Source organism: Phalacrocorax carbo, chromosome 2 (genome assembly GCF_963921805.1).
Source record: "Phalacrocorax carbo chromosome 2, bPhaCar2.1, whole genome shotgun sequence".
Lineage (NCBI taxonomy): Eukaryota > Metazoa > Chordata > Aves > Suliformes > Phalacrocoracidae > Phalacrocorax > Phalacrocorax carbo.
In genome coordinates this window covers 55911384-57039648 of record NC_087514.1, presented here as the reverse complement: position 1 = coordinate 57039648, position 1128265 = coordinate 55911384, and the positions used below count along the sequence as shown (strand labels likewise).

Sequence of the window (1128265 nt, the reverse complement as noted above, 5' to 3'; positions counted from 1 at the left end):
GCGGGTCCCTGAGGGGCGACTGGGAGAGGGAGAGGGGCAACGTCGGTCAAATTAGCCGCGAACAACCCACGGCCACTGGCGGCTCTGGCTTGGGTCCGGGCTGATCCTGGGTGAGGCTTGGGTGGGAGCCCGCTCCCAACCGCTCTTAGAACCAGGTCGGGACGGCCGCAGCCCGGCCTAAAGGCAGCTGTGCCACCCTGCCAGGCAGCACCTGAGCGCTGAGGTGGATGGGCCTGGCTCTCAAACAGGCCTGGAAAATGTCCAAAACCTCTCTTCGACTCAGAAAGTTGTCTCGAGGTGAAGGCTCAGGAGTATTAATGGGGCTGTCAATCTTGAGAGAGGTTGAGCTCTCACAAAACCCGAATGAGAAATAAAAGCCATTATTTATTAGTAGGGAAGAATACGGGGTATTTGCCATCCTTCTCACTTCCACTTTCTATCAGAGACAGTGTTTTCACGGTAGGCTTTTTCATTAATACTATACTTTCAAGCGGATGGTGCATCTTGGGTCATTTGAATACACTGGTGACAACCAAACAAGAAAAAACATAGACAGCCAAAGCCATCAGAACGTGGATGATCCCTATGTCCTAAATATAATTCTGAAGAATCTAGCTGTAAGATATTTAAGTTTGTACTCATGCAAGGTTGGAGTATGGGTGTTGGAAATGAAGTCAGAAGGATTAAGACATTTATTTTTCCTCTCTTGCAATCTGGTGTAGGTATGCTAAGACCATGTATAGGGACATAATAACCCATTTGAAAAAATATGTCCTGGTAATAAGTACATTGAAATTACTTAAAAATCAGCTCATCATAGTAAGACTTGAAGATCACATAATTTCTTTGGTGAATACCTCTACCTCAGTCCCAACATGAAGGAAGGGTCTTGAGGCCATTTGGCAGGGGAGACCCTCTAAGTAATTTAGGTTCAGGCTCTGCTTTGGCTCCAGCAGAGCCTTCACCCTCCATTTCAACAGCCTGCCACCATCATGCCTTTCTTGCCAACAACAAATACCTGGGTGACTTTTAATACTATCAATGACTGAAGAAGATATAAGTGAGAAGTGCTGTAGAAAAGTACTTCAGATCAGTTTTACCTGATTAGAATTGGCTTCAATAGGTGGAGTGACATGGCGTATATGTGAAAATGTTGCTAGAGGTTTGCAGCTATTCTGGCTGCAGTTTTCCTTATGATGAGCATAAAACATCATCTTAAATTACATCCTTTATTTACAGTGCAATATTTAAAGTTATTGTCTGGTGGTCTGCTGGGCTTTGTTAGCAAAACCAGTGTTCCACTCTGTTTATGCATTCTTACCTTTGGGATCTGGAAGATAATCTGGAAGATAGAGGTTTGGTTTTTTTTCTGTCCTGGTATGTCTTTTTTCTTCTTCTTCTATTTACAGTGCAATATTTAAAGTTATTGTCTGGTAGTCTGCTGGGCTTTGTTAGCGAAACCAATGTTCCACTCTGTTTATGCATTCTTACCCTTGGGATCTGGAAGATAATCTGGAAGATAGAGGGGGTTTTTTTTCTGTCCTAGTGTATTTTTTTCTTCTTCTGTTAGCATGGACACAGCCTATTACCACCAGTCTTTCTCTGTTCCTGTTCATGAATCCACCAAAGATTATGCTACTGTACACATTCAGAAATGATAATTCAGTTCCAGAGTTACTGCTGGTTATGTACCAGGAGAACGTCCAGGTCTTGGCTTACAAAGAATCAAGCATCAGGAACTGCTGCAAAATACTAAATGCCACAAAAGGTTCTGTCTTTTCTCCTTTAAATGTCATTTAAAATGTAACAGTAAAGAGTACAAATTCAAAAGAAGCATCCTCTAGGCAGATTTAGAAGACAGAAATTCCTCTGTTTTCTAATTATTTTATACATCTCTTGTATAAGAAAATCTCAGGCAAATCAGAAGTTAAATTCCTGCCTTAACATGACAACAGGTCTTACAGGTTTTGCCATGTACAGTTTTCAGTGCAAACACCTTGTTAGACATGGTTGCATGGTAGATATACCTGCCATAAGGCGACATGCATGGGCTGGGGGAGGACTGGGTTAATCCATATCAAGAGGCAGTGAATGAAGACAGGGCACAGCCTGAAGTACCTGTGGCTCACAGAGGGAGCACCACAGCATCGCTGAGGCTGGAGGGGACCCCAGGAGGGCCATAGTTCAATTTCCAACTCAAAGCAGGGTCAAAGCTGAATTCAGGCCAGGTGACTCAGGGCTTTGTCCTGTGGTGTCATTAAAACCTGCGTGGACAGAGATTTCACAGTCTCCCTAGAGCAGCCCAGCTTGGTGCTTGCTTGTCCAGCTTCAATCTCATTTTGTGTTTCAGTAATGGCAAAGTTAGTGTATAAACACTGAGTGGGTGGATTAATGGTAATTATGTACAAACATGTTTTTTTAATGTAGTCTTTGTTGTTGTTTGAAAACATTGAGAACCTTAATAATGCATTAATCTGTTTTGTTGCATTTAGTATCATTTCTGATCTAATGCTTTTATTTCATCCAGACTGATGTAATTTTTTTATATTAAACAACACCTGTGCTGTTGATCAGCAATATCTGGCAACCTCCTCCACCATCTGATTCATTTCAGTTTAGCACCTCATGGCACAGTTCAGGGATGAAATCTTTGATCTCTTGCTGTCAATAGAAATCCTCTCACTGCTTTCGGTGAGATCATGATGTCATTCTGTAAGTGTCTTCAGTATATTCATCACTGCTTGCAGAAGGCTAACATTTGCTTATTGTGAGGTCAACATTTGTCCTGTGTGTTTGTAGATCTTAATGTTTTTCACACTGTGAATTCAGTGTCGTTGTTACCTCAGTTTGGAGGTGGCTTGACATTTTTCAAAACTGTTTGCTATTAAGTATTAAGTAAGCTCTCTCTATACCTGAGAAGTAGCAGTGTAGATTCACTTTTGTAATACTGTTTTCCACTGTTTATTATGCAGGTAGTTTATTCAGTCCCACCAATTCTGAACTTGAAAATGTCTTGCAATAAAACAACATCAGGACCTTCTTTGCAATTTCTTGTTGTTATTAAGACTGTCAAAAAAAGCAACCAAGTGCCACATTATGTGTCACGTTAATGGGAAAATTCTAGATCTCACTCAGTGAAGTATCCCATGCATCCCACACTGCTAAGTCAGTGAATATTGCAAAACCCAAAGGTATAAAGGTAAGAGTATGTTTTAATTTCTCCTTAAGGAGATTCCTGGCCCTTCGGTGCTGCAATTTATCTTCTGAAATACAAAACTGTTCATACAGCAGGCTCTAGTCATAATTTACTTGAGTGTTTAGGAGTTCCATATGTAATTTTAGGCCTACTTATTTTGTAAATCAAGGTAAAATTGCAGTCCACACTTATTTTTGAAGATTTATGGCATTATTCAAATGTTGCCACAGGCTGGAAAAGTAGATCTTAGTTTAATATTTTCAAGTTTGTTCAACTACACTCTATTTCTTTACCTAGGGACATTATTATAAAAACATTTAATGCTGTTGAATATTCAAGTAGAGGTAAGCTAATAACATATAATGGCATTCTGATAAATAGCTATAGTGTAAAATTTTATGTACTTTTCATATTTTTGACCTGATTCTGTTGTGCTGAACACAAAAATGCCCTACGCCATTAGCTTATGTAGGACCAAGACAAAAATTGTGTCTTGTCTTTGTGGTTTAAAGTAGCTTTTAAAGAACTGAATGATTCCTGAGCCAATTTCAAATATGCCAAAAAACATTAGTCCTCTGATAAAGGACAAAGTTATTATGGAAATGGATTTTTGAATACTGTTTTCAAGAACTGGTCCTTAAAATTCATATACATTCATGAGGGATGCAATGAGACAATTCAATATACAAAACATGGAATGTGTATGCGTTGGTTGTTGTTTGCTGGTGTTGCATTTCTAAAAATGTACAAACGCTTTGCTAAAAAGTAACCAAAAACCCAGTGTGTGTAGCTAAGTATACAAACATAAGTACTAATTGAAACTCACCTCCAGAAGAGAAAAACAGTCTTAAATAACGTCCTTAACCTGAGAAGTATTTCTGCAGAAAGAGCATGGTGATGCCTGTGGTCACCGTATTTCTTTTCCGGTTTGATATTCTTGCAAACAACGTCATGGTCTTTCACAGTCTCCGTTTGGAGAACTCAGCTTGCAACTGGGAATCAAATTTCCCCTTTCATTTGCTCTGTTAATGCACATAGCAGCTCTGCAATGCTAATTCTGCCCTCAGCATCTCCTGAGTGGTCCCAGGAAGCTCTCAAATTATATTTTCACATTCTGCCTAGGTTCAGTTCTAAAGGGTCACAAGATAAATAGAGGCAGCTAATGTCATATCAGTGTGCGAAAGACAAGCATTGTACTGGGACTGTGCATGACGCATTAAGTGCTTTCCCTCTACTAGGCACTGATAAGATGTGCGCTGAAGTTCTGTGTCCACTTTTGGGCTCTATCCTTCAGGAAAAATGTGGGATGATTGAAGGGAGTCTGGAAGAGAGGACCTGTAATGGCTAAGGTCCAGAAAACAGATTAAAAAGTGAGCACAGATTGAAAAGCTGAGGTTGTTTAGCCTAAGAAAGACAAGATCGGCTCACGTGTTTGGTAATAGTCTTCAAATACCTTAAAAACTATTGCAAGGAGAAAGAGAATAGTCTGCTCTCACTTATTTGAACAGGACAGGAAGTAATGGGCGTAGATCGGAGCAAGAACTGATTTAGAGCAGATATTAAGAACTTTTTAAGAGTAAGGATAATTAACAAAAAAGATTGCCTGGAAGTGCAATCCATGGAGTCCCAGTCACTGACCTTTAAGAACAGGTTAAACATCTGCTGGGAGATACAAATTTAGCTGATCCTGCCTCAGGATGTCACCTCTGAAGTCCTTTCCGGCCCTATGAGTCTATCACTGTGTATATTCCAGCGTGCTCAAAGATTAAACTGATGATCCGCAGTGGAAATGTCCATTCCCTAAGGTCTGAGCTACAGTCCATTAAAATTAGGGGGAATTTTTCTAGTGATTTTAATAAGCATTGGATCAGGCCCTAATTGTGTAATTTGGAGCTGCGTATGGAATGTGGTCCACAATTCTGGTAATGGTATTTGCAAATGAGAAGAATCCAACTCCTTTTCCCAGGGTACATTAGTTTGCAGTGGTTAGAAGAGAAAGTAAACACACGCTGAAGAAGCAGTGCTACGTTTTTGTTACAAAATTGAGTAGAATTAACTGAAGACCAACACAAGGAGAAGACTTCTGGGGAAAAATTAGCAACTTTTCTTAAGGGAGAACATTTTAGACAGCTATTTTTTACACTGATTAAGCAGGGCCAGACAGAAAGAGACAGCAAAAACTATGTTAGAAACACTTTAAAAATAAATAGGCATCATGAGCATGAGAATGAAATGTTTGTGTCTGCTGAAAGGTCAAATTAGCTGAGAATCTGAAAGTGGGCAGAGCAAAAGAAGGGGAGACATGGGGAATTCAGTCTGTCAGTGGATTCGATCAGCTGCATAGTGACTGACGAGGAAAGATCCATGCCCCCATAGTCTGTTACCACATAACATAAAGATTTTCCTCCACTCTGAATGATCAATTAAATCACAAGCACTTATGCCAGCTAAAGCTCTGCCTCTGCAATTGCACATGTTTACGCGATCTGGAGGAACACTAATATGCATAATGTTAAGAGTCTGCAGATTTGCAAAATCACAGCTCCCGTGGGCAGCCGCAGCCACTCTGCTTTCGTGGGCTGTGCGCATCTCCTGGAAATTCTTTCTCTGTTACCCCTGTGTTGTGGCAGGAAACAGGCAAGTGCTCAAAATGCTCCTCTAACAGATGCAGGAAGCTAAGGTTACTAAAATGGTGCTAATACACACATGAAAGATCTTCGCTCTTGATTAATTCATTATCTCTAGGACTAAAGGCACAAGATTTCTAGAATCATCTCCCCACTCCAGTTTGTTTATTGCAGATGTGTTCTATGTCTGGACACAAGCTTGAACACTCTACCTGAGAGATCATTTATGAAATATTTATTTACTTTGCATTCAGGGAAGGAAAAAAGAAAAAAGCCTGCATAATATTATTGATGGAATCTTTGCCAAATACTGAATTATTTATAGCTTAATTGTACAAATGATACCCATGATGACCTGTTAGATTGCAATATGCAATTGATACACTGCGCAAAACCAGGGACATATCTTTCAGACTTTGTTCTGGCACTTCGGTGGGTCACTCTAAAACAGGTATGAACACTTTGAAGAGGCAAAGCTGGAATACCCAACAGCGTTTTTGAAGCTGCAAGTGCTAAAAAGGCCTGCAGAAAGCCCCATGTAGCAAAAGATTACCCCGGGTGGGACCTTTCCACTCCCAACCCATGCATGCCCATCAGCCAGTGCTCTATGACCCTGGGCACAATTCCCTGATCTCCCCTTTCTTGTGGGCAGCCTAGTCCCTTCTGCCCTTCAGCAGGTCCCACCTACACTATGGGCACTGCCACCCTGTGCACGGCTCTCCACCCACAACCATGAATATTCACCATTTTCCTCCCCCAACACCAAGCACTAACAGGGAAGGTTTGGAGAGTGCACCCACTCACCCACTGCTTTGGTCCTGTGCCTGCATACCTGTTGCAGAGAAATACAGAAATAGATGTCTTACTGTTAAATTCATAAAGTGAAATGCTTGTAAATATTTTGTGAGCATGCCTTTTAATATAGACTTTAACTGTGCAATCACTATATTAATTCCACAAGTTTCCTGGCTTTGACTCTGCTTTTCAGAGAGAAACATACTATAGTACATTGAGACCCTTCTGCTGCCACTCCACCACCCCAGGACTACATCTGTCCTGTTTTGCTGTTGGTTTTTTTTTTCCCCTTCCCTCTCTCCTAATCCACATTGCTCCTGCCCTTCTCTTCCCGCTGGGTAGCAGACAGAAGACAGATGGGCCAGCAAGCTTCCCCTGCTTTCACCTTTTTTTCTCCTCCTTTGCCCCGACTATGAGAAAAATCAGTTTAATAGAAATTAATAGCTATTTAATAGAAAACCAGAGTCAGTCACTGCAAACCTGGAATGAGATTTTTCCTGTGCCTGGTCATTCCTTGCATTTTTTTCCTTCCCAGAGTAGGGCAAATAATAGAAATGAGGAAAATGGGAATCTGTAGTGGGTCAGAGAGTAGTCTCCATTCACCACCCCTCCCTCTGTGGGCCAGCACCAAAGACTTCAGAGTCCCACCACAGACAGATAGAGGGTAGTATCTCTTCCACATTGAGACTCATCCTATTTTTAAATACTGGCTTAAGGCTTAAGATCTGAAGCACCATGTTAACTATCCTTATGTCGTTTTGTTCTTCTCATTCTTTCCTTTCCAGCAATTTTGGTGTCATTTGCAAAGTTATCAGCAAAGAGTTTATCTTTTCTTGCAGATCACTAATAAAAACCTTGAACTGCATGGGCTCCTTTGAAGCCATTAAACAACCCATTAGAAGAGAGTGGAAACATGCTGATGTAGCTGCTAATTGGTTTCCAGAGCATTTGATACAGGTAAATTGATTTTGTATAGTGCTGGGTTTTTTTTTACCAGATTATCATGCAGGTCTACATCAAATGACTTAAAGTAATCCGTGTGTATTACGTCAATACATCTACCTTAAGCAACTGCATTTTAGTCTCATCTTATTGCTTGAATGCACCTATTTTCCATTAAAAATATATTGATTAACATTACATAAGCTACCACTTATGAATTAATTTCTATTTGTTTCCCATCTTTGTCTTTGTTAGTATTTTGCCCAGGGTCTATATAATGCTTGTAATTATCCAAATCCATCACATTTTTTCTTGTGTGCCACGTTCACTTTTTCCTAGTCATCTGAAATTTCCCCTGTGTACCAATATTTGTTGAGAATGAATATGAATGGCTCCAAGAGTATCTCCACCAATTTTTGTCGTACTCTTGGGAGCATTCAACCCTGACGATTTAAATGTGTTTTGCTTTCACTGATGAACATTCTCTCATGCATATAGTGAAAGGGAAAGAATTTCATATCACTTCATTACTATAACTGAAAAAATTCAGCTTTTCAAAGTAGCTTAGTAAAAACTGTGCTTTCTTATCCAGAAACTAGTCCCCAGGTGAATTCCATTTCACTCACACCAAAGGCAAAAAAGAAACTGTTGCATTTTGCTCTTGTTAGCTATTCAGAGACAATACGATTGTGACAGAAACAGCTGAGCTAGATTTTGGCTTATGCATCAATAACAAAACTTTTAACCAAGTTAAAATATTGGATGTTCAGTCTTAGGGGTGGCTAAGCCAAAAAGATCACTCTTTAGGCAATTTTCACATTCTAAGTTGAGTTTCCAAATCAGGCATGTAATCTTTAGCAAATCTTAGGAGGCTTGATCTGGATAGCTTTGATGGACAGCAAAGCAAGGAACTACATCATTACGTTTTTACTCAGTCACATTTTAGATCTGAGAATTAGACTCTTCCTTAAAAACTGTCATGCATTTGGGAAAGCTTGTGTATTCCAGTGACATCACGCATGGTATTTCTTCACAATTTTTTTCCTTTATAATTATTGAAAAGTGAAATGAGTTTTTAAATCTTATGTTTGTCTCTTAGAGGGTGAACTGGATAGAGGTTTCTGACTGACTCATTTGGGCCACTTACTCAGTTCTAACAAATTTCAGTAACAACTTGTTATGAAAGACAGGACAGGATGGGAGGGCTTCTGGCCACTTTATGACCCGACTTCTGATTGTTCCAGCCTGGATAACATAGATGGATTCATTCTTAAACACAAGCAGAAGTAATTCGCTTGATGGGTTGACCATAGCGACATTTATCAATTATCTGACTACTTTTCTAGAAACTAGAACAGTAAATTTTATCCAAGATGAGCTTAAACAGACTTTTGCACATTTTCAGTTTTCACTGTTGCCTTGATGTGAGTTGAGTAGCGAATAAAACTCAACACTTCCTTCACTGTGTTATCAGCAGGCATCAGATGACATCATAAGGAAATGAAATATTTGCAGTTGCCTCACAGGAAAACTTAGAAAGGCACAAAATCACCCATGAAGCCTATTCTTATATGACTGATGACAGTGATGGAGTTGCCATGGAGGCCTGACATTGTGGTAATTCAACATATGCCAAGGTAACCTCAAGCCTCAAGCCTCAAGGCCTCAAAGCGCTGATCCGAAATTGCTCTTATTAATGGTCTCATAGAAGGATGGCAGTTGAAGAGAGGACAGATACCTAAACTGGAGAGATTTACCCTGGTGGGAGGAGGGAGATGATTTATACTCAGTTATAAACAGTCAAAATCTCACTCTCTGAAGACCAGCTCTGAGTATAAAAGATGTAGGTAAATGACAACTGTGACATTGTAGTAACGGTTCTGTTTAAAATTGCAGATGTCTGTGAAATTTGACAGAGAATCTTTGATGCACCTCATCACACATTTTCAACATCCAGGATTTAGTTATGCCTTCGAGCTCCCACTAAGTGGAAGGAAAATTTCCAATGCTGGTTGAAAATGGCAGGGGACACAACACCTCTCCTTGAACATCTCAGGAAATGGGAAACTCTCATGGGAATTCTGGCACATTTCACCAAAAAAAGCTAGCTTTCTTGAAAAGCAGACCTGTCAGAAGACAGCCTCAATAACTTCAGGCTCTCCTGAAGTACCAGAGACATGGGCTGAGTCATCTTGCCAAAAAGCTAAGTAACCACTTTCCCAGAGCTTTGAAACCTGTAGCTCCCAGACATCCTTACCTCGCTGTCACTGATGTGATGCGAAACAGGCTACTCAGATGGAGGCTCTCCTTCTAATCTGGCAGTTGCTTCAGGCCTTGTAATTTTTTAAGCCATGTCTATCACACAAGGAAGGGTGCAATTTTCTGCCATGGTATGCATCTTTCACTAGTGTGTGATTCGCAGTGAGATGAGGCGAGGTGTCTGAAAGACATGCCCGCTGACAGTGATGACTGGATGACTCAAGTCTTGTGGATTTTCTAAGGCATCGCTTTCCTCCAGGGAAAAATAAAATAAAAATCCCTCCATTTTATTTTTCAGTGATGGATGTTGTGTTATGATAAAGCCTTTATACTCCTGGCAGCAAGTACTTAAGTACATACTACATGCTGCGGTTAAATAGGTCAATGCAAATCTATGTGGATACATTTATCACCACCTCATCCTTTCTTTCTTAGTCTTCTCTGGAACAATTTATCCTTTTTGTGCAAAACCACCCATCAATCCAAGACATCATTCAGCCAGAATCAAGCTTCCTGAAAAGCTAAACCATGCAGGCAGGGTGGCTACATAAGTGCACTGGAATGTATTAGTCAAAGCCCTTTGTTCAGGGCTCCAACTCAGTAACTGGTGTGTCATGAACTGCATGAATGTATATAATCTTTTATTCAGTGGATTTTGTACTATGTAAATTCAGGCATACCTACAGGTAAAGGTATAACATAACTTTTTACAGGTGGAGTCTAGGCACCTGATGCATTCTGAGTCTCGTATTTGTTTATGCTCATTTTTTATCTAGGGTTCTCAAGTAACAACGGTGTTAATGTGGCTGTGCCATGAAATGCATGTATATGCACTCTTTGACCTATGATCTGCACTATTTTTAATGTGATATCCTTTTTATCTTAAATCCAAATTTCCTGTTTCAGATGTAGCTTTTGTTCCTCCTCTATCACCTTGATGGGGCTGTGACCCACCACAAAGAATATCTTCTAGGGTAGGACATCATTGTGTCATTTGCCCCTTCTTTTCAGTTCTAAACATTATTTTCTGTCTTTAGAATTTTGTAATCAACATGACATTCTGGCTTTGTTCTCATTTCAAGAAACCTATGTCCCCCACAGAAATTCCACCTCTGAAACATTAAAAACAACAACAGGAAGAAAAAGACCTTGGTAAAAAACTTGTCAAAAACCCCACGTTTCATTTTCTGGTATCTTTGTAATGAGGAAACAAGTTTCTCTGTTGAAATCCCTTTCCTAGATCATTATGAGTTCATATTTCCAGCATAGCTCAAAAGCCTCGTTTGTGTTCAAAAGTGCCAAGAAACTGAGTCACCTCCATTAGAAACGTCAGCTGCTAGTAAGACTTCTGTCCCTCCTTACTGTGACTATCGGGAGAACCGTTCTGATGTTAAAGGCTGTGCTGTAGGAGGAGAGCTGGTTAGGTGCCAGCAGGCAGTTCAGGTTGCCACCTTGAAAGCAAATTTTCCCTGAGAACCAGGAGTGACCTACAGAGTGCGGTAAAACTCAGAGGACAAATGCTATCTCTAAAGGGAATGGTGCCAGGAAAGCTATTTCATTTTCATTTGGGTTCCTGACTGTCTCAAGAAATAGGACAGAAAAATGTAAGTCTTTATTTTGAACACTCTTCTTTCTGAGGGCTCTTATTAGATTCCTACTACACATTTTATGCTTTTTTGGTAAATATCTCCAGGGCAAAATTGTCCCATGAGACAACTGATGAATACAGACAGGAACTTGGTTATTTGGTAGTGATTCTATGTTTGCCGATGACTTCATTTTTTGCAGAGCTAGAATATTGGAAAGGGATTTTGAAGTGCACTGTCATCCAGGTTGCATCCATTGCTCTTTCTTCCTAAACCTCTGTGAAAACTCCCGACATATTTGTCAGAAAAGCAGCCAGATTCTTTGAAGATGACAAGAAGCAGGCATTTCTTTTATAAGGTGCTTAACCTACAGTTCAACTCTATTAAAAAGCAGAGAGAAACTGTTACTATCCTCTTATCCATTTTTTATTTATTTTAAATCAGCAACAGCAATGCTATCACTTGCACCCCAAGTTAGGTTATACTGACAAAGAGGAAGGAATGTGATGTTCATTTTCCTCAAGGGCATCTCTTAGACATGTAAGCTGACTTCCTTATTGATTGGTACTTGTCAATAAGTAATCAGAAGCCTAGGGACTGTCTCTCTCTCAGTATGTAACAGATCATTTCCCCAGAGTACTCTACTTGCTGTAGGGGAACAGGCATTTAGTTGTTAGGTATTTATCTTCTTATTTAAACATGTATTTTACTGTCTTGGAGAGAGCAGGCATGGCAGTGACTAGGTAAAATAAATGTGAATTAAATGGACTTTGGGGAAAATGCATTTTTGTTTTCTAAAATTCTCAAAGTGTAGCAATCAGAAAGGTTGAGTGTTTCATCATAAATAAGGTGAGTCTCAAAGAACTCTTGGCAGATGATGGGAAGGATAAAACTTGGGTTCTCAGGGAGGTTTTGAGAAAATAAGGTCAGTGCTTTTCAAAGAAAGCTATGGGGTTTTTTTAAATACTTCAGGGAGTCTCAGGGATAAAAATGATTTTTGGCTGGAGTAATTTAGCAGCCAGAAAAAAGAAATCCTTCTCAAGCTGATAAATGTTTAATACCTAACCAGAAGCCTCAAAGTTCTTTTCCACCCTAGTGCTAGACTCTCCTGCACTGAATAATGACATCTTATTAGAAACTTGTTGATTAGTGTGACACTAAATGCAAAGTACAAGTCTCTTACACTTTCAGTTCTGCCCGTGTACTATCTTCAAGTTCTCCCAACAACTGTGTTACAAAACAGTTTCAGTAACACTTCTACACCATAACTGTTGAAAACACAGTGATTATGAATGCTAGTATCATGACACTGTGCTCATATACCTACAAAATACACAGCAGTGATAAGCGATAATGCAAACTAATCTGCACCAAGACCCACTTGGTAGTATCAGAGGTGTAAAAATACAGGCACTTTGCAATTAGGAGTCTTCTTACCGAGCTTAATCAAGAGCGAAGAAACCCATCTGAAATCAATTTCTCAGACATGAAAAGGGCTGTATTATGCTGTATTATGCTACATTATGCTATTTACTTATTCCTTCTCATCTTAACCTGCTAAATGCAGTCAACCATTGATTTTACAGTTTCTAGTGAAGAGTCTTACTTTTGGACAGTAAGAGCGCATTTATATCAAGCAATGGATTTAGCACTAGTCCAGCTGTTAAAAAATGGATGTAATCAAAAGCAGATCTTATTAATGGTCAAGAACCCCATTACACATGAATGCATCCTATCGTTGACACTGTGTCCTTAGGGAGTGACCTGCACCAATTAACAGAGGCATTTTGTACAAATACTTTTAGCTGCTCTACCCTCCCATGAGTGTTTTAATGCTTTTAAGAAAATTACTACGTAAATTTGTGTAAAACAATATTGAGGAGGAAAAAAAAAGAAAAAAAAAGAAGAAAATCCTGCAGCTTACTGTTTTCCTTCCATGGAAGAGAGGCATTTCACAAACCTGGTAGTAGCCTAAACACTTTTACAGATTGGTGAGGGGGTGGAGGTATGAAGTAGATATGCAGTCTATTTCATCAGCCTGGCTGTTCTGATTTCACAACAGTGCTCAGGAGATCACAGCAGGGTGTCCTTTGTTGCTGTCTGCAGAAAGACTGAAGCCACTGTGGTGAAGATTTTGAAGGCTAAAATGTCAAATACTTTTCCTTAAGTACCCTGAGACACAGCCTTCACTCATCAAAAGGAAAGCAGAGGAGGTTTATTTTCCAGCCAATTGTATCAGCTCCCCTCTCATTGCTAAATTCAGCTCTAAACTAACCTAAAGCGCTACAGGAACATGCTTCCAAGCCATGTAAAACATCCCATGGACAATGCAAGGACCGATCCGTTGAGGGGCACGACTGTCTTTCCATACTGGAAGGAAAAACAGCTTTGGCTTCTGATTTTCCAACACACTGATAATCATTAAAAGGGGCTTAATTAGGCTTTCCTTGAATTAAGTGCATCACCTTTCACAGTTTATGGTCATGTACTTGGGTTCATTTTTATTTACGCATAGCTGGTGATAAGATATATAATTTTTTCAATGTGATTATAAATGCTTCAAAGCAGGGAACAGATTCTGTCAGGAATCTTCAAGCAGTAATGAAACTCACAACGTAAGTAATACCCTTTGAAATACTGGTTTCTCCTTACAGAGAGAAATGGTGTTCTGTGCTGTTATTTGAGTTACTGTGCTTGTTGGGTACTGCTGTGCGTGGAATTTATCATGGTAGTTACAAAAGCCTTACTCCAAAAACCTGTTTTTCTTTAAAAAAAATCCCCAACCGTTTATTCATAGTCCTCATAGTTGTGGTAACAACTTTGAAAATATGAACCAGACAGTGCAAAAATACTTCTGGTGAGTTTAAAGTTGAAACAATAGCACTAAGAGGTATGAAATACTACATACTTCTTAAGGGTGTGTTAATTCTTGACTCCTGAAGACAAGTTGAAGGGATGTAAAGTAGGGAAGAAAATTAAATGTACCACCAAAATAAACACACACAAAAGAGAAAGTGTCTTATGAGCCATAAGTAGTCATGGTTGCTATTCAAAGCAAGTGCCTGTAAGCTCACTTTCTACTGACAGCTACTATTCTAAATTTCCAAGCTGATACTGGCCACTGAGGTACCTCTCTTCTAATGGATAAACCAAGTAACTTAGCAAAGAGATTTTCAGATATATTTTTCTGGTTTTTGAAAGTTCACCAGCACTGCAGAATCCCCCAGGAATGCATTCAGTTTCTGCTACACGGCCAGCCACCCACGTTTCAAGCAGCATTTAAATCCCAGGTAATGAATCCAGACTGCAGACAGCCCTTTTTCAAGAGCAAGTGATGTGAAAAATGGGCCCTATTTGGTTCTGCTTTATTGAAACCAGAGACATCCCCAAATCAGAGGTATTTAAAACATTTATTAGCGTTAATTGTTGTAGGTTAAATAAAACACCAAAACTACATTTTAGGGCAAAAAATATTATTAGGTATTATACAATTAATATGTAAAACAGAAGGAAAAGTATTAACGGATTGCAGCATCCCATACATGAAGCGAGTGGGTCCAGCCCAGTCAAAGCCCTTATATAAACAAAACAGAGGACAAGTACTTAGAAGGTGATTTTAAACTTACAATTTATCACTGACTGATTTAAATAATTGAGGGTAGGATAGTAAAATATATCATCACTGTACTGAAAAGGTCTGATTATAGTCAGAGTGCTTGCATGTATCATCTATCTAGTAGCACTTATTACCACGTGCCATGAAGGATTAGTGAAGAGGAGGGATGATAGGTAACTTTTCTAGGTATTGATACAAACCCATGTTACACTGTAGCACTTTAGAGAGACTCCTGTACCATGAACAAAAATAACCAATTTTGGCGTTTTTGTTTTGCTTCGTGTGTTTTGGGGTGGTTTTTTGGGGTTTTTTTGAGCGTAACTTTATTACTCCAGAGTCCCAATTCTTGGATAATAATGGCCTTTTTTCGATTTCTCAGTCCGTAAGCCATACTTTTTCTATAATATACCATTTTCATGCATAAGAATGGCAAGTCAACAATTGTACCTACGTGTATCTCCATCTTCTTGCTACCTTTGATCTGTAACTTCAAGTTCATAAGGGTGAAATGACCATTAACAAAAAAAAATGTACTTACAGAATACAATGTGCAGTATATGAGAACCAGACATAGTGAAAAAACACTACACGTCAGCATAACAATATAAAACTGTACTTATATACACACACATATGCAGAGCATATATGAAAACTAGTTCCTTCATAATCTTGTTTTTAAACTAGTTCATGACAAGCCAGAAAAGCAAGTCACCCACAACTGGACAGTCACAGTCTTGAGTCACGGTGCAAACCAGCTCCGCCAAACATCCTTGGAACCGCACTTCAGTCCTGCTGCGAGCTCTCTTGAGAAAACCAGTCTCGGACAAATCCAGCACCAGCTGGCCAACCTAGAACTGCAGCTTTATTGTTATTATTACTATTAGAGCAGAACAGCTACAGAGTCAGGTGCTCCTGTACAGTAATTTAGCTTTCCACCAGCCGTTAACTACTAAGAGGAGTTCTGGCTGCTGCTGAAACTTTTTATTCCAAGTTTGGGGTTTTTTGTATGTCATTTTTGTGGCCCTTTATGAAGGGTGGTGGTACTTTCCAAGCAACACAGGCAACAAAAGGAAGCAGTAATCATGAATTTTACATTTGAAAATCAAAATTTTTAAATCCAACCATTCCCTCATTTGAAGAGGCAGGTTAAAGCTGCACTTTAGCTTTGACAAACAGCAGAGGCAACATCATCGTCAAAGGCGAGCCCTGTCTTCCAGAAAAATGTGAGCTGCTCTGCACAGCACAGTAGCCTGTTGTTTTTTCACCTGTGACTTCAGAGTTTCCTGCTGAAGCTCACCGTAACCCAGATCTCAAGAACTTACACAATCAGAATCCTTATTCATTTAAATCTTTTTCTTCCCTAAAAGCAGAATAAGGTGATTTAGATTTGGCCCACTAAATGCAAAAATACCTTTGAGCCTACTTAGCCAGCATTTGAATTTTAAAATCTGCCAGAGATTCACTGTAACAACTTGCAATTTTAAACTTATTATTTTAATACCTAACTCATAAACCTGTTCTGATTCACATACTGGCAGCTGTGAGAGCTGGTTGTTCAAGTCTATTCCGTACAGATCAGCATCAATTGCCAGTTCTACCATAAATTAGAGTATACAAGGTACTCGCAGAATTATCTTACAAAACTTTCAGACATCTCACTTAAGGTTTGATAAGTTTGGAGATGTCACATTAAAAAAAAAAAAGAAATATGCCACAAAGATTTATGAAAGCTTAAAACTCAGTTATGCAAAGCTACTATATGTTGAACTAAAATTTATGACACCTTTAACAACGTGGGTTTGATCTGACCTGTTTTGTTGGTAACAGGTCTAGCCTTTTACTGAGTTTTATTTAGGAAGAACCAGATCTCTTGCAGCATTGGGTCATAGATCCCATAAATTATATGAATATGTGATGTTTATAAGTTTGATGTTTCTTTAGCACTGAAGGCCAGGTTAACCTCGCCCTCCACAGCCAGTTGAAAGAGCCAGGCACCCATGGCAGACCTGCTTGTACTAGGATGGGATGAAATATTCCTTAAAGGAGCCTGTCTCCCTCCCCAGCTATCAACAATGACGACTGCTGAATTTTCACTAAAATAACCCTGGATTATCTGTAAAATAGTTGCTGCAATGAAGCAGCGATGTGGATCATATATCAGCACAGGTGACAATTGGAAGTTTACCTGAAATACCCTTTTCTCATGGTAGCTGTCTATGTATTATCTAAGGGCATATTTTCAAGTATGAGTGCTTTCAAAGGAGTCTAAAACATCTGCGGAATGGATTAGATGTGAAAAACCAATGCAGCTTAGATTCTTAGGTAAAAATCCAGTGGGACATTTCCCGCCTATAACTACTTCAAACCCTCTGAAGACAAAGAAACATTCCTGTTGATTTCAGCTGGCTCTGTTTCAAGCCCTAATATTTAGTGACATTTTATCAAAGCAATCTCACAACCAAGCAATAAGGTCTGTTTTTAATGTATAAACACGGAAACCCAGCTCTAGCCTGCCTGTTCATGATTTATTTTGGAAAGATGTTTTTCCCTTTTGTTGGCTTTTCATAAGTCCCCCAACAAATGCGCAGTGAGGTTAATTTTCCTCATAAGAGAACAAATTTATGTTGTGGAATGCAGGCTGGGCTTTGGTTTCAAAGCCTGCATTCTTACCCTAATTCCAATGAAATTGATGAAGATAAATTCGTATTTTATCATCTCAGTCACACACATTCATAAAAGGTGGGAGTGGAGAATGCATAGTTTGACATTTTTTCTAGTTCATAACCACCTATTAGATTTTTTTTTTTTTTTTTTTTTACAATGTATTTTCAAGTGCATCAAGCTTCAAAGGTATCACGCAGTGGGTCTTCCATACTGCATCCCCATGTGGGTGAGGAGACTACTCCACAAATTCACAGAATTGCATCGTAAAGAAACACTCTGTTTTATTAGATTCCATCCTTTAACTCCAAATTATATTGTGCTCTCTTAAGCTGTTTTTGAACAGAAATACCATTCTTCCGCCTTGAGGACTCCTTGGAGCACTGCAGTGAGACCACAAAGGAGTGGGGCACTCACTCTCTTTTAGAAACCAGGGAAGTGGCATCTTTAAACAGAGACAGCCATGGTCTGGGGCACAGATTTGAAAGAAACTTGGTAAGTAGTGGAGAGTAGGCTGGCATTTTAGATTCTTTTTACATTTTCAGTGATTAATGAAGCCTATGCCCTGGAAAGGGAATCAATCCAGCACAGTGGCTGCCTCTTCACTTCTTTTCAGAGCAGACTGGGAACTGCATGGGGTCCAGCAGTCTCCATCATGACAACTCCTTCTTTCACATACACAGCACCTCCTGACACAGATTTTGACTTCTAGCCTGTAAAAATTGCACTTGCTCATCCTTTGGATCCACTTTTTTTTCTAGTTAGCAGTGTCAGACCATTTCTTGCTGATGTGTACTGAAAGTAGGAGATGAAGCTACAGATTTAGAAAAACACTTAAGCAGAGTCCAGCTAGAAAGATGGCAGAGAAACTATAATCCAAAATTCAGGTTTTATGGGTTTTTTCCCCCCTATTATTACAGAGAAAACTCTAAAAACATGCCAAGTCCACTTTACAATGTAAGAAGAGAAGTTTTTGCAGCAAATCTAAAATTTTATATAAAAGGATCATCTTCTTATAAAAAAACCCCACACAGTCATTGGCTTAAACAGAGAATCGTAGTACTTTGACATTGTAATTTTGACAGGATATTAGAGAGGATTTTCCAACTCAGTTTTGCAAAATCCCTTTGAAGTAAAGCTTTCTGCTTCTGGTCCTCGCATTATTGCTCATGGGAAGTATTGAAATTGCTGCTTTCAAGATAAGGAGCCAAATCACTGAGATCACAAAGTCCTTCCTCAGTGAAAAAGCAAATGGTGCTGTTTTTCAAGTAAATCTAAAAAGATCAGGTTGGGTCAGCAGCACCGCCTACCCGTCTGTGAAGTCTGCTTTCCGAGTTTGATTGCTCCATTGTTACCATTTTCGTGAGGATCTAAGGGTGGAATTTGCCGACCTGAAACACATGAGGAGACAGCGAATTCAATTCTCCCGATGTAGTAACAACACATGCAGATAACAATTAGGATGATTTAGCGTGTGTAAAGAATTACATCTGTGAAACTTCACCAGAAAACAACCACCTCTTGTGTACCTTCAATCTTTTTCCTTGCATCCTGCTTACAGAAGAAGATTTTCACACTTAAAAAGAAAAAAAAATGAAATATGGCTATTGAGAATGCATGAAGAACACTGAAATTATGTTACCCATGTATTTTTTTTAAATAGTCATCTCACTGAGCACCCTACAACTAAGAAAGAGAAAATTCTCAGCTTTCTCCTAATTCCACTTAAATGGGAATGGTGCTAGTTTAACAAGATCTTGCCTGCCCTAAATCTGCATGGCATTTAATCCTTGTATACTGGAGTTTTACAAAGCACTAAGTAAACACATGCTGCCTATACTTGAAAAAAGAAAAAAAGTGTTCTTTTCATTTAATCCCTCCCTCCTTTGAGGGGTACCCATGTCTTTCAAGTTGACAGCTTTGATTACTTAAAAACACCACCCCCTGCAAACTTTCCCGACATTTTAATCATCTTACGGAGTGATTATTTTAAGTGCTTGAAAGAATTTCAGCCATCACAGTAGAGCTAGAGATCTCTCTCAGGGCAGAAGGCACTGCTCCAACTCCCTCGTCTATGTGCCCTTTTAGTACTGCTACATCTTTTGTCTAACTGGTTGCCTACTCATGACAACATACAATATGCTTAATAATTAATATTATAAATGGAAAACCAAGATCCTCCCAGGTCCAATCTATCCTCTGTCTCTGGTGTGGGCCTGGCTTTTCCATTAAACCCACTGACTGATCTCTCCATCAATATCTTGGAGAGTTTATGGTCATGGTAACATATCACAGAATCACAGGCTGGAAGGGATCTCAGGGATCATCTAGTCCAACCTTTCTAGGAAGAACACAGTCTAGACAAGATGGCCCAGCACCCTGTCCAGACGACTCTTGAAGGTGTCCAACGTGGCCAAGTCAACCACTTCCCTGAGATTATTCCAATGGGTGACTGTCCCCACTGTGAAAAATTTTCCTCTTGTGTCCAATCAGAATCTCCCCAAGAGCAACTTGTGTCCATTCCCCCTTGTCCTCTCCACGTGACTCCTTGTAAAAAGGGAGTCTCCATCTTCTTTGTAGCTACGCCTTAAGTACTGGTACACGGTGATGAGATCCCCTCTAAGCCTCCTTTTCTCAAGGCTGAACAAACCCAGTTCTCCCAGCCTACCCTCGTATGGCAGGCCTCCCAGTCCTTTGGTCATCTTGGTGGCCCTTCTCTGGACCCCCTCCAGCCTGTCCATATCTTTTTTTCTCCTTACCTTGTGATTTGCTGGGACTTTTTTCTAAAGTTAAATCTACTTTCTGTGAATTAATTTCATCTGTAAAACTTGTCCCTAAATTACCTTTGGTCAAGCCCATCAAAATTTCACCTCTCTTAGTCAATCAGTTTTGAACACGCATGCTATACAACAGAAGTGTGACTTTTGAAGCAGACAGTCTTGGGTGTTTGTACAACTGAATGAGAGAGGGAAAATTCCTCACATTACTAAGCTAAAGATACTGTATTTCGTCCAATAGAGTGAGAAAGAGGTATCTTGAGGGCTGAAGCATGTAAAAGCACTGACATTACAATGCTGCGCTCTATTTAGGTCACTAAAATATCAACTTCACACCCTGCTTACATTATGTTTGGACTTCATGTTTGTAAGTGCCCTTCCAAAGTAAAATAAAAAGCAGAAGGGGTGGTTATAGACACAGTTATTACATGCATCAGTTCTGTTGGCTTTGTTTGGAGACAAAGAGAATCCACTAATTCTTAAAACTCTAGAGAACATGAAGAACATAGTATCTGTGAGAGGATTTCCAAGAAGGTAACACTGTCACTGTAGAGACCTGGAGAGAACTTCTGCATTATGTACCTACTATTTCCAAAGTGCTTTCACCTCAATCCCAGCTAAACTAAAACCCTATCAATCCAACTCAGAGCACAATGCAGCTAAAAAAGTTGGAATCTACAGACATGATTTACATTACATACCATTAAGCAAATACTTGTAAACATTTGGTTCTTCTAACACTAAGTTTGGAAGAGGAGAGCGTTTAAGCTAGCCTAACTTTCATTTTAGAAGTCCACATTAAACAACCATGTTACCTCTATTTGTTTTTCATCCAGTGTTCCATATTTCTGAGGAGTTTCAGATCTTTTCTACAATGCTCTTAAAGTGTATGCAAAGAGCAGGCAAGCTTATCTTGGGAGCAAAACCGTAGCAGGCTTCAAGGTCAGCGAGCACTTTATCCAGTTCAGACCAGGACACAACATATGTCGCTAAGAATCACCTTGATTTATTTCATTTCTCAAAACGATAAAAACCACACAGATAACAACTACAAATAATAAAGAGAAAAAAACCTTTAGACATAATACTTGCTGATTAGTTATTCTGGCCTTTGATCTTAAGTACTGTTTGTCATTAACTAGCCATGTTTTCTGCTGTTTGGACACCCCCCTTGAATTCAATACAAGCAAATAAAGCTTTAAACAGTCTAAAAGTTTTTCAAGGTTGAGAGTATTTTTTTCAGTAGGTGCGTTTTCTCTCACTTGTTATTTCTCTTATTACCAGATTTATTAAACCGTCAAGTTAAATCGTTTTAGTAACAAGACTTATCCCTGCCCAGGCAACTTTTACCATCTGACGTGCAGTTGACAGGAGTAATTTTCTTGGAGCGCAAAACTCAGTTGAACACCTGAGAACCAGCTCCACAGCAGGTAATAGAGAGATTTTTCACCAAGGGTCGGGGGAAGTGGATAAAAATATGCAGTCAGAAATCTGTTTGACCAACTGTCTCTCCCTGGGCCTCCTTGACAGCTAGTCTCACAGCAGTCACTGTAGCAGAGAAGGGTTTAAGCAGCAGAACACTACTAAGGATGAGCAGTGAAATGCTAAGCCTGCATCTACCCTTCTTCTAAACCAGCTTAATCGCTACTGCTACCTAAAAGCACCATGATCATTGTATCTGGTCATTCAGCTCTTGACAAATATGGCATCGATATTGCTGACACCAACTCAAATATAGCTAGTACTGAGCCAGGATCAACAGAGGTCATAAACAAAATTAATTTCAGAAAGTATATACTAATTTAAAATGTGTATCTCACTGGCATACATAGTCTCTATTCCAAAGCGATAAAAAATATCCCTGTATTAGATAACCTACAGCATTGTTAATTTATGCTATTTCTTTCATGCAGTTGATGTCAGAAAGGAGCAGTAGTGCCCTGACATCCAGCCCAGGAGTTCTCCTGCTGAAGAAATAAATACATTAAGGCAATTCCTCTTCAAAATGACGACTGCTCTGTTAAGACAGAGTCAGCTCAAAAGGTCCATGAGAGACTGGAATCTTCTGTTGCTTAACTTAAAGATGACAAACTAGACCACAAAGAGAGTCTTTTCTCCATTTTGCAGGACACAACTAGCCAGCTTGCCAAAGACCACCAACAGCACATCTTAGGATTCCAGATGAAACGGTCAATCGCACAGAGAAAACCAGATGCACATACATTTATCTAAGAACCCTGCAGCTGAACTGGTGAAGTGAGGAACTTAGGGATACGCCGTTACTTGAGACAGTATAAAGTTCCACATGGTTCCCACTGCTGATATTTCTACAGAGTGAGGTCAATTGATTGAAATTTAAAAATTAGGTTTTGCACTTGTATTAATTAAATATCTGATCATATATTTTGGTTTCATTTCACTAATGATTAGACCATGTTTCACAGATTTTGTACAACAAAACTGTTTGTAAACATGCACCTCTACACATTCCAACAGAGGTCTTGGTGTCCTCCATGATCTCAGTCCAGTAAATACACCATGGTTTGTAAAATATTAAGTGTCACAAGAGACTGATCAAATGCAGGGTTACGGAAATTGTCATGGTTCTGAAGTGAACCATCCAGGTTAACAGGTGGGAAGCACTAAATCAATTGCATCTCCTCCTATCTGGCACGTTTGAGTTGGGCTGAGGTAGTCCAGGACGAAGGTCAGAGTCTTCTCCAAGGCCTGGCAGAGTTCCTACTCCTGCTATTGAATCTGAGACTTGTTAATGTAAAGAGATTAATCAGCACTCTGAGAGCTGTGGTTCTGAGAATGCCAGAGGCAAAGCGACTGGGAAATGCGAGGGTGGGACAAGAGGTAAACAAAATGGGAAGGGAGGAAAAGAATGGAGCAGGGAAGCATGAGAGACAACAGGGGCTGGGTGACACCTCTGCAAGCAGAACTTGAAGGCAGGCAGATGGGGATTGCTCTGCTGCAGCTGGAAGCAGGATGCATCATCACAGTAATAAAATCTGCTGTCTTTGTTCCTTTTTGAACGCAATGCTCTGGTTATAAGCTGTGACATCCATTAGCTCAGAAAAATCAGCCTTGGAGTTGGGCTTTTTGGTTTTGTTTTTTTTTTTTTTTTTTTTAACATTAAACTGTTTTCATTACTGACCTGTATAAGACTGCCTGAAAGGCTGAAAATAGCCTTGAAGTTGAGCGTAAGGAAACTCAACTGGTTACCATGCTGACAAAGGGACAAACACAACAGTGCACTGAACAGATACTCATTCAGTGTGTAATGGAAAAGAAAACAGATATGATGTGATCAACCTGAGCTGGCATATCCAGATGATTAAGTCCAAGTCCAAAAGAAGCACAGTCCTAATATGTAACACAACTACAACAATTCTGCTAATGGTAAGAGGCAAGACATCATAGCACTGCACAGTGGCTTTCTGTGCCTTTATCCCGTCTGTTCATTGTCTGAAAATCATGTACGACTTAATTTTTTTCAGGGGACTGAAGGAAGGGGAGATTTTTGTTAGTGCAGGATGTGAAATCCATTTCACTTAGCTCCAGAGAGAGCAGCGGCCTGACAGCCGCCGCAGCAGCCTGATGATGGGACTGCTGTGGCTCACCTGAGAAAAGGCAGACTTTTTCGAGTAGTGGCACAACAGCTATACAATGGCCAGAACCTCAGCCTAAAATTGGTGGCTGTATCGCAGCAAGGTGAGCTGCTGCAAAACATTGCTCTCTATAAACCTCATTAATAAAGCACAGAGCACAACCATCTGTGAAGATATGGCAGAATGAAGCAGGCACATCTTATCCAACAGTTCTGGCATTTGCATACAAGATTCTTCCTGTACCTGTAGGACTTAGAACAGTCACACTTCTTATCTCCCCAAAATTCTTTTATCCTTTGAAACCAGTTTCACTGGTATTTTAGAAGTTCCCTATATCTCTCACATGGTTTCTAAAGCTTGGCCCACTAGTCAGTCTCTAGCTTCTCTTTCTTCCCCATACTTGGAATAAAGAAGGATTTCCCCAACTGACAGAGACGACTGTTTGTTTACTTCATGTTTTAAGTTTCCATGCAAGGTAGCATATACTTACAATAAAGGATATTCCATAACTAAACATAGTTAAGTTGCAATTATTTGAGTATTTCTAATAGCATAGCTAATAGCATCTCCCTGCAAGAAAAAAGAGTGGGTTTTTTTTAAAGCAAAAGCATAGATTGCTGACACAAGTTCTTGCTGGGGAAGCAGCAATACAAGTGAGTTTTGCCCATTTCATTAAAATCTGCAGGGGGAAAAAAAAACCCACCAAGATTTAAATCTCACATGCATCAAAGTAAACAACAGAATTCTAATGACTTTAATTACTAAGAGATCCAACCTTGATCTGAGGTCCTGCTGTAATTAACTTTGGGCTGCTTTGATTTATTTACTAGTTTATGTTGAAGAGCTCTCCTATGATTGGAGAGAAATCCAGGACCTCACAAATTTAACTCTAACAGCAGTCCAAAGGCCAGGAAGTTTTAGAAAAGCTTAGAGAAGAACTAATCCTAGAAATACAGGGAGCATAAACTGTAAAGAAGATAATCTCAAATACTTGTAGGTTTGGGCAATGTTCTTCCATCCTTTCACAGCAGGTGAACATGCCCTACAAAAATTCAGTTATTAACTTGGGCTGCCTTAAAAATGGCATGTGTTGAATTGCTTTGCAACATAAATGTACTTGCTTTTCTTAAAATGTCTTTCATAGACCTTTTTACAGTAGTTCACAGATATCCACACATCAGCAGGTAACAGGATGAAAAACACCAAACCCGTCTTCCACAAAGCTCAAAAACAGTCCATCTGCAATTCCACCCATCCAAGTCCATTCGAGTCAGCACAAACATCGAATGTCCACTGGAAAGGATCCCTCCCCCTTCCAGCGACAGACATTTCACACATTCCTCTCTAGTTTGTCCATTATACAGCTGGTTAAACTGTAAACTCTAGAGGTTGGGTCTGGTTTTTTTTTTTTCATCTCCCGGTATTTCTAGGAAACAAGTATTTGGGTTACATTAAATATTCAATATATGAACTGCTGGCAGGGCACCAGGAAATCAATAGCTTCATACATTTAAAACTGAGCATTTACCACATGAAAGGTTGTATACCGAGACAGAAACTCTCTGCTCTAATTAGGATGCCTCATCTAGGAAGAACATCCTTATCTGGGTTTTTAAACATCAGCCTGTCTCTCCTTCTCATAGTACTAGCATCAGTGAGACCGAGCGTGCTAACAACTCTTTACACACTTTCTGTAGAGACTCTGATAATTCCTCACCTCCCTCTCACCCTTGACAGAAGATGCTGAAATGCTTCAATCTTGCCCCCTTTGGTAGCACGCCAATCTCCAACATTTGCCAGACTTCAAAAAAAAAAAAATCCATGCTTGTCATTTACTTTTTTATTTAAGCACAAGTTTATTTCATATTTCACTTGACTCAGTATTCTTTAGCAGCTTACTTGTCCCAGTGCCTGTTTACCTTTGGACCTACTGATGCAGACTGGTATTATCCTGGGAGGTACAGTCTCAGCTCTATCATTCACAGAGGATGGCTTTTATGTAATAATCTCTTTCCTATCTGGGGCACCTTCACAGTAAGGTAACAGGCAATACACACGCTGAAGAGAAACAGCTGGGCGTGTACTAGATTTGAATAAGTTAACTAAGGCTTATTTCAGTTGTTAAATGATCAGGTGTCTGAAAATTGCAGGGGTGTGATTGCTACTAAATGACAGTACACTTGGGGCAGCTTGTTTAGTCATTGAAAACCAGCCAGTTTTAATGGGTAAGCTGCCTTCCCAGGCACAAGCAGTGGTCAGTGGACTAAAGCCCCACAATGAAGGGGCAATACAGAACTGGTATGACCCCCTGCATAGGCACAACTTTATACTGTATTATACTGCTATCGTATAATACATTCCTGGCATATTTGCTGCTGCTGAAGTATAAACCAGCAACAAGGAGCTGCTGTGCCTATGATTCTTCTAAGGCTGGGAATAAAATATCATTAACATTTGGTCCTATAAACACTCAGCTATTAAAAAAGAACTACTGGAACTTATGAAAAACTTACGCCCTTTTTATGTCAAAAACCTTTCAAGAAAGACATTGGGAAAATTTTAGCCCAAGTGGGGAATATACAACTGTACTGAAAATATTATTTTGTTGTTTACAGAGAAAAAAAAATAACCACATGATGTTTTACAATCACAGCAAGCCTTCAGTCGGCTGCTGCTAAATGTAACCAGGGTAAGTGTAGTGGCTTGCCACCTGAAATCACAGGGGTACAGCAGACAGCCAGGAGCTGTATCCCGTTACGCAGCTCAGTGAAAACTCTCCAGCACAGAGGACACCAACTTCACTGACTCTTGTGCTCAGTCTGCCGCTTCAGCCTTATTTACCTGAGTACACTGACTGCAGAATCCCCCTCCTGCCAGATTTGCCCCATCTTCAAAAAATCAGAAACTTTGACCGATGCTAGACTTTCACTTCTTGTATTTTCTTGAGAAGAATTAAGGACAACGGATTTGTGTTGAGACTGTTATTAAGAGATTCCTCAAAGCAGTCAAACCCTCAAATCCTGAGAGAAACTAATTTTAAAAAATGTTTTAAAAATAGTGTAATATAATAACCTTAGAAATGAAGTGGTCTGTCTATAATCTCTACAATTTTTCCAAGATTTATCTGGTTGTCAGCAAAACATCCCAGTTCCCCTTTTATTTTCCACCTTCTTTGTATCATTATGTTGAGTAATTTTTTCCCATTATACTATTTCACTCTGTTCACAACATTTTCCCTGGAAAAGAGACAGTTTATAGACACCTTAAGAAGGAAAAATTATTATGTTAAAATACCCCTGGGAAATGAAAAGCATAAGCAAGCAGGAGGTAAAATTTTAATTAAATTAAAATCTAGTCTACCCTTTACAGTTTGGGGTATCAATTTCAAGAAGGTTTTTAATGAAGAAATTGTCCACACATGTTGGAACATCCTTTCAAATGCAGGCTGTAAAATAGGCAATACATACAGTCTACCTTCAAGATCCAAGGTAAACAAAAGCTGCTGTCTCCCTATTCAGAGGCTGGGGAATTGCACCATGCCCTTCTACAGCAGCACAAAGGGCACGAACTCTCAGGCAGCGTGAAAGCAAAACTAAAGCTGCAGCGTGACTTCTAGGGCAAATAAAATTAGTCAACAGGGTAGAAGGCACGGCTACACAGCGACTTCATACACTGAAATGGCAAAAATGCTGCTGTGCAACTTGGGCATAAACAAACTTCTTTGGAAACTGCACAACGACTGAAGTGGTGTAAAACATCAGAAAGTTATCCATACCCTCTGCGCAGTCACAATCTTATTAATTAATTCTCCTGCTAATTAAGCATTTTTCACTTGGTTTCCATTATATTTCTATAAACACACACTACCAATTCTCTCCTTTCTCTCTGCTGAGTACTTGATAAGGTCACGAGTACATCCAGTGAGACCAAATATTTCTATATATAGAAATAATTGCCTGTGGAATTAAGTGCACTTGCCTGGGTATCTAGTTCATACTAAACTTAATTTAGTTGATTTTCCTCGTCTATTATAACCATTATTAGGGACAGCGTATGCTGCCAGCTGCAGCATTGCCTATCAAAAACGGAAACTAATTATCTAATTACGTGGCAAGGATGAGTTCCTCTGCGAGAACATTCACAACCATCAGATGCAGACAATGTAGTAAACTATCACGAGGAAGAACTGGTTCCTCCAGACAGCCATGTTACACATTCCTCCTTTTTTAAAGGAGGTAAAATAAAGGTAGCGTCTTCTAGGAATCTCGGTTCTCACTAACCATTTCAAACACAGCCCATGCAAGCAAAGTAAACACCTGAGCAGGCCCCATCTCAGGCAAAGTGTGGTAGATAATATGAGCTGATTATGAATATGTGAAATAAAATAAAGACTTAAGGGAAACAAAGTTGAGTTTCTGGGCATGCTGTCTCCTAGACCTCTGTACCCCAAAACATGATTTTGGGAGAGGAGGAACCACCAGTAGTGGAAGAAGATCAAGTCATAAAGCTCTTAAGAAATCTCAACCCACACAAGCATGAGAATGCTGAGGGACCAAGCCAATGTCACTGCAAGGCCATTCTTTACCATCCCTATTGTTTTTGAAAGGTTGTGGAGAATGAGGGCCGTCTGCTACAACTGAAGAAAGGTGAATGTTATACCTGTCTTCAGAAAAGGCAATAACAAGCCATGGATCTACAGGCTGGTTAGCCATACTCTGCTTCCTGGGAAACCATATAGCCAATCCTCTCAGAAGCCACTTCTGAGCACATGAAGGTGAAGAAGTTGACTGGGACCAGTCAGCATGAACTTACCAAGGATAAACCATGCCCGTCCAACCTGGTTGCCCTAAATGATAGTATGATGGATCTGTGATTGAGGGAGAGCATTGGATGTCATCTACCTTGACTTTAGCAAGGCTTTTGATACTTTCTCCTACAGCACCCTGGTATATCCAAGTTGTGCTGTTATAGTCTAGATAGGCACACTGTTAGCTGTGTGAAAAAAATTGACTGGATCATCAGACTTAAAAGGTCAGTGGTTATCATTATGTATGTACCTGTAGGCCAGTTACAAGTGGAGTAACCTTGCTTACTACCTTTCATCAGTGGCCTGGAGGAGGAAAAAACATGCACCCACTTCAGCCCTCAGATGATCCCCAACTCAGTGGTGCATTCAATACCCTTGAGGGCAAAGCTGCTGTTCAGAGGGCCTTAGGCTGGAGGGACAAATGGGCCAACAGGAACCTCAAGTGGTTCACAAAGGACAAATGCCAGCTTGTGGGAAGGAAGGGCCCCTGGTTATGAGACAGGCTGATGACTGGCTGCCTGGGAAGCAGCTCTGCCAAAAAGGACCTGAGGGCAGTAAGCTGAGCATAAGCAAGCAGCGCACCCTGGCAGCAAAGATGGCCAACAGCACCCTAAGTCACACCAACAAAAGCCAAGCCAGTAGATCAGGTGAAGTGGTTAGCCTCTTCTAGATAGGGTCTAACACAAGCTGGGTAATGCATCCAGCTTTGTGCCCCACAATACAAGAAAAATGTTGACAAACTGGTGCAAGTTCAGAGAAGGGCTACCAAGACAGTCAGAGGGCTGGAGCACTTGCCCTGTGAGGAAGGGCTGAGGAAATGGGGCCTGTTCAGCCTGGAGATGAGATGGCTTTGTGGGGACTGCAAAGCTGCCTGTCAGTACCTATGGCGAAGGATGCTAAGAAGACAGAGCCAGGCTTTTTACTGAGGTGCATCCAGGACAACAAGCAATGGTGGCCATGAACTGATCAGGAGAGGTTCTGATTTGATACTCTGAGGGGGATGTCACTGTGAGGACTATTTAAACACTGGGCCTGGCTGCCCAAGAAAGGTTGTGGGACCTCTGCTCTTGGGCCCAGCCAGACAATGGCCCGAGCAACCTGGTCTGAATTCACTATTAAGTCCGCTTTGAGCACGAAGTGGGACTGAAGGTCTCCTGAGGTCCCTTCCAGCCCCCAATTTTCTTCCCACTTGTAATCAGAGACCAAAACTGGAACACCTAGAAGGCAAACTGAACAAGACTTTTTTCCTTCTCCTCATGACGAATGTTAGTCTCATCTTGTTTAAAAGACCTGGAGAGAAAATATGGGGTTTTTTTAAAGCGGATTCCACTGCAACGACTATTTTCTGCTTATCATAGCACTCCAGGCACATTTCTCAACGTTTAAGTTTCTATCAACATGATGATAAGATCAACAGTATTGCCTCTACAGCAGGCTTGGTCTGAAACAGTTGATGTGACCCAGGTCACGATTTATATACTGATTTAGAAGGAACAGGCTTACCCCATATCTACTATCTACTATGTTTTGCTATGGTGTATTCAAAGTTATTCTTAGTTTACATCTGCATAAACAGCAGCCATACTACTGGCCCAGTGGATTTCTTGATGTCCTTGGGAAAGAAGTTTTTAGACCTGAAACAGACAGCTATTTTCAGAAGAACTCCAAACAATCACAAATAAATAAGTAAATAAATAGAGAGCGAGCACATTTACTTACTTATTCCTTGAAAAAGTTCTTCAATGTTAACAGCATTCTTTGCACTGGTTTCAACAACAATTGCACCTATAGATTCTGCATATTCTTTGGCATCCTTCATAGGAACCTCCCTAAAAAAAAAAATATTTTTTTTTTAAATTTAATTTTAGGGGAAAAAAAAAGACGATGACCTCAAACACACAGCCTAATCAGATCGATCTGCAGATTTCTTGGAATTGCTGATGAATCCATGCCTTGAAAAAATGAAGACAATTTAACTGACAATCCCATTTGGTTTTTAAACTTGACTCCAATAAGAAAAGCCTTAAAACACTAGAGAAAAGTCATACAACCCTGCTGATCCAAGCAGCAACCAGCACTGCCCACACCAAGTGTTCAAACAAGATAGGGTACAACTGTTGTGGAAGAAAACGCTAACAGCATCACATGCCTAAATGTTTGTAAGCAGCAAGAAAACAAGAGATTCTGAAAGAAATATGAAAGCCACTGACTCCGAGCACATTGGCAGGAGCAATCTGGGAGTGCCAGATTCACTGGAGGAAGGCCACCGTTCTGTGCCATGTCACCAAAGTGACACCATCTTAAAATCACTGGTAGAACATCCTAATTTTGTAGCCAACACTTCATATGCGAAAAGCTGGTAAATGCAGTTTACAACACGCAAAAGACCTCTGCTTCAGACACAAAGCAAGCCCCACACTGCCTGAGCCAGGTGGCAAAGCTGAATCTGCCCATGTCCACCGCTGTCTGTAACCACTGCTATTCCTGATTTTTGAGCAACAGCTCAGAATCAGAGACTGAAAGTGCTAACAGGCACCCGAGGTGCACCCGGTCAGAGGAGCGCATGTTGAAACACCAGACTGCCAGCACTATTTTTCTTCCATTTTGTTCAAGACATCAACTGGTGTGTTTTGTGTGGCTTTATAGCTGTCTGTTGCACATGCAGAATTTGAACCAACTCCTTCACCCCACAGCTCCGATGTACCAATCTAGAGACTCCTAGTCCATTACTTCCTTCTTTGTGTTACATGTCTTTTTATTGCAGAAGGCACAGGGAAGGCAGCATTCCCCTTACTATTTCTGAAATGGCACCTTGGCCTTTATTATGAAAGGTACCACCATCTGCAGATGGCCCTGAAGATAAGAAAAAAGGAACTTAACTGTGTAACATAATATTCAAACAACAGTAAAGGAAGACATTTGAGACCATACCGTTATGTAATGAAGACTTCCAACTTGCTGTAATTTAGTTGAGAAAGCAAACTTCAGGAATCAAGGAAAAGGTAAAACAGTAGCAAGTGACAATATTCCAAGGAAGCGTCACAGAACTTCTTAGCCTTCTCTGATAATGTTTCTAAAGGAAGCCTATAAATGTCCACAGCATGTGGGCAATAAGCATCATGGCGTCCAGCGCTATTGACACTAGGAAGGCTGCATACATCAAGTAGAGTTATCATAATCTGGACGTCAAGATTGCTAAGATGTGACCTTGTCAAAAGGAAAAAAAAGCACAAATGCTTGAACTCTAAACTGAGACATGAATATACGCAAGATGGGGTGAAGAGGGAAGAAGGCAAGAACCATCAGTGGAGTGCTGACAAGGTGTTATTCCAGGGCTATGGGGAAAGTTAGAGGAATACCTCATCTGAAAGATGTCAATTATTTAGTTTTATCCTTTCTAAATCATTCTATTGATTTAATCTCCCTTGAGATTTTCTGAATAATTACTGAATAAAAAAAAATATCCTGGATGCACAGAGGGAAGATCTGAGCAGGAAATCCTGCTGACTTCTCTTAATCGAGGATCTGGCAATTTCCAGTGAACACAACTTGTAAAGAAGGTGCACCATATTTTTAGGGAGGAAAACACTTCTTAGTTGCTGTTATGACCACTGACTTCTATAATGCTCAAAAGATATTTTGGACACTTATAACATCTTAATATTGAAACCTCAGCTTGTGTCTTTGAAACTACTTTTTAATGACCTGTCAGAAGGAAAAGTTTATTACTATTAAAAGTATGCCAAACACTCAACAGTACTAGAGTTGACAGTACTATAACAGAGATGAGGATTTACACTAAACAAAATTGCCTGTCTACCTGTAGAAATTCCTTCGAAGTGGAAAAGAAATTTCTTTCAAATGCCAAAAACTGCCTATTAACGACACTGAGAAAAGCAGCATGACCCCCGAGTGTCCCAAATCCATCTTGGCAGCTCAAAACCAAATTTTAGATACTAAATGAGGAGGGTAACATAGTCAGTGACTATGAGAGGTAGTGGCAGTCTTTTCCCAGAGGAAAATAATAAGTTCATATTGCTTCCATTCATTCCTCTTTACATTCTCTCCTACAGTCACAGAGGTGGTAGAATCAAATCAACTTGGACCTGGTCAGCTTGTCTTCTTTTGCTTCTATTCACATAGGTCTTAAAAGCAGCTGTCTCTAATACCCAGCAAAACATCTGCCAGTAGTTCTTCAAAACCAAAGAGAGATGCCAAAAATGCATCAGACAGCAACTTGCTCCCATGTGCTCACATAATCTTATTTTTTAATTCTCTGTGCCCAAAGGCATATGTATTTTCTACTCACTGGAAACAATCTGATAAACTGGTGACACATTTCACCTAAAATCATTTTTACTGAAGTCAGTCTGAAGACATAAAGCAGCCAGAGAACAGATACAGCTGCATGTATTGCATAAACAATCAGATTGCTGGAAGAACTGTGAAAACATATCATGTACAATATAGTCTACTCTCTATTTGTCCACCAAAATCTCTTTAACTGGACATCACTGAATGACTTCAGAAAGAGAAAAGGCTGGAGCATGTCAAAATCATAACAGCATTTAAAAAAATAAAAAACAAACTCGAAATTGTTCACAATTAAAAAAATAATAAGATGCATTAGATCACTGAGGACAATGAGCACCATGCAAACACCACAACATTTTGTGCACGGAAGAGCTGTACTTGCTGAATAGCAGAAAGAAACAGATGATCAGGAATCAGTAAACAACAGGTAGCATTTGAGAAGAATGTGGTGGGAAGATCACAGTCACTCTGTGAGGAACCCCAGTATTCTCCCAGCACTTCTGTGGTGCAGGTTTTCTTTCATCCCCGAGTTAACCTGCCTCCGCTCCGGTGGAACAGTACTTAAAATCTTGCTGCCACGGCAAATGCTACCAAAAGCAGGGGGAGGGCTGGTTATGAATTCATCTGCTATTAGTGTCACTTGTCACAATGTCCAAAGTTATTACCCTTGATTTAATCAGGTAGCTGTATTGCTGGGAAAAAAGTTTCAATTTAAAGTGACTCTCAGGGGAACTGAAAACTCCAGTCTGTGCTGTTTTTTTGATTTATTTTTTATAATTTTCCTTTCCTCTGTTTTTTTCTACCTCACATTTGGAAACCTTTGGTTTTGTATTATAGGACTCATCTTCACCATGTTGACAAGCATATCGCAATATCGAGTAGGAGATGCCAATATACTATCTGTGTCCCTGATTCTTAGCCCAACAGAAACCAGCAGTCTTCTAGCATCAGGGCTTGTCCAGGTCTTACAGAAGGAAGTGACTCACAGTTTTGTGTTGGTTAATGGCTGACAGGGGCAGGGGGAGACAAAAATCTGCCAAACAAAACCAAACCAAAACAAACCCAACACAGTTTGGTTTTGGAAGTACTGCATTGCTTAAGTAAGTTATACATGTGCTTCAGGGCTTTGGTGAACCTGGGCCGAAGTAATGGTTATAAAACAACAGGGGGATATATTTGGACAATCGTGAGAGCCTGTGAGGTCCTAAAAGGAAAGCACCAAATACGGCCATGGTGTCTATACTCATCTTTGACACAAGAAGTAACAGAGAGTCATGGACTGACACGTAAGATCACTACCGTACAGCAGAATGTGCTTCCACTTCCAGAAAGAATGTGAACCCATACTAGAGCTAACAAGCAGAAGAGTGACTGTAGCTTCACTCTCATCCCAAATAGCATCATCTTGGCTCTTCTCAAGGAGGGCACATTCAACCCTCCCCTCTTTTACCCACGAAGTCCTTTGCTTCACACGGGTGGCATAAATTTTACTTGAGGTTACAGTCCTAAAAACAACAAAAATACACCTTCTACATCCAGTATTATGGGACAGTTTCAGTTGTTGCAAAGCACAAAGTACAAGTTCTCAAAGCTGCTCTGTGAATAACATTATTCTACCTCAGGCCTACCCTTCTAGCTTTACATTGCTGGTTTTGCTCATCACTTAATACATCTGCACCTTTAACATGAATGGAAGGAGGAAAAAAAAAAAGTAATACCTTTCCATTCCAGTGATTTAGCAGCTAAAGGGTCTAGACTGTACAAATACACAGAAGGGCAGTAAAAGAAAGGTTAAAAAAAAGGAGTATATAATTCAAGTTGTGCTGCCGCTGGTAACGTTATACACTGGCAAGACCACTGGTGTTAGGGAAGACTCAAGACAGCTGACCAAAATGATATACTATTATAACAACAACAAATTAGTTACCTGAAGGAAGAAAACAGTATAGTTACTGCGATCAAAGCAACAATAAAAATGGATGTCTTACCTGATATCAGAAAGATCACATTTGTTTCCAGCGATGGCCATTACAATGTTTTCAGGACCGTGTTCTTTTAGTTCTTTCACCCATTTCTTCAAAGTATGAAATGAATCCTAAGTCAGAGAAATCACAAATAAGCTAGCAGCCTACTCTCCATTGGTATACTTACTTATTTTTCTAAAGTTAGAGGAAGACAATATTAACAGTATGAATGCAATAATAATTTTATAGATCACAAGACCAGAAGACGACCACTGTATCTATGTAATCTGCTTTTCAAGCTTTAGGTCATAAGACTTCCTCAAATTAAATCTTGCTTGAACTTGGACACTTCTCCCTTTGTCCACCCTCAAAGCAGCACCAAATATTTATCTTAAATTTTCCAGTGATGAAGAAATTACCACGGCTATTTTAAGTTTGGCTAGTAGCTAGTTTCCTTCACTTTTAATGTGAGCTTTATTTGTCTAATTTCAACTTCTGCCTGGTGAATTACTATCTCAACCACCATCATATTTTCAGTAACATCCAAGAGGTTTCAGTGACGCCCTCGGCCCTGCATTTCTGTATCTGTGACCTGGTAAACCTCAACTTACTCATAAAACCAAAGAGAGAGGTGACTGTTCACTTGCTTTTTTCCCTCCAAGTACAAAATTCAGTAACTTTTTGATGCTACATACCTTTTAAGAGTAAATTTCCTATTTCTTCACACTAATGAACTGAGAGCATTAAAATCACTTGTGTTCCTAGAGATTCTAATTATAATGCATCATTGGAATTACTACTGAAACTCAAAGTGAGCTCCCAAATATATTATAAATCACTTTTTCCCCTTCAGAAATGCACATAAGAGCTGTGTCTAAATCAGTGATGGCTGTATCGGTATCACTGAAGGGAGAGCACTATCAGTCATTTGGGAAAAAACATCTGTTCTGCTCTGATGGTCAACACTGAATATTAAGCATCAGAAAGTGGAATACACATTCACCTTCCTCTCCTATTTTCCCCTCTTTATAATATTTCCTTATTAGCCCCTTGAGCTGTTCCACATAAGCTTAGAAAAAGGCTGCCAAAACAAAATTCCATTCTTACAATGCACTACAAGATCAACTGTAAGACATTTAAATTAAAACTAAGTGTCAGTCTAGCAGGATTCACTCTTCCTCATCTCTTCTTGGGAAATTAGCAAAGGAGAAGAATACCGCTGTGCAACAGTGGCCACCATCATCAGCCACAGATCATTACACTAATGCGCTGGAGAATCAGTCCAGCCCTCTTGACCTAGTAGTAAATAATTCAATTGGCAGGAAAGGAATAAAATGTAAGTGAACTGTCATGACCATCCACCCATTGACGCTGCCTCTAACTCAGCTTTATCAGCGGGGGTTTCTTTCAAAAGCAGTGGATTCAGCTAGAACTTCCTGACCTCCTCTGCCTGAGGAACGAGCAAGAGTGGTTTAGGACCTGAAAATGCCATTTTCATTACAAATGAATAATGATGAGACAAAGGTCAGAGACTTATTATTTCATTACTGGTTTCAAAGTTAAGACTTGAGCCCCGCAATGCAAACATGAGATGATATGCTTAGTTAAAAAGAATTAGTTTTAAAATCAGTAATATGCAAACAATTCAACATCTCTTCAGTTGATAAAGCAGCTAGCTCCTTTTTGTATTAAAAATTCAATCCATACAGAGAACATAGGTGGTGATGGGAAGGGGTGTTGCAGGATGTCATCCTGTCTACTTAGCCAGAGGAAAGCCAAATAAACTTCTACAAAATGCTGTCTTTGACATTTTGTCTGGACAAGGTTTAAACAACACAGAAGCCGGACTTCAGATTTAGGTTTTTAGTTGGACTCCTCCATACAAATCTACCCGAACTACCAAAGCATATAAACCCCACTGATGTGAACAGGAATTAACATACAAATACTTCTGCAGCTGTGGGTTTTACTCTGGCCCAAGCAGAGGAGTTAACACAGTTGAAAAGTGAACAGAAGTCTTTTACCTGTTTGGTGATATCATAAACTATCACAGCTGCTGCTGAACCTCGGTAGTACATTGGAGCCAAGGAATGAAACTGTTAAAACATAACACACACACCCCAACAAAAATATCATTAATACATCCGAGTTATCACACTTTGTCAGGTCACAAAGACTTGCCATGGCAGGACCACCAGCTTTCTTTCATCCCATAGAGAACAGACATCTTTGGTAGTTGTCCATCTCTTATTTTCCTTAAATCCCAAGGAAGCAGAGCTCCCTTATCTCCTGCTGTGCTTCATCCTGCTGGATTTATGCCGTGAGCACTTACTGGTTCAATGCATCTTTTCCATTACAGGGCATGGACTCTGAGGATAAGTTTTGACATGAAGATCACCCACACTTGGAGGCCTAGCCTGACGGCATATACATCCCGTCCCCTGGCAAACAGCAATATTCTGTGTGGTAGTTGTAACAGACTGGATTCAGCTTGGGGTCAACTTTTGTAAAACTTTGCAAATCACTTGGATAAAAGTAACTTGTCAGAAAACTCTGTACACCTGTCATGTTTAGTTACCCTATACTATGACAGATATTTTGGAAAAAGTGGATTCTTGCAGTTTAAGTTACTCTTTACCTTTTTGTTTCAAGGGAAACATCCTTTAAGGAAAAAAAATCAAGCAGGAAATATGTTTAGTATAACAACAGCTTGCCAATGAACAGCATAATTTTCATAATTTACCATGACTAAGCAGCTGATTTAGAATTTCAGCTTATAATTACACAGAGAACGGAAGTCAAAAAGTCTTTCTGCTGATTCAACTAAACTTAGTCTTAAGCAAAGCAAAATTAATCTTTCTTGGAAAATACATTTAGTCTCACTGTACTCGCACAGCCATTTTACAAATTTTTATTTGTAAAGTCATCTGCAAAAGCTTCATGTAAAGCTGCAGCTAGTAGCTGAGGTCAACTCCTAAATCAAATGCATTATTAGGACAAGGTATCTGTCTCACTGCCCTGTGTGTGTGCATGGATCCATGTGTTACATTGCAAACCTCTGGAGATTTACTGGACGCATCTTTTGCTCAGAACTGTAATTACGAACTGAGCATTTAGACCTAGCAGCCTCCATACTTCATGCTGCTTCATGTGTGAGGTATAAAGTGAGTTATTTGTAATACTGGTTCATTTGCCAGTTTGTAAGCTATTTATCACAGATCACACACTCCAGCTCAAGGTCAATACTTTCTCTTAGAACAGTAAGGATGCACAGCAGCGGTGACAGATGGTCGAGTGCTGAAGTGTTTTGGGGAGCGAGGCAGGTGGAAGAGCTCATTAATAGGAGAAAACAGCAGGAAGGAGGATGAGAAAAAGAGGAATCAGTCAAGAAGTAAGGTCTGAAGAAAAAGAATCAGCCAAGATCCTGAGGGAGTTGATTAGACGCGTGCCTTCTGGGCTTTTAGAGTGTGGCTTTATTACTTGCATGTTTAATGCAATAAACACTTTCCAGAATTTTTAGGCTTCCAGACCATGACAGAAGCTTCCAGCGTGTTGTGTTAAAGTACCCTGGAAATCAGGGACCTTAACTGTGGAAGGTAGATCTGACTTCTCATGGTGTCTGTACACCCCTCCCAGTCTGTAAACTCCTGGAAAAAACACACCCTACACACATGCTGATTTGGCTTTAATCTAGATTACAAGGTATTCATGAATCTACAAAGAGCTCTCAGACAACAGTAATCACATTTCACAGGAGCCATGCAGTTAAACACACATGCTTCAAATTCCTTCAATACTGGCCCAGAAAGCACACTGAGAACCTGTATGACATCTTGGGAATTTCTCTCCCTTCTCTTTTGACCAGGTGACAAGAACACTTTCTTTAACAGCTGTTTCAATGAAGAATATCGGCAGTGCTAGGGCCAGAAAGTAAAAACAAAAATTAATAATTTTTAAAAAGCAAACAGAAAAGCTGACCTCTCTCACTGGATCCTGGACAAGTAGATTTTAATGGAACCAGGATGCAAACTACCATTTTCTGGATAGGATTAATTTTTGGCTGGATTCCCAAATCAGCTTGTGCATCAGATATGCCCCAGGCTCAGCCAAAAGGAAGGGGTGGGAAAGCGTGGCTGAGAAAAAGGAGGAAGGACAGGACCACTGGAAGCCAGATTCACATCACTTTATTCCACACTCAAATAGCTCTGCACTTGCAGAACTACTTTGTACACTTCCCTCCTGGTACAGTGTACTGCCACTGTCAGTTTTACTCTTTTTTTCCCTACAATGAAAGCAATAATCCTTTTAAATCAGTGCAGGTAAAATGCAGAAACAAAGAAAATATCTTTTGAAACCTTTGGGGAGACTAATTAGTCACTTCAACAGCATGTTGCATCTCTGTAACAGAAACGCCAAACTATGTCAAACTGTGTTTGACCTGCTGCTTGTATCAAGAAACATAAAAAGTGGCAACCAGAGGCACAGCATGCAGGAGGAATGTAGTTCCTCTGCTACTTAAGACAAAATAATCTACTTAAATATTCCAATTCCTCACAAGCTTGGAAAGAAGGAGGGCAAGATCACAGCAAGCTAGGCTCAGGAAGACAATTGCCTTTGAAAGACACTCAGGTTCAATAGGTGTTGTTAACGCATAGGTATTACCTCCCTACTCTATTGAAAATCTACTTACTTGCTCAGCTGACAGGACAGTTATTTCTTCTTTCATGATCCTATAGCAATATTTTAGCTATAAGGCATTTTAAAAGGAGAAAACATCCATATTTGGCCATGTAGTTTCAAAATTTGTTTTTTTTTTTAATTTCAAGTGATAGATTTCATTTGGCATCTAAGTTTATATTCCCATTCGGATAAACCTGACACAGAAGAGTTCATATTATACATTTGACAAAGTGACTAAAATGGGATTACAATGCATCTTAATGCAATTTCGTATGGTCTATGATGAAGAAAAAGCACACTGAAATTGTTTAGTAACAACTGAAAGTACACTAGTAACAACTATTATCAGTTATTACAGTACAGAATATCAAATAAAACCAGAATGAAATCCCCTTCGTCATTCTTTTGCACAGTCTAATAAACAACTAGGATGATACACTATGGCCCAGTCATAAGAAATCACTGTTATCCACAAGAAAACAGGAAAAGACTCTCTGCAATGCTGAATGAATCAAGAGGGGCTGAAAAATTGTAACTCTGAGTAAGTTTCATGATCTAATAGACTCTTAACAAATGTGTTTTATGAGCATGGATTTTTCAATGTCACAAACATACTAGTAAAAATATTATCCAAATAATTATGTTTATTTGATTCTCCCTTTTTTTGGCGCTTTTTTCTTCTTTTTTTCTTTTAAATCAGTGCCCAAAAGCAAAGTCCTCTTGAACCTTTTTCTGGCCTAATTACCTGGAAAAAGTGTGTCATGCAAAATTAATTAAAGGGATACAAAATACTAACATGCACATTTTTCACCTGCCAAGGACCAAATGTGGGACAGACACCCAAAACAACCGACAAACAGAAAAGCAGTTCACAAAATTAAATCTCACAGGACTACCTTCTGCATTATGAATTACAATATCTATAACCTTGATTTCATAGCTCAGTATTTCTGTATGCAGTAATTCTCAAGAAAATTAGGAGAAACAGGAGCAGTTGGAGATTTGGCACGAGAGCAGCTCCTCTTCTTCTCCAGAAGGGCCACCTAAAATGCTTAGGCAGCCACCCAGACACCAGGGCGCAATCCCCAGCTTGCCAGGGAGTCAGCCCCTCCATAACCCACAGCCGACACCAGCGCTCTGACAGGTGTCACCCCCACCTGCAGCCAGGAGCAGCTCAGGCTACCTCGGGTGAACAGGGAAACACGGACCCAAACCAGTTGTCTATCAGCTCCAACCATCACAAGTAACCACACTCATAACCTGTTTCAAAAGCTGATCAAGACCCAGCCTAAAATCACCCAATTTTTTCCCATGTGACTCCTACAGGGATCATATTATTTTGACAATTAATAGAATTCTGAATTCCTAATTACTAAACTATTTGTAATTTACTTGCACCTTGAGTTACTAAAATTCAAGCATCAATGCCTGCCTTTAGCTGAAATATGAATACAGAGCAGTCTTTCAGTCTTAACTTTGCCAATCTGCTAAACTGGGCTCTTCCAGTCTGAAGATAAGGTAGTAGGGAGAAGGTGGGGTCTAATCACCTTTCTCTGCACCTGGCCCAGTTTCAGTTCATGGTTCCTGACTGCCAGTGGCCAGGTTTGTAGGCAGTGCTCTAGACATAAAACAGTATTAAATGCACACACCCCCCCCCAACACCTATCACATTTCTCATGGCTGCATCATACACACATGATCATCCTTTAACCAGTAAATACAATCACAGATGGCTTTCCTTCTCTGTTTCCAAAAAATCTCCTACAACTTTACAGCATACATCTTTGTTGCGCGTCAAAAGGTACAGGGACTTGCTGCTTACACTACTAAATTTCATCCCGACCATTTCCTTCTATTGTCCTACCATTTCCACATATCCTTCTAGGCACCGGGAATACTTCCCATGTTTGTATAATGAGTAAACTGTCACCAGCAGCTCATCTATTTCATTTAGAATAAATTTAAGAATTTGTTTAGATTATTGTAAATTATTATATATTGGAATTATTTAAATTATTATCACATAATTTTAAATTATTCTAAATTTAGAAACCCTGTGCCTCTCAATCAGTATCCACAGGAAGTGTGGCTATTTGTAAATACTGACCCACTTCCACCACCCATTAGCGTGTTCTGCTTTTGTAGGGGTTGATAACAACTTGTGAGGCTGAGGTCACTAACCCATGCAATGTAATAGTTAAGGGGCACATTTTCCAATTCAACAGCTATAGCCAGGCCAAAAGGGTCATTCAAAATATAAATAAGAAACTTATCTCACCAAAAACCCAAAATTAATGACTTGGGTAGCTTCATGCAGACTTTTAAGACTCTCTTCCTTAGAGGACGCCACACAGCACGCTGTATCCCTTCACAGTCGCATAAGTACTGGTGCAATGCTAAGTGGGTACAGAGCACCTTCGTACTCATGCTCCTCTACCAACACGTCCACTTCGCACTTGTGGTTCATCATCTCTGCCACTAAGGAAGAAGCAGTGAGGCCACATGCATGTTAAGAAATTTCCTCTGAAAGCAGGTCCCCCTTTTCTCTCAGGATCTGACTAGAAACCACCCAACTTTGCAGCTGTACAGCCCTGCAACGTAGAGGACAAGTTCAGTTGTAAGTGGTGCAAATGCAAGTTCAGCATAACCAGAGTTGCTCTTGCTGATTCTAGGAGCACTGCGGGATTCCACACCCCCAATCTTCCCACCTCACTGAAGTCGACAGAAGCTTTGCCCTTGCAAAGGGCAGAAAAATGGAACCAACCAGCCATTAAGGAATTTACCACTGATTTAAATGCTCTCTAACATTTTGCTTTCTGTTTCATGGGCATCTCATCTTGGAGGGGTATATTTGGTCACGGGTAATGCTTTTCCCATTTCCTCTGTACTAACAGTACAGAATGGAGAAGAAGAAAAACCCAGAGAGTAGCTATATTACCACACTTAAAAGTAAAAAACAAATTCAAGGGAACACAGCACAAATCACACCCAAGCTGTGGTAGTGAAAGTCTCTTAACCATGTTTGATGTAATACTGGTTTAAAAAGCAAAACAGAGGCCAAATAAATATGGAAATAAAAAACAACATACTACCCCTGCCTATCTATATAGAGGCTGACAAATGCTGGTGAAGACAGCCTGCATTCATTCAATCTGCCAGGCACACCAGGGAACACTAATTCATGCCTGCAGTTCTTTGCACTATCCTGTAGTGCTACACCCCAGTGCTGGCTTACTGCCACAGCAGGGCTGTCTCTTCCAAGCTCTGCAGCCAAGAGGAAAAAAAAAAAATCAAAACCAACAACAAAAAAAACCCCACAACCCCTCTATTGGGTTGCTTTTATCATTCTAGACTGTGAATAACATTATTTTTCTTGCTGCAAAAGGATTATAATTCTGCCTACAAGCATGGCTGGAAAGGGTAAGGATGCACAGCGTATGCAGAACCAGGCCAGTGCTCAGCAACTGTTACACACCTTCTCACATCAATGGCTGAATTCAGCTAAGATTTTTCCTTTTGGTGCCTTTTCAAGCATCTGCAGGTGCATAGCAGCACAAGATTTGCTTCCTGACAGCTGTAATCGTTTGACTAGATTTCATTCTCATTCTTGAGAAGCTGCTCTCTGACTACATACCTTGCATCTGAGTGGCCAAGACCAAACCACTTGGCTCCTCTCAGTGTTAGAGATCCTTACCCCTTCTTTATCTGGGTGCCATTAATGGTAAGGGCAGCCACAGCTTCTGGCTCTCTGCTAGCCGCTTATGTGCGCAAGCAGCGACATAGCTCTGCAACTTCCTTCCCCTTCCTTTACACGCACTCACCTTTCTAGACTAGGACCTTCATGCACCTCAGTCCCCTCGCTCAGGCGTCCATTCCCAGCCCCTCTGCAGGTGATTTTGTCCCATTTCTCCTGTCTTTGGCCCTTTCTGCCATGCTACCCCCACAAACCCCTTCATTCTTATCCGCAAACCCACCTGAAGCAGATTCCTCCTCACACTTCGGCTTCTGTTACTACAACCTGAACTGCTGGGGTTCTTGTGATGAAGAGCATGGTAGACCAGTGCCAGAAACACGTTACTACCAGCCTGTTTAGGAGAGCTGCCTTAACTGCATCTGTGGATCAGGTAAGCTCCCACACGGGAAGAGCCAAAGGTTGCCACCACTGCATCTGCATTGCACAAGCTCATTGAAGCAGTCCGTGCACCAAGAACAGTACCTATTTTACAGCTTGGCAGCCTCTACTTGCCCAAGTCTGGGCATTTACATGCCCTGTTCCTGTCACCTTCAAGGCAGCAGCTGCCAAAAACCAGAAAATTGGGGTGTGGAGAGAAGCAAAGGTGAAAAAACGTAAGTGTCAAACATATTATCCTGACATATAAGCTTCTTGCACAAGAAGCGGCACAGGGAGGGATACAAAATTCCTGACATTCTCAGCTGGCAAAGAGCAAATGGAAAAATGTTATGCATGAAAGCCACTATCAGATACCATTTAGCGTTTTATAGCCTTGAGTAGTTTTCCTTACATGATTGAAGGCTGAGATGCCAGTTCTCAGGATTTGCAAGCCGAATAAATCAGGAAAGATCTGTCTGGCTCCAACCTACAGGTATTTTTTGCTAGTTAAATCGAAGAAGATACATATATAAGAATGAGCATTTTTCTCAAATATTTAAGAATTCTTAAAGTGAAGAGGGAAAAACTCCAACATTTTAGGACAATCTTTTGAAGATATTTTAAATAAGCAGAAAACGTACATAATTAGAAAACTTTTGCAATATCACAGAAGTGACCTGTGCTTAGCCCTTCTGAAGTTTAAAGTCATTAAACAAAGGATGCAAAAGACACTACACCTAAACCATGGCTCACTGTCAAGCTACACATGCTACAAGTTTGTTGAAGCTTAAGAAAAAACACATTCACATGCATCTCCTAAATTATTTACCATACTTTACGCTCAATCTAAAAATAGTAAAAATAACATATTCGCTTACTAGCTCTAACTCCACTTGTGCTCTCCCAAATGCACAAACTACCAAATCCCTTTGCAGCATGCGAGCAGTAGCTCCCTACACCACATACAAGGAACCACCTCCACACTGAGCGAGCTGTGGGCTACCGTCAGAGTCACCTATACAAAACTGTAGAGCAAAATTTAGGCCGTGTCTTGACTACAGAAGTAATTCAAATCTTTGATGGTTGATGTTAACTCTTCTCAGGACAGTCTGGTTTCAGAGGAAGCATCCATAAGCTCAGCGATTATGTTGCTCAGCTTAGGGAAAACATCCTAGTCAAGACTGTAGCAAGGACAAGTCCTCCTCTCAAGGAGGATTTTCACTCCTTTCCTTGTGACACTGTCTCTGATCACCAGGACAACTATTGTCACTCAGAGGAGATGGGGCTATAAAGCGCTGTAGATATCTCATCAGTCAGCCTTTTCCTGGAAATGGAGCACGTTTTTAAAAAAAAAAAAAAAAAAAAGCCCACAACTCAGGGTAATTCCTATCAAGGTTTAAATTGGGCTCAAGTAATTGAGGCTCCTTCTATTAAACAAAATTAAAAATCCCAGAGTTCACCACAGTAAATTTAAAAGGGACAGAGATAAATTATCCTGCCCTAGAAACATTGCCCTCAGGCTCCCTAACTATTTCCTCCAATATTCCTCAGCTGGCAAAATGGAGAGCTGGCAGCCACCCAAGGTATTCAGACAAAGCATTGTAATTAGAAGCTACTTAGGGCACCATGAACCAAAATATATGCTAATAAAAACATCATTAACTAACTTGTGAATAGACTCTTCTTAGAGCAGGGAAACAATAACATAATTGTCATGCATTTAAGTCCTGAAGTTCACACAGCAACAATTTAAAGTTGATGGGGGAAAAGTGGGATAGGGAAAACAGTGACATTTGGAAAATAGTTGGGTGGAGGGAAAGTGACTCTGAGAAACAGAATAAAGTGAGCTTGTCTGATAGCAACTGGGTCTGCAGAGACCAGTAATTAAGCACAGAAAGCAGGGGGATTTTGTTAAGTGTGCTGCCAGTTTAAGGTTCTCCCTACCCAAAAAGGGGAGAAAAAAAAAACCACAAGATAAAAGGATTAAGAAGATACCTCCTTTTGTAATCAAGTACAATGTGCATTTTCCACAGTGAGAGCTGCTGGAAAGCTACATCCCCCTCTCCAAGAAGCACGCTGAGCATTCACTCCCACCATGGCTATGACAGAAACGCTTTTGATCTCCATTTTCTGCTGCATTATTGTCATTCTGCAGGAGTGACGTTTGCTCGTTATTTCCCACAAAATGGCAATTCTGGTTCCCTCTCTACTCTGCCTACAATTCCAAGTTTCCTGACACAAAAGAAATAAAATATTATATCTATTATCCATATGAATCAGAACTTATCTGTTCACCATGACCAACCTCAGACGGGCTGGCCTGTACATTAAAAGTTCTTCAGCTAACTCGGGTGTTCCCACAAGCTTCCAAACGCAACAATGACCAGCATTTCTGAAGGCTTGCAACGTTACAAGTGGCTATCTGAAAGTTGATTTAATGCCTCAAGGGGGTGCTGAGCGCTTCCAGCTGACTTCTCTGAGCACCCAGGACACAGCTCCTTTTCAGAAGTAGCCACATGAATTTACAGTTTCTCCCAGCTGACCAGAGGCAGACAGAAGGCACAGTGGATCTCACAGAGCATTGCATAAATAAGCGCTTGTGACTAACATATTTAAGAGTGGTTTCTCTACACTCTCCAAACTGGCAGTTTCCCAGTTCATTGCCCAGAGAAACCCCTCGAAAAACGAAAAGAACACTCATGAAACTCATGAGCAAGGAGCACAGAAGTGCTGCTGCTGTTGTTTCGCCTGCCTCCTCTACCATGGGCAAAGTTTGAGCTTAACTTTCATGGCATAAGAAGGCTTCAGTTAAATTTCACCCAGGGCTCTTCTGCTGTGAAGGTGCCACATCGCACATAGACACCAACACCTGGCACAGCTGGGGAAGCAGAGTGCCCCGACTCCAGAATAAGCACATGCAAGTCCTATACTTGGCCTTGCGTTTAGGAGAAAAAACAAAACGAAGGCAATGGTGAAAGAGCAGGAAGTCCTGAACACTGCTATCAGCAGTATAGACAATAGGGGTATTAACAAAACTTCCAGACTTTAACAGTGGAACATAAAGCCTCAGCGAAAATCACAAAGAACAAGGGAAGGACAAAAGCTCTCAAAGCTGAAACACCACTCAGAAGACATTTATGAAACACTATGAAAAATAGCAATAGGCCCAGAGGTTGAGGTAGGCTGGAAGCTTTGGGTCATCACTGTTGTTCAGAGAGTAACATGAAAGAAATTAACAGGGGGAGATATTTGTTCTTGAACAGCAGGTCAGAAGGAACAACACAAGCCAAAGTAACCAAAATTCCAGACACAAATTAAAGTGAATAAGCTATTGAGAAGCATCATGTGTTTAGCAGTAAAACGGGGATGTTCTAGGACAGAGAACAATCTGGAACAGTATGGACCTCACTTTGGGAAACTTGTATGCCTCGGTAGCTAGCACTCAACAGCCACCAACTTTGTTTACTGTATCACCCCAGGTTTCCTAGAGTCCTAGTGAAGGAATAGGAATAGACTGTGCAAACACAGAAGAAAAAGATAGTCCCTGGCCTAAAGAGGTTACCAGTCATGTTTACACATGAAAACCTGTAATATAACTTATCTGTAATAGATTCTGAGCTATTTAAGAAGGTTTGTGGTGGTCACTGCTCATCATTGTTGGACACACACACAAGAAACAAAAAGGAAAGCAGATGTTTGAAAAATGACAAGCTTAAAAATAATTGAGAGGAAACGTAAGGGACTAGATGGGAAGGATGGATTTTGTGTCTAAGAGTCAGAGCTCAGTCACTGCCTTCCTGCCTCAAGTGAGGCATCATTTAGTTCAGTAAATACAACTTTATTAATATTCACCTACTTTAAAAAAAAAAAAAAGCTTTGAGAATCTTAAGACTACATGGAAAAATAGGTTAATGCGTATACCTAAATGTCCAGAACTGAATTTTGTGTGCTAAAGAGCTAAAAGGATTAAAAACAAAAGAACACTGAGCAGGGCAGCAGAGGGAAGAGAGAATAAGCAAGGAAACTCAAACTATGGGAAAGAAAACTAAACCTTTGCTACCTCTCCCAATAATTAGTCAGTTAACAGTTCCAGACTATGCAGAAATGGAACAAACAAGATTCAAGGGAAAGAATGCTACACTTCAAATATCTTTTTCAAGATCAGTTTTCCCATCATAAATAACATACTGAATTGCTAAGAGTCAACAGATTTTGTCAGGGCCAATTTATGTCATGCTGAGCATTGTAAATAAAAGCACAAGCATTTCCTGCACTGAACAGCAAAAATCTTCATCGCCCGCAATTGACATACAAGGTATGGAGAATCCGGTGGGATGTATCAGTACTTGACAATACAGCCTGTATAAGCGTCTCAGTTTACCCCAACTTAACATGAGCATAGCTACACTTTTCTATGATCAGGAACAGTGCAATTTCACAAGAAAGTTTGAAGATATTTTAAAATGTGTGCATGTTTCCATTTCTTTCAAACTTCTCAAGATAAATGTGGGCATACATTAAGAGAACTCTACAGTTTTACAGCCTATTACTGTCTACTACTGTCACTGAGGCTACTAAAAGAAATAGATGACCAACCAGGCTTACCTACAGTCCATATGAACTAATGCCCATAAATTCCATTATGGCTTTTTTGAAAAGACAAAGGAAAAGCTACTTAGTTTGAGCAATTCACTTCACACATTCAAAAAATTAAGACAAAACCACTAAGTGGTTCAGGTTGCTGGTGCTAATTTCCAATATAAATACAGCAGACATAACCCATGCCCATATTCAATGTCCCAACTCGGGACAACCCCGGAGTCATCAGCTAAGCTCAGACCACCGCCAGCCCATGTGCTGGAAGTCAAGTATTTTTCCAACACCAACAAGAGCTGCCACATAAACCTGATGAAACCAGAGGGGAGCTGGAGACCGCCTGAGCACTGCTCGAGCTGTCTTGAGGAAAGTGGCTGACAATTCACACCAGGATTTTTTAATTTTTTTTTTTAAAGGCAAGTAGTATGGTCAGCCTGCCTTTGTATTTTCCCCACCTGTGAAATGGGAATCTATATACTCAGTGACTGCTGACCACCTGCTTTGCAGAGCCTTGCAAAGATTCAGTAAGTTTATACTTAAAAGTCTTCTGAAGATGAAAGGTTTAGAAAAAGTATCCCAAGACATTAAAAGAGACGGGAATAACAAAAGACGTACTGAGAAGTAATACTCACCCGTTCCTGACCAGCTGTGTCCCAGATCAGAAATTTATGAAGCTCATTCCCACAAGGCACAGTTTTAGTCATGAAGGATGCTCTGAAAAGAAGGAAGCAGCAGAAGTTTACAACATGACTGATACTCTCAATATACAACCTATAGACTTTAGCCAGTTCTGCTGGGTCAGGCTGCATATGGGGAAACTCCAAAACCTTGATAAAATGCTGACAGAAGTGAAAGTCTCCACTTTCTCAGGTAAAATATATGGTACCTATAAATGAATTTTTAAAAAAGGGAAAAGCCTCTGAGGACATTTGTGCATGGCCCCAGGACCACAAATGCTCCTGCCACTCACATGTAGCTTTCTGCTGTTAGCTAGCTCCATCTTCTCGGTGATATGGACCTGAGCAAAAGGCATCAGCCAGCATCATACCAGGTGACAAATGTGCAACTCTTCAGTTAAACCTAAGACAAGGGATCACCAGGGAACAGAAGAGTCACCTGCTGGAATGCATGTGGTGAACAAAAAGTTCTTCCCTCTCTCAACTCAGATGAATAAATCTTTGTGGCTTCTTGTATTTTTTGTAGGAAATACTATTTGTCTGTGTTTTCACAGTGTGATTTTTCTTTTAAGAAAGAGGGTTACAAGTTTATAGCCTTCTTCTATATTACAGCATTTCAACCAAAAACTGGCTAGGAGAGACTGACAAACTCTGGTAGATTCCCTGCCCCCTCCCCCCATCCTATCTGGACACTGCTGGACAATTTCTGTTGTGGTAACTTTTTTCCTGGCTCAGAAAGGCATGTGATAAAATGCACTGTTATTACAAAAGCACTGAATGACATAAAATGACATATCACTGATCAAAATATTTCCTGAGAAAGATATAGCAGAGTTCTCCTCTATAGCCATTTTCAGATTACTCGAATTTAACAATGCTGCATTCCTTATAAAAATATTAAGTAAGGCAAAAAAAAGTACACCCTTTTCTTTGGTTATTTTCAGGATATGTGCTTTCAGCTGTCACTCTCCTTCTCAAAGCATTAAGCAAAACTTTACAACTTCAAAAGCAGGAACTTTAGAGCTGCAGTAGCTACTGTAGATTGCAAGGATTGTATACTTAAAACATTTGATTAATTTGAAGAAAGTAAAAATAAAAACCTTATCTACATAGACAAGTAATATCACCTGCATGCAAACCAGCCTTCACATTTTAATCTTCAAACAGAAAAATAATTTCCCTCTGTTATCATGATTATGAAAATTAAAGGGATTTTTTTTTCCATTTGAGCAGAAGACATTTACTTAGCAACAACAACTACTCGGGGAAAAAGGCTGATGATGATTTAGAAGTAAAGAACTACTCAAGTTCCCACAAATTCTTTCACTGCAAAGTGTCCTTCAGTCGGTAATGTTATTCATTACACGCTTCCTTTATCTCTGTCCATTTTTCTCTATTCATTACACTCAGGAGTCCAAAATTGTTCTGAACTTCAACGTGCAACTTCCAGCTGAGAGTCCTTCATGCATCAAAAGGCAGAGCTTTGGAAGATACCGTCCAACCCTCTGAACAACACACAGCAATCAATACCAATCCTTCACTGGTGATTTAAAACAGCTCTAACACACAAGCCAGATCAGCCCTTACCACCAAAATTACTCCTTTGTGAACACTACATATGAGCTTCCTTTTCCGTAAGGGATCAAAAATTTTCAAAGTTCTCCAGGTAACGCTGGACTTAGTAGATTTGTCCCTAAGATGTGAAAAGAAAAACATTTTGGAATTGTAACCACCTGCAGGACTAATCAGCTTCTTACGGTCTGACACATGGAAGCTTGGCAGTTTTTAAAGAAGAACAGGTATGAATTAATTCTACCTAGTTCAAATTGCATTGTCCCTGTTTTGAGAAAGACAGGATAATGTAACATGTCTTAAGCCTAGATGGAAGGATGTCCATACCTGGGAACAGACACTGTCCATGTTCCAGCCCAGCCTGCCAGGACACACAACATATGTACATTAAAGGGCTCCCCACAGTACTCAGCCATGGGGTGTCCTGGTCATTGTGCAGATCAGTGTGCCTCTTTGGGTTGTGGGGTTTTGGTTGTTTAAGCTCCAAGGATCAGGTTCGACACCTCATTGACCAGCCGGAACTAAAGCGATTTTAATCCTAAGGTCCAATGACCAAAACCACAATATAAAGTGGGAAGCTCTTGACAAGACGAAAAGAAGAGGACACCAGCCAAGTGTAAGGTGGGTGAAGAAAATCAAAACAGAACAGCTGGAAGTCATGGCTATGCCCAACACAAGTCGATACAGTGTGGTTCTGGACAGCCCCAGAGGAAGATGTGATTACAAGAGACACCAATGGCAGGAGGAGAATGGCAGAGCTCTGTCAGCCTCTCCATTACAGATGATGCTGCAGTATAGCTAAGCTGAGGCCCCCTCTGTATTCCCAGAACAGGAAGAGCAGAGCAGACCTGGTTCAGGGCAGACAGACTCTCTAAACAGGTAGCATGAGCTGAAAGCCATCAAAGGAGACTAAGGGGTTCAGTGAGTTTGATAAAGTGGAGAAAAAAAAGACATACAGTATTCAGAGACTTGAAAGTAAGGAAAAGAAACAAGCTCAGCAGAGAGCAGTGAGTTAAAAATATATAGAAGAAAAAAAGATATTATGTGTGGTACTTACCCAATAGTAGGACTAATATTGTGATCAAAGTGGTCCTGGACAAATCGACAAACAATGCTTGATTTCCCAACCCCAGTATCCTGAAAATAAAGGAAAGCATGACAGTGAGTTCAAGAGACTCTAGATATCAATACTTCACCTGAAGAAACAGTCAAACATTTATTTGTGAAATTACATCCTCTCTAGTGGGAAGTGGGGCAGATTAAACATTTCAAAAGAAAAGTGAGCACGTGGATTATCCTTTTCAAATGTCAGCATTGTGAATGGTGCTCCCTGGTCCCCTTCCCAACATTCCCTTCTCTCCAAGCTGTTTGGTTTTTTGAGGGGATTTTATATTCCTCTTTCAAGGACTGCAGTACTTCAAGCATAACCATTTACTTGTACAAGAAAATCCTGTGCTTGCAAACACATGGTACATTACCCAGCAAAAGCAGGGCAGCCCAAGCATGCTTCCAGTCTTCCATTAGATTACTAAAACCAACCTTTTAGTACTCTGACAGCACTAACTTAGTAGAACTAACCTTTCCACAGCAAGACAAACAAGGCTGCTTGGTGGAAACTTTGCAGAGGCTTCAGGTGGTTTTGAAAAGGCAGGAATCCTACGAGTTGCATCCCCAGAGATGTGCAACTATCCCTGTGCAGGTTGTGTTACTGGACTGCAGTGAAACAGCATTACTTTAAAAGCAACACAACTTGCTCTTTACACTGCAGCATGGCATGCTGCTTCCATTTGCAGGAACAGTCTTTTTTTACCCACCCCCCAAAAAGCTGCATTTTTCAGTTTGTCTCTGCTGTTCCATGAAGCCTTGGATGATAGGTAGAACAACATAAATTATATAGACAATTATCAAGGAAGAAGAATAGCAATATCACGATGTCTCCCATAGAATTGCAAAGAGTCTCCTTAGAGACAAAAAGGATGCCAGGAAATCGATCCTGACCTTTCCAAGACATTAACAATGACAGCCCAGGGTCCAATCTGACTCATTAAAAAGTCAATGGAAAGTTTTCTATTAATTTCATTTGAAGTGATTGCAGAACTACTAGATTGCACTTGGTAGTTCCATTTGTATCCACATTTTAAGACACTTGACTAATTTACATACATTTCTTTAAAAATGCCAGGACAAGAGAATGCAGTTTGTTGAGAGAACCACACACATCACCACTTATTTAAAAAAAAAAAAAAAAAGCGCCTTTGCCTTTCCTGTAACGTTTTGCAATATTTTCTCTTATTTTTGAATACAAAAGAAAAAGAATGCCCGTAAAGATTTCCTTTCACCATGTTTAAATGAAACTCTATCGCCACTGCAAGCAAAGCCTTTATAGACAGCACTTATTAGAAAACCATCATTTAAACTCTCATATTTAATTCAAAGCTGTCCTTAGTCAGCTTAAAAGCCATAACAAATGCTCATGCTACACAGATGGTTGTTTATCTACTGTGTTCAATCAATAAGAAAAAAGATCAAAGAGAGGAGCAGTGTTTAAAACCAGCCCCGTAGCCTTTGATCAATAGCAGCAACACATCCTGTTGTTATTGCCAAATTTTGCCTTCATTATCAATTCCAGCTGACATCTCTGCACAATTACTAGACCAGGATGGCAGCACATATTAAACAAAACAAAACAAACAAAAAAAAAGGTCCTCTGTGCTGAAACTGAGGATCTAATTTTCATTCCAGATTTTAAACGTTGTGGAGAAACCAGAACTACCACCCGCTGGGTGCGAGGAATTACATTTCCCCCTTGTGGGGACACAGTTTCTGCCACCATGCTTGAAACTCAACATTGACGCCCATGACCCAGTGATGCTTTAGATTCATGTATTTCCTTCAGCTCCCTTGACAGGTCACTCAGAACAACTGCGATTACAGCTCCCGAGCAAGAGGATCCTGGTCTCTGGCAGAGATGTGACATCCACAAGCATGGATTAAAGCTTAGCTCATTTTCCTGGAAGCTCCCTACCTCTTCATCCTGCAGTTTGTGGATCTTACATTTCATGCTAACATTAAATGAACTTTAAAAGTTTCTATCACCCTTGCATCTCTCACAGCAAGCATAGCTGAACTTAAGCCTGTGCCAGGTACAGTGATAGCCCTCAAATAGCTTCAAAACCCTCTTACACTTTGCTCCTAGGTTGCTTGGGCTACCAAGAGAGCTAAATTTACCCCTGGTGTAACTCCAGTGAAACCAATGGACTTGGACCACAAATTAACCTGCCTTTGAATGACCATGGTTGCAGCCAGTGGCCACCGCTCTGCAGGAGCCAGGCAATTTATTGCACCAAGGAGTTCAGTTGAAACAAGCACTCCCAGCTTCTGTTTTGTTGCCTGGAGGGTGGAAACGGCTGGCTACCGGGAGTATAATTAGAACACAGAGGGGAAGGAAATAAAGAAAAAGCTTCCTACTTAAGGCAGTGATTGTCACTCCATCGCGGGATTTAAAACTGCTTAGACAGTTTCCTGTCCATGTTACCGTACTCGCATCCATCAAACAAGATGCTCACCTGCCTGAAAGCAAAGCAAATCATGGTGCATGAACATTATACAACTTGAAAACTTAGTAGAAATCTTTTACTGCTAATCAGACCTTATCTTTTACTGACAACAGGGAACTGTGTGTCAGGTCAATCTCACAGAAGTGAAGGAAAGCATGGTTGCTTTAAAGACATTGAAAAGACATTCACTTCTCAGCAATGCATTGAAATTAAACCTCCATGCTAAGGCTGTACAAAGCTTTCCTGCTACCACCTACTTTTCCTTTACTATATGGTCTTCCTCTACACACATCCATTTTTCTAACATCTGATGGGGTTGATCATCCTTGGATTTTTTTTTTTCCCTTTTTCTTCAAAATGTTTATAACAGACTTGTCAAGCCACATGCCTGCGTAACACTCAGGCATGCAGGTGAGTTATGTTTTCAGTTCTCAGAGTTCTGCTTTTTGCCAGCTTTTTACACTCTCTAATCCGTTTTTCTTTTTTGTTTTACTCCACGTTGGTGTACATATAACATCAAACATACAGCAAGGAATAACATTTCAGTTTATGTAGAAGGTCACAGCGGAATTGAGCTGAGTGGATTGGACAAGTTTCAGAAACTGAGAATATCCTCAGGAGTTACATCGTACTTCAAGGAACGGATCCTGCAATCCTTCAGAAAAATCCTTATCCATGGGAAATCCAAAGGTTTCAGCACTACACTAATTGATCAAGAGCATACCACTCCACGAAAGGAGTAAATATAAAATAATTATTCTGAATCAAGGTGTTCATGGTGCATTTGATGAGTCACTCACAGGACCAACTGCATGTTTTGCTTTTAATATCAGTTATAAACTGCATTGTACCAAGATAAGCAAAAACTGTGGAGTGGGGTGGGGAGGAAGGAAAGGAGTAGAAATGTAATCCAGAGTAAATTATTTGCTATCAGTTCACCAGAAGAAATAGCTACAACTTCAGAATCTCCCACTGGACATCCAAAACAGATATGGAAATTTGAAGCCATATCAGATGTCTCTGATAAATACAAGGAATCAATGCAAGCACGACCAATTCCTGATTTTTAACCCTTAACCCTGAAAAGACGTTCTCTATTCCTCTAAAATCCTCTACCCACAGATTTAAGCATGAGGATTTTAAGAGCATCAGAATGGAGAGCAGCATGCCACAAAAAACAATGCATCCACCCACACTCCTGCTCGCAGAGAACCACCCCACTTGGCTCTCCTTGGTTCACTTTACTGTAAAGGAGGTGAGATGGTATTTCAAGCTAGCAGAATTACAGGATGCTGGCAACTAATTTGTAGGCGAACAACTGAGCTGCTGATTTCTGGCTGATTAGCAGCAGCATAGAGGAAGATTTTTTAAAAAAAAAAAGCAGAGGTTCAATATGAGCAATATATTAAGAAAGAAAACCATTTTCCCATTACAAACAGGCAGCACATCCACTGTTCCAGATGTGTGCATCCTGCAGAAAAAACTGATGCAGAAAAATTTAGCTCTTTAATTTAAATCTGGATGTCTCATTTATACCTTTGCACAACCATAGGGCTCAGGCTTCCAAGCACTTCTCCCACACTACTCTGTAAACACATCCCTGACTAGGACTTTAGTCTTGATATTTTAATATTTTTAATAGATTCAGATGGGTCAAGTACAGTTGTGCTGAGGAAACTAAACTCTTCATGTAAATTCTTTTTACATCTAAAATGGAATAAATGTTGAATTCACAAAAAAATCCACACATATGACTGATGACTAAACAGCAGCCCTATAATTATGCACACTGCTGCAACAGCTATTTTATTCTTGACTACTCAGAATCTTCCTGTGCTATGTTATCACAGAGGGCTTTTTAAATATATGTAAAATTAGATAAACCATGCAAAAATCCTCTTATGACTCTAGGATTTTGGAAACGCAAATAAAACAAGCATACTAGATAGCATTTCACATGAGGAAATGGCACACCAAGAACAAACATACTGAATGAAAATGCTTTCTGTCCTCCCATTTGCAAAGTAAGAAAAAAAAAAAGAACATCTAGCTTGTAACCACCAAAGATCTCATGACTTACTTCCCATTTCAGCTTTAAAAGAAGGTTGAGATACCCTGGGGATGGTGCCACAAAAATCTGCATTGAGGAGTAAAGGAGAACTCATCTCTACAAAACAGGGATACAACACATGGCTCCTTCAGAAGGATGGAAGTTTTCCCATCAGCTTAGACAAAGCCAAGATTCAATCCACGGTATTTCAATTTGTATAAAGTTTTAAAAATTAAAAATGTCTGTTCCTCCAAAGCATTTCTGGTAATAACAAAGATTCACTGAGAGATGACCTACAGCCAAAGGTCTCATTAAAACTGACTGGGTTTAACATGTGTTTGTCTTGCATATTGGAAGAAGAAAACTCATACTCTAGCAGCCTGGAAGGTATTAATACCACATGCTCCAGAAAAGCAGGTAAAGCCAATATTATTTCAACAATATATGAGAAACATTTGGAAGTCACAACCCTCTATCCTTTCACACAAGCAAGAAACTGATCCCATGGCTCACACGGCTTCCACCAAACTCGGCAGGACTCCCCTGCACCTTACAGCAGGAATGCATCTGTCCCTCAAGAGCCTCTTTGTGCTGAGCCTCCCCAAAAGCTTACCTGCTAACCACCCTAAGTGCAAAGGCACGATGAGCCTTTGACAGCTCAGCCCTTCATCTAAGGATCCCTCATCAGGATAAAAAGAGTGCAACCAATGCAGTCAGGGCTGATTTAGTGTAACCCCCAGGCAGCCTCCTATGGCGTCGCTTCTTCATCATGCATATAGCTGGAATTACAAAGCTGCTCATACCAACAAAAACCTAGGTTGTAGGCAGAAGGCAATACTGGAACCTGCCACAGCAAGCTAATCTGAAGCTTTCTCAAGACAGATTCGCATCAAGAGGTGCAATAAGTACACGCACCAGAAACAACCGTGGTCAAATTTGGCCCACCAGTTATCGTCTCAGTGCACCTTGCAGTGACATAACTTTGCCTTGTGTCATCTTTCAGACACAGGGGGCGCGAGGGAGGCTTGCTCAAACATACAGAACAAGGTTACAGCCAAAAAGCTGTCCCACTATCCTGGAAGAGGATCTGCTCAGAGACGAAGCTGGCTGCTCCTGATTATTGAGAGAAACAGCAATTCCTGTCTCCCTGTCACATATTTATGCCAACTGACAAACTTCTTGGCTGGTTCATTACTAACTGGAATGAAAAAAAAACCAAAGCAGAGGAGCCAGTTTATGCTCAAGACTTCCCCAGCTAAATTCTCCTTTGTTACACTGATTCGACTCCTGCCAGCACTACAGCAGATAGGAAGGAGAGGTCCTTGCCTTGCCCAGTGCAGAACTTTCATGCTGAAGTAATTAAGACATACAGATGAAAACATTTGAGTTGGTATGAAGTTGCCAAAAAAGAGAAAATTGTCCTTTATCATCAATACATTTAATATCTTAAATACACACACACACACACACAAAAAAATCTCTGCAACTCAAAATCTCTGCAACTGTCCAGGCAAATCTGAGGTAGAAAGACATGGTTTAAAATTTAGGGGAAGAAAAATAATGAGTCTCACAAAAAATGCAGATGCAGAGAGACCTTTCATTCTAGTAGCTCTGTAAAGCGCAGCTGGTTTTCACTTGGCAGTTGAGCTCCTGCACATTAAAATAGCCATTCTTTCCACTGTCAGAACTGGCCACACTTCAGTTTTTGATTTACAGCTGAGTCCCTCTGGCCCATTCCCGATACCCTCAGCAGGACTCTGATGGAATTTGAAAATTCACAGCAGTGTAATCACATCACAGCGCTGCTAGATGGCTAGCATTTTATTAGCTATCATCAAACAAATTGCTGGGCCTGCACTGTAAAGCATCACTGGGCTTTGCAGAAATGTACGCTCAGCTCTGGTCAAGCCTGGTATCTAGGAGGAATGTGACCCCTTGGGCAAGGTCTGGCACACAGCACCTTTGACGCTTTTGGAGGTGCCAGTCCTTAACCCAAAGGCACGTGCTGTGGTAAGGCTGAGTATAGGATTACAGCTCTTTTAAATTTCATTTGGCAGTAAAAAAGCAACGAGCTGAACAACAAAATAAATCTTTGCAATTTGCAGCCTGCTTTAGTCCACTATGTCTGCCATTAACATTTTAATCATTACTCAGACGATCAGATGCAGGCAGCATTGCAATACTTTCCATGTCTTACTAATCCAGTTACAGCTGCTCTGGAAGTCTGCGGCAGGCGGCTCGAAGAGCATGTGAAACTGGCTTTGGATTTTTATCAACCATATGAACATACAAGGAAGAGTTATGCATGACAGACTCCTGATAACAGTTTCCAAGGGCAGTATTTTAATTGAAGAATCACTCTACCCAATAAACTTTTGCTACCCTTAAACACATCCTTCATCCTCCCCTCTATTTGGGTATCACTTACTTGTCTGAAGACACTGCTGTAAGGAGAAATACCTTTCAGGAGAGCTGGGTTCAGAGACACCCCTGGAACTGAACTGAATCTGCCAAGTGTCAGGCTTGTCCCAGCGAAAATGCAGCCACGCACTGCTGAGTGGTGTCTAGGAAGAAGTGCAAATAGCTTCTCGCTGTATTCAGTTTTTCCATCTGCAAGACGTATCAAGTGAGCAAATCCCACCACTGCACAAGCACAAATGAAAATACAAGAGCAACCCTTAGACTGACACATTGGCTCTCAGCTGCCTCACCAACACAAAACCACCTGAGGCTTCAGCCTGAACCAGAGGGATGCAGGCTGAGGTGCTCTGAACCCTCGCTTCTGCGGTCAAAAGGATACACGTCTCATTCAGGACAATTTTTGTAAATTCTAATCTTCGCTACAGCCCTGTACAATGAGAAATAGATTATTTCCCCTGTGAGCAACACGACTCTTCTAAAAGATCCTTTTCCTGTTGGTTTGCCGGGATCCGCACTTCCAGAGCTACAGAACTGGCCCAGGGGCATGCCTGCTTCCCAAAGCGACAGCACCATTTTTCAGCTCCTAGCCAAGCCCTCTACCAAATGAGAGGTCTGCTGTGTTTTTCCTCCCTACCCCATCACCACCGCCTTTAACTGTTGACTTTATTCATTATCTCTGGTACTCTGAAAAAATTATACAAGCCTGGCAACGTACTTCTGCAACAAGAGCTCCAAACGACAACAGACATGGCCTTATGCCACCAGTGATGTACAAGGAATTTCTGCAAAGGTCTGGGGTGTACTCAGTTGCAATGCAAATTTCTGAAGGGGAAGAACTAGAATCAGAGCTGGCCTCCAGGTCCGTCCATGCGCTATCATGCACGTTCCTGAGCGAAGGGTACTTGCGGGATGAACAATACCACTCGCAATGAAGAGTGGAACTGAGTTCCCCAAGATCGCAGCACAAGCACACAGATCTCTATGATGCAACTGTGTTTTTAGGGGGAGGATTATTCTGCAGTGTCTCACTTCTTCAGTAGGAACCACCACAGTTCTTTTGGTCACCTCTCCATGTGTGAACCTTACAAGACCATCCCTGTCTGTATTTCTGTTTGTCGCATGCCCTTCTTAAAATATTGCCATGTATTGTGAGTTTAAAATCCATCAGTATATTACTCCCATAAAATTAGGATGGTCTGTGTCAACTCTCCCACAGTAAAACACCCTACACATAATTTCTAATTGCTAGCGCAATTTCAGGCCAACACTGGTGTTGTGGAGCACGAATTAGGTACAGAATAAGGCTTTTTCCTCTGGTATGCATTAGAATTAGATTAACTCTAATTCCCTCTACACATAGGAAGTGCACCACTTGTTCTCAGAGATATTTTACTGCTCCCAACCAGGTCAGTCCTGTTATATTAGAATACAATCCTTCCTCCTAGTGTTGCAAGGACTGCATTTGGCACAGGAATTCTTGGCTCTATCATTCTCAGCTCACTAGCTGCTAAATGAAAACAACAGTTACTTGATTTTACCTTGTAACAGCATTATGAGGATTTAAATCAGTGATAGTTGTAAAGTGTTCAGACAATACAGTGACAAAGAACCACTGAGGTGCCTTGAGAGACAGTCAGGTGTCAAAGTTCATTTGGTATTTATATGCATCTTCAATAGCACTGGTATATTCCTAATGGCTATTTTAAAATAGAAAAATATCTGCTGGCCAGGGCTTAATGCTATCTGGCCTCTGAATGTATAATGTATCATCTGATCTCTTCTTTCAGTTTGTTTTCATTTTGTCTACAGTGGATAGCAAAACCCATACAGTGCCTATCTGCTTTGCCTCAGAGCTGGATGCATCCACAGCCCTGTCCACCTCTCCCATTCCCAAACAGCCACCAAAACCAAACGCCTGTTGTCGGGTTTTGGCTCCCTTACCCGTTGTGATTATCCAGCACGTGTCTTCCTCTCACATTCATCCTGCACACATCCTCCTGTAGAATTAGGCACACATAGCTGCTCTGCTATCTGCCATACTTGGAGCCAGGGAACACAGCCCTACTTGTCCTGCCATTTCGTAGGCTTCTCTGGAGTTAGTAAGTCTGTCCGTATTCACTGTGACAGGTCCATTGCTCTCGGCCAGATCCCAGCCCACTAATCTTTTAGAGGCAAAAATCCCTAATGCCCGAGTTTCAAATATACATTCTTTAATACTTTGCTGCATCCTTTCCACTTTCATAGATAAAAAAGACTGTTTCCAGCCCTCCCCCACACCAGGTCTGTGAGTATTAGTTACAATCTCTCCATCTATCTACTTATGTCAGAGATATGCCCAGAGACCCCAAGTAACACCATGGCCTCACCAAACTAAAGTACAACAGCAAGCACAGATGGCCAAAGGCATTTTATCATCCTATCAAAGCAATGTGCCTGGCCAGAGATGAGAGAGGCTGAAGTGCATCTAATGCCTGTATAGTAGCTAATGTTAATAAAATCACTTTCCTAGAGACGTTCGTATCTTTGTATATGTAATATTATATGAAACCAAAGTCTCTCCTAAAGTGTTTCCAAGATACTTGGCATTATCCTGCTATCATAACTAGGGCTCCAATCTCAAGCTCTTCATGCTGAGTTGAAGGCATGGAGAATTACAGCTGCAGCCTGAATAACTTCAAGATGAGTGGACCGGCCATATCTTTCCATGCAAACACTTGGTTTTCAAATGGATTTGCCCAAAGTGCTCTCTCTCATCTGGCAGCAAATAGGCACTCCACTGACTTCAGCTGAAGATTTGACTCTGAAAGGAAAGGTTTCTCCAAATGTGGGGACTCAAGAGAATGAACATTATCACCTTGACAGAAGGCAAGACAGTGCTGGAAAGATGACCTAGTCAGAAAGGAAGCTACCTTTGTACATAATCCAGTGACTGACATGGCATTAGATCAGTAGTAAAGAACAAATCCTTATTTTACACGGCACTAGCAGTGGGTGGCAGGATTAGCAGTCAGTTAAACTATCTGCTACCCAAGAAATCACAAAGTGGCCCACATGGCTGCTGTACATTTACTCACCCAGCACTTAGAAACCATGCTGCTCTTCTGCAACCTGCCAACTCTTTTTTGTGTGTAAAGTTGGGGGGGGGTATCATAAAGTGATTTTTATTTATGAGACAGGGGGCTGTGGAGGGAAAGGGAGAAAACAAATAAGCTTCCTTCAAAGCTTTCTTTAAAATAACTCCAATAGAATTTAAAAAAAATAAATAAAACCATAAGGCAAACAGAAAGGCGACTGATGTAGAAAACAGCCTGTGGGTCAGTACTCCAGCTGCCTCAGTTCCTTTCTCTCCAACATGACTCAAGAACAGCAACACTGTAGCATATATTAAAAAATAATAACAACAAATTATCACTGCAGCCAACCCAGCCCAACTCAGCAACTTTTAAAGCTCATCTACTTCGGTCAAAAAAAAAAACAAACAAACAAACCCCAAACCCATACTCTAATTCAAATACATATGTTTAATCACTGCATCTTACCATACAAAATGCAAGCTAACCACACTGCCATGCCAGCATAAGTGTGACAGCAAAGGTAACAGCCTTCAATCATTATTAATTTTTTTTTAGAAACTGCTTCCAACATCAAATTTCCAGCTAACTCTCTATGTCTTTTTTTTAAGCATTTCCTTCCCCTCTCCACACAAGTTATCAAATTCAGAGCAGTAGCTAAACTGCCGAGAGAAATACAGGATTTTAAATTGAAATCAAAGAGCAGAATCTCAATCAATCAATTTTTTATGCCCTTCACAGTATGTGGTATGGATGGCTGTGGAGGAAGAAGTGCTCAGCCTGGTGAAAAGGAAGACAGGAACTTGGCGTTTATTTGCATTCCTCCATTTTAAATTGTGGGTTTTGGGGGCACTGGCTATTTGTTTAAGATGCTGAACTCCTTGTTTTGAACATCCTCTACAGTTTCAAGAAAGAGCATGATCTCTATAAAAAGCAGCTGCAAATAAGGTGGTATCAATCTAGCTAATAAGATGAGAGGACGAAAGGAGAAACAAGAGGAGCACCTTTCAGGGAGCAGTCTTACACACACACAGAGAAATCTCCTTTGGAGCAGCAGCACATGACAACAAATGAGTAAAAAACCTTCCCAGTGGATGGGGGGGACCTAACAGCGCAAAGCCTGAGGACATCCTTAGTGAGACTTGCTTGCACTTTATACTACAGTAAAGCGGCTTTTGAGAATAACATTGTGGTCACAAACTGTGTAGAAGCAGTCCAGCCTTTTTGGGACCTCAACGCTGAACAAGGCACTGGCTGATTAACTCACAGGGAACAACTTCGCTTCAAAAAAACTGACTCAGGACTGAACAGATGGTGAGAAGCAAGACCCCTCGCTACCTGACACAGCTGCTCACCAAAGAAAGCTCCATCACAAAACCAAACACCATAAATCCCTTCTACAAGGGCTGGGCTGCGCTGCAATGCAAAGGAGGGCATTTAATTGGGAAATAGCACCACCTGGTGACTCCTGGTACTAAGAGAGAAAGAAATGGTCAACTTGGCCATATTGGGACAGGAGGAATGGAGAAAGGAGCACTGGCAAAATTGTTCAAGTGAGCTGGGAGCCAAGAGCCTGGGTAAGGAGGGAAAGAGGAATGCATGATCGAGTTACAAGAACAAGACAAGTGCGACAGATGGAGGTGGAAAGAAGGAGAGTGCTTGAGCACCTTCTTGGAAACATGGGCATCTCCCACTGCTGTCACCACCTCAGCAGCCCTGCGTGACAGTAAGTGGTGTGAACATAGCAAAGGCATCTGCAAAGGGATGCCTATATCCAACACATAAATCACTGCATTAATGGACCATGAAAGGTAAAAACTACCCAAGTTTGCAAAGTATCAACAATGTTGTATGCCTCAGAGGGACTTTTTTTGTTGTTGTCATTCATTTTTTGGAGATCTATAGCCATGGGACTTCATAGAGTCACTACTGCCCAAACAAGAACCATGCCACTATTTGCTCTCTACTGATCATTGAATCATAGGATCCTCCTGACCGATATAACACAGACCAGAAGGTAAACCTACACTGCCAGGTGCCCTGTAAGTGATATTATCTCACACTCCATGGTATATTCTCATCTCTTCACTCCCACCACCCCACTTCACCCTTAAAACTTCTCCCTGTTACTGGCTTACCGATTCCCAGCTGAGCACCACACGTATACTTAGCTATGATCACTTCCATGTTCACTTCATTTTTCAGGTGAGGAGGAGAAACGAGAGCCCCGATTTACCATGGGAAAATTCCTACTGTGGTGCCACAGAGAGGTGGTGGTCACCATTCATCGTGTCTGTCCCCCCACCCACGCCCCCAGCCGACCAAGACCAAACTTAGCAGATCTCTCCAGCATGTGAAACCTCAACAGGGATGAGCTAAGTAAAGCCAAAGTAAGACAAAGGAGCTAAATAAAGCCAAAGGAAAACAAAGAAAAATTGCAAGTCCTGCTTTAATGCCCATGGAACTTTACCAAGAGAAACAGCTGATTTTGGTAACTCAGATGGTCAGAGTATATTTTCTAGACAAACTTAGGAGACCTTTTGATATCTGCACACTGCCATCCTTCTCCTACCCACTCTACCTCAAAATATACATGCAGTCACAAAAATCCACTTGACATGCTACTCTTCACACAGATAAATTCCTATTTAAAACACAGTAAAAATCTGTGTGAATACTATCTGCTTAGGAATCCTGATAATTTTTCAAGTTCAGGGCCAATTAAGTAAGGGATAGTGTTAAGGAAGTAACTTACAAGTCAGTGTACCTCACACTGTCAATGATAATGAGTATTGATTGCAGGGGCTGTTATCTCTATAGGCCATATGCACACACACCAGCATAACAGTCTGGTTAAATATCATTCATCATCACTGTGCAATGCAGTGATCAGAGAAACTAAATTCAATTTTCAGACTAAATACATAAATAACCTGAGGCTTTCCTAGTTCAGTAAACACATTAGGCAACAGCATCCTGACAAATGATTTTTTTAGTACAGTTTGGCAGCAAAAAAATTGGATAAACAAATCTGTGTTATTCTTTCCAAACCAAGTTCTTTTTCTAAGTGAACCTTCCCCACATATATTTGTAGAAGCTAAAACTTTCAAGGCAAGGACCTTTGACCTGAATTGCTGTTTGACACAAGTTTCTGTTCATATTCCATCACCCTGTCTCTTCTGATGTTAAATCCTATCATTAGGGGCCATAACTTCTAAACAGAGACTTGTTAGTGTCACTTACTAAATAGGAAGAAGAAAAGATTTGATTTACCTGTCCCCAAATAGAAGATATTCAAAATCTTCCAGACAGTCTAGAATTGATAATCCAATCCAAACATTACAGTCTGATATTACAGATTGGCTACAAATCCCAACAAAGTAATTTTCTTTTATTAAATGAAGGCAGAAGCTCTTATGCAATGAACTATATGAACATCAACTAGGTAGAGCATTTCAGGAAATGGCTCTTGGTGTTCAGTTTACTATTTTGGTAACATAAAAACTGTCCAGCAGTTGCCTGAAAAATTTCTAAGAGGGCTGAATTACCTTCTTATTTGCCTGTCCAAGCTCAGCAAGGAACTAAATTCTACGTTCAGACATTCCCCTCCCAATTTGTAACTACCTCACCTGCAATTTGTTATTGCATGTCATACCAAAGAGGAAGGAAAAAGCCACATAAATTACGAATGCCAGCTGAAACATCAGTTGAAAACTTCAGTCCTAGAGAAAAGAAAGCCTGATCCCTTTTCTCTGGCAGCAACAGGAGACAGAGAGGAAGGAGGCAAAGTTTCAGGGGCAGCTATATAAAGACATTTCCCCTAACAAATGGGAAGCAGCCTCATAGCCCCTGACCTTTGCTCCAAATTAGCGGAGCCCTAGTACAGGGTATATCACCTACCAACAACCAGAAGCAAACAACTCTTCCTCGCCTCTCCACTGGCCAAAGGCAGCCAGACACCAGCATCCTCACGTGGTTCAGGAAACACCACATGGGTGGGGCAGCAGCTAAGGATTTCGTTAGTGGTTTTATCACCAAAAACTCTGCCTCTGCGTATCAGTTCCATTTTAGCTGATACAACATGTAAAATCAGCAGTCATTGATGGCCACTGAAGGTCTGAGGCAGTCTCCTTTTATCAGCAGCCTAAAGGTTAGCCAGCTGCTCACAGTGTCTTCTTTACTCGGGCTGGCCTTACAATTTGCCAGTCCACCAGTGGACTGTGGAAACCTGCCTTCATTAGAAGAGCAGCTGATTTCATCTTTCCATCCAAAGCAGGAAGAGAGTGCCACACTAAGGGTACCGAGAGGAGTCCCTCTCAGGTCAGGCTGTTTAGGTGATAAATATGCTTTTTGTGTTGCAGCCTGAGTGCTTGGGACCGTGTGGGACTGAGTCCAAAGCTCCTGCAGACCCCAAACACGGCAGAACAACAGGCACAGAGATTTTGGACAACATCTCAAGTGGCCCATGAGATCCTACAAGACCTTCCCTTTCATTTACCACCTCTGCAACAGTGTTTGTGACTGGTCAAAAGATACAGCTTAATTTAACGCAATGTAACCAACAATTCTACAAGTTCAGCTGGACAGGTGTTTTGAAACATAAATGAAACCACATTAAGACAAAGCTACAGCTTTAAAAGGAAAAAAAAAAGGAAACAAGGCTAAAACCAAGGGAGAGGTGGTGTTTTTTCACCCCACCTTATTATTTTGTATGTATTACTCCCTTTGCTGTTTTGCTCTATGTGGTTTTCTGTTTCCTTATTCTCAGCTTCTCTTTCCCTCGCTCCTGCTCTGACTTTACCCGCCGTGTTCCTCATTCGCTCCCACCAGTCCCCCACAATGTTCCTCTAATGCTTTCCCTCAGTCTCTCAGTTTCAGTCCTTCACTTCCTCTGCCTTCATTAGTCTCTATCACTTTGTTCCTCCAAATCTCCTCTACACTGACTTTTACACCCCTTTTTCTACTGGTCATCACTTAAACTATTCCCGAAAAACATTTTAGGCTGTAGGATTGCCACTCTCCTTCAGGCAAGCTCTCTTAATTTGGACTTATTCTACAGGTGTCAAAGGACTGTTCTCTCTCTCTCTCTCTCTTTTTCCACACCAGCCTAAAGGAGAAGGGAAAGCTGGCCATGAAACCCTGGATCAGCTTTGCTACCTGGTCAAATAAAGCGCCATCTCCATAGAGCCTACTGGAGGCTGAAAACCAAACAGAGGTAAAACTGAGCCACTTTATCTGCTTCTAACGTTAAATGACAGGAATCACTCAAGAGCTGTGTTACCTCAAGTACTTAATTTACATAAACTTTTTATCTTTGTCCTCCACACAGCACTGCATTCAGCTGTGTATTAAAGTATAGGTTGAGCTTTAAGCTTGGGGTTCAATTTAGCCCGCTCAGCAGAGGCTGAACAATGTAGCCTGATACACTGCTGAAGTGGGATTAATCCAATGTTTAGAATTAAACACGTGCTTAAGGACACTACTCAAATTCAGTAACATAATCCTAAACCAGCATTTATGTTATCTGGTTTTATACAACTGCCATTTTTGTCACATAAAACGTGCTCCAACTGTCTGTCTAATGCCTAGGCATGCATTTATTCTTTTCAAGTACATCCTGCAGGAAAAAAAATAAAGAAAAATATCCAAAGTGGGTGGAGGGGGAATCAAAGGACAGAACAATTGACTCTGAAGACTACTGACACAAACTACACATTGCTGCTGGAGTCATAACAGTTGAACACATTAAATGTGAGGGACAATGTTCAATTCCTTCATTGACATTCAAGCAAACTAAAACAAAAACAAAGTCCAACTTTCCTTGAATTTTCCACATGAACGATATCGTCCAAAAAAGAAAAATGCTGACTTTAAGGCATAATGTAAGAAAAAACCTTGTTTGTAGCACACTCAAGAACTGAATATCCTAAAACTAAGACTGTCTGCATAGTATTGCAAAGGCTGAAATCAGCATGGACTATGCATCACGAAGGACTTCTGGCCTAAATGTGGTTGGAAGCTTCCTGTTCATACCAGCTTTAACAAGATATATTGTAAGTGTTGATTTTATGACTCTTAAAATAGGCCCACTTATATTTAGTACACTAAGGGAAAAAAAAGAGGGGAAAAAAAAAAAGAGCTCATGGGCTTCCAATCCAATAAAGGGTACCTGTTCTTTTTCACTTCCCAAATCCCTCCAAGAATTAACCAACGATCCAATTTATCCAGCCACAGTGTGGAAGTACGCCTTTACAGACTGGTAGTGGTGTGGATCAGTCAGAGGTATTTTTTTTTAATTAACAAAGACTGTCTTAAGCAAACAAACACAGTATTTTCTTCCACAGATGGCAGAAGCTGCTTGAGGTTAAAATTGTGACTGTGCATGGACAAGCGCCTCAAATTTTTCAGTTGTAATATGCTTCTAAATCCTAAACTACTAACCATAGCAATAATGTACTTTCTCACCCTTAAATCAAATAGTTAAAAATTAATTAAATTCCCAAAAGCCAAACTAAGCCTTTGGTGTGACTCCACACTGCATTCAAGGGAGTCCACTCAGGGATGCTTTTCACAGCCTTTGGGAAGCCCAGTGATCCCTACTACAGCTTCTCCGCATTGGCACACACCAGATGTTGACCAAATACCTAAGGATTCCTCCTCTGTCACTGAAATCCCAGCATCGGCCTCACAAGCAAGAAATGGGCACATCTGGAGAATGCACGCAATGGCAATCCTGGAGACAAGGTACCAGCTACTGATCACAAGCATAAGATAGAGAAGGTTAAAGCTATTCCAATGCCCACTGTATATCACGGGTATCAGTGAGCATGAGAAGACATGCAAATGTCTTCAGACAAACCCCACTGGTCAGAAGCACAGCTTTGCTAATGAACCGTTAGATCCTATCGACACTTACTAAGTTTTGTTTCCTGCAGAATCAAATGGGCCAAAAATTTTAATTTTTCAAAATTAAACCTACTTTAGGAGCCTCTTTAACTCACTTTGGTTCTGTAGACAGGCTTTAAAGCAAAGGAAAATCTGCCTCAGAGAGTCCCTAACTGTAGGTGAATTCCTGCAAGAGGCCGATACAGATAATTTTAAAAGATTGCCCTTACAGTTTTTTTTATAGTTCTGCCCGGCAGAGGCTGACCGGTCCAACCGGGACACCCGATGACGTCTGCAGCATCCTGTCACTCTGCTGACAAAGGAGGAAACAATAACTTGGGGACACAAAGTATTTAGTAGCTGGATTTCATGCACATGTACTTCCACATGTTCCCCAAATAAGAACTTACTCTGTCCAAAACAAAAAGTGCAAAACCATAACTGTTCTACCCTCTCCTCCAAGAAATACAAAAACCACTCAGTAACTAGCATTTATGTTTAAAAATAGCCGGGCAAAAATAAAAAGCGTTTGTTCCACTGTCTGTTGTTCAGCTTTCACAAGCAGCCCTGCAAGGCTGGAGACCGTAAATCAAACCACTGGCATTTGCCTACCCAAGGCTGTGCTCCCAGCCGGCCTCCCATCCACCTCCGCTGGCAGCTTTCTAAAGCTTGGATTTGTCTTATTGTGGCAGTGTTCAAAACTGCAAGCATTCACAGGAAGGCTGTATAAGGTGTTTCAGAAGAAAACTGAAATGTCTGCCTTTTCTGGCGTATTACAAGTTAAGTTGAGATGGAATTTAAGAAATTTCCATTCAACCTGACCCTTATACCATTACCCAGTCTCTACAAGATAGGCACAGAGAAGAAAAACACCTCTGTGAAAATAAAAACCTCTTTTATTCTCATTTATTTCAGAAGTACATGCCCCATGGCAGCTCTCGTGCACCTTCTGGCGGGGGGCTGCAGAGTTTTATTTGCACGAGCCTGTAGGCATGACAAGCCCCAACACTGAGCAGAGCACTGAAGGCTTGCCCTGCCCCATCCAAAAAGTGTGGGATGATCTAACCCATTGGTGTGATTAGCACTGGATGGAAGTAGGATTTTTCTTTTTTAATATTTTATAAAGCAGCCAATTATCCAAAGGAAGTGGAGGGGAAAAAAAAAACCAGCTTAAATATGCTGCAAATGGTAGTAGGCTAAGCATTTATAAATACCAGGCCATATAAACTAGAAAGAAAAGACCAGGCTGAACACTAGCTCATAGTGGCTTTAAAGGGGAAAGCCCGTCAGAGCAAGAAACTCCAGGAGAGAGAGGAAGTGTCAAGCACTCCTCTTCCTCTGACCCCAGCAGGCAGGGCCAATGCTCAGATAGCCCAAGGATGAGCTGTTCCCATCTGTGTCCTCATGCCGCCCCTGCAGAAAGCCCCAGGGACACCAGAGTGACCCACAGACAGGAGCTTCAGCCATGCCCGGAGGGTTGTGTGCTACCCTACAGCCCTCTGTGCCAGCTGCTGTGGGTCTGGTTCGCCCATAGGGCTGCAGGGCTCATGGGGAGCAGCTGAAACCACGACCCAGAGTAGGAGGAAGCACTCGGCTATTAGCCTGCGTGCCAGCAACCGTGGCACGGGTGAGGAAACCGAGGAGCAGAAGAGGGAATAGATAGTTATTGCACTGACACACACTGCCAGCTCTGGAGTCAGCAAATGATTGTTGCCCTGAAAATGAGATCTTTGGTGCTCTCAGCTTTACAAATTTGCTCCGTAGAAGAATGAGACCAAGCCTGAGAAAGACTGAAATGCCCTACGCTACCCAGTTTAGCCAGGTCAAACGTATTTGCTCCCTTCAATGTCAAGATCCCGCAGACCAGACCAGATGAACCCACCCAGTTTACCACCACCTTTCCCAACCCTTTTGGAGCGTACCTTTGGGCATCCACCCATGCCTTGGGCATGCAGCTGGCCCCAGAAGCAGTTTGAAAAGAACATGAGCAAAGGAAGCCCCAGACCTCCAGATGGAGGTGGAGATGATGGCAAGGCAGTCAAACCGCAACTCCAAACTAGAGCCCTCCATCAACAGAGGTTGATGAGCCACTGAAGCTGAGGAGAAACAAGTTGCCCTGCACTGAACAGCTTGTTTGCTGAGGCAGCACCTGTGGGGAAGCTGGGGTCAACAGTGCAAACCTGCTAAAGCCAGCTGTGCATCCTTCTGTCTTCCCCCTCAAAACCAAGGTATAGGAAATGAAGAAAATGATGCCTGCCACGATCTCATCTGAACAGGGACACAGCCAGGAAGTACGTGATCAACAACAGTCCCTGGAGGGTCTAACAGCCTTGAAGACTGGGCAAATGGCATTTGGAAGAAGCAGAAGGGAGGCAAAAGAAAAGGTCAGTGTTTGAGAACCGGAGCAGAGCTGTGGCTCCAGCCTCCTTGTAAATACTTCTCTCAGCAAGGAGTTAGCTTGAGAAATTTTAGAAAGAATATGTCTATCCATCCCGCATCCACTCACTGTCTGCAGCATCCACATACCCAGCTCAGACACAACCCAACACTACCAAAATTTACCAGCACTGTGATTTATAAACACTACCATATGCAAAAGCCCTGCAGGTTCAGAGGCCAGAGACCAGCTCAGCTAACGCCTATTTTGCCACTTCCTTAAACTGCACTCTAACTGCAACACACCCTATCAATAAGGCAAATTATCACCTTAGAAACAAGTCATACCATCAACCGCAGCCTCGGAGAACATACTTTAAATGTAAATAAAAAATGGCCTTTTACTATGGCTTGACTTAAGCCAGTTAAAAAGAATTGCCTGATGAGAATGACAGGGTTTTTCTTTTCCCCACGCAATTCTTGAATGCAGAGTTCCTGGCTGCTTCACATAGTCAGCCTCAGCACTGCTTCACTGAATAGGGCTAACTGCACTCATCCATGTTAAAGAAAACCCTGAGTTTATTACCAATTCAACTTCCTTATTTTGGTAGAAAGAAAAAATTTACTTTTTTCGCAGAACAACTGTAAAACAAGAAGTTTCACAATTTTTCAGCCAACAGTAAGAAACCAAAAGGAGGGACTGAAGCAAAGGGCTGGGGAAACCTGGAAAAAAAGACCAAACAGTTGGAAACACTATAAACAAAAGAAGTACATACAGTCTGGGAGACAGTAAAACTACAGCCTGCATATGACTTCTGGGTGATAGCCACAGCAGTCTCATTCTACAGGCAAGTCACAAGCAGTGGCTGGGACCTGAGAGCTGATTACCGGCAGATCGGAGCCCATCACGTGCAGCAACAGGCACCAGCCATGGGTGCCCAGTTGATTAGTAGTAACAAGCTTCCCCTTCAGAGGCTTTGCAGCTACTGAAAGCAAAACCTGCTTCAAGTCCTGCCTTCTGCTGCTGCAGAAATCCAGTTTGGTTGTGCTGCTGGAAATGAAAGCAGAACGTGGCCTCTGGACTCATCTTTCCTAGAAGGATGTTCTGGTCATAACCCAGCCTACTTGCTTTTCTAAGCGATCCCACCCAAAACTTCTGGAAGATACAAGTAAATAAAAAAGTTTTGTAGATACGCCAGGAAAGCAGTAAGGTCAAGGCCAATATAAAATCCTGAATTCTGTTAAATTCTGATAAATTGTTTACCTACATATTTAACATCTACATTGCAAAAATCTGATTTAGCCATTTAAACATTTTATAAATTAATAGAAAAAGGGTATATTCTGAATATACTGACTAATTAACATAAGAGAAAAGGCATTTCTCCCGTGCTATATAACTGGATTTTTATGCAATACTTTTTCCCCCAAAAACAAAATGACCACAGTACCAGTCTTCTTCAGTATCCTGGTAGGCTGTTCCTTTGAACAGCAAAGCAAGGCAATGGAGTATGGAAATACGCACATGTAAGTGCAACCTTCAGAATATTCTTCACCAAGAATACCATTTCCCAAGGAAATGAGGCATATGTAGTCATGCTAACCGTGTGTCTGGCTGTCTGCCTTTCAGTTCCCTGTGGACTTAAAATCACTGTCCAGTTTTACACGTGATTTGATGTTTCACTACAATGCAAAGAAACAAGTGGCTAGGAGAGAGACACAGAAGAGGGCTCCTTTGATGGAAAGGCTGTGATGATGGACATTTCACACCACTGACTCCACAAGACAGAGAGCCATGCAAAGTTACGATTCAAAAGTTTCTCTCATGATAGAGCTACTTGTTTACATAAAACATGAATGAATAAGTAGACGATGATTAATCATTACCATGGGGGGGGAGAATCGCTTGTCAGTCTGTGGTCTTCTCTCAGATGGATATTTTGTGGACAAATTTTTAGAAGGCATACATTTACTTCACCAGTACAATTTTCTTCTTTCAATACCACCTTTATCGGCGGCAGTACTTTGGACCCTCTTGTTCTGTTTTAGGCTACAGCACTGCAGCTGTTGATGCGTGCACAGCTTCTGCACCTGTGTAGCACCACTGTCTTCAGTAGGATGTTCATCTTAACATGTAGACCCCCTTTTCACATATCCAGTGAGAAAAAAGGTCCTTAACTGGTACAACCCAATTAGGGGTGCATTTTTGGTTTTAACAGCAGCGGTCCTATTTGGGTTGGGACGTCTAGGCCCTAAAAGTATTAATAATGACAAACATTTTAGAGTCGAAAGAGAAATAAAATTGTTGTCTTTTATAAACACCAACACAAACTAAAAAATTTGCAGTCATACGTGTTCAGTATAATAGCTGAGAGACGAAGAGTGGGTACTTAAGCTTTGCACTGAAAGGTCTGGCACATGCATGCATATGCTCTGCTACAGGAATTTGTCCTCCATCCAGCAAAATCCAGAGCCTTACATTATAATGACACACAGGTAAGAAAACCAGAGAGATTTTCTCCTTAAGAAAACTATTATCATACTCCCACTTACTTTGAATATCAAACAATTCCGAGCTCAGTTCCACAGCCTGCACACGGAGGTACATGACATCAACTGTTCTCCATACCTAGCAGTTGGGCTTCAGTTGTGGAGAAACTCCTGAGGAAACCTCATTCTCCTCCACAGAAGAAACGTTGCTCCTTTTACAAATGTAGGCTTACCAACTTCAGACAGTATTTTCAGACTACACGCTAGCAGAATGCATGCCAGCAAGCGACTTCTCATGAGCAAGAAAATGGAAACACAAACAGAGGGGTGAAGAAATGAAGTCTCAGGCAAGGAAGATGTAGGCACTATATTTGGGAAAAACTTTCTACAGTAAGAGCAGTTAAGCTCTGGGACATAATCCTGAGGAGAAGATAAACTTTCATCACAAGCTTTTTAGGAACAGGTGAGACAAACTTACATGAGGAAAATTGTAAGAGGAGCTTTAGGGCCACGGGGTGACCTCTGAGCCTCTTCCAAAGCTAACTCCTTTGGTCCTATGATGAACAGTCACAACATAAAAATGTAATAAACAAAAACACAAGGAAAGGAGTAATGGAGGTCACTTCATATGGTAGTTAGCAAGCCACCTCCCAAAGTCTCTCTGAAGGGCTGTCAAAGTTTCCTCAGGAAGTGACAAAGACAAGAAACTTTGCCTTAGTCCTAAACCTGGCAATCTCTTCTGTGGTTGCCACACACAATTAGGTCAGGACTTGGCAGAAAGTTTTAAATCACTCCTCCAGCCCGCATAAAGAAAATATTGGGAGCCAAGGCACATGGCACTCAGCAGCCACGGCCAGATTAGGAAACCTGGCAGCTGCGTGCCCAGCTTTATTTCAGCACTGAAGCACTGCTCAGGAACACACTGGGCCCCCTCTGCCCCTCTCTCCTTCACCCCCTCAAGAGGGTGCCCAGTCAGCACAGAAACATTGCGCAAGTCAAATGGGAGCTGCACGAACTGAGCTGCAGCTAAAACTTGCTCAGTCCCAGAAGGAGGTGGCGTCTAACACAGGGACAACTGCTGTGAACAGACTACAGACTGGACTAAGAGACCAGGAAGGGTTTGAGATGTCAAGAGACGACTTGGAGCAGATGCTCAAGTGTTTGCACTTACGAAGACAAACACCTTCCACATGCAGATACCTCCCTGCACAGCAGCCATAATTTACTGAGGGAAGCAGTTTAGGAGCAGACTTGAGGCCACTTGCACGGCAACATATTCAAGAGAGCTATTAAAATTGTACCTCCACAGCTCTTACACCTAAGGCTATGAGGCACTAAACAATTAGGCAGGCATCCCCCACCTGCCAGCCCACCAGGGCACTGCCTTCTCAAACTCATGAATAACAAAGCTCTGCCATCAGCAATGCCTGCCTTCCAAACTGACTCACGCCTAGCCTGGAGCTGCCCCAGATATCCTCTCTGCTGTTCTCTTATTGGTGTCTCCTTCAACATCTACAAACCCCACGACCATCCCCTTGTACTCTACTCCAGGCTGCTCCAAGTCACTCCCATTACACCCGCAGAGTTTTAAAAACCCCAAGATACTCTGGAGGAGGAGGAAGTGAAATGCAGATACCCACATCCCAGTTTTGTTAGATTTATGCTAAAAATTACAGGCCAGGTTCCCTCCTGACAATGTGGGATTACATCCAGGAGCCGGTAACTTATTCCCCATCTCTACTGCAATGGCTCCGGGTGAAACACTGGCGCTGGAGAACCGTGCTAGCTTATAGGGCTGCCAGCATGGAGCACAGCTCTGGTTTCTCTATTCCCCTCTCTCCTTGCCTTCCCACCTAAATCCTCTACAGCCGAATGGGGCTTCAGGGTTTGTGGAGAGGCTGGCTTTGCAAACATTGCACCAGCTGCAATTTTTCCTCGTTGGAGAATTCTGAGCTGACAGAAACAGCCCAAGCCCAGACTCTTTGCACAGCTGAGGGCCATAGATCATCAGTGATCCTCCTGTCTGATTTAGAGGTGCAGCCCAAGCCTTTGTTCAGAAGTGGAGAGGGATACAGGTTTACAAACTGATTTAATCCCTATTTCTAACAAGGATAGGAACTCATCTTGGGACTTGAACATACCCAGACTTGACTGATTATCAGGGAACCTACTAGATACAATACCGACCAACCTACCAGGTCCAGGACCTACTGAAAAGACAACTGTCAAGATTCCCTATGGTAGATTGGAAAACATATTTTTGAGCCACCATCTAGCTTACACGCAGTTCAGAAGATTAATGCCTGCATGTGTTCACAAGGACAGGTATGGAGACTTCCTGTTCTGAAAATCTGTCTGAACTTCCTGAGGGGATTCATCCTCTTTTGGGAAAACAGTGTGTCAACCTTCACGGTAAATGACATGTCTATGATCAAGAAGTAAATGGTTTTCTAGGATTATAACCTCTTAAAACTCAGGAAGGAACACCTCACTAAGTAACTATAACAACAGACACATTGTCCTAAGTGTTCCCACTGCCACCCTATCATTTTAATCAATCTACAGAGTAATTGCATACTTGGAGAAACAGAGAGCTGCTTAGTAGGTTTCTCTTCCTGTCTTAAAAGAAGTAAACAATTGCCTTGCAAAACCTCCAGTACATTTTAATGTTACAAAATAGCAATAAATAATGGGCAAGAGGAATGTCATTCCACAAGACACTTCATCTCTGTAAAATCACAAGATTTTCTGCTGGGGAAGATAAAATAAAGACACATCCGCATATTCTACCACAGACTCCTCACGTTTGTATAAACCACATTTATTTTGTCTCTCTGCCATTTTAAAAGTTTAAGGCAGTAATTCTAACTGAGAAAGGAGGAGTGGTCACCGCCAAATACTTTGGGTTGAGCTCTCCAGTGCCCTGGCACCACGTCCTGGCACTTACTCCAGGGCAAGGTACCCACTCCTGCTGGGGTACGTGTCAACACAAATCAGAGACAACTGAAGCATCTGTATTTGTTTGGGCTTTTTAAAAATGTTCAGCTCACTTGTAAAGCATGAAGGAGAATTCACTCTAAAACATCTTTGCTTATGCAGCTTTTCTGAATGTTTACGGAGATACAGACCTAAAAGCAGCCTAACTCCCACCGGGTAATTTGAGATGTTTGATTTTAATTTAAAAAACCCAAACAATTTAAAAAGAGAAAGAAACAACAAAAAAAAAAAAAACCAACCCAAAACCCAACACTAAGTAGTGATGCTCCGCTAGTAACCCTCAGAAGACGTGGTTCTGTTCTCCCAGTGGTGTTTGTAGCAACTCGCTGAGCGCATTTTGCTGCGAGGTTCCCTGCGTGCCGGGCAGAGGGGGGGCTGGTGGAGCCAAACTGCAAAGCTAAGCACATTGCTGCTCCAGATGTGAAACGCACACACGGGTTCGCCAAAACGCAAAAGCAGAAAGGACTTTCCTGTAAGGAGCCGACCGAAAGAAGCTCTGAATTAACCCAGGCAAGTAATTAAACAAAGCACCGAGACAGCACGTAGATGACGGGGCCGGGGCGCCTGGGAGAGAAGGGGCCACCCGAAACGACGTCTCCGGGGGGGGGGGAGGGGGGGGCAGCTCCCTGCCGCTCCCCTCCCCTGCGCTTCCCACCATTGTTGCAGGGGCTCGGGGAAGCCAAGGCGGCGAGTGACGAGACCTGCAAGCCTGCCGCGGGGATGGCGGGCAGCAAAACCCTCCCGGGCGCCTTTCGGGTCTCCGGCACCGGAGGGGGACCCGCCACGGGGCCACCACCGCCTCCCGCGGCCGGGGAGACCCGGGGAGCGCCGGCGCTCCGGCGGCGACACCCCCCTCTCGGGAAGGGCTGAGGGGAGGCGCACCGCCCCCCCCCCCCCCCCCAAAGAGAGCCCCTCACTCTTCCCTCCCCAACCCATTACGCCCTTCTCAGTTTTTATTAAAAAGTTCAGAAACAAAACAAAAACAAAACAAAAAAGCCACCAAAGCCTCCCCCGCTCCCACGGGGGCCGGTGCGTGGCTGCCAAATCTCGGCTTGGAGGAATTCACCGCGGCCGAGCCCCGTCCCCGTCGTCCCCCCCCCACGGCCCGGGACGAGGAGACGCAGCGCCCTCCGGGGGGAAGGGGGTGGGTGGAAGTGTTCCCCTTTTTAGCGAGCACCCCACCTCCCTCAGCCCCCACCTGCGGGGTGGGAAAGAAAGGGGGAGAAGCACCACACCACCCCCCGCTCTCCCGTCCCCTCTACTCACTCCAAGCAGACACACTTTCAGCTCGCGTATCGCCATCATCTGCCCGGGGCCCGGCCGCTCCGCATCCCCCGCCGCGCCGCCGCCGCCGCCGCCGCCGCCGCCGCTCGGTACTGCCCCGCCGCGGCGCGCCACAGCCCCCCCCGGGGCCGCCCCCGCCGCCGCCGGCCGCCGCCGGTCACATGCGCCCGGCCCCGGCCCCGCCTCGCCGCGGCCCGCAGCTCCCCCTCCCCGCCTCCCCAGGGTCGCACGTCCCCTCTGCGAGAGTCCTGCGGCGGGCAGGGGTCCTCTCTTGGGCCGGAGAGGAGGGAAATCTGCTCGGTGCTGCAAAGCGCGGCTCAGCCCTGCGTAAAGATTTGCTGTTGTGAGAAGAATAATCGGTGAGAGCCTGCACCCTGCGTGGGGCTGCCCTGTGCCTGGTCCTGCACGCCATGTGCTGGTCTAGGTCCAGGATTTGACTAGGTCAAGGATTTGGACTAGGTCCAGGATTTGGGCTGCTTCGGTTATGACCGATCTGAATCCATCTACCTTTTTTTTGTTTGTTTGTTTGACTTACGAAATGTGGAAAACATTTTAAAAAGTGACTCTGTTTTTACCCAATCCTAGTTATACATACCCGTTTTTGAGTAAAACAGCCTCGGGTTGATAGTAGGGCTGCACCCCACACATCAAAAAGTTATGCTAAATGCAGCTAATGTTAGGACCAGTCCACCAAAATCGATGAGGGGGTTTGTAACCACTCTTCTCTGCTCTCAGCAGCCGAAGTCCCAGAATTTCTGGAGAAGAGTTGCATGCTGTCACCCCAGGAAAGCAGAAGAGCGTCATCTGTCAACTACTTTAAGTGATAATCTCTGTCCTACTTACAGTTTTATTTTCATTTTTTCACTAATTTATCAGGTAGGCTTGCTAAAGGGAAATGAAGAAAATCTTGATTAGTCATTGTGAGATTACTGCCACGTCATTAGGATCATCCTGGCAACAACCCGTTGTGGTGCTCCTTATGTCACTAATTAGTTCCACATTGGGTCCTACACTCGCACTGATAGGCTGGAAGGAGATGCTTGCACTCTTCCAGAGCTCCCAAATCCTAGGCTAAGGAAACTCTTGGAACAAAGCTGCTGTTATCCCCGAGGAGGAAAACACAAAGCATTTGTAGAGGAGTATCACAGCCTGTCAAGAAAGAGACTATCAAAAGAGAGATATCAAAGGAGAGGCTCGTCAGAGAGATGCTTGTGGTTTAATTAATTTTTTTTAGGAGAATTTAGCAATGAGAAACAAAACACAGCAGGTTTTCAGACAACCAACACAGAATATTGCTAGGATTCTGTCTGCTCGTTGTCTTTCCACAAGAATGCATTATACAATGAAGTCTTTCAATAAACAAATAGAATACACTTGCTAACATAGAACAATTAGAGTTTGCACTCATAGCACAACTAATTTAAAGCAGACTGGCATTTCAGCCAGTAGTTAATTCTACAAATTGACAAGAGATATTAATTTTTAAGGTTTTACACCATCTCATGCCACCCTTTCCTTCAATTTGAAGTCTGAGTTAAATGTTGCCCCTCTAACTTTGATTCCGACTTTTCCACTGGTGAGGGACTGAGATTCACAGACAGTGTTATGGTTCAGGATCACCCTTCCATAAATTCCTCTCTTTTTCTGTCACATCTTTAGACATTTCCGTGTCATTCATGTATCCCATTGGTCATCTGTCCCTTTTCTTTGGTCCAGATTTTGTGATGCTTCAAAGGCATGCAGGTACATGCCTAATTGCTGCCTTGCCTCCGTACCACCATAATACAAAACAGTGCCTGAGAAATCTGCCCAGGAAAGCAAGTCAGGTTCCCATCTTTCTCCTTAACTGTGGAAGCTTCTTAAACACATACCGGTGAAACAGGAGCCCTCACTGAAAAAGGTTAAAGCCCAGACCTCAAAAGCTTACTTCTGAAGATAGCAAATAACTAATTAGTTGCTTACAAACAAGCAAATTGTTTAAAATGGCAGCATGAAGGTGACCCAGTGGAAGCCATTTGGGCTGAAACAGCAGGAGAGAACATGTTAAGGAAGAGCAATTTTACTTGCACAGGCAAGTCTGAAGAGCCAAACAAAAAAGAACAACCAGAGGATGAAAAAACAAAAACAAAAGAAAAAAAAACACTGTAGTCATTTAAACAAAGAGTCTAGAAACAAAAAAAAAAAAAAGAAAAGAAAAATAGCCCCAGAAATTCGGGAGATAAGCAGAGGGAAAAATAACAACACAAACAGACGTGCTCCACTATGAAAAAAAGCTAATGACGTTCATTCTTCCAGGAACTGGCATAATCTGTGTGTTTGTCTGCATTCAAGATGCTGTGGTCAGGAAAACATTTTTGAGGAATTGGTCATGTTACAGTGTTTTCAAATAGCTGGTTAAAAGTAAAGGAAAACAAATCTTTGCATCCTAAATGTTTTCTTTTTTTTCCCTTTTGTAGCGTCTTATTCAATGAATAATTGTAAGTTTTGAAGCAATTATTTACTTCGTTTCTTTCTAACCAACTGTATTTTGCTTTTGAAAAATACAAAGCCCAGCAGCTTTTGTTTTTCAGCAGCCTCCCCTTTGAGTTTCAAGTAAGCTGTTCTCTCCTCAGAAATAATTTCCTTCAGTTTGCAGAAATTAGAGGAGCCAGAGTGTCCTTTAGTCTATTTTAATTTTATAACAGTGCAATTGCACTGATCTCAAGTGAATTACTCCTTAGTATGAGAGATTTAGGTCCTCAGAGCTGGGCTTAAGCCAGCAAGATGCGATCTGGCTCAAGGTGTTTCTGAGTGTGATAATTGGAAAGTTTGTCCAGGCCTGTCTCCGTCTGGAAATCCGAGGTAGTATGAATTCCCTTGGGAGGGTAGGACTGATTCATCCTTCACTTTGGTTTTATTTTTAATTTCTGCTTAGGCAGCTAAAGCAGGACTATCCTGTCACTCACCCTAGTGTTTTCAGTGTAACACCACTGATTTCATGTGAACAGGCCTATGAAGGGGAGAAAGGAAGGCAGCCTCCTGCTTGCTTTCACACAAGACCAGGGGTCAGGCAGACTGGGTTATTCTCCTGCCTGCAGAGTTGCCTTGCTGTGAGACCTGGGGCTGCGTACCTAACAGCACTCTGTCCTAGCGTGTGGCCCTCCAGCAGCCTGGGGAATTGGTAGCTGGGGCTGCTGCTGCCCTCCTCTTTGCGCCTACTCACATATTCCTCTGCCTCTGTGGCTTGTGCTGCTAGAAAACTAGTCCTACCTTCAAAAGTTTTCTACAGCCTCAATCTATTCCTCTCTAGAAGTGGTGTAGTGGTATTTATCTAGCCTGTATTGGTAGGAAACTGGATGCTTGTGAGGTGCTGGCAATGTTCCCAGGTTTATGAAGGCATCTGCCTTCCTCCTCCTGCTTTCTCTCTCTGGTGAGTGACCTACGCGGAGAAAGATCCCTCCAAGACCCTAATGTGTACCCAGCTCCCAAAACTGCTGTTGTCCGTCCTGAGCACCTGATGAGTTACTTCCTTTCTCCCACTGTTGCTTTCCCTCTTGATTTCTTGGCAAGCATCTTCCTCGTACAAAAATGTTATCCCTCCTCCTCACTGGCGAATTCAATCCAGGCCCTCCTACTATGGGCTGCCATCCCAGCTCTTTTTCCCAAGGCACAGATCAGGATGCAAATTAACTCCATGCTGCCCGGGAAGAAATGCCTCTGCGTCCCATGGATGACATGAATGTGCAGTACAGTAATGACTGCCACCACAGAAATGTCGCTGGTGTTTGCTCAAGGAACTGCCAGAATCTCTTAAAAGGAAAGCAGCTGAAGGAAAGCAGCTGCTGCTGAGCAAGCAGTTCTTTGAGCAGGAGGAGCAGCTTCCAGCTCAGACCCTAGTTACCATGCAAAATCCAGTGGTTATGAAATGGCTAGAAGTCTGGAAGATGCTAATTTTTTGTTTGTTTGTTTACTTAGAAGGCTTTGGGAAGACCTTATTAGCAGCCTTCCAGTACTTAAGGGGGGGCCTACAGGAAAGATGGGGAGGGACCCTTTATCAGGGAGAGTAGTGATAGGATGAGGGGTAATGGTTTTAAACTGAAAGAGGATAGATTTAGATCAGATATTAGGAAGAAATTCTTTACTGTGAGGGTGGTGAGACACTGGGGCAGGTTGCCCAGAGAAGCTGTGGATGCCCCATCCCTGGAAGTGTTCAAAGCCAGGCTGGATGGGGCCTTGAGCAACCTGATCTAGTTGAAGGTGTCCCTGCCCATGGCAGGGGGTTGGATCTAGGTGGTCTTTAAGGTCCCTTCCAACCCAAACCATTCTTTGGTTCTATGATTAATCACCACAAAGGTTAGAAAAGGGCTGCCCTTGGAAGGCATCATGAGACTCCTGAGATATGAAAACTAGAGAAGTACTAAAATGACCTGGTAGAGATTAAGGGCCTGATTCAGACTTCAGTCACATAGGTCTTAAGCCACTAAAATTTTTTAACTTCAGTAGGGTTATTTGACTTCAATTCACATGCAAGAAGTGAATTAGGCCCTTCATAGCCCACTGGTTCCAGCATTAATGCCAGAAGAATCTGCAGCTGCCTGACACTTCTTTCATTGTAGTGTTTCTTCATATTTTAACATCTCTTGTTTGTGGTATTTATACAGTCCAGTCACTCCCTCCTGAAGAGAAAATCTGCTGGAAAAGGTTAGAGGGGATTAAACCTCTGCAAGACCCTACTTGCAGCTTCACTGCCAAGTACTTTGAAAAGCAGCATTATTGCTGTTGAAAAAAACCCGGGTGTTGTTTGTATAAAGCTTACTGGCATGCTCCTTGATAGACCTTGAAACAGATGAAATGTTCCTGAAGTGCTTGGGAAAGACTTTTGACAGCAAAAATGTATGTTTGTCAAGAGGGTCAATTTTACTCTACTGGTTTGTGGATAATCCCCAGTGCAATCTCCTATCGCAGGAGAATGCTAGAGAAAAGTAACGCAAGTTTTCTCATTCTTTGCAAGTGGTGTGCCATAGCCCAAAGCTGGTGACAGCACATTTCTCCACTGAGACTGTTTGATGGGAAAAGAACCAAAATGGTCTTTTGTTATACCTGAAAAACAGAAGCCAAGGTACAACCTGTGAACACTACAAATACTATAGGCAATTAAGCACCAAGAAAGGACAAGAACTAGCTAAAGCAAAATATCATCTCAATTAAGAAATAGACAGAAATTGGCCTTAAATGGATTTGGACTGGAAGTTAGGAGTAGGGCTTTCCAAGGCTTTAGAAAATTTTTCTAATAGTAGCTGTCAGAGCAAAAAATGGAAAGTAAAATAATTTAAAGGGAAAGCTAGATATATGTAAAAAGAAATTTCTGAAATGACGTCAGAAATCAAGACCTCAAGACTCAGTGATCCAATAGATCATTTGTCTATATCACTAAGTAAATTTGCCAGTCAACACCAACTGTTGAGGTTGGACATCAGGCTTGACGTGTCACAAATGAATCAAGTTAGAGTTCTTTCTACTAAGATTGAAGTCACCAGTGTATTTAATTTAGTCCAGCAAAACCCGTGCAGCTGCTTCAGCCTGTATATGACTTTCATACAATCAATTCCTGATGAAAGCTCCATATCTTACTATCAATCTCCTTTTTCCATATGAACCTCATGAAAATACTTATGTGAGCCCATGATGCTGGGTGAGTCCTTTCTCATGTTATATTCCGTACAAAAATATCACAGAATCATTTAGGTTTGAAAAGACCTTTAAGATCATCAAGTCCAACCATTAACCTAATGCTGCCAAGTCCACCACTAAACCATGTCCCTAAGAGCCGCATCTACATGCATTTTAAATACTGCCAGGGATGGTGACTCAACCACTTCCCTGGGTGGCCTGTTCCAATGCTTGACAGCCCTATTAGCAAAGCCATTTTTCCTATTATCCAGTCTAAACCTCTCCTGGTGCAACTTGAGGCCATTTCCTCTTGTCCTATCATTTGTTACTTGCCTGAGCACGCCTGAGCATGCATGTGTTTGCAGTGTAAACAGCAATCCAAGAAAAATGTTGTTGTGATTTCATGTACCAAGGCACAGTTCAAAACAGGGGGCTTACTCGCTCTGGGCATTCCAGATTGCAATTTGGTAGTGTCTGTAGCTATTGTAGCATGTTTCGTTTTGCAGGTCCTCTCCTCAGACTGCCAATTTTTAGCACAGTTTGAAAAGACAGTGTGGTGATTATTGTGAGTGACTCCATGGAGGTGACATGAACAGTCTCAATTTGCTTTCTGTGGTGCCAACATTGGTTTGCTCCATTCTTTTCATGCTTCTGATATAGCTGATACCTGCTAGTTACTGCCTGAAAAGCAGCTTCACCCAACTAGAAGTTGTCTGATTGGAGCGATAACCAGAGAGAGGGATCTCTACTTCAGGCTCAAAGCCTTTCCAAATGCAGGGAGGCTTTGCAGCAGGACAGCCATACCTTCTTGCCTTCCAGCTCACTGCAAGAGCAGCTCAGTCAGGGTCTCATTATAAATTACAACTGAATTTACTGAATAGTAACCCTGTTTCCTTCTAGCAGTATATTCCACAGTACACTATTCTCATACAGAATAGCCTAGTATCTAGTGGTTAACTTTGCTCAGTTTACCAGCATTAGCTTTGTATGGGGTGAAGGAGTCTGTGTTTACTACCAAATGAAAGGGGGGCATCCACAATTCTCCTTTTAATTAAGCTTAGCCTTGTAAACTATGAAAAGAGTATTACATTAATGCCAACATTTTATTGTCAAGCAAGCAGGCTCCTATTGTACATATTGCCAAGGAGAGATAACAGGGCTCTTATACTGTCAGAAATTTGTCCTGCCAAGTGGGCATCAGGTTTGTCTAAAACATGCCCAGTGTGTATGTGCTGCCAGCCAGAGAATGTTTGAACTTCACATTGAGTTTTCTCATTAAATCCTCAGGCAGTGAATGCATATTGGTAGGTGCTTCCTGTGGTTACATAAGACCCAAACAGGGATCTTCCAAACAAGCCTCAAATGAAATTTTTCAAATGAAAATGCATCTATCCATCCTGGCCTTACAGTAGGTTCGCTGGTGAGTAGGGTAGGCAGCTTGTGGTGTCACTCCTATCTTTTTGTCTGCATCAGTGGAAGTGGGTGTTCATTATAAACAATCATGAGGCAACTGAAAAGGAGAAATTAAAAATCAGTCATAAGCCAGATGGTGACTGAGGAGACTTATCTTATGGGCTAAAGTTGATTCATTTGTTTAGGTTTAACAGTGAGACGGTTCTTCGCAGTCCAAACAGTAAACAGGAAAACAATCTGAGAAAGAAATCTGAGGGAGAAAAATCTGATCAAGAAATTCTTATCAATCAAAAAAATGTCCCACAGCATGAAAGATAGAGTTCCTAGCTTTTTTTTTTTCCCCTTGTTTCTGCGATATATAAAATTTTTGTGTTTGAATGGGTTTAAGTCTGAGTTTGGGAGTGTGACCTCTCCTCTTCCCTCCACCAGTCTAAACAGTCCCAAAATGTGGAGGCTGTTTGATGTAAACTCCAAATCCCCTTTTGCGTCTATGTCCTTTATGAGGACAAATTAATCCTTAAAGAAACCTGCAGTTTTGCAAAGTTTTGACAACACAAACTATAATTATCGCTGTTATGAAGTCTGTATTTTTTTTTCAGAAAGATATTATTTATTCCAATTTCTGTGTACATCAGTGGTAGTACTGCCTGTTTATGGACTTCAGAATTTGCCTCCAAAACAGATAATCTGAGTTTGTTCAAACCTAAAAGTGAGAAGTCTATATGTTTTGTTTTGTAGGTTTTTGAATATTTAGTAATAAAATAATCTACAAGAGGGAAAAGAATGCACCTCTTGATCAACAGCTTTATTTTTCTAATGAGGAGAAATAATATAGTAATCTTTTCAAATAAGCAATAACTTGTCAGGGCCCTGAGTGCACCAACAGATGCTGATTACCCTGACATAACTAATAGCTAAGAGACTATCCTGAAGAGCAGAAATTGAAAATATGCACAATGCAGCGTATTTTATCAGTCCAGATTTTTTAACCTCCCCTTCAGTTATTTCTCGTGGTTTTCTTAAAGATTATTGAATGGTGATCGGTGCATCAGGTCCAAAGATCCTGGAATACACTAGGAGGCTCTAAATGTTATTTTTAGGGCAGTTAAATGCCAAGCAAAGTTCTATACTAAGCCTGCTTTCTAAGGGTATGCAGCCATACCTTCACCAAGTAGCAGGTAGATCAGGAAATCACATCTCTCACCTTCAGAGTTAGAAAAGTTTTAAGAACTGATGAGAATAAAAATAATAGAGCAATAGTTGGAAAGGTCAGTTGTGAAGGTATAGTTTAAAGAGAACTGGCACTAGTTATCTGCGGTAATGGAGTCAGCAAAGTGAAGATCTATCTGCAGGACAGCCTTAGTGAGAAGCTATCACAGTCATAATCTTCTAATAATATCAGGATGGTGATAAAATGGATTAGAAAATAATTAAATCTGACGCTCTGACAGAGACAAAGTATCATTCAGTCAAAACCCAGAAAGAGTCAAAAGTCTCATTTTGGTGTTAGGACATATTAAAAAAAATAAATCTCTTGGTTGAACTCTTCAACTCTGAGTTGAAGTCCAAGTTCAAGAATAGTCCTATTGAAGCCAAATAAATCCTTTCATTAAGACAGGTGGCTGGAACGGAGATGTGGTCCCCAGCCCCCTGGTCCAGGTGTTCATGCAGCCATCGCAAGGGAGGAGCTTAGCCTGTGAACAATTTGGACTTTATTAGAGCTACTACCGTTCACTGAATTTCTGGGCATGTGTCTTGACTGTAATCCCTCTTCTGAAAAAGCTCAGATGACCTCCACCTCCCTGGGACTATCTCCTTTGGCTCCTACATAGAGAATGGGAGCAGTTGGGCATCTGGGTGACCTAGGTCATAGCGCTTGCTTGTGGCTGCAAAACAAACAGCAACCTGGAAAGTAAGGAAATCAGATGTCGGGATATAATGGAGGATTTGGGGAGCTGGGTCCCAAATGTTCTGCACGGAGGATGGGGAAAAATTGAACTCCCAGTTGGCTCTATCCTGCAGGAAGGGAAGGTAAACGACACCGGGTGAGTTCAAAGACTTCTATCTAAATGCAGAGCTGCCTGGCTGTGTCATCCCACAGCAATAGCAAGCTCATGAAGTCTTATTTATTCCAACAGAGGAGTGAGAACATAAACATCCCTTTGAGGGGACACCTATTCTACACCTATTTTTGGACCGGTCACCCAAAAATAAGCTCAAATTGAGGGCTGGTTGGTTTGTTTATCTAGCCCAAGGGAAGAAGTAAAATAGGCAAGTAATCAGGCTCAATGTACATATGCTTTGCTAGTGGCATCTAAGGAACGAAATGTGGAAGAAAAAAGGATGCAGAGATTTTTGAGGATAAAGCCTATCTTAAAGCAAGACATGCAGCTCCCAACTCTATCTTTATGAAAGCTCTATGGCTGGATCAAAGAAACAAAATTGCTCTAACAGCTTGTGTTTTTCAAGATAAGCCAAATTTTCACTGCCTCTCCTCTAACTTGCTCTGGCATGCTGTACACTGCATGCATTTCTGTTTGCTTACCAAAAGGTATCATGAGATAAGTAATGCATGTAAACTAGAGCTTTCCAAGAGAAAGAACTTTTCCTTTATTCTCGAGTTCCTAATATCCTGAAGATTTGTTCCCTGATAATTTTAAGAACTCTAAAGATTAACTTTTAATGGGTAGATGTAGGACACCACAGCAAGCACAGCCTTCTAATTAGTCTATGTCTTGCTGAGGCAAATTACAAACTAAAATCTTCCCTGTATATTTAATCTAATTTAAATCTTAAAGTACATTTGAGAGAAAGGATGTAATAATATATTATTTAAAGCTGATCCATTAACCTATGGGTTAATAGCATTCATACCCTTAAAAAAACACAGTTGACAGGGAATTTTAAGAGCTAAATAGCACCTGTGGAATATTAATTCTTTATCCACAAGTCTTGAAAAAGAGCATACTGCCTTTCAAAGGTAGAAAGCCCTCTGAAAACATTATATCTGTGCTGTTTCCTATACTTTGCAGAATCATAGAATCACAGAATCACAGAATCACAGAATCACAGGTTGGAAGGGACCTCAGGGGACATCTAGTCCAACCTTTCTAGGAAGAGCACAGGCTAGACAAGATGGCCCAGCACCCTGTCCAGACGACTCTTGAAGGTGTCCAACGTGGCCGAGTCAACCACTTCCCTGAGATTATTCCAATGGGTGACTGTCCCCACTGTGAAAAATTTTCCTCTTGTGTCCAATCAGAATCTCCCCAAGAGCAACTTGTGTCCATTCCCCCTTGTCCTCTCCACGTGACTCCTTGTAAAAAGGGAGTCTCCATCTTCCTTGTAGCTACCCCTTAAGTACTGGTACATGGTGTGAGATCCCCTCTAAGCCTCCTTTTCTCAAGGTTGAACAAACCCAGTTCTCCCAGCCTATCCTCATATGGCAGCTTCCCAGTCCTTTGATCATCTTGGCGGCCCTTCTCTGGACCCCTTCCAGCCTGTCCACATCCTTTCTGTATAGCGGGGACCAGAACTGTACACAGTACCCCAGGTGTGGCCTGAAAAGTGCTGAGTAGAGCAGGATAATGACTTCTTTATCTCTGCTGGTGATGCCCTTTTTGATGCAACCCAGTATCCTGTTGGTCTTCTTGGCTGCAGCAGCACACTGTTCGCTCATGTTGAGCTTTCTGTCCACCAGGACCCCCAGGTCCCTTTCCATAGAGCTGCTCTCCAGTCAGGTGGACCCCAGGCTGTGCTGCACTCCCGGATTATGTTTTCCCACGTGCATGATCTTACATTTCTCCTTGTTGAACTTCATAAAGTTCTTGCTGGCCCACTCCTCCAGCCTATCCAGATCTTCCTGCAAAGCAGCTCTCCATTCTGAAGTGTCTGCTTCCCCACTCAACTTGGTGTCATCAGCAAACTTCATCAGGCTACACTTGATGCCGTTATCCAGATCGCTTATAAAGATATTGAATAACATTGGGCCCAATATCGATCCCTGCGGGACTCCACTAGTGACAGGTTGCCACTTGGAAAAGGAGCTATTTATCACCACCCTTTGGGTATGGCCTGTCAGCCAGTTCCCCACCCACTGCACGGACCACTTGTCTAGGCCATAACGCAGTAATTTATCCAGGAGGAGACTGTGGGGGACCATATCAAAGGCCTTGGAGAAGTCCAGATAGACAATGTCCACCGCCCACCCCATGTCAACCAGGCAAGTCACTTTGTCATAGAAGGCCACCAGGTTTGTCAAACACGATCTGCTTTTAGTGAAGCCATGTTGGCTTTTCCCAATCACGTGCTTCATTTGACTTGTGATGGCCCCAGGAGGATTTGTTCCATAACTTTCCCAGGGATTGAAGTAAGGCTGATGGGCCTGTAGTTACCCAGATCCTCCCTCGAGCCTTTCTTGTAGATAGGGGTAACATTTGCCTTCCTCCAGTCCTCTGGGACATCCCCTGTTCTCCACAACTTCTTGAAGATTATGGAGAGTGGCCTTGCAATGATGTCAGCCAGGTCTCTCAACACCCTTGGGTGGATGGCATCAGGGCCCATCCATTTGTAGGGGTCAAGCTCCTGTAGTAATTCATATACTAACTCTTCCTTCACTGATGGCGGGTTGGTGTTTGGATCAACCAGGAATTTTGTTCCCAAAGCCTGGGACCTGGCAGTGCTGGTAAAGACAGAGGTGGAAGTGTTGAGGACCTCTGCCTTTTCAGCATCATTGGTGGTTGACTCTCCTTTTCTGTTTAACAGTGGGCCTGTTTCCTTCTTTTTCTGCTTATGGTTGACATACCTAAAGAACCCTTTCTTGTTATTTTTGACATCTACAGCCAGTTTCAATTCGAGCTGGGCTTTTGCTTTTCTAACTGCATCTCCGCATGCTCTGGCAATGCCCTTGTAGCTCTCAATGGATAATCCTCCACTTCTCCATCTCTGGTATGCTTCCCTTTTGGATTTGAGTAGACCCAGGAGGTCATGGTTGAGCCAAGGGGGCCTCTTGCTCTGCTTACTTCCCTTTCTTTTGGAGGGGATAAACTGGTGTTGTGCTTCCAATAGAGAGTTCTTGAAGAACTCCCAGCTCTCACTAGCTCCTTTGTCTTCCAAGGAAGCTTCCCATCGAATCCCTCCCAACTGAGCCCTGAGTGAACTGAAGTTTGCTCTTCTAAAATCCAGAATCCTTGTCTTAGAGATGATCTTCAGCACACTCAGCAGGATCCTGAACCCCACAATATTGTGGTCACTGCAGCCAAGGCTATCACTAACCGAGATATTACAAAGCAGGTTTTCTCGGTTTGCAAATAGCAAGTCCAGCAGTGCCTCATTCCTGGTTGGCACATCTAACATTTGTATCAGGGAACCGTCCTCTATGCATTCCAGGAACTTGGTGGATGACATGCAAGCTGCGTATTGTTCTTCCAGCAGATGTCTGGGTAGTTGAAGTCACCCATCAGAATCAGGCTCTCTTGGCCAGAAGCTTGCTTTAGTGCCACAAGTATTGCTTCATCAGCATCATCACTGTGGTTAGGTAGATTGATAGCAGATGCCCACTGTGAGGTCCTGCTTGGAGATGACCCCTTTGACTTTAACCCAGAGGCATTCGACAAAGCAGTCGCAATCACCACAGTTGACCTCGATACATTCAAGGTTTTCCTTAATGTAGAGTGCAACTCCTTCATCTCTTCTACCCTGCCTGTCCTTATGAAAGAGCCTGTAACCGTCCATTGTGATCCCCCAGTCATTTGAGGTGTCCCACCATGTTTCAGTCACTCCTATGATATCATACCCTTCTGAGTGGGCACGGAGCTCCAGTTCCTCCTGTTTGTTACCTAGACTGTGTGCATTTCTGTACATACACTTGAGGTGATTACTCTTCTGTTTCACCTCTGGGAGACAGCTATGGAACCTTTATCACCACACTGCTTGGCCTGACTTACTCCCCCGTTGGACGTGCTGGTGTAAGCATTTTCGCAACGGATCCCACCCCCAGGTCCTTCAGTTTAAAGCCAAGTTAGCCAGCCTACTTAATCCTTTCCAGCACTAGGCTCAGAGCTACAGTCTTTCTTTTAGCAGCTGTTAGCAGGAGAGTTCACCTTGTCCCATTCTGCCCCTGTTTTGTAGGACAATGAGCCTTGCAAGCTCCCTCTCCTCCATAAAACTCTTCCTCATGAAACAGGGTATCCATAGCCTTCCTTTTGCTAGTTTTCTTTTTATTCCAGTAAGCTGTCCTACCTCACAAATGCATAGATTTTGCCAAGTAAGCTGTTAGGACCAGTGTAATATCATTTAGCCACTGAACCATACTGAGGCATTGAAAAATGGCACTGGTACTGTTAAGACAATGAGAAAGCCTGTCTTCTCTGGCTCCCTGATGTACAGTGCATGTACACTGCAAAGCATGTGCCACACCATCCTCTGGGTATGCACAAGAGTGGAGGTCATCTGATGATTGGACCACAATATCCCTCAGCCCCACAGGGCTGAGGGAAAGCGTGGCCAGGCTTCCAAGGTGGCCACACCCTCCGAGTGCATCAAAGTGGAGAGAGCAGGGATAAGGGAAGACTACTCTGTTCTTCCTGTTTAGCAAGCAGTATGAAGAAAGACAGACATAATTCTCAATCAGGAGCCAAATAGAAATTAATATATTTAAACAGATGTTTTATAAATGTAACAGCTTGCTTTTTGATAATTGAACTCAGGACAACATTCTCACTCACACCAGTATGAAACCCTCTAAGCAAGGCTCAGTTTCCCAGTGTTAGAGCTCCTTGTTCTCAGTACGAGTGGCTCCTTAGTCTCAGAAACAAAATCAACGCTGTGGTTTTCAAAATGCTGCCTGGAAAGAGATGTGAACAGGAAGAGTGCAGAGAGAGTGAGGTATATGCATGCAAATGTACAATCACAACAAACCCAGCTCAGCAGGCTTATGGATGCTCCATTAATAGCAAAAGAGTATTTAAATAAAAATGTTGCAGCCACCCTGTTAGAGAACAGATAGAATTTTTTTCTGTGCTGGAACTGCAGGCAGCATCCCTTTAAATCAATGTTATTTTAATTAATTTTATTCATTTTCCTGCCCTTTACTCCCACCAGGTCTGACTGTAGTCTCATTGCCAATGGAATATCTGAGGGTGAACGATTCAGCTTTCTCGTTTTACTTTGATATTTTTGCTGGGGTTCACTGGAATAAATGACACTTGGAAATACACTGAGGTTCTCATGGGCTAAATCCATCTCTATTCAGAAAGAAGATTTCCTGTATGCTGTGTTTGACAAACATATTCCACTAAATCATTACTTTGATCCCACCCACATTCCAATACCACTGTGGATACTTTGTCTGACTTTCTTTATGAATCACCCAATAAAACACACCCAGTTCAAGATATTATTGGCAACTCTACAGTCTACGTACATTAAATCTCATTTTAAACAAAAACCTTTGAACCTGAAATGTTGCCAGTGCTCAAATCCAAGAATAAGTTGCAATGCAGTAGTGTAAAGCTTCTTAATATACCTGACACCCTTTAACTGTTCCCATAGTTAAAAAATATTACAGCTTACATTTGTGCCACAACTGGGCACCCAGTGGTCCCAGCCCTGCACTAGGATAAAAAAAAATATGAAATGGTCATTTTTATATCAAGTGAGCAAAGTTCATCTGGAAATTATTGAGACAATGAGCCTAGCTAGGAATTGCTTTAGGACTATAATTGCCCTTTCACATCTTAGATAATTTAATTAAACAAAGGAACTATTTTTTTTGACCAGACAGCTCTTTTAACTTTTGATACTTGCTATTACAAACCATCTGGCCCTGTATATTGTCAGGTTTCATAACTCATACTGTATCACCATCTTCCTCAGAGATTATAGATGGGGTTTTATGGTTTTATGCCCTCTAGTTTTGTGTACATTTATTTCAGATAAAGCACTTCAATTCTTTGGATTCCCTCCCAGTTCAATGGCTGAAAAGTTCTGTGTAGAAACCATCACTCAGTTCTCCTCCTTACTTTGGGTAGCTTTTTGGTGCTTGTTTCCTCTGTCCTTGCTCATAGTCTGTAGATAATTTTCTAACACTGTAAATCAGATAAATATTGAGTGTTTTAGAATAATCTCAACCTCCACTTTTAGAGGAACAAGAATTTTGATTTCAATTATTTCTTCAGCGAATAGACCTCTGCTATATTTTGCATATATTTGACTGGTTTCCAAATGTCATGACACTGTCTATCCATATGTCTGTCTGGGCTCAGTGCTACATGAACTGTAATTACACAGTTGCTGACTGAGTTGGAGCACAAGCAGGATGAGTTCACATCTGCCCTCAAATGACTGTACAAATACATGCATCTAAAGACTGACTCCTCCAAAGGTCTAAAACACATGTGTGTAACTGACCCTGAAATTCAGTGTGCTTCCTACAAGAGCCAGGGTTATCTAAACAAAGAGTTATTAGGATGTAACCCCTTGACTTCTCTACCCCTCACATTTTTTAGGATTGACAGATCCTAGGAATTGCACAGACCAGGATAACAAGCCATGTCCCAAAGCAATCATTCTCCTGACGTGCATCCCACTGGCACCTACTACCCTTCAGATCAGCAAAAAAAGAGCTTAGCTGCCTGCATAGGCATGTACCCAATTCTCCCTGACTAAATGGATTACATTGTTCTTGGCTGAATAGGGTGGCCAAGAAGACTTCCAGCCAGCTAGTATTCACATTGGTTGTGAAACAGTGTCACTCTCGAACCTGACCTAAACCCAGTTCAAATCTGAAAAAGGTCTGCAGAAAGGGTGCCAGACTCCACTTCTGCCAGGATTTTGGTTTTGTTTCTATTTTACTTTGGAAAAATGCAATGTGAGTATAAGAAAACAGTAAGAATGTTCAAAAACTGTTGATGAAATCAGAATTAAAAGAGCTGTACCCAGCAGCTTGCTGAGAGGAGTTCAGGGTGGAGGAGCAGGAGGGTGGGGAGAGCTGGTTCTGTAGTAAGAAAAGAAAGGATCATAGGAAGGGACCAGCTGGAAGGATGTGAAACTGATGTTGGAGAACAACCACCAAAAGGAAAAGCAGGTTTGGTGGTAGTGGTGATTCAGTCCCATTTGTCCCTCTGAGATGTGTTCTGAGATCTGAATGACTCTGATTCAGATGAAGAGTGTGAGCTGATTGTATGTACCAATATCTAAGCAGACCTAGATAATTGCAAATTTAAACTCAGTAGACCAGGAAATGAAGGAGTGAATAAATGCAAACATATTAATCTGAAAGTCAGGTTAGATATTGCCAGGTAGGGACTGGTCGGGTGGGGAAGGGAGATTGCGTGGGCTGAGGAAAGGCTGGAAAGCCTGGCTGACTCTAGGGCAAGTCGAACAGGGAGGCAAGGTCTGGCCTGGCATACAACTCAGAGCTGGCACATTAGGAACCACACACTAGATTGCTACTTGTCATACATGTAATGGCATCAGATAACAAAAACTAGCACAGAAGATTTTTTGGGGTATGTTTTACTTTATTCACTGTTTTCCGTCTCAGGCCTCAAGCAGTATCAGGCACAACACTTTGCTTCTTTTGTTCTGTTTCTTTACCTGTAAGACAAGAATAGTGATGTTTATTTCCTTTCAAAATTATTTAGAGATCCAGGATGAAGGGTTGGGGGATATCGGCATCTACTACAATAGTATCCCAGCCGCACTTATATATGGTTGCTGTAATCTCTTGGAATAGCCCAGTCTTGTTTCCTACCAGTAAGCCGGTGAGACACAAACCTCTGAGAACCAGGAAATCCAGAGCTAAGGTACATCGGTACAACCTGAACTCTGCCTTGTTTGATCAGTGATTCAGTCTTCCTGTAGCATACATATGCATGACACATGATTCCTGAAACAGAGCATCTCAGACCTGTAGCACAGCTCTCAAAGGAAAACCTGTCTCCAGGGGAGTGCTACTAAACAAGGAATCCTGTGTGTACACTGCACTCAAACCCTGAGACCCAGGTTCCTGAAACAGCCTCTGGTACATTAATTATTTGTCCTCTTTAACAGTGAGCTTGAGCAACTATAGGATCAGATACAGACATAGACTTTCACTTGCCTGCTATAAAGACCACAGACCACCCTCATGCAGTGTCTGTAGCCAAAGGAGTTGGGGATACCACCACTGCTTGTGGCTTTAACTGCAAAATGAGGCATCAAGACTTGTCTCCTGACTTACATGCCTCTTCCCTGTTGCACGCACAGCAATTTTGCACACACACACACATTTTCGTGCCACTGGTGCAAGAGATTTGCTAGCAGATTAATGCCAAGAGGCATTGCGAGCTCCAGGTGCAGCCTTAATGTTGCATCAGGATGTACCTCAGGTGGGTATTTCCTAGTTTTCAGAGGTTTGATCATTGCTTGAACTTGCCACTGAATTTGTTGCTGTCCTGGAATGACATGAGGAACCCACAAGGCAAATTTAACTTTGTATTAACCGAGCTCTTTGTCAGCAAATTTAGGTGTTAATTTATTCATGGCTGGCATACTAATGTGTTTATAATACTCCTGGGAGGCCCTCGCTGGGAGAAGTGGCAGCTGGACTCTGATGTTAAGGTTCACAGATAGTCATCAGCTCAAGCTCTCACGCAGGAAACAGGGAAGATTAAATAAAACTGAGTGGTGCACAGTCAAAAACTTTCACAACCACAAGAGATGTATCAAAAAAAACCTCCAATATTTTTATTGGAGGTGGAAAAAAAGAACAGGAATAGGGAAGGGAAAGAGAGAAGGAAGGAAAAGTAAAAGGAGAGGACAGGAAAGGTTTTATGAGAAGCACCTCTTTTTATTATAAATGCTTTACTATATTTTCAAATGCAAATCGACTGTGTCCCAGGCTTCAGCCCTCAGGTTTTCATGCCTATCTATACGTACTATAGATACCCCTGTGCTTATGTGTGTATATGTATCCCAATCCATATATTGAGTCATGGGACAATTTTGGCTAAGCACTCTATAAAGAACAAAAAGCTGGTCTAAAAAGCAAAGAGTATCTAGTTTAACCATAAAGCACAACATATGCGTGCAGACAGAATACTGGGGGTGGACAAGAAAACCATGAGTCAGTATTACTCAAGAGGATAAGCAGTTGCCTGGGTGCACCAGCAGTCTAACTCGGATAGATTTTCTGGTAGGCTTTACAGGAAAGAGGCTTTTGCAGAGGAATCTGAAGGAGGATAGCGAGATGGCTGCGCATTTATTTATGGGAAGCTCTTCCCACACACGAAGGGTAGCCTGGGAGAAATGCAAAGCTAGTTAATACGTGGACATTGAAAGCTGGCATTGTTGTCTCATCAGACTTGCTTCTTCACAGCAAATAAGAGAAAATAGATAATAATATGCTAATAATAAGATAATACGGGTGAGATCTTGGGGCTGCAGGCTTTTTGAGCCTGAGGTCCTTATACCCGGAGTGGTTTGGACTGAAGAAATGTCATTAATCCAACTAGAGAATAACATGTAGCAAATGTCTAGACAGTTGTTGGGTATCTTGCGCCTAACTTGGTCACTTGTGTAGGTTTGAAAGGATTTATGTAGTAATTTATGCAAATACTATAATGTCTTGCTGATTGCTATGGACTTTTTTGAGGTACATCATGTAGGTATGTGTCTTTTATCACATGCAAAGGATCTTGCCAAGGAGTCTTCCATTTCTATCCTTCCATCCATAGCCTTGGCTTCCACCCTTTGTAGTGTGTTTTGCCATGAGATAGAGAGTGCAGACATGCATTTATCTATTTCTTAGGTTTTTTCTTCCTGGTGCCTGTAAGGGTACTCAAATTGACTATGAGAACTCCAGCACAAAACCTGCTAGAACAGTTTGGCAGGTGCTATATTGCTTGCTCCTTAACATGTCTTGTCTAATAAAACAAGTCTGTTACGAAAATTTTCTTTCATAATTAGGTATGTTATTTTAGAATTACAGTTTATCACATTGTTTGAAAGAGTCAGCGTCTGTCCTACACTTTCAGAGTCTCTGTCTGCCTTGCTCGTGACCAGTGGCAGGGAATCTTGCCATCAACTTGAACTTTGGATCAGGCCCTTAAGGAGTATCTGGGGATTTACTGAGGCCGAGAAGTTTAGAAATATCTGATTACATATTCATTAAGTGAGATTTTGCATTGTATGTTGGCACAAAGCCAAATAATTTTTTAAATTATTTTTTTGCCCTCTGTGTGTGTCACTGTATGAGCCAAAGGTTTTGCCACAGAGTTTCTACTCACAGAGGAAAAGACCTTTCCCCATGGCTGTCAGTGATGGTGCTGGGACCAACTTGCGTCGGAGGAACACAGTCTGATGTTCTATGGGTAATACGTAGCAAAAAAAATTGCAATTCCCGAACAATTATAATTTGTCTTGCAAGGCTAAATCACAATGATCCTTGTTATCTGTGCTATTTAAATCCCACACAGTCCTGCCTACGGGGAAAGAACTAACCACCACTTAAGAAGATCACATGCACATAGGAAGATCCCAAATTCATTTATATAAATTTATGTTAAGTATGATCTCTTGCAATCACAATTTTACCATGTTTTATTGCATAAATTTTACTTCCTTTCTTTAAACAAATACGTACATAGAAATAAAAAAAATCCTAAATACTCTAGAGACCATTACCTATGAGGCAATAACTAACTGATGATAATTAACACTATTAATGCACTTGTAAGAGCAGTAGTTCTGGTGCATTCCAAATTATAAACCCAGTTGTCGTAGACATATCTCATTAAGTTCCATTTCTCATTCTGATGATAATAATAATGGTCAAGGTATCTTTGATGCTCTCAGACCCCAGTAATCCATGGTTAGTGCGTGTTAGTGCCTCTTCCTAAAGAGCTGGAAAAAGGAACCACACCCCTCAATTCTTTCGGTAAAGCAAATCACATTGCATTTCAGACTGTTGCTATTGTATTCAGAGGAAGAAAAAGTGGGCCTTGATTGTGGTGAAGGAAATAACTTCCTGGAAATAAGTTGCAGTAATAGAGATAATAAAAATGGGATCTTCAAGTGCACTTTATTTTTCTGCTCTGGGTCTGTTGCTATTACATCCAGCATTTCCAGAGATTTGTGATGTCAAACATTTCCTCTGAATCTCCTCTTAAGTTACACTGGCAGAGAACAGCATGGTTTATATGTTAGTCGTGGTGAATTTATTTGATTTACTCAGATTTTGAGGTTATAAATATGAATGAAAGCAACTACTGGATGATCAGTATCCAGTAGGCCCTAGCGACTCATCTAAAGCTTGAACCGGTATGAAACAGGGCAAGCTTGTTCTATAGGACTGTAAGGAAAGGGATGTATGCATTTTAAAAGATTACACATTTTCAGCCACTGCTGCAAAGAGAATGGATAACTATAAGGATTTAATCCTTGTCCAATTTACAAAATAAAACCAACCATATGATGTTAAAAATCAACTTACAAGGCATGCAGTCAAACATTCAATTAAAAACCAGAACTACTGAAACTGCATCTTTTTTTGAGAAACTGAGCAAAAATAACTTATTTTGCTTTTCTGTGTGTTAACAATTTAATCAATTATTACTGAGGGGAAAATTATCTGTGGAAGACACAGATAAGACCCCCAGATTGCACCGGTAATGGTCCTTTCCTTTATCGGGTGCTCTGGGTATCGACTAATTAGAGCATTTGTTTTATCTGACACTTTTAATCTTCCAATTTATAGTGGAAAATCCATCAAAACAGTTAAAATGACAACAACCGTCAGCACTGACCATAAGGTACAGCCAACAAACGCAGAAAACGAGGGATAACTTTGCATATACATGCAACGAGATTGCGTATTTTTAAAACAAAAGTTAGAAGGCACAGCAGCAAAACAGGGAGTATCTCGTGTTTTCAAGCCACAGGCTCCCCACTGCCAAAGCCTGGCAGTTCATGCGGGGAGGGTGCTCGTGGGTGGGGATCCTTCTCTCCAGGTGACCCCACAGCTCCCGAAGCTGTGGGCTCCTCGCCTGAAGCCGAAGGACTTCTGCGGCCCCCCTGCCTCGCCCTTTCCTGTGGAAGCCACCCCACGCAGCCCGGGGTGAGGAGGACCTGTACGGCCCCGCGACACCCAAGCGGGGCTCTGCAGGGTGGGGCTCTGCCTCAGCCCCGCGGCGGGAGGAGCCCCAGCCCCGAGATGGCGGCGGGGCAGGGCGAGGCAGGGAGGGGGGAGCGGCGAGGCCAGGTGAGCGGGCCGGGGCGTGGGACCGTGCCCTCCGGCTACCGGCCTCGCCCCCCACGGGCAGGGCCAGGCCGGGCGGCTCCGGGCGTGAGTCAGAGCGAGGGGCGGGGAGGTGCGGCCGCCCTGCGAGCGAGGGAGTGAGCACAGCTCCACCGGGCGGAGGCGGGGGCAGCGTGTCCGGCCCAGACCCCTCCTCCCGCCTTCCTCCGCCCTCCCGCCTCTCTCCGCGACTCTCCCGGGGACGTGGGGAGACGCCGCCGGGCCCGCACCGCGCGGGGCCTGCCCCCTCCCGCTACCTGCGCCGCCGCCCCCTTCGTCGCTCGGCCGCGGGTTAAATGTAGCCCGGCGCCCCGCGGGGGCTGCAGCAAGATGGCGGGTAGGTAGCACCCCCCTCCCCCTTCCCGCACACGCCGCCTCCCCGGTGAGGCGCCAGCCCTCCTCTTCCCCCCCAGCCCCCCCCCCCCCCCCTCCTTCTCCCCCGCCCCGGCTTCGGAAGCGCTTCCCACTGCTGTCCGGCTCGGAGCGTGGGGGGCCGCGGGGTGGGGTCGGGTCGGGGGCGCACCGGGGTGCGGCGGGAGCCGGGGGTGGCGGCCCCACGGGTGGGTAGGCCGGGTCACGCGTGGCGTGGGTTGGGCGGCGGGCCGGGCGCGTTGGCACATGGTGTGTCTCCCACAGATCTGTCGCTGCTCCAGGAGGACCTGCAGGAGGAGATCGACGGATGTGAGTGGGGCCGGGGGGCCGGCGGCGGCGCGGGGCGGCTTGCGGGCTAGGAAGTGGCTTCCGTGGGGGAGCGCCCACGGTGCATTGTGGGAGGTAGGGAGGTCGTGCTCCGCGCTTCCCGGTGTACATGACACACACCCGGGCGCGCGTGGGACAGGCCGGGCTCCGCCGGGCTTTCCCGCGGGGGAGCGGCGGCGGGGTGCGTTGGCCGCGGGAAGCGCGCGGGGGTTCCGTTAACGGCCGCCAAGGGCGGGCGGGAGGCAGGCCGCCCCGCCGGGAGGTGTGGCAGCCTGCGGGGCCGCCGAGGGGAGCCGTCCCCTCATGGCCCGGGGACGGGGGGACGTCCCCGGGGAGGAGAAACCTGCCGGGTCGGAGGAGGCTGCAGCGTGTGGGTTGCTCGTTCCTTTTATATCTGTATATTTTTATATTTTTTTTGTTTTGTGTTCCCCCCCCATCCCTCCCTCCCCCCCTCAGGCCCCCTCTTCCTGACCCTGCTGGAGAGATGTGTGGAAAAGAGTTAATGTCAGGGTGCAAATTGCAGAATGTGGCTCTGGTGCAAAATTACTAACTCAGGGGTATGAAGCCTGGCTGGGCAGACTGTAAAATGTTACTCAGGTGAGAAGGCATCTGTTGGTAATGTCAATACCGAGGGAGCTTCTTGGAAGCAGAGGAGGATAAATTTTGGGCGGAAAGTGAAAATGGAGGCGGAGGCAGCTGGTAAGGCAGGCGTCTGCCTCGCAGTCTGCTGTGGGTGCACGGACCCTTGTTGCTGTCTGAAGGTATTTTGTCTGGCGTGCAGTCTGCACAGCGATCCGCTCACCAGGACTCAGCTGCAGGAGAAAAAGCTTTCATTTTGTGTCTTACATTTTTTAGGGGATTGTGATTTTTAATTTTTCAGAATTTAACTGTGTTTTACATCTTTTTCAGTTTTGTGATCTGACGTTTAAAAGGCTTTTACTGTGTGTTGCCTTGCACAAAGAGGGAGCCTTTCTCTAAGGCTTTATTTATTTTTTTAATTCCACTTGCTTGAAATTCAGATTGATAACATAGGTGTTTGAAAAGTTTGTGTGATTACAAGAGGACTTTCTCAGAAGTGACACACTTTTTCTTTTTAAAGCTGTGGTCTTAAATATCCCCTTAGATTTTAATTTTTCTTTTCAGGAGTTGAAGTAAGATATGAATGTAGTCATTGGAGAGATGCTCCTGAACTGTGGGTTTCTGGTGATGGTTTGAATGTTATGGTCTTGTCCTTAAAAACATAATATATGTGTAGAGATAGACTCAATCCAGATGAGAGCATCCTTCAGGCAGGAGCCATGGAAATCTAAAAATTTGAAACCTCATTAAAAATTGCTGAGGTTTTGATGGAAGTAGATAAAAGTGAATAGCTCAATACTTACACATATTATTTTAAGAGGAAAAACAGGAATCTGTATGAATCAATGTGTGTTGTCTGGACGTAGTTCAGTCATGTGATGTCTTTCATGGTTCTAGATTTTATGTGGTTTTGTTCTTGTGAGGTGGGTTTGAGCTAAAGAAAAATAATACAGACCAGGGAGACTGTACATATCTAGTCAAAGTGCTGTTTCTTGTGCAGTGGTATTTCTTTGAAATAACTGGTTTGTACCCATGTACAACAGGTCTTTTGCAATTTATGAAAGCATTCCCAGTTGATGCATTATTTGGAATTACATTTCACCCTTGCACATGTGAAACAGACCATGTCAAAAAAGACAAAGCTGCAATTTTTGCCTGGCTGTGCCAAGCCTTAACCCCAACCTGCAGTACCTCTCTACTGTAAATATTTGAAATATTTACAGATCTTTGGAGCTGTAGAGTTAGACACTGGTTTAGAGGTGTAATTCTGAAGTAGTGATGCAACTGTGAGAAAACTGGAAGTGCTGGCAGCTTTTATGCATGTGTGATTCTGCCAGCTGCAGTCTTGCTGTTAAAATGTGCTAAGCTATAGTTAAGGACAAATAAGGAAAAAAGTGTGTGGGCGTACCTGTAGTCCTGGTAGTGTAATTTAGAAGGAGAAGTTAGGTAAAATTAAAATAATATGAATTATAAGACAAGACTGAGATGGGATCAATTGTTTAGCTATTTTGAAAAGTGGACTGTAGTTTTCAATAGATCTTTTTGGCTTTTAATTGATCTGATATCAAGCAATAACAAAACATATATGAGGCACACTGGAGAAACCAGGAGCGATTAAGGTTAGAGGCATGTGTACAGATCTGGATTGGACATTGGAAGCTTGGTCTCTGATTAGGCATATGGTTTTGGACACTTTAAATTAGGTGTTCCTTTGTACCTCATCAGTGAGTCTAGGTTTGAGTCTGAATCACAAAATTGTTTTGCCTTTTTTATAAGGACAATATACAATGTGATTCACCATTTTATAATACAATAAATTACAAAAGTAAATGAAAGAATCATTAAGGTGACTACTAGATACCTTTTTATTTGTCATGTTTTAAAGCAGTAGAAGAAAGTCCTGGAGTCGAGCAAACAGTGCACAGTTGCTGTTAAAAGTAATGAACCAAGCATCTGTATATCTTTTTAGATGTGCAGGGTTAAGAACAGCTGTTTTATGATTGTTGGCTTTAAGGTCTCTGGAATTATGTATTTTTCTGGAAAGTTGGAGTTTAATCAACAACCTGTACAGCTGTACAGTTTGTGCCTCTGCTCATTGTGCCAACTCATTGGATGCTAATTAACCTGAAATATGAAACACTAAATTATTATATCTTTGGAGTACCATTTTATGAGTTGCTTGTAAAAGAAACTTTACCTTTTTTCCGAAGAGAACTTGATAAATAATTAGGTTAAATGAAACATTCCTAGATTTCAACAGAGAGTAGTAAATCTGCTTTTGGAGTAATGGGAGATGTTTAGAATATATGCTGTAGAAGGCATCTATTTAAAAATTGCCATTTGTTTAAGGGGTCAGAGATTAAACAGGAGCTTTTATAAGAAAGGCTTTTAGAGAGTGGTTGATAAACCAGCTGGATTGACCTTTAAATAATTAATTTCAGCTTTGGTTTGCATTTCTATTTTGAAAGCTTCACATTATTTTCTGCTCTTGGTTGCTTGGTAACCACTGGAAAGCTCTGATTTCTGCCCTCCCCGTGAATGCACACTTTACACCTGATGGTACATTATAGAGATGATTGCTTTAAGTAGCTACATAGCTTGGCACTTGATATTTCAGTACTTTCATTTTAGCTAATATTTTGCTTCTGTAAGGGTACTGATGTCAGAGGCTATGATAATAGATAAATAAATAAATAAATTTTGGTTCTCCCCTATTTAGCCAGTTACTTCCCCTTGTTTGGTAGTTTGAAGGAGGGGGAAAAAAAAATCTATGAATGTATTCTGGCTAGACATACAGGAGGTTATAAAAGAAATTGAGTTCCTAAATATAAGTTCTTATTGTGAAATGTGACTTTATTATTGACTTTAACACCCCAAATAAGTAACATAACGCATTGCATTTCATGTATGTGAAGGTAAACCGAACAAGAACCCTTGCATGACATCCATTAAGGCTAAAAAACCCCACCCTAAAGGCAACAGGGTGAAAATTCAAAGTGGAAACCTGCAGAAGACTCCCCATCCCATCTGGCCGCTATAAGGTGGCAAAATTAAGCAGTGGTTCAGTGTCAGCTGGACAGGTACCCATATCGCTACTTGGACTATTGGCTTCCTTAATCTTTTGTCTAAAATCTTGCACAGCATATGAAAAGAAGTCAGGGAAAATTTGGATTTTGTTCAGATTTTTTTTGTGCATACAAAATCAAAATAGTAATGGAACTGCAGAAGCTAAGTATAGAACAGAAAAGAAAATAAGCAACAAAAATGGTTGAAAACCATGGTAGAATTATATGTCTGATGATAAATAAAATGTTCTTTATGAGTCTTCCTAGATAGTTTGTGTTCCACACCTGCTTTGCCCCCAGATGTTTCTGAAGGTTGAACTGATCAGTACAGATAGATGAAATCAAGCGTACCGTGATGCTGACTTCTCTCTGCCCATTGATGTGCACAGGATGTGTATTCTGAAAAATAGAGCCATCTGTAATTAGAAGTCAGACTGTGAAAGAGGATAGCTTTATTTAACTTGGGATTTTAATTGTGATTTATACCAGGAGAGAAAAGAATTTTTTGATCTAATAACTGGTTTTAATACTATTTTGTATTTGTGGCTTTTTTTTTTTAAAAATGTTTATTATTGATACCTGGCATCTGCATTTACATACAACGTTTGGACTTTTGATAGTTGGATGTACTGTGTATGTGCTTTGGTGGTAGCTTAACATTCAGATTCTGAAGCTTTACCTTTTATCTTGTTAAAAAATGGTGAGTGATAAGTTACCTTTTTCTGTACACTTAGTGTTCAGAATTTTAAATTAAAAATGCAGAAAGTAGTATTTAATATCTAAGCATAGTTTAGACAGTTCTAGTTTAGAACTGTTAAATGAGTTTTTATAGATATTATATACACCTGTGTGTAAACTACTTTAGCAAAAGAGTTTAACAATAAGATAGATTTAAAAATTAACAGTAAAATTGTTTTTACAATTAACAACTCTAGCTTTACTGGTTGGATTTTACCAGTGGATTAAACAGTTCTAAGGTTTAAAAAAATAAAGTAGTTCTAATATACCTCTGGTTTTAGTATGGAGTTCTTTTTCATTGATTGGAAAGGGAAGACGGGTCTTCCTAGCCCCTCCTCCCAGCAGGCTTCTCTAGCTGAGCTGAAGAAAATACTCTCTGGGCAGCTGCAGGTGTCAAAAGCTGGTTTATCTTTGATGGTGTGTTCTTGTTCCAGGTGATCAGCGAATCACCTGGCATTAGCAGTGAGCTTGTGCTGGTTGAACGCTTTTAATTAAATTATTGTATTAGACTTTGGGTGGCACACAAGTCTTTTCCTAAATAAAAGCTAATTTCAATTTAATATTTTTCTTTTCTCATAATACTTAAAGTCAAAAGGTTGGGGTTTTTTGGGGGGAAGCTGGGGGGTTGGGGAGGACTTAATTGTTTGTTTTAAAATAAAACTGGCCTGTGTTTCCCTGTGGTGTCAAATCACAATCACAGCTTGATGCTGTGTTGTAATTCCTATTCCCTTGCAGTGAATTATGCTGGGATAGCATGCATTCAGTATGTTAAAATTCACCTTACCTTTCCGGCAACTCTACATATTAATATCAGAAGCTTTTCTCTTGTGGTTCCTTTGTTCCTTTACCACAGAACAAGAATTAGTAGATTTTATTATGCTGTTAGCTGTTATGTATAGACTGCAAGTCAGGTCACTTCTTAGACTTAATCCTAGCTTTGAGTATAGCTAAATTTCCAACATAATGTTCAAATGCCATGTTGCAATACTGACCTTTTGGTCCCATCAGAGACTTCGCTCTGGTGAGAGAGTGCTGAGATAGTTTGAGTTACTGGGTTGGCATTTCAGTAGTCTGCAGACTTTAATGTCTGTGTTGCAAAAAATAACAGAAACTAATGGCAGACTTTCTGTTTTTGTTCACTGGTGTGACTGAGATTCTGTTCAGCTGGGAATCTAATAACTGTGTTTTAATGTTAATGAAGCATACTTGTTAAGTCTGTTGTACCCCTGGAGATCAGGTTTTAATTCTCCTGACTCTTCGGTTCATTTTTGTCTTTTAATGTGGTGATTGACCCTTACAGAAACTGGGAGACTCAGGTGGATGGCTGTGTCCCCAGGCAATTCTGATTTTAGCGGTCTCAGGTGGGTAATGGTTAGTGTCTTTTTCTTGAGCAGCCTCTTAGGATCTTAGAGAGAAGGAGATGATGTGAGGAAAGGGTTGTGCTTGATTTGATACTGGCTAATGAACCTTCCTCATGCAGCTGCATGTTCTCTCCATTACACCTAGCAGAGGATTGAAGAAGAGGTAATTCTCTAGGCTTTCAGCTTCCCAAGGCCAGTAGCATCGCTTCTGATGTGGAAATGTGCTTTTCACCAGCCACTCCTTATCACAGAATCATTGAGGTTGGAAAAGACTTAAAATCAGCAAGTCCAACTGTTAACCTAGCCCTGACAGGAATCCTCAAATAAGGACTTTTTTTTCCTCTGTCTCCTGATTTATCTCCTAGGGTGTTCTCCATCTTCCTTTCTCTTCCACTTAGAGGAAAAACCCAAAAATGGGAAGGCATGAATGAGACAGGAAGGAGATGGAAATTTTCAAAGTCTTAAGCTTAAGATACAGAAGCCTTGGTGTTTGTGCAGTTGTTTCTGACTGCTGACCTATTGTGGAGGTGGCAGACTGCAGTGTGTTGAAGATAAAATGCCTCTCTTTCCTGTGTGTGTCTTTTGCTGCTAAGGCTTTCCCTCTGTGTGGGCAGGAAGTTTTCATTGTAAGAGTAGTAGCTGCAAGAGATGACTTGCAACAGTAGCAGAACTGGATGAAAGGATAGCTTCTGCTTTGAGAGCTGGTGTTAACAACTGTCTTTGGAAGAGTGAGGCTGGGATAGCTGCCCCTAAAGGAACGTGGAACATCGGGGCTTCTCTGTCTGCTTTAGAAGGTATAGCATAAGAAAAATTATGTGGCTTTTTCTTGTTTTGGGTGGGACACTGTGGTTCTTTCTGGCAATAGGGTGTTAAAATCTCGTCTAATGTATAGGTTAAGCAAAGTGTCAAAATATGTTTGTGAAGGGTGTTCATTTGTGACAGCAGAACTACTGCACCGAGAGTTGAGAGTACTGGCTTTGTGGTTTTTTTTTTTTAAATTCTTTTTAAAGGTAAAGAAAAATGAAAGGCAAATAGTACAATAAATACGCATTATTCTGAGATACAATTTCCATAAAAGCTAAATATGTTAATGCGTACAAGTGACATTCTATATGAGCAATAATGCAGACTGTTGGAGTATTTTTCTCTGATAAACAAAACTGCTTAGGTATTTTTTTGTCTTGTTGCCATAGTGCCTGAACAGTTCCCAAATATTTGAATAGAAGAGAGACCACCTTTTCCTTCCTCTCTAGCCTGCAGGAGGAATAGCTTGATTGGTCTGTAGGGATACTTGTTTGTGCAAGTTTGCTTGCATGTACATTTTATTAGAGGAAACTCTATTTTAAATAACATTGAAATTAACATCCATGAATGTGCTTACTTTTTCTAAGAGTGAATCCACTGCATTCTGCACTGCTCAATCTTCTCCTGTATAGACCAGTTATATACTTTATACTGAGCACAGACAGGAAAAGTGTGGAGAGTTGCAGAAGGAGGGAAAATGTGAAGGGTTGCAGAAAGAATTTCCACCTCTGAATACTCAGGAAACACGAAGGCTTATCCCACCAAGACTTTGGTATGCTGTCAGACAACATCTCAAGAGTTGTCTAGGGTTTAAATGGAGAGAAGTACAGTTAGGAAGTTCAAAATGATTTAAGTTGCAAAGCCATGTTTTATAGACAGTGGATCTACCAGTCATAGAACTTGCCTTCTCTGCAGTATTTAGCCCGAGTAAGTGTGTTTCAGTTACTGTGATTGAACCAGTCTAAGTAACTGCCCATTGGAGCAACACTTGATTCATCTGAAGTAGTTGGGTTATTGACTGATGTGTTATACCTCATGGTGTCACTTCGGTGTTGCAACGCTAGCACAAGCCTTTGGAGCATTTGAGCTTCAACTGCTTGCTTCATAATGCTCTCCCTTCCAGTTAGTCCGAGGTTAAAGCATATGTAGTTTGAACTCAAGCTGAACTTGAGGATAGTTCCAAGTGCAGTGAACATGTGTGCTGTCACAGTAGGACCAGGGAGAACATCTTGGTTGAAGATGGAAGTGGGATGCTCTTAGCAGTGCTACAAAATTATCAGTCATGGAGGCAATAAAAAAACCCCACAAGCAGCAGCGCTCTGCAGAGAAAGGGTGGATACCTTTCATTGACTGTAAGGAACTTGTAGAGGAGAAAAAAGTACCTTAGAGGAACTTCCTGCTTGCACTAGCTGACTTTTGCTTCGCTCCAGCCTCATTCCACGATTCTTAATTGTATGCAGTTGTTTGGAAGGGGTAAAAGGGACTTAAATAGCAGGGGACTGGAGTACCATGGTGATGGGCGTGACATGCTCCCAACAGGAAATTGGCAGACAAAATATAAACTGTTGATTGTTTTAACTGGTAGCTTGTATGTCCTCTTTGTTTCGGTTTCCTTTGGACCAGCTTTTGTTGCAGGTCAAACTGTTAACCAGTAGAAGGTACATTCCGTTGTGCAAATAAATGACTAGTGAGCAATATGAGACAGAACTGTTCATTTGTTTCAAGGCAAATCGGGCTGTTCAGTGCTGCTTGTATATGCCTGGAAGAGACAAACTTGTCTGTAGCTGTGCCTGTCCTCATTGCTTAAAGAATTTTGTCACCTCTTGTTTCCTCTGATGCTTGGTGAGAAATGCAACTCCTTTGGCACACTTGATAATTCTATCTTCTTTTGAAGGCCTTTGCTGAATGAAAATGTTCTATCAGTCTGTTAAGTTTAGTGTAGTGGGTCTTTTAAATTTACTGTGCCATACTTGTCTAAGTCCTGTGTGTAAACAGCTGCTGATTTTGATTCCTGTGTCTGTCTTTCATCTGCTAAATGCTCCCCCCACCAAGTCTGTACTGAAGTTTTATTTTAAAGGGTTTGCTCTGTCTGTGCTTCAAGCTGTTAGCAAGCTCTGCTATGAAAGTGCTACACAGGGGTTGACGTGGTAAGCCTTGCTGTTAGTGCAGCAGCTTTGCATCAGAGCTGCTTTGCATTTCCCCCTTATCTTCTTTGCTCCTACCTCTCTCCTCCTTCTCCCGTACGCCCAAACCCAGTGCCACTGGACTTGGAGTGCGGACAATGGTCCATGCATTCAGGTGTGGTGATTTCACCACATTCATAAGAGGCTCAAGGTGGATAGTGCTCCATATATGTCCTTCAAGGGGAAATTTGGGGGAGATCTGACAGAGAAGGGGAAGTGTGGTTTTTATTTCTGCTAATATGGTGGAAGGACTGAAATCTAAGATTATCATAGGCTTGTAGGACTACTATTTTTGCTTTCATAATTAAACAGAAAAATTACTTGCTTGAACAGCAGAGCAGAACAGAACTAAGTCCTTTCTGCATATAAGTGCTGTATTAACCTGAACATGCTTATGGTAACAATCGGAGTAGACTGTAGCAAATAGCCTGTACTACAGTTGAGTAAAAATTAGACCATTTTTCTAGATATCTGTAGTGACTGCCATAGAGACCTCTTACAGATCTTGAGACCATTTTGGGAATGCAGAAGATAAAATGTGGCAACTGTAATATTAGTTGGAAATCTTGAATATTAAATTTGTTGCACATGTTTGAGAAGTGAAAATTGCTCGTTTTTAGAATACCTGTCACCTTTTTGAGTTTCTGTGCTAAAATGAGGGAGGATATGTTTCTGCCATGGACCCCATAGCAGATACAGAAGAACAAAAAGAATACATGTAGATGGTGCTACTGAACAGTCTATGGCAAAGAATTCATGCATTATTAAATAAAAGAAAAATAGTAATTATTTTTTCAAACATTATCGTGTGCATCTCTCTGTAAAAGACACAATATGATCAAGATCTTTGTGAAAAATACTATGAAGATATTTACTAGAAAAATCAGCTCACTTGAAAATTGGTGTATAGCCTATGGTTTTATAGGGGACTGAGTTTTAAAGGGACTTCTGTTTTGTTGTATGCTCAACCAAGCTTCTCAGTGGTTGACTAAGCACCTCTAAATATAGTCCGTCTCAGCAAGATTGGTGTATGGTCCATGTTGGTTAATAATTGTGGCAAGCAGTTGTTGTATCCTTGCCATAAAACAGAGGAGAACTTAAGGGAAACCGGAGGACTTAAAGCTGGGGGTATTTGTGGTACAGTATGGACCAGATGCAAGATAGATGGACAAGCCTGAAGAACTTCTATAAAAAAAAAAAAGCCAAACAAATGATTGGACAGGAAAATGAAGGTACAAAGAGGAGGAGTTACTTGGCCTGTGTCATACAACAGGCTAGTGATAGATATTGAAACAAAAATCCAGTGCTTATCCTGTTATGCGATGCTGCCTTGTGTTTGGTGGTGGTAGTGTAGAGTTTTGAAGAGAAGTTTGCAAACTTAGTCTAGATAAATTAATGCTTTTATTAATTTTTCTCTGCTTTGGTGCTTATGTGGACAGAAAATAGGGGCACTGTGATGCTTTTCACACTATTGCCCAATTATTGTTCCTCCCCCCATCACCTTTACTTTAAACTGCTGGGATAGGGTGTTTTTATAGAACCTTTTTACTCTACATATAGAAATTTCTTAGCTCTACTTCTTTTGCATGTTGGTGTGAATGTATAAGACCAGTTTAAAAGGTACTTAGGTTCTGAACTTGCATTAGGTTTCACTGATGTCTTGTAGCTCAGATGCTTTCTGAGCATTTGGTCTGCACTTATTTGTACTGGTTTGAAAAATGGAGGAAACAAAAGTGATGTACAGTTTTTTCTGTAGCGTGAAAGTAACATGTGACCCTGTTGCCTGGTCTACATTCTTAAGTGGGAATGAATCTGGACATTCTGCATTTGAACTAACCAAGACTTGTTGTACTGCTTTTGGCTGGGATAGAGTTAAATTTCTTTATAGTAGCTTGTATGGGGCTGTGTTTTGGATTTGTGCTGAAACTATTGTTGATAACACAGGGGTGTTCTGGTTACTGCTGAACAGGGCTTACACTGTCTGGAGGCCTCTTCTACTCCTCACATTGCCCTGCCAGGGAGTAGGCTGAAGGTTTGCAAAATAGCCCCATGCAAGCTACTATGAAGAATTTTAACTCTATGCTAGCCAAAACCAGTAGACTTGTGTTCAAGGGTGGTGTTTGCATTTGTAAAATTTACAAAAGGTCCTGTGGTACTTGGGCAAGTGCTCAAAGTTGGGTGGAAAGCAGGGGTTGGCTGAAGAGGCAATATTCAGTTAAAAGCCTTTTTGAGAGCTTTTTATTGAAAAACCTTCCAGGTGTAGGGAATATCAAAATGACTTGGTTTATTGAATAATGCAGAGTATGCTTTTTATGCATTTTAGATGAGGAGTGGTTAGATTGTTGCTGAATCATATTTGGGGCAAGTTAAAGCAAACATCCACTTGAGGGGCTTTGTTAGAATGGGAATTCTACTGGAATGATGACTCTTCACTTGGATCGGTGTGTGGATGTTGAAAGTGAAAATGAATATGTAAGATAACTGTAACGGTACTTTAAAAGAACTGTGACTGTTCATGTAGTGATTATTTTTATTGTCCCATCTTCCCTGTTAGTTTTAGTGTTGTGTTTATCGGGATGCTGCCATTTGAATGATCTCTCTTGTGACTATGAGCTCAGATGCTGGAATTATCTAAATAATAAATGTTGCTCGTCATCAGTAGCAGAGGCACATCAAGCCCAGTGTAGTGCTAAACTTGCTTTTACCTTGCACAAACACAGCAGAGTCAAATCCACACACCTCACTTTCTGTTTGAACTAGTAGGAGATATCAAACAGATAAATGGCAAGCAGCTGCTTGTATTTTTATCAGGGATATTTACATCTGATATAGAGTGGATTTTATGGGTCTGGTTGATTTAACTGGTTTCACAAGGCAAAAATTATCAGAATGTTCAGTTCACTAAATCAAAGGCATGAGACATCTGGTCAACTTTGGTGCATGTTTGTGTTAAGACATATAGCGTGAGCAGTTGCCATGTTCTGCACCATCTAAGATGTCGTCTACATTGGACCACTCGCTGTAGGAGTATTGGGGGAGAATAAACGTAGAGGGGAAAGAGAAACATGGAATGTAAAGTTGAGGTTGAGAGGAGAGAAATGGAGGAAGTAAAACTGGTGGTGGTAGATATTATGGTCAGCATTTATTTATTTATTCATACATTTGATAGCTAAATAAAAGTATTGGTTACTGATTGTGTTGGAATTTTGACAGTTTCTTCAATTTATGCTTTTAAATTTATAGTATGATCAACAGACTTTAAAATAGGACCCTGTCATAGGATTAATTTCACTGAATATTAGAGTGATGTTTTCTCTGCAGCTGGGTATGTCATAACTTAACTGTATTATTTTAAATTCTGTAGTTTAGAAATCTGAGTGCAGTGGTTTAGCTCCCTAGTGAAGGGCACAATTCTAATGATACAGAAAAACTTAATGAAATTAATTTTCTGGAACAGGGAGTATCTATAACCTATTTCATGTGTGGATGCTGCAGAATGTGTTTGTTGCTTCAAAGTGTGTCTTGAGTCAGCCCTCTGGCATAGGATCTCACATATGATAATATGTCATATGAGGAGCTCCTATGAGGAGCAGCTGAGGGCTCTGAGTTTGTCTTGTTTGCAGAAGAGGAGGCTGAGAATGACCTCATTGCACTCTACAGCTTCCTGAGGAGGGGATGTGGAGAGGGACGTGCTGAGCCCTTCTCCCTGGTATCCCGTGATAGGATGTGTAGGAATGGTTCAAAGCTGCACCAGGGGAGGTTTAGACTGGACATTAGGAAGCATTTCTTTATCAAGAGGGCGGTGAAACATTGGAACAGGTTTCCTAGAGGGAGGTAGTCGATGCCCCAAGCCTGTCAGCGTTTGAGTCATTTGGACTATGCCCTTCATAATTTGTTTTAGTTTTTGGTCAGCCCTGAATTGTTCAGGGAGTTGGACTGGATGATTGGTGTAGATCCCTTCAGCTAAAGTATCATATTCTAAAAAGCCTAGACTGTGTGAGAAAGGTGCATGTCATAACTATAAACACAAGAAAACTTCTGGCTTCAGTTGGATTGATGGGTTGAATTAAAGGCCTACGAACCTGCCAAAGGATGTAGCCTGTTCCTCAATAACTTAACCTGGCATAAAATCCTAACTTGCATTATGAATGTATTTTTACCTTGCCCTACCTTCCCTGTGAAAATAAACCTGATTCTTACAAAAAGCCAAAACAAACAAACAAACCCCCAACCAAACCCACAAACCCAAACACAGGTTCAAACAGTTGTGTAAACTTAGGGGTTGCTAAATTTGTGCTGCAATAGCTTTCCGCAGCTGACTTTTTGAGCCTTCCTTTCCTCACCCCTGCAGTTTGTAATCTGCTACCTTTTAGGCATATCCAAGAGCACTAGTTTCCTCTCCTCAAGCTGCTCTTCCATCATCTTTGTCTCGCAGATCCAAGCACACTTTCTTCCTTGCCCTTATCTCCCAGATTCTTCTTATGCCATTGCTCTTTTCCCATCACTTCATTTTATTTCTGGCAAGGATTTCATGTCCTTAGTAGCAGCTGCAGAATTTGGACCCTCCTCCCAGGATAGGATTTATTTATAACCAATTAAACAATGTCAATAGATTCTCTACCTAGAAAATGGAAGAACTAGTTTCTTGGTAAAGGGGTGCTATTAACTCAGCTTAGGTCTAAAAATATTACTTTTATGGAGAGTTTGGTGTTAGATCTTTTGACATTTGAAATACATCAAGGAAGATGTTCAGAAAATGGCAGCTGCTTGTGTGTTCTGAGTGTTGAAGATAACAACACAAAGTCTGATAACTGATTTACGTAACATGGTATACTTATATGGAAGGTAAGAGGACAAGAATATTTTTTTTCTTTCCTCTATAGAGTTCACTTTTAAGAAGATTGTTGGACATCTAGATCTGTCTATCTTTGTCTTCTATACATCTATATTTGCCAGCTTTCAAAAGGCTTTTCAGAGAAACTTGGCTAGACTTAAGAATAGTTGTAGTGTACTGTCGTGTTGTATTTTCAGGAGTAAAGTAGGGGACCTGGGGTAGTTCTTGCAAATAAGTGATTGCATTTGCAGGCTAAGGTGTTTGTTATGGGTCTGAGTTTTTGAGCAGTACAGAGGGCATAAGGAAGCCAGAAAAGCTGGTAGTTCACGTCCTAATTCTTCAGGCAGCTCTGCAGAGCAGGGATGGACTTCTTTTCTATTTCATTGTGGTTCCATGTTGATAAAGGTGTCTGTTTGTATGATGTTCCCTATTGATGTGCTGCTTAATAATTATGCAGTAGGTGAATTGTGCCTATTTTAACAGGTAGCCGGCTATAGCAGCACACACCTGAACATTTTAACATGCTTAATTTAGATTTTTCTTTTGTAAAAAAAGCTTTTTTTTTTTGTTAGATGATATTGTATTAACTCTTTATCTCTGGACTAATTGCTATAATTTAGTCTATGCTTCTTCGAAAAGCTGACTTTAGAATTAGCTAAAAGTAATTTCCTTAATAAAAATATAAGGTGTAAAAATACTGTTTGGTAGCTAAAAATATCATGAACCTTGGATGTTTAGTGAAACATCATTTTTGGGAATTTAGAGAAAATGGCTCAAACACCATTTTGTCCAATTTATACATAATCGATCAGTCCTGTGTAGAAAAGGCTTTATTGGGGTTGGGTAAAGCTAGGGGATATTATATGGTGCAGTTAGTAAATATGTTGTCAGTGGGACCTTGCCTAGATTTCTGTATTGCAGACCAAAACCAGACATCATTTTAGTGTTAAACTACTGTGATTATAAGGAATATTTCTGATGTCTCTGATAGTTGGTGTGGATGACTACAGCTCAGAGTCTGATGTGATTATTATACCTTCAGCCCTGGACTTTGTCTCACAAGATGAAATGTTGACGCCTTTGGGAAGACTGGACAAGTACGCTGCAAGTGAGAACATATTCAACAGGTATGCTTTTTAAATGTCCTGTCTGGCTAACGGTATGCAAACTATGCATCTGACTCAGATCTGGCTGAAGTTAATTTGCATGAAATACAAATAATTTAAAAACCCCAACAGCTTTTCAAAAATCTTCAGTTTCCACTCCTTCTGTTTGCTGATACTCCTACTTACAGAGAGCAAAATATTAATGATAACAGAAAAACGCTTGCTTACCTTTTAAGAAGTCCTGAACTACAGTTGCTTGAACTTTTTAATTAATTAGACCACATTCTTTTAGGTTTTTTGTGCATGCTAACATTCCTGTTGACACAGGACTAGAAGATAATAGCAAACAGTATCTATAACTCTTACTCTTTGTGGAAGGTGACTTCAAGAAAACACTTCATGAAGGGTCAGGAGAGGATAATGAACAGCACTGTAGATTACCAGAGGAACCCAAGAAGTGTTCTGCAGGATCATCTTCACCCAGATTTTACTTTGAGTATTGTTGCTTCTGGTTATTGAAAATGAAAAAACTGCTGAAAAGAAAGTCTTTCTGTACCTAGTTAATACTGTGGTCTGCATTTTGCCATTTTTATTTCTGTAATGCCACTGAGCTAGTTGCTCCATTTAAAAGCACAGGTATTGTAGAATACTTCAGGCAGACACACTCTCTACCCCATCCCCTGCACGCAGACACTCTGCAATGGAATGGAGAAATTCAAAACCAACATTTATTTTAATTGTAACTGCAAATGGTTACAAGATCACAGAAATGTATAAAATATGCTAAGGTTGAGGTTTTCTGGTGTTTTATTTTAACATAGTTTAGTTTGGGCTCCAAGTGAGTCTTTAATAAAGCATGTTCGTTTTTATGTTGAATTCTTAGTTCAGTAGAATGTGGACGATAATCTATATCTAAGTCTATGATCAATCACCCTGTAGGTTAGCCTCTATTTTGTTGTTCATGGCCCGAGTTCTGTAAGGATTTAGCCCTATGCTTAACTTCAGTCATGTGAAGTATACTTAGAATTCCATACTACGTGTATGAACATCCCCCATATAGAAGGTTTTCATTCTGATTGAACTGAAGCTAACAATTACAGAATGGTTTCTCTTATTATAACCTTCATAAATCTGTACACATAAATTAGTCCTGAAAGGCCTGATTTTAAAGTTTACTGTTTTCCTGAAATCCAAAGCTTGTGGTATTTTACAATTTGAGATGGAATCAGCAATTTGCCAGTCAGGATAGAGTTTTTGTGTTTGACTTTTTTCATGGGGAGGGAGGGAAGAAAAGCCTTTACGTAGGTGACAATTTTGTAGTAAAAGCCAGTAGGGAGGAGAACAAACTCGGAAACTCAAGTTGTGTGACTTGAATTTTAAACAAGAATAGCGGTTCTAAAATTTTACTTGCCTGTTCAAGAAAAAACTGTCTCTCTGAGTCTCTCGGTATGGATTGCATGGGGTGTGGGGCATGCATAAGCTTGAAATATTTTTGATGATGCTGTCCAGCTTTACATGTCCTGTGCTTGCCTGTGCTTTTCTACAGGGGAAGATGGGTGGAGTAACTATAGTTTTCCCTGGGGTTTTTTGTGTGCTTGTTTGGGTTTTTTTGCTGGTATAAGCATGTTTAAGCCTCACTCTTTGTAGGCCTACTGTGGTATGTAGCATAAGAAAATATAGGAAATAACATATGATAGTCCTTAGTGATATAACTGAGTAGCAGTTATATCACATGTAAGTGATAGCGAGTAACTATTGCAGGCAGTTTATGATGATTCAGCATTATTCAGTCTCAGGAATAGTTGGAGAGATTTTTGCTAGACAGATGAACTGGAGCATTTCATAGGGGAAAAAGATAAGAATAAACAACTTAAATGTAATTTGTCTCTTAGTGTATGGTATAATCACATCCACTTACTTATGTGTAGTTTAACATTATTTTATATTTTGATTGAGTTAATAATGTTTCGGTTGCTTCTGTGACCTTCAACCTGCATTTATGTGGAAGCTTCAAAATATAGATGCCCAAACCCTTGAAACATAACCACTGAGCCTGGGTAACTTAGGGTAAGATTGTCTACTTTTTTTTAAATGGATGAATTTGCTTTTAGTTTAGGTGGGTTTTTTTAAAAAAATCTTTAAATATAATTTTAAGTACTATTTATCTTTGCATTTGTTTTTGTTATAATTTTCTATCTACATATGTGTCATATTTGCAGTGTATGATTATATTGAAAGATTCAAGTGAAGTGATTTTTAACAATTACTACAAAAGCCCAGTCTACTTTGAGTGGATTACTTGAGCACTCAGGATTTCTCAGCTGGTGTCTGAAGGCCAAAACCAGTTTCTCTGAGATGAAAATGGATCTAAGTCTGCATCCTGAGAAATTTTAGCAGATCAGACTTGAAACTTGTAAATAGGAATTGCTTCTTCGTTTACATATGTATGATTTTCTGACAGGATGAACTGAAAAAAAAGTGTGTGGGGTAGGGAATCCTTTAACAGCTTCCCAAATGGTGGAAGGAGTTGATGTGTGACAATTTTTGGCATGTTATGGTCTACATCCTCACTGGTTTAAGTGTTGCTGATCAGCACCACAGATGTTGTTTTAGTCTATGAGAATGGAGGGAAACTTGGCCAATATTACAATAAATGACCCTTCTTGTATCTGAAAACCAAGGTAAGCGGGACTCTGGTTATATGAAGAGGCAGCCTCCAGACCAGATCTGAGAAGCATGTCTAGCATACCCCTTAATAATCTGATATATTGCAGCAAGAGTAGATGCTGAGCAGAAAGCTAAGACCATTACCCTGAAATACAAGGTCTCCTTGTGGCTGGTAGCACTGGTGTGTGTGCATAGATGAGGATTCCTTTTGCTATTTGCTTTAAAAAACAACTGCTGGTGCAGATTAGAGTGTAGTCTTTGTCTCTTCTCATTTTAAAAATCCTTTGTGGGTATTCCTAAGCTTTATTGCCATTAACTTGCTTCCATTCCTTATTAAGAAGGCTCAGAAGTATCCAACACTCTCTGATCTTTTGAATAGTGAGGCAGTTCCTGAACCACAGACCCTTCCTTTGATTAGCCAAAGTTTTGAGGAATTGTGGTTGCCCTTTCTCTTTCAAACCAAAGCAGATCGTGGCAGCAGACTCTCATTCATCAGTATGATCAATCTTGGCTATCAAGACTATATCTACATGTCAATGTAGATACTTTTAAGCTATCCTCTTGCCTTGCTGCTTTGTGTTCTGAAGTACTACTTTCCTTTTCCCTTGGGAGGATACCTGGTACCTTTTGAAATAGTTTTTCTTTTTAAATAGTTTAACTTAAAAATACTCATAGAGCAGCACTCAGCAGTAACTGATGATATATTGGATCTCAAAGGAGGATTAAGCATAGGTGTGTGTACTCATACAGCTTATCAGTAGCACCTTTGCTGTCTACAGTGTAGGTGAAGATTTGGCTTACAGCATTCTGGGTAACTTGTCTTTTTCAGCTGAAAGATCTGCTTCTCTGACTATATGGCACAGACGTGGTTTCTGATATTGTTGGTGGAAGGTAGCCTTCTGGCTTTCTAGACTCTAGTTGAAGGGAGATTGACATTAGAGAGGAGGCTGTACCACGTGTGGCAATGCATTATTTTAATGTCGTTATCTGATTCCTGACTCCAACAGTCATAATATAAACCTTGGTTTTAAATGTCTGTAATCCTGGAAAACCAGGAAGTTCTTAGAATATATGCTCTGTTTCAGGAACTAAGAAATCAATTTATTTCCAAAGAATTAAGGGTAACAATAAATTTTTATATGTATTAGGGCTGTATCATAGGCCTTTCCAGTTCTCGACTCCATTTGCAGAGTCAAGAATGTCATTTTACTGTGTTTTTAAAAACTAGGACTTGTATGCAGTAGGTACCTCTGCTAAAACAGAGGAATGCTGTTCTCATCCCTCCGCTGTAATGCATATCAAAAACCTTTCTGAGACAGTATGTTTGGTGGGATGTCAAGAATCTGATAAAGACCTTCCTTAAGTGTGAGAAATTACCTTGCCTTATTTTCATTTAGGTATGATCAGATTATAACCAACAAGTTAACTGAGAATTTGGTTATCCACGGTTTTTTCCCCCACTCACTTTGTCTGTGCAGCCTAGCCCAGTGCAAACACTTTTTGGGGTATTTGTTGAGTACTGACAATAAAGAAATGCCAAACTCATACCAAAGCCATGCAGGTGAAACTATAGTGGCATTCATTCTGAGTAGGACACTTCTCATCATTTTAGGGTAAATTATTTTTCCTAATCCCTAACTCCCCTTTCCTCTGTTTTGATGTTTCAGTCTTTGAGCCCACTGTATGTCAAAGAATAAAATTTAGTAAAAATGAAACAAACCTCAAAACACTTTTTTTGCACACAAATTTAGATATACATGCATACCAAGTAAATTACTTAAACTTAACTTTCACTGCGTAGACTGAGAAAGTTTACCTTGTAAGTGTACATTAAGATGATGTAATTGTAACTAGCAAAGGACAGAATTTTCCCAAAGCACTAAGAGAAGTCTTAATTACTTCAACAATACTGAATGTACCTCTGTGTATTTAGCCATTCTTAAGAAAGGTACAAAGACGTTGATTTCAGAATTGAGTTTATTCAGAATGTCTTCTGAGATTGTTTGGGGAAAACAGTGCTAAGCTAAGTTACTACTACCAATATTCACTTAAACATAAAATGTCATCAAATCTTGATTCAGAAGTTTTGCAAAAATGGATGAAGAAAAGTTATCTTCTTTCCTTTTCTTTCTCTTTTTTTCTTTTAACATATGCTTACTAGCTCCTTGTACAGATGAACTAATTTATATTCTATAGTAGAAATTTATTAAAAGGCTAATGATGGTAATTGGTACACAGTAATTTTACCACTTGGAACTCCCAGTATTGATTCCAAATAAGGTCAAAGGAGTGTATAAAAGGAGTTTGAATGAGCCAGGAAAAGATATTTATAGCTCTTCTCGGAGTACATTGTCACAAATACTAATTATGCCTGTGCATGCAGAGTCTTCAAAATATCTGTCCCCTTCAAAATATCTGTCACCTCATGTGGACTGCTAATTGCAGTGAAGTGTGCCTACAAGTTATCCTATCAGTTTTTCTACTATTGGACAAACTCTCCCCATGCATGCTCATGAAAACTTGAACTTTGCTAATTATCTTCCACTTCTGCACATCACTCAAGTGCTTGTACTGCATGCTACGTTCCAGCCTTTGACGTCTGCCCTTTCTTTGGCCTGTAAGCTGTTTAATGGATAAATAGATGCATTGCTGCTTCGGTGGCAGTCTATACCAAAGGCACCTACTGTGAATAAATATCTTTCTTAGAGTTCACAGCTGTAGGGTTACTGATTTGGAGCCTCACTTGCCCAGAGCAGCTATTGAAAGCCCCTTTGGACCTGGAGGAGTCAAATACGAGATCTGACTGAATGGGCAAGAAGAAGCAATTCTATTAGTTAGTGCCAGCAGAGTAGTCTTCATTGCAACGAGAATGTGTGGAGGTAAAAGTTCTTAGTGGAGCTTCGTATCTCATTAGAGGCAAGCACTGCACAAACCCAAGCCAGTGGCAGGAGGGAAATGGCAGGAAACCATTAATCCTAGTCCCAAATTGTGCCCTGATAACCAGGAGTAATGTATAGTAACAGAATGTATGCCATTGAAATCACTTACATTGTCATCATTAATGTTGGAGGAGTAATTTCTGTCACATATGTACTTGAAGGGGTCTGATTCCCTGTCAGAACACAGTTTATGGGGACATGTTGTCGTTATCCTTAGAGGAAACCTGCTCCTCCTCTTTTTCCCTGTCACAGGAGGTTATCTCCTTGCCTCTTGAGCATGAAACATGTCTGCTGATGTTTGTTTTGTTTGTCTAGACCAGACAGGTCATCCTTCAGAGCTCTTGTTACAATTTCACAGATGCTCACCTGGTACTCACCTGGCAAGTTGCTGGGCAAGCTACTGCTTGCCTTACGTTGTGCTACTATGCATTGATAGTTCATTTTAGTCCTCTTTTGTAGGCTTTTTGTAGTTTGACTGCCAGTGCTTGCATGAGAAGGAAGATCAAGCTGCTAGGCACCAGGGACCCTTGCTTACTCTCTACTCTCCAGTAGTGGAGCATGTTAAAGTGTGAGCTTGCAGGGTCAAGTCATTCAGCATTAGTTGCCTACATGCTAGCTCTCAGCCTGTGACAAATGTGAGGTAGGTTTAGCTCTGTGTCTTATGTTTGTGCCTTGGAGGCACAAGAATAATTTTGGCAGATTGTTGGGTATAGTGGCAGAACTAGGTCAGAGCCTGTAATGTTTGGAGGACGTGAGTGGACATCATCTCCCAGAACACTGGATGGGTGGAGTTAAGAGATTACCTTTACATTACTGGCTGCCTACGCAGTTAGGTTTCCTAAAGTTAGTTTAGCTTGCCCTGTTGCCTCTTGTTGTAATGATTTTTACCAGAATTTGCTAAATATAAAAGTAGATCCGTTGATTACTTTACAAGCCAAAGAGGGAAATACCGCCTGGACGCAGGTGGGGGCTGTCTTCTACCTTCAGTCCAGGGAAAAAGTTGGATGTCCTTTCTTAGCTTTGAGTGGATTTAGTAAATAAGTCATATCTACTTCAGGGTAGGATTTGTTTTCATCTCTTCCTCCTGAGCAGAAGGTTTGTGGCTTTCAGCTTCTAGGGTGGCTACTTCTGCATAGCCATCTGTCTAGCTCACAGGAACTGTCAAAGACTCGCTGTGGGATCCAGCCACCACAGTTCAGGATAGTGCTAACAAAGCTCTATGAGGAGATGAGTGTTCTTAAAACTCCCAGTATAGTAGGGGGCCATTCCATAGTTCCCAGGAGCCAGATGGGCTATAGTGCTGGTTATTGTGGTTCCTTACTTGCTCAGACCAACTCAATGGGTCAGTTGACTTGCCTCTTGCTTTCCAAGATTACACTTAATGTAGGAGGCACATGCATCCAGGCAGGCTGGTTTATGAAATATGCTTCATCTGTTCCTGTTCTCTTTTCAGGGGTGTCCAGCCCTTTAAAAGACCAACTCAACTCTGCTTCTAGGTTAGTGTATCACATAGTCTGTTTCCCTCCATTAGGATTTTGATAGTTGAACTTCCAACTGCATCTCTGCTGAGAGATGCTGCATTTTACCAAGTTGAAAAGAGTGAGTGAGAGGAAATTTGTTAAAGGCAATCAGTTTTTTGCAGTTTGTTTTTTTAGAGGATCTTGTTCATCTGTACCTCAAAACAGTTTAGTTCAAGACAGTTTTGCAAGTGGCCAATGTTATTGATTTTCAGTTTGAGAAAATGGAAATGTCTGCTTAGCTTTGAGTGGCTTAGCCTGAAAACCTACTGCATTTGTCTGATTTCTTGGAACTGTAAAATTCTCAAGCTTCCTCTGTACATGAGGGATATAACCACCTATTTCTTACCAGTTTGTGACTGTCACCGACATTCACTGTTTGTAGTGAACATGATCAAGTTTAGCTGTGCTTCTGCCCTTGTCTATAGCACTACTATTTGAAAACAGTGCTTATATTATGCTACATCCTATCAGTGTTTCTGTCAGTCAGTTCTGGAAATATCTGGCACTTTACCCTTGCTGCTTCAGCATTTTGATCCATTGCTCCTGGGCAGTATAAGAGCTAGCAGCGTGTTGGACACTGTTCTTGACCCATTCCACTCTTGAGATAATCCTGCTAGCTCTCTGAACTGATGGTCAAGCTGTGTTGTCCAAAAGAGTGAGAAAAAAGTTATGCCATTACAGGCTGCTGTTGAAGAGAAAGGTTGATTGTCACACATCGCTGGCTGTCTTGTTAAAAAACTTAATGTTTAGGGCTCTCTGGGTAACTGACGGGTATGATTTTGTAACATAGGCTGCGGCAGAACCTTAGAGGACAAAAACCCAAATCTGACTATATCTTGTCACTGACAAGTTAATCCTTAGAAAAATTTCTCATGCATTAGAAGCAGTAACTGAGTTGATTCTGACTTGTTTCATGTTTTCTTAATGTTTCACTTTCTACTTTGCTTCATGTATGTCCCAGACACACATGGGCCAATAAATTTTATTTTCACAGTATAGACCCACTGCTCTACACAGCATTTGAATGAAGTTTAGCTTCTAAATGTCACTGTCAGTATGGAAATATTTTGCTTGAGTGTTCATGCTTTTGTTTGTGAAATAAGTTCATAATTCTGTTTAAAACTGTTCTGACAGTAGTGGTGTTGTCTTGCTTTGTATGGAACAAGTTAGGGAATTCAGAGGTGAGGATGGAAGGCCCACACTGAATTCCTAACATTCAGCTCCTGTTTGCCCACTTGGCAGATGATTACTATTTTTCCTTTGTGGCTGGTTTCCCTTCTCCATGTAAACTAAAGGGACACTTTTAATGTTACATTTAAAGTTAACAGTTCTCTAGGATTATGCCAGGTATCAGAATTAAGGATTTCCAAAGCAGGACTAACTAAATTTACTGAGTTAAAAGTGAATATATGTAAAATTTTACCGTTTGGTTTAAGTAACATGTATGATTGCACAACTTTTTGATTTGGCTGTATTTCTGGACACAAATAATCCTAATTTTTAATCTTTCTTGTAAACTAGGCAAATGGTGGCTCGAAGTTTGCTGGACACTTTGAAGGAAGTCAGTGATGATGAGAGAGATTGTATTGCTGTGTTGGAGAGAATCAGCAGATTAGCTGATGATTCAGGTAGGTAGCGTTAAACATTTTACTGGGTTAATGAGGGAAAGTCAGAATTGCTGAACCTGGGTTCAGCACAGGACCAATATGTTCTTTCTCGTCATCAATATTCAAGCTAGGCTTCTGCAAATGCAATAAAATACTGTAAAACTTCATTTTGCTAATCATTCCCCCAAAGATGACTTTTTTCCATATTATTTTCCTCAATAAAATTAAGCCTCTTCAGAATGTAGGATTACGACTTTCCATCAGTACATTTTTAATAACGTCTATTCTGTACTTCAGCTACTCAGCAGATCTACGTGATCATTTTAGATTTGTAGATAAAGATTAATCATCTTGCCTTGAAAAGAATCTTGAAAAATATCTGTGCAAAGGTTCTATTAGTTTTGATAGAATTTAAATGCTGAAGTTGTTCCCTGGTCCCTTTTGGGCAACCAGTTGTGAAGGTATTGGTAAGCAAGATGCAGATATAATTAATGAGTAGGAGGGCTTTGTAGATATAGAGGGGCTTTTGCTCATGAATATATTGAGGTTGCTGAGTGTTTGGAATAAAAGGCAAAAGCAGGAGAAAAATGAAAAACAAATGGGAAAGAGAGAGTGCTTAAAAAGTGGTGGGGGAGCGGATGAAGGGAAAAATGGTGTGGACAGAGCTGCAACAAAATTCCAGGTTGAATATGCTCTTGAATGTATATACAGTCCTTGTTTTTGTGATCGTGTTAACAGTTTTGAGCTTCAGAAAGTTTCTGAAGCTTTGAGTTTGGAAAAAATATCACGGATGTGTCCAGGGCAAAAAGGGCCTTGTGCACCAACTTTGTAGCCTTAGGCTTTTCATTGGTGACCAACTAAGTGTGTCAAATTGAAGTTTGTTTAGGTAGAAATGTAATGGAAGCCAAGAGTTGAGCTCAAATCAATTTGTTTCCTTTAACAAGGGTGGAGTACATTTTTAGTCAGGGTTGATATTTTCTCAGCGTCAGTAAAAGCAGCATTTCAGGCTTTTCCTGCGTTGAAGTTGTCTTAGATCTGCCAAACTAGTAGCACTGGATTCTGCAGCTGCCCCACAAATTAAATTTCTGCAAACTTAACTGTGGCTTTTGTGCCTCGAGCAGTTGCAGTATTGGACTTAGCCTGTTTTTGTAAGACAGGTTCTTGTGTCTTAAATCAAGTGAAAATTCAGCAGGGACCTAGATCTTCTTTGTATCTTATTATATATGTGCTTGGCTTGACTTATTCAAACTGCAGCACAGTGGGTTTTGTTCATTTTTTGTGTTTTTTTTTTAAGGTTTTAGACATTGCTATTAGACATATTTTTAATTTTTCTTATTGGATGATTTTTTTCCCATGTACGATATTTTTTTCTAGCTTGTTCTGTAAGAGGAAAAAACCACCACCCCAAAATTGGAATAAGAAAACATAAAATATCTGTGCATTTTGACTTTCTGTGTTAGAGCCAGATATCTGTGTGGTTAGAGCCATCCTGGAGTCAAGCCTTCATGTTTAAATGCATAAATAAAATCAAACTTTGGGAAGTCAAACTAAAATATGTACAGGTCTTCTAATTTCTAACAGGTGACACTCATTAGTCTTATGCCTTTTTTAACAATTGGAGGTATTTGTCTTCTCTTGTCAAATCAAGTCACAGAAAATGAGATACTGGGTTTTTTGTTTGTGTTTTTTTGGGGGGGGGGTGTGTGTGTTTGCCTTTTTTTAGATAAGCTAGAGCTACAGTGAGACAGCCATTTCTGTGTGTGAGAGCAAGAGACTTTCAAAACTAATTTATATTTTTCATGTACTGTGATAACACTTTAAGAAGCTAAATGTCATCTCTGTTATGCTAAACACTGCATTAATGTGAAATAAAAATTAATCTTTACTAGAAAAAGATCTGGGTCCAAATAGATGATTGTAGGATGGAAGGCACAAAAAATCATGAGGCTATGGTTTGGTATGATTGACACAGATCTTGACATACCAACTCGCTAGCCAGATATAAATTTTTTGATGCATTATGGCAAAAGCAAGTATCAGCTCTAAAACTACCTTTAAAAAAACTGTTGACAAAAATTGCTCAAAGAAATAGATTTTGGTGGGAACTCATTTGGACTCTACTCAGTCTTATTAATATCACTAATTTATGAAGGTTTCTTTGGGGGGCAAGAATTAGGTACTGCTAAAGAATGCTAAGTGATGTTTTAACATCTGCCTGTTAAGAGCTGGTGTGCGGGTTGCAGGTGGACAGACAGCGAGTTGAAGAGGAATGTATTTTGTTAAGGAGAGTTCTGACTTCTGTTGTGTAACTGCATGTACAAATGATATAAAGTAGGTCTTCTCCTGACAGGGCAGTTTGGACTCTAATTAATTAGTTACAGGTTAGATGTGGTTTTGCTGCCTTAAGATCACTTGTGTGTTTCTACTGGGATAAATATCTACTTCAGGTGATATTGGAAATGAGCTGCTCCCAGTGCTGATGGAACATAGGAATTGTTGTGCCCTGGTATCATTTCCTTCTGTATGTGAGTGGCAGCACAGAATAGCTGTTCCAATGGAGGAAATCAATCAGTAGCAGCTGGGAAACAATCTGCTGCCTCCAACCCCCTTACTTGCCAAAGAAACTTTTTCTCCAAATCTCAGTTGTTAGGAAGGCTTATTTTATTCAGTGTTTGTCTTTATTGCTGTAGCTGGGTGTAACTGCTAAATCTGGGATTTTGCTGTGGGGTTTGGGTCCTTCTGAACTCTGGACTTTCCTGCTGTCTCTGGCAGTGAGTTCCCTAGAATTGTTACAGCCTTGGTAAGAAAGGTGTTACCTTGTATTGCTTTTGAATCTTCTGTTGGTTATGGCTTCCCACTTACATGTTTTTATGGTGTTTATGAACCTAAAGAAGCCAAGAAGCAGCTTGGCATAGAAGCTCAGTGCCTGGCAAATGTTAATTTATCCCCTATAAACCCTTCTTAGTGATAAAGCGCTTATCTGTGTGTTAAAACAGCTGGGCCTTCTTCATTCTCAAATGTAGACTAGCCACAGACTTATGTGAACTTGAACAAGGCCCATATGTCTGCCTTTTTCACTTGAGTAAATTAGTACTATTCCAACTTTTTTTTTTGGTAACAGCTTGTGAATGGCTTATCTGATACAAGGCTTCATTACTGTGCAACAAGTACAACTAACTGGCTTTGAAAGTCAGCCTCAGCCAGAATTATTGCATTATTGGCATTTTGCTCATTGTGCTAGCAAAACTGGGCACTAGAAGCTTTAAATCTTATTTTTCTGAGGGTTCTTTCAGAGGGAGAGTCTGTATCTTCATTTCTAAAATATTTGTGGTGTATTAGTGTACTAATAGATGCATATAGGTATCTTTATACAGAAATGATGGGGAAAAAGAAAGTGACTTCCTGGAGGACTGGTGCTTATTTGCTTGAATATAACCAACTCAAATTTTTTTTTCCTCCTGAACAAAAAGCAGCCTCTTTGCTGCATAGAGTCAGTTGTGAACGCAGTTTGCAAAACAAACTGATTTTGAAAAGCAATTATTAGACTAATTGGTCATTAAGTTCTGAAGCTGTGTAATCAAGCTTAATGCGGATGCCCTCACAACATTAATTACTTAATAGTGTGCTTAACCTATGCCAGTAAGACCATTTAAATACCTGCTGTTGGTATAGTGAGAGATACCAACAATGCCTGTCGAATAGCACATATTACAGCATTTCATTTAACACAATCTTCACATGTAAGCAATATTAATGGGAATGCCTCTCCCAGCTGTCAATAGCTCCACCTGTTTTTTCTCCTCTTCATCTTCCTGTTTCTGGGTTTTCCATACCTCTTCTCCCATCTCCTGCTCCACTAAGAATTTTTTCCTTTACTTGATGTGATCCTATTTTGTGTCTTCATGCATCTGGTGGATGAATAATGGTGATTTTACCCTTTAGTCTGTATTTCACTCCTTGCTCTGCCAGTCAGTAATGAAATCCATTTCTAGTTAGTAAGAGAAGCAGCACATGTCAGGCACGTCAGTCTTTCTGATGGACTACTAAGCTAAAAGAGACGGGCTCTGGTTACAGTATATTTTCACTTATCTACATTTTCTTTTGTCTTCAAAAAAGGTAGGAAAGTTGGAGGGACAGATGAAACAGGAGACGAGGAATCGAAAGGGAAAATATGGATGATACTAGAAGGAAAAAAAAAGAGGGGAAGAGAAAATTATATTTGGGAAAGAAGGGCATAGATAAAGTTTGAATTAATAAACTCTAGAATTTATTTAAACTTTGTCCTTGATCATGCAAATGATGTTCAGTTTGAGAATAGACATGTATACAAATTGAGTACTATTGCCATGCCATTGGCAGATTGGCATCTTAATATAAGGTCCACAGCACACTTGGGCTGAGTACAGAAATGGGAATCTATACAGGGGGAGGGGCACGAAGGTGTTTTCTGCGCTGCTTGTTTCTCTCTAGTGCATATAAATCAAGATTCTCATTTGCCTTTCACAAAAATACTTTAAAATAATGAAAGTGTAAATGCAAAGCTCTGCACTTACACCTTTAATTCTTACAACAATTAATAAGAACAAATACTAATATTAATGTTCAGGAGTATGTAAAGCATTCGTCAAAATTGCCAGTTAATAGCAGCATTAATACTACCAATATTTTTCTTCATATACACTTTTATAACACAAAACCTTACAGCCCCTCACAAACGTAGGGGAAATTGCTGCTTGTATTACAGAATGGTCATTTTGGGATAAGGAGAGCTTTGCAGAATTCGTTCTAAATTTATTCTAAATACTGTACATTGTTGCAGAATAAGCTATTGTGAAATGAATTTAGTTGTGAGCTGGCTCTGGAATAGTTGACTTCGTTTAGAAATAACTGTTCTGGAGCAATTAGTTGGTATTATACTGAGCAGCTCTGCAATAATGCCCTTTTAATTTCCAGTATACATCTAACCATGGTGGTGTATAACTCCAGCCATCTCTGGAGGTATTTAAAAGGTGTGTAAATGTGGCACTTCAGGGCATGGTTTAGGAGACATGGTAGTGTTGGGTTGACGGTTGGACTTGATGATCCTGGAGGTCTTTTCCAACCTCAATGATTCTATGATTTTATGGTGCTTTACTTCCTCACAGCCGAAGTGGAATACAGAGTCAACTGAAGCCTCAGCAGGGGTGAAATAAACATTACACATTTATATAGGAAAACTAAGTGTATGCACTAGGAGTAGGTAGATGAGTATGTTGGCACTTTGCTTACATGAGAGATGGTGTCAAACTGTAGGGAAAACTTAAATGTTTTTTCATGGGTGAGGAAGGAACAGTTATTACTTCTATGATTTTGGAGTCAGTTTGGGATGTTGATTTAAATGGTGATTTGTGAAATAGCTAAAACTGAAGGTTGGTGCGTGCAGATAGAATTCTACTCAGATTCTGGAGATGTTGGAATATATTGCTGGTTTCATGGTCTGGAAATTGGGGGAGGTAGAACTCTGTCATTTTTATTACGGCAAGTTCTTTTCAAAGTTATTTCACAAACAGAAGAAATGGAAGTCTATTTTAACTTTCTGTCACTCTTTTATTTCTGCTTAATTTCTAAAACTCAATTCAGTATAATTCTGTATAAATGAAAGAAATTAATAATGAAATGTGCTAATGAATGAGAAACAAGTATGAGTTTCCTGAGATCTTAATTTTTTATATTAATATTTGTTTTCAAACTTTTTTGTTTTGACAAGTTGCAGCTTTTTCTCTAGTGGCCTGCTACTTTAAGGCATTGACTTGTACCTTCAGGAGATAATTTGAAAAAGCAGCATCTAAAAAGACTTCCTTTGCCAAACAGAAAAAAATATACTGTTCCAAGCAAATGTTATGGAGAACCTAATTGTACACAGTGATTTTCCAGAGTGCCTAAAATAGAAATTTTCAGTCTTGATGTGAAGCAAAATTCTCCACCCAGCTTTTCTTTATACTGTGTGAAAGCCTGGTACTAACTGTATTGCATAGTGCAAAAAATATATAATACAGATGTATTCCCCAGCTGGATGAGCTTATGCTTTAAGAAGCTGCGTGTAATAATTTTAACTGATACTGCCATGCTCTGTTCACTGTGTTGATGACCAAACCATAAATTTGGTTGAAACAACAGAAAAGTTTAAACTGAAATGGCAGACAGCCATGTATTGAAGTCTGCTGGAATCTGTATTTGGAGCTGCCACCTGTCTAAGCTAAAGAGAAAGCTGAGGAATAGATGAAGGGAATGAGAAAGTACTGCATCTTTAGTGCAAATTTTTGGTGTTATTGCTTGGGTCTTTAGGAAACATAATAATTAAAAAAAATTTGTAACCCTATCAGACTGCAAAATTAGGCTCTATTCAGTATAGACTAGAACATATGCTTCAGCATTTGGAATAATTGAGCTCTTATCTAATAGGTAAGCTTAAGGTTTGGGTTCTTTCATAGCAGCAGTAATTCCCCAGAACAGCACAAATGTTTTTGGTAGTGAATTACAGTGTCACATTACACAGCCAGTTGCATACACAGTGCTGGTTTGCTTGTTTAGTTTGACTTGACCTTACTAAGGTTGCAGAGCCATGTACTTAAAAGTTAGGGAGTGTAAAGAACTAAGGTGACTTTACAGTTCTAATTCATTCCTAGGCATGAATTTTTCAAATCTTTAATTGCATTATCTCATCTGTTTGTGATCTTCGCAAAGCCAGAGCTTGCTTAATAGCTCAGGAAGAAGGGGGCACACTTTAAGCTCTTCAATATTGTCATGTGGTGTGGCCACTCTTTCAGTGCTGCATAATAGATGAAACCTATTCTGAAGAAAAAGATCTTATGGTTTTGGTAATCATTGCTCTCTTACTGGATTGCTTCATAAAGAAATTGATGAATTCAGTTTCACAGCAAACTTAGTCAATTTGGGGAAAGGGAGTGTTGCCATTACTTTACCAGCAGGTTGACAAACTGTAGAGGTATTGAAATCAAAACAGTCTGCCCATTTTGAGTGCCTAGTGTCTGAAGCTTTATACATAGCTCTTGATATGCTTAATAGAGAGCTCTTGTTGGCTTTGATTGCAGTGGTGGTAGTATGCAGTTACTCTGTGAAGGGTTTGGCTTGAGCGTTTTGCACAGCTTCATACTAGGCAAAGGAACGAATCAGGTGTCTCAGTGTTTTACTTCTTTCACTCTGTTTTGGTGGTAATTTCACAGTAAGCAGTTCCTGACCCTCTTACCATCACTTGCTTGCTTTGATCATCAGATAGCTCTGCTACTTGAGGGAAATGTTTGGTCCCCCTGTGCAATCAATGTAAGTGCCAGTTCTTGCTGTTCAGTCATGCGGCTGTGGTGGGGCAAAAGCTGCGTCAGCCAGATCAGTTCTTTGATATGGTTTCTAGTCTGGCTGCACGAACAATTGCATTGGCATAATGGAAAGGCCAGCAGCAAGTTTTGGATTTGGGAGGGTGGGAACTGCCTGAAGCATATTTGGAAACAATTTAAGAAGCACTGCTGCCAAATATGCAGCCTCAGCCAAATTTCTTTTCCCCTCTCCCCCTCCCATCTGCCCTCCCCACATCAGTCATCTTCTGTCTGCTGTGAGGAATGAGGCAGGGGTCCTAACAAGTGAGAACGAGATCCTAGTGAAAAGTGTTGTGACACAGCCTCCTGTATGCTTAGATTATGGCCAGGGCATGTTTTGAAAAAGCAGCCTTATGGGAAAGGTGGGAGTGAGTCCCTCCAGTGCTGACATTGGCCCCTGGTTCCACTTTCTGGTCCAGCAAGTTTTAGTCTCCCTTCCCTTTAGTTGCTAGTTTTATCTCTTTGTCACTCACCTCTCGGTCTCTATCCTTCCTTACCCAGCCTGGTGGTTCCTCATTCCGCTGTTTCCCATCTGCAGCCTTTTCAAAAGAGTTGGTCTTAGGAGAGGGACTGTGTACAGTCTGTCTGTAGTGATGATTGCTTTCTCCATCTCAGAATGCGCTCAACAAGAGAGGGTTCTTCAATTTGTAGTTGCTGTGTTCTTGGTCAGCTACTGGGCAGGTGCAAATGGAGGGTATTTTCAAGGCCTCTTAGCTCAGCCACCTTTGGTGCAGGCTTTCACACAGATGGAAGAAACATGTTGCGATATAAAAGTACTCCTTTCTCTGGCACATTTCAAGCCCCTCTTCCTGAAGTGAAAAAGCTAGGCCTTGTAAGATAAGAGGACCAGAATTCAATGCAGGAAGAAAATAGATGGTTTTGCCAACTTGAGTCGTGAAAACAGCTGATCTACTTTAGTTGATTCCCCCCAAGAAGCCTCATCCTACTGAAGAATTGCAGCTTATACTATCTTGTCTTCTAAGGACCGTTCTGGCAAATTTTTGTGAGTGGAAAGACAAGTTACCATGATAGGAAGTATGAGGCAACTTTAATAGTAGGAGGTGCTGCAAGATCCCAGTAGGAAGTTAGACTGAAATTAGAAACCTAGACTGAGGATGGTGAATTTTTATTCTCTGACTACATTTTCTAAAAAACCTGCAAGAAGTATTTCCTTTTTTAGCATTAATATGATACGTAGAATTTAGCTTTCAGAATTAATGATCTCATTAACTATTACATTTGTCCTATTTACAGGTGCTTATTTTGGTCAACTGTCATGTTTGGTGCTACAAACATCGTGTACGCCGAACTAGAATTTAGCCTGTTGTTATCTGTTCATTTTCCTTAATTCAAGTCTGCTAAAACTTGCAGATAGTTTGAGTAGCCTTCTTCAGGATCTGACTTCTTCAATACAAACTTCAGGATGTGTGTATTGCTTCTGGAGTTCAACCTGTGCATATTTCACAACATCTGCAGTTTAAAGAAAAAGTCTGTCCTGTGTGTTTCTGTCAATGTTCTGGGAAGAGAAACAGAGCAGATGGAAAGACTTTTTTTCTATATTGACATGAACAGCAAACCTATTAAGTATTGATTTATCTGGGATTTCATTTTGTAGTTTGAAACTGTCAGCAATTCATAAACTTTACAGAGAATTTGGTTATGTTTTTCTATAGGAAAAGTCATTTAAGTCTATAGCCAAAGAAATAGAGCCCATAGGAATCTGATTACTTTGTGTGCTATGATCTGTTCTGTTCTCATTGTCCTCAGTGAAGAAGAGACTGCACACAGAATGGTACTTGCTTATCTTTGTTTTATTCAGGCCTAAGTTGCCACTTATAACCAGTGTTTGAGAAAGCCAAGTGCTACATGCATTGGCCATGTTAAATACAAATGCAAGTTACATGCTTCTATCTGTTGTCTTTTTAGAGTATCATGTTAATTCTGAGTATTCCAAGGAAGATGGTTCTGGTCATACCATTAAGCTTTGCCTGAATAATTCATATGTAAAAACTTAGTAAGGCACGTGTATCTTGTGTCCAGTGTACATCTTATTTAAAATATTGTAAACCAAATGACTGTAACTTGAGAATAATTGATGAGTTTTCATTATGTGTTTTTATAGATAATCAGTTCTCTAACAGTAACTACAGATGTCAGCAAACTTGGAAAGGACAGAAATACTTAGTACTTCGGTCTGAAATTAATTTTTTTTTTCCTGTGGACAAGTGGACTATAAGGCATGTGATAATGACCTACTTAAATTGAAGCTGTTTTTTTAATAGTTGGAATTTAATCCACATATGTATTTCTTCTCTTGTTTCTCCTCTCATCCCTCAAATAGACATGCATGTTCTGCAGGGATTGGAATTCATTCAAGCAGTGTGCTGTTTTTTGAATCCAAAATAAGAATAAAATATTTATTTTTAAATAATCACCAACTTTGATGAAAAACATACCTGAAAGGTTTCACAGAAGCAACTGGAAAGATGCAGCGAATGTATCAATAGCCTTAAAAAGCAAAGGCTGAAAAAGAGCATCGGTGGCTGTGGCTGGTTGTCATGCTCAATGGGATCTTTCCCACATGAGAGTCTGTGCCCAGGAGCACCCCTCAGTTTGTTTCTTCTCATAGTGGTTCTCATAGTGGTACCAGTGTTGGGTTGACTTTCTGCTTAGCAGCTGTCTTGGATGGAGTTGATGTTCATAGGGAGTTCAGATAGATTCTGATACTGATGTTCGGTGGCTTGCTCTCTTACACCTCTTCTTGGGTGTGTTTTTTCTTTACCGAGAATGTGGGATCTATCTTTTTAGTAGTTTAGCAGTTCTACCTGGTTTTGCAAAAAGATGGTGCTTGTCAAAATGAAGCCTGATATAAACATGCTGACCTGAACACTTGAAGGCATAATTTGTATGTACAGGACTGGAAAAAGCTTATTCTGTCAACATGCTTGTAAACACATATTTTGCCTTGTTTGGTTTTATTTTGACCCTGACAGAGCCAACAGTGCGGGCAGAACTGATGGAACAGGTGCCTCATATTGCTATGTTCTGTCAAGAAAACAGACCTTCAATCCCGTGTGCTTTTTCCAAATACTTACTGCCTATTGTGGTACGATACCTCGCAGACCAGAATAACCAGGTAACTGTCTTTTACAAATAGTTTGTTAGCTACTCGAATATACCTGGTGTAGGTTTTTAAATTTAAATAATTTAGCATCATACAAGTGTGTAATATTTCAGGGTAAAAAGGTTTTGAATGTTATGAAATACATGGCACGCTGAACTTCAAAGAAAATTTCCAACATTTTTTCATCTAATGTGATCCGCTCTGATTTGAGGCCTTTTATTTGGTATTGTATTCTTATGGACAAAATGAACTAGTAATTTTGATAAGCTTGCGTAATTTAAATTCTGGCAAAAAGGAACAGTAGCTGTGAAAAATTGACTGATATAAATTCAATTTTGATGTAAATTCAATTTTTAACATCATTATATACCTTCATAACCATTTATTTGTATATCGATCCAATAAAGCTTTTGGATTGAACTTCTGTGGTTTGTTTCTCTGCATGTATGAGTTAGCTTGTCTACAGCTTTCTCTAGGCTTCTTCATGTCATTTCAGAGTAGACTAATCCTAGGTGATACATTTTTTTAAAATATTTTAGGCCTCTGAGCCACTTTTTTCTTGCGCTTTCCAGATTTTCTGTAATTAAAAATAGGTAGCAAACCCTATTTTTCTTAATAGTTGGTTTGCTAATTCATGTATAATACAACCACCATACTTCTGCTTGATATTCTTTTGCTAGCAGATCAGTGATTCTTTTCATCCTGTTAACCTCTCTTGATACAGAGGTTTGCTGGTTTGCTCTGAAACAAAGACCTTGAAGGCGTTTTCAGAGTTGCTGCATTGCAGTATGTAGTCTCTTATTTTATGTAATGCTTTCTCTTCCAATGAACTTACTTTTTGAGAGGCAAGGGTAGCCACATATGAAGTCAATTATTAATGGTTATCTTATTTTTGTACAGTCTTTTTTGTTAGATAGGACTAAGCAAAAGTGTGTCTCGGAATTTAAAATACATTAGAAATAAACACAGTTTTTCATTGTCAGCCAAATGTGCTAATCTCAGAGAGAAGATTTGTTTAATAAAATTCACATTCCTTAGAACTTTGTTACACTCAATTAGTTCTGCTGCTTCTCTTGCATGAGCTTTGCCATGACTACTGTTTTTAACATTGCTGTCCTGTGTTTTGGGAAGTATGTAGGTGGACACTTTTTTATAATAGCATTGCCTTAATTTACAGTATGTAGGTGTTCTTGGGTTCAAACATAGTTTGTTTCAAACATGAAGTGTTTGCAGAAGTGGTTTTGGAGCGCTTGTCAGGGGGACAAGTGATATAGGTGTGTGGTGGTATATAGGTACGGCTTCCAAAATACAGGACACATATTTAAACAAACAAAAAAAAGCCCAAACCAACTGTCTTCACATCCCTTGGTTCAATTTTTGTCTTTTTATGATAGGTAAGAAAAACAAGCCAAGCAGCGTTGTTAGTTCTGTTGGAGCAAGAACTCATAGAGAGAGATGATGTGGAGACCAAAGTGTGCCCTGTTCTGATAGATTTGACGGCTCCAGACAGCAATGATGATGTGAAGACGGAAGCCGTGGCTGTGAGTAACAGCAATACCAAATCACACAGTATAAATTTGCTTGAATGATTGATGTTGCAGTGATGGTAGTGTGTTTCCAAGATGCACATCCATGTAGTATTAAGGAGAAAAAATTATATTGCTATCCATAACTAATGTTAATGTTTTCCATGCTCTGTTACACTCAAGTCAAGGATAGATTTAAATTCAGTAGCTTATACATGCTGTAAAGAAAAATGGAGCTGGACAAGACAGTGGGGGGGATTAATTTTATTGACTCCTAAAGCATCTGCTATTGTTGGCTTTTTAGTTTTTTCAGGTTGGTTTGTTTTATGGGAATTTAAATTGCATATGTTGAAAATTTCCATCAGTGGAAAATCTTTAATGCTTGAATTCTGTTGGTCTCTGCTGTGTATCTCTTGTATTTATTGATTTGTTTTTTTTTTTAACTGGATGAAATAATAAGTGTCTGAGTTGATTGACTCATGGTTGGTTGGTGGGGTTTTTTTTGCATTAGGCACAACTTGAATAATTAAATTATTATGTGTCTAAAATAGTAAGCAAATGAATAATTTGTAAAGGAGAAATTGCAGAAAATGTATGGCCTTATGTTTCCCTTGAATTTTTGCAATTTATGTTGGTGCTTTTTGCTGGGTGATTTTTTTCCCTTTATTATTTTTGGTTGATACAGACCTCGTTAATATTCTATTTATATAACGTGACTGGACTTGTAAACCGTAAGTGGGCTGGGCATTATTGTATTTGGCACCAAATTCATGGTACTTTCTTGAAGAAACTTACAAATATGTAAAGGAATAAAACTTAAAGCAGAATTGTTTTACCCATCTTCATTGTTTTGAAGATATTGAAGCTTGAGAAGGGTTTCTGTAGCTCACGGATCCCCTAGAGGTTAGAAAAATACTAATTTGTTATTATAGGAAAATGCATTTGAGTAGTTCTACTGATGTGATTAGGAAAGGTAAACATAAAATTCTTTTAGATTACCTTCTTTAAACATTGTACTAAAAATCAGAATGAAAAAGCAGTCAGAGGGAAAAGCTGTCACTTTCTTTAGTATGATGTGATTTTTCAGTAATTTGATGTTAGGGGTGTGCATATGCACAGTATGGAGTATTGTAATTTTTAAATAATACAGAAGTTGTAGAAGTTGCTTAAGCATATTAATTGTCGATAACTTTCTGTTAATTATACATATTCGTTGTATATTTTTTTTATGTTTAAGTCTGGTGAGATATGAGAGTAATTTTTGAGAGTTCCGTTATCTCCATTACTTAGGAATTTGATTTACTTTGAAAGACCAATGTCTTTTACAGCTGTGTTACGTCATGACAGGGGAGGGTAAGAAGAAATGCCTTTTGCAGAAGTGGTCAAACCTTTTCAGTTCAAAAATATGTGTTTTTTTCAATATTTTCCACAATTTTCAATAAAATTATATGGATCAGAATGAAAAGTAAATGTAAAAAGCCTCTGCTTAACTGACACGGAATTGTGTGTTGTGCAAGCATCCCTGATTATTGTCTGTCTTGCCATTAGATAATGTGCAAAATGGCCTCCATGGTGGGAAAGGACATCACGGAAAGACTTGTTCTTCCTAGGTTTTGTGAGATGTGCTGTGACTGCAGAATGTTTCATGTTCGTAAGGTATGAACTATCAGCAACTGATCTGGGTATCCATGAAAGGAGTGTCATCAACTTGGAACTTGTATTTGTCTAAATAACTCTTTCCTGCTACATCTCATCTATAATATGTATAAGTGAAAGCTATGGGGTTTCTTTTGTAGCTCTCATTTCAACAGATTTTATTTGACACCGAGTTTTTTCCAGAGTCCCTACCTTTATTATCAGAAACAAAGAATAAATCTGCTTGTCCTTACAACTGCGTAGGTAGCCACGAAAATGGGAACCAACTGTAACTGGTACAGCATCAGCTGCCTGAGCTCATATATCTGTGCATAGATGGAATTAAAGATGCTTATTAAGATGAAATAAGCCAGTACTCCATCATGGTATTTAGGTGCTGAGGCTCTGCTTTGGTTTCACTGTGCCATTGCATACCTTATTTTCCTTGATAACTGCTTGCATTCTTTCATTTGACAGCACTTTGAATATGTTTTATCCTCCTTCCCTTTCCCTTAAGTTCTGGGGTAGTTATTTTGTGATTAAAAAAAGCTGATTAAGCTTGAAATGGGGGGGGGAACACAAACCGCCCAGTTTTTAATTTTTTTTCTCTTTTAAACCATGGGAACTGATGGAATAGGGAAGTGACTGATTAAGTGTGTACTGAAACTTGTTTTTATTGTTTTAAAAGCTGTTTACGATTTCCCTTTGATTTTCTTTTTTTTTTTTTCCCCTGTTTTAAAACTATGGTCTTAGTGGTTATTTCTTGCATTTTGTCTGCAAGGTATGTGCAGCCAATTTCGGAGATATCTGCAGTGTTGTTGGGCAGCAAGCCACTGAAGAAATGCTGGTAAGCCATTTCTTAATGGGTTTTTCTTTTTAATATGAGTCAGTAGTGGAGTTAGACATGGTACAGAGAAGGGCAGCTAAAATGATTAGGTGACTACTACGTTCCCTTAGTAAGGAGAGACTAAAAAAGCTGTGGCTCTTCAGTTTTGCTGAGGTGCGGTTATGACTGATATTTATAAAATCTTGAAGACAGTTACTATGAATACAGAACCCTCTACTTGTCAAGTCACACAGTCTAGGGCTAAGGGGTACTCAATTCTCAACTCAAGGAGGGTTTAAACCGGACTGAAGAAAATACCTCGGCTTATGGAGGCAGAGAGTATTTACAAATTCAAAAATACATTGGGCAAGAAGTAGGCAGGAATATGTATTCTAAAGTCTATAAATGCAATGAGAGATTGCAGATACAGGAGGAGTGTGTGGGGTATAGACTGCTAGAAGTGGTGAGGCTTATGTGGTCTTTTTAAATAGCAACGCTTAATGCTGCTTTTCATTGATTTAATCTTTTAAAGTCAGTTTTCCTGATTCTAACAAAGCCCCACAACCTTCCTGGGAAGGAACAAAAGAGAAAGAAAGGCAGGGAAATTAATCTGGGCAATAGCAAATGAAGTAAAGGGAAGAGATGATAATTCAAAGTAGAAAAGCAGGGAACTGGACACAGCAGTGAGCAGAGGATCCTTAACAGTGCTCCCCATTTCCCTGGCAGGTCCAAGGAGCTGGTGGATGTTGCTAGGTTTGGAGACATGACAGGGCTAGGGAGCAGAAATCGGCCTGACAGTCTCTGGGATCCTGCTTCAAGCTTTCTCCTTTTGGGGACATGGACAGTGAGCTTGTGAGGGTCAGAGGAGGTTGATGAGTCAGTACCATGAATTAGCAAGGGACTTATATGGAGAGTGTAAATGCAGGCATGACTTCAACAAGAGGCTCTGCTGCCTTTTGCAGATGTGGTATTGGAACAGGTATGCCTAGTGTGATCCTCAGGGCATTTCTTATGTTCATACAGCACTTGCTGCATTTTTTTTCCCCTAGGTACTGTGTGATTCAAGCTATTTGATAATGAAGTTTTGTTGCACAGATCTACATTCTATATGTTTCTTGATTGGAGATGGAAATTGATTTCTCTCACACAAATGCCCTCTTAGTGATACATGTTATAAATTTGGATTAAAACTTTCTAGAGGATGCAATTAGACTATGAACTGAAAAAAGTGGTGATTATTTTGTGTGAAAGCAATAACATATGGCTCGACAGTTGGGGATTTCTCTCCAGAGCACAAAATACCATTTTCTGCTCTTTTTGGATTATTGGTGGGGTAAAGGCAAAAAGCTGAATGGGTTTAGAAAAAAACTTTTTTTGGTAACATAAATGCTTTTTTAAATCAGAAGCAAAGTCCAGAAAACTTCATTGCAGAAAGCAGGAACAGCTGAACATCAGTAATTGAGAACAGAGCTGTAGCAGCAGTCATTGTATTACTTGAATCTTATCACCCTGCCCTTTGCAAGTGAAGGCAGCCATGTGATGACCTGTGTGCCTTTGAGTGCCTCGCCTGCACGCTGTCCACTGCTTCATCCTTGCCGTTACTGTTTCCAAAAAACCTGAGCACCTACGCAACTTCAGAATGCTTCAGTTTTATTAGTAAAACCACTGCGCTGTTCAAACCTGTTTTCTCTTGCATGAAATGCAGTGTGTCTGTCATGTCCCTATTCCTCTATGCAGTTCAGGTCCTGCTTTATAGGGTAGGTGGTGACAGAGATTGGTAAATCTAACAATGACAAGTTTAGGTGGAAAAGAAAGGTTTTCTTTATGAAGATGCTCTTCCTTTGGATTTCCATCAGAATCAGAAAAATCTGTAGTGGTCTCTGATAGGTGAAACATTAATGCACAAGTATTCTTTGTGTGTTTTAGTTTTTTTCTTTTTTTTTTCTTCTTTCGATGTTACCTGCTTTAAAAGAATGGTGTGGAGACGAGGTTTTGTCTTATGACAGGTTTTCTGGGCTTGGGGATATTTTTGGAGTTGGTTTTTTTGGGTTTGTTTGTGTTTTTCTGATATAAATCAGGTTAGGAAGTTAGTACTTTCCTGCTATTCTTCAGACAAGTGAATTTTCCTTATCTGTATCCATAAGTAACATGAGAGCAACTGATTAGAAGGGTGGTGCTACTGAATGTGTGTTCTTTGTCATGTAAATGTTAAACTAATGCATCTGAGTATGAGGGCAGAGAATCGGATGAAGAAAATGAATGTGAAAAAAGAACTTGCTCTGAAACAAGTACTACCTGTTAAGACTTGCAAACTCACTCACTATGTTCCTAACAGCTACCGAGGTTTTTCCAGCTCTGCTCTGATAATGTGTGGGGAGTAAGGAAAGCATGTGCTGAATGCTTCATGGCAGTTTCTTGTGCAACATCACAGGAAGTCCGGAGGACAAAATTGTCAACCCTTTTTATTAATTTGATTAGTGATCCTTCACGATGGGTAAGAATTGCATTTTATTTCTTGAATAGCTGTCATATTTAAAGGATTTTACTGCTATGCTCCACATAGAATTTCTCACCATAGGTGTGGATAGCATAACTTGTTTCACGTACCTCAAGCAAAATTCGTCTTAAACTGCTTAGTTTGTCAATGGATGGGGAGTCCCTCATGTTTTCACTACAGCATGTAAGAAACTGTGTCAGTGGGATAGCTTTTATTAGCTACAGAAGTGCCTGTGACTTAACATTGCTGAAAATCATTAACAAAACTGGAAAAATTAGTTGTGGCTTATTTGTATTTCTTCAGGCTCCCTACCATCACCTCCTTTTTTTGGGGGGTGGGGTGGTAGTGTTGTTGGTTTGGGGTTTTTCGGGTGTCTTTTTTTTGTGCTGTGTGTTGTTTGGGGTTTTTTGTTGTTTTTTTTTTTTTTTCTCCTTTTTTCCCCCCCTTGAAAAATCTACTCTTCAAAACTTTAAGTTTGTTATTGAGCAGACTATTTCCAAGAGCCAGAAGTGGGTCTTTTGCACAGCAGCTTGAGCTCTTGGATCCTGGAAAGTTGTGAAAGTAGTAGCCCAGCAGAATTAATCAAATAATAAAAATGGAGGTAGGTAATTGTTGAGAAGGGGAAAATAAATAGTAGGAGAAAGGAGGAGCAAATGAACAACACAGCCAAGTAGGAAAGGGAAAGAAATGCAGAGGAGGTTATCAGCCAAACTTACAGCAGTGAAATATCTGTTCACCGCACATAATTTTTTCCTTTCAGGTTGTTAAAATTCTCAACTGAGCTTTCAAATATACCTGCTTCTACTGTAGAAATAATTCTAATTTCTTTGGTTGTGGGGAATGGGCCTGTCAACTTAGTTACCTGTGATTCAACTGGTTTTACCCTGCTTTTTCTTAACTTTTTTACTTAGCACTTTATGTATACATAACTGGCTGACTCTTTCCAGACAAGGGCTGTTGCTGTTGCTTTCCTCAGGAGGCTTACAACTCTTCCTATTCCTAGTAGCAGGTGTTTATATAAAGCCTGTTGTGCTATAAAATATATATTTAAATTATTTTTTTTTCACCTTGGACCCTTTCCACTAGGTCCGTCAAGCTGCTTTTCAGTCTTTGGGGCCTTTCATATCAACTTTTGCTAATCCATCCAGCAGTGGCCAGTACTTTAAAGAAGAAGATGGTAAAAACCCAGAAGACTGCAGTTCTGCACAGGAAAACAGGTAAAGAATTTGCTAAATCGAGAAATTATTTTTTCCTCCTTGCTTTTCTTCTGTATGAACTGCAAGTTAAGAAAATGAACTTTCCTGTATAAGCGGAGTATTTATCATGGTAAATGGAAAGATATAGAACTTCTTGTCTTACTTAACTGTAAATTCTGGTAGTCTGTTATTTAATAAAAATACATGACTTCAGTATCTTAGGATACCGTAGGATATACCTTCTGTGATGACATGACTGACTTGATAGACAAGGGAGAGCAGTGGATATAGTCTACCTAGATTTCAGTAAGTCTTTGACATGTCTCCCATAAGATCCTCATAGAGAAGCTGATGAAGTGTGGGCTGAATGAGCAGACAGTAAGGTGGATTGACAGCTGGCTGAATGGCCAGGCCCAGAGAGTGCTGATCAGCAATAACTGGTTGTGTACCCCAGGGTTCAGTATTGGATCTGGTCCTGTTTAACATCTTTGTTAATGATTTGGATGGATGGTGGAGCAGGCTGTACCCTTGGCAAGTTTGCCAATGACACAAAACTGGGAGGAGTGGGTGATGTGCCAGAGGGTCATGGTGCCATCCCAAGGGGCCTCAACAGGCTGGAGAAACAGGCTGGCAGGAACTCCTTGAAGTTCAACAAGAAGTGCAAAGTCTTGTACCTGGGGAGGAACAACTCCAGGCATGAGTGCATGCAGGGGTCTGACCAGATGGAGAGTGGCTTTGCAGAAAAGGCCCTAAGGGTCATGGTGAACACCAGGTTGACGATGAGTCATCAGTGTGCCCTTGCAGTAAAGGCCAACAGTATCCTGGGCTGCATTATGAGGAGTATTGTCAGCAGCTGAGATTGAGGGAGGTGACCCTTCTCCTCTGCTAAGCACTGGTGAGGCCACAGCTGGAGTGCTGTCTTGTACAGTCTCAGTACAAAAGAGTCATGGACATACTGGAAAGAGTCCAGGAATGGCCACAAAGATGGTGAAGGGATGGAGTATCTCTCCTATGAGCAAAGGCTGGGAGAGCTGGGACTGCTTAGCCTGGAGGAGTGAAGGCTCAGTGGGGATCTTACCAATGTATACAAATACCTGAAGGGAGGGTGGAAAGAGGAGAGAGCCAGGCTCTTTTCAGTGGTGCCCAGTGACAGGACCAGAGGCAATGGGCACAACCCGAAACATGGGGTTCCCTCTGAACAGCAGGATTCACTTTTCTCACTTTGAGGGTGACCGAGCACTGGCACAGGTTGTCCAGGTTGGCTGTGGAGTCTTCATCCTCCTAAGTATTCAAAAGCCATCTGGACACAGTCCTAGGCAGCTGTTGATGGGTGGCCCTGCTTGAACATGGGATTTGGCCCAGATGGCCTCCAGAGGTTCCATCCAACCTAAACCATTCTATGATTTATTTTGCTATGCTCCAAGTAAATCTAGTTTGATAACTAAGAAGCTGATAGCACATGTGTGAATTTTCAAGAGCATGTTTGCAACAAGTGTATTTTGGCTTTTATATGTTCATTTGCTTTGGTACTCAACAGTGAACAAGTCAGGACTACAGAAGATGGCACAACAGAGGAAGAGCACAACAGGACAGAGGATCTGTCTTCACATGTTGATAATGACGATTTTGCAACAAAACTTGAAAATGCCATGGAAGATCAAAACACAGTGTCAAATAACTCCCAGAGGGAAAGTGATTTCCAGACTGAGTCATCCTTCCATTGCACTTTGTCTTCAGAATCCTGTGGGGAAATGGCTGACGAGAATGAGCGAAGTTCTCATTGCTGTACAGCAGGTCTGCGGGAGGCTGGGGTGAATTCACGGGAAACCTCTCTTTCAGAGCAGGAATTGTACAACTCTTTCCATTTCTGGAGGACTCCACTTCCTGAAATAGATATTGACTTTGAGCTTCAGCAGACTTCTGAGATAATACTTGATAGAGAAATTCAGGAACTCACTATTCCAGTGTCTCCAAACATTCCTATGGCAACAAGGAAAGAATTGGAAGAAATGATAGAAAATTTGGAACCCCATATAGATGATCCAGATGTTAAAGGTATAGTAAAGATACTGAAGCATCTTTAGTGTTTGGAGGTACGCATATGTTGCTTTAGCAGTTTGAGCTTTAACCTTTCTGTTGTTTTAAAAAGTGAGAAGTACTACTTTCTCCTGGTCCTCAAAGAGATTGTGTCTATTTTGACTTCATAGTGAAAAGTGATGATAAATGAAAAAGGAACTTGCATTTGTGTGAAGTTGTTTAAAGGCAGTATGATTTCTTCCATAAACTGAATACGCATACAGTTAGCAGTATAAACTCCTGACTGCCTGTTTTGACAGTATAAGCAAATAGATGGTTCAGTGGTATAAGCTGTTGATCAGGAAATTAGTTTGTAATTGACATAAGTGCAAAATAAGGGCAGATTAGTTTTTTTTTAGTATCGGAAGTGTGATAAATGGTTTTTATTTTATGCGTTATCCATTTTATTTTTAATGAATTAGTCTTCATGTTTCTGCAAGGTCTTTGTTATTGCAGTCTCATGTTGTTTACTTAAGTGTGCCAAATTTGTTGGGTCAAACTGAGAATTGATCCAAATTGAATTCTTGAAGTAAATGCACATCCTCCATTTTAAAAGCTCTTGAAGGGTAGAGAAGGGCTTCATAAATATGAGCAGCTGGTGGAGCAGCACCTCAGAGAGCCATGTTATTTTAGCCCAGCAGTTATTTCACACATACTTACTGGAGATACGTTTTTCTTGGTGTTGGTATGCTGAATAAATTTGAAGGCACATCAAGTTTGAGTGTCACAGTCAGAAAGTCCAGAGGTATTGCCGAGGAAGAAGCCATGTTATTCTGGAACTGAAGAATGCCTAGGGGGAAAGCATGCCTCTATGCCAAAAAAAGTAGGAAGGAAAAAGAGGGGCAAGTTGGGAGTGGAGAAAATGTTTTAGAATAAACTGATACTGCTTTCAACTTCTTTATGTTGTTAGGAGGTTGATATGCTAATAACTTTTCTTAAATACATTTTGGGCTGCTTCTATTTAATCTGTTAGTTAGCAGATTAAACTTTGTTGCTTTAAGAGTGCTTTGGGCACTCTCTCAGAGAAAAGAAGAAAATTCAGCCTTGCTAATGATCTAAGTCTTCACATAACAGTGGGCTTCAGAGGTAGGTTAAAACTTGCACTTCTGTTCAGGTTTGTTTTATAAAACCTTGTTCTGTCCAGTTACAGAACATATCTTAAACACTTTTAATGAATATTTATGTAGGCATATATTTGTACATCCAGAACTGTCCTGTATTACAGGGTTGTTTGTCGTGTGTGTTCATGTCTTTTGTTTCACAGCAGGAGTTTTTTTTGTAGCTCTCTTGACTGGGTGTCAAAGAGGGTTCCTGTGCAGTTGTTGACTAGCAGTTGTGCATTTCAGTAGAAGAAAACTCTTACTAGGTTGTCAACACCTGGGCTTCCAGTGCCCACAAGTTAGGAAGGATTTCAATTAGGGTTACCAGTGCCATTTATTCTAATTTGGGGGAGGGTGGGAGGTCTTAATTACTCAGTTACCTTTGTATTCCATTCAGTACCTCTGACTTGGTCACGGCTGTGTAGTGAAGCCCCATGAAACACACCTTCTAAACCTTGTACTTTTTTTCTTTTCCTCCTCTTGCCTGTACTTTCATTATTCAGACTAAATACTTCAGAAGCGGGAATTTAACAACATGCCTGTTTTGATTTGGTAGTATGGCTATTTTGATTTTACACAAAGTGCATTGAGGCATAAGGAAATTGAGACCAAAACTGATAGAATAGTATTCGTTTTTCATGCTTGTCTCAAACACTAAAGCACACATAGAAGTAGTAGGTATCCAGACTTGAGTCTCTGAGTAGCTGACTTAATGTCGATGTTTTAGACCTTATGCTTCGTAAAGCATGACAAGTGGGAGCTGGACTCCCTTTGGTGGTGATCCAGAAGATCAGAGCCCAGACTGCCTCTTAGCTCATGGCAATACCAGGAATAATGCTTCCATCTTTACTATCTGAAACTGTTGTGGCAAACTGATGGTATAAATATTCAGTCCAAAGGTTGCCTTAATTTGTTATTTTCTGAGAAATTCTATGAACATTCTTAATTTCACAGATAATATTGTCTCCAGTATGTGTGGCTTACAAGTGTTTGCTGAACAGCCCTGGTCCCAAGCAGTGCTTAGTCTTTCCCTGTCCGCCCCACCGTAAAAGTAGCCATTACATTTTTGAGTATTGTACTGTGAGTGGGCTGGGTCTTGACAGCAAAGACTGAGCAAGCTAGGAATTATTACTTCCCTCCCCCTTCTCTTTCTCTGTCTCTTCCTTTCTTTTTACGTCCCTGTGACCTTTTTCTTGCACTTACTTTCTTCATTGGTTTGCTGTCAGGCAAGTCCTGAATTCCTGCTTCCATGCTGTGCTCCTGTCTTTATTGCTGCATTCCCAGCCAAGGGATGGGAGCAGAAGATGCTGTGTTCTCTGTGGTGGGTAAGTGGAGGCCTGCCATACTGGCGAGCTCCCATAGGTACACATCATCTGGTTTCTATGGCGAATGGGGCAAGCATCCTAGAGACATCACAAGATGAAGCGGGGATGAGTTAACAAAAGTGTAGTTTGGGAATGAGGCTGTAGTATGTGATGTCATACATGTGTCAATAAGGTTAAGTTGTTCAGACAACCCTAACCCTGGCTGTACCTCACCTCTCAGTGCTTGACTGGGCAACTTCAGCATCCTTCTCTTAAAATATTTTGTTTTGGAGAATATTTCCTAAACTTAAAAAGAGATGAAAACTAATACCTCTTGCATGGAATCATATTGGCCAGGGTTATGGGCACAGGGGTTTTGAAGGTTCTTAAGATCACACTGACTTTTCATTGTTTGACTCTGCAGAATAACTGCTGATGGTAATAAGATCATGTCCTTCATGGTACAATCAGCAGAGGTCGATTTCCATTTTGCTAGTTGGTTGTCCCTGACAGCTGAGGCAGGTGTGGAGATTCTGTACTGGAGTTCAACTGGCAATGGTTCTGAGTCAGAGAAGTACAGTTTTACGTGTGTTTTGGGTTTTGGTTTTTTTTCCCCCTCTCCTTCCCCCCCCGCCATCCTTGTGATGTATATGGATCCATAGCAACTACTATACCTTTGTAACCCCTATCCCCTCCCTCTGTATGTATTTCCCTCCCTATTTCCTTTTATTTTCATTTCTCTTCCTTTCTGAATTCTGCATTCCTCTACTTCACGCGTTTCACCTCACCCTTCTATGTTGTGCAGGGTGGTGCTTCCATCACCTGCTTGCATCATTATCAGAAGCATGGAGAACAGGATAACTGAGTTTTTTATTTAAGGGGTACCTCAGCATGCCGTGACAAGGGGAGGGGTCAGTTGAAAGAATGGCACTGCCAGCTTGTGCAGCCCAGAGTACAGTATGTTGAGAGCATACCCCAATCTTCCAGATGTCTTGGCTGCCAAGACCTAGTGGGTTACTGTTTACATATACAGAACAAACTGTGGTTGTCTGGGTTTTTTGGGTGTTCTTTGTTTTGGGGGTTTTTAGGTTTGAAATGTGTCTGTGTTTCTGTAGTGCACCTCCCTATCATCAGAGCAGTTTCCATTTCAAACTTCAAATCCCTGCTCCAAGACATGGAGACTAATGAGATCTCTAGCAAATATAGTTTTTTAACAGTGACCAGCAACTGCCGTAGAACATCTTCCCCCCCCCCCCCCCCCCCGCCCCCGTAATCTCATTCTCAGAAAGCAGTGAACTGCTTTAACTGAATCTCACTCCCAAAAATCTTTACCTTGAGGCTTTCTTTCCAGAATTAGCTTGTTGCCAAAGTGATAAATCTGAGTAATAGGTAGTTGAGCAGTCAGCAACCAATATAAGGACAGCCTGTCGTATTACAGACAGACTCTACTGGCTAGCAGAGCTACGCAAGCTATACAAAGTTAAACAGTGGTATGTAATCCCTGTTAATAGGACCTTTCCAATCCACCAGCCAGACATCCTGACGGTCTCAAACTGGGAGATGGAAACCTGCACATTCCTCTGAAGTATGCTAGCTCTTTTAAAATTATCATAGAGCCTTTCTCGGGTCACCTTTTTCCAGTTCCCTGAGGCTGCTGCTCTCTTTCCTTACTTCAGAAGTTGCTTTTCTTTCCCCAGATGTTTTTGTTTATTTTTCTTTCCAGGGAGACTTTCTTCAGCTTCATTTTTCTCCTTACGTTCTGCATAGAAAGTGCTAAATCATGTAATGTCAGCTTTTCTTGATATTAGTTTTGGGGAAGAGAAAGCCTGACTTGCAGGTTACTGTGGCTAACTGTGGCGTACGCCTGTTACAGGCTGCTTTGCTAAGTGGAGACCCCTCCCAAACATGTAAATTGATCCCATTCCCTTATAAACACAGTTTTTATAAGTTAGACTACTAGCGCTGCCTACAGTAGAAGTCTAAAATATATTGTTAATGGACTAGTAGGTGAGGAGGAAGTGGAGAAGAAACTCCTCTTATTTTTGTTTTAATTACATGCATCTTTGTACCCATTAATGCAGCCATAGCTTCTGCCTCTGAGTAAGAAGTGAGGGTATGGAAGGTAGATCCTTCTGAAAAAAGGGAGCGTGCCACTTAGAAATATCAGTGTCTTCTAGTGAAACATCAGGAGAAATGGAAAACATCAATAAAGTACGTTGAAAGGACAAAGTCCTGAGGACCAGGAAATTCAATAAGGCCAGGTAAAATGTGGTTTTGAATTTAAAGGTTGTGCCAGTTATTTTAGAATGCAGGTATAGTAGCCAAGAGTAAATAATTCCTTGCTGAAAAATACTTCTCACCTGAAGCAAAAGTCAAAGGAAGAAAGAATTAATTAGCAGATGGCTTAAGGTCCAGTGAACATTGACTTTATCTTACCATTGCAATACACGAGTTCTGTTATGCACAAAACTGACCTTTACACTCCAGTTTTTATGGAAGGTAGTTGTGAAAGCTAGTTAGCAAGCAGATTCTTTTCCAGTCTTCCTCCCAATACCTTGCTTCTCAAGAGCTCTGAAGCATTTGTGTCATGCGTGAGAGGGGAGCCTTACTCTTTGCTTGTACTTCTAATGGTTTTCTGGAAAACACTGTGTGTCTTATGGCTGTAGGAAATATCTTTGTGGGAGATGAGGGGGAGCAGCAGCAGCTGCCTCAGGAGAGTGTCAGCACAGGTCTTGGAGTGTGTCTGTGTAACTTCCGAGGGGAAGTGCCCTGGCACCTGAGCCTGGGGTGGTAAAGGCGGCTCATTAGGACGCTGTCTCAAGTTTCAGTATCTTCAAGGCAGCCACCTAGAGCTGTGCATGTATATGCACATACTCACACATGCACTCTGTTCCTCCTTTACTAAGCACTGCACTATTCTGGAGCCTTCCATAGTGACTGTTTCGCTGGTTTTTTTGGCTAGGACCTTAAGATGTGTATGGATTTTTGCCATTCAGCTTTCAGTGAATGACAGCACTGGAGTCACCCTTGGTGACAGGACCTATGGACAAGCACTCAAAGAAGAAAGGCAGCACTTGCCAATCAATTAAATCCTCAGGTGTTTGGCCGCTCCTGTCCTTCATCCCCATGTCTTGAGATTGTAGAATTGACAAGAACCTGAGGAGATGCAAGTTGCTGTCATATCTCCTCTAGGGCAGGCAGAGGAAATCAGGGTATGTGTGGTCTCCACCCCGTTAAGCCCCTAAGCAAGGGTGGTCCAGGCATGCAGGCTGACAGTGGGGCATGAGTGGGAAATATGTCTTGAAAAATTCCCAATTACTGCTGTAGATGGATTCACTTTTGTTAAGAGAAGTAATCTTTGAAACATCCACACAGAGCTCTAGTGAGTGTACATATTCAGTGTTGAAGCAGTATGTGTTACCTAGTCATGGTAAGCTTTCCTGATTTTTAAGTGGAAATGAGATGAGTGTACATTTTAAATGAAGTCCTTCATGAAAGAAGTTTTCATGAAAAATGTCTCCTTGATGTGCAGCAGAATATAATACCTTTTAATTTTCTTGTTTGATTTCTCTAAATGGCAGATTTCCAGTTTATTCTCAGGCATTTCTTGCCCTTGCAGGTGCCCACCTATTTTGCCTGTGTTTTGGGTGTTTTATTTAACTTTTAAGTTTTGGAGGCATTTACTAGCCTTCATCTTGTTTATTCTAGTGGGCCTTTTAAAGTACAGAGGTTTATTGTCAGTGAAGTAACACTTGAATAGTTAAGTCATAGCAAGCTTTTGTTAATTTTACAAATTGTACTGCAAAATTCCTTTTTTATGTATTTATGTATAAATTATATATTATAGATACATAGTGAAACTATGCTTTTCTAATATGCGTTTTATAGTGGAAGTATTAGTATGATGTTGGTTTTAAGTTTCTAACTTGCTGTGATTTCTCCTGTTGGGGTGAATTACAGTAATACAGCAAGAATATCTTTTATGTTGTTCTATCAGAAACCTGATGCTGTTACAGAGCTAGCATTGCAATATTGAAAAGAATTACCTTTACTCCTGCTCATCAGACTCCATCTAGGAAACAGTGTATCTGTAGTGGTTTTTTTTCAATTTTTTGCTAGTTAAGATTATAACTTGGCACAATTTTGCTTCTTTTAACATATGTATTGCAAATCTGTTTCTTCTGTCTATAATTCCAACTTTCTTCGTCTAATTATTGTTAATAACGCCATCAAAGCTAGAGGGAGAAGTTCAGATTTTGTAACTTAGTGTGACAACATGGGATTGAAAACAAGCATGTGGTTTCGTGTTTAATTTTACAATAAGCATTTAAAAAACCTTGGAAAAGCCTAAGTCTATGAGGAGCAGAGCTTCTGGATGGCTGGGTAAATTTAATGGGTCAGGAAATTATTCCTCCTTACCTTCTTGGGAAGAAGTGGAGAAGGAGGGATGCAGGGGTAGGTCAGTGTTGTGGTTTAACCCCAGCTGGCAACTAAGCACCCCACAGCTGCTTGCTCAATTCCCCCCACCCCCCACCGCCCGGTGGGATGGGGGAGAGAATCGGAAGAGTAAAAGTGAGAAAACTCGTGGGTTGAGATAAAGACACTTTAATAGGTAAAGCAAAAGCTGTGCACACAAGCAAAGCAAAACAAGGAATTCATTCGCTACTTCCCATGAGTAGGCAGGTGTTCAGCCATCTCCAGGAAAGCAGGGCTTCATCACATGTAACAGTTGCTTGGGAAGACAAAACACCATCACTCCAAATGTTGTCCCCTCCTCTTCCTCCTTTTCCCAGCTTTATATGCGGAGCATGACGTATGGTATGGAATATCCCTTTGGTCAGTTGGGGTCAGCTGTCTCAGCTGTGTTCCCTCCCAGCTTCTTGTGCACCCCCAGCTCACTCGCTGGTGGGGTGAGGGGCAGAAAAGGCCTTGACTGTGTAAGCACCGCTTAGTGGTACAAAACCATCCTCGTGTTAAGCACGGTTTCCAACAGAAATCCAAAACACAGCCACATACTAGCTACTATGAAGAAAATTAACTATCCTAGCCAAAACCAGCACAATCAGTCTGCACAGAATTCTCTGTTGCTTGCAGCTAAGATTGCCTCTGATACCCGATCTGCTTAGGTGAGACTATATCTAAGGAACATTGCTCAACAAAGCTTTTTTTAATTAGCAGTAAGCAGAGGGATGGAAAGCTGAGCAGCCTCAGAACTGCTGGATCTATTTCAAAAGAGTGTATGGCAGTGTGAAGTGCTAATGCTTTCTTTTGATGAATAAGAGGACATCAAACAGTGCAACCTTCGTTATTCGTTTGGAGGATGCAAGGAGTCTGAAGTATCCTGTGCAGAAAAAAGTTGCTGGGGTCTAGGATCTTCCTATATAGATCTTGCTTTAGAGTTGCTATAAAAACTTAAGAATCTGATGGCTGTATACAGAGACAGACACAGCCTCTCAGAACATAAATCCCTTCAGTATGAATAAACCCTGATCTCAAGCTTTATTTGAATTACTCTTCCCTTCTGACTCTTTTTCCCACCTCCCACAAAAGGCTCAGTCAGTAAATTATCATTCATGTGCTCTTCTGCCCCAAAGACTATTTGCACCATTAATATATACTGGGATTCTTAAAGAATGGATCCTGCCATGAGACCAGTCTTACTTGGGTGTTTTTTTGCTTTGCGGATGAATTTCACTGGACTATAGTGTGGTTGAGCACCCTACAAAAAGAGTAAAGTGTTAATCTGCCTTACATTTTATGCTAGTTATCCCTGGTTTGGGATTTACTAACAGTCAATCTTAACCTGCCCCGTAGTTCTTACACCATCTTTCAGTTAATTAGTTACTGTCTAAAAGTTGATTTGTGGACTTGCTAAAAGTTTATCGCAGTTCAGTCTCTCTCATGTATTTCTCTTTCATATGCTGCAGCACAAGTGGAGGTGTTGTCTGCTGCACTCAGAGCATCCAGTTTGGATCCTCAAGAAGAGACAATGGCCAGTGTCGGGAAGGAAACAGACTCGCAGACTGAACTAACCATCAGTGACCAACAGAATCTTAAACCTATACTGGGTGATATTGTGCCTTTAATTGGTGATACTGTTGAGGTAAGAGAGATTTGCACTCTGCCACACTAGGATTTCCAGGGCTCCACTAATAGAGTGGTATTTTGTGTTTGTGCGGTAATTGCAGCCAAATGCTTCCTACTTTTGGCAAGTGTGACACTCGGTTTTGTTGCCTGGTATTGAAGTGCTAGCTACTAAAATAAAAATGGGTTGTGTTGGGTGCCATTTGTTTTTGCCAGCTCTGTGCTTGTCCATGTAAATTCTTGAAATTGTTTCTCTTAAAATCTCAGTTGTGACTAACACGTTTTAAGATGTTTTAATGCTACTGCAGTTCATTACTGTATATTGCCTCGCTTAAAACAGACCCCTACTGATAATACATTAATCCCCTTCTCCAGTGCCCTCCCTACCTTGCTGCCTTCCTCCCACCCAGAGAAAGAGGTACTTTGTTCCCTGTGCTCCCTGTCAAAATGTGTTACACTAGTTTACTGGCCTGCATAAGAGAAGTTTAGGACCTGCAATCTAGGATGTTGTGAGGATTGCTGAAAGAGGAAGTTAATTCCAGTAATCAGTAACATTTTAAAGATTTTTGCACTCATTTCTTCAGCACCCCACCACTGCCCCCTGGCCGACTGAAGTCTGTGGCATTTGATATCATTTTCTGTTCTGTACTGTGTATTAGGCCAAACCCAGTGTGTTCACTGCATGTAGTGCCACGAGCTTTGGTGGTATTAAAAGCTATAGCTATGTAGAAAGCAATGGTTCCCAAATATGCTCTATAAAATTACAGCAAGTGATTTGTTGAATCATATCGCCTAAATGATATTTTCAGATGAAATTTTGATAAATGTCTTTGAAAAGTCTAGGAGGTGACATCAGTCCAGTGCAGACATTTTTAGCCGCCTTTAACCAGAACAGATGACACATAATTAACTTTTCACCTAAGCACTTGGACTACCATGTAGCCCAAAAATATTTGGGAGTGGAGGAATGTGACATTCACTCTGATACTGCTGTTTATACACAATTGTAATTGAACACTACAAATGTGGTTTGTTTGCTTGTTTGTTTAAAAAAAAAAAAGAAACCTGTCCCCAATTCCTGATGTCAGGTTCAATATATTTATCATAGGATCTGTTGTAGTCACTTCTTTCTAATCCTAACCTGTAAAATAAGAGTGTAAATATAGCCTTGTTCCTTCGAATTTTTGGAGGTGATGGTGGTGTTTGTTCAGAGAGACGTGTCCTCCATTTTATTTCTTTAAAGTATCATGCTGAGGGAAAGTTTAAGAACCTGTCAGATTGCTGGTATCTGTTGTTTTTTATAGGTTTTGGTTTTACTCTTTAAAAGGATGCTCTTAATCGGTCAGTTCCTTGTTTGTTACTGGCACTGAATCAAGTCCTCATTTTAAAAGTGAAAGGATGTTATAGAGGTGACCTAGAATTTGGCAATCAAGCTGTGATCTGTTAAGCAAGTTGCCCCTAGCAGTGAATAGAGCCCTGATTTTCCACAGGTGGCTTTTTTGTGGGTTTTTGGGGTTGTTTTTTTATTGGGTGGGTTTTTTTAAAAGTCAGCATAGCAAAGTGTCAGTAGGGTACTGGACACTAGAAAAATCACGCGACAGCATTTTATATTTGAAAGCAGCCTTCACAGTTCTGCACTCATATCACAAAGCAAAATCACCCTTTGCTTGTCTTTCTGCAGCTGTATAGGCTCCTGAAGGAGTTAATGCTACATATTAAAGAGAGGTTCTCTATTCAAATGAAATGTAATAAAGTGAACAGATAAGGTTTTGGGACACAGATGAAGCTTGATTGTTGAGGTTGAGGCTAGCTGTTTCCGTTTTTCCTCAAGAGCCACCATTTTAATTTTCTTTAGGTTGTATGCTCTGTAGAAGGTTTGATAACTGAATGTAAGCCTTAAGAAATCCCTGAAGTTGTATTCCTCGTGAGTGAGTGCAAAAGCCCTCTTTTCTTTTTTTTTCTTTTTTCTTTTTTTTTTTTTTTGGAGGGAGAGGGAAGGAAAACAAAGGAAAATGGACTAAAATCAGCCCATCCCTGTCTGGCACAAGCACCTCTGTTTAAGAAGAGGGCGGATGCCAGGAGGAGACTGGACCCCTGAGACTGGCCTCGTCTGTCTGCATTTGGGACAGCTGCTCTGTCAGGAAATAGCACCACTTGTCCTGGTGCTGTGGGCTTTGTGTGCAAACCAGCTCACAGAGCAAGGGTCCATGGAGCACAACCAGGGAACTCTTGTTACACTGTAGCTAAAGGAAACCTCACAAAAGAGATTTGTAAGGCCAAGACAAAGATTTTTCATCTCGGAGCTGGTGGTTCACCAGTTTGTACACAAGAAGCCTTTGGGCTTAAACCTGCTGAATTTTTATGTCCTGGTTCTCTGCAGTGCTCAGTTCAGTGTGTGCATGTTACATGATAAAACTACAGATGGAACTTCATTTGCAGAAATAGATACTGCATTGACTTAAATACTGGCTGATGCTGTGGTTCTTTTGTACTGAAGCTCTTCCTTTCTAGAAAGCATATTTGACTTTAAAAGTGGCTGGGTAAAAATGTTCCCATCTGTGACACTTCTCTGTAGTTAGTCATTCAGCTTAGTTCAGTCAATGAAGTTTTGGGGTGTGTGGTTTTTTGTTTTGTTTTTTAAACTTAGCCTTTTAGAGCCAATATAGCAGAGATTGTGAGATGGAGTCTTCACTTTTATTGTAGCAGAATGAATGACTAGCCTCCGGTCCCATGTACCCAGGCAACTCATGGAAAGCACTATGGCTGTGTCGTGCTGGCTGCCTCATAATTTCTTGATCTGAAAGCTGGTGACTTTCTGGCAGTGCTGAAAATTATTTAATCTCTTTTTCTGGAGAGGAAAAAAAGGCTAAAGGAGTGGAGAATTGCTGAACTAAAATCCTGCAGAGATGGTTTTCAGAGCCTCTGGAGGTTTTAATGTTGGAGTTATGTGCTGCTGGACACAGTTACAGAGTCACTTGCAGATCTGTTCTTTCCTTGGCACTTTGACACCTTGCTGCTGCTTGATAAGCCTGACAGGTGATTTGGGCCACTGTGCCAGCAATATGCACTTGCCTCATAGCTCTGCCTGTTCTTTATCACCTGTAATTATACCTCAGTGACTAAAGTTACAACCCAATGCTTAGATGAAAGCAGATCATGGAAGAGGAAAAAGCAACTGTCTGAAGTCAAACCAAGGCAGACAGATGGTATCCTGGAGGCTTTCTTGAAGTTTTTAGTTAGCTTGAAAATTAACATTGTCAAACTGGTCTGAACAGCTGGTAGAGTAGGCATATTCTTGGTGCTTGTGTTGACCCTGAGAGCTTACCCTGCAGCATCTGTGAATAGATACCTTGGCTCATGTCTAGCGAAAGTGCCTTTGTCTCGTTCTACCAGACAGCAGCCCGATATAGTTTCCAAATATTCGTCACATACCTCTTGAAATTCTTGAATATGCAAAGTCCCATTGTATTTGGGGAACTCCACTGGTATAGAAGATGACAGTGCATCCACTCAGCAGCACAGTGTATCATAGTGTATCAAACCTCTGCTGCTCAGTAGAGTTCTGAAACAGAGTCTCAGTCCTTATCTTCAAGGCCCAGATGTGCAGCCAGGGTGCTGGAATGATTGCTAAAAATTATTTTAATAGAACTGCTGAGAGGCCCGAGGACTCTGTATTATAAGGTGAAGCTCATCTGTAGAGAAGATTATAGAAGAAGCAGCATCTCTAGGAAAGGAGCAACAGCATAAATCTCATAAGTTTCCACTCTTAAGTGTGAGGGTGGCTTTGTTTTGACCTTTTTCTAGCACAAATCCAAAGCAACAAATCCAGCAAAATCTGCTGCAGATGTTTGCTCATTTTCCCTTTGGGTAGAAGCAGTGTGACCCATATGTTAGTTGCATTTTCCTTAATGCAGTCTCAAAGGTGGTACTCTCCTATGATTTTCATTCCATTAGAACCAAAATGGAGCAGAATAAGAGGAGCCTGTGTTTGAAATTTAAAGCAGAAAGATTTCTCTTACAGGCCTTTTGATTTTGGGTTGTAGCAAAATTGTATTTGACATTAAAACATGTATTCCTTTAATCTAAGAAAGACCCTGAGGTGAGGACAGCGCTTCCTGATGCTGACATTTGTTTTGTTTAATGCTTGAGTGTATTTTGTGTGACCTTTTTCTTTTTTTTTTGCTTTTTCCATAGAATATGGATTCTACACTTCACTATATTCATAATGATTCAGATTTGAGCACCAACAGTAGTTTCAGCCCTGAAGAAGAAAGAAAATCCAAAGTACAGGTAAATGACAGTGGCTTCTGTTTTTCCTACGTGTATCAGATAAGTGGGATTTTTTTATGTATATGGGGATTTCTTCTATGTGTTTCATCCAGTCCTTTCTGATGTTATGTATTTTCTATAAAATAAAACCTCATAAAATAAGTAATTTAAAAATAATCTGTGTTTCCAGAGATAATGGCTTAATTCAGCAGTTGCTTCTGTTTTAATTATGTATAAGAGATGACAGTATTTTTTGACATGAGAACAGTTATCGTAGACTTACAGGCTCTGGTTTCATTTGCTATGGAAACTATCCTGTAATGGAAATTAAGTTATTGAGGAAACAAGGGTTTTTTTGTCAAATGTTTTGAGTGGAACCATCCACACCCCATGACAGCTTTTTGAAGAAGAGGTGTGAAGGTGATTCATTAATCTCACTGTCTCTTATTTTTTTCCCAAAAGGAATGATATGCATGTTGTTACATAGTTTGGCATTATGTGTCCCACCTTGTACCTGCATGATTCCTTGAGTGGGAACCTCAGTCCCTCTTGTTCCTTATGAGAGCTGAGCTATTCGGCAGCTGTGTGTTAGGGAAATGCTCTTGTGCATCCCTTTGGGTAGAGTCAGTGCCTGAGATAAACTAGCAACAAAGGAAGCAAGGACAGTGAAGTCAACACAAAGGTTTTCACAAAACTTCAGTTCAGGTGCTTTAATTTCTCAGTGGATAGAAAGATTGGTCTTCACCAGAGATCAGTGTCTTTGAAGAAGTGTTGTTCCTTCCTGGTGACTCTTCAGGGAGTTTGGAAGCAATACTGAACACACTGTACTCTGCCCACTCCCCTTCCCCCCTTGTCAAAGCATTTGAATTTAGTTTTCTTCCCCCCACTTCCCCAAGATTGAGAGGAATAGGAAAATTACTTTTGAGTCTCATCACTTGCTGTTCTGCCTCTTTATGGGTGAGTTAAAATGTCCAATTTGCACAACCTGCAAGCCTGAATGTTTGTAGAAAGGCAGAATGTAGCCTCTTGATTTCCTGGTCTGCGTAAGTAGACAGTGATCCACCCTCTCATCTTATTACATTGGCCTGTGTATTGTCAAACAGCCCCCAGTCATGTAATAATTTCTTTGGAACTTTTTGGTGGACTTACGAAATACAAAATCTTTGCATTCTTATTAAGAGATTGTAATTAAATAATACTCTGTGGGGGGGAAAAATGTTCTTCTGACAGCGTGCCCTGGAATTTTAGTAAGCCTTATGAGGATTTACTGAAAATTCTGTAAACACTCTACCCTTTTCTTGCTGTAGGATGTTGTACCTCAAGCCTTGCTGGATCAGTATTTATCAATGACTGATCCATCTCGTGCACAAACAGTTGATACTGAGATTGCCAAACACTGTGCCTACAGCCTGCCAGGTGTGGCACTTACGTTAGGCAGACAGAATTGGCACTGTTTGAAAGATACCTATGAGACGCTGGCATCTGACATGCAGGTAAGCTCAAGAAGCTCTGGCAGTGAGTGATCTGAACCTTTATGATGATTTCGTGTGTTTACTGGGTGTTGGGTTGCCCTGCTTTTTACATAGCTTTCCGTTGTTGATATTAGTTCTTCATTTATTGAATGAAAGTATAACTGTTGTCTCGGAGGAAGCTGTGTGTGTGGTGCTCAGGTAGTAAGGAAATGGGGCAGTTTGAGTGGGAGGTGTATCTCCAGTGGGAATGTGAGGGGGGTCTCAGATTTCCTCTGCCTGCTCAAGATCTTATGGCAGTGCTTGGGGTTCTCATAGGTATGAGAATTTGGGCTGTGCTGCTGTGCGTCAGCAGACGTGTGTCCCTGCAGGCATGTCTGGAGCTCAGTGAGTCAGCCTCACGCCAGGCCTTTTGGTGTCCTGATGGTGCTGCATCCAGTTAGTCATAAGGGAATAACATCACTATCATCATGCAGCATTGCTGTTTAAAAAAAAAAATACTGCAAATAGCAGGATTTTCCTTGTTGTCAGGTGGTAAGGAGGTGGCTTTGTGTATTTTACTGTTGGTTTACAGTTGTTTCCCAGTCCTCCCGTTTTTCCTTTTTTGGAGATGCTCTTTTTGTTTCTTTAAACATTATCAGACTACTTAATCTCTCATGAACGTGTTGCTTGCTATGTCAGAACAGCAGTTCTCAGTGATATGTAGTGAGTAATTTTATACATGGCTATTGCTCATATTTTCCAAACTCTTTTGCAGCCCTTAAAAATAACTGGCTAATAAATTTAAAACATACGCAAAAACAAATTACCCTATGTTCAAAACTGTCCTGAGCATACTGCCAGTCTAATCTGAATTAAGATTGAATTGCCAAACCAGGGCCAAAGAACAGTACCCATGCTAACTGGAAAGTGCTGGCTAAAGAATAGATGCTCTTTTATTTAAAAAGACTTCCTTGAAGTAACTACTCCATTAAAACAGTGCCCCCTCAATTTAGGGTAAGTTCTTATCTAGGAAAGCTCTACTGGTCCTTGGACTGCTGGGCACTCAGTGTGGGTGAGACTTTACCTAATATGGAGGGTAAAATATGCCAGCTGAAATATTTTGGGTTCTTATTCTGTTTTATAAATTAAACAATTGAGAGTAGTAAAGTGGAGCTAATTTACCTAGAAGAATTTAAAGCAGTGTGTGATGTGTACTGATGTCAGGAATACTGTTTTCCTTCCCTAGAAGGACCTGGAAAATTAAAATATTTTCATTACTTTCATTTGCATAGTTCCTTGATATTCAGGTGGAAGAAATGATACCTTGTCATTTGTCTTCTCTTCCCTCCTCTTTAATTTTTAAATTTCATTTGCAGTTGTTACATGAGACACTGTTGAATGTATTTCTAAATACTGTAGCTTGCTGGGAGTCCAGCTTGGATACTGACCTGTAGGGGAATAGACAGGGATCGGCGACCGGAAGATCACGGCATGTGACGGAAAGATAGACTCCTCCCATAGGAGTGGCAGGAACAGGAAGCGCAAGAGCTATATAAGTGTGTGACGCAGCTAAATAAACGGACATTTTGTATCCATCATATTGATGTCTGTGCATCACTGTCCCCAGGGTGGGTAGAGCCCTGTGTCCCGGAGATATGCGGCCCAAGATAAGTTCTCCCAGAGAAGCGTACAGCAACACTGACCCTCAAGTTAAAATAGCGCACTTCAGATGATACATCAATAAAATTTATGTATGTATATATTTATTTTACAGTGGAAGGTTCGGCGGACGCTAGCATTTTCTATACATGAACTCGCCGTCATCCTTGGAGATCAGCTTACAGCTGGAGATTTAGTCCCTGTCTTCAATGGCTTTTTAAAAGATCTAGATGAAGTCAGGATAGGTGTGCTTAAACACTTACATGACTTCCTGAAGGTATGTCTGTGTTCAGCTCTGGTCAAGTGGAATTATGTATTTTGCTTCATTTCTTTGTAAGCACTTTGTTTTTAACTTAACACCGGAATAACTCTTTCTGGGAATCCCTACAAATCTGGATGGAATCTGGATGTCTGTTGAATACTGGAGTATAATTTGCAGGGCATCTGTGTTGATAGTTTCTTTTATCTGAAGAGCCTGGTTTGTTTATTCAATAAATAGGTGCTAGTGGATGGTATTAAGTTTTATTTTTTGATGGCTCTAATCTCTCTGTGCAACTTCTCAAACTTCTTCAGGAGCTTTTCTGCAACTGTCTCATTTTTGGAGCTGAAAGACGCAGATCATAAAACCTTTAAAATCCAATACTGCCTTTACTGCTTACCCTTCTTGTTTCCTAGAGTAAAAGCAGAGATTAGATCAGATTTTGCTTTCAGTGGTGCCCCGTGTGATTCTATAGACTTAAGCATGGTAGGGTTTAGCCCAGAAAAGCAACACTATTGTTAAAGATTACTTTTTTGAATAAAAGCAAGTGTTTTATTAGCTGTGTTTTAAAGCTCTTGTTCTATCTGCTGATCATAGCCTACATTTCTTTATGTAAGTTTATATTTATTGTTACAGCTTCTTCATCTTGACAAAAGACGAGAATATCTTTATCAGCTCCAGGAATTCCTAGTGACTGATAACAGCAGGAACTGGCGTTTCCGTGCAGAGCTGGCCGAGTACGTAGTTTTCTGGGTGCTTGTTTTTATTGTTGTGAATATTTAAAGATGTTAAAATCATAGAATAAACATCTTACAGTGCATCTTAAAAATGAATTTCATTTTTAATTAGTGGATAGTCCTTATCCTCTTCTACTTGTCCCCCTTGCTTAAAAATTCCCAGTAATTGTATAGCACTGTAAGTGCTCAAGTTGGAACTTGGACATCTTTTCCATCACCACATGTTGACAAAAATTAGCCTTCCATAAAAAACAGAAGCTGCCGAAAGAGAAGACCACATCTGCTTGCTCTTGAAGTCAATAGAAGTGTTCTAGCAATTTGACTTCAAGTTGCTGTGTCTGATTAGTAGCCTGAATTCATGAGCATGAAATAGAGGAGATCAACATCTTGATGGGAGTAAAGAAAGCAAGCAGCAGAGCGGTGACCTTGGACTTCATGTGAGCAGACTGGCCTTTTTGTGGAATGGTATGTGGGCCTCTATGGCAGGAAGCTCTGGAAGCTCAAGTTGCTCAGAAAAGCCAGCAGATTTTCACGGACAGCATCCTTCAAGAGAATGCATAGTCCATCTTGATACTCAGAAAAAACAAGATGTATTAAGGGCCTGGTTTGGCTAGGAAGGAAACTCATGACTGAGCTTGAATGCAAAAAAGAATTGGACGGGAGGTGAAAGCAGGGACAGGGTGCACAGAAGGAAGTTAGAAACATTGCCCAGGCATATAGGGTTATATTAGCAAAGTCAAAGCTCGGCTAGAGCTGAGACTTGCAAGGGGTCTTATGTCAGCAAAAAAAGAATAAACAGGGAAAATATGGAACCATTGCTGAATGGGGTGGATGATTTTGGTGTGCCATCAGGTGGGCACAAAGAAGGCTAAGGTACTGATTGAGGTACTTGCAAGATATCCTAGGGCTCTATGCTGAGAGTCGGTTTCAGTAGTGGTTGAGGATCAACCGAGGGAATACTCAACCGATGTATATCCATCAGACCAGACAGGCTGCAACTGAGGGTGTTTACAGAGCTGGCACGTGTCATAGCAAGGCCATTAGCCATCACCTTTGAAATGATGTGAAGATGAAGGCAGGTCACCAGGAACTCGAGAGAAGCCGATGATGTGCTTTTGGGCTTTTAGAAGATGGGTACTGTCAGGGGAGTTAAAACTTCGTCAGCCTCACATCAGGCCCTGGGATACATGGAGCCAGTCCTCTTGGAAACCATTTCTGGGCATGTGAAGGACAACTCCATGAAAACAGTCAGCATGCATTTGCAAGAGTAAATCACGTCAACCTGCCTTCTGTGGTTAAATGACTGAATCTGTGGATGAGAAGGCGGTGAATATCATTTACCTGTGCTTTAGCAATGCTTTTAATGCCATGTCTCACAATATTCTTGTAGCTGGGTTTAGGACGTAATGATCTGGATGGTTGGAGGCTAGATGAGTAGAAGTAATTGAATGGTTGGGTTCAGGAGATTGTGGGTAATAGGTTGTACTTTGCATGGAGTATAGCTATAGGTGCTGCAGGAGTGCAGTCTGGGACCTTTCCTCTTCAACATCTTTACCAATTATTCTGGAGGGGGTGAGAGTGTGCATTCTCATCAGGTTGCTGGCAACAGCAGAATGGGATCACTAGTCAATGTGCTTTAAGGGGAGGGCTGCCAGACAGGCTGGAGGAGGGGGGCTGACAGGAGCCTTATGAAATTCAACAAGGGACAGATGTCAGATGTTGAGTCCTTTGCATGGGAAGGAAGAACCTCTGACAGTGAGACAGACTGAGGACTGGCTGCTCTCAGAGCAGCTCTGCTGAAAAGGCCCAGGGTGTCATGGAGGACAGCCTCCTGAGCTGAACATGAGCTAGCAGTGTGTCACGGTGACATAATCCTGGTTGTATCAACAGGAGCGAGGTCAGTATGTCAAGGGAATAGATTAGCCCCCTCTAGTCAGCCCTCACCAGATCTTATCTGGAGTAATGAATCTATATCAATACAAAAGCTGACTAACTGGAACAAATTTAGCAGAGGGCCACCAGGATAATCAAGGCTGCAGCATATGCCTTGTGAGGAGAGACTGTGGGACCAGGGCTTCTCTAGCAGGAATGAAGAAGTGAGCACATTGTAATGACTAACTACAGTGTGTCTTTTGAATTAAATTTTAAGGGACCTAGTTCAAAAACTGATCATGATGTCATGTTTTTGCTACATTTAAGTGTTTTTTTGATTTAGTAACTACAAATCACTTACCTGTTATTGTTGGTATGGAGATGTTCAGTTGGCCCTTGTAATGAGTCATGCCACTTCTTTTGACATGCCTTTCTACCATTCATGACACATACTTGTGTCTGGAGCCTGCTGAAATCTTAATCAACTCATTACTAATTGAAGACTGATAATTTCTCTAGTTGTCCAGTATACTCTGAAGTAGTAGTTGTTTATTGATTTGATAAATCAATGTACATAAATGACCAAGGATGTTTATCAAACTAAGTCAGAGCAGCACTTTGTAGCTGTACATATGTTATATGTGTAAGATGTCTTTACCAGGTATCCATATGTATGTGCACACTGCAGTGCCATTCACATCTTGATTGCTGTGCTGCATGTACAGTGTAGCCAGTGTCAGGATCCCTGCCTTGTATATGCAACCTCGGTTCCCTTGCCTCTCCCCTAGTTTTTTTCACTCTTTTTGCTGATGCAGCATTTTGCCTTTATTGTGAATAAGTGACAATTGAAAATTTGCAAGTGACCCATAGTCACACTGGTGACATTGAAAAACAGATTTTACTTTTCAGTAACTCTATTATGGTCGTATTTCATATTTGGCAAGTGTTGTCATATAAATGAACATATTGTCTATCAAAGCTACCTTTCTGCTTATTATAACGTACTCTAGTTGTTCTTCTATCTTGTAGGCAACTGATCTTGCTTCTAGATCTGTACAGTGCCAGAGACATTTATGACTACTTGCGACCTATCGCTTTCAGCCTCTGTGCAGACAAAGTGTCTTCTGTCCGTTGGATTTCTTACAAGCTGGTAAAGCAATTTAAGTAAATTCAGGATTTTGAACTTCTGAGGGTTGGTGGTCAGGAGTAACTCTTGTATTTTTTTTTTCTTCTCATTTCTTCAAGGTTAGTGAAATGGTAAAAAAGCTGTACATGGCTTCAACATCAACCTTTGTGGTAGACCTCATGAATGAACTTGTTGAAAAGTTCTGTAGATGCCGCAAATGGTCTGGTCGGCAAACTTTTGTCTTTATTTGCCAGGTAAAATGTCTTTTTTGTTCATCTTCTTGGTTTTGGCAGGAGGTGGGGGTGGTAAGAGTGAAAGGGGGGATACGTGGCTGGAACTCTTTAGCTGTCTATTGACACTATTTTAATGAATGTTTTGAGAACTTTGTTTCCAAGGGAATAGATTTCATGGCTGCTTTCTTCAGTGTTGCTCCATAGATGAGCTTGAATGCATCTTTAGCTTAGCATATTAACATCAGCTTGTCAAATCTGATGTTGAATATGAAACAAATGCATAGGAAAATAATCCCTGAGTTGGAAAGCTGCTTTGTTACTCAGCATGAAGTGAGATTTTTATAATATGCTGCAGCAGTCTGCTACTTTGTTGGCTTACCCTTTAGAAATCGGGCACTAGGAGTTGCCTATACCCCCTTAGCCAGCTAGTGCAGCTTGGTCAAAAATGAATTATTCTCCGTAAAATAAGCGGGACCCCCACTAGTTGCAACTCTTCCAAAGAAACGGTCATATTTGGAGACCGTAGCAGAGGTGCAGACTGGGAGCCAACATGACTGCTGCCCAGGTGGGACAGTTCTTTGAAGTAGCTGGGGAAATGTGAGCTTCAGGCTTCTTTAGAGAAATGAGTTTGGGTACAACAGATATATATTGAGATGAACCATCCTTGTCTTAATAGTACCTAGTTAAAACAAAGACTAAATAAATCTTAAAAGGATTGGGTAGGCCTTTTACGTCTCTTCCGTGCTTTCAACTGAAACAGTGATTAAAAAAAAAAAAACAACAACAACAAACTCCCAAACCAAACCCAATAAAAATAAGGAAGCTGCCAGACTTTATACAAAATGAAAGTGGACTTCTAACTGAGCTTGGATTTCCTCAACTGAAACTTGCTTCGCTCTGTACTTTGTGCTAGAAAGTATTGCAACGTCTTTTAAAACTTTGTGGATACTACCTACTGTATTCATGCTATGAAGGTAATAAGATCCGTCAGCTCTGATGTGTTGGGATTTTTATCCTCACTGTGCTGAAATCTAATGAAATTGCTTCTGTTGTCTTGCCAGACTATCAGTGAAGATGACTGCCTGCCCATGGACCAGTTTGCTGTGCATCTGTTGCCACACTTACTGCACTTGGCATCTGACAGGGTTCCAAATGTTCGAGTCCTGCTTGCAAAAACATTAAAGCAAACTCTTCTAGAGAAAGGTTAGTGGTCAGAAGGAGTTGCTGACTGTACATCTTTTTGTCACTCCACTTTCCTATAGTCAGCTGGGAGAGAAGAAACAATATCAGATGTGGGTTGCTCTTGCTTTTACAGTCTCCTTGGTGTGGAATGTTACCTTGGCTGAGATAAAACCATGAACCTTGTTGCATCAGAGCCACTGTTGTGTAATGCTGGGGAAATAAGAGTTCTTGTTCATATGCCAGCCTGCTCTTTTTGCACTGTTTTCCCTGAATGAGCTAGTTTGTAGAGGTATCATCAGGGTACAGAAAGCATGAATGAACAGCTAGCAACTGTGAAGTTGTTGAACAGTACCTTTTCATTTGCTTAAAAAAATTCTGATGTTCTGTGTAGTAAGGATTAAAAAAAAAATCCTTTCGTACAAATCCACCATCTGTTTTCTCACTGGGGGAGAAGAGATAGCTGCTGTTTGTTTCTTATATTTTGTGGTAGTAGTGGGAAGAAAGTTGCTCTGGAGTCTCTTCAGGGAAATTAGACATGCAACTTTCAGATTGCAGACTTTGCTTAGGAAAGCATCCCCAGTGCATAGCAGATGCCAGAAGAGTTATCAGTGCTCAGATTCCAAAGCATTGTAAAGGAAAATAGCATTAAAAATGTTATGCTATTTTGTAAACCAGTAGTGTCCACACTTGGAATACTTCATCCAGTTCTAGTCACTTTCTTCCTCAAAACCATACACTGGCTTGAGGACTCCTGTTTTTAGTGTAGCAAGTGTGAAGAAAACGCAAAATGTTCAAAACACTGGACAACACAAAGGATGCCAACACAGTGAGAACCAGGCTACCGCTAGCTGTCTTGTGTATGCTGGAGACTCTGAGTAAGCATATGTAGACAGTTAAGATGGATCAGCTAATGTGCAGTAATTTATCCTCTGTTAACTGTGCCAAGACTGTCACCATTCTTCCTGTTGTTACGTGGTGCTGGTATTTTTGTTGTTGTCCTTGTCATTTTTGTGTTCCTCACCTGGATAGTACACCTGCATTCTGCATTGCCAGTGTGTAAGCTTATAATACAGGTAGCCCCTGCCTCAAAGATGTTGTGTGTGTGATTAGGGATGATGGATAGATTACAAAAAACAGAAAAAATAAGTTCAGAAGTTTTTAAACCTCAGATCTGAATCGCCCTTCCTGTGAGCTGTTTGTAGTTACACTGCTTTTGCACAACTTGTGTTGTGTAGTTCATGAAAACTGCCAGATGTTGGAACTTCCTCCACTTTTATTTCATGTTAGCTTAGTTTTATTGTTTGAGAATTACTTGGCAAGGCTGCCAGTGAAACGGAGTGGCATGGCCATGGGTTTGTGATACCTTCCCTCCATTGCAAATATACGCACATTCCTGAGTCTCTTGCGGGTTTTTTCTTCCCTTTTGCTCAAGGAGCCTGTCACACTGACATTTATGCTGAACGACCACAGAAATCTGGTACTCTAACAGCCCTGTGTAGAGCAACTGTGTTCTGAAGCATAGAACGAGTTTTGGTTTGGTTTTTTTTCAGGTGAATTCATAAGCGTATTCAGAAGTGTATTGTGTGCCAGCTCAGATGTTCCACTTTGACTATACATGTGCACTGCCTCCTGAGATTTTGAACATCATGATAGTATGCCGAGGTTTGCGTTGGAAGTATCTGCCGTCTTTTCCTCTGATAAGCCTTGTGCATTTTCTCTTACAGAATATTTTCTAAATTCTGCCAACTCCCATCAAGAAGCTGTGGAGCAAACAATTATGGCGCTTCAAATGGATGATGACAGTGATGTCAAATATTTTGCAAGCATACACCCTGCCAGTACCAAAATTGCAGATGATGCCATGAGCACTGCTTCGTCAACCTACTAAAAAGTTCTGAATGTTGCTATAATTAAAAATTTAAACTATCCTCAAATGCTTCTAAAATGGTTGATCTAGGACAGCCTCTTTGGAAGGAGAGATTTCTTGCCAGACTTCACAGGTGGATGTTATCTAAACCTGATACCAGGGATTTTAAGTCAAGAAAAAGTAAACATACCTGTGTCAGCTCGACTTTAGAAAAACTGCTCAGAGGATTATTTTTGCCACCGAAGCCTTAAATCTTCTGTCTTCCTGAACAAATGAAACTTGAATTGGCAGATCATTTTCATTGTAGAAAGGATGTGATTTCCAGAGACCTGCGTTGTTTCTCCTGAGGAGTTAACTTAGCAAGTATTTTCTGTAGCAACTGATAGATGAAATGGCCAGAAAGGCAAATTTATACCGGGATGTAAGACCTCCAGTATTAGCGCTCAAAGTTTTTATCATTCAAGGACTTGATTTCTGTGCAGCTGGGCACACCCTTAAGTGGGAATAGCTTTGATGTTTGTAAATGGGGAAAAGTAGAAATTTGGATTTCTCTTAAGGGCTCAGTGCTAACACTAAACTAGAATTTGATTTTAATCCTTAAATGCAGCATATTGCTGTACCCATTAGCAGAAAACTTTGCTGAGTACCTGTGTCCTAATTATTTTCATGCTGGTCATGACCTAAAGGAAATTTATTAGCACATGTACTTTTAAGTCAGGTATTTTTAACTTGATCATGATCAGCTCTGAGGTGCAACTTTTTTCTTCAAATACTGTACATATCTGTGAGCCTCCTTGGAGTGCCACAGTCTTTAATCATGTTGTTTAAAGCTGTTGTGATACAAGTTGTTCTCTACTTGTCCAAATAAAATTTATTAATAAGATTGAAAACAATCTTGTGACCTTTTTAAGACATTAAAGAATAAGTTTGACATTTAAGTGGCCCTTTTTTATTTTTTCTGGTTCTTTACACATTGATGGCTATTGCAGGGGAAAGGGTTTGCTTAATGGTTGTGAAGAATTTTGCATTTTGAGATGGAATATACTACAGCACAGATGTACTTTGGCTGTGTAATTGAGGTTTTGCTAGATTCTCTTTCAAGCATCCCTCTTGTGCTGGGGAAATTGTCACTCCAGCATGAAACGGCATCTTTGCTGAAGCAAGTCTGAATATCCACCTCAGTCCAGATTTACAGGAAACTGTGAGCTCAAACTGGCCTTTATCTACCTTCAGTCTGTTGACTGCTTTCGTTTCCTCTCTCTTAAAATGACTGATACAGTATCTCCTATGTCTTCCAGGGGCAACTTGCTTAAATCACCTTTCTTCCAGCCTGCCGAACCTGAAATGTGTGAAGCTTATTTTCCTGAGGAGGTAGAAATGGCTATGGCAGCTTATCTTTGATGTACTTTAGCAGAACATTTTCATTTATCAGTCAAGTACCTGGTACCCTGGCAGTTCAGCCTCAGGCAGGTTTCTCTTTTTTTTTAATTTCCCATTTTCTTGGGAAAACAGGTTCTTTTGTAGTTAATCTTCTCTAGTAAACAGAAAGTTGCTATTTACTTCCCCACGGCCTGCTTTTTTAATCCTGAGCATGGCCATAGAGGTGGTTAAGGTTCAGACTCATCTGTCTGCCTTGAAGCTTGGCAGGTTTGGGGGTATTTTGGGGTTCTGTTTGACTTTTATTACATGCCCAGGTCAGAAGTTCCTGCAACGTAGATAATTCTCATCAGGTTTTCTGTTTCTCCTGTTCTCTGATAATTGTTCAGAAATCATATGCATGTAACCCCAGCAGACTAGGCAGTGTGACAGCACTCGGTCTGGGTGACGGCAGATTGCCGAAAAGCAGTGAGCTCTTCAGGCAGGAGGATTTCGGAGCTCTCCCTGCTGCCATACAGACAACAATTAAAAGTAACTAGTCTTCTCCTGGGCCAGATGATTCCTGCTTTAGAAATATGCATTGAAATCCAGTGGATTTGTGGATTTTGTTCAGGGTATGTAGATCCCTTTGTTTTTTTGCCTCAGTGTAATGGCAATTGAATTGTTGTTAGGTCATGTGTGTGGTTACTGAGGTGAATGGGATCACCTCTTTGTTCAGACCAGAGCCCGCTTCAGGTCATCTTCTAACTGTGAATGAAGTGCAGCATTCACTGGAGGAGCATTGAGGCTAAAAGGAAATCCTAGTGTTTGGAGTCTGTGATTCTGAGAGTCCAGAATGAACATGCCCCAACCTGATTCTGTTACTCTACTAAGGTACTGTTCCACTAGTCCAGTAGAATATGAAGCATTATATCTGATCCCTTTAGGTATTTTCTAGTTATTTAAGGGTAAGACACCTTTAAGTTGAAAAACGAGACAGATCTTCCAGATGCTTCATTTCTGTTATGTATTTCTTCAATACTGGTGCAGGCCTGTGAATTTGAGGGAGAGTTTGAGGCTTTTCCTAAGGAAGACTGAGTGTTTTTGGTTGCGAAGTGCCTGAATTCCCCTGACATGTAATGAATAAAGATCATCTTCAAGGAACAGGAGAAATAGCTATCTTTCTCCTTTTTTCTTCACCCAACATGTCATGGATCTGTCTGCCTCTTTTCTGCTTAATTTGGTGATTCCCAAGAAGTGAAAGGGAAGAAAAGACTTGCTTAATTCTCAGTGTGGCCCAAGAGCATTTGATGTACAGCCTGAGGGATGTGGTCTCTATTGCTTAACTCTGACAGGGAATTTTCTCATGCCGGCAGTGTTAGCAATGTCAGTAATTCAAGCTTCAGCTTGTCCCTAAGGATATGGGGTTTGGGGAAATCCGCATCTCGGTTCTGAGCAGCAGAAAAAAGATGTGGTTTTTATTGTGGGGCAGTGTCTGGGAGTGCTGCCAAAGATCCTGGTAAATTCCTTCGTGTGTGTCTTCCCTGAAGAAAGATGTGAGCTTTGCATCTCAATTTCTTTCTTGGTCAGGATTTCTTGCGCAGAAAGTGAGGGGGCTCCCAAGTAGCCATCTTTTGGTCCGCAGTCTCCCAAAAGCAGTATCATAGCTCTGCCCCTGCTTTCTTGGTAGAATACCAAATTTGTTCTTCACAAGCAGTTTGTGCTGTTTTCCATTTATCTCTTGGCTTACTCATCTCAGCTTCTTCACGGGAAGTCCCTTTTTTCCCAGGTCCTGGTTATAGCACTGTCTGCCTGTCTCCTGCTTGCTGTTTTCCACAGCAGGTTCTCTGCCTTCGGTTGCTTCTCCCCAGAGACCTGTCAGGATGTGGTAGGGCTGTTTGCTCACCACGCTTTCTTGCAGATTTCATGCCAATAAAACTGTCAGATGCCTGGAACCCCCTAGAGGGCCATTTGTTTTTAACCAAAGCATGGCTGACACTTGGAAATCAGATTTTGCTGCTTTGAGTGTCCCAGGTAGCTGTTGCACAAATTCTTAGCCCTGTGTGGACAAGATCCTGCGTTCATTAGGGCTGCAGAACAGCAGGCTAATTTCAGCCCAGCTGAAATAAATGCCTGCATGGGCTCAGCAAGAGAAGAGACAACCCTCCTGTGCAGGTCTGGCTGCGACAGTTTTTTGCATCCAGCCAATGTTAGCGCTTGCCCCCTTTTTCCCTGTGCTGTCAGAGGTTGGGGGTTCAGAGATGGCTGATTTGAACTGGTAGTGGGTGGGCAGGGAGGGGAGGACGGTGAGGTCTGTCCTGTGGCTCAGGCACGCTCTTATGCTTTGATCGGTCTCCTTTTTTTGTTCCGTTGTCCTTTGGTGTGGGAACTTGCGTGCAGTGCTCGTGCTTTCTGACCTGGTTTCAGCCTGGGGACCTCTCTGTTGTTAGGATGGGAGGAGGAGTCGGAGACAAAAAGGTGATTCTATATTCCACTTACTCTCTCATGTCAGTTCTTCCCTCTCTGATACTGACGGGAAAGGATCATCCTCCTATCTGTGCTGGCATTCGGACAACATGGAAAGCACATTTAAAGTGATTAATCTTTTGTTTATATGCAGAGTTAGGACATACTGATAGAGTGCCTTAAAAATATAAGACTGATGGGAAAGCTTATTTAAAATGTGTGTGAGCTTCTCCCTCCCTGCCCCCGAGTGCTTCCAGGCTCTGCCTTTTCATTTACTTAACTTTTACTTTACTTTTTACTTAGATTAGAAAAATAAATAAGGAGCCCAAGGTAATGGGAATGCTTTAGGGTTCAGTTGCTGCTGAGGTTGAACTACATCTAGCGGATTAAAATGCACTGTGACTTAGCTGAGACAACTAAACAGATTTTTTTTTAAACATCTTACAGCTCTCCGGTCATGGTCTGCTTGAAATACTGTGACCTGTTTCTCCAGAGGTGTAGTAATGTTTCTGTACGGGAAATGTTTTAAAAGGATTGCCTGCAGGCGGTTTTGAATCATGACTCTGAAAAGTGAAGGTACTGAGCATGCTTCTCTGCATGGTTTTTAACAAGGCTGCTGAGAGGAGAGGTGCATTGTTTGAACATCAGAAGAAATTTCAGTTATTTTTCAGTCAATCTAGGTTTCCTGTGTAAGTAAGAACCCAGATAAACTTGGTTTGAATAAGGTGAGAACAAAGACTCAAATGGGGGCTGGGCTGTTATGGTCATTTATTTCACCATTGTTTCTTCTGGTCTCTTGATTGAGGGGTTTTGTGTTTTCTTTGCTTTTCTTTCTGTTTTTTTTGGTCACCACCTGGATCTTTGTGCCTGACGATGTTGTTTCCTCTAAGCAGTACTGTCGGCAGAGATGTCCTCCCCTGGTGTACCTCGAGGCCTCTGCATGGCATTAAACAGGCAGTGGCTCACAGTACCGGGGTGAGGCTCTGTTTCAGGGAGGGTGCAGCAACAGGAGCTGATCGGGACTCCCAGGCTCGCCTCTTGCTTGTCGGCGAGTGGCGTTCCTTGGTGCAGAAATCTTGGATGCAGCGTTCCCATCTGTCAAATCAAGCAGACTGCTGATTTCCCTGATCGTCTCCTGAGCTGTGGCTAAGCAAGGCTGTGCTGCCGGCTCCCTTCCCCCTCTGAAGGGAGCCCTAGGCTGTGGGTGAGGCGGGCAGCGCTGTGGTTCCTCTCCTGGACCCGGGAGTCCAGCAGAGAAGAGGGATTTGGGAAGGGGAAGGCCCACGCTGACGAGCCCCAGTTTGTAGTGGGTTGGTCTCTCTCCCATGGCTTCAGTGCGTTCCTGCTTTGGAGGATGGAGCGGCCCTGATGGGAAGATGTCAAGGAGCATCTTGGGAGGAGTCAGCTGACAAGTCAAAATGACTTGAGGAACAGCCTTAGAAGTTTTAGGATGCAGCAACCTTTGGTCTTGGCCTTTTTCCTGCTGTCTGACCTCCTCTTCCCCAAGAGGCGACCCTATCAGATACAGTTCATAGAAGTTGTAAAAGGGCCGTCAGCTACTGTCATTTGCTCTCGTATAGTCAGTGGGTACGGCCAGGGCAGGCTGTGGGGCGTGCTAGCAGGCAGCACGGGCTGCTCTCACTGCCCTGAGCTGTGCTCCACTGTGCTGAGAACTCGTGTTTTGCAGTTCAGGTGGGGAATTCTTCCAGCGTGTGAGAGGGGGAACGGCCGGTTAAAATCATACACTTTGCAACATAATCCTTTGGCAGACCTTCATGCTTGTGTTGTTAAGATAGTCAGCAACACAAGAAATTCCTGAAGAAACTCGGTACCAGCCCGTTGTGTCGGAGTGGGTGAGCAGCAAAAGTGCCTGTGCTGCGCCGGAGGCACGGAGCACCCCAGGGGTCTGCTCTGACAGGCCTTGCCTCGGGTACCTGCATCTGTGAGGGGACAGGGGAGCAGCCGGGGGCTTGGCCTGAGGCTGCGCCTCGTCCCCCCGGGACAGTAAGGACTGACAGCCGTTCCCTGGTGCTCAGCATGGTGCTGCTGGCTTCTGCTGTTGCAGCGTGTCTTAAAGAACACTGTAGAGACCTTGCGCTGTTGGATATAAGCCACGTTTGGTCTGGATGAGGCATTTTTTTCCCTCTGCAATGAAGCACTATCAGTTGGAGGTGCATGCTGAAAAATGAAAACCCTGACAGATTAAGCTTGGTCCAAACTCTTTTTGGTAGAGCTTCAGCTTGATGCTTTAATTTTTTCATTTTAAATTTTATTTTTGTTTAAAGAGAATAGCCTTACATGGTCAGCTGTAAAATTCTTGGCTTCAGTACAAAAGACTTGAAAAATTAGACTTAGCTCATGAATCTGAAGAGACAGAGGTAAAAATGAATCCCCTCCAGCGCTAGTATTGGAATGAGTGGAGGTGGAAGCTTCCTGTACAGTGGGCCTTTGTCTTTCACCATAAAGGACAATGAGTTTCTGGAACCCCTGCTGGTTCCTTGTAGGCCCGTGCCCCACAGCGGTGCCTTCAACGTACCTCCCTACACCAGAGAGAAAACCTCTTGGAACCACACCAGCACCGGGGGCTTCTGCTGCAGTGAGAATGAAGCTGGAAACCTGGTGTGGGCAACGCAGAGCCCAGGAAAGCGGGAGGGATGGCTGGAGCCCTGCGAGGTGTTGGAGACAAGCTGGAGTTCTTAAGCTTGTGGTAGGGATGTGCTCTGAGAGGAACACTGCTCATGGTTTGGTTTGGGTTGGTTTTTTCTTTCAATAAATAAAACGCCCCACTCTGTTCAACTGGTCAGGCAAGTGACAATTCACTTCAGGCTGCTATTTTTCAGGGTAAAAAGACTATTGGGAGAAAAAAAAACCTGCTAGGTGTGCAAGATGTCCAAAGTTGGCTCATGGTACAGTTGCAGTGTTTCAGTAAGTTATAAAAGCTGTCAGTTAGATGCAAGTGACCTGCTGCTGGCAAAAACAAGGTTTGTGTCCTGGTTCGTAGTGGTGTTGCGGTCCCAGTGGCTTGTTCCATACGGTGCTGCTTTGGGTTTCTGAATGACCGATTGGACAAAAGTCCGTTCCGGGCTTGTGTTGGAAAGGACTATAAAAACAGGTAAGGAATGTAGATGTCCCTGCCCCATCATCATCCCCTTCTCTGAGGTACCGCGCTGTGGTGGAAACACTTCATTTTTTCAAGAGGAAAGCAGGGGGGCCACATCAAACCACCACAAAAGTGTCGTTAAGCCCACACCGCTAGAATTCATGTTGCAGGCCTGTTTCTTCAGTTCAGGCAAGGTAAGCAAGCCCGGTATTCTGTCCAAAGGGTCTGCCAGCGGTTCTGTTGCTGCACTGAGCACACACAAGCTGTACATTTTGGGGAAAAAGTCTTATTTTAAGTCAATTTGAATGTGGCTAAAATACTTTGATTCAGATAAATTGGTTATTCAAGGCATGTGGGGACTGCGCGAAGGGGCCTGCTGTGCAGGCATTGTTGGTGCCATGGGAGGCACTCGCCTGAGCGCTGCGGCTCACGGATGCCATTGGAAGGCACTTCAGATAGATTGAGAAGGCAGCTTATAGAGTGCTCTGTGTTTTAATTACTTTCCACTTTATTTGAAATTAGCTTTGGCTTTTTCATCAGATTACTTGCAACTGCTGCATGCAGTCTTTGAGCGCAGTGCTGCCAGGGTGGCGGTCTCACCGCAAGCGCAGGCCTCGGGGCGGCCAAACCCTGCTGTGGAGGTTATGCGGGGGACAGGAAGAGCTGCCCTGGGCAGGGCTGGGGCAGCGGCGAGGGGCTGAGGCACAGCCACCCCCAAGCTCTCACAAGGGGCTGGTTTCACCCAGGGTGCCCCTGGGGCTGTCAATGTGTTTGAGTTGGCCTGTGCTGACCTGCACTTGCGATTTAAACTACAGGCTTTACAGCAGCTTTATCAGTAAATATCGTTGGCCATACCATTTGAAAGAATGTTGAGAGAAAATTTCAAAGAAACATCTTTCAGGCATTTTGAAACTAGATTTCTGGTTAGAGTTGCTCTACTGCTGCAGGAGCAGCGATTCCACCTCCATTTAAGACTTCAGTGGTGACACCCTCAAGTGCAGGGTGAGGTTGCAGGAGAAAACCCTGTGATTGTGCTGGAAGTAACGATGCGACAACTAGGGTGGTTTTTACCTTCACAGCTGAAACCCTGAATAGTAAGAGAGAAGCAAAGTTTTAATTTGATCAAATTAATGATTTTAAGCTTGATCTTCAGCTGAGTTACAGAAGCTCTATGACACCCAATTGCTGACAGCGGTCTTTCAGAGGAGAGCGAGGAAGGCACCTGGAGCCATGTGTCATATAAACTTCTCAACTGCAGGCAGCTACCCAGGAAGACTAAGTATCGTTTGCGTTATGAAGTAGATAAATTAGAAACTACTTTCAAATGGCTGTTTGAATTTATTTGCTTGATAAATACAATCCTAACAAAATAAAAGTTAACCAATATTAAGAGATTTGTCTGAAGAACATTAGAAAAATCCATGACAGTTCAATAGGAATTAGTGTGAATTGAATTAAACAAACAGAAAGTTTAAATATTGCCAGCAAATATAAAATGTACGTAACGAAGGCAAGGGAGAATGCTTCAGTTTACATTTGTCATATGACCACATTTTCTGTGTTTATAAACTTTTTTCCCAAATTTTAAAAAAATACTATGCTGTTTTCTATAACATATCAAAGCATTATTTGTACAAAATCAAATCATGGCCAATGATTCACAACAGTGCAATAGATAAAGACTACAACCACATCCAACAGGTGCTGAAAATAAATATCCAGATTAAAAAATAAGATAGCCTATATGCACTCTGTGGAGTTTGCTGTTGATGTGTGAACTGATGGATGAGTCTCATGAGTGTATCTGGAACATTAAATGGCCCTTAAACGCCAGTGTGGCTGGAGGCTTTCGACAGGCAGAAGCCATAAGCCAGGCAAACCAAGAGCAAGTCCCAGGTGGTGGCTGTTGGTTTTCACGCACCACCGCAAAAATGAGGCTATGGCTGCTGAACCCCCGGTGCCCTTCTTCAGGCTTAAGTGGAAAGCGCAGGTGCCCTGCAGTGCTGCAGGGGGAAACGCTATATTGCTTGGTCAGGCAGAGCTGGCGGAAGTGACATAACCCATCCCTGCCGCTGCCTGAAGCGGCCGTCAGCAGCTTCCTCCAAGGGACTGAAACATTTAAAATGGATGACAAAGAAAGGCCTTGGCTATATGGCAGCAGTGTGAGCTCGGCCTGTCTTACACAGGTATGACAGCGGCAGTTTTTAAATGAGTAAATGGGTTACCTACATGGCTAAAGGACATGAACGGCTCTCGATGAACATTTCCATCATACAGGGACATAAATAACATCTCTCCAGTTTTTACATTTATTCAGTACATCTCAGAACAAAAATGAAGCTTAAGGGCGTGTTAGGTAAACATGATACCCCGCAGCCCCCCAACTTTTCAGCCAACCCAGAATAAATTTAAAGCTCCCATGTATATAATCTGCATCAGAAAGGTATCAAAGGCACAAGCAAGAAGTGACTAGCTTAATAAGCAGAAATAATGGTGAATGAGGATGAACAGATTCACAAGGCAAATCATTAGTAAGTGTGGGTGGGGTTTTGTTTATTTACTGAAAATGAGACCTTCCAATTCTGCTGCAATGAATGTAAATAATGATTCTGGTTTAAAATAAAACCGTTACGGAATTATTTTAAATCACCTGAAGGAAACCAGTCTTGAAATAATCTGATACTAACCGGAAAACTCTTCTGGCCTCTCCAAACTCACCTGAGTCTGATGAGCAGAAGCCACAAGTATTAGAGACAAAAGTCTCCAGGGCTTAAAAGAAAAGTTTCTTTACAGAATGTACACAGCCAGCAATAATTTGTGCAGTGTGACTCAAATTACAGTAATTTGCACAGTTCAGTTGATTTTATGCATATCCAAGGAGCCGGATCAAATGGGAGTTTCTTTCCTGTCTTTACTTGGCGATGGCTTGACTGGCTGCTCCTTGCTTGCTTTTGGCTGCTCTTTGGCTGCTTTTGTCTCCAGGACAGTGTCTCTCTGCGGCTGACAAACACTCCCGCGCTTTTCTGGCTCCTCTTCTTCCTGCACCTGCTGCTCCGATTTAGCTCGCTGCAGCAGTCGAAGCTGTACTCGCAGTTCTATGATGGCCTCTCGCTCCTCGTGAATTGCTTGGTTCAGGTGATTGTTCTTTATCTTTCAAGGAAGGAAAACAAGCGTCAGGGCTCCTTGTGACAAAGAATTGCTGTAGCAAGTGTGTGTGTGGGGCAGCGTTAGCGCTGCACAATGAAGCTTTGCTGCTAACCCAGACAGCACCGTGGACTTGCACACAACAGTGACTTAAAACCAGAGCGCGTGGGCCTCATGCCTAGGCAAAATAGATGCAAACCCACCAGTCTGCACATGCGCAAACCTCTCTACGCAGACTAAATCAAGCAACCGCTACGGCGTGCCAATTAATGCTGACTCAAATCTTACCTCCAGTTCCTCATTCTGCCTCTGCAGATCTTCCAGAATGACCTGCAGTTCCTCCTCATCTTCACTCTCACTTTCACTCTCAGACGAATATTCCTCAGTTTCACTTCGGCCATGCTGCTGGCGACTGAAAGAGCCACGACAAACGCACATGTAAACACTTCCTCAAGTTTGCCAGACCAGCAGCAGCATAAAGAGTTAACTAATGGCTACTGAATCATCTGCAAGGGTTTTAAAAGCAAAATCAATTTCCTTTCAAAGCTGAATTTAATAAACCAGTGACTTCCTAGAAGGATTATTTTAGTGCACGGGATTTTGCTTCCTTTGGATCGTAATTCCATCGTAATACTAACAGAAAATACCCTGAAAGGTCCGAAAGTGCTGAGATTTCAATAAAAAGAAGAGGCTTTCACATGTCATGTTCACAGGGTAAGCTTTAAGTGTAGTTTGGAGCACTGTTTCAGAAAAGCATATATGTACTCAAAGAGAGCATATGTGTCTGTGTGTATATATATATGTATATACATAACCAAAGATCGCTCTCTCCCCCGGTGGGAGATCTGATGTAAGCAGTCTCCCTTTTACCTTTGTATTTCAGCTATTTCTGCTCGAAGGCGATCTATTTCTTCCTTCTCCGAGGCAATCTGTCTCCGCAGAAACTGCTCCATGGCCAACAGTTCTTCTTGTTCTGTTAAAATCTCGTTCTCCTGCAATCACCAATTAGTTCACTTAAAGCCTTGACTAAAGTCAAGGACATAAATGTGCTAAGGAACATACGGTAAGCGTGCCCTGGGAAGTGATGGGATGATGCCGTTCTCTGAAATGCTTTCAGCAGAAGCGGTTAGCACGCCTCTGAGCTCTGATTCATCAAGGCCTCAAAGCAAATATAAGTTCAAAACCAACAATGTCTGTTCTGAATCCTCAAGACAATCGCTGTACTGAATAGTTGTGGAGATGACACACCAAATCCTGGCGTGTTTGGCTGCCTCGTTCCTCAAATAGCAGCAGAAAGTTCTGGATAACCCGTAAAATAACTGGAAAAACTGAATTGTAAAATACATCTTAGAAGGTGAATGTAAGGAGGAAAGTACAGCAGATGGAAGATCAAAGGAAGGCAGAAAAGCCAGAAGAGTTGCCTCACCTCCTTTGATCAGTGGGAAAGCAGTTAGCGGAATTAAAACTGGTTAGATTGGGAAGTGCTTTCTAAGTACATTAACAACACTTTTTTTTAAGGCTACTTTTTGCTGTTACTGCTGCACAGCATCTCCTTTCTGCTGCTAACAAGAGTCTGCTCAGTTTTGGGTTCACTCCTGCAGCCAGCATTCCTTCCCTACTTTTTTTGCCATGAAAACAAAGCCTTGTATCTTAATCGACAGAGAGACCCTTTTAAGCTTTCAATTTCTCATTGCATTAGAAGGAACAGCAGAGTTTTTACTATTTCTGAAAGATAGGGAACAAGAAAATGCCAGCAGACAAACAGGTAAGTGCCTGCCACCTACCTGTGAAAGCAGAATATTTATAACTTCTTCGTTCTCATTCATTTCTTCTTTGGAGACATCCTCCTTTGAAAGGCTAGCAATTTCTTGTGCAATCTTTGTTTCACACTCCTGCCAGAGAAAGAGAACAACTTGTGGAAGGACAGCTTCCCCAGACACTCTATTTGCTGTAAAAAATAGGGGTTTTGATGTATAATTTTCCAGATTTAGAATCACCATAAAAGCTTCTGAAGTTTGTTAACCTGGAGTGTTCCAGTAATTCTTCTTGGTATTCCAGGACACGCTGTTTTAAGCATGTAACAAATATGTGCCCTGTCAAACACCGAGTTTTTAGTAATACTTTTTACAAAAAAAAAAAACCAAACAAAACCACAAAAGAAAACCCCCAAACACAAATCACCCAAGCAAAAACCACAACAAAACCCAACCCAACCCAGCTGAGAAGGGGTGTGAAATCTTGCTGTCCCCAGGGAGAGCCAGCTAACCAGAAAATTGCTCCTCAGCCACATGAAGTCAAGGTGAAATAATCTACAGTAAAAAGATTGAAATGTGGTTTGATCTGCCTGGGTGCCTTTGCATTGTCACAAATGGGGGGATGCTCAGATACTTTGTTCCAAGCTGCCTGAATGGTAAGAATAAAGCTCTCCACCCAGAGACCACCATCCTGGGTAGAAGCGTAACAGCCTAAACTTCAAAAAAGTAGTGGTCAAATGATCCTTTTCCTACTGAACCCACAGAAGCGTTCAAAGCACTGTTAAATATCTACACCCCGTCCCCCATCCGTCTGTCTCTCTCTCTAAACGTATCTCAGAAACACATGGAAGAGCAAAACTGAAGCATTTCCCGTTGCCACAGCTCTACGAATGAACTCATTAATTGCCCGATTTTCCCTAAAAATGCATTTCCATTCTCATGCTTTCAGAGCTCTGTAACTGGAGTTACTTAAAATAATACCAGAAGTTATGCAAAGCTGATTCTAGAAAGTAGCTTTTATGTCTCTCATTAGGGTTTCCAGGCTAAAACTCACAGAGCAGAATGAGAACTTGAATGCACAGACAGGAATTCATAATAAAATTCCTCAGTGCCCCCCATCCCTTCTAAATCTGACTTATAACCCAGAGAACACTGACCCTCTACACCTGTCACAGCCTCTGAATGGCACAAGAACCCCCCAGTCCACGGTTGCAGACCCACCGCGTATTTATGGTATTTTCAACTATAAGATTAAACAATAAGGCTGAACGATGCTCCCCAAGAAACAGGTAAATAGTGAAAAAACCCACTAGTCATGAAACTTTAGGAAGAACTGCCATAGTTAAGAACACCCCACATAAGATTCATCCATGATTGACATGTTTGGCCAATAAACAGAAAAGGTACCCACCTGTCTCTTAGCTTCTCTTAGTTTCCTCTTAAGCGCTGTTAAAATTCTTTGCACTTCCCAGAGTCTCTCTTCTTTGGATAAGTCTTTTATCCCTGCCTGCAAGTCTCTGTGTAAACAGTTCAGTAGGAACTCCTAGAAATATTGCCAAAGAAATTAGCGTCTTTAATATATCATAGCAGGGCAGACTGAAAAGAAGAATCTTTAGCTTCGTGGCAACAGGCCTGGAGTTGAGGCTTTCAGAGCCTGGCATGTCGACCAACACCAAGCGTTAACATACTTTCAGCCCGTGATCTAGAACTAGTTAAAGTGTGTGGTTTCTTTAATGTTGCTCTTCAGCATGCTCTCCCAACCTGCCTCCCACCACAAAAGTACTGAACTACTTAGCAAAGCAATCCACAGAAGGCATGGCTACGGTCACTGCACGACCGTAGAAACTTTCCACGCGTGAAATGGGCGGGATTATCACCCACCTCTTTCCAGTGGTGTCCAGTGACAGGACAATTGTGATACAACTGAAGAGGATGTTACAAGCCTATGATGATTTACTACCAAATGTGTAGTAAAAAGCCAGGGCAGAGATAAACAGAAAAACACCAAAGTAACTGCCAACCTGTCGCCTGATTTCTTCTTTGATGCTGTCTTGTGTTTCTGGAAGCGCCGGCATTGTCGCCATATTTGACCAGCGAAGAGGTTTTGTCACCTGCTTTAGGGTCACATTCCCAAAGAACTCTTGAACGTGTGTAAAAAATACATACAGGACACGGTTGCTGATCTGCAAGGAAAGGAGAGACAAAATACGGGTTAAGATGATTTATTCACATGATCTCTATCTGTGAAACACAGTATCCTCCTCCAGAAACAGGACAGCCTTTAGTATGCCTTTTTGTGAGTCGTAGTCGTGTTAGTTTGTCCTAAGAGATTAAAATCTGGATTAAAAACGGTACTTTAAATGACTCAGCGCTGCCCTCAAGGACTCGCCTCACTGCCTCTCTTACCTGGGTATCCGAGGCATTTTCACGCTAAACTCAGAATTTTCACATGCCTTAACCTACCACCATTGTTCCAATCACCAGTAGATTCAGAAATGTATTAAATCTTTCTTTTTACTCCGGTAAAGGTAGCGATAGCAGTAGGTAAGAGGGAACACCGACCATACTGCACTATGGCTGGCTGCTGGCTACCTTTTCTCCCCTTCCCCAGCCTGTATTCTCTACAACTTCTCTCTCAGATGATTTAATATAGTAGAAAAAGTAGTTTGAAAGCAGCTGCTACTGTATTCCTTCTTTTAACATGAGACAGAAGCAAGTGTTTATTTTGATACTGTATCTTCCATTAAAATTCAAAAATTTATCCTGAAAGAAAGATTGAAGTTCTGTCACCACCCACATTTTAATTGCTGAAATCTACTTAACAACAAAACAGGATTGGGCCTGCATTGATTTACATTAATTGTTACTTCCTTTGTTAGCTAAAAAGTGCCTGGCACAGCAAAATAGCCAGAACAACAGCCAGCCCTTCTGCTACTGGGCCTCCACCTAATTATAAAGTCAAGCTCTTCTGAAGTGTGGGTTTTCTTCTAGAAGACCCACACCCAATAATGCCACATTTCCACGAGGCACAGGACTAATTCTGAGTTGTATTCTAAATTGAATACTTCCAAGGTGTTTATTAAGGAATTAATCTTACTGGAAAACCAAGTCAGTTGTTTTCCCCAGCAATTTGACTGCAGACACCAAAGCCATTATACCCAAGTCCTTACTGCACCAGGAAGATCTATTTGCAGGAAGGGTTCCTGGGCTTGATATTAAAATTAAGCAACAATTTAGTTGTCACAACCCCACAGAAATCGTGTATCTGCAGGAATTACTGGATGAATTCAACATTAAACTACTTCTGTTCACAATGGAATTAAAGCCCTGACAGCAGTCTTTGTAATACTCTCATAATAACCCAAATATCAGACCCGTACTATGCAAGCTCACACTCGGAAAGTCTTGTTCCCCACCCTTTCCCAGCATTTTAGGTTCCCGAGGTATAAAGAGAAGCTGTAGTTTAGCTTAACTGTATCAGACAATACCCGATTCCCACCTGCAAGAGAATCCCTACAAAGAAGTCCTTCTCAGGCTGAAGTTCTGCTCTGACTCGTGCTGTGTGGTGCACGTACCTGGACAGTAGGGCTGAGCACTATAGAAATGTTCTGGATGTTCATTTTTGTTTCCAGTTCCTTTGCAATAACATGGTCCATATGCACGATCAGCCAAGAAATGAGGAGATGGTTACACTCGGGCAACTCCTTCAGCAACCTCTGGCACTCCTGGACTTTCTCAGCTTCTGAGCTCTTTCCACAAGCATCTTCAAAGCGGGGCATTAGCTCTTTGGTAAGCAAATTTTCAGGCAGTTCTCGTAGGTACTGCTTCAGCAAGCTGGCTACCGTATTGGGCTCGTACTCTTCCAAGTTGGGAGATTCTTCTCGATCGTAGGCTGCTTTTAGCTCATCAACTTTTGATTTTATTCCTTAAAATATTTAGATCAAGAATTAAGAGAAGTCTTCAACTGTAAACATGTAATAGTGATATTTAAACTTATTTTTTTTAGATGCATTTATTTCACCTCTCCTTATAACTTATGTTAATTAAGGGATACCTTTTGAAAGTTATCCACATGTAACAAAGTTAAAATTGTGACTCAAAATTATGTGATCACTGATCACTGCTTCTAAAAGCACTGCCTACTACTGTGAAGCAAAACCACAGCACGGCTGAAGCTCTGAATCAGAACTGGCGCCAGCATTCCCTCGCGTCAAGGAACATAAAACAGGGTGAGGGAGGGTAGGGGAGCATAAGATCAATTGTGCATTTGCATTCAGTGTCTTTCAGGCTGTTCAGTTACACAGCCCTAAGCCAAGCAGCAAATATGTTATCAACTCAAATATTGTGCAACAAGTTCTACCTATAACAGCTTTCTTCTGTCAAAACAAAACCCACACTTTTTAGTTTCCAGATTTCCAGCTGGCCCTCCTCAGCAGAGGAATCTCACACAGGATTCTTGATTTGAGGCACTGCATGAATAAAAGTGCATTCCCATAATTATTCAACCCAGCCAAGACTTTCTGTAAGGTGTTTTTATAACTCAGCGACATTCCAATCTTCCCAAACTTGGGGAAATTTCATTCTTAAAGCTCAAACGCCCACTTGAGTCACACCAACTTAATGCGCTGCCATGGCTTGGCTCACACGCAATAAGCGAAACTGGGTGCACTCAGCCCATGGTAAATGCCAGGTAAAATATACTCAGTTTCACGTCCAAGTAAGTTGGTCATCAAAACGGCTCGTAGGTTGTTAAGCCTCTGCAACTGTCTCTCTGAGCTCTCAATTTAAACAATCTTATACACACAAGAGGGTGCTATTGTACTGGAGAACACCTAGAAAGTACAAACATCAAAAATGATTTACGGAAAACACACCTTCTGTGAAAACTCTCAACACATCATGTCTTGAAAAAACATGCAACCAGAATGTTCTAGTAGGCAAGACAAAGAAAGTGCTTAAGCTGCCGTGGTATCTATGCATGCCTACCAAATACCATGCAGATCGACAGCATGAAAACCGCGTAATGAAGCATTTAAAATCGTTTGATTACTGTTTTACACAGTGCTAGGCAACTTGTTTCAAATACTTTTCCTCCAATTCCTTTTCTCACTTGTTCTTGCTCCCTTAAACATACCCGCAGAAGTACTGACACGAGTGATATTGCAGATACAGTTCACAAATACAGGGACTGTTTTGTTTAACGGGACTAAACCAGCTATTTCATTTATGTTATGCAACTACCACGGTTAATTAGCCTGCTGTTGCTAAGCTTAAATAGTGAAAGTGTATTTTCTGCTTATTAGGGTATTTACTCAAAGAAAAGAAGTTTTTTACAAAAAAAAAAATCACGCACTGAAAGTAGCTGGAAAAAACAATTAGTGGGAAGCTTAAGTAATAAAATGGTTATATCTCATCTTTGTTTTTGCAATCACCTAGTACTGTATCTCCAATGCAGAAGTAAAAACAAGCTGGCCACACCAGCACATTTTATTCATCGTTCCCATCTTATCGCAAAAGGCCAAAACAAGTGTATTTTTACTGCCACTAAGCAGCACCACCGTATTAGCAACTTTTCTGGTACTTCAGACCTACGGGTTTGCTTAACTTTAGCTACCTGATTATCTTTTGGATAATTAAAATTCATGCAGCTATAAACAGAGTTCTAGGTGTTGAAAACAGTAAAATAGTAAGAAAATTGCAAGTAAAGACCTTAGAAACCTGCACGTCAGTGTGCCCAGAGTACCTGAAACTCTGTAGATGCCTTCACATTTCATGCCATACTTCTCTACGTAATCTATACATTCACGGAAAACTGCTGGCAGGCGGATGCCATCATACATCATGGTCCTGTCTACCGCATCAGACAAAGGAATGCCAAACACGGGCCTGTGACTTGGAACATCCACTTGAGGTATCTCTGTCTCCTGAATTGGCTTTTTCTTTTTCTTCTTCTCTTTCCACTGTTTTACAACATCTGCTGCAGTTAAGTCTTTTGACTTCTTCTCTTTATGTTTGTCTTCCTTGTGTTTGTCTTCCTTGTGTTTTTCATCTTTGGGTTTCTCTTTTATTTTAAAATCCTTTTCCTTCTTTTTGGAAAAGCTGGGTTTCTTGAAGACATGTATTCCCTTGGACCGCTTCAACTTTGAAGGACTTTCAGCTTCATCACCGGAACTGTCCTCTTGAAATGCCGCATAACCTTCCGCTATTAGGCAAAGGAGGAGAAGGCAAGAGGACAGCTGTAAATCTGTTTAGTTTCTAGACAGCATATTATAACAGGGAGAGAACAAGAAGTAATATGTAAGGAGGAGAGAGAAGCAGCAACGTGAATTAAAAAATAGTGCCTGCCTGACTCTTCAGAAGGTTGTCTTTAGTTGTTACACAATTAAGTGGACAAGGATTAAATCAAGGTTGCATAAACACATCAAAGAGAAGCCACACAGTTCCTGAACAATCTAAACAATTAATACTTCACATACTTACTCATAATGGCAATGTCCATCTTATGGGCTAGTTTCCCATCTAATAGTCAAGGAAATGCAAAATAAAAACAACTGTCTGGCAACTTCTCTATGTTCCTGTAATCAACAGTATAAGAGTTACTGTTAAGGATCATCTGCTACATACACATTAAGTCTAATAAACTTCTATTAAGAACAAACTGAACTTCAGCCATTTAAGTCCCTGATCCCTTTCCAGAGTATTATGAATTTTTAGATAAGTATGAAGTTAAAGTTTCAGCCTCATATAAAATACCAAAAATAATAAAAAACAACAAAAAACCCCACCAAAACCCAAGCACGTTTACTTTCCCACTAGACGAATAAAATAATCCCAGTAACACTAGACAATACCTGTCAATGAGGTTGCGTATTTGCCTTAAAAAGCACATGCAAGAGCTTCAGACAAGTCCATGGGCAAAGTACACTGGTTCAGCAGCAGAACACCAAGTGCCGTCTAAAACATGCACCAGTGCTTTTACTAGCTACGCCTCTGCGGCTAACCCTGCCTATCCTTCAGGCAAGAACAAGGAAATCTTTGAAGGTGGATTACAGAAAAAAAGTCCAACAAAGAACCAGCCCACAGCCAAACCCAACAGTGTACAAACCAACAGAACTTGCAAGTCGATTAATTGTGATTTTACATACGCAGTACCCCATAAAAGAAAAGTACGCCTGAAACCTGGTCAACAAAGCAGACATTTTACATGCCATTTGCACCAGCCAGGTCCCCCACGGCAGCGGGCTCTTGCTTCAACGTGAAGCCCCCGTTATACAGATCCTTTGAGGCTCTTCCACTACCCACAGGCAGTGCCTCTGCCCAAGCGAGGAAGCACACCGACAGCCAAGTGCTCTTCCTGTGTGAATAATTTTGGGTGGCGGAAGATTACCCCCTGAGATTATGAGAGAGCATCACGGATGAGATTATAGGCTGTGATTTTGACAGGTGAAAGGTCTTATGCAAAAGAACCAGGGGGCATTTCAGTCTTTTCTTCTTCCAATTCTACACTATACTAAGCTGCAGAGTTTCTCAGCATTGTTTCAGCACATCCAAGGAGCTGTCTGTATTTTGAAGCCTCCTTGGCTGCGCTGTAGAAGGTAGCTTTTGATAGTCAAATAAATACAAGAACTGTATTAAAACTTGGAACTGCCATAAAATAATTACAATTGTTTGACCAGCTCACCCTTTCCATCCTGGACCCTTCCCTAGGACTACTAAACAGGCACTTCCATAGAAGACTGTAGCACTGTTCCTATCCAAGTGAATTTTAATACGAAAATGTAAATGTTAAACAGAGGACAACTAGCAACCAGGTCTCATCCTCCCAGTTTACTGGCTATACCATCATTCACTCTTTTTGTAAAATAAAACCAGAAATGAGTAAGGAAAGCTGTAGCCCATAAGCTAAGGACTCAGATCTCACTCCGATACAGAAAGAACTGCTGATGCACCAGCTATGGGACACAAGAGGAGCACATGTGTGGGAATGAGATGGGGCTGGCAGGCATGGAGTTTCAAGATGGGGTTGACAGGTGTGATTTCCAAACAGAAAGCCAGATCTTCACCAGACAGAGCCCAGAACAATCTGCCCTCAGTCCTTCCTGCTGGGTAGCTGTAACAGCTCCTAGTCGAACAACGCAGGGTTCCCACACGCGCTAGGAACAGCGTCAGCACATACTGTGGGTCAGCACCAGGGACCCAAGCTTCGAGGTAGGTGTCACCAGCAGAGCACCCGCCTTACATGTCTCAACATTCCATGTTGCAACACAAACCTTGGTGCTTTTCTAGACCTGTAGTAATGTAACACCAGCAATAGCACACTACTGAAACTGGTATTTCTTGACTTCATGAGAAGACGTGAAGGAGCAAGTGAAATACTAGACCAGCCTGTTTTAATTTGTCACAGTAATGTAAGTCAACAAAGTTTAGAAATATATACTAGTTACAGAATCACAGAGAATCTCCTACCCATACCGAGAGGGGGTTTGTATGTCTTTCAGAGTAGCCCAATTTTCTTTACCGTACTTCTGGTAATAAAATACACTGAAACATAAACAACCTAAATTTACACAGAAGAAAAATTATTGAAAGCTCTTGACAAATCAGGTAATTTTAAACATGGAAAGAAGTATTGCCTACTGTTAGGAGACTGGTATTTCTGTTCACTGTTTCCTCAAGACTTCTAGTACTAATAGTCTGCATTTTCCCATCACTCTAATGTATGTCAATGACATTTTTCTGCACCAGACCAGTACTAAGTTAATAAATACCCCAATTCCACCGGCATAACAACTGGACTATCTGCCAGTTCCTTGCTCCGGCTTCATTAGACCTTCCGCAAGCATGCTTCCACTGCAGTTATTTTAAATGTGACGCTGCAAGTACAGCCCTTATCTTACTGAACATTATGAAAACCTCTTTTAAAAATAATAATAAAATAAATTCCAGTGTTACTCTGGAAAATTCTAACTTACAGGCTTGAAAGCTTTGTAATGCAGTGAGGGTGCTGTTTCTATCGCCTGTATGCTTGCAAATACTTCTCCTGCACTCTTACAATGAAGCTATAAATTCATGATACAGTATTTATTGTTAACATAAAGGGCCGCATTATACAGAACTGCCACTTATCAAACGTACCACAAGACACATTTTTGTGCATCAGGTCTCTGATGAGGTTTTAAGTCATTTATACCTCTACATCTGATTTTCGGCTCCCTGGGGAAATCTGCATACAGCTGTAATTAATTCGCTGAAAGAAAACACAGATCCCTTTTACGTACGGAAGAATTAGTAGGTCAAATCTGACTATACAGACTGACGTGCAATGCTAGGATTAGTTACCTAATTTCAATTTGTCAGAGGGGTTGCCATCAACTTGTATACAATTTCTAAATAAAACAGTAAGACACAAACAGATGCATAATGAGCTTGGGTAGATGGCTTCTAGTTCCTTTCCTCACCTACAAGATGTATTGTTATTATTAATAGAAACTTCAAATGTACAGATACTACCAACACTTACTATCCAGCTTCCACTTAGATCAGTTTGCTTTCAATAGATTCAACTCACTGATGTGAGCACAGCACTCCCAAATAGATTCTGCATTCAAGACTACTGCACAGCACTACGCAAGGAGAGCAAAGTTGAAATATGAAGTTTGCCTTACTTTATTCTGACTTAAAATATTTAAACTGTTTGCAAATGGTACTTTGCTAAACAAATACACAGTGGTATATAGACATACACAGTAATTTGTCAGAATAGGATGCAGCAACACAGAAAGATAAACAACAGTTCTAACTCTATCAATATGAAGAGCCTCTGATGTTTATCACGGGTAGAAAATTCTAGTAACTTCTTATTCTGTAGATGATAAAGGTTAACACCCAACTTGGACCAAAGATTGTTCGGAGCAGGTCCCCAGTTAACAGAGGATTATTTCACCCCTCATTTACAGCCCAAAAGAACATATAGGACCCCAGCCCAACACGTTAGGGATTTAGTCTGCAAAAATATTTCCTGAAAATTTCAGAAAAGTTCATACCAACGATACTACTATCCTTTCACAAGATAGTTTACAATTCAACCAATTTTCCATTTACCCAAGAATTATATGAAGAAAATTAAAATTATTCTAATAAAAAAAATCCTAGCTGCATATTGAACCCATCCTGTCCAGCAGTACCAACCTCAGAATTAAAACAAATAAGCAGAGTCAAGATCTACTACATATAGACTATCTACAGAAATTCTAAAGGGTAGATTAGCTTTTTCTTAAGTATTATTTATAACATTTTTCTTTTGCATGGAATCACATATTTTATTGCTTTATCAATACATGATTACTGACAGAAGGTTAAAAATTTTTCTAAAAATCAATTACTCTGGTCACTGTCTCATGTAAAACATTACTGCTTTAAAAAAAAAAAGTGTTTTTGCTCACACGCTGCCACAGCACTAGTTCTTGCATGGACAAAGGTTGTTTTGAGTCAGGAATCAGATCAGAGTTAAAACTACCCCAGTAAAAAGAAAACTAAATTTAACCCCTAAGAAGTCCCCTAATCTAACTCACTCTGCAGCTAACCAACACTCAGGCTCCCACAGAGGCCTGGAGATTAGAAATCAGTGGCTGACACTTTTTTCCAGTAGTTGTCATTCCACATAAAAACCCCAATATTCCATTTAATTTTCTATCACCTTCAAAGAATTTTTAGAATTTTTCCCCCAGTATAAACTGCTGTGTCTTATTAGGTTATTGTCATTAACATGAAAAATATCAAATTGTTATATTATCCACATAGGAAAAATGATCCCTTGCTAGCATACAAAAATGCTTTTTTGAAATTGGCAATAATGTTAAGAGTACGTTACTCCAGCAAAAAGGATCTACCTGAAAAACTAAAATGAGTAACCTTGCGATATTTATCCTTCCCTCTCCACATGCCCTCCTGCTCTTCAAGCATTTCTGAAGTTAACATTTAGAGTATTACTAAAATAACCCCAAACCTTTGTAGGACTAAAGTTAACTACAGTTTCAGGTGTTTGGATGACCTTGTCATTAATTTGCTAATACTGTAAGTTCAACTAGCATCCACTCTGTCATAATTTGATATTAACATTCGTCTTTTTCTCATTGAAATGTTGAATTATATTTCCTTAAACCCCAAATTACATAACCATAGCGGGTTGTATATTGTCCAGAATCAAAGCAGCTGGCCAGAAAAGTGAGAAAAAACAACCTGAACACATGCAATAGAATTAAAAAGGTAGAAGAAACGGAAGAATCGGAAATATGGAAGGCATAAAAGGCAAAGCTCGAAGGGGAAGTCTTAAAATCAACCATGTTAAGCAACTGTAAAAAGCTGTTGTCATTTACAGAAGTAAAATGTCTGTTCAGGGTATATTTACAATAACGACCATTTTTGGCTATATGAGAGATACTGAAAGCTTTGGGTGTAACTTACCCTTATACCTGGCTGGCATTATAGGACATACTTGTATTAGGGCTAAGAAATGCTGAATGCTTTTTGTATTACAGCTGAAAAGAAAATGTGATTCTTCCTATGTTTTGCATTTTTGAGCATTTTTTTGTTCCTTTAAAGCTTCTTTCAATAACAAAAATTGCCTTACATCAGCTATAAAATGTGCTGCAACCACTTGTGGAAGAAAGCTGTTACAGTGCTAATGTGCACAGACCTGCATGCATTTGCTGAAGAAGCATTTTTTCTCTTCAGCCTTCAGTTAGACTATCACCACAAGACTTACAGAATTGCACCGCAAAGAAACCCACACTATGTATAACGCTGACCTCTAACAATTCCAAATTTAGACGTGTCAGAAAACTGATTTGCAAAGAAGAAAACACCAGCTACTGATAGCTTGAATTTAGACCCATCCAATCAACGCTGAATTTTCATCACCAATCCAATACTGTTAGGCTAATGTTGTTTACATTAGGAAAAAACCTAAATAATCAGTTTGCTTAAAACCTGCAAGAACTTAAACTGTTGGTTTTAACTGGAAGATAATATATTTTTGAGTTACAGTATCCTTTATGCACACAGTCTTCAGTTAATAACAAAACTAAACTGCAGTAGAAACAAATCCTGCATCCAGGAAACAGGTTTGATGAAAAGCAGTGCAGTGACAGCAAATTTTTAAGGAGTAACTATTTAAATATGCACATGCATATTACAAATAGTCACCATATTAATCCTAACATGCCAGAATATTGTGTGCTGTCTCATTGGTTTTGATCTTCCAAATTTCACATATAAGAAGTGGCAAGGTACACTGGCATCCAGAACTTCCAGGCATCAGAGATACAGGCATTGTAGAAGACAAACACTGTTTTGAAATTTTGCTAAATTAAATGTTGGTTTAAAAAGTACTAACATTTGGGCTGTGATATTTAGGTTCCGGAGACCTGGACAGTAAGGATCTTTCTGGTACTGAGAGTACTCAGTATCAGCTTAGTATTTCCAAATGCTTTGTTCTTTCAAAATATGTAGAAAAACTCTAGTGAATAAAACTATTTCACATTTCCAATATTTTCTGCACAAGTCTAAAGGCGGGAAGTAAGATTTCTCTTTTGTTGTTTTGGAGAAGGGATACGCTTTTTAAATGAAAGCTTCTATTCTGAACACTGATACACTGACAAAGAGTGGATTCTATAGTCAAAGCTTTACTTTCTTCTAACTTTTACTCTGACAGTTTTGGTAAATTCATATCCTAATGTTGGCTTGCACGTTTTTGAACTCTGCAATAATACTTAGGCACTGCTGGAGGAAACTGCAGGATCAGACTAAACTAAGAAGCTAGAGGAAAAAAAAGGACACAGATTTTCTTACTCCTCAAACAATGGTGCAGTGTACACATGGAAACTTGAGATGGTACACAACAGCCAACTCTGAATACAGGAGACATAAGGGAAATTGGTCAAAGTTGTTGAAACTGACTCTTCCAAATGTAAAAGTAAAAAAGTCAGGTCAAACTTACAGTTTTATTTTAGCTAGCACCTCAGCGACAACTTTAAAAAGCATCTCTTTGGAAATACACTTGGAAACCTCAACTTAGAATGTGAACAGATAACGAGATCAGTGGAACCCCATGCCAGGCAATTACCAATGCATCGTTAAAGGTTTTGGATAAACATGTTTATTACTAATTCTGGGCACATGATTGGCACCTGTATCTGTGCAACAACAAAAAAAAAAACAAATCCAATTTTTGGTTAAGGTGTGGGATTTTTTGGAAGAGAAACAGGTATTGCACAAAGCCTGTTTGTACATGTTAACTTCCTTCACACCTGAACAAGTTCCATTGGGAATATTAAGCAATTTTGAGAGAGAAAGAAAGAGAGAAAGTGAAATTGTAAGCATGAAGTAAGACAAGTTGCCTACTCACTTCTTTTTTCTTTCTTCTTAAACTTTCCTTTCTTCTTCCCATGCTCCTTTTCATCATCAGATACTATATCTGGAGGCTCATGTAAGCTGTCATGAGGTGGTGAAGGCTCACCAGTGCGGTACAATCCAGGGAATTTTGTAGGACTGATTTCTTCAGAGCTGGGAGTACGAGCAAGACCCCCACTGTGCTCTACCCGGCGGTGTTCACTGGGGCTGCTAGTGGGAGGCAGGAAGCACTCGGTCATTCTGATTCCCTGATATCAAAGTGAAATCTTCTGCTACCTGTCCATCACACCTGCAGTAGGGAAAAACAAAAAGAAACCCCCCACGCTTTAAGCAATGGGTTTCAGAACACCTTGTTTAGAGCTCTATCCTGAAAACACAACAAGCAGCAATACCTTCTACAACAAATGCTCCAACTTATGTCAAGACACTGTAATATAACATCAGGTCCTAAGCTCAGTGCTTGCAGAATGTGATCATTAACTTCTAAGCCATAATAACATATTAAGAAAGCTGCTATTTTAGCCATCTCTACTTTATCCTATATAAGATATTATATATGAAGTATCAGAATATTTCAACATTTGAAATAATTCTTACAAAATTCATAGGCAGCTTGCATACTGATTGGTAATATTTATTAATAAATAGTTACCTAACTTTAAATTTTTTTACATAAAATAGGTCTGCCTGATACCCAGAGCATTTGTGAGCACAGCACTTAAGGCAAGGATCACTTTCATCTTTCCCAAGCATATTTTACAGATGCAAATAAGAACTTGCCTAGCCAGTTGCAATAAGGGAAAAAAAAGTCCTAAAGTCAAATCCATCTTCTAATTATGCCAATGCAAATTAAAGAAGGTAGAAAAAGAATGATTAAGTTTTTCTGGGATACAACAACAACTGCACATTTGCAAAGGCTATATCAGACCATCTACACCCAGATGCTGGCATGTTGTTTGCTTGAGATTTATGACCAAATAAAAGCTAAGATGAAAATTGATGAAGGAAGTCAATACATAAATTCTTAGCAACGGAACTTGTAAGCAAAACACTCTTCCTAGCACAGATAAATTGCAGAAATTCTACAGAACAGATATGCTGTATAGGACATCACAACTCCGGAGCCTGCTTTGCCGAATTTGGCCCTTTATGTATAAATGATCACCCTCAGATACAAGCCCTTCTTTCCAAGGGATGAAAGAAAAACAGAAATAGAGCAAACCCCAGGAAGGAAAAAAAGATATTTCCCACACCTCCTGGTATACTTGGATGAGAGATCATGTCATGGTTACATGCTAACTGTAATCCAACGTCAATCTGTGCTGCTGTGCTGCTGCTGAAAGAAAACTGATCTACTGGAAGACAAACAGAAGATTATTGGTTGTTTTTTTTTAGGCTACATCAGTTCCATAGCCTGACCCTCTATGCAGCATCAGGGCAAGCACAAAGAAGGCTGAGAGAGTTGGGGGAAGGTGCCCAGCACTGCAGACTTAAAGCAGTGACTACGCAGCCATGGCCTCAAAAACCAGAATTAAAACACGTTATAAGATTACACACAAAAGCCATATGAAACCTATTTCCTTAAATATTTTAGTTATGACAAGAGTATACCCAGATTAATAGCTGTGGCTTCTGCCCTAGCCTTTGGGCCCTGCAGTCACCTCTGGTACTCCTGCTATTTAATGTTGATATATAGATTAAAATTAAGAAGAAAGTAGTCAACCCTTTGCTAAGTTAGGCAAACAATCATGGATACCCAGTATTTTATAAAACCCTTATTCAGAGAAATAAATGATACATACTTGCTAAGCAGGAACTCCTGACACATCATACAGACCAGACTATAATTTGCTATGCAAAAGCAGAAAGCCTCTTTTAAAGAGAATAGCATTAACACGAGGCACAGCCTGTTTTTTTTTTTTTTTGTCATGCTTGTTGGGTTTTGTTACATTTTTAATGGATTTCAAGTACTTCACTGCTATGCTAATTTGATATTGTGTTTAAACAAGTAAATAGAGTGCTCCAATAAGACGTTTTAGGAGAATGTCCAGATATCTAAAGCTTCAATCCTACAGATTTCAAAAAAGGTCAAAACTTCCGATTATACAAGCATTTTCAATATTACCAATGACACAGACTGGCAATACTACTGCATCTCACCTGGGTATCAGAATGATCTGTAAAATTTGTGCACAGCACCTGTTTGCATTTCAACCACCAAAAAAACCCAGCCCTACCCCAAAAGACAGAACCCAAAATACCCCACCAAAATCTACCAAAAGTTGTTGAACAACCGACAGTATTTCAACAGTAACTGATAGAATGAAATTAGAAATATTGCCTATAGTTTTTGTAAGTGAACAGGATGGACCACACCTACAAATCAGTCCACATCTACAGTGGGCATGATGGGCAAGTGCCCAGAGGGAAAGGACAATGTCGTTGCAAAGGCACATGAACACCACCCTGGAAAATAAGGACACACATGCTTTGCCTCTAGACCCTGGCAGAGCTCTTGGGATGAAGCCAGACCTAGCCCATATGTTCCACAACATTCTTCAGCAGGGTTTTACCTAGCTACTCAACTCCTAGGGTCTTATTTACAGATTGGTATGGAAAAACATAATATGGAATTGTGTTTTGCCAGGTTAAATGCGTCCAGCTAAGCGGGTGTGTGACTGGGGGGCGATGGGACTGTTGTTTTTTGGTTGTTGGGGTTTTTATTTTTTTGAACTCTCATCATTCGATTCCCTGTATGCAGGACAGACTGAAAATTTAGTGTTTGTATGAAACAAAGTATCTTACTACAGGAAATCATTCACAGAGTGCTTATGGAAATTAACAGTTACTCAGATCAGGATTTGAATAGGGCATAGTAAGACACAGAATTATGATGAGAAACAACATGCTCATGAGGCCTTTTAATACTGTTCATTCTTTAGTCTGGGTAAAGTAGAGACACTAAAGATAATGGCGCATCCCTGAAGCACAACAAATTAAGACTGCACTTAAGTTTCATATTTTTATTTTACAACTTTAAGGAAGCATTACTTTCCTATAACCATAATTTCCTAGGCCTTCAAATAAGGGAGAAATTCCACCATGTTCAAATTATATCAAAACTTATCAGCAGAATCAGAGCATTTAGGTCTACCGCAAAAACCTCTTCCACTTTTGCTAATGGATGTTAATGCCCTGTTGCCATACAAATCTGCACCTTTCCACCAGCTTTTACAAGTTTTTGCTGACAGCAAAAATGGTGACACTGAAAAAATCATGGGTTCTCTCAGCATTTTGTGAAGGAACATTTCACATTTCTAACAGGCTGATTCTTCTGCCAACTTCTCCCTCTCAGATTGACCCTTTCTTTCCAACCTGTTACTGCTTCAGTCCTGCCTCTTCTCTGCAACGGGCTCCTTGCTTCAAATTGCTTCTCCTCACCTATGCAGCATTCATCTGTCATGAGATTTAACAGCTCACTACGGCCATGTGGGGAAGGTCATGCTACTCTCCCCACTAACACAGCCCCTCAGTTCCAGTAGTTTGCTCTCCCAAGACCCCTTTGTGAGATGATTCAATTTGCAAGCTGCTCCAACAGGCTTCTGCTGCTGAGCTTGCTCATGGAAGAGCTCAACAAGCACTAAAGGTGGAAAGCAGAAGAGTGGCAGAACCATGATGACAGGATTGCAGCCTCCCTCTCTGGGCAGATGTTTTGTGATACTACACACACAGTTTCATCTCTCCAGATTTTACTTCATTCTTAGTATTTGTCCCATAACTTCAAGGTTTGATTTCTTTACCACTCAGTGCCAGTACTCCCACAGTTCCTGTCTTGACTCCTTTTGTCACCCTCAGTATATCACACACAATGTGTTCTTTGTCTGCTTTGGTCTCTGTGACCCAGGCTCCTCGCTCAGCCTCCCACTTTCCCCCCTCCTTGTTCTTTATTCAGCTGATTCCTACTCTCCTGCTGCACACCGCTTCCTTGCCAATAAAGTTCTCCCTCTTCTTCCTGTTTCTTCTATCTGATTAGATATCAGTTCCTGTTTCTTCCTGGATGTTGTTTTCTGCTGAAGTCTTTTGTTTCCTCATGATTATCTTCTCACCTTGTCCCCATTTCTCCCACTGGCTCTCAGTCTCTCCCTAGTATTACAAGAAGTCATCTTCTTCCTTACCTCCCCACCAACAGCAGGCTCTTTGACTCCCACCAGTTCTTGTTCACTTGACATTTGATTCTTCTTCCACAGGAGCTATTACACGCTATTAAATGACAGCATCAGAGAGCTTCTCGCAGTTCAAGCGCCTCCTCAGACATAGCTACTCTTTTCAGTACTCCTGAAATGCAGTGTTTTGAACCATCTTCCTGCTCAACATGGAGCTGAGCCTTCAGAATAACTGAGTGTGAAAAATACACAGCCTCCACTGAACATATGCAGAAGTGTGACCTTTCCTCTATCCCCCAAGGAAAGACTAAATTAAAAGAGATTTTAAACATGGAAAGCAGAAGGTTTGTCCTTAACACAAAAACTCCTCGCCATCATGGCACTATGATTTTTCAAGACCATACATCAAGCACAGCATTGTGGGTTGGGGAGAGGAAGGAAGATGCCTGCATGGGCAAAATAATGTGCTTTTCCTAGCCTCACTTTAGAAAATAGCTAAACTCTTTCCTAAAAAAAGAATCAGTCTAAGCTACTTATCTAGTAAGTAAAAATTAATACTAAACAGCTGAGATTTGGAAAAACCATAGAACAGTGAAGACAGAGAGACACAACAGCCAGCTTTAATAGATCTCACTTATTACAGTGTGTCATCTAAAATGAACACGTTAAAAAAAGGCGCAGTTTGAAAGACCAAACTCACAGCTCTTTCATTCAGTACAGAATGCTCTATTATTTCTATTTTGCGCTGAGTCTGTATTTTGACTTTGTGGTTCGTAACCAATTGCAACAGCAGAAGCAAATGAGGGCAGGTGATGGCATGCACAGATATTATTTTGTAAAGCTGCTGGGCAGAATGAAGGACACAGAGCATTTTTCTGCAACAAACATTATGCAAGATCACATCTGAAGCATGGCGGATGTCCCCAGTTCATCCCATTTTGCCACAAAGAGGCATACTCTCAAAATCTGGGTGTTACATTGAAAATAATCCCAAGAAGTCAGTAATCAAAGGATGGAGGCAGAGTGGGAACACTTACTCAGCTACCAGAGTCTGCTTTATTGCAACTACCCAAAACCAAGGCCCAGAACACAGCAGTGCCTCATCATGGTATGTCTCAGTCCAAAAGATCTGGAAGATCTGTGAAGAAACTGATGTTACTCAAAGAAATGAGGCACACTGCTTTTGGACAAAAACTATCCTAGTAATAAGCATAGCTCTATTTTGGAAAGTAACAAACCAGAAGAGGAAAGAAAAAAAAAAATCTATCGCTTGTGGTCTAAGCATGTCGCAGCACTTCAGAAACTATGAGTGGTACTCATACAACTGCTGAGGTAGGTGAAAAAGATGACTTGGAGATGAGAAGACAGTTAGCATTAAGTTATTTATCAAGACTATGCAATGTCTGAGACACATCTAAGTTCTGTGTCTGGCTCAGACTATTGCAAAGTGTGGGAGGCCATTAAAACCATGGCCCTTCCAAGAGTAGAGGATATCGTTAAGTATGCCCCAAATTAATCATCTTATAACTACTGATGGTTGTCAGCTACAGCAAGAGCTTAGTCAAAGAACAAAGTTTTTACTAGCTTAAAGCTAATAAACCATTTATGTTTTACTCAAATTGTTCTGAGCTTTTATTACTGCAATAAAACACAATAGTTTAAGCTGTGTTTTGAAATAAAAAGATACATACAGAAAAGCTTAATACAAAACATGGCTTTCACTCAAACATTTCTTAGACTGAAATATTGCCATGCTGTCAAGTAGCAAAATGACATCAGAGATCATCTATTTTATTTAACAAGCAATACCCAGTTACATACACAGTGCCCTTTCCTTTCTTTAATAAGAATGGCCATGAAATGAGAAAGAAAAGGGAAGTACTTCATGTAGACAGGTAAAGCAAGTTTAAAATTTCACAAGCCTCAAGTAATCATATAAACGTGGCATTAAGTAACTCCCTTGTGAGTCACGCATTCTTCATAACTGGCGATAATTAAAGCCTTAAGAAGGGCCTTCAGAAGACTTTTTGGAGAAAGAGAACAAAATGCAAACTGCATAGCAGCATTCAGCTCCTAAACCTGATTACTTTCCAGGATATGTGATGCTATGAGAATGTTAGAAACCTTACTTTAAAGGAGAGTGTGTACTCACACAACTCAAGTCACACAGGAGCAAGCTGTACATTTTTCAAACATAATGCCGGCATCAGAGCAGCTCTAAAAGTAACGAACAAGCTTGTGTGTTCTCTCATTTACCTGTAGGTGGATAAAGTCTGCTGCAATTACAGCACCATCCAAAGTATTTCAAGTTCTGCTCTAAGAGTCCATACCAACTCAGAAGTAGCAATATACAAATACACAAAACTCCTTAGCTGTCAACAATCAGAGAGCTACAGACCACATCCATATTTGAGTGGACTCTTGCAGGAGCCAGCTCACATTCAGAATATGTAGCAGTATTGAGGTTATTCCCTATTATTGAGGGTACTCCAGCTCTTCATTAATCCATTCAGTAGACAGCCAACCTTAAAATAAATAATTAAATAATGCCATAGACATTTTAGAAATATTAGAAACCTTGTTAAACATTATGATAAAGTCTTATAATCACAAGAAGATAAAATCTCCGGATATGTGGTAGCATATGCCTTCCAATTTGGTTCACTTCAGGGAAAGTATCACAGCCTCAAGCCTACAAATTCTGTAGATCTCCATCAGGATGCAATGCACAGGCTGCTTCCAACAGACGTCTTGGGGAAAACAAAACTCGTACCCCGTGGAGACTTAAATGCTTTGCTCCAGAGACAGCACACCTGAAAAGAGACTGACCATAACCACATAGGAAAAGACCCTGTCCCACGACTCTGCCTCCTGTGCTGGCTATGCTGTCACACTGCCAGTTTTGCCATAACATCGTACTTCCCTGCTGATGCTTGCTGTCACAGTTTACATCCTGCTGTCTGCTCCAGAGCAAGCTAAAGCAGGTAGTCTAGGAGAATAGCCTAGGCACAAATCTTTGTTACACGGTAACAAACAAAGCCATATACAGAGGTTACATGAACTATGCCACACACGGCTCCCATGCTTATTCCCATCCAGGAATATCTCAGCAAGCCCCGCCACACATCTTTCCCCAGCTGAATCAACTGCCATGGAAGCAGCTTCAAAGCTGTGCATTACATTATGATCACAACCACACATACAATGGCATTCTTGGAAATAACTGGCCAGCTAACAACTGGAAAGACTGCTGTTTAATTGCTTTACATTGCATGTTTCTGGAGTAACAAGCAGAAGGTCTCCACTCTGCATCATGAGGCAGATGGGCACTGTAACCAGGCCAGACTTTTGCAGGAATACCTTGACTAATCAGCTACCTGCGTCACAACTGCTACTGCCTACCTGAAGAATAACTTCCAGTTCCTCAAACTTCTTGGGACAATGCTGGTCCACTGTTCATGATTCTCTAGTCTTACTCCCTGTGAATCCTGCTCCTGGTCCCTGTGCTCTTGGTGCCACAAACACCAACTCCTTTCCTAATCATACTTAAGCCCAGTACACTAGTTTCTTATTCAGTGGTCTAGTCCCACTGCTTCCCAGGCTCAGTCCCTCTCCATCAGATTCTTCATTCCCCGCTCCTGCAGTCCAATTCCTCCACCATCAGGACTGTACCTCTTCTCTCTCACAACCTCCTCCTCATCACGCAGGTGTTCAGCACCTAGACATGTGCAACTTCAGTCTCACCATTTCTCTCCTCCACACCCAGTGCCTCATCTAATCTCTCCGCTTGGCTGCTCACAGCTTCCCAGGTTTTTCCCTTGCTACCTTCTATTTCTCCCACATTCAGTTTTAATAAATGCTTCTGAAAACTATGGTCCACAGATAAGCAAGGGAACTCGGAAGGTCATCTCCAGCCAAACTTAGGTTTCCACTCTAAAATGCAAATAGCATTAAAAGATTTGCCTGATTACCAAAATATTTTTAATTCAAGAGATTTTATTTCCTGCTAGCTTAATTCTCAGAAATAGTTTGAAAGAATTTGGTGAGAGTGTTTTGTTTAAATTTTTAAATACCAGCCCAAGAAACCCAACCGAGCAATTTTCAGCCCAAATGAAAATGTGGTAACTATTGATAAGGGCTAAACTATTGAGAGCTGAATTGAATAATATGAACTGTCCTGCAAATGTATCAAACCCTCCTATACTTCTGAAAAATGCCACAATGTACAACATATATAATACCCGCTATTGCTTAGATTGGCCTTAGAATTATTCCTGGCATGACAACCCTGCCCCTTTTTCTCCTGTCTACCTCTCCAAATCCCCACTTGTGCCAGCACTAATGTTTTTAAAACAGAACAGAAAGTTTTACTTTCACCACTTAACAGAGGAGGGAGGAAATGCAATAAAAGGTGTGCAGTTTACTTTTCCAACAGTCACTATAAACATAGCATCACCTCAGGTTTTGTTTGCCCTCAGGACTTTTTAACAAGTTTTACAAAATTCACATTTTCTAACAGGTATTTTGAAGAGTTATCTAATCCCTAGTCACCAAAGGTCTGCAGCAAGTCATACAAAAATTATGATCAAGCAAATTAAGACTAATTTTTATACTTTTATCAGTTCATGGGATACATTTATTTAATAGCAAATTCCCCATATCAGGGATTTAAACTACAGCATCCTTCAGTCACACTCCAGTACCTGAACTCAGCCAACCTGAGAACAGCAGTCCATTTAGTGGAGTCAGTTAAAAAAAAAAAAAACAACACAAAACGCTGACTGGTTGAGCTGAAGGTACTACAAATGCTGTTAAAAAAGCAAGTGCTGATCACCAGAGTGAAAAAGCACATTAAAAAAATTAAGCAGAAGAGAAGTCAATGGATTTGGCATAAAATATTTTACTGGAGGTTTAAGCATTTCTGCTATTCTTTGAAAAGCATCTACAGACTGACCATGACAGATCACACTCCAGGGAACAGAGTCTAGTTTTCCAGAGAGGCCAGAGCTCTGCACACTCAGTTCCACTGTGCAATTTTAAAAAAAATAAAAATCTAAGACTATATATAGCCTAGTTTTAGTTTTTGTGTTTGTTTTGGGTTTTGGTTTGTTGTTTTTTGGTTGGTGTGTTGTTTTTTTTTAAGAGTGCATTAGCTAAATACTAGAAATTATAGGGATAAACAGCAGATATTAAAGACACTTAACTTTGGATTCAACATTGGCAACAAATTTGGGACACATCTACACACCAGAAACATGTAATGTAACACACTGGCATTTCTGTAACAGCAATAATTCACCTGGCAAAAGCAACGGCAGCAGCAGAGATGCAGTAACACATCACAAGGCTCCTGCCAGCAGGTAGAGTTCAAGCTCTATGGAACTTTTGGGAAAATACTCAGCTGACATGTACAGGCAGATGCCAATGCCACTGCATCATCATCATCTTTTTTATCCATTCCAATTACAAGAAAACCACAACAGGCATGCTCCCCTACAAAGGCTGCTTAACTTGTGTCTGCTGGTTTGTCCTCTAAAAGCCACTTGGCACCACCTACCAGCACACTGAGTTTGGTACAGATCAAGTCTCACTACGCTTGGTCAGCTGCATAAACCTGCTTAATACGTAGAGGAAACTACAAAGAGCGCACATGCTGCATGAGGTACTTCATGCTGAATCCAGACAGTGTCACTTTTTAATCCATTATTGAGATATTATTTTTCAGGCTGAATGTAGAAAAATCAATTAGAAGTACCCTACTTCTTCAGTGAATTGGCTGAATTGTGACCATTATTTTATTCATAGAATTTTCAAACAGCATTAAGTTCATTTTACAGAAGTCACTTCATAATCCTTTAACTGGGAGGTCAGTATGACTAGTCTAGTTTACCTTACCAAAGGGAAAGAATATTCCATTCTAAGGCCTTATTGTTCTCGGACATAAGCATTTTCTGAAAGTATATTAATGACACACAAACCTTTAGGGTTAAAACTGTGATAATTAAGTTTCTTGTGCTTTACATTGAATTTTTGCCACCATGTATTGAACACAGGCAAAGAGATCTATAATTACAGGCTGTCACTTGAACTGACAACTCTATAACATAAGGAGAAACTAAGAACAGCTTTGCTTGGATCTCTTCATAGTGTGATACACGACACAGATGATCAGTTTCCATGTACGATTTTTTTTCTTGTTTAAAACCCTGCATGTTCCAATGTAACACAGGCAAATCATATCCAACTTTTAGTGAATATTAAATTAAAACAGAACTATGGTGGTTGAGATAAAACCCATTCTACTGTAACAGCAGAAAGGAAAAGACAGACTTTGATCTAGAAAAATTGTTTTCAAAACAGCTTCTCTGATTATTTTCAGTGATTATTTAATAACTGTGTCTATCTGCTGACTATTTGACAACTCTGTCTATCTGCAGCACATTTGGTTTTGGCTTAAACAGTCCTGTATATTATCACTCTAACATCAGTGGCTACTGACCTAGAAAGCAAAGTGAAAGCAAAGTCTCCCCTTCTGCCTTCACCAGCTGTTCTATTAGGCCCATATTGAGTAAAAACTGGATATTGGGTTGCATGCAAATGTTTTCCCAACTTAACTATAATGGATAGGAGTATAATGTTTCTGTGCTCCCAGCACAGCAGTTTTTAGCAAAGCCTCATTGTAGATGCAGTTTTACCACTGAAAGATTTTTTTCTGATGTAGCTTATTTCATTTGGAGATCTGTTCTGAGCCATGACAACAAAATAATAGTTTTATTGATCGACATTACGTCTATAGCAGTGCAACCTGCTGGAATAGATGCTGATGTCTGTCAAACTCATGCTATATGTAAAAGAAAATAATCTTTTTTTTTTTTACCATGGTATATTAGTTTCCACACAAGGAGAGGACTATATCATCTCCTCTTTTCAGACATATTCCCATCAATGCCAATGCCAACACTTCATCAAGACCACATTAATTGTTTAGCCCTTCTGCAATTTTCTAAATTTTTGGGTTGGTTTTTTTTTTTCAGTACCATATGTAGAGCTGGGATTAACAAATTCTGTTTTCCACCTCTGCCCCAGATTCACACAATACCCAAGGGGAAAGTAAATTTAAATATTTATAAGCTCAGTAGATTATTAATTATGATTAGCATCACCACCTCCAGGGCTGAGATGTTGCAAAACGTCATGCATGTGAACACTGAAAACACTCCCAAATACATTCAAGGCAAGGTGCGGCACCACCCAGCCTGAGGCAGCAGCTGGTCGCCAGGGTTCCTCTCTGCAGTGAACAGCTGGGAAGCAGGAACCTGCCTCTGCAGCCAGCAAAGGCTTCTTCAGAGGCGACTATGGAGAAGACTGACGAGTTAAATTACCGATTACTGAAACAGTAGCAGGACCCACAAGTTCACAATATTTGTCTTTTATGCCAATTTACATAGCCAAAGAGCCTTACAAAAAAACATACATGGAAACGCCAGCTTTATAGAAAAATGTATAAACATCCTTAGAATTTAAAATTAAATTCACATATATTTTCTAAAACAAAATTGAGCTCAGTCTGTAGCACCTATATGCAGTAATTTTCGGCAATCCTATGGCTTCAGAGTATCATAAAAACGCCATACCTTATGAAACACACAGTGATTGTTGTTTTCAATTTACTTGCCAAATACAATAAAAATCAAATGAATAACAAGTCAAATAGACAATAAAAGTATGTATCCTTCACAGCTGGCAAAAGAGTTCAATATCTGATAGCACTGGACCAAAGAAGTGCTGCCTGCCACTCCCAAATCTGTTGCGTAGCCTTGTCTACACAAGAAAACTCATGCTGCTTTAAATAAAATTAGTGTAGGTAGTTTAATGGAAACCCTGGTGTATATATAAGACCAAATAGTGCCATTGTCCTCTCCTGCCCCCCCAAAAAATAAACTGCCTCTGTCACTATAAGACATTTTCAAGAGTGGTGAAACCCTTGCTCGTAAGTACTAAAACACACCAAATGTTATTACCTGTCAAAAATATGCATCTGTAACTGACTGTTCTAATGATACGCACTAACTGCAAACTTTGGTGACATACATTTGTGTATCTTTTAGATGTCTTCGAGGTCTGACTGAAATAGGATATTAAAAACTTACAAAAGAAGGATTTACAAAGAACTGGCAACCAAAAGCAGCCAAACCATAATAGAAAACTGTAAGCCAGCTTTACCATAAAATAAATAAAATATCACAAAATTGTAGCACACAAAAGGAATGTTGCAGGTAACAACCGATGCAACTTCTTCATTGTTTTTTGGTTGAGTATACAGATTTTGGCATATTCCAAGAAACGTTTGTAATAGTCATTGCCAGAATATTAGTTCTTCTGAATGATCTTTATCAAGGAACTTGGATTTGAGTCTACATCTTAGTATGTCAGTCACATTAATTTACTGAACCACTGAGACAACAAAGTAGGAACTCCACATATTCATCGCTTCCTCTTTCAGCTGCAAAGTTGCATTTCATTTCCTCCAACAACTTTTAAAATAATTTTCAAAAGACAACTGATAAAAACACGCTTTATCACCAGTGGTATGAGTCGTACAAATTTGAGAACTGCACCTCCAAATTTCAAGATTAAAAGTTCAGAAGCGTGACCTGTGAAAGATCTCTGCATTTAAGGTTAGTTTGCAAGTGGCCATCACAAAGAAAAACTTACAGAATTTGTAAAAATTAAAACATCTGGAGAACAAGAAAAACTAAATCCACTAGACTGAAATAAAGCAAGGAGTTTCTGGGTAAATCTATTCAATCAGTTAATTTTTTTCTCCCCTCAAGCTCTTACATTTTTAGTCCAGTCAATCAATTAAAAAAATCCGATCAAATATGAAAAGCTCTTTAGGCTATCTTAAAAGAACAGCATCTCCTTTGAAGCCACCACAACTGAAAATTAAAAGGAGGGTGTCAGATGATACTCTTCTTTGAATCCAATTAAAAAAAAAAAGGATTTTAGGTTTTGTACAGATTAGCATTATGCTTTTATATAGCATGTGGTTCACAATATTAAAATCTACGGAGTTAGATAATTACAAATATAGTAAAATATCTGCCAATTTAATTATCTTACATGAGGCAATATTAAATTAATACACTCAATATTAAGTACGTGAAAGTAGTGTATTGAACAGAGGAAAACAATAACTAAGAAGTATGGATTTCCATACTAACGTGATAGGAAAAACACTACTAATACCATTAAATGAGAGTTTCATTGTTGGCATATCTAGCATTAGAATTTACATTTAGCATTCAATGTAATCAATGCTAAGAAAAATCAGTGAAAATTTATTTTCACTGCAATATTCGAAAGAATTCTGCACTTTGACTGGGGATGCTTATATTTTAACACACATACCTGGACAGGCTAGAAATACTAAAGTAGCAATAAGTCTAATTACTAGGGTAAGTTAAATGTTATATTTCACAGTAGTTAATATAGAAAAAAACATTAAAATTATAGCTTCTAACTCTTAAGTGTACCTTCTGTTTTAAAAAGTTAGGTATGGTTTTAAAGTGAAGTGATATCCTTGCAGAATTTTTACTAATTTTTTTGTGAACAAGAGAAGCTGCAGTTTTTGGCACTGTGATAGCTCTTTTTCCACAAGCACCAAGTTAACACTATTATTATCATTTTGTTTTTAAAACCCATGTGTCCAGCTCAAGCTCTGGTAGTACCAGAGATCTATGTTCAGTCCCAAGAGTTCCTTCCTGCCAGATGTCTGCCTTCTAGCACAAGGCTCAGACACCTGTAATACAGAAGCCCAGGGATCCTACTGAAACTGTGAAACAGGAAGTCGACTTCATGCACTGACTTAAGCTAGATCATAGGAATGTGAAATTTTCATACTAGAGAGGACAAAATGAAACAAAAATACATTCTATCTCTGCATAACTACATGAATTGACTCGAGTGAAGAGTTGTTCACTGCTAGCAAATCTACAAAACAGCCAACCTGAAACTAAATTTATTTTCCGTAAAATAATTTTCATTTTTGTCCAAATTTGCATTCTGTCTGATTTGGAATGCCAAACCTTACCACTCCTCACTCTTCCTCTACAGCAGCAGCCATCTGGCCCCTTCCCACCTGACGCAAGCAGCCATCACTCATCCCTTTCTTTCCTTGTGTGCCTCCAGAGACCGAAATAGCCAGTTTAAAAAAGCTCAGTTCCTTGTGAGCAAGAAGGAGAATAAAGAAGGCCGCGTGCAAATGAGAAATCTGTTCCTACTCGTTGCAAAGCTGCCTCTTCCATCACACTGAAGTAGAGGGCAGCCAACTACTCCTATGAAAAAGTGTATCCCCCAGAAGGTAAAACAGTGCATCTCTGCACACTTCCGCAAGGTCTTCCCCAGCACTGTGCTTCGTGTTGGCTGTAGCTGGCAAGAATCATTAAGCCGTTCCCTGCTTCCTCCAGGAAAGACAGTAGCCCAGATGGAAGCAAGCCAGGGATTGCCTACAAGGTCATACCATAAATTCATCTCTAACACCAAGGATCGTAAACCTTCTCTTAAAGAAATTTTATAGTTGCATTGATTGCTTAAGGTTTGTATTTCTACATATCTCCCCAGCACTTAAAACAAATGGATAGATAACAAGCTATTAACAATTAAGAGCACACCAATGAGGATGAAGCGACTTATATAATGCCCTTCAATTACTACTATATCAGAACAACTGCATGATTTAATGTTGCACATAGATAACAATATTAAATTTGATTATTTAAACCTAAACATAACATTTTCTCCACTTTTTTTTTTAAACTGGGCTCCACACCACATTAATTCATGCTACTAAACATCTCACTATACTTATTCAGATTCATATTATTACTGTTTTAGCAACTCGTGAGCACTTTTTCTTTCTTATTATAAAATTCTGTGTTTATTAAATAATTAGTTGTTATTTTTCAGTCAAGATGTTATGCCAAGCTGCTTCTGGGAGAAACTGGGAAATGTTTATTATCTGTGCTTTTGTTTACTTAGTATTAAAGAAGCTATACAAGGAGAAAAATACCAAACCATGTCTCTATTTAAATAGATCTTTCTTATTTACAAAAAGAAATACTACTTGTAGGTAGTGAACAGATCACTCCTAAACAATGAAATCTCCTTTTTTTTAATTGGTAGATCTCAGTCTCACACGCATACTTGGAATTCATAGATTAGACAAGAAAAAAAGATGCCTTCTGCTTTTTCAATACACAACTAATAATAAATGACACTAAGAACCCCAGTTGTATCTCCCAAATACTTCTGGTCAGACATATTTTGTTTAGGTATTAACTTTGGTTTTTACCTTCTTAATAAATTATTTAATCCACTGAAGCCACTGTATTTTGTATTTATCTTTTTCACAAATTCTTCCCTACTAGTTCAAAAGTGCCACAGCACTTTACTGATGAAACCTAAATATAATAATTTTTCCTAGCACACTGTTTTCTAGAAACAGGACAGAATAAACTATAATCTCTCTGGATAAATTTGAGCTGAGTGTTGTGTGAGCCTCTGTACAGGATCACCACTCCTTACTCGGACAATTATATATAACCCTCCCCACCCCACTTCCCAGCAGCTGCCCCAAATAAGCAGTCATCCCCCTCTTTCTACTGCAGCCTAAAGAAAAACTGGAAGCAGGGAGCTCAGGATCCCTGCTGTTACTCAGCTTCAGAAACAAAGGCTTGCTGTTGCTACCACCAACATCGACGGCTCTGTCACTCTACGACACCTCCACAGCTTCAACCAAGTTTGTATTCGCTGACGTCAAGCCCAAAAGGTGAGAGATGGCTGGGATGGGAAGTAGTATGGAGAGGAAAGGAGTCATACCTTTCCTTGTCCTAAAATCAACCCACATCCTTACCTTTCCAGTTTCTGCCATGGCAGGCAGAAGATGTAATTGTTATTTGGACAGCAATCACCTCTCCTCTCAACACCACATGTCTGGGGATGCAGCCTAAGTACAAGCCTCCCGCAGGCTACTTCCAGCCCAACCATGGGCTCATTTGAGTTGGTTTTTTTTTTTTTTGAGCAACAGTTTGAAAACTATGGTCTATGAGGCTCAGGTGAACAGCAGGAATAGCTGATAAATTCTTTAGGTGAAAATCTGAAGCAGGCATATGGCAAACCATGACTGGTTTTAAGGGTAGCAAATCAGTGAAGGATTCAAAATAATCAGGTGCATTAGTTCAGAGAAAAGCTTAGTAGATTATACTAGACATACAATAAGCTGAAGATAAATGTCATACTATACTATATTTTGGCATTTTGAGGCCGGGTACATGACATCAAGCTTCACAGAAGGAAAGCAGATTTGCATTTGTTGGTATTTATTGCTGAACAGCAGCATCTTCCATATTAGTCTAAAAACAGCTTATAAGAAACAGCAGTGTTTACTCAGAAAACATTCAAACCTTTTCTGTAAGAAAATACAGCTAAAACATATTAGGGAAGTGCCTAAAGGGTACAACTGAGATCAGAATCCCGAAGTGTTAGATACAGTGCATATAGACATCAGTTTTGCTTTAACTACAGGTGCAGAATTAAGCCATGCAGCCCTGAAACAAGAATGCAGTTTTTGCAATACTGAGACAATATATTCTGGCATAGCCCTCCCATCCCTAAATACACCTTAACTAAGAGAGAATAATGCCAGAGTTACACCTGGAGTATTAAAATTTTGATTCCTATCTTCTATTTCAGATGTGGGAAGACTAAAGAACACCACTTATTTTCTGAAAGCTAGAATCGAGATCCCTACAACAGGGAAGTTCCCTGCTTCTCCAGAATAAACACCCCATTTCTGATCTAGCTACCTAGAACATTACAGCAGGGGGTTAGTAAATTTCAAACACTTAGAAATAGTAAACACTCAAAACCAGAACAGTTTGGAAGCTGCTTTTTTTTTATTTCTATTTTACTGCTCTGTAGAAAAGAGCCCCTCAAGAGTATGTGTCACACTGACTGCATAATGATACTATCTATGGACTGTACTACAATGAATTGAAGCCGCCGTATGGCATCATTCATCAGAAGCTGTATGCAACACCTCAAATGACATAAAAACCCAAACCTCAGGGATCTCTCTCTCATTTTTCTTTAAGCTTGCTAATAAATTCACATCTATTACAATCCTGCATCATATCCAACAGAGCCTTAACATCACACTCGAATGGGTGCATTATAGCAATGCTGAACATGCATGGTTAGTGCTTCAAGTGCTTTCCGTGTGAGAAATAGGTATAAGAACGTAATGATGGTTGTTTTGCAGTGCTGGAAAAAAAACCAAACTTACACAAATCCATCTGGTTTATATAACTGGTAAAAAGGACTCAGCCTATTATGTTTTATAATTAGCGGTTGGACTCGATGATCTTAACTGTCTTTTCCAACCTTAACGATTCGATGATTCTATAATTATTCCTCACTGAGGATGACCATTAACCTCAGGGACGCCAGGGTGCGGGGGGAAAATCCAAACCGCACCATTCTCACAAATAGATACCTTCAAATTATCAGTGTGGATTGCTGCCATTTTCTTTGTGGTTTATTTTAACATATATAAGCACTTAAAAGCAAAATCTGCTTATTTACTCATACATTACACACTGACACACGATGCATGGCAAGATACGCTTTCTAAACAATATTATTAGGTAAAAAACACAGCACCCTTAGAACCTGTTAAACATGCTAGATGCAGAAAAATGACAGCAATGGTACGAGTTTTCTGTTTTTTTAAGATATGACTTCTAGGCGAACGTAAATGCACAAAAACTCCGGCTTCTCCCTCCCCCCCCAAAAAAACAGCCCCAAAGCAACCTGCCAGGCAGCTCGCCCGTAGCCCAGCAGACCCCCTCACCCGAGCCTGAGCTACAGCGAACCCAGCACGATTCGGAGCGCATAAACACTTCAGAAAACCGGGCGGAGCGGACGAGGAGCCCAGCCGAGGGGCACGGTGCCCCTTCCCGCAGGGACCGGCGGGACAACAAGGCCAGCAAGCAAAGGAGAAGGGCCGGGTCCCCCGCCCGGGCCTCCCGGCGGAGGAGTCGCCGCTGGGGCACACGGCCTGTCCCCAGCGCGGCGCCTCCGCCGCCGGGACACGCAGGCTGGGCCGAGCCACCTCGGGGCACGGCAGCGCCCCGGGCCCGTGGAGCCGCCACCAGCGGCCCCGGGCCGACTGAGGGGGAGAAGGGGGGCGGAGCCCCCAACGGCCCCTCCCCTCCCCCACCCGGTAGCTGCGCGGAGGGGGGGGGGGCGGCTCCCCGCCGCCCGTTATTCGCCACCCCCACTCCCCCCATGCCTCCCTCCTGTCCCGTCCCGCCCCGCCAGCCCGGCTCCCGCGCCGCTCACCGGTGACGGCGGGAGGCCGGGCCGGGCCAGGCCGGAGACCCCCGTCTGCCCCCTCACCCGCGGCAACTAACCGTTGGGGTCCCGGTCGCCGGCGCAGCGGCTCCGCCTCGGCCTCACGCGCGGGGCCCCGCCTCACGCCCCATCCCGCCGTCTCCGCCGCCCGCCCGCCCGGCTGGCAAGGACGGCCGGGGAGCCGCGCGAGAGGCCACCACGCAAGCGCCGCCGCCTCGCCCCGCCCTCCCCGGGGAGGCGTCCTGCGCAGGCGCAGAGCCGTGCCTCGCCCGCTGCCGCGCGCGGGGCACGACGGGCGCTGTAGTCCCCCCGGGGAGGTCCGCCGGCAGGGGCGGCGGCCGCCCCCGCCCGCCCGACTACAGCTCCCAGCCGCGAGCGCCCCGCGCGCGTGCCCTCGCTCCCCCCGTCATATTTAAAGTCCGTTCACCGCCCCCCAGGCCCGCGGTGGCAGCGGTAATCGCTAGTTGGAGGGGACGAGGAGAGTCCAGCTTCAGTGAGGGTAACAGCCCGGTAACGCACCGTCCTAACGTTCCCTGAAGCGGCTGAGGGCAGGCGGGCAGCGACCCGGCGGCTCTGCTGGGCACGTTGACAAGGAAGCGTCAGCGCTAGCAGTGATTAAAGCAGCGTACGGTTAAAGCCGTTGTGAGGTAAAACCTGTAACCGTAGGAAGTCAGCAGACATCAAAAGCCTTTAATACAAATTTAAGAGCTGACACAGCTCTATAGGCGTTTACTTCTAGCCTGCCTTCCCAATAACGTTGCTACTGACTTCCACGTTTGCAGTCCAGACAGGGAATGGAGCAGCCTTCGGCTTCATCTTGTGTAACGAATCTGACCTTGACTCGTTACCCGCTCCTCTCTGCCACTCTCCGGAATACAAGAAAATGGAGAAACACTCTGGATGCGACTTTTGAGATGACCTGTGCCAAGAAACACATCTCCATCTCAACATGCATCCTGTTTATAGTGATGTTAAAAGGAATTTTGTATTCTCTGTCCCTTACAATGCAAGTTTCTGTTATGGTAAGCACCTGCAAAATTTGAATCCTTTTCAGGATTCCTCATCAACAAGGGAATTTGTTTCAGTAAGAAGCAGGCCGATTCATTCCCACAGCCTCAGACATAATCCCTGGGCTATTGGACACATTAATACTGTGGCAGCCTGCCACCTGCTTCATTTAGTCACTTGAGATTCAATGCTGCTTAGTCCCTGTCAAATGGGCTCTTTGTGCAACCTCCTGCGGTAATGTAAAAGGTCCCCCACAGGAATTTGTGCTATTGAGTAGAAAATACAAAAGGGAGGGTTGTAAACACTCCGATTAGTGTTGGAGCACAGAGAGATTGTCTCCACAACATATTACATAACCATGCAACTTCCAATTTACTGTCTCCCCTCCGGAAGAAACAGCTTAGCAGCAAGGGCTCACTCGTGTATTTAACTTAACATCACAGCTAATGTTTCTTTTTTTGTTATACACAGGCTGTGTTACTTCTGGCAAAAGAAGAGAGAAAGGTTACTTCAGAAACATCCCGTAGTAATTTGAGATGATTGCCTGTGAGGATCTCCACTTGAAGTGACAGTCGCCAGAGGCTCTCAGCTCTGAAAAATAAGTATTATCAGAGGCTGTTGCCAACAGGAGTTCACCCACAATGGGCCCATCAGCTAATGAACCCAGAATGAATCTTCTCCCATTTTTTGAAGACAAACAAATGATTGTGTGCAGTGCCAAGGATACCAATTTACTGCCATGTGAAACACATTTGGATGACTTCTGACTTAGAAAACTCATTGTGGTCTGAGGCCCACTTACACAGAGCAAGGCACTTTCTTACACCCTCCCTGTCCCACGTTCACTCTGTAAATTATTACTGCTTTAAGGACAAAGTCAGGCAAGGATTCTGGGGTGGCAAATTCTCTGCTTTGAAATTCAGCCTTGCTGATGTACCTGAGCCCTCATAAATGTAATAAAATAATGGAGGAGAGATTTAGAAACCATTTTGTCAGGGGAAAAAAAAAAAGAAGGGAAAAAGACAAAGCTGTGTTAATGAATAATTCCTTCCTCTTCCTTCTCAGTTACACTGCTACTTCAGGAAAGCCTGTTCTGGGGGCGAGTTTATCATGGAGAGATGGTAGTCTACGTGGGCTGCGCTACTCTGGGATAGCTTTAGATACACTATGTAATTCTCATTAGCAATAAAGGAATACACAGCAGTCATAACGAGGTGTAGCTTATGAAAGAAACTGATTGGCCACGTGCAGAAACACACGTGAAACCATGAGAGCCTGAACATATGTAGAAAAAGCTGGAAGACACAGTTTTGGGTAAAAAACTATCAGTTACCCGTAAGTACGACCGCACAGCAGGAGAAAAAGAGAGCCAAGAGAGCTGTATGACACTGAACTATGCCTTCAGGCCTCCCATGAGCTCTTTGGAGTCACACCATTCTAAGATCTTTGCAATAAGAAGGAAATGTAAAAATACTTTAGCAATGAAGAATAAATTAAGAACTTGGGTTTTGGCAGCCTTAAATCTTAGATGTGTTCGAAAGGGATCTGCTTTGTTCCTTGCAACGTCTTGTACCTAAGTACGTTTTGCTACATACTTAGAGAAGATTCGTAGCTAGAAAAGTTTTTAAAGCATGCTCTTAAGTATTCTAAAGCACTCAGGCAGGTAATGGTTTGCTGGTATCCAGACCTAGCTGAAAAAAGAGACCCCAGAATAAATTATTTTTTTTCTTGCAAAATGGAGTAAGTCTAAACAAACAACCTTCCAACATGGTCAGATTTCTGTGAGAAAGAATATTTTGACTATTTTGACTATTTTGTAAAGAAAAATCTTAAAAGGCAACTACAATTTTAATTTTGGAAAAAACTGCTGGAGATTTAATAATTCTCTGTATTGTTCCATCCATCTAAGATCAGGTTTTTTATACTATGCTTCCTGGTAACATTTGCCCTAAGAAAATCATGAGAAAGAAAACACAGGAACCAGTATTGTCTTTTTATTAAAATACCTCTTAAAACACTCATCATAATAAAATACACTGGCTGTTGCTGTATGACATTTGCATACACACAACGCTTATTACAGCAAACTCTAGACAGCATCAGGAATTATAAAAAATAAGGCAAGCCCCAGAAAGTTGTGCATCCTTACCACCTACCCTCAGGTTGTTAGAACAACAACTGTATTTACATGTTTATGCCATTCCCCTTCCCCAGAGTGTTCCCTGGACACCTGTTAGGCCAGTCCTCCCTCCCCACCCCTGCTGCTCCCTTGACTTGACCTCACAGTGAAATTCTGATGATGTAAATGGAGACGGTGTCACAGATCCATGAGGCAGGAGGTGCCTGACCAGAAACATCAGCCCTGTTTTTCCCCCTCCAAGAAGATTCTGAACTACCATAATGTTTCCAATAATTTAACACTGCAAGAATCCAAAGCATGCTCATGACCTGTAGTGACGCTTACTGTACGTCTCCTATCTTGGTCAAGAACGATGATGCATTACCCTCCAGCTAAAATGAGTCACTGCTACTTCAACACATTCTTTCTCTCTGTTAATTCTAAGAAACTCATGCAGTAGAAAAGATAACGTGAATTGTCAGACGTAGGAAGTACAACTCCTTCTTGATATGTTAAGTTTTTCTATTCACATCTATGATTCTTTTACCACTTAATTGTGAGCTTAAAGTATGAAGGTATTCCATTATCCACTAGTTCAAAACAATAAACATTAACCTTTCAAGTACTTAGCTGAAAGAGACTGAAGAAAGTAATATCATTTCACAAGACTAGATTTTTTTTAAATTATTATTCATCATATTGAAAGAACTGTATCATGAGAAAAAAAACATTTAGGCAAACTTTTCAACAAAATAAATTTAAAAAGACGTCTTTCATTTGTACATGGTACAGATAAACAGGTGCAATAGAAAACAGTTTAATCCCTCTAGACCGAGGTTAGTGAGAGAAACATGAATAGTCAAATTCTGTTTTGTGTGTGCATATGCATATATGCATTAAATAAAATTCCAAGGAGTTAAAACCCACATCGTTATAAATACCAAAAGCTGATCATTGACTACTCATGCACTTTATTCTTGTACTTAGTACCATTATCAATGGAGACCTAACTGGGTCATAGCAACTGCTATGTAACTGTCACCATATTAAAACCCTTACTTAGAAAAATGGACAGAATGTTCTAAAAATCAGACCATCCTAATTTTGCCTTTGCAGACTCATCTTCCCTCTTCAGTGACAACATTTCATGGGGGGGAAAAAAAAATTATATTTTAGAATTCACAGCAAACTACTAAATGGGGCCATGCCTACCGCCAACTGCTCAACTGGTAACCCCGTACCACTTGCTAGTTCATGTCATTTCATTCTTTATTCATTTAGTCATTAAATCCGTAATAACTTTTCATGTTTCCTTTACTGGACTGAACGTTCAGGGAGTAAGGGACCCGAGAGAACAGTGCAAAAGGAGGAAGATGCAACTGCACTTAACAGCTTTATTTTGGTATCTTAGAGAAGACTGAAAAGATTTTTTTTTTTTTTAATATATACATATATAGGTATATACATAAATTTCACAACACACGCCCCAATGTACTTACGAGAGTAGGGCAAATGAAAAGTGGAAGAAGAGTGTCCCGTACATAATGTTTTGTTGGGCAGTCCTTCTAAGAAGTTAGGATTTTATCCATGACAGCCCATGTGTGGAACTTAAAGAGAAAGCATGAATTTTTCTTTTTCCCCAAATACCATTTTTGCAATAGAAGGCTAAGCTCAAAAACTGCAAGGTAATAAAGTTACAAAAACCCCCCCCAGAAACTAAAACAAAAACCCCGTCCCCTAAAGAACCACCCCCGCCTCCAACCTCGCAGCCATTCAGTTATTTATTGAACTTAGATGAAGGGAATCTCATTACCATATTCTTAAGGTTTCCCTGCTCTAAACTACTAGATATAGTACTAAATTCTGAAAACCGGTATAGTCAATAGTTTCAAATCAAAGGAAAACAATCAGAACAGCAAGGATGAGCATGGCTGTACCATTTGAGCAGAAATAAAGGAAAATAAACTTAAAACATAGAGTTGAAACTTGTACTAGTTAGCCTTGCTTACATGAATTAAAAAAAAGTTTTCAGATTCTATACATCTTTTTTTAATCCAGTACATTTAATTGCAACCAGCAGGCACTCCACCAAAACAAGTATTTGCAATCCCCATCTCTTTAACTGAGAGAGATTACTTTGGCCTCAGTAATGCTACATTACAACCTTCCTGCTTCAGAACATGCAGTTCATACATTTTACAGTTTTACTGCCATAGTCGATGCACTCTGGCCCAATACACTCACAGCAGGCGTTGTGAAACCATCGGTATTTGGATGCTCCCATGGACTCGCAAGAGATCTTGCACTGATGTATTGACATGCAGTCATCAAAATACACCACAGTACACATGTGTTCTAAACCAAGAGGGGGGAAAAAAACTTGGTTTAAAAGGTCTTAAAATATTTTTAAAGGTTAGTTAAAAATTAGTTAAATGCGCAGCTTTTGAAGTAGGATTGCAAATCATGATGACGATGAGACAAAGAAAAAACAGGTGACAGTGAAAGCAGAGAGAAGAGAGACCCAAGGTGCGATCTGTCAACTTCAAGTTTTCAGTGCCTACAGCTCAACCTGTTGCCTGCTCTGCCTCTGGATTAACTTGTTTCTACAGTCACGGGCAAGAATATTTTGTTTTTTGCTTTTTTTCTTTTTAATGTCCCATGGTTATGAGGGATACCTTTTAAAGTGTAAGGATGGGCTATGCCAAAATAAGCAGCAAGCACGTGTCCTCTGAAGGTAATATCTTTATCTACTTTCACAGTTGCCAGCAGTAACTATATGCTACCATTAAGAAGTTCAGTTTTAGAGAAGTTACTTAAAAAAGCACCAAAGCCCTCTTATTTAAGTGTAAACATCTCCTCCCCCCAACTCAACAATATTCTTAAACTACACTAAATAACAGAGCTAGAGAATCCCATTTTCCTCAGCTTGAAACTGCACACTTTCTTCTTCTTTTTATAGCAAAAACCCCCTTCTGCCTAAGCGTTGACTTTATTCTTGTAACATCCATGCAATTACTTGATATGCCATGAAACTTGGTGTTGCAACCTCAAACTGGAGCTGAAGCATTCACCACAACTATAAAACAAAAACTTCCCTCCCCAGTCTACTCCCAATTCTCCAAGCTGACAGAGTCTACCATCTTTCTTCTGTGCTGTCCAGGTGATTACACCATATCTTTGTTCATCCTCCAAAGGATCTTGATCGCATCACATTCACCCCCAAGGTAACTTGGCACATTGTGTGGAAAAGCCCAACCGAAAGCTGCCTGCAAACATAAATGTCTCACTTGCATGCATCAGACAGATTTGTGAGTGGGAGATGTCAAGGGGCTTTCTAGCCTATTACTGCTTGTGGTGCGTGGATGCAGGAAAAACATACTGACCTACATTCCAACGTGGGTTAGAAAAATGTAATCCAAATGTAAATGGTAAACCAAGAGTGAGGGTTTTTTTTGAACAATTACAGAGATATGGAGAAGGGTGAGTAAACAAAAGACTCTTGGAGCAATATAGTTGTTAACCATGGCATTTATTCAGTCTCTTATGTGTAAGTCTTGGGAGGCTGAAGTGCACCAGAACCTCCCCTTCAAACTATTGGTGCCCCACAGATTAGCAACCTCAGTAGTACGCATATTCATGGCAAGCTCCGTAGGTAAGGTCCAAAGGTGAGCTGAGGCTAGCAAGGGTCTCTCACCCTACCAACCATCAGATCTACGCTGTCAGTTTCCCTGGCACTAACAATGGATGATATCTGTGGGCATGGGGCAAGAAACAGCACAACACAGAGGAGAGCACAATGTACCTGCCAACTTGTCTGTGGACATGTCCTCCTCCGTGATATCTGGAAAGAATGCCTACCCTTTTAAGAATTATCATTTGTCAAAACATATATGAGCAAATCCTGATCCCTGTCAAACTATTTTACTACTACTTGAACAGCAAGAGGGTCACAGGGCATGCAGCCAGCCCACTGAAAGCAAGAGAGAATTGACAGCCTTGTTCAGGCTCTGAACTGATGTGCACTTCTTGCAGACACCACACACAGTGCACCAGGCAATAAGGATCTTGGGGAGGAGGTGCAGACCCATAGCTGAAGCAGTTTTCTGCTCCCCAGAAAGCTGTGCTGTGAGTAAAGCTGCACCTGTCCAAGAGATCTTGGAATACCTGAAGTACTGCTGGGAATGTCAACAAAATACACTGTGGCAGTGTGACTCCTGTCCCGTTCTTGGCAATTCTATTTCTATGTCCCTTTATAATAAAGCCTGAGGTACAGCAACCAGAGGAAGAGTTAGAGAACAAAACCTCTGCCTAAACCCAACCAACGTATCTACAGCTTCACTAAGGTTACTTTATTCACACATACTCTTTTTAACCTCGTGCTTAATCCCAGTTCACTCCTTTGATCCCTTTTTAGTAGTTTTCTTCTCAAGTTTGACCTCAAATGCCATAAGTAAGTTCAGACTTAGAAGGTGTCAGCTGAAGGCACACAGCCTCTGCCCCAAAACAGGAAATCCTGGCTAATCCAGAAAGAATTTTTTGCTGCAAAATGAGCTTTTGAGATGCAATCTCCTCCTGACTGACCTAATCTCTGGATCAGCTTGAGAAGGCAAAATGACTCATGGCTCTCTCTAGATAGTAGCGGAACAACTCTTTGAAGAAACCAGAGTCCTCCCCAAAGGGTGGCTAGAAGTGCTCACTGCTATCACGGTGATCACTGCACTCCTACTTGCAACATGCAAAGGAAAGCCACTGAGTCAAGAAAGATTGTCAGGAAGGTTGTGCATGCTCTGAGGTGGGTTAGCTGCTCACATCACTTGCAGTTCGTCTTCATACCAGAGAACTAGTCCTATCTGCATCGGGGGACGCTTGCGTTCATCTTCGTGTTAGCCTCATCTGTGACAGTACCAGTTCAGAAGTTCTGGAGAAGCTCAATTCATCAGCTTATGCCTGCTTAACTTGAAATAAACCTCTTGTGGATGAGCAGTGTGTGATTTCTAGGATGCAAAGATCAAGGACACTGAACTACCTATGCCTGAAGCTTCTGTCTGCTGCTCAGTGGAATCCAGCCAACATACGCACTACATTGGCGGCTCAGGACACAGGCACAGCCTCTGGAAAAGCAGGCTGTAGCACAAAGAGCGGAGCACTTGTACAGCAGCAGATGGGCACAACTGACAGTACCATCCCTAGAAAACCAAGCACTGCTCCTCTTCCAGCAGCAGGATGTATAAAGCAGCTGGTGGCTCTTACGGGCATCCCCTCCCAGCAGTCTCGCCTCTGCTATTCCTCTGACAGCATGGCTTATTGTCCAGGCTTGGTCTACCTGAAAGCTGTCCTTCCCCTTTTACCCCTCCTCACTGCAGAAGATGGCTAGTCACAGTGGTTCCTCATTTTCAGAGCAGCAGTATCCAGTTTTTAATGCACTGCTGAGAATCCCCATGGTAGTTCTGATCCACACAGAGGCACCATCTAGCTCTTCACTACAAAGACAACTCCTGTTTGGCCCTCTTTTCAAGCACCATCTCTGCAGAGGACTGAAATGCCCAGAGTGGCTTCCTCCCCATGAGGACCCACTCGGCCTGGCATGTTCTCTCTGTGCATCATGCCCCAGCTGGAGGCACGTAAGCCTTTCTTCAGCAGTAATGCTGAGGTGCGCTTTTGCACAAGTGAAAATATCTCCAGAAGGAAGGAGGCTGGAAGATGGGCAGCACCAGGCACATAACCCTGCCAGAGCCAGAAGAGAGCAGTCAGGCCGTGTGAGACTGGAGAGACTGGTCTCCTCGACCACTCTCCCAGGACCAAAACGTGAACCAAAGCCAGACCTCAACTGCATTAAGGTGCTGGCAACAACCATGGACATTAATCTTGACTGGCTAGAGAGTGGAGAAGAAAGTTTATTTCCACCTGCACACAAGCCAAGAGGATTAGGCCCTAGAGGACCAGTCCAAAAATACTGCGAAGGGGAGAGGACAGACTGTACACGGCAGGCCAGAGCCAGCAGTAGACCTGGCTGGTTCCCAGTAGCTCTCGTAAGCAGCTGGAGGACACGCTCCATTGTATACGCTACCAAACCATTTCTGAAGTCTCGCTCACTCAGAGACTTGCCAGGTCTGAATGAGTCAGACTGGCCAGAGAGCACTTCGTTCGTCATGGGACACTCCTGGTCCCCTCCTCAGCAGCGTCTCCATGCCCATGTAGATGCTGAATTACTGAGACCACAAGAGTTCCTCCCGTCAAGCACTATATCCCTCTTTATAGGCTGCAGAAACAGAGTTACACAGGGGAAAAAAATACATGCCTACAGGCTCAGCTGGGATCCGGGAGAGGATTTAAATTGTTTCACAAACCTAATTACATAGTCATCACTTGGCTCCCTCAGTGGAGATAAAAAGGACGTTACTTAGCGCAGTAACAGCTCTTTCATTTGCATTTTGCCAATTCTCACACAGCAAGGACTACAGACTACAGGTGCAGGGAGGGAGAAGGATGTAGCAGCATTCTTTTTTTCCAGAACATGAGCTTCTCACCCTTTTTTCCCCCCCAGTTCATACTCAGCAAATGCTGTCTAGGAGAAACAACAATCCAGTCTAAATTAAAAGTGACCAGAAGAAATGGACTCACATTTCTATCAGGCTTTGCTATGAAACTGCCTGTGCTGCAAGTAAGAGCTGTATTGGTGCACTACAGAGGAATTTAGCAACTAAAACAATTCCATTCTTGTAAGTTAAGGAAAAATGCCTATCTACAAGATGAAAAAACCTTCCCAGTTAATGACAATTCCCTGTATGCCACCTCTGAAGTTAAAGGTGCTATGTAAGTTTAGTTGTCTGCTGGTCTGTTTATAAGTAGCTCTAAAAGTACTTTAAAAATGTAACTCTCCAGCCAGCAGCCATACCATTTATACCAATCAGAACTTATAAAAAGAAACATCTAAAAAAAAAATATTCCTAGATTACCTACAGAGGTAGATGCAACTTCACTGGATTTCTAGCTCTCCTCTACCTGGGTAGCACTGGAGGGGAGTGGAAGCACAGAGCAGACACCATCCCTTGCGTCACCAAGCAGTGTAAGTCAGAAACCCTTAAATACAACACAGATTTTGTTTCATCAGTTGCCAAAAGATTGTCTAGTTCCCCTCTCTCTCTCTCTCTCGCCAACATCCTGTCATCAACTGAAACAATTAAGCATATTTAAACATCTGAACTCACAGTTCAGAGCTCTGAGGGTATCAGCTAAAAGTAAAGTAAAAAGAATGAAGTACAAATATAGCTGTAGATTAATAATCATCACAATCCTCTCTGCAGTAGTGGCTCAAATGCCAGAAATTACTGATATGAAGAACTACAGCAGCTCCAGCAGCACACACATACTTTGGCAGCTAAAATGTTAAAAGTCAATTCACAGGAGGAAAGGGAAGACACTCATTAAGATAATAACGGGGAAGTTCATGGTCTGGTGGCTGGGGTGAGAAAGGAATGCTTTATATCCCACCGCACTCCGCCTCCTCCCAGATGTACTGCTGCCCTCCCAGGGCCGGTGGCTTCACGCCACTCAGGCACAAAGCTTGCGGGTTCCCGTGGCTAGTGCTGCTTTTCCTGGCACTCACCCAGAACTGCATCAAGCAAGTCTGACACCCCGGACCAGCTTAATGGCAATCCCTGCATGAACGCATGTTGAAATTAAAATCAGAACTGTATTACATGACATGACAAGGGGTATTTGTAGGCAGAGCATTTCCAAATTTTGGGATGCACTCCAGGAGACAGCACAGAGACGACTGTCCCCTTACCAAAAATCCACCTCTCATTAGCCCCTTTCCCTTTACACGCAACCCAACAGGATGCTGCCAGCACACCATGCTGGAGTGAAGCATGCAAGGAGCCACAGAAGAACCACAAAATGGAGGAGGCACAGCACTGTCAAGAAAACATAAAGCATCTGTGTTCCTGCTCACAGGAATATTCTTTCAAATGCCTGAATGTCACAGCCTTGAAGACAACTGCTTAGTGGGTCACCTTAAGGACACCTCCATTTGTAAGATCTGCCCTTAAGCCTAGCAGCCCAGCTGGGGAGAAGGAAAGGAGAGAGTCTTCAGTTTCTTCCACTGCAGGCTATGCTTGTATTTACTGCAACTGAGGATGCAGACATACACATGTGCAGACCCACCCTCTGCTACAGTGGTTCTTCTAACACATGCTACCTTGTTAAACTACAGCGGCTCAGTTGTGTGACTGAACTTTGCATGGGCAGGAGCCATCAAACTCCAGCAACTTTCTGGGCTCCCCTTCTGTGCCCCCTTTCTGTGCTCATGCTCACTAGGCTCTTTGGCACTTGACCTACTACCCCTCCACCTTTTGGTCACTGCGTCCCCAATGAACTCAAGAAAAGTAGTAAAAAAATGCCACCCCATAGGTCACACAACACCCAATACACGAGGTATAATTCTCCAGCTGTACTTGCTTCCACTATAATAAACATCAACTAACCAAGGCCAGCAGCCAACTTTTCTTTCCACCTTCTCCTGTTCTCACTGCTTGAATCATCTGTGGTTTTATAAGCAAACTTCAGTTCGGCTTCTGAAAAGTTACCTACATTGTGACCAAGAAATGACAGACTCCTCAACACGCTTACATACCTAGACACTTAAAGTTTAGGATGTTGAAAGCCATTTTCAACCTTCTCCAGTTCTTCAGTGATCACTAAGATGGAGGAGGCATAGCCAATGATCACAAGAACAGCTCTGACATTTATTTCTGTTCTAAGCGTCTACTAAAGCCTGAAAACCAGTGGCATTTGGTAATTATTTTCAAATATAACTGTTGGTTTTGGACTGTCATCATTCCAGTGAAAGCTCTCTCAACCTGATCTCTAATACTTTCTTAGAAAATGAAACGGATACTTTTGACTAAGAGAAAATTGCAGTGTTATGTACTTGTATGTGTTGTTAAAATCAAAACTCCTCCACACCCTTGAGATGCAAGGCAAATTCCAAGTTTAATCCAAAACTATCATTAGCCCATCCTGTTGGTACAGTAGTAAAGGACTGTCAGGGAACAGCCATCTGGGCTGCAGTACCTAAGTACAGTGGGATATGTTCAAGATTGTTCCAAGCGTAATTTTTTTTTCCAAGTATAATTTACATCTTTAAATACTGTAGCATTTGCACACAGGGCTTTTTGTGGCTTGCCATTTAACATGGCTTTCTGCATCATTCTCATAATGGCGAGCAAGTGGTTTAATAATGTCAGAGACACACGAATGAGATGCTTTCTGACCATCTGGTTTCCCAGTTCTGGAATTAATTTATTTTTCTAACGTGCCTTAACCAGAGGAAATTAGAAAAGTTGCCATTACAGTCCCATTTAATCAACAGCAGTCCTACTCAGAAACTTAACTAGGTCGAAGGTTCACAGTGGTATGGAAAAGCAGTGTGGTCATCAATTAGGGTATCTCTCATTGATAAGATAAAAGAGCCATCACAACAGCAACATATGGGGTTATGAATATTTAAAGTGTGTGCTGGGAAGGAAGCAAAGCATTAATTACACTAATAAAACAAGCCTCCTTTTTCCCCTGTTAAGCAGCAACTTCACTATGAACTGTTTATGAGATTCTTTCACAACTGATGTAATGATTTGCAGGGAAAAGTATTTCAGGTTTAGTATGAGAGTATTTTCCTTATGTCACCATTGTCACTACCTCAAACTTCTCATTTCCCCCCACCCCAACAATATTCTTAAGTCTGTCCTCTAAACTGAAGGTGCGAATATAAAAAACTTAATACAAGAGGAATAAGTCCATAAGTTGAACCCCTGCCCCCAAATTGCTTACTTTTAAAGATTGTCTGTCACATACCCCTCCTCAACATAAACAGCAATCTTGCTAACCTCACTCAGGTTCGCTATTAATCCTGGATTTCTTACAAATATCCATATAAAGAGTTAAAGTTATGCCAGCTCATATGAAAGAAACAAACATCTGCTCCAGATACAATGTTTTATGCATGTGAAGCCTTTGAAGCCATGCATTTCAGTTGCCTACCTCTGCACTGATACGTGATTTGGACTCAGTTTTTGGTCTGTCCTGTCTCCTAAGCTACAGATACTTGCTTTAAAGTCAAAGTAGTATGTTCATCCCAGGACACATGAAATAACATGAACATGTGCCTCATGCCACAGGAGGGATTATAGAGATAAACTGATGTGGTTCAGCATCTCCTAAGATCATCAGACACTTTATCACCATCTTCCACATTCCTCAGTACTTTTGCCTCATTCCTTTTGTTATGTCATGCTCCGAATTAGACTGAACTTTTCAGACTTTTTTTACAGGAAAAGAGGAAGCGAGTACAGACAAGCACAGAAGATGCACCAAGAAGGCCTCTGGAAGAGACGAGAGGAAGTGCTAGGAATTTAGACACTATACTCATTACCTTTGTCACTAGAGTAAGGTGCGTGGACATTGTTGCTTGGAACAGAGACATTCTGATGCTGTGGCTGGTTCACTGTTTCTAAAAAGGAAACGAGGTTCTCATGGTGTGACAGTTCTTCTGCCACAGGGAAGGAAACGATATTCCAGTTCAGCTGAGTATCCCCTTCTGTCAACGCCCGGAAAAGGGAAGGAATTGGTTCATGCAACTCCTCAACAGTGCTCTTGGATGTTGGAGGGGTGTCACTGTAATTGCGAGGATTGCACATACCTGCAGAGGAGTGAAAGAATAAGTTAAATGAAACTCCCTAAACTTTTCTCCTTGAAACAGGTGGGAACATTTAGAAAATTTAAATTGGCTTTTTTTTTTTGGCTAAGCAGAACAGAGCCCTTTCATATATATCCCACTCTTAGCTCAACAGCAGAAGTGCCACCAAATACAGCGGGACGAGCTTTCCATAATGGCAGGTTTCAGGTCTCTGCAGACTTCCACAAAACACACCTGTGACTTATGAGATCCAAGTGAAAAGAAAAACCTCATCAAAATAGCACTTTGCTTCCCTTTTTATCCTAGCATCACAGTTTAGAATATGAAGAGTTCAACGAAGGGCTTGTTTCCCCTGGGAAAAGAGACAAAGCACAGTATAATCAATACTAGCATAAATCCAGAATGAAAGCTTAAGACTGAACGAAGATAATATCTTGACAAGTCCCGAGGTACATGAAACTTTTGATCACAATTCAAGTATTCAGACTCATCTGCTGCAGCAGTGTGCTACATCTTTTTAGTTGTCTGCCAGAGATGCAAAGATGACTATCAGAAGGGAGCAAAAGTCTGAATTCCTTTACCTGCTTAGAGAAATGAAATAAACCTCATTTTGCTACATAGTTGGAGGAGTCTCAATAGGCAAAATGCTTATTTCCAGGTTACCTCTTCCTTATTTTTCAATGTCTTCTGTGGTATCTTTTTTGAAACCTTGTAATGTTTTTTCTCTTTGCCACTTCCTACAAAATATTTTTGTGATATGCAATGCAGGTGCCAGTTTTTCATTAACCACTTAAACACTAACATTTATTACTAGCAATGAAACTGAAGGGTATCTTGGTTTAATCCAAACACTGAAAAAAATGAGATTTAAAAGAAAAGTTGTATCTACAGAGATCTTTAAACTCAGAAGCCATAAAACATCATTAGAAGTCACCTGGCAAGAGACAGAGAAACCCATTTTCCTTGTGTACATCTGGATATCATTTTGGGTAGTTTCACAGACAGTTTTAGTCAGCTACAGCTGCAAAGCACACCAACCCTTAAAGTATCAAAGCGATATGGGACATAAATGTTCAAAGTCTACCTGCCCCACACAACCAGAGAAGCAACTGCTGCCCTGCAGATGCATTAGAACTCCAGCTTCAGAAATCGTGTTTAACTAGAACTTTGTACAAAACCACAGTCTTTTCAATCTAAGCAGATGGATTTCCATAATGAACAAAACAGAGTGAAGTTTGCCCATGATGATTAGCATAAGATCTGGCAAATCTTGAGCAAGCGGTTAGCATTCACAGCATTTAATAGGAACAACACAAGATAGTATATTCCTATAAAAAGGTGAGCCAAGTACTAGGTAGGAAAAAAAAGGCCTCTCCTCCAAACAACATCAGGTCACACTAAGAAATAATTCCACTTACACAGACTTCCTACTGTAAACAGTTATTTTGCTGCTCCTCTCAACTACATCTGTCTTTACAGACGTTCCTGGACTCGCTGCTTTAATCAAAAACTTCTATCACTGCATTATCACCTTTTAGTAAGCACTTGGAATATTCGCCATGCAGTTTTAATAAAGGATGCCCATCTAAAATTTAATTAGGAAGATATCAACCAGGTATGAGTTTCATACAGATACATCAAGACGTAGACATGAAGAACTAGAAAAGCTTAACCCACAAAGCTTAGAAAAAAACAGAGGAAAGAGGAACCGGTTGTTGTTCTCCCTCCTCTACTGTCTCTGTCAGAGAAGGGAGAGAAGATCCACACAAAACACAGGACAACAACTGACCAGAAGTAAAATTAATGCTGGATGGTAGGAGGTAATTCCTGACCTGAAATTGCGTGAAAGACACGACAACCTATCTGCTTTTACATTAAATGTGACCATCTTAGAGAGACTTAAATATCAGCTCACGTATCACCAAAGAACTGTGTCCAGGAAGCTAGGTATGGCATGCACTCCTGTTTCCTCATTTGAATAGGCTACAGAAAAGATGACCCTACACCAAAGAGAAGAATAGGACCATACCATAGAACCTACAAGGTCTGAAGCACCCACAGAACCATCAGGAGATGTTTTAGTCTACTCAGTACTGGGAAACTGGACCTAACACCTTGTTAACTTCTGTCCTGGATAACACCATAGGAAAGAGCAGTAGAACAACGAGCAATTGGCAGATTTAGAAAAAAAAAATGGGTGTGTGGACTCAGCTCTTTTTCTTCACAAGCCCAAGGGGTAGGTTCTTCCTCTCCCTAGAGAAGACTGGCACACTAAGTCTTGCTTTCTACTGCAGATAACGGTTCTGAACTGGGTAAAACCTACTATCCTATTCCCCGCCCCATGACCGAACATGACAACACCACACTTCAGTGTTACATTATAAAAATCAAGTAGACATTGGAAGGGAAAAGGGATGGGGAAAAAATTTTTATATATATATATATATATGTTTATTTCCCCACTTTTCAAGGAGCTCACTGAAAGATATCAGATCAAATAGGAAAAACAAACTCTAAGGCCTATTTCTAAATGTTTATCCTCCAAAAGTGCAGGGACTGAAAATACTTTATGCCATTGGGAAGAATCGCACATGCACAGGATCATGCCACTCCACTGCTTACTGAAAGACAGTACAGCAAAGGTAAGCTAGTCAGGACCAAGCAAAAGGCAGGATGTCAGAAAGAATATTCACATCATGATGGAGCAGGAGAAGCAATGGACTGCACTGAAAAGGAACATTTTGAAGCTAATCATCTTCTTGAATTCAGAAAAGACCCACCCAGCCAGAGGAGCTGAGAGCAGGTACAACGTTTGAGACACATCCCTTTCATGGAAGCCAGGTGGATTTTGAATGGCAGAGACTTACAGCAACCACAGGAGGATGAAGCTTTCAACACATTTAAACCAAGAGACAGAACTAGAATATACCCTCCTTAAGCAGGGACAGCATTCACTTGCACAGATCTGGAATCTCAACTACTACTACTAACATGTAGTGTTCAAAGACCGTCATCTAATCCTACAGTAAGAACTTGTATGACTCTTTTTTACCTTCCACAAAGAGCTCTTTTTGCAAATAAAAGAACGATGAAAACATTGGGCCATGCACATTTACTACTAGTCCCAAGGATTCACAAGGGAACTCAAACCTAAAATCCTCCCTGTGTGGCATCTGTCAAACCACTGTACAGCTAGAAACCTCCATACTGCATCCAATACCATGAAGCAGGAGTTGCGTAGTTTCCTCAAGATGACAATTCAAAAAGGAGTTTATGTTTAGAGACAAAATTAAGAGTCGGTTACGATGACATTATCCAAGCAAAATCTGGACTACGGCCACCCCCCACTCCATAGAGCAGATGCAGCCTTCAAATGTTTGGTTCCCCCCAGTAATTTATTCAGTACCCACAGAATGAGCTGTAAGATGTTTAAAGCACAGATTCTGTCCCAATGTTTTACTTCTATTATAAGACTGTGAGCTCAGCACGCGGCAGGAGGAAGCAATTTAAAAAAAGAAGAAAATCCCAAACAAATGCAAACTTACCAACGCAGTCACAGCACTCATCCCAAAGTGTGCCCAGGCAGAGCATGCACTCCTTACAGCAGGAACAGTTCCCTTCTCCAGGGCGGCACTGACACAGCTCCTGAAAACAACAGAAACTCATTGCACCACAGCAACCCGAGATGTAAAATGCTAACACAGCACAGCATTTCTTCCTCAAGCCGCAACTCAAATTATGGCATTAAAAAAAAAACTTAGTACACTAATACAGTTAGTAAATGGTAAAATAGCTCCAGCTGAAGAACTGATCTCAGTATACAAAAGGGTCTCTTCTGCAAGTTGTTTTTTTTTTTTAAAGGTGAAATTCTAAAGACAAATCTGAAGTCAGCATTTAAAAGAGAAAAAAGTCCTATTCATGGGAAAGGTGTGTGCACTTTTATGTGTGCCTGAATCTACAAGTTCTTTGAATGTTTCTGGCATCACAACAGGAAATTCAAAGAAGGATGTTTCTTTATATATAAATAGTGCGCACAAGTTATAATTTAGTTTGAAAAGGAGGTTACTATAAGCAGCATGCTCATACTCCAGAAGATTCATGATGTCCACCATGACACCTATTCGTGGATTCTAAAAGGAACTTTTTTGGCTAAGCCGTCTGACCACAGGATTTTGTGCGTCTCTGAATGCTTGTTACACATTGCTCTCCATTTGCAATATTAGTGACCAGATTATTTGTGTCTTCCAGGTCCAGCTGATTAATTTTTGCTAACAGTCCTCTCCCTCCTCCCCTGCCAATCAACACCTTGGATGCTTCCAACACTTCTGAAGCCTCTAGAAAGTGAAATGGTATGCACACACATTTTTCTTCAACCATTTTTAAGCTAGAAAAACGGAAAAGGCACGGAAGAGGACAAACCTTTCTCTTCACGCACCTAAACCTGAAGGCACCGGTTTAGCAGTCCTGCTGAAGTCACCACACTTGGGGACCTCAAAGCATGGATATAGTCTACATGGATGAAGGAAATCTAGAAACGAGGCGGTCTCCTTCCCTCTAGCTGAAATCTGTCCTAGTAATTCCAGTTCAGCCAAAAGACTGTGGCTACACGATGATAATATACGGGCTTCAATTACGCCGTAGTGCAAAACATGGACAGTCAAGAAGTCACATTTGGTTGTCCTGTCTAAGAATTTGGTTTTGATGACGTCTGTATAACTATCACATTACACCCTACTGGTGAGAAAATAAAATGCCCGTTACTGGAAACACTGACCACGGGATCCTTCCCACCCCCAGCTTTACTGGAATAGTCATCGGCAAATCTCTGCCATGCACTGGACCAGAGAGAAGATGACGTCCATCCCTGCTCTTTGATCCCATTCTCCAGAGGCAGGGGAGGGACACGCCACAGCATGGTTGGGAGACACACACGGTCAGGAGGGAAGGGCAAGAAAATGGTTTGGCATGAAATTCTCCTAACCTGGAGTTGCCACTCGAGGCTCCACCCTAGGTAACCACAGCTGGGTCAGGGACACCACTCCTTACAGGCAGACACAAACGTCACCTCAGTCTCATTTTAGGAAAAAGCCGAGGGGGCAAAACTCCACTTTTTGAGTAACTCTTTGCTTGCTATTGTTAAGAAGCATCAGGTGGGGAAGAAAGGAGGCATTTGTACACCAAACATCAGGAGTATATTTGCAAGGCAAGGCAAGGTGCAGAGATGCACCCGATCGCATACAACCCCCATTCTCTCTTTATTCTGCAACACCGGCAACTGCAAATGCCCACAGCCTGGTGAGATGCACAGGGATCGGCCTCCTCCCGCACCAACTTGCGCGGGCCCATAGAAGACCGAAGGGTGCGCTTCAGAGGGCAAGGCCAGGGCCACGTCTGGCTTAAGAATACAGCAGATGAAGCTGGAGGGCTCCCAGTTCTGGACAAAAACTTAACAAACCCCCAAGCCTGCTGCAGACATGCTGCAATGTATTAAAGCATCATAAATGCATTGATCTGTTATGTTTCCATTCCCTTCACCCCAGATCACAAATCTTCTTGAAGACAGCAAAGAAACAAAATTCACAAACTACTGCATGTTCTACGTAATGCTGAGAAATGCTGTCACCTGCACAGTTTAATGTGAACTGTTTGCCCTGCTGATTGAGCATGAACCCCGGCTCCACATGCAATTTTGCAATATGCAGCCTTAGTAAGTCTTGAATTTTTATTTACAGAGTGGAAAACTACCAAGATTTTTTAACAAACTTTGAGGATGAAAAAGTAATATCACCTATTACTATGCCATTTCCAAATGAAAGATAAAAACAGGCTCTTTAACAAAATATACAATTTTTTCCACAAGAGGAGACACCACAAACTTGGAAAGATGACTTATGTGAATGAATGACACATTTCTAAAATATTTATCTTACCGTTTGATAAACAGATTGTGTCAGCCTTGAGAATAAAAAGGCTGAATAAAACAACTTTAAAAACAACCATAAGTAAAACACACTTACCCTGGCCAGAGAAGAATATTCATACATATTAGTATTAAAAATATCCTGTATATTGGTTCTTCAACAGTAAAATTGGGCAAACAATTTATAGTTATTAAAGACACTGCAACACCAACAAGCCAGTATGTGGGAGGAGGCAATCCTCTGTAAACTATTAAATCTAATATATGAATCAAAACCAGAAAATTCACTAAATTTAAGTTGTTTTGGTTTTATAGATTGCACTATGGGAGTCTAAGAAGAGTATTCTCACTTAACTAAATGTAACTTTGAATAACAGATTTGCAACATAATTAAAAAAAATCAGTTTAGCTTTAATATGTGTAAGCACTAGCTTGGAATAGCATCACTATACATACCAGTATTTTAAGAACTATTTTTATAGGAAGGTCTTATGAACAGTGTAATCTTTAATTTTATTTTCTTTTTTCTTTTTTTTTTTTTTTTTTTAAACCTGGAGGGGGAGGAAGGAAGGAGGAACAACCTAATTAGTCTTCTGCACAATTCTCCAGCTCCCCCCTTCTCACAGTTCTGCCTCTTCAGGGCAATAACTATGTTTTTCCATATATGTGTTTGCATGTACATGGTTTCCTTAACCACTTTTGAGTCCTTCTGCCTGACTCATCCATATTGGATACTTGTACAGGATACATCTTTTTAAAAGAATGCTTACATGAGACGTGGGTGAAGCAAGGCAGAATGAGGAACGTTCCTTGTTGATAGCTGGGGGTGGTGAGGCGTCAGTGGAAGAAAATATTACTCATAAGTTGACTTGGCCACTTCCCAAGCTGAACTACTGAAGGTGCATCGGAGAATGTATTTTGCTAGGCAAGAAATCAGCCTCTCTCTCCAAAAATACAGCATTAAATAGGAAGCAGGCATGTTTGTACAATAAAGATACTTCTGCTCCAGAGAGCAAATAAAGTTTTTTACAAGGTATTTAACATCTGCATTTTTTCCAAGATTTCTTTAAACTGCAGAGACTATTTTCTTGGTGCAGTGAGAAACAGGACCTGATGGTACTGGCAACATCTCTGCAAACTGGAAGGGGGAGTGAAAGAAAAAGAGCTAATGTTTTTTCCTAGAACAGTTTAATAACAGAAAATCTCCTGGAAGCAAACCAGCCAGAACTGTTTTGTTAACCCAACCGCGTTACGTACTACAGCCACTGCATACACACTAAAAGTAATTTTTAGATGCCTAGGCCCTGAAGTTAAGGAGTGGTGTTTATTTCATACCACAGGGCTAAAAAGTCTTGGAAATCCTTTCAAGCTAAGAAGTTTGTACACAAGATTAACAGGAGGTAAAGACAAAGATGAAGAGAGATTTTAATCAGAATGATACTGCACCAGCCAAGGTGACTGCAGGCACACAGTGTTTTGGAGAGAAAATCCTGTATTCTCCGGAAAACAACCCCTCTTTAGAATGATCTGAAATCTATCCTCTACCTATAGCACCATTTGTTTCCTACAACCAGCAGTAGTTTAAAGAGCTGTTGCAGATGAGACAGCAAAGCTTGGCTTCCAGCCAACACAGACATACCGCCCAAGCTGGACTACCGCAGGTAGCTCTGCACCGCAAGAGCCAGCCTGGGACTCGCCTCAAACCCGTTTGCTATGAACAATTGTGAGAACGTCCCATCCTAGAAGTTTCTGCCTTCAAGGATTCCTCCATGTTGCAAGGACACAATATACGCCTCTGCTCCACCCAGCGAACGTAACAGGCTTTCTCATCTCCTCCACACATGGAAACATCAAAACAACCCATGTGTCCAAGGCAACAACAGATGTGCTAGAATAAACACTGCAATACGCATGTCGTGTGCAACCAGGGCTCGGTGGCCTACCTGAAAAGCAAGATAACAGTAAGTTTTTGACTTCAGTCCCCCAATCCCAGAGACATGGGAAGGTGCCACATCCAAAGCCTTCAAGGGAACTAATTTTGTGGTCCCACTCCACCTGCACTCCCAAGTCTTATCTGCAACTCCTTCAACAACTACAGGAAGCCACAAAGTTTTGTTTGTGAAGGGTTAGCCTATGCGGAGAGATGCCTGAAGCTATTTTCTTATAGGCCTTTGCTTACAGAAAAATAAGTAGACGACTACGAGAGCATGAATAAAGCTAGAGCCTCAAGATGTAGAGGGAAAGCTGAACGCATGCAAGCTGTTGATCTCAGGCTCTGTTCTGGAGCTAACAAAATAAATATTTATGTAGGGACCACCCTTAAGCAGGGCAGCTCCTAAGGAGTGGTAGTAATGACTGTACTGACTTCTAGCCACGCTGGTGAAAATATTTATGTTAACTGTATGCTTTTTGAGAGCGCGGGTCTTTTGTCTCATTATGCCTCTAAGACAGGCAGCATCACTTTCTGCACGCAGATGCAGATGACAAACATTCACATTCTGTTTGCTTCCCCCAGTTGTCTCTGAGTGACATTATCTTGGTTTCAAGCCACCGATTTTGCCAAACTAGAACAGTTATAAAAATAGGTTAGGGAAAAATGTCATGCAACAGTCAAGCAAACTCACTCAACACAGTAATTTATGTTTAAGTCTGGATTTCTCCAGAAGGAAGAGTTTAGAGGGGTAAAAAAAAAACAACAACCATGGTTATATTCTACTTGTATACCTACCTGAGAAGTAACACACACCTCACATAGCTGTGCAGTGTTTCTGCCACAGCAACACTGAAGATTTTAAAAAAAAAAAAGCCACAAACAAAAAAGGCAAGAAGAAAGATGACAATTGCTTTAAGTCAAAGCTTTAGGAGTCTTCACATCCACAATCAGAATAGTCTGACCTGATCTGTTCTTCTACAAAGAATGAATGCTGACTGGTATGTCAGGCCTGTTTGCAAGAAGAGAGCAGCCAGACGGTGAAAATGAACAGCGGCATTCCCCCGCAACTGCGCACAGTTCACACGGCCTGGGCTACTTCAGGCTCGGAGAATTACCTACCTTTTCAGTTTTTGCAGAATGCTTTAAAAAAGGATTTCACATCACCTGTACAAAGTAAAGGGAGAACACACCTGCAACAAGTAAAGCAGTACAGGGGTCTCTCTGCGTGCACAGGGCTGTGTCGCTACAGAGAGGCCAACATAATACAAGTGAAGCACAGTGATGTGAGCCACCTCCGTGCAGTGCTCAACCTCAGACGTCTTACTCCCAGCTGAGGAAGGATTCCAGTAGCATTAGCTCCACTTCTCATGGGCTATACTCTATTCAGAGTAGCTCATAAAAATAAAGTTTAAATGCTGGGTGTCTCAGGCTTGACTCCGATATAAGTGAGAAGGAGATGTCTGTACTTTTATGGATGGTGGAATCCCTTAGCTGCAGCCAAAAAGGAAGCAATAAGTATTCCACTTTTTCCCCTTCATCCCCGTTTGTCTGGACCAACTGCTTTCTCCTGAATATGTATCAACATATCTGCACCACTGTGCTTGCTGTTTAAGTGCCTCGTACATCCAGTGTCACAACTGGCATTTACTTTTTAAAGGTTTCAAGCCCAGATGTAAAAATGCATAAGAAGGAACTTCTAAGTGCATCAGTTTGTCACAGTGTACAATGCCCAACATACCAGCAAAAACATTGACATTGTCTTTGGAAACGTAAAAGTCAAAAGCCTCTCGCTCCCATATTTAACAATTCTACAGACCACGGCTGAGTTAAAGGCAACACCAATTTCTACCTTTTTTTTTTTTTTTTGTAATTGAAGCAATGGCAGTGCAGAAGCCAGAAAGATGCCAGTTGAGCCTGCAGTCAGTCTTCATTCTACAGGATGGATCCAGACAAATTTTATACGGAAGTCAATGGAATGAAGTAAACAGGGAAACGCTTCATGCCACTTCTGCATCCCTCTTCAGACTGTGATCATACATTTGCAGTAAACATACTAGCACATTACTGGCACACGGTTTTTGTGCTTTTGCATTTCCAATCTACAAAGAGGCAGTAAAAACCAGTTTATTTTAAAGAAAATGCAAGTGACCTCACAGCTTAAGAAGGATGTGAAGGCCACTGAATGCGTCCAGAGGAGGGCAACACAGCTGGTGACAGGGCTGGAAGGCATGTGCTATGAGGAGCAACTGAGGGCTCTGAGTTTGTCTAGTTTGGAGAAGAGGAGGCTGAGGAGCAATCTCATTGCGCTGTACAGCTTCCTGAGGAGGGGACGTGGAGAGGGAGGTGCTGGTCTCTTCTCCCTGGTATGCAGTGGTAGGATGTGTGGGAATGGTTCAAAGCTGCACCTGGGGAGGTTTAGACTGGACATTAGGAAGCATTTTTTTACCAAGAGGGTGGTAAAGCACTGGAACACGCTTTTGAGAGGTAGTCGATGCCCCAAGCCTGTCAGCGTTTAAGAGTCATTTGGACTATGCCCTTCATAATTTGTTTTAGCTTTTGGTCAGCCCTGAATTGGTCTGACTAGACCAATTGGTCTGGACTAGACGATTGTTGCGGGTCCTTCCCAGCTGAAATAGTCTATTCTATTCTGTTCTGACTACACGATGGCTCCTTTTTTCCCAATATGTCGTCAAAAAGCATGCTTAAAGCTGCACTCCATGCCTCTTAGCTACTGCTATAAGGAGAGCAACCTGGTCTCAATCTGTTTATTTCACTGTGTGAACATTTCACATAGTGAGTCAAAAGCGGCAGCTGGATTTGAATTTAACATCCATTGCCTACAAGTAAGTGTTTTGTTCGGGGTTTTTTGGGTTTGTCTGTTGGGGTTTTTTTTAACTTTTAAGATAGAACAGCATGCTTTCAGAGCTTGCACATTACCATTAGTAGCCACAGGTCCCTACTGATCAAAAAGCTCTTCCAGATGCGCCTCAGGACTCTAAGACAAGTGAGGTCCCTACTCGTGTTAATTCTCTCATCTGAGTTTTTAGGCATCTTTTCATCAGCTGTACAAAACTGATGTTATGGAGAACATCAGGCGTCAACTACTGACGCTCTGCCTGTACTGGGAAAGTTAAGAAAGTGGGCAGTTTGCAAGTGAAGGGGAACATCTCAGACAGATATGGGAACATTTGAACTGCTGGTATTGCAGATATCTTCAAAAAACCCAACTGTTGCCCACAGAAACCTTTCTAAGAGTCTGGTTTAAATTGTTGCTTTTTCATAATATCACTAATAAAGAAGAAAGAGAATGAAAACTAACAGCGTGGGTGGTAGCAGCTTCTAACAGTAACCCAGCAGTCATAATCCTCGACTCAAAAATGTTACCATTAAAAGAAGAAACATGCCCATATACACGTGCACTTACCTATAAAACGGTTGTTAATCTGTATTTACATGTGCAGGAGACCATCATTAACTTCCTTAAAAAAACCCCACTATTTAACATAAAATACTTGTTATTTTTATCACTGGACCTTTCCAAGACACAGCTTCAGAACTGTTTCTCAAACGCTTAAAAGCAAATAAAGGAAACACGACTCGTACCTGTATCAGGCATTTGCTGACGTCGCTAGCACAGAGCGCCTTATTGCAGCCTGTTGACGACTGGATCCACAGCAGGAACAGAAGGAGAGTGACTGTGGGCGCCGTGACGTACTGCGACCTCATGTTTCCTGCAGGTGAGCAATTTTCACAAGTACTTAAACCAGCACCGAAATAAAAGCCAGAAACTGAAAAGGCTACTGGAATACAAGTTAAATCCTACCTCCCTTACCCCTTGCAACTCATTCAAAAAAGAGTAATAACTTTTGTGGGGAAAAAAAGTCAAACTGGGGTGCTTAACAACAAACCTAACCCCTCTGCCCCTGGCTAACTTGTTTATTTGAAACTTTCTCCTATTGCGCCTTTGGATTAAAACTGCAATGAACTTAAGGTGAACAATCTCGAGTTTACAATATCAAATACGATACCCTGTAAGCAGTGACGACAAATATTGCCTCAGAAGGGAAAACCCACCAACGAAGACCTAATTCTGTAAATGCCTAAAGCAGACAGATAGGTTTCATGTAGCATCTCCTCAGGCTAAAGGCACGCATAGGTGTCTAGCACCAAAGCTATACAGCAACCTTTTACAACGTGGAAGGTAAGTTGCTGTGTCATCTTTAATATAGACAGACAGTTGTTTTCACACCGACAGTTAGATGTCACGTAGGCTTTCAAGTCAATCACAAAGTTGTTCACTTCTTTTTTTAAAAATACAGGCATAAAAAAGTAAAGTAGCGAAGACTTTGAACTACGAACTTTCAAGAGCCGCCACGCAAGTGACTGAAGTCAACCGGAGACAAGCATCTGCTACTTCAAACAGACAAAACTGGGTTTGTTCAAAGCATTCCACCTTTCTGCCTTTGTGGAAACCCAGCTTCCCAGCAGGTGGTATTTGTTACAAATACAGCACGATTACCAGCGTGCCAGTGAGCTCCTTGCTTGTGCTTAGCATGTGAACCCAGCCAAAAGAGGACCCTATTGCACTAGGCACCGTACCAATATGTAATAAAAGGCAGCCCATGTTTGGGCAAGCTTACAGTGAGCCTGTATTGTTCTCATAAGAGGGGAAAAAATGTTAATGAGGCATTGGATTTCTTTCTTTCAGTACCTAGAAATGTTTTTCTGCTTTATGAACTAAAAAAACCCAAAAACCCCAACAAAACAAAAAACACTCTCAATGAACAATATCCAAACATAAAAAAAGTAGAAAGACAAGCCAATGTGCAAAAAACCCAACTCAGTCTGGACTTTCAAAGCCTGTGTCAGATTAGTCTTTCTTATAATGGCTATCAAGTGCTTCCGACCCTCCCCGTGCTGGGCGCCCCGCCGTCGGCACCCGTGCAGTGCTGGGAGGGAGGGAGGCAGGGAACCCCTGCAACTCAACCCGGGAGCTCTCCCCGCTACCCACTGCCAAAAAAGTTTCCCTGCAGCTGGGAGCGCTCCAAACCCGAACCCACCGGGCGCGGCGGGCCCGGCGCAGGGGCCAGGGCACGCACGATGCTCGCCCGGACGAGCCATCCACGCGTGTTTTCACGCCGCTCCGAAAGCGGCCCGCGCCCCGCCGCTGCACAAAGGGCTGCGGCGAAGCGGGGCCGGCGCGGTGCCGACCCCAGGAGCGCCCGGCGGCTCGATGGGCCGGGCTCACCCACCCCCTCCCCAGGCTCCCCCCGGCGCCCTGTTATCCCTTCTGCTGCTTCCCGACACTTTTATCCGGTATCTCCCCAGTTGTCGTGTTTCCCTCCCCCCCCCCCCCCAACAGCATCGCTCTCCCTCGCTGGCGGGATCGCACCCGGGGCGGAAAAAACCCTAATAAAGCCCCTCCGGCTCCCCCTCCCCGCCGCCTGCCGGGAGGCCCCGGCCCCGAAGATGCCATTGCCCGCGCCCGGGAGGCCGGTGACAGGGAACGCACCCCCCGGCCGAAGCGGCCCGGGGCAGGCAGGGCCCCGCACGGGGAGCGCCGCCGAAAGCCGCCCCTCCCGGCGGCGGGGGGCCCGGACGCCGCCTCCTCCTCCTCCTCCCCCCCTCTCCTCCGGCGGGCAGGCAGCGGGGCGGCTGCGCTGAGCCGCACCGAAACTTTCCTTCCACAAAGAAGCAGCCACGGCCCCACCGTCGCCGCCTCCCGGGCCACCGGCTCCATCCCGCCGCCGCCCGCTCCGCTCCCCCCCACCCTGCTCTCCCTCACCGGCGGCTGGCTCACCGGACGGCGCCGCGGGCCGGGCACCTCCCGCTCCGCTCCGCTGGCGGCTCTCGCTGCTCCGGAGGCGGCGTCGGCAGCAGCAACCCCGCGGCTCGGCTCGGCTCGGCGCGGCCCGCTGCTCCCCCCTCGGCCGCAGGCAGCGCGGAGGCGGCGGCGCGGCCTCGCACCGCCCCGCCTCGGGGCACCGTCAGGCGCCAGGACCCGCCCTCCGCCGCCGGCAGCGCGCCCCGGGACCCTCCGCCCCGGCCGGCGGCGGCTGCGCGGAGCGGGAGCGCCGTGCTCGCCCCTGCTGAGCGGGAGGGGCAGCAGGAGGCGAGGCACGGCGGGGGAGGCTGCCTCTGAGGGGCTGCAGGGCGGCGCGGGGGCGCTCCTTCCGGGGCGAACGGCCCCCCGGGCCCCCTTCCCACCCGAGTGCCGGCAGGGAAGGAGAAACGCGGGGGTCGTGTGAGGAGAAAAGTGAGCCCGGGGGCGCTGGGAAGGGAGCTTCCCCCTCCCCGCCGAGCAGGTGGCGCAGGGGAAGGCAGCGGCAGACCCCGGCGAGGAGGGGACCCTGGGCTTCGGGACGGCCTCGCTCAGGATCCCCAAACCCCGCTGTGGGGGTGTTTTGCCCCGCTACGTGCCGGGCTGCGAGGGACCGAGGCAACGAGCGCGGTGCTTAGGAGGACAACGCGGGCGGCAGCTGCGTGGGCGACCCTGGAACCCCGAGCAGCCCTCGGGCCCCCCGCAGGCGGCGGGGGGAGCCCAGCCCGCCCCTCGACGCGTTCGTACTCTCTTGCGCCTGATCCCGCCGCCTGCCCGCCCAGCTCGCACCGCTTTGGGGAGGGAAATGCACAGCAGGGCGTCCTTAAGCAACGCGCGAGGTATCAGCCCACGGGGTAAGCTCGGGGAAAGAAAACCAACCCACGACTGGAACAAGCCCAGGACTGCAAGCAGAGGAGCCAGGAGATCATTCTCTAAGGGACTGAAACATTTGGACAGTCTTCTCTCTTTGAGCAACTAAATTTTTACTAAATTTCAACTGGGAAAAAAAAACACCCACCCCAAATCAGTTTCACAGGCCCTGACAATAGGAAATCGTCTGTCCTTCTAAAGAAAACACAGGCTAATCATAAGAAACATCTGCCATTAGATCTCCTTTTAAGGGAGGATACTGCCAAAATATTTTAAAATTACTACAAAAATGTTTCTACTGATGCTTCCAGAGGACAAACTTGGTTTGTTTTACAGTAAACACACTGGACGCCCCTGCTGCTCCCAGCCCTGCGGGGCTGCCCAGAGCTGCTGGGTGCAGAGCTGCCGGGGCACCCCAACGCCCGGGCCCCTCTCCGAGGGTGCAGCGAGGTACCTACCGCTGCCCAGCTGCGCCGGGCTCCAGCGATAAACCTGCCCCACCTCCACCGTCCCAAGGACTGCTGCCACCCGCTTCTCACCCGGCAACCCCAACGCTCCTGCAGCCTGGTTCATCTTTTCTGTTCTTTTGAAATACTATTCATTCATATCCCATGCCTCAAAAAGTCTGTAATAGGTTCACCCACTTCCAGCTACCTATGCTGCTTTTTATTACCCTAAGTAGCTGATGGAAGTAAGCTCATACCTGCTTACTAGTTGTTAACACCTTGCAGCTTTATTTTTTCCCCCTTGTCTTTTTAAACAGATAATAGAGATGTCTCTATTATTTTAAAATTTTACAGCTACTTTCAGAAGAATATTTTACTTTCAGAAAAATATCACGTTTGCATTTTCCTCAGTACATCATCAGTTCTAAGCGATGTTAGGAAGATATTCCTATATAAAAAAGCAGGAACAACTTCTCCTTCCACAGGTACCCAACAAAAGTGGGGGGCGGGGGAAGTTACAGGGCAGGAACTACATATTAATTGGTTTTACCACGCCATGAGTTACGGTTACTTTATTCTTGATGGGAACCAGCACTGACGTGCACACGGGAAGGAGCCGACTGTCCGTACAGTCTCTTGGTCGATGCCTGTTTGCTCTCCGTCGCAAGAAAGGTACCCTGGGCATCCACACAAGCTGAAGGAATAAGGACTCTGCAGTAGTTCACCTAGTAATTAAAAATCAGTTCAAACCAAGTACTTTAAGTATCTTTTCCAGGTAACCAGGTCTCCAGCTTAAGCCCCATTTTTTCCAGAAGTAGTTTCACTGACATTGGATCCCACGCATTCTTGAATAATTTACGGGCCAGAGGGTAACAAATCTGCTCTGTGAATATCTGTAACCTCCTACTAATCAATAATTAACTGCTCATTAACAGTACTAAGAACACACAAAAACCCTATTAAATTTCACAACACGGGAATTTTTTAGTTTCATTAAGCCTCCTGACATATTTCAGGAATGCCAAGATTTGATATAGCAAGTGTTACAACATTAAGAAATTCCAACTAATAACATGACCAATAAAATTTATTAAACATTATATTTACAACTATTTACATATCCTTCCATAGATTAATATTAAAATAGACAATATACAATTTAAGAATTTTCATTCAAAGGCATTTTGAAAAATAGGCTCTGTTACGAGACCACCATATAAGAGCAAAAGGGATTTTTTGTTTTACACAAAAATATTTTCAGTATAGTAAGTCATAGGTATGGCATTACAACAGCAGACTAATATGAAATATGATTTTGTAAATATTACAATCGTTTAGGTATCAGTTACTGAAATAAAGGAGTTAAGAGTTCTGTGAAGCATGCAGTACAGTTCAGGTTCAATTCTTTTACAGTTATGGTGATGAAACAAGCAGCTAAATCAAACACATTCCATACAAAAAAGAACTGCCAACCAGGAACACACTACACTTAATAAAAACGACAACTTTGGTCCAATAAAACATTAGACAAAACCAGTTTTACAGTTAAAATATCTATTTTATACAGGTTTGAACATTAATTACAAGGCTATTTACATTTGCACAATATGTATAAAATAAATTATTTAAAAATGAAGACAATATTACATCTTTTTCCAAAAAGAAAACTGTACAGGAATTTACAAAATACAATAAGATTAAGGGACTCTTTTCCTCCAAGTCTTATATTTTCTTCCACAGGCTTTTTCATCGTTTTTTCTGTGGGAGTTCAACTGTTACTGAAGTTTCATAATACAAAGCTTTATAGCAGATTGTAAGTGTCACTTGTTTTTTGGTGGCTGGTTTAGTTATTAACAGCTTCCAGCGCTGTTCACTCACCATGTTTTCAACAATAAGCTCTAAAGCTATAGGCAATTTTAAAACACAGATAATGGCATTTACTGGGAAACTGACTTTAAAATTAGCATCCGCCCACTGTGTTTGAGCAAGAGCCCACGCCACACTTCTCTGAAGGAACACCTGAATTACTGAGAAACGTAGTGTTCCGCAGAATTAAGTGCTCTGTCTTAAAAGAAAATTACCTTCATGTATCGCTGCACCTCAGTTTTGAGTTGTCCAAGGGAAAGGGTGAGCCAGAAGATACTACTTGTCATATTGGCGTCAATTCAAAGTCATCGTTAACATCAACAAGAGGAACGTAAAACTCCTGAATTTCATAAATGCTGATAGATTTGTATGTAGCAGGATCAAGTTCTTGTAGTTTGAGCTGCCACTCCAGTCTCTGTACCGCATTTAAAGCCGCTGCTTCATGCTGCTGCCTCATCAAAAGGCACGTCTATTTTAAAATTGAGAAAAAAGTTACTTCAGTGTTTGAAAAAATATTGCAATAGGTTTGAAAATAGAAAAAAAAAATACCGAGGAGCCTCTCTGGTAGTAGAAATTTCCCCACTCTGAATTTAGAAATTTGCAGTTTATTCCATTAAGCTATATAGCACCAAAGGTTAGTTTTTCATACCGCTCGACCCTCCTTTATGTTGCCCTTGCGCCCTCTACAACAGCCTGTGATTTGCATACGAATCTACTGTTCATCCCACCTTCCTAGTGACATTAGAGGTTTGGGTTTGGTTTTTTCTTTTTTTTTGAAGTGGAAAAACAAAGAAGCGTACCTTTAATTTGTCAAACTTATCATCAACGTCCTGTAACCACGACATAAACTGTCTTGCATTAAATCGATCCCTCACTGATGTTTTGCTGTCATCAGTCTGCAGAAAAATAATTTGATTCAAATGGTAAGTTATGTGATGATTCAATCTTAAGCATACTTTAAAGCATAAAACCTACTTTGTGGGACTGTCATAAACAATGCTTCAGATGGAAAAAACTCTGAGCCAAAGGATCAAGGTATATATAAGCACCTATGTTGACCAACACTTTCCCTGTGAGCCTGAAAATGGGTATTTTCAGGTTCCATCAACCTATTTACTGTACTCTATTTTTGAAATTTGAAGTAGGAGGCTTAAAGATTTATGCCTTAAAGTCTTAACAGTACAAGGCAGATCCGTCCACAAAACTGGTATCTTGTTGTTCTCTGTAAAATTCAGTAACAAATTAAACAAATATTCCCTCAGGAAAAGCAAAAACATTAATAAAAGAAAACATAAGCAGCCTGGCTTAACTGGCTACACAAGTATTCAAAAGCAGTAATAATAAAAAAAAATTTACCATTGAAATCCCCAAAAGGAGATTAAAATAAATAAGCAGACATGTCTTAATGTCCTGCTCAATTAAATAATTACTAAAAAAAAACAACCCCAACCAACTATTTAATAAGAATCTGGAATGTCTCATCTGCTCATCGAGAGAAACTAGATACTCTACAGATAGTTCTAAAGCCAGACTATCCCAATCTAACATTTAAATAATAATCACTAAACAGAACAAGTTGTTGTTACTTTCTAGTGGAAAAAAAAAAAACCAACAACCAAAACAAGGACCCTGTAGGAATTTGGACACTGTAGCAATGGGCAAGAACAGGAAAAAAACCTGCAAAGACTGAAATCTCTAGAAAGCACCTGAGATTTCAGATACCAAGGGGAGCTTAACAGATTGGTTCTAGAAAGAGCCCTCAACAACACTGATCTTGTAACCCGGAACCGTAGGCGTTTAGGTGAGCTGTGACCCACTAACAGCCTGTTCACCAAAAACTGGGCCTTTTTCCTCCCCCAGCTTTGGTTTGGCCCGTATGACTGCAAAGTACGGTTCTCAAGGTCTGCCCAACACGCGCAGCCGTAAAGGCAAGCCTCCGACGACTCAAAAACCCCATAAAACCAGTTCTGAGGTGGTCATTTTCTTGCAAAATAAACCAGATCTTTGCTTACAAATCTTTCCCAGCTATTTACTCAAATACAAGAAAAAAATTCACCAGAAATGTTTCTTTATTGTAGAGCAAAAATTAAGAGGGTACCCAAGAGGGTAACAGGGCAGTGGCAGAGTGCATTACAAGAGAATCGTTTCTTATGCATCTGCATTCTTCCCATGAAGCAAATTTAAATCAAAGCATCGAGTTGGTAGTTTAGAACACTGATTTCATTATATTTTTAATTAAAAAAATCTATATTTCATACTTTGTTGAACATTATGTGCAGTATTATCATTTTATAAGAAAAATTACCACAGACTGAAACCAAAACTGTTGATGCAGTGAGGGGGAAGGAGAGGTATTTTGCTACTATTATTGTTATTACATAGATGGTCAAAAAAGCTGCAATACTTGGGGGGTGGGAGGGAACCACAACAACTTCTCCCCCACTGAAGACTCCTTTTGTTTCACAGAATTAAAATATAAAATCCAAATACAGAATGAGCTTATTTAAAATAAATTGCAAAATGTTAACTGTAAAAATGCAGTAATACACATAACTCAGATGTATCTCAAATTTCTAAAAAGCTCAGGGCCTCTAAATTGGGGCAGAAAAAAAGCAAAGGATGTTCTGAACTTCAGAACTAACAATGATGATATTTGGACTGTTATCAGAAGAGAGGGGGGAAAAAAAAAAAATCTCACTTTTGCCCTATCAGTTAGACCTACTAAGGAAACGATGATTTAAAAATTCGTTGGTATAAAGCTTAAAATGGGAGAACAACATAGACTCCATAAAACTGCTACCTCCTGCTGAATCACCTCGTTGTGCATAGCTCTAGCTCTTTAAAGATGGTGAAAAAATGTAACAACAGACTAAGGAAAGGAAACCCTGGAAGCTGCAATAACTCCATAAGGGGCTCCAGGACTAAAGTAGAATTCCACGCATGTCGGAAATGTAGGTGTTTCATTTTAAAATGCCCAACATCCAATGCATCAACACTTTTATTACATCCATAACATCAGATTTCTTCCTTGCATTATGTGCTCCTCACAGTCACTGAAATAGGTTCTGAATGCTGTTTCGATTTTTGTTAGTTAGCAGACCTGTTCACAAAATACCGACACCATGGAATTGTATTCTCTTAGAGACAGGGCTGCAGCAAACCTCTGAGCAGTAGCCCATAAAAGGTATGCAGATTATAAAGTATACTGCTCTTTTTCATGGTTTTATTGGGAACTAAATAACATCATCGAACGCACAAATAACATGGCGCACGTAAACAATATGGAGCTTGAGGCGGTTTTGAAAAAAATAATTTCATCTGGTAGCGTTCAACATCTCACGGTTGGTCATCTGTTTTTTATGGAACAGTTCTAACGATTGCCTTATAGAGAGGAGAAAAGTATTATGTTAATATCTCTACAAAACATTTCCAAATTTCTCGAACCAATCGTATCACTTCACACACTACTGCATTCTGATTCTCTGGACTAGTGACAAAAATGATCCTTTTGTTGTTGTCGTTGTTCTTTAAGCTAGATTTGTAAGCTTCCAAAGTATGTTCTGATTGAAATTTGATTTCATAAAAACCAGCAGAGTAATGCTCTCATTCCATCCGTCTCATAATTTCTGGGGGTGAAAGAAAACCAGACATGGTACAAAACAGAAAACCAGCATACGTATACCCATATCCTCTTGCTATTGTGCACCCAAATGAGGCTTAATCAAAGTGACGATCTATAACGTGCAAAATATGAATTCCAGACAAATCAGTGACAATTTCAGTATGGGAACAGAATTCTCTCCAAAGCACTCCTTTTGAGTCAGGCTAGAAAGACCTTTCTGTCTGAAATACATCTCTTTACCTGAGCGTCCAGAGGCACATTATAAACCTCGGCATCCAGCAGAACAGTGCAGGCACTGAACGGTAGTGTCTGATTAGCTAGCGTTCTTGCTGCTCGATAATGAACACGTAGAACTTCTTGTTCGTTAGAAACAATAAGCTTTTCCTAATTGAATAAGATATTGACATATGAATATACATTTGGTAAATAAAGCATTTCAGTTTGATTCATAAAAATGTCCATTCATTTAAACATTTCTTTTTTAGGGCTTCCACTTTTGAATGATATGGGAAATGGGCTGGTGGAGGGAGGAGCGGTTGTTCATCTAATCAAATCCAAAATTTCAATTTCATGATGCAAAGAGTGTTCCCTGAACGTCAGAACTGAAAACACCTTCTCCCCTACCACCACGGCTGGCTGAATATCATGCCCAGATTTTCCACTTAGTGCTACTGAGGCAAGTTCTAGTTAATGAAGGTGGAGAAAGACCAAAGGTATCAGGAGTGTAGGGTTGGGATATAGGTTTGTGAATCTCGACTGTGTTAAGATTTTTGTCCCATGCTTGTCATGCCAGGCACAATGGCCAAGCAAACTGACCCAGAAATATAAATTGCAGGATAGTTTAGATAATTTTTAATTTAAAAAATTTATTTTCTCTTAAAAAAAACATGCAGAAATGCCATAAATCCATGTCTGGGCAAAAATTCTTCCCTGAACTGAGACAAGAAAACATAGCTCACTTGGCCAAACTTGACTTACAGTTGTAAAGAGCAGATCTGATTTGAAGAAGTCTGTTTGAGCAAAATAACTAAAAATATGCAGAATTTTATATGACATACAAGAACTATGTGTTCGTTTACTGTTTTTCAACAGAATGGCTCTAATTTTTATGAAAAGAAAAGAAGGTGGATTATAAAAAGCTTGAAAAACAGAAAAAGCAGCATCTTTCCTTTGGTTACAACTAATTTCTTTTCAGTCAGAACTTGAATCGTGTTTACATTCTCTGTGCTTGTGATTTTACACCTAGCTTTATTCTGAAATACTGAATTCAAGTACAACCCCTCCATCGTCTGGGTTTGTTAAGCCACACTGAAATCGACTTTAAAACAAAACAAAACAACACAACCACATCGAGTTTTACTGAGCCAGCTGCTTGTATAACTGTGTGGAAACCCTTAAGATACAGTCTTCGTGAGAAAGGGTCCTGCCTGTGTCCACACGCAATCTGGCTCACAATACTGATGAGACATTTAAATCTCAGCTGCCAAGGAAAAAGGTTTGGGCAACCTAAAATACTCTTAAACCAGGAATATTTTCTCAATTTCTGTGTTCAAATTCAGTGAAGCCTACAGATGTAGTTCTAACATAATTTTAGGCAGTTTTTGCAAGCAGACTATTGCAAATAACATTTTGGTCTTAGAGCCACATGTGTTTTCTACCAATACAGAATTTACTCTTGCTTTAATTCTTTTAACTCAGTCAATTTGGTTCTGAAGCCTACAACCATTATTAGCTTTCAAAACTAGAGTCTGCAGCTTTCTTCCCACTCCCCACTGCCCCTGGGAAAAACTGTGGGCCACATCTTAGAGCAATTAACAGGAAAAAGCTGCTATCCTACTGACTTAAGTATTCTCCTAACAGCTGTCCAAACCATTTTTCTTTGTATTTATAAGTTTCTCCAATTCATTAATTTGGATTGAAGGCAGATCACTTCCAAAGCATTGTTAAATTGGCAAAAATACAGTCTATCCACTGAAAAAGAAAAAAAAACCATAAGGCTTAAAGTTGGGAAACAAAAAAATAAATTACTTCAGCCTTACCCTCTCAATACTGTGCTGTAAACGTAGTTTCATCCTTACAACCTCCTGTTGTTTAAATAGTTCCTTAAGTGGGTCTGACAGTGAGGGAGGTGGTGTGATCTGTGGAAAAAGTTTTATAAATAGTAGAGTGAAAATGTTTTTGACATATGTTTAACATTGCTTGTATGATTTGAGCATTTATTAAAAACAAAACAAAACAAACCACAAACATAAGCAAGGTATTTTTTTGGGAAAATACCAGAGTTTTGTACACTCCATTAATTATGTGACTTCAATCCATTTGCAATAGAAGGTTTTAAGGATTCTTTACCATTAAGCTAATAAACCCAACTGAAATGGCATTGCAAACTGTTTAGTGCTTTTAACCAGTCACTGTCAGCATGCCATAGCTGTTCTTTAAAAGGGCTACACATTAGAAGACAGTAAAAATACAACTTGCTTTCAATTTTAAAGACTCTTTAAAGCACAACTGTTTATTTTGATAAGTTAAAAGCTGCCTAGCCAAATACAAGACCAAAGTAAGAAAAAGAAAAATGTTGCTAAAAAAAAAAAGTAACTTGATATATCTATAAAGTGTCACTAGCATTTTATATGGCACAAAAGATAACCAACCATATTCCTAATCTTACAGTCATGCAGAACACAGGCATGTGTAAACAAAGCACACTGGAGCCCCAGGCAGCGGCTTGGAAAAGTGCTTCCTCCTGACAGTTATTCAAGTAAGTTTTTTTAAAAGCTTATGCCTAAAAAAAAACCCAACTGAAAAAACAGACTTGAGTGAGCTATCAACACTGTTATTGATTGGCTGTACTCTAAACATTTTGCATTTTTAGTCAATTACAGTAAACAACTGGTATTACTGTCCTGACTGAGTTGTATGACAAACAGTGAAAAGGCACCTGGAGCCCTCACGGCAACTGCAGAAATCAGATGTTTCTTCAGAAGTAACTAATAAAGGTCTTGAGAGTTCTAAGGCTCCACCCAAAGTTTAGTCTTCTCTGTGTAAGTTCTGTCTGACAGTTCAGCATGGTGTTTAACAACTGCTAGATGTAAGAGCATCGATACTGCTTTGGAAAGACTCATTAAAACGAAATAAAATACTGCTTACTACCCTGATACTCAGAAATCACAGCTGAAATACATACCTCCAGGTATTATACTCTACCTTGTACCTAACACAAACACATAGAGATAAATAATTCTATTCAATAATGAGGAACCTAAAACTGTCAAAAAATAATAAATCCATTACGAAAATATGGACACATTGTGTTACTAGTATCATACACCTATACACTCCAGTAACAAAGTGATTTATCTTCCAAAAGTTACTAAATTACTATTATCTTGGAAAATCATTTCGGGACAATTTTTACCGCAACTGGAAGTTAGCCAGTGTCTTTGGAATTAAAGAACATATTGAATAACTGATTGTGGTTCATTCCTTAAGTTGTTATTTGGTATGAAATGACATTCAACTCCTCCACATTTCAAACTACAAAGCAAGATACGCTTTACTTCTCTCAGTGAAAACGGTTTGGCTCCCAAACCAGCGAGTAACGTTTACGGCATACACCGCTTTGTGCAAGTCCTCAGCATGCAAAACACACACAACAAAAAAAAGCCCAGACCACAAACACCTACTGGAATAGACTGTCTCAATCATAATGGATTTCAGTGTGTTTAAGTTTGGTCTGAGGTATACTGCACTGTAGCTTTGCCTGGAAACATTGCATTTGGGGGAGAGTACAACAGCGCTGTCATAGTCTTTCGATAAAGCAAGACAAGACGCTTGTTGTACCAACAGGGTTTTGTTTAATTAATTTTACTAAACCCCAAAAGATATCTCGAAAATCTCAGTGCTTTTGTTAATAGAGAAGGGCACAGCATAAGAAGCAAGATAAACAATCTGTCTATAGATGTTCTTTGAGTTTATGCAGCTATGTTATCCAGAAATAAAAATTTCAGAGCTGGTGCACATCTGTATCACCTGAAGGATTTCAAATGTTATTATAAAGCATTATTCCTTTACGTGTATAGGCCATTTAATTTTGCAAGAGAGATAAGACTCAACACCATAGGAAATAACTGGCAAGGACTTAATTATCTCGGCAGCGAACTTGCTTGGGTTTTGATCTGGCTGTACAAGAGAACTCTGCCTCCGTGCAGCTATCACACGGCGGCTTTTAGTAACAGCCTTTTTCAGGCCCCAGCGCCGTTTCATCACCTGCCGGCTGCCGCCGAGCCGCCTCTGGGGCACGTTGTCACCGAGCCCCCGCAAGGGCGCGGGGTGCTGTGACCCCGGCGGCCGCCCGCCACCGGGGCGCGGCGCGGCGCCTCCCGGGCAGCAGGGGGCGCCCGAGCGCTGCGGGCGGGCGGCCGGGAGCGGCCCCCGCGGCCGGGGACAGCCCTGCGGCGGCGGGGGGGAAGGGGGGGCGAGGCCTCACTTCCCCTTCCCCTTCCCCTTCCCCTTCCCCTTCCCCTTCCCCTAGGCGGCGCCCGCGGGGCCAGCGCAGCTGCGGGCGGGCGTGATCCCAGAGAGCGCCCCTGCCCCTCCGTCAGTGTGTGTAAACGCTTCGCTCCAGCCGGCCCTATGCTGTCTTCCGACACATAACGCTAAATACAGGGCCGAATGCGTTTACGTTAATCTATGAAATGACGAATTTTTTCCTCGCTTCTTAGAAACATCGGAGGAAAGAGCCTTCACGTCCTTGAAGCTCGCACGCAGGACTGGAGTCGTCACCCAGCACCTGCTGGAAATCCCAGCTCATGAACCTGCGTCAGGTTTAGGCACATGAAATGCACTGTCTGGTCTCACAGGAAACTGAAGTTCAAGGTTTCAAGGTAAGGAGAGCCAGAGGAGCCTCTCAGATCTTCTAGTCAAAGAGATGGTCAATAAAGAGACCATTAAAAGCGTATAGGGAAAATACAAACACGTATGTTGGACTTGCAGGAACAAAGCGTGAAACCGAATGCCACAAGGAAAAAGTGACCTCAGTTTCTTGTATAACCAAAGTCAGTCATCAAACTAGTTTCTTAAGGGCCCAGACTCCATACGGAAAAGAGTGAAACTAAGGAGCCCTGCCTTCTCAAGTGGTCTCTAACCCTGCTCTGAGAAACTACCCACAAAAGCTAGACAGAACTCAGCCTTTCACCTCTTTGCTCCGCTTCACTAGAAGGCAGCCATCGGAATGGGTTTGTTCGGTAACAGCTAAGGTTCAAGACATACCCTCACCATCTCCAACATGTGAAAATCAATTAAGACAGTTTCTCCCATACCTTACATCCCTCATAACAACTGCGAAAAGAACACCAACTCTTCACTCTGTAAACCTTCAGTCTTCATTTGCACCCATTACAAAAAAGAGCGATACTTAATGTAACTCAGACTCACATGTACACAAAATTTCTGCAATTATTTTCACACATCCCTATCTATCTTCCCTCACCCATGCCACCCAAGTCGACTCGCCCGTTCTATTACTATAATATTTCATGCACTTGGGAAGCAAGTTTCTGGTAGCACCACTAAAATAAGCTTTTGCCACTGAAGTTTCTGCAGCAATGCCAGAGAGACTGGACAAAATCCCTTTTACTAGAAACACATCTGCTAGATGGCCATAGCAAGCTGGAAATGAATCATCTTGCTATCTCTTCTCAGGAGGCGGTACAGATAAAGATGACTGAGCCCCGCAGATCTATCAATCTAGCTAACATAGCTAAATACAATCTAATTTTACTCTGTTAGAAGATTCCGATTTGTTTCCTTCTGTTTTGAACTGACCCGATGTCTCTCTCCTATCTTATGTTTTGTGTTTACATTGGCGAGAGGGAAGCCACAGTTCATACGTGACTATCCTTACAGCCTTTGGTGATAACAGGTCATAAATTACAGCATATAAACAAGGCTGTGGAAATCAAACTTAAGCACACCATCTCCTGGTTCCCACCTACAGGATGTTTGAAGTTCATCAGATAAGCTATAGTGCAGCATGAAAAATCCAACGCAGAGAACAAACTATTCTAAGTTGCAGAGTGTCAGAGCTAAATACATTGTCTTCACGTAGCCCTTCACACAGTGGTATCTAAAATATAGGAATAATTTAAGAAAGAGTATCTACTTTCACGTAGCCTATGTAAATTAATGAGGCAAAAATCAGGTTAACAGAATCATAAAAGAACGACCTAAGGAAAAGTTTATAAAACCAATTGCAAGAGAGGTCATTTTACGGTTGCATATTAAATTATGCATTATATGCATAACAACATGTACATGTTATTAATATTCCACAATTCTAGAGAGACTAGGCATAGGCCTTATTTTCACATTGTTGGACAATGTGTGTAATATATAACAAACATTCATTTCTGGGTATTAAATTATCTTTCTGGTTTAGCAATATTCCTTTTAATGGGATTTGTGAATGTGACTTTTAGTGGTGACAAAATTATTAATTTGTATACACAGGCAAGCTCTGCAAAAAATTTAAATCTACACTGCTAGTAATATTTTAAGTGGTATCCTTTTTCTGGAAAGAAACATGAGAAATCTTATCAAAATTTATATTTACACAAATGACAGTAATTAAGCAAAGCATTTAGCTGCACTGTAGATTATTTTTTAAGACAAACAAAACTAAAATGCTTAAAATATCTCCCTCTTTAGATTACAATTCATGCTGCTTTCTTACACTTTTACTCCTCGTGGAAATAAATGCCAATCTCCTGAGCATTTATTTTAGCTTCTTAGCATTTTTTCCCTTCCTTTTTGCTCCTACCTGCATGGAATAACAAGCTTCACCTGTTTTTTCTACAACTCTAGATTAACAGTACCATGAAAGCATATACAAAACAAACAACAGTGTAAAACATCAGTATCACCAGGACATGCACATGTAGGGAAGCAACTCAGAAATCTAAGTGAGATAAAAATCAATAACTGTGATCCTTCAAGCATGTATTCACATTTTGAGAGTCTTTTTTTTTCCCCAACAAGTAAAAGCCATGAGACTGGGGAGTACACATTCATCTCTGATATTTACTGGACATGTTGCCCAAGAATTTGCACTACCCGGCTACCTATATTTATTCTCATGAACTGCAGAGTCCCTATTATACACAGTGAGAGAGACAGGAATGAAGTATGAGGCAACACTTTAAAACTAAGTCAATAACCCTCCCTTTCTTATAGCGCCTACACACATTGCCATTTACGACAGGGAAATGAACCCTACTGCCCAGGTAGAAGATGGCCTAGGGAAAAATATATGCTGTGCTTTTCCACTTATTCCAAATTAAACACTGAAGCGTGATGCCAAATCAGTAAGTTGTAGCTTGGAAACAGTAGCTAGCAGCTGCTATAAAAAACAAAAATCTCTCTGCTTCCGGTGATAAAGATATATTATAGAAGCTGCAACAGCTACTGAGAGAGATTTCTAGGCTGGGGAAGGCTGACAGCCTGGTACATTGTAGCGAAGCTTACTACACATCCTAATTCACTTACAGACCAAATAAGAGAGTCATCTTACCCACATCTTTCCTCAGCCTATAACTGATGAACTAATTTCAAAGAACTGTGGTCACCAAACATGAGAGAACTTACTTAACGTTAGAGGATACACTTATTAATTCTCTTGGGCAGAGAGAGAGGCCATAGTGAAAAAATGAGAGGAAACAGGGATATACAGGGATTATGACTACCTCTGGAATGAAGTAAACACAAATTTTTAAATTTAGTTTTATATATTAAATTTGTGTTCACTGCTTAATAAAAAAAAAAATAATCTTCAAACTCTGCTGGAAAGAGCTAAGGCAGCATCTCAAGTAGGGGCAAGTTATCTTAAATGAGTCAACATAACTAGTCCATTCAGAAACAGAGGCTGAAGACTGGATGCTTGGCTTGTGCATATGAGACTTCATACACCCCAACCGTTCAGTTTAGTAGGCATTTTTGCCGTTCAAGGATAAGATATTCTCCCCATTCCTCCTAAACTCAGACTCTTCCTTAACTTGACACATCTTAAGTAATGGGAATACAATAAAATACTACTGAATTCTGACATTATCAGGCTACTGTATGTGAGCCAAACAACTGCTTTAGGAAATGAAATACACGGTCTCAGCCTATTCCAGCTATTAGGTGTGTTAACTCAAACCATTCAAACAGGTTTAAGCTGATATGTTTTATCTCAGAACTCGAGCGATTTAAGTGGATCAGATAAGTGGTGGAAAAATATAAAATCCCCTTCTGCTCCCAGGAGTAACAGTACTTCCAGGTGGCTAGCAGAAAGTCCTCAATGCACAATGTTTTGGGTCTCCCCTCTCCCCCCGTGTAGAACACAATAAGCACAAAATCAGGTGTGCTGAGGAGCAAAGAAAGGAAGTATGACTCGGGTGATACCGCGATTCTGCTGACATCAAAACAGAGACCAGCGCCACCATGTTACTGTGACACACCTGGAGGGGCACCTCCACAGCAGAGTAATATTAACTGCACTTGAACCAATTACGTTCTGCATTGCACAGGCCTCCCTCACAGCTGTCATCAGGAATATGCCCATGTCAGAACTACAGAGAGCTTAGAACTAAACAAGCATCCTTGAACTATGGATGTTCTTCAGTGAAAAGAAAAAAGAATTTCACATTATTAAATAAAAGCCAGAACACTTTAAACTGGTGGATTACAAGAGCCAGGACGCAGAAGATTATGTCTGCCGCTCTTAGGATTGTTAAAGAGAAACCGACATAGCTGGCAGGCATTCTCCTGCTTAAAACTTCTGGTGATGGACTTAATATTTTTAAGCAGTCCACCTTCACCCCCTCTCCAAATGAGACAGCTTCGAATAATTAGTTTTAGCCAAATTATCACCAGCAAGAATTCAGAGGAGTTCTGAACAACTGACTTAACTTTTGAAAATCTAGGCTTTACAGTAGTAAATACTTGGAAATATATCTGACTGTGTGTCTTTTACAGGTGATATACACAGTAATGACTGTGAAACTGCTGTTTATATTTCCACTGAATGGGGCTTTTAAATAGGACATTACTGGTCAGTATTAATTTGACATATGTCAACTTGACTATTTTCAGCACAAGTATTCAGAAGCAAGTTAGGAAGAATATGGAAGTTACAGAAACAAAACTAAAACATGCCTTTCATAGTACTGTATATTTAAAGACCATGTTACTTACAGTTGGGATGCATATCTTGCTCAAGGGATTGCCATCCAGTAGGTAGGAGCCATTGAAGGTCACGTATTCATCATAATATTGAGGTGCCTGAGGAATAACGCTGCACAGTAATTTACGCTTCTCTTCTATTTTTTTTCTTATGTGCAAGTATTCAAAATACGGGTTTGCCCGCTCAGAACTGTATGGCTGAATCTCTTCAAGTTTCAAAGAATCCACAATAGCTGCCAGCGACTGCTGGGTTTTCTCCTTAGCCTGCAGTAAAGAAGGGTTCACTTGCACAGGCTGAGGCACACGCGAGACCTTCCTTTTACGTGGATGATGTACCTGAGCATCATCCTCTTCAGTTAATCTAATCTTTGCTTTCATAGATGCTGATGATTCAGACTCTTTTTCTGATGTCTGCGTGCAGCCAACAGGATTCTGCTTACCCTGGTTAGCGAGCATATTTGCTCTGTTCCTCGTGATTCTTTGAGGTACGTCTTGCTGTTCCACCTTCTGATCCTCAGCAATTTCTTCTTCTAGTTTAACTATTTGGCTGTATTTATGCACCTCTTCCTGCGTAATCTGTTGTGAACTATTTTCCAAATGAGATAAAGAGGAGTACTGTGGTGGATCATCTGTCAACACATTTTCTCTGTCTGCAGTGCAGGGTTTTTTATTAGCTGATTCGTTCGTAATTCCCTTTGACATTCCTGAACTTAGCTCACACAGATCAGTGTCGGCTTTACTATCAACATGCACTGAAACCAACTTTTCTTGTTGACCTTTTTCATTTCTAATGTCTGAAGCATCTGCTGTGTTACTCTCCACTTCACTCTGAGCATTCTTACAAGCAAGTTTATTTAATGTGTACGAATTTGCATTTAATTGTGAACTGCTATCACTTTCAGGAATATCTTTTTCTAATGGTACTGTAGGTAAATCATTCACCCTTTCATAGCTCTGTGCAATATCCTTCACAGAGCTCTCAGAACACACAGCAATGGGTGCATCAGCCTTCTTAATGTTGGAAGGGAAGACAGCATTTTCCATCTCTCTGGTACTAGTAGCATCTGTATCCAAAGTCGAAGTTGTAGCTTGAACAAGATTTTGTTGTTGTACAAACGATGAATCTTGACTGCTAATGCCTGGTAAAGCAATGTGTTTAGACACATCTGGGAGTGGCTGGATAGGTAAAGAACAAGGCAACTGTGAAGGCAAAACCGACGCAGATTCTAGAGAACTGGAATTTCCCTTGACTTCAGCATGCTGAGGCAAAAATTCAGATACTTGTTGCTCTTTTAGTGTCCGGTTTTCAGAATTATGCATTGCTATAACACTGTTAGTATCCTGCTCTGATACACCATAACCTGAGCTGTTAAACTCATTGTTTAATGAATTAAGTCTGTCAAAAGGCACATCCCACTGTTTGGTTTGCTGAGTCACGCCACTTTGACTACACGGCTCTAAATGCATATTATAGTCTTCTGAAGGGCTCATCTGAGCAGTATTTTTAATGGTACCCATACCTGTTGTTGCCTGCTTGCTGCTAGCAGCTCCAGTCAGAGATGATGTAAAGTTTGACTGCAAACCAGACGTACTATGAAAATCTCTTTCAAGCATGCTACATGGTAGTTCTGGTTTAGGAGAAGTGCTAACGTAAGTCTGAACTGATGGCAGAGCATTCTGATTATTTTCTTCTGGTATTTGAGGCTGTTTGCTGTGCTCAGAAACGGCAGCAGGCATGCTGCATCTTCGAACCTCTACAACAGGTCTACACTCATTTAAAACCAGTTTAACATCTTCAACAGATGCTGACCTAATGTACGCTGGTGGAAGCCTGCTTGTGAAAGGTGGCTTAATGCGATCTGGCAACTCAGCAAGACCATCGGTCTCTTTTTCAAGAAGGGCTGGTGATTTGGCACTTGCCAAAAACGGTGATTGTGAAAAAGACATTTGGGAATCAGAACCTTCTAGCGTAAAGTCTGAGTCATATTCAATTACAGGCCTTGGAGTAGTTACTGTGGTATGGCAAGAATCCTCAGAGCTTGCAACTGAAACCATGGACACTGATCTGGAGCTCAGACCCGTCTTTTCACTTTCTGATTTGGGGGATCTATTTAAATTATCTAAACCCAAGGAAGACTTTATAACATTGATGCTTCTTGTATCTACTGATTGCGATCTATTACTCGTAGCATCTTTCTGCTGTTTTTCCTTCATGCAAGCATCTGGCAGCTCTGAGCTTTTTGAACGAATCAGTTCTTTGCTTTTTACTTCAGCTAACGAGTGTTTTGGGTTTTCTTTCATCTTGTTAAGTTCTAAACAAGTGCGGTTTCTTAAACGTTCCTTCTCTTTCTGTTTTATTTTTTCTTTATGTTTTCTATGCCACTGCTCTATTTCCAGATCTTTCAAACTAAGCATTCTTTCAAAACTAGTTTGCATTAAATCATCATTGACTAATCTTTTTTCTTTAGGTCGAGCATCCTTTGCTGCAGGAGCTGGCTTAGGCTTAAGTTTCTCATGTTCGAGTTTTAGTTTAAGTAAACTACTTTGATGCAATTTATCTTTATGCTTGTCTCTCTCTTTGTATCGGTCTATATCTTTATCTTTTTTATCTTTCTCTCTACCATCTGGAGTTTTCAACAAATCATCTTTTGGTTTTTCTTTCAAAGATGACAGTTTGTCATGCACAGTTTTATTACTTTCTGTAATACTGCATCTCCTTTCCTCTTGCATGTGTTTTGAGTTTCCTACTGTTGAAGTCTCCTTGTCTTTGGATTTGTCTTTTTTTTCAAGTTCCTTTTCTTTGTCTTTAGTTCTGTTTTTTTCTGATTTAGTATGTTCAGATTCTTTTTCAGACTGTTTGGCTTTTCTTTCAGTACAGTGTTTTTCTTTGCTTTCAGCCCAATGTCTGTCTTTATCAGCCTTTTCTTTATCATGCTTCTTATCAGTTTTTTCTTTATTTCTTTCTTTGTCATCAAGTTTTTTAAGAGTATTCATGCTTTTTATTTTATCATTTTCCTTATGGCATCTTTCTGCTTGCTGGAAACTGGGCTTCTCCTTTACTTTCTCTGTATTTTCAGCTAATTTTGCTTTTTCTTTCTCTGTCTTATATTCATGTTTTACCTTTTTCTCTTTTTCCCCATTTTTTCTTTCTATCTTGTCAACATCTTTTTCTTTGGCTGAGGTTCGCTTTTCAGCCTTTTCTTTGTTTTCCTTTAAATTCTTTTCCTGCTTTTCAGAATCTGTTTCTTTTTCTATTAAATGCATGCTGGCTGCCTCATCTTTAACACCAAAGCAGAACAACTCAATTTCTTTATCTGCAAGCATAACTTCTTTTTCTTCTTTTGTATCTTTTATTTTTTCATTCTTGAGAAACTTCTCATTTTCCTTTTTGTTCTTCTCTTTCTCTCTCTCCTCTTTAGCATTTCTCTCTTTTTGGAACTGTCTCTCCTTAACTGACTTATCTTCTTTTGCCACAGCTTTTTCTAGCTTTGATTTTCTGTCTGAAGAAAGAGATTCATGTTCTATATTTAATAACATATCTTCATTTTCATCACTTTTAAAAAAGTTCTCTTTCCAAAATTCTCTGTCAAACTCAATACTTCTTTGAACCTCTTTATCTTTATGTTTATGTTTTTCCTTTTCCCCATCCTGTTCCTTTTTGTGCTTGTCCTTTTCTCTTTCTTTGTGCCTTAATTTATGCTTTTTAAGTGTTTTACCTTCCTTGTCAATCTTTCTCAGAGCATACTCTGAATTCTCAAACGTTGAGCTATTATCTTCCTCTTTAATTTTAGGACTAGATTTTTCACCAAATTCTAAGTTAAAATCTTTCTGATGATGCTTGCTTTTTTCTTTGTGCTTGCAAGATTTGCCGCTAGAACTTTCTATTAGATATTCAGAATCAGTGTTGTGATCATACCGAACTAATTCAGATTGCAATGTTATTTCAGAACCTCCTGGTGATAAGCAAGTTTTGGTGTTCTCTTGCTTTAATGGTGTTGACTGCTTTTCACTTAGTCCACAGGGATGCTTTGGAGATTTGCCAGCAGTGATATGAAATAGATGTAAAGAAGAATCTTCTTTTGGGGTGAAGGACTTCTTAAAAGTTTCCTCCTCTCTAGTTTTATCTAAAGAATCTAACCCAGAAGTAGCTATATTTGTTACTCTAGCATTTTCTTTCTCTTGCTTTAGTTCTTGATTCTCTTTATTTTTGCTCTGATTTTTTACTTTCCTTTTAACTTTGCCTTTTTGCTTGTGTTCATTTGTAACCATATATTCTTTCTTCACTCTTACATCAGAATTTGATGTTTCTGAAATAGAGCAGGGAGAGACTATCTTCTTGTCTTGAAGTGTTTCTTCATCTGAACTTTCAGAACTTGAATACAGAACTCTAGATGGTTTCTGCTTTTTGCTTTTAAAGGATTTTGGGTAGACAACTTTCTCTTGTTTCACAAATAAGCTGTTCTTTTCAATTTCAGTCTCATCCTCTTTCCTTAGGTCTTTTCTAAGAATATGTCTGTCATCAATCATTTTTTTCATTTCATCTTCATCATCATCTTTAAACTCATACTCATCAAGAGCAGATGGAAGTGGTGCCTTACTAGGTACCATATGTTTGTTGTCATTGGCTACAGAATCCTTTTCTGCTTCTGAATCAACATTCCCTTCTACACTGGAAGGATTTACAGATGGAGCTTCTTCAGAATCTAGAGTAAGAAAACTGAAAATTAGTTGAATACTGATGGGACATTCTTCACACTTTATTTCAGGACAAAACAGTTCAGTTTGGCAGTCATACTGCTATACAATTGGAAAAAATCAAAAAACACTCATAATTCTAGCGAGAAGTTTTATTGTGTTAAGCTTAAGAGAAGACAAAAGGTCAAGAAGCCAAAGTGCTCCCCAGGCTTTACAGCTGTCACTCAGGTATGTAAAAATATTAATTAGCATTTATATCCCAATCTAATAAAAGCAGTGCACTTTAAATTTTGTAAACCTCATCTATTATGCATAATTCCTGCACAACCTGACTCTTTCTGAAGGACATCTTGCTATGATGACAAATTCCTCTAAGAATTCATCAACTCTTATGCTAACAACTCAACTATGTTCCTCCACATGAACTATTTAGTTATGTTTCAATGGCAGATGAACTTTCGTTCTTAAAGAGCTGCTCGTGTAAAGAAATTCCCTCATGAACCTTTATACACCTGATATGGACAGACTCAAGTAGGCTATGCTGTAATTCATTGCAACTGGTCTCTGCTATAAGAGTGCACAGCATAGAGCAGATATGTTGTACTGGATGTCTTGGTCGTGCAAGTCCAACATGTAAACCTCTCAACTCTTCCTAAAATTAAATTTTAGGAAATATATGCAGTGTTATCACCTCATCATCATGTGAAAATCTAGAATTCAAAAATCTTTAAAAAGCATTTCTGGATGTATTGTTCCCTCCAAATACGGTTCTAAGTCAAGCCTCTTCAGCTGAATCTATCAGTTTGCTTTTTAAAAAGAACTGAGTATTGTCATATTCAGTACCATGGACTAGAGATTTGACATAATAAAAAGTTAACAGAATAGTTTGAAATAACAGTATAAGGAAAGTGATGAAGCCATTTCAATGCATTAGAAGTTTGAATGAGGGAAAAAAAACCTATAAAGTTCTGTGGCAAGATTCACCCTCATTTCCAGTAGGATCCTCTGTGGACCAACTGCTGGTACACAATGGTTATGACACATACCTTGCCAGCAGGCTTCTCGGCTACTTTGTATTCAACAACAAATAAAATAGATCCCAGAAGTCCCTATTATCTTCTATATTATCTGTAGCACCCAGAACATATTACTAGTTCTGTGCTATTAGTTTTTAATATATTCCACCATGCCACCCCTCCTTCTCCCCCCTCCACCCATATATACATGCTACTGTCTTACTGCCTTAACTCTAACCACTCACTGTAGCTTGTCTGTGCCTTCCCTTCACCATTTTCCTACAAGGTAGTTGCTGCTTCTCCCTTCCATGTTCCTATTTGCTTTGCTCTTAAGTCTTTCCCCATTCCAAACACATCAGACAGCTTACTCCTTAATGACCAAAAGTAAAGCAATGGGAGTACAGGAGACAGATCACCTATCCTTGAGAAACTGCAGAGAACATTCTGCTCCTCTTGGAAACCAGCCAATGGAAACTGAGCAATACTCTGCACAGACATACAAGTGCTGAGGAATCAATTGCTAAATAGTAACATGTTGCTATTATGCATATGTAAAAATATTTTTCTTAAGATTAAGTAGATTATGTGGAACAATGCCTTAAAACAGAACGACTATGCACTGTATTTAAGGTGGTTCTCCTAATGCAAAAATAGTTAACACTATGCCAGAGTATTTATTAGCTCTACATAGGTCAATATGACTTCTATGTTCCTTGAAGTATAGTGAAACCTTGAACAGAAAACACTCCTAGGGGTTTGGGTTTTGGTTTTTGTTTTGTGGGTTTTTTTTGTTTGGTTGGTTTGGGGTTTTTTTTGTTGTTCGTTTCTTTAGTTGGTTTGTTTTTTGGGTTGGTTTTTTTTTTTATTGTCAGGGAAAAAGAAACTGACTTTAACAATCACATAACACAATGCTCTCCCTCATATAATTTTCAGAGAATCGCAGAATGGTCGAGGTTGAAAGGAACCTCTAGATCTCATCTCATCCAACCCTCCCTGCTCAAGCAGGGACACCCAGAGCCAGTTGCCCAGGACCAAGTCCAGATGGCTTTTGAAAATCTCCAAGGATGGAGACTCCACAGCCTCCCTGGACAACCTGTGCCAGTGCTTGGTTACCCTCGACATTGAAAAAGTGTTTCCTGCTGTTCAGAGGGAACCACGTGTTTCAGGTTGCGCCGATTGCCTCTGGACCCGTCACTGGGCACCACTGAAAGGAGCCTGGCTCTGTTCCCTTTCCACCCTCCCTTCAGGTATTTGTACACATTCATAAGATCTCCTTGAGCCTTCTCCAGGCTGAACAGTCCCCACTCTCTCAGCCTTTCCTCAATGGAGACATGCTCCACTCCCTTCATCATCTTCCTGGCCCTCCACTGGACTCTCTCCAGTATGTCTGTGTCTCTCTTGTACTGGGGAGCCCAGAACTGGACCCAGCACTCCAGCTGTGGCCTCACCAGTGCTGAGCAGGGCAGAAGGATCACCTCCCTCAACCTGCTAGCAACGCTCCTCCTACTGCAGCCCAGGATATCACTGGCCTTTTCTGCTGGGTCATGGTCAACCTGGTGTCCACCAGGACCCCAAGGGCCTTTTCCGCAAAGCTGCTTTCCAGCTGGGCAGCCCCCAGCCTGTACTGGTGCATGGGGCAGGATTGTTCCTCCCCAGGTGCAGAACTTCACACTTCCCCTTGTTGAACTACACGGGGTTCCTGTCAGCCCATTTCTCCAACATGTCGAGGTCCCTCTGGATGTCAGCATGACCCTCTGGTACATCAGCCACTCCTCTCACTTTTGTCACCAGCAAATTTCCTGACAGTACACTCTACCCCAGTCATTAGTGAAGATGTTAAACAGGACCAAACCCAGTATTGACCCCTGAGGTGCTGGCCTCCAACCAAAGTTTGTACTACTGATGACCACCTTCTGGGCCTGGCCATTCAGCTAGTTTTCAATCCACCTTCTTTCTTTTGAGTAAAAGGATCTGAATTCCTGAAGATTCTGTGAAAGCAGAATGAAAAGTTCCTGCCTGGCACTCAAGCAAGTTACTCATGGTCAAGAATCTTTTGCTTCCAAGAAGACAGTAGTTCTTTCTGTGCCCGAAGAGGTGATAGCCACTCCTTAATCTGCAGAAATACAGTAGGGGCCAAGAATTACTGCTTCCATGTAAGATAGCTACTATCTGGTCGCCTTTACAAACCAGTGATTCCCCCACTGGCAGGGTATTTACTGAGTAAGGGTAACTAAGTTATAATCATGAGACACTACCTCCTTATTCATCTACTAAGGATGTAAAATAAGTGACTTTGGGGATATTTCCCCCTAAGAAAACCTCTCAGAAACCACTTTGTATTATAATAAATATGTTCTTTTTCTCTGCATCTTTCTCTGGTAAAACCACCATTCTGAGGTAGGGTTTATTAGGAGAGTGGGGAGGGCTTATTAAAGAGAGAGGGAGAGAAGAAAAAAAGCCAGAATAAACATTTTAAATAATTCAGTTGAAAGATTTGAAAACTAGCTCTACAAGTGGAAAACAACCTTAGCAATAGCAATTGCTACCCACAGCAACTCTTAATAGCTAACACTATGCAAAAGATAAAAACCAGCTAACTTCAGGTGAACTGATGCACTTGAAGGATGCAATTAAGTGGGTACTTTTACCTGAGCAACTGTCCTCATCATCAGAGATGGGCACCTCCCTTTTCAGTAGCATTTCCAGCTCTTCAGTTTCAGCAACATCAACAGGTCTCTCCCCATGCTTATTGGCTTGAAATGGATTTCCACCATGTCGAAGCAACAGCTTCACAATCTGCAGCATTAAATAAATTAACTTTCAGGTTTTCCACAGCACGTTACTTGACCAGCATAAAAATCTTCCATTGCACACAAGATGTGGATAATGTGATACATAACTCTAAACTCCTACCTATGAAACTCAGACTGGAAAGCAAAACTTCAGCAACTAGAATGCAAAGTCCAGGTATTCGTACTCTGCTCATTAAAAGAGGTAGCGGGGAAGACTAAAGAAAGTTGTCCTCTGTTACACAGACACAGTGTCATCGTAAAGAAAAGCAATGGTGGACTTTTGTTCTTGTTGTTCTAGCATTTCCTCACACAATTCACATGGTTCTTTACCTACCAAGATCTCTACTCCCCTGCACTCAATTGAACTCTTTTCTCCAAATTTTATAGCACTTAAGTCTAAGGTACAGGAAAAGTTTTTGAAGTGGCAGCACTATTGGTTTCCACAGCACTCCAGAAAAGCCCTGACAGATATCCAAGTATCTCACTGGAGGAACAAACTACCCTCATCTCCAACTGAATACAACACAGCAAAATCATAAATTTCTCTAGCATTAAGGGCAAAAAAAATTGTTAAAGTCACAATGATACCAATGCCACTGCATTTTCAACACAGTATCCAGTATTGGTTACTTTTTTTTTTGTCCTACATGCTAAGAGTGTCACCAGCAGACAGTGATATGGTAACATGAAACTTCAGAATTTTTCTGATACATAATGTCAGTGAGATGGTCACTGATACATATGCTGAGACAAGCAAGAGGTCCTGTTCTCCAAATCTCTACTACAGTTTTATGCAAGTTCAATTTAAAGACACACTTTTGTTTAGATACCCATTAGAAACAGTTATGAAGCAGTTAATAAAAATTTCACAATCAGATTATCATGATTCTCTTCACTAGCCTTTCCAGAATATCCTTTCAAACGGAACGCCTTTTTTGGAAAGTATACTTGATTTAAGGATATTTTCTATTCTTTGCTTTATATATCAGATCACACGTAGTAATGGAATAAGACAGACATAAAAGGAAAGCAGAGACATTTCTGCATCTAGTTTGTAGAAAAAGTGAAACTTTTAAATATTTGAGAAAACAGATACTGGTAGAAAGTACCTGGCAACAGAAGAAGGATGAAAAGCAAGATGAAACAAAGAAAACCAAAACAACTTTAAGATGCCCCCAGAACAGCAGAAGCAGAATTATAAAACCATATGAGAGTAATCAGGACGGTTAGGATTTGTTCTAAAGACTGAGCATTTCAAACCACTCGCTTATTCCCCTCCCACTCTCCACCAAACTCACATTTCTATGTCCACTACTAGCAGAATCGTGAAGTGGCGTGTCATCATCCAAGCCCTGTGTGTTCACATCGGCTCCTGCTGCTATCAGGACTTTAGCAACGTCGTAGTAACCAACATTACAAGCTTCATGCAGTGGTGTCCAACCTATAGAGAAGAGTGGTAAGTTTGAAAGGTCAAAGATTTAAGTTTGGTATCGCCTTGAAACATTTAAAAATACAATCACACGCAGTAGTCGGCAGGAAGGTAATGACATCCATCTGATGAACAACACATGCTTTATCAACTTTAAACCTCATGCCAACAAATTCCAATTTTTACTGTCATTGAATTTAACACAGGAATCACTAATCAAACAGTGAAAGTCAAAACCCACCAAAAAATCCCTAGGTTAAACATGTACAAATTCTTCGACTAGTGAGCATTTGAACACAGTGTTAGGTATATATAAACAGTGTTATTCTATAAGGAAACAGTTTGAAAACCACACTATCGGAAAGAACAAGTATGGCAAATTATCATAACCAGTGCTCCTTCAGAGCCACTGACCATGTACCAGGCATCACTAATACCATTCAGCAGCTATTAGTCTAGATAGCAAGCTAATAATATAGATTGGCAGAGAACTTATTCCTGATATTTCCTAGACAATTAGTCATTTTTAGCAATTTCGATTTCCAAATTGATAACTCCAAAATCAAAGTTCACTGTTCATTTTTTTGTAGCAGAGCCTCAACTGAAGATGACGCAACCCACACACATTATATTCCTTACATCAATTTCGTGTCTCCAGTTTGATGCCTTCCACTTCAGAGCTGCCCTGAACTTCCAGCCTGCTGTTGATGCCTTCTCAAAGCCCAGTTCTGGGAAGGCATTCAACTTTTGTTTCCAACATAACCAGTGAAAGAAGAGTTTATTCACTTGAACTCTGCATCTAATCAGTACCTCCATGAAGAGGAGGTACAAGAAGAAACCCCTGACTTATCTAATCCATCAGTAAGGTAATTTCTCATCATCATCTCTCACTCAACTTCTCACCTGCCACTCAATTAAATAAAAATAAAAAAAACAACAAACAAGACAAAAAATGTGCGCTAAATTTCCTCTCCAATCATCCCTTTGATCACTCACTTTCAGTACTGCTTGTCTACCACCTCCTTCCTTCCATTTTCTTGTCATTTGCCTTTTTCCAACTCACCCACAATGATGTGGGATGACTCTTCTGCTCTTAGCCCTCTGATCCCTATCGTTTTCCCCTCATATTAATTGTCTCTGTAATTCATTCTCCTCCATGTTTTACTGCTTTGCCTTTCTATCCCATCACAATGTCCAGCCTGCCAACTCTAGTCCTGGCTTGCTCTCATAACATCTGTTTCCTTTACTCTTGTTCTCACACAGCAGTATCGTTCTGGCAGATATCCCATGAGCAGGTTTACTTCCTCCATTACTAATTCATTTTCTGCTCCTTTAGTTCTGCCAAATTCTTAGATAAAAAACTCTAATTCTCTGAACTTCACTGCATCCTAAATTCTTGCTTTGCCTCCACCCGTGACTCACTGCTCAAATCCTCCTCCTCTTCTTGACTTTTTCCTCTGCACAGGATTTTGAGGCTCAGCCACCTCTGCTTCTCCCTTTGGATTACCAATGGAAAAGTATCTCACTTGATCCCAAACACCTCCTCCAGAATTCTGAGTGAAGTCTCTACAGACTTGCTCCCAATCGATTCTCAGAACCAACTCTCAACCATTCTCCTCAACCTTTCATTGGCCTTTAAAATTAAATAACAGTAGCAGGTCAGGCTGGGATTAAGTGATGAAGTTAACTTCCTTCATAGCAGCCCATATAGTGCTGTGCATTGCATTTGGGGTTAAAACAGTGTTCGTAACACACCAGTGTTTTGGCTACTGCTGAACAGGGCTTGTACAGTGTCAAGGCTTTCTCTCTCCCTCCCACCGCCCCAGAGGCTGGACAGCCAGGACAGCTGACCCAAACTGACCAAAGGGATATTCCATACCATGGAACGTCATGGTCAGCCATAAAAGCTGAGAGAATGGGGAAGGACGGGGGGATGTTCTTAGTTATGGCATTTTCTTCCCAAGCAACTGTTAGACCTGCTGAGGCCCTGCTTCCTGGGAATTGGCTGGACATCTGCCTGCCAATGGGAAGCAGTGAATGAACTCTTCTTTTTCCTTTGCTTACACGTGCAGCTTTTGCTTTTCTTATTAAACAGTCTTCAACTCAATCCATGAGGGCTTTTTTCCATCTTATGTTCTCCCTCTGCCCTGTTGAGGAGGGGGAGTGAGAGAGCAGCTGGGTGGGTGTCTGGCTGGCCAAGGTTAACCCACCACAACATGCCTTCTTGAAGTGTTTCCATTCTCCCTGTGATTTCTATGGGTCTGTCTTCCCCTGACTTCCCCCATGTTTTCTAAAATTGCTCTTTCAACAAGTTCTTCTCATCATCCCCCCTCAACTTCTCTGAAGATCCCACTGCATTCTACTTCTGCTTCCTTTCTCCCTCTACAAATGAGTCCTGGGCAGCCTCATCTTCAAACATAAATTCAGCTATGCTCTGTACACCAAGAAATCACTGCTCTGTTTCTTACCTAAACTCAAGATTTTAGTCCATCTCATAATATTTTCTCTCAATATCAAGTTTGAGCTGACAACTAATTGTACCATATAGTTCTTAATTTCTCTCACTGGGGCGTGCTACCTCAGCTCATTTCACCATTCTAATTTATAAGGAGAATTATACTCTCACTTTTCAGACCCATAATCTGAGCATCTTTAGCAGGCTTCACTGTAGGTCTAGTCAAAACTCTCAGTCAGACCTTCATTACGTTTTTGCTTCTGCTATGCAATGTGTGAAACTGCTCGTGCTGCCAGTTAATTATACCAACAAGTATTCTTGATATTTTCTTTATTCCCCTGGGTTGCCAGCAGCTCCCCACACATTTTGCCATGTTTCTTCAGCATTACCTTTTACATTGAGAGCACAGCCTTTTTGAACAAACCAAAAGCAACACAGCTTGCTCTTATATTTATTTCCTCACTTTCCCATGACCCACTTCTACTGTGGATGCAAAAAGAACAGTCTTTAATGACTAATGCTGAGAGGTAGAGTATTAGGAGCAGTTCGTTATGCTGTTTATATAACATACAGTTGAGACTTATATTATTTTTTAGAGTTGTCCTTGCATTTAAGAGAGAAACATCTATCGAATCCTATATTTTTATAGACGTCTCTTAGACCCCAACCCCACAACAACCTCTGCACCAACCCTTTATCATCTGATTTAGCCTTCCTTTCATTCTGTTCCATCCCTTCTCATTACCCCAATCACCTTCTATGCCCTAAATGTCTACCCAATACTCCAGGCTCCTAAGTCTTATGCCCCTTTACACTGGTTGAGAAAAATGCAGCAGGTACTTTGGCTTATCTCAGTATATAAATGCATTTAATTTGGTGCCTGGATAATCAACAGCTGGCAACTACCGAACTCAAAACTGCAGAGTCTGTCTTCTGTGGAAGCATTACTTCAGGGGTCTCATATTTACTCTGCTGGAGATTTTTTTTCTAAAACATGTAGAAACTTAACTACTATAAGAGTATCAAAAGCAAAATAGGCAAAAGTTTGCCAGCAGGTTCCAAAAAATTATTTAGGAGGTCTTTCAGACAGACAGGCAGGCAGCAAAGACATTTCCTTATAGAAAGGTTACTAAATAGATACTAAGAAAAGTAATGATACCAAATAAAGGATACTAAAAATGTGGTACAAATTACAACTTAACTTAAAGTTTATCAATCAGTGCTGAAATCACAGCAGATACTGACATACCAAAACTAGTACTGATCTAGCAGGACTAGACAACAAGTGCAAGCTATACCACACCCATCTGCTTTGGTGCGTATTAGCTGTCACAGTAAGAAGACAATGTACATGACAGAGCTACCACCTTCACTGTTACCAAACGTTGCATCTCCTCACATAGCCTACAATCCCATTATCAGTTACTGACTTTGTCTAGTATAATACTACAAAGTTCAGCAAGTGTGCACATGTATTTTTATATATGCCTAGTGTGCAAAGGCCCTGGCCACAGCTGAAATGTCCAGGTATTATTATACCATTCTAATAATATACTCTGTACTACAGTGTTCCAGTATTACCACTGCCATCAGAAATAAAAACGTGATTCGAAAATTTCCAACCAATTTTGTTATATTTTTCATTTGCATACAGCATAAACCAGAATTAAACCTCTGACAGCAACTTCAGCAGTAACATTTAATTTGTGCAGTTAAGAGAATATGTATCAACTTACCCGCAAAATCTTTTACATTTACATTTGCACCTAAACTGATTAGCTCCTTAACCTGTTTAACATCCCCTCGAATTGCTGCCATATGTAGAGGAGTTTCCCCTCGTTCATTTCTCTTGTTAACTTTGTCTTTTTGTCTTGAAGAGGAAGTTGGAGTTTTCTTCTGTGTTGGTGTTGTTTGTATGGGATGATTTAAGGTGGAATCTACAAAATAAGTTTTTAAATGGTCACTAAGTTATTTAACACTATTTTTACTTCATATCATTTTAATAATTATATTCAGAAGACTACAATTACTGGTGAATATTTAAATAAAGGATGTATTTGACCCTTCACATGTATCAACACAATGCCCATTTGCAATGTGCATAAGAGTGTTTTGCAAAGTCTCACTATTTTTAAAGTAGGTTTCAAGGACAGATGAGGTCTATCCAAAACACAATGTTCACATACTCTGGTATAAATTCTGGTAAAACAACACAAAGCATCACCATGCACATCTGTGTCTGCTCTGCTTCCCCTTCCTCCAGCACACTTCTGCTGTATTTTTGTGTAGCAGAATGAGTTTAAGGAATTATTGGTGATGCATTGTACTCCCTGCACTTTCTCAGTTGCGTCACCACAAATGTTTTTGAGTGGACTGGACAGTAAACTACTATTACTAAAGTTTCTCAAAGTTTTCTCAAAAATAAGGGACACCACAAAGCCAGATTTACACAGAAGGACAAACTGCAGTAAGAAAGCCTGTATGGTATTTTTCTGGCAGTCTTTGGTTACAGGGAGTCGGTTAAAATATTATCTTCTGTAATTAAAGTTATTAATATATATGATAGAAAATATGCTTCTGACAAAATAGTATTTTATGCATATAAATATATACTGAAATAACAGAATTCTAGCTAAAATATTTTCCTTCCAACGTTTGAGCACATAAATACAGAAGGTCAGAATTTTTCATCAAATTACTCATCAAGGCACAATACAGTTTTTACCAGAATTATGAATAGTTTTTTAAATTCTCAATAAAAAGCAAGGATTATTGAAAACCAGCAGGGTCCAGAATGTTCTGATTGGGACAGAATTAAACAGGCAGGAGGAAGAAAACTGTTAACTTTGTAAGATCACCTGGACTGTTGTCTCTTGCTGTCATCTGCATGAGAAGTGCCATCTGTTTGCGCTCCGAGAGAGGATAACCAAAAAGAATGCTAACTGGTGTTGATTTCTTATTTCCAGCATCCTTCTTCATTTTCTTTTTCTCCGGACCTTCCTTCTCTGGAAATATTAACATTTAAAAACTCAAGCTGCTGTTCCGTTAGAACATTTTTCTAGAAATAAGAACATCCTTTTAAGGTACGTGAATCCGTGATTGGTGGCAGGTGATGAAAAACAGAAATTACATTGTTAATTTGCTGCATTTGCATTAGTTTTGTTTTAGGTTTTTAGCACCTGTTCTTATTATATCAGGATAATAAGCTACTGAGTTAAAGCACTTAAAGCTGTAAGGAGGATTACTAAAGACTAAAAACCCGTTTCACAGCAGGAAGACTGTGTATGTCACAACTTTAATTTTCAGGTAATCAAGTCAGGCGCTTAAAAAATTCTGTAAGATCAGCTAGTCAACTTTCAGCCCTGAATACAGATCCAAGACTGTACTCTATTCTACTTCTCTCAAGACATCATGTTAAAAATTAGGAATAAACTTTTTAAACTGGTATTTGTCAGGTAACTGGATAAAAGACTGTTTCTCTCAAACTCATCCTGTTACTTCACCTTAGAGTAACTTCTCCAAAATGAATATCCTTCAAAAACATACAGCTATTTTATATACATAACTTCTTTTATTAATATTTGTGGTAATTGCTTAATATTTCATGTCCGTGTTTTAAACCAGGAGCTAAAATTATACATCTGAATAAACAGATAATTTCTAAAGCTATTCAGTACCTACAAACTCTCACAGATCTTCAGATTGGTTAAGTGTGCTCTGAAACCAGACAACTTCTTAATACCTAATGAATTTCAAACCGAGAATTTTATTTGTGTGATTTGGAAACTTTGGTCTATGTCTTCCATCCTTTTCAAAAGTTCTTCCTTCAATTTTCAGTATAAAGGTGACCTAAACCAAGCACAGGCATTTAGGTTAAAGTATGATGGAAAACAACTGAATTGTGATCAAGTGACTTTGACTAAATGACTTAACTGGAGCAGTATTTAACAATCTTAACATCAAACAAGTACAAACTCTCATTGCATCAAATTTCTTTTGGTACAACTATTTTTCACAGATCTCCTTACCTGGACATTATTGTTTAACTGTATTTTCTAGAGACATATTACTTTGCATTTACGTGTAGTGAAGACCGTTAATTTTCTGTAGTTATCTCATCTTTCCAGGCAATTGCTCTTTTTCACTCTTAACAAGTTCTTAGCAAATTCAACGTTTTGTATTTTGTACACAGCTTATATTACTTACATGTTAGATCTACAATGTCTACCTTTTTCTACAGAGCCCCTAAGATTATTAATTGAATATAAAGGCACTGGATGTAAAAGATGGCTTAAGGAACCTTAGTCACGTATTTGGTGACTTGGAATTAAAATTTTTGAAAGAGTTAAAAAATATTTCTAACCGCCAGTGTCAAGAAGGAATGGTCTGAAGAGTACTCTAACAGAGTCAACCAACAAAAATGACATCTCCAAAATCTGAGCAAATAATTCCCTTGGCTGTCTCCTTAGAAGCCCAGGTTCAGTCTTAGCTTTTCCAGACATCCTGCTCACTTTACCACACCCTCTCCTTTTGGAAGCTTCCCCACCGACCACCTTCCCAAAAAGCCTTTAAGCAGCCAGACAGGACTCTAAACCCTACAGTCACAAGTAAACTCAACCCACCCTCCAGGCTGGACAACTAACGACAAAGATAGGGACAGAATTAATTAATGATGTCTATTGCCTGCTTTCTCGTCTGTGGCTGGCTGCTGATGTGCTAACCCCCATAAAGCAAGCGAGAACATGAAACAAAGCTAAGATCTAAAAATTACAATGGAGATTATGTAACAAGGATATCGAGGTGCTGGAGCATGTCCAGAGAAGGGCAACAAAGTTGGTGAAGGGTCTAGAGAACAACTATTGTGAGGAGCAGCTGAGGGAATTGGGGTGGTTTAGTCTGGAGGAGAAGAGGCTGAGGGGAGACCTTATCACTCTCTACAACTACCTGAAAGGAGGTTGTAGCGAAGCGGAGGTTGGTCTCTTCTCCCTAGTAACAAGCGATAGGATGAGAGGAAATGGCCTCAAGCTGCGCCAGGGGAAGTTTAGGTTGGATATTAGGAAAAACTTCTTCACCGAAAGGGTTGTCAGGCATTGGAACAGGCTGCCCAGGGAGGTGGTGGAGTCTCCATCCCTGGAGGTGTTTAAAAGAAGGGTAGATGTGGTGCTTGAGGATATGGTTTTGGGGTGGACTTGGCAGTGATAGGTTAGCGGTTGGACTCAATGATCTTAAGGGTCTTTTCCAACCTTAACAATTCTATGATTCTTTGAAATGAAAGCAGGGCAGGGGGGAAAGATGTTGGACTGATTAATAAGACTTGGCCATTTTAGTATGCTACAATTTGGCTAGAAATTGGTTGAGGCTTGGTTTGGGGATTGTTACTATTAGTAAAATAAGCCTCATTGCTCCACTGATCTTTTTACCTCATTGTGTAATAAGTTATCCTTAATGTGACTGATTACCATCTGATGAGGCAGTGTTCATCCGGTTTTAGTTAACCTTAGTGTTTTGGCCCGTACTAAAAAAGATGTGGAAATGTAATTAAGCTACAGCCAAGGATGAGGATTTTATTTTTATTTTTATTACTGTCCCTATGATTATACCAGTTTTCTTTTCTAAATCTCAACCGTAAACACCTATATCAAAACTTCATTTAAAAAAAAAAAATCTGCCATCTGCAAAAGGATCAAATCTTTAAAAAGAAGACTCCACTGCAGCAAACTTTACTACCCTACTGCAGAGTGTCAAAAATTAATAAAAACTACAAATTAGAAGCTTAAGTCCCTTTGAGGTTCCTAACAGTGTACCATTCTCCATTTCATTAAGCCTCACACTGACCCTTTTCTACTTTTTTATTTTCTCCACTTCTGCCTCAGGCCATCTCTGTGGCCCTCCTATCATTCATTTCCTCTCAACTCATTTTCTGCCTTCCTAGCCTTCTCTAAATCTCATCTTCTAGGTTGCTTACATGCACAGGCTCTAGTAACACAATGCTGTTGAGGCAGAGGGACACACGTAAATAGTGCACATCTTGAATTCTACAGTGACCAAATAAGAAGTAAATGATTTTGCAGACTAAATAATTATGAGCAAGACCATTTTAAGACAGGAAAGCTACAGACCTATGTACCTATTCTAAAAACCCTACAAATTTATCCATCATGTTTAAAAAGGAAACAAGATCCCTTTTACAGAGTAATTAATGAGATTTTTCTAAACTGAAGGCATCTCATACTCCTGAATATATAAAAAAATCAGTTCAATATCCAAATCAACACTACTGCCCGATTGGTCTGCACAGGAAAATTTACAGAAAGCCTACAATGGAATTGTATTTTCAACTTTTCACTGCAAGTATCCTCTCCAAGGATGATGTACAGCATACCCTTCATTGACTAATTTAGTACTTCCATCAAAACACCACATTTCAGTTTGGCATGATCTGCTGTTTCTTAGCTTATGCTATTTACTGCTCATGATTCTTTGCCTGAAAAGCACATTCCCATTCAGAATTATTCCTTATAATTTTATAGCTATATTCAGCTTGAGAAAATAATACGTCAAAGTAAGTGAAATAAATCTTTTGATGATCTAGCTTTTACTTTTTTACTATACAGGGTGCTTTGCCAGGTATTTTTATCTGATCAAGAACAAAAACAAAAAAATGTCTCAGGACTACAGCAGGTGCATCTGATAATCCATTTACTGGAATATGTTCTGTAAGAAGCTAATGCTTTTCCTACCACAAGGTCACATGCGTATGCCCTAGGTCTGAATGTATAAAATAAAACAACATAGGACAAAAGGTGTGGAATCAAGCAAAAGGAAGGGAGTAGGGCATATAAGAGAGACATTTTTATACATCAATCAATCAATCAGGTAGGAAAAAACTACCTTTTTTTAATACAGGGAAAACAACAATGCAACTGTTGATAAAGAAGCTACACAAATCCAACAAAAAAATCTTATAAATTACTGGGAACCCCCATTATGCTTATGGCAGAATATATTAGAAGTTTTGTTTTCACTGCTCCAGGAATATCCTCATGCAGTACACTATACTTTATTTAGCACGAGAAGACCAATTTAACATTCAGGAACTTTGACCTTTTAGATATTCTTTATCTTGTGGTAACAGAAAACTTCCCACAGCTGTGTACTTAATGTTTATAAAATCTGAACAGAAATAACTTCCCTAATAGAGGAATAATATCAGTTTAAGAAATTAAGTTTAGGTAGAGTTTCATGTATAAAATTGACTGTTAAAGTCAATTTGGGTTGTTGTTGGTGTGGTTTTTTTTGGTTTTGTTTTTTTTTTTTAGATTTTGAGCATTTTGTTTTCAAAGTCTCTGTGGTACAAATATCTTCTTTTACGTTCACTTTCTTGTCACTTTTTGGTGTTCTTCAGCAGTTAGAAACAGAACAACAGGAAATTTCTGACTTGTTATTAAAAAATTAAAAAAATAAAATCAAAACTCTTCAAGTGGCTTCGTGTTCAATTATATTTATTAAAATACCTTCATAATCATCTAAATCTATCTGGACAACATTCCTTCTAAAATTTTCCTTTTGCAATGTAAGCTTTTCACCTAACACTTCAAAAAAGGATTTTAGAATAGCCAAGATACGTGAAACAGTGATTTAGGTGCATTTGAGCACTAATTTGTAGAGGAGCGTCACAAAATTCACTCATAGTACTTAAATGTACTGGCACAAAAAGATCAGAATCACCAGCAATTATTTTAGGAGAATTTATGCATGACAGATTATGTCCCAAGGCAAGCAATGTGTCAGGGTTTTTTGGTTGTGGGTTTGTTTTGTTTTGTTTTTGTTTGATTTTTGTTTGTTTGTTTTAATTTGGATAAATTACAAAATCTCACTCAAGTAATTTCTAAATGTTTTAGGAAAATAAATTATTAAATAATCTTACATATGGATTTCTCAAATCATGCCAATCTAACACACTATTCAATCTGGCGAAATAACCACTGCAGTGGACAAAGGAAATAAAGCAAAAAGACCAAATTCAAGCTTCAGGGCCCATGACAGTCTCATTTAATGTAAAACTGCTATCATAGTGCAAATTGTAAGGAAAAACAGGATTAAGAAATAGGACCATGAGAAGCTAAATAGGAACTGGTTGAAACAAATGCTTCTAAGGAACTTGTAAGATTGAGCAATATACAACAAGAGACTAAAACGCTCATTACCAACAACTGTAGAAGACAGGTGAAGATGATCAATTCTGCAGATGATGAAATTAAGAGAGACAGACTTTCTGATATCTGTGTTATTGTGGTAATCTGACAAGTTATTTTGAAGAGAAACGCATCACAATTGACTGCTACTTCCTATCCTCAGTGAAAGAGAAAGATTAGAATGTGATGAAGAGACCTCACAGCATACTGTACACTGTAAGAGATATCAAGGTACTATTGTGATAACTAATCAATCGGGTTTATGGCATATTTATTTAACCAAACCAATACACACATACAGACAGATACAAAAAACCACACCCACTTTCCTGCCTCTAGCCCAAACAACAGTTAAAGAAACTTGTACTAGTTGAACAGTAAATCCAAATCCAGCAAGCAGTAACACAGTGTATAAACAGTCCCTTTAACAGCCCCGCTAACCTCCCTAACTATGGGAAGCACAAGTGTAGAAATTGTGTTACTATGATATACGCATGGAACATGAAGAGGTCAGTTATTTTGCTTTTTTGAATGTCAGTTAAATGCTAAAAGAAATATGACTCCGTCATGTTTGAACTACTTCAAAGACAGAAAAGAAAACCGAGATGGTACCATAAACACAAAATCTGGAGAACGTAATTTCCAAGGAAAGTTCAACAAATTAGCACGTTCAGTATAACTGTAACTCCTGTTGTTCTTCCCAAATAGTCAACTATGTAACAAGACTACAAAAAAAAGGCCAATGCTTATCTTCACAGACAAGATTTTTTTCCCACCCGCAGTTATGTTTAATTATTATGAAAAATTCAAATTTCTCTATTCAGACTAATAGGGTAGAGAAAGCAAACAAACTTGTTCTTTGCAAATGCAGCATTTGCTTGCTATTCTTGTTCTGACAACCACATCAGAGGTTACTTTAAAATAACCAGGTTAATTATATAAATTAACAAAATTTAAATAACGCTATTTAAGTAGTCTAAATAAGTGATGGTGTTTCTGGACTGGAAGACTTCAAATCAGAGAACTTATTAAAAAAGGTATGAAAATGCTTCTCCTTCCACCATCAACTCTACCAGTCTTAATCAAAGCTTGTGTGTAGAAACCTTCATAAGATTAACTTAAATAAAGGTTAACACCAAAATTCTGAACTCTGGGAAAAATGCCAAGTGTCTTGCCAAAAATGCCTGGGTGTAAGTCAAGTATAGTTTTGTCAGAATCAATTTTTTAAAATTTCCAAATTAAGTTAACATTCAATTTGGCCATCCTTGTTCATTATCACTTACAGTTTCTAGACAATACATGAACCAAAAAAATGCCACCATGAAAAGGAGGAAAAGGTGGAATTGCAATTTTTACAAAAAATAAAGCAAAAAAGACAAAATATTAGTTCATGAATGAATGCTGTGGAGATAGAACCAAGAAGCTCTAATGATATAAAGCTCTAACAATTAGGTATTCCCATTCTTTGACTGATTTACCTGCCTAAACAAGATGAAGCCCAATTATCATGAGATTTCTAAAATCGGCTAGAAAGCCTAGCATGTATCTTGGAGATAAACCATTCATTAAACCATTAAATTAAATTTTTAATGCTAGCGCACCCAGACACACTTTCAGAAGACCCTAGATCTTTAAAAACATTTGAACAGCAATTTCAATGGTCTTATCTGTTACAGAGAAACTATTTAGCAAAACAGTAAGAACATTTTTGCCAATTCTGAACTCTGGGAAAAAAACCCAACACCCATATTGGAAGACTTAAAAATAAAACTATAGGGAAAGGATAAAATACATCCTGGAACTGAAACAGGCAATGGGAAGAATGGAGCGGTACCACATATTTTTTCAGAATCATTCCAATTATGAATTGTATATGCAACCTTTCACCATTTCTCTGGAATACCACTACAGATTGTCACAAAGTATCAGAAGAAAACCAGGATTTTTATTTATTTATTTATTTTTAAACACTAGCACTACTAGCTGATAAACAGCTTTTCATCACCTCTTCTTCTCCCACTGTCTCTGGTTACACTCTCATCTCCAAAAACTAACTTACTTCCTTATCAAATAACACTTGCAATTCTCTGTATGTAGTTAGCAGCGAGACACTTCAGTCAGAGGTAACAGTTTAGCCCAGTGATGGCAAACCTCTTCAACATCTAATGCCAAGTTTGCGTCAGAAGCAGCATTGCATTTCACAATCACTGATGTCAGTCCTAATCCAAGTCAGTGCCAAACTTGGCACCAATGTAACTGGTTAATTCCCAGCGGTCTATTCTAATTGGTTAGGTACAGATTCAGCATTATAAGGACTGTTTTTTCATCCTAGTCATGCTCCTGCCTCTAAAGTTTCTGGAAAGCTTATGTACCAAGTTCCTCATCTGTAAGACGGCATAGTTGCTCTTACCTACTTACCTCAGCAGTAATAAAATGGACAACAAGCTATGATGTTTGCTGCACAGTAGTTAAAAGCTACGTGCCTCCTATTGTTACGTTAAGTATTTCTTGACCCTACTTGAACTGTTTATTTCATCTCCCTGCTACAACTTGTAACAAAAAGATTTTGTAGAGCACCCATTGTCTTTTTGTGCATGTCTCAGTGCCTAGAGTAATCCATCTTGTTTGTGGCAACTGTGACAATAGATGCTATAGCAAAAGAAACACAAAAAATTACATTACCTTATGAGATGCTGTGACAATGAATTATTTAAAATTGATGGGGGGCAGGGGGAGGTGACAAAAGATTTCCGACAGAGAAAACATTAGATAAGTGCTAGATATTACTTCTAAATATATTTAACTTCCATTATGAAAAATAGTTAGGGTCTAATACTAAGCAATAAATTAATGAAGCAGATGCTGGGAGCATACTTCTAATTTATACATGGTCTTTTCAGAATCAAGTCGTATCAGGAATAGTGTAGAACTCTAGAATTCTGTAAAACCACTGAAAACAGAGCTCTAAAGCCAAGAGTATTATTTTGTACTGTGACTATTTCAAATTTGGATTTCATACCAAATTCTCTTTAGAGTAACAAAAATACATATGTAATATCTAGGAGCCAAATCTTGTGCATTAAATCAATCCTGGACAAAAATTAAACAGGTACTGAGGTATATACTTCTATCTTGTATTTAAATCCAAGCATATTAAGGGAATTACCTATTTTTGAAAACATTCAAATGTACGATGAACACTGTATGAGAAACTGTAGTATTCAGTCTCTGACAAATTTGCAGAATATGCATTCTGGGGGCCTTCCAGAGGGCACAGATACTGTCTCGCTACCAAGAGAACTATTACTGAACTATGATATAGATAACTAATTACCTAAACTCAGAGATAACTGTACTCTTGGAATACATGCAGACTCCTCCATCTTGATTTGAAAAGAGCCATGTTAAGAATGGTATTTTGAAGTTTTGAAATCAGTTCTAATAGAATATGCTTAAGTTACGAAGAACTACCAGCCTGTGTAGAAAAGGTATTCTGAGCAGATTATAGGAGCTTAGACTGAAAGAAAAGTTTGCTCTCCACGGCTAGTTTAGTTAGTTCCATAACCTTAGCAACCTTATATGGAGGACAGTACATCTACCAATCTTTCGCACTCTCCCTCCCCAAAAAAGGCTATGAAAGGCTGACAGCTGTCTCTCAAATCAAGGCACTTACATGTTTTTTCATCAGTTTACTTGTTTAAACAAATGGACCTCCAGAGTCAACAATGAAAAGAAAGATTTATTACTAAAATACAAGCAAAAGAATCAGGTTAGGAAACAACTGGAAAATGTAGATAAACTATGCCGGCATGCTAGCTCTTGCTAATGATAGGATGAAAGCCTCTCAGGCTGAGATGCAACAATCAGAAGCAAGCAAGCAATTTTTATACTTAGCACCTTTTTTTATAGGGAAAAAATAATATTAAAAACATAATACACAATTAATTAAATTAGGATGTATTTTACCAAGAAATAATTAGTTAAGGAAATAAAAAGGTTCTACCTGTGTCTGAATTGCGATCTTCATTTCTGGATGGACTAATAGTAAAAGGAAGTTTACGTTTCATGGAAGACTTTTCTTTCATCTCCTTCCCCACATCACTCCTATCCACTTTTGGAGTTTTGCTGTAGGATGCAATCTTGTCCTTGCTCTAATATAAATAAAAAGTATACTAAGTAATTTTTGCATAAAGCAGAATAGTCTTATAACGTATACAGACTGAAAAGACTGCTATGTGAGAATGTATGTGCATGTGTTTATGTACATGTATCACGTAGTTTATTCAAAAACTTTTAGAGTAGCCTTACTAAAAATAATCAATGGCATTTCTTTTTAAAATTAGTATCGCTGTGTTATTTCTATTTCCAGATACATCACTGTAGAACTGCTGTTCACTACTACAGCCTTGATCAATAGGCAAAGGAACAACACAAACTGGAGAAGAATTTGCTAAGTCTTAATGACCATGTCCCAATTTCCTTCCCTAACCATAGCATAATCATCACATTAAAAGAACATTAAAAGCCCACACTGCAATTCAGACTGTGAATAGTAACACAGTAACAATAAAAATCCTCTAACCACCATCCCTTGCCCCTGCCCCTCCACCCCCACCCCAGAATCCATCCATACAGAACTCCCTTTCTATTTCAACAAGAATAATACCGTAGCGTTTAATGTTCTAAAGCAAAATTTACTAAGAACTTAGAAAATCTATGAAGAAACTTTTAAAACTGGTATCGAATTTAGGAAATAATAGGCACAAGCTCTTTGGAATTATTAGTTGCATAAATCTGCGATATTTGGCCTATAAAATGTATTTCAATATAAACAAAGAAGAACCTGGATGGGCACAATATTAACTTACTTTTGATTACTTTGATAACATAGGAGGTCAAAGTATTTAAAGGATTGCAGGTTACTGAGAAGACTTGAGAGAACCCTCTGCAAACGCCAACATTTTGTGCTACTGATCAAGATGCAATGTAGAGATATAATATCTGTTCATTACTCGCTGCAGAAACACATTATCCAGCTATGTCAGCTATCACAACTCCACAGCTTTATATCGTTCTTAACAGATGATCAGATGAAACCACAAGCAGTTTAATTTTCTAAAGGTAGAAGAGGGACATTGGTGCTTACTAGCCAATCAGAAAAACAAAAGGCTGCTCCTTGGTACTTTTGATGCAGGAAGTTAAAAGATTTATTCTGATTAAAGGAAAACTAGAAAGTAACTCCAAGAAATAGTACTACTCTCCAGAGCACCCTTCCTTTATTTAAAAAACAAACACAGTTAAGAAGAGTAGTTTGGTTACATCAACTGACACTGAGTTTAAACTGTTTCCAAAGAGGAAGGCAGAAGTGATTACAGAAAGAACCTGCAAACAAACTCTACAGTCTTCAGATGACAAATGACTGTACCAGGGATATAACAAAGAAGGGATCAGACTATGTCAGGAGAATTTCTGAAGTAAAAGGTTGATGCCCCCAGAGGAAAAAACCTATCTTTGCTTTGTGTTTGGAAACCTGAAAAAAAACCAAAACCCCAAACAAACCAAAGCGCAGAACAACACACACACCCCAAAACCAGCCCCCCTCCAAAACACCAAAGGAAACAGCAAACACCCCCCAGCCTGTTTTCTTACATAATAGAACAAGAAAATCTAAAACCCCTTAAGACTCCCCTAAACCCTTGAGCAATAAAGTGCCTGTGCTACTACTTTTGAAAGAAGCTAATCAATCTAACAGAATTGATCATTTGCAAATACATCTGTAAATTGACAAGAGAAGATCCAAACTCCATTAAGCCCATTCCAATCTCTTCCACTACACATAAGTTTCCCCGCTTCAGCCCAATCTCACCAAGAGCTCTCCCATCCCTTCTTCCAAACATTCCCATTATTTCTCACATGCACATACGTAAACTTCCCACAATATGATAAAGCGGTATTAAAATTCTATTGCTTTCTCTAGATTATCTTACGTTAGGTACTATGCAACAAAAAGGATCAATTAAAACTAATTTAGATTTCCTAAACAGGAAACAACCTTTTGCGGTTGGTAATTCTTAAAAAGAATCCCTTTTTTGGGTACTAATCAGTAAAATACATTAGTAGGTTCTCACAAAGAGACACAAGCTGCTTAGAAAATTTAATAGCTTTACCTTTATTCTTAAATTGTATATATATGCATTATGTTAAATATTATGACTGATGCACTTTTTGATAATCACTGAATATTAATTTTGTGATGATCTAATTAGGAGGAAACACAGTTCAAAATGTATACTTTCAGACAAATAAAGATACATTGAAAATTAAAGAACAGGCTATACACAGAAACTGAAAAATGAGAGTATTTTGTTCCTTAGCTATTGTGGAAATAAACATTTAGCCACCACCAGTAGTGGACTTTCCAACCCAAAAGATGCAATGAATGGGGTGTTTAAGAAGTCTGTACAAAGTCACTGCTATTTCATATTTTCAGTGACAATGCTGAAATAGAGATGCAATTAGATATGCGTACACCATCACAACCAGGAGAGAAGCAGAGGCAAAGAGTACTGGCAAAGGGAAAATAAAATGATTAGTGAATTTGAAAAACAGTCTAAATACAAAACAAAATGGGAAAGGACAGGATAAAGCCACGGTTCTACAAATTGATAAAAATAATTAACTGCGCAAGCACATGGCACCACATTAAAAGCCACAAAACTCTTAACAGCCTCCTGGATTCAACTTCAAGTAAAGGAAGGCAAGAGGAGGTAGCAAGCCCTGTAGGTTAGAACTGGCATTTCAGTTTAAAGCGTGAGCATTCACTGCTCCAACTACTCCTTGTCACTGCAACAGCATGGACATCTCTTGTTCAGGGTCCAAGGCAAGGTTCAAAATTCACCATGAATAGGTCTATGTATTAGTTTAATGGGATCCATGGAATCAACCCAAAATGAAGTTGACATCTTTTACAACGCAACCTTTAACTCAGTGTATCTGTGGACTTTCTAAAGAGGTTCATTAATCTGAAGTGAAAACTGCTGATCAAATAGAACACTGAAGACATGATGATGCTCAGACACATAATCTATTGCTGCAAAAAGAAAGGCATTACATACCCTCCAGGTCCACTACAGTTAGAAAACATCTAATGGCTTTAGACTGCAACAGGAGACAAGCAAAGGTTAGTTATCCTTCCTTCTACTAAGTATCTAACTCTATGCCAGCCAGCGTAATTAAGTATTGGAATAAACTGCCCAAAGAGACTGGAATTTCCATCACTCAACATTTTAAAGAAAAGGTCTGGCAAACATCTGTCAGAACCGAGCGCAGCTTATTCTACTTAGGGGCAAATGGATGAACTGGATCTGCATGTCTCAACATTTAATGCATTCCTCACTGGAGGATGTAGTAACAAGGAAGAATTTTCCCTGTCAACAAAACCATACTAGTGTGCTATGATGAGGAACACATTTTTAATCTGTTCAACAGAAACCGTCTCAGAAGGCTAACAAACAGCAGTCTGGACAATCTCTTGATACCCCATTCCAGCTCTATTGTCTGGTATCGCTACAATCAATGGCAACACACAAAAGGAGACAAGAGTGCCATATAATCTAGCAGATGTACTAAGCCCCGGGAGAATAAGTGTTCTTTTTCTGCCTATCAAAGATAATTACATACTGAAGCATGTTCTGCACGGTATTACAATGGCTTTGGGCAGTATTGTTGGACTTTTCTAAGAAGAGAGTTAATTCTTACAAACGCCAAACGTGTTTCTCCTTTGGACCACATATGTATCGTTTACTTCCTGGGTTTTGACCATGCAAGTTCTAAAGTATAAATTCAGATACATGAAAATTTCATAATGTTCTTATCTTTATAAAATATCTCATACAAACACTACGTGGTCTATTCGCTGTACACACTCTTACAATTTTTTTTATTTATTGTATGCTCCCAAGATGAGCAACTGAAATGAAAATACATGTACCCTAAAGCATGTATGATACAAACTCAGCTTATTAACAGGAATGTTATTCCTAATGATTTTTAAGCTCTCAGAAGACCTGAACACATAGCTGATTCACATAGCTATTTACTGGTTGCTAGAACAGCATAGTAAGCATTAACTTCCACTGGACAAATATGAAAGGTTAAGTCTTAGAACAAAAGTAACTTTACTACATTGGTCAGTCAACAGCTAGGAGGGCACAACCAGCAAGAGCTAAACATCGTAGCAACTAGGAAAAAACGTTTTGTGTGAACATTACTTCACATCAGGCCTCCTCTGCCTGCAATGCAGCTCTGAACATAAAAGGGAACACCAATAATCAAACTGCCTATCTGCTGTTCCTTTACAGTCATAGAGATTAAGCTCCACGAGCAGTTAACAGACATTTCTGTTTCAATAACAAAGGGGACACAGAAGCAAGTAAGAGCAAGTTTACATAGCAAAGTGCAGAAGTGGTTTGACTGTACTATACTACAGAAAAAATAAAAAGCCAAAGCTACATGAAAAATACAATTAGAATGCCTTTTTTTTTTTTAAACTAAGGACCACTGCAGTTATCTGAATGTTGAAGACCTCAGGGTCTTTTCACGCTGCTGCAAGACACAGGCATCTCTGATGGCACAGTGATTAGTCACTCACTGGTCGCACAATGCCAATAAAAGTGTGTGGACAAGAGGTTTTTTCCTCTTTTTTTTTCTCCCAGATTTTCCAGATTAATCAAGACACTTCCATATCAAAATCCCAGTAAAGCAAAAATTCTACTTTAGTATCCCTTTCACCTGCAGCATCAGTACTTCTTCACATCAATTCCATTAGGTTAACGAATCCATAACTTTTTCATAAGAAGTTCTAATGCTTCAAAGACTCTTGTTTTTAAATTCCTGGTTGCAGATATTTACATGTTGAGAAAAATCCTTATTTGCCTTACAGAAATTTCCACTACTTCCTGAAGATACTTCATTTAAAGTTATCACTGTTGACTCGGCCTGGTTGACCTTCATTTCAGAGTTTTATGCCTGTGAGGAATACAGATTTGCCTTCATGATTTTATGTTGTTCAAATGCCAATTTTATTCTTACCATATTGTCTGTTGAATTTTAAATAATTTTCTAGGCTGAATTAAAATTATTACATTTTGAAAATATGTTATTTTTTCTAATACAGGGGAAAAGGTTGCAGATTATTCAAAGGCCAGCTAAACACTGCTGACAATTACTTGTCCATGTGTCAGAGAACAGTTCATGTGACTGTTTAAGTTATACTGAACATCTTAACCATGTATTGAATTTTCGCAAAATATGACAAAAGCAACCAAACTATTTATTATGCTAAAAACCTGAATACAGAAATATTAACTGCAACACTATTGCAACAACTGCAATAATTCTGTAATTTTATTTAGGATCTCACTTCTTCAATATTACATATATCAATTTATACCATACAATCCCCAAACTAAACCCTACATTAATGTAATCTCATGTTATAAGTTGTGCCAAGGTGGATAGCGAGCAAGACTGAACATAACATGGCAAGCTATTTATCAGTTTACTGTTTGGTATGAATCTAGGTAGTTCACCATTCTGTTTCCATATAAACGTCCTTGGTCAAATTTTCTAAGTAAACCTACCTTCACTGGCATCTTAATCTCAAACACCAGGCAAAGCAGAATCTGAACCTAGCACATTTGTTGCTACTTCTAATACCTGTACTGGTGATCGGCCTCAGCAACAAGCATTTCCTTGTTAGAGCAGCCAGCTAAGGAGAAACCTTCACCCAAACCAATATGACAATGGAAGGGTTTTATGCGACCATTAAAAACAGAATGTTAATTTACTCCTTTCTAAATTAAATCAAAAGTTGCCATGTTTCCTGATGGTTAAGTAAATGACACCACATTCATTGTTGTGCTTATTGGAAAAAATTATTCATGTTTTCATATGGATTCATATCTTCTGGCAAAAGAGAGCTACACATGCCTATTTCAAAAGATGACCTAACTTTGCAGAAATTGCAGGGTAGGGGGGTTAAATGGCTCAGCAGACACAACTGCTCCTGTAATTTGTAGATCAGAGGCAGGAGATTATTGGAGAGGAAGGTGTCAAGACAACCAGCAAATACCAAACTGGGCACAAGGATCACTGCTAAGGCAGTTCCTTTGGCAGTGGCTGCAGATTCAACAGCCACTCTTGAAACTAGCACCATTTTTCTATTATAGCAGAAAGCAACAGGGAGAGGAGGTGAGGGGGAGTGGGAGTCACAGGTGGAAAGTGGAGGAGGAAAAGGGACCTCAGAAGTAAACTCTTTATTTTGATTTAAAAAAAAAAACTCAGATTGCAGAGAAATTTTTGTGTAAAATTAAAAGCCTATGAAGAAAAAAAGTCATCTGCACTATAAAAATATGTTAATCTGTTTCTATATGTTCAAACCTACAAACAAATGCATTCCAAGCATTTCAAGCCATACCTGTAGCAGAGAAGCAGGGAAAAGGAAAACTTAACACTGACACATTCCAGCAAACCCACTATTTTTTCTTTGCTAAAAGTGAACAAAAGATCAAAAGTAATTTTAACCTCTGTGTTAAAGGTTGTTTTTTTTAAAATTAAAAACACAAATAAAGCTTGAAAAAAAATTACATAAGTCATTTTTCCTAGCATGAGCAGCTGTTGACTGTCTTCAAGATCTTCCTCTGTCAGAAGCTTTTTTTGGAAATACTGAAGTGTCAAGAGTTTATAAAGCCAGAAAATATTTTTAGTTAAATAATAAAAAGTCTTTACAAGATGTAGCTTATTTACAACTGTATGAATGAAAAGGCAGTACCTGAATACCACAAAATTTCATTGCAATAGCCTTCCTATAGTTGCTCCTTGTACTCTCCAGAGTTTCCCCCCTTATCCTCAGTGTTGAATGACACTTCAGTTAACTTGACCATATCCCAAACAAGGACCAGAACAAAACAACAACGAAAAACTCCAATATTTTTTCATCCCTTTACTAGTAAGACAATTTCCTTTCCCCATTTTACTCTGTTGTCTTCTGCCTCTTATTGAAGTAGTTCAACACAGCTAGCAGAAGCGACTACAATTGCATCACTTTACTGTGACCCATAAAACAAACTGGAAAGAGACTAAAACTCTAATGTTTTCTATTAATATTTTCAGAAGATGAAGAGTTTGAAGCAGATGCTGGATCTCTCACCTTTTCCTATTTTTTCATCTCTCCCTGTCTTATATCCATTAAGTGGTCTTACACATAATGCAGACTTCAAAATATTAACAGTAAGTATGACCACAAACACACACAATCTCCTGTTCTAGAAAGAACAGTTTTAAACATCATTTGGGAGACAAATGGATTCTCTCTCTTTAGGGCAATATACAACTCATCATTCACAATACAGACTATTATTCTATATTTTGTTATTTATTAGTACTACAGATAAATTTGTCTGTTGTACAAGTGTACTAGGCAGACAAAAGAGAGAACTGGGTTTTTTGCAGCTCGGCCCCAGAAGTTTGACAATGATAAGATACTTCACATTTATAAACAAAAAACCACCCTTCAGTATAACTGGAGGTTGCATACTCTCTCACTCTGCAACACTTGAAAACGGAGCGTACAGTTTTTAAAGTGGACTCCCTTGCACAGGAGTTGCTCTTAACCCTTCTGCAGCATGTGGCTTTCAATTCCTCCTAACAGAGGGAACAAGTTGCTGTGTTACAAAGGAATATAAGAAACTTCTGTTTGTTCATTGGTCCATCCACTGTCACAGGCCTTCAGAAATGTTTCATGTGTTTGTTACAGAGGGTAAGACACTGTAAAAGCAAATAAAATATGAATCATTGCTTTTGTGAGTGTATAAAGACTTCATATGATGGAAACTACGCACCAACTTAAATCAAATAAACCCAGCGTAGTCCAGCTTCCTTTTGAATTAAGTTGCAAGTTACAATAAAAGACAAATTCTGTTCGCTGTTTTAATTTACAGTTTAAAGCCATGTAAAAATTTTTTCTGCACTCAAGATATCAGAATACAGATTCATATTTATTTCTTCCCACAAACAAAAATCGTGATAGAACACATGCTCCTTGTTTCACTGAAATTAAATGGACATGAATATCATTTTGTTACCTTTCTTGCAGTTGTTTTTTCCACCATGGTACTATCGCTGTCAGAATTTTCAACTTGAACTGCTTTTGTAGACCCAAATTTGGGCATTTTATAGCTGTTTAGCTAGCTGTATCTTGTATCAGTGGGTTCATCGTGTGTCTGAAAAATAAACAACCAACATCATATAAATATACATACTATAGTGTTACTTCAGGACAAATACTGCAGCAGATGGTAGCGAAGCTGAGCAGTACATCAAAAAAGGACTAACAATGACACTTGACCTCAAGCATCCCACTCGTCTTCAGCTCAAACCTCAGGGTGAAAACCCAAAAGGTCTAACACTGCTACTACGGGGAAAAGTACCATCAGAAAACCTCAAAGTCAGGTGCTGAACTGCCTCATTCCTCTAACTTACCTCTTTGGCAGACTTAACACTTTTGGGGATTTGATGGTTAACTGGTTCAGTATCTCACTTAATTTTATAGGTAATAAGACTGGAAGGATGCAGAAGATTCATTTCTAGCAACAGTGTGAAGATAAATTAATCTTTCTAGCCTGAGAAACTGAAATATTGTCTACCCAAAATATTATGGAAAGGTCAAATCTTGGTGATTTGCTATCCTATTTGTTGGAACAACAGATATGTTAGAAGAAAAATCTTCTAACTGGAACGAGAAACCTTGATTTCCACTGTCTAGCAAATTAATTATATAAGCCATTGCTATGTATATAAAACTCTAAGAGGCCTGTGGTGTTTCATCTCCAGGGTACACCAAGTAAGTGTCATTACACATTCACATAATGGAATTTTAATTTTTCCATGTTAGTTTTGATTTTACTTCTCTACTTCTAGAGAAGCAAAATACTTTTAATACCTAGGATCATTTGGGTTGGGAAAGGCCTTTAAGATGAAGTCCGACTGCAAAATCTACCAGGGAAAGTCAGGTTGTCCTAAAAACTTACATCAGGAGCATAGTAGAATACTGCTCTACAACTTCAACACTGCCTTAATGATTCTATGATTATGGAGGTCACCTCCAGGCATGTAGAGGAAAAGAAGATTATCAGAAGTAGTCAACGTGGATTCACCAAGGGGAGATCCTGCTTGACTAGCCTGCTAGCTTTCTATGATGGCATGACTGGCTGGGCAGATGGACAGAGAGCAGTGGATGTTGTTTACCCCGACTTCAGCAAGACTTTTAACACTGTCTCCCATAACATCTTCATAGGCAAGCTTAGGAAGTGTGGGTTAGATGAGTGGACAATGAGGTGGATTGAAAACTGGCTGAATGGCAGAGCTCATAGAATCATTAAGGTTGGAAAAGACCTCTAGGATCAAGTCCAACAATCAACCCAGCACTACCATGTCTCCTAAACCATGCCCTGAAGTGCCACAACTACACATTTTCTTAACACCTCCAGGGATGGCAACTCTACCACCTCTCTGGGCAGCCTGTTCCAATGCCTGACCACTCTTTCAGCTTGGAGGGTTGCTATGAATGTTGCAGTCTGGTTAGAGGCTTGTACCTAGCAGTGTTCCCCAGGGGTCTGTGCTGGGTCCAGTCCTGTTCAACATATTCATCAATGACCTGGCCAAAGGAACAGAGCATACCCTCGGCAAGTTTGCTGATGATACAAAACTGGGAGGAGTGGCTGATACACCAGAAGGCTGTGCTGCCATTCAGCGAGACCTGGACAGGCTGGAGACCTGGGCCGAGGGGAACCTCATGAAATTCAACAAAGGCAAGTGGAAGGTCCTGCACCTGTGGAGGAACAACCCCATGCACCAGTACAGGTTGGGGGCTGACCTGCTGGAAAGCAGCTCCACTGGGAAGGACCTGGGAGTGCTGGTGGACAGCAGGTTGACCATTAGCCAGCAATGTGCCCTTGTGGCCAAGAAGGCCAATGGTATCCTGGGGTGATACTGCTGCAGAGAGTCCAGAGGTGAGCTACAGAGATGATCAGGGGACTGGAGCATCTCTCTTATTGAGGAAAGGCTGAGAGACCTGGGATTGTTTAGCCTGGAGAAGAGAAGATTGAAGGGGGATCTCATCAATGCTTATAAATATCTAAAGGATGGGTGTTGCGAGGATGGGGCCAGACTCTTTTCAGTGGTGCCCAACAACAGGACAGGGGGCAATGGGCACAAGTTGGAACACAGGAAGTTCCACCTGAACATGAGGAAAAACTTCTTTACTGTGAGGGTGACAAGTAGTGGAACAGGCTGCCCACAGACGCTGTGGAGTCTCCTTCTCTTGAGACATTCAAAACCCACCTGGATGTGTTCCTGTGCCCCCTGCTCTAGGTGTCCCTGCCCAAGCAGGGGGGTAGGATGAGATGATCTCCAGAGGTCCCTTCCATCCCCTGCCGTTCTGTGATTCTGTGCCTGAGAGGTACGTGAGAAGTAAAATTGCATTTGACAGCACTTTAAGGCTGGTTACATTTTATGGGTCTTTTTGAACTGATGTGATAATAGTTTTAGTGAGTCTTGTAGTAATTTTATGTCTCAGCTAGACATTGTTTTAGGTGTGACATTTCTATTTCTGCTTTACAGTTAAGATTTTGGGATCACCACATAGTAAATCTGTTGCTCTTGTAGGACCAGGGTCACTGTTTTGGTTTGACACAGGTAACTGCCAACAGAGACTGGTGTTTTCTCTTTGGAAGATGACAGAGAAAACTGTTTTGCACGCTAGATCTGACACACAAGACTTTCATTTTCAAACACGTTTCTACACACCACCTCACCACCCATCCATCCATCCATCCCCCACAAGGCCTAAACTATGGGAAATTATCTTACAGAATACTTGGCTAAGGTTAATACCATGATATACAACAAAGTAACATCTTTCTTTTTCTTCCAGAACAGGATGGGAAGAACAAGTGGGTAAGGGAAGTTCGAAATACTCAATCTTAAAGTCAGAAAACTAAGAAATGCTGCACTAAGATCTGCTCTTTTCCTCCCTTAAAAAAATTCACACCTGAATTCTTTAATTTTTTTAATGTTAACCACAAGGAAGAGCTTAATTAGAAACCACCTCGCATAAAATAACCTGAATCTTGTCTCTACTAAGATACAATATACATTGTGAAATTCCTATGGTTCTACTCTTACACAAGACAAAGAAACATTAGAGTATTCCCTTCATTATGTAGTCTCAATAGGATTTATGCAGCCCTACTGATACGGCGAGTAATTGTTCATTTTTAATGGACATCAATGCACATGGTTATTTGCCTTTTTATTTGCTTTTCATAACAGTTGAGGAAGAAAAAAAAGGTTATTGGTGCAATGGAGAGTACTCTAGAATAAGAGCTTCCTGTAGTTTACAAAAACATTTCTCAACCCTAAAAGCAGCAATGAGTTAGTATCTTCACAGATGACTACTGTGCTGATTACACCGTACATGGAGTATTACCATAGCAGCAAATAACCCTGTTTTCATGGGTTTAAAAAGAAAATACAAGTCATAAATCTGTTTTTACTCAGACTCTCAAATCTTCTAAGTTTCACATTCGCAATTCCCATTGTATGTATCATCATGATTACAACTACTTTAAAACAAATCAACGTGTGAAAGTTATCTTTATCTTTTTAATCAAAACATTTCTCATTGCTGTTCTTCCCTTCCTTTTTTGTTGCTACTTGAGTCCCTGAAACTATCTCCATTCCTGCTTTGCTTCTCTTCTTTTCCTGGTTCGGTATGCCATTTCCTATACTCTTCTGGAACTGACAGTAATGAGCACAGCTTCACGAACATAGTAAAATTTATTAGCTTAGGCTTTGCTCCATTCCTCTTATTTGCCCCACCAGTAAGGGCTAAACCACATTAACTGAACAAGACTTCCTCCTTCAGAAAAGGCCCAGCATCCCTACACGTCCTTTCAAGTCTTACTGAACAGAAATAGTTTTAAAATGGTAGACAAAAAAGTATTTCAAGCTACAGGTATTGTATAGGGGCAAGAGGACAATGAAAACATTTTCAAAATAAATTAAAGGTATTTTTAAATAACAGCACAAAATACTCAAATGTAAGTAAATGAAAGCATAGGATGTTTCCATTTTCTTTACCACATGATCAAAAGTAGATGTGAATTTATTTAATTCTTGACCCCAAGCCAATTATGTTTTGAAGAGACAACTGCTTTGGAAGTTCACTCAGCTGAATATGACATACTGGACTATTAAAACAGAACCATCCCAACTATACACTGACACATGGCAGTATTTGCATTCTATGTTTCATGTGCAGGCTGCTATTTCACAATCCCTGTGTGAAATACTTTTCAGAGACATAAATGATTCAAATATTTGAGAAAAAAAAATCTTGTTATAAAGGGTAGGGTTTTTTAATTTCATAAGACATCACTATGGTCCAGAAACGTAAGCAAACTATTCAACCATGATCACATATTTTACTCTAATATATAATTCTGACCTGAAGACATGATTTTACTGACATTTTAACTTTATTTCCATTTGCCTGAAGTTCAGTGTCATTTCAACTCATGTTCCAAACACAGTCGTCAAACATTTGCATTCAAAGTGAAAACACAGAACAGTAGCAGGTTCTTCCAGGGAAACCTAGATCTGTCTGTTTTCAGTTTCCTTCAGGGCTGTTTCTTAATGCAATTACTGGTTTATCAGGCAGTCTTGATGGCATATTTTTGAATCACCAGAACCCTAAATTAAAAGTTAAACCCTTTACATTTAAATTATCCTTCTCTGTCACAACAAGCAGTGCCATCACTTTTCATCTGACAAACAGGAACAGCTGTGCTTTTTCTCAAACTGATCTATTTCATGCTTTTCAAGAAAACACAGAATCTGCTTCCTACTAAAGAAAATTCTCTGCATGTAACAAAACCAGATATTCTGATTTTATGTTTGGATATCTTTTCTGCACATTTAATATCAGTTATCAATGTCCTATTATTTGAAATACTGTTAAACTTTTCTCTCGATCATTTTTCACCTACGTAATTCTATTTTCTCCCTAAAGTTACAAAGGTAGGCTTTTCACATGTCTACAGGCAGTGATATAAAAAGTTAGGATTATTTAATAAAAAAAACCACCCCAAAAACCAAGTACCAACAAGTTACTTTATTAATTTGTATAACTTTACATCTAGCACTAATGAATGGGCATGCCTTCACCTATGTAAAAAAACCCAGAGAATTCACGCAGTACTCCAACAGCACCACTGCCACTGTCATTCAATCCCTTTATACGAGTTTTTGCTTTCAGCCCAGACTACTGAGAAACTGAGGCCCATGTACTTGTCTTAAATACATATGTACGATTCACCAATGACTTTCAAGCCTGCGGATGGATTTTCCTTAAATTTGACAGCAGAGGAAAGTTTTCAAATATATTGAGCACTCACAAAGTTCATGGAGAAAGGGAGCTGATAGATAATAATAATAAATAACTAATAATAACAACAACAACCTGTCACTGTTTTCCCCAAGGGAGACTTTCAACATGAGCTTCACGGCATATTGCATGTAAGAAAATTCCAGATAAGACTGCCTTTATAAACCACCTTCCTTCTTTTCCCCTATGCTAGTCACAGGGGAAGTTTCAGTTGAGTTCTTCATGTTGCCAGAGTCAATGAACCACAAGACATAAATCTATAAGAAATTAAGCAACACTAGTTCTAGTGCTTACTACTAGCTTCTTTTCTGGTTTACAACACATGCTTACGTTCTTTATTCCTGCATCTCTTCCCCATAACACACACAGCAAAAAGTTACACAATGCTTAGGGAAGCTTTTCTTTGGTAGCCCTGTTGTACAGCTGATCTTGAAGGTTAGCTGATTGCTATTATAGCAAATCAATTGGGCACATGGTTGAAAGTTTATGAGAATATTAGTAGTAAATGGGTTCATTTCCAAGATATTGCATTTACCCTTGAGCTGTAGAATGCATTTCCTTTAAAAAGTAGGGAATCTAACATAAGGCAATCTTCTCAACTATCTCTGTTCTTCTATATTTCCCATATATTATTGCATCTGCGGGGGGGGGGGGGGGGGAGGAAATGAAGAAAAATATCCCTCTCTTGCAGTAGGGATTTACTCCATACTGAGAAACAGCAAATTGACTGTACTAAATTTCTGCTATAAATATTTGACAGGAGTGCTTCAGAATGTTTTGCTAAAATTAAACTTATGAAAATGACAGCTAAGGCTACATCTACATTAGCAAGAAGCATAGAATTATCCAGAGGAGATCTTCAGAGTGGAACAGCTGGTAACAAAGATTCAGAATTTACACTAGTCACATTTAGCAGTTTTGCTCTGGACTAGTTCTAGTGCAGTCCCATGTACTAAACACACATTAAATGTTGGAACACATTCAGCACATTCCTGAACACATATCTCAGCTTAAACCAGGAGGAATCAAGCTCTGAAACCACTGCATAGAGCAAACTGAACTACAGTGAGGAGAGATAAGGATAGTCACTCTAAAGGTGTATTCCTGATTCAAACTAAGATACTGATACAGATTTCCTCTTAGTGATCTCCTCCTTCCCACCCCCAAGACTTTCTCTCTTCCAAGTTTATTTAGAAATGACTGGTATGATGTAGATCTCAAAGCTATTAAGAGTCTGTTATGGAAAGGAAAAAAAAAGGTTGGTGGACGAGTATTAGAGAGATGTCTAAGAACAGCTGAACTGAGGAAAAGGCAGGCAAAATCCAACATTATATATTCTGTTCAGAGAAAGCCAGCTGGCCAACCCATATGTACATACTCGCTAATTAAGAAGTATGTAGGTAGCTCCCACTTAGCCATGCCAAATGTTATCTGTATTCTGGTAGGAGCAAAGGCAGCTGAGGTTAATAGACTGGGAGAAAGGGAATGGGTATAGTACAATGGACCAAAATCCACAAAAAATTGGGTTTTTTAAATACTGTCAGGAGCGTTGTTTAAGCAAAAAGATATCAGCAAAAAGATGTTCATTTAATTAAGTTTAACACTCTTTGAGTTCTTTTTTCTTCTTATCAGAAAACTGCAAATTACTTCAGTATTTTATTTCACAATAAAAGCACCCTTCAGCAAACAACTTGAAGTGATTTCTTCCCAAAAGAGAGGTTAACAAACTTCAGCATTACTAATGATACATGAAACGCTGTGGTGAGAGATGTAGCAGCACTGTCAACTTTTGTTTTCTTACAGAACTCAGTACTTCTATACAGACCGATACTCAACCATAACCTACTGCTATAAAATGAAACAGCTCCCTTCAGACTGCAACGCATATGTTATCAGATCAGCATCTACCTTTTGACCTCCAGCGTCCAGTAAGAAAAAAGGGCTCAAGACATCACGAAAGATTATTTAGGATATTTTGGTTAGAGGCTGGGGACATGCTAAGGCACAACACCAGGAATTTGGGACTGTGAGGAAAGAGACCATTCAGGTACAACACACAGTAGGAGGGTAGTAAAGTCCAGTGGTACAAAGATGGGCTTTTCTGGCTTTAGAATTTAAACGCCAAGTGTATGAAAAGAACATCTATGTTTTTACCCGATATTTCCCTCACAGAAGTATGCCTGTGAGGAGTAAAGTTTCAGATTAGCTAAATGAGAGAATGTGGCTGGGATGAGGAAGCAGCAGAGAGAGAAACTTGAGGGGACAGGTAAGAAGGGAATGTGCCTGGGAGGAAAGCAGAGAAGACTCCATGATCAACACAAGGATTTTTTTTCCCCAGAACATGGAACACAAGCCAAAATTCTTTAGCCTTGCCACTCCTGTGGCCCTGTAAAAAAAGCACAAGTGTCCCATATCCTTTTAGTATTAACGGAGAACGACAAGCTTACTGCTGTGGTCAGTTTTCCATTACCTCCTTGGACAGATGTACTTGTAAAACCAAAGTCTTAAACACTGCTGATGTCTCATGAGAATGTCAAAATAACGGTAAAGGATGGGACATTGCCCAGGGCATGCACTTAAAAATCTCATTACAACATTACACAACGCACCATTCTGAAGTATTCTGAAATTTCAGAATGACTGTAGCCACAAAAGTATTAGTCTTTGTACCAAGGTCTTCACTCCAGAGGACTATATAAACACAGCGATTCTATCATTGCAGATTGCAAATCATTGCAGCAGTGTATTTGATCTTTACAATGAAGACAGACAATGAAAGGGCTATCAAAGGCTTCATCTGAGCAAAAATAGTTCTAGGTTTCTCGTGCAGAACCCTACAAAAACAGTGTTACATGGGTCCCAAAAAAAGACTTCCTCCCAATCGTTTAGCAACCAAGGATGCTGCTGGAGTCCAACATGCATGTTACTGCTAAGTAGGATTACCAAACAACTTCACTCCCAGGGTGCTAAAGTCAAAGTTGAATAGGTATGCGATCTATATAGTAAAACATTTTTTCCAAAAGCTGATAATACACTAGACATATGCAGCTATAATGGACTAAACATACACTGCAGTACACCCCTACTGGCAAGCCTGCCTCCTGCTGCAGGCTGCAAGCATATTGTCCTTTACAAGCTTAAAGGAAAACACATTTTGCATAAGAAAGGATTAAATAAGAAGCTATTTGCATACATTATACTATTTAAGACTGAATTTTTATCATCACCACTTCCTGTATGTGGTATGTACTAGAATACCATCAAACACAATGAACAGAACAATTTACCAGGCACTTTTTGCCCTGCACTCCATGGTGTCTCATTGTACTTGCAATTCAGTTCTCCAACAGTAACCAGCAAACAAATTACTAAATACTACTGGCTTTAGGTAGCACACCAATATGTTGGAGAGAACAGTGCCCAAATGATACATGCAGTGGTTTTTACAGATGAAAGGTGACAAGAACATTTTTATTTGGAAAATATTCACAAGCTCTTTTTGCACGATTGCGACAGTTCATTCCATGCAGAGTCCAGTGTCAGAGTTATGATGAAAGAACTAAGCTCCAACACAGTCTCAAACTAACAGTGCCTAAGGCAACAGTCTTGTTGTGGTATTAAGTGCAAATGCAGTAGCCAGCATGGACATGAGTCACAAATTTGGCAGATTTTACAGCACTTGATGGTAAAATATGACAAAACACTTTTGGTCCAGAAGTGAGGAATTCTTTTTTATTACAATTTTCCTTTAAGATTTGCACAATACTTGAGATAACTTTGTGGCTAGAACATGCAATGCTGAGATCAGTTCTACTCCTTTCTTAGCTATATCTATTGTGCAACCTCAGGAAGAGTAACTTACCTCTCCCCTGCCACCATTCTCTCTACCAGATTTTACATTATATACTAAAAATCAAGGAAAACAAAACAACAGGCTAACATAAACACACCTTTCAGAAACATATGCCATGAGATAACTTGGATGTGTGTGTTTTGGAGACTCCTCAGTCTCCAAATAATAAAAGGAATGGGCTACTTGTCCCACTGTCCTATCACAGAGTATTTCTGCATTTTATTTTGAGATCCAAACATATAAGGATTGCACAAATCTTTCTGTAATAAGAAAAATAAATATTTGAACCCCATTTTATAAAGGTGACCTTCAACAGTGAAATATGAATGGGCAGTGACTACTCATAATCTCCAGAACAGCTTCTAATATAATCTGAAGTACCTACTCACCACATGCCAGACTATACTACACAAGGCCAGGATGAAGTCCCTAAAAAACAGCCGACGCAGGCAGCAAGAAAGATTTTCCAATACTTCAGCTGGAACTCACTACTACTTCCTACCAAAAATAAAGAACATCTCATAGTCTAGGAATTTCTACTAGGAAGAGCAAAAAATGAGAAGACATAAAACTCTTTCCTATGCAGAAAACAAACAAGACTCTTTGCACGGGTTTCGTTGCACTTGCCTATATCAGACCTTGGGCTCCTACCCAGAATACCCTCCAATCTGTATTTTAAGAGCCTGAGTTTACCTGTGCATGATTTCAAGTGTCAAGTTCCACAATTTCAGAATACTTTTCAATTTATTTGCCATGCTACTAGTAGCAACTAGACTTGTCGACCTCTTTCTAACAAACAATCTATTAAAGAACATGACTGAATCTGGAGTTTTCTGACCGAGTTTTAGTAAGGTGTTTTGTTTGATTGTTTTTTAAACTAAACACATGCTTATCAAAGAACACAAGAACTTCATTGCTCATAGAACTAAAGAATAGTTGAGGTTAAGGGACATCTGGAGGTCATCTAAGTCCCTCAGTTATCTAGTCAGTCAGACATTTTCAGTTGTCTTGTTATCTTACGCAGACCAGGTTGCATTTGTTACTTGAGCAGGGCAGGGGGGGAAGGTAAAATACAAACCTTCCTATTCTTCACTAACTGTTGGCATCTATAAATCATGCAGCAGAGTTTTACAATCAGCACACTGTACAATAAGAAAAAATTTTGGCCCAAATTTTAATTTACAAAATCTTATTCACCCATTGAAAATACCACACCCCAATATGCCTTTAAGATCTGTTGTATAGATTGACTTGAATTTTAAAGGTACTACTGGTTTACAAACTACCAGTAGATCATGCTTCAATAACAGCTGAATCAGAGCAAGAGATTGCTCCTCTGTCATGTCACAGCTCATCATTAGAAATACACCTGCATTTCTTTCTGTAATGTTTTCTTTCAACTACACTTACAATAAATGTTAACCAAGTAAGGACTGAAACTCCTACTGGAGTGGCATTGGACATCTCTCGCCTTACATGCTTTTAACTAAAACTCGAAAATCTACCTATCAGAATGAAACCAACACACTGGCACTGATTCGCTTCTGAAAGTAAAAACAAAACATGACAAAACAAATGAGATTTGTAGGTTATCTTACACCTCTGATTTTATTTATACCTCATTGGACATGATCAAGCAATATATTCATCTGCCTAACTTCCATTTTAAGCTAGTTTAGCCCTTAACGCTCCTGCTGAAATGTTTAAGTAGCACTCAACACAAAAAGTGGACTTCAACTTTGTGATCATTCTTACTGCTGGCAAATTCCCATAGCAATTGATGAAACTTGCTTCTGTTGCTGTGTGAAAATTTTTGACAACCTGGTGAAGTTCTGAGGAACCACTGACCAGAAACACAAGTAGCAAGTGGCTTTACTTGCTTCCAGAGTCTATTTGCCACTCATACCACGATTCCTTATTATTTCAGCATGCTTTGCTTCCACCTTCTTAAAGAGAAGGAAATGTCTACAGCACTTTTTTTGATTTTAAAAAACATCCTAAATAAAAAGGAGGACCTATCCTGGACAACACCACAGAACTTACTATCCATAAATCAAAACTGGGAATACGAAGGGCTAGGTTTCCCCTTCTTTCACAGACAATTTATTTTCACAATATTGCATGAAGATGAGAAGTCATTATTTCCTTCATTTTACAGATGGCGACTTAAGTTCACAGAAATAATGAGGTCAAGAGTTTGACCAATTTGCCATATCATAATACATTACGGACTTTATTTCTCAAATTATTTCACATTAGATAGTACTTTTTACTTGGTGAGACCCTAGCTACTAGTGACTTCAGTTTCAACTTCTGCAAGCACTCCTCTTCCCTACCACTGCAGATGAAAAAGGTAAAACAGTCTCAAAGCAGTTATCCACAAGTGAAGAAAACACTTGGCAAATGTTCATGAAAAGCCTGTATCTTACACAAATTCCAAAACAGACTGAAATTGGTAATTTTCAGGGTCAGTACTCAACTTTCTTCAACATGGAACCCTCTCTTCTCTTCCTGTAACCTCCTCCTAAGTTAGAGAATGTATTTCAACTTCCGCAATAGGACTCCTTGGAGCAGTATCCTGGACTGTACAACTGGAATTTATCCCCAGAGATCCACCTTGTTCATTATTTAAAGTGGAGTCCCAACCAAAAACCATCAACTTGTGACCCCATTCTTCTATCTGCAGAAGGACAAATGAACAGTGCTACTCTAATACATGGCAGACAGCATTTCTGACACAGCAGAACATAAAGGTTAGTGACATTGTAGTATACAGCAAGAAGGTGCACAAATATAGACGAGAACTTGCTTCACTTCTTTTGCAACACACTCCCATTTCCTTCCTTTACTTTCTCTAAAGTTTCCAGTCTAAAATAGATTCTGAGATCCTCCCACTGCAAATGTCACTCTGCACATCATGATTATGAAAAAATAAAAGCAGCTTGTTGATATCAACCTTCTAAACTCATATGGAATTAATTACTGTTTATGCTTGCCAAGGCACTGAAAAACCATAAAAACTAACATTTTGTCAAAATATCCTTGCAGGTGCTATGCCAAACAATCTAGTCTTGATTGGCAGCATATAAGAGCTAAAAATTATTAACAGAACATGACAGAGGAAAACAAAAGGATCCCAGCTATCTATAAATGACCTACAACATTCTTCCACATAGATAACTGAACATGGAGGAATTAATGAAAATGAGTGTGCTAGGCTCTACTTCTAGTTCAACACCTCACAGTAATCCAAAAAGGTGTCATTTTCAAAGGACAGGACACTCTCAAAGAATTAGTTAGATTCATGGACCCAAAACCTGAGTAAACCCATCTGCATCAAGCAAGAAGATACCAAGAGACTGCCTCCAGAGACCCTGTAAGATGCTGAGAAAAGGTATGAAACAAAGATGTAAGGAGGAGATTAATTCCTTCCCACTTGACTCTTGAATGTCTCCTAGCACACTGAATTCCTTCCTGACTTTAAAAAAAAAAGCCTATGGAAATTAGTTTTTGCCCAGAGCACACATATCATGCCCCTACTTTCAGATTAACTCTTGTTTTTTTTCATGGAAGATACCAGCATTATTGTTTTTACATATGTCTGGCTGTTCTGCAAGGAAGCACTGGAAAGAAACAAACAGAATTATGAGAGTACAAATACAACTGGTTGAATAAATAATTGGTTTTCTTCTTGAAAGGAGTTCTGCAAGATCATAAATATCCCAAGTTTCTTTTCAGATGTTATCAATATTTAAGTGATAATTTCTGAAGAAATGCTCTTATTAATACTTATGTTTTAGCTACTTTTCATATTTCTCCTTCGGCAGTAGAAAATAAGGTTGTTTCACTTTCAGTTTCTCACTCACAAGCTGAGTTGCAGGCACTGGAAGATACTTCCTTCAATTAAATTCCAGTACAAACAACGTAGAAAAGATGTTCACATATTTGTCTTGTCTTTCTTAAAATAAATATCAGAAACTGCATTTTCAATAAGTGAGGTGAAGTGCAAAGAAGTCTCCAGTTTATGTCACCAGTTAGTCATTTAAATAAACCCTCAAAAACAAATAAAAAACTTCATTAAGAATCTGCACAGTAGAACTTAGTAGACTGCACTACAGCTTTACAAGACTACCACACACAGGCAGTACAAGAAGAATGCATCCTTTGACTACTAAAAATGAAATTAGTCAGGAAAAACACATTACCTACAACAGTTGAAAACCATTTCTATTCCACATTTGAAAGAAAAAAAAGTTTGACAGCTTTACAATTTATCAAGCCTTCAGTAACACGCTCAGCACAGAATCCAAACAGACTAACTAAAACTAGAACTTTGTAACATTTTACTCACACCACCGGGGTGAATTCCAGGTTCAACTGGTTATGCCTATAAGCAATCTGCCCCAGCTGACCCTGCTCTGAGCGGGGGGGTGGACTAGATGACCTCCACAGGTGCCTTCTCATCTCAACTAGTCCATGATTCTGTTCCATGAATTAAAATTGCAGATGTTCTTTACCTCAGTGGCAGCATGTCTACTGGCAGTTCTCTCCTCCTGCTGATACATTTGGCATATGAAAAGGTTTAAGTCTTCTATATTCTCCAGCAACTTATGCTATGTAGTCAGAACAGCATTTATTCCAATGAAGGCTTACACAGGTGGCTAGAAGAACCTGTGTAGCTTGAGAGTACTGATGTTGTACTCAAGTTAAATTATATCATTAAGACAGCTGCGTAAACTACAAACATCATATTTGTACTGAGGGGCACAGCTGTTGCAATGAACATTTACATGGAAAAACAACTTCCCCTCTTTACTTTGAGAATCATACATCCATAAGGCTCCAGAGTGCCCTTTATTGTGGATAGCCTCTCAAAATGAAGGAGATTGTTTTATTTGCAGAATAGATTTCCCCTTTATAGGATCAAGAAAAAGTCACACTTGCCCAAGCACTCTGGCTCTCAGGAGTCAAAGACACTTATTGCAAAATCCATTAGCCCTCCCTTTTAATTTACAGGTCTAAAAAACTTGTATGTTCACAGGTGCTTCCTCTTGAGTCTTTTTTAGGATGACCTAAAGATTCAAAGGAAGCACCTGCACAGATATTTAACATAACATGACACTCCCATTAAGCTAAATGGAGAAGTGGAGTTGTAAGCTTCAGTTTTGATCTACTGGTTATTCCTTAAAGATGTAACTAAGTAGATCTTTGCCAACTAAGAAAGACCATTAGCACAGTGCCTATCAAAGAGAAACTTAAAAGCTTTTCTGTCAGTACTTTGCCAAACTTAAGCAAGCCCATCGCCAATTAAGTTCTTTCTACAGGAACCTACAACCCCTCTGGAAACCTTCTTAAGATCTCCAGGACAAGAGATTTCAGATCTACTCTGTATATTATTACTAGAAACTCTGTAATTTCTATTTAAATCTTCACAAGCTAATGATAATTTGCCAACCTAAAACTAAGAAAACCCACAGCTTACCTACAGCACTGACAGAAGGAACATAACCTAAAAACATGCAAGGGCCCTTCACAGGCTAAAAGCAGATGAACTGCCAACACCTACTCACAGTCCTCCAACTTCAGCAGGATTCACCAAGGGTAAAACAGTGTGCTTGAGTGCCACTGCTCACAAGTAAGTCCTGAAACAGTAAATGCAGGGGGTAAAAAAAAAAATAAAAAAAAAAAAAATCAAGCTTCTGACTCTGACTAGAGTCCTACTTACAGGTCCCCAACTGGATAAATGAGGTTTTTGTCCCGGCTAAATTGTGAAGTCATGCAAAATATTCAATGATCTTTGTTGCCACCTCTTGGCCATCACTACATATCACAAAAGTAACAGAATAAAATCATATACCAGTTTCTTTACGGAAATAATTTTTCTTTGGGGGAAAAGAGATAGTGAGGTAACAGATGGAGTGGAAACAGAGAACAGAGAATAACTAGAATTCTGTTTGCAGACATGTATAACTATTTAGAGCTGTAAAACTACTGTGAGTACTGCAATTAACCTTCATTAATGTTTTACTATGTCGTCTGGAGAATCAAAGGGATTGGAAAGCAAAGAACTAGTTATTTTCAAGACAAAAGGCAATTTTTTTCTTTATTTAAAAAGGTAATACAGCTGTCAAGACACCTGTCCCTTTTTGAAGTCAGGAGACAAACAGATTAGCATTGCTCACTCTAGAAAGAGAATATCAACTAAATGAATATCATGAACATCCATTTCCCTTTATCAGTAAACTAGTAGTAAGAACTCAGATCAGTAGGTTGCTGAACAGCATAGAGCACCACAGAAAGCTGATTTCTCTCAGTTAGCACTCTTTGTTGCACACAACCTTGAAGTGAGCATGAAGATATTTCCACAAACCCATCTGTCTATCAGAGCTTGAAGGGTTTGAAAAGCCAGACACCTATTAAGTAGGACTAACATAAAAGGCTTTGAAAGAGAAGGGTAACTATAGAAAATGTCTTCATGTAAGTAAGCTCATTTTTACTGCCATGCAGCGATGGAACTTTCTAATATTTCTACCACAACAATACTCTTGGAAGTGCAAAGTGTTATTTGGTTTCTGTTGCATTTAATACATTCCGAAGCTCAGAGAGGGGGGAAAAAAGCACTTTATACCTCTGATGTTTTCCAGCTTCATGAATGCAAGACATAGAACAAGAAGAAAGGTGTTCCAGCACCCTTCATCTCCACCAGGCTACTGGCAAGTAAAAAGCACATGACAGGGCAGGGAAGAAAATATCTCAAGTCTTTCTCATCAGCTTGCCTCTAATATATATCATAGTTGCATCTCTAACATTGCTAATGGCTTTTCTTAGCATAAACCAGTGTGAAACCAATCCTCTTGTGACACAATCACTACCTAGAGCACTAAGTAGCAGCCACAAAACTGAGGAGAGTTTATTCATTTGTTGCTTGCTAAAGATAAAAGCAGATATAAGGATGCTTCATCACACCCAGGGAGATAATCCAAAATAAGCCAAGCCAAAGTCATACTCTCAAGGGCTTCAAGTCTCTCCTTAAATGAATATTTAGGTTTTATGCAAGGCGGCAATAAAGGTCCTCAAGCGCATAGGCAAGATACAAAGTATAGCTCCATAAGCTTATGGAGGAACTTTCTAAGACATCTCTAGGTTCTGGAATAATAATGAACTGGTAAGAAAAAAACCCTTAAACTTGTTAGTAGGGCTCTGACTTCTGTTATTCTGTTAATAAAACTATTCAGTGTCATAACATGAAAAGCAAGATAAAGTTTGTGCTAATATTTATTTCATACCATCTGTCGCTAGAGTTTAAGTAGAGTCTAATGATGTAGTTAAAAAAAAAATAGTCTGATCTGGAGACTAAATGACCAATCAACATTTATGCTTCTCCATCTGCAACAGAACATGGAAGAGAAGAAACACCAGCCCACCTCTTCTTAAGATCAAATTTGTCAAAAGTAAGTTGTCTGAGCGTACATATCAACAGTGCGGTGTCAGGTTAATCATTACATGTTTTGTGATCAATAGTTTTTTCCAGTTTTAAAGAGGACCAACTGCAATAGTCTTCCAGACAATTTCACCAGCCTAAGATCATCTGAACCCAGCAAATTAGTTCAACAAATAGAATTTGTTTTCATATATCTGTATGCCCAATATTGAGGAAGAAATTCTAGCTCAGCTGTTTCTAGGTGCCAATATTTCCACTGAAATGACATCTAGGACTTTTCCATCTAGTTAAGTTAAATCTGGGACAGTTTATGGGTTTTGTAGCAATTTAAATGGACACCTAATAGTGCAAAGAAGCTGCTGCGTGAGACTATGATTGATGACAGCTAATTTAATAAACACAGGTATTTGATTTTGAGTTTGTGCTTTTAATCCTAAGGTAAGTGGTAGCATAGTACCCCCTGCAACCAATGCCAAACAAACATTGAAGCTTCATACAAGCACTCATTCAGGCTGCTTATTAAAAGACCTTTTCCTCAAAGAAGTTACCTATTGTGCAACCCTGCTGGAAGAAACCGTAAATGAACTTAAGTTTGTTCCACAGAGCTTACTTTCTTACACAACATCTGCACTAAACTTTGCTGCCTGTAGTATTCATAGTTCACAAATAATTTTGAAAAATCCTCTGAGTGCGAGAAGAACACATAAAAAGATGGCAAAGGCAAGGCAGAAATCCTTATGTCCAAAAGACTGAGCTGTCATCTTTGAGAAAGAACTAAAGGCTCTCTGATCAACTGCCTGTACTCAGTGATTACTAGAGAAAAGCCAGGAGATCAGAAAATGGACTCACGTACCATACACCAAAAAAAATGACATCACCACAAGAATGCCACCACAGTTCTCTGGGTGCCAAGAAAAACACTGGCACACCTTGACGTTTTTAGCTTATAAGACACATACAGGAAAGTAGAAGTATTAAGGGGAGGGTGGGGGGAAGACACAGATAAATCAATGGGTTTATCACTACCTTCCCAATGAAGTATTCTGCTATATCTCAAACCCTGCAATTTTATTTGAACAGACAGCTTCTCAAGCTTGCATAGCAACCTACTGAATTCACACAGGGTGAGATTAAGGTCCCCAGCTCATCAAGTCACAAGGTTTGCTAAAGAGTCTGAGTTTCCATCTAAAGAATGAACAAAAGCAAATGACACCCAACATCTGCACAAGCCTAAAATAATAACAACAGGACGGATGCCCTGATCTCTCACATCATTCTGAAGACTTATTATTCTGGGGGCTCTTACCCACCGAACTACAGCAGAAGATTACAATGGAAGAAGGACAGAAAGCACAGGATGCTTAGCTCTTTGCAGCTGCACAGCACCTGTGGGTAGCTCACCATGTCCCTAGAGTAACCTAGATATGTGACTTAGAGTGACTAGGATGTGAAGACGACCGAGCTGCCACCAACTTGCTTAATGAAAAACACCCAAACCCTTGCTGCTTCAAAACTAGAGAACAGAAGTGACCCCCGCCTCCAAATCATGACATGTCAATAACACTGAATTATTTTAATAAAGGTTAATGATTTCCTATAGACATGATGATCTCACCCTTCCCTAGTGATCCAAGATTGAACATTTCTTTCCTGGAACATAAGTGCAGTTGGACTGTTCCACATCAGTCTGATAGCTTTTTGTTCCTACAAGCATCACAACTTAGAATCTCAGAATCATTAAGGTTGGAAAAGACCTCTAAGATCATCAAGTCCAACTGTCCAACTTACTTGTCTTCATTAAAGTGCTGTTTTATCCCATAAACTATCTTGTAATTTGGAGGTATAAAATTCAGATTTTCCTCAGCATCACATGGCTGGCAGAAGAAAGGCATGGAACATGGTGACAGCATCCAGGCAATTTCCACGAGACCTCTAGTTGATAATACTGATATTAAACTGATTTTATTTGGGAGTTTAAATTAAAAAAAAAAAATCATTTAATGTCTTATCAGCTACCCAGTCTTAAAAAAAAAAAAAAAAAAGGCCGATTATTAGCAACGGTACGGAGAGAGCCAGGCTAGAACTAGCAGGAAGAACTGTGCGGCTGAGCCTGGCATTCCCTCATTTCTCGTCCTTCCTTTGTTGCCTGGTGTCACCTGCGCCGCGCGGGCTCCTGCGCTCCACCTCGGCGGCGGCTGCCTTCTACTGGCAGCCCAGCCGGCTGAGCCTATTATTCTGCGAAACCAGCGGGCTCCCTTCAGCGCTTAACGGAAGACGCCAGAACCGCCTCACCCGCCCGCCCGCCCCGGGTCTCCGTTCGAGGAGGAGGAGGGCAGGTTGCCCCGGCAGGGCAGCACGGCCGAAACCGGCAGAGCAACTCCCGCGGCTGCAGGGAGCTGCCGAAATTCCCGAAACGGAGGCGGGGCGGGCGGGCGGGTGTGTGTGTGTGTGTGTGTGTGTGTGCGTGTGCCCACACCGCCATCCCGCGCTCGGCACCCGCGCCCCGGCCGCCCCCGCCACCTCCCCACGGCCCCGACCCTGCTCCCGCAGGAGCCGCCGCCCCGGCCCCCTGCGCCCGCCGCCCCCCGGCGGGCCGGACAGCGGGGCAGGGGCTGGGCTGGGCTCGGCGGGCGGGAGGCGCGGCCGACAGACGGTGACAGCGGCGGCCATGGCTCCCGCCGCGGCGCTGACAGGCTGACAGCGGAGAGCCGCTGCCCGCCGCCGCCGCGCAGGGCAGCGCGGGGGTCGGTCCGCCGGGCCGGCTCGGGCAGGGAAAGCGCGGAGCCCGCTGCCGGGCAGGGGCAGGGCAGCGGTTACACCCCCCGAGGCGGGCATCGGGTGCGGGCTCCCCGGGCGCGCCGCTGCCCGAGCGTCCGCCCACCCTCCGGAGGCACGGGGACTGCACCCCGCAGGCGGCGAGTGGGAGCGGGGGTGCCCGCCGCGCACCGGGAAGGGGCAGGGAGGTGCGCTCCGGTTCCCTTACCTTCTCCCGGGAGCCGGCGCCGGGACGCGTCCGCCTCCTCTCTCCACGGCGGCGGGGGTCCGGCAGGGAGCGGGTACCGCCCGCCGCCGGCGGTGCCCAGGGGCTCAGGCCCGGCTGCGGCCGCTCCGGCTGTCGGGTTTGAAAACACCCCTCCCCGCCCGCTCTCACCCCCCCCTCCCCTCAGCCTGCGCCGCCGCTCCCCGCCCCCCCCTCCCTTCCCCGACGTTGCCGCTGGAGTCGGGCTCGGCGGAGCTGCCATTGGCTGCGCCCCACCCACGTGGCCCTCGCACGGGGCACGGGCGGGCGCTGCTGCTAACGTTACGCTGCTCGGGCGGCGGTTCGGGAGGGAAAGGTGGGGAGTAACGTCATTGCACCGCACACGGTCGCCGTCCCGGGGCACAGGGGCATCCCGCTGGGGTCCCGGCGGCTGTGCAGGCGGAGCGCCTTCCCCCCCTGCCCGCGCGCGCGCAGGCAGGCGGCGGGGAATAACGGGCTCCCACAGTGACGGAGGGCGTGAGGGGAGAGGGTGGCGACGAGAGGGCGCGAGTAGTGCGCACGCGCTGGGGCCACCGCGCTCCTCTTGGCCCACGGCCGTTGGAACCTTCTGGAAACGGCGGCAGCCGGCTCTGCGGGGCAGGGACGGGACGAGGGAACGGGAGCTTTCCGGTCCTCTATGGGACGGGGGCCCGCGTAGAGCTACCAGCGCTACCTCCCACCCCACCGCGCCCACAGCGGCTGCTCCCTCCCTGGGGAGGGGTTTTCCGGCAGCGATGGCGCAGTGAGTTTTAACGGCCGGCGCCGTGCGCGTGCGCGGCGCGGGCGGTAACGGTCGAGGAGGGGCCGCCGTCCCCGGCGGGTAGCGGTCCCTTTACGGCCCGGCGTGCGCTTTGGCCGGGAGGGGAGCGGAGCCTGCGTGCTGGCAGGTTGTAGGCAGAGGGCCGGTAGCTTACGGGAGAAGCCCCTGGAGGCAGGTGCGTGTGGCGTGGTGCCGGAGGGCCCGGGGGGGCCGGTGGCATTCGGGGTACCTGCGTAGAGTGGCCGTGGATGAGGAGGAGGAGCCTGCCGCGCCTGATGGCCCGGTCAGTGATTCCTCCCGTGCCTGGCTTTGTCCGCGGGCAGAGCCCCCGTCCGCACCGCCCGCCGCTCCCCGTCCTGGCAGGTGTTGGCAGAGACCCGCAGGAGCTTCTGAGGTGGGGCGTGCGGCCCCTCGCCACGCAGGCGGGTAGTGCCTGAAAAGCTTCCAGTTTTCAAACCAAAAAAGACCCTTTTTGGGTTTTTTTGTGTCTTGCTCGTGCCCATAAGCCAGATGTCATATAAATGCATCAAAAGGGGTTGTAGAAATAGACTGACGTAAGCCCTTGCTGCAACTGTAAAAACAGGTCATTCATCTGCACTTGTGAAAGGTTTTGCATCTGCTTGGTAAAATGGTATTATGTGGTAAGACTTAAAGAATCTGTGTGGTTCTGTACTCATGGGTTCTTGAATAAGGCTCTCCAGACTGCTTCTGGAACATACTAAAGATAGGTGAGCTCTCCAGTGTCATATTTTGGGAAGGCAGCTAAACAAAGCCCTTCCATTTGATGTAGTCTTAATTGCTGTGGTCAGCCTGCTGTTGGCATACCTCGAGTGCTGTCAGTTTGACAAGGAGCAGGTGTGGCAGCACCTGTGCCCATGTAACAAAGGGAGTTGTGTTCACTTTGTGTTCTTTCATGCCAGGTTGATTACAGAGGCCATCACTTGAGGGGGCAAGCAGATAGAAGAGTAGGCAGGCTACTGACTGCCAGTGTAAGTGGAGTTAAGAACTAATTCCTAAGGCAGACTATGTTTTCTTCTGAGTACTATATAGGGATGATACTGATGATTCACCTTCTAAAAAATGACAGGCTTCAGGTGTAGCATGGTGGTGTAACACAGCATTCTGATCCTCGTGCAGCAGCAGCATGCGGTTCCAGCATTTCAGTATGTTGGTAGGTGTTCACACCTAGCAGCTGAGGCAACAGGGAAGGAGTCTCATGAGCAACACCTGCAGCAGATGTTAAGATTTTAGTATCTATCAGTATCTTAAAAATGTGGTTCCTTAAGCCTTTTATAAGAACTGCTGTTCGGACTAACAGAAAGCATCAATCAGTTAATTGCTAATTGCTGTCCCTACATTAGTTTCTTCCCTGTGTTTCCAGAAGCCCCTTCCTTCTACATAGCACAGCTGCAAAATGCCTTTGTAGCCATGCTGTGTTGGCATGTGTAATGCAAGATGTTTCACAAGGGAAGTGCTATCAGCTGTGTGAGCTACTGCTCTTCAGACAAATGTGCACGGCCTCTGGTTGAACTGTCATTGCAGAATTCCTTCTAGTGATTAAGTGACTAACAGACTGCAGTACAAAAACCTAAAAATAAGAACTTCATCATAAGAACATGCGAAATGACACACTGGTGAAAGCACACGCACCAGCCTCGGGCAGGTAACCACCAGTCAGCCCTTGAGCCTAGCTGATGCACTGCACAGATGGAACTGAATTTTGTTGCTTCTTTCCCTGTTGTGACAGACACAGTTCCAGATAACATTTTTCTAGCAGTATGTGGAGGTCACAGGAATCCTTTCCATTATCCAACATCGACTGCATCATTGAGTATCTAGTGGAGTTTCCAATTCCTCCAAACCTCCTTCTGTCCTTTACCAAAGGAAAGAACCACCACGACCCGCTCTCAGTCCAATGGATTCTTTGTGTGTCTTCCACTTCCATTTTCTAAATCTCATTTCCTTTCCCAAGACCACACCTATTTTTCTTAAAATTTTCTCTAGGTATTATTTTTTTTTCCTTCTCAGTTAAAGGGCTTTCTCTTACTTTTTTCCTTCCACTTTTACATTTGGAGAATTAATACAGCATGTAAATTCTTTCATTTTTTCCTCACACAAGTAGGGGGGCAAACAAGACCACCAAAACCACAGAATTGGTTCTGTAACTGCTGTGTTACCAGTTCCAGGACTGTATTGGCTGTTGCTGTAGTTAGCTCATTTTTCATTTAACTCATCACCCAGTGCTCTCACAGCTCAAGATATTAACTGGTAGATCAAAACTGCAGAATTGTGTTTAATTATTTGACAAATAAGCATCAGCTGCCCAGAATTACTATTAGTAATTCTCTGCTATTGAGTATTGAAAATAATGGAAACTATGACCTGTTACCTAAAATATTTAATTCTACTAATAAAAGCAAGCACAGGGTACTATCTGCAGCTAGTCAATAACAGAAGATAGAATTTGGACGTATTAATTCCTTACACTATTCTAGAACTCCTCCATAATGATCACCTAGTTAATCCTCATCACTGTCCTGCAGAAGTTACAATTGTGAGAATAATTTTGTGTAAACAACTACATGTAACAACTATTGCAGAATCTGTATCTCTAGTTGAGGTGTTTGAAATACTCAAATGTCAACAAAACAGAAATAATGCAAGATATCCATTTTCCCTTTACTAATTTATCTTACTACAGCGATGGCCAAACTATTTTGCTGTAGAAATCAGCACCATAAAGCCTCATGTAACTGATGAATGAAGTGGGTGAATTGAGAGACGAGTAACAGTTATTTGCCCTTTTCTCTTCAAATAATAGCTGCCCTACAATATTCAGTTTCATTTTGAGCAGAGGTGTACCAGATCTGTAACACACAATAAGGATAATGTAAATTACCCTTTTCTGGTTAACTGATTGGCAGCCGGTTACATGTTCCATCAAAATGACTGACATACTTGTCTGTGGAACATCTAGACTAACATGATCTCCAACAAATGAGAAACGGTTATGGTTCACATTCTGCTCAAAAGACAGACATCGAGATTTGATGAACAGGGAGAAAAGTGGGACAAGGCAACAAATTCTGTCCAGCTTTACCAAGGGGAGGAGTCTGGCATTTTAGAGCTTTGGTTGTATAGGCTTGAAAGTTTCAAATTTGGCAGGTCTGTAACTGTGTTTCCCTTCAAGACAACGATGCACTCACCTCAGTTTCATGGTTACATATAAAAACATGAATAATTGTACCAGACTTTAGCTCCATAATGCATGCCAATTCCTCATTCATGTTCAATGTTACTTTAAAAATAGTTGCCTGTTTTCATACTAGGCGAGAATAAGGTAATCCTATACAAAGTCGAATGCACTTTTCTATTATAGTCAAGCAAACAGCTTAGTTGCATAAGTCTGTCTTTGTATCAAGATGTAATATGCTTTCACACTTTATGTCCATAGAGAAGTGCACATAGTGCCAGGTGCCTGGCTTGCTACAAGGCACGTGGCGATTACAGACACCGGAGTGACCTTTCAAAAGGGCAGTCAGCAGCTTTAAATTAGATTATCTTTCAATCCATGTACTCTATTTTCTTATATGCAGTGTTCTATACCACCTGTATACAAGATTTTTTTCGTGCTTATTGGGTGACTCTTTTCACTCAGTCACTCATTTACCAAATTTACTTTTCCATTAGTATGCAATACAATGATTCTGATTTATAAATTTAGCTTCATAATGTAGAAGGAGAGCATGTTTTACATACAAGTTATACACATACCTATTTTGCTTTCAGAACTACGAACAGCAACACTGCTTGTTAAACAATACATTGAGGAACTGCACAGGCCCTACTGAAGTAAAGGTGGGCACAAACAGACTGTGTGAGATAACCATGATGCAGGGAAACCTGCAGATACAAAATTTGACTCAGAAGAGGGAGAATGGTTTAGGGAAGCACTGTTAATCAGAATATAAAAACAAACTAAATATAGAATAAAATAGAAATAACACAATTAAGCCCCATCACATTAATTTCAATAAGAATGTAAGTTCCACAGCAGATTTTAGATGAGGCAGACAATATGGTCTCAGGTGACTGACACGTTCACATTTCCTAATTTACATCAAAATATGTATATGCATGTATGTATATATATAAAGCATTTGCCAGATTTTACAAGCATATGTAGGGTCAATATGCAATCAATTAAAATATATCTTCAACTTTTTTAATACCAGGAGAAATACCTCAATTTCACACACATTTGTTTTTAGTAGTTGATACACAGCCACAAGGTCAAAGAAGGATCTGTGAATCAAGTAAGTCATTTCATATATTATACTTAGCCATGTATTAAACTGTTCTGATATATTCTGTCTTCCCCCAACTGCATACCTTGGCTGTATTGAATAAATTTGTACAGGAAGTGGTTTCTTGTTGCTGTTCATTCTTTCAGTAGAGTATGACTGGTATTTAGGGGTTTTTTTGTAAAATGATAAAAAGATAGTTTTCATATGTTTCCTGGTTGCCTAACAGTAGTAAGAAGAATTAGACTCAGGAAGAACCACTTATTGAACCTATGAAATTTTTTCTTTTTTCCCGTTTTTTTTTAAACACAAGACAGCTTGGATCACCTTTCCTGGGTTTTTTTTGTTTGCAATTAAAAGTACCACATGATGAAGTTTTATCAGACAGTCTCCTTTTGGTTTGTCTCCTTGTGCATTTGCCAGACTTGTAATTTAGTCAGTTTTGTTGCTTCTTCAAAGAACCTTAGAAAAAGTTGAAATAATTTTCAATGACAGATCAAAAGATGCAACTTTTACCTCTCAGTGATCAGAAGTGGACTCTTTCAGAGAGTCACCTTACAGTCTACAGAACCACTTTTCTTAAAATCTAGAATTATGATTATGCTTTGCAGTAGTTAAAACCTTGGTAAGTTATAGAGATTCTAATTGCTGTTGCTTTCTTCATTTCTTAAAAAAATTACTAGAACATACATCATTTTGGTGAGATTAAAGTTACTTTATTATTTTCAGACAGTTCATCTTATATTACAAAAATCCTTAGAGGTCAGCTCGAACTCCAAAACCTGGTCCTTTGGGTGGTTCAGTCAGAGAGGTAAGGCCACCAGCCGGCTCACAAGAAAAACGTCCACTCCTGAAAAATGAAAGCAGTTTTACTCATTGCTGGTGTGTTACAACCTCAGGTACTGTTTAACCACTGGATAGAAGACAGTTACAAATCTGACTTAAGGCTGAAGCCACTTTTTTTCTTTCGTTCTTCCTATTCATCTGTCAGAAGTATGTGATGCTACTCTTAAATCAAAAGGATTCCAAAGTCAAATATGACAGTTTCATAACTGAAATGCAATAGTTTTTTCCTCTTCATTTATAGGCTGGCTGGACAAAAGTGACGTTGATCCCAGTAATACCAAAGGCAGTATCCAATTTTATCAGTCATATTTTTGTTAAAGATGCTTCCTTGTGTCTGGAAATTGACTGTTTTAAGATCGTTGTTCTTGTATTAAAAAAATCATTATAGAAACAATAGGACTAGGTAGCACATCCAAGTCAAATTCATTCCTCAATTCTCACAAACACGTAGTTGGGCTAACAAGGAACAACAGGAAATAATAAGAAAAGTTCAGAAATAATAACCTTTGCACAAAATTGTCATCTTTCTGGGTTTTTTCAGAAATAAAACAACTCAACCAAACAAAACAACAGGCATTTGTTGATTTACATGAGCTGGACAAAAAAAATACAACAGGTGAGGTGATATCATTCCCCTGTTAGGTGCTAAACCAAATCAGAATTCACATTCTCACTTCTATGCTCCCTTAGTCAGTCATCAAGAATATGAAAAATTCCCTTCTCAGTTCTTTCCAGTTCTTTTTGGCTTTGAATAGATAGAAAGGCACTGAATGCATGCCATTCTGTTCAGTAAATTAATTACTGCTTTGTAGCTGTAGGTTATGAACACAAATCACTGGAACAGGAATTCAGTTTCTCTAAAGGATCAGTGTTCAAACAGTTGGCTATTATTATGCAAATATAGCATACCTTGGGCCAGGTTTGGGAACTTTGCCAGCCTTTAGCTCATCAATTATGTCTTCAATATCTTTGGGTGTCAAATCTTCCTGTAAAAAAGAAAATCAGATCATCAACAAAACAGAAAAAGTCAGCAATTATGCTAATTGCAGCATTCAAAATTCATCAGATCATGGCTCTCCTAGGTGCGATCATAGCATAGGTAGTTTTGATCCTGTCCATTAATGCACATACTGGTTCAAAGAATTAGGAAAATTAAAAAGCCTACTGTTATTTTAATGTTAAAAAATTTGTTTTACATACAGTTGCAGGATTATGTTAAAACTAACAACGTTGATGCACATCATCTGTAACACTGGTTTGTGTTTCCAGCTTCCTTGGTGCATTAGTGCCAGATCTCTGCCTACCTGCTATACACGTGCCATTGCCCGGACTACAGAATGGTGTCAGCTCTGACAAAAAAAATTGTGGGTACAATTCAAGAGAACAGTTTTTAAAAATTAATCAGACTGTGATAGCAAAATATTTTAAAAATAAGGGTTTTCTAAAAAAGCTGGATTCAGGCAATACTTTAATTCCTTTGGTCTGATGGCATTCAAGTAAGCCATAATTCAGAAGCCTAGAAGTTCAAAAATAGTGTTAAAACAGTCCATACTTTCCAACAGACTACTTTAAAGTGCTTTTCAAAGCTTATCGAATACCTATTTAAAAACTCCAGATTTATGGGCATAGCACTATCACAAAAATGCATCACCCCACTTGTATAAATCAAGACAGTAACTGAAAGGAAAGATACATGGATATGCTGTGACGAATGCACTGTGACGTTCTAGGAAGAGGCCTGGAAACTAAAATATGCTCTAGGTTACAAGTTGACCCTGCCAACAGGAATTTGCAGCAGCCAACCAAAACTTCAGAATCTGAAACAAGTGAAAATACAGGTAACCCAGCAAAGCAGTTTAATCTTTTAAAAGGGAACGTAATACTTACATAGTAATTGTCATTTATTTGAACCATCGGTGCATTTACACAAGCACCTAAACATTCCACTTCTATCAGCGTGAAGAGTTTATCAGGTGTTGTTTCCCCAACTTTTATACCTAAACCAATAAAGAATATTAGGTTCAGCAGTGGTTACTGAACAAGATTAATAAGCATGAGTTTAAGTGCTCCATAGTCGTCTCCTTGTATTTTGGCCATAAAAACATTTGCACAATTAAATCCTCTTAGATGAGTCCAAAATGTTTGCATTCAACAAAAGATTCCAATGAACTGTGAAGTCAGTCTTTGGATACATTTTTGAGACCTCATTTACAGGTTTACAGGTGTGATTTATTGAAAAACAACCATGAAATGACAGTTCTAAGAAACTGAACAGCTCTACACAGGAACATTTTGAGTAATCAACACAACAGAAAGGAAAAATAGGGAGAACATAGCTTTCATGTGCTGATAGGAAATGCATTAATATACAGCACTGAGTACTGACTTCCCAAATTAACCAAGATCCAAGCATTAACATCGTCAGCTACAAATTCATAAGCAACTTCCAAGTTTATACACAAAGGCTTATTTCCTGAGCAACTCTGTACACATACTTAGCTTCCATGACACATTATTGTTCTAGTGCTATAGATACAGACCTTCCCCAGGGGGCAGGTTAGCCAAAATAACATCTCAGAGTCTGATCTTGGCAAAATACTCCATGGAAGGAAGAATGCTGAAAAGCAGTTTTCCTCCATAGTTATTAAAAGGTGGGAAGAAAAAAAACCTAATAAAAGTCTAAGTAAGGCCTGTGTCTCAGTAAGAGTTACACAATCATCCTTAATGCTTTGCCTTCTCAAGCTAAGAATTTCAGTAACCAAGATAAGTTTCATCTAACTATGCCTTTTCCATATAAATATATGAAATGCAAGACAGTAAGCAGCTGTTCTGCAGCTCTTATCACAGTGGTTCTTGGGAAATGTTAGCACAGCTTGCAACCTTCATAGAAGGGGAAGAGTTGTTAGTTGCTGATCTTAACCCCTTCTCTCCCCATAAGCACCCAACAAGGAAGGGGAAAAAAACCAAACACCCTAAACCCACACGCAAAACCCATGGGCTCTCCTCACGTCTCATGTGATGCAGTGCTCTCAATTGACTTTGCTCATGGAGAATTCATAAGTCATGTTAACATGTTTGCCGTCTGCAGGGACCTTGACAGGCTGGAAAGGTGGGCGCCTGTGAACTTCATGAAGTCCAACAAGGCCAAATGCAGGGTCCCACACCTGGGTCAGGGCAATCCCAAATACAGATACAGGCTGGGTAATGAGCAAACTGAGAGCAGCCCTGCAGAGGACTTGGGGGTACTGGTGGATGAAACACTGGACATGAGCCAGCAATGTGTGCTTGCAGCCCAGAAAACCAATCGCATCCTGAGCTGCATCAAAAGCAGCGTGGCCAGCAGGTCGAGGGAGGTGATTCTGCCCCTCTAGTTGGGTCTTGTGAGACCCCACCTGGAGTGCTGGGTCCTGCTCTGGGGCCCCCAGCATAAGACAGACATGGACCTGCTCAAACAGATCCAGGGAAGGGCCATGAAGATGATCAGGGAGCTGGAGCACCTCCCCTATGAGGACAGGCTGAGAGAGCTGGGGTTGTTCAGCCTGGAGAAGAGAAGGCTGTGGGGAGACCATACTGCAGCCAACTGGTACTTAAAGGGGGCCTACAGGAAAGATGGGGAGGGATTCTTTATCAGGGAGTGTAGTGATGCTATGAGGGTTAATGGTTTCAAACTGGAAAAGGGTAGATTTAGATTAGATATTAGCAAGAAATTCTTCACTGTGAGGGTGGTAAAACACTGGGACAGATCACCCAGACAAGCTGTGGATGCCCCATCCCTGGAAGTGTTCAAGGCTAGACTGGATGGGGCTTTGGGCAACCTGAGCTAGTTGAAGACATCCCTGCCCATGGCAGTGGGGTTGGAACTACATGATCTTTAAGGTTCCTTCCAACCCAAAGCATTCTGTGACTCTATCATCTTAAGTAAAAAAAACCCTCACAGACAACTTTCATGTAGCACATACCTTAAAAAATTTATTTTGCATATAAAAAAGGGCCACAGCATTCAAGAATCCTCTCCTATATATAGGATAGGGCTTACTTTCTCAGTCCAACGGTCATATTAGAATACTGCATTTCCTGACAAATTGCCTTTAAAACCACTCCAAGGCCACTAAATGGCGCTCCAGACAATGGCCTTTTTCGCTCTACTTTCCTGAAACCTTTAAGAATAAATGCCATATCTGAAGTTTGAAGTATTTAGTGCCTATTCTCCAATGATTTCACTCTACATTTTCAATACTATTGCTCTATCCCCATCATATGAAAAATTTTACTTCAGTATCATTAAGCAAAGGTAAAAAGAATTACAAAAAGCGTATTACAAATTTGTGTCATACCAAGTTTCTTCTTAATGGCTTCTAAAATACTATCAGAGTCTCGCAGCATGCAAGGTGTGGTAGTGCAGACCTGAATATGGTATTTCCCAACAGGTTTGCGATTATACATTGTATAGAAGGTTGCTACTTCATACACTCTCATGGGAGGCATTTCTAAAATTTCAGCAACCTGTAACAAGGGGAAAACAGACACTATATTGAATTCTCCCAGGGCATCAGTAAAGGCATTTAAGAATGCATTTCAATAGTCACCTGTACTCTCTCTGCAGTAATGGATAAATAATAAGAGGGCGGGGATGGGTATGAAAGCACAGCTGTATTCAAGTGCCAAGAAAAGACACCTGAGTTACTCTGACTGGAGTCACCCTGCTCGAGCACAAACTCCACTAAGCCATGGATTAGCACAGCACTGAGCTCAGGTAAGTTCCCTCCAGCACCTAGCATTGTACACAGGCTAGATGCGGAGCCAGCTGGGTTCCAGCTTTGTCAGCTCCAACTCAGGCTGTGCTTCTGCTCTTTTGCTGTATGAATGAACGAACTTGCAAACATCTGCCTACGCTAACCCACGTAAGCCCTTTGGTAAGGGGATCAGGCTGGTACCATGCTCACCTAATTCAGATACAGCAGGTGTGTCTCGGGCTCTGTGACACGCCAGGGCTGACCTTAGAAACACCACTGCTACCTCTGCAGAGTGGCATCACAGCTAATGACTAGGGAGTGAGGCACAACCTCCACGGAGCCAGGTCTGGAGTAAGTATCCCTGACCTCATTAACCTGGAACCCTGGCAAACTGCTCAGGTTGGGAACTGGCTCTGTTTTCAAAAGTGTAACTGTTTTATGTTCCAGTCTCTATAGCAGGCAAATAGCAAACCAGAGAAAATACTTTTTCACTTAAAAATTTTAAGATTATTTTAAACACAGTATCAATCCAGAACTTAAACAAAAATACTCTTCCCATTCAGTATTAACGGCAACTTGAGGCATTATGCTACACTGTAGAAACGGTAGCAGACATAAGTTGCCCTTATTTAAGTGTCCACTTAACTCCTTCAGTAATTTCTGTACGCTCACAATCCTCACTTAGCATATCTTGATTGAATTTAAAACTTTTCGCATTAAAACTGATGATATGCCAGACTATAAGATAAAATATGATATATTTATTCATATGAATATAAACCAGAATTTTTTATTTCTTGGCATTTGATTACTATCACGCAACCTATCATGTTGGATCAGTGTAGTTGCTTACTTGCTTATTTCAAAACAATTTTAATAAATAATTTGATAAGACTTCTGGGCACTTGCTGTGAGGTGTTACAGGACACTCATGACCCATACCACACTAACGCTGCTTTGCAGAAGTCTGTACAGACCTAGAGATTAAGTACAATCCTGGCAATGTGTGTAGTGCCGCTAACCAGAGAGGAGAAAAATCCCACCATCATTACCTTGTTCCTTCCCTGAATTCAGCAGCAAGCAAAAAGTTTTTCAAGTTTCTGTTCCTACTTCAAGGATGATTCTGGGAAAAGAGCTTAACTAAATAAGGCTCATGTAACTTTTGTTTCATTCTGTCTGTAGTTTCTAGCAACATTATGCAACAACAGAGCCCAGAGCTCCCTGGGCTAGTTTTCCCTTTTGTTTTTTAAAATGTGGGCTCCTGGGGAATTCTCACAATTCTGTGCTACATGTACGCTTTGATAAATAAATACTAATACTGTAGACATATTTAAAGAAAACAGTGAAATTATGCTTGAAAGATAATTAAGTACTAAATACCTTGTTCATAGCCGATATGGGCAACCATCCATGCTGTCTTTGGGCCAAATCTAGTACTGCCATAACAGCTGCAGACTTGTGTCCCCCTGGGTAGCTGCTTATGATTGCTTCTATTCGCTTTTTAACGGGAAAGAGTGGGAAAAACACATCAGTACTGATCTAAAGACAAAATCTGTGTATTTAACTCTTTTTGTCTGCATACCTTTTGGTTTTCCGGTGTGAACTCAAATGGAGTATCTGGATTATTTTCAGGACTATCTCTATGCTTCAGGAAAAGAAAAAGAAAACGTGTAAAAATAGGGTTGTCAGGAAATTTACTGTTGTAAAATATCTTCTCATTGGACAGTTACAGTTGAGTTGCTTGAATAAAATCAATAAACTCCAGATAAAAATTTCATAGTACTCAATCATAAATTAAGTATCTCTGGGAAAGTTATCAAAAATATTGGTAATTATTTCATCACTCTTAAAAATACTTAGTCCTGTTATTTCATATTCAAAAAATGTTACTTCTTAATGACATGGTGTTGTTATCAAAATATACATTTTTAAACACTCTTAATACGGTTTGGCAATTATGTTCAGACTCATCACAGGCAGATTAAGAGTCCTCTGGTTACTACCTTACAAACAAAAAGGGACTAAACCAACAGCCCATTTTTTTCTTTTCCAATGAGACACTAACTATAAAAACTTGAAAATTCATCAAGAAGCTTGCTATATAACAAAAATGTTTGTGTATTGAAACAAATTATTAACCCATTTTAACATATTCTTTGATTTGTAATGGATTTCAACATTTTAATTTTAGATACAATTCTGAATCAGAGCAGAAGGAGCAGAATTGTGAATATTTCCAAAATAAGGTATTCTATAATATTATTTTTAAGACATCTTCTAGGGAAACCTCAAGTTGAAATTAGTTCTTGTATTTTCAGAAAATAGAAATTTAGAAGTCTTGAAAAAAGTGACATTTTCCTATAATAAAAATGTTAGTTCTGACAAAGATTTTTATCCACCAGAAAAACTTCCTGCACAAAATTCTCACTATCTCTAAGCAGCTCACTTATGGTATCCTTGAAATACTCATAGCTAAGTTTCATTCCAAACTTTATACGTTTTTTAAATTGAGAATTTTTCAAATTAAATGGAAAGTTTGGGGAAGAATGCAAGCTATACTCAAGGCTTGATGTCAAAAGTAATCCACAACCAGCTAATAATAAAAGCTTTAAAAGTATATTTAGGAGAAAGAAACCCACTCCGTTGACTTTCGCTTTGATCATTTCTCAAGTAACCTAAGGCGATTTTGCAGTTTCCACACTGCAAAAGCAGCAAAAAATTTAATGAAAAATCTTAACACTGCAAGATACATACATACTGAAAGATTGTAATCAGTGCAGAACTTAAAATATGTATGGTCCATAGCTATTCCTGGATTTAGAAATTTTGATATGGAAATGTCAGAAGGCCAAATACTTAACTTCAATTACATCTGTCGGTCTAGCGAAAGATTCCCTTTGCTTATCCTGTCCGTATCCTGGAGCGACACTATTACTGCCACCATCCACCTGAAAGCACATACCCCTACCACACTTCAAGTCAAATATGAAAGTACAGTCAATATCTACTTCTCCACCAAGAACTACTTTCCCCCTAGTAACAGGAATTACAGAAAGAGAACTGATTCCCTTTGAACATACTAATATTTTATTAATTATTAATTTATTGCTTATTGGGTGGTCTACAAGATAATGTAAAGCAGCTTTTCGGAACACAATTGCCACTATTATAGACTGACCCTTCCAGATAAAGGATTTGACTCCTCATATGTAGTGCCAGTGAGGGATTTTAATGAAAGTTCTCAGGAGGAGACTAACGGAGGAAAATCTGATTGGAAATACTGTGCAACTTTTAATTTTTTTCCCCCCTTACAGGACCTGTTCTGTGTCTTAGCTGTACAGACCAAATCCATGGTTCATGATAAGTATTCTTTTCCATCTCAAATCTGCACGCATGTTTTATTTCAAGCTGCTCTTTTGCCTTCCATAGCTATCTGACACAGTTACAATTGTACTTGATCCCAATTTCTTTTGCAAATAAGTATATTTGATCTATTAAAATTTCCCTCTTTGCCTAGAACAGCTGTTCTTTTCTGTGTATCATCTCTCAACCAGTATCCTTAAATACCCTACACGTGAAGGAGGAATAATAATTTCCTTATACCTGAAGCTACAGTTTGCCACACAGTCAGTTCTTTGCACCAAGGCTCCAAGATTTTACATTTACATTGTAAAGGCTACAGCACAGATAAACACCAAATGAGACCCTGCCACCTTTTTTTCTTTTCCATCTTCCTAAAAGGGCTTCATCTAATTTTGTGCTGTGAGAGTTTGATGGTTTTCATTGAGAGCTTACAGAGCTCTAGGCCTACTGAGCTGTTAGGATTTTGGCAATGACATGTTCTCTAGTATTCCATTTGTCTGACGATACACCATTTATCTGAGACTTAGGTGAGCTGATTTTCTCCTAAATGATAATCAGTGCATTTCTGCCTTTTTAAGGATACAGATTCTGCAGAACAAGATCAGAATGAAGGACACAAGTATTGGAATGAATACTATGTTAAAAATCCCAGAATGGTTGAGGTTGGGAGGGACCTCTGGAGGTCATCTGGGCCAAACCCCCTGCTCAAGTAGGACCACCCAGAGCTGCGTGCCCAGGACTGGGTCCAGACAGCTTCTTCTGAATATCTCCAAGGATGGAGAAATCCACAGCCTCTCTGGGTAACATGTGTGAGTGCCTGGTCATCCTCACATGTAAAAACAGGTTTCATGATGTTCTCTAAGGCCATTCCCTCTGGTCCTGTCACTGGGCACCACTAAAAAGAGCCTGACTCCATCCTCTGCACCTTCCCTTCAGGTATTTATACATATTGATAAGATCCCCAGCCTTCTCTTCTCTAACAGTCCCAGCTCTCTCAGCCTTCCCTCACATAAGAGATGCTCATAAAAAGACAGCAGTATATTAAGGTTTCCTCCATACACAAACTAAGTACCAACAATTATGTCTGTACCAACTACTGCAATTTGTTGAAAAGCAAAATCAAACTCCACCCATTTTTCCCCAGTTTCCTCTCATGCTCCCCAATTTCCTCAAGTCTTACACAACACATTTTCATTCCAAGCATAGCTTGACTGTATCACGTTTGTATTGCAGCACTCAGCCTAACCTCCTTACAAGTGTGAGCAGCTGCACTGCAACGGCCTACCCAAGCCACACTGACCCCACAGACAATGGTACTCTCCCATGGAAGGTACTAAGGCTGCTGAGCGTTCATCTCGCATTCTTTTTGCTACACCAACCTGGGACATTTTATTATTCTTTTTCAGTAATCTAATCATCTTTCTTGACACAGAGAATTACGAAAGACCACTGAATAATTACAATATAGCAACTAGAATAATTTAGCTTTCATGTATACTGCAAAAAAGTTGACCTGAAACTTGACCTGTGCCCTGCGGTAAACAACGGATCAAAACACTGTAAACCAAAATGAGAGAACTGTGTGGTCTGCAGGGGAAAAGATGTTTAGAGTGACAACCTGTTAAGAGCTGATACCAAATTGGCAATGAAAAGAAATTTATTACTTCTCCTCCATGGGGAAAGTACCCTACATTGACTACTCCAGCAGAACTCAAGGTAAAAACCTCTCTTAAATTAAGAATGGTGGAAGTGCTTTCCGACCCAAGTATTTCACAGACCATCATCACAAGTAACTAAAAGTATAATCTAGCAATTATCTAACTTCCTGTACTGAACCTCTGCACAGCCTTATGACAAAACTCACATTAGGGCAGTTTATGTGTGAAGTAAACTCAGTCCACGTGTGAAAACCACAAGAAAGAAGAGTTAAGATTTTGCTGTTGAGGAGGCTAAACACAGGTAAAAGTCAAAGACAGAAGGCACATTGAAAGAAAGGTAACTACTGTAAACAAAAAGTATCTTTGAAATGAGGCCTTCCCTAGCCATCAGAAATAATAGATTTGGAGCAGCTTTCTTACATTGCTACGGACAAAGAACCTACCTAGTTGTAAACTTGATATACTCATTCTGGAAGTGTGATCTATCTGCCCATCATGGCACCAAACTGAGTTTAATGGTGGAGAGAAAGCCTCTTCCTGGGTGTTTCAAAAATAAAAAGCAGTTTCAGTACAAGTTCTCTCATTTCTTTGTGTCTCTGATAACACGTAAGGAAAAAAACTTGCATGAAAAAAAGTTTGCAAAGGGATGCATAGGCATGCAAATCAGAATTGCTTTTTAACACTAGATTTTATGACCATCAGGTCCCCTGCTAGCCTGTCCCCTACGGTTACAAAACAAATATGCTGTATGCATTTCCCTCCATCCTCACATATAGATTTCATGTCTGGAAGGTGCAACAAGAAGCACCAATGTACTTTACATGACAAAACCAAGGCACTTGTGTGTAAACTGACATACAAAGAGGGCCACCACAACAGGTGAGAACTACTCCCAGGTAAGCACGCTGTTACTCCACAAGCAGTTTTTAACAACCTTTGACACTTCACCTGCTTGTAGTATTCCAGAAAACTAAGTCTTTTTTTAATGTTGTCTTTTTTTCTTCTAGAGAAATCGGGGTGGGGGGGAAGTCCCATTCTCTGATTGTATACAAACACCTAGTATTAATTAAAACAACACCTTCAGCTCAAATCAGCAGGACAAATTTCTCTTGAAGTTTACTGTGTTAAACAACATCTGAAATTTGCTCTGGTTTTAACTGTAGTTAGGGCAAACAATTACACAGGCATACAATGATGTCAAGCTGTCTTCTTCCCATAGCCTTTCACTTCATGGTAGAATATTATCCTTTAAAAAAAAAACCAGACACAAACCACTACCAAACCCCCACAGAAACAATCTCCTATGCTTTTCTAGCAAAAATTCTATTGCAGAATAAAAATAAAAGTCTTCAATGATGCTATTAAATAAACAGCTGCAAATCACACTTTCTCTGTTTTCAGGCTCCTCCCTCCAGCAAATAATTTAGTTACATAGATCTTGAAAAATGCCCGGAGAATATACAAAGCTATCTAGCTTCATATGCGAGGCACCAACATCCATTAGGGTAGCAAAGACACCTTTTGCCTGTCTTCACCAACCTCAAACTACACTTGAAGCTTCCTAAGTCAGCTGCCTGCACTGTTTCCTGTATTCCTTGAATACAGCTCTCACTCTGTAAATCATCAATGCCTGCTCAGGTTTCTGGAAAAGTATACGAAGCACGTACCATGATCCCGTTAACTTCATCTTATGGGAAAAGCTGTAGAGACAGCTGCAGAAAGGCAACACCCACAAAAAAAATCTGTCCAAACATGCTGAGTGCCTGATATGAACAAAGTGGTCAATTCTCTACTAAAGCGTTGATTTCTACCAAATGTTGGAAAAATGCCAAATTATTCAGCTGTTAAACTGCAAACTAGATAAAGATGGGAATGGAGCAGAATGGGACAGAATACACTTCTTGGAGATGCTTCAGGTTCTCTTCAGAGGTACACAGACAACACATCTGCTTTACATATTTAAATTCGAGGGCTTTTGCAATCACTATTAGTATTTATACACATTATGATAATGCCTAATGGCCTCAATTATGAATCATTATGCAACATACTATATTACATATAATATGAACAAGAACTGCACTTTTCAACTCCTAGTAAACAGGGCTAGACCTGGACCTAAGGATAATTCTGCAGCAAATTTTAGAAATCAAGAAATTGCACCTGCAAAAAGTTTCATGAGCTTCAACTACAAACTCAACCCCATAACAAAAAGGAAACAAGAACTGTTTTATAATGAAATAACAGTTAAGCGAAGCCTGCAATCAAACACAAATGCTGCTAGTGCCACCATTACATAGTGAAAACTCATTATTAATAAGGGAAGAAACACAAGGCCAAAAACTAAAAGCATTTTGATCGCAACTCTAAAAAAGTTCTACTGAAAAAAACACTTCTTCGTAAATTCCAGCAGGCTTCTATAGCAAAGTTTTGCCCATCAGAAGCTTTTAGGCAGATTAAAAATTTGCCAAACTCTTCTTACACATCCCCCTTACAGTAAGGCAGAAAACTACTTACCACAAATAAGGCTCCCCCACTGCTATTGCGCACTGCTGTTCTATGTAAGTATCGGATTTGTCTTACCTACAAAGAAAATAAAGTAGATAGCATTAATAGTTAATGATTTACATACTGCTAGTGGCTGCTTTCAGAACCAGCTTGATTTCTATTCTAACTGTAAGGCATTAATTGTACTGCCATCACAAATAATTTAAATTAAGTGAAGAAGAGACTATTAAGAGTTCTCCTGTTCTATTCGGAGAGCAAATCTCTTAACTCACCTTGACCATTTCAGACACTGTAGAAGTTAAATCCTTTAACTTCAAACAGATAATAATCTGCCGCAGCTTAATTTAAGTGCCTTGAATACAAATTCTCAAAGATTTAGTGAAGAATTTTCCAATGTGTTACTTTATATCATATGTGCTTTAAATTTAAAGTTTGCAGAAACTACCATTACTACTAAGGTTCTTCTCTAGTATGCATTTCTGTGCTTCTTCAACTTTTCTCTAACTGAACAGCAAGATAAGGCATAAGAGGACACGTGTAAAGTAAACACAAACCTGAAACATCAACACAACACAGACCCATATGCAAGTTCTGTTCAGGTATTCTCTCTACTCTCTGTCTGGATCTGTCACGCCAAAACAGATCAAGATTTCTAGATTCTGGACAGTATTACTAAGACAGTATTACTTATACTAATATAAGAAGTATTACTTCTCATAAGTAATCATTCTATAACAAATTTAATTTGAATTTTGTATTTTTATATTGAATTCTAGATAAATTTTGATATTTCTTAAATTAGAAGTACACCATATTAAAAGAAAAATCCCTCAACTATCTGATTTCTGTTACTGTATAAAATTTGTGGGACTTCAAGTGGATCAATATCAAACTAGCAAAAATACAGCCACAGAGTCAGATCTGAAATCCAAGCCTAAGTACCAGGGAACTACAGTACCTGCTCTTCTGTAAGCGCCGAGTCTTTTCAGCAGCAGATCATGTAGTTTCACATGCTATGTGCTTCCACACAATGGCTGTAGTCTTTCCCTGTCATATGATCAGTCCTTCCAGGAAGCATTGGATTTACTATGCAGTTGTTTATTATTTTGTATGCATCCATTTCCTTTTTGCTCTCTACTTCTGGCTCATCTGAAAGCAGCCAGGAAAGCAATTCATCTGCCATTCTGCATCTTGGGCCAAAATGAACTCTGGGATACACTGATAACTCTGTGAACTGCAGATAGCTCCCGAGTTCTACATTTTCCAGGAGATTCTCAGCCTATTTATCAACTGACATGAAGCACATCAAATGAACTGCACTGGCATGCCAATTTGAGTGCTCTCAGGCAAAAGACTTAAAGTTTAAGCAGAGCATGCAAATACAACTGCAATTCTGCAGACGATGCTGAAAGGAGCATATAAATCAGGATGCAACGCTCTGGTATAAATCATACTAAATGCAAAGTAAATATAGCACATATGCAGCACTCCTTCAAAAGGAAGCACTTCAGATGAAAACCCTTTATTCTATCCAAAGATACTGTTCTGTTTCCAAGAACTACACCTGTAAATTCCAGACCTGAAGTAGTCATGGGACAAGCCCCCATTTTATGCACTGGCCTGAAGGGTCGCTATTGGCATGAAGAGTTGATTCAGGACTGAAAAAAGCAAACTAACTGTTCCATTACAGACCGAACGCCCCAATGGTTAGTCTTATATACCATCGGCAAGCCGCAAATTTCATTTCCATTTGGGAAGCTTCCGACAACCTACAATCAGCACCAAGCAGTTCCTGCTGGGGCCTGTTGCGCTTGACGCGGGCAGTGCAACTCTAGAGCCGGTCAGAGAACCCCGGCAAGCGCCGGGGCCCCCCAGGCGAGGGAGACACCCGGCAGCGACGCCCTTCCCCAGGCCTCTTTTCCCCGAGGCCATGCCCCGCTGCAGGCCCCAGCCGCCCGCAGCACCGGCCTCCCCGCGGCCTCCCGCCACCCGGCCGCGGCCTCCCTCCTCTCCCGCGGCCTCCTCCAGCCCAGCGGGCGCCCTGCCCCGGCCGGCGGGGACAGACATGTCGCCGCCGCCGCAGCAGCCGGAGCCACCTCCCCCTTACCGAGCGTGCGGCGGCGGCCCGCAGGGGAGCGCAGAGAAACATGGCGCCGGCGGCAGAAGCAGCAACGACCCCCCGACACCTCCCCTCCCCCCTTTCCCTCTCCTTGAGGCCCGTGCGCGCCCTCCGCCCAGCGTCAAGGAGACGCGTCCCGCGCATGCGCCGGCCACGCCCGGCTGCGCGCGGCCCCGCCCGCCGGGCGCCTGAGCATGAGCGCGCAGGCTGAGCTCGCGCGGACGCTGGCGAGCAGCGGCGGCGGCCGTTGGGCGAAGGCGGTTTGTGCCGTCCCTTGTGACGGCCGCTTGCTCCAAACGAGTGGGCTGCCGCACGCTGCACTCCGCCGGCAGGTACCGCGACTGCCTGCTGTGGAAGGGGAAGGCATCCGGGAGGCCCCTCCTCCTGCGGGGGTTGAACCCGTCAGGCGTGGAGGGTCTGTGTTCGGTAACGGAAGCAAACCGCAAGGTCTGTGTGAGAACTTTCAGTGAGTTTTAACCTTTCGTGACACACACCAGTGTGAAGAAAACGAATCCCTTTGGAAGCAGGTGCCTGTAATAAACGGGGAAATTGCGGGACCTGCTGCGGCTTTTTTGGTCCTCCATTTCCTCCTTTCTACCTGGTTCTGTTGATCAGGGTATTCAATGTTTGAACTGTTTGCATCTATGTTTTGACCTCCCTTGATCAGAAAAAACAAGACTAAACATTTGGTTGTCTTCTTGGCCTGTGATAAATATTCTCAATTTACAGGATAATTGAGTCAATCCAGTACAGGTATTGGAACTGAAGGAAATCTAAGTAACATGCTGTTAGAAATGGGTCACAGGTCGAACCTTGTGTAGACCCATTATTGTTCAGGTTTTGCGATGAGGAATGCAAATCTATCTTTTTCACTGTAAAACAAATTCACATTTTTTCAAAAAACAGTGAAGAGGGCAGTATTTTATACCGATGAGTACTCAGCATTGCAGGTTTGCAAAGTATCAGCTGATGTTCCAACACCTCCTACCATATCCTCCTCCTCTCTGAGGAGGAATCTCCCTTGCACTCCCCACCCTCTCCTCTACCCCGGCTTTCAGTGATGCAGCCTTATTGAATTCATGCTGTGCACAGTGGAAGTCTACCCACATATATTTTACTTCTGCAAAAATTGTGTTGATCTGCTAATTGACGCTATGAGTATCAAGTACTTTTACTAAATACGTGATAAAACAAAAATTCAGCCATCCTTACAACATTTTCCTTAATCCAAGACATTATCTTATTTTTCATCTGCTTATTTGTGTTGAAAGACCCTTTTTTAACTCCATATAAACATTCAAAAGGCAGGATAAACTACACTAGAGCAAACTGATTTTTTTTAAAAAAAAACAAGATTTCATGACTGCATTATGGACTTGTACTGATAAAATGATCCATGAGGGTACTTGTTGGGCAAAAGGCCGGGTTAGACAGAGCCACAGTGGCTCTGTCTGTATAGTTGGACCTGGAGGGCTCCTGGAAAGAAGCCTGTGTGTATGGCGAGACAAAAGCCTCACTGCATCTCAACAGATAGCTCTAGACAAAACTCAAAATGCTAAGCAATGCACATGTTTGAACAATTTAAGATACTTAGTTTATTACTCTTTCAGCTAATTGCATGTATACATACTCACAGATGTACACATATATGTATGTATTTGCACATACATATTTGGCAACTGTTACTATAATTAACATCCTGTTAATAGAATACTTTCCATTTGCACCAGTCAGGTAGGATGTGATGCTAGCTCTCTGCTTAGATTATGGCCTTTTACATTTGGGTTTACCATAGTCAGCGGTTGTCTTCCTGCTCCTTACTCTTAATTTCCTCAGTGCTGAAAGCTACTATCAGCATTTGTAATTTAAGTGCTGCTACAAGTGTTTGATATTTTCATTGATTTGTTTTCACTAATTATTTAGTTGCTTTTAAACCTCATTTCTGTACTTGTATACTACCCTGAGATGAATTCTTAACATGCTTGAAAGACTGACTAAAGCAGAGCAAGTATGATGGTGCAGCAATGTTCAAGCACAAATTACAGATACATTGCTAAGCCAAATTTTTATATCCTGTTGAGAATCTGCCCTAGGCACACAGGCTAAGAATAGCAAAGGCCACATATTATTAGATTCATGGACTGTTCCTTCGCATATACATTCATAAAGATTAATTTGTGTGCTATAAAATATATAATCAGGGTAATTTATTAATTATATAAGTTAGCCCAATACACATTTTTCAGTTAGACTTCATAAATGTGTCACTAGACAAGGGAAAAAAAGCATTTGCAAACATTTGTGATTTAAAGTCAGTTTATTTATCAGATGACGATGCTAAAAAAATAAATCGGGAACAGCATGGCCTTGAATTGGAGCCCAGTATCCGCAGTGACCTGCAGACTTGCCCATGGGCTTCGTGCATTCTGCCTTCTGCGGGCACCCAACTGAAGTGCCAAAGTCCTGCCTAGGTGGGGCCTGATGCAGCACCGCAAAGCACGTGCATACAAGTGCTCCAACTGCCAGTGATTCCTAAGAGGGTCCTTTACAGACCACAGGGATTTCCAACAACTCATTTTCTGATGTGACACAGCAATTAGGGAAGCTGCATTAAGGAGAACGAGACTCCCTGGGTGTACTCTTTTGATGAGGGTCTGGAAATGCAGCAGGTGATGTATTTGTGCCTGTGTCTGCAATAGGGCAGGTGTGTGGGATGGGTGAGAAATGGCCAGACCACCTCTTTCCCGAACCTCACACCCTGTCCCTGCAGCCTCACAAGCTCTAATTGCATGGGCTGGTAAGGGAGAGAGGGAGAATGCTATCGTTTTCTGCAAGTGTAGGCTAGAGGATTATTCTTGCAATCAAATAATTATTCCCTGTGTCATTGGATTTCTTCGTTACTATGCATTATGCCAAATAATAGCTTTCAGACTTTTGTTTTAAATGGAAATATATTAGGGATATTTAATGACTGTTACATTACTCTCCATCCTGAAATACAAAAATAAACAAATCACTTTCATTAATCTTCAACCCATTATTCATGTATAGGCATTCGCCGTATATTTTCTGACATTCAAAAGTAGTGCTATTAGCCATAGCAGTACAAGTAATATCATACTTGAAAACATTCAATTTTAATTGTTTTATGATACATGCTCTAACCTCAAGTAATATAAATAGTAAGTAATTTGCAGTGTAGGGACTGTGAATGCCAGTAAGCCATTTGAAGAGATTCTTCTGAAAACAGGTCATCTGGAGAAAACATAAATACTATCAAATGTTATCACAGGCTTATCACATTAAACCACCTTCAATCAGTTCTGCTACCAACTATGTAAAAAAGAAAAAGCTATTAAGGTCTTTCTGAAACCTCAGCATTATACATTAGTACCTTCATATTTACACCAGCACAGTGATCTATTTTAGGAAGTGTGAAAACACGGGACAAACAGAAGAGATCATATTAAATAATGAAGACCTGAAAAAATTGGAAAACAAAACATTCTCAGTTGCAGTCTTCACATTGCAACACTGTAAAAAAACTGGCTAATAAACCCAGGAGTGTTTCAGATGAAAAAGTGCTGCTGTCCTTGTGATAGATCAGATTTAAGTAGTTAAAAATTTCTATGTACTACAGGGCAGAATTAGTGTAAAGCAGGATCTGAGACCCATTTCTATAAGCAGAGACAAAACAGACAATGAACTGCCTGCTCATTTAACACGCTCACCTGTGAAAGGTAAATTTTAGAATGGATATTTATTAGCATCATAGAAGAAACTCTTCCACAAAAGATGACTGTATGGGTAGTGTTGAGGTTGTACATGGAACCACTTCTGCAGAATATTTTTCTTCAGAGAAATAACTGCAGAAGGATAGAGACTGGAAAGAAGATGAGAAGGCACATGGAACATGGAGAAAAAACCAACCCGCAATTACTTAACCGCAGTGCTGAATAACAAATGAGAACCTAACTGGAAGTGAACACCAGGGAATACTGCTGTAGGGGGAGGCTGGCTAGGAAGATAACAATCTTTACTGCACCAGAGAAACCTGGAAGGTGTAGAAGGTGCTACCGCATCTGAAAAGATATTTCTAAAGAAGGAGCATAACACTGCCATGGGTAACCGGCCATATCTTCTGTGCTGGTGGAAAGTGGCATAGCTCCACTGAAGGAGAGAGAACTGAACTGGTTTTCTGCATCCGAGGACCAGGCCTGCTGGTTTGTGAAATATGAGCTTTTAGAGCCCACTGTATACAACAAACAGATTTTGGTTCTTTTGTTGATCACTTTGCCCCCATGGCTTGAGTACTAGACATGATACATTTGCATCTCTGTACTACAGTTTGCTTAAAGCAAACGGTAGCGGTAGCGGTACCAGTAGATGATGGAGAATGACAATGAAAATAGGCTCAAGCAGTATTGTGTACCTAACGAGGATAAAATGCATGTAACCTTGGCATCCTTTATACAACACCTACTGAATGAATAATTGGAAGGTTTGCATTAGCTGTGGAGACATGAACTCAGTAAAATATTGATACATGGTTTAGCCAGTTATTTTGTTTTATATCATGAAGGTTGATATATATATTTAAATATGGAATTAATCTGTGCTTAAATTCAAAGATGACTTGTTGGCATTCCTTCATGATACAGTCTGTTCTGTATACAGATGGCATTCCAGATTAGCAACACACGATATGTTTTTTCTCTACAATGTACTTCTTTTACAACACACCACACTTTATTCAACATGCCTACACATCGCTTATGTTCCTAGATGTCGCTTTAGTGTTACTGAGGTCTAACGAGCAAGCCTATACAGTAATATGCAACATTTTTACACTGATAGAATAAGGGACGATGAAAAACATCTTAATGGCATTTATTATTTGCACAAAGGCATTGTACAGTTTTATAAGTCCCTTGATTAGATTTGCACTTTCTACAAATGCAGTTGTTTAAAAATGCTTTGGCAGTTTAAATTTCACCTTTGTGTGGAAGTACATTTCGTATTATGTATGAAAGTGGAAATGCACTTGAAGTTTAGAAGGAATATTAATTTAAACTGTCCTTTATTTCTACTACTCACATTATTTAGAAGTACGTAATAATAACTTAAATGTGCCCATACAGATAGATATTTGTGCTGGGAATGAAATAATCGTAGTTGATGTATAACTAAGACTTGGTTATCCAAAGACAAAGACCTCTTTTAGAATGTGATTAGGAATTATTATATTTATTTTACAGACAGAAAAATGTGAGGTAAATGTGTACTGATCACCAGTCAGTCACAAGAAATCACTGAGAGCTGGAAAAGAACACAAGTCTACTGACCTATAACCCAACCTCCGATTCCATGGACCATGTTTCTCCCCTAGTCTGAGAGAGGTTCAGTTCCCAGTGATCAGGCATTCATAATCCCTGGTTCGCAGCATGGGAAGGGCACTAGGAACAAATTCTTCTCCACTAAATTATTAACAGAGAGGGATGAGGAGGTAAATGCATTCACACACTTAGCACTAGACACGTAAATGCCCACAGTAGGAACTTGCACTCCTCCTGTAGTTAGCTGACTCTCTCTTGACCACATACAGAGCCTGAAGAGCTACTTTCCTAAGTCAGTCTCCCAAGTCAGGTGCCAAAAGCTATAAGGAAGAACAGCTTCCAAATAGTCTATGCAATTTAATTTGATTTCTTACATTGCTTCTGTATTGAGACTAAATATTAATTTAAGCTTAAGAATGTTTTGATGTGTAAATAAATTCTGTAAGAGACACTGCTGCTCTCCTCAACAAGGTGATGAAAGGCTGGTGTGACTTCCACTGGCATCTCCTGACTTTCCCATGTTAATTCCTGAAGTTCAAACACCATTCAAAAAAGGGATCAGCATCTTTTTGCAGCAGCTTTGAACTTTCTTTATTCAAAAGGGCAGCTAGAACTATAATTAGGTACAGCTAGTCTTCATTATTTAACTCATTTATTATTTATGTCTTCCTCCCACAGTGCCTGTGAACCTCACATCTTGTGTTGGCAGAGGTGGGAGTCCAAATGTTGCTCTACTTGCTTTCACAAGCTCCAAATAACACAGCACTCCCTGGGGCATGGCCCTTGATTCCTAAGCTGGGCTTCAAGGTGCTGACCAAATGCTCTAGCATCCCAAGCAAAAATTCTGCCAATGCTCTCTCTCCACCTCTCAGGCAAGCAATCAGAGATGAACCCCCCTCTACACAGTTACTACCTGAATGTACTGTAATTCTTGTCACTCCCTCACCACAGTCTCTTCCCACCTCATGCTGGGAAAATTATTATTTTGATGTTTTTGTAGGTTATTGTATTACCAAGTTCTGCAGGTCTTCTGGGGTGTTGGAAGAGAGACAACTGTAATTTTCAATGGAGATAAATGCAGGAAGGACATAATGGGATGGGGTTTTAGGCTGTTTTCTTTTTAGCTCCTAACAGTCAGTGTGTTACTGGCTTTTTACAAAGATCACACATGACCAAAATGGTGACAGGTTTAGTAACAATTTGCGTTGCCTTGTCATAGTCTTTAAGAACAAGTTTCTTTTTTTCTGCAGTATGCAGCTTTCATCTTTCTGGGATGCCTTTCTCCCTGAATCCTTATCTGTGAAGGACTAGCAGATGGAAAGGCAAGAACTTGCAAACAGCCTGGTGGGTATTGAGTGGGTGAGGTTAAAGTGAAATACAGTAGAATTGCTAAAGTAGATTCAAAATTCCTGCAGAATTTTTTTTGTTCTATCCTAAAGAGAATAAATAAAGGTTTAGACTACAGGTTGTTTCAGAAGGAGGGCAGTGCAGAAAAGGAAAACCAGTGACCTACTTAAAAAGAAATTAGAATGCATTAAACCTCTTGGGGTTGAGGTTACAAAAAAAGACCCAAAAAGCACAACACAATGCATGTGTGCATGAAAGGAGACATCTTCATTTCTTCCCTACAGGCAGCAAAAGTCTACCAGGAAAGAGTTTGACTTCTGGTCAATTTATTATTATTATGTAGTTGTTACCATTATGCAGTTTAAAGGGATATTTTTACTTTGCCTAGTAAGACTTTGAGGGCGTTGACTTTCTAATGTGTTTGTATCTTGTCTGAAAACAAAAGCTTCTCATTGTCAGGCATCCTAGGGCACAAATACATTTCTGCCATTCTTGTCTGTTATTCTGTTTATTATAACTGTTATAGTGTATTTCAGTGACTTTTTTTCCCCCCTGACTACATCATCCTTGATGACCAGAAGCTGTTTTTTATTTGTCTATTAGTCTTTGATCTGTTCACCTTGGATGGTCCTTCCAGGACTTAATACTTCTGTTGACATAGCTCTCACTATCACCAGGTCATATCAGCTTCTCCCATGCATCAAAGTGGGTCCCCAGGGAAGGTGGAGTCGGTTTTACCTAATGTAAATCAAAACACGCAGACTTAGTCAGAGCTACCTCCACAGCTCTATGGATAATAATTACAAGCACAGGAATTATATTTGTCTTATATCCAAAGCCTTGAGAGTAACTAAGTCTGTTAGGAACAGACAGGCTGATTTGAGATCTTTGTGGTTTATTAGGATCCAGCTGTTCCACACTTGGATACCAAGTGAAACAAATTGCTGCCAAGATGGCAGGGGCATCCTGGTGCACGGGTCCTGCTTACAGCATGAGAGCCTCCCACAGTGAGTCCCGTGCACACTCACACCTTTCCAGGGCCCAGCACCAAGCCTGACTGCGCCAGAGTCTGGGGCCAGTCTTGCACCACCAGAGCTGGCACAATGATTCATGATCACCACACTGGAACAGGAGACAGAGGAGCCATGTACCAGACCCAAAACCATATATGCCCTTACCAGTCTGCAACTTGCTATTTCTGCCATGAGAAATGCTGCGGTTTCAAATTTCTTATTTGTTTTCCTCTTGTGACCATGTTCTATGGCCTAAGGACTTAATCTCATCCTCTCTTTTAGTTTCTGATGCCCACTCACCACACTGTCTTTAATCATTTTCAGTCTTCTCCTCACTCTTCCTTCTTTGGTTTATCCTCTTCACAGATCCAAGCGTGATTTAACCTCTCCCATCTTAATCAAAATAATGCCCTTGAACTCATCTGCCCTTCCTACTTATTGCCTCATCATCCTTTCTCTTTTCATCTCTCAGCATAATTAACAGTTTACAATTGCTATCTGGGGTTTCATAAAAAAAAACACTTTACTGCAGCTTCTGCCCTTGTACTTTGCTGACACCTAGGTCTATTATTTATTTCAGTAACTATCACATTATTTTCTCTCTCCTGAGTAAATGTCCTAGTGATTTCAATCTTTCCCCATTCACAGCAATTCAGAATATTTCCACAAATACTGTTTCCCCAAATTTGGCCACAAAATAAGGGAAAGTTCTGACTTTCCTTCATTCTCCAAAGGCTTGCTTTCACCTCCAAGGCCTCTCCCCCTATATAAGGCTACATTATTATAATTTTTTGTTTCCTCTATTCAGTCCCCATAATTATTTTGGTTCAATTCTACAATAGCTTTTCTGTGACAGAAACTGGGTGACAACAGGAACTATGAGTCCAACAAATGCACCAGGTATCATCTTGCAGTGTAGACCTTGCCTGACAAAATCCATTGTCCAATCTGCACTACACGGCTAACTGTCACTCCTCAAAGGTAAACAAGGACATACCTTGATCAAGGACATACATCAGCAGAAATGCCTGTCTCCACTGCAGGTGCTGTTGTACAGAAGAACACTCTCCATCCTGGATGCTGTCCTCATACAGAGTGACAAGAGCTTGCTTGGCTCGGAATTGCCACCTCAGGTTTGGAATGAATTCAGCCACCTGAGCTGCAGGATGGTGAACTATGCACCAAATCCAAACCTGTGGGAGCTCCTGGGCAGGCCCATGTGCAGGTCTGGTGCCGTCAAGGTGGTGGTTCTGTGGAAAACCTCCTATTGCACTATGATGCCGGTCTGCATTGCCCCGTTGTTTCATGCTTTCCCTGTGCTGCCCATTGGGGAGAAATTTCCTATATGTATGAATATCAAAAATAACCTTTCAATTCCTTGTTAAAGTTCTTCTTTGCTCTGATATCTAAAAAATCCTTGATAACAGTTAAGAGTGCTGGAACTGATACCAGTCACAGTGATGAATACTGTTGTGTAATTTCCTTGCGCTTTCCCATCTGGACCGTAAGTACTTCTGTCCTCTCCTGTTTAATGTTTTGATTTAACCTCCTGGATACAGGGATAGGACATAAGCTGGGCTTTACTCAGAGGAACTGCTCCAGTGACAAGACTGGTTCTAACATGGGTCCTTGCATAAAGAGAGCTTTATTGGAAATTACTGTAAAGGCTTGAATGGAAGAGTGGTGTAAAGGAAAGGGGAACCAAATCCCAGTCCTACTGCAGATTCATTCTCCTCTCTCACAGTTTCTCATCCATTTGTGGTGTGGATGATTCTAAACTGCCAAATGTAATATTTATAATCTCAAAATCTGTTCAATCAATAGATGTTCAGTGCTTAGAATGCTGTCTTTCCTATTTTGCATGATCGAACTGTAATTGGTGTCAAGTTATTCCTATTTATTCTGGAAATACAAAATGTGTTACTTTGCTCTTAATCTGCATAGACTGAAACCATCTGCTGTGGTTCACAGTTGAAGAACAAGAGATTATAAATTCCATCTAGTATTTATATCCAGCCCTCATGAAACAAGTAATGTATAATGCTACCAAGTTGTAAGTCAGAGAAGTGCACAATTATAATCTTACATTTAGGCCCGTGAATGACCCATTCCCTTTTTTAAAAAGAAAACCAGAGATTTAAATACACATTTATCTTTTGCTTCTACCTGCTGGTAGAAGTGGCTTGGGTAGAGGAGTGGAAACTGTTCTCAGGTGAGTCAGTGACTCAAACTCCATGCTGAGTAAAAGGTGATTTGACAAAAGAAGGAAAACCATGCTGTACTCAGTGGTGGGAACAGCTAATTTGCCTCCAGAATGGCAGGAAGCAAGAGTCAGCAGGGATAGCTGTGCACTGAGAAGACCTATTTGTGAAATATATTTTGTTTGCATTGTACCCAGATATACTACAAGCCTGCTTAAGTTAAAGCAGAAACATGAGGCATCCTGTTTGCCTTGCACCCAGACATACCACAAGACAAGATTTAGGGTAGGAAGTGAAATATTGTGTAATATTTGTTTGCTTGGCATAGTTACACAAAAATAGTAAAGCTAAGATAACCATACCCAGTCTGCAAAAACTTGGAGGAACCAGATGGGCAGCATGCAGTCTGCAAAAAGGTAACACCCACCTGCAGAGGCTGGACTGGACCTGCCACAGAAGAGTGTGAAATCTGTCTGACAAGCCAGAACAGACTGGTTCTGACCTAGGGAAAGAGGAAGGAAATCTTTGGACCAGACTGGTCTTGATCCATGGGAAAGCTGTATGTAAACATGAGTGATAAACAGTGGAGCTTCAGGAAGGGAGAATATGTCCCCTTTGGTTGTGGTTTCCCCTGCTGGAGAGCTCTCAAACTCAGCCAATGCAGCCTTGGAGGCTAAGAATCGTCAAATGACATAACCATCAGAAATCGCAACGCAGCATTGGTGTCACAGTATTGTAGATGCAAGGCTTCATGTTTAGGTCTGTCTGCTTAATTCATATTTGATTTTTGGTTGTTAACAGATGGATTGCCTAATAACTGAGCATAAATAGATGCCTGCTCGAATTATTGACTGGCTAATTCCCTCAGAACTCTCCCATTATGGTGGTCCCCAGGTCCCAGCTGTGACAGTTGGCAAAAAGCAGTTTCTGCTACCAACCACACCAGCTTACCAGGCTTTGCAGGGCCTGAAAAGAAACTCCTGCTGGGAGGAATAATACCACATAGAAGCTGAGAAGAGAAACAGGATATCTGTGAGTCCAATGGACCAGGTTTCCTGTGCAGGTAGATAGTGGAGTGCTTTTAACCCATGCGTTGGACACTAAGTATTCACATTGGTTTTGGCTATTCAATGTATGTAGATAGAATTGTATCCTGCACTTTGCCCATACCCACTGTCTGTCAATCAAAATACTGATTCAGTCTTGGTCTTAAATCCAGCTAAATTACAGCAGAGGTGAATTTGGTCCTGTCTGATTGGTAAGCAGATTTTGCTTCTGTCCTAAATAAACTAGGGAAAAAAATAAGAGCAGCAAGGCTCGATGTGTTAGAGCGGATTTGAATCCTTAAAAAGCTTTTTTCCCATGATGCTAGTCTTCAGCTCGCTATCTACCCTTATGTCTCCTAGGACGTATTTTGCACGATTCTGCTGCACTCTTTCTGGAACTGTTTACTCAATTTATTTGTTATATTTGCGCAACATTTTACAAACAAGATAGGTCAAATTTTTTCCTATTGACATAATTCAACAGACTTCGCTTAGGTTTGGCTAGAAGGAATTTGGTCTAGTTAGTTTTGTTTACAGATTTATTCAAAATTAGGAAATGCTTTTAAACTCTAGGTCTGTACCTAACTTTCTGGCTGACCTTAGGACTGGAAAATGCCAAGACCCTTCTTTTGCTTGTGAAAAATGCCACTGATGAATAAATATAAGAAACTTTCAGCTCCTTATCTTGAGATTTTTATTGTATTTTCTGCAAAAAAATCTTTCAGCCGCCAATCTTAAGACTGTTTTCCAAGAAGTTCTTTTTGCCATCCTTTTAAGAGAGCATATTTCCCCATAATTGCACTGCTTTGACTTCTAGAGGAAGCAATACACCAAGTTCTAAACTGTTGAAAGGAGGAACCACAGACCTTCTTGATGGATTTATTCTACAGTCAGTTTAAAGAGACTGAACCTTTTGCTGTCTTTAAATATACGATATGTATTTTGTGTCATAGAAAAGGTTTTAGGAGAAGGGGATGATACAAGGCAGTGTTGTGACCCTCTAAGGCCCCAGAGAGATTTAAACAGTGTAAGTTACAGGCAGAGCTCCTCAGTCAGACATCCTCAGAACCGGGTAGGTGTAAAACTATCTTAACATCTAAAGATATTGTAAGATGATTCAAGCACAGCACAGAATCTCACCTCGGTGCTTTATATCACTCTACTTCCCATATGTCATTATGAATATAACACTTTTCCCTCAATCTGGAAAGGCTTGAGATAACGAGATTTATCCTCACAGCATTTTTATGCCTGGATAAACATTATGCCCGTTTGGTTCTAAGGGTCTTAGCCTTTATAGCTGAGCCTTATAGCTGCTGTAATCACCTGACTTCAGAGAAGATATAAAATATAATTTCAGCTCCTTTTAACATATATGGTGCAAATAGTGTACGTAAGTCTGGTTAGGCAGTCCTCCTAACTGATTTGAAAGCGTAGAACTTCTCTTCTTGTGTGTAATCCTGCAGCACCACACTTGCATCTAGCAGTACTCTTCTGGTTAAAAAAAACCACCCAGCAATACTTTTTTGGTTCAAAACAAACAAAACATAGCCTTTCAAGCAACGCATACTTAAATATGGAACTTCCTGCTATGTGGAGTGATCAATGCCAAAACATACACAAGTTGAGAAAATGTAAAAAACACAAAATCTTAAAAAAAAAGTTAAAAGTCAAAACCACCCAACCAACCAAACACCAAAGGCTATTAAGCACAGATATCACCTCTGGGCTGGTAAGTGCCTGAGCTTCAGGCTGTTAGGAACTGGAATAATTTGCCATCAGTATTTGCGCTATTACAGTGTGCCCCATGCTTTACTATTTGCCCCTGCTGGACTGGGTGGGTCTTCAGTGTGACCTCCTGCAGCCATTTCCATTTTCATATATTACATTTTTTAAAAAGTGCAAAACAGAAGCCTATGCTGATACTATGTTTTAGGAAGCAAAATCGTAAACACTATGTCCCAGTGATAATTTTTTTCAATCAGTTCACATCAAACAACACAAGAGGGAATCTTTTTAAAGCCTTAAGGTTAGTGTTCGTTAAAAGACTAGGTTTAAGTTTTGAAGAATGCGCATATGTTTGAAAGGTTGGCATTTGTGAGGCTGCACTATTATCTGCTAACAGATACCGTTCTTACAAGCCTTGCCTTTCTTTGTTTCTTTATGGTAAACATTGTAGTAAAACAAGGTTTAATCAACACCTACATTAGAGCTTCTTTGCAAAGTTTGGCTACTCAATTTAGTCTGACTTGTTATCATGAAACAAAAGGATGAAGTAAAGGGCAGGCTTTAATCTAAGAGATCGAGAGTCGCCAACTGCTCATCTCTGTTAGAGGCAATACCTTGTTTTGCCACAGCTTATGTCTCCATCCTGTGATTCTTTTGCCTTGCAGCAAAAGAATTACAGTGCCGCACTTGTGAATTTTAAAGGCCAACAAGATAGAAAGCATGCAGCTAAAATTCAGAATATTCCGGGGGCTATGCACAACTATACCAGTAGCATCCCGTAACCTTTCAGATTAACACAGCTGGTTACAATGCCGACAGAGGATGCAGGGCTATACCACTCCACAGTCCGGTTATTTAGTGCCACCCCGTGGACGCTGGTGCCCATTGCTCACGTCTGTGGTTATCTGGGCAAGATGCCGCATTTGAACACACTGGACAAGACCCGAGCTGGTGCCTTAGCTGAAAACCATATGCAGCATTAGTTTAACTCTGTACTGAGGGTGAGGAACGAGCACCGGTTTTATTTAGCTGTCGGGTAACAACTTTTCCAGCTACTGCTGTTTTCTAAGTAAATGTGAGCCTTTATGCTTCAGAGGTGTAGAGAAAGAACCAGCCCTACATAAATACCTATAGAATCAAAATATATTGGGTTGGTAGAGCCAACTTCAGTGAGTGATACTTGGATAGTTGGATTTTTCATGAGATTGGCAATCAGGTGGCAGACACTACCAGGTTTGTTATATAAACATGCAAAATTTTAGGAAATAAATGGCAGCATGAAGTACCCTACAAAGGGTTCATCAACAGGAATCTGGGAAGACTGCTTTACTCACAGTAAGTGTGTGAATTATGCCCATCATCTTAAATGAATGTCATGGGATGTTGCATGGTATTCATGCATATAATAGGCATGAATATATCATGCAACATAGCACGTTATGTATGTGCTATACACATACTACAAGAAGAAAAATTTCTATAATTTTGTAAATGTCCTAGTTAAACAACAGAGGACTACTTATTTTAACCTGAAATATATTGTATAGAGTGTCTGTTAGCTGGTACTATGCAAAAATTCTGTTTGCATTAATCTATTATTTTTTTCACTGATTTCTACTTTTGGGTTCATCGTGGCCTTGTATACACCCATTTTAGACTAATGGTAATAAAGTATTTCCACTTTAATGTTGGTAGCATAAAGCGTCCAGACATGTGTAAGAGATATTGTTTGTATATTCTTAATAAATAAAGCGTGGTGGAGTAGATAATTCTGTTGTGTAGTATGCCATTTATTATATACGTCTACAGTTTCATTAGATACCTGCTAAGTTAAATACTGGAGAGAATCTAAGTCAAACATTAGGAAGAAAGCACTGTACAGCCTTTTTTCCTTAACTGCCATATTCTAGATCTCGCTGCTTAATAGCTAACAGAATCACACTTTTGAGCTGTGGAGTTTAGGTCTTTTCCTTCTCAAGAATGTCTCACTGAAGGTGTTCTGAAGAAGGCCCTTAAACTCCCAAACTCCAAAAGCATTTTGAATGTCAGACGGGAGACGTTATTTTACCACCCATCAATAGATGGCACTGCTCTCTCCTGCTCGGAGAGGTGCTCTGAGAAGGGCCTCCTTGGCAAGAGGTGGGAATTGTCCCAGTGCAAAAATCCACTTCTGTGAATTGTAGATCATGTCCTGAATATGCAAAACACATGCCTGCGGTAGACACTGTACAATATTTCCAAGCTACAGAACATATGACACAGAAGGAGGATGGCGACTAGGGAGATAATGTCCTTTGCAAATCTGAAATACTTCCTGGAAAAATATGTGTTTATAAAATTATCCTCTGATGACAATATGCAAGATAAAATGGAGCAGGCACCAGATACTCTTCACCTGATCCTGCGGCTCCCTTCTTTGTCAGAATAATTTGCATTATTTTGAATGGTTCCTTTCATAAAAAATATTAGAAAAAAACTACTGTAAAAATGAAGGGCTATTCACACAAATTAAATTTAGCCAGGGAAGTTCTTCTTTTGCTTATCCTATAGCCAATGGGATGAGACAACTTCTTCTACAGTCCAGAACAGCTGAAACATTGTGTAAAGGAACTGACTATAAAAGAAGGTCTGGGAAATTAGTGCCTTAGGAAAGAGATAAGAATATCACTGACTATTATGACCAAACTTCATAACTGTAGAGAAAAATATGTGCACATTGCTCTGACCCTGCAAAGTTCTGGCAAGAGATTTTATGTTCAGGAAGAACTTTAAGCAAAGTGTAACCTTGTATGCAAACTTGTCTGCTTAAGGAAGTGCTGTGCTTCAAATACATGCTTATTTGCAAAGCATATTTTTTTCCTATTGCTGCCTTGTGGCCAGGAAGATAATTTACAGTAGTTCTTCTTGAAGAGTGTGCGCTTCTTTACACTGCTTTGCCAACAAATTGGCTATCTGAGATTTTATGGGACAATTCTGCTTTAGCTGAAGGGTCCCTGCAGCAAATGCTGCCTGAAACAATCCAACATGCAGGTGATATATTACTCGTATTTATATTAATTCATATGCTCAGATCTTTCCAGGAAACTGAAGCCTATAATTAGACACAAAACACACGTTTTTACCCTTAGTGACAACATCATTCATGCAAATAACAGATACCAAAACATTCAGCTGCAAGCGCAGCTTTGGGGTGCGCACATGGAAGCACAGATGTACGCATATGGAGCTCCACTTGCTGAAAATGTGGCCCAGATAATGCTTTGGTTCATATCGGAAGAAGAATTAAGAGGCACTGACTGGCATGTGTGCTGGTTTTGGCTGAGGAGGGGTTAATTCTCTTCACTGTAGTGCCTGTGGTGGTCAGGGACCTGTCCAGCTTCCCGCGCTCTGCCACGTGGGCAGGAGGCTGGGAGGCAGGGGCCACAGCCGGGGCAGCTGACCCTGACTGGCCAATGGCATGTTCATTCCATACTGTGTGATGCCATGACCAGTATATTAATGGGGGTGGTTATGGCTTGGGGGGTGGTGGCATCGGGTTGGTGGGTGGTGAGTGGCCGTGTCATGTGCGGTTTGTTTCAGTGGTTCATTCCCCACCCCACCCCTCGGGTTTTGTGGCTCTCGTCGTTTCCCTTTCCATTGCATTTTTATTGTTTTTTTTAATTATTATTTTAATTATTAAACTGTTCTTACCTCAACCCACAAACTTTACCCTTCTGATTCTCTCCCCCATCGCACTAGTGGGGGAGTGAGCGAGCAACTTTGTGGGGCTGAGTCGCCAGCTAAACCACAACAGCAGGTAAAATCTTAGGGATCTGCAGCTCCACATAATAAAATTTTGAAGCAAACTAAATAACAGGAACATATTGCCATCATTTTTAAGTCCCGTATCACCAGAAGAACCCTTAGACATTTTGTTGTTGTAACATGTTAATGACTCCCATAACATCTGAATGCATCCAAGAGACTTCAGACCACTTAATAATTTATACATGTTCTTTTCTACGTGGTTTTATGTTTTGAAAACTAAAGTGTTGTCAGAAAGCTGTAAAATCTGGTGCAGCAAGGACCTCAATGTTAGGTCTTCTCAGCTTGCTTTTCTTCCTTCTATTCTGTAGGTAAGCAAATGGATGCCTACTGTTGGAGGTTGAATACAGAGCTCCAGCACTGCTTTTACTTGCTAAGCTCATGAAACTCTGGGACCCTGCTACCACAGTCCTTAATCACGCTTAGTCCAAGGAAGAACAGTCATTGACAGGCCAAGCTCTCTACATAGATGTTGGGTACCTGATTTTTCCAAAATACCTTGAGTTTGTCAACCAAGAACTGGCACTTCACTCCTTTGTTCAGTGCTGCGTCCTTACTACCCTTGGAAGATGCCTTTGAAGAAGTACTGGCTGTGTACCTCACTGCCCACTGAAAAATGACTTTTCTTAAGACAAATGGAAGTATTTTAAGCAATTTTTCTGTCTTCACAGCCCTTAGAGTTTCCTAAAAATCTTCAAGCAAAGCTAAGTGATTTATTTTCAGAGCTCAGCAGTTCCTCTCATTTATACATGTGGGAGGACACTCCTGGATGTGTAAGAAATCTTAATATAACCAAATCTTCATCCCCAAAATGGCAATGTAGAACACTGCCTAAGTCAGCACACATTTTTATAAGCTAACCTTTGCAAGGCAGTAGCTTGTGAACAGCAATTTCTCATCTCCCTTGCTATGCTGCAATTTAGTCCTCTAGAAAGACATTTTAGGTAAATTTACCAAAGGCAAATGTAATGATGATATATTAAAAGTTCCAAAGCTGGTTACTCTTCAGAGGCAATGGAAATTTATTGACAGCAATACGACAGCCTGTGCTAGCCTCCGGTCACAAGATAAAAAGGTGATTATTTTTGAAAACCTGAGCGAGGGTTGAGCTTCACCATCTATTTTCCACACTATTGCACTGAGGTCAAGGAACCTTTAGTGCTAGACAGGGAGAGCGCAGCAGCCTGGTTACCCAGTGCGCTCCCTGAACATCAACAGAGTTTCTGTCAGAACTGAAATACAAATCCCCAATAAGGTGAGCTAGGGGTGACTGTTCCTCTGAGATAACACACATAGGTGCAACACCCACTGTCTAGCAGTCTCATTCTGTGGGGTACCGTGAGATACAGCTTATGTGATAGTGAGTTTGTGGTTTACATACTTTTTTATTAATGGGGGAGAAAGAACATATCATGCAGAACTGAAGAGCTGATTTCATAGAATCATAGAACGGTTTGGGTTGGGAGGGACCTTTAGAGGTCATCTAGTCCAACCCCCCTGCAGTGAGCAGGGACATCTTCAGCTAGATCAGGGTGCTCAGAGCCCCGTCCAACCTGACCTTGAATGTTTCCAGAGATGGGGCCTCTACCACCTCTCTGGGCAACCTGTGCCAGTGTTTCACCACACTCATTGTAAATTTTTTTCCTTATATCCAGTCTAAATCTACCCTCCTTTAGTTTAAAACCATTACCCTTTGTCCTGTCACAATAGGCTTTGCTAAAGAGGTTGCCCTCATTCTTCCTATAGTCCCCCTTTAAGTACTGAAAGGCTTCAATAAGGTCTCCCCGCAGCCTTCTCTTCTCCAGGCTGAACAACCCCAACTTTCTCAGCCTGTCCTTGTAGGAGAGGTGCTCCAGCCCTCGGATCATTTTTGTGGTCCTCCTCTGGACCCGCTCCAACAGTTCCATGTCCTTCTTGTGCTGAGGGCTCTAGAGCTGGATGCAGCGCTCCAGGTGGGGTCTCACCAGAGCAGAGTAGAGGGGCATTTAAGGATGTTTTTCTCTGGGGGAGTTTATAATCTCTATTGGTTTAATTATATCACTGAGAGTATGTTCATTTTAGTCTCCTTGTGAATCTCTATGTGATTTTAAGCTTGTTTTCATTTTGGCTTAAAGTGCTTTTGAAGAGACATATATTAAACTGACAAGAGACATTCCAAGTCCTGAGAGAAATGACCTACAGAAGTTGTTGCACTGTCTCAGTAGTAGCAGCATAACTATATTCCTATAGGTGTATGGATAAGTTCCCTTCACAGGCAAGTTTCTGCTTTGTAGCAGAGGCTCTAATATCCAAAAATACTCCCATTTTATTTCCCTGGGGCAGCAGTGGTCAGAAGCTCTGCTATGACTTGTGAGCCAGTTATGAGGCAGGGAGGGAGAGGAATGTTGATCCCACACTTAGTAGATAGTTATGTTGGCTATATAACTAATTTCACTAATGGAAATTTCACTAATGGAACATAAATTTTCACTAATGGATTCCCAACAGAAATATTTTAATAGGTAGCAGGTCTTTCATAGTACACCATTTCTGACTGTGAACAACTGCAAATTACAGAAGGGCTAGAAAATACACCAAAACACCTGATTCTCTTTCATCTTGAAGATACCTGATACAATTACTGTATATAAAAAGAACTAAAAACAGATGAAAATATAATCGACCTTTAGATAGAGCCTTTACTCCACCAGAGTGTCATAAGTGGCCTGAGAGCAGGAAGAGCCAAGTTTAGAGTAGCAACAGCTGTAGATAAATAAAGAAAATATGGTATTACTTGGGAAAGTACTACCAGTTGAGACATGATGTAAACCAGAAGCTGTACCCAGTACATTAAAAGGATTCAAAATCAATATCTGTTCTTCATATTGTTGTACTAGTATTTGTTCATTAAATTGGTAACTGAAATTGCTGTAAAAAAGCATATGAAAAAGATCAGGGTTTGAAAAAGATAATTAAGGCTTTAAGTGTGAAAAAAATTGAGCATCTGAAGTGTGATATTGCAAAAACTAGTTTAATGCTGGAAAAGGCAGAAATTTAAAATATCTTATCTATAAGCTTTCAGACATTACAGTTTCTAAGCTGAAAGGCAATCTCCTAAACCAGACCTCTGCCAAGCCCAGGAAGAAAAGAAGTATCAGAAGTATGTGTCTGGCACAAGGTTTATTTTACTGCCCCTAGTTTGTGATTGAGGGTGCAATATATACATATAAATATATAAAATAAGATGCAAATACGTGTATACCTTTATTTATAAGTCTGGTGATTAAACTTTACAATCAAATAATAGCAACAGCAAGATAATATTACTATTGAAATGTCCAACTAGGTGTACAAATACAGACAAGTACACTGAGCTCTATCTTCTGAAAATCTGGTGCTGAAAAAATTCTTGGTCAGGTGGGAGGAAGGACTACGGAAGCATCAGTCTGCATGTAAAATCCTAGTGAAATACAGCCCCTAATAACAAAAATATGGACCATACTTGAGACAACTGTAGTTGCAAAAATTACAGTGGCTGCAGGCTAGTGATACAGCTGTTTTCTATCACAACAGGGAGTTTAACTGCAGTGGTTTCAAATTCAAACAATCCAGAGATATTGTTGCTATGGCAGCATCAGCCCTCCACTGCAGAAGTCCAAGTGCATGTGATACCATTCAAGCCCTTGTACATGCACCCATTTTATTCCATAATAAAACCTTGGAGAGCCAGCATTTAACCATGCTAACACAACCACTGTGTTGAGTAAAGTTAAGGGTATTGCTTTTAGGAAATGCATTTCACAGCATTTAGCTTGATGACAAGAACCATGACTCATAACACCAAAGAATATTTTCATGGCTAATAATAGGCAGCAATTAGTATTTTTCCTGAAAACCAGTTTATACTGTTACATAAGTCTGCAGGTGATGATCTCAGGGACCTCATGATATTTTTATTTCAATCAGTCAGATGGTAGAATATTCTATAAAAATTGAATCAGGTTTTATTTATACTTACTGAGTCCTATTACTAGAGGAAGACCTTACACCTTCAGTGTATTCATCCTTTCACTGTCACTGTGAGGCAGGACAATGTTAACTAAAAGCTCTTTTAAACCTGAGGATCTTGCTTGCCAGCATTTGAAATATTTCTGCAAAGCATGGCATTGATACATGTGACATACATGGATGTATGTTGGCTTAGCCAAGAAAAATAGCCCTTCTTTTTTCAGCTTGCCACCCTGTTAACCTGTTTCCTGCATCAGAGAACTCAGAGATAGAGATTAAAAGAGATTTTTACTTGGTCATGGAGGACTGAGAGCAGGAAAAATTCTTCCCCGGTTTCTCAGTTTCCCATTTAGTTCCGTAACGCAAGGCTGCTCTGTGCAAAGACTGCAGCTGGGTGCTGCTGCGCTGTCCTTCCACTTCACAAGAAAACTGGTGGGGCTACATCACTTTCTTGCCATGCAGAACTCCCTGCAACTTCAGAAAGCCATTTGCAGCTAGCTGATTTGTTTTGCTTGGTGGACTGAACATTACCACTGCGAGCTCTAGGCTTTCCTGTACCCACTCGAGTACAAAATCAAAAGGCTTCTGCATGAAAACATCTCACTTTTGACAGATTTCTCAAGATACTGTCTGAACTGTGAGAGCTTGGGCTGGAAGCAAAGCACTGCACCTGCATATGGGTGAAGAGACTTTCAGAATAATGTATGGAAAATTCTGTGAGATCTCTCAAGCTTAGAGACTCCTGTGTATGTTTTTATCTGAATAAGGACTACAGGGTAGCAATAAAAACTTTGTGCATACTTACAGGTAGCCTGGAAACATCTCTTAATTCCTTGATAAATAAGTCACCAGATCCTGGTGCTAGGACTTGGCTGGTCTTTATAAATTCAGCAATGAAGACATGGGCGCCTCAGTACATCCACATTAAGACTGCACCACACTCTATTCCTGTCAATTTCCATAAGAGAAAAATGGCAATTACCTTCAGGCTCTGGTGGAAAGGACAGTTTGCCACCCTCCCTCCAAGACTGGCATTACTCAGGCTAAAGGGAAAAAGAATCTCCGTATGCACTTTACTGAATTATTGTTCTGGAGATAGTGTTTTTCTATCAAGTACAAGGTCTGTGATCTAAGAGAAAGGGAAGTAAGTGAAGGTGGAAGAACTGCCAGATGACTGAAAATTACTGCTTAGAAAGTGTCCATTTGAAATTTTTTTCCAGTCATGAAGTATATATCCTTAAACCTAGACATTTATTTAAATGAATCCAAAGGTTGAGACAGTTGCAGCCAGAATACTGAAGGACTTTTTATACATTAAAAATAAAAGCAGATGCTGCATCTGTCTTTAAAAGAGCTACAGAGGTTGTTCTGAGGGCAGTAAATCTGACTTTTGTACCAAGCAAATTTGTAGAAACTGTAAGAGAGAAAAAAAAAAACGGTCAGTGGGTGAAGTGTAAATATGAGATAAAGAGGAAAAATCAGCTCAGATTTTTTTTTTTTTGCAAGTCTATTACAGTCTTTTGATGGTGTCAATGAGTGGATATTACAGTTGTTCATACATATGGATTTTCAAAAATCTTTCGAAACAATTTCTTACCAAAAGCATGTAAAGCTATCATGATCTAAAACAGATGATCTCTTGGGGATTAATATTGTGTTGAAAAATAGGGAAGAAATGGTAGGAGATAGCGTTCTGTTTTCACAAATACATTTCACATTTAATGAAATTCTTGCCATTCATCTCCAAAGGGCTGTACTTGAGCTGGGAAGAATGCCGAGAAGAATGGCAACATTCATCTGCAAAATGGACCAACTTCCACAGAAAAAGAATAAGTAATCTAGAGCCCTTCAACTCAGAAAACAAACAGTGGGAGGGAAGGGGGGGGATGCGACAAATTTTATAATACCATCAGTGGTACAGAGAAGGTGATTAAGGAGTGGCTGTTCATTATTTCTCACAGTATGAAAGCTACAGAATACTCAGTGAAATTATGTGGTATCAGGTTTAAGAGCAAACAAAAGCAAGTTCTCTTTCCATAGGGTGCATGAGTAAATCATTAAACTCAATGCCATTGAGTCCCGTGTATAAGGGTCCTCAAAAAGGATATAGAAACACGCACTGGAGACCCTCTAACTCATGACATCCTAAATCAGGTGGCTGCAAAATGAAGCAGGTAATTAATGACTTTGAAGAAATTGTAAGTTGAGGATTTTACCTCTGATATTATGTCCTGGTAGTCAATAATTTTGATCTAAATCTGACATATTAATCCTGTAATTGTTTCCCAGGTAGGTTTTTTAAGTGTTGTGGGTAAAAAACAACAGCAGTAAGACACTGTCACCTTAGTGAGCGAGCAGACTCCAGAGAACTGCATTGCTTTAGAAATATGAATGCCCTTATGGGCATTATGAGTCATTATTTGTGTTTTAGTGCTGTGAATAAATAAATGCATGCTTCTTGCCTAGCTCAATTCTGCAAAGACATCTTTCCACACAACTACATATGAGGTGGATGGTTTCCTGCTTTTGTTTTGTTGCGTGCATGAGACACTACATACCATCCTAATCTCCTTTGGAAGAGGCCGGCTCCTTTGCCACTCCTTTGTCTAAGATATGATGCCAGGAAGTTTTAGAGTCAGTCTCTACAGTGTCTTTTTTAGGTAGATTAGTAACAGTCGCCTTTTAGAGACTCATAGCAGATGTTTTGATACTGCTGGAGAACAAAATGGAGTGCAAAATATCACTCTGAAAGGCTGAAGCTAGAAATGTGGGTGAAAAGAAATATAGGCTTCTTTCTTCCACTCTAGCTCTGCACTCTTCTCTTCCCTAATCTGGTCCAGAAAGATACTTTTTCAGTTTATTCATTTGCAAGAACTATTAGTTCCTATGTGGAAAAAAGCTGCCTGTTTGAAGGCATTTAGATTCCTGATGCATCCAGCTGAGCTGCTAATGCGATGAATCACCTGCAGTATACAGTGCTGGGCTCAGCATCGCTTTGCATTCAGCCTTATCAGCCTGTTGAAGTTTGGTCCCTCATGCAAACCCACAGGGTACAGGTATCACCTTATGTGGGCAACACTCCCTCCTGTGAAGTGGGTCATGTCTAACTAAATCCAAATGCACCATCTGGCGTTTGAGTTAGCAGCAGGTATTGGCTTCCTCTGAAGAGAAAGAATTCAGTTTAAAAACAGCAAGCACTTCTTTGTTTTGGGGTAAAACTGAGGGAATGTACAGATTTGTTAAGGACTTAATGACCAAATTAGCTTTGGCAAATGAAAGCAAAAGAGAACAATGCTTACACTAGCATTAATCTATCATGTGCAGGATATACATTAGGACTCTAGAATGATCTTTTCACAGGCTATTTTTCTTATACCTATGTGAAAAGCAGATAGCTCACCGGTTTTGACTGTTTTCCTGAACTCAGGCTTTCTTACTCTTCTCCCTACTTTTTGGTTCAGTCTGGCTTTTCTCTCTAAAATCATGTTTTACTCTTTCCCATCTCAAACATCTATTCTTGACCTTATTTGTTTCTCCAACCCCTTCCCCATCTTATTTCACCTCACTACAAGTGATTCCACATTCTAGATCTTATTTATTATTTTCAATCTCATTTTCAACTCCTGGCTCATGGAGGTTTTGTCCAGCCCACTGCCTTCCTTCCTCCAAGTCACATCTCAGAACCAGTGCTCCTTCATTTTCCTCAGCCTGGTCTAGGGAGGTAGACTAAATTTCTTAATGGTTGGGATGTACACATGTACAGGGGAAGGAGAAAGAGGGAAACACCCACATTCCAACTGTGGAGCCTGCTTCCAGAACCAGACACTGTTGATTATAACAACTATTAATTAAATTTGGGTTTGGGGTTTCTGTGGGGTTTTTTTTGTTGTTGTTGTTGTTTTTAAGTCACCAGTGTATTTTTAAAATGCATTCAAGAACTCATCACTCTATAGATGTTTTTTTCTTCCTGCAGAATGAGAGCATATGCAGACACAAGCAGAAATATCCTGAGCTCCCTGGCGAAGAAGTGGCCATACCTGTTTATCACTGGCAACTAGAGAGAAGCCTGCCTTCTGCATAGTTTGAATCAATGACAGAACTGGTCCCTGAGTGATTAGCAAATGTAGCTGTAACACACTGCTGCAGTGCAGAGTTTACCGTCTTGCAGCCTGAATAACCGTCATCACATGAGACCTGGCAGAGGAGGAAGAGGGCAGGTGGTGTCCTTTTTCAGGGGCAAAAATGGGATCCTAGTCCCCCCCAACCCCTTCCATGCTTTTCTCCTCAAGGGGTTTTAAATGTGGAACATGTATTTGATGTTGTTAGTGCTGAGAAATTAGCAAAAGTGGTTGAACAAGCATGCTGTTCTGTTATGTATTAGCTTAATTCACCTGGAAGATTTTAAAGCAAAATTCCTTAGGTTTTCATCTTGAATAAAGGTTACTCAGATGAGATCTTTACCCTTGGGCTGCAGATTACAATTCAGGCTGTCAGCATGCAGGGAACATAAGAACTGATTATTTTTCCTGCCTGGTCAATTAAGACTAATGTGCAAGGCAAGAGCTGAAATGCCATCCTAAAACAAGGCTAAGAGCTGTAACAGTTCCTCCCCCTTGAGTTATTAACCCACAAGGTAGATGCCCAGATAATCCCTTGGTCAAGTATGGTAATCTCAGACAGGAGATGTCTGATTAGCCACCTATTTCTTCTGCTATGATAGTAAAAGACTACCAAATGACACAGGTATAAAATGGTATATATGAGAGGAAAAGTTAGGATGTAAGTATGCAAAACAAAAAGGAAGTGTTCTGGCTCACCTTGGAAATAGGTACATGGAAAAAATAGTGACCAAGGGGATGAATGAATGAATTGCTTCCATGGCTCTTAGAACTGATTTTCCTAATTCATTTGAAAATAATTCTCTTTGACCTGTGGTGAACAAATCTTACAGGACTACCACAGAAGTGTTGCTCCCAGATCCTCTCCGTCTTCTTTTGATTCTTTGCTGCTTTATTCAGAAATTAGTTTGGAAGTTATTTGAGCATGAATCCTGGCCTCAGAGACATCCAGAGTGCTTTCTGAGCCCCTTGAAACTTAAGTAAAACACCTAACACCCTAGACTTGACTTAAACCTGCTATTATCAAGAAACAACCCTGCTTATGGTAACATAAAGGTGAAAAGATGAACTGAGTGTAATGGATGAGATCTTGCTCTTAGTTTCTTCTGTGTGACCTCTTTGCTTCATTGAAAAACCATGGATGTACCTTGGGGTCAAACTTGCCTCACTGTAAGGAAAGAAGAGGAGCAGGAATGCTAAAGGCCGTTGGGAGTTAATGAAGTCCTGGAGAGATGGGTGATAGATGGGTATCCACTCTATAGCTTGCTGTGCTGATAGCAGGCTACGATCAGTTTTTTTTCAGCTAGTCTACACCTTGTTCTTCAACAAGCATACTCTGATGCCTTACACACCGAGCCCTTGAAGGAATTTAGATAAGGGAACTTCTTTTTTTTCAGTTCTTTATTTGACTTGACCTTGAGCTGTGTATAGAGACATAGAGAGATTTCTCATGGATGCTTCTTTCCAACTTTCTAGGAGGTGTCCATGAAAAATCAGGTACCTGACATTAACCTTCCCTGTTCTGGATGCCTTGTTGGGCTTTTGCGACGTGTCACAAAAACTTGGCAGATATCACTACATGCAGTCTTGTCTGTTCCGTGTGTCGAAGTGATCACTCACTAGCTTGCCATTACGTCTCAGCCTTCACATTACTTTTTCGCTTTAAAAGCAGTTCTGAGTGAAGAATTTGGTGTCTACTAATAGTCACATTTATTAATAGTCAGTCACATTCCTGCACTTTGAAATCCTCTGTCTACCAGGACAAAGGCAGTACAAGTAAAATGTCCACAACTGCTCTACCAATTACTTTTTTTCCCTGGAGCTAGATGGACCCCCTTCAGAAATCAGAGCACAGTTTATTTCCATGCCCTTTGGATTCTTGGTCTGTCTACCAGAACAACAAGGAGGCCACCTGTTGGGTTTTATAATAATGTAACTATATTTTCTCTTGTTTATAACATCTATACTACAGTTTATCATTTGCCATTTATAGTGCATCACAGCAAAAAGGTAGAAATTAGGGAATTTTACAAAAAAGTTAGAGAAAAGGAAGAAGATAATCAAAGATCCCAATCTACTGCCAACAAAAATCAGCGAGCATTTTCCATTACTACAGAATCATAGAATCACAGAATGGTTTGGGTTGGAAGGGACCTTTAAAGATCATCTAGTCAAACCCCCTGACATAGGCAGGTACATCATCCACTAAATCAGGCTGCTCAAAGCCCCATCCAACATGACTTTGAACACTTCCAGGGATGGGACAGCCACAATTTCTCTGGGCAACCTGTCCCAGTGTCTCACCACCCTCATCGTAAAAAACTTCCTCCTTATGTCCAATCTAAACCTATCCTCTTTCAGTTTAAAACCATTGCCCCTGTCACTACAGGCCTTGGTAAAAACTGGGCCCACTCCTCAAGCATGTCAAGGTCACTCTGGGTGGCAACCCCTTCCCTCAAGTGTATCAATGTCATCACTCAGCTTGGTGTTGCCTGCAAACTTGCTGAGGGTGCACTCAATCCCACTGTCTATGTCATAGATAAAGATATTATATAGTATTGGCCCCAGTATGGACCCTTAAGGAACACGACTCATTACTGGTTTTCACCTGGACATTGAGCTGTTGACTGTAACTCTTTGGATGCAGCCATCCAGCCAGTTCCTTATTCATCTAACAGTCTATCCATCAAACCCATATATCTCCAATTTAGAGGTAAGAACGTTGTGAGGGACTGTACCAAAGGCCTTACAGAAATCCAGATAGATGACATCTGTAGCTTTTCCCTTGTCCACTGATGCAGTCACTCCATCATAGAAGGCCACTAGATTAGTCAGGCATGATTTGTTCTTGATAAAACCATATTGGCTGTCTCTAATCACCTCCCTGTCTTCCATATGTTTTGACATATCTTCCAGGAGAATCTGGTTCATGATCTTACCACACTGAGGTGAGGCTGACTGGTTGGTAGTTCCCAGGGTCCTCCTTTTTAAAAATGGATGTGATATTTCCCTTTTTCTAGTCACTGGGGGCTTCACCTGACTGCCATGACTTTTGAAATATGATGGAGAGTGGCCTGGTGACTACATCAGTCAATTCCCTCGGTGCCCTGGGATGCATCTCATTGGGTCCCATGGACTTGTGTATGTTCATGTTCTGTAGGTTCCATGCGTTCTGAATCAGCTTCCAAGGAAATTAACTACTTTTTAAATTTGGTATTTATGCCCAGCTCAGGTATGTTCCTGAATGAATAATATAAAAATCTTTATAGTTTTGAGATAGCAGAAGTATCAAACCAAAATTGTAATATCTTCTTACACAGAAAATAGTAATTTTCTGAGTTTGTTTTACTACTTTCTGAGTATGTTTAAATCAGATATTCCACCAAAATCTGGAAACTGTGAAGGTAGCTCCTTTTACTTTTCATATCTGGTTACTGCATTATACTGTCTCAAAGAGTTAAGTGAGAGAAAAGAAGATAACAAAGTTTTAAGCAGTGATGGTATAAATATTTAATTCAGGATTTTTTCACTGTCTTATTCCTGTAGTTTTTATAAAAGATCTTCAGCTAAAAGCTGTTCAAAATCAAGTGTGTCAAATGCAGCAATACCAAAGAGATTTTAACATGCGTTAGCTTGACCAATAGGGAATAAAGCCAGGTGCTTACTATAGAAATATGACCATCAAAATACACCATGCCTTTAAAAAACAATCAAGAGGCTTGTTAGTCATATAATTTAGCAGGAGGGAGAAATACAGAGAAAGTTAAAAACAGATAAGGTCACCTGAGAGAGTGCAATCTTGAGAAAATGTGGCCCTTTGTGTCTTTTTTCTGCCCTTATTTCACTGAAAGGTTATGGCTGTTAATCTAAGCCAACAAAAGCAAAAAAAAAAAAAAAAAAGTAACTACTGAGTGTTATTTTTCCATGTTAAAATCCAGCTTCATTGGTGGGAACACCTAAAAATGAAAATATAGTTTTCAGAGTCTATGCCCAGGGATGAATATGCTAGACAGGAAAGCTATGGTGACCTTTCATCTGCTAGCATGAGTTCTTCCCTGTGATGTAACCCCAGGTGCACTAATTTCACCTTATGCATCTCAGGCAATGGGCTTTCACCATACTCCGAACACTTCAAGGGAATGTACTGCTGGTTTATAATCCTTGTGTGATAAAAATGGATATTTTTTCCTTCTATACTGTTTAAATCTTTCTTCCTCAGTCTGTTTTTAAGTACTTTCCAAACAGCTCTTCTTTCCTTGGTATTTTTATCCTTTTTAGATGAGACTGTCAAAAACTCTCAAACTTGGCTTATTGCTGTTCTTACCAGAGTCAATAGCTAAAGCACTTGGAGTTACAGCTTTTAATCCGTTGAAGTCAGTGGATGCGACTACTTGCCTGATAGGTGCTACGGCAAATCGGCACTGTCCTTTTTGGATTCAACTTGGAGTGGAAACGTACAGTTGCTCGCATTTCTGGCAACTGTGGCAGCAAAAAAGAAGCTTGCACTTGGATGCAGAAAATTTGCTGTGACCTTATTTTGGAATTTAAAACAGAATGACACAAGCTTGGCTGGAAAAAATATAACACCCTGCATCTGCATTCTTTCCATACAGTTTCACAAGCAGCAAATGCAGGCTTTCCTACTCAGACAGCAAGGCAAATATATAAACTAAATAGACTAATAATTATTTTCCACCAGGAATGCCAGTGTTGATTTTTAGTCAGTACAACCTATCCCAACACCATGCATAATTTAGCCATTTTAAAGGTATTGAGCTCTAATTAGATCTGCTTCCATGTAAGTAGTTAGACTACCCCTATGCATTCTGAACTCAGCCCTCTCTGAACTCTGCCTGAGAGTTAAGCTATTAAGAATTAACCTATTACCACTAAAATAATGACTTAGACTTCTAAGGAAACCCGATTCTGAGACAGGAACATCTTGCTTTCAAGTGCCTTTTCCCACTGGTTTCAAAAGGCTTGTTTACCACGTTAAAAAGAAATGTGTCTAAAATAGGGAGAACGTAGCAAATTAATACAGAATATGTAATCCAAGGGCCCGGTCCCATGCACATAAAGCACAGATTTAACCTTATTCTCAGTGAACTGCTTGGTTCAATCAATGTTTTACTCGTAAGAATAAGACTCTGCACCTTTTTCTGTGCAAGCTCAGAGCCTTCTGTTTAGAAAATTGTACTAGTTGGACTGATCCTTGAAAACAAAGGATGAAAATTCTTTGTTTCTTGTAGTTTCTATATTATTTAAGATATTACCAAATGAAGAATGTAGAATTTTATGGCTATGACTGTTACAATGAATTTCTACCTTAGATTATCTCCACAGACGAACACAGAGTTTTTCATTACTTCTGATAGTGACTGAGATACTGACAAAAGGCCAGGAATCTCTTTTTATACTGAGTTTTCAGGAGGGAATAAGAAATCTGTTGTAGTTGTCTGGACCAATAAGCTATGTAAAGCAGTCAGAAATCTGCATCAGTTCCTCAGAGGAGACCCAGAGGATTCAAGGACTACATTCTCCCAGGAACTCGATGGTACTCGTTCCAGTCCTAACCTGACAAACCTCATAAGCACTTCCATCTTCCATTAGTGATTTGATATTCAAGTACCACTTGTGGAGCACAGGTGATCTTGGGCCTCTTTTGGAAGAAAAGGATGAAGATATGAGTGCCAGGGTCCTGACTACACTGAGAGGCTCTGCAGCTTGTTCCCTCCTCACACCAAGGGCTTAGTGGCCTGTGTGTTGAAGGCCAGCCCTGATATGGTGTAGCTCTGTATCCTGGGATCAGGCTGCTGTGAAAAGAGCTGTGTGGAAAGCTGTGAGAAGCCTTGTCAAAGACCTTGCCCTTCTTGGCTCGGGAGCTGCATTCAAGATTCAAGTTCAGGCACTCGCCCTTGGCTGTTGCCTGAGCTATGTTGTAGATATGTCTGTGCCTGGTCTTGTACCTTGCTGATTCTGACCCTGCCTTGCAAGGCCTCCCAGCTTGACCTCAAACCTACCTTGTCACTGCAGACCTCCCTGCCAGTTTGCACTCTTGGCTGACTTGGGTTTATGTCACTGAACTTGCTCTGCTCTTTGTGTTTGAGTACCATGGGACTGCACTCTTGCTGGTGACGCCTCTGCTCCTGCCTGCCTTTCCGTCACTCTTGGCTCTCAGCTTCCTTCCCTAAGAAGACCAAGCCACTGCTGTTCCCCGACAGTGAGGGCTGTAACAGAGCAGTTTTACCCTCCCAACATCTTTCTGAGTAGCCAGACTGCACTAAGGGACCCTTCAATAAATGAAGATGACCAAAGCAGATGAACAGGACCACCTGGTGCGAGCAGAAACTGAACAAGATGCTGTTCACAATGGCAGTCTTCACAGGGACCCCCCTCCAGTCCCTATTGTCAGTAGCACAGGGCAGAAGTCTGGCAATAAAATTTGCAGCAGCTAAAGTCTTGGCTCGCTGGAAAGAAACTCATAGTTTAAACATCCATGCTAGCAAGTTGTGTCAAAGCCAACATTATTATATCCAGTTGTGTCTGGAGAAGGAGAGAAAGACAGACATACACGTAAGAAGCAGGAGCCATGAGCTGAGAAAGAAGCCCCTTAATGAGTTCAAATTAGATTAAATTAAGGAATGCAAACTAATGCTTGGGAGAAAAAGAAACCTACCTCTACTTGCACAATGATGTGTTTTTAATTACCACTGGGGAAAGAGATCCTGCAGTCCCTGCATTTAGCTCTTTGAAAACATCAGTGGAAAGCAAAAGGCAAATCAAATGATAGGAATTATTAAGGAAGGAGGAACTAGCAAAACAGGAAACATTATGATCCGGCATAAATCTGTCAATAGTGTGTGTGGTTTGGGCTCCCTTATCTCTAAGAAGGTAGACTATAACTAAAAAAAAGAAAAATGGAAAAAGGATGATATTTTTCTAGCATTAGACTTAGTATGGTAGCAAACATCTTACATGCTTTTTTTCAATGGCCCAGATATGCTTTTTAGCAGTTTTAATCCCTTTGAAGCTGGCTGTTATAGCTGTGAGAGGCACTTTGTTTTGAGTTTCCAGCACTTGGGCTCTTTCTCTCCAGGCCATTAGATAGCAATTCTTACAGTACTCTTGAGGCAATTCTCACTAGACTGAGTTATGATTAGTGCTAATTTTGGAAAAAGTAAGTCAAGCATATAGCTGGGAAATGGTTGCAACCATCTGCGATGTGTCAGCCACATAAACAAACTTTCAATTTTCCTTTTCTTTTACCAGCAAAACACCATCAGGACACAAACTCATCCTGTTTCATGGCAAAATTTCTGAGCCCTGCTAGATAGTTGAAATTTCTCAGAAACTCTACTGAGCCAAGTAGGAAATCAGCCTGCAAAACCCACAGATATGGAGATGCAACATCTGCAGAAATTTATGCACCAGTATGGTCTAATATTTGAGACATGAAGCAGCAGGGCTAGTTGCATACCTGGCTGCAAGCTCGCTTGCTCCCACTTATTTGAAAACTCAGCAGAAATAGAACACCTATCTTGCCAGAGGTGTATCTTACAAGAAACAATATGACACACAGATGGAAAGCAAGATTAGCAGGTAAATCCAAAACTGTGATGGGAATTTCCTCTCATATTGTCCCTCAAATACTGATTTGACAGCATTTGGGCTCTCCAAATGCTCAATGTTACTTACACATGCTTTAATGCCCTATATGGGGCCCCCTCACATAGAGGAGAAAAGGGGACTGGTTCAGTTGCCGGGGATGTGGAACACAACAGAAATGACAACCCTTTCTCTTGTATGGAATTTCTGATTCTATTGCAAGAAAATGTATTCAAGCTAACATACTCGTGCACTTCATAAATATTTTAAGTAAATGCAGACTAAGGATAGTTGTTTCTTTTTTGACTAGATCTTTTACACCCATGCATATCAGGAGCCACGGTCTGATCTCACAGATTTATAACAGGTTAAGTTCTTTCTTTGAAAACTTAAGTTAATCCTGATTTATACAAGAAGAGAGGCGAGAATCAAGCCCCACATTTCCAAATGGAGGCCTTTTTATTAAAGTTGTCATTTTAGCTTTCTCATTCCCTGTCTGTAAATTTACCTGCAGCAGTTGCATTATTAGTCTTTACAGGGGTTTGCACAGCACTGAGGAAGCTTCTAATAGTGAGCCACCAAGAAAAAAAAAAAAGCTTATTTCCTTTTTTACAACCCCTAACCCCGCCATTAAGCAGGTCAGATTTTTCATCAGCTGCCATGCTCAGTTGCATGACTACTCTCTAAAGAAATCTAGCAGCAAAAAATGGGAGTTGATACCTTTAGCAGTCAAATATCAAGTAGATTTAAAAATGTTCTAGGGCAAATATTTTGTGAAGACATTACTGTAGTATGTACAATAGCATGGCAGGTCGCAAATGGCTCCTTTGTTATGTCTCACCCGGTGAAGTGTCTGCCTACATGGCCCCAGTGTTACAATAAGCTTGTAGCAGTAATCAAAACTAGAATAATAACTATGCTTGCACCAGAGATACCTGTAAAATAGAAAGTAAACTGGACCTTTGTTTTTGACTTTGCCAAGTCAATTTTTCATGGCATATTAATATATTCCATATTTGTTGGTATACTTAATGTACACAAGAGAGTACACCCTCTTCCTTTGGGAATGTCATCACTTAGCAAGATGCTAAAAATGGCTTGAGAGAGGATCTAGCATCAGTACCGCACTATTTTTTCCTCTGTGTGTATGCGTGTGTGACGATATTGGCAGCTGCCTTGGAAAACCTACTGTATGTTTTTCTCTGAATTATCTTTTTCCCCCTTCTCATTCTTTAGAACCATGGATTTCAGGCAAAATTAGCTCCATGTAGGGCAATAGCCTGTGTGGGTTCAGGTGAGATAATACCAAGAAAGCAGGTTTTTTTCCGTTTACTGTTACTGGTACTGAAGGTGCCAAATTCTACTCCCTCTGCTGCTCTTAGCTCAGCAAGCGGCCCCAGCCATTTTCAGGCATTGAGGGTCACTGAATTTGGCTTTGTGAATTAGAGCAGTGCAAATTGGGAAGCACACAAATAAATAGCAAAGACTGAGAGGCAGAGCCCTCAGAAAGCCTGGTATCTGCTGAACTGCTCATATTCAGATGTCAGAAATAGGTATTACTGGATATATGAAAAAATTCCCCTGTGAACAAAGGGTTTAGATGGGAATTCAGTCCTTATTCTGAGAGATACTGTCACATCATGGAAAAGACCTACAGATTTAGGTCCAAAATAATTATACCACAGTTTTAGAAAAATCGAAGTGGAAGCAATCTAATTGAAAACTCTTTTTATAAGCAGTAAAAATATACCCCAAAATCTGAGTGAAAACTATTGCTGGTCTAAAACTTCTGTTTTTTGAAAACATAGTTTAAATAGGCCAGATCTGAACTGAGAGAAGAAAAAAAAAAATATCTAAAAATAACCAGCCACTATTAGCCATTGCCAAACATGTCTTGGAACCATAATATAATTCAGCCTGGCCTGGAACAGAACCCTTCCCGCAAATCAGAGTCCCCAGGTGCCAAGGTAATAATGAGATACGTTAAAAATTGTACAAAAATAAAAAATCAGATGATACCATGGGCATACTGAGCAGATGCAAAATTAATGATGCTTGGAGGACTCCATCTGAGGATACTCTCTCTATGCAGCAGAGAACAACACTCTGAAACCTGTACCAGATGAACCAGGTATTCACCAGCTTTTGTCCATTTTCAGTCAGGTTTGATTGAATCAATAAGGCAGGAAAACATTGTGAGTTCAGCAGCTGGAGAGGCTTAAATAGGTTCTTGAAGAGACCTGGAGTCATTAAAGAGGTGGGAGTGGGAGAAAAAGTTAAGGTCTACTTTCCCTATGGCACTGTGATCCTGGGTGTTGTGGGGAACTTGAAATTGCAAATGGGAATTTGCTCATAGACATTTTCTGTGAAGGTAGATTTGATCAGCATCAAGGACGTAGGCTTGTTATTCTCTCAATAGTGACATGTGTTTTAGTTACTGCTTGTAACTAGAGTAATTGTAACTTGTCATTCTGCACCTGGGAGGGTATTCTGCACCTGGGGTGGTATAATCCTGGATGTACACGTAGACTGGGAGACAGGAGGCTGGAGTGCCCCCTGCAGAAAGGGGTGCGTGGGTTTTCGTTGATGGTAAGCTCAATGTGTGTCAACAGTGTGGTCTGGCAGCCAAGAGGGCCAGCCATATCCTGGGATGCATTAGGCACAGTATAGCTACCTGGTAAAAAGAAGTGACTGTCGCACTATACTCAGCATTGATGCGGCCTCACCTTGAGTACTGTGTGCAGCCTGGGGCTCTACAATATAGGAAGGATATAAAAATATTAGAATATGTCCAAAGGAGAGCAACAAAGATGGTGAAAGGACTAGAGGGCATGAGAAGCAACTGCATCAGGAGAAGTTCAGGTCGGACATTAGGGAAAAGTGAGAAGGTGGTAAAGCACTGGAACAAGCACCCCGGGAAAGCGGTCATGGCCTTGAACATGTTGGTTTTCGAGAAGCATTTGGACAACGCTCTTAGAGATATGATTTAACTTCTAGGTTTCCCTGTGTGGAGTCAAGAGTTGGACTCTATGATTTCCATGGATCCCTTCTCAGTACATTATGTGATTTGATTCTGTGATTCAGTGTTTGTATTTCAGCATAGCTGTGGGAAGGAGCTGAGATCAGGGGCCCATGGTGGTAGACACAAAGGGAACAGCCTGTAGACTGAAATGTTACAGTGTGGCAGTCTCCAAGCAGAGCTAGAGGCTTGTACAATAAGGTGCCTACAGGGTGAGTGTTTATGTGTGAGTTTGATGGTGAGAGTGCCATTATAACCAACAGCGAGCTACTGTAAGATTCAGTTGCCTAAAAATGGGCTCCTGGTACTACTCCTCCTTGCCTCTGGGATATCCATGCAAGACAGGACCCACAGGAGACATTTATTCTTTTGGAACAGCAACTGGACACTAAGCAAGATAAGATACTTTGAGTGCAGACACTAGGCCCAGTGTCTATGAATCCTTCCAATGTCTCCTGGGAACCTGCCCTTGCAGTGGTTGAGTCTAGAGGATCACTGAACTGATGTCAGTGTCTGCATTCCCAGCTACGTTGACTAGAGACGTGATTTGGTTGCCTAGACAAGGATATCTGCATCACTATTCAGTCACTTTCACATATTCATCTAGTGCCAGTTGAGGTAGCCAGGATGCCTTGCCCAGACAAGCATATTTATTCATCATTTCAGAAGGGCACATGTCTCAAAGACGTCCTGTCCCATGCCTTCCAACCTTGTACACACCTTGGATTTCCTAGAGCATCTGAAATTGTAATAGATGCCCATGTGTGGAAATGGAGCCTCTAGCCCAAGAACATCCTGCCTGGCCTCTAACAGGATCTTTGCCCTGCAGCAGGACACAAATTGCCTGTGAGCTCTGCATGACAGCTGCCCTTGGGAGTCTCAAATAGCATAGGACACATGATTTAGGAAGCTGAACTGACTCTTCAACCTTCTTTATGATAATGGTCCCATAGAAAGCTGCCTTGTCATAGACACCTACACACATATATTTAGGTGTCTGAATCACATCTTACAAACAGATTCTAATCCCATCACTAATGCTGCCTTCATAAGTTAGAGCACTTCACTGCTCTGCCGCAGTTTTGGTAGCTGTACAGTACCAATGTTACATAAACAATGAAGAGCTCCAGTTTATCTTGTTAGTCCAGCAGCCTGCATGGGTTCTGTATGAAGGAGCACAGGGAGTAAAACAGAGAGTTTGGAAAAGAGTACAAAAGCCAGTCTGTGAGCACATGACTGGAAAGCTAGCTGCAATCAAAGAAATTCAGGAAATATTTATCTAGGTTAAAAAAAAACAAGGAGTCTTTTCCTGGTATTGATCCACACAGTTCATGAAACAAATGACTAGGAAGAGTTGTGTATAACTAACATGCAGTGCAATAATGTGTTGAGATATGAGCAGTTGCATAATCTTCTTCTAACTTATAGAAAGTGTTTTGAAGGTACTTGTTATTATTCAGGTGTGACAGAATGACTTACCCAACCTGGCATGCTGTGTTTCCTTCCCTAGAGTTCTGTTGGGCAGTCACGTGTTGAATCTTCCAGCTGTTCTCATTAATGCGGTTGTGATGCCATATTTCAGTTTAAAGCTGTGGGTGGTGCTTCCTGGAACTTTTATTTTTGCTGCTGGAGGGACTCATCTCTCTTGCGGATGGGAAGGGCACTTGTTGAGGCACCAAGAACTCACCTGCCACGGCTTGAAGAGAAAGTCCTATAAACACTCTCTGGACTGTAGGGATTTTTAGCTTTCATAGCAGACTCCAACTAGCAGGAACACAACCTGGTAAGAGAAAAGAATGATTAAATACTGCCATCACCTCAACACCATGTGATCAGGTGTAGCTGCAAGTAGGACTGCCCAAACATACAGGAACAACTCAGATCCAGGCCCCATGCTGCGGGGCTATCTAGGCCCTCCTTACACAGCAAGATGAGTCTTACTAACCCAACTACTTCCAGAGCAGAAGAAACAAGTTAGTCAATCTAATTAGCTTCACAGCGGCCAGGGAGCACTTGGTCCAGCAAGGTGTCTGTCTCATTGGAGTTGCTCCCCTACCTTTGTGTCACTCTCCAGTGAGCACCAACACAGATGCAGCCTCTGGCAGCTGGTCTGACACTCCCAAAACCTATTCTGACTTCCAGGAATGGCTTTGGTGGTGGGTATCTGGCACCATGCTCCCCACCTCCAGACAGTGCGGTAGTGGAGCAGGAGCTGTCTACCATCCAAAGCTGTAAGATGAGCTCCGCAGTGGTGAGTTAATGTGACCAGTTAAGTCCTTATGGCAGCTTTGCGCTCATGTGGGGAGCAGTGCTTGCCTTGCTGTGGGACAGGATCTTACCCTTTCTGTCGACTAGTCCAGATGTAATATGCTGCCCCAGTGAATGGATAACATATTTATTCTGTCCCTAACCTGTATTACCTGTGTCTCCACCCCCTTTCAGTGTTTTAAAGTATTCCTCAAAGAAGAGATCACAAGTGTACACTGACAGGATGTGTGAACTTCTTCAATAAACCCAGAATTTGTCCCAGTTGAAATTTCTGGAGTGAGTTCTGGAAAATGCAGGCTGATTTTGTCCCTGTGCTGTTTGGTGTTGAACACTGGCAGGTCTCTGTTACAACAGTTTAAAGTAATGTAAATTTACTGGAATTCTGTTCTTAAAGTGATTGGAAAATGACAGGAAAACCCAATGTAAAAGAATGTGTCCTATAACATTTCTGTCACCCTGCTACGGACATCCCAGTAGGTTTGGAGAAACATAAAAGACTTCTGGTTCAGTGAGCCCCAGAACTTTTGCATGTTTGTTCATTAATTATTTCTACTTATTAAGATCCTTATATTGCTTTAAGATTCTAGCTGCTAGTGGGGCCCTTTTTATTATAAAAGCATAGAGAAAGAAAACATCTCTTCTCTGAACAACTTACAGTTTACGTAGGTGAAGAAGACACGTGTTGTATATTTTCTCTAAAGAGATGATCTGTTGCAAATTTAGAATGACTCAGTAGATGGGGCTGGAATTATTTCCAGTTAAACTAAATGCCCAGTCAGACTCCACGTACTCAGCCAGCAACATGTTTGTGGGAAAATCTATTTTTAAAAGGATTTCACAAGGAATATTTGGAACTACTTGCTGTGTTGTGCGGATGACTGTGTTACAGAATACTGCAGGACTTGTTTTGAACACAGATTTTGGAAGACTTTTGTCAGCGCTTGGGCTCTGAGCGATTTCTGAACAACAAATGAGCTTATCTGAACAGTATGAAGAAATGATAACCTACAGCTGTCTTGTTAATACTTACATAACAGCTCCTTCAGCTGCTGTGCTGATTTAGCATACACATTCAAATGATTTATGTGAAAGTGCAATCCTGAAAGTTTCATCTTCAATTATTTTTTTCAAAACATAAAACCCCCCCTTTATGAAGTAATTACACTGTAAAAAATATTTTCTAATTGAACAGGTCTATCCGGGAGCTGATTTATCTAGGGCATACAACTTGCAAAGGTTTGGAATTGCAGTTTAGTATCAAAAACAGTGAACGTCCTGAAAAAATTTATCAGTTTCCTCCTTTTGAATAGGAAAAAAAAATAATTGTAAATTCCATAGTATGTGTAAGCTGCTGTATCTGTGCTGGGGTCATTTAACTATTTCTCAAAACTTTCAAAATCTTTGCAATTTCCCCCGTACCTCCTGTGTTTCTCAGCTGTTTCTGTGATGCAGCCTTACAGGAGAAGAGCCATATTCTTCACACCGTAGCCTTCACACCTATAGTTATTCTCATCCTTTCTCAGCTTTCTACATAGATTTTTTTTTGGCTTGGATTTTTGAGCAGGACTGCTCATTGTCATGCAAATATAAAAATATCTAGGTTAATATGGTGGGTCAGATTCAGAGCTGAAGAGGAAAGCCAGATACATTTCCTGACGTGACATGCCAGTAAATGGGCACCCTCAGTAAATTCCTAGAGTCTTTGGACAGCTGGCTGGAGCGTGGCAGCAGTCCACTATGGATATCAATGGGGACAGGAATAAAGAGAGCAGTGACAAGGTCCAGGCACTGCTGCCTCCCCAGGGAGCAGTTTTGGGCTCCCTGTGCACAAATGCTGCCACTTTTGCCTGACGGCACAGAGCTGGGGTAGAGCTGGGAGGCCCAGGGGTTAGGCTTGGGTCTCTTGGGCTGAGGAGAGCAAAAAACTGAAGCGAAAGGAGGACATGACTCCTGTCTACATGAAGGTTTTGTTATGCAGCTTGTGGCATGAGGAAGGTGTGACATCCTGAGGTGTAAGAGGACAGGGTTACATCTTCCCTGTGCAATTTTTCTATAGAACTTCAAGACACTCAGCATAGGTTTTTAACTGGACCGTTAAAAAGAATCACACAGCAAAGAAACTAGAGGCAACTGGATATTTTCCTCTTTTGTGTATTTTCATTTATGCTGAAGTATAACAAATTATGGAAATGAACTCTGACAACAATTTAGGACCTGTATTTCAGGCTCCAGGAATTTTAGCACAAGCAAATTATTTGAGTCAGTATTTCAAGCCTTTTCCTCTCAAATGCACTGCTGATTTGTAAGTCAGATAGACAGACAGAAGGGGCTCAGATTTATTCACTATTGCTAATGAACTCTTTTAAAATTTGAATTATTTTAGGAGATTTATTAAGTTATTTTCAATAGAACTTGTTTGCCCTACTGTTACAAGGAAGCCTGTTTGTTGCTTCATGAAACTTTGAAAAGAAATTTAATTTTCTATATATTTCTATATTCTTAATGGTAGGAATTAGCTTCCATCTTTTTCTTCCAGGTTTCATGAAGGCTTAACCACGTTAATATTGCGAGAGTTGCCAGATGGTGTTTTTCCAGGTACTATTTAGAAGTCCTGTACAGTGTACTCAGACCTCAAAGAAATAATTATTTTTATTGGGCTGTATCTGTTTTTAAAAGCCATGTTAAATTTCAAAAGCCAGCAAGGCCACTGAAATTCTTTAACTCATTCAGCCCAAAATGTGGAAACGATCCTCTAAGAATCCATGTAAGGACCATTATGACTAGAGACAGGCTGAAGCAAGTGAACAAATGCTTTCCAAGACCTGGGCCTGTTCTTCCCTAATCAAATCCTTTTTAGGGCTCGTTCCGTGACTGCACCCCATAACCCTGCAAACAAAATGCTCTCAGAGCATGTTACAATGTAAGCTGTAACATGACTAATTATAAGACGCTTGCAGTTGAATTTTATATTTGCTTTAAGTGGCTGTTTGCCAAAATCAGCAACGGTTATAAAACATATCTATGAGAGCCAGAAATCCTCCAAAGAGGCATGCTCATACGTACACTGAGATAAACCTAGAAGAGTTATTAAAGTGTTGGTTTTTGTTTTGTGGCTTTTTTTTTTTCTGTCTGCTATGGTTCTAAACCACATCTTTCAATTATTACTGAAGTAAAAAAAAAACATAACAAAACAATGGTGTGCCATAAATAGGACTTTTGGATAAACTTTTGGCATCCAGGATTACATGATCTAGCCTCTAATTTCCAACATCTGCTTTAGATGGATTAGCAGAGATAGTCAATACTAATTATTTTGAGGTTTAGCAGCTATGTAAAACATAACTGTGCATCTTGGTAATTTCATGGCTCTTAGCCCTCAATTTCTGAACTGTTAGTAACCACAAAGCATTCAGTTGACACTTTCTCTTTTATTAAGTTTAAAGCACATGCAGATTTGAGACAATCTTCTGATTTTCCTTCTGATTTCCTTCAACTGGATTATTGTACAGTTTGCATTACTTTGCCCAATGGTGGGTGAAATTTTTTGAGTTGGTGATCTGAATGAAAACCAGCTGCAGAGAACTCGGTATGACGTTGACATCAGGAAAAACAGCTGTACACAAGAAAAAGAGCAGGAGCTTTTAATTGCCTTACTAATAATTTTTGCAGCTCTTCCAAAGCTCAACACCCTTAGTGAGCTGGACTCAGCACCATTGTCTGCCTACTGCTTCTCTTCACTTTAAAATTCTGAGTCAGGTCCACCGCACTGCTTTGCAATGGCTGGCTGTCAGGCACCCTGCAGCTCATCAGCCTTGCTGGCAAAAATGACAATGGTACATACAAGGGCGCAATGACCTTGGTGTCAACGATAGCGTTCACCAAAGACTGGAGGCATGGCAAAACAATAAGTTTTATGGCTTTCTGCCAGATGGCAAATGTAAGCTTTTGTAGGACTTAATCCATATGGATGGATGTGGAACTAAACAAAGCAAAATGATACTCTTCCTGGGTCTTAGCTAGAGAAAAGCCAATAAGTGATGAGATTGATCAGTGCAAAAAAAGTTGTAGTAGGAGGTAAAAGTAACAAAGTTCATGGGAATGTCTGAACTGTCTCCTTCAGCAAGTACTTATCAAATTAGAGAGAAGTGTTGCTCTGTGTGGGTCACCTCCTGGTGAAGTATGAACTTGTGAGGAGCAGATCCTCCCTTTTGCACTTAAGTTAGGAAACATGTCTTGTTTCTCCTGATTATCTTCATATAGAAACTGCAGATCCAAACTTGTAAATCCTGTTTCTCAGAGGTAGCCCTTGAATATGTAAGGGTTCTCACAACAGTAGCATACTCGTGAACAAGGAGTCACGTCCCTGTCCCCAGTATGGCTGGTGATGAAAGAAGCTATTTAGGACTTCCCCTGCTGTTGGAAGTGTTATGGAGTACAGATTCAAATTCTGCTTCCATCTGTCCTCAGGAACTGTGCTTAGGAAACTCTCTTTAACACCACTACCTTTAAAATCATCAGATGATTTTGATGGTATGAGAGGTTGACTCCAGGTCAACAGTCCTAAGAGCTGAGGGTGCTCAAATCTCCTGAGTGGAGAATGATGCAAACCACACTCCATGAAGGGCAAAGTTGGTGTATGGAGTGAATCCTTATCTGGGCAAGGTAATCTGTGGTGCTCAAATACAAGCATCATGACATATAGAGAAACTGCAGCTAGAGACAGAAAAAACCAGAAATAAAACTTCTAATATTTATATTATGTCATAACTCCAATGTTCAATAGAACATTACAACTCCTTGCAGAAAACACGTATCTTCAGCATAGTCAGAAAATTAAAAGAAAAAATATTCTAACTCAAATGAAAGCCCTCAAATATATTTAAAACATCTTTTATATGCATCACTGCTGATTAAGACTTTGTTTTCCTCTAAAATGTAGCAAAAAGAGAAGGAAAGTATAATTAGATGTCATGGAGCTGTGATTGTTTCTAATTCATTGGACAGACTAGCTGTCAGCAAGATAAATGAATCATCCATAGATAACTCATATTGCCATATTTATATGAGTGGGATTGAAAAAAGAAAAACAGTCAATAAAAATTAAATTGAAAATGAAAATATTATTGCAGGACAGTTCTCCAAATACATGCGACAAGTGAAAATAAGATGTGACAAAAAGTGAAATGTGAAGTCTTGTAGTTCTTCCTGCTATTGTTTACATGCTTTATTGTATGTATGCCAAGCATCAGCCCAGCATGTTAGCTCATTAATTTTATCTGTTTCTTATTTAGACATGAGATGACTGACATGGGTATAAAATGGGTAGATTTTCCAAAGAACTTTTACAAGTGCTGATAGCAACGGAGACACAAGTTTGTGAAATTGATGAAAGACACAGAGTCTGGAATAGATTTGGGCATTTATACCAGATATTTTGGGGAAAAAAAATCCCACCTCCTCAACAGAGGGTACATTATGTTTAGAGGCTGGGAAGGTGAATAAGAGATAATCAAGATATCTAACAACTAACTGAGAGATGTTGGGGAGAGAAGTCATCAGCCAATCCGATTAGAAGGGAAGAAAGTTCCCATGCTTGAGCGATAGAAAATATCCCAACTTCCCTTTCCCTCCAGTATTGTGAAGGAAACAGAGGCAAGCCTTGTGCAGCACCACAGTGGATGTGTTGCATGTGTCAAATCTCTTTGACCAGATTTTCTCTTTCTACTCTTAGGAATTCTGTTTTCTAACACGTTACAGCCATAAAGAAAAAAAAACATTAACCAGAAATCAGAACTTAGGGACATCTCCTGTACTGTACACTGCTGAATAGGTACCTTTGTTGAAGACTCAGGAGCTCAGGTCTTAAGTGTGGGAAGGGTGTGGTGCTCCTCAGACATGGAAAATGCTGAACAAGCTCCAAATGTCCATTACTCCATGTAAGTACCTCTATAGGCCAGCAGCCACCAAATCATGGTGCTGAGTCCAGAGGAAGCATCAGGGAGGGTGTGACGTTACATTACATTACAGTCCATCACACATGAGCTCTGGAGAGGGTATAGGAAGTTTGAACACAGAGCCCATCAGTCAGTGACAGAACTTTAAAAAGACCCTGAGACCAGCATCCCTCTGCATGGATGAATCACACAATAACAGAATTTCGAGGGGGTACTTGTGGTGTGTAGCCTTACAAATCATCAGCATAATGCTGAATTAACTTGCTTCAAAACCATACATCTTTTACATAAAGCGTGCTGCCTGTACTAAACATCAGCGGCCCAAGTCTGATCCCATTCGCAGCTCAATGGATCAAGAAAACTCCCAGCAAGATCTGCAGAATTTCTTTAATGAAGAACAAGTGAGTGACAGGCTGCATCCTGGGCTCATCCTGGGAGCAGAGCATGTGACCCATAGTTGAATCTTATTCTTTAATGGTAAAAGGCTTTTTGAAATCCATTTAAGTCTATTAGGGTTCCCAGAAAATTGTGCACTCACTCATTTTCTCAAAATAAATATCCTGGACTTAATGGAGCATAGTGTCCTTTCACTACCAGTACCCAAGAACTCCAATTATGTATTATTAAGCTATTAAACTGAACTGAACGAAAAGAACTGGCACTTACTGGCAAGATCACTGTTATAAAATGCTCGATAATAAGCTACGGAAAAATTAGCAAGGGGTTATAAAACTGCCATCTCCTACCAGCTGCTATCATTTTGTTTTCTCTAACAGAACATATTTATGAGCACATCTTATGCATGCACACACACACACAGAGGAAGGCACACAGAGGAGGGCACACGCAGAGGTCTACCTGGGCTGTCACAGACTGAGCTGGCAGGGGATTTCAGCAAGCCAGCTCACTCTTGAGCATGTTGTAGGCTAGTTTCTGCAGCATTTCCCTCATAAAGACAGTCTCCCCTCTGGAAGTCTCTAAAATACCATAAAAAATCAGATAGCGTATAGGGCTCCACAGACTTTAGAATGTAAAGCAAAAATCTCCCTGAGCCCCCAGACAGCTGATGGCATATTTTGATAACAAGTGAATCAACATTGGAGCTTCCTTCTCTTTATTGTTCAGTTTGGTATGCAGGGAAGGTGGCAAGGGGAAAAGTCAGACATTGTAAACTTCCTACACTCTTGTAAGGTGATATGATCCATAAACTTGGGATTTCCAATAGAAAGCTGATGGCAACATTATAAAAGGCTTCAGGGATGTGCAAACATCACAAACGATCATCTAACACTTCACCTGCTTGAAAATTCAAAGAATAGCTAAGTTATTTTTGACTTCAACGCTAACCTATTCAGTCACTGGCTCTATGCCACTTACTGAGAGTGCTGCTCAAAATCCACAGCCAACCTTTGTGGGCTTTGCTTCACACTGTAGATTTATGGCAAAGCAGTGCCATCATTGTTTTGTCTGCAATGCTGACATCCATTATTATATATTTCATTTATTTTATTACTCTTTCTCTTTTTATTTTCTGACATTGATTTTATAGGTGACAAACATTCCCTTGAGTTATGACTGAATTGCCGCCTCACTCTTTCCCTGATGCATACATTAAAAACACATGTTTGGATCTGCTTGCTCAAAATTGCCACAGTACAGGGTGAAAAGAGCAAAAAAAATGTTAACTCTGCAGAGCTGATGGTGGAGCTTAGCCAGAGCTACTACCTGTCTTTACTTTTAGCAGCACAATGCAGTTCACCTCCATGATATTTTATCATCAGTGAGCCCAAGAAGAAAATACAGCCTCCTGAAAGGGTAGAATAAAAGTTTATATCACACCATATAAATTTGTAAGTTCACAATGACTATGCTGATTGCACCAATAAGTAGTTACAGATTTATGACTGCAAATTCATTTTTTCCACTCATGGATGAGCTCAGCACCCATTTCATGCAACGCTGCTATGGGCTATTGCAGCCTAGTACAATGTAGAAACCTAGTACAAGACATAATCCCTTCACCTGCCAGGCTGAAGGAAAAGCACTGAACCCTTCAATGCATCTTCATGCAAGGAATTGGCTAGACCTACAATTTCCAAAACATCATCCCTAAGATTCTATACCTGAATCCCGTTTACAAGCTTTAAATATAAGTGATCTGACTGCACATCTGCTGGGCACTTACAGTCTCTTTGCCACTATTGAAATGAAACTGCCTTCACCCACATTTGGTCACATATATGGTCAGCATGTCTGGGTGCATGACTGAGGTGTTAGGAGTTTGTTTGGCTGGTGCCATTCTGGGGTACGGTAGGGGTGCTGGCTTGTGAGGGGACCATCAGGTGAAAGACACAGTTGGGCTTCTCAACTTGCTCCAGCAGCCTTGTCTCCTTCTTTCCAAACACTGAATCAATGAAATACATTTGATATCTTTTTAAGTAGAAACTCATTATAATTATAACCAGGGTATCGCATAACAATGGAAATTATGTATTGTCATTTCAAACTGGGACAAGGCTAAATGCACATTCACTTATTGAATATGGATTTAATGTTCCATATTCTCAGCCATTAACACCGTGAAAGGAGAAACCCTCTTATACAGTTGAAAACATACAACTATTCAAGTGACCTTTATATTTAATAGGCATTAGTTCAGCTGGAGGTAAGCAGGCATTGACTTTCTAGATTGCAAATAAGAATTTTGGGACATTATAAAAAGGGCTACATTTTTGTTATATACTTTGTACTAATAAGCATAGGATATTATTTATTAAAGTAATACATTCCCCAAATTCTCTCACAGAGTTTTTATTAATTGGTGTTTGACAAAATGTTTTGTATTATACTTGTTTAAAAATAACAGAAAAAGAAAGCTGCATGTCACAAACTCTCTTGAAAAGCATTTAAATACATGGGAATCAGATGCTCTGAATCAGCTTATTTATGCTTTTTCACCTTCTGTATATTATTGTTCATCCCTTCCCAAGCCTTCTTTGGCCCTTCCTTGGAGGAAGATAGGAGGCAAACACATGCAAAGGTTAGTGCAGTAGAGAAGTGTTTTTTGAGATAACCTGTAAAATAGAGAGAACGATACCACAACTATAATGCATTTCCAGTTGTCAGTGTCATGGTTTAACCCCAGTCAGCAACTAAGCACCCTACAGCCACTCACTCACTAACCCCCAATGGGACGGGGGAAAGAATCTGAAGAGTAAAAGTGAGAAAACTTGTGGGTTGAGATAAAGGCAGTTTAATAGGGAAAACAAAAGCTGTGCATGCAAGCAAAGTAAACCAAGGAATTCATTGACTGCTTCCCATGGGCAGGCAGGTGTTCAGCCATCTCCAGCAAAGCAAGGCTCCAGCACATGTAACCTTTACTTGGGAAGACAAACGCCATCACTCCGAAGGTTCCCCCTTCCTTCTTCTTCCCCCAGCTTTGTGTGCTGAGCATGACGTCATATAGTGTGGAATATCCCTTTGGTCAGTTGGGGTCAGCTGTCCCAGCTGTGTCCCCTCCCAGCTCCTTGTGCACCCCCAGCCCACTCACTGGTGGGGTGGGGTGAGAGGCAGAAGAGGCCTTGACTCAGTGTAAGCCCTGCTCAGCAGTAACAAAAATATCCTGTGTTATCAACACTGTTTCTAACGGAAATCCGAAACATAGCCCCATACTAGCTACTATGAAGAAAATTAACTCTATCCCAGGCCAAACCAGCACAGTCAGCAATGTGGCTTTTGATTAGGAAGGGAAGAAACTAAATAAAAATACTCAAGATGTTAAAATAAACCTTTGCCTTTTCTGTAGGGTATCAATTTAGCCCATCCTTTTAAACACTTTACTTTTATAGATATTTCTGAGCTACTGAGATTCTTATTTCTTTCAGTTCATTTCCTCCCCTACAATGTTCCTCCACTCTACTGGACATATTAAGATTTTAATTTCACTTGCCTCTGAGGGTTTTTTCCCCTGTTCTTTAGGACCAGCAGTCTCTGTGCTGTTTTTTTTTTCCCAAGCACTTTTCAGAGTACTGAGGAGAAATGCTAAGGAGTGTAGACTGGAGGACAATTAGTTTCCTGCATTGCTTTTACCTCCTCTCTGCTATGCCACTTCTTCAGTTCTTGCTGTCTTCATTGTACTGGCACTAAGGAGCTCAGTTCATCGCTACCTTAATCTTGTGCAGATGCTTACGCTCTGGCAAAAAAAGGTTTCGTTCACAACAAATGAAAACTGCTATGTTAGGTGCTAGCGGTGGAAAGAAATGCCCTTCAGTGAAAATGTCTTTCCTTATACCTGGTTTCTGGTATTGTTGCACTTAAGATGCACTTGCTGGTTACTGGGTACTGCAGATGATACTGGATGCTGCAGAAGCGCCACAGAGCCCTCCTGAAGGCGTGTCCATACGACTGCGGGAGACCACTGGGAGTACAGTGTACAGTAGCCTGTGACCGCCATGGGGTACTTGCCCACCCACCCATCTCTTGGGCCATGGGAGTGGATATGGAGCGCCAGGCATGGCTGTCCAGGCTCAGGAAGCCTGGATGATTTTGGGCTGAGTGATGAAAAAGTGGAAGAGTTTTCTCAAAATTATTCCTTCCTCACAGCAAATATTCCGTCTCCGTCCCCACCACTTCCCCCCGGCTATGCCTGCAGTCAAGTGCTTTAGTCACACTCCTTTCTTTGGCCGGGTCAAAATAAAAAAAAGAACAAGATACTTTGACGGAGCAGCCTGCCTGCTGCCTGCTGCCAGCCCCGCACGTCCTGCCTGCCGGAGGGCAGCTGGGTGGAGGGGAGCCGGCTGCTGACCCGGGGCCGCTGCTCTGCCCTTCCCTCTGCAGGCGGCATGTTGCTCTGTAGCCGGGCAGCTGGCCTCCCCATCCCACCGCTCTGCTCCGGCCCCACACTTGCCCGCTCAGCCCGCCTCCCTGCCCGGCCCCCTCTCTCCGGCCCCGTCGCCTCCCAGTCCCGGCGCCGACACAAGATGGCGCCGCAGCCCCCGCCATGCCGCTGGCTGGGGCTGAGAGGCGGCAAGCCCTGCCACTGCCAGCCGCCGCCGGGGTCACGGCTCAGGCCTCACCATCCCCTCAGGGTTTCTCCTGAGGAGGCCGAATTACAAACTCCACTCGAACTCACGCGTTGGTATTTTTTGCTGGTGTGCGTAGCGATAACGGTGAGCATGGCCATGGTACCAAGCAGGGGAAACGGTGGCTTGACTTAAAAAACCCTGGCCAAGCGCTGTAGCTGCTGGTGGCTTTCCTCCAGGACGGAGGCAAAGGTCAGGCAACACAAATATCCCCGCCTTTCGGGTGACGGCCAGGGTGCTGGCAAAGGGAGGTGCAGGAGCGTCGATGTCCTATGCTAGGTTTTGGTCCGTGCCTCTCAGCTGCTCCCCTTGCAGATGGCTCACAGAGGGGCTGAGGCTGCCACATCCAGGGGCTCATTGGGGATCAGGGAGTTAGGCTTGCAAAAAGAAATGGACAAAGTCTTTTTAACCCCCAGAGGCAAATTTGCACGGGGGTCTGGGCTTGGAGAAGCTATCGGAGGAGTTTTGTGCCATGAATATCAGCGGGTGATCCGCCTGTCCTCTTGGGGCTCACCTGAGGGGCAAGAGAAACTGTGAGGTGAAAAGGTGGCATAAAGCCATTTTAGCTGAAACGCAGTCACTGGACTGGAGCAGATCAAGAAGCAGTCCAGCATTATGTGCATATAGTACACATATATATATGTCATGTAGTCTAAGGACATTATTGAGATTTAAATGCAGGGAAAAAATAGACTATGTTCTTTTTTTACAAGCCTTTGCCTTTTTATGCTTCTGTGCCTTCCAACACAGGAAAAGTAAGGCCTAACAAAATCTTTTGCTGGAAGCAAAAAACAAGGAGCACTGAGAATAAAACTCTCTGCTTCCTTGCTGAGTTTGCTTTTGTTAGCTCGGTAAGGTTTGCTGCTCGGTCTCTGCTTTTCCAAAAACTCACTGTTACCTCTCTAGAGAGAGGGAAGGAGTGAAAAGGAGAGGGGCTGTAAAATGCTTCACATGGCAGGGATAGAGTATGGGCACGGGGGGTTAAGGTAGGAAAGGAACTGTGTCTTTATCAGAAGGTTTTGTGGTGCCCTGGTGACCATTAGGAAGCAGGGAACAGCGATGCCCTGGATGTGAGCTGAGGAGGATTGACATCAGGTTTCCTGCTGCTGAGTCACTGCCCAACCACGCCTGGCACTGGGAGCTGGGTGCTCGGGCAGGACATGTATAAATAAACTCACTGATGACTCCATGGATGTGCACTTCTCTGATAGCGCGTGGTTGAAGCTGTTGTCCTAAAGACCCTATGCCAGCAAAATCAGAGAATGGGAATTTGGATGTAGTCTGGAGATAAAAGAAATGTGATATTTTGGTGGGGAAAGGTCAGCATTAGTTGAAATCAGCCATAACCAATTCATTGCCATTTCCAGAAAGAGCCTGGCTGGTAATAACGTTCTTTTCTTCCCTGCCCTTCCCTGAGTACAAAAATATCTCATTCAGCTGTGCAGATCTCCAAACTGGAGCCAAACCTCGAGGAGCTGTAGTAGCTACAGATATGTTCTCATTTGGCAAGGATGGAGCGACACCCAGAGCTGGATAGACAGTCAGACTGACAAGGCAGAACAAAGCATCACCACAACAAACAGCTCTGTCTTAGGTAAAGCATTGTTTGTTTGTGACTGCTGGGGTCCTGGTGAGGAGAAAACCCTAAGATAAACTTAATAGTCCTTTAAGAGAGCCCGTAAGAGGTTTTTTTTTTCAGCCCTGTAAGTTATTTTAATGAACAGGCTCCTTGCGCATGATGGAACTTGCCTAACAGTAGTTCGTTTGTTAGTTATTATTGTTATACTTTGCTGGAAAAGGCATATGTAGAGACCCATACCTTTAAAGGTCTAGCAAAAGGCAGCTGGATCTAGTTACATGGTGCAGAATTATGCTAAGTAACATGATCAACGAGAATATAGAGAGTGAAGCAGGATTTCATATGGAGCCGTGCCTCTGGTGTATCATCACCCAGCCTTCTTTTCAGCCTTCCCTCCCCCCATCCCCCCCAAGGACTTCTGTTTCAGTCACAGACAAAAACAGGGAAGAAAATCTTGGTATATTTTTTTGAGGCATCATCGAAGACTTTCACTACAATGTCAAAGGAGGGCAGTCTCAAGTAAAGCAAAAGACTTAAAAAACCAAATGCCTACGAACCTAAGTGTTTATGAAAAATCCTGATAAAGATGCTCCATGTGATGCTGAAAAGTCCCTTTTGGTACAAGCCACAGTTACATTTTCCATAGCCATAGGAATGAATGGGCTCTCCCCTCTCTGAGTGCTTTTATAGAAGATGGTGGGACAACAATGCAAAATTGTAATGGTTAAAGCGCGATACATAGCAGAGAACAGAGATGAGCTGATATTCTAGTGAAAGGAACAGTAAATAATAAACAAGACTATTAAGAAACATGAAAAACTTAGTCTTTTCTGTAGCTAATAGATAACAATGACAGTACCCCGAGGACAAAGGTAGGAGAAAGCAACTACAATGAGTCTTTTCATAGCAGTATATCTTTTTGTAGAATAAGAAGCAACAAAATACAGTAAAAAACCCTCAGAAGACAAGTTGTCTGTATGTGTTACTAATGCAGGAGGGAGAATTGATAATGTCTTTGGCCCCAGAGACAGATCTGTGTGCATCACCCATCTGCAAAGAATAAAGGCAAGAAAGGCAAACCTCTGAATAGTGCAAGGAGTAATGGAAGAACAAAAAACCTAGACATAAATCTGTTAGTAGGGTGAAGTGTGAGGCAGTAGTCGCAACTTGCTAAAATTAAAGCAGTGAATCTGAACATTAAATGTATCTCTGGTGCACCTTACTTGATTCACTGAGAATACACTTGGGATGTAGTTGACAGACGGTGTTTATTAGTGGGCTAATAGACTGAATTCGAACAGAGAGAGGGAAATAAAATGATTGACAGCACTGAGCATTTTCTCATGGTAGTTTCTGTTGGACACAGTGACTTAGTATATGCATCCCTTACATGCAGGTTGCTCAGGTCACTGAATGCCTCATACCAAGAGGCAGCAAAAATGTCCACTCCTCCAGCTTCAGCACTAATGTGACTGGCCTAGGGAGCAGCTGCTAGAGCTGTGCCAGATCTTTGGTGCATACTGCACTGTGCCACCCAGTGACTACATCAGTTTATAGTACAGTGACCTCTAGGACATGAAAACTTCAAATAATTTGACCATCGCCAAATAAATGTCATATCTTAGGCAAGTTTTTTTTATTTGGTTAAGGCATTTGTTGACATCTATGAATTTATTTTAAAAGAAATGTTTTATTTAGACTAAAGGGCAACCCTAATTTAAAAAAATAAGTAGGTCATGGATGAGAAAGCAAGAGAGCCTGGGGAGAAGCCCAAATACAAGATGTTAAACTCCATGATGGTAATTCAGATCTTATCTCAAATAAATGTAAATAGTAAAAGCCTGCTGTGGGTGTGTACAGATGCCGTATTGCTCTGTGAGGTGCCTCACTTCTTGTATTGTTTCTGCTAAAGATGACTTTCAGAGACAAGACACCAAACAAAACCAGTTTTTACTGGGGATGACCCCATTCTTACAACCATACCAGGTCCCCATTTGCAGAGGCAGTCAGGGTGGAACATGTGGGGCTTTTATGCAAGAGCACCCTGGAACTGGTTGAATACAGGTCGGTTTCCATTTAAAAAAAAATCCCCCAGACCTGAATGATGCTTTTGTGTAGGGTGGTGATGCTGAGCTATCTGAATGCAGAAGAGCTTCCATGACACTGTGCCCGCTCTCTCTCTCTGTATCTCCTACCTAGTGAGGCAAAGTTTTCCATCCTGGCTTCCACAGCAAGAGAGACCTAGAAAACAGGAGCTTGAAGGGAAGTCTCCAGGTGTCTAAAGCCAGTGTCCCTCTGGAGTCTCACAGGTAACTGGCAATTTGTTGGTGCAAACAGCCCACTTTTTTCCCCCCTTCTTCTTCCTAATGTTTCTAGAAGCCTCAAGCTTTCACAAGTGGTTTGTGGAGCAGGACACCAGCTCAGCCTGGCCAGGATGCAACAGGTTTCTGTCTGTGGCTGTGGCAGCACACAAGAGCAGTTCCAAAGCTGGGTGTGCTTTCTGGGTTACTGACTTCCTCACACCACCCAAAGTGCCTGTTTCTGCTCAGTACTCACGTTCAGGCACTTCCAAGAGGTTTTCAGAGCTTTCATACCCCTGGCCTGATCACTTCTAGTTTTTCCTCTGGGTATCCACAGCTGCTCGGGTGAGCCTAACATAAGAAGCTGTTTTATCTGCAGCCTCTGCACTACTCCCTGTATATGATTTGTGATATTTGCAAGTACTTGAAACATCGAGGAGCCCACAGGGTACCTTAGATTTGTTGCAACACCTTGAAATCAGTGGACAGAGAAGAGTTTAGGCCGGCTGAGAATCTAGGCTACAACATAACTGTGATGTGTTTTTCTGCGTTCGTTCAATGGCGCGTTACTTCTATGATGAAAGAGAAGTGCTGAGTAAAACAGGTGAAAATGTGAATCTGCAGAACACACGTATAACTTGTGTAAATTCTGTTGATAAACTTACTTACTCAACAGTATAGCTTTCGAGCTCTCTCTCAATCCTCTCATACATTTGTCCTCCCAAAATGCCTCTGAGTGCACTGCCATTGTCCTCGTTCTACACAGTGTTCAGGAACAGAGAGATCAAGTGAATTGCTTGATGGCAACCATGTCTTGTAAGTTCCAGTCTAGTGTGTGGACTCAGAGATCATTCTCTGTGACAGTTATTAATAATTTTAATAAAGGGACCATGGGATACAGTTTCAGACTTCTTGAAGCTCAGTCAAGGAGAATAAGATTCAATAAATTTCTCCTGCCTTATTCCCAATTGATGGTATGCCATGGGCCTTCTCCTGCTCTCCAGCTACTTCTCATTTAATCTGTAATTCCTTCTCCCACATTAAGTGGCTGAGACCGCAGTCTAATACACTCATAAAGGAGAATCCTGAGAGAAACTGAGATTTGTTTCTGCAGACTGTAACTATTCTTGTAATTGGCTATTATCTCTATAACTGCATTTTGTTCAAAAGCCAGATCAAACTAAACTCACTGGGGAGCAGGCTATCAAAAATGAATAAACATATCTCAGGGACAAAATCTCAGATATTGTTTTAAGAGAACAAAAACAATAAAATGCTCTTTTTAAGGTGTTTTTATGATTTTTAAAAATGGAGGGCAAAAGAAGGTATGATGCCAAACGGTAAATTTTTGACTGAAGTCATACTCCCATTTCTATGTTGCAATGAAGTGTGAATGGAGATATCCCTTACATTGTCTCAGATCAGTAAGGGACTCTGTGAACCTTCCTGTGAGTTTCTTTGTATAAGTAGACTATGTCACTAATCTTGAAAATTTTAGAGGAGCAGTCATGCTCCTTAAGGTGTATGCAAATCTTTCTCTCTGCTGCTCCCTACATTGCCAAGGGTCCACTGCCGGTTTCATTGGCAACTTGGGGAGAAATGGTGATTTCTGGAAAGGGTCTGTGAAATGCTCTTTCTTTGAGAAGTTTCCATTATAGGAGGGTAGTTCCACAAAGTCCATCTTCTTGGAAGTGAGCTAGCTGGAGCTCGTGAGTGAAATCTTCAGTGGGAAAAGTTGGAAGCTGCCACCTGTGGATTTTTCCTTTAAGGCCACCAGTGCAATCTGCAGCACAGAGCCTGTCCCCTGGTGAGGGAGGGGTCTGCCTTTACCTGAGCAAACACAGGGCAAGAGTGTGAGCTGCCCAGGGGTGGGCTCCTAGGCTGGAATTGCAGTAGGTTGTGGAGGCCTTTAAGTTGAGCAGATCCTGAGCAAGAGGAAGGAAGCTGGCTCTCAGGAGACCTGAGGAACACAAGCACCTCAGATAGGACTGAATAAATTGAAAACTGATCTCTGTAAGTTCAGAAGGATGTGCAAGTACCATGAGTGGTCTTCTGAGGAAATATGTAGAGTTGCAACAAAGAAATATGATGGGGATAACATGATGTTACCTTATGACAGTTATCTATTAATTAAACAGCACCTTGCCTCCTTACACATTCCTCATATAGGATTTATTGATTTCTAAACAGAAAGAGTAAGAGTCGTCTATGAGACTGGAAGGAAGAATTATCTAGCGCCTGCCTGACAATTTATATCAGTGGATTTCAACAGGGGAGAAATCAGTAAATTGTGGCTAGGTATAGTGCTGTGAGCAGATGTAAATTGCTAGCCCACCAATACTTCAGGGCCATTAAGTGGCAACGCTTATTGATTAGTATGTGCTTTCTCCTGCTAATGGCACCAATTTGTGAACAGCCAGGGTATGATTCTGACATGCATTATCCTTTCAGTGACTTGAAGGGGGCTCAGCTAATTTTGCCCTTGACTTCCACACAAATCCTTCACAGTGTCTCTAGTGCTCTATAGATTTGAGTTACAAATACAGTGACTAGAAGCTGAGATCAAGGCTGGTGCCAACCACCACACTGAAAATGCAAACAGCAGCTGTGTGTAATACACTGTGCATGCTTGTGTGTAGTTAGAGGGTTTGGTCAATAATAAGAAGAAAGGATGAGGAATAAAGGCTGACAAAGCTTCTTTCTTCCCTGTCTGCTCCCAAGCCCACACAAACTAAAGTTATTTCACATTCCCTTTTGTGCCTTGACAGAAGCCTTTTAGCTATCAGTCAGCATCTTACCCTGCAAAATCCTCAAAAAGACGGACTTCATGTTTCTGTTCTCTGGGAAAGGACACCATTGATCCCTTATCCCTAATGATTAACAGCAGAGCAAAGACACTAAAATAGCCCTCACCCTCCAAAAAATATGTGGGCTGAGATCAGAAACAGTCTTTCTGGGTCCTGACAGCAGTCGTTTTTTGTCCTGGGGTCAGTCACATCTCCTCTTTGCCTGGCAGAGGATGGGATTGCAGAAGCATGTGCTGAGAGCAAAAAAGTCCGGAGGAAGTTTTGGCTCAGCTCTCAGACATATTTGTGCCAAAAGCTTCATCTGGAGAGCAGGAGTCAGAGAAACTCACTAGGCAGAACTGCCTCTGTGGGATGGGAGCAGGGTTTGGATGGGCAGGAGGTTGGTGAAGTGAAGAGAAGCTGAGAAGTTCCTCCTGACTTCTCTAATAGGACTCACTTGGGGTGCTGCATACAGAAGAAAAGGATTTCTTCAGGCCACGCCCTGGCCATTTATGTCAGGTTGTGAAGCTGTACAAGTCTGAAGGTTTGCTATCTCAACAGAGAGGAGAACCTGTGTTAGAAAGGGAGGAGGCATAAGGCACACTTGCTAAAAACAACCAATAACAGCTGCAAGGTGCTAGCCTGTGTGAGAAGCTGGTATAACAACTAAATACATGGGAATGGATAATAGCTTTTCTTCTATAAAAATTATTTTATAACTATTACTTAATTTTATCACATAAAAAGGTCAAAGAGATCTCGTGTTATCACTTAGTGCTGCCATCTCATCAAACAGCCAGGTTTTTTTTTCAGAGGAAAGGTCTTCATTCTCTCTTTGCAGAAGTTAAAGTAAAACCAGAAGAAAAGAAAATACTTGTTCTCACATGTCATCACTCAAGACCTGCAAGAGCCTGAATATCTGTTGACCTCCTCACCCTCACAAGTTTATAAACAGAAAGCTTTTTGTGTTGAAATCAAACAGATTTTCTGGAAAGAATAGAGAAGAAAAGATTGCTTTTACCTTTGTGATTAACATGGCCACTCCTTCCCAAAATATTTGTTCCTTTAAAAAGTGGGAATAATGAGGCTGCAGAGGGAGGTCAGAGGCAGCTGAACAGCAGCAGGGTGAGACAAAGACCCAGAAATCCCCCTTTTGTCACAATCTGCAGTTTCACAGGCACATCCCATCATACATGTAATGATTCTAATGGAAAGCAAATCATAGGGTCTTTTTCTTTTTTTATTATATAACCCTACCATAAACTCTGTAGAATGAGAACATGAAGAAAAGGAGAAGGAATAAGAGTGCAGTTATGTGAGCAGATGATATCCTTAGAGCTTACCAACTAATGGTTGATACCAACCCACAAAGTTAGCTGAGTCTGCGCAGGTGTTTGGAACCCAGTTGCATCTGCCACAGAGTACGGGAAGAATGTTGTGCGATTTTTCAATGTGCAAGGACATCTCCTCGGGGAAACAGTGGCCTTAATGATGATGATGAAGCTTTGAGAGATTGAGAAAAATTCATTAGTCATAAAGAAATCCTGGTGAGCCACCCAGTCACTCAGGAATTTAAGATCATTCTTATTCCCAGTAAGAACGCATATGAATTTCAAAAACATGTAAGAAGAATGAAATGTTGCAAGAACTGGATGTGAAGGCAGGAGTAAACAAAGTGAACTAATCTTTGGATTTTTGGAGTAAATTAATTCCCCAGTTGAACTGGAAATCTGACACCTGAATGGTATGACAAATCAATGTGTCTGCCTTTCAAAGTCAGTTCTCCATCTTCTTTTCATTAGTCCCAAAGGAAAATGCAAACCGGCCTGTGTGAACTACTTCCCAATGTGCAGTCTGGCCACAGGACCTGCTCGTCACGTTCTGACTGCAGGATAATACAGCTCAGAAGTCACGATGCTGTGCCTGCTCCCATGTACATATTTTGTTCAGCTCTTGATTCATCTCTTTGTTCAGGCAACTTGGTCAGCACGTGTATTTGGGGCTTTCAGAACAGGCTGATTCCTTGTTGGAAGATAAATGATGGACGTACAGTTTGAAGACATTCATTCTTAGTTCACCTTAATCAGAGCTGGCCAAACCCAGGAAAGTATGCTTCAGAGAAACATGTCATTATTTTGACATTTGGTTTTGTTCCAGTTTGAAATGAAATCCAATTTTTCAAAATTTCTAGAAGAAATTATCTAAGAAGAAAAAAATTACACAGCAGATACAAACAACATGGTATGTTTGCAGTGGAATATGCCTCCTCAAGAGGTAGGCATGCAAAACCATTTGCCAAAGAAATGTACAGAAGGTGGTGTTCCAGATTTGGTGTAGTCTGAGAAGGAGGTCTTCCATGGATCCAGAAGTTCATCTCTACCTATAAAGGGTTCTGGGGCTCTGGGTTCACTGATTCCAGAACAGAAAATCCGTAAGTGCTGGTGGAGCAGTCCTGCACTGGGGTACCATGCGCTGCAGAGAGCTGGGCTTTACCATGCCACTACTGGCACAAGGCTACTCCCCAATAGAAACTTGAATTCGATTCAGCTAAAGTCCTAACAGCAAACAACTCTACAACATGTTACGAGTTTTATGAATCAGGATTTTTTAAGTTAAATTTTGTCCAATGAGTACTAGCCAGTAATTGTAATCACTCTCTCTGTATGCTTACACAGAGAGACCCCCTTCACTCTGAACAAAGATAGCAAATGGACGTGTTGGTTCTCCCTTCAGAGCTGAGCCAAATTTGCATCTCTTAGTAGTTCCCTACAGTCGTGGCATTAAGTTAGTTTCCTCATCCCATGCTGATCCCATCTGCTCTGTAGAAAAGGCCTCTGGGTCTGAAACGCACCTCTCCTTGTAGGCACACAGTTTCCTTTCCCTGAGCCTGACTGTCAACAGGCATCCCTGAGCACTGGGTTGTGTGGCTTTTTGAGGCAGGGTATGTGCATAACAGACAGCAGGCTCTCGCACACTTTCCAAGACAAATAAAACAAAAATAAAAGGAAGGTGATTGAGGTAAAGTTGTTGCAGGGCCAAGCAGCTTCATGATTTTGGATGATGGTCAGTTTTGGTCTTTTTTTTTTTTCTTGGCAATGATTCAAACTAAATTCTGCAGTCAGAAGACAGTCAGAAGACAGAAAAGCTCAACAATGCTCTTTGCCCTACTGGGATCGTTTGTCAGACTATCACTTTAGTGGTAGTTTGTAGTACCAATCGGTACTACATACAGGGCTACAACTTGATATATCCTCACTAGATAAAGCTGGGGGTGGGGGAGGGGATGGCGAGGGACCTTACCAGCTGGTAAGACAGAATTAGATGAATGTAGAGTACTTTTGAAAATACTTTCATTGCTATTTCTAGGATGTCCATGTCTAGACATTTATGGAATGCTGCTGTCTTGGTTAGTATATTTTGCTAAACGCTGCTCTGTTAATTCAGGAATGGGCAGACCTTTTCCTGAGTGATTTTTTAACCTGACTTGGCAAAAAAATGTAACTTAGGAGGTCATAATTTTGTATGTGCTGTAATATTGAATCCATATATAATTTAAGTCAAAGCTTATGTAAGGTAGCCTTAAGTTCTGGTTTTTTTCCTTTAGGATGGGGAGGTTTGCAGGGAAGAAAGCTTCTATTGGTGTACGCAGTCAAGAACAGAACAGTGTGAATTCAGACCTCATCTGGGAAGAGAGAGGAAGGGAAGGAGGAAGGGTGAGGGAGAAAGTGATTTTCGGCACCCTGATTTACATAAGGCTACAAGTGGAACTTGTGCTTCTTTAGACATTAATCAATCCAACCCTTGGTCATGCTTAAATAGCTTTGGATTTTTGAGAAAGACATGAGGGAAAAGCTGGGATTGCTGTAAACATAATTTTTGTTACTTTAAGTGATGGATAAAGTGAAGTGGTTGTAATGAGGCTTTCTGGTCACACTTTAAATATACTACAATATACAGAATAGCAGTCCTCTTAAACTACATTTACATTATTTTTAATAATATATAAACAGTGATTTCCTCCATTTATGGAAAATTGTATTGGGGGGAATCAAAGCTGGCAGATTATCCATCCCATTTACCAACATAGTGAGTGTTGATTTATGTCAGTTATAGGCAATGCCTAGTAAAGAGAAAAGACCGTGCAGCAACTGTTACTCTGTCCATTAGATAGCTGAGTAATGAGATTTCAAAAGCTTTTTGAAGGCTTGGTGATAGCCTGGAAGATCTCCTATCCACTCTTTGACTGCAGGAGATAGCACATTTCTTTTAATTTACAAAATGAATTAATGTACTGGGGCTGTGAAAGAGATGGACATCGGTAATGGCAGAGAGAACTGCAAACTGCAGATAGCAAGAACCATTGAAAGCATTTCTGTTACACAACTTGCCAGGTGGTGTTTTTTTTTAATTAGTCAAATATACCATGACAAACAGTTTTGTAAATTTGCAATTTTAAGCAGACACATGTAGAAAAGCATTCAAACCTTTCCAAATGCAAAAAGAATAAGAGTATATTGTTATGATTTTATTTCTCTCACCAGTGGTGTAAGCACCAGAAAATTAGGATAATGTGGCACTTCTACATCCGTTGCCAGCAGATCACCAGAACATGCAGAAGGCACTAAACTCGCTCTGCTGTGACAGATGAGCTCTGGGACCTTTCTGCAGTGTCTTAGGAGATTAGGGCCCACAGACCTGCCCTGCCTTCCCCTCCAAGGCTGGTAGATGACTGGAAGCAAAATACTGCTGAGTGATACCTGCCCAGTGAGCATGAATGGGATCTCCAAGATCCCATGTGTTAGAATAGTGGTGTGTTAATGCACCAGTGGCTCTCCTGCCTTGAGGTGTTGTGAAGAAACAGCAAGAGGGTCATAAGGTGGGAAGATCTCATATAGTCTAAGTTCTTGATTGTTCCCATGATAAATGGCAGTCACTTGGAGCTTTATGTTAGGCTTGGAATTTGGATAGAATGCTGTCATTATTTCCAGGGGAGCCCGTATAAGACTTCAGGGTAGAATGGGATCACAGGTCCACACTGAGTTATATTTTCGTCTCGTTTCTCTCAGAGTGATCATTCTCATTTCCACCCTTTTTATCAGGGATGCTTACAGAGCTGCTCAGGCTCACTCCGATGAATTCTGGGGAGCCTCAGAGTACAAAAAAAATTAAAATACAGTAATCTTCTGATTGAAAAAGAAATGTTAGTGGTTTTAGCAAGCTTTAGGGACAGTAAATTCTGTAGACAAAGTTATCACAATGCATATGGCTGACACAGTAATGTGCAAATAAGATGCTTAATGTAGCTACACCTGGACCTTTCCTCTCTCAGAAATAGTCAACACGTAGGCCAGAAGTATTCAACAAAGCTGTAGGGTCTGTTTATCTTGGGGTATGGACGACTGATTGCAATGGGATTTAAAAATGCGCTTTAGTATTTTGCTGACTAGGAATTAATCTATGCATTATTAGAACCAGACAGTCAGAACAATGGGTTAAATTAGTCCTTGAATATTAATTCAGTTTAAATTTGGCAAATATACTACAGCATTACAGTAAACATCTGAGAGAGAGATGCCTTCCTCAGAACTGGGTCTGTGTGCAACAGGTAACAGCCCTGGCTGAAGTCCAGGGGACAGGAACACCCCTGCAGGGACTACTTCTGCAGCAACGTCTTGGGTCTGCCTTAGGAGTACCAATACTGGTGAGCTGCGAAGGAAAATGGATAGCAAAGTCTGCAAATGAATCAAAGCCAATTGGATTATTTGTGCCTGGAGAGGTTAGTGAGCAGCAATATAAGCAGTTTATTATACAATAAACAGGGGAAACAGTGAAATAAGGAAGTCTGGTTTCCTTTAAGGCCGTGCCTGATTTCCAGCCTTGACTTCACTGCAATGAAAGCAGCCTCCACAGCACGTCTTTTATGAGGGTCCTCTAACTCCTGCGGTTCCTCCTCTACTTAATCTTTAGCATCTTCACAGTATCTCCGGGCTCTTCCACACCGACACCTACCAGTTTGAAAGAGGCAGTCTGTGGCTGTGCCCACCTCTGAACTTCATGTATCCTGCCAACTGGCATGTCAAAGATGATGGATAAATGTTAAGCTTTATGCTGTGGCTGTTAACTCAGCAAGCGATGGAGTTTCACAAAACTTATTGGAATTTAGGGCAGGTTTCAGGTGCGTAGGCATTTTTGTCATCACCTAAAGCTGCTGTGCTGCCCTAGAAACTTCCACGTGGGACTGGAGTTAAGATAAAAAAATATATTCAAGAGCTGCACCTCTCTGGAGCAGCAGATGGAGGATGCATGTGGACACCTAAAATAGCTCTAGATGCTTGTCTGAGCAATTGAATTGTCTCCTATTATCTATTAAAGCCTCTACTAAGTGTCAGATTTGATGGAAGTCAGCCAAGTATTACTGGGATGGACAAACAGACATCCATATGCTACAGAATAGGCTTCATTTCCTCAGTAAACAGAGCTAAAAATGGTATTGAGTAAGCACTGAAAGTGAGCATTTGAGCTTCCCAAAAGTATCATTGCTTGGTAGTTAGTTAGTGAAGAAAAGTAACTGGCTCTACAAGGCACTGTGAGCTGCTTCAGAAATGTAGCCAATTTGCAGTGACGTACTTGAAAAGGATCCCTCTACCATTTGACATTTTTTCTACACTCCAACTTAACTTTTCTCCCTCAGATTTCTGACAAAATACAGGTGTGTCAATAGTGTCTCCAAAATGGATGAGTCTCCAGGCAACTAGATGTGGAACGTCAATGTTCAGGGTGAAATTAAGCTGAGATAACAACTTTTAGTATTAAGCTTAATATGAGATGGTGATGTAACAGTAAGGTCTCTCTATTTCCGAATTGATGAGTCAGTCTTCCCATAAGCACATCTGTAGAATTTTTAGAATTTAGTGTGCAATAACTGTTCTTTTGAATTGTCCCCAAAAGCTTGCTCAGTTAGAATTATAACTATCTGGAAAAAAAGGAGTCAGTGTATGCTAAGTATAGGATTAAAAAATTATTTTAAAATACAGCATAAACACTACAATATAAAGTCTGTTCTTCATATAGGTCCACAGAGAAGTTTTAGCTTCTGCCCGTTTCAGCTTCTCTCTTTCTCTTGGTTGTAGCCTCTAGCCCAGGTGGAGACACCCCTGTTCCAGCGCTGTGAGCTAAACTGAACGTGTGGCAGCCAGTTGCTTTTGCTTATTGTGTTTATGCTAATGGCTCAGCTGGATCAATTTCTTCATCTGACAAAATTATGAAAGGTACTTGTTAGTGCCTTGTTCCATTAGAACAGGACTATTAAAATGCAGAAGTGATTTCTCCGGGGCTATATGTATATGGCTAGCCAGGACACAGAGAGAGGATTTATTAGTATGCGGTGTACAATAAGTAGCAATCAATACTTTAGTCTTGGCACAGTTTAACTCTGCAGAATAGTCTGAAGATACAGATCATGCCAAATAGCAGCATAGGATTTAGTGCAGTGCAGATGTATCTGGAATACTTTAATAAAAAGAGGGGTTATGGAAAACCTTTGGCAGTTTCTGGAGCATGCAGCAAATATTACATACCATCTGTAACAGTGTAACTGAGCATGTGCAATGTACTGAAAAGATGTTGCATCCACATCCTATAAGAAGTTTCACCTTCTGTAAAAATGTGCCTATTTTTTAGGTTTCTAATTAGGCCAGACTTGTTTGGTTTAGAAATAAAATCACATTTGTGCTAAGCTCGACTTATTAAATATCCTTGAGATAAGATACAAAACTTTCTAAACTCTTGATGGCAAGTTCTGTAGTCTTCAATTAAAACTGCTCTTTCTAGGACAGGAGAAAACTGATTTCTGGACTCTGAATCCCAAATGTTTCTACTCTTTTCAACTGTGGCAGCAGCAGAAGCCTTTTTATTCCAGTTATCTGGTTTTCAGATGAGGCAGCATTTCAAGGACTGCCGCGATCATGATGAAATCACTTCCTGAGCTCAGTCATTAAGCCAATGCAGCACACAAAACATGCATGTTAGAGCTAAAATTGAGCTTATCCCTTATCCCAGAGCACTTAGAAGAGCTACTGTATTAAACTGTATGCTCCTCCCCATTAAGCTCTTTGGATCCCTTAGTGGTATGGACAATTGTGAAGAGATCCACATCTGAGAGGAAAATGTACTTTTCCCCTGAGCCATTACGGATGGAAGAAGACTCTGCCAATAATCACTGCCTTACTTCAAGCTTGAAATACTGTTGGTTTCCTCCCTCCCTAGAGAAAGTAACGTTATAAAATCCAAAATAAATGTGCAAATAGAAACTTGAGGAAATACATTATTTACCAAAATCTGTTACACCCAGTTGGAGTCATCTGAATAATGCCAATCCTTTCCACACCAGACCTTTGCTGAAAAATGTAGCATTGTGTATCCCCTTCTGCTTTGGCATACTGCAGCCCTATATGTGTTGCTCTCACCCTTGCATCACTGCATATACATGAACAGGAAGGCTACAGGATCTCTAATGCTTTCCAGGCCCACCATGGGAGTCACTGGGACATTGGTGGAATATTGACATCTGAGAGAACAGAGACTGGTGACACATCTACTCTGAAAAGGCACTGAAAAGCAGCAGATCACTGCCAAACTTATGTACTATTTAGTGTGTTCTGAATGCACTACAAAGCTTAGAAGCAGGCTTGTATTTCTGTGGTATGATATGAAGGTGATTACGGCATGGGGGTAGTATATCAGATCTTTCACTGCCTGTTGTCATTCATTGCAAAATTGTTGTGTCAAATGGACTTTTGGGCAGTATCTGCTCAGTAGGAAGTAGAGAGGTGCTGATGCTTTAACCAGTGTGGGCAGATGTGGTGATCTTTTAAGTAAAACTGGACCTTGGTCTGACATGGGTCTTTCTCTTAATCTTGCGTCCTTTGCAATTTCTAATGTCAAACTGTTTCAAATGTCCATGCAGGGTTAGATTCCTACAAATGTGAAGACTGTCAAGACTCGAAAGCCGGTTGGAATGATACATCATGATTAAGAGCCTAAATGTGATTTTTTTTCTGGCTTACCAGCAACACATGTAATATAATGTCTGGAACAACAATGCTGAACTAGTCACTCCATTCAATTTTGGTTTAAGGGTGATTTTTCCTTCTATCACCACAAAAGAGTTGTATGGCATGGACATTCCAACTTCAGTGCTTGTAAACTAGTTTCATATTTGAAGTGTAGTCTATTACGGTATTTACAGAAGGTTATGTTGCATGATGGATTGTATTCTGGTTTATGTCATGGTTTTATGGCTGTATAAAAGCCAATGAAGGGCATATGGTTGGAAATTCATACTCTAAAACAAATCACTCATTAAAGCAGAGGGCTGAATTGTTTAATATATAGTAAGTCAGGAGTATAGGTGAGTGAATTCTTTATGGAAACCTAGGAAATTGCTAATCATTGACCAGCTGTCAGTACTTTCACTTGTTAAATTTTAGTGTGCAGAGTTGGCTTTGCTTTTCAGAGTGTTCTGTCTCAAAATATTTTCTCTTGGAAGCCCTGTAATAAATACAGTGGGGAATGTTGCATGATTTTTAACTTTTGACTTTTAGATGTGATATTATTAATACTAATATTCCTGAAATACTTTGTCATAGTAGCGATGTCTTATCTAATGGTGAAAGAAACTTTCATTACTCTTACTGGATGAAATTAAGGAACAGCCACATTTGTTGGACATGTTCCATTTCTGCATGTTATCTTATGGCAAGCCATTACCACAGACAGTTTTAAAACAAAATATAATCTAAGAGCCCCTCTGGAACTCCAGGAACAGTGAGACAGATGCCGTTTCTGATTGTGAAAGAGAGAAGCATTGCAATATGCACAAGTGGAGTGCAATATGTAATAGGTGGAAAAGGGAAAAGCTTATGGTAGTAAGAATACGCATATTTATATATACATACATGCATACAAACACACACATATGCATCCTCTATGTTTGAGCATGTACCAGCAAGAATCTGATAGCACACCCTCTTGTTTTCTTATAAAAAACCTTCCAAGCCTTAGCAGTCCCTCTTAGCCCTTATCCTGGTATTAATTAGTTGAGAGCTTTTCTGGTGGAAGTACATGAACTGGGTCTGCACAGTAGTTGTGGAAGAACATGGCCAGGTATTGGTGGGGAAGTCATGGCCATTTTCCCCATTAGTAATCAGTGATAAGACTGGTGTAAGTGATAAGGTGAAGGAAGCCGGGAGGATGATTCAGCAAATATAAAGAATGTCTCTCAAGTAGAACAGAAGTGGTGTGAGTAGGAATTATGAGGAAGAGAGACTTGGATTTCATGGAAAACAACAAGAGGGTGCTGAAGGCGCACAACCCAGGGGCACAGCATTCAAAGTTGGAATGAATTGAAAGAAGAGGATGCAATATTCAAGAAGTGAAATAAAACTCCCAGCCAGGACCTTCCTACCTGCACAAACATAGAAAGAAGGTTGGGATCTTCTGGAGGTAGAAGGTATTATGGAGGAAGAAGACAGCTTGATATGCTTACTATGAGGTACAAGAGCTGAGCCAGAATGAAAGAATGGCAGTTCACAGCCTTGGAGGCTTAGGGTAATGAGGGCAATCAGGAGCACCACACTGGTAAAAACAGTATTAATTTAGTGCCACAAAATCTGCTTTGAAAAAGGCCTATATTGGAAGCTGTGTTCCTTCAGGCCTTGGAAAAAGCCCGTGAGAGAAACATCAGCTAAATACTTCAAGAAACACAAATGAAAATGAAGTTGAGAATGCCAGTTTATGTACTGAGTATGAAGCAGGCTTTTATGATCCTGTTGTATGTTTTTGTTCATTATTCCCCTGCATTACTTCTTCTGAAATGTCACCATAAACACAACCACAACAACTCTTCTGGCTGTAGGAGGCTGTTTGGGATGTTTGGCTCGGGAGTATCTATAGCTACTCAGAGTAAGCTACTTAATAGTCAAATCTTTCTGAGAACAGAAAATTGCATGAGAATTGTATTAATGGCAACATGAAGATGGTGTTTTTGTGTAACAGGAGCTGAATTGAAATGGCTTCCCCCGCTATGTGCACTATAGCTCTTCAGACAGACACTTTTGCTGTTATGGGCTCACTAGCAATTAAATCACGGTAAATTAAACAGTGTCAGAGAACGTTTCTTGGCAGTGAGATTTGGTCTTTTATGCTATTACACATTTAAAGCCGTCCCCATCATGGCTGTGATCCAGGTCAACTAGCATTTCCCCCCCTGCCAGAATCTCAGGTACCTTTGGCAGGAACATTCCCAACAGGACAACCCTGCTTTGAGGGCTCTCACTCTTCGACTGTGTGGGTGCAGTTCTTCCAGTTGCATTGCCAGGAGATGGTCCTGGGGATGTGTCACTATTAGTGCAGATGCAGCCTGGCTGGAGTAATCTAATCAGTTCTAGTACACATCTCCATATATTTTGGTGCACTGGCACTCCTTTTAAATTAAGAGCAACTTAAATGTATGGATGATATTACCAGTGGTAATTCTAGGCCATTTGTTCATCTGAGCAGGTGTCTGACTCATTAAGCCCTCAGTGCACGTATTCACTATAATGCACACAGCTGGACATGGTAGGTACCCAGCAATTAGGCTAACGCAGAATTAAATGAGACTGCGCTTGACTGTTGTGTACATGCAGAAATAAGAGATAGTCCAAAGTAGGTCTTTAATGTCCTATTTTAAATATTTTATTTCCATAAAGTACCTAGAAGTATTTTATTTAGGAGACTTGGTACGTTTTCTTAGGAAAAGTGAACATCCAGCACTGTAATAATAACGCTGAGTATAATGTTCATCTTAAAAATGCTCTGCATGTGTCAAGATGCTAAACCCTACAAAGCTGCTGTGAGGAAGGGCAGAATTTCTGAGGAGTATTTCTAGATGGAGGCATCAAAGCTGAGAGTCCAAAAGGATTCAAAATAGGACTAGTGAAGTTAAAGCCATTAGTCCTGACACTGAACCCACCAGAAGAATAACCACCTTTGACTTGGCAGTGCCAGTCCAGAACTTCTTCACCAGATACCCAGCTTTGCAGAGTAAAGGACTTGTGCAGAGAGCTCTACTAAAGGTGCCTTGGGGTGGTAGGAACGCAGGAGCAGGTGTCTCCTTCTGGGTCACAGCTTCATTGCTTGTTTTTTTTCTCTCCCCCATCACATGTATGATCCATTTTCAAAACGTGGTAACAAGAGATTTTCTAGTATCCATCAGAGGAGATGCAAAAAAGCTAATTATTGATTATTAAGACTATACTTTGGATTGCGAGCTGTACAGTGTTGAAATAATTGTGTTAATGTAAATCTTAGTCAAATAAGCATTCTGAAAAAATTTAACAAAAGCTATGCAACTTGAATTTTTATATTGGAAATAGATTTTCTTCAAGAGTATTCACAGGTTCTTGTCCTGGTATAAATTTTGGTCTTTGATCTTGCCAAAAGACATCTCATCTTTTATTTCAGGTACAATGGGGGTGGGGTCGTCAACAAAGTGCAGTTAATGTTAAGGAAAGATTAACACATGGATAGATGGAGATTTTTTTTTAAAGTTCCATGAGTTTTTTTTCTGTGGTGTTTGTTTTTTTTTTTTAATACCAAGCAATCCTGATAGCGCTGGGAAGAGCTAATTGTCTCCAGAGCACCTGCACATTACGCACCTGCTTCACTCATTTCAGGGCACTCCTTACTCATCCAAAGGCCTTCTGCATTCAGAGGGAGAATGAAGGCTATGGCCATTTCATCCAGGGTATGTCCCAATTGTTGCAAGCAATGCTGGTGGGCAAATTTCTGTTGCTGAGTCCATTGACTTTTCCCACCTTGCCAATGAACAGAAGGTCACCAGTTGCAGATCCATCCATCTGTCCATCCTCGGATGGAGGAGGACAGTGTTTGAAACAGAAATAGCAGAGCTTAAAAAAGGAAGAGGAAAAGGACAACACATTATAAACATAGTCAAGGCTGTCTGGGCCAAACCTGATCCTCAGACGCACCTGGACATTTGTGCTGCAGGCAGGGCGATGGAGGGGGTTCTATAGAAAATAGAGTGTTTCCTCTGTGTTTGAGATGACCAAACATTTTCCTCTTGTGCTGGTGTCCTGGCAGACTACAGGAGGCCCATCAGGGAGGCTCTGACTGAAGTTTCCTTCCAGAGTTCCTGATGTTTGTTCAGGAAAAGTTTTGACATACTTCAAGGTCTCCCATTTTTTAGGCTTTGGACATCTCATGGGCACTGAGGAGGAGGAAAAGTTTTGCAATCATTTGTGCCTAGGCAGGCCTGCCTTTCCTCTTGAAACTGCCTGGCTATGGATTATTTATACAGATTTTATATAAATATATAGATTATTTATACATCTTAAAAAGGTGGGACCTGAACTTCTTTCTTACAATACCAGTCCACCAGCAGACACTCGTGCAAGAGCTAACTTTATGGCAAGTTTCTTCCTTTTTGGTTCCCTCTGCAAACTGTATACATTTCTTTAACTGATAAGTAGAGATATGCAATATTCTCAGTCCTAAAACTCAATATTTTTCACTTTTTGGCTATGTTCTCCAGGCATACCATTTGTTATCTTTATTTACAAGTATTAAAATGCACAGTGAGATTTACCATGGCATTGTCTTCCATGGAGTAAAACATGGCTTAAAGAAAAGTCTTAGATGAGATTTTAAGGATCAAATTTCATCATTTATGGGCTTTCTATTGAGGACCTTTTTTCTCATGAGTGGTCCTGTCCCTTAGGAACTTAGGCTACAGAAGTGGAAGGACCCTTCTGTTTATTAAGCCTAGGCCCCCACTTTAATGTGCAAGTGTGTCACATAATACCGTGCCCAAAATTTAATCAAATAGTGTCTTAACATTGCTCCTCATGCAGATACCATTGAGTGCAGTTGGAACACACAGAAATATAGGACAGATCTGAGCCTTAATCTTTGCATGACTGTTTAACATAACAAAAGCTAACTGGTTGAGTAAGCTAATAGAGAACCATGTGTTTAGTAAGAGAAGGGAGACAAAGAGAGATGCCTTCCAGCACACGGCGTGATTCTGTACCATTCAGCAGAATAGCTCCAGTTTGCTGAAAACAGGGTTCCTCCTACTTTACAGAGTCTAAAACTGCTTTTAAAAGGGAATGCTTACAATAAACGCTTGTATTACATCAAGAATGAATCTTTTCTTATAGAAGAGGCATAAAGGAGATTGTTTTAAAATGTAGCTTCAAAGTGAAAGTTCATGTTCCACTGGGGAAAGGAGCAAATTTTTTTCTGACAGGCATTTCACTGAGAAGCATGAAATAAGAGTTTCTGATGCAGAGAGATTAGTCTTTGAAGCAGTCACTGAACATACACAACAATGAAATTGGACTTTGGGAATCTCAGGTGAGGGAATTTTTTAGTTAGATCAAACTACTTTCACATGCTATTTTTCTTTGAATATTACATCTTGAGATACAGGAACCAATTACCAGTGAATTATAGTGATAATGTACAAAAAGCGGAGACATTTTGAAAGTGCCTTGTCTGTTCATATTAGCAAAATAAAGTATTTGCTGAGCCTGTATTGTTAAATTTAATGAGCCATTGTTGGACGCAATGACAATGAACTTGAGAGGTTTCTTGGCCCACTGGCTTAGCAGTGTATTTGTGTGTCATTAGAAATTACAAGTAAGATTCTCCTTTGCGGTCAGGTCACTGGCTTTTGCTGTGTGGGAATGCCCACCTAGCACACATATCTCTGCAAGATACTGTGCTGTGCCATTTTTGAACAAGATCAGTGCTTATTAGCCTGGCCAAGGAGTTTTGCTTCCAGCTCTAAGCTAGCTCCCCACACAATAGCTAAGGCATGTCTGCATCACACTGCCTTGTGCTGCATAAACATACGTCAAGCAAAGTTGCACTGAACTACAATCAACGTTTTAAAAATCCATTTCCTGTTAAGGCCTATGTGGGCTTGTTTTGTTCAGTCTAAGCTGTCTTCTCTCACTTCAGGATACATCTCTTGCTGAGGCAAGCTAAGGCAATATAAAATAGTTTTAAAGCTACACACACACACACACACACACACACACACACACATTAAGCTTTGCACTGGTTTAACTGAAGCGTTTTTTAAACCAATTTAGTTAAATGGGTACAATCTTTGTGTTTTGACAGGCAGAGAAATCCCAGTGCTTTGAAGTCAGCTGGACTGTTGCCAGCATAGCCAGGATTATTTGTAGGATCTTTACACTGTGCCAGTGCTGGGAAGTGCCATATAGAGAAAATAAATTACTGTCTCAAAAGCTTATCTGTAAACTGAAAGCAGGATCTGAATGAACATTACCAATAAGCCACTTGTGTTTTTACAGTAATTAAAATCTGTAATAAAATGGTGGGCTCATTTCAAAATTCATTGAAGTCATTGAACTCCTCCAAGCACTGCTTCCCTATGAGTGTGTGATAAAAACAATCCAAGCACCTAAAACAGAAGTAAAAAGTCTAAACCCCAACCCTCATGAAAATAAAACCAATCCAACTCTATGAAAAAAAACACCCAAAATGAAATAAGCCATCTGCCAGTAAATCATTGATCTGGACATGGATAAACCACAGGGCAAGAATAAAATATTCATAGTAATTAGTGGTATAGACAGAATAGAAAGCTCTTCTTTGCACTTGCTGTTGTTATGGTGATTCTTCCTCCAAACACTCTCTCCTCCCCCCAAATGACATTGGCTCTCTCCATGGCTTTCCATCTGGCTCTTGCTTTCTTGTTTATCCCAATGAAATTAGCTCGACTGCTCATTTGTCACCTTGGAGGTGTAGTTGCTGTGAACATGTGCGGTGCGAGAGAGCAGGACAAGCAGATGGTACTTGAGAATAGATAAACAGACAGATGCATTAAAAAGACAGCAAAATTGTTGGTATGAAATAGCGTCTGGAAGATGATGAATTGGGTTTGTGTTTGGCGAGGCATGGGCAACTCTTGCATGCAAAGAAGTGTTGTCCCCTCATCCTTGTTTTCTTTTAGGCTGCTAGCACATGCTGAGGGGTCTCTGAATTGCTGAAGCTAGGGATAAGAAGAATCAGGGATACCATATTTCAGATAGTATGCTGAGGTTTCATGTGAATTGCTGGAAAATGTGAGACATTTTCCTGGCTGCTTCTCCTTAACAAAACGAAAAACACAGCTCCACAAGTCTGCACAAATCACTTATATTATTAATGTCTGCTCTTTGTCCTAGAAATAGCTCAACTCAGTGTGCCATTTGTGATTTCTGTGGTATCTTATTTATGTGTAATGAGTATGTGTATAGGAAAAATTATAATTTAATTATATACTTATTTGACTGCATTAAATGCAGAGTTGGTCTGGATTTATGCCAGGAATCAAAATCTCTTGTCCAGAAAGAAACAGTGAAAGTTATCCTAGAAAACCTGTAAGGAATTAAAGACACAAGCAGAGGGAGAGCATAGAGGCAGACAGAACAGAGAAATAAGAATCATAATCTATAAAAATGTGACCTAGTTGGCCCTATTCGCTAGGCCAAACCCAATCTTTTAGCCAAATGAGGTTTTTAAAGGTAACGAATATGGCATATTTATGTGTGTGGCACAGAAAAAGGACCTATTGAAAAAGGATATTGAGACAAAAGCAGGTTAATATTTACTTTCAGAAATTAGCACTATATTTGTATTAGTTACTGAGGCCAAATTTCTGTTTCCTGAAACACAAATGGTGTGGAGCTGGCTACTAAGGTCCAACAGCTAACAAACTTTACTCCAAGGAGATCTTACAGCAAGATTGCCAAGTTGCAGCTGTCTAGACTTATACACAAACAGTCACACACACACACACACATAGCCTGGATTAATGAAAAGGCAACTGTTTAAAAAGGCCAATGGTGGCAAAGGAGCCCAATTCCAGTCCCTGTGCACTTCCAGGAGGGAGGGGTGGGTTGGAGCTGGTGCAGAGGGGTAAGGGATGGAGAGGTAGCAAGCTTGGGTACAGCACACAGGTAGGGTGAACCTATGTCTGTGCGTTCACGTGGAAGAGAAGAATAAAAAGAGAAAGGAAAAGGGAAGAGGAAAGGGAAGGGGAATGGGAAAAAAGAAGAGAAAGAAGAGAAAGAAGGGAGAGAGAAGAGAGAAGAGAAGAGAAGAGAAGAGAAGAGAAGAGAAGAGAAGAGAAGAGAAGAGAAGAGAAGAGAAGAGAAGAGAAGAGAAGAGAAGAGAAGAGAAGAGAAGAGAAGAGAAGAGAAGAGAAAGAAGAGAAAGAAGAGAAAGAAGAGAAAGAAGGGAGAGAAGAGAAGAGAAAGAAGAGAAAGAAGGGAGAGAGAAGGGAAGGGAGGGGAAGGGAAGGGAAGGGAAAGAAGGAAAAAGGAAGGTTGAAAAGGGCCAAGGAGGAGGTGGATTGAGAGACAACCATGGGTGTTGGTGAGAAGGAAGATGGGCCATGGGACTTCCCCAACTGCTGGAGTCTGGGTGGTGATTGGCCTAGACTGCAAAGGGAACAAGTGCTTTAACCGTAACTCAGCTGGCAGAGCAGGGATATCTTTGCCCCTGGTACGTGGTTTGGCACCGTCACTGTGAAGTCCTCCTCCTCCTGTCCTGAAGACGAGGTAACATCAGCTTTTGGAGGGAGAAGAAGGAATCAAAATCCCTAATCTTGTACTGTATTAACCCTCTGAACTCAGCTACTTCCTTCTTACCCTGTGAATCAATTCCCAACCCACCCTTAGAGCTTGTTCTGTAGCAAACAATGAGGACAAAATAAATTATGTAGTTCCTTGTTCATGGTATGGTGAAACTCAGTTTTGACCACACTGCTGAGAAGTTGGAACTGACTCTGAGGTAAACACACACATACATTAGTCTGAGAAAATAAACATAAGGATGTAGGTGTTAGGATTAATTCTTTTGGAAGAGATTGAATATTGTCAATTAACGAGCTTGGGGATCTTCCTATAGGCCTCTAAGCCTAACGAACTAGGCCTATAAGAAGTGGTGATTTAATTTGGTGCGGTTCATTGGACTTCATTTCCATGCCCCCTTGCCTAGTCTTCTAGCCATAAACTATTTTTATAATAACTTTAGTTATGAGTTATTTAATGCATTTCATTTTCAACTGGACACCAAAAAATCTCTTAATGCTTTCAAGAGAGCTTTCAAGTGAGGTTCCAAGCAGCAGCTAGAACTGCTGGGGCAAACACTGACATTACCTTTAAGCCTGGACCTGGAAGAAACAGTTTTGGTAACTGGCAATAATACAGTGTGAATTAATGGATTTTCCTAAAAACAAAATGCTCATCACTTTTCACATTCTAAGAACTGCCATGTCAAGTGTTAAGGGGAAGAGATACAACAGACTGACTTGTCCACCTGTCAGTGATGATCACAGAATCACAGAATGGTAGGGGGTGGAAAGGACCTCTGGAGATCATTTTGTCCAATCCCCCTGCTTGAGCAGGTACACCTAGAGCAGGGGGCACAGGACTGTGTCCAGGTGGGGTTTGAATGTCTCCAGGGAAGGAGACTCCACAACATCTGTGGGCAGCCTGTTCCACTGCTCTGTCACCCCTCAAAGAAGTTTTTCCTCATATTCAGGTGGAATTTCCTGTGTTCCAATTTTTTCCCGTTGCCCCTTGTCCTGTTGTTGGGCACCACTGAAAAGAGTCCGGCCCCATCCTCTCGACACCACCCTTTTAGATATTTATAAACATTCATTCTTCTCTTCTCCAGGCTAAACAAACTCAGGTCTCTCAGCCTTTCCTCATAAGGGAAATGCTCCAGTCCCTGGATCACCCTTGTAGCTCTCTGCTGGACTTGCTCAAACAGTTCCCTGTTTTTCCTGAACTGGGGAGCCCAGAAGTGAACACAGTCCTCCAGATGTGGCCTCAGTAGGGTGGAGTAGAGGGGGAGGATAATCTCCCTTAACATATATATCTAGTTTCTCTCACAAACAAAAAACATGCATTCCTAGAATCAATAGCTGACAATAAAGGTAAAACATGTCAGTAGTGCTTTTATTAAAACAGTAGTTTCCTGCTTGTGAAAATTGGCATAGCTCAATGTGCTCCCAAAGAGTCTCAGAAGCTGCTGGGGTATTGTAGCTCACTCACTTCCCATTCTAAACACCAGAGCACTGTGCGTGCCATTCTCTAGGGCTGGCACAGAAGTCAGCACAGGGACAAGTGCATAGCCAGGCTTGAAGCACATGTTTGAAAATGAGGATGTTTCAGGCTTAACATTTTTGCTCCTTGACACTGCAGTGGAAAGACTGCCTGGAGCCAGGTTGCAGCAGCCTCTGTATGTTCTCCAGACCTCAGAAGTTGCAGGCTCTGTTTTCTGTGGGCCAGGAATGCTAATCCAGCTTCCAAAATGGTCAACACACATTTCAGAGCAGCATTCCGTATGCTCAGAACACAAGTGGAATTGCCAAGTGAATACTCTCATTTAATCTTCATTTGTCATCTCAGGGATAAGTATATGCTGCTTCTCTGACCTCAGAATGACACACAAAGTGCAGACTAAAGATTGTTGAAGCGCGGCTTTTATCCCTTTGACTGATTTCTTTCTTGTCTTCGTTTCAGATTCCAGGGAACTATGGTGGTTTTGTCCACTTTTGAACCATACCGGTTCCTGTTTCCCTGGCAGGAAATAGATTGCTTGTTCATTTTGTCCTGGAGAGAAAAGATTTTGCTGCACAAGGAATGCTTGTTTACTGGTCTTGCTTGCAAAATGTGTCTGCTTGATAGAACAAAAATAACTGATGTATGCAGGAATGAGAAAGACTTGATTTGGGGGTAGTCTATGGATTCAGAGACAGCACCTTGGCACCCTGGACACCCTGAGATTCAGATGGATTGGTTTTGGCCTCACATCAGTGTTCATAGTGAGTAGTTCCACCAAGTCTCATTCATGTGCTCAGGTACGAGCATATTCAACACACTGATGCACCTCAGTCACTCACACCATAAGACGTGGCGTTACTCTCCATGTTACAGCAGGAACTACAAATGAAGGGCAGAGGCCAGCCTCCCTTCATATCCCCTTGGGAGCTGGGTTAGGTAGTGTCCTAGTCACAGAAAATGAAGCACAGCAACTCCTGTATCCCTGAGATGCTCTGTTTTAGATCGGGTCTGGTGTTCTCACTATGCTCCTGACACAGCCGTTGCTGAGGGGAGGAACTGAAGAGAATCCTCCCACCTCTCTTTAGTTTTGCAGAGAAACTTTGCTTGTGTCGCACATTTGAGGACCAAGTTAAGAGTTGCTGAGTTAAGGTTTTGGTCTGCAGACATATTAGGAGAACCCTACCTCTGAGTAACCAGGAAAGGTATATTTAAAATTCACAGCTGAACTGTTTAGAGACATAGCATTGTAACTGAATGACGGGAGGCCAGCATGCATCAGATGCCTGGTACACAAAAGAAAAAAGGAAAGTCTGTAAGTTAAACCCAAATTTTGTTTTAGAATGCAAATGTAGTCAAGTTCTCTTGAAATTCCAGTTTGTCCCTTTCTAGAAAGGGAATGGCATATGGAGAAGTTTTCCATACATAACATACACTGATTTCCTTTGTAAAACAGAGATTATGAAAGTTAAAAAAAAGGGATGCTGTATACGAAAGGGATTTGCATATATCATAGCTGCCTAAGTGGGCTTACTGGCTCACAAATAGCAAATAAGATCATCTAGCACTCAGGCAATGAGAAGCACTGGACAGTGGAACCACCGTAGTGTCATTATGTTGATGGATTTCATTTTAGAAATGAAATTATGAGCTTTTAGTTTTAGGGACAATTTTTTTCTAAGGAATTACAAGGACAAATTAAATGGGATGGAAAGAAGCAAGGAAATGTTCAGGAAGAACACTTCTTCGATCACAGTTCTCTTCAGGATTTAAAATTATATCCAGGATTTCCAATATTGTGTCAAACCTTCCAGGAGAAATAAACTTCATCTTTTATAATGAATTTATATATTTATATATAAATACGTATTTCATACAAATACCCTTGGCTATGGCCAATATGTAAAGTGCACAAAAGTTATTTCAGTATGAATTTAGATTCTTAATCTCCAATAAACCAATGATTATTATTTCTTGAATTATAGGGATATTAACTGCTGTTAGTAGTACACACTAAACATTTAGGTAGGGCACATGATAAAAGTGTTAATTCCTTCATAAAAACAGGTAAACCTTCATCAAAGGCAGGCAGATGAGGTGCTTCCCCTTACCCTACTGAGAATCCTCCAGGGCAGTGTAGCATCCTTACCATGGTCTGATGGCCCCATCTCTTCATGCCAATAGAACAAGAACTACTTTCAGTGAAATTCAGATGCATCTTATTTAATATATTTTACAAACTACAAAGTACAAAGAAGAGGACCAACATAGTTATAAGAATGAGAAATGAAGCCATTCTTTAGGTAACACATTTCAGGAGGAAACAGTCTCTTGTATATTCCCAACTGCCTATCTTGAGGAGAATCAGCATTCAAATGTTTAGATTTGTGAACCTACTGATTCAACTTTCAAAATAACAACCGTGCAACAGTGCAACAGGAAGAACTCCAGGAAACTCATGGCTTGTTTTTCTGATACCATATATCATTCTTGATCCCATACATGGACATAAAATAAATACACAGACTTGGTTGTGCACGTGTGAATAGTGTAAGGAAGGAGAAATATCTATCAGTCAAGACATAATCACAGTTTTTGTCTGTTCCCTGTCTCCCATAAGGGAAATTATTTGTTTCTATGTCATCAACCTAGATGAGCATGTGATGAAACCTATGATGGGAGGCCATGTCCTGCTAGTATTCTACTCCCCTTGAGGTTCAGTGGATCAGTCACAGAATAACAGAATCACAGAAGGGTAGGGGATGGAAGGGACCTCTGGAGATCATCTCGTCCAATCCCCCTGCTTGAGCAGGTACACCTAGAGCAGGGTGCACAGGACTGTGTCCAGGTGGGTTTTGAATATTTCCAGAGGAGACTCCATAACCTCTCTGGGCAGCCTGTTCTGCTGCTCTGTCACCCTCACAGTAAAGAAGTTTTTTTCATATTCAGGTGGAACTTGCTGTGTTCCAACTTGTGCCCATTGCCCCTTGTCCTGTCATTGGGCACCACTGAAAAGAGTCCAGTCCCATCCTCTTGACACCTACCCTTTAGATATTTATCAGCATTGATGAGATCCCCCCTCAGTCTTCTCTTCTCCAGGCTAAAAAACCCCAGGTGTCTCAGCCTTTCCTCATTAGGGAGATGCTCCAGTCCCTGGATCATCTTCATAGCTCTCAGCTGGACTCCCTCCAGTTTTTCTTGAACTGGGGAGCCCAAAACTGAAGAGAGTCCTCCAGACGTGGCCTCACTAGGGCAGAGTAGAGGGGAAGGATAACTTCTCTCGACCTGCTGCCACACTTTTTAATGCAGCCCAGGACACCGTTGGCCTTCTTGGCCACAAGGGCATGTTGCTGGCTCATGGTCAGCTTGTTGCCCACCGGCACTCCCAGGTCCTTCTCAGTGGAGCTGCTTTCCAGCAGGTCAGCCCCCAACCTGTACTGGTGCATGGGTTGTTCCTCCCCAGGTGCAGGACCTTACACTTGCTCTTGTTGAATTTCATGAGGTTCCCCTTGGCCCAGCTCTCCAGCCTGTCCAGGTCTCGCTGAATGGCAGCACAGCCTTCTGGCTTATCAGCCACTCCTCCCAGTTTTGTATCATCAGCAGACTTGCTGAAGGTACGCTCTGTTCCTTTGACCAGGTCATTGATGAATATGTTGAACAGGACTGGACCCAGCACAGACCCCTGGGGAAACATCGCTGTTTACAGGCCTCCAACCAGACTCTGCACTGTTGATCATGACCCTCTGAGCTCTGCCATTCAGCCAGTTCTCAATCCACCTCACTGTCCACTCATCCAGCCCACACTTCCTAAGCTTGCCTATGAAGATGTTACGGGAGACAGTGTTAAAAGTCTTGCTGAAGTCGAGGTAAACAACATCCACTGCTGGCTCTTCATCTACCCAGCCAGTCATGCCATCAGAGAATGCTGTCAGGTTGGTCAACCATGATCTCCCCTTGGTGAATCCATGTTGACTACTTCTGATAATCTTCTTTTCCTCTACATGCCTGGAGGTCACCTCAGAATGAACTGTTCCATCACCTTTCCAGGGATGGAGGTGAGGCTGACTGGCCTATAGTTTCCCAGGTCCTGCTTCTTGCCTTTTTTGAAGACTGGAGTGACATTGGCTACCCTCCAGTCCCTGGGCACCTCTCCTGTCCTCCATGACCTTTCAAAGATGATGGAGAGTGGCTTAGTGACAGTGACCTCCAGCTCCCTCAGCACTTGTGGGTGCATCCCATTGGGGCCCATGGATTTGTGAGGATCCCGTTTGCCTAAATGATCGCTAACCCAACCCTCCTCAGGTCTGTACTCCTAACTGCTGCAAAACTCAATGGCATTTGAAAAAAAATTTATTTGGTTTAAAATCCTGACGTTCTTCAGGTACAAGCTCATTCTTGCACTAGTATGTTACTTTGCTGTAAATTGCATGCCAAGTTGAATTTGCTCTGAGAGTGTGAAAACTAAGAGGATGTGTCATTAGGCCCTGGGGAAAGCAATGTACTGGAGATAGCAAAGGCATGGCAACAGCCTAATAGCAGCTGTCAAGTCCAAGGGTCATAGTCACATCCTCCTATTATCTACAATTTTCATGTCTTCCTAGCTTTTTCATCTTCTGAAGAGAGAACTGACAACATCTGGCAATTGCTGAAGAGTACTTGGGAAGACAGATTTTGTCACATTGGATAAGACAGTTCATCTCTTTGTGAACAGCCATTCTCTCTGCAGCACATACGTCAGCTCTCTAACAGCATCCCAGGGGGATCGTGCATCAGGGGTTGGAAGTCTTCTGGAAGGGATTGGCCTCCATGGCATCTGAAGAAATTGTGAGATCTTTACTGGTGTTGCTGAGCAGTGACTGACTCACATGAATCATCCCAGTGATTTCAGCTTGTCCAATAGCTGCTCACTGTTGTGAGAAAAGGCTTCCCAGTTTCACATTTTTTGCTGGTGCTCCTTGTTTATCATGCAGTAGGTTAAATCCTCCAGGTGAGTTTGGTATAGTGGTGGCGTTATGGCAGCTCTCCATGGAACAAACCAGGAGGGACAAAATGAACAATACTGAGGCTTATTTTAATGTTTGATCAAGGCTTTACAGCAGCAGTTCCTATGGCACTGCCAAGTCACTCAAAAGAGGGGAATGCTAAACTAAATGAGAGGCTATTTAGTCACAGTCTTTACATCTGCAGAAGGTGATTTTCAGATGACTGCTCTTTTTAATGCATAGGTGTGATACTAGAGCCTGAAGGTACAGCAAGAATTTAAAACCACAACAATGAGTCCAAGAGGAGAGAAAAATCTAATTGAGAGAATATGAAGTAGGAGGTTTCATTTCTGCTATGGCAAGGGCTTTCTTCTATGCAGAGTGGGGAGACAGAACAAAGCCAAGGACTGTCTAGTCTTAACATTTGTGTGTGGGGTGTCCTCACCTTTAACCTTTTCACTATTTCTGTTCAGTGAACCAATATTTACCTTTTGGTCTTCTTTTCATCCAGTCAGCAGAATAGGAATGAACTTGAGGCCAACTGAGACAAGAGCTGACATGAAAAAGACTCAGCTAAGAGTAGGATGCAGGGAAGTAAGGAAGTTTTCTCAGCTCCTTTCACTAAATAAACTGCTCACTGTCTTTTGCAGTTTAGAAGTTTTGCTGGGATATCTATCCTTGGTGAATGGTGGAAACTAAATTGCTCTTAGTGATATCTATGCTTGACCAAACTGGATCCTTATCGTAATTCTTGCTTTGGCCATCTTCAGGGTAGATTGCTGTAATGCAGTCTTAGACAGAGCTATTTCTGAAGACTGTGAATGTGGTTTTGCCAGCTGCTAACCTACCAGAGAGAACTAACAAAGAAGGAGCTATATACTTTTTTAGAGATTTGGAGAGGAGTAGATCTTCTTAACCCAGGAGAAGCATGGCATAACATATCTTTACTGGTCACCATCTGATTTCCAGTTGATAGTTTTTAGGTATAATGATCTATTAATTTTTTTTGCCTTGTAGCTGTCCCAGAGAATATTGTCTTCTAGTGTAGTTCCACCGAAGTACTTGGAGTACTTCATCGTTCTAATGCAATGAGCACCTTTCTTTTCAGCGTTTCCTGTGCTCTTATCTCCAACTAAATTTGGTAATTGCCAGTCATGCCAATTACTTCTGTCCTTTCCTAAGGAATTGGTTTGAAGAGTTAAGTAGGTCAATTTGAGAGTAGTTTGGAAAACAGAGTTTGTAACGATAGCATGAGAATATGATTGTCTCATTAGTTGCATGTGTGCCCTTCAGTGGGAGATGAGGTTTTTAAGGCACTCAAAATAAACAAATATGAAAACTTGAAAACACCCCAGATGTGTACAGCTGCAGTCTGATGACTCAATATTAGCAAATAATTCATTATTTAATCAAACCAAGTCACTTTGTTTTTGCTAAAGAAATTTTCCTTTTCAGTGCATTTACATTGAAGATTTCTTGGATTATCAGTACATTCTACCTACCTAATGCTTAAAAGCAATCATTCAAGTGATTAACTCTCAAACTGAAAATAGGTACTGTGTTTGTTCAGTTCTGTTGCTCATACATTATTGCGGCTATGTCTTCACTAGGTGAATCACTGGCATCTATGAATTTTGGATTAAACACAGTTTAGAATTCATAACTATAAATCTGCTCTGTTAATGGTTACCATTTTAATTCCAGAGAGTAATCAGACACAGTTCAAATATTTGTGCCAAGACTTACAAGATATCAAGATTCTTGTAGAAGAGGAGACACTCAAAAAGTTAAATTAAAAAAACATTGTAAAACTTACCCCCTCCCACCTAGATGTACTAAATAAAAAGAAAAGGAAAATAAACCCTGACTTTGAAAAGGATGTATTTAAGAAGAGCCTAAAAGAAATGGGAAATTGGATTGGAACTACCCCAGAGACTTGGAAATAAATCTTTACAGGACAGTTATGTCTTCAAAGTAAGTTTGCTCATCCCTCTGAAAGAGTGTATGAACTACATTACAGCATTTCCCAACTGCTTTTGCCCAAGAGATCTTAAGAGTGAAACAGCCCTCGGGAATCTTAGGCAAAAGTACCCATTAGTTTAGTCTAGCTTGTTTCTAAATAGTTAATGGGGAACGTTGCGCTGTTCTGCAGACCAACAGAGTGTGGTAAACACATCACCTGAAATGAAAGGAGAAGAAATAGCACAGCTTAGCCTGAGTCATCCAGGCTGCAAACCACATAGTAGAAAGATCCTCCCCTGTTTCTCACAGGGGAGAAGTACACTGAGAAATCAGTGATGATTAACAAACATTATTCAGACATGAGGTAGGAAGACAAGTAGCTTTCCAAGTAACTCCCTTTACTACAGTAGCCAAGTGGAAATCAAGCCAACTCCTTTAATTAGGACATGATATCTTGCTCGCTTGTTACCTCATCAGCCAGCTGCAACTTATCATAACCTAGTTTATGAGCTCCCAAGGACGAAGAGCATATTTTGCAGGAGGCTCATGCAGTACTTTCTGCTACAAAACCTGCTCTATAACTAACACTGTAAACACATCCACTAAACCCAACAGAATAATATGGTTCGGAGACAATATTACCCCGAGGAAAATGTATGTAAATATAGAGCTAACAAATTAGCCTGGTTATATATGATCTTAATAATAAATCCTAATAAAAATGGATCAAGAAGAAAATTAATTTTCTTTTAGCTCATGTATTAGATGGGAGAATGGTCAAATGATGTGTGAAAAAAACCCCAGGCTTATGCAAGGTCATGCTTACCCACAGTGCTAATGTTGAGAAAAAAACTAATTCAAACAAAAATAAAAATGCCTTCTGGAATAGAAATGTTGTGTGCATTGCAGAGAGGTGCACTTCCCTAGCCTTTGAGACACATTATACATTATTTATTGTCCATGAATAATTTGCTAGAGCAGTCCCTATGCACCTGCTGTTACATCGGCAGCACTGTTGCCAGGAACATTTCACCACGTAATGTTCACCTCCTAGGATATTTCCAGAGATGAGCAGGTCTCTGGTCTGTTACAGAGCTGGGGATTTTTTTCTTCTTTCAACAAAATAAAATGGAGGGAACCCAAAATGAAGTTTAATTGAAAATAAATATAGCTGCGCACAAATTGGCTAGTCTTTTGAGGTGATCTCTCTGCTTTGTGTGCCAGTCTGCAATTCTTGCCTTGTCTTTCCTTCTCCCTGTTCCAGAGATTTCACTTTCAATCTTACATGGCAAAAATTTGGCACATTGAATGATTCTTGCATTCCTGGTCAAATCATAAAGACTACCTGTCCTCATTCTGCAGGAAATAAGAAGATCAAGTAAGCATTTTTTTTCAGCTCTTCACAACTCATCAGCATACCTCCTTCTAGGGTTGGAGTCATCCTTCCTCCATTTCTTCCCTTCAGTTTCCCAAGTCAGGGACTTGAAATTCTCAGGACTTCTGCATCATCCAGTTAACAACACTTTCCTCAGGAGATGAGCTCTATCTGACATGATCACTAAAAGCTCTCCTTACCCCATTTTGAACAATGAGTAATGTCTTCCCCTTGCAGCTCCAGAAGACCCTAGCTTCCTAACCTGTATCCAAAATAGAAACAGCTTCACAACTGTTTTCAGGGCTAGGAAATGAATGGCTTACCCATCTGAGAATGGATTTTATCATTGCAGCTATTTTAGAGCTCTTTTTATCACACAGTCTTTGAGACAGCTTACAGGATCCATTCATTTTTTCAATGTCAGATATTCAGCTTGGTTTTGATAAGCAGCTAATGAAGGAGGTGGTAAACTGAGATGATTTCCAGAAGACCAATTAGTCCTTTGTGGCTGACACTGGGTCTCAACATCTCTGCAAATACCATTTAATCTGACTGACTTAACATTACTTTGGGACTCAACAGTGATGACTAACTTGGGAAAACAAGTGACCCTACAGAGCACCTTTTGGAGACAAAATTCTGCTTAACACATAGTCTAAGGCCTGAAAAAAGCAAAAAGCATGCTTTGAAGTCCATGCAGCAGCTTCATAAATTTGCTTGACTGCTGCTTCTTGGCTTTCTGCCCAAGATTTTGATATTTCTTTTTGCTAAATGAGCCTTCGCTTTGGAAGGCACTTTGATATTCACGTAATGTGTGTATTTTTATTGTTTCCTCCACTTGTTCTCATAGCCATACATTGAAAAGAAGAAGGATCTCAGATGATCAGTAAGTACTTAATATATCAGAGCCTTTGGTAATTGTGCCATAAGGAATGCTGCATCTTACTCTTTGTGATGAATCTTGAAAAGAGAATCAGAAGAGAGAGACTTGAAGTGAAAGTCAGGCAGATTCCTGGGCCTGAAGACAGCATGGCAGAGGGAACAGGATAAACTTCTTTAGAAGTAGGATTTACAAACATACTGTATAACTATCTTCTACATATATACCACGTGCTCATCTCTTCTAGAAGTATGGTATAATTTTCTTTGGCTCTAGCTGCCTGTCTGTTAAAAACAGGACCTTATGAAGGCCCTACTAAACTCCAGAAAAAGCACCAGCTGCTTCTGTTGTGTCTGCAAGGAGGAAGCCATTAAAAAAACGTTCTGGGAAAAACTTTGCGAGAAAATTTCAGTCGACAGTGCAGGTGTAATCAAGCAATCAAAACAAAATGCTCCTGAGCAACTCTAAAATGCTGAACTGCAAGGCAAGGGTCCAGAGACAGTTAATTAACAGCTGCACAGAGTTGGTATCTGCCTGGTGAGCTGGGACCTCTTTCCCTCTTATTTTTAAAAACCTTGAATTATGTAATTTGAAATGGATATAGATCATATGGATACAGATCATATGAATATAGCTCTTTTCACTTCAGATCTTTGCTTTTAGGTCTTTGGCAAGTTATGAATTCCCTATGTGATGTGGACACCAGTGAAGAGATCTCATGTCTGCACTGTTAAGACATGTTTTCTCCAGAAAATGGAAGAAATGATGCTAGATTTAAGTTGTACCAAAGTAAATCACCTCATCTCCACTGAAAATGTTACCCTGCAATCAAAGGTGTTTGGCTTTTTCTGTTTTGTTTTGTTTTTTAAACTATTATGAAGGTCTAAGCTCTGGGGGGCTATTTTCTTAGGAGGTTACTGAGTAAAACATATTAGAGAAACAATATGCCAAAAGCTAATATGTGGATCCTATCCATATAAAGTGAGAGCAAAAATATATTTTATGACAGAGAAAGAACAAAACTATATTTAAGGTGGGTAGTAGAACAACATTTATTATTCAATCAAACACCAAAAAAGACTGTGATTCTTTTTCAGAGTTGGAAGAAGCAACTTCACCTTCATTCATTGCAAGCTATGTGGCCTCAGGCCACTTGGAGCTTATATGACAAACACATGATGGGAAGGAAGAAGAGTATGACTCCTGGTGGAGTTGTGTGCATTCATCATGGGAATCTAAAAATACAGTACAGGAAAGAACAAACAGGAATTTGTGATGCCCTGAAGCTCTTGAGCTCTGCTAAAGAAAGCAGTAGAAATGTAGGCAAGTATTTGCTTCTTGAGGTAATGTTCCCAACAAGCCATCATTTTCAGTAAGCCTTGTTTTGTTTTTCTGGGAATTTTCTCAGCAATGTTGTGAACAAGAGAAGAAAAATATGAACAAACAGGTTGCAGGGTAAGCAATCACGCAAGAAGGCAAAATGTCCCTCTAAGGGGTAAACCCCCTCCTTTATTTAAAAACAATTTTCCTCCACTTGTGAAGTCTTGCTTGGTCTTGGAGGAGAAACTCATCCCAAGAACAGTGCCTGAAGTCATGCAGTACAAGAAGTCCAGCATCACAACTGCAAAAATTGTCAAGCTCAAGATACAACGTATTTCTATCAGGTGTTTGATCTGAGAAGTAAACCTTGCTGAGGGTTGGCTACAAGTCTTAATAACAAAAGGTTTCCCAACAAAGTATGGAAGCATCCCTACACTGAGGTCATGCAGAGGGACTTGTGGGGTCTTAGTCTCTGTTACTTTTACTTAAGGCAGGAGGTGGTAGGGAAGGAACAGTGTTTCTTTCCCCCAGCTATGGCTCTTTCCCATACTTTACCTAAGGCATGTCTTAAAACTTGTAAGAAGCTATTCCCAGTGTCCAGTGAGAGCTACCTTCAGAGGGTGCCAAGGTGCTTTGCATTAAGAAGGCTCAGAGACTGCAGAGGACATAGCTAATGATTTGGCATCTAACAGACAAATTTACTTTCATTTTCACCTGAGCCAGTATTTTGGATTCAGTGTCTTACCAGTCTTTATACCTGCCTTTTAGCAGTGCTTCAGAAGAGAAGGCTTTGGCATCCTCGGGTTTTTGTACAGAGCTGTAAGGTATCTCTACCAGCTGTTATTTGCAAGAATGGCTGTGATATCTGCTTGTTCACATGAATACCTCTTACCTGGAAGCACAAGCCCCGCTCCCCGCTCTATTTCTGTCCAGTCTCTGTCAACCTTGTGCATGTCATGGGATGCCAACTCCATATTTCTGCCTCTGCCTGAACATCCTGAAGCAGTCCAGGTGGCTGCTCCAGGAAGGCACTGCATTTTAAGTCCACTGAATTTCTTTCTCATTCAACTTATCCCTCACTTCGGACTTCCTGTGCAAGCAAAGCAAAACTTCATTTAACAAGACCCAGAGACCAGGTTACAAGTTAAATCTATTCACAGCAGAAATTCTTCCCACCTGCTTTGGTGTGTCTCACCCAGAAGCCCTATGGCATCTTTTAGCTTTGTACAGCCAAGGTGTCAAAGTCTTCAAAGTTGTCTTGCTACTCAGTGCAGCTGGAGCTACTAAAACACTCCTATTATTTTACTAGATAACAGTTGTACATATATTCTGTACAGCTTTAATTCTCAGCTGGTTTTTTCCAGCTTTCTATAGACCACACAAGATGTTATTAACTAGAGAATGGGTTGCATTACTTTTCTGTGTTACAAGTTTATTAATGATGACTGAGATGAGGTCCCTTCTAGGGTGTTACCTACCTTTTCCACAATAGCTGAGACAGCACAAATTGTTTTAGGATAGAAAGAGATAAGCTGAAACTGCTGAGGGACTGGAGCTTGACTGTAATTACATAAAGCACAGCAATTGACGTGTAAATAAACATTCAGGCTGTCAAGGCTTCCTTTCTAAAAATTTGGAATAAACTCATTTAACGTCTCATATATGACTCAAATGTTTACAGATCTCATGTTGTGTACTAAGGATTTGAAGCAAAGCCTAAAGAAAACAGCTACACAATAAACAATTCATTTTATAGCTGGGGTTGGCACTTACTTTTATGAGCGCATATGGTGAATATTTAGAAGACAAATCCATGCAATTCAATTTCACCTCCAATATGCATATTTTCCAGTGAGTGGCTTAAGGCCAAGCAGGATAATATCCCTTGTGGAATCCCCCACACCACTCTCAATTGATTCAAGACAACAAATTTCATGTGCACTGCCAGTGGATTCTGGAAGTTGAATGCTTTCCCAGATGTTAACTTCCATGGGACTAAGCACTCTCTCCTCTCTGCTTCACAGGGGAAAGCTCCTATGATAGTAAGATGTATTATTTTTTATATGATGTTAATTTATGCGTTTCATATTCTCAGTGCATAGAGACTCTGACATCCTAATACGTAAGAAATCTCTTCTGTTTGCAGCAGGAAGTTGATAGTATATTGACTTTTAGCAAGGGATAACAAAACCAAAGCATTTTTGTTTTTAACAGTATTTCCCCCTGTAATTCTGCTCTATTTCTCTTGCTTTGAAACCACAATGCCATAACAGGATCAGTATGAGTGGGTGCCCATGAAAACCTTACTTGGAAAAGCTGATTGCAAAACCAGGATTGCTCTTTACCGCTGTTTAAGAGGTTTAGAACACATATTGCTCATCAAAGCATTTTCTTGGCTTTCCTTCACTGCAAGGAACAGTTTGAACCTTTTTTTCCCAGTGAAAATTAAAATTCCTCACTCTTTTTACTATATAAAAAAGGAAAATTGCATCCCTGACAGAATACCTTCAATCCCCTAGGCTCCAAATATTTATTGGAATAATGGCCCAGTAGTTATTGTCATGCTGTATTATCATCTATCTTTATCATTATCTTTAATTTTATCACTATCTTTAGTATAACATGGCTGAAATAATGCAAGGCTGCTAGACAGCGAACAGCCTAGGAGACAGTTCCTGGAACAAAAAGCCTTACAAGTCAGATAAAGTTTGTCTCTGACTCTAAAATACTTCTCACCAAAACCTAACATTTTAAATATGATGAAAATAAGGGGAACAATTTTGCTGCTGAGTATGTTTTGAAATGGAGTGGAAGGGAAGAGACCCTTGGACAACTCCTGCTCTCCATCTGTAAGGGGATTCCTGCAGACATGGCTGGCAGCACTGTGGTCTCTATGCCTTCATTCCCCCCATGTGCAAGGAGCACAGAAATTGTACCAATTCAGAGTATCTGGGCTGGACTTTCTGCCTGAGTCACTTTGGTGATTCTTAGTGGAACTAGCAGAGTAATTGCTGCAAAGAAATTCACCCACAGCCTTTTTGCACAGAGGTAAATGGCTTCAGAAGTCACCGGGAGGATCAAGCCTTACAATATGTTTGTTTGCCAAAGTTTTACAGTCAATAAAAATGTCTGGTGTGAGCCAGTGTCTTGGTCTGCATCTGAAACATTTGTGTCAAATGGGGTGTGGATGAGCATTTGATTTTGGCTACGTGTAAACCTGAGTTTCTAGCCTGGGCTTACAACAGAACTAAGGCTACGTTTAAATGTAGTCCCAATGCAAAGTGTGGACTCTGCCAATGTCAGTACTGGCCCTCATGCTGGGGCTCTGCATTACTGGTGTACAGGTGCGAAGGCAATAAGTATTGGGTACCTCATTGCCCTAGGTTAGCATAAAGGGTAGGACCCAGGATCTGGAGCGCTGATGCAGGGTCTCCTAGAACTAGAACAACAGCTGAAACTTTGGCTATAAATAAGAACCTGCTTAGGATGAAAGTCATGGATCTTCTCCCAGCATGTGAGAGATGGATGCACCCATGGATGGACAGAGGGCAACATCTGGGAGGAAGAACGGTTGCAGATAAATGTATCTGCTAGGCTCCTAGCTTCATCAGCTGCACAGCCTCTGAAGGCAAAGTTAATCCTCCAGCACTGTATTCCCTGTGCTGCTCATCCTTACTACATAATGCCAGTTAAGCTACAGGCTTCAGTTACACCCACACATAGGACAGTTCAGTTTCTTTTTTACCTGGACACTCAGCAGAGCTTATATAGTCTTTCTTCTTTTCAAATGTAATGTAAAATGGAGTACGACACCTTTGATGAGTAGCCTGGATGCAAATCTCAAAGGCATTCTGAAGCGCCATCCTTCAAGCCTGAGCAGCTTTGTGTCCTGCCCTTACCCTGCAGCTTGTTGGGAGTGGGGAGCGGATTCTGTTTCTGGGCTCTGATACAGCCATCTATTTGTTGCGAGCACTGGAGAGCTGTCGTAAATGCTGCCAGCTGGGGGCCCAGCAGGAACAGATTTCTTTATCCCCTGCAAACTGCCAGGGCCTGATCATGTATTCTTGTCCTTCCTAAATCCTTCAGGTGCTTTAGGTACATGTGGAATGGAGAATTGGGGCCCAAGACCAGGGAGGAAATGGAAACCTACTTCTGTGAAGATATTACAGAATTACCAGTACTTCTAGGGCCCAAGCAGTGTAATTGGCCAAAGTTACCGAATCACACAAGGAAAGGAAGAGGCAATCTGTAATAAACTGTGTCTTCCTTTGTTTCTATCTATAATTTGAATGTTTAAAACTTCAGTGAAAAATTATGAAGAAACACCAGGGTGACATTTGAGAGGACTGGGGAAAAATCAATTATTAATGGAGAAAAATTAGATATAATAATAAGCAGTGCTCTAAACCCATGACCTTCCTGCCTTCCTCATCCTTCAAGGCAGAATGTAGGCTCCTGCTGTTGATGTTAAAGGAGAATATGGTTGCAATGGCATAGCTCCTTGATCATAACCATATCAGGATTAGTTAGAAAGCTTTGTCTTTTAAAACTAAAGTTGTGCCCTGACTTTGAAGCTTGACCTATTGAGAATGTGTGGAGGAATCACTGATGCTTTGATATTACTACAGCAAACTTTCTTCATTTCCTAGAACAGCACTAGATTTCCAAGAATGGTTTTGCCTCCATTTCCCTCCAGAGGAATCCAGTGCCCAGACAGTCAACGCTGGAGTGGTTTCACAGTGTTCATCAGACAACAGGCACTACATGAATCCTCCTTTTCCATACCAGGCCCTGGTGAGCTGAGAAAGGATGGGACTGAGAAGAAAGAGTGCTCTGCAGGTGCTAGGGTCTCTTTCAGCACCACAATAAAACTGTCCCAGCTGCTTTGCTATACTGGTTCCCATTGCAAAAGAATATATGCACAGCTTCTGGGCATAGACAAGCAGGCACAGACCAAAACTTGATGCCATCCACAGAGCTAAATGTCTCATTAAACACAACTAACCTTTTTCTTTTCTTCCTCCTTTTTGTTTTAAACCCAGGCCTACTTCCACCCTCAGTGCAGGAAGCATAAGGAAATGGATCGAGGTGGTACTAGGTTTCATTTTCCCAATCTGCAGCACCATATTTGCTGTATAAACAGCTCCACACAATGTCCCTGCTGCTTGCCAAGTTGGCCTTTAATTGTGCTGGGTGATGGCAGGAGGCCAGCACCACCTTTAAGACTGATGTCACTGCCAGTCTGTGACATGCCCGCAAGCAACATATTTTCATAAGGATCCATGCTCCACATTCACCACTGAGACCAGTTCTTATCTGTGTTTAAATTCCTATATATGGCAGAGTGCCACCTGCAACTCCCAGGAAATCCTCAAAGATGCTGGCTTCAATTGAAAGGTGTTTTCCATGGTAGCAGATAAGGCACATGCACATTTTACACTCCCAGGTTGGAAATAGGCTGAAGCACAACATTTATGATGCTGTTGTTTTGTGCTGTCATCCTTGGAAAAAGCAGGAAAAATAAATGCAGGCAGATCTGTGAGTACTCCCACTCCAGCTGCCCTGCTCATCTTGCTCTGCTCTCCCTTGTGTGCCAACAACACAGCGCAGCAGCCTGGTGGGAAGCAGGTCCTCCTCTGGGCTCCAGGGAAACAGCAAGCAGAAAGCCCATGGCCAGGATCCTTGCAGCTGGTGCTGCTCTCTTTGTGGACGGTGTCCAACAGGACCCAGAGCTGGTCTCTGGGCATTTTTGCCTTGACAGTGCAGCGTAGAGGAATCCAGTCCAGGGTGACAGTCCCCTTACAGTGGCTGGAGATCATGCCTGTGTCCTTGTCTGCTCTCGCTGGTGAAGCTCTAGGCAGTATAAGATATGGCTCAGTAACTTTCTTAATGCACTTATCAACTTAAAATGCTTGGCAATACTAAGAGACCTGCTCCTTAACACCAGAGGGATGCTCTCCTCCTGCAGGCTTACCTTCTCTAGCCTGATGGCCCCTTCTTGTTTCATGGGAAAATGCATAGGGTCTGGAAACTTTTCTTAAACCTTGCCATTGTTCCACTGTAAGTGCAAAGGTAGCCTAGTGAACTCAACACAGCCTAGGAAGGAGCAGGAATGGGGTGTTCTCCAAGCCCTGCTGCACCTCATTAAATAAATCATTTAACTTCTACATGCCTTAGCTTCCCAGCTGGCAAAACAGCAACCATCACAGAAGAGAAAGTAAACTGCCGTATGTTCCCAATAAGCAAATGGCTGTGTAAGCACTGTCTGGGCTCATATAGGATCTGAACAGGGAAAACAGTCTCAAAGTTCAGACAGGTACTTTGAAAAGAGGCTGAAAGTCAGACATAGTCCTGCTGGCTGCTGGTGGCTTGCATCCTTCATCTTGGCTCCTGAAAATGGGATGGGCAGCTGTAATTTCTTATGGCAGCTGTCACTTATTCTTGCTGTGATCCTGCCTGACCCCTCCTGCGCAAACCTGCAGAGTTCTCTGGATTAGTAACATTTCCACTGTTGGATTTCCCATCCAGGTTCACAGAGAGCACAGACCTCTAGAAAAATGAGCAAGAGCACTCCTGTCGTCAGTCACAGGACACAGCTAACTAAAGGGCATCCAGCCTGCATTATGAAAATAACTAGAAGTGGATCTTTTCTTGCATAGCACCACTACTGCAATAATGTATTTCCTGAACAGCTATGGATTTTCCCTATTCAAAGAGGCCAAGTTCCAAAAAACTTGTAAATCCGTTTCTCTCACTGCCAGAAACAGAGAGACAAAGAAATTCCTTTCTCCTGCCTCTACTTGCTCAAATTTAATTAGTACCACAATTTCTTCCTGTACTAACGAAATATCTGCTTCTTCTGCAGGTCACTCCAGCAAACAGTATTGCACAGAGATTCTGTCACTAATATGAAAACAAGTTCCCAGTAAAATACAGTGCTAAACATAGAAAAAACTTTGTAAAACTGTCTGAAGAAATCCTGGTGTATCATTATTGGTCAAGCCCTTTGGCTCTGCATTACCAGGCACTGTATGTAGCAGCTACAGCTAAAACTCACATAACAGATTCCAACAATTCCATAACCACTTGCTCACACCGGTCACTAGGAGTCATTTACACTACTAGAGGTGAAGAGCTGCAGCAGTGCTACGGCAAGAGCAAACATCTTCCCAGCACAACCATGCTTTATCCAGGAGAAGGGTGAGGTGTGTCTGGGCAGAACCTTCTGGGGGCCCTTCTCGCCCTGGCCCCCCTGTTCCCACAGTTCAAACCTCAGCACTCCCTGTCCTAGGTATGAGGCACCTTTGCTTTCATCTTGCCATCTCTGACAAACTTATATTGACATGTGCGTGCTTGTGTAATTAGGTATTTTTTTGTGTGTAAACATAATAAAAACAGTCTCCACTGCTCATGGGTCTTTCCCAAGGGAGAGACGAGCAAATAAATTATGGGTCAGACGTTAGTTATGCTGCTTATTAAACCATGGGATGGTAGCATTCAAATACTGAAGTGGTAAGTGTGGCAGGGCTTAATATAAGAGAGAAAATTATTTTTAGGTGTTTGCTTCTTATAACCACATTTTCAGAGGGGGTGAGCACACAAAGCCTCTTTGATTTCATTTGGGTTATAACCTTTCATTTCCATTTCTCATTCAGAAAATACTGCGTTAACTGAGGGCAGCCCTACCTGAAGTGATACCTCCCTGTGCAATGCAGTTATTCCAATCAGGTTACCCATGGGCTTTCCAAAATCTCCCAATGAACACTTGTGCCTTTTTAATATTATTTTTACCTTGCTGCTAAAGCCAATTGTCAGCAAATCCAGTCAATAAACTAAACTCTGGTTGACTTGGTTTAAATTGAGATCCGTGCTGTTTCCTCTGCTTTCTAATCCAGTGTAAACCATCAGGAGGACTAATTATGGTTTCTTATGGCTTTTGAATATACTGCTGAGGGTATAGGTGTCTCAGAGAAGGTTTTGCAAAGCATATTCTCTGTTAATGCAATGCATGGTTGTTTGTAACAGCCATCGTACCATAGCTCTACAGTATTTGACAGATGTTTTACATTTTTACAATCTGGTGGCACGCTATAAACCACGTCTTCAGTGGGGAAGGATTTGCATGCTGCTGTTTGATGTATGTGCCAGCCCATGGCCTGCTGCTCCCTAAAGCGAAGGCTTATTTGCATAAAACATGCATCAAAAGGAGGTTTACGTATGTGGTAGCACACTCAGATGCCTGCTGGAAAAAGGAAACTCACTGTGAGGAAGGTTGAAAGCCAATATACACATCTTTTGGTAGTGTCTGTATGCTTCATCTGATCACACTGATATGGAAAAGAAATCAAAATTTATCTGTGTAAATGATTTAGAAAGAATCACAGAATCATGAATAAAAGCAACAACAACAAAACTGGCCACAGCATATACGCTATTCCCCAGACAGTTCTTCAGTCACTATCTTGCCTAGTCCTTCATTAGTGTAGAAAAAAATGCTAGACTTTAATCACAAAGACTTCCTAAGTAGATTAAAGGCCAATTTTCACTGTCCATTTAACTTATCTTTAAAGCTCTGTATTGTATTTATCTTCTTAATCTGAGCTGAGCTTTTATACACAAATACTGTTTAAAACCAGCAGAGCAAATACTATGTGGTGACTCAGCTGTTTTATTTCCAAAGATGAGCTTTGCAGCAGTCTGCGGTTAAAAGTTGAGTGATGCTGATATGAGGTAGAAAATTATGCTAAGAGGTGCGGAAGAGTCTGGCTGGTTTGCTTCAGTGCTAGTTTGAAGGACATCTCCAGCCCGTTTCGGAAAAGGCTATTTTATATACCATGCAAGGTATCGTTATTAGGGGTCTGGTTTTACCCTTGTATGTATACATCCACGTAACTAGATGTAAAAAGATAAAATAGGCTTTCTGTTTTAAAGATAGATAGATAGATAGATAGATAGATAGATAGATAGATAGATAGATAGATAGATAGATAGATAGATAGATAGATGGATGTCTGTCGTTAGGAGATGGCTTTCAATATATACATTTAATTGTGTTATCTTCTGTGACTATATCAGCTGCTTTTAAGTGGTTGCTCATTAGTGATGTACTTTTAGAAAGATTTAATGCCCAATGTGTTGCCTGATGTGTTTTATTTCTGAGTAGCAGCCGTGGAGGTGCTGCCTCTAGGCAGCTGGCAACGAACTTTCTGCATGTAATGCATTATTTTCTGTTTAAATGATTGTTTCTAGGCTGTAATTACTGTGTCTGCACTGCAATATGCACCAAGCCTAATCAGTTCATCTGTCAGCATTGTCTGCTACCCTGACAAGAGCCTAAAATCATTGCAGGCCTGACCTTCTTCAGATTGGCCATGCTCTGTTGTAAGACTGATGGAGGCTTCAGGAAAGTGTGTGTGGATTTTTAAACTAGATTTTACCAAGTGATCTGACTCACACAGAACGAAGGATTTGCACATAACCAACACTTTCTGGTATGTAGGTCACAGTAAATTTAGTTAACTTGCTAAGTAGCTCAAATGATAATTTAATTTTGGTGTAGGGTGGTGGGGTTTTTTCCCATTCAGGTCAGGATTGGCCTCAGGTGACAGTGGGCTAGTTCCTTACTCTGTTCCCCGTCTTGGCTCCATTTGGATTTTGGAGTTGCCTCTGCTTAACCTGAACAACCAGCACTGGAGGGATCTTTTGTGCTGGTGTTGGGGTGATTTCAGGGTAACTCACTCCAGTGGAAGAAACCAGAAACCCTGCTAGTGGGACCGGCTGAATAAACCAGTTCTGGATCTGGGAGCCGGTGGTGGCTGAGCCATGCTTGTGGGACAGGGTCTACAGTGAATGGAGTTTCTCCCAGTTCTTTGGGAAGGATTGATGTGAATCAGGAGGGCTGCTGGTCACCTAACCCAGACCTGCTGGCCAGGAGCTCAGGCAGATTCTTCTAAGCAGGGAAATGTTTCTACTGAATTATTTAGCTCTGTGCTAGGAAGATGCGCTACTTATTTGCTGAGTAAAAAGTAACCCACATACATGAAAGATGTTATAGCATAGTCCTGTGGCTTCTGAATAAATAATTTTACATCTGTTCTTGATGTGAAAAGGGTTGTATAATTCAGGGAATAGTGTCCCACCATTTCTCCTCCATTGGGTGTCACTGTGTTCTTCAGGACGTCACCTCTTGGCAGGTGAGTCTATCCTGCTGAAAACTCAAGGGCTTGTTGGACAAATGTGGCACAGAACAGCTCCATCAGCTCAGGGCTTCCCTGTCAGTCAAACGCTGACTGATTTGAGAGACACTGTCAGTTAGTAGACAGGCAAGGTCTGTAGTCTTGTGTGACCTCCCATGCAGTAGCACAACTCAACGTTTGCTACAGCCAAGCCACAGGTCCAGGGCTGCCCCTGGAAAATCAGAATCAGGTCCATTATTTACCAAACACTGTTCAGGGTGCTGGTTTCCAGGGGCTAATTCTGTCTTTCCTGACTTCTTATTGCTGTTTTCCTCCCAAATACTTCATGGTCCTACTACTTCATAAAAAAATACATTTAATATGCTTTTTTAATATGATTACACACTAATTCCTATTTGTAAAACATTTAAGACGCCTGTACAATGTATTTAACTTGCATTTCATGTGCACGTAGTGAAGCTTTGGTGCTGTCAGAGGCATCACAGACTGAGGGGAACACAGATAATTTGTGAAGCCAGGGCTTTCATTTTTGTCTAAGATGTGATTTCCATGACAAACCACAGTGACATTGTACTAAGAAAATACCCTCTCAAAAGTCTTTGGTTTTGTCATGGAAATAGCTGTGACAAAATCATGGCCTTTATTGTTCTTCCCCTCATTCATATATGCAAAGTGGATTTTTTTTTTCTGTCCTGTCAATGCAGTGTGCAGAAAATCAAGCGAGGAACAACACAATACCTGTCTTCTCTGAGACAACATCAAGGCCATATTTTAAAGACAAACATGTTGAAGCTGTAGTCAGTAACATGTGATAAAAGTTCTCGAAGTGTCTAAGTTACTTAGATCTCTTCTCTGGGCAGAAAATCAATGAGATCTATGTTCTTAATTGCCTAAGAACTTAACACTGCAATTCTTAGTAGCTAAAATATCTGGACCACTCGTCTCCAATGTAAAGTGGAAACTTTTTCTGCACCCCACAATTGTGCCCCGTTGCCTGTTACTGCAGGGCTTAGTATTTTGGAGCCAGTTTCATTCCAACTGACTCAGTGAGAAAGTGGTGCCTGCTGAGCAATGCCTTTGGGATGAGTCTGTCCACTTGCACTCAGCTCTGTCTTCTGTAGCCTAATCCAGAGGGATCGCAGTGGGGGAGAGAAAGAGGAGGAGGATGAGGAGAGTACCAAGGACCATGACATTTTTCAGTGTAAACCTATTCTAAAGTCTTACTGTAGGGATTAAAAAATCCAATTAAGGTATAAAAAAATATCTAGGGATTTAACAGGACAAAAAAAATTGCTATTGTTGGCATTTAATAGGATTCACTTTTCATAGCCTAGCAGCACTCTTCCCTTTTAATGCAGTATCTGGTTACATTGCTCAGCCAGGCTTGTTGCCATCAAGAGACATATAAAACTCAATATCCACACTACCTTCTATTGTCTTCTCATTCAGATAGCCATCTGCTTGCAGCTGCCAAGTACTCTGGGTTTTTGAATTTTTTTTTTGTTTCTATGACCGTCTCTCCTCAGATCTCAGTCCATCACCCTGGGCAAGACTAACCCAGGCATGTGGGTGCCCTGTGCCCAGCAAGGGAGTGTTTCTGCCACCCACCTCTCGACCTCCTCTAACCTGCAATGGATGGCTGCCAAACCAGAGACTTCTCTGCCAAACGAGGGATTTTTGAGGAACTGCTTTGGGTCTGTGCAGCCCCAGCCACACCTCTGCCTCCAGTTACTTACTCTGTAGGGAGCATTACCTTTCTTCAGGCCAGCTCTAGGATGAACAGCTGCACTGACTTTGCTGAGCAGCCTGTTGAGCCCTCCCTCACCTGCAAAATCCTGCCCAGGCCACCAAGTGCTCTCAGGATTTTGCTCATTTTTTTTTTCAGAGGGTGCTCAGATTGCCCTCCAGAAGGTGTTTCTACACCAGCAAATCATAGATAATGAGAGAAAAAAGTCCTAAATCTGCTCTGCTAGAAAAAATAATGGTGGTTTTGAGCAACAGATGACTTTTTGTTTTAATTTTAGAGACATCTATAGCAGGGCAGTAATCTCTTTCACCCAAACTTGAAGGCAGAGCGTCTCGTACTCCTGCAAGATGGATAAGAGGATGATAAACAGGGAAGGGAAGCAGGCTTTGCTTGAAGCCATTAAGCCTGTCCAGAAAGCAGGCTGGGCTATGTGGAGACTGAAGACATTATCTGTCATTTCATATGAAAATTATATGTACTTAGCTGCTTAATAATACTCTAGCAGGTTGGAGTGATTTACATAAAAGGAAGTCAAAACAGGGGAACAGGGAAGCAAGCAAGAGATGTGGTACCTCCAAAGAGAGCATGAGGGAGCTTGATGGCTCCAGGTACTCAGGGAAGTGGCGGGGGAAGATGCATGCCTTTGGTATTCTACGTGCAGGCAGAGTTCCTCTGTGCAGAGAGGGACGTGAGAGGAAGGGAGTGGTGGGGATGGATGGTCCTTCCCCATGGGAAGACACATCACCAGATGGGGTGTTGCCATGTTGTCCTATTTCAGGTCTTTCCTTGTGGACTTGGGTAGGTGAGTTAAGAGGCCGTACACCATTGCCAGTGGTATGTATCCATGTCTGCCCATAAGGTGAGGGTGTCTAAGCCTGTGTGAAGGGGAGGGCAGTGTGTCGGTGGGCAGCTGACTGTAGAGAGGCATGAAGTAGGAGAAAGGAGTGACTGCCCCCCCGCCCGGTGCCCACAATGTTGTGACAGGAGGGACACTCCAACACCCAGGGTACCCAGCCTGCCCCAAAAGCTGGTAGACTAAGAGGGATGCCATGGATCACACTCCTGCTCCTGACCCCCACTGTATCAGACCAGGCGATATCCCAAGGCCATCGTCTCAGGCTCCACAAACCCCTAGGTGAAATCCAGCTATCTATTTCAGCCTCAACAGGCAAAGCTGAGAAAGACATGTTTATATTCCCTTACACTAAATTGTGTGGCAATCTCTGAGACATATCCTGCCCTGATTATTCATGAGTTAATAATTCAGATACCGCACAGACACTGAGTGAGCTGCAGACTTTCTTAGAAGCTTTTAAAATAACCTTAGATGGTCTACAGACCTGTCATTTATTCTATGATTTATTTAAGTAATTATGGAGCATGCTGGAATAATGTGGGGGTGGGGGGAATCCCCCAACCCCACCAGCAGCAATATTGGAAGATAAAAGCCCTGGTGTTTCCAAAAAGCCAGTAGAAATGTGAAATTTTTCAATGTTGTTGTATTTGCTAATTAGACTAGAAAGGAGCTTATGTTTAATTAACATGATTCTTTTTAAGCTAATCCACAGAATTTCTATTTGTTTAACCTTTTCCTTCTTGCTGTCTCACTTGTGTTTCAGAGATTCCTGCTGTTTCATAAGCACTTTACCTGTCAAGCCACAGGCAACTGCTCATCCTCAGAGATCCTATTTCAGGATGGCCAGCAGCTAATTTTGCAGGCTGCTGTATTCTTGATTTGAAAGGCAAATACAAATTCCTGGTATCAAAGCTACAAACCAGTCACTTGAATTTTCTTCTGCATCATTAAAAAAATAAATTACAGCTGTCACAAAAAACAAACCAGCATTTTTACTTGCTGGTAGTCAGCATTGCTCATTCATTTGCAACTTTTACTTACTTTATCTAGGAGAAAGCGCTTTTAAGGAAGCAGCAACCCCTCACCCTCTCCGTGCAAAGCTGCTCCTGGTAACTAAGCTTTTGAATTCAAACAAGGATCTTTCAGTTGTGGCTTAAGTCTTTTTCAACAACCATTGTGACTCTTTTTTGACCTTCTAAACACTTCTTGCAGGTGCTCCTCCTTCCACTCCCAAACTGAAATCATTACAACAATTCAGCAAAGTGTTGCAGCGAGAAATTTTGAAGCAAGTAGGGTGGCCATCATGGACAATCTTAAGCATTCAGACTTGGGAGTGTCAACCTAGCACTCACAAAAAATGCTAGCAGTGAGGCTTTGAGACAACTGGGAAGGCAATTAGCACCTAATGTGATGATTGCTGCTCAGGAACAGCACTGGATACCGCTTGCTTTGGCTGATACAACAGTACTTTTCAGTCACTGCCTATCTTGGTAAGTGGCAAATTTCATCATGATGACCCACAGGTGGACATTTTGATACTGTTAATAGCCATGGTCCTAACGACTGTAGGGAGAAATCAGAATTCAACAGGCTGGTATCTGGGAGCTGACCCAACAGCTAGGAAGTTTGTTCCAACAGCTGAATTAAACTTCTTAGAAAGCAGGACAGGATGCAAGGGGCTTATCGCTCAGCAGAGCTAACCAGGGAGGCTTCTAGGGATCCCAGATGGTGCTCTTCAACAAATGAGCCTCAGAAAGCCTCTAGAAAGGAAATTAAACAGGAATGAGCCAGTTCAGTGATGGGATAACTAGCCAGAGCAGTTCTGGGGCTCCCAGAGAAAGCATGTGGCCAAACAGATGGTCCCAGGCAAAATAGCTCGAGAGGCTTCCATCTCTTGGAAGCGCACGAATTGTCAGCTGCATTTACTTCTCAGTGTTAGCCACCAGTTTTACTAAAACCCTGCTTTTATTGGTCTCTGTGTGTAATGCAGACAAGACATAAGCTTAGATTAACATGGGATGTGTAATATTTTTGGTATTATGTTTAGCTGACTGGTTTTTACTCCCATGAATGACTGAAGCAACAAGACATACGGCCTCAGAGGAACTGAGAAGACAGGTCCCACTATCTCTGTGAGCAGCCATTTCACAGAGTTCAGTGAGGGAATTTAGAAACCTTCCCATGGCCTTATCCAGTGCTTATAGGAGTCTGTGGAGCACAGCATAATGTTTGGCTTTGCCATGATTTATTGCATATAAAGAAGCATTCTTCTTCCCTTATGAATATAGGAGGAGTTCGGGGGCTTTCCACCACCCCCCAGTTAAATGAACCTGGGAAGTACCATCAGAAAGAAAAATCACGAAGAACTCAAGCACCTTGTAAATACTGAGAGTTTTATTTCCACTTCACATGGTCTTCACCAGACTCTTAAACAAGACCAGTTACAATTTAGTATGCCCAGAGATCTCCGTGGTTTTCCCAAAACGAAGGAAGTTCTCAGTAAACACTGTACACAGCCAGTTGAACTGCTAACAATAATTTAAAAACTGGTTTTGTATAGTCAATGCAAGAATACCAACAATAAAAGTACAGTACAGGTAAATTCACAACAATATTACAGTGAAACAGATTGACTCACATTTATGTGATGGTAGAAGTACAGTAGGAGTATGTACATGCACTAAAGTGCGAGGACCCAGAGGCATGCAAGTCAAGTATTGTAGGTGTATTTTACAGCTAACTCCATAAGACTTTCTGAGGCATTCTTTTTTTTACACTTTTTCTTGTGTTTACCTGTATTCCCCTCCATCTTAATTGATACAAGTCTAGTGAACTAGCTTAATGGCTTTCTTCACTACTTAAAAGGTATCGCTTCAGAGAGTTGAAGCATCTTTAAGAACCTTACTTTTAAAAACCAATAACACTGACATTAAAATAGAATAAAATTAACTTAAGACCCTAGTTTTACATGAAATAATAAAAAAACAACCAACCCAAAAAAACCCAAAACCAAAATCGAAAACATAACAGTGCAAATATAACCAAAAGGCAGTCGGTATTTGGAGAGAGCGCGAGCACGTATTCAAATTCCCTTAAAACTTAATTTACATTTTTTTTAAATCTTACTTTATATAATTTTTACCCTTTTTTTTTGTTAATATACTGTATGTAGAAAAGATGGAGACAAAAATAGTTTTCTCAGCTATGAAAAAAATTAAGTTATTACAGGCACATTAACTGTTTCATTCTAGAAACACCTCTGTTTCCCAGGTCGGACATTCAGCAGCTGCGTCTGAGAACATTCTTTGACCTCTCCAAGTGGACCTCTCGTCTTCGTGGCGGAGACGGCTGGCGGGTGACCTGGCGGAGGCGAGTCGCAGCCCCCCTATTCCCATGCGGAGTCAGGCCGGCTCGCCTCCCTGGCTGGGGGTCTCTGCCGGCGGCTCCTTGCTTCCGCTCTCTTCTGAGGAAGTCGGGTCTCCGCTGGACTGCGACTGTGAGGCAGTAGGGGAATGTGAAGCCCATCGTGATGGTGGGCGCCGGTTCGCTGGTCTCTCTGGCCGGGAGAAGCAGGGTTGGAGGGACGGGGCTAGTGCAGAACAAGGTAGTTCCTTGGCAGCCAAGAGAGCAAAACAGCGGTTAGTGACTTGCATTAGAGGCCATCTGGATGCACGAAGAATTAAGAAACAAAAAATTCAAACGAAAGCTAAGCATCTGTCAGGTTATGGGACAAAAGCAAGCAGCGAACATCTGTCTGTGCATGGGCTCCAGGTATCTGCATGTATATCTGTGATTTATGGAACAGGTAAGGAGAGAATGAAAGAAAGAGGCCTGGGATGAGCCGGAGTAGCTGACAAACTTCCACTTGCTAATTGTCCTTGTGCTAGAAAGAGAAGAGCTGTGAGGCACATTTGCTTGATAATTCAGGGAAATCCACTATTCGTCACATTGTTCTAAGTGCTGACCTGGCATAAAAGGGACAGGTTTGGCATTTGCAAGTGGGGTGAAAATCAACCACTGACTCCTTTTGTCTGCTTCAGAATTCAGACTGACACGAAGGAAAGACTTCTTAGCAGCAGAATAATGACTACAGGACTAGTTATGATCTCCAGCTGGATTAAAGATGAGGCTTACTTACAGATTTCATCTTCTGGACCATCACTCCTTACTTCCAGCTGCTAAAGCCTGAATTACAGGATTCAGTGGTACTGTATGTTAAAGATGACATTCACAGAAATAGATAAAACCTGAAAATTTATTCCTCTACCAATTTTCCACTATTCAAGCTTGGTTAGCCTGCCTTTGAGATTAGGAAAAATGTGCAGTGGTGATTTTTCACCCTGGCACTAAGTTGGTAATTGCTTCTAATATTTATGGACTTTGCTCATAGCACAGCTATACTGTGCCTTGCTGTGAACGCTCCTTACATGAAGATGAGTGACTGTGGGAACAAGTCTGTCTTGTAGTGCCAAAGCCAAACTTCTAAATTTCACTGCATACTGTTTCATTTAGAAAAGCAAATCAGTGGAGTTTGTCAACCTATAGACTGAGAAGCAGTCACTGGAGACAACAGGACAGTTCAATAAAAACCAGTCTCAAAATCAGAGTGCAAACTGGTGATAAACAAGGAGACACTAGAAATAATACAATGCAAAGGAAAAGCTCTGGCATGGTAAGGCACAGGGAAACCAAGGCAGAATGTTGCAGTAGGAAGCAAAGGAGAAGGAGAAATGGGACGAGGGATGGAGAATATTGGAGTAGGTAACATGATGTGAGCGGCAGTGAACAAACAAGGTGATATGCCATTGAACCTCTCTTGCAGTGGGAGGACCAAACATGAAATGTTACATGACAGAAAGACCAATTTTGAAGACACAGAGCTGAGATATGGGAAATGGAGCTTGTGCAGGCGTGTGTTTCAGAGAGGGTGCCTCGTCAGACTTGGGGAAACCACTCTGAAGGGTGAACCTCGGTGCCTTTGGGCAATACACAGCCACCACGGTGGTCGGCAGATGCACATCATCGCTCGAGGCAGCACTGTGCTCATCTGCCCTTGGCACTTGCAGACAGCAAGAGGAGGGTACCATCACAGAAGCTGCTCAGGGGGGCTACAGAGCCTAGGCCTGCACTGCTGCTGCTCTGCATCCTCGCCCCCCACCCCACTTCTCCACCATAAACCTCACAATGCCCCTCTAAAACACACTAAGGTTGAAATACAAATTGTTGCTAATAAGAAGACTGAGTCTGTGTCCTTACTTCACCTTATCCCATTGCACCTAGGGCAACATATGGTCTGTGAAAGCTGCCACTAGACTCAGATTTGTTAAGAAAAATCCATATGTGCAGCAATACTCTCAGGCAGCACAACACAGTGAATTGAGGCTATGAGATCTGCGGGTTTTGTTTTAGCCTCTTTCTAAACAGCAGCTTAAAAATGATATCTCTATAGCACTGCTTGCTTCTGGCTGCTTTATCCTAGTTTCATAGCAGTAAATGAGAGTCAGCATGGTGATAACAAAATTTATTTCCACTGCTGCCTCCCAGTTCAAAAGCCTTTCTCCAGCACACCAGCAGATGTTGGTCAGCTTTTACCAAATGGCAGGGCTAAGCTCATCTTATCTGTGATGTACACATGCCCAGCACAATGCAAAGCTGGGTTCACAATAGATGTTCCTCCAAGGCCAAAAATTGACTGGCAGCATAAGCTTATAACGTGCTGGCTGCTGAGTCAGTCACCCCACCTGCAGTGTGGCTTCCTTGGTGTGCGCTAAGGAAATCCAGCCATGACAAGGAAACTGTCTGGTATGGTTTGTGAAACCCCCTCCTCACTAACCACATGTATCTAACATAGTAGAAATGTTTTTTAAAAAAATTAATATCCTGTGGGCAATTTAGTTTGGTGTTTGCTTGGGGGTGTGGGTGGACAGGCAGCACTTCTTAGCCTGGACATTGAAAATGGGAAAGATGATGTCAGCTTTAGTTTCTAGCTATTTCCTAAGCCAGGCTGTCAGCCACCATGGCTGTGCCTATATTAATACATAAATAAAACAGTTTTCTGGCTCTGAGGCACAGTGGACAGTCATGGCTCACGTCTGCAGAGCTTCTTCCCCCCCTCCGCTGCGGCAACCCCAGCCATTGGCCAAAACTAGGCTGGGAACAGCTTAATGAGCAAAGGTGTCCATCAGCCACAGGCTGGTGCTGGAGCCCACTCCGCAGCCCTCTCCTCCTGCTGCTGTAGCCATGGCCAGAGGGAATGGAGCCCAGGGCAGCCAGAAGCCCTGAGCAGTGCTGTGCATTTGTCAAAAAAAAAAGAGGTTGGTTATAAATCTGAATCCCTCCCCAACACTTCTGCACACCTTTACGTTGGTCTTACATTTTGCCAATGTTTTAATGTTTATCAGAAAACCCCAACAGCACAAATTTGGACTTAAGTGTGACTTCTTCATAGCCCATGCTGCCATGGGCTTCTATCCTGAGCGCTTCCTGACCATCGCATACGAGGGACCCCGCAGGGATGTTGGGTGCGTGCCAATACCTCTGGAGCTGTGGTCATTTATTTCCCTTCGTTAACCCACATGTTCAAAATGACCGCTTTTGGAAAGCTGTGGAAACAAGGTAGAAAGGACTTACAGCAGTGAGGCAGGCAGGGTTAGAGTCCCCAGGGGGCAGTTAATAAGACAGTTTGGTTCTGGACAGAACAGACAGAAAAGAAAAAGAAAGCAGGTAGGTTGGAAAGAACTGTTTTAATCAATTATTTTTTTAAAGTGAAGATTTCATGTCAGCAAGGAAGAAGTCTTCAGATGTTACTACCAATTCAGATCATGTTACCGCTGTTATCACAGGGAAACTAATAATCAAAAATAAAAGATAAGCCACTAGCAGAAAAAGATTTAGAAAGCAAGGAAGAAAACAAATCAACTCTTTACAATCCTAGGACAGTCTCAGATGTGGACGTAGCATTAAACAAACCAAACATTTCAACTCAGCAGAGGAACACACCTGTTATCCTTTGCCAACCTTGATTAAGACTAGGGAAAACCCACATTACCATGAAAGAGGAATAAAGCTGTATCATTTTTCCTTTGTTTGACTTCAGGAGAGAACATCTGCTTAGGAATTCTTTAACAAATGAAAAAGCGACTGATATTTTATGTTGCTTATGTTTCTCATGTTTCTTGTGCTTATGTTGTGCAGGTTTCATGAAAGCATTTTGCTTCACCCTTCTCCCTTGTTCCTACTTAACAGCGACACTGGATTGGGAGACTCAAACTAAAGCTAAAGCACTTTAATGCTGACAATATCTTCCTTTCTTTTTAACATTCCCCCTCAAATGCGGAACGGTTCAGCAGCAAGTGGATGGCAATTGCTCTGCCCCAGCGAGCAGATGATGCAGCAGCTGCCCTCTCCTCTGTGGGTCCGTGCGGACGGTCCTTTCCCAGTGCTGCCTCCAGAAATGGGTCTGACCACCAGTCCAGGACTATTGTGTAACCTCTATGATTTTACAGCCTTGCTAGTCATAGAAGAAAAATGTTCATACTGCTCTTACATTGTTAGTTAGGTAATGCTAATCTACATTTTTAATGGTAATATTTATAAATCCCATGATATGCAAGTCAGTGGTTTCATGAATTAGCAGGATAAGACACTACTAGGCTGCACTGGGTGGATATGAATTTGCTTGTAAGCAGCTCTGGGCAAGTTAGAAAATACAGAGTTATTACTACTGTGTATGCATATACACTCACATGCACACATACGTATTTACGTAAATATACATATATATATATGAACTAGATTTCATATTTGCAGCAGGAATATAAAAATTACATAACTAAACCACTCAGAAGCTCAAGTTAAAGCAAAGGCACCAACAGGTGCACCATGCACGTCTAAAAGTCATTAATGTACCATGCCATGACTGCAGAAACAAGAAGGCGTTCAGTGGTAAGAAGGTCACTTGTCTTGACCAGAAACCAACAGGCAAGGGGGAAGCAGAGCAGAGATCTACAGGAGGGTGGAAGGGGCAGCACTGACATGACGCTGCCCTAAGCACAGCCTGCCTCCTCCAAGATCATAATTTGCTGAACTGCTGCATCTCTCTTTGTACAGTATGTGCTACGTGGAATTTGGACAAAGTGCCATTTGTGTGGTCAATATAATGCACAAATAACCCAAGGCATCTGCAAATCCTAAACTTACTGGAGGTTTTGTTTTCAGCCCTGAACCTGTGCTCCATTAAGTACATCTTGTAGAGCATCACCTCACCTAGGAAAAGCTAAGCTCATTGTGTGAACACCCACCACCTTCCTTTTCAATGCATATTCCTGAGAAATGACAGGACCATGGAAAGATCCCGTGCATCTAGACAACAGTCATAACAACCAAGTAAGAGTTGCAAGAAAAAAGGGGTCTTAGCTCTGAGGCTTGGTACTAAAAAATATAGGTAAAAGATACTGAGAATTCACAAGAGAGGAGAAATTTTCTGCAGAGTTCATGGTCAATGGGTTTTTGCTAAACAGCATTGACACAAATCTCTCTGTGCATCAAACTCAGGTTCTGAGCTAGTTGTATTTTGCCAACAGCAATTTGTGATGATGTGGGATCACATCCATTTCCTTATACTTGAAATCTGCTGAGACATTTAAAAGATTCAGGAGGAAATCAAGAGTTTCCAGGGTTGCCTTGAAGGCAAAGCTGATTTGAACCTGTAAGAGTGCAACACGCTTTCTAATAAGGACCAGTAGTGCATTCACAGTATTTCAAACTGAGGACAAAATACAGAGACAGCTAGAAAGAGTCAAATAAAGGTGGCTGCTTTGCACTTCTATTCACTCTGAGGTTTGTGCACAAAGCCTACTTTCATTCACTGTTATTTATGCACGTGGTTTCTTTTTTATGTGTACAAGCTTCCCTGTTTATATCTGTTTAAACTGCATATAGGTAATATAACCTCAGCTTTGGATCCTCTATTAGGCAACAGAGAGCATGTCATCTGAGCAGCACCTACAAAAGAGGAACCAATTGTCCATTGAGAACCACCCACTGGTGCAAGGCAAACTGCAGAATCAAAGTCTCAGCGCTCAGGTTCCCAGAAATCCTTCAAGCCAAATGTTGACTTAGAAAATGGGGTTTGATCCTTTCCTTGAGGCTATCTGAGGTAGGAGTGGTAGGAGTGAGCCTAGCAAGGCTAAGGTGGGATGTCTGGGCTGTGTAGGGGTCAAGGAGGAGGAGCTGCCCTGCAGGCTGGGGGCCACCGAAACATCACAATGCTCAAGAGGCAGAGAGGGTGAGGGGCTCCTGCCGTGGGGAGTATCACCAACCAGCAGGGCACATGCCATTTCATTGCTGTACCAGAAAGGTGACATCTGCTGCACATAATTCAGCTTCTTCAGGCGTCCTTGGGGCAACACGCATGTGCACAAAGGTTCGCCAGAAACAGGAGGCTTAGACACTGATAACTGAAACCATTTTCCATCCCTACACTCTTTTTTTTGTTGATTGCTGTAGCACATTACTGTACCTGAGAATATGACCCCCAATACTTGGGCATACCTGCTGAGACAGATGATGACCGTTACACTGTTGACAGCAAAATACCAATAAAGAGTTCTTAAACCCTAAGTATGTATGTGCTTAGACTAGTTGATTATCCTTTTTTTTTCTTTCTTTTTTTTTTTTGTGAGGCCACAACAGTCAGCACCAAAAGTCATGTCATTTAATCACATTCACAGACCCAAGCCAAACTTAATCAGATATGTCCAGAAAAGGTATGCTGAAGGCCCTGAAGTTTTGGTTCAGGGTATTGTAGAGGCTATTTTTCATGCAAACTTGTTAACACCCATTCTTATGTAGGAGAAAGAGTCTACCTTTCCACCCAGCGTGAAAGAGAAATTTACTCAAACCTGGAGTTCCTAGGGCACCTGTAACATGTTGTGTGTTTTGTGACAGAAAACCCCTATCCCAGTACTTCAGGGGAGAACTGCTTTTATCCTGTAAAGGCATCTTTATCCTTTAAAGGATAAAGCTCTTCTGACGCTTTCAAGCCCGATAAGCTGTCAGGATAGAAACTCAATTCTTTAATGAGTTCTTCAGTGACTAATCCAATAGTTTCATAACTGGGACTCGCTGATGGTACCACAGCAGGACAAGGATATTCATTGTAAATACTCACTAGGACTGCAAGAGATCTCATAATGCATTTGTTCAAAGAAGAGTGCATTTAGCTATAGGAGGAAAAACAAACAAACTCATTACCTCTATGGACCCTGGATCTACTTTGATAATTTCTCCTGTGCTGTTGTCATTGCTAAGATTTGGTGGGCTGTGTGAAGGTAGCCTTCTCTCTTCCTTTAAGGCATGCTCCAAAAGTTTCTTATTCAAGATCCTGGCAGCATTTTCTGTAAGCGTATACCCTGGAGGAGCAGATAAGTCCTGCCTGATACTTGTCACCTCAGTCCCTTCATCCTTTTGCATCTCTGTCCCCAAACGGAGAGGACTGGGTGATCTGCCACGGGCATTTGTGCATGGCTCCTGCAATGGGCCCAGTTCTGGTCTGGGTTCTGCTGACCTGGACCGGCTGCTAGACCTGGGGCATTTTTGGAAGGTCTCATGAAAGATGGGGCTATGGTCAATAATGTTGAACAAACTGGAGAGGCCATCGTTGATGGTGGTGTGGACAGGACTCTCCCTCGTAGTAGTTGATCTAGCCCAAGCGGACTCACTGAATCCTTTCTGAGGTGTGCCAGGCAAAGTCCGGTTATTTGGCTGGTCTGATTTGGGAAGGATTTTTCTTTGCAGCTTTGGAGAGCCATATTTGGGGGAGCAGCATGTGCGTTCAAACTTAGCCTGGACCTTTTCAATGACAGGGGTCACTTGCCTGCTTCTTAGGCTTCTGGATGGTGAAGAGACAGGCGTGGACCCTCCCTTTGGTGTCAGACACTTGTGTGGACTGCTGGTGATACTGCGCAGGGTTTCCGTCTGCAAGCCAACACTGATCGTCTGGGTGGTCTGCGTCCCTGTCGTTCTCATACCATTGGTTTGACACGCGGTGTCCTTAAACTGAGGCTCTGCTGAATTAGAGTTAGAGCGTATTGCGTTTCGGACAGAGAAAGCGACCTCCTTCATATCATCACTCATGTTTTTGGACATCTCCAAGCTGTGCAAGGGTGAGGCAAAGCCTACAGTAGTGCAAATAGGACGTTCAATGGGATGAAGACCACTCTCCAGAAAATCCTTATGATGTTTGGCCAGGTCACAAGACCATCTTCCAAACATATCCGAGGAAGCACCTTTTGTCTCAGCGACATTCCCCATAGCTTTGGTCACAGAAAACAGGAAGTCTGGCTCAACCTGGTTTTTCCCTTCGCTGCCAGCTATCACCGAGTTATCAAACCTACGGACAACCGGTGGGCTGTGAAAGACCCGAACTCCCATTTTCTCGCTTACACCGTGACTCCTCGTTGGCTGCTTCTGGCAGTGCTCCGGGCTGGTCATGGTGTTAGTTGTCATAGTGACACTGGTGGTGAGGTACCATGATGATGCCTGGAAGGGATCTGAAGTAGGCACATTGCCGGCTTTCCCAATTTCTGTCCTTTCTGCCCAGCCTTCAGCAGGCTTCTCAGTGGCCCCACCATGGTTCCTAGTGTTACTGTAATCCCAATTCTTGTTGAACTCCTCAATGTATTTCAGATCATCAGGAGACAGGGGAGGGGTTAGGTCATCTTTGCTGCTGGATGAAGGCAAGTTTTTTTCTGGTAGAAATGGAGAAATATCCATCAGGCGCTGAAATTCTGACATAGAAGAAACGGACATCGCCCTGGAGAGAGGAACATGAGAGTGTCACTCATAGGCTTGGAAACTCTCACAGAACAACTCATTTTCAGCAGCAGACTAACTCAGGAAACTCGGCTTTCACTACCTGCATTTTTGTGAAACCACTTTAGCCCTCTCTTTCATTAAAGTTCCCTTTTATTAGTTTTAAAATAGCTGTGAAATGCAAGCATTCCTGATGTGTCATTAGAATTACCAAATGGTTTATTAATGGCTCTTAATTTACTGCTTTCGCGTGGATTACTGCTTGGCCAATGTCTGAAATATGGAGCAGTAGGATGCATTTCAGAAATATACCATTCACAGAAAATGAGTCTTTGCGACACTACGAGGCACGCTTTTCAAAGCAGCTGTGGAGTATTTCTGTCTTGCTGGGAAATCAGCAAGTCCTTCTCCACTCCTGAGATTGCCCAGGCTGCACAGCTGGTGCGTAGCGATGTGGGACATGCTGTTACATTGAACTGGCTTGGTGAGTTGAGCGCGTGCTATAATTCAACCAAAGGGAATCGCTATGTGATAATGCTGGATTCTTGGCTTTCCCACACTTCGCTAGTTTGTACAAATGACAAGCATTCAGCAGAGTTGTCCTACTGCTTTGCTTTAAGAAAAATCAAACAAAAGAAGCTTTCTGAATGGGACTACTTAAAAATGCAAAAGAGCATAGTTATCAGAGTCAGCTCGATGAGGTAACTCAAGCTAGGTAAGGATTCAGCAAGCAGTATTTATCAGTGATCTGGAGGATACAGTAGACTCACCGTGAGTTTTTAATCAAAAGCACCAGCTGCAGTTAGGGTGCATCTGCATTAGGGAGTTAGGTGAGATTAGGAGTGCGGTTTTGAAGTGGATCTCCTGTTTGGATGCTCTGGTTTGCATTGAGGGTGATCTCAGAGAGCATGGGCTGTGTTCCTTTGGGATGAAAGCGAGCTGGAAGATGCTCTCCAGAAACACAACTAATGCACTCTAGAGTTTGGTGGATATTAAACCCATGGGATCAGCCCAGAACTAGTCCAAAGCAAAATATCCCTGACATGCAGGGACATGTCAGGTCCTCAGCACCAGCCATTTTCCTCTATATATTGATGTCTACAGGTCTGCACTACTTGCTAAGGTAGGCATAGCCTTCAGCGTATGCCGCAGCTTCATGCACATTCATACAGTTTGATCTTTGTGCACCATAGCTGAATGTGGCTCCAGTTAATCAGAGTAGAACAGAAGCATACTGAGACAAATTAATCCCTGGGTAAATCCATTAATCTGGCTCACAGGCTGCTTAGGAGGCGGCACAGTTATGCCTTGGCTCTGTGGTTTGGGTGCCAGAGAGCTATAGCTCTGGCAAGTGAATACTTGCTGGTCTCTTCCCCTGTAAATTTTACTCACCTTTGAAGATTTCCTTTGTGTGTTTCTTCCTCCTGAAGAAAAACAGAAACAAACACAATAAGTTATTCCTGAACCTGTTGGTGGCATTAGCTTGTGGGTGTTTTGTCATTCACTTCCAGTTAGTTCCACCAGGTATATTTGTTTATAAAAAGTGGCTGATTTTCCCTCTGATAAGGAATCTTAAATTGCCAGTGGGATTATCCTTCCCTTTGTACCTGGGTAGCACAATGGGAAATCCTATCAGGACAACAGAGTGCACAGGGAAAGCCTGTACACCAAACCTACAACAGCCTTGAGCTTTTATAGTCCTGTGCAATCACAAATGGAAGTAAACGGCAAATAGTTTTTTTCCACATGTACAAGATATTGCTTTGGACCCTATATTTGTGAGTGAATTCGTTCTGTGGCATTAATCTGCTTTATGCCTAGCTGTGCTGAAATAAGAGATAAACTGGGCTCCTTTGACATAAGACTTCATTATAGGTTCTCTAGGAACCAACAAATGGCACCAGTTGAAACTCATTAAGCTAGCTATATTAAATGTGTGGGAAGACTATTACTTCTTTCATAGGGGTATACGTACAGTTTGCTAACGGCACTAAGATGTTTTTATGGCAATTATTTCCCTGTGACATTTCCCATAATGAGTTGGGTTTTTTAACAGATACTTCTGAAGCAATTGCTCTACAGCTATTATTTTAACTGTTTGCTTATATTTCTAATAATATGTAGGGAATATAAAATGTGATCCAGAAAAAAAAGAGTATTAGTACCTATTATTTTTATTCAACCTGTGAAATCAAGAACATTACCAACACAGAAGTGTATTTCAAATTGTGACTATTCAAAAAGAGCGCCGCTTAACTCAGCAAACACCCTTCTGGTATTTACCCAGAGTCAGGGGAAAAAATACGAGTAAACTGATCACCCTTTCATTCATTCGGGTATAAGTCTGGAACAATGTTGGTGGCTTCAGTGGAGTTACTACAGAGTAAATCTGATCTAGCTAAATGGAGAATCAGGGTGAAGGCTGGATTAACTTCTACTGCTGTTAGTACCACAAAGAAAATACTGTGGAGAGGAACAGTCTGGAGTCTGCAGTTGCCTCTCTGCATCCTGAGTTAAGCTATTCATTAAACTCCAGTCAGTCTTGCCTGAGCAAACCCTCTGAGGGGAGATGAGTTTGCCCAAGTTTCACTAAAACATGCTTTGAAGGAAAGAAGCTATGAAAATATCACCGAGGACCAAATTTTGCTGCCAACGCTTTCATTAATGGTGGTAAAATCTGAAAAAACAGAGAAGGGAAGAGAGATGCCCCTTCTTCAGTATCAGACTGAATTTGAAGGAAAGAAAGCAGCAATCAAAATTAAACACAAAACGTAGATCCCTGACACTGGTACCAACATTATTAACTGAGCACTTGGACGTGTATGAAATAAAAGCTAAGAAATAATAAATATGGGATCCCACAGCGCCAGCTGTACATTTATGGCATTGAGGGAGGAAAATCTAACTGAAACATCTAGGTACCTACGGCTACTTAGAATGTAAGAAGGGTGGTCACATTTCTTGACACTCTTAATCTTGTTTTTCTCTTCTTCCTCTCAGAGAACTTGATTTCCCAGTCTTTTAGCTAAGTAACAATGTTATAGGTGTCAAAGAAATGCTTGGGTAAAATTTTCACAGGCGCGCTTGTTCAAGTCAAGGCACACCAGTGAACCTGGTGCTGGAGGGAGCCCAAGATCTTGACCTTTTGGCAAACTCTTTTCCAGAGCGGTCAAATTTTCAAGACAGAATACACAGATACATCTTTGACTGGGAAGCTTCTGCTTCCCTATTTGCTATAATATGTACTCCTAACCAGTATTTACGTACTCAAAGTACAAGCTGCATGTCTAACCCGTGCGCACAAATCTGAATTTTCAGGCACAAAGAAAGTACTCAAAACTTGCATCAAGCAACATGCTGCCTGCTTGATAATTTTAACTTCCAGCAGTCTCTGAATGCTTCTGGCTCTGTAACAGCTGCTAACACTTAAGGAACAACAGAAAATAAAGGAGATACTACCATTTTGATGTTGTAATGTGTTTTTAACCTCACAGGAACCATTAAAGTGTATAGCTGTGGTTATTGTGGACATTCTCAGTGCCACTGAGTGCCAGCTCACAGGCTACTTTGTACCAGCATATGGGGCCAGGGACCCTGGGTTTCATTCAGCAACAATATAAACAGAACTGTGAAGACCTGGAACTCGTGAAAGTAAACCTGTGGTAGTGCAGATTCTAGCAGGATTCACTATGGCACAATGGCATCTCTTAGCACTACCTTTTACATCTCTATATCTTTATGGTGTAGTCTGAGGGTAGGTACTTTGTTGATCAATAACAACTTTATTTTTTTTAATACCTCATCTCACTTAGTCATGCTAATCTATTTAGAAGGCAACCACAATGGAAGTGCCCCTCTACAGTACTCACTGCTTTACTAACAAAATATAGCCCTTGTTTCTTTGTATATATGTATCTACTTACAGCTGAAAGAGATTTAAAACCTTCTAAACCAATATATTGTGTCAAATATAGTTATCATACATAATACAAATGGCCTCGAGGTGAGGTTATCTTTGGCCCCTTTAGTCTGGCTCCCAGTTTCTCAGGTGATTGACACTGGTCTAATCAGCTCACAACAAGGAACAAAATCTCGTCCATACCAAATTCACTACTGGGTAACTGTAAGCAGTGCCCATAACACAATATCTCACTTCCCATAGCATGGATGCTGTACCAATTCTGACATAAGAGTGAACACACTGGCTTGATGAAAGGTAGAGAAGCACATACTTCTGTTAATCCGGTCAAGAATTTCTCCCGCTCCAGCTGCCGAGACCGGTGCTCATCAGACTCATCGGGGGAATCAAGAGACAGCGACTCCAAAAAGAGGTTTTCTGTGGCGCTGCACCGATCACTCTCCTTCAGCTTAGACAGTGACCGGTCATCAAACTGAATGGCGTCTGAATCGGAGTAGGATCTTGACCCCATTGAACGAGGCACATGAAGGTTCCCCTGGGTTGCAAATGGACGAAGGTTACTCTCCTTCTGGTCACACAGAAAACCACCTCCTCTTCGAGGGCTCACTTCTTTCTGAAGCTGGAAACAAGGCAAATTAAAATGAACAGCCATTACACACGTAGCTTATGGCATTCTGCAGAACTCATCCTTCCCCAGGAGCGAGGCACCCATGCCTTCCGGAGGCCGAGATCATCGCCTGGCTCCAGGGACACTGGCTTTGCTGCGCTGGTCCTTCCACAAAGGGCGAAGTCTCTAGGACTTTGATGCTATTACTCATGGGATTTTGAGTGATTAAATGTGTTTATGTATAGTTTTTCTTGTTTACATTTATATGTATACATATATAAACACTGTGTGTATATATACACAAAATAATGCATCTACTTGTAATCTGCTTTTTGAAGAAACAAATCAACATCAACTGTTATTTAAAAGCAATCTTGATATGAGATCCTAAAGCAATAGAAGTCAAAGCTCAAGGAAGGTTGAGTGACTTGGAGTCTCTTCAAAACAAAAACATTTTTCTTCTGGTCAGCAATACAAAGGTTGCACCTTTATGCACATTACTTCTTTCCAGAGGTGGAAAATTCCACTTAACAAAAGACAAAAGCTTTTTTTAAAAGACTGTCTAGCCCTAATGCACGGATAGAAAGTTGACTATTTGTACAGGGATTGTACATTGTGAAAGGGATGAATTAGGCACGAAAAGCATGTTTGAAGAAAATGCAAATTTATAGAACGGCCATCAAAGATATTAACTCTACACTTTGCAAAAGCTGGGTGAAAAGAGGGTGAACCACTAGTGGAATCTTAGATTATGAATCTTAGAACCTCTTCCAATCTTAGATTATGTGATCAACTTTTTCTCTGATTTTAAATACAACAGGAGAGATGAAGTGATATTTTCAAACATGATAAATATCAGCAGGAATCTGATAAGCAACTCCGATGCTTTGCTAGAGCAGCCTGCTAAGGTTAGTGACAATAACCTGCACAATAATAGGACCCTGGAGACTGAGGACCTACAAAGCCATATTATTTTAATCTTGCTGTATATGTTTGGAAAAATAAACAGAATCAGATCAAAACATTTCAGGTCTCAAATGACTACATTTTCACTTGGGCTAAAGTCAGTGAGTTTTTTGCTTGATTCAGGTCTACAAAAAGGTGAATGCATCTTCAGTGTTTTGATCATGATATACAAAATCTGAAAGTTTTATTGGAAGGAGCTAATTTAAGGTATCCTATAAAGGTTGGGGCCAGAAAGCGTATTTCAAGAGATCCTGGAGTCCATTCCCCAGCATATGGGGCAAGACCCAAAGCAAGGAGAAATGGTAATTGCATGTTTGCTGTATACACAGTTCCAGTTGCAAGCCTTTCCAGATTATCAGAGATCCTATAAGGATAATGATCTGGGACCTTTATGAGAAAACAGTTTAGTGGCTCACTCTGAATCTCAGACAGCTGACAGGAGAATTAAAGTGAGAAAAGCTGGCCTAACTTTCAAGAGTAGCTAATGATTTTTGAGACCCTGTGCATTTATACCTTTAAACACACAACATTCCATACAGGTTATTTTGTGGGTTTAAATATTTGTCAGTGTGCTCTGTGCACAATTAGCTTTAGAAGCACAGTGGAGGGGGATTCTCTAAGGAAAAACAAAGTGACAGTGTACTTGAAAAGAAAAAAACAACAACTTGGAGCTCTGGAAAAAAGTAGGCCATCATGTTTTTTATATGTGAGCCGTATTTCCATAACCATTCAGAGTGAAGTATTTTATATGTTTTATACATTGGTGGGAGATCCCCCCTTATCTTAAATGTATTATTCAAGAGCTGTGTGAAAGCAGACAGGCCTAACGCATTAGCATGAAATTTGGCACACAGGCTTCTGCTATCTCTTGGACTCCGTTTTTCAAACACACACACTGGTGTAGTCTCCTCATCCTCTACGTATTGCCATACATGGAATACACAGAGAAAAAGCCTGGAGAGAAGGTCTTCAGAGATATACTAATTGTTTCCATATACAGCAGGGCATGACTGCAATCTGAGAGGCTATTCAACTAAAAGCCTGCAAATATTTGGAAGCTTCCTGTCACACAGGGAAATGTTTGATTATAAGCAAAGACTAAGTTATGAAGATTTGCAGGCAGGTAGCCAAGATTTCAAATGCTATTTCTGATCAACTAGTCCTCTGAAATTAGCTTGATATAATATTTTTTATTTCCCCTATCTATTGCTAATTCTGTGTACAACTCTGTCATATGGTAAATATATAGTTGAAGCCTAGAAGTTTCAAAATAGTAACAAAAGAGATCAGCTCCAGGACTAGTTAAGAGCTATTTTGTAGACTCTCCCAAGATGACTCTGAGAGGTTATGTCAAGTTTAATGAGAATTAAAGGCTGAGTAACATCAATAGGGATTTCCCTGACATTTCCTTCAATGTGCCCCATTCCCAGGGAAAAGAAAAAGCAATCTTTAACGAGGTTAAGTCCCTCAAGCTATTGAGGATACACTGAAGAGATAACATGAAAAAATGTAGTTCGTAGGGACAGGACATAAACACCCAAACATGTATCAGTGACTCTCCAAAGAAAAGTTTGTGTCTACTTCCTTAATATATTGGGAAATTTTCTGAGGGTTATTCAGTTCTCACTTTGCATGAAGGATCCAAAGGAGGCAGTTTGGTCGCTGAAACTCAGCAGTTAGAAACCAGCCCAGTGAAACCATGGAGGACTTGGCATCTTCTGTCACTGAACCCTGGGAACCAGGTGAGTTGGATGGAGAGCTCTGCTACAAGCCCTCCTACCTCATATGCATTTGTTCTTTTATCTTAGGAGACATACTATTGGTCTGCAATATAAGGCATTGTAAGGGCTAGCTCAACAAGCTGCATGAAGTCTATGCAAAACCCCTGAGATAATCGGGAGATTAAAAAATCCAGAATATAGTTTATTGATATTTTTAAATTAAGAAGCTCAAAAATCACCTTTCTTGGTGTGTAAAAGCTTCCTATTGGTCACTGCCCACTCAGGCCTATGCTTCTAGTATTGATTTTAGAAATATCTGTAGAGTACAGCGTTTTCCTAACTGCTTCTCTGTGGATTTAACAGCTGTAGCTTAAACTGAAGTTTAATCTTGTACTTATAATATTTACAGCCTGGTGTCTTAGTTTCTTATTGCAGCCCAAGCATGGGAACATGAGACACAGATAACGAACGCTTTTCAAAAACTAGTCATGAAGTTACACCTGGCTTTCATCAACTTAACCTGTGAACCTCCTTTGCACTTAATTCAAGCGTAGTACTCCCTAGAGAGCATGCACAAATCTGGTGCAGTTCCATTCCTGATGTCCCAAACCCAGAAAGTATTCAGTTAATTGAGGACCCATAATTTCAGTTGTTTTTCTTACTTTTCCTGGAATGCATGACTCATAGCTGAACAATGTTCAGTCAAAAAATGGTGTATTAACTCTCCCTTATTAAACTTTTCATTTTTTATGTGGCTTCCAGCCAGATAATAAATCCATTAGGTATAATTTAGTTCTAGTACCAAGTAGATAAAAGTGCATATGAGCACAAAAAACCAAGGGGAGAGGTATGCAATTATCAGATTTGCAAATGATAGCAGAGGTGTGTACAAAATTCATGTGACCAGGGTCAGAAGTGTCCTCTGAATATTTATTATTGATAATTGTCTATTTGTTATCAGTCAGGGCTCTTCATGCTAACCCCAGGGTTCCTTTGCTAAAGAAAAAGAATTCAGCTGAGACTGAATAGTCACAGCAGCGGCATCTTTGGTGGCTAATTCACAGATGAACAGACTTTTTTGGCAGGAAGCTGTGTGTCAAACCTTGAATAACCCTGCATGTGGGATTGAGTGTTTTAGCACGAAGAGATGCACAAAAGCTTTCAAACAGAATGAATCAATGTGACCATGCCTGGACAGGGTAACTGAAATGTGGCAGGAAATGGCCTTTAACCTGGAGCTGATTTCTCATAAGTGGTCTTTTATAGGGATTATGAGCATTTTCCTTTTACTCCCTTGTGTGTCTAGCATGAGAACCGCTGATGTACTCAAGGGACAAAAATTGTTCCTGTGCTGCTTCTTAATACAGTCTCTTGAACTTGGCCTGAGTGTAGTAACGGTGCAACGCCTCATGCTTGCAGCCAGCCATTGCTCACCCCAAGTGATGCCTTACCTGCTCTATCCGCCTGAGCAGCTCCTTCTTTTGACGCTCCCATTCTTGCCGGTCTCTATCAAGCCTGTCCAAGAGCTCCACCTTTTCCCGTTTCCAGTTCTTCTCACTGTGCTGGATTTGCCAGCGGAGGTCCATCACCACGCCATGACTCTCAGCCAGAAGCTTCTTGTGCTCTTCTCTTTCCCTTTTAAAAGCTCCCTTTGCATCAGAAGTGAGTGCTGTTTCTCCTGAGGCGTTCTCACTCTTCCCTTCCAGCTGGCATTAAAATAAAACATTACTAGAACATCAAACTTTTTGTGGTAAACACCTGTGTCTGACAATGGATTTGAGTTAAAGACACAACTCCATAAAGGTAACGGCAAAATTATGGCAATTCTTAGCCCTTAGGATCTCAAGAAATGATCAAAGATGTTCAACTTGAATAATGTTTTAAAATAAAGACAGTGAAAAACATAGGGAATAATTTCTCAAGCTCTACCAGCTCATGTTATTAAGACATCAGTTGTGATTTTTCTGCTGCAAGTGTGGGTACCAGCAATGAAGAAAACATGGAGATGAACTCCACCCTCATCATCATCTCTGAGACAACTGCCAGGACAACGTCCTCAGCCACTACTCTGCCGTTGTGCTCTCACTGAATGCCCCCGAAACCTAAAGACAGTGCATTCATCCTCTGAAAAGACTTCTCCCAGAACAACCCTCAGCAACGGTCTTATTGTACAGCTCCTCACACCTTCCAACATAAGAGGGTGTTAGCAGCACAAGGTGTACCAAGATCATCCTCCCCATCTCTGTAGGTTCTGCTGTCTGATTGATTTCTAGGGTAGTTAGCTGATGCTACCTTCCCTTCCTTCTCCTTCACTTCATGCTAAGGGATCAGCTTGATCAGATTAGAAGAGCTGGCCCAAGGTAATAGATTTATAGGAAAATGCAGGCTTGATGGGGTGTCAGGAGGTCTCTAGCCCAACCCCCTGCTTCCAGCAGGGTAGGCTCTGAGATCAGACCAGGTTGCACAGGGCTTTGTTCAGTCGGATCCTGACGAACCTCCAAGGACAGAGATTGCACAACCTCTCTGGCCAACCTGGGCCACTGCTGGACCGCTGTCAGAGTAACAAAGAGCTCAATGGTTTTGTGTAAGTTCAAGCAAGTGAAAAATTTGTCCCTGAAGCCTGACCTTTTGTTGGCAACTCAGTAGATGTGTGAGTGACTCAGAATGGGATACATCTCAGTCCCCTGGCTCTGCAGGTGAACTGGAGTGAAAAGCAGCAAAAACTCATTTCTGCCTCTGAAGTTAAAGTTATCCTTAAAAAGGGGAGGCAGCAGGTCTGCTGGGAAACATGCTCCTTTAGAAAGACAGAAGGACAACACCTTCATGTTGCCCTATGTGGAAAATAAGCCCAAACTTCCTGAGAAAAGGGAAGTTCAGACTGGATTCAGGAGTGAAGCTTACTGTCTCTAGAACAGCTTCCCCAAGTAAGTGGCAGAGGTGTCATTGCTTAAGTAATTTAAAATTGTTAAAATTAAAATTGGGCTGCAGAGAACATCCTATTATAGCCACTTGCATTGACAGGGAGATCTTAAAACACCTGCATCCTCTACCACTAATTTCCAAAGTCCAGTTGTTTTGAAATAGCTGACTGAGGACCAACTAACCAACCAACAAAAAAAAAAAATTATAAGAAAGCAGCATCCTATTTTAAACAAGGTTGATATGACACTATCTTTCTCACACTTATCCTGTTTGTGCAGTGTAAATTTGTGGGACCAGCAGTGATGTGCGAGAGGCTGTCCTGCACACAACTGCATGGCTTGGTGGCAGCCCAGAGGCGCTGTGGGCAGAAACGCAGAACATCCCAGGAGAGACACCTTTGTGCTGCAGATCCATGACAGGAGACAGCATCCTGGGTAGTGTGGCTCCTCAAGAAGCCAGAAAGCTTTGCTGCCTTCCTACCCACTACCCAGCACATCGACTGCCCACATGTTAGTTCAGCAATAGGTAAAAAGACCGCTGCCAGTTTCCAAACGCAGCACTAACTTCAGGTGATGGCCTTTTGTCCCTTGCTACGTCTTTCCTCTGTCCATCCACAAGTCCCCAGCTCCATTTCATGTGGAGACTGTGAGAGTCAAAACTGCTGCTGCAGCCAGGATCAGCCATGGTGGCATCCATTCTTTTAGGTTTGTTTGCTTTGATTTTGTTCCAGTATTTAAAGGGTGGTTACAAAGAAGATGGAGACTCCCTTTTTACAAGGAGTCACATGGAAAGGAGGAGCAGTAATGGGTACAAGTTACTCCTGGGGAGACTCCCATTGGACACAAGAGGAAAATGTTTCACAATGAGAACAATCAGCCATTGGAATAATCTCCCCAGAAAAGTGGTGGTTCCCCTGGCATTGGCCACTTTTAATATTCATCTGGACAGGGTGCTGGGCCATCTTGTCTAGACTATACTTTTCCCAAGAAAAGTTGGACCAGAAATCCTTGAGGTCCCTTCCAACCTTGTATTCTATGATTCTGTGTTTTAGCTATTCTGTGGTCTGCACCCCCTCGCTCGCCCTTGCAAGTTCCTCCTGGGTTTACTAAGCAGCTGTGACACTAAATAATCGTGTATTTCATGAGTGTCACTACAGAGCTGAGATCAGCCAAAATAGTAAGGGACTAATGAAGTAAAGTCTATACAGTTTCCTTACACCTAAGCCTGACAGGGGACTATTTGGGACTTGTTCTTTGTCATATACGTAAGTCATCTTTCAAGGACCTTTGATGCCCCTGTAGACTTTTCATCTTGCAACAGGAGCTCTCAGGAGAGGCTACTGGAGTGTCTAGGGTAAATCCAACCAGGCTGGAGTGCAGACTCAACCTTAAAACTCTGCTGCCTCCTGGAAAATAATGCCATATGCAGCAGGAGCTACAGCAAGCATACCAAGTTGCAAAGACATGCCAATGCCTGCGATAAATATTTTAACTGGCATGAAGCATGAAAATGCTAAAAGCAATCTATAAAGCAAACAAATACTCAGATGTAATAAATACAGTTTGCATGATTATCCTATACAACAAATTTCTTCTTCCATTTTTTTGAATATTAAGAAAAATAGCAAAATGTTGAACCTCAACAAGACTCATGCCCACTCTCCCCATAAACCACTGAGTTCTTCACAACCACCAGGAAAATTCTCAGCCTTTCAGTTAGTAAACAAGAAAGGTAGTGATGCCTAGGCCATGCTGCCTGTGACGGGCAGGAAAGCTGAGTGAGGCAGTGGGGAGAAAGAATGTGCTCCAGAAGAGCGTTACCGCAAGTATGCAGGGCTGCCATTAGAGTGCCTTGCCCAGGCTGCCAAAATTCAGGAAGTCATCCTATGTTGGACCATGGGCTCACTCAGACCACAGCCCTGGCTCTTGCCCCATTTGAGAGTACAGGAAGCCTATAAGTACAAACATGAGTTCAAAACCAAGGCAATTATACAGTGGTACACCTTCAGAATAATTTCCTAGTGTTCAGTTATTTGGGATCTAAAACCTTCTCTAGACAGAGGTGGTGTCTTTAGACTCAGAAACAGTTCTTGGTGCCTGTGGAAGGCAGAACAATGCTCCTGGCAAGGAGAGAGTCCTTATGCCTCTGTTTTGATGAAACAGCTCAAATCATGGGGGAAAGGCCCATTGGTGGCTCCTTATCACGAAAGTCTAGATGTGACTTTCCTAAACCTGCTAACTGCTAAGGATGGCCAGAGAGGCCTCTCCACATGCATCACAGCTTATATTCCTCCAGGCGTCCTGAAGCTGGACTGTTGGTCGGAGTCCTAGTGAGGGTCCGTGTCCTTACATGCAAGTTCTCTATGCATACGCAGGTTTTGGCCCCACATACTAACCCCTTCCTTCTTCCAAACCTTTCTCAGTTCCCAGTTCCCAGAATACTGAGATTTTTTACTTGCCCATCTGGAGGCTGAGAAGTACTGGGACTCCTTATTGGCTCAGAGATATCACAGTCCCATACTTGGGAGCAATCTTATTATTTCTTAGCTTAAAAACAATGCCAAAGGATCCTTCTGCCAAATAAGGTGTACATGCATTTCTGACAGCCAAGATTTTATTTTTAATGATATATGCAGTGGTAAAGCTCCAAAGCAGCAGGCAACAGTACATTGTCACCTCTGATATGCAGTGCTTTTGCATCAAAAGAGTTTTCTTTCCTTTTTTTTTTTCCTATACGCCGAGTTGAAGCATCAAAATGCAAAACCATTGCGAGTGACTATTAATTAGGAGTTGACTCTCTTGAGGAAAATGCTCTTGTTAATTGACCTACTGCTTCACAAATAAGTGGAAAACAGCAGCAGTGAAGAGAACAGTGAAGACTAGAAAGGCCTTGACTCTCTATGGGTTTGTCAAGGGTTTGGCAGCTCTATACCCCCCCTAGGGTGGGAGCTCTGTACAGACTGCTGCTTCATCACTACCAGTCAAAACAACAAAATGACATAATGAGAGGTTCTCTGACCCACATTGACATGACAGACTTGGCTATTTCGTTAAAGCTGTTGTTACGCCACATGTTGGTACGGAATAGTAAAAGATGTTAACATGACTATATGTAATGCTGCTATTTTACATGTTGTTCACTAGCTACTCCCATTTCAGGACCCATATATGTCCTGAAATTGAACCTATATCAAAAACACCCATATTTTGAATTGCTAGCATCAGTTTGAGCTAAATTTATGTTTATATTATTCCTATTTCAGGCTTATTATATATTTTTTTTTTTAATTGCCTCCTTGTAATTGTGAGCACGTACACCAGACCTCAGTGGGACACTCACATTGTTTGCCCTATCCTAATTGATATTCTAACAATTTATGTGCTATCCTTTTCCTACTGCATTAGGGACCTGTTTTTACTGTGAAATAGAAATGCAGTTTGGGAATTGGCTAAAGAAGACAGTTTTATTTCTTAAATACTGACCCCTTTCATTCTTTTTGTTTGCTGGAAAAAGATGTAAAAAGTAACACCCATGGCTTGATAATTACCATATGTTATATATTGTTATCACTGGAGCGGTGGAGGTAGCAAAAAGCCTGATAAAGCCACCAGACGGAAGGATGCAAATCTATCTTCTCCCTGGGCAGGAACGGCAGCACTGTCCTGGTGCCAAACACCAGCCAAAGCAGCAGCCTGGGAATTTATCACCCATGCAAAGGCAAAGCATGCAAGCTCTAAATTGACAGTTCATTGTCAGACTAACTTTCTCTTTGTTGCCATCTCGAGTTTAAGGTAAATCTGACATTGAGGTTTTATTTTAGGAGGAGTGAAAATAGGGATTGATATTGTTTCCTTTTTCAAGTGATCTGTTGCCTGGAAATGCATGTGCACTAAGAAGCAGCTGAACTGAGAATTTGATTCTGCTGAGAGAAAACTCTGCTATAGAAAGCTTCTTCCTTCATTCTGGGAAAGCAGCCTTCAGTACCTGGGCAGGAAAAGCAGTGCTCGCATCTCAGCTCTGTGCGTCACAGTGAGTCTCTGACGTTCACTAAATCCTCCTAAATGTACCACCCTCCCAGCAGTGAATATTATTATTATATTTGGCTTCTGCAGAGAATCTCTAAAACTGCAAATCATTTTCTCAGGACCTGAACGTACTAATTCTCCCACCCTTCCCCTCTTCAATGCGGAAAATTAGAGCTTTTGTGCCTTCAGCTGTGGAAACGAATCCTTGTGGGTTTTTTGCTGATTTATTTTCTTATTGCTTCAGAAACAGTACATCTTCTGCGAACAGCCGTACATGTCACTGAAGCACCTGGCACCAGACTTTATATACACACTTCTAACAGTATTCCATGGTGGGGGATAGAGCTCTCTATTCAGTGGGGTACCATCTATCACTAACCAGTAGCTTTGAATAGCTGGTTTAATATTAACATATTGTTCTAACACTTCAGTATCATTAAATAACTCTTTTCTCTCCTATGAATCAAATACCACAGTTGTTATGTGCCAAGGAACAATGACGAGCTAATTGTAAGCGTGCCAACATCAAGACATTTTCTCTCCTATAAATGCCAATAAATACAGGCACCCGCACGTCTCATTACTGCAGCTGATATGTTACCAGCCAACTCTTCTGAGAAAATACAGCAAGAAGATGTTAATTTCCTTTGTCCTCACCTGTGATACACAGCACCTACTACATGAGCGCTTGTACTGGGACAACTGGAATCCAAGAGGCAACACAAGAGGCGAAGCTTTGCTCAGGCTGCAGGAGGGCTTTCAGGCACCAGGGTAAAATGAATAAATATAGTACCTTTCTTGGCTCTCATAGATTTCCCATTACATTAAGCACCTCAGCCATTCTTTACCGGTTTTGGACAGAGGGAACGTTACCTGTTCAAGGCGGCACTTCAGTTCAGTCATTTCCACCTCCCAGGCTGCCTTGTGCAGGGCATACTGCTGCTGGAGCCCCTGGCGCTCACGCTCCTCATCCCGCAGTTCCAAGCGGAAGTCATCCAGCAAACCCTTCAGAGCGTTCAGGAGCTTCCGATTTTCACTTGCCTGCCACAACAAAGCAATGTCATTGGATGGCTTTAGCCTCCAGTTTCATTTTTAGGGGGAAAAATGCCTGCACGTCCACTGCATGGAATAGAAAGTGCCTGGCCTAACTTTTGCATGAGAAAACTAAGAATGGCAATGCCTTCTCTGTCTACAGGCTGCCCAGGGAGGTGGTTGAGTCACCATCCCTGGAGGTATTTAAAAGACATGGAGATGTGGCCCTTAGGGACATGGTTTAGTGGTGGTCTTGGCAGTGCTAGGTTTACAGTTGTGGTCAATGATTTTAAGGGTCTTTTCCAAGCTAAATGATTCTATGGTTCTATGATTCTACTTCTCGTTAGCCCTAGTCCTGAAGCACCCATGAAAGCCAGAGATAAAGGTACTAAGCATCTTTCTGGTCTGAGGACATCTGTGATAACTTCCTTTTTAATACTGTGAAACAAAGCTAGAGTATCATTCCTGAGGTCTGTTGGGTAGCTGGACGTCTCATACATACAGTCATTGCTCGGCATCAAACCTCAAGACTTTTAAGAAAAATATACTTGATTAGCAGACACAGCATGAGCAGAAAAATGGGAAAGCTTACTCAACAAATTCAACATTTAACCACCTGGTTCTCATGAATGCATTAGTTTCCTTGGGAAGGCGTAACTCAAATTAACTGTCTCGATTCTTGCATGATAGTCTAATTAATTTTATTTTTTAATTCTTTTCCCAAGTGGAGGCTTCCTGCAATTCCTCTTATCTGGTGTTTCACGAAGAACCTACATGGGGACTTCTTTGTAGACAAGTCAAGTAAACAGATGCATGCAAAAATATAAATTATTTTCATGTGCTTTTTTCAATGACAATACATATAAAATTTTATGCAGACAACTAAGCTGATTTCATATGCTCATCGGATTTTTGGCATCACTCAACCGACCTCACCCACTTTTAAATCAGTAATCAGACATACCACAGTGTCTCTTTTCTTTAAAAAACAAACAAACAAAAAAAGGTCTACTTTTCCAAGCCATTTGGTTCATCAGCAAAAATATGCTAGATGCGGGGAAATGTCTGCAGGTGCTCATTGACTGACCTATCATCTGTTTGGGATAATGAAATGTGATGGCGTACAACATGGGGTTTTATAAGAAATGCACCCACAGAAGCAGAATTAATTCCATTAACATTTAATGCCAATTAGCAGTTTCCTGCTATACAGCAGCAGTCTCCATCATGCATATAAGATCACCTACTTTTCAGTATGTAATGAGATTTTATGTTTCCACCATGAATTTTCATTCTGATACCCAATTAAGGCTAAATTCTCCAAACATCTCAAGCCCCTTGTGTAGTAATCAGAATAAGAGCTCTTTTGAAGATTTGTCCTTAGTGTCACAAAAGGAGCTGCTGGGTATTGAGCGCATCGACAACTGGCCTCATCCTCTTTGAAAACCCTGACCCCAAATGTCTATGAAGTGCTTTCATTCAAGAGCCTCGGTCTGTGTGTTCTGGTATGCTGCATAAACCTTGCTCTGGCAAAGTAGTCTAAAGGCTCCATGAGGGAAATGAGGCAGAAGAAAAATAGAACCAAATAACACTAAAGCAAGGCAAGTTTCATCCCTCATTCCTGTGCATACATTTGATAGCTTTAGAGTTCTGTAGATCTGGTTTGCAAAGAAAGAAGTAATGGACTAGCACTAGTCCTGGACTAGGAGCCAAAAGAGCCTCGTTGCAGGTTTGTAGCCTACTGGGATGAGGGCATGCCTTATTTTTAGAGGGATTGCATCAATGTTGCTGTTATGAGACAAGTAGCCCAGGTGCCCCCTGGGCTTGCTGCAATTTTAATTAACTTGCCTATATAAATCCAATTTTGGTTACATACTTTTAATTCCTGCAGAGTAGTCTCTTTTGCATGACTTTGTATACACAGTCTGAAGTTGGAGAGGTATGTGAGATTATTTTTTCTGTTTTGCCAAACTGGAGTGTTTTTTGAGAACAGGCAAAGTACTTTTGAGAAAATGTGCTCTGAAATACAACATTTACATTTAGACATGCTTTAGATTTCTGTTGGTAAAACTGCCAAACAGCTTCTGCATAACAAGAAGTCCCATAGATACATCACGAGGATTGTTATGGTCTTCCCCTTCCTCCCAGGGATGCTGTAGAAGAAGGCAGAAGAAAACGGGCATGGCTGTGATTTCCCTTGACAGTCTCCCATGTGAGGAGCTGGCTCTTTAGTACCTTACCTACTACTGAAATTTAGAGTATGGAGGAATCTGAGTGATTCACAACTGACCTAAGACAAGAGAATGACAAAAGCAGTTTAAAGTCTTGTATCCACAGCTCAGGATCTATAGATAAAGGAAACAACAGCTGACAATAAGTAAAAACTTTATGTAGTAAACCTCAGTTAAATTAAATTCCAGAGATCGGAGCCTCCAGCTCTAGAAAAGTTTGGGACCAGAGCAGTTGTTTGAAGCTTGGTTCTGCTTTTAATCACAATTCTTTTTTCTCTGAGAATTTCACTTAAGAATTTAGCCACAGTCTGGCATTACAAGCAGTTTAGTAGAGCAGTCAATTAAAAACACAAGGTCAGGAGCCTAAACAGTGAACAAGAACTGTGCATATTCTGCGTAATCACAGATTTAGGCAAAAGTGAAGCTGGTTCTTGGTGCAAATCATTTTAGTATATTTAGGTCTTAATTACTGTTCTTTTGGGCTTTTCTCTTAGTTAAGCTTTGAAAACAAATATTGTATGAGAAAAAAAGGATCTAACTGGGGATTTTCTTGACCCCTCTCCCAGCAACAACATAAGTGTATTGGTTTTTAATGCTTTTTCTATTGGACTGCAGATGTGTAAACTCTTTTCTTCTTACTCCCCTGATCTTACACCATCCGACAAGCATCCCACCCATTCTACTCAATTGAACCAAAGCTCTTCCTTCTTCCACAGGCTCTTCTCCCTGGTCTCTCACTACACGCAGAGAAATGCTGACTTACAGCAAGCCCTCCTCTACTGTGCCACCAGCCCAACTTGCCTGCTTATCTCCTGCCTGTGACCAGACTTTCCACTTGACTCTTGACCCTTGCCAGTTCCTTAGCTGACTCTTTCTGCAGTGTGCCCCAGCTACCAGCCAAAGGACTCCACCATGAAGAGAAAGATAAACTGGCCCTTCTCAGAGTCCCCATCTACGCTGCCTCTCATTAACCAACATTTTTCTCCCTTTTCCCCTCTGCTACGCCTTCATCCCTCCACATGCTGGCCACACAAAAATCTCAGACAAGTGAAATGTATACTTTCCACTGAGTTGAGTACCTCAAATAGTAACAATATAAAACTAATGGCTCCTTGCGGAAATTAAGGCCTCAGGGTTTATCATTTCTCTCAAAACAATTCCTCTTTCCAGGCAGGGTGAGAAAGTCAGCAGCAAGAGTGCAGGCTGAAAACACAAGCCATTAAATATTAACATTAAATGTTAAAAATAAATATGGGTTACTTCAAGTTACCGTAAGCGCTTTCTTTTTTTTTTTGACCTAGTTATCTCAGCCACTCCTAGACCATTGCAAAATTTCCTTCCTAATGTGAAACAAATGCTGATGCATTTCATCTTGGTGCTTGCCAGGCAGAACCAGTAACTTAGGGCTCTCCTGGGCAGGTGCAAACCTTGGGTACTTCCAGCTTCATCACTCACCCCAAATTCCCCATATAAGCGGTGCTTTTTTCCAGCCGCCGGCTTAAGAAACCTGCAGAAGACCCCCAAAACCCTGGGTGTGTTTCAGCGCAGCCTGACTAGTCAGTGGTGTACTGGGCAGTGAGCATTGCTGAGATCCAGCCCTTCAGGGAGGACGTGCTCTGGGTCTGCTGATACTCTCAGAGCTTTTAAAGCTGGGACAACACAGGCAAAGTGTTTTCTTGGTCTATGTTCATTTAGTTAATGTGTTTTGGTATCATATATGAATTAAGTGACGTTGATGTTTAAAGTCTGTAATGTGTGTAGAGCAAGGACCAGAGTCTGTGAGGTTGGTGAGCATAGCGAAGGTCCTGCATGCAGGAGGTTTGCAGGGCCAAGCCATCAACCATAGTGAGATGGACAATTCAGGCCCAACTGATACTAAAGCGTGTGAGGGCAGAGCAAGGCTCTGGCAGAGCCTTGAGGGCACAGCAGGTGTGCAGGCCGCTACACCTCTGCCAGAGTCCTCTAGAAGAAGGCACTTCTGATGCCCTGAATCTGACAGCATCAGAATTAACGTGCACTAGGGCTTCCTATTTCTGTGCCAGAAAATAATCATTGACAAATACAGGCCTGGTAGCACTGAAAACCCTTTTTACATACTGTCAATAAACGCAGTGCTTGTAAGAAGATTCACTAGCGTGAGAGGGCAAAACAAGTAATAGTGCTTAAAATGAGAAAGATGTAGCAAACTCCCTCATTCTTGCCGTGCTGAAATAACACTTTTTCCTGGTTGGAAGGCAAAAAATCCTATTTTATCTTTACAAGTCCATTTGGATACCATGCACTATTCACTATCAAAAGGGGTACTGAGATGTGGTCTGTTCCTATGGATCGTTTCTTTAAGCAAGACTACCTGAAACTGCTGCATTAGAACATCACGCAATGTATATAAAAATTAATTATAAGCAATCCTACTTCCCATTTCCGCCACCTTAATTGATTAACACCTAAGCAATGATTATTTCAAAGAGGACATAATTTATTTGAACGTTCATAGTCATTTTAAGAGATCTATATGGAAAGTTAGTACGTGACAGTTTGTACTGAGATGGTATATTGGTTTATATTTATTTTACTCATTCTAGATTAAGTCAGTCTACAGATGGAAGGCAGTTAAACAATGTGCTCAGGAGCATCTCTTCAGCCTCTACCAGAGAAGAGCTTGCTGAGAGGATGACAGTGATGGGTCGGGTGACTGGCAAGGTAGAACCTTTCCAAATGCCAAACTGATCAAATCAATACTGCCTTGGTAGCACACTTCAGAGAACATAATAGCTAGAGAATGGAGTTTTCAGCTAGCACTATGAAAAAGGAAAGCAAAAGAGTATACAAACTTAAAGCAGACTATGAAGTAGCATAAATACCACAGATCTCTAATACTTTTATTCAAACAGAAATTCTAACTGAAGTTACATCTCAAACTAGAGAGGTAGGTGGCAAGACAGCCTGTGCATCTCTCAGCACCAGCCTAACCTTATTATAGGATGGAGACTTACTGTTGCCTGCTGCGTATCTATTACACCATATAGATAATAAGCAAACAGGTTGCACGTAGTTGTGGCAATCTGGGGAATTCAAGGTGAGGAACTGAAATGCAAAGACACACACAATCCCCAGATCCTGCAGCGAGTCCAACAAAGTAATGCAGTCATAGAGCGCACATATTTGTCTGAGAGCTCTCACTCTGGAGCAGGCTCCCAAGTCAAGGGCCTGGACAGAGATGGAGTGTAAGGCATAAAGCTTCAAGACTTTTTTTCACTGAATTTGTGTTTTATGCAGAATTCTTGCTCCATTCTACTTAGGGTTGCAAATAATTCCGTGTAACAGGATGCTCTCATCTGAATGTTTTCAATTTTAAAAATATGAGAAGATGGTCCTGAAGAACTGTTGGAAGCCTTAAATCTGTCCCCTTTGAATGTTTGCTATTATTATTGTTAGGACTGCTGGTATATTACATGCACAAAGGAAAAAGCTAGGATATATGGCAGTGCTCTGACACGCACAGGCAGGGCGCAGGAGATGTCAGGGAAAAGTCAGCATGATTTGCTTTTAGGCATTTAAAAACAAGCCCAGTGACAGGAAGGAACTTTTGCATTGTTTTCCCATCATCTCTAAGGGAACACATTAAATACATGTGCTAGTTTCTTAAATTATTTAAAGGAAATAAAATCACCTCTTCTTGCTAAAAGCTTGACAGAATACAATAGGTGTGCTCAGGCAAGAGGAGCATGTAAATTCTGCAAACCATTACATACTGATAGATGTTTCTGGGCAAAGAGCCACAAGAGGAAATAGGATTTTTCACTGATAGCATCCGCCAACAGGAGAAGAGTAATCACGTGGCTCCTGATTAAACAGAAATATAATGGACGAAATCCACTGTAATTGCTGTGTAGCTAGAAGTATTTTTACAAGTATGATTCTAGGTGATTTACCACTGCAGCAGAAGAAAACGAACTTTCTTGGAAAACCCACAGTTTCCATTTCCAAGGCATAATACACAAATGGTATAGTACCTGCTTCTGCTGCTGCAGTAATTCTGCAGTCTGCAGCTGTGGTCCAGGATCAGTGCTCTCCATGGTGGCACGCTGGGAGAAATCTGTCAGTGCAAACACAATATCCTCTTCCTCCTCCTCTCGCTCTGCATCATCCATCTTCTGCTCAGACTGAATGCCAAAGTCTGGAAGAGCCTCAGGGTGCTCGATCTACAATGCAAGGGATGGGACACATCAACACTCTTTTGCCATTTACCTCAGGGGACAGAAATCTATTGAAGGGCTGAGGGAAGGGACTATCTTTCCCCACATCTCTGTGATGGGGTATATTGAATTCTATTCTGTAGGCCACAGGAAAAGATCTTTGGGTGATACATGACACATTGCATATGTGAACACAACACTACGCAGGCCTGCAAAACAGGGGATCTATGCAGTTGAGAAGACGGGTGTAACGTAGCATGATGGATATAATCCATCTTGCATTAATGAAAAACTACACAAGACACTGGTGTATTGGCTGATGAAGATATGGAGATCAGGAAGTATCCAAATCTAGCACTTTATTCTCTCTAATGCGTTAGCAGAACACATGACTCCAATAATGACTGGAGGTGGATTGGTTATAAATTAACCAGTCAAAAAATCCAAACAGTGAAAAAATGAAAGCTATTTTGGTATTAGAAGATGAGCTAGTTTATGCAGAAGCAAATTAGTACTGCTGAAGTGAAGTAGAAGCAAATTATTTCTAAATAGATAGTCATCTCTTGTTTCTGACTCATATTACTACAGCAGATGAAGGTAAAGATGCTCTTCCACCCCTTATCTGAGAATACAAAACATTGGCGTATTCAACTTAAGCACACTCCTACCAGACCTGAAAGATTGATTACTTGTACTGCCAAATGCAGGAAACTCTGAAGAACACTAGCCACATAAGTATCAGAAATACTGAGAAAAATTAGTCAGTTGACTTAGCAAATGGTTTCAGAATTGCACGAACCTGCAAAATACATCTATTGTTCTCAAGAATTTTGTATAAAACATCAGAATGGGTAAACACTTCTTTAAACTTATTTTTTCTTTAGGTAAGATTTGCAAAGAAAATGGTAATTCTCGATGTGCACTCGACAGAGTTTAGCAGCATCTTCCTTCACAGTGCATGTTGGCTGGCAATCACACCCCTCCTGAGATGTGTCAGCTTGGGGATTCCAGGTTGTTATGTACTTCTGAAATTCCTGATCTTAATTTAGTTGCTACTTGGAAAATCACCATGATGACTACTGGCGTACTGCTGCTGACGGTGATAGACGTGTGTATGGAGAAGAGGAACAAACAAGAATGATTCACTGTAAGTTCCCACAAGAAGCTGTATAATTCTCCTGCCAACGTGAAAACAGAGCTTCCCTCCATCTGTATTGCTGAAGGCTTTGTAAGGAACGTACTGTGCACATGATGAGAAAAACGACAGCACTCAACCCATCTAAACAGATTTGACTCCATGTCAGCTTGCTAAAATTTTTTTCTTTCAAAAAATGATTTAGGAGTCATATCTTTTGAGACCTAATTAAATTTTCATTTACTATGAGAGAGTTTTTCAGGACCAGATGTTTGTACTAGTTAAGGGTTTAGATTAGAGATGGGTGATCTGTAACATATCAAGCAGAATATACTTTAGCAGAAGCCAACTTAAGAAAAGGTTTCATGTTTAATTTGAGTCCCCTTTAAATCTATGTGTAATTATAAAGTTGCTGATGCCACATCATATTTAAAGTCTACACTTAAAGAAGGGACATCTCAGTACCCCACCACTTGTAACTTCACTGGGTTAATAAGGTGGTAAGTTACCTCTAATATGTCCTCCCCTTCCTCCTCCATTCGTTTGCCTTGCCGCCAATGTTTCAGCAGCCACTTCAGTTTGACATACAGGAGAAAGGTATCCTGCTTGAAATGCCTGAGTTCTTGCTGCAGCAGACTTTTCTCCTGGCTCCAGGTCTTCTCTTCCAGTTTGTTCTGCAAAGTCAAGCTCTGCACTTCCAAGTCTTTCCTCCGCAGGGTCTGCGTATGCTCCTCCTCCAGCTTTAATGGGACGACAGACACCATGTCAATGGGGTGGTGTCCTGGGGTTGTTTCCAGGACTTGTACTTTGTTGGGTTAGACGAACTGAAATCTCTAATTTTCATCAGTAGTGAGTAGCTTTTGACTTTGGCTTAATAAGTTCCTCAGCAGTTATGACTGCTGAGGAAATTACAGGACAGCAGCTGATAAGCTTTGCTCAGATAACCATATCCAAGTAACCTGTTGTGGAAGCGGATGTTTACTTTAAAGATGCACGAGACCTCTGCTGCTGCTTAAACATTTTACACCACTCTCATTTTCCTCCCTATTTTGATTGTATCCCTGCAGTATGTTCCCAGGACAGCCACCACCCCACACTACTGCACATATCACCCCTGCCAAATGCATTTGCAGCCATTCTTACGAGGTGGGACCACAGCTGCCCATCAGACAACCTGGAATATTATCCTTGCCTCTTCCCTCCCCAGCCACAGACTCATCCTTTCCTCTGTGGCTATGTCTCCCTCTCCTGGAAGGGCAATGCTTCTGAAGGTACCGCATCCAGTATCTCACATACAGCTACTGGTCCCTCCCTTCTCACAGTTCATACTTGGAGGCATCCGAACAACTCAGAGTAAACAGCTTCTCATTTTGATATGACTAGATCAGGGACACACGCAGGAACTGAAGAGACAGGAATAGGTTGCAACTCAGCATTCAACATGTCTCAGTTTCAGTACTAGAAGCACCAAGAAAAGCTCATTCTTTGGAGCACACATATAATTACCTCTGTTTCAACACAAGGCCACCTGAAACATTATTCTTTAAATGTGACTTCTCCCTCAACATATCAGAATCAAACCATGGCATGACCTGCACCCAACAGCACTTGTACAAGTTAGTTGTACAACATCTCATTTTCTGCATGGATGAGATAGTGTTTCCACTTCAACCAAGCTGTGGTTCACATTGATAAAGAAAAAGCAGATGGAAAATGAGTACAGAGTCACTGCTTACAGATGCCAGTTTCTACTATTTTCCATTCTGCAGAACAACAGCCTCTCCCTTTGCTGACAAGCTCCATAGATGAAATCTATGAAAGCCACTGTACACTAATGACCATGATATAAACCATAAGAGCATACCCTGCAACAATTGTCACACAGGAATGAAGAATACTTCACAGATTCTTCTTCAGGAGCATGGACCCCCTAGCAATTAACACTGCTAAGAAATATATGACTGATTTTCATGGCAACATTCAGATGCTTCTGGCACAGGCTACTGGTCCATACTAGAAGGTTTACTAAGGACTTTCCTACCCTTTAAATTATGTGCTCTGGCATAATGCAAATTTTCAGCACCTACGCTACTATGCCTTAAAAAGTTCCGGATTAAATTAAAATTATTTACAGTAGTTGCTAACTTAAATGGGTTTAAAATGCAGGTTAAAAGTAGTCTGGAACAAAATTAGCTATAATGGCCCAAAAACCATTCATGCAACTCCTAATAACACTCATGGAGATTGTGCACTGCTAGCACATATCAATTTGATGTCATTAAATATTACTTAAAATGAAACAGTGAGAAGGGGGCTTATTTTAAATTTCATTTTTACGGGGAGGAGCAAATAGTTTTTGTGTTGATGCAGGTTACTCCACCAAATGAAGTTATGGTTAAATACAGCAAAGATCTGAGTCATTTCCACCAGAAATCCTGGAAGATGATAAAAAAGGAACAATGTCAACAGGATGGGCATAATCTGGAAAAAATGAAGAGTCCAGAAGACGCTTTTACTCTTCTATTTCTACTGGCTGTCAACGTGAATAGCTAGCTTTGATTTTGCTGCATTTTTCATTGCTTTTACAAGCTGTTATGATCTAAGTCCCTGTGGTCACAAAATCTTGCAGAAGACCCTGGTGGAGGTAGCTTCATAGAGTTTTACGCTTTTTCAATGGATAGCTATTGCAAAAGAAAAGGATTTTAAGAGGCAGGCATAGCTTCCAAAAAGCTTTCATGGCCAACGCAACTAGGAAGGAAATCAATTTACTGGTTGCTTTCAAAACCTCCTTGAGAAAGCTCCTATGGAGATCAACTGGAAATTAAAGCTACTTATGAAAAAACAGAGAGATACCACTTGAGTATAGTGAGATTAGCTGGCACAAGGAAAAATGCTTTACACTAGGCAACAATTATGCTGAATTTAGTATATGAAGTAAATTTAAAAAGAAAACTTCAGTTAAGAGCCAAACAGCCTGCAAAAATTAGCAACAGATTTTTGTCGCTCTGGGAGCTAGAGATCACAAAACGATTGACTAATCTGTTCCAGCCTTCAAAAGAGCAGGGGGAGCCCATGTAACAAAATATGATTTATTCACCAGTTATGAATGAGGGTTGGAAGCATGGGGTACTGAGAAATACAATAAAGTCCTGATTTGTGTCTCAGTTATGAGCATGTAACAACTCCTCCAACTTCAGAGGAGTATTGTTTTTTCTTTGGGCTAGGAGGGGTCGGACTAAAGCATAGAGCCAAACTGTGCTCCCAGAGACCAAACGCACCCCTCCCCAGCTCATGGAGAGCTGAAGGGGCTGATATAATTCCCCATGCAGTATTTCATGTCTCTACCTTGACTTCCCCTGCACAGGGGAGGACAAAACTTCTCTCCACCAAGCAGAGAAGCCAGATTCAAAGTGGCAAAATAGATTTGAGTTTACACTTCCCCAACTTCCAGACTCTTCATTTACTCAGATGAGGTCAAACAGGCACAGCCATCAGGACACAAGGTCCCATGGTCCTGACAACAAGGTCCACGCCACACATCATGGTCACACGTCTCTCCCAGCAAGCAGGTTTCGTATTTACCTGGATGATCCTTTCTGTAAACTTTTCTTGCTCCTCTCGGTGAAGTCTCGTCTCCTGCTCAAGCTGAGCCTGAAGCTCCTGTATCGATACATTCTGTACAGGTAAAACATGGGAATCCCTGAGCTGATCAGCAGGACAAAGGGATAGGTTTAGCAGAAAGCATGTCTTGGTGGTGTATAAAAAAGGAAAAAAGAAAAGAACTGCAGGACAGACATCTGCACAACCCACAGCTATCAACAGTTAAAACTAAAGCACAGTGTGCAAATAAATAGCAATGCCCTAAATATGTGTGGGAATTTCCTGTGTGGCTCCTTCTGAAAACTAAAGCTGGGATGCTGGTCTTACATGCTGGATATTCCCTTCAGGCTTCTGCTCTGGGTTTGCACTTGAGTAGCTGAGACGGAGCACCATCAATGACATTTGCCAGATGAGCTCCTATTCACAGGGTTACATATTTGGTGGTGCATTTCTTTATGATAATCAAAGCTACAAAATTTTGACATCTCTGTAGAAGACACATCTAATGCATCTATACTGAACAAATTATTTATTCATTTGTAACACTTCTGATTAGGCAGTTAATGGAATACCTTTTATTAAACCAACTAAGAATATAAGGTCCCTTTCTTCAGATACAGGACAGCTCTCTGCACAAGTCAACTTCATTCTGTGATTTCTACTCAAAGAAATTACTCCACAACTGTCATGGTGGTAACCTGTGTGAGCCTGAGATCTGACCAAAATGCTTAAGTATCTGCCCTTTAAAGTCCAACACTATTTTAATCTTAATACTTTCAATTTTATGTTCTCATTAAGTTTGGCATCCCATCCGCTTTACTCCTGAAAGTCACTTAATTAAAAAATAAAGACCTAAGAAGGCAGAGTCAGACTTCATTCTTTATACTCTGTTAAGTAATCCTCTGGCACTTATGTTCCTGTTCAGAAATTTCTATGCCCTTCATTTTGTGTCTTTCACATTGGAGCTAAAACTAATTTATTTGTACAATCGTAATGCTCGGCCAGAAGCCGTCCTCTTCACGTGTGTGAACTCAGAAAACTCTACAGCACCAAATTCCTACTTCCCAAAGTAAAGACGCATTTAAAGAAGGGATCACTTCAGGCTTCAAAGCGTAATCCCAAATTCTCTGCTGGCTGACATCCAGCACGCTCTAACCTCAGCAGCTGCAAGGACGTAATGCAGGTCGTGGGACTGCTCTCGGGGGCTGCGTTGCCATTTCCCCTCCAGCATCAGCCCCGGCACCCATCTCCTCTCCCCGAGCGCTTCTCTCACTTCCCGAGAGCAAAACCAGCTTCTGCTGCTGTTTGGGCCATGGCAGCCCTTGCTGGGACACCTTTGGTTATTCAAAAAGTATTTGTCACTGGAATAGATGCTTGCCTCCTCCTCTAGGGATAAAAGAAGATGAGGCAGATGGAAGTATCCCATAAAGCATCCCCAGGGCCATACACCACTGAAAAATGAAAGTCACCCTACAGATACTGTCTGGGCCCTATCAGTTACCTCTTTACTTGATTCACTTATTGACTTGTGCACGTCTGTTTTGTACCTGAGGAAAAGGCACTTCCAGCCCTCTGAAAGGTACACATAAAGCGATGAAGAGAACATTACCTGCCTTATCAATTTCACCTTACATCTTAACATGTCTGCAGACACTTTGCATTACACAAGGCCAAAATTCGGTCTCACACATAGTTTGGAAAGAACTGCTTGCAACGGGGTTTGCCAGTTCTGCACAATCATCTGTAAATCGTCAGTTGAATTTTCTCATCCAATTGAGGAAAAATCACTTTCATCAGAAATTTCTGCATTCTTTTATTCTGATCAGGCATCTTTAGGAATATGGCAAATAAGAACCAATGTACCTAGTTAATTCAGGTGTAATTAAAAAAAAAAAAGTGTGTTCCTTCTTTTAATGAATTCAACATCAGCCAAAATCATGCAAAGTTTATCTGGTGAAAAAAGATATGACATGGCAATGCTCTTCTGTTTGCAATAATCACTGATCTTAATATGCCTCTCCTTACAGTCATATGATTACATATTTAGAAAGTGTCATGGTTTTGGCTATTATAATAAATAAAAATTAGAAATATTGTTGGTCTTGGGATTCCTGAAACTGGAAGCTGAATCAGAGCAGCTAACGTTACTAGTAAGGCAAGGTTTGAATTTTTCACTATTCACTTCACACTTGTGTTTTCCAGTGAACAATGATTTGCTAAAAGATCATTTGTTCTATTAATATTAATTGGAATTACATAGTTATGTACATACTGACAACACCTTATGTCTGCAGAATTAGGGCAAGAAACTTATTAACACGTGCAATTTTTTGATAAACACGTAGCCCATGCAAAGCCAAGTTTCAGGGAACTTGGGTGCTGGGATTATGTGATCTGTTGGAATTGCTAAGAAGAGATTAAATACATCATAAAGGTAGATAGACTATAACATGCACACTAAACAGTGCAAATCTTTGTACAATTGCTTTGCCTCTTTAAGGATGATAGATTTTTATAAGCAGCAAAGTAAACATGTTGAAAAGCAGTTAATGCATGAATGCAGAGCTCCACACCTTTTGCCTTCCAGTGCAATGTGAGGACTCTTCATAGCCCATCATTTCATATAAAGTAATTTCTACCAGAAGCATTGGGATTAGTAGCGCTCAAACCAAGGGAGATAAGGCTGCTTAAGAGCCTAATGGATTGTTGCTAAACATCTGGATCATGAACAAATAAGGTGTAGAAATGTATCATTTGATATTTGTATATGCAGTTCAGGTACCTGGCACTACACTGATTGACATCTATATGTTTATATGCGGATATCAGGCCCCTATCATGTAATCGGCAGGGTGTAGTCTGTGGCACAACTGTGGTTTTGTTTTGTTTTGGAAAACAACACTGCTACAAAATGGACACAAAAGTTGACAACCTGTTAACTTTCATTCTTTGTCTCCTTTGTTCTCATTAACGAATGTGCTACACAAGGAAAGGAAAACACCCCGAATGTGATGGCCACCACACAACATACCGACACCGCAGAAACAGACACAAGCTCATGACAAGACATACAAATACCCTACGATGGGAACTACACGCTAGTGCTACTCTATCACAGTGCCACAGAAGCAGCTGCACGTCACCCACAGCTCAACACCAACTGACAATTTCCCATGAATCCCAATTAGTGCATTTCCAGATCCGCTTCCGCTCCCATCCTCTCAGACAGGCAGTGCCAAATCATTCTGCTGAGTCCCTTTCTCTCACCTGTTATCACTCCAGAACAAGCTAATCCATGCCGAAGTCTTTAGCTCAAGAGGAAGTTCAGAGGAATGTCATCCATGCTTTGGGGGCTTCACCCCCACTCCCTCATTGCACTGACCCCTTTCTGCCCCTCTCCGCAGGTTGAAGGCTTTTCAGGCTACTTTTCAGCTTGCACAATTCCACATTTCTGCCATGACTTGTTTTTACAACATTGCCGTGCACCATGAGGTATGTCTGGGTTTTACTTTTCTCTTTTCTCTATTTTACCATGGCTAATTGCAATCTCAATTTGACTGCAAACTTAATCAGTTTATATGCAACAACAGTGAACATCAAATTTCATGGAATCTTTCTTTTTAGCCTTTTTTTCTCAGAAGGGCTAGAGCAAAATAAAGCCTGAGGAGGCAGGGTAGAAAGATGTTCTCCAGCATTTGTGTGCAATTCCAGGAAGCCAAAAAATGAACATTTTATACTGCTTACCTAACACTGTTATATTGCTTTGTTATTTGGACCTTACATTTGAACACATACAAAAAACAACCCTGCTACTTTTTCACAGGTGACAGCTGAGCATCGCATGCACAACCAGAAGGATATGGATCTGGACCAGAAGACCAGATAGGAACTTCCAGTGCCTTGTGTATTACTTTTTACATGCACTATAGATCTAACTGACTTCTCAGAGGATGAATCTGAAGATGTACTCTTCTCTTCAGCCCTTAAAAATAAATGACAGATATTCCATATGCTTCTGTACAATAGGCAGTTGTGTGGTTATTCATCTGTGCTTAGATGGAGAGTCTCTGATTTTGGGAAAACACAGAACACTTTGCTCCAAGTCTTTAAAAGTCCATCTCATTGTATGGATAGTACACAAAGTCTCACCAAATTCAGTTAAAAACTGGAATATCCAGATTTACATCACAAAAGGTCTTTTAAGCCATTGTATTGTCAACCTTTATGGAATCTTGCATAGCAAGAAAGAATACAATTCATCAAAGAAAATTATTCTTGTTGCCCCTAGTCTTGGTGGGAAGGAATACTTTCAGCACCAGTTTGTCTTTCTTATTCCCACGACATTGCATTAGAGGAATAGTGGACACTAGAGATACAACTTTCTATGTGGCCCTCGTTTGTTGGGTGGTTTGTGGTTTTTTTTGTTGTTGTTGTTTTGGATTTTTTCTTTTCCCAGAAGAAAGAAAAGTCACAATGTATAAAACATTCACTGTTTCCTTTCTGGGAAAACATCTTAAATCAGGGAAAGAGAAAAGGATGTGTAAATTTTCAGCACATGGCTGGGAGCCGCTGCAAAAGCCATCCAGCTGAAAAGCTCTCACGTGGAATTATGAAAATTGCACAGAAGGAGCACAGGCACTCTGAAACCAGCTAAAAATAGAATATTGAAAATATAGACTGAAATTCTCCTCATATGTCCAAAATGGATTGCTACAGAAGTTTTGATTCAAAGCAGGTGGTAAAGTGACTTACCTAACTTGTACATCACTGTAGCTGGTTGGTCCATGCTTAACCCAGGTATTAACTTAGAGTAATAGAGATGTTTTATATTTCTTATGGGAATGATAAGTAAGGAAAATGGATAAACAGATTAAGAACGGCCTAGAAGAAATTATTCTTCAGTGTGAGCTCTTCCAACTTTATTACTAGACCTGTGGAAGACTTGCTTTTTAAGACATACTCTCCCCTTCTCTAGCCTATCTGCTTTTATTTTAATACTCTAGTTACAACTTGTTTCTTTTTAAGTGAATTTACTTCAGTGGTTCTTTTTCCATAACCTGGGAGTGTCAGATATTTTGCGGCATTTTTCTGCACAGAAACAAATGTGTAAGTCTTTAAAAGCCATGTATAAAAATAATCCAAATCTGAAATGATGAGTGTTTTTGCCTTTGGTGATATATACTTACTCAGGTAAGGGCAGGACTGATACCCTCTGAAGGAACAACCTGAGCTAGGAGATACAGCTCCATTTTAGAGCATCAGGTATTAAATACTGCAACAAACTATATTTGGTCATTTGAAAGTGTGAAATTTTTCTTCTCCAGAATATCTTCTTGTTTCTGAATAAAAAAGAGGAAACTGCCTTTTGTTTATGGGTATTCCATTGGAAAAAAGGGTAAAACTCACCAGATGAAAAATTCTTTACCATTTTTCCCACTGGTTCCCATTTGTTGCCATAGCAATCCTTTGATTTGTGCCAGGCTTTTTCTCCATGAAGCATTGTGTTGCCTTTTTTAGTTCCTCTATGTCTTTTAGTCAGGGCAATTCTCACTTGTTCACTCGCTTTTTCTTTGGATGGTAAAGAATTATTCTCCCCCCCCACCCCATAACCAGGCTATACTAAAATCATGAATAATGGATTGGACATCCGCCTCAATGGGCTCCAGCCTCCCACAACAGCAGCTGAATGGCTTGTTTCAGCAAGAAAACAAAGCCCTGCTCTTAAGGCAATGTCAAGATATAATTTTCCTTGGACTGTGACTCTAACCCACTTCTTTAACATACAAATACAACCCAATAATACTGTTGCACTAACAACTGCAGTGCAAAGCCCAAACAAAGGCAGATGTTTACAGTTAGGCTATGGGGTAGTTTCAAGCACAAGTCAGTCTGCATTTATTGTATTTAACCAAACAATTAGGCTCCCATGATGCTCATTGCCCATGCTGCAAAAATAGGAGAAGTGGCTAAATGGAAGCTGCTCAGCATTGCTTAGGAAAACTTCTGTTTAAAATTCAGCTTGGAAAAAGTGAATTTAGAAAAATGAGTTTGCTTGCTTAAGAAGAAAACATTTGTGTCACTGAAATGAAATGCGTTCTTCTCATGCTGAAAGTCCATACACAGTAAGAAGATCATCAATCAATGTTATCCATTGGCCAGTGCATATAGTTTCACTTCATAAGTCAGAACAGATAATGGCTTACATGCAGCCATCTCTGCTGTGGGCACTGAAAGGTTTGAGTGTCCATCTGAATTTCTGTAGTAATAAAAAACCCTTTGGTATTTGAATAATACTTTTTCCTGCTCATTCATCTGGCACAAAAAAAAAAAAAAAGAAAAGGTAGCCTTTGATAGTGCAGTGTATGAAATTTAAAAAGAAGAGACTAAAAATGATACCATACAAAATTATTTGAAGGAATCTTCTGCTTCACTTGGGTTTGACTTTTACAGATTATAAGATTTCAGTTGGCTGCCTGTCCACCCACTGAAAAGTCTCAACGTAAAGCAGTGTAATATTCTTTGTTGCCTAAGTAAACCTGATTGAAACAGACACCTTGGTCTTCAACATCTTCTCAGGCTGGGCCATTTGAGCCTCAGCCTTTCTCACCTTTTGAGCACATCAGGACCTCAGCTGGATATTCTCTACCTTTGATTAAAATTACTGGCTTGTTCCTTGTCAGGCTATGGTGTGAAAACTATCCATCCTCTCTTTAAACACAGTTTGCTGTACACAGTTTACACATCATCCCATCCTGGGAGAGGAAAAAAAGATGTTGTGCCAAAATTACCCCAATCCCTAATCTTAACAGAGGACTCACATATACAGGACTTGATACAATAATGATGCTGATCTAAGGTAAGAAGGAATTAATAAAGATGACAGAATTTAAACGGAAATATTGTAAACATTTGCTGTGGTGACTTTCTGACCTAATCTACCATAGCTATTGATGAATATAATTGCAAAAGGATCCATGCTGAACAGCAAGGTTTATCTACCTCATTGTCCCATTTCATAGCTGAGGAAGAAAGACTTTACCTTTCAGTGAGAGACTACGGTGTCCTGGGTTTATCAGATATCCTTCCTGAGGTTTATTATCACTTGTAAAAGTGACAAGTTGGAAGAGAAGCTGCTGAACAAATAAATTATTCTAATACTACCAAAACTCCACACTGTCAGGATAGTTTAAAACAAACAAAACAAAACCAGGAAAGAATTACCTGTGTTAAGATGAAGGACCACTGTCCCTTTGATATTCAATACAGCATCATGCTGCTTGGCTACCAGCTGCCTGAAGCTTTTTCTCCCTACCCCTGCTTTCTAGTGCTTGTTATCACTTACAAACCCAGCTGTCCCAGCCAGCGTTTTCCTTTTCCCAGACTCAGTTAGGGGTTTCATATATACTAAGGCCTCTGCATGTGTCTTTTGAATTAAAAACATATTAAACCTCATCCCTCACTAGAAGCTACTCTAACCAACACTGTTTTCAAGGTAGATTTGGCTTCCCAGTGGCCAGCAGAAAAGTTTTCCAATGTTCCAGCTTGCCTTTGCAGAGACAGATTAGAAATTGTTTTCCTCAGGACCAGTCGTAGTGTCTGGACAATTTATGTTCATGAGAGAGCAGCTAAGGAGATGCTTACTGAGGCTGATATGGCCTCTGCATGGATGAAGATTTAAATAAAAATTGGTTAATGTTTTTGACAAATGGAAAAGTACTCAATGACCCAAACAATGGAGAATTCTGCTTTAAATAAGTTTTTTTTGGAAGCTGCAGGGCGCTGTGTTCCCTGTTGAGAATCACCATGCATACCAGCATCAAACCCTCTCCTACGCAGACTACTGCCAGGCAAAATGCAAAGCAGCCTTCATCTGTAGACTTCCCAGATTTAAAATATCCAACAAGGTGAAACTTGGGAGCATGTTCTCCCATCAGGGATTACTACTTCTTCCAGAGATCTTTCGTTACTATACTCAATTGTAATGGGTCCCTGAGCTATATTTTTCCACTTAGCAAAGCTACTGGGAGTAGGGTGACGAGTCCAAAGTCAGGACCAATTTGCTTCTCTGAAACTGCAAGGGGGAAAAGAGGTCAACCACAGATTTCACAACAGGGGTGCTGTGTTTGGTCCAATTTACTCCCCCAACCCCTGGCTTCTGTTACTCATCTCCTGGCTAAGGCAGCAGGAGGCAGTGAGTAAGACGGGCTGCTTTGCTGACCTCTAGACTGAAACAGCCCTTGTCTCCTGGCCTGTAGAGTTTAATGTCTCCATCAGCTCTGCGGTGTGGGTCGGTGGTGGCTCGCTGGTGGTGAATCTCTCGCTCCTCTCCACGATCTTGTTTGAGCTGCCACTCCATCTGATCCCTCAGTTTGGACTGTTAGGTGCATGGGCGGTTTATAACAAAAAAACAAAAGGACAGGAGGGAATAAAGAAAAAAAATGGGTAAGGAGACGACTGAAAAACTACAAGACAAAGAAAAGCGTGAACAGAAAAACCAACTTAAATACAGTGGCATAAGAAAGTGAAGAGAACAAAACCAAAATGAGGATGAGCAAAATGATGGGCTGAAACATCTGAAAAGCAAAAAAGAGAAAGAGAGGAAAAAAGAATGCAAACACTGGTTATGAGGCGCATGCAATGAGGATGCATGAGTCAAACCAACAGCAAGCATACAAGTCATGAAGGATATGGGACACAAGGCTCTTCCTTCCTTACTTGTGCTGTGCAGAAAAGCCATATCCAGTGTGGCAGTTGCGGTAGTTTAGACATGCGCCCATGGGCAACGCTTTAGGCAAGGCAGTCCTTCGCTGGCTACAGAGCTTCTCACTCGCTGCTCGGTTAGGGGAGTGAGCTGTAAGCAGGCTTTTCAAAACACATCACTTAGAAAACTGCGTTTGGTTGGGTTCTTTTGGCAAAGCTTTTGAGAACACGCCTGACCCTTTTACGAGAGAGCATAATAAAGACCTCCTCACATTTCTTAGCAAGGCTGCTAATTTACATTCATCAGAATTTTGGTTTTTTTTTAATTAATCTCCTCTTTCATGGGGCAACACTGCTGTTACAGACAAAAAGAAGACAGATCTCTATAGCACCAGTGGATTAGCCTTTTTGCCATGAGGAACCGCCTCTGAATCAAAGGAGTTGTGCAAACAGAGAAAAGAAAAAAGCCTATAAAGTGTTTGTTTAACATTATACACTTTAGTACATTGCGGGTCTGAAATCATAACAAAGCAGCTGTGAGGAAAATTAGCTCTAGGGTAGCGATGCCAGCAGGAAAGAGAAACAATAAACAGAAAGAAGGCAAACAGGGGGCCGACCTACCTGGAAGTCGGTGATTAACTCCTTCCCCAGGTTACCAATGGGAGAGTCTCGAGACATGGACGTCATTGTAGATAGAAAACTGGAAGACTCTGTGAGATGGGGAAGAGGGGAGAGGTCCTCCATCTGCTCCTTAAGGCCCTCCCCAATGTGATCAACCTTCTCCAGGAAGGTCTGCAGCTCCTTCCGGAAAGCTTTCATCCTGGAGTTGATGGTGTCCAGAAGCTCCGGTTCGTGCTTATCTTCTCCCCTTTCCTCACCACTTTTGAAATCCTGTTCAGTGGATGGGCTGCTGGTTACATGCACCTTTGCATCATAAATTAAGCTGTCTGTATCAGTGATAAGGCGGTCCACGGTCCTTTCGAGCCGCTCAGCCTCACGTTTGATATTAATTAAAGACTCGGTATCATCTTTCACTCTCATGAGCTCAGTGGAGCACAAGTCGCTGACTTCTGACGGCTTCCCACTCCCAAAACCTGATGTCTTCTCATAAACTTCTTCAGAGTCACTCTCACCCCCAATGGGCCCCTCTCTCTTTGGCTGGGGTGGGCGACCCTCTTCACTGTCACTCTCCTTCTTCCCAGCATCACTGTCAGCATCGCTGTCCCTAGGGCTGGAAGTGCGCAGGCCCAGGTGAGAGGCAAGGTCGTAACGCTGGACGTTGGACATCAGGACCCTGTTCTCATACTGGAGCTTCATCACTTTCCCACTCAGCTCATTGATTTGCAACCTGGCCGACTTCAGCTCCTCTTGCAAGGTGCCGCCACACTTGGAGGCCACGTCATCCAACCAGCCTGGCTCCTGGCCTGGCTCAAACTTGAATTTATTCAGCTCGTTTGTTAGCTGCTTGTTGTGATCCTCAATTTCAGAGATCGACCGCCTCAGCAGTTCTGCTTCCTCTTCCACGAACTGCAGGTGCCGGCGCAGCTCCGTGGCTGACTCCACAGAGTCACCGTAGGGCGAGGTAGGAATGCTTGAAATGTGGTCCCTGCTGAGACACTCTTTTTCATACTGGCACCTCATATCCTCCATCTCAGCTTTAATCCCCCTGTTCTCCACCTCCAGTTCCACTATTTTCCTGCCCAGTATGTTGGCTTCCTCCTCCACCAGCTTCAAACGAAGCTTCAGCTCAGCCTCCCTGGTGCTGGGTGGGCCCCCTGCTTCCCCGGTGGGCAGGGGACTGTCCACATCTCCATAGATAGACTTGTACTTCTGGAGCTCCTGCTCCAGTTCATCCTTCTCCCTCCCCAGTTTGGCCATCTTCTTACGCATCAGCGCTGCCTCCTCTTTGGCAAACTGGAGCTGGCACTTCAAATCAGCGCTGTCCTCCTGCCAAGAATAATCACCCCCCCGCCCCAAGATTATATTAGAAGCACAATCAGTTGCTCACCTTCCAAAATCCCCACCTCCCCACCCTCTGAGCTGTATCTGTTAGGTATGCAAACAATACACGGACAGAGCTGCGCAAACCACACGGTTGACATATTTCACAGCTTGGTCCTGGTTAAATTGGCGAAGCAGCTTGACCAGAGTTAAAGAGGGGTAAAAAAAAGATCAGTGTGCCACTGCAAGTGTTCAGTGATGCAAGAGTGCCAGCACAATGCTTAATTTTTCTCAAATACTGAGCAAATTTTGTGGAAAATAAGAATGACTCAAATGAAAAGGTGTCATGATTTGTTGGCACTTTCTGTTCCACTTATGTTTAATGACACATTTCCTCCCTTTTAGCATCAAGAAACAGAGACTACTCAGATGAATTTGCTCATCATAATCCCAAGCCTTGGGCTTCTTCAGCTAGAAAGCACAAAAAAAGTGTACTAAGATGCACAGTTGCCTTGCAAAGTGAAGAATTTAATTACTGGATCTCACAATGCTGTGAACTAGCCCAAGTACCTAACTCACTTTCCAAACAGGAAGAATTACTGTTGTCTCTGCTGCTGTTATTATTAGGATGGACCAGATTGTGATCCCTGTTTCTGGTATGGACAACTGTTCACAAGGGAGATTGGTGAAAACATGTGAAAAAAGAAAGAAAAATTCATTAAACCATAGTTACATCCAAATCCATCCCATGTGAAAACCTGCATTTTTCAGGAAGCAGCAGGGTATTAAATGAGAGTTTGATTTTTTTGTGCATGTTGGGCCTTTTAAAGCACCGCGTCTCAACTCAGATGAAAACTCCGGTGTGCATTGTGCTGAAATAAGAGACAAGATTAAGTAAATTCTAAGCCAATGAACAATTTCTTTGCATGAATCACTTTCATGAATTGTCATGGAGATACAGGCACTTGGCCTGGTAAGAGCCACATTTATCAGCATTAGCAGTATAATGGAAGGCAGGCTTTGAAAGATGATCTCTTGAGACAGCAGATTTCATCATTGTTGGTAGGCCATGTGGACATATGTGCAATTATCTATGGAAACTTCATTTCAGCCTCCGGAACACTGTTATCTTTCACAAGCACCATTTTGTTATAATTCCTAACAATGGCAACCAAATCCAGAAGAAAACATGACAGACTGTAATTGTTCACCCAGATTGGGCTATTAAAAAAATAAAAAGATTTACAAAACTAATTATGGCTCAGCAATCTGAGGAAATTATTTAACTTCTAAAGCACACATCCTTTCACATTGGTAATGGTGTCTTTTATGTTACCTAGATTAATTTCACCCCATTCTATTTAGATATATACTAATTATGTCTTAATTTCAGCTATTAATACCTAGACAGCCACAGAAGTAATTGGTTGTATACTTCTGAACTCAGTCAGCTTTCTTACTGATTCTGCTGTTGCAGGTTGGAACTTTAAAATACTAAACAGCAAGAAAGTTATCTTAAATGTTAATAACATGATAGAGGAAAACAATATCCAGGTTTCTGTAAATATGTGGTTTTCAGTGATAACCAGGACTCAACCACAACCACAATCAGTTGATCAGTTGACTGACTAAAACTCTGGTCATTGTGTTTCTGGCACCAGAAATGTGGATTTTCTATGAATACAGTCAAGATGCATGTAACTGATCAGAGCAGAGCTGGTCTTCTAGACCAGCTTTCTTTCCTCTCTATCATCTCCTCACATACACACACCTCTTCTTCGCACGTATATTTGCAAATTGCTTTTCTCTTTATAACTCAGAACTGCAAATTAAGTATCGGATTTAAACCTGGCAAAACTCCATGCAGCCTCCACTGGAGTCACTCTGGCTGGATAAGGCTGTATGATTAAAGCATCATCTTTGTATGGGGCTGCACAATACATTACCTCTGTTTTTCCACTCATTGAGAATCAGTTTATCCCCACAGCTGTAGGCTTTGCTTTTAGGGAAATACAAAGATCACAAGGAAGGCTACATCCAGACCAGTGCTGCACTTCAGAGCTCACAGGTGGGGTGATTACTCCGGTTTATTTATTTATCTGTTAATAGCTTGGAAATATTAGTATCTGACATTTTCCTTATTCTGTCTTCGTAATCCAGCATTTTTCCCCATGCTTCTTGTTTACCTTTGGCTGCAAGATCCCAGCCATCAGTGGTACTAGCTGGCGCCTGGCACCTCCCTGGCTGCCGGCAGCTGGACCGGTGCCAGTGGGTAAGGCCAGCCTGCCTGCGCCCCTCTCCCCTGGCTGGGAGCGCTAGGGGCCCGCTCCTACCCAGGGGTCAGAGCCTGACGCCCTCTGTGGTTCAAGCAATACAAATAACAGTCACCGAGTCACACTTGGACAATGCAATCAGCATTTTGAAGCTTTTGAAGAAAAGGGAAAGGCTTTGATGGGTTTGGGGTTAGGGCCCCAATGTTTTTGCTCGGCATCACTGCACGACTCAATGCATCTGCGGAGTTAGCACATTGTTGTAGCAGGACAAAACCACCATTAACTCCTTATAACGGCATTACTTTATTGCTAGGTTTTGTCCATGAAAGAAAAGGACCACATTTGTAAGTTTTGTTTTTCACAAGAGCTGAAACAAAGGAGTTGTTTTTCATTAAACAAATACAAGCCTCAAACAAAACAACAGAGCTGATGGATGTTAATCTTGCCTACTAAATATGGATCCCGTCTGGAAAGGTGAGAAAGCTCTAGGTCTTCCCTGCTTCTTTGCCAGGGAACATGACTACTGAAAATCCCATTCCCTGAAGAGCTTTTTTCCAAAGGAAAAGAATGGTCAGGAGAGATTTATCAGCCAAATCTAAGCATGCCAGAAGGGTAGGACTCCAACCTTCATGCATCTGTCCCTCTGAAACTTTGTGTACAGAAATATCAGCAATTTCTTGATCAGTTGAAACCAGGTAGAAACAGCAAGAGGGCGAGACGCCCACATAGGCAAGTAGAGTTTTGACATATAAGGCAAAATAAAGAGAGGCCAAATCACAAAAATTAAGAATAGATCATTATTAGTTAAATCACAATTTAAGAAAAGGGCGGGGGGGGTGGTGGGGGGAAGAATACAGTCTTTCCACCGTCTTGGAGGAACAAGAGGCTCAAAGCTCAAATCCCAGGGGCAGAAAGCTGGGCTATGGCACAGCCTGACTGTATTTCACATCCAGCATGTGGACGCTTTCCTAAAAGGTGTACATAAGGCAGACTGTATAGAAAGAAAAGAAGGAACGACAGTGCAAAAATGTTCCATCACTCATGGCTCTAGCCATGGTCTTTAAGAGATCATTAAGGATAAATGGGAATTAATGATTACTGATAGTGATTATTTGCATGCAATAGCATCACAGCTCTGCATGGCACTTCAGAGGGATGTTAATGGAAAAAAAAGCAGAAAGAAAAATCCTAGATGCCTCCTGACAGAGTCTGCAGTCTAATTTAGACAAATGCAGAATGTGGAGATAAAGAAATGAAACTTAAAGGAACGAACTTAAATTTACTATGCAACGTCAATGTGATGAGAATGAAGAGCTGATCAAAAATTCCCAGATACGATATTTCTTTTCTGGTAAGAAGACACAAAGATAGATAGAGACCAACGCCATCTCCTCTACCACCACCACCAGCTCAAGGGAACTGCCAGGCAGAAGATGGGTAAGCGGTTTTGGGGTTGCAAGTCCGACGACAGGGCAGTATGACCAGCACCCAAGCATCTGGCTGAGTGCCAGCACTCCTACCTTGCGCTGGAGAACCACTTTTCTTTGTGTTTTGCCTGGAGTCTGGTATTTTCCAAGAAGCTCCGTTTTGCAATTCTGCTGAATAAAAACTTTTTTTCTTCAATACTGCTAGAGGTGGGTAAGTGCTACTATGAGTTCTGCTTTTACACGACTTCAAGACAATCAATTTCACAGGTATTATTTACTCGGTGTGCCCTGCGGTGGGTGCAATGTTCCAGCTAATTTTCATGATGAGCTCCCAGTAAGTAAAAACACCGGTCTTGCCATACTCTATACATATCTGCAAGCATGCGTATGCACAGAATCCAAGTTTGTGGTTGCTTGTCACAAAACACGTCATGGGTATTTGAACTTACTTGATGTATTTAGGGTGGCTGTCCCTGAAAAGCAGTGTTTGAACCTCCCGCGCTGTGTCTGTACTAACCCTTTTCGGCCATGGTACAGGACCCGATGGCTGTTTGACGGGTCGGACACTTGCTGTGGTGAGCTCAGATCTCAATCAGCACATTCCTCTGAAGGGATACCCAGATTTGGAGACAGCTCTGGGAAGCACCCTAGAGCTGGGAAATAGCTAGGACTTAAATTTATAGGCTGGGCCGTGTCAATATATAAGATTGCTTCTCAGTCTTTCCAACCCTAAAGAATTGCTGAAGAAAACTTAATGGCCACCTTGCACAGTGCTGTTGCAATGGTTTTCATTTTCAAGCCCAAATCCTTTGCTTGCATGAGTTACAACGTGTGTTTACAGCGTAAAGGTTTTTTTTTTTTTTTCCCCAGCGTGGTTTCTGGGATCACTTCCCCACGTTGTGAGTGGAGCAGAGCTGACCAAGGGTTACCCAGATAGTTTTGTGAAGTCCTTTTTAAGGCTTTCCAAGGCAAACTACAGCTGCTGTTAATGCCTGGATTTGGGCAGAGGAAGCAAGCACAAGGAATCCATTCCCTCTGCACTGCTCTGTATTTCCAGGGATGAGGAAAGGAAGGACAGTGCCGCCCACAAACCTCAGTGGACACAACCCTGCCTTCATGTAGCTTCATCTATAATCTGCATGTATGCAGGCATATATATATTTCATCCATGCATTTTACAGAATTGCAGAAAAAACACGCTCTCTGACCTGACAGATGACTTAAATAATTCTCCAAAGCAGGCACTGCAGGCAGAAATCCCAGTGCCCCATTTTAAGGTCTGATTAAGCTGTGCTTGTATTGGCTTGGTGGGGATGCTTGGTCTGCTGTGTCCTGGGAAAGCAGCAGCCCCCAGCCACCATGAACCCCTGGTCTGCCTACCCTCCCTACTCAGCTGCCTGCCCTACCCGCTCAAGTGCAACATGTTCTAATGATGTCTTATGGTTATTATTACAAATCAATGGATTTTAAGACTCCACTGACTCAGAGAAGACCTCTAGGGTCTTGGCTGCATACACTGAGCCTGCCGAGGGGGCAGCAAGGGAGGTGCAACCTTTCTCTAAGGAAGGCATGATGTCGCTCTTGGCTCCTTTCAAAGGGAGGTGAAACACTATCCCCATCTCTCCGGCTATAAAGTAACCGTATGGGTGCTGGGAAAAGCTTTAAGTCCTACAATTAGCACAAAAACCGGAGGAAACCAGGCAGACTGCTTCCCTGAGAAGGATCAGCCTACGGGATTTCAAGAAAACTGGTGTGCAAAGGCAGACTGAGTAGGTAGTTTAGGCTCTGTATTGTACCTCAGCCTGGGGGAGCACAAGTTCACATGCTGACACCCCCCCCCAACACCAGAGGGATATCAAACCCAGGGCTGCAATACAAATGCTCGCAAGGTGTCGTTGCAGTGTGTCAACCGTGTTCCCTGCCAAGATGCTCATTAGCACAAAATCTTTGGCACCATGTATAAATTTAGTTAGTCCCTAAGCTGCGATCCAATTACTTTGTGAGGCAAGGTGATTTTCTCTTCTTGCAGAAAACCTGCAGCCTGAATCTATGGATACAAGCACAATGAGCCTGAGAAGCTGCACGGTTTAGAGATCACACTTGTGTCCTAAATTGCTTCTACATTATCTCTGGGAGGTCTCAGTAGATTAAGGCCTAATTGCACTCTAGTTAATGTGCCTGATAGCCCTGTCAACAGCCATAAAAAGAAATCTGGAGTTTAATTGTGTGCTTTTGCTGCAAGTTGCATGCTCTTGAAAAACCATACCTGGGTAAAGGCCTTTTTTTCTTTGTGCATTTCTCTGCTGCCTCTTCTCTTCAGGGAACTCTGCAATAGAAGCAATGCTGAGTTACTGATAAGCTAAACACAAAGCCTGCAAGCCTCGCAGGGCTCAGTACTATAGAAGTTATCGAGGAGAAAGCAAGTATATTCTCCTGAGCAGCTAGGGATTTAATTTTTTGTATTTGTGTATTAATCACTAAAAAACCAAGACAATGGGGGCCTTGTTGGTGAATTTTTCAGTGCACAAAATTTCCCACAAAAAAAAAAAAAGAGTTATAAGTTCACAGAGGAAAAAAACCCACCCTCTTTTCTTCTCTGGACCACCAAAATTTTTGGCAAAACTTTCTTTTTGCATGGGGCAACGATTTATGTTTGATTAATCCAGGGCAGAACTCCAAGAATGTTATTCGCAGTGGATGTGAAACACATTGTGGAAAACTCAGAGAAAAGCAACCCCCCAGAAAAAGGGAAGGACATGCATGTTTAAGCTATGTGGCGTAACATTATTAGTTCATCCGTGCTAGCAAGTGTACTGAGGAGTCGAGACAAAGACCAGGTAATTCAAGACAAAGACCAGGTAATTCTCCAGGTATTTCTGAATTTACTGTATAAATCAGATTTGACTGGCTTTGCAAATATTTATATCCCTTTATAAGCAGTTTTTTAAGACATGGAAATGATGTCCCCACCACTGCTTGGTTTTCAGAACCCAAATGGAAAAGGACAGTTTTCCTTAGAAGCGGGAGGCCGAGCACCGTCAGGACGTTACCAGTGTTCGCACTGACTTGTGTCTCAGGACCAAGGTCAAACCACTGTGAGCTGGGTCTGTTTAGAAAAGGCATAAATTTGACTTTTGTAGCTTGAAGTATCAGAGGGGAATGATAGCTATTAGGAAAAAAAAGCAGGGCGCTAGAAACTACAGAGTCATTTGAATTCAAAGCAGGCTGTATTTGTCTGTGCCCAGAGCCTGAAGGCTGATACTCCCTAGCAATCACCCTGACATTGTGGCCTCTTTTATTTATTACTTCTGTTTATGTTTGCTCTGCAGGGGACAATTTCCATCTGAGGTGAAGCCTGGGCTGTCACAGGCTTGCCCACAGAGTGCCTCTCCTCTGGCCCGTGCAATGGAGCAGTGTGCCGGACCAGTGCCGGCTCCTGTGTCTGACGGGCTAAATCCTGGTCTCTGTAACCCACACTAACCCAGCGCTCCAAACCATGAGCCCAGCGAAGAGGAAGGGAAAGGAGGGAGAGGCATCCTGTTAATTAGCTAAGTCCAGTCTCATGCCCAGCCATCAGCTGGCAGAAAACGCGATGTGAGCTCAGGGACAGGCTCACACACCACATGCAAATCCTAACTGAAAGCTCTCCGTGGCTGTGCGGTTTCTGACTGTTAAGCTACACAGCTACTGCAAATTATAATTATTGCACACTAAGACAAATCTCTCCTTCTGCTCTTTGTTATACACAGTTAAGTAGTTAAAACCCATTCATACGCGGCACCATATGCCCAAGACATACTACCGTTTATTTTTTGCTAATCTGCTCTCTACTTTAATCCAGTGATTTCCTATAACTAATGAAGCTGAGTAAGAGAAATGGGGTTTTTTTTGGATACTGAAACAGTTTAATGAAAAAATATTTTAAACACTAAAAACATCATATGAAAACCTGTTACACAAGCTCAGCCAAGATAAACAGTTACTGTTTTCTCATTCTTTTTAAATGTGGTGTTATTCTGGAAACAGATATGTAACTGAAGGCAGTCACCAGCCAGCAGCATCATGCCCCAGCGTGCAAGACGGGTTACTACAATTGAAGAGGTACAGGGCATAGCCCTGGCCCTCACACTCACTGCTTTTCCGAGTGACTTCAAGCAAGCGGAGGTTGTCTGGTTGCTGAGTTTGATTTGTAACTTCTTAGAGTCAGGGTTGCGTCCCCCAATTTCTGTAGAGGCCTCAATGCATGACTGTAGCAAACAGCTACCAAGCACGCTAGAAATCCAAAACCTTGTGTCAAATCCTAAAAACCTCTTGCCCTTACCTATAAGCAAAAGGCTACACTTAGACCCATCCAATTTGAGAAGCTAAGTGATACAAACACACGGACAATGCTGTGCAAGAGAAAGTAATAAAGCCTTTGCTCTGTTATACAGGATAATACTTGGAAAGTAATGGGAAGGGAATTAAAATTTAGGTAGGAGGTGTGGAAGACACACTGAGAGGCAGGTAGCGATCTGGCTTTGGAAGGTGTAAGCTCCACTCCTCACTGACAAAATTTATTTCACAGATCCAGACTAAAAAGTTTATAACATATTGCCTGAGATGGGACCTCGCTTTAAGCATTTTCACACTGTCCTGTTTGGATTTGCGTAAGAACAACCTTCTGATCAGTGCTCGGCTGGGAGAGTGCTTTGTATTTCCATAACGCTGAGACTCAACCTTAGGCTGAGTCTGTCCTCGGTGTAAGAAAAATAATAGGATATTTACCTCTGGGGGCTACCAGTGGATTACAGGGAGAAACCTCCCGCCCACGTGTCAGTGGAGGACTAGAAAGACAGGCATGGCAACAAGGGACTGCCTGGCCAAAACCCCCTAAGCCCTGTAGGAGAGCAAGGAAAGATCTCCATTTCACCACTGTGGAACCAGGCTGCAGACGTGTGCAAAATGCCAGCTGATATAGCTGGTACTTCAGTAGGACTAAAGGCAGAGAGTGCTGCTGCAAAAAGAAGTAGGTGGAACGCACTACAAGCTTAAATGCTTTAAAACGTAAAATGGTGCAATAAAGGCGCATTTCTCTTTGATGCAGAGGAAATTGGCGTCAGAAGCTGATATGGATTAATGCTAGAAGGAACATTACTGTACTACCTTTTTATATGCAAGAGACCAACCAGGGTTGGCCATCTACCAAAAAGCCTTTCAATGATGGTTAAACAAGATTTTATTAGTCCTTTGATTAACACAGTCTCTTAGGAAAGAGGTTACTCGCCGGACATTTTCTACCTTCACAGTTTCACTGCAGTTTGTCCCCATACCTCTCGGCTTCCAAGGAGAGCTAATATATGGGGGTAATAAATTGCCCAGTGCTTTAAAAGTTAAATGCTCCAAAAGATTATTGGATGCAGCAACTACAGTATTAACAGCAGGAAGAGGCACAATTATTTTCACCTTCCCTAGGAGCCTAGCACAGACAGGAAGAGATAACTTGTGTCTTTCAGTGAATTCCATTTTTAACACATTGACAAGAGTCCTGCAAACTGAGCCGTGAGAGTGAGAGCACCCATGTGGGGAACAGCAAGCAGAAGTCAACGCACTGGAATTAGAGGTTGAGGAGGACAAGGAAATAAAGTTTGAGTTAAGAGCAATCATACATGTAAACACATGATATGCCCCAAGTTTTCCTACTGAGGCAAGTGCTGAGTAGGATTGAGAATAGAGCTGAGAACAGGCGGCAGTAGAGAAGGACTTGGAAAATAAGAAGAGAGAACCAAAAGTCCTTAAGAGCTGCCAGCCTGTCACTTTATTCACTGCTATTAAGAGGAGCAAGTCATTTTGGGTGCAGTCTGGCATCTGCAGGCAAGCGTGGGCTTGCTATCATATGCGCATCAAACTGAACCTGCAAAATCAAGTAGTCAGTCATTGAAGTGACAATGTCTGCAACTTAAAAACAGAGAGGCTGGCTTGGAAAGTCCGGCCCTGAAGGCAATTTCTATCACTGTGATGTGTGAGGAATTATGCACGAGCATCACTGGGGCTTATGCGATGTATAAATAATGTTCCATGTGCAAAGATGGCTTGCTACCAATTGCTTTGAAATGGGTAATCACAGTTTTCATTTGCATTCATTAGAAAATACTGCCTGTGAGAGATCTGACAGTACTTAAAAAAAAAATGCATGAGTGACCATATCCACTTGCTCTAAATACAGCACTAGGTGAAGCAGACTGCTTTCAGATCACTGGTATCTGCAAGGCTAACAGTTTGAGAGTTGCACATTGGCATTTCATAACAACAGCTAACTTTTTGCTAGCTGTTGAGACCCAACACATTCAGGAACGAACAAAACATCCAGGGAGACATAATCTCTGCCCCACAGTATGTGACTCATTAGGAGACCTTGCCAATAGACCAACTCTTTCATAGAGGTTACTCTCCAAGAAACACCAGTGATTTAAATGAAGGTAATTCTGCTTGGCATGAATGTGGATCGGAAGAAAACCAGATCCACTTGTAACAGATGGTTGAAGGTGGATTTATCCCCAAGTGATGTAAACCAGCGTTCATTAACCGCATCTCTAATCACTGCTCAGGAACGCCTCACTGCCAGCATTTTCCAGGCGCTGTGCAGGACCACATGGGAAGATTATGGCAGAAGATGAAAAAAGCAAGGGACCTCTGTGCTCCTTCTCCACCAACCCCCGTCCACACAAATCCAGCTCTGCTGGCCACTGCAGGCAGTCTCCCTCTCAACTTTTTGCAGCTTTGGAATGTCAGACCTTGACATTGAGGGGGTGCATGATGCCCTCTCATTTCACTGCTTCAGAGCTACCCCCGCTTGCCCAGTCTGGTAGATAAAGAAAAACCCTTTGTGCAGAGCGCTGTCACTCTCAAACCACTAATGAATAACTCCTCTAACAAATGCAGCACGGAAAGAACATGACCACGACCTGTTTCTTTAGGAGGGACTGCTTTCAGTGATCACACTGGAGCTTTCTGGAATCTTCTCGGTGAAAGGAGACTGGTGAAAAGGAAGCATCTCCGATTTCTGTAGCAACATCCCTTTCTTAATGTTAGGACAGGGTGGCTTGCCGTTCCTTCTTAACGCCTGAAGTGTCTCTAAATTCCAAGTATACAACTGAAGTTTTGCTTTGCTGCCATCCCATGCTCTGTATTACAATGGTTGTGCAGTGAAAGTACGGTGGCAGCTTTTTCCATGTGGACTCTCATATGTATCTATGGGATGGTTAAAGCAACTGGAAAAAACAATGAAATTCTAATTGCTTTTCAATTGCTGTAGGCCCTTGAAAAAGATATCTCACCAAGCCCTGATAAAGCTGGGTTTGACGCAAGTGATCTATATCTGCATTCATTCCCATGTGTGTTTCATTTACTAGAAACCTCTAAATACTGCGATATTCATCATTCACATGACCTAGCAAAGCAAGCCATGTCTGAAATATCATAAGCATTACAGTTCAGGATAAAAGCCATCCCTTGAGTAAAAAAGCAGTAAAGCACACTAGCTTTCAGCACCAGCTTAAATTTCCCTAACGCTGCATTACTCTATTGTGCTAAGCTTATGAACAGGGGCTTTGGAGGAGCCTCTTTCTTTTGCCTCTTACCGCTAACACGCGGCACTGGTTGTCTCTCACAGCTTCCTGGTGCCTTTCGTATGTACACTGATACTGTTGTGATATTATCTGGCTTGGCATTTACAAATAATTTGGTATGACAGGTCTGGGACCGTGCTGTGGGGAGGGAAGCAGCAGGGTTGCATCTGCTGTGTGAAGCCCTGGAAGGTGAGATGGCAGCTCTCAGCCGGATGGGGGGCAGCTGGGCTAGCTCTGTGTTTAGCTCCCAACACACCATTTTTCTTAATATTTGGTCAGTGGAGGCTGACAAGAGGGCCTGAAACCGATATAATTATGTTTATTAATATGATAAGATTAATAATTATAGTAATAATTGTTATTAATAATAGATTAATTGTTATTAGTGATTAATTGTTATTAATACAAAAATTAAACCCTGCAACAGACAGCTGAGATCAGAAACTCTAACAGGTGTATCACTGTCTTATGCAGTGCTTCTGCCCAAATGTTTTTCTTAATAACTTCTTAAATTCGTTAACATGTATTTTAAAAATCTCTGTCTCTCCTGCTTTGTTAAAGACATAAAATATCTAAATTATATCACGTGTCACAATATATAAAGAAAATTATAACACTGAGACCAGACTTCTTTTTTTTTTTTTTTGGTCCTATTTCAGGTGAAAAAAGCCAGAAAGAAGCCAGGCACATCGCTCTGCAGCGATTCTCCCCTTCCTGATGTACCAGTGCTGTCACACTGCTGTGCCAGGAGCAAACACATCCCTCCAAGCCTTGTCACCCCTCCGTTTGCACAGCCTGCGTTCCCCTTGCTGTGCCTGTCCCTTAGCCCCCACATCACAGGTGCACTTGCTAGCCCTCTGCCGTGGCATCACCTCGCTTCCAGCCCCTGTGCCAGAGGAGGAAATCACAGCCGCACGTCCCTTGCAAACCTGCCAGGCAGGAGCGGCAACAGCACCGACCAGCAGCAGGGGCTGGCTGCCAGGCCTCTACGTCTCCATCTCTCACCATATTACGCCCGTAACGCCCACAGTAACGTGTACTAGCTGGGACCATCCACCCTCCCCTCCCCACTGGCGCAGGAGGCAGGAGCAGCACCCCAAATTCCCCTACACCAGCTGAGCTGCAGTCACTGAGCACCAGCCTGCTCCTGGTCCCTGCAAAGGGGCCATGAGCCACGTCAGCTTGCACCCCCTTTGGAAAGAGCTCGTTCAAGAGCCAGGCCTAATCCGAGCGGTATGTGCTGTGCTGACACCGCCTGAGCCCTGTAATTATCTCGTTAGTGTTATATCGTAGCAGAGAGCCCATGAAAAATGCACTGTGCACTATATACACACAGAAACAGACCTATCCTGAAACGGCTTGCCAACAGGAATAGTACTTGTCCTTGGCCACAAAACCCTATGTAATGATACATATCCGGTGCCTGAAGCCCAGGACACGCTTCAGCACGCCAAGCGAGAAATGGTGTCCGGTCCCGTGGCCAGTGCTGCCAGCTAGGGGGGCTCTCTTTCTGCCTCTCTGGACACAACTGGGGTAGCAAAACTCCTAGAGAAGATGAAACAACTTGTATGACTTTTTAAAACCTTTTTTTTTGCTCTGGGGACAACTCTTACTGCAACAGCCTGGGCAAACTAGACAACTGCTGGAGAAAGCAAACCCTTGGAAAGAGCCCCCGACATACCTCCTTGGCCATCTGCCATCCGCATCACGCTGCTCGGCATTGCCGCATCGCCCAACGCTAAATGCAGACTGCCTGAAAATAGAGATGAACTGCCCTCCCCTTTCTCTCTTCCCTCAAAAATGCTTTAAAGCCCAGACCTTTTCTGAAGGACTGCAGCAAATGTCACAGGCCTTTCAACTGGGAGCTGCTGACAGGGCTGGCTTTACAGTATTGGACTTGTAGGCCAGGTAGTGCTCAGAGAAGGGATTAGGAATTTACATTGCTGAAGGAAGACAATATATGAGCATTTACTGCTGATCAATGCACATGCAGCCTGGAATTTCCTGTAGCACAGGTGATCTATTATAGACATAAATGTTTTGTTTTGGTTTTTCAGGAGAAGATGAAGGCGGCAGTATACACACAGGGTTAGATACCTGCTCTCCAATTGCAGCATTAGAGCCAGCTCAGTCTCTGCCACCATGAGCATTTAGAAAGCAATGCCACATAGGTTGTAGTCTCTGTATCAGGACACCCTTCAGTGCACTGGAGAAGCAAACTGGCGAGTTTGACAGCGATGGGGTGAAGCAGAGACCTGTGATGTGGACAGTGCCAGTAAAGGAGAGGAGGGGAGATGAGCGAAACCCCAAGCTCCCACTAGGTCAGGAGGCTACTGCAGCAATTTACAGCACTGGGAGAGGGAGAAAACACACAGCTCTGAAATCTCTAGTGTTCAAGGTATTGATGTAAAGAGCAAATCTCATAGAATCTATAAAAATAATATATATGTATAGTTTTCAGAAGTCTTTTTGCAGAGAAGGATATTCAGAGCTGTGCAACATCTGTGCTTTCTGTAATAATGGATCAACAGCTACAGAACTGCTTTTCGCATTGGGAATGGAAAGAAAAATTTTCCTTGAGCAGACAACTATAAGTACAAGCATATTCAATCTCCCCTGGATTAGAGCAACTTGCTGTTTCTATAAAGTATTAAATTAAATTCTAAAGAAGCAGAGAGATTAAAGGCCAACTGCAACGACCCTGAACGAACATGTCCCAGATAGTCTTTGTAATCCTTGGTTGCCCATCTATTATTTCACAATTTTAAGGACACTGCACTCTGACAAAGGGGTTTATAAAAATAGAGCAAAAAGATAGCAAAGTCACACTTAAGTAGCTGGTGACATTTTTGAACCTCACACAGCTGCTACCTGTGACACACTTTCCTACACACCATTCAACACACACAACTGCTTACCAACAGGTGATGGATCACCCCCAAGACATCTATATTCAGCAAGCCATGGGAGTTACAGTTCAAGCACAAATAAAGTTAGTTCTGCTACATTGAACAAGGCCATCAATTATAGGAATGAAATTCAAGCCAGAGCATAGCACTTGTAATTAAGAAATGGTGGAGCCCAGGCCAGGGCAGGCACAGGTGACGAGAAGGGGATGCAGCTCCTGCGAACACACCAGCCCACTGCTGAGCTGTGGCACATACTCTGGGAGCAGCAGTGTGACATCCACCTGCTCTCCTAACACATTATACAGGACAAGGGTTACTCTCATGGGAGAAGAGCACTAGGCTACCTACAAGCCCAATTGCAGCTGGAAAGGGCCAGGAGGGAAAGAAATTGTTAGTAGAGAGTATATCTGCGAAGCTGCATTTCCTTAGTAAAATCAGTTTATAAAGATGGATCAGCAGCAGCCCTGTAAATACCAAATGAAAAAATTCTACATGATGGATATAGCTCCACAAAGATGCGCTTGGAAAGGAGTATGGCAAACTTAAGTGGGAACACAGTGCTTTAAACACTAAAATTCAAAAAGCACAGAAAAATTATAAAGGCGGTCACAGATGTTAACAGCAAATTATTCAGGTGTGAAGCATATTTCTGAGGATACCCTGATCTGGGCGGGTATTTGGGTTATCCTTAACCATTTAGTCTGCTCCTGGCACTGAGCTGTGATTGCCTGGGAACCCATTCCCACGGCTTGCGGGGAGCTGGGGTGACTTTGTTGATGTGCAGGGGCTGCACTCTCCTGTGCTATCTCTGCTTTAAAGCCTAAATGAGCAGCCTTGGCTCCTTGCTGGATTTCGTGGTCCCCACCTCTGGACGCAGAATGATGCTCCAACCCCAAGGACCAAAGCACAAAATGAAAGGCATATTGTGCATTACTAGGTCTTATGTGGGGAGGAGAGACCTGAGAGAGGGTCTTAATGCTCTTTGACCTCTGAGAGCAGCTCCTGGGGAGATGGGTGAAAGCATGGGGTGAGATAATGCTTCTTGGTCTGCTCTGTAGCTCCTGGGAAGGACAGACAGCTTTCCTGTCCCTTGGTGCAGGAGCTGACTGCCCCAAGCTTCCCCACTGCAGTGGCTCAGTGCTTTGAGGCGCTGATTTCTGGGGACCTGACAGTGCTCAGTGCCTGCCCAAAGGAGGAATTCGCAGCTTCAACTTTGTTGGTATTCACCCCTCTCTACACGGATCCTATTCAGGATGCACTTTGCTTGGATACAGATTTGCTTGTGAAGCACAATGTTTTATCTGTTTTCCCAGAACAAAATAGAAGAAAGAGGATGACCCATTTATATTCTCTTAAAACAGCAAAAGGATGAATTTCACCAGTCTAGACCGCTCCAATAGCAATAACCCAAGGCAAAAATCTTTATTCAAGCACCATATTGATTTTAGGATACAAGACTAAGGGACTTGGATCATCACCTCTTACATTAAGTTGTTATATGAATTAAACATTACAAAAATGGATGAGGACATCTTTGCTCGGACATGTGCTTTTTTTCCTCACTGTATATTATTTCCACATCTTGTTTAGCCTAATTCATAACTTTCATCACTCCTCTTGACAATTTAGACCAATGCTTAAGTACTCCTGATGGGGGCGGATCCCTCGTCTCTGAGAACTTGCCCTGCTGTGTCTCGCTCTGCCTCTCTTGCTAATATCTAACTAAGCACAAGAATCATAGAACCATAGAATCATTTAGGTTGGAAAAGATCTTTAAGATCACCCAGTCCAACCATAAACCTAACACTGCCAAGTCCACCACTAAATCATGTCCCTAAGTGCCACGTCTACACATCTTTTACATACCTTCCAAGGATGGTGACTCAACCACTTCCCTGGGCAGCCTGTTCTAGTGCTGGATAACCCTTTCAGTTAAAAAAATTTTCCTAATATCCAATCTAAACCTCCCCTGGTGCAACCTGAGGCCTATCTTGGCCTCCTGTCCTTGTTACTTGAGAGAAGAACCGACAACCACCTTGCTACACCCTCCATTCCATGTAGTTGGAGGTAGTTGTAGAAGCCTAAAATGGCAATACAGATGCATTTTGTGTTTCAAAATTACAATCATTATGCTCAATAACGCCCCACGTTTCCATTCCCCTGAGTGGGATTAGCTACATGCACACAGCCAGGGCTGGTTTTCAGGAGCTTATTCTGCATAAGAAACCTTGCACCCTCCAGTCACCGCAGCCATGACCAGCCTTGAGCTGAGGTAGCAAGCAGGAAAGGACGGTGTCTGCACTGCATTAGGCTGCTTGGGAAACTTCTCTTGCACTGTTTCCTAACCTTTCAAGTGACTGAATTTGTAACCCTAGTCACGTTGTACATAGTATTTTTATTATGGTAATTATTACAATAACAAATGAAGACTGACAGCACTTGGTTTTGGTGGCTTTCTCTCAAAGGCTATTAAATTATGCCATTTTCTCTGTGTTTTTACACACCTGCTGTAAAACATATGTATAGAGAATATATACAGTTCATTAATGAAGTGAAAAAATCCCACTCCAGCTATCTGGATTGTGGTGCTGCACACATTCAATCTCAAACACAGAATGAAATATGAAAGAGGTAAGGAGCATGGTTGACTTTACAAGTCTCTGAAAGCTGATGCCAAGTCGGTGTGTCCTCGGTTGTCACCATGCACTAAAACACATAAATTACAGGGAAGATCTTACTGATCCCATTTGCACAGCTTGTTGATGTTGCTGCCTAGTAAAGGAGGTGTCTGAAGATGATTTGAGAATCAGCTTTTGAAAAATCATTTTTAGACAGTAACTCCAAAGTCCTTCTAATCTCTGGGTACTTCTCATGCCGAAGTACATCAGAGCAGGAACATCCTCATGTGTTTTGTATTTGATTTGCCTACTCCAAAGAACCTCTTCATATGTGGAAAGCTTTGCAAAGCACTCAGGAAGAGCAAAGCAGCAACAGCATGCTCCGGCTGTGGACTGCAGGCTGGGAAAATATTCTGGGGAAGTACCTTTTTATTATACTTCTTGACCAAAAAGAAAAGGAGGCACTTTTTTTACTATAAATCAGTGTTTGAAGTACAGGGATCTAACCACATACAAATGGCTAAATACAAGATACCACTGTGGAATATAATTATGTGCCAAAACCACACCAATCTCCACTTTTTAATGATTTTTTTTTTTCAAAAAATCTCCTCACATTTTCATTAACTTCAGTGAGGCCTGGACTAGGGCCTCAGGCAGTTTAAGGCTCTCATTGTCTTCTCTGAAATGCAAGTTTGTAGGTGACTGGAGATCATGCAGGGATTGCTGCAGAGAGGTATTTAATGGTCACTAATCCGCAACTACTGTTCTGTTGTGATTAAAAGTAAGACAGCAGGGATGCCTGATGAAAGGACATGATGAAGTCATGTCCTGAAGCCATACCGAGCCTGACAGGAGAGAATACAAATCTAAGATTATTTCGCAAATCCTGAAGAAAGAGCCAGTGTAGATTTGTTAGGGGACTTGGTAAACATTTGCCTCTTTTCTCTGACTAGCAGAGCAAAACAAAAAGGGGGAAAGAAAAAGGAAAAACCTCAAAACACCTAGCTAAATATTCTTTCTCTACCACTGGTCAGGACAAGAGTTCCCAAAAAGCTGTTACTCTCCTGGCAATAACAAATGGAAATATCTGAGCCACATTGGTGGATGAGTTTTTGACCTGAAATATGTCAACTAACAGCAAAATAGGCTTTATCCCAGCCTGGGTGCAGAAAATTAATGACTATGAATAATCCGTATGCATTACAGTGAATAATGACAGCTCAGTGGAAGGACTGCCACAGACCCGCAATTTTTTTAGATCATTATTTCTCAGATGACAGAAACTATTACAATGAGGAAATTCATACACTTTTCGTTTTTCTAATTAAAACACGAAAACTGTTTCTCTCTACCACTTAATTCATTGCTCGCTCTTTCCTTCTGCCTCCTCAGCCACCTGGAAAAAGCAGCTCCTGACAGGTAAACCGTTTCTTAGCTGAAGACCCACTCTATCTCCAAGGGTGCTTCAGTGACAATGCTTAAAGCAAGGGCACAAATAGCTGCCTTAAGGATTCCCACAGCAAAAGAACTGCATAGTTTGAATTCTCAGTGGTCCTAAAGCAGGTGTGCTGAGGTTGCTACCTGGGTGCACGCTCTGCCCACTGACTGATTAAGAAGAGGAATCAAACTGCTTATGGGACTGATCTTCCAATGCAGCTGCTGATTAGCAATGAAAATTTCATGTGATCACAGTTTTTATGGAGGATCTGGACAAAATATGCATTCCCACTCTGTTCTTAGAAATCTCAGTATGCTTTTTTGTTTGTTTGTTTGAGAAGCCTGAAGTCCCCAGACCCTTTTGGCAGCTATTTTCTAAGATCCTGGCAGACTTGACACCTAAAACATTGGGAGGTAGAGTGCGAATAAAAACCACAGGCAATTAGCAGCCAGTCAAAACCAAGGCATCAATTCCAACCATTACTTTTCCTTTCCTCACTGCCCTACCTTGCCAGGCTCCCAGGAGCCCTGAAGAGAGCTCTGAGGCAGGCTCTGGATAAACAGTAACAGAGAAACACCCACTTTTTCTCCCAATAAGTCTCTAAAGCAAGGCAAAGCCCAGGTCTCCCTCTCCAGACACAGTTTCTCCCCCACCTTTTGCATTGTTTTGCCTCTAAATGCAAGGCAGAAAATCCAGTGCCTTTGTCCCTACAACTGAAGGAGGCTCACACATATATATTGTGTCTTTTTTTTTTTGAGAGCCTCATGGTGTGCATTTGGCACAAGTTACTACACACAGTGCATGACGGGGGGGTCAGACCTCACATGCTGGGATGGGTGAGCAAGGAGAGCAAGGAGTGAAAGCCCTCAGAGATGCACAGCATCTCTTTGAAAAAATGTCTCCCCCAGAAAAAAAGAAAGAAAAGCAGGAAAAAAAACAGGCAAAAGTTTCCAGCGTACACAAATAGCCTGAAATATATTGGTTGTTCAACACTTGCATATCTACAAATTCATGAGAGAGACATGAAGTTATAAAAAATCTTAAAAAAAGGCAGCTCAGTGAAACTTAGAAACCTTCACCCCATGTGCTCATGTGCTCTCTCACACAGATGTGCACATGCACATGAGCACACACACTTTCCCATACTATTTCTCCATCAGCCAGCACCATCGCAGCCAGGCATGCAGCGCTATCCCTCTCCTGTACACACACACACGCTACTTGGCTCAGCAGCGTCAATGCCAGCAAATGTCTTCCTGTCCACCCCAAATGCCCTGAAGGGTACCCAGCTTCCTAATCCGGCTTTGTTATTTTCTCTTTGTTTTGCATATCACTGAAGTACGGATTTCCAACATGTTTTCAACTGCATGCGAAAACTGGAGAAAGCTGTTTGTGCCTCAGAAGAAGACAAAGAAACTTGACACAAAAGTAGATCTAGATTTAAGCAAAATAAAACTCTAACTGAGATAATGATTTTTAATGACTTGAAACCAAAACTCATTTGGATGAATCCTCTTTGGACTTTGCCTATTCATTTCCCTAACTGTCAACATAAAAGTGGCAGATTTTAACCAAATAGTCTACCCTTACAACAAAAATTAAAGTGAAAGCTTGTTATAACCTTGAATTTGAAGAGGCATAAATTATCAATTTTATTAGAAGGCATATACTTATCTGAAATCTCCTCCCACTTTTCAGGTATTAAAACTATTCACACTTTAGGAATGGCAAGTGATTGATTCTGACTGGTGCTTAAAGATGATACTGCTTTGTTTTTTTTAACCTCGCTTTCTGCCACTGGGCTCCTGTACAGCATTATATATGTTCTGCATCACTTGTTGCTATGATTCCAGCAGTGACTTGCAGATACTGCAAGATGACATAAGTGGCCCTATGTTCCTTCCAAATGATTCAGTAGGGCTTCTCTTTAAAAATAAAATTTTTTAAACACCATTCAGCACTACTGAGACACAAAATAAAAAAAATTCTACTCCCAAATACGACAAAAATAATAATGAAAAAGTAAAAAAAAAACAACCCACAACCAAAATTCAATAACCGTTTTTATTTCTACAGAGCAAAATGGGTCTCTAGTATTCACAGCTATTCAGGCTCCAAAGTTGTGCTGCATGTACTGATGTGAGAGGTTCATTATTAGTCATGCAAGGCATCCCACTGACCTCACTTCAATACGAACTGCAGAATCACAGCCCTATTATGGGCAGGCCCAATATTTATGCACACTTGTCAGATTTCACACGGCCCCTCTGAATGACATGCTCTCCTCTGGCCCTGCTTTTCTTCTTTTTAGGTGCTCCTTTCTTTCCTCTGCCCTCTAACTTCTATGTGGCTTTTCATAGTAAGTGTGAATTTAACCAGCGAGCCTCTCTGCAAACTCACATGTAGGATCGTACAGTTCTCAGAAGGAATGCTAGAAATATTCATTAAGATCCTGGGCTGAAATATTCAGTCACACAATAAACTTGCAATGGAAGGATGCTCGCTGGCCAACGCTAAAGAACTGACCTCAGGGTAAGAGCTGAGGGAATGGAAGACGCTTTTAAAACTTTTGCAATTACTGGCTGTAAATAGTTTGCTGAAAATACTCCAGGCTACCAGCTGATTGTACTTCTACCAGATGTTTTAAAAAGCAGTTTTGACAAGCTTTCCTCAAACCAACTGCTCTTCCTCCCAAATTTTTCTGGAAACAGCATTCTCCACAGAAGCCAGGAGACTCTGATTTTCCTAAGAGAAGTAATGCTTTAATTCCAAAAGCATTGGAGATAGGAAGCAATGCCAGGTGTCCCTGCGTGTTATGTGTAGAGAGCGATGTCCCCACCGCTGCCGCTGCATTAACACATTCCCACTGCAGAACAGCACTTCTGGATATATTTCACAGAAAGAAAGTACATGGGGCCTAATGTGGGAATAATCTGCAGAAGCAGTTATTTTCCTTTCGGCTGAATTCTAACAATGAATGCAAATGCATATAGGCTTTCATAGTCTGAATGTTTCTATTCAAATCTTCTGATTCAAAAGCCTTTCTTTCTCAACCACTGGTCATGAAAGCAGAACCTAAAAATGAACTAGTCCTTTTCTGATTCAATATTCTGGGTACAACGGTGCAATAATGTCACCTAAGGGGTCACAGTTTTTAACATCATTGCTAGCTCTTATATTTTTACTTAGCTATTTCAGTCTTTTTTAAACAAAAACAGAACACCCTTAATGTAGGAAATCCTGCAGTTTTGAGGTGTTTCTTAGGATACTAGCTTGGTAGTATGCTGTCAGATGGCTGCTCCCAGGTTAGAGACAGGGTGGCATTTTCAGCTCTTCTGGCAATTTTTTAATGTTGCGATTTTGTTTCTTTATGATCCTACTGTTGCTTTGCTATCTGTGTGTCACCACAGAGAGATTAACTGACATTTCAGACTCCATTGAAGCCTCTTTGTCCTCTCCCACATGACGTGTTAGCTGCACGCTGCCATACCCCAAACAAAAAGGGATAACTGGCAACAAAGTGGCCCAGCGCCCACACTGCTGATGCAAATTTCTCCAAACCATGCGTTTTAAACCTCATTACGCTTGGATGTTTGTGCACACGTGCCTGGATCTTTGTGCACAGTTGTAAAAAGTTGCTACATGAAAAAAAGTAATATTGATTTTACTCTTCTTCCCTACAATTGGATATCTGTGATGCAAACAACCCCTAAAATATGTAGACTTTCTTGCAGAGCCTTGAAGAGGCTGCACAGTCAGCAGAGTCCAAAAGTTCAGCTGCAAAGGTCAGGCAGACACATAGAAAAAGGAAGAAAAATGTCCTGAGACTACCCCCACTTCAGAGCAGAACAAGCAGATTATTCTGCAAGAGAGGTCACGATTTCAATTTCTCTACAGTGCTACCTCTGCCCCACACAGACAGACAACCGAAGCAGCAGATGCAAGCAAGGATATGGTAAAGAAGAATGCTGAGTTCTAGTTTAACACTAATTTTTGTGTCACCTAATTCCCGGACTGCAGTTTGCTCACATATGTACCTCTCAGGACTGTTGCAAGGATTAAATCTTTGCAAGGATTAGTCTTTAAATCTGAGTTTTGAAAAGATCTGCGTATTATGTGTAGAATAACAGCTATAGTTAAGGTCACTTGATTACTCTCCAGGCAATACAAATGAAAAGATCAGCTGATAGCTATTGTGTAATTATCTTATCTTGCACTTAGACGATCTCTATTATCCTGAGATAAAATCTGTGTATAATTTGGCATAACTTAAAAAGCAGACAGGTATTGCAAATAGATACACCTCAGATGATTTCACAGTTACACAAATAACTGTCATAATTTATTCTTCGATTCCCTTTGATGTTCCCCTACACTGAAAACACATATGTCATCTCACATTATAGCAGCTATCCTGGAAACGATCCAGATTCAGCATTGGTGTTAATAGGTGCAACCTGGCATAAGCCAGCCCCAATACAGCTGCTGCCAACAGAGATGAAGTTGGTTCAAAGCTCTGTCAAACCAGGAAAGTGCCAGTTTTACACCTATGAGGTCAGTGTGCGCAGTTCTGCTCCCCTATGTAATTCTATACTGCTGTCTTCTTAAACGTGAAGCATTAAATCAAAGAGAAGAGAAAATGTAAAAAATGCAGTAGAGATAAAAAGTTCCGCACAAAACACAATGGCCAGGTTTATAGCCCTGAGGAGCTACTTCTCAGCTGCTGTCCTGCCGTCACAGCTGTTCTGATCTCTCTGTTACAAGTTCTGACAAAAGACAAGGACCTTCAAAAACAGAAGTGTGTTGAGTTTAGTAGGAGAGGCTGCTGCTGGTATGAAGACTTATGCAGAGAAAGAGGCACGTCATTGGGGGGGACAGGAGTATGTTGCCCCCAGGAACCCTGTGCATCCCTAGTGACCACCACTTCTGGACATGAGACCATAAAGGCTCTTTCAGGAGGAGGAATTTTTTTCAAGTTACTTCTATTAGTTGCTACCAGTGGCTTCACAAGAGCTTGTAGGGTCTGAATCCCAGTGGGACAGGCTGCAAGGGTAAGGACATCCCCAAAAAGGACATCCTTCCCTGCATCTGGAAATGGATATGTAGGGAAGGTCTAGCTTGGGAAAGAAAAGGTCTGTGGTCTAGAAACCCACATCAGGGAAGACTGCAAAAACAGATTAGTTGTAAGGTCAATCTAGTGACAAAACCAACAGCAACCAGAGACTTGTGTAACTGGCAAGAGTGGCATGTCAGAGGCGAGAGCTACCTGGAAGTATGAGACAAAAAACACATATCACTTTTATACTTGGAAGTAACGCTCTGACCAACAATTAATGAGGCTACTCTAAAGTCTGCCCCAGCTGCTGCTGATCTGGTCCATAACTAAACTTGCTCTTCCGTGTCTGACCAGTTCTTCCAAGCCACTTCTGGAAAAGCAAGAGAGCATGTTATTCAATCACATAATTTGGTAGGGAAATTCTCAGTCCCTGCTCTCTGCAAATGTCTGTAATCTCCACATCACAAGAATAGCAAAACACTCTTCCCTCCTTATCTGCGGACCAAAGTCTGACATCAGTCCCACACTGGCCTGGGCCCTTGAAGCTCTTGCTGGATTCCCAGGGGTCTTCCATCCAAGAGATGATTGATTAATCCCCACCCATCTAGCAGAAGGACACCAGCGTCCTCTGTGCTCCCCTGAATACTGTACAATCATAGGATTCAATTTAAAGTTCCTAAAGATCAGCAATCGGCTTCTCAGATGCTGATCTACCAAACAGTAGGGTGCTCAGCTACAGAATAAAGGAAAAGCAGGAGAGGGCATTGCAGGAGTCTACTGATAATGAGCGAACCATCTGTCTGTCTTCTTTGTGAAAACTGGCTATTTATTCTGACATTTCCTTTTTCCCAAACAGTTTTTCTGCTGATGACCTTATTATTTTAAAGCAATGTAATCTAATTTTAATGCTAGTACTTGTCAGGTTTTTTAAAAGCAATAAAGATAACTGTAGCTATCTTAGCAAATGGAAAACCAAAAAAGTAACATGCCCATGAGATAGAAAAGGTGCAAGCTATCCAAGCTGTGAAGTCCCACCACAAACAAGCCTAGCTGGTGATAATTACACTCATTATTAAGAAAGAAAACCATGGCCACAGCTGCAAAATGAGTGACCGATACTGAATTCTTCATATGGGATCATTCTTCCATCACAAATGAAAAAAGACACTGCATACAAATTAGAAAAAGCTAAGGGAAGCCTCACCGCCAGCAAAAGCTTATCATAAATACATAAACCAGGATGGACTCTTCTTGGTCTGCCTTACCCAATTTACATCTCTCAAAGGAATGAGTCCATTTCAGGACAGCAGACTGTCCTTGAATGCCTGTAAATGCAAACACTATTTTAGCAGAAATGTAAGATGAGGATGCAGAGGCTAATCAAGTTGTCCGTCCATCTTCCGGTATCACGCCTCTGCTGCAGATACCACCAGCTGCTTCAGAGAAATGGGTAAGAAGCTTGATGGTAAGTTAATAGGGATAGTCTGCCCAGCCAGGAAGTCTCCTCCTTATTCTTACCAGCTATAGACTAGTTTCAGACCTCAAATATGAAGTTTTCTGGCCCTTTCAGGACTTTCCTTCAGGTTTTTTTTTTTGCCTGTTTTCAAGCAGTGCCATTACAAACCCGATTCTGAGCAGGTAGGCAATGCCTGTGCACTTCTAGCAAACAAGAATATTCTAAAATGTAAAAAACCAGAGTACACTGAATTGTAAAATTAGGTCTGAGTACATGTGAGTGGTTATTTTTGGATCCACACTCCCTTTGATCTGTTGTCACAAATCGGCAAGCATGGGCCAACTCAGACCTTGGAAGTGAAGTCAGGGAAGGCTGTTTCTTTTGATGCGAAGGTAGAACTTGATAGTATCTCTCTAACCACCTTCTGATATTAATTTTAATCTCAGCTGAGCCTGTATTTCTTTGTTATGTGTGGTTGGTTGACCCTGGCTGGACACCAGCTGCCCACCAAAACCACTCTATCACTGCCCTCCTCTGCTGGGCAGGGATAGAGAAAATAGATGAAAGGCTCATGGGTTGGTAAGGACAGGGAGAGATCACTCACCAATTACTGTTATGGGCACAACAGACTCACCTTGGGGAAATTAGCTTAATTTATTACTGATCAAATCAGGGTAGGATAACAAGAAATAAAACCAAGTCTTAAAACACCTTCCTATCACTGCTCCCTTCTTCTCACACTCAACTTCACTCCTGATTTTCTTTGCCTTCTCCCCTCCAGCAGCACAGGTGGATGGGGAATGGGGGCTGCAGTCAGGTCATCACACATTGTCTCTGCCACTCCTTCCTCCTCATGGGGAGGACTCCTCACACTCTTCCCCTGCTCCAGCGTGGGGTCCCTCCCACAGGAGACAGTCCTCCACAAACTTCTCCGGCATGAGTCCTTCCCACGGGCTGCAGTTCTTCACAAACTGCTCCAGTGGGGGTCCCTCCCACAGGGTGCAGTCCTTCAGGAACAGCCTGCTCCAGCGTGGGTCCCCCACGGGGTCACAAGTCCTGCCAGCAAACCTGCTCCAGCGTGGGCTCCTCTCTGCACGGGGCCACAGGTCCTGCCAGGAGCCTGCTCCAGTGAGGGCTTCCCATGGGGTCACAGCCTCCTTCAGGCACATCCAACTGCTCCGGCATGGGGTCCTCCACGGGCTGCAGGTGGATATCTGCTCCACCGTGAACCTCCATGGGCTGCAGGGGGACAGCCTGCCTCACCAGGGGCTTCACCTGCATGGGCTGCAGGGGAATCTCTGCTCCCGTGCCTGGGGCACCTTCTCCCCCTCCTTCTTCACTGACCTTGGTGGCTGCAGGGTTGTTCCTCCCACATGTTCTCGTTCTTCTCTCCAGCTGCAATTATGCAGCGCTTTTGGCGTTTTTTTCCCCCTTCTTAAATCTGTTATCCCAGAGGTGCTACCACGGTCGCTGATGGGCTCAGCCTTGGCCAGCAGCAGGTCCATATTGGAGCCGGCTGGCATGGGCTCTGTCAGACACAGGGGAAGCTTCCAGCAGCTTCTCATGGAAGCCACCCCTGTAGCCCCAAAACCTCACCATACAAACCCAATACAGCATGGTTTTACGCCAGGTAGGAAGTGAAGAATGCTGCATTTGGGCTCACATTTGGACTTTGGTGAGGCAAGCATTCACCCCAGGTAGACACTTTGCTAAGGAGCTTTGTCAGCAGTGGCATTTTCTGTTGCTTAAACTGAAGTTCAGTTTTCCAGACATACAGAGTGAAAGGAGAGATTTATGGAGAAAGGACTGACACATCCTTCTGCCATGATGGTCTCACAAGATCATACAGCTCATAACAATGTGTGGCCCCTCCTTCTTCAGCCTGATGCCTTCCCCCTCAGCCTTTGAGATGCCCGTGAAACAACAAGGAGAGGAATAACGAGCCTTGAGCTAATGCTAACATCTTTGGGATGTGAACCAGCTGTCAGGGATCAACAGCAGCACTAACTAACATCAAAATGTACAAATCAAGTTGGTATAAGAGCTCATCTCTTTTAATATCCTATGTTTGATGAGTGCAGTCCTACATACCAGGAAGCTGAATCATACCCCTGTATTAAGAGGAAGAAGCTGGTCACCAGTGGTTTGTACAGTGTGCATAAAGTCAACAGTAACCAAAATTTTTCTTTGATCAAGCAACAGAAGACACCCAAACAGGGACTGCTAAAAGCACCCAAAGTGGCACAAACTTCTTTTCTGATGGTGAGTAAAGCTTAAGTGACTTGCTTATCTGGTGGTTTATCTACAGCACCTTGAGTATGTCCACTTGTCTCTAAAGGCACTGTGGACAACTGCTCCAAGCAAAGCTGCTTCACTAAAAGGGGACTTCAAAAAACATGTTGTTAGCATTCATCTGTTTCTCATTACTCCAACTGAACACTATGTCTGAACAGATCTGGAAAAATGTACTTCCTACACAGACTTTTTTTCCCTCGTTGTTGACTCTCTAAGTATTGAAAATGCAGCTAAAGGCATGACCAGCTGCAATACTGGAAGCTATAAATATGCTACTTATGCAGTAGCAATGCTGGAATAACCAGAGCACCGTGCTATGCTTTTTCCAAAAGGAGGAGTTTTGAGAGTGAACTGATAAAGAAGATTTTCCTTCTCCTCTAAGACAAGCAAGTACTCTGGGGGCGTGTGTTCATCAAATGACAGGACATATGTTTCTGGTTTTACAAGCTAGTAGAAGAGGATAAAGGCCTAAAACCTCCACAACAGCCCAGGGTATCTCTCAGCAGCTCTATTCTAAGCTGTTCCTTCCGGGAACATTAAACAACGTGACAATTTAATTTTTTTTTCATTAAATGATGAGCCCAAGTGGTATTGATGGCAATGTGACCTGAGAGGGAGAAGGACTCAAGACAACCTAGTTATCCACTGGCATCCACTGCCAGATTGCTAATTTTATTTGGTCTGAGAGTGACTGACCCAGGAATACCAAGGCTATTGTTATAAAAAAGCTACACCTCAAAAAATGGAAAAAATTAAAGAAAAAAAAAAGAGGGTGTAAGGTTATCTGACTAAAGGCTTTATCACAATAAGCATAAGGAGCTGGAGAGGATCAGAGAAACAATGATAGATGAAGGAACCCAAGTAATGTAATCAGTGAAATCAGAGCACGACAAGTGCTCCATCAAAGGAGAAAATTAAGCTGTTGTCCCTGGAGTGAAACCCACAGAGTGCTGAAGGGAAGAAACTTTCTTCCTGGACTGCACACAAAATATAGGTGTTACTGCCTAAAGGGGCATAGAGCTTGTCATGGGATGCTGGGGGAAGTAAATCTGAGGACGGTGTAAAACCTATCCAGTTGGCAATTTGTCACTTTAAGAAGATGAAATACCATATTTTGCAGATCCACCTGCTTGAAGTGGGAGGAAAAATAAGTTTAGGGGGAGAGGTGGTGCCACTAGGCAACCCGAACATTTATTTTGTTTTTCTACTTGGCATTGCTCATATATCTTCATGGATATGCCCCCAAAGTTGTGAAGTACACTATGGCTGTATGTTCTACATGACCTACATCTGCATATTTTATTTATAGGGATGAATAAGACAGCATAGATGCTTTTACTTATCCATTACAGCCTTTACTAGCTGTGTTCAATTTCATTTAAGCATCTCATTTTGACATTAATGGGCTGTAGTCAGGCTCACCTGTTCTACGCTCACACTAAGCGGAAGACCTCATCCTGTAAGTTTCCAGGAATGAAAATTCACTCAGAGAAAAAAGGACTGAGGCCACTATGGCATACAATGAATGGGAACCGCATGCCTGTTTCCAAAACTGGAAATCCCATTCTGAAGTTTCTGATGTCCTGGACAGGAACCCAACAAAATACCCTAGGATTACCTCAAGTTATGAACGCCAGCTTACAGAGTTACTGTGAATCAAGAATTGTTCCAGTGGGTTAAGAAGATACGCAACTTCAAAGGACTAATTGAATCCCTCTTCACATAATTCACCAATATGGTCAGAACATGAGGAATCAGAAGGACTTTATCCATTCTGGCCTGAATTTACAGAATTCCCAGTGTGAATGGAGACATAAACTAAGGAGCTTTCTCTACCTATGTGTACAGTGACTAATGGTGGCTTACCCCTGGTTGCTCCTCAGAGGCATCCCTGCTATCAAAATGTGCCCTAAGACTGGCCTTTAGCAGCACATACGCTCCTCAGCAGTAGCATGGCAGGAGTACACGTCACTGGCCATATGCAGAACTGCAGTTACAACTTCAGAACACCCTCAGTTACAACTTCAGGCCACCCTAATTTTTAAGCACTATATCTCCATAAAAAATACAAAGCATCAAGGATCAAGAGAAGTGTGCTTAAAATAACAGAGTTGATGTACCAAGATACAATCACACCTTGGTGAATCCCTGTCTCAAGTAGCTGAGAGACTTCTGGAGGCAAGTGAGAGTCTACACCAGTCAGGAGTGTATAGCGGGTCTTTCCATCCAAGCAAGAGTGATGTCTCGTGGCACATAAGGAAGGGCGGCACTGTGACCCTCCACACTGTGTTACTCAGCTGGCCGAAGAAAAACACACCTTCTGCTTTCACAGACACTGTACATGCTTCTGACTTGGTTTTGTTTGTTTCTGCTCTTTTGGGACAAGAGCCTCCTTGAGTCAGCCGTGAATTTTTGAAACAGCACAAATTATCTAAACCACAGCTGCCAATCTCAACTGGTTTAATATATGCACAACTTTCTGGAAAGTGGCTGGAACAACCCCTACCAGAATGTAAAAAGCAACCCCATCAAAGACAGAAACCAGGGGTTTTTTAAGATCTCATTGCCACTGCACTGGAGATCAGCATGAAGCTTCTTGGTTTACAGAGGTACTTTATGATCACTAAATTAAGAAAGAGAGTCTGCTAGGGAGAACAATGCTGCAGCCACGTTACAGGAGAAAGTTGGAAGAGAGGCTGCAAATGTTCCTCGCCTTTTCACAGTTGGCAACATATTCCCCTGACTCACACATACGTAGGAGACCTGCCCACAGTCTGAGTATATGCAGAAGCTTTGAGTAAGACTTTATTACAATCTCTTTCAGTGCGTACCCCTAAACAAGTTTGTCTTCTTGGCGTAATTCTTCTTTTGTATTATATTTATGCTCTGCCACATGTCTCAGGAAAACATTAGAGGGTTTATCATTGCTGAAATTTCAGATATACTACAGCCAATGGTTTAGAAAATTATTTGTTAGCTGCTAAAACAGTTAATGTAAGCCTCACTTTTAAACGGTAGAGTCTTTATGACAGAGGACCTCTCTTCTGTCTTTTGTGTAAAGTATTTGGGATATTTTGGGGCCACATAAAGTGATAACAATACCCTTGCAATTGAAGTAGCAAAACCCAGCATTTTATAATTGTTTCTCTGACAGAAAAAGTGTTCCAGAAAACTTTGGGCATATCTATCTCTAACTGGGAGTTTTATTTATAATTAAAAAAAAATTTCTACCTTGCCAGATCTTGATTTCATCCCTTTCTACTTTTAAACAGGTTTTCACTTTAAAACATACTTTCACAGGAGCAAATGGCTTCAAGTTGAAATCTCTTTATTCTTTGCTTTTACCCCTCCCTTATGAAAAAAATACCATGGAAATAATGCAAATACTGGCCTCTTTGCTATAGGTCAGCACCAGAAAAATCTGAAGCATTAACTTTTTATATAATGCTCCTTCTGTCTGCTACATACATTATAATTTACAATGGAAAATGTTGAAGACCTCCCACCTCCAGTTGTTCAAGAATTTCTTGTTTAGCATCCACTGCATACTGTAACAGATTTTATGGAATACACAACTCTGCATCCTTAGATGAATACTCTGTGTGTTTGCAAAGGTCTAAGAGATGGGCATGACAGGAAGCGAAGTTTGCTAACAGCTCCGGACAGTTCTCACTGGAGCTTCTGTGTGCCTCTAATACACACCTCAGTATTCACCTAGAGAAGACCACGCTTAGTTTCTCTGCACAGAGCTAGAACCTGTGCAGTGAGTCAAAAGAGCCTTGGGGTTGACAAAAGTAATTCCCTGCTATTCCATGTCCTTCAATATTGGCTCAAAGGAATAGCCTCCAAGGAAGTTCAAACCTTCAGTGTTTCTGCCTTTTTCAACTTTTTGGTAAAGTTGAATATATCACCTTTTCCATCTACCACTTGAATTCCTGCTGAACACAAAGAACATGAGTCAGAAGTAGACATACTCCAAATTCCTGAAGAACAAAATTACATCTCACCACTAACCTGATGAATAAGGTTCTTTGCAAGTCACTGATTAATCCCCCTTTGTCTGACTTGATTCAAAGGGAGGGAGGTGATAGGAAGCACATACTTCCATCTCAGGTAGCCTTCAACTCCCAGATCCTCTATGCCATTGCCTACGCTTTCACACGTGCAAGGACTTCTAAATCAAACCTACCCACAAAAAGGGCCATAAGACTCATTTCAAAACCATCCTTGTTTCCAAGGTCCCAGCTAGTGCAGAGAAAAGTAGTTCCTGCCTTGGCTTGGGGCCATTTTGGGTGCAAATAGCAATGCTGCTTCATTGTCCTGTGTGATAGATGTGGTGTGAGGGAAGGAGCACAGTGCTGCCATACAGCAGCTCTCTCCTAACGGACCAGTCCTTCAGGGAGGGAGCATTAGGAGGAGGACACGTTGGGTGCCTCCTTCACAGGGTCAGGTGCATGGCTGTTTCCCCGGGCTGCCGCACAGTTTGGGTTCAGCTCCAGTTCCAGGGTGGCTTTGAGACACAGGGTGACTCCCTGTTCCCAGGGATTTACCATGTTGCAGTCCTGGCCCTGCCAGCACCAACCCACCAGGTGTGCAATCTCACGAAGGCACCATCCCAGTGCGCCCAGATGAGCGACTCCAGCACCCAGCAGGAGTGTGTGCCCACGCACTGAGAGGGGGGCAAGTAGGTCACCTGCATGTCCTGCATGCTAGCAGGATGATATAAGTGTACATCCATAAATGAAACAAACATAAAGGGAGCCCACATTTCCAAGGCACAGCTTCTTTGACAATGCATCATTCATTAATAAAAATTGTAGTAAAATACATGAGTATTTAAATTAACCACACATATTAAAATGATGGGTGATCTAAGAGACCAACTGATGAAGTTACCCTCTGCTGGGAAGGTACAGAGCAGCACTAAATCCTGTTTTACTACAGTCAGGATCAAGCTTATGCATCCATGATGATAGTCTAACCCTTGCTAAAAAGCCTTGTTAAAGCCAGTCACCAGATAAAAACCAGACTCTCAGACTTCCTAGAAATTCTGTAACATTATCTTTCCTTCATTTGCCATTGGGAGAAAATATTAAAAATAAAGACCTTGGTTCAATTGAATTACTGATTAGATGTTCATCTAGCAGTTTCCATTTTAAAAAAATTCCATCAGTAAGCAGCAAGATGATACAGCCTACTTAAAATTAATTTATTTTGCCAGAGAAAAATTACACAAGCAACTGCATTATTAGGATGTACTATTTTTAATTAAAGTTCCTCAGGAGAAGATAAGCATCAACTAAGAAAAGCCATCCATGTCTGGAAGCTGTATTGAGAATAAAAAAAATTGACATGCCATTACAAAAGTGGACTTTCAACATTTGAATTAGGATTTCTAATAGCTCAGATGAAGGAAGAATATAAAACTGGAATTTCAATCTAGGGCCGATTCAGATGTAATCACTTCTCTTAGGGATCTGGGGCTGTTAAGCTTCTCAGCTTCAATGAGTATGCTTTTAGCAAGGTTATGCATATCAGACTGAGAGACACCTGCACGTTCCCTTTGGGAAGCAAGCTGCAGATGATCATCGATGGTATTGGAAAGAAGCAGCTTCTGCAGGAAATCTCTTGAAGCTAATGGGACCCCAGGTAAATCTCCAAATTTGGTGTGCACTTAAATCCTAAATCCAGTGTTGCCTTCGTTCCTTAAACTTGTGGTATTTTTTGCACTTGTATGACAGGTCTGGTTGCTCACTTCATACAAATACGTGCCCAGTCTCCTTTGAGGCTCCCTAAATCCTTGCCCTTCGGTAATAATCATGTAGCAGTGAGTTTCACAGACCGGCGACTTGTTTACACTGTCTACTCAACAAGTTATTCTGTAACAGCTTCTGCCTCCGGCAACCCTCTATGCCAGTGTAAAAGTCATTTTGTCTTGGACTGTGGAAGCAAAGTAAACAGCAGCAGAAATACTTTTTCCGCAGTAAACATCGGGGAGAAAATGATGGGGGTTTAAAGATTGCTGTTAAATGCTGTGATTTGGAGTGCTGTCAATGAAAGGAGACCCAAACAGGGCTGAAACTCTTTAGCCACACACATACATTACAATTCTAATCTGAAAAATCAAAATGCAATACAAAGCTGCTTTCAAAGATATCCCCAGACAAACTACTGTAGTTGCACTTAAAGGATAAGAATTCACTGCATAGTAGTTGGGCCTCAAAGCCCAATGGCTATCCTTACTCGAGAGATCAGGAACAAAACAAAACAAAACGAAAGTAGTATATGTTTTAAATAATCCTGTGCCTCCCTTTTCCCCATCAGCAAGCCTGGGATGAATCACGCAGAAAACTCCATGATGTAATTTATTAACTTTTGTGAATTACAGTGAGGGTCTCCAACTGAAAACATTCTGATAGCCCCAAATACATTACTAAGTGTCAGTAAATGCCCTGAAATACCTTCTTTTCATTTTTATGAGCATGAAAGAGCTACTCATACTTCAAGTAGCTATATTGGCTAAAAATCTGTTTAAGATTACTAGAAATTCTTGCATACGCAATAGCCCTGCACATTCCTGACTTTTTTCCTCAGCGACTGTTTTCTTTGTAGTAGCTGTAATAGTAATCAATAATAGTTTAAAATTGTTTTCAACCAGCTCTTTCTTCTTTATTAATTTATCTTTTCCCGCTACTCTTTAAATCCCCCTGGAACTCAGTGGGGGTAGTCCTCAAGTTTGAGAGCATCAGCAGAGGACCTACCTTGCGCCTGAAACACGTCTCAAGCTGCCATTAGGTAGGACTCCCTGGATGTGGCTGAGCAGCAGTTTGCATGTGGCTATTCCCTACCACACCCAAATATGAAAACAAGGCATCAATCTCTGTTTATGGCATTGCAAGGAATGCTGTAAACATCATGAGATCATCACAGGAAACTCACATCATAAAAAAGCAGGGAATGAATAATACGAACAGCAGAATGCTTCCAGGCGAATAAACTTCATATCAGAAAAAGGGGGAAGATGTCTTCCAGCTTCTGCTGCACCAAAGAAGAAATGCCAATTGCAAATTAAAACCAGAGTGCTTATATTTCATTAAGGTCTACCCTCTGATAGCTGTCTGTGCCAGCCAAAAGTGAATTTACAGCATAATTGAAATTACATTCCTTTTCTGCTATTCACTTGCTTCTGCTGAGTATCATTATGCTGACGCAATTTATCATGTTTTATATCTGAAAGAGCTGCTCTGTTTCCACAATTTTACCCTTTGTACCATCACTCTCTCAAAACCTGGGCATTATATTCTTCTTCCCCTTCCTGGTTCCCCCTTTCATGAACACTCTGCGGACAATTGTGAGACAAAATACAGAGGACACACACAATCCCAGATAACCATTACATCTTCTGAGATTTATGACATACTTTCACTGTCACAGGTGAATTTTCACTTTGAGCTTTTGGCTCCGGTGTCTATCATCTAGCAAATGCTCCAAACCCACCGAAGAGCAGAAGCAGGCAGCAGAAGAGAGGCACCAACCTGCAGCTGATATATCTGTAAGTGGGGAGGCACCGTGCAACTGCCCCAGGCGCCGACCGCACGGCAGATCGGGCAACTGTTCTGTGAGAGGAATGTTTGTACATGTAGTTTCCCCTGATGCTCAGCAAATAAAGGAAAGGAGATGTATTCTTTTCCATTCCTCCTGGCAGACAAATGAATTAGCATCTGCTACTGAAGGCAAAAGCTGGTGGCTCAGCCGGTACCCTCAGATGTGTTATTGTAAGAAGAGGCTACCTCCGATGACCATAGCAGAGAACGGTCAATCCGTGCCAAGGAATACAGTCTGTTCAGCAGAACATTTTTTTTTACTGTTGTTCCTGAACAAACTTCACCCCATGCAGAGATTTCAGGAGTGGTAATCAAAAAGTACACTAAACATTTACTTTCAAGGTCTGCTTGATAAAACAGCAAGCTGCTTTACATACCATTTTCAAGAACAGAAATACCCTTTTAAAGTAGCATGCTCAGCCTCACCTAATCCAGATTTTGTTTTGTTACCTGTTGCCACAATACTGATTTGACAGTCTGGAGTTGACAAAATGGTACTGCAGATGGGGAAAAGGGACTATGTGGTTGCTGGATCCCACACCGTGTGGGTAGGAATAGGCACTCCACCAGAAGATGCTAATCGGGGTTTTTTAAAGGCAATTATTGAGAGTATCCACTATTACAAGATACTTGAAACCTTGATATTTTATTTGTCTGTAACCAAATTACCTTACCAAACCTCACACACTTGTTTGCTATTGAATACCAAACCAAAATAATGGGTGCTTTAATGCATATGCATTAGTCTGAAGGATTCATTAGGTCTGTAAGAATAATCAATCATTTGAGACAGAAAAAAGTCTTTTTGTTCAGCAGTCTGCCTCTGGCGATTGTCACTGTTACCTGGGAAGGCTTGACTTGCCCTCACTGTGCAGCCAGCTTGTCTTTAACAGCTGCAGACAGACAGCAATCAGACCTTTGACATCTCCAGGGATGCAATTCCCCTACCTCCAATCCCTTGTAAATATGTAAGTATTCTCATCAGTTTCTCCCATGTTTCAAAACTCCCATGAATTGAATGCTAAAGTCCTAAAAAGCTTAACATGGACTGACTTTTCCCTACTTGGGCAGTAATGTGATATTTCACTTTGCTCTTCTTCATTGCATCACTCCCCAAGGCTCCCTTTGTAACGTACACTGAGTCACAAAAAAAAACTAGGTCTGCAATTAAAGAAAAGAACACAACTTAAAAAGCCAAAGAGCTACTACACCATGAGCTTAAAAAAAAAAAAAAGAACTGCAGGTAGCTATGATCATTCTGACATCTGCTCACTTCTGGGCAAATTCTCCATCTCCTATCAAAGAGGAAAAGATAAGTTGTCACTGCTACGCGTGCTATAGAGGCAGAGTCTGACTGCCTGGCTATAATAGCTAGGAGTGCTGTCAGAAAAAAAACCCTAAATGCACAGTCACTAGTGATTTCATTATGGTAAATCTTTCATTCAAAAATAATAGTCAGTACTTTAATGGAGAAAGTAGAAACTCAATAAATCCTTAATGATGCCTAGTCTCTTTTATGCTAGTAGTTTTACATGGTAAAAACAATTCTTCTTGCAAATGTCAACCTGCCAATCTGGTTTAAGGTTTTACACCTTTGTAAAGAATTTCAGAGGGAGAGTAGAAATATTACTGTTAATAGCTTTGTTTGAAATATCTTGATTATGGATAATCAGCCTCAAGCAGTTGCAACACAAGAAGCCCCTGAAAAGGATGTTAAAGCTAAATCAGAAGTATTCCAAGACTTTCTATTCCACATCCCCCATCACAAGTCTCCAAGTGGTTACTGCGACATTCTCTTCACCCAGCAGTTCACACTTCTGAGACAGGAGTAAAATGACCCTTTGATGGTGGGCGATTTATCTGAACTATTTCCTCTCCCGATTGCCAAGCGGAAATCTCATATTCCCCCCTTTTCCTCTCTGAGCTGCCGAGTAAAACACAACTTCAGGACCTTGGAGCAAGAGCTAGTGACCAAGTGAGGAATCATATCAGTTGCCGACCAGGAAAGGAATGAAAAGAAGGCTTCAATTTTGAAGACCAGATTGTAATATGATAAGAATGACAACCTTTGCATTCTAATTACTGCTCCTGTCCTCTTCAATTATGTTGGCTGATGACCTGGAATAAAGGTGTCGGGATCCAATCAACACCCACATTTAAAACCAGTTAACAGGCTGTCAGGTTCGGTTGTGAAAATGCCTTTATTAGTAACCAGTCTTAGTGAATCCTGGAAAACACTGTCAGTCTTTATAGGCTGAGAATTACATGCTGGATGGTTTAGGAAGCTGAAGATAATGTATGGAAAGGCCTTCTTTTTCCCCTCTCTCTTGCTTTCTGTTCACTATGAAAAATCATGTAGTAATGGTACAGAGATCTTTTTGTTAATACCAGCTTCTTTGAAGAAGTATTGTGCTTCTTGTGGAGCATTACGTTGTGGATGCTTGTGGAGTATCACTTATGGTTACTTGTGGGATATCACATCCACAGCCTTTCTATTACTCTGGCATCCATGAAGACACAAAGCATGGGTGAAATGCCCATGCTTGCAAGAGTCATCCCCACAAGGCTCCTCTTCCTTCCCTTTGACTAAGAAAATTACTGCCAAACTTTCTCCCTGTCATCTTGTGGCAAAGAAACAACAACGCTGAAGTTCTCCACAGTGCTTATTCATACCAACTCAGAAGGACAGCAGTTCATGCATTGTACCTGTTTCTTCCAACAACCCAATAGCACAAAACCACTTTGAAAGGAAGGCAGCTCAAGGAGTGCCGATGCCTTATCCTTCTGTGCAGAACTGCAGGAACTCCTTTTATTTTCTACATTTTCCCCCCAAAGAATACACAAATTGTTACATATGGTTATTCTTACAACAGTTGTGGCCAAGAGAAGCAAGGGATATGTCTGAATTTGTGCTGTCTGAATTACTGTCTCCTCTACAACTGTGTGGACCGACGGACTATTGACTCAAACAAAACTGAACAGATGCAAAACTTTATCCAAGAGTGAAATCAACACTGTAGGATCAAAACCACCCTGACTTTAATATTCATTGACATATTGTTTTTCATTATCACAGTCAGGACCAGAACGGAAGTGACAAATTATCCCAATAAGGGAATGTTCTTGCAGTATTTCCAGGGAAAATGAGAGCAGGTAGAACCAGAAATAGCACAGAAAAAGCTTCCTGTTTAAAGATTTTTGTGCTTGCCTGAAACCCTGACCTAGGGGAGCAAAAACTTGTGGCAGCAGCTGTAAAGTAACTTTTTAAACAGCATAGCTCAACTCCCAGCACTAGAGACTGCTGTCCCGAGGTATGCCTGAAGTCCTGCCCTGACCTCAAGGGCTGGCTTGCATATACTGGAGAATTGTGGGTTTGACTTCGCATCTACATTTGCGGTAAGCAGAGGAAAAGCCTATGGTGAAGAAGAGAAGGAAGGAAAAAGCTGCGAGAATTCCACCAAGGAGGGACCAGTAGAAGGGGAGAGAGGAAAGCTGATACGTTCCAACTCTTCTTTTGTTAGGAAACCAACTTTAATTTCTTTTTCCTCTCCCTTTTGAAGGTAATCCAGAAACTATAGTCACATACCCTGACAGCTGACCACAACAGTGGAGAACTTAAGAGCTATCCTGTAATTTGATGCATAATGGTCCTCTATAATTGCCCACAGTTTGTGATACTGGTGGTAAAGTGCACTACATTTTCTGGTTTGGGAATAATCAACAAATTAATAAAGTCATCATAAAAGGGACATGAGCATGGCATTGGAAAACCAGAAGGAATCCCTCAGAAAGGAGGACCCTGGGAACTACCAACCTGTCAGCCTCACCTCTGTGCCTGGGAAGATCATGGAACAGATCCTCCTAGAAGCTATGCTGAGGCACATGGAAGACAGGGAGGTGATTCGAGACATGGCTCCACCAACGGCAAGTCCTGCCTGATGAACCTAATGGCCTTCTGTGATGGAGTGACTGCATCAGTGGACAAAGGAAGAGCTATGGCGTCATCTGTCTAGACTTCTGTAAGGCCTTTGACATGGTCCTCCGCAACATCCTTCTCTCTAAGTTGGAGAGATAAGGATTTGATGGGTGGATTGTTTGGTGGATAAGGAATTGGTTGGATTGTTGCATCCAGAGGGTAGTAGTCAATGGCTCAATGTCCAGATGGAGACTGGTGATGAGCAGTGTCCCTCAGGGGACGTACTGGGACCAGTGCTGTTTAATATCTTCATCAATGACATAGATAGCGAGATCGAGTACACCCTCAGCAAGTTTGCAGGTGATACCAAGCTGAGTGGTGCGGTTCACATGCCTGAGGGATGGGATGCCATCCAGAGGGACGGGATGCCATCCAGAGGGACCTGCACAAGCTCGAGAAGTGCATCCATGTGAATCTCATGAGGTTCAACAAGGCCAAGTGCAAGGTCCTGCACCTGGGTCAGGGCAACCCCCAGTATCAATACAGGCTGGGGGATGAAAGGATTGACAGCAGCACTGTGGGAAAGGACTTGGGGGTACTGGTGGATGAAAAGCTGGACATGTGCACTTTCAGCCCAGAAAGTCAACTGTATCCTGGGCTGTATGAATAGAAGCATGGCCAGCAGGTTGAGGGGGGTGATTCTGCCCCTCTACTCCACTCTGGTGAGACCCCACCTGGAGTGCTGCATCCAGCTCTGGGGTTCTCAGGAAAGACATGCATTTGTTGAACTGGCTCCAGAGGAGGACCACAAAAATGATCCAAGGGATGGAACACCTATCCTGTGAGGAAAGGCTGAGCTGGGGTTGCTCAGCCTAGAGAAGAGAAGGCTCCAGGGAGAACTTATTGTGGCCTTTCGGTACTTAAAGGGGGCTTATAAGAAAGATGGGGACAGACTTTTTATAGGGCCTGTTGCAATAGGACAGGGGGTAATTGTTTTAAACTAACAGAAGGTACATTTTGATTGGACATAAGGAGGAAATTTTTTACAGTGAGGGTGGTGAAACACTGGCACAGGTTGCCCAGAGAGGTGGTAGATGCACCATCCCTGGACACATTCAAGGTCAGGTTGGACGGGGCTCTGAGCAACCTCATCTAGTTGAAGATGTCCCCGCTCACTGCAAGGGGGTTAAACTAGATGACCTTTAAAGGTCCCTCCCAACCCAAACTATTCTATGATTCTACAAAGGACCAGACTCTTGAAAAATGAAAGGGGAGATGAACAAACAATCCTCAATTATATAATATATTTTTCTATCAAAAATATGATGAAAAACATTAAAAAGAAAAGCAACTTAAAGGCTTTCAGATTTAAATCTGCCTTAGAACTGTTATCATGTAATTTAATTACTTTATTCCCTCCTTCATCGGTTCAAAATCTGCCATTTTGGCACCACTGAACTCAGGGATGGGAATTTATCCTGAGCTCTGCACACATCGATGGTGAGGAGAGCTGCCTTCACCAATCTCTGCACAAGACCCAGTTTCTCTTGGCACAGCTGACTGCAGTAAGAGCACATTGAAGAGATTGGACTGTAACTATTTTGGAGCGATCCCTGAGAAAGAGGCCCTAAATAGACCAATACGTACATCTGGCAATCTCAGATGGATCATTGTGCTCCTTCTGCCCACATAGACATTATGTTGATGTCCCTAAATATCAACACAGTTTACCCTCCGCAGCTCCAGCTACTATCACTGGAGCAAGACCTACAATTTTCGTATTCGGGTAAGAATATCTTGCAATGCTTGTATTCATTTGGGCTCAAGCTTTCATCTTGCAACAAAATATACAGTAAAAAGAAAAGGAAACACAGAAATCAGAGGTAATGTACCCATTAGGGACAGATAGCATCATTTTCCTAGACTGAATGAACCACTGTTACAGGTACTAAAAGAAACTTCAGACTTTCTCACATCAAGGCACAAACCCAAACCCAAATCAAGTGAAGGCTTTGCCATACGTCCTCCCACAGAACAGAAACTGTCTCCTTCCCAGGCATTTCTCAGCAGGTTGAGTGTAGGAATGGGGTGAAAAACACATGACAGCCCTGCAGCAAGCTCTCTGGTGACATAATTGCCAGAAAAACCCATGGGGATCTGCAGGGTGGGGGGGATCACTCCTATGGGGAGGAGAAAGGGGCAGAAGTACTGCACATGCTACCACTTTGGCATGAATTGGGTTTGTGAAAAGAGTGAGATGGGTGAAAGTATCCTTATCTGTGGCAAAAAAGAAACAGGTTATTTACAGAAAGCAGAAAAATGTGCAGGTTAAAGGTCACTTGAAGACTCACAGCGGCTCAATTCCACCTCTTTGCCTCTTAAACTGTTTTCCTAACCTACTTGCACCGACCAACTCCATTTTTCCATTCCAGGGGAATGAAGAACTTCTTGACGGATCCAGGTGACACGTGACACACCACCAAGCTGGGTTGCTTGACAGCCAGCAAGGCTTTGGGCAGTGCATCTAGGCTTACCAGCACAGTGCCAGGCGTAGAGAAGGGGGAAAGCCCAGTGCCATAGCTTGTGGCAATGTAAAACTCAGCAAGATGGTCAGATCTTTCCCCCTCATTCATCCTCTGACAGCTTGAGTAGTGTGATGTTAATAATTCATGTTATCTGTGCAATAAGTTACATTCTCCATTTAAAAATAGAGCTAGAGAAGCAAATGTAAATAATTAATTTGAGAAGAGAAATAATCAATTAACCCTTTCAAAGAAGGACAAAAATCAATAGCTCTGACTTTTTTTCACCTGCCTAAGCATTCCCGGACAGTGCCGTCCCTGTGGCTGCCAATACTCTGATGCAACACTTATTCCTAGATGCAGCATCGCCACAACAAAACCCACAGGCAATCTGGAAAATTTGGTCAGAAACTACATATCTCACGAAGCTCCTTTTCTCACCCTGACAGACTGTCTCTTCCTCTTTTCCGTCCCGCTACCCAGAGTTCCAGATGCTGGGATGAAATTACTGGTGATGTGAGATGAAAACAGTTGGCGCCTGCTTACAATGAGCCAGCCAAAGCACCGCAGGAAAGCTGTGCCTTGCAGGAGTGGCAGCACCAAGTTTGCTGGTGATGCCAGCTTGCACCGAGCACCAAAGGAAGGGTGCTTTTCTACACGTTTATATGCCCTTTATTCTTCAGCTGGAGCTCCCTGATATGCTCAAAGGCAGATTCATGTAGGATATGTGCTTGCTCCTCTGAGCCCTGGGAGGAAAGCAGGGAAGGCAGGGTGCGAGGCATCTCTGAAACCATGATGCCCTGGGTACCCATCTCCACCCCAACCACGGTATGACAGAAGAGTCACAAAACAGTAGCTGATCTGAATTTCACTGCAGAGCAGAAAGATGAGGGATATTCCTAATTAACTTCAGTGTACACTTGGCTGTGGATATTCAAGCTTTAACTCCCAGCTTCTGCTCAAGAACAGCAGCATGCTGCAAAAATTTCCTTGCCGTGGAGCAAAGTCTTGCCCATACCTTGGCAAGGAAAGCAACGGGTACTATTTTCAACAAGGACTTATGCCCCAATTGAAATGTGGTTTAGAATACGGAAAGCATGCCCTAATTTCCCTCCCCCCACCCCCCAAACAACACTTGAAGGTTTTGCTATCAATTTTTTACAAGGGCTGGCTGAAGAAAACCTTCAATTATGCTGTGGATAGATTAAGGGGTGAAATGAAAAATAAACCCGTATTTTTCCCATGGAAGTTTTATATGGATGTCACAGAGGCTACAGTTTGTTTGCACTGTCACTGCTGAAGCCCATGTGAGAGACAGCAGGATTATTTTTGGTAACTGAGTGAAGGATGGGGAAGACCAATACACAATTTGAGCTTTGTGGAGGTTATCTCCATGCCAGTCTCTGTTATTGAAAGAGTAGCAGTCTCTTAGTTACTGAAAGACTTCTGCTACATAGTAAGAAAAACACACAACAAACGGAGCATAGAGGAATTTCAGTTACTATACAAAGAAGGTTTCCTTATAACTAACAAGCACCTGGACAGTTATGCAGCTATGGTAGGTCGTTGTTCCTGTAAATGCCATCACTTAAACATAATTTCTCCATATGCAAAAGCCAGTTGAGGTCCGCCAAAGTATTTGGGAGCGAGGCCATTGAGTGAGTGAGTTAGAGGAAGCCCACATCTGGGATGAGAGGCTCTGCTCAGGCAGAGTGACAGAAGAGCAGGGGGTTGTGCATGATATAAAACTCTGGATCTGTTCAGCAGAGTCACTGTTACTTTCTCTCAAACCCCCTCACTTCAAACATCCTAATAGGATTTGGAAGCAGTGTCAGATGATTGCTGGCAAGCATGGATGAACAGCAAATACCTAGAAAATAAAGACTAGCTAGAACTTGGTGGCAATTTCTTTGATAAATCATAAATTCAGATGCAGACACTGTTGGGGGAGCATTTATAAACATAAGAGACTGACACAAAACATTTCGAAAATTTTGGGGGCTTTTTTTTTTGTTTAAATCTATTTCTAAAACCTCTAAAAAGAAATACTGACCGTGCATTAGAAGATGTATAATATAATTCCTTGGAATAAAAAAAAGAATTTTGTTACTGAGTTTGCTTCTTAACGGCTGTACATTTTGAGTTGAGCTAGATCCAGTCCCATGCCTTCCCTCCACCCTGTTTGTTGGTACCAACACCGAGCAGGCCATTTCACTATCCTGAAATGCGTAATGAGTATAAATCATTCACTGTGGTTTAGGTAACAATGCATTATTTATCACAGTGAAAAAAAGATACTGGAGACAAAATGGTGCTGAGGTAAAACTTCCATGCAGTTAATGGTTTTAGTTGTGATTATTGCACAAGACTTCATTACTTACAACTGTCACAGGCAGTAACTTCTAAGCTGGGTTACTGAGTAAACGTGGTGATCTTGCTTAGCCTTTTTAATGTTATTTGAATTTATAGCTTACAAATCTTCTCTTTGCCCTGTTTTTTCAGAAAATTCCCATCATTTAAAGTCACTGATAACTAAGAAAAGTCATATATTACAAAAATCAAAGATTTTTCAAAGTATAGCCCCTGTGAGTAAATTTCATTTGAGAAATGACTGAAGAACATTACATGCTACCTGAATAAACACGTATAAAGTCCTAGTTGATGAAAACACGGGCAATATTTTCTACAAACAAGTGTGTTTTCACCAAGAATAGTTTCTTTACCATTTGAATATTATTTTACTCCATGAATTTATATGAGAGACAAGAGGGAAAAGTGATTTCAGATTGGAATAATCATGCTTTACACACATGCTGCATGTATTATGCCCTACTTAAAAGGTTCAAGACAATGAAAATCAGACTGTCATGCTCAGCTCTAAGAAGTAGCCTCCAGATTTCATTTTGCTATATTATGTTTATAGAGCTAAATTCTTCTATCATCAAAATGCTCTCTACCTTCAGTGATGCCAAGCAGAGTAGTGCATATGCACTTTGGAGCAAAATTTGTCTGTAAATAATATACCTGTAATGTATATATGTACTGTAAATATATACTCATCTTGTATATTGTATATACTCATCTTGTATATTTCCGTCACTTTTATAAGCATCTGAATGCAGCTTTTCACTCTTAAAAGGAAGTTTTTTTAACAGAAAAATTACTTTGACCTTTAAAAGCAGCAGTTCTTGTGTGCCTCAAAATTCAGGTGCTGCAGGGGGAGAGGGTAAGCTCAGGCATGACAGCATCCCCATTAGCAAGTAAACCTTGGATGAAAGAGCCCTGAGAGAAGCCACTGCCCCAAAAAGCCCACAGGTAACCTGGGAAAGCCCATTAAGTTTTCATCTCAGCCTGTGTCCTAGAGAGATGTGTTGGAGGCATTGCTAATGTCCAGTGGACTTGCACTTCTTTCCTCTCATGTGGAAATGAATGAAAACAGCATTCCTTGCCTTCCCATTTTGCCTCTGCCTGCCTTTGCAAAAATACCAGTGAATGCAAGCTGCAGCCAGGATCCTCCATCAGCTGGAAGTGATTTTCTGAGTGAACGTGCTTGGAGAACAGCACTTGTGACCCTAACAGTCCCAACAGCTTGGAGGGGTCTAAGCAGAAATTATTTCACCTGAAGTTAGCAGCTGGCCACGAAAACCTCGGTGTCATGGGGGAGGTCGCTGCTACACCAGAGGTCCTTGCAAGAGAGAAAGCAGCACCTCTGGTTGCTCCCCCTCTGGTCCTTCTGCTTTCAGCAGCGATAAAGAGAGACTGTCACCTGCTCGGTACAGCCGTCCCACAAGAAATAGATGCCCCTTTCTTCCCAATTACACAATTCTCATTCATTTCTTGCTTAACCATTTCATAGTATTCACATCAAATCTTTCGGCAGCTGCTACCCCCGTCCCTAATCCTCCCCTCTCTTTGTCCGGTCCAGCAGGGCTACCCTTCCCCAGCAGTGTCAGCGCTGCCGCAGCCGTGCTCCTTTCTCTTCCCTGGCTCACAACGCCAAACCCAGACAAAGAACACCAGAAAATGCACGTTTAGCAGCTGCAGACAAGCGACTGACTCATTCTCCCCATGGGGAACAGGAGCAGGTCCTGTGCCATCTCAGCGCATTTCTACAACAAGTAGCAAAAATGGTTTACTCTTTCCCAGGTATGGAGTTTTTAGAGAGACGATTACTCTGAGAGGTATTACTTGCAGGGGGATTAATGATCACTGTACATAAAGGCACCTAATGCTTGCCAAGCATGATTTCATAGTTGTTCAAACTATTAAACTATTAAAGATAGATCATCTAGTTGTGAAACATCTTTGCTGAGAAAATATAAGAAAGGCGTTCCCTAAAGATGCCATGGTGGCTCCAAGAAAATGATGTTTGCGATGGGTTAGATGTTGAGTGGAAGATGTTCAGATCTCAGAGAAAATCCACTTGCTGTTGTCAAGCCTTTGAGAAAAGACCTGGTTTGTAGAGGGTCAGGAGCAAATTGGTAAGGGATTTGAACTGGTGCAAAGAATGGAAACTTTGGAAAGAGTTTTCTGAATGCTTGCTGGTTGACCAAGTTAAATTCTTAATATACATCAGTATTTCTCATGAGTTGAATTGGGATATTAGGAAGGGGGAAATGACAGTTGCAGGGATGTTGCTGAGGTAATCTGTTAGAGATGAAGTAATTTTTTAATCTCCTGGCAGCCTATTGACTCAAACGGCAATGTTAATAACCTAGGCAACAAGAGAAAAAAGCAAGGAAGCCTTGGCAGTGCTATGTGTACTTATTGAATCTGTGAGGGTACGCTGCCTTTGCTTCTAAAGTTATAAGGAAGAAGCAGCTTTTGTAAGTCACAGAAAATCCTAGAAAATTCCTTGAAGGGACAGTTCTTAGAGACATCCCAGTTTTGCAAGGATATGCTACAAAGAAGTGTTCACAGCAGTAGGAAAATTCTGAAGCTCTTACAGAGAATGCCACAAAAAAGGCATCAGAGGGAGGGCCAAAACCAGTTGAAAAGTTCACAGAAAAAAAAAAAAAAGGGGGGGAAGAGTTGAAAAAGGGAAACTGAAAAAGTAGGTGAATGTAATCGTGGAAAAAACCTCAATGAACCACAGTGCTGCAGCGGTTAGAGAAGACTGGAGAAGAAAACCTTGGTACACTCAGTAAAGTAAAAAAATATTTAGAGAAAAAACATTATTACCCGATGAAAGAAGTAGCTTCAAAAGACTCAGTGGAAGTATTTCAGGCAGGAGTAGCAGAGTGATGAGCCTACACAGCGATAAACAAAATCTGAAAAAAAATTAGGAAGCATTATGTGAAAGGAAAGCACTGTCTTATCTTTTGGCTAAGAGGACTGAAAAAAAAAGGAGTAGCATGATGGAAGCAAAGTGAATGCCAGGGTGCTGATGAAAACCTTCAGAGAAGAACGGTGCCTAAGCGGAAGACATCAGAAGTCAATAAAATCCACAAGTATTGGTAAAAAATCCTTACCGATCCAGATCTTAGCTCAAAATACTTCTAATACAAAATGCTGCAAAAGGCTGGAGGGATGGAGTATGCTTGTGGAAATCGACGAAAACAGGGGAAGAGGTGGCATTATCCTAAAAACCTCTGATCAGTGACTCACTGATGATCTGAGAGCTCCTTATTGAAACTATCAGTGAAAAAGAGAATATTTTGATGATGGGGAGTACCTGGCAGATACCAGAACAAAACAAGAGACTAGATGTGGTTTTGACAGGTTATGCAAAAGCTTCTGAAAGCATGTCATGAAATAGGAATCCAGATGTATCGGGGACTGGTGAGGGAAGTCCATTAACTACGGACACAGCGGTAGGAGAGCATTGTGAAGGACATGGCAGGTGAATTCTTGCCACCCTTCCTCTTTGTTGTAACTTTGCTTCTATTATTTGCAAAGCTGAGACACGCTAAGAGATGTTATTTAGTGACAAAAGAGGAAAGCCTATCTCACATCTACTTAATAAAACAACTTGAAATTACATGGTCAGGAGGAGGCAAAAATCAATTTCACAGTTAAAACTGCAAGGTTTTTTTGAAGGAAATAAGAATTTTATGTAGGCAGAGCAAGGCTGTGTGTATTTCACACCAAAAAAAAATCCTGTTGAAAGTATCACAGGAGATCAAAACAGGAACTGGGGCAAAAGAATCCATAACAGCACTAAACATCGTAAATGTTAGGAATTCTTCGAAAGATTATGATAAAAAATGAAGGTGGCTTTAAAGAAAGAGTGCTTTGAGACACGTGTACAATTCCTAAAGACATTTCAGCATGAAAAATACATTAAAGTTAATCAACATATATGCCATCCACTGCAGTGAGAAACGGGACCCGAGGGAATTGTGTGGCAGGGCAAAGCTGAAGTTAGCACTAAATTAAGCAATAAACATGAATGCAGATATGAGAAAACCTTTCTGTTGATCAGAGGGTGATAGAGGAAAAGGGATGAGAATAGTGAAGGATATTACAGAAAATGAGCATATGGTGACAGCGAGCTATATCAGAGAGCAAATACTGTCTAACTGGGTCTTGGGCAATGCTCCAGGACTGGATAGGAAAGATGCTCCTTCTAAGTGTCAGCCTTTAGATAGACAAGATGCATAGTCAGGGATGATTGGGAAGAAGCTACATGGCCTTTGGGTGACTTTTCTCCTGGTATATAAAGCACTAGTTTTCCTACTGCATGTCTATAATACATTCTTTTAGAGATTTGTACACATTAAATGTTCCTATGGAGGCATTGCTTCTGGTAGTTACTTGAACACATCTTGAGGCAAGAATGTTTTTCTTTTAATTTTTCAGCAACGTCAATAACATTGAAACACATATTTAGCTGGCACACATATCACTGTGTTTCTCCAACATTTGGCTCATCTGTCCCAAACCTCCATATTCTCACCTACTGTGACCTTGTGAAATTCTGACTCCCAGAGAAACCACCACTCATGACATGAAAAACCAGACTATCTCTACTACTACTACATATTATGCTACATCTTATGCCCTGCTGTGCCTCCAGATCAGTATGAAAACATCTCATTATCTACCTGCCATTAACGGGCCAAAGTCTGCTTCCAAAGTCATGGTACATTCACTTCACCTTGCAATGCAGCAGAGAGACAGTTGACTTAATTGGGCTTCCCTGCCCTGCTAGGCTGCAGCAATCTAAGAAGCAGAGTAAATTCAGCCTGGTTAGAGCTAGCTTGAGGCTCCAGCACTGCTGGACTAGTTCTTTCCCACTGCTCACCCACAATTTAGTTTCTCAAACTGTTTAATCCCAAGAACCATCAAGCAGTATCTAGTGGACCTGTGTGTTCATCAACAACAAGCAATACATTCGGTACTGTGGATGACACAGTATTTTTGTATGGAATATAGACTGCAGACCATGTAATATGGTATCATGTCCATTAAGCACAGCATTCACATATAACATTGAGAAAGAAGAATAGCTAAAACGTCATGCAGACTTCATTTTTTGTGTCAGGCTCCTGAGTAATCTAAGCAACACTGATAATTACACTGGCTGATGATCTGTCCTGTTAGGTACAAAATGCTCCAAAACACTGGAATCCCCATAACCCAAACACACAGAGAAATTAAATGGGGGTTGTCCTTATAAAACTGAGTCAGGCTTTGTGCCAGTTGACTCGCAAGCATTGTTTGAAAGATTAAAATAACACATAATTGCACCAGCTCTCTAAATCTGACCAGGGATCAGAGGATAAATGTCTTACCTCATTATGTTTAAATGCTCTATCTCAATCTGGTTTAAAACAGAGCACAGGCTGTGAGCTGCCAGTCTGCTGTACTGTTAAGAGAGCAGAAATACTGCTACAGACTGGGATGTGGGCTCCAGCAAAGAGGCCTGCTTAGTATTTGGCTTCCTGGCTCCTCAGCTCACTTGCTTCCAAGGATCATCACTTCACCCAATATGACTGTGTGTCAGCTCCAATTGAAATGATCCCTTTTCTCAAGAGACAGCATTTCTGTGCCTGAAGTGCAATGTTATTTATACATTACAGATCACATTCCTGCTGCCTAGCTCATGCTGGTGGCTCCCACTGTCACCACTGAAGAGCACCAGCCAAAGCGGCGGCTTGTCTACCTGAAGTATTCTCTCAGAGACGAGTCATACACACCTCATTTGACTCTCAAATAGGTGCAAGTCCCAGTCTGTGTAAAGGAGAGCCAGAGCTAGCTGGAGTCAAATCAAAGATAGTTTTGCTACAGTAGGAAGAGAGACTTTGAGAAGCCAGTTTAAAATGGGACAGAAACCCTGTGAGAAGCCCTGGACAAAAGCCCCAGCATCACTCCTCTACCTCTCTATTGTTTCTAAATTACCAAAACATTTAGGACATACAGCAAAGGCGAGGAGACCTTTGGGGCAATTGTACAGCATACATCAGTAGGCATTTCATGTAACAGTTAGTCTAAGATGCTTGCATGTCCAATTTCCCATCTAACCCAGCAACACCACTCTGCATGGCTTGCCTGACTGTTACTTACCTCTTTTAACTTGTCCAGCTCATTTTGCAGTGTCTGCTTGGATACTTCCACTTCAATAATTTGCTGCCGAAGGATTTCATTCTCATCTTCTGCTTTGACACGTTTCTCCTCCACGCTCTCCAGCTCATGGTGCAGTCTGACAGAAACATCTTTGGCTACCTGGTCAGAAGAGCACAAACACATGAAGGGGATCCATGAGGAGCAACAGCTACCGCATGTCTCCTACAGTAGGAAGCATATTACAACCCTAGACAGTTGAGCGATTTTTAATTTAATTATGAGGCTGTTGATGAAAGACTCCAAGCCTTCCAAGTACCAAAATGAATATTCATTTTTAATAAAGAAATCCAAGATGAAAATATATTTGATTACCCATCTCCAGCTCCCTCTCCACATTATGCTAAGGCAATGCCATGAACAGCAGGAGGAAAGAAGCAGATACCAAACCTGCATATTAAAGTCCCAGCATATCACGTCAATAAAACAAAAGACGAGGAATTGTGCTGCAAAGTTGACAGGTCATCGATCAAAGCCGCATCCATGCAGCAGTCTCATCCATGCAAAATTGCTGCTCTAGTAGCAATCACAACTAGGCAAGAGTGATACAAAAGCACAGAAATATATGCTAGCTTAGGTTTTCTGCGTCCAGCCTAACAAGAATAAATATTTACTCCAAAAGCATTTGGAAAGGTGATTCGTCATGCAAAATGATGAATTACTGAATTACAAGAAGTCAGCAAAACCAAAGCGAACAAACTAAAAAACCTCAATATCTCCTTCACCCAAATCTATGTACCTGATTTTTACTGAGTAATGTATCATTTCAATTATTATAAGGTTATAATTTATTTTCTGTTATAAAAGAGAAAATTAGGTCTGACATTTTGAAAAGTTTGATGACTTGATATGTCACTCTGGGAACTATGTCGCTGCTGGGAACCAATTATTCCAGTTTCAGAAAGTTTTATGTTTTGCATTTTTAAGTACAAAATGCTTAATAATTCCAGTGGTAAGCAGTCCCTCTCTACAGAAGATGTTTTCAAAACAGCTACAAGATAGCAATATTAAGGCAGAGGAATAAAGCTAGATAAGGATAATGAAAAAAACTGTTTCGGTATGAACGCAATTTTTACAGGAGTTTGTGTTTTTGTGGGAGTAGCATTTTGTTTCTCTGTCTGCCTCACTAAAATATTATAACAGTCTGTTCCCTAATAAGTAACTCATTAGGCAGTAAGAAATGCAACTTTGACTAGGTTTTTTTCAGTTATTTGGCATAAGCAAGAAGAGAAATGGAAGGAAACGGCATGAATTGGGAAAAGCGTATCAGGTTTTGTTTACACAGTTTTGCAAAGCTAAGGTTTTCAGTAAAACCAGTAAAATAAAGCTCTTTAAATCTTTCAAAGGCACAAATGTAACTTGACTGCGTTTCTTTCATTTTGAATCTAAGCACATGTTTTTTCACTCACTAACACATCTTTTTATGATGATAAGCTGCATATTTGTTCTCCACCGCAAAAGAAGGAAATTGGTCCTGACATTTGGAGAACTACTGCCTGTTTCATGTGTCAGCCTCCCTTCCATCGCAGGGAGCCAAATCCTGGTCTGCTCCCTTTCGCTGTGAATATGAATCTCTCACCCACCTTTAAATCTTGCTCCAGGCTCCTAATGAGCTCTCCATCCACATGGCCTGTTTGTGCAACTTTCAAGCTTTTCTGTTCTGCTTTCCTGAGACGATATTGCAGAATGCGGCAATTCTTGTTTGCCCGGTCCAGCTCTCGCCGGAGTTCCTGCAGCTGGTAAACATCTTCCTCTAAATAGCTGTCACGCATTTCTTCCATTTCAGCTCGAAGTTCATCCAGCTCATCCTGTGAGAAGTCAGAACAGTGCTCCATCATACCTCTAAATCTCACCCGTGGGACCAAAATAGGAAACATGCTCACTAGGATACCATATTAATGAAATGATACAGATTGCAACATGCAGCTCCAGAAGTCATAGGAACAGACGTTTTACCCCAACATTGACTAATTATGCTGAACTAAATTAATGAATACCTGTTCTATTTCTTACAATTGCTTTAATAATTAAAAACAGACCAGATGCTTATCTGTCTCCTGAAACTGGTAACACCTTCATTTTACCATCTCTAATTAAAACAAAAAGTGCATAATACTTTGCTACTACCTGTACTGATTCCTTGCTTTATTTAGACCACAGCAAACCTACTTAACTAAGTACCTCAGCATCTCTGTGCAATGTGCCTTTTTAACAATCAGCACTTCCTAAAAATGAAATTGTCCCTTGAAAACTTTAATGAATCTTTACGCCAAATACCAAACTGCCCCATATGAAAATGTTGTCCCATCTGAGCCTAGCACCGTGCACATGCTCAGTAACGGATGGGTTTGGTGCAGGAGAAAGTGGGTTTCTGTTGAGTGCACACACATTTCAATAACAGGACCACAGGGACAAAATAAAACCTGTGCCCGTGGGAATAACCTGGTCGTTCTTTTCTGGGCATCATGAACTGTCCCAATTCCACATTTATACCATGAGCAGCACATGCTCTCTAAAGTCAGATTTAAAGATTTACAGCTGAACAGGATAAACTCTATCATTCCCATTTGTTTAATCTGTGCATGACTGAAGCTCCAGAGCTAAAACTCTTATAAAGGTCTTCCAAGCACATGGGTACAAGCCATTAAACCACTGCATGAGAGGAAAGCTATGACTCTACTAACTTTGAACAAAGTTGGGGGAAAAAAAAAATCAAGAAAAAGAGCTAGAAGGACAATATTTGAAATGAATTATTAATTAATCCACTGGAGCTTTAGTAACAAATGAGGGACAGATCTTGCCTCTGAGCACAGTCCTGACCAAAGGAAGATGTGTTGAACTTCTTTAGGCTCGCTAGTTATGTTAGAATTATAGTGTTACTCCTACCAAAATCCCATCCACGTATAAAAACTCCAGTATTTATCCAGCTACGTTTCAACTTCAGTTATTTGAGCCAGCATAAGTCAAATTTTGGGTAAGCACAAGGCTTGTTATTTCCAAAATGAGCACTTTGGGCTCAGCAGCGAGGCTTCGCTCCACCAGTACAGCCCTCCCAGGGCTCTACATAGTTCTCCCTAGATGCTCAGAAAGGACAGACAGGTTTTCTCACAAGCTCACTATATTGCTATACATTCTCAATTTATTCTGATTTCTGCTGTAGGGGCATCCTGTCCCACAATCTCCCTGGGAGAGCTGCAGGAGTAGGATATTTGTGTGGATGGAGAAGCTCAAGGGTTACGCCCCAGTGAGCTGGCTCATGCTCCCACCATACACTGTCTGAAAAGGAATAGTGTAAGCACAGTAGCAGAAGTTACCCTTGCAGCAATGACATCCTCAGACGTTGCAAATACATTAATTAACCACAAATAGCAGACTGTGAGGAAGCAAACGAGCTCTGCAGACCAAACCCAGCAGGATTCTTTCAAGACAATTTATGGTCCGGGCCCTATCTACTCCTCTTCAGGGTATAGCCAAATATTCTGGCCAGTTTACAGCCAACACACTGGTGGAGTTTTCATAAATGATTGATATTTTTAAAAAGGAAAACATAGAAACATGAGCTTGAGCAAACTGGAGAGGAGACCTGTTTTTCTTTTTAATGTACACACTTTTTCACTATACTTCACATTTATAGACACTTTAAAGAGGTAAAGTAAAAGTCGACCCAGTAAAGATGGAGATGCAGAAGAAAATGTCAAGGTTTTAGAAACTGGTCAGAAAGTAGCAGTGGCTTTTGAACGTAAGAAAAGGAGTACGCTTTTGTGTTACCAGTTTCTTAACTAGGTATTTTGGCTAAGTTAGTCATACCAAAAGTACAGTCTTTACCTGTCAGAGCTAATACAGCCCTCTGGGATGAACAGGACCAGAGCTATTGCTTAGGGCTGTCTGCAGACTCAGGAGTTTAATCTACCTCAAGTAGATTTAAGTTCAACTAACTTTTTAATATCATCTTCAGAATGTTAATGTTACATTAATAATTTGGTTGTAAATTGAGAATTTTGAAACACAAATCCACAATAAAGGAAAACATCTGTCATCACCAGATTAATGGGATCTGTTTTATAATCTGATGTTTACATTTGAGAACTAAGCAATGGCTTTTGTGTATCAAGTGGCTAGCAAAGAGCAAGGATAATTCTATTGCTCATCTCTTAAACTTTCTTCTTATCTGTATCAGGTTTTGGAATTATTAAATCTGCTTGGTTCCTAAAGACAAACGATCCACATTATTTGACTTTCAAGCATTTATTACAACCAAATTTGGAAAGTGAAACTGTTGTGGTTTAACCTCAGCCGGCAACCAAGCACCCCACAGCCACTCGCTCGCTCCCTTCACAGAGGGATGGGGGAGAGAATTGAAAAAGTAAAAGTGTGAAAACTTGTGGGTTGAGATAAAGGCTGTTCAATAGGGAAAACAAAAGCTGCGTGCGGAAGCAAAGTAAAACAAGGAATTCATTCACTGCTTCCCATGGGCAGGCAGGTGTTCAGCCATCTCCAGCAAAGCAGGGCTCCATCAAGCGGAACAGTTACTTGGGAAGACAAACACCATAACTCCAAACACCCCCCCTTCCTCCTTCTTCCCCCAGCTTTGTGTGCTGAGCATGATGTCATATGGTGTGGAATATCCCTTTGGTCAGTTGGGGTCAGCTGTCCCAGCTGTGCCCCCTCCCAGCTCCTTGTGCACCCCCAGCCCTCTCACTGGTGGGTGGGGTGAGAGGCAGAAAAGGCCTTGACTCTGTGCAAGCCCTGCTCAGCAGTAACGAAACCATCCCTGTGTTATCAACACTGTTTCCAATGGAAATCCGAAACATAGCCCCATACTAGCTACTATGAAGAAAATTAACTCTATCCAAGTCAAAACAAGCACAGAAACTCACATCATTTTAAACAACCCAGTCCCTGAAACAGTCATCCCATTGAAACTGAATATTCCCAAATCCTCTCAGTGGGCATGGGAGCTCTCCCAGCCTTAAGAGTCACCCTGTCTCCATTGGAGACTTGAATCCAATGTCTTTCCTCCCACCAAATAAGTTCCCCAAAGAGCTGCAAGCGTTGACATGAGCTATATTTCAGGAGATAGGCCTGCCTGTTACCTCCAGGAAAGAAGAAGTCTTCTCAACCCCCCTTAACAGTACAACTCTGACTTTGCAAGTTTGGTGTTGTTTTTTTTTTTCGGTCATGCTTGCCTCTGGCTTTGGTTATAAATACACAGCTTGCTTTTCTCTAGTGTAATTTTGCAGATAAACAAAAATTTAGGATACAGTCAAGAAAGCTGTCCTTTAAAACCTCGCACAGTTCACCTCTCAGATTTATTTTTTTGAATTGAGATTCTTTTCCACAGTTAACTTTTTTCCAACTCCCGAAACTTTCGTATAGAAATCAGACTGTGTCCTAACCCCTTGTATTTGGGAATATAGCATCCTTTGGACAAGCTTTAAAACACAGCAACATACATGCAAACACAATGAAGGCACAAACAGTTTTGACCGTATAAGGAGCAGAAACCTCGCCGTATGGGCTGCATGCAGCGCCAGCCCGCTTCCTGCTGTATTACTGCAGTGCCTGAGGCTTGGACCTATGTAGTCTGTCCAGCCCAGGGAGGAAAAATCCAAACGGGACAGATTAAATCTCTTTGAATAGCAAGATGAAGTCCTATTTTTATATATTAAAAATATATATACAGGAGCATGTCACCTCTGAAATGTCAAAATACAGGAAAATGGTATGTGGTTCAGATTTTCTATGACAGCGCACATTTGTAGATGCTGGGATAATCTTTTAGTAGTTACAGTAAAGACATAATCTTGCTCTAGATACAGGCCACCAAACCAGTGGCAAGGGTTTAGATGCTTCCAGTTCATAACAGCTTATTCTCCTTGGCAGGTACCTGTGATTCTGCTGTAGACGCTGAAACCTTGTGTTAGCATCTCCTCAGTCAGAGCTGTTATGATTACACCTACGAAATCAGGACAGCTTGAACTCCTCTTCTATAGTGATGCGCACACACAAAACAGAGAAAGCTAAGTTAAAGACCCAGGGAAGTGGAAATTCCAACTGAAACTGCGATGGTCCTACTTACAAAACGGGCAAACCTACCACTTTGAAGGAAAACATATCAATCATTAGTGAAATCAAGGGTAAATGCAGCAAAGCCAGAACCTTAAAAATCCCAAACTTGGTAGTTCGCAAAAAAGATGCTTTGGCTGTAGAGGCAGTGGAAATACTAGATAAACCCAATCCCTGACTTCATTAAAATGTATTGTTTGTTACTATTATTATTGTGAGTGAGAATTAAAGCTCTCTCAGAAGGTATTGAGCTTCATACTGTGGACTTTAATATTGTAAAACTGAAGAAAGAGATCAAAACAGGCACTTAAAAGTAATTAAAGCAAACAAGTAAGAAAGCGGCCATCCCTCTTTATGCATCTAAAAAATGGAGAGCCTGCTCCCTTCCTTAAACAGGGAGGACCTGCTCCAGCATCCCAAAGTGGCAATTGAAATTGGGAGGTTAAGTGCTGGCGTAAGAAGCTTCACTTTGCTGTACGTTCCTGTAGGGGATGAGAGCCTCCTCTTGATCCCTTTTAATTTAATGGTAATTATGTTATTACTTTCAGCAAGAACAGCACCAGGCAGAGAATCCTGGAAGAAAGAACACTGTTTAGAAAAAAGGTAAACTGCTTTTCTTTCCAGATGTCACCTTGGCCTTCAGAAAGAACAACTGGAAGTGTGGGAAAGAAAATAACTTTCTAACTGGCAGCTCTTTCCAAATTCGCAGTAAAAATCCAAGTTGCTCCTGAGTCTAACCACTTATGGTTTCAGGTACTCGGCCCAAATTACTTCCTAAAGGCCAGCTATTTGGGGGTCTAATAGGGATCACTCATCTGACATTCACGGGGTGGCTGTATGAACACAGGGCCACACTTAAATAGCTGCTCCATTTGCAGGATTCCGTAGACTTCACTGCAAAAGCAATAGAATAAGGATTCAACTGTTTCCCTGTCAGTCTACAAAGCCAAGGTGAACTGGCTGAAAGGGGAAAGCCTGTGTGCAGTTTACATTGCTGTGTAGCCCAAATACATACTGATGGTGTCATTTCACATCTGTACTGTGCAAATTGAAGACTTGCCTCTCAGAAGAGAAGCCATTATCTCATTAATACCTTTAGTGATGTCATGCTTGTTTATTATTGATTTAATTTATAATGAAGTATAATTAAAGGTAAATTATAGGAATATGACCTGTTTAGGATTCGTAAAAAAAAAAAAAAAAAAGGAGAGAGACAGAGAAAAAGATTCAGGCCATGCAGCTATTACACTAAGTAACCCATACTCATATGAGTCATTCTCACTGAAAAGACCAGGAATACTTGCACAACTGATGGGCTTTGACTACCTGGCCAGTCTGGTTGAGATCCATAATGAGGTTTGAAAGTAAATTTTCCAATCATCCGCACTGACCATGCACTCATTCAGCCCACAGAGCATGCAAGAACCAGATTCCTTCTGAAATAAAATAAACAGAGACCTACACTCCAAGGTCAAACCAAATGCGCTTCATTACTCGAGTCCTTTGGACAACTGTAAAACACACGCACAATGGGGATGTTTCATTCAAGGGGCCAGACTAAATACAGTCCAAAGTAAGACCCCTAAACTGCATTAAAAGATAGCAGTAGGGGCATCAGGACCAGGTGCACCTAGGTCAGCCTGCTGGGCTAACCTCACTGAGCTGAATTACTGGTTAATACAGAAAAGGCTCTTAACTCAGAGCGTGGATAGAGACTAAAAACTGGAACCCAACCATGAGTCAAAAAAAAACCCCAAGCCAAATTTTGGAAATTACTATTTGGGAGAAATTATATGCAGAAAATGGCATGAAAGATGTATGGATACTGAAGTCATTGCTATGCATTTACAGTTACATATATTAGTAAACTGAAAGTCTTTAGGCTCCATTGAATTAGCATGCATCAGCGTCCAGAAGTTATATACTAACTTGGATATATCTGCAAACTAGGAAGACAAAAACATACGAAACCAATAAACTGTACAGTATTTAAGAAAATGCAAATGAAGGATGAAATTCAATGTCTATGTAATAAGTATTTATTAATTTAGCCAAGTCATATTTATAGATTGTGACAGTACTATTTTCTAAATAGGAGGTTATTTAACATACATTCAATCAAACAAGGGGAGAGTGAAGAAGGGAAGAGGGCCAGAAGTTGAAGTGGGTAGCTGCTATTGTGCTGGAGGACCCAGAACTTCTAGAAAGTCCTTGGTAAATCTAAGATTAATGAACTGTGATTTTACATAATCTCTGCTTTTGTATTTTAAATAACTCAAACTGTCTGTATGTATGAGATGATGCTGCTTCTAAGGAATAAACACATCCCCCGTATCTCTTTACAGCAGAACTGCAGCAGGCATAAATAAGCTCTAAAAGGCTTTGGCTGGGAAGAAAGCAGCAACCATTATTTTTGCCTCTTGCAAAATACGTTAATGAACTTAAAGGCCCTGGGCTTCTGATATTATTGTATAGCTCTCAAACCAAACTACTTCACCAGTCACGCACTGATCCGACGTTGTTTGAAGCTTGTGCACAAAATAAGATGAGAACTGAAAAATCGTAGGACCATGAGTACCAGCTGGCTTCAGGACTGGTTTAAGTTCGCAGGATCTGAGAGCGAGAGCAGCGCCTGGCAGCTTTTCTGCTTCATTCAAGCATTAGCCCCAGTATTGTTTCAACACATTTCCTCAACTGGGGCGCTTGAAGCCTTTTGAGCAGTCATTTGTCTAGTGCAACATTGATATCATCTATTGAGGGGCCACCAAGGGAAACTATTGCCCGGTGCATCACACAGCTAATCCCTTACAGGCACCGTGGGGCTTGACAGGGACGCAGCTGGGGCTAACAAGGCACACGGCCTCCCTATTCGTCCCCAAAGTGATATCTCCCTCCGACAGCTGACCATCCCTCCGGCCAAGCCTGGCCTTGCAGTTTTGTGCCCTGGGCAGGGTTATCACCTCCGTTCTCTTCAGGATCGACGGTCACCAGGCGTGAAAAGCAGCACGTCAAGCAGAGATGGGGGACAAGCTTTGTTTTGCTAACCCTGGTAACCCTCACTAAACGGAAGAAAATTGGTCCCATCGCTTCGCATCATTTTTGCTCTGCAAAACCTTTTGACATACACAACTCCCTGCGGGTTAATAAAAGAAATGGTGGTATTACTCCTCATGAGTTCATCTCAATCCTACGGAATCAGAGATGTACAGTTTCAAGGGAGCTGAGAAATACAGTGTAACCTCATATGACACACACTGTGATTTTAAACAAAAATGAACATCTTTTAGATGTATCAGAGAGCAAGAAGAGGCCTGGAGTGTCCCTTTATTAAGGTTACATTATACAATCCAGCATACATCTCAGATAAAAATGAATATAGAAAGAAGAAAGACAAAGCAAGATAAACAAGACAATTATCTAACAAATCCAGGATAGTTTAGAATATATTTTTGTGCTAGTCCACACTGTAGCCACATCTCTGGCCTGTTGAACTTACACCAACACACACACAAAGAGAAGGGCCGGTAAAGCAAAGCAGAGCAAGCACCGTTTTTGTTTTACGGGCCATACAAAGTGTTATGCCTCACGTAGAAGGCTGGTTTCACATTGTGGCCATGAAGGATGTAAAGGGAAAAGGGTCGTGTGTCACGACTAAGATACCACTGCTGTTTCTGCTAGCATGTCTATTTAATTAAAACAGTCTGAATTAAACTTCGGCTGAGATAAAGCAAGAACATTTTTAATTGCTAAAAACTGGGTCCTCTTCCTTAGGATCCCTCATCCTTCAGAGGGCTCTATACCACAGAGAGCTTCTTTCAAAGTTTCCCAAGGACTTGCACAGTGCATGACGCTTCTCCACGTGCTGGATGCATTAAAGTAATCCTGAAAAACAACTCCTCGTGCGGGCAGTATTTTGCTATTACTAACAGGACTGGCTAGCAATAACTAAAACTTTACCTTCCACTAGCACTTACTGATGACCTCCTGGCTCCACGGTCAGGCACCATGACATAATATCTCTCTTACACATCAACAAATACATGACACCTTTTAAATGCTGCTGTAGTATTGCAGTCTTCCCCCATAGGTAGCTGAAATAAAGTTACACAAGAACTATATGAAACTGAAATCAGTGATGAAATTTCACAGAGGTAGAAGAGATACTTCTCAGTGTAAACACTTCTCAGCCCCTTCACCTACAGGCTTAACTTTACAGATAGCTGATCGCTCCTAGAGCTCATCTAGGATAAAAATCACAGCCCTTGAAAATATATAAGGTGGTAACTTGATATCAGGTTGAGCTCTGGCTCGCAGTATATGAACTCTGAGGAGCTTGCAGCACCAACAGTTTGCCGTGCAAAGGCTTCCATGGAACATTCTGGGAGACTTTATAGCACTTCTTGAGCAGAAGTAAAAACAAATAATTGTGTTTACTTTGTTTTTTCTGGTAGCCTTTTAATCTCCAGAAATCTTTAGCCCTAAGTCTGTGTATAGGTAAATATATAAAAACTATGTTCTACGACCTATGTTCCAGACACGTGAATGATACATGAAAGACCTTCCTATGTGAATGATAAATTTCCCTGAATCGGGCTTTAAAATCATGCGCACGTACTGTTGCACTCCAGCTGCAGGAAGGGATAAGGAAGAGTGAAAACTACGAAATTCGGCATATGGCCACGCTCAGGAAATTAACAGTTTCTTCTGGGATTTATCTAATAGTTTGCCTATTTACAGCTGACAGCTTCCCCATTATCCCTTAGCCCCCTCCAGTGAAAGGAGAAACACAGATTGCTCCAATACCAACCAAGAGAACTGCGTTGTGAACAACACAAGGAACAAACCCACAAGTAAACAACTCAGGGGATGATGTGGTTTTAATTTGCAGAAGGTTTTTATAGGTTTCCCTAGGAAAGGAAAATGGAGTTCGGGAATTCTCCTGATAACTTCCGTGCCACTGGGCTGTTTCCAACCATTTTGAGAGAGGAGCAGAACTGCTAAGACTTCATGCATCTGGGTGGCCAAGGAAAGCGAGCAGGCAGACCATGTACTCATTTCCCTCAGAAGAGGTGACAGTATGAGCTTGCGGCTTTCTAGGCACCAGTACGTGCCCGCTGGAAGTCAACTGAGACACAGAGCCACAAGAAACCTGTCTGTATTATCCTACTCACCTCAGAAATACCTGTAGCATGAAAAAGTCATAGTCCAAATCAAAGAAAATTGGGGCACAATTGTGGTAGATGATGAAGACATCAAGGTGAAAGACCTGAAGGCACTGTTGCACAGGGTGAAAAGTTTGAAATGATGTAGAATAAAGTTCTTTACCTCGGGCTTGCCAATGTCAGTTCGGTCCTGTGATTAGAAAGTCCCTCAGGTGGGACACCCTAATAGTGGCCAGTCCTAGACAATTCAGGCAAACGCTTTGTTTCAGTTTCCCATAGGTAAAAATTACTTTCAATGTGAAACAGGAGTCTTAACGCACTCTTCATAATGGGTTAAAGTTTAAGCACTATAATTGTGCAAATCCTGTAATGCAAAGAGATGCTCCTGGGCTTTTGGCCTCCACAACTTCTAATGGCAGTGTCAGTTTACCTACTCCTAATGCAATTCCTATTTTCAATTCTGATTTCATTACATCTCCTCTTGTTTCTGGGCTGTCAAGTAAAACAGAAGCTTCTGATAAAGGTTCTTTATGCTGCTCATCATTTTACAGACTATTACATTTCCCTAACACACACCGGAGTTTTCCATCCAATGAGTGCTATAAAAGCTTTGCTATGTGCCAATGATTTTTACTGATCTAGTTCTGCATTATCCTTTTCTAGATGACCAGCAGTGCCCACAGTATTTCAGGTACACCCACTGATCTGTGTAACAGCTACAGATCTATAAAACGTTATGACACTTTGTTATTCTCTGTCCAGTTCCCACTGAAATCTAACATAATTTTTACCTTCACATTAAGCAGAGCTTTTCATTGCTCCTTCTCTCATGATGCTCCTGAGTTAACACAATGCTTTTAAACCCAGAAAAGTGCACCCTCAGTCCTTCTTCTCTCCAAGTGCTTCAAATTTTCAATATTGAGATTTCTTTCCCATCCTCTGCCTTTGTTTTTCACTAATTCCTTGGGGGTTAAGCCTACTATTAAGTTCTGTCAGGTTCTTGCTGGGCTTGACTTAAGATAAAAAAAACTTAATGCCATCTGAAAATTTTGCTGTATCATTGCTCATTCCTTTTTCCAGTTCATTAAGCAACACCAGACCCAGCAAAGAACCTTGCAGCACCCCTGCTGTTAACCTTTTGCTATGCTGAAGGTGGTTTCTTGTCCCTTAGCCAAAACCCTTAAAGACGACCAGTCTGTATCTTCACCACCCTTCTCTCCCAAGGTTATACCCAACTCGAGCCCTTATCCAAGCAAAACTCCTGTGGATTTCCATGGTCATTTTGTTTCCCCGTGGGGTGTTTCCAAAATCAGGGAACAAAAATTGTTCTCACCAGCAGCAGTTTCAAATGCTACAGTAGCCGCAGTTACATGATTATCTCAGTTTATTTTATTTATAGATCTTTATGGATGTAGCCTCTTTGCTGTGCCAAAAGATCAGATTGTAAGTGCAGGTCCAACTAAAGGTTCCCGCAGGTCAACCCAGCTCAGAGCATGCCTGGATTTAGCTTTTCTGTTTCTCCGAGGATGAAGGCACGAGGATGCAATGATGCTTTTTATTGCTGCTCTTGTTATTCTGTTAGTACTTCACAACGAGTGGCTTCACTTTCCAGTGATAAAGCAACACAATAAACAGCCAACAGAATGCTGTCATCCTTTCCACATCAAATGAAGGAACCGGTTTCTTTAGCTTTTCTTAAAGGGTGATACTGAGGAAAACCTTTCCTGGAAAGCAAGGTCTTGCTAACCAGTAGAGTGTCTGCGGTGCTTTAGAAAGAGTTGGGGTTTGCCGAGCTGCCAGCACGCCAACAAAACGTAACACTTCCACGGTACACGTTTGCAGCGGACTTAGGTTCATCCAAGCCTCGCAAATCGGGCTTTTGCAGGGAGCCGCGATCCCTGCCCTTAAGCCCTGCCACGGCCCCGCTTTGCGGGGGAGCGCCGAGGAGCCCGGCGGGCCTTCACTGCCCCTGCTTCTTTCCCACGGGTGAAATTGGGCATTTGGTCCGGCGGGGTGGAGGGAGGGGGTCCCACGAGATGTGACTTCACACCGCGCGCATCCGCTCGCCAGCCCCAGCGCGGACCCCGCAGTCCCGGGCAGGAGCGGGCTGCGCCTCCGCCACCGCCTGCCCGTTCCTTCCCATCCCTTCCCCGGGCGGGGACCCACCCGGGCCGGGCTCCGCGGGCGATGCTCACCTTGAGGTACTCGTTCTCCGAGCGCAGCTCCTCCACCTCCCGCTGCAGCTCCTCCGGGGCCGCCGCCGGCGGCTGCTCCCCGCGGCTCGGGGCTCGCCCCCCGCCCGGGGGCGCGGGCAGCGGGTCCCCGCGGGGGCCGGGGGGCGGCGGGGCTCCGCGCCCGGGGCCGGGGCCGGTGGCGGGGCCGGTGCGGGTCGGCTCGGCGGCGGCGGGCTGGGTGGCGGGCGGCTCCCGCTCGCGGTCGCTGGAGCCGGTGCCGGACTCGGCGTCGCTGCTGGCGGCCGGGGCCAGGCGCTGCTCGTCGGAGAGCGGCTCGGAGGGGCAGTCGGAGAGGTCGGAGCTGCTGTCCGTGTGGCCGACGCGGGCCAACGCCGCCGCCGCTGCCGCATGGCCGCTGCCCGCCGCGGCTCCCCGCTTCCCCTTCCTGCCCTTGCCGGGCGGCGGGGCCGCCTCCCCGCCGGGCTGCCGCCCCCCGCCCCGGCCGCCGGGGCCCGGGTCCGGCCCGCGGGCCGCCCGCTTGGCGCAGGGGGCGGCCTTGGCGCCCGGCCGGCCGGCGGCGGCGGCGGCGGCCTTCCCCCCCGGGGCGGCGGGGCGGCGGGAGAGGCGGCCGGGCGCCGCCAGCAGCCCCGCGGCCGGCGGGTGGGCGCCCGGGTGCGGCGACGGGGGCGGCCGGCCGGGGAGGCCGGGGGACTTGGGGGGGGCGGGCGGCGGCTTGGCGGCGGCGGCGGCGACGGCGGCGCGGGCGTGGAGGTCCTTGAGGAAGGGTCTGGCGGGCGACGGGGCGCGGTGCAGCCTCTTCTTCTCGGCGTGCGGGTGGTGGTGGCCGGGCGAAGGCGGCGGCGGCGGCCGCAGCGCGTCGCCGGGCGCCGGGCCGGGGCCGGGGCCGTTCAGCGCCTCCATGGCGCGGGCTGGGGGCGGCGGGGCGGCCGCGGGGGCGCCCGGCGGCGGTGGCGGCAGGAGCGGCGGTCCCCGCGGGGCGCAGCGGCGGGACGGGCAGCCTCCTCCAGCCTCCCCCCTCGCTCTCTCATCACTTCTGCTTCTCCCAGCCACAGCCCTCACACTTTTCTTTCTCGATCCCCCTCTTCCTGCCCCCCCACCCCCACCTTCTCCTCCTCCTTCTCCTCCTCCTCGCCGCTCTCTCCCGAGCACTGATTTGTTTCAATAAAATCAGCCCAAATCCCCCGGTGGCCGCCGTCTCCTCCTCCTCCCTCTCCTTCCCCTCCCGCTCCCCTCTCTCCCTGGCTCAGCTTGATGCAGCTCAAGTTGTGATGCAGCCCCCCCTTCACCCTCCCTCCCCAAAATAAAACCAATCCACCTCCTTTTCCCCTCAATCTGAGGCAAAGGCCCGTTTCCCGGCTACCTTCGCTTGCAAGCCCCCGCTCAGCCCGCCGCCGCCGCTACCCCCATGGCTGCCCCCGGCTCCGGCTCCGGCCGCCGCCGCCTCCGCCCGGCTCCCGAAATAGCCCCGCTGCTGCCGGGGCCGCTCCGGCGCGGCGCTGCCCGCCTGTGCGCAGGATCCGCCCCCGCTGTCAGCGAGCCAGCCGGCTCTCCCAGCAAACTACTTTCCTCGCACTGCTTTGTGATAGGGGCGCCTCTGCCAGCCGCTTCCTATCAGAAAGCCTCATTCGGGGAAAAATTTTAATTTCCCAGCCATAAGCTGTAGAGCGTTGCCCGTGTATTATTATCTTTTCCCCGAGATAAGGCTTCACGAAAACCCTCTCTCCAGAGATCGGCAGCAACAAAACAACAGCCACCGCATTAGCTCTTTGCTTAAGGGCGGACACAGGTTCACCGAGAGGCAGGGCTGAGCGTCCGAGGGAATCAGCAAGTTCCTGGCTGTGGCTAAACTACAAAAGGCACGGACCCATCCTTTTGGAGCACGGCGATATGAAATTACAGCCCTGAACGTTTGCAAAGCACCCGGAGAGTAATGAAAGGGAGGAGAGGCTCAAGCGTGGGAAAGAAGCACAGCCTCATGGGGAGAGCGGAGCAGCCGGGATGCTTGTGACTCTTCTGCTCGGGCACGGCGGGACCTTCCTTGGACGAGCCGCGGTGGCTCCCTTATCTGCCAGGGGAAGGTGGTAAATGCGTGCTTGGCTCACGAAGTCCTCGGGAAGCTCAAGCCACCCACGCCTGAAGGGCAGTGACTGCAGCGCGCCCCGGGGAAGGGCAGTCCCAGGGGTCCGGGGGGTGTGTGTGGGGTGGTGTAGCACCCTGGGGCGCTCAGGGTTCCCCGCCCCGCTCATCTGAGCGCAAGGTATTACCCCGAAAAGCAAAAGCCCCTGGGACTGCCGGAGCCTGAGGGCACCGGGCACCACCACAGCAGCAGCCGGGGTGGCCAGGGTGAGACCGGCCGCTGGCTCAGGCCGTCCCGGTCCGGCTCCGGTGCCAGGCGACGTTGCCCGGGCCCGCCTGCCCGGGGAAGAGCTGGGACCGCGCTGGCATCCCGGGACTCCCCGTCTCGGCAAACGAGGGGGAAACTGAGTCATCCCGCTGAATAGCAACACCGGTGCTGCCGCGGGACAGCGCAACAGGTAGTCCTTACTTTGCAAAGGCTGCAGAGGGGAAAAAAAAAAAAATTCAAATCCGAGCTGTATTTACAGGTCTCCGGGATCTGGGAGCAGCTGCTGGGCACCGCCCCGGGCCGCCGGCGTGGGCAGCGCCCGCCGGGACAGCGCGGTGATGGGCGGGCTGCCCGCGGGCCGGCCGGGGGGGCGGCTCCAGCACCCTGGAAGAAGCCGGGGGTCGGGGCCGGCAGCGGGGCGCAGCGGCCGAGGTCCCCCCCGTCCCCATTCCCCGCCCCCGGCCGGTGGGACGGACCTCCCCGGCAGGGCGGTTCCCCCGCGAGTGGGCAGGAGATGAAAGCTCTGCTCCGGGGCACCCACCGGGCGATTTGTTGCTGTTGTCGGGTGGGGTGTGTTTTTTTAATCTTTTGGTAAATTCAGCTTCTGGTAGGGCTCAGGGTTTTCCCCCACCCCGCTGGCACCGCTGCTGGGCGGCTCGGCTCCCGCATCCAGATGTGCCTTTCAGGTCACACAGCGAAGTGCCTTTTGAGGCAAAGATTGCACTTGCTGCCGCCTGTCTGTACATCTAGTAGAGCTACTGGGAGGACTTCGGCGGGCCGTTCTTCAAAAATTATATAAAATAGTCTGAGGAAAGGAAAACGCAGCAAACCCGCTCGCGGGTGTAAGCCCCCTCACCCTCCCTCCGTGTACAACATCAGTAATTTACTCGATTAGGCGAGATAACCAGCCTATAGAAGCAATATGAAGTGGCTCAGGTAGAGTTTGATCTAGAAGAACGACGTATGAAATATAAACTACTGTTACATTTTAATGATATAGCATTGGTCAGGCCACCACACATTATCAGTGTTTCCTACCAAGCTGCTGTGCTTTTAGTTGGGGTTTGGTTGTTTGGGTTTTTTTTGGCAATACACTGCTGGTCAGTTCAAGCAATCCTCCTTTTCAGGAATGCTTGAGAGTGAAAGAGATGGCAGTTGCTGCGTTTCATCCTGAGAAATAGTGATTACTTTGGAAATACTACATATTATAGACGTTGCCCTCGATGACATATCAGAAAGGTTGTTTTGGGCTACTGTATTGCCACTTGCACTTGGTTTTGGTTATAACTTTCAAGAATAGATGGGAATTCCAGCTTCCCCTATTAGATTTGCAATGTATTCTATTCCTGTGATGAAAGGGGAACTGCTCTGTAATAATTTATGAGTACCCTGTTTTGACTTTGCCCCATGAACGGAACAATTCAATTCAAAAGGAAAATGAAGGGGAAAAGTATGGCTCAAGATAAGCCACTTTTCTACACACAATAGCTGAGAGACAGTGCCAGGCTTCTTTGCACTGGAGGGGAAAAGAATTAGGGAGGTGAAAAAAAGGAGCACGTTCACAGAAGGCTGGGAATTGTCTGGGAAAATGAATCTGAGACACTTGAGTGCCTGACAAAGTCCAGTTTCCTGTGGTTACCTTGTACATTTTACATCACCAATACATTAATAAATGTATATTTTTTCTATTTTATTTTTTTCACTAAATGCTTTGTTTCAACTGCTAAATATTTTTAACATGTTGTTATATTGCTTGCATCACTGATCACAAGCTCCTAAAGGCAAAGAGGACCAAAACTGAGCCTGACTTCTAAGGAGGTGCCCTTGATAGAGCCTCAGAATAATTGAAGGCCCGTGACGTGGCAGGGTGACCTGAAATCAGAAAGGGGACTGGAGAGCAGATACCTCTGTAAACGCGTATCCTTGTATTCTGTGCATCTTCCTGTCATTGAAACATACACTAAGGTTCATTATCCATTGCGCTCAGAGGCAGCACCAGTTCAACTAGGCATCTTAAAAAAGTGATTTACATCAGTGCTCGAGCAAAATAGCTGTGGAACTGAAAAGATGCAGCAGCAAAACACCTTGGACTGAGGCGAATGCTCAGTCACACTAAGATCCCTTTATGTTGCGCTGGCAGTGTAAAGCGTTTCGTAACAAAGAAATGCAGTCTCCGTAACCCTCCCCGGGCAGGCGCCTGGCTGGGTGCAGATGGCAGGTTTGTGTGGTATGGGGCCAGCTGTAGTATTTTGGCTGTGTTCCTCTGTCCTCTGCTGTCTGTGCGATGCCATTTGGAGATCCCTATGAGAGTGGTGTAAATAGGCATGGCGTGAATGAGAATAAGACCCTAATATGAAAGCTAAGTACATACCACAGAAATCTCCATTGGGCTAGGCAAATGCCCAGTAAGGATTACTGATATCATATTTCTTATTTATTTATATCAAACTGTTTTTTCCTTTACTTAAAACTCACTAATGGTTCTCACAGGAATATGCAGGCACAGACTATCACGCTTACCCTAATTCTCCTCTCCCTTTCTTTTTATTTGCTTGTAATGTCCAATTGTTTTCTCTTACCGTAAATTAGTCATACACTCCCCGGTGGTGGAACAGTTTCTTATATGCTTGTGCAGCTCTTAACATAATAGGACATCTGGGTGTTGGTTGAATAATACAAATAATCAGACATAACACTTTTACAACCAATTTATTTTGGCAATACTGCTCTCTTTTGTCTGATTAATGCAGACATTTGATAACGGAGTTGTATTTGCACAAATAATTATGAAAAGTAGATGCTAAGACCAACTACTTAGATTAGCTATCGCACATCTTACAAAGCATAAGGCACAGTTTTTGGCAGTGCAGGGCTGCCTAAATTCTTTTCTAGGGCTGAGGCACAAGAGAGTTTACAATTACTTAGAGAAGATGTGAAGAGGCTCAATCTAAATGTAAATTTGTCCCTCAGCTGGCCCAGCTTACAGTAGCCTAAGCCTAAGCTGTTATTTTCTCCTATTTCAAATCCCTATTTGAGATCTACTTCAATGACACCATAAGACAGCCAACTTACAATGGCTGGGCTCGGAGTTATAAGGCAGCACCAATGTTTATGGAGCTAAAACAAAATAGTAAATGAAGACACAAATGCATCAGTACGGGCCATATGTATGGATAAAACACCATAGCACCATATATCTGGTTGAGTCTATCATTACTCCCCTTTCTATGTTGCAGATCATGAGTTGTAATTTCTTTGTGGCCACATAGTGCTCTGTGATTATACCACCCCAAAGGAGGCCTAATCAGGGCCAGCAGGCGTTACAGTAACACATTAACAACAGCAACAAGGCATAGCTTCAACAGGAAAATGCGTGACATTTTCAAGTCCACAAATCCTATCTTTTTTTTCCAATTTCTCCCTCAATTGCTATTTCTCCTTGGGGGATTCAAAGCCCCAAGGACCTTTTCTAAAGCTTTATTCCTGGTACCAGGAGTTATATCTAATTGTGACCTGCTTGTTCCTTACTTGTACCAAACCCTACTACTAAAGGTCTGAGTTCTCTACCAGAGCCTCTGTCCTACAGTAACAATATTATTGATTGCCATAATTCAATCGGGGAACGGAACTAATTGCATGAACTAGCTCCTACTCCTAAAGGACTTCAGTACTAGAAGGAGGGCTTAGGGAGACTTCAGGCATCTTCATCCAAACCTGTGATCCCCCAAAGCCATCACCCAACCCCACAGAATCCTAGATCTGTTGGCCATCTTAATTTTGGCCATAAAGCTCCAAGGACGACCAGAGCTTCTCCCTTGTATGTGTCCATGCCTGCTCACTTAGAGCCAGCAATTAAGCCCTTGGGCATCATGTGGTCACTACTAGTGCTTTGGTCCTTGCAAAACACAGTGGCAATCAGCTCTGTTGAGAAAACAGCAGTACCCCACCTCTTGCAGAGGGCCTGGTGGACATGTTGGGATGTTGGTCTTTGAAGCCTTCCCCAGCCTGCAGGGATTAAAGACCAAGTCCCCAGATATGAAGGGGCTGTTGGGGCTTGCCAACTGCTATCAGTCATTCCTGCTGGTGAGGGTATGTGTGCGTGACCTCCCTGGGTCACAGTTGGGAAGCAAACCTGACCCTTGCACCCTTCTTGCTGGGGAGAGAATTTGGGCCTCCCTGTGCAAGCAGCAGGTGCTTCCCATGGGTGAAACTCTCCTACCCTTCCTGAGCACAGAGTTACTCCCTCTCCCTGTTCCTCCAGCTCTGGGTTAGTCACCCCTGCCTGAGCTGAAACCTGCAACCCTGTTAGGGGCAGGCGTTCCCAAGTGTGCACAGTTCCTCTTTCAATGTCTGAGGAAACGTAAAACAGAACGTAAAGTCCTACAGGTCCAGCGTTACAAGGCAGGGTTTTTTCCAGTCTGGTATCTGCTTGAGAGTCACAAAAGTTCATGCTGAGGCCTGACTTCGTCTGTTACCCACAGACCCTTCTCTGCATAGTTCAGCCAGCTGTAACGTCCAATGAGAAAAAACCTCCAAAATTAATGTATTATGCTATCATACCAAGGGGCATCTGTGAACCTCAAACACCAAGGAGTACATACTGTGCTATTAGAGTTATTGCCTATTTCAGAACTAAACAAGTCAAACATGCAGTTTACAATATTAATGAGTTTGTACTTTTCCTCCTCATGAACCACCTGTGGCCTCAATGAACACCCACACGCACACTTCAGAATTTATCATCTGCTCCCCGTTGTAGGCACAAGTACCTAGAATCTAGTACTGGCTGTAGCAAAGCACCGCATGCCAATCATTTTTCAGCTCCTTAACTTTCAAGGGATCATTTATTGCATTTCAACAAGTCTCTCTTTTAAAGTAGAATTATACAGCTGCTTCTGTTTCTGGTTAACGCTTTTATGCTACAGCTCAACTCAGCTGACCATTACTGTTTGTTTCCTTGGGTTTTTTGACCACACTAAATCAAGATTTTCAAAGCCGTAAAACATTTGCTTGTTTTGAAGCCCTGGATGTTTGGTGACATTCAAAATGGAGAGACCAAATAAGTCAAGAATCCTTGAGAATCAAAAGCTGGCTCTAATTGGAGGCACTGAAAGAGGAACAGTGCATTTTGGGTCTTCCTTCATAGGCAGCAGGGAGCTGGCACAGAAAGGTACCATTAATTTACCAGACATCCAAAGAGGAAGAGAAGACAGGTCATATACTTGTTACTTACTGAAGACAGATGCTTTTCACAGGTTCTGGTTGTTGAAACTGATATGTATTACTGGATATAATTTTGTAACTTGTAGTTTGATATTACCTTAACACCAGAAATATTTCACAGAATTATGAAACATATTTTAAAAGCCGAGGAGGCAGACTAATAAGATGACTGTTGGTTGGCAGTGTTATTAATTTGGATACTCTGCAAAGGAAAGTGTCACCTTACAGTGAGCAAAACATCAGTCTTAGAATATTATAAATTATCCATTTCTAATGGTACAGTTGGTTGAAGAAAGCTGCAGAAAATATCATATTCTACATACACACACATACTTCTAACACACGTAACTAACCAATATCCCAATATAGCAAACATTCAATAGGATTAACTTCCTAGATATATCTGTGCCAAATTTAGCAATTAAAGAGTCAGTATTTTTCCACAGTGCTTCATTCCTGCTGCATTATTTCCTCCCACTCCTAGCACCTCTTCAACTATTTATCTTCTGACCAGGATTAAGGAGGCTGTGCCCAGCAGAAACTAAACCCCCAGGTTTTTTTATTCCCGCTGCAGTTCCTCCTAAGATGCTGTGGGCAGACATGCTGTATTCTTTATTTTGTCTCTTTTCAGTAATTTCAATTAATCTACCTCCAATTGATCCTAAACCTTTAGGACCTCTGGCTTCAGTGCCAGTTCCTTTCAAAGCTGTAGCTGTTTTTTTATTTAAGTCTGGTTTTTGAGCCAGCTGCTCCCTGATTTTCTTTCTGCCTCTGAAAATCCCAAACAATTGCTGCTTACAAATACTCTGACTGTGATGGTTTAGGACTTACTTTGTCCTTAGTGCATCCGCTGTTCTGTTAGGGCTCAGGAAAGCTGATTACTGAAGTCTGCTTCCTGGCCTGTGCTTTCACATGGAATTTCCCCTCCAACTCCCCCATCCAAATCTGGGGAATGTCATTGCATCACCATGTGACAGTCAAGCTCTTGATTATGCAGCACCTTTGAGGCAAGCCCATAGTTACCTCCTGCAGTTCAGACTCATCTGAGAAGGCTCCACAATCAGTTAAGAAATCAATGATTTTTAAGGAACATACAAACTCTCGCCCATCAGTGTTTAAGTAGCAAAAAATAAAGGCCTGGAAGAAGGACAAGCCAATGAGCAGGAATGCATTATCTTGACATAAAGTATAAGCAAGTAAGACTGATTTCCATACACCAGAGTGGTGTTTGGAAGATGGACCATTGATTGCAGGGGAAGATGGAGGCACAGTGTAAGTACAATCTAAGCAGAATACAAGTCACCAAAAATAGTATCACTGGTATGTTCAAGGTTCCACACTCTTTCAGTAAATAAGTCATTGACTTTGATTTGTGAATTTAAACAAACACCGTTAGCATCTCCTATTCAGAAGTCAAAGAATAAGCGTTGACTGCTTTCTTAACTTGTCTCGTAGTGTATTACAGTTTGTTTCTTTTACCAGTAGCAGAACCGACAGTGTTGTTTCCCTGCACCTGTAATAAATGGTTCAAGAATAGTTTTCACTAAAACAGGGAGTTAATGTTCACTAAAAAAAAAAATATTTTCAGATCAGCAGATGCCTGTAGCATATCCAAGAATTGTCCTTAGCACTGAATTATTAGAATTCCAAAAAAGGCTCAGAAATTAGACAGCAATTATCTCTTTACAACATTTTGGGGCTCTTCTTTTGTGAGGCTAGTTTGAAGCAGTTATGTCACTTAGTACTGGAAATGGCCACATTTTATAAAGAATAAGACACAATCTGATAACTAATTGATTTACTGCATTTCAGTTTGTAGGGTCAAGCTCAGAACTATGCTGAATTACCCTGATAGGGCAGGAAAACAGGGAGGAAGAAGAGTTTTCTAGCTATCTTACCTTGTAAGACTGTTTGCAGTCTGTTCTCCAGCTTCTGAACAAAGAAATATCTTTTTGTTCGATTTCTTGCCTGGCAATGGAATTAAAGCTCCAATATTCTCTATTCAAAATTGTGAGGTGACAGCATGGTGCTAGCATTGACCAGTCTTAAGATGTTCAATGTATTTGAATGCCTTACCTGTGTGTAGTTAGTCCAATATTAAAAGTAAGATCTTTTTACATGAAAGACGAAATAAAACAAAACCCCAGTTTCTTGGATATCTGCCTTGGTCTGGGAGTGATTACATGTCCCCGCTGCTGTCCTTCTTACACTGACCCTGCAACTTCCTAAATTAATTGATCCTAACCCTCAGTAAGAACAGGCACTTGCCCAAAGGATGCCATAGCTGTGGATGCTTCGGGAGCATTACTGATGAGGCAGGAGTGAGAACCAGCCCCCTTTGCAGTGCAGCGCAGTACTGCTGCGGGTGCAGGCAATGCTGCCCGTGTCTGGTGGCCGAGATGCTGGCCCCAGCCCCAGTCCCTCAGCCCTGAGCTGGGAGGAGACAGGACCAAGGTTCAGTTTTCCACGCTTTCTCCCACCTGTGCTGCCGTGGGCTTGGCTCCCTGTCCCAAGGTTTTGTGTTACCCCTCCCAAAGGAGAGGCTGGTGAGTCAGGTGGTTTGCTCACATATATCTAGCTGGGCCATATGGATGATCCAGGATTGCGGGCTGGGGCATGAGTTGGACACCTGGCTGTCCTGCTCATGTCCATGAAATAAGTTATATCCATTGACTCTGGTGGCACAGCTTGTGACCACTTGGGTAAGACTAGATTAGCAGCAGAGAAAACAAAGAGGAGGAAGATCTCCCCTATTAAGAGGGGATGTCAGCACAGAGGTGAAATCACAAACCACGTACCGCTCTGGGAGAGTGCAGAAGACGACTCAGCACTAGGTGTAGCATAGATGTTATTTAAAAATAATAAAATGAAACCGCTGAGACTTTCGTAGAACAGCTGATGTTCTTCTTAATACCAAGAGCTTATGAAATGCACAACAAACAGCAGCTACCATTTATTTCAAATTTTCTGAAGGTTTTTGATAAAAGCTCTCTTTCCAGGTTGTTAATTCATCTTGCAATGAGCTGAAAACTTACTGCAAGGTGGGGAGTACATAAGGATAATTGGCAAAAATGGAAAGATGTTAATCATTGAATTTGTCGAGGAATATCACAATACAATTGGCATTTTCAGTCTACTTAGTTGCAGTTTAGAAGAGGAAGTGAATGTCCTCATTCACCAAATCTGCTGATAGCAAAATTTTATTCTGGTGGCTCAAGACTATGTCAGACTCTAGGAAAACCTTAATGAAATTAGGTAATAGACAATTTTGTGGTAAATTAGATTTAGACCCATGCAAGTCTGGGGGCTAGAGATGAATCAATAATTACTTCTAAAACATACTCAGCATATTTATCTTTTGTATATGTTTGCAAAATGCTAAAAATCCATTTACGGTTTTCCAAAATTCATTACTTGTCTCAGTTATTTCCAATGTAATCGTTATGAAAAATTCTTGATTCATAAATTGTTTATGGCAAGTTCTGGCCATTTTGTTAGGAAGGACCTCAAATCACATGCCCTGACTCCCGATTCCAGGTTGGTGGTATCTGAAAATAGCAATGCAAACCGATTTTTGTGCTTTTAACCCCAGCATCCTTCATTTATGCATTAATTAAATCTGATAAAGAGAGACTTCTAAAAGTTTAGAATTAGCTAAATTAAGGGAAGTGAAAGAGAAATGTATGATAGAGTAGAAAATGTAAAGGTAAAGCACAGAACATGGAAGAGCCTTTCTTCTCCTGTTTTGTACACGAGGAAACTCTACATGGTTTCAAAATATAAGCTAAAACATATACTCTGCATCAGAGCTTAGCAGCAATAGGAAAAACTAAGCTAAAAATACAAATTAAGTTTAGAAAAATTACAGGAGCAAATATAGAATGGAGGAGAATCGATCCTAGTAAAAACAGTGTTTTTGAAGGAAAACCATAGAAAGACCATAAAGAAGCTCAGAGAGGTTGTAGGACCCCAAATGATTGGTCCATTATCACGGGACCTCTTTAGCGTTGCCATTCTATCAGGATGGTCAAGAAATATTTCAATAGTTGAGAACATAACTTTAGTTTGCTTTGAAAAGGAACTACTATGTGGGTTTGAAGTAAGAAACTATGCTGGTCAACGGTATCTAAAACCCCAGCTAATGGGCATCGTAGCTGTGTGCACTGCGAACTACTCGGAGATGAGAACTGGATTGACCTTTCGTCATTTTATAAAGATCTGTACTGAGCTTCTTTTGGCACACGTTACTGATAACAAGCATTGGATTTTAAGCCACATTGCACACCTAGATTTCTATAAATCTACCATCACACAACAAAGTGGAGAATTTGGGGGCAAAGGGGAAAGAATCTGGACATGGAGAACAAGAGAAGCAAGCTCACAAATCAAATTACCTTCAGACAATTAATAAAAATACCTCTAGGTCTAGGACATACTTCTTATTACAGTATATTTGGAAAACTACCCCAGTGCAGACTGACAATGCTTTGTACCTCCCTCTCTTCCCATCCCTCACATGCCCCTTCCAAGTGGACGAAGAGGAACTGGGCAATGGAGGGCATGGGGGAGGAAGGAGCTGGCGGAGGCCCCATGAGACGCCATGGCCGTGGACAGTGCCTGCTGGCAGTGCTTCCCTCTAACAAATCCACCCCGCACATCGCAGTCCTTTGTCGTACGAGGATGTACCCCTGCTTTCTGTGTTCACTGGTGCAGAAGCCATTCACCCCTCAGAGGGGAAGCTGCTTTGCTCCAGGGAGTGCCAGTGTAACGCAGCAATTCATGAGGAGCACAGTAGTGCAGTTTCATTTTAATAACAGCGAGTTTACGTTTGTGCCACCTCTCATTTTTAATTCACTGTCACGGATGCATTGATTTTGTATAATTTGCATCATAAATAGAACCTTTCCTGCAAAATGAGCACTAAGGGTCCATTATCTTTATCTCCCCCCCCTCTCCATTCTGCTTTGCTCTTAGTCACCTTTTCTACATGAATCAACGTTGCTTCTCCCCAAAACAGGCATGTGGGATTTATTCAAGCAAAGTGCTGATATTAAAATTGGGGCACTTCCCTTTAGCAATAAACTGAACAAAAATGTAAAGCATTATGGTATGACATCCATCACTTGTATGAAGAATAATACACCCCTGACTCATCCTTCCTGCTGTCTGTCAACAGTAATGGATTCGGATCCGGCAGTGCCTCTGCATGCTACAAAACAGCACGTTGTGTCCTCGTGTCTTCTGGACTTGTCTACTAAGAACCTGCATCACCACACTCCAGAGATGTGCATGGATTTTTATAACACTTCCGTTCTCCGCTGAAGCGCAGGAATGATCTGCAATGTCTGTTAAATTGGCACTTGACACTAATAATTTTTAAGCTTATTATCATTTATAACTTTAAAGTTCTCTTCAGTTGCTTTAATTTTAGATTCCATATACCAATACCATCCTTTTTCCATTCAAGAAAAGAGTTCGTCATCTCAGGAGGCAAACTCGTGTACTATTTTAACAAACTCCTGAAGAGATAAAAAAAGGTATGAATGGATCCTGCGGTCTAGGCGAACAGCTACTGTGCTGATGTGACTGCATGAAAGAAATCAACACCCAGAATATAAACAGGCAGGTTCACTTTTGGCGATAAGTTTCTCTTCCTTTACTACACTTTCCCTGAAGCATGCCTGTGCCTTTGTTTATCTCCATCTCCTGCTTTCTCTTCTCGTCCAGCGCCTCCTCATTCAGAGTATCAAAATCACCTTTACCCTTTGGGCCACATTACTCCTGTCTTCAAATCCTTCTTGCCTGCAGCATAATTTTTAAGGTCTTATCCTCCTGTCTTCATGGGGTTTACCCATGCTTCATGCTTCTTCCCAAGCATAAAATATGATCAGGGCTAAGAAAGATGCTGTAGGCCCACAGAGTCTGAAACCATTATATTTAAGTCTGGCAGTGGGTCAAGGCAGAGATGCAGCTGCAAAGCTGCATTTTCACATATATCTTATGCCTGATCTATAGTAGAGGTGGGCTGTGTACCTGTTGAAACCCTTTTGTGATGGAAACTCACAGCACCACGAAATATAGTACCAAAAAGAGAACAGGGAAGGAGGGGGGAAAAGGATAACTGTTGCTCAGTGAACTCATTACTCCAGTGGGGGATGAAACAAGATGACCAGAAAAACCCACTCATGGGTGCTTGGCAGTGCTCTCCTACCTTACCTCCTCCAGAGCAAGTAACATCCATCCACTGCGGGGAGAGCTGTCACAGCCCTCCAAATGAAGTTGCTTTTCACGGTGGATACAAAATCTCTTCTTTTGTGCCAAAAATGCGACATTTGTGGTGCTTGCCCTTCAAGAATTTTCAAGAATATGTACTGATTAGCTTGATGGGAAATTAGTTAAAGACTAGGAAGTAAGGCATATGTATCTGTTCTTGTAGCATGCATGGGATACACTAGGAGAAACTGGGTTACAGTTCTGCTAAGTTATTAAATGCTCTTCTGGCTAATCGCTGTGATTATACAGACTATGGGCAGGTTCAGGACAGGAGTGCAGGTATCTCGCCAGTGGTCACTGTGCAATCAGAGATCAGCCAGGTACCCGCTTCTCTACTTCCAAGCTAATTGACAGCAACAGTGCAGCTCCCTGCGATGAGTCCGCAGTTTCCTTCAGTGACTTACACTTTTGGGGAAGCCACTGCTACAACCACGAAGGCTCAGATTTGAGCTCTGCTGCTGTCACTTCATATAACATTGGTCTCACCATAAACGTCCTGCAACCTCAGAGATCAGCTCTAAAGCTAGAAGCCAGATTCACAGGCTGTGTCTCATTGCTTGCTAATGTTCTTCTGAATATGGGGGAAAAAATAATAGGAAAATACAAGCTGTTGGAAACAAATTATTGGAAAACATAAGCTGTAAAGTCAGATTACTAGATAGTGTGCTTTATTTTCTATTCTTTGGTATCTTGGTGAATTTGTCCATACATCTGTGTTGCTACTGCATGTTTTATCTAATAAGTGATATTAAATAATGGTATGCTTTTTGCTGGGTTTTCTTTCTCTCAATTAGTGTGCATATTTGAAATTTTACATTTTATTAAATGAAGAATATTACCCAAGAAAAACTATCAAGTGTAAGGTTAAGAATTAAAATCTATGCTGTTGACTCAAGTCTACTGCATACTACAGTGCAAAGCCTTTTAAAGAATACTATACAATACATTACAGATCTAAGCCTTTCAAAGCAGGATATGCAGGATTAAGGCTACATTTAAATCCAAACATAATAAAAAGGGAAAAAGTAAATAGGCAAAACATGACTACTTAATAGCGATGTTATGTAAGAACTTACATAGGGAAATAATTCATCCCCTGGTTCTATCTTGTAATGGTATCAGAAGGGAAAAAATATTTTAAAACTTTCTTTTTTTTGGTCCTTATCTAATCTGATACCATAAATACTAAAATACTTTAATCCAAACTGTATGGCTATTGCCATCACAGTGCAGAGCTCATTTTGTTTGTGAGCCTCAGTTCTGTATTTTCGGTTTCAGCATACTTCGATTTCTCTTCAGTACCAGCTCAGCTCTGACATTTCGGGAGTCTGTGACCACTGAAATACTTAGCTTCATGACACTTTTCAAATAGCTGCAGCACTATCTGTACTATATTCTATTTTCAAGTTTGTGATAGACATTCTCAGTACTGACTCAGTCTCGAAGTTACTTGCGTTTTCAGGCAAAAATCCTAAGTAAGGTTACACCATACTTTGGGACTACGTATACTGCCTACATAATATATATTTTGTAAGCAGCTTAGGATAGGGAATAAGGAGCATGTATTATATAAAGCGGAGCATATAACCAATGCCCTTATTTAGTAATAACCTACGTTCTCACTCCTTCCGACTGTAGGGCCCAGTGTCAGGCTGGGATTTACTGGGGAGCAGATGAGTGGTAGCACAACAACATCTACTAAAATACACTCATCATTCCTGCCTTTCTCGTTCAAAGTTGAAGACAAGCAAGCAGCCAGTGGCATAACCTCCTTGGTAATTGATACACGTAAGAGGCTCCTAGATCCTGTCCATGACATTCCATCTTCCACCTCCCCAGTAAGAAATGCTGTGAAGGAGACAGCAGCATTATCTGCAGGAGGGTACTGCTGCTCCTCTCCCTCCCCCGGGATCCCAGAGAAATACGCTGCCTTTGAAACTCACGTGCCAGGATATAATTCAAAGATTTATGGTTCCTGATTCTCTCTACAGCCTGCTCTTGCTGCTTTGTTTACTTGGCAGGGTGAGGGAGGGAGGAGGGGACTGGATTAGCCTCCAAACCCCGCAACAAAAGGCAGAAAATCTCTGCCTTAGGCATTTAATAATCTGCATTTCTAGAGAATTACTGAATATGCTGGAATTACCTCCAGAAAATTTGGCGTATTTTAAAATAGCTATTCATAGCACTTCAGAAACACTTCACATTAAAATAGATTTGAAACCAACAGGAGTTTTGTTCTGATCTGGTAACCACTGCCTCATACCATAAGAAAGGAGCAAAACAGAATTATGACACCAGGCTACTGGATTAGCAGAATTTAGCTATTATTTAAAATTGCTCAGGTTTTGCTTTTACCTACTTTATCTTTAGATGTATAAATGTTACACAGATGAAAATAATAAGAACCACTGGGGAAAATAATTCAGGTTTTTGGTCAAGCGAATAATTATCTTCACATTTGTAAAGGCCTTTACAGCTAAGAGAGGAGTACAGTATTTCCCTGAACATAACGTGGGGAGAGGATTGGGGTAGTGGTTTTGTTAATTATTTTTTAACAGAGGAAGAAAATTACCTAGTTTTTGCTCATGGTATTAGACACATATCATGCAATGGCTCAAAATGTTAATTTGCTTAATTGCATTAGTCCACTCCCCTCCTGTTGTGGGAATTCAAGCTTCAATGGCAAATTCAACCTCCTAATGAGATTATGGTGCCCTTCCCAATATGAGGCTGTAGGGTGGCAGTAAGATGGGCACGCGAGCCATGCACGTCCTTGGTGACTGGCTGAGTGGTTAACCCTGGTAAGAAAGGGTGGTGGGAAGAATCAGTTTGAGTGACAGTACTTCATCTTTTAAACTTCAGTTAATGGCTGAGCAAAGCAGAAATGGTGCCAAGCAATAACCATGGGGAAATTACCCTTGTTTTAATCTCTGTCTCTTCCAGCTGATGTCAGTAGAAGGGGACAAGACAAAAGACTTCAAGCTGTGGTAAAGATCATTAAAATAGAAGAATTCAAAGCCATGGACATCACTGTGCCATCTATTAAATATTGATTTCAGTTGTATGCAGACATTTTTCTTTGTAATGCTGTTTGATGCTATTATTATTATCATACCTTTAATCCATTTTGTATAGTTTTATTCCTTTTTTTAACCTCCTCTGTAATGAAGGTGCCTTCTAGTCAGCTCCACCAGCTAATCAAATTGCTTTCTCTTCATTACTCATATTCAGCTTTGAAAGACTGAAGCCTAAGCTAGCTGGAATATATGGTCATGACTTAAGTTCCATGGAAGAGCTGAAGCTATGCCAGAATCACAGCACAGAGATTTATTATTGTTGTCATATCAAGAACAGGTGAGATGTTTTTGAATTAGGCAGTATTCAATCACAAACATGTCCAGTTACTGGACAGTAGTAAAACGTGTGTATCATTCACAGCCTCCAGTGGAAACAGCTAATAGTCTTTTTTGCCATTTCTCCAATAAATCGTGTTAAGACAAATGTACAGCACCATTAAAGAGATTATGTCTGTGAATGGAGAGAGACAAGAGTTATTTTGGGGGGCATTATTTTTTTCCCAAGGCAAAGATATTTCTGAATCAGAGGACAACATTGCCCACATGCTATTAAGCAGTCTATAACCCAGACACATGGATCCCCTGAGCCCGGTTTAGTTCACAGCAGTGCAAATCCAGAGGTTTTCCATTGCAGCCAGTAAAATTAAGCTGTTGTCAAAAACACTCATCAAGGCAAAATTGTTCTCACTTTCACAAGATTGCATATGTGAGAAAAGACTGGAGGTGCAGGCCTGTGGGTAAACCTGAATGAAGGGCTCCAAAAGGCTACGTGAATCTGAAAGTGATAGAAAACTTACTCTGACCTCCAAGCACCAACGGTGGGTGATGTGCCTCTCTGGCATGTGGCTGCTGCCCGGGAGGGTGGCGGTGGGGAACAGCGTCCTGGTGCAAGGGTGAGAAGAAAAAGAGAGACCGTCACTACATGAAACCAACAGCAGCAACTTCTAATTCCTCTACACTCTAATTTAGTACAACTGAGAGTGTCATCAATTGCTGAAATCTTTTCACTATTTTTAAACCTTAGGGAGCAAATGGAAATCACATTTTAAAGACAGAAACTTAATTAGGGTTTTTGAGAGCTAGTCATTTGCCAGAGGAGAAGCGACAAGGCCAGTTCTACATTCCTTACCTCTCCTCTCCTCTGGGAAGGTTTCTGATGTCTGCTGCCGATCCACGTGGTATTTCCTTTATTGTGGATTTGGCTGTGATGGCTCCCAGCAGATCATTTTGATGTAGCCGGTCATCAGGATTAAAATAGAAGAATCAATGGGTTTTTCAGTTTGTCTGTGTTTTTGTTTTCTTCAGCCCTTTCAGGAAAGCCTGTAATTCTCATAATCACATCCTGACCTCAGTTTTCATGATCTTCTGTTTTCGAAGATACTTAGACTATAATCAAAGTTGCCATTACAGCATGGCTAGGTATACCTGCAGTGGCTTTCATCTAGTTAGATTGAGATTAAAGGTTTCTGCAACCTTAGGTCTACTGAAGCCAATGGCAGGGAGACTGTCGCAGCAGTGGGGCCCTTACAGCCCCACGGGCATGCTGGGCCGTGGGCTTGGCGGCCCTTCCCACGACAGCTCCTGCCTACCTGGCTCTGCTGGAGTCACACCTTTGCCTCCTAGAAATGCCTCATTACCCCCCGTCATGATCGGATTGTCTGTAGTTAGATCTTCAAAACATGACTTTCTTCAGTCCTTCAACCCAAATATTTATTAAGTGCATGGCCAGTTTTGCTCATTAAGCTCTTGCAGTTAATGAGGGCTGAGATAAGCTCCAAATGCAGCAGGTACTGTTGTGGCTGCAACACACATCTGTAGCTCCTCCTCTGGACTTTTTTTCTGAAAATTTTTCCTTCTCGGCTTTCTTCAAGCTGCTTTGCTGTTTCTTGTTGGTCTAGAGCCTAAGAGAAGATGTTCTGTTGTACTTCTGAAAGTTCAGCAGGATCAGTAAATTAGCAGATTAAGAAGTTGAAAGGCTGGGAAGAAGGCGAGATAGTCACAACACCTTTTTAATGTATTTGATACATAATCAAATACAATCAAATATTCTGACACATAAATTAGGAGGCTAATCTCTCTTGACTTTCCTAACAGTGAAAGAGATGACTCCTCCTGACTCCACTTGGTGGAGAAACCTAATTTAAGCATCCAGATTTAGATGAGTTAAGTATATGATGTGATGACTCCTTCCCATTCCTGTTCAGTTTTCCACTGCTCACATGGGTAGAAAATTCAGATATATGTTACTATTTTTTTTAGCCATGTGATGTGACCCCTTATTGCTAATGAGAAGAGATTAACCTTTTGAAATGTGAGGATGAAATTACACTCTCTTCAGGACTAGAGCCATGAACTAATATAATTACACAGAGCCTAGGAAAGTGCTATGGAGACACCAGAACCTCAGATCTGAAATTTGTGCCTAAAATGACAAAACCAGAACCCTTATTAAATGGTTACTTAAACAGGCTCAGGAGCACAATCCCAACCAATTCAGCTTTGGCCAGGAACAGAAAATAGTCAGAGAGTATGGATGCAAACCCAGATCTCCACCCACAGTTTCAGTGGGAGAAAAAAGTTATCTTCCAGCTGGGTTTTGCCATTGACTAATTCTGCAACATCAAGAATTTTGATTTTCATGGAGAGGCCTAACAACTAAAATGAGCTCTTAAAATGCAGCCCCCAACTGTTTGGCACTGAATTTTGGGTGTGTAACATATACTCATGACACTCTTTGGCTGTACTATGTTTTGAACACAGCTGCAAGTGCTCATGTAGTCATTCCCTTAGAAACATCCATCTTGGTTATGGAAATATTAGTATTATTAGAAAATAACTACCAGTCATTAGGAGAGCGCACCCTCAACTAAGCATATGCTACAAGAAGAACTGTGGAATATAGGCAATATTAATTGGAATTTTTTTTTTTTAATAAAAAAAGGTGTGAGGGCAAAGAAAGGCCAAGATAGAACTTTGTTGTGTTGCATTACCATAAAATATAAATAAAGAGAATAAAATTTACTCATGATTCCAATTCAGAAGTTGAGGAATTCATTTATTATGGCTCTGCCACAGGTGAATGGTCAAGAACACTGCCCTTCTGATTGCCAGCAACATTTTCAAACTACCTGACATATGCTTAGGTGCTTGAGAATCCACAGGGGAGGAATAAGAAGGCAGAATGTAATGGCATTAAGTAGATTTATCCAATGCAGAAAATAATTACCTACATTAATCCATCTCCCTTTTGGTTCTGCTGTCTTGTGCACCAGATGGGATGTCAAGTTAAATATTGCAATGCAGTATTGTATAATTTTTTTGCAGTATAATGCAAAAAAGAGGTTTTGCTGCTGTTATTGGTGCACTTTTAACAAAAGCAGAGGGCTGGTTTCCTGTGCCACCACAAAAGTAGCCCTACATATATATATTTTAGAAACAACCAAAGTACACACAGTTGGATCCTAGTTGAAAGATGCTTCCACTCATATGCTAACAATTCTGTTGGCAAGATCTAGACTGCGCTTTTAATATTATTAACATTTGTTCCAGTTTCTCTCTTCCATTTCAGTATGTCTGCTTCCTTCTTCCTCCTCCATCCCTTCTAATTCTTCTGCTCCCATTACAACAGTGCTCCAGAGGCTCCTGACAGTCCCATCTTCTAGGTATGAAATATGTGCATAAGACTTTGACACTACAGCTCCTTGGATCTTGGCCTGGGGATCTGAGCCCTGCTCGCTCACCGGGGATGCCTGGGGAGCACCCGCGTGTAGCCTGCACAATGCTCAGCTACTCCCTTTCTGACTGGCGAGAGGCTGCTTTGATGGTTCATCTGGGCACACCAGCTCGGCTCAGCTCAGCTCGCGCTGCCATGGTAGGCGTCACCCCCACTAACTCTGACAGGCTGACAATACAGCTTTAATACTAACGAGCACAATTTATTCTTCCAGTACCTCATTAATATTTGCTTGATTAGTCTCATGCCTTCTGCCTTTGCTTCCCCACTTCTACTCCTTCATCTAAATTCAATCTACTTGTGACGTACTCCCATCCATTCTCTATTTCCTCTTTTTCTCCTCAAACACTCTCCAATTCTCTTGCCTGAAGCAACAGTGGCCAAGCGCACTGAGCAGTTAAAGCAGGTAAGTGGTTACTGAGCTTCTGAGCCCTCTCTTAACACAGCCTTCTATGGAGTTCAATGAGAAAGAAGGGGACATGATGGGCCACGTGCTTGCAAGAGAGGTCAAGGTGCTAACCAGGGCTGAGACATACTTTCTAACAAAGAGCTTTAAAGGGAGATCAAAGATGAGGCTGACCAGACCTGTCTAGCGTGAAGTGTGCCAGAGGAGGAAGGAAACAGGTCCAGCTCCCTGCAGTCAGCCTTTGCTGAAGCTCCACACAGGAGACTGGGGATGTAAAGAAAGACAGAAACCACAAGGCACTAAATGCCCCAAGCGACACAGGGCAGATCTGACTCTCAGCTGAATTACTAATTGGCCTGTGACATATAAGATGTGAGGTTTGACTGCCCCACATCCCTACCCACATTTGCATTCTCCCTCCTACTCATTTTAGTTACTCTTATCTTTTGCCATGTAGGAAAATAGGAACCTTAACGCTTCATTAAAAGGCACACCACTTTCAGAAAGCCATTGCAGCAGCACAACCTCCTCCTTTTTCTCTTCTCATAGCAGAGCTGGGACAAGTTAGACTTTCTTTGGAACCACTGACTTGCTGAAGTTTTTTGAAAAACTGAAACATACAAAAAAAAAGCCCCATATTAATTCAATGGGAATTCAGTGTCTAGATGGTGGCAGATCAGAATTGGATGGCTGATTCAATTAATCAATCCTGATGCCTGTTGACCAAGCTGATAACTGATGTACTCCAGGGACTGCTTTCTGACCTCTTCAGAGATGGGCAGGCACCTGGAGGCAAATGTCTACTTTCCATTTGGACCCCACATGAGACAAAACCCTCTTTTAAGCCTTTTGGCTGTCAAACACTGATATTTACTTATGATGCTTATTTGGAGCTGTGCAATGCATAGCAAAAACTGATCTTATTGCAGAAAACCTGAAATTCTCTTTCTGACTTAATTGCATGCTGTTGCCATTTACTGGCAAAAGAGAAGTTTAACTGGTCAGGATAGGTCTCCTCCACCCTCCTTTGGGTTCCGTTATCAACAACATTTTCAACTTCAGCAGACACACAGAATCACAGAACTATTAAGGTTGGAAAAGACCTTTAAGATCATCAAGTCCAACCGTCAGCCCAACACCACCAGGCCTCCTAAACCATGCCCTGAAGTGCCACATCTACACATTTTTGGAATACCTCCAGGGATGGTGATTCAACCATGTCTCTAGGCAGCCTCTTCCAGTGCCTGACCACTCTTTCAGTACAGAAATTTTTCCTAATATCCAATGTAAACCTCCCCTGACACTACTTGAGGCCATTTCCTCTTGTTCTAACACTTGTTACTTGGGAAAAGAGACCAACACCCACCTTGCTACAACCTCCTTTCAGGTAGTTGTACAGAGCAATAAGGTCTCCCCTTAGCCTCCTCCAGACTAAACAACCCCAGGTCCCTCAGCTGCTCCTTGTAAGACCCTTCACCAGCTTCGTTGCCTTTCTCTGGACACGCTCCAGCAGCCCAATGTCCTTCCTGTACTGAGGGGCCCAAAACTGAACACAGTATTTGAGGTGTGGCCTCACCAGTGCCAAATACAGGGGCACAATCACCTCCCTGCTCCTGCTGGCCACACTATTCCTGATACAAGCCAGGATGCCACTGGCCTTCCTGGTCACCTGGGCACACGGCTGGCTCATGTTCAGCCGGCTGTCAAACAGCACCCCCAGGTCCTTCTCCGCCGGGCAGCTCTCCAGCCACTCTTCCCCAAGCCTGTAGCGTTGCATGGGGTTGTTGTGACCCAAGTGCAGGACCCAGCACTTGACCTTGTTAAACCTCATACAATTGGCCTTGGCCCATGGATCCAGCCTGTCCAGGTCCCTCTGCAGAGCCTTCCTACCCTCGAGCAGATCAACACTCCTGCCCAACTTGGTGTCATCTGCAAACTTACTGAGGGTCCACTTGATACCCTCATCCAGATCATTGATAAAGATATTAAACAAGACCGGCCCCAGCACTGACCGCTGGGGAACACCATTTGGGATTGGCCACCAACTGAATTTAGCTCTGTTCACTGCAACTCTCTGGGCTCGGCCATCCAGCCAGTATTTTACTCAGCAAAGAATATGCCTGTCTAAGCCATGAGCCGCCAGCTTCTCTGGGAGAATGCTGTGGGAGACAGTATCAAAGGCTTTACTAAAGTCCAGGTAGACAACATCCACAGCCTTTCCCTCATCCACTGGTGGGTCACCTGGTCATAGAAGGAGATCAGGTTGGTCAGGCAGGACCTGCCTTTCATGAAGCCAGGCTGGCTGGGCCTGATCCCCTGGTTGTCCTGCACATACCTGGTGAGCTCACTCAAGACTCCATAACCTTTCCAGGTGCCAAGGCCAGGCTGACAGGCCTGTAGTTCCCCAGATCCTCTTTCCGGCCCTTCTAGATGGGCATCATATCGGCAAGCCTCCAGTTATCTGGGACCTCCCCTGTCAACCAGGCCTGCTGATAAATGATGGAGAGTGGCTTGGCGAAACACCTAAACTTCCTTTATGAGCTGCTAGCGCAGCCTAGCACAACTGCAGTGATTTATATCCATCCTATCCAAATACATTTTACCTGTCAGTATCTTATAACCCAGGAAGACATAAAACTCAATTTACTCATTAACCTTAATTTCCTGAAACTGCAATTACTGCCCCACGGACAGTCAGTAACTGAATTGCATAAGGGTAGCATGCAAATGCCAGCCAGCACTAGCTGCTGCTAAAAAGATAATCCCACATGCTTACAAAAATTGCATGTGGCACGCAGACAGCAGGTAGCAAAGCAGAGTATTAGAAAGGAAAATGCATTAAGTAGCATGTGCAGGGATTAAGGAGATGCAAAAGATCAGACTCACTCAGTGGGAATAAACACAGTATTATATGAGCTTAGGCTTACAGTTACAGTTAATAGCATGCATTATTACTTTTGCATTGAAAAGCATCCTTTGAGTGGATAGTTTCACTGCAGGATCAGATCTTGGTTTTCCCTCTGCCTTTTGTAACTCAAGATGTTAGCTGGCATTTTATATAGCCTAGTATCCCTTGCCCCAACTGCAGCAAAAGATAGCAAGACATTACAAATAAGGACCAGAGTTAGCAGAATGAGATTCAGTTTGAAGTGCACTTGTCTTTCAACATTGTTACTTTGCATTTTTTTCCTCCCATTGAACCATGAGTGTACGCTTTTCCAGGCTTGTGGACAGAGCTTTTTTCTTTTTCGGCTCGATCTAACTAAAGCATAGATGATCCTGGTCTCTTACAGCTACATTTTGTAACTCATCATGGCACTTGCAGAAGTCTCTCACTGGTTGGTTGAGTGCATTTACTATGCAACCTCCTATTCCTCTCACATTTAACTTATTTAGTTTCCTGGTTCCTGTCCTAATTTCTTACTTTCCTCCTTCGCAACTGGAAGATGATCCAGTAAATAAAAAAACGCCACTTACGAGCTTTAATCACCATAGTTCTGATCCTATACAAGGCATGCCTACATTAGCATTTTAATACCGATCAGGATCGTCCCTTCTTACTGCGCTTCAGTTCACATAGTAGCATTTTGCTGGAGAAAATGAAGTGGATTTCTCTTAGAGAGCACTGGTTCAGGAGCACAGGTAATGAATTCCGACTGCTATTGGCAGCCAGTGGCTGGGACGAGATCAGAGCAGGCTCAAAGCAGTCCCTTCCTTAGCAATGCCCATGCAGGTTCCCAGCACCAATTCAGTTTGGCAGACCTGCTCATTTTGGATCACATTACTTGTTAAAATTGACATAGCATCCACAGCATATGTATTTATACACACCTTTGTCCTGTTTTAATTTGGTGATGTCTTGCAATAACCTACAGAGGATCTACAGCTATCTACAGAAAACAATGGTTTTTTGCTAATATTTTTGTTGTAAGTCACGTGTCTCTAATCTGCTCTTTGACTTACTGGCTGCCTGATTTTCCTCTTCAGTTGACCTTGTCTTGGCCTGACCGGAAACCTTGGTTTAGTTTGCTTAGCTCTAACAACACTTTTTTTTTTTTAGTGATCAGACAGCTACTACCCATTCTGTGTACTTTTGCTTATATATGTAATATATATAAGCATATATTTGCTTATATGTAATAATTTTTATAGAGATAGTAGTGGCAGTTAGTTATTCTACATGGAAAACTGTATTTAGGACTCAAACACCCAGTGACCAGTGTAATTACGTAGCAAGGTATGACAGCAAAGACCTCCAAAGTGGGGACACCGGATGAAATTTAGACAAATACAGACCTGGGCTGATAAGAGGGAGCTCAGAATAATACTAAGAATGCAAGTACTCACCCACGGTCAATTAAAGATACACACAATTTGGAGCTGGGCAAAACCAGTGTTAGGAGTAGAAGAACAAAACACAAGTATCCAACACATGGAAAATGCACTGTATATTGTAAAGGCAGATGTAATGTACTTGCAGACCAGTGAAGAAAGAACAGAGTGTACGAGTGTGTCAGCAAACATGAAAATAGCCTCAAATGGAGCCTAGAGTGATGAAGAAGCTGCCAACATCATATTCCTCATGACAAAGACAAGGAGGAAAGCCAGCCATCAACATCACACTCCACCCAGTGTGTGTGTAGGTGCTTGTGTTTCTCTGCAACAATTTAAACTGATTTTTTTTAAAGTGAGAAGCATTTATTTAATTAGATAATTGGGACTATGAAATTTAGTAACTGAACTAATTGTAGTAACTGCTTATTGCATTTTATTTACTTCTTGCATAGATATTAATAATCCACACGGGTACAAAAAAATGCAAGCAGACCAATTCTCAGAAGAAAAATCCACTGTGCTATTACGATTTATCAGCTCAGGGACAGCACAAGTTTACCATCAAGATTTCCTACCCAGCAGGGGAAAAACTTTGTTTTCTTTTAATCCTTGTCTATTATAGGCTGGCAGTGGGGAAAAAGCCTCTATTTTATGTTCGCCTGTAATCATGGGGGATTAAAGAGGCCAGAGCAGTCCCTTTTACTTCTCTGTTCTTAAAAATCAAAACTGCATAGGAGGAAACAAAGCCATGCCCCTATGTGGAGGACATCACTAGCTGCAGGTGGATGTTTTGGCCTCCTCTTTCTCCCAGTGGTTATCAGAGCTCTTTGGATTTTGTCCCCCTCTTGCCGTGCCACTAGAAACCCCATTAGAGGCAACTGCAGTATCCTCCAAGGAGACAGGACTATAGCCACAAACCTGTAGCATGAAGTAAGTAATTTCATAACATGGCAGGTAACGCATTTTCATTGCCCTACTGCCTCCCCTCCCACTTTTCACATAAGCTTGTCCGATTCCATAAAGCCTGTGTTTACATAGCTACTGTGAATTTGCATCACTGAGAGGGAAAACTGACTGCTTTCTTCAGTACTAGCCAGCTTTCAGGGACCCAAAATTTTATGCCAGCTAGGGAAGGGTTGTGTGTACTAACACATTGAGATACACATGGTAGATTTTATAACCCTTACGTGCAACGTGAGAAGGCTTTAGTGAATGTGATAAGGAACTCTGGGTTAGAGGAAAACAACAATTTTAATCTAAAAAGTCATCTTAATTCCCTTATAACAACAAAAATCATAGCCAACACCAAACAGGATTCCTCCTTTCTAAGAGGCCAAAATCATCTTCAGGAAATCAACACTTAAAATTATACATAAAGAACAACCAAACCTTAATGTTTCATAACTACCTGTTGGTATCTAAGAAATCTGGATTCTTTTGCAAGGGCTGGCACTTACACAGACTGACATAAAATTTTGTTTTAATAGCATTGACCCTGTTATCCTCTGTGATAGAACAGCATCCTTGAAGAATAATGTATAGAACTGGACCTCTGAAGTACCCAGAATTAAAATGAAAACTTGACCTTTACAATTCTAAGGAAAAAACACCCTTCATCAGAGATAGTTTACATGTATTTTGGCCAGAGTTAGAGGGAAAAATAATTTCACTCAAGACCACCCAAATCAAGTAATAGTAAAAAGAACAGATTTTAGGTGCCATTCTAAGAATAAAAGAAGATATTATGAGTCCTGATAGAAACACAAATAATAAATCACACTGAGGATTGTTTTACATTTTGATTCATTTATTAATGAAGAAGGCCCATCTGGATACTTAATGCTTTTTGAATAAGTCATCGAAGGGGATCCTCAAGAAGTACAACTAAAGAAATTGCATCTATCATACGGATGACTGGAAGTTAGCTAAAAATATCCCTTGTGTCAGTAAAGACACTTAAGCCAACACAACTTCGCACGCAAAAAATGTCTATTTCAAATCCTTCAATACTTCCTTCCTTGTATCAACACAACACTCATGCATTTCTTTTCAGTGCCCACAGCTATTCACCACTACTACGCTTTAAGATCTGCTTTGGAAAAGCAGCAGGAGTTTTGACAAAAGAGACATTTACTCAGTGGGAAGCAGCAAGAAGCAATTGCTGATCCAACAGGACAGGTAACAGTCTCTTTCACTGGCAGAGCTTCAGTGACCCCTAATGGACAACTTCCACCAGCGCGCCTGCCCTTGCAGGAAATCCAAGCCATGCCATAAAAACTCGCAGTACCCAAAGCTTCTCGTTCCAGACTAATCCGAGCTCTACGGCACTTCGGCTTTTCCATATTTAGTGTGAACACATTTATAGCTCATACTCAAGACGACTGTACCTACCAGGATGCCACCTTCGTATTTTGACCATTTGAAACATTCTAAGCCAAAAGGTGAACAAACCCTACGTTTAATGCAGCCATTCTGACAACTAGCTAGGACAAAGCAAATTCAGCTTTTTAAAAACTATGGACAACTGTTTACATCTTTCAACATGAAATTAAAAAAATATTAAGGACTAGCATCTAAAATTGATCCATTTAGACTATTTTAAAAGGAACACTTGCAATCAGCACAATCAAGAGGCTGTATAAACAACAGAAGTAATATGAAAGACACAGTCCAGGTATTTCTGCCTTTCCTCCCCAAAGTGATATACCTGCCATTAGTATGGCAATGAGCTGTTTTCATTACAGGGAAAGGATTCTTTGCTTCAGCAAAACTACTGCCGTTTCCACTGAATGAAAAACTGCCAACACAAGAAGGGAGAATGAATTCATGCTGGTTGGTGCAGTTTCTTTCTGTCCTTCACAAACTGCAGAGATGAACTCCTGTGAATGAACTCCCGGCACAGGAAAGCAACCAAGCTGGAGACTGCTGCATTCCTCATTCCCCTTCCAGAAAAGGTTTTTGTTCACATTCTTTCTTTACTAGCTTGGTTGCTCTCTTCCCCTTCTCCTATCTGCCTTGCTTTCCTTCCCACCTCAGAAATGTACCTGCTATAAATCTTCTTACCTCAGTGAGATTTTGACACACAAAAAGGTAAAGGCATTGAAGAGAAGGATCACAGAGCTGATGCCAGCACGGACAGCTAGCAGAACAGCCCCATTCAGACAACCGATAGCACTAGTAAGACAACTACTGGCTTCCAGGGCTAACTGGATTAACTAGAAATCCTTGCAGAAGTCAGAAAGACCTATGAAATTCCCAATCCTGCTTAAATCTAGCACTCTAAGTGATGATCAGTTTATGGTTACTTTCACAAATAATATTGACAAAAAGGCAAATTGAGGCAAACCCTTTGCTGCCAGAAATTCCTGCCCCTTTAGTGCAGTGATATAAATAACAGATTAAATTAAATGAGGGAATGCTGAAATCTCCAGCAAGGGCACAAACACACAGCCCTAAATCTGCTGTAGCAAGCCACCATATCCCAGCTTGTAACTTCCAGTCCTTTTTACCACCTTCTTCTCATCCTCCTTCCTCAGAAGCACCAAATATTGACATTGGTTGTGTATCTCTGCTCTGAAGGAGCAGAACATCTGGTGGAAGGAAGATGTGACTGTCACTATTCCTCTAGCACAAACAGCACACAGCGCTCAATTCAAGATGGCCTGGTAAGCCAGTGGTTTTTGGCTTTTCCCTATCATGACTCACACAAGAGAGATTTCCAGTCTTCATACTTCCTTTTGTTCACCTATGAAAAAATGATCTGTTAACCCACTGCTCGAATGTCTTTTATAGGCAAACCTAAAACTTTATGGACACAATCAAAGATGAACTTTGGTTTTAGTACAAGATGCATTGCTAACTGGACATATCACTGAAATTGTGCCATTGCAGGAATTTACTGGATTGAATCGTAATCATACTAAAATCAGTGGCAAACCACCATTCAATGGCCATGATCTATCCGTCATTATTTCGTGAAAGTTAAGAAACCACCACAACTTTGAAGCAGATGTTACTATCCTATTTCTGACACCCCTGTAATTTATGCTTGCTTATCAAAAGACACTCTTGTGTATTTCCTCCAGCATGAAGAAACTGCCAGGGACTAGAGGACCTCACAGCACCTGACGAGTTTAGTGGTAAAGCACGTTGGGCTTGGTGTTAGGAAACAATCCCCCCACACACCCTGAAGAGTAGGAATAAGCTACCCTTAACCAGCGCTCCTGAAGAACAGTGATCTGCTACCACAAGTTAGAATGGACTTACAGCTGCAGCTAGGTCTCTTCTTCCCTTATTTTTCATCCTGTGATCTCTCAGTGGTTGTGCAGACCATTCAAGCAGTCCATCATTAGATGTCAACGAGGGCTGGGCTGGCTGCTGAACTTCCATATGAGGCAACGGAGCAGCAAGAATAACCTTTTTCCCCCCCATCTTTCTGCACCACACTGCAAATGCCTGCTAGGTGGAGCACAGACATAAATGAACTATTTTTGATTCATAAAAGTTACAGAGATAAAATTAGGAGACAAAACCCCCTTTGGTCTCATAATATAATGGATGCAAAGCAAACAGGTTTCCCGAACTTTTTATGATTGATTTCCAATGAATAGTCAAATACATTCAAGCATTCTTACATAAATACGTCGTTCTTAAATGCAATAATTTTTAGTTTTTGGTACAAGAGACTGGGATTCCAATCTACCTATATACAAACAGCACAGAATTACAAGAAAGTGTATCTAAGTCAAATTTCTTAATTTTTATTAAATTCAAAAACTGCAGGAAAAAAAATCACAAATTTCTAAGTACAAAGAAAAACAAATCAGCTAAAATAAAATGGTTGTCAAGTTAAAACTCATTTTCCGTAATTTTCCCTTCCTTGCTATTGCCCACAGTACCATCAGAAATCCTACAAGTGCTTTAGAAATTTATTTTATCTTACCAATATGATAGTAAACTGTAAGTTTACTATGTAAAAAAGCAAGCTGTTTAGGCACAAGGTGGCAGAAGACATAAGCACAAATATCAACCATGCTTCCTTAATTTGTCAGTTCAAATCCAGGTGTGCTAAAGACCTGCATGGTATTGTATTCATAATGTCAGAGCTTACTCTGTGAAATAAGGGCTCCTTTTTTTTTTTAAATGTTAACAGTTTGTTGTGTTGTTTTTCCTTCCATAAAACAGAGAGAAGCTGCTTAAGTCAGTGGTTATCCTTACTGGTCAGTGCCAGTGTTCTGGCTAAAAGAGTGGCAAAATTGACCAAATGGGTTCCAGCACCAGAGAATGAGAAGTAGAGAAGCTGTAGTGTGAAAAAGACTGGTTCATACTTGTGTTGCCAGCGTAATTCATAGTCTAGCAACCACCTGCTAAGACAGCATGACAAGCAGTCACATGCTATTTGAAGATATCAGCTGGGCTAGGTCATCAGCTGCTCTCCCAACGGAGCAGTGACCAAGGTGAACAACTAACACCTGCTGCTCTAACTGCACCTAAAGGAACTGTCAAACTGAAAATTAAATCATAATAAAATTTAAAAAACTGTTGTTCCATATTCCAGATTCTACCTTTTACCCATCGTTTGATACTTGCCATTCTAAGAACAGGTGCAGTTCCATTGTCATTCATAAATACAAAATTTTATTTGCACTTCATTAGTTTAGAAAGACCACAATGTTTTTCAATACCACAACATTCAGGACACACCAAGTTATTCAAATATGTAACTACTGATTTACCACAGCTAAACTAAACAGTGCATTTTAATAAAAGATATACCAAAGATATAATTCACAAATTCATTATCAGACAAAAACCTAACACAGTATTTGCTTGATGGGAATAATTTCCACCATTAGGAAAGAAAATAATTTTACCTTGGGTTCCCTTCCCCCCAACCCTACAGATGTCCAGACAAATACACATATATATTCCTTAACACAGGAAAATGTATCTTCTCAAATTTTTTTTAAAAAAAGAATTTGTCTAGGACAGCAGCATTGCTTTTTATACCTTCTTTTAGAGCTCGAATATAATTCCATTCTTTTATTGAAACTCAATGATTCTTGCAACCAAGTTTACGCTTATGCAGAAAATTATATACGCTATTTCAGAGTGCAATCTTAGATCTGCACCGGGTGTGATGTCTTGGTACACAAAGAAAGGGTGCAGCATTAAACAAAATAAATAAAAGACTGCCAAAAATTAAACTTAGCTTTTCAATAAATCCAGTCAGCAGAGGATGCTACAGCCAAAAATGTTTTCACTACATTAAACGGAAACATAATGCTGTTTATGGAAGCTTTGTACATAAAGTCCTCTGTTTTTAAAAAATTTGTCTTTAAAATAGTTAGCAAAGCACCATATACTTATCTTCATACCAGAAGAGCTTCTGCCTGCCTGTTTATAATAACAAGAACTATTACAACATTTATGTCAAGAATAGGTATAGATTTAATTTCTCCTCCTCCTCGACTGGAAGTGTGGTAAACCTCCACCGACTGTACAGTATTTATAACACTGGGGCAATGAATGAAACATCATTGTGAGGGAGAGGGGTAATAATTAAATGTTATAGCTGAATCCTACATAGGATTGCATATTTGCATATTTACAAGTTAGTGTGTAGCTCTGACTCGAATAACAAAGTGCAACAAGGAACTGCCAAATGATTGTAGTGCAGAGTAGTACAGGTACTTTCTTGACCCTCCCACTCCTATTTTTCACTCTGTATGGAGTAACAAGTCAACAGCAACGGACATGTGGCCTTGGAGGAGGCAGTTCTGGTGGGATTTCTGGCTCTGGTTGCAGGGACAGGATACTGTTGGACAACTCATTTCTTATAACATCCAGTGGCATCTTAAAAAAAGAAAAATCACCTGTAAACAGTCATCCGCACAGAACTCAGCACAAAGCGCTCGTTTCAAGAGTTCGCTCTCACCCAAAGCCTCAATTAAGGATCTTTTGGTTCTTATTAGTGAACTCTGTTTCAGTAAGTAGTGTTAAGAATTTCTTTCAGAAAAAACTTAGTGCACATTTTTGAAATAAAGTAACTTCCTAAACCACTTACAACAGCACTGCCCACAAATGAAAGCGGGCAAGTGTACAGTCAGCTGCTGATATATAGTGAAGTTACAGGAAAGAGAAGTATAGCAAATAGGAGCAGACGTCTACAAATTCAACAGCGGTATTTATTAACTGAGGTGTTCAGCAGGGTCTGTGAACTACACCACACCCATTACGTATTGAGCAAAAATTTCATCTGACTCTGCACTCACCCTCTGCGTCCTGCCAACAAGTACCTGCAGTCATTATTTAAACATTGACCATTTATGTGGTCAGAGAAACTACCTCCTGCATATTTTACCTTTTTCAGAATGTCATCAACAAGTTTTAGAAATATTTCATCCACATTAAAATTATCCTTGGCACTTGCTTCACAGAACCGCATCCCAGTTATTTGCTGTGCAAACTGATGGAAGAGAAAATAAAATAACCACGTGAAGATTCATACCAACAGCAACAAACAGCAAATACACACTCCTCATAAAACTTTTAAAAAACCCCACAACTTTCCCCAAATCTATGACTGAAGTCTAATTCAATTAATAATCCCGAATCCCCAAGGTACAGCAAATATTGGCACATATAGTTAATTTTCACTTAAAATTGCTTTACTGGAAAAGTATGCTGCATTTTCCAGACCTAAGTCTGAGAAATTCGTGTCTTCAGTTGACATGGATTGCTGCAGACTGCCAAAAAGATCTTTTCAGACAAGTTAATCTCAACCTAATTATTAAAATGCAGAAAAGAGAAGTACAGATGTAAGACTTAGCTTTGACTCTTTAACAGAAAAATGCTTTACTTCCAAATGCATGATGGACAGCTGAAGGAAAATGTACGTCCATACTGAAGTGTCCTGATCAAAACGGTGCTATGAGTGTTATGCGAAAACCTATTCTCTTGTCAGGCTCCTTACCACTTTTGGAGTTGGAAGAGAACAAAAGAAACACGAAAACGAAGGTGAGCTAAGTAATCAAGCAAGGCTGTTGCCTGGCCTAAAATACTACTAAAAAGCAAGTGTCTGGAGGAAGGCTCACAGTCCTGAGTAGAGATATCCCCATTTGTGATTCAAGTCTTCACTATATCCTCTTTCAGAGCCCAAAAAGGAGTATCCCCAGCACTACTGTATATTGTAAGCCAACTTGTAGTTTACTCTTTCTTTAGATCAAACACATACTGCTCCAGCAGGAACATGTATAACTGCACACTCTATAGAAGTAAATACCACATGGATTTTGAAAGACCACGACCGCTTTCAATATGCTCCTGAGGTCTAACAGTCTGAGCAAGAGTAGCCATGGACCATCAGCAGCAGTGCCGCAGCAGTTTTGCTTCTAACAGTAACTAAGAATTTGGTTAGACCTGTGCTTACCTTTTCTCCCTGCTGTCGAGTAATCTCTCGATCAATTTCACAGTCCAGTTTATTTCCAACTAATAGAAGCTCTGCATCTTCTGAAGCATACTGCAATTAAAGCATTTTTAATTAACTATATCTAGAAATATAAGATCTTGTAATGCAAACATATTTACAAAGGGCAATTCCTCTACTAAATAAGGAACCACACCTACGCAGTTTATAAACATTCTTCCCAAACATTATTTCAAAAATTTTCAACTTCAATTTTTAAATTCCATTTTTAAATCATGACTTGAGAACTAGTTGTTCTAGTTTATCTAAGAATGAACATAATGACCTTATTTCACAGACAGGAAATAAAACTTTTTCCTCTCCCCAATGCAAAGGTAAATAAGTAATGTTACAGATTTCCACTGACACTTCTAACTGGGACAATTCTAGTTCAAGGAAGGAGGAATGGACAACCATTTTGCAACAAAATCACATTAATGTTAAATACTAGCTAGAGGAATCCAGTGAAAGTTAGTTGGTATTATTTTAATAATCCTGTATCAATGCCGTTAGAAGTCTTACAGAATACCTTTGAGGGAAAAAAAATAGGTTCTTAAAAAATATGGAATAAGCAAATACTTAAGGCCTACCTTATCAATCATTTTCATCCATTTTGGTAAATCATCAAATGTTTCCTTCTTGGTGATATCATACACCAAAATAATTCCCTTGGCACTTCTGTAATAAGCTGAGGTAATGCTGTTGAATCTCTCCTGACCTGCTGTGTCCCTAAGAAGCAGCAGCAAACATTGGCACAAATATTTCACCAATTTGCAAAGTACACAGTAACTTTGTTCACATTTTAATAAAAACACCCCCACACTCATTAGACACTCTGTATCAAACATTTCTTTCTATATGTGTGAATTACAGGCAAAAAAATGGAGCAGTACTTTCAATCATACAAAAACCTTTTATCAGGACTATTTATCCCATATGAACTTCACCAAGAAAGGCCAAACTGTTCTACATGTGTGTGAGAATGAAACTGTACAATGAAAACGTACCAGCAGCTGAAGCTGGTTTTGTGTCGTTGGGGTTTGGTTGTTTTACTTTTTTTAACAGCCCTGAAAAAATGAGAAGAAAAAAAAAAAGATACATGCTTGTCAAACACAGCTGGACACCCAACTACGAAGTGAGCAACGCACTCACTGATCATTATGATTGGAGCTTTCAGAGCCTTTTTAGACCAACCACAGCGATTCAGCCATGGTCCTAAAACTAGTGCAGAAGCTACTGGCAGAAGTGAATGAAAAGAGTGAGCAACCACTATATGGTATGGCTTTTGAAAGCAGATACCTGCCTTTCACGCTTACATCTACTAATCTGAGGTGTTCAAACAACATTTCCATTCCCACCTTCAACACTAAGTATTTCAGACAGGGTGCATCTACACTGGAGACTGTTTTCCAGCAATGATACCACATTTCCCAGATTAGCTATGGCTTATACTCCAACATAGATGAGACAGAAGGGTTATTTTTTACTGAATCATGAAAACCTGTGAACCGCTTTTAATCATATCAGCGAGCCTGCTTATGAAACATTTTTGGCAGTTATACTAAAAAAATAGCTGGTGTATACCCTAAGTCTTAAAATGTGACTGGCATCACAACTGGAACATGGGTTATATGGTGCTCCAAAGTGATCAAGCGTTTGCTGCTTGAGTTCAGCCCCCAGAGTTAATGGATAATTTTGAAATTTCACTGTTAGAGCAAGTCAAAAGACGGACCAAAATTAAGAGTGGATGGGGTAAAATGTGTGTGTGTGTTGGGACTCAAAAGTTCAAATGGAACTCTCTTCAACAGTCACATTTTAGACAAAAGGAGGAGGAGAAGGATGAATTTGGGAATGAGATTAACAATGGAGACCTGAAACACTTGTTATCAAAAAAAAAAAGTCATGTTCACAAAATGCCACATCAATTGTCCTGAAGAATTAGTTCTTTTGAAGTCTATGTGCAACAAGCAGTAGAAGAAACTACCACAAAACTGTCTTGCTCTTCACAAAATCTTTAAAAATTGCAACTAAGCAAGTTTAAAAGTGAAGTACTTAACTTTCTCCTGAAATTGCCACAAGGGTACTTGACAGCAACAGATCTTTGCTAGCGATTTCACAAAGTAAAGCAGTGTCTACTAGAAAAAGATTTGAAACCTCTGCTTCACAGCCTGTGGAAAACAATTGACTAATACTTAACTGCAAGCCAATGGCATTGCAGAATGGGGCAGAAGAGAACGAATTCCTATTGCACCCATTTTTATTTGTATTCAAATCCCATTCTCTACTCAGAACTTCAGAATTACATCCATACAAACCTTTGGGACCCTAAAGACGGGGAAAACAGGTAGCCTGTTTCAATAAGGTCAAGCCCTAGTAGTATTTCAGATCAGTTTTAGATGGTTAATTGGTTGCTTTCTTATCACTAATGAGGCATTTTTATTAAAGTTATACAAGTTCTGGCAGCTGAAATTACATATATAAGTATTACTCAGAGCAAGTAACTCTTTCTCTTCCGTTACTTCTTCGCTATGGTCAGATTTCTTTTTTGAAAGGTCCTTTGGAGATTCACTCCATGAAAAATTTAAAAATTAAAAAATTATAGTATGAACCGTTGATTTTCCACATATGGATAACATTGCTTTAGTGCTTTTGAACAGACTTCTCAGAATTATGACCTTGTAGAGCAGCCCCTGCCATCTGGTGCTAATTCAGCCTAGAGATCAAGTGTAACAAGGATGGGATCCCTTTAGTTCCATCATTCTGAGCAGACCTAAATAGATGGCAGGTGGAAGGGCTTACCTAATGTGGAAGAACGCATCAATTCTAGCTTTGGCCAGAATAATGGAAAAAGTTGCCTTTTTTTTTTTTTTTCTGCCTGGTCTTCCCGCCCCTTCTCTGTGCCCCTACTGGAACACAGAAATAAAGGGGCTATTTCAGAGTCTGCTGGCTGTGCCTTCAGGTAGTGCTAAGGACCTTTAGCAACTCCACCACAGAGAGGCTACCAGGACACCAGATCACTCAGTTCATACATTAGAAAAATAGAGGGCAAATACACACACTAATGTTCAACTACCCTCCCTGAAGACAGTCATCGACACACTGGGTAAGCCATGGGGTAGGTGATGGAGCCAACTACACAACATCACACTCTACCACTCCAGCTATCTCCAACTCCACACTTCCCCTAGTCTGCTCAATGCTGCATCTCCAAGTCTACCTGGTACTATCAGCCTCTCCTCACCCCACAACATCCTCAGGCTCTTTAGAAGTTTATAGTGTTCCCAGGCTGCTGCTCCTCTTGGCTGCTGTACCCTCAGGTCCTGCACTCCCCTTTGAGGAGGTGGTCATTCACCCAAATATCACACAACTTGTGGTCCACCTTGCTGGCTATCTGAGACATACCACATGCTGTGGTGAGTTTAAAACACCCATGGACAGCCTGGCTGCCCACTACATATGTTAAATGGCCAGATGGCCACTGACTGACACCTGCTAGTCACGCTAATTACAGTGGATTATGGCTACCTATCTTTGCCTTGCTTTAAGTCATTGACTGCCCCACACTTCTCACAATCAATCAATACCTCTACTGCTGCAGCAAGTTTAAATGAAATCAATCAAGAGGTTTCTGATTGTAAGCATGATATTCTAGTCCTTGTTTCCTTCAAAAAGTGGAAGAAAATAAGCTGAATATGTGGTCTCTAACATTACATTCACATTGCACTAGCCTTCAAGTAGTAAGGTGAAAACCAGAAGCCTAGTTCTGCAGTAAGTAAATTTAGAATGCAACCCCAAGCTACCTAAGCTGCAGTTTGAGAAGTGTATCAAGTTGATCTTCCACATGGAAAATCTAATCTTCTACCAGGTGCTATTTTATATTTCATTAAAGTGTGCAGTAAATTCTTCCAGTATTGAGGAAAAAATGACAACCCCTAATGCAGAGCTAATATGAAAAGCATATCCAACTTAAAGTGCCTTCCTTTCATGTGCGGTGTGCTGAAGCAATTAAGTTTGTTATACTATCTTCATCGATGTATTGCACTCCTGCAGCTGGAGTATTTTAGTAAGGATAGCTATTGAAGCACTAGTGGAAAGCTAGAAGAAGAGACGAGCATTATTTAACTGGACTAACAGTACGCAACTTCAGGAATTTTGTAAGTGATACTAACTGTTGCTAGTTCTTGATTTGCTCTGGTCATAATCAACATAATAGAGTAAGTCAGTTCAATTTAATTCAAACTCCAGAAGTCCAAATAATAAATTACTATAACTTGATCAATGATTTCGCATCACTGAAAAAAATACAACAGGTTACTCCTTTTTTAATGTTAAAGCAGTTTTCTTGATTTTTTTTTTAAAGAAATTGTTCTAAGGAATAAACACTGGCATTTCTAAACTGTAATCAGAAACATACAGCATATGACTCCTTGACCATCTATAATCTGCAGTAATAAAACCCCACTGCTTGACTCAGTTTTTCTGCTTCCAAACAGAAACTAGACATCACTCCAAAAATACAAACACTACACCAAACAAAAGCAAATAAAAAAGCCACACAAAGCCCATTTTCAAGTGTTGACGTGTCATATTCTCACTATTTCAGACTGCATAAAACACAATACAAATACAGTTGAACTTAATTAAAATAGGTTTGGATAATTTTTGTTTTACATAAATGTTCTCTGTGTCTGTCTAAAACAGTTGCTTGAAACAAACACATAGACTCAACTGTCTTTGTTAAATGAATTTTTTTATGAGTGGTGGTGTGAAGTGGCAAGAGAAAGGAAAATATTTTTAAACAATAAATAAAAATTTAATGCTAATTTAACACTTTCACATGTTCTGTACTTTTATGGAACCTACAGGCAGTATTTTTTAAAGTGTTATTCAGTCGTTTCGAGAGGTTAATTCTACTTGTCAAGCTGAGCTTTTCGCTCCCATAAAAACCACAAATGTATTTAAAATCTTTTATTACATGAAATAATTTATTTCAGAGGTACTGAACAGAAGGAACTACACTCTCTTATATTTCAGGACAGGAGATCTTTTCCTCAGACTACCCCTCGCCCCAGAGATTTTCCAAGACAACAGCGGTGCATTAGAAAACGCTGAGCTGGCAGAATGTGAACTTTCTGTGAGAAAGCACCAATTTGAACAACCTTCAGAAACAAATCAGACTGTTTTCTTGCCAGGTCACTGGCTTCTCTGGGCATTAAACCTGCAGAGATACTGGAGGGCCGCTTTGGCTCCCCAGCAGGGAACTGGGCACTACAGTTTCCACTAACTAGGATCTTTCCAGAGAAGAAGCCAGAAGTGACTGCTGCTTGTGTCAGCCCACGTCACTCAGGTAAGAGGGCACAGTCAGACGCCCTGCTGTCCCGCCAAGCACCTCCCAGCACACCTATGCTTCAAAGCATGAAAGCGGGGTTCCTATTATTTGGTCTAGTTTTCAAGCTTTGAAAAAGCACTGATTCACTGATGTTCAGATTCGTTTGGACACTTTTGCTATCCAGTGCTTCTGGTTATGCCACCCCACGGCCTGAGCTGCGTGCATGCATCACTTCTCACAGAACGTACGAGCTTGTTTCAGCCAAGAACTGCAACGCAGCAGCACATTTGCTGTGTCTACTACTTCTGGCACTGCTAGTGTTCCAGGTGGCACAGAGAAGACTGACACTACTCTGTGTCCTCAGTGCTGCTCTACCATTTCATAATCTAAGGAGCAGGAGGCTGTTTCCTGACTGAAAGTCAGGGCAATAGGGGAAGAGGGTGAGGTAGCAGGGAACAGATAGGAACAGGTAAGCTAAAGGTGAGAGCCGACGCCTCTCTGATCCTTAGCGCACACTATCCCATTGTGAAAGGAATATGGGAGACAAGTCCAATTTGTATACTACTCTATTAACCCTCTACTAACAGCAGCAGGTGTGAAAGCTGCTTTCAAAAGGATGTCTTGCACACCTAATTGCTTGATATATTCAATATAGTACTGCTGTTTTTTTATAAATTCAAATGGCAGAGCTCTGCAGAGAACACTCTGCTGATAGAGTGGTCAGTGGAGAGACAGGTCAACTCACCATAAAAATACTAGAGTTAAACTTTTTTTAAAATCTGTTCTTGTTTGATTTTTGATGTAGAATCGTCAAATGACAAAAAAAAAAATCAGACTTTGATGCTTTGAAAAGTAGCCTTAGTCATTTTAAGAAAACAGATAAGCATGAACTTTAGAAACGGTCTGTTCAGTGAGTAAAACAGTTTTCAGTAGTAAAGTTACTGTAATCATTGCACGTAAGACTACCAGGAAGTATGATGCAACCATAACTCTGTCTCTTTGTAGGTCTGAAAGACTGAGTTAGGATCAGCCACGCAACTTAAGTCTGCATTTCTAAAATTCCAAGTGTTTGACTTGGTAAATTGCCTTCCTCTTTTAATCTAACAATTGAAGGTACAGTAAGGAGCTGAGGGAGCTGGGGTTGTTTAGCCTGGAGAAGAGGAGGCTGAGGGGAGACCTTATTGCTCTCTGCAACTGCCTGGAAGGAGGCTGTAGTGAGGTGGGTGTTGGCCTCTTCTCCCAAGTAACAAGTGACACAATGAGAGAAATCAGCCTCTAGTTGTGCCAGGGGAGGTTTAGATTGGATATTAGGAAAAGCTTCTACACCAAAAGGGTCATCAAGCACTGGAAGAGGCTGCCCAGGGAAGTGGTTGAGTCACCATCCCCAGAGGTATTTAAAAGACGTGTAGATATGGTGCTTAGGGACATGGTTTAGTGGTGGACTTGGCAGCGTTGGGTTTACAATTCGACTTGATCTTAAGGGTCTTTTCCAACCTAAATGATTCTACAATTCTGTGATTTTATGATAATAAGAGTTTTTAAGTAGGCCCAACAACATACACAACATAATTCAGGATAAATTAGCAAAAGGAGGGCTCACCTAATTGCTTTTCTAAAAAATTAGAAGTACGCCAAGACAGTTCTAAGGATCGAGTACAAGAACAGTATTTTAACAGCTACTATTGGAAAGAAAGCGCCACTTATGAGCTGGAGGTTGTTTTCACGGATTTTATCATATTTTAAAATATTATCTCTTTATGTTGTTTTTTCTCCACCATTTTAGCAGGGCTTCACACAGGTGTAATGGTCACATTTTAGCAACCTATCAATTTTTAGTTTTAAAAGTTTCCTATATCCTACTAGCATATTCTCAATATGTGGAAAATAATGGTTTAAACATCTCTTTTCCAACAAAACATCTCTCCTTTGTAGGAGAGTTGAATGCATTCATTCAACATGAAGAAATTGTTTGATAATCTTAGCACATTTCATAGCAAGAATTCATATCAGGTGTACAGTTGCATCTCTATATCGGAAGCTTTTGTTACCTCTGTCAGCTCCAGCAGACCCTGGCTAACAATTGCTGGCTCAACTGCCAGCCTTGTGGTCATAGGTTTCCAAACAGGGACAGATGATGGATGAAGACATGCCACTAACATTCAAGTGTTAGGCAACTGATGATACCAAAGATGAAGCAGCAGTTAACTCAGAGGGAAGCAAGACAGACACATGGTGTGACAAACAGAGTTGATGGTGACCTGCCAAGAGGAGTTAGTAAGCTGAATTCACTGCATCCATGTAGTTAAGAAGGAGAAACCACCAGAATATCCCAAAAGTGTCACAAGTATATTTAGAGCTTCCACTCCCCCCCATGGATTGTTAGCAGCTTTAACAGTTTAACTACAATGCCAATTATGCATCAGGCACTGTTAATAAACCAAAGCTAAGCTTCTATATAGTAGTATATAAGATTAACGTATAGAACGTAGCTGGTTTATTCTCTCATAACAATGTTTACGTATTGTACTACTCTGCAAAACAAAGGAGCCCTTAAGCTCAATAATTTCTAAACAATAAAATCTGTATTAATCATTGGCACAGAGAATCATTATCAGGAGATATGTAATCTACTCCAGAAAGCAAAAGCTTAGCTCAGACTTTGAGCTTTCTGTAGTAGGACTTCAGTACCAGTTAGCACACAGAGCCTTATTTCCATAGGCTCATTTTACTTCTCAGTGCTGTTTAGAGTGAATATAATTTACTTAGTCTTGAATGCCCTTCCCTTTAAAGTTATTTAATATAGTGCCAAAGAAACAGCACTGCCTATACCAAGTTTTAGAAAAACAGTTTAAAAATTACTTCACAGTTGTTTTATTAATTGCTGTTACAATGAAGGCCAGTTTTAAACAGTACAGAAAATAAAAAACCAAAGTGTACTTTCTCTATTGTCTATTTAACAGTCACCTTTCGTTCTTTGTAGAACTCCTACTTCTTGTGTAGGTGTTATCACTCTTCTAGGAAAAGGGGCTTGAGACCTCTGTGATGCATTAGCATTTCAGTAATTACATTCATGTCCTATTTCTAACTTTCTCTCTCCTTTTCCTCCTTTGCCCTTACAAAATCTAAGAGCTATTTGGTTTTGCTTAAGTCTTGTGGGAATGGAGGAGAGGAGGAATAGGGTAAGAGCTAAACCAGCTTATAACAGTTAATAATATTAGACAAGCATATTAATTCATGCTAGAACATAAAAATTAAAACATACTGCTGGTTGCATGTTTGTTTTACTTACCAGATTTGTAATCTAATTTTCTTTCCTCTTAGCTCTACTGTTTTGATTTTAAAATCAACACCTATAAATAAAATACAGTAAACAGAAAAGGAGGAATAAGAAGCAAAACTAATGAGGGTGTAATTATTATGTTTTTTATAGTTTCTTTTTTTATATCAACTTGTAACACTCTGAACAAGCAGAAGGGCTTGCACCACTCTGGGTCACCTCAGGAACATCATGGGGATTTGACAACTGCTATACAGCCTGTGAGCCATCCCACTTGGCAGCATCACAACATAAACCTTCCGCTTTGTGCAACACTTCCAGCAGCAGGTAAACCCAACATAACAGTATAACAACAGGCATAGCATGTTTGTTTCTCCCCTATTCACCTTGACTGTCAAGGACAAGCCTGCTCTAGTTCCAACTGGCAGAGACTCCTGGATGCAGAGAGCGAAACCAATCCCTCTGCATCAGTTTGGCTGCCTGGGAAGTGGGAACAATACATATCTGATTTCCAGGCTGGATACTTAGCATCTGTGAACCACTTTAGTATAAGTGCTGAAATTGTGGTTGGTTTATGAAGAAGTTGGTCAGCACTGTCATTCTTAATTCCTGAAAATATTTATTAGCGAACTCCTTAGATTTAGAGAGGATATTTGACTTTTAAAATTTCTTTTATACCTGTATGGTACTTTTACCCATCATCTCAAAATTCCAGCCACATCTTGAATGCATGCTAAGTATCAAAGATACAACCATGAAGACCTTGTTATGTAGAAAGATTTTACTTCTATAAGAAAAAAATAATGCTGGCAATCAACACGTAAGACATACTATGGTCAAACAATACCTACACACAAAAGATTACCACCTCGACTACAAGACTATTTCAGAGTATAAGTATCCTAGAATATCATAACATTTGTAGATTGTGAACCTATACAAATTTATACTAAAATGAATGAAGAATTTTGCTTCAGTTCTTCATTCTGAACACCATACCTCCTAACAGGGCTAAATCAAAAAGGGGGAAATAAAAAGACAAGCGAACACGGTTCAGACTGGTACACTTAAACTCACATGGAAGTGTCGAAGTATAGTGTGTTGCAAATACTTTTGCTATTTCACATACAATTATATACCAAGGATAGGGATGAAAGTGAAGAGGAGAAAAAGATTTTTACTTTCTCTAGCAAAACCGACACATTTTCCTAACGTCTATCCTTGGTAAAAGCTGAGTGTCCCTGCTGACACTGTTAGAGTCAAGACTGGATTGTAACTTTGACAGAAAGGACTGAACTTGGCCCTTAGGCAGAGCTTTTCAAAACTCCTGAAAATTTAGGTAGGGAAAAAAAAAAAGTGCATTTTTTCATCCTGAAAACCAGTTATGCATTGTTGACTTGGCATTTATTTCAAAGTGCTTTTAAAGATAGTTATGTCTGTGAAGTTCTGGCATGAGACAATACAATGGACTAGAGTTTTAAAAAACTAGACAGGCTTTACCAATTGAAATGTAAAGGATACATTAAATTCTATTTTTAGTTTGCAAAGCAGGTTGCCACTGTTCAGCTAGACTAAATAAATGGAAGGATCACTGATCTTCAAACTCCTAATGAAAAATCCCTTCAAACAGCTTGCAGTTGCACATTACAGAGTGATGAAAGTACTGGTTATGACCACAACATTTGTCCTCCTTCTGCATGTCTTAGAAGTGTCTAGCACACTTATTCACCAATTCTTGGAGAGCTATTCAGGACATGTGATGCTTATATTTCACTTATCAAAATGTATCCCATTCAAACCCCAGCAGGGGTCTTAGGCAATACAGGAGCTAAAGCGTTAAACTGATTTGGACTATAGAGTCTACAATTTTAATGGCAATTTTCAAGTATTCATATGCAAATTGAGAAAAAATATTAGAATTATTAAAATTGCAGAGGAGTTATTAATCTTAACTTTAAGAAATATTTTTCTACACTTTTGAAAAACCACCATCTGTGTTAGTGCAAAAGCAGAAGAAAATGAAATGATCCAGCTATGCTCTACCATCCAAAAATGTGGGAAATAATTCTTGTAATTACTGCTTCTCTATTAGTAAGATTTTTAAAAAAGAAACACATATCCATTTCTACTGTTAAAAGCCTTTTTTTCTATACAAATTCACTTAAGCTATAAAATGCAATTGTCTTAATGGTCACAGCTTTGTCTACAACAAGACAGCAACTTTACTTGCTAAGGAGGTAATCAGTATTAACTGAAATGGCTTCAAACTCCCTCCCTCCCTCAAGGAAGTTTGAATATAACTGCCCACACATCTCAACCACAGTTCCCAATCCTGCCATTACCTCATACACAACATACAATACAATTCAACTGAGAACTCGGGTTAAAAAAACAAACAAACAAACAAAAAAAGACCAAAGAAAACCCCCTTGCTTTTCTCTCCCACAGAAACATAAATAGCAAAAAGAACCTATGATGCTCATACAGATGGATATACTTGTCTTCGGCTAACAATTATACTTGTAAAGGAGCTTGATCTGAGCACAGAGAGAATACAGCTCTGCTGTGTAAAGAAAAAGTCCTATTGTCACACAAAAAAAAGAAATCTAAACCACCTCCAATCCAAAACTGTGTATTAAAAACCATCACAGGAATTTCATGTAAGTTTCACCAAGTCCATCAACAAAATAGTTCTATTTTTACAGAAGTGGTTTATACACCACTGTTTTACACAAACCAAGGAACAAAATGGTTTTGTTGTATTTTTTAAAAGGAAAAAAAATGAACTATGGAGAGAAAAATCAAACTGTTCTAATAAAGCAAGTTTTCAGCTCAGGACTTCCTGGGACTAGCAGGCACAACATATGAATGAAATGCAATAGAAAAAAGCCTACATATTAAAGAGGTGGCTTCAAAATAAACATGTCAACAGCATTCTTATTTCAAAGCCAGATCTTTCTATTAATCATCTTAAAAGCCATACCATGAAACATTCCCCTACTGTTAGTTTTGTTAATTTGTTCATTTTGCAACAAACAATGCAAACCAGTAACGGTTTTGGAAAAGCAGATTCTTCTACAGAACTGTTTGAATCATTAACACTTAAGTCAGATAGCTTGCCAGAACTAAGCAAAGGTTGCTCAATCGCTTTTTATAGTTAGTAATGCTCTGCAAGCATCAACACAATACCAGAAGCTTCATGTCTGCCAATATTGAAGAAAAAAATCTGGCAACTTTCCTTTTGCGCTTGAAGAAACAAATTCCTAAGCCTGTCAAGTTTCATTACCATGTTTCACCATAGACCTACCAGAGGTAGCGCTTTCAGTTTACATAGGAATTAGTAAGGTAATTAAAACAACACCACAATAATTTGTTTTCCACTTCAATTTGAAATATCAAGTTAAGAAAAAGTTCAATGGAACAGATTATTTAGCTTGATTAATGTCAATTAAAATATCTAAGTGCAAAGTTTTGCTATCCATACAATTACTGCAGCTATTAAAAACAGGAGGAAAAACTGGTAATATTCTCTGAAAGTCAATCAGGAAACTAACACTTTCCACTACTGGAGATAAATACTTATTAGTCACAAATGACACAGAGTTGGACATCTGCACATTTCCATTCACGCATGCTAAGCCAGTCTTATGTTCTTTGTATTTGCAGTTGTAGAACAGAAGATTCGGACCAACTGCTGAAAACTCCCTTCTTCAGCAAAATAACTGCTAACGGTTCTTTTAAGCACCTCCATTCCGCAGAGAACGGAGAAGGTATTAAGTCTGCTCTTAGAATATGTTTGTATTTTTAAAGAAGTGCTTTGTAATGCTACAGTGTTAATGCCAGCAATATTTGATAAATTCTTCAAAATTCTTACTCAAACAAACACTTGATATACAGTTGCTCTAAGATGTGCGTTTCTCAGTCTTGTGAAACTGAATTCTAAGACCTGTTAAGTACAGGCAAATCGCCAGAATTTTTTTTCAAGTTTCACGCTCTCTGTAACGATACTGGTAGTCCTTGCACAGTTCCTGCTCCCTTAAGGCAGATCCCAAACCACAACTAACACCCAAGTTTAATAAACTCGTGCATTTGTTCGGTGTTCAATCCCGCCAGAGGCTGCTCCAGTCTTGGAGCCGCACCAACAGGGGTGTGCTTGAACACGTGCACTGATGAGACAGGGCTTACTAGCCCTGGCATAACACTGTACTAGCACAGCTACACCAACACGTTCCTCACTGTTTGCCTCCAGTTATGGCAGGTATCCCCTAAAAGGATGTCAACAACAGCTAACACACACAAGCCACTTAAGCTCCTCGTGTCCTTAATTATGCAAATAGAACCAAGGTCATGGTTTTATTTATAGTTCAATAAAATAGAGGTATCAATAATTACTGTTGACAACTGCATTAAAACTGAACAACGCATCTTATAAAAGAAAGGATTTTAAAAGGCTCTCTTTAGCTGCTACAACACTGGCGAACTATTGCGGGTTTGCATGCTACCTCTTTGCACATTAAATGCCTGCTGGCTAATTTGTTGTCAACGAATAACCAAACGAACACATGCCAGGGGAGCCAAGGAGTGCACGTGCTTATGATCACGCTGAAGTGTGCCCTTTGCCAGGTCACATCCCGAAATGCTTACCACAGCCTCCGCTCCCATTAAAAAATGAGCCTCCTCTCCACGCATCAGGCTTGCATGATGCCTTCAGTTTTCCTAAAATTATGATTACACTCACACCATCAGTAAATCTGGGCCACCACCTCTCTTTTTATTAAAGGTGTGAGTTTTGACCACCATTTTTCTCTGGAAGGGCCTTTTTCAGGCATCCAAGCAGACATCCCATACACATATAAGAACTAACAAAAAAGGCACAAAAATACAGATCTCAGCCTCTGGTCTGGGTTTCTGATTTTCTATCTATTAAGCATTTCAAAATATACTGATTCAGCTTGCCCTACCACTTAAAACTGCAAATGAGCTGCTGCCCTCTCCCTGAAGATATGTCAGATAAGGCATTAAGCAGCACCTTATGTGGGTATGTAAGGTAAGATTGTAAGTAAAGGATTTTCAAAGTTTTAGACAAATTTAAGATTAATTTATATTAATTTAAAATGTTATTAAAAATTATATAAAGCACACTGTTTTTGTTAGTAGTACATTAACTTTAGATTAAAAATATGCTTCATGCAAATGAGAACATCTATTACAAGATGCGCTCAGGTGAAACTACACTTTTTCCAGGGAAAATAAAGGACTAGTAGAATGAAAGAGAATAGAAGGGTTTTTTCTGAAGTGTATTAAACACACAGCTAAGCAAACTGTCTGCACTCCTTTCAAAAATAAGCAGCCCTAGAAGAAAGAGAACAGACACTCAAAATAGAAGCGCACTAATGAAGTTCTAGATAAGGGCAAGTCAGTGAGGATGACTTATCTTGTCACCGAACCAAACTTGAGACTGTTCCAAACTTGAGACTGAAATCCAATAAAAATGAAGTCCAGGACAGATTAGAATCTGTTAATTTCTCGCCTCGAACGGGAACTAAAAGTTATCTACTGAAGCACAAACAAACACACAGCTGGGTCTAGCCTCTCTCTTTAAAGCTAAAAAGAATTTGTTTAGAAATAAAACAAATAGTGAAGAAACTTCTCACTATGCATTTTGCATTTAGGTTTTAATTTTTTTTTTCTTTTCCCTAAGCAGCAGAAAAAGGAAGTGGAAACTGTTCTGCTTAATGCACACAGAGTGACATTTAGGAGGCCAAGATTTCCTGGTAACAAAGTTAAAGGAGGACCTGGGAAAACAGATGCAAATAGAACACTCCCTCCCCCGACCCCTCCCAACTAAAATCAATTCCAATAGATTAAATTTTCAGAGGCCTATTAGTGTTTTGCATCAAAGCAATTCAATCAGTGAAAAATAATCAGATCATGTTTAAAGAAACACAATCAGTTTAAAAATTCAGAGGTTGCATACTAATTAACTATTAGAACAGACATATAATTCAGAGACTACAACAGTTTATTTCATTTGGACATCTGACAGCATTACACAGACAAATTTTCTTACTTCTTGCTACAACTGATGACTGAGGTCACATGTTTCCTGAGGTGAGAACTGGCTTTGTTAGTCCTGGTCTGTAACTAAATATAATACAATACTTAAACCTATCCAGAAACTACTGAAGTCCATGAAAAGACGCTCAATAGCTTTGATACTGATTTCTACCATCTTGTTTGGGGGGGAAACAAGCAACAACAAAAGGTACATGGAGAAGAGAGGGAAAGGTTACAAAAACTGTTTCAGGAAAAAAAAACTAAAACAAATTCAAAAAACCATCATATCTTATTTTAATTGAAGCTGTAGGACATGCAGTTAATTTTAAAACACACTAAAGAAGAAATATCTCTTTCAGACTACATGTTATAAATTTAAAGATTTTGAAAAGGGATTTGGAAGCATTGTTAGTCAGATATGAGCCAGTTCGGGTATTATTTTAGATGCAGGTAAAGTACGTTGTCCATAAAGCTTCAGCATGTAATTCTAGAAATGATTAACATGCAGACATTTGAGACTGCTCGCCTAAAATAAAAATCTACCCATATCTCAACTGGCAACAGTTCTACAGACCAGAAACGAAACAGAAACAACAACAGGAAAAGAAAAAAAATATTTGGTAATATACATGCAGTGATTAAATTTAAGATGTAATTATAATGAGCTTTTAGGAAACTGTCAGTGATTTTTGAGTGTCCAATATACAGCTTCTAAACATCTCAGATGCTTGGTACTTCCCAACTCAATGAGAATGAAGGAAGTTATAATTTCTTTACCTTCTTGTGGACAGTAAAATTATAAAGCCTTCCACAAAATGTAGGCTTCTGACACTATTTACAGTACTAAGTTCAAAGCATGCACCAAAATACTGATAAACAGAATGAGGTGGAAGGGGAGCATGCTAGGAGTAAGACACTCTGTGCCTTCTTGAATAAGGCTTGTTTTCAAAACTTCTGATTACAGAACAGGAAAACATAGTGAGCTACTGGTCTATAACTACTTGACCTGAAAAGAAAAATGAATGTGAAGAAAAATTAAACTTCTCTGATGAACAGCACTACGTAGACTTTAAAAAGGCAGAACCCATTTCAAAATGAGACTGCATTTAGCATTTCATTTTTGGTATCAAGTTTCCCACTCCTTGGGATATCAGAAGAAATAAGTTATAAAAGTGTTGCTGTATGCTGTTAAATAGCTGCAATGTTAACAACTGGCAATATTAATCCTCCTTGTTTAAGGACAGCCTAGTGAAGACAGTTTACAAAGATTTCAGGACTTTTGCCTGTCTCTTCCATTGTATGGTTTAGCTAAAACCACGGTTATTCTGCATAGCTCATGCACTATTTCCATCAAACAAACATTTAAGCTCACAACTCCCAGAAAGAAATAAGAAAGTCCATAACTGAGAATCATATGGCCCTATTTATTTTTTTGCTTCTGACAAGCTCAGCTGTTCACAGCAGAGACTGAGTTTGACAGCTGCATTCCGCTCTCCTTGCAAACTAAACTCCACATTCGACACCATTCAAGTGGCCTCTTCATTTTGCCTGTTGTTCTACTTGCATATTCTCATATATGTACTGGCTAGGGACTACAAGGTACTCTGACAGCTCCGTAGTGTTGATGTAACCCAGTACCTGAATATTTCTATCGGCTGAAGTTAACATCTAGTTTACAAATTAAGAAAATGAAGTCAATTTCAAATTTACTCTTCTCCACACCCTCTTGGTAATTAAAAATTCCATACCTCCCCAAAACCCTACTCCCGAACCCTGATAATTTGTATCATCTACCTACATTTTCCTATTTTAAAATATAGTTTTGTTACCTTATGAGGACTCAAAAAATTACGCACCACAAACAATTGCTGACTACACCAAATGTTGTAAAATATGCTTAGCTGACACATCTGAGGCAAACAATGACTTGCCAGGTGCTTTCAGTTGCTGTAGTCTCTAGTGTCAATTACAGGTGACAGCATTGCTCCTAAAGGTGAAAGGCAGCTTCCAGGGAACACAGGCTTCTGTTGCAATTTGCATTTCCTAAACTTATGGTTACAGAGCTGAAGACAAACAAGGCAGGTTCATACAAGCTCCCTAATTATCTTAAGGTTTTGTGTAAGACACAATTGTTTTCTGTGCGAGTTTCCAGCCTCCTGCTCTCCTCTGTTTGTAGCTGGTGAAGTAATTGCAGCACACCATTAAAGAGAGATTTATTTACACTACTCTGCACTACCCAAAAAGCCAATATATAAGAACAGATATGTATTAACACCCTGGACGTGCAAAGATAAGAAGGGTCAGTTCTCACAGAAATACCTGTAACCGATCAGAACTTTCTTCCTTTTTTTTTTTTTGTACAACAGCAAAAACTTCTTAGTCTGAGTACAGAGCTGATCTTGGGCATAAAGCAAGGACATCTTACCACTACTTTGTCATGATGTGGTACAGCAAGGGGCAATTATTTCTACCTTTCTTCCCTCTTCCCACCCCAACTAAGTTTTCAGTGCCATCTTATGGAAGGGAAAAAACCCACCCAAACTTTAAAGAAAAATTAAAATGAATTATACTTGTCAGAAAGAGCCCACAGGCACATACAACAAGTATAGCAAAAAGATAAATGGTGTTCTGGTTGATGCAGGCTGTTTTCCTGAACAGTTTATGTAGATTATTCTTCATCTCAGATTACATCAAATTGCTAAGCTTGTTTTCAAAACATAATTTTTACTATGACTTGCTGAAAAACTATTTTTCAAGTTTTTAGTAAGCCACATACTGTTTTCACAGTGCTTGTAAGAATAAATACTGACTAGGTAACTAAAAAACTGAAAAACAACTTAAAGGGGAGTTTTGAAAAATGACCAGTTGATACTTTTAAAAGTATCAGCTTATTAATTTTAAGTTAATATAATGTAAAATGACAATGTTATGGGAACAAAACTTAACATTTATATTGTTAGTCCGCATTTTTTAAGGATAAAGAGAATGAAGAAAGGGTTTGAATTGTGACAGAAACCCCAAACATATGTATACATAGTAATAATTATATATGTATATATTTGTGTCACATGTGTATACATATTAAAACCAGAAGCTGCTTTACTTAAGATTGCTCTGATAAAAGATAAACCTAAAGTTTTCAACATCATTATTATTTGATGGACGTTAGGCATTTTGCATGGACACAGGTATTTTAAAAAGAATTGATAGGAAATAGGCTGCTTGGAAGAAAAATCTACAGAGCTCCATAAACCTAATGAGTTCCCAACTTACATACCATTTCACACTAACATCAAAGTAAAGGGAAACAAGCTCAAAGAGCATTTTTGTGAAGTCAAAGGCGTCTTGCACTGCAGTGCATTTGTATGCCACTGGTCTGGATCCCACTGGCTACAATTAGTCCAGAAGAGATCACAGGTCACAACATTCCCATCCTGATCCACAATAGAACTTCCCATTGCAAACTTAGCTGAGTAGCTCTACCTGTGATTTTGCTTGTAAACCAGGACTGAAGGAATCTTTAGTGTTTACTACAAGCGGTATTATTGTTTCCTTCGAATAGCTGCTAAAAGGAGCCAGCGATGCATGAGGCACCCAAACTGGTCTGATATTATCAAGGGCAAGGCCGCTTTCCTTGGATGCTTTCAGACCTGGTGGAAGAGAGCTGAAGAATAGGAACAGGCCTCAGAAACTTTGCATACTAAGCCAGCACGTAAAAGAAAAGCTGAGGAGCTCAACTTGGTTTGAGAGAGCAGGAGAGTCAGCTGCCCAAGGGGTGAGTCAGTGCAGGGCCTCAGGTTTGGGTGAGCAGGAACCTCAGGTTCAGGTATTAAAACCCAGAGAGAAGCGTAAAGTCTGCAGCAAAATTAGACGGACAGGAAATACTGCTGAGTACAGGAATTTCGCAGATCTGTCATGGAAGAAAAAAACAGCAGAGAGATTGGGAATGAGCTAAGATTTGCTGGATGCAGGTAGGACAGACAACCGTGAGACTGAGCAGTAGTTGGACAGACACTGGGAACAGAAGAGAGGCCTTTGACTGTTAAATAAAGGGACTCTGATGAAAAAGAGGATGAGATAGCACCATTTTTAAAAATTAGTATATAAATTTCAACACCACCACTGTGGAGATCTGAATTAAGAATTATTTCTTTTGGGATAAGAACTACTTGGCTGGGGGGGGAGGAAGAGAGGGGAAGAAGCAAAGGCAAGCACTCTTCCTTCACCACCCATCTTTGAATCTTCTCACAAATGTGGTAATGAGTATTTATCCACTACCTTTGGAAACATCATCCTTTTCCATGCCGAATTGGCACACTACTTTTTAATTGCCAAGAGTCTGAAAAACCTCCAAGCCATAGTTTTGGATTCTTCTCCTGTGTCAATAATGCAGGTGCATGTATATTTATATTTGTTGACAAAGCTAATATGGTACCAATATTACCCTTGCACAAGCATTATTCCATTATAGAAAAGAAGTTACCTCAGCTACTCTGGATTTAACACTGGCATGAAGACAGTAATTTTACATCATTGCAGATACAGTGGAACATTTCTAAAAACAATTTCTTTGCCCAAACAAGTAATAAAAGTAAGTTATAACCTAATAGTAAGAACAAATATTCAGATCTAGGACATAAAATAGTAAACAGCAACATCTATTCCTCATCTGACAAACACATGCAAAAAATCAGTAAATATTTGAGCATATCGAGTATTCTCAGTACTATGTAAATAGCAGAACAAGTAGACACAATATTCTATGCAACTGATTTAATGCCCAAAATAAATACATCAAAAAGAATTTTAGATCAACAGCACATCGTGTGCCGTTATGAATAATGTGCTGAAACCTGCCAAGCTATTTCTGAACACTTTCAAAGAACTTCAGTATTTGGAGATGAGACTCAAGACATGCTGATGTGTTTTTATTACAGAATTTACTTTACCAATCTGGCAATGTAGTCCTCTTAAATTAGCTTTAAAATATTTTATCTTTTATTAACTAAATCAGCTCCTCCCCTTTTCAGCAGAAACACTCCACCTTTCAGTGACGTGGCCTTATTATCCTAAAGAGGCCTTAGGGCCAGGAGACAGCCAAAGGTTTTGGACATTTGCGATTCTTCCACTATTGGAGAAGATCTCCAAGCAGCCTGTACACTTCTGTACAAAAGGTTAAGGTGTTAAATGTTGTCCTGTTTTGCCAGTACTTCCACTGGTTTAGTATAAAAACATCAATGTAAGGTTGAGACCATTAATATCAAGGTAAGGGAGTAAATACATATTTTAGCAATCCATTCAAAATTCAGCTTTGCTAATATAAGGTAGATATAGCAATTTTTAGTCATTCGTTTGGTTACACAGCCTTTTAAAATTTAATCTCAAGGTGTACTCAGTTTACATAACTTCCTCTGAAATTGGATCAGTCATAGGGTTTTCAATGTTTCAAAACATATTCTCCACTTGTGAGTCTTGAAAATCACTGCAGTAAGCGGTGACAAAGAGCGAGCTTTACGATTTCAACTGCGTATCAAAGTCGGACCTCAGGTCATTTTGGAGTGTGGGTTATTGTCAATCTACGTGAAATGTAAATAGCAGAAGTTACTTTTTCTTACTCCATAGTGCAAAAAAGCAGGGTGCAAGCTGACTGTGAAAAGCTCTTTCATTTAGCAAAGGATCTGGGGGAAATCTCAACAGCTCTCAAGTTTAGTGAGAGCACCTTGAAAGAATGACATTACTGTCAAGCCTTTCTACATGTATTTTGGCACAAGTTGATTTCCCTATGCTGCTTTATGTCGGCACACTTTGTACATCAAACATTACGTAATCCTCTGTCTAGCAACACACCACCATTTATTTCCTGTTTCTTTTGTTACATAAAGAAGCTTCTCCACTTCAATCACCGTCTCAGTTATCTAGCAAATCAGTTTTGCTTACAAGGCACCAGACTGGAAGTCTGGACTGGGACGTAGAGTACCTCCTCTCACTTCTCAAGATTCACATCAGGAAACTAACCCCAGTTACAGAGAGCAGCCCAGCCCTGAAGGAGCCCTTGATGTAGGTCAACCCAAAGATGATGCATGCGTGTTCAAAACAATATATAGACCTGGAGAGTTTATAAAGAATACATTCCACTAATAGTTCTATTTCCTCAACCCTACCATATATTTAATTAAATCTATCCATCTATAGAAGCCATCAGCATTTCTTTGTTACAACACATCACTTGAGGATTGTGCCTCTGATATGCTTCCACTGCCTTTCTAACTTCTAAGAGTGTAAGTTACCAACTTAACACTAACAGTACTAATCTGCACTACTGGATTTGGATTTTCAGAGGACCTAGGAAAGAATGAAACAACTGATAAAATACACATTAAAATTAAAGTAAGAGTAACCGTGTATTATTTTGTCATGGGAAGGTAACTTTGGATAGTAATAATTCAGTTTCTAAAAGGCAATACAATCACTTTCCATCAGATGCTATGTTTCCTCACATTCCAAGCTACAATTAAGCTAGGCAGACATATTTTCCAATGACACAGACTTAACAACCGCCTTGCTGCAATATTTAAAGAGTTCAACTCCAAGGATCAGACTATAATGACAACGCAGCCTAAATAGCTTGTTTTCTTCCCTTCACACGTTTGTGCATTAGAAGACAGCAGGCACTCAATTACCTCCAAGACTCGCACAGATGACTAAACCATGAATAAGACAGCATACTACAGAACTGGGAGGTTGCTCCCCAGGTAGCTGTGTGAGGAGCAAAGCACGTAGTGTGCTCCAAGGGCAGTCTTCAAGAAATCCAACGTTAATTTCCTCAGATCTAACATCACGGAGAGTTTATTGATGAAGGCATAACAGCAACCTGGAGTGAACCAGCCTGTGGTCTGGGGCAGTAGTTGCAGTCCCATTGACTACGCTGAACACACACTGCGCAACCTTTTAACTCCTGAAATAGTTCTGTCTCCCTACAAGAAACGCCTAAAACTTGTGCACAACAACCCGCTTTACCAACCATCCCTCTTTTTTGTTGTTGTTGTTTTAAGCTGCGTTGCTTGCTGTTAGTACGACTGAAACAGGACACCCAACACCTTCTCAAAACTTGCAAGGGTACCTGGGGCCTCCGCGATCTTTCCATCAAGTGCTGGGAAGTCCTGACACCAAGGGCCCCCTCGCCACAACCCCCGTGACCTCCCCACGGGGAAGCAGCACTCGCCTCCCGCGGCCGAGCGACCCACCCGGGGCGGCGCGGCGCGGCTCCGCCAGGCGGGCGGCGGGCGGGACGGGGCCGGGGCCGGGGCCGGGGCCGGGGCCGGGGCCCACCACGCCCCCGAGGGGGGCGAACGCCTGGGGACGGCGTGCGGGGAGCGGCACCGCGCTGGGGGAAAGGCGGCCGCGCCTCCCGGGCCGGGGCCTCCCTCCCCTCCCCCGGGCCGGGGCGGTCGCGGCCGGCGGGCTCCCTTACCCACGGTGGACTTGCAGGCCTCGCAGAAGGTGTCGTCGGTGAAGCGCTCCATGAGGCTGGTCTTGCCCACCCCCCGCGACCCGATGATGATCACCTGCAGCTTAAAGTCGGCCGGGCGCGGCGGCTGCTTCCTGCGGCGGGACTGCCCACCGGAGAGCGCCGGCGACCCCCCCGCCGAGCCCGCCCCGAGGTCCAGCCCGCCGCCCCCCACCCTGCGCTGCGGCAGCCCCGAGCCCGGCTCCATCAGCGACGCATGCGGCGGCGCCGCGCTCTCCCTGCCGCCCGCCCGCCCCGCCGCGCTCCCGCCCGCCCCGCCACCGGCGCCGACCACTGCGAGGCAGGGGAGGAGGGGGGCAGCGAGGACGAGTCGCGGCCGCGGCCCGGCCCGAGGGGAACGGGAACAGCAACACCAACAGGAACGGGAACTGCGCCGCCGCCGCCGCCACCACCGCAGCCTCCGCCGCCGGCGGGAGCGGCGCGCCCAACCCCGCGCCCGGCCGCGCAGCGCCCTCTACAGCGCCGGAGCCGCGGCCCCGCGCCGCAGTGCCGGGGGCGGGGAACGGCCGCCCGCCCCGCCCCGCCCCGCCGTTCCCCCGGGCTTGGGGCCGGCCGGGGCCCCGCGCCGCCTGCGAGCGCCCGGGCGGCGGGGCGAGGAGGGGTGAGGCGGGAGCGCCGGGGGTCCGCCCGGAGCGGGGCCGGCGCCGCCTTGCCTCGGCCTCTCTCACCGAGGTGATGGCGGAGATCAGTGAGGTGATGCCCCCGGTGCCAGCCCTCCCTGCCGGGGCGGTGGGCTCTGCCCCGAATTTGATCTACGGGTAGGTGCAGTGTCCCTCTGAGCGTCCGACGTGAGGGCAGCCAGAGCTCATGGATACTTGAGAAAAGTTGGTCCCGTTTTCTGGATTCTCACTGCCGTTTGTAAGCTAAGGAAATCTCACAAGGGAACATCAAATCGGGCTTTATACTTAGGGAACCACTGCCGAACAAGAATTATTTTCTCAAGAGTTAATTTTCTTGAAGAAATTAGGCAGTTTGACACTAAGGCTATGTTGTCAAGAACAAAAACAACAAAAAAGAACTAGAACTCGTTTAACATTTTTCTTAATTGTCACTAATTTTTATCACCAGAAATATTGGCCATTCTTCAAACAAGTAGAATGGTGTAAGCCTTAAAAAAAAAAGTATCAAATCAATCCCAACACTTCTTGTCTGTTGCTCTCACCCCACCCTCTTCTTATTGATTATCTGTAATGCTATAATTAGGTATTTGAAGGGGCAATCCATCACTGAGAGTGAAGTAATCGAGCAAGCAGAGCATCATAACAAGATAACCTTTTTGTTGTGATTTGGGTTTTTTTCGCCTTGGGTCCTGCCTCTAGAAAGATAACGTCCTCCAAAACCGGGCACTTGCTGTGACCCATCCATAACTCTGATAGATCCTCAAGAATTCTCAGCTCTTCCTAAATCGTGCAGATCACTAGGTACACTCTCGTCCGCTTCCCCGCGTGCATCATCAGGCATTAGAGCAGCCCCAGTTCCACATACTCTTTGATGTGGTACCAACTCACACTCAAGGTAATTCAGGTAGATCTAGGTTGACCGCTCTATTTCTGTACCTGCACATAGTTGTCCAGCAACATCAATATTAATTTTCAGTCCCTCGTTAAATGAACTGAACTGTTCAGCTGCATGGCCTTGAGTGGTTTGTGTCTTTGCGGTAGGAGAGTATTTTCCTGATTAGTCCACAGCTGCAGAGGACCCACAGACATGAAGTGAATTCCTTTGTGCCTCTGGCCCCTCATATGTATTCTAGCTTGTTTTTATTCCTCTCTCACTATTCGGTGGGGCCATCTCAGCAAATCTGCATACATTTTCCTTGTTAGCTAGTTTATGGCATCCAATCTTTTCCTTCAGCTTCTGTTTTCATCTTTCCCACACTGACATGCATAGTCAACTACCGCAAGTATCATAGAACCATAGAGTATCTCAAGTTGGAAGGGACCCATAGGGACCATCAAGTCCAACTCCCTGCTCCTCACAGGACTACCTAGAACTAAGTCATATGACTAAAAGCGTCATCCAGACACTGCTTGAACTCTGATGGGCTTGGTGCTGGGACCACTTCTCTGGGGAGCCTGTTCCAGTGACAGACCACCCTCTCAGTGAAGAGCCTTTTCCTAATGCCCAGTCTGAACTTCCCCTGATGCAGCTTCATTCCATTTCCCTGTGTCCTACCACTGGTCACCAGAGAGCAGATTTCAGCACCTCCCCCTCCGCTGCCTCCCTTGAGGAAGGCGTAGACTGCGATGAGGGCACCCCTCAGCCTTCTCTTCTCCAAGCTGAACAAAGCAAGTGACCTCAGCCACTCCTTACAAGTTTTGCGCTCGAGGCCTTTCACCATCTTGGTCCCCCTCCTCTGGACACGCTCTAATAGTTTGACACCCAGAACTGCACACAGTACTCGAGGTGAGGCTGCACCAGTGCAGTGTAGAGTGGGACAATCACCTCCCTTGACTGGCTACCTATGCTGTGCTTGAGGCACTCCAGGACGTGGTTGGCCCTTTTGGCTGCCAGGGCACACTGTTGACTGATATATTCAACTTGCCATCAACCCAGACCAATAGACCCAAAGACTTGCTGTCACCCCAAACCAACCAGTAGAGCAATAGGTCCTTGTTTGTCAAGATCAAACTACAAATCTCAGGCAAAGTAAGAAGCATCTTAGAGATGCTTCTAGAGATTAAGAAATGAGTTTGTCATACCCTCAACTATTGTACTCCAAACAGAACAAGTATTTTTATTGCAGGGTTGTGGGTTTCTTTTTTCCCCAATAGCTGGGCTTGGATATTCCTTAGAAAACAGACAATGTTATCAGTAGCTGCTGATGGAAAGGTTTTCAAATAGACTTTCAAAATGGTCTTCTGAGTTTTGCTGCTTTATATCTAACAACATCATTCAGTGCTTGGAATGTAATTCCTTTTCCAAGGAACTGGGTAGCCCACAGTATTAGTTTGTCGGTATTACTTGCCTTCTCTGGGTGACCTGATTAGGTTTTTAATCTCTCTATCTGTGAGAGTTGGGAGGGGCTGATGCCCTTGTTTATATTTCTTCCTCTCCTACTCGTGGCAGAAAGTGATCATTAGAGGAAGAGTCATTATCAAAAACATGGAAAATGGGTTCTTTGGCTGAGCTGGAAAGAGATGATATTTAGGAACTGGAGATGACATTTAGAAACTGTAAAGTATGATCTATGGCATAAACAAAATATTCTGAATTAAGATTAAATAGCATTTTAATTAATTGTATGCATGTCATGAGTTTGTTTAACTTCTAAGTTTTAAAAATATACTTGATTCAGGGGTGGAAGTGGCTGGGATCTGAGCTTTACAGTTATGATGTGGATTGATTTGGCTGACAGCGCAATATTTTAAACCAAAATACTGTTCCTGTTCATAATGTGAATCACTTTTACTGTCATAGAGAGATTTATATTGGTATGGTTTATACAGTTGCCGGAAATAGGAGCCTGTATATATGAGGTATTACGTGTATGTGCATCAGTAGAATCATACCTACATCAGAAGGATGTACTGCTATTACTATATGAGCAAGTTTTGGTAAAGCTGTACAACTGTTACGGATACCCTGGCCTACACTTCAACTCATTTATGTACACAAATAAAATATCCACATGGAAAAAAAAAACAATAATCAAAAACAAGCTTCAAAAGCAGAGAAAGAGATGGGATTTTGATTTCCTAGTAATTGTTTGGTGAAAAATAATCAATATGCTAGTAGGTAGTATAGTCTGCGTTGCAATATTTTCATTACAAATTAAATTGGTATTGGCCAGCAGAAAAAAGCTTGGGGCAAAGAACACAGGATCGGTACAGCAGCATGGCTGAAATAGAACAAGAGCATCTGACCTCTTATAAAGCAAAGAAACAGAAGCAAAAAAGAAGAAAAATCCCCCAAAACTCTTATTTCCTTAATAAACAGATGTATGGAAAAAAGGGCTGGTTTAATACATTTTCAAGCTGCGTTCTTAGAGCAAATCATAGTTAATGTTCCCATCCCTCCTCTACATCCCAGACACACTTAGTGCAGCTAGTGCATGCGCTTATGTTTAGAAATGTGAAAGGAGACTTGCTCCAATGAGATGAGCTGTTTGGAGATGTCACTTTGTGTCTGTACAGTTACTCTCTACTGTACAGCCTTTAATATATGTCCCCTATATGTTGTCTGTCGTGGCCTAGGCCTAAACTCTTAATTTCATGCAGTTTCTTTTGCCTTCTGCTATGTCTTGTACCCTTCTAGGTTTGATCCAGGTTGAATTTAATACAAGAGAAATATTTAAAAGAAAATAAATGAAGCATTCTTTTGGAAAGAGGGGGGAGAGCAGGGTTGATTGGCTAGATAAGCCTCAATGGCTGTCAAACCTAGTCTCTCTAAGCTTAAAGGATATTGATGGAGTATTGGCAGACCAGTCATCGTTCCAGTGGAAGAAACTCTTGCTACTTAATCGAGTACAGCACTATAGTTAATTTAAATGTCTCCATAATCAATCTTTCTCACAGTCTGTTCTGTGATACTTATAACATCTGAATTATGTTATTATAATAATTAATTTCTCTTTTAGGTACACATCTAAAGGGCTACCATTATGCCCCTATTACAGATGGGGAAACGAGGCCCTGATATTTTTGGTTGTGTACTGTTTTACACTGATTTGAAAAAATTGAGATGGTTATTTTATGTGTTAAGTCTTGAGGATTTCCTTCATAAACTGGTTGGAATTTGCTGTTTTGGAAAGGGTGGCAAAATAATTTTTAAGACAATGGCAGTCAAAATGAACACAAGATGGGGACAGCAACCTTACACAGGCACGCTTGCCAGAGTATAGTTTAAAAGCACGATTTCAAGTATTGTGCTATAGTACATTGGAAAAGTTATAGCACCTCAGAAAAGCAATCCAAGAAATATCCAAGTCTTGAGCTACTCTGCAAGAAATGCTAAGCAGAGGGGTAAAGCTAACATCTCTCTTCCCCGCAGAGTTCAAAGTTTTGTACAGCTTCTTCAAAGTGTGTAGCAGAATGCAGATTCTCTTCTCCCTCCCAGATTAATGTCCTAAGACAATCTCTTCTCAAATACAAATGAACTCTGTGGCTTCTGTTAACTTCATTACTCCTTTTTACACTCCATAAATTTGTGAAAAGTTGCCAAAGCTCTGGATCCATATGCAACTTTTTCCTTTGGTAGAAATAAACACTTACCTTTTTTCTCCCTGTTTTCAGAACTTCATCAGTTCTGAATATTTTTCCTTCTTTTTTTCAGGGTGGTCAGCTGTGATATTCTTGTGAATTTTAGATATGCTTTCTAAACTGTTTTTATTCTGAGGAACAAACCCACTTTTTAATATGTTTCTTCCTTTCCAGGCTTGAATATTTTATTTACTGTGTGAGTGAACTGCAAAAAAATCTTTCTCCTAGACTGTCAGAACCCATTCTGGGATTTGAGAGGACAGCAATTTTGAGTGATATCACACCTTGTTTTAGTTCCTTAATGTCTTTTTTCTGCCTGAAAATTCAATATTAGCATTACTGCATCCATATTGTTCTCATTTTTTACAAATTCCATACATGCATGGGATATTTATCATCCAGTATCAACGTGTCAGATTGAGTATGATTAAATCAAAGAAGAAAACAAACAAAAATTAGAAAAAGTCCTACTGTAAACCGCTCTGCAGATTCTTTATTGTACTATTGATTTTAAGCAGGTCTACTCATCGATTTCAGTGGGGGGTTTGGTTAAAAATCAATAGTATGAGATGGCCTCCTGATTGTACCTTAACACCTGCACAAAGACAATAAAAGGATTTTATTGTCGAGGGAGGGACTTTTTACTAGTACCGTTAGTAGGAGAGTTAATGGGCTGTATTCGGCTCATTGTCACTTCTGAATAAGTTTTCCTTTGACACATCACGTGGATCATGCACATAGAGGATGGGCCTTACGCATGTGATCCATACTTTTCTTCATGTAGGAGGGAACAGCTTTCCACATCTTCCTGGGGTCAGGATTGATGTCTACAAATGCAGAGACCCTTGGAAGAACTGGAAGGAAATAAGCAGGACACAGTTTGGATAAGGGATAGGGGAAACAGGCACTCACTTAGCCCTCATTTTTTAAGAAATTTGGAGATGCAGAACACCTAATACCCATTAGCTACTGCCATGGATTTGCATGGTCTGCCACAGGAACTCCGGCCTGTTCTGTGAAGGCAAGCAGCTCCTCATCCCCAGTGAAGGGGTCTCTTAGAATTATATTTTTCTGAATTCCTTGGTTCATAGAGAATTATTATCACAAAGGAGCAACATCTTTCTCTTCATTGGCTTCAGACTTACATAGTGGCTTCATATTTGGCCTTAATTCTGTAGTCATGCTTTACATTCAGCTTTCCAGTTCTGTGGAATCAAACTGGATTTATACTGGTACAAACTTTTTTTTCTCTGATTGAAGTTTCCAATAAACTTCAGAAGAACACTAAAAAATGTACAGAGTGGTTTTGCTGATGCAAGCATATTTACCTCAGTCCTGTTTCTAGCAGTGCTTCAAATAAATATATTTGCTATTGAAGTCAGAAAGTCAGTAGAGAGCAAAAAAGAAATGGATCTACAAACAAATTCTTAGAATAAAATTAAAGCTAATGATCCAATAATCTCTGACTACTGTAATATGATAAAACATGAACCATACCTTCAGGGTATGCAATCTTAAGGAGCTCAGGTTGTTATTAATAAGCTTAACAGACCAATTTTCCTCCTTACTTTTCATTCTATGCTTTCCCTAGAAATTCCAGGGAGCTATTTGTTGGATAGCTTTCAAATTTTTGATTCATTTAAACAGAAATAAACTCTGAGGTTTGATAATCAATATTGCTAATTATTATTGTTAACTTAGAGACCTTGAATTTAAAATTGAGGGGTTGCAATTAGATGAAGACATTCAGGTACTTTACACACTATAAAGAACAACAGAATTTTTGTAAAATTTGGAGCCTTTATATGGGTTGGCTCCATTGTAACCAATGGCTTTTAAAAACTCAAGAGTTTGTTTTCTTCTTTGTATTTGTCTGTGAAATACTAAAGGATAAATTCCTTCCAGATGAAGATCTAGATCTCAGAGCAAGTCAGAAATTTAATGGTTTCCCTCCCATGCAAACACACGTACACACACATGCTTGTGCAAGCACACACATGCACACACGAAAACTAATACTTGCTTTTAGTTCATTAAACGTTTATGTCAAGAACTTGAACTGTTTATGCATTTCAAGACCACTAGGTGCTGCCTATTCACTGCAACAAACCTTACGGTCTCTTATAGTGAGTGAAATAGGTGAATTATTCATAGTATCAAACTGAATTTGAAGCCTTTTGCTTCCCAACGTAATCTGAACAACTGAGAATAAAGCTAAAAATATGGTAGAGGGCTTACGTCGTGTAATTAGGAGAAGCATTTCCTCGGCCACTTAGTTTTGAGCCCTCAATTACCGACATAGTGAATAAAAGGTATTAAGAAAATCCTGCAAAAAGCCTTTCCAATGTTTTAAGAAAGGAAAACACAAAAAGCCCTGGTCTGACTGGCATAGGAGGGATTTACTGTCAGGCGATTACTGAAAATTGAAAAATGTAATTAAGGTTCACTTAAAAGTTTCTAATCTCACTTTAGCTCTGATGCTCATTATCATCTTAAATGTGACATCTATTGTTTTTTAAATAACATGTGAAGAGCTGGGTTCTTACAGTTAACACCCAATCCTTCCTAATATATTTCATTACCTGCTAATTCTGTACGTGCAACTGCAGATTAAGGACAGGCAGGAATAGAAAAAGAAAGTTTTTTATGCATGGTTATAATAGAAAGAAATAATACAAATGTCTAGCTTTAAACAAGCCTATCCATGATAATTGCAAATACACTTAAGAGCGAAACGCCGAGAGCAATCACAACATGTGAGTCACCTATCCGCAGAGAAGTGGAAGCTCACGGCTGCATGAAATGGCTTGGAAACTGTTGTGATTTTGCTGTGCTGAACAAACCTGTATTATTCTGGAAGATGGACTGTTTTGAAAATACATATGGGACAAGAAATAGAAGTAAAGGGCAAGGATAGTGTGTCAATATTAGCATATTATGATAAATGAAACTTGTTGTAATAAATTGTGCAGTATGCAGAAAGCAGGGTGTTTGCTGCTACGTGTGTTTGATACCACTGTTCTCTTTTCTAATGAAGAAGAGATGACATTTCATTCTTTCTTTTACTCAGACCATTTTTTTTCCAGTAGGAAGAATAACAGAGATGTGAAAATAATGTTGAAAGGCAGACTGAGCGTTATCAGAAGTTTTTGTGAAAATTTAAATAAAAAAATTGCAAAAGAACATTTGTTCTCTCCAAATCAGTAAAAAAGCTCTAAGAATGAAGCTGTACCAGCATTGTTTTCAAGGTCTGGAAAAAAATAATAATGCTTGAGTAAACAATAAAATATAGTAAATTAGTAGCCTAGGTGAAGAGATTAATCACTTCTGTAAAATATCTATTAATACCTCATGTAAAGGTTGTTTTAAGGGAATATGTGGTCAGGTGACAGAATGCCTGAGGGAGCAGGCTAATGGTAAGAGCATGATAAGATTCTGAAGTTTAGAAACCATAAAGCCCTGCATGTTCAGCTTTCAGTTTCCCGTCTCTTTAATTGCAAGGTGCAAATTATGTATCCCAGAATGATGTTATGATCCAGAAAATGTAACACGAATCAAAACACACTCCACATTATATTTATCAGCGGGAAATCCCAACTCAGTTTCTGCTAATGGGAGGATACTTTTTTCACCTCTAATTTCAGTATAGCAAGGCCTCATCCATCACTGCTTTGGCTATTCTTTCACTTGAAGTGCTGGCTAAGAAGTGCAGGCTGCTACCAGTTCTGTGGAACAGGCATGACATTCCCACCCGTTGTTTCCGAAACCCTTGTTTCCACAGCTACTGCCAGGTTTGGGGCCATAGAGTCACAGTATTCTCTGCTGCAGGTGTTCTCTCCTTTTGCGGACCAAGAGACTTGGCATCAACTATTCACACTGGCAGCGTTGTGTGACATCGATACAGACGCATTCAAAAGAAAAAAGATATGTGCTAGAGGTAGGAACAGTCAAGCTCACCTGGTTCGTGTCACTACTGTGTTGTAGAGCACATTTTTTTCCCAGCAGTGAAAATGAGCATGATTTGGGAAAGACTCTAACTGTTTGCATCATTCCTTTCTCCAGGAGATTTGCCGGAAAACGGCTCTAAATCATGTCTAGGGTATTGCAGAGGTACTGGTGGCAGAGCCTGCCCCAGTGGACAGTGACCAGCTGCATGGTGTCAAAGCTTTAAGTTCCAAATCCCTGAAAACCCATCATCTATTTAATGGTGTAATTTTCAGTTACACACAGCAAGCTTGATCAGAGGCCCTGCTTAGTGAACGTCACCGTTCAGACATTAGTGTGTAAATGCCAGGCTTGTGCCTGAGCGCATAGTTGCGCAAGTTGCAAGATGTAGACCTTTATGTGTAGAGAAGCTGGCTTCTTTGTGACAGTGATAAGATCACCGTTACAAACATCTCACTTTCTGGATAGAACAGAACATCACCTGAGGAAGGTAGAAAGGAGAATATCTGGTAGCATCTTCTAAAATTAAATATATTTATATCAATAATTTATAAGCTGTTAAAGTTCTTGAAATGATATTAAATAACACTAATTTTCAAATGATCTTAGAAACCTGAAGACAGTCCAGTGAGGATTTCCAGCATTGTTCTAGAAAAAGTGAAGGAAACTCAGGGCTCTACTTATTTGCTTAAATCTCATACAAAGTAATAAACCAGTTAATTTTTTAAAAATTATAAACTTAAGTGGTCAATCAACATAATTTCATGGAAGGTAGATCTCTCTTTCCAAACAAACTCGTTATGTTTATTTTATAGTGAATGGTGGATTCGATGGAACAAAGTGGTTATATTAATACAGTGGTGGTAGTTTTCTCCGGTGGGTTTGATATGATCCTGCACATTCTGAATAAAAGATGTGATTCACGGAGGACAACCAGCATGCACAGCATAGAGATTTAAAACTGGATTACTGAGAGGCCCTGAAATGCAACTGGTACTAGGCTGACAGAGCTGGGTGTCTCCAGCACGTTCCAAACAGATCATTAAAGTACTTCAACACTCTTAAAATCAGTTAGGTAGATGATGATACAGAATCTTTGCCTGGATGGTTTAAAGATCGACCAGGAAGTAGATAATAAATACAAGGTGTTTTACAGAGAAGACTCAGTTACTTAATTAAATGCAATTACCCAGTCCAAAGAACTGTGATTCAGGAGAGCCCCATCTATTACTAGGAGTCGTTACAGGGCACAGCAAAATCTGAGCCAGTGCTGAGTACTCTTCAGCAGGGCTACTTAATCTTGATGTGTGGTTTTGGCTATGCTGTATTAACTCTGTAGGGGCCACCTCAGGTATGTCTGTATTGCATTGTGTAGACCTGCTTACTCTTTTTCTTGGTAGATGAGCGACTTGAAGAAGAGCTGAAAGTTCACTGTAGGTGATCATCTCAAAATCAAGCATTAATGCCAGGTTTTAGGAAGAAGGAGCAAAGGGAAATGGCAAAGTGACTTTGCCAGTACACATATCAATAGTAACATAATTTCTAGAATGCTGACTTCATTTTTCATAGCTATGCTGCGAAAAGAGTGTGGAGATATGGTTGAAGTATACCGAAGGGTACAGAGCAATGTCACGGCAGGGTCTGTGGCTATTTCTGCTTGGATTATTGGCTTCTAACTTTTAAGGAGTTTGAAAGAAAGCAGAATGCCTTTGTTTGTAACTTCAATTGTGGACTGTTCATTACCTGGTTAGAAAAAGTCCAAGCTAGATGTATTCAGCATTGTTCTGTGAATCGCATCTGTCTGCTCTCCAGTTCATGTCCCAAAGCAGAACTTCTCTTCAGGGTTCACCCCATCGTTGGTCCTCTTCCTTGTGCTTTCCCTTCCCCATCTGATTCTTAAATGGTGCTTATCTCGTGACCGTCTTTTTATGAAAGCCTGTTGGGCACATAGAACGAATATCAGATAAGATGAGCAAAGGAGATTAACTAAGCTCTGCAGAGGCAATTGCATAATACTGTGCTTTTTAAAATTTAAACATGATATTTTTTAGAAAAGATGTTAATTGTTGTATACTATTCTAAAGACTCTCTATAATTACCTTTTCATTTTCACTGACTTCACTGATAGCAGAGGGTGGACCAGTAATGATCTTTGGCTACACAGCGCTTTCTCCCTTTCAATGAAAGGACAATAGATAATTATAGCTTATTAATGGACAAGAGAACAGTTATCTACATACAGGAAAAAAATGTTAGGGTCTTATTCAAATCTGCAGAGGGAAAACTTTCAGGGCACAGAGGCATTCTGTTTTATGGAAAGACTTGCTTTTTGGTTTTCATCTAAGCAGTGGTTCTTTAGAGACTTGGTCACATTTTGCACACTGCATTATTGTGTTATTTAGCACTGTGTGAAGATTTGCATCTTATGGAAGAGGAAATCTACCAAAATTCAGAGCCATTTCTGAATTGTTTTATCGACACTAGTTCAGGTGTGTATATCTTTTTCAGTTAACTGCAGATGTAAACAGTGATGCAAAATATACCTGCCACTGGAAAACTCTTGCAATCTGCAAGCATCCCAAATGATGTTTCAATATCTGCTTTTGCTATTTTAAAAGATTTTTTTTTAAATAACTCTAGTAAAAACAGGTATTATTTGAATTTAAATTGTTTCCAAAATATTTAATATGTCTTGTGGCTGCAAAACCTACTTATATCACATTAATAAAGCTAGATCACATTCCTCCTGCCTTGAGCAACACATCAGTTGTTAGGGAAGGGATAAATCTGTGCTGTAAATTGTAGCTATTTGTTTGCAGTGCAGACCCTTTCAATTCAGTTTTTTAAAAAAGCAAAGAGAAATATGTCCTTTTCCCCAGCTCCTACAAATATTGCTGTGACTTGGAAGTACAATTTGAGGTTAGGTTATTTCCATTTCAAAAGGAGCTTTGAGAAGTGTGGATACATGGGAGATGCAAAACAACCGGAGTCTTTGTGAACCACAGTTTCTGAAATGTAATAGACTTTTTTTATTATTTATTGTTACTAAGGTGCACCACAAGATGGCCCTCTAACAACAAAAATAAATAGTCAAAAAATACAGAGCTGGTTCTAAAAATAGTTGTTGAGCTCTGCCTGGGAGCAAGTTCACTGGCACAGACCTGTGTGTGGTGCTGTTGCAGCTGAGCAGAAACAGTTTAACCACCCTGACAATGCCAAATGCATCACTGTTTTTTTCCTGCATGGTGTTATTTGCTTGCAGGAAGCAACTAGGATATAAAAGTAAACAGCCATGCCCACCTGGGACAAGTTAACAGTCTATTTGTTATATGGATGTTGAGTGTGATGGCACAAGAACTCAATGGCATTTTGTGGTGGGTTGACCCTGGCTGGACGCCAGGTGCCCACCAAAACCACTCTATCACTGCCCTCCTCAGCTGGGCAGGGGAGAGAAAATAGAATGAAAGGCTCATGGATTGAGATAAGGGCAGGGAGAGATCACTCACCAGTTACCACCATGGGCAAAACAGACTCGCCTTGGGGAAATTAGCTTAATTTATTACTAATCAATTCAGAGTAACATAATGAGAAAATAAAAACTAAACCTTAAAACACCTTCCCCCCACCCCTCTTTTCTCCCCGGGCTCAACTTCACTACCGATTTTCTCTACCTCCTCCCCTCCAGCAGCACAGGTGGATGGGGAATGGGGGCTGCAGTCAGTTCATCACACATCGTCTCTGAGGCTCCTTCCTCCTCATGAGGAGGACTCCTGACACTCTTCCCCTGCTCCAGTGTGGGGTCCCTCCCACAGGAGACAGTCCTCCACAAACTTCTCCAGCGTGAGTCCTTCCCACGGGCTGCAGTTCTTCACAAATTGCTCCAGCGTGGGTCCCCCACGGGGTCACAAGTCCTGCCAGCAAACCTGCTCCAGCATGGGCTCCTCTCTGCATGGGGCCACAGGTCCTGCCAGGAGCCTGCTCCAGCATTGGCTTCCCACGGGGTCACAACCTTCTTTGGGCACATCCACCTGCTCTGGTGTGGGGCCCTCCACAGGCTGCAGGTGGATATCTGCTCCACCATGAACCTCCATGGGCTGCAGGGGGACAGCCTGCCTCACCAGGGGCTTCACCTGCATGGGCTGCAGGGGAATCTCTGCTCCCGTGCCTGGAGCACGTCCTCCCCCTCCTTCTTCACTGACCTTGGTGTCTGCAGGGTTGTTCCTCCCACATGTTCGCGTTCTTCTCTCCAGCTGCAATTGTGCAGCGCTTTTGGGGTTTTTTTCCCCCTTCTTAAATCTGTTATCCCAGAGGTGCTACCACAGTCGCTGATGGGCTCGGCCTTGGCCAGCGGTGGGTCTGTCTTGGAGCCGGCTGGCATGGGCTCTATCAGACAAGGGGGAAGATTCTAGCAGCTTTTCACAGAAGCGACTACTGTAGCCCCCCCGCCCCCTCCACTAATGAAACCTTGCCACACAAACCCAGTACACATTTTTAGCTGAAGAATAATTTAAAATAATCTACACCAAATGTTGAGTGAAAAAAGGGAAGCATTTGTTCTTATTTTGTACTATTTTTTTCTCTACTGTTCTTTTGGAAGGAAGATAGGCATGTTCCAAACTTCCATTTATTTACAAAAGTTCTGTACATAGCTATTACTTGAGCAATGTACAGATTTGCTCATTGGAAGCAAAGATTTGTGTTTGTGTAAAAGTGTGTGGAAAGAATATGCATGTGGAAAATCCATACCAAATAAAAGTATCAACTGCAACTTGTGTGTGGTAATAGTCTTAAACAAGTAGTCAGAAATGACTACTATGAAAGGTCATGTCCCAAGAAGCCCACACTGACTTTTGTTAGAGATGAAGCACCAAACTTTTGAATTTTTGTCCCTTATCTCATAGGTTATTGTCAAAAAGCAGAACTTCCCTTCCTGTAGCAAAAGCTAAAACAAATTTCTGTTCTTTTAAAGGCAACGGCCAGTTTGGGGGAGACATTTGTTAGGTCTACACAGTCCCAGCGCAGGACATTTCATGTCCTGGACACCCAAAAGACAAAGAGACTAGTCTAACTTGACTAGTCTAGTCCAGCTGAACTCCCCCGGAGCTTAAGCACAAATTTAAGAACACGGTGGAGGAAACAGGGTCAGCATCTAAGACTGAGTTCCCCATTCTTGTTGAGCGGACCGAGAGGAGAAAGTCAGAAACTGTCCTTAGCTGCTCCTCATCTGTTAGTCATGGCTGATAGCTGCAATTCAGTAATTACCTGTGTGACCACTTCTGTTCCGTGTGAGGACAAAAATCAAACAGATCAGTTTAAATTCACCCACATGAATTTTCCCCTAGATGGAGCAGAAGAGCCCTTGTAGTCAGTTACCAGCTCTCAGCTAAGAGTTATACGCTATCCAATTCATAGCAAGGAAAAAAAACAGATTAGTTTCAACTATCTTCAGCAGCTTGTTAAGATAACATGTCCTGAAATGAAGTGCTTCCATAGTCAGGCAAGGCAGAGATGTGATGCTAGAATCTCTTTTTCCTTCCCTCTTAGCTGCTAGCTGCTACCTTAGACCCAGTACCTGACTGTGGAAAGCCTTAGGGAGTACTAATAAATCAAAGGCAGGCACAGATTTACTGTGTTGGTGGGTGTGCTGTGACTGAACTTGGGATAGAGAGCTTAGCCACAACCCATTGTTATTATGGTCCTGACAGAGACCGTTTCACAGAGGCTTGTGGTGCTAGTAATGAAATATAAGAGGATTACTGTTTTGGACAGAGATTTATATCTAGTCTTCCCAGCTCTAATAAGAAATGGTCCTAAGCCGCATAAAATGGGATCTAGACTTTCCTAAAGTTTAGCGGTGTTCTGAATGGGGACTTTGGTTCAGGGAAAGTAGTTCTAAACTTACCTGAGAATCCTGAAGTGTCTATTTGCTGAGACTCCCTAGTCCTCTCTACAGCTCCCTGTGTAGCAGTCCAGTGAAATTACTGTGATAAGAGGTCTGCCGTGCAGTTCTTTGGCCCTAACCCTGTCCAGGTTTCTCTTAAAGGGCCCTTGTTGCCGAGCTGGCTTCTTTAGTTACTGCCCTTCAGGTAAATTATCTTTCACAGGGGTGAGATAAGGTTACAGACAATGCTAGTGGAGATCTCCTAATTTGTTATAATGTGACCATTGTTTGCCTGCCCATGTGAAATCATGGGATAGACTCTGTCTGTTGATTGACATCAAGTAAGGTGTTGTATTAAACACTGAAATGGCTGGATTAAATTGTAAGTCATGGCTGATTCCTTTCCTACTACTCTTACAACACCCTGATCACTCTCTTCATTGGAAGGGTAAACTCAGTTACAATCTGTTGCAAAACTTAATCTGATTAAAATGGCCCACTTTACGTGGTACTGGAAAAAAAAAAGATCCCTAGATCTGCAGGGTGGACCAGGCAGATTATATCCATTATTACAGAATCACAGAATGGTTGAGGTTAGAAGGGACCATCTGGTACAACCTCACTGCTCAAGCAGGGCCAACTACAGCAGGTTGCCCAGGACAATGTCCAGTCAGGCTTTGAATAGCTCCATAGATGGAGACTCCTCAACCTCTCTGGGCAACCTGCTCCAGGGTTTGACCATGCTCACACTAAAAAAAGTGTTTTCTTGTGTTCAGATGGAATTTCATGTGTTTTAATTTGCGTCCTTTGCCTTTTGTCCTGTCACTGGGCACCACTGTCAGGAACTTGTTTCTGTCTTCTTCACTCCTTCCCATAAGTTATTTATATAGATTGATAAGATCCTCCTGAGCCTTCTCTTCTCCAGGCTGAACAGTCCCAGCTCTCTCAGCCTTTCCTCATAGGAGAGATGCTGCAGTCCCTTCATCATCTTAATGGGTCTTAGCTGGACTTGCTCCAGTAAGTCCATATCTGTCTTGTTCTGGGGAGCCCAGAAGTGGACTCAGCACTCCAGGTGTGCTCTCACTAGCGCTGCATACGGAGAAGGGATCACCTTATCTGTTGGCAACAATCCTAATGTAACCCAGGATACCGTTGGCCTTTTTTGCCACAGGGGTGCATTGCTAGTTCATGGTCAGCTTGTTACCCACCAGGAACTCAAGGCCTTTCTTGGCAAAGCTGCTTTCCAGCCAGTTTTCCCCAGTGTGTGCTAGTGCCTGGGATTATTCCTCCCCATATGTGGGACTCTGCATTTCCCCTTGTTTAACTTCATGAGATTCCTCCCTGCCCAGTTCTCTTGTCAAAGTCCCTCAACAGTGGCACAACCATCTGGTGTATCAGCCACTCCTCCCTGTTTTGGATTACCTGTTTATCTGTGAACTTGCTGGGGGTGCTCTCTGTCCCATTGTCAAGGTCATTAATGATGTTGAACAGTATTGGCCCCAGTATTGAGACCTGACTTGCGCCACTGGGACTTTCCTCCAACTGGACTTCAGGCCGCAGATCACAATGCTCTGGTCTTGGTGGTTCAGCTAGTTTTTAATCCACCTCACTGACTACTCTTCTAACCTGTATTTTGTCAGCTTGTCTATGATGATGTTACAGGAGTTGATGTCAAACGCTTTACTAAAGTCAAGGTAAACAGTGCCCACTGCTCTCCCCTTGTCCACCAAGCTAGTCACATCATTGTAAAAGGCTATCAGGTTGGTCAAGCATGTTCTCCTCTTTGTTAATCCTTGCTGACTACGCCTCATCACACTCGTGTCCTTCATGTATTTGGAAATGCTTTCCAGGAAGATTTTCTCCATCACCTTCCCAGAGACTGAGGTGGGGCTGACTAGCCTGTAGTTCCATGGATCTTTGTTCTTGCCTTCTTGAAGATAGGAGTGATATTTGCTCTCTTTCAGTCTTCAGGAACCTCTCCCAGTTGCTATGACCATTCAAACATAATCAAGAATGTCCTTGCAATATCAGGCAGTTCCTCCATCACTCGTGGGTGCAGCCCATCAGGCCCCTTGCTCTTACGTATGTCCAGTTTGTTTAATTGCTCCCTAAACTGTTCCCTCTACCAGGGTAAGTGTTCCTTGTCCCAGACTTTCCCTCTGGCCTCAGGTGCCTGGGATTCCTGAAGGACAGTTTTCCTGGTAAAGAATGAGGCAAAGAAGGCATCAAGTACTTCAGCCTTCTCTGTGTCATTTGTCACCAGTTCCCTTGCCACATTCAGCTGGGGGCCCGTGTTTTCCTCCGTCTTCCTTTTGCTGTTTATGAACTTGTAGAATCCTTTCCTGTTGCCCTTCTCACTCCTTTCCAGGCACAACTCCAAGTCAGCCTTGGCTTTTCTAACCCTATCTCTGCACCATCAGACAGACTTTATCCTCCTCCCTGGATGCCTGCCTCTGCTTCTACCCTTTGTACACTTACATGTCATAGCCACGTGCCTGCTGAAAATACTTCAGCAAATATATAGAGAAGAGCAATAAGATTCTTCACTGTCCACCAGCCCTTTGCAAGACAGACTGTGCTGAGTTTGTTAGCTTCTCCTTTCATCTGCACCTATGGACTTAGCATGGTTTTCACACCTAGCCACTGTCAGCAGCTTCTGCCTCAGAGGATGCAGCATCACCAGTGCATCCGTGGGAAACACTGGGGAATCGGGCTCTATTCCTACTTACCTGGTTCAGAACTGAACTAGGTGGCACAGCAGTGAAAACACTGCCTGTCCAGCAATGCCAGCCCTCCCAGCAGCACCAGGAAGAGTGCTGTTGGAGTGTGAATAGAAACAAGAAATTAGTGTCTCTAGTGGGGATAAGATGAAAGAAAATGTACACTCGCTTCTGCAGAAAACTCAATGGAGCACTTCGCAGCCAGCTGGGTCTTCTACCCAATGTGCAGCACAGGTTGCGCAAGGGCTTCCGGGCCCCGGTGTTGCTGCAGTGGGAACAGGAGGAAGCACAGCGGCTGCAGCAGCATCTTGTGATCTGGGGCAGACTTGTTGCACTGGGCAGTGCCTTTGAGATGTTACAGCCCTCTCCCATCTTTATCTTTGGTAAATCCCAACATGGACTTTTTTGTCTGCAGCCATATATTTACAAGAGCAATGGATTTTTTAATATTTAAAGGATAAAGAACATGATAAATACATTGCATATGTTGTTCCATTTATTTCTGTTTAATAAATTGTTATTGAAACTTAAAATTACAAAAGTGGCTTGGCCAGTTGGAACACGCAATCTGCTGTATTGCTCTTTGGCAAGTGATGTTTTGGGATGCACAGGACAAATCATTGCACTTGGTGCATCATTGAGACAACTGGAAAAAGATAAAACACAGTAGAAGTCTTATGATCTTGTTCTAGGTTAAAATTCACAAATCTTTGCAGATTTAAATGGAGGAAAAAATGTCTTTTAAAAATTGTTTTATGGTTAAACTATAAAATGCTAATAATGAAAACAATAGCAATTCCTTGAAATAGAAAGGTAACAGTATACCCTCTGCATGCTCAAAAGTTAGAAATTTGAGTGAATTCAGTATAAATGAAAGTAAACCATAATGAGTTTCATCTGTGGCGATCAAATGTATCGCTGCCATAGTGTGAAATTTGCAGTCTGTTACTCAAGTAATGATACTTGAAAAGTCTTAAGTGATAAAGCACAGAACAGTGGCTCGTACAGAACACAGAAATTGCATCAACATGGACTCAACAAGCCACAATAGGGAACAATAGGAAGGAAAATTATGGAGATGCCCTCATTCCTTTCAGAGACAATGTGGGGATGGGAGGGGCAGATACCTTTGTGAGAAAAATACTCGCTTAAAAAAAAAATCTGTTGACTTAGTCAAGAGTGAATAATATTCTCAGGGTATTAAAGCATCAGCCAATGCATTTCATCTTGTGAGATCTGTATCATTAATCTATACATGCCCCCAATGTGATACTAGGTTATGTAGGTGCACGTGGTTTATCAAAGTGTATAATATTTTCTTAGATCTGGCAGTCTCTGGGAAGATGTCACACCGTTAATCAGCATTAGAAGAGGCAACATTTTTTCCCCCCCTCCATGTGGGAAGTTTATATTTCTAGGCAGCTGACAGGGCACCAGACACCTTTCTTTTCTCATTATTAAAGGTGAGGAATGCCACCAGCACATGCCTAGTTTTAGCTGAGAGGTGTAACTCAAAGCTAATGTTGATGAAAATGTTTGGTCAAACAATACACCGAATGGACAATTTCACTTCCCAGTGCTTGTGCAGCTGGACCTGTATTGGAACCGAGGGCACCTGTGCATCTGCACACGATTGAGTCTGATCAGACATCAGTACCATTAATTTTCAGTTAGGAGTTGAAATACTGACGGTCAGGCTGCTGACACACTGTCGAGCCATCAAACCGCACGTTCCAAGAAGATGCACGTCAGCATCAGGCTGCTCTCAAGTGAGTAGCACTGGAATGGGCAGCGCCGTCCTGGTTTCCTCTTGCACTCATCCATCTAGGAGAAATAAAAGATTAGCTCTGAGTGAGACTGCCAATATCACTTTAAAGAAAATTTATCAAAAGCCAAGAGGCTGTAGCACCAAATCCCAAAGTGCATCCCCCGAGAAAGAACAAATGCTTTCCGCTGTACACCATAAATTCCTCATCAATGAAAGAGCTGAGGTTCAAAACTCCTAGGCTTTATTCTGCTTTGCCACACAATATTTTATGTGTTGAATTCAATTGTTTTCCTATCAATAGATTATAAGGACAGGCATATGCAGTATCTTACACCTACTTTGAATGTCTTAAAGCCATTCCTGTCACCTGGTACTGGGTATGTCAGAAAGAGCATCTTGCCAGCTTCCCTGTTGTTGTGCCAAGATTTTAAGATATTCTTTTAAAATCAGTGCTCTGTTAAAATATATTCAGTACAATTAATGTCTCTAGGTGTTCGCTAGTGAGGAAGTAGCTATTAGCAGAGGCAGCAATAAATAGGTTAAAAAATTACGAAAAATCTCTTCATCTAGCAACATCTTTCAGGCTTGTATGCTACCACATACTCTCATAGCAGGTCTTCCAGGGTCAGTCCTCTAAGCGTGGGCGTGCACGAGTTCCTTCATACCGATAAATAATCTGCAGCAGAACTAATCCTCTGGAAGGAGTTACTCACATGCCTTAGTACGTTCAGGGCTTGGCAATTCTGTATTTGCATTGTGCATTTACAAATGCCAAGCTGAATGGTATTTAAGCAGTTAAATTTTTGCCTGAAAGAGATACCATAGCACTGTAGTAGATGTCTGTGAATTGGTCCAAGGCAGCATTTTCTACAAAATTCTGTACTAAATTACAATAATAATACTTTATTTGCTTAATGTCAAGCTATCATCAATCCCATGCAAATTGTTAGCTTTGCAACCAAACACCATGTAATTGTCACTACAATCTTAAGCCTCAGCAGTCTTGATTTTCAAAATACTAGTTCATCAATAAACCATTGTACAGGCTTTAAGCTTCAACAGGAATGCAGTAAGGAAGCTCTTTTCATCTGTGATGTCAATAAGCTGAGATGAGACAAGAAACTAGATTCATCAAAGTGACAAGTGGATATATATGTTTTAACCATAAAGAATAAATGACATCCCTATTAATGATTTATCTCCTTTCGACTTTAACAAACAGTTCTAGTGATAACGACTAAATTTTTTTTTGCGTTAGGAAAGTAAACTGACACATACCTAACATAGTCAAATAGAGCCTAGTTCGATATTCATAAATGCTAGCTTTGTATATGGAACCCGAGTTGGTAATTACAACCAGAACTATTCATTTCCTTTTTTAAAAGTAGATACCTGGGAATGCCATTTAGTCATTACTCAGAATTACTTGTTATCTTTGATGAACTTAGTCTGTGCTTTCATCTGGTATCAGACTGCATGCTAATGCCAATCAAGAGCGTAAATATGCAAAGAAAAAAATATTTGGGATGCGAATTTTAAATACGCTTGGTGTCATTTTCATTCTGTTGCCATTGAATCGGAGACTGCAGCGGCAGCTCCCTGTTCAGAAATGCTACCACTGGGCAAGAGGGGATATCACCGTGCTTACAGAAATCCATCTCTATTCTTGTGACAAGAAATGCACTGCAAATGGGCATTTTTCCTATCCCTTAGTCCATTCCATTTGTTCCTATTCTTATACCAATTTCGAGCCACTCACCCGTATCCTGCCCATTAGAGCTGGTTAGTACGTGCTGTTCATTTATCATATGGGAAATAGGCTGCTTCACCAGTCAGGTGTTTTATAGGAAGGTATCTGTTTCAGCAAGACTTTTTCTGAAGGGTTGAAAAGCAAGAGAGAAGAGCCCCATGTCCCAGGGCAGCCCCACCATCGCCAAGAGTCACAGGCGCAGGCGTCGGATACTGAAAACTGGCTCTTTGGCACAGCTCCATTTTGTGCAAACAATGGAAATGGGTTGTTTTTATCCTTGTACAGGGTAAAAAACACAGCAGCAACAATAAATGTCACAACCTGAAGAGCTGCCACAAACCAGAAATGTTATCCTCTGGTCAACTTTTGGAGACATCTAGTTTAGAGATCTAAATCAGCATCTAATACAAAAAAACCCAAACAAACAAACCAGATGATGTAGCTTTTTTTTCTGCATTTGGCTTCCAGGTTTTTTTCACATCCTTACACTTAAGATTTTTATTTTAAGCTTTCCCGTAATGTCTGTCATCATCCCCTTTAGGTACTGCAGAGGAAATTTTGAAACACAAATACTCGATAATAATAATAAAAACAATAACAAAAAATATGGATGTCAGGGAGGTAATTACTCTTATTTTTACCTTTGAAGAGTTCTCCCACTGAATCTTTAAACATCCCCTGTGTCCTCTAACCTCAGCACACTTATCTGTAAGAAGATTAATGACATTTTGAAGTTATGGGTCATTTTTCAAAATGTTGGTTTTCTCCTGCTTTCTGTTCATTTTTCTCAGGATGCCTCTGCTTTCTCAGGATGCTGGTTAGTACATTAGCTCTTCACTGCTGAAGAGCTGGATGAAAGATTTTAGCCTTTCACACTCGTCCCTTATATATACTCAGGCATAAACCACAGCACAGCTACCAGAAAGGCAGGAGGAAAGGTAGAGCAGAGCTGGAGCAAGAGGCACAGTGCAAGCTTGGAGAGGGGCAATATTAGTACAGCTGCAAGGGAAACACTTTTTAATGCCAGCAGACCTACTTAAACCTGAGTTAGGCTGCCAGCACTGAGGTCAATGCATTGTATCAGCTAGACCAAGGTGAAATCAGGACTTAACCCCTGCTTTTTCTGCTGGTCGCAGGTTCAGTGTCTTGATCTAGCAAGACAGCAAGAGCTCTCCCCCCACCTTTGGAGACCAGACGGTAACCTTGAAGGATAGCTATTTGCATACGATATGTTGCAAATACTGTATTTCTGAACACAGGCTTCTGTTAACATATTTCTTCTATTTCAATAAAAGCACATTAAAAAAAGATGGTTATTTGGAATTGTCACGCATTACAGTGAATACAAATGCACTCTTATAAATGAATAAAATGCTAAAGCTTCTTATGTTAGGATCTGCCACTCAGTCTCAGTGGAACTTTATCCTCTTCGTAAAGGCTTAAATTTTCTACTGAAATAAATATAAATCAGCACCTCATTCTAAGTCATCGAAATGGTGGTTTGCTTTGTTTTTCTTGACAAAATTCAGATGGAATCAAGTTGGCAAGCTTGCAGTAAATGCCTTAGCGGTCAGACTAATCACCTTTAATCATTTAAAGCCCTAAGACATTCCAACATAAAAAGGGAAAATCCAGACATTGTTGTCTGCACCTTCCTGAGAAAAACTCTGTCTTTGGGCATAAAGCCCAGTGGAGGCCATGGCCTAGGAAAGAGGGGCCAGAGGGAATAATAAAGTAACTTTGGCCTATCCTGGAAGTGCTCTTTGTCCCTGTGGGGACCCTCACAAGGCTCAGGAGGATGCTTCTGTTGCCCTTCAGACATGCTTTAACCTAACTGGGGAGCTGCAGGGGAAGCGGACGGATAAACAATAGATAGTGCCTCCTCTCATGGTGTGTGATGGGCTGTGCAATTAAGTGGAGCAGAGCTATTCAGGAGCTTCAGAAAGCAAGTTTTGAGAAGCTGGCTGGCAGGAAGAAGCGAGTGTGTTGTTTGTGATGGCTCATTCCCAGGAAAAGGACTCTCAGTCTCTTTCCCAATGGGGATCTTTTACAGAAAGTCATAGCAATCTTCGGGCCAGGCATCAGCCAGTTCTGTGGTCTCGCTGTCCTCAGATTTCAGAAACAGTGTGTATAGGCCATTTTGTTATAAACACTGAAAATCACAGCTTCCTACCAGAGACTGGGGAGGTTAAATGAGATTTGTTAACATCTCTGGAAATCCTGCTGGGCTGAGGTCCATGGTCTGCATGCAGGTGTTGATAGTGTCTCTGTATGACAAGGAGACAGCATATAGAAATTAAAATGGTCGTTCAGGGTGAATGTGATTTGCAGCCACAGACTCTGCAGTACATATGAACCATCTCTGGTCTTGTCATAATAAGATGTAGAGGAAAATCTCCTTTGGGAAAAAAAATTAACAGAGCTTTTCAAGTGAAGTTTGTACCATTTTGCACAGCTTCTTTCAGTTATTGTAAGAGTTGAGACATACGGGTATCTGCTTCTCCCCCTCCCTCCATCTTTCAACTCTCCCTTCTCTCTGCTCCTCAAGCTCTGCCAGGCTCTAGCTGCTGTGCCTGAGGTGCTCTTGGAGCTAACTGGTTCCCAGCAGCATCTAGGAAAAAACTTCTGGACTGGGACCAGAAAACAGCAAATGGAAAGGAGGGGATAAGGTATGTGTTACAGACGATTTGTTTTCAACCTTTTCTGTCCCCCATGGCATCATGCAATCAGTTCTTGATTATCCACATTAACGGAGACTTAAGATGGCTTGTGTAAAGCAAAAATGTAGCTAATGCAAACCATATGGCAATTAGACTATCAGGACGTTCAGTGAAAAATCTAATGGGGAAGGGAAATAAGGCCAGTAAAACTCCCCAGACTGGAGCATGGCAGTCCCTGTGCCAACACCAATTTGAGCTGGTAAGTCCACACTGGTGGATTAACGTGGTACCAAGTTGTTCTAGTTTTCTTATTGATAAAACTAAAGAAAACCTCACGGAGTCCCTTGATTTGCTAATACCCTACCCAGCAGAGTTCAGAGCAAGATCCAAGCACCGGGCTTATTTTTTTCCACACAAGCAAAGGTTGCGATCAACTCCTGCTCTTTAATGCCAATGTAAAACACAACACTCATGATTCAACAGTTATATTCCAGACCTGTCACTTGAATAACTGGGCTTGAAAATTTCTAATGCTGCTGTGGCTTCTCTGTGGGCTTCCTGAAAAAAATAAATCTTTGTCCATGCTCAGCAACCATCCACTGCAGGTTAAGTTTCTTAGTGGTCAGCACTGAGGGACAGTACATGCAATCACAACATGCAAACACCAGTTAGAGCTTGAATGTCAAACATCCCAGTGGCTTAATGCCCTGCCTAGGATCAGAAGAGGTTCCCGCCTGATGAACTGAAAACAACAGCCTGTGAGCAGTTCATTGCTTAGTTGCACCATCAGGCTTTATAGTGCTTTACTTACCTAGAACATAAAGCTGAAGAAGTTGCTTGACCAACACATGTAAGAAACACTAATTTGTTTGCAAGTTTACCATGTTTATCCTGTCCTGGTACACTCCAGTTCTCAGTGGAAGGAAATGAGAAATAATTCCTTTTAAAAAAGTTTCTCTTAAAAACTGCTGTCTGCTGATAGTTTGATTGAGATACAAAAAGGCTTTGCTGTTTGGGAACATTGAGTGTTACCCTATGGGATTAGAAGCAAAGGCTCTGTAGTGCATTGTGAAATGGATTCTGGGATTTCAGGAAATGGTGAAAACATTCAGGGGGTCTTAGATACAAAATTGTTGGGAGGGAAAGCAGTAATCAGGATTCTTGCAATGATAGGGCTGAAACCTTCAGGTTCCCCATGTGCTACAGGACATCACTTGTCGTGAAATCTAGTCTACTGATTCCCATCATACTCCAGTAAAGTGACTGGAAGGATCCAGCAACCTCTTCCTACCTGCCACGGCTGTCAGATTGTTCCTTCTGGTGAGTCTAATATCAGTCTGTCACTCAGCAATGGAATACTAAGGGGAAAAATGCTCCATACATATCTGGGAGATAGAAAACCCCCAGAAAAAAAAATCTGTGCAGGTTTACAAAGAAAAAATTGTACCACCCAAGTGAGATTATTTTTTGATAGAATTACTAAATTAATGGATGATGGGAATGAAATCGATTAAGCAGTTCTGAGCTTTCAGTAAGGTATTTGATATAGTGTGTCACAAAATCTGGTGTGAAAAATGAGTAGCCATCTGAGCGGCAAAGAAACTGTCGTGAGAGCTGAGGATTGAATCAAGGACTTAAGGGGAGGGAAAGAAGGTTCAAAAAAATAAACGACAATGACAAACCAGAATGGGGTATTTGCTCTGGGCTCTCCAAAATCCAGTGTTCATTTCACTGGTATTTCATGCTCTATTAGGGAGCTGTTATGAGAGGTGGAGGTGACAGAAATTTAGGAGGTTCAGCTGAGTTAGAAATATGAGCAGGAATCAGTAGGAAGATTAATTTCCCCTCAGCCTCAGATTCACTCAGCAACAAACACCCCGCCCACACCCACCTGCCCCAGACCCCCCATAAAAACCCACACCAAACCTAATACACTGGGTGAAGGGGAAGGAAACGCAGCAGGACTGAAATGTGTGCCTGGAAAGAGTGGCATGGTGAGGTTGGCACGGACCTTGGTGCAGTGAATGAGAAGAGACCTCTTGACCAGCTGGCTGCCATTTCAGCCCATCTTATGATCCAACTGGGGACTTCTGGGCTGTGGGTTTTAGTTCTTTCTCACAGCTTGCTTTGTCTGACAGCCGCACTCTGCTTGGAAGGCTGAGAAGCCAGCAGAGACCTGCAGAGATGGGAAATGAAGAGAAGAAAACTTAGCAATCTGACTCATACAGCACAGAAAAAGGCTATTTTATGGAGAATGCAGGAATGTTTCATATCATGTCGCAGGAAGGTCCTGTCTGCAGAGTGCTGGTGAAACTAGGCTTCAAATAGAGCTTTGCGGTACTGATTTTTACTCCCATATCTATGTCTTGTCAATAATAAATAGCACCCTCTTCCCACATCTCAGGTAAGTTGCACCTTTTGAAAAGATTACGTCTTGAAAATAAGTAACCCACATCCTCAGACAAGCCAGGTGGGGTGGCAGTGCCCTGCCCTGCTCGGTGCCAGGGGAAGGGAGCGAGGAACAGTTGCTACGCTGTACCGCATAAAAGGTTGCTTTGCTTTGCCCTCACCTGTATTCACTGCTGCTGAATTAAAGATGTCTCATGGCTGTGCTCATGACATCTGTACTACCAACTTCCGAAGAGCTACTAAATAATAGGGTAGGTATGATCTTTTTATTCTTTGAGTCCTACACTTGGAGAAATGAGAGTTGACATAACCAAGCTAAAGGACCAGCGTGGATCTGTGGTGTAGCCCAGGACAGACCCCTGAGCCCTTGGTGCCTTACACTGACCGCCAACATCAGTTTTTTCTAACTTCTTATAAACATTTATTTCCCTCCTTCCTCCATAATATTAACAATTAATCCCAAATGTGGTCAACTAAAGCCATTTGTAGATCTGGAAAGTGCCTTTTATTCTTATTGCAGCTATTTCTATTCTGAAGGCCTTGGACCTTCCGCAACTCATTTTTTCAGGTGTTTTTAGATTTTTGAGCAAGTATAGTAGCAACCATGAGTCATATCAAAACCTTGCCACACAGAGAGACTAATTTTCCTCTGTTACAGAGATTAATGTTATTCTTTTTGGATACAAAAGAAATCTCCTGGCTGATGAACTTTGCTACGACACTGGGCGGGAATGGCTCCAGGCTGTTATTCTCTTTCTTTCTCGAGAATCGCTTTGCTCAGCAGCTATTTCTAGGATACTGAATAAGACGAGGAGCCGTGCCAGTTCCTGGTGAGAATCAGTGATCAGCTCTTGTGCTGGGGGTAAAGGTGGTAGAGGCTGAGCCCTTCTGAGGGAAAGCTGCCTTGTTAAAGACCTGTCAGCTGCTGCCAAAACCAACAAGGCAAACGGCTCTCATGTGCAGCCATGAATCTGTGGGGTTGGGAGGTCTCTGCTGGTGTCACAGTCCACTGGGTGAAAACACCTGGGGTTTGAAGGAGCTAGTGGTCCTTTCTGATTAACAGCCTCCCACAAAACACATTTTCATCTAATTTACCTCTTTCGGCTTTCAAATAAGCAAGTAATGTCACACCTGCTAAGCAGCTAGAATTATGCAGCATCATAAATTAAACTTTTTAATTTGCCAAAATTCCTGGCTTATACCGTTTATCATTCGGAGCCAATCTTCAGAGAGGCAGAAGTGTTTCCTGCATGGCTGCGTACGAGAAGGGAACTTTTTCTCCTTGCCCGGCAGTGCAGGATGAGGCACGGATAACAGTGGGCAGTGGGTGCCAGCACCAGAAGCTCTGCAGAAGGATGCATTGTTAGTGAAGTCATTAACCCCGGGACACTTGCGTGGCAGTGCTGTGTTGCACCATGTTCCCACCACAGCTGCTTTAGGCTGAACGACTAGTGAGGTCCTGCTGTTCGAGTCCCCACGGCACAAACTGAAGCCCTGTGCAGCGCAGGTGTCTTTGGGCAGTGGGGCGGCACTGAAGAGCCAGCTGCTTTGCTGCTGTCATAGACTCTGAGACGTTCCTACAAACAGGAGCATGATGCTCACATTAGTGATGCTGTTCCAGCTGAGTAGGCTGGCATCAACTACAAAAACTCTGCCATACCAGGAGGGAAAGTGTCCTTATGAAGTTGGGTAGTTTTGACCTTTCTCTTCCTCTCCCTCAGCTCAAGGCTTAAAGCTACTTAACCCATGAGACAGAGAATCACAGAAAAGGCTATTTCTGTAAATGCATTCCACTGATGAAAGCTGGGCTTTGAAGATTGATATCTCTTGAAAACTCTTTTAATACAGTGAATATCTGTTGGAAAGATATTGATGAGACTGGGTTTTACATACAAGAGCAAGGTAGTGCTTCTGCTTAGCACAAGCCTCTTGGAAGTGAAATCAGAAACGTGAGCTTGTCCCAGGTCTCGTAATTGCAGACAAAATAGGGTGCCTGCAATGTCTCTTCCTGTGAAATTTTTCAGTGAGTTTCCCCCCTTTCTTTCAGGCCAAACTTTGAACCCTTCTCACTGTTTGGAGAGTGGTGCTGGTGGATTCTCCTTCCAAACAATAGAAATAAATACTTGCTCATGGACTAGAATCGTTTGGGGTGGGGATGTGGAGTGGAAACACTATAGTGAAAAAATAATTTCCTTTTGAAGAAATATTTGAAGTCACAACAATTTGGTTTTTGAACAAATCTACAAAGAGTTGTCTAGGCAGCAAGTAATGCAAATGAGTTAAACTACTCATAGGCAGTTGCCCTTTTCCATAACCAAAAAAACCCATACCAAAACCAGATCTGGATATATGTGAATGTGCTTAGAGTAAAAGAACTGCATTTAAAAAACTTCACCCAAAAAATAGCAGCACCACACAGTCTAACGTAAAGAAGAAGATGAGGGTGATTTGTGGTACCTTGCAGAGAGAGAGTTTAATTTGGATGCTACCCTTTCTTTCCGTGAAACATCTGCATAGCTGCTGGGAAAATAAGTTGGGAAGGAGCCAAGAAGAACAGCAGTGAATGGCATGAACCCCTCAGAGGGAAAACAAAGTCCAGCCACCACGTGCAGCACAGATCAGCTTTCCCTCTCTGCTGTCTGCTTTCCTCAGGCCAGAAGCACAGCCCTGGGTCAGTGGGCAGAAGGTGGGTTTCATGTGCTGGCTTGGCTGCTGGGAGCATCCTCCCACTAATTACTAACAGCCTTCAGAGGACCTGCAGCTTTTCTTGACCTTTTTGCTGCCTGTTTTATAGCACTGCTGTTCTGGCAGGGGACTATGCCAGGGCTATGGCCTCGGGGCTCAGAGGAGATGCCTGCGGAGCATCATGCCGTGTCCTGTGCATGCTGTGTCTAAGCCTGTGGTGCAGTGCTGGCTGATGCAAGGTCTGTCCTGTAATAAACTAACTTGCAGACACATCTGTCTGGTAGAATATCCTAAAAGGGGCAATGGTTCCTAATACGCCAGGTGCAAACTTCAGCAAGGTTGGAGGTGTTTGCCAGTTGCTGTTTGCACCTGCTTGCCTCTGTGTCCTTCTGGCCAGCCTTCTCCCAGCAGGATCCTGGGCTTGTCATGGGGAGAGCAAAGGAGCCATAAAGGCTCAGAGATGCACACACTTACTCAGGACACCAAAACTGCTCTTCCATCTCAAGCAATCAGGACAATTCACAGAGGTTTTATCTTGTTGTGGACTCCTCTGAGGGAAGACAATCTCTTATTCAAGTTAAATATGCACATTGCCCATGTGATAATGCTAAATGATCTTCTACACTATGCCCCTGCTATTAGATATAAAAATACTTTGTTTAAATTAAGACTATTGCTGTTCACATCTAAATTGAAGTGTGGAGACGAAGCCTGGAACAGTTACACACCTCTTGTCCCAAAGAACTGAGCTGTATTTATTCAGTGTAAGGATGGATGTGGGAGGGTCAAGGTCTGGAAGCATGATTCATGCCTTGGATGTGTCGGCAACACTAAGCCCCTCTCAGTCAATAATGCGAATGCACTGCATGGGTGGCAGAGCGTGGCTTGCTTCAGCTGACTGCTGGGCCTGGAGCAGCAATGCAACCAGTTCCAAGTCCAGTGGTGGAACAAGCCCATCCCTGCAGGTCAGCGCCGTTAAATGTCTTCTGAAACCAAATCAAGTTGGATGCACACACCTCATCACCATGTGAAGTGTATTTAGAGCTTCACACCTGTGAGTTATAATAAAAAATATGCTAACATATACAGCAATAAGGTGTGATTTGTGATGTTAATGACTTTCCCAGCTATACATCTACTGAAAAAATATATTGCATAATTTATGAAATTGCTTTAGCACTCAGAGCAGAAATGGCGCCTCCCGATTGGTTCAGTTCAGTGCCATATGTTGCACAGAAAATGAATTTATACTCAACAAAGATATAAATTGTAAGGAAGCCTTGAGTACAATGATAAAATTATAAACACATTTTCCGCCTATTGAACACAGAATTTATATCTGTAATCTTATCTTGGTTGTGTTGCAACAGTCAGCTTGGCTTCTGTTTTCACCCCTAAAGGCTTTCTTCAAGTATTCCCTTACTAGAAGTGTTTTTTGAAGCTCTACAACCAGACAATTAGGCTAGTACAAAGAGCACAATAATTACTTCACACAGTCAGCATCGTGTCATGTGTGGTAATGTCTTTCTTCCTTTTAGTTTATTTGATCTAGTGATATGCTGCACCGATAGACTGGCTTCCAAGTCCATATTCAACTCTGTTACCGTCAGTTTTAAGAGAACATTGCTGTTCAAAAATACGTAAATGTGCAAAAGCTTGGAAACTGCTTGGAAAGAGCTGAAGTGATCCAGGGATTTTTCATTCTCATTAACTGATAAGAGCATTTCAAATTTAAACTCCCCTGCTCTAATTATATATATAGACACACACCCACCCCTAAATATATATAACTCCATTTCCCCAGTTGTTTGTTATATTATTATACAGCAAGTTACTTGAAATCTAACCAGCAGGTTTGTTCTTCCTGAAAGGATTTAGGTATAAAATATTCAAAAGGAAAGGAGAGGTGATGGTGGCCCTTGTTACCTTTGCACCATCTACAACAGCCTGTGGAGGCAGATGGACCCCTTTGAGGACGACTGATCCCATGGTTGTCTCTGTCTCCACAGGAGAAGAGTCTTGGGGTAGGCAGACTCCAAACAGGTCCTCGGTCAGGTGGCCATGATTTAATCACTGAGTCAGAGCCTTGGCACGTATGTTTCATTTGAAATGCAGCTTTCTGACAATCCTAGTAGACATTGGCCAAGTTGGCCAAGTCTTTTTTCCTTTTTTTGCCCTCATTCCAGAGAGAAATGAAGATCTGTTTAACTGCTGCCAACTTCATTAGCTGATTGATGGGCTTGCTGGCCTGGCCGAGCACTGCTCTGAAGGTTAGGTTTCCTGAAAGCAGAAGGAAAATCCCCCCATGACCACTCTGGCACTTGTAGAACAAGCAATTTGTCTGACTGGCTGCTGAATGTATTAATATTTGAAGTTAATTTGTCTGCTTGAATAATCTGGTGCCAAATCATGTAGCCATTTATCAGTTGTAATGGGAAGACGCTGCTCTTGCCCGACTGCCTCTAGAAGGTAACCACCATAACCTCGGTACATTTGACACAGCTGATTGTGGAAAATTACATTGCAATATTGTTCTGACTGCTTGGTTACAAAAAGTATTTAGTAGCTTTATGTGCAAGGTTGGACTAAATTATATCGTCGTCGTCCAGATGAAGTGTAACAAATGAATTTGCAGTTGCACCAGCAGTACCAGTTACAGGAGGGTGTCCATTTCTTCCTAGGCGTCTCAGCTAAATGGAAACCTCATGTAACAAGTACATGTGTTGAAAGAGAGCATTCTCAGCAGAGTTTTTTTGGGAGGGAATGCTCTGTTTAAAAACATGGAAGGTAAACACCACCCAAGTCAATAAAACTCTGCCCACCTTCAGCAGACGATGCTCTGCCTGCTCTGCCCCAGGCTGTGCTGCTGACAGATGTGGTGGAATGGCAGATGGGAGAGCAATGCTGTCAGCATGAATGAGAACCTTCGCTGGAGAACACGTGTTTGGCAAAGCCGCCTGTCAAAACAGACGCAGGATGACCACAGACTGATCCTTGAAGTGTAGTCAGAGATTCAGAATGTGGGTCAGAGTGATTTGGCAAGAGGGGACATTGGCAGCGGGAAGGGAGCAGTGCCAGCAGGAGAGGGAAGCTCAGTTTGACCAGCAGGCTTTGTCATCTGATAGAAAGACAGTACAGTTTAATACATCAAAAGCTTTTATTCAAATCAATTACAACAGCACTCACTTACTGACCCTTTTGGCTGTCAGACTGAGGCGTATCTCCACGCTAGGCAGCCTACAGGCAGAAGGCAGACTGATAGCAGTTCATTCATTTATTGTCATTGAAAGAGATAGAGATTTGTGCGTGTGCTATCTTCTTGCTAGGTCTCGACAGAGATTGGTACAGGCAGGCTAGAAGTACCAGGATGTGAAGGGTATCTAGTTGGGGGGGGATGGTTTGTATTTTGCTTATATCCTGCCAAGAGAAAGGCAATGTATACACAAACCAAATATGAAGTAAAAGAGTTGCAAGCCACTGGCAGATGGTTTTTTAGCAGTGCTATCTCTGTGGATTTCCTCAAAAGCTGGTTGTTTTCAGATGGAGACTGTAATCGTTCCAAAATACAAGGCTGCAATCCACCAGCGTGGCTGAATCTGTGCGGATCCCCTGTAGCAGCAAAGCTACATTTTGTTTTATGTAGTGTGTAATATTGATTAAATTCCTGTACATGGCCAACAAAGGTCACTCTCCTTATGCCTGGCTATGTGAGAGTTTCAGAGGCATTCCCACCAAACTGTGCAGACTGGAGAACATGGAGACGAGCAGATAATGAAGTCTTCAAGGACCAACATCACATTTCATCCCACTTCTCATGTAGCAAGGCAGTAACTATATTTCACTCCCAAGACTTTTCATCCCCAAAAGGCTTTATATTATAGGCTGATTTTTATATACCGTATAAATCAGAATTTCAAGGGGACAAAACAGCAGGCGAGTTCTCTATGCGTTTGGCTCAATACCTAAAGCTTGCAAATACAGAGAGCAATCTGAGACTTGATACATCCCAGTGACTCTTCAGAGGCTGTAATTACTAACCTGGTGTGTAATATGAGTGTTAAGTACGTGATCCAGCATGGTGCTCTTCCTTCTGAGTTATCTGAAGTCAGTTTCTGGGGGAGCAATTAATCAGGGTCAAATGCCGCGTCCTTGTACAGCATCTACAGTCACGCAGGTCTGGAAGCTCTCAGGCAGTGCTCTGCTGCACCCGTAGCATTCATTCATATCATAGCAAAAACACTAGCAGAGTGTTTTGTTGTAGAAACTACTGGTTATAGACAACACTTAAAATGGGCTGAATATTGCACAGATACAGAGAAGGCCAAGTATCTGTCCCAGATGTTCTGCCACACACTATTCAATCCTATGGTTTTCTCCTTTTAAGTGAGTGGGTCAATCTGCCTGCCTATTTGGGTTCATTTTAATAACACGCTTAAATCATGTACTTAATTTTAAGCACCTAAGCAATCCCATTTATTTTATGACAAGTAAGCTTATATTTAAAACTTTTTGTTTAAGCATATTGTTGACTGATAGCTGTAGATCTTAGCCCTATGAACATTTCTGTGCCATCTGTGGTGGGTTGACCTCAGCCAGCAGCTAAGCCCCACAACCGCCACTTGCACACTCCCCCTACTCCCAGTGGGATAAGGTGAGAGAATAGGAAGAGCAAAAGCGTGGCAGTTCATGGGGTGAGATAAAGGTAGTTTAATAAACGAAGGAAAGAAGAAGAGAGGGGGAAAAAAAACCCCCAGAAGAATTGAGGCAAAGGCATACACTCACCACCTCCCACAAGCAGACCAATGCCCAGCCAGTCTCCTAGAAATGGCTTCCTCCCCCTCCATCCCCATTTTGTTGCTGGGCATGATGTTATATGGTATGGAGTATCTCAATATCTTCTTCGGTCAGTTGGGGTTGGCTGTCCCGGATATGTCCCCTCCCAACTTCTTTCCCACCCCAAGCCTACCTGCTGCTGGGGCAGACTGAGAAACAGACCTTGACGCTGTGTGAACACTGACAGCTAAAATATTTGTGCGCTGTCAACACTGTTTTGGTCACAGATCCAAAACACAGCACCTAAGGGCTGCGATGAAGAAAATTAACTTCATCCCAGCCAGACCCAGTACAGCATCGTGACATAACATGTACAAGGCGTGATGAGCTCAGATGCAAAATGTGTGTGAGTATCAGATTGATTATTTTGTCCAAGTGGGACTAGACAAGAGGATATTAATGTAAACGTTTGTGGGACTAGGAGTTTTGATTGCATTTACTGAGGCCTGGCAGCAGTATTAATGTATGTCTAGCAGGAATGAGACTTAACACTTTAATTGTGGCCCCTGAGCACATCTTCATGAAAACCCAATGATTATGACTGTAGAGATACAATTAGAAGTCTTCTAGCTGCTGAAAACACATCAATAGAAGAGTTTCAGGAGTAAAAATACCATTGCTTGGAAGGACTGTCAGCGAACATGAGATATTAATCTCCCCAGACACATTCCCTTAGACAAGCTACAGCAAGCATTGCTCTCACTCTATATTGTCAAAGCCCAACTTTTCTGTGCTTTTGTGCATCGAGTATTATCAACAATATTAAACAAAATCATGGCAGGGTGTTTATAGACCCCAACCTCTTCCAGCCTCACATGTCCTTTCCACCTATCTCAAGTCATATTACCCAGAAATATATGCTGCAGTGACAGGACTGGGAGGAAGGGGGGTGGAGGCTCATGGAGCAGCTTATACATGGAGCCTGGTGTGAGAGACAAGACCGTGGCACCAGAGGGTGATGCATCTTCCAGGAGGGCTCTTGGACGCTCAGATGGAACCACACCTTTCCTGCTCTGCTCTGCTCTGAGGGTGGGTGAGGAGCTGGAGAGATGGACTGGAGGGGGCAGGGGCAGCAGGTGTTGGCTTTCAGGTACGGAGCAGGAGATCAGGCAAATCTGGGGAAATAACCAGTGCAGGAGCTGCATTTTCAGCTTTCGACAGAAATTTCTGCTTGGAAACACCCAGCAGGGGTGAGGAAGTATATTGCTGCTGCTGTTTATTGCCGTTTGCAAAGGGTTGACCAGGCTTTGGAAAGGTTCCTTCATTAAAGTGGGCTAGGATGCTGAAGGAGAGCAGCGGCAGCTGAGGGGGTGAGGTGCGCGGATCAAGCTGCCTTGTGCCAGTGGCATACGAAAGCTCCCACAGGCCAAGCATGTGAATTGCTGAGGCAATGCAAATGCACCCATCAGCTTATAATTTCACCATATAGACAAGGTCTAGGCTACGAAAGACAAGCAAAGAAACGCGCTCCAATAGAAACAGCATTATCTGGACTTGATGATCTTGGAGGTCTTTTCCAACCTTAATGATTCTTTGATTCTATGATTTTTCACATGGTCTATTGGGTTTTCCTGGTACTTTTCACCTAACGTGACAGTGGCATTGGCTTCCTTAACAAGCATCAAACAACAGAAGCTGTACATTTTTCTTCTATTCGTAATTTAATTTTTCTTTTAATAAAGCCAAGTGTCTGGCATCAGATATGGCTGCAAGAGATTTTTGTAGTCCCAGGATCCAAGTTGATAAAATAAGTATAAAATCAACAATAGATGTAAAATGATATGACAAATCATCCTGTTACAGTGATCTGCCTACCTACCTCACTGTTTCTGAAGGCAAATGCACAACTGCTTGGAGAAGTTACACTGGGAGGCAGAGCAATGAAATTACCTTTGAATCAGAAAAGTAATGACTCTAAAGTGAACTTTGAAGTTATCCTTGATTTGGAGGGGGGAGACACATAACAACCACAAGGGAAAGGAGAATCAGCATCTGATCCTGCTGGGAGTGTTTTGGAGCGAGCAATACCAAGGGGCTCTAGGTTTGGTACTGCCATTACAGTCTCTCCAGGCACCCCCAAAGGAAGCTGCCTGGAATAGCTGCTCCTGGAAGTGTCAATTTATCTTCATTGCCACACCTCAAAGAAGAAAAATCTATTTGTGTCTTTGATACACATTATTACATGTGTATCAAGTGTTGACCGAGAAGGGGCATATACAGTAAGCAGTTAGACCTGGGGGAAACACCCACATACAGTGAAACAAGAAGTGAACATTTCAGTGAGATTAAAGATGAGCCCTAACCATCTGAAGCAGTGGCCATGAAGAGACCACCACGAAGGTGGTCTTTATGCTGCATAGTGCCTTCAGAGCAAGCTTTCGTGGCACAGAGACCCTTTTGAGCCACACAGCATACAGCTGGGTAAGAAGATTTCTCCTATGCGTTATTTTTTTAATCTTACTATATGTAGCCCTTAAGCTTTAGGTTAGTATTCTGTGAGCTACCCTGCCAGTGACAGACTCATTTTGCTGATAAAGAAGCCTAGGAAGCTGTCGGGAGCATTGCTGTTAAAAAGATACAGATTACCTGCATGCGATCACCTCGCTCACCATCCCCATTGCTGCTCTTTCAGAATAGCTTAGCAAAAATCATCTACCTCAAGTCCTGGAGAGATGATGAGTTGGGTGATACATATAGCTAACCATTTAAAGTAGCTATTTTATTCGTTTATGTACCTCTCATATCCTGGGGATTGAAGAAAACATCCCTTCCTCTGTTCCTCTCAAACTAGGATTGATGTCTCCGTAAGTTCTGCAGCTGTACTGGGCTTGCAATTGTGTAACTTTCTTCTGAAAAGGGAGGTTGGTTTATGAACACTTAAAATGTCTGTCACTGCTGTTTTCTTTCTGTTGTCTCCTCTAAAATGCCACCCTCCAGGTAACTTTCATAAGCTCCATGCTGCTTCTTGAATACCTGCCCCCCACGTTCATCTCTTCTTTCTGCTCCTTTCTGATTCCTTATGTTTTCTTTATTCCTAACTCCTGAAGCTGTCATCTGTTTTTCCTTCTTGCCAAAATATTGTTTTACCTAAGCCTGGATTTCCCTATAATTTGTACTGATTGATAGCTGTAGTAGGAGAGTGAGGACACAAAGCTGCTTGCTGTGTTTTCTTTAGCTGACTCCAGTTTTAAGGCATTGTAGTTCACAGAATGCCTTTTGGGACAACATCACACAGACTCTGTAACACGGGTTTGACTATGCCTGTGTCAGAAGAAGAAAAAAAAAAGGTAGTATCAGTAAAACAATAAGAAACACTGCAGAACTCCCTCCTCCTCTTCTCCTTCCCCGCCTCATCCCCCCAGACGTACCTGTGCCAAGTATGGCTGCAAGAGAACAGCAGCTGAACTAATGTCTGGCAGACACTGGCAGTCTCTGTCCTTGGGAGAGATTGCCATGATTCTTCCTGCATTTCAATAAACCTCATTCACATTTGGGATCACGTCGCCAGCGTCACCTTCTGTCCTACGGTTCCCTCAGCACGCTTACCCGTCTTACTCATTCTTCTTCAAAGCGTCAGGAAATGCTAGACATATATATATATATGCATATTTCAAGAAATAGATCACGGAACCCAACATAGTAGCGTCCCACAATTATTCCAAAGAAGCATGCTTGGCTGGCATAACTGGTCTGTCAAGCTGGTTGTGAGGAATGTGATGTTAGAGGTTTGGATTTTGCTTCCTAACACTAGGGTTTCCAAATGAAGCAGAGCATATTCTGCAACAGGCTGGAGTGCTACAGGGTTTACCCAAGGATCATCATTCTTCTCAGGGCTGGGGCTGTTTTAGCTAAGTTCTTCAGTACCTCTGTGCAATTTATAGCAATGGCCAGTACCTGCCAGCTACATTTTAAAGCAATTTTAAAAGAGCTTTCCAGCTGCAGAGGAAGCCTATCCTCATGCCTTCGGACCTGAATTTTGCAGTGGTTTTGACCTGGCAGTTGACAAGCTGTCAGTCATTCTCTCCAAGCTGGATCTCTTAGACTTAAGGGGTTCTCAGAACATTTTGACTGATACATTTATATAGATACTGCCCCCATTCCAGATGGCTAACACATTAAAAGAACCTTTTTAAGAGCTGAAATACTGTGCAGTCTGCTGCTTCTTTGCATTGAGTTTCCCATATAACTTTGGAAGGCTTCAGCATTGAGCAGTTGCTCCATCTGCAATGTCTCCTTGACACTTCTGGGTGAAAGACCTGCAGTTCCAGTGGATGGTGCAGCAAGCCACTGATGGCTTATTCTTCTTTCTGCTTCATTGCTGTGCTTCCTGTCCCAGCCTGTTCAGACACCGGTAGTGCTTGAGAGAAAGGGGAAGCATCCAAATGCCATGGAGGTGCCGTACAGCCATTCTTAGGACAGGCAAGAGCTTTAACGGTGTAAACCTGTCCACTGGCAGTACTGGTAACAGCCCTAGTAACAGAGCAGTTTTACTCACTGTTTTAACCCCCCAGTCATTCCAGTATCAGTACCTTCAACGTGAGGAATTACTTTCCCATCACACCAGTCATTCTTCCCAAGAACAAACGCACCATCGCCCCTTTTGTAGCAACAGACACAGAGCCGGGCATGCTCAGAGCTGCAGAGGAATGCTGTGACAAGACTGAGTACTGCCAGCCCAACATCATCTCCACGCAGCAGGGCAATTTTCAGGTTCTGCATCTGTGCATGTGCATCTTTAAACATATAATTCACCTCTTTTTACATATTGGCACGGCACATCTTGCTATTGGCTGGATCAACACTGGATCACACAATAGACACTCTGGAGGTAGCTCGGTATTTACAAGAATTAATCTGAAAAGAGGCTTAGCTGAGGGGACTCAGATGCCAAGAGATATTAAATTAAACGAGATTTTATCATGTATGTAATTATTTATTGAGCTGAGAATTCATACAAGGTAAACAAATGTTTACACTATCATACAGTAAGCATTTCCAGGGCTTAATAAAAATGATTGTCACTCACTGTGCTTCACAAAAAAAATTCATTTTAATGAATAAATAATTTGATGAAATCAAAAAATATTTACAATATAAACAAATGAAAAAGCTTTGGATATATTAATCTGAGCATCCTGTATTTTGCATTTTCTAACTGTGTTTCTATCAAGATTCTCTCTCTGAAATGGTACAAAGTGGATAGAAATTACAACTCAACAAAGTTAACATGATTTGGTACGTGTCTTTCCATTAGTTCATATAAGCTACATATGATTCATTTATTATGCACGTGTTAGAATACAAATATAACTAAAATTATATATTATCAAAATGCCAGACAGCATTCGCCACAGAACAGAAATGTACACTAGGCTGTGACAATAACTGAGAATCACAGGCAACGAAATATAACAGAAAAGTACAAATTCCTTCATAAGAATATAATTGTGCTCTCTTATTTACCAGAGGACTATGCTGCTTCACCACATCAAAGGCTATGTATGAATACAGTGTTCAACAACTGCCATGTGGTTTGGTGTACGTTCATATGGGTGTCAAGCAGCAGCATAATAGTGGAAAATGGGCAGTGCAAGCAGGTTTATAAACATCTTTTTGGGCTCTTAAAAAGAGCCAATTATACAAAGCAGTATAAGCATAACACTGAGAAGTCTCCACCTCATTTACACAGATATCATGAAGCGACTTGCTTTGTTTGTGGTGGTGAAAGGAGGATCTTTGCCTGTGCTGGTTATGCTATCAGCCAGAATTCAAGTATTCCAAAGCCACTTCATAGCAGAATTTGTATTGATCCTGAAAGATCAAAAGAAAACCACAAAGCGGGTTACTGAAGGAACTTAATTAAGGGCATCAATATTTCTCTTCTCTTAAAATTATTTACTATCAGCTGTTGTCAATGGGAACCAGTTTGCAAATTCAATTTATATTCAGATAAGAAAATCTTTATATTAACCAGACAATAGACACTACAAACAGTAACTTACGGTACTGCTCATATTAGATACGTATTCAGCTCCTCTAATACACTTGTATGAGAAAAATTGACTACACGTAAGCAAATTGACTTGCAACCCTTCTGTCATCTGTCAAAATGCTCATGCAGCACTTTACCAGAATTGGAGTTATTGAAATTCCTCCCAGGAAGTGTTAATCTTAAAATAGACCCAGTGTCTAGTACTTCCCAAATTACAACTTTTATTTTAGTGTCATTCATACACTTGCTACATTTCAGGGTTAAGAGCTGCTTACTGTTCTTCTACGTGCACCCCAAACTCATGCTGAGATACTGTCCCAGTGCAATAGGCCTGTGAGATCAGGCCTGAGCTAAATGAATTGGATTAAAATAAATTTTTAGCAATTAATGGTGATGCATAAGTTAACCTCTTAACAGCGCTTCTGCTACCCAGGCTAAGTTTTCAGGTGCCAACCCTGTGCCTCACACACAGACCTGATGGTTTTATTTGCAACTGCTTGGAAACAGGCCTGATCCCAGGGAAACCCCCCCTCCCGTGGCATGCAAACCCAGTCTGCATCCTTCAGAGATGAAGGGTCGTGACTTCGCCCCTTCACATCTCCAGCGGTACAGAGGCCAATGCTTTTGACTGACCCTCGCCCACTCCACAACTTTAAATGATGCAGTCACCGACGACTTTACAGTTTTGTGTGCGCACACATGTCCCACTTCCATTTTCATTCTTGCTCACAGTATTTAGCAATACTAAAAACATTTCAGTGAAACAAAAGAGCTGAAAGACATAGTGGGTGTGGGTTCCCTGAAACCAAGGGCTCTGGCTTTTAAAAATTCAGTTTGGAAACACCTGCCAGTTTGATGACTATTTCTGCCACTGAAATGCCTCTTTCTCTTATGCACTTGAATCAATTAATAAAAGATAACTACGCAGGTACTATCATACAGGAACAACAACAGACTTAACTAGCTGACAGCACTCAGCCTTCACCTTCCCAACGTCACAAGCAGGAAGATTACAATTATACTGCAGATATATTCTCCTTTTCATTGAAGCAAACATTTTAAAGGATTAACTCTTTTGGCCCGTACTTGTGATTTTGGGTCACATTTTAGCTGAGAAGAGAGTCCACCTGAACTTGTAAGGGACCAAATAATATCACAACAATCATAAAGCCATTCACAAGTATGGACAATTCCTAAGTTCTTTTGTTGAGAGCTGGGACTTCAAAAGAAGACAAAGCTTAGGTGCACATATAATCTAAGTTATGAATGAGTTGTGTGTGAGGTTTTAAGATCCTGCAGGGTTCCGTAAACTGCTTGCGCCATCTTCAGAATGAGAAAAGAATAAAAAAGAAGAAAGGAAAGAAAGGAGTATTATGTAAATTATTAATTTTCTGCTTTTATTGCATATATGTTTCTAAACAAATGAAAAGTATTCTGTAGCTATATAACAGATCAAAACAAGAGATCAGCCACTCATCCATTTCCATTTTTCCATGCTCTTTTTATGCTGATTGACTGATCCAGCAGAATATCTGTCATTTTTAGTAAACTGAAAACCTGTAAACCTGTCTTAAAGAGCAGACACATTATTTCCCACTGTGTTCACTCATATGTGTCCTTTGTACATTTTTACTATCCATTTGACAGTGGATATTAAAAGTCTCTTTATGTTAGCTAGCTTCAGAGAGGTATATTTATATAATTCTTTTCTAGGACACCTATTGGTAGGTCCAATAACATTTATCACAAAACGCTTTGGGCATTCCGTAATAGACATTTTGTAATACCGTGTGTTACTTTTCTATGATGGCTGAAGAATTTCATAGATTTCCATATTGCATGGATGTGGCATTCAGATCTTTACACTTGCAGGAAAACCAGAGGTTTCAATGAAATTAAGAGATGAATCTCTAAGTACGGACTGTAAAGATTGCCCTTCATCAAGTCAGAAAGTGCATAAGAGGTATAGATAAAGTAGTCTTAAAAGTATTTTTGAGAAACACAATTCTGAGCACTTAAATCTTTTACCACAGAATCTTACAAAGGCAGGTGAATATTATTGTTCTCATTTTTCAGATATGGCAACTGAGGCAAAGACACATTAATATAAGAAAGGTCATAAAGGATAAAGTCAGTAACAGGATCAGGAAAAGAACTCAAGTGTCCCAATTCCCTTTTACCATGAAACAATCTACATGGAAATTGAAACCTTGCTAATTCAAATATTTGTTCACTCAAAGTAGCAAACCAAGACTGAAGATGTGGTTCTAACTCTGCTTTGTCAGTGAATTATGTGAAACTGGGAAAAATCCTGATCATCCCCTGCCTTCGTTCCTCTGTCTGTAAAATAAGGAAAACAATACTGATCTCCTTCACAAGTGCTTTGAAATCTCCTAATGAAAAGGCCTCACAAGGCCTCTCAGTGCTGTCCAGACATTCTCAATACCATCCTCAATTTACTAAAAGCTATTTTTATATTCTAAAATAATATATTTAGGTTTTTATTAAAAAAAATTCTCTGTTGAAAAATGGAGACAGCTGCCTGACAAATCTATAGCTGGAGAACTGTCACAAACAGGAATTTATATAAAGCATTTTCTTCAACTGTACATCTTCACACTGGTAATTTTCTTTTTATTTCCATAAAATAAACGAATAAGAGATCAGTGAGTTCTGTGGACTTAAGCTCTGGGAGAATGGAGAACAGCAGGCCTGCCAAGCCTGTATCCAAGCTATACTATCTGAATTAAGATGTAGGACATTTTTCTTAATATCTAGGAAATAAAAATGTATGGTTCTCAGCATGATGATTCTATCCCTGAGAATATAAACTAGAGGAAGAGGAGCCAACTAAGCTGCTCCCTCCCACCACTGCGAAAGCTTGATAGTTCCTCACTGATACAAGCATCACAGTTCCACGTTGCTGGCTCATGGCCCCGTGGTGCTGCTTTTAACCTCCCTTCTTGCTTTGCACAGCTGGCAACATCTGGCTTTTTTCCATGAACCTGGCCAGAGGAGGGCCTAGGGGAGGGTCTGGGACTTCACAGGTAGGCTAGATAGGAGCACTGAGATGGAGGATGTGGTGGGAGCTGTTCTTCTAGGGGACAGATGAGGTGCATTGATACACGTGGTGGGGAAGCAGAAATTCCTGCTTTCTGCCCATTTGCCATGTGTTTCACACCCAGATCTCAGTAGCTCATCTGAGACGAAGATTTCTCCTAAAATTACAAGAGGCTGGAGCAGCTCTGCGAGATGCCTCCGGCCTCACCCTGGGCACTCTGTAGAAAAAATGTTGAAATATGACCCAAATTTGTTTAACCAGAGCTTGCAAAATTAGCTCAGGCTGGTTTAGCATCCCTGAAGCTGCCCAGATGCTGCTTCCTCTTGCCTATGATGCTAAATCGAATACAGCTGCCTCTTAAGCAGCCACCTCTACAGCAGGATGTTGTAAAACAGTGTCTTTTATAGCCAAGGCTTCAGAATAGAGTATCACGCTACACCCATCTCCAAGTATAGAACTACACACTGGAGTGTAAGAACCTGCTGGTTTAAGCTGTTCTGCAGCTCTTCTGGCATTGCATCTGGCACTTCAGCAATTCTCCGTTTAAAAAAAAGCTCATAAAACACTCTCTAGGAAAATAATTGTACATGGCCCCTTGTTTCTGAACTTCTTTAATCTTTCTATGAGATAGAGCAACCATAATTAAATGCAATATTCTGGATGTCAAACTGAAATTCATGGCTTTGATAAATATTAGGCGATTAAGCTATTTATAAAATATATAATTTGAAAATCTGGCATTTCATTTTACATAACTATTATTTCTACTGTGCAAGGGCTGCTCTCCACTTGGCTCAGCCTGCTAGAAAAGAAAATTAATAAGGATGTTCGGCTGAAAGTTTAAAACTCTTAAAAATTCAAATGAACAGTGACAAAGTCTCCTTGGGAAGAAAGCAGTGTAAAAATACTCTTACAAGTGAAGTGACTTCATTATCCCCTTTGAAAATGACTTGCTTGCTTTGTGAACAACTCCCACTGCAAATCCTGGAAATCTTACTGAGTATTCTGAGAAAAAGGAACATTTTCTATTTAGCAGTGCAGTTAAAGAGCTCATACCAGAAGGTCCACCATGTTAGGCTTATTATTCCTCAGTGTCTTCACAGCATGGAATACGTCAACAGCCCTCTGATGTCGAAGCATTTCACAAACAATACTGATTGCACAAAATGTCCCACTGCGGCCACCTCCATTCCTACAATAAAAGTGACAAAATGGCTCGGTTACAATTGACTCTATGTTACAAGTTCACACAGCACCGGGGATGGCTACAGAATGCATGAGTTCCAGTAGGGAGAAACCACAGAACATTCCTGCCCCTGAAGGCTGCCGAACTCGGGGCAGAACACGATTTTTAATTGGAATTAATGGGCTGAAAGATCTCAAAGCTACGATTCAGAATTCAGCAGGCTGAAAGACTGGAGGGAACTGAACAGCTGAGTTTTGCACCACCCTTCAGTGAACACTTCAGGCAGCACAAAGGGGATGCTAAAATAAGGACAGGATACTTTTAGATTCAGTTCAACACCCCGTTGCACTGTAAATGCATCAGGCCTGTAAATGTTAGAGAGAAAGTGGATCTTTCAATTCTTTTATTCCAAATCCCAGTGCTTTCCTCCTGGACCCAAAGGCATTTTGGAGGAACAGCAGAAGCGCCAAAAGTCTCATCTGCAGGAGCCCTTCTGGTGGCTCCACCTTTAGCATGGCGGTAGGTGGTGCTGCAATATTGCCCTGGCTGATGCGCTCACTCCCTGGCAGCAGGCAGAGGGGCCGGCTGCCTGGCAAGGACTACTTTTATAAGTGTATGTATTCCCCCTCCACCCACGGTATCAGAGGATGAGAACCCGAAGTGACTTGCTAACAAAGAAGCCAGGCACAAATGTTCATGTGCATGATCAAATGCAGTATTTAATAATACTTTATCCCTGGTTATTTTTAATCTTTAAGAGAATCTCTTTCTTTCTGGAAACCCTATTATTTCTACAGCTATTCTAATCAGGATCTTTAGGCTGCGCTTCACTGAAAATAATAAACCTTAATAATTACCAGAGTGCAGACTAGTTAGGTAGCGGGTCTTTCAAACCAGCTTCACAAATGGTTGATTTTCAAAGGAAGCTACAACGTCGCACATCTGTCACATCCAGGCAGTATGAAAAGAATGCTCTCTGCTGCCAAAACATTGCCTGATATTGTGGAACTCTTTGAGAATTTTAATTAAAATAAAGTAATTTAAAAGGATTATATTAGAGCTTTTTCTTTCTTTACTGCCTGGAAGTGACGCATGTGTGATGTTGTACAACTATTTAATATCATCAGCCACCTCAGAGATAACAGTAATTTGCACTTCAAAAGGGTCTTTTCAGCTAAAGATCTCAAAACATTAATTAATCACACTGCACAATGCTCCTTTGATGAAAGTATTATTATCCCCATTCTACAGATGGGGAAACTCAAGAGCAATGGCTTGTTCAAGGTCAGTGATAGTGGGAATTATTAATGCAGTCTTAGATTTTCCTCTATCATTCTAACATTCAGTAACTGCAAACCAAACTTGAGGAAGTTATTGGCTACTCTTGGGTCCCAACTTCTGAAAGCCCATTAGCATGTGCTTTTCCATCAGCGCGTCTCTTCTCCGTCACGGCAGCCTCTTTAAGCAGATGTTTAGAGGAAGAGGGGTACAACTTCAAGCACTGAAGAATTGGTTTCTAAGGGTCAGCTACTGCTGAGGGCAAACAGCATGTACAAGTACTAAGCCATATCAAAGGGAGGACAGTGCCAGAATGGATGAGAGCCTGCACCAGTGGAGCACAAAGGACACAGGAGGACAAAAATATATACTGTTATTAGAGAAAGGTAAGGCAATTACAGAATCATGTAACTGGTCTATCATGCCACTTTTACTTCTGTGCTTTATGTCTGGAAGAGGAATCACCCCTCCAGTACTACTTATTTCAACAATCCTTATCTGTAGAAATAAAAGGTACATTGTTCTGAATGTTCTTTTGCACCTTCTCCATTTGCAAAAGTCACTGGACATCTTTATATAAAATAGAGTTAACTTGTACCCATCACCTTTTCCCAGGAATCTACCAAGGGACAGAGAGGGAAACTCATGAATCTACATCAAAAATCATACAATTCCTCTTGTATTCAAAGCTTTCAGATGAGCAGCCTTACTATTTATCCAGTTCCAGATCAGATCACCTCCACACTAATCTTTTAAAACCTGGCACAAATTCTGAAACAGTATTCCCTTACATTCTCGTCTGCTTCCAGTACTTACAAACAATGTACAACTGTGCGTCCTTCTCCCCCGTTATATTCTTCCTGCCACTTCTCCACTTGGCGGATGAGCTTTAAGAAGGAGCGTTTAGAAACGGGAGTGTCTCTGTACATGGGCCATCCCAGGAACTGGAACTGCTGTACCATTCGATAGCCATCTTGGGGCTGTAGAGATTCAGGCAACAAGCAGGAAAAAGTAACGGCAATTTTTTTGTACATAATTTAGATATTTGCATCAATGAGGAATGCTGTTCAGACAGATCACCACTGACAAACTACTAATGTAATTTCAACCGCCCTTGAGGAGTTATGACTTTTAATTTCCAACAGAGTTATTAGAACAAGAGGTTTTAAACAGAATGCTATACAAATAGACTAGAATAGAGCAATGGTACAGCTACAGGATCAAGCAAATAATTAATTAATATCATAGCAGGAGCTTGGTAGCAAAGAGGGAGCTGCAACACAACTTCAATTATATACCCCTTTTTTCATACGGTTCAGCATTTTGAAGAATGTTTGCGTCCTCCTGTCTTTTTTTACAAGAAAGGGAAAAACCTCTCAAGATATTTTGAAGCAGGAGACATTTTAAAAAACCTAACGAAACCCTCAGATTTTTCCAGCTTATAAAAAAAATCTAACTACATTTTATTTTATTGTGTGCTACTGCAGCAGTCGGAACCCCTCTGGTGAAACGTTACTGAACAGTTGCTTTATGGTGATTTAAAATATAAAAAGGAGCATAGAACAAGTGTTGTGTCTACTGTGACAGAACTGTTTTGTAAATAACATCCTTACTCTGGCTGCATTATAAATTCGGAATATCCGGCTGATTATGTCTTCTTCTAAATCAGCTGATACAAACTCCACCTGAATAGGACCATGTCGGTGTACTCCATTTTCTGGCCAGTACTGAGGACACAGCTATAGAAGACAACAAACACAAAAGAGCACAGTTGATCACTTTGAATTTCATGCTACCTCGATACACTTTTCTAGATTTTTCTTTGTGCTGCATTCATTACTGACATTGTCAAGCAACGTCTTTATAAAACACACAGTGCACCATCCTTCATAATTTTCAAGCACTTTGCTTTTACCTGTGCAGAACAAGTTTAAACAAATGCCTTTTCACTTAACCGAACATGCTATTGCTTGCTGCTGTTCTCGCCATTCTCTGGTATTTGGAGTAACACATTTCTGACACTCAATGTCAATTCTGCAATACCATATGACAAGACAGGGGGATGCTGTCAAATATTACTGTATCTTGGAGACTGTGTGAAGCCTAAAGACCAAAGGTCTGGTATCTCCAACTGTCCCGAAAAGTTGGTAATAATTCAAGGTACATCAGAATGTGTGCTTTATACTCTGAAGGGTGCATCAAATCTCAAAACTCAGGAGTTAACTTTCACATCTGTTTCAGCCATGACTGATGATATTGGCTGATATCAGCATTGCTTTAGATTTTCAGCTGCTCAATTTCATCTTATGAATGCCACCTGGAAAGAGTAATTATGCTTTCTTTAGTGATCAGAAAACATTACTTCTAGGTATCTAAAGATCACAAAGTAAGGAAGTGTACCTTGCACATTTTTAGCATCTAATAATATCACAATGGCTTATTCCAGGAACCAATTATCCTCCGTGTTAATACTTTAAAGATTAAATCAACACTTTGCAAGGAGGTTTTTGAAGCTAGACTCTGCTTGTCCATTTTTCTCCCATAAAAACCTTAATGATTTTTCTCCAGGGATATTTACAGAATTTGAAGTGTGTAGCTTTTGCAAGCATCCACCAAAATTAAGTATGAACTCCTGAAATTTTGTTTGCTTGCAGAAGCATTGATGTCATATTTGGAACTTTATTTCATTCAGTAAAACAGCTGTGGTCTTCATTCTGCTGCATTGCTGTTGGTGATCCAGAGCTGAGCTGACAAATCACATTTACTCCAGATGTTGTTTTGCATTTCTTATAACACTTATTCCTCAACAAAACCATTTAGAGATGACTGCATTTTAGGAAAACATAATCATTTACTACATCAATTAGAAAGAGAACAGGGTCTGATTTGCAGGAGTTCACTTTAACAAGTTAAAACCAGAAATTTTGAGTAGGAAAATACATTTTCATTTATTTGAAACCCCCCACATGATGTGGTCTGCCGAGCAAATTGCTTTCCAAATATTGTCTAAATCTTACACAAATTTTTATTATGAAATATGCTAGTGTACAGGATAGCATATTACAATGCATAGAACATAATGCAAATGCCAGTGCTCAGATCATTTAATGCGCACAATTTAGTATGTGTCTTTAAAATAGATAGGAATACTGTTCTAACAGATCTTTGAAAAATGCTTAAATGATAATAAGCAGAGCTGTTTGCTGGAGCTGTTTTACGAAGCCAAGATTTTCAAGTTCTAAAGAAACTAAAAGCATTTAGGTCTGCGCATTTTGCATGCATGTGATGCTAGCGACTCTCTAAGTCAGAGTCACTGTGAAGGGTTGAATTTCATTTCCCAATAGAGCATAACAATCCACATAAATTGCAATATCTAAACAGAACTGTAAACACTCCATATATACATAAATAATAACGATAACAGTAATTATTAATAAATCTGAATGTAATGTGTGTTTTTAATAAGCTCTGCCCTCTTCCCACTTCTGTTTGTTCTGAGGGCTTTGAGATTTATTCCTAATGAAAAGATTGTTGCTCACATTAGAGGGAAAAGGTTTAACATACTGCAGAGGCAGGTGCATTAACTGCATATCCCAATAGCTTTTAAAAGCCTGTGAGGCTAATAAATGCTTGAAATAGCCATGCACTATTGTAAATTCAAAACACAGCCCACAAATTAAAAAAACCTCTTTTCAGCAGTCCCTAACAGCCTGGCTCCCTCGAGTCTTTCCTTATTCACTCAGAAAATAATCTCAGACTCATGAATAAAAGTTTTGTCTTTCATTTCTATTTTTCTCCCTGTAGACAGTTAAGGGCTTGGAATCAGAAATTCAGTCTTTAAAATAGTGTGTGGAATTCCTGCACAGTCCTTTGAAAGACAAAACGGAAGATTAGTATGTTTTAAAAACAAAAATTGTTCATGTTAAAAAGAAATACAAGGGAACATTTTTTTTGGTATGAACAATACTCAACAAAACTAAAAGGATTCTTGATCATATCAAGAATAAAAATGACATGCAGTCTGCTATAAAAAATAACAATCGCTTTTAACCAATAATTAGCAAATATTTACATATTAAGAATCCAGATTACCACCAGCAGATGGCTGGTGCAGTTTGTTGGAACCAAGGAAATTATAACTGTGTAAGAACTTGGAATTGCGCAGTTACGAGCCAGGCTCTAGGACACTTAGTGATTAATGCTAGTGATTAAATTGCCAAACCAGTAGGTTCGGTTTTCCAATTTTCTAAAGAACATGTACAGCATGCACAACTCTTTTGTAAGGTAATTACATTCCCCCATACGTTTCGTTGCCCTGATTTCCGAAGGATGCTTAGTTTCCAATCTTGTTTAGTTCCTATCTCCTTGCTAACAATGCCATTTTGTGTCAAACGTAACACAGGTTTTCCCACAGGGAACACCTATCCCCTGGTAAGCAGAACAAGGTCATTGACCTGTTTCAGGCAGGCTAATGAATAGCTGTTGGCTTCTGTTTATGACTTTTGGCTGTTATTAGTGTGTTTCAGACTTGAGTAAGAATTCTACAAGCATCATTTTGGGTTTTTAGCAGCTCTTTCCAAAGCATGCTTTCTTATCAAAAGAAATGATGGGTGCATGCGCTTATGTATGTGTGCATCAACATTTTGGTGGAGAAGCTGCTGATTTATTCCTCTTTCCCTATGGGTATCTGCAAGCTACAAATCAATTTTTTACTGTGTTAGTATTTAATGTTGTTTTATAAAACTAATTATGTCCTAAAGCTGTTGTGAAGCGCACGTGTGCTGAAACGCTGAGGCACTAGCACTCCTCTGTTGAATGGAGCAGTCTCTGGACTTACCTGTGCTGGATCGACATCATTCAGCATAACTATTGAAGTGCAGTGATAATCTAGGACCAGTCTCCAGAAATCTTTGACAGTATTTGGTAAGGGATGCTGTGTAACTATAAAAGCTGACGGTTGCTTGTAGCTCTGCAAAGAAATAACAAGAGATAGTGAGAAGAATGGTAAAAGATAAAAATCCATTTAGCAGAATGCCAGTCATAGCCCAAAAACTTTGGGAATTAAAGCATTATTTCTATTTTCTGTATAATTAATACATTGTTTTCAGCTCTTTCCCAAGATCTTATATGCTTCAAAGTTAATAAACTGTATTTGGGCAGAATATAACTTCTGCAGATGTTTTATTTCTGAAACTTATTTTATGCCACAGGCAGAGAGTAAAAACATCAGAGGTTTTTGCCTCCAATGCAACTCCTACAAAAATTTGAGCAACAGTTTTGTTTTGAGTTGTTAATGGACAGATTAATCTTGGCTGTCTACGCTTAGCTGTTAATTTGAATGATGCCCATGAAAGGCAATATCTAGTTATTTTTCAGAAATATTGTTGAAATTCTGGTCTATCTGACAGCAGCGGAGATACCCAGGGGATAAATTTCAGTGCTCTCTGGTTTTTTTTTAGCACCAGAGTATGTCGTTGACCGAGCTGTTTGGTGGAACTGTTCAATTGTGTAATTGTCAGCTACGTACTCCTGAGTGCTGAAGGCCAGTGTGGCCATACTGGGGCAATTCTTGGGAGGAGGTTGACATGGCCTTCATTAAGGAGGGCAGGGAAGCCTCTGCATTCCTTGAACTGAACTGTTTGTACTGTGACAGAGATACAATCCCATCAGTTAGTTCCATCTTTCTTTCAGAGACAGTCGCTGAAGAGAATACAGAAAATGAATCCAATGTGTTTTGGGTTACAGACGAAGACATGCAAGATTTCAGTTCTTTCGGTTTTGGCAAACTGCAACCAGCAGGTATTGATGCTGCTGGTGCATCAGTCAGCTGCCTTCTATCCTACTGGTGCTGTGTTGTTGGAAGTTGCATGCAGATGAGAGGTGCCCAAAGGGCTCTCCATTACTCCCTCACTTGGAAGCCCTAGCAGGGTTGTTTTTTTTTTTAATCATTCTCAAACTCATTTGATACTGAATAATGAAAATTATGCTTGCTACCCCTTTTGCTCAAAGTGAGCTTCTAAAGTTTACATGAAGTGATCCAGCTGCATCTCAACAGATGCAAGTGGAGAGGGTGAAATGGATCACCTTGCCTGCTGGAGACTGAGAGGTACAAATGTCTGCTCCGGTCTGTCAGAGCAGGGATATTGCAGGAGTCTGGCAAGGGTGCTTTGGGTGGAAAGTGACCCAAATCACCTCCTCCCTCGGAGCCTTTTGCCCAGACACACTTTTGGCTCCAGCTCACTGTTTCAACAGTGAAGAAGGGAAGCATGTTCAAAGCAAATATTGAGGCACTGATCTTTCTGAGCAGTACTTAATTTACAGAACAAAACAGTACTGAACTCTCCAGGAGAGAAGACAATGTAATGGCAAGACTGTAAATTGCAGATCAAGGAAGCTCCGTTCTGATATGAAATGTCGTTGACCTACTGTGAGAACCTAGAAAAGCCACTTAAACTTTTGTTCTCAGTTTCTTTACATAGATAAACATAAAGATAATACACTTATCTTTTCACAGGAGTGTTTTGAACTTAGGCTTATTTTAGGAAAATGCTTTGAGAACTTGGAAAGAACAAAATGCAAAAACTGCTATAAGCTGTTATTACTCTAGCTTCACTTTTCAAAAAGGCCATTTACAATGTGTTCATTCTTTGCTAACCTCTGTTTTCCTGTTGCTTATGTGTTTGACAACCGTAATTACTATAGTTCTAAATTGTCAAAGATAGGCTATAAATATCTACAGACTGTAAAGGCAGTTTAAGTGTCTTTTTACTGATATTCTATTAGCAGGATTAGAATTACCATAGATGCATTAGAAAAAAAAAAAACACCTCCCCCCCACCCCACCCCCCCGAAGAGAAACCATTCATTCAAACAGAAATAAACAGAAAGACTGAAGTAATGGCTTGTGTACTATCTTGTGCTGACAATTTTTTTTTTGTTAATTACTGTTTAAATTAGAAACAAAGGGAACTGAAATATTGCTGTAAACCTTATTATCCTATTTAACTGCCTTAGTGTCTTAATAGGTAACTCTTTTTTTTCCTAGGCCAGATGGTTAAAAATTCAAGCACTAGGGAGAAATCGAGACACATTTAATTTATCAAAACTCCCTGACTTGCTTTCTGAGCATAGCTTTGGAACCTTGAGTGTGACATAACATATGTGGGATCCTAAATGTACTTGGGAGTTTAAAGATTTTATGCCATGTTTTTGGAAAACAAGCTAGAAGGATTTCAGTCTTCTTATGCTGACTCCACTTTCTGGCATTGCTCAGTTTGGAGGGCTGCTTATTCCCTTTTTATTATTAATGATGTAGTGGAGACTTACATCCATCAGTGCAGCATTAATGTAGTTACTGCTCTCCCCATCTATCGTTATGAGGAAAGGCAGGCATCTGTCTGGAGGCAGAACATCCATACAGCGATTCTTTTCATGATTTCGTGGTAAAAGTGCTATGCTGCAGTCTTCTACACGCAGCGTCGGAGTCACCATATTTAGAGTCTTTCAAAAAGAGTAAACAATACAGCAGAAAAATTAACACAGCAGTGAAAGCATCCCAAAATATTTAAGAATACATCAGCTCAGCATTCAGTTTCAGTGGGAATCAATATGCAGAGAAATGAAAACACATCACAGCCAGCAGTGTTTGGAAGCAAAAAATCCTGGAAGCATACAGATCTGAAAAATAACCTCAAAGATAGCTGCAGAGTAACCTGCCTTCTGGAGAAAGGACACTGGAAGGAAATTATATACTTCCCTTGAGTAAAAAGATTTTACTACTACCCTATGGCATGATCTTTTATGATTTAGCATAATTCAATAGCAATTAGTGACACATTATTTTCCCTTTTTTGCTGTGTCTCTCTCCCAGACCTGCTCCAAAATACACACAGTTATAAGCAAGCACTTTAGAAATCTTTAGCATAGCTGAACTGTATAGCTTCTAGGTACTGCTAACCACAACTTACCCTAAATTCCTCTTTGATCTGGCTGGAGTTAGTCTGAGGATCCAGTTTATTCATTTCATAGTAAACAGACCTAACTTGAGAAGCTGGAATAGATGTGTCCCCACAAAGACAGGCTTCCAGGATAGCATCATGGATGAATACATACTGTTCCTGGTAAAGCAGTTAAAATAATTATTGACATAGAGAGCGTACGCTACTAGTATTCTGGTAAATAAAAAATAACAACTAATATGGTTGCCACTAAGTCTCTCTGACTTTACCGGCACTGAAGCAAGACCTGAAGGAACAACAGCAGTTCACAAAACTTTATCCCACTCATTTGGAATTTAATATAGAAGGATTGACTCAAACTAGGTAGGAGTACGAACAGAAGTACAGGAACACTCCGTAATAAAACTCGGAATGTTTCTGGTTTCTTCATCCCTCTGCACAGTTCTGTAGGTGCTATCACATAACTGAGCCTCAACAAGATGTGCTCCAGAATGAATCCTCCCTGGAGAGGAAACACTCATGATTTTCCTTTTTTTTCAGAAAACCACTGCAAACCTTAAGTGCAGCATAACTGGGCACTTGTTTGGGCAGCGATTCTTCAAGTGTGGATTATTTTCTGCATATGACTGAATAAACTACTTTATGAATGGTGCCTACCACAAGGGGCTCTAGTATTATGGGCTAGAAGAATACTTTTTCTTGCAAAGTGTAAGACAGTATTCCAGTAGATTAACAATACCTCAGTCTGCACCATGTTAACTCTCCGAGACCGAAGCTCTCTCACGCAGTTGTATATGTCTACGACGCCTTCTCTTTCTGCCATATCTAGCATGATGTCAATAACAATGAAGCACCCAGTTCTGCCAGCACCAGCACTAAAGTAAAAGAAGAGCACAGTTAATGTTCAGCAGTATATTGGAAAATGTAAAGCGTAAGGGTTCATCTTGCAGGTACTTGATCACTTGGATGATTACTGAAATTAAGTCTTGCATTCAGGCATTTGCAGGATTTCAGACTCAGTTTTCCCATTCTTGTCCGTATTTTAGGTATTAAGTTTTTGGGAGTAGAGCTCCAGTGGCTTCAGCAACCTGTGTGGGGATAGTGGAGTACAGGAGAAGCAAAAGTAGGTTCTGAGTTTAGAGGACAACACAACAGAGGGATTTCTGTCCTACCCACCTGCAGTGAACAACAAGAGGGCCAGCATTTGGTGGGCTCTTAGACTTGACCTGCCGTACAAATCCCAGCAGGCCTGTTGCATGGTACGGTACACCGTGGTCTGGCCAGCCAGTGAAGTGAAACTGCCGAATTTCTCGAATCTCATGAGCACCTCTCTGTTGAAAAGACAAGGGTTGAAAAAGAAAAACAAGCTCGAATGTGAAAGAGGTTGGATGAGAGCCATCATTAAGAATGTAACTTCAAAAGCCTGAGCCTTGCTGAAAAACATCCACCCCCTACCAATACCCATATCTGTACAGACTGCTGGAGAGCTTTCTCATAGCAGGAGAGCAAGTTCAAAGGTTACATATCTACTGGTTTCAAAGCCTTACAACAAAACTGAGTAATTTAGCACTAGATTGGTTAGAAACTTTTAGCAACAAGATAGACGCTCATCTCTATATTTAAGCATTAAGTTGTTTGAAAACTGTGGCCTTAAGATGCATGCCATGATCACAGAACAGGTCAGCAGCAAAGCCGTGAACATACAGCACAGATGACTTTTTTTTCCCACTGCTCTCCACAGGAGGTTTGCTGCTGACTTCGGGGAACTACAATTTCAGCATAATTTTCCTTATCATTTATCTCCTTCATTGGTCTCAAAGAAACAGCTGAATAGTAAGAAACCTTTTTGCACCTCCAATCATATGGGCTACGTTTGTAGCCCTCTACATGCTCACCCTTCAAGTGATTTGCCACAGTCTACAAGGACGTGGATGTGGTAAGACAGGTATGAATAAGGAGCCGATTGTGTAAGTAATTTCCCATGTGACTTTCTGGAGCAGTTTGGATATTAGAGGTGTGCTAAGTTTGATTTTCTTAGTGCTTGTACTTCCCCTTCCCCCTCTAAAAATGTAGCTGCCAGTATTTTATTCTCATTAGAAATCCACAGACCAGAGGCCATCATACATATTTCATAAGCAAACAGCAAAATTATGACATATCATGTCTAGGCTGGACTAAATGTCAGTGATATTAATAACTGGTGGTTTACAGTTTTTTTTCTTAAAGATGTATTTCCTGTCCTGAGCTGGTTTGCATATAAAAGGTCTATTTTTTTTGCATAATGAAGTAACATAAACTTCCTAATTTATTGTTAGTATGCAAGGTAGAAGAGTCTGGGATTTTCAATGACTGAGAAATTTTGGGATTTTCAATGGCTGAGGAATTTTGGGCGTGCCAGTGCTACATGACTGGAGTGGACTTGGAGTCCTCATGCTCTGACAGGTCAGGCTGGCGGTTTGTGGAGGCTCGGCATCTGCTCAGAGGAATATCCACACTTATCTCCCTCAGAAACTGCGACACAAAAAGGCAGGCTAGAGAGAAGAGTACATGCGACATTGGTGTAGACGAAGGAGATCACACCCTTGCAACAGAAATGACATTATATCCTAAAAACCAATTTTAAAACATATTAAACCCCAGGAATAGGCAAAGTAATTTGCATTTTAAGACAGTCTAGCAAATACATTCAAATACAATTTGGTCTCTGTGTTCTGGGGATTTTAGAGTGTGTTACTTAACACAGCATTTTGCTACTGTAAGCAAGGCCTCCAACTCTGTAAATAGCTGTGCGTAGGTGGGGTATCCATGTCCCAAACACTTTTATATTGCTCCTAACAACTGCCCACAATCCCCCAAGAAACAAAGATCCCATACAAAAAGCAATGCCATGACTATACAAACTGAGGACTAAAACGAGTACCCCACACAAATTCTTCATGCTGTACGCAGCGTTGATTTTCAAGCAATTTACAAAAAGTGAACTGCCTCTCCAAAATGATGTGCCCAGCTGTTGCACAGATCAGGATATGCCCTCTGTATCTTGTGCATTGGTTTTGAAAATGCTGTCTGTCATGCTGACTGCATTTTCGTCTATCGTGGATAACAGCTACTTAGAAAAGATTTTGCATATAGGGTACGCATATAATGAGTTTGCTTATTATACCTACAAAAGAATGATTTTCATGTCTGTAGCTTCCCTGCTGGTTTCTAAACCCAAAATAGCAACACAACTGCATGAATCATAAAAGCATATGCTCAGCTTGGAAAGACTGTATTTTTTTTACTTTTTCTTTCAGCTGAAACAAACAGAAAATGGAGTACATTGCAAACAAACCCTACGATGTTAAAAAATGTAGACCCTAATCCTACAAATACTCATGGTGCTGGTGTATGTTACTACCTGAGTAATTCATCAGATTTAGTTGTTGCGGTGTAATGGAACCGCTCCAAAGGAACTGCTTATCCACACATCGTGAAGCATATCTAGGAAGTGGTCTTCAGAATCAGAGTGTAATTTTGGGTTCCACTTTCTTGGCATTATCCCCCTACTCCCCAGTAATTATCAAATAGCCACTTAAAAAAATAAAAATGTGTGTTCAATTTATCCCCAAGCAAATCAACTTCTAAAGTGTATTTTAGGAGCAGGTATGAGATGTTCATCCACAAACAGAAAAGATGGTCAGAAGGGACCTCTGAGGGTCTCCAATCTAACCTCCCAATCAGAGTGGGTCTATGGCCAACACTAGATCAGTTCACCAGTGGCTCTGGCCAGCTGAGCCCTGATGACCACCAAGAATGGAGATTGCACAACTTTTCTGGGTAACCTGCTTTAGCACTGCACTACCCTCCTCCCGAAGAGTTTTTCCAGTGCAAGCCTTCCACCCTGCAAATTCATGGCCATTGCCCCATTTTACCATCCATTACCATGGAGAAGGAAACGAATTTGGTGCCCCTGCTTTTCTAAACATCTCTGAGGTAGCTGCAGACTGCAATTAGATCCTCCTTACCCCTCCTCCTCATCTCTACCACACTGAACAAGGCCAGCTTGCTTAACCTCCCCTTGCAGCTCAGATGTCCTACATCCATAATGATTCTATGATTCTATGATCTTGGATCTCAGCTGTTGTCCCAGGATGTCACGGCCTGTACAGATATATGGGGTTAGTCCACTTAAGGCACAGGACTTTGCATTTTCCCTTGTTGAATTACTAGATTTTCTGTTGGCCAAATCTTCAAGTCCTTTGGGACTGAGGCTCCAAAGTTCAGCATTTCAACACTACCCTTCAACTAGTACGATCTGCAGATTTGGTTAGGGTGCACGCTGTCTCATCAGGCAGCTTGTCTTGCAGAGACTGAAAGGTATCAGTCCCAGTAGATCAGAAATATAAACTTGAGAGAACTATGGTGGAAGAGATGTACAGACTTGACCTTCCAGTACCATTGGAAGAGTTAAAAATATGGAAAATAGGGTAAAAACAAATGTACTTTACTCAAACTACACTGACATTGCTTTTAGAGGCTTACTGAAAAACTACCAACTATTAAAAAGCGGTGTCTAAATGAAATCTTTTCAGATGGAGATTTTTTTTTTAAGAAAAAAAATGTTTAGTGCCTTTTATCTCTATCTGTTCTAATGCACTTATTCAAGACAGTTTGGTTATGATCAACTGTTAAATCCTCCAGGTCTTTTTTTCCAGTCCCAGTTAAGAAGTGAAAAGCTAACATCAAAGCATGGGCTTAAAATTTGCAGAATAAAATAAACTAGTGCTTCATCTACTTCAAAGTGTAGCCACCATTTCTCATCTGTTTATTAAAAATATCTAAATGCAAGGAAACAACAGGCTTGAATGAATTAGATGTACAATATGTATAGCTGTAAACATGATACAATATTTCATTTCATTCAAACAGCATAATTCTGTTATTGTTACCCTCAGGTTGCTGTACTGATGTATATTTAAGTATTAGATTGAAAAGCCCAATTCCTTTGTTACTGTGGATGTATGTACAGGGACTCTGCTGGGCCATCTTTTTGGCAGTTTCATCTACCTGGATGCAGGATTCTTTGATCCCAAAGATTATGTTCTTCACAACCATAACTGAATGCTATTTCAACATTAGAGAGAACCACTATATCTCAGGTACTTGCAACTAAATAAAAAGGAGTTTTCTAGGCTAATTAGTTGAAATTCTACTCATGGAGGTACTGGGAGAACATTACTTCAGTGTGTCATCAGGAATATTAAGTCTTACAAACAGACCCTTTCCTCATTGTTCTGCAACTCAAATGAGTCTTGATACATACAATTAAAACACTTCTGTCCTTTAAATAAGTCTGGATAAAACCCCTGAATTAACACAAAATGCGTGACACGCGTCAGCATTGACTGACCCTGCTTGTTCCTCCTTTCAGTAAGTACCTTATTTGTTAACTGTATGTTGTCCATACATTGTAAGCTGTTCAGGAGAGCTACAAGATCTAGTGAGCATCAAACAAAATCATGGCATTATTCTAATAAACAGTAATACAACATGCTGATTGGAACTCTCCCTATAAAGATAGATTCCACATGAAAAATGAAATTGCCTTGAGAAGAAAATGAGTTTGTTTCAACTATGTCTGTGGAGACCAGGAACACACTGCCCCAGCAGATAACAGTATTCTCCACCATGGACTTCTGAATAATAGTACATGCAGCCTCTGGTAGAGACAGAAAATGACTGTGGGGAACATAAGATGGGAAAACAGCACGAATGTGTTTTTCAGCTGATTGCTGGGAGGGAGGCTTCAATTTCTCCTAGGCAAGGAACATCACTTTTTCCAACTCAGGCAGGGGCCAACAGGGATCGAAAGCGCAGAAAAGTTGCCGCATTTAAAGGAAAACACAGTTTGCCATAAGAGGGCGGTAGTCATTTACCCAAAAACTAGCTACAAAACCAGGATGTCAGTCAAAAGATTTAACTTTCCTTTGTTGAATCTGTATATAAGTTACTTAGGCAGAGTGTATTTAAGAAAAACGAGTTCAGAAACTTACCTTTTCTACTGCAAACGTTCGAATCACATATTCAGCCAGGAGCTCTGTTTCTATTAGGGTAACTTTAATATCTTTATATATCTCTGTGTCATCTGGCCAGTATTTGCAGCATTTGACCTTTAAAAAAATACAAAAGAAATTAAGGTTCATTTATTTTAGAAGGTTCATACTGAATCTATTCTGTATTCTGTGCAATGATTTCTGTTTTAAAATGCAATTGCGCAAAACAGACCTGTATGTGGAAATGATTAATATTTAAGGCACATTGCCTCTTTTTTAAGACATCTTTCAGAGCTGCAGGTGAGATTTGTGCTGTGGTTAGTAAAGTAAGGCAGATTTCTACAGAGCACAAGGGATATTTATACCCTGCACAACTCACTCAAGAGTAACTGTTCACTTCCTGTGCTTCCCAATGCAGGGTGTGCCCAGAGGGACAACTACCACCAGAAGGTTTTTTCCCAACCTCTAGTTGGTGATTTGTCCCAAAAATATCTTCCTACCTTCTAAAATGAAAATGTGTTTTTCAGACAGGAAGGATCTTCTCTTCAGTTAGAAAAGTATCTGTTTTCTCAGATTAACTTTTCAAAGGAACTGATGAGAGGTCAAATGGCAAAACTCAACACTTGAAGTCAAGAGATGAGTTCTATGCCTGGGCTTTAACACCAATTCACTAGATGACCCCAGACACTATGGTTGGGATTCATCTCACTTAGCTCAAACTAAGATGAGTAGGATGAATGGCTTCTAGAGGTGCCTTTATTTTTGTTAACTATGAAAAGACTCTAGACAACTGCCTTTGCCTAGGTGTTTGGCTTCTTGATGGCTAAGGTTAGGTGAGATTAATTACCCTTTCCTCCTAAATGATTTCACTTGGCTTCTGGAGCTATGCGTGCTTGGCAAATTTATCCTGGGGTATGGAGGTGCAAAGAAGGTGGGTTTTCTGAACCGTATTTCAGATTTCCTGAGCCTTGGTGTGGTCTAGATGGGATGGACTTCACAGTATTTAACGTATTCAGATATGCCCTATTACTCTGCTATTTTTCAGCTGGGTCGTTGTGTTGACTGTATTTGATGATGCAGCCAGCTGACAGACTTAGGAATTTTCTCCTCCTTCCCATTTGTGTGGACAAGGCAGTGGGCGGGGAAGCTAACATATTCCTTACAGATCTCAGTTTTATTCTGCTCTGTCACGGTAATAGCTATGCTATCACCACTGCATCTGGCCATCGTCCAGTAGTGCAGTATGTGCTAGGAGTAGCATCTGTTATACATCTGCTGCATGGAATGGTTTCTTCCTCTCACTGAAGGGAAAATTTAAAATGGATCTTCTAATACATGTAAATCTACTGGTTTACTTAAATATACACTTAAATAGATCGGGTAAAAACCCCAAATGCTTCAAATATTCAATGGAAAATTGATTTAAAAAAAAAAAAACACACCAAAAAAACCCCCCCAAACCACTTCACAACTCTTAGAGTATTTCTCAAACCCATTTTAGTGCCAAAATATTTGGATTCCTATCATGCCTATTCTTGAGCAAAAGGTAAAACTGAAGGGTGTGTATATAAGTATACGGTGAAAACTGTAAAGCATGATTCAAATGGTTTATTTATTCAAACTCCAGGTTCAGTATATAAAGGATTATGCAGAGAGTCAAACCTTGCCTTGTCAGGCAGAAGAAAATACTTTCTTCAGCATTTGTTTTTAATGATGTGGCCAATAATCACATACAACCCATATTTACTGTCTGGACAGAAGAGAGGTCTTGCCATGCTAAATTGGAAACATCAGCTGATAAAATGAAAAGTTTGTCAGGGCAGGATCAGTAGTTCTGACCCTTTTTCTGACTCTTTAGCAGGATAAAAATTAAATCTGAATAGAATTGAGTTGAAGGGGTGGAAAAACACAGCCCCACACCAGGATCCTCAGAGAAAAAGAGTAGGCTGGTTGTAAGCCCTGGCTCCCAGCCGCAAAATTATACAAGCACCTTAACAGCTTATTCCTGCTTACACAGCTGATGGAAAGCTCCTAGAGCAGAGCTGAAGTTCAGGTAGTTATATGCAGGTTTTTATTTATTTCACTATGCTTGTCTGCAGACCTAGTAACCGTATTAGTATTGGCTAAAAAATTCTTTATATTCTTCACGTTTCACCTGATATTAAGTGTGGTTCCAGGACAATTGGCAAACACCAGGTTATACGGTTCCCTTCCACAGTGAGAGTCTTAGAGCTGGGAGACTGGACAGTCCTTGCGGTGCCTAGCACTCCTGTACCCAGGCAAGGGCAGCACGACTGCTCGCCCCCACCCTGCTCGCCAGCCAGCAAGCTGGCAGCACGTCAGTGCGGGCAGAGGGTTTCCAACAGCCAAGGGCCAAGCCGAGGGACAGTCCCAGGGTGCCTAAACTGCAGGATCTCTGGCAAACGCGTATTCATCTCCAAAGCATATCTATCAGCTATAAGCAATGAACAACCATTTCAAAAGCATTAAATGTTGCTGCAGGCAGTTTAGTAGTTGCTGCTATCTATCTATTGTTGCATCTACTTGATATTTCTTCAGATCTTATCTTGTTTGGATGTATTTCCTAAAACCCTCTGATGGTAGCTAAGTGAAAAACATTGAATGCTCACTGTTTTGTCTGTGTTGTTAAAATGATCCAGAAAATTCACACTGTTCAAATCCCTCAGGCCAAAAAACTGACCTTTTTAGAGTCATTGCTGGGAACTCTCTGAAACAGGGGTTTCCTACCTATGGCTAAGACACTTTTTTGACTCTTCATGCAGAGTAAGGCAATTCACACTACCTCCAGACTGGAGCAGCCCACTGACAACCCCATCTCTGGAGCTGATTCTCTTTTCCTGCCTGTTCACTTATCCTTTCCATAGGTGGAACCTGAAGCACACAAAGACAGCCAATGCACGTAGGAAGGGAGCAGCTGCAGCAGTGATCCTAGTCGCAGCACTACTGATCAGCACGTCTCTTTGTTGCTAACTTTAGCCTTGTTTCTTTCTGATGGGTGCCTGCCATCCTCAAAACAGCTCTAGTTCAGTAAAATAAACAATCGGGGAAAAAAAACCCAACCCTGGCTGAATTAAATTGCTCAGCCTTGAAGGAAAACATGCCTGTTTCTAACTTGGTAAGTCTAGACAGTCTGGATTATGACTAAGAACTAGGGACATTTAGAAAGACCAATTTAGAAGAGCACAGTCCCCACCTTCTTATGCCTCAACTGTTGGATTTAATTCCACTCTTTTTTTTAAACCTTATTTAAGATGATCCAGTGGAATAATTAGGGAAGCATTGGGGGATGCTGCACAGAAGTTACAGCCTTTTGTGCCTCATGCAGCTTGGGCCCGCTGGGGATTTCTTACTCTGCTGCACAGGGGATTTTGGGCACAGAGCAGATTGGAGCTGAGCAGAAGGATCCATGACAACACAATTTCCTGAAAACTCTCCCACGTGGAATAGGGGCTGTAACAGCCGTGGAAACAGTGCCAGAGCCGCAGTCAGAGCCACAGACCAACACTAGATGATTCACTCACTGGGAGGGGGGAAAAAAGCCCTCCAAACTTTTTTTTTAAAAAAAATCAGGCTTTTTTCCTATTTTTGGCTCTTGTCCTGCAATGCTGCTGCACGTGCTGAGCTCTAGACATGGGAACTCTGTGGACTCCTGATGAGCCAAAAGTTAAGTAAATGCTTAAAGACCAGTCTCCCATCTCCTCCAGGACCACTCAAATAAATGCAAAGGTGTCTTAAAGACAGAAGTAGATTAGATAGTGTAAATGAAAACCACATTTATAAAAGTTTATTGGATCAGGGCCTTTATTTGTACAAGGAAAGACAATTGCAACAAAATAGAATATGGTTTTACTCATCTAATATGAGAAACACTACTGGTAACATATGTTTGTTCATTTTTTCTTTTTAGCACAGCTTTAGCTACTGTGACTTGACAAATCTCTTTCCCTTTTCATAAACATTTGGTACATGCTTTACAAAAAAACCTACTAACAGAAGGTTTAGCTAAATAATTGATATATGAATCCAGAACTGAATATTAAATGCATTGGGTTTTTTTCACACAGTTGCTACCATAACAGTAAATATCATCCACAAAGTAGAAAACATAATTTTGAAATGTCATCTGAGCAGAACTATAATTGAGAGTTTGTTCAGCTAAACCCCACATTTATATCCTGACGTGCCAAAAAATACAGATGTTCATCACAAGATGAGATAAAAGGGTGACTGCCAGCGACATAATGAAAATGCTGTGGTTTAATCTATTCATCCCAAGGTACCCTGTCCAATTGTTCCAAACACGTTTATTTTACTAATAATTTTACAAATCTGGAGAAGATGTTTATCTACTTCCACCCCCTACCTCCATCCCCCCAGCAAAATAGTCTAATGTGAGAAACTAAGACTCAGAAATGAAGGTGGAAAGTTGTTGTTGCTACTTCTAAATATAACAAACAACGTAGGCAGTGGATAGCTAATGAACACAAATTGTGACTTCCGAAGCTGTATATTTAGCCATTTGGCAATGTGACACATCTAGCTAAAGGCAGTATGAAAGCCAGGACAGTAATTCATTTACTTAGAGGTTTGGAATAGGAGGAATATTACAGAATTAATATGTGAGCTGGCTGTGAAATATACTTTGTAGTTTGTACAGAGCAGTTTAAATAACACTGATTATTCAAAGTTTCCAATTTCCTTTGATTCTGAAATATTCTTAGCAAAAAGGTGATATAACTGGCTATGCACTGCATAGATTGTCGTTAGTGAAGAGCAGTATTATATATTCTAATTTAAAATTAATCCTGAACTAAGTAATGATGATATGTCAGACATAAATTTTGAAGTGAAACCTCTAGAATATAAAATGAAATAGCCAACCAAGCTCACTGGTGAAACTTTTTAACAGATTTTACAGATGTAGCTAGGATAACATCATATACTTTTATTTGGCTGACTCGAAGCAAAAGGACATCCAATAATTGAAAGTATTTTTACTTAAATGCTTCTCAAACAAAAAAATGTATTGTGATTTAAGAACATTTTACAAGTTATAAAACAACCTTTGACAGAAGATAAAACCCAGTCTTACTTTTTTTCATTTTCTTTGCTTTTGAGCAAGTCAGTTAATTGATTAATACCTCATTTTACAGTTTTCCAAAAGAGGTATGGAAGAGTATTGAGAAATACATTCAAGATACTGTTTGGCACTATCAGATGAATGGGTCTGTATAAATGCAGCCAGAAGTCTTTATGTTTTTCACAGCTCCCAGTGGGGGAGAGATGTCTCCATGAATTTTACTAGCTCAGTCTAACTTCTGCCAGTGACGACTCAGAGCTGATACAATTCTCCACCTTCTGCTGCCCTTTCTTGCTCCAGCAGTGCAATCCTAGGTTGCCTGGTGGATGCACTCATTCAGCTTCTGCCCGGAATAGCTGGTTTTCTGGACATGCCCAGTAGTAGGCATACACTAATGCTTTCCACCTGAGGGAATCAGTGCGATCCCTTTGCTCTTAAGACTCAGGTGTACCGTTAGCACGCCGTCAACCTGTTAGCTGGGATTAGATGAAATTAAGCTGACAGGCCAAACTCATGGTGTGGCCATACTTTGGCCATAAACCAGAACTAGTCTAGGAGAATTGCTTTAGGGTAAAGGTGACCCCAGGCAAAGCTATTGTAGTGCTCCTGTCTTCATCACTAGTACCAAAAGGATAAAATGGATTGCCTCTATTTCATTGCTTATGCTTAGGCAATTTTGTCTCCCACTGATGATTAAAAAAAGCTGTAAATTAGTGCACCTCAGTACAACCCTGGAGGAAAAAAGGCTGTGCGCAGAGCAGATGAGAAGGGTGGTCCCATGCCAAGATGAAGGATGGTTACAGGATTAGCTGGAGCTCCTCAAAGCCTGTCTTAATCCCTTACACAACTGTGAAATCATGGGCATATTGCTCAGATCCTGTGCTCTGAGGACCTGATGTGCCTACATTGAGCAGAACAGCCTGCGCTCTGAATCATGCTTCCGTTCCAAGAGCTAAATCATGCCATTAGTTGAGGTACAGAGCACCACCAAGTTAGTAGATTGCCTTCCAGCTCTAAAACCTAATCATCTCATGTTAGCTTAGAAAGCTCTATGTGTTACTCTACTGGGTAAGGTAGAACTGTGTTGGTGCCTCCAGGATGCTTCTTTCTTCACAGAGAGACTGAGAGATTAATTTCACGAGACCACTCAGGTGAGAAGACTTGCAGTGATGAAGCCATTTTGCTAGCCCTGATGTTTCAAAGAACTTGAAGCCCTTTTTGCAAACTGCACTTATACTTGCCCCCTACACCTTGGCAGCACTTCAGCAGCTAGCCCAACAAGGGGGTCGATCCATTTGTGCATCCTTAAACCTCTTTTATGTATTTCTCAAAGTAAATTATCTCAATTGGATTAGTGAGCATTAAGATATTAATCTCTGTTGATTAACATCCTTTGAAACATAGCTTTTACTGGAAACAAGAATGCATCAAAACACAGAGAGCTGAAACCATGTCTGCTCTGGGTGACATGGGACGGTGCTGAATGCTTGTAGGTTGATGTCCTGTTTGATGATGCTGCCATTGCTAATCTGGGGACATCTTTATTAAATGATTGCAAAGAGTCCTTCCTTCTCTTTCCTGAAGAACAACAACTATTTCTTCTTCCTAAGGCCTCTTCCCCTGCTAGGCATAATGAAGTAATGCAGCTTGTTATTTCTGGTTAGACGTCTAGAAAGCTGAAATCTGTTTTGACGACTAGAAGGGCTCACTGACTTGAAAGACTAACAGTAGTCTTAAATTACGATTTGTTTTCTTTTTTTCTCATTGATACTCTGTAAAAGTATAGACTCTATGCTCAAGAAACACTGGAATTACAGCAAAACCAAAAGTAAAACAACAGACTATCTAATAACATGTATGTACCATAAGCACAGGTCCCAGGTTTTTTGGGTAAACGTGATAATGAAAAAAAAAATTTCTAGATGGGGAAAGACACTATTTATTGGTTTTGGAAGCTGAAACTAGAATTACCTAGAGGTAGGGAAGGGTTTCATACAGCAAGCTTTCTCCCCCTCATTTATAAAATATGTTTTTTTTTTTTCAGTAGAAAAGTTGAAATCTTAGTCACCAGTATACTTACAAACTCTTTGGCACACCTCCTAAGGAGCGCTAATGCCTGTGTCCTGAACTAATTCCAATGTAGGTAATTTGGCTTATTACATTTAGAGGCAGTTTCAATTACATAGAGTGTTCTTCCATTTATACTAAATATAAATGTCCTGTTTGTGAGATGTGTTAGAGTTACTGTGTTTCACCCCTGCAATATCTCTGTAATGGGTGATCTGAATCTTAAATACAATTTGAATTTACCTTTGTTTATTAGAGGGTTCTTCTGCATGGAAGATTCTCAAAACTTTTAAAATGTGTAAGTGCAAGTTCATAACAGCTTTGTGTCAAAAAATTCCTTTTTTATTCTAAGAATAGGTGGCAAGTCCATTGGAAATTTCACAGTTTTTATGTTGCTGGAATTTCCTATGAAGTTTTTGTTTGGTTCTTGCAGTATGTTTTCAGTAAGAAGTCTTTGGACAGGGCTTTATTTGGCACTTTTTCTTGGATGTCTAGTGCCTGTCAATAACAGAAAGAAATCATCAGGTGGACCTGAAGATCATCTGGTTCAACATAAACACTTCCGGATCTTGTTTGTTAAGGAAAAGTATTTTTATCTGGTTTAGAAATGTTTCTTGAATGCTGACCAAGGCTGCACATCCTAAGCAAGGACCAAGCTTGGACCCAAGACCCAAGCACATGCACATATGACTGCTTAGGGCTGGGCCCATGCAGAGTCTTTCCTGAGAACAACTCTTTTCTGACAGATTTTATCTTACATCAGAGAATGTTTTTTAGCCAGCCAGCAGCAAGAAGATGTTCCCTTTCTGTCAGAAGACCTTTGTATGAATCTCCTCACTGTCATGTAGACCCCAATATTTTTTTAAGCGTGAAAAATCAGAGCCATCGACCTTTTCGCAGCAAAGCAGATGAGAGTGTCATGTACGTAGCATGTCAACCACAGGTCCAGTGAAAGAAAAGCTAAGCCATCACTGTGTTCTTTCTTTTTCCCTATGCAGATACAGCACTGCCAGCTCCTGAAAGGGAAAAGTCACCCAGGAGGAGTGTGAGATGGCTATCAGGAAAGCAGAACACACCTGAGAGATAAGATGGCAGTGCGGGGCTATTTCAGATGTTTCAGTGGATATAAGGTGTGCGTGCAGGCATAGGGGCTATTTACCAGTCTATGGCTGACCTTCATTCTCCTGTTTGTGTCACATCCAATCTGTTGTAGTCAACCTTGCCTTCTTTCAAAAAAAGGGTCTTTTGTGTGCCTATTAACACTATTAGCACTGGCTGTTTTCTAATTCTGGATAATAATTGCGAAACTCTAATTACTGTAATTACTATGCTCCTGGGGTGAGGTTTTATTTTTTATAATTATTTCTAGTGATGTTTTTCGTAAATACTTTGTTATATTAAAAGCATGATAGACAATCATGAGTCCTTGTAGCACATTCATATATCAACCACCTCCACTGATTTCACCAGTGCATTTCACCATTTATTAACCAGATATTACTAAATTTCTTCTGCCTCAAGCAAAAACAAGGAATGGGAGAGAAAGTGACTACCGACAAATGACAAATGATGTGACATGCCAAGTTTCATTCTGCCAACCAAGTATTAGTACCAGCCCAACAAGAGAAAAGATGGAGGTGACAGCTAGATGGCACAATTGAATACATTCTAAATCTTCCCTGAATAACTCTTTAAGGAGGAAAGAAATGTTTCAATGTGTGCAAACATTGAAACGCTTCAAGAAGCAACCTGAGACTTTGGCCAGTACCTAAGGACCTTGATCCAGTTCCCATTGCTTTCCACAGAAGGATCCAACTCTGTCTTTTGGAGTCTGTACGTGACAGCAGCCTCTTGGAGTAAGCAAGATGTTCTCTTGTGTCTGTTCTCTGATCACCCCTACGCTCATGGGATAAAAGGTTGTGTTTCTTCTAGAATAATCCACCAGATTTTGCTAAGCCTCTCAGGAAAAGATGTTTTCAGAAATTACACTGCTATCTTCAGTTGCTCTAGCACTTACAAACGTGAGCATGGAGGCCTCTTGCATTAATATAATCCAAAATACATTATTTTGAAATAGCTTGTGGGCACACTGACATATTTTTTGAGTCTTGGTTTTGCTTTTTGCCTGTTATTGTGTGGTTTGGAAAATTCTGGCTCTTGCACTAAAATGTAGGTATATTATACCGTTAATTACTTTTCATTCCCTTTTTGTGCACTTCATTTTGAGTGGAAAGCTGTTGACCCCAGCATGAAGAAGACAAAGTCTTTTTTTTCAAGGCTGCTTCAAGGGCTGCTTGTTTGGGTTTTTTGTACAGGTTCTTATGTCGACCTAGGCCAATCTTAACTAAAAACCACTTCATCATATGTTATCAAAGAACTGTTCATGCAACTCAGCAATGATTTTTCTAAATGACTGTGAGACCTCATTTAGATTTTTAATAAACAGTCACATTCTAATGAGGTCTTCATAAAACTGACTAAATATGTTTAGAAATCATTAGCTTAAATTACTAGTACAAAAGTCTCCTCAGGGAGCCCTGCAGATTTTGTGATAAGACTTCTGGCAGATGGATTAGTATAACAGCACAAGTGAGTTCTGAATTTCCACACAAGCAGTGTAAATGTGAGTGACTGGGTAACAGGCTACTAGATAAAGAGCTAAATGTCCCTCAGGTGGGTTCATTAAAGAGAGAAAACAATCAAAACACATTTCTGTGCCATTTAAATACCAGGTGCACAGCAGTTTGCAGGTGCCAGAAACATTGACAAGGGTCCCTTGCTAGAACACACAAGAGCTTAAAGGCATGCATGGTTTTGACAAGTATGCCTCAGATAATGACATATATTGGCAGATGTACCCAGACCCTGCTGGAGGGTAATGTGGGGACTGAGTCATTTGCAGCAGGTGCTTGCATTAGGGACAGCCTCATGGTGATTCCTCCATCCGCAATTAAAACAGTCCTGATGCATAATGCTCCAGGGCAAGAAGCAAGTTCCTAGCAATGATTTAATGACTATCCAGCCAGTCCTGGTAAACAAATACACATACGCCCCCTCAATGATTAATTCATGAAGGAGGTACACTGTGTGGCAAACATTAAATATTCCTCTTTCCTGAAAATATAAAGGAATTTTCTTCCTCAGCTTACAATGGGTCAAGAGAGTTAAAAATTAAAAATAATAAACCCCTATAAATCTTATACCAGCAATAGCAATTGAAATAGAAAACATCAAGGTTGGGAAGGTTACAAAGTTTGCTCTGCAGGAATGCTACCAAAAGGTCCATTAAAATCATTACTAATCAAGGTGGCACAGAGCTTGTGTTAGGGGTTGCGGGACAGATGGTGTGTTTGTAATATGCCTCCTTGTTGCTGATGTTTCCAGCTCTGGGAGTGGGACAGGAGCACCAATGGAGGAGTGACTGCATTGTTCTGTGGCTCTCATGATCTCATTTCCATTAAAAGCTCATTTCAATTTCTGCTCTCTGATCTAACCTGTGCTGGCCTCCAGAGGAAGTGAGAACAAAGTCATTTCTAGCACTGCCAGAAACAACAAAGCTGCAGCTCTGTATCCCACTAGGACTCTTGCACACTGAAGAAACCTCGACGGTGGGGCAAACTGTTGCTTGCTGCTAAGGGAATGTGCTGCGTACCCAAATGTAGCGAGTCGAGACTGCTAACACTGGCACCAAGAATGGTGTCTCTCTGACTGACACCTAACAGTTCACTCTGATGCCTTCAGATACTGACTTTAGGAAAACAGTATGTGGTTTCATGCAGTATGCTGGTTTTGTTCTAAGGCTTGTTTATTCATACCCTGAAAACATCCCTTTTAAAGTTGTATGCTTGGATACTGATGAATGTGTATAAAACTTTAACAAAGAGATTTGCTGGAGAGCTTCCTATTCTTACAAATCCCTCCGTTTTGAATTGATATATGACCACCCAACTATTTCTACCTTCTTCCTCAATCAAGGGACTGAATTTTTAAGTGGCCTCCATGATTCTTTTTTGTGTCTGCAATTAGTCGTACATGAGTTCCTGCAGTAGGTGTTAATTGCAGTCACAAATCCCATTTTTTTTTTAATCTAAAAATAACACTGGCACCTGATCTGTTGGCAGCCTTGGGCACACAGATATCTAAACATTAGGTTTTATGTTAACAATTGACAAAGGACATAAGGAAGAATAAAATGAGGTTGTAAAACTGGGCTTGCTAAAAAGGAGACAAGATCCAGCACTTTGACTCACCCTGCATAAACAGTGCTCTCTCTGCATGTGCCAATGTCACAGGGCAGAGGGGTATCAGACACTCCACCAGTGTGAAATTAAAAACATCTCTTAAAACCATGTGGCTCACACCAAGATATGTGCACTTGACTTCTTATTTCAACACTTCGATTTACAATAATTGCTGTAGTTGCAATAAAAGCAGTGGGGTTTTTTTTCATTGCAAATGAAAGCTATATGCTCAGTTCCCAAGCAAATTTTCTTGAAAAAAAACCATCCCAGATGAGAACTAAGACACCAGTGCATAGACAAAGCAGTAAATTAAAAGACTCAGTTATTGACTGTTGTGAGAAAGAAAGGAAACGGTTCCATTCAATACTTGTTCAAAACAAAATTAGCCATAATGACTTGAGTAGGAGGCCTACTTTAGAAGTTATCAAGCAAAGAAAGGAAAGTACACAGTATCAACCAAGCTTTACTTTACTACTCAGCTCCTGAAGAAGACCTTGCGGTCAACAAATATAGTGTACAAATGAGTAAAGCTAATTTTTTCTGTTTTAGTCCAGAAGGCTTAGAGGAAGGAAAACCCAAACAAATGAGGTTGATTTAGACTAATATAGTATGAAGAAGGTGCAATTTCATAGTTGAACTACTTTTCTCAGAAACCTGTTTCAGAATTACTCCACTTCAGCCTCCCTGAAAAAACAGTGACTCCAAAGCTTGTTCTGTAACTAATTCCCTGGTTTCCCTTAATAGAAATGGTATGTCTGAGATATATACAAAGATATGATGCTTTCCTTCTTTGGCAGTCTTTGCAGGCTGTGCTGTACGGAATGCAGCTTTATCAGTTACTTTTTCGTTGTGCTAATGTTATCAAAGCCAAGCATCCAAGGCATGTTTAAAAATAATTGATAATGAACCTCTTAGCACAGGCAGTCATAAATATTTTATGTGCTATAGTCAGTATATAAGCATTTTGTTGGTCTGCTATTTAATTTCCAAAAGCAAACACCTTGGAAGTCTTTCATCTTTTTGAGTACAAAAATCACTTACCCTTCCCACTTCTACGAGATTAGTAACCATGATTATGCTGGCTGTGTTTTCATGCCATACCATTCTCCAAAAGTCATATATTGTCTCCTGCATTGGTCCTGAAACAATAAATCAAAGGAAAGGTTACTATCTGAAAGTCTCAAGACTGGAAGTTTGTCGCTGGGGAACTTTGAGAAACTGTGACTACACACATATATCCATATCACTATCATCATATTTTTCATTTAGGGTCAATTTCTTTCCTGTCATCCCACCTATCTGCATTTAAGTATTTTTCCCCTGAAACAGTGCTCTGAAAGAAAGTTAGCTCTCCAGCATTTAGGTATTTATCTCCATAATACCCAGAAGTGGAATTATAAAAAATGGATAGCATTACTCTTTCTCTTAACAATTGGATGATAACCTAGGGAAAGTGTATTTGGAATGAAATGAGCCTCAATGGGCTACGTGGCCTTTCCTGGTTTCTAATATTTTTCTTAGTATACACTATCCTTCAAATTACCCCAGCTCCTAAATTGTACTTCCTGAAGTGAGACAGAAGTTACAGTTTTTTGCTGCAGTATATCACTTTGCAAAACAGCAGGGAAAGCTGTAAAGAACCCTGGCCTGCCACGGCAGCCATGCCCTCTGCAGTGCTTCCCCCAACAACCTGTGTGCTTTTGTAGATGAATGCACAGGGCTGCCTCTAGCATTGTGGTAAAGCTGGGTACCAGCCGACAGGAGATGTTGCATAAATGTAAAATGTTGAGAACAACCACATCACTTTGCATATGCCTGGCCCTGTTTCGGGCCTAGATGTCTCACCCGTGACATTTGGTGTCCCGCCCCAGTTTTAAACCACTGCTTTAAAATCACTGAGCCAATAAGAATAAACAAATGTAAAATACTATCAGGTGCTATAAACTTAACATCCATATAGAATCCATTACTGAACTGCCACACTGCAGTAAGCAATTAGTGGCTTATTTAGAGGAATGCCTTAAATCAGGTAATTGGAAGAGAAATGGAAAATGTATTGGCCTAAATGTTCCTCTAGTGAAGAAATGAACACTCTTCAAGCATTACAAAACCATACATTGACAAATTTGGGTAGTTTGGCACCCATGTTTTGGTAGTCTGAGCTCTCTCTGAAAAGAAGATTTTCACTCTGAAAGTCAAGTACTTAGTAAAAAATGTAGTAACATATTATTACTATAGTATCATGGCGGGGGGGGGTGTTGACTAGATGATCTTTGAAGGTCCCTTCCAACCCAAACCATTCTGTGATTCTATGACTTTGTCATTCTATGTTACAGGCAAATCAAACCAAACCCACTAGGCAAATCACGTCACAGCTATGACGTGACTTACTTAGAACTTAAGGAAAGAGTCTAAGAAAAAGGACAGTAATAGTCTAAAACTTTGAATTTTTAAAAATTTATTTTTATTTTCAGCAATTTCAAAGGATAATTTTATCATCCGTAATTCGCATAGACAATTTAAAGAAGTGATGTATTCTCCCCGTTACTTCCTCTGCTTTTAAAAATGGTGCATATATACTTTCACAGGCTTCCCTATAGTCACTCAACTTGTCTTTTACTTGCTTTGGTAATTCATACAACAGGAGGAAAAGCCATTTACAACAACAGGAAGCTATGACTGTTAGAACACAAGAAATGTCAGAAGGTCTCTGAGTAGGAATAACAGCAGAATCTAAAACTACAGTTTCTGAAATTACCAAATTCAAGCTGATGTTGTGGCTGCAAAACTGGACACCTTTTTTTTGTTTCTTTTAATTTACAGCACAGAACAGTTGATGCTTCTGTGAGATTTCATTCTGAAGTATGACAAGAGTTAAATCACCCTCCACCATATGGAAACTTACAATATGTATTTTACTTCTACACAAATGTCCTGGACATGTAATACAGAAATGGTCCAAGTACAATTTTGAATGCCACAGTAAGGTAATTAATATACATTACAGTGACTGTTTAGCTTGTGATTTAATAATGTAGGATTCAATATAGCTTTTTGGGCAATTAAAGTCACAACAGCATTAGAAAGGTTTTGGGCCAACCTCTCCTACTGGTAAAAGGAAGGAGACTATTTTACTCACTGTAGGAAAATACTATCTCTGTATAGCTCCTTCCTTCCTCTCAAATCTCAAACAAATATTCAGCAAAATTACTATAGTTATAATCTTTGAAGCAGTGTAGCTAAAAAGAGGATTAGGGAAAGGCAGTTTTCCACAGAGTAGTGTCCTGGAAAGAGTCTGCTAGTTCATGACATATTACTAAGATTGTTTAAGCTCGATCAAGGACAAAAAATAACAACACGATTGCTTCAAGAATCCTGATTCACAACCTGGCTTAATGGAGAAAATCTAAATGGCTCCACTGCATTCTGTCACTACAACATTATGCAATGTTTCACGATTGTTCATCTGAATATGTTTTCAGTAAAGCTGCAGGAAAGGTATCCTCTGCCTACACAGCCCTCTTCTTTCCCCTTGCAAGCAGCCAGAATCTTTGAGAAACTGAGGGCCAATGTAGCAAGTTCCTTTATGCATTACTTCAGTCTTCTCTCCTACAGATTCACTTGAAATACAAGATGGTTGGGCCCTACTTTGTAACAGTCATTTCTTTTTGACTGCAGTGGGACAACCCGCAACAATTTACTCCTGATTTTTTTTTCCTACAGACAGCATAATTTGTCTTGTGATTTAAAGATTCCTACATTTCAGATCCTGAAATCACAAATTACAACTGGGGAGAGGACCTAAAAAACACTAATTTCTTCCTAAGGATTTTGAATTTGTTGTTCTTGATAAGAGAAGATAATAAATTCTGAAAAAGAGAAATCTTTAGAAAAAATAATAGCATTTATCAGGCCAGAGAAAGACCTGAGCTCTAACAAGTCTTTCAAGCTTGATTCCAAATGTTCTTCTAGAAGAAATGTCCTGTTCTGCAGTGCTGAGTATGCTCTTCTCCATCTTACTATCCAAATGATAAGACAATCATAATTAAACATGCCTGACAGGATTTCCTGCTCTCCTCAAGTATTCTCAAGTGTTTTCTTGCTTTTCCTCTCCAATCCTTACGTGTAACCTCCAAACTTCTTTCACGTTCAGGACACTGAAAGGAAAAAAACCACCTCAAAACCTACCTTAAAGTCTCAGAAACTAATTCTTTCCTACCCCATTTTTCTTTTCTTCTTGACATTTTTCAAATTATTTTCTGACATATGAATAAATTATTACTTGTATCCAGCCAGAATTGAAAAGCCTTAGAGGCTAGGTAGGGTTGGAGGATTTATTGTCATGAAGAACTGAACAATTTGATTCCAGAGACTCGTGGTAGGGAGAGAAAGAGCCAATAATTGTTCTAAGCATCAACTTAACAGATGTGTGCACAATAGGCAGGAAGGTTATTCTCAGCAGTTGCCCCCTTGCAGGAGGAGAAGGTCTGAAGAGAAGGCTCTGTGCTCCCTAACAGTAAGCCTGCAGCTTACCCCATTAGCTACACAATATAGTAGTTGGTATCAAAGATTACTGCTTTGAAAAAATCAACAACATACTGCAAACAGAAGATGAAAAGTAAAGGAAAATAAGAAAACGAAATCTACCCTCCAAACCCCAAGCTAATTAAATGCATAATTGAAAAAACTCAACAGAAATGATGGGTTGTATATATCACAACCATTAGTTGTATTACCAGTAGTTGTTAGTTGCTGCTCTGGGAATGCAAACAGATTAGGAAATGGAAAATCACACAGCTTATAAGAATGGTTTAAACTCTTAGAAAGCTGCTTCTGTACAGAGAGCTTTCTAGAGCCTCTATTTCTGCCTTTTAATGTGAGACCCAGTTCTAACAACTAGTATTGCTACTGGGATATATGATCAATTTGGACATGATAAACTAACCCAGAATACAGGAAGAAGTGTTCAGATGTAGGAAAGAAAGTAAACATACAAAGAAACAAGTAAAACCTGAATCCTGAAATGTCCCCAGCACTTCCTCAGAAGGGACTTGTAAATCTATTGGTCATTTTTCAATTTTTAGAAAAGCAAGTAGCTTAAATAAGGAACAAATAGCTTCTAAAACCTTTTTCTACAGTATAAAGCCAAATCCACAAGCTAATGCTTGGTCCACCTGAGGCCAAATTCAGTGACAGATATTTAAACTAGAAATGTGCCAAAAAACTAACAGATACCTTTAAGCTCCAAAGGCTCCCCAGGGAGAAGTTGCATGGGCAGTGGTAGCTGTTAGCATGTGTTGATAGAGGCAGCGGACTGACAAGATGCAAGACTTATATCTGCAGCAGTTAAATTCCATCTTGAAAAGAGTGCAATAAACCTCCTTCCGGTGAGTAGATGCATCCACCCCACATGAGGAGGTGGTTATAAAATAGTGACCCCACACCTAATGGTTACTGCAGTAGCAGTAACAACAGTAGCAATGACAACTATCTTCAATTCCTACTGAAGCAAAACTTGCTGCTTGCTGGTGTGACTGCCTACAACTTGACTACTCAAGGACAAATAGCTAATATGCCTGCATAGGGGGAACTGAATTTTAGCCCTCATTTTTTACTGTGTATGATCCCTTCAAAATTAACTTGAGAATCAGTAAATGTTTTCCTACTAACAGATATGGCTGCACGGCAAAAAAAGGCAAAAAGCCACGATTCCCTTTGCACTGTCAAAAAAATCCCAAACCCATTATGTAGCAGAAATTGTTCAAAATACCAGGAGAACAGACTACAACCTCATAGATTAAGAAGTTCAAGAATTCTCCTTTTCCTAACGAACCTCTTAAATGGGACAGACCAGCTGTTCATAGGATAACTTACAGAGAATTTTGCAGGAGGAAACAAAATTACAGGGTTACTAATATTCTGCCAGTCCAGTGATCTGATAATCCGTAAGTGCATGTTATTTGCTCTCTTAACTGTCCTAGAATTCAGAGGTAAGAACAAAACCCCCTTTCAGAAAAAGTTATGTAGAAAACTGTAGTTAAATGTTACTTTAAACTGTATCACTGACTGCAGGCAAAGGAATATCTCCCTTAACCAAAACACATTTTTTCCCTACTCAATAAGGCAACGTGCCTGGGATTTTATCAATAGGAATTTGCAGGCACATCATTATGTGATCAGGTTTTCATAAGTGTCCAGTTCTGTCAGCCTCCCAGTTACCTCACAGGAAACTCATCAGTGTTCAGCAGCTCTGCAAACCTTGATACCTCTTTGCGTGACCAGGTGTAGACTAAGGAGAGTAAGATTAGGTTCCACTTTTTCATAAAGTAAAATATAATAAAACGTTTTGATCTTTCCATCTAAAATAGTCCGCATGCTATAAAGAAAAGTGACAGATCCCAGTTGTGCTGATTTAATCAACTAGCAAGATAAACTGCTAGTTCAGTATTTTTTTGTAATTGCATTGCTACTGCCACACAGCAGTACAGCTGTACGCTGGCTCATCTCCGCCGTCCCCAAATGAGCTGGTTTCTGAATGGAAGATACCTTGAAGATCTGATCAGTTGCTGATAATCTGATTTGGCAAGAACAGTCTTTACCGTCTGCTTTTTGAACAGGTATTGTAGCATGCATTTAACTTTCATTCCCCCTTCCAGGAGTTCTTAAAGGTTTAGTGCCTCCACGGAGGCAGCGATGTCCAGAACAAAGCTCTGCTATATGAACTTGAAAAACTCAGGCAGTGATCATGCAGTCTTTCTGCAATAACTGATCTCAAAATAGCTTTAGACATTTGTTTTCTACCATAACATATATATTGAAATTGACGTTACAGGCTTATACAAGAGTATGTTTTCTTAGGCACAGTATGTATGCCCCTATAAATACTGTGAATAATATTTTAAGTCTGAGATAAAACTGTAGTCAAGATATCACTAAACCGTATGGGCTGACTAATCCCCAATAGCTATCCAAATGCATACAGATCAGTCTTTCATATATTAAGTTGTCAAGAAAATAATGATGAAGAAGAAACAGGTCATATAACCTGGCTGCTTCTAACACTTTAGAAGCTTTCTCCCAAGTCTGTTCCAGAAACTAAAACAGCATCGAGGGTAAAATGTACTCCAGTGCCATGCACCTATTCACTTCTACTGAAGTCTCCTATAGGAGACTGTTGGAATCAGCACACTAAAAGGCAACAGACATTTGTACTGGCAAAACTTGGCCATAAATGCTTCAGTGTTATTTATTAATTGCTGGTTTCTAGCCATACTTCAGTATTAATTATTTGTTGCTTCTGCATATCCCAGCCCCAGACATTTTGTGCACTAAAAAATCTCAATGAAATTAAACAAAACACCTGTAATGAGCTGAATAAACACATTCTTGCTTTTACCACTTTATTTCATTTGACTTATAGTGTTGACTGTGATGACATTTGAATTGCATTTTCTAATTTTAGCCTTACAAATATTAATTATTATGTAATCTTCAGCAGTGGTGTATTGTAATTTTACAGCCCTGCTGGCTTTCCTGATAAAACCAACAGTGGCAGAGGTGATTGATAGATTCCGGGATTACGAAGCAAATATCTCTTCCTCCCTTGTCTCAGCTGTGGAGAAACCACCCTGGAAGCTTCAGCAACTCTAGGAGGATATATCCTACTTCCCACCTGTACAGACCAGCATCTCAGCCATTAGGAGTAAGCATCCCTTTGCTCAAGACAGAGGATGCACACTATGGGCCACCCTATGGTTTTACCTGTGTGACCACGGAAAGAACATGAGGAAGTAGGATGGAAAACCTACCTCGACCCTAGAGGCACAGGTATGTGAGTTGCAAGGAAAAAAAATCGCTCAGGGGGGTTCCTCCAGGAAAGGTGCTGCTCCAGTTTCCAGTAAGCAATTCCCCAGACAGAGGAGCAGAAGCGCTGATTTTATTTCTGATCTTAACAGAGGCACTTGTGATTCACATTTACAAGAAGTGAGCTGTGAACACTGCGATCGGGACTAGAGGGGCCCTGCCTCCAGCCAGGTGGAGGAAAGGGATAACTGGGTTTACTGGGCTGTGTGGATCCGATGGCCTGGCACATCTGACCCACAGGAGTGTAAGGCTCTGTTGGACACTGGTCACAGTGCACCCTAATGCCATTAAACTATACAGGGGCAGAACCCATCAGTATTGCAGGAGTGATGGGGATCCCAAGAGCTAACTGTATTGGAGGCCGAAGTGAGCCTCACTGGGAATGAGTGGCAAAAGCACCCCATCATGACTGGCCCAGAGGATCCGTGCATCCTTGGCATAGACTACCTCAGGAGAGGGTATTTCAAGGACCCAAAAGGTTACAAGTGGGCTTTTGGTGTGGCTGCCTTGGAGATGGAGGAAATCAAACAGCTGTCTACCTTGCCTGGCCTCTTGAAGGACCCTTCTGTTGTGGGGTTGCTGAAGGTCAAAGAACAACAGGTGCCAATCGCCACCACAACAGTGCACCGGCGGCACTATCGCACCAACCGAGACTCCCTGATCCCCACCCATGAGCTCATTCGTTGACTGAAGAGCCAAGGAGTCATCAGGAAGATCCACTCACCCTTTAACAGTCCCATATGGCCAGTGCAGAAGTCTAATGGAGAGTGGAGGCGAACAGTAGACTATTGTGGCCTGAACAAAGTCACTCCACCGTTGAGTGCTGCTGTGCCAGACGTGCTAGAACTTCAGTATGAACTGGAGTCAAAGGCAGCCAGGTGGTATGCCACAACTGATATCGCCAATGCATTTTTCTCCATCCCTCTGGCAGCAGAGTGCAGGCCACAGTTTGCTTTTACTTGGAGGGGCGTCCAGTGCACCTGGAATTGACTGCCCCGGGGGTGGAAACGCAGTCCCACGTTGGGCACCAAAAAGGACTGTCGTGGTTTAGTCCCAGTCAGCAACTGAACACCACGCAGCCGCTCGCTCACTCCCCCCACCCCCGTGGGATGGGGGAGAGAATCGGAAGAGCAAAAGCAAAAAAAACCCCAAACTTGTGGGTTAAGAACGGTTTAATAATTAAAATTTAAAAAATAATTATAATAATGATTATTATATTAATAACAATAATGATAATGTAATAAAAAGGGAAAAAGGGAAAAAACCAGAAACACAGACAATACAACCGCTTACCACCTGCTGACTGATGCTGCCAGTCCCCAAGCTGCAATTGCTGCCTCCCTCACCCGGCCAGCTCCTCCCAGTTGTCATGCTGGGCATGGTGTTACATGATATGGAATATCCCTTTGGCCAGTTTGAATATGCTTTCTTGTCTGTGCCCCCTCCCCTCCCGGCTTCTTGTGCACCCGGCAGAGCATGGGAAGCTGGAAAAGTCCTTGACTAGTACAAGCACTACCCAACAACAACTAAAACACCAGTGTGTTATCAACATTATTGTCATACTAAGTCCAAAGCACAGCACTGTGCCAGCTGCAGTGAAGAAAATTAACTCTATCCCAGCTAAAACCATGACACCTTGGAAAAAAACAAATAAGCAAAGCTGTGGATGAACGTCCAATGCGGTTGGTTCCCTATAGGTGTGTTAAGCCAGCAGGCAGCCCAAGCAAGGAAGCCTGAGGCTATGGCTGCTTGTATGTGAGGTATGGAAAAAACCTCCCCCTCAGTTTTAAACCTTATTTTAACTGATTCCTCCATGGTAGTAGATTCAGAGATGGCAGAGAGGAGCCACTTGTTTGCAGAGGCAGTAATTAACTCACAGTCAGGTAAGAAAGAACATAATTTTGTAAGCAAGAAATCTACCAGAACTTAATTCACAAACAAATGAAAACTGTTCAGTTTCTCCTAACACTGGTTTTAACCCAGGCTTCAGAATATACTGTGCATATCAAATATATGCAGAGTCTATATCTGAGGTGTAGCTAGCCCACTATTTCTTTTTTTTCATCTTTTGCAACAATACCACCTTACAATGAAAAAAAAAAAAAGAAAAAAGAAAAGAAAACAGTATGCAGCAAGACTATTCCACAGTAAGTCACCTCAGCTCCACTCAAGTGGGTTAATCAGGACTGAGCTATGAATTTAAAATGTGTCTTTCATTATTTCCTCACCTTAGATGGATTGTCAATAAGAAACAGATCTGACTGAATCTTGTTAGCTTGACATTTCATGAAAACGCTGCTTATAAAGCAAGCTGAAATGCTTTATTGGGACAAATCCTGCCCAACGCAGCTACTGGCAACATAGAGGCTTTCTACTGTATCCTTTGACTCAGGGAAAATATAGCCTTCTCTCATTATCAGCCAGGGGACAGCACAGTGAATAGTAATTGGCTGATTTTCAAGCACAAACTAAATCCTACCTGCTTCAAGCTAGCCAGTCAGCAAGCCCTGCTGCCTGCACAGTGCTATATGTGAAAATTGGCTTTCACAAAATGAAATTTTCGAAGTGCTTTCAAGTCCCATTAGCTTTCAACAAGGCTCAGATTACTAAGTGACTGAGGTGCATGTAGAAATTTTATCTACAGCTCCCATGAGACTGACCAGAGCTTTGGCTGGCTTTCTCTACCACCTCCCCCTATATTTAGAGAAGTCAGCACTAGACCTTTCACAGGATGAAGGAAAGGAAGAGATTGACCTGTAAATTCTCCATCTCTTTCCAAATGTAAAAAGAACATAAAAACATTTGGCCTGTAACATGCTGCTTACAGTGTACAGCAGTGATAAGCCACAGTCCTATTGTTTTATGAAATACAGGCAAGTGTCTCACAGCTAGCTAAAATAAAAACAACCCTCCATTCTTAATTCCGAGTTTAACAGAGATGCTTAAAAAAATACATCCTTTGAGTAATGACAAAACTGATTATTCCAGAGAATTTTTTCTTTAAAATTGCTCATTCCACAAAACTAGGTAGACTGAAAATACATATTTTATAAGTGTGCGTATATACACATACACATCAACCAGCGGATAGAGCTGGGTCATTTCTCTTGTTGGCATTCGTCTGATCCTATTCTGCAGCGGTTCTGTGGATAGTCAGAAAGTTTTATGGGGATGTGGTATTTATTCTCTGGAATATCATATGGCATTTTCTTTTCTGTACTGATACAGATATAACTAGGCTGGAACAGCGCACATCTCTATGCATTATTTTGTCTGCATTATGGTACCATCTAGAAATCCCAGTCCGGGACTGGAACTCCACTGTCACAGGGACTGAATTACATATTGAATGCCCATGAATACACAAAAAGGTGTTCATCCCCCTCACAGTCACAATCCAAACATACCTTGAGGGACAAGGTAGGGTTTGAATGAACTGAACAGGCTTGGTATAATATAAGGCAGCCACAATATGCCAGTTCACTGGCCATTTCTGAAGAGTCTTACCGGTCCCTGTTCTGCATTAGTATTTCCACCATGTTCAGAAACAAGTAATTGCTGCACTTAAATATATTTTTAAGTCTGAGACAGACTTTATTTGTGCGGTCTTGGCAGGTGCTATTTAAGACATAACACTACAGCTAATGCTACCAGCTAACTTTCCATCTAATAAAGTGTTACACACTTATTGATTGACATTTCTCCACAGTTAAATTTCCAATACTAGCTGAGTTTGTCCCGTATCAACAAAATAAAATGAAAATGTCATATGAATTCCCAAAGAATAAATAGCACATTCCCATAACACCTTTTGACTACTCACAGCAGTACTGCAGACCAGGAACATAGGAACTAGCAGTAACAGAAACGCTCCAGATTTATCCAGTTAGCTTGAGATTAGGCAAAGCTGAATGCAATAAAAGCTGCGTACATAGTAGTACCAGCCAGGTATGTACCATTGTGTCATTCAAGAGAGCTACTTTTTCTGATCTTAACTGCAGGAAATTAAAAAACCCAACAAAACAATGTAGATGTAGTTTAATGTAGTTCATCCATCATAGTTCAAGAACTCTTTCATGTAATTTCTTTGCCACACAGCAGGGATGTTAAATGGCCTGTTCCTGTCATTAACATTTTCTCATTCTGGATAAATCCAATATCTTCCAAATTTTGCATTACGTGTAGCACTCCTGGGGGTTAGGGATCCCCTAGTGAGGGTTATGTGGGATACTTGAATAAGGCCAGATTCTTGAATTGTTATCTCTCACAGCTTTTAAGAGAGCACTGCTAGGCAATGGCTTGCAGGGAGTGTGTTTTCAGTTTTTTCTGCTATGAAACAGGAATACTTTGAATAACTATAATTGTAACTACAGTCCTTGATGTATTTTCCAGCGGAGTGTACTGGCTACAGAGAAACAGAGTTGGCCTTTCTCACACATGGACTCTCTTTCTCTCTATGGCCTGCAGAGATTTAATTATTTAATTACAGTTCAGCATGTTGGGAGAATGGTAGGTGACTCGTCTGGGAAACTGAAATTCAGATCAAACAGGAACATGAGGTATTGGCTCTCCATCTGAGGTCACAGCTCTGACTGAAGGCTTATTCCAGAAGCCTTGAGCCCACAGTTTGCACCTAAACTGTCTCTGTGAAAGCAGTCCAACAGAAAGTTTCAGTTTAGCTGAATCAGTGTTTTCCAGTAAGAAAGCTGTTTTAGTTTCTAATTTGTGCATTCTTCTCAATAAGAGTGATTTGCATCATGGAAATATGAATTCCTATTAATCACTCATTCTAAATAGCCCATCTGAGCTCGGGAAGACTAACAAATACAGAATTTATTTTGCAAAAAACATGCTGCCTATTACATTTCCAACTCAAAAATCTTGGGTAATTGACTTGTTGGACTGGGTTCTTCGTATCAGCTTGTAATGCAGAATCAGTTTTGATGATGGATGAGAAGTTTAAGATCATTCTATTCCCTTCAGTAGAAAGTTCCTTAGGGAATGGACAAAAGAACCTAATTAGTCTCTCCCATTTCTACTTTCTATTTTCATGTTGAGTCAATCATAAGCATCAGGATGTAATAAAATCATCAGTATTCTCTAGCTCAATAATACGAGTTCATTTTGGCTACTTGTTTCTTTATTTTTCCCCAAGGACCTTATTGTGAAGGAATGTTGCTCAGGCTTGTGAGTAAGATATTCAGATGCTGTGTTTTTTAAACTTGTACTGGGAGTTTAAATGCATTAACATGAACACTTTACCCAGATGAACAAACAAGACAATTTAGTCTACATTAAAGCACAAGCAAAAATGCTAGAAAAAGCAAATTTATCATAATTTATTATCCTGATAGGTATTTCACGAGTGAGATCTATCACTCACAACATATTTTTCTATTTAAGGCTGGAGAACTTGGGTACATTCATTTCTTCCTCATTCATAGAAATAGTCAGAATCAAGCAAATATTAGTCAGATCAAGATATATGTGAAGGTCATTAACAAATAAATGTGTATTGAATATTTTTGCTTTTAACTTCAAGATAATTATGGTAAAAAATAAATCTGCATGACAAAAAATTCTCTCAGCAGTATTATTTACCATTATTTTGGGGAGCACATTGGTTATTTTCACCACTTCAAGTAGGAAAGGCAACACTAACCTTTTAATTCTGTTTTTTATTATGGTTTATAGGAGACTGCAGTATTTGATGTACACTGTAAACAAGGAAAGCCATTCTAACATGGGGGGCGTATCTGTGCTTAGTAGAGACACAGTAACATGAGCATGCTTGCAACAGAATGAGATTGAGCAGCAGCAGAGGGAATCTCCACAAAGTCTACCTCTGAATATGCAACTGCATGGAATAATACAGATGGAGAAGGAAAGAAATTAATCCAATAAGCCTGTACCTTTTTTTCTTTTCTTTTTCCAAAGGCAGTGCTTCAAAATCACCCAGACTGTCTGTCATGTGCATTGGTGGCGGCCGTATCAATGTGGAGATTTCAGTTGCCACCAAAGGATACAGAATAGAGAGGAGATGACAGGTTTCAAAGATGTGGATACGGTGCCAAGGCAAAAAAAAGCTGCCTTATTTGTTTCTTGATACATTTGTTTCTGAAATACATTCTGTCTGTAAATTTGCTGCATTTTTTTTTTTTCCCCAGCAAATGAGAAGACTCAAAGCTTTCTTACACCTGCTGCCAAGCTTCCTCCAGGCTGCTGAAGACCAGCTGGAAAATAAACTTCACAGGAAAAAAGATCTTTGACTATGTGATTTTCCTGACAAACTGCCTTTCTCTGGTCCTTCTTCTGCTTTAGCATTAGGCTTCACTCATTGATGGGCATGTTAACAGTACTCTGTCAAGAGTGCCAGGTACCTTCCCCATGAAGCCCAATCTACGGCTGATTCTTTATCGAGGATGGAAACCCTATCACCAAACATCAGGTTTTCATAATTCACATCCCCCAGAAATACAGACATGTGAGGTACATTTGTAAGGGTGATATTGTATACATCTTCCTTGGAGGAAAAAAACCGTATTCTAGTACATAAACTAGGTAATTAGGTGGCTGAGCAGCAAATACACTAATATATGGCTGCCTCCATAATGCTGTTTTCTGAAAGTGTGTTTGGTTCACAAGGACAGTTTGCTCAGCAATTGGGTTTCAGGAAGACCATAAATTCCTTGTTTGCAGGACATATTTTACAGTCACAGTTTTAAAAAGAGGACAAATATATTACTTTTCACATGATCTTTTATTTTCTACAATACAACCATGAAAAATTTCCTTTTGCCCGATTCACCTCTTTGTCTACTTAATTAATGTAGTCTCTCCTTTCTCTTACTTCTTAATTCTGATATGCAAAAGTCTGTTGTAGCTATTCTAGACTGACTTCAGAGCAGAGAAATCAAACCAATACCTTGCCTTTGAGACAGAGACGTCTATACACTCTGAAGACCTTGTCTGATGTTTGATGTCTGATTTCTTGCTGCTTAAATTTTGCAGGGGAGAGGGTAGAAGGATTGCTTTTTCTTCTGTGGCTTTGACAATGGACTACAGAAAAACCATCAGTTTCTCAAACTGTTGTTTCACAAGCCACATTAACAAGCAAGTGAAAGAACAGCCTGCATGGAATGTGCGAATTTATATTAGCAAATAAATATAAAATAATTATTCAGTATAATTTCTAGAGCTTGTTAGTACTTTCAAAGAATTTCCAAAGGTTTATGAAAGGCAGGCGTGTATTTTATGCAAAATGTAGCCACACATATGTAAAGAAGAATGTAAGTGGCTTTACCTAGTAATGGATTTATCAGCAATTCTCCAACGCTCCTGTTTCAACAGGTTTGCACACAAAGATTCAGAGAAGTGACACGCTGCAACAGAGCCTCCGTATTTATTAGAAAACTACGCTCTGCCTTTTACAGCCTTCTACACTGAATGGAAAGCAACAGAGGCATCTCATTCCTGTATAGACAAAACTACAACTCAGCTGATTAAGACAAAGACAGAAAAATATAAGAATCATGAAAATGGTGAAAGATAACTATTCTAACACAGTTATCACTAACATCTCCCCTGTTAGAAACAAAGAGGCAGAGATAAGCTCTGGTATTCTCATGTACCGTAATGTGGCAACTGTTGGAAAGTGTTGTCTTTGATAGTTACCAGTTTTTACTACATACTCTCTTTTCATCCTCAACATAGTAAAAGGACCAACTTTTAAAAGTTGCTCAAATGATGTAATTGTTATCATCAGCCTTCGGTGGGAAATGGTAGTAAGAAAGCTCTTGAGAATTTTGCCATATGGCTTCACAATATAACCTGGAGATATAATTTCCATATATAAAGGGTCTATTACTTCTGTATGCATTTGGGTGTGGGACAAAAAAGTAACTTTTTTGCCATTTGTCACCGCTGTTGCAAAAGAGGTGAAAGACATGTTTTAGAAAGCCTCATCTATTCAACGTAGTGTTTAAGAATGGGTTTGTCTCATTCACTGAAGACAGATGGCTTCAACCACCTTTTTAATGTTTTGATGATTAGGAAGTAAAGAACAGCATCAAACACAGTTGAATCTTCAAGATTAATACAGGTGTATAGAATTCAATCACTTTTTATATGTATCAGGAAACCAGCCTGACTACCCTCCATCCTGCATAAATGACAGCATATATAAAGCTGAAAAATTGTGTAGAACTATCTTGCTTTGTTGTTTTCCAATTCTCCCTGAAGTAATTTCAAATATTAATTTTCATCTGGAGGCTAAAACCATGGCAGCAAAAGTTTCTTTGTAAAGGGAAGTTTAGAGCTTCCACACTGCCATACTTCTGACAACTTTTTGCAACATATAAACTAAAAACATGCCAAGGAAGTTACGATTGTTATTATTCAAAGCAATATTTCTGCTTCAGATGCCTGAAAGGGAACTTTCAGTTAGAAAGGAAATGTATTTTTGTTTCTGAAAACCCTTATTAAAATGTTCGTGCAACACATACAGTCGTGTGTGGAAGAAAGACACATATTTTGCAGAAAAGAGATGCAATACGAAAGGGGTTATTACAGCAGTAAGTTTATGCTGCTTAGTGAAGACTGTAGACATTTCCATTGTAAATATTTATTTTCAGAAGTTTGTAACTCATACCTAAAACACTCCTCCTGACTGAAACCTGACTTGATGTCTGCCTCCTAATCAGCAATACACAAAGTGAAACAGTTTAGCACCTGCTTTACAATTGGATACAGAAAAAAAAGAGGTTGAAAGGCTATTACATCTAAAGCTTCTTTATTTTCAAGAGTAACTTTTTACAGCCATTAAGATATGCTCTGAAGTACTCCACAAAACACTTTAGATCTGGTTCCTCTGCATGCTGCAGCAAGCAGAGACAATCTGAACCGTGAGGAGGATTCAAAAGTTTGAGATACACAAATGAATATACTTCATATATGAAGATGTGCGACTTGCATGTGAGTAACCGCTGTTTCACACATGATCGACCTGCTCAAAAACCAGCCCTAGTGGAAATGGCAATAAGCCATGAGATATTAACATTCGTTTGTCACCCATAATTTACAGTTGCTGGTGCAGCGGTGGAGGAAGCATTACAAAACCTTTGACAGAGACTTGCTAAAAGAAGCTAAGTCATAGCTCAGTTAACTACATGAACTTCAGAGGACACAGAACAAGTAAATAAAAAAAAAGGTTACTTTTCCTGCTTAGTAATCAAGGTAAGATGCAAGATCAACAACAGCCATCCAGTAGTAAGAACATCCAGCAGTGTGTGTGAGAGAAAGTATCATTCAGATATTCAACCTTACTAAGTCTTACTAAAGGACCTGGTTAAAATTCATTGATTACCTAACTCCTGGAAACAAAACCCTAGCTGCCAGCAAATTGAGCAGATCATACAAGAGCTCAACATTCTGCTATTAAAAAAACATTCTGCTATTAAAAAAATTTAAATAATTATATCCATGGGAACAGGGGCTATAAAAAAAACAAAATAGCAAGTTTTAAATTGCACCAGCTTGCAGGTTCTGGATGACCCGATATCCTGGCCTGTGACGAGGGATTATTTTTAATCATGGTGACTCAGGTGCGGATCCCATCTGTTGATGCCAATTACAGCAGATCACCAAAAGTCTTTATTAGCTGTAAATTCAGTCTACCACTCACATTATACTTATCACATAAAGGAAAATTGATGTTAATTTTATAAATGAAATTGCACACTCTGAATTTATTACTCTTAAAATGGAAGTAAAACCTTTTTTTGATTATTAGTTGAGAAAGCCTCCATTAGTTAAGTCTTATAAAAAATGTTTCTCCCCCTAATTCAAGTTAGCACCAGGATGTTGTGAATTCCAAGGTGGAAAGAAACCAGTCTGTATGTCAAACTCTGGTTAGTATGGAAGACAGACACACTTTAATAAACAGGTGATTATGCAACTCCCAGCTCTGTTAAAAGCAGATTGGTAGTCTATTACAAACTGATTAAATTTGCCACTTTTTCACTTCAAACAATTATATTTGCTCATTAACACTTGATATGTTGAATGCAGCTTAAGAAGAACATAGGAAAATTAAATATCAATCATTCTAACTCCTCAGAGATTTAAAAGTGACTCATGTAATGATATTTTCCTTCAAAGAACAATAGGCATGTGCACCTGCGAAAGCTGTGGTGGAGGAGAAAAGGGAGAATAGGAAAAGTTATTTAAAGACTGATATGAAGGAGATAACAAGGGAATGAAACATGCAGCTTAACTGTTGTGCCGCACTGATGTGTTTATATGTATCTATATGAAAGTATGTTCTAAAACAGAGTGGGAACATCACTGGCTATACTGCAAGCCGTTGCTCATGACAGGCTTACTAGTAAGAAGACTGTACACAGAGGCACAGTCTGTCTGACGTGAAACAAATGTCTTTCCTTTCATAGTTAATATAGAACCTTAAAGGAGATTTAGAGATTATTCCCAGTTACCTTATCACCTTTGCAAAAGACAGAGACTGCATCTAACTGGAAGTGTTACTTTTGTGCAAAGGCTTTGTCAGGAAGCTGGGGTACTGGAGAATAACACTAACTACCCTTTACACAGCTGCATCCATCAGGACATTGCAGAGAACTATAAAAAGCAGATGAGTATTTTTAAGCCTATTCTGCAGATGGGAAAGCTGAGAGACAGAAAGGAAAAGAAACTTTCTCATGATTCTTCATCAGGCTAGGGACAGAGCCAGAGAGAATACATAAACCTTTTGAGATCAGTGCTCTTCACTCCTCCAAAATTAGGATACAAATCTGCTTCCCAACTGGCCTTAAGAAATAAGATGTGAAAGATTTAATCTACCCAAAACCTCACAGCCACATTATTTTGAATTTGCTCCAAATTTTATGCCCATTTAGAAATGAATTTTGTATTCTTCAGAGACACAGTTTCTCACTTGTTGCACCATGGGAGGGGTTAGGCATCCCTGTGTGCACTTAGCTGCACCTACACAGAAGAAACTGATGGGACCCACCCCAAAGAATGACAGCTGAAACAGTCATATAGCCGTTACATCTTAGAAGACGACTTGCTTCTTCTACTCCTCTTATTCTCCTTCTTGACTAGGTACTTCTTGACACCGTATCAGGAAGAAGTGTGAAAAAGAAACTGTTGGGACTTGCTGGTGGATCTGATATGCAGACTTTCAGTATGTTATTCATACATTATTACATACTTGGCTTTAAGACCTGAAAGTACAAAACCCTCAAGCTTGGTATTTGCTATTCAAGTATTACGATGAGTGATAAAAGTGCATTTATACTTGCGTAAGATAGGGATCTCATATGTCTATCAGAAAGCTGCCAGGGAGATCTTCTGGAGAACCTCCTGATGAAAACAACTGCATTACAAACAGCAAGTAAAATACCAGCTGTGTATCTTTTTATTTTAGGATTCAATTAAAGGTGAAAAACAACAGCACCATTAGCTAAAGGTTAAATGGAGTGATCCATTTCTTCTTAGAAGAGGAGGGTGTAAAAGCCCAAAGGGAATCAAGCAAATGCTGCATTTTTGTCCTAGTTTTTTCCTGTCTGGATCATCTGTAGAAAGACTGTGGACTGAGGAAAGTGGTGGGTGGGTAGCAGAAGTGGAAGAAGCAGCACATTTAAATGGCTCATATTCTAAGATCACAAATTCTAATTCTGGTCTGAAAGTGTAATATCGACAGTAGCGAAGCAGTTCTAGAAATAAGATCTCTGTCCCGTCCCCCGTCGTCTGACACAAAGTAGCACCTCATTTGGGACTGTCGAGAGCTGAAGTACAGAAAGGCAGAGATACAAAGCCTTCCACTGGTAGGAGTGGGGACTGGAGGCTGCAGACTCTGGGTTACTTAGGGGACAACTGAAATCACTGTAAGAGCTCTTATTTGACATGGCCAATGATTTCTCTGCTTTGATAAAAAGTCATTAAAAAGTATATATGACCTCTAAATCCAACATATGCCAAGATTATTCAGAGTATACTATACTCAGTACTCCAGCTGGCTCTCTTAAATGTTGGGCATGTGTTGAAATAACGTATGTGGGTGTTGCTCAACTTCTTCAGATCCCCCGGCAAATGCAGAAAGCTCTATCATAGAATACCTATTACAGAGAGATTCCCTTTAAGGAGTGGAGGAGCAATCAAATTTTCACAAGTATGCTACCCAAGCATAGGCAGGAGATTGGCATATTGTTCAATATTATGATTAAGCAGTCACAGAAGACTCATCTTTTCTACCTGTTCCAGCTCTGAACTTGACCAAAAAATAAATAAGAACTGCAAGAGAATGGGCAAATTATGTCTTTGAAGACAAGTACAAATTGAAAATTAATTTGCATGTTGACAAAGGAATAGGTTCTTGTTCACAAGCAAGCTTTTAAATGATGGCCTGTAAAATTGTCTCTCTAGATCCCTTTGAAGAATCCCCCTGCAAGCGTAATATGTCTTTGGGTCCTCTACTAAAACTTGCTAACTGAAGTGAATTGTATTTTAAGGACCTGAAGCCTAGTTATCATTGAACAATTAAGAGAACATACATTTTCATGACACTAGCGTCTCTCTGAAAAGTTTACTGAATATTTCTACCATGACTTATTTCTTTTTTTCATGAGCTGAAAAATTCACTACTCACACGTTGAGTAGCTTCTGCCAAAAAGGATGTATTTTGCTTTTCTACTCAAAACCTATTTGAACACAAAAGTAAAAGACTGCTTACTCAACATACCTGAAAATTAGATAATAATTCAGTTTGCTTGCTTCTACCTAAGTGATTGAGCCTACTCTGTCCTGGATATTAACTGTAGCAAGAACGCGTCTTAGAGAGTACAAACTGCAATCCAAGTATAAAAACCTCTTTGCCTCACATAACCAAAAAGAAAGGGTAATAAACTTACCTTGTGTAGCAATGTAGTGATTTGGTCTATGATAACCCTAAAATAAATTGAAAAAAATTATAAGCAATATGCACCTTGGCTACATTGCTATGAGTGAAACTTCATTTAAAGTAGTATTCAGTAAAAATCACAACAATACAGATAACTTATTAGATGTAAAAATTCCTTCCAGTGGGGGAAGTGCAAAGGAGAAGGGGAACAAGAAGCAAACGTGTGTTCTGCAAGATACTTAAGTTGCAGCTTTGTACATTAGGGGACAGAAGTAATATGTTCTTTCAGTCCCTTGTTGGCTCTGCTGAAAATGAACAGCATGAACTCCTCTCTAGCACTTGCAGCTAATGGCATCAGATGCTCATGGAAGCCAAGATATACCTCCAAGCTATTGCTGCTGAGTGCAAAGCCTATCCCTTTTTTAACAGCCAAAGAATGCCAGATTTGCATTCAGCCTGGGGAAGGGTGGGGGATGTTCACCCTGTCCACTGAGATTTGTTTATGTTTTATTTCTGAACAGTAAAAAGGAGGGTAAATTCTTTGACTAAATGTTTTGGTATGAATACGCTTGTTCACATCTAAATAGGAAGAACATAAAACAATTCAATGTTTCTCTGATGACAAGAGCAACTTAATCACAAGCTGGCCGTGCAATAAAGACTAATACTCTACGGATTCTTGGCAACATTGAAGAGATTGCCAATAGGGAACAATACCATTATTATAGTGTTTGAGTTTCTGATGTGATGGGAGTGTCCCCAGAGGTTTAGATCATCCACTAGTATGTTGATAAATTCAGCTATATCAGTGCTAATCTTTTAATAATGGTTATGATGTCTTGTCAGTCATCAACAGGAAGAACTTAAAGCTGCAGCTTGCATGCCATTGCAATTTCTTTGTAAAAGAGCAAGGGGCATTGTAGTGATGCAAGGTGGGAAAGACTCAAAACGACGGAATATACCTTGAATACTGCAGGAAGAGTAACATGAATTACAGAATTGATTCCTTTACATGCTGTTGAAGCAAAATCTGGAATTATATGAACTGAGAAGTGTTCAGGTAGCTACAGAGTTGATTTTTTGCTGCTATGTTTTATCTAATATCCCTAGTGGCTGGGATCAAACAATTCCACTTCCCAGTGCAAAAATGCATTGGTAAAAGTACAGCATAACCATTGCCCCTCTCTCTTTTATCCAAGAAAATTTCATAGTGTCTGTGATGGTGCCATTCCCTTATTAACATGTTTATTCTGACAACATGACAACTGTACTAATAACCACATGCAAGAGTAAAATTGCAGCTCTTCTATAATAGAAAAACAAGCATTTCTAATAGAAACCTGACTAGCAAGATTATAACCAAAAAATGCTGTGTTTTGTGGTAAAGTTGTCTTGGAAGATGTCTGCAGTCCTCCAAGCTTTGCAATGAAGCCATCAGCTGAGGACAAGGGATAGAACTTTTTGGTGCCCACTCACTGTTTTTTTAGGGCCACATTCTCTCCATCCCCTTGTACTTCCATAAAGCAAAAAAAGGTTGCTATGCAGCTATTTTATCAGTATTTCAAATGAGACGGTATGGGTCCAAATCCTCCTTCCTCACATCTTTAAATATTTTAGAGTCAGATCAAAATCTGACCCAAGAACACACTAGTAGCCTAAAATGAGAACAATCCTGAATGTTGGAGAAAGTGTGAAAGTAAATTCAAATCTCGGTCTCCCATGCGATCTCCTCTCTTCCCTTTCATGACAGATTAATCCTTCAGAGTTTGGTGAGATGTCTAACTAAATATATTTCCATATGTGCCTTTACCTCTTGGTGACTGTACTATTCTTTCAAACAGCAGGGACTGAGCAGAAATCTGAGCTTAATTTAACTGTTCTGAACACGCTAATAAACATCAAACAGAAGGAGGTATCTTCAGAAAGCTACAACTTTGGACTTCAGATTGTTACAGATGAAGCACCTACTTTTCTCTAGTTCGTCCTTGCTCTGAGAAAAACATCTGTTACCATTCCTGTTTCATACTGGTGATTAAATTTGAACTGTAAAATGTGACACCATTTTCAAAGATGCCACTGCTGAACAAGAAATCTTTAGCAGACGCAGTTTTCCCATGAAGCAACGCTGGTTTTACTTAGCCTAACATCCAGCGCTCCATGTAAACAATAAAATGATTATCTTTGCTATCCATAGATTTGTGGCTTTAGATAGTATTGACTTTCTAATGATTTTCAATTCTACTTTTGAGTTCATTCTTTTTACCAAAACCACCTTGTCCTCTTAAAGATTTATTCTAATGTAAAACATTAAGTTAACATGATGCAGAATGAACAAAGAAGCCACCTTCAATAATTAAACAGCCTACATATTTAATGAAATGTCTTGCTTGCATTAGAAGTACTGGTTAACAGCTGCAGAATATACTTTGAAGGCGACTTAAAAGTGCAGAGATGACAAGAGATTGCAAATCTCTGCATTAGGCATTACAGAGTTTTGTCACATATAATATGCAAACAGCTTTCTTTTAAATGTGGAATGATGCCAGCTGTTGACAGAAAGTGAAAATAACATTTTGTTAGCCCATATAAGCAGCAGCAGGCAAAGTAGCCATACAGTGTTGCTGGCAACGTTTCAGTCTCGTGGCAGTCGGAGGAAATGACCCCTTTCATTTGCTTATTGACAAAACCTTTGGGGCTTTCTTTTTTCCTTTGGCGTACACCTAGCTTCCAAAGATAGTACTTTCCAACAATGTTTAGCAGCTGATACTAGCTGTGATATCTATTACAAATTATGAATAACGTGAGAATAATAAGAGCTCTCTCTTTGACTGAATACAATGTTAAGGTTGTTGACTACATCAGTATACGCACATCAATATAATTTCCATTGATGTAATCAGAACTTGTTTCTCCTTCAATGGGCTGCAATCTCACTCGAGAATGATCATCTGAAATGGGAACAATGGAGAGAAAAAAAAGTAATTAAAGACACATTCACTAACAAAGCCTTCATCAAAATTCTACTTTAAAGTCAAACTAAAACCTCAGCGTTTGCAAGTTCATGATTGTTTTGTGGTCCATGAAAACATCGTATCTACATTTACTCTTAATTTCCGTCATTCATAAGGCATTCCAAATCCCCTCTGATTTTCAGTCTTAAATATTTCTAATGTGAAATCCATCGCAATTATGTTTTTTGCCTTGACACCCTCCCCTCCTTTTGTCAATAAAATAAATAATATTAAGCTGTCAAAGGTTTAGTTATTTGGAAATGCTTCTGCCAGTACTCAAAACAAGCTCAAGTTGTTCTACAAGACATACTGCCACCTCAGGAAGGGAGAAAGCAAAATGAAATAATGGCAAACCCAAGCAGTCAGACAAAGGTTTTGTCACTGAATTTTGCTCCACTGTGGCCATCTGTATCTATCCAGGAATGTGCAAACACTTCCATCTCTGTTTTCCAAATTCCAATCCAAAACACCATGGCATGAATTCATTTCTTGTCAGCTGCCTCATTTCCTTTATGATACCACAGCAGTGATTAAGAAGTCTAGATCCCGCCAAAAAAAAGAATCTCTGTATGTTGGCAGGGCTTTTTCTTCATATGCTCCTCTTGGTTCAAAAGCAACCAAACACAATGCCTTTTCCAGAATGCTGCACAGGTTGTTGATAAAACAATTTGAGAGTATGATCTCAAGGATGGAGAGGTGGTAGCCACTTCACTGCTGCTTTGTTTACAAGTTACTTTTGCTAATTAGATACCTGTGTATTATTGTTTTTTGAATGCTGTTTGCTAGCTGAGCTAATATTACACTTGCAGCTGACAACAGACCTTCATGACTTTCATTATTTTCTTGTAAATGTAAATAAGCATTAGAGCACCTGAAACTTGCCACACCTGTTCTGAATAGCTATTTTTTAAGCTTTAAAAATCCTAAAAGATAATGAATGAAAGTACATGAAGTGGCTTAAAAACCCATCTTCATCATAAGTAGCATAATATTGGCCCCCATTATGGGGAAGGAAGAAGAGGGCAAGTGGTTCTTAAAATAACATTGTTTTAGAATTACAAGTCAAGAGATTTGTAATGGCTGAGTAGGAAAGGAAGAGGCAAATTCTTTTATGCTCCAAGTCTCAGGGACTAGAGATCTCAGAGTCTCATTTGCTTCCTTGGGATTCCCTTGGGAAAGAGAAAGGGCACAGTTTTAACCCAAATACGGTAAATGAGAAGGAATTAAAATTCCAGATCTAGGTTCCACAAAGGTCTTATTTTGCTATTTGCTTGTGATTATTTCACCCAACAGTCTTCAAGAATGAGTTTTTCCAAATATATTGGACTATTCAAATAAATTGTGTCCATCAGGTCAGCCTTTTCAGCCTTGGTATTCACTTTTCCAAGACTAAAAATTTACAGAGATGTGACTAACCCATGCTGGTCTGACCCTACCAAGCTACGCTTATCCAAGTGCTGTCCTAGTCTCTGCCTAATTAAGCTATTTATCAGTTTCTTCAGAACAGAGGTTTGGCTTACAGGCCTTTAATTCTAAAAATCCATCTTACTTAAGAAAGATACTACATTAGGAACTTGCTAAACTCCAGGCATGGCTGCTGCTTTTAGTTTTGGGACCTGATCCAGCTTCTCCTGAAGTCAGCAGACTCCAGAAGTCAAGCTTGCTTGGACTCATTATACATCTTCATCCACATTTTCATGATTTCCTGCATCATTGCCTTAAAAATGTTTTCACCAGGACAACTCAGGCTAATAAAGATCTCCACTTTTACATTTCTTGAATTACTTAGGGCAGGATTCAGTTGTCTAAGCACAAGCATCTCGTGCCACTTTATATACCCTGGAATATACTGCCTAGCCTTCAGCTGCTGCTGTGGAATAACACAAGTCTCTCATGTACTGTGTCACATTTTTTGGTCCCGCAGAGATGTCCTAGATCACCTGAAATGGCACTACATGCCTATGTTCAGGCAACTGAACCCCACCTTTGATTACTTGCACACCAATGAGTTCCATATTGGGCAAAACAAGCTTAAATTTCCCACTAAGGAACGTCTTAAAAATATCACTTCCTATTATTTCTTTTAGACTGATTTGTACAATAGAATAATATCCAGTGGTATTATTTACCACCGCATTTTTATTTACCTTTCCTGTTATTTTGTTATTTCCTTTCTTTATGCCATTCTTTCCTTGCAACAATTCTTGCTTCAGATTGTGCAAAACCAAATAAGTTACTTCATACCCAGATCTTCATATCGTCTTTTTACCCTTTTTTCTTCTCACATGCATCCAGTGCATCTAATACTGCGTTCTCAGCTAAGTTTCTGGGAGTTCTGGAGGTAATGGACTGTTCAGTACCCATTTATTTGCAGTGGAGCTGGAGTTACTCCCTTTTTTTATTGCTTTGAAAACTCTAGTTAACTCCTTACTGCATGGCAACACTTCCTTTAGTCAACAAAAAGAAATGTTACTGTGTCTATGCCTGTGTTTGTGTCAAGTAAATTTAAACCTAAGAGGTACAAAGCCGTATATTCTTCCAACATGTGTGTTGATTCTTACATAGCCTCTAGGTTAACTGTCTAGATTTTTAGGCTGTTCTTGACAATTTTTCTAGCTTTAAAATACTCTTCCAGCTCATTGATATTTCGATACCCTTCCATTAGGAGATCAAACTTAACTTCACATGATCACTTAAGCTTTCAAAATTAATTATGTTAGAATCCATTTGTCTTTGTAGAAAATGGTAATAGATAATGAATACGAGCATTTTATTCCTGCGCCCCTTGTGTTACCTACAACATGGATCTGCCAGCCTGCAGACTGCAATTTCTAACAAGCCCCTTGAGTTGCTGGTTGATTAGCATGCCTAGCCAATGATCCTTACTTGGGACGTCTCTTGCTGGTTCTTTGCAAATCAAGCCTTTTATAAATGTCTCACCTAAAATCTTTAGCTGCTTTTAAAAGCTGTGATCAATATTGTCTTCTCATTTAGTCAATATTGAGTTAGGCAAAAATAAATACAGAACCCATCCCATTCTGAAATTACCTCAAGATCTCTCCTCAGGAAAAACCAATAGATTTTGCCAAAATCCACACATAACCCTACACAATTACGGCAGAAACAAAACTTCTCTTAGGTAAAAAAAGATTCATTTAGTAGATTCATGCCAGTTTTAGTTCCTAATGAGAAAACACAAAACTCTTGTGTTCAGTAAAGAAAGAACATGTTTTCCTTGGGTGAGTGGACTGTGATTGTGATTCAGCTTGTTGATACAGTGGCTCACAAGCTGCAGCCCCTTTCATACAGTGGGTAGGGCACGCTTGTAGCCAACTGAACACTCATCACTTGAGTAATGTAAAACATATTGCCATTTTGACAGGCTCATGAAACGCTGTCCGTTTGGTGCTATTGTTTTAGTACCCTCGGAGAACGATAATGACTACAAGCAATAACAGTTTAAACAAAGAGGATAAATAATGGATTAAATACTTTACAGAAAAAAATATACATTTCAATATAATCATGTACCCATAGTCAGTGGCATCTGAACCATAGTACTTTTAAATCTTTAAATATAGCATAAAAGGGCAATTTAGTAGAATGCTTTTCAGCTAAAGCAAATGCTCTATACAACTATCTGGGTCAAATTTTCAAAAGTGGACCGCTAAAACTGTACTCTCAGACCCTGAGACAAGCGATCATTTATCCAGCAGAAAAACACATAAAATAATTAAACAGTTAACTACCCCATTTGCATACATGTATTTAACAGATGAAAACTCTGGGAAGTTTCAGCTTCTCTTTTAAGATGCTGCCTTTAATGGATTTTAATTTTAACTTGTGTTATCTTTGTTTTCACAGCCACATAAGTAGGAAGTGTTACTGATAACAAATCCATCCAACTCTTTCCCTTTGCTAAATACTGAGGACATTAAAAGTGAACTGAGGTCTAAATGATCTGAGTTATATTTGCCCTCTCAGAAAGCCTTCAGTATCACTTGTAATTGCCATTGATTGTGTATCTAATATCTTTTACTTGTTTTCCCTTGGCTGCTCATCACTTCATTACCTCAGAGGTACAGCACTAGTAGTCTTGTTTTCTTCAACCAAAGGGCGTCAAAGTGTAAGGCGACGCCTAACATGACATTAAAGAGAGGACTGACAACTGTAAACCTGACTAAAAGAGGAGATCTATTGTTATTGGGTTGGACTGGAAATAAAATTTCACAAAGGCAGGAAAACAAAAAAACTTTAGTATTCTTTTTGCCTTCAGTATTTTTATTTAAATGATAATAGTCATCTAATGTATTGCTACATCCTCACAAAATAACAAGTTTGTTACACATTAAAGATTGCTTGGAGGGAAACAAGCAAAACCATAGCTAGCTAACATCTTCTTTTGCATATGCTCCAGCCCATCATATTCACACTTCCCTAGAAGATTTCATTTCCTTTTTGCAGTAAGTAACACAGTATACATCCAAAATACACAGCAATACTATCATGCCCATTCAAAATGATGCGGCAGATAGCATCTCTTGCTAAACTTGCCTATGCCTCCACAAGCATTTCCTGCGGGTTCTCCTTCTGCAGCAAGTTACAGAGCTGTCTTCTCTTTGTAGACTGTCTTAGCTCAGCTGGGTCACAGTGATATAAGGGCCTATTCATATAACCTACTGTAGGTCACTAAGTTAGGATTCAGTCTCTCTAGACTCGTTATGCAAGCACTGCAGAGAGGATCTCCTGAGGTGGTGATTGAGCAGCATTTAAATAGGCTCTATTTCTGAATAATTCCTCTAGAAGAGCTGTCCTCTCTGTCAAGTCCACATGGTTCACTGATGAGGAAACCTAGGTGGATCTGGGCCTGGACAAGCACCTAGACTAGGTGCTGAAGTCAGGCAGTGCAAATACACACTACATACTCCTTCCGTAAGCCCTCCAAACGTTCAGATGATCAGCACTGTTTATTCTTCTATGCTGACCCATGTACTTAGGGTTATACATTATTTCTAAACTCCAGGAGTATCATTAAATGATCCCACCTTAAAGACCATCATTCATTTTCATGCTTACAAAACTTCTGACATGCTGTGACTGCTGCTTATTCTTCTGCTTATACCTGCTTCATGGTTATCTGTCTGGCTGGTAGAAACACATGCGTGCTTCATATCTTAAACTTAGACTCTGAAGGAACAATCAGGGAAGGGATCATCTCCTAAATACACGCTAGGAACTTACTCTTTAACTGCAACACCACCAGTGTGTAAATAATGATACAACTTACTGAACTTGATATATTTTCTGCCCCCATGTTCATGAGCACCATCTCTTGCCACAACATTTTGCAATTTTATAATGCCACATTTAGGGGTCATTCACCAAAGCATGCTATCATCTCCTCAAGTTATCTGATTATTAGTATATCTAATCTTTATCAAGCTTGGCATTTTAAAGTAAAACATACGGATTCTCTTTTTTTCTTTAGAGTCTGTCTAGCATTGGGACGGTAAGTCAGGATAGCTGTCACTGTTTTTAAGGAATACTTAAGCAACAGTATTGTCCACTCCTACAATATCCATAACCCAATATCAAGGTACCAATGCAATCATGGGTACTCTTTCGCTAAGCTGCCAGGAGCAGTTTGGGAGCTGTTAGAGCCAAGTATTGGTTAAAGGTGTCATTCTCCATTAGGCAAATGTTGATCACTGGATGGAAGGTATATAGAAGGCTAGTTGAGAAAACGCATTAAATCTGACAGTTTTCTCAGAAAAAAAGTAACGTCTTCCCTCACTTTTATCTTCTTAATTAGAGAAGAGGAATATAAGCCTAATGTGAGCACAAGGATGGTGGTCATTCTTATCCAGTTCTGAAGGGAAGTTAACACAGTGCACAATTATGTTGTCAACACTTACATGCAATGATATTCCCATATCTGTTTTTCATTCTGTTCTCATCTTTCTTAGCTGAATCCCACGGTGCAGACTGTCCTTCAAAGAAACTCTAAAAAAGGAAAGAAAGTGACATTATGAAAAGCATGCAGCAACAGTTACCTTACAGATAAACCAAGGAGAAAGGCAAACAGTACTTGCGGGTATTGTTGTTAAAGTATTATTTAACCAATTCTTTTACTGAGCAAAAATATAGGTCTCCTGTTTAAATGTTATTTATGCGTAGCTCCAGATGTTATCTAAAGTTTGACATGAGATTATCTATGTAATAGCAAGCAGAATTATTTGCACGTGAAGTGCTATTAAACCTTTCCAAAGTTGCAAGCTTGCAATACCAGAAGTCCTTCTTTTGTGTATTCCAGATTCTTCGCATAGTTCTCATACGCACATGAGACTGAAGGAGCTTAATCATCAATGCTGGAGCTGCTCCAGTATTTGAGTGCAGAAATAGACACTGTACTAATGTTTTATTTTTGACAATCCACAAGTTTCAGTTACTTCTTGGCAGATGACCTCAAGGATCTAAACATATATAGGTATTTAAAAAAATCTGGATTCAACTAGCATTATGTGTCTTTCTTTTTAGACACAATTTATGATACCAAGTTGATCACTTCATCAGAGAAAAAAAAATGTGATTTTGAGACATAATCCAATATACATCCAACTTCTGTGCTGTAGTTAATAAATTTAATGCACATAAAAAAGCTGAAGGTGCTAAAAATATATTCTTACATTAATAAAACACCTAGCTGCCAAAAGGGCAGCATGTAAGTTGTGATGTCCTGTCATGTGCATTCTGTGGTCTAAGAGAGCATTTGCACAATTTCTGAATTTACTCACTGTATCTGTAAGTCATATAGATACGTTTTATAATTTTGTATTGAAATATTAATCTTGTGTTAAAAATATTTAGTTGCCAAACAAACCAGTGGAATTCTATCAGAACGATGGCCTGTCTTAACTCATGTTTTGATCTTTTTGCTAGAATGATCAGTAGATTAAATCTTTTGATTCAAGAGGGACATGAAGGTACATGATTTACTTTCCTGGTAACAGAAGCTAAAAAAGGCTAAGTCCCAAACTAAACAGGGAAAACCTCCAGGAGTTTGTATCTCTCCAAGACCTCAACATATTCTGAGTGGTTTAAAACAGATAATGCCCATTGGATGGACTACCATTAGCATCCTTTGCCCCCATCTTGAAAAGTGTTGTTCTTCAAATTGCAATGATTTCTATTAGTAAAGAACATAAAAGCCAAAATAAACCCTTGATCTCTTGCTGAAGTCAACGGAACGCAGGAGCATTCAGTGTCTAAAATGAGTCTTCTTTTAATAAGTTTACTAGAGAGTTGGTTTCCAACTTATGAGATGGAAACTCCTGGGAATAAAAGGATTCTTTCTAAAAAGTTTGTAAATAATAACTTAAAAAACGGAAGCCTTGTCAAAAGGCTTCAATTTGTCTGTCCTTCATCTCTCCACACTTCCTTAGAAAATTTTTAAAGGTTTGCAAATTGAAATGATTAAAACCCACTAATACAAATAAGTTTCTCCTTAATCGTGTCATACCATCACTGGGTACAGCTCTGAGAAATGCACATTGCTAACAGGATAGAGAAGTGGAACCCTGTAAATCCTAAAGTGATTTACAGCTTTGTGGCTGTTTGCCAAAAGGCACCTATCATTATCTGATTATATATCTGCCAATGGCATCTAAAGCAAGCAAGCCCTCCCACTCCAGAGCACTCTAAACTCAGGCTGGATGGGAAATACTTTTGTAATAAGCCAGACTGAACTGCATAAGGAATTAGTCTCCATGGGCAAAGACCTATGTCTCAATTTCTTGCAAAGTTCACACTTACCCTCAGACAACACTGGATGATGAACAATTAAACACAGTTAAAGGCAAAATAGAGATGGAAATGTTCAGCAACAAAGCTCCAAAGGCAGAACAAACTAACCATTCATCTGATCTAAAACTTTATCTGGTATCTTCCTCAGGATTTTGCATTTCAGGCAGCTAGATAGACTACAGAGGACTCTAGTTTTCTTACAATCTTTCTGCTAGAGACTAGTTCACAGTATTGATCCATAATACATTACCCAACAAGGGGTTTGGGATTTAATTCACTAAGCATTACATGTGCTGTTGCAGAGGAAGAGTCCTGCTGATACAGCTTCCAAGCCTACACCTTGAAATATGGAGGACCCAAATATACTCCTAGGGACTTCTTGTTTCTCCCTGTCCCATTAATGAACTTTTACAAAATTGCTTTAAACCAATCGATTAAAGTAAATCTCTGGAGACAACTGGGAAAGATTTGCACAGTATTGAATTCAGGGAAGATATACAATAGGAAATGTACTGGTTTGGGCAGCTCGTCTGCTTCTCATCTGCTAATGTACGGCTTCAATTTCTCCCACCTGTTTGGAACTTCTGAAAACAATGATAAGCTTAATGAGCCTTAAAGATAAGATATCTCCTAATAATATATCTGCAACCTAGATAATTCTATTCTTTAGCATACATATACATCAAGCCTCACACAATAACGAAAACCAGGAGACAGATTTACATTTCCAGCTACTGCATATTGACTTCACTTTATTAAAAATGTATTATAGGAAAAGAATTCCATATATATATTTTTCTTTGGGTTTTTATCAATAAATTAGTGAATGAAACAAAACCTATCACATAGGGAAAATAGATGTAATTTATGTAGATCCATTTTTCTTTTTAATTCATTTTAGGATACACACAGGTATTTCGGTGAGAAGTATACAGAAAAGATAATTTGAAGGAAGAGGTATTACAGTGCAAAAGCATAAAAAGAAACAGTTATTGTAAAAGACAGCTGGAGTGTCATTTCCTAAATTCCCCTTGTGCTGCCATTACACAAACCGCAACAGAACGATAATCCACAATGAATTATAAGGAGAAATCCCATTTGTCCCACACGTAAAGAACAGAGCAGATACCTCATAATAGATGATCTGTCAAGATCTTTCCTTACTTGTTAGAAAGATATGTTTCATTACAGTATTTTTTTAATGTCTTTCCTGACATACCACTCTCCAGGGAGACTGCTGCACAGCAGCCCACACATTATCTTAGTGGCTATTCATTCTAATTCATCCTCGACAGTTTCTTAAAAATGTGGACTATTAGGACGAAACATGCCCCCAAACAGCTTCATTCCACCAAATGTCTGGCAAGGGCAATGGAGAACCGAAAATGAGCATAGGACATTTCTCAAATAATTTAAAGTAAGTATTTTCTTTAACTCAAATCACAGAAAACCTCGGCTACCCAGCCTCCATGATCTACTTGAAAAATGAAGTCAGCTGTTGCTACAGCAGCCATTTTACTATGCAATGTCAACTGTCATTCTGTTATGAGAAAATATTTCAATAATCAGGATAAAGCAGTTTCTGAAAAAAACAGTTATACAGAACCATTGTATATGCAACATGAGAACTGGTCAGTGATGCAGCAGCAGGATCATCTAAGGATGAATGTGAAGCTTTTGCTTGCTTTAGCTTAATGCTGCAGTGGTTTCCATTAAAAATTAAATATTTGCCAAGGGCTAATTCACTGTGACCCTCAGACTAGAAAATAACAGCAATATCTCAAATGAGAGGGGGAGATAATCATGGCAAATACAGATTTTTAAAATTATTCCCTTTTGTCATTTAAAATTCATAAGACCAGAAAACATTGGAAGGGACCTATATAAAATTACAGTTTGAAGGGGCTGGAATCTGGAGAACAGAGCGAGATCTTCAGGATTCAATTTGTAGCTCTGTTGGTTGTCATTTGGGGCAATGGACTTTCCATCCTCGTTTTTCATGTTTCCAATTAAGGTTAGTAAAAATAATGCATGTTTGTAAGCACTTTAAGATCTACAAATGTAAAGTCTTGAGTGGAATTACTATTTTTATTATTAATCCAAAGCCAAGCAGCAACTTTTTCAAAATATACTTCATAGTTGCTAGGTGACAACAGCGTAGTCTCCTACGATGTCATTTACAAAATGCAAGCTCTTACAAGCAAAGAAATGAGAAGTTAAGGACATCATAAATCTTGCTCTGCCTCCTTAATAAGCAAGGATATTATTCACAGGTACAAAGAAATGCATATTTCACTGTGTAACAATCTTAACTTTGATCTGTGGATTTGTTTTTAAATGTATGACTCTGTATGATGCTTGATTTCCCTGACTGACCCTAAGTTTCTCCACGGATAACATCCATTTTTCCATTGCTATTTCTAGATAACCAGATTAAGATATACTTTAGCAAAATGAGAAAATTGACCTCTTCAGTTATAAATGCCTCTGGATTATGTTTTTAAGCTACATGCAGAGACTTATGCATTCTGTCTACTTTAGGCCAGACCAGACAACTAACGATGGTGCTAATGGAGCTCCTTGTCTAAACTCATTTCGCTATAGAAGAAACTTACATTTCTATCATAGGTCTTTTGAGTTGCACCTAGATTAGACGCCTAAAATGCCCTGAATTGGAGAATGAAGATACATCACTAGTTTTACCTAAATATATCACCCTTCGCTACTGCTGTGTCCACTTTATATGAGGAGATTACAGATGGGGAAAAAAAGCATCCATATTAAACTCTGAGTTAAGATCCTAGTGTCACATTAGGCTCTTCTTTGTATTTACAAACGCTAGTAAATACACATTTTATTTTAAGCAAGTCCATAAATATTTGCAGGACAAGGACCTTCAGGCTGATTTAATGAACAGTGTAAGATTTACGAGTACAGTAAATCTGTCAGTTCATTGCTTTTTCAGTGTTCAGAATCTACAAAATATCTGGCATGTGAGGATGTTCTTGTTACTTAATGACATTAACTGTCTTTTTAAACAGAAAATTGAAATAATCACATTCAGTTTGTTGCTAAGTATTTAGATTGTCAAGGAATTAAAAAGCAAAAGTCACTGATAGTTACGTTAAAGAAATCTGCAGAGAGGTCCAAGCTTTGAAACAACATTTTTAATCTTCTAGTCACTTTGAGGAAAGATTTTATCATTGAAAAAGCATCACCTGCAAGTAATAGATCACCCCAAGTGTTTGTGAGCAGCAGTAAATGATTTCACCAATGGCAACCCACTGTATGCAAGCAGCTCTTGATACTTCAATCATTGCTTTGGTCACTGAAAGCATTTGTGGATGACAGCATGCCACTAGAGAATAGATTCACCATCAGCTTTTTCTTCTTTGTCAGCTTCAATCACTAAGAATTATGTCCAGTTTTCAAATAATAGAATTTAAAAAAGCATTTTACTATGCTTGCCCTTGAAAACTGGCTGTTGCAAGAGCCAATGTGAAAATCTATCTAATCAATGTAAACTGCCTTCAGCAGTTATAAAGCACTTACCAGTGAGTTGCTGTAACCTAGGTCTGAACATAGAAAAAAAACCAAATTATAAAGACTGTTGCAAATAGAAAAAATAGAATATATTGATGTTATTGCCAAAACTCCCTCATTCTGTTTGGAATTTTCTGGAAAAATTAGGCTGATAGTTTACATAAGGTTTTCTGAGTGTGAGATAAAAGGTGCAGATCAGTCTTAAAGCAGATACACAGTTACAGTTGGACATACAGCAACCATCTAATATTGTTCCTGATGCTCCTTTATGTTGGTTGTGCCTCCTTGAACTGATGTTAAAAAAAAAGAAACATCCATTCGTAAAGGCTTGCATAGCCAGAGGTAGGAAACAGTCTTTTCTTCTCAGGTGCATTTAGGTTAGACTACATCACACATGAGAAAGAGCAGGAAAGCAAAAGTCCTTCCAGTCCTCTGAGACACTGAACATCGTAGTCACTGCCTACATTAAATGCTGAAATGGAAGGGGAACCATTACCTCCTCCACTGAGTAACTGCAGCATGACTCACCATTCCGATTTCAAAAAAAAGGACTAAAACCATGTAGTAGGACAAAACCTGATACTAATTCTGTCATTGTATTGATGTGTTCATTTTTCAGCAGCAAGATGCTTTCAATTACTGTATTTTCTAATACATTTGTATTTTTAAAGTCACAGGCTTTGGTACCTTGCACAGCTGGCCAGTCTAGTCAAGCTATAGCTGCATAATGAAAACATATTAAAACGACTGAACTGCTTTGGTGTGGTACCTTTAACGCCACAGATACTTGTAGCAGTTAGCATGAGTTAGCTGTAGTTAACAACAGCATTAGCAAATGTACATGAAATTGAGTTAACACCATAGGGCAAGAGTAGCTTAGTTACAAGAACAGAGAAGTAACTTAAGTGAAAGTGATTTGTCAGTCACTGTGAAAGTTGTGAAGGTGTTGCACACCTTCAGGAATAGCAGACCATGAATGCCAGCCATGGTGAAGGCTAGTTTTCAGGTGCCAAGTGAATCTGAAGAAGATAATAAAGAATTAGGTATTCTTTTCTACCCAGTCCTATATCTGACAGTGTCCTGGGTTGCTCGGGGAGAGGACCCAGAGGACAAGGGAGGAGGCCCTGTGAGAGATACTGTAGGAGAACACATGGCATGACTGGAACCACCACGCAGACCCACCCAACTTCTCTCCTGGACCATGTCCTCTCTCCTGCGGAATAGAGAAGACGTGCAATTTGTAAAATTGCATATATCTGTGATTGAAATATATTGGTAGCTGAATACATTTAGTCTTGAATGACCAATCGTCATTTGGTCTTAAACCACGACAATGCTGCAAAAGAGAGTGTCAAGGAGTAAAAAAGAATTAGTTTCCATATGTTTTTAAAATCAACATATTTATGAGGTCTGTTGATGCAATTTCTTATCTTGGTATCTAATACTGCCACACCTGAAATCCACTTGTAAGAATCAACAGCAGAAATAGAAATCTTTATAGATTCTGCAGAGGTCTAAAACTTTGATAAAAGACCTAGTTTCTATAGGCTTTCAGAGCCATTTCCATTTTACCTACTTAAGTTTTAAAAACTCCATTACTTTCCTTCCTTTAAACTTCTTTAAGACTTCCGTATAAGGGAAGATCTTAGAAATATGGTGAAATGTGAATTAGTATGAGAACTGCAATAGAACATACAATTAAAATTCTAATTTAGAAACTTGTTCTCTGGCATACTAGAGAGCAAGAACTTAACCTCATTAATCTTCCTGATTTATCTCCAGCAGAAAAATATAGTACACTGATGGGACTTTATGATTTTTTTTTAAAGAAAGGACACTCTGGGTACAATATGCACACTTGTACTGTAACTAATGTGCAGAATATATTATTTTAAAATTGTATATAAAAAAATTAAAGTTGGTCTCAAGCAGTGCTTATTTCCTCTCATGAAATTAGATTTCCTGCTTTTGGAGTATTTAACGAATAGTTTTCATGTACAGCATGTGGGTTTTTTATATCTCCCTATTCCTCCCCCACTTTTTTTTTAGCACAATATGTAAATAAAACTGTCAATGCCTTGTACATCTTCAAGAAAACAATGAATTTGAGCAACACTCAGTGAATGAACACAGGCTATGCTGAATGACAACTACTTCTGTGCTTTGATAGGAAACCTCTGCTGGGGAAATGCAGAAAGACACGGATCACCACATAGGCGCTATCCATCCTTTTGTGAACAAAATTATCTGCTTCATTATTCAGCAACAATGCTATCTCCTCGCTTCTTCCCTATGTTGTTCCAAAGGATGTATTCACATGTGTTAATTGCACACTACATGAGTAAAAATGGTGCAGAGCTATTTATTTCTTAATGAGAATTCCTACTTACCAAGACACACGTATTTACACAAAAGGGGCAGGACTGAAGGTTACATACAGTGCACTGAACGTGTGAATAAGGGTTTTAAGAGACATTCTAATTTAAATTTTTTATACCTCCTTTGGAAGGGTAACATGTAAATAATTGTCCATGTCAAATGACTTGGACAGAAGGAAAATATTCAGCCTGATCACTCTGACGTGGTTTGAATGAGGCCAAAAAGGAGAAGTATCTTAAGATACTGGGTGAAGGCAGAGACATCAACTCTGAGAAGGGTATACAAGGTACCATTACAACCATCTAAGGGTGACTTAATTCAGAAAACTTAACAACACTATTATCATCATCATCATCATCATCATCATCAATGATGGTGATGATACTGTGACTCTTTTGCTCCCATCTTTGAAAATCTACCTGTATTAGAGGATAAGGTATCCAAAGCAGCTATTGGTTGCCAAATTATCAGTGTAATCACTCCTCTTTCCAATGTCGCAGTGGTAACTTCTGGTGCTCTTTTGTTGCAGTTTGTTTACAAGTAGCCAGAATGGCAGACCCCTAGAACTTCCAGACTGAGCAAGTTGCAATATTGCTGTTAATGGTGGCACAGGCTTTCATTTTTTGCATCACAGATCTGCACGATATGCTAAATTACAGAATCACAGAATCACAGAATGGTAGGGGATGGAAGGGACCTCTGGAGATCATCTCCTCGAAGGCCCCTCCTTGAGCAGGCACACCTAGAGCAGGGGGCACAGGAATGTGTCCGGGCAGGTTTTGAATGTCTCCAGGGAAGGAGACTCCACAGCCTCCCTGGGCAGCCTGTTCCACTGCTCTGGCACCCTCACAGGAAAGAGGTTTTTCCTCCTATTCAGGTGGAACTTGCTGTGTTCTAACTTGTGCGCATTGCCCCTTGTCCTGTCGTTGGGCACCACTGAAAAGAGCCTAGTCCCATCATCCTGACACCCACCCTTCAGGTATTTATAGGTATTGATGAAATCCCCCCTCAGTCTTCTCTTCTCTAGGCTGAACAAACCCAGGTGCCTCAGCCTTTCCTCATAAGGGAGATGCTCCAGTCCCCTGATCATCTCTGTAGCTCTCCGCTGGACTTGCTCAAGCAGTTCCACATCCTTCTCAAACTGGGGAGCCCAACACTGGACACAGTACTCCAAATGTGGTCTCACTAGGGCTGATTAGAGGGAGAGGGTAACCTCTCTTGACCTGCTGGCCACACTCCTTTTAATGCAGCCCAGAACATTGTTGGCCTTCCTGGCCACAAGGGCACACTGCTGGCTCAGGGTCAGCTTGTTGTCCACCAGCACTCCCAGGTCCTTCTCAACAGAGCCGCTTTCCAGCAGGTCAGCCCCCAACCTGTACTGGTGCATGGGGTTGTTCCTCCCCAGGTGCAGGACCTTGCACTTGCTCTTGTTGAATTTCATGAGGTTCTCCTCGGCCCAGGTCTCCAGCCTGTCTGGGTCTTGTTGGATGGCAGCACAGCCTTCTGGTGTATCACCCACTCCTCCCAGCTTGGTATCATCAGCAGACTTGCTGAGGGTACACTCTATCCCTTCATCCAGGTCACTGACGAATATGTTGAACAGGACTGGACCCAGCACAGGCCCCTGGGGAACACCACTAGTGACAGGCCTCCATCCAGACTCTGCCCTGTTGATCACGAACCTCTGAGTTCTGTTGTTGAGCCAGTTCTCTGTTCACGTCACTGTCCACTCATCCAACTCACACTTCCTTAGCTTGCCTATGAGGATGCTATGGGAGACAGTGTTGAACGCCTTACTGAAGTCAAGATAGACAACATCCACTGCTCCTTGAGACTTCCTGTTGAATAAGCTTTGCAGAAGAAACGAAATGACATCCTGTTTTACCTAGCAGTGGTTTCCTCCAACTACTTTTTGCTCCTTGGCTGCAACTCTGCTTCTCATTTCCTTTCCCTCTGTTTGGAGTTACTTGCATTTACATAAGAATGTCTGTATGCCAGTGCATTGCTACTTTGTTAGAATTTGGAAAACTGTGGGTTTGTCTCCTCTTTGTTTTTTTGCTTCCAGTTTTTAATCAAGAAACTCTTTTTCAAGTGCCTTTCTGCCAAGCAAGACATTCCTTCCACAATACTACTTAGAACTCAAGCACATCACTCCTAGATTTTCTCTGTTGAACTCAGAACGCTAGCGGGCAGGTGGATTCTACAAAGTTTTTTAAAGTACCTTAGAGCTTTGAGAATATTATTTGTGATCTTTTTCTGCAATTTTAATTCAAAAAACTACTAGAAGATTTAAATATTTCTTCTGAGTCTAGCCCGTTTTTCCTCCTAAAGATTAACATTATGACATTTGATTTACTTTACAAATAATAAAAGCTTGCCCCAGGGAATGGTTTCAAAGAGCTAATGAAATGTTATCAAAGCAGAGCATAAAGATACAACGTGCTACGAAAAAAGTAGGCAAGGACTACAGGTTTTTTTCTTCCTATAGTAAAAAGAAGAGTTTGCAATTGGTTTAAAATACAACAAGAAAGAAAAAAAAAGAAATAAGAATAAAGAAATTAAAATGAAAATGAAAAGTACAGAGAAAGAGAAAGAGAAAGAAAGAGAAAGAGAAAGAGAAAGAGAAGGGAGAGGAAGAAAAGACACAAATTTTTTTAGTCATCAGAAGAAAAACAGTAGTTTGCATTTAATTGAAGTAGTAAGCTTTGTGTAGTCATTTTAAGTTTTTGTTCGCTCATGTTTTATGTAGTGATTGATGAGAGCTACTCCACCCATTGCCTGCATACGCTATCATGCACAAAACAAGGCATAAGGATTCCAAGAAACTCTTTCTAAAGTAAGTGGGAAATACTTTCCACCACAAAATACTTACTTTCCATGACCGGAGTGACACTACTCTTTGAGCAACTATATTATTTGAAGAGATACTCTTTATTTAATACCTGTGGACTTCTGTCATCTGCTTGCTGAAGATTATTTGTAATGAAAGGTGATCAACATTGAACTGGTGGGAATATACGCTGATAAGAAAGGTGACTTCTGACACACTTCTAGCTAATCCAGTAATATTTTTGCCTGATTTTATCTGAATAAATCCTTGTAATATACACAGTGCGCTGAGCTCACAAGAACTGCCTGACTTTAAATTATCAGCTGACCGAAGCATAGAAAACCTGATAACATCTTCAAATCCTCTGTAAAGACAAGCTCTTTCTGATTTAGAACCACACAATTTGGAAAAACCTTTCACGTAATAAAATTCCCTGAAGCAACAGAAAACAGCATGTGGAGAAATGAAACAAAAGCAAACAAATGTTGAATTTGAGAAGTGAACAAAACGCCTCCTATCTTCACCCAAGTTGTAAAGCACACACAGCTGATCTAACCTTTCAGAAGTGATAAAGCAACCCTCAGATTTTGCTCACTAAGTGAGCCTCAAGGGTTTTCATGAGTGTATCTAGGCCACTCTAGTTAATATAGTTTGGATAGAAGATAAGAAAGAAACAAAGCTCACATAATAAGATTTTAATTCTGCTACAGGGCGACACTGACATCATATTAAACTACAAGATAAAAGCCAGAGTAATCTGGCGTGCACAGATGGAACACAAATATTTTGCACACTGTTGTTTTTCCCAGTGGATAAGATAGTACTTTTCAAGGGAAGTAAGAGTGGTAGGGTAGGCTAAAATAGATAAGGGTCTACTTGCAGTGCCCTTTCAAAAAAAGGCTAGCACTTCATTGTGCTGGTTCATTACATTTTTTGATCTTCACAGGAAACTTTGGTGCCTCGATGTCTGCTTTGCTTCTTTGCAAATACACTATTTGCTAGCATATATAAAGACAATTATTCATTCCTCTAGGCTTGACTTTTAGCCCAGCATTTTCCTTGTTCTAAAGAAAAAGATCTCCTTCCATCCAAAGCTACATATCTACTTCCCACTTTTACTGGCTGGCATCCAGTCCCTGCACCTATTGTTTGCTGCACTGTTCTGCTCGGGGGAGAGCAGTAATGGGTCACAGTAGAGCTGCTTAGTGCTTCCACAGTGATGGGAGCTCCCGCTACTTCACTATTCAAAACTCCTGGCTTCGGCTTTTAAAAGTTATGTTTCCTCTTCTCAGAGGTCCCTCTGTAGGCTCTCATTCTGTAATTGCTTCCTGCCAATCATCTCCCCTTTGGACAACTACTCACTGGAAAGGAGTGGGTGGGTAAAAACTTCGAAAAAAAATGGTGTTGGTCCTAGGCGATTCCACACCTCTCTGGGAAACTACTGAAAGAATAATACAGAGTATTTAAGAGCATATAAAGATAATCAGCATAAAAATAGTAGTGGTAGTAATTGGATTGACAATGGTGACAAGTGTTGTTGTCAATTGCTAGCCTAATCATTTTTAGCATGCTCACTCTGTGCTGACAGACAGCAGTGCTTCAATACAGCCCCAAGACTACTTTTTAGAATGAAGAGTGTCTGGTTAGGTGCACTAATGAATAGCAGCAGCTCACCAACCTGAATTGTCCTAGTTTGATGTTTGAAATGTATATACAGCACTTTCTAATTCCAAGAAAGGTACCCCTGCTGCTATTTATCAACCAGGCTTAAAATCAGACAGTTTATGAAAATATATAATACATGGGATCACAGGCTACTCAAATGACCCAGACTCAGCTAATGGATTAAGAGAAGTGGAAGTACTCAGGGTTAACGATGAGGGAGGGGCAAAAGGGGTTACTGTCCCCTTGAGGACACTGTCACTTCAGGACCAATTCTTCATCATTAATCTAACATGAGATACGTGGTACCAGTATTTTGTCAATGGAAAAGTACAAACATACCATACACAAGTGACAGTTTCATTACAGCATGTATCCACAGGAGCTTATCAATGGATATTTCGACTGTCCAACTCTGTTTCCATGTAGTAAGCTAGTATATTGCTGATGCTTGAGAAAGAAACTTTCAAAGAGTTTTGAGAAGTCTTCTAAACTTGTACTGGCCTTGTGCAATATAATGGAGATCTCTGAATGGCCCAGTGCAAATGTCTCCTCTTCCTCCTTATTTATCACTCACACAGCATACATTCAGAGATTATCCTCTGCAAGTGAAATAAATATTGGACTAAGTAACAGGAAAAAATCAGCCTCCAGCAATAATGATGGAGATGGCAATTTGAGTGCCACCAGTTACTTACTGGCATGGATGTCTCTTCTACTCTAGTCTAGTAGTGTTTTACACTTGTTACGTGCAAGTAAGAGCACAGTTTAGCAAAATAATGAATCAAATGTAATAGTCACAGAAAACAGACTCCAGTAAAAAGAGGGAAAAAAAGTGCCATTGTTTGACAGGACAGTCTTTTTTCTGAAGGATAATATGGTGAGGACACGAAGGCAAGTTGCTTATGGAGTAAGGGAGCTAACTGAAAAGTTATAAAGTCCCTGTAACACAAATGGATTATAAAATAAGCAACTTCAGAAACAAATAAAGGGTTAGTCACAGAGAAAAACTAGTGCAAAATATTGTTTACATTCACAGCTTTAAGAATAGAAAAGGAGTAATCATAGTTCTGTGCTTAGACCACACCCATGACATTATTTTGTGGATTTTTTCTTGATGTGCAGGACCCTTGTGAACACGTCACCTAGCTACTCTTTTGTTCAGATTCTGATCTTGCTGAGTATCAAAACAATTCTTCAGTAATGAAGACTGAGGTTTAACGACTTGATGTATAATTTTGTTTTTTGCAATCTGCTTCTTCATTTTCTCTTTTGCATAAACTGAGCAAAATACAGCAATTTATCAGCTCTCCATGGACATTTCAAGATTTATATACATTGCAGCTCTACATTTTTATTCCACGTTTCCTTTCATTAGAACACTGCACTCAAGCTAGATTAATTGAGGCAAGCCAACATTATAAAAGCTCTGTTGAATAGCAGCAGATGCCTTTATTCTCTGCATCCCTCCATAAAACAAAACTTTTAAAAATTTGAGTCTCTATATAAATATTTCCCTTACAAGACAATACAAAGATTCCAGGCATCTGTCTCTCATTAAGCCAATTACTAGTTGTTTAAAATAATCCAATATAGTCCATATTTATCAGATTTCTTATTAAAAGTATTATTAGACTCTATGTGTCAAATTCTGCCAAGGGAACCAGAAAAAATGATGAAGAGTGAGCTAGATGGACAAGACTGACTTGGCACTGAAGTGTTCCAGTCCTGACATTGGGTGGAAGTTCCAGCTTTGAGACAAACATCCATTTAAACAATAGGGGAAGACTTACTGCTATGAGATTCAGAGACGTCAGCTCAGTAGGGACTAGACTTCCAGCTGGAGTACTAGGGAGGACAAACACTAGACAGTGTACAGCTGGAGTGTTAGGGAGGTCAATATTGGGTTGTATCCTTTTTAACGTCTTCATTAATGACCTGGATGATGGGGCAGAGTACACCCTCACCAATCACAGAATCATTTAGGTTGGAAAAGACCTTTAGGATCATCGAGTCCAACCATTAGGCTAACACTGCCAAGACCACCACTAAACCATGTCCCTCACAGCCACAGCCAAATGTCTTTCAAATACATCAAGGGATGGAGACTCAACCACTTCCCTGGGACGCCTGTTCCAATGCTTGACAACCCTTTTGATGAAGACATTTTTGCTGGACATAGGACACAGTATTCTTTAAAATTAGGTTTCAACCCAAATTTCATCAAAACTAGAGATGTCCTGGAATTACCTAACATAAGTTAGATGAAAAGATTGTCTTCCAAAACAAAATAGGCTCCTGGGACACTGGGATGGTAAAAATAGTAAAGTTAGTATAAGATAGGAAGATACTAAGAGACCGTAAAACTGATTCAGGCTCAGTGAACCTTAAACTCTGGTTTTCTCCCACTGCTAACAACATTTAAGATTCCAGGAGAAACCTTTTAGTAGCCATGAGCTGCCTGGATTTAGTGCAAATCTGTCAATGTAACATGGTGGTCCCATGTCCCAGTCTGGCTCCCTACCTAGCCCTAAGCCAACCTCTGTAAGCTAAATCTTAGTTCTGTAAGAATATATTTAAAAGTTTACCTGAGACAATACCCCCAAAAAGTATAGTTTGCTTTTTTCATATTATGTAGCTGAATTTGGAAGTTATTCTTGGTAACTTCACTGTAGTCATAATAGCTGGCATCTGAACTTGCCATATCAGTTAAAATACAAACACTTTATATGATACTGATCAAACTTGAATTTTTTCATAAACCAAGATAACTTTTCTGTTTTTCATTAGAAGATGTGAAAACGGTTCCAGGTGTGGCAGAGCTGCATGGTGAATGGAGTACTTCATTGCTTTATGCACATGTGTTTTCAGCTTTTTAATATGTGCTGTGTATTAGTGGAATTAAAAATAGTGCTTTCCATACTGTATTTTTTTCCCTTTTTTTCATGGAAATAGAGAGATAAACAACCTTTTTAACTTTTTTATATTATCGCACTACTAAGCTTGAGCACTCCAACATACTGATCCTCCACACTAAAACAGTCATATGGGTAGCACCATTCAAATCTTTCATGACACTGAAAAAATCATGTTACTATTAAACTTCCAGATTAGTCAGTCAGGTTTCCAGGGACTCTGGCACTTTCTATTTTGCAAAACTGGGGAAATAGGACACATAAAAAAGGTGACCTTTTCCTCCCTCGATCTCAGAGACACAGCATCACTACCCTAGTATAACTCCTTCCCACAGCTGTTTCCATGCCCTGGCCTGCCCAGTCACCACATCTTCACTGTTTTTCTGGGGGAAAAAGAAGAGTGCTCCCAGCTGAAAGGAGTAAAGCAGGAATGTAGTCCAGCTCCTGCTCCTCACTCTTCCTGCTGTTAAGGAGGAGGACCCCCACCCACTGTCCTGCCTGCTACGCTCAGGAGAAGGAGGTGGCAATGGCAGAACCTGGGTGAGAGATGCAGGGTAGGTCTGGGCTGGACCAAGTAGGGAAGCACAAAAATTGTAGCATATCTTACATATTGTTCAGCATCACCTCTGCTGAAGGCAAAGTCACTGTTCCACACTATCTCTGTGCTTTCAAATATTCCTGGAATAGCTATGGGACTATGAACGTTTTCACCTTACCCTCCTGTGGAAGTCAGCAGGTGAGTAGTGGGGTCCCCACATCTAGGAGGGGATGTAGTGAAAGTTAAAGCTTTATCTGTGGGGGAGGGTCCTGGTATCAGAGGGAGCACTTCTGGGGAATGAGTGGAAATATTGAGTAAGCGCAAGCAGACCTCTGGGTCAGTGCACAGCTAGACAAAAGTTTAGTATTTTCACTTGTTTCTCGGCCCTTGGAACAGGGCTATTTTAAAAAGATACAACCTGATCCCTTATAAGATATTTAAGGCAATGCCACTGTAGCATACTTGAGCTAAAAGAAAACATACTCCTAGTTATGTCAACAGGAAAGGCATTTGCTTCCCAACTACGCTGCCCTTCTACCTCAGCAATGTTTAAAAATTGATTGATGGCAAAATCATAGTGTTTTGAAAAAATGCCACCAGAAAATAACAAACACATAGTCTCAGTAACAAGAATTAAAAAGCAATCCACAAAACAGTTAAACTTTATAGAAGCCCTAAATGCTGCAGATAGCATGGCCTTTTTTAGCTTTCTTTGTGTGCCAGAGATACATGTGCTTAGTAAATTTCAGTAAAATAAACACAAATGCTGTGCAAAGAACTGAGAAATGGAGGGAAAATATGTCAATCTCTAACCAGATCTACAATTAAGCATATAAAAAGTATGAGTGATTTATGTGATCTTCCTTGGATTCAAATGTTTTTGTATGTTCCAGCTACTGTCAGTTCTATAGACTTGATTCACAATGTAACCATCAAAACATAAAATTCAAGCTAGTAATGCTGTAAAAGAAGAGACAACTTAAAAGTCAGTAGTAAAATTGAAATGTGTATAAAACTACTAGGAAAGCAGCAAGAATGCAAATTTGTTTAGATTTGAAATGTTTTCCCCAGTGCGAAACCAAAGCAAATGCTTTGGTGTGGTTTGGAAGCTCAACCTGTTTAATTTCAAAATTATACAACTGTCCCCCTTTTGCTCTCCAAAAGGCAAGAAGTGGTTTGCTGCCCACACTAGGAGTTTGAAAGGGCCTCATTAATGTAAACAAGGTCCTTTGCAGAATAAAGCACCGCTCAGGATAAAGGCTCAACGATTAGGCTTTAGCAAAACAGCTAAACGCATTTTAAATAAAAACATTTTACAACTGAATTTCTTATTTTCTCTTTCCCTCTACAGGATCATCATCCTGCATTTCACAGCCCAGCAGAAAGACAGTACCAGGAGAACAGCTACTAAAGCAGAAGAACTAGAAAACACCAAGGATGCCAGCTAACTTAGAGTTCATTGTGTTCTTTATAAACTGAAGTGATGTTAGTTCTGTAAAATTGACTACCAGTATGTAAAAAAAAAAAACCCAAACCATTTCACATCACATTGTTTGCTTTGTATATACAGAAGTATTGATTTATTTTCTTCTTCTTTATGTGTGTTAACAGCCATACTGGGTCAAACCAGAGGTCCATACAACCCATTATTCTTTCTACAACAGTACTAGTAGCAGATGTTTACAAAAAAGTATGAAGAATAGAGCAAATAAAGTGAATCTTTCCCCAGCATACCCTCTTAGCTTCTAGCAATCAATGGCTTTCCTAAGCAATCTCTTCCTCAGCCAGAGACTGCACACAGCCATTGTGTTTAATAATGAATTTGTCTAGCCCATTTTTGAACCCATTTATAATTTTGGCTTCACAGCATCTTGAGGCAATGAGCTCCACGATGTAATTATGTGCTGTGTGAAAAATATTTCCTTTTGTTCACTTTAAACCTGCTGCTTAATAGCTTTGTTGGGTGCTCCCGATTCCCTATATTATAAGGAATAATGAATAATTGTTGTTAGCATTGCAGAAGTAACAATGATCTCTGGCACAGCTCAGAATATCCTAAGGGGGTATTACAGCAGCCAGGAATGAGTGATATTTCACTACCCTGGAAACAAGGTAGAGACATGGTCCAGGAGCTGATAAAGTGGCTCTGTGCCACTTTAAGGATTTCCTCACTCATAGATTCTTTACATAGTTTATTATGCCAACCTTACAGGACCTGTGTACAGCAGTGTGACACAGAGCATAAAAGCTGGAGTTGAAGTATGAATGGGTGAATAAGCAAACCCACAAACTGAAAATGCAGTTTTACTGTAGCTATTTGTCCAACTTGACCAGAGACACCAATGACAAATAGAAACAGGCACAGATAAAAATCAAGGCTAAGTGAACAAAAGCTCAGCTGATATCACAGCCTAATGCAGGGGACAATGTTCTGAAATACTCTTCAAGCAAACAATACACTAAAGCGTACGGCAATGAATAATGGTTGACAGCACTTGGAAGAGCAATACTGGTATCACAAAAGACCTAAGAACTGTTGTATGCAGTCTTTCTCAAGATTAAAAAGCATACGTCTCAACTTGACAGTCATGCTTAGATCCAGAGGATCTTGGAAGGACATGAAAATCTAAAAAGAGCTTTGCAGTACAAGCTTTCCCCCGTCTATTTAAGTCACCTAATTTTTTTCCTAACTATTCATGTGGGGTTGGAGGTGGCTGCTCTCACTGTTCTATCCCAAGCAGAGGATGCAGGATCTGACCTACCTTTTTAATGTTAGTTACGTCATACTGGAATTTTGTTGCTTTGTCATCATTCTTGGTAAGTAAAAGCACAGAGATTGCTCTTGTGTAGGTATTTGCTGTAAACAATCTGCATGGCAATATTTTCTCATGTCAAAACTTTAAGCTCTGTGATACAGCCAAGTATTTAAGCATCAAAGGCAAAGTATTCCTGTTGCCTTCTCCCAGACTAATCACACGCTAAAACTTTATGCCTACTTCAGGAACCAATACTGCACTGCATGGAGGCTTCCACCATCCCCGAGCAAGCACTAGGAGGCATTCTGTTTAGAAAGGAATCCTGTTGCTGTTTGGGTAGGACAGAGATAAAAATCTGCAATTTCACTAAAAAGAGCTTATACCTCCTTTACTGCAGGCTACCTTTGTTAGCAGAAGGCAGCCACAGCTATGTATGCTTGAGAACAGCCCCAGCCTGTGCATCAAGGAAGGTCCTCGCTTCTTCAGTCTCCTCCCTCTGGTGTGTGGTGTAAGAGTAAAGATAGCTTGTCTCTTAGAGACTCAGACTTCTCTCTTGTAGATATAAGAGCTTCTTTTCTGTTATGTATTAAGACAGTTATTACTGCACAGGCAAGCACCTTAAAGCTAGATGGGTAATAACTGAGCTCGGCTGGTAAATGCATTTCAAACTTACATAAACACATGCTACCAATTTTTACCACAGACCAAAGCAGAGCATTGTCAGCCATGAATCTTTTTAAGATCTTAAGGGGAAGAAACCGCATCGTTTTGGTGGACAGGTATTCAAGCTTCATCACCATTACATGAACACGTTTAAACTGTTATGTGTCTGATGCCCCTGGTGTTGCTTCCATTTAAGCGAATGCTAGAATGTAAACCAGGAAAGAACGTATATTAAAAGCAACTTTAAAAAGTCCCTTACATCCCTTTAAAACCAACTGGACTTAAACACATGGTTACGGTCTTCCTGCCTGAACTCCAAATCATGCTGTAAACCTAAACCTTTCAGGTCCTGTGTGTGGGTTTGTGACAACTGACTCTGTTCTGCTGTTTCTGTCTTGGGAAGAAGTGTCAGTATTACGAATTTTCATCAGTCCTGAGCTGAGCTGCAAACTCAGTAACTCCAATAATTTTGCATGGTTGACGCTGCCATCATGTAATTTCTGAAATACTGACTCTCCCTGACAGTAAAGTCCCTGAAGCCAGCCTGCTTTTCGTTCTGCCCGCCTCCTGGGCTGCTTTGTTTCCACTGGTCTTCCCATCAGCTTTGGCCTGCGGGCCGATTTTATCCCATAGTTGCCCTGCTCATCTTTGTCTCTGCCAGACCAAGATGCCTGCATCTTCTCATGGCTGTTTGGCAGGCTATGTCCTCTTCACCTCTCAGAAGACTACTGAGGACCCAGGGCTACTTAACTGATAATTAATAAGACTGATGCAAAACCAAGCAGCTGGAGAACAGCAGTAGCCCTACAAGAGTGCAGGCAGTGGCATCACTGAGATCCGCGTGATGGGTAACTGAGGAAGCAGCCGCTACTGTAGGCAGAGGCGATGGCAGGAAACCAGCAGGAGTAAAAGGAGGCTTGCCAACCCCACTGTCTGCCCAACTACACCCGCCAGATTTTCAGTGGACTTAGCACTCCCCACAGAATCTTTTGGGCCCATCACATCAGTATCTTGTAACAAAAAAAATCATTCCTGCTAGAAAATGATGTTCCACTGTTCCTGTTCCACTGACAGGACAATTACTTAAACACTACAGCAAATGTCTAAGAGGTAGTCTTAGTTAGAAAACTTCTTAAAAGATACACTGAGCCACAGGCTAGCTAGGTAAGAATACAAATTTTCATTTCCTGAAAAATTTATAATGCCTATTTTAACTTATTTAAAACAAATGCATTATAAAAAATAATGCATATTTTAGGTATGCTGTGGATAAACTGCTGCTAAATGAAAATTCCTATTAGCTGAATTATGCTAATTTGATTTGAAAAGTGTTCCCCTCACTTTACAAACAGCCAATAATAATGCTCTGATCATGTAATCAGCAATGGACTAAAATGCCTAATTATTTGTAGTGAATAAATACAATCTATAGAAAACACATAGGGTGTATACATAATTAATAAAGAATAGATTATAATTGCATTTAACATCATTTGCATAATTTAAAATGGAATAACTACATGACTGATTTTTTATGTCTTTTTAAAGGGCACTAATGAAATATGAAGGAGCTAAGGAGGCTTATATGAGTAGGAAGTAATGAATAATATCTTGAACATTAAAGCACAATATATTATTCTGTGCACATAAATGGGACCGATTCATTTTTGCAGGTGCAATGGGAAAAGTATGATACATCAGCAGTTTTCAAAAGTAAATAATATGTTAACTGAAGAAGGGATTACGGATTCTGATCAAATATTCAATGCCTTATTTGAATAATTAATAAGTCAGCCTGGTGCAATTATGCAGCATATAGCCTGCAATGTTTCAAAAACTTTTCTTTCTTTCAAATCATACTTGTCACTAGCATATAGAAAGTTTAACCTATCACCTTATCGCTGTGAGCATTAAAGCCATTCTTGCGGATTTCCCTCTGGAAACCCACATTATGAGTGAAATTAAGTTCAGTGGCCTCATTTAGTTTCCTACTGTGGTATTCAATAGCCCATAATGACGCATAGATTGGCTAAATCTGAAACCAAATCCTGATTTTAAAAGGTACAGAGAGAGCATATATTTGATAGTAGCAAAAGCATAGTAGCACAATCACTCAGCAAAAATTACTTGCCTAGCAGACAACCAGAGTAAAATATATTCTGAGAAGTCTGCTTAGTACAGTTTGGCTGTTTCTCAACCTGTGGCTGCTGAAGGGGAGGAAGACAAGGCAGGCTGGAGAATAATGGTGCAACAGATTTCATGTGCTAAAATAGTGATGTGTGAGTGTCGGTTATTAAAAGAATCAGCGTATACCTCTGTGTACATCCAAACATGAGGAAGCAGTGAGATGGAAAAGGTTAATTCTTCCCATTAAAATTATGTAACCCTGGTGTTAATTACTTGGACTTATCAGATGTGGACACTGGATTTCCAAAGATCTGCTCAGTGCCAAGTTGAAAACAACCAGTGAAACTTGGAAGCTACTTCTCTTATTGCTGCACTTCGACAACGCGCATAGCCACAAATCTTTCCAGAATAGATCAAGGGACTTTGCAATGCCTTCAGAGAACAAAAGGTACTAATGATGGAGTTACAGGTCAGGAAAAAGGGGAGAAAAATTAAAACAAGTTTTGAAAGACTTCTGTGGCAGCTGGGCCCAAGATGGGAGAAAACCCACAGCTTTCCAAAGCAGATTGAAACTTTATTGCCATGCGATAATGAAGGACAAGAGGCACATCCACAAAACTGCGTGCAACATATAAAATTATTCAATTTTAAATGCTTAATTAGACTCACTCATTAAGGATCAGGAATAACATCAGAGGTGCTTATCATGCTTTACATTACTTTTTGATTTTCAGTCCAGCTATGCTGAAATATGAAATGAATGTCTGCTAACTATCTGAGCATGGAAAGGACTCCCAGGGCATCTTCACGAGCACGGGAATTGCCAGGTTATAGCCCACTTTTTATTTCTGATAGATTTTGTTTTCATTCATGTATTTGCCACCACATACACCAGGACTTCCCGACTCAGTAGAGGCAGAGAATGATTAAAACAGCTGCCAGAGCTCCTATATAAGGACAACTGCATTCAGTTTATCCATTCAATTGATCAGCTTAAGCATCTGTATCTCACAGCTTTTGAGTGGACCAACACTCTTCTATGTGGATCAATACCACCACTCTGTTTTAACTGCTGAGAGGGATACAATGGTCATGAAAGATGCACTTAAAAGCTACCAGGCTTTCCTTAGGACACTGTCTAAACTTTACATATGAGACTGAGTCTGGTAGACTCACATGGAGAAAATCATTGGGCTGAATTAGGCATCCTTATTCTTGTTAGGCATCCTTGCTGCCTGAGAACATATACAGTTCAGACTGTTCGGGCTACCAAGAAGAAGAAAACAGGAGGTTCGCACCCAACTAAATCACAGCCTGATCTGTACCAAAAATAGCTGTGTCACAGCATGAGCAAACAGCTGCCTACACCCCACTGAGAGTAATCCTAAGGGTATTGGAAGCGTTCTAGTCTATACACCTCTGCAATTTTATTATTCAAACAGATAAAACCCCAAAGCCTTTCTAATGAAGCCACGACCTGCCTAAATCTATAATCTGTGGTAAGAATAAATTCTAATTAAACCTGCTTCAACAAAAACAAATTAGAAAGCTGTTTCTGCATATACATGCACTTTTATTTAAATTGGAGGAGAAGGCATTTAGGGAGAGTTGGAGAAGGAAACAGTGAGACTTAGGAAGTCCTGGGACACCTTGATCACTGGGCAGTCAGCCACACTGCAGCACAGGGCAGTGTCATGTGAATGATATTATGCATTGTGACAGCACTTCTCATACATCTGAAATCTGTTAAGAACAGAAATTCGCAGCTATTAAGGATAGGCTCAGAACTGCATAAAACTGGCTGACACACCAACAGACATTCAGCAAACTCAGTGTCTCTCCTCTGAACCGAAAAAAAAACCCGAGACAAACTCCTATTAACTGCCACCCAGCTAAAATTGTTGACAACTGATTTTGGCTGATCAACAACTGGAAGTGATCTATTCTGCTACGAGACTTATTGAAATAGAAGGGACATGGCATGCACTGAAAAGTTGTGACAATAACAACATAGGCTATTCACTAGTGAATGCAGTTTCTGGTTTGGGATGACTTTATTTCAACGATTTGGTATCGATCTGGAGTACCTTAGGATTTCTAGACTGAACCATGCTTTGTGGACATGGCAGCTGCTCATTTTTACTATTGCTTTTGACCTCTCTAAATATGATCTCCCCAGTGCTGAGGCTTCCAGTGTCCAAGAATCTGGGATAAACCCAAGCAGGAACAAGTTACCTGCAATTCATGAAAGGCTGCTGCAGATCCCACAGCAAACTGAAGAACTAGGTTCTTCTAAAGACAGTCCTTTGATAAAGGAGAAATACCTGTCTCACATAAAGGACCTTTATATCACCATTAGTTGTGGTAATCCTTCATTGTGCGTGGAAAAGAACGCTTACATTGTCGATAAACAGACCACTACAACTTTCTAGTATTAAATATTCAACTGGGTGTTCAAGTGATTGTTCTGAGCCACATCTAAATAGATGAAACATTCACAAAAAATGATAGCCATGATCTCTACAGATGAGTATTTCCAACAATTTTCACCCATTTTCATAGGACAAATTCCCACTTTTTTACTTCTGTTTCTATTTCTGTTATGTTTACAATCGCTAATGAGTTTTCTTATTTTTACAAAGATAGAAAGAGAGACAAACAGTTACCTTCTCTCAGTTCTAGAGGACGCAGATGATGTCCTTTGTGTATTTACACTGTGGACTAATGCCCCCATTCCCACCCAATGTTCCAGAGTCTTTCTGCTTTCTTTGTAATTTGTGTCTTGTGGGATAGAAAATAACCTGTACTGATTGTGGTATTGACTGTCTCAGCTGGTGTTGCAGAATATCAAATAAAATCAGAGAAAAAGGCACGATAAAAATGTACAGGTGAGAGGTGAGTCAGGCCAGTTGCAGTCACAAAGAACACATGCAGAAAAAGCAGCACCAGCTGGGTCCTGCCAGTAGCTATATCAACGTAACATCAACAAAATACTTATTTTTCCTTCTATTTTCAAGATTTTAGAACAGGGCCCCAGAAGCACAGGGCTTAGAAGCGTCACGTGGCAGCAAATTTGTCTTCCAGCTGGAACCAAAGAGAAAGAAAAGCTGTGACTAGAGGACTGGGTTGGAGTGATAGCATTCTAGTCTGTTATGCCTTTGCACAACAGCAGGAAATGGAAACTATATCAGACTTCCGTCCTAGGTCATACATTTATCTAACAGTGGTCTGGAGAAAACAAAACCTTAAGCGAGCACCTGTGGGGTAAACTCTCTCCATGAAAAATTTCCTGCTTGCCTACAATAATTTCTGTCCCCAAAACCAAGGATCTGTATTTCTGCTGATTTTAGAGAGGTTTTTTCCTATTTCGATTCTTAAAACCATTTTCTATTTACCCCAGATATTTCACTGGCCAGTAGTACACTGTGTGAAAAAACTTTGTTTTTATGGACTATTAACACATCTACCTGCGTATCTTCTGAATTTCTATTTCAATTAATGTATTGCTATGAAGGTAGGATTTCTTTCATAACCCCAGTCAGTCTCAACACTCACCTCCAAATCCATTTTGAATTATCCATTTTTTTATGATCACCTCTGACCACAATCCCTCAAGGTATAACCGAATAGTGACCATGACCAGATAACCTGTTTTAAAATACTTCTATCAATCTATAACAGGTGCTATGAAGTGCTAAACTGAAATGAGTTGTTTAACATGCATTAGATAATATATTTCATGTTCCTGACCTTGATAGGCCCTCTGAGCCTGTATCCTCACAGGTATCCATCTATTTAATGGCAGTGATTTAGAGATTAATACTGTTACATTGGCGCAGCCCCTCAGAGTGGAGACCATGCATAAAAGGGGCATAATCAGTACAGTTTATCTTGACAGTATGTCACTGTATTAGGAATAGTATTGGTTTAATGATATTAGTATAAAATCATTTCCTGACTGAAACAGTTAACTGCCACAAAACTGTGAGAAAGGATGTGTGAGACAGGAGGGGAGGAGAGGGAAGACGAGGGACACAGTGGGGGGGAAAGGCCTTAAAGTTAAAGCTACATGGAGGAACCCTTTTTTAAACTCTCCTATTGATGCAGTCCTGTTAGCGACAGTAAGTGAGGCTGATCCGAGCAGGATACCCTTTGCAAATCCTGGCTTTTCACAGAACCTCTGGTTTGGAGATAATGGAAGCTCAGAACTCCCTGTCATGGAACATAATGTGAAATTGATTTTGCAAGGCTTTATCTACACAAAGTTGCACTGGTTTAATTAAAGGTGTGTTTTTAAATCAATTCTGTTAAACCAGTCCAAGCTCCTGTGTGGACACTCTGAAATCGATTTGAGACTGTCTTATGTCAACTAACCTTAATTTGGCAAAGAACCAATTTACACTGAACAGGCACCAATTTTTGCTGATCCAGAAATAGGGTTAAAAATAAATCTTATTTAAATTGATAAGATTTTGATGAATTTCTCTGTTTCTGCCCTAGCTACGCCAAGCTATGCTGGCCTCTAGTAGCCCAGACCACCTGTTTAGGAAGGAGATGAACTCACTTCTTTGCATCTATGTGTTTATGGCCTTTTGACAGATACAAGTCCTTGCAAAAGAATACAGTGTAAAGCACTGTGAAACTAGGGACACTAAAACAAAAAAGCATCAGGTGTAAAGAGAAAGAAATGATGAATTGTAGAGACCACTTTTACCTTCCTTTTCTATTTTTTTTCTGTAATTCAGGAAGGAGGTAAGCAATGAGCCTCCTTCATGATCAGTCAAAGCCCTCTAACGCCATAGAATTGGGGAGCAGCTTAAATAACCCACAATGAGTGTAGGGGTGCATGTGAAATCAGGCCAGTGTTATCTTGCCAGTCTAACATTGCCAAAATCTCTCCTTTCTTAAAGGTCTGGCAGGGGATAGAAAGGATTTTAAAGACCTACTGCAGACTAGCTGTGTGGAAATTTTCTTGAGTTCAAGGATTTCTGTGCAATCCCTTCCAATCATTCACACTCCACTAGGCCGCAAATGAAGGTCTGCATTTGAGTCCACAGCTTACAGAAACGTATCCATGTTATTTCCACACCTGAGAAACACATGGGAAAATGGGCAGTGAACTTGTTACCGATGTGCCGCTAAGGACACATCTGTATTTGCTCTCATTCTACAGGCATAGCTAGACACAAAATCAGAAGCTGTACTGCTACATCCAAGAGCCAGGGCCTGATCCTGCTCTAGGGAACATAAGCCTTTGCCCATGCCATCACAGGAACAGGGCCAGGCTGTGGGATGTTTCCTTGCTGACGTTCAGCCAAAGCCTTTTCAGCGATGAGAGGCAAAGTATCAAACCTTCTCCCAGAAGGAGAACAAAAGGGTGCAACCGTGCAAAGCACAGCATTCCCCCAAGCCCCTGTATATTGACAGCTAAAGATACTCAGTATCTCAAGTGGGTAATCCTAATGCAGAGTTGAGCAGTGAGTGACTATACCAGCCTGCAGTTGCTTAAGACAATTTTTCAACCTTTATCCTTTGTGTCAGTTATGCTACTCCAAAAACTCGTGCATGAAGCCAATAGGTATTAAAACTACACACATGTGCTGAGATTGTGACTATAGCCTTAATTACTGACAATAGTGGCCTAATTATTAAGTTTTATTTTAAAGCACTTAAAACTATGCACGACAGTAAGTGCTCTGTATCCTTGCACTCCTCTGAAGTGCTGCTAACGGGTAATGTGCTACTTTACTTTCGGTTCAGTTCAGCAGATTTATTTTCAGAGAGAATCCTGTGTGAATTTCTCTTGAATCAAACTCTTTCCCTGGTGAGACTATATAATCCTGCTGTCTTGTTAGAGCAAAAATCATCTATGAGACTTCATTCAAAATAAATCCCCTGCCAAACTATTTCTTCCTTTTCATTTGGACAGTTATCCTTCTGATAATTTATAAGGAAAAAATTCTTTCATTCAACCTTGTAAAGAGGACAGTATCAGTCTGACAGCACCGTAAACAAAGATATCTGCAATCTTAGCAGTGCTAGAATATATTGGGCAGTTTTTCATTACATATGGAGGAAAACCAGCAATACTGCAATATTTCAATGGAAAAAAAACCTGCAAAGATATGGCTAGTTGTGGTTCATTCTGATTACAAACAATTTCCATACATAAAGAGGACCTTTTCAGATGCAGTTGCAGCATTATAAGTCCCCCTTCCCTGCCACTGTTAATAAACTGCACCCTAATGTATTGCATCTACTGGCATTAGTCATGACTACACCTACTGTCTGTAATGGGATGCCATTCATCAGCTTGGTAAGCCCAAAATTAAGTGATTTTCCTGGAAACTGTTTCTCAGCAGCATCATTTCATCCGCTGTAGTTAAAAAGCCATGTCATTGGCTGCATTATAAATTCCATTTTACAGTCATCTTTTTTTTTTTTTTTTTTTTTTTATAAATTAATTGTAGCTTTCCTCTAGGCTTAATGCTGGTATAAAAGGTTTTGGCTGATGAGCAAATCTTTTCCTAAGACAAGAATTTTCAATTCTATCATTTTTAAATAACAGTGGCATAAAAATCTCAGGGGAACAAACTTGTTTAAGTCAGCTACACAAATGAAAGTTGACAAGTGATTAGCTCCTCTGGGAATGAATTGGTTTCTATATTTTAGGGGAAAAAAATGTCATCAGTGACTTTAGAAGTGGCCTGAAGCATGGGCTTTGGAAGTCTAATACTACAAATACCAGTTTAAACAATTACATATTTAAGCAATTGTTATAGCATGGAGTTGCCATGAAAAAGCACAAACTTCAAAAAAACTACCATTTCTGCAATCAAAATGCAAGCAGTGTGCACACTTAAAAACTCAGCAATGGATTAGTAATTGTATTAGTCTTCCTGAAGGACCTGCAACAGTGAATACATTAGTTCCTACCTTTCATAGAATCACAGAATCATAGAATCGTTTAGGTTGGAAAAGACCTTTAAGATGATCAGGTCCAACCATTAACCTAACACTGCCAAGTCCACCACTAAACCATGTCCCTAAGAGCCACATCTATATGCCTTTTAAATACCCTCAGGGATGGTGACTCAACCACTCCCCTGGGCAGCCTGTTCCAATGCCTGACAACCCTTTTGGTGAAGATATTTTTTCCTAATATTCTAAACTTCCTATGGTAAAGTAGAGGCCATTTCCTCTCATCCTATCGCTTGTTACCTGGGAGAAGAGACCAACACCCACCTCACTATAACCTCCTTTCAGGTAGTTGTAGAGAGCGCTGAGGTCTCCCCTCAGCCTCCTCCTCTCTGGACTAAACAACCCCAGCTCCCTCAACCCCTCCTCATAAGACTCGTGCTCCAGACCCTTCACCAACTTCATTGCTCTTCTCTGGACATGCTCCAACATCTTTCTTGTACTGAGGGGCCCAGAGCTGAACACAGTACTCGAGGTGTGGCCTCACCAGTGCCGAGTACAGGGGCACGATCACTTCCCTGCTCCTGCTGGCCACACTATTCCTGATACAAGCCAGGATGCTGTTGGCTTTCTTGGCCACCTGGGCACACAGCTGGCTCGTGTTCAGCCATCTATCAACCAGCACCCCCAGGTCCTTCTCCGCTGGGCAGCTTTCCAGCCACTCTTCCCCAAGCCTGTAGCGTTGCGTGGGGTTGCTGTGACCCAAGTGCAGGACCCAGCACTTGACCTTGTTAAACCTCATACAATTGGCCTTGGCCCATGGATCCAGCCTGTCCAGGTCCCTCTGCAGAGCCTTCCTACCCTCGAGCAGATCAACACTCCTGCCCAACTTGGTGTCATCTGCAAACTTACTGAGGGTGCACTCGATCCTCTCATCCAGATCATTGATAAAGATATTAAACAGAACTGGCCTCAATACTGAGCCCTGGCACTTGTGACTGGCAGCCAACTGGATTTAACTCCATTCACCACAACTCTTTGGGCTCAGCCATCCAGCCAGTTTTTGACCCAGCAAAGAGGACACCTGTCTAAGCCATGAGCAGCCAGTTTCCCCAGGAGAATGCTGTGGGAAATGGTGTCAATGGCTTTACTAAAGTCTAGGTAGACAACATCCACAGCCTTTCCTTCATCCCCTAGGCCATCACTTTGCCATAGAATGAGGTCAGGTTGGTCAGGCAGGACCTGCCTTTCATAAATCCATGCTGACTGGGCCTGATCACCTGGTTGTCCTGTGTGATGCCCCTCAAGATGATCTGCTCCATAATTTTCCCCAGTGCCGAGGTCAGGCTGACAGACCTGTAGGTCCCTGGATCCACATTCTGGCCCTTCTTGTAGATGGGCATCACATTTGCTAGTCTCCAGTCATCTGGGACCATCTCTGTTAGCCAGGACTGCTGATAAAGGACTGGTAGTGGCTTGGTGAGCACTTCTGCCAGTTCCCAGTACCCTGAGGGTACTCCCTTGGGTGGATCCCATCTGGCCCCATAAACTTAGACTTGTGTGTGTCTAAAACTTAAGCGTGATATATTGAGGCTCCAGGGCAGTGCACACTTGTGCATGCCCAAAAGAGAAACTGTTGCTTGCTTACAGGGTGGAAGTAATTTAAATTACTTTTTCTCATTGTCCTCCTCCCTTCTCTTTCTATCAGATGAAAGAATGAGGGGATTTTTTTTCTGGCTTCTACTTTGAGAAGACACGAATTAAAATTGAATCTGTATCATTCTGCTTCTCACTGGCTATGTCAGAGTCTCATCACAGTAGGACCCATTTACACCTGTTCCTCTGATTTCTCACATTCTAGTTTCCAAGGAAAGGAAATTTAGGACTGTGTACTGGGTTGGTGATGCAGTACAATTTGGACAGATTCCTTAACTGGACAAATGGATACTATCACATCTGGAGGCCAATACAGGCTCTGTTAGGTCTAGCCTGCTCCTGGAAATGGGAGAGGATGGGCTGCTGGTGACCATTATTTGCCTCTTAGACCCTACAGCAGGGAACACTTTTTTTTTAAATCTAATCACATCACCTTAGATCTTATTCCATATAATGTATTAAAAGTTAACAGAGTATTCAGAGGTGACAGCTTCAAGTCTGTCTACAGATCAGACTCTACAAGTTCTTATGTAGTGCATCTTCCTACCTGATCAATTAAAATTATCTCACAAATTCTCATACACTCCTATGACAATTTTGACAATTTATAGTCCAACCCTGTGGGTCTATCTTATGTATTCTCCCTCTGTGAAGCTATATATATATATGCTACTTGTTTTTTGGGTTCAAGTCCACTGAACTGTAATCCTGTGGGAAAATACTTGCTGTAGACATCAACTCATATTAGAGTGCTCCTGTAGGTGATAATCATTCACAAGAATAAACTTATTAAAATCTGAGCTAAAAGGCAGAGAAAAGTGGAAAAAGGACATTAATTTTTACACCCTAACAATCAAAATATTGGACCTAACCAGGTTTTAACGAGTCTCAAATCCTCCCTCATATTAGACAAGGAACCCAGGTTGGTAAGTCTCTGCTCATTCAGATATATGATTTGGATGAGGAGTGGTGCATTCTTGAGACTCTTCAGCAAAACTAAGCTTTTGAGGTCAGGCATACTATTACGCTTAATTTTGGGCATGAGGTCAAATTCTGCTTGGTTTTTGTCTTTTTCACCTAGCATACTGACTCATCTTACAAGGAAGACAGGATCTGCAGTGCAATGTGCTGCGTTCCTATCATATTTGCCAGGATGTAGTGGTCATGATACTTAAAATTAAGATGATAACAGGGAGGAACAGGTCACTCTAGCATGCAATGAGGAAACAGAAGTTGAATTAAAAAAAAAAAAAGTAAAAAGAGAGACTATAAGTTCATATGAAAAATAATGAGGATTAGAGATAGCCTCCAGCTAGTGGGAAATGATTCAGGCACCACAGAATAAATTTTATAGCCCTATGGGCCTCTCTGAAGATTTGCACACTTCCTCACTGTGATGAATACTATTATTCCAAGAAATACTGCTTGTAGAACTTGATTTCTAAGCTAATATCATGTTACAGGGTAACTGTGATTAGACAATCTGTGATGTAGAACTTTGGAAAAAAGCTACATTGTGCAACAGTAAAAGAAAAATATGGCAAGTTCTGTGAGAATGCTAGTGGACTTTTTTTTTTTGTGGGTTGTTTTTTTTTTTTTTAATATGCAGCTTTATGCAATTAGAATTAGGCAGAGATGTCCAAGGAACGTTTTTATGTCTCACTTCTTGTCCCGGCTGGTTACAGTCAGAAAATTTGCTCACTGTAGAGGTGATCCTGTCCATTCAATATCTTCCCTCATGCAGCACTTGGCTTACTTGGTTAGGTAATTATTTTTCCTGCTCTGTCGTACAGGTAGCAGACAGATAAAGTCAACAGTGCAGAAGACATAATAATCAGATCATTAGACCTGACACTTACTTCATACTCCTCTTTGAATCCATAGCCTTCTGCACACTTCATCTGGGTGATGTGCTGTAGCAAGTCAGCTACACGGATGGCTGGATGAAGCTGTCCAGTCTGGTAGGGCACATCCACTGGATCACGCTTGTAGGTGTGGGACTGGACCAGGCTGCTTGTGTCACTGACCATCGTATGGGTTTCATCTAGAAAAAGAATATCTCATAATGTACTGGCTCATTTTCACTTACTAATAGAAATATAAATTCAACAGATTTCTAGAGGAATGGCAGAAATCTGACACCACCAGTATTGCTTCTGTCTGTGAAGGCTACACCAGAAGAACAGTAAATCCATGGAGCAGTTTACACAGGGAAATTGCAAGACTGATTGAAATGAGGCAAAGTCCATGGTTCTACAATGGAAGCATTGCAGAGCAGTCCGAACTCTAATATTGTTTTAAATATCACTAGCTGATTACAAACAGGTTTTAAATTAGGCATTTGGTTCTAAACTGCATAGAAGTTTCATTCTGAAACTTCAACAAGTCCCATGGAATGAATTTGGACTTGTATTCTTCTTAGATTACTGAAGTGCTATATTTTACACTGCAAATTTAGAGCAAATGTTTGGAGTGAGCAAAATAAAAAGATGCACAAAATGGCTTATGGTTTCATCAAGCTAGGACTGCAATGGAAATGTAGATCTGATACAACATTTGGAGACAAACTACGAGAGGACAAATGCAAAGGATCATCTGATCAGGAAAAATGTCTTGGCTGGCTGCTGAACATGCTTTAGGACCACAGTGTATCATGAGCCATCACATAAGGCATGGAATGTTATATGTCAACTGACATGCAAGCCAACAAACAGGAGAACCCAGTGGGCTGGTTAAAATTTTTATGAGACACATACTCTCCCAACCCTCCACATCTCTTCCATGGGGCAAATGGGCAACTTACCATTGATTGGCACTTTTAAGAAGATACATATCAGGAGAAAAAAGAGGAGGAGAAAAAGGAAACAGGGCATAAGCAACAGTACTACATTAATAATTACAGGTAATTTTATGTTTGTAATTTAGTCTTTACAGAGTGATTTCCTAAATGAGTCAGATTCTGATCTCAGTTTCACAGTATAAATTAAATGTACTGAAACCAAGGTATCTTACTGTGAGTCAATTCACACAGATGCAACTGAGATCAAAACTTAGACCTAGCAGTAAATAGACAGATGTGAAAGTGCACTTTACCTAAGGAAGCAGTATGACTTTCTTTCTACTTAGATGGACTTGTAAAAATTTGTTTGAACTGGACAAGAAAAAAAAAAACCAACCCAAATTCTAAGGTCCAAGTATCATCATAAATACTTCTTCTGGTTACCAAATAATAATTTTACATATCTCAAAGCATTTTAGTTTTTTAACTGAAAAGGTAAATGTGGTGCTTTCAGTTATTCAGACTACTCCTCACTGGCTGCACATTAAACATAGCAAGGGGTTTATAAAAGTACTATATTTATTAAAAGATTATTACTTTGTAAAATCTGTTGTATGAAAGGGAAGCATTAAAAAATATTTCCACATTCATAAATTAGTTATAGCAGAAAGTTCCACAAATACTCTGGATGAAAAGGTCCCAGATTCTCATGTACACACTGAAAATACTACTACAACTCATTAAAGGTGAGATTCTGGTCTTAGTTATACCGCTGAAAATTGATGTTAAAGCCACAAAGCTCAACAAATTGTATTTCAGGGATGATTTTAGGTTCTCTCAATTCACATTGATACTAAGACACGTGAAATCTAGTCCTCATTAAGCATATAGTCAATATGAACTGTGCATTTAAACCTAAACCAAAAATAACAATGAAAAATTTATGGGTATGAGTATGGACATTTCATTACTTTTCCTGTCAGTTTGCTAACCTGATCTAATGCAGAGTAAAGGGATTCATCTTTTAGTCAGAGAATTTGACAGCTTTTGTTCATTGTGTGATAAAATTGTACTGCAAAGCACCTTGGGATGCATGGCATGAAGCGTGGTATACAAGTGTAGGTACAGTATGTTGCTGTTGAAATGGCACCTGAAAACTACAAGGTGGCTAAGACACAAAAGACAAAAAAAGTGTAGGAAGTTGATCATGATTTTTTGGGTGGCTTATTTCAATTTTAGAAACAGGTAAGAAAACTTGTTTGGTTTTTTTTTGCAACTACAGAATTCCTTGTAACACAGACTCTTAGTAACTAAGATGAAGGCAAAGTTGTCAGATAGCAGGGTCTTGTGCTATGAAAGCAGCAGTTTAATCCCTATGAATCTCTTTCCTGTGAGCTCCTTTGTTTTAGACTGATTTTCCCCTCTCCATTTATCTCTTATAGCTGCATTAATACTATTTTTCTCTCTTTGGGAGTGATCTTTTGTTTTAAATAAAGTGCGTTCAACCCTTGGTTTATAGAGTACATTAGGAGACACGTGTATTATATTTTTTTGCTTTGCCTTTGAGCACTCTAGTGTAAGTACTTCAGGCTTAATAGTCCACTGTTTTTCAAAGGGTGAGCTCCTCCAGAGGCAGTGTTCATATGCAACAAGAAGTTTGTCCATCTTAAGTACTTCTACAGCTGCAGTTTGTCTACTCTCCACTTACTCATTCCAAGAGAGCTGTACAACACTTATTAAATAACATATCTATTTACTAGTTATATGAACTCATGGCACGGAAGGTATCTGGAAACCCAGCCCAATGTCTTTTCTGGGCTGAGACTCTTTTCTTTCCCCAGTTTCAGAAATATGCACATCAGTGATACTAGGTGAGCGTGACCTACGCTCATGCTCAGCAGCTATAAATGTAACTACTGTTATATAAAGTGGTTTTTTAATCTCAGGCTTTCACCTAAGTTATTGGGTTACACATGAAAGTTTTCCCTCAAATGTAAGAAAACTTCCTTATATCGGAAACTGAGAAGTCCATGTGTCTATTGTCTTTTGTATCATTTAAAGAATTCACCACTAATTATCAGTCTCTTTTTTTTCAACTGGCTAAGAAGTTCTAATGTGCATGAATAGTCCAAAGACCTGGCTGTATGTAAATCTGTACATAGTAAGTGTGTTGTGGCCTTTCTAGCAGATTTTGAAAACTAAACTCAACCATTCACCAGACTTATACCCTTCCCAGGAGGTCACACTGAAAAGTTCATTTAGTTCTAACTACAGCCTTGACCCTGCAGTTTAACACAACTTCTTTGGACATTGGAAGACAGCAAGAGCAGGTATTAGTTGCAATTAGAACTCAGTATTTTTTATTAATAGCTATTTTCTTTTACTGACTCAAGCATAGCTGATTTGATTTAGCTCAGATAAAACACTACTCCTATACAGACAGTCATAAACACATTCTGGGAGAGAGACCTGGTCTGAATGGAATACCAGTCATAAAAGGGTACTAAATTTTTAATATATAATGTTACAAAAATATTAATTTTCCACAGTGGAATAACTGGAAGATTTTCTGAGATAAGTAAGCACAGGTTGCTGTAGACCATAAAATACATATCTAACTAATTCAAGATTTTACAGATTTAGTAATGAATTTTTTTCCCAGTGTTTGTCTGATATCTGAACTGCTTGCTTAGAGATTATTTCTTTTGGAAAAGAAAAGCTAACAAATAATTTTATCACCACTATTATACAGCGAAGCATCACAAAAAGTTTTTCTCCTGATAATAGTACTTTTCTCCTTGCACACCCACAAGGTCAGAAAGAACATCTACTGGGTGGAGTGTTGAATGAATGCTAAAGCACACACAAAAAATCTAACATCTCAGGCAGTTAAAAGGCACTGCAAATTTCATTTGCATGCAGATTATTACATTGTTACAGTCACTACCGTTACCTTCTTCTACATTTACATAATGTATAAAAATGCACAAGTTCCTTCTCCAAGTTATCACGCTGAAATGCACTGTGCTAAATATTCTTTCACAATATCAAATGTTCAAGATCACCTTCCTAAACTTCTGCTTCTTGTAAACTGCACTCTACTTTTACTTAAGCTGGTTTAACTGACATTTTAAGGACAGGAATGAGTTAAGGGGTCTTATATTTTTTTAAAGTGATTTGAAGAAAAAAGAGGAGAAAGAAAAATATTTGTTGTAAAATTATCATTGTAAAAAGAGTAAATAGATAGGCTTAACATTGGAGTTTCAATTCTTGCTACAATCCACTGTTGCATTTTGACTTATTATTTTAAAAATATCTCCCTGTTTAGTTTAAAGTTAGTATGAGAAGGAGGTGCAAATGAATACAAGCCACAAAGTGGTTGGAGTTACTCAAGCATTGAGAATGCAATAGTGCCTCATGCTTATTGTTTTATCACTGTGCAGAAACCTCTCTCTTTTTGCCATTGGACAGTATCAGGTTTTCAAAAATTCCCAGTGGAAATGCTTTACACTTTAACAGTATGTTTTAACCTACAGTTCTACTTATTTCATTCCTGTGACATCTGATGTATAATATACTATATACTCTGTCATGTTATCATTTTGCTGTTCAAAATACCGTCTCTCCTCTGAAACTTGACTTTGACAAGCATGTCAGAAACTGTGTGGTATTGTGAGAAGAAATGATAGCTGGTGGATGGCCAAAACTGTATTTTGTCTGATTTTCTGTATCATGAATAGTCTAATTAGGAAAAAATGTTATTTTTAAGAAGTGACATCTTCAGTTCTGAGATAAAACAGAAAAAAATGAGGGAAACTATTTCAATTGCTGTGATAATCAAATTCTTTTGTGTCACTCCAAATACATGCATAAACATTTCCTCGCAAATCCACTTGTTAAAATTATTTCTCTCTTTTCTCCCCTAACTTGCACTATGACAGTAGTCATCAAGCCAGATAACTGTCCTTAGCATTCTCAGTGTAGCCAAGCCTGCCACCCCTCCCTTTAGCATAAAACTCCAGCTTTTTGCATACTATTGTCTGTACCCCAAGAACTGTGACTTTCTAAATTACTTCAGCAATAAACTTTGATAAAGGGAAATTTTCTCACCTAAAATTGCAGTTGGCACAAATGGATCTGTCATACATCATTAGCAGGTCAATGCAGAAAAGGTAAAAAGAGAGAGAACAGTAAATGATTGATAAATGTTCCTGAGTTTTCTTTCAGAAAGCTACTATAAGCAACCAGTATGTTGCTTGTATATGTATTAAATTCCTACAGCAAGGAGTATAAGAACATAATAATATATGCTTTTTTTATGATAAGATCTACATAGGGTGGAAACCAAGAAAAAATCGGTTACCTGGGTAATAAGAATTAGGCACTGTTGTGCTCAATGTGTTAGTTTTCATTGTAAATGAAGATGGTGAAGATACAGCTGCAAAGAGAAACAAAGCTGGTTAGAGACAGCAAAGTGATGTGTGGCTATTTAAGCTGAGTATGTGACTGACTTGGTTTAGAGTCTGTCCTGTTGTGTTTGCTGCACTGGAATCAGGACCTAGGGAAAACCAGGTGTGTCTAGTGGATAAAATAGCTCATTGAATTTGATCAATTCTCTAAAAAGAAATGCCATCAGAGAAAGCACTTTGATAGCTGATGACAAACATACTTCTTAAATCACAAGATTAGACTGAATACTGATACTTGAATAAAGCCATTACAATGACAACAGGTGTTTTTGACAGAAGCTTTGATCATTAGTAAGTTACTTAATACTGTAAATAGTGTATGCAAATATTCTACTAGAGTTCATTTTTTCCTCTCCTTTTTGATTTGTTCAGACAGGTGGATAATGTGTACACAGATCCTGTTATGCCATGAATATCACTCCTTGTTTAACAATGGTTTTCAGGGAGTGATACATAAATCACTTAACCATTTGTAAAACCTATGGGAAAACCCAATGCAACAAATTAAGTTCAGCTACTTCCCTGGTATACAAAGATCATGTGAATTACTGTTGTAAGCACAGATACATTCAACAGGTGGGAGTTAATCACAACATTTTACGGGATGTTTAGCCAAAGAGTCATTAAAGGCTTTTAAGCAAAGCTTACTGCAAATTCAGCCTTACTTGTTTGTCTACACAGCTCAAATTCAGTCAGATCAGTGAATGTAAGTGCATTCTGGATACCTATAAACGGGAACAGGAATTTGTGAAACAAAAGTAGAATTGAGGAAGACAGGATCTGATGGATGAGACAGAGTGAGATTACTCCTGCTAGCTTTCATCCACCTTTTTTTTCGTTGATCATACAGTTGCCACTCTTGTTAAGATGGAGCTATCTGAAAACTAGCTTAAATAATGCTAGCGGTTATCACTTATCCTATAAAGGAACATATCTGAGACTACTTTCATTTGATTATGTCTCCTGAATTACTGGATGGAAAGAATAGATTGGTATTCCTTTTGGGTATGGATGCAGAGTTTACTTCAGGTCAGGGCTTCTTCAGCTAATAAAACTGCCAAGGTACAGAATGCAGCCAGGATAATAAACTTTCACAGGAAGTAGAAACACTCTAAACCTCTTGAGTACAAGACCTTACACAAAGATTATTCCTGAAGACTGTCAGACTGCTTCTTCTGGTGACCACATTTCTTATGGAAAGTCTAATTAGAGGTTCTAGGCCTCAAGTGGTATAAAATACTTGCTACGCCAATAATTTCAAATTGGTTTAAGGTAGTTCACATAAATAGGATGCAATTTCAGGAACTCATTGCAGCTTCTTTGGTTGCTGTGGCCATTCAGTAACGCCATTGGAAAATCACATGATGACGATGGAAGATGAAGTCAAACCCCTTGATCTCTTCACAGAAGTAAGCAATCTCATTAACTACAATGGTATACTCTCACCAGAAAGGCAAGTCAGATTTTAAAAGATCTATTTCTAAGCAATTTCAAAAGTAACACAAACTCAAATTAACATTGCAAATTCTGAGCCTAATGCTCCGTATAAAGATCACATAGTGTTCGTAAAATTGAGCTCGTCAAAGATAAATTCTTAAGCTTATTGAGTGGGAGTTGGGCCTTGCATACTGTTAGTACTTGAAACAAAATTCAATCTTTGACAAATTCTGAAGATATTAAAAAACGATGTTATATAAGAAAAACTGAGGTTCCTTAAGAACTACAAAAAACAAGGTAGTTTTTTGAACATAGTCATTCTTTTTTTCATTCTTTTTAACAATTATAAAAACCTACTATTTTTCCTGGTCTTTGTTTAGTGCTAACCCCCAGACTGGAGTAAGTCCTTGACTAGAATTCTAATACAGGAAATTTTATATGCCAAATTTTATTTATTTTCAGGGTAGATCCAAGAAGACCCAGGATATCAGAGAATCTCTTATGAAATTGCAGAACACATAATTCCACTGAGTTCTTCCTTTAAAAAAGCAACAGAAAGAGCATCATCTAGAATTGGAAATAATAAGAAAATCAGATCACCATTATTAAGTTATGACATTCAAAAATAAATTTCACCTACAAAAAAAGGAGTGAGCAGGGGAAGTATTTGAAGGACTTGGGACAGCATAAGGGATATAAAATTTTTAACATAATGGAGATTGGAGAAAGGTAAAACTACAGCTGTTTCAGTAATGTCTTTGCTCTTCTGCTGAAGAAAAGGATGGACAGAAAAAAGCTCAATTATCCTTATTATTTTTAAAGAAGTCTATTCCTGATGTCTGTCTTGCTCATTCAAATACACACTGTAATGTGCTGCACAGTGGGAAGCTCTGGGTCCCATGGATTTTCCATGACTGAGTAATGAGGAATATTTTAAAAACCATTTGCACCTTTCTTCCACCTTCCAAAAAAAAAAAAAAAAAAAAAGAAAAAAAGTAAAGTAAAGAAAAGAAAGGAAAGAAAAGAAAACAAAAAACTTACATCTCCCATTTAGATTGTGGGTGTCCATGAAAGAGAAAGCTTCGTCACAGTTGGTGCCTTGCTCAGTGTAGCTTTTATCCATTGAATTCACCATCACTGTCATTTCCTGCCGCGTACTACTCAATGTTTCTTTCCGCTTTTTAGCCAATTTTCTTAAGAAATGAATGTTGAGGAAAAAAAAGAAAAAAATACTCAGTGAGCATACATAGTATTCATGTTGTTTAGATCAGTATTGTAGTTTGTAACCACATTATTAAGCAACATATTTACAATTATTCCTGCTTTTCTGGAAATTTAAATTGATTTCATACCCATGTCTTTGAACGGCATCTGATAATCAAGGGGTAGTTGCCAATGCCCTGACTTATGGTGAACAGCACCTTAATCCTTCTGTACCACCACTGAATTAAAGGGGACTACTTGGATACAAAGGTGATGTGAGCTACTGTATCAGAGGCTACATCTGTTTAAATACATAAATAAAAATGATAGAAGATTTTACCGGAACTGACAAATCAGCAACAATTTTCACTTCACATACGTAGAACTGTCTGGAGCTGTTTCATTGAGACACCATATAATACAGCTAAATGGTTTACAACATACTGTATAGTACATTTGATCTCTTAACACACTTTGCACAAGCAAGTGACATTTTAAATTGACTTGCATTTCTAAAGACTATTTTCTGTCACTTTTGATTTCAGGAGAATTAGTCACAAGAGTTAGTTGCTTCTCAGCAGGAATGGCCTGTCAGAGACAAGGCCTTGGTATTGATACTATAATAGTGATTCATTAAGCTATAGAACTGCTTTGGACGCATATACTTCTTTTTTCCAGATCTGTCTGTTTCTGTCTGACCTAAAATCTCACTCTGCCTCCCTCAGAGTTACGCTTAGCTGCCATCACAAAATAACATGACCAAAACTTTTGATTTTTCCTTCAAGCTCTGTGAGACGTCTGTGATCCTGGTGATGGTGGCTACCATACCCATTTGGCTTGTTTCCCTGGCCTGCAACTCTGTCTTAGACCAACACTTCCTCCAAGTCCTTGCCTACAGCCCTAATTTAAATTTTCCCGATTCCTTCTGTTTAGTATCTTCAAGGTATGGGTTTTACACAGAAATAACTGCTCCACAGACTTAGATCTTCTCATATCTATTCGTTCAATGACTTTTCCTCTGTGAAAAACATAATGAGCCAGCTCATTTCCATCCACCAGAAAGATATTTTAGGTATCTTCGACCAGAACTTACAGGATCGTATTATCCCCTCTGTGTTTCTTTCCACTTCTAGAGACCTACTGTATCACGCATAACCACCTTGTGCTAACTCACAAAGCCTTTCTCTTTGTTAACTCTCAGTCAGTATGAAAAAATTATTCCCACCACAGACAAAAATTCTTAAACCAGCCTCCACTAGATTTTCAAACAAGCACATGTTTGTCTCCCCTCACATTGCATGGGAGGAGCTTTCCGTAAACCTCCCTACTGATAGCTTCAAATCACTGCCTGCAGACACACTTTGCAAAGTACTGATATGACTGCTCACTATGCTGATCAGTATTGCCTCAGAGTCTCCCCATGTTCCCCATCTACCTACCTGTTGTCTCTCATCTTACACCTAGACAACAAGACATTTGGGCAGGGGCTATGGTTGTGTTCTGTACTGATATAGTACCAAGCTCAGCAGTATCTTAGTCCACAACTAAAGTTCAAAAGGCCTTTGGAACTGAAGTCTTGCTGTTAAGAGAAGCAGTAATAGTAAATGCAGGCATGGTATTGGGTCATTGCACACAAAAGTGTTTAGGGTCACATTTGGCCCCCAATAAGCTGATGGATTGCTACTCCATTCCTGAGGGCATATCCCCACGACTGAAAGCAGCTGAAGTACTTTGCCTCAAAAACCTGCTACAGTACCTACAGTTATGAGAAGTGTGTACCCCTCTGCTCGTCCCAGCTCAGAACTCACCTGTGTTAGCTTGAGCAACCATGAGCACACTAAATTGTGACTGATGCTTAGAAGGAGAGCGGTTATGGTCAGTTGGATGGCAGCCACTTGTGGGACTCTGTACTACACTAAGCATTTAGATGTGCAACAAAACTCATCCATCAATGGTCATTATTAGGGATTTCAAAATTCACTAATGATAATATTACAGTCCCATTAAGAAAGAGTGTAAAGACAGATAAACAGTACCAAGTCACATCCTTCCTGTAGATGAAGTTTAACTCCTGATTTTGTAATTTGGAATATCATTGGTGGACAGCAACAGTAACTCAAACAAAGGTTTTGTTTCTAAATTTTGACTTAATTTTAATTTAAGGTCACTAAATGGAGGAACTAAACAAGTCCCTTTCTGACCAACACTAACTTACTTTGTAGACTTGATAACAAAACAGGTTCATTATTACTTCACAGTGCATAAATGCAGAAGGGACCATTAGATAATGTAATCTGAATCCTTTTATATCAGAGACAATAAAATTTCACTCAAGTACCATAAGTAAAACAAAACTCTTACATCTTTGGAGCCTTCAATCTCCCCCCTCATTCATATCTAACTGTAATGAATGAGTAATATATTATTTAAAGTAGAATCTGGGGTGTATATCCTAATGCATGAACAACTTAATAGAAGTCCTTTATGAGGAGAGGCTTTTCAAAGTGATAACATGAAATGGATATGTTATTTTGTCCTTCCACCCTTAGCTCAGATGGCACACAGTAAATCATGCATGGCTCCTCTTCTGATCGTCTTTAGCCTTAAGCTGAAAGTACATACAGCTGCTCCCACCACCTGCCCGACACTGGGCAATTCCCAGCTTAGCTGGTTGTGAAACCAGACCCTGTACAGTGACAATGACAGCATCCACAGTGTCATCACTGAAACTTCATCCATAAGGCACGTATCGTACTTATTTTATTTCATGGCTGTGCAGACAATAGGAAAGTACTTCAGGACGATTCAGCACCAGAGCGATGCTTCAGGAAGGCATGCAGAAGCAGCTTTTCTTCATGAGACTTCCCTCTCTTCAGGCTGGAATCAGGAGCTTTTCTTTAACCAGCTGCCAATCCAGATAACTATCTAAACACTGCATACTCACTAAAGCCAGCAAACTGCAGCATATAGTGGCCTTCCTCTACCCATCAGTGGACCTGTGAGTGTGATCTCTTAATCACAAAATCTTTAATTGTTGTCAATCTCACAAGTTCAGCACTTTCTCCAAGAACTCTTGCATGTGAACAATGTACTGGTGAACACGTAACAACTCTTCCTTAATGTTTTTTTTGAAAAAAGATACCTGGAGAATTGCCCTGGGCAACATTATAGTGATACTGATCCATATGTGAAAATCCACAATGTGGTAAAATATGTGATACCAGCCACTCAGAGGGATTACAAAAAACCCCCATGCTCTGTGGAGTGCACATCTCAAGTATCTGCCATTACAGGGAATGTCCTTTATTTTACAGTAAAAATTGTACTCTTCCCAAGGAAAGCCATTGTTCTTGCTTATTACACCAACAACATGAAGCTCAGATTTTATTAAAAAGTCAGCTAATTTTCTTAAAGAAATTACTCTAACATTTTCTCATTTCCTTTGCTTTTGGTTTTGGTCCCATAATCAAGCTACAGCAGATTGTTTTTATGACAGTAACAACTGTACAGTACTTCTCAATCTGAATCTAATTCTGGAAATAGGTCTTGTGGGAAAAGTTCAAATCCGAAACAACTGTTACAGGAAGAGAGTGATACCAGCCAGACTTTTGTACTGTGAACAGAAACACCCACTGGACTTAGTCAAGTAAACTTTAGCTGAATATAACATTTTTTACATCTGCAGTTTTCAGATATTGCTGAAAGTATTGCAGTTCTGCAGTCTCTGCAACTCATCCATTCCTTGGATCTCTCAATCCCTGGGAGGCTCTAGCTATACAAGATTTAAGAAACTCATAAAACCACGGTACTTCACATTACCATCACCACTCATCCTCTTAGATCTGAAGTAAATTTTTGGGGAAAAAGACTTAAATATTTGACCATCTTCACCCACAGAAAAGACTCTTCATAGCTACTCTCTGTTGTTTCCTCATTCTTAAAGGAAATTCGATCTACCACCAAAGGAAGAAATAAAATAGATGGAAGCTCCCATGATGATGACCTAGTATAAAATTCTTTATGTAGGCAAAACAAGAATGATCAGCTTATCACACAAATAGTGTAACCATGACTATATGAGGAAAGAGAATATACTATACCAGTCTCAGAAAAGAGGAGCATGTTATTCAGAAAAATCTCAAGACTAGCTAGGAACTGTTGGTATTTTAACTCACAAGAACTTGTGAGAAGTGAGCTGGTGTAATGCTAACAGTATGGGAAAATGCAGAGCAGACGAATATACAGACTCCCCCAAAAAAACTGTGTGGGATTTTGGGTATTGTTTACTCTGTTCTGCCACAAATATTAACAAAATCAGCCTAGGAAAATAATACGCTAAAGGCTTCGTCACAGTCTGTCCCCATTTTATCTGCCACCATTAAACTCTTAAATGCTGCATCTTCTCCTGTACAGTCCTTTCTAGTTGAAAGGATCACCTTGTAAAACTCCTGCAAGCCTGACTCAATGCCTTTCTCAAAATCTTCCTCCTCTGTGATTTCTTCCTCAAACCCTCCAACAAACCAACGCCAATAACTGTTAAGTCTATGCTGCATTATCAGCCTCTATTTGGTTCATTTTCCATCTGCTTACTGCTATCCATTTTCTCTGTCCTGTCTTGACTTAAATAACAAGCTCTTTGGGACGTAGCTTGCCTTTTCCCTTCATGTTTACGAAGCACCAGGCACAATGAACGAGGCACAATGGGACACTACCATAGTTAGGGGAATGTAACAACAGTAAAAATAATTTAAAAAAATGGTGACTAGGGCTGATAACCAGAATCAACTCAAGCTCTGAAAGAAATGTGCCTTCGATTATAATTTAGGAACAGTGAGAAAAGTGTATTTATTTGAACCAAGCAAAAGCACTCACTTTCTTCTTCCCAATTCCAAACTGAGTGGTACTCCCTATTTTGTATCCGTTTGCCGCCTTTCTTCCAAGCAAAGAAAGGAGAAACAAGATGCTGCTACTTTCCACAGCTCCAGCAACACACTGCCATCAACAATATATTAATAAACACAGTGAGATGAAATTTGTAATATTGTTGCTAACGGAAGTGGGCTTAATTTTTTCCTTTTAATTAAGTTAATGAACTATTGCACTTATTGTAATTTAAGATAATATAGCTTCTTCTTATATACATATTGTTTCAAATTTTACTTCTCTATTTGTGGACAGGTCACAGAAATGGTTCTGATAAATAAAGGATGGGGGCTTTAATGCAACCCACTTGTGTGATGCACTTGTAGTTACAAAAGCTGTTAACAGTTTGCTCACCAAACCTCTGAAAGAATCTAAACTATAATCAGAAAGATCCATTAGTAAAATAATAGCTGGTTAAAAAGATATAATACAAAGGGTAGGACTAAATGGTCATTTTTCACAACAGGGACACATTACTAGTGGGTATCCTACAGAAGTGCACAATGGGATTTGTACTATTCACCGTGTACACACTGATCTAGAAAAGGGGTGAAAAACATTGTTGTCCGCAATTTTTAATTGGTAGTAAGAATTAGAAATAAGGTTAAAAAGTGACAAATTTATCTCATGAGGTAGAGTGACTGTATATTCGCCTAAGATAAAATTCAGTATTGATAGAAATAGAGTCATGCATACGGGGAAAAACTAATCCTAACTATATACACATAATATTGGGTCTAAATGATTTCATAACCAACGTAACAAAGAAATCTGGTAGTCACTGATTCTCTGAAGACAAAAGTTCAGTGCTATGTATAGTCAGAAAGGCAAAAAGACAGAAATAATTGGGTAAGGAATAGAGAACAAAATGGAAAATATCATGGAGCAAATGTATAAACCTATGGAGCTCCCACGTTTTGAACACTGCATGCAGTTCTGCCATGTGCCTATCCACACAAGATTTTCTCAAACTAGAGAACATATACAGAGAGGTGATCAGAAGATCAAAGGAACGGATCCTACCAGAAGAGCAGTAGTCCTTATATAGGTAAGGAGTCCCCAGTTTAAAGAAGAGGCAGTTGAACTCGGAATACAATAAAAGTATATAAAATAGAAAAGCATGTAGAAGGGTAAGAAATTAAGAAAGAATTACTATTTCTCACCGTGCAAGAACCAGAACCAGAGGGTATACAAGAAAAATTTTTAAATATAAAAGTGAATACTTTCACACAAAGCAAATAATTACGGAACACATCACCACAGGACTTTCTTGAATTCAGGTATTCAGCACATGCTTTGAGACTTGCCTATAGTGACATCATTATAAACTCTGCTTATCTGTTCCTTGGTTTCTGCTTTGTATGAACAACTACATCAGGTTATCTGGGTTTCTGCAAGTAAGGGTTATAGCACCAAACCCAAGAACCCAGGTCAAAGGAGGCATCACACTGACAGATCTTTTTGCTGGTGCAGTGGCTGAGGGGTAACACTGGTGACTGACTGACAGTGTGAGAAAACTGGAGCTACGTGGTGCATCAGATTAATGTAAAAACTTTTATTTGTAATGGGCTGACTCTCAGCTTACAGAAGTAGTTAATTTTGTGATTACATTTTAGTCCTTGTTTGCCCACCTAAGAAGACGTCAATGCATTTTAGTATGTTTGACAGGCTCTTCAGAGAAGGCCCTAGGCTATGGCAGTAAAAGGAATTTGAGAAGCTTTGGCAGAACTCTATGTCTGCAAAGCTCCTGGCTGCACTATTTCTGGCTCAAGTTAGTCACTGGTCTTGGTCTTCAGAAAAATGCACCCACACACTTTAAAAAAAAAAATTCCAACACTCCCCTGCCCCCCCAAAGGAGAATAAAACAGTAATGAGATGTGAGTAGCAGTATTTTTCAAAATTTACCATTATCTAATTTTGACCATGACCTTGATTATTTTAAGTGATGACTCGGGCGATAAGATGTCCCATTCTACTCAACTGAACTAAAGAAGGAAAAATGAAATCCACAAATTCTCTGAATTTGTTTCAAAATCTAACAATTTTGCAATATGAATTTAAATTTGTGTTTTGATTCTTACGATCCCCAAATTAATCATGAAAATAGCGAATACAATGCCTAATTGACCTATAAGTCCTCCTGAATTGTCAAGGAGTATAAGAAAAATACACAGAATATTAACACCATGGTTTTTTCCTACAAATGAATTAAAAAGCAAATGCTTATGAACCTGTTCAGTTCACTAAAGACTTAGCTGACTGATTTACTTATGTATTCAGAGCAGCCATGTGGAACTACTTGCAAGACAAGGATCAGGGTGGGTGCCACTTAGAAGATGGGAGAGGCCAAAGCATAACAAATCCTTTGGAAGCACAGGGAGGAACCCTGTAGCCCAGTGGGAACACCTGAAGGCCAAGTGACAACAACTGCTACGTGCTTGTCCTCTGTTCCCAGGAAGAAAAGAGGACAGCTGGGCAGCTGAGAGGTGTGTTATGGTGAGGAATGCAAGGACCTGGAGCAGCTGGGAGCGGCTAAATCAGGGTAGGGAGGTGAGGGGTGAAATGACTGCATTATACCAAAAAATATCACAATAGTCTTTGACATAGGAGCAGACCGGCACCCAGGTCTCTTTCAGCTAACAGCCTGCTCATTACACACATGGTGAAAGGACAAGATACACAGACACAAGTTGTAACGCAGGAAATTCCTATTATATCTTAGGAAAATTTTGTCACCATTGGGGTACTCAAACAGTGGAGCTCAGAGAGATGGGATCTCCATCTTTGGAGATATTCAAAACCTTGCTGGACAATGTCCTGAGCAACTCGATTTAGTTTAAGTGTGCTTTGAGCAGGAGGTTAGAGAAGGTGATCTCTAAAGGTCCCTTCTGATCCAAAGTATTCTAGAATTTCCATTAAATGTTCTGGTAGTGGGGTTTCTTTCATAAAAGGAAGCCATAGGGATTTAAAGGATTACAGATTTGAACACAATCCTCAGCTGTGCCCCTTCTTTGGAATAGTCCTACACGTGAGATGCACAGTCAGAACCAACACAGGGTAATACTAGCAAAATTACATACAGTCAAATAATTAAATAGGATGATAGATACAAATTCTTTTAGTTATTTATTCCATTGATTAATAATCTTTTTTTTCTGCCGCATGTTCTAAAATACTTTTCTAACTTAAGGAGCAAAGCTTGTGTAAATATTTTTATCAATAAAGCTTCTTCATTAGAGAGCTACTTATATTCACATTGAACTGCATAATGAGAATGTGATAATTTTCCATGAAAAAAAGGGAAATTATATTTTGATTTTCTAATATGGTATTAATAAGATACAGGTTCTCATTTTAATGAAGATGAAATGTTCCATTTTCCATTGTGTTTGATTTGTATTAATTTCTGCTACATTAGTTTTACATAAATGTAAAATGACATTATACTACTTTACATGCTTTCTATTACACTATTTCAACTGTATTGAAATGAAGTATTTGAAGCTTCTGAAGAGATCCTTTTCTGAAATGTATGGTCACAGGAGAATTCCACACCTGACCTTTCCTTTCGCCTGAGGATACTTTTTTCCCCACAAAAAGAAATTTCATTTTCTTAGCTAACTCTATTAAGAACAGTAAATGAAAATTTACACAGAACCTGGGCTTGCTCTTTTGTTAGCATATACCATTTTACTTATCTGTAGTTAACAAGAATACCTAGGATCTTTTGTATGCAAATTAATATACATACTTAATTTCAGTTTAAGAGAGAAAATTTAAAAGAAACAATTCAGATGAGTGAAAGATGCGTATGTAACATTGGACTCACAGGGAGATATATTTCCTTCATAGTATTGTGTAGATGGGTATTAAAGGCTCTGCACATGGTACAAAAATACTGTATTTACACCATATTGTTTAAAAGATAAGTTTTGTATTTGACATTGCAAGTCTTCCCCTTTGTCTCAAAAGCTTTTCTTTTTCTTCTTTTCCCCCATCATATTATCATATGATCTAAATAAAGAACTAAACAGACAACACTGGGGCCTACTCAGGAGGAGGTAGGTTCATGATATGTAGTGCCAGACAACACGAACATGAAAGCTTTTCACAGAAATACATTCACGGCAGATTTTGAAATTCTCTTCCTAAAACTAATTATCATTTTAGAAAAGTGTGGCTAATGATGAAAGAAAACACCTTCTTATCCCATAGCTGTCAGTTTTAAATAGAGCCTCAAACTCCCAGGGGTGGTGTGCACCGTAGGTGCCCAGAATCCCTCTGCTTTCACAAACCGAGACAAGAGGAAGTGTTAAACTGATGCAAATTCGTTCTGGGTTGATTTTCTCCACACCAAATTTTCACCACATTTTCAGACGTGTTCTCAGGGTGAGGAATTACAGAACTGTATGGCAGATGCATCTGTTATGTGGTGGTTTCATCATCCTCTCTGCCCACTCTCTCTTTGAGATTTGCTATGATATTCTGAACTCCTTAAGCATAGCCACGCAAATGTCTGTCTTTAAAAGTAAATCTGCCACATAAGTGGTTCTTTCCTCAAACAGAAAATCCCTAACACCACAGTACATCACTACCTGAGGTGGACCTGGGGACAGGGCAGGTGTTTTCTACATGAAATAACTTGTTACTTTCCCTATGGGGTTAGAAAGTTTGTCTTGTAAGTCCCAGGTGAGGAAGCAGATTCCCAGATTTCTACAGAGTCTAACAGGTTACATCTAGGCTTGCATAGGCTCAAGTTAATAGAAAGCAATAGTAACTGTGACAGCTTTAAATATAGGAAATATTTTTCCCTCAAGGTATTTAGGTCTCTGCACAGATCTCTCTCACTGGACAGAAACAAAGGCATTTGGCTTTATCAGCATAAGTACATGAAATACATTAAAAATAAATTGTTTAAAGTTCTCCAGATCATTCCTTAAAGAAAATATCTTTAGCATATTTTCTATTTAAAGATATGTAAATATATTGTATTCATTGTATATATTATATACATACGTGAATATATGTAAATATATAACTAAATATATGTAGTGGTGTAGTGCAGAACCAAAAGCAAAAATTTTGACAGGCTTAATCTAATACGACTCATCCGTTGGCTTGCTGCTTGCCACTAACAGAATACCAAACAGCCAAAGTCTTTTTGCTGGTGAAATATTCTATTGTATTAGTACAGATGTTCTGGTAGACAGATAAGCATCCTGACCTTGCTCCTACGTAAGTCCTGCAGTGGGAGGTACTTCTTCAGTATCTGGGTATATTGCCTTCTACACAAGACAGCGTTCCTTGCTCACGCTGACATTCGAAACCACAGTCCTATGCTTCCTCACTTGAACGGATAATTTTTGCTTCTCTGTATTCCAATACAGGCAGCAGCCTGTACGTCTTTGCTAGTGCTGGTACTCAGCATTCACAAACTTGTGCATGATTTTTTCTGCATTACCTACACTCTACCACCATCACATGTGCTTTGCACTTTTTCAAGCAATTCCCTCCCTCCTTCAAGACTCTTGTAATATTCAATACACCTCAGCAGTTCAAAATATCCAACTGCACAGGGTTTTAATTAGCCTTTTAGAGGAGTCTATCTTCCTTCTCTTCCACTAGAAGAAATCTGTCTCAACAAAAGTCACTCACTAAAAAGTCAGAATAGGCAATTCTCAGTCATGTAAGAAAGAAACTCGTTTTTTCCTAAGGCGCTGCTGAAATTGGGCCATCCCCTTAAGGCTGGTACAATAACTAGTGGGATGCATGAAGATACACCCAGAGCATAGTGTTCTTGGTAGTGCACTAATTTAACAGCGCTCTGTGCTCACTGAGGGAAGGAAGGCACTAAGCAGTGGTTCTTTAGCAGCATGTAGCTCATAAACTGTTCAAGCGCTCTCCCAAGCCATGGGTATATCATCTAATTGGCAGTGGAAGTGCAGTGGTAGACTGCTGGTAATCCAAAGCCATGACTACAGGAGGAAGCGGTCCAGCTGAGACCTTGCGAGGCTGATGCTGTTCGGTCAGTCTAAGACGCAGCTGCACCCTCAATTCAATCTTGCAGGGGAATGGGGCTTCCGGGACAAACTGTCATCTGTCCCCTTTATAAACAGCTAATGAAGTTGTCCAGTCCCTACTTGTCTCTTAGCAGGTACGTGTGTTGGGGTCTTATGTCCTATATTCAATGGCTCATAATGAAGATATTAATATGAGGTTTGTACAGCAAGGAAGGTTGATTAATCCACTTTCAGGGCTCTTCATACCACTGTGGAAAGGGCAGCTGATACAGCCCATACCATGGCGGCTTTAGGTGAGACCACTTCAAATGTATATTTAGATCCCTTAATTTCTAATTCTGGCAAACTTGAACCTATTAATACCAAAGGTTTTCTTAATTAAAAGATGTAAGAAAAGTGTCAAGAAAAGCTTCTCTAAATCTTTCTAATACAGTTTAATCTGAAAAAAAATCAGTGTTATAGGCACAATAACATTTGAAAAGAATGTTAATTAATGATTGCATATAACATGGGGTTTTCACTCAGAGCTTTGCTACCCACAAGCAGTATGATAATCCAAAGACTGAGGAATCAAAATTTTTGCACTGATCCACGCTACCTCTGTCACAGAAACACAAAGAGAAAATGAATGTCTTGTACTTTTTCTCAAATCTAGTTCTAAATTCTGTGAAAATACACTTTTTAAAGACAGAAAGACATCTTTTATCCTCAGAAAAGGAAAAATCTGGAACTTCTGAACAGAGCTTGCATGGTAAAACTCCTTTTGAGCAACCAGAGTAAAAGCTAAAAATAATGTCATAGTCCTTCCCCTGATGAAATAATCCATTACAAGAATACTAGATGTATTAACATGAGTTGCTAGGCACTGTGCTGTCCTTCAGAAAGCAACAACCCCAAACTACCAAAATACTAGTACATCATTAAAAATATCAGCCAGTTGGAATGTGCAACTTTAACAGCAATGATAGCTGCTGTTCTTACAATACACAGCCCGGTAATTCCAATATGTTGGATTATTGCAGTTTACACTAGTGATGTAATACAGTAAGTATACTGAGTTTTAGAGAGATACACAGACCTCTGAAGGGTCGCAGGGAGGCGGTAATGAAGCCAGGAAAAGAACTAACAGGCTTTTGTGTTGAAAATAGCAAGCTATTCCTTTGCACTCCTCTAATAATAACAAACAACGATGAAGTTTCTAAGATATAATGTGGTAGTGCTAAAATTAACTCTCCAACTCATTATTTACAGAGAAAGAATGTAAACTGTGACAGCTGCAAGGAAAACTGATCTTTCTTTATTAAAAAAAAAAACCACAGAACTTGATAATGAAGAAAGCAGTACCTCTGTAGCAAAACTTAAGAGAGTTCTACAAAAATGATTCTGTACCTCTGAAGAACTTAATGGTTAATAGTCTAATTTCTATGAGTTTATTGAATAATATAGCCAGCAAAGAATTATCTCTTAAAGCTCTACATGATCTGGGAGATGGTACTTGAGAGGGAGTGTCTTGATGCCTGTAACAAACTGCAGGTTAGGTTGGGAGACAGGTCTGGGTAAGATTGCCATTAACAGAAATTAGAGGGAGAGGTTAGCAGGATATCAGCTTGCACGACATCATTGCCAGTCAGTAACATTTGGGAATATGTGGGTATTTTATCCTCCTAGAGAAATTGCCGAAATACTTTTCTGCACTTGAAAAAAAACTGCATGCAGTGAGTAGGAATGCTTCTAAAACAGTACAGTATTTACTGTGGAACAGGTTCTTTTAATGTTTTGGCACAAGTGTTGGTATAATTTCTGCTGAATTAGGGTAAGTAATCCATAATATATTCATTATGGCTATTTAACTATACAAAAGCACTTGAAAATATCTATGGTGCTGTGATTGTTTTCTAAAGCTAAAGAAATATGAATGCACAACTACAAATATATCACATTCATAAACTAGAGCATGGCAATTTCTCTTTAACATACTGTTTGATTCAAATTTTAACAATTCTAAGATCAGATGCCAAACAAATGTTTTGACTAGACTGACATTTCCTAGCCTACGTAAACAACTTGTTAAAAAGGCGTATCTTTCAAAGGAATTGACAAGACTCCTTACATTTGACTTCAGTGGAGAGTTAAGTGAATGAGGACTTCAGAATGGTGCATTCCATTTCTGCCCTTGGAGAAAGGCCTGCTGCCTCATTCAAGGAGCCAACGGGCTTCCCTTTGCTAACTTTTGCTTATGTGAGACCAAATGTGCAAACAGGATCTCTAGTACATCCATTAAACTTAGTCACTTAGTAAATTTAGCAATGGAATCCTCTTAATGAAAAGATGACCTAAGTGCTGCACCATGGGTACTTACAAGAGCTTTATACTGAACCACAGTTTGCTGCATGGAGTGACACTACCCTCCATTGGGGGGTAATTTTTAACAGTCACTAGTAACCTTTAACCGTACAAACACTGGATAAGAAATAGTATTGTGCTAGTTTTTTCAACAGCAAGGAAATAAGTAACTTGAAAACAGATGAGTGGACATCTGTGCAATTCATTAGGGACACATGTTCACTATTTCAAGTGTCTTCCTTCAAAACACCGTAACACTATAAATAACTAACTAAACAAGGGTGGGCAATTACATTGAAATAATATTTTGACATAGGTGAATTACAGGTGAGGAAACTCTAGTTGATATTAGATGAGAAATTATAGCAACAAGAAGCTAGAAAAACAAGAGTTTTCCCAAAATCGAGACTCAGAACTGCAGGCTGAAGGAGATACATGGAAACATGGTTCAAACATGTGGACATAGTTTTGGGCAGAATTTTAATGGGCAGTAGAACAGTATTTCCTCTACTATGACAGCTGATTTCAGAAATTCGGTAAAGTTTCTCAAATACTGCTATTTGCAGGTAAAACTGAAAAAAAAAAAGTCTTACTCTGCTAGAAGCAGACAGAAATGTTTGCATAATTTGGAATATCTTTTTTTACATACCAAAATGGCATATGGATAGGAATGTATTAATATTGTGGCCTGCATTTGACAAAGATGCTTATCTCCCCTCTGCAGTCCCAGCCTGATTTTGTCTCTACCACTTCTTTAATTTTTTTTTGACTACAGTGATCTATGGTATTCCTACATAATTGTTGTGGTTTAACCTCAGCCAGCAACCAGGCACCCCGCAGCTCCTCGCCCACTCCCCACTGGTGGGATGGGGGAGAGAATCAGGAGGGAAAAAGTGAGAAAACTCGTGGGTTGAGATAAAGGCTGTTTAATAGGTAAAGCAAAAGCTGCACACGCAAGCAAAGCAAAACAAGGAATTCATTCACTGCTTCCCATGGGCAGGCAGGTGTTCAGCCATCTCCAGCAAAGCAGGGCTCCATCACATGTAACGGTTACTTGGGAAGACAAACGCCATCACTCCGAACTTAACCCCCTTCCTTCTTCTTCCCCCAGATTTATGTGCTGAGCAAGACGTCATATGGTGTGGAATATCCCTTTGGTCAGCTGGGGTCAGCTGTCCCAGCTGTGCCCCCTCCCAGCTCCTTGTGCCCCCCCAGCCCACTCACTGGTGGGGTGGCGTGAGAGGCAGAAAAGACCTTGACTCTGCGTAAGCCCTGCTCAGCAGTAACGAAACCATCCCTGTGTTATCAACACTGTTTTCATCACAAATGCAAAACACAACCCTGTACTAGCTACTGTGAAAAAAATTAACTCTATCTCAGCCAAAACCAGCACGATATAGGACTCTCATGTTATTTTTCAACTTTATTAATATCGCTCCTTTCACCTGAGGATTTAAAATATTTCATGGAGTTTTACTAATTAAAACTTACATCACTCTCTGTGAAATATGTATGGTAGGGGACAGACAAAAACTACTTTAGTCGTCAGCAAAATGGATCTTGGAAAGAAGTTAGCAGTAGGCTGACAGCAGTGTTACTCTTTACACAGAAGATGGAGAAGACTATTGCATTCGTCCGACAGATGAAAGGGTTCAGGTGGATGAATGTTATTACCTAAATGGAGGGTCGGTCCAGAAAATGGAAGCTTTGCAATTTCAGACAACTTTATTCATGAGCAGTTCAACTAATGGATTTGAGCTTACTACGGATTAATGTCCTGTTTTCCCTAAGTCCTGTGTTCCCAGCTCTCCTTTGGGTCTGAAGCACCTGCTTCCCAACACTTCCCAGCTAACTCTCCTATCTGTATAACCAACTAAGTAGCACTAGCTGCTAAACAGCAGCAAGGGCTAAAACCAGGATGAAATTTTAAGTGTCTCCAAATATCTGTAACTTCTCCTTTTAAGATCATCCAACAGATGGGCAGAGTGGCCCTCAGCACTGCACTAGGACAATGATTCAAAACAAACTTGTTGCTTTCAACTTAAGTAAGAATTTAAAGATAAGTTTAAATATAACTTAAGCTCGATTCGGGACCATATCTAGAAGTGCTGAACTTCAAGCAATCATGTAGTGACAAGGCTTATAGTAGTTATGGATCACCCTCACGGACAGGTTGGGAGCTAATCATGTCTTGCTGTATATATTATTTTATCCCCTCCATCCAATGCCCCCCTCTTAGCTTAACTTGCCCACTTTTTATGCCTGGTGTTTTGGATTTCAGGTTCAGCAGTGGTGAGACCTTCACTGATTAGGTGTTTGAACACCTAATGTGGAAGTGTGATGTGGAATAGCTCGAGTGAGTTCTTTAGATTTTTTCACTAGAAATTTTAAATTAAATAACCACAGGCAAAAATATCACAACAGAATATGAGGTAAGCTCCATGCCCTCTGGAGACCCTCATCTCTCTCCAATGTCTTGAAATGGAAGCCAGGAATAGTAATATTTCGCATTATGTATATTTACTTAGGATTTAAATTAGATGGAAATAATAATGACTTCAGTAGAACATAATCTGGTACACAAAATCAAACGTGTTTTAAGTTTTCCTAGTCAGGGGCACAGTAATGCATCAGCACTTAACTGCTAAAAGTACTTTGGGGCTAAAAGTGGTTTGGGGCACAGAGTGATAGGCAGACATATTAATTATATTTTTATTTTGGCACTGGTCACAACACTTTTCCTTTTACTGAGAAATAAATCGCCATGACTGGCTTAGGTGCACACGCCAAACTAGTGTTTCCCTGCTACTAAACCAGGACCTAAGAAATGGGGAGAGCAACTCCTGGTAATTGTATTCAAAGAACTATTTTGCATGCATAACCACATTTGAATTATTTTGATCTGCTTCTTGGAAATAATGCATTTTATTACTTGCAGGTACTGCCAACACCACACAAGTCGAGTCATTAAGAAGCAGGAGGTAAAAATAAAAAAACAAGAAACTGCTCAGTTTCTTCTTTACTATGTGCCATGATCACACTGTCTTTCTACTGGTTTCAGAACGAAGAAGAAGAAGGGGTGTAATGGTTAATCTATTGTTTATTCAAAACCACCAACAGAAGTTAATAGACAGTTATAAACTAATTGAGTGCGTCTGTAGTGCTATCTCCTCATTCATCTCGCTTATTCAATTTAGCTCTGTTAGTGTTCCATATGGTACAGTGCCCCTGCTGCTAGGAACAGTCATTCATTGCAAAAAAACCCCTGTAACAACAGGAAGCTAATAGTTTAACTGTTCCTCTAAATTTGTTTGACAAAACTGACATTTAGTACGCCACGTCACGTTGTCAGTAATCTGCAATTTACCCTTAGGCAGGCAGTGGATGCTCATTTTATTTACCTCTCGTAGTTAAAAGCGTAATTAATATTCCACTCCGAAACAAAGATTAGAGATTTGACAAACATTGCAATTTAAATTCTCCATTATAGCAAACATTAAAAGCAAACATCTTTCACACACCCCATTGCAAAAAGGACATGTGTAGCTGTAATTTAACTTTTTAGTTTTTAATACCACAAACTAATTTCTGCTGTCAGTTTAATGAGGTAGAAAACACAAATCATGTTGCTCTCTGTGTGCACCGGCTGGGACAGTTAGACTGCAGAGAGCTCGAATCACTTTGCTTCACAATGCTTCAGTCAAAATCCCCAGATTATTGTGAGTCTTAAAAATAAAAAGTCTAAACCAAGAAAAGTCTTAGAGACTTTGTTTAACAAAAGGCTTCAATAAACAAATACTTCAGGAACAAAAAATGCTGGAACACCCGAGCAGTTTTCTGAGTTGCTGTAGCATTGCTGAAACACTCCAATAAGCGCAGCCCGGGCTGTAACTGCGGCAGCGCTACCCTAGCGGTACAAAGCCCAGCTGAACTCTCCAAAGATTGTGTAAGGACAGCATGTCCCTCTTCTCAGTGTTTGACCTCAACCATCCTGCTTTACACCCAGTCCAGGTTAGGCAGTCATTCAAATAATTTAATCATGGGCTTAAAGCAGCAGCAGTTTGCGGCGATTCCTGACCTGGGTCAGCTGTCAGGCTGAAGGCAGGGGCTTGGCTGGCATTGTCTCTGCCACTTTCCCAGTCCCTTTGAGGCCAGGCTGGCATACTCCTCCTCCTCCTGCTCTTTTGGCCTTCGCTCCATGCCCACAGATTTTACACATATAGCAAATGCAAAAACAATTGCAGTGCTTTCTACTCGCAGGAGTTATGCTCTCTGTAAAAGTCCCATGGCAGGCTGCTCGGTGGCGTCTGCGTTACAACTGATTTATTGTGCCAGATTCTGTGACAACAGGGCATATTATCAAACTGGCAAAGTAGGGGGAGCTCTCAGAGAAATAAATGACTGCGGTTTTAACTCATGCTAATTTCAATTGCAATTCTAGCTCCATAAATTCTGTGTGACTGATTAAAATTATTAACATGTAGAACACCTTTAGGCAACCACACTGGCTCATTAAACATGGAAGCCTAGAATTATCTCCACTGTAACAAATGTGTGTGCAAATGTGTGTGTTTCAGAGACATACATCAGGAGTTTTAAATTTTTTTTGAGGAGATTTTCTTCACGGAAGCCCTGATAATGCCAAAAAAAAAAAAAAAAGCATAAACTCAACAAAGAGGCTGCTGTTACTCTCTTCTCAATCCATCCTATGTAGTAACCCACTGACTCCTGACTCCTTCACAAGACTTCATTAGTCACTGCCAACTTCAATCTGCTTCAGTTATTTTGCATTCAGCTCCCAAAGGAAAAGCACTCTCCCTACTGATCACAGGCTAAACTAAAGATAAACTGGCTCATTTTATAACACATCAGGCTAACATGTCCTGAATCACACTCGCATCACAAACCGGGAAAGGGATCTCTGAACATATCTGACCCTGTCGCAATACTAAATGAGAGTTGCCCATTGCTAACATGGGTCTCCAAAGCAGGAATTCAAGTTTTAGATGCACGGAGGTTAGTGTCAGCACATTATTTCCCTTTCTCTTATTACTTCCTCTTTCATAATGAATGTCTGCATATAAAAAAAAAATCTTAATAGTAGCATTATACTTTAAAAGAGTGCTGTTGATGTACAATCTCAGATTCTGTGAAAAACTGCACATTGAATGTCCCTGTTAAGAGCAAATATTTGAAAAGGTTATAGCAATTGAATGAAAGTTATTTAAATCTTTATTTTATTCAAAATGGGATGCAGGTTATGAAAATGTATAAATCAGGAGATAAGCAGCAGAGCCACAAAGGGCTGAATCACAGCTGTTGGTAAAGGGAACCTCATTAATCCTAATTTAAGAATTGCCATATTGGATTAGACCTGAGCCCAACTACATACTGTTTCTGTGAAGTTCAGGACATTTTATGGAAAGTATAAGAGATACCATAAAATGCAGACGTAGAAAAAACTGTTTCCCATCCCCTAATGGCAAGAGATTGCCCTAAACTTTGAAACATCAAGTTTTACCTGCCTTCCAAAATGTTTTTTAGCAGGAATTTTAACAATTTTATCTCTGCATGTTCTTCAAATCCACAGAGATGTCCAGTTCACCTTTGAATATTACTATAATCTTAGCCCAAGCAGCACCCGGTGACAATCTGTTTCATACTCTAATTCTGCTTTATATTAAAGTTTTCCCTTATATTTTAAATGCAATTTAAAAACCTGTTCCCTTTATGCTCGTATTAATTGACTTATGGAGAATAAAAATTCCTGGTACGATCTACAATTTATTAACTTGTTTACTTCTACTGTGTCTATTTTTGTCCTTTTCCTTAAATGGTCAATGCCCAATCTTTCAATCCCTGCTCATGTACCTTTTTCTGTCTGTAATTATATTCCACGCCTGTCTGTAATTTCTCTCCCCCTTCAGTATTCTTTTTTGGATGAAGACTGACAAAATTAAGAGCAGTTTTAGAGTTCTACAACCCTAATGCACTTGTGCCCCTTCTAGGTTGAATTCTTTCACTACTTTATTCTAGCTTGAATTCCTCCACTTCGTTATGAGATTGATTGCAGTGCAGACTCTGGAGAAGCTGGCTGAAAGCCTTTTGTGTTTCTGAACTGGTCTAATAACATGGGCTGGATTTTGAAAGACCAAATTAAGAGAGAAACTTGCATGACAGGAGAACACATTTCTTTCCAAATTCTAAGTAGCAACGCTTGACTCAACCCTCTTAACTTTTCCTCCTCCAGGTAAATGGAAAGTCAAAATGGCCTTCAAGGAAAATCGAAGGGGCACAAGCACACGTTGGTAGCCCTCACATGTAATTAGCGTGCTCCATTGGCTCAGTGTTACCATAAGAAGAAAAGGGAGGGACTTCTTCCCTTGGGAGGTCTAGAATGACATAAAATCCATTCCATCCTCAGGGCACCAAATTTTCCATAGACAGGGGAAAATGGAAAAGCCAGACCTTCATTTGATAAGCTAATAAACATGCAAGGAATGCTCACTGTTTTCTTACTAGTGTCAAAACTGAAGTCCCTAAGTGTCAGGGGCTTGTAAAAATCTGTTTTGTATCGGTGGTGGACCTGGAGATCACAAAGTTTTCTGTAAACTAGTCAGAGTTGCTTTTGTCTGTTTGCCACCTGAATCTGCCCCCAGGGTCAGGCTAGCAGACTTCAAATATGAAGACTACCAATGTACTCATTAGGCTCATTTGGGAATACTGTTGCATGGTTTGCTCTGCGTATCACAAAAACCACCTGCAATTATTTTGCCTGGGCTTTGCATGGCCCTCCCTCTCCATAAACTTCCTCCTTCTGATCATGCTACAACAGGCTAGAGAACGGGTTGCTTTACTCAGTTGGGACTTTTATGCAGCTTCATCAGGGGAAGAGGAGAAAAAACACGTTGGATGCACTTACCAGTTATTTTTTCCCCTCGCCCTACTTTTAAGAGAGAAATTATATATACAACAATTGCTGCAGCAACGGAACAGCAATAATTAAATCCTTGGCATTTTCATGCTCTTCTAAGTGACACGCTCTAATTGAGAGACCTTTAACTTCTGTGAGAATGGTCTTCAGAAGAGACAAAGGCAACTGTGAATAAAACATCCAGTTTGAAGGTTCCGCTTGAAATGCTCCTATCTTTGAATGATGTCGAAGGTTTGTTTCGACATTTGCACTCTAAATGCTGAGATGAAATTTACGAAGAACAGTCTGGTGGATTCTAATTAACACAATTTTTTTGGGGGGGGCCTAATTTAAACAGCAATAGCAAAAGCATGCCTTATTTCCTGAGGCATTCGAGAAGTTCTTGACTACCTGTGCCACTCCTTTGAGGTATAAACAACAGAAATCACAGGAGTTCAAGAAATTATAGAATTCTTACTGATAGGGTCTTTTTAGCCTAGTTTGTGGGAATCTACCATCAAAACATTCAGCTTGCTTTCTAACCATGAGCCATTGCAAATGTTTTGCTAAAACTGACAAAACTAACTTAGATTTCTAATCTTTTGCCATAAAGCTTCTTCTCAAAGAAATGCAATTTTCTCAACAAGGAAAATGTCACCCAATATAAACTCCACTTAGGAAACTGAAGTTCATTATAGTCTTAAAATGAGACTGTATCATATTACACAGAGTATGCCAACATTATGTCCACAGATGACTAGGTAGGCAATTAAACATGAAAGCTAACTGAATAAGCAGAGGAATTCATTTTTGGCAGTCTAGATCACAGCAAAAAATGTCTTTTTTCTGATGTGTCAAGTTATTTTTGTACATATGCATAATATACATAAGTGTACATGCACCTTTCTGCATTACCAGGCTAATGGAACAGGCCAATATAATATAACAAGACTGTCTATATTTCTGTTATATAACCTCTTAACCAACCTTTTCCAACTATGAACTCACATTACATGCAAATAGACAGTTAACTGACTTTACCATTATATATTTAATTTGATGATGCTTAGGGCTTCTATTTAAAATCTTTCCCAGTGAACGAATTCACGCCATAAACTTAAACGTGCTCTAAGACATTACTGTATGGTAAATTGTTTTTTCCTTCACAAAAGTCTATTAAAAATTGTGAATCTGCTCTGCCATTGACATTTGGGGATAATGAGTAGAAATCTTGCATTGGTAAGTAACTATGTGAGTGGGAGCTATCTGTGTAAATGCTCGACACATCTTGGGAGTCTGTACCTCACATTCTTTACAAGAAAATTTGCTTTTGTGATAGCTATAGTTTATTGAACTTTTCTTACAATACTGAATTATTCATTCAGCCCACTTATCAATTCTTTTAGAATTTTTAGGAATTGAACAAAACTCTCCACACACTCTCTCATATTCCTTTTAGAACACATGATTTACAAATCTACAGTCTTGGTGTGAAATACACAGAAAGCTCTGAAGGGAGTGATTGTATTCCAGCAAGGCTAATTTAGACATTTATCATTGCAACAGATAAATCACAAGTACCTATTTATTGTTCAGAAATTCTGGAAGCCCTATGATTTAATTGTATCTCAAAAGAATGGCAGAATCAGAGCCATGGTATTATTTTAACACTTTCAGAGCTGATTTGCATCAGTACAGATGAAACCAAAAATTTCGTCTTGATTTGTGGTGAACATGCAGTTGCACTGCTTTATCCCAAGAAGGATAAAATGTGGTTTGAAGCTGTACTGATTGGATTGGACATAGATTTGCTGTAGAGAGTGACACAGATGAAGTTTTCTATCAGAGGCCTCTTCTAGCGCAAACACATTTTTCTTTTATCTCTAGGTGTTTCTAAAGTTCCCGGGATTTTGTAGTTTTCTAAGGTGCCTGGCAGCCAGCTGAAAGCTGGAAAACTTGCAAGAAAGCTCTTGCCAGTAAAGTCTGATTTGTGTATGCTGTGTTTAGGTTGTGTATGCACTGTCTGAGTGTTTGTATGGCTGTGATGGATGAATCATTAGGTAGATAAAGCTAACTGAATTGTATAGAACTGTTGCACTGAAATATTTAATTGTGCCTGTTTCAGACAGTACCAAAATGTATTTCCTTGACAAATGACAATGACTATGTGATGGTTTGGTATATAAGGCTCTTACCACATTCCAGTTTTTAATGGATGCTGTATCTCAGTTCTCTGAATGCTACAACACCCTCGGCATTTGAGAACACTCATTGTAGTTTGCTCTTTTGGCTAGAATGCTTATCTAATTGACAAGCAAATTAAATAAACTGTAATCATTTAACTGGGCAATATTTGGGTCAACAGCAGAGAAATCACTCCATAAAAGCAGCAGTAAAGTTATACGCAGTAGAGGTACAAGCAACCTCAGAAATTAGATATCTTTTGAAGTTTTCATATAATCTTTTTGAATATCGTGGCTATCTCCATTACTAGATCTGAGCATTACAGATCACAAAGAACTGAGGGAATTCAAAGGAATAAAAGTAACTTAGGATGAAACAATGTTGAAAAGAATAAATCAGCATACATGGAATAATAGGTTGAAGATGATGTATAGATAGGGAACTTCCAATCACTGCTCTGAATCAGGTGCAAATACAGCTTTAGACAAGTTTTAAGTGAGCTACAGAAGACTGACCTTTCTCACCACAATACCTTCCATTCGGCACACTTCACTGATGCAGATACTAGGCTGACAGCCATCTCCTTTCATCTCTGAATCTTCCTCTCCCTCCTTTCTCCCCTCCTTCCCTACAGCCCCCACCTCCAGAAAACTGTTACTGACATCAAGGTATGCTCGTCCCTTTTTTCCACCGTTTTGTAGTCTGTAAGCAGCCACTGTGCTTTCAAAACTAATCTTCTTCCTATTTATATATCAATAAAAAAAGCCTAGACTGCAGCATTTTACTAAACAACTTCAGGGATTTGAAAAAGAAAACAAGCCTATTTCACTTCAAAATGTCAAGATTCAATTCACCCTACCATGCTATTCAGCACACACAAAGGAAGGGATAAAATATATCCCAAAGTGTAGCGAGTGACTACCAATCAAAAAATGTCACATTTAGGTAGACAGTTATTGATAAACCTCTGGGAAGAACAGGAAGAAGTGGGTACTAATGACAAAAATTATACACATGCACGCCCTGAGAGGGGGAGAAAAAATGTGATAATTAAGGCTGTAATCCATGTATCTAGAATAAATATTAACTGACACTAAAGCAACAGAAATGAGTTCACTATTGTCTCTGCTAGGCATCCACAACACAGTGATAGCATTTGTCTGTGTTCTGTTCTGTCAAAAATAGCAACGGCAGTTTAAATAAGTAGAGAGACTGAAGATTTTTGAAGGGTTTTTTTTCCCCCTCTTTTCTTCTACCTTGGAAGAGCGCCTCTATTCTAAAGAGATGATTGCAAAATAATCTGAGGAGGATTCTTTTAACTTCAATACCAGCCACTAGAATTCCTCTGTGTCTTTTTTCTCCAATTTTCATGACAGTATGTTTACTAAGAACAAATTCATAGACATAAGCCAAGAAAGAATAAATCACTCCTAGATATATAATGAAAGTTGGGCTTGAAAGCACAATTTTTAACAGTCTGCAAGGAACTAAACATGGAAGGACTGCCTTTCAGCCATTAAAGGTATGTTCTACATAATTTGGAATATTTAATTAGCTGCTTATTTATCACATCAACAATGCAAGCAAAAACCTCTACTGCTTTAACGCAAAGATATTTTGATCGCACAACATGTTTTCAGTGCATATGCTGTACCACTAAGGGATCTATTCTATCCTTGCTTGCATTGTGTTGTAATGACTTCAGGCAGTTCAAAGGAGTAATCTAAATACTGCAAAGCACACACAGAGATGCACGATTACTTTCTGCTGTCAAAACACCTACCTTTTACTTCGCTTTAGATTAGCACAAGATTGTTTGTACAGCCAGGAGAAACAGAAGAGACTAGCTGGAGGAAGACTGCATGTCAGCTAAACTAACAAAGATGGAATCAGTGCGACTTGCTTCTATGAACCAGTTATGCCTCCTTCTCCTCACCACTGTGAAATCTTCTGGTCCAAGTAAAGACCTGGGGCTGCATGAACAGTGATTATAGTTCCCAAGAACCCAGGGATCAGAGGTCTCCCAGCTAGCAATTAATATGCATGCTATGTGTTGCTAAAAGGCATTGATTGTGTACTTTCTACTGTTAAACTCCACCATCCCCCCTCCAGCTTTTGTCCTCAAGGTCCCCGGTTCACTCTCATTTCCCAGTCCTCCAATATATTTATAATGCTTGCTAACTCATCAGTAAACTTCATTAGCACACTTCTATTTTTTTGCGACGATGAGTAACGGCAAATCAGAAAAGATCAGTCTTTAGACCGACGCTTAAGAAGCTCCTACGTCAAAAAGGAGGTTTTGCCACTAATATAACCAACCATTGCCATCTCTCCTTTGATCACTTTCTTATGCATCCTATGATTTCTGTAGTAATTGCCATCTTGCCTAGTTTAACTAATACACATCCAAACGGCACTGCACCTGTTGTCTAACTGAATTCCAGACAGACTGACCAACTACATTCCTGCTGTGTAGAAGGTAAGTTATTTTATTACACAAAAATACCCTATTAATTTGGCGTGATCTACCTTGGTAAATCTATTTTCATATGATCCTATTTACATTTAATCTCATTTCCAAATTATTTTCTTCAAAAAATGTTATAAAGCCTTGAATAAAAGTAAGATTATCTGAGACAATCGTTGCTCACGTAGTTTTTTTCTTGAAGATGGGCACCGCATTCAATATTCTCCAGCCATACAGAAGCACTCTGACTCAATAGCTCTATTAAAGATTCTTGATAGTGGACCTGTCATTTCATCTGACAGTTCTTTTAGAATTTGAGAAGGTGGATCATTTGCTTCCTCCGGCTTGGGTGCATTGTGAGTTTTGAGTTTTGCTTCCACCTTACAGGGGTAATTTCCATTTCTATACCTTCATTCATGTCAGTCATTCTTCCTGACAGGCATTTATCCCCATGTTAACCACGATCATAAGTTATAAACATAGTCTTAGTTCAAGAAATCCCTTTCAGCAAGGAGACCAGGAAGAAACAGCATAAAAAGGGTAAATCATGAACAGAGAACAGATATTATGCCAAATGGCTCAAATGATTATACTCACCCCTTTGATGATTTGCTTGGTGAGTTATGTAACAACTGAACCTTATGCTAATAACCTTGACTCACAGCTAAAGGAATTATTTTTGAAGAATAATAATTGTGTTGATTTTGTGGTTTCAATCATCCCTTGGTCTGAATACTGCTAAGAAGCAAAGAAAATATATTTCCGCTGGTGCTCTGATGGAAAATGCCACATTCTCCTGTTCCAGAGAAGCACATAATGCCGGACTTGTCTGACAACATGCAGAAAGATTTTGGCAGTGACAAAAATTTTAACACAGCCTTGGGACCCAATTTGAAAATAACCCTTCCTTCCTATTCTAAGTCCTATAATTTGGTACAAAGTTACACACTTAGGACTAATACCAAGAATTTCTGGTAAAAGCCGAGAGCACATTAAATGGAAATGACAGAGGAGGTAAAAGACCTGGGTGTATTATTTAATGCAATATTATTATAAGCCAACAGTAAGTTGTAGCCTTAAATAAGGAAATCCAATTCTAGGCCGTAACAGGACAGACGACGTTTCCAGAAGTATTAATGCCAGGGTACGCGGCAGTGGCAAGACCTTCAGATTGTCAAAGAAAACTAACTCAAATTGGATCAGATGCAAAGAAGGGCTCCTGGGTGATGTCGAATGGAGACATCAGAGGAGAATTTTCAAAAAGCACAAATGAGGACATGAGTTCCGCATAGGACACATACAGATCTGTGGACGGATACATGGAGACCACCTACAGCTAAGAAGAACTGTATGTCTGCCTTTGACAACTAATAGCTTGGTGATAAAAAGAACCACATAAATTAGAGGCCAACGCTGGACAAGAAAAATAGTTTATAAACTATATGTGCTAGAAGTAGTCAAATATGGACCAAAGTAGTCAATGTATGGACCAACCTTCAAAACAGAAAGGAAGCTTTAAAGTAAGTATAAATTTATGAAAGTAATTTTATGACATTATTTGTGAGAAAGCGATTAGATTTGATGAGCCTTCAAGTCTGAGGATCCTACATTCTTAAAAATTCATGTGCTGTGATAATCAAAACAGCAGGGGCAAAATCTTCATGCATGACATCGTGCACGTGGTTTTATATTGATTTATGCAACTTGGCAAAATAAGATATCCATATCAAGACGTAAGGTGCAATTTTCTGTACAGAAAATTTTTGCAGCTGGATAATGTTTATCTGTTGGAATTGGAATGGGGACTGGTATTTGGCTATTAGGAAACCACGGAAATCTGGTGTTTTAACGAAGTTTTTACAGTCTTGCAAGTTATTTTGTTCACAGTTCAGTCAGAAGAAAAACATCCAAGATGGGCCAAACCTTGCTACCATGTAACTAATGAAAAGACAGTCAATAAAAGTACAAAGGTAGAACATAGATAACATGCTAAACTGTTAGCTTGTCACTTAGATTTCACTCGTCAACAAATTTTACAGCTGAATTCAAGTAAAACAAGACACTAAGTGAAGAGTGTCTGTCTTAAATGGAGCTACCCATCTTGATTAAGTGGAGTATCTTTACGAAGCAAGGGCAGATGCTACCTACAGTTCTACCGTTACTTGCCTTGTCTGATTTATTCCAAACAGAAGATTTGTACTAAGAACTTAGTGAGTACAGCCGTCTGTGACAGATTTCAGCAGAAACATGGCTGATTTGTAGACAGACATGCAGTGCTAAAGACAGTAGCAGACATGAACAATGTATGAGCTGAGCAATGCTGATCACAGGTAAGGTTTGAATTCAGTTCAGTTTGCTCCATAAGGAGGTACTTCAATGTGGTAAAACACTGGACAAGTTATGTACTCCTGCAACTCATAAATAGCTTGCCTGAAAGGTCAGGACAAGTCTCTATTCTTAGAATAGATCATATAGTATCATATTAGAATATGACCTAGTATATTATCAGTTTTTTTAAAAAAATCTTTCCCCCTCGTTAAATGCATAAGGCTGAGAACTGCAGATTTACAATCATCCCTGACTTTTAGTGAGAGTTATACGCCCTCAGCTGTCTTGCAATGCTGCTGCCTGAGTGAAGGGATTTTTGTGATTTAGTAATACTGTAAAATGGCAACACAAAACTGAGTCCAGCTGTAAAGGAACAGAGTGAAGCTCAAAAATGAGCTTACTAAAGCTGAATCCTTGGTGTTTGGTTCTACTTTCAGAGTCTTGTGCCTGCATTGAAGGGCTAAAGTGATTTAGGATGTATACAAAGATGTGATTTAGGCCTTTCATGACTAAGCTGGCTATATTTTTCCAGGAATCAAGAAGAAAGTTCTCTTCTTACTTCTCAGGAGCACATTGGGAGGATATGAGGAACTGAACAGACCTGTATTTCTGTTGCCTTTGCAGTGGACAAAGAGAATCACAGCTAAGGCTGCTCGTAGAAGCTTTACCTCTAAGATATCTCACTTAGAACAGTTGGATCAATACATTCTGGCTGTATTTTTCTGCTTTAGCAGTGGAAAACAGACATAAAATTGACTTAACCGGGTAGTTAAGTCCAGTTAATGGCTGATTTGAATCTCAAAAGTATTCCAAAGCAATTGGAGTGCACTAGTGAATCTGGCCTTTTATTTTTATTTTTGTCTTATTTTTGTTTTATTTTGTCTTTTATAGCATCATTCTAATGAGGTTCTCCTGTGTTTATTCATTTTTAACCTCAAGTCTGTCTTAAATATATTTTTTTTAAATTTAGGATTTTGAATTGGATTTTGATATTTTCAAAAAATAACTACACACCCCCCAAAAAGAACTTTCTCCTATGAAGCCTTTTTCCCAGTAAAGTTACACAAAGTTAGTAATATGCAAAGTTAATTAATATGTACAAAAGGCATCTCATTTTTTCGATTTAATTTTTTTTTTCACTCCTTTATACCAACTGCAGTAGCAAGCAGCTATTTTTCCATATTCTGCAATTCAATGTTGAACAAAATATCAAGTGCTGGACTATGAAGTCTGGTGGCTCAGATATAAAATGGAAAATGGGTTCCCATATGTGGTTTTTTTGAGAAGATGGTAAAAAAAAAATACTCCTTAATAGATGATTTATCTAAAAAGTTACTTAGGTATTTTATTTTAAATACTGCAATTTTTAAAGGTCAGTACACATTGGTCTTTAGTAAGTTTATAGCAACTGAGGGCAAACTGCAGAGGCAGATCAAGACGCAGGAAATCCGCAGCACAGTCTGGATGATGGACCCTGAAAACAACTTGTGAGATGTCTGCTTACATAATGTATTGCCATGCAAGGGTCATTTGCGAATTAAAAGCATGAAACTGCTGATGCTACTCAAAACTGTATTAGCAGAATCACAAGACAGCATGTGGCCTGATTAATCTTATGAACTCGGCATTAACATATTACTAGTTCACAATGTGGATTACACATTTATGAGCCTATCAACAACCAATGCAGAGTAAAATATGCCCTGGAGCACCTTTGAGTGTAATTTTCTTCTACAAATGAAAACAAAGGTTTCAGAGCAATGGCCAGTAGCACCTTGAGGCTTAAGAAGAACAAGAATATTGTTCATATTATTTTCAGTTCCCACAAATGGCTGCTTCAAAATTCTATCTCAGAATTTTTCAGATTAAGTCTATCATTACAAAGTTTATAAAAGGGAACGTATATACAAGGATTTATTTTGGATACAATCTCCTCTCTGGACATATGGAATTCAACACTTATCGTATACATGTGTTGCTATTTTAACATACAGCACATCAGAAGGCAAGAGCGGTACATCTTGAATATACTTCTCTGTGCTGTTAGGTAAACACTGTAGGAAAGCATGCCAATATATACATGTACTGCTTAAATGGTTATTATGCTCTAAAAGAAACAAATAATAAAAACATCTTGCCTGCCATGGTTGAATCGTGTGATTTCTAATGTTGCCTATGGGATGGGTACTTCCTAATATTACCTTCTGACTTTACTGTGGGTGTAACTGACATATTGAGAAGATGGGTAACAGTATCAAATCAAAGGCTGATCAGAAACAAAATTTATGAGCCTGGGATCTTAGATCATGCTTAATATAATCTTGATACAATGTTCTCAATACATCTCAGTACATAGATACAATAGCTCTTGCTCCATTAATTCTGGTAAAATGATTTCACTATTTTCTGATTCAAAGAGACAGCCCTTGTGCACAACATATCTGCTTTGGGATTGGATCCCTGAAAAGTCAGCATTCAGCCTGGCTCTGAGCATAGACCCACTTGACCATTTTCCAGGCCCACAGCTACAAAAGGCCCCAAGATCTACCCAACAATATTCAATAGGTCTGACAATGAACATGCCAGACATACTGTTTGTTTTGCATGCACATACTAACCGGGATGCAGCGGTCTCACTGTGTTGGGAACAATCGTGCTCAGTGTTTCCAGAAACATTTAGGCAGCCTGACTAGCCATGAGATAAATTTGCCAGCGTCAGAGGGTCTGACACAATGTAGAGGTGGGAAGCCTTGTCTTCTCCTTACTCTAGTTTAACACTAGATGCCCATACATTATTTATCAGGCATTTCCATCTAAAGCAGATACCAACTACAGATAAACCAGGAGACTTGAAAACAATTTTCGGGTCCTGGCTTCCTGTGCATTCCTTGAAACTATCCTGAACTGCATCAGCCTAATTCCTTTTGCCCTTCATGGCCTGGTTTTCACGGAAAGGTAACACAGAATGATCTGGGTCCGAGGCCCCATAGTGCATGTTCCTTCAAATCAGCTTACATGTTGCCAGTATGGTTTATTCCGGAGGAGAGCCCTGACTCAAGACACAGCCAGCCCAGAAGTGTGGGCACGCAAAGATGTTCTTTCCAGCACACTTTCACAAGAGCTTCCTTGGATATATATAGAGGGCTTGCTGCATAACTGCAACAGAACTGATAGATTTTTCACATTTCATTTAGTGAAAAATCTTCATGTAACTCAGCTGTAAACCGATGATACAACTCACCATCTAATAAACTAAAGAGAAAAAGTAAAGGTTGAAGGCACGTTTATGAGGGATAAGCTTCAAAAAATTCAGGTATCTGAGAAGTATTTGGAAGATCATTCAGAATGACAAAAAGTTGAAGTTATTTCCTGCTTTTTTTATTTCTAAATGTCTTAGGAGGTTCTGCTTACAAAAAATATATATCACAGCTGCTCCTACCTTTTGTCTTCACGATTTACTGTGCCAGATTCTAAACACCTGTGATTGCTCTAGCAAAGGCATTTCTGAGTATACAGGACATTTTGCTAGAACAGACCCAGTGACTTCAATATGATAATATGATAGGGGGATGTGTGTCATCAGACCAGATGCCCTCACAAGGTCCCTTCCAGCCTATATTATTCTATAATTCTGTGTCTGCTTACCTACTAATACTTCTGATGTCTGGAACAGCCCAAAGTCATGAAAGAGGCGGCTACAAGTAAATGAAGAATTATAAAAAGGCTTATCAGAAATTTCACTGCTTGCCTCTAGAGGTCTGGATATATGGTAGGAATTTGTACATAGCTGGTACCTCAGTCCTGGAGAAGAAAAATACTCAGAAGAAAATTCTACCTGCCTTTCTATTAACTACAAATAACCTACTAAGAAACTCTCATTCTGACAGTGCTCAAGCCAAATATTTTTAATGTAGTCAAAACCAAGTAAAAATTCTACTAAGGTATTTTTTTTTCCTTCAAAAATGGGATCTTCGCCTACCAGGGTTGATAGTGCACTTAAATACATGCAGTGCAAAGACACACATTGGGCAGAAATAAATAAATAAATAGACTCTTCTTTTTAGCACCTATGTCAAATGAAATGTGTACTTGAAAAGAAGTAACAGCATGACTAGCCTGGAATCCTTTGTTGCTCAAATATTATAAACGAGATAAAGCAATTTGATTATGGTGGCATTCTGCACTGCATCACTGTAAGTTCATGCATTAACACAGCAGAGTATAGGAAGGGCCCTATTTCCACAAAATAAACATCTTAAATAAAGTACCCAAAGGTTCTGCCATGGACTGGAGTTACACATTGACTCTTGTCAGATGGAAGAGGCGGGTAGGTATCAGCTGCAGCAGTCCTCCTTCTTGCCTATGCTATTTTCAGACTGAGTGGGCAAGAAAGAACTCTTCTGCTGCAATCATAGCAAATAAACAAGGCCTAATAAATAACCATTGCTACTTTAGACAAGTCAAGGAGTTCCTGTTCATAAAGCAGTTTGTGTACATTTTTTCATCATATTATGCCCTTGTAGTTCATAACAGAACAGACGGAAAGCATCCTACTCTTTGCTTTGTTACTTGCTAATAGGACAGGTGTTGAGTGTGGTATTACGTAAGTTTATGAAACATCATAAACTGATTTATTTTGGAGTTCTCTTCTTCTTGTTATATATCTGCTGACATTCAGACCCACAATAAAATACTGTATTAAAAATTCAGTTTCCACTTGGCTGACATAAAAATACAAACATATTTGATGTGAAAATACCATTTACGCAACTGGTCTTCAAACAATTAACTGTTTTCCAAGCAACAGAAAAAATAATCTCTGTGAAAATACACTGCAGCCTTACCATATCACCGAGTATTATGAATGTCTGCAAAGTAAAGTGAGGTGTTTAACAAACAAAAAGGATAAGGAATGAGGACTAAGTGTATCTGGAAGATGAGATACAGCCACCTGACTTCAGAAATAGCCTTTTAACTGCCAACTGTATAATGAGAGTAAATATCAGGTGAACACGAATTCACTGACAGTTATTGAGAGAAAAATAGTTGGTGTCAAAACAAACCAGTACTACAAAATTGCCACGGTAGGCTGCTTTCCTTAATAACTTGTCCGAGCTGGATTCAGCTTTTCTGCAATTTAACATGTCTCCTCAGAAAGATGGTCTGTTTCTTTGCTAAAAGTAACCTATTGAAGGGCTGGCTGAATGTGAGGTTCGTTTGCAGTTCTGATTTGTTTGCCTTAGCGCTGTTTGGCATAATTGCATATGTGAGATTAATCACTAGATGCCTGAAATAGAGCTGCACCTATTTGAACGCAACAAAAAGGAAGAACCTTCATAAATAGCAGTGAGGTACAGTATTGATAGTCAAGAATTCTCTGTCCCTGGAGTCAGTGCTCTTGTATTTGGATGAAGATTGAGCATCGAATACAATAACTGCAGCATGTGCAAGCCACACATACATTAAAAATGAACAGCTGAAGGCTGAGGGACACATTTGGCTCAAACATTTGTTTACGTGAATAGCAGGCTGAGATACAGAATGCTGCTTCTAGCTTCGCCTCTGATGTTCTTCGTGAACAGTCATTCTTTTAAAAATCCTCAATGGAATTTGTTCCAGATAGGAACCCTTTATACTGCTACATCAACTTAACTTCTGGAAGCTGATTAATCTATCACACTTTTAACCTTATTATCATGTTTAACTAAATAATGATATGAAAAATGCATTTTCTGAAAATGAACATCATCTTCAACTGCAGGATCACTGAAAGGACTAAAGCATAGTGCTCTTTGCTTTCCTTATGGCTGTGCTGTTATTTACTTGGGAACTACTCATCCTTCTCGCTCCTCATTAAGTCATTTGCCACCTGAAAATGTCACAAGAATATGATTTTGTACCGTTATTGTTCCACGTCAACATGAAAATGCCATTTCCTTCAGCATTCTACACGCTGCCCAGAAATACAAAAAGATTTAGAGGCCTGGTTCAGTATAGAGTATCAGTATTCATATGCACATTTCTGGCAGAATTTGCTGCAAAATTATGGGTTGGTTTAATGCTATGGAATAGAAAAATGGCAGCTGCTGCTACTACAATAAAGGGTAGCAAAAATTCCAGCTGTGGATATGCAATCCCTCTTTCAGTGTAATACAAAAAGTGATATTTCTTATGACTAAATGCAATGTGCAACTTTGGCTTGTTTCTCTCTAATCTCATGTTTTCAGCTACTTAACTTTCTTCAGGATCGAAAAAAAAATAGATGCTCAATGCACCACTCCCACAAACAAAAGTATCCATGGAATAATTAATGAAAGCTGTGTAATTTCTTTTTTCTATTTGTGAATCAACCCGTAATTTCAATCTCTTCTGATTTCTGTATAAACATTTATTTTTAGCTTCAGAGATGAAAAGCTGACAGGCTTGGTAAAGAGACATTCAAAAGAAATAAGGCATAGGAAAATTTTAATAGCTATTAGATATAAGTGTAAAAAAGCCATCTGTATATAAACTTCAAGACGCATATAGGAAGAAAAAATATAGCTGACATGTATAAATGTCTATATTTCACTGGTAAATCAGCTACTGCAGGGATTTTCCATTATTAGTAACAAAAGATATGACACTGTCTTGTAGTGGAGCTGACTAGATGGTGAAGGAAACGTAATACTGCCCTGTTTCCTTAGATTTGCAAAGGCAGAACGTAATAACAGAATGTCCTGTTGCATTATGTTACGGACTAAAACACTGAGAGCTGCAACTTCAAATTTGGGCCATCCTGACGCTTCTGTGGACCTCTGACACCTGTTTCTCCAAAGCTTTTTATGTCATATGGAAAAAGAGGAGCTTACAGTATCACACCAAACCACAGCAGGTGACAGGTCTCAAGTTCCCGCTGTACCCATCTCCACTTCAGCAATACTAGAAGCGTGACTGCCTGGCACAATGCTGTGACAAGGTGTGTGGGTACGGGGTGAAAGAGGAGAAGGACCCCAGTTACTTTTCCTCCTAGAGCATACCTTTGCTGTTGTATCACTAAGAATTACAGTCCATGTGGTACCAGCTAATTATTTCTCTGGTCAAATGGATGCTTGTGGGTCTTGTGCTGTGATGGAAATTTGTCAGCATCTGAGGCACTGTCAGCTGAGGATTTTCAATGCTTTTCCTTTTATTGAAAGTACTACCTCAGTCTCACAGATACTATCTTTCTCTGGTTTGCCTCCCAGGACATTTATTTTCCTCAGCTGTTCCCTTTTGGGGAACTTCTGTTCCTTGATAAAGCATACAGCTGTCTCCCAGCTCATGGCTAAACTGAAGAACCCAGGACTGCTCATTAGCCCCAGCAGCCACGTGCATGCCCTGCCTTCATCCTGACTCCCAGGTGATGATCCCAAAGCCCAGTGGGGCTGGGTTCTTGGCAGATTGAAGTTAACCAACATACTCAAGAAACTGGCACGTATGGTGGTGTCCACCTGTCTTGCAATGGAGTTCCTACAGGAGGGTCTGAGTGGCCAAGGGTGCACCGGCCTTCCAGGAAGGTATCAGGATGTCAGCGGGATGACATGGCCCACTGGCTGTTACCCATTTGCAGCCATTTGTCTTGTGTCTTACTATCTGGTGACTGTGTGCTGCTTCAGTTGACTCCTGCAATAAAGCTGGTAATATAAATGCCAGCTGTAAATCCCTTACGTCTTGAGACTTGTAACAAGCAGAATTAACCCCCCCCCGAAGCATGCCAGCACAGGCTTCTAAATTTTCTTCTCAAAAAGTTGTGCTGAGTTACAAGACTGCAATGTGAAGAGCTGAATGGCTTGCTTTTTAAAGATCATCCATGCAGACGTTGCCTGATCTAAAAGGGAGAAGGAGTAAAAGGAAGGGGAAAGTTTGTTCGAAGATGAGGTCATCGCAGGCCATGTGCTCTTCTGCAGTAAAATTTTATAGCTTGTTGCATCATCTTAAACCACAAAAAGCTCATTTCAGAATGGGAAAGTGAACATAACCCTCACTGCATTACTTCTGTAATAACCTGCAATAACGATGTTCTTAAAGGAAGACACAGGACTGAATTAACCATGTGAATTTTGAAAGCGGATGTACATGGATTATCATCAAAATGTTGGCAACTAGATGTTAGTAAGATTTCACCCAAAAGAGTCCCAAATTTTCTTCTTCAAAGCTTGACAAAAAGCCACAGCTCACAATTGGCAAATGGAAAAGACTCAAAGGAGGGACTTATTTACTAGTTCTTGGGACAAAAAATCGAGGAGGTTTATTGTGCATTGCACAGGTACATGCATACATACAGAGCTTCAGATTACAGCTTGCACGAGGAACAGAGGTATGAAATACCTGACATTAGTACTCCGGCGCTTCATTTCCTTCACTTCAGATACATCCTCAAACGATATAAGAATAGACTTTCTGACGTGACTAAGGATCTTTAGTTTTGATCTACATACAACTGCATTAATAATAGATCAAGGTTTGCTATCAAAGCATGATCACATGCTCCAGAAGGAAGAAACTACAAAGTACAGCTGTCAAATCACTCTCACTTGCTAAAGCAAGGGCAAACTAACCGTATCTGAACTTCTAGGACATTGGTTGGTCTATTCAACCTCTCTTTAACATTTCATTCCTGAGCAATGACTTGCATGTACACGATACAAACTAATATTCTCCTTCTTAGGGACCTTGGACAGGCAAGGAAAGAAAAGATTTTTTTCTTTAAAGGTGACGTTATCATTGTAGGACATAATACAATAAAACAACAGCTTGCAGAGAGTAGGAGGAGTCATGGCATTAACATTTTATCATTTGGTACTGAAAAACTAGCATGTGACATAGGTTTATTTAGTACCTGAATCCAATTCTCAAGGATTACTCAATATTGAGTGGATGATGCCACTCCAAGATGTATAAATTCTGAGTAACCATTTAACTATTTCTTGCTTCCTTGTAACTATACTGCTTAAATACACAACCTAGTCTGTCTGGCCTGTAAGTGTTTTAAAAATAGCAGTTTTGGTTTGCTGCCTGGCAAGCAGTGGACATCAAAAGAAGCAACAAAAAAAGACACTCCACCACTGTCTTTCCTCAGAAAGGCAAAGCCATTCTGCTGCAGCCCACTGTAACATCTGCAAAGCGGACATTTCTCAACACCAAACAGAAACCAAGCACACAGAAGTCATTAAAATGACAACAAATGGTTAATATGCATGGAGATCCCTTTTGCCACAAACAGATAGGATATGCATGGATATTTATGGTGAAGACCCCAACAGGAAAATCCTAGATCACAAGTACTGCAGAGGCTAATGAGATATGGGGAAGATCAAGACAGGCCAATTTACCTTTGAACTTTTGGTGACTAATCAGCAATCACGAACCAGGACAGTGACTATTCCTGCTGTGTTTTCATTCCTGGTTAGTCACTCCAATATATATGCATTTCTTGGATCTCAGATAATAAAAGACGGAGCAGTTTTTGACTCTGGCAGGACACAACAGGCAGAACCAGGCTTGCAAGAATGTCCACAAAAGGAAAATAAACCCAACATTAAAAAGGAAGAATCATGTGACCAAAATGTTAACCTGTTGTCAACATTTTTAACCCACCAGGCAATAATGTAGTGATTGGAAACACCTACAAGAGATTAAGTGATGCAGAAAACAGCACCACTCAAATTAATCTGTTTACAACAAAATATGAAAAGCTCATCATGACCTGGCAATGTGCTCTAACAGCCTGGAAGGCCAACCGTACCCTGGGCTGCATCAAAAGCAGCGTGGCCAGCAGGTTGATGGAGGTGATTCTGCCCCTCTGCTCTGGTGAGACCCCACCTGGAGTGCTGCGTCCAGCTCTGGGGTCCTCAGCACAGGAAAGACATGGACCTGTTGGAGCAGGTCCAGAGGAGGGCCACAAAAATGATCTGAGTGACAGAACACCTCTCCTAGGAAGAATGGCTGCAAGCGTTGGGGTTGTTCAGCCTGGAGAAGAGAAGGCTCTGGAGAGACCTTATTGTGGCCTTTCGATACCTGAAGAGGACTTATAAGGAAGATGGAGAGGGACTTTTGTGACAAGGGCATGTAGTGATAGGACAAGGGGAAATGGCTTTAAACTGAAAGAGGGTTGATTTAGATTAGACGTAAGGAAGAAATTCTTCACAATGAGGGTGGTGAGATACTGGAACAGGTTGCCCAGAGAAGTTGTGGATGCCCCATCCCTGGAAGTGTTCAATGTCAGGTTAGATGGGGTTTTGAGAAACCTGATCTAGTGGAAGGTGTCCCTGCCCATGGCAGTGGTGTTGGAACTAGATGATCTTTACATTCCCTTCCAGCCCAAACATTCTGTGATTCTATTCCTCTGTAAATAATCAGAATGGCAGTTATATGCAGACTCCACAGCTGAAACTGAAAGATGTGATTAACCAAGAGTAGCGTATCTTGGAGTGCTCGTAGTGGACAGTAACCTTTTATTTATCACTGAGGTTAATTTCCCTTTCTGAGGGTCACTAACTTGATCTTATTTGCTTGACTTACTGTTGATCTTCTTTAATCATAGCAAAAAACCTTTGTAAGTAGAGCCTGTCTGAAGGCAGCTAATTTAATCATATGACCTTTTCCATCTTATTTTCACCCTATGGCTATTGACTTCTTTTAGCACACAGCAAATGATTAGACTCTAAGTGGTATAGTGTGCTCAATTATTTTATTTATGCATTTCTGAAAACCATGAGGTGCTAAATTATTGTATTATTCTGTTTTACTGTTTTCATACCTTTATCCAAGGAACCTACCACTGCTGTATCTGGGCTTTAAATAATGATTTTTTTTTCTGCATCAAAAGACTAATCCACGTGCACCAGAGTTGAAGCAGTAGAGCTTGGATGCTGATTACTCCTACTGTGGAGAAGGAGGCAGCTCTGCAGCCACTGAAGTGTCAAAGCAGCTAGTATCAGAAAAAACACTTTACAACTCCCCTGGTGCCTTTGCAAGGGCTACTTGTAAGAGAACATGTGTTTCTGCAAGTATATGTGGCTAATCCTGTCTTAGACGGTGATGTGTCCATCATTGATTTTCAGGTACTAATTTTCCAACAACGTCTATTTTCAGGCAGTACTGGCTTTCTACTTAGAAACACAAAGACTGAACTTTCTCAAATCCAAGTGATGATAAAGGAAGCATGAAGTACTCTGCCTCTCTGATTATCAGACCTCCAGTAGCTCTGATGCTACTGCTTTGCTGCAGTTAATAGCAATGAAAGTTTAATTAATATGGAGAATATGGCACCCAAAGGTTTAAGAACTTTTGTCAGCAAGTTGGTGGCAGAAACCAGACCTTGATTCTCCTGCTTTTTCCATAACCTATTGGGAAGCTTATTGAAAAAGCAATTGCTATTATCAGATTTTTATGCCAGGAAGAAGCCTACAGGAAAGAAGTGAACACCAGGATTTCTGAAAGGATGACTTCAAAGAACTGCAAAGTTATAGTCCATTCTGGTGGGAAAGGTTTTGCAGAAGTATTAAAATTAGAAAACCTCTGGAAATTCTGGGGAAATTGTAGCCCTACAAAGACAGACTTCCACTGAATGGACAAGTTTTTTATCTGCCACCACAGCTCCATCACTCACCAGTTAATTTCTCTTATATTCCATGGCAGCAGTCATGGCAATATTTTGAAGTAATCAAAACCTGCTTTTATCAGCTATATTGGGATCTGAGAGAGGACAATAATGTTAGTGGTGACTTTATTGCCTTGCCAGAACTATATCTCTTTCTGTTTTTAATAGCAAAATGTACAACTGGGCCACAGATAATTTCCAGAAGTCAATATGTAGGACAAAAGAAAATGTCCCTTCTGAAATCAACTCTACATTCTACCCATGTATTCCTTGCAGCATTACATATCTATATGAAACACAGTAAACCAGCTAATTCATTACACAACACAAGACAGTGATTTATTAGTCCTTTGTTGTGCTGTGAGAAAATCTGGAGTCTCCTGAATTTTAGTCTCATGAAGTCAGGCTTTGCAGCATCCTAGCAATTCTGTCCAGTTGAGAAATACTCCAGCAAGTCCAGCGGAGAGCTACCAAGTAGACCAGGGGACTGGAGTATCTCTCTTATCAGGAAAGGCTGAGGCACCTGGCTTTGTTCAGCCTGGAGAAGAGAAGACTGAGGGGGGACCTTATCAATGCTTATAAATATCTAAAGGATGGGTGTCAAGAGGATGGGGCTGGACTCTTTTCAATGGTGCCCAACGACAGGACAAGGGGCAATGGGCACAAGTTGGAACACAGGAAGTTCCACCTGAACATGAGAAGAAACTTCTTTCCTGTGAGGGTGACAGAGCAGTGGAACAGGCTGCCCAGGGAGGCTGTGGAGTCTCCTTCCCTGGAGACATTCAAAACCCACCTGGATGCGTTCCTGTGCCCCCTGCTCTGGGTGTCCCTGCTCAAGCAGGGGGGTAGGATGAGATGATCTCCAGAGGTCCCTTCCAACCCCTACCATTCTGTGATTCTGTGGCCTGACCCATGCAGAACAGATCCTCTATCCATCAGGCAGAGAAAAGATAGATCCCTATTCTTTAACCTTTAATTAGTACTTGGCTGCATTATGCATGCTGAGGGCAAGATTAACCATAAATGCTTCCAGGGGCACCATACACTTACTAGTAACCTCTGCACCTAGAAAGTATGTATTTCACCCAGAACCAGCAAGTGGAAAAACATGTAGCAGGGAGGGTTGGACAGCATATAATTAAACTCGCTTTGCATATTAGGTGAGCAAGTAAAGTAGAAACCATTACTCTCTGTCTGTAAAGCAATTCCCAGGGTTGTTGCAGACAGAATCACAGAGTATGTATCTTGCAATACCAGGTATATGCTGCCTGTGACCAGTGAATAATCGGCATTTTGTTATGGCAGGGCTGAGACATCCAAACACAGGACCAGATTCTGCAAGGTGCTGAAGTCAATGGGAATTGAGGGCATTCAGCACTCAAATGAATTCACACAGCAGGATATCAGCATGGTCCTTGTTTTAGATATTTTAGGCAATCAAATTTAAGTGGTTATGCTGAGTTTGTTTTACTCATTTGATGTTGGCTTTATCATTCCAAGATTTTAAAGCAGTGAAGCTTTCCACCGTCTAGTCAAATTACCAGATGTAAATACGACATTTTCTTTAAGGATATGATTTTAGGGAGCATGCTGATTTCATTACATTATATGGTGGGGGAAAAATATATTTATAATCTTAAAAATTTCATCTAATACAAAGGAATCATACACCAAACAACTAAAGCAGTATATTCTACCAAATCTTTCTGTGTTTTTTTTTTTTTCATGGCTGTGTCAGCACTTTGTAAATCTGAATACATCACCGTGGACTAACACTCACTAACTTAAGCTAGGAACATTTTTTGTGAACAAAACTTTATACTTCTAGACTCCATGACACCGAAAAGTCAACTAATAACGATGCTTAGAAATTAATTTATTTCAGGTATGCTATAACAACCATAATCAGCTATAAATCCTTTTGCCCTATTTGCATTTACTGAATTTGCCTTAATTATACTGCTGCCTAATTATGAAGCTCAGTCTAAAGGGGAACTCACAAGAAGCAACGATGCAGAAAGCAGAGGACAGTTTATTCCACTTCATGGATTTACAACTTTCTACTACTGCAAACTGTTTGGAACAGACTCTATTTGTTAGGTCATTAACATGTAAACAGTGCCACACTGAAGACGCATGGCAATGACCTACCATGCTAACGAAAAGTGATATTGAGTTTACTAATTCAGATAAGGGTACACAGATTGCCTTTTCGCTAACATGCAAAGCCCTGTCACAGAAATAAATGCATGGTCCTTGTTGCAATTAATTTGATTCTTGTTCTTTTAAAGCTTTACTTGTAGATTTAATTAAAGCTTTCATGCAGCACACACTTTCAGGAAGTATCTACGTTTAATGGCTTTTTCTCCTAAATTAAAGAAACGAGTGAAGGTTATGATTCAAAGAACAACAGGCAATCATAATATGAAAAGCTATTCTTAATACAGTAAGCATTACCTTGTTTTGACATAAGTAAATACACAGTGCTGTAGATGTTGAAGTACACTTCTTATAATTAATACTATATTGCAGCTTCCATGGTGACATCATTTTCAGGCACTTAGGATAAATCTTTTCTTTTTTCAATGTAAAATATTGCACGCTAAATTTCAACCTGGAGATGAATATTTTTAAAGCCTTAGCCAAATCAATTTTTAGATAAGCAAAAATGAGAAAATAAAAAAAGCTTGCTGACTTCCCATGAAAATAAACAATCCCCAATGCAAAAAATTCTCATATAGACATGAGTCTTTCCTTAAGTTTACTGTGTTAAATGTTCCCACAGAATAAATCTATCTAAGCAATAGCCTTTTAGTAAATATAAAGAATTAAAAAAATTACAAAGAATGGTTGCACAGTAACAGAAGGATATTCTGACATTCTCAGATTTGCCTCTCCTTCCCTTCTCCAGGTTCAGAGGAGAGAGATGGTAGGTCTTGGAGCAAGAAAAAATGACTACGTAACCTGCATTAAGTCTCAGGAGACAAAGCAGAGCACAGAGAATGAAAATAAGGCAATCTTAAGGAAATATTTTTCAGGACAGGACAGATAATATAGTATCTGGGGAGAGAAGGAAAAGGTGCCAAAGGAAAGGAAGAATAAGTAAAAGGAGGAACAGAGGAAGAAGAGAAACAGATGAAAAAGGAAATGGTCTATAGAAATAGAAGGTAGGCTTAAGAGCTGGGCACACACATTAGTATTGAAAGACAAAAAGAAGCTGGAAGGAAGACAACAACAGTAGGATCCAAGGAGTAAGTCAGATAAACCCCTTCATGGACAAAGAACTGGACAAGACACTTCCATTAATGCACAGTACTCTGGCCTCAAAAGAGGTTTACAGTGCTTTGGGTTCCAACAAAAGGCAGCTGAAACTGCAGTAACCTATTCGGCAAAAAAAATAAACCTGTTCTTGCTGGGAGCCTGTATTAGGACTCAACATGCAATTGATGTACCTTGTTCTCCTTGTTATTTTTCTTGAGCATACAGTAGGTAATGCCTACGGTTTACTAACATCCTTATGTGTTTCTTTTCTTAGTTTAAAATACCTTCTATCATCTTAATCTGGAGAATATTAAAATGCAGACATGACTCTTCCCTATTTGGTAAGCAGAGAGTAAAGTTCTACTGCCAGTTACACCTGGATGATACAACTAAGTATCAGGGTCTTATTCTATGACGTATCATAAACACGATAATCTTACCTTAAAAATCTCAGTAAATACAGAACATTCAATATTCCATCTGCTTTTGAAAATACACTGTAAGCCATGAACCTGCTCCCTTCGAAGTGACCCTTCCATGGACAATTGCCAAATCGGACCATAAACTGTAAAATACATTCCATTACACCTAAAGCATAATCCAATAACCATCTTTAAGCAAACTGAAATTTATCTAGCCTACCTAAACCATTACAGCCAATATGCATGCATTATTATACCCGATATGAACATGTTGGCTAAATCCATACTGGAAGACCTACTTTTGGCTACTGACATCAGCATGCAGGAAGAAAGCACACTATCACTTCGCAATAGGAGATGTGGAGTGGCGTAATTGCTCTAAACCATCTGATCCTCTCATTCCTGTACAACTGTGAAATGCACAGGTTAGTGAATGCTTTGCTTTGCCTTTCCTTCAGACAAGCCATAGGTGCCTCTGGTAGCTCTAACTTGTGTCTTCATGATCAGAGGAATCGAGGAATGAGAAAGAAGGAGAGAAGCTAACTCCCTGTGCAGATGAACTGCGTATAATTTAGAAAGCCCTAGACATTTGGTTCAATGTCTCACCAAGGGATCTCAGATCCAGTGCAGAAGTGCTCCTGAGCTTCAGCTGCTAAAAAGAAAAATAAATGTGCCTCTTTATGTTCACCAGCTCAGTACTCACAGGACCAGGTAGTTCATGGCACAAGCCCTACAAAACTCTACTCTGCTCCAACTACTACCTCTTTTTATTCGGATCACTGGTGCTGTCTGGTTGGCACAGGAACGAACTAACAGAATTATGTAAGACTTCTCTGACAGTCCTACAGATTTCTCTCTGTAGCATACACTAAAAGCTAGTCTAATAGTAATAATAGCAGTAATAATAAAACCTTTTTTGCACACTTGTAAATGAAATAGAGCCACGACTCTAATATCTATGATAAGTCTTGCAAAAGATTTTCTTGTGCAACAGGGTGTCTGGGGATGATACAATGCCAGGCTTTGCTGGATTTGTAAGCACACAGCACAGCCCATTCCTCTGTTTCTTTGCCTGATTAGTTTTGGTGAGGCTCAATTTCACAGCTGATACAATCTTCCTAGCTACATTTTGCATGTGGGCTATTGCCCTGAAATTAGGAAGGACCGAGATCAGATAGAATCCTTGCACAGACTCTCACAAATAGAGGCAGAGGGCCAGAGTGACCGGGAGTGGCGGAAGAAAGCAACTGAGGTATGGTTCCTTATCCTCATGCCAGAGTTAGGCAATCCATTGCAGGAAAACAATGACCAAGAAAAATGACAGAAAATTTGGAAATGAAAGATGATTTTGGTCATCTAGACTCTACGGAAAGCAAATGGCCACTGTTCTTCCCTCCAGGGATCTGGCAGTTTAGACTTTAAGGGAGCTCAAGGAATACTGTGGAGAAGAAAGAAAATGAAAAGGAGAAGAAGGAACAGGAACCAAGATTAGAATATTTTCATTGTGAAATTAAGAGTGAAAACTGACAGATGCTACCTTGAGGTGGATTATCATTAACCTGGCCATAACCCCTGCAGATAGGCTCAGTAAAGGTATTTCAGATGAAGCATCTCCCATGGGATTCAGGAGTTGGAGAAAAGATTACAGATAAGAAGCTCCAACAAAAATATAATCAGTCAATAGAAGTTATTGCAATACTGATGACTACGACACTTCAGTGCCCTGTGCCAGCATCACTCAACAGGCACAAATACCTTGTTACAGCTGCTCTTATTTGTATCACAGAGTGCTTAAGCCTGTGGTTTCCTGGAACAATGAAATCTTAGGCTAGATTCACCATATGATTTCTTCTACCCATTTTTCTTTAAGCTTGTCCTCCTTGAGTCCAGGAGAGTTACAATGCAACATTTACCTTATTACTAGCAGGCCCACCTTCTGCAGACATCTTCTGTTGATCAGTTCATTATCTACAGAATCACAGAATCATAGAAACGTTTAGACCGGAATGGACCTTTAAGATGATCAGGTCCAACCGTTAACCTAACACTGACAAGTTGACCAATAAACCATGTCCCTAAGAGCCACATCTATACATCTTTTCAATAGTCCCAGGGAATGGTGACTCAACCACTTCCCTGGGCAGCCTCTTCCAGTGCTTGACAACCTTACAGTGAAGACATTTTTCCTAGTATGCACTCTAAACCTCCCCTGGCAAACTTGAGGCCATTCCTATTACTTGTTACTTGGGACAAGAGACCAACACCTACCTCACTACAACCTCTTTCCAGGCAGTTGTAGACAGGCGATAAGGTCTCCCCTCAGCCTCCTCTTCTCCAGACTAAACAACCCCAGCTCCCTCAACCCCTCCTCATAACACTTGGGCTTCATACCCTTCACCAGCTTTGTTGCTCTTCTCTGGACACACTCCAGCACCTCACTGTCCTTCTTGTACTGAGGGGCCCAAAACTGAACACAGTACTCGAGGTGTGGCCTCACCAGTGCCAAGTACAGGGGCACAATCACTTCCCTGCTCCTGCTGGCCACACTATTCCTGATACAAGCCAGGATGCTGTGGGCCTTCTTGGCCACCTGGGCACACGGCTGGCTCATGTTCAGCCGGCTGTCAACCAGCACCCCCAGGTCCTTCTCCGCTAGGCAGCTTTCCAGCCACTCTTCCCCAAGCCTGTAGCGTTGCGTGGTGTTGCTGTGACCCAAGTGCAGGACCCAGCACTTGGCCTTGTTAAACCTCATACAATTGGCCTCGGCCCATGGATCCAGCATATGCAGATCCCTCTGCAGAGCCTTCCTATCCTTAAGCAGATCAACACTCCCGCCTGATACATGGTGTTGCCTGCAAACTTACTGAGGGTGCACTCGATCCCCTCATCCAGATCATTGATAAAGATATTAAACAGAACTGGCCTCAATACTGAGCCCTGGGGAACAGCATTAGCAGCCACCTGTCAACTGGATTTCATTAAGCCATTTTGAAAACTAATACTTCAATCTTTTAGAAGAAATACAGACTTCTAGCAACATAAATTAGGAAGTGAGTTTTGGTCTTAATATGCAGTATAGCGTCTTTACTGTTAACACATCTACAGCCACACAAAGTATAATGGCAGGTTTGGGGTTTAGAGAAAATAAGTTTCCAGTGCCATTACCTCTCTTGTACAATAAATACTAATACTAAAATAAGGAAAAATTATCCCTTCTATTTGGATATTTAAAATGAAAGAATCTGAGGTCAGTTTTGAGCTATATATGTATACATAAAGGCAATTTCAGAGTAAAGAACACATGAATTACACCTCTTTCCTGAGGGAAAAGTCTTAAACAAAGGGAATAGAAATGATTCACCTTATACCCTCTTTTAAAGACTATTTCAACAATGATGGCAGATAATGGCAAAATCTCAGTGCCTATAATGACTGCTGTTGACAGTAAGCATGAGTGATTTGAATACCAAACTTTATAGGAAGCTACAAACAATGTCAACAGACTAATTGAGGAATTAATTCAATCCACAATTTTATTGAGAAGAAGGTCCACCCTGGTAAACTGGTAACATTAACTGAACCAAGACTCAATATGGGACAGCAACACAAATACTCAAATACAAGGGTAACTTCTTTAATACACATACCTGACCTATCCTCTCTTCCCCTCCTGAATATATGTATTATGTCTTAGTGTTATAACTAATAAAGATAGGCTTTCAGGCTTATTCTACAAGAGTATATGGAATCCAAAGTTTCTACAAGCAATCTCAGTATTCAATTCCAATCCCTGTATATTAGTTTAGAAAAGCAAGACAAAGCTTTTATTAACGTGGAAAGAACCAAGACGTCTCTAGACTCCATAAGCATTTATTTTTCCTATGGTTACATTGGTGCCCACACTAAATCTCTGGTACCTTCACAAAACAAGCAGTGTAAACTGAAACTGCCTGTTTAAGGACAGAAATATCTCCAAGCCCTGGCTCATCTGCAAATTTACTGCTTGACACTGAGGGAGTAAGGACAGTAACTGAGTGTGATTGTGCGACTGGCATCAATCACTTCTGATACTTCACCTCACTGTCTCTGTAGTACCCATTTATTTTGAAAAACCCAAACTTGCAGCACATTAGAGATTATGGTTTCTCACTCAACACATCCGTGCTACTGTGGTTTCGAAAAGTCTGCGTAACTTCAGAAATGACTATGGGTTTCCTATGTGTAGGTATTAGAAAAGTAACTTGGAGTGAGTATCTAAACATGCCCAGAAAACACGAACTAAAGCAGAGCTATTCCTCTACATGAAAGATCTGATCTCTGTGGCACTTCAAGAAAGCTATTTCATATAGTCAGATCACTGCCCCGGGGGGCTCACATACTTCAGAAAGAGCTAATAAAATTAAAAAAAAAAAAAATTTACTTCCTGGTGGTCTGAGTGTTAAGGATTATTTATAATTTATTCTACAGAGAAATGGGAATATAAGCCTTGGCTATAAAGCAATACAATCTGATCCAAAAGAATGAGAAGATACACGAAATGAGTATAAGAAATAATGACTTCAGAGAGATTTTAAAATATTATGTGTTGTATTTTAATTAAAAATAAAATTCTATTTCTGAGATTGCTTAGTATCTCCACATGAAAGCCAGATATCATACCTCTGTACTCAAAGCATATGGCACACAGCCCACAAATGTATTTTTCAGTGATGGCGATTTAGTGAAACACCCTCCTTGCTATTTTGGGCACTGCATATTATCCAAAGATTTTAATATGTTGGCATTCTAGACCTTGCCAGATGCAACAAAACTCATGAAGCATCCCCAAATAGTTTAAATCTGGCTTACAAGACAATTACAGAAATCCACGTTTATTTTGGGTTACATGATTCTGTGATACAAGTCTATGTAACTATGCATATATAAGGATTCAGAAGAGATCACAGGCATAGTCTAACAGATCAAACGCATCCAACAGTTCAAACACATTCACATTGTAATGTTCAGTGCTCTCCTCCACCAGCAACACAAACTGATGAACTTATTCTAGTTCCAGGGGCAGCTGCAGTTGAGAAACAGGACCATTTCTAACCTGTCTCACTATTTTCAAATTGCTACAGAAATTTTAAATGTGATGACTGCATATTTCCTGGACTTATTCAGAAAACATTGTTAAGAGTTTCGACACCATTGAGTTGTTGGAAATTTTATGACTGCTTATTAGGGTCATTTTGCAATTCTGCTAACCTTGTGCTTTCTGCCGTCAGTACGAGGTCAGTAGCAATGGGACTGGGGAAATGAGCCACAAATTAAGCCTCTGTACAGAGCTTCAGAAGCCAGCATTGAAAATCTGCTAGTGAAGCAAGAGACACAGAGCTAACTAAACTGCGAACAGACTCCCAGGCTCCTGAGCTCAAATCAGATACACAAGAAAAGCGTACCTCAGCTGGGCCCCAAACTATCCAATTCTCATGGAAAGGACGGTATGTTTTTATTTGCATTTATATGAAAAAGCTCAATGTTCGTAGAACTGATTTTCTTCTAGGAGGAATTTTGTCCTCTTTGAGTCACATACAAAGTACTAGGCAATAGGACCTCTAGTCCAATACAGTCCATTTTAGTCATGTTTCAACATTGTATTAGGCTTCTGGATTGAGATTTCCATACAGAGGATGTACCCGTGAGGCACTTCTGTCCTAAGTCACCTAACTAGATGATTAGTGCTGGGACAGACAATATCAGATTCCATACTGTTAAGATCTCAAAACGAATACTACTTTATGAGAATACTGGCAATAATTGTCTCCTGTTTCCCTACTTCACCTTTCAGAATTTGAAATGACTTGTGAAAAGGCACAAAAATAGAACATTATGCACCTAACTGCTGCGCAGCACCATTGTTGCGTAAGTACTTAATTTCAATAATTATCATAACATACCATTTTGATATCAAGTTCAAACTGAGGGACAACATCAAAAGCTACCTTCACAACTTTGTACTTTAATTGGGCGTACAACTTACTCATAGCAATGTAATGAAGTCTTTTCTTGAAAGCAACGTATAACAGCTACAGTTTGTAACTATCTGCCCCAGTATTTGCTGTAAATTGAGTTCCCCAAACTCCCTATCAGGTGCCAGTGTCTCAAGTAAACTCAGATGGTCCCGGTGCTCATTTTCTTTGTCTGATGCCTGAATTTGCATGAATCTAGCTATGTTAGCTCCTGACTAATGATTAATGATCTCCAAGGGCAGAATCTTTATCAAAATGAAGATGTCAAATATAAAACTTAATGGCCATCGGTCAGCACAGTGGCACTCGTTGTCACCTGAACAATAGGCCTGTCTAGTTCATTTAACCATAATTACACAATAAACTACTAAGGTACTAACCATAATTACACAATAAACTACTAATGTACGTCTCCGTCTCTTGCCAATGTCACAGGGGTTTTGCCCATTGGAAAATGTGTCAGGAGACACAAGCAGTCATGCCAGAGCTGGCTGCCATGCTGAGAACACCAGTCATTAGAAGTGTCACTAATGACACTGTCTCCATTCTTCTTTTTTTCTCACCTGGAATCGACTGCAAAATCAAAAGAACTGCTGCAGAGTTAATGAGCACTATTAAATTTGCTCTAATCTTAAGAACAAAAGAACTAACAGGACTAACTACGGCCAGAAAAAAAAAAAAATCATCTGCTGCCTGACTGAGGTGAAAGGTAAAAAATGCACCAGTTCTCAGGAAAGCAAGAGTGGGAGGAAAGATGCTGTCAGAGGCACTTAAGTCCATTAAAAAGAAGTATAATTCTCAATAGCAGTACTCAACTTCTTTTCTGTAACATCTCTTGACTGGCTAACTAGTAAATACAAGATAAAACGGAAATAATTCTCTGCCAAATATGCACAGCTGTACGTCCACCTCTGATGATTCACCAGCAGTTCCAGGCATCTGCCAATTTTTTCTTTTTTAATTTTAATTTCGGATGGATCTAGAAGTGGCAGAGATTGCAGTCTACTAGGGAAGAGGAGTCCACAGCACATAAGGAAAGCAGCACACAAGACAATAGTAACTATTTCAGTGCATAGATGCTCGCTTGGATGTTACAGCTTGCATTTACAATAACTAATCAGTAAATTTGAATATGATACTCAGTATAGAAGTGGTAAATTAGCAATGGCAGAGTACTTCAAATTATGTTTCTCAAAATATAGAACATTTTATAATCCATACCAACTTCCTCAGCTAAAAATAAAACTGTAATGAATTCTGCATTCATCTAAGTTTTCCACCAATTTCAGTGAAATTGCATGGTGCGTAAACAGGTGGAGAATTTGGTCCAAAATATTTCCTCTTTTGGGGTCTGATCTTGTCTGCTCTTTTCAGGGGTCTTACTTCCCTTCTTTCACCAGACAGGGAGCAAAATGATACAAGGTCAAGATCACACAATTTCTTTTGGAAGAGTTAAAGTACCCAAACTACCTAGTTACTGAATTTGTATCACACTAACAAAAAGACCGATCTTTTCTTGAAGCTGCTGTGAGAGTATTCCAAATACTTAAGTGAAGCCCTATTCCATCCGCTATTAACAGTCTCTATGATTGCAATTCTGGGGACAAAACCTGTTTGTAAAACTTACAGAAACATTTCAATTCACATATTTTCCATTGTCAGTGGAAAAAGAGAAAAAAAGATATAAATCAATTTATTTGAATAATGAAACAGTTTTTCATTTAATGTTTCATTTGTTTCAATTATTTTTTTTACTTAGCCTGGAGACATGAATCATATTAAAATATTAATTTAAATATATTTACTTATTATGGCAACAACATAGGATATGACTTACTATATTGTACTCTTTTGACATTTAAAAAATGTTTAAATGGTCCCAAACTGAAATTTTTTTTGAAGGTCTATTTCATGGAAAACACGGTCTTTTCATCTTGGGAACAGAAACAAATTTTGAAATACTGTATAGGTGGAAGAGATAATTTTTTCTGACCTTTGCATTAACACAGTGCTTTAAAGAACAGCTTAAAAAAATTGCACTACATGTAAAGTGTCGAATAATGTAATATGAAATCTGAATTACCAAGTAAATGAGAGGTTTCAACGTATTCAGAAGTCTTAGGGAATTTCAGCTAAGAGGTTTAAGTTGCTTTAATTCAGTCGAAGCATGGTTCTGCTTACCAAGTTGTCAAGTTAGCAAACATTTACTAATTTTTCCATAAATTCTATAAATGAATGTTTGATGCTTTTTCAAAATATTAATTGAAAAAATATGTATTTAAGAAGTATGAGGAGCAAATAAAAAGGAACATGAGAAACTTAATATTTTTTTTAAACAAAAGCTTTACTGGAACGTGTTCCTTTCAAGAGCATACTACTACCATACGTACCTGAAAACTAGTACTACAGTCTGTTCTATGCAAGTAACAGCCCATCTTCTGTAACTATATAAAAATATCTCCCAGCTTCCCATGACTTTCAAACCTGAGCTGTAAAGAAGACAGGTATCTACTGGACAGCTGATTTTTGCTGCTGGCTGACAAAATTAAACAAGCTTAAATGCATTTCATTTCGTGACTAAGCAAGAGCCCTAATATTTTGCCAAGAACTATCATGTACCCCGTGTACCTGGAAAGTGAGAAAAGGTGAATAGCCTCAGAAAGGGACTTGCTAAATTCAGAGAAGAACCCTTCTCATTCAGCACCTGCTGAAGGCAGGGAACGAAACAAAGGCCTTCGGTAAATAAGGAATCATATAATGGTATTACTACGAGCAGTATCAAAATGAAAAGTTATTACTTACGCAAAGTTACGCTTCATCTTGCCCTAATTTTTTAGTGCTCTCTCCTTTGAAATTCACTCCAGTAATGGTAACTCATGATGTCTATGCATGATCATTATTCATGAAAAAGTAGCAATATGTACACAGCAACAAATGGAAATGCTTGTACGTGTCTAACCAATGCTATATACTCAACAGAACAAATGAGAAAGAAACCACTGAATAAATTCTAAAAATAGTTACTTAGGCATGAAAATTTCTCAGAGACATGATAGTACTATTTTTACCTGCTACTTTTCAGTTAAGAAAATTTGTTACATAATGATATTCAAAGGACTCTAATGCACAGTATGAAGCATAAGAAACTGCTACAAAGCTAAATATTTCATTACATTGTTGACCATGTTGTTTTTATCTTGGTACAACTTTTACAAAGTTTGTTTTTATAAAGGAACTTTCAACATTAGCATTCACTACTTATGCATGGAACAACATGGCAGAAAGTGTGTCTCTGATGACAAAGAAATTACTTACAGGTAATAAGTGTAGGAGTGATAGCTTCTTCTGCCATGATGGTGGAAGGATTAGGCAGTGGTGGAAAAGATGAAATGGAAGGAAAGAAAAGCCAAATATTAATGTATGAAAAATCAAGATGAAACTGAGACCAGAACTGGTGACACAAATGAAAGGTAGCAAGAATGCATATCTGGGCATATCGTGCAACGTGTCTGGAAAGAGAGATGACATATCCAATCTCCATAAAACTTTAAGCAATGCAATATATAATGCATCTTCAACTATTAAATCAAATCACCTTAAAACAGACCTACTATCTAAGTAATGTTAGATATTTAATGTATATTTATCTCTGCATATACTACACACACAAACACACCCAATTAAAAAGATAAAACACCTCTGATTACACTTCAACTGCATTAGGAATAAGGATATGGACCTTCTAACACGGTGTTAGAAGTTTAACAATGCAGAATTTCAGAACATGTATTAAGTGGCTTCTCTTCCTGTCAAACTACTGCAGAATCTTTGGATATCTCTTCTTTTACTTAAAGAAATCAATTCTGCCATTGACAGGACTAGAACTTGGTTCCAGAGGGGAAAAATCAATGGCCAGAGCTTTTTAAAAATATTAGCTCTTTTAATAACCATTTAAATTCTGAAGAAAGAAATTACTTATTGCCACACAAATAAAAAGGCTATCCTTGCTGGCTAGAATTATTTTGGTGGTATTTCCCCATGTGGCAGAGGGAAAAATAAGAACTGATCCTGTAACCCTGTTATTTCTGCCCACGTGAATGTCACAAAGAAAAAAGTTGGAGGCCTAGTACCACCATCTTGAGAAATATGGACCCAATCAGTCTTTCCTGCATCGTCTCTTGCACAGCCAGATCCTCCACCCAGACATGCTCTGCATGAGCACGAAGTATAGGAGCCCTCCAGCCACACTCTTCTGCTTTACATCTCTCCCTCCCTCAGTTATGAGCCCCACTACAAGCCGGACTGCAACTCTCCAAAATGGGCAAGTTCCAACCTAAACGAATTCCATATATTGACTGCAATTAAAAAGAGGCTGGAGATCTTAAAACATCTCTGGGCATAACGTCAAGTAGCATTCACATGTGGGTAAGATAAAAGACTGAAAAGAACCATGTAGGCATTTGTCATTTTTACAGCACATGCACACAGCCCTTTGACTACGGAGGAAACATGTAAACAGGCCTTGCAAAGGACTCTAACGTTAACTTGCCTCTAGCTACATGCTTCAGGCATCCCTTTGAAAACGAGGCTTTCATCAAATTTTCCCTCTCATCTTCTTTGTGTGAAGATGTCGTTAGAAATATTCCCAGTTTTTATTCCCGTTTTTCTGATGCAAACAGTATTGTTCAAACACAAGAGGCTAGATACTGAATATTTAATCATGTGGCACATCTGCAAAAATGCACACCTGTTAAAGTTGAGTTTTAAAAGGTATCTAAGAACAGAGTAAGGGGAAAGCTGCAAAAGTTATATGCTGCTTCCACCAGCACATACCCCATTGCCTTCAGTAAGGAGCACAGGATCAGGTCCTATCAAAGCAGATCAACTTACCTTCTCTATTAGCAAAGGGTTGTTTTCTGGTTCAGCTGTAATTGTATCTCCCCCTGCCCGTCTTTTCAGAATTACTCATTCTCTCACTTTCATTTAGAATCTCAGGACACTGCCAACCCTGTTCTTGCCATATGTTGCCATGACGGAGATTTAAAGTAATTAGTACAAATGTTCTCATACTTCTAAAAGATGTATAATAATTTGAAAAACAACAATAAATACAATTAATCAGTGAAGCACTGCTGGTACTTATATGCAAAATTCTGCCAAATATGTTATAGAGATAAATTATTCCTTATTGAAAAAATGCTGAAAATCCAGGAGCTTTAATTTGTGTAAATGCCCCATTAAAAATTTGTATAAGATGAGAAAAATCAAAGTCTCAAGCTCCAGTTATTTTTATATTGTTACAGTTGTGAGATTTTCCATATGAAAGTCCTTGATAAAGATCCCTGTGGTTTTTGACTCTCAAGAATACCAGACACTGAAAAAAAAGGGCAAAAAAATAAATTAAAGACCTACAGAAATGGAAAGTTTTAGATTTGCAAGTCCTCAGGCCACATGCAAAAGCACCATTCATGATTGAAAAGATTTAGCTTTTTCAAGAAGTATGGACAAGTTCCATTTTACTTCCTACATAATATATACAAACTTACTCTCTCTATGTATGAAAAGTCTTTTTCTGTTAAAGAGAGTGACCAAACGATGTTGGCCAACCTTGGCCAAATTTTCTTCTGTGCATGGCTTTCAGTCACCTCTCACTAGAGAGGCTATTTTACGTCAATAAACTTTTTCTGTGCGCAATGATAATATAAAGCACTTTTATATCCTTCAGGACTGAAGACATAAATAAGTTTCATAAATACCACCTGTAGAATAAGGCCCCACTAGAAAATTTATCAAAACCAACACAGCTGGCTGTAGGAGGATTGTCCCACTAGAAGGGAAATCTTCTGGAGCTGTGTAATTACCACAGTGATTTCTTTCACTGTCTCTCTTCTGTAGCTGGCCGACAGGGAAAAACAAGGCTCAGGGGTAGCGCTGGGAGATGTCTGATTTTCCTTCAGCCCTATTGTCTCCAATTTCTATCCTAACCGCTTGAAATTGTTGGCAAAGGTGTATTACTGAACTGCCTGATTTGCTTTCAGGGAAGGGGGCCGATGCATTCTCAGCCCGGCATTGCACCGAGTGCAAAAGCCTTCCTTATCCACTGCCGAAAACCAGGGTCTCTGAGTTAAGCAGATGCCACAATTACATACGTTAGAAACTACTGGAAGACTCGGGCATGGAGACAGCTGAAAACAGAAACTAAAGATAGGCAAAAGAAAATAACTTCTTTATGGAGAAATGCAATTATCAGAAAAACTCCATTTCACAACTGAAGCAGAAGACAATATAACTAAATTTTAATAACCACTTCTTTACTGCACTCCCACTGCAGCAGCAAGATGGCAGCCCCAAAAAGAAACAGCTCCCTGAAAGCTGCTTATACTTTTAAGCAAACTTTGGACCAATAAATCTGATTTCTCAATTTCTGCATATTTTTTTTAACTTCTCTGAAAAAGAATATAAAAGTAAAAAAAAGGAAAAGAGAAAAGAATAAAGCAGTAAGGTTCTGATTTTTCCAAGTCTTGATTTAATTGCTATTACTTTTACAAAGGTTGTGGGAACAGTTCTCTCATTTTCACTGCTCTACTTTAAGTTAACCAAAAGGTGAACTTGCTGCTTTTTTCATTTTTTATAAAGTCCTATGCAGGTATATCAAAGACTGGCAAAGATCAAGGGCCTTGTCTGAGATTTAATATTCAGGATCAGATTAAAAATCCACTTTACTGTGGAGCAATACTGTGGAAACACATGTATTGGTTTCCACCAACTTTGTGTTACCTGTTATGTGAGAGATTCAGAGCACACTGAGGCGAGGAAAGCCTACTGACATTATTCTGACTTCACAAAGAAGACTCATCTCATTGATATGACCATACTGGAATCAGGAATAGCTTGCAGGTTCCTAGTCTACATTACATGACGTCTTTAGGCAGGAATGTGGTTGAATGGATAAAGAAAAGATAGAACAGAACAGATAAAGAACTCTAAACAACCAAGTGGGGAGAAAAACAAGAAAGCACTAGGAGTCTTCCCTTGACCCAGGTGACAAGCATACAAACCTGCTTTGCTTTACTCGAAGACTGAGTGTCCACACAGAAAATGTTTCAGTGTCCATGATGTTCCTACCCTCACTAGTGACTCCATACCGTACACTGAATAGTTAGGCTGCCTAATCTCTCTGTTTATAATATAACCACTTCAGAAGACTGCTATATAATGAAATTAATAATGATACCTAATGACTATTGATACTTGCAGAACTTCTCTACCTACTGGATATGGTCCATAGTGACCATATCCAAAGCATGTCTGTGCTGCACTGAAAACTGTTTTGAATGTTGGTCTTGCTGAATTAAAAGTCAGAGGCTGATCTGTGAACACCTGTGGTGCCTGGCACCAACCAAGCAAAGAATGGTTGCTGGATGAAATGAGGTGGCTATTAAAGGAATATGTTGGACAAAGTCATGGTTATCACATACAGTAAAACTGCTTTCCAGATCTCTTGACAATGGAAAGAAATGGTTTGAAATTAAGCTAATTATGCACTGTGAAGCCCCAGAGACAAAGTAAATTTGATGTACTGGAGAGATCTGGAGATCAAGTCTACATGGACCCATTTCCATGAAAGAATGAATAACAGACAGTATATGCCTTGGGATACGCCTTGAGATAGTGGAGTGTCAATGGGATATTGCTGTAGGCAACTCCAAGCAAGACAAGTTTCAGAGCACATGGACTCGGCATGGTAAAACCTAGCATTGCAGCCCAGAGAGTCTGAATGTAAGAGTGCAGAGATGAAAGTGGCTCTCCGTGGAAAGGTGCCACTGAATTACAAGGTGCTATTTTATTTTTCACTCAGATGTTTACTCCAGGAAAACTCCTGATAAAGTAAGTGAAATAAAATGATCAAGTGCAGTAGTCAAACGACACTCTAGCTTGATAAGATTGTTTCACAAAGTAGCACCTAAAGTATCATAAAACTGCAGAAACACTACAGTTGTACTAAGCTTGCAGAATGATTTATACATTTTCTTCAAATGCATAATGTATACACAGTAACTGAACCAAGGTGAAACCATAGGGGCTCTCAGCAGCGTAGTGAATTAATGCACCAGTAACAATCTATTGAATAATCGGTTCATCTTTTGCTTAAGCCATGAGCGTAATTGTATTCAAGACCTTCTATGCTACAGCATCTGCTTTAGGGGTCTGGGACACAATATACCTACCTCCTGAAACTCTCATTAAAGCCTAGTCACATCCTGTTACACAGATGAACCATTCTTGCTTTTTAATATTCACTTCAACTCATTTCACAGTTTGTTTTGTTCAAGGCTGCAGCATCATTCTGGGATATGTTTAAGTTATCGGTATCATTCTTTCTGTACTACACAATGAAATTGTATGTATTTGGTAGCAGAGTTCCTGGACTTGTACTTTCAATAGTTTCATCTCTGTCATAAGCAGATTTATTTCAAACCCCAGAGAAGCTCACATAATGCACTTTTTTTCTAACAACAGAACTACTATGAATAATAATTACTGTGCTGTGGTAGACAGAAGGAATCAAGTATCCTTCTGCATTAACATGCAAACACTTAGGATTCGAGTCTTCCTGCCTCTAACAATTAGATTATCAAAGAGCTTTTCCCTAGAGAATGAAGCTAGAGCTGGTATAGCATCCATTTAGCCAGAGACCCTGACACCTTATTTTCTTTGAAACTATCTGGATCATTTTGCGATGCCCTCCCTTCAAGATTAAGAAGACCTTGTTTCCCTTGGGTGAATATATTCTACCTTTGGTGCAAACATTTAAGGAGAGGCTTAGAACTGGAAGAGAGAGAGTGATGAATGCTGGTTAGGAATTGTGTGAAGAAGGATTGCCCAGACAATGTGAGAAGCCTTCCTCCCTGCATGCCAAGTGCTGTGTCTGGCCCTAGGGAGGAGTTTGGGAGTTCAACTCTTCAAACTGAAAGTATGAATGATACAAGAATTCAGAAGTGGGAAGAAAAAAAGTACTGCAAAGTCAGAACAGATTTTAACTCCTCTACGCTGTACTCTACTGAGAAGATTTGGTAACCGGGTTAATTTCATTGCCCCAGCCAGACTTACCCTGGGGCTTAACTCTCAGTCTCTTCTGTATGGGAGCTTTTGACTGCTTTACCTACCTCTTGTCTTGACCCAGCCCTCAGCCCTGGCCACAGCTCACCTTTCTCTGCACAGAGCTCTTCTAACTCATGGCCCTGCTGCTGTCTTCAAGGAGAGCGGAAAGCAGCTACTTCTGTTGCCTGCCCTGAGGCACTGTCAGGCAGCTGCCTCCTTAGCTGTGCACCTTCACTGTTCACATTCTGGAAGAATTTCAGGCAGCTCAGGGTTTTGGACTATCTCAGACCTGCCAGACTAGTTAACATACAATTAAATCACATAGTGTTAGGATGAGCAAAATGAGGCCAAGATTGCTCTCAAAGAAAAGGGGATAATACAGGGTGAATGGCAAGGAGGTGAGGGGTTATGGGACAGTAAGAAGACTGTGGTAGATATGGAAGAAGAATTCATGACCCCCTTTACACAGCTCTCACACATTTCCAACCCCACCTCTGCAGCTACAAATCTCACATTGCTCAGGATACAACCTAAAACCTTAATTCTATTTGCTGATGAATTTCCCCCAATCTAGACTTCTATCATCACATGGATTTTTTTCTTACCCATGTCACCTTCCTAGCTATGAGATATTTTTCCCTCTGTTATTTTTCCATTTACAGTGTTGAGAAGGGCAACCAGGTTTAAAAGCCTTACACTTCTAACATAGCAGTTTTCAAATTATATTCAAAGCAAAACAATCTCAGTGCCTGTGTGTGTTTAACCAGCATTTGGAAACATTCAACACTACTGCAACATTTTGATTTGTTTTCAGGGAATGAAGTTTATGCAGAACAATTGAGACGCCATTCTTAGCGCAAATTACCTTAGCTCTAGCTCCTGTTTGAGGATTTCTTTTACACTCAAGAATGAAACTACATGTAACTTTCAGCTGAGCTGTTGAATAGAGTGGAGACTCACACTTTCAGGACAGAGATACTGTTCCATTATTAGAGTCCATCATGCAGTACTAATGCATAAAGTGCTAGAATCATTAACCTCGAGTTGTTTTTCTTCTAAAACAAAGCCACAAACATTAATTCAAAGAAAATGTTATGGGATGAAACAGATACTGTGGTTTTATAAAAACCCAACAAAGCTTTGGGGGTGGGAGGGAGCAGTACTTTAGTACATAAATTCTGTGGGAAAGGGCACTCAGGTGGCTGGATACTTCAGCCAATATCAAACTGAGAACTGTTGTAGGAGATACTGTGATATGAGTATGTACATAGAAAACATGTATGAATTGCTCACCTTTTCTTCATTACCAGCACAACCCCCAGAAATATAATGACGAACAGCAAGATGCCCGCAATGACCCCAGCAATCTTAACAGTATGGTCGGTCTGCTTCTCAGGCTCTGGGTCCGGTTTTCGAGTGGCAGCCCCTATGGTATCAGTAAAAGGAAAAGAGGAGAGAGAAAAAGAATAAGGATGTTATTTTTTTGATGTTTATACATTTAACCTACTAATGTCATTAGTCTTATCCAGGGCCAACAGATATCAAGCTTGATCTTCTAAGAAAAAAATCCTGCTTTCATATGCATTGACAGGAATATAATTCTTCATATTATTCCACATACTGCAAGACCACAACACAGGTGGGTTACCACTGCCAGCCCTGACTGTTTTATAAGAGCCTCTTCACAGATTCACAAATTTCTATATTATTATTATCTGTGCTGGCTCCCTTTTCTGTCTGCCATTTAGAAACTTGCTAACAACACAATAACTAACCTAAGCCTTTATCCAGATTTGATTTGCTGGAACATTCCTCAATTATTTTTCATAAATGAAGCTGTAATTCCATAACATATTAGCTTAAACACCTGGAAAAGTGAGATAAGCTCATTTACCATGCATTTTACCCACAATTGTTTTTTACACAATAGACTTTTTTTTTTTTTTTTGCCTTTGGAAATCTAAATCTAGGTCACATCTGGTAGGCAAAAAGACTCCTTCTAAGCAATTTATTCACAAAGTGGGAAGCAGCTGATGATCACACCACTGGCACCCACATTTAATATCTGTTTAAATGAGATAACCAGTGCCTTACAGCAGCTACTGTCTTAGCTCTTCCAGCTTCTCCATTTAAAAAAATAACATCGTTTGTACTGTTTACTGTATAATGTGATGGAACGTCAAATCCACGTCTGATGAAATATCCATTTCCTCTACTAAATGAGTTCAGGATGAAAAATCTTAAGGAAGCAACATTCAATTCACTAAACTGATTTTATTTTTTTTATGGACTTCCATTTTTTTTTAATCAAAACATGACAGCATTCATCATTTGAGGCACCATGCTATAAAGTGGACACAGGGATTTATGGATCACTTTCCTGGTATAGCTTTTTTGGGAAGGGAGAAGGAAGAGTAAAGCCTAAGTGAAGTGTAATATTTTAAGACCCCATTCTTATCTCAGTATCTGGGTTACAGAGGATTTTGAAAGCATCAATTACGTTTACTCGTTTCTTCCCTCCTTTTTGTAGAAAGAAAGCAAATTAGTGATTAATTTACATGCAGAGATATTTTCTGAAAAGTACAATGAAAATATTTCCTCTCTGAGAAGAAAATGTTTCTTCTCAGGTGAAACCAGGATATTCTAAGATGGTGAGTACTTCTGAGTGCCCACAGTTACACTTTTGCCCTACGTCTTCAGAACTCCTTACTAGGAGGAATGCCAGGAAAACCTGGCAATTCATATTGCTGCCAGAAAAGGTGATAACCTTTAATCAAAATATATCTAGAGCTAACTGCAGGAACCAGGTTCTTCGAAAAATTCTGGCCATGGTACTTTGTGCTAAGTTAGAGAACATGATCTCCTGCCTGTCTCTGTGCCCAGTCCCACCAGAATACTAGTTCAACAGCGATACACTGCATTGCTACTAAACAATACAATTCCAAATCAATAAAATTCTCTACTTCATATGAGTTAAAGGGAACAGAATCTGGCTCTACATTTTCTTCAATGCAGATGCATAAATTTCAATTATAAACCTTGTGCCATATATAAAGAATTTTGTTAAACTCTATATTGCTGTAAGACGTGTATTTTCGTGCAATAGGCAGCATTTGAGTTGAACTTGGCAAACAGGAAGCAGTGCATCAAGTATGATGCAAATGGTAAGATGTGATAAGGGCTTCACAGTCCTCTTTTCAATCTAAAACCCAAGCAAGAAAGCAAGCAAAGTCAACAGCAAGCAGCATCTTTTTAGAGGTAATTTCTAAGACTGGTTCCTTCCAAAGAATACTCTTCATTATCTCCTTCAGGCTACCTCACCCTACTGGAATACTCATAGGTAATGCCTTCCTGAAAACAAATTCTGCCTTACGGTTTCATTCCTTTCACTACGAGTTCCACTCATAGTTTTGGGATCATGAATACTGCACATTAAAAGTAAGTGAAGGCAGCATCGCTACATTTTCACAAAGAACTCTCAACTATCCAGTGCGTTTTATCTCAGTGTCATTTCTCTCTTTGATAGCACAGGCTCCTCACTTCAGTGGAACTAGCTAGACTTACACTATGCAGAGGAAATAATATCAAAATCATATTCAGAGCACACACATTTTCTGCATATCATGGAGTGCAACTTTCACAAAATGCCTTCGATGACACAAAGCATTACCGTCCTGGGAGTCATGGACAAGCTGGGGAATTCACTGCTATTGCAAATTCTCCAAAGAAAGCCTAAGCAAGAAGAGATATAGAGCCTAACATCAGGACACTGAAACTCCCATATTGCATCATCTGTTGATTATTCAGTTGAGGGATCATCCCGAACTGTCTAAGAAAAGTGCATATAATGTCACCCCGAGTTAAAAATAGAATGAAGCTTCCCACCATGATGGACTCAGCCTGACTCAGAGATTGTCTTAAACAGTAAGCATGATGTTTGGCATGCCGTTTTAAAACTCCTATCATTAATTATTATAAAACCCCAAATATTGGCATTATGTCAGCTCTCCTTTAGTTCCATTCAGATTCTCATGCATTCCCTGATAGAGTCTTGCTCCTTTCTTGGTGTCTGTGGGTTCAAAAATCCACTCAGGTATATGAAGCAAATTTGCCACCTTTCACCTTTCTTGAGCATCCCTTGAGTCTTTTAGTATTAGAAAAGCTGGATCAACTTTCTTCATTTTATTTAATACTGTTTATTCCTTTAACATACCTCATTTTTTCTACACCAGGATTTTTAAAAATTGGTGTGTCCTACTCCATTCTTTATCCCCCTTAGCATTCTGTTTGGTTGTATTTCAACATCAGATGGACACAAACAACTAGCCCCTTGTTTATAGTGAAACCTGCATCCCTTTCTTTAGTGCAGTGCTCAATTCTGAACCCTTTATGAGTTAAAAGTAATTCAAATTTACCTCTGCTGAACACTATATAGCATTTATCAAGACTGAAATTTGAGTTGGCACTACCTCTTTATTCAATTTGCTTTTGTCCTGCTGAAATTTTTCAGAGTCCTGTGTGAATTCTGCTAAGCCACATCACCAAGCATCACACTCAAGAGCTGCTGCCTCAACGCTGACTCTTCCATGTATTTAACAAACACACTGTACAGCACATAATATGAAAACCTTAAGTGCGTGATCTACAATAAAAGCTGGCAGTTTACTTCTCTCTGGTTTCTGCATGATAGGTAGATTTTGATCCAGAGTAATATTTGTCTCTCACCTCATAATTACTTCTTAACTGACTTTTAACCTATAGCCACACAGGCAATTGCACCGGCACCATGGGGAGAAAGGTGAACCGTGTGTAAGGGGATCGAAGCATCTAGGGGCAGTAGTTCTGAAATTCATTTTGACACTCGATAAACTGCAGTGTCAATTTGTGCTTTTAGTTTTGTTTATATGTTTTCAGGACAAGTTTGGAAAATTACTATTCCAAGTATAAAAAAATGATGGTGCGGTCTCTCTTTTATTCTGCTGTACTGACACATACTGAAAAAAATTGAGTGAAATGTAATCTTTCTTTACAGAAATAGTGTTAACTGTACACTATTGTATCATGACATTATAGCCCTGGTGTTTTATTCCAGTTATTATTATTGTTTTAACCAGTTTGTCTGACAGTAATTTTTAATTTCCTTGATCACCCTAGAGCCTTTAAAAATGTATGGCTACAAGACTAGTAGAGTTCTATATCTCCAGTAAAAAGTCTGTTTTTAATGACAGACAGCATATTGTTTCCAACAGCTGAGCTAAGCCCACTGCATTTTCCTTACAACACTGGACCTAATGACTTATTTGGGTTTTTTTTTTTGTTCATTTTACCTTTAAGCTTTTGGTTCTACCCTTGCACACAGGAAGCCTGACTTTAAACCTTGCACAGTAAGCTCACTTCTGTTTTCTTGTTGTGACTGTCTGGGCTAATGGAGTTAGAAGAATTCAAGGCCAAACTGACACATACACTGTGGTCCACCTTTAGAAAGGTAATAGGTCAGTAAAGAGTGCAGAACAGCTCAAGGGAGCTGCTCAGAAAGTAAAAGGACAAGGAAATATTTCCTGCCCGTTTAAAAAGAACTAAGGTGCTGACTTTGGAAAGTCCTTACCTGACGAGAACAAACTAGAGTGCTTCCTGCCAGAAGTGAAAACCAGAGATACACTTACAGATAAACCCCAAGGTACCACAAAACCCAGCAAAGTTTTTCCACAGGCTTCCTGCGCTGAATAAAGTGGAAGGCAGCAACACTGTTTGGTTCCATACCCTTAGTTATTTACTTTTCTAATTAATATCAGTGATTTCGATTTTCCTTTTACTTATTTACTGCTCATTCTTTGTGGCTTTCCCTACAGCAGCACTTGAAATGTGAAATATCTTTTTTTTCCCTTCACTTAGAAAAAATGGCAGTCAGCTGGCCTGATTTATGGCTTTTCCTCATGGGTCCCATTTTGTTCAGTACTTTGCAAGACCCAGTGATAATATTTTTAAGTAGTATCCATGAAACATATAAAGATTTTATTTCACTTATTTTTTACTCTCAGACCTATTCCATTAATTTTTTCTTAACATTGGAATCTCCTTTTTCTGAAGTTTAGTGATTACTCGGCCACTTCTTGGCATCTTACCTCCTCTTCAGATTGAGAAGTGAATGATAGTTGCTAATATTTAGTCTCTGCCATACTGTGAATTCTTAAATTATTTCATGCAGTGAAACTTCTATTTCAGTACCATGGGTTAGAAGACTGGGTAAAAAAAAGTCTCCTTTTTGAAGCTTTTCTAGTTCTCATCAGAGATATACAGGTCTGGCATTAGTATTATTGGAATAATTTGTGCTTTTTGGTAAATGGTTCTGCTACCTCCTCAGGTATAGAATTTCCCTTTCCTTTCTCACTCAGAAGGCACAAGTGCCATGTTATTTATCAACCCCAAAATTTCATAAACAACAATGTCCTGTAGGTAGTTTATAGATAAAAAAGTTTAAGAAGAACTATTCCTCATTACAGTGGAAGCTAAGACTATTTGCTGAATGAACTAGCCAAGCAAAACAGTATTCTTTTAACTTACATGCAAGCATTACCTTGTTTTTCAAAACCAAGGAAAATATTCTTCAGTAAAAGAAATGGACCTCTACCAAGTTGAACAAAAACTCTCTCTCCTTCCCTCTTTGTAAATGAACAAAATTTGGGCTTGCTTTTCAATGTTTATTAGTCCCTTCCAAAAAAATGTAGTTAGAAATGACTGACCACTGTACAGAAAAGAATGACCAATAAGATAACCCTGGCTCAACAGCCTAGGAGCTCCTAGTTACACTTTCAAAGAAAGGAGTAAGATTAGATCTGTTAGTACTAAAAACTGGCTATAGATTGTTTTGTCTAAAGCGATCTTTAAAAAATCCAGACATTTCTCCTATTTGAGTCAACAAATAATCCTTTCCTTTCATTAACTAGACTGGTTTCATTTTATTTCTCCCACTCAAGGTTGACCATCGTTGCTGCCCTTTTTACTTCCTTTCTGCAGCTTTAAGCTCTCAAAAGGTCCTTGCTTGATAAGTCACTTGCAAGCCTTTCCAACTGTATTTCATTCACAGGTGTTCCAGTGACTGATGTGATGGCTAACCTTACAAGGCTTTAAAGTAATAATACAGTTAGTCCAGATCATCCCAGTTTCCAGTCAAACTTGAGACTAACTTGCTGTGTTAGTAACTAGCCTATGATTTATGTTTTTTTTATGCAGGCAGTGCGATTCAACTATCTCATCTCAGCACCTGCTTTTAACTTATTTCACAGAGTCAGGAAAATGAAACATTATACCTCTGTGTGATTGCTGCACTGTGATCAGGTGGTAGAAATCATGCAAAATGACACGAGGCAGAAGGGAGAGAGAGAGGTGTTTTGCTTCCTTGGAACACCCATAACTAGGATTCTATTGTCCCTGCCACAAAGTAAGAAGACTGAAAAGATCAGAGAATTTGGCTTTAAAGACTGCCCACGCTCTCCAACGACAATACAAATGACAATGGCTACTATCATTATTACTTTCTATTATTTGTATGATAGTAGGATCTAGAAGCTCTGAATCAGACTGGGAGCTCCACTGTGCTAAGAACAGTGCGAGCACACAGCTAAGCAACCCGTGCCACCAGAAGCATACTAGCTAGCTGAGCTAGGTCATAATAGGCAGGTGTAGCAACCGGCAAATACCCGTATGAAAATGCATTTACAACACCCAAATAAATGAACACTTCTCTCTTTCCTGCTCTTACAGCTAGCTGGTATCACTCAGCATTACCAGTTAGTAACACAGTAGAAACAGATCTTCAATAGTGGTTTGAGGGACAGAGTAATGTTTTTATGGACGATGTTGATTAGGGTGTTCCAAGGAAGGAAGAAACATAAAGGTTCATGAACATAAAGGTAGGAAAAACAGAGGTGCCAAAAATAAAAGGCTGGGTTAAAATGCAGTGTGACAAAATAAGGAAGTACACAAATATGCCTGTGCTACTGGTATGAAAAGAGGTGCTCCACAGAGGTAGGCCCTTCTTACAAATGTCAAATGATTAATTCCAATTAGGATATTCCAATCCTATATTACAGACTGCAAAGTACACCTGAATGGGGCAGTAGTGAAAAATGTTGTTTCCTCCGGAAGTTTCCTCAGCATTTCTACCCCCGTATCCCTCATGACTGCAGAAAACTGTACCCTCATTTTTAACTCTGCAGCAGCATTACTGGTGTTATGAAAAGACAAGCCAGCCCAGCATGCTTTTTATTTGAGTTTCAAGTTCATTCCAGATGCCAGGATTTGTGACTGTCTTGGAGAAGACCCAAAACACATACGGATCTGTAGATGAAATGAATTACCACCCTGGCTAGTCTGTTTATACTGTAAGTAACTGGCATTTGGTCCTCATCTGCTAGCCAGCATGTATTCTTCTAACAAAGTCTTTGTTTTATTACTCCTGGTAGAACTCCAGCTAAGGGAGAAAGTTCTCCCTCCCCTTCCTCATTGTTAGCTTTCAAATCAGTGCTCCTAGTTCTCTTTCAAAACTGCACTCCTTTTTTTTTTTTTCCATATGGTAGAAGTTACAAGGTGTTGTTGGGCAGGGCGTAATTTGTGACAGAAGGTGGTTTTGATCAGTATTTTTTCAGTTTTCTCTCTCTAGCCATGCCTTGAATGTATTAGCTTTGTAAATACCGCAGAGTAGGGTCCGCTTTACTTCTCTTTTTACAGGATTTTCCCCTTTCTGTTCCTGGTGTCTTTTGCAAAAGTTCATGTATAAACTGCTTTTTCCATGGGGCAGGGATTGTGTTTTCTTTCTGTTTTGCTGAGCACAGGAGCCATTTAAGAGTTGAAATCGATGTATCCTGATTTTCCATCCTATAAGTGTTAGTGCTCAATAAATCTACTTTTCAAATGTCTTGGAAAGAGGGCAAATAGCATTTATACTTTAGCAGGACAATATCTTCTCTGTAATTTATAAGCATCGGTACAATACCTATTGCTGTGAATAGATCTTCCTTTCCTAAAAAAAGATTTCTGTACTTCCATAAGACAATCATGCTGATTTTTAAATGCAGGAAAAACCAGCATTGTTAAAAGATCTATGCTAGGAAAGGACCATCAAAATAAGGCTCCACTGTGTAACAATAATTATGAATTATTAATTTTGTTTGTGACATTCTTTACAAAAATGTAAATATAAGCGACAAAGAACTGCATGAAAAGAAATGCAAAGAACTACTCCACTGATGAATATGACTCATTTAACTGACTATTAAATGAACTGTATCTCTCACTGGTGGATGATTCATGTTGGTGCATGTGAGCAAAAAGACTTTTTTTGTTAAACATCTGTGTTTCTGGTTGTCAGGAATAATAACATTCTTTACAAAACATGCCTAAAACAAATAAAGTTCTCAGTTTGACACATATCTTTTGGTCTCATCACAATCTATTTTTTAACAGGATTTTAATCCAGAGTCCTAAGACTGGATTTTTCTGAAGACTGTTTTTTTTTAAGAAAAAAACTTACAAGAAAACAAGCAAGACCTGATAAACAAACAACTCATTTGCTCCTTTGCAACAAAACCACCAACCTTTCTGATAGCTCTTTTTCCCTTTTCTCTTAATCAAGGAAAATTAAATAATTAAAATTCATTAAAATTTTCCTCTCCAGTGGACACGCAAGTGCCCACTGGCTCCCACTGAGGGTTGGAAGCCCTCACTCATGCTGGAAGAAAGAAAGTGTAAATCCTCACACCTTCATAGCACTGAGATCATTAAGGGATGTTGAAGGGATACTCAACAGCTACGCCACAACCAGAAATTAGCAACAAGTCTAGAATACACAGGCACAGTGTGATCTCCTTCTTGGAAATAAATAATTTCCTAAGGGAAAAATACAAAGTCTTTGGAACCTTAAGCTTTCAAATGGCTCTAAAAGGTACCCCCACACACTGTCGTCTATTTTATGAAGAAAAAAGTACATATTTATCAAGTACTCACTCTGTGTGGCCAAAGAAGCAGCCACAATGGAGCACATCACAGACCTCTGTGTCAACAAAGGGAAAGGTCATGGCAGCATATTTGAAAGACAGACCCTGCCTTGGAAATAAAAGATGAAAGCTTCTTCTGACTACTATGGAAAGAAGAAACTGGGCTTCTTTACCAAACTGCTCTCTGACTACCCAAACACAGCAAAGGTCAATATGATTTCCAATATGAGTTGCAGCCCTATCTTCTACAAGTAAGAAAAGTGTGAATTTGAAGCCTGAAGAGGACTCTTCCCCCTTTAGGGGATGTAAAATGTGGTTTTGCTAGTACTAAGTTAGCCTCCACCAGGCAGGGAAGATGTGAAATCAGGTCAGAGTAATTTTTCTGGAGCTGACCTACTCACGGTGAAACTCAGCTACAGAACTAGATGTTCTTGGCATGAACAAACACAACTGCTTTATTTTCCATCCATGAACGCAAGGGATCACATCCACCACGGGAACCGAGTAACCTGAAGCTACGGGTAGGAAGTAGCGGGGTGAGGGAGGTACTGTCTATCTTCTGATCTTGCTGACACTGAGGATTTACTTACAGGAACACTAACGAACAGTTCCAGATGGGAAGTCAGTGAAGACCTGGTTACTTTGCCATCAGGAGGAAGGAGGGGTGGGGCAGACGGACAATGTAGCAGAGGAATCTCAGTGGTAGGTCTGCACACCCATGCATTTTTTGGCCTATGCTGCCACTGGCGCATAGATGAGGCTGACATTCCTAGTGATTTCCACTACCAGCTTCCCTCCACATTGTACCCCTTATGAAGGGTTCTTCAGAAATCCTTCAAAAGCAATCACACTGTCAGAATTTACTTATCATTACTCACTGCCTACCTCTTTTCTTGAAGGAAAGCATAACATAGCTCATTCTACTCAAAGATAAATGGAATTATGCATGCAATGATGCACAGAGAAAGGTAAAAATATATTTGTAATACATTTTATAAAATCCAGAAAAAAAAGACATTAAACTTTTTTTTAAAGCATTCCCAGAGTCCACACTGTTTTGAGGCAGGAAGGTTGGCTAGAAGAACTGGAAAGGAGAATCAGCACAAGAAAGGAAAAAAATAATTCCACAGAATTCTAAATCTGTCTTTGTGCCAATACAGTGCAGCAATTCTTTTGTTCACACTTCAGAAGCATTTACAGTATTGACAATAAAAAACCTGTCCAAACTGAAGCAATGTTAGATGAACCAAGATTCTAGTACAGGGACAAGAATAGACTAGGCCTCCCCTGAATGGTTATCACTGATTTACGTTTCATTTTTCATATATTTCCTGTAGGTTTTAGGGGTTACAGAAAAATCTCCATCTGTCCTATTTGATTAAGAATGCCTTAAATAGCCATTTTTGTCATCAGTTCCTTTCATATAGCTTTTAATTATTGGCACATTTACTCATAACCAGAAGCTGTGTTATTCAATGACAGCGTACTGAAAAGTGCAAAATATAACCATTTTCCTTCAAAAAGGTTTCAGGACTAATTTGTTTGCTTCTGACCAATGACAATTTGCCATTTTTCCTCTGTTTCCCTTTGTGTTTCCAATGTGAACTTAAAAGACAAAACAGAAGCTGAAATGACTGTATTTCCCCTCTCGTCGGCTTGAAGCTATGTGAGACGCAACCTGCACTCACTTTTATGCAAAACTGTGACTCAACTTTCATTTGCATGGGAGTTTTCTGTTTACACAAAAGCTTCCCAGTGGTCAGCAATAACAGAAAATCAGATGAAGAGAAGGAAATGAAACTTCAAAGTTTCAGGAAGACTTGAGAATGTACACATGTACCTGAGTGTCTTTCCCAGAGCTCTAAGACTATTGGCTCTTGCAGTCAAGCTGCCATTACTGCAGAAAAGGACATTTTCAATACAATGCCTGGAGAAGCAGGTGTTAAAACCCCATCTATAACTACAGTCATGGCTTGCATAGTGTTGAGCTATTACTCCAAGCAGACAAATGCAGCTTGGATATTTATTAAGATTTCAGTTATTTCAAGGAATCTAACCTGAGTGAATTGCTGAAACATTATTTTTCCCAAGGTAGTATGTTCTGTCTTTTGATTAAAGCCGACAGTATTACTCTCCTCTTTGCTGTACTACACTAACCGTAACACGTTTTAATGTTCACCTATACATTAACACAGATGTAATCCATGTAATATTGCATTACACATTTGTTAAACTCTCCAGTGATACAAACACCAGATTTGCAGTTCCTAAGAAGTACAGGTTATTTTACCCACAACTGTTCCCACATTTTCCTTCAAATTAAAATTCTAATTGCTTAGCATTTTATGAAAACAGTCAATAACTACAGATGGGAAACATTGAAATTCACAGGCTTTTTTAGTTACTAATTATATCTGAGTTTCTCTGTCTTGCCTTGTCTGTCCTTAATTTTTCATTGTGGTACATGCAAAACATGTTCTGCTTTGGATTTAAAAATCAGAGGAATAATTTTTAATGCAGAAATTAAATAACACACTATATGACATAGAACAATGCTCTAAAAATTACCTACTGGTATTTTTGCTTTGTTTTATATTTTCTGCTTCTCTGTAGTTTTCTGATTTTGAAATATTTTGGATTAGATGTGATACTGACCAGTAGTACACAGATGGCAGAGAATCCTTCAGTTTGTTAAGAATTTATCCTGGTCAGTTCATTCACGTTGTTATTCTCATGACTGGGTTTTATGTTTCCACTCTCTGTAATGAGATTAAGGAAAGTGCCCTTCCCTCAGTCCAACCTCAACCAGCCTCACAGATATCCTTATATTAAGATCACATAGATCATTTTTCAAGCTAGAATGAACCACTCATCTTTAGTGGCTTAAGTTAAATTTTGTTTCACTCTCTTCACGAAAGAGATATTTGATGCTGACACTTGGAATCATATTCTTCTCTCTGCTATGGACTGGAACACTCAGGTTTCCAAATCAGTTGTGTACTTGAGGGATGTAACAGAGCTCCTGCAACGACTGGCTATTAACTCTGTAGCAACCAACTTTTTAACTCCTCTGGATAAAAGCCACGTGGTTTCTAGAGTGAAAAACATACCTAATTAAGCTACTTGTCCCTCCTAAAGCATAGGGGAAGATTGATACTTTCTCCTAGGTCACGGGATCTTCTCCAGCGGTTCCCATCCCACGTCTGTAACACCGCTGGCTCTGGTAATACAGTGCCAGGGTAGCTGACGACCTATACCTCCTTGGCCAACCATAAGCATCAATGGCCAGAACAGAACCGCTTTTATCCTCCCTACTGTTTATGCAGGAGAGCTGCAAAGGTCCTACTGTCCCCAACCCAACCTGTTCAGAGTAAGAGAAGCTGAATGGGAGGAGGCCATGAACCCCTGATCAAAGCCTCTGGTTTTTCTACAATGACTTGAACACATTCAAAGCTAAGGCTGCTAATTCATTTTCAGAAAACCTTGTAGGAATTCTTATTATTGTAAAACATGAACTGGAGTACTTAATATTGCAACAGAATCACACTGGTAACTGACTTCTAATAAGCTCAGCTTCTCTATTGTCTACAGCTGGAAAGGGCTTATATTTATATTATGGGTTATTCCAGCATTTGTGAATTGTTATCAGCATTATTTTTAGGCCCTCTTTGTCTTAACCTCACCTCTTCTTCAGGTGCTCTGTGGAAAATGTACTTATGCTTAAAATCCTAGATGCTTTGGCTGCACTGTCTTAAAAGCAGAAAACCTGACATTTGACTCTGTAATGTACTAGGAAAAAAAAAGGAGAAAAGGAAACAGTAGCTCCCATGGCACTCCTGTATCCTCTTAGCATTTCCTTGTAACTATACTGTTTTATAGATGAAACTGTCACTGCAAAAATGACAAATATAACACATAAAAGAACAAAAATGGGCAATAAATCACAAGTGACACTCCAGCCCATTGAAATGCATTCAGCCGGTGTTGCAGAAAGCAACAAGATTTCCTCTTGGTTTGCATTCTGCCCAGCTGAGCAAGGGGGCCAGAATCCTTGAACACTCAGAACAATTGCTGGGACCATCATGTAAAAACAGGCTTAGAATTTCACTTTGGAGAGTCAGATCCATTCTCACTCTGCTTTCCTTGTCACTTGGCCTTTCAGCAGCATCGTAATACAGCTTTGACATTACACCGCCATAGGTGCTCACCCTCCCCTGGATACCTATCCAGAACTCCCACTGATGTATATGCTGTTCAGTATCAAGAATAGAATAAACTCCTAAAATGGTGTATTCAACTTGCAGACAGACATATCTGCACATAGCTTTGTCATTCCAGAGAGCACTGTAGTCTCAACTAGCAAATCATGGGTTCTCCATTACCCAAAATAACACTTCAAGTTTCAGCATGTCAGAATACATCTAATCAATGTTACATGGTTAAAGATGGAAAATAATGAATGTCTGTCCAGCCCTTGTTGCTATACCTCAAATGCATTGTAAAGGATGACAAACTAGATAAATAGGGATAAACAGGAAAACACTCCTTCTCAAATTCGTGCTGCTGGTTCTTGTGTTAATAAACAAACTGTGTTTTCAGTAATGCAGTACAAGTGCGGAGTATATCCCTTGACATAGAAAAAAATTCAAAGAGGTTGCGATTTACTCAGTCAATTATTTCAGTTGGTTTTTTTCACTTTTACAGTGGAATGGCTGAGAACAGAATCTGACCCAGACTACAGCAATAAATCTTGCTATGTATTGAATGCACATCTGAAGAAATCTGTATATTTTATTATGCTGCTAACTTCATAAGGGAGAAGAAACCAACTGGGATTATTTTATGACTGCTTTTAACATGGTTATAAAATATGTGGCTCACCTAGACCTTAAGGTATGAAGGGTAAAAAACATTTAAGCTTTAAGATTGCCACTATCTTTTTAAAAAAATTCTTCCCAGTTCTTAAGTATCAGTTATTCTACAAAACTTCTGACATATCTTCTTGTATGTGATTTGTACCAAGAATTTAATCTATAAAGAGTGTACAATATAGAACTCTCCCTTCCAGCTGCATGTGTAATTAACAATGGGTAGTAAAAAGGGCGTTCTATGGAAATCAGTCTTAATAATATCCAGTAAAGTAGTGGCTGCTCCACTAAATCACAAATGGAAATACTTTAATTTAAATATAAGTAGCTCAGACATATTTCAACAATTAAGAAAATGCCTGAAAGAATGAACACCCTAATCATAATTCCAAGCATGCTATTTTATCAGAATGCAGACAGAACAAAACAGATGAGGGCCAAGTGAATACCAAATATGGCCAGTTTAAACCTATTACATGAAGTGTCTCTTACAAAACAGTGAAGGAAACCGCAAATGCTTTCAGGCCTTCTCAAAACCACGGATTTGTTTTTCAACTTTAAAGTCAAGATCATTAGTCACTTATGTATGTGGTAAGTTTTTTGTTAACCTTCTACATGATTTCAAATGTACTGTTAAACCGTATTTGTTTATGAAAACATGGAGATGGTATCATGAAGACAATTATGTTTCATGTACACAGTGTTCTCTCCTGGCTGACAGATGTTAGATAGCTGGATATTCTTCCTGTCTGTTGGAGGTCAGTGTCAATTGAGCAGATTTCAAGGTGGTTACTTTTTGTAAGGTTAACACTGAAAGCTAAACACTATTCCCCAAATCTAAATTCCTTAGTTATTAAGTCATTGAATTGGTGATAATATTCTAATACTAACAACACTAATTTGCCTATTTGGGATTGTAAGAATCAAAATCATACAGTTGCCTTTACGGCATGTTATATTATAGTATAACTGGAGGATCACTACATTGCTACATTGTAGGTATTTAAGTACAACTGCAAGGAAAAGTTTGCTTTGCTACAGGCTGCAAAGGAGTACTGAAGCAAGGAGTGGCTGTTAAGATATTTAGGGCAAACAGCAGGTAGTCATATAAATGGAATTAATCTTCTTTTTATATGAAAAAGAAGAAGAAAGGAAGGACAAAGAGGAACTAATACTGCATTGTTTATAAACTGCACCAGTGAGGGCCAGGATGAGTTGATGATGAGGGTGGAGAAAATGAGTCCAAGTAGCGGTGACTAGAAAGTTGAGCTGTATTATCATGATCTTTCTGAAGAGGAAGAAATTTCAAAACTGGTAATAATTTGCAGCCAAGACTTAAAATTTTCATTATGCAAGAAGCATCAACTTTCCACCTGAATAAAAGAAAATCCCAGCCCTGACCTCCTCACTGCTGGTTATGTATCTCCTCAAATGCTAAAAGACAAAATTTCTTGATCTCAAATGTAATTACTTTGGTGCTAAGCAAAGAAGTCAGGAAAAGGCACTGAACAGAACACGTTAAGTAACATTATTTAACAGTTACAGCTGTTGTTGTAACTACAGTTAGCAACAGTCCTCTGATTTCCGCATTAATAAGTCCTTTTACATGTAGATCCTTTCCACAATCTGGGAATTTGTAGGAGAAAAGTGTGGGGAGAACGTGCATCATTCCCTGCTTCCTCATGTCCAGTCCAGCTCCTGTAAATCTCCCTTAAGAAAATCTTTGGGTTCCTCATGGATACTGCAGATACCAGTAATGCTGTACTGCCCTGATGTCGAAAAGCCTGCCTAAGGGTCCCCTACACAGTATGTCTCTGTAGAAAAACATTAATTCCCCTTGCTGTCATGGGACCAACCACATGGGCTGGGTGAGGTTTTTTTCAAAAAACTCCTTATTGCAGTTGTGGCAACTGAGAAGGAGGAAGATGCTTCTTTCCTTTTGATCACACAGTCTTCAAAAACACGAGAAGGGGTTGTGAAAATGATGAGGGGATTTCAGAGGCTTTTCAATACTATTCACAGATAGCCATAAATACTGTTTGCAGGTATCATTTAATATTTTCTTTTTTTGCCATAAAAATTAGTTTCTGCTAGAACAGATTTTTTAAAAAAAAAAAAAGAAAGAAAAAAAGAAAGAAGTCAGATCTGACAGACAGCCACAGAGTGCCAATGCAATGGGCCACCAGTGACAAAGCAACCAAATACTTTGCTGGCTGTCCCATGCTAGCTGTATCTCTGTTCTCTCATTGTTAACGACTATAGCCACCTCCCTGTTATGGAACAGCCATATCTCCAGTGTTTTGTGTAGCTACCCAGTTTTGCCTTAAAACAAAAGAAAACAAAATAAGAGAAGGAAAACATTTAATTATCCGTATGGAAAAATAAATAAGCTTATTTGAATCCTGTGATGAAGAAATCAAAACTTGTTGAAGTTCAAGGATGTGGAAGAGATGTTTTTTGTCTCTTCCAAGCTTCACTTCTCAAGTAAAAAATAATTGAGCTCTAAAAATTTATGTGGACAGGGCTTCTGACAAGCAGCACTAACAAGAACAAGCTAGTACTTCCTGGCATCATGTAAATACATTATTCTGGTTAGTTCATATGCTATTACATAATACAGGTATACCTGCAACGATTTTGTCTTGACTGACATGGCAACTTGGGCATTATGGATCTCTCAGCTTTGTTATTATAACACATACCCCAGAATTTAAAGCTATAGCAGGCATGTCATTAATCCTCTTATCTTAAGCTGAATCCTTTAACTGTTCCTTATTGACTATGGCAGTATCCAGATGCTACGCATCTGAACTCCTTCTTGTCCCTTAGACACCCGGGAGCAACATTTCCATGCTTCCCAAGTAACTATGCCGGTATTCTTGAAAAAGGCAATGACTTTATCCTATACTAAATGCTGATGGACTAGGTCTAGCTTCCCCTGTTACATATTCCATTAAACTCACCTTAGATTCTAGAGTTTTTAATGCTCTTTGCTTCTGTTTAAAAATAAAAAGATTTCCAAATCTCTTAAAAGCTCTACGCATGTGTTTATTTTCTGACAAAATATATCATTTCCCCAGGTTCACAAAGGTTTTCTGGTACATTCTGAACTGGCCTTCAGGCCACACACAGCCTAATAATTGTCTGACTTGCATACTCAGTTTACTTTGACAATTAGATTTAAAAACCTTAGTCTTGTTCATTCTCATATGTCACACGCTAAGTTATTTTGTTTTAATCCTCCAAGTTATGTATGACATAATTAAAAAGTAATCCATTTTATTTCTTTAATTTTTTGCATATTGAAATGTTGCCAGAAAATATGATCTTCTCAACATTCTGCAGTTAAAAAAATCCATTAATACAAGATCTTTGTCCTAACTTACACATGCAACTCCTGAGCCTAAATTATGTAGAAATTCTAGTGTCTTGATCTAGTAACACAGAAAAAAATAAACAGGTACACAGATATAGATCTATATTCAAACTGTCATTTAATTTACGGTTTGAGCAAGGCTAGATCTCTTTACAACATAAGGCTTGAAGGAACATTCCACAGATCACACACACAATGGGCACATGCAGCGGAGTTGTATGTACAGGGATGTGAGTGTAAGTTTTGGTGCCAAGCACACAACTTAATTTAATGGAGCTGAAGAAAAATTGATAAACAAAAAGAAACTGTCAACAGAGAAAACTATTTATGAGCAGAGAGTGAAAAAAAACATCAGGGAAAAGGAGCCAAAGAAAATGAGACAAAATGGGCATGATGACTTGTCTATACTTGAACATCTGACCTGTTAGTTGGTCGTCGCCTGCAGCAGGGGCGATGCGAATGTATGGTGTTGTAAGCTGAGTCACGATTATCGCAGCTAAGGCAAAGGAAGATTTCCAGGTCAGCATGCATGAGGGGAAAAAAAAGCCAGACTGAAGCTAGGCCAGCAAGAAGAATCTTGGTCAATAGTTTATTGTCTGAATTTCTTACAAATAAAAACCAAAAAACTCCCACAAGTTCCTTTTCATCTTCTGTTGTTAGTTTGGTTATTCTGCAAATTAATAAGCTTTTGTATGTGACTTTAATTCAGGAAGAGGACTCAAAGCACATTATTTACATATAATGCATTTGAGGAAACTGGAGACTCTTTGGCTCTGCTAGTCCCAGCACTGAGCTTTCTAAGTGAAAGGTAACTGCTTATTCAGATTACTCTAGTACTAACTAACTTCTCCAGGTAATTCGAACTCGTTTCATTTTTTTGTCTTCCTATTTCATATTAGTAGATTTTTCCTAGAATTTTTTAAAGATAATTTTCATGTAAAATATTTTTGAGCTAGCTAAGATTCGTTTTTCTTGTACCCACTTGGGCCTTTGTTCTGAAAATGCACACACTACACATATACTTATCTTTCAGCATGCAGAGGATGACCACTGAGAGTTGGCACGCTTTTAGTTAGGTACGTATGTAACTGTTTAAGGTCCAAGTTTCAAGTTCGTGTTTTGCCCTTAAGACAAGAAAAAGCTGAAAAAACAGAATTGTTTGTGTGCCTGGAGTATTCAGACATTTCTGTCAGAGCTGTAACAATCACTGACTGGTATAGATAACTACTACCATGATTCACATTAATAAAATCTCATATTTCTTTGTTTGCCAGCAGTTCTATGATTGCCTCTCAATGGTTAAGCACACTATGATACATATATATTAAGGAATATAAAAAAAATTAAAAGGTCAGATCCAACGTGATGCAGCTGGAGAATGATGCAAAGAAAAAATATTGGAAAATTAAGGACAAAATTATATGAAAGATCACTCATTTACATAGAACAGCCTGGGTGCTATTAGAAATGTGGCAACGAGTGAGGAAAATAGATCATCTACCATCTGCAGACAATTAAACTCAAAACTGTTGCTGCATAATATTTTGAAATATCCCTCTGCAACACTGAAATGCAGTGTTGATGGTAGCTGCTAGAGTACTGTTGCTATTGGATTTAAAATACTATAATATCCTTTTCTCTCTCATAATTAATGAAAGCCTTCCAATATTGCAAAATTAGAACAATGATGTCTCCCTCTTGAGAACTGGATTCCTAGGAGATAAACAAGATGCTTCTATCCAGACATTGTTGTAAGTCATATCAGGAAATATAGTCTTAATATAAATCACAAAACACCACAAAGTTGATATCAATAAACTTGGAGGAATTTTGGAATGTTTTCAACTTTGCCTGCTGAGATTTTACAGTCATTTAGCTTGAAGAAGGAGTAAGTATATGAAAGCCATATTTCAAGCAAAATATGAAAACTTTTATTACCACTGGTACAAAAATCTCTTCCTGGTTTTTGTTTGTTTGTTTGTTTAATTATCTTGTCAAAAATAATGGGAGTTGAAACCCTGCCGTCTCCACATTTTTATATACACCAAATAGTCACAGAGGTCCTAGAAGCCTTTCTCTACAGACAAGTAAGATCAGAAGACTCTGCATCACAAGAATATGCCGTCTGATCCTTCTCCTAGCAAAGCCAGTAGCAAAGGTTCCCTTTGACTCCACCAGTAAGCAGGAGGAGAACTTTCAGCTCTACAAAGCCCAGTATTCTGATCCTAAATTACATTTACAATCATTGCAATCAGGATTTTTATATGATCTCTAAAAGAACACATTTAATATAGGTTTCATTTGTAAAAATGTAATAATCATAAAACAAGAGCTTTTTTTAAGATGTTACAAATTGTGGTTGTTTAAGATATACTTGATGGAATGAGAAGCTATTATCCAGCTACTGACCCTACACATGCATTTGACCCAGCAGAGTTAGGCTGTACTTCTCTAGAGTCAGGCCGTACTTTTCTAACAAGAAGTTAGATATCAGTGTGATAACAGGCTGGCTGGTGCACTTTGGCTCTGATCCAGCAACACAGTTTAGTGTGTGCCATTTAAGCACATGCCTGACAGTAAGCACGTGCGTTACCTCTGTTGACATAACTGGACTGAAAAGTGACGTACCTACTCAAGGGTTCTGCTGGATCTGGGGCAAGAACGCTATCTTCACAATATACTTACTTCTTTGTTTTTATTTTTTAAAAACATACAGAAGTATACAGTAGGCCATGGAATGAATGCTGCAAAACTCAGTGGTACAACAGAATCTCAATGATCTTAAAAAGGTCTCAAGGGCACCAACAACTTTTAGATAATCTGGAGTTGGGATGATTAAAGGAAATAAAGGAAATAGAGCTAGCAAATGCTATAGCTATGCTCACGTGAGGTTCTGAACTTCCATATCAGTCCTGAGGGCAGACTTCAAACAGGCTAACCACACACCCTTAATACAGACAACGAGGTGGCTTGGCCAAGCTCAGTGGGCTCAGGGGAGCAGCTAAGAGGTTGCCATGGGTGACCTGGATCCCAGGAAGGGCTGCCAATGTGCTTGGTGCAATCCTCAAATTCCACGGGAATGGAATTACAGAAGGTTTTAAGAAACAAGCGGACAACTGTTTGTACTCTCATGTTTGTTTTAAAGGATATGCTTTATGGCAATAGGCCTTTATCCAGTAAAATACATGTCTACTTTAAGACAGAATAGTTGCAATGTAGTCAGTGAGATTATTCTTTGTGCACAAAATTAGGCACACAACTGGCTTGATAAGAGCCTAAAAGCATATAGTTTCCCACATACATATTGAATTCTAGAGTATGCCTACTGACTCCAATAGCCTACACAAAGCTGCAGGTATTTTCAGGATCAGACCTTAATTCAGAAGAAGATTGTACCAGTTTTATATATGAATGGCCTAGAACATTTCCTTTTTGCTTTAAAAACCACCAAACTTGACCTTTTAAAGATGACAGAAGCCCAGAATACAAACATTTCAAAAATTTCATTAGTATATGAAAACTAGATGTACTGGAGAGGGTTCACAACCTTATTTGTAAGAACAACTGTAATAAATAGATGGACAAAACGAGCATATGATAGTTTCAGTAGCTTACTATCTAGTAGCTATACTGTAGTCGCAAAACGCAGTAGAAAATGGTGCATGTCTGTAAGAGATCAGGCACAGCGGTCATAGCAGCTTTTGTTTCCTTGGGTACAGGCAAGGTAAGTGCTGTACTAAGCTGTTTAGGGGTGTGTGGACAGAAGGGAAGGTGAACGGGAGAGGACAATTCTGTCTTGCCCCACTGCAGATGTGGTGACTTCTGACCTACAGATGTTAAGCAGTTTTGCTATTTTTTTCTAGTCCATATATGGGAAGCCCAAAGAGGGCACGGAAGACTGTTTCTCCCTCAGATACTCCTGTTAGATCTAAAGGGAAAAAATTATTAATATCATATTAAACTGTATCATGGTCTCCATTCTACTGTTAAAAATTAATATAGTTTAAAAATATAATACAGACATTCAGTTTATAAGCATGGAAATCAGTGCTTTACAGAAGCCCTGCAATAAAGTTTTGCACCAGGGACTATGAATGCAACTGAGGACACCTCTGGTTTCAAAGTTCTCACAACAACCCCTCATATTATTTTACAGGCTTCACAAAGGCATTACGAAGAATTCTGAAACATGCTTTCAAAACAGAAATGTATGGAGATTTGTTTAAATAAAAGCTGCATTTCTCACATCTCCATTGCCAAATGGGTTAGCAAAACAAATACTGCTTGTTGCTATGGGAGCTATTCCAACCATAAAGTTGCCCTTGCTTCTCAAATGAGAGTGTAAGATTTTTCAGTCAGTCAGGTAACTGAAACAGCTCAACATCCATTAGTGATTAGGAATACATATCTTCAAATAATTTAAAATCCATTTCTCTAATCGCCTATTATGATTACTGAGGTAATGTAGTCCACTCCAGGTATCACTGAAGCTACTGGAAAACAACACAGGATCCCACTTGAATCTGGAATTAATCTCTCATCTATATTTTATTGGGTGTTAGTTTAGATATTTGAAAGTTTTCTGTGGTTTAGTAAGCAGTCTGTTAGTAAATTAGAATGAAAACTACTTCCTTTCATTTGGAAAAAAAAGAAACAGGAACCAGTTCAAAGAGCCACAAAAAAGTATTTGTCACATTAGTAAGGACCCAGCCTTTCAACAGAGGCAACTGTATGCTAACATTTCTGTTCCTTTTAAGTAATGAGATTCTCATCCATCCTATTTAGATTTAGTGACGGTGGTGGAATTGTGAACTCTGCGTGTAAAGGAATTCATGGTGGAATCAGTTACATTAGGGATAGTCACTATGAGACATGCATGATCTCTTGCAAGGGACAGTGGTACAGGGATGAAGTAGTTTTTGTTTCAAACTCTCACCAGGTGCCCAATACCACAAGGTGGTATTACCTGTTCCTACTCACAGCAGTACTTTCTTTCCTTTTCCCCTATTACATTCTCCAAATAATCATACTACTACCCCATCACTTCTTCTTCAGGCTTTGAAGTTGCCACCAGCTAGAGGTACTAAAAAGGTGATACTACAAAGATAATCACAGACAGATCCTAGCCTCCAAGGTTAAATATACCATCAGCATGTTTATCTGTCCCTGCTTGGGGATCAAACCTATAGCTAGCACTATCTCAATTATACAAACTTGTCTCACAACTGGTAGCATCATGTGCTGACAGTCCAATAAATATAGCTGATCTGTACCATGAAAATGAAGAACATGATTTCTCCACTTTTCTCTTATAAAGCAATTAAGATAAGATAATTGCTTATGCGTAAGGGGTAATTTTTCACTACAGATGTATAAGCAGCTAGTATGTAATCTGCAATTGGCAATTTTACAACTCTACTATATACAGAGAAGTCCAAAATATTTATTGTGAGATCATATAAAAACCCACAGAATATATTTTAAAAACGCTGTATTCAAGTAGACAACTAAAAAATGTGTAATACATTTATTCTTAAAAACAAACAAACAAACAAACTTCCTAATTCTCAGCTAGAAATGCCAATGGATCATTTAAAATTCTGTAATAGGCTTAGTGATGCCTCTTAGCAATATAAACACTTCTGGAAGTTTGCAAAGACCATGTGAAGGAAAGGTCAGCAAGCTGAAATACAGAATACATGACATAATATGAACATACCTTTTGTGGCTACCCTGACGCAGTCGATTTTGGTTTCCTGTGTCAAATAAAGAGGAAAAAGGTCACATCTTGTGTTTCTAAGCAAAGAAAGTCATCCATGACTCTATTCTTAAAAGTACTGATAAAATGTCACAGAAGTGTTCATTTAATGTGCCTCATTACGTATTTAACTGCTTATTAAGCAACTCTAATGTGCTTTCAAAATATGGACAAACAGTGCTTGGGTGTGGTATATAAACATCTCAAGATTCCTCTAAAAGTAGAAAATATGTGAAGGATATCCACAAGAGTGCAGGCAGGTGTTCAGCTTTTTTCCTTGGGCAACATAATAACCTTGGGAGATTTTTCTTTTTCTAACAGATAGTATAGTTCGAGGCATCACACTAGACAATTTTAGAAAGAAAAAATAATCAATGGTGTTTCACATTTCTGCACTGTCAGTGCACTGTGAAAGAGGAACCATTATGGTTTCTGGCAGAAAACATTTCCAGGCTGTCAGCACAGACAGCCAAAGCTTATCAAGAATTGAAGGGCTCTGGGTAGGTCTGTTCACGAAATGAAAAACAATTCCAGGAAGAATTAGTCCGATGAAACATGATCTGTGAAGACCTTTTTACACAGTTTTCATTTCAGTTCTGTCTACTTATTTTTCTTTTACTGTTTGTAGAAAGGGCGGGGGGGGGAAAAGTGGTTTTTAATTTATTCAAGGCAACCAAATGAGATAATGGGAGTTCAAGATGTTACAAACTGAGGTAATGAGACTGGACAGGCCAAGACAGATGTGCTAAAATCCACAATCAAGTTTGGCTTAAACATAACACAAAAAATCACAACACTCTCCTCTACAAAGCAAGAAAACAAACATTTAAAAAAAAAAAAGAAAGAAAAAAAAGCCAGTCAAACACACTCATTGGACAGCTTTTAGATAATAAGACAGAATGGTAACGCACTACTTTGCCTACTCACTATTGACAAAATGTGTTGTTTTCCCCTCCTCTTCCCTGTAACCTTTAATCATTAAGCAATATTGTGTTAGGAAAACTGTTATTTTTTAAGCTCGGTGTGTTAAATTTCACGGTTACTTCATTTTCTCATTAGCAACTAAATTGGGCATCTTGCTAGTTGGTGCCAATCATCTATTTACACACAAATACTGTATAAAACCACACCTGTCATAAGACTTACCCCATTGGCTCTGCTAGCAGCTTGAAAATAGATGCTGTAGCTCTTATGAGGGAGAAGAGGAGTGTTCCAGAAACCACTGTAGGTTTTGTTATCACCAATAGTAAAAGGCTGAGCAGCTTGTAAACCATTGGCTGGAAACTCTGCAGCAAAGTAGTACTGGGAATTCAAAAGCGAGGCATTCTGGAAATGAATGGGCACTGGGTAGCACTTCAGGATTTCAGTTGTCTTTTTGGTCCTCCGTGGGCGTTCTTCTTCAACAACTATTTGATAGACACTAAGAGTGTAGAAAGGAAAGAACAAAAGAAACACATGGGTTATTTTAAGATTTGGGCAGTCAACTCATTCTGAAACCACAATAGCATACCTGTATTTATGGGAAAAAAAAGGACTGCTAAATGCAAAGGACATGGGAAGAAGACGTCATGTTGATAGTCAGGTATATGAATTTGTGGAATAGATTCATGCTTTCAAACAAATTAATTTTGTTTTGGAGAAATAAAATTAGCCATACACACCACAGCTTTTCATACAGCAAATGCACAGACAACTTGTTCGAATTCTTGTACAGAAACAGCTTGCTTGATTAGTGCTAAAATGTAGAATTAGGTATTATTTTGCTCACAGAACTAAGTATAAAGCTATAGATTCCATTCTCTAACCTGTTTATCTTATCTAAATGAAATGGAATGAGTAGTAAGATAAAAATGAAGAAATAAATTACAAAGAGATGGGGAATAGTATTTGCTTTACTGTTGACATTATAACTATTTATGAAAGCACACAGAGTAAATTACAGTCTGTTAGAATTTCGGTGGTATATTGACTGTTACTGAGCAAGAATAAAACACTTTTTGATGGAAGTTATTCTTACTCAGAAAATCACTTTTACACGTCTTAGAGATAACCGATAACCATATTTTTAAGTGTTTCTGCATTCTGCAAAGCAATTCAGTTTGCACTTGCATTCTTTGCTGTACTGGGACCTACAGGGAACAGTCCATCCCTCTCCACTGTAAAGGTGCTATGGACATTCAAGCAGGAACAAAGAAATTGTGATTTCTGCTGGTTATGCAAACAGTGTAATCATTATACCCTTACAGTTGCTGTAAAAGCCTGAGTCAGTGCTTTCAAATCTGTGAAGTGGGAAGTCCAGGTCTCTAAAGAGGACTGGCTTGCAGGCTTATTGCTTCACTGGGGACCAGTGATCCTTATTCATTATTTGTCTCCTGGAATCTTGAATCCTGGTAAGCAAGTCAGTATAGGTAACTGATGTTAAAGCAGCAATGTGTCCACATTTTTCCACATCATCTACAGCTAATAACACGTTATCATCTTTCAAGTTGATAATTCATAAAAACCAGCAGTCCCTGAGTAGGGAATATTTCTGAAAGATTAAATACCCACACAGTCTTCTGACATGTTGTTCCCCATTCCATCATCTGTAGGTAGGTGATTACATTTATGGAAGACTCTGCCCAAAGTACAGGGACACTTGGGCTGGGCCTCTGCAGGTCTCAGTCTGGACCCAACAGGGCTTATTGGCTTAGTCATACAACTGTACAGCTATCACTATTCCCCTTGTGAAGGCAAATCTGGTTTAGAAATAAAAGTGATGACTTTGTACAGTCACCAAGCTAGCTCATAGCCAGTGGCCTCCTGAACCTGCTGGGGCTCTGCTAGACTCAACTTGCTGTGAGCGCTGGCATAGAGCTCTCCAGCTCTTGCACTCTCAGGAGCCTTACTGATTCAGTGCCCAACCAGACTAACATACTGCTTCTACACTCAAGCTGCCTTTGCATGTTTAGATAATGCTGTGTGCTTGAATGATGCCCCATCAGTGGAACTGTTCAAGGCCAGGTTGGACAAGGCTTTGAGCAACCAGATCTAGTTGAAGATGTCCCTGCCCATGGCAGGGGGTTGGACTAGATGGATCTTTAAAGGTCTTTTCCAACCCAAACCATACTATGACTTCATGATTCTATAACAACGTGATGCCAGCTCTGCAGAGCTTTCATAGCTGAACATCACCAAGAGGCAGAAGAACGCCAGTTGTCTTGGCCATCTTACTGTTTTTTCACCAGACCTACTGGTCATGTGCAACAGACCCCGTTCACTATGTTTTTAAGATCTAGCATCTCCAGTAGGAGATGCTGCACTTCTTACGCTCACAAAAAATGCCCAGAAAGTTAACACTGAGAATACATACCTCTTCTGCCTGATTTAGATTTGCACTGGGGTGGAGATTTAGTTTAATGTTAAAACCCTTATATTTAAGTGTCTTCATGGAGATGTCTATACATCTGTAAACTCCCATTACACTCACTGGAGAGCTTCTCAGTACAGACAACAGTCCTTAAAGACCTGACCAGTGAGGAGATGTCTACTTTTGGGTCAGCTTAATTGCTTTCTAGGCACCACTGACTATAATAACTAAATACTCAGCTCACATGTAGGCATCTGGAAGTGGACACCTAAATTTAGATGTTTTAATCTGATGCTGAACCCACCAGAAATCTAACCATGTATACAGTTGGTATAGCCAGGGAGACAAATGTCTTGAGGGTCCACTTGAAGGCCACTATCTGTACACTTTACAGGTCTTTGCAACAAAATCTACACATCTAGCACAAAGGTTTTCATTAGTTGATTAATTCCATGCTGAGTAGTAAATGAAGGTCAATACACGGCAACCTTTCTTTGATCCTATGAGAACAGATGTGTAAAAACTATCCATGAAATATCTACATTACAATCTTGTTTTTTCTCCTCCAAATCAATATTTGACATGATTTTAGTCATTAATTTTCTAGAACAAAGCACAGTTGCTTAGAACTGGGATTCCAAGCTACTTTGAAGAGAGTGTGTTGCCTCCTCTAACTACTAATTTACACTGAATCTACAATAAATACCATTTTTGAATTTAAATGAAGTATTGGAAAAAAAGTAGAAGGTGATATAAACATCTATTCTTGCAAGTTAGTGAAATGTACAGGTTGGGGGTTGACATTGTGGAAAGACGCTCTGTTGAGAAGGACCTGGGAGTGCTGGTGGACAGCAGGTTGACCATGAGCCAGCAATGTGCCCTTGTGGCCAAGAAGGTCAACAGTATCCTGGGGGGCATTAAAAGGTGCTTGGCCAGCAGGGCGAGGGAGGTTATCCTCCCCTTCTGCTCCACCCTACTGAGGCCACATTTGGAGTACTGTGTCCAGTTCTGGGCCCCCCAGTTTAAGGACAGGGAACTGCTTGAGCAAGTCCAGTGGAGAGCTACAAAGATGATTGGGGGACTGGAGCATCTCCCTTATCAGGAAAGGCTGAGGCACCTGGCTTTGTTCAGCCTGGAGAAGAGAAGACTGAGGGGGGATCTTATCAATGCTTATAAATATCTAAAGGATGGGTGTCAAGAGGATGGGGCTGGACTCTTTTCAGTGGTGCCCAACGACAGGACCAGGGGCAACGGGCACAAGTTGGAACACAGGAAGTTCCACCTGAACATGAGGAAAAAACCTCTTTCCTGTGAGGGTGCCAGAGCAGTGGAACAGGCTGCCCAGGGAGGTTGTGGAGTCTCCTTCCCTGGAGACATTCAAAACCCACCTGGATGCGTTCCTGTGCCCCCTGCTCTAGGTGTCCCTGCTCAAGCAGGGGGATAGGATGAGAAGATCTCCAGAGGTCCCTTCCAACTCCTACCATTCTGTGATTCTGTGAAGGTGGATACACTTGCCCAATACTGCAGCAAAGATAAGAATTCCTCAGTTTCACTGAAGCATGATGGATAGTAAACTAAGTTACTTGGCTGTCGCCTTCAGGACAGTATTGTTACCTTTTTTTATTTCAGCAGGACTGAATAAGAGGGACCTCAGTCCAGACAAGGTAATATGATCTGTTTCAGTGCTGGCTGAAATGAGGATTCTTTTTATTTTTCACTCAATGATTAAAGGCTAAAGTTTGTAGATATTTTAGAAAGAAATCTGTCGTTAAAATGCTCCTTTTCCTCTGGCAAATTCATGTTAGTTATACTACATGCACTACTCCTTGTATATTACATGTTAAATGCCAGCCATCTATTCATCTTCAGATACATTAAAGAAAGAACTAAGTTGACTGGAGCAATTTCAAACTCAAAATGTCTTTTCATCCTTACTCCACAAGACAAATTAGATTTGCAAGCATCTAGACCTCAAATCTATTTGCTCTTTAATAATTTAAGCGCTGAAAGGTCAAGCAGCTCTTTTCTGTTCCCCTTTATCAAAGTCCAAGTGCTAATGAAAAATAACTAAATCCTATCTGCTGCCCAATTTCCACACACTGCTGTTTCTCTGATGTAAATTAACAGATTATAAGCACCTGGGTCAATGCAAACCTGACAGAACTTTATGAGTGATATGTTTTACATTTGTACAAATGAGATCATCTTGCTAATGAATTTTACAAAATTACCCCAATTACAATTATAATGCAAAAGCTTCCTCTAATTCTTACTGTTAAAATTGCTTTCTTTAATACATAATAGCTGAATTGCCTACTCTGAAAAGGGTTCAAGCTTAGTGAATTGAGCTAGCACTGCACCAGGACTCTATTATTCCTTGTAGGTATTAGTCAGATTTCCTGCTTGTTTGAAGTTGTGTTATTCCTTTTCCACACCTCTACATTTCAGACAATGAAGTCTTCCTACCTGTAACCCAAAAAATTAAATCTACACTACAGTGAAAGGTGCTGAAAGCATATCAACTATTGGTAGAACTTAGACTGATCTTTCTGAAGGAAAGAAATGTGATTAAAGTTAAATTCGCGGTACGCAGTTCTACTATAGCATTCCAATGCCTTGGAAATTGAACACAAGATCTACTTTTATATAGACTGAAACTTACTGTTGTATCAAGAAATGAACACATGGAAGTTATTTTTAACATAAGATTGAAGTATTTCAAATTTGGGGATTAAAAAAGGTGTCTGGGAAAAGAAAAATTGGATATAGTTTTTCAGCTACCTTTTATTTTAACCACTCCAAAACAGTTCCAAATTTAAATGATTATGCAGAGATACAGATCTGAACATAGTAAGGACCATAAGTTTGGTAAGAAATTAGACATACCAGGGTTCTCAGATATTTACTGAAATTGTGTTGCTTACATTAAAATGGTCTGTCAATGTCTGCCTAATATACCAATTTTCGGACAGAGTTGAAAAGAGACATGAAAGAAGAAAACATGTTAACACAGTAATCAAAGATGCTAAGAATATTTAGACAAATGAACCAAAGAATTAAAACAATTCAAAAGAAGACTTAAGTGTGTATCTATTCTTAAGTACATGAAATGATGTGTTTTAGTAATTTGCTGAATCAGGACATTATTCCACAATACTGGAATGCAGTAAATAAAATTTTAATTAATCAAAGTCTCATTCAAAGTGACAAAATAATTTTCCAAGAAAGGCCAATTGGATACAAGCATGGACTATAGGATTCTTAATACAGAAGTCCTTAACATGTACAATCTAGGTATTTATCAATTGAAACTTATGAATTTATAATTACACCTCCACCAAAATGGTTCCAAATGAAAATCAAAGGGAAAACAAGCTTGATTATTTCATTATTGAAATGCCAGCTGTATTTCTTCTGTCTTAAACAGTCTTGATGCTTCAGCTAACTGAAGCCATAAAGAATTTCTATAAATTCATTTTACAGAAGAAAGATGGCCTGTGGACCTGAATCTAGACTAAGATCATCTGAATTTATTTATTAGTCTTAATACAACTGCCTCAGTTCTCCAGCTGTAAAATGAGAACAGAAAAGTTTCTTATTCCCTCTGGCCTGTTTCAACTATTCAAAGTAAAATCTCTTCAAGACCTTCTTTTTTATTATCCTTGAAAAAACAGTTTGTTTTTGTTTTGTTTTGTGGGTTTTTTTGTTGGTTCCCCCCCCCCCTCCCTGGAAATGTACAAAGCCTGCAAAGCTGTTAAGCTCCACTAACAGTGCCCTGATCAGCTGTGTAAACTGCTGGGCTATCTTTGCAGACTGTTATGGTGATGCTTTCAAGCCTAATTTGAAGTTTTCTGTTCACTGTAGTAAGTCTCTTCTTAGTCTCATGCTTTAGTATAAACACACATAACTGGTAGTTTTTATAGATCTATTTCTGTATCTTGACTTGCATGCTTGCTGTGTTTTAATGCTAACAGACTCAAACAATAGAAGAACCTTTAATCTACACATTGACGATTATTTCAGCTACTCATTCCCATTGCCCTACTTTATCTATATGCTAGAATCACTTCACTGCATTCTTCTGCTAAAACGACGAAGTTCCAATAGATGGCAAAATTAAGAAACCCCAAACCCACCTTGTTTTCTCAGTTTTATGTCCATGTAAAACTTGATTGCTCAAATCGTAACAGTCTATAGGGTCCCCTCAATTTCACCAATACTTTTGTAGAAACTGAATTGTACTGCCCTTTAAGTCACAAGCACTTTTTAAAAGTAGCAGCTGTTTCATTCATGTTTTGCATCCAAAGCTTCATACATCTTTGCTCATCATACGTTATGTAACAAGTTTATTATTTAACACTGCTTCTTGAAATGAAGACAATCTTTGGACAACGTTTTAATATAATCTGCAACATAACTTCCTCTTCATCTCTGTCATCAGTTGTCTCTGACATGTTCATAACCTATCTATACGGTTTAACATTAGAGATTTTAATCTATTTTTTCCTGCCCTTATATTGCACTAAATTCTTGTAATTCATCCTATAACTTACAGTTTTACAGTACTAGAAATTATATGCAAGCCATATCTTGAAATGGAAGAGGAAAATTACTCTTTAAAGGACAGGAATTAATAATTTACAGTTAGCAGGCAAAGAGAAGAAGGCTACAAGAAATTGCCACTAACTCTCCTCCTACTGAGCATGAGTCTGTGTGTTTATTATAGGTGGCATGAAACAAAGGTGATAATGATAGTCCCCAATTTATTAGGTGTCTCACCATCATAGCTACATAGGCTTTGCCAGTGGGTCAGGAGTTTTAGCAACATATAATATATACTGAACAAAATATACTCCATGTGCAGTCACTTTCAGTACAGATGTGAAGCCAGAGAACCAGCTGAACAGTAGTCCTGTCCCTGTGACCACTGTAGAATTTCACACATTTTGTCAAAGGGGGAAGCAGACACTGTGCAACTGTGTTTTGTCTGCACACCAAACAGAGACCATTGCTATATTCAAGATCAGCGTTTATAGGCTGAAAGAACAGGGTGCAGTAAAAATTGTTCCTAGGGAGGGTATGGTCTCAGGACAAAGGCAGACTGAAAGAACACAGAGTTTATTTGGGAGGGGTGACTTTTCTTGTCCAAGCATTAGAAATGAAGCAATCTCTATGAGTTTGGAATATTTTTTTCTTTTCCTTTTTCTTTTTCCTCCCCCTCCTCCCCCCCCCCCGAGAGAGAACTGGCATTGTTACACGTGGGTTAGAGATTATATCAAAGCTTCCATAAACTTGGAGTTTATGGAGCAGAGGTAAGACCAGGGAGTTTTTGATTAGCAAAACAACAAATGACTACACCTACTAATGATAGAGAAGCCTCTTCAAGGTAGCCTCCTCTATTTCAGGAACATGTAATTTGGGAGATCAGGTATTTTCTGGGCTTTAAGCAAAATACAGCCTTGCCTGCTATAGCTTCTAAAATGAGAAAAAAAAATGAAGAAGCTTTAAAAAAACTCCTTTCATGAAGTTCAGATATTAAAATACAGAACTTACAGTAAAGAAAAACAAACGGACCAAACAAAACCTCCAAATAAAGGCTGCTGTACCAATGCCAACAATGACACAAGTATTCTTAAAGTAAAATACTAAGATCTAATTCATAAAGGGGAAAAAGAAGGTGAAGTAGGCAATGTTGCAAATAATACTGGTGACACAGAAGCAATCAAAATTCTTGCAATTGTTCATATTTAAGTGCTTGACAGACCAGTGTTAAAGGTGCAATTCCTTTTCTTTTTCTGAGCGAAAGGAGTCTTAAATCCCTATAACTTTTTGTTTGCAGCTTTACTTTAAATCAGGAGGTTTTATGCAAACAAAAGTTCCACAGTCTTTGGCAGGTTTCTAAGTCTGCAGGACAGGTGGTGCTTCCAAAGTGTAGGAAAGGGACTAAGAAAAGAAAATACTTTGTGCTAGCAGCTTGTCGAAACTTGAATGGAATGATTCTACTTCCACACCTGGCTTTATTTTCTGGCTTTGCAAGTCAAGAGGTAAGTCTGGTTAGATTCCCCAAGGCAGGGTCTGTCTTCATTCTCAGGAAACACTAATACTGGCACCTGAAATTTCCGGCCTGTGGAAAAAGTCAAATTGGAGAAAGTCGCAAATCTTTCAGAATCAGACCTGGAGTGAACACAAGAGGGACCAATATTATACAGCACCTCCATTGTCATGCAAGGAGCCCTATTTCTCAGATCAATCAAAGCAGAAATACCTAAACAGCTGTAAAGGAGGAGATAAGACAGCTTAGGTTCAGCCCCTAGAGATACTGCCAAATGTAAACTCTCAGGTGTTGTAATAAGCTTTATCTTCACAGACCCAAGTCCATCGGGGACAGTATCTGGTTTTTAATGTAAAACTCCTAAGCTACTTTGTGACTGCCCAACTCTTTTGTATGGACAGTCTCAAAGACTTAAAAGTCAGTATTTACAAAAGGGTTTTTCTGGGAAAAATACATCCAGGCAAGCCTTTCCATAGCATTCCTATGGATTTACAGAGGAAAACCCAACAGTTCTCACACAGGGAGCATTATGCCACTGGAAGTTAAAGGTATTCTGCTTGTTCTTTCCTCCAAGGACAGTCACCAGGGGAGGATGAGAATGCGTTCAACTCCCTTGAGAAGGAAAACATTTGCTACATAGTATCTTAATTGCAGAAGAGCCAGATGGGCTCTGAAAGTGGTAAAGCAATGGCCACCATAAGTTCTTCATGGATTTAAATGCTTTTTCCAAATGCAGAAGAACTGATAAACTTCTCTTTTGCAAGTTTGGACTCTCTAGGATTTAAGAGAAACATCAGAGCCTGGGCTCCAAAAATTCTTAGAAGAAAATCTGCAAGAAAGGAAAAGGAGACAATGACATATGTTCATTCTACCTTCCAGTGGCCAGACAGGTGCCACCTAGTCCTGATGACACAGTGTATTTAATTTTTTGTCTTATTTCCTCCTAGTATATGGATTCACCAGTTTAGAGAATCTAAGCTCACTACATGGGGGCAAAGAATGTCCAGTAGATCTTCAGCCTTGTAATTGCAGGCAATCGTACCATTCACGAAATGTTTGTGAAATGTTTCTGCTTTTAGATTCAGTTATCATAAATGATGACTCAAAATGCAGCTTTGTTCCATTAGTAAATAAATCAGAGACAAAAGGACAGAGAAAAAAAAGTAGCCTTTTAAGGATTTCAGTTTGTAATACTTCTGTTTAGCAGGATAATAAAAGATTGCCAACATGGAAGCGGTAGTGGATAATCCGTGTTCTGTTTTACAACATATAGCGTGCTGATGGACTGCAGTTTTAACTTTGTCCAGTCCATCCTTTGCAAAAATCAATAAATTCAATACATATGCTAACCTACCCTTATTCGAAGCAAGTTTTAGTTTACTACTGAAACAGTGTATTAAAATTGATAAGAACCATTTGTTCAACACATATATAAGTGGCAGATATAATGCCAGCAATAACTGTAGCATGAGAGACTGCTCTGCTGTTAATTGAGATTTGCTGACTGGCAAAGGAATCAAAACTGTTCTCTTAACCCTCCCAACCTCCCAAACCCTTGATAAATATTGATGATTTTTTTTTTCTCCCTGGGTATACAGCCCCATGGTTAATTATTTCTAATTATTTAAATACTGGTGCCCAACTAGGACTTGGGAGTGATACTACCACACTGGTATACAAGCATAAGAGACTGTCAGAATTACAACAAACAGGGTGACAAAGACACAACTATGTCTCCACAACTGTTACATACATTTCTACACCTGAAATTCCTTAATCCTGAAATAAAATTTCCCCACCCCAACTCTCCAAAGGACTGACTCCTACGCTATACTGATACAACCAGTTTGATGAGGGACAATGTGTTAGCAACTCTCCATACTTAGAAATAACCACATAATTTTAGCTTTTTATTTTCTATAAAGATAAGCATATACGTCCCTTTGTGATTTTGAAGGTAAAGTTTTTAATTATTATTTCTTCTGCTGGAAAAAAAAAAGTTCTACAATATTGCAGGCCACAAAAAAACCTATGAACAGAAACATACTTTTTCTGAACCACTTACAAGCTCTCTGTGGCTTGTGCACTCCGTACTTAATCTGAATTCATGTATTTGGCTGCTTTTTCTTCAAACTCACAAATGTCAAGAAAATATACAGATTTTGTAATGTTCTGTAGTCCTGCACTGAATAAAGTGAGTGCAAAATGAAAACAAAATTAAAACTACTTATAATGGTACTGTTTCACACTGACTTCAAAGTAATTTTCTATAGGTGTAAGTAATACAAGGCAGGAGAACATTTGGCTCTATATTCATAAATCCTCTCAGAAACTGTGTATTTGCTGGACAAGCAAAAGACATCTTTGATTACAGATCCCCACTAATGTGCTCCATACTGTATTGTTACTGTATCCATACTGTAACGAGATCATAGAATCATAGAATCATTAAGGTTGGAAAAGACCCTTAAGATCATCGAGTCCAACCGCTAACCTATCACTGCCAAGCCCACCACGAAACCATATCCTCAAGCACCTCATCTACCCTTCTTTTAAACACCTCCAGGGATGGTGACTCAACCACCTCCCTGGGCAGCCTGTTCCAATGCCCGACAACCCTTTTGGTGAAGAAGTTTTTCCTAATATCCAACCTAAACTTCCTCTGGTGCATCTTGAGGTGCTAAATATAGACTGCAAGTGACAAGCTAAGGAGGGCCCCAGAGATTTGGAAGTGTTTTGGGGTTTTTTTGGTAGGGAAATAAATGTTTAAAATGAAGAGACTGTAAGGACACATTTAAATAGTTTCAGTTTGCAGATAAATAAGTGTGCCTGTGAAAAGAGAAAGAAAAACTGAGCAAACAAAACCAGAAAAAGATTGAAACATATAACACAAAAGCCTACACAGGGTTAAGAATGGAGAGAAGGAGAGAGGAAGAAAATAAAAGGAAAATAAAAGAACAGATAATATACTGAAAACAGGTTGAGATGTACCATCAGCTTTGATAAATAAGTGAAAGAAAAAGTAGGAGGAAAGATAAAAATGAACTCTATCTAATACAGGTATACTTTTAAAAAGCATTTTGTAACAACTTACAGTCAGCTACTCTTTATAAATTACATGCAATATGCTTGTAAAATCAAAGACCTTTTACAAACATATTGCATGTATTTATAAAATTATTCTATTTCATAATATAGTTATGAAATAGTATAATGTACTTTTATAAGATCGGGGGGCAGGAATTGTTTATCCAGGAATGACTGCTACAAGATCTTTTTACACTCACAATGATCTACTGATTTTTTTGAACTGTTCTACCAACTGATACTTGGCTTCTTCCATAAATAGCTCTGATATACATAAGCTGATAGCCCTTCTAATACCATTATATTTTTGGCAAACATAAAACTTCCCTGCTGATATCTCTTTCATGTATATGGGACAACAACATCCCATTTACATTGATCCAGTACTGGGTCCTTTAAATGCCATTTGAATCAGAAGATGCTTCAAAGCCTTATAAATAGACTAAGACGCTACAAGTTTTACAGCGAGAAGTTCAGAATGTGTACCTACGAACATACCAATGTCCCATTTATATTCCACACGTCATCTGTGATACCCAGCTCCCACCCTCAATATGCTCAGCTCCTTTTAGTATCTCCCAAATATTGGCTGGAAAAGAGGCAACACATGCTGTGGCTGCTTCTGGGCTACATATGGGATGGCTGGTATGTGAATTGTAGCTCTGGACCAAATGAAATTAACTAACTAGTTCATACTGTAACACAGCCTATCCTTCAACATAGGTGTTAATCTGGCTCTTTCCTCTGTACCCAGAGATTCCAGAATGTGGGAGAAACTTACTATTTATTCAACATTTAAACTATTTCATATGTGCTTCAAAATTTCCAAAAGTCCAATGTTAATGAGGAAAGGAAGGAACATACAGACAGGTGAGAGAGTATGCTATATAAGCCCTATTCTCTTAGGAAACCAGGATAAAATCAGGTGTAAACTTTAACTTAGTTATGTTCCAGAAAGTTTAATTCTTATCTTGGGTATGTTATATAGCACACATAAGCCAAGGAGTGCTTCCTTTCTTCATTTTACCAGTGAACAAGTTTTATTCCTACTGAGTGTAAGGGCTCAGTCCCTCTAGACACCAGATACTATTGATCTCACTCCACAAGGCTTTATGCTCTTAATTTAAAGCCCGAGCAGCAGTATCACTAACTTAAATGATGCTGGTCTAAAATGAACTAACCTAAGGCTTCAGATTCTCCAGGGCTTTGAGACTGACTTTGCTACAGAGCAGTATAAAATAGGGATGCCTTCTACTTCCTTTGTAGTCTGCTCACACATGGTTTTAAAATGAACAAAAACCAGGTCTGAGATCTTCTGGTGGGCATCATGGAAGAGGTGAGTCTAAAAAAAAAAAATTCTCTCCAGACAGTTAGCTATACATACAGCTGCTTATTATGACACTCCTCACCATTGCCAAGTTGTTCACAACCATACATAGATAACTCTTCCTCTTCCTTTAGAGAGGAAAATGCTATTTCAATTTATTTTAATTTCAGAGATAGGAATGGAGAGAGCATGATATATTGATCTGCAGAAAGCTACACAGATTGTTCTTACCCAAACCAGAAATAAAACCGTGCTCTCATCTGCATCGAGCCCCAGTGCTGTATCTTCTAGGCCATCCTTCCTACCACAGTAATATTACAGCTTTCAGTAAGCTGAAACACGCTGTAATTCCTCTCCTGGCCCTCTGAAGAGGCTTAGCTGCTCTCCATCTCTACAAGAGCTCTGCCTTGGGGAAGATGGGCCTACACATTAACTGGGTGACTTTGCTGTGTACAAACAAATAAAAATAATAATAAAAAAATGTTGCAGAGATAAGTTTCAAGAGGCTATTTCTGCTGATATCAAAGAACTAACAAACCATTTCAAGTACAGACCTGTTCTACACTTTCCTGCTGCTGACCCGTCTTGCGTTTTTTTTTTTCCAGCAATCACCTATTCAATGCAGGGAGGGAAGGAGAGAAGGAGGAAGAGGGCCAGAGGGAGGTGGGGAGAGAGAGGGGTGCAGAGGAAAAGGGGAAAGAGAGAGAACGAGGCAGAGGGGAGGGAGAGTTCTGTAAGATCCAGCCAGGAACAGGAATGCCAGTTAGTCCCAAATTATGTGGGAGGCTTTTTAAATAAAAACCACTGATCATCAAAGTCATCTAGGTTTAGGAAACATTTCTCTCCAGTCTTGCTTATAGTTATTCATACGATAAGACTGCCTCCATCTTTCAAAAAATCACCTTCTTTCCATCAGAATATTTTAGAGTAACAAAAAAACCCTCAGTATGCAGTGCACTGAAAAGAAGGCATTTTGGTTTAATCCAGTTTAAAGAACAAATAGCATAGCAACTTAAATGCTCAGATTTTTACATCTGTCATGCTGTGGAGGTGTTTGTGCTTGGCAGAGCTTAGAGAACAGTGTGTGTAACTCTTAGTACAAAAAGTGTCTGACCTCAACCGTTCTTGCTCATAAAATATAATAATGAAAACAGATAATAGCTGGTCTTGCACAGACAATTTTTGTTAGATGCCACACGTTTGATATAATAACACAGCTTTGAGTATTTCATTCTTGTAACTTTAATTTCTCTTTGTCCTGGTTTGATCAAGATAAGATCAGTCCTAAATTGCTTTGGAATATTAGCTGGGTACCATGAATGTATTTTGTATTCTCTCAACCATAACTCATTACATGGAACTTGCTTGGCATCAATAAGTCACTATCGCTTTTGTGTGTGTACGCGTGTGTGGGAGCGTGTGTGTGGCTCAATACCCTGCTGCTAGGCTATTTAGTGATAAAATCTGATATAATAAAATATTAATTACAGCTGAAAGGTTGGGTGAGAAATATGAACTCAATTACAGTCCCATATTGTGAACAAAGGGCAGGGTGAAAAAATCCTTTAGTTACAGAGGTTTGGGATAATAAAAGAACAACTAGAACATTAGACTCAAGCCGAGTGCTCCCTAAAAGGCCACCTGTTATTAATCTTCACATCAGGAATAGAATTTCAAGTAAATTAGGTCAAGATGAAAGATATTTGCTGCTGATTTTTTTGACTTAACTAATTTAAAGATTTCTTTATCTGAGCATTTTTTTTCTTTGATGTCACTGTAATTTAGCAATTAGAAATTTGTAACAAGCACAAGGGCACAGCAATTATAATTAAAGGTTATATATCACACATGGTATGCAAAATGATCACCTTATATGGTACAAAAATAGATAAGAACTAGAAGTTGATTCTAAAAGTCTGTTTCAATCCAACTGGAAGTTTCTCAGCACCAAACTGTAGCAGATGTGGTCCTATCATCTTAGAAAGCCAAGGGTTATTTTTTTTTTAAATACCAGCAGTGGAATATAAATTATTTTAAGGCTTAATAAATACACTTCTGTTTATCTGTACAATTTACCTGAGTGTGGAGTCAGACGAATTACCAAAGACTTAACAGAACGTGACCAGATTGTAAGCAAGCACAATTGTGAGCCAAAGTTAGTCCAAATCAAATAATATGACCTTGAAATCCTATACATAGTAGTGAATCATAAGAACTGAGCAATCTTACCTATTATTGCAGGCTAAAATATGCCATTATATCATACAATAAGATTTTCATTGTGTGAAGAAGTGTGTGTTCTAACAACACTGCTTTCTATTTCAACGAACTTTGCTGAAACTGTGGTAATATATTTTGGTACCAAGCCAGAAAACATACTTTCAATGAATTTACTTTCATGCTTGGAACAATCCAAAAACCATTTCAAAGCTTCTTAATCAGCTTTATGTTCTTTGCTTAATTTCCTTTTAAAAAGAACACAGAAAAATGATAAGTTCATAAATATGACATAAAAATATCTTGGTACAGGAAGAGAGGTGCTTTTATAAGCCAATATTACACCATTTAACTCACCAGTTTTCAGGTTGCCAAGGCCAATTTATAAAACAACTGGAAAGCATGGAAAAAGGAGTAAGGTCTTGTCACAGATTAAAAGAAACCAAAGAAAGCAAACTGTCTAAAATAATTTGGTCTAAAAACTAACCAAGTTAGAGGGGATCTGAAGGAAATAAGACTGAAACCCATGGCAGAGCTGACTGATCCTGTCTTTTCAATCTGTCACAGAGAAAGAAAATACTGATGCACAATGGTTCTGAAGTACAGATCAACAAGGAAGAAACAAAAGGAAATTCCCGGAGTCTGAACACATGCAAACCAACATGACACAACCTGTGAGATCACACAACTCATCAGAATCAGTAGTAGCATTTCTGAAAGTTCACTCTCTGATGTTCAGAGAAAGCTCACTACTGCTTGCAAATTGTAGGTCTCCTTCTGACTAGAAAGGAAAAATTCATTACAACACACTATCAGCTCCAGCAAATTCATTGACGGGACCTGAACCATCAGATTCCACCTGGTTCCTTCCTGCTACGTAAGCCAGGGTGCAAAGAACGAACAAACTAGTTATTTTTCTTATTACAGAATATGACACAATGCTATTACCCAGATTTCACAAGGTAGGTAGACAATCAATATAGCAAGGTCTAAATGACCAGTTTGCTTGGATTCCCAAGAAAGCAGGAAGGCTGATTCCCACCTAACAGGGCCATTACTAGTTCTTTAAATCTACATGGGATGAATGAGTTATGTCATTTCCACTAAATAATTTTACCATTCAATTATTTTTTTTAAGAAATACTATACTATGCTGTTATCATTCTACAATGTTCAGAGTTGCTGGATATAATATGATAAAATACTGTACTGGAATTAAAAGGAACAGAGTAACAGAAAAAGAGGCAGTCTTTGTGCAAGAGCCTGCCTGACTCATTTCTGCTTTCAAAGAAATCCAGGGCCACTTGCAAACCACAGGTTGCTTCCTCAATAGCCCTGAAGATCAGTGACTACACAGACATAAATTGTAAGAACACACACACAAAAAAAAAAAACTTTGAGAAATAATGTGATGTTCTTAAAGAACAGGAAGATTTCTTCAGGTCTAAATCTGCACATAAATGATGAGATACACTGTTGCTCATTCTCCTGTACTCAACTCCCAGTTTATGTTTATTATATAAGATGTTGCATCCTAGCGCAGTGGTTTTCATTCTGTTCTCTGCAAATTCCTAGGGGTGCACAGTTTGCAAGAGGTAAGAAAACCAAACATACAGCTTAGAGATTTAAAATCGCAGCATAAAGATCTGCACACACACACTGAAATACCTTCGGGGTTTACAGATTAAAAAAAAAAAATCAATTCTACTAAGAAAAACTGATTACAAGTAAGTAATATTCTACTCCAATATTTTCTAGTAAACCATAACTCCTGCAATGCTGTGACTATGCCCTGGAGAGTGTCCATGAGGTGTGGACAGTCTGCAAATGTAGCAACGTTCACGTGTGCGTAACAATGGCGAGTTGCACAGCTCTTATTTATGAATGCAAAATAATATGCACCTGCAAATTCATCAAGGAGCCTGAATATTACATAGAAATGAAAGTAGTATTTAGAGCAGATCAGCTAATAGAGTAATGACACAATGTCAACACTAAAAGAACGAGATCTTTCTATATTCTACAAAGCTGTGCACTGGAAGCTCACTACTGAATTGGGCTGGGGAATTAAGCAAATAGATGTATTGGAATAAGTGGTTTATAAGGAGAGGGAGAATGCTTATTTTCTCCCTTTTTCCAGGATGCTCTGCAACCCGCTGGTTTGTGCACAGCACAGAAAGAAAAATGTTTGCTGAGGCAGCTGAATGAATACACAAGCCAATCTCAACAGGTTTTTTGATTCAAAGCTTGAAAACTGTTTATTGCTCATTAAAGCACTCACAGAGGATACAAAGTTTATAATCGATTCAGCCAGGGGATACAACATCGAGCACGGAGAGACTAGCTCAAACAGATCTGCTGCAGTCGTCTGAGATGTTGTCTCATTTGTCCATTTTCTCCTTCTGCCAGATGCTTTCAGGGGACACTTGGTGGAAAGCAGGACGTGCCTGTGCTTCAGTTGCAACTGAAAAGCCTAGTGTTATCACTTAAGCATCCCAAGGCACAGACACATTTTCTCCTGCCTACTCTGCTGTGGGAGAGCAGGACCACAGCAAAAATAACCACAACAAAATTATCGTCTCTCAATGCTATCGTCTCTTTCCACAACTTAAATGCAGTGGGTCCTGGTCCAGCAATTTGGAAAGGGAGATTACTGTCTGTGTTCATTTTCATCCTTTCTTCTCTACAAAAAGGCTCTGCAGGGCCCTCTAATCAGCAGTGCAGAATGATCCAGGCAGATACAGAAAGAGAGTCAGTTTTTGTGGCATTGTCCCCAGTTTCTCAGGACTTTGGTGGATAAATACAAGGCTGACCTTCTGTCAGTCAAGGTATAACTCTTCCTCCTCCCTGCACTGGGAACAACTCTGGTAGGATTAGGTGGCATAGAAACCTTGGCAGCATGACATTGTACAGCTCTTCCCACAGGAAATCTGGCCGTAGATAAAAGATTCTGCACATTCAGGATTAGCACAACTGTTAAATACAGATGAGATTTTGGCCTTGTGCTTCTACTGCCCTGTGAGACTAATCTTGAAAACAGCTTCAACTCTAGATGTAAGAATATGGTTAATTCATTCGCCCTCATCTGATTTCCCCATGGTAATTTCTCCCTAAATTCAACGTTTTTATAATGCCTTAGATATCTATCCTACCGCTCTCTGAGACTTTTAGGCTGAGGTATTTATACTGCTCCTGACTAAAGAGCTGCTGCTTTCAGTTGTAGAGCCCAGTAAGTGACTCTAATGTTTCTTTATGTCATTTAATGTAATCCAGTTGAGCAGATTAGCTTTTACTTAGCAATGCTTTAGAGTCATGATGCTTGTTGTAAATGCCAGTGATTTCCTTTCCTACTTAAATGAACAGTGTAACAGAAAGAAAGTTTTCATGTTTATGTTCAGTAAAATGAATACTTTCAGCATCCGGTATGGGAAATGACAGTGTTTTACTCAGAGCACATCTCTAGCTTTTCTTCTTCCTTCCATGTAGCATTCCTCTTTGTTCTTTTGTCTCCTTCAGTACTACTTAATATGAAATAAAAGCGTTCACTTGTTTGCTTGCAATGCATGATCAAAATACTTTAGTACATACAGAATGGGTCAATCAAATATTACTTTTACCAAGAGTTAGGAATTCCCCCAAATTACTTTGTCCTGGAAACCACAGTCCTCCCGCCATACATTTATGTACTAGTAGCAGAATCTTTTTTAACGCAGCCATTTAGTATTTGCTAGTGAATAAAGAGCTCGTATAAACTTGCTCAGAAAACACAATACTGGAAGAAAAAATCCTCAGGTCAATGGCAGTATGAAAATGCACCATTGTCGAATCTACGGAAAAGGCAATTAAAATGGTAGAGGTTACTTCTGTGTTGTAACCTAAATTACGAGAAAAACCCTGCTGACTTCTGGCTTCCTTATGAATAAAACCCTAGTCTGTGTGAGCATCTTGACAAAAGCTTGTGCTTTTTTTGGGGGTTGTCATGTACTGAAAACTGAAAAGGGACTTTTGGCACCACAGTGCCGTGTGACTAACTCTCACACAGCACCGCATTTCATAATCATTTCTACAAATTTATCTAGCATCACCTTCCTGACATTCGTATCTGTGCCTGTTTCAGAGCTTCAATTCACCACTGGGTAGGGACTTTATATTTGAGCTGTCTATTTACATGCTCTCTGAACTGAAATTGTGCTTTTTCCTCTCTGGAGTTTATTCCTCTGATGCGTGTTTAGAAAACAACCATGTCTTCTCTTGGCCTTAATTGGCTAGCTGAAACAAGTCTAGTTCTCTTGGTCCCTCCATGTGTAACGCAGGTTTGCCAATTCCTTGATCATTTATGCCAGAACGTTCTGTTGCTGTGGTGCTAGTAAATTAGTATTTCTTGGTAGATCTAGGCACAGGAGTTCACATGAGGTCCTGTCAGTGTCTTGTACAAGGGCATTTACAGCTTGTCAGCTTTCCTGGAAACCCCACCTGCTGCGTACAGTCTATTTGCCTATTTCACGGTCATGCCATGTTTTGATGGTTCACAGTCATACCACAAGCCGTCAATACACTCTTTCTTCTCCTCTGTTATTTCCAAAAATGAGCCTCTCTCTTACAACATGCATCCTTGTTATTAGCTCATAAAGTGCAAACTTTGCATCTCATCCTATTTGTAGGAGGTTAATCCTGAAGGCTATTCAATATTTTCAGTGCAGCATTCCAATCCAATACTGCAGGCAGGATCTACTTTTACTGCCAAATAGATCGTATTATATTTATATTTGATAACTATAAATGAAACATGCAGAATGCTGTTGTGTCCCTTCTCAGTTGATAATTCAGTACATCCCTATACAGCACAATGAACATGTACTTACATCATGGCCACCAGTTTAGAGCTCTTGTGAGCCATGTAAAAATACACGTGAGCTATGTAAAAATACACTGTTATTCAAATATGTATGAAAGAAAAGCAACTGATTCTCAAGAACCATAAAATATATAAAGCATATGACATGGCTAAAGCATAGAAAGAATGATGTGCAACATTGCCGAGGCTTCAGTACTAACAGGGCACAAGGAGCTATGGTTTCCAGTAAGGCCTACAAGACTGACTTGAGCGCTTATTTAGTCAAATGGGTGAATGATCACTAAAAGTGACTCCATACTTTTCACTTGGGATATCTCACTTCAGCATCCAGGACTCAAGAGCAAAAATACCAATGCGATTCAAACCTCCACAAAAACAAAAGAACTGCAGTGACATGATAAGCCACAGTGGAAAACCTAATTTCACATTGACAACGATATGGGAACCGCACATGCATAATACACTGTAAGAACAACAGTAAAAGCTCTCAGAGATAGCAATGGGTTGTATGTGCCTGACAACTCCTAACTACAGTTTTACAGGAATACAGAATGGGTCAGTCAGCACTGTGGCTACAAACTAACACACAGCTACTGTGATACATGCCATCACAAAATGACGTTAAAACGTCTCCAGAAAGTACATTCTCACAAAATCCTGTTCAACAACCGCTCGGGGAAATGTGGCTGACTCACCCGCTCTGCTTTCAATCCTTCCACAGCACACAGTAAAACGAAAACAAATCCCTGGCATACTTCAGTAAATACAGGGCAGCAGCATCTCCTTCTTGGATTTTCCAGGAGTGCTCTGGTTGTTCTGTGATTGAACTCAGGTATGCATAAACTCAGAACACTTTTTAAAATCATGCAATGCAGTAATTTCCAGTGATGTTCATAACTTTCATTATGGTCCCTATAAATTAAACACCTCCCTCTCTTAAGGCAAGTGTCCAGAAATACACTTGAGCCCCCTACACACTCAGTGGGAGAAAGAACATGTCTCTCTACAACTCCAGAGGGCTACTCTGAGATGGAGATGGGATTGGACCTCTCATACTGCCTATATTGGGTGATCAATGTGCCTGTAACTGAGGAACTACCTAAACTGAGCCAGAAGTAGATGCTTACATTTAAAGACCTGAAAGGCACTTTATTTGGGGCTTTACTGTGTAAGTCTACACCTGCTTAGGATACAGATGTCTCATGAGAGGTGTGACAGTTACGCCACCTCTTCCACAATAACCTAATGACTTGAGCATGTTCTCAGAAACTGGAGGCCAGGGTTCAATACTGTTTTCAATCTGAGAGGTTTTCACCATACTGCTCCCACCTCCCAGCCATCTGAACAGCGTTACTGTGGTCTCCTGCTGAGGCTGGCCTAGCATACAGACAGAAATACAAGAAGAATCAGAGAACCAGGACAGCATTCATGAAGGAATTTGTCTAATCAAATGGAGACTCTCCTTATTCTGCCCATTATTTCTGTTTTTATTCAATGACCATCTAAAATATAACACACCAAAAGTCCTGTGAGAAAGGAACGAGGACTTCAGGTATCTTGCTTGCCTAGGAGAAGCTTTAGAACTTTGTGCTCCTAGTTAGAGGTTTCTACCAGTTTACTGAGAACATAGAGATACTTGAGAACAGGCTGGTGACTCAGACTTGCTAACACTGAGCTGCCTAAAATCCATCTAAACTATGTGCGCAACGGGAGATTGAACAGAGAAATGCAACTCTGTCCTCGCTGTTAAATGATTTGAAAAGTCCCCAGCAGGGCTTTGGCACCAGCCAGCTACCAGACTCCCCAAAATTTCTAGACATTAATCAGGGCCCATTCCCAACTGGCACTCTGTAAGTGACCATTGTGCCTGGGAGCTCAGCAGTATGAACATGGACTGTTTTCAGCCAGTTGGCTTCAGTACCAGAGAATGGTACAGAGCATACAAAAATCACTAGTAAATATGCACGCCTAAAGTCTGAACTTAAGTAGGCTAAGCTGAGCACTGAGTAACCATTCCTTGGAAAGGGGTCATGGAAAAATGACACTGTTCTGTTCCTTGCGTACTCAGAGACCGAGCTGTTCATTTTAGTAAGTAGATTTAAGAAAAACATGTTTTATCAATTCTGACTGAAGTTGGCGGTCCAGAGCCAGCAAAACAGGGTAGGAGTTCCAAGAGTTTATGATTCACCAGTTGAATTGCTGCTGGACTTCAGCGTTCACCAGGGAGACTGGAAAAAGCCAGTGGTCCAAAGGATGTTAGCAGAGGACTAGCCTAGCTGCACTGGACTGTCACACGGTCAGAATGAGAGGTAAGCAATACAGACTATCACTAGGAATTATGCAAAGATATGGTCTCCACTCATCCTACTTAAGGACAGCATGTAGAAGGAAGGTAAAAAAATCCAAAAGCAGAGGCTCATAACAGAGTAGCAAATTTTTCCGTTGTTAATTATAACCAAAACCCTTGAGAAAGTATTGGTGAGCTATCAAACTGAAAAATAATCTCTTCAGAGATATGGAATGATCTGTTCTCTCTTTTATTCTGGAATTGCTCTAGCTTGCTTTATTCATCATAGATTAATTTTTATTAATCATATTGCTAAATGACAGGTAGCATTATGTGCTGGGTTCTCAGTGATGCAAACTACTACATAAAGAAATCCAGAATCAGTGCTCCTTTTACCCAGGGACTATGTGAGAAGTCATTGTAGAAGGACCACAGAAATTTCTGAAAAAGGCAGCAGGACATGTGAAGCTGCACCACGCATGCCCAGGCAACACATACCATAAATTCTAACTCAAGTCACAGTAAAAATCCAAGGACAAGTTCTACTGCATAACAAAAAAGAATTACAGCATTTTTACAGCATAAGCAATTATCGTACTGTTCCCTCAATGAAACCGAAATTGACCCTTCTGCTGTAAATAATTATACTTGTTGCTATAAAGAAGTGACAGTTATAGGCATTAATAAAACCCCATTCCTTCTGTATCACAGACATCCTCAAACAAGTTTACTGGCTGCCTTACAGGTTGTAAAACTATGATTTGGAAATACAGTTTGCAGACAAGAGCTGACCCTACAGCATACAATTCAAGTCTTTATGTTTACAGACCCTTAAACAATAGAAAGGATGCTTGTGGCAAGCAAATTAAAGAACGGACAGTAAGTTCCCTCCATGCTCTTTAGACCTTTTGGTCTCACAGTATTTCAAAAGGTGATGTTTTGAACATGATATTTCAGAATACTAGTGAGTTAGTAATGCTACCTGAACATGTACACTAACATTATTTCAACACAACCATTTCTTTATCATAAATCCACCCAATATCTAGACTGTTTTATCAGTGAGCTCTTGAAAGGCCAAAGTTCAGTTTTCATTTTATTGGGAAGCTTTCCAAATCTCTCTTGGTTAATGCACAGTTTTGATATTTCTCTCCTCAGCTGTGTCTACATGAGATTTTCTTTTTTTCTCATTACTGCATTACCATGTAATGTCACTGGGAATAGAAGGAAATTACAATAACATGCTAGCATTACATAACGTGCTAGGTAGGATTTGTGAGAGGACAGAGCTGAAAATACAGACATTGCAATGTTTTTATTTGCATGTGCTGTTGGCACACCACACAGAACACTAATGCATCTCTTACTGTGCAAATCAGCATTCTCCCATTTCAAAACTCATTTGTTCACTTTTCCTGAATTTATAATCACACTCATGATGTCTGCCTCCATAATTCATGCATAGGAATTAATGCTGCACTCTTACTGTGCAACATAGAAACGCAGACTGATACACCAGTACCTCTTCTTCTCTGAGAAGTGGATTGCAACTTAGAGGCCTGGCCCTGTAGCTGCCATGTAGTTACAACAGCAATGCGAGTGCCCTCTGGTCTCTTCAAGGTTATGGAAAATATCCTGAAACTTTTGTATTCAGAGTGCTTGAAGCCCTGCTGCTTTTTGAATTCCAGTGCTATCTGCCGCAGATTTCCAAACAGCCTAGCTAGCTTGCTAGCTTTTGTTTGGATTTCTTGGTTGCCAATTAAACAATTTAATCTGCTGATCTGCCGATCAGGTGAGTGTTTTTGTGAAGACAGTAAGTTTCAAGAATAAAGGTAGGTAGTGGCTTCTCGAAGGCTGTCTGTTAGATTGCAGGCTCCTGCAAAAGGTCTCTCAGGCTTCAGATGATCCCATTTCTTCGTATGGAAGTGTCTAAACAGTATTGCATGCCCTAACTGACGTGGCACAAGGAGTGCAAACTCCTGCTGCCAGCCTATGAGAAAGTGAGTAGACACAGTGACAAAGCAGAGGGGAAGGCTGGACATGCAGAAGGCTGATCTCCATGGTACCAGTCATGCTGAAGGAAAGAGATGAGGACCTAAGACATGTCCTCCTTCCTTGCAACGTACGTGGCAGGGATGGGATGGCAATTGTAACCTCTGCTTTGTGTGCAGCGCACAGTGGCTCCAGCGGGGAGCTGTTTCATTACATATGAGTCTTTGCATTTCAAAGGTGACCACCTCAGTTTAATTTACTCCTTCCTACTGCTAGTCAGTAGGTAGGAATTAGGTGTCCTCTGTCATTCATTTAAGAATCATTATACTATGAGTGTTGTTAAAATGGCTAGGCCACATATAGAATGAAGTACTCCCTGGACTTGGGCTGACAAAGGTTTCTTTACACCATGCACCTTCCTTTGAATCATGCTTTTTCTATGCCGGGGACCATGTGCAGATGACCTCTATTCCACCTGCGACAATGAACCAGTATTTACAGGGTGCCTTTAAAGGTCTTGGTTAGGCCAATACGAAATGTAAATCTCTGTGGAATTTAGACAATCTGAACACATCATGAAGTGTTTAACTGAAGAAGTAGTAGAAAGGAGTGGTTATCACTTTAGAGAATGTGTAGTTTGAAACTTCTATGGTAGTTTTCAGCTGCACTTCAAAAAACTTTATAACTTAATATGGCCTTTTGGGCTGAAATATAACATACATCTTCAGGGAAGAGAGATCAAAAGTACGTTTCAAAATCAAGCACTTCAAGTAAAGAGATGTTTGCTTTATTTAACCCGTAGAGTTGTTCTTATTTATGTATGTTGAAGAAGTTGGGCACACTGATGATAAAGGGGATGCATTGATACTACACAGACTGCCTTCACTCTACCACACTCTGTGTTCAACTCGCATAATTCAAAGTTTATTTGCTTCCTACTGCATGTTTCCTTTAACGTACTTTTAAATTATACTGCTTGGCAGGCAGTTGCTGCAGTTCTCTCTCCCTGTAATCCTGCCTGGGCTTTGCAGCCCCAGGTGCTATAGGACTGATCCAACATACTCGGCACAGGACATAGTCTGGCATCCTGAATGCCAAGTATTGCATCCACAGGCCATTGCTAGCTGACATGCCTGGCCCTCCTGTTCTCTCACTTTACCTGGAAGAGGAAAGTACCAACTGTCTGTGGTGTCTATAAGAGCAGAAAGGGTGGCTAAATGGGCCATTAACTGATTAGAAGGGTGTAATGGGGCAAATCCAGCTGAGCCAAGCTCTGAAATGTAATATGAGAAAGAGACCAGGAGGCAGAGTAGAGCCTGGATGGTCTTGCCTTCTTTCTTATCCTTCTTGCTCCTTTCCCCAGTCTGCTGCTCCCAGAGTATTCCTTGCTATCGCCTGGCGGTTCCAGTGTTTTCTGGGCCAAAATCTTTGTGATGTTTACTCCTAAGGCTTTTTGAGGATGTGGCACAAAATAGCAGGAGGAGGGTGGTGGGGTGACAGCATTTTGCTGATTACATAAGCGAGATAAAAGAAGTGGGAACACTCAACCTTTATCATGGCAAGACTGAATGGAAATCTATGCGACAAAGAAAACCTGCTTCTTCCCGCTGAAGCTAAAAGCTTGCAGGAAAACTTTCCAGAGAAGGTCACAAGAACCTTTTATAATGGAATACGGTGAACAATCTAAAGCTCTTTCTAACATAGATGAATATATAAATAACACTAAACACTCGCAGTCACTGGGCATCACATTTTTCATTTCTGTGTATGAGCCAGATCTTTGCAATAAATTAGCATGCCTTAGTTGGAGTAAATGGAACTGACCAATCTATGTACCTGCAGACAATATGGCCCCAGGGTCTTCTGAACTTTAGGCTACCTTGCCCTGAAGAAGGAAAAGGTACAAATGATACTGCCTTGAAAGAGTGAGTCCCTCAACAGATGTTGAAGAGCCCTCATAGAAAAAATATTTGCATTTGTACGCCTTCTATGCAAATTCTTTAAAACTTTACCGACTCTTATATACAAGTATCTTTCAAAAAAAGAGAATATCCACAATAAGACATGTATTACACAATTTCCACAGAGCCATAATCTTAAATTAAAACAAGAAAACCTTGCAAATTACAGTCATTCTAAAAATCAAAATAGCTTAGCCAGCTGTTAAAGATGTGCATACATTCATCATTACTGAATGCATTACTGCTTTAAACATATATAATTCCAAAATAATCTCCTTGAAATAAACACAGCAACTGCCATAAAACATGCTGGACCTGAAATTGAAGACAAAGCAAGCAGTATTTGCTGTATTAAAACTCTGACAAAATACATTTTCATCATGTCCAGTCTTATGAATTCTAAAACAACCTGGAATGCCATTTGGCCTTCATGATTAATGTGTACTTTATCATTGTAAACAGAGCTTCCTGAACATTGCTATAAAGTTTGCTTTTTGAATAAACATTTATACAATCAGCATTGCCCTTTCTCTCCTTTTACATTGTTGTGGTTGTGTGCAGATTCTATACAAGGTATAAGACACCAGGATTTTTCATATTTAAGTAGAGAAAAAGAATTTAATTACAGAAAAAGCTGGAATTCTGAATGATCTCAGGTATTAGCTTTGCTGTTTTGCATGGTAGAATCTGTGCGCTCCTTATCCATCTCAGGAATTAAAGAATTTTATGTGACATGGCTGATGTGTTGATCAATAAAACAACAACAATCATTTACACTGCAAGTTTAGTGCAGTTTCAAAAATCTGCATTTACCAAGCTGGTAGCTGTAGCAGAATCAATAGACAAGGCATCTTGCTTAGTGGGGTGCATAAATGAAGTATGACTAAACTTTTAACACCCGTTGAATACAGATTACAATGATAAAATCCATATGCAGAATGTGTTCTGCAAGCTATGCAATGACTGTGTGCTTGAGAGTGCAATGTGCAATAAAATGTTAAAAGTATTAAGAAATTCTTACTTTAATTTTCACTCTGCTTTATTCAATATTTACATTGCGAGTTTGCAGTCAGCATTCATTTTATTTTAAGACTTGTTGCAAAGGACCTTGGTAAATTTGGTGCTGTGTGTTCATGTCAGTTCTATTGCTTCATGTTACTTTAAATCTCTCCTCTTATTTTCCTAACCACTCACCCCCTTATTTTGCCCACCTTAATCTCCTAACTAGCTCCTTTCTGTTATCAGTGAAGATCCTGATGTGTCACTGCTGATATTGGAGTCAATTATCTTTAGTTCATGATGCAGATAAAAGCTGTGAAACTGTTTTTTTATTAATGGTCTAATATGTTTGTGTTTAAACAACAATGACTCCAACTGGTATTATTTTAATCCAGATGCTTGAATTCAGAAGGACTACACTATAGCTTTGTGTGATGAAGAAAGACAAGCATCATATAATTCTGTTTCTAATCTAATCTGCTAAATCAAACAGTTTCATTAAATCTGCTTTAATTGCTTTCTGCTTTTTTTCTCAGCAGGTTCAGACTTCCCCAAAGTATTATATTTTCTTTTAAATATTGTCTGAATGGCCAACAGGATGGCGTTTCCTAAATGCAAACCTACATAAACACAGCATAAAATGCAACAATATGTTGCATAGTAAAAAACCCTAATTATATGAAACATTGATTATTCTATAAAACCTAAAGAGCATTTATTTTCATTCACACATATATGAGTATATCAGACCTGTATTTCCCAGACAAACAGAAATTACCAAAAACCTCAGCATCATGATGAAAATAATTGATAGTCATTCACTATAGGCGGAAACTCTTCCTACAATAACAAAAGAATTAACCATTTTTGATGATACATGATTAGGCAAAAGGAAAAACATCTTAAAGCTCTGAAAAATCTGTATTTCTCTTATCTGTATTTTCATTTATTCAGAGTATTGAGCTCATTACTGGTCCTCATTCAAAATAATCTAACTATTCCTCTGTTTTCTTCACTGAAAAGCAGGCATCTTTTATTCTAATCAATGAAGGACTTACACAGTACTGTGTATCTGGTGATGTAAATTGTAAATTCTTTAATGGGTACTATATAACACTGAAGAATCCCAGCTGCTGGTTTTCCAGTTTGATTTTTTTTCTATTTATTTGTGCTATCATGCTCAATTAAAAATAAATACTTTATGAATGTTACGGTACATATTGTTTAAATTGGCTAACTTATTAAGAGTTATCTTAAATCTGTGAAGCAAACAAGGGAAGTGAATATTAAAGGCAGTAGCTCAGCACAAAAAATGTGATATGCCCTTGAACTTATAACACTGCAGTAAGCAATTACCTTAAAGAAGCCACCCACACAACAGAACTATGGCTTTGTTCCTTATCTTCAAAGAACAAGCCACTTGCATCTGGATCAAATCCTTTAAACAATACACGAACACTCAACATCAAAGCACTTTCATTTTCTTCAGCTATTTAATTTAATTAGAGCTAATACGGACATGAATTTAGACACTGATTGCTGTGTAGAAAATCCCCAGAAAACATGTTCACAAAATTAATCAATTTGTTTTTAATTTTCTAAAGATTTTTTCCCCCAGTACCTGACAGGAGCGCCTCTGCTCTGTGCAGGTTTCAGCAAGACTGTCACAGTGCTGTCAGTTTGATTCAAAGGTGTTTCAAGTTCATATGGTGGCATAGAGGGTGCTAGAATAAGAAAAGAAAAGAGGCAAAAATAATCATTATTCCTGTATTTGTTCTTTCAAGAGCTTTATCTTTGTTTGAACAGGTAATTTTAAAGACTTCATCAAATATAAAGACCACATTATAGGTCTAAGATGCTTTCTGTTACAACACAGGTGTGAGACAACTGTTAGGTAACTTCAGCAAAAAAACCCCAACCAAACAAAAAAAGACGACAAAGAAATCCCAGCCCACTGCCAGTTTCAAGACAGGAAACAGATATTAGTAGGAGTAAGTTTGCAGAAAGAAGAGCATCTGCAAATCTGCATGCTGAAGTGAGTGACTATTGTTTTTGAAACCGAGCCCAGCTTTCTCAGTATGTCAGTGGTATTAGGATGCACGCTCGGAATTTGTCATTCCTGGAATTTTAACTAGTGCTGCAACTGTCCTGGGTCTCTTGTCCACCACAGACATAATTTACAATAATGAAGCAGGACTATCACCATGAGAGCTTATCTTAGTTTGAAGCCATACTCATTAGCACTTTTGAAAACTGCATCTTCATTAAATAATTACAGTCCTGATTAAAACAAACAGTGCCTCGGTTATTGTCTTCTACTGCTGCTAGTTTTTTCAGGGCTACTATCTAGTCGCGCTTTTATCATTATATTGGATGGAAGGCTGCTCGGTTAATCGATTGTTTAGCAGTCTGTTGTATCCTTATTGTCCAGTTGTTAATGATGATACACAGTTAACAGATTTAAAGGCTATAGAAGCAGAGAGTGGTCATGGCAATGATCCCACAGGAATAATCCAGGGCAGTGAACGTCCCTAAACTAATTCCTGCTTGAAGAAGAAGAAAATACATTTGGTGGAGGAGATGACCTTTTCTTCAGCAGGTTCTTCTAATGGCTAATTATACTTCATGTTGAATATGGAAACCTATTTGGCATCTTAATTTGTTTACCTTTCTCTTCCATCCACTAGATACTGATGAAGTTACTCAGAGTATATTATGCTCCACATACAGGTAATATCAACCTCTAGGCTCCTCTAGCTCCAACACTGTGAGTCTTTCTTTCAAGTGTATTTTGCAATCCTTTTCACTTTCCTAGTAGTAGCTGTATCTACTTGAAAGGTATATGAACTTCTCTCTCCTTTATCCATATTGCCCTATATATCCAAGTAAGGATTGCATTAACACTTTTGTTCACAACTATTCAGTCTGCTGTGAAAAAATTAACATCACCCTCATTGCTTTTCATTGATATTCACCGGTTTTGAAATGCTTCACAAAAAAAAAAAAAAATCTTCAAAAAGCTCCTTGTAAGCTGAGAGGGTTTTATTCTGTTTACAGTCCTGGATAGAAGGCACAAATATTTAGACTAGTGATTTTAAGTAATTTTGGTACCCACTTCAAAAAGCCTAAAGGCATGATATTCCACAGAACCCTAAAGATTCAGACACAGTTTTCACATATTTCAGTTTTGCAGTTTTGAATATCCAGAACCTGTTCACAAAATGCCCCGTTCTCAAGTTGAGCACCCTGAAAATAAGGGAAGCACAGAGTAACTGCATCTCCAAAAAGTTGTATGAACTCTGAATGTTTTTGGAACACTGTGTCATTTCTTGCCCTTGGTCTCCTGTCCACATCTAACAAGTCTTGTAATCTTCCTAATTTATGTCACCTAGGTCACTACTCCCACTCTTTACTAGAGTGGTGGTCTTCAGCAGCAGAAAGCTCAGATGCACTAAAAAGGCCCTTAGAGAATATCTGTGTTGGGCCACACCGACTTGATGAAGGAACAGGCAAGGCTCTAAAAGCTGGGAGAACTTAAATCTATTCAGTGAGGATGTAATCTATGATGACATTTGCTGCTCAATTCTGTCAAGTTTCCACCATTTGTGTGCAAACTGCAACATTTACAAATTGCCCGAACCTGGACAGATTTTCAGAGTGATGGCTCACAGTAATGTCTCTCTTCTTGCTAAATATTTAAATCACTGTTTGAAAGCACTTCAGTAATGTATTAATGTACCAGTCACCAGAATTTTTCATTATGTCAGCCATGTTCCTGAAATGGATGAAATTCTTCCTAGTATGAAAGGCAGCATACAAAATTTCAGCCTGTACAGCTGACTTTTCACAAAGTTATATGCAGCAGAAAACAGTCTTCTAATAGAGTGCTCATCAATTTTGATAGCAGGCACTGCCACGAGCTCTGCGTTTGGTAATACATAAATAAATACAGATCACTTCATCCATCAGTGCCAATACACAACTGTAGAATGAAACATAGCAACTATTTACAGTCCAGAATAGTACTACTCAAACACTTAAGACTGGAAATTAAGAGTATTTTATTCAAATGAAAATGCAGACAAATTAAAATGCAATGACTCAATTCAGAAATTGGTCAGAATGCACTGTTGCCACCTCATCTGTTCTAATAAATAGTGAAACCTTTTATCCATAAATGTTCAGCATTGCCATTGCACATCTCTCCAAAATGGAGAGCACTGGCCACACCAAGAGCCTCAAAGCCTTACAGTGAGACAATGAGATCACAGGCCAATAGCGCTGCAAAGAGGGTACCATATTCAAAAGCTAAAATTTCATTTGTGATTTTTCAATGATACTAAGAAATGTATGCATTCTGCTTCTATTTTAAATTCATCAAGAGACTGGCTTTAACTACCCAAAGTCATAAACATTCCCTGTTAGTACAGTAACTAATATTAGGTAATGAGAGTGGGGTGCAGACAAGACAGCTTGCAGAACCTCGCCACATGGTAGCTTGGAGGTTAGTCTCATTCCCAAGCATCCCTGCAAGGTCTGTTTACATTAATGAGATTTAGCTGATGACATATCGAATTTAGAAAAGAACAACAATTTAAGATCCATCACTATTCCCAAATGCCCAGATTATCCTCCACTCCTAATAGTGTCTTTCCTTCTAATAAGGGCTGATTCTGCCATCCTAACTTATATCAAGTCTTGCTATGTCAGAAGATGATTTCTAATAGAGAAAGTTTCTGCTAGGTATAGGAAAGGGGATGGAAAATGAACCCCGTCATTAACGATCAATGTTAATTATGTTTAGACTTTCTATAGAGGATAATTTTCTAACTTGAAAATTAACAACTTATTTTTTTTTTCTCTGCAAACACCTGCATTGGCAATGATTTCCACCTTGCTTTAACTGCCTTTTCCTATAATTAGAAAAAAGAAATTGCCCTATTTCTGACTAACATTTGTTACTTTTTTCATTCCAGTGAGGACAGAAAATGAGTGATGGGAATAACGACAAAGAATGAGAGTAAAAGAGAAAGAATATTTTGTACCCAAATGCCTTCCTTTATCCTTTCTAAAAAGCAAAGTTGACCACAAATAGATAAGGTAATTTCCTGTAAATATTATCAAGGGGCCATAGTTCAACTGTCAGTTTCATTCCCAAGAAGACTGTAGAGAAGTGAGGAGTGGGATTTCAACTGTAAATATGCAAAACATTTTGTCATCAATTACAGACGCATTTTACAGTATGTAATAGTATTGCATCCCATCAGCTAGATAAATGAAGTGTTCCTCTGCCTCTGGGAGGGCTTTAAAATATTGTTCATGGATCTGCAGAAGTGACAGAGTCATGCTGCTGTCATCTGAAAACCACTAGTCCTGATGTTCTTGTCTAATACAGTTTCATACCCGCTTCAATCCACAGGCCTGCTAGGAACATACGCAGGCTGGCAGTAAGCTCCACTTCCTAAGCGAGCGCTAGACATATAGTTTTTCTGCTCCACTCTCAATTGTTCATGGCTCATTAAAGAGATTTTCCAGCACTGTTACTGTACTAATTTAGAATCATGTCAAGGCTGACTAAGCTCTGAATGGAACCTTCATCCTCATGTCCAAAAAACCCTATGCTAAATGTTGCAACAGCAGCTGGCACTGACTGCAGGCACATAATTCATAGGGTTTCTTGGGTGATAAGTGTCGTGGTTTAGCCCCAGTCAGCAGCTAAGCACCACGCAGCCACTTGCTCGCTCCCCCCACCCCTGTGGGATGGGGAAGAGAACTGGAAGAAAAAAAGCAAGAAAACTCGTGGGCTGAGATAAGAACAGTTTAATAATTAAAATAGTAATAATGGTAATGATAATAATGATAATAATAACAACAACAACAACAATGATGATGCTAATATAATAAAAAGGAAAATAACGAGAGAGAGAAATGAAGCCCGGAAAAAAGGGAAGAAAAAAAAAACTACAAGTGATGCAACTGCTCACCACCTGCCGACCAACACCCAGCCAGCCCCTGAGGCACAATCGCTGCTTCCCCAGGCCAGCTCCCTCACTTAATAATCTGAGCATGACGTCATATGGTATGGAATATTCCCTTGGCCAGTTTGGATCTGCTCTCTTAGCTGTGCCCCCTCCCCTCCCAGCTTCTTGTGCACCCGGCAGAGCACGAGAAGCTACAAAAGTCCTTGACTAGCATGAACACTGCCCAGCAAAACTAAAACATCAGCGTGTTATCCACATTATTTTCATACTAAGTCCAAAGCACAGCACTATAGCAGCTACAGTGAAGAAAATTAACTCTATCCCATCTAAAACCATGACAGTATCCACCCCTTATTCCATACCATTTATGTCATGCTCAGGTCCCATACTATCCAATATAACCTTAATAACCACCGCCCACCTTTCCCATCCTTTGATATGGACCACCCCTGTAAAATGTCTGTAAAACATCCACAAATGTCCACAAAAATGTCTCTTGAGTTCCTTTAGTCCATGACTTTGTGCTCCATCTGTTGTAATAGTCTTTCAGGACCAGGAAGATGGTGTGTGTGGTGTCGGATTGTTGCATGCTGAAGTCAGTCCTTACTCCATCACTGTTGTACTGTCAGTCCTTGTCCTATCACCACTGCACTTTGCTTGGTTCAATCAAAGTTCATTCTTCATTAATTTGAGAGATTCCTATCATGATACCATTGATATGGTACACAGCAACCATAGGAGTGATGACATACAATATTATCTAGCAATTAACATCATACCATTCAGTTCATTGGCCCTTGAGGCACACATTGGACTCTCCGTCCTCCTGCATCACCCACCAAGTGCACCCAGGTCCTCGAGCAAAAGCAATCTCACGAATGGGTTTGCCTTTGCCTGAGGCAGGAATAACCCAGACTGTTTTGCCCAGCATATTTTTTACGTGCACTGCAGGGACTCTGTCCCCTTCCACAGTACGTAAGGGTTCTGACTGGGCAGGGCCAGCTCGATTGGCAGATCCCCTCGTGTTGAGTAACCAGGTGACTTTTGCTTAATGTGTATACTAGTGTTTAAATGTTCCACCCTCCCATTGCTCTCAGCGTAGTCTTTAGCAGCCCATTGTATCGTTCGATTTTCCCAGAGGCTGGTGCATGATAGGGAATGTGAAACACCCACTCAATACCGTGCTCTGTGGCCCACCTGTCTATGAGGGACGTGAGCATCCACGTGCCGTACCTTTACAACCAGGTTCTCTACCCGGGCAGCAATGTCTTGCCACAATGTGACAGCCCAGATGGGTTTGCCCCTGCACTGCCAGTTGCTTTGCTTCCACTGCTGTAACCAGCCCCACAGGGCATTTGCACCATCCATGAGTCAGTATAGAGATAGAGCACTGGCCACTTTTCCCGTTAAGTGATGTCTAAGGCCAGCTGGGTGGCCTTTACCTCTGCAAACTGGCTCGATTCACCTTCTCCTTCTGCAGTTTCTGCAACTTGTCATATAGGACTTCATACAGCAGCCTTCCAGCTCCGGTGCTTTCCCACAAGGCAACAAGACCCATCAGAGAACAGGGCATACTGCTTATTTTCTGGTAGTTTATTATACAGTGGGCCTTTTTCAGCACGTGCCACCTCCTCCTCTGGCAATATTCCAAAGCCTTTGCCTTCTGGCCAGTCCATGGTCACTTCCAAGACTCCTGGGCGACTGGGGTTTCTTATTCAAGTCTGTTGGGTGATCAGTGCAACCCATTTACTCCATGTACCATTGGCTGCATGATGTGTAGAGAGGACCTTTCCTTTGAACATCCAGCCCAGCACCGGCAGTTGGGGTGCCAGGAGCAGATGTGCCTCAGTACCAACCACTTCTGAAGCAGCTCGAACCCCTTCATATGATGCCAATATCTCTTTTTCAGTTGGACTATAGCAGGCTTTGGATCCTCTGTATCCCTGACTCCAAAACCCTAGATGTCGACCTCGGGTCTCCCCATGTGCTTTCTGCCAGAGGGCCCAGGAAGGGCCATTTTCCCCGGCTGCAGTGTAGAGCACATTTTTTACACCTTGTCCTGGCCCGACTGGCCCAAGGGCTCCTGCATGGACTATCTCCTGTTTAATTTGGTCAAATGCCCATATTTGCTCAGGGCCCCATTTGAAATTATTCTTTTTCTGGTTCACTTGATAGAGAGGGCGTAGGATCATACTGTAATTTGGAATATGCATTCTCCAAAAACCCACAATGCCCAAGAAAGCTTGTGTTTCCTTTTTGCTAGTTGGTGGAGACATGGCTGTTATTTTGTTGATCACATCCATTGGGATCTGATGATGGCCATCTTGCCATTTTACTCCTAAAAACCGGATCTCCTGTGCAGGTCCCTTCACCTTTGTTTTATGGCAAAACAGGCCTTCAGAAGTATTTGGACTATTTTCTTCCCTTTCTCAAAAACTTTTTCTGCTGTGTTGCTCCACACGATGAAGTCATCAATGTACTGTAGGTGTTCCAGAGCTCCACCCTGTTCCAGTGCATTATGGCTCAGTCCATGGCAAATGGTAGGACTGTGTTTCCACCCCTGGGGCAGTCGATTCCAGGTGCACTGGACGCCCCTCCAAGTAAAAGCAAACTGTGGCCTGCACTCTGCTGCCAGAGGGATGGAGAAAAATGCATTAACGATATCAGTTGTGGCATACCACCTGGCTGCCTTTGACTCCAGTTCGTACTGAAGTTCTGGCACGTCTGGCACAGCAGCACTCAACAGCGGAGTGACTTTGTTCAGGCCACAATAGTCTACTGTTCGCCTCCACTCTCCATTAGACTTCTGCACTGGCCATATGGGACTGTTAAAGGGTGAGTGGATCTTCTTGATGACTCCTTGGCTCTTGAGTCAACGAATGAGGTCATGGATGGGAATCAGGGAGTCTCGGTTGGTGCGATAGTGCCGCCGGTGCACTGTTGTGGTGGCGATCGGCACCTGTTGTTCTTTGACCTTCAGCAACCCCACAACAGAAGGGTCCTTCAAGAGGCCAGGCAAGGTAGACAGCTGTTTGATTTCCTCCATCTCCAAGGCAGCCACACCAAAAGCCCACTTGTAACCTTTTGGGTCCTTGAAATACCCTCTCCTGAGGTAGTCTATGCCAAGGATGCACGGATCCTCTGGGCCAGTCATGATGGGGTGCTTTTGCCACTCATTCCCAGTGAGGCTCACTTCGGCCTCCAATACAGTTAGCTCTTGGGATCCCCATCACTCCTGCAATACTGATGGGTTCTGCCCCTGTATAGTTTGATGGCGTTAGGGTGCACTGTGACCAGTGTCCAACAGAGCCTTACACTCCTGTGGGTCAGATGTGCCAGGCCATCGGATCCACACAGTCCAGTAAACCCAGTTATCCCTTTCCTCCACCTGGCTGGAGGCAGGGCCCCTCTAGTCCCGATCGCAGTGTTCACAGCTCACTTCTTGTAAATGTGAATCACAAGTGCCTCTGTTAAGATCAGAAATAAAATCAGCGCTTCTGCTCCTCTGTCTGGGGAATTGCTTACTGGAAACTGGAGCAGCACCTTTCCTGGAGGAACCCCCCTGAGCGATTTTTTTTCCTTGCAACTCACATACCTGTGCCTCTAGGGTCGAGGTAGGTTTTCCATCCTACTTCCTCATGTTCTTTCCGTGGTCACACAGGTAAAACCATAGGGTGGCCCATAGTGTGCATCCTCTGTCTTGAGCAAAGGGACGCTTACTCCTAATGGCTGAGATGCTGGTCTGTACAGGTGGGAAGTAGGATATATCGTCTTGTTGCTGAAGCTTCTGGGATGGTTCCTCCACAGCTGAGTCAAGGGAGGAAGAGATATTTGCTTCATAATCCCAGAATTTATCAATCACATCCCCCACTGTTGGTGCCTCCTCATCTTTCCAGGACATTACTTCCAATGAGTTTGCATATGAGGATGGTGCACTCCGTACAAACTTCTGCCACATGGGTCACGTGCACTCGGCTTCATCTGGATCTTTGGATGGTTGTGGATTGTCCAGGTCACCATAAATCACCTCAAGCATGGCTAATTCCCTCAGGTACTGTATACCTTTCTACATGGTCATCCACTTGCCTGGGCAATATATAATGTCTTCCTTGAAGAGATACCTTTCTTTCACTCCAGACAGGAGTCACCTCCAGAGGCTGAGGGCTTGTGTCCCTTTCCCAAACACTTTGTCAATGCCCCCTTCCCTAGAAAGGGATCCCAGTTGTTCGGCTTTCTTCCCATCTAACTCCAGACTGCTGGCCTTGTTATCCCAGCATCAGAGTAGCCAGGTGACAATGTGCTCACCTAGATGACGGCCAAAACCTTTTCGCATATCTCGCAGCTCACTCAAGGACAGGGATCGGGTAGCTTCTGTCTCTTGTACAAGTTCTTCCTGTTCCTCCTCCCCTCCTTGTGATGGCCATGCTCTTCCATCACCTCTTTCTAAATGAGTCGACTTTCTCTTCCAAGATTTTTTCTTGTTAATAGGGGCAACTGATACTGGCACGGGCTGATTCTCTGATTAAGCTGCAGTGCCTGTCATGGGGGTTTGAGTGGCCACAGTGCCTGTTGCCGGAGTTGGAGTGGCTGTGGTGCCTGTCGCTGGAGTTGGAGTAGCCTCAGTGCCTTTTGCTTTTTCTTTGTTGTCTTAGATCCAGAGGCCTTCTTTTCCCCTCGGGGACACTGAATACTGTTGAACAGGACTTGGTAGGCACGGGCCAGGCCCCAGCATGTTGCAGTGATCTGTGTCTCTCTGGAGTTGCCGGGTTGGCAACATACTTCCTCCAAATACTCTACTAGTTTTTCAGGATTCTGCACTTGTTCAGGGGTGAAGTTGCAAAACATTGGAGGTGCCCCCCGTCCTAGGTATTTGCCCATACTATCCCACACACCCTGCCACTCATAACTATTGAGCCTTGGGGCAGGTCTCCAGATGATATTCTTAAATTGCTTATTAACCTTAGACAAAACCTAAACACTCTGCCAAAGAAATATCAAGAGATGCATCTTAACTACCCAAGGATGTTCAAGATACCGAAAAGTTGTTGTAATAAGGGAGGAGGCATTATAGAACGAGGTAACTAAGGTGCCATTCTGTATTTCCTCCACAAAAAATCTCTCGGAGGAGGAAGTATAATTGCTAATTGTCTCCATGAGGTGGTACCTGAAGTACAGTAACAGCTTCAGTGTAAACCTCAAATACCAAATAAAACTCAAGGCCAGTGTTTTAATAACAACTCTCCCAGGCGAAACATCACTAATCACTGCAGAGCACAGCAGACCACAAAAACCAACACCAATCTTTAACAGGCACAGCAAAAACAAGAGCATGGTGCAGATCGGATAAACTAATATTGAGAACAGAGTCTATGCTGTGACCAGCAGCTGTTATTATCTCAAACACTCTGTGTTATTATCTCAAACCCCGTTTGGCACCTCGTTAGGTGCCAAAAAGGACTGTCGTGGTTTAGCCCCAGTCACCAACTAAACAACATGCAGCCGCTCACTCACTCCCCCCACCCCTGTGGGATGGGAAAGAGAATCAGAAGAGCAATAGCAAGAAAACTCATGGGTTAAGATAAGAACAGTTTAATAATTAAAATAGTAATAATGGTAATGATGATGGTAGTGGTGGTGGTGGTGGTGATGATGCTAATAGAAATGAAGCCCGGAAAAAAGGGAAGAAAAACAAACCACATGTGATGCAACCACTCACCACCTGCCGACCAACACCCAGCCAGTCCCTAAGGCACAATCGCTGCTTCCCCCGGCCAGCTCCCCCCAGTTAATATACTGGCCATGACATCATATGATATGGAATATGCCTTTGGACAGTTTGGATCTGCTCTCTTAGCTGTCCCCCTCCCCTCCCGGCTTCTTGTGTACCCGGCAGAGCAGGGGAAGCTGGAAAAGTCCTTGACTAGTACAAGCACTACCCAACAACAACTAAAACATCAGTGAGTTATCAACATTATTTTCATATTAAGTCCAACACACAGCACTATAGCAGCTACAGTGAAGAAAATTAACTTGTCCCAGCTAAAACCATGACAATAAGTTACAGTTGTGAATACGGATTTCAAAGTATGAGCTGATATTTAAGCACTGGGAAGTTTTTCAGATATGTTTATGTATGGCACTTTGACATTTTCGGGATGAGCATGTATTTTACTTTCTCAACTTCCTGCTTGTTAAGTCCTAAACAAGAAGTAAACAACAAAATAATCACCCATGTTATTATCACAAGCAAACAATAACATTCTTTAATCAAGTACCTGATATTTTAGTGGTGAACTGATTTGTGATTGGAGGTCCAAAGCCTTTAGCTGTGCTGGCTCTGATTGTAAAAGAGTAGGTAGTGCCAGGATACAGTCCAAAAAAGAGATAGTGTGTTTCATTTCCTAGCTTTGAGACTCTTCCACTTTGATTGGATAAATCTATTTCTGGGTCAAAGGAACTGACTGCTTTGTAGGTGATCTGCAAAAGAATAAGAAAGTTATAAACTGCCTTGAGCAGATGGACAGAGATTGCATCTTTATCCAGTAAACCCTTCTGATGTATGCGCTGTCAGACACTTTATGATAAGCTATCTTACTCTCTTACACTCCTCAAATCCCAAATCCCACGAAGGGACACAGAAACTCAGCCATAACTGGTATGAGTTATTACTTTTATAGATACAGAGACTTAGAGGCAGCTAGATTATAACTCTAAAGGATGGGTTCAGGCTTACATTAATTCCTTCAAGATGCTAGCTTCACCAGTGTCATTTTTTGAAATCATCTTACTGTTGGTTTTCTTCAACAATAACAAAACCAAAACAACCAGGTAAAAACAGGTAAGTGAATAACAGAAGGTGTAGCCCCCAGTTCCAGCGGACTTCACCATAATTACACTTTGCTTTGAATAAGATTATCCGTAAAAGATGATAAGGGCAGCTTAAGGCAATTTTTTCAGAAAGCGGGTAAAGCTCGTATTTTAGTCTGAAGCTTAGCTATTGTAAGTGCTAATTTAGAAATTTTCAGGTTATTATATTGTACCTAGGTCAAATTCTCATTTGAAGGAAAGGAGAGATAAAATGTTAAGTAATATATGCAGAGTGTATACTGTATCCTCAGTTCCTTTTTTGATTCAAACAGTATTTTTAGTTTTCATTAGAAATGTTAATATAAGTTCACAGTAAAACTTGATCCAGATTTCTTCTATTAATTACTAATTTCCATGCACTGTAATGAGAATTTAAAAATATGAAATCCATTAAAAAATTAAAAAGTAAAAATGATTCATCCCTCCTTTTTACTTTTAAATTTTCATTTGTATGCAAATAATTCCAACACTCTTATTATATAAAGTGATAACTGACATTATTTTTGCTATATTTATTCCATATCATTATAATTAAGAAGACACATAGAACAATACATAGAAACATCTAAGTGTTGGCATTACACACCTTAAACACTTGCAATTTCCTGAAACCTCTGACTTAATGAAAATTGATTTATATATGATCCATTTAATATAACAACAATAAAGTGCTGAAAATTAGTAATAAAAATTTCAATACCATTGAGATAAACCCTGACATTATTTTGGTAGATACAGGCAGATCCTCTACAACTCCTCATCCATAAATTGAACTGGAAGAGCCTCAAAAACCACTCAACTAAGCTTCCTAATTGTAAGAGAAGACAGAAGATTACACTACGAAATATCTGAACTATTATCAGGAAAGAAATTAAGGCTACATATTGCCCAAAAGATGTCCCCTTCTGACAGTCAGTGTTGTTGTGTCTGCTTGTGGGACAGCGGGCCATAACTTTTTTGGAAGATTTTAAAAGACAGGTTAGACAACTACATCACAACTATGTTTTATATACAGCTGATCCTATTTTGCCGCAGGAAATGACCTCTTGCATCTCCCTTTAATTCTGTTTTCTATATTTCTATGATTCTTAACTGGATTTTCCAAAATCTCACTTCAGTTTTATTCAAAATAATACCAGGCTTTCAGAGCCTCTGCACTCTATGTTAGACACTCATACATTTTTTGCAATGTTTAGCTATTAGATAGCTAAGAGGATGATGTTCTGTAATGAAATAAGTTCTTCCATGGATCATGCAGAACACATGAAAAATGAAGTGTTTTGCCTGGTTAAAATGAACTTGCACTGTTCCTGTATTTCACTCCTACTTGTAAGACTGTTCCTACTTTTTTTTTTTTTTTAAACTAATTTCTTATGTCCACCACTGCTAATGCCAGTTCAGCTTTGCAGTGATGAAAAAAAAAGGGCACAAGTGTCATTTTCTCACTGGATGTTGACTATTTTTATCCAATTTAGATGAAACCTTGCCCAAAGGACTAATCCCTTTATTCTTACAACTGTTGACCTGTACTGGTAATAGAAGAGCAAAATGGTATAATTTGTCATTATGTCATTTCTTCATCTAAATGCTGTTTTATTCAAATGTTGGCAAAATAATTGGATTTGCACTTAATTTCACAATAGCAATGAATACATTAATACCTGATACTTCAATGCACAGTTTTTCCCACCACATATATTAAAAGACTGTCTCCTTCAGGCACTAAAAACGGAAGCCTGGCCCCAGAAAAAGACTTACATTATGAGATTTTTAACAACACAGAAAGTTAGGTACTCAAAGTAAGAAATCCTAGACACAGTGGTGAGACTGAACTTTCTCTCTGGGTGCGGGGAGGCAGACTCAGGACTGCACATTAAGTGCCTCTATCTGCTGGGATCAAGACCTTGGGACCTCCTGGTGAAAGATGGTGTCTGCTGCTGTAGTCTTAAGGCTGCCCCTGTAAAAACTGGCTACCAGCTGAAGAGCTTGCCCTGGAAAGAGCAACCTTGCTCCTAGGTCTGACTCAGGCTTACATCCTTGCAGTTTTGCCTCACCCAAGCTGTGTGTCTTCAACTCTAAAGCACCCTGCACTCTCCTACTTGATTTCCTCCTGGCACTACAATTCTTTCACCCCTGGTTGTGTACAACCTAGTGGGGGGTGACAGGTGAATGGAAGGAGCATTCACCCCTTGCTTCTCCTCTGTGCCTGAGTCACTTCCCTGCAGGCAGATTATCATGAATCGGGGAATTCCTCAGGCTGAATCCCTCCCCCTTACTACGTTAGTGCTCATCTGCTAGGCCATTCTCTGAAAGATGAATGCCATGAGCACCATAGTGCTCATGAACACACCAAATATGGCATATGCTTGTATAAGAGCAGCTTTAGGGGCTATGCTTTTTAGATCAGAGTTTTTGATGTACACAGAGCCAAGGTTTAGATGCCTCTTTGTTTAAGCTTTGTCTTGCAACAAGGCATAGGCAGGAGCTAGACACCTCACTTCTCAAGCTTGGGTGATCTTGAGCTGTACTGGATGCATTACCCTGACAGCTCAACAATCAGCCAGAGAGGTGCCTAATGAGACATTATGCATAGTCTAAATCAACCTATAAAACACAGGTACCTAACTTTCATCTAACTTGTCTGGATCTTATCTTGTGAGATAATTCAGTTAGTTAAAATATACTTGAAGTATACTTATCTATTCCACCTGAAGCATACAGGTAAAACGTCCCTGTGATTCACTGTGTATATTTGTTGGCCTCCAGGTAGCTTACCAGTCATATTTATAAAAACTTTGTGATACATTTTAGGCTTATAAGTAAACATCAGGGAAGAAAAAGTATTGACAAACAAGCTTGCAGCAACTACGTGTCTGTTCATATTCAACCATCTGACTGGACTGAGTTGGCATCTTTAAAACAAGGGATGCTTTGTTTGCATTAGTGTGTTGGTATCTTTTACTTAAAAATTAATTAAATCAGGTTTCTGATTCAACTGACTGCCTTGCTCCCCCCGTCCCGGCTTTGAGGTGTATTAGATAAACAGAATAAGGAGATATCAGTATTCTGTTTTCTTTTCTTCTCTTCACTGTCGGACCACTAGGTGCTTTTGATGTTCAGAGACTTGCACAGTCCTGACTACCTTAGAAAGTCTGGCCAAGCTATTCTTTTCCATCTCTGCATACACCTGCACAACGCCCATTGGATGAGAGAGAGTTACGTATGCATATATATTTAAGAATGAACTGCATGTATAGAATGCATATACTCCTCAGCAATGTAATTAGACATGCATGCATATTTGTAAGTAGAAAGATGATTCATCACTCTGTGTTTCTATGTACATAAAGCCTAACATCAATAAAAGCCATTAACATATTAACTAAAACATTCTGATCCCTGAAGATAGGCAACTGTTGAACTAGCTGGAAAGTAGTTAGCTTTATAAAAAAATCAATTCATACTTTTTCATAACATTTTATCCTCTTACAGTAAAATAGTTTTCAAAACAGTATCAATAGGTTACCATTCAATTTAACTTTTCTTTTACACCATATCTCATTTAGGTGTGATTTTTTTTTTTTTTTAAACAAAGCATTTCAATACCAATCTTGTAGTAAGGTCAGGTAAGAAGCTTAACAGTGATTACTGTCTGACAGCTTAATCTGTGCAGTCTTTTGTCAATTTTTCTAAAAGGTATTCAGGCAGAGGCTCCATATGAGGAAAAGCAGAGATTTTTAGACATCTAACAACATATAATTTTGTTGAATTTGCATTTAAAAAATGCTAGCTTTTTTTTTAATTATGTCTGCTTGTTTCTGTTACAATAGGCTTCCCGTAATGAGTCTTATCTAAATGTGATGTTGACTGTCACCACTGTGTTATGCCTCTTATTTTTTTAAAAATTCACTAAGATCTGTCTTTCACTCTTTTAAATATTTGATCCACATTACTAGAGAGAATGCTCTATCACATGGTTCTAAAAATAGCAGTTTTCTTAAAGCTGATAACCCAGGGACATTTTGGGTCCTGCATAATTCACTACTACATTACATATTTGATTTTATTACTTTGTAAGTATTACTCTCTTCAAAAAGAAGATTCATTTTACATTAACTGGAAAAAAAATTTTCTTACTCATTATGCACTTTTGAAAATCAAAACTATACATAAAAATTAAAACATGGGAAAATGCTAGGTACCTCATACAAAGTAATCACACCATATGTTTGCGCTGGCTCTCTCCATTGAAGAAAAATCTTCTCTTCAAAAGTACTCCCTTGAATGGATTCAAGTGGCACAGCACTGGGGACTAAAGGATAAAAACAGGAAAAAATGCTGTTTTGAGAGAAATTTCAGAAGGAGACACTCTGCTTAATATTTGCGCTGTTGAGGCATAAAAACCATCCCACTATTATTTCCCCAAGACTGAAGCAAAGGCCAGGGAAGCTCAGGAGGAGAAAGATTTATCTAACAAGATAGTGCTGTTAAGGAAAGATATGTCTTGCTTCAGTGTAAGAAGGAATTAGTGAGCATTGCACTTTTCCTGTAAAACACTACTGATGAAAGACAAGGACAAATCAGCTTTTAAAAAGGAATCAGGTGATATCTCAAATATAAATTATTGTAAATAAAATCTGTTTGTGATACCTACTTATCAACAGTGTTCCTGTCCCATATCAAAAACATATTAAACATTCCTATATGAAAGTGGGCAAGCACTGAAGTATAGTTTCAACAGACTGAACTAAAATGGTTAGCTTAGAAAGACGAGACATGTGTTGCATAGAACAGTGATGCTCACTGACATTCCACCTGAAGACCTACAACGGGGTGAACATGACGAAATGATGAAGCAGCCAAACTGAAAATCTGACATTATGCATTTTTCTTAAAATCTCGTAATTTATGAGAATGACCTCTGAAGAGTCAGGGATGTCAGAAGGTTCTGATAAAAGGTATGTCAACTGCTCTGAGGTATCTACTTCTGTTTCCTGTTTGTTCTTCAACAATTACATTATCCCTGAGCCAACCTCAATGCAGTTTTCAGAGAAGATGTGTAAACAGCACATGAACGTATCTGTGATTTTATTTTTGTAACAACACCTGCAATGGAATGTGACAAGAAAAACCTAAAAAATGCACACAGGACTGTTGTGAGGCAAGAGGTATTGATGGGTTAGCACTGTTCCATGAACTGTATGCAAAAATCCAGTAAGAAGGTACACTTAACACTTTCCACATGCTAGAGGAAGAAGGTGGAAACTACTTGCTGCAGTGGTTGAATTAACTTCTCAGGCCCCTTACTGAAATTTACCCAAATGGTTAAAGAATAGGAAGATCTGAAAGGAAGACGTCTGGTGACTCCTTCCTATTGCTAGGTCTGGTAGAGCACTGTCCTCCTCCTCCTCCTCCGTGGTGTTGGTCTGGGAGTTTACATGGCTTGAGACTTCATTATCACCACTCCATAGCTCTCTGCAAAGTCCCTTTCTCTACCAAGGGGAAGCTCCAAGGGCACAGGTGATGGTTTCTGAACTGGCTTACCAGTCCTGTATGGACCAGTAAGATTATGCCCTGAAAGCAACCTTAAGTCTGGGCATTAAACCTTGCCTCTGTGTAGGAGAGAACTGGTAAAACTAATTTGGAATCATGGGGTTAATGATTTATGTGTAAAGGCAGAGGGATTAAATATAGTGTAAATAAGTTGTAAGTACAGCAAAACACTGGTAACCCTCTAAAATTATCTGAAGGCCATAAACTCTGGGCAGTTATGCCATATATGTGTATATATATGTATATATGTATAATGTATATATATATGCCATATGCCAGTGAAACACTGGCAGAGATTACCTAGAGAGGTTGTGGGATATCCATCTATGGAGATACTCAAAACTCAACTGTACAAGATCTTGAACAATCTGCTCTTGATATGCTCTGAGCAAAAGGCTAGACTAAATGGGTTCTGGAGGTCCCCTGCAACCTACGTGACTGTGTGATTCAAAAAATGATGATGATTATTTGGGTCAGTATACTCTGTTGTGTTACATCCTGATTTATGTACCTTAATGAAAGTGTATGGCACACTAAAAAGTTGTAAATTTTATCCAAGGTATTTTTTCAACTATTGATGCTGATTTTCAATGGGCCTTGGAATAATATAAAGTTCCAGAGGGCCGGGAATAAGAAAACGTTATGAAAAATTTTAGAGAAAATACATAAACGGCCCAGATAACAATAAGGACTTTAGCTTTGTCATCCTACCATTGAACCAAATCAAAATTAGGGGATGACAGCAAAATTAATTCTAATTAAATAATTTTTTGTTAGCTATGCTTTGTCAAATCTGTTGCATTAACAACTGTACATTCCTAAATTGTTTAATTTATTCCCTCATATATTTTGATTAGAAATTAGTACTACACAAAACCAATAGGGCAAATAATAAATGGTTTAATAGGTTTAAATGACAGACTTCAAGTATTTATTACAAGAGGAACTCATTGTTGCTGAAGTTTTTTCTAGAAATCTTTCCAACATGTTGCAGTAAATCTATCATTGATCTGGAAGAAAATACAAAGCTATTCCTGTTCAGATTGCAAATTAAAATGGGAGGAGGACACATCAGTTATATAAAGCAATGCCAGTCATTCAATAAGGTTTCTTTGAACAGCATGCATTTTAAAATGGCTAAAAGGAAAGTCAAAAAATGTACGGTACACTTGTAGAGGGCCCTAAGCAGAGAGTGCTCTGGAAGGGTGAAACCCATTCCTGGTACATGACCAGTTCAACAAGGAAGTCCCATTTCGGTATTGTAGCTCACAGAGCTCCTGTAAACTCTGCATGTATAATCACAATAATGCCACAGAGGACTTAGGAGGATGGTAGAACCTTTTCATGCAATATTACTAGAGCATTACAGAGACACAGTAGTCAATTCTGCTGTCCGTGCTTCAAAAAAGACACTCATAAATTATGTTATTGCTCAAAATAAGAAAATGAGACCTGAAAACCCCACACTAGCTGAAAATTACTAAAAGGAAGTGAGTATCTTTATATTTTCATGTCTGTATCTAGAATATATTGTCTGAATATGCAACTAACAGCATCCAGTGGTTAGAAAGCCAAAGCTAGAGAAATTGAAACCGCAAATCAAGAACAAATATTTAATGTTGAGCATATCACTCAACAGAAAAGCTTACATGAGGACACTGTGGATGATCACCCAAAATTTCTTCAACCTGATACTGGAACTTCTAAGAGGCAGAACATAGTTCAAGCACAAGTTATGAGTTTAATGCAGAAATTATTAAATGATGTGTGGTATTATAGGTGATGTAAAAGATCATTCTAACACTTTTAATGGACCCTTCACTGCCTTAAAATTTCTGAAGTTGGTGGAAAATCTGTTACAGATTTTAGTGAAAGTAGAACATGCACTTATATAGAAAAGCATATTGACTATTAGGTAGTATGCATGTACAATGTGTACGTATATATAAATATAAAAACTCACCATCTTCATCAGTTTGTACTACAAGTTCCTGGCTTTCCTTTCGTCCTTCGGGATTCATTAGTACTAATTTGATGCTGACATTTGTGTACGGTGACAGATTAGTAATTGTATGCTGGGGATGTGAACTTTCTGTATCCCAGCTTACTTCTTCTCTCACTTGCTCTTGTCCTCCAGCCTGGTAACGGTAATGGACTGTGAGGTTGTATCGATGGCAACGTGTGACATTATATCCAAATGGTTCCCAGCAAATAGTGATTTGTCTAGATTTGATCTCCACAACCTCTAGTTTTCGTGGCCCACGCATTGGATCTGCAAAATTACCAACATAATTCTGCTGTGATTATTTATTCATATTATAATAGTAAGTAACATGAGTAATAAGTTATACAGTTCTATAAATATGACATATAAGCAGAAACAGAAATTCATTGCTTTATCTCTGATAGTGCAAATGACAATAAAAGCGTAGGTCTCTGAAAAACCAGGAAAAAAAGACAGTGAGACAAGGAGATACATGTCTTTGATGAAAAATGAAGAACAAACAAAATACCAGAAAGTTTTTATGCTGAAACTCAAACTGCATGATACAGTTTAAATGACACTTTTTTTTTTACCCATTGCTTGCAAAAAATAAATGTCCATTTTTAAAAAATGAATTTGTGTTAACACTTTTAGAGCAAAAACCTTCACAAAAAAGTGTTTAAGAAGAAAAGGTAATTTTAAGGAAAACTTGCAAATACCTGGTGATTTTCTCCCAGGACTGTTCATACAAAGAGAAAGTGTTAGGTGGTTCTTCAGCTATTTCTTATTCATTTGTTTTTAAGTCAGACTGAGTGCAATTTCTCAATTTCTATTTGGCCAGGACATTAAGTTAATACTCCAATTCCTTTAAAAGAGTCCATAGGGTTCTTTTCCCATAAACATTAGTTGTTATTAGCTTTTTGTTTTTACCACATCTAAAATAAACAGTGCAAATACCTCAGTTTGTAGTAGTGATTTAGCAAAGAATCACAAGAAACAACAGGAGGCACATCAGCCAATATCCTACTGCATTTGAGCTTTCCTAGAGATCTCCCATTTGATTACCAGCCATAAATCACACCTAACAAAATCATACCCAGGAAGTTATGGCTGTCTATATATCAAACCCAAAGACTGTGGTTGATGAAGTTAAATTTTCTGCAGTCCTACTGGTGCCAGCAATTGAGACAGAAAAGTGAACTCAAATTTCCACCATATTACAGCAAAACCACTGCATTGACACAGCCACCACATTTTCAAAACACTGTCATTAATAGAGTTATTATACATATTTAGCAATAATCTAGGGGTTTTCCATACTGGAGCCCTCTACAAGATTAAAGACAATGTCTGGTTTTATCCACTGCTTCACTAGTTAAATGCTTAGAAGACTTTTAATGAGCTAGAAGCCTCTTACACGTAAACAAATTAATATGCATCTTCCCTCTTTCATGTTTATTAATCAACATGTCTTCACTAGGAATGCTCAAGCAATTTACACAGGATTTCATCTTTTACTTTTTAATAAAATCCCTGCATGCTTGAAATATTTGTTCAAAGATGTCATTCATCTTAGCTTCTTGAAGAAAAGGTGTTAAGAAATTGCTTGTTCTGTCTAACATCTACAAAGCAGGATATCTTTTCCCCTTTTAAATCCTCCAGCTTTTTTTTTTTTAAATTAATTGCCACTACCCAACAGTGCTGATCACCAATATAGAATATTTTCCAATTGGTGACAAAGTGGCAAAGCAAAACAAATTCAGTAAATCCCAGCCTACTTCCTAGTGACTAGACTGACTGCTAAAAATGTCCTCACCAAGGATAAATCACTATAGAGCCATTTACCTGCTTCCATACTCAGATATCCCAGCTAAGAATATTGGTGTTTAGGGTGTTTGGGATATTTTCTATTGCTACAACAATTAAGATAAATGAGAAGCAAACCTCAAAGACTGGCAAGTCCTAAGACTTTCATGTCTTCCTCAAGCATTTACTTCTGCATAATTCAGATATAAATTTCATCAAGGTGTTTTCCTTTTTTTTTGTTTGTTTGTTTTTGTTTCAAATCAGCTTCTAAGCCTTTCTGCATTTAGGCAAGACTATGAGTAGCAAAGGACATTTGATGGGTATCGTGTAACCTTAATGCTATCCGAATGGGCTAAATAGGACTGGAAAATCAACAAAATTGAGGTGACCCTGACACAGAACATTAAGCAGTTGAACAAAGTTCCTAGCTGCAAGAATATAGAACAGCTTGCTTAGTTCCATAGTAGGCACATCTGAAAATTCACAGGGGAGCTGAGAAAATGTTTTATTAGAGCCATAAAACTAATTCGTAGCATTTTAAAACTGAAATCGAGTGGCTGTACAAGAAAACTGGATCAAAACCTATCCAAGATTTCTGCCCAGGAGGAAGATATTCTTCTGTCACGTTACCTTAATAAAAAGTACAAGTTAGCCCTCTAGTTAAATCTCGAAGTCACTGCTGTAAGAATGACAGATGCATTTTCACTTCCAACACAACAGACAAGGGAAAAGAGATTAGATTGTGAAAGACGGAGACAGTACAGCTTTTGTTGATATTCACAGGATAAAGCTCACCAGACAAGCCAAATACACTGGCTGCTTTGGTTCCTGACTTGATTTTGTAATCTACTGTATTGGATAGCTATGCAGCTCATATATTTTTCTTACCATGCAGAGAGTATGCAACTGATAGGGCCCTAATGACCCCTCCGTGAGTTAAGTGTAGTGTGACAACCAGTTAACATGTCAACCAGTCAATGACAGCACTTAGTGGAAAGAAAGGGAGAGGCAGGATATAAAAAACACCCTGGGACAAGCAGAGAAAGAGATTTAAGGAAAAATAAAGCAAGTTCTTATATGATGCTCCAGGTGGAGTAACTGCTGTTTTATGGGCAACATCCACTGAGAAAGTGAGGCTCAATACTACAAAAACATTTGTTCTTGAAAGAGCCTTTGAAGATACAGGCCTGTACTCCAAAGAACTTACCCACCTTGTGTCCTCAGCCTCAATTTTAAATTCTCAAAATGGACATGGTTAGTGGAATAGATGATGCTTTATTGTTTCTTCTATCAAATAAACCTAATTCCTTTGCTTTATTTTATCTTCATTTGCTTTATCTTTCTTACCAATACCACACTCCTTTCATTTATCAGACATGACTTCATTACAGACCTGAGAATATCAGTCCTCATCTGCTTTACATAGTTGAGTTTTCAGTCATATCAGATCTATACACTACAAGTATATGACAATTTTTTCTTAAATTCAGTTAATTCCTACAGTAAGCAGGAAAGACATGAAGAGAAACATGTCTACTTTCAACCAGAAAAAAAGACTAAGGTAACAATGGAATTTTTGGAATAAAAAACCACGTGGCTCAAAACAGCCATCAAAAATAGCAGTTATTGCAACAATAGGTAGAAAAAGAAGTTTCCATTTGATCAAGTTAGCACTGAGCTTCTCTGGAGGTATCTTTGCATGCCACAGAGGAAATATTTAATGTGATATGGTACTGGGAGCACACTAAATCACTTCCAATACACTGGAAAGTATATGCTCTTCATCATGAAGGACACAGGATATTTGGGGAAAGAAAACTGTTAAGCAACACAAAAAGAATGACAGCTAATGACTATGGTTTAAAAGAGAAAGCTGAATTAATTACCGCAGCATCATGACTTCATTTTGTTGATTTTCTTTTCTACAGGATCTTTTTATCACTTTCCCATGGCAGGTTCCCAACTTTAAGTGGAAAAGTAAGCATTCTATAGAGCTGCTGCTGTTGTGCTCACAAAACTTACACTAACCGTTCGTGTAGTACTTGAAGGTTGTCATCCTAGCAAAGGTCTGCTGTTGTTATCTTGCATAAGGTAAGGTAAGTCACAGCTACACAGACAAGTGTAATTTCACAGTGCTAATCACAACTGAAATCACATTTTTTGAAGATGAATAAGAAGATTAATATGCCATACCAATTGTATTATATGCAACATACACACCTCATACCAGAACAGCTATTTGCTGAACCTTTGCTTTTTCATTACTTGCTAAAGGCCCACCTGCAGGGAGGTTATAGAGGCAGACCTCTCCACTCACTCTGCAGTTCTCTAGATGAACAGAGCCTCTGCTGCTCCTCAGTATTCCAGCTATTTTCTTATGCCTCACTGGTACAAATCATGAGGTGAATGGGGAAAAAAAGGCCTACCAATTCATAAGAGAGGTTTTCCTCCCAAAGGAGCGTTCTGCCTGTCATGCCTGAAGCTTAGCCAGGTAGTTCTTACTAATTCCTGTGCTGGCACCTGCAGCATTTTTCATACTGCTCTCCTTCTGCCAGCCTCAGGAGGGTATCAAGCAGTGAAGTCTGACAGTTGCAGCTCTGACCTGAGGGACCAGCAAGCTGGGTTCTAGCCCCTGGCACTTTTGCATCCAAATTAATCGGTGATCTTGGCTCCTTCTCTGCTCCTCTCTGTTTTCCTGAGAATATGGAGCGAGACTGACAGACAGGATCAATTTCCATTGCAGCTGCAATTCACAGCTCATTTCTCTGGAACTTCACACTTTACCTCTTACCACAAGTACGATGCTTTTTCAGAAACTCAATTTCAGAATCACAGAGACATTTAGGTGTATTTTTAGCATCCTGTCATTGATCATCAAAACTTGGGTTTAGAATGAAAACTCAGACTGGAAGTTTTGTCTTTTCACCACAGACTGCACAGACCTACTGAAATAAGAGGTGAAGAAAAGAACAGCATGGTGATATACCGCCACTCCATGATGCTCCACTAGCTGCAGACATCTGTTATGTGTTAGGTACCATTTGAAAGACATCTGAACAATAGGAATAAAGAATTTACTTCTTGTTGAGGCAAACTATTAGTGTGGTTTAGCTCTGTAATCACAACTCTTGTGATATAAATTCCAGATTGGACTCTATTGTCCTTCCACAGGAAGTAAAGGATGAACAGAGCAAGAAAATGTAAAAATTTAAGATGAAACCATAATCATCTGAGATTTAAAATGTTATCCACTACAGCTCTTTTAAACACAAAATTTAACTAATGATAATTATATTTACAGGCTTTGTCACAGATTGCCTAAGCAGTCTTGTTCAAATTACTTAACATCTTTTCACAGCAATTCCGAATACAGTGGGAGTCATGGTACTCCACCATCAGTATCAGAGGGTGTCGGACATAATTTCACGAACATATTTGTTTTGTTTTCAGAAAACAAATCTCAAGATTTGTACATCTATAGTCAACACCAAACAAGAATGTAGGTGAAGTATTTTACCTGTTTGGCTTGCCCTGATTTGATATCCAATCTATACATGATTGCAAACAATTTGAGGTTATTCGCAAACTTGGTCAGACTGTTTTGTGAAAGATCACATTCAGCTGTGATGGAGTGATTTTTGTACTGTAATTATTCTTCGTCTGAGTTCTTCAACAACAGATTGAAGTTCAAAAAGAGCTCTTCTTTGCTCAAAATACCACATGATTTATCAAATCTGGTAATAGATCAGGGGTTTTGGAATTTGAATTTACCAAAAACTGCAGAGTGCAGCGAGGAACGAAACAGAGGGCAAGATTTTGGGTGGTGTAATTTCAGAGCTTTTTAACAAATTTCTATTTAGGTTCATAAAAACACACTGATTTTACACAGCTCTATCTCAAATCTAAAGGAGCAATCAAATTTGTTAATATAAAGAACTGCTTTGTAGTTAGGACAAGAGGAAGAAAAAGGGCACTTTACCTTCACAATTTTTCATACCGCTTATTATTTGGGTTATAAAAGAATCAAATAAAGAGGAGGCAAACGAAGAAACAAAGGGGAAAATTACTCATAAAATGCGCAAAATCAAAATCATAACATTATGTTGCTGATGTCATTGTCCTGCTGACTCCAATCATTTTACAGTGAAACCAAAGACTAAGCTACACAAAGCTGTGGAAGATCCAGAAACATCCCTTGGAGTAAAGAGGGGCACATTATAGATTGGTCATCTTCCTTATCTAGGACCACAGCACATTGGTTGAATGTTAAAAGCAGCAAAGAACAATCACAAATTTGTAAAAAAATTGAAACATTGGTTTCATCTGGGATATCTCTACTTCCTTTCATGACACAGGCATAGAAATGGATACCAATAGTTACTAAGATTATTTAGGTAATTGTAAATGACCGCAGAAGATACCCAGCATCTCCTGGAAAGATTTCAAGTTACGGTACTTAAAATTCTTACTGATCTTTCACTGTTACTTGCTAATAGCATTTCCAAAAGAACACGTCCCTCCTTCTGCAAAAATAGATACCTCCCACAGAAAAGCAGCACTTCTATCAGTCTTCTAAACGTACTCCCTGACACTTTAAAAAATGTTGGGATGCAAGCCCTGCAGAGCTTCAGCGCTAATGAGAGAAAGAACTATGAGACAGCAAAACTGAAATGATAGTCACCTGCAATCCAAAAGAGGAAGGAATAATCAACTATATATATATTATATGCTGAAAACTAGACTGACTATGCCTGTTTTTCTTTGAGCAAACTCTGGAAAAAATGTGGGTTTTTTTAAATTATATTTTTACTTCTTTTTAATTATGTTTCTTTAATTATATTCATCTGTCTTCCACAGTCAAAACGCCACTGAAGGAAGATGAACACAAGGGTGTATGTACCTGTCCTGATTTTGGCTGGGACAAGTTAATTTTCTTGACTATAGCTGCTATAGTGCTGTGTTTTGGATTTAGTTCATGAATGATGTTGATAACACACTGATGTTTTAGTTGTTGCTGGGCAGTGCTTACACTGGTCAAGGACTTTTCCAGCTTCCCCTGCTCTGCCAGGTGCACAAGAAGCCGGGAGGGGAGGGGACACAGCTAAGAGAGCAGATCCAAACTGTCCAAAGGCATATTCCATATCATATGATGTCATGGCCAGTATATTAACTGGGGGGAGCTGGCCGGGGGAAGCAGCAATTCTGCCTCAGGGACTGGCTGGGCATTGGTTGGCAGGTGGTGAGCGGTTGCATCACTTGTTTGTTCCCCCCCCGCCCTGGGTTTCACCCCTCTCTCTCTCATTGTTTTCCTTTTCATTTTTATTATTATTATTATTATTATGTTGTTGTTGTTGTTGTTGTTGTTATTTTATTGTTATTACTACTACTATTACTATTGTTACTATTACTATTATTACTATTACTATTTTATTTTAATTATTAAACTGTTCTTCTCTTAACCCATGAGTTTTTTTACTTTTGTCCTTCTGATTCTCTCCCCATCCCACTGGGATGGGGTGAGTGAGGGAGCGGCTGTGTGGGGCTTAGTTACTGAATGGGGCTAAACCACAACAGTACCGTAAAGTTATCAGGATACTAACTTTGGGCAGTAGCCTGTGGGGATCCCTTCTGCACCCTTCTGAGTTATTGCAGAATTAGGAGCATTGAGAGACAGGAATAAGCTTCCTGCATACACTTCCCTCAGCACCTTCACTAAAGTGGTCAGCATCCACAGTGTCACAAAGGAGAGAAGGCGTCAATAGGACAAAGCTTAAGTATAAAAACCCACATCTCAGGGCAACTCCACCACAGAGAGTTTTCTGTCTCTGGACTACAGCACTTGCCAGCATCTGAGAACTGAAGATTCTGACTTAAGGCAGGCGCTCTTACTCAGCCTCTTTATCCTCCCAGAGATGCCAGCAGTCTACTGGGCAAAAGGGAAAAGCTAGCATCTCTCCAACTATCCTGCCGTCAGTGAGATTATAGCTAACACCATTCTTCTTCAGTGTGGAACCAGATGGAAGATAGTGCCTCTACTGATTTGGTTTTATCATATACTTTGGAAATACTGTATAGTTAAACCTTCCTTATCTGTATGATGTATGACAATAGCATTTTTCCTAGTTTATAAACAAAGAAACCGAAGCTCAAAAGAAATTTGTTATCTGCTGAAGGTTACAAAGCCAAGGAATCCTAATTCTCAGTCTCATTTCTAACCCATTAGAACATAGCACTCATGAGGTTTTTCTGTACTTTGTGGCCAGAACTGGTTAGTTCCAAAACACAGGGGCTCAGATAACAATAAAATACATATTCACAGCTCACAGCAGTAAAATGAGCAGGATAAGTTGTTAAAATGAGACAGCTTGGATCCTCACTCACTTCTCCTCAAAACCAAATGTGAGTTATGGTAAAGGTCTACTTTTTCCAGGAAGGATCAAAAGTACTAATATCAGCTTATCACTAGGAGAATTCTTTTTGTGATCCTTCCAGCTGAAACACAAGCTAAAAATATAAGAATCCTTGGGAGAGAACCACGATATTTAGCCAATTATAGAAGATTCATTGAAAGCATGTTCTAAGAAGTATCCACGGTACCAGCTCACCACTTACGAAAGGTAAGTGCAGCTGTTGCTTGAAACCAGATGAGGCATTGGTTTTTAGCTTTTAATAATGTATTATTACAAGCACAGTAATACACTGGATAGAGAAACATTAATGAGTGATATAATCCTCCATGAGACAGTTTCCTCAACTTTTTCATCTCTTATTCTCCATTTCATGGCTACACACATCCCATGAAGCCTATGTCTTCATGCTGGGTTCAGACTTGCAAAACATATTGGTCTAATCATCAATAACTCTCTTCTAAAGTTAGTAGTATTTTTTAAGTGTTAGTTACTACACAATGTTTTATTTCATGAGAGAGCTGATATTAACTTTTCACTTTATAATAAAATTTAAATCTGAACCAATGCAAATTGAATCTAATATTTCTTTATGTTGTCATTTTATAGGTATACTCTGAATGGTGAGTCATTTAAATACTAATACATTTAAATGTGGAATGAAAGAAAAACATAAATTGATATATTTTTGTCAAATTACCTACATTACATGATTACTCCTCCACAATCAAAATCAGATTTTAAGTATGAATGATACAAACAAGATTACATTCTGATTCTGCAACAGAGATTTTAGTTGCTTGTTGAAAATGACATACCTAGCTATTCAGTAATCACTTTATAATAACCCCTTTCATTTCTAAATCTACTTAGCCATCAGCCACTAGTGAGGAAAATGCTGGCAGTGGTTTTTACAACTACACATTAGTTTTACATTTCATGACAAGCTAATTCTAGAGAGTTCGAAAGACAGACAAGCATGTGTTCTTAAGATTTTCTTTCTTTTGCATGAAGGAAGCACATCTAACTGAGAAATGAAAAATAAAGAGTGCAGACATATACTTTTCACTTCACACATACAGCAGTGACAATTTATCCCAAATTCACCCCAGGAACCTCCGTGAATATGTAAATCAACAAAAAATAAAAGGTTGTGACAAATACCTCTCAGAAGAATTACTATGGTAAGATGGCAGATAAAGTGCCTGTTTCTGGTAGATGCTACCTTTGGTAGATCTACCTTTGGTAGATACGTGGATCAGAATGATCTTTGAGAAAAATTAAAGTCAAATGACCTATGTTGCATATATTGTCCCTATTGATTGAATCTATCACATGCATTCAACCCTTTTCCCAAGTTGATGACACACCTGGTTTACAGTGTCATTATTGCCCCTTCCTATCACATGTCCATCATATGTTAACAAAGCCCATGTTATTATCTCTTGATCTGACACAGGGACACATTTAACCAGACATGTACCTCCATAACTGGTGCATCCTTTGGAAGTTGGCACAGGTAGCAGACTTCTACACCAATTTATACAGTGAGCAGCCCAGACGCTGCTCATATTTGAGGAGCCGCAGGCAACACAAAGGAAGCTGAAGGCCTGAGGAATTGCTCTTGTGGCCACCTGACATACCTCCTTCACACAGTTACCATACAACAGTATGGTCTTCACTGAACATGAAACCACCTGGTAATACAGACACGGTCAATACAGAAACTTTCATATGACACGGTGCAGGTGGCTGGCTCATAATTAAGTATATTCATGAGAATAACAGACATAATTTGACCATGCACCACGAACAGGGGAAATGGCATTAACGTAACATACACTCTTCTACTCAAAGGGCAAAAAATGGGAACCCAGGAGAACAGCAGAAACATTTAGAAGTTCTGGTGTGAGGGAAAAAATTTTATTCTAGCCCATTTTCCTGGAAATAGCTGGAATACATCTACGACATTGTAGTATGGCAAACCATGCTCTTTATACACTAATACAGTACATGTATTTTTGTACAGTAAGTGCCCCAATCACCTTCTAATTGTGACTAAAGTTAATGGCAAAGCATGCCCTGTTTGCTCTGTTGTGTGACACTTTAGCATGTTTGAACTCATTAAGTTTTATGGTACCGCTGCTTGAGTTGCCCCTGAAGTCAGCTGGAGAAAAGATAAACCGTTGTGTAAATTAGTGAAGGTTTCAGCTGCTCAATAGCCACCATGAACGTAGAAGCCGAGACTGTTTATTATGTTGCGCAAAAGAATAAATGGGCAATGCTGTTTCATAGATCAGTCAGAATAAGATGTAGCAGCGTGTTCTGCTTATCACTGTGGCCTATTGCTACTGACAAACCACATTAATTCAGAGCTGTTACGTACTGTGGTGTTAGCTAAACTGGGGATTGAAAACAGGCCTTTATTGAACCTAGACGACCGGACAACATGGTCATATAAATCTATGTAAAAGAGAAAATGCCACCAATCAATGTTACTTGTCTAAAATGAATATTTACCATTCCTTCTGATCTGACACGTGCAATCAACCTTAACCAAATGATGCAGAGTGAGATCGGTTTTGACAAATAACTCGCAAATGCATAAGCCTGATAAATGAATCAGATTCTCTGTAACAACTGGTAAAAGGAACTTTGAACTTCCAGACATGTCAAAAGGGAACAGAATATTCTGTCTTCCTACTACAGTATTACGTGTTAACTACTATTAGCATGTAAGCACAATATGAAATGAGAGGTAGGTACTGTAAAGTTGAGAAGATCATTTGTTTCATTTGTGACAAGACCCTTTTCCCAAAAGAACCTCCTAGATATTTCCCAGTCAGTCTGGATACACCCTTTAACTTTCCTCAGGTTAGGTCCATCCTCAGGACTTTTCCAGGAGCTTCACACAAGCCTGAGGAGTTACTAGCTACTGAGTAAATGGAGGTGCATTTTCACCCACCAATCTAAACTACCATCTTCGTATTTGTATACTGTCAGTGACTAATAAATTGGGCCTCAATATCAGTTGCAACATTGAACTCCGATTCTTTTCTCAAGCTAGCACAAATGAGAACAGGACTTTACTCAGACTTTCTTAAAAGAAGCAAAATACAAACTTCTCCTATGCTATCTTGGTCACTCATCAAGTTTGGATGTTTTAATTTATAATGATATAAGTACTTCCACAAATTATATAGGTAAGGTAATTTTTGGTTTTCTGTGTATCAAGCCACATTGTATGAAAGGAATTTCTTGATGATTATCTTTCCCATTCAAAAACTATACATAATGTCTTTATACATGAAAGTCCTTGAAAAGTATCTACATTAGGAGTATATGCAGTTGACTTTGTTGGTTGAATATATCAGCCTTTTTTTCCTGCTATATCACAATATCTAGAAAATTTCTTTAAGAACTCCCCCAGACTGCTCCCTCTCTGGCAGATTTCTTTGAATTTTCCTGTGATAGCTGAAGAAGTTACTTGCGACCAGTGTTCTCTGCTATACCAATCCCTGTAAAAAGCAAACATAAGAAAATATGCTTGCTGATGAAGGGGATTTATACTGTTATAGTGTACTATGAAATACAGAGGAAACCAGGCCATCCTTGCCTCTGACACATTTATAACAAGGAAAGAAACTTCCAGTGAAGGAGGAAGAAGAAGCCCTGGGAAAAAGGGGTGTAGTGGCTGGTAAACTGCATCAAAGTTAATTCTCTTTTTCCTTGTAAGATTTAACAGTGTCCTAATATTCCCACAAAAATGCATATACCTGGGACTTTGGTGTCTGCCTCAGATACGGAAATATATGATAGAACTAACTAAAAGTGTAGACAAAGGAATGCAAGCACAGAATAAAGAAGAAAATATGAAAAGAAACATGCTTTTGTGTAATGTGTATTATAGGTTAGTTAAACCTGTGTCATTTTTTTCCTTTAAGCCATGCTTTTATTTCCACACACAGTCTTCAGCCTGTGTTTATTTCCTTTCTCTAGTTATAAAGATTAATCATTTATCAGGACTGTATTTCCCTATGTTGCCTGCAGCATCCCCCGCTTCAATTGCTACAGGTCACTTTGCATTTGTTTATGTCCTTTTGCTTCCTTCCCTTCTTCTAAATTTGGTCCTGTCAAATGGATTAAGGAACGTGTGCATTTATGCCAGAACCATAACTGACATGGAATAACACAAAGCAGCCATCAAATATTCAGGGTAGTGGAGGTTACAGGAGGTTGCTCAAGTACCTGCGATCCTGAGTGAAGGAGAGGGGCTGGGACCAGATTACAGTTTCACTGGCCGAACACAGGCGGTTGCTTTACTGTTGAGACACAAGCCAGCTCCGCAGGTCACTCAGGAGCTCTGGATTAGTCTTACCACACAGTTCAAGGAATACACGGGAGACGTGGCTGGTGGAAGTCCACCAGAAATAAGCTGGTGTGACAAATTACAGAACTGCATATGACAGCAATTACATAAATCTAAAAACTGCCTAATTCTATCACCAGTGACCCAGGATTCAAAGTCCATTAAGCATTGTTTTTCTTCCAATTGAACTGAACTAATGGCAAATAATTGCTACTCTGAAAAAGGTCATACACAAAGTAATAAAAAAAGCAAGTGCTATACAGTCACTGCTTATACGTTACTCTAATTTGAATTTATAAATTGCTGACATCTGTTATAAATCATGCCGTTTTCTTCCAAGCACAGAAGTTTCTCATCACAGGCTTTCCCTTGTCTCTGTAACAATTCTAAAAGTAAAAAATTTGGGATAATTTATATGGAGTTCGTGGAGTGCTCAGGTTTTCACCTTTAAAAGTGCTTTTCATTAACAAAACCGGGAAGACAATTTTAAAAAATGCAAAAAAAACCCCCAAAACGAGCCTACAACACCTCAAAATCAATAGCTCCCACAGCTTTTTACCGTTGAATATTCACAGACCTGTCCTTATTTAACAATTAAAATAAAGTTTTATAATAGTTTAATTTTAGAAAATAGGAAATACCCAGAAAGATATAAACCACACATTGATATTTTAAGTATCAAAATTTCCATTTGCGTGATAGAAAACATAAGCTTTTATTTGTAACTCAGAATTGAACCAAATAAGAAGGCAACAGTAGAAGAGCTGCTGCTTTTGTATTTGCAGAATGGTTTAGGGGTTGCCTGTTATAATCTTGAATTATGATGATGCTTATTTTTTTGCCCGTAATCTACATGCACATAAAAATGATTTGCTGGCTTTGCTATACATATGCACAAAAAACGTAGAAATATTCATATAATGCATAACCAACTTAAGCTAGAAGTTTCTTGATAACCGAGCTGCTGCTTTATGTTTATGTAAGTCTGCCGGTAGCACAACTGCATTTTAAACAAAGTTGTATTTGTAAGAACAAGTAATTTCATTGACTTGTAAATGGCTCATGATATTCAGAACTTCATTTCTAATAGTTAACCTGAAAAACCAGAAGACAGCCATTAATAAGATGTTATAAACATTAATTACTCTTGTACTAGATGGTGCAAACATGCCTGTCAGGTCTTCCTGGCTGGATCTCAAAGGTCAACCATAGAGACAAATTGGAAAAAAAGCTGACAGAAAGACAACATGACAGAGACTTGAAGTCAACAAAAGCTCGTTTGCTCACTTGTCCCAATAAACCCATCAGCTGAAGCCTGTGTGGGTCAGTTTTATTCACACAGGTGATAGGGCTTAGTGGAAAGATCCCCTGTCCTGGGGAATTTGAAACCTCGGCTCAATTTCTGGCTTAGGCGCTTGTCAGTGGAAGATCATAAAAATCCTGCTCAACACCTCAGATTTGAATAACTAAACCTTCTGTTTGTAAAGCACTTTGATATTTATGGCTCAGAGGTGTTACATTGGAAGAAGATACTATTATTTTTTCAGTATGCTCTGAAAGTTGAAAGGAAAGCAACATGAAAGTCAGGGTCTTTCTAGCTATTCCATGGCTGAGGACACTCACCAATTCATACAACTGTGTTAAAGCTAAATGTATGCAGTAGTCTGCTTCACTAACACGTGGCTTCAGAAATGCCAACAAACTGATGTCAGGGAAGGTAAGAGCTTAATTCAAGACAAACAGGTGAGTAAGGCTGGTGTACTGGGAGCAGCTGCCCAGGTGCTGGCAGACAGGGGCTGCAGGGGTGGCCCCGTGCTAGGCACAGCCGGTTCCAGCCACCCCACCCCAAGGGACACCTGAACCCCTCAGCCAAGGTGGTGGAGGTGGTGGTGGTGGTGCCTCTGGGAAAGGGTATTTAAGAAAGGGCAAAAGAATGCCTGGTAGGGAGAGGAGAAAAGAAGAGAAGGAAAAAAAAAAAAAAAGAGAGAGAGAGAGAGAGAGAGAGAGAGAGAAGTAAGTGTGAGAAGCTGCCCTGCAGACATCCAGGTGAGAGAAGCAGCTACAGGTGCCAGAGCAGAGCTTCCCCTTCAGCTGGGGAGAGGACCACGGTGATATCCAGGGTATCCACCCTGCAGCCCATGGGGGATCCCATGCTGGAGCCAGTGGACAACCCCTGAAGGAAACCATGGCCTATGGGAGACTCTGTGTTGGAGCAGGGCAAAAGTATGAGAAGGAAAGGAGTGGCAGGGAAGAGCTGTTGTGGACTGACCCCCAACTCCCATTCCCTGTTCCCCTGCACCCCTCAGAGGGGGAGAGGAGCTGGGAGTGGAGGAGTGAAGCTGAGCCTGGCAAAAATGTGAGGAGGGCGAAGGTGGTGTTTTAATTTGTCCTTGTTTCTTGCTACCCAAATCTATTTCAACTGGCAACAAATAAAATTTGTTTTCCCCAAGTCAAGTCTGTTTTGCCTGTGATGGCAACTGGTGAGTGATCCCCTGTCATTATCTTGATCCAGGAGCTTTTCCATCTTATCTGTCTCCCTGTCCTGTTGAGGAGGGGGAGTAAGAGAGCAACTGGGTGGGCATCTGGCAGCTAGAGGCAGCTGAGGTCAACCCACCACAGATGGATTTGGTATTTTGAATATTTAGGACTCATCCAGGTACGAGTGTTCCCTGTATGAAGAATACAGTATCAAGACCTCAGTAAATAGCAGACAAAACCAGACAAGAAATTGGGCATTAAACAACTTCTTTTGTTTAATTTTTGATGAATTCACAGTGTATTAAGTATTGGAGCAGAAAGCAATTGTTTTAAATTGTATCAGCACTAGCAGTGTGTAACCATGGTAATTAAAACAATATTATGTTTAAAAATTACAAAAGACTACTCAAGTCACATAAAAAGGAAGTATCCAAGAAAGAACATCTTTCTTCTGATAACTACATTTCTGTAAGCCTGCAAAATTATTAGACACAGACATTTTTTACTCCTGCTAAATAGTTAGTAAGATATGCTACAAAATAATGATTTTAATTAAGAATTAAATTAAACAGAGGGTTTGCATGGACAGAACTTTCAAGAAGCCTTAAAGCACATTACTGTTAGATCTCTGAGAGAAAATTTTGACCAGGATTTTCCTACTCCTTATTTATATAGAAATTTCATTACCTTAATGCATATTTTACAAGTATTCTAATACAGGAGCAGTTCCCAACTGTGGGGGAGGGGGAGAAACCATAAAGAATCAGGCCTGTGAAGAGTTAATGCAGAAGGCGCTCATGTGACAGTTCAAAAGCATTTAGGTCCACTTCAGCACTTTCACTGAACACTGCATCTAATACTACCATTAAGAACATAGTGAATAGGGGTTGGAGGGACTGATCCCTCATGATGCAGTCCTTGCTTACGACAGAAGGAAAAACTCAGTAGGCAACATCATGGAACCGTTTAAAGGGTCATTTATATAATAATGTTTAGCATGGTACAAGTGCATTGTTGATTTAACTTCACTGATCTGAGGTTTTTTCTAACATCGGCTTGTGACAATAACAAAAAATACCATTCTTGGATGTGATTCAGTTGCTCAATATAGCCACACAACTATCCCTGGAGAAAATCTGGTTTAAATTATGAGCTAAAATGAGAGAAGAAAAATTCTTCTACAAGCCCAAGAGTAGTTCTCTTTCTGAATTGATGAGTGAATTCAGCCACTGCATAGCTATAGGTGTGCCTGTCATCGCAAATCTTCTGTAGCCCAGTACACAGTAAAGAAGTTCAGAAGACATGCCATCATTTGCTCTCTTCAGCATGATGCAGCACAGCAATTCCCCACAGAGTCCTATGGTGCATAGGACCCCAGTAGTGGCTTTCCACCTACAGCCCTGCGACCTTAAAAGCTCCCAGCCATACCTGAAGCCCATCAGTGAAAGCAGGCTAGGAAAGGCAAGCTTTACCTTAATAGATCTGGAACGTGGACAAAATACTATTGTAGGTGAAAGAGATAAGACAGACAAGTCTTGCGTGCTCTCAAGTTTCCCGTTAAATAAGAAATTGTCACCAAAATATGACGCTGTTACTAACACCAGGACACTGGGGCATATAACGTTAACCTCCTATCACATTCAGGGAACTTCTCATCGTTCCCACTTAGAGTTGTGCTTGGACATGCAAATGCTCCAGGAGAGATGGTGACCACAAGACTACGCTGCACCCCTGGGCATGTGCCCAATATCATGATTGACACTAAGTCCTATGCTTTGGAGGTATCCCGAGAATTTCCATCCTTGCTTTCTTGTTTTCTGTGTGACAGGTGTAGTAAAAGCTGCTAGCTCACACAAACAGGAAAATGCACTTTTGGTTTTCTTCATTTCTCTCCATTGCCCTTGGCAAAATGCAGCAAGAAGTGGAGAGCGAAATAAAGGCTCCAGCTATTCTCCGCTGCCTCCGGGAAGTGTGGGGGACCCACCACACACAGCCACGTAATGGGATAATGAGGGAGCTCCAGGATGCTGGAAACCTTTGGTTATTCCTACGGCCATGCAGAGATGCTTACTGAAAGCTTCAAGTTAACCAGACTGAAAAGAAGCAGAAGTGCCAAATGTCTCATCAGAAAGCCTATTCTCGGTACTAGTTGATAGTTTAATTTAGCAGATTCAGGGCATGTGAAAAACCAGCTGAATAAAGACAAAGGCTGTTAATTTAAATTAGGCTTTGGCTCAGAATGTCACCTGTCACTAGAGGGAAGCACAATATGTCAATGCTATAGCTGAAAGACCAAAACAGGTAGTGTTTATGTGTGCTGTGCAACACCACGTTATGTATCCGTAAGAGGGCTTAAAAAAAAAAAAAAAACAAACCAAAAAGCTTAAAATGCTGAACCTATTATTATGGAGTTTTTGCTTTCAAGCAGAGGGAAGTCTAAAGCATGGTTATGGCATCTAATTTCACAAGTTTGTGCCAAATCACCTGTCCAAAATTTCTCTAGATAAATTTGCAGTAACAAGTTCAAAAACACATAGAAGAAGTTAGTTACAAATGGCAGAACAAACCCTAGGAGGCTTCTGGCAGCTTCACAGGCATTAATCATGATCCATATATAAAAGTACTCCCTGTGAATTCGCATAAAATAAGGCAATAATTCCATTTACGGTTTCCAATGACATGAACAAATGACTCAAGATTCAATCCTGTTGTTTATGATGTTGCTAGAATCTCTTGATAAAAGTAAAGCCTAATGTTTATAACTATAGACACATTATTCCTTACAGTATGCTCAGCAGACCATAGGATTACCTACATGACTGTATGTTGAAACAATTTTACTCTCAGTACAACCAAAAAGCTACTTAAAACAACAATAAATGAACCCATTTGCTTCAGCAGAATTTGCAACTCATTTCAAATTTTAAAAATAGATATAGTTATCCTGATCTTAATGCAGAGCTATCTCTTAAGTCAGGAGGGAAACATGGACAACATAATGAATATAGCAATAATATGGACACAAAAGAAATAGGTGCATGAAGGCTGTCCTATATATACATGAATTACTTTATTCTTGCCTAAGGCACTGTTTGAAATGTCCTGGAATAAGATTCCTAATAGCTGGTTTGAGCTTCCTCCATTTCCTTTAACGAAGAAGAATGAAGAACAGCATATGAAACATTCTGAAGGCAATCTACCAAAAACACTGACTAATACAGAGCTCCTTGTATAACACGCAGTAATAATTATGAAGATCACTATACATCCAAAAATGCCATTATGAAAACATAGTTAATGGTCAGAAAAATGCCAGCCAGTATCACAGACATCACTAAAAATCCTGAGTTCCTTTATTTAGTTACAAAAATTAAAGAATTTTATTGTTTCTCAATAAAGCTAAAGAAGTGTGCAAACAATGCTAGTATCAATCTGAGTGCTCCTGTGGTTATCTTGTGTATGCCTTCAGTATTATATTTAGAGGTAGGTATAGCTGTTTGTCTTACCAGGAAAGAAATTTAGCAGTGATCTGCAGATATCTCACTCCTGGGTAAATATATTTTCATATGTAATAAGTCTGGCAGTCCATATGGCAACACTAATGATTGTTGTTTCAATTTAAAATACAGCTACATATCCAAAATTTAAATAAGGCGATGCTGGTACATCAACGTTTATCTTGAACTCTGTTGTTACATTATATAAAAAGCCATATTAAAAAATCTAGTATCATCGGGTAATTTCTTGAAAATAGGCAAAAATAGCTCATAAATAACTTGCTCTTTAGTTGAAATAGAACTGGATCGTTATAAAAGCTATGGAAAGAAAGTGAAGAAAAAACAGACACTGCAGGACGATGCAAACTGATGAAGGGCGAAGAGGGGGTGCTACCAGGGCTTAGATTAGCACAGCAAAACTCTCTTTTTATTGCAAGTACAATTTCACAAAACGCAGGAGTCAGGTTCTTGTCTCCTATCAAGTTTATGGCTGCGATCTCCTTCTCACGAGATGTTTATTGATAAGCACGTGTGGTGAAAAAAATTGTGCTGTTCATATAACAGCTGATCTCCAGAACCGTCCCAAGCCATCGCAGACTGCAGATCACAGCCAGCCTGGCAGCCCTGCTCAGAACAGCTGCAATGGCAGGAAGAGACATTCCCAAATGCTGGGGAGGAAGGGGCGGCTTACGCTGCACTGAGCCCTTACAGATGAGCATCCTTGCTATTGAGCAGAATTTAAATAGTAACAAAGACAAGCCTGAAGTTTAAGGAATGGAAGCTGTTGGGCAGATTCCAGAGGAGAAAAAAAGAAACACCTTCACAGAAGGACCTGTAGGAGGCAACCATTAAAAAGCAGAAGAAAAAAGAAAGAAAATAAAAATCTTTAATTACCAACTTTACTTATCAATTATTCCAATCGGAGAAGTCTATGGATAGCACAATCCATACACTTGTTAGGCTGTGAATAGTCATTGCTTTTCAGTTTGAGTTTGTTTCTGTAAATACAGTATTTTTTCAGTACTGTGGTGGAAATAGAAAACTTGACTTTTACAATATCTGAGGCTGAAGAAGAGCAGAAGTGCTTCGTATAAATCAAACATTCATGGCTTGAGGCATATGGCAAAATAAAGCTGGTAATTTTTAAGGTTTCCCTTCCTTTTGCAACTGACTCTACTTTCTAAACTGTGTTTCACTTGTATACAAAAAACAAACAACTTCATCAGATGGCAAATGGCTCACCTTGTGACCACAGGCTAACATCTCAATCTTGCATTATAGTTAAACATCGCCTATAGTAAAACACACTCTGTCATTTTGGTTCAAGCAACCTCATACCTAATGTACACATCCAGGGGCAGAATTTGGCCATGTGAGTGCAAAAGAAATAAATCTATCCTTTCGACAAAAGACAAATTACAATGTTACAAAGCTAAGCCAAGCATATTGCCTAGGGTATCTGCAAACTGCTTGCAAACTGTTCACCTACCAGTTGTAAAGTAAGAAGGCAAAGGACTGGAGGCCCTTGTATCTACAGCAGTACAGCAGACCCGAGGCCCTTGAATCTTCAAAAAACCAATACATTTGTAATATTTTTCAACTGATTTCTCTTTTTTGCTAAGTACATATTTTCACTTAATGGTTCCCCTTACTCTACATGATGGTTCTTTAATCTTTTATACCAATTTCTAGCATGATAGAACACAGTCAGCATCCACTTTCATTAAATATTTGATGATTACTTAGCTCTCACAAGGTGAAAAGTTTCTGTGATTTTTAGCGTAGGTCTTGCATGTTTTGTAAAATCCTAAAAGTACACCAAGAAGTGGTTATGCCTTAAAACTTAGCTAGGAATACACTGTGATACAGAACTGCCGGTCTGCATTATATCGGAGAAATGCTTTAACTGAAAATAATGCACGAGCATTTAATACATGGCGACCAAAGACCAGAGCATACAGATTTGTTTTTATCCATTCATTTCAACGTCTCCAGGAGTAATACAATTTGTCTATGCTATTATGCATCGTTGGTTTATTTTAATAACAAAAGTTATGAAGGTGTTGCCTATCAAATGAACACATATACTAAAGTGCCTATCTCTAGGAATAGCGAGAAGACTCCCAGAATCTACCTTCCCTTTATTTAAGAAAAAATGTTGGCAGTTGTTTTGGTCTGTAAACTCAATCTGGAGACACCTCTGCCTGGGAAAACACTCCCTCCAGTCGTCACAAGCTTTGTTGTCTTTGCTTCTTTGGCAACATAGCCCTGCAAGTTTGTGACTCCTAGCAAATGGATTCATAGTAGGTTTGGTGCTAATGATATTCCTGTCTTGTATATGCTCCCTTGTAGTGTTTTGATAAGTTCTTCAGGAAACCACTGTTACCTTAGGGTTTGGAATGGGTGCAGCACATACCTCAAAAGTCTATATGACGACTAGATTGTTGTGATTGCCAAGCAACAAGGCTGTCCTACCAGACTGATGATAAATTTAGTCTTGCAATCTGTCATGACATTTTCCTAGAGGAATTCAATTTCTGTGAACAAGCCAGTTTTGCTTGGTCGTTTTCCTGCAAGGTAGATGGCTGGCAACTTCCTTTACCAAAGAGAAGCACATTTGTTCAGCTCTTAATATCCACTCTGAGATGAAATATGAGATCCACATTTATCCACTGGGCAAAAGACTTAATCTACATGAATCATATGGCTTCCACATGTGATAAAAGACAAGATATTAAGTTTACAGATCACCCTACCGGAAAATGAAACAGCAACGAACAAAGAATGCTGAAGCCTGAGATTTCATGATGAATGTCAAGGTTCTCCAGGGAGTCTAGGACCCAAACTGGATTATCGAAAGGGCATTATCACCGCTTGAGGCTAATGCCATAAAGCTACAATAACTGAATGCAGTATTCACTCCCTATGTGCAATCTTTGCTTTGCTTTGCAGGCATACAGATGTATCAGGAAAATACCATTTCTGGAATATGCTGATTTCTCTTTCCAGAAGACATGGAAATACGAGTATATTCCTTCTTTTCAGTTCATTGTAAAGTTTCCCTCAGCAGTCCACTGATTAGCTAATGATACCTAGACATATAAGGTGAGAACTGCTTAAAAGCTTCATTGCTTTGTTTTCAGATGACTAAGGTGCCATTACGGAATAAGGTGAATTGGGTGCCTAATTGGAGGTCTGTACCAAAGACATGGCATTGTTAGCAAAAGCTTCTCATTTATCAGCAGTTTTGATGAGGAAAGCAGGCAATAGTTTCAGGTTCATTGAGAAGATAGGCATACCATAACTCCTGGTCCCATGCCGGTTCTTTTTCCTCAGGTCACATGTGGAGTCTCAGGGAGAGGGCAGCTCTGCACATATTTCATGTCTTGCTTTGCTTTTGCAAGAAAAATTGTGCTAAAGTATCCAGAATTGGTGGTTTAGTCACTATAAAGGTATAATTAGAATTAAAGGTCAAGTATGTCTGCTGAAAGCACTGCAAGTGTACTGACACGTCAGTTTTAAGCTGGGAGCATGTGACTGACATCTTCTAACTGTTCACAGAGAAACAGCACGGTATCATACTGTTGATACTTCCCACAATTTGTAGATGAGAGTTGTAGCAGCTGGTGATGCATTTGGTGATACCAGGGGAGCTGGTAGTGATGGAGTGGGTAGGGTACCTCCTGTTATCACAAGAGGATAGAGGAAGTGAGACTTGTCAAGTGATGGAAAGATAGCTCCAAAGATGAGCAACCCCCAGCGTGACGTGAGCAGTTGATCTAAAATTACCACTGCTGCCTGGTGTCAGATCTGAACTCTCTGCAATACTACAGCTGCAAAGCTCGGAAAGACCCTTTTCCAAAATGATGCCAGTGTTTCTATATTAATGTAACTATGAACAGTATTTTTCATAAGCCAGTGTGCTTTCAGCACATTATATGAAGTGTTTCCTAAGCTTAGGAAGTATAACTAAGTGCAAAGACATGTTCTATTCAGTCTTTTCCTTTCTGTTAAAATTCCTCCTGGTAGATAGGTAAGATTGAACTAGAATAGGAAAACAGCCTGCAGAATCAGAGCTTTCTGATATGCTGGAGAAAAGCATCCTATTTCTTAATTTAATACAGCACACGTTTTTATCTTTGATTATAAATCACATTTTTAGAAGGACTTTTATTTTTATGTTACTGCTTGTGGATCTGATGAAGAAATGTGTTTACATTTATTCTATGTTCTCTTTCTCTGTCCCTCAATGTTTTTTAATCCCATAATATCTGCTTAGCTCTAGTTCTCTTTTGAGTAGGAGCTGCTAGGACACTGAAGCACACACCACTGCTTTCCCCATGCCATAATTAAACAAAGTCAGCTCTCAGAACATATTACAGAAGAGACTGAGTGAGGCAGAGGATATATTTTGTACTATGAGTTGCAGCTTGAAAGAAATGAGAAGTAGAAGAGATGTGAGATAAAAACAAGAATAGAGGAACATTTTATTGAAGGACTCAAGCTCACAAGCGAGACCAAGTGTTTCTAACTTTTTCATTAGCTCCTCACATACCATATTTGACAGAATTACTGCTATGCTTGCTGACACAATCCACTGGCCTCCAGACATCATGACAGTAATGTCCCTGTCAAATGTGACACCTGTTTTTCATTTCCAGACATTGATTCTCCACCTTATAGCCAATATATTTCATAAAAATAAACTGTTATCATTACCAGCAAAATATTGATTAGACTGAAATCCCTACCTGTAAATTTATAGCCTTAATTTCCAGTAGGTTTCATCAGTTATCTTCAAGCAGATGAAGATGTAAGGGAGTCATTAACATGTGTCAAGCAAAATGTTGGCTAGTTTCTCATGTATTTATTAAAGTTTAACAAAAACAATGAATAAATAATTACTCCTATATAATTGGAGAGAAAAAAAATGAACAAGCACCTGTTTAGGATCAGATAATAGAAACTCAGAATTACAAGCCACAGATCTTACAGCTAAGTAATAACATGGGCAGAAGCCTACAAGGAAAAAGCATAACTCTTCTAGCTGCAGAGCAAGAAAGAGGTCAAAGCTCCCCCGCATCAACCCCCTCTAAAGTCCCTGTACATTCACCCTACTGCCAAGGCCAGCGCTCTCTGTCTCTGTGATATTATCAACGCCCAGTTTGACTTCAGTCCCTGTTATCCTGTAGTTATCCTGGATAAATTAAGTCCTCTCTGGCCTCCACATTTCTCATTTCCACCTGAATTAGCAGAACCACCTTCTGCCGTTTGTCGCTTTATCCTGAAACACGCTGTTTTCAGTTCGCCATGCATTGTTTTATTATAATTAACCTCCTCATCATGGGGAGATATCAATTCTCCCTACATATTTCCACAGTCAAGATCCTCCTAATTCCCTCAGCTTGTACTAATTATTTCCTTCGTCTCAATTCCTCACCCTTGGCTCTGACTGTTCTTTGTGTGGATCAATATTTTCTCTCCTCCCTAGTCTTTTTGCCACCATTTTCATGTTCTGCCCCCAGCTCTTTTTCCTGTTATTCTTCAGGGCCACGTTGCTAGTTAGCTACTGTCAAAACACTTCACAACACCCTCATGTAAAAGGTATTACAAGAATCACTGTGCCTTATCATTTCAGCAGGTGCCTTATTTCACATGTGCAAGTTGAAAACTTGGACCTGTAACCTTATGATCATTGAAGAGCAGGGTCAGAATTAGCTTCTTAAAATGCAGAGTGCTTTGCCAAAGCAGCCTATGAATAAAAGCTCTTCTGAGTCTTAGACACACATGAGGACACTTCCCACTCGCACCTCCAAAACGGGAGATCAAGGGTACTCTTGTTTTCTCACAACCCTTAAAAAAAAAATCATTTTTTGCTCCTTCAGTTACAAATCATCACCATCAACCTATTGTCTGTCTGAAGAACAAACGGGGCATTTTCAGCAGGAGCAAAAAGTAAACTGTATTTCTAGAAACTACACTGTTCTGATTTAATTGACTCAAAATTAAAGTAACTAAACTCACGATCAGAAGTTTGACTTCTTTTTCACACAAACCTCTGTTTTCGCTAATTATAGCTGAACAAAGAAATGCACATGAGCGCACATATTAGTTGTGTGAACCTTGTCAGTTGTAAACATGAACAAATGGACTTGTAAGTGGAAATTTATAATGACTTGTGAGGTTATTTTCATGAAACATATATTCCAGAAGAATCTGAAGTCTCAAGGCCTCATATATGACAATATTACAGGGGCTCCATTTACTTACAGGAATATATTTCTGATAATGGAGTCCCAGAAACCTCTTTCTCTGTCTCTTCCCTATAACATATAATTCCTCTATTTCTTCTTGATTATACCTCTAGTAAAGAAGTTATTTTACTTACTCAAAAAAAAAAAAACCCCAACAAAACACTTACCATTTTTATATTGAACATATAAATCTAAAATACATTTATGCAATTTATTTAACTGTAACAAACTTGTGTTGTTTTCAGCTGCACTGATAATGCTAAAGCTAGGAATTAAAATCCTATACATTCACACTGCACTTCTGGTATTTTAGATAGAAAAATGCACTTTTTGTTCATTAACCACATATTATGATCTACAAATGTGAAAGAGAAGAATGCTCTTTCACAAAAAAATGCTAAATCTTGGCTATTCATTTTTGTCTACCTTTATAATATCCGGGAACTTTTATATGGACAGTCTCAAAATTCTCTGGAAATCAACAGACAACACTTAGATGACATTTATGTGCTGAAATGGCAAACAGCATAAAATTCAACATGGTACTATACAGGTTCCTAAGGAGAAATATATATACCTTTTCTCAAATTATATGCAAGCCATTTACACTGCTAACGTTGATATGCAATTCAGTGAGAGAAAAATGCACAGCATTTGTTCTGACTGACAGAGTTGTGCCTCAAATCAGAGGGGCAGGTCATTACTCCTTAATTTACAGTGCATAATACAAATTTCGCAACCTGTAAAAACATTATGCTCTCTGCTATTTTGCTGAGCTGGTAAAGTCGCTTATGGTTGGTCAGACTGACGTTTTTCTTTTGAATAATGCAGAGAATCAATACTTTAACACAAAAGGCGGGATAGAAAAGGATGCAGTGGGGGACTTACAGAAAAAATGTACTTGGATTGTGCATATTAAACAAGTCCCAAGAGTCCACAGAGTAATAAAGATACCTAAGCAAAGAGGCCCGAATCTGCTATAAACTTTTCTATACAGAAGCTGGAGTGTTTTTGCATTTCTTTCTTTTATAGCCTAGGAAATTCTCATAGGCCTCTAAATCTTGAAAGGGAAATTTCGTCATCTTTGGAGCAAAGATGATGATGGTTAAGGAGTTATCCAAGTTGTTGCCCAAACCTTAATTTTGTCCAGCACATTTTCCAATGTAAGAAACTCAAATGGAAAATTCTCTGTACTTTCAAACCTTACAAGAAGGAAGCTTATGACAAAGTTGGTCAAATCACCAAGTACAGATGCCTGGCCACAAAGACAGAATCAGTAGGGTACAGCAGAACTGTGTAACTAGCAAAGAAACTATGGTCAAAACACCAAGGAGAAAACTGGTTTGCTATTGAACAAAAAGGAAAAGTATTCAGTATGGACATCAAGGCAGCTGAAGCATGTAATGCCCTTTTTGTATGTCTCCACCAAAAAAATTGACTATGACCTACTGGTTATCAAAAATACAAATTCAAGGGGTAAAGATCTTAGCATACAGTAGGGAAGGAACAGGCTTCCTGATGGGTACTCAGATAAGTCAGATATTTTCAAACCTCTAGGCCTTTTGCTCAATCTGTTTACTTGAAAACTGATTGGTGATATCTTCAATATATTAGCATTTATTCTGGGAAAATTGTGTGTAAGATCTCAAAAAGGCAAAAATAATGCTGTTTGGGTTTTTTAAAGGCTATTTCTAAACCCCCTAAAGTAGAATACATGAAGAATTACAGGCATATAGAACAACTAACCAGACTACATGCAAGACACCGAACTCCTCCGCACCCCTGCCAAATTAGTAGAAGACAACGTAGAGCTGCTAAGATCACATCACAGAAAATTATAAATGTGTTCTTCCTATAACAAGGCAACAGGCCTTGAGTTTGCAAAGAAAGCAGGAGACACTTGTGTCTTGACTTTACTAAAGCTTCTGATACCATTTTATATAATCTTCCCATAACCCAAAGAATCTAAGGAGGATTAGCCTAAATGAAGATACTACATTGTGAACTCAAAGAAAGAACCCATTGGAAAAATATACTGAGAATCAGGGCTGAGCTGGGAGGGATTTCAGGGCTCAGCTGGGAGGGATTCCATGGGGTGCTTCTATGGAAGACAAAGGAGCTAATGAGTGCTGGGAGTTCTTCAAGAACTCTTTTTGGAAGCACAACACCAGTTTATCCCCTACAAAGAAAAGGGAAGTAAGTGGAGCAAGAGGCCCCCTTGGCTCAACCATGACCTCCTGGGTCTACTCAAATCCAAAAGGGAAGCATACCAGAGATGGAGAAGTGGAGGATTATCCGTTGAGAGCTACAAGGGCATTGCCAGAGCATGCGGAGATGCAGTTAGAAAAGCAAAAGCCCAGCTCGAATTGAAACTGGCTGTAGATGTCAAAAATAACAAGAAAGGGTTCTTTAGGTATGTCAACCATAAGCAGAAGAAGAAGGAAAACATAGGCCCACTGTTAAACAGAAAAGGAGAGTCAATCACCAATGATGCTGAAAATGCAGAGGTCCTCAACACCTTCTCCATCTCTGTCTTTACCAACACTGTCAAGTCCCAGGCTTTGGGAACAAAATTCCTTGTTGGTCCCAATGCCGACCCACCATCAGTGAAGGAAGAGTTAGCACATGAATTATTGCAGGAGCTTGATCCCTACAAATTGATGGGCCCTTACACCATCCACCCAAGGGTGTTGAGAGACCTGGCTGACATCATTGCAAGGCCACTCTCCATAATCTTCTGGATGTTGTGGAGAACGGGGGATGTCCCAGAGGACTGGAGGAAGGCAAATGTTACTCCTATCTACAAGAAAGGCTCGAGGGAGGATGTGGGTAACTACAGGCCCATCAGCCTTACTTCAATCCCTGGGAAAGTTATGGAACGAATCCTCCTGGGGGCCATCACAAGTCAAATGAAGCACGTGATTGGGAAAAGCCAACATGGCTTCACTAAGGGCAGATCATGCTTGACAAACCTGGTGGCCTTCTATGACAAAGTGACTTGCCTGGTTGACATGGGGCAGGCAGTGGACATTGTCTACCTGGACTTCTCCAAGGCCTTTGACACAGTCCCCCATAGTCTCCTCCTGGAGAAATTAACGCATTATGGCCTAGACAAGTGGTCTGTGCAGTGGGCAGGGAACTGGCTGACAGGCCGCACCCGAAGAGTGGTGGTAAATAGCTCTTTTCCAAAGTGGCAGCCTGTCACAAGTGTGGTCCCCCAGGGATCAATATTGGGCCCAATGTTATTCAACATCTTAATAAGTGATCTGGATAATGGCATCAAGTGTAGCCTGATGAAGGTTGCAGATGACAAAAAATTGAGTGGGGAAGTAGACACTTCAGAAGGGAGAGCTGCTTTGCAGGAAGATCTGGATAGGCTGGAAAGGTGGACTAACAAGAACCTTATGAAGTTCAGCAAGGACAAGTGTAAGGTCTTGCACCTGGGAAAACATAATCCAGGAGTGCAGTACAGACTGGGATCCACCTGGCTGGAGAGCAGCTCTATGGAAAGGGACCTGGGGGTCCTGGTGGACAGGAAGCTCAACATGAGCAAACAGTGCGCTGCTGTAGCCAAGAAGGCCAACAGGATGCTGGGTTGCATCAAAAAGGGCATAGCCAACAGAGAGAAAGAAGTCATTATCCCGCTCTACTCAGCACTTTTCAGGCCACACCTGGAGTACTGTGTACAGTTCTGGTCCCCGCTATACAGAAAGGATGTGGACAGGCTGGAAGGGGTCCAGAGAAGGGCCACCAAGATGATCAAAGGACTGGGAAGCTGCCATATGAGGATAGGCTGGGAGAGCTGGGTTTGTTCAGCCTTGACTAAAAGAGGCTTCGAGGGGATCTCACACCATGTACCAGTACTTAAGGGACAGCTACAAAGAAGATGGAGACTCCCTTTTTACACGGAGTCACATGGAGAGGAAAAGGGGGAATGGACACAAGTTTCTCTTGGGGAGATTCTGATTAGACATGAGAGGGAAATTTTTCACAGTGAGGACAGTCAACCATTGGAATAATCTGCCCAGGGAAGTGGTTGACTCGGCCATGTTGGACACCTTTAAGAGTCGTCTGGACAGGGTGCTGGGCCATCTTGTCTAGGATGCGCTCTTCCTAGAAAGGTTGGACTAGGTGATCCCTGAGGTCCCTTCCTACCTGTGATTCTGTGATTCTGATTCTGTGATTCTGTGAATTTTCTGATCTGGTTCCCTGCAAAAGTCAAATGTAGCTAACAGGGATCTGTCTAAGATCTGGTGCTGTTCAAAGTTTTTACTAATGGTGTGTGCAAAAGCAAAGTTGAAAAGATCTTGGCTACCAAAGAACCCCACCACCAACCATCAGGACACTATTCGCAAGATAAAATCGCAAGATGCTACAATAAGGCAGTAAGCAACAAGAAATTGCACAAACTTTAGATGGAGAACAACTGCTTTTGCTGCGTTTCTGTAGATCGTCTCAGAGTTAGTATGAAGTTTGTACCATTAGAAGCAAAAGGTATTGTTCAACAGTTTAAAGTCTAACTGATGGCTGGTTAGAACTGCTGCTCCTTGGGGGATAATACTGGAGTTAACATTGTTCAGTATATTCACTGAAGGTCTGAAGAAAGGGATGGAATGTACCTCCAAGCTTAGAGGTGACAAAATTAGAGGAGCACTTGCTATGTGGGAAGGCATGACTACCGATCAGAGGGATCTCAGTCAGCAGAACCTGGAGGAATTGCCCAACCTCACTAAGTTCAACAGAGATGCAAAGTCTTGCACTGAGGATGAAACAACCCCATGTGTCAGGACCAGCTGGGGGCCAATGGGCTAGGTAGAAGCTCTTCAAACCTAGAGATCCTGCTGGATGATGAGTCAAATGTGAGCCCTTACTAACTACATATGGGACTACATTAGCAAGCCCACAGCAAGTAGGTGAAGGGAAGTGATTATTATTCTATATAAGGCACCAGTAAGGCTATATGTATGTGCATGTTTTGGTTCCTCAGTACATGAGATTTGACAACAAACTGGAATGTCTCCAAGGCTGAATAAAGCAGCTGGAATGCATGAAATAATGAGGAGAAGCTGAGGGAACTGGGCTTGCTCAGTCAAAGAGGCATTTCTCATTGCTGTATTCCAGTACATGAAGGAGAATTGCAGAGAACACAGCATCAGACTCCTGGATGTGCAGAACAAAAGGATAAGAGACAACTCTCATCTTGGAAATTCCAACTTGCTATGAAGAAAAAAATTCTTCACAGTGGTCAAGCATTGTAAAAAGCTGCCCAGAGATGCTGCAGAATCTCCATCTCTGGAAATATTCAAAACATGACTGAAAAAGCTCTAAGCAAGCTGACCCAGCCTTTTAAGAACTGCTTGGAGATGGAGATTGAACGGGATGACCTCCCCAGACAAAACCCTGTAATAATGCTTTGATTTTATGATTTAGCAATATCACATGCGAAAAAAGCAACACTGCTGGGACTACTTAGGACTCATCCAGAATGCCATGTTCAGAAAAGGAATAACCTTTTGTCTGTGTCTACAGGTGAAAAATAACAGGTTTGTACTGCAGCAAAGAAGACTGAGCTTAGAGATTAGGAAAACTTCTAACAGCATGAACTGCTGGAATAGGTGTGATGAAGGAATTACAAAATTTAATTCCTTTGAGATCTTTCAGAACGCGAGACAAAAAGATGTCACGAGCAACAGAAATACAGATATACTATATAGCATATTTTGGGATAGGGAAGGAACAGAAGGCCTCTGGAGAGTCTTTCCATTCTAGGAACCTATGAAAAGCAAAGCACAGTGACACACAGAAATGGACAAAAATACTAAATGATTTATTTCTGGGTGTGGTTTGTTTGGGTTTTCTTTGTCATAGCTTTTACTAAAAAGTATTCAAATATTAGTATTGCACCATTATTTCGAAACATAGCTTTCAGTTACTTATGTGGTTTGCTTTGAGTGAGCCCCTAGGAAACTTGATCTGACATAATTTCCTTGAAGAATGTTTCTTGGTAAAAACCATGAGAAATTAAAAAAAGAAACCATAGATGCTTTCTTTCTAAGCAGAAGTTTGCCATTAATTGTTCTCTCCAATGCTTACCTTTTGAAATGCCATGATCTGTATGGACTAAGTATCTAGAGCCTCCAAAAATCTAGGCAAAAGAAAATGTAGCTTGCCCATTGGCAATACTTGACATCGGTATTAGAAAGAAAATATTATGGACTCCTTTGAGACTGCAGTATTTGATGAACAGAGAAAACTGAGAGCTCCAGGCTGACAGGTGGAATGTAGTACTCTTGTATATTTTGGGACTGTATCTTCAGAACTCTGTTCCAGAAACGACGTTTAAATTTTAGCTTAAAAAAACCCCCAAACCTCACAAAAAACCCCAAACCATCCTGCATGTGGAGTTTTGAAAACAATCACAACGATGCCAATAGCCTGTATACTACACATTTTTCTTTAATCTGCCAGTAATTTAAAACGATAGCTTCAGAAGACTTAAAATCTAACTCTGATGTCAATAAACCCTTAATTCTAAAACCTGTCTACAATCAACATCATTAACTCCTTGCTCTGGCTGACTGGATATTGCCCCTTCTTCCCAACATGAGCTTCATGGCCACTCTGATGGGATATGATTTTTCTGGGGCCTTGTGTGTACATGCAGGAGAATGCATGCAGAAGTGCATGAATTTGAGTCATCATTTACAAATGAGCACTTCTCTCTGCTAGAAGGAGATAGTTCACCTAGATATTAAATGGCATCCTACATTCCTCAAGTTGGTATTTTCTTCACCTTGTAAAGAAGCTTAAATGTAATGATGTCATGCCAATAAAAGTTTCATTTCTTTTGATAAGTAGGCCAAAGTAGCAGATGTCTAGTTTAGCCTAGAGGAAAAGATGTTTAATGGTTTGTGACAAATAAGAAGAAATAAAAAAACAAGCAACATTTTTTCAATAATACCTACTTCAAAAATGTTGCTTTACTCTATTATTTAAGTTGTACGTCCCTACTTATATTGCATTAGAATGACAATAATAATTTATCATTCAAGACTGGGAACTAAAAATCACCACAACGACCTTTAATATACTTAACAGTTAGCTCTTGATTTTATTAAAGTCTTGACCTACCACTTATCTCTTGAATGGCCATCTACCAAAAGTGAAGGAGGATAATGGAGATAAATACAAGGAATCAATTGTATCATTCCTTTCAAGCCCTCCACACATGTACACTGCCAAATCCAGTCGACTCACTTGACTGGTTTAAAATGCAACACTGGTTTCTCAGAGAGGATAATGGACTAGTGTATAAACATAAATGAAAAAGGAAAAAATGTAACAAGACAACCTAAGTCATAGAAAGCTTTTAGGGGAAAAAAAAATCACCTTTTGAAAGAGCACAGATGCTTCAGATACTGTATGAGTATAGTTTCGAACAGCAGCCTACTAACAAAAACATGACACTTCAAATATATTAAAAATAATAACATGCTATATCATTAAAGATCAACAAAGCAAACAATACTCACCCATTAGTACCTAATCTAATGCCAATACAAATAATCACTTATATTACCAGTGGGCCTAGACTATATAATTATTCAATATTCCATTGACCTAGGAGCTAAACACATACAAAATTAAATGACAGCACCTGTGTCCTGTTTACAGTCTCAGTAAAATGGAAGATAAAATCAGGACCGCAGAACAAATTTAGAGACGGGGATGCAGAGAACAAGTGAAAAATCAGATAATATTAGTTACATACACAACATGTACTCTATGCCAGGGAGGAAAAATTCCTACAGTCAATGTTTTAAAACTCTGAAGAAATACATCTCCACATGTCTGACAAATCTCTTAGATAACTCTCTTATCTGGAACTCATTTCTTTTCACATAGTGGATAAAGAATATTACAGATTTATATAGAGAGAGACTGTGATAATCTTGTTTTTATTCTAGATAATCCATTAAAAATACTTAGTATTATACAGAGAACAGTTTAAAAAAATATTTCTCACATATTATTGTTTTTGGAACAAAAAGTCCCTGGTGTGGCAGACTGGATTTTTTGGTTCACTTTGATCCAAAAGATTTCCTACAGTACTTAAGCGGGGCTCTTGCAGGTGCTGTGATCTCAGAATAACACAAGGGAATAGGACAATAGCACAGGCCTGGAAGGGACAACCCTCAGCACCAAATCCTGTCCTCCACAGCCTGTGTGGAGGCTAAATTCCCACCTTTCACTTTCCACAGGGTATAACATTTAACAAGAATAAATGTGTTTCTCTTATTTTTCACCAAAAGTCACGGACACAGAAAAAAAATTTGTCTCTCACTGATCAAATCTTGGCATGTTTTTTACATTTCGCAAAAATTCAAACTCTAAACTCCAAAGCTCCCTTTGGAAAGCAAGGCGGAAAACATGAGATCTTAATTTAGGATGTTCCAGAAGAAGCTTTAAGAAGTAACTTTACTCTCTTTTTACTGTTAGGAATGAAATAAGGAAAATAGTAGCAGGATTTCTGAATAACCCTACCTCATTTTGTCTAGTATGTGTTGAAAATGCTGTGCTGGTTTTGGCTGGGGTAGAGTTAATTTTTTTCACAGTAGCTAGTATGGGGTTGTGTTTTGCATTTGTGATGAAAACAGTGTTGATAACACAGGGATGGTTTCCTTACTGCTGAGCAGGGCTTGCACAGGGTCAAGGACTTTCCTGCCTCTCACCCCACCCACCAGCGAGTAGGCTGGGGGTGCACAAGGAGCTGGGAGGGGGCACAGCTGGGACAGCTGACCCCAGCTGACCAAAGGGATATTCCATATCATATGATGTCATGCTCAGCATATAAAGCTGGGGGAAGAAGGAAGGGGGGTTAAGTTCGGAGTGATGGCGTTTGTCTTCCCAAGTAACCATTACACATGATGGAGCCCTGCTTTGCTGGAGATGGCTGAACACCTGCCTGCCCATGGGAAGCAGTGAATGAATTCCTTGTTTTGCTTTGCTTGCGTGTGCAGCTTTTGCTTTACCTATTAAACTGTCTTTATCTCAACCCACGAGTTTTCTCACTTTTTCCCTCCTGATTCTCTCCCCCATCCCACCAGTGGGAAGTGGGCAAGGAGCTGTGGGGTGCCTGGTCACTTGGCTGGGGTTAAACCACAACAATTATGTAAGGCATTCTTTCAAAGCAGTTATTGGGGTCAGTGTAGAAAGAACTGTACACACTGTACTTCTTATTATATACACATTTTATGCCCCTTCATACTGTGATTTAGTCTGCAGTGGATGCTCTAAATTACATGTGTAATTGCAGATTTATTGAAAGGAGACAATTTCAGCAGTTCAGTGAGCTTATCAGAATGAGTTTTGCAGATGAAACTGCACAACATTCTTAGAAATGAAATGTGAAGGACAGAGATGAGCAAAACCCTTTTCTTCAAGGCTCTGGCTGGCTACCAGAGCATGCAAGTGGATACTTGTAATTGACAATTTTTCTCTGGATTCATAGCAATACATTACTGGGATGCAACATAAATGCTGAACAGTCACAGGGAACAGTGTAGATTTTCCACAGTAGAAGGTTCTTTTGACAAGATCTACAGACTTGCCTGACTGTAGACTCACACTCCTCATACATAAAAAGAGTTCCTCACTCAGAACCCTGAAGCAAGGAACGGGTTCCCTTCTGCAGGCTCTTGTCTTCATACTTTGATATCAACTTTTCACATTTCACTTAGCAGTAAACAACTGAGGCATAATGTACCCGTAAGAGGCAATTATCCTCACAGTTCTAATTGCTATGTAATACTTCTGCACTTTAGAGTAATAGAATACAAATGTTTGCCTTCTGCAGAAGCAATATGAGGATGAAGATGCTACTGCACTAATCTATCAAGATTTCACCCACGCAAGTAAATAGCAAAATCTGAAAATACAAATGCATGAACAACAAATTCATTGACACAAATTATTTGAGCATGACTGAATACAGTGCTTTGGGGCACAATTTAGTTCCCTCAACATAGGCGCCTACTGCTTGCTGAAATGTTCTAGCAAATCTGAGTGATCTGCACAAGGATTTCAGATAAGACGGGCTCTGTGGGAGACCCCTTGCCCTCTTGGGCTGGCAGAGAGACCAGGAAGGACACTACAAAGAATCTTCAAAGACAGTCACCAGTTGCTTGTGTTCTGGGAAGTGAACTGAGCCTTGTGACTTCAGGTAAACAAAGTAAACATGATTAGTTAGTACTTTTTAAGTAAAGTTTTATCATACAGTGGGCCCAGACTATCAGAATCACACATGAAAACAACTAAAAGCAACAAGAAAAATATTCCATTACTGTTGGCATATTTGACTTCCCTGGACTGCTGTTTCTATTACAAACCAATATATTCTCTTTTCTTCTTTAGTATTACATGTATAATGGTAATAAGAAATAGGAAATTATTATACCAACTGCACACAGCAACCTAACACATTGTCATTTGAATAACATTAGTTTTACTTGAGCAAATATATCTATGGCCTAGCTTGACTAAGTGGACTGAAAGGAGTAGACAAAATGAAGTAAGAGAATCAGGGAAGCAACTCAGAGGAAGCAACAAGAGAATCCGGGTTTATTCCTTGGTTCATGATTTCCTTCTGTATCCATTACTGCTTTATTTCTTTCTTCCATTCTTCATGAAGTCATGAAGGTAAACTAACAAAACTAACTACACAATGATGGAAAAGAATTCTTTTACATGCTAGTTTTGTCCCACCAAAGTACATGTCTGTGGCTAGAAAAAATTCAAGGTGTAAACGTGAAATGAATGCACATGAATGGAGGCACATGCTAACAAAAGTTAGCTTTTTATTTCAAAAGTGGAAGCAAATTAAGACAAGTGAAAGACTTAGAAGCAGGCAAGTTTAGTGGCTATTTCTCCATCTTCTGTGCAATTAAAAACTGCATTTTACACTCATATCATCAATATTAAGCTTTGTAAGCAAAGAATAATTTCTATTCCAATCACAACATGCAATTCCACACTGCTGGAGGAAATGCATTAGGGAACATGCATATTGCCCTTTGCAGGTTATTAATGTGCTTGTCTGCTTGAAAAGCAGTGCTAGAATGAATTATCAAAACATACCTTGCTGCTCTAGCTGCAGTTTTTTTCATCAACATCCCTTCAGCCATTTCCAACAGCATTTAAAAAGAAGCAATCACCTCTTATTTTTGCTTTTTGGATGCTGATATGATATGAGGCCATTGGATGAAAGTCTGCTCTCAATTTTTCGTGCTGCTCTAGTTGGACATGCAGGACTCAGAGTTGTTCCTCCTTTGGCCCCATGTGTCTGGGTAACACGAGCTCCTCAAAGTATCATGCTCCATGAACTGAATCTGAAGGCAGCATCTGCTTTCAGAGCCATACACCTTCATGCAGGCAAAACTAATGTCTACATTCAAGTTTTTAAATCTTTTGTGCAACGTAAAGCCATGGATAAGTGCATTAGTAGTTTTGTACAGTGGAACAAGCAGAGAAGGTTTTCCTGCTTTGTCTTAAGGGTAACACCCATTTCCAAAGAAAGGAGTGAAGCTATGAGAAGAACCAGAAGCTTTCTGTTACTATTACTCCATGGAAAAGACAGCCATCCACTTTGGAAAAGAAAATATTGTGCTTTCTTAAACATTTCAGAATAGGATAGTTAAAAAAATTGTTTTTTAACATATTTACAGTGCAGTATGAAGAAGATTTTCTTTTTCTTTACGGATCTGTTCTAAAAACAGTATATACAGACAAAAAGAAGAGGGTTTTTTTTCCTCAAAAATTTTATTTCAAGCTTAACAATGAAACATTTCACCACCTTTCTTCCTCACCCATTAATTTTCTCATAGTGTGTCAGCAGCTGTTTATTGATTTTTTTGACATCTATTTTGCATTGTACAGGACTTCACTGTCAACCTCCTACTGTACACATCTGATAGTCTGCAATTTCCGTGATATGTAGGAGGACTATCTGATATTGGTAGTTAACATGGCAGCAATATTATTACCTCACTAAGTTGGCGAAGACTTATGTAATGTTCCTTTGCTAATTTACCACATATTCAAAACATAACAGGCTGAAAACTATTCACCTACATTTTACAGTTCATTTCCATATCAAAATACTTGCTGATCCTCTGAGGGGGGCTGTCAGGGCATATGCCATCTAAAAATTTTGCAGTCTGCATGGATAGTAGATAATTTTGCAAAAATATTCCAGGACAGTACTGAAATTCTGTCTCTCTCTCTGAATTTTACAGGGATAGTTGACCATTAAAAATTAAGATGCTTTCTTTTCTTACAAAATTTGCATCATACTTGAGTTTAGAAGTTCATCCAAGTAAGGATTTCAGTTTGTTAACATGCCCCAGAGTCAGAGTATGCCCCTATTAGTTCAGAAGCTATAAAAATTAAAATGCTTTTGAGCATTATCTGACTTTGCCCTTCAACGTAACTACTGCAGTTTGTGCATGCAGGACTAACGATGACAGAAATCAGTTTTATTTTCATTTTGTACCATTCTTGGTTTCTTAACCAAGTACCTCCAGACTGGAGGTAAATCTGACTACATGATGGAAGAGATAATGAACAGACACACAGTTAAATAGTTCTATGGTACGTCACTACATCTGGCAATCCAAAAGCTTCTGCTCAGACCCCTAGAGCAGAAGCTAGAACCCTGATACAACAGACTTCCTGCCACCACTTAGAGCCTACTGCTCAGGAGGAGAGAGATCCGCCAAAGCCCTTTTTTAACCAAAGAAGCCATTTCTGAGAACAGAAAATGTTCCTCAGGACAACAAGCTTTTAAAGCTTTAAACATCCCTAGGGACTTATGCCTTCTTCGCAGGACTAAATTCAACTGATGAATAGGATTTCATAGCTCACATGAAACCAGGTAAAACCCTAGAGTTTGTTCCACTACATCACAACAGGTTTAAAGGAATTATAATTCTGGTTAGATGGGCCATATTCAAGTCTCCACAGACATAACACTCCACCAAACCACCCCAGACTAAGGTTGTGGAAGCTATCCTTAGATATTTTCTCACCACGACTGGCTGAGAAGGCAAGAAGAATACCCACCAGCAACTGCAAAAGACTGGAGCAGTTATACTTGCGACTACTAAGAAAAAAATCCTCATAATAAATTGAGGACTGGCAAGATGCAAATCTTCACCAGTTCAGATAAAACACTCTAGCCCTGTTTTCAAATTTGCTTGAGAATGGCTAATTTAGCCTAAACCAGTTCCTAGTTACTGTAACATTATCTGAAAATTACTAGAGTGCACACAGATTTTACTCAGGCTACACCAGGCTCACATACAATACTGGAATAAGAGCATCTTCTAAGGCAATTACATTAAATATTATGCCAGGTTAACAAAGTTGCACAGCATCTAGACACTGTCTGATTAGCATTTGGCCAACTTGTAGCTCATGCCTCAAAAACCAGTCTAAGGCCAGAACTCCAATTAAACCAGTACAGCCTTACAGGCATATCATAAGCTCTAGTGCCAGTTCACATGACTCTGTGCAACTAAAATAAAGATACAATAAATTATCTATTGTTCAGACTAGTGGTAAGATGAGACAGCTGAGACTGAACAAAAACTCTCCAGGTTATACACAATATTTGTATAAATTAGGCCACTGCAAAGTTGAAATGCGAATGTGCAATACGGGTGTAACACAGAAAAGACAGACTGTGGGGAACAGGCTCAGGAGCAATGCCAGCTCAGCCTAAGGGCTCCAATGCACAACCTCATCCAAACAGCCATGTGCCTTACAGACCCCAGCTAGCTCAGTGGCAGCCAGCTCAGGTCTCCGCACTTGTGGCACAACCTACTGTGAAGCTGGATAACCTACCAATGGAAAACCAAGGGCTGTGTGGCTCAGTCTCCTAGCAGTGTACTTTGTCATGGCAGATCATTGCAATTGGAAATGCTGTTGCTACAAAAATGCTAGCTGAGAAATAAGCAACCCAAGGCAGTAAATGCAAAATAAATATTTAGTTATGTGGGCTTCACCTGGAATTTCTTCTTAGTCTACATGTCACATAGCATCATACATTTCCTCCATTGTGTATAATATAGCTACTAATTGAATGTGATATAGCTATAATATATATCTAAAAGTATATTAGGTAATAATGTAGCTAAAATATTATAGCAAATATTTAATATAATATAGCCACCACTTTTAGAACCCATGCAATTACTGCTTAGGTATAACACTATCTTTAGAAACTTGTTTACTTCCTTAGGCTTTCCAATGAGTTATTGGTTAATGGGATATATATGGGATTTGATTTTGAAGGGTAGAGTAGAAAAAGAAAGATAAGGAAATCATCACGTATCATTTCCTCTGTCTGAATTTCTGAAGTTGTACAACATCTGTAAAGAGTGTATGAACTCAAGAGGGTTCTGCTTGCAAAAGCATCTGAACCCTTCCAGCACAGGCTTGATGTTTATTGAAATACTAGACTAGAACACTGCACCCCTAATCAGAAAAATTACTTTAAACTATAAATGATTTCTCCAGAAAGAACAAATTAACATGGTAAGACATTGGCGTACACAAGCATAACAAAGCTTTACCTGTGTTCATTATTCAGGAACACATGTAATTTAGAAAGAGCTGGCTACACAAGTTTGTAGGACAACTGTATTCAAAGAACTTGAATCTTCAAAAGTTATTGACTAATGTCTAATGGTATTGTGCAAGCACTGAGTATTTTCAGGATCCATTTATTCTACTACAGAAACACAACTCAGCTGGTAAACTTCATGAAGCACTAGCACAGTGCATTTTCCAAATTCTCACCTTTTTTCACAGGGAGTTTCTCTTTTCCCTTGGCTATTTTTTTTACAGTTTATTTTTTCCTTTCTTAAAATTATTCATTGCTAAGTTATCTGATATTCCTTATTGATACCTACAAACAACATATACAGTATATAGAATCTTTGAAAACATCTCTACTGGCGCTAAAACAAAACTAATTGAAAACTGTAAATAAATAAAGCACACCAACAATAATGACATTTCCTTGTTCTATGCACAGTGTAACCTCTGTTTTGCTATGGACCAAATTGCATGAAGAATGATCAAAAAACTTCACAATGTGAGTATATCTAGATGCTTCTTGCTAATCAAGCTTTACCATATGGAACGTAATTTTTGTTTGCTGAACAATGAATACCAATTATAACCAGCAATTATGGCATACACTGTTTATATGAAGTTTAGAAACCCTTACAATATTCAGATGAGGAAACCTATGCTGAGCTCTTTAAGGTACAATAAATTTACTATTATAAATACTTTGAAGTAAATAGAGTAGATATGCTCTAACAGTTGTATCACTATTACTGCAAATCTCTGATCTTATCACAGTGTCTCAAAACAGAGACCCTCAGATGAAAAGCCCTGGTCTCTTGTTTCATGCCTCTACGGGCACTGACAGGTTTCCCATTACTGGGTGTCAGGAGTCAGCAGGTCTGTCTGAGCTTTGAGACCTCCTATACTTCACCTGAGGTGCTACAATGAGAGTACAATACGGCACTGTGACAAAGCTTTTCCAAAAAGCACACCGTGTTTTTAAACCTCAGTAACTTAAACGAGGCAAAGAGGAGCTTTAGCCCAGCTCACAGCTCACAGCCTACAGGTATCCCTCTCTTAGGAACACTTATACAGACCTAATTTGGCTTAACAGAAATCTTATCTATCCCCTCTACTCCTAGAACAATATAATTCCATTACTCTTTAGTCAGCACATGCCTTTAACCCATGCCATTCTGAACCGAGCATTCGGAGATGGTCAAATGAAAAGGTGTAAGGGGTCTTGCATTGTACTAAGAAGCTTCAAGCATGGAGATGTATCCGTATTGCTTCCTTTTTATGTAGAATTTAGCCCAGGTCTGAACCATCTGCTAGAAAACACATCCTAAGCAACTGAGTAACAATCATGTAGATTTACAAAATGTGTAATTCCCAAAATGTCACTATCTGATTTAGTCTAGATGACACAGTTTGCCGTAAACACTTCTATAAATCACTAGGATCGGTGTTTCTCAGCTGAGATTTCTGGGGCTCTGTCAATTACTTCTATATGATCCTCAGCAGGTAACTGAGCAGATCTCTAGTCAATAGGCTTATATGCATTATACAGAGTGCTGTACGCAGTAATGGCACAGCTGTACGGCTGTTAAAATTTTTATGGAGGTCTGCAAATCAAAGACATAGGGGAGCAGGGAATCACTCAACTGTGCTTTACCCAAACAGATGAGTGAATCATTAAACCTTTTGCTTTTTTCCCCCATTACTTAATCATTCTAAAGCTATCTGATTTACCAACACAATGAAAGTACAAACCAAGAGCTCTAACCTCCACCTTGTCTCAAAGACTAACTTTGAAATTAAAGAGTGCATGAGGTTGCTAGTCATTGCTGAGGGAAATATCAATTAAAAACAAAGCCCTAGTGAAATCACCCCTCTGCCAGCAACTTCACCCAAGAGCTTGTTGTTACCACTATCTGCACCCAAGACCGGGCAGTTTTGACGTCCACTAAAGATTGGGGCCTGAGTCTTCTCACGTTCACAGTGATGCTAATTACTCTGGTAAGAGCAAAGCTCCTGCAGAGAAGGTAAGGCCCCAAGATCTGGACTCTTCATCTGCAGTCTGGTAGAGCCAGTTCAGCACTAACCCAGTATATTCACGAAAAAGCCAGGAAAGGACCACACAACAGAAATTCTTCCAATATCTAATGGTTAAAAGGAAATCACGAACTGGTACCCGAATGAAGCACAATAAAGTAAAAGCATGAAAAGTACAGATCCACAACCATGTCACAGATTGATTTTACACAAGTTATTACGGTGAAAGTCACATGGTGTAATTAGTTTCTACATCATTAGCGCTATGTGTTTTGGAACCACACTTAACTACAGGTATCATTAAAGTTAAGGAATTGCTGCTTTTATGAGGAGAGAAGCATTTGCAGCTCTACAAACCACAGACTAGCCATCAGGGAAAACATACTAACATCTGAATTTAATCATACGTTTCCTCTGTCTCAATGAATGGACTTCAGAAAAGTTTAATACCGATGCAGTAATATCAGTCTAAGATGTGGAAAATATTCTCGTGGTTAAAATATACTTGGATGAAATATTTCCGATGTTTTTGTAGCTGGAATTGCCATTTTTCATATGCCAAGCTTTCCCCAGATTAAAGTTAGTTCATAAAAAAAAAAAACAAAAACTTTTTTTCCATCTACTTTTCTCTGCCCATTTTTTTTATTTGCTGCTTGTATGCATGTAAAAGAAAGTTGATTTTGGAACATGAAATATTATGACTTGCAGATTGTTAAAAGGATCAGTACATATTTCCTCTTATTTTTTTTCCGTTTGCTATTAACACTTCTACAAGCAATAGCCATGTTTTGTAGTACTGTATCTTGACAGCAGATCTCTACACAAGTCACCATTTATGATATAATCCATGACATTTAAGATTTGCAAGTGCTGTTCCTACCTGATGGTGATCCTGTTACGTATTATAGCACTATGTGGTTCTACAAAGAGTGGCTGAATAAATTTGCTAATTTTTTCCACAAAAGGACAACGTATCACCTCTGTATTTTCAAAAGATCGTTCAATCCATGACGTAACAGAAATTTCACTATCTGTCTGCATGGTAATAGGATTTCTATAGGCTGCAAATCTCTTATCATCCCCTTTTAGAAACACCGATTTCATGATTCTTTCTTAGAAGACTAGGCACCAAAAATAGCTTTCTCTGAATACCTGAGTTCCCTCAAAATTTGACTTTCAAAAGCAAAGCAGCAAGACTGAATGAAACTGGTCTGTGAAAAAGGAAAAGGCCTCCAAGCAAATATCTTGGCTTGTGTCTACCTAATGATAAAAAATCTATGGCTAAATCTACTCTGACATTTGGTTATCCGTATGATAGTTTTCAGCTCTACATTTCTAGAGAAACCGTGGAACTGGCAAAAAAATTATGGGAAAGCATATGTGGTGGGGCCAGAATCCAACCCTCTGGGAATCCAATCCTCCTCCTTATGTTTTTCTGAAAAAAAACACTAGTTGAAGCTAGTCCAGGAATATTTCCTAAAAGACTTCTCATTACCAGGGACTTTCCTTGCTGATTTATCACTCTCATGTTCCAAGATGCTGAGGCTGTGCCTCCTTCTGGCTAATGTCCAAATTCCTAAGCTTAGCCCTTGTCTGAATGTGCTCTGAATTCCAGAATGATGCTGTCTGCCAGTGGACCCTCCTTGTACACAGGGTCACGTGGGGTTGTGGTCAACTAGAATATTATTAACTGGATCCCAGCTACTCCCTTTACATCCGGGAATGGTTCCGTGCTGAAGTGAGCACTCTTTGAGCAGGTGCAAAACCTCTGTGGGGAGAAAATATTGTTAACTCTGAATAATCCAAAACGTGATGCATCTCTGGAAATCTGTGTGGAAATACAGCTTTCATTTTTCTAAATCTGATTTCTGAAAGAGCAGCTCTGTCTCTTTTGGTGTTTATCAGAATCCCGGGAGGATTCAGTGCTCTGTTAAAGACGGGATTGCTTGTGTCTAGATTTATTACATATCAATGTGTGCTGAATTCACAATTCACCCTGGTTATGTTCTAAATGACTTTGCTCTTGGTTGATGGCTTGATGAAAGCGTCATCCAACTAAAGAAAAAAGTTCACCACCAAAAGTTTCAAAAATGCTTTACAAATTCTTGGTATCACAGAGAAGCCAAATGGCACACATGTATCACTGATAGATGTCCTTTCAATGCTGAAACTATAGGTTAAAAGAAAAATCCTCCCTGGGTTGAAAAAACATCAAAGAAACTGTCAAGAGTTTCTTGGATCAAGTTCAACTCTGAAGTAGCTTTTTATTTTACAAGGAAGATTAACCAGATGATGCAGGACATTCACATTTCTTTGATTCCTTTGACAGTATTCCCTTTGGGGTTCCTCTCACCTGTTTCACAGGCCAATTCTGCTTGAAGCACCTGAGAAGGACCTGTGCCAAATATAATTCCTCCACAGGACAGAAGAGAGCTTCTTCTCCCAAATTTATTTGTTGGTGCTCCGTTTGGAGACTTCAGCAGACCTTGGTTGGCCAAGGACAATGATCACAACTGAAAGAGTCACTTAGCCAAAGCTTCAGAGAAGTTTCTAGTCTCAAAAGTGGAACTAAGGAGAAATGGAGGTGCTTATAGCATGATCTATAAAATCCCAGCCCAATTGTTAGGCATCTAAGGCTGGGAACATTTTTGTGGTCATTGCTATGGCTAAACCTCTTCTACCCTGTGACAATTCACATTGCTTTCTGAAAATATTTCCAAAAAAGTTTCATCATCCTACAAACGAAGCATTACAATGTCTTGTTTCAAATAATGCCTCAATAGGCTGTATTTTTAGAGAATTCTTTTGAACATTACTGGTACTTTGAAGTTTTTTAAATCCCATATGCATTAGCCTGGATTTCTTTTGTTAAATCATTACCTCTACAAAGCTGGGGAAACAAAGAAATAAAGATCCTGTCCCTTAGATCACCATCCCTTACCTGCTTTATTTCTAGCATTTCCATTTCTGGTGGACAGCATACTAAGAGTAAAGCAAACATACTGTCTGCATTTTAAAACAAGATATATTTTAATATTTTCACTCTCTTCAGACTTACCACAGTAAAAAATGGAATAGCGTGAAATTTGCCCCATTCTTTCAGATGTGCTCTTTACTTCAGTGGGACTTAAGTGTCATGTGATTCTAAATGCCTTGCTGAAGAGGGATGGGTTGTCTAAATCAGAAGCTAAATACGCAGCAGAGGAAGGAGAGGAAAAAAAATAAAGGTGCTAGGGCAAAATAAGCAGTCACAAGAACAAACAAAGCGAAGATGTAGGCAGCACAGGACAACATTCTAAGAATAATTTGATAAACATTCGCAACATGTTTTAAAAAAAGTCAGGCATCTCAGATTTTAACTCACTGAACCTAGCAGGTATCTTGGTAGGGAAAGGGGAGGTCTGGCATGCCTATGCTTTTTCTTCCCTTGTGCCACCCTTCTTTTGGTCCCCTGCGGTCTGTGCAAGTGCCTTCTCCTGTCTCTCCCATCAGGTTTGGAGGGTGTGTGGCTAAAATTACAGATTTGTTCTTCTAGTTGCCACTTATGTATAAAGTAAGTCTTGTTTAGAGCTATCAAAACATCATAAGAATGTAAAAAGTAATTCATCTCAGTACATGAACTGTAATTTCTAGTCTATTTTGGCTAGCAGTGGTATATACCTGCAACACATTTGCACCCTTCAGCTGTAGTGTGCACAAATCCTCTATGCTCAAAACGCCTATTGCTGTTTTTTTTTAAAAAAATTATGTGGACATAGAGGTAAACTATTAGCATAGTGTAATCTGGGAACTGATTTAGCTACAGCAGTGTATTACACATATTTTTAGAAATATAATTTAGTCTTTTTCAATAGACTTGACCAAGAAGACCATCCAAAGAACCTCTCCCCTCCATTAAGAACAGTTAAAAAAAATAAAGCAAATCTTTCTGGCAAAACAATAGAACTATTTTTCCTTTCTCCTAGAACATGAAACTGCTGGTAATCCTACTTTTGTCAGCTAATTCTTCAGCTGCACCAATGCCCTGGCATCTCTCACAGTATTTCAAATTAGTTGCATAAAATCCAAGGCAACTAACTTTGGAATTTGGTCTTTTTTTCTGGTATGGAAATTTCCTTGTTTATATTAGATGTTTGGACAACTACTGACATAATAGATAGTATCATCCTTGAAACAGCTGTTGAGAGCGAGCAGAGTCAGTGTGTTATACTTTAACCTTGGCAATGGCCCATCTGAAAATGAACAGACACAATAAGGAAGATTAAGGAAACATTTATTCCTCTTTATTCAGAGTAAAAACACATTCTGCTCAGATTCAGAAAGTCAAAGCCCTGTTTCACATTATAACAAGAACTTAATCAATAACAGCCTAAAAATGAGGTTTTAACCAAGATGTTCCTGATCTTATTTTAGGAAAATAACTGATTTTAGTCCTTCATTAATGGATATTAGGACTGATAGTATCATTTTGTATATAGCCCAGGCAGGTCTTTACATATTTTACAGAAGCAGCAAATCTCATCTTCATTCTAGAATGCTTTAACTTTATCCCCAAGGAGCACTGTGGGTATTCACAAAGATGTGGGAGGTTAGTCTCTGTAGAAGCACTTTATTCTTAGTGGAAAGATGATAAAATTTAAAAGACAAATTTAAAAGATGAATAGGAACACTTTGTTTGGATCCTGCTATGAATCAGCCTCTTGCAAAGTCTGTCTTTCCATGTTGACTACAGAAGTTACTGAAGATACACACAAGCACAGTTCCTGATAGCATATGTAAAAGCTGGAGGTAATTCTCAATTAGCAACCCATACTTCTGCTGAGTAACATTTATTGTTTCCATAGGCACTAAGCTGTCTAAGGAACCACAGTATTTCCTCAAATTACTCATAGCAATTCTGGGGCTAAGTCAGCAGAAAGTTTATTATGAAAATATCGACAAAACCTATCCAAGTTTCATCACAGAAGGCAAAATTAGTCCTAGTTTTACTGGCTTATATTTATTTTCCTCCAAATAAAATGACTTGACATAACAGCATGATGGCAGCACAATTATACAGCATAATCAGATTACTTATTAGTACCTTGAAAGCAAACATTTCTTTGCTTCTCTGATTAATCCTGATAAATACCAGAGACTTGCCTAGGAATTTCTTTTTCAGCAATAGATCATTATTAGTTTTTTTTTTAAAAAAATCTAATGTTATCTGAATTATTGCTTTATCAACTGAGCTTTTCAGGATTACGCCTACATAACCTATTGTGTAATACAGCTTATACATGATATATTACCAAAACTGGTGTCAAACATGATGAATAAAATGGGAAAGTTAATGAGAAGGAGGAGAGAGGTTTTCTCCACGGATATAAGCAGAAGAAAATGCCTGGAAATCAGCAAAAAATGCGGGCCCAGGTTGGACTGGATTAATGAGCTTCAGCCAAGGCAAAAGTTTAAATTTTGCCAAAGCAAAGGACTCAGGGGTCTCCTGATCCTCATCTGAAAAGCCTCTATCTGAAATGAGCTTGCTCCTTACCCTCTTCCCTCCTCAGTAGGAGACTGATTCCACATTCCCTTCTACTCACCCACCCACCTGAAAAAGCTGTTCTGCTTTTCGCCTTTTCTGTTTCTCTTTAGGAAGAGTTAGGATACGGCTGTGAAGAGTGTCAGCTTTTGCAAGCCTTAAGCTCTGAGCAGGTAAAGGCTTACTGACCCATGACAGCTTCTGTATCTCCCTGCAGGCTGTCTCACTCTAGAGCAATCTTGAGTTTCAGCACATTTCAGCTTCTGCTTTTCACTGGGAAAAATGATACCAGTCATAATCTTCACATCTAATACCACTGCAACACCATTAAAGCCTTCTTCCCTTGCCCAGAAAACAAAAATGAGTTTTTGCAATCCACAGAAACTTAAAACTAAAATAGGTAAAAATTATTTTTCTTCTACATCATGTGCCCTGTGCTTTTACTGTAGCGTGACAAGGTGCTGATATGAATTCTCGGTTAATTTGGTACTACCTAAGACACTTCAGGTTTCTTTTAAAAAAGTACCTCAGCAGCCTATAGTCTTTAACATTTCATACTGAATAAAATCAAAGATAGTCACTACTACTTTAAATTATACTCAATTTATTTCACTTTAGCCAGGCATCAGCCACTGCATGTTAAAGTAAAGCAACTAAATATCTTCTGAATTCATTTGGCAACCTTAAATTTGGTGTTTTGCCTGAGAAATAGCACAAGCACGTATACACCTACAGATACCAGTGGACACAGTTGCCACATATATTTCATTTTCAGTCGCTTACCAACTGTTTGTGTAAGTTTGCCAAATATTAACAATTTAGACTGAAACGACTATTCTTCCTCTTTCATCATACTGGAAAATTTTAACAAATGTAGCTCACCTTTTTCTGAGAATGAGTTTAAAATTAGTTTATCCAATGTTACATGTCTTTCCACCATCACTTAATAGCTCCACCATGCCTCTAGGGCCAGAAACCATCTTGTGCAAAAAATTAAGATAAAAAAGAAACTGGTTACCTGTCCTCATAAAAATAAACCTAGATTTCTGAGTTGTAAATCTGAGAAGTAAATAAGGCGCCACTTATTTACGATCTAAGAACTTCACAAAGTTTTGCTCCAATCAGCTGCTCAGCTGTACTAGATGTGCCCATTTTTGATCAAGATACTAAGCTATCCCCGGTGAAGAAATAATTAAATGTTTATGTGGATCTGTGAGGTACTCATGTTCACAGAATTCTCTGAGGGCTACCTTTTTCTTCTTCATGCATCTTTAAGACACTGCAAAGGCAGAATACTGTGTTGCCCTACCATCTCAGCATTTCAGCTTGTCAAATCAGCTGATATTAGACTAGAATTGTTACAGGAGACATCTAGGGCCATGCCACTTAAAACATCTCAAGAACAGAAGACAGCTCAAACCTTTTCATTTTAAGGAAAAAACTCTAGTCTGATCCACTGCAGAACTGTGCTTCTACAAAGCTGCAAATGCAGAATAAAACCTTAAGATGTTACCTAATTGCAAACTGCCTAGCTTTAACAATCGAAGCATAAATCAGTTTCCAGAGATTAAAGCCTGCTGTCTGAACAAAAAGAAAGAAATGTACAAACTGGCCTCAGCAACTTGCAGTAACATCCAGGAAGCAGCTACCGCAGAGCATGAAAATGAATGCAGAACTATACTTTTCTGACAGATTTTAAGGTATTAACACTGACTGGTTTCATAAGCAATGGTCTGTAAGTCAAGGGACTAACAGTAAAGTGGTAGTACACACAGAAGTAAATGATCACTTTGAATTTTAGTAGACAGTCTCTGAAAATTATCGTTATGAAAATAACCTGTTTTCAAGTCAGTTTCAGGAACTCAGTACAATATTGTACATTAACTGCTTAGCAGAGATTGTGTTGCTGAAACACAGAATAAAACAAATTAGCTTTGGAAAATTCATGCCAAACTATTCTGTGATGTTAATAGAGCAGAAATAGATTCACTGTTCTAACAGATACATAGGTAAAATGAAAGGCATTTTTCCTTAGTCAAGAGTCCAACTTTTCTGTGTATGTAAGAATCATATTTTGAGATTAATGGCATATACACTTTGTTTAAATAATGAACAGATAGTATAGCAAGAAGAACCAGTGTGCAAGGAGTAGACATGTCTAACAGTGATAACAAAAGCACACAAAATACTTCTGTAAAGACGGAGCTCAAATGAGTGTATGGAAGAAGCATCACCTATCTGTTAGCTGAGTGAGAGCGATTCTGAGCTTTGCAGTTGCCTTTGGAAATCTGGTGCCAAAACTCTTTATAATATTATTCTTTGCTGGAGCTCCTTTTGAAAGATTATGTAAAAATGAACAGGGTAGCCTCATAATGTTTTTAGTCATTTTCTTTTAAGACCCCCAGTACTGGAAAGCAATGGGTCCATCTCAGTCAATAACTGGAAAGTTTGAAAATCAGAGTATGTTATCACTTCATGTATTAGAAACAACTCTGTTCATGGTTAAACAGAACCTTGATAAGATGGCCTTATAAAGATCCTTTTTCATGAACAGTCTTAGATATAGACTGAGACAAAGTTAATAAAGAGAAAAACAGACAGAGAAACCCCACCTGCACAGTATTACTCTGAGTTACAGCATGACTTGATTCAACCATGAGAATTTTTCATCTCCTTTTACAGTAAGTGAAATAAATAACTAAAGAATTTTTAGTTTCTTTTTAAAACAACTAACAATGCAATGCTATTTGTCAGTGAAAGGTTTCTTGACAAAAGAAATGCTTTCATTGATTATCCTGAATTATAAATTATAGCTCTCTAATTCTTCCTCTTATAAATGAATACTCTTGACAATCTAGCCTTACATGTCAGACAAAAAAAGATGAAACTTTTATAATGGAAATTTAATTATAGTACAATTTTTGCTAGTTGTCATTCCAAAGTCATCTATAATTATGCTCAGGTCATTAAAAGTTATTTTTTTCATTTACTTGGCCAAACATGCCAGTTACACATCAGGTCATCCTCTTGAATTCTATGCTGTACAACAGTAATTAAGTGAATTATTGAATATTTTTTGGTGGGGTTTTTTTTTATCTAATTGCAAACAAAACATCTGCAGAATCAGTCAAAACAAAGAGCAACTGACAGACAGTTTGATTTTTGTTTCCAAAGAACATAATTTTTTTAGAAATGAAAAGGCACTTCTGCATGTCAAGAGTAAACACTTATTGTTGCCTTTTTGCTTTACATGCATTTTTCCATATGTATAATACTAAAAGATAACTGTCCACTATAAACATCATTTTCTACTACAAAATTTCTGGACCAAAACACCTTCAGAGAGCTTTTTTAAAGTTATAAATCATGAATTAATGGATAAAACTGAACTGTCCCTTTCCCAAAAGAAACCCCTCTTTTTTCCTTACTAGTAACTGGATCAAGCTTAACAGAATAAATAAATGTGAACTAAATGCACAGGTAGTTTTTAATATATTTAAAATAATAAAAAGGGTGCTTAAAGGATGGCATGTACTAAAAGACAGCTAAATGCAGACATCATAAGTATAAATTTGAAAACACCATTGTTAAAGTTATTTTAGATGGTTGGTCATATTTCTCATTCTAAAAAAAGATCATCCTGTGGATGAAAGAACATAAGTACTGAAATGCAAGAGCCCTAAATCATTAACTTCACTGGCAGTCTTATTTTAATCTCCATTTTATTCTTTTAACACAGTACTTCATGATAATGCTATGAAGTGTTTCCCAATTTTATTTCATATTTCCTTTTAGATATTTAAATATTTGCTTGCTCAATATCTTCACAGTCAAATGTTTTATTTTTGGGCATCCAGAATCCATCTAGTAATGTGGGTACAGGTTAGGAAAAAAGAATATAGAGCAGCTTTCCTCCCTCAAACGTTTGCTGCCTGTAAGAGTCTGGAAGAATCTCAGTTCCACAGGGTTGCCCCTCCTTGCCTAACCAACACACAGCAGTAATGAGATGGATTACCAAACAAAACTGTTCTTTTAAATCTATAGAAATGGAGGTCTAGCTCTCTTTAAACCGTCTCAACTTTATTTTTCTGTAGTTGTACACAGAAATGTCACGCACACCTGCTGACCAGAAGAGATCCTTGGACTGTAGGACAGCATTATCTATTTACAGCACTGCAGTGACCTAGCACCCTGAAGAGAAAGAGGGAAATTTTTTTTCCTCCAAAGTTAGCACATTTCTTCATAGGGATCTGCCCTGATTTCAGGTCTCAAACTAGACACCCAGTCTGTAGTCTAAGCTATAAAATTGTAACTGTACGTTATGGCAAAAAGTAGCACCAGGAAAGCCAGAACTCACAGCACCAGCTCCTCTTCCTGGGAACCTTCAGAAGGTTGGGCTGGATTCTGCATACAACAATTCTACATTTGTAAAACAAACTGCTTCCCAAAGCCAAAATGCCTCCAAAGCAGTGAAAAGCAGTGAAAACAAATGGAAGCACCTGAGTGGTGTCATTGTTCGTTTTCCTTTGAAGTGAGGTAGAATTAATGCACCATTCATTCTGCAAACCTTTGATTTTACATTTTTGTAAGCAATTTCTTTTAAAAGAAAACTAAAAGGTTCCAAACTTAAGTATCTCAGTGTTTCTACATAATTCCTGGATGTTTCATGCTTCACAGATGCTCCAATAGAATTGTGCTGCTATGTGTTTTTACCACTGGCCAAAGCTACTGGGCAAGATAGCACACGGTCTAACAGTCTCAAACAAAAGGGTGAGCCTAAAAATAATAATGCAGAGGAGCATGCCTGTCCATCCATTTTCATCCCTCAATACCCTTTAAAACCATTGGCAAATTTCATCTAAGTAACTTGCTTCAAATTTAAACAAATTTGACAGAGTCCTGCCAGAATTTAATCCCAGAAGATGAAAGAGAGCCAAACTAGTGCCCTCATTCAGGATGCTCAGGGCAGACAAGCAAAAGTCTAACATCAAATACTGCATTTGACAGCGGGTTCCTGGCCAGTTGGGTGCTGCATCTTGCCTTGCAGGTCAGTCATAAGGGAAAATGGGATTACAATCATAAGATGGCAATATTTAGTAGATGAATTTTTCAGAAATTTGGCTTCCATTGTCTATGGGACGTCTTATCTTCCTGGTTCCTAAAACAGATGTCTCAAAAGTTCACTCAACCATTATTTTTAAATTAAAAAACTTTTTCTTTAGAGCCTGAATCTCCTTTGATCATAAGGGTGATAGATTCATATATCCATATGAAAGAGAACTGGATTGATGGAGACATATCTGCATGTGTGCATGTATATACACACATTCACACTCTGAGGCATGAATAAATCAGTTTTTCTTTTAGACAATAAACTGAAGAAGTAAATATATAAAATATTTTGCTTTGGTTTTTGATAAAACCTCCTGCCTTGACTAAGTCAGAGAAAAAGTTCACAAACAACACCAAGGTGGGAGAAGTGTCTGAAACACCAGAAGGCTGTGCTGCCATTCAGCAAGACTTGGACAGGCTGGAGAGCTGGGCCGAGAGGAACCTCATGAAATTCAACAAAGGCAAGTGGAAGGTCCTGCACCTGGGGAGGAACAACCCCATGCACCAGTACAGGTTGGGGTTTGACCTGCTGGAAAGCAGCTCCACTGAGAAGGACCTGGGAGTGCTGGTGGACAGCAGGTTGACCCTCAGCCTTTACTCTGCCCTAGTGAGACCACATGTGGAGTACTGTGTCCAGTTCTGGGCCCCCCAGTTTAAGAAGGACGGGGAACTGCTTGAGCAAGTCCAGCAGAGAGCTACAAAGATGATTGGGGGACTGGAGCATCTCTCTTATCAGGAAAGGCTGAGGAACCTGGCTTTGTTCAGCCTGGAGAAGAGAAGACTGAGGGGTGTTCTTATGAATACTTATAAATATCTGAAGGGTGGGTGTCAAGAGGATGGAACTGGACTCTTTTCAGTGGTGCCCAACGACAGGACAAGGGGCAATGGGCACAAGCTGGAACACAGAGAAGTTCCACCTGAATATGAGGAAAAACAACTTTCCTGTGAGGGTGACAGAGCAGTGGCACAGGCTGCCCAGGGAGGCTGTGGAGTCTCCTTCCCTGGAGACATTCAAAGCCCACCTGGACGCGTTCCTGTGCCCCCTGCTCTGGGTGTGCCTGCTCAAGCAGGGGGGTTGGAAAAGACGATCTCCAGAGGTCCCTTCCAACTCCTACCATTCTGTGATTTGCTAATGATTTTGCCAAAGGATCAGCATTATTAATAATGAAGTTAATTTTGCCTGTAACTGGAAGGCAGCATGGCATAACTGGATGTGAATACTGGAATAACTGATGTGAAAATTACCCTCAGAAGAGGAGAGAAAGTGCTCAGCAGAAAGTTGTTATGGATAGACTCAAGGCACCTCTGGAACTTCACAGGAAAGGCTTCCATACCCAAAGCATTCCCTGTTCTCTATTTCTAATTGCTTTTAGTAATAGAATACCAACGCATTTATTTAAATCTGCAGTGATAATACTTCTGAAAAGAGAGATCCAAAGCATCCATGGAACAGTTCATGTTCAATTTGTTCAGAACAGAATAATACTAAGGAATTCTCTATCAATATTTTGTACAAGTATACCTAATTTACCACTTGTATTAAAGGTCCCCACATACCAGTCTTTTGTATATAATCAGGACACTGCTTGCTGGGCTTTCTTCTCTCCAATAGTGAGAATTTCTTCCTAAATCAAAGTTGGGTAAAGTAATTTTTTAAGTGTGTGTTTTTTGAGCTTATCCTTATAATTAATAAGGGACTGCAACACATCTGGAGATGGAGATATGTCATAGGAGAAATCATATTACCTACTTTTTCTCAAGGGTCATTATGCTTTCTTCACATTCCCTCTACCTGGCAGATGTGAAATTAATAATTTCCCCCCTCAGCTTTGCTAAAAGATGGTGAAGGTTCATTTGTCTCAAAGAGCAGGTTAATTTCTTCTTCTGCAAATGTTTTGAAAGGGGAATCTAATAAAGCGAAGAACTAAGTCTCCATTTATATGAGTGCTTTTCACACGACCAAAGACATTCCCACCTGGCAGTTCTTTTTACAAACACTCAGTTTGCACCCCTACATTAATCCAGCTATAATTGTCAGGAAAGAACCCTAAATGGTTCTCCTGGTTATAATGAGGAGGTCCTCAAAACAAACCTATCTGACAGTCATGTTTCATACTACCCATCCTTATCATCACTTGAATGTGTCTACATTCGTTAAACAGTCCAGCCCACTTGTCAGAGGGCCAACAGACCTAGACCTTTGCAGGAGTTTGCCTGTCCTCTTCTTGCCAGTGCAGCCCCGCTTCAAGTGGTGGGGAGGGAAAATGTTCTGTTCCTCCAGCAAGACCTCTGGATGCTGTAACTAAACCAAAAATACGTATTTAGGGACTGATGAAGGCACAGAAGTGCAGGGATTAGAAATTCCTACATAACACCAGCTTGTTTGGTTGCTGATGTTAGGAAAAGTGTTTGTGTACACAGGCTGAAGATTCACTAAACAGAGAACCAACCTGCACTTTCCCCTGCAAAAGACAGACACACTTGGGATGAAAGGGCAGATATGCTGATAATGTTTTATTTTCTAAAGAAATTTTTCCCTACCATTGGGAACCATAAATGTGAAGGAGCATCCAGGATGATGTGGTAGAAGTCAAACTTTTGTCTATGATAAAGAGTCTTCCATCACACTGTACCTCACTGTTCATGTAGCCTCAGAGAGGACAAGAATATGGTGGAGAGATCATGATACATCTTTGCTTGTGAAAGCAGAGTCCAGGAGAATTTAATAGAAACCATGGTGACAGCTTCTCTTCCCAGAGTTAGACAGAATCACAGAATCACAGAATGTTTGAGGTAGGAAGGGTCTGGTTCATCTGGTCCAACCACCCCCTATCCCACATTTAGTCAACCAGGGCCAACAAGAGCAGGCTGCTCAGCACCATATCCAGACAGCTTTTGGATATCTCTACTGCTCTCCCCTCACCTACCAAACCATTTCATCGCATTTCACCCCTTTGTGAATCAATGCCGACTTGTCCTGATCATGTTACGTCTTTTGTGTGCCTGGAAAGGGTTTCCAAGATTGATTGTTTCACCACCTTCCCAGGGATTTGGGTTATTTTACTTTTTCTTGACCCAAGATCTCCAATAACAAAAGGGCAGGCTGTTTTGGAAGACAGCATCAGAGAAATCAGCTCAGTAAGGAACAATCTGGGTGCCTGTTTGCAGGCAAGTGGCTTCCAAGGAAGAATTTTCATATCGTAGTCACAATTGGACAACATTTATGTTTTCAGTAGAGCCCTTTCCAAGAACGTGTTTGGTTTTTTTGTTTCCTGAGCAGAGGTAGAGTGACAACTGACAGAGAGACATGAACATACATCCCACTAGGTAATATTTTCTTGGAATTCTATTAAAATCTATCAACTTACCTTCTGCATATCCGAAAGTTGCTACTTACCTACTACACTGCAGAAAATCCAATATTAGCTTTTACCCTTACAAGACAGTGGACCTCATATGGGAATGATTTGTGTATCACAAAGGCATTAGGACAAACGACCATACAGTAGGTATTCTTTATTTCAATTTCTGTTGAAACTGTAACTTATTTTCACAATAAAACCATACATGAAATGTAAGTTCACTGTGGACTTCCTGTTCTGATAAATCAATGCAGCTTCCTACTGAAGTTTATTACAGCTTCAGGTTTGGAATGGTGACTTTAGAAATACCATTGAAGTTTTCCATGGGAAATAAAATGGTGCAATATCTGCAACCCTCCTCCTCAGGGTTCAGGTGTCTGTGATCTGAGGTCTAGCTCTGATACAACACAGCTGCACAACCCTGGTTCAAACTTCTGAGAAAACTGCTAAGTTCTGAGAATGAGCTGTAGAAAAGAACCTGCGGTATGGCTTCACATTGACATTTTCTTATGATCACGAAACTAAGCAACATTAAGACTTCGTTATGTGCCCGAAAAAAACTGAATCTGTTCACAGGCAGTCCCCCAAGGTACAGAAACAAGAAGGAAGAACTTAATTCCTAATGACACAAAGATCCTTCCTCTTTTCTTGAGACAAAAAGGTCAAAAGATCCAAAGAAGCCTGCAAGGACAGAGAAAGGCAGCTGCCATTTCAACTTAGAGAAGTTCTTAGGATGGAACTCATCTTTCCTAACAGTGATACAGAATGGGGAAGGGAATGGAAAAAAGCAGTACCACTGATATTCAAGACAGGCTACAGCATGGACACTGACAAAGTGAGAGACTAACTACAGAATTCTTGACAAAAGAAGATGGGAGGGTGCAAAATAGGGAAGACCAACTGCCAAGATGATGGAATATTCAGAATGTCATACACTAGGGGCTGCAGACTCTCCATCTTGTAGGCCCTGGCAAGTGCTCCATGTCATGTGGCAGGAGGCAAGTGGTGGCTGGCACACCTGAGCACGTTGACATTGCACGCAGGGTTCCAGACAGTTGCCAGCCCATACTACTTGCCTGAAGATACTTTTGTCTGTTGCAACCTGATGCAGTTAGAGAGTATATGACAGCAAAGTACCTGATAATTTGTATGGACCATCAAAAATGGGTAGATGGGGAAGATTAAGAGTTTTATACTTTGGCTTTGGTTCAGGCTACAGTTTTCAGAGTGAACCTATGTTGCCTATGTGAACAATGTATTTCCATGCTATAGACCATATATGCTCCTAAGTTACACACACCTTTCAGCAATGAAAAGGAGAAAACAGGGATCTTAGTTAACATTCCCAGGTAAAAATAGGGCTGTTGCTCAGGTCCACATCTGATCGTTTTCTGGATCTGGTAACAGGAGATGAGGTCTTAACTGCTCAGAGGGAAGAGAATGATCATTCCATCAGTGAGCATTTTGGCACATGTAGATTTTTTCACAATGCCAGTGGGCAGCACAGAACTAGCGAAGTAATTTTGACACCTTGGAAAATTACCCAGCTGAAGCCAAAGCAGTGAGCAAAATGAATAAAATAAAAAAGAATAATCTTTAAGAGTGGGTATTTAAAGAGTTCCTCTGCTCTGTTCTTCCAGATTGTAACAAAGCCTTCTAGGAGTAACAGACAGGTTACAACTAACCTGCAGCAGTGATTCAAGACCTCAGTTGTACTGGGAGTAACAGCTTTCCTCCTGACAAGCTCAGGTGATGGGGTAGAAGCCACAGCAAAATGAACTATGTAAATTAAAACATTCCTGTTACTTCTTTGTATGAGGAACGTGTGAATTCTCTGCCTGGAAAATTATTGGTTAAATTGACAGTGACTGTTTTTGCAAATACTCCAGGGCAATAATTGTGTCCCAGCACAAAGAAGTAGAGTTCTGACTGTTAAAAAAAAACCCACAATTTGGGGATAGTCCATTGAAGTTTCTTTCATGGTGGTGGTCTTATTTATTTTTTATTTTCTTAAGTTCCAAAAGAATTTTCTGTTCCAAGAAAGGAAAAGATAGTAATTTTCTAGGACTATTCCAAATGCCACAGTGAAAAAAAGAAACATGATGAGAAAAAGGCAACTATTTTTCCTAGAAGGCCTTACACATCCTCTCCCTTAGCAGGAGAGAAGATTTTATTTTACTTTTATTTCCTAAGGTAGCTGACTTTAAGCTATATCTGTTCACCAGCAGGTTCAACGGACAACGTTGTTTAGAAATAAAGTTTCATAATAGACAGACCATAGCAAAAAAATTTGCTGGAGCCCACTTAGCAGTTCTGGATTTTTCAGGAGACTGTTTTAACTGGGCATTGCCTCATCATCAGAGTGCAGGGACACATACTGGATCAAGATTTGTATGGTGCAATGCATGTCAAAGACAAAACATGCTATAAAGCATGGAAACAAATAATTCTACCCACAGAAATATTGATATGGATAAGAGGAAACTACAAAACATAGTCTACCTTATTAATCCTTCAACGTTCCTACTTAGGTTTTGCTATGGACAGTTCCACTGGTTTTGGGTCAGATTTAGACGAGACTTGATTCTGGACTTTTTCAGGCACTGGAGGATTCCCCATCTACTTCAGTAAGGGATAACAAGTGGCTTTTTATAACTGCTGACTCTCAGATCTTCAAACGTATTATATCCCATATGGCAGTGCCACTGTTGGTTCTTTGCCTACATACAAGGTGATTTCTTTGGTTCAAATATTTGCGCAGCTATTTAGCTGCTTACAATGGCTGGGTGGTTGAGGTCTCTATAGCAGTGGTTGGCATTGCGAGCCTCACGGCTCACAGTCTTATTGGTCAGTTAATGGTGTCTGAAGTGTGAAGCATTCCGATATCCTGCCCCTAAACAACTCTAATTGTGGATGACTACTCTGGAATTCTTGTTTTATAAATATAACAGAGTGAAAATGTGCAGAGTAATTTGAGATATACTGTACAATGGAAATGTTCTGTCATGTATCTCGTGATGAATTTTCTTCCCATCTCCTCCCACCCCCCTTTTATTTTAAATGGCAGCACCCTTCTAGGTTCATAACACCACGTGAGACAGCTGTGGGAAGAGGGAGCTTTGAGCACAGCAACTGGTGATTCAAATTCCAAACAACCTGCGAGGCCTCGGTTTCAGACCCTAAAACGAGACAAACTCTTTTTTTCTAAGTCTCACTCAAATGTGGTTCACAATGGCCAAAATCCATTAAAACCCTCTTTTTCAAACCTGAACTACATGTTCTAGGTTAAATCTTTTCCAGACCCAAATGTAATTCCTCAGCCTTCCCAAACACTACACTGAAAGAGCACTTACATTTATATTGCATTTCATCAAAAGGAAGCAAAGTACTTCAGAAAGTATGTAACTGCTCCACTGACGGTGATGCAGCCAAGTCTAGAGAGATCTTTTTTCTTTGCATTCTAATTATAGATGCTTTTATTTACTAAAGTTACAGGTAGGGCTTGTCTGTTACAAGCCTCTGAAATCTCATTTTGCTAAAATGAAAACATATTTCAAATGCTTTGGAGAACTATTAAGATTACTGAATGTCTAGCACACTGCTTCAACTCTCTGAGAGGTTCACTAGACCCCTAGGGAACAGCCAAGCAGCACACAATTATCACAGTAATTAAAAAGGTGCAATGACTCTTCTCTTAAAGACTCCTGTTATATTAATTCTATGTTATGCTTTGGAGACTGGCATTATTTTACTCCTACCCAGCTTAATTATACTGTCATTAGTTTATCAGCATCTCTTTTTAAGCCCTTGGGCCAGTTATTAGCATGTCACTTGCTAACAGTTAACCAATAACCACTACACCTTCAAAGCAGGATCTTCTGCTACAAAAAAGCCAATTTGTAGAGACAGATTTAATATCATCATTTAAATTAAAATTTTCAGTCAGCCGTCACTTTCTGCTTTTAATTTAAGAGGGTTACTGTTTAGCTTAATGAAAACACAAATAATGCTGATGTATTACAAGACATTACCAGGTAATAAAATTCTTCCAGTACGTAGTGGTTTATGGGACTGAATGCATTTGTTAATGCTCAACAGAATCTACCACTGAAAAGGCCAGAAAGCACATGATGCTTTTAAACGTTAACTAAAATTCTGGTGTTATCTCTCTACTGGGTCTGGCTGGGATGGAGTTAATCTCCTTCATAGCAGCCTGTATGGTGCTGCACTTTGGATTTGTGACTAAAACAAGGTTGGTAACACACCAGTGTTTTGAATGTTGCTGAGCAGTGCTTGCACAGCCTCCAGGCTTTTTCTTTTCCCACTCTGCCCCCCCAACAAGTAGACTGGAGGTGGACAAGAGGCTGGGAGGGGACACAGAGGGGACAGCTGACTCCACCTGTCCAAAGGTATATTCCCTACCATATGATATAACAGTGAGCAATCAAAGCTCAAGGAGAGGAGGAGGAAGGGGGGATATTCACTGTTATGGTGTTTGTCTTCTCAAGTAGCCACTACATGTGCTCAGGCCCTGCTTCCCAGGGAGTGGCTAACATTTGCCTGCCGATGGGAAATAGTGAATAAATTTCTTATTTCATTTTGCTTGTGAGTGCAGCTTTTACTTCACCTATTAAACTGCCTTCATCTCAATCTACAAATCTTCTTGCCTTCCTTCTATTTTCTCCCTGTCCCACTGCCAGGGGTGACTGAGTGAGCGGCTGTGTGGGTACCTGGCTGCTGGCTGGTGTCAACCCACCATGCTCTCCAACCCTTTAGAACAGACAGGCTCACTTACGCAGCATCCAATGTTACATTATCTAATCATATAAGCAGATGATCAAGCTATGAGAAGAACTGTTTTAATATTAAAATAACTGTAGCACTTGTGTATCAAATACATACTTACCTTGTCAAGACAGATAGTTTTATGTTATTATGAAAGGCAGAGTGACCCCAAAACCCTTCTGATGGTAGCTCTCATTAATTTTTATGTCTCACTTTTGACTAAGCTGAAGTTATCCTAGTCTAGTAAAGAAAATCTTATAAATACTGAATACTTAACTATTATTACAACTTAAATATACTGCTTTTAGGTATTTTTCATTAAATACTTCTTTCCAGTAATGATAGGAAGAAAAAAACCAAAAAGAATATAAAAGAGTTATTACTTGTGTAAGCCTGTGTCTTCAAAACTTAACGCTGGGATTCTGACAGCAACTATATTTCATTCTGTATTTGACATCACACCAATTAGTTCAACTGAAATGCCATTTAGCCACTGACAGGTGGCCAGGTGACTTGAGAATAAGTAACTTTACCTTCATATGCAATGGAAACACATCATTATTTCTGCTGAAGTATGTAATTTTTCCTGTTTAAAAGGCAAATAACACCAGGCCATCTTTAAAAGATTAGGATCAATAAGCTAATACCATTTGCTTAGTCCCATTTTCTCTAGGTACACTTCTGCTTATCTTCCACCAACCAACTTTACAGCAGCAGAAAGAAGATTCAAAATACTGGGGGAAAATACTAATGACAAAAAAAATTCCAGGTCACAGTAGACTCTATTATTTTCTGATCAGCTGAATCCCAAATTAGTATCACTGCCACTCTTCCTGAAAATTACTGTACAATTGCTTTTGTATAATAGGTCTACTTTGTATCTTTTTACAGTCAGAGGTCAGTACTATTAATTATAACATCCAAAACAGGAGCCAAGGCTGCTACACAGCACCACAAATCACACTGTCTCATTTAATGAAAGACAAGCTATCAGTCAAGAAAGCAGTCCTTTGCTAAACCTCATCTGCTAATTGAGACTTAACAGTGCATACTTTTGCTGTTGCACAGGATCTCTTTCCACTTTATCTAAAAGTCTGATATACCTGACATTGAAAAAAGGAGAGAGGAAACCTTATCCAAAACAAAGTTCTTATCAAGCTTGGGATACTAGCCAAAAAAAAAAAAGGAAATAAAAAACAAAAGAAGATGACAAACTAACATGACACCCAAATATACAGTGGCAAGGGAGGGCCTTAATTCCTGCAGCCTGCAGGTTTAAGGTAGACAATAATAACTGCTAGTGAAATAACTTACGTTTTCAAGCCTAAAAAGATGCTTACAACTTCCCAATCACTTTTCAGTACTCACCAGCACATTTTGTTCTTGTTTTGAGAGCTGGGCCAGGAGATCCGGTTCCTCCTTCACCAGGTCTTGTAAGTAATACACTGATTTCATATTCTGTGTCAGGATCCAGGTGCCCAATCTTATAGCTTGTGGAGTCCACAGGTTGTATGTCATACCAGCTTCCACTTGAAGTTCGATACTCAACTTCCCTTTGAATAATGGGTCCATCCCCATTGATGGAATTGGCATTCAACTGTATCCACAGGTAAGTTGCACCGACTGAGGACAGCTGAGGTGGAGCAATGGGCACTGGCGGCTCTGAAGCACAAGAAGTTATAAAAAGCAGCAATTATTATACTGGCATTTATTCTGCATCTAAAACATTCAAGTAAACAAGAGGTTTTGTCCTATATTAGAGCTGAAGACTGCATAAAAATATGGATACGAAGAAATCATCACCACAGATTGATTTATTTCCAATAAACCACAATATGCGAACTTTTGCTCATACACTTGGAAATTTTAACATGAAGCTTTTGTTTTATACCGTAGAACTTCAAACCAGGTGCAACTGCAATTCTATTCACTAGACATTATATGGCAACTTTTAAATTCCAATTTAAAAAGAAAGATATCTCAAGTTTTCTTATCAAAATACAGTTCTTACTGGATGTAAAAATAAATCCTACTCAAAACTAACTTTTTAACCTAAAATTGATACTGGAGTCTACCCTTAGAATTCTTAGAATTTTCTGCATGAAAACAAAATGATTTTTTAATTCATTATTTCTCACGGACTGTACTACTCAGCCTTCAAATTTCCAGACTTCTGTGTAAGCAGAATACAGTATTTTTTCAAGTCCTATATCCTGGTTAAACAGAAAGAGCTCCTAGATGAGAGCTGGGGGAATTCTTGAGTCTTTACTACAACTCTGACTCTGTTTCATGTAATGGCTTATTTTCACCAACTACCACACAGAAGCAGTAGTACTCTGTCTCACAGAGCAAGCGTGTGTGTCATCTCCTGATAGTCTGCACTCTAAGGGTTTTAAAAGTGAGAAAAATTTTAAAAGCACTTTTATTTCTTACATGATGGACATCTCATTTTAGACTGCAGAAATAATTTGCAGACATCATCTCTTTTTAAAGTTAAATAACAAATTCATTTTTTCCTATTGATTAATCAGGAAATTACTCCGCTGTTTCATGCACCACATCTGCATAAAATTCACCTTCCTGTTGGTTAAATAGATTCATGTAGAATGAAACCAGGCCACTGTAATAAGGCACTGTTTGATCCAATATTCTTAACATACCTATCAGCAAACACTGCCACCTTCTTAAGGCTACACAGAATACGTAATGAACATAGAACATCTGTCTTCTCTAAGCTGTAGAGTCAGATTTATCCTCTTCTGCTAACCATTTCTCAACATGCTGAGAAATAGGCAGCCAAACAGAAAAGAAGTTGAATTTATATATTTCATCATTTTCTCCAGGACTTCAAAGTCAGCGTTAAAGCAAAGAACATAAAAGAATCAAACACAAGGGAGAAAGGAACTCTGGAAATAAGTATTAATATTTTCTGAGAAATAGTAGAATTGCTATTTTAACAACTATGCAATTATCCTACGTTATGCTACCTTTTTTCATTTATAGAAAGAATACTCAACTCACAGAGCACTGTGTACACTGAATATTAGCTATGCCTCAGATAGAGTGTGTTTCTAATTAGCACCGTACACTTGCACGTAAGCTTCAATTTGTGCAATCTATTAGTAGTTGCTGAAATATAGCATCACAAAACAGCAAACAGAGGCATCGGCATTATATATTTTCATCTTAACAAAACTAATTGATATAATGAAGAACATGATACAGTGGGCAACAATCCAGAACGTCTCCAAAGGTGTTTACTAATTGTTACCGATTGCAATAGACATAAAAATAGATTAATATATTGTGGTAGATTCCCGTACATAAAGAAAAGAATATTGTTTACATTTTTAAATCACTAGGGGAAACAGCGTTGTACGTCAGTAGCAATATACGGCAAACTGATTTCACCTTTCAGTTAGACACATACTGGAGTTTTATTGAGATTATTGTTCCTGAAGTATATAAAGTATGGCTTCATACAGCGATAGCATGTCTGGAAACAGTTCTGACTTGACTCAAAATGATTTAGCATCAATTTAAATCATTAGGCTGTTTTGTGAACCAAGACATGAAATGGAACTTTTATAGAGCATCCTAAGGCATTTACTTAGCCATGCTGAAAGAACAGTTAATTACTTTCAAGTTGCAAATGCTCCTAAAGGCTGTTGAACTGCTATTCAAAATGCGAACTCAGGAGTTAGGTCACTAAGGTTAGTGGTTACACCAATTCATTCCAAGTATTACAAGTACTTCAAATAGACAGTATTTTATTGTCTTTTTATCCCTCGGGGCATATTTTTCATTCCTTTGCGACCAAAGTGCAAAAGGTTAATGCAAGCTGCATGATTTCAGCAAAGCCTGCATATACTGCAGTTTAATACTAGTAACGTGGTTTAATACTAAAAGTAGTCTTCTTACCAGAGATCGAGGTTACATAAAATGAACCTTTCATTACAAATATGATGCTCATTATTAAGTGACTGGTTAAAAACATGAGACCCAGAGTTAAGCGGACACTTTAATACAAATGGTGTACTACCAAATATAATGAGCTGATTTCATGACTAAGGTATGAAAGTTTCTCTTCTGACTTATTCATTTATTCCTCCTTTAGGCAGAATGATTTAAATTTTTTAGGATACTGAGGAGTTTGAATCACTTAATCAGGTAAGTACCAGACTGCAGCACCATCCTTCACTAAAAGCAATTTTACTGGTGGCCACTGGGGTATTCTCAAATAAATACCATGCAAATCATTTTCCGATTAATACCTTTATGAAAATGGTACAATAGACCTGTGATTTTACAGCTGTGTACATTCAAGGAAGGAATTTCAACTGATTGCAGAAACCAGTCTGCAGCAGTGGCTATTTAGTACAATGGTTTAGCTTAAAGAGGAGTTCTTCCTTGTAGAGCTCTCTTGAAACAGAAAACAAAGCTATTCAGTACTGTGAAACCCTTTAAAGATAGGCTTTTAAAATAGAATATTAACGCAAAAAGAAGGAGGTAAGTTTATCCGTAATTTCAAATTCAATGCTTTTCAGACCTTGGACAGGCAGGTGACCTCTTCTTGAATTCTGTGACAAAAGGTGACGGGCATAATCCCTTACGGAAAGAAAATAGTGGTGATCTTACAAAGCCAGAGGTCTGCAGACAACAGAAAGCTTTAGGCGGATGCTCTAATGTCACCCTGAGTAAATGGATCATTTATAGCAAATATGAGAAAAACACAAACCCTTTATGCTAAGGAGCAGCCCTTCTCTTATGCAGAGGATAAAAACAAATTTAGCCATACATGCACATAAACTATTTATCCTTATGTGCTTCTATATTAACTGGAAACATACTTGAAACGGCAACTCCTTTATTTACACTGCTTTGTGCTTTAAATTATACAGAATTTCCAAACATTTTCTACAAGATCCTAACATCTTTATGTTTTACAGTTCTTTTAAAATTTTAATAGGGAGGGGAAAGGCAGGCATCACACAGAGATGCCAGTGGAGATAATGTAAATCTCTGAGATTTAAGTGAGTTATAGAACACAAAGAAGAGACATTTTTCTCTGTGACTCAGAACAGATAACTTGAAAAATTAAAAAAACTACTTCAATAGTAAAAATAACATTTTTCAATTTTTGTTTTGAGGCAAGGGAGTGAGAGAATGGAGCCATGCCACATTTGCAGGGCAACAAGGAAGAAACATTTATCCTGCAAGCTAATTTTTTTTCACTAAATAGTAACTGTTAGAAAGACAATGCCACAATATTTCCACGTGATACTGTTCAGCACATCATGAGTAGGTGAAGTGATAAAAATAAGGTATCAACCATCTCTGATGCTATGTCCACATTAATAACATCTTAATTACTATAAAACTAATCAAATCATTATAATTTTATAGTCTTGAAAGCAACTAAACAGCTTTAAGAATTTTTTTCTCCATTTTGCTCTCTATTTTGTTTTTTTATACATTTATGTATTATCATGCTGCTCTTTTGAGCATGCAAATGACGCTATCCCCTTTGGAAACAATGGAGAGCATTGCCATTTTGCCACATTTACTTGTGGATGAAGGGAGACAAATACCCCCATTGATAATAAAAGACATGCAATGATTTTGAAACACCACAGTTCTTCATGCAATATTTTTTTCAAAAAGTCATTAAATAATTCCTGCCAAAGCATTTAATTATTTAATTGAACAATACCTCTAAATAGTATGATGCATAAGATGAGCTAATTTTACACTATTCCTTTACTGAGACTGTTCAGGATGAAAACTTCACCTGTCCCAGCATCCTAATATTCTTAAAATTACTTGTAAATTCATAATTTAAGAAAATGTTGCATTTTAAACATATTTTGAAACTCTACACAAAACCAGGTGTCCTTGTACTTTTTACACTGCCGAACCTATGCAGGTATAATCTAATTAGATGGACATTAGTAGATATCCTGCTAGACCCTGTAATGGGAGTGGTGGTATTACTATTAAAACCCTTCCCTAAGTAGGCACAAACTGTTCCCTTCCCCAAACATGATTCTTCCCAAACCCAATTGCTCTGATTTGTCCACTCTCTTTTAAGACAGCGGCACCTCAGCCTGTGCTGCTCTCGCTCCATCCTCGTCTGCTTACCTAAGTGGTCTAAACCCATCTACCCTTCCCATTCTCATCTTCGCTCAGTTTTCGTTTTCTCCCCACAATATGGTCACCATCCCCACATTCCAAACACTGCTAAATTCCCACCCCAGGTTTGGGTTGGTTTGCTGTTTTTTTTTTTTAACCCCAGGCTGTATCTACAAGCTCTGTGCCTGCTCCTCTCCCTGCCTTCCAATCTGCTGCTGTTGTTCTACCCACGCTTCTCCCTAGCACCCACTGTCCCCTCCTGCACTAGAAAGTTCCCCTTTCCAGACAGTTCCCTTTTCAACTGGCCTTAGCCCCCATCCTCATCCCCTACATACATATATATGTAAATACACACATGCATATTTTTGCATATGCATGTATGCATATATGTTTATCTTCCCCCCTTTGTCATCTTTCTCCCTAGTTTTTAGTGCTTACGTAGTCCCAATTTTCACCCACCTCCCCTCTCATTTCAAAACACCTCCTTTCAGTCCCGACACTAACAACCTCATCTGAGTATGCACCTACTTGCTCTTGCACCCCTTGCTATCCACATCAGGCATCTCCCCATTTTACCCTCATGGTACAAGGGCTCAGAGACCTGGAGGGCTGTATGCCAGAAGCACAGGAACGGTAAACTCACTGCTTTTGATTCCTGTGCCTGAATCCAGCCTGTCCCAGTGGAGCTTAGATGAGTACTTACATTTAAATTCTGTTCACCCTGTCTAGAATCTGGGGGGAATTTGAGACTTCAACTCAGAGAAGTCTCCACTGTACCTATCAGAACAGGGATCTTAGTGGATTTTATTTAGTAGCTTGTAAACTGACTATACTTGAAAACAGATTTTCACAGGAATTGAGAAAGAGTACTCTTGACATAACTATTACCCTCCTGAAAAAAAGTTCCTGTTTCAAATCCCAGACCCTTCAACACTTTCCTATAGCAAGTTTGCTAAGATGGGTGAACTATCTCATAGAATCATAGAATTATTAAGGTTGGAAAAGACCTCTAGGATCATCAAGCCCAACCATCAGCCTAACACCCCCCGGCCTCCTAAATCATGCCCTGAAATGCCACATCTACATGTTTTTTGAACACCTCCAGGGATGGTGACCCCACCACTTCTCTGGGCAGCCTGTTCCAATGCCTGACCACTCCTTCAGTGAAGACATTTTTCCTACTATCCAATCTAAACCTTCGCTGATGCAGCTTGAAGCCATTTCCTCTCGTTCTATCACTTGTTACTAGGGAGAAGAGACTGACACCCACCTCACTACAACCTCCTTTCAGGTAGTTGTAGAGAGCGATAAGGTCTCCCCTCAGCCTCCTCTTCTCTAGACTAAACCACCCCAGCTCCCTCAGCCCCTCCTCATAAGACTCTCTCATAAGTGCTCTCCAGACCCTTATCTCAACTGTTTTGGTCGGAGGTTTCTCAAAACCTTCAGGCTGAGGCACACACCCACACTGGATAATATCAGCCTGGAGTCAGTTTGCCAAAATGTAAGTATCTGAAAGCAGGACTTCACAACAGGAATCGTTAGGCAACCATAAGTCTTAATACCACCACTGTTTGTAAAAAACAGGTACAGACACACTGATGGATCCAGCATGAAAGGCTAGTTGGCAGGGAGAAAACAGCTGTTAAGTACCTGTGTACACTTAATGTATGAGGATAACTGATACAACTGATAAGGGAACTTTAATATTTTTTTTTACTGTGCCTTGATCTCAAAATTGTTTTGCCCTCCAGAATAAATTCTTTGCTCTAGAGGTCCAGAAGTTTGGTTCTGTTCTCGGTGTTAAATCTTCCATTTGGAAAGAAGCAGACATTTAAGCTGCCAGCATTACAGATGGTTACCTTTCTATGCCCTCGCTTAAAAACCTAACAAAACTCCTTTTAACCAATTTGACACCTAGGTTTACCTTGTTTGAACTCAATAAGCAGTCTGAACTCTGTAATAATCTGATGTCTGCTCAGACAGGCTCATTCTGTTCTCCTAAATCTAATCTGTGTTGGATCTGCCCACTATTAGAAAAATTCAACGCAGGGACTGTATGCAGAAGTCTAATTTACTTCACCAAATACATTTAATCAATTCCACCCTACTATTTTCCTTCTGCTCAATGTTTGATTACTTTTATGTCACCTATTAGATACGAACTGCTGTTTTTTACCATAAGTGGGTCATCTGACAAGGCCAATTTCATGTCTCCCATTAGATAAAGTGACATTTCAATCCAATTCTCTGACAAACTTAGATGAGGATGCTGTGTAGTTCGAGCACACACAATGACAAGGCACTTGTCTTTTCAGCCTTTCCTATCAGAACAAACACTCTGGTAAATTGAAAACCTCCCCTTCAGGATTTATTTAAATAGAGCAATCAATACTTTATTTCACCATCCTCTAAAAGGCATATAAGACAACACAAACAAGTTTTCAAAAAGCCCCCTTTTTTCCCTCCTGTTTAAGGCCAGACTAATTGTTCACTGATAGGGTTTTTTCTCATTAACTAGATAATATTAATGTTTACAGTTCTTTAATAAGATAACATGGGATTAACTGACAGCTCTTTAATTGCGCCCCCCCCCCCCCCCCCCTTAAACCTTGCTATAACCATATCTGTTCAGGTTTAAAAAACAAAACAAAACAAAAAAAACCAAACAAAAAAAAAAACCACCGAACATTTGGCAGTTTCTTACATATCTCACGTTCAAGATTTGATTCCTATTCCTTTGTGATTTCAGGTTTGGTTTGCAGCACCTGACACTAGTGGCCTTTCCACTGATTTGAAGGCTCTGGTACCTGGTCTCCAGTGCCACACAACATCACGCCACAGCAGCACTACAAACCTTAAAGAGGTTTACATAAGAAAGTAACTGCTTAGAGTAAGTTCCTATTTAGTGAAACTATATCTACAATGAAGTAGAACGTATGCTGTAGGGAGTTGTAAACCACTCTACTGTGCAAATGTCCCTGCTTAAAAGTGAAGATATTTTTAACAATTCCCAACTCCAGTGCAGCATTTCCTTATTTGCAACTTGAGTTACAAGTTCAGTAACCAGAATGAAACAGAGCACAATAAATGTGAAGAACTGATTCTCCTGAACTTACGAATGCTAGGTTTGCCTCTCCTGTCAGCCTAGCAATGTAATTCCAGGGAAATTCCTCTTAAGTCAGCTTAGTTACACCAACGTAAATGAGAAGACAATTAGATTCAGTTTCCAGCAAAGAGTGGGGAGTAATTACACCACTGTTTCTACACATACTATTATTAACCCATCAGTAATTCCCATGTATCCTAAGTATTATGTGCAGTTTGGGTAAAGGTATAGTTTTTCATGATTTATCGATGGTAATCGATTAAAAAAAGATAGAGGTGCACCGAAATCAATCCATTACCTTTGAATTCTGCTAACTAAGGTTGCAGAAAAGCTGCTGAAAAAAAATCAGCAAATACAATTTCTTAATTATTCTCCATCAATAAGAAAGCATATTTACTAATTAGACCCTAATGCTGCTATTTCAGTATAATCATCTAAGGTTTTACAGCACAATGTTTAAAATGGGTCTTTTTAGGTCAGAAGGAATGACCTGCAGGTGGTCTCATAAAAGCTCCAATACACGCAAGAGGGATTACCATAATTACTTTGCCACTCTACAAGTAGTTAATGGGATTACACCCAAAGGCTATACACTTCTTCACAGCGCCCAGTGCAAATTTTCTGAAAGAATCTGGGTAAGCACAAATGCTTTAATGATACACTTCATAATTTCATCTACTGCACTGCAAAAGGAGCACCAATAAATGAAAACACCCTAAATCAAAGAAACTGAAAAAAAAATCTAACATCTTTGGCTTTCCTGTCACTCATGCAATCAATCTTCCATCTGCCCCCTTCAGGCAGTCTCCATTCCTTCACGTTTCCACTGATGTTAGGTCTAAAAGATGCTTCATAATTCTTGTTGGAATGCATACTCTACCCTTTCTTGCTCTCTTTGCTGACTTGCATACATTTCTATTTTTGTCCCCTCCTTTTATTTCCTATTCATGCTATCTTTGCTTGGACTGAAATAACCTCATTTTTAACACCGTGCCTTGTAATTGTACTCTCATCTCACCTTCTCTATTTGTTTCTTTCTTCATCTATCCATTCAGATAGCTCATCTAAGTCTTTATACTACAATTTGTTTTGTCACGTTATCTTCATACACTGGTTATTCACAACCTCCTCCTGTCTTGTCCCGCTTCTCCTCCTGTCCTGTCCTGCTCCTCTCCATTTTCTCTAAAACACATCCACTTTGCTTTGCTTTTTTAATGTCTTGGCCTGATTCTTTATTTATGCCACTGTGCCTCCTGTCCTTCAAACCCCTCCTTTACTGCTAGCTTCTCATACACGTGCTTTCTATACTGACTTCAGAAACAACATCCATGCCACGTTTTCAGATCTAACAGTTTTCCCACACTTTGCTCACTACCGTACATATAAGTTGCCTTTAGGAAAAGGATCACATCTTTAAGAAGTCCTGACAAATCCCATATAAGTTTACAAATATACAAAATAATTAAAGAGTTAGGAAAAAGAAAAGAGCAAATCCCAGATAAACTAATAAAAAAAGCCCCTTAACTCACCTGCTATCTGCAAGCAGAACTGTACAAGCTCTCATACTGCAATAGGTACTGATTTGTTTAATTAAATGACTAAGTCATAAAAACTGTTAATTTTTATCTTAACCCAGAAGATAAAACCTAGAGAAAAATTTGCAAAGCAGACTGACAAGAAGGTACTACACAAAATTAATTTCTTGCTCCTGTTACTTCTTAGCCTGTAAGTTTCTTCAGTTCAATTACAACAGCTATAGTGATGTCATCCATGACAATCTGAATGCTAAACCCAAAAGAAAAAGAAGTCCTATCCAATGAAGGACAGTGTTTCTAAAATCAGAGGATGCATAATAGATGCAAGCGTGTCCTTCCCAATTCCCAGAGGAAAATTCCACACCTGTGGTGAATTTAGTTTTAGGGCACTCATTCACTCCTTGCCAACTTGGAACAAACTGTTTTCTGAAGGAAGAGAAAAAAAGAGCCTTCAGCCCTTCATTTCACTTCTTGTTTGTTAGGCACAGAATGGACCAGAAGGGGAAGGCACATAACAGAACAATGTGGCTGCACAGCTTAGGTGCTACAGAATCCGGTTTTGTCTCTGAAAGAACAAAAATTACATTTTGCTCCTCAAAAAAAACTAGTATAAAAGAAGCAATCAAAATGCGATTTAAATATAATGAATGTTAAGCAATTGGTTTCGTGCAGTTTTCCATTGTAAGGGTGGACATACCTGTATGCATTCTATTTACCTTTAAGTGTTTCCTCTGTTTTTAAAAACATCCTTCCATATGTTGGAATATGTGTATTTTATGTGTTCATTTTAATTGAGATCTTTCATATTTTGTAGTAAATATACTTTTAGAATATACTTTTACCTCCATAAAGGAGGTAAATAGCCAGTATTATGTTCATTCCTGAGAAAAACAATATTGTAAATATACTCTGAAAGGCATTAGTTCTAAACAGTGCATTTTGGGGAATTATTTAAAAGAACAGTCTACAAGTAACTAGTTAATTAGCCCTGGCTTCTTCTGTCATTCTCTTGTTACAGCTGGATAGACTCTTAAAGATTTACCTAAACAGAGTCTATTTATTGAACCTCTTATCGACTTTAACTGGCTATGGGTGACATTCTTCCTGTATTAGCAATTGCAGGTCCTTATACCATACACTGAGCATGCAAATACTGATTTTTTTTAAATTGTGAAATACCTTTGACTATCAGTTCTGCATAGTTTGATACACCAACTCCTCCTTCTGTCCGAATCATGCAGCGATAGTTGCCAGCATCCCGCTTCGTGGCATTTACCACACTAAAAAGAGCTACAAATCGGCGAAAGTTGGACACTTTTATGTCCTTCAAAGGTGCATCCCTTACATAAATACCCTAGGCAAAGAAAGAAAAATAAAGAATATTGTTAGTCATATTTAAAAAAAAAAAAATCCTGCAAACCAATTTTATTCCTCTCAACTTCCCCGAGAGAGGAGGCAAGATAAAGGCAGAAGTCTGTATGTTACTTTTACAGATGTTTACGCTGTGTGAGACTTTACTGCCTTCCCATGTGACTTAAACCATTCATCATCAGTGGGCAACCACTCATCTGGAACAGCTGCTTTCAACTCTTTATAGATTAACTAATAGAAAGATTTAAGAGCAATGTAACATTTACTTGCTTGGCTTGCTTTACACAAATATTTAAAGTTATTTCTTTTAAAGAAACACGAAACCCAGCATACTCAGTCTCCGCTTTCTCCTCCCCTCTGCATCTGCTACTTGGCATATGTATCTTGCACAGCTTGCACGGAAATGTCAGTGGGTGGTTCTCATATAGCAGCACCTACACATGGTGTTATCGGCGACTCAGGTGGAAGAGACTAGGCGCCAATTTACCAGGTGAATGACCAACAAGGCAGAAGCTGTCACCATCTCCCACTTCCTCAGCATGACACTGGGAACTGGGCAGTTTCTACCTCAGTGCACCGTCTTGCCCTCAATTCAACATACTGCATGCACGGTGAAAGACAATGCACTATGTGAAAGTCGAGGAGCACAAGGCCCAGCATAAGTGCCATGCTACCGGCCCGCTCCCTCATGTGATCTGGTGCGTGGCTGGAGGAGGAAAAGAGGGAGGACAGTGGACAAAAGAGCGTAGAGGTGATATCTTGCCATTGACACAAAGATGAAGGCAGAGAGACTTGGCTCTCAGATCCTCATGAGAACTTGTGCTCCACCTGCCCACGAAATAGGATACACGCGCTATAAACACTTCAAAACCCTCAGAAAATGTAAAACCATCAAATTACTAGAGCTGGCTGAAAAAAGCATACACAAAATCTAGTGACAACATTTATTCAAACAAGCAAGCAAGCAAGACACACTTTTCACAGAAACATACACATTTCAACAAACTGAAGGCTATGGCCATTATCAAGACATCAGGAGAAACTGGAGAACCTCAGCAAGCACCTCCCAAAAGACGGTCTCTCCAGGAAGGCATATGTACAGTCTGATGCTCTGTAATGATACCAGTTATGTTTAGTAGGTTTTTCTGACTTCACGAGCTTCATGCAGGGCAAGGGTCCTGCACTACTGAGCTTCTATAATGTCTGTTTTTCTGCCCTGGAGTTTGTAGGTTGTCCAGCAGAATGTAAGACCTATATAGGAAATACTGACCTCAGTTTGTGATGACCTTTACTTGCCACCATATTGAAAGTACCCTTAAAATACCAGTTATAACCAGAGAGTTTCAAATACCAGCCACATAAAATTCAACTAATCCATAAATCACAAAACCAACTCGAAGTTAATCATGTCATTAATGCCAAAGAAGCAGCATAATTGACAGTAAATACTGATTCTCATGCACATTAGTGTTATTCCCTCTTCAAAAATAAATGTGGGTGATGCACGGCTTATTTAAGAAAAAAAAAGTTTGTACGATGCCCAAAGAAGAATGTACTATCATGCCTTAAAAATTACTCAGTATTAAATTATTACTTGAGAATTACTTCAGCTAATTGCCAGCTCCTTAAAATTCCTGGAATTCTGAGCTGCAGATAAACCGGCTTCTCTGACACGGCACGGCAGTTACCAAAAACAAAACCTGGAAAGAAACGTTTTAAACTACTATTTCAAAATGACTGTTTTCACTGTGTTTGCCATTGTAGTATCCTTCTAGCAAGAATGGCTGGAGGTACCAGGAAGAAAGCAGAGCGGGTTAATTATGATTTTCGAGAACGAATATTTCTTAAGAGCAACATTATCTTTTATCTAAGACAATAACTGATTAATCCTAATTATCAGAGCTGCTGACCAGTCACAAACAACACGGTTTTAAAGTGTGTTTCTGCAGCTTTCAGACTCTTTAAGGTCTCTGTGCATAGCCAAATCATGTATTTACATTACATCCACCCACGCCAGTTTTTCCTTTTTTCTGGTCACAACATCAGGAAGCTTTACACAAGCTATTTTATCTTGGCAAGAAACAGAGTAAGGTATTCTCTAGGGAACAACATACCACAACACGCTGATTAGTTCTAGTACCTAAACTAGCTCAGCTCATTTAGAGTGTGAACATGTCTCTCCACACTCCAGCCTGCACGGTACACCCACCCTTCAACGCAGGACATCTGCATCCAGAACGTACCAGGACTCTCATGAGTTATAGTACACTGAAGAACCCTGTAAGTATTTTAAGAACTAACATTTGCTGTTCGCATCCAACAAAGGCTACAGGATGCTGTTAAAAGGAGAAAGAGGTGAAGGGAAAGGACTAGCCCATGCCTGAGGCAGTGTAATTTCTGCCTTAATCTGCAGCCAGTGAAGAGAAGAGGCCATGGGATGGTGTGATGCGTGCACACTCCTCACTGGCCTCGCACAGAGTACTATCTCCTACCGTGCTGGCCCCCTCACACCTCCCGAAGGCCAGTAGAAATGCTGAACAACACAGCCTGGGTCATCATATAAACTGACAGCAGCCCATGAAGGGAACTGCTCAAATACCTGGCCCCATAGGGCATACTTCCCATCTATTTCTGTGCATAGGTAGAATGAAAATTGGAACTGATCAATGCATTGCAGCATTTATAATAAATTATTGTTTCACTGGGGTTCCATAATCTTTTTCACCTTCCACATATTCTCGAACACATTTCTCTTGCCTGATTCCAAATGTCTTAACTGCTGTTCTACAACAGGAAATCTTAGTTTGATCAAATAATCAACTATGTGGCCATGCAACACGTACTATCCATTCACATGTCAATAATTTAGACTGAAAAAGAGAGAATCCAAAGCCCATTTCAGAGGCACACATCATTTTGCTCAAATGAACAAGCTACTTGAGCCTTAAAAGTAATTCAGCTTGGGTCTACAGAGGATTTGAGCCTTTTTGTCCCCCACTGAAATCCAGATTTGAAACAGGTTATGGTTTCAAAATTCAAAACAAATTGGTGGCTTCAAAATTCATGAAGGAGCTCCAGAATAAAAAGCCTTTATTATTATTATAACACACCTGTAAAACATATGTGAGATTATTATTAATAAAGATTATCTTGACTGACTTCTCTTAAACATTACAAACTCACAGAGGCAAGGTGTAGAGTGTCTAATTATATGTTAGAACTCAAATAGTCCCACAGAAATCACTGGCATGACATTTCCTACTAGAACTCAAAGGAAAAAAAGAAAACCAACCAGATTTTTTTGTGTAGTCTCTTTGGGAAAAATATTTTCAAGGAAAACATAGCATCTGGAACAGACGAAGACTAAGAAACATAACTGCTTTACTTTCCACAGGAAAAAATACAGCTCAAGAGAGCAAGTCTTCCCTCTCTTCTGGGACGACAGCAAATGAGGAGGAGAGCCGCCTAATTGATTTAAGCCTGAGCATAACGGAATGGTAATGAAGGTAATGAATACAAGTATAAGAAAAGCTCAATCCACAGACATTGGAGAAGAAAGTTTAAAAAAAAAAAAAAGAAAAAAGGGCTGCTCAGTAAAAAAAAAGACCCCAAAAAACCAACCAACCAAAAAAACCCCAAACAACCCACACCTACAATCTTTCCCAAACACTTATTTCAGCTGTGGACAAATGGCAAAAGACTATTTTTAGTCTGAAAAAACTCTGTTTGCAATTTGATATACAAATGCAGAATGGCTTCTCTTTTAACTGTACCCACACGGCCAGCTTCGCTCCCTTTCTTTGTGATTCACATTTTGCTCTCTCTGAGTTACTGCACAGTGTCTTCAGGAAACTGCACAGGTGTGACAGTGGTCATTAGTTAACTAGGCGAAATTTGGAGGAGAATGTCAATAATATTTTCTTTTCCATATTTAACAGGCCCCATTAAGCACATTGTATGATAAATGACAAGCTCTCAGTGCCGACTGTCAATAGCTATTTCATTTAGAACAGCCAGAAATAACTTACATCAAATGAACATTCATTTATTGAACAGATTAGTATGTCGCGCTACAATTTTTTTTACAAAGAATTATTTTTAGTAGCATTCACAAAAATAAGCTTCTAACACTTAATGCAACATTCTGAATTCCCACAAATAAAAGAGATAACTTACAATCTATCGCTTTACTAATTATTGTCATTAGAAACTTAATTTCAGTTCCTTTAAGATAGATTTTGAAATTTACTGACAGGTCTTGCAAACTACCAGTTTTTATGTGGAAGCCTGAGTCTTCACAAATATATCATAATTTATTGAAAATTAAACACACAAAAAAGACAAGTTTGTAATTTACTAATCCCATTCCAGAAAACCATATAAAATTCATGATTTACAATACACTGGGGTACTCAATATTAAAACCCTTTAAAACAGGTCATCAGAGCAACTTTGTAGTGTCTTCCTGTTTTTTGGGTGGGTTTTGTTTGTTTGTTTGCTTGAAATACGATACAAAGATAAAGATAGTTCTTTTTACTCTTTTACTTTAGCCCTGCTTTGCCGCGTGAAAGACAGAGTCTTTACTACAGATTCTGCCTCTGGGACTTGGAGGACTTTGTGAACAGGACACTTCAGTCTTTGGAAAGAGGAAACTGCCACAACCATTTAATGCTAGACCTGCTTGGACTACAAAGGCCACACCCCCAGGGCCGAACTATCCAACCTTCTTAGAGCAGAAGAATTTTGACCACAAAACAAAGATTGCAAGATGTTGAGATCCAGAAATGAAAACAACAGGTTTCACTGGCTGCTGAGCAACCCAAACGTTTTCAAATGCTCAGGGAAAGCTTTTAAAAAAAGAAATACACATAATTCAAAAATGCTATTTAAGCCATCTAATGAAAATACATAACTGGTGAGTCACTTGAAAGAATAAATTTTCTATTAAACAACGTATTATTTAATATATAGGGATATTAAAAAAAAATCTTAATTTAACCTCAGGATACATACAGCTTGAAAATCCATTTTCCTAGTACCAGCATATTAAATGTATACAGAGACAGCTTAAAGCACTTTAAAATGCACATTATTTTTCCATTTTAGGCAAGCTAGAATGAAAAGAAATAGGTTGATGGTTATTTAAATTAGGCTTACAGTCTCTTTTAGGCATTGAACTAACTCTAAGTCTTCTAAATGAACAGCAATTTAGCAGCAACAGGATATATATTAAACCTTTCAGAAATACTTTTAACAAAAATGCGACAGTAATTCAAAGGGATTGAAGTTCTGGGATGTTATATCCAGCACTACCACTGCATTAATCATTTTCAAGGCACGTTTCAACAAAAGACTTAAAAGGAAACATCGGTCAGTCACCCTCTGTCCATACAGGTAGATTAAAGCAGCTTCTCATACATTTAATAAAAGAAAGGGCTTGCATTATCCCCACTTTCAAATATGCACATTTATAAAATTGTGATTAGAGTCATACCAGTGGGATCTCAAATAACACCAGCAGTGCCAGAAGTAATTTTGTTTAAAATATGTATAAAATCTAAATCAAATAGTAATTAATACCTCAACAAAATTGCTTCACAGAGTCCATATCTTTCCAATAATTAAGACAGTTGGCTTTACCTCTGAATTTCTAGAGCTGCTTTCATAACCAAGACAACTGTTTGTCAGTCTAGATAAGAACCACCACAGATCCTGTGATTATCCTATATTTATTCCATCTGTGTAAGTTAACAGTGTATTTCATTCAAGTAATGAGGCCATGCCGGAAAAAGATTATTATTGTCCTATTTGGAATTATTCTGCTATGAGCCAGAATTGCACTCTGCATGTGTAACTAATGGGCATTCAAGCAAAATGTTATTATTTTACCTTTCAAGAAAGATTTTAGCTTCCAATATTTTTATGCTTGATAACTGAGGCTTTTCTTCAAATCACACAGTTCTTGACAAATCTCTGTTTTTTATTAGTAAACCAAATGCTGGCTGGAGCTGCCAGGTAATATTGTAAAATATTACTAAAGTTACACATTGACTTATCAAATATTAAGCAATGACATCTATTTGAAGATACAATTAAACATACATAAAGTAAACAAAGACGTTATTGCACTTTCTGGAGTCATTAAACTCTGTTTACCCAAAGCAGTCACTCTGTACTTACATACTGAAATTGTTTTGTATCCCACTGACAGGATCAAATCTGTCATTACTACACAGAGATTTTAAAACGAAAAAACCCCAATACCCTCCTCAATCTATTTTTTATTTTTACATTAAATTCCAGGGCGATTGAGAAGAGTTGTTATTCTCTAACAATTTGTCAGTGCTCACTAAAATATGTAAAATCTCAAATCTTCTTTCCATTCATCTTTAAAAGCACACAATAGAATACAAAATGACTGGTAGGGAACTACATCCTCAGAAACATCTGGAGAAAACAGAGCACCAGGAAATTTCCCTCAAACGTAGACTTTTATACTGAAGACAGAAATTATGGCAATGATCCACGTACTAAGCATATTGCTGAACCTACTGTCCTACTTACAAAGTCATTTAATCTAACACTGTATCTTAATTCTTTGAAATACACAATACTATGTACGTCTCAACATCACCTTATTTGTATTAAAAATTCCAAGCGTTAGGATGAACACCTTGCTAAAAACTGAAGAGAACATACAGAGGTTCATAAATAGTCTGACTTGGAGTTCTGTAGATGCCAGGCTTACAGAGGGGCTGGGAAGGTGGAGAGTGATGAGGAGAAAATGAGAAAGTAAAGATCATTAGCATAATTTTCACCCATACACACAATGCAAAGCATACTAATGCAGGCATTTGCCTGCCTTTTTTATCCAAGTACATAATTCATCTGCCTCTTCTATCCAAGTACGTAACAGGAAATTTAAAAAACAGCACAGTCATGTTTTTTCACTCTTCACTGGAAAAGTCCTATCTTGTTGGGAAGAAAAGCAGCATGGGATGAAGAAAGTCCAACTTGCAAGTTCTGGGGACAACCTGAAGTCTATTCCAACGTTATGACTAACCAGAATAGCAGGCAAAACCAAAGAAATAGCAAGTCCTGCAAAGCAGGTAAGGAAGAAGTAGCCAGGAAGGAAGCACACACATATTTGATGATGAAAAACCATGCCCTGTTCAGGGTGAGGAAGCAACCTCCTGAAAAGATCCTTTCAAATGGGAGGAATGAACGGCAAGAAGACACTCATGCCTATAGTTAAAGCAAGCTATGGCAAACCCCTCAACAGTGGCAGGGTGATTCGTGAATAAAGACAACCATAGCAGTAATAACCAGTGACAAGTTAGGTACATACTGGTTCATTTAAAACAGAGAAGCTAATGTAGCGGGGTTTGGCTGGAGGTGTTTAGGTCTTAATTACTGAGTCAGTCATGTAGTTTAACAGCTCCCACCCCTAACACACACTTCCTCCAATGCTCTGTTTCCTTCCTATCATCTTCCCTTTGGGTTTAATTTAATTTCATCTTTGGTTCTCTTTGCCTCAAAACAGCTTCAACAGCCCTCAGTCTTATAAAAGAAGCCTCCATTCAACTCCAATTTGAACACGATACCTCCCAACAGTACATTTGTACATTTTAACTACAGTATTCATTGTAAAGGTCACTGTTTCTTTCTCCCAAAGGTCCACAGCATACCACAGAAAGCTTATTGAATTTACTTCATCAATTGCCTAACTCGTATGTGTCCCTAAGTGATTCTACTGCTGTTGAACTGCGCTTTGTATCAAGGCAGTCTTCAGGGCCCAGAAACAGGCGTACCTAACATGCTCTTTAAAAGCAAGCTGAATTTAACCAGCCCCCTGTGGTACAGGTCAACTGTTCCATTACCTCAGGTTTGATAATCGCCATGTGCTATACTATTTAACACTCCAGAATAACGGAAGATTAAGACATCAAACTGAATTTCTTGAAAAGTGAATGCTACTTGTGTTGCTTGATTTTCAAATTCAGATAAGAATACCAAAATGGTTAGACTGATACAGGTAATCCCAGAGTAACTTTTCATATGGGTCACTTCATCAAATGAGAATATACATGGGGATGGATAGGGATGGGGGAGAGGGATAGGTTTGTGTGCATCCCCACTAACTTGCATATGTCTGTAAGTATTTGCAGGTAAGCAAATTTTCTGCAAATCAATGTATTTAGTCCGTTCATTAATATCTGATAGTTTCTGAATACTTGAGAGACAGTTCTAACACAGCGGAAAAGGAAGAAAAAGAAAGAACAACTACCTGTTTCCAGAAGCTTTTTCCCACAGTCCAAGTTTCGTATCATCCTTGTTAAATAAAAATAATAACGGCTCTCTTAGGTGGCACTTCTGACTCTATAGATATAAGGTGCAACAGGACATCTTCAGCAAATGAGAAGGACTAAAATCCACTGATTTTTCAGGTTACTCGCAAACAAACTTTTCCAAGCTGTCTCCAGCTGTCTTAAGGTTTTGCACTGTATTTTGGATAACATTTTAAGCTTCCACAGCACTTTGGAATGGTGGAGCTGGTTCATGAGGATAGGAGTGAAGTTTATTCTTCTGTTTACCCTTATCTGTATTTTTTTATTATTATTAATAACAAAACACACCAACATTTCTTCCTGGTTACCGACATTTGGCTCTTGTGCCAGGCAGAGCAGTCTGGGTAGATTGCGAAGCTTGCCCCATGGAGCAGCTTTGATTCCCAGGTTTCTGCAATGTTTCTGAGCGGGAGAATGTAAGGCTTATTTTTGTCTCCACTATTACAGTAGGAGCATCTTATACAAGTACTGTAAGGCTAGAATATAGATTCAAAGTAGCTATCCACCATCAGGCGTTTTAGGTTTTTCAGCTGTGCATTTCATTGGTTATAGCATCTCTGTGAACCCCAGTCATGCTACACAGGAAGCAGGTGGAAGGAAGATGTCAGTCTAACATCCATCAGTGACTGTACTGGGGCTCTGACTTAGCAAATTGGCCTCTATTTTTCTGTTTACTCAATGGTTTATTTTTCTAAGGAGCATGCAGAAATCCCTTGCAAGAAACAGCCTGAGCAGCCACTGCTGTGGAGGAAAGATTTCATTGTGCTTGGATACAAAAACACAAAGACTGCAGGTTCGCAAGACATTTCCAACACTTCTGAGAGTAAGTCAAGTTCCCTGATTTTGATAATTTAGTCCTAAAGCAATCTCACCACTTGGAGAGTCATGCCAGTGATAAGAGCGCACAGCACCTGATGTGCCACTCAGCCTCACTGACACTAACCTATAAAGCAGAAGATGGTGTCCAAGGAAGAAACTCACCTTAACTGTACATTCCTACCGCACTCCAAACATGTTTTGTAAATTCAGCTGCACATAGTTTACTAATGGAAACACTAGGCTGGATGGTTTCTGGTGGTCAACTCTGAAACATCGCTGAAGTCAAAACACCTCACAGATACACTGACTTCAAGATGTCTTTCTGGTTCTTGCATATATTCACTGCGGTTTATCATTAACAGTCCACAATTAATTAACTTCTAGTCTCTGATATCACTAATAATTGAAGATTCTGTAAGAGAAATCTTAGCAGCAGAGAAAAATTAATCAAATCTATATACCCATAAGAATAAAACCAGTAAACCCAGGTCAAAAAGCCTGGCTGGTGTTATCCCTGATGGGAGATTGCATCCCAACAGACAGAAGAGAGAAAAGGATTGCTCTAAGTGTGATGAAGCCTCCAGCCCTGTTGACCAGACAAAAGCGATGTGACTGTGAACAAAGCTTGTCACATAAGCAATGCATTCATTTTCCTCAAAGGATGAGCATCTAACCTAACAACTCTCTTGTAACAGGAACTGGTTTGGAAGTTTAAGTATATATAGTCAAAAAGGTAGTTGACTTTTCATACAATCCAAATATATACTGTCTTAAGGTATAAAGCTTGTAGTATATGCATTTGCTCACAGCTAGAGTGGAACAATTACAATTAATGTAGGTACCTTGTTCCAAGAATTTGGTGTGGGATCTCTAATACACATGAACGAACTTCAAACTTTTCTAAGTTTGCATTGATGTTTAGAAAGCTGAGACTTGTTAAATTTTTTTCTTATGCCTCTCTTTAGGGAAAGAGAGTATGTAAATCAAACTAAATCCTTCTATCGCATTTTATCAAAGTTCTTAAAATGCAGAAAATCAGAAAAACTGAATTTTGTCTCCTAAAAAAATTGTGACAGTTTGTGCAAATTAAATCTCAGGAAGAATTAAAATAAATGCAAACTCAACTAGCTAACACAATATTGTACGCAGATGTTTATAAAATTGTGCTGTAAAAATCATGTAAGTGAGGAAGAACAGGGATATACAGATAACAGAACACATTGTTCCGCAGATGTTTCAAAGTACCTATTCTTTGCATTTTCTTTACTTCACTTTTGTAAATCATATGAAAAGGAGCTTCTTTTTGCCAGTTCCTAGACTACTGGCATTCTATACACAGTACAAGACTGCAGCCTCTGCATTAACAGATGATTTTGTGTTTCTGACAGTCTCCTAGCAATATACTTCTCCTCCCACATAAATTGCTGGCATTTGAGTGTGATCAGAGGTTTAATAGGTCAGTGTTCATCGATAGCCAAAGCCCCATCCCAACTGCTTTGCTGGGTTTCTCTGTGTGCTCTTATTGCTGAGAATTTCCTTTCTCTTCCTTTATGATTGACAGAAGTAAAAAGAAATAAGAATTGTAAACTGAGAGAAATAGAAATTAACAGAAAAGACAGACCAAGAAGTTAAAATGGAAAAAAAGGGGAATCCAATCAACAACTGAAAAGCAGTGTGTGTACGTAGGCACATACCTCACCCAAGAAACTCCATTTCAGTATTTCCTTATCAGTAAAGTTGCTACATGCTACAGACAGGAATAGTGATTTTTAAATATTACCACAGAATCATAAAATGACTGTGGTTGGAAGGGATTTCTGAGAATCATGTAGTCCTAGCCCCCTGCTCAAAGCAGGGTAACTACAGCAAGTCGCTCATGACTGCATCCAGCTGCATTTTTAGTATCTCCAAGGATGGAGACTCCCTAGCCTCTCCAAGCAACCTGCTCCAGTGTTTGAAAACAATAAACATTTTTTTCCTTACGTTTAAGTGGAATTTCCTGTATTTCAGCCTGTGCCCATTGCCTCTTGTCCCAGCACTAGATACCACTGAGAAGAGTCTGGCTCTGTCTTCTCTACTCATTTCAAGAAATCCCCTGGTCCTTCCCTTCTCCAGACGAAATAGTCCCAGCTCTGTCCTTTTATGTCAGATCCTCCAGTCCCTTAACCCCACTACAGCGTGTCTGTATCTTTCTTGTACTGGAGAGCCCAGAACTGGACCCAGCACTCCAGATGTGCCTCCACACTGCTGAGCAGAGGGGAAGGATCACCTCCCTCGACCTGCTGGCAACGTTGCTCCTAATGCAGCCCAGGAGGCTGTTAGTCTTCATTGCTGCAAGGGCATGTGGCTAGCTCATGGTCAATTTGTCCATCACCATCACCAGGTTCTCTGCAAAGGTACTTTCAGGCCTCTCAGGCCCCAGTGTCGTGGTGCATGGGGTTATTCCTTCTCTGGGACAGGACTTGGCACTTCCCTTTAATGAGTTTCATGAGGTTCTGCTCTGCCCATTCCTCCAGCCTGCCAAGGTCCCTCTGAATGGAAGCCCAACCCTCGGATGCACCAGCCACTCCTCCCATCTTTGTATTGTCTGTGAACTTGCAGATGGTTCACCCTATCATCACCCAGGTCAGTAACAAAGAAGCTAAACAGTACTTGTCCCAGTATCGATTCCTAGGGTACGCTCCTAGTGACTTGTCTCTATAATGCATTATTATCCATTATAAAGTATAATCAGTATACATAATGAATGCTATACATAATTGCTGACATGTGCACAAGTTTTTCTCTTAGTCAAATATAAACTTAGCTTAGGTTTGTTTTGTTCTTTCTTTCTTTTTTTAGCCTAAGGTAAGGAAATTGGTAAGACAGCCAGGCCATCTGTACATGTGTTAGTTTCTAATTTCTCCTCAAAGAACTTAAAGCCTTCCAACAAAATTCAGGCAAATTTGAAGGAATATTTCAGTTCATATCACATCTGTAAAAATAAACAGCACAGTCCTGCAAGGTTACCCAAAGCATAAGCTAAAGTATATTATAGGCATCAGACACTTCATATTTAGGGCAGATAATGAAGGAAAAGCTTTCATTAAGGATCACAGCTCCTTAGACACTGGGTATCACAAACATGACACACATCACAAGCCTCCTATACTCTGCTGTTCATAGAACTTCTTCTGTCATCTGGTAAGATTACTGTGCAATTAATGAAAAGCAACTAAAACTGATTAATGACAATTAATGGAAAATATATGATACTGACTGCAAGTAAGGCACTAAATATATACTGGAGTGGAGAGGGGGACACAAAGGAGTTAACATACCAAAACCTGAAGATAATATGAAGTGGTTATCAGAATTTAAAAAAAAAAATTCACTTTCAGCTATTCAATAATGGGTCCTTCCTACAGGACACTAATTATCCTTCTAACAGTAAAATCAGCTCAGGTAATCTACAAAAACACCGCACAGCAGGATGCACATGCATCCTGTGTAGTCTTGGCAAAATCTTTAGTCGATTGATGTCATTAAAGCTCTTCTCAGGTCAATGGACTCACAACAATCTGCTATGCACAAGGTGGCTTCATCAGCCTCAGAAGACTGAGCTATTTATGAGCAGGAAGAACAATGAACTCCTGCACTCCCACAGTATACAAAAGCACCTACTGATCAAACCCAAACTATTTTTTTTAATGTTCAAAAAAATATTCTTTAGGCCAATCTCATTGTACAGTTTACAATAACAGTTCCACCTGTTTGTGTTACTAAGTTGTTACATATGTATATGATTTAATTTTATCAGGTAAAATACTGCTTCATTATCTTAGTACTCAAAAAATGGCTAAAACACTTTTTCCTCAAGTCCCTCCAGACTTAGCAATGAAAACAGTAATTACGTGAAAGCCTTAGAGAGCTTAGAACGTAACAAAAAATTCTTATGAAACTCTAGGACTTTGGTTCACCTTCTGGGATACTTTATGTGATTTACATAAACAAGCACATGTAAACACACACACTATTTTGTATACCCCATAAATATATTTTATTTTCATAACGTGCCGGGAGTCATTGCAGTGGTTGCACATTCTCACAAGGATGTGTTTCATACCTCTCATTTGTGTGTATGTATTCCTAAGGAAAACAATTTGCTTTCCAGAACTCCCTCTGACACGGGATTAAGCCTCTTCCTTTGAATAAATAATAAATAATGTATACAGGTTTTGCAGTTTTGTATGTAGAGGAATAAAATTTTTCATACTCTTCATACCTTCAGCAAAAGATTACTGAAGATACAAAAAAAAAAGATATACACTGAATAAGGTGGAAGACAGCTTTCAGGAAAGGAAAGAAGAAAAGCCAAATCCCTTATTAGCAGGTAATAAACTGTTTACATATGGCAGAGAACACTGGCCTTTAGACCAATACTGTTCTTAGTTTCTTGGCTGCAAATGAAGTAGCGTGCATTCTGCATGCATCAACCATTGATATGAAAGATTTCACCCTCTCCCCTTCTACCAGAGAATACCCATTTGTCTCTTGCTATTGGTAAGTCTGATGATGCCGCTTACTACAGCTGTCAGACATACCCTGAGGTATTGTTATTTGCTTACCTTCAACTAATTTTTATGCTTAGGTCTCTACTTCTGCAATAAAAGTCATGTGTCTGAGAATTAAATTTTTAAATAATTATTTGAATTTCCACCACGTTTCAGAATGAGGCTAGGAAAAATATTACTTCAGTGAAGTGAAGACCTCCCTTTCTCATCAACTGTAGCTTTCCACTGTTGAGGAACCTCTCCCAAGAAAGGCTGACTCAAGGTGTAAGTCTCCGAAAAATGCACTTGCCACATGTTTAGCGATACTACAACAGACCTTTAAAAATTACTATCAAATGATTGGGTTTTATATTAAAATGGAATTTCAGGGTACCTGAGTATCATCTGAACAGCAATTTTCCTGAAGTCACTCTCTAGATTGTTCTAAGAACAAGTAGAACACAGAGGGAGCTGAATGAATCAACTGCAATTAGAAGCAGCAGCAGATGGAGGTGGGAAGAATGAAGAGGTGGAGCCAGGCCTGCGAAGCTAAGCAACAAACAAGCCAATTGCAGAATCTGTTTAATTCCGTAGTGTAACAAACGTGCCTCTGCCACAGAGACCTTATGTCATGTCACTTAAACTTTTCCCAGGACTCTTCTAACTGTGTACTGATATTCTAGATGCCTAATTTGGGTCTTCGAGGTCAATTCACCAAAGTACTGGCCACTCACTATTGCAACTAACATCAGTGGACACGGAGCACAGAAAGTGCTCAATACCTTAAGTGCAGAGAATCAGGTCCAGATGTCTCAGAGATGTTTTCCAGAAGTAAGAGGTACGTTTTCCTTCTGTTTCTCAGTGTCTATGTTCCTCAACTATAAAATGACAACCATCTATCCATCCCTCAGAAACAACTTAATATTGTGAAGCACTAAGATTAGTTGAAAAAATTCCATTAGAAAATTAATAAACCTGTTTTCAGAATTGATTTGTATAGTATTTAGTAAGCAAAGTGAAGCCCTAAATATACTTGTGTGATGGAACCCACATATTAAGGAGCTACTCATCAACTGAGTATGTCCGCTCTACTGAACGAGATGGGGATTCCATACAATAAAAAAAGATATTAGTATGTATCTTTAAAAAGGTAGGCTCTAGAGGTTCAAACTTTTAAGGCTGCAGAGGCATAGCTTTTCCCAAATATTGCCTTGGAAACATTCATTTTAATATTTAAGCATTGACAATAATTTTAATGTTATATTAGATATATTTTGTATATGTAAATATTTAACACGTGACAGTTCAAGCTTCTTACACTTGCAGAGAAGAAAACCTATGCTAGTACAAGCTTTTCAGAAGACATTGTCTCAGCTGCTTTCAATTGACCATTAACTGTTCTGTTTTCCACATGTTAATTTCTTTCCAAATTCTAACTTTGGCTCCCTCCTACAATTTATTCTTTTTTCTGAAGTGTTTTTCCATTCCTTGGGATTCCCTTCTTGGGAGCTCCTTTACTGCCTAGTGCTTTATCTTACTGTTGCTGTCAAATTCTGGTGCTTGTAGTTTCAAAGAGTAATTTGTTTAATTAAAAATATTACAGCAATTGCTACAGCCGTTACAGTGGAAGCATGGGTGAGAGCACAGGAATGGCATTCTTGCGCAATCATTCAATGGAACAGAAAGAGTTATCATGTACTGACAATAACCTGTGCTGTCCACAGACGTGATAAAGAAAATGTGAGCAGATGGGACACATCTGTTAATTATAAACATTCCTTCATTAGTGTCATCACATTTACTTTTAAGGTATATTTATGTTTAGAACATAAGCTAACGAGGACATGAATTCATAAACATACAGTCTAGCCAATGACCTTATTAATTGGACACTAGTTCCAACAACAAAAACATACTTGTGTGATGCTGCATTGTGTTCTTAAGTCCTTTTGTTTGACTTTAACTTGAAATGGTATCACTGAAAATACTCACAATTTGTTGTCAAATTATCTGACAAGCCTGCAATCATAGCTCATGCACTAGGGTGCATGGCTGCCTAGCAGGATCAGGAAAAATGTTTTTCTTGCAAAGCACTGCACTATGGAATCGGTAAACAGCTTTCAGTCTTCCCTTTCCCGAAAGAGTAAATACTGATCAGAGCATCATGAAACACATTTCATGGCTCAGTGGTCTAATTTGGGCAGCTAATCTGTGAACTGTGGTTCCCCTATCACCCTTTCAATTGCAAAAACTTCCATAATACTCAATAAATTAATAGACTTCATATTCCATATGGAATAAGAGTGGATAGGCTTGAAAAAAAAAAAAAAGGCAGGGAAATAAAATATGATTGATGGATTTCACTTAGGACTGCTTCAAGGCCTGGGCATTATTAAACTAAGAACATCTATGCTGTTTGCAGCGACTACTCAGCAAAGATAAGGAGACTGAAATAACCAACCAAGTCACAATTATTCGTTTTAAAGAACATATATCCCTCACAGTCCAACAGACTATAAAAAGTATTTGTTCACTAGAAAAATGTGTACTTCTAAACCTGGAGTCTTGTGCTGCATACAGGCTGAGAGGTACTATATAAAAGAGATACAAATACAGGAATAAAATCTTGCCACCACTGGAAAAGTCAGAAACATCACCAAATTCAGTGGGTGTGTGATTTTACCCTGGCAAATTGGAAAATCATTTGGGAGCAAATTATCTCACGATATTTTGGAATTGTCAAATCCAAACAGATTAGGCCTCCTCATATGATTTATGTGGCAGAAATGCTGAGAAGCTCCTGATAAAAATCACACAACTCTATTTAATTTACTATGGCTTGCCTTTAAGATTTTACAAATTTAAAGAAACAAACTATCAAAAGGGTGGTAGAAAAAGCTTAATATTACTGGTGGACGAACTAGGCGTATCAAAGAGGTTGCACAATCCACTCGTAGCACCACTAAAACCCGAATCCCTATTACCTGAGTGCTAGCGTAAATGTCTCCAGGGAATGGTGCTCATTTAATTCTGGCTCTAGTTTACATAAGAATCTCTTTTATTAAGACGTTTTGTAGTTGAATATCGGTTCTACTGTTACCAGGAACTAAAGAGGATCTTTCATGTCCATTTAACCCATCATATGACATGGAAGATAAGATGTTTTCTGACAGCTGTTACAGATAGCTGCATTGTACTCATGGTCCTGTGGCAGTATCATAAGATGTTATGAGCAGGCGTATATACAAAATTCCTCAACATCACACCATGAAACCAGATGGTCGCAGCTGACTGATGGAGAACTGCAAGGTCTGGGGATCTGTTACCCGAGAGTGATCTAGTACACTAAAATACAGCTAATCCTGTTGGGAACCATATCTCATAGCCTTGATTTGCAGCATCCCACACGTGGAGCTCTGTCTTACTGTAAGTTGCAGCAGACATCTGTGGAAACTGGCAAACAAGTACAAAAATAAATCCAACCTGTCTGGAAGATCCTGTCAACTTTCAAAAACTTCTTACACAAAGGCACACCTGGAATTTGCACAACCTTGGACTGATTACCACAGAGACCTGTAGTTATATGGGCAAGATAAATAAACAGCAGCCCTTGAAGGAAGATGAAATCCCTCAATGAGTCAATCTGTCACTACTTTCTTATCCTTCATATATAGAAAAAAAAAAATCTCATAATAATGTATAAACAAGGAATCACCTAACTAAGCTCAGCAAAGATATTCTGGAATCGCTACCGCTGTCAAGAAGAATGATTTTATATTACATAAAATCTGGAAGGATATTTAATTTCTAAAATAAAGAAACTACATGCCAGCCTTGCAAAGAATTTATGTGTCCTAAATTCTGTCCAAAAAGTTAAAGCTGAAATTATAGTCTCCTGAAGTCTAAGGAATAACTGAATGTAATCAGAATTTCCCTATATGGAATTCTACCTTCAATTTTACAAAAGAGTGTTATGCAAAAGTTCAAAGGTTCTAGAAAGGTTATCACTGATTGAATAACAACCCCTTATTTTCCTTTACATGCTAAAGTCTTTTCACAACTGGAAAAAAATCTTTCAAAAAATCTCAACGTCTTAGGAAAGACAGGAGCCTAATTCTACCAATTCAACACTGTAATACTACTGGCTTTAAAGGGCTAGAGTGTTAGAGAAATATCAGCCTTATTTCAGCACAGAGGTTGAAAATACCCATGCAAACCCAAATAAAAACAAAGGAGATTTTCATTGCCTTCTACTGTATTTGATCAGGCTGTTTCTGGATAGACATAACAGTTCATCATTCATATACAGATAAATATATGCTTTTCAAGTGGTTTTATTTACTCATTTGTGTGCTAGTTTTCTTATAACTACTCAGCTGTTTAACCTGTCACGTGTAAATGAATCCTTTCCGAAATGCTTGATGAAATTTTGCACCAAGTGCAATGTGAAAGGAAAACTATAGTAAAAGCCTGAAATTGTTTAAACAACAAAAATAGAGAATTTAATCTCTAAGTCTCTGTTAGTATTGCTTCAATTTCTCCTATCTCTCCTTCTCCATATACTGCAGTTTCATCCTGACTGATCTCCTTAGCCATTGTTTTAGGCATCCTTATTTTATTCTCACAGACAATGTCCCAGTTCCAGCATGTTGTTTTTCATGTATGGAAAGTGTAGGGATCTGGAAGTTGGTATATCCCTAATGCTAAGTCCAAATACACACTACTGTTTGCTGTAGAGAACAGACAGCTCTGAAATGATGGCAGCAAGACAGCAGTTAAATTTGTATCTCCATTACTAGAAGAGACCAAGTAAGATACATGTTTGTGATAAATGGTTACACATATGGATAAAGGGAGACTGACTTTAGTAAAAGAAAAGGAGTTGGAGAGAGTCTTTAAATGAAGATCTGATTCGTATCTAGAAGCTACATTACTCAATAAGTAAAAAATTATGGACTCAGTGAATCTAGCTAAGGTTCCTTGGCTCTGTAATACAGAAGGTCAGATTTGACTGGCATACTGGTCTTCTCCAGACTAAAAAGTAAGAATGCAATTTTGGCTGAAAATACTAAACAGAGATAGAGGTAAGCCAAGAAACATATTGTACGTAATGTTGCAGTTAGCCAGCACAGACATTATGAGAAAGTCATGTGCTCTTCCTTGGGGATTCAGCCCTTGCCCATGATTACCACATGTTAACAAAAACAGTATCTTTATTTTTGAAAGACATCCAATTGAAACAAGGGACATGAATCTTCCAGTATCATTTTCTACATCAGAACACCTACTATGCAGAAGTTCAAAGGCACTATAAAATTTAATATTGATGAAACAGACAGCCCTATTATTTTTCATGTTTACATTCCTTTCAGAGTGATGAACTCCCCTCCCCCCAGATCTCAGTGCATTAGGAAAGAAAGAAATTACCTGTAGCCAGAGTCTGTCATTTGAGTCAGTTCCACCATTGGCAGCACACTGAAAAGTAGCAAATTGTCCTGCATTGACTTCCACACTCTGAAGACGCAAGAAATGTGGAGTTTTTGCTGTTGGAAGAAGATCAAGTATTGAAGTTATGTAACATGGAAGTACTGGCTATAATAATACACCGAGCGAATTAAATAGCCCTGCTTTAAAAGGTTCAAATCACTGACTACACATTAGATTTTAGGTTGGTTTACTTCCGTACCTGGGAAAGAGCAAAAGAGAAGGGTGCTATTTAATTGTTCCTGCCGCGTAAATTATATTAGCTCAGCATCCCTCTTGCAATAACACTCTATTCATATTGGAAACTAATTACATTTTGAACAAAAACATGAGGAACTTACACTACCAACTAGACGAAACAGTAAGAAGTTGAGTGATGTTGTCAGGGAAACAGGTTTTTCTTTTTAAGCAGGTACACTGTCTATAGAGGAGATGCTTTAGAAATGTCGCACACCAAACAGCTAAAATACTAACATGACACTTCTCACCAACTATAGCTGTATTCTTTAAATACAATTATTTTCAACAAAATTGCAGAAAAAAAACCCACAATGCATTCTCCATACCACTTCTTATTTTTCATTTAGAAAGAGAAAACACTCCCAAGTAAAAGTTAAAGCAATACAGTTACAAATAACCTAACAAATGAAACAGATATTCAAAAAAGAACTATGTCCACTGAAGGAGGAAAGATAGAATGTGTATTTTTGTTTTACTGGAAAGAGTCAACCATGTGACACAGAAAAACAGGAATTTGATACAGAAGCTTATTCTTGGAAAGGCAGTATTTCCCAACCACTCAAATCCTACTTCAGGCAAGGGGACTTTTTGCACTGTCCACACTAGCAGATAAGCCAGGATCGGAACACTGCTTTCAAACATGTAAATGTTACTACTAGCAATAAACTGGCAAACTAAACATATACTTTCTAGGAGAGCATCACAACCACTTAAAGTGTTGATGACATTTCCTTAAAAGACCTTATCACTGGGAGAAATTGCAGTTTTAAGGAATTTATAAATAACCAGCTACCAGAATTCAAGAAAAAGTTACTTAATATCCAGTGCAAGGCAGTATAAGATGGAATAAAATAGTCCAAATTAATTTCTAACTATGGAAGGAAATATTTTAATGTTAATTGTCCTTACAGCAAATTCATTAGATATACAGCTATTTTTTTATTGAACACTCCCCAGTTAAGACCGACAGACTTTAAGGCCAAAGTCAGTCTCCTCTTTGCCTATCAAACTATCAATGTCTGACTATCCAGTAAAATTCTTCAATGGAGTTCCCCTTCCTCAGTCACTTTTTTTTGTTTTTACATATGCTTTTATTACCCCACTTGTTTTTTTCCTTGGTCTTCCTAAACTCTGGAGAACTAGCTTTTATGAATTATCAGGTATGGCCTAAGTAGAAAGGGGGGCTAGGTTTTAAAAACACACACACAAAAATAAGAAAAACCCCAACCACCCACCCACTACAAGCCATCCCTTTCAGTTCTTACAACTTGCTTTCTGCTTGCTCTTTCCCTGTACTACCCAGACAATTGCCTAGCAAAGATTATTCCCATTTCAATCTTTGTTTAAAGAGTTAATTAGTCCAAAGGTATTTTTTCTGGCAATATACAGAAAGAATAGCATTATGAGTCTTGCAAAGTTTTAGACACACAGTAGTTCTATTCCAATTTTCACACTTTTTCAATCTTCTTGTAGACAACGTAACTGGCTTGATGTCTTAATTTCTAACATTTTAATTACTTCATCAAAGAACTTTTCATTAAAGCTTTTGCATTTCAACACTGTCACATTAGAACTCTACACGCTATGGGGTATAACTTAGTCGCCACATTATCAAAAGCTCTTTGCAGGTTTTGAGAATTGATTGGTATAAACGCATAGATCAAACATCTCAAAATCTGTATAAGAAAAATTATTAAGCTGATAAAATGCTGCTTTGGACTTATCCTACCTGAACCAAAGATATAAATTCAAAATGCAGAGGCACAAATACTGCCTAACAACATGAGAGCCTGCTGTGTTTATTAGAACTAAGTGCTTCAGAAATAACAGCTGCCGATTCCACATAACATTCTCTGTATTTGAAGAAACGTCTGGTCTTCTTGCCACTAACACTAAAATCATTTTTATGAGGTGCTCTGGTACTAAGTGAGAAACCATTTTTTATTTTAAATCACAGCTCTTACTTACTAGCCACAAAGAATGCATAAAAATACAATACGGTGTAAGAGGAAGGTGAACAATTACACAGAAGGTGTCTTTTCCCCCACTCAGGCATTTGGTCAGTAAGATAACCACCTAAAATCCATGTATGATCTTAATACACTTTATTTAACAAAAAGCAAATATGTGAAATAATGGTTTATTTAAGTAGTCTGTTCAATTACATCTGGACTACTATATTAAAGCTTTAATTACAAGGTTTTGTTTTGACAGCAATTTTGAAAGAACTTGGGATAGTTTATTATCTATCCTTAATAATGGGATAAGGAAACACCTGAAACATAAGCAAGTAAAACAGTGCAGAAATTGAGCCATGAACCCAAAGTACAATACCTGGGGAAGTACCCTAAGTAACCTTGCTTAGCAATGCCTCAGCCAGCCGACTTTTCTTCCTTCTAAGCCTTGGAAAAAATAACCACATATATATTCGGCTCTTGCATTTTTCATCTGCTCTCACTGATACCTCAGCTTGTGGCTGCACTGAATTTTTGATGGCGATAGAAAACTGGTCAACAAATCCTGATGACTTTCATTCTGAAGGAGTTGTTAGATGGCCCAGTTAGGCTCTGGGGCTTATGCCAAGCACTGCACACAAGGTGCATATAAGAGATGTCTTTAAAGCCAATAAGGTGCAAGTGCTCAAACGCTAGCAACACTTTGTACATACTCTGCCTATTATTTATAGCAGTGACACTGTTTTCTGACATTTTCCGTATCTTTTGCTCCACATTTATTGAAGCATAGTGGCACATTCACTTTAGAGGGCTGGCTTTAAAATAGCAGATAGGTACTTACTACATGGATGTCCTAACACTTTCACTTCATCAATAGCCACATATCCTGGGTGACCTGAAGTGACCACTTCAAAAACAACCTGAGAAGTGAAAAGATAATTCAGTTAGCATATTCAGTTAGGGAATATAAAAGTACTGTGTTATGGAAAAATACATCAACTCTTTTAACATGTTGAGAACACCTTGAAAATAAAATACAATAAAACCACCTCCAAAATGTGCTGTTCTTATCATTAAAATGAACCAGAACATAAATCACATTTTTTCATGCTTATTCTGTTTTTGGAGATTTACAAGAGTGGTCATACGTAGCTCAAAATGAGAAATAACCAAATCCCCCCAGTACTGGGTCTGCCAAAGTAGTTGCTTAATCATCATTTTATTTTCAGTTCTTTGTCTTGCAGAATAAACTCCTATTTTTAAAATGACAGTTCTGCAGTATACAGAGATTTGCATGGTATCAGACACAAACATACCTATTTTTATGAATGTCTTTTCCATGCTCTTAATCTTCCACCAAATGTAGTGAATTAAGTAAAGCAGATCCATTTGCCATGGTTTGTTTAATGGCTATAAATAGGTCATAAAATAAATGGACCGCTCTTGTCGTTTGAATTAAGTACACTCAGAAGTAAACCTCTCCAAACTTTGGCAGCCTTAGCTTCAAACATCCCAGGAATGTTTATGTGGAGTAGAAGAAAATATGCCAGTATCATTAGCGGGTACATTTCCAAACCAATGCTCAAGAAGTTCATGCTCAAACCCAGGTTGAGATATTTTTTTTTTTTTTTAATACTTCCCTTTTGCTTAGAAAGTTAACTCTAATTGCCGCTTGTGACTAGTCTCAGAAGTACACTGAGGAGGACAAAGTTTAGAAACTATTTTTCACACATATGCTGTACTTGACCTTGGAACAGATGCAGAAGGACACTACATACTGTATTCTTTACTGCAATTATTTCAGCAGAAAGAAACAATATAGAACACAAACATGTCACAAGGATAACATACAGCCCCATAATATTATATCAGTTTCCTGCTGCTGAATAAACACTGGCAGAGCACTGATTCTGATTTTAAAACAAACCTTGAGGTGAGTAAATTCTTCACCACTTCTTGCCTCTGCCTTCTCCCACCTTTCTCAATGCCCCATCTGTGGACACCAATCCTGTTCTTCTCTCCCAGACATGATCTCCCTAAACTCTGTTCCTTTCCCCTTCTCAATCTCACTGGACTGAAATTGCCATAAATATGGCTTTAACTCCATATGACTGACAAGGAAAAAGAATTACCTTTCATTCTAGTTCTTCCTCCCATCCACACAAAAATTTCAACCTACAGTGCCAATGCTGTCCCCCGGGTGAACCAGGAAGCAACAAGAAAACACAAGATAGCAACAAGAAAGGTCCAAAAGGCACCAAATAAATTTTGCAGAAACATGTTCTGCAAGAAAAGGATTGCTCAGTCACAAGTCCCATCCTAGTGGCCTCCCAAATGCCTGATGGCATTCCGATGGTGCTAAAAGTTGAAATTGCTGATCCACTGCAACAGAGTGGACAGGGTATGGATTTGGCTCCCAGCATTCAGTAGAGCATCCAGAGCCAGGCCATTCAAAATTTCAAAGCGTCTCTTTCCTACAAAGAAGAATATTTCCTGGTGGAACTGGTCTTAGGAACTATCTTGGGAAGCAGTTCTTAAAGAAGAAAAAAGCAGAAGCTCTTAAAGAGTATCTTGCATTCGAAGACCTGAAAGAACTTTGCTAACCATGATCATTCTTACCCTCATCTTAACAGCCTTGAAATGGAAATACAGATAGGTGACATGCACAAAGTAACCCTAAGTTTTGACAGCAATGCAAGACCCAGCATGCAGCTCCTGTTTTCACTCACTGAACTTTGAAAACAGAACAAGCATTTCTCTCTATTAACAAATGCAACAAACAGTTGTATGTTCTTAGTTTGTGTTACGCTCTCTGAGAAAAATGGTTATGCTGGTGCCACTGGAAGGTGAAGGAGATTGCTATATTTCCTGAAGAGCTACCAAGACTATTCAAAATGGAGAAGATCTGGAAGACTGTAGGGCATGAGAATCACAGCATAGCCCCAGGAACCTGCAGTTAATGCAGGGATGTTACAACACAGCAGTGATGAACATGGAACAGACAGCCAGTCTCAGAAATAGTGGAAAAGTTTCCTGGGGAAATACGATGCCACTAAGAAAGTCACTGAGTTAACTGAACCGAAGTGTGGAGGCAAAGACCTGCCTGTAAAAACACAGAGGGCTGGGGACAGTTTCATACTCCCTAGTGGCTTTGAGTTTTCTCTGTTAAAAAAAAAAACCAAACAGTTAACTTTCCAGTTTTTATTGAAATACAGCTTATTAAAAAACAAAACAAAAAAAACAACCAAAACCCCATCACCCTCTTTTTTAGAGCACTCAGTATAAGAAGATCATCTGCACAAAGCCATCTGAAAGGCCTAGCTGATTCATGCAGGGATCACTGCAGAGCAGAGGAGGTTTTTTCAGGTTCTTCACCTTTAGATATGTTGAATTCTAGAAAACCCCAGGAGGAACTGACATGTGCACACCTCTGAAGCAGCCAGCCAAACCAGTCATAAGTTTTCTGCTAAAAGTATTACTGCCAGATAATGGGGATTTAAGTAGTTTTAAAAAATGTTGCATAAAAAGTGCCTTTTCCAAAGAACAACCTGACTTCCAGCAAAACCAAATACCTGAGCTCTAGAAAACATACACAATACCTCAGTGGAAGATCTAAAAATAATTTCTATAGTTCATAACTCGGGAACTTAGCTACAGGCTCTATGAGAGGTTTCAAGTACTTCGTTATTGAAATATACTTGCAGGAAAAAAAAGCTTGTGGATTATAAACACAAACCCATTCCTTCAGTTCACAGCCAGAAACTACAACCTTGAAATAACTGAATTGGACCTGCCTATGGCAACAAAGACTCAATGAGTGATCTAGAATATCCTGCCGTATCTCTAGACAACATACCAAAAATGTCATTACCACAAATAAGCCAGGCAATGTATCAAGAAACCGCCAGCTGGACGTACTATTAAATTACAATTATTGTCATTAACAAGGGCATGTTCCAAAGAAATGGAATACAAACTGAAATATTGTTGGTTTAATCATGCTTCCATTAAAAGCAATAGCCAAGCTGATAGCAGCTTTAATGATTGTAAGTTTTGTTATTTTCTGACATAAAACATGCAATTTTAAGTAAATGAAAAGAGACACTACAGCCAGTAGTGACATACCATCATCAAAGACACATCTCTGATGTGCCTTTTACTTCATATATAAAAGAACATGACACTTGGAATTCCAAATACTGTAATGTAATTTCCGTTCTGTTCATGGCTGTGAAATACTATCAACTACTGTATCCAAATCCAGTATTTTGTTTTATTTAAATTAATAAATGAAGATTAGGGACTAAAATATCTGCTTAAGTAAGCATTTTCCCTTTTTACACTAAAAAGTAGAATTTGATCCTATGCATGACATGTTTCTGAATACCTAGCAAGTGTGCTGCACACCGTAAGTGGGTGCTCGGGAATGGACCTAGAAACACTTCTGGTAGCTCATGTATTCATTGAAAAGGTTATATTAGGGATGCCAAGGCTATTCACAAATCTGGATCAGTTTTCCTAGTAATTTCACTAGAAATGAAACCTAGAAACTCATTTCACATACAGTTTTTTCCACATTTGAAAAGTTGCTTGCCCTGTAAAAGTTAGCATTTTTTACTCCCGCCTCCAAACCTTGCCTTTCCTCACGGATGACGCAACACCTGCAGGATATATAAAAGACCCCACTCAAAATAGAGACAACACTCTAGCAACGTCAGACTGGGCAGCCCTTGGATTTTTTGCCTATTATTCCACCACCTTATCAGTCCGGAAACAACCGGTTAAAACACTGAATTCATTTGCTCAGGAAAAACTCTGCCAAATGTCGGCCTGAGAGCTGTTTTACACCATTCTCCCCCTCACAGGCCTGCCAAACAGGAACCAGAGAAGCAGCTTAGCACTGCACTGTCCCTGATCCTCCCTGCTTCAGTGGAGAGCAAAATTAGCTTTTCATTCCTGCCACTTCCCCTTTCTACATATGAACAAAGAAAGGGGGTCTGCTCACCAACATAAATGCTTACTGCTGAAAATGTGCTGCTCGAGATAACTTGTGGGTTACAAAGAACAATAGAAATAAACAGGTTTTGTTGCCATACAACCTCACTCCGTAAATTCCTGCCTTTGTTGTTGCAAAATTACAACACTTCTAGTCAAAAGGTGGATTGTACCTAATATAAACCTGCTCTGCTTCACACAACTTAAAAATAGCACTGTTTGCGAAAACAAGAATGAGAAAGGAGTCTTAAGAAAGCTACTTAACGTCAGGCTGCAGTCCTGCTCCCCTGCACCCCCAGTAAGTGGGCAGCGATGTAGCACACGCTGCCCGCAGCACACGCGCTCTCCCCTCCGCCTGCCATGCTTTACTGCGCAGACGGCCTTTCTCTGTATTTTACAAGGCGTTGGGAACGGTCTCCCTCCAGAAGATTGGCAATGTCTTGTACCCATGCAGGTTGAGCCCTTTAGGCTTGTTCTAGGACTACCCGTGTATCACCATGGCACGATCACAGCGACCGCTGCCCCCTCAAAGCCACATGAAGGGAGGTTCCTGACCTGGTCCTTCCCAAGCCCTGCAGACAACCGTGACAGCTTACTGACTTAGGCTGCCTAAAACGTGGTTAGGCCTCCCTGGCTAGGAATTCATTTTATGCCATTTCCCTCCCCACCTCTTGCTCCTATTCAGCTACTGTTCAGCACTCACACATGCACTCAAGCACATTGAACAACATTTTGGTGATCGCTGCCAGCCTGAAACTCCAAAGAAACCTCTTATGGGTAAGCAGCACTGAAAACTGAGCTGACATTAAGGCTTATTAAACCTTACTCTTCTCCTTTTGTTTTTAAACCACTTGTCTTACCTGTATCTCCCGAGGGCCCAGAAGCTTTCTCGGTTTAGGAACAAGGGAGGGGAGAAAATGACAGTGCCTTGTGTATATGACAAAAAGCGCATGCCTGCTGACTCTTGGCCATTTTTAGACTGCTGTGGTTTTTATATTTAGGTATGTGGTCTGCCCTGGTGCATCTTTCTCAAAATAACTATTCCCAAATCACCCAACTCAATGAAGAAGAGCTATTTAAGATGCCTGACACAGGGTTGCGATTCAAAATGCAATATGCATTTCAAAGTTTCTTTTGAGTTCAAAGCGCAGTTCAGGAACCATATGCGAGCAGTTGAATGCAAGACACACAACACACGAGAATGTGAGCCTGACCTTTACTGCACAAGAAGCTTAATTCTCTGTCCTAGCTGATGACTTAAGTACATTGCATGAACCGAACTCAAGCAAAACATGCACAAAGCAGGTTATGAAAAAAATGAAAGTTCAAGTCCAGATCTGAAAAGGTAGGGTGGATCTACCGCTTCTTATTCCCTGAACTCCTAATTTACAGGGGAAAGTGTCAGAACTGTAAAGGGTAAATCTCATCACAGTGTGAAGTGATACCATGTAACTCCTTTGTGTCCTTGCTAAAAAAGATCATGAATTGCTGCCAGGCTCTTATCCCATTTGCTCATTCTACCTTCATAGGAATTTATGTTTAAAGAAGGTGCAGTGGCATAGAGAGTAGCGTTACTCCACCGGAAACTATTTTTAATCCTTTCAATCCCATTTCTGGATTTTAAAACCGCAGTGTTTTTTGTTTTATTTCATCAAGATTTGTTTCAGTTCACTGCTGCCATGTCTGACTTCCAGCAAAGTACAAAGCAAATAATTCAAAATATAAAACCTGATAAGGGGACGGTGTGTAACTTGCAGCAGCGCTGCGCCAAACTGCTTGCTTGCAGGGTTAGGAGCTGGAAACACAAGCCATGACCAGACTCAATCCAGTAGTGGCATTTCGCATATTGTAAAAGTTCCAAAATGGCAATGCTTCAAAAACATAAAATATATTTAATTTTTTAATTCTTTGGTAGGATTTTTAAAAACCTACTAATTGGTCTGAGAATCATTAACTAATCTAGGGAAAAAGAAAAAAAAGATTAACTCCCCCCCAGCCTCAGACAGACAAAACAATAAAACAACCTTGAAATCAACCGGTCTTCCTCCTGCTACAAGATCTAAATGAGGAAAAAAAATTGAAAACTTTAAAGAAAATAAAAGCCAACACCAAAAATCCCTCCCACCCTCTCCTCAGTAGATGAGCAGCCTTTTCAGGACTTATTTCTACCTCAAAGCATCAGTTTTGGAGCCTCTCAACCTACTGAGACTGCTAGCCAAGAATCTAAAAACAAGCTCACCATTTCCCATAGAAATCTACATAGCATTTAATCCTCTTTTTCTGTGTACATCCTAATTCTATGTAAGTAAGGAGGAGGGTGAAGGTCTTCATAATTATGCGAAGCCTTGTTTTGTTTGCAGGCTGTCTCTAACGGCATGATAAACTCCTTGATGCTCTTGCTTAAGATGCACCAAGGAGACAATAGCTCAGTAAAGCAAACAATTTCTCCTGTGACCAATTATATAAAAAGAGGAAGCCCATGCTCCCACAGGGGAGTGCTCCTAAAGGGATTTTATAATACAGAAATAAGACTGGCTCCTGTAGAGATATCCCAGCTACTTCGAAACAAATAGCTCAGAGACCAGAAGGCACAGCAGAAAAGAACAAGCTGTGCTGATTATCTTTGACCCTCAGAAGGTGTTGGGCAGCTTGAACCTATGTTACTGCAACTATACCATAATCAGCAACTGGACTGCAGCGTAGACATACCCTAAAGTCAAAGGCAGATGTTAAGCAGTGGCACTTAGAACACCATTAATTATGGGATTAAATATATCCTTAATCACCAGAATACTTGACAGTTTAAGTTTAAATAAGCAGTAATTAAACTACAATTAGTGTTGTTACATGCAGGTTATCATTGTGATTTATATACATAGTACAGCTTTCATATAGGGTGAAACCTACTAAATAATTACCTAGTAAAAAGAAAAGTATACACTAAAAGAAATTAATTACTTTGTTCAGAGACTGTACTTCTAAAGAGTCCTTTCTAAATGGAAACCCAACATAAAAGGTATTAACAACTTGGATAACTGGTGCTACAATAGTAAGATTCTGTTAATTATAAAACCTTTTGAACACTTTGTATATATGTGTGTTAATAACACATGGTTTAAACAAATAAATCTTTAGAAGTTGGATCAAAATTCACTCCACACAACACAATCTAATTTCTCGTCAGCTACCGTTAGTGGGAGTTATTTTGTCTGCGTTTTTCATAAATCAACATCAAAACAGACCAACACCACTGTGTTTTTTAAGCATCCTGAATTATATAAATATTATAACTCTGAAATGTTATCATATAATTTGTCTTCAGAGTTCTGTAGTAGATTTTGGTTTCACTTGCAGCTAGATACCTTGTAGGTGTCCAACAAACAGAATAGAATTATAAGGCATTCACAAACATGCAGATGCCTACATGGATATGTGATTTAAAAGACAGCAAAGAAAAATCACACGATTACATTGCTTTGTCCCTTTATCTACTAACGCCAAGTCTTTTCCTGAAGACTATTCATCAGGGAACTACCGGCCTTCGTATATGAAAAGTTAAAATGGGCCCTATTGCTCCTTAAAAATCTTCTTAGCAGACTTTTCTTAATTTTGTTCAATGAGGTCAGACATCCTCAGAAAATCCCTGAGACGAAGCCTTGTACATTTTGGAGGTTATGAGAGAAACACATGGATTTGTGCCAAAAGAGTTTGGAGTTTTGGAATCAAATGAATAGCAGCTTAAGAAACAGACCTTGTGCTAGACACCTGTCAGGTAGGTCCCTCTGCCTTCTCCCACCATACATGCAGTCATCTGAGCTCTCATCTAACTTGGATGCACATTCTCACAAGATCCACATATACCCTCTCTCCTCTTCCTGCCCTTCTCCCAGCATATTACATCTAACTTCCTGCCTCCCCCCAAAACAGACTCTGTGAAGAAAAAGCATGAAAACAGATGAAAAGAGTTCAGGATCAGTAAGAAATGACGTGTCACTGGGCGAGTGAGGAAATTGCATCACAGTTCTGAGGGGATGGAGGCAACCAAAATGGAGATGATTGACCATAAGCTGTCAAAATGGAGACAGACCTTCCTCAAGAATAAATTAGCTTATCTACACCAAAACCAGTGAAGTTACACTATTTTACACCGATTCCTTGGACAGACATGGGTATTACTATAGCATAAAACATTCTGGCACATCAGCTAAATTGCAATACCTAACCAGTTATTACTTCAGACTGAATGCAGCAAGAGCAAAGAAAATTACTTACTATACTCCTCAGTGAAAGAAAGATTATGTAGAAATGTCTATATTTCCAGAGGCAAAGAGAGCACATGGAATCCATTACAGACAGACTCAGGTGTCTATTATATTATCAGCTGATACATGGTAATTTGCTAAACTGCAGTACCACATCCAAGCATATATGGGTTCACTTGCGAACAAGGGTGAACAATCCAGGTGGCAGGTCTCGAGAAGGAAGTGGACTAGAAAGGTTATCTTTCTTTTTCTATGGCCAAATATCCATATTACTCAGACATCAGTTAGTTGTATCATATTGACAGAAATCTGACACAGATTATTACTAATATCAATAACATTTAAAATTGTTAATAAAAATACAGGCAAGCTCTGACATGTTAACTTAAATTTACTAGTCAGAGTTAGGGCTCCTTCTACTAAAATTACCCTGTCCACATTAGCATTTTGGTTCAGAGCTAGAATGAGATTTTGAAGCACAATCCTCGTCTTTACTGACTGCTGGTTCACGAAGCAGTTCTGCTGCATAAAAACCAGAATCTTTCAAGAAGAAAGGAAATTGGAAGTTCCTCTACTAATTCACTCCAAACCCAGATGGGCACATTATGGTCCAGACTTAGGCACGACTGACAGAGCCACACATTTACCCAGTGTGTGCAAAATGTGCGTGCACCACGTATCACTCCTGAACTACCCATCATGCTCACAAAACCCTCCAGTAGATCCCATGTTACAAATCACCCAGAGTTATATCCGATGTCAGCGGGATGCTCTACTCTTCTCACACCATCCACTGAGGCTAACAACACAGACTGGTCCTTGTTATTTCAGTCAAGACAGAAAGGCTTTTTGGCATCACTGGCGGGCATTCTCAACACTGGCATCAAATCGGTAACATGTGGTCTGCAGTCTTGCAGTAAGGTCATAGAATCACAGAGTATCTCGAGTTGGAAGGGAATCCAACTCTCCGCTCCTCATCAGACTACCAAAAACTAAACCATATGACTAAGAGAGTTGTCCAAACATTCCTTGAATTCTGACAGACAACAAAATACACATCGCCCTTTCACCCTGTGAGATGTAAAGGTATGGCTAAACCAAGCTTAGACTCCATGATCAGGATACAGCCTCATGCTCCAGAGAGGCAGGTAGTACACAGCTTCTCCCACAATGCTGAGGTGAACCTCAACTCTGCTAATATGCCTGCCCTTCTGGAAAAGGTGCCAGTATTTCCTCATTGAGCCCACAGCCAATTACAGAAGATCTATATCATGAGTCCTCCAAGTGAGGTTTGCCAAGGTGACCACAAACTTACCCTGAATCATCTCCAGGAAGCTTCGACTATGCATTTTTAGCAACTCGTAGCCACCCTGGGCAGAGCACTGGATGTAAATGTGGACCCCCTCAATACCCCATACACAATCCAGGAACACACTATCAGAGGCAGGAGGAAATGAATGGGAGTATTCTTTTGGGCCTGCAAGTATTGCACCTACTGCCAGGTATCCCATGTTCCAAGGACAAGATGGTCCTGGCACTCCAAACTCATCTTTTGGACCGAGGCTTTCTCTCAATTGTGGGTGAAGCAATCACAGACTCCAGAAAATTCTTCAGCTTTTTTTTTTTCCTTAGAGGAAAAAGGGTTCAAAAGGAATGCTTCAGTTCGTTTGACACATCCTCACAGATCAGCTGCTGCAGCCACAGAAAGAAGTCCACTGTAACCCCCTAGAGTACCTTGCAGTGGATACTGCCAAAATCATAATGAGAACATGGGGCACCAAACACCTCGTCACCCTAAACAGCATGTGCAGGAACAGAAACAAGGCTCTGCCACGTATGACACTGGGAGTCAGGGCATTGACGTAGGAGTTAAGATGCTGTCACGCCCTGGAACAACACTGTGGAATGACAACACTGTACTTCCTAGGGAGGTCTGCAGTCAAAGAACCCCCATCTCTGGGACAGCTTTTCTTCAGAAAGCTTCAAACTGTAAGTACAGGACAATGTACAGCAGAGGAGACCAAATAAAATCCAAACCAAACTTTCCAAACCTCAAGCGATGATGAGAGGAGCCTCAATAACATCTTTATCTACCGGTCTACTCTCATTAAACCAAGTTACTTGCTTGTGGAGACATAGACTATATTTTCATGGGAAGAAGGAGAAAAACTGTTGAACTACTATATACAAAAGTAAATAACTGTATAATCTGTAAATTTCCCTACAGAAAAGCAGCACACTAAGGAACTGCCAAGTGAAATTCTCCCTAAATCTTTAGGATGTAATCAGAACCCCATTCCTACTATAGCTGCTCTTATATTTATGATTATACTGGACAGAACAAATGGATATTGCATTCAAACTGAAGACTTAAACTGAGGATTCAAAGGATTCTGCCCGCATTCTAAAGCAACAAGTATTGCTGATCTAAATCAAACTTGAAAACTCTACTGCAATAAAATCTACTGGCGTTCAATTCCAGCATCCCTAATGAACTGAAAGAATGAGTGAATTTATTATAGAGAAACAGAGGTAGTTGACTGAAATCAATGGCAAAATTTCTAAATACTTTCAATACAATTATTTCATCCACTTTTAAAGTGTGTGTGTGTGTGCATCATACACTTCTGTAACTATATGTAAACATAAACACAGCCACATATATGTAAAAACACGCATTTAGCATCATCTACAAAAATATTATTAAGATAAAGATCAACAAAACATATTGAAAGATCTTTTGATTTAAAACCTGAAAATAACAGTTATGATTAAGAACCAGGTGTCTATTATGTGGAACAAAATTTCATAAAAAGTAAAACATACCTGATAAAAACTGGGCCAGAAAGTGCTAATTGCCAGTTCTGCTCTGTTCCAAGTAGCAGTGACAGATGTGTTCCATATCGGGTTACCAATAGGACCATCATTAACTTTCACATATATATTCAAAGTGCCAGGGCTAGATCCAGTCTTGCTTGAAACGTAATAGTGGAAATCAATACAATGCGTATCATTTTCTTTCAGATGGGGCAGCAGGAGGTGAGCTTTCTGTCCCGCAAATCTCCCAGATGTATTCACCAACATGAAAGAACCTGCAAAACAAAGTCACTAGTTCAATTTCTTCTTCATTTTTTCCTCTCTCTAACACGGTCACCTGTAATTAAAGCGTCATTTAAATAAAAAAAAATAGTTTTTCTTTGATTTTTACTAAACATAGTAATTTTTGTTTGGTAGGCATTTAATCTCAAATAGAGAATCTCAAGATTCTTTTCCAAAGATAGTAAATATTAGGATCTGTATTTTACAATTGGAGAAAGAAAGACACAAACAAAAAAACCACTGAACTGATCTGCCCTGCACTGAATCTACCAACTGTTAGAAGAGAATCAGTTGTAGGTCCCAACTATCAGACCATTTGTATATGCAGTCTATATGGACTTGTGCAGCAAGGTTTTGGTAGCAGGGGGGGCTACAGGGGTGGGTTCAGTAAGAAGCTGCTAGAAGCTTCCCCTGTGTCCAAGAGAGCCAATGCCAGACGGATCCAATTCGGACCCACCGCTGGCCAAGGCCGAGCCCATCAGTGATAGCAGTAGTGCCTCTGGGATAACAGATTTAAGGAGGGGAAAAAATTGCTGCAGAACAGCAACTGCAGCTGGAGAGAGGAGTGAGAATATGTAAGAGGAACAACCCTGCAGACACCAAGGTCGGTGCCTGGGGCACCGATTCCCCTGCAGCCCATGCAGGTGAAGCCCCTGGTGAGGCAGGCTGTCCCCCTGCAGCCCATGGAGGTTCATGGTGAAGCAGATATCCACCTGCAGCCCGTGGAGGACCCCATGCCGGAGCAGGTGGATGTGCCCAAAGGAGGCTGTGACCATGTGGAAAGCCCTCACTGGAGCAGGCTCCTGGCAGGACCTGTGGCCCCGTGCAAAGAGGAGCCCACGCTGGAGCAGGTTTGCTGGCAGGACTTGTGACCCCGTGGGGGACCCACGCTGGAGCAGTCTGTTGCTGAAGGACTGCACCCTGTGGGAGGGACCCCCGCTGGAGCAGTTTTTGAAGAACTGCCACCCGTGGGAAGGACTCATGCTGGACAAGTTCATGGAGGACTGTCTCCTGTGGGAGGGACCCCACGACAGAGCAGGGGAAGAGTGTGAGGAGTCCTCCTCATGAGGAGGAAGGAGCGGCAGAGACAATGTGTGATGGACTGACCACTAGCCCCATTCACCGTCCCTCTGTGCCGCTGGATGGTAGGAGGCAGAGAAAATCAGGAGTGAAGTTGAGCCCGGGGAGAAAGGCGGGGTGGGGTTTTATTTCTCATTACCCTACTCTGGTTTGATTGGTAATAAATTAATTTTCCCCAAGTCAAATCTGTTTTGCCTGTTACAGTAACTGGTGAGTGATCTCTCCCTGCCCTTATCTCAACCCATGAGCCTTTCATTCTATTTTCTCTCCCCTGCCCAGCTGAGGAGGGGAGTGATAGGGTGGCTTTGGTGAGCACCTGGCATCCAGCCAGGATCAGCCCACCACAAAAGTCACAATGAAGTTGAGGAGAATTATATGTGCTTAGGTGGTGGGATGCAGTATACGATGTAGATGGACTCTAAAATGTTCTTGATTCCCAAGTCCTACTCTAACTAGTCACCAGCTACATCCTTGACTGATGAAGTGTGACAATTGCCTCCTGACCTCAAGAGCTGAGAAAACAAAGAACAAATTAAAATACCCAGCAAACTGGTAAGCTTTACAAGAGAATTTAAAAAAAGGGGGGGGGGGGGGGGGGGGGGGGAGGTGTATGAATTTTACACTATGGTCCCAACTTAAACAACAAACAGCAAGAAATGTAACAGTATAGTTCAAATACAGTTATGTTCAAACAACCCTCACATGAATAGCTAGTCAATTTATGCTCTATTTTTCAGTGCCTATTAATGGGTTTCATTGAAGTGTACCTTCAAAAGAATCATGTTACAGAACAGATGTCCAACTAAAGAATTTGAATGCCTGTATAGACATTACTTTAGAAAAATAAAACACGATTTTCAAGACATTTGTATTTCTGAGTCGAACAAACCCAAAGTAAAGAATTCTATTAATACATATACAATGATATCATAGAAGGAAATAAAGTTCAATACAATGCCTGCTCAAGAAAGCAAGCATATCAACAAACTATGTGGGGTAACTTGAACCCTGCATTTTTCATAAAAGTCAAGAAATTGATATGTTACAGGTGCATGCTTTAAATGCACAACTAAATGCTTTATAAAAATATAAGCACGTACATTTCTTAAACAGTTATTAGAAAACACTTCTACATTTTTTTTTCCTCTGATGGGTGATGATATCTTGGAATTTCAATGAAAAGCAACCTCCTAAATCGTTTCTTGAAATGGAATGTAAGTGTTTAGAGACCATTGGTCCAGACTGCACCTTTAGATTAAATAGGTTTAACTATTCAATAATACAGTTTTGCAGTTACCTAGAATTATTTATCAAGCATAACTTCCCATTAATTTTCATTCTACACAAAATAACTGAGTTTGTAAAGTTGACAAAAATGGAAACGAATTGTGATATAAAGGAATCTGAATATTTTACTTCCTCAAAGGTATTACTCTGTACTAAATTTACAGACTGTTAGTTACTATGATGTATTGGGACAAATCCTTATACATTAGTAACACAAGTAGAAGTCACTGAATGTGTTTTCCATATGCTGCTAGGGAAAACTTTTAATTTTTAATTTAGCAGAAGGAAAGAAGGCAAGATTCATGTGCTTTTTTCCATGCAAGGATTGGTTTCTACAATTTTCTGCTTACACTATACTCAAATCTATAGTAAGCACATCTGCAACATTTTATTTCTTGCTGTGTTTCAGTAATCTAAAACATAGGAGGGCAATAATCAGGAGAGAAAAGGACATGTGCGCATGCACACACGCTATTCTAGATGAAGCAGCCAAGAGATGGTAACCTTGCTCCTAACCTACTGGCACAAGCACAGGAAGGAATACTTTTTATTGCTACTTTTCACATACGCTCACCCTTTTGAGCCGGTCACAACAGTACACCAATTTCATACAGAATGCCCTATGTGTTTCTGACTTGTAATACAAACCTATCCAAATATTTCAGTGCAGAAAGAATCAAATTTGCTCCTGTGAAAGCAGTAAGGAAGAGACTCCTGTCTTTATCTTATACAGAGGAGACTAACCAAGGTAGTAGTCTTTGGTCTTTCCAATACTTTCTTTAGTGTGATGGTTCCCAAGTTGTTCATGGTCTTGGGTTGATCAAAGTACAAAATTCCACCTGTGTTGGAATATTTGACCCTGTTGCTCAGAATAACTAGGATGCTGAAGGCTGAAGAATGAATAGACACCCAGCTACAACAAGAGTTAGTCCTGCTATATTACTTTCTCCATCTTTATAACAAAATAAAGGCTTAAAAATAAAGCCCACAAAATTTATCTGGGTATAAAAAGTAAGCAAATAAAGTTTTAATTTAGCCACATGGATCTTTGCTTTAAACATGCAGGAAAGAAACCAATACTCCTTCCATCACTTAGGACATGCCCTGCCATTCAATTCACTGATTTAAATTTGAAATGTAAACCCCTTAAAATAGTTATAATTTGCTACATTATCAAAACAATATTTAAAGCATTCATGAGTTCACTAAAAATTTACTGGCAACCTTTTTCAAATCTTACCACTGAGAATGCCATTGAGAAATGTCCACCTTTTCATAACCACCTTAAAATTTTAAACCAGTATCTTCCTGATAACCCAACCAATTTTATATTCAGTGCTGCTAAGAATCCTACAGTCCTTGGCAGAATTATATTTTTAAGATCTACTTATAGCATACTGATTTATGTAGTATGTATACTGATTATACTACTGTAGTAACATACTGATATATGTAGTATGTATTGCACCATGTGAAAAATTATCAGCGACTTCAGAAAAGGAAAAGACCTCTAGGATCATGAAGTCCAACTGTCAACCCAACACCCCCAGGCCTCCTAAACCATGCCCTGAAATGCCGCATCTACATGTCTTTTAAATACCTCCAGGGATGGTGACCCCACCACCTCTCTGGGAAGCCTCTTCCAATGCCGGACCACTCTTTCAGCGAAGACATTTTTACGACTATCCAATCTAAACCTCCCCTGATGCAGCTTGAAGCCATTTCCTCTCGTTCTATCACTGGTAACTTGGGAGAAGAGACTGACACCCACCTCACTGCAACCTCCTTTCAGGTAGTTGTAGGGAGCGATAAGGTCTCCCCTCAGCCTCCTCTTCTCTAGACTGAACAACCCCAGCTCCCTCAGCCTCTCCTCATAAGACTTGTCCTCTAGACCCTTCACATGCTCCAGCAAGTCAATGTTGTTCTTGTACTGTGGGGCCCAAAAATGAACACAATATTCTATCTTCCTTTTTGTAAGAAAAGGCAATCTTTAAAGAGAACTAAATTAAGCAGCAGTACGTCATTCATATGTTTTAGTTTTTCTGCTAGAAAGTATCGGGTAAGCTCTTCTTAGTTCATGAGGCAACGAATAGGATGTAAACGCATCCTTTTAATTGTTTGACTAAACTATCATTTGCATCTCAGGAAAAAAGACACCTAGCAGTGCCATGACAGGTAAACTACATCATACAGGTCTTTGGGGACAATTTGATTTCCCACTTATGAAGGCCTCACCAACTAACGCTTTTGGAAGCTGAAGTTTCTTTTGTTCCAGTGCACCCGGAGCAGCACCTTCACTCATACAACTTTTAACAGAGTTGAAAGCCAAAGGGCCATTCAGCCATCTGTGTGACCTTCTAAATCCAGAATTAATTAACATGTAATAGCTTTTTGTATTAAACACAGTAACTTCTATTTCCTAAAGCAAAGAGGCATCTAGACAATGGATCCGGGAACACCTGACTGTACGAGCCTGGTTTCAGAAGAGAACAGACTTCTTCCACCAGGCACGAGCCATGACTTGCATTTGTGATAATGAAATCCCAAAGTGCCTGTACATTAAGCTATCTAAAATCAGTGCATCTAATTCGGAGCCATTTCGAGCTAGCCAATGATGAAAAACTACGTATAGATATACCTGCAACATTACTCATCTTTGAAATTGCGTGCTTTGCGGGAGGTACAAGAATGCGCTCTGTCTGCCTAGAATAGCCAGCACTGCTTTTTGAGGATAAATGCTTAGGTCTCTTCTTTCAGCGGGCCAGAAGAACACGAAATGTGCACACAGGAAGTCTCAGGTACACACAACCACCAGCACGTGGGTAAATCTAAAGTTCAGATGTAAGCTATCCACGTCCTGGGAGTTCAACTAAGGTTAAGCAGAAAGAAAACGCGGACAATAAATTTCATGGAAGTCCCCAGTCGGTGCCTTAACCCTTTATTAGCTCTTATCTTTCAAAGGCTGCCATCTCATGAAGGAATTCAATAATTTGTTTGACAGTACCTATTTTTCCAGGCATGTGAATTCTGATAAAGATCAACTTAGCTTCTACACCTAGTTTTAACTATGGATCTCCCCACACGGAAAAAACCTAGTATGTATTAAAACAAAAAGGCATAATCATTAGACAGAAATTATATATATTTCATTTAAAGCCACACAGTGTGCATAACAAAAGTGAACCGAATGCATTAAAACCTTTCTTAATTTTTTTTTCTAATCTAGTCAACTTATCTTCAGTGTTAAGTCATGTAGAAATTTTCTGTTTCAACTTTTACTATTGTCATCTGTTAAACGGATTGCTGAAATAATACTATGCCAGATGGTTATATACATCTAAAGCATGTGGATAAACTCAATATACAAATAAACACTTAATTTTGACACAAAAAAGGGGGCAGGGCAGTTCAACAACAACAACAAAAAAATCCAAACCCACAAACCACGGCATACTTTCTTAGAGTGGATCAGTCCTCCAGAATCGTTTATCATATATTTGAGTGCATGAAAAACAAATACAAAAAATAAATGCAACTGTTCACTGGTATCTCTACTAGGAAACAGTTATCTGCCAGGAAACAAGGGTTCAAAAGAAAATGTGAAATTACAATCAATTCAGTACTCATTCATAAGAAGAGATAGCAAATGCACATATTAATATAAACATATTCCTTTTAAAGTGACTAATTTCCCTAAATGTACTTTCATGTTTAAACACAGGGATGATGATAGTTTCCTTGGTCAAAAGTTTAAACAGGGTTTACTTAGGTTCAGTGCTTAGGTCTATGATTAGGCACTATATGCAATTTAATAGTCTGAAAGTCCACAATGAAATCAAACTGAGAATGAAATCTGAGGTAGCTGATGGTGCTCAGCAGCCTTTAAATGCAGGCTTCTTTAATCCACAAACTTGTTAAATCATCCATATTTCATCACCTTACCCAGAGGGTTTAAATCAACAAACTGGTGGATTTGCTACAGTTGCTGTTGTTGTTTACAATTCCTCACTGCAAAATGTTTCAGCAGTAATTCAGCAAATATTTGGTTCATTAAAATATTAACTCGAAGAGGATGCAATACTTGAAAAAGAAAATAGAGACTGGAGTTGCTCCAGAGTAAATGGGCAATTGAACATCCTGGTGATTCTCATTAGCATCAATGGAAATTTTCTGTGAAGTAAGCACAGAGGAAAATCAAATTTCGTACACAAAAAAAGATGTCCGAAAGACAGAGTGACAGAAGAACTGCTAAAAAAAAAAAGTTGTTGTTTTTTTTTAAAAAATCTGACAACTGGAAAAGCAATGTACTGCCCTACAAAAATCATGGAAATGGCACAAGAGATTTTTCAGTCACTTCTGCAAGTTTTCACCATGTCACATCACCTTGTTAAGAGACACTTTTCATACTCAGAATGTCAAATGCAATGAAATTGAATGCAATATCATTTTTCATGCATGAAGAAAATGTGAGTAGTGAGCAAAGAAAGTTTACTTGGTTGATTCTTCACCCGCCTTATACATGGTTGAGGACAAATGATTAGTTTTCCTTCCAGGCTGTGACAACACATATGATCCATACAGCTTACAATCGCAATCCTACTGCAATTTCATTAATACAATAATAAATATAAGTAAAAAAAGTAGTGGTGTTTTACTTACTTAGGCATCAGTATTGGTTGATTTTGATCTCAATATTTGAAAAATGCGCTAAATGAAGGTAAGCAGAAAGTCTGATTTTAAGAACAGATATTCTATGTATTACCTTACTAAGAAAACACCCTTCAGGTGCAGAAATGTCTCTCTGTAAGGATGAAAGGTATCAAAACCGCTGTGATTAGGTACACACAAAGGCTTACATTTTATTAAGAAAAGAGCATTCCCTAAACACCAGCCAACCCTAAATACCACTGACTGACTACTGTGAGTGCCCAAGGCCACGTACGTGACCGTCCAAGATAGTGGAACTGCGATGCATATGCAGATGAATCGCAAGGCTCAAGTGTAATGGGTCCCACTTTCACATAACGCAAAGTAAATATAGACGTTCTTTTAGTTGTTATATTTTATAAACATGTGTATGGACCATCTTAGAAGTACTGCAGAAAGCAGACCTGAATTTAATAACACCACCCTTGGAGTTTAATTCCCAAAGCTAGTAAACAGAAGAGGTTTTGTCTTCAGTATTTTTTCCTACTATTTTTACAGATAAAGGAAAATATGTGTTCAGGTAACATCTGAAAATTATGGAGCTGCTGTAATTGAGAAACCTCTCAAAGCATGACTAACACTACCTAAGGAAGACAAAACTTCTGCTCAGATGCACCACTTCCAGATGCTGTAGGTAACTGCACAGAAACAGCAGTGCCGCTTGCACTGCTGAATTGGCATAATGAGGTGTGCCAAAATACAACGAGAGCCTTCCCTTCAGTGCCTCAGCTAAGATCCATCAGTTCTGTTCATTAATTTACAAAACATTATTGTCTCAGGTGAACTTTAAGCCTTCTTTTGAGCAATATTTACTTATATTAAATTTCATGTGATGATTTTAATCATTATTTATTACCAATCATAAAAAATTCATGAATCATCTCAACTTTCAAGTTGTTTATCTTCCACATTTTCAACTACTAAAGCTCTTGAAAAAAATCAATTAAACTATTCCATCATAAATCCTGTATTTTGTTTGAAAACATCAATCCACTTCTACCCATAAAGCCATCTTCGTTTTAGCAGAAAAACTAGTAAGCCTTATAATTCTTTCACCAAATTCAATTCTTCAAATACTTCCTCATCTCACATGTAGACACATCTTCCATTATTTTGTTAGAAATTCTTTTGATCAAACACAAACTTGAAATCACATATTTCTAAATCACGTATTTCTGCAGTCCCTCTTCCAATAGCCAGTAATAGCTGAGAACTGCTTTCTGAGGAATGCTGCTGTTTTTTCAATCCTTTTCTATATTCAAAGAATTTCAATATTTAATGAATTTCACTATTCATCCTATAGTCTTTGTTCTGTTTCCTTCATAACTCTTCTACGTTTTCAAACACTGTATTGACATTTTGAAGGCTGTTTGTTAGATAGCTAATATTACCTCTTTACAAAAAGCAAGCAATGTATAGAAAGTCCATACACACAGAGTTCACATGCTATTAGAGAAAACAACTGCACATGGACAAATTCTGAGAGATTTGCCTAAAGTTTCAGATTCAACTTCTGTACCAACCACAGGATTTGAGGAAAAAAACCAGAAAGCAAAATAAGAAAAGGCAAATTATCCACATGGTGGAGTACACAATATGTTATTTAGCAAAAATAAAAATATCCTCTGGTGCAAAGCTAACTTCAAAATAACATGAAGGTTATAGGCGAAGAAAAGGAAATTAAGTAAGGGAGGAAGGGATGGAAAGTGTTGGGGAAAATGTATTAAGTGAAGATTCATGCCTCCAGGACAGGCAGACCCAGACCCAGGGAGACTTTTAAAACACAAAGCTATCCAGCAGCCCAGGACTGGAGAAGACAAATTCAGATTGAGTATTCTAGAGCAGGGCACAGGTAGGTATTTGAAACCATTAATTTCAATTAATTGAAATTAGAGGACAATGTGGATCTTTCCAAAGTCTCCTTCACACAAAGTAATAGAAAAAGAAATTTTACTCATTTCTACCCCTAAGCATGACAAGAGACGGCCTTTAACAGAAGGGATTCAGCATTTCCGAGATGAAGGTATAATGTGCTTCCCCATATGAGGCTGTGACAGTGGACACACCCAATCCATTTTCAAATCAGTACAGCTCCAGAATAAGAGCAAAGATCATTCTTTAAATATATATACATCCCAGCTGGGGGAAAGTATACACTGCAAAGTTCTTCCTTCATCTTCCACTGTTGATAAAGGGCCAGAGACGGTTTACACACACAAAAAAAAAAGCAAAGCCCACAGTATTGTCCTACAGCTGTTTGGCTGGTAGGCAGAAGATGATACGTCTCTGTATTGTGAACCATATGTGCACTTAAAGAAAGAATACTGAAGAGAATATATTTGCCAGAACTAAAAATACCATGCAGAGTATTAATGGAAGGGAAAATTAAAGCTCACAGGTTTGAAAGTTACCTGTAGTTAAAGATCCTGTAAATATGGCATATCACAAGCTTCTCTGGCTTCAGCGTTGTGCGTGTAGAATATTGGCGATTTGGAACAAAGTCAAGTTAATGCTGGGTTTGTGTATAATCTTCTGAAGGGCAGGACAAAGGGATCAAATTTGAACTGCACTTCTACTCATGAAGGCAGCTGCAAAGACTTTTTTTTTTTTTTTAAATTGAAAAAGGATACCTGACTTGCCTGAACATAAGGCAAATGCAATTACAAAGTAACTCTCCTTCTGTTTGATAAGGGGAGCCGGGTGTGGACTGAGCAAGGAAGCCTCCAAGGAGTTGTGCTACTCCTCTTACCCCTGGATGGCCACCCTAGATGCAGCCCAGCCCCAAGGCAGCAAAGCAGGACCACCATGGGTGGGTGAGGGTTTCCCTACCAGCTCTAGTCACTCAGAAAATCCACGGGCAGCTAACTAGCCAAGGGGTACGACTGCCTGGGAGAGGTTTTCGTTTGTTTGTTTGTTTCTGAAGGAACTGTGCTCCAATTGGGCTTCAATGAGACAAGTTTGGTGCCGGACAACATTCTTGTTTGTTTTAATTTCTGAAAGATCCCTCATCCCATGTTTGACCTAACACAATATGCTCTGGCAGCTCCACCAGCAGCTTCCATGGCCAGTGAGAACTGTGCTACAAACTGTTAAAACAGTAAACTTATTTATAAAATACACTCACAATAGAGAGCTTCCCACAAATTATATGCAAAGTTTTCTTCAAATTCTCTTGAGTCCTCATGATGCAGTCAGCTGGATTTCTTTAAAGCTGGCCTAATACCTTTTACCAGCTATAATATCTTTTAACTTCTATGCTCTGATGGGATCTCAAACGTGCCAGTGCTCTGAGACAGACCTGTCTGCACCTTTTCTTTAAAGTGAACACACCAAAAAATACCAAAATGGCTTTGAAGAAGCAATGCTTTATTAGAACATAAACTTGAACAAACCCTATTCCGTCTGAAAAACCAGATTCCTTCAGGTGAGAGAGATAAAATACAGCCATATGAAAACAAATACCTTTTCTGTCCAGCTGTGTCTTTGCAACAAGGGTCCTTTTCCTCCAGATCTGCTTTTCACACTAGCAACTTTTCAATAGCCTCTACGGTTTCAACGAACTCTACTTGTTCTCCTCTGGGTCAGTAAAAAAATCTCCCCTCTTTTCATCATCTCTGTCCTTGTTTTGTGTCTCTTCCCCATTATTCTAAGAAAACACCCCAAGTGCGAGCTTCTCAGTCAGCACATCTATTACTGTGTGCCCTGTTCTTCCCTAGAAAAGCTTCTCCCATGTCCAGGTGCTCTCAAAGAAGAAATCCTCTCCTCTGCTTCAAAGAAACGCCCCTTTCCAAAAAGCATGCAGTTACCAACCATGGACTTATCACAGCATATAACGTGCATACAAAATATAATTTTAAAAGGCGCCTTGAACCACTGTCTCATTTGTCACACACAGAATGACAATATGTGCATGAGGAATTTTTTGCGTGTTCCTTCTGTTTTCAAGGAAATAAGATGAAGTTTCCAACCTCATAACCAGAATAAAACTTGTTTAGCACAAAGGCTCTTTCCCTGCGTCTGAGGGCTACGCTCACAGATGCTTCCTTGCCTTGTCTGTTCCTAATAGGGCACATCTCCACCAGTTGATTCTTTAGCTTGTGTACCTATAGTAAGACTGGAAGAAGAGGTCTGCTAGACACATCTGCTAAATCTATCCTAAACAAGATAAGGAAGTTCAAAATACAGGATTCAGTAAATAAAGGATTAAAGGATGGGAATAGAAGCAGTAACAATCAACACGGTAACAGACAAACAGGTCTTGCTTAAAAAAAGCCTGGTTTTATGCTTGGAAGGGATTGCAAATACTGCTGAAAAAAAGATAGCAGCTAAAGATACAAAAGACTTCTGTGAAGTGTTTAATGTGGTAAACAAACTGCTTAAAGCAGCATGAAAGAACACATCAAATGTATTAAAAGTTAAATAACTGAAGCAACTGTTAATGAAGAAATCCCAGTAAAGAAGCAATGGGGTTCTCCTACTGGGATTCTTTTTGGATCACCGCTAAGCTGGATGCTATTTAACTTCTTTAACAAGGACATAACAACAGATGTAAAATTGTTCCTGGGAAAAACTGTAATGGATACAAACACTGGGAATACAACACAAAGTGCCTGAGTAGCCAAATCTAGGCTACCCTCAGGACCCAGGGTCAGTCCTCCTCTCCCAGCCTGACCAAGACAAGGCTGATGCAGTTCCATGTCCCCAGATCCAGCTGATGGTGAGGCTTCCAAAAAGACAGACAGACAGACACGCACACAGAGAAAGATGACCTCACAGATCAAATATGACAGAAGAACAGTGCTTTTACTGGCACCCCTATAAACACAAAAAGCACTCACACAAAGAGCACGGACGGTGCCATCCTGGTCCTCCTCGCCAGCTCACGGGAATTTCAGTCTGCTACTGGAACCCACCTGCTGCTCCCCAGGTACTGGCCCCCAGACTGTCATGGGCCCACACCAGCTGCTGGCACTCGGACCTCTTCTACTACTCTCTGGTTAGCCTGGTTTGAAGTTCATGACCATTCACACACACCCTGAGGATAAGAGTGCATCCGCACATGAGATGGTCAGAAATAGGATTTAGTAAGAACACAGGGCAGACTATGGTGATCAAGCATCAGGCAAAGTCACACCAGCATACTGAGGGGCCACCTATTTACCCTTGATGAGCCTCTGTTATCCCTTTATCCCTTTATTTTTCTCACAGCTGCTCCCTCCCAATCCAACTCTACTCCTGCCTTTGGTCCCCACATTAACAGTAGTACATGCAGTGAGGGCAGCAAGAAAAACTGCAAGCCGTATCTTCCAGTGAGTCACTTACCTATCAACTTGTATTTTTATATATATAACTTGGCATTCAAAGCATGAGAGAATTGTTTTGTCACTGAAGATAAGTGTATGTAAAACTAACCAGCACTCCAACAATTAATGCTGTAGCCCAGAAAGTCCCCCTTTTTTTCTAAGCCCATTTTCTTTGCTGCACCACCAATAACATTAGTCTTCATTTTTGTAAACCATTCAACCGTGCAATTCAGCATTTAAGAAAGAATACTCAGGAGACACGCAGAAATCAGCTTTAACATGTTTCTGGGAGCTCCCGGGGTAAACCAGTTGCTCTTCACGTAAAAGCTTTGGGGAAGTAAATATAATGGGGGGGGGGTGGGGGGTGGGGGGTGGAACGGGACATGGGTTGATTCTGCATGCTATCCTTATTTAAAAAGGCCATCTCCAAGAGCAAGGTTAAGTGCTGCTGGTGCTCTTCTCCCTTCCCAATGACAGGCTGAAAGGTTTGTCAAACACAGAGGTTAATATAAAAAGCTTCTCAAGGCCCAAAGACACCGAGCTTTAAAACTTTTTACAGAAATTCAATTTTGTTCCAGCTTTATGTTTCTAGGTTAATGTTTGACTAACGATCATACCTATGTACACTCTTCCAAATTTCAGATCATCCGAGCAATAAGTTACTTCTCATTTAAAAGCAGACCATCATTGTACTTTCTGCATACAGTATTCTCTGGAAAGAGTACTGCCACCTGGCCAATTACCAATTTCCTAACTACTGATAAAGGCACATTGTCATCACAACATTGTCAGGTGAGTAAACGGCTACTAAGGTGTTGCACAGATTAGTATATGCAGTAACACAGCACATGCAAATGGCATCCACCTTTTGAATTCCACTTAGATGTCTGATAGTTTGTCACAGACCTGTAAGACAAAAAGCAAAACACTACTATATTGCCTATGGCATTAAATCCTGCAACAACACAGAGCCTTCTGAAATCTTGTGTGACATATCAGTAATTTTAGAAGCATATTAGCTCAAGGGCCATTTTGTTACTGGAGCAATTTACTCCTGGTTTTATGAGTGTGAACAAAGATAACTCACAAGAAGTCAACCTTATCTATCAAAGCGTAGGATAGAACAAAACCAAAACAACTCCACAGATGTACAGCAGACTACAATGTAGTGTTTAACCCACTCTTTTGAATCAAAGCAACCATCTTTTTCTCATCTGTTTCATACATTCATCTGAAACCTCCCCTAGTGTGGACCATATACAGCCTGAATTCTTTTACTTCCACGTAAAAATGCTGATCAGCAATTAGAAGCTTGCCAGTATAAGTACAATCAGAGACGCCTCCCCAAAAGACACTTCTATATTTTGTTTGTTTTTCTGAAGTGAATCTTTGGTTGAAAATACAAAACATATGTAGTGGGCTTTTTCCCCAGTTAAACTACAAATTATTTTTGATTATCATTTACAGCATTTTTGCTCCATGAAAACACTGCAAACACCTTGGGTGAGACTAGCTGAGTAAAATTTTAAGTAGATCAGGGTCTGTGTTTAGCTGATGAGAAACAGGATGGCTCAGGACCTTTCATCTTGAGCCCCTGTCCCCACAGGAAAGCACTGTGTTACACCAGCATAAAGGCACTCACCTACCCCATGGCACATACATGGCAGTTTAAGCTTTAATGGATAAGCTGCTGTACTTTCCATAGGCTAAGTTATACACTTTAAATATCTACCTTTTATTGTCTCATAGCAATCAGTCTGCACCTATATTATAACACTACAAAAGCTTTAAAACTGATATAATGGCATATGCAATCAGGGGTGTTATTTTAATCTTAATAAAACAAACAAAAATCCCACCACCATGAATTCAAAATCTGCTTTTAAAATGGAATTTATCTCTGGTCTACACCAAGATTTAGATATGTGTGTATACATATCAGGTTGAAATACTGCATTAGTTGGACTTACTCTATACAGGAATTAGAGTCCCATTACATGCCCATTCCTGGATTTCTTTCTCTCGTTTTTTTAATGCACTTATGTCGTTGCCAGAAAAGCAGCTGACAGAATTTTCTACAAATTGGTATATAAAGCCATATTTCACTTAGGTTTTCTCCTTTTAGGGATCCTGTTACACTTAGCAATGATAGAGAAGAGCGACATATCTGAAGAGTTTAGATTTCTTTTTTCCTACCTGATTTCCAAATTCCGAAGCAAGTAAAAAGTACAGAGTTATTTGCTATCCTGGGTCTAAGATACATGACAGGGTTACATGAAAGGGTTTCAGTACATGACAAATGAAAAAAAAATTTAAAGCATAAAGGTTGCATTTACTTAAAGAAGATATTTAACTATTAATTCCACAAATTTGAAACCTCACCTCTAAAATAAAACTCTTATTGCAAAAAAAATCACCTTCTTGGCATTCCAGGAAGAAAAAAGACTCTCAGCTATTTTACTCTAGATATGTTAACCACTTACAGTACAATCTATCATTAAAGGCTCTCATCTAGAAGTGATTGCATCACGGACTGCATCACAGATAATGAATACTGTGCAGGTTGTCAATTTATCGGTGTTTATTCACACAGTAACTTCTTCACCGTGGCAACAGGCAGACCTTCCAAAGCCATCTGCACACTGATAAAGTGGGAATTTCACGTCTCATTCTTTAAAGAGACTTTTTGAAAGCCCCAGAAAGAACTGGTTTTAAGTCTTGCACTACTAAGGCTATTTGCTATGTCCTAGTTAGTCACAACTTGTATCCACCTTAAATATAGCAGATCACATCGCTAAATCATTTAACCAGTGTACATCACGAAGTTAACATACTTACCCCATGGAACTATGGATCGTTTTTTTCCTGTGCAGTCCCATGGAGTGTACTGTTTGATGTACCTACTTTCAAGTCCCAGTCTGCTAGAGGTGCATTAAAGATATTAATCTAGGCCTGATTCACGACTGAAATAAGCCCTCCAGTTTCCATGACTCACAATCCCAGAACTAGATTGTCACTCAAGAGAACAAAAGGGTCAAGTCTTCTTCCAAGAAGGAAAGCATAAGACTCTAATTAACATAAGGGCTTAACGATGTGCTTAAGTACCATTCAGGAAAGCACTTTGATACTTATTTAATTTGGCTTCAATAGGATTAAAAATTGAGAATGTTTCTACATGATGCTTTCTGGAGTTCTGAGTTCCTGCTATTGCAGGAATCTGACATTTCACAGCTTATTTAAAAAACTCTTAATTTAAATACCATTGTATTCATGGATAAAATTTTCAAAAATACCTAAGTGAAACAGAAACCCTAGAGCTGATTTCATGAGAGCTAATTTGTCAATGAAGTACAGTAGCTAAAGACAGCAATTTAGAAGCTGCATGCTGTAAAATGATACTGGCACATATATATAGATATAGACAGACACACTGTGCATATTTGTAAAGCATCTGAACTAACCCTTGCCCCAAGAAGGAAGTGCTAATTAATTCAGCAAAACTCAGACTCCTAAGTCCTGAAACTACGTTTTCCAACAGTGTTTTGGCATTTCTCAGCAGACTTCATATTCCCAAATTACCTAGAGCAAATGAACCATGCAGAACCATATTCAGCACCATTCAGTATGGTGTTTTCAGTTAAATTTCATTTAAGGATGGCTGGTAGTCGGTAAGAAAAATTAAGGCTTGGTAGCAGTGTTCAAGCCAAAAAAGTTTGAAGAACACTAACTTCAACTCCTGAAAATTCTTTTTCAAGCCCAGAATTTAATCCAGATGTTAAATATTAAGGCATGTGTGTGACTCTGTAAGGGGAAGAAGGATAAATAAGTGTTTTCACTGCTGTGAAAGGGGGAATGTGTATTTACACATATTTAAAGTGTGCTGCAGGATAAGGCAGAAGCAAACAGAAACCAAACTAAAAGACAACCAAATCTCTGCACCTTTCTTCTTCCTTGACTTTCTCTTACCTTTAAAGCTTCTGTGTCCAAATTTGGACAGGATACCAGAATCCACCAGATTTCATTATGTATTAGTCAAACAAAAACTAGGCAACTGAAGTGACTTTTTTTTAGATCATGTCACCTTGATATCCTCACGACTCATTCTGCTTCTCCACGTTCCCCATGGAAATGTATCTCTCCCCTCTGCAGCTTTCAGGGATGACTCCTGAGCGAGCCCCAGGCTGCCATTTGCAGCCACTGCTCTGTCCCTTCCCCGCTGGTGCAGCCCCCACCACACTGGGCCTGGCTGTTGGGAGGTCAGAGGAGGCTCCTGCCGGGGCCGTATCCCCCAACAGAAAAGGTGAGCAGCCAGGAGCCCAAGGCAGGTGCAAACTCCTGCCGAAGGGAGGGAGGGAGCACAGAGTCCTCCTGTGGGAGAACGGATCCTGATGCTCAGGCAGGGAAGGATGCCAGCCAAGCCCTTCCACTGCGCCCACAGGGCCCTCAGCCTACCGCTCAGACCGGGAAAGATGGAAACATTACATATGGCACATTCACTGACAGCCCCCTGCCCATCCTTCCCCACTCCTAGGATGTTATACATGTTCTGCTAATTTAAAAAAAAGAAAAAAATTCCCCATTTCAATTGTTCCTTTCAAGTAAAGGTTGTTGTGATGCTGCTGAAGCATCCCTTACCAGCCCCCCATCAGAGCAACCCATCCCTGTTGCAATGCTCTTTGCAGCAGGGACATGAAGGCTGACCATGGCAATGATAGCCACAGCAGGATTTTACTACAAATACACCTTAATGCTTCTGTGTGTCACTCATCATTAACAAGTTTCACATCAACATCATCTTATTTCTGGTCCCCTAATATTAAGGGCAAATTGCCGTGTACGAGCAGGAAGCCTTAAGCTAAGCCTTGTATCCAGGTAACCATAAGAAAAAGTAGTGTAGGCAATAGTTTAGGTGTAGGTATGCCAAACCACTCACAAAGTAATGGTTCTGTATTTTTAACATTTAATTTAAAAATTAGTTTCCAAACTGACTTATATTTATTGTGTCTGACTGTAGTTCAGTTTAAGTTTGACTACAATATGAAGTCTCAATTCCATTAAATTTCCTTGTCTGCAAACTTGAACCATTTATCTTGTGAAGCACTACAGACCTTTTTTGCTGTTACTTTCAAAGCCTGTTTCTCATAACCAAATAAGCTATACTTCAACAGCATTTTGAGATAAAAATCTTCAGAAATACTACCAAACATCAACATGATGAACCAGATTACATTAAAATATTAAAAGAAAATTAAAATCCTAAAATGAATAATTGCTAGCCTCTACTGCCCTTTACAATGTAATAAATACTTTGTTTTTCTGTCAGACTATAACTTGGTGTCAAAAGAAGGAACGCGAAGCATAGTGACATAAATCCATTTTTAGGCAAGCAAAGGAATCACTTGGCTTTACTGGAGACACTGTAGCATTTGTTTTCTCTCATCTCACTTGTTGCCCTCTTGTTTTGCCTGATGTAATTATTTTAGTTAACATAATCTCGGTTTGATTTACCAAAAATCAAATTTGCAATACCGCAGTTCCTTCTCCTGGAATTTTTGCTGGGATCCTTTGAAGCCTGGCTACCGTACTTCTGCAAATATTTTGAAGTGGTTTAGCGGCAAAGTTTCAAATAAATGAAACATACCAAATTTTAAAGACTTACCTGCAATCAGGCCCAGGAATGATTTGCCAAGGAAATCACATCAGTGGCAAATATTCAAACTAAAGACGTCACTTATAGCCCAGATAGTTTTTTAATTGGCTACTATTACAAGTAATACCTATGACACTAGTACTTAGCCAAGATAAGAATAATATAGCCCCCATTTTCCAGTGTACTTTGTGTGTGATGGACAGTACTTTGCATATAGGAACATCCAGACTCCAAACTATATATTCAAAACAAAATGGAGATAAAATTAAAAAAAAAAAAAAATTGGTGGTAGGTGTGGTACTGTAAATACACTTCTTAAAATTACTTTGGAAGTTGACTTGTTTTGAAACAGATGCCTGCTCTTCCAGCTTCCTTAAGAGTCCTAAGTCTCTTCTTCAGAAAAACTAGAAAATAAACTATAAATAAAACCACCCCCTACAAAACACCACTCTCTGAAGCACAATGAAAAGCTCAGATCCACAGGCAAACCGGATTGTTTGCTAAATCTGTTGGATTAATCTGACCACCACTAAGCACTGCTCACTCGCTCAATCTCTCTGTTACACTTGTCATATTCTTCCAAGTCACCTGTCTTGTGTTCCTTCTTATTACCTGCTGAACACAAGAGGAAAGTTGAGAATAGACTACTAAAACGTGAATGCACACTTAGTTAGCAGATGTCAGCAATGTTTTTCACATGTTGCACAATTATGGATTTACAAATTCAGAGATGAAGATTTAAGAACACATTGAAAATATCTGAAATAGAATTCTTGGAAACCTATTTCTTGAAGTGTGGAAATATTTTAAACAAATATTCTGAAATGCCTGCTGAGACACAGAAGTTGCTATGTGAAGCACAACAAACAACAATGTACTAAATGTCATTTGCGCACAGACTGAATTATGTGTCGTGCCAAAGAAGCAGTGCACTGCTGTTTGCATTTTGTTTAAAGTTTGCACAAACTTCTGTAACTAAAACAGTCTGTTGAAAATTAATCCCCTTTTTACTCTCTCACGTATGTCTACAGAGAGAGAGAGGAGGGTTGTTAATAATTTTAAATGTCCTTATTTCGAAAGGAAAGAAAACTTTTCAGTTAGGCTGCAACATCATCCATTTCATAACACTCAGACTTGATTCTTTGTGCAGACTGTAACTCAACAGTCTTCGCCGTATGATGAACAATTAATAGATAAGTGTATCTAGGCTATTCCTACTCTTTGCTCATCATCTTGATAAGGCTTGTCATGATATAGGAGGTAAAACTCACTAAGCTTTAACAGGATGTAAGTTAATTTCCTGAAAGAATCATGTAAGGGAGATTTTTATTAAATCCTAATTACTTCTGCTTCATTATCACTTCAGTAGGTGGACTGGCTGGTATCATTATTGTAATGGAGGTCAGTGAGAATGAATCAGTCCAGTCTTACAAATATACTGATTCCTCTCATCTTTTTATAATAGTCTGCCACCTTTTCTTGTATTTCAGTAATAAAATTCGGAGTGGTCGTACAGGGAAAGTGAAAAAGCAACGACTGAAAAGTGCCAGTTGTAGACAAGCTCTTATTGCTTCTTTTAAAAAACTTCATCCAGAACTACCTCTGGTTGGAGGGACTGACAATATTGCTAACATGAAATAATTTATCTGTCAAACTAGGCTGAAAGTTGAGAAGAATGTGTTATGAATTGCCTTGTTTCGTCAAAAGTCAGGGGCAAAAAGCCTGAAATATATTCTGGCAATGGCTACTTCAAAAGCAATCTACAGCTTTGCAAGTCTAGCTCAAGCAAGTAGACAGGAATAATCTTGAACTTCTGGTTTTTCTACAATCCTCTTTTTTCCTCAGCCACATATACTGTAAAATAAAGCAAGATCAGCACTAAAACTAACTTAAATGATTACAATTTATAAGCCTCTTTCACTGATTTAAAAATCTTTACACTTGATTAGCAAAATTGCTGTCTTGATACCGCCTGAGTAAATTTTTCATCAACAGTAGTCCATAACTACTGCTTTCCTGTCCTTCAGAATAAAAAGCAAAGGAGGAAACAAAGGCTTAAGAATAGAATAAATTCCTATAAAACGTAATTCCTTTAAGAACTAGAGTCTATAAAAATATATCTTTTTATGGAAATTTAGGAGTCCTAAGAAAGGATGATTTTTTTGAGTGTAGCTAGTTACCTACATTGCTGTTATTAACAAGTATTGCTCTTTATGTCACACCTTTAAAAACTAGTTTAAGGTTCTCACAGTTTATGTGCCTAATTCTTTTTATTAAATTTCTGGAGCTTCTTATCCTGCAACACTCTACCTAACTTCTTTGCTCCATCAGGGATGCCAGCCTCACCAATCTCTTGTTTCTTCCTGACCATCTCCCTGTGTACCTTCCCCTCGCCCAATATTCAACAACCCATCCACTTTCTTTCTTTCTTTCCTTCTCTCTTCCTTTCCTAAAGAAGCTGGATGATCATGGCTTAGGCAGGCATACTCTTTGCTGAGTAAAAAACTGGCTGGATGGCCAAGTCCAGAGATTTGTGGTGAACAGAGCTAAATCCAGTTGGCTCCCAGTCACAAGTAGGGTTGCCCAGGGCTCACGTTTGGGGCCTGCCTCATTTAATACCTTTATCAATGATCTGGATGAGGGGGTCAAGTGTGCCCTCAGTAAGTTTGCAGATAACAGCAAATTGGGCAGGAGTGCTGATCTGCTTAAGGATAGGAAGGCTCTGCAGAGGGATCTGGACAGGCTGGATCCATGGGCCAAGGCCAATTGTATGAGGTTTAACAAGGCCAAGTGCTGGGTCCTGCACTTGGGTCACAACAACCCCATGCAGTGCTACAGGCTTGGGGAAGAGTGGCTGGAGAGCTGCCCAGTCGAGAAGAACCTGGGGGTGCTGGTTGATAGATGGCTGAACATGAGCCAGCCGTGTGCCCAGGTGGCCAAGGCGGTCAACAGCATCCTGACTTGTATCAGGAATAGTGTGGCCAGCAGGAGCAGGGAAGTGATTGTGCCCCTGTACTGGGCACTGGTGAGGCCACACCTCGAGTACTGTGTGCAGTTTTGGGCCCCTCAGTACAGGAAAGACATTGAGTTGCTGGAGCACGTCCAGAGAAGAGCAATGAAGCTGGTGAAGGGTCTGGAGCACAAGTCTTACAAGGAGCAGCTGAGGGACTTGGGATTGTTTAGTCTGGAGAAGAGGAAGCTGAGGGGAGACCTTATCACTCTCTACAACTACCCGAAAGGAGGTTGTAGTGAGGTGGGTGTTGGTCTCTTCTCCCAAGTAACAAGTAATAGAACAAGAGGAAATGGCCTCAACTTTACCAGGGGAAGTTTAGGTTGGATATTAGGAAAAAATATCTTCACCAAAAGGGTTGTCAAGCATTGGAACAGGCTGCCCAGAGAGGTGGTAGAGTCGCAATCCCTGGAGGTATTTAAAAAACATGTGTATGTGGAAATTCAGGTCATGGTTTAGGAGATATGGTAGTGTTGGGTTGATGGTTGGACCTGATCATCTTAAAGGTCTTTTCCAACCTCAATGATTCTATGATTCAGCTAAACCAGATTGAATGTGTACTCAATACATTAACAGGTTAAAATAAGTTAGTTGTTGATTTTTACTGTTTCCTCTTCCTTGAATCTTGATTCCTTAATTTCTGTTAATGGGGGCCACAGTGATCATAATTTCTAAAATTGTAGGTGGATCACATACATAAGCATTTATACTGCATTGTTTGTCCTGACCTGTCTTCATTGGTACCAGGAAGTTTGCTACAAGGTGGATGGAACCTTGGAACTTAATTAGAAGTGACACCATGCAAATAGCAACGTATACCTGATATAAACACACAAATAGGATTATGAAGCTATACAGAGCATTCACATCCTTACATCCAGCAGTTATCTATCTACGAATTACATGTGCTAAACTACAAATGAAAAGCACTCTTTAGATGTACTAACTTTAATCCTGGATTAAGCAATAAAATATAGTATTTCATACCTTTAAAATCTCAAATTATTTTCTAACAGATGGGAAAACAGTGGTTGAGCCAAAATACCAGCACTTCAGTTATTCTCTGTAGTATTCTTGTTATTTCATGGCAGGTAAAAAGATTTCTTTTTTTCTTTTCCTTTTAAAGAGTAATACACTACTTCAGTCCATTAAAAAAAAAAATTATGAAAAACACCGAAGATTTTCTGAGATGCCAGTAAAAATGTTGCTTAAGGGTTCTCAAATGCCCAAGCAAATCATTACCAGGAAATTACTTTTTAATCAAGCGTGAGGAGGAAAGCACAGAGTATTTCATTCCCTACAACAATATAGTACATGTTTAAACAGTTAGAAACATTGTTTGTACTTCAAGAAACACCTTATCCCCAGAAATAACTAGAATTCTCTAATGTTATATCCACAGCGAGACTGAAATTCATTTTTCTTTAGCTTACCTTTCCTTACAAATTTCCAGCATAAAACATGTAGCCACTCTGCTATTATTTATGATTTTCCATCTGTCTCAGCTAGGACAGCAATTATAGACTAGCTATTTTTCCTTTTATACTACTCAACTTCTGTTAGTAATGTTGCTAAGACCTACAGAGAAACCTGCAATGCTCAATCCTCCCCCACCTTTCTTTTTTATTTTTTTAGATTGTCTGAGGATAACGAGGAATGGATACTTAGTATTGTAATTACTTAATGATGACCACGATACCTAAGTAGCACAGATAAGTAGCATTTTAGGGTTGGATGTGTCACGAAAGCTTAGCTAATATGATAATAGAGTAATATAAACATTCACTATTTTAAAAAAATAGTTGGCATTTTAACAGAAAATCCAGTGGAAAGAATTCTGCTGAACAGTCTACTAAAAGCTCTATAATTTATACTCTTTCCCTTATCCTTCTGCTTTGTTCTTCCACAGATCTTCACAAAAACACTTTGCAGCTTTTAGCCTCAAAATGGTCATATTAATCCTAGGTAAGAAGAGATTCCCAAATTTCACAAATCACCACCAAAGATGCTGAAAAGTACAACTAGTGCCCATGTACTCCTGCATGGTGACTCAGTCTCTAAAATCAAAGACTTGAAATGGAGACTTAAAAATTTCAGCTGCCAAAGAAAATCTCCAGCCCTTCAAAAGCAATCTGCATCATAAATCTCCATCATCTGATAATATTCAGAATTTTTTAAAATTATATTTAATAATGTTGGCAAGCAATATCAGAATACAAACATTTACATATGACTGCAAAGGAAAATTAATCTGGAGAGAAACCTTCAAATTTGGAGCACTTGACACAATGCTCTGTCGCTGGGATGAAGGCTGAAGAGGTATAGCTCAGGCTTTCTGAAATAAAATTCCCTAAAGAATAAGGACTTTTGCCAGCCTTGCACTAATATAAAAAGAAACTTCACCTGAGTCATCTGAGAGCTGGAGCTCACCGGAGGGAGAAAAATATGCAACACTCAAAGCCAAATCAACATCAGCCATCTTATGCAGGGATACCCACATTGCTTCTACAACATTTCTTTAGAGTAATTACCCAGTGCTAAGAGCAAACATCCATTATTTAAAAGTTTGTATTTTACTAATGCCTCGTTCATTAAGGTTGGTTTTTATTTCAATTAAAATTTGAGTGAAACGTGGATTGCAGATTTTGAGTCAACATTGGTGTTTTAGAGTGGAAAGCAATATAGGTGTCCTCTGACCATGAACTAGGGTAAGTACCTCTCAGCTTTATTTCACATTCTGCCACTGGCTCATTATCTCAAGTGAGTCACTTAAGCTGCATAGGTCAATTAGATTGTCTGTAAATTATGCAAGATACCACACAGCCTCATGGTTGTTATGAGGTGTTACTCATAGCTGGAAGAAAATTTGACATTCTTGGATAAATAAGTGTAAATTTTATTACTACCAGGTAACGAGAAAATAACTTATAAAAGGGCCATGCTATTTGTGGTTATTTTGCATGATCAACGATTCTCCCAAATAATCATCAGTGGTGAATGCCACTTTTCTCAATCCCTGCCATTTCTCAAATTTATAAGCTTTTACACTAGGTATGCAAGAAGACAGGCACGAAACAAGGACAGTCATTGTCAGTTCACACAGAACTGAAACAAAAATGGTCTGCCCAGGGAGGCTGTAGAGTCTCCTTCCCTGGAGACTTGTAAAACCCACCTGGACGCAGTCCTGTGCCCCCTGCTCTGGATGTGCCTGCTCAAGCAGGGGGGTTGGACAAGATGATCTCTAGAGGTCCTTCCAACCCCTACCATTCTGTGATTCTGTGACATGGTACCCACTAAAATGAGATATAGTGTTTATTTTACTTCCGAAAAGTAAAACAAATAGTAACTTTTTACTCATGACTACTACATCCTCAATGAATTTTGTTGTTTCCTGAGAAGTAGAACCATACTCCTTATGTAATATTGAGCCTAAATACTTAGTTTACAGTGTACTATTATTTATTTTATAGGCATGTTAAAACCAAGCCTGGTGAGGCTGTTTGTTTGTGTTTTACTATTTTATTATTATTACCTGAAGCCAGAAAGACTGTTTACTACACAGTAATAAGCAATATTTGGCATTAGTGGGCATAAGAGGTATGAAGGTCATCAACTTGTGGTGAGGGTATACACTCTTATTGTTTGACTCACAGGAAACATCTTGTTACTAACACCTTCTTCTGTGCTTCCCCCTCCCAGCCTTCCCCTTGTTTTAATTAAAACAGGAGTAAACTGTTTTCCAGTTTTGCTAAACAAACAGAAAAAACGATCATGCTGACAGAAGAAAAGGTCTTTTCTCAGTAGACATTTCTTAAATGCATAACCTTCAATAACCTTTAGTTTCTCTAGGTATAACATAAAATTTTGTTACAGTCAAATGCATTTTTTTTTTAAATGGGCAAAGAATTGTTTCAACTATTAGCGATGCAGCATCTGTTAAGTAATGTTATCAGGTAGACAGGTAGAAACACATAAGCTAGGCCAGGAAGCATTTCAAGGCCTACTTCTGTAGCCAAAATTAGTCTTGAAGCCACTACAGACTAGTACTGCTACTGAAAGTGGTACACACATTTCTGCTGTGCCTTCCTATTTCTGTCCTATGAGGCTGCACAGGAAACCGAATCAAGGACCCAACTGATTTTCTGCGTCCTCTGTTGTTTTGGGTTTGGTGTTTGGGGTTTTTTTTTTGTTTGGTTGGGTTTTTTTTCTTTGTTTTGTTTTTGTTTGTTTGTTTGTTGTGTGTTTCTTTTTTTGTTTGGTTTTTTTTACTACTAGGGATGCAGGAGAAGGTGGTGTCAGGTCTCCAAGGGCACTACTAGGCTATACCGTCCCACCCCACCACCCTGTCCCTGGAGCCCCATTTCAGGTCAGCCCTGGGCCGTCAGTCCCTGCCCCAGCGATGCTGGAGGGAAGCCTGTCTCCAGCCCTGCCTCTGGCCCCTTCTCCTTAACATCCTGCCCCGGGCCCCTAGTTGGACCCTGGACCTGGGGCTTTCATTCAATCCCACTAGCAGGACATTACTGCTGTTACTGGCTGCGTTTTGATGCTGTGGGGACTGCACCCTGTCTGTGAGGGCACAACCAGTGCTGGCTCCCAAAGCCCCTTCCCTTAAGAAGCAGCTAGCCCTTGCTGCTCCCTAACAGGGGAAGGAAGGTGTTGGTCAAGTTAATCTAAGCATATGTGAAACTACTGCCTAAAAACTAGGCTTCATCTCAGCTGATCCACAGGAAATAATAATGTATGTACTTCCTCTCTAGTTGTACAAACCTCAGTAAGAAATTAAATCCTAGGCAACACTGACATTTAAAATTTCACATTTGTTACCTGAGATACCGCTTACCAAAAAAAAGAGCTGTTGCTTCAGGTCTTCTGCAAAAGCAGTTACAGTGAAGTTAAACACTTCCACCACATTTTAAATGTTTCCAGTATAACAGCTGGAGGGGCACTTCATTAATTTCAGTGAGAAAACTGATGCAAGAAATCTACCCCTACACTGACAACCACTGATCCTTTATATATGTTAAGCAAAACCGTTATGGCCTTCCTAGATCTCATGCTGCTGATAGACTAAGAAAACTGACAGGGATGAACTGATACGGTCTACCTCCAAAACAGAAACTCAGCAGTGTGGCCCATTACATATGATCTCGTAGTACAGGAAAATAGGAGCTGAAAGCATAGCATGGTCTTGAAAGGCTTTTAAAAGCAGGAGCTATTCCACTCCATCAGCATTCAAAATGCTGAAGAAAGGTGTTTCAGGATTAGAAAGGTGGATTCATTTGACAGAACCCAGGAAGGCCTCATTTCAACTTTAAATTCCTTTAGTAAAAAAGAACCTACTGGAAAACACCTGAAAGAACTGCTCTGGAAATTCTAACATGCATTAGAGTTGAACGAATGTTAGCATACAGTCTTCCCACATCCTACTGGATGTTTTACTTTTGAAACACCTCTTGCCCTCCAAACTCTGTTCCAGCAGCTACCAAATCTACTGACCACAGAGCATAATTTATTGACTTGCCCCACTCAGACCACAATTTGATCTTTGTCTGCTTATCTAGCACATATTCCTCTGGCTCCCGTCACAGGATAAAAAGGGATAACATTTATAAATTGGACAGTGTCTTGAACTAGACTTCAAGGCTGATTGTTGACAGAGTGCTCAGTAAAACAGAAAATTAAGAAATTTGCTGACACCAACAAAATCAACCCAGTACCTACCATGAGACCAGAAAAATCAGTACGTTCTTTTTCTATTTTTTTTCAAGTACCCTATTCCAGATGTATCTCTTGTATTTTTTCTTTACCCCAGCCCATCTAACTCTATATGTGTGCTGAAAGTCTCTTGCTTCTGATCTCATTTCTTACACTTAAAGAAGTTTCAGAAAAAGCTGATTCGGTCACTGGAAAGTTTCCTGCATCCTTAAACAACCAAGTGTTGTTTTACAATATGATGTAGCTAATTCAGAAGGCTTAAACTCCAAGAGGAACCTACCTTTGAGCACTAAGTCTGAGCAACATTTCAGCTCCTCTCCTCTCTCTATGGAGAAGCACAGCAAAATACAGAGGGGAACTGCAGGAACCTCACCTGTAGCAATACTAGGTTGGTCAGCCTATTCCAGCAGCTGGCACCTTGTCTGTGGTAAAAGGAAGTCCATTCGGAATAGGGGCTACAAACCCTAAAGTAGGCTGGCCTGAGAAAATCTGGACTCCATGTTAGTCTTTTCCTGACCTCTAGTAGTCAAAAAAAAAAAGAAAAAGTTTTAAAGAGGCAAAGAAGCTAATGCTCCCAGCTTAGTGACAAAGCTTACTACAACACTGTGCAACCATATAGTACACACAGCTTTATTGCTTTGAAGTTTTTCCTTTAGTAATTTTTGTGGTAACATTTAGTAACTGTTACATATTTAGCACATCAATATTTAAATATTATGCTACTTTGTTATACAACTGTTTTTATGAAAGTAGTTTATTTATTGTTTCAAAGGCTGGAATGGTTTTGATTTACTGGGGTTTGGAGTCTTTTGTTGTGTTTTGTTTTTTTTTTACAGAAACCTAATATTCCACTCTCATTGACCAGAAGTAATACATATATTGGAAAGTGCTGTTATCTAAGTGCATAGAATATTAAGACATGTAGTGTGTTCCTTGTAGAGAAACGAAAACCAAAAAACACTTCTCTTCTCCCAAAGGAACTCAATAAAATTGAGTACATTCCCATCTGAGTCTCAAAGTAAAAATACTTCAGGGATCCTTACAAACCATTTGGAACTGCAAAGTAAAACTACGCTTACGTTTCCTCAGTGTAACAGAGCTATAAAAATAATCCCCCAAATTAAGGTAAAATAACAATACAGAATAGGCTACTCTGTGTTACTGAAAAAGGATGTGAAGGCAGAGGGAAGAGTAGTAAGAGAACAGGAAAGAATGACACAGAAAAATTATTTCATCATGTTCTCTTCATAAAAGTTTACCATTATTTTGAATTACAAGCAATTTATATTCACAAAATACAGTCCATCACAACTGTAGTTGTGAGAATTTGCATGTATCTATCCTAGCATAAGGAAATGAGGCCCAGGTGAAGTAAATGGCAGTGATGGACAGGATAACTGTAATTCAGCTTCAGCCCCTAGTTGGATACAATGTATTACTTAAAATCAACATGTTGTTCAAGTTTTTAAGTTTGCTGTCCTCACAATTTCCATCAGGACATTTTGTCTTACATAATAAAGCATTTCTTTTCTAAAAAGGCACTTTAAAATTTACTTAGAAATTTCATTTCCAACAATGAGATTTGGCTCTTTTAAAAGACCATGAGAATATCTGAGGCAAAATGCTTTTTGATACCATAATGAAGAATGCACTGAACAAAGAAAAACAGTAATTATACTTTTAATTACCGTGCTATAATTAACACCCCTTGTATAACAAACTTCAGAATTGTAGACAAAGAATGTCAGACAAGGGCAAAACTTGGTGTCATCTGCTGCTACTTGCACTTAATTAGCAACCCAAAAATTGCAGAAAAAATTGTATCAGTTTCTGAAAACATGCTTTTTCACAACTTAACCTTGACCTGGAAAGAAGCATATGTTATGAAGTATTGAAGAATTCCTTGAAAAAAAAAATAGACTGTAACATTATTTATCTTGAATGCAAGTAATGCATCTGTGTGTGCAGAAGCAAAGTGAAACCAAATCTTGTCATGTGTTTGTTTCAAAGCAAAGGCAACTACCTTACTCAGAATATCCTGTGGCTCAGCAGATGTACTGAAAATCATCAGCGCAGTTATTTCCAATTGCTAGTCAGGCCTTCTGGAGTTGGAATACATGCAGCCATAAATATTAATGCATGTTCTTTTTTAGACCTATCTTCAAATGTTCCATCAAATTTTCTTTAAATGAGGAAAAACATGAAGGAACACATTTTAATAGGCAAAGCAAAGCTCAGGCAACTATTAAGTAAAAAAGGATATCCCAGAATCCTTTACAGAATTTGACAGTCTGTGCTTCCCTAGACATTGTTATGCTAAAGTGCAGTACACCAACAAAGCCTTAGCTAGGAAATAAATCCATGAAAAATAATAATGCTTAGAAAAAGCATCTCAAGTTAGAGGCAGCAAAGAGAGAAATTTGGCACACAATAACAAACACGAGAACTGAGGGAAAATGTAAAGTCTGTGGCTAGCGGATTCAGCAGAATTTAGAGAGGCGCTATGAAGACTTCCTGACTACAGAAGTCTCATGCACATACCAAGTTTAGAGCAGAAGTAAGAGAGAATGAAATTCTTGTAAATAAATATAGTCTCCCAATAACTATTATGGCACATGAACTGTACAGAATAGGAATGAGAACAGAATCTGTAAGTAACAAAACCCCAACAGCTCAAAGTAACAAAAATGCATAAATCTTTTGTCAACTCAGTTTTGCTTTCGTTACAAATATCTGTCATTTAGCAAATGTAGTACAAACATCAGGACTTCTGTTAGGCTTTAGCTTTCAATAATATTGAAAGGCTCTTAAATGGCAAAATAAAGGAAATGTATAGCTTCATCATAAAAGCAACTCACCTATCAGCACACAAAATAGTGGCCTCAGGTTACATAATTTCAAACACTTTTCTTCTCAATGTGAATAAAATTCACTAGCGAAAGAAACCAGACAACCTGAGATTATACCAGAGGATTTTGTATATTCCCTTACACAGGTTAGGCTCTATTTGCCAAACACAAAAGATAAATAGCAGCACTCTAGTCATTGAAGCATCTTTGCAGTATAAATTTTTATTTCCATATTATAGGTGGAGAACTAGCTTTTCTAAAAGAGTATTTTCATTTGAACAACAGCGATATGAGTAAATAAAAGATCTCAGAGGAGCTCTTTCCTGGAACTTTAAAGGCAAATTCATTAATGGGAAACAAACCCACAAAACATTTGATTATGTCTGGATAATTCTGCATGTGCATTGCTAAATATCCTTCAGTAGATCATAACAACTATAGATTTCAGATTCCAGAAATAATCCATTTTGGAGAACATTTTTTATGACCCATTTGCTGTTGAGTCAGAACATCATTGCTGTTTAGTGAAAACATTCTCTACCAGTTATAAAGGGAAATAACTTGATAGAATAGGATGCATCTAATCTGAATCTTAACACGTAACACTACAGAGAATGTCAAATCAGGGTTGGAGGCATTTCCAATACAAACAGCTTGAAGAGGAGGAGAAGAGAATGGTGAAACTAAAGGGGAGACTGGACCAGGTTAATTGACATATACATGTAACACCAGCGAAATACTGTCATCCTGCTGGTGCTGTGCAGCTGTGAAGACTACAACTAATATATATCCATTCTATACTAGAAATCCTAATGATTGACTGACTTCACTAGTGAATATGCATCATAGCCAAGGTGTATATTCCAAGGGCTTCTTCTTTTGTCTTTCTTTTTAATGAACTTTACTTCTTTATAGACTTGCACAGCAGGTAAAATTACCTGTTTTAATAGGTTAAGTTAACTTAAAAGTACAACTGGATGTAGACACACCACAACAATTAGCATGGGTAATTAAAATCCAACAGGCACTATAATATGCCCTTGCAAAATATAGCTTCTCTTTGCTGTAACTAAAATAATAATAAACTTCCTACTAATTATGTAATTGTTGTTACTGCTACTCTAAAAAGCAGGAAAAAAATCTGCCATGCCCTCAGTAAAACTGCTTACATTTTGCAAGCCATGTAAGTAAACTGTCCGAACTGACATTTCTCCAAACAACTTTCTGTCTTCACAATCGTGCTTCACCCTAAAATTAAACATGGCACCACAGCACATGTAACAGCTAAACATCATTGGTGAAAGATGCCACATCGCTTTATAAACGCAAAATTTCAGGGTCACAGGCTGCCTTAAATTTCGCATAGCGCATTGTGTACTCATTAAGAGAACTTGATGCTGCCGCTGACCAAGCCTACTCTAGAATATGGTGATTTGTTGTTTCAGGCACCTAATCATCAATAGTGCTGCTAGCATCTTCACATTGTCCTGCACAGTGCTGTTCGGATTAATCAGTTGCCATAGGCACTAGCTCAAGAGCAGGTGCACAATATCCGACTGATCTCCTCAGAACAAGACCCTCATCAACCCAGCCTGGAGCTTTCAAAGGCATTTCATTTCATGGGCGGCTGCTTAATAAGGAAACCTCATAAGGAAATGCCAAGGAAAGTAGCAAGTTTTACATCCCTTTCTTCAGGTAGCATGCTAACTTCTAGAAAAGCACCCTTCCCTATTTGGGATACATAAGGGTCCAGAATCCTCTGAAAGACTGTCATCTCTTTAGGTTCCTTCTTGGGATATCACTTGTAAGAGATCGCAACACCACCCTTTGAAGCTGCAGTACAGCGGTAGGATCTCTTTCCTACAACATGAGACCCATATGGTCAGTGCTGTCTGCCACTCAAGCAGGAATTAGCACTGATTCCTACTGAAATCTGAACTGAAAACCACTAAAATATTGTAGAGGTAAAAGACTGGAACCAGTCACCTGCTTCTCTTTACCTGCTTTTTTCCCTTCAGAGCCTTCTAAAGTGCCTGACAAATCTTGATTTCTCTTCCACAGACTGATTTCTTATGTTGATTTCTCTCTAAAATAGCTCATATGCAAAAGGAGGGTTAATGACCAACTTAGGTTCTTATCTTGGGGATAGGGCCATTTCCTTGCAGCTGCAAGATGTGAATTTAAAAAAGCTTCAGAAAGGAGCATCTCTAACTCCTTTGAGCAGTAGTCTGATCACAGAGGTCTTGCATAAAAGAAACAGCCTCTTTAGCAAATTCCCAATTCCCCTCCTTTCTTTGTTTTGTGGCTCTCAACACATGAGTAATAAGAGAATACATTAAGGATCATCCCATTGCCACTACATGAATGATATATTTCTTGTGCAATTGCAGCAGACAGACATTCTGGGAAGAACACCATCTGGCTTCTGAGTTCAGGCTGGCGCCGCAATGCTCAGCTGCATACATACCAGGCACTTGGAGAAATCCCCTTCATTACAGTGTGACTTACACGGTGCTTAGGTGAGTCCAGGAATAGGTGACAATGTTCCACTCTAGAATTCTACTGAGGAGTTTCCACCATCATTGTTTTGAACTTGTGCACCTTAATTTCGCTCTCACCCTATGGGTTTCTCCTTGCCGTTCTGAGTCCAGGTCTCACTCTCACCTTCCGATCTGAAAGTGTTTGGGGTGTTGGGAAGAGCTGAATGCCACAACAGCAACTAATGAACTGTGAAATATATCCTGCCCAGTCATGCTCCAGCAGAAATCAGAATGAGACAAGAGTTGACTGTGACACCTAGGAGAGGTAAAGACTGGAAGAGTATGGGGAAGTCATGAACTCAGATTTGGCAGAAGGACATTCCTCCCCTCCAAAGAAAGGGCAAAAATGAAACAGTAGAATTTTAAAGTAACAATACAACCATATTTGAAGTTAATGCAAAATCGTAATATATTGTTACTGGTAAGAGAAGTGCATCTGTAGCTTCCATGTTCTAATATGAATATGTATGTTTTGAAAAGTGCTTTTCAAATCCGTATGATGTGAGAAGCACAGAACTGTGATCAACTGCTTGCATGCAATTATCACTAATATTTGATGTTATTAGCTGCTGCAACATTATGACTTGGATAATTACCCGCACCTGTTTTCTCATAATTAAATGGCTGTGTACATCATTAAATTTTCAATGAGGTCCAGACAGTGTTTTTTTTTCCTTCGTGCTACTGAAATGCAGTTGATTAGAAATGTTGTGACTTCTAGATGAAGAATGCATTATTTCAGCTGGTGAGGGAAATAACTATATTGCTTTAGCACTGAGAACAAAAGTACTTAGCTCTTTAATTCAGCTTATGGAATTAACAAAAGCCTTTTAATTGCATCTTTGCTGACTCTGAGTTCTGCAAACATATACAAGGGAATTCAGACTGTGTCTGATATGTTAGGAAATCTGATGACTTCAAATACAAGAGATCTTAAATACAATACAAAATAGAATCCATCCAATTTGCTTGTATACTAACCTAACTCCACAGCCACACTTGCCACCTGACACACTGCCACATGACCGTACTCAACCTGGGAGCAGAAGTTATCATAGAATCATTAAGATTGGAAAAGACCTCTAAGATCATCTAGTCCAACTGTCAACCCAACACCACCAAGTCTCCTAAACAATGTCCCGAAGTGCCACATCTACATGTTTTTTAACACCTCTAGGGATGGTGACTCTCTGGGCAGCCTGTTCCAGTGCTTGATAGCCCTTTCAGTGAAGAATTTTTCCCTAATATCCAATCTATCAAAGGCACATTCAATCCCCTCATCCAGATCATTGATAAAGATATTAAACAAGACCCCAGCACTAAGCCCTGGGGAACCCTGCTCGTGACTGGCTGCCAACTGGCTTTAGCTCCGTTCACCACAACTCTCTGGGCTCGGCCATCCAGCCAGTTTTTTACTCAGCAAAGAATATGCCTGTCCATGCGATGAGCCACCAGCTTCTCTAGGAGAATGCTGTGGGAGACAGTGTCAAAGGCTTTACTGAAGTCCAGGTAGACAACGTCCACAGCTTTTCCCTCATCCACTAGGCGGGTCACCTGGTCATAGAAGGAGACCAGGCTGGTCAGGCAGGACCTGCCTTTCATGAAGCCAGGCTGGCTGGGCCTGATCCCCTGGTTGTCCTGCACATGACTAGTGAGCACACTCAAGATGATTTGCTCCATAACCTTCCTCGGTACCGAGGTCAGGCTGACAGGCCTGCAGCTCCCTGGATCCTCCTTCCAGCCCTTCTTGTAGATGGGCATCACATTGGCCAGCCTCCTGTCATCTGGGACCTCCTCTGTTAACCAGGACTGCTGATAAATGATGGAGAGTGGCTTGGCAAGCTCCTCCACCAGCTCCCTTAGCACTTTCTGGTATATCCCATCTGGCCCCATAGACTTGTGAGAGTCCAGATGTCTCAGCAGGTCATAAACTGCTTCCTCCTGGATTATGGGAGGTTTATTCTGCAATCTCTTGCTGCCTTCCAGCTCAGGGGGCTGGATACCCTGGGGATAACTGGTCTGACTGCTAAAGACTGAGGCAAAGAAGGCATTTAATACCTCAGCCTTCTCCTCATCCTCAGTGGCTACGTTCCCCCGTGCATCCAATAAAGGATGGAGATTCTCCTTGGTTCTCTTTTTGTTCTTACTGTGTTTGTAAAAATATTTTTTGTTATCCCTTACAACAGTGGCCAGGTTGAGTTCTAGCTGGGCTTTCGCTTTCTAATTTTCTTTCTGCAAGACCTACCAAGATCTCTGTACTTTTCTTGAGTTGCCTGCCCCTTCTTCCAAAAGTTGTAAACTCTCATTTTTTTCCTGAGTCCCAGCAAAAGCTTCCTGTTCAGCCAGGCCAGTTGTCTTCTCCACCAGTTTGTCTTATGCTACATGGGGACAGCCTGCTCCTGCGTGTTCAAGACTTCCTTCTTGAAAAGTGCCCAGCCTTCCTGGACTCCTCTGCCCTTCAGGACTGCCTCCCCAAGGGATTCTCCCAACCAGTGTCCTGAACAGGCCAAGGTCTCCCCTCTGGAAGTCCACAGTAGAGGTTTTGTTGACCACCCTCCTTACTTCACCAAGAATCGAGAACTTTATCATATCATGGTTGCTAGGCCCAAGATGGCTTCTGACCACCACAACTCCCACCAGTCCTTCTCTGTGAACAGCAGGTCAAGCGAGGCACCTCCCCTGGTAGGCTCACTTACCAGTTGCATCAGGAAGTTATCTTCCACACATTCCAGGAACCGCCTAGACTGTTTCATCTGTGCTGCGTATTTCCAGCAGACATCCCATGAGAACAAGGGCTACTGATTGTGAGGCTTCTGCCAGCCTCTTGTAGAATGCTTCATCTACCTCTTCATCCTGGTTAGGTGGTCTATAACAGACTCCCAGCAGGATATCTCCCTTGTTGGCCTTCCCCCTCATCCTTACCCATAAGCACTGAACCTTATCATCACAATTGTTGAGTTCTATACAATCGAAACACTCCCTAACACACAGAGCCACCCCATCACCTCTCCTTCCTTGCCTATATCTTCTGAAGTTCAAGAAGTGTAGATGTCTGGAGACACCTGAAGCCACATTGCAAGCTGAAGTTTTAGGTGGCTATATGTAGTCTCTGAAATGTGCTGCTTTTTGGTTGAAATAATTTCTTTCACTGAAAAAAAAAATTTTATGCCCACACACCAAGTGAAGAAACTCCACTCTGATAAATTTTAGACATTGTCCAGTATGCTTCTATTGTGTATCAGATTTTAAAATAGTACATAGAGCCTTGATTAAGGTTAATGATGTAATTTAAACCACAATTCTCTGGTAAAAAGAGGAAGGCAAAGGGAGATGCTGAAAATACATTGTTCTTCAACTGTTATAAAAATATTGGCTTGGTTGGAATAAGGGCCTGGGTTTTGACACTGATGAGGAAGAAGCTTTCTTTATCACTGTCTCATACTTCAGACTAATTTCAGATCCAACCCAAAGAACAAGTACTCTGTGAATGACAGGTTTGCCAAATAGCTTTCTGATGCAGCATTTAATGACCTCTGCCTCAAATCACTCAAATCAATGACTTTTTGGCCGCTCTTACTATAGTCACAGCTCAGGCTGCTAACAACATACTATCAGTCATCAATGCCTGCCAACAAATTAAGTGCTGTAAGAAGGAATGAAAAAATCTCCCATAAATCTAATTGAGACAAGAATCCCCTCTTTAATTTCAGCAGAAAACCTTAAAATAATATGACAAGAAAAATGAGTCCCTGAGGAATCATAACGTTTGCGCTCCTAAAGAGGAGTGATGGAGTCCATCTCCAGCTCACTGGCATTTTAACTGTGACTATGACTATGATCTCCTCGTATAGAACAACTGTCTTAAAAGATAAACTTCTAACTCAGGAAGTAACTGACTTACACCCTGAAATGGAGGCAGTCACGTTACACACTTTAAAGCCTGTAAATGCAAGGAAAGGTTTTGATCCATTCTTTATTAGTTTCTAAAGGGCAGGATGGATGAGAAGAAATCTAATGGGATAAGCATGAGACTGAAAGAAAAGCCCTGAAGACTGCAAGAAATTAAGAGGCTTTTTTTCCAGTAGATTAATTACTAAACAAGAAAAAGCTTATTTAGGAATACTCTGATTATTCCCCTTCCTCCTGATCTTGCAATGCAGTAAGTGCAGCTCCTAGAGGAGCATCTTCAGACTTACTGTTTATTCATAGTCCTCACAAGTTTTTTACTGGTCACAGCTTTTCTCGAACTGCCTAAGTATTTTTGTTCTCCAATAGAAGAAAATAGCCAGACGAGAGAGGAGAAAACAAAGGGGAGAACTGCTTCAGTTGGAGGGGACCTATGATAATCTAGTCCAACTCCCTGACCAAAACATAAAACATGTTCTAAGGGCATTGTACAAATACCTCTTAAACACTGACAGGCTTGGGGTATCAACCACCTCACTAGGACCTGTTCCAGTGTTTGACCACCTTCTTGGTAAAGAAATGCTTCCTAATGCCCAGTCAAAACCTCCCCAGCGTGGCTTTGAACCATTCCCACATGTCCTATCGCTGGATATCAGGGAGAAGAGACCAGCACCTCCCTCTCCACATCCTCTCCTCAGGAAGCTGTAGAGCAATGAGGCTGCTCTTCAGCCTCCTTTTCTGCAAACTAGACAAGCCCAAAGACCTCAGCTGCTCCTCACAGGACGTTCCTTCCAGCCCTGCCAGCAGCTGTGTTGCCCTCCTCTGGACGCATTCAAGGACCTTCACATCCTTCTTAAATTGTGGGGCCCAGGACTGCACACAGTACCCAAGATGAGGCCACACCAACGCTGAATACAGCAGGATAATCACTTCTGACCAGCTGGTTGTGCTGTGTTTGATGCACCCCAGGATGGGGTTTGCCCTCTTGGCTGCCAGGGCACGTTGCTGACTCACACTGAGCCTGCTGCCGACCAGCGCCCCCAGATCCCCTTCTGCAGGGCTGCTCTCCAGCCACTCCTCTCCCAACCTATACTGGTGCTCAGTGTTACTCCATCCTAGGTGCAGAATCTGGCACTTTGACTTGTTGAATTTCATCCCATTAATCATAGCCCAATGCGCCAATCTAGATCCTGCTGCAAGGCTTCCTGTCCCTCAAGAGAGTCAACAGCACCTCCCAGTTTGGTGTTGTCAGCAAACCTGCTAATGGTACATTCAACTCCTGCATCCAGATCATTGATAAATATATTGCACAGCACTGGCCCTAGAACTGAGCCCTGAGGAACACCGCTGGTGGCTGGTCGCCAGCCAGGTATAGCCCCATTCACTACAACCCTTTGAGCCCTGCCCTTCAGCCAGTTCTCCACCCACTGCACCATGAACCCGCTCATCCCACAGTTGGACAACTTGTCCAGAAGGATGCAGTGAGAGGCAGTATCAAAAGCCTTACTAAAATCTGGAAAAACTACATCCACCACCTTTCCCTTCATCCACTGGGCGGATGACCTTATCATAGAAGGATATCAAATTAGTTAAACAGGACTTTCCTTTTGTGTACCCATGTTTACTTTGCCTGGTGATTGCACTATTCTTTAAATGCTTCTCAACAGTAGCCACTATAATAATCCCCATAGTTTTTCCAGGCACTGAGGTTAGACCAACAGGTCTGTATGTTCCTGGGTCTTCCCTCATGCCCTTTTTATAAATTGGAATAGCACTGGCTAGCTTCCAGCCAGCAGGGACCTCCCCAGACTCCCAAGACCTTTGGTAGGTGATTGAGAGGGGTCCTGGCCATAACATCCACTACCTCCTTCAATACTCTGGGATGAATTCCATCAGGCCCCACAGACTTGTGAACATTCAGCTGATAAAGCTGGTCCCTTACAATTTCAGTGTTCACAAATGGAAAGTCACTGTTCCCACACTTGTGGTCCCCTGACTCACAGGACCGAACAGCCCAAGGACTATTAGTATTAAAGACTGAGGAAAAAAAAAGCCCGCATTGAATGCTTTTGCTTCTTCTTCATCCCTATTAGTCAGAAGACCGTCTTCAACAAGTATCAGTCCAATGTTTTCTTTAGATCTCCTCTTGCTATTAACATACCTTAAAAAGCCCCTCTTGTTATCTGAAACAACACTGATCAGTTTCAACTCTGAGCTTTGGCCTTACCTGTCTTCTCCCTGCATGAATGAACCACAGCTCCCTACTCTTCCTGCAAAGCCTGACATTGCTTCCAGAGACCATGCAATTTCTTTTTCCTCTTGAGCTCCCTGTTCAGCCTAGCTGGCTTTCTGCCCCACTTGCTATATTAGTAATACAAAAATTGTATTGCTACTTGATACAAGTCTGCTGAAACTGGAGGAGAAACTGCAGTGGTTTCAGTAAGATACCCATGGCAAGAAAGGTACAGCCTTCAGCACTGAGTGAGTACCTAGGGAACCCTATGCTAAAGCTTGTGCCACTTTATTTATATTATTATGGGGTCCCAAACTACCCAGATTAAAGCTTCCTGAGGTACATTTACATCTCTCAGGCATATCCCCAGGAAATAAGATTTACATTCTGTGTGCTCTTTTCTGAACCAAAAGCCTCCATCAGAAGTAACTAAATTTTTCATTTCCAGGCCAATATTCCAGTTGAAAAATGCAAGTTCACCAGAAGGTAATGCAAAGTTAGCTGTCCTGAATCCCTGATAAAATACTTTAACCATTATTTACTGGCTTTACTACATGAAGCCCTTTCCCTTCCTCCTCTTGGGATTCTCCCACCTCATCCAAAGGAACTCCTCATGAACACGCCAGGCAGGGAAAACAAACACAGAAACAAACCCCCAGTTATTCAGTGTACTGCTACTTTTAACTTAGCAGGGAAATCTGAAACAAGATTCTGATGCACTTAACCAGCAGGATAGTGTCTGGCACTATGGTGGAAGATGGGAGGCACACTGGGTTTCCAATGCATAGCAGTAAACCTTTGTAATCCTGAACATTTTTATTGTCAAGAAATCCATTTCAAACCCAGCTCCAGTGTCTAGCTTATTATATTAGCTGCTTCTCAGCATATATTATAACAGGTGTTATATATAACCTCAGCAGGAAACATGTAATCACAGCAAGGTAAATGAGTTAGGCTAGAGAGCTTGCTTAGCACTGTGTGGCACTATATGGTGTCAACTCAGCAGTCAACCCGATCTTCCAGGTGGCTTTGAGAATGCTCTGGTTTAATGACAAATGAATTCCCAGACCTTTCATATAGCCTCTATCTGACTTCACTGAAGAGTAAAGTTCCTCAAACATTAGAAAAGCTATAATTTATTGTATCATCATTTTCTAGTCAAACATCTTTAACAAATGTTTATCAACTATTGGTGGACTCTAACGTAGCATCTCCCACTCACTTCCATGAGTTGCAGCATGTTCAGCGATTTTGTACTCAGACATCAGAAGGCTGCTGGAATGCCTAAGAAAGCAGGACAACTGTTATCCTCCTCCTGATAAGTTACAGTTATAAATACTAAAGAACGTCTGTTGCGTCAAATGAAAACTGGAAAGTCAGTCATCTACGTTGGGCATTACCTCATGAACCACACTATGTATATATATGTTCTACAAAAGAACAAAGTGTAAAATAAAAGCCATAAGTAGATTAAATAAATCATTATCATATTAACCCCACCATTTTGTCTGAAAGCTATCTGGCGTGTTGGCAAAATACAAACAAATATCTCATCTAGTGGGCCTATTAAGCAAGCTAGGAACATTGTCTGTCAGTGACTCAAAATCAGAGATTCTGATGCTGATTAATCTCTTACTTCCCTTTGCAAGAATACCAGATGCTCAGTATGTGTAGTAAACCCAGTATTTGTGCCAGGTGCTGAAATCTGTAAGTCAGGTCAGAAGTTACAAAAATGACTGTAAGTTAGCACAACAAGCAATACCTCAGAGGGAGGTGGTGGCGTTATTGTGGTTGTTGAACATATCTGTTAAGCACACTACTCACTAAGTCTTTAGGCATGTTTTTAAAGTAACTAATCCCTTTAGTGCTTGCCCTGTAGCCATGGCAGGACAAAGCTACCTGTGTCTGTACTCAGGTGGTTTGCTCAGGCTGACCTCCATGTTGCTCCATATTAGCAGCAACTGATACTAGCTTATGCAGTTAATTGGAAACTGGCTTGAATGTGTCAACATGAGCTGCAGCTGCTTGCAAAAGAGGCATGTCCTTAATGCCTACAGCTATTACCTGGATGTGAAATAAAATGCTAAACATTCTAGTGTTCCAGGTGTAGAAGATTCTATGAAAAAAATGTAACTTGAACACAGTGAAAAAGGTGCAACTCCCACACCTTGATAGTAATTTACGTTACCTCTGGATAGCATTCTAATGAACTAAAAAATGTAGCTATTTAAAATAATCTAGAAGAAACAGCATTGAGTAAGCAACACATTTAATTCTCTTCTCTATGAATGTAAACAGAAGAAAAGCCTCCCTGCTAACACAGAACACAAACACAATGGAGTGCTAAAATATACTTAATGATAAAATACTTGTCACACTGGAAAGTGAAAGTACTGTAACTTTACATATTAAGACACTGAAGTTGGTCCTAATACATACTTGCCAACTGACCGCTTTATCTGTCTTTTTAAAAGGATCGCAACTCTTCTACACTCAAACAACAACGTAGAGATTTTTCACACAACTACTTCACATTCTGTAATATTAAATATTCCTTTAAATCAGTATCTTGGTTTATGAAGTACCCGCTGGCTACACATTTCTGCTAACTAGGTATCAAAAGACCATTTTAAACAATAATTAATATAAGCATTATATGAACTTTCTGCAGCCACTGCATACACACTGCTAAACATTAAGCAACACAAGATATTCAGGATAAAAATAGCTATAGTAGGCCATTCAAAAAATTACATATAGCCATGAAAATCATATACTACCACCTCAAACAGCACAAGCAGAATCCTCATCCTGGCTTTGACCAGCACTGTATTAAACACAGAACTCTTCATTGCTGAAAACATCCTTTGAACTATTCTAAAATGAATGAAAGGCTGATACCAGTGACTCATTGCAAATGCAATGACATCCCTTCAGTGATATCAAACCAACCGCTGCATCAAAGAAAAATGATGCTACTGCCCTTTAGAAATCAACTGGAACTGTGAAACACTGTAGAAAGATTTTACACAACTAAACACAGTGTTTTGTAACAAAATACATGGACATGAACGGAAATTATATCCAGCAAACGACAAATAGAGCAGACTTAACAATATTTGCATTTCTTACAGTAATCTGTAAAATTCTAATTGTTCAACTGTCAGTGACAAGACTCACTGTAGCAGTAGATAAACTAACACAATGCACTCAAATACCTCAAAAATTCTGTTTTGATTTAAAGATTACACGCTTCTGTTCGCCTGTTTGACCTGAGTTTTCTCAGCTCCCACCCTACTCATTCCTCAGACTACTCCAGATCCTACCTAACTCCCTGTTTCAGACGCTGTGACCCTGCATTCTCTTCTCTTCACTGCTGCCTGTACGCCAGTTGTTCTCGATCTGTAAACAGATATCCATACATACATACGGATGTGTCCATATATATGTTTACACACATATTAATTCTTCCGCTTGTAACCCACCCACTCTTTAATCCAACCAACACCTCTGTTGCTCTTGGTTAGGTTCTTCTTTTCTAGGATACACTGCCAGGTGTCAGAGAGGTGGCTTCGCTACGGCAGTCTCACACATGCAGCCTGCATTCCTTCCTATAAACGTCTCAGAATAAGCAACAGTTTTGAGTTTTAATTTAAAGTACCACAAAACTCTGTGGGAACACCACAGTGCCAAAATGCTGACAGGCCACAATAAATTGGATGGGACACGTGCATAAATGGTGACTATCGAGTAAAAGCAGGGCAGGCATAGGCCAGAGAAAGAAATCAAGATCTGGGAGATCAACCAAAACTCAAATTAGAAATGCAGGGGAAAAAGCTCCAGAGGACTGTTTATTTGCATTATCACAGGACCTTGGAGCACTAAACAAGAACCACTGGGTAAACACAAAATTAAAAAATGGAACAAATGAATGAGGTAAGGAAACAGTCCTGATCAGAGCAGTGAGAAAGGATTTAGGACAACCATTTTTTTTAACAGACACAAGGACAAAAACAATGAGAAACATGTTTAAAAACAATGAGAAGATCACATATGTTTTTAGAGGAGCACCTTCCAACAGTGAGGAAACATGAAGGAAAGCATAAAGATCTCTCCTTGGAAATTTACCAACTAGATGACTCCTCATACTTTTCCCCTGCTCCGGCATGTGGTACCTCCCATGGGAGACAGTCCTTCACAAAATGCTCTAACTTGGGTCCTTAATACAGGGTACAGTCCTTCAGGAATGCACTGCTCCAGTGTGGTGCATTGGGTTTGCACGGCAAGGTTTTGGTAGCTGGTGGTGTGGGGGGTGTGTGTGGCACAAATATGGTTTCTGTAAGAAGCTGCTAGAAGCTTCCCCCATGTCCAACAGAGCCCGTGCCAGCCAGCTCAAAGATGGACCCACCCCTGGCCAAGGCTGAGCCCATCAGCGACAGTGGTAGCACCTCTGGGATAACAGATTTAAGAAGGGGAAAAAGTTGCTGCAGAACAACAACTGCAGCCAAAGAAAGCAGTGAGAATATGTAAGAGGAACAACCCTGCAGGCCAGTGAAGAGGAAGGGGAGGAGGTGCTCCAGGCACCAGAACAGAGATTCTCCTTGGTAAAGACCATGCTGAGGCAGGCTGTCTCCCTGCAGCCCATGGAGGTTCATGGTGGAGCAGATATCCACCTGCAGCCCGTGGAGGACCCCATGCCGGAGCAGGTGGATGTGCCCAAAGGAGGCTGTGACCCTGTGGGAAGCCAATGCTGGAGCAAGGTCCTGGCAGGACCTGTGGACCAAGAAGCCCACGCTGGAGCAGGTTTGCTGGCAGGACTTGTGACCCCGTGGGGGACCCACGCTGGAGCAGTCTGTTGCTGAAGGACTGCACCCTATGGGAGAGACCCCCACTGGAGCAGTTTGTGAAGAACTGCCGCCCGTGGGAAGGACTCATGTTGGAGAGGTTCATGGAGGACTGTCTCCTATGGCGAGGGACCCCACGACAGAGCAGGGGAAGAGTGTGAGGAGTCCTCCTCATGAGGAGGAAGGAGCGGCAGAGACAATGTGTGATGGACTGACCACTAGCCCCATTCACCGTCCCTCTGTGCCGCTGGATGGTAGGAGGCAGAGAAAATCAGGAGTGAAGTTGAGCCCGGGGAGAAAGGCGGGGTGGGGGAAGGTGTTTTAAGACTTGGTTTTATTTCTTAGTACCCTACTCTGGTTTGATTGGTAATAAATTAGTTTTCCCCAAGTCGAGTCTGTTTTGCCTGTGACAGTAATTGGTGAGTGATCTCTCCCTGCCCTTATCTCAACCCACAAGCTTTTTATTCCATTTTCTATCCCCTTCTCAGCTGAGGAGGGGAGCAGCAGAGTGGCTTCGGTGGGCACCTGGCATCCAGCCAGGGTCAACCCACCACAAGTGGGTACCTCAACAGGCCACAGATATGGCCAGCAAACCTGCTCCTGCATGGGCTCCTCTCCCCAGGCTGCAGCTCCAGCATGGGCTCTGCACAGGCTACAGCTTCCTTCAGGATATGTCTACCTGCTGCACTATGGGATCTCGCATGGGCTGCAGTGTGGATATCTGCTCTGGTATAGTGCTCCACAGGCTGCAGGGGGTCAGCTTCTCTCAGTTTTCTTACTTCTCTCTCACACCTGCTGCCCAACATTTTTTACCCTTTCTTAAACATGCCATCACAGAGGTGCCACCAGCAACTCTACAGGATTCGGCCATGGTGGGTCCCTTGGGGCCGCTGGAATTGGATGTGTCCGGCGTGGGGCAGCCCCTGGTCTCTTCTCGCAGTGGCCGCTCCTGCAGTCCCCCCACCCCGCTGCCAATACCTTGCCAATAGACTAATCTACTGTTTGGGCATGTTTTTTTCTGAAGACATCTATACTGGACTTTTTTTAAACTGGCTAGAGGTTTTACAGTCAGCTCTAACTGTATACGTGTACTATACAAACACATTAATATCGAACTGCTGTAACTGTTCTATAGGACAATGCAAGATGGCATTGTCTAAATGTTTCTATAATTATAGGTTTAAACACTATTATAAACATACATTCTTGGAAGAGAAAGACAAGAAGAAAGAGGCTGAGAAAAGGGAAGAGCCACTCTTCCTACAGCATTTACTCCACCTGACTCACAGGACACTTGAAACAGAAGAGCAGTGGATTAACCACTCTCATCAAATCCATACCAGTGTGTACAGAAATATATACAAGCCATTCTTTTTGGGTCTGTTAAGCACAATTTCAGATTCGTACTGACTCATTAAAGGTCATGCTTACATTTATCAAGAAAATTAGAGCACTAGGACCCTACTTACTTTAGTAGCAATGACTTCATATTTTTCTACTACCATAATAATCCAACAACTATTAAAGTCCGCTGTGAAAAACACTTTAAGAAATTTTTTCTTTGACACAACTTACCAGTTTTCATCTAAAACTAGACCTCACAAAGAAGTATTACTGTTCAGTAATATGTAAATATATAGTGTGTACATTAACACATACACACACGCATGAACGCTATATGACGTTTCTTTTGTCCCACTGAAACAATGTTTCAAGCCAAAAATATTTATCTATCTGAAGTGCAGCTATGGTATCAACAGTGTCATGTGGATTAAAATAAATCAAATGCCATAACTAGCCTGCTTCCCCAACTGCCACCAAACTATACAAAGCCTTATATATTGACATCAGCTCACCCACTGGAGCATATTGCCTGAAATTAGGAAGTTTTGTGCATTAATTTTTTTCGACTGACAAGGGACTACTGAACTGTGAGTTCTTGTCTCAGTCTAGTATTACAACATTGTTGCATAAAGCATTTTGCTTTCAAGCCAAGAATTCCCCACAAACCATTAATCTAAAATGTTCTATTCATTATCATCTGAAGTTATTTTTTCTAAAATATGTAGCTCAGAAACTGCTGACAAACTACTTGAAATCATTTTTTAAGTGTATCACATAACTCTCTGGCTAAGGCTAACTGAAAACTAATGAAAATCATTAAAGATGATGATTTGAATAAGAACAGGGGAAAACTGTCTAGATGAAATTATGAAGAAAAATTAGATACCACTTGACTGAATCGTGCCCTTAGACACACTGCTTCTCATTTGCAAAAAATGAACATTTCTTTCCCTCTCAAAGGGGTTTTTGACCTTTTAAGGCACCAATATCCACAACCCTCCTCAGACTGACTTCTTCATCTTCTGACCCAAGACTCCCAAAGCATATTTTACTTCCTTTATGGACAGAAATAAAACTCCCTAAACTCTAAACATAATTTATTACCAAATTTATTATCTTTTTACTTGATCATCAGAACATTATTTTCACCTTCCGATAAAAAGGCAGGAAGACAAATAAGAAACAAGTTGTATGACATCTGATAAATAAAATTACGTATATATAATTTTATCTCAATAAAAATACCAGTCCCTACTCTGGACTCTTGCCCCTGAGAAAACAAAACAAACCAAAAAGTCTTCCAGCCCACCACAGAAAAGAACAGATTTGACCCCCTTCTATCTGCCAAGAAGGCTGAATAACATACACTGACAATCGCTTTCACAAAATCCAAGTGGGGAGAGTAATGAATGAAATGTGGAATAGAAAGAGAATTTCCAGTGCCGTGATCGAGAAAAGAATGTATAGCTTGTACTGCAAGCCAAGATGACTGATAAACTATGTTTGTTAGCTCCAACTTGAGAAACAGTATTAAGCGCTAATGAAATAGTCCAGAAAATCTTTAGTGCAGTGTGCCAAGACCACTGGACAAGAGCCAGTTTAAAAAGGAATTTGCAAGAATCTCCTTTATCTGCGATGATGAACTCAATCCAGTATTGACGATCCAAGTGCCAGGACTCAGGCAGACTGAACATTCATCTTGAAGTTGGGAGCTCTACCTTTGCCAGAGAAAACAAAGTGCTGAAGAAAAAGGGACTTTAATTCAACCAGTACCCTCAGATATGATGTTGTCCACAACACATAGCAACATTGAAAAATCTGTAGTGAAGACTGCCAAGAGCATTTTTACAAGCAAAGGATATCTAGGGCTGATTAGAGCATACCATACATTAGTGCATTTATTAGTCCACTAGTGATGACTGCATATGTTCAGGTTTTGTTTATATAGTCACTTCTGAAGATTCTCACTGTTTCTCTCCTAATTCCCTTATCGAAAAATAAGGAAGGAACATTTTCTTGGGAAGGACAACTATTAAAGATATTTTACACAAAGGCCAAAGTACATTACGGATGTTATAAGTAACTAATTGAAATGGATGTGAAACATCAGGACATTCATCTGCAATGCTTTTAAGTGTCCTCCATATATTTATACTAAATTATGAGGCTAATGCAGAAGTCCCATGATGCTACGACTAGTGATTTTTTTAAGTGGTCTTTTTGTTTTGGCTACTTTTAGGTGACAATAGTCACAGGAGGCTCAGTCTTTAAAAGTCAAAGATGATGCTGAGCAGGGCTGCAGGCAACCATCCCCCAGGAGATGGAGATCATTACACAGGGGGAACTCTTAACATGCTTAGACAAAAACATGAAAAAAGAATTATTGATAAATTTTGGGCTACTGAATAGTTTAAAGTAAAACCAGTGGTCAGATTTTACATTTTTGTGGGGGTGAAGTCCTAAAGGAATGACTGTGTTACCAGGTAAGTTTGTAGTTCAATAGAATGCAACAGTTGCTGCTACGGAATTAGGTCCAACCGCATGCAGTGCAAAAAGTACATTAAATAATAGTATCAAAACTGTCTTTGAAACACAACAAGCATAATATTGAGGCCTTTTGTTTCAGGATACCTCTCCTCTCCCTTCTCTTTCACCTCTTTTTCACACTCCATTTCTTTTCAAAACACATTTTGATTACATCTCTTTCAATGAAAATGCCTAAGGCTGTCTTTATCTTTTACTATTCCCTCTTCCTCTGAGTCTTCCTGAGTAGTTCTGTCTTTAGCACTACTTCATGTTCATTTTCATTCTGTTCATTCTGTTTTCTTTCTGCCTTTCCTGATGACACCAGGTTTCTATTTCTACTTCCTAACCTCTATGTTTCCCACACAATGAAAGAAAACCTTTGCTTTACAAAACATCCCTCACAAAAATCACTTGGAAGATCTGAGTATTGCAGTTAACAAACAGAATTAGACAAAGTAACATTCTAACAATAGTACTGTTAAGAAACACTGAATAAACCCATAAGGTAATGTCAAAGAGAAACAAAGCAAAATAAAAGACCAACCAGATGGCATCCCTTGATCTGAGGAGGGCTTTATCGGTGCATTCACCTGATCCCAGTTAAGATCATCATCATCTGACTGACTATAGCCACAGGAACTGAGAGGCTCATCGAAAGTACAGCATCCTGTAAAATAAACACAAAGACAAAAATTAAACAAGGCATGCAGATAACAGACTATGTTAATAAACCTAACAACTGCAACAGGATTCAATGCAGGCTGTGTAATTTTTAAGTGTCTTTTAGTACAAATGAATACATATTTATTAATCATCACTTTCTGAGAGGGCATAAAACCTTCTTGTCATGAAAACAAAATTCCAAGGGTAAAAGAGCAGATTTAGAACTGCAGACAAATTTTCTCATATGACATGATCATCAGGTAATGAAAACAAACCAGCAAAATAAAAAGGAGTAAAACTCAGAACATCGACAGATTGAATGATTAGCATTCTTCAGGAAAAACTATTCCATGCCTGACAACCTACATTTTAGAAGAAAACTGTAAGTGTGGGAACATCAGCTCTCATTCCCGTGTCTTGGTTTCCAAGTAAGGGAAGGCCTAGATGCTCACAGGTGTGCTGTGTTGCAAACTGGTTCCAGCCTGGGTGTTTGTGGGATCAGCACCTCTGGTACAATACAGCACATCTCCCTCAAAATGCCTGTCTATGCGTAACCTCAAACTCTCTGACAGAAAACAGTATTATTTCCTCTCTTTTTCCCATTCCCTTCTAAGTAATTTAGAAAAGAATAACATGTTATAAAAGCTCACACTACCCCAAGCTGGGGCAGGGAAAAATCTAATGTCACAGATTTAGAAGAATGGAATCTAACGTTATCCACAAGACAATGGAAAAGCTTTACTTTTTCCTTTTGGTACAGAGGAAACTTTTCCAGCTTTTTTACATCGTTCTCTTCTAACAGGAGACTAGCACACGGTTATAAAATTCTGTGTTCTTTGATGTTTGATGTTTCACTCCAGTGAAAGAATGACATATTTCCTATTCAGGAAAACAAATATAAACCTAGTCATGGATATTTCAGTCCATATTAAAGTAAATTCTACAGCTGTTCAAACAAAACTAAACTTATGGGCTATTCATCATCTTTGCTATCTGTCCATAGGCACAGCAGGCTTAGCCTTGCCAAGCTGTATTAAAACAGGAAACAGACAAAACCTAGCTTTAAAAAAAAAAAAACTTTAAAAATCTAAGTTTTCCTAGAACATTATAAATGGCATTACAGAACACCTTATCAAAAAGTAGGATAATAGAAGACAAAATTTCATTATACCTGGCAAGCTTCACCTAATTGATGTCCAGCCTTCCTAATAGCTAGTCCCAGTTTATATTTGAGATTCATGACAAGCACTTTGCAAGCATATAATCTTCAAAAAAATTAATTTTATATGCAGTCACCAAATAATTTCATTTTTTGTACTCTTACAGATGATACATCTACAAACACCAATGGAGTTTGCCCTGCCCTTGGATACAGGCCATCCTATACACTTCACTGTTCTAAGATATCTTTCTATAGGAATTCTTTGTAAGTTGTAGGTATATCAGGGAAATTGGCATCTCTGGGTATTTCTGTACAATTTTAAGTGCACAAGATTCAACTAGGTAACCCAGTGGGAACAGAAAACTCATTAAAGAACTCTCAACTCAAAACTCTTAATATTTCACCTCAATGACAACAACAAATATAAATTACCTCTCTCCTAAAGTTAAACAAATTCAGAAATACAAGAGATTTGTATGAAGTATATCACATACCATCTACAACATTTCCAGCAGGAAACCTTAGAAAATTAGGCAGCCATTTACACATTTGTTCTAGTCCTTGCATAAGTATTACTTCAAACATCATAAAATACGCCACAAACTAAGATACAGACACAAAAGTAAAACATCAACTTCTACAGACCTATTGTGCATTTTTATAAAAAAAATATTTTAAAATCAACAAAAAACCCCAATATACCACAGGTGAAGCAAAAGATAGTTTCCTTGCAAAGGTACTGCAAATGATACTAGGACATAAATTGAAATATCAAGTTATGCAGTATGCAATGTGGTCAAGCCTGGCAAAAAGAAACCCCACCCAAATAAAACCTGGCATAAATCAGGGTTTACACTTCATATACAGGACTAACTAATGCACGAAACAGCTTCCATACCTCACTATATCATACATATCTCTAGCGATAAGAAGACATAGAAAAGTTTAAGGTGTTGTCTTGCTCTAAACACAGAAGTGCAGACAAGCACTGCAATATGTCCAATGTGGGGGGGGGGACGGGGACGGCAGATGGACAGGAACGGACGGACCCAAAAAAAAAGGGAAGAGTTTGTGGTTCCAGATGGTTAGTAAAGGCTCCTCCCCTTCTCACTAATTAGGAAGATATCAAAAACATGGCTAAATAGAACAACAGTTCTACTTGCCTAGATCACTTGTCTGTCAACCCAGGACTCACTGCTTGTTTTTCTTTATTTCTCTTACGAGTCTATAGCTTAATCACTCTGCCAGATTCTCTTTTTTTTCTTTCATCTTTGCCATTTACACCTTTCAAACCTTTGTGAATTTACTATCTTACAACTTCCTCAAAGTGCGTATCTAATCTTCACATCTGCTTTAGGAAGAGTTTAAAAGGAACTTTTAAACTCCTTTCATTCTTAAGTCAGTCCCACCCACAACTAATAACCAAACTGTGGCAAGTATTACTACAAGTAACCAAACTGTACAGCCACCCACCCAGCGAACTGACCAGCATACATAAGACCTTCAACATCACGGATGCCAAGCCATGTATCTTTATGAAGCCAGCCACTAATGAGAAGATGAATATTAATAAGGCTTTGCACAGCCATGACTTTTTGGAAAGTCTTTTGTAGATTAATGTAGCATCCGTGGCATATATAGGTGTTGGAAGTATAGGCAAATTTATAAACTGAAGTAAGAATAACACCGAACATCTTCCTGGAAAAAAACACAAACAAAATCCAAACAAAACCAAACCCTTAGCCAAATTAGTAACAATTACTGTAAATCAAGAGTCACCAACAGTCCTAATAGCTTATGCCTGCTCCCCGAAGTTCCAACCCTCACATCTGACTGTATTACAAATAAGTTGTTCTTAAGAAACACATCACAATTGACAAAACCCTACATTTGCATTTACTCAAGCCCTCCTGCCGCCTTCTGCAGTGCTTCACCTATTTTCTAGTCATGATGCTCTTACTGTACAAGGTTTCCATGTCATAAAAAGTTATCCACATATGATATCAACAGGGCTAGTAAAATCCGAAAAATCATCCGTGGTCTTCAATGTCTCTCATCGTTGCACTATTTTGAAACACCAGCCACTGCCAAGATAAGCAGTTGTTTATAATCAGCTAGCACACTTGAGACATTCTATCCATTTTTGTGATCCAAATTTATAATAACAATCAAAATACATATCACCTGCTACACAGTTTAATCAAGCAAAACAAATTCCCTGCCTGTTATACTGACATTAAAGTTTGGATAGCCTAACAGTATTTTAAAGGATGAAGTCTGTGCTGGCTGAAATGTGTATACGTAAAAGAGGAGATACATCACCCATTAAGATTCTTTGACTTACGATATATTTTATAGCTATTTTTGGATCCCTAAGAGGAATTGAATTGATGAATGCACAAGATGCAACACAGTCTATTACAGCTTACGGTTCTTTCAACTGCAATTATCCATTTAACCATCATGAATTCAGATCCAGTTCAATATAACTATGCCATTGTCCAAATAGTCCTTTTTGCATGTTTCTATTTTTATTTGGTTAAATTACTTTAGATCTTGAAAAATTTATGAGCTCCAGCAAGGAATATAATTTAAGATGAAAGCAACCAATTAAAGTAAATGGGATAAAGAATACACTATATTTTTCCTAATGTGAATAAAGTTTTATTCAAAGTATTCTCTGTGTTACAGACTATAATTACGGCATCTGTTACGAAGTATTCTCCAAGAAGACCTTATCAGAAAGTAGGATAATAGAAGACAAAATTGGTTAAGTGACAAAAAGTAACATAGAAAAAGTTCAAGTTACGCCGGATACTGCTTTATTTTAGTTGGTCTTATATACTGCAAAGATCTCAGATCAATTTGTACTTTCTATGAAAAATTTGCTGCCAAATGTACAAGTGCTAAAACTTGTAATGCTTATGAGTATCAATGCTAGCATTGGCCAGGAATGTGTGTGCACTCTAAACTGATACAGGGGCCCTGCTTTGAGATAAAATTCATTTTTTCTTTACAGCAAAACCCTGTGGTTTCTGGACTGCTATAGTATCGTGAACTCTGCTGCAGAATAGGCAAGCTCAGAAGATAAGTTTCCTGAATCCAACATTTTGTTAGTGTTGTTCAATTCTGTTGTCTCTGTATTTTAGATTTCGTACAGGACATGTGTTTATGTTGATTAACTCTAAGTACAATGTAGCTATTCTTTGAAAGAGAAATAAAGCTTTTGATATCTGATCCAAAAGCTGGGTGTCCAGATCACACGCAGTATCAGGGGCCTTTGATAATGCAGTGAAAGATTAATCTCCTCTTAGGCAATGGATCTTGTCTTTCTGTCTATAAAAAGAAGAAAAGGAGCCTCTGTCCAAACCATTCCTATCCAGCTGCATTCCCTCCTGTCGTAGTGATCATCCCTGCATCCGACAGCAAGGACCAAGCACATCACCTGGACAACACACCACAGCAAGTGAGAAGTGAAATAACTGAGAACTGTGACAAACTGCAATTGTTGAACACTAGACTGTGAACGAGCCGGCTTTCATCCCCAAGGGTTACTGCTCAGGACGATGAGGCAGCATTACTGTTCTGCCTTGTGCTTCCTTTTACATTTTTAAAGTTTTAGATTTTGGGGCAGTCATCCTATCTAGACACTCTCATGACAATTAGAAAATGATCTGAGAAACACAGCCTTAGGAAAATGGGATCCTGAACCCCTAAGCTGACAAACCATCAAATCAGAAAATAAACAACTCCTTTAGGGGCAGGTAAGAAGTCATAAAGTGGAAAACAAAAAGCCATTCTCGGTTATAAACTGGCTAACATAGAAAGCAGAAGTGGGAATCAATAGACAATTTTTAATATAAAAAAAATTAAAATGCTGTCTCTAAACCTGTATGACAGGTCTGGTCTGCTGTATAACTTTTATTAAAGATAGGGTGATGACAGAAATTACCCAATACAAAACTGTTTATCTCAATGAAATCAACCAATTGTTGAGCCAATAAAGCTTCAAGTAAACTTAACTACAGCTACATAAATGGACAGTTCAAGGAATGAATTAGAAACAGGGCATAGTGGCCTGCCTGGATTCTGCTTTGTGTGTAGATTCTCTGGTGAAAAAAAAAAATAAATAAAAGGCTGCTCTACCTGCCCTCTCAAAGGTGTTACAGCATTACACGTTGAAAGGACCTTCCAGACATGCCAGCTCAGAGATAGCTAGCAAAAGACACTCTTCTGTGTGCCTCCAACATGCATGCAGAGCTGCCACGTATCTGCAGTGACATACATAGACCAGAAATTCTTATCCAGGCTTTACAAGTGAGCTTTCAACAGTGGGTAGTCTGTTTTAAAACGGAACATTTACTTTCTCTCAAAATATGCCAGGTTTTTGATTTATACTAGAGGCGAGCGTTCAGGGCTGTGAAATAATACTGTAATCTAGATTACTGGTCAGGGAGTCTGAAAAAACCATGTGCTGCATACAGTCAATCTAATTTAAAACAGTATCTACATTTTGTCAAGTCTGCATATGCGCGGGGGTGAGGGAGAAGAGCAAGAGGGAACAGATTTTACAATTAAAGAACTTCTCTGATTGCCGCTTTGCTCAGAAAGGGTTTTGAAAAAGGTAGACAATGGAAGAATTATCTGGAAAAATCTCATGAGCCAGACCAAAGATGATGAGATAAAAGGATGTATTTTGCAACTCAGAAAGGCCAGATATTAGTTCTGGCTGTAAGGGAGAATAACAGATGGAAAATGATACGAAAATGTGCTAAGATATGTGGAAAAGGCAGTATGAGAACGCTAGAGAGTTCCGAATTCACGGACGCAATTCCAGAAGTACTGCAGGTGATGACAGTATACAGAAAAAAACCCACCTAATTTCAGATAAACATTTCAAACTGTTATTTATGAGACTTCAAAAGCTCACCACATGTTCATAAAACATTTACAATTGTTCTCTCTGTTCTCCCTCCGCTTACCTGACAGAAACTGAATCAACACAAATGTCTTTAAAAATGTTTCAGTTTTGGTGACATGGGACACTGTGGCAAAGTTGCATTTTATGGAAGACATATCTGTCGGTTCTAAATTCCCCTGGAAACCTGCCCACATTTAGGCAAATAAAGTGTTTTCTAAAAAAATTACACTTGCCTAATAGATACTGAGAATAATTCAAAATTTGAGTTCCTGGACTCTAGTGAAAGGCCCTGAAAAAACACAACATTTTCCTCTCAAAATGTCCATTTAAACTCCTTTTAGATACCAAGACATTGGAACAGACATCACTCACCAAGGATAACAGATGAGACACTGAATAAAAGCTTCTCATCTTGTATAAGCAAATAACATCCATACATTCATGTCATTTTTACATCAGTGAACATTTGAGGCCCATGGGAAAATGGGTGCACATTAACGTTTTGTGAGCAAACTTATTTCTGGCATTTTTTAATGCCAGGATGTTTGATTTTGCAATATTAGTGATAGCTTTTCTTAATGTATGGCATGGATTTTATGGGCAAGTGCACATGTAGGCTTACATACAAACATTATATCCCTGCTGCAGTTGTCATTAATTAGAACACATCTACCAAAAGAAACATTTGAGTGTTCAATCCAATAGAGAAAATAGAGGATTATGTAGAAATGTATTTAGGAAAGCCTATTTTGAAAGTTATTATTAAAACAAGCATATTTGCAAAGTCATTTGGATTTTATGCTTTAGTAATAGGGCAGGATATCATGCCGTGTGTTAAAACTACTGGCTGGTCTTCCAGTCAAAACACAAGTTAATGCTAAAAGATACACTCCTTGTACAAATAGGTGCTATAGATAAATTTCAGTGGTTGGGGGTGTTTTTGGTGGTTTGTGTTGTTTTAATTTCTTTTTGTATATAAACCATTGTACATTTTTAATTATTATTTTAATGCTTAAATCAAGTTCCAGATCAGAGAACTCACTTTACAAATGTAATAAATATTGTTACGGTAACTTTTTTGAAAGAAAGCCTTATAAGAAAAGAAAATCTCTATATGATAAAGTACTTTGGAATGACTTTTCAAGAACTAGAAGTCCAATTTGTAACATATATTTAACCTACAGATGTATACAGCTTAGTCAAAAGATCACATTGGGCATACCGGTTGCAAAAGGGACACAGGTGATGTCCATGTGTTTGGGAGCTGACTCAACCTGCCAAAACTCCGGACTGTGGTCAAAACCACTACAAAACTTAATAAATAAAAGGCAGATTTCCCATATGTTTTGTATCTTGACAAAACTGCTTCAAAGCACAGAAATCTCTTGTATAAACTGCCTGAAACGTTTTGACATGAAGCTTTGACCTACAAATAACTAACAAAAGGAACTTTCTTTTCATATACTTATAATAGAATTAAAAATTCAAAAGGTATTCTGGCAGTGGAATAAGCCTCCTGAGAAAAACAAAAATGCAACTGAGCACCTCTTTCATATAGTTTATATCATAGGATTCACTTAATTTATTTTTATAGCTACCACCCAGGAGTGCACAAAACCCCTTTATTAAACGTGTAAGAGCATTCAATCATCTTGGTTAGCAAAGAAAGCAGATGCTGCAGAACAGAGATGTGGGAGAGGTATTTTTTTTTCCCCCCATTTACTTGTAATGGAGACTGGTAAGGACATGCAGGGAGGGTGAGAAACACATGTACACACTGCAGTAATATATAAAGTAAGTAACAACTGGGTATACTTCCTTTTGACAAGTTAACATGCAGTACCTCTTAAAGGACTTGAAATTAACCTGTTTTGAAAAACTACATTAAAAATACATGGCAGTGTTTTCTGTACTCTTTCCTAGGGAAGAAAAGAAAGAGGGTAATTTTCAGTCTAGCTCCCAGACCATACGTTAGCCAATTTGGACTTTAAAGCAGTATTCTGCAGCACTTCACCCTTCTGTCAGCTGAGTGACAATATACATACCATAGGTACCTCTCTTCCACTCAGCATCTATTTGTGATTTCTTATGTTGGTTACAAAGCTGCTCCTATTAATTTAATTATGATGTAGGATATCTCTATTCTTTCCTCACTTCGATTTTATTGCTTTTACCTTCATTTCTCCTTTCAGTTCACTGTGGAGAGCTATCACCAAAACATGCCCAAGCCCATGCAGCTGTAATTAAAAAGAAAACACCTAACATAGTATGAAATTGCTCACTTGATTTCTTTTTTTTCCTGTTTTTTTTTGCTTCTGCAGAGCTGCCACGGCCTAGAAGCAAAATCCTAAATAGTTTCCTTAGGTAAAGTGCTACCCTGACAAAGAGTAAACTCAAGAATCACGCACCATTAATGTCTCGATATGGTATTTATGAGGGATGTAAGCAGTTGTGCTGATCTGTTGAAGATAGGCAAATTTCAACAAAAGGAAAGAAGCTTCACATTAATCCCACTTTTTTAATTGATTATTCTGAAAGTGGCTTACTCCTTTTCATTTCACTGCACACGAGTACCCCAGCATTTTCGTTTATCAATAAAATACAGCACAATATAGCTGCCCCAGAAAGATTTGTCGAGAGGAGGGGAGAGAAGAGCAGGAGAAGGCATTTGGGAAACAATTGAAAACTGTACAACTGGGAAACAACACAAAACGGCACAGATAACATTAAAGAAAGAAATGGATATACTGGAAAATCTGAGATGAAAAAAAATGCAATTCGGAAGGAAGGAAAAAACACGGTGGGGATATTCAGCCTTCCCCCGTCCCAGCTGGGCGGAAGGGATTGAAATGCCTGCCTTGCAGCCAAAATACATCACAATAAAGGGTCTGCTCACCCTGACACTTTATTTAAAACACCATGTAACTTAAGAAACATACAATCACCAAGGCTGTGATTACAAGACCACACCCGACCATTTCTCTAACACCCATTCAAGGAAACACTGTATTAGATTTTCAGCTTGTTATGAGGACAAACCTTTTCACGCTACATCCATCCTAGGGTTCTGGGGAAACACAGCCTAATACGGGACAGTCAAACCACTTTTTCCACAACCAGCACTGCCAGACATTCAACTCACAAAGCCATTATGTTCCTGATCCTGGTGCAATCTGATTTTCACTAACTTTGAAAAACAGCACTTTTTCTTAAGTTTACTAAAATCCAACATCTTCATTCTTAGTTAGAGATTTTGCTATTCAGTTATACCCCCGAAAGATTTTCCTCACGTTGTAATGGATGTGCATGAAAGAATAGATATGAATGGAGGCAAGAATAAGCAACGCAGCAAGCAGCCACTGTTCTTGTCTATGGTTGTGCCAAGATCCATACAAGTTTTCACAAAACTGATCAGCTTTCAGCTGCGTTTCATAGCATGAAACTATGAGAAAAAGACTATGTTGCTTCAACACATTTATCGCATAGATTTACAATTCAGATTGAGCTAAAGAACACTTGTTCTGACTGAACAAACCAAAGTGTTACTTCATAGGTCAAAGTCGCTTTGTTCGCTCCTTGCCTTACAGCCTTAGGTTAATGGATGGACACTGACAGACCCTCATGCTGTCACAGAATAATCAAGACCTACAATATTTTAAATTATTTTAACTACTGTGTAACTACTATAACTGTATCTGTTAATAGCACAGATTATATCAGAATAAGAAGCAAGTAAGAAGCTAAATTCTGATTTTAAAGCTCAGGGTCACATTTTTCTAAGGTCAATAAAATACAACAGTGCAACGTCTTGGAATAGGCAAAAATCAGCTCTGAGACAATGTGCCCTCAAACTAAGATACCACTGCTGGATTGCTACTACGGTGTAGAATACCCTCAAAGTGAGCCCCAAGACTCATTTCTTCCCTGGCTTCCACAACTTTTACAGACAGTTAGTACTGCCTCTGAAGAAATCAGATAGGAAGACTGAAGACAACCTGTTTTATCAAAACCAATATTGATAGCTGAGAGATTAACTATCACTTCATCCAACTATAAGGACATTCTGAGCTGAGTAAGCTTTTTTAGGCTTGGTTCTTTTTTTTTTCTGTTGCCAAAAAACTACTGCAATATCCTACTTATCTATATATGAAGGGATTTCACTGAGAAACCTGACAGCATTCTTCTCATCTGCCAGTTGAGCTTTTAAAATGTATCTTCACCTTTAAACTCTTCAACCTAAAAAACACAAGTGTACTTGAAGCTCAATCATTCTCCCTGGTGCTGCTCATTTTTAATGAGCCTCTTATCTTTATGTCTCCCAGAAGACAGACTCCACAAAACAATCTCAGGTGATGAGAAACCAATGCTTGACGCTTCTCCAAAACCCTGTCTTTTTGAGCCTGAAATATTCCTGTTAAACCCATATGGGATTGATGGGCCATTTCAGTCAAACCCAATTTCTCTTATTTATCACAAGCCCCCACTTAGAAGCTCTACTGTGGATTGCTTGTACACACAATCTGTTTCCAGCTTTGAACTTTAAAAAGGATTTAAGCAGTCAATCTCGATATCATTATAAATCCAACGTGCATTACTTGCCTATTGATTGTGAGAAAATAAAAGTTTGAAGCTTGATTTCAGGGCTAATCTTTCCATTTGCTTGATGAGTTCTGCAGTTGTTACAGAACACTTAGTGCATCCTGTTAGATAACAGCATATTAAGCTTGGATGAGAAATCCAGACTATTTACTACAGACTTCTGGCTTTAAGTAAAGAACAAAAGCAGTGTTAGCTTTGCTGCTCTCAGAGGCTTTTCAGCTATATCACAATTAAAAAAAAACCCAACCAAACAAACAAAAACAAACACCAAAAAAACCCAAACAAAACAAAACAAACCCCATAAAGACCAGAACAAAAACCACTAAACATTTCTGTATTAAGGATTCCACAACCCTAAAATATTTTCATAAAACTAATAATGTTAAGATGGATTTTATGTTTCTTCTGCCCAATATATTCTTGTCCAAATCTAGACTTCTATTTTCTACTTCATCAGTGGATAGAGCAAATGAAAAAATAGACAGGACACATTAGTATTCATTCCATTTGTTATTAGACTATCTTACAAATGGTATTTTCCCCTATAAATTTTAAGTGAAATAGTTTATCATCTAATTAAATGAGCTGTTTATGTTCTGAATTTTAATGTGTGCACTGAGACATTTGAGAACAAATGCCATAAAAGAATTTTATACACAGAAAGAATTCAAACAGATATTGAAGCCCATGCAGCCCCTTCCCTGCCTGCTAATCGAAGAATTCCCCCACCTTTTTTCTACTATTTTTTTTTTTTTTAATCTCCAGGTCTTCTGCTGAACTTTTCATCATTTTGTCTGGGGGCTTTCCTTCAGGTGAGAAAGGCTGTTACTCATTTTGCTTCGCTTTTTACAGTTACTGTGTATGTGTATTGCCATGCAGTGACTATGAACTGCTACAGATGTATCCCAAACCATTTAGTGCTCTGATACAGCTCTAGCTAGTCGATCAATAATTCAGGAAAATATTCATCTCTATTTAGTTACTGCTGTCAGTACAACCCTTTGTGCCTGGATGAAAAGAGAGCAGGATCTTCATCTGGAGGTTTTACCGGTGCTGCTCAATGAATTAACCTGTAGGAGGTGCCACAGTGATGAAGCAGTCAAAAACCTCCAGCAGGCAACTTCATCACACAGGTAATTAGTTCACTACATCAATAACGCCTCCAGTCGTTAGCAGCGCTAAGGCTGAATCCCAGGTCTGCTTGTTAAATTCAGTCAGCACAACAGGCTTTCACTGTGCTACAGGTATAAATAACTTTCTATTTTTAAATGTAGTTAGCTACTGCTTTTTTTTCCTCATTTTTAGTCATTATCTCTTGCAATAAATTATACTTTATTTCATTCATCACACCTATAACCTCCTCCCAGAAGGAGAGAAATAATTTATTTTAGAAACCTCTGACATTTTCACAAGGTCCGATCAACCATAAGAGACACGCACATTCCAGAGTGTTTTTTAAAAACACTACTGCTGCAACATTGACATGCCCAAGTTTATATGACCCAAGGCACGAACTCTTGAATCTTCCACATAGCAGAACAGCGCACCATCAATGCGCTACCTGGATAAAATAATTACTGCCAATTCTTGCTTATAAGAGGATTAAGTCAGCACTAAACTCCCTTAAATGTTGTACCACAACAAAATGACAAATCGAGGCCACACGGTGCTTCACACTTTCTAACCTTAAAGAAACTGTTTCAGGTCTGTGCGTGAGCAACTGCAGTACCTAAGTACCAGCAAATCCGAAGACTGTTGTCAGGTTGATTCAAATTATGTTTTGCTTTCTACTAATTCCTGATCCATGTCTGATGAAAGGGATGTTTTGTCCAGGTCATACTGGGATAAACATCTCTGATCCTTTGTGAAAAGGGTCTGATATTCCTGGGACCCCAGCACATTACTAAATTGGGAAGGTCTTGCCCTCTCAGTTGCCAAAATTCACTTCAGGGTAGGATAATCTAATAAAAGCTGTATGTTGTATGCTTTGAACAGTATAGATTAGGACTGACAAATTAGACTAGCTCAGAGTTTTTGGCTTAATTACTTGAAAGTATCAACTTTTTATTCTAGTAATTTAGTAATATTATATAACCTGTTATATAGAGTGTATACAGAGATATTTTTATATGTATTTTGAACTACCTTTCATCGTTTACTTTTAATTACTTACAAAGAAAACAATAAACAATTGAACTATTGCGCCAATTTTCTTATTTAAATGCATCTTTCTTAAATGCTTAAAAATCTTAATAAAAGTTATGTTTGGTTTTTATTTTTTGAGGTAGCCAACAGGTCTGAAGACTTCAGTGGGTGCTAAGAATTCTGTGTCAAGTGTAAATGCAGTCCAAATACAGGGATATTTCAAGCGGATGCGAGACATTCGTACATTAATCTGTCATCACCCAGTCTAACCCTATGTACAGCACAGACCTCAGGAATTAATTAATTCCTGCCTGAACCACAGCATATCTTTTAGTGACATATGCAATCACAGATTTTAAATATTTTTAAATCACAGAGGTGTCAGAGTTATTGAGATAACTGCATTCTCTTCTTTCATAATCTATTTAAGCACCATTTCAGGTCTTAGCTCTCAACTCTGTTCATGGGTAGAATCTGGAATTTCTCCTACAGATATGTCAAATCAAGGATTGCAGTCCCCCATCCTACTTTCAAGCCAGCCTGACCTGTTCACATCATACAGTTCCTCTGCTCCTTTTGGAGCCCAGGGTGGTAGCCCACAAACTAAACAGCTTGGAAAAGCAAAGCGTTATTTGTTCAAGTTAAAACCATACTAGAAGAAGAGTTTAACACAGTAAGTCAGTGTGTTTTGTATGGGTTGTTTTTCCATAATGTTTAACATTTCTAGGACTTGGAGGCACACTCATTTCTTAGTTTTAATTTTTTTTTAAACTTCCTTCATAAAACGCCCCTCATGCACTCCCTCCTTTCCTCCCTCCCTATTGGTGCTGTACAGATCCTGATGATTAGTTGAATCTTTCTCACGTTAGCAAACATTCCTAACTGTTTACTGCCCTTCAAAGTACTGCTCCCATAAACTAGCAAGACAGCCCTCTCTTCAGCTTCAGGCGTGGAAGCATGTCGCTCCCCCACAATCATCTCCTGGTATTGATTTGAAGATTATGCATCGATAGCTATTGTGTCCTCTTCCTGTTTGTCTTCCCTCTGAAAGAAGCATTTGGACAGAATAACCCCAGTATCACAACAACATAAACATGTCACTTAAAAATGCTGAGAAGTAAGTTTACAAATAGATTTAGATTCTTGAATCACAGTGTCACAGAATGGTTGAGGTTGGAGGGGACCTCTGGAGGTCATCTCACGTCCCCCACCCCAAACATGGACGACCTAAAGCAGGGGTCTTCAAAGTAGGGTGCATGCAAGACAATCCATTGGGGTGTGCGAAGAAAATATTAGAACTTCTACCTTTTATTTAAACATAAAAATAAGAAAGAAATTAAGCTTTCCTAATGTTAATATACAGATAGACGCTGGCATTCGCAGCTGGTCTGTATGTCAGTCACGTCTTCCCGGGGGAAGAGTGGGTGCTCCACCACACAGAGGGGGTGACAGTGACACCCTAACTTGATCGTGTGCTTTAAGAAAATTGCAATGTCTTCCAGTTCAAGGGTGCCCAGTTAAGTACATTTATGGATATTATCTAGCTTTAACTGAAGTAAAGTAACCCCCACAAAATGGACAAGTGGCTTGTAAACAAACTCTGCAAAGAAACCAAAGTCTGAAGATGATACTAATAACACAAGCACAAGAGAACAAGAAAATGGCAGAGCTGTCATTTCTCTGTAGTAAGAGCTCTCTGTCAGCTACATTACAAGGTAACAACAGTGATGACCTAATCAGATCTCACAAGAACTCGGCCAAAAAAGTTTTAAATTATAAATACTGAAATAAACTGAACTTAGAGTCAGACCTTCAAATCACTGCATCATAAAGTGATAAACCCAGATTTTAAAAAATAATGAAACATATTCAACCACAGAGCTGTCCCTAAAAATGCATTATGAATAGCAATATTTTAACTAGGAAAACAAAAATGGTGTTTTTTAACATTACTAAAATAAAATTCAAAAATATTTTTTCACCTTTATATCATTCCTTTTACATTTTGTACATGTTTTACCTGTACTAATTATATTTGTACAGTTATATGTGTATATAAATTATAAGAAATTATACACATATTGGGAGTGCATGGTCAAAAATTTTTTACTGATAGGGATGTATGATCAAAAGATTTTGGAGACCACTGACCTACAGCAGGCTGCTTAGGACCACATCCAGATGGTTTTTTACTGTCTCCAAGGATAGAGGTCATCTGGCCAACCCCCCTGCTCAAGCACGGCCACGTGGAGCCGCTTGCCCAGGACAACATCCAAAGGGTTTCTGAGTATCTCCAAGGCTGCAGGTTCCACAGCCTCCCTGGGCAACTTGTGCCAGCGCTCGGTCACCCTCACAGGGGAAAAAAAAAAAACAACAAACTGTTTCCTGCTGTTCAGAGGGAACCCCCTGTGTTTCAGGCTGTGCCCATTGCCTCTGGGCCTGCCACTGGGCACCACTGGAAAGAGCCTGGCTCTGTCTTCCTTGCACCCTCCCTTTGGGTATTTATATACATTGAATGGATCCCCCTGAGCCTTCTCTTCTCCAGGCCGAACAGTCCCAGCTCTCAGCCTTTTCTCATGTGAGAGATGCCCCAGTCCCTTCACTGTCTTTGTGGCCCTTTGCCGGGTTCTCTCCAGTATGTCTGTGTCTCTCTTGTAGTGGGGAGCCCAGAACTGGACACAGTACTCCAGGCAAGGCCTCACCAGTGCTGAGTAGAGGGGAAGGATCACCTCCCTCAACCTGCCGGCAATACTCCTCCTGCTGCAGCCCAGGATATCACTGGCCTTCTCTGCTACAAGGGCACATTGCTGGCTCATGGTCAACCTGGTGTCCACCAGGACCCCCACAGCCCTTTCTGCAAAGCTGTTTTCCACCTGGGCAGCCCCCAGCCTGTACTGGTGCATGGGGTTGTTCCTCCCCAGGTGCAGGACCTTGCACTTCCCCTTGCTGAACTATCATCTGGTCTGTCAGCCACCCCTCCCACTTTTGGGTCATCTGCAAACTTAAGTGTTCACTCTGCCTTATCATCCAGATCTTATACAAGATGTTGAATGGGACTGGACCCAGTACAGACCCCTTAGATACACCACTAGTCACTGGCCTCCAACTGGACTCCTTGCCACTGATCGCCACCCTTTGGGCCTGGCTGCTCAGATGGTGGGGCGGGTAGAAAACTATTAGCTCATGCAGCCCATACTTCATCAGCTTCTCTGTGAGGATCTTATGGGAGACAGTGTCACAAGCCTTACTGTAGTCAAGGTAGATAATATCCCCTCATATACCAAGCCAGTCATTTCATCATAGCAGGTTAAGTTGGTCACTTCCTCTTGGTGAATTTGTGCTGACTGCTCCTGATGACCTTCTTAGGCCTGGAAATGTATTCCAGAATTAGCTGCTCCATCACCTTCCCAGGGACTGAGGTGAGGCTGACCTGCCTGTAGGTTCCTGAATCCTCTTTCTTGCTGTTTTTGAAGACAGGAGTGACATTTGCTTTCCTCCAGATCCCAGGCACCTCTCCAAAGGCCACAATCTTTCAAAGGTTATGAAAAATGGCCTCGCAATGACATCGGCCAGCTCCTTCTCAGAACTCACGGGTACATCCCATCAGGACCACAGGTAACAAAGGAATGTCCACTTCAACGCTTTTTCCAAAAATGAATTCACCTAATTCTCAGCCTAAATTTGTTTAGTCATTCAGGCTTGTTTTACTAGTGGCCTGCTACTCTGTGGGTAACCTCAATCGATAAACAGCAGTTCTCTACAGCATGCAAACCCAGATCAAATACTGTAAATTTGATTTATAGAACAGAATCCAGTGGCAGATTTCAGGAATTTCAAAGGTGTGCTTCCAAACACTTAATGGTTCAACACAGTTGTTCTTCTGAGCTCCCATTAATTTGTTGTCCTTCACGAGTTGTGATGCTGCACAACCTAGGTAAAGTATTCCAATGACACCGTAATAATGCAAAGTATGCCTCCTGTTTCAAATACTTTTAATCAGACATCAAAAAGCATGGCTTCCAAGTCTTTTTCAATCATTGTTTCCTTGATAGTGTTTCTTTAGGCTGGAGGCACGTCTTCATTTCTGTGTCAAAACACACAGTTTCTTGCACTCCAGCTTTCAAGACCACTTAGCTCTCCTCTGATCACTACTTACTATGGGGCTAGCCCTGTTGTCATCTGCATGCTTTTATCAGTAATGACTCTATATTTCTTCCTCATCACTAATAAGAAGGTTAAACACTGTCAGATCTAAAATTAATCCTCAGAGGACCTCCACATACACCATGTTGATTACTGACTACAATTACGTTATTGAAACCTATCAGCCATTTTTTGAAACGCATTTGATGTATGCTGATGATTCTATATTGTTCCAATTTCTAAATCAACATGCTACATGGCACCAAATAAAACATTTTACAAATATTAAGTCAAGTCAAACTTTTTTTACCTCAAAAACATCACATTCTTTTGAGAAAAGATCTATTTCCCATAACTTCGCACTGACTGAAATTAATATATGAAGAATTAAAGGTATGAAACACAGTTGACTGCCAGGAAGCCACTTGATTATTTTGCACGGGATTAATGTCTGCTTGACAGGCTTATGATTACTTTGTCATCCCCTTCACCCTTTTAATACTTTGTCTTACCAATTTTAAACAGTTCCTAACTTTTTTTTAATGCGCACAGCTACCTATTTCCCCTTCCCTTCTTTCCCCTACTTCCCCCTCATTTTTATAACCTATTTTACTTTTCCTCCCTTCTTAACAAGGACAAACCAAACAATTCTATTATTGCAATTAATAACGTTCTGCATATAAATTTGGCTATCTCTTCCTCTATGACTTCCAAACCCACATTACTCCTTGAAGCAGAAGCAAGCACCTATGAATTGTTAGAAATGTCTTATTCTCAGGATAAACAAGTACACCAAGAGACTTATGCAGTTTTATGATGCTAGTAAGTAAATTGCCAACAGTAGTAGTAAGGACAGTACTGGACAATTCCTAACCTAAAAAGGGTTCTGAATTGTGAAGCAGGGAAATTCTTTACCAGGTCTGTTGTCCCAGGGCGTGTGCGGGGGAGACAAGCATAAAAACAATAAATACATTTTTATATAGAATCTACCAGTCCAGAATGTTTAATGAAAATAACATACATAGCCGTACACCCAGAGTACCGATGTAAAGCAGTTAATGATAACAGAAAACATCCTCACAGTCAGTGAAGTCACTGCCTTTTCAAATAACTCCACTAAACTGGAATGAGACTTTTAGGAACACATGCACACCACCTTTTCACACACTTTGCTTTAATTGCAAGGGGAAAAAAAAATTGCGATATAACTCACCTGTGGCATGAAATGATTAGCAGTGTTCTGGGAAATAGGGTATTTTATTTAGAAAGGCATTGATTTGCAAACAATGGGGCTACAGACAGACCTCAACAAAAGTAAATAAAGGACTAAAACACAGAGACAGGAAGTTCTGTGTAGGAGAACTTTCTGGAGAAAAATTTATAATAAGCTTTTGTTCTTTAACATTGAAACTAGTAGTTGCAAGACAAATGGCCAGTTTCAGTGTGTTTAGTAGTTTTTATTCCTTAGGAGGTTATTTTATTAATGTAAAATTTAAACCATAGTTGACAAAGCGCACCTCTGTTTCTCCACAGTTGCGAGAGTACTACAAAATCATGGCTTTCCTTTCTGCAGAAAATGGCCTCATTTACAAGACAAGTATCCCACATTTTATTCACATATTACATTCAGCCATATTTTCCCTTGTTCTTAGGCAGTTTTTATTTTCTCTTTTTTCTCCCCCTAACCTCAGGTAGTCTGAGAGCAACTGAGAATTAAACAAAGCAACCACAATGACATAAAATCTGTATTTCCTATTTTTCCCATTGTTTTTTAGCATATTTACCTTCCAATTTTTTAGGAAAGTATTTTAGTCTAGCTTCAAATTCATGCATACTGGAGACTTATTTAAGGTAAGGGCAATAGTAATACTAAAGACATTTTACTCCCTCACTATTTTCAGCAGTAGATATGTTCTTCAGTCCCGAAGGACTAGTGGCATTCATCCATATCCCCTTCTCCTCCGCACTTTTTTTCGGTTGTTTTTTCTTTTGATTTGTTTTCCCATGACATGCATATTAAAACAGAAGAAATGGCCTGCTTACAGGCTGTCCTTTTAACCAGCCATACTTCAGAGCAAGGTAGATACAGGACATGAGAGTAAAGGGGATGCTACACGTTCACTCAGCTGCCCTCTGATCACATTCTTTCTTGCTAAGGAAAAGCACTAGAGGCTCCTTATGTGCTTGCCTGTTGTTGATGTTATGGCTTATATATGGCAGTCCTCCAACGCTGGCATTTTCTTTGCAGGGAACTAATCCCCGCATTACAATATCCTCAGCACTACGTGGAGCCATTTGACCTTCACCAAACCTGACAAGAAAGAAATCTTTAGGTCTTTTTGGTACAGCAAATAGAAGTCCCTGTGAAGGTCCAACGTAAACAGACATAAGAAATGAAGCAACAAAGATCGCTTCACTGTTTTAGAAAGGGCACACCACTATCACGTGGAGTTACTTGTGAACAGAGTCTCTGAAAAACATCTCAAATTAACACTGATGCAGCAGTTCTCACAGATGGTAAATCAACAGCTTCTGTACTGTAAATCCTTTACTAAAAACTGTAAATCCTTGCCTTTAAGGCCCATCTCTCTGTAATCATCTTTGTTCATCTCTCACTACATTGCCAAAAGCCCCTAATTAGTATCATCACAGGCTGCCTTTCACTGCCCCTCATCCTAATCAGTTGACTAATTACTTGCACATAATCTCAGTGTCAGGTCAGAAGATGTTCTAGGAACAAAGATAAGCGTGTGGAAGAAGTCCTTTGCCTAGGGGGCATGGAAGATAACCTGTAGACAGCTACAAGAAGACCTCAAGTAGCAAGTAGGTAAAGCTAACTAGCCTTGCATAAGGGAAGGAAAGGGGGAAGAAAGATACAGTCACAGCCAACAGCAAACTTACAAACGTGATAAACCACAAAAGCCACCAGCAGGAAGCTTTTAGTGAAGAAAGCAAGTCAAGGGAAAGTCTGCAGTATGAAGAACTCTCATCCTAGCATGACAGCAGGGAATGCAACTTTGGATTTCAAATGGGCTACTCAAAGAAACCCCAGTAGATGCTACAATAACTGATGCAGGAGGAGAGGAAGGCATACACAACAGTTTTCTGCAAAGGCAAGAAAAGAACACATCAGATTTTATGAATACATGAAAATATTTGGAGATGGTACACATGTGTGAGAGAAAAGAAAGCACCAGAGATGTACCCCAAAAGTAGTAACAAGATTAATGAAACAAGGGGTGGAGGCAAGAGTAGAAAGAAGAAATGTTTAGAGAACACCACTTAAGAGCAGTTAACTGCCCCCCAACTCAAACTGCATTGATGTGACTTCCTCATCATAGTGATGGTGCATTAAGAGAAAAGGAGATAATCCAGGAAAGATGAAAAGGACTGGAACAGGAATGGAATACTTCTCAGACTCTTTTGCAAAGAACAGACCTCATGACAGAACATAAGACAGGGAATAAAAATTGCATCAGGTGGAAACATCTTAAGGATTTCTCTGGATATTCTGAAAGCAGTACAGAACTTGTGAAGAATGCAGAGCTGCACTTCACAGACATGTATTTATGATGTCGCTAATTCAGCGGTTACTTACCAGCAGAGTAAGTACTGCAAAGACCCGAAACTGACACCAAGGTAAATCTGTGGGGATGACTTTTTACTACTAAGATAAAACAAAACTACATTAATTTGAGTTTATGAAGTTTATGATAGTATGTCAAGGAACACTGGAAGTTCAATATCCACAAATCGTGGTTCTGCCCCCCTCTGCTTTTTTTATTCTGTTTTTCCATAACTAAAATGTCCTGCGGAGATACTTCTACTTTGTGCGTAAGTGCAAGAGGAACTGAAGTACTACGTTCAAAACTATGACCTCATTTGAAAAATAACTGCAACATTTTAGAAACAACATCCGTGCTCAGCACAGCTTCCCAGCAGAATCCCCAGGGCGGGTATTCTGCCCAAGAGTTTGCTCTGTCTAACACTTCTAGGGGCATGTCCTAAGCTTCTCTAAGCCAAGCCACACAGTGCAGAGTGAGTAATGCTGCTGAATCACACCCATACAGTTATACTGACCAGTGGCCAAGGATGTGGCCCTACAGTTCATCCAGAATCTCCAGACTGATACCCTGGGTCCAGTGGCAGCCATGTTCCAACAGTTTAAAGAAGGAAGTCTGACAGTCCTTAAATTGGTCATATCTCACATGCGGTTAGGATAAGCAGAAGCTGAAGATTTAACTCTGCAGCTAGCAACAGTGCTGCAACACATCAATCCATAAACTGCAGGCCTGGGTTGTGTCCAGCAGCTGGTGCCGCCCGCCCTGTGGAGTCACTTACCAGCACTGCTGTTATTGTATCCTTTCAGTGTTATTTGTACCGATCTTTGCTAGTATTCTTCACAGTCGGAGACTTGGTCCAGAAGCAAATACTCGTTCTAAATCATTACATGCCAAGGCCTGGAATTCAGCGCCAGCATGCCACAATTTCTTTTCTGTGACAGTCTCCATGACAGTATCAGAACTCAGAAGAAAACTGTCAGCTTTTTCTCACCTAACACACAACATGTGAATTCGATTAAAGGGTTAATTATCACATATGTAGAAAAGTACAGAGAAACTACTTGGTTAACTGGATTTTCCTCTTTATTCCGCATGTTTCCTACTAATGGGGAGAAAGTTTAATTTGGCTGAACTACCATACAGGCAATAAACAATAGTTTATTCATCTCAACTAGGCAAGAAAGGAACAGAGGCACTTGCTGAACCTACGGTTTAACGAGTCTCAGGGCTGCAATGGAATTTACCTCCCCTTGACTTTGGACACAACTGCCTAATATTAGAAAACCAGTTTCCTTAAAGCCCTGACCCCCCACCAGATCCAGGGGACAAGCAGGTACCTTTAAAGGGCAATTCAGATTTACGGTACCATTGCTTCCAATTTAGGTTTGGTTGCTGCTATTTATGTGCTAGACACATATAATGCTTTATCTATGCAAGTTTGTTTTTCAAACAGCTTTGAAAAATCTCTAGTTCAAATTAAATGTTTTGTAACAAATGTCAAAACTGTAAATCACTGAACAGTAGCAGTAAGCTGACAGAGAAGATACAACTTGCTCAATGCAATTCCCCAAATCTGTTAAGCCAAAAGTTGTTTAATACAATTTAACTCGCCCTGGAGTGCAGTTAAATAATTGTGATGGATGGCAGCTTGTCTTAGTCTTTTTCATTTGTTAAATTATGATAGATGAATTATGCATATTACTGAATTTCAATGCATTCTTTCTTTTCACCACCCCTGTTTCATGAAAAACATCCACTCAATAAAAAGTTTAAATCCATCTCCATCAGAACCATATGACATTCTACAACTATGATAAAGAAGTGGAAGGCCAAAAATGTTTCAGAATAAGTCCCTTGACATTAAGAGCAACGATAAATGTACAGATGTAATGTAACTACTAAGACACTTGCTACTATCTCTATTTTAAATAAAGTAACCGAACCTGTATCTGGTAAAAATGTTTTGTTATGAGAACTCTGGGGGAGGGAAGAGTATAATGAATCAAACCCCCCAAAAGACATAGGTTTTGGATTTTTTGGGGAGCAATTTGCTACATGGTATTGAAGTCACATATTGAAAATTATGTAAAAACAATTATTTCATAAAAGAAGAAAAACAAGGAATATATTGCTAAATATAATATTTTCTAAGAAAACTTCATTTGAGCAGCCATTTGGTAATTATCTGCTCTTTGACAACACCTGCACAGAGGCTTCTAGGATGTACAGTTTGTAATTTTTAATGTATTCTACAAAATCCCAGAGCACTAAGCTTCAAAAAAGAAAATCCATACTATCTACTTTTTCAGAGGGTTTTTATCTTGCAGTAATTGTTGCATGTGGCTGCACCTGACTTCTAGCCAATTCAGTATCTGTGCCATTTCAGGAGAACGTCTGTTTACTTTGAATTATGTCCTTCGGCTGGATTGTTCTTTGTTTAGCCACAGATGTACAGTGTCTTAAGTTCCTCAGTTTGGAGAAAATTAAGTGAAAATGGCTGATACTGAAGTTTTCTTTAGAAACAGACAGCATGTGTCTCCATATGTATCTCTGACTGTATTTGTAAACCACCAAAACTCAAAATGTCTGACAGATGTACTGGAAGATTAACAGAAACAGCATCTGACTTCAGATGTGCTGGTGTGTACCAGGAGAAAGCCTGTGAAACCTATGGAGGCACATCAAGGAAAGACGAGTCTACAAGAAAAATCTAGTCAGGCTTTAAATGTGTCCCTCAAGACTAATGAAAAAGCAAACAAAACCAAGAAAACAAAAGGATTTGATTTGACAAAGTGCCACACATTTCAAAGATTACAGGTTATTTACTCTAACTGTTGGTGAGGTATAATTTAACACAACTGAAGAACAGCATTATGTATGTGATTCACACTTCCAGCTATAGATACTTTCCACAATAGATCTTCATCGAACATAGATGGAAGAAGGGCTCAACCTAGAATGGCTAGTTTAAAGAATAAGTTAAAAAACAACAACAACAACAAAACCCAAACAACCTAGACTATTAACTTCACTAGCAAGTTTCTCCATCTTTGATGAAAAGACTTATGAAAAGTTTATGAAAGTACAGACATGAGGCAGTAGCTCTGTCAAATCTCAGTGATCCGGTCTGACTGACAAGTCTACAGCTTCACAAACGCATCCTGACAGTTACACACACTGCAGCACAGGAATCTTATGTTAAGTCAAGTCTGTAAAAACTAAAATGTGACATTTACAAGATTTCTGAGCAAAAAACCTCAGGGACAAATTCAATCTGTATTACCTTCATTTCATCCTAGTTTTCCTTAAATATATTGTCCCAGATTGTTCTTCTGATGTCTCCTATCCTGATACAGACCTAATGCCTAGGAAGAGTAAGCCTGCCAGGAGCTTTCAAAAAGCATTTTTTTCTCAAATATGAAGTGTTTTCCTGGTGGTGAAATGGCATTACATCTTGCAGAATTCTTCATTCATCCCCAGTGATACCACCTACCGTGGAAGGTTAGATCTGAATCATCTTCCTTAAAGGAAGCTTGACAGATCATTTCAGAGGTTCTTTTTTGTCTCCAATTTCTAAGCAGAAAGTAGTGTACATTCAGAAATTTCAAGCAGCTGTGCACCACTGCAAGTGCCACAGAACTAAAATAACATTTCTCAGAATTAGTCTGTCATAGTTTAAAGCATCAAAATTGTTAAGCTGTTCTCAAGTGACACTGTAATTACAGAGTGCAGCCACAGTGATGCTATACTTAAGGATGAAAAAGCTATTCCTGTCTAAAACACCATTTTCAGTTTCTTGCAACTTTCTCAGCACCCTCCCTTTAAGGCATACCTGACACGGGGCAGGCAGAAGCACACTTTTTTGACATGGGCCTCCTGCACAATTCCAATTTTTATTGGCTAAACAAGCTTCTGTTTGTTCGAGAGCTTAATATTCAAACAGCAGACAGAAGAAATTGTTATACATAAATGTTACAGAAAAACAATTATGCAAAATCACACATTCTTGTCCCACTGGGTCCTACTTGGATGACAAAAGCTATGCATGCAGTTGAAAGCAGGTTATGATAGCAGCGCAGACACTAAGAAATGGTAAACTCAGGTGTAGTACAATTTGGAGAAGATTTTAGCACAAAAATCAGTTGTTATTTGTTGTCCCTATTTAGCTGTCCCCCAATCTCGGACCGCCTATACTCAATGAGTGACAGAATTTCCGTTCTGTCTTCCCTAGGGCTAAGGCTATGATGGCCCAAACAGGCTGTATGAAATGCTTGCATTTGACTCCTTGCAGCAGTCTGATTATTTCTGAAAGCTCAGCTGAACAATCAGGTATGAGCTGACCCCTGCCACTCTTTTCTCCACAAGTCAAACTTGTGCCAGATTCTATCAACCCTACTAAGATCCAAAAGTGAGATATTTTTTAGCTGCAGACTCCCTAGATGCTATTTGTAACAGAGACCGTGCCTAGCATACAACCAGGGAAGGAACACCACAAAACACAGGAGTGGACACCTTTCAAAAGGCAGGAGAAGAGGCTTGCCCTGTCCCTGTTTTTAAATCAGATTAGAAGACCTCAGTTTACTGGACAATGTAAACCCTAAGTTCTCTTGAGGGAAGAGACTCTCCAATGCTCTTGTTAAAATGTACAGCTGTCCATGCAAGGATGCAAGACTCACCAGTCCAAAGACGGGGAGACAAAAGGATGGCTGTTGACACTACAATCTCACGATGAAAGAACTTATCCTGAAGGTGAAAAACTTTCAACTATTATACAGTAAGAGACAAGAGAAAAAACATAACCAGATAAAGAGGAAGCAGACAATTGGACCAAAGAGTAAGTTCTGGACTGTCAGGAAGGTGCACATGCTGGAAGACCCACTGAAAGCTTTTGGGGATTCAGTTGTCTTCAGTGTCTCCCTGCAGGTTAGATTTACGCAGGCTTGGCAAGGTGAGCTAGCCAAGCTACCTGCCTACTCTGCCAACCATCCTGGAATGCCTGGCTTTCTCCTTGCCCTACAAAGAAAGCCTCAAATGCATTAGGGAGACCCTGCATGCCCAACAGGAGCCCAGCATTTCATTGCAATACCCTAAAAGCTCCATAGTATGACACCTAAGCTCTTTTAAGTATTTTTACTAGATTTGCACCTAAAGGTTCTCACTTCAGACCCTGAAAATCAGAAAGATCATGGCCTGTTGATAAATTGCATTCACTGCTTGTTCTGTCTGGTTTCAGGAGATTTGTGGTATCAGTCAAAACAAAGGCTAAACAGAATTTATCTGCCCCTTTCTGCACTAGCCTATAGTAGATGAATGCAGAGAGCAACAGTTTTCTCCTCTCTCTCCTGACCTTTTCATGACTTATTATTCAACAACTTCTCACAGTTCTGTAGCTTCTTCCAGGCTTTCTCAGATATTTATTAATTTACAGTTTTCAAGTGCAGGAAATTGTCACTTTTCATATGAAGGACAGCTTTTTTCCCCCACTAGCAGTCATATTCAGTAATGATCAGTTAATAAGCAAATCATGTCTATTTACACTTATTAAAATTCTTCACAGAATACGCAATAACTGTGTCCTTCCCAAGACTACCTTTTAATTTGTCAAGGTTGACCGAAGAACAGAGGGACAGAAAAATCACCTGCCATTCCTTCCATCCTACCACATCTACACTGTGTTTAAACCAACAGACACGGCAATTGCTCATACAACACATGGGCAAAACCATGACCACGTAGATTTTGTTATCCAGCTTCCATGTTTCACCAGACTTAATTACTGAGATCAGTCCTTGGACTGCATGTTACAAGGGAATGTGCTGAATTTTCATTGAGGTAAAAACAGTAAATTCTCTTGGATTTATTTATTTATATACCCAGGGAGCGGGCATCAGTTATTCCTTGTCGCTAACCAACACGGACAGCAACTGTCCTTAATTCCTGTAGCTGAGGTCCCTAAATGTCAAGGAATTAGCCTATTTATTCTGAAGAACAGAAGGGGGTGAAACAGAAAGATGTTTCATAAAAACAATTAATTAATTAAAAGGGAAATCCTTTGATAACTCTGCATACTAGAAGTGAGAGCCAGTGATTTTAATAAGCAAGTTCATTTCAAGACCGCTAAATAAGAGAACTCTTGCTAGACCTCCGACACCAATACTTAAAAAACAATACTGGCTTTAAAAATAGAAGTAAAGGTAAGTCCTTGGATGCTTGCTTTCTTTCTTAGAGGGAAAATTAAGAATACAAAGACAGATCAAAAGACCCAAGAATGAAAACCAATTATTTGGCAATTTTTAAAACAATAGTTAAAAGATTTTCTCAGCATTTTGGAGAGAAATACAGGAACTTGTGAAACCTACTACATAGACTAGAGCTGAATAAAATCATATTTATTAATGGCATGAATAAAAATTTTTTATTAAATTTGTTCCTTTACAACTTCTAGTCTTATAGCTCTAGATAAGTTTATTCTAAGTAGCTTTGAAATAGAGCTCTTGAAAGAAGAGGATTAGGGTGGAATAAAACCAGCAAGTACCTTTTCCATCTGCAATGACCAATCACTGAAATGCACCAACATCAACTAACCACACTATTATTTTAAACTTGAACTGAAACTAAAATTAACATACTATCAACAATGAAGTGTACTATGTGAATTTTATTAAGACTTAATAAAAATTCTTCCTCCTTTGTATGTACAGCCAATCTGATATTTTTTCCTTCCTCCCAAAAGCAGGAGACGTAAGAATTAATTTCATCCCATTGTGAATAATCTTGGCCTATTGCAATACTTATTACATTTCACTGCAACAATTTATAGGCTGAACACTTGCAGTGACAAACACTAGGCCAGAATGTTTCAGTAAAATGATGGAAAGAGCACTGTAAGTAAATAACATAAAACGTTTTAACTAAATAAATTGCTCTCTCAAAAGTGTAATCCCAAGTAAATTCTTCAAAAGAAGCCTGATTATAATTGGCAGTCCTTCAAGAACAGGTTAACTTTATGTAAAGAAACTGGAGGCCAATTTGTTTCACAAATACTGCTAGTTATGTTCCACATAAATTGTGGTCATAAAATATGTATCAAATTTAGCCTAGAAAGCTGTACCTTCTCTTAAGTTCAGCTGCTGTTTTCCCCACACAATCATGTAGAAATACCTACTATGTAGATAGGTGTAGAACTTCTACACATGTTCCTGAGAGAGGCAGTTAAAAAGTCAGAATGCACCTTTCCAAAGATGAGTATCTGCAAGGTGAGAAGCAGAGATGCTCCTCCATGCCTTCTGCCTGCTGGCAATGGATGACAGCAAGAACAACCCAGGAAGAGGCATTTACAGTCCTCCTGCATACAGACACTTCCTCCCCAGTAATTTTAGCCACTGGAGAGAACTACAAAATGTATAGGTTTCCATACAAGAATAATCTATGATTTCATGGTTAAGAAAAAACGCTGGACTTTACCCACAACAAGACTCTTCTGAGACAACTTATGCAAAGCCTACTCTCTTTCTGGTTTTAAAACATAAAAGAAGTAAAGGAATTTGCAGTTTATTCAGTGACAAAAATTGGACATTGCTGCTAACTTCAATCTAATTAATAAAAATATAACCTACATATTATATTTAAAATAACTACAACTGCTTGAATAGCCTAGTATTTGTCTTGAAGAAATATCCAAATAAATGTGGTGGTTTTTTTTTTAAATTGAACCTTTTTTATAGCAATCAATCAAGCTTTTAAGGAAATTAGTCAAACATTAGAAAACTAATTTTGTATCAACCACTAATATAAATTGGGAATAACATGACCAGACTTTCAGCCTTCAATACTAAAAATGCAACACTCAATTTATACATCTTTTTCATTGTAACAATGTAATTTATTCCTCCTGTCATGGCAATTTGCAAAAGGTCAGCTTGTTATACACTAAGGAAAGGATTCTTAGACCATAAATCAATAAAGTGAGTTACATGACATTCTTTATCAACCTTAAAGTTATTCCCCACTAAGAAGTTTTGAGGGAAAACATTAAATTGCGAGATTTTTATAACTGCGCCTCAAAACTGTAAATGCTTAGCCTTTCAAATATATCATGAGAAGCAGGGGGAAAATAATTTGTTACATCCGACAGGCAAAGGAGTGACAGAAAGGAATTGTTTTAAAAAAAATTCTTAATGCTCCCGGTGCGCTACGGAACATCAGAAATCCATTCTTTGATGATGCTGTAATGAAAGAAAGTTGCTCTGGTAATATATACAAAGCCCCAGATAAAAGCTTACAGGATTAAAGGATTACATGAAGGTTATTAAAGAGGTTGGGGAGGGAGGAAGGAGGATGCACACTCTTTTAAATAATGATCATCATTCTGTTGAAACATAAATGATAAGTTTGTTTTTAGGCTGCATTTTAGCTTTTGTAATAAATGCTCTACTTACTTTCTTTTGAACAAAAACAAACCAGTAATATGTAAGGAAATAAGTGCTTAACTTGATCTTCAAATGCACAAGAAAGATTTGTTTGCAACGTAAATCTGTTGCACTGGCATAGCTTCATTAAATAGAGGTTTCCATTCTGAACCAGCACATTATATATTGCATTTTTATCCATAAGCTGTCAAGCACCATATTTTCAGTATTTCTTCCTATGGAAAAACAGATCCAAATGAAAAATTAACCTATCAGTGTAATGAATTACACTGTTTATTACTTCTAAAATAAGTGACTACTGTTAATTTACGCATGTCATCCATCTACATTATGCATGAGTTTCACAAAGTTTACAGCTGACCAAGATTAAATCCACTTTGGCCCCTTATTTTCACTTGCTCTTGAAAGTAAACGCAACTCGTCATTTGAGCAAACATCTTCTAAAAAAACTAGGGTTTTCTTATACATTTCAAGTCATCAGGTTTCAGCTCATCCCCAAAAGAAAATTCCAAAATTAACAATATCAGGCTGAGAGAGCTGGGGTTGTTCTGGCTGGAAAAGAAAAGGCTGCGGGGAGACCTTATTGCAGCATTTCAGTACTTAAAGGGGGACTATAGGAAGGATGGGGACAATCTCTTTAGCAAGGCCTATTGTGACAGGACAAGGGGTGATGGTTTTAAACTAAAGGAGGGTAGATTTAGACTGGATATAAGGAAAAAAGTTTGTACAATGAGGGTGGTGAAACACTGGCACAGGTTGCCCAGAGCGGTGGTAGAGGCCCCATCTCTGGAAACATTCAAGGTCAGGCTGGACGGGGCTCTGAGCAACCTGATCTAGCTGAAGACGTCCCTGCCCATGGCAGTGGGAGGTTGGACTAGATGGCCTCTAGAGGTCCCTTCCAACCCAAACCGTTCTTTGATTCTAACATATAACTTCCTCCCAAGGGGGAAATCCTCAATATGGTTTAGAGTTACTGCGATCATCTACAAATACTGTTTGCACCATACTCACTATTACTTTCTTCTAATGCAGCTGTACGTTTGACAATTAAAGCTTCCTTGAGAATTATCTGATTTCTAACAACTGACAAAAATAAGGAAAAAATAAAAATCAAGCATTATTTGATTCTAAACAAAATACTGATGTTCCCAGTGTACTGGTTATAGTTGGTATATGAAAAAATGAGTACAGTAATTAGAACAGCACTCTAGCTCTTTTCAGATGTAACAAAATACATGACGTCTCCTCAGGGACTCATTTGTTCTTAATAATTAAGCATGAATTGAAACTCTTGCTGAGAGCAGATCTGTAAACAAGTATTTAGCTATCTAAGGCAACAGGACGGTCTGCCTATTCTGCAACAAGCAACTACTCGCAACTTTTCAGGCAACACATGGATTTAAGTTCAAGTATTTGGTCTGTACTCAGTAAATTTCATTTTACACATACCAAATTATCCTATATGTTATGCAGTTCATTGAAAAATAAATGGAGACCATTTTCTCATTTTCCAAATGCAGGATATTTTACAAGTTTACATAAGCAAACATTTTACAGTAAAGTATTTCTTCTATACCTCAGAGTATATATCGTTGTACCTACCAAAACCGGCACAGAAACAAGCTGAACACTTCTTGATCAGCTTTTTTTGCAGACTTTTAAAATAATCCATGTAAAATATATTCACAAATTATGTAATAACTGAAAAGATTCCAAAATCAAGAACATAGGTATGTGGTTGATGTCCTAGTTAAAGAAGCATTTGACATAAACTTTTCAAGTGTTTTGCAAATCACTCAGTCATCTAACAGACAAAAAGGGGGAAAAAAGGCCAGAAAGTAAATATGCATGACGATAATGAGATGTCTAAGAAAGCCAGATAACATAAAAGCTTTACAATTAATGCTGAGAGAACATGGGAACATTATTTAGAATACCAATTTTATCCCTCCAATACCATTAATTTTTAACCTATTATCCTAATACACCTGCTAGGAAGAGATACTGCTAAGTGACTATGGATGGGTACAGATGATTTAGGGCAAAAATCATAACAACATGATTGGGCACTACTAGTGTGAATCATCACCAGGAAAAAAAAGCCACAACATAAAGCTCCCAACACAGATGCAACGTGTGCATACCTTTGCTTGCGTTTATAACACGTGAATCTACTGTTGAAGCCTTGTGTTGCACAGAGGTTGCACAAAATCCCTCCGCTACTGGAACCCTCACATAGGAAACGGAAGTTTCCTACTTACTTTTTTAACAAGTGCTCAAGAAGATGATATCTCAAGTTTCCACCTCAGTATTTCCTTTGTACCTTACATTTATCAAAATAAGTGATAGGCTTCATGCCCATTAAAATTTTGTAATACTCATAGGTCATCAGCCCCCATTCAGCTGGTAGGGAGAGACTATGAAGAGACACAGGCTGGAACGTATGAACAAGTCATGCTTTTTGCAAACCATTCTGTCAAGCTCCTGGCAGAAGAGGAACCAGCAGCAAGACGACCCTCAGCACTCCAAGACTGTCTTCTACAGTAAACGTTAACGGAGCTTAAGAGGGGCCTGATAAAAGGGCACAAAATCCAACCACTCAATCTGCAATCACGCACTGCCTCGGACCTTTTCTCTGCTGAAGAATCCCACATTCTTTGCTGCAAACTCAAATAATCTGCATCTCAATGATTTTGCCAAAATATCCTGTAGATGGGCAGTACTCATTACCTTGGAAAGTTCCGAGATGCAGCTTCTTTCAGTAGTTTACTCAAACACATCACCGCTGCAGGCGCGTTTATAAATTATCTTTGTTGTGTTTTATACCTTCCACTTGCAGTACTCGCCCAACTTGCTCTAGTTATAAAGCTTCATACATATGGATAATGCTCCTTTGTATGTGCTAACGACCCTGGCAGGTTTCCCTTCAATAAACCACTCCAGATGTTAGTCTCAGTAATTATGTCTGACATCTCTCAGCTTTGGTAATGAAATACTGCTGATACAATTCCTTGTTTGTATTTCTATGGATCATCTTCAGACATAAAGACTACAGAGTTAAAACAGCCAAATCAATGGGCACAGAATGAAAATCTGCTAAAATGAATATACAGCAACCTCATGATTAGCATAAACAGGATAAATATGAAAATACAGGATTCTATGAGAAAACTATCAGTTATACAGTATATTTCACTCTTCTGCTTAATAAAGATGCCCTTTCAAATACTATATATACATATGTATGACTACATGAAAGACAAAATTACCAGTGTTATCAATATCGTATTACACTGTATAAGATATAACCTCTTTCTTGCTTCAAAGAAGGAAAACTGAACTTTACACAACAGGCCTGTTGCCAGCAAGGTATGAGAAGGAAGACACACAATGGAATTTCTAATCTGAGAAGTCAACATACAACACTTATTTTACCTATGATATTATCATATCAACTAAACCGAATAGTAAAAGTGCTTAGGCAAAAAATGTGGTTAAATAATTTGCATCCAAAAAGCTTGAATTTTGCAGATGTGATCTCAAGGAATGCAAATTCTGGAAGGTATAATATAAGACATGTACAATTTCTACATTGATAAATAAGGCTGCTCAAGAAGAAGTCATCGGCTCATACCAGTCTCTCGGGGTTTTTAAATTATCATGTTAAATGTCAACGCTAACAGTGAAGTGATTAAATCAGTACACAACTACTGCTGATGCCTGAAATTTTATCTATTAGTAGTGCTGTCAATGTTGTATGGGGCCAGCAGAAGGGAATTTAAACAGAAGCTGATTTTGTATTAAAAATAAACATTTTAATGGTCTTAAGCTGTAATAGGCATCATGCCAATATTTCTGCCAACATTATTTTATTTCAGATAAATTATCAAATAGTGTTGACAAGTTCTTAGTAATAACAGCTTTCCTATGTATTACACAAAAATATTAGATATATTACACAAACATATTAGTAATTATTATTATTACTATCTAGCAACATTAAACCCCATCACTAAGAAGTAACTTTTAGGACCTACCCATCAGCACAAACCAGTTTTCATTTTTAAACGAAGTTAGAATAATGTAAAAGTCACTTTGAAGGACTGATACTAAGCCAAAGTCACTTAGATCAGTAGGAACTTGAGTGACTGCTAATTTGAAGTCATCTTAATTGAAAGTCAGGAAGCCACTTATATTTACTGTAATACGATGCAACGCCACCATTTTCATCACATAAAACAAAAGCTTCAGCACAGAAATAAAAGACCTTCCCCACAGGCTACGGGAAGTACATGAAATGGGCTGTTTCCCAAATAGTACTATGACCATTTGTATTGCTATTCTGCAATGCAACACTGTAACAGAAAATCATCTATAAAAACACACAATTGCAATACACAGTGCACAACTGTAATGTACTGTGTCCCACCATTTAGTACATTTAGTTTATATAAGCATGAACAACCATTCGGAACAGAAATATGTGGACACACATACAGCCGCCCATCCCCATGGCAAAAACCCCAGAGACTCTTACAAAAGCACACGCAGCACACTGGATGTGCTTCTGTAAACTCAAGGTCATCCAAAACAGTTAATGGTTTTGAACTTCTCCAAGTATTTTTAGGCACTTAAGCCAGCAAAATGTTTGTCTAACTACAATATTCAGTTAATGATCAAGCAAGAAAACCAGTACTAACTGGCCACCCATGGCAAAACCTCATGACTATGGTTTACAATGAAGCAATAATTATGCTTTGTAAGGAATAAGGAAGTATATGTTTCAAAGGGATTCACATATTACAAAAATCAGTTTAATATTTCAGAAGAATGCACGAGGGTTTGCCCATCCAGTGAGAGAAGAAAGGTGAAAATAAGTCAGAGGATCATTATCTGCAATTCTGAACATCTCTGCTCATCACATGACCTCTGTTAATAAGAGCCACATCATTTAAGTGAAAGAAATGAATCAGTGCCAATGCTGTCATTCATAACACGGTCTGTGAAATGTCCTAAGAATAAGGTGATTTCATTTAACCTAGACTGTGCTAGTAACTTGGCAGATTATTTTTCTCCTGGTAGGATGAAAGGATGCAAAAGGAAAGGACTAAGTAAAGATCAAGAGACTTGGAAGGAAACAGTTTCAGCAAAATATGAACAGTATATTTTGGAAGGCGAGACATTAGGAGAAATATATCAAATGGTTCTGATGATTAAGAAAGGTCAAGATTCAGTAGTGGAGACCCCACCTGGAGCGCTGCATCCAGCTCCGGGGTCCTCAGCACGAGAAGGACATGGAACTGTTGAAGTGGGTTCAGAGGAGGGCCACAAAAATGATCCGAAGGCTGGAGCACCTCTCCTACAAGGACAGGCTGAGAGAGTTGGGGTTGTTCTGGCTGGAAAAGAAAAGGCTGCGGGGAGACCTTATTGCAGCATTTCAGTACTTAAAGGGGGACTATAGGAAGGATGGGGACAATCTCTTTAGCAAGGCCTATTGTGACAGGACAAGGGGTGATGGTTTTAAACTAAAGGAGGGTAGATTTAGACTGGATATAAGGAAAAAAGTTTGTACAATGAGGGTGGTGAAACACTGGCACAGGTTGCCCAGAGAGGTGGTAGATGCCCCATCCCTGGAAACATTCAAGGTCAGGCTGGACGGGGCTCTGAGCACCCTGATCTAGCTGAAGACGTCCCTGCCCATGGCAGTGGGAGGTTGGACTAGATGGCCTCTAGAGGTCCCTTCCAACCCAAACCATTCTGTGATTCTATGATTCGAGTAGATAGGTGTTACAAACACTGTAGATTAAGACACCACTGCTGTATTTAACTCTAAACAGAGAATCATCAAGCTCAGAAATAAAAAAAAAAACCTAATGCTGCACTTTTAAGCCAACATTTTAATAGTGTAGATTCATTGAACTCCCTGTGTTTTTTTTCTAGAGAAGTCCAGCTGAAGCCTAGAACCAGTCAGCAGGAAAGAGCTGACACTGGAGATTACAGTCTGCATGAGTACTTCTGAACTTACAAAGGGAGTCAACTCCTTACAGGCAGGGCAGAAAGCCCAGCCCAGCACTGGTAAGGACTTTTCTAAATCTCACATGAATGATACCATGACCTAGGTCAAAGCCGACATGTTGGTAAATGAAATTCAAAGGCAAACTTTTTCCCTTTGTCTATACTAATCCCCACAACCCATCTTCAAGGTATACCATAGAGTGGGAGAAATTCAGTCTCTCAGAAGCGGCAGAGAAGTGTGACATTGGAGGCACAGATGGAGCTTCGTCTTCCCACAGCCTAAGCTATTAACTGTATTTTGAAACACACACACCACACAAAATAGAAATGTTAAATCTTGTATGTTGGCTACATGAAAAGAAGAGGAGAGCCAGGGGAAGAGGAAACAGTAATGACTCCTCTTTGTGGAAAACAATAAACTATGTTTTAGGAATATTTGATTATGCAGAGTGGATACAACCATTTTAAATAGCTCTACAGTATTATTTTCTCAGAGAACCACCACCTCCAGCTGAAGAACTACCTCTTGGTGTCTCTGTTCTTCAAGTAAAGCCTTTCACACTACTAACACAGTATAAAAGACACGTGTTTACTTAGGATCTAAACAGCATCATTATTTTGACAGGACCGCCTACATAACACCATGCTTGTGCTAGACTACTTGGCTTATTTGAGATCTAAAGGCAGAAGTAATGAGAGAAAAAAAAACATGAACCCCGCCACATTCTCTAAAAGTAAATTGACCAAGTGCTATGTGAGACACCAATTTCTGTTAAAAAACTTCTAATCTGTGATTCCTTTCAAAATTTCTTAACAGTAGAGCAGTTTGAGAAGACTCTCCAGAGAGAAGCCAATACTCGCCACTCTGAAATCTATCAGAAAAAAATACGCAGCTTCTGCCATACCTGGAAATATTTCCCAAACAAGGTTTTTCACAGGATCAAAACATTATGAATTCAGAGATGGACTAGTTTTGCTTGTTCTCATACAATATTCAAAGCTATGCTTTCCCCTGTTCCTCAGTAAAAATATTCTGAATTTTCTAAAACACAGACCACACCAATCTTTCATTACTGGGTATAGTCATCGTAACTACTTTAGTACGAGCCTCAAGTAAGCTGGTGTTAAAAGTTTATAAAAGAAAATATTAATGAATTCTTCAAAAGCATCATTACTGCCTTTTACCTTTTGAACCATGCAGGATGGTGTGCACAAAACAAAGCCACAGCTTTCTCCCTCCTGGCCTATGCAGCACTAAACCCATCAGCCGTTCTTTAAAAAGGCCGGTTCCTATTTGTGGTACTTAATACCAAGGCTAAGCTAGCCAGACAATAATAACTATTTTTATTACTTGGTTTCTGAGATAAGAGAACACTTTAATGACAGAATCCGCTTATACAGTGCTTATTCCTGCTCTGCTATACTGGCTGAGACTGGGAAAGCTTGGAATTGATCACTTCCATTTGTTTTAATAAACTGCCCTACTTAACTCCCAAGACTGTATTGGCTTCATTCTCTAAGAGGTTTCCATGATGCTGATTAAACTATGTCATTTTTAGATAATTTCTCTTATTTTAAAATTTAATTAATTTATCATGCATTTTCTAGCAAACTGTGGTACACAGACACGCTATGCAAACTACAAAGATGTAAAAGCCCTGTTTCTATTCTTAATAGAAGAAATAGTACTTCAGACAAAGTTCCTGTAGTCTCAGTGCAATGTGATGCAAAGAATTACTAGGAGACTTGATGAAGGTGTCTCTCTCTGCATGTGAAAGTACCTTGACAGCTGCATCACTTGAATATTGTGTGTCTTCATCATCATATGGTTCCAGTAGGTTTTGAGTACATTTACCAAATAATAATTTTATTTTTTTTTTTTTTTTTACCCTGGCAGTGCTGTACCCATGTGTCATGGTTTAGCCCTGGTCAGCAACTAAGCCCCACACAGCTGCTCACTCACTCCCCCCACCCCTGTGGGATGGGGGAGAGAACTGGAAGAGCAAAAGTAAGAAAACACATGGGTTGAGATAAGAACAGTTTAATAATTAAAATAAAACAATATTACTATTGTTATTATTATTAAAAGGAAAATAATATGAGAGGTGAAACCTTGGGAGGCGGGGGAAAAAAAACACCCGAACAAGTGATGGAAGCGCTCACCCCCCACCAACTGACTGCTGGTCCCCAAGCCACAATTGTTGCTTCCCCTGGCCAACTCCCCCCAGTTAATATACTGGGCATGATGTCATATGGTATGAAATATCCCTTTGGTCAGTTTGGATCAGCTCTCTTGGATTAGCTGTTGGTAGAGCATGGGACCCTTAATCCCAGGGTCCTGGGTTTATGCCCCCCATTGGGCACCCTTGGCTGTGCCCCCTCCCCTCCCGGCTTCTTGTGCACCCAGCAGAGCACGAGAGGCTGAAAAAGTCCTTGACTAGTACAAGCACTACCGAGCAACAACTAAAACACCAGTGTGTTATCAACATTATTCTCATACTATGTCCAAAACACAGCACTAAACCATCTACAGTGAAGAAAATTAACTCTATCCCAGCTAAAACCACAACATGATGCAAGCTAAACACTGCTACTAAGTACTTGTACTACGTTTTAAGAAACAACCATGGTTTACTGCAGGGAGCCTCACATTATTTCCCCCCCACAATAAGTGTGCAGAACATGATCAAATCCAACCTCAGAGGCACACAGAGGAACGGGTACACAGCAGCACCATGCCGCTAAGACTGCATATACAATTAAGGACAAAGGTGCATGTCTCCTGAACAAAGCAGTCTCCTGCAGCACTGATTCACAGCACAAGTGAAAGTCGGATACAAAGATCCAGACATGAACAACTGAAAAAAACTCTGAATCTTCCCAAATGCCAGGTGGAAGCCTATGACAGAAGTAGAGTTGAGCAGAGGAAAGGTCTCATAACCTCAGATTCTCCCCCATAGCTTTCAGTGCTAGTGCATCACCAGCAAGTTAGAAATCACCATTTTTTCCCCCTCTGTCTCCACCTATTCACACCAGACTTTTCCCGGTTCTTGGCTCCCCAGTACAAGGGAGACACAGACATACTGGAGAGAACCCGGCAAAGGGCCACAAAGACAGTGAAGGGACTGGGGCATCTCTCACATTAGAAAAGGCTGAGAGCTGGGACTGTTCGGCCTGGAGAAGAGAAGGCTCAGGGGGATCCATTCAATGTATATAAATACCCAAAGGGAGGGTGCAAGGAAGACAGAGCCAGGCTCTTTCCAGTGGTGCCCAGTGGCAGGCCCAGAGGCAATGGGCACAGCCTGAAACACAGGGGGTTCCCTCTGAACAGCAGGAAACAGTTTGTTGTTTTTTTTTTTCCCCTGTGAGGGTGACCGAGCGCTGGCACAAGTTGCCCAGGGAGGCTGTGGAACCTGCAGCCTTGGAGATACTCAGAAACCCTTTGGATGTTGTCCTGGGCAAGCGGCTCCACGTGGCCGTGCTTGAGCAGGGGGATTGGACCAGATGACCTCCAGAGGTCCCTTCCAACCTCAACCATTCTGGGATTTTGTGAATTATGTAGAGGCAGAACATAAGCCAACAGTAGTGTCTGATCCAGAACTCACCTGTAACAGCCAAATGACGAGAACACTTATTTTAAAATGTCTGTTACAGACCTGACAAATTCTTTCAAATCTTGACTGCCAAGAAACACATGCAGTATTTTATATTACCCCAATCAGATGAAATTATAGTAAGAAATTATTCTTTTGAAGACAGCTGTGAATCCCTGTGTGACTTATGATCCTTAACTTCTGGCATATTTTGAGGCATCACATCAATTTTTAGAAACTCACTGAGGGTCATCTGTAACTGAAGCACCTGATGAAAGAGGTCTGAAAACAATTGGTGAGTATCTGTACCTTACAGAATATTCATTATATGTTTCTCTGGGAACATGGTTAAAGTGATGAAAAACGTTTGGGTTTGGTGTTTTTTTTTTTTTGTTTTGTTTTTTAAGCTTTTAATAATATTGTATCTTTTATTCTGAGTTTCAATGGCAAATAGGATTTATCTGTTTTCCCATTAAAAAGATTTCCTTTCTATTTGAATGTCTCATAATATGAAACAGAAACTTTAAGTCTGACCATTGTAATTTATTTTATGTTACACAGCATTACCATTTATATTCTAAAGTCAAATAGCCAGCCAGTATCTTCCCAAACATATCCCGTCAAACTTATTTCCTGCGTGTTCATAAGAATATTAGTTTGAGAAGACTATTTACCAGAAAACGTGGTTTTCTGTAGACACAGAAAATACACTTTCTTTTGCACTAGTTATTCATCAGAAAGCAAATACTGCAACCTGTTTTGCAAGCTGTTACTCTCCTACTTGGATTATATTACATCTTTCAGCTTTCTGTAGCTGTCATTAACTTTGGCCTCTTCTTTAGCTTCAATCTGAAGTTAATTCTCTGGCCAGCATGTAGCTTGCTGCTTTGAAGGATTAAATATAAGGGTTTATGAAGAAAAGGAGCTTTTCATACAATGCTATTACACCATGATAGCTTTCACAGAAATTGTTGCCTCTTGAAAAATGCATGTTGCATACACATGTTGTTCATTTAAAAAGAAATATTATCATATTGCAAAATAATAAAAAAGGATTATTTTAAAGCATTTGCTAAACTTATATGGAATACTATTACAAGAAGCAGACAGCAACATACCCGTACTCTCAGCACAGCACACAGGATTTGGAAATGTTTTTTGTTCTTTATATACATTGTACAATTATTCTTCTAAAACATATTAGAAATAATACCTAAATTTTTACTTCTAAAGGAAATTATCTTAAGAAAATGGTAAATCTAGAGAAGCATTCTAGTGTTAGAGAGTTCCAAATCTGTGTTTCTGTTGTACCAGCCTTTCATTTTATCTCGCTTCAGCTGCTGATGAAGTACGGCATTCATCTAAGGACCAATTTGGAAATTTAGGACAGTAATTAAATTGTTTATGCTAACCATAATATAGTGTGTCTGTGCTAATGTCTAAGATCTTTCTAACCAACAGATGCTATAACAGAGGAGAAATGTTTTATATTTGTGGACTGTATTTCCTTTCACACATGCTTCAAAACAGAAAGGCACAGATAATTCTTTAGTGATAAAAATACATACATTGATTTTAAAAATTAGCAGCTTCAGCTGACCCTGCTAATCTGAGTGAGTACCAGTAGAGTATCTCAGATTCTTCAATTACAAACAACTGGGAAAATCTTAGAAATTTAAAGTACATGTGAGATGCTAGCCAGACTTAACCTGGACCAGGTCATCAGTTGGAAGTAATGGCAGTATCCCTCTCCTTTCCCTTCCCAACATGTTTTCTATCCCATAAAGTGGGGAATGGTGTAGGAAGCTGCAAGAGACAACTTTGCTAACAATTTAGCTATTGAGAAGTCTCCACAGTTGACGGAATTCTCCATAGCATCAAGCGAGAGCCTAAACAACATCTATCACTACCTAATACTATGCATTTAAAGCCCAAAATTCTGCATCATAAAAATTAAAGCAAGCCACCAAAGGAACACTTCAGTCAATGTGCCAGCAAGCCTGCCTCTGTGGAAATAACATGTTGCAACATGATTTTGTTTCACTGAAAATCATATTGTATGCAAAAAAAAATGTACCTGTCTCAGTGTCTCCTACAAGCAAAAATTACTCAGGTGCGTGCTCTTGCCTCACGTGCTCCAAAACACTAAAATAAAGACTATTTCTAACTTCAGTTAATTTGCACTGGATTATAGCTGAGTGACTTAAGTAAAAAAAAAAAATAAAATGTATTATTAATATTACATCTGTTACAGACGGAATAAGCATGGATAAACATAATCTTTTCATTGTTCTATGGAACCACAATCCACCAGCAAGTGTACAAATCTGCATGATATCCTTGAGTGCTGGGTTTAAATTTGGGTCTCAGAGAGAGGTAAAAGATGTGCAAGACCTTAAGTATACAAAGAATCCTTAGCTGACTAAACATATGAGCTAGCTTCTGCAACTCATTTGTGGGGATAAAGCACATCTTTACTTCAGCATAATCAATGTAATTTCTCACTTGTTCTTGATTCTCTGAAAGTACAGAGAATAAACAAATGGATGCGACTAGGAACACCAGGAACATGCAGCTCAGTATGGCACACTGCAATATGCCTCCTGCTCGCCCTCCACGAAAACCAGAGACAGTTTTTCTGGGGTAGCTCTGCAGGCTTTTGCCTGATATATACTTATATACCCATTCAGCAAAGAAAATTAGCTGTTAGCAAAAGCATTTTCATTCCAGTGGAACTGCACATACACTGGACTTCAGCACTTAAGCACTACAGAACAAGCAGCCTACATAACATATACAGTTATCTGTACTTTGAAATAGGCAAATACCCATACCTCACTTTTCTAGATTACATTGTTACCCTTGAAAACTTTGAGTGTATCCCTTTAGAACTTAGATCCAAAAAACTAATAGCACAAGCACTTCTCCTGAAAGAGCTCTAGAGGACTGAAACTTTAAATACTATGGAAGATGCCACGTAATCAGACAGAAAAAATAGTCGATGGCCTTACAGCCAGACATCTGAAGTATCAGTACTCTCCCATTAAGTACCAAACCTTTCTCTCCTTCCCCTAATTGTCCACCACTGACGATGACAGTTATTTTCCAAGCAGCTCTTCAGCTCACCTTCCTTTTTTAAATATGCTGAATATGCAAGCACAAAATTGCGGTTACACCCAACCACAAGAGATTTTATTTGGCAAGGTGCTTGTCACCTACTTAGCATGCACAGGCCAAAGGGGAAGACTGTAAGTTGTCCATCATTTTTACATTCCTTCTTTCCCCTGAATACTTCAGGCAATTAACTCTGAACGTTTCCTTAAAATTTGTTACATAAAGTGCACCTTTCTCCATGCTGACCAGTTACATACTAAACCAGTCTTTAAATCACATGTTCAAGAGATGATGGACAGTGTACAACCATTGTGGCTCTCAGTGAATCTAGCTGCCACTCTGCAAATTTTATGAAGACTGGCACTAATGACCAAGGCACAGAACCGAATAAGAAACATACTGCCACATGACCTACGAAGGTTAGAAAAGTAACATATCCCAGCAATACTCACCAATTACTAGCTACTGGAAGCTAGGGAACAGCCTTCCCTTCCACACCTAAATCTGATAACTAGAATGATCCCATAACATGTGGACAACTCCCTCCACCACCCAGGAAAGAGGGCTTTAATACTTCAGCATCTGCTCTTCAACAGACAGCCTGCTAAAAGCTGAGGGAAGGCCTTCAACTAATGGAACTCTATGGAAGAGAAAATAAATGGCTCTTTCTTTTTAAATGAAATTGTTTAGACAAGACCTCACATACATTGTCATTTATTGTGGGTGGGTGGGGCTGTTAACTGAAAAGAAAAGGCCAAATTAGATATGAGGTTCAAAGTTAAATCTAACAACATGTACTTGTTCACCTCCATTCATCAAGCGGCATTCAAGCAGGACTGATCTCTTTGAACAATACACCGCCTGAACACAGGCTCAGCCAGGATGTGAAACCTAAAACTGATTTACTTAATCATGATTTTAAACTAGGCATGAAGGAATTGAAACTTACAGTACAGGTATAAAAATGGACAGTAAACAAACTCTTTACAGAAAAGACCAGCACAGGAGTCTACAGGATACTCTATAGAGTGTTACACAAATAGCAGATGAATTATTATCTAATTATGCTTGCCTTGCAAGCATATTCAAAGATCTCAGCACCTGCTTCTTACATTGAAGAGCTGAAAAACCAGTCAAATTTCTGTTGACTATATACCAGATTTTGTCTTCATAATGCTGACTACTTACTGACAAATATACCACTCTTGAAAAATCCCTGTCATCATTCCTCTTGGCTCACTAACTTCATCTGCGCAACTGAAATAAGCCATGATAGATAGTAGTACTACAGAGACCTGTAAAAGCCCTTCAGTGGCTTGAAATAGTGATTTAAAAATTATTTCATAGTCCCAGACCCTAAAGAAACTAAATGCATTCTGAAGAACTTCAAACTTGAAATGCCTTGCCCAGTAAGTCTTTGGACACCATCAAATCCATGTTGTCGTCTTCAAATTATAAGAAATGCTTGTCCTTAGGAATTATCTATTTGGACAGGAATATCTTCTTCCTTCCCTCTCCCCTCCACTGCGTCACAAACCATTTGTGGTTGAAGCTAATCCTGCCATTTAGCTCTCAAAGGTGGTTTAGACAGAATTAAAAAACAACACCCAAAAAACCCAGCAACATCAAGGAACATAATGTAGCAAGTTGGAGTTTTTTGAAAACGGAGAAAAGAATTGAATCCCAGCCCAATAATATGAATACAGAACCCCACAGGAAGCATCCTGCTCTCTTCAGAGGCTATCCAGGGCTTGGAAGCCTTTCCCTAAACACCAGTCTGAACGACTAAGATCCATCAACTCTAAAGCACAGCTTTACATTCCCCAAATTAAACATCTACTGAAATATTAAATAGATTAAAATAATTGCATGAGCATATAAGTTTCAATTAAAATCTTAGTGGAAAAAATGAAACAGCAGTAAAACATGAACATGACACACCGGGTCAGCTAAGCCTGCTCTTAACGCTGGTAAGAAATATGCAAGAGAAGTACATTTTATACAACAGAAAACCTAAGGTACCTGTAACTCAAGGACAATGAGCACGTTTACACAGCACAGAAGCAGTGATGACTGGGAACTGACTAAATCACATGCCTTCTCAGAGTCAACATAAAGGTTTTGATTCAATACCTATCTAAAATAATAACTATGTGCTGAAGGAAGCAGGTGAAAATATGGTGGCAATTATCTTAATGCTCACCACTGAAAACATACTAACACTAAGCAGCCCACTGTCACACTTCCAGGGGTACGTTAGCAGCTCCCAGGCTTGTGCCGGGCGCCTGTGCCAAAATGACTGACCCAGCCCAGAGCGTGCTCAGTACTCTGAGACAACAGCGAAACTGAAGCTTGCATAGGGTGCTGCAGTTGCTTAACAAGCAGGCCTTCACACCGTAAAATTCAGACTGTCAGTTATTCATTAAATTTTCAGCTGAAATTCAGATTATTAGTATTTTATAAATCCGTTAAATTGTCCAATTACATTATAGATCACCTGCCCTCCTCATCTGAGATAACAGAGGCATTCTAGTAAGAATTCCCCTCTCCTCAGAGGGGAGAGAATCTGTATGACAAATTTACTGCAATATTGGCACTTTTTCCTCCATTTCCCCTCCTCATTAGAGCTTTCTTCCTGCAGCTTTACAGATTGTATGTAAGATCTGATTCCTTCTCTTCCACCTTGCCTCAGCTTCACTCTGTGGCCTGAAATCCTCATATTTGTATATTTGTATTTGCTGAAGACCTTCATTCAGTAAAACTAAGGAAAACAAATCCTTTGTTATATATTCCTTGTGTGTTCATTCTTTTATTCACAGAATAAGAGTCTAGAGCACTGAGTAAATATCCTGAGAAAAATACAGAACAATGTATTTGCAATCAAAATCATTTGACTCTAAAAAACTCACCTAGTTTCTCCCTGAAACGGAATTTTCAGTTAGTTCTGTTTCAACAGAAGAAAACTGGGAATTTGTTAAATAAAGGAAAAGTGGGTCAACCTAAATCTCAATTGTTCATGGAGCGGAGGATGGCTCAGTGCTGTGTGTCAGGATCATAACCGGTTTCAAGTTTGTCAACTGTAGTTTCTCTGACAGGGGCTGGTAACAAGTCAACTTTTATCCTTTTACCTCAAGGCTGAGAAAAGAAGAAAACTCTTGAAAGAACATTTAACTGACCTCATAGTGTTAACCCAGTCCACTTTAAAGTGATAAATGACCAGCTCTATGGGGCTCCACTTAGAAAAACTTTAAATAGCACAGCTGACCACTAACACTAAAAGGTTCTGCAGTTTTGACCTACACTTTTCCTGTAGAAATGCAGCAAAAGGGAGGGGGAAGTATTTTGTCCTGAGGGCAGGAAAGAGATGCTGATTGAAATTTTAAATGATACTTCCACTTAAGACATTAGAGAATATACTTTTTTTATGTTACTGAGAGCAATAAATATACTTCCTGCATATTTAACCTTGACTAGTGAAGTTTTTATCAAACCACCTGAGACACAAATATGGTAATAGATAGGCTATAATTTTTTCCCGGTATATAACTGCCCAAAGGTTTCCAATTTAATTAAAATCGTTAATTTATTGTCAGTTCCAATTAACTGCACTCTATAAGTCTGCAGCATTGATTTTTTTAAGGAGTTTGGTGGGGGTTGGGGATTTTTTGGGGGTGGGTTTTTCTGTTGTTTTGTGGGTTTTTTTTTTAAACAACAACTTATAGTATTATTTTCAACAGTAAATGTGTAACTAAGTCATCAATTTTGCTTACACCCTTGTAAGGATGTGCTCCTCTTATCTGAGTAAAATGGTTGTTTCCAGCTGACAGCAGAGTCCACTGACATCATATGTATTTTCAGAAGGTTAAGAAGTATCTTTAAGAATATTTATTTTACAAATCACAAAGCAGTATGGCATGCCAGCCATAACTTCATACCAACTCTGAATTTCTTGGAAGTCTTGAAAATAAAGGATAAGTTATCCCTAAGAAAATAATTTCATAAGATTGACATATTTGTTAAAGATCTTCCAAAGTAACCTCTTATCATTCCTATTCCCACAAGCACCATATATAGCTATCCACCTATGCATGCAGAAATTTGGGCTCCAACTATGTAAAATACAGTCAGATATAACTAAGGTACATATTAAGGAGAGTTATTGATATTTGACACATTTATTCCACAGATACACACTACGTGATCCTTCAGAAGACAGTGGAGCTTTTCTTCCGCAAATGAATCAACTGTAACATATACCCATCCACTTAAACAAAAACAAACAAACAAAACAAAACACCAAAACAAGCGCTTTCATTAGAAGAAAAATCCTACATACAAGAGAAAAGTAATCAGGAAGTTATGGTGATAAGTTACTCTACCAATGTTCTGCTGGACTCAGAGTGTCGAAGCGAATAATGGATCGACTGCGACACCGCAATAGCTGGGACTATGTAGCAAGAGAGAGAGAAAGATCCCTAAGGACCAAAGTGCACATCTTTGTAATGGGAGCTGCTGTAATAAATCTAAGCTGACAAGTATTCAGAGACTGAAGCAATGTTCCATCAAATATTTTTAAAGTCAGTTCCACATAAGTCAACCCAGCTTCGCCTGGAGATTTATCAGACATTTAGCTGGTGCACATGCGATCACTTGTTAAAGTGAAGAGGAAAGCAAAAGAAATGGACAAATGAGAGATACTGGACAAAGGCACAATAAGATTTTAATGCCTAATGATGAACGTTCACATTTCATTAAAATTTAAAAACATCTAAAAAGCTGTTCTCATACCTCGCATTTTTAAAATATCTTTTTTATTTAAGCGAAAGAACTGAGGAGCTATTTTAACTTAGGAATGTGTTTCAATCAAAATTCTTTAATAATTTTTTTTTTTAAGATGCACATTAAAGTTATTCCTTATGTCCTAACACAGTTGCATATTTTTAACTTCTGAAGTTTTACAGCAAGGTTTGTAAAATTCTGCTGGGAAACCCAACCAACTCAGACAAAAGTAATACATTCAATTAAAAGGAACTCTAGAAAAAACAAGACATCATTCATTCAAGAAAAAAAAAAACAACAAAAGTTTATTAACATCCTTCACAGTATCAGCTTAAGCAAAAGAGTAAGAACAGTCATGGAGTCCCTGTTCAAGAACTGGCATCCGCAATAGCAGACCGAGCCTGCTTAATATTGGGAACTCTTCAAAATACTTATCAAAAGGGACAACCTGACAAATCCTAATGTCAGCAAAACCCTGACATTTGGCAACAAAAACATATATCAAGTACCTGACTATATGCCAGGCTGATTCTGTGTCCTGCTTCCATCTACGCCCACATGAGAAATGTGACCGAACAGCTCTCAAATGCTGTAACTCAATGCGGGGCAAACACAGCCACTGTTAACAAAACTGCTAAGATCAAGCATTCCCCAAAACTTAGAAATATATAAAATGATAATGCAGTGAGTGGCAGGAGGAGATGGGGCAGGGAGTGCAGCAATAAGAGAAGAAAAATCAGCTAAAGGTTACGAAATAAGACGAGAAGGCAGAATCCCATAGCATTTCACAAACACCATTCAGGGACAGCAGAGCTGAGCAGAGCATGAGACATTCTCCGACGTAAGCCCTGGATCCACGCTCCTTCTGTATGCATCTCTGGTCATACCACACAGCGCAACCATGACCCCATTTCATAGCGTTAACTGTAATTTTTGGGTTCAGTTTCACACAAGTGACATGCAATTATGCAGCGGAAAGTGGTCAGGGGTATTCTGGACTGGAACAGGCTGTCTGCTCCCCAGAGCTTCACGTTTGCAGAATTCAGTAGATCTGAGTCAACTGATTTAGAAATCCAGGCATTTGAAGATACTTCTACAGAAAGCCTCTGCATGTCACTGCCAGCAGGAAATTCTGTGACTCTATTTATTTACATTCACATTTTCATATCCAAGTTTGGTGACAGCCATCTACTGACAATTAGGTTTATGGAGCGAACAGAGATTGATAAACTGTCACACAAACTGACATCCACAATTCTACTCATCCAATGATGAAAGCTGGCACCAGCTTGTCTATATGAATGAGAGAAGACAGCACAGGGTGGAGATGTATCATAGGGGGCTGCTGAGGTCTCTAAACGCAAACACAAGCTGTTTATAATTGATGAGGTAAAGATGTTAAGAGCCAGATGGATTTCTATCATGCAGTCTTTTTTGATCCTTGTTTACATTCTCTTTGGTTGAGGTACGCAGGAGTTGCTGGTTTCAGTGATGGAGTGCTACCCCACCTAACACTTGCCGCAGCAGAAATGCACCATTACACTGGCAGCCCTCCTGCTGCAACTGCCATGGAGAGCGAAGCACAGCCTCTCCCCAAGAAAGTGGATTCAAATCTACCTCTGCAGAACCGAGATTGTTGCAGTCAGCAAAGAAACAAGGGGTACAGCAAGGTGACCCATTCCATGTTGAAATACCAATCTGTTTTCTCCCTGTTGAAGTTTTTGATTAACTTTGAAGTTACTGAAGTGAATAGTTTCAGTATTTTAAAATTCACAGGTATGCTTTTTTATAGACCAACACACATCAACTTCACACTGCTCAATGAAACCTACTTATGATAAGACTTAAGCACAAAACCAAATTTTCCCAAGACCTTATGTATCTTATTATTTTGGTATTTTTCTTACTGAGTTATTTAATTATTTACTAGTCTGTGTAGATACTAACACGTAAAGAATGACTTTTTTTTCCTTCAAAAGTTACTAATACAGAATTACATGATAACCGCACCTTCATTCAAGCAATGGAGGGGTCAGGGAGAGATCAAGAAAAAGCAAAGAGCACCCATTTACTTCTGCTTTGCTGAAGTCCAGCAACAGCACTGATGGTGACACCATGTACCTGCAGCACCAGATCCAAAGAAGATTCCCAATGGCTTGAGCTGCAAAAATACCAATATAACCACTCACTATTTTTCAGCTCTCTGAAAGTCATTATTTAAGTTAGTCATTTACACTCTCTATTAGAGAGGAGACAGCCACTCTATAAGGTAAATTCATCCCATGCTAAGAAAGGTAGCCAAGGAAAGTGAGATGAAAGTGAGACTCTGCAAGAGGTCTCTTGCCACTAACAACTGGAGAAGCATTACCAACTAGGTTACTCAAGATGTCTGACTTAAAGTCAGAAGAAATAAATCGGTCCCCTTTTCATCAGGCTGAGTTCTGGGCCATAATTTTATGTTAACTGCAGTGCTGAAATTACTTTTCATCATCTGCTCTATCTACAAATATAAAACAACACTTCAAAAGCAAAAAGCAAGCCCTGAAATCAATTTAAGAATTAGTTCTAGCTCTTTGTCATACTTGCAAAAACTATGACAACTCAAGGCTCTTGTCATTCACAGAAATGCTATTAAAAAATATCATAGAACAGCGTGGCCAAAATTCATTTTAAAAAAAATTAGATATCATCTCCTGTTTTTCTGTAGTGCTTTCTACAACAGCTGAGAGGCAACATGGACATGGCCTGTGCTGGCTATTGCAAAGCCTAGAAAGAGCTCTAATAAATTTTGCACTTGTTTTGGAGAGGTTGGAGGATTGAGTCCTTATCTTAAACACCAAACATGATGCATTTTATTCAATGGGACTACTCGCATTAGTAAAAACATGTATACATGGCTGTTTGTAGAATAAGACCTAAACCAGTTTTGTTCCCCTTGACATTTCGTTTCATGCAGAGGCCTTTTATTTTCCATATATAACACTCATATATTATACATGGCAGATTGGAGAGCCCCACTTTCACCAACATCGGCACCTCCTTGAAATCCTCTGATGCATCACAGCCCATATCAGAATGTGGTAAGTCTGTATTCTGCGCCTGAGATAAAAGAGGAAGTAGTTGTTTGAAAACATATATAAAATACATCATTTGGTGAAGAAATGTTAACACATAAGATTCATGCATCTTTTATGGTTTTCAGGTCACAAAGAAAATGTATGCAAGGTATACATGCATTGTGTGACCTGGACTCAGATAATTTAGGATTAAAAAGCGAATAAAAATGGGTAAAATAATTATCTGAATAAACAAACATTAATAGGAAATAATTTTCTTCATTTTCACTTCTCTGAATAATTATACCTGGGGGCTATTATGAATGATTTATGAGATGGCATGCAGTTTACATGTAGCCCTGAAAGTCTATGCATTTATAATATGATCATTCCAAACAATTCTGGGGCAAACCATGCCTGGTAAGTGACTTCTGCACAAACAGTCTTTGAGCCTTAGGATACTTTAAGCTTCTGTTAAGAGAGCAAGGCACTCTGCTTTAAAAAAAAAAAGTATTTTTAGTTTATTTAAATTTCTCTCCCGAAAGTAGCATTCAATAATTCATTAAAATCTTGTAACTCCAAACTTCCTTTAAGCTTTGCGAAATATTGACTAACTACTTTATATATTGATCTTTACAGTGATTAAATTTTTAAGGCACTTGAGACTAAATTCTGGTAAAGGCAATATCCTCTTTTTCCCAGCAGCATACAAATTATGTTGCGCAGCCCAAACCCAAATCATTCCGAGTGCCATGCACTAGTTTAAAAGTACAACATTGTTTCAAAAACAAAAAACCTGACTCATAACTGCAGTGTTCTGTTTTCTGACCAAGTAGAATATATGGGGACCATTTAAAACAATTACGTGCCATTTCTGTATTGAAAGTCCTGTTTGCCAAGAAATCGTTTACTGCACACATACTAAAAAAGAAAACCCAAGAATATGCAAAAATCCTTTATTTTCTTCTTTTTTGGTCTGCAGTGAATTTAGTCTCGACCAAAGATGAAAAAGCCACTTGCAAGAGTACAATAGGACTACATATTCTTTTCTCCCAAGATCATTGTGCAGATTTGTAAACACACAGTACTTTGTCTTCCTGCAAGTAAACTATACTTAATGACTAGAGGAGTACTGCATAAAGAGATAAACTAGAACAAAAGACATTCTGCAAAATACAATTCAGTCTTTATGCATAAATTCTCCATTCACAATACTGGTGCCTTTTAATAAATTCTGGCCTTTAAAGTAAATTTTTTTTAGCTCGGTCTGTTTCCAGCACATTTACTGTCTTTACAGTACATTTTACTCTTTCCCCTTCAAGATGCAACAGAAATAATAGCCACCAATAGAAACTGTTTTTTCAAAGCCTGTAAGTTTATTTATAAATTCTTTTCTGCTTAAACTGTGCATCTTAAAATATGTCTATTGTGTTCTTGTGCATTTTAAGTTCACAGACTGGAGTTTGTCTTTTGATCCATATTTCACTTGTACATCTGAAACCGTCTCCCAGTACACTACAGTGTTCCTTAGAAATTTAAAAAATAAAATTGAAAAAAAATAAAAACACCACCAAAAAACCCCAAACCCAAAAACCACAGAAAAACCCAAGAAGCACGTTCCTGACAACCATCTAAGGCACTGACATAGCTCCATCTTCCACCCGCTGCATTTTGCTAATTATATCTCAAGAGCTCAGCTCTCAAGACAGAGAAGGAAGCAGATGACTCTGTCAGTATGCCAGGGGAAAGAGTAAAACAAGTAAGCAAGGGAACCCCAGGAGGGAGGAGTATCAAGACTTGCTAAATTTTGTAGCAGCTACCAAAACTCAGCTCAATTGTATGTAAAGATTACATGTGCTTCAAAGCTGCACTGAAGCCACTGTGTGCCAAGAACTACCACGTGTATTCCTTCAGAAAGAGGGTGGTTCGGTCATAAAATTTGATGTCAGAGTAAAAGATGTCAGAAGAAAAAAAACGGCAAAATAACAAAAAATTACACAGTTCTTCCCTTAAAATAACTTCCCTTGTCCTAACATCCTCCATCTCCTTCTATCATATACTTTTCCTTCTCTCCAGCAAAAACATGGCCTTCTGAGGTTGGACTACTGTATCTCTGATGCACTGAAGAGACCTGTATAAGCCTTCTCCCTTTCAAGATCTTTCTTTAACACTAAGCATCTTGCCTACCTTCATCCAGAGTCACTCTCATCCTACTGGACATGTACTAAAAACCTTTTGGTTTTTTTTTTTAAACAAAGTTGGTACTGGACCAATAACAAAACTTAGTAACCATGACCCCTGCCAGGAAAGGGTGGTGAGCAATACCTACCCTACTTGGAAGCTGTTGGTTCATTTGAAAAGTACATAAACTTCCTTTATGAAAAAGTAAACGTCACTGGCCAGAGAACATTATTCCAGATGTCCTTTCTTGCCTTCACTGTTTGCCTTTTTGCTGCAAGAGTGATTACTCATATAAAATTCTCCTTCCATAAACATATGTTACATCATATCCGAGCATATGCTTAAGTTGCTTATATCATTAAAGTACACTAGCTAGTTTCAAAATCAAAGCTCTAGTATCATCTTCATTATAAATGAAACAAATGTTTAAGATGCTTAATTTAGAGACTCATTTGGGGAAGGGGAACAGGAGAAACAACAAAGCTACATAGCACCTACTTGTGATATAAATGAGGAAAAACAAGTTAATTTTGAATGGGGGGAGAAGCAGCAAAAAAACATTCTGCTTGAATTTTGAATCAGCAATACAAACATCCACATTAACTCACCATTCCCTGGTATCTATTGCCAATGGCACACCACAAGAAAGCTTCACCAAGATTAGTAATACATATATAATCACTGGAACAAATTTCTATGGGCAAGGCATTCCTGCATATTACTATTAATGCATGAGAAAGAGAGAGAGAGACACACTGTTCCATGTAATGATTCCCTTGACAGTATAACCTTAGCTGATTTCATACTTTTCTAGCAGAAAGGGCACGTCAAAAGGAAAGCTGCAAGACCAAAAAACCACCATGTTCTTCCATACCCTAGCAAATGCCAATATAAAGAGAGCATTAAATGCAAAGATGATTCAGAGGAATTTGGCTTAACTTTGTGTGCCAGTTCAGTTATAGAGTCCAAAAACAACAACACACTCTGTTCCTCTGATATCACCTTGCAATTGCAATGGGAAATATAACGTATGATGGCAAACATTTTCTGTTTTGTAAGATACAGATGGCACCAGTGTACGATTTCTTACAGAAATATTGATTTTTCACCTTTACTGAATAAGTGACCATTCTGTATTCTGGAAGTTAAACATACATACATCATATACAGAGAAGCATGCAAGTCTGATTGGAGCATCTATGATTAAGCAAATATAATATCATGCCCTCATTTTCACATACATTTAAGGATAAACCTGCTGCAAAGCACAGGGAAAGCATCTAATAGACAAAAAAATTATTTTTAATTGATATTTGTAACAAAGTAATGAAGAAATGCTGAAACCAAAGAGGCCTGATACATTCACGGCATGCAGTATTTTACTACATAAATACTAGAAACTAAAGCAAATAATTTACCAGAAGAAACCCAGATTTTCCATATGGGAACCTGGTGCTACATCATCACATATGAAGTCTAAATCCTTCATGTACTCCTCCTCAGAGTACAAGCATCTGGAATAATACAACCTGAAGTAAGTAATTATATTAATGCAATCAGAAATATTATCTGCAGAACTCTTGCTAGGCACCCTGTACTTTAAATGGTTTATTAAAAAGGAAAGCTGGCTTATCTCTAGAGATCAGTCCTTCAAATTAATATCTTTTATATTCTAAATAATGTATTGTAGCTAAGTAGCAGAGAAATTGGAAAATTTATGAGTAACGTTATAGATGGTTATAAAAAATTAACCTTTCCATTTTTTTTTCTTTAAGGAATCCAGCATACTATTCTTTTTAAACTCAGAGTAAAGTATCTGCAAATACTCATGATAGTCCATTTAATACTTTCAACTAACAGCTTTCCTGCACTAATACAAAAAATGCAATAACAGTATCCTTTTTGGAAACATATACAATTTTACATGAAGCTTCTATCTATAAAATAAAGTTGGAGAACCAAAGCACAGTGTTCAGCAGAGCTTCATAATCCAGTGTAATGAACTCCTCAATGTAACAGACATTATGAGAATTTTCATATTGTCAGGAATGGTGGATTAGAGAGAAATGAAAGATGCACATGTCTGCAGTATCTATATAATACCCACACTTTTCTCTGTCTTCGTGATCTGTCCCACAGCAGCTCAATGTGCAAGACGATTAAACAGCATAAATATACAGACACCTGAAAATGAAGACCTAGCCAGAGTGGTGTATTTTGTCACATGCCAACTTCCACCCATAAAAAAAGTTTTTACCTTGATGGTGTTGTATACAAAGGAAGAACAACCATCGCTTGCAGCAAATAAAACACCTTTACCAACTTTAAGGAGCTTCATTTATCATCGCATTATTTCTTGAGACATGTCTGTGTTACAGTCAGGAGTCTACAATGACAGAAGGCAACAGACTTCTGCCTTTGCCACCACCAATGTCAACACACATTTTTGTCCTGCTACTAGAGAGCAAAGCCATTATAGCTCTTCATGATCCAAAAGTAAATGAACATATATTAAGTTTTTCAGCAGTCAAAATCCACAGCTGATGAGCTTTCACACTTACCATTATTTTCAACCATATAAAACAATATAAAAAAACTGCACGCTCACTTTACAACTGAGCAGGCAACAGTTTGGCTGGTCTTCAGCCTGCAGGTGGGCACCCTCAGCTTAAGGAATCCTGTACAACTTTAAATCAAGTTCTCCAAATTGCATAAAGAAGGCACATTACCACAGCTCCCCAAACCGTTCTACACCACAGACGAGCATCTGAAGGGAGGAGGAGCAGAACACTGCAAGCGTCATTTTCTTTTAATTCGCCCTTATCGGTGCCATTTTAATCTTCTTTTCAGTGGGTTTGAGTAGATAAAGATTACTTCCTATTCTAAAAGACTATCTTCCTTCTCTTTCCAGATTAAGACTTCAACAATAAACCCACATTCACAGCATGGCATAAAACACTTGACCGTATATTTCTGACGCGTCCACTATTTCCTTCTTAATGGAAATCACCCTCAGAAATATGAATGAAAATGTAATCCTCAGTGTAAGTTGAGTATATAAAAATGGACAGTGATTTGAATTACCCAAGATCTCCAGTATCTCCTTCCCAGTTAAGAGTCTCCCCAAGTAACAACAGATTTCAAGCTGAAATCTCTGCACAGTGTTAGTGCTGTTAGTCAAAAGTCTACACTAATGTATACCAGTATCATTAACTAGAATCATAACTATTTTAATCCAACCTTATTTCAGAGCATGAGAAGTATCAGCAATGAGTTACTGAAGATACTTGCAAGAGAAGAGCCTCCTCCCCCACCCTCACAGAAAAGGTCTAGAAGGAACAGAGGGAAAGGCTGGATGTCAACAGTACAGCAAAGGAAAGGCATGCTTTGCTTACTGGTATCAAAGATGAAAGCTAGCATTTTTGGTGAATAAATCTCCTTCAGTGATTCACATAGTTGCTGTGATTCTTCTCAGAACTTCCTCACACCACTATGAAGAACATCAAATCACACATTGCCTCAGGCCCTATCTGGGACCAGAACTGAGTTTACCACCAAGGCACTTCTCTTTCTCCACTAAGTTGGCCAACATTCTAACTCCTATGCGTCTCTCAGTCATAGGCTATGCAAAAAATACATAGAAATTCTCCCCTAAAGACTCTTCACTTTGCAACATGAGCTTATCTTTTCAGAACTCTCGGGATGCATGCAGAGCACTGATTTGAGAACACGCACACTCACACATTTTCTCTATAAAGGAATCTGTTTTGCAGAACTTCTGTATTAAGATCCCACCTGAGCAAAACACAGAATAGGACATAATAAACATGAGAGCCTGAAAGATTATTTTATATGCAAAGCATATTTTGATAGTGGTACTGTGACAGTAGTAAACTCAGAAAAGAATTACAGAGCAATAAACTGAATCCTGCACATCCTTGGGTATCTGTGCTTCATTAAAAACAACGAAAAAATCCCAAACAACAAAACAATAAACAACAAAAATCAACAACAAAAAACCCTCTTTATCCTGAATGATAGTCGCATAAGGTCAATGTCAATTAAATCTTAAGTGTTCCTTTCATGGTTCAGCTGGTGGAGCTTCCTATATAATTTTGCTAGAATATGCAGCATATAAAATGAGTAATGGAGCTTGTATTTGTATTCTGTCATTCTCTATTAATGTTGTGTACAGAAAACAAGACCCAAACAGTTAGTGATGAGTGAGGTGAAGAAGGGAAATGAAAATGTCAAATGCAGGAAGAAACTGTTAAATGGCACCAAGTGCCTGGGTGAGGTGTTTGTCTACCCAAGTGCTGCTTGTCTTTCTCAATCTATCATCAGAAAGGACAAGGAACCTCAGGAGGGATGAATGTCCTAAGTCAGAAGGATGGAGTGGTCTACATCCTTGACTGCCTCAGGCAATAGCGTGCTTGCCCTAAACTGTCAGTTTATGGTCTTCACTGCAATCTGCCTCCTGTCAATGTAAAATTCAGAAATTTAAATCCAATGTGACTTGTAGCCTTCAAAAATAAAGTCTATACTTTTTTTTTCAAATCATAGAAAAACAATTACAGGCATTTTCAGGGGGGATCACAGCATAGGAGGGGACACACATTTCAGGATATCGGCTTGCCCTGTTTTTTTACTCAGGCTGATGTTGAGAGGTAAGAGACTGACTGGAAGCAGTTGGCCCAAATGACCATCTGACCATGAAAGAGAATATGGGCGAGAATGTGAAAGGAAGTCCTAATGGAAATGTTAAACAGAGAGAAGCAACGCTGCCATTACTGACACTAAAAAATGACTGGAACAACAGAAGAAAGTGGATCAAAATAGTTGAAAATGAGAAGAGACAGAAACATGCTTAAGTTTCTGCACATTAGTTCATCTCTCCTGTTTCATTATAAACGAAGAGATGACAAACAGGAGGCAAGCTAATAGGTTGTATACTCACTGTTGCTCTCAGAGATGAGCAACACAATTTTGATTGAAAGACCGACCACAAGCCACCTACTTCTACAAACAATGCCATCATGAACACATTAGGTACACCCCAGTTGATCCTAGTTCTGCCTTGCCTCTTCCTTTTTAAAGTATTTTTATTTTTATGTGTGATGCTGGGTGTTTGAATACATGACAGACAGAAGAGGTCTACATTAGCGTTCAGTTCAGAGTGGCTGTTTCCCGTTTACAGCATGAAAGCTTACTGAGAGAATTATCTCCTCTTCATCACAAAATAGTGATTTAGACTTTATTTTGTTAAATCTTTCTTATACCTGGGGATTTTAGAGAGTTAAATTTATATTTGCTAAGAATACTTTATAAATGAAGGCACATTATTAAGTATCCTGGAATGCTTACAACAGTACCTCAAACCATGGAAGTCATCCCCAGACAAAAAGTCAAAGTGTAGATCTGACAGCATTTTACCAAAAGACCTGAAAATTCACAACCCTTTAGTGAAGTCTAGACTGCACTGAAAGTTTTCATTATAGAGAGTTCTCATTAATTTACCGTGTACCCAATTAAACCAAATGCATTTTAAGATCTCCAATAAAGACTTCCACTTACATTCAGTTTACAACTTAAAAAAAAAATCATTTTACGCAACTTCTATAGTCGTAAAAATCAACAACACAAGGTATCATAAATTTTACTTTCAGCAGCATCCTAGATCTACTTTTGTTTTTAACTGAACTCCACGGCCAGGCTACCATCAAGTTGGACAGTTAGACCATAGTTTAAAGCATCTGAGACCCCAACTTTACATCCATGTGACAAGGATGAATGTTGGAACCTTTTGGGTTTTACAGGCAACATGTTTAGGACTGGAGATTGTCTACAACAGAGCCTACTGCTACTCTCAAGCAAAAACTAGGTGTCCCCTTCTCATAACAAGCCACCAAAGACCAGCCAAACATATGTTGGTAATTTAAGAACTGCCAGAATAGGTGAAAAGGATGCTGAAAACACAGGCATGAACACACTAGCGTTGGCAACTCCTACCCTCATTTGCCAGATGCTTTAAGCAGGAATCCAGACAGCCTGCACGCAGTACAGTTACTGTCTTTAGGGCAACTGCATCAGAATCGACAAGATTTTTTTGAATTACCTCCAGAACCTTAACTGGTTGCTGGCATAGGTTACACCTTGGCAAAGGCACATGCTTTAAATCCGATAGTCCTCAGAAGCTAACTGTATATTTCTGATGAGGTCCTGTGCCAAGACAAGGCCATGTTTTCACCTTCTCCCCTACATGGTGAGCACTGCTTCCAATTTTATATCCATATATAAACAGGAAATCAAACACCTGGTGGAAGACTGTCACATAGCATGAGGATCTGTTCTGGATTCCTCTAAAGGTGCTGTTTGGTATAAGCACACACAAAACAAAACAAAAAAAAAAACCAAACCAAACAAAACAAAAAAAACCCACAAAAAAACCCTAACCAAACAGTAAATATTAGTTTGTCAACACATGTATTTCTGCAAGAATGTGCAACCTATTTACAGGTATTAAGAGTTGTAAAAACTGCTTAAAAGGGGCTATTCAAAGAAAGGGCTTTTTACACACTGGTTTTGCCATGTTACTCCTATTATTTGATTCCATCAGGAGAAAGCAGCTGAAGATGCAGACTCTGCAAAGTCTATCTTTTTTGTTGCTTTTGTTTTTAAATGCAAAATTCTCTGAATACCTCAAACTGTAGCTTTTTCCACTTACACAAAAATACATATATACAGTGTGTGTATATATAGATACAGATACACACACATCTATCTCCATCCTCCCCAATCACTAATTTAGCGTGACATCAAGTAGCAGCATCATGACAACTTCTCCCCCTTCCACCTCCCCCAAAAAAGTTAAAAATGAACATATCCACCTTATACCCCCACTCCTTGGAAAACAAGCCCTAGCCGAAGAGCAGCCAGTTTACTGAAGACCCTCCACCCCCCCTTATCTCCCTGCTGAATCCCAGCGGGTTCTCTTTCACCTTCCCAAGCTCCCCTGGCTCTGACCCTCCACAGGGTGGATCTTGCCTCTTAGCAGCCCCGCTGCCTCTCACTGCCACCTTCTAGATCATCCCAGGACCCTGGTTTTGCACAAGCACATGTGGTAAAATAAGCTCTGTAAGGCCCACTGATAACATTTAACTGGGGGAAGGCAGGGTAAGAGTCTTCTGAAGACAAAATTCTTTTCAAGGCTTTCTCCAACAGGGTCTCAATATTCACTTTCACAGAACATGAGTAAATGTAGTAACATAGCCAGGGTTGTCATTCTCCCTCCACCACCACAATATTCTCTATGGTGAAGAAGGGAGAGAAACAGGGCAGGAGCGCACGGAGAGAAAAAATAAATAAGCAGCCTCGATGACTTATGACAGAAAATTTCTCTCCTAGCAGGACTAATCTCCATTTATCCTACTAAGATGGAGATTCTTTATGGAACACTTCATATACAGCAGGAGATTATTGATTCAGCATCCATCAGAGACAATTTTTTTTAAAGCCTGATAGTTTTATAGGTAGAATCTACTAGATAGGCATAATAGGATTGTTTCTTATTTAGTGGATTATTCCCAGGTGCAGAAATAGCATCCCGAATTTAAAAAGTAATTCAGCTTCACCCTCACCCCACCATAACAGTATATCTGTCTTAACAGTACAATCATCACTGACCACATCTAAGTTGCCTCAGGTCAGATGAATTTGCAATGATCTTATGATACTAAAATAATTTAATTTGAAGGGAAGAGCAAGTAAACAGCAAATGGCTCAGTTGTTCCTTCTAACTGCAACAATCATGGTAAGCTCACTCTCAAGACAGCCAGTTTTCCAAGTGAAAACGGGTTCTCACCCCCTGCCCCCCAAATGTCAATCAGTGAAGCCAAGGCAGGCTCACAAATAGCCAAAAGAGGAAATGCAGCTTTTTCATTCAGCCCAGTGGAAAACAATCCTGATAATTTTTCCAGTATATGCAGTTTCCTATCATAAAAATATTCTGCTGGGTTTTTACTGTTGTGTTTAGGGTTCCTATTAGGAAAATTATAGCCAGCCAGTGCATAAGGGGACACATTAACAGTCACAAAACTGAAAATGCAACTGCACCAATTTTAAATTTGAATACACTATAGTGTTGCTTTTACCCCAGCAGCTCTGATAAGTTGCTTAAGGTTCTAGTTAAAAAAAGGTCACTCTGTAGCAATTTTTTTCTCCATTTTTTAATGTCAGAGAAATCCCCAGGGCTGCTGCAAAGAGCTCTGCAAATGCCACAACATGGAATAGAAGAGAACAGCTTTTGGGCTGGGGGTAGGCATCTGTGAGAACCCAAACCTTCTTGGTCCCCAAGGTGACAGTGAAGATGAGTCCACTGTACAAACTTATGCAGACAGACAGAGCTTCCAAGGGCTACGATGGTCTGCTCTCAGTGCTTTCATTGAAAATCTGCAGAATGAACAACACCCTTCCACAAACTTCTACCTGCTTGTAACACAGAGTAATCAGCTAGTGTTTCAAAGAGTCAGAAGATGAGAGACTTGGAGACGACAAGGACTGAAAGCACAGAATCATTCAAAAAAAGAGTCACTTGGAAGACAAGAGGTTCAGCACAATAAATTAACCATTTCCAGACAGAAAAGTATCACTGAATAAAACAACTAGAGTGCAATATGAAAACACTGCACATCAGTAAGACTTATCATCATACCTGGGTCCTGCTGACTCTACGTAACCTTAAGGATTATTATTTACTTCCTGAAAGTACACCTCTTATTTACAACGTAACCTAGGTGTAAAATACTTTAACCACAGTATTTGCTAAAACAAGCTTGCTTCGCTTTTTCTTCTCTAAGAACTAATAAAGCCAAAGAAATAATAATCTTTAAACATCGTTTAAGTTTGATTTTTCTAATTTCCTATTTTATGGCTATGCGAGTCAGAAGGTGAGAAGAACTGGCAACAGAAAACAGAGTTCCAATTTCTACTATTTAAAAAGTGGACTAAATATGAACCAGGGAAAATAAAGGCATGTAATTTAGGGAAAGAAAAGCTTTTAAAGAAAAAAAAAAAAAAGGCAGCATAAAAGTTTTCCTTAAACATCTTACCCAGTTATTTTGGAGATTTTTTGTTTTCTCTGAGGTGGCAGAAGGAACAAGTTATAAAATCCTGAGCTTTGAAGCTTTGTTCATTTGGCATTTTACACTTCAGGTGTTGTTTTTTTTTCATTATTCACTGATCTCCTTATAATATAAGGCACAGCTGTAAACTCAGATTTAAGTAGCTCATGCAGGACCTCAGTATCAGGATGCCATTTGGCTTCTTAGTAAATGCTGAGATATCCTCCATCAGCCAACAAAAACAAAGCCAGAATACCAGGGTTAGAATGAGACTGTAGAAACTCAAATTAAGGGTACCATCACTATCAACTTCAGCTATAAGAAGAATTTTTATTATATTTTTATTCTACTTTTAAAATCAATTCTCTTGAAAGAAAAGTAGCAATTAGATATCTGAGTAGATAAGAGGCAAATAAATTTGGAAAAAGTCTTTTAAAAGTTTCCATCTATTTTTCACGTTATTTTTACTCCTCCAAGCTGCCTCAGTATACAGAACAGTAAATTAGCTTTCCTGGCTCAGAAATTCTGACTTTCTTATTCTTTCTCAGTCTGACTCTTCTCTCATCTACCTGTGGACAGGAAGATACTGCTAAACACTGTAACTACCCTCTGCAGAAATTACAGAAGGAAATAACAGCAGGCAAAAAAGAATTGGAAGGTAAAGTCAGCAAGTTTGAAGATTAAAATCAGTATTTTTTGCAGAATGAAGAAAACCAAACTACTATACTTTCATCTTTATATATAATATTGGTAACAGGAGGTGGTCATTCAAAAATATGGAACCCATGAAACTGGGCATCATAGTTAGCACATTTCTAATCCAGTCCAGCTCACACTGACTGTATTTCTTCCTATGTCCTTCCACTGAGGGGAAGAAAAAAAATCCACAAACAACATAAAGAAGCTGTGAAGACACAAAACATTACAGAACAAAGTTAAAAAAGCAAAATAGGAACTATATCCAAGGCAGCTTTGTGCTCCACATGATCATGGCCAAAATACAGTACTCACTTTTCCTTAAAATGTGAACACTGAAACAACTACCCAGGCCTGCCTCTCCTCCATATTAGACAGATGATGTTGAAGTGTAGCCCACAATAAGAAATCACTTTAAACTCTGTGCAAAACTCCGCAGTCCATACACCCAGAAATGTAGCTACATTGGCTACCAATGGCACAAACATAATCCCAAAGTAGCCTGGCCCTTACTTAATCTGAAAGCTCTCCTTTCTTCAAGAGTGACTGAAGCCACGCTACTGCAGCTGCAATAAATACGATGCTATAGCTACAGCTCCAGGTACACAATGAATGAACAAGTAACATGGAATCTTCTGGTTTTCTAGGCATACCACAGCCAGAAGCACAGAAGACCTGAAACATTTTCATGATAAAAATTATATTTGGGCATTTGTTATCACAGGTAAGAAGTTCACATAAATGGTCAGCTTTTACACCGTGAGCAGATAACTAAAAATTAATAAATATGTCTGCTGAACAGCATGCAGAGCTCTCTCAGCTCAGATGGCCAATTACTTTCACTCATTTACCTTAAGGTGTTTTGGGGTTTTTTTTACATTGTTAAAGTTTTTAATGACCATGTTTATCCCAATAGGATTCTGATTTAAAATATCTTTAGGTCTACCTATAAAAAGTAACATCTGTCTGTCATTAACCAGTTTTGCAGAAGTAGTATCATTATGTCCAGTCTAACTATTCAGAAGTGCATACAACCACCACATCAACATCAATGAACTCAAAAGGATAATGGAGTCTGAAAGTAAAGTTTGTTCAAGCAGCTGTTGCTAGTTTCCAATTAAGAATTCAGGGTACTTAAGAAGCCAATGAACTGAAATAAACACCTGGCTTTGCAGGGTAGTTATGCCCTGACATCAGCCGATACATTTCAGAATAAGAAAGAAAAGCAAAGAAGTCCACTTCCACCCCCCTCCATGCTGCCTCCAAGCAGGGTTCTGTTTGGCCCTAGCAAGGACCAGGATAGGACTGTCCTCAGCTAAGTCCCCTCAACCCTTCCAGTAACAGATCATCAGGCAAGAGCACATTTTGGCAAGTGGATTTATATATAGGTCACGGCTGACTTGGAAGCTGTGTTATTTTGGCAGCAGAATCAGGAGGAAGCCCTCAGATCCCCACTTTCTGTGGACCTGAGCCATCAGCATGATCTAGGCTATGAGTTGTGCAGACACCCTGCAGCAGGAGGGCTCAGGAAAGAATTTCCCCAGAACCCACATCAGCTGTGGCTCCCTCAGAGTCCTCTTCCTGACACAACATGCAAAGGCAGATGGGCTGCAAGTGGAAATTTTCATTTGAAGCAACTTAGGCAGGTCTACCAAATATCTTACAGATGAGGTTGGAGGGAGTTTGAAAGCCAGTCAACTGACCTAAAACACAAAAGATACAAAGAGAGGTTAGTGGACCCAGAGGCAAAGCCAGTGGCTGATCTGCAATGAGAAGTAGCCTGATAAGACTTCTGAGCTTTAGAAAAAGTAGGCAGAAACTATCTGCCACCATGGACAACCTCTCTTAATTCTGTGCAGCACAACTCTTACCTAGCACTTCGATATTTCTCAGTAACAGAACTAATACTGTCAATACAGGTGAACTAGAGCTCATTTATGCCTGGTGGTGACTACATTGTGGACAAGTTGCTATCTACCATTCAGTCCTATGTGGTCTCTCTCCACCTTTCCTCTCTCTGCATATGAGCCAAATAGGTTTGCAAGGTTGATCACTTCAGCCGTTACAGCACTTACAGTGTTCTTGTGAAAGTACTATTCGATGAAGAGGAGAAAACACCTATAAATCCTCTTTTATCTCCATAATATAAAGGCACAATAATTTGCAAGTTCAATATACTGCGTAAATTACAAATTAAATCAACTAGCTGGCATTTTGAGGAGTTCTCATTTTTAAAAGCTGGTGTTTCAGCATGGAAATGAAACAGCTCCTTCTAAAAGCTTGTAAGGAATATAAAAACTCCTCGGGTTTAATACAACTGCTGAGTTTTATAAGGACCAGACATTTCAAATGCATTTCTCATTAATAATAATAATCTAGATGCATTTAAATACGAAAAACAAAACTGAGCTCCTTTCAGTATGAATTTGGTATCAGATGTGTTGGCTACATTTAAAATAACTGCCCATGATGTTACTTGCTTATGTATGCATGTAAAGCTGTTCAGAATTAAGTCCTATAGGGATTTTCCAACATGAACGCTGCCAAGTATTCTGAAAGTTCAGACTCTGTTGATGTATATGGATATTTTGTAAAGTTACTTTGTAGAGTTGGGTTTAACTTGTTAAAACAAATATTTAGGGAATACAGTGTATTAAGGGATTCATGCAACAGGGAAATATAAACACTATCAAAAATACACAGCTATTACTGGAATTTTGTAAGACGCAATACCTGTTTACCAGCTTAAAGGTACAAGACAGCAAAGCTGCCATTTCATTTTAAAGTATCAACCACACTCCATCTATCTCTGCTTTAGTTTACAGTTCTACCACCATTGCTGTTAATGACACACTGCTGCCTGATGCATGGGAGGCTAATCCTGAGGTTTAAACAAATCATTCCCTATTATCTCTTGGTCTTAGAATGTGCCGCATCAGAAATCTGATGGATTAATGAAACACTGCTACCGCTAATTGCTGACACAGGAGTATTTAGGGCACTGAGGCAATCACAGGACTAAAAATAATAATTAAAAGAGAGAGAGAAGCTTCCTAGTTTTCCTCTGCAGTACATTAATCAGTCACGCAATGTCCTGTTGTGAAAGATCACTAAACATACGCTTTATCACTTGGTCCCAAACGAAGCAAGTCTTTTCCATATTAAGTGTTCTTTGGTTTAGCAGCTGTACGACTAACAACCAAAGATACTAAACACTGACACAAAGCAAAAGACAAATAGAGAAATGCTTTCACATTGACTTCCTGTAAAATTGTGCATAGCGCAGGGAAAGGCTAATGAAAATTAGAAAACTCATAAACTAAATAAAATTTCGGGCCTGATCCCTAAGAAAAAGTGCTGGAGAATTTGCAAGAGTGCACTGACCAGCCTTACTTTTACTGACATAAAAATCCAAGTTTGGTATTAAACAAAAAGGCAGGTAGACAAACAATTTCACTCAGCAGAAATCACAGCTTATTTTGCCAGTGTTGGTTCATTGTCAAGACCTGTAAAGGAGGTGGAGGTGTTTTGTTTTGTTAAGTCCCTAAAATACAGGCACCTCAGTTGCTGATGATCACTGTACTAAGCTTCCATACTCTTAACAATTTATACAGTAACAACATAAAAGTTTACTAAGTTCTGTAAATTTATATCAAGCTTGCTCTAAAGTCCCTTTAAAAAGCTCCCCCACCAAAAAAAATACCAAACCCCAAAAAAAGATAAAAGAAACAAAATATATGATGGAAATACAGATTTTAGAGAGGTATATAATAGATTTTATTCATATTTAATAAAAAAAAAACCAGTCATTTTCTGTGATCTACCAAACACTGATATGCACATTCACAACTGATAGAAACAAAAAAACAAAACCAAAACCAAACAGGAAAAAAACCCCACAGGTGAACAGAAAGGATGGCCTACCACTCTTGGGCAAAGGCAAAGCACTAAACTAAATGGCTATTCAATGACAAGAAGAAGACATGTTTAATGTAATTGAATTAATAATTTAATAAATTAAAGCTGCATCAGGGGAAGTTTAGATTGGATATTAGGAAAAATTTCTATACTGAAAGAGTGGTCAGGCACTGGAACAGGCTGCCCAGAGAGGTGGTGGAGTCACCATCCCTGGAAGTGTTCAAAAAACATGTAGACGTGGCACTTCAGGGCATGGTTCAGGAGGCCTTGGGGGGTTGGGTTGACGGTTGGACTTGATGATCCTAGCTGGTCCACAGATTAAAAATAAGAAAGTGAATAATGCAAAAACCAAAGTATGTTGAAATTCTGATTTATTTTTCTTACCATACACACCTCTACTAAAATATCATTCACATGCTTTTACATGTTATTTTCCCGTATTTTTTGTTGTTCACAGATTCAACTCCATCCGTCTTAGAAATCAATATGAAATATCATTAAAATTATCTACTGCAAGATCAGATGTTATCTGAAGATAAAAAAAGCATTAAGATGCTTTGCTCAAGGAAAAGAAAAAGCCGAGGTACAAAGACTTGCTATAACACAACATTTCTGAATACACACTATAACAGGCTGAAAAAAATTTTTGAAAGCCTGGAGTTATACTAGCATGCTTGTAATGATAGTTAACTTTCATATAATGAAATATATTGTATTGCTTTTTAAAAACTATATATTTATGAAAATCTTAACACTTAGCAATGACTAATGCAGTAGAGGCAACCTCCAAATACCAAGATTCCCAGCAATATTACAGTGTGTAGTCTTTTGCCAGAGGTGAATAACATCCAAGTCACACAACTTCTGGCTGTCACTTCCAAACATAAGCAAGTTTGGAAGTGAAGAAAGGACTGTTAGAAAACAGAAGATTACTGAATGTAAGATTGGACAATACTGAACTAGTACATCAAATTTACACCAAAAAAATGGTTTTGAACTTAAAATTTATCATTATTATTATTTTTTTTATTCACCTGAAATTTCTCCCCCGGCATTTTGGTACTAATAGATTATCGAGAAAACAGCCAGTAGGCTTCAGCATATGGTGCAGTGATGACTGACATTATATGTCATAGAAATTGCTGCACTTCAGCAGCTTGTCTACCCTAGTGGCAGACATCAGGATGATCACAGGTGTTAAGTGCAAGTGAAGCGTGTTTTGCTTCAAAGCATAAGCTAATTCAATACTCCTAAATATGTATTGCTGCTCTTGGTTTCCAGTTACCCTTTGGCTGTAGCCAAGCCAACCATGGTACAGATCTCTCACACTAAGCCTCTGCTTTAATGAATACTCCGCAGTATTCCTGTGGTGGATGTGCAAGAGCCAGCAGGTGCTGGAGCATCCCAATGAGGTTGTTACTACACACACACAGAGTGCGGAAGTGGAGAAAGTCAACCAACTTAGAGAAGTCACTAAGCAAGTCAGAAACATCAACCACTGCACTCAGTACATGGTTCCAGCAGATCACCTACAAGCCAGTTCAGTAGTCTCTCGAACAGAAAACTAAGAGACTGGAAATTGTAGTTGTACAAGCTATGGAAGTGGCTTCATTGTATTATGATGTTCTTTACCAGATCTATGACATTTAGGATTCTGAGGTAATGGGATTTTCATTTTTGTATCATAATGAACTTTTGACAGATGCATAACTTCAGTAACTGAAGAGCTAGGAACAGAAAGCTGTTGAAGATATTTTAGATACATCATTTTTTAAAAAAAAGACAAGATAACATCATCATATGTAGCATTCAAAAAAATTGCAGAAACTTCAGCAATTTTCTACTTCACTTTCTAGCCTATATCCAAATGTTATCACTTACATAAATAAATGCTTACAATGAACTGGGAATTTTTTTTTCCCAGCTACATTTCAACTGATTTTAGTAGCAATTATTTTCTATGCCTGTTGCTGTGGGAATAGTGGCAAACACAATTAAAACAGTGAATGATGAGTATGTAGAAGGTGATAAATGGGAGTAAAACTTACGGCCATATAAAAATTTTCAGGACACACACACACAAAAAAAAAAGAAAAATCTAGAAAAGTGACACTGTGCAATGTCACTAAAAAAGGTCTTAAATCAGAAATCTTGCCATTTATAATACTTAAAGAAGGCAACATATTTTACTGCTTCAAAACCTCATCCCCTTCCCTTTTTTGATCAACAGATAAATCAGAACACTCATAATGTGTCATTGCATTTTGGCTAATCTTTCCATCTAATAAAGCAGTAATTTTCACTGAAATTATCATCCAAAACGGGCAAATCTGTCGTTTTACAAAGATCAGAGTCTCAAGGTTTTTTTCCAAGACTAATAATATCCATTACGTGCTATAATTCTGAAAAAGCCTGAAAGAGATCACACCATGATGGAAATACCTTTTCTACTGGGAAACATTTATTAGTTGAAATCCGACTGTGAACTACCAAAAAGATATTATTCCTTCTTATTTTACTACTATTCTGACAGAGCAACCACATGACCTACTAATATTTAGAGTAATTACTCATGGTATTAGATCTACTCCTGACTAGAAGGGTTACATTTTGATTTTAAAAGTTTGTGGGTGGAACATAACCAACCCACTATTATTCACCAAAACTGAACAACAAAATATGTAAATGGAACTCCCCCCTCCCCCCAGGCCAGTGAAAGCTATTTAATTATTTAAAAATTCAATTTAATTTTTGGAGGACATATACACAGAGTGAATCTTCAGAGACAATAGTAATGTCTCCTCTGCTTAATTTAGTTCTTTAAATTAGTATTGCAGTCCTAGTGTTTTCATTATTTGGACTTTAATCTGCTGATTGCTTTGTTGATGTAGGTTTATTAATGGAAGGACTTAGTGCCCCCAATTAGTACCTTTAATTATTGGTTCCTTGCTGGATTTTTCCTTCCTTTTGTAGTTGGTAGGCAGCCTTCAATAGTTTTTGTTTGTTTGTTTCTTCTTCTGCTTTTCTTAAGGATGGTGCATTTACTTCCGTAGTAAGTACAAAAGTGTATTCATAATAGCAGTGAGCATTAAATGACACTTTCATAACTGGCACTCTTTCCAAGGTCATTACATTGAATATTGTCCTTTGTTCCCTTGCTCTTTGTCATCTTTGTGGCTGATGCTTTCACGGCCAGAACCTCATTCACGTGTTGTATCTTCACTTGTCTCCTCTCCATGTTATAATGCAGCTCTTGTAAAAGTCATGATGTTATACTCACCACAAAATGACACATCTGTTTACTCATATCGTCTCTGATTTTTGCTAAGCAGCAGCTGATTTGCAAGGGTTCAGTGTGTTATTTGTTAGGGGGAGAGGAGCGGAGGCGTGGGTACTGGTAGCACCGAACTGAATTTTGAGTCAGCTACTTAGGAAAACACTTTTCTTTTTGTATTATATTCAGGCAGGGGTTTTCAGCAGGGGATGCCCAACTCTGAAACTGGTTGATTCTGCAGAACTACACAACACTGACCTTCATGAAAAGATGCAAAATGTTCCAGTTCTCTCAGGATTTTTCAAAGACAGAAAGGCTATTACAGAACAAGCAGATCAGGAAAGCCCATAGCTTTCCTGAAGACAGCTGTTCTTAATATAATATTTTTTGTTTCTTACACTAAGTTAATAATACATTTCAACCACTGGTCAGGTAAATAGTTTGGGATACCATTTTATTTCAACTATCTTAAGTTGCCTTTCTTCTTTGTAGGAATCTGACTTCAGACCCCTTCATATTTTTGAGCTTTTTTTTTCAGTTCAGGGATTAACTACAACACAAGCAAGCTAGAAATCCCTGCAGCGCAATTCAACTTCCACACAGAACCCCCATTAGCTGCGTTCGCTCCACAAGCAAAAATTATGAGCCAGCATCTTGGTGGCAAGCTGCATCAGAGCAAAGTCATAGATGGTACTGTCCCTGTCAACATGCAATTCAACTCTTACGCTTTATGTCACTCACGACAGAAAGTGAGCAGCCTAAATATTAGATAAATGAACTGGCTATTAAGTTTAACCAGGTTGAAAGTAGTATCACTACTTTTTCATGGAACCTTGTCTTACATTCTTCATTTTTAAGCAGCTTCTGAGTTGCTGAGGTTTTCTTTACTGAATGTTTTACTGTGTTTCAGTGTCATATGTATTATTGAGACGTATGTGAAAACTTCATTTTAGATACTGCCCAAATTATCCAGCAACAACTGACTTCTGAAAGTAAGTCCAGTGACCTTTACCTCACCTGTCTAACACAGAATTAGTTCCATTCATACAAAAAAAAAAGTACAGACCTCAGCATTTCTATTTTTCTTATTGTTTGGGGTGGGGAGGGAAGCAACCTCACTGAAAGTAGCACTCCTAAAAAGAAATGCAACTTGACAGGAATGCAAGCAACCTCCATATTTCTCTTCTTTTATATTTTATCAAATTTTTTTGTCTTTTTTTTTTTTAACCTACAATGAAAATATATAATCCATGCTTTGTCATGCAGATCTCCTACTTGTGCTCAGGCCAAGACTAAAAAAGCAGTGGCAGACCAAACAGCTAATCATATTCTTCACCTTACAACCTCAGGCAAACGACCTTAAACACAACCTTCATCAAGTCCAAATAAAAGTGATAATTAATTCAGTAGTGTTAACATACAGAAGAGCTTAAGAACTGTCCTCAGGACACAGCAGAATGTTAAATACACTAAAAACAGCTCTGAAAGAAAATACAGCAATGAAAAGTCAAAAACCATCCTTCTCAGAAGCCCTCTCCACTGCATGCCACTGAAAAGCAAATTTTAACTTGCATATCTGAGTTTTATCAAAGTTAAAGGAAGAAAGTCAGCACTCTGGCTTCTTCCACAATGGAAGAAGTAGGAGTTCCAGGAAACAGCCCAGGATTTCCTGCCACAAGTTATCAGAGCTTATCACAACTTCCACAAAGCGATATCTTCACATTTCCCTCAGCACCCCCGGTGCTCCGTCCTGCCTCCCGTCAGCTGCGACAGAGAATCCCGCAGTGACAGTTCCAGGCGCGCAACCAGCCGCCCAGGCCGCAGCTGAGCTTCTGCAGCAGCCATTTCCCCCGGCACGCACTACCTTGAGTCTCCCTCTTTTTACTCAGTCACAAATTTTCACAGAACTAACAGGAACTAATTACCTCTGAGGTTTTTTTTCAGCTGTTAGATGCAGAGAAGCAAGTTCCAATGATGCAGGGACTGCCAGAGCGGCAAGCAGAGCAGTCGCGTAAGCCTCACCACTCAGGAGAGTAAGCTGCAGATACAATGCCTCTGGCAAAAATAAAGCTTTCATTTCTGACTCAAGGTTTACATAGAAAGAGCGTACAGCCAAGATAATCCACCCTTAATTATGCTGTGATTTCCTGACCTTTGCATTCAAATAGCACACTTGGTGACAGTAGGGTGCAAGATTACAAGCCAGTTTTCATTACAGTTATATCAGTATTAATCACACAGGTATAATTCCATGCACCTTCATTTGCTTCCAGTGCATTTTCCTGGTCAGATTCCAGAGGAAGTTGGTTAAAGTTATCCAGCTGTATTATTAAGCACCAAGCACGGCCCAATGAACCTTATGAAGTCCCTGACTGCTTTTGATCATTTACTGGGCTGAGGAGCTCAAAACCAGAAAGTGATGTCAGGTTACACAGTTCATTTAATGAAGATGTAGCTACAGTTCAGTTTTACAGACTTGTTTTAGCCTCTCTTATAAGGAGCACTAGGAGAAGCATCCAAGGCTATAGATGTTACCTGTGTCATAAGATAGGGGAGGGATTCTTCTCACACAATGCAAAAATACATTTTTTTAAGCAAAGGAGAATGTTAATCAATTACTAACATCCCACAAGCAGTGCTACTAAGATCATATAGTTTGGACTTTCTGAGAGAGATGACTTAGGCAATTTCTAAATCAAGAATTGAAGTCCTGGAATAGCAGCAAATTTCAGAAAATAAACCTGTAATCAGAAGATAAAGCTGCAATGACACTTCCAAAAAAAAAAAAAAAAAAAAAAAAACCAGACAAGAACAAGAAACTTCTTGATCTCTCCCTGGATCCTGGAACAATCCCCAATGAGAGAACAGTTGCTACAAAGCTCAATTACATCGAACTACGATAAATTAGCACCAGTTTATAGAGAATACCTTGAAAAAATTGAAGTGTATGCTTAAAAGCAAATTTATCAAAATTTAACAGTTTTGATGCAATTTTTTTCATGAGGACTTTACAATCATGTATCAAGAAAATCAGAGTACTAAAATTTTTTTCATGACGTTTTAAATTAACTAAAACCTAGCCAAAGACATCTCAAAGGGTAAGTAATTGGGGGGGGAACCACCACACAAACAACACTAACTAGGTGTGCAGTTGCTGTTCTTAAAAACACTGAATATGACAATATTAACAGTCTCTAAAGAGAGCTGCACCATCCCCAAATTGAGGTTGAAGATGACAGAAAGACTGTGAAGGAAACATTAAGTAATAGTGTTACACAGCAACCTCTGTAACATTCAGTAAGTCAGAGGCTAGTAAATAATCATTTTGACACACACACAAAAACTTGTATTTAGAAGCAAAGAATGAGTGTGGAGAACCAAGGCCTCCATGCCAGGCAGGAAGGACTGCAAGAAAAATTTAAAAATGAAAGCATTTTATAAAACAAACAAACATACCAACCCCCCCCCCCCCCCCCAAAAAAAAAAAAAGCAATCAACCAAATGTGGGTTCTTCATAGAACAGTGGGGCCAGAGAAACACGAATGAACGGCAGGTGGGAGTCAACTACCTGGGCATTAAATGCTGGGTTTTAAGGAGGACTTAACTGTGGCAACTGGTACAGCCTAGACTACGGAGGGCGGGGGCAGACAGACCCCCACACCCACATCACCCCCCAGTCCCTTTTGGTAATGTAATCTACAAATCATACGAAAATTTCCATAACCCAAAAGCCAGATTAGCTTCCTTTGAAAGGAAAGAGAAACAAAAGAAGGAAAGTGGCCTTTAACATGCAGTTAATAATCTCTTAGCTTTTTTTGTTGTTGTTAAAAAACACTTTTCAGTTTCAATTTACCATTAAGCCCAAAACAGAGGGAAATTCCTTGCCTAGTAAAATCAGCTTTTCACAACAGCAAATTAAGTTCATTTTCTAAAGAAAAAAAGATCTCAAGATCTCCATAGCAAAGGATATGGACTACTCAAGCAGAATTTCTGTATAAAATTTCAGTAAAGCTCCGATACAGGATACAGAGGTCAAATGTGTGGATACTATTAAAGCAATAAGATACAGAAAAATGAAAAGCTATACGAAAGGGCAACCCTGGATCTTATACATATTCAGCTGGCAGAAATATAATTGGTATCCTCTGGATTTTTTCCATGAGCTCTAGCAGCTTCCAATATCGCATGAGCCGTCGTGTTGTATGGAAGCTAAACACTAAGTGTGTGATATCATACATGCACAAGTTTTTGCTTCAACAAAACATAGTTATAAATATATTTATCTAATCACCAGAAGTTTCAACGGCAAAGAGGTATGGAAATTCACCATTTCTGTAGTGAAGGAGTAATGGCTGTTAAGAGCATGGGTATGAGAAAGCAACACCCACTTCTGAGTTTTTAAGCATTGTTGATATCCATAGCATGACTTCAGCAGTACCAACATGGACATTTATAAATATCAGTATCAGGGGGAAATCCTAATTTTAATCTATGAGCTTACTTAAGTAATATCGAAATGCTGGTAACACCAGTGAACCAGGTAACACCGATGTTTAGAAACCACAGGTAAAAGACATTCCTGAAACATTCTTCTCTTACATTCTTTAAGCAAAGTAACTGATAAATGTATGCAAAATATTAACAGAAACAATAGAGCAACACAAGGAAGGCTGGGTTCTCTCAAAGGTGAACACTTATTCCTCAAATCCAGTGCTAATAAGACTATAAATTGAGAACAGCAACAAAAAGAGAGCTATGAGCTCGTCACCTGGGTTGCCTCGTAGCATGGGTGACCCTGAGCTCAAACTTTCCTGTTACATACTCCTAATGCAGGAGGCCCAGAAGGCTTCTTTGTGAGACAGCCACTAGGAGTAGGTTTATTGAAAAAAAAGCTCCACAACACTGACTCAGTCCTAGTCTATCTCAAGACTGGTAAACAAAGATTTCACCTTAATTGGTGATTACCAGCAGACACAGGAACTCTTATTTCAGAGAGAGAGCACATGTGTGTCATCGAGCCCAGCATTTGCAAGAGTGTGCATACTAACCTGCATATACTAGCAATTTACATTTCCAAAGAGCATTTCATTTGTTTTAATTCATTTAATACTCCTCCTTTTGTAAATTAGTTAACACTGTAGAGTATCCATCTATCCGATTTCTCTAAATAGCTATTGTATTTGAATTAACCGAGTTCTGTTCAGCACCGTTTGTTGCCATGATTTGTTATCGGAAGACTTCAACCCCCACTGCAATGAGCTCTGTACATACAGCTGGAATTTCACCACAGGATTTCAGATACACACACCCCCCCCCTCCTCTTCTACAAGTACATTGTAGGGCAGACGCTAAACATCAGGAGTTTGTAATGATCAGATCAGTAAACTACCCAATCTAGTATCAGGGCACAAAGTGTTGTTCTTGTAAGATTAAGATTTCAGAAGTTTCTGTTTCTTTAAGAAAATAAATTCTCTACTGTGTGTGTACTCTCACAGCAGCTAAAACATTGTCTTTTTGCCAAAGTCTTTCTAGCATTAATTCTGTTACTTCATCAGGGCCAAGGATCTGATCATTTACCCCTCTGCAAGTCCATGTGACTGAATTGCTGAAACTGTATCTGGCCTGTGAGCTTACAGGTGAAGATTAGCCATCTGAGAAACTACTCTACTTGCCAGTTGACTCCAAGATTCAAACCTCTAATCCACAAGGAATTAATCCCAAACACTTTGCAGTGATACTAGCAAAGAGTTACAAAATGCCTTACTGCATTGGTTACCAACAGATTCAAGCAGAACAAACCTGTCCCATTTCATATTCTTGATTTCAGAAATCTTGTGCCTCACTTCACAGCTGAGGAAAGAGTGCTTGACCTGGAAAACAGCCCTACCTTTCTTTTAAATGGGAAGAGATGCTTGTGAAAGTTGGCTGTGCCTGAAAACACGAGGAGAATTTTAAGTACCGTATTTCTTGAGTAACAGGAGGTGACCAGTCTTTAGGTTCCCAAGAACATTTTGGAGTTTAGCTAAGGAAGTCCCTGAAGATATACTCATTTTTAAAAGGCAAGTAAACGTAACAATACCTCAGGAGCAGGTCTGCTGACCTGAACAAAAGTGCCCTTACTTCCACAGTGAAAGGCCACTAAATGGATTGTTAACGGCAGGAATCCCTGACCAAAAGGAAAAAAAAAAAAAGCAGGAAAGTGACTAAAAGCAATCAATGGGTGCAGTTTTTCAAAGACTGTAGGAGATGGCCGTCATCTTCACATTCTCCCATGGAAGCTGTGAATTCATCTTCCATTTTGATAGAACCCTTCCAGCACAGAGCACATACCCAGCTGGACATTTGAGACATTATCTGAAAGCCTTCTGAGGAAGACTTTTGGCTTTTCTTTGGGGCGCCGCTCATTAATATAGCTCCTTCTTAGAAAACATTTGCTTATTTCAACAGCTACATATCTGCTTTGGCTCCAGCCTCCTTGGAGGCAAGTTCCGCTCCAGATAACAGTATCCTCTTATCCGGGCAGTAGACTTCAAGATACTTTCCATTTGTCATTAAATTCCACTGACAAAATTTTTGCAGAAGACAGCAAGACAAGGCCAGGTCAGAGCAGACATTCTTCTTACCTGCAAGGGAACTTAATCAGAGTCATTCCGGCTCTGCTGCAGACTTAAAGAAATGTATTAGGTGAGGGAGTATGTATCAACTATCTGAAGGGACCAATAGCAAACACAGGGTATGGGCTTTCGCGATGTCATCACTAGTGGTTGTAATAGTTGAGGTTTTTTGACAGACAGGAACTTCAGCTTCTGAAGTCTCAGGACGCTACCCTTTTACTGAGGGCAGGCAGGCAGGGAGGGAATATGACCCAAGGGAAATAACAACCTAAAGGATAAAAAAAAACATGAAGCCAAGCTCAAAAGCCTTCTGCTGCTGGTATTACAATCAAAATATTAATCAGTAAAATACAGTATCACTTCTTTTGGCTATGTAAATTAGCAGACTTCAGTGTACAACAGACACTTTTGGCAGAAGAAAACAAAGAAGAATCTAGAATCACTAGAAGAATTGCAAGCATTGATGAAGGTCTGGGTAAGAGACCTATGAAGTCCAAATAATTATTTATTTCAGAAAAGTTTAAGATCCGATTTGCTCATAGTCTAAAAAATGTAATCAGAAATCTCATTCTTCTTTAACAGGCAACTTCTTAATCTAGGGAAAAAAATGCATCATGAGATACAACAGAGCAGATCCTCAAAGGTTAGACAAATTAAAATTAGAAATAGGCATTCAATTAAAGTCTTTAGGTGATAGTAATTTACTATTGAAAACACTTAACTCAGGATTTGACTTGTTATCCATCAGACAGACTCTCTCTATCAATACCTTTCCAGATACAGGTCCAAAAATGTGCAAAGTGAAATGGGAAAGCCTATGTAGGCAACAGAGAAGATTAAAATCTACAAATCTATAAATTACTCTATTTGCTCCTGGAACTTCTTACAGAAGAGTCACAGCAGAGGCTTGAGAGCCTTCAGAGGAAAAATTAGAGAAGGTGAAATTTAAGAGTTCGGTACTGACACATCCATTAGCATAGGCAGAAATTAGATGAACTGAGTAAGCAAGGACCTTTTCAAAGAACTGCAAATTATCCCAAGTTTGTGAGTATTCAACCAGAATAGTTTCATTTTGATCCCTGTAGTAAAGCTTCTAAATAGTAGATATCTTGTTAGCAGGTTTGATAAGAAAATGGGGGGGGAGAAGGTTTTGTACTTTTTAAAATTGGAATCATGAATAATGCTATCCTACTTGGCAGGAAACAAAGGAAATTCTAGGATATGTAAACCTAACAAACCTAACATTCTTCCAGTGCTAGTAGCTCTTCTGCTGCCTCCTCCTTTCTTTGGAAGGATCCACTCCATACACTAAGCAAATCTTAAACAAAAATATCAAAAAACCCAAGGTTGAAACAAAACTGAAAATCTGATTTGTAGGCAGGATTGGGGATGAATCGACAATCTATACACTTGTCTACACACTTTTCCTGAATATTTTAGTGAAGTTCTTAATAAATACTATTTGTTTATCAAAAATCATCATACAGTAAAGGAATTTAGGAAAAAAGGAAACAAACATCTCAAATGCTTAGAAATCTCAACTTTTTCATATTAAAAGCTATTAAATAATTCTATATTCATAATTCAAAATCAAATATGATAATTCAATTGTAAGCCATCCCCACAGAGATAACACATTCCTTTTTATGATGAACATTTTTGAATCTTAAATACTTCTGTACAAACCTCAGTCAAACAGATTCTTTTTTTTGTTTTTGAATCATCAGTAAATGTTCCCTGGGGCAAAGCTCACACCAAAACAACAGAATGTCTCCCGGTACTAAACCTTCTGTGAATCAAGCTTTTAGATATTTGCAACGCTCTGGCATCTAGACGTTAGTACAACTCTGAATTATTTATTCACCAATCTTTGTGCAACTTCCCAAACACCAATGGAGACCAAGACTATTTCAGCTATTTGATGTTACATCTTCTCAAGTGGCTAAAGAGGCTATAAAGCACCCCATTGCTTAAGCCTGCCATCTCAGTTCCATTAGCAGTAAAGACCTCTCTATTCACACTGCTAAGTAAATCCTCCGAGAGCCCGGGGACTGTTTCATGCTTGAAAGCAACTGTTAAGAATTTGACAACAACCAAACTGTTCCTATTTAATCCTTCTCCCAAGGTAAAAAGAATTATAGGTAAACATATGCCTTCATTATTTGCTTTGCTGCATTTCAATACTCAATCCCACACAAAATTGCCAGCCAAGGATTTAATGCAATCTCTTCTGTATTTCAGAGCTATTGCCTTTACAGAATGGAAAAAGCTTAATAAGGGCTATAGAGTTGGTTAGCAAACAACTCTATTTTCTATAACACACACCAGAGATTTTGCAAAGGTAACCTGAATAATGCAAGGAGTTTGGGAATTTTTTTTCAAGTTAGGATTTTTCAGATAAGCCAAAATAGTTGTTAATCCATTGAATCTGCCGATAAGTATTTTTCTTTAATTAAAGGAAACAAAATTGATCTATTGCAGAGTACAACTCTAGTTTAACTACCTACGCAGCTTTACATAAGCTTTCTTCTGAGTTAGTAATATGTATGTTAATCAAACACTAGAATATTGAGGAAAGCTTCTTAGATACACTCTAGAATGCATGAAAACGAAAATGTCAAGCCTTTGGTCAGGTTAATTCAGAAATGAAAGAACTTCAAAGTTTTTCAGAGAGCCTGACACTTTGTTACTCGCCTAGTGATGTACAGTGCTCTCGCCCACGCAGTCAGAGCATTCACTGTCTAATCCCTCTTCTTTATGAAAAATGTGTACCAACACAAATACAGGACAATGACTGAATGAAAATAAACACAGTTATGTTCCGTTGCAACAGTCACTAACTGACAAAAGGAACCTGGACATCACAAAGCAACAATTCCTACGAACAGCTGCCATAGCCCTGGTTGGAGCATCATCACAGCCACAAGGTTTCAGAACGAGCTGGTGCTGTGTGACGGGAGGGCCCTGCAGAGCAGAACAGCTGAGCTGAGCCATCGTCCACACTGGTCTTGAATTCAGAGGAACTGCAACACAGTCTTCAAGGACTGGACACCCTGTGGCATCAGTGGGTGATGCAACTCCTGCGTTGCATCTCTCGCTTTAGTTTCATCCAGAAAGAATCCAAATTTGCAAGCTCCAGGACAATTTCACAGTGTGAACCGAGGTGCACAAACACAGCCAATTCTGAAGCTCATTTCAGAGGTACATTCCCAATTCAAACTAAAATATGAAGGTAAACACTCCCTAAGAATGTAAGCAAGGCAAGGATATAAAGGAGAAAGAATAAGTTTATTAACCAAATTAATAATTTTTAAAAAATTGAAAGAAAAAGAAAGAAAACCCAAAAAAAGTAGCCAACTTTTCAAACACACAAGTCTCTTCAGACTGCAGTTTCATGCAGTGCTGGGAAAAAAAGTAGGGCTAATACTAGATTCAGGAGTTTAGTGAAGCAGGCAAAAGAAATTCCCAATTTAAAATTAAGGCTGTGGGCAACTCATTAGGCATTGGAAACCAAAGGCTAAATCCAGATGTCTCATTAAATTTCATGGATTTGGACTGAATATACAGTACAGCAAAAGTGCCATTTACATATAGCACAACAAATACATCCAAAACATTCTATACAGTTAGTAACATTCATACCATGTCAGAGGATTTATTTGACAATTACCCCTGTTTTACCAAGAAGCAAAAAGAGAAATAAATATATTATGGTTTATCATTACTGACATGGGGCAACTAATTGCTGGGAAAGTTAAACCCAAAAATCAGAACCTTGAACGCTAATGCTTATGACAGAATTTTAAAACAAAATTCCCAAACCATTTATTGTACTGTACATCATTTGTACCCCACTTTTTAGTCGGTTTCCCACACACACATTAGTGAGCAAAGCCTGTCATTCATTTTAATAATACTTGCCACAAGTAACCAAGCAGGTCATGAAAACAAACAGAGGACTTGAAGACACTCAGACAGTTATTGTAGGGCTAATTATGCTATTTAATGGAAAAGAAAGCCTTCTTCCTAGCTTAATTTAAGAAGCTAGAAAAAGCCACCACTAGCTCTGAAAGCTGCAGCTTTCCCCACCACGTAGTTAGGCTTTCTTTTTTTTCTGCACATTCATGCATTAAAACTTCTTGTTCTTTTCATAAACTTTTAAATAATAAATTCCCTTTTCTGTTCTGTACTGCTTAAGGAAATGGGCACAGTACAGCCTTTATATTACTTCTAAGCTTTTTTGCTATGTCAAGTCTCTACATATATCTTGGTTGTGCTTAACACAGTAGCGAAGCACTGCTGAACACGTTATGACTGGAGCACCAGATTAAAAGGTAGTACCTTAATAGTCATTACTTTTATTTTACATCAACTCTTTAGAAACTTCTAAAACCCATTTGGTGTCAAAAACATCTTTCTTTTTCCTTTCTAATTCATGACATCTGTTTTAACCTATGCTTCCTCTACAATGACATTTGAGTACAGTAGCATTCTAAATTGCTACCTTCTGAAAGGAACAAAATAAAACTATAATACGTCACCCCACCCATGTGCATAAAAAACTCAAATGAAGACTTACATGAACTGATAGTAAATGCTTTGAGACTTCTTCAATATACTTAATGTATTTCAAGTTTCTTGTTATTCTTTCTGAGAAATGCTTCTCTGCTGAGGAGCTTGACAGTTAGCAAAGCTCTACTCTTACAGAAGAGTGGTAAAGTAAGCATAACAATAAATAGAATAACTGTGTATAGCAAAATCCTTCATTCAAATGGAGATGGAAAAGGAAGGCGATGATGGAGAGTGAATGATATTCCTTAGATGTATTTGTAACGTTTTGTAAATTTGTACCTACTCAGAGTTCCATACTCTATGATCGGTATTTAGCAACCATTGTTAAAAACATTGCACAGTACAATAAAATATTTCACCCACACACAGTAGCCAAGTACAGGGTAAGAAAACAAAACAAACATATCTTTGTAAACAAATGTAAACAACCAGTCACTTAATAGTGTCATTCTTGACACACTTGAGATTTTATGAAGGTTACTGCTAGACAGAGATTTCTGCTGCATTATAAATGGGAGATAAAGCTAACCAGAAACTTGTACGGAGGGTTTTTTTCAGAAGTTCTTCTAATAAAGCTGCTGTGATCAATGTTTTGTTCTCTGCACTTTCAACCTGGAGGCTTCTCCTGGGCCAAATGCATCTACTGCTCTGTTTACACAGTGCTGGCCACGATACCTGTCTGGTTCTGAAGTACTGTCATCCCACTCACAATGAATAACAACAGCTTTCTTACTTCATATCTGCTTCCATACTCTTTTTTTCTATGTTGCAGTATAGTATTCCTAATCAGCTGTTCCCTTACACTACAACGCTGGGGGACAAGAAACTTGAGAGCTACACACACATACACATCACTTACATCCCTCCTAAAAAAAATTCAAGACTGTATGAGGCACAACTCATTTATATTCAAGCCCCTACATCTGTACATTTCTTTCTATAATTATGACATTGTACAGTCCACAAACAGCCTAAGCACTAAATGATACACTGTAGCTGTTGCTAAGGCAGCAGCAGATTTACATGGTTTAAATCCAGCCAGTGTACCACCCTTGTAAATTATCAATAATTAAGCTGCTTCTCCATTAAGGCTGTCACAACTTAAAAAAAAGAAAAAAATTCATGTTATGAAAACTTTACATAAAATAAAGGTCCATACAGTAAAGACAGCAAATATTTTTCAGCTTTTAGAACATTTATGACAGTCCTTTTTTGAAAGCGCAGCAGTGACTCGCAGGCCACATGCCCAGTCATACAAACTGCTTCAGGAAAAACACAAACCCAATACCAGTTATGCCAAAACTGTTTCATAAGCAGTTCCATGGAGAACCATCACACTTTATTTAGGTTAACTGCATTGCAGGTATTCCCATCTTTGGGTAGTTTCAATAAACTCCTCTCTCTGTCCCTTTAAGTCAACACAAGTACTCATGACAAAGAATTTTAGACTTTTCCGCAGAAAAAGAAATGTGTAGAGGAGGTAGCGGTTTGCACACTGTTTTTTCCTAGCAACACTTTCAGACACAGAGTAAAAATAACAAACAGGTTTTCTTCTGAAGCAGATCAGGAATAAAACCTTTCTAAAACACATTACTGTTCTAGCATAGAGATCTCTACATATAATCCAATTATAATTAAGACCAACTGCAAGTAGTCTAACTATACTTTTCCACAACTTACTTCCAAAGAAGTGGCTGGTTTTGTCTGGACCCAGTTTTTAGAAAATGGAAAACATACTCTCAGCAAGCTGTGTACCAGAAAGTGAGCACAACAAACTTCATATAGTCTAACACTGAGTACCAAAGCCATAGCAAATTATTAATATCAGCCCACCTGATTTTATTAGAACTTCCTGTCATTATGTTAATAAAGAGTTAGTAGCAAATTAGTAAGTCACAGAAGTTGCATTACAAGGCAGTGATATTGAGCATGATACTTCAAATGAGATTGGTAAAAATATACATAAGCAGAAGATTATTTGCACAAGGAGCTTCATAACTGATAAGTCTTGTTTAATTAAAACAAAAATTAAGTTAATTTTTGTTGCTCTCTCCCCAGATCACTACAATCTACACATAGCAGATAAGCCATCTATACTGTGTAGCATTTGCTGAAAGGACTTTTTTAAATCTCTACAAATTTCAAATAAAAGTTGCTTTGAGAAAATTTACATTGCATAATCTTCCCCTAAATAGAACATGCTTGATGAATGGGGAAAAAATATAAAACTATTATAAAAGCCTGCCTTTAATTTTGGAGATAGCTAAAAGCATGTGTGTGTGTATACACATATGTGCATACACATACACTCACTCACTCTTATTTGGCTTGTTTCCTAGCCATTTTTAAGAAGAGTTATCCAGAACTGACTGGACACATTTTATAAAGTTTCATAGAACATAATAGGGATATCAACTAGAAGAGAGTACACTGAGCATACTGGAAGAGTACTCAGTTCTTCCACAGTATCTTCCAAATTAAATAAATAAACCTTCTAGTAAATCATCCAACAGAATTAGATGGGAGGGATAGAGTTTCCTTTCAAATTCTACAGGCCTTTGCCACATGGAAGACTAGAATTCCAGCCCTGTTTTTCTACAGTATGGCAGCCACCTGCCAACTGCAACCTCTTTTGCTGTGGAATATATGAAGTTGAAATCCTGGAAAACAGAAAATAAAGAAGGTTGAAGTAGTACATACTACTGCTGAACTGGAGATCAAGGCTGCTTGAAAAAGGAACACTTAAAATTGCCCTGCTGTTAACTACTTGGATGTCTCATCACGTTCTCCAACTGCACTTCAATTGTCCACCACTAAACCATGTCCCTGGGTGCTACTAATAAAAATGATAAACATCTCACATGCACACAGAATTCTGTCTTAACTAACTAGAACAATATGACTAAAACACCTGAAAACTGGAAAAGCACCAAGACATCACCATTCTCTTCTTAAATTATTGTCAACATTTAAAAAAAATTCAGAAAGCACCAGTGCAGTTGCAAATACCAGCTAAGTGAAGATAACTGAAAGCTGATTCTCTAGACATTAGAAACTAGTATTTGCAGTGACCTCTATGGGGATTCTGCTTCACCCACGCGACTCCGATAGTGAACCTGGTTTTCCCACCGCATCCTGCATAACTTTAAAAGGAACAGAAAAAAGAAATTATTCAGTTACAGGAAAAAAAAGAAAGGGTATGTTTCCTTTACCAACAACAAAGCATACAACAAGCACTATGCCCACGAAGCAGCTACTACACAAGAAGAAATGATGGGAGAACTAATTAACATAAATTTTGGAAGTGTCTGAAAACAAAACAAGAAAAATGTTACAGAGCCTATTAAAAAATACACAATCAAAACTATATGGATTGATATTAGGCTAGATTAGGGGACAAAAAGCCTGGGGTCTGTTTACAATTTAGACACAAGGAGGTAGATGATGTGGTATAGTTAATAGTCTTGCTTTGAGATCTTCTGAAAAAGTAAACTAAGGACATTGCCTAGCTTCTGTTTTACTCATTAATTCACTCTTCAGAGATGCATTGGTGCAAAGTAAGAATAAATCAGTGTAAGAGTGCCTGTTACAGCCCTAAGCAGCAGCACTTGAATTCAAGAGACGAGAACTGGACTGTATAATACCACAAAGAGGGGAGAAGAATCACTGAAGGTTAAACATGAAAAAAATAGCAAAAATTAAAGAGTCACAGTAACTGTCATATTTATGCACACTCATCTAAGTTTGAACAGCTGTGGCAATGTAATTCACACCAACAGCAACAAACTGTTGACTCTGTACATCTTTCACACTGTCTCTTGGGTTTTTTATTGTTGTTTCTTCAAGTTACTAAGACTCCAGCAGCAGGAACAGCTACTGCAAGCCACCCAGTAGCAGATGCAGGGGAGAGGGGGAATTAATAATAATAATAAACATAATCATCTTTTGACCAACTCAAGATTCCCTTGTATCTATTGCAAAGACAATTATGGGTAAAGTATAACAACCACACAGTATAATGAAATCAACTTTAACCCATTTAAAATGCCTCACAAGATACACCAAAAAACCCACCCAAACAAGAAAAGAAATTTACAGTATAAAGCACCATAACAACTATGAAGATACTTTTCATAGTACAGTCTGAATACCTTTAAGCTGGGCCGTTTGCTCTGCTTTGCAAGCAGCATCAACCACCTGTCCTGTTTCACATGCAGAGCCTTTCAAGAGCCTCCTCTTGATGGCCAGTACAGAACTGTCAGTACAATGTAAATTCACACCTTAATACGGCATGCAGTAAATTTCTTTGTAAACAAATCCTAAAAGCAAGATAAAAAATGGTATTTTCTAAATAGTTATCCACAGTGTCAGCGTGCATTCAAAAGGGAATTAGTGACATCTGAATTAACACACTAACTCCTGAGGAGTCCTCTCCTGATGTGCATAGGTGCAGTGTTACTTCTTCGTTCAGCAGCATTTCTTGATCTGTGTCCCGGAGGTCAGAAGAGATCATGATCTAATGGCTCTTTCTAGCCTTAAACTACGTTATGTTGTGCATTTGCAGCAAACCCAAAGAACCACTGGCATTCCACTACGTACTTAATAAATATTTGAAATCAAAATGTAATTTAATCATAATACACAGGGCATTTTCTGCAGAAGGCAGAATTCTACTTTAAATAATTAATTCCACATAAATGTACCCATAAAATGCTATATGCAACACTGACTCATATTAAAAGCACCAGTTCAATTCCCCTACAGAGCTACAAAAAAATGAAAGACTGATTAAACAAGTTATATTGTACAATCGCCCAAATAAGATCCAAAACTGTGTTTCAATCACTAAACTTAGATACACCATAGAAATATTTTTCACTGATGAAGTGACAGTATACAAGAGTAAAGCAATTCCCCGCATTTGCCTGAAGAACACAAACACCTAAAGTAAATATATAGAACTTTCATAGTTGAGGCAATTCAGTTTAATAATATAAATACATGTTATATTTCATTAAAATGGGCATGATTACATGAATGTATTAGCTTAAGTTCAATAGTGTATCTTACCTATATATAGAGCTCTCTCTCATGTCTTCTATAATGACAGTGACAACCCACATAATCATACATACAGACCTACCAGCCTATTTCCAAATACCAATTATTTGCTTTGTACATGCAGCCTGCTTGAGAAGCAGAGTGAGCATCAATGATTATGTTTAAACTCACTGTGTGGGATTTTTTGTTTACTCATTTGGTTTTTGTTTGCTTTGTTTTTCTAGTTATAATCACTATTCTTTCCTTTCTGACATCCTCTGGAAGTAAAAGTAACACATTAGCCACAAACTTTGCCCCAGTGCAGTTTTGCCAGTATTGACAGGCCAGGTAACACCAACTGAGTAAAGCTATTCTAATTTCATGCTCGATTAAAAACAGTTGCCCAGACTGAGAAGGGTGTGGAAAATAAAAAAAAAAGTTTGGTAATTTTGAAGAATTTAAGGGCAAACTATCTGTGTGAACTATTACTAACTCCATTGCAAATAAAGAAACAATGCAATACCCTCTCATGGCTGATATTCACACAAAAACTTGAAAAATTAACTTGACATCCGTTACAGAAGCAAATCTACCTGCTAAAGTGAAAAATGCATGCATCAGCAGGTACCCCAAAAAATGAAAAAAGCTCTTCAGACACCATGTAATTTGTTTAGTTGCAACATATTAATTATTTTTATTAAATAAACTGAAAACACTGAGTTTGTTGCTGCTCTCTCTCATTTAATTTTTCCCTTTCCTACACATAAAAAAATGAGATAAATACTTCAGTATTTGGTTTTCCACTCTTCTCTCTGTCTCTGTTCTCTACAATTTCTTGCTTCTCTGCTATGCAGGGGCTTCCAATCCTGCGTTTTCTTTTCCCAGTTCTGTTCATATCCTCTCTCTCTCCCCACAATTCCCTAGGTCTCCTTTCTCAATTATCCCTGCAATCTCTCCCTTACACAATTAGGAAGTGAGATTCTCTTACAGAACTTGTCTTTCCACAATTTGGACAGTTCTACTACATTCTTCAGAACTAATGCTAGTAAGAAAACTAAGAATATAGGCCCTAGATGATAATGTGCTGGAAAGCAAGTTTGTAGGTAATAACTACAAAGGGAAAGGAAAGGGGAAGTCACTAGAACTCTAAGAAAAAGCACAGAGAAACATGAAAAAAAGACCTTATTTTCATTGCTTTGTTCCTACAATCTCCAGCACTTGGGAGAGATGTGTGTGGCAAGTGGGGAGACTTGCACGCTTGCAGCCTGCCTGCCACAGGCTACCAGTATTTTTTATTCTTATCCACAGTAAACTAGTGCAGTGCCTGCTTCTGCACTTATAGTGACCTGAAAATTGGCAGCTATACTGGTGCCCACAGCGTTACACTAAAGATCAGCATCCATATAAGAAAGAGTGTAAGCTAAGCACCACTGCAGCAGTTAGCACACAGCTCATGGTTTCAAGCCTTCCTTTCCAACTATGCCATCTAGAAACACTCCTTTACTCCCATTAGCTTAAACTGTGATGATGCTGACCTAGCAGAAGGCTAGGATTGCATTCTGCTCATCAGAATCAGGTGGGTTTTCAACCATGCAATGAAATATCAAAGTTGAATTTCTCAATTGTGTAACTTCTGCTTGCTGGTTTCATAAATGCCCCTCCTATACTACCTTCTCACAATCCTGCTGCTACAATTCCTCTCTAAAAACAAGGCCTGTCTTCCTCACGAAATCTACATTAGATGTTCTGACAGCAGTGAGACCAGGATTACAATCCTGTTTCTCCCTTACAGCATTTAATTTCCAATAGTTTCTCCATGTTTCAAATATGGTGCCTCTGATGTAGCACAGCAGTATATCAAATTCATTTAAAATATTGTAAAATAAGGTAATTATAGCCAAAAATATGTGGAACTGTTGTTGGCAATGCTTGGAAATTCATGCATCTCTGCTGAAAATAGCCAAGTCTTCCCCAGCCCAAAGCTCCCTTCTCCCCCAGGCACCAAAAACCCGGGGCTGTTACCACACACACAACCCACTGCACCAACACTTCTGTGAAGACGCTGGGGTTGTCAACTACTGACATGAAACCAAGGGAACAGTAAAATGGAAATGCAGACCACCATACAATGCCTACTCTATTTCTCCCACAGAAAGATAAATTTCACTCTTAAAACAAGTAACAGTCTGTGGCATAATAAAGCCACTGTAAAATTAGCCAGAACTTGAAGCTTCAAGTTGTAGCAGCATTAGCTGCTGTTCAAAATGCCTGCCTCCCAACAGAAAGCAATACTCCACCAAACAGCCACAATTACTACTAGAGCGAGAAGGACATTTATGTTAATGCTGAAAAAGTATGTTAACGCTGAAAAAAAAAAAAGACTGAAAGTAGCACGTTGAGTTCTGGAAGTGTCAAATAATGAGACTGCGAATGAAAGAAAGAGGATCTACATATAGGATGCTGGCCTGAGTCAAATATGCTAGCTCTGGGGAAACGCTCACAGATATCTTCCACGTACACCAATTCCAATATTCACAATTTTCTTGATCTGCAAGTGTAAAACGGATATTTTAAAACTACTTATTTTTGTCTTGCTTTGACCTGACAGTTCTTAAAATTGGCGCTTGTGTGCCCATACGCATGTACACGCGGACTCAAATGTTAATAGCAGCAACATGACTAAATTCAGAAGCGTGCTACTTCTGCATTTTATCCCCATAAGACAAAATCAGCATGCTGTTAGCTAAGCCAGCAGTAACTAAATAAGAAGAACAAGGAACATCTTTGCAATGTTTAAAAGAACTTTAAAAGAAAAAAACCTGCTATGTACATTAAACAGCCTAAGAATTGGATCTGGAATCTAGATTCTCGGGTGTCACAGGATCATAGAATCATTCAGGTTGGAAAAGACCTCTAGGATCATTGAGCCCAACCATCAACCCAACACTACCATGTCTCCTAAACCACGCCTTGAAATACCACATCTACACATCTTTTAAATACCTCCAGGGGTGGTGACTCCACTACCTCTCTGGGCAGCCTCTTCCAATGCCTGACCACTCTTTCAGTGAAGAAATTTTTCCTAATATCCAATCTAAACCTCCCCTGATGCAGCTTGAAGCTGTTTCCTCTTGTCCTATTACTTGTCACTTGGGAGAAGAGACCAACAACCACCTCACTACATCCTCCTTTCAGGTAGTTGTAGAGAGCAATAAGGTCTCCCCTCAGCCTCCTCTTCTCCAGACTAAATCACCCCAGCTCCCTCAGCCCCTCCTCATAAGACCTGCTCTCCAGACCCTTCACCAGCTTCGTTGCCCTTCTGTTTGGACATGCTCCAGCACCTCAATGTCCTCCTTGTAGTGAGGGGCCCAAAACTGAACACAGTACTCGAGGTGTGGCCTCACCAGTGCTGAGTACAGGGGCATGATTACATCCCTGCTCCTGCTGGCCACACTATTCCTGATACAAGCCAGGATGCTGCTGGCCTTCTTGGCCACCTGGGCACATGGCTGGCTCATGTTCAGCCGGCTGTCAAACAGCACCCCCAGGTCCTTCTCCACTGGGCAGTTTTGCAGCCACTCTTCCCCAAGCCTGTAGTGTTGCATGGGGTTGTTGTGACCCAAGTGCAGGACCCAGCACTTGGCCTCGTTAAACCTCATACAGTTGGCCTCGATTCTACAGAGCCTGTTGAGATTCCTGAAACACAGAAAGAAAGAAGATACAAATTTATTTTCGTCATTTGTGACATCTCAGCTATAATACACCAACTCCTAATTAGAAGTCTGACATGGCAATTAATTTAAACACGGAATAACCCATAACCTTTTCACTGTTCAGTGATTGCTAGCAAGATGTTTTTACTGTGACTATAAACTCTAGAATTCTCTGAAAACATGAACTTTAATCCCCTGGAAGTGACCAGCATGTGTCATCCCATTACTTGGCACATTTCTTGCAAGAACAAAATTTATTGCTAAAAGGTTAAATAAAGACGACAGCAGCGGAGACTCAAATTATCCAAGTCTCAAATGAACCAATACTCCTGTGACTACCAGCATGCCTGGGATCCAAAGCACGTCTAGTCAGGCCCACTTCTCTGAGTCTTTCTTAATTTTGTCTCCAAACAAAAAGAAAGATTTAGGTTTCTATAGCACTTGGAATGAATAGAAATCAACTGAGATGAAAGTCAGCAACAGTTAAATTAATTAGGAAAAAAGTATGGGGAAAAAATCTTTGGACACAGCATAATAGCCTCTAATTCCCCTAAAACAAGAAAACATGTTTGTGTTTGTTGTTCCTTTCCACAGACTTCTCTAGAGGCATCACTTCTCCTTCCTTCCACTGTTTTAAAATTCCCCATGGAGTCTCAAAGTTATAAGTAACAACACTTCCTTCCCTGCCAGTGTTATCCGGGACAATACTCAAAAACCTGTAGTTCCTATCCTTCAACTACTAATTTCCCTCTGCAAGGATTTTTTTAATACATTTTTCTCATTTTTGGAGGTTCTGCAATTTGTTTTCTGTTTAGTATCGATGTGAATTTTCTCTTTGCTCCAGTATTCTCTGTTATTAGACAAGAATGCTGGTACCATACAATGAAAACTTCTGCTATGAAAGTAGTTAAGTATATGTCTTTAAGCTATGTGAATTTGAAGACCAAATTAAAATGTTTTCTGGAATGACCACCTCTTACTTGATTATAAGCTATCATTTTATCATTTGAAAAATAACAATCAGAAGTTGTCACTGGTACAACTATATTAATTCTGAACGAGACAGAAAGCAACAGGAGTTTACATCACTGGCACCCTTACAAATATTTGTCAACACTATAAAAAGGTATTTAGAAAGACCCTCCTGACAGAGGCATTTCAAACACAGTGCATTCAGAAGCCTAAAAAAATCCTTCAGCTTTTACCTTTAATATTTTAATATACCCCAGAAAATCATCTCTCAATTAACTTCCTCTTGTATAAAAACATTGTGCTAACATACTGAAAAGTTTTAAAGCTCACGTTTTACAAGTTCACATAATGCAGAGAGGTTGCAGAAGCTCCCTCCATCCTTAAAGATACTCAAAACTCAACTCGACAAGGCTGAGCAGCGGGTTGGGCTGGACAGAAGCTTCTTCCTACTTTAATTGTTGTATGACTCTAATCCCTTCCAAAAGCAACTGAAAAGAAAATGCAGCACGTAAGAGATTGGTTGTAATGCTTTGCATTTAACAAAATCTGCTCCTTTTACCTACGTTGGGTATTGAGCAGGAAGGCATGTCTCCAACTCCACATCTACATTTCATAGTTTCTTTAAAGCTGTTAGAACAGCAATATTCATTCTCTGAGGTGGAGAAAATTAGCAAGTGTGGACTAAAGCTGTGTTACTCCTCCTCTTGGTTTCTAGTCCCACTTCTTGAAGGCAAAGTCTGTCAAGAAATATCCAGGATAAAACTGGCAGCAAGGGCCTCATAGTCAAGGCTGATTTAGCAGGTAGTGGCATTTCCTGGCTCCCTCTTCTACCTCAACTTGGTGAGGCTGCCTTTCCAGATTACTGGAAGGCAGTCAAACCAAACAACACACAGCAGAGTGAAAGCCACAGTCACCAAAAAATGAATCATGAGTAAACCTCTCTCTTTTTATGCCTATACACTAATTCCTCTGGCATCAGATTCTGCCTGTCACTGTTCAAAAGCAGGCGACATGTGAAGTACCCATCTACTCAATGCAGTGCTCATCACAATGAGAATATCTCTCACAATTCTTGCCCATTAACTTCTGGCAACATACCATATATAACCAATTTGGCATAAGCATCGAAGTTGTATATGTATGCCTTTTTGTTTGATCTAGTACACCGGTTTTTTGCTAAAGGATTATTCAGCCCCTTTAATAAGCAATTTACAGAATGGGTTGCTATACAGCTATGGCTAGGAGCTGCTGTACAATGTTCTTCTTCCAAACAGCATCAGCTCTTTATGCAGAGAAAAACTATTTCACTTAGACTTACACACTTACTATGTAGTAGACAGACACGAGAAACAAAAGTTTAGAACTTTTAAAAATACAAACAAAAGTAAAATCAGATGTTCTTCACCAGCGATGCTTTTACCTTTCGCATTTAGTCAGCAAAACAAACCCAATGCTTCTCATTACTTTTTGACTTCATAAGCAACTATTTATTTCCCAACACCACGGGATTTTGCATGCAACCACTACAGGAAAATATTTTAATACATAAACTATGTTCATGAAGATATTTTTCAGTTCGCTAACTTTCTTTTAATTATGAAACCGCTTAAGGTTATCACTGGGTTGTTTTTAAGAACAAGCAGAGTCTACTACTTAGCTCTTAGTTCTTAACTGTGTTTTTTTTAAATGCTTGTACTGCCTAAGTATGTAAAAATACAATGGAGTTACACAGGTTTTAGCATACCAGGTCAAACCACCACATTTTCAAGTGCTGCACGCTGCCTCTGGCAGAAACCATTAACTAGAATTTCAGAAAATAAAATACCCATAATGCATCTAACTAGTTTTGTAGAGTTTTTCTGTGCACTTTAGAAAAACAGTCCTGCCATCAACAAGTCTCAGCTACTGCAGGTAATACAGTTAGGCATTATTAAAAGGTCTCAGTCTTTAACAAGAGCATTCTTAATCAATGAAAATGTCAAAGCCAAATCAGTTTTGCTTCTTTCTTCCACTTGATCATACCAGCTCAGAAATTCCCTGTGCTACAAATTACCACTTCCAATCCTTCTCCTATACCGTAGAGTCCCTCTTCCTTTACAGGGAGGGTCAAGGTGAAATGCTTGTGATGTATAGCTGAAGCAGTTCCCTGTTTACCAAGCCCTCCAGACAAGAAAACGGGTGCATATGAATCAAATACAAGCAACACTAATGCATTAATGACTGACATGTGGCAGACACACAGATGCAGCTTGACATTAATGGAGAGATTTGCCTGTGGTCATGCACATAGATGGGGGCGAGGAGGAAACAGACCCACCTGCCTCATGTTTTAACCTGAGTATGAAATCAAATGTCGGACAAGATTAATTAGATGCCTAGAGTTTTATTCTTTTCTGTTGATAGAAAAAGCACATTTCCATAATGTGAGGAAGCATTTATGTGGATAGCAAATCAGGTTGACATTGAGGGAAGGTTTACTTTATTGTGAATGCTAGCTGTGTGGTGCTTGTCAGTGCAATTACTTTCTACTCAAGTGGTTTGCTTTTTAACATTTTATTATCTTAACAATAAAAACCCTGGAAGCAATAATTATTTATTATGCTAATTCTTTAGCTTTTTTTATTATGAATTTCTGCCAGACCATTAAAATTTGCTGTTTTCCAGAAATAAACCAGATTTATTAATATTCAGCCAATTAAGACAAAATAGAGAAGGCAAAAAACAATCTCTGTACTGGTAATTAGTTACTAACCAGTCAATTTGTACACTTATCAGCTTCCCCATAAGTTCTATTTTCATTTATTCAATACCTAACATTTCTAACATCATTCTGATTGAAAACGGCTTCAAAACACTAAGTCCACTGCAGCATTTTTTATAAATAATGATTTAAGCAATCTGAGAGGCAGCAGGGCTTTAGACCACTCTGAAAATGCATTATACTCAAGGACTGCATTTTAATTATGGGAGCCTTTTAGAACATCCCTGTTTTATTAACAGTAAGTGAAAGACTATAAACAAGGCTTCAGTATGCACCACTTCTTCTCAATCCTGCCTAAAGCCCTCAAGGGGAAACAGCTTCAATGTGCTTTCATTTCTTCCCCCAAGCATTCTCATCTCTGAATGCCTCTTCTCACCAGCTTTAAAATTCATTTAACATAACAACCACACAGTTATGCTTTTTTCCTCCTTTTTTTTTTTTAAAATATAAGTGTTCCCTCCTTTAGGAATAAACACCAAGGCCACAGCTCTCAAACTCCCACAGCATAAATGCAATATAGGAGACCATAAGCAAGTCTAAGCAGAAAAGCACTGCAACTAAATGTACCTTGAAAAGCTCTTAGTTTGCAATGCTTTTATACAGCTCCATGTCCATGCACAAACTGTCCCTACATTTCACGCAGTGACAGTGGTAGTAATCCCTGGAAAACTTCTAGAACAAATTCCCTAGCTCAAAGCTTAGTTCCCCCTGAGCTAGTACAGCACTAGCTTCTTCTATGGCAAAGATGCAATGCTTCAAGGTTTGTCAGAGTAGCCCTCCCAGCTTCAAACAACAATACCAATTCCCATGCTGCCACACACAAGAGTACGGCCAGATTTCTCCATTGTTCTCTTCTTCTGAAACAACTTTCTCCTGTACCTCCCACTGGCAACAGAAAGTTTCCCATTAATATGTAATATATACCATAATTAGCACTATAAAGCAGGTAGTTACCTCACAACTGTCCTCATATCCCCTCCCTCATAATCACAAAACTTTATTTACAGGAAAAAAAAAAAAAACAACACCCCACACAACTTTATTCAAAGGCCCAACCATTCATTCCTAACATGAATCACTGGTACGCCATCGCCCAGTGGATGGGCACAACCTAACGGGACAGATAATTTGCTCTTTAAGCACCCATAAGTCTCCCTCACCCAAGATATTTACAACCCAAACCAGACAACTGTGCTGCTCCCGCCACTGAAACAACAGGTGTAGAAAGGAGGCAGCTTTCAAAAGAGGGAAGGAAGGAACATAAAATAAATTTTTGCTGTGGAGCAGTAGTAGGAAGAATTATCCTTTGGTGCAGAGGATCCTCTGTAAAAAGACAGAATAGGTTGTAGATAGAGCAAATTTTGCCCAAGGAAGATCTCAAAACTTAAGTCCAGGCTCTACGGTATCAAAGTGGGACCATCCTGATTGAGATTAATGACGTGGACCAGTTGTAGATCAGGGTGTAATCCAGATGGGTATATGGTTATTGAGTTCAGGGTAAGTTTTGTTAAAACTGTGACTCCTTGTTATGGAGGTGCCCTACCTCTCATGTGTTCTCCCAACATCATCGGCCACTTGTGTTCACGGTTCAAAGGGCATATTTACTAAAACTCATTCTGAAATTTTATTTCTATCACAGTTCATTAAGTAGGTAAAATCATCACATGGAGCACTGATGTAGAAATACACAAGAGACCCTTGTGACCACCAAACTCCCCAGCTATTCCATACCTGTAGCTCTCATGGCCCCTTGCTATTTGCTGGAACCTACTTCCCTTACAGCCTCAAAAAGTTGAAAAACAGCCACAAAAACTTCAGTGGAGGTACTTTTTTGCACCTAGTTATCAGGTTATCATCAGAGCAGGCACCATGTCTGAAATGCTTTGAAGAGCACCAAAGAGAATATCAAAATTCAAAATGCTACCATGTGAAGACACAAGATCCATATTTCATTCTCCAAATCCAGGAATAGTATAATAATATATTCAAGCATAGAAGTTCTTCAAAATCAATTAACAGGCCACCTAATTATTTGTTTAAATCAGCAGTTGCAGTTGAAAAGGAAGCTGTTATACACAGTACTACCACCCCTGAAAGATACAAAGTATGACTAAGTGCTCTGTTTTCTGTTGTACTACCTCCTGTAAGAGACACTTTAACAGCAATGTGAAATAACATGGACCCTTCTAGTTTGCTCTTCCCATTTCCTATGGGACCCTGGCCTCTTGTACAAAAAGAGCACAAAAACAACCATAAGAATCAGTTACTACTTCTCATCCTAAGGAAAAAAAATCAAAACCAAACAAAACCCCACAAATAAACAAAACCCCACAAATAAACAAAACCCCACAAATAAACAAAACCCCACAAATAAACAAAACCAGGTCAGGCTAAGAAAATTACCAAGACTATTAAACAAAAATCAGAGCAGAAAGACACAATTCATAAAGTACTTTTTAGGCACTGAGTCTAGAGATGGAGGAAAAGACAACAAGCAGGCAGTGATGTGGTTATAGAAGGTCCTGACAGCCCAGTCACAATACACACCTGAGACAATCAGGAACAGCATCTGCCTGGTCAACCTATGAACCAGTGTCAGTGCAAGGGAACAGCAAGATAACCAACTTCCTCAATAATATCCACCTGTGCTTTACCTGACAGAAAGCAAGGATGGGCTTGGGGGGCAGGTGTCTGTGTGTAATCCTTTTTACAAGAGACTAGAGCTCTCAGGATGGGCACACAGTAATTCACTTGCCTTTTTAAATACATGCACAGCATATTGCTTTAGTCCCTCCCAGGATATCACGTTAGGACTCTAAGGTTTGTAACATTAGTTCAGCCTTTCCAACAAAAGTATGTGCCTCAATGACCTGCACTATTCTCTTCTACAGAAGAAATAGCCTGATTTGGTGCAACCATTACATTCCTAGCCACACCTCTGACAAAGTATGAAAAAAGCTCTGAAGTTCTGTCATTCTTGGATCCCAAAATTATTTCATCTGCAAATCTAAACCAGTGTGAGTTGCATCTGTTATTAAAAGGTAGATAAGGTAAATTGTGAGTTTCAGCATGATTGCCCCCCCTTCAGCAGAAATTTAGAATGCAGTAGTGCTCTTAAGCTTTGGTCTCAAGATATACTGCATTTGAGTAAGTAAATGCTAGATTTTTTTTTTTTTGCAACATGTACAAAAACTCTCCCAATAACTATTCACCTACCAAAATACTTTAATAAGCATGATAATCAATATAGGAGCTACACAGAAACCCCTAACAAATACAGGCTTCTACAGCTACACCTGAAGACAATTAGCTCTTGGCAATTACTTTTGGCTGCTCTACTCAGTTACATAATAAATACACAGTGTGTAGGTTGAGAGAACCAATTCACATGGAACAGAACAATGAAGAAGCCTCTGAATTTTCCCTCTCAGGATAGACATGAAATTTTTTATTAGTATATTCTACAAAGTATGTTACTAAATGTGATGCAGAAATAGAAAAAGGTCTTTAAAAATACAAGATGATGTGACACAAGCTATATATCCTATTATTTTAATGTATCATCTATGCATTTCAAATGGCATTAATTTAAAACAGCAAAAAGCAAAGCCATTAAATTCATACAGCGCCCTGATAGCTTCAGGTGTAAAATAAGAACAGTTTCTCACAACAGCTTAGAGTGCTGTTGTGTATGAAGTGTATAGAGTAAAACTTGATATCATTGCAATTCTATCTCGTGTATACACAGGAAAACGTATATCTACAGGAGCAGCTGTGAATATTTTCCTCTTAGAGAAAATAAATTACTATGGGTGCAATAGTTCACAGCCATCTTCCATATCAACATAAAAATTTATTGCAAGTGATGTCAAAATCCATTAAGTCCCTCTTTGTTTGTTTATTACTGATCCACCGCTGGAGGCAATCAGCTCCATCTCCGACCAGGCTGCATTAGCAGGCTGACTCCAGTGCAAAGTGAGAGTGGGGACCATGAACCACCTCTGAAAATAGTCTCAGTTGACCCAGCTAGATTTGCATAGAAACCGATGAGGAGTACTCATGAAATCTAGTAGCACATCTGTATGATAAGGGAAGTATCCTCCATCTCTAGGTGGGTAGTGAACATCTTTGGAAATAAAAACCTAACTCAAGTGATTTGTTGAAGTTGAGTTCATCTGCCTGAATTCTATAGGAATACACCTCTAGCAAACTCACTATCCTGTTATATAACTGCAGCCATTTTAAAGCTTTGGGGCGATTCCAACAATTCCCACATAGCTGAACCTCCACACAGTGTGTGTGCACAATATCAGAGTAACCCTTTTGTATTCCCAATCATGGCCTCACCTCCGCTAAACACAGACTCTTACTGCTTTCAGATAACTGAGACTCTGCTTGGAAATCTTCTACTACTCTCAGTCACCCTGCTTTTCAAACTTACGATTCTGTCGATACTGCAGAAGGCAGCAAAAGAAATCAGTTGCAGAGCTATGCAGCTCTGAAGAGACGCCAGTAAAACTCGCTCCTGTCATTAAAAAGACAGAACCCAACCAGTATTCAGCTTCCCAAAGCTCTGTGATCTAATTCTACACAAAAGGCTTAATAAGGTTTAGACTCATAATACAATTAGTAATTTAGTTCACAAATTAGACTATCTATTAACACTCCAGCAGAGACAGCAGCCATATGAGGATTAAGGAGGAATCCTCTGCTCTCAATATGGAGTGAGAACTTGAATGCTTTAATAGACCACTTCAGTTTCTGCACAGGGGAACGTATATCGCATTGTACAAATGATGTGAGTATGGCCAGCATCCTGCTCATACACTGAGCTTTCATCAATAGGAACCATGTGGATAATTTGCACAATAAGTAGGAAGTAGGAACTTTCAAGCTCATCTTAAAATATGTACTGATAGCACAGAATACACTGCATATGTGTTTATGTGCATTAGATGTGCACATAAAACTAGGGCTAAAATTAGCATGTCAGCATGGACAAAACATAGGTTAGCCCACGGTACGTAATAACACTGCATTTAACGGCAGGATTTGAATAAAGCAGCAACCGTTTCCTAAGTCTTTGCATACAACTTTTATTCCATATCTATTAATAAGGGAAGCAGACACATGTGAAACAGGATTCTACATCTTCTCCCCATAAAGTGTTCAAAAGATTTAGAAAAGAGCCAGTACCTCTAGCATACTACTTAATGGCACTTTGTCCACACAACAAAAAATTTTCCAGATGAGTTTTCAAAGGCAGGCTGAGTAGGCAAAACACACTCTACTTATTACCAAGGAACTAAAATTTCAATTGCTGTGTCCAAAAACTGCAGTTCCCATTTCCAGAAAACTATAAATGTAACTACATTTCTACAAAATGCTGATATTGATGTGTTCATGCTGACTTGTGTTAACACCTCATTTACTTGCAATTATTGCGTCGACAGGTGCTTTTTGTAGTTGCTTTCATAGGATGCCCAAAATTGGCTGTATTCAAGTTTTGAGCCTGTGTTTGTATAAATAGTGCCAGTATTACTAATCCTTTTTAGCTTGAAAAACAAACAAACAAAAAATCTTCATCAGTTTACTTCACACTCTAGTAAAAACCATTCACACCCAAATAATATTATGAATAACGTCCATCTGGTCTGAAATCCAGATCTGGCCGCAGTATCTCATTTTCCACTAGCACTGCCTGCTGCTTCTATCAAGTGTTCAGTGTGGCTGCACTCAGTGCAAAGTAAGACTTGAGCCTCACTTGCTTACAGTACTTACTCATAAACACATGCTTTGCTGGCACGTGTGTTAGCACATGCATGGGACCTTTTTGATCTTATGTGTCTCAGGAAAAAGAAGAAAAAAAGGGCAAAACCCCAACTTGCTATGAATAATACTCAGACACTCAGGAATTACATCCCTAAGCTTCGTCAGAGGCTCTGGGCTTTCTCAAAACATGCATATAGATCTCCAAACTGTAAGGGCAACAGAGTGGCCCATGGCACCACAGGATATCCTAAATCAGAGCTAGCATCCTTTGGTCTCAGCTCTCTTCTCAGCTCAGTCACAGCTGCCCGAAGGATGGGGGTGGCAGAGGAAGGCACAAATGATTTGTAGAATATGGTGATGAGGGGCAGATATGAACAGAGAAAAGGAGTTGGTAAGAGCATAGGAGGTGGCACGTAAGCAATATATTCTTAAAGGTTAAATTCCAGAGTACACAGCTCTACCAGACTACTATAATAGGCCAATTCTTTCTTTTATTGCCAGACCACTGTGTAAAGTCAAGGCACTGAAATCATGTGAATGGGGCTGCTGATGAGTGTCATGTATTTGCTCGATGCCCATTTCAAGCATACAGATCTGATTTTTATGCAGTTCTGCTCCCAAAAGTCCAGAAATACTCATCATCTAATTCTGGCATACAAGCCAGAATTCATTTTTCACTGCTGCAAATCTAGCATGGCACTCTGCAGTTTGTGAAAACTTTAACAGAGCCAGTTCTGGAAAAGTGCGGTTTCTCACTCACAGTGAGTGAGTGGTTCCCAAACTGTGGTTTGCAAAACTCCTGCGATCCACCCACTATGACCACTGATTTGAAGCAAACAAGCCTGTCAGACACTACTTCACGGAGGCAGATTTACTGTGGACCAATTCAGGAAGCCACCAGTTTATATTCATTTTGAAATTGAGATCTTCAGAAATATGTATGGTTCTCATTACAAAGTCATTGAGTTTGGGCTACACATCAGAAACTGACCCCATTTCTGCAATGAATGCAACAGAACTGACAGCCAAGCAATAACTTTCAAAATACAGGCTTCCATGTTGCAGCCTGAACTGCAACCTGTTGCACACAACCAAAACCTCCAAAGTAGTTCCTGGCTGATGCCAGAATGAGTTTACAACCGCTTTCCACTTCCATTTGTCACTGAGACATAACAGGTATCTTCCAAAATAAGATTTAAGATGACCAAAGACTGCATCTGTTTCCCTGTAGAAATCAGAGAAAGAATTTGAAAAGCAGCAGGCAATGCATGCAGTTTATGTTCCCTAATCCCCCTTGAAGCAACCTTGGCCATACAGCTAGGCCAAGCCCAGACAGTCTTCATCTGAACTTCTGAACATATGCAATACCTGAGGCTTCACCCCTACTCCCAACTCAAAATTACCATCTGCACTTCAAGACTCCAAGCCTGCTATATGACAAAGGAAGGTACAGGTGAATAAGGCTGAAGTGCACATTCAGCAATGGATCTGCCAGTGATTCAACCCACAAGCACAGCAGTATGTTCATCTATGATTGAAAAGAGAACAGAAGCTGCTGAGGAATATTATTCTTAAGGGGTAATTTCCATGTCATCTCCCTGCCTGGATAATCTTATGCTAGATACCGGACAACAACTTGAAGAACATTTTAAGGCTTTTTATGTTCATGCCTTTTTGAGGTCATGTAAAGTTTGTAATGTGGGTAACATTCAACTCCCCAAAATTCATCCCAATTCACGTCTGCTGTTGCTGCATGTCTGCTGCAGAAGCCAGTTTTTCATTTATCAAGTGTGTATTTCAACTTGTCTTGGGCTCCTGGGCCCTATGCAATTTCAATGCATTTTTGCTCTAAATGGCATGTGCTCGTTTCAAATGCTTTTTAATAAATAAAACAGTCATACCCCAACATTTTCCAAATCCCCAAATGAAAATGCTAGGCTAATTCCCATAAATCCCTTACTAGCCTATATTTACATAGGCAATTCTAAAAACAATTCTTAAAGTAAAAATAAATTAAACACACTTCATGAACTTCATATGTGGTCTTCAATCTATGTGCTTTGCTGTCACTATCAACAGGAGGTAGTAATGTTGGGTAATATCCATTTAGCATTTTCAACCTCCAAGGTTTTAAAATAAATATTAACTTTAATTGTGCTTTGGTTTTGTTGGTTCCCTGTGACACTCACAGACCTAATTCCAAAAAGTTGCTTTCGTAGTTAGAAAGTTGCTTGCAAAGGTTTTCTCCTGAGCTAGGGCTGAATGAAGATGACATCTCTCAGACACAGTAAAGTGGGCATCAGCTGCACGGTGCCTTAAAATTATTACTGGGACAACTATCTTACCTAACTGAGAAATTACTTCAGTAATAGCTGTCTCTGCAGAAGTTAAAAAGAAAAACAGCTTAAGTGATGTGTTAGGTAAAGTGCTTATATTAAAGTGTTCAATGCAGTACTTTGTAAAATAATCTTCATCTACTCCGCAGAATTCAGAAAAGGTAACATTAAAGGAAAAAAGCCTATAGCAGTTCTCAGTTATCAACATAAGAACCACCCCACCGAGTGCTATGGCTCCTGGAAACGTCCACGACTGACTGTATCTCCTAAACATGTGACAGTATTTAAGCACATTGTTGAGTTTCTAGGGAAAACTGAAGCTACAGGTGGTAAAAAGTGACTGCTCTAGATTTTCTCTAAGTACATTGAGGGGTTCCAAACTGTCACTTTTTTTGTTGTTGTTTAATGGAAGTTTAGCAGATTCTTCAACCATGAAGAAAAATCCTACTGATCAAAACCAAACAAAAACCCACAAAAAGAACAGAAAAGCCTGGCTGTGAAGATCCTCACTGATGTCACAGTCAAATGCCAGAGCACAGACTTAAATCTGGGTCTCCCACACCTACATAGTAGTTATGATCACTAAGCAACTATTCCAACATGAGTTAAAATATATATCTGTCTTTTTCATGCTGTGCTCCAGTGGTATGATTCATGTTAGGCTATGTCATCCCAACCTGGAACCAGAAAAATCTCCAGGCTCAGAAAGTTCCACTGAAATAAAACCATTTCCTGATTAAGATTCTATGACACATCTTAACACAGCTAAGTAAAAGAGATCTTACACTATCAAAATAGTAATAACTTCCAAAAATTGTAATCATCAGAACACTGTTGATCCTGAGTTATACTGGTTGATAGAAACACCACAGTAATTACAATAGATTATATATAGTCCTGTACAGGTATGCGAAGTGTCAAACCTTGAAAGAAATATATTTCCTCACAAGTTTCTACGAAGCCTGTGAGCACACTCTGAACTGGCTGAGAGTTGTTCAGAAACATTGGACCTCTCACAGTGATTTTATTTACTAGAAGGATAGAAGAGGGAATAGGTAACAATGAAAATTTTCTTTTCAAACAAAACAAATATACAAATCACATAAGAAGAGACAGCAACTATACCAAACAACTACAGAGAAAATAGTTATGTCTGATCAGGGGCCTAACACAGTTCGTTGAGATGGCAATTGACGTGCGTATTTGTTTTCAACTGTTAGCTGAACTATTTGTCAAAACAGGAAAAAGCCATGAATGTGAAAGTAGCAGAAGTGAGATGAACGGGAGTTTCTAGGCAGGTAGAAGACAACATGAATCCTTTTACAAAGTCTCAGCCTCTGCTTGAGATATAACATGGTAATATTGGGGTTTTTTTCACAACTGAAGATCTGTTTTGTCTTCATACCCTCAGAAACTATGTAGACCTGGTAACTAAGATGTGCCTATAGATGACCATTTTTTGTCATAAATTACTGTATAAGCGATAGCAGAATTACTAAGCACCAGCTCCCAAAATAAGGAATTGTTTGACTTTAGAAGGAGAATAAAAAGAACAAAAAAATACAAACCCCCTGCAACTACCTCTGCTGCGAGTACACCATGAAAAATGCAGAAGTCTGCTAAAGGGTAATAATTCATCAACTTTAAGACAGACATACAGACTAGTGCATAGATTACAAGAATATACACAAGTATAGAAGTGCATGTCATGGATAGAAATTATTTACTCAGCCTAGTCTATATTCACCAGAAAAACAAATGTGAAAAGCCCTTCTATTCATTTACCTGTAGGAACAACTCCATTATGAAAACCTCAAGCCATCACTTCTCCACTATCCATGTACCTGAAAGTGCAAAGAAACTCCAGTAACATCCGCCTCCATCTTATCAGCACAACTAAACAGTTCTTTCATCTAATCAGCCTACTTCTACACATTACAGAATTAAAACAAAGAGCCACAGACAAAAGTATTTGATGCAGTATATTACTTTCAAAAATAGTCTAAACAGTATATGATTTTAGAGTTAATGATAAAAGAGGCAATAGGATTCAAGGGAATAATGCTCGACCTTTCTGAAAACTTCCCCAGCATAACTGTGCTGTAACCTCAAAAAAAAAAAAAATCAAAACTAAAAACAACCACCACACACACAAAAAAACCCATCCCTGCTCTAATGTAGGCATGTGGTGCTCTATTTCATTCTCCTAGAAGATGAAGAGCTGAAGTGATGAAAGAGGTAATTAGCTGTTAGTTATTGCAGAGCAAAAACATATTTCTTGGTATTAGCAAAACAGTGCTGTAAAAGATATTTATAATAGCTGAATATTGAAGAAGATCTTTTAAAAAGGGGGGGAGGGGGAAGGCCAATCTAACCCTCAAAAACCCCTACTGTAACCAGAACTTACTGCTCTCTACATCAGAGCAGATTACACATGGGGGGGAAAGGGGGAAAATAAATACACTCATAAGCAAAATGTTGGATTTACACGATTCCACAGAAAAAAAAAAAATTAAAGATTCATTAACATCATTACACTTAACCATATGCGTAAAGGTAATCAACTATTGCTATGTAAAGCTGTCAGAAGACATTTCGAGCCTTGAATACATTATTAAAGACAAATGGGTTCAAAACTAAGATGACAAAAATAAGAAAGTGTTAATAATTATAAACCCATTTCTGTTTTCTAGATGTAATTTAGCTGCCTTTAGGACTTCAGCTTTTTGCCTAGAACACCTTATTTTCGAGTAAGGTTAATCTCTTACACTCTTCCAGAAAATGTTATACCTTCTTTCCCACCTTTACCCCCAACCACTCTAATTCTAAGCTGTTTTCAGAACTCCTTCCTGCTAATAGTGCTGCGGTTTTGCCTGAACAAACTTGGTCCTTCCTTTGGTTCCTACCATTACTCCTCATGTGACAAAGGGTCACTGTGGAGTCAGACACTTGTGGTCGAGACACTTCTTTCATACTCCCTGCAGCTACTGAGTGCGAGTATATGTTAGAGGCATAAATACACCTTTGGTTTTGCTGTTATTACTCCCAGAAATCTGGGCACAAAAATGTCTTTCCTTCACTCTTAAAGCATATGTGGGGACTTACCCTCTGTGCCTCCTCCTAACATTAATGGAAGTCACATGGCTTAAAAATCAACACACCACATTATTCCAAAATCAGCACAGAATTCCACTGACAGCAACATCATTTCTGAAAATAATTATTTTGAATGGAACAAAAAGCTTCTTAATAGGTTGTAAGAAGGCATATCCTCACACAACACTTAAGCTTTTCTTTAAGACAGGATGAATCTAGATGGTTAAGATATAACCTTATCAGACCTCTATAGCAATAACACTTGCATTTAAACCGCTAGGGAAGTACTGACAATTTCTTTGTAATTTAATGTATTTTGTTATGTATTTTTGATATATTCGAGCATTCATTCATTCATCCTTCTGTTGAATACTAACCCTGATACTAAAATCAGCCTTTTTACAAGTAATTAAAAGTTCATTTGTATTATAATCAAACTGGTGCAAACAAGCTACCAATGGATTAAAAATCTCTAGGTCACAAAAATCCATCATATATTTTCACACCTCCCCAGCTCCAAATACACCTACATTCTCATAAAGCCCAGTTTACAGCCCTTCCTCTTTCAGTGCTCAGAAAAGTGGATTTAGAGATGCAGCTACACCTAGTGATCAGCAGCAGATCACAGCAGGCAAGACTCATGAGGACACTACAAAAATCAGAAAGTACGTGAACATAGAGGGGTGAATGAAGTGACACAGTAAAATGTACTGCTAGACTTTTTTTTCTTAAATATATGATCATATGCTCCAAACTGGTTTTGGTTTTCTTCAAATCCTTTTCAATACACTGATAACGTTACACATTAAATAAGAAATACAGATCTGGAAGTCATCAGCAAAATCAAATGAAATAAAAAGGACTCTCTCCCTTTTTCCTACAGAAATTGAGCAGATAATTCAGCTGCATTCACACATCAACAAACAATTTATTCCTGGGAAAATGTTCAGAACTACTTCTTTACACAAGAGTTGTAAATGTGAGCTAAAAGGTTCATAAATGCATGTCATTTTCTGGGGAAACATCTTTAAAACTTAGTGATGTAGCTGCCTCAAATAAGTGTTTGACAGCAATACTAATGAGCTTTAAACACAAGATATCTCCCTCTCAAATGGCATTTCCTTTAGCATGAAGTTGCAACATGCGAAATACAGATCAGTTCACAGGTCCTGGCCCCACATCATCAGCAGACTTTGTTCTGTCAAGTCTACACCTATTATCTTCCCCTAGCTGAATCTAACGATGCCAACTGAACCGATTGTCTCAGCAGTAATGTGTAAAACTGACCTGGCCACTGGCAACTAGGCTGTTTGACACATTTGCTGACCAGCTCAGTGTATGAGCGAGCACACGTGAGAAATAAATGATCTGCACATTTTTTCAGGTCAGACTCAAATGACATTAGTGAGATGGAGCTCAGAAGCTTACTTGCTCTCTCCTAAGATGTTGTGTGATTTGCCTGAGGATTTGGTCTCTCTAGCTGTCAATCTAGCAACTTGTTTGCACTAAATATATTACTTTTTCATAAATTATATACTGTTATATTGTTTCAGGACATTGTGATTTGTTTTCCTCATGGATTTTGACAACTGCTAGATCATGAGATCAAATATACATCACAGGATTTCTTCTCCAGTGTTATAAATCCTACAAAATATTACAAGGATGTGATTTTTAATTTCACTAACTTTTGACACCAGAACAAGACAGGAATAGCTAAATAAAAGAAATTCAAAAATTCAACCCGCATACCCACCACACAGTTTCTTTTTTGACAAAATGTGCCACTTCCAAAGCCCTGACTCTCATTTTTACCTGAAGCATTCTAAAGTACAAATAAAACTTTTACTTTACAAAAGTAAACTAAAAATTCCAGTTTACAGAGGAACAAACTTTATTTCATCTGTTTCTAACTGTCAAAAGTTGAAAAAAATAAGAACATATTTAGAAGCCAATTCTTCAACATGCTTCCATTAATTTGATGGATTATTTTAAATATTAAAACTCTTAAGTGTAAAACACAGATCCAGTCATCCACCTATTCACCTGACAGAGAAGCTTGTTTTGAGAATCTTCCCCACGGCTCTCACTGTTTAGCAAGGCCAAGTCTACAATATGAACTTCAACTCAGTTTTGTTGATGAGCTGACAACTGGGTCAGCCACTAATGAAGCTGCATTTTCACTAGCATATGTTACTTCCCTTAGGAAGTGCAGGAATATGGCCTTGATGGATGGGTGGAGAGGAAGGAAAGAGGGTGGAATAAGCAATGCAAGGAAAAGCAGCATTTGTTAAAATGAGATACAACCACACTTGGCGCTCTTTGCTGGTAAAGTGAGAAGAGCTATTAAAGACTTCCAAACAGTGATCCCTGATACTCTGAGAAATTTCTTTAAAACACAGTTAATTATACCAGAAACTTTTTTATTTTCTATACATTGCTCCATTTGCCAGGAGCTTCATTTCAGCTGGAATGAAGACTTAACCTATATTCTTTCTTTTCATCTTCTCTCTCAGCAGTCACCAAACATCAACATCATCACAGTAAGTTTCAACTTCAGCGTGTCAAACTCCTTCCCCACATCTGTTTTTGGAAAATGCAATCCTTGTTTTCAGGGTGCCTACACCCAAAAATTAAATAGATTAATATAAGGCACATCTACTCAGAATGCAAGTTCTTGTAATTTTAATCCATGAAATAGCCTGAGGACAACTATTGTCTATGTAAAACCTTTACTAGTCACTAGGAAAAGTAATTTTCAATTTTTGTACAGCACTTTTCCTCCTGTTCTTCTCCTCATAATTGCCACTAGTCCTGGTGCAAAGTTCGTTACGAATGGCCTCCTATAAGCACTTTTACTCAGTCCATGTGTCTGTTGCTATCTCTCTCTTACTGCAATAGGACTCATCCCTTCTCAGAGAAAAACTAAAACTTTTAAAACCAGTACCATAAAGAGAGTGTGTTAATATACAACCTTGTCTCTTTCAATAACAAAAGAGACTAGAACAGCCTAATAACAGCCCTCCTGCGGTCAGATTCAGGTTATAAGCAAGAAGCACCAATCTCAATTCTGGTTGTGTGCAAATTTCCATCTATCTGAACACGATGCCTTTGTAAGAACAGTTTCTGAGTTCTATTACACATCTCCTTACATTCAATTTCAGCTCCCTGTTTCGGTATTTGACAGAACTCATCCAGGCCGTTCATTTTATACAAGGCCTAATATTTAGGCTTACATTGTCCCTTCTAACTTCCCACATCTGTGTTTGACCTAAATCCCTTGCAGGAGTGGATTGCTTTCTCTAGCCTGAATAATCTACCAAGGAGACAGAAGAAGGAACACGGTGGAGTCAGGTGGCATTTCATATGACAGAACACCATGTTTCAGGAACTTTTGTAATGTTAGCATTCAGTCTTTGCATGGGACCACTTAACGATATTTATGTTAAAATTATAAACAAAACCAGCTAATTGTGCTACAGTTTCTCATAAAGAAACTAAAAAAAACCCCACCCCCAAATCCAAAATTACTCTTGCAGAAATATTCCGGCTATATTTAAAGACTTAAGATAAGCAGCATTGTCCATTTAATACAACATTTTCAGTAACATCTCTTGAATTCAAGTTCTTGAGACCATTTGCTTCTTGAACTAATGAATCCAGAATTTTAAATTCTTTAGTTAAGGACTCAGAGAGAATCTCATTGTTATTAACTCTTAAGCTGCTTTCAAAAGATTACTTGAAAGCTTCCAGGCCTTAAAAAGCCAAGATCTGATCTTTCAGTGAGATTATTTTCTAAATAAGAAACTCAAATAAAACAATAGCTGACTAATGTTAGAACCAATCTCTGTAAAACAAATCAGTCATTTTAGAAAACTAAAAATAAAAATGAAACTACAAATGCCAAAGATTACTTAACTCACCCACTGCTATTCTTTGCTTAGAACATGCATGGAGTTGGTTTTGTTTCTTTTTTCTTTGTTTTTAAACTTTCTATAGGTTAGACATAACACTCCCATCTGCAACAAGGGACAACTATTACAAAAGATAACTACCTAACTCAAGGACAGATTTTTCTGTAATTTAATTTCTACGACACCGATGCATCAAGCTTTTAACAAAAGCAACAGCAATTTTTTTCCTCCAAGCAAAAATTACTCCCAGGCACGCACTTCCAACAGTAAAGTACGAAAATGGAAATTTCATCTATTTTGCTCTGAGCGCCAAGAATCAATATTAAAAAAACATCTGTACGTGCATCTTCACAAATAATCTTTACATTCAATATTTAACGTACACGTACGTACGCACACACGGAGAGAACGCTGGCAAGATCCTGCATCCTGTGGCATCCTTTGCAATCTCTCTGAAGCGTGCAAATCACAGCCTCTGTTACTCAGTACTTCAGAAGGGCTAGAATCGCACCTTTTGAATAAACTGTATGCACAAATCATCTATGAATTGTCTGTGGTTTATATCACCGTTCTTTCCACAGCGTGCAGCAAGGGAAATGAATACAACAGATACAAATCTAACACTAATATGGGATTGTTCTTCAGCAACACGAACAGCACTTAAATGCTGACCATAGTATACTATCAGCATCCTGCATGCCATTTAAATATCCAGGAGGAGAAGAGTCACCCCGACTTAACTTTAAACAAGAAGACAGTTCACGCAGGTCAGCAATGAGTTATGGATTTATTTTAATAGAGCAAGAGCTCTCACTGAAGCCTGGACACTAGACTTCCAATATTAATGAGTTATAGGGCTAATATACATGAGTTCAGTTCCATAATTTACTACAGAGCATAGCTTCATCCTAACATGAGTGTTTGGAAAAGATTTCATCATTGTTATATATCACCCCAGTACAAAACATTCTTCTGCCCAGGGATCTTCCATCTCATCTGCAGTAAAACTGCTGGAGAGAAACCTGGGGAAATGCAGCTAGGTATACAGAAGGTCCCTGGAACCTAACATAAAACCAGATTTTTTTTATTATTATTTTTAAACAAAGTTTTAAAACAGACCACCAATTCCTAGCCATAAAGCTTGGTTTAGCTACAGCGTAGCATAGAAGCAACATGTAATGTATAAAATATAAATTATTTTGCAGCCTGAGCAACAAGGAAAGTCAAAAGTATTGCTTCCCACCAGATCAAAGCACGCTTTGCATGAACTGAAGACCAGATGTCTTCAATTTAACGTGCTTTTCAGTTGCACTCACTTCGTGTTAGGAACAAAACAAACAAAAAAATGTGAAGTTACTCTTTGCAGCGGAGCACACAGAACTATTTCACAATCCCAATTTCTGTCTGAAATTATGGGTTTCCTCAACATATAAATAGGACAGGGGTGCAGGCAGAGGACTCGAGACCAAGACAACCATCTGCAGGTCTCGGACTTCAGGGAAGAGAGAGACGCTGCTGAGGGAGCGCTTCGCCGAGCCCTCGGCTGGATGGGAACCCCGACATCCCGCAGACGCGGGCAGCTTCTGCCCTGCCCTCGCAGGCGACGATTTTGGGGGCTGCCGAAGACGAGGTGCCAGGGCGTTACCTCCGGCTCCGGCGGCGTTTCGCAGCCGCACCTCCGGGCAGGGGGAAAGGCGGGGAGCTCCGGGGGCGAGCGAGGAGGGACCGGCGGGGCGAGGCGGGCGGCGGGACGCTCTCCGGCGAGCACCCCAAGTTCTCCTTCCCCATCGCCAGCTCCGTCGCCAGGCGGAGCGGCGGGGACGGGGGCCCGGCGGCGGCGGCGGGGGCGGCGGGGTCTCACCTCCGCCCCTCCGCCTCCCGCGCCGGGGCAGCGGGAAACTTTCGGGAAGTCAGCGGCGGAGAAACGCCGGAGCGAGCCCGAGTCGCGCCCGTCCCTGCTGCCCTGCCCTCGGGCTGCCCGAGCCCCGCCGGCCTCTCGCCCTTCCCCTCAGCGCCCTTCTCCTCAGGGGACCGGGGCGCCAGCCTCACGGCATCCCGCCGCCTCCGGACGCTTCCCCCCCCGCCCCGCCATGTACGCGGCGGCTCCGAAGTGTCAGCCCCTCCAGGGGGACGGGGAGATAAGAGAAATTATTAAAAAAGAAAAACAAAAAAAAAACCTCGACGACTCTGAAATCGCAGCGCTCCCCACCCCCCCCTTGCCCCTCCGCCGCCCCCGCCCGCGGGAGGGCCGGCCGACCCCGGGGAAGGCGAGGCGGCTCCTTACCTGTGAACGTCTGCGCTCCGGCCGCCAGCAAAAGTCCGGCCAAAGTAACCAGGCAAGTTCCAACTTTCCCCATATTTCCACCCCTTCCTGCTCCGGATCCAGCAAAGTGCCAAAGTGTTTGCCAAAGTAGGAGGCGCCCCTCTCGCCCCCCTCCAAGTCAGTGGGGCAGGCGGGGAGTGGGGGAGCCGGACTCCCCCACTTGGTGCCCCACGGGCTGTTTTCCCCCTCCTCGCCCTCTCGTCGCTTTTAAAGGGCAGGGAAAGAGGGGCGCGAAGTGGCCGGGGGCTACCCGCCTTTCTCCGGCCGCGCCGCTGTCCTCGCCCCGGGGGCCGCCGCCCCGCGCCTCCCGCGCTGCTCGCCTCCCCCGGTGCCCGGGGTGGGGTGCCGGGTGCCCCCTTAATCCCGGAGCTCTTCGCCCGGCGCCGCCGTTAGTCCCGGCTTAGCTCGGCTCCCTGACTGACTCGCGGTTCCCCCCGGCAGGCAGGCAGGCTAAAGGGAGCGCGGAAAGTCACGCCCAGCCGCCGGCGCCGCCGCTCTCCCCCGCTAGAGGGCGAGGCGGCGCGGGCTGGCAGCGGCGGGGCGCCGCTGACAGGATTTCGGTTGCGGCCGTCGCCGGCGGAGGCGAAACGCTCCGGTCTCTTTCCCGCTGCTCCCCCCCCCCCCCCTCCCCCCGAGAGCGGCTTTGTTTGCAGAGGAGGTGGCTCCGTGCCTGGCGGGACGATGTCGAAAGTTCCCGGACAGCGGGGGAGAGAAGGAGGAACCGAAAAAAAAAAAAAAAAAAAAAAAAAAAGAAGAAAAACCTCAACCAAGCATCTCGGCAACTTCGCCGCGGGCCGGCCCCGGCGAGGGCTGCCGCCGCTGAAGTGGGGGCCGCCGCGGCTGCCCGTCCCGCCGGGACGGGGCCCTGAGGGGACGGCCGCCCCCGGGCCGGCGCTGCCCCGAGGCACCGGCGCGGGGAAGGGTCAGTATAAAAGAAGGGGAAAGCGCTGGCTTTTCACAGTCGTTTTGTTTTGTTTTGTTTTTACAGACAAGCCGGAGTCTGTCAGAACTAGTTCGGTGCCGCTGCTCGGTCTTCCGCCAAAGCCGCGAGCCTGAGAGCCCTGCCCTGGCAGCCAGGGGCTGATGCTGCAAGGAAATGAAGCTGTAAATGGGGTTCGCCGGGGCTGGCGAGCGGCACCGTGTTGCAAATAAATCGCTTCTCGCTCGCGCGCTGCTAATAAAACTTCAGCTCCTTGCCCAGCCCTCGGCTACAGCCACCCCTCGCCCCTCCGCAGCGTTTCGGGGTGGGCGGGAGGTGGGAAGGGACCCCTGGGGCTCGCCCGGCCCGGCCCCCCGGCTCGAAGCAGGGTGGCAGCTCTTACTCCTGTGAGTGAAGAATGACGTCATGAATTGGCAGGGTGAGATAGTGGATGATGGAAGGAAGATCATGTTGAAATGGCAGTTACCTTTCGTTATTCGCAGTCTGCGACTTCTGGCATTTATTTCTACGTCGTGTATGAAATAGAGCTGCTTGACAGTCTTTTTCACTTTGGGGCTTGGCTCCTGGTGTCCAAGACACCGCAAGGGTGTGTTTATTGGTTTTAAATCAGTTCTTTCTAAACTGGACTTCTAGAGGTGGAGATATTTTTGTTGGCTATCACTTTCAATTACAGCTTTCTTTCTATTTCAAGTGCGAGCGTGGCCAAATTTAATGCCTATTTATTCCCCGGGAGTTACAAATAAAACCGTAAAAAAAAAAAAAAAAAAAGAATCTAGATAATGCTACAACTCAGGGTTTGAGCTGGCAAACACAAACGTTAAAGCTCAGGTTCTAGGTTTTCATTTTGCTCCAGCACAGGTCCTCTGTTTTCTGTGACACTCTCATATGTAGCTAGCCGGCTTCACTCTCGTTGCAACTGAAGTCTTAACTCTACCCATCCCCCATATGGAGGTGCGAG

At 40.3% G+C, this 1128265-nt stretch overlaps 9 protein-coding genes and 1 long non-coding RNA gene across 39 annotated transcripts; 2 read left to right on the top strand and 8 right to left on the bottom strand.

The window, feature by feature from the left end:
• Positions 1 to 14796: 14796 nt before the first annotated feature.
• On the bottom strand, positions 14797 to 78317 carry RAB31 (RAB31, member RAS oncogene family). Of its 2 annotated transcripts, none has more exons than XM_064443015.1 (7): positions 77908 to 78317; positions 51852 to 51931; positions 49178 to 49259; positions 37183 to 37254; positions 35183 to 35289; positions 30600 to 30709; positions 14797 to 19073 (listed from the first exon to the last, which is right to left on the bottom strand). In XM_064443015.1, exons 1-7 carry the CDS (start codon positions 77944 to 77946, stop codon positions 18976 to 18978), a joined length of 588 nt encoding a protein of 195 aa, XP_064299085.1. In that variant the 5' UTR covers positions 77947 to 78317; the 3' UTR covers positions 14797 to 18975. The 2 variants fall into 2 exon arrangements, with proteins under 2 accessions (XP_064299085.1, XP_064299084.1); XM_064443014.1 differs by having other exon boundaries at positions 77923 to 78093.
• PPP4R1 (protein phosphatase 4 regulatory subunit 1) lies at positions 77133 to 167698 on the top strand. 7 transcript variants are annotated; one of them, XM_064443008.1, is made up of 21 exons: positions 77133 to 77151; positions 99902 to 99946; positions 100421 to 100561; positions 114520 to 114655; positions 123282 to 123388; positions 133731 to 133873; positions 135256 to 135402; positions 136936 to 137043; positions 137804 to 137869; positions 140184 to 140342; positions 141432 to 141562; positions 143079 to 143596; positions 151949 to 152124; positions 156300 to 156395; positions 157682 to 157867; positions 159600 to 159761; positions 160380 to 160480; positions 163382 to 163502; positions 163598 to 163732; positions 164773 to 164914; positions 166618 to 167698. In XM_064443008.1, exons 4-21 carry the CDS (start codon positions 114597 to 114599, stop codon positions 166779 to 166781), a joined length of 2721 nt encoding a protein of 906 aa, XP_064299078.1. In that variant the 5' UTR covers positions 77133 to 77151; positions 99902 to 99946; positions 100421 to 100561; positions 114520 to 114596; the 3' UTR covers positions 166782 to 167698. The 7 variants fall into 7 exon arrangements, with proteins under 7 accessions (XP_064299078.1, XP_064299079.1, XP_064299076.1 ...); XM_064443010.1 differs by lacking the exon at positions 77133 to 77151 and adding an exon at positions 99365 to 99602 and having other exon boundaries at positions 114571 to 114655; XM_064443007.1 differs by lacking the exon at positions 77133 to 77151 and adding an exon at positions 99366 to 99602.
• A 7299-nt stretch (positions 167699 to 174997) lies between these two features.
• On the bottom strand, positions 174998 to 210785 carry RALBP1 (ralA binding protein 1). 4 transcript variants are annotated; one of them, XM_064443001.1, is made up of 10 exons: positions 210628 to 210785; positions 191986 to 192279; positions 184324 to 184782; positions 182156 to 182505; positions 180602 to 180763; positions 179992 to 180123; positions 178611 to 178718; positions 177697 to 177818; positions 177115 to 177238; positions 174998 to 176832 (listed from the first exon to the last, which is right to left on the bottom strand). In XM_064443001.1, the coding sequence occupies exons 2-10, from the start codon at positions 192227 to 192229 to the stop codon at positions 176569 to 176571; spliced, it is 1965 nt and encodes a 654-aa protein (XP_064299071.1). In that variant the 5' UTR covers positions 192230 to 192279; positions 210628 to 210785; the 3' UTR covers positions 174998 to 176568. The 4 variants fall into 4 exon arrangements, with proteins under 4 accessions (XP_064299071.1, XP_064299072.1, XP_064299073.1 ...); XM_064443002.1 differs by having other exon boundaries at positions 210557 to 210784; XM_064443003.1 differs by lacking the exon at positions 210628 to 210785 and adding an exon at positions 193244 to 193345.
• Positions 210786 to 213554: 2769 nt separating this feature from the next.
• Positions 213555 to 238308, bottom strand: TWSG1 (twisted gastrulation BMP signaling modulator 1). 2 transcript variants are annotated; one of them, XM_064443000.1, is made up of 5 exons: positions 238030 to 238308; positions 235848 to 235975; positions 227937 to 228036; positions 224128 to 224394; positions 213555 to 216050 (listed from the first exon to the last, which is right to left on the bottom strand). In XM_064443000.1, the coding sequence occupies exons 2-5, from the start codon at positions 235968 to 235970 to the stop codon at positions 215869 to 215871; spliced, it is 672 nt and encodes a 223-aa protein (XP_064299070.1). In that variant the 5' UTR covers positions 235971 to 235975; positions 238030 to 238308; the 3' UTR covers positions 213555 to 215868. The 2 variants fall into 2 exon arrangements, with proteins under 2 accessions (XP_064299070.1, XP_064299069.1); XM_064442999.1 differs by having other exon boundaries at positions 238045 to 238304.
• Positions 238309 to 240450: 2142 nt separating this feature from the next.
• Positions 240451 to 306627, bottom strand: ANKRD12 (ankyrin repeat domain 12). 5 transcript variants are annotated; one of them, XM_064442993.1, is made up of 13 exons: positions 306454 to 306627; positions 305259 to 305402; positions 286814 to 286951; positions 278674 to 278821; positions 269334 to 269480; positions 268212 to 268412; positions 263890 to 264032; positions 262448 to 262595; positions 254101 to 258791; positions 246909 to 247007; positions 245110 to 245253; positions 242048 to 242143; positions 240451 to 241716 (listed from the first exon to the last, which is right to left on the bottom strand). In XM_064442993.1, exons 3-13 carry the CDS (start codon positions 286898 to 286900, stop codon positions 241531 to 241533), a joined length of 6090 nt encoding a protein of 2029 aa, XP_064299063.1. In that variant the 5' UTR covers positions 286901 to 286951; positions 305259 to 305402; positions 306454 to 306627; the 3' UTR covers positions 240451 to 241530. The 5 variants fall into 5 exon arrangements, with proteins under 5 accessions (XP_064299063.1, XP_064299065.1, XP_064299062.1 ...); XM_064442995.1 differs by lacking the exons at positions 305259 to 305402; positions 306454 to 306627 and adding exons at positions 285148 to 285219; positions 286302 to 286496 and having other exon boundaries at positions 286814 to 286947; XM_064442992.1 differs by lacking the exon at positions 305259 to 305402.
• A 5620-nt stretch (positions 306628 to 312247) lies between these two features.
• NDUFV2 (NADH:ubiquinone oxidoreductase core subunit V2) lies at positions 312248 to 326939 on the bottom strand. The gene is made up of 8 exons (XM_064442997.1): positions 326769 to 326939; positions 324671 to 324736; positions 318715 to 318777; positions 318513 to 318629; positions 316734 to 316902; positions 314287 to 314396; positions 313309 to 313385; positions 312248 to 312403 (listed from the first exon to the last, which is right to left on the bottom strand). The coding sequence occupies exons 1-8, from the start codon at positions 326922 to 326924 to the stop codon at positions 312310 to 312312; spliced, it is 852 nt and encodes a 283-aa protein (XP_064299067.1). The 5' UTR covers positions 326925 to 326939; the 3' UTR covers positions 312248 to 312309.
• LOC135311945 (uncharacterized) lies at positions 312360 to 322721 on the top strand. The gene is made up of 4 exons (XR_010371503.1): positions 312360 to 312452; positions 313669 to 313763; positions 317003 to 319378; positions 320447 to 322721. It is a non-coding gene; the product is annotated as an uncharacterized LOC135311945 (long non-coding RNA).
• Positions 326940 to 426792: 99853 nt separating the features above from the next.
• On the bottom strand, positions 426793 to 537566 carry MTCL1 (microtubule crosslinking factor 1). 7 transcript variants are annotated; one of them, XM_064442989.1, is made up of 17 exons: positions 536340 to 537566; positions 524500 to 524724; positions 522860 to 523018; positions 479194 to 479253; positions 477021 to 477095; positions 471908 to 473233; positions 470805 to 470960; positions 462569 to 462661; positions 459496 to 459726; positions 457669 to 457857; positions 451266 to 451433; positions 444897 to 445151; positions 440465 to 440770; positions 437625 to 437656; positions 434673 to 436233; positions 431049 to 431106; positions 427970 to 428029 (listed from the first exon to the last, which is right to left on the bottom strand). In XM_064442989.1, the coding sequence occupies exons 1-16, from the start codon at positions 537237 to 537239 to the stop codon at positions 431068 to 431070; spliced, it is 5775 nt and encodes a 1924-aa protein (XP_064299059.1). In that variant the 5' UTR covers positions 537240 to 537566; the 3' UTR covers positions 427970 to 428029; positions 431049 to 431067. The 7 variants fall into 7 exon arrangements, with proteins under 7 accessions (XP_064299054.1, XP_064299057.1, XP_064299056.1 ...); XM_064442984.1 differs by lacking the exon at positions 431049 to 431106 and having other exon boundaries at positions 426793 to 428029; positions 536340 to 537562; XM_064442990.1 differs by lacking the exon at positions 477021 to 477095 and having other exon boundaries at positions 536340 to 537564.
• A 28902-nt stretch (positions 537567 to 566468) lies between these two features.
• On the bottom strand, positions 566469 to 592594 carry RAB12 (RAB12, member RAS oncogene family). The gene is made up of 6 exons (XM_064442983.1): positions 592332 to 592594; positions 578816 to 578876; positions 570788 to 570926; positions 570162 to 570251; positions 569094 to 569198; positions 566469 to 568585 (listed from the first exon to the last, which is right to left on the bottom strand). Exons 1-6 carry the CDS (start codon positions 592573 to 592575, stop codon positions 568472 to 568474), a joined length of 753 nt encoding a protein of 250 aa, XP_064299053.1. The 5' UTR covers positions 592576 to 592594; the 3' UTR covers positions 566469 to 568471.
• Positions 592595 to 631152: 38558 nt separating this feature from the next.
• On the bottom strand, positions 631153 to 1126867 carry PTPRM (protein tyrosine phosphatase receptor type M). Of its 9 annotated transcripts, XM_064442974.1 has the most exons (34): positions 1126329 to 1126867; positions 1016429 to 1016551; positions 968618 to 968883; positions 957376 to 957454; positions 954283 to 954398; positions 934965 to 935139; positions 924381 to 924674; positions 862712 to 863020; positions 859398 to 859507; positions 854604 to 854805; positions 843969 to 844071; positions 815368 to 815641; positions 814183 to 814219; positions 808885 to 808959; positions 791521 to 791653; positions 784441 to 784470; positions 732469 to 732620; positions 729885 to 729959; positions 729632 to 729658; positions 724602 to 724786; positions 692868 to 692955; positions 686813 to 686889; positions 683952 to 683988; positions 664201 to 664298; positions 651751 to 651867; positions 646892 to 647046; positions 646455 to 646590; positions 645725 to 645874; positions 645084 to 645257; positions 642595 to 642726; positions 639371 to 639496; positions 638574 to 638737; positions 636350 to 636485; positions 631153 to 632051 (listed from the first exon to the last, which is right to left on the bottom strand). In XM_064442974.1, the coding sequence occupies exons 1-34, from the start codon at positions 1126399 to 1126401 to the stop codon at positions 631998 to 632000; spliced, it is 4482 nt and encodes a 1493-aa protein (XP_064299044.1). In that variant the 5' UTR covers positions 1126402 to 1126867; the 3' UTR covers positions 631153 to 631997. The 9 variants fall into 9 exon arrangements, with proteins under 9 accessions (XP_064299044.1, XP_064299045.1, XP_064299048.1 ...); XM_064442975.1 differs by lacking the exon at positions 729632 to 729658 and having other exon boundaries at positions 1126329 to 1126866; XM_064442978.1 differs by lacking the exon at positions 808885 to 808959 and having other exon boundaries at positions 1126329 to 1126865.
• Between the last annotated feature and the right edge of the window lie 1398 nt (positions 1126868 to 1128265).

What these genes read in the sequence shown, in the direction of transcription:
- RAB31 (XM_064443015.1), bottom strand. Translation starts at nt 77,946, where the DNA reads ATGATGGCGATACGCGAGCTGAAAGTGTGTCTGCTTGGA. An exon ending in AATATTAGTCCTACTATTGG is followed by an intron (nt 49,260 to 51,851) that starts GTAAGTACCACA and finishes CCTTCTTTTCAG; the next exon opens with AGCATCCTTCATGACTAAAA. An exon ending in TTTATGATATCACCAAACAG is followed by an intron (nt 35,290 to 37,182) that starts GTAAAAGACTTC and finishes TCTCTGACTTAG; the next exon opens with GATTCATTTCATACTTTGAA.
- PPP4R1 (XM_064443005.1), top strand. An exon ending in AAAGAAAATCCAAAGTACAG is followed by an intron (nt 156,396 to 157,681) that starts GTAAATGACAGT and finishes TTCTTGCTGTAG; the next exon opens with GATGTTGTACCTCAAGCCTT. An exon ending in CTTTTGTCTTTATTTGCCAG is followed by an intron (nt 163,733 to 164,772) that starts GTAAAATGTCTT and finishes TTGTCTTGCCAG; the next exon opens with ACTATCAGTGAAGATGACTG.
- RALBP1 (XM_064443001.1), bottom strand. Translation starts at nt 192,229, where the DNA reads ATGACCGAGTGCTTCCTGCCTCCCACTAGCAGCCCCAGTGAACACCGC. An exon ending in TAAGAAGAAAGAAAAAAGAA is followed by an intron (nt 184,783 to 191,985) that starts GTGAGTAGGCAA and finishes TTTGCCTAATAG; the next exon opens with CGGAAGGTTATGCGGCATTT. An exon ending in GAAATAGCTGAAATACAAAG is followed by an intron (nt 177,239 to 177,696) that starts GTAAAAGGGAGA and finishes TGGCTCTTTCAG; the next exon opens with TCGCCAGCAGCATGGCCGAA.
- TWSG1 (XM_064443000.1), bottom strand. Translation starts at nt 235,970, where the DNA reads ATGAGGTCGCAGTACGTCACGGCGCCCACAGTCACTCTCCTTCTGTTC. An exon ending in TCAGCAAATGCCTGATACAG is followed by an intron (nt 228,037 to 235,847) that starts GTACGAGTCGTG and finishes TGTTGTTTTCAG; the next exon opens with GAGCTGTGTCAGTGCCGCCC. An exon ending in ACCTTACTCTAGTGACAAAG is followed by an intron (nt 216,051 to 224,127) that starts GTAATGAGTATA and finishes CTCTTGGTTTAG; the next exon opens with AACACATGTGTACTGTGGTG.
- ANKRD12 (XM_064442993.1), bottom strand. Translation starts at nt 286,900, where the DNA reads ATGCCCAAATTTGGGTCTACAAAAGCAGTTCAAGTTGAAAATTCTGAC. An exon ending in TACAGCACAGTATTGAGAGG is followed by an intron (nt 245,254 to 246,908) that starts GTAAGGCTGAAG and finishes TTATTCAATTAG; the next exon opens with GAAAAGCTTATTGTTTCTAA. An exon ending in ATGTGCCTCTGGACGCTCAG is followed by an intron (nt 242,144 to 245,109) that starts GTAAAGAGATGT and finishes ATTTTTCTGCAG; the next exon opens with ACTGATGACAGCAAAACATC.
- NDUFV2 (XM_064442997.1), bottom strand. Translation starts at nt 326,924, where the DNA reads ATGCGCGGGACGCGTCTCCTTGACGCTGGGCGGAGGGCGCGCACGGGC. An exon ending in AAATAAATGACAATTACTAT is followed by an intron (nt 313,386 to 314,286) that starts GTAAGTATTACG and finishes TCTTTTTTACAG; the next exon opens with GAAGATTTGACACCCAAAGA. An exon ending in GTTCCCAAACCTGGCCCAAG is followed by an intron (nt 312,404 to 313,308) that starts GTATGCTATATT and finishes TTCATTTTTCAG; the next exon opens with GAGTGGACGTTTTTCTTGTG.
- MTCL1 (XM_064442984.1), bottom strand. Translation starts at nt 537,239, where the DNA reads ATGGAGGCGCTGAACGGCCCCGGCCCCGGCCCGGCGCCCGGCGACGCG. An exon ending in AGTTAATCACCGACTTCCAG is followed by an intron (nt 470,961 to 471,907) that starts GTAGGTCGGCCC and finishes TGCACCTAACAG; the next exon opens with TCCAAACTGAGGGATCAGAT. An exon ending in TCTTGACCGGATTAACAGAA is followed by an intron (nt 437,657 to 440,464) that starts GTATGTGCTTCT and finishes GTTTTTCTTCAG; the next exon opens with GAGGAAGAAACACACAAAGG.
- RAB12 (XM_064442983.1), bottom strand. Translation starts at nt 592,575, where the DNA reads ATGGAGCCGGGCTCGGGGCTGCCGCAGCGCAGGGTGGGGGGCGGCGGG. An exon ending in AAAATTAGATTACAAATCTG is followed by an intron (nt 570,927 to 578,815) that starts GTAAGTAAAACA and finishes GCTGCTTCTTAG; the next exon opens with GGACACAGCAGGTCAGGAGA. An exon ending in TTGATGACATTCTGAAAAAG is followed by an intron (nt 568,586 to 569,093) that starts GTAAAATATGCA and finishes TCTTTTTTTAAG; the next exon opens with ATGCCACTGGATGTTATAAG.
- PTPRM (XM_064442974.1), bottom strand. Translation starts at nt 1,126,401, where the DNA reads ATGGGGAAAGTTGGAACTTGCCTGGTTACTTTGGCCGGACTTTTGCTG. An exon ending in CTGCTAGCAGAGCCAATGGG is followed by an intron (nt 814,220 to 815,367) that starts GTAAGTCTTATG and finishes TATTTGACACAG; the next exon opens with GAAACCAAAATCGACTGCGT. An exon ending in TTAACATGGTGCAGACTGAG is followed by an intron (nt 645,875 to 646,454) that starts GTATTGTTAATC and finishes CTGCTTTACCAG; the next exon opens with GAACAGTATGTATTCATCCA.